This window comes from Zootoca vivipara, chromosome 1 (assembly GCF_963506605.1).
Source record: "Zootoca vivipara chromosome 1, rZooViv1.1, whole genome shotgun sequence".
In the NCBI taxonomy this organism is placed as follows: domain Eukaryota; kingdom Metazoa; phylum Chordata; class Lepidosauria; order Squamata; family Lacertidae; genus Zootoca; species Zootoca vivipara.
The window spans coordinates 42,497,800-43,630,294 of NC_083276.1; the positions used below are offsets into that span (position 1 = coordinate 42,497,800).

At 43.4% G+C, this 1,132,495-nt stretch overlaps 20 protein-coding genes across 44 annotated transcripts; 12 read left to right on the plus strand and 8 right to left on the minus strand.

Annotated features, from left to right (window-relative positions):
• Nucleotides 1–18,395: 18,395 nt before the first annotated feature.
• On the plus strand, nucleotides 18,396–24,823 carry LOC118075418 (carbohydrate sulfotransferase 8-like). Its single transcript, XM_035097385.2, has 3 exons — nucleotides 18,396–18,654; nucleotides 20,673–20,817; nucleotides 21,854–24,823. Exons 2-3 carry the CDS (start codon nucleotides 20,718–20,720, stop codon nucleotides 22,657–22,659), a joined length of 906 nt encoding a protein of 301 aa, XP_034953276.2. The 5' UTR covers nucleotides 18,396–18,654; nucleotides 20,673–20,717; the 3' UTR covers nucleotides 22,660–24,823.
• Nucleotides 24,824–39,644: 14,821 nt separating this feature from the next.
• ITPKA (inositol-trisphosphate 3-kinase A) lies at nucleotides 39,645–98,909 on the plus strand. The gene is made up of 7 exons (XM_035111740.2): nucleotides 39,645–40,637; nucleotides 89,211–89,307; nucleotides 91,902–92,115; nucleotides 92,737–92,941; nucleotides 94,498–94,599; nucleotides 95,983–96,054; nucleotides 97,208–98,909. Exons 1-7 carry the CDS (start codon nucleotides 40,197–40,199, stop codon nucleotides 97,409–97,411), a joined length of 1,335 nt encoding a protein of 444 aa, XP_034967631.2. The 5' UTR covers nucleotides 39,645–40,196; the 3' UTR covers nucleotides 97,412–98,909.
• Nucleotides 98,910–102,513: 3,604 nt separating this feature from the next.
• Nucleotides 102,514–201,353, minus strand: LTK (leukocyte receptor tyrosine kinase). Of its 2 annotated transcripts, XM_035111716.2 has the most exons (28): nucleotides 201,194–201,353; nucleotides 163,685–163,798; nucleotides 159,250–159,402; nucleotides 158,036–158,252; nucleotides 152,093–152,232; nucleotides 149,542–149,682; nucleotides 148,694–148,843; nucleotides 146,480–146,580; nucleotides 145,670–145,836; nucleotides 143,347–143,441; nucleotides 133,585–133,762; nucleotides 133,092–133,242; nucleotides 129,233–129,364; nucleotides 128,710–128,866; nucleotides 127,663–127,845; nucleotides 126,846–126,944; nucleotides 125,831–125,983; nucleotides 124,235–124,345; nucleotides 121,641–121,827; nucleotides 119,881–119,971; nucleotides 118,168–118,232; nucleotides 114,609–114,738; nucleotides 114,141–114,238; nucleotides 111,635–111,727; nucleotides 110,867–110,968; nucleotides 110,059–110,193; nucleotides 109,353–109,443; nucleotides 102,514–107,501 (listed from the first exon to the last, which is right to left on the minus strand). In XM_035111716.2, exons 1-28 carry the CDS (start codon nucleotides 201,270–201,272, stop codon nucleotides 106,749–106,751), a joined length of 4,266 nt encoding a protein of 1,421 aa, XP_034967607.2. In that variant the 5' UTR covers nucleotides 201,273–201,353; the 3' UTR covers nucleotides 102,514–106,748. The 2 variants fall into 2 exon arrangements, with proteins under 2 accessions (XP_034967607.2, XP_034967616.2); XM_035111725.2 differs by lacking the exon at nucleotides 163,685–163,798.
• Nucleotides 201,354–260,918: 59,565 nt separating this feature from the next.
• On the minus strand, nucleotides 260,919–310,402 carry RPAP1 (RNA polymerase II associated protein 1). Its single transcript, XM_035111753.2, has 25 exons — nucleotides 310,303–310,402; nucleotides 303,709–303,957; nucleotides 302,420–302,565; nucleotides 300,735–300,827; nucleotides 297,935–298,121; nucleotides 297,462–297,638; nucleotides 296,612–296,854; nucleotides 289,426–289,541; nucleotides 288,333–288,431; nucleotides 287,416–287,517; nucleotides 285,824–285,991; nucleotides 284,558–284,749; nucleotides 284,232–284,366; nucleotides 283,859–284,038; nucleotides 282,678–282,835; nucleotides 281,272–281,451; nucleotides 275,944–276,145; nucleotides 273,924–274,033; nucleotides 271,576–271,771; nucleotides 270,517–270,666; nucleotides 269,529–269,671; nucleotides 266,842–267,646; nucleotides 265,339–265,515; nucleotides 263,918–263,974; nucleotides 260,919–262,900 (listed from the first exon to the last, which is right to left on the minus strand). Exons 2-25 carry the CDS (start codon nucleotides 303,896–303,898, stop codon nucleotides 262,745–262,747), a joined length of 4,362 nt encoding a protein of 1,453 aa, XP_034967644.2. The 5' UTR covers nucleotides 303,899–303,957; nucleotides 310,303–310,402; the 3' UTR covers nucleotides 260,919–262,744.
• Nucleotides 310,403–344,889: 34,487 nt separating this feature from the next.
• On the plus strand, nucleotides 344,890–346,332 carry LOC118087117 (transmembrane protein 151B-like; the record flags this gene model as incomplete). The annotated part of the gene is made up of 1 exon (XM_035119511.2): nucleotides 344,890–346,332. A coding segment is annotated over one exon (1,443 nt), but the record flags the coding sequence as incomplete, so codon positions are not given.
• Nucleotides 346,333–357,411: 11,079 nt separating this feature from the next.
• Nucleotides 357,412–419,700, plus strand: TYRO3 (TYRO3 protein tyrosine kinase). 3 transcript variants are annotated; one of them, XM_035111768.2, is made up of 19 exons: nucleotides 357,412–358,245; nucleotides 367,994–368,201; nucleotides 372,639–372,739; nucleotides 380,494–380,664; nucleotides 385,649–385,735; nucleotides 390,430–390,545; nucleotides 394,902–395,076; nucleotides 395,785–395,927; nucleotides 397,962–398,106; nucleotides 402,560–402,689; nucleotides 403,696–403,793; nucleotides 405,387–405,482; nucleotides 406,514–406,594; nucleotides 407,311–407,403; nucleotides 408,314–408,435; nucleotides 408,998–409,107; nucleotides 413,348–413,507; nucleotides 415,020–415,156; nucleotides 415,600–419,700. In XM_035111768.2, the coding sequence occupies exons 1-19, from the start codon at nucleotides 358,152–358,154 to the stop codon at nucleotides 415,973–415,975; spliced, it is 2,643 nt and encodes an 880-aa protein (XP_034967659.1). In that variant the 5' UTR covers nucleotides 357,412–358,151; the 3' UTR covers nucleotides 415,976–419,700. The 3 variants fall into 3 exon arrangements, with proteins under 3 accessions (XP_034967659.1, XP_034967667.1, XP_060129556.1); XM_035111776.2 differs by having other exon boundaries at nucleotides 357,414–358,245; nucleotides 368,018–368,201; XM_060273573.1 differs by lacking the exon at nucleotides 357,412–358,245 and adding an exon at nucleotides 367,503–367,511 and having other exon boundaries at nucleotides 368,018–368,201.
• Nucleotides 419,701–422,045: 2,345 nt separating this feature from the next.
• LOC118083419 (MAX gene-associated protein) lies at nucleotides 422,046–450,940 on the plus strand. 8 transcript variants are annotated; one of them, XM_060273550.1, is made up of 19 exons: nucleotides 422,046–422,248; nucleotides 424,026–424,201; nucleotides 424,615–425,698; nucleotides 428,664–429,576; nucleotides 431,019–431,109; nucleotides 431,270–431,389; nucleotides 433,584–433,715; nucleotides 434,674–434,772; nucleotides 434,947–435,527; nucleotides 436,408–436,524; nucleotides 437,607–437,895; nucleotides 441,140–442,137; nucleotides 442,602–442,964; nucleotides 443,308–443,429; nucleotides 444,506–444,554; nucleotides 444,892–445,071; nucleotides 446,019–446,217; nucleotides 446,534–446,773; nucleotides 448,549–450,940. In XM_060273550.1, the coding sequence occupies exons 3-19, from the start codon at nucleotides 424,686–424,688 to the stop codon at nucleotides 449,841–449,843; spliced, it is 6,801 nt and encodes a 2,266-aa protein (XP_060129533.1). In that variant the 5' UTR covers nucleotides 422,046–422,248; nucleotides 424,026–424,201; nucleotides 424,615–424,685; the 3' UTR covers nucleotides 449,844–450,940. The 8 variants fall into 8 exon arrangements, with proteins under 8 accessions (XP_060129533.1, XP_060129529.1, XP_060129532.1 ...); XM_060273546.1 differs by lacking the exon at nucleotides 422,046–422,248 and adding an exon at nucleotides 422,305–422,380; XM_060273549.1 differs by lacking the exon at nucleotides 422,046–422,248 and adding an exon at nucleotides 422,389–423,899.
• A 5,462-nt stretch (nucleotides 450,941–456,402) lies between these two features.
• LOC118083451 (MAX gene-associated protein-like) lies at nucleotides 456,403–498,501 on the plus strand. 6 transcript variants are annotated; one of them, XM_035111920.2, is made up of 25 exons: nucleotides 456,403–456,656; nucleotides 459,750–460,864; nucleotides 465,811–466,762; nucleotides 467,575–467,716; nucleotides 468,645–468,737; nucleotides 468,823–468,954; nucleotides 469,366–469,464; nucleotides 472,238–472,884; nucleotides 474,506–474,857; nucleotides 475,590–475,831; nucleotides 476,608–476,751; nucleotides 477,552–477,606; nucleotides 478,825–479,327; nucleotides 480,822–481,119; nucleotides 481,441–481,977; nucleotides 482,733–483,011; nucleotides 483,783–485,782; nucleotides 487,776–487,900; nucleotides 488,332–488,380; nucleotides 489,338–489,523; nucleotides 489,991–490,102; nucleotides 490,375–490,614; nucleotides 491,283–491,453; nucleotides 491,842–491,994; nucleotides 494,049–498,500. In XM_035111920.2, the coding sequence occupies exons 2-25, from the start codon at nucleotides 459,813–459,815 to the stop codon at nucleotides 495,248–495,250; spliced, it is 9,765 nt and encodes a 3,254-aa protein (XP_034967811.2). In that variant the 5' UTR covers nucleotides 456,403–456,656; nucleotides 459,750–459,812; the 3' UTR covers nucleotides 495,251–498,500. The 6 variants fall into 6 exon arrangements, with proteins under 6 accessions (XP_034967811.2, XP_034967784.2, XP_034967803.2 ...); XM_035111893.2 differs by lacking the exon at nucleotides 456,403–456,656 and adding an exon at nucleotides 456,999–457,268 and having other exon boundaries at nucleotides 494,049–498,501; XM_035111912.2 differs by lacking the exon at nucleotides 456,403–456,656 and adding an exon at nucleotides 457,000–457,124 and having other exon boundaries at nucleotides 494,049–498,501.
• A 14,411-nt stretch (nucleotides 498,502–512,912) lies between these two features.
• MAPKBP1 (mitogen-activated protein kinase binding protein 1) lies at nucleotides 512,913–652,495 on the plus strand. 5 transcript variants are annotated; one of them, XM_035111943.2, is made up of 31 exons: nucleotides 512,913–513,752; nucleotides 514,722–515,087; nucleotides 554,602–554,693; nucleotides 591,769–591,831; nucleotides 593,366–593,423; nucleotides 597,466–597,636; nucleotides 606,674–606,811; nucleotides 607,583–607,765; nucleotides 610,154–610,314; nucleotides 613,796–613,985; nucleotides 615,757–615,903; nucleotides 616,267–616,451; nucleotides 616,539–616,630; nucleotides 617,802–617,927; nucleotides 619,108–619,178; nucleotides 619,460–619,581; nucleotides 620,913–620,988; nucleotides 622,364–622,475; nucleotides 623,581–623,644; nucleotides 623,974–624,099; nucleotides 633,053–633,201; nucleotides 633,831–633,880; nucleotides 635,173–635,409; nucleotides 635,793–635,962; nucleotides 637,366–637,502; nucleotides 639,261–639,440; nucleotides 640,005–640,080; nucleotides 641,255–641,556; nucleotides 642,390–643,457; nucleotides 646,613–646,701; nucleotides 648,078–652,495. In XM_035111943.2, exons 2-31 carry the CDS (start codon nucleotides 514,971–514,973, stop codon nucleotides 648,381–648,383), a joined length of 5,058 nt encoding a protein of 1,685 aa, XP_034967834.1. In that variant the 5' UTR covers nucleotides 512,913–513,752; nucleotides 514,722–514,970; the 3' UTR covers nucleotides 648,384–652,495. The 5 variants fall into 5 exon arrangements, with proteins under 5 accessions (XP_034967834.1, XP_034967842.1, XP_034967851.1 ...); XM_035111951.2 differs by having other exon boundaries at nucleotides 512,914–513,752; nucleotides 642,390–643,304; XM_035111960.2 differs by having other exon boundaries at nucleotides 512,914–513,752; nucleotides 635,173–635,352; nucleotides 642,390–643,304.
• Nucleotides 652,496–653,664: 1,169 nt separating this feature from the next.
• On the plus strand, nucleotides 653,665–663,244 carry JMJD7 (jumonji domain containing 7). The gene is made up of 8 exons (XM_035112033.2): nucleotides 653,665–654,093; nucleotides 656,034–656,187; nucleotides 656,813–657,066; nucleotides 658,200–658,256; nucleotides 658,719–658,814; nucleotides 659,963–660,039; nucleotides 660,371–660,530; nucleotides 662,508–663,244. Exons 1-8 carry the CDS (start codon nucleotides 654,015–654,017, stop codon nucleotides 662,597–662,599), a joined length of 969 nt encoding a protein of 322 aa, XP_034967924.1. The 5' UTR covers nucleotides 653,665–654,014; the 3' UTR covers nucleotides 662,600–663,244.
• A 586-nt stretch (nucleotides 663,245–663,830) lies between these two features.
• Nucleotides 663,831–669,987, plus strand: LOC118083522 (acyl-coenzyme A thioesterase 1). Its single transcript, XM_035112023.2, has 3 exons — nucleotides 663,831–664,690; nucleotides 665,781–665,983; nucleotides 666,631–669,987. The coding sequence occupies exons 1-3, from the start codon at nucleotides 664,231–664,233 to the stop codon at nucleotides 667,228–667,230; spliced, it is 1,263 nt and encodes a 420-aa protein (XP_034967914.1). The 5' UTR covers nucleotides 663,831–664,230; the 3' UTR covers nucleotides 667,231–669,987.
• An 895-nt stretch (nucleotides 669,988–670,882) lies between these two features.
• Nucleotides 670,883–709,785, plus strand: LOC118083493 (cytosolic phospholipase A2 delta-like). Of its 4 annotated transcripts, XM_035111996.2 has the most exons (21): nucleotides 670,883–671,225; nucleotides 672,746–672,818; nucleotides 673,076–673,212; nucleotides 673,323–673,454; nucleotides 674,214–674,254; nucleotides 675,038–675,080; nucleotides 678,404–678,467; nucleotides 679,055–679,182; nucleotides 679,732–679,845; nucleotides 680,729–680,766; nucleotides 681,224–681,359; nucleotides 682,353–682,489; nucleotides 683,171–683,393; nucleotides 688,994–689,111; nucleotides 689,427–689,564; nucleotides 691,151–691,246; nucleotides 691,980–692,126; nucleotides 693,845–694,014; nucleotides 694,708–694,894; nucleotides 697,117–697,355; nucleotides 705,351–709,785. In XM_035111996.2, the coding sequence occupies exons 1-20, from the start codon at nucleotides 671,205–671,207 to the stop codon at nucleotides 697,344–697,346; spliced, it is 2,373 nt and encodes a 790-aa protein (XP_034967887.1). In that variant the 5' UTR covers nucleotides 670,883–671,204; the 3' UTR covers nucleotides 697,347–697,355; nucleotides 705,351–709,785. The 4 variants fall into 4 exon arrangements, with proteins under 4 accessions (XP_034967887.1, XP_034967872.1, XP_034967896.1 ...); XM_035111981.2 differs by lacking the exon at nucleotides 670,883–671,225 and having other exon boundaries at nucleotides 671,236–672,818; XM_035112005.2 differs by lacking the exons at nucleotides 670,883–671,225; nucleotides 689,427–689,564 and having other exon boundaries at nucleotides 671,236–672,818.
• On the plus strand, nucleotides 683,437–686,300 carry LOC132591998 (uncharacterized). The gene is made up of 2 exons (XM_060273617.1): nucleotides 683,437–685,269; nucleotides 686,171–686,300. The coding sequence occupies exons 1-2, from the start codon at nucleotides 684,406–684,408 to the stop codon at nucleotides 686,207–686,209; spliced, it is 903 nt and encodes a 300-aa protein (XP_060129600.1). The 5' UTR covers nucleotides 683,437–684,405; the 3' UTR covers nucleotides 686,210–686,300.
• Nucleotides 709,786–714,886: 5,101 nt separating the features above from the next.
• Nucleotides 714,887–757,500, plus strand: LOC118083547 (cytosolic phospholipase A2 beta). The gene is made up of 20 exons (XM_035112065.2): nucleotides 714,887–715,151; nucleotides 726,326–726,398; nucleotides 727,917–728,053; nucleotides 735,980–736,111; nucleotides 736,692–736,750; nucleotides 737,702–737,744; nucleotides 738,695–738,758; nucleotides 740,630–740,757; nucleotides 742,027–742,131; nucleotides 743,572–743,609; nucleotides 746,052–746,187; nucleotides 746,844–746,980; nucleotides 747,853–748,075; nucleotides 749,234–749,348; nucleotides 749,982–750,119; nucleotides 750,772–750,873; nucleotides 751,577–751,759; nucleotides 752,104–752,270; nucleotides 753,310–753,496; nucleotides 755,355–757,500. The coding sequence occupies exons 1-20, from the start codon at nucleotides 715,131–715,133 to the stop codon at nucleotides 755,600–755,602; spliced, it is 2,436 nt and encodes an 811-aa protein (XP_034967956.2). The 5' UTR covers nucleotides 714,887–715,130; the 3' UTR covers nucleotides 755,603–757,500.
• A 66-nt stretch (nucleotides 757,501–757,566) lies between these two features.
• Nucleotides 757,567–871,355, minus strand: SPTBN5 (spectrin beta, non-erythrocytic 5). The gene is made up of 70 exons (XM_060273618.1): nucleotides 870,877–871,355; nucleotides 868,142–868,258; nucleotides 866,311–866,478; nucleotides 864,796–864,912; nucleotides 863,798–863,955; nucleotides 861,828–862,056; nucleotides 858,010–858,644; nucleotides 856,823–856,961; nucleotides 855,334–855,566; nucleotides 854,173–854,326; nucleotides 852,571–852,771; nucleotides 850,970–851,176; nucleotides 848,686–848,898; nucleotides 846,741–846,893; nucleotides 844,098–844,228; nucleotides 843,147–843,398; nucleotides 842,081–842,368; nucleotides 840,172–840,415; nucleotides 837,840–837,979; nucleotides 837,322–837,421; nucleotides 835,137–835,307; nucleotides 832,823–832,987; nucleotides 832,025–832,251; nucleotides 830,948–831,134; nucleotides 825,922–826,122; nucleotides 825,033–825,149; nucleotides 824,033–824,196; nucleotides 822,377–822,509; nucleotides 816,873–817,018; nucleotides 815,515–815,629; nucleotides 813,501–813,611; nucleotides 812,945–813,124; nucleotides 811,652–811,855; nucleotides 811,176–811,325; nucleotides 801,361–801,465; nucleotides 800,346–800,531; nucleotides 798,711–798,866; nucleotides 797,401–797,592; nucleotides 796,018–796,110; nucleotides 792,479–792,597; nucleotides 790,644–790,758; nucleotides 789,820–789,933; nucleotides 789,331–789,455; nucleotides 788,301–788,463; nucleotides 787,466–787,654; nucleotides 785,711–785,788; nucleotides 784,865–785,037; nucleotides 783,832–783,922; nucleotides 782,699–782,845; nucleotides 782,346–782,483; nucleotides 781,549–781,805; nucleotides 780,582–780,768; nucleotides 780,010–780,222; nucleotides 779,068–779,264; nucleotides 777,125–777,329; nucleotides 776,285–776,479; nucleotides 775,377–775,532; nucleotides 774,015–774,232; nucleotides 772,208–772,397; nucleotides 768,829–769,005; nucleotides 767,897–768,001; nucleotides 766,982–767,560; nucleotides 766,668–766,739; nucleotides 765,183–765,269; nucleotides 764,099–764,190; nucleotides 762,945–763,030; nucleotides 762,387–762,522; nucleotides 760,537–760,652; nucleotides 759,324–759,464; nucleotides 757,567–758,208 (listed from the first exon to the last, which is right to left on the minus strand). Exons 2-70 carry the CDS (start codon nucleotides 868,250–868,252, stop codon nucleotides 758,063–758,065), a joined length of 11,883 nt encoding a protein of 3,960 aa, XP_060129601.1. The 5' UTR covers nucleotides 868,253–868,258; nucleotides 870,877–871,355; the 3' UTR covers nucleotides 757,567–758,062.
• A 2,142-nt stretch (nucleotides 871,356–873,497) lies between these two features.
• EHD4 (EH domain containing 4) lies at nucleotides 873,498–903,565 on the minus strand. The gene is made up of 6 exons (XM_060273623.1): nucleotides 903,191–903,565; nucleotides 892,806–892,982; nucleotides 887,770–887,867; nucleotides 884,784–885,196; nucleotides 879,996–880,160; nucleotides 873,498–878,272 (listed from the first exon to the last, which is right to left on the minus strand). Exons 1-6 carry the CDS (start codon nucleotides 903,421–903,423, stop codon nucleotides 877,736–877,738), a joined length of 1,623 nt encoding a protein of 540 aa, XP_060129606.1. The 5' UTR covers nucleotides 903,424–903,565; the 3' UTR covers nucleotides 873,498–877,735.
• A 5,033-nt stretch (nucleotides 903,566–908,598) lies between these two features.
• On the minus strand, nucleotides 908,599–950,062 carry LOC118083562 (cytosolic phospholipase A2 epsilon). Its single transcript, XM_035112075.2, has 21 exons — nucleotides 949,953–950,062; nucleotides 948,053–948,139; nucleotides 945,864–945,936; nucleotides 936,240–936,376; nucleotides 935,209–935,337; nucleotides 934,194–934,234; nucleotides 932,254–932,296; nucleotides 930,368–930,443; nucleotides 927,918–928,087; nucleotides 927,699–927,797; nucleotides 924,316–924,353; nucleotides 922,736–922,871; nucleotides 921,407–921,543; nucleotides 919,580–919,805; nucleotides 916,864–916,978; nucleotides 916,599–916,736; nucleotides 915,008–915,115; nucleotides 912,940–913,125; nucleotides 912,443–912,609; nucleotides 910,400–910,580; nucleotides 908,599–909,567 (listed from the first exon to the last, which is right to left on the minus strand). Exons 1-21 carry the CDS (start codon nucleotides 949,977–949,979, stop codon nucleotides 909,353–909,355), a joined length of 2,529 nt encoding a protein of 842 aa, XP_034967966.2. The 5' UTR covers nucleotides 949,980–950,062; the 3' UTR covers nucleotides 908,599–909,352.
• A 21,757-nt stretch (nucleotides 950,063–971,819) lies between these two features.
• Nucleotides 971,820–1,005,928, minus strand: LOC118087182 (cytosolic phospholipase A2 epsilon). The gene is made up of 19 exons (XM_060283017.1): nucleotides 1,005,850–1,005,928; nucleotides 1,002,002–1,002,138; nucleotides 1,000,728–1,000,856; nucleotides 998,745–998,785; nucleotides 998,168–998,210; nucleotides 997,019–997,076; nucleotides 996,168–996,310; nucleotides 995,251–995,337; nucleotides 992,381–992,418; nucleotides 991,369–991,504; nucleotides 988,053–988,189; nucleotides 985,991–986,213; nucleotides 984,617–984,731; nucleotides 982,899–983,036; nucleotides 980,254–980,361; nucleotides 979,691–979,882; nucleotides 978,078–978,247; nucleotides 976,129–976,312; nucleotides 971,820–973,579 (listed from the first exon to the last, which is right to left on the minus strand). Exons 1-19 carry the CDS (start codon nucleotides 1,005,926–1,005,928, stop codon nucleotides 973,362–973,364), a joined length of 2,376 nt encoding a protein of 791 aa, XP_060139000.1. The 3' UTR covers nucleotides 971,820–973,361.
• Nucleotides 1,005,929–1,019,887: 13,959 nt separating this feature from the next.
• On the minus strand, nucleotides 1,019,888–1,063,109 carry LOC118083572 (cytosolic phospholipase A2 epsilon). 2 transcript variants are annotated; one of them, XM_035112095.2, is made up of 21 exons: nucleotides 1,062,986–1,063,109; nucleotides 1,060,629–1,060,718; nucleotides 1,052,669–1,052,741; nucleotides 1,046,548–1,046,684; nucleotides 1,045,909–1,046,040; nucleotides 1,045,264–1,045,304; nucleotides 1,043,427–1,043,469; nucleotides 1,042,589–1,042,646; nucleotides 1,041,154–1,041,320; nucleotides 1,040,722–1,040,808; nucleotides 1,037,614–1,037,651; nucleotides 1,036,248–1,036,395; nucleotides 1,034,506–1,034,642; nucleotides 1,033,587–1,033,809; nucleotides 1,031,928–1,032,042; nucleotides 1,029,508–1,029,645; nucleotides 1,028,216–1,028,323; nucleotides 1,026,182–1,026,373; nucleotides 1,024,228–1,024,394; nucleotides 1,022,276–1,022,462; nucleotides 1,019,888–1,020,314 (listed from the first exon to the last, which is right to left on the minus strand). In XM_035112095.2, exons 1-21 carry the CDS (start codon nucleotides 1,063,079–1,063,081, stop codon nucleotides 1,020,109–1,020,111), a joined length of 2,583 nt encoding a protein of 860 aa, XP_034967986.2. In that variant the 5' UTR covers nucleotides 1,063,082–1,063,109; the 3' UTR covers nucleotides 1,019,888–1,020,108. The 2 variants fall into 2 exon arrangements, with proteins under 2 accessions (XP_034967986.2, XP_034967976.2); XM_035112085.2 differs by having other exon boundaries at nucleotides 1,052,669–1,052,744.
• A 12,277-nt stretch (nucleotides 1,063,110–1,075,386) lies between these two features.
• Nucleotides 1,075,387–1,122,320, minus strand: LOC118083588 (cytosolic phospholipase A2 epsilon). 2 transcript variants are annotated; one of them, XM_035112122.2, is made up of 20 exons: nucleotides 1,122,263–1,122,320; nucleotides 1,111,434–1,111,506; nucleotides 1,106,367–1,106,503; nucleotides 1,104,152–1,104,283; nucleotides 1,103,521–1,103,561; nucleotides 1,103,166–1,103,208; nucleotides 1,100,453–1,100,519; nucleotides 1,097,544–1,097,698; nucleotides 1,097,275–1,097,370; nucleotides 1,094,036–1,094,073; nucleotides 1,093,503–1,093,638; nucleotides 1,089,649–1,089,785; nucleotides 1,087,881–1,088,103; nucleotides 1,086,266–1,086,380; nucleotides 1,084,429–1,084,566; nucleotides 1,082,399–1,082,509; nucleotides 1,081,483–1,081,674; nucleotides 1,080,158–1,080,324; nucleotides 1,076,865–1,077,051; nucleotides 1,075,387–1,076,346 (listed from the first exon to the last, which is right to left on the minus strand). In XM_035112122.2, exons 1-20 carry the CDS (start codon nucleotides 1,122,293–1,122,295, stop codon nucleotides 1,076,138–1,076,140), a joined length of 2,430 nt encoding a protein of 809 aa, XP_034968013.2. In that variant the 5' UTR covers nucleotides 1,122,296–1,122,320; the 3' UTR covers nucleotides 1,075,387–1,076,137. The 2 variants fall into 2 exon arrangements, with proteins under 2 accessions (XP_034968013.2, XP_034968023.2); XM_035112132.2 differs by having other exon boundaries at nucleotides 1,110,199–1,111,506.
• Between the last annotated feature and the right edge of the window lie 10,175 nt (nucleotides 1,122,321–1,132,495).

The following is a 1,132,495-nucleotide window of genomic DNA, read 5'->3' on the forward strand; positions in this document are numbered from 1 at the left end:
AGGCCAGGTGGAAGGGAACCACATGGAGCAGAGACCATGTCTTGAACACCATACAAGCAGACTATCTCTTATTTATTGGATACTTTATTCAGAATTATTAGGTTAAAACACACACACACACGCCATTTCCTTGAAATGAACTGGAAATTGCTCAATTTACATACCATACACAATTTATGCTCAAATGAAAAAGCAAGTCTCTGCACAGATTTGCTTGCTTGCCCTTCTGCCCCAGAACATTAAATTACAAATTGTGTCAATGTGTCTAAGAATCTGCTGTAAAGAATCACTGCTTGAAGAGCAGTGATAGGATTGGAATGGTCTGATACCTGGGACATGGTAGTTACGCAAGTTCAGGTCCTTGCTTGGGTATCTTCAGCTCTGTGTAAGCAGATATGCTTCCTGGACTATTTACATCTGTAAGAGAAAAAGAATTAAGAGGAAGATATTGTGGCTGGTCTTCTGATGGGCACCAGAGTGAAACTGCCTTTTCTACCAAGGACATAGGGAAGGACTCAACCAATGTGTTCTGTCAGTGCAAGGATTTATACTTGTGCAGTGAAACTTCCCCCTCCTACCCCTGCATGTGCCTCGTGCCCTCCCCGGATTTGCTCTGGAAAGTTGTAGGAATCCCTAGAACTGATCTAGGGGGCCCATGAGAGGAGGGTGAATTCCATTGCACAGGCAGAAATTCGGGTGCTGAAAGGATATGCTAGTTGGAAACCACCCTTCCTAAAACTGAGTTCCTCAGGAAATTGTACATATACAGTGGTACCTCTACTTTCGAATTTAATGCGTTCCGAACACACATTCGTAAGTCGAAAAAAATTGTAAGTCGAATCCCATAGGAATGCATTGGGAGAAAAAATTCGTAAGTCGAAGCAACCCTATCTAAAAATTCGTAAGTGGAAAAAATCCTATCTAAACCGCATCCAAGATGGCGGACGGAGCTCCATTTGTAAGTAGAAACATTCGTAAGTAGAGTTATTCGTAATTAGAGGTACCACTGTACATACTTTAATTATTTGCTATGGTTGTGTATGTTTATGGGGTGGAATTGCTCAAACATCTAAACATGGTTCTTACTATATCGAGAAAGACAACTTAGAAGGCAGTGCTGGCATTTTCTTCTCCATTATTCCAGTCACAAGAAGCGAGGCCCCTTCTCTCCATTGCTTAATGGCACAGCTAAGGTCCTCTGGAGCAATTGGGGCTTTCCTCCCTTTGTAGCCTTATCAGCTACTAAGGGTCCTTAAGTTGCGCCCAGGCAGGACAGAGATAGCCAATAATGACACCGGGGGTTGAATCCAGAGAAAGAATTTAATCCTTAAATTTAAGGGACTCTTGGTGGTCAAGCTTCATGACAAGAGTAAAGAAACACAAATTTGCAAACATTATTATACACTTCTTGGGCTCCTCCCCCTCCTCTGTAAATGTGCGCACGCAAGGGGGTCACAAATACATATCCATATAAGGAAGATCCGTATCCGGTCCTGTGCATAAACACATGCTGACTCAACAAAGCCTTCAGCCTTCAGTAAGCCTTCAGTAAGGTTAGTTTACGCATCAAGCTAGCAACTTCCAGCGTCAGGCTGGAAGTGCATCATTGCTGATAATAAGCCCCTCTCTGCCTCTTGTTCTGCCCTCCAGACAAGGCCAACTACCGGTATTCGTCCTTGATAGCAAGCTGGGCATCCTGTTCCTTTTGCTGTTCCACTTTGGCACACAGAGAGAGGCAAATCATAATTATACAATGCAACTATATGATCAGATTTAGCTCAATAATACAATTGGCAAACCTCTCTCCACACCTTTACTGGAGAACATTGTATCCCTCCCCTTTATTGTCTGGGCACCATGCCAGCGAGGAAAAGCTCCCTTAACTGATTAATTTCTTTGCATGTGCCCTCACCCACCCAATTTTTAGAAACTAAAGTTTGAACTGCTCGTTTCTTAGATTGAATAGGCGCACTGTGGTAAAATTTGGAAGATAGTGTGGCTCATCCCTGACCATTGGTCATGCTGATGGGGTCTGATTGGAGTTGGAGTCCAGCAACATCTGAAGGGCCCTGGGAGGGGCATAACTCAGTGGTAAAATAATAGAATTGTAGAGTTGGGCGGGACCCCAAGGGTCATCTAGTCCACCCCCTGCAATGCATGAAACTTGCCCAATGTGGGGCTTAAACCCATGACCCTGAGACTGTGAGCCTCATGCTCTACCAGCTGAGCTACCTGGACATCCAAGGATGTAACCCAGTGGTAGAGCATTTGCTTTGCATACAAAATATTTCAGGTTCAACCTGGCATCTCCAGGTAAGGTGGGGAAATACCTTTTTTTTAAAAAGCTACTGCCAGTCAGTGTGGAAAATGTGCCAATGGCCTGACTCTGTATAAGGCAGCTTCCTATGTCCCTCACCCCTGCTGTAGATCATGAAAGTTAAGTCCAACATTTTGATGTATTACACATCCTAAACCTGTATGGCCAAATATTGATGTCTCACAGCCTGTTACCTGCGTAGTCACATCCTACCCAATAATTCCTACTGAAGTTCATACCACAATTCCTGTGTTGTCTCCTTGGTCTCCCCACCACATCTGTACAACAAATGCCTGCAAGCATTATTCAAATATCCTCTGGTGAAAGAAGTGACAATCTCCTCTGTAATTATTACTGAATTGGTTCCAGTTACTCTCTTTAATGCAATTCCATTTTTATTGGTGTGAAGATAACGTTGCCAAGGGACGATATCAGGAATGGGGTTATGGTTGGTTGGTTGGTTTCATAAAATTTAGATACTGCCCTCAGGTTCCAATGAGATGTGAGAACGTAGGAATTGAACTGGGGTGTGGTCTGCCTCAGTTAAACTTTCTGATCATTACAACGAGCTGTAATGTCTGGTGCTTGCTCAGCCATGGATTTCCTCTGAAGTTGGTGGGTAAACCTTTTATAACCTAAATCTTAAGTGGGTTTCCACACAACTGCGTAGAATATGCAAGGTGTATGTGCTTTTATTTAACCTAGGGTAGGCTTACCAGACGTCCCTGGTTCCCGGGGACAGCCCCCGGATCACCAATCTGTCCCCGTACAAAATCCATCCCCGGAATATCCCCAGATTTTAATTAATGTCCCCTGATTTATGCCTGTGGGGCCAGACATGGGGCCGCACAAGCCCTGGAGCCGGGGCGTGGGAAAGCCAAGGTGAGGAGGCGCAGGAGAGGCCTTTCCCTCACACACCGTGCCGCCACTGCCCTTGCCCTCCAAGCAGCCGTCCCACCCACCTGTTGCTCTCTTCGGGCATTGCATTCCTGCATTGCATTGCAGGTAGTTGAACTAGATGGGCCTTGAGGTCCCTTCCAACTATACATTTCTATGATTCTACCGTATGTGCTCATCCATGCTTTGTATGTCTAGAAAGCATGGGTCCAAGCAGGGGCGTAGGAAGGGGATGCAGCCTGCCCCAGGTGTCATCCTTGGGGGGTGACAAAATGGCAGACCACGGGGGGTGGCACGCACCTGCAGCAAGCCCAAGCCACGTGTCTCTCCTGAGAGTGACATGGTAGCTCGGGGTCCCGCACTGTCCAAAACGGCAGCATGGAGCTTGCGTCCACCAGAGGGACTCCGTGGGCAGTTCGCTGCACTACCCCCCTGGGCAGATCACTGTGGTGTCATCGTGCGCGGAGCACCACGGCACTCCCATGGGCAGATGGCCCTGCCCCCGCCACTCCGGGTGCCGGAGCAGCTAGCTACTCCCCTGGGTCCAATACGTTTCCCACTTACAATGTGTTTTCTAGGCAGGGGTCAGAGCAGTTCTCAATTTGCCCCACCACGTTCCCCAGAAAAACCTGCTCTTTACTGCTGAATTGGAGCAAACAGCAACCTGTGAGAAACCCTCTTTTCAGCAGAATAGAATTGGCTTTCCCGGGGGGAAGCAGCCGGACAAGCGGAAGTGCAAATGAACCCTATGTCAATGCGTGAGAGCAGAGCAACTTATTTGTTTTTTTAGTGATTGGATTTTAATGAATTTGCTTCCTGATATAAAAAGAGGCTGCTTAAAAGGTTAAATAGTTCCACTGCTAAAGCAAACACTATATTTGCACCGTTTGAAGGATTATTGAAACAGGTGAGAAAGAGAATGGAATCCTACCATCCAGCTGAAAACTTCCTGCAGCTGAACATTTTTTGGGCTCGTATTCTGAAATACAAAGACAACGTGAATACATATCTTGACTTTTCTGAGCGTCTTACCGGTAATTGTGTCACTGTAAGTCAATGTCAATACAATGTGTAATTGCCAGTTATCAGGATCTTGTGTTTTAAGCAGGCCAGACTTTATATAGCTGGTCAACATGACTTTGAGTATGGGGAGCTGTTATGTTAAATTGGGAGGGAGCAACCTGGCCCTTGGCCCAATTTTATGTGCAGGCTAAGGAGGGGAAAGTCGGAAGAAAGGGTTGGCAGAAAGTGAGTAAGAAAAGAAAAAGGCAGAAAGGAAAAGATAAAAGGGATGCCTTTCCTGCCTCCAGCAGCAGCTCACAACAGATGATCCCTCAGGGAATGGAGACTTCAACATAAATAGGTTTCCCATGCCTGGTTTAAAGAGTTGGGCATTTATGCAATGTAATAACCATCCCATCAGCACAAAAATTTATGCTTGCACAATGGGGCTCCACCCACCCCTATTTCCCCTTCTGTCTTAGGGCATCCCCCAACCCACTGGAACAGATTTCAGGGCAGTGGGGGAAGGCATATTCAAGGGGAGAGTGAGGAAGAATAATAGAATTGTAGGGTTGGAAGGGACCACAAGGATCATCTAATTCTAGTCCAACACCCTGCGATGCAGGAATCTGTTGCCTAACGTTGGGCTTGAACCCCCCACAACCCTGATATTAGCAGTCTCATGCTCTACCAACTGAGCTATCTCAAGCATAAATCCTTGTGTGGACAGGCTGGGTTAATTGGTGCTGCTACACTGGAGAGAGAATCTTTGAATGCAGTCAGTCCCAATCCACAGCATCTCCTGGTTGGGCTGGGAGAGTCCCCTGTCTGAAATCCTGGAGCATTGCTGCTTGTCAGTGCATTGTTCTTGGTGGACCGGATGCTGTTCAAGAGAAGAACCGTACCTCAGTGGTAAAACACCTGCTTTACATGCAGAAGGTCCCAAACTCCCTGGTATCCCCAGACCCCCAATATCTCCAGGTAGGGCTGGAAGAAAGCCCTGTCTGAAAAACTGGAGAGCTGCTGCTAGTTAGCACAGACAATACTGAGGTAGATGGACTGTTGCCATCCATCCATCTTGGGAGACGATGGAGGAGTGCATCTTTGGGGGGTGAAGTCAAACTGTTGGAGACTTGCAGAGCCCACTGTGGCTGTAATGACTGATACAGGAAAGACATGTTTTATTGCAGGTGAGGCAGATGAAGGCATCCAGTTGTGCTTCTCTCTGTGGCGTCTCTTCTCTCTGTGCTCCTCCCAGCGGTCATTCTTCCTCTGGCCACTGCTGCAGATGCCCAAACTGACTGTCTGTCTCCAGGCACTGCGGTTGCATGCAAGGGATTCCCACATGGCGGGGTTGTTGTTGCCAGCCATCATGTCTGGATTTCAGACATCTTTGTAACACAGAGTTGTTCTGCCAATGGGCCTGTTCTGACTTCCAATGTTGTCAGGGGGGTTGTTGCGGCTACTCTCGAGTAAAGACACTCCAGTCCACGCTGTCTTTAAGAGTTTTATTGTGCATACTATTTACAGTGCAGAGATAGCAGAAAACATGACCGCCTAGTCCGATTCAGAACCCGGCAATGGCCGCCATCTGCTTTTCGGCCAGCATAAAAGCCTGGGCACCCCAAAACGCTGCCCCTTCGCCCTATGTGTGGACGCGCGCCTCAATTCGGGCACCAGAAGGAGAGGTCTCCCCTCTTGCTGGCTGGGGCGGCGCCTGGCTGGGGCGGCGCCCCTCATCCGCTGACCCTCGACCAGAGCGGTGCCAAGGCATCTCTGAGCCCCTCCAGGAACGAATTAAGCTGTTGCAGGTGTACGCTAAGGAGTGTCTCATTTGAGCATCGACTGGTTGAGAAGCATTGTGTTCTGAACATCCAGACAGGAGAAATCATTACTTTCCCCTTTCCACAATCACAACTTCAGTTAGTGTGTGGGTGTCAATGCAAGTATTTCTGCTTGTGCAATGGGACTTTCTTCTATTTCCACACCTCACACTCTCCCCAAATGTTCTCCAGAGGATTGGAGGGGGGGGAAGAACCCCTAGAACAAATTGAGAGGGCATGTGAGCAGAGGAGAGGTAAAGTCATTGCGCTGAAGGATTATTCATGTAGCGCTACGTTGGAATCAACCCTGTGGTTTTGCATTTTGTCTACTGTTGTTTAAAATTCATCGTCTTTTAGGGAAGTAGAGAGAGCAATGATATATTTCAGATTTTTAGTATGTTTTCCTGATTTTGTCTCCCCACCCCCACATGCCTTTCAAGAGGAGATAATGTGCAAAGCGCTCTCTTTGTGCCATGAGAGTTGCAAAGTCCAAAATAATACGTAATAATAATAAACCTTCACAATTAAATCAGTTGGATGAGAAGGACGTTTGGGTGGGGCGATTTCCCCTTCTCATTTGAGATGTAATAACATTTGTAAGCAAATCAAAGGATTAAGCTGGCCATTGAAGAAGTCTTTTTCTCAGGTGTCTAGAAATAAATATTTTCTCTAGGTATTAGTTTCCTCTCTACAGATGAGGCTGGGGAAAACTAGATATGCTGGTTTACAGCAGGAGTCAGTTATACACAGCTCAGATAGGCAGCTGCTTTCTGGCATAATGAATCCCTCCATGATTCTGGTAGTTTTGTGCATTTTCAAAATGAGTTTTCCATTGCTCAGATATACAAGAAGCACTTTTATTTAAAAAATGCAGAAAGCCCACCTTGAAACCTGAGCGGGAGGTAAAATGGTGACTGAATCTGTGGTGGAATTGTTGGGAAGCATGTGAGTCAGAAACTAGAAGGCGCTGGGCTTTGTCAGCAGGAGGAATAATAACCTCAAATCCTGTTTTTATGTACGTTTGTACACACCCATGGACCTTGGTTTCAGTGCAGTTGTAGTCCTGGAAGCATGCAAAGTTCTCCAGATATTAGAGATAAACGGTGCTGCTTGGGACTCGTGGAGGATCCAGTGAGAAGAAAAAAACGTAAGGGATACTCATGTTTTCTACTGTTGTGAGATTACAGTTGTGAGAATACTATGGGTGGTAGGGGAAAGTGGGGCACGTTGAGCCATGGGGCACATTGATCCTTTCCATTTTAAAACCGTACTTTAGCTTTTATACAAAGTTTGTGGCAACACTACTACAACAACAGTGATACTACATACTGTCATTGTGTTTAGGTTTGGGTTTTCAAAGAAGTTTAAACAAAAATCCAGATTTGTTACATTAGGTAAGCTATAGTAAAAAAAAAATATTTGTATTGTCAACCATGTAGCTCTAAAAGTTGTAAAGGTAGCTGAAATATCTTTTCATTTATGTGATCATAGTTAATATAGCTGTAGTATGTTCTAAAATATCTGTCATGGCTGCCTGTTTTGCTTAAAATAGATTTATGTCTTAAATGGTGATGTGGGGCACATTGATCCAATTGGAAATTGGGTACATTGAGCATGGATCAATGTACCCCATGGAAAATATGGCATGGCAGGCTGTGTCAAAAATTATGAAAGAAAAGTTGAATGCGAACCAGCTGTTTGAAAGTGACTCGACTGATTTTGAAACATTTTTTAAAGATGAACTAGACACAGGCATCCCCAAACTTCGGCCCTCCAGATGTTTTGGACTACAATTCCCATCATCCCTGACCACTGGTCCTGTTAGCTAGGGATCATGGGAGTTGTAGGCCAAAACATCTGGAGGGCCGCAGTTTGGGGATGCCTGAACTGGAGGAAGAGGAAAATATAGAATTCAACAAGACTGATGTGAAAGAGGGAAACTCGTGAAGATTTTAGGAAAAACCACAATTTCCCATTATGTTGCTGAAGTTACCGAAACTGATGAATATGGGGACTTCATTGTAAAATTTCTAAAACGTGTTCTGTCCAAAGTTAATGAGCGGCCGAAGTTCACTCCCTCTTCTGAACCAGAAGCTTTGAGGATATTGTAAAATTATTGCCTAAACCACTCTGCTTTGGAGGAACTGCTTGTGCTTCTAAGATGGTAACATTTCCATGTTTACTTAATGAGTACAAGTTGAAGTGATGCTGACTCTTAAGAACTTTGAGATATTTTTGAAACTCTTTTGGAAGTTTATTCTGTGTAGTAAAAATGCCTTCTTTGCTCTTAAATTGGAATGGCTCAATGTGCCCCAAATGAAGGATCAATGTGCCCCACTACTGGGGCACATTGATCCATTATTTTGGAAAAATTAAATGTGATTTTTTTGTCATTTTATTCCATCAAATGTGAAACATTAACCCTTTAATTTTGTTTAGAATAGTACCTAATAAATGTTAAATTCAAAAGTTTCCTTTATGTGCATTATTTTGAGGTATGTAGAGCTTAAAGTAAAAAATGGCTCAATGTGCTCCACTTTCCCCTACTATTACCACGGGTTCAGCAAGGTTGATCCCAGTCTGGGAATCAACAAAAGAACATACAGTATTTCTTAATGGTTCAGGATGTCCAAGGGGTAAGTCTTTTATGAGAACTAATTGGCAGAATGCGGTATATTAATGCCGCGGTCTCTCTGGAAGGCTTGGGAAGAACACCTCAGTGGAGCTTGGGGAAAGGCTATGCACCCTTTTCCTCCAAAGCTAAGGGGTGGGTGGTGGTGAACAAGTCTCTCTGTGTGTGAGGGGAAGGGCAGGGGGAGAGAAGAAGAGGAAGCAGTACAAGCTGCAGTGAGGAGACCGAGACATTGAAACCAAAGCCGTGGGGACAATACAATATGCCCTTTTTTTCTAGAGATTTGTTGTGAGGGAGTGGATCTGCTGACTGATAGGCATGTTCATGCGGCTCGCCTTTATTATTGTTTATTATTTATTTCAATCACTTCCCACAGAACATCCTAAAGTGATATGACAGTAAAAAAGATATATAAAAACCATCTCAAGTCCAATATAGACTTCTGGAATTTAGATACGGTACTTAATAGACCTATTCTCCATTATTGTGTCCAGTATCCACCTGCATCAGTTATTGCGTGTTCAGACCCAGAGACACACACCCCCCCTTAATAAAAACACATTTGACTCAAATTTTAGTTTTGGTTTTTGGCAGAATTTAGGCCACAACTTTATTGATTACAGAAAGTGAGTGGTCACATAGGCTCTGGTTCAACTAGCTCCCTGCACCCTTGCAGGTAGCGCTGACCCAGGGCACCAGCATAGGTCAGCCAAGGGTGAACACCTGGATAGATGGAAAGCCGGGAACAGGCTATGTCCATCACCCAGATGTCCCCCTGGACTCAGGCACAGACACAACCCCCTCACAGGGGTTGACCAAACCATTTGAGTCCCTTTAACGGAATACCCTTTTACATAGGGATGGCGAGAATGTTCTCCCATCCCTATCACCTGAACCAGTGCCTATCTGCAACCTTACAAGTTGTGATGATTTGCTGCATGGCAGGCGAAACCCAAATGGCACCAGCCAATCAGCCAAGTGGGGAAAATTCCTCCCGTGCCCGTGACACACAACGGCATAGCAAGGTCAAGCGCAACAAAGCCATAAAAGTAGGGAGAGGTGGGCGGGTGTTCCGATTGCATGCAGCGAAAGAGGTAGCTCTGGGTCACGTGCATGGGCATATATAGGTCCCTCGATCCGTTTGGACTGCGCCCCATTGGCCAGATTGAACCCCACATCGAGGGACCTTCCAAACGGGTGTTGTGGCTGACCAATATTACCCACCCACAACACAGGGTGTCGGTCTCCAGGTCTCACCGCAACACATGCCCTCTTTGAGGGAAGACCCAATTTATCTGTACTTCCTGTCACACTGTGCATGTCCAAAGATTGCATAGACAAAACAATCTCAGCCTTCTGCTGCTTCTTGAAACTTCTCTGTTTCTGGAACAAATGATTCTCTCACACACAGAGAATATCCAACAGTCCAATACGGAGCCAGTTTCCTGATGACATGGGATTTGCCACAGATCTCTCCTGAAGTGATTGGCTGAATATATAAGGAGCAATACAACCCTTTTGGTACTCTGTTCCATTTTGGCATTGGAAAATTTAATAACTCTGATTTGCCTGCATTAATTCAGTATCCTGTCATGGTATCAAAATCCTAATTCAGCCTCAAAAATTCTTTTACATTTTCCTCTGGTCCCACATCAAGTAATGCAACATTATTTGTATCTCCACATACTTTAATCTCTGGGGCCCATCTTGAAACTTTTTATTGTATTGTGGTTTCTTACTGTAGCTAAGAATGGTTCCATTTTGAAATTTAGTAAAGAGACAGAGGGCACCCGTGTCTAGTGCCCCTTTATATTTCAGATTTTGATGATATAGACCATTGATTCTGAGAAAAGGTGCTTGATAAATGCTGTTAATCAAAGTTTTGAACTGCCAACCAAGCAGTTCGAAAGCACATTGTGAGGGACAGGGGATATCGCGAAGTCCCTCCCCTCCTGAGTTCAAGCCCATCACCGACCACAGGGGAAAGCAGAGGGAGCTCCGATTCCAGTGGGGAAGCAGGAAGTCGGGTCCGAGGCTCAGGCAAGGTAGCGGAGCCAGGGTCCCAGGTGGGACAGGAAGGGGCAAGTAAGGGGGGAAGACCCATCCCCCCAACTCCGGAATTACGCAGAAAGAGGAGGGGAAAGAGGATGGGGCTTCCAAGGCTTTTGTGTTGGGGAAAGACGCGCCAAAAGTCATTCGGAGGTTCTGATACCGACTGACCACATCACTCCGTGTAAATAGCAATGACTTCAGCACTGTAAATACGCAGCACCAATAAAAGAATAAAATGCAGAGCTGCGTAGCGTCGTTACTCTGAAGTAGCCTACTCCGGCCACTGTGACAGCAACCTCCGAATCTTTTTTTGGGCTACTTTGGAGTTGCCGGGATGAGCGTGTCAGAGGCGGAGAGATGGCGGCAGATCGCGGAGCAAGCCCAGGAAGAGCTGCAGAAGCTGTCGCTGCAGGCGCAGGGGGAATTAAAGGCAGCTAAAGAAGAGACTAAGAAGGTCCAGGACGACCGGCTACAACTTGCGGAACAGGTGAGAGCGCTTCAGGAAAGAGAGCAGCAATTAAGGGCGGTGGCGGTAGACCTCCAAAGCAAGCTGGATGCAGAGAAAGACAAGGCGGGAGGGGCCCCCCAAGTCCAAGTGCTGCCAGGAAGGAGAGCCGGGACCCTAGTAAGCAAGTTCAATGGAGACCCGAGGGAATATCATGGCTTTGAGACTGAGATCGTGTATGCTCTTGAGCTGCACCATAATGAGTTCCCCGATGATGAGCACAGGGTAGCGTTTATTGTGGAGCACCTTACCGGGGCAGCCAGGGAGTGGCTAAGACCGTTAATCGCAACCAAGAATCCTTGCATGAAAAATGTCAAACAATTTCTAGAAGGTTTGAAAACGATGTATTCGTCCGATAGTCATATGGACCAGACTAAGGAGGAACTTCATAATTTACGCCAAGGAAATATGACAGTTCGCGCATATTGGGCGAAATTCACCATGCTGGTGCACAGACTGGGGTGGGAACTTGAGTCGCCTCCTATGCAAGCTGCGTTCTACTTGGGTTTGCACGAGGAGGTGAAGGATGAGCTCTCGAGAGGTCCAAAGCCCAGTACTATGGATCAGCTGAGCAAAGCGGCTCTGGCGGTGGGGGTGAGACAGGAATCCCGGTGGAGCGACAAGCAAGCAACGCGCGCAAAGCGGGCTTGGTTCCCACGGTCGCAGGAGAAGCCACTCCCCCAACAACCCTTTCAAGCCACGCCTGGGGCCAGCCAGGACCAGGAGCCCATGCAGATTGATAGCGCGCGCGCGCGGGCTTTTCAAACCCCAGCGGCGCCAAGACGCAAGGAGGGAAGGGGCGGGAATTGCTTTCTCTGCAACTCCCCCCAGCATCTCGTCAGAGACTGCCCACATCGCAGGGAGTGGCAAGGAAAGGCGGGAACGGTGGTGCCCTCCCCCACTGACGCAGCACCACAGCAGGGAAACGGGAAAGCCTGGCTGCAGGAGACAAGGGGCAGCAGCCAGGCACAGTCAGCAGACAACAGCCCCAGCCCGCCCACCCGCACAGAGAGGAGCAGAGCCAGCCCACCCCTCCCAGAGCAGGAGTGGTTCTAGAAGTCACGCTAACGCTCCCAAATGGCTATCCCCTGACGGTCCTCGCCTTAATTGACAGTGGTGCCTCAGCCAACTTCTTCTCGAGAAACTTTGCAGAAGAGCACCAGATCCAGCTTCTGCAGCTGGATTTTCCTCTGCACGTGGCAACCATTGACGGCAGAGAGTTGCTGGGAGGGGCCATCACACATCAACCCCCCCCCCATGAGAATGACGGTGGGAAGGCACTCAGAGACGCTGGCGTTCAACGTCACCACCATCTCAGACCCCCCCATCGTCTTGGGCATGAGCTGGCTGGCGCGCCACGACCCCTCCATCAGTTGGCACCAGAGATGCATCACGTTTGGGTCGGACTTTTGTCTGGAACATTGCATGCAGCACCAACCAGGGGAGGGGCCTCCGATAGCCACAGTGGCCACCATGCATGTCAAAGGGGGTGAGGCGATACCCAAGCCGTACTGGGACCTGCAGGAGGTCTTCAGCGAAGCGGAGTCCGACCACCTACCCCCGCACAGGCCTTTTGACTGCCAGATCAACCTGGTGCCAGGGGCAACTATACCCCCAGCCAAGCTGTACGCCATGTCAGACCAGGAACTGGAGGATCTGCGCGCTTTCATCGACAAGAACCTCAAGAGGGGGTTCATCAGAGAAAGCAAGGCAGCAGGGGGCAGCCCGGTCTTCTGGGTGGACAAGAAAGACACGCAACAGCGCCGTCTTGTGGTGGATTTTAGACGGCTGAATTCAGTGACAGAGCCCGTGGCTTTCCCCATGCCCAGAGTGGACGATCTCCTGACAGCGGCACGCAGGGGCAAGATTTTCACCAAGCTGGACCTACGGGGGGCGTACAACTTGATCAGGATCCGGGAAGGCGATGAATGGAAAACCACGATGTTCACGCCTCTGGGCTCTTTTGAATATCTGGTGATGCCCTTCGGGTTGCAAGGGGGCTCAGCATGCTTCCAGGCCTTCATGCACCACGTCCTGGGGTCCCTCCTCTTCAGGAAATGCTTGGTCTTCCTGGATGACATCCTTATCTATTCCAATGACCCTGTGCAGCATGTGAAAGATGTCAGGGAGGTGTTGCAGCGCCTGAAGGAGAACCACCTGTATGTGAAGCTGGAGAAGTGCAAGTTTCACACCAAAGAGGTGGACTTCCTGGGCTACAAGCTGTCAGACAAGGGGCTGGCGATGGACAAGGACAAGGTGCAGGCCATCCTGGACTGGCACAGCCCCAGGACGAGCAAAGATGCCCAACGCCTACTAGGCTTCGCCAACTTCTACAGGAAGTTCATCAAGAATTTCTCTCGCGTTACGGCTCCCATCACTGACTGCCTGAGAGGCAAGCAGAAGTTCAGGTGGACACCAGAGGCACAAGCAGCGTTCGAAAGCCTCAAGAGGGTGTTCGCCTCAGACCAGAACCTGTTCCACGTGGTTCAGGACGCGCCCCTACGCGTTGAGACAGATGCTTCTGAAAAAGCTGTGGGCGCCATTTTGTTGCAACTGGACACCAACAGGGAGTGGAGACCCTGTGCCTTCTTCTCCAGGAAGTTGACCCAGCCAGAACGCAAATACACAGTGTTTGATAAAGAACTTCTTGCGATCCACGCGGCGTTCAAGCATTGGAGACACTTCCTGGTGGGCGCCAAGCACCCCATCCAGGTGTGCACAGACCACAAGAACCTGGAGTTCTGGAGAACTGCCAGGGTGCTAAACCAGCGGCAGATACGGTGGGCAGAGTTCTTCTCGAACTTCAACTTCTCCATCCACTACATCCCGGGAGAGCAGAATGTCAGGGCGGATGCCCTCTCCCGCAAGCCAGAGTACATGGAGGAGGAGGCGCCACCAGCACCCAGGCACATTTTCCCCCCGTCAGCATGGTCCTGCGGAGCAGCAGTGGTGAGCGAGGCAGAACTCACAGCACTGACGGCAGCGGATGAATTTGCCAACCGCATCTTCAGAGAACTGAGAGGGGGGAGGGAGCAGGCAAAAGACTTTGCAGAACGCAGGGGGCTGCTTTTCTACAAGGGTGCACTGTACCTGCCCACCACCCAGCTTAGACGTACGGTCCTCAAGCAGATGCACGACAACCCAACGGCGGGTCATTTTGGAAGGGACAAAACCGCTCACCTAGTCATGAGACACTTCTGGTGGCCAGGGGTGCGGGAAGATGTTCGAGACTATGTACGGGGCTGTGACACCTGCCAGCGGGCAAAGGTGGTCAGAGCAGCGCCACCAGGATTGCTGGAGCCCTTAGCCACACCACACAGGCCATGGGAAGTGGTGTCCATGGACTTCATCACAGATCTGCCTTCTTCCAGGGGCAAGACCGCAGTGTTGGTGGTGGTGGACCTCATGTCCAAAATGTGCCACTTTATACCGTGTGCCAGGGCGGTCTCGGCAGAAGAGACAGCCAAACTGTTTGTTGACCACGTATTCCGACTGCATGGATTACCTTTAAGGGTTATTTCGGATCGTGGCCGCCAATTTGTTTCCAGGTTCTGGCGGCGGCTCATGAACCTCCTGCAGGTGGAGGTCAGCTTGTCGACGGCTAGACACCCGCAGACCAACGGACAGGCGGAGAGGGTCAACGCCATTCTGCAGCAGTACCTGAGATGCTACGTCAGCCAGCGGCAAACAGACTGGGTGGATCGCCTGCCACTGGCAGAATTTGCCTACAACAATGCGGTGCACGTCTCCACAGGGGTGTCGCCCTTTAAGGCCAATTACGGGCGCGACCTCAGATCTTTCCCAGAGAGGGAGGGGGAGGAGGAGGAGGAGGGCCCACAGGCTGAGGATTGGGCAGAGGAACTGGAGACGGTGCACCAGCAGCTCAGAGAACACTTGGAGAGGGCCAAGGAAGCGTACAAAAAGGGGGCAGATCGCCACAGGCGACAAGGGGAGGTCATCAGGGTGGGGGACAAGGTTTGGTTGTCCTCGGAGGGCCTTCCCACCAGAGGGAGGTGCAAAAAGCTGGCACCCAGACGGCTGGGCCCCTTCACGGTCACGCAACAGGTCAACCCGGTGGCATACAGGCTGGCACTGCCAGAGGACATGAGGGTGCATCCAGTGTTTCATAGATCGCTGCTGTCGCCGTACAGGGAAAGCAGCAGGCTCCGAGACAGCGAACAAACCCCCGAGGGAGGGGGGGAGAGGGGAGGCAGGGAGCAACTAAATGAAGCCACGGCCATCCTTGATTCACGGAGAGGGGTGGGGGGCCTGGAGTACCTCATGGCATGGGAGGACGCTCCACCGTCCCAGAATGAATGGGTCCCAGCCACTCAGATACAGGAGGAATTCTTGGTGGAAGAATTTCACGCCCTCTTTCCCCACAGACCCAAGCCCTGGCACATGGAAAGGGAGGGGGAGGAGGAGGAGGCACAGGAGAGCAGCTCCCCATGGCGCTGGGAAGCGGAGTTTGAGGAATTGGGAGACGAGGTATGGGTGTCACCGAGATCCACCCAGTCAGAGGCAGAAGCAGATTGGCAGCACATCTTTACCCCCACCAGCTCGGACGCCACGGACTTTTTGGGATTCCAGTCCTCCCAGGCGGAAGGGGGGGGGCTCGAAGGACTGGGGGGAGGTGTTCACACCAACGGGCTCGGAAAGCACTGAGTTCTTAGGCTTCCAGTCGTCACCGACAACGGGGGGGGGGGACCTGAGGAGGGGAGAAGGGGAGCTTGGGAGGGGGGTGGATGTGAGGGACAGGGGATATCGCGAAGTCCCTCCCCTCCTGAGTTCAAGCCCATCACCGACCACAGGGGAAAGCAGAGGGAGCTCCGATTCCAGTGGGGAAGCAGGAAGTCGGGTCCGAGGCTCAGGCAAGGTAGCGGAGCCAGGGTCCCAGGTGGGACAGGAAGGGGCAAGTAAGGGGGGAAGACCCATCCCCCCAACTCCGGAATTACGCAGAAAGAGGAGGGGAAAGAGGATGGGGCTTCCAAGGCTTTTGTGTTGGGGAAAGACGCGCCAAAAGTCATTCGGAGGTTCTGATACCGACTGACCACATCACTCCGTGTAAATAGCAATGACTTCAGCACTGTAAATACGCAGCACCAATAAAAGAATAAAATGCAGAGCTGCGTAGCGTCGTTACTCTGAAGTAGCCTACTCCGGCCACTGTGACACACATCAAAGTGCAAGTAGATAAATAGGTACTGCTCCGGCGGGAAGGTAAACGGTGTTTCCATGCGCTGCTCTGGTTCGCCACATGACCCAGAAGCTGTACACCGGCTCCCTGGGCCAATAAAGCAAGATGAGCACTGCAACTCCAGAGTTGTCCGTGACTGGACCTAATGGTCAGGGGTCCCTTTCCCTTTACCTTTACCTTTAACCGGTTTCCGCTGCACTGGACTCTAAGCCAAGGGGGTTCCGCAGGGCATTGCAACCATGACGTAGTGAATTGAGCGGAACGGGAGGCAACTGGCAGGGGGGCAAAAGAAATTGGCCTTGGACAGGGCAATGCTGAAATTTGAAAGACTAAAGTCCGGCCCTGCTTGGGGTCATAGTAGATAGCTTGATGAAGATGTTGACCCATTGTGTGGCAGCTATAAAAAAGGGGGAAATTCCATGTTGCGAACCATAATGAAGGAAACCGAAAACTGCCGATATCATAATATGTATACAAATCTATGGTGCAACCACATTTCAAAGATTAGGTACAGTTCTGGTTGCCTCACCTCGAAATAGATATTGTACAGCTGGAAAAGATCCAGAAAAGGGCAATGAAAAGGGCAGTGCTATTTTTCTAGGGGAGAAAAGGGTGCTGGAACTCACTGTGAGCACCTCCCTTGTTCTCTTAGAATGGCAATGGCCCCCACCTGAGAGTTCTGGCAGGTTCCAGCTGAACAAAAGCCCTGATCAAGAGGATGGCGCAATTCCCCTCTGATGAAAGGTTACAGGATTTGGGACTTTTTTAATTTAGAAAAAAAGTGAGTAAGATGTAAATGATGCAAGTTTATAAAACTATTCATGGTGTAGAGCAGGGGTCCCCAGACTTACCGCGCAGCGGGCCGGAGGGCGGGGGAGTGCGCGCCCGTGCCCATGCGCACACGCACACGGTCGGGAAAAAATCGCCGAAAATCGCTTGTGCGCATGCGTATGGGCCTCCCCCGACCCGGAAGTGCATCGGAAATGACCTCTTCTGGGTCGGGAGAAGCCCATACGCATGCGCACAAAGGATTTTCGGCAATTTTTTGCAGATTTTGAAGATCGTCGCCGCGCCGCGCGCTGTAAGAGCGGGCGGCGGCAGCGGGCGGCAGGGGTCGTCGCGGGCCGGATTGGGAGGCCAATTGGGCCGAAAGCGGATAGAGGGGGGGGAATCTCCCCTGCCTCCTAACACTGGAACTCATGGACATCCAATGAAGTTGAATGTAATCAGAATGGATAAAAGAAAGTCCTTCTTCACACATAGTTGAAGTATTGAATTTGCTTCCACAGGAGGCAGTGATGATCACCAACCTAAATTATGATGATCGCCCCAGCCACTATGGGCGGCTAGATGGCTTTACAAGAGGATTAGACAAATATCCACGTGGATATTCACTCTGCAGTCTATGCATTAACTTTGCTCTCTATATTTTCTCCTCCTTGTCAGAGGGCATTGTTTGAGGGTGGCCCAGAGGGGCCTGAGCTGCGGATCTTCTATGTTGGACCTCAGGTGTATCATAGGTCCATGCGGCACTGCGGCAGTGCTTTTCAGTACCTTCTTCTCCAATCACAATTGCACTAACCAAACACTGACTATATTAATTCTTTGGGGCTATTGCATGCTTTTCTCCTCCTAAGGTAGCCTGAATATTACCTTTGTGGCTGGGCAATGCAATAATATATTGAATTACCCTTTACTGTGTGCTACTTCTTTCAGTCGCTTCTGTTGCTTGGGACTTGGTTGCTGTTTTTGTTCGTAGCAAGAGATGCTGATTTTTTTTGGGGGGGGGTTAAAAAGACTTCCACACCTCAAGTTCCATCATGCTAGGGACACCGCTCTTGTGTAAATATGAACCTGTCAGAGAGTAGCACTGAAGCCCTACAAACTCGAAAATTCAGCAAGAGGCGTGGAGCTTCAGGTCTTTGCACTGGGTGTGGGTATGAGAGAGAGAGACAGAAAAACATTGCATACAGTGCCGCATTTAAGTGGCCCTCCTTTTGTAGGAAGGAACGTCTTGTGCAATATTTGTAGCAACTGAAGAACCATAGAACGACAGCATACAATAAATTCATTTGCTCTGTGTTGTTCTGGAAGAGCTTGTGGCGACTTGTCCCCAAGTGAGCTGGAATAAGAAACCCTCTGAGACCTTGGTGCCTGTTTGACTGATGTTACAGAAAGCTGAGTGGAGGATCTGATGAAAGGAAGGAGCTTGTTCTTTAACTGGGCAAGGTGAGTAGTGGTGGAGATGGAGTCAGAGACCGGCAGGGACCTGGAACTGTCTTATGTGTTATATTCTGTATTCCAGGCAAACAAATTTTGTGCTTTTGATTTGTATACACTTATTACAAACTTTTTTTCTCGTTTGTTGCACATTAAAAACATTGCAGGTAATATAATGTGGCTATTGTAAGGAGATACAGGATGGCAGCTGTAAAGTTACCTCTTTTTTATAAAGAGTTACTGGTATAAATTAGAAAGCATTTGAATATATTCTGCGTAGCCTACAGGATACTCTTGGGAACAGCCCTCTAGAAGTGACACAGGAACAGTCAAGGAATAGCAAAAGACAAGGACTCAGGTCAAAGTTTTCCTACCTGCGCTACCATAGCACTCCTATGTACAGTAATCACTGACAATGCAGAATTGGTGGTACAAACCTACTTCCAAGTAAACATGCATACCGGTAGTATCAGGCCAGAGCTTGCTTTTTTTTCTAAAATAATGTTTAGGGGTACTCTCTTTTTGACTCAAGAAATTCACCATTTTATAGTTCAAATCAGGAAAAATAAATACAGTAAATGGACAAAAGTACAAAGATTCACAAAATGTTTAGGGGTATGCGTACCCCTGCGTACCCCCAGAAAAAAGCACTGTATCAGGCCATTAATGTTCCAGCCCTGCTATGTCTCACTGCAAGTTCTTATATTAATTCAGGATTAATTAATTTCTGGCTGAGATGGTGCTTATTTCAGCAATATTATTAACACAATCTCTCTTTTTTTAATGCTATTTTATTAATTTTCCAAAAACAACAAACAATAAAAGCAACAATACATATTCAAACATAGAAAAAGTAGAGCTGGCTTCCCCCTACTCCCTTCTCTGGTTCCATTGTTTATCAGTTTTACCCTTGCCGCACTGCTGCCCCCCCCCATAAAGTCTGCTCTTAAGTGCTAAATTGGAACAAATGACAATCCATGGAAACCCAATTGCCATTTGTTCCAATCAAGCAGGTTTTCCCAGAGGAAAGTAGTGAGGCAAATGGAAGTGTGGATAAGCTCCTGGAGAAAACAAGTTTTCACCTAGTGGCAGAACCCTATCAACACTGTGGTCATCTATGTCTCCTGGAGAAGGGAGCATTTCTTCAAGGTCCCAAATGCATGAAGGGGAAAGTAAGAATGCACAGATTGCACTCAACCCCTGTTGCCAGAGAGGAAAGTTCTATCACCATTTCATGTGCTTCCATGCACTTTGGCTCCAAAAGGTTATGTTTTGCCTAGGAAGGTAAGATAACAGAGAAGCTTGCCTGCTCGGGGCAAATATAACTTGCAAATTTCCAACCAAAATTCTCTGTTGATATGGGCAAGGTAGTGGCCCTAAGGGATGGCTGAATCTTACATCCCTGATCTCCTGTAAAGAAGTAAGCTGTAAACCAGTGTTTGTCAACCTTGCACTCCCAGATGTCACACAACAACTCCCATCATTCCCTGCCAGGTCTGGCTGGGATAGTTCGAGTCGGCAGAGCCATCTGCCATGAACTCAGGTTCATGGGTTCGAGCCTCAAGCTGAGGAAAAAAGATTCCTGAATTACAGGGAGTTGCACTAGATGATCCTTGGAATCCCTTTCAACTGGCTGATTCTATGGCTCGGTCATAAGGCAGGTTAGCCAATGGTCAAGGATGATGGGAATTGTAGTCCAACAACATCTGAGGACCCAAAGTTGAAGCAAACTCCTTGGTTGTATCGTCCGCAGCCTAGACCCTCTAAAGCAGGCACCCCCAAACTCAGCCCTCCAGATGTTTGGGGACTACAATTTCCAAGCTAACAGGACCAGTGGTCAGGGATGGTGGGAATTGTAGTCCCAAAACATCTGGAGGGCCGAGTTTGGGGATGCCTGCTCTAAAGATACAGCAGTATCTCTTAGGGACGAACCTTGGTTAATGTAGGAAAATGCAAGTGTTTTATAACAGTTGCTAATTTCTTGGTTCAACGAACGGTAACAATGTTTGCTATTTATGTTTGCCTAGAGTTCATCATAAAGGCTACAGCCGTTGGCTTGTTGGGAAAACATTATGAAGAACCTACTTGAAAAGTTGTTCATTCTCTTCCTCAGTAGTCTGCTTTGTGCTTTTCTTCTTCAGCCGTTCCATAGTTGGCAGACAGAAATAAGAGGTAAGAGTGAGGATTGCCAGATATTTAAACAGCAGAATATTGGATGGTTATGCTTAGCTTTGTTGTTCTGATTTTCTATTACATGGTTTAAATTTTCCTATAGAAAGGCAGGATAACAATGTTGAAAATGGATCAAAACTCTTAATAGTAAGTAAGTAAGGGACGCAGGCGGCGCTGTGGGTTAAATCACAGAGCCAAGGGCTTGCTGATCAGAAGGTTGGCGGTTCGAATCCCTGCGACGGGGTGAGCTCCCGTTGCTCGGTCCCAGCTCCTGCCAACCTAGCAGTTCAAAAGCACGTCAAAGTGGCAGTAGATAAATAGGGGAAGGTAAACGGCGTTTCCGTGTGCTGCTCTGGTTCGCCAGAAATGGCTTTGTCATGCTGGCCACATGACCTGGAAGCTGTACGCTGGCTCCCTCAGCCAATAATGCGAGATGAGTGCCGCAACGCCAGAGTCGGTCACGATTGGTCCTAATGGTCAGGGGTCCCTTTACCTTTAAGTAAGTACCGGTAAGGAAATAAGTAAGTGAGTAAGTAAATTTTTATTTATATCCCGCTCTCCCCAGCCAAAACCGGGCTCAGTGCAGCTAACATCAGATATCAAATACATTAAAACACAATCAAACAATTGATTAAAATACAGCTTAAAAATTAGACTCAGGATAAAATTTAATGACTGCTCAAGAATTACAACCATAGGGGTTGGGAACCTCAAGTATTCATCAGGGCCAGCTGTCCATGTTGGTCCCGCATGAGCCAATAAAATGGCCACAGAGGTAACTTACAGGGTCTCATAGAGGGGAGCTCAAACTGGGCCCAGACCAAAGGCCAGGTGGAACAGCTCCATCTTGCAGGCCCTGCGTAAGGATGTCAAGTCCTGCAGGGCCCTGGTCTCTTGGAATTTCCACCAGGCTGGGGCCAAAGCCGAAAAGACCTTGGCCCTGGTTGAGGCCAGTTTAACTTCCTTGAGGCCCTCCTTGAATTACTGATTTTCACTTCCTGGTCATGGTGTCAAAGGTCACATTTCCATTATATAGATCCTGAAAAAGATTGGCTGAGAAGGCATCGAGATCGCAAAGCCTCTTTGGACTCCATCTGCCTGAAAGATACTTTCTCAAAAGGAAAACCAAACCCTCAAGTTATGGAGCAGCTCTTTGTGGACGAGAGTCACAACTTTATCTACTGTGAAGTGCCAAAGGTGGGCTGTTCCAACTGGAAAAAAATTATTCTCCTCCTCACACTCAACCTGAGCAGGGATTCCTTAGAAGTAGATCATGGTAGAGTCCACACAACACATCTCTTAAGGAGGTTGAGTTCTTACCCTTCTGATCAGCAAGAGAAACTTCTGAACAGCAGCATTAAAGTGATGTTCACCAGGCATCCTCTGGAGAGATTGGTTTCTGCTTACAGAGACAAGCTCTTGCACTTCGAGCCTTATTACGTCTTTGTGGCAAAAAAGATCAAGACCTTGTTCAGGGGAAACCCAAATTCCACCGAGCAAGTGACTTTCCAGGAATTTGTAAAATTTGTTTTGACACAGGCCCCCAAGGATATGGACATACACTGGAAGCCAATGTTTATGCTCTGTGATCCTTGCAACATTCATTATGACATTTTGGGGAAGTACGAGACACTGGGAGAAGACGCTGACCATGTTCTCAGGAGAATTGGAGCACCAGACGATCTCCAGTATCCAGATTTTAAGGAGTACGGTACAGAGAAACGGACCGACAACAATATCACTCAGAACTACTTCAGCAAACTGAGTAAGGACCAAATGCAGAAGCTCAAGGACCTTTACTCAATTGATTTCTCTTCATTTAATTATTCTTTTCATTTTTAAAACAAAACTTTGCTGTAAGATTCAATCACAGTTCCCTTCTCTGGGTTCTCTGGTCTCCTGTCTGCTAGAGAACAGGAAGTCCCTGTGGTGGCACCCTGTCTCTGGGAAATCCCTCTTTAGGGAGATTGATCTGGCATTTTCATTGTTAACGTATGTGCTGAACTACGGTAGGAGCCTACCAAATCAGACCACTGGTGCATCTAGTTCAGCAATGCTGACACCAACTAGCAGTTGCTTTAGGGCACTACCAGATAACCTGTTTCATGAGCATTCATCCTGATTGATTTGCAGGGCACTTAAGTAACACTGGCTCTTTGATGAGTGTTCATTCTGATTTGTTTGTGGGGATGTTAGATGATGTTGCATCAAAGCAGGTGTCACCCCACAATGCATTTCCAGTGCATTTTCCTGGCATTTCCTTTATTGCAAAAAGTCCAGCTTTTGGGGGAAACAGGTTTGTTACGCAAAACATCTCAATCGACTATAATCTCACAATCTGAATTTGCCGGTGTGTGACTGAACCCCATGCAAAAAAGTGACAGTCTGGAAGTGCCCTGAAGACAGGGGGCTTTCCTAGCCCTCCCTAGAGATACTGTACCTGAGTTTGAACTTGGGACCTTCTGAATGCAAAGCAGGGACTTTATCAGTGAGCTACAGCCCTACTCCAGAGTCTATTCGATTGGTCTGCAGGTGACAGGGAATGAGCACATTTAAAGTGCATTCCCCCCTCAAAGAATTCTGGGCACTGTAGTTTGTTAAGTGTTGCTGGGAATTGGAACTCTATGAGTGGAAACTACAGTGCCCAGAATTCTTTGAGGGAAAGAACGTGCTTTGAATATTCTTTAAAAGTATACACAGCCCAGAAAAGCATTCATAAATGGTGATGAGTAGAGGCTAATCCAAGGTCTAACATTATTTCCTCATTCCTCATCTATAACGTGAAAACCACATTCTAAACACACCATGTTTGTTCCACCAACTTTCTATGGTTATGTCAGATTTAAAATTGATGTGGATTTGGCAGAAAATATTTATAGGTTTGTAGGAATACACAAACACACACACGAGAGAGAGACAGAGAGAGAGAATGAGAAAATGAGAATACTACTCAGGATCTAAGTGAATTTTCATTTTGATATATTTTAATGTATATTCTGCCACAGAACATCATTCTCTTTCTTATTTTTTAATATTTTTAATTAGTTTTCAAATACAATCCAATAATAGCCTCATTATAACAATACCAATTTATAATACAATTACTAATGCCAATCGTTCAACTACCGAATTATATAATTTAGATAAAGTGCCCCCCCCCGCATGCTAGAGTTGATGGTTGATGGTTTTCTTTACAGTGGCACCTCGGTTTAAGTACTCAATTGGTTCCAGGGAGCCATTTGCTCCCTGAAAAGTACTTAAACCGAGTGGCGCTTCCGTGTGCGCAGTGCCAATACAGCTCTTCTGCGCATGCATGGACCATGCAGATCACTTCTGCACATGCGCGCGCTGCAAACCCAGAATAAACACTTCCGGGTCCGTGGAGTACTCAGACCGAAAGTACTCAAACCACAGCAGACGTAAACCGAGGTATGACTGTATTTCTGCGTTCCAAAATCATACTAATTTCAATTAAATTCTGGTCATAATAATAATCCTATTATACAACAACTGCAATATTAATAACTTCTATTCTTCTATTTGTGTTGACACATTAAATGATTTATAAAGCTACAAGTGAGGCACTCAAACTATAACCTTGTTCTTCCTGTGTGTGGCAATTATTCTGTCCATGGTGTTTCTTCCTATCCTTGTAAAATATTGTGTTTATCTTTTCCCCGGTTGGTGCAGTTATCCATCATGCCTTGTTGTTCCAGAAATTTCTCCCTCACTCTGTTCCATGCTTCATTGTTTTGCAACTTTAACAACAGCTGCAAAAGTCACTCTGTCCCAATAAATAACCTGTTTTCGCCATTTTTACTCTCAGGCAGGGAAGAAGAGTGGTCTGTCGAACTGCAGATGACTCAGTAATGAACCTTATCAGTTCCTTAGCAAATTCACAGACTCCTTTCATCCTTCCGTCCAACTGAAGATTAATGAACAATTATACTTCCAATTAAATTAAATTCCAAGTCCTTTTAGCGTTATTCAGTTCACTCTGTAAATAACAGAGCTCAAAGTTTCCATCATAAATCTTTTACAAAAAAGAGCTTCCCTCCCCTTTTCCATTTTTTTTTACACAGATAGTTCTGTTTAATGTTATATTCCATATCTATAATCCTTCTTCTTCTGTCCTCACTTGTACAGATATACAGTGGTACCTCGGTTTAAGTAAGTACACAATTGGTTCCAAAAGTCTGTACTTAACCTGAAGCGAACTTTCCAATTGAAAGTAATGGAAAGTGGATTAATCCGTTCCAGACGGGTCCGCGGAGTACTCAACCTGAAGCGTACTTAACCTGAAGTATGAGTGTAATTGGTTCTGGAAGTCCATACTTAACCTGAAGCGTACTTAACCTGAAGCGAACTTTCCCATTGAAAGTAATGGAAAGTGGATTAATCCATTCCAGACAGGTCCACGGAGTACTTACACTGAAAGTACTCAAACCGAAGCGTACTTAAACCGAGGTATGACTGTAATTTGAACTAACATTCAGAGGAGGGTTGCCGAATCATAAATGTAGAGAAGAAAACTTTATATAAAGAAACCATAGGCTCCCCTCCCCCCACCGTCTTTTACACCGAATGAAGTCTTCTTTGAAGTTCAAACCTTAACGACCTTGCAGTTGGTTCTGTTCCGCAGTTCGTGATCTCATCTTTTCTAGTATGCACTTGTAAGGTAAAGGTAGTGGTACCTATTTATCTACTTGCATTTTGACATGCTTTCTAATTGCTAGGTTGGCAGGAGCTGGGACCGAGCAACGGGAGCTCACCCCGTCATGGGGATTTAAACTGCCGATCTTCTGATTGGCAAGCCCTAGGCTCTAGTCCTAGGTTTAACCCACAGTGCCACCCGTGTCCCTTGTTTGCACTTGTACTTTAGTCCAATTAAGCTCTAATTAACAGGAGAATATCTGCTTCTTAATGGCATTGTAGGAGGGTTTTCTGCAGGCAAAGTGCTTTTGCACTCAGTGCTTCCTGCCCCTATTCCATGCCAGAGTGAGAGCCAGGTACCAAGGCAAACTGTCCCTAGGAGGAATTTGCAAGGATAATTACCCTCAATCATCCTTGTTTTTCCTTCACCAACGATCTCCCGCTGTCATGGGAGCTGCCTCCATCAATGCAGAAGGCCAGTAAATCATTCTCATGGTGGAAAAAACACTGTGTTCGAACCAGTCTCCAAACTTATAGAAACGACAAGTTTCCCTTTGGAATGTTTAATAGACAATTGACTATAGAAAACACAGGGTAACTGCTATGATCACATATTTTAGAATAAGCCAGTGTCCAGCAATGGGAAACAAAGAAACTTGCCACTGATATTTGGAACTAGGAAAAGAATTGCCCGATCCTCTCAGATATCAGGAAAATTATCAATATGACCCATAACTAGAGATCTACCGGTAATTCATTTGGGGCTTCAGTTGCTGTGTATTTATTGTACATCAAGCAACAGCACAGCACTCCAGATTTCATTGCTAGATACTGCTCTTTCATTTAAAGTTTTTCTAAATTTCAACAGCAGCACCCGATGGTGGCTTTGATTCTTGTAGGATTAACTTTAAATGTGAATGATCTGTCCCATTCCATTTTTGCAAGATTCCCTTTCTCAAGGTAAGGTCTTCTGTACATTGTATCCCATCTCCACCTACTATCTGATCACATTTATAAAGTTATCAACAAGTTGAATGGACAGGTTTGTGACCTGTTTTTCATGTAGTATAGCTAGGTGCTGTATAATCTGAATTCATGGTGAATGCTCACCCCAGTTATTCTTACAGTGGCATTTTTCATTTCTGTGCTGTTTGAAAAAGAAATCCTACCTGCCTTAGGCCTTGCTATCTGGAATAAGTGGAGCTCGCTTGAGGGAGATAATTTAAGAGTGGGGTGGAAGCAGAGCATCTTTACACCTATTTTTATCATCCATTCTTTTCACCAGCACTTGACTCTCCTATGCAGATTAAGTGATTGAAATATATTACCAAATATGAGCTGAGTGTCTCTCTGATGTTTCATGTTGCCAAGCAACACTTTATCTAATATGATGTGCTCAAGCAAATAACCATCCTCAAACTGAAAGGGGAAGCATTTCCTTTCAGCCAGGTCCTCCAGGTGTTTCCACAGCTTTCTACCCTTGACCTGCCTCATTCATCAATCTCTGCTTGCTTATATGCCTGGCCAAGGGGTGAAGGTATTGTACAAATAAGCCAAGAAACAATGACAACCACAATTGTCCACCACCGAACGATGAAGAATCATGACCTAAGGAAACTCTGAACAGTAAAATGGAATAAAATCACACACTTCTGTTTGTCTGTAAATATCTATCATTGGGGAGGGCACAAACGAAATGGAGAGGTGATTTTCACATGTTTCCCTTTCTTGTGGCAGCCACCTAAAAATCTGCTCAGCAGGGCTAGGGGAGTTGGAACGGAGGATTTTATAGGAATGAGGGAATTGACTAAAATAGTCTTCTTCCTCCAAATCCGGTTGCCAAAATCTCCAGCAGATTGAAGCCCCTTCTGTTCTGTGGTGAGTAGAAGCTGATTCCAAGCCCAGGTAGTACACACAGAGAGCCTTTCGAGCTTAATTGTTTGAGGAGCACAGCCCTTAAGGAGATTTCAGCTGGGCCAGTGAACCTTTCCTTCCATCTTCATTTTCTGTCCTCAGTATCAGCCGCTAGAGGTCAGTCTCCCCTTGAAACAGAGAAAGTTTCCTTAGAATGTAAGCACCCTAGGTGAGACCAACAGCTCAACTAGTCCAGTAGCATCTTCTCACAGGAGCCAACTAGATGTCTGTGGTAAGCCTGCAAGGTGGACCTCAGAGCAACAACACTCGCCCCACATATGGTTCAGTTTCAGTCCAGGCTTCATGATCTGCTCAGGCAGGGGAGAAATCATATCAGAGCTCGGATTGTGGAAAGAGCTTCATTAGCAAGGCACATCTCACCCCACATGAAATAATTCACACAGGGTTGAAAAACCATTTGAATGCTTAGAATGTGGAACAAGCTTCAATCATAAGACCAGTCTGACTTCATGTACAAAAAAAATCCATACGGGAGAGAAACCATACAAAGCAAGTCTAGAGTGAGAGAACAGGGTGATGTTTTGAGGAACTCTTCTTGTTGTGAGACTTTTATGGGTGAGCTGAGAGTTTGTTTGGAGCCTGGAGAAAGATCCTGGAGGTGGAGAGGGTAGGTCAGAAGGAAAGTGATATTGATTTATATCTTTCTTTTTTAAATAATTTTTTATTAAGAGAAGTTTAAATCAGTAAAATTTGTCAACACTACAACCAATTACATTTCCCTCTTCCCCCCTCCTCTATCAATTCCCTATAATTCATATTCTACTAATAAAAAGTTGTGTATGTTTATTCAAAACCTGCCAATGAATCTAAGTCTCTTTGCTGTCTTATCAAATAGTTTGTAAATAATTCCCATTCTTCCTTAAAGTCCCGATTGTCCTTTTTTTTTTTGCCAGTTCCGCATAGTTCATCATTTTTTCTTGCCACTGTTCCATTGTTGGTATTTCTTCCTTCTTCAATCTTTGTGCTAGCAAAACTCTTGTCGCAGTTGTGGCGTACATAAATAAGTTCTTTATCTTCTTTGGCAGATCTTGACCTAAAATCCCTAAAAAGAATGCCTCCGGATTTTTAACAAAAGTCATTTTAAACATTTTTGGAAATGTAAAGAAAAAGAAGGGACTTTTTACCATATGTGGTGGGAATGCAGAGTAGTAAAAAAATATTGGGAAATGATTTATAATGAATCAGAAAAAAAGAAAAAATGATATTGATTTATATCGATTAGTAACATTGCATTAGTGTAATTTGTATATGTAATTGTGTATTTGTATTTGGTTTTTTTTGTTGTCCATTGTTGCTTCAGTTTTTTGTACACCTCTTAGATATATATTTTTATATATTACGGTAAGTGGTATAGCAATTAAATAATAATAGTAATAATTCCCAGAGAGGCAGACTGTCTCTGGTGCTGGAGGTTACATAGCTATTGTGATTAAGTAACCATTGATAGCCTTACCCTCCATAAATTTACCTAATCCTGATTTGACACTGTTGGTAGCCATCACTATATTTTGTGGGAGCAAATTCCACAGTTCTACTCTGGAATGTGTAAATACTGACTCTTGTCTGTCCCCAATCTTCCAACAATCAGCTTCATTGGATGTCCGTGTTCTTGCATTATTAGAGAAACGTTTCTCTATTCACTTTCTCCACACCACTCCTAATTTTTATACCCTTCTCGCATGAGCCCTTTTACTCACATTTTCACTAAACCTTTCTCTAAACTTTCCCCATAGAAGAGTTGCTTCAACCCCTCCATCATTTTGGTTGTCCTTTGGGGGAATCTTCTCCAGCTCTACAATATCCTTTCTGAGGTGAGGCAACAAGAACTGTACACAGTACTCCAAGTGTGGTCACACAGCCAATTTGTATGATGGCACTATGATATTGGCAGCTTCCTTTCCAATCCCCTTTCCACTGCACACCTTTGAGCAATTCACTCTGACCCCCAAGGTCTCATTCCTGGTCACTCGATACCAGTTCAGACCCTCATGAACACATATAGAATATGCGAAGTATTCTCGTTTTCTATTTTTATTATGGAAGAATAGCCAGTCATGTGGGACCTAACATGATTAGTGTCAGTGTTTAGAGTTTTGCAAAAGACTGGCTGTCATCTTGAAACTGAGAATCCTTGGGACAAAGAACAGATTTAGCCTCTTACTGTACAGGCAACTCTTTATTTGTGTGTGCTCAGCACATGCAAAACTACTGGCATGTCCACTGTTTTGGACCCCGAAATGGAGTGGGCTTACACACACCAAACCGATGCATGTGGTTCGTCAAAACACAACTCCCATGCAAATGGGTAGTTGCCTGTATTCCTTTCCCATCTCCACATTACTGAATTACAGTCGTACCTTGGAAGTCAAACAGAATCCATTCTGGAAGTCAGTTTGACTTCCAAAACGTTCAGAAATCAAAGTGCAACCTCTGATTGGCTGCAGGAAGCTCCTGCAGCCAATCAAAAGCCGCGGAAGCCCCATTGGATGTTCAGGTTCCAAAGAATGTTTGCAAACTGGAACACTCACTTCCGAGTTTGAGGTACCTCAAACTGTACTAATAATCTGTCCTTTGGGAAAATAAAGCTCTTCATTTGGAAGTAATGATTCCAAGGACACAAAACCATTCACTACTGGTCCACTGGACAGCCAGGCTTCTGTTGAGCAGGGTATGACGCTGATGCTGCAAAGTTTATGTATGTACAGAGTGCAAAGAAATGCATGGAATCCACCTCAGAGGTCTTTATGATATACAGAGTCATACTTGACCCATAGTATAATGCTGGGTATTTCACTCGTAAATAACAATAATAACAAAATGGACTGCTATGTTTTCAAATTCCTGATTGCATAAAAATATGTGTGAACTACCACGAACACAGGTTCCCACCTCTAGAATAACCATGATCAATGAAATGATATTCCAAATTATCTTAAGGGATCTGTAATAGCATCCCATAATTTGCAAAATAGTAAAGATGCGGTAGGGGTGTACAGTCACAATATTTGCCTTGTATCTGTGTCCACAGTGTTTTGAAACAACCCGATCCATTTCGGATCTGCTCTGCGCTGTTCTGTTTCAACTTGTTATTCAGGTATAAAACTGATCTGTTAAGTCTGAAGTTTTATTTTAACACACACCCCTCAAAAAATGGCTATACAGTGGAACCTCGGTTTATGAACACCTCGGTTTACGAATTTTCGGTTTATGAACGCCGCGGACCCATCTGGAATGGATTAATTCACTTTCCATTACTTTCAATGGGAAAGTTCGCTTCAGCTTATGAACACATCAGTTTATGAACAGACTTCCGGAAGCAATTACACCCATGCTTCGGGTTAAGTACACTTCAGGTTGAGTACTCCGCGGACCCGTCTGGAACGGATTAATCCACTTTCCATTACTTTCAATGGGAAAGTTCGCTTCAGTTTATGAACGCTTCAGTTTAAGTACTCCGCGGACCGTCTGGAACAGATTAATCCACTTTCCATTACTTTCAATGGGAAAGTTCACTTCAGTCTATGAACGCTTCAGTTTATGAACAGACTTCCGGAACCAATTGTGTTCATAAACCAAGGTACCACTGTACTAATTTTTTTTTTCTCACATAAGTGAACATAATTTGCAGAAAAAAGAGCCACCCTACCCCTGGAGTGAATTAAACCTGAGAAATTTCAGGCAGATCTGTACAAAGGTTTTTGTGTAGGTAACCTTTAAAGTTTATATATATATATATATATATATATATATACTGTATATATTCTCTAACTTTTTTTATCTTCTGCCAGATTTGGTTGGAAACTGCAGGTATGCTTGCCCCTTCTGGGGAGATGAAACCTGCTAAAATTCCCAAAGATGGGTGCAGTGCTTCCCCTGCAAGAAAAAATAAAAATAATACCCCCTCCTCTAGTGGTGCAATCAGTTTAAAAACTGGGGTCAAGAGGAAGATGTCCCTGGGTATGAAATCTGCCAAATTTCAGACAAATAAGTCCATCACCTATCATGCAAAGTGTTTTTAACTTTGTTATAAACAACTAGAAAAGCCAGGTTTTTCCCACACCACCCGTCCTTTCCTGGAAATACCCTCCTTGAGGGAAAAAAAGAGATAAGTGATGCACATATGGCCATATTTGCAATGTTGCTTACGGAGGCTTTGCATTTCTGTTCTTTAATCAAAAGGGTATGTTCAAAGAGCAAAAAACAATTTTGCCATTTTGCCATTTGGCAAAATTAACGGCAATAATTAGGCACGTTCCGAAGCAAAAGATAATAGGCGAATGGAAATATGTCCAAGACTACTTGGAAAAAGAAGACATAGAAGTTAATTTAGCGAAATGCTTAGAATAGAAATTTAAAAGGAGAAAACAAAACAAAAAGCTAAAGAGAAAAGTTGAAATGGAGTGGAGTAAGAGGAACAGCGAGAAAGAGAGAACGAGCAAAGGAACGCGTACTGTAAATAACAGGAAGTGATTTTTTTTGTCCTTTTCTTTTTATCCTGATTTGTTTTTTGTTATTGTATTCCTTTGTTCTTTAAATTTTACTTTGTATTTTTCTGATTCATTCTCTATGATTTGTAGTATATATTTTTTGTTTATTTCTTTGTTATGTATGTTTTTTTAAAAAACAACTGAATAAAGATTTGAATTTTTAAAAAAATTTCAAAGAGCAAAAAACAACACACACCCTAACCTGCAACCACCCTGCAACAAATTACGTGTAGATACATTTCTTTTCACCATTTAGTTAAATTATAAGGAATTTCCCTGCTAGAAAGAAAAAAAAAGCTATGATATATGAAACTCCAGCAGTAAAGTAATTACCTAAAACGATACGTTACAACTGTCTGGAAGAAAACTAAAAACCCAAGTACTGTATGTATGAGTGCATATGACGATCTGAGAACTGGCAGAAAAACAGGAATTTTCACCCTGATTTTAGTCTCATCCCCATCTTGATTCAAGACATGTCAAGCAATGGATCATCTCTCTGTGCCTCTGTGGAGACTTCAGAAAAATAGCAGAAGTGCTTGTTCAGTTGCTTAATCGTGCATGAGGGCCAGCAGTCCTTCTGTGACAGATTCCAGTAAGATATAATTCACCTTCATCTGTGATTTCAGATATATTTAAGAGAAAGGCCATTTTGGAGACTTCATTAATAAATATGAACTTCAAGGTGAAAGTTCTTAACACTTCCTCTTGCATTCATGGGTTGTTTCACTATTTCTTTAAAAACCTACCTAGCATGGCAAGGCAAGGGTGTAATGTTGTGTTGCAAGATACTACGAGCTCTCTGCTGTCCTACTGTTGTTAACTAGGGCAAACTGGTTATGCTATATTCACATGAAAAACAAAGCTAGCATTTGTATTGCAGCTGATTCGCCCAGGCAACTTCCAAAGCATTGCAACTTAATTTGCTCCCTCTTTGTTACTCTGTCCCCAAGCCCATAACTAGCTCAGTGCTAGTTTTTCTCTTATCCATCTGTTTTCCTCTGTGCCAGGCAGGATGAGGATTTGTGTGTCAATATGTGGATTTGTAAAGTGGACAACTCAGCAACCATTGCAGTACAAAGTTTAGGGCAAGAGATAAGGTAAAGGTAAAGGGACTCCTGAGCATTAGGTCCAGTCGTGACCGGCTCTGGGGTTGCGCGCTCATCTCGCATTATTGGCCGAGGGAGCCGGCATATAGCTTCCAGGTCATGTGGCCAGCATGACAAAGCCACTTCTGGCAAACCAGAGGAGCACATGGAAACGCCGTTTACCTTCCCGCTGTAGCGGTTCCTATTTACCAGTTATCTACTTGCATTTTGACATGCTTTCGAACTGCTAGGTTGGCAGGAGCTGGGACCAAGCAACAGGAGCTCACCCCGTCACAGGGATTCGAACTGCCGACCTTCTGATCAGCAAGCCCTAGGCTCAGTGGTTTAACCACAGCGCCATCTGGGTCCCTAGGGCAAGAGATAATTTATAGCAAAAGATAGAAGCTTTCCATGTATAAAGTCTGCTTACCAAACGGACATCATATCAGACTTAAGGATATTTCAGCACCAAGTGAATGATGCTCCATTATATATGTAAATTAATGAAGAGCGAGGAAGATGCTTCCCAAAAGACATGTGCACGATCAACAAAGTACTTGAAAATCCAGCTCTAGTTCCACTTTGACTGCCGGTGGGGGTGCCATTGCACTTCATTTTGCTGAAATGTGCAGCAGAGCTATGGAAACAAAACAGGTGCTGATTTAACACTTCAAATAGGCTGATTAAATGCCTGCTCATTATTCAGCACTTGCAGCCATACTGATACCATGGGTGTGAACTGCATGAGCCTAGCTGCGTGATCTGAGGACAGATTGTTATCTATGCCAGACTTCACTAACCTGGTGTCCTTCACATGCTGTTGGACTCCAAGCTTCATCACGCAGCATGGCCAATAGTCAGGCCTGATGGGAGATGCAGTCCAAGAACATACTGAGAACATAAGACTGGGGAAGGCTGAGGCAGGCTTCCTTTCCTCCTCCTTCATCCCTTTTCTCTGGAGCAATTGGAGAATGTACCCTACAGGTAGGCCTACAGAAAGACGAAGGGCCATGCCTGCCTGCTTGAGATCACAGAAAAGGAATTCTTAGTACAAACGGTGTTGCTGACAAAACATGGGGAAGTGCATACCTGGACAGATATTTTTGTCTCATTTTGCTACCTTTCTTCTGTTAGACTTTCACAGAGACAGCTTTCTCCATTAACCATACCATGCAATCATCATCAGAGGGTTAGGAAGAATACAAGCCAAGTGGAACTGTCACTTGGCCCTCATGAGTTTCCCTGTAATCTTAAGAGAATCATGCATGTTGTTTGGACGCAGACGTTGTTGAAACTTGCAGAACTGAATCTGGAGACAAACTGATTTAATAAAAAAATGTGTGTGGGTGTTTTGCGGGGGGGGGGGGGGTTCTGCCTCCTCTACTGTTTAATAGGTCGTAGGTTGTGTAAGAATGTGTGTGCCACTTCATGAACCACTGTAAGGATTACCATCGCTAATTAAAAATCCTGTTTTTAGGGAACCTTTCCCCTGTTGAAGGCTGCATTCCCATAAGGACGATCTGTAGGGAGCCAGAGCCAGAATCCTGCAGGGCCATCCGTTCCTCTTTTGGCCACACCATTTTCTTTCTCGGCTTCTTTCTCTACATCTGAGACAGCTGCCCTGTCCTGCATTCCTTTCCGGCAACTTTAGGTGGGTAGGGCCAGAGGCAAAAGGAGGCAGAGCAATGTAAATGTAAATTTTACTTCTGTGTGGTAGACAGTTGCTACACACTCACATACCTATTTCCATCCAGGCAAGCAAGAGGCATTATCAGAGTTCAAGGACAAACTCCAGTCAGGCAAAAACTCAAAAAGAGTGCAGAGCAGAGCTGTTATGGGGGTGGTCTGGGAAGACAGCATGTGTGACCTGAGGAAAGTCCTCAGTCCCAGACTGAGGCCTGCATTTGGCTCCTGGCCCAGAGGTTCCTGACCCCTGCTCTAGCTACAAGTCTGAATTCGGTTCTTTCCCCCCATCTTCTCACTGCTCCATTTATTTTAGCCAACCACTCCTATCTCCCCCTTTCCTCCTGTGTTTTCCTCATCCACATATAATTAACTTGAGGGCCACGTGTGTTTCCTAGGATGCAAGTTCCCTACCCCTTCTTTCAAAGGCGGACTTTCTGGTCACATTCAGATGAGCAAATCTAGACTTAATAAGCCGATATGTGTGTAACCTTACACATGTAGGTGCTTCATTCTTTCCTTATAGTGTGAGCGACTGAACAAACCAGGGAGATGCAGTTAACCATTGTTTCCAGTTGCATCCCAAAACAGGAACTATGGTTAATGGCTTTTGAGCAAACTAGGATGCATGAGCCAACTTTAAACTTTGTATACATTTTCTGGATTGTTTGAAAACCATTAATCATAATCTCTGGTTGGTGCATAACAGGAAGCCAAAGGTAACTGTGCAGCTTGTTTTCTTGCTTGAACAAAGGGAGCTGTGAGGTGGCTTTGTGCTTATTATCTCAGCTTATTAAGCTGAGATTTGATTGTTGTTCATGTCCTTTCAATGTGCATTTGGAGTGTGGTATATTAGTTAAAAGGATATTAGTTAGTATCCTACTAAGCATAGAAATTTGAAGTTAAATCAATCCATGACACAAAAGGATACTTTTTCATAGGTTTATTTATGATGCCTGCATCCCTAAATTCCAGTAACAATTTATGGGAGCAGTGGAAGCAGTGTGAAAAAGGGAAAACACCTTAACAACCCCCTACCCTCTCCGGGGGTTACGGAGAGGGGCCGCTGGCCCGCGATGCCCCCAGACCCACTCCGACTGTTCATGGAGTGGGGGGAGCTTGGGCTGAAGCACTTACGAGGGCCAGAACTCCCGGACGCTAATCTGCATGGCGGGGATTTCCATGATTAAAGAAGATAATTAGGCTTAAATCTATGGACATACTTCAGAAGGAGGGGCAGAAGCGCTGTTTACTGCCGAGAAATCTATGCTGCTGAGGGTGAGGAGTTAAAGGCTGTATTTCATCTGGAAGAAGGATTGATGGGGACGGAGCGATAAGGGAAGTGAGTCTTTTTTTATTTTATTTTCATATGAGTTACTTCGTACCTTCCCAGACGTGATGTCCTGGCTTGTTTGGAGTGAAAGAGAAGCAAAAGACTGTGTGAGTTGAACTTTATAAACTGTTGTTATTGAGCATATTTTTTGAAGATGAGGAGTTGCTGATGAGAAAAGCCCCCCTCTAGTTGGATGGGAGGAGTGCCTGGACGCGTTCGGAGGATTTATGAGTTGTGACGCACTTTGAATTGGAGCAGCGACCTGAAGCTAAATTCAGCTATAGGGCAAGGAGATCCATTAATTTACCAAGAGTCTATGCATGGTGTGAGGTCTGGTTCTTCTGCCTGGAAAAGCTGTAAATTTTATAAAGATCGTTAATCTACATGGTTATGAGAGAAAACGAAAGTGATTTGAGTTTTTTTAAGATGGCGCTGCTTCGTGTTGAGAGCTCGACGCAATAGAGACGCTCCAGACCAAGAAGATTTATGGGGAGGCTGGACTGATTAACTCACACAGGAGAAAGAACATTTGTGAAACCTTGTTTGACATTTATCTCAGCAGCTGGGAAATAATCGGTTGAAAGAGGAAAACATCTACGTGACTGTAAGGGAAAGATCTGGATTATTATGGACTCGGAGAGACGATTTGAACTTTAGAAAAAAGACGGCAGTGGACAGTTGCGAGGAATCCCCAATTTCTTGAAGCATGGGAACCCCCCCAAATTTTTTTTAGATGATTTGGCATAACATTCGGTTTGATTGATATATATGTGTATAATTTGAAATAATGAATGTGATATAATTGGTTTTAATTGGAAAAATTAAAAAAATATATTTAAAAAAAAAGAAAAAGGGAAAACACCTTAAATTGCTATTTATAGGTACATTGGAGCGTTTTAGGTCCCCCCCCCCACCTTATTGATGCTTTAGAATCTAGCCACTTGCTGACAAAGTTTTGGCTGCAATCTTATACCCACATTTGTTGAGAGTTACACTCCATTAAACTCAATGGTGCTTAACTCTGAGCAGACATGCATAGGATTTTGCTGTTTGTCTTTTGAGAAAGGAAATAATGCAAAGGACCTTGGATGTCATATTTTTGAGGAACATTTCCATGGGTCACATGCATGTCCTCCAACAGCTCTCAACCAATTGGTAACATTTCCAAAAGGGGAATATTGGCCGTCATCAATGAAGGAAGAAAATGCTGCACTTGTCTCCATCGCTTGTACCAAAACTGACAGCAAAACTGGTTTAATACAGGGGGGAGTGTAAACTTCTATCAGCCCCAGCTGGCATGGCCAATACTCATTGCCATCGCAAACAATTTTATAAGCAGTAGCAGTGGAGTGAACCAATAGGATACACAATTAAGGGATCACAGCCCTCCCAGGGATCTATCCCCACAAATGATCAGAATAACACCCCAAAACTATAGCTCAACCTTTTACCCTCTTCTGATACTTAAATTTCCACTTAACTGAGAAATGTGAGAGATTCCCTGTCATTCCATCTCCTGTGGTGGGCAATCAGCTCTCTGCCCACCCCAGACAATCACAAAACCATCACTGTGGGAAGCAATTCCCACATCTGTCTCTAGGGGGTGGAAACACATTTTTAAAGCAACAACTCTCACCTGGAGAACTCCTTTGGGCTTCCACTCTTGTCATTCTGTTCCCTCATCAGCAGCACTAGCCAATCAGAGTAGCCCCTCAGGGTCCAAAAAGTAACTTAAGGTTTGGGCTGCAGTTCTGAATCATCTGCCTGCCTAAAGGTTGCATCTGACATTCCATTTCAATCATCCTGACCAATCACAGGTGTGTTTTCTTCTGTGGGGGTTGGGGGGAGTGGGGATCTTGTATTCTGAGCTTGCAGAGGTTTTTCTCTTTGCACAGGCAGACTGAGTAGCAGTAGCAGCTCATGTTCCTCTGTGAGTGGAAATTTGACATACTATTATTCTGGTATATTTTGTGTGTGTGTGTGTGTGTGTGTGTGTTTGATGAGAATGAGGGCTAGAGGCTGAAGGCAGAAAAATGCTGGACTTGCATTTTGCCTGCCCTGGATATTTTATTTTTTACTCATGTTGAATAGCCCTGATGGGGGCAGGGAAAGAGATTACATTCCTACTTCTTCTTTCACATTTTTTCCTCTTATTTCTGTTCCTTTGCTCCTCTGAATCAACCTCTTCTCTTTTCCTCACTTCCTTTGCCCCAGAGTTACAGTTCTGGCCTTTTAGGTCAGCTTCATTTTCACATTTCTCTTCTTAATGGTGCAACCCAACAATACATTTCCACTCTGTAGCTTGTCCCATTGAATTCAATAGGGTTTGCTCCCAAGTAAATGGGTACAGAATTACAGCTTGACATAACAAGCCCAACCTTGTCTACTCTAAGTAAATCCTGTTGAATTATATGGGGCTTATTCCCAGGTGAGTGGGGCTGAGATTGCAACATTAGGCATGTTTTCCAGTTGTGAATTAACAAGGATTTGAGAGGATACTCTAGTGACTAAGTAATATATAAAGGTAAAGGTAAAGGGACCCCTGACCATTAGGTCCAGTCGTGACCGACTCTGGGGTTGCGCGCTCATCTCGCATTATTGGCCGAGGGAGCCGGCGTATAGCTTCCAGGTCATGTGGCCAGCATGACAAAGCTGCTTCTGGCAAACCAGAGCAGCACATGGAAACGCCGTTTACCTTCCCGCTGTAGCGGTTCCTATTTATCTACTTGCATTTTGACGTGCTTTCGAACTGCTAGGTTGGCAGGAGCTGGGACCAAGCAACGGGAGCTCACCCCGTCACAGGGATTCGAACCGCCGACCTTCTGATCAGCAAGCCCTACGCTCAGTGGTTTAACCACAGCGCCACCTGCCGCTGTGGTTTAACCACAGCGCCACCTGGGTCCCTAAGTAATATATATGCGCAACTAATTGAAAGGGTGTGAAAAAATAAAGCTTTTCTTGGCTGTACCAATTTAGGTGCAGGTTGGGGAAAGAATATATTTGAATGCTCTTTAATCTTAAAAACAAACTGTAAGCGCCCATCTGGTCCAGCATCCTATTCTCAAACGAACTTTCAGGAACATAGAAAACCACCGTGCTGGGGAGAAGGATTCAATTTAGGCTTCTCACTGACATGCTATTTTTCTATTTTAGGGAGGTTTGAGAGAGAGAGAGTGAGTGAGTTTAGCTGCATGGCTAAACTTAACCTCAGGATGCTGAATTCTGAGAATGACCCTGTTGGATTTGTGTGCTTTGCATTTGAAGTAAGTAATCGGAAGGAAAACGGGTCTCTCGTCTATAAAAATGACTCTAGCCAAGAAGGGGCAAGGAGAAGGAACCCTCTTCTCGCCTTATATCAATGTGTTTCAACTTGACCGTCTTATCTGTTCCATGCTATTTCTATTATATTTAGTGGTGTGCTAGCTGCTCTGATCATCAGAAATGTTTGCGCTTGCCAACCGTCCCATCCTAAGTGGGCAAAGGCATTTCACGGTGCTGTAACCTTGCGTAACCGAGCCCTGCCCGCCCCTGGACCGGTGCCACGCGAGGAGGCAGGAGGAGCGCGCTGAACTTTGTCCCTTTCCTGGGAGCTGAGTCGGGAGCTTTCGGGGCGGGGGAAGCGGGAAACGGTTCCCCGCCAAGTCTGAGGCGCGCTTCTTTCCGCCGAGCCGCGCGGCTTGGGGGGCGCTGTGCGCTTATCCTTTCTCGCCGCAGTCGGGAGAGGAGTTTCATTAAAAGAGAAACCAAAGAGGGCCTGGCAGGGGCGGCGTCAGTTAAAAGTACACAGGGGAAGCAGGAGCGGGGCGAGGTGGGCCGCCCTGGCCGGGGCGGGGCGCTGGTGGCGGCTCCTCCTTCTCCGCCCTCTCCGCGGTTGCCTGAGGCGCCTGACGGCAGCGTGGAGCAACAGTCTCGAGCGACCCATATGGGCCGACCGGGCTATCGGAGCAGCTCCCCGGGCGTGAGTCCGAGCAGGCGAGCGTCAGACTGACGGGGCGCGGGGCTGGCCATGCTCGCCCGCGTGCGGCGGCGGCTCGAGCCCTCCGGTGCGCCCTTCCCCGCGAAGAAGCCCGCCACTGCGGGCTCTCCTGCTCCCCGGCCGCGCCGCTTGCCGTCTTCGCGGCGCGCCCACACAGTCGCTGGGCTGCGGGCGGCGGCTGTGGCGGCAGCAGCAGCAGCAGCTCCAGCTCGTTCTCCTCCTCCATGGAGCCCCGAGGCTCCCGCGACGGCAGTAGCGGCGACGGCAGCCCGGAGCTGGGCCGGGGCAAGCGGCTGAGCGTCGGCGAGCTGCGCTCCCTCTTCGAGGCGCGCTGCGCGGCCCCCACCAAGCAGCTGCCCGAGCCGGTCAAGAAGAGCTGCCGGCCGCGCAACGGGGTTCTGCCGCCGGTGATCCCGCAGCTGACCGTCACCCCCGAGGACGACGCCGATGAGGCGCAGCGCAGCCCGGCCGGGCGCCCGCGGACGGAGCCCGACGGCGCCTGGCTTAGCGCGGACCTGCTGTCGTCGCGCCGCCTGTCCACGTCGTCGCTTTCCTCCACCGGGTCGTCGTCGCTCTTCGAGGACTCCGAGGATGACCTGCTCAGCGACACGGAGAGCAGGAGCCAAGGCATCGTCCACCTGGAGCACGGCGAGGAAACGCACCAGGTACGGACGGCACGGCATGGGACGAGGAGGAGGAAGGGGCGCCGTGGCGGAGGCGCGGAGCGGCTGCCCGGGTTTCGGGCACAGGCGCTGCGCACGTGCGGGACCGGCTGCCTTCCTGGCAGCGGCGCCCCGCCGTCCAGAGTTTAGTTGCCTCGGAATGCTCAAATCGACGAGTTAATCCGTAGCGCCGCGCTTTGGCACTGGGCCAAGTTCTGCAGACTGAAACAAGGTTCCTTCGCAGGTTGCACGATTCCGAAAGGCAGAGCAATCTTAGACTCAGAGCGTAAGCTTAGGCTACTCAGAAGTAAGCCCCACTGGGACTTGCTCCTAGGTGCATAGGATTACGGCCCCACAATGTAACTCTTATGCATGTTTACTCTGGAGTAAGCCCTTCTTTGGTCTGTGTCTGTGTCCAGTGTCGGATCGCTTCCAGCTAAGTGTGCCTGCCTCACAGTTGCAGCTTTGCTGTGAAATAAATGCTTTGTGTGCATAAGAAAAAGGCTACATGAATATTACCTGTTGTGTAGGAGCTTGATAGTTTCCCATGTGGGTTTTTCTCTCTGTGTGCATGCAGTTCCATCAGCAGATCAGTGCAAACACAGGGGAAACCTGCAGGCAGGGTGTCATCAGGTATGCCACACTTTTCTTAGTAAATTCCATAAGGAAAGTGCATATGGGTTTTATAGTAGTGTCTTATGGGTTTTATAGTAGTGTCTTCTAGGCAGGAATAACTTGTAAAGTGGCAGTGACATTTGATCTCATATGAGTACAGTGTTGTTTACTTTCGTTAAAGGCACCTCCAACAGATGGAAAACACTGTATAAGTGATATATTTGTTGGCCTGTATGCACAGCCTCTGCTGTGAATACAGCATAATGAGCAGTATGATCATATGCATGTACATCTGTATATGTAATATCCTGGATTTCTGCAATAATAGCATTGCCTCCCCTCCCACTCTTTCTTTTTTTGAGATGCTAGGATCACTGTGTGTAAGCTAAGATTTAACCAGTGCAATCTGGTCCTTAACTGCAGACACAGAAGTTTATATTGTGATGTTTCACCAACAGAAATTGTTCACTGCTTCTGTTTTGTATCCAGCTAAGCGTGTGAATAATGCTAAAGCAAAGTCTTCCATTCTGTGAACAGACCAGTGGTCTATCCTAGCTTTAAAAATGAAAGTGTACAAGAAACAGGTCAATTTGGGAGTGATAAAACTATCTCTCACCCATTGTCTTGCCTTCCAGCAGGGTTGGTTCAGAGCACCTGTTAATCCAGGAGTAGTGTAGTGTGTAACAAATATAAGTGAAACTCTGAAAATTGGAATATCGTCAAAAAGTGCATTTATTTCAGTAATGCAACTTATTCTTTGCATGTCATGCACCTACCTCATACCAGTATATTGGTTTCACCTTTTAAGTTGCATTACTGAAATAAATGCACTTTTCGATGATACTCTAATTTTCAGAGTTTCACCTGTATTAGTGTGAGATCATAGATCTGTCAGTGGACAAATATGGTGGGCGTCTCACATGTGGCTTCTTCACAGAACTGAATGTTTTAAGGCAGTGGGTAGTTTAATGCCAACCAAGGGAGTTCATCACTCTCAAGCCAAGCATGTAAAAAATGGTAATATTTCAGATATGGGAATGTTATAATTCACATGGTGATTCTTGAATGTTTCATTGCAGTATGATTACTTGCCAGTGTTTCCATGAAAACCTGAGAACTAGAATAGATGGGTCTATTGAGTTCTGCGATGCTTTGCCAGGGGTGGGTGTAAAATGCAGTTTGCAGTTGCATGTTTCCAAGTATGGAGTCTTGAACTGAGAGTGAAATCGGGATCCTCTGTGTGTCTGAGGGCGCATTTCTAGCTTTAAAGGCTGTGAAAGATTCAGAAAATACGTTTACTATATAATTCTGTTAGCTTTGTTAGCAAAGGTTGTCCTGCAGAGGTCTTCCTCCTTGCACTTCCTTGTTATCAAATTGAAAAGAAAATGAAATAGTAATGGAGGAGTGGGTGGAAAGCTTCTCAGATAAGCGTGAAGTTGTATGACAGTTGCTGGTGAAATCCCAGCAACCAGAGGGGGTGGGGATGGGGTGGAAGCAGGATTTCCACTGTTCGTGGGTGCCGTTCCTTCCCTATGACTTTGACTCTTCCCATGACTAGCAGACATAGAATGAAGTATGTTGTAACCATTGGTTCAATTTATGCAATATATTTTTCTTGCATACTGCCACCATGTGCATCCTAGGGTTGCGTTTGAATATCGTAATATGTGAATGGTGCAATTATGGATAAAGTTGGCAGCAATTCCAGCAATTACTACAGCACTTTTCATGAGTTCCACAATCTTGGGTATTGCTGCCAGCTTTATTAGTGAAGTGATAGCTTGTTTGGAATACATATTTTGGCTTACGAAACCAAGATACGAACAAGCCTTTGTGCTTGTACACTTTGCACTGCAGCTTCTCTCCTTCTGTCGTAGTTGACTATTTCATGGAATAATTAACCATTGCTTCCTATTAACATCTGAACTGGGAAACTATGGTTAATAAACTCTGAACAAACCATGACTTGAAATCACAGTTTGAAGTTGGTTTCATATCTTGACTTGTTCCAAACTTCATTAATGTTGTTTGTAACAGGAAACTATAGTTAATTAACACAGGAAATTTTCAATCATGGCATGCCAAGAAGGGAAGAGGGAAGGAACAGTTCATAGACGGAGCATACAAGCACAAGGTTGGTCTGTATCTCAATTAAATATATGTATGAGCTGGAGCTAAGTTTTGATATGTTAGTGTATATCCAAGGAAAGCTGCAGAGGATATAATGTTAAGCCAAACCATGGCTTAGCACAAATGTGCAAGCATGAGAGTTCTCAGAGGCGACCCTGGTCCTTCTGCTGCTGCACGGCTGCAATGAAACCATGGTTAGGCTTAGCATGTTCTCCAAGCCAGGGCTCATGGTTTGTCTGAGGCAATCCCAGGTTCAGATGAAATGACATGGCTGAGTTTATAGCAGCGAAGCAGCAGGAAGACCAAAAGAGGAGCAAAACAACTGCAGTCTCCTCTCTGGGAGCAGCCTGCAAGCTCGCATGTTTGCCAAAGGCACAGTTTGGCATAGTATTATAGTGGTACCTCGGGCTACAAACACCTCTGGTTACAAACACTTTAGGTAACAGACTCCGCTAACCCGGAAGTAGTATCTCGGGTTAAGAACTTTACATGAGGATGAGAACAGAAATCGTGCAGCGGCAGGCCCCATTAGCTAAAGTGGTACCTCAGATGAAGAATGGTTTCAGGTTAAGAACGGACCTCCAGAACGAATTAAGTTCGTAACCAGAGGTACCACTGTACATGTGAACTAGACTATTATTGTGTGAACAGGTCTTTGTGATCCTAAGTATACTTAGAATTCTCCCTAACACTGAATTCTGTTGAGTTCAGAGGAGTTTACTGCCAAATATACTGGCTTAAGTTTGAGGCCTGGTACTATTATCCTGTGTGTAACTGCCTGAGAACATTCTATTTCTTTCAGTGAAAGTTGAGTGCATTGAGGTTTAAAAAATACCACAGTGCAGTCTTATAGCAAATTTTCTTGGAGATAAACTCTGTTGAAACCAGTAGAAATTGGTCCAAAACAAAGCTGCAATCTTAGGCTTGCCCTACTTCCTTGGGAGTAAGGCCTGTTGAATTCAGTAGGACTTCTGAATAGGCAGGATCTTAATTACACAGTAAATGCATGTAGATTTGGGAGTGATAATGCTTCTAGAAATCTACAAACTGATAAGGGCATATGGAAGAATGAGGGCACTATGCTAGATGGCAGTTCATGTTGGTGATTAATTCTGTCCTAAGGTCAGTTTGGATCAGGAGTGTCCTATGTCTAACAGCTGTACAGCCTTTTAAAAGGGGGCAGTGTCTAGCATTTTATATAGTGCTTTAAAGTGTCCCACTGCTTCATGTGCAGTATTTCTGTGATCCTCCGTATATTCTTATAAGGTGGGCCAATATCATTACTGTTAGAGTGACGATTTTTAGGCACACCTAAACCCATGGATTTCAGTGGTCGTTAAGCGTGCCTCATTTCTGGTACAGTGGTACCTCGTAAAATGAATGCCCTGCAAGACGAATGCGTCTTGCGATCTGATGGTGACTCGCAAGAAGAATTCGTTTTGCGAAAAATTCGTCTTGCGAATCGCGGTTTCCCATAGGAATGCATTGAAATTTAATTAATGCGTTCCTACAGGCAAAAAAAAAGAAAAGAAATTTCAATGCATTCCTATGGGAAACCGCGATTCGCAAGATGAATTTTTCGCAAAACGAATTGACTCACGGAATGAATTAAATTCGTCTTGCGAGGCACCACTGTATATGCACTTTCTGCATATGGATTGCGTTACTAGCTGAAGTCTTTGATACCCTCTTCCTTCCACCCCTTCATAGCTTAGGTTTGTGTGAAAGTAGACAGACAGGCCCAGGTGAGCTTAAATTCTCATCTCTTTGTTAAATTAACTTTTGAGGCAGTTCAAATTGAAGCACATCATGCCTCCTATATATGATATTTGCCCTGCAGGTGTGTGAACAGGTTCATCCACCGTCACTTTATGATTTATGTTCACTGGAACTATTGCAGGGTTTTTACTTTGATGTAAGCATTGTCTTTCCAACATATTTTCTGTTATGGGTAAACTATTAGTCGGCTTTGATCAAATAACTCTAAGTAATCTGTCAGTGTGGCAAGGAGAGAGAGTGGATTGGTTCATACATAATGCCATAATACATAAAAAATTCCAACCAGCACTACAGCTAGTTTAGTGGTCCTAGATATAAAAAAATATTTAGGGGATATTCAGTGAGCAGGTGCCAACAGTTTCTTTGTAATTGTAGCTTTCCCTCTTGAAGCTTTACTATCTATTTATTTGCTTTTTTAACTGGACATATTTCAAATATTATAATTATTAGATTTTTATGACATTTTTCAAAGGTGTTAACCAGCAGGCATTCCATTCCCACCCACTTTTTGACTCGATACCAGTTTTAAAACTGCTTCTTGCTGTGTGTGAGAGTGGGGATGGGGAGGTGTTTGGAATGATTAGCAAGCATACCGCTGTCCACTTTGGCAATAATTCGTTCTTTCCAGAAAATCTGTTCTGCAATTTGGCGGGTGCTCATCAACAGAAAGTCATGTTTTTCATGGCATTTATTGCAGCTATTTTCCTTAGTTCTTATCATGATTTTCTGGAGGAACTCGAACTGAAATCTGTTTTCCTTTGCAAATTCCTTTTCCTACCATACCATATTGAGAGCACACAGAGCACTGTTAATATAGACAACTCAGTCATTTGAGCAATTAGCACAGAATCTTTTCTAAGGAAAACAACACTTTAAAAAAAAAGGAATTGGAATGATGAATTGGAATATGTTGATAAAGCATAGATACTACAAACTGGAGTAATACTCTCGGGAGTGCATTATAAGAACAACAACAGTCAAGGGATTAGAGGAGACGAGTCATTCGACCTTTGGGCTGTTTTTAATCCATATGCTCATAGTCTCATGGGTTTAGTTTTGCAGTTTTATGTGCTTTTTAAAATTGGGTCTATAAAATGAGTTGAAATAAACTCTTTTTTTAAATAGGGTGTTGCAATGCCAGATTACATTGTCTTAATATTTTTGCTTTATGTTCCTTAGTGGGAACTAGGTATATGTATTACTAAAATGTATTTATCCTACTTCTCAGTCCAGAGATCCCCCCCCAAAAGTGGCTATCAATAGAGCAATTGTATAATTAATGAAAACAAGCACACCCACCCACACCCTCCCAAGCCACAAGAAGAGACTGTAAAGCAGTTTCAGTTTACACATAGCCCAAATGCCGTTGGAATAGATACAGGAAGCAAAGCTATTATAAAAAGCCACTTTGCATGCTGTTTGTTTACCTGTGACCACAGAAAGGTGGAGATTTTGTATGACATTTCAAGTGTCTTGTTAGGCCATTGGCAAAACATGCACAGAAATGTGGCTTGGATCAGTGTCAGATAATTGTAGGGTTCCAAGCTTTACTTTTAGCAGAACTGAAAAGGCTGGATTGAGTTTTCATTCAGGCGGTTGGTCTGATCAGCATTAGGGATGTGTGTTCAGGATAGTACATAAGGGCCAAACTAAATGTGTCATGGAAGGTCTGTGAATAGGATCTTTTAATGGTTAACAACAGCTGCAAGAAGACCCAATTCAGGCAGTAAATAAATAAACTTTATTCGCATTAGCCAACGACCGTAGCAACAATAAAACATTACAATATATACAAAAAAGAACATTGAATAAAAGGCATAATAGTATCCTGAATTATCAATCAGTTGGTGGCCCTTAATCTAATTGTCCCAGCTATGTATCTAGCAACCTTTGCTGTTATCTGGTCATTTTGGTCTGATAAGAGGAAGTGCATTATGGCCGCAGATGAGTGACCTGGAATAGTTACCGTAGTAGAAGTGGGGTAATCTCGTTCCTCAGCTCTTGTAGAGGGAACAAGACAGGAGGACATGTGCCACTGATTCTATGCTGCCATCTCACAGGGGCAATGTCGTTTCTCAAATAAGATCTTTTGGAATCAAGTATGGCTGATGGTAGAAAATCCAGTCTTGCAAGTGTAAAGGCACGTCTATATTTTGGGATAATAAGTTTGTGCAAATATGGGGCCAGAGAATCAAAGTGGGAGATAGGAAAATGAGCAAACCAGGGGCAAAATTTCTTTATGGTGGCCAGATTATTCTGGTGCTCTATATCTTTTAAACGTTGGGCAATTAGACTTTTTGCTTTGATGGGGCCCATCATGAGTAGATGTTGAGGGGGATAGGCCACAGGAGAGAAGTTTTTGATGAACAGTTTTGGTCCAAACGCTTTTATGGGAATCTTGAATTACTAATGGTAATAAACCAGGAGGGTTTGAATTTAGGCAGAGCCAGAAGTTAAAAGTTCTTTGCCAGGTCTGTACTTCTACAGAAGGGAGACTTGCCTCCAGTCACAATGATGCATTTGGAACGCAGGGCAGGACAGAAAAGATCTACCTTAAAAACTTTGATTTGACAGATTCCAGAGTGCTGACATGGGTACCAGTCCAAATTTGGGCCCCATAAAGTAGCTGGAAAATTTCTATGGCTGATGGTATATGTTTACCACCCTTCGTGTGGAAGAAACGGGTCAACGTTTTGGCACTTTGAGATGCTTTTTCTTTAGCACATTTTTGGTGTCCATTTTTGGTAAGGCCCAAATACTTGAAGGCTTTAACCCAGGCATCCCCAAACTGTGGCCCTCCAGATGTTTTGGCCTACAATTCCCATGATCCCTAGCTAACAGGACCAGTGGTCAGGGAAGATGGGAATTGTAGTCCAAAACATCTGTGGAGGGCCGAAGTTTGGGGATGCCCGCTTTAACCTGTTCGATTGGCTGATGATGATATTATTATTATTATTATTATTATTATTATTAATATTTATACCCGACCATCTGGCTGGGTTTCGGCTTCCAACAGAAATATTAGAATACACCAATTTCTTAAAAATTAAAAGCTTCCCTAAACAGGGCTGCCTTCAGATGTCCTCTAAAAGTCTGGTAGTTGTTTTTCTCTTTGACATCTGGTGGGAGGCCACTACCGAGAAGGCCCTCTGCCTGGTTATCCATGCGCCAGCTATGGGGCCTAAATTTTCTTGAGAAGACCATGACTTTGGTTTTCTGATAGTTTACGGCCAACTGTTCTCTCTGGCAATATGCTGAGAATTCTCCTGTGTTGAATGTACGCTGCTCCCCAAATGGCCAAATCATAGGACCCGTACCAGTTACCAAGGGAGTTAAGCAAGGATGCATCCTAGCTGCTCCCAATTCAGACAACAGTATTATGGTGCCCATAAGTTTCCCTCCCGGGGGGTGGGGCATGACGACAATGGATGAACACAAATAGCAGCAGGGATGGGGGAGCAATTTTCATTGTAGATATTGTATGCATGGCATGCATCGCACTGCTGGAGCCGGTACACTCCCCCTGCACTCCTCTTCTTCTGCCAGTGCTCAGTTCCACAAGTGTTTGTGGATCCTCTAGCATGGACCAAGCCATGGCCCCCCTACTTTTGAAAATGTTGATATCTCTTTACACACTGAGCTTCTCAGGTAGACTGGCTTGATTACCTAGTTTCTCCCAGGGTGAGCGAAACCCAGCAGTACAGTTTACATTATGGTCTTAACTCCTTCATGTGTTAATTAGACTTAAGTATGGGGGACGCGAGTGGCGCTGTGGTCAAAACCACAGAGCCTAGGGCTTGCTGATCAGAAGGTCGGAGGTTCGAATCCCCATGACGGGGTGAGCTCCTGTTGCTCTGTCCCAGCTCCTGCCAACCTAGCAGTTTGAAAGCATGTCAAAGTGCAAGTACCAGTAGATAAATAGGTACCGCTCCGGCGGGAAGGTAAATGGTGTTTCTGTGCATTGCTCTGGTTTGCCAGAAGCGGCTTTGTCATGCTGGCCACATGACCTGGAAGCTGTACGCCGGCTCCCTCGGCCAGTAAAGTGAGATGAGCGCCGCAACCCCAGAGTCGGTCACGACTGGACCTAATGGTCAGGGGTCCCTTTACCCTTTACCTTTATGTTGGTTATATGAGGCTGATTATTCCCAAAGAGCTTTTCGGGGGGGGGGGGGCTTTACACCCTGAATATGTTTTACTTTGTGTTGTTGTTGAGTTTAGATTCTTGAGGTTTTAACTTTCAGTGGTTTAATTTAAGTTTTAAATATTGTATATTGTTGTAAACTGCTTTGAGATGAATAGTGAGATATAATATGAATATATATATGAATATATATACGTAATGTGCATATAATTGGCACCTGCCTGTCTTGAGAGACAATGGAGTGTGCCTATGTGGGTGGAGGTCAAACGACTGCATTTCCAGCACTGAAGTGACCTCCCCAAGTTGCAAGCCTGGCATTGTATATGGAGATTCTGGGCTACCCAGACGACAAGACCCCCCTCTTGGCGTTATTGATATGGTCCAAAGGAAAGCAGAGCAATACGTTTGGCATCAGCTTGACTGCAGGAGTAGACTGAAAGAGGCGTACAAGACGTGTGTGTGTGTGTGTGTGTGTGTGTGTGTGTGTATTCATTCTACCTAATCAACCGTTCCCTCAAAGTAGGAATCACATTACTCCTGCAGTGTGTAACAGCTAGAACCCTAGAATCCAATCAGCAAAATCCATACCATATGGATACATACTAGAAGCGAGCCATTCATAATCCAGAAAAATTATCAAGCCATATGGAAGGAGACACATATCAATCACAATTTGGCACATATAAATTTTCAGTAATAATTAATTGGAAGACTACCCCACAAAATATTATATTAGCCATCACCAGTGCCTGTCATCAGTTTCCAGAGACATGACTTACCGTAGTTGATGAAGTGTCAAAGAGTATAATACTTCATAATGAGTTTCTCTGATATTGTTACAAGATGAGTATGCCAAACCCTGTAAAAGCATTTTATTCCACGCTCGTGATTGAATAGGATAAAACCATTTGAAAAGAGCTTAATCAGGTATAGTAGCCAAAGTCTTGACATGTGTAATATTGTATATTAAAACACACAAGACTCTTTTGTTATTACTTCTGGTCCAGTTTGAGACCTCACCAACCAATTTAAAAATGATCACTATAAATAAGTGTCAATAATATAGATCTACTGCTGCCCTTATAAAACAGTCTGTCCTTTATAATAACAGTACCAGTCATATGAGACTGAATATGAATATAGTCTGAAATAATCTTGTTTAATCTTTTTGCACAGACAGCTGCTAAATTTTGTAATCTTGGTTTAAAAGTGGTATCAGATGATACGGTGAGGACAGTGGTGGATTTTTACCTTTTTTTGCATATTAATATAATCCATGCCTCATTCCTATAATAACAGAAAATGTTTTCAGAATAAATGGTTTGACATTTGTCACCTTAGCTTTTTCAAAGCATAAAAGAAATTCACTTCAAACCATGGATTATGAAGCTCGTTTGTTTCAGTAAATCATGGTTAATATAAACCACCCTTCAAGGTTTGTACATAACGCTAAACTATGGTTAACTGAAAAATTATTTTTATACATTTCACATAATTTATATACTACTACCGTAGAACAAAAGTCATCTGCAGTAAGTGGTCTTCTGTTTGCCTTGAGGTTACGCCAAAGGAGTGGGGAGGCTTGACTGCACAAGACCAAGACTCATTCACTTAACATCAAACCATGGGTGTGATAATGTGCATTCAGTGTGGGATGCAGGCACCTTTTTGGGATGCTATATGCACAGGGTCATCCCCATGTTGATCCTATTCCACACTATTTGTCAGCCTACAGTGCATTCTGCTGGAACAGTTGTAAAGTGCTTGCTGCATGCATGTGTATACACACAGAGAGAGCACTTCCTCAGGTCATTTCTTACTGGAGCAGAGCTACTGATGTTGCCTGGCTGTGCCACTCCACTCTCACTGTTTAACTTGTCTATGAGTGAAATAGGAAAGAGTACAGTAACTTACCTGCCTCTGCATACCGATACATTTCCTTTGTATATCAGTATATCAACACACCTCTGTTTTGAAAGACAGGGCAAATATTTTAAAAACCAAATCTCTGGAAACATTTATTGTGAGGAAGGGAAAAGAGAAGTCTGTTGTACAGTAGTGTGAAAAACATCACCACCTGTGTGTATGAGCAAACAGGGTAGTTGCTGCTGCTGCTGCTTTAGATGACACTATTAGGCAAAGCTGTGTACAGTTGCAAGCTGCTATGTACAAAAGGGCACTCTGAGAAAAAAAGTGTGTGCATTTAAAATGCCGCATGTGTACGTGGCCCTTAAAAGTCCAGAGCTTTATCAGACCCAAAGGCCCATCTAGTCCAGCATCCTGTTTCTCACAGTGGCTGACTAGATGGCACAGGCAGGATAGGACAGCAACAGTCCTCTCCTGCTGTTGTTCCCCAATGACTGTCATTCAGAGGCACTTTCCTTAGGTCATGTGCAGTTAGAGAATCAGTTCAAGGATCAGCTTTCCAGTGCACATACTCATGGCAAAATAGATAGTCGAACCATAGTTGCATGTAACATTTTGTCTGGGTGTCATGATTGTTACCTCATTTGCAGTTGTATTAGTGAGTCATTGTTTTGGCTAAATAAAAAAATTCCTTCAGTAGCACCTTAAAGACCAACTAAGTTTTTATTTTGGTATGAGCTTTCGTGTGCATGCACACTTCTTCAGATACAATTGTTTTGGCTGTGCTCTTGGACTTTCAAATAGGCATAAACAGGATAAACGAAGAAACAAAATTCCATTTGTCTGCTACTTTTCCACAAAAAATTAATGATCCTCAAAGTGGCTTACAACAAACAGGGATGCATTTCAAACAAACACTACAAAAATAGCAAAACAAAATAAATATAATAGCATATAAAAAACCCACATTCAATACTACCGTATAAATATAATAAGATTAAACAACATGCAGCATCCAATAGCCAAAATAACAAGGGAGCTTCACAGTTTCACCTTAGTCCTAGAAACCTCCTCCCATTATGTTGCTCCCAATCCCTTTCCTGCAGCTGCAGTTTATAAGGCTTCCAAGGGGAAGGGGTGGGGTAGCTGGAAACACCCATCCCATGGTGTCTGCCATCTGTAGAAGTTAGAAAATGTGATCATGGGCCTTATTTTGTATTATGATGCTTCTGCAACTCACCGAGAGAGGAAATGAGGCAATAAACTGAAGGGCATTGAAGCACTGCTCAGCCCATTAGTCCTATCTTTTGGCTCTGTGACTTCACCAGAGAGTCACGTACTTATTTTAAGTCTGTTTTGAAAGATTTAAGGACTGTTAAGTTTTTTTGTTTTTAAAGACAACTGAGATTCTCAGAATAATAACTTACATACTCAACATGTGGTGCAATAGCAGATCACAGAGTACACATAGCCCTGGGCATAAAGGGGGGCATGAAATAGAATACTAATCCTGTAAACCAGTCAATAAGTACCCAGCAAATTAGATGTCGTCTTGTTCCTGTGGTGATAAATTTGACATTTTGGGGGAGAAGGAGCACTCATCCAAATGATTCTTCATTAGCCTTGGGCTTACTGTCCTCTTTATGCCTATAGAGACATTAGAGGGTGTTGTTGTGCCTTAATTGTCAACAGCTTTATTATTTCATCTGTTTTCATCTGTCATAAACCATTTAAAAAGCACCCACATTTCATAACTGTGAATGAAAAGTACCCATTATTTCAGCTCAGAAGCAAGTTGCATAATCCAACGGTGTAGAATGTAATTTTCTTAAATTACTCAAAGTTGGCGAAAAGGCTTCTAATGGGTTTTAAAGTGGTGGTTTTAAAATTATGGTTTTTCTTATTGGATTGACATTTGCACTAGAAGGTGGTTCCTAACTGCTCTAATAAAGAAAGAATTGACATATATCTAGACACTGCGATTCTCTTTTTATTGTACAAATAATATCATATGTTGTTCTCTTCATACTGAATCTCCTTTTTTTTTATTCCCCATGTGCTTTCAAGCTATTACTAGCTGCTGAACGGCTACTTCACAAAGCACATTTTCTTTACATGGAATAAAGTGGCCCTGAGATTCTAGTAATACTGGTTCTAGGTCTTTGTGTGGTCTCTTCCCGACAGAACAAGAACCACCAGCTTATTCCACACAACACAACATTGTGTGGGAAATAAACTTCTAAGCCAGAGATGGAGAACCTGTCACCTTCCAGAATCCAGATAGTGTTGGACACCAGCTTCCCTCAACCCAACTCAGCATAGGGAGTACCGTAGATTTCCTCAATCCTAAAATATGCCCACCACTGCCCCAGAACATTTGGATCTATCCCACAATGAAAAGTGAAGTGAATGAAAAAGAATAGTGTTTAGCTCTCATTATGATCAGTTTGAAAATGCCATGATGCAAATTGATAGGGGGTTAAAAGAATTAAAATTTGTGGGGGAATGTTCAAAACAAAATTGTTTTCAGTTCAAATGCACAGAGAGTTTATTACATTAAGAATTGTATGGGAAATGTCTGACATCTCTGAAAGGTTGGTGCAAATGAAACACAAAAGCCTTCACCTATCTATGCAAATTAACTGATCATCCAGCTTTTGATGACCCTCATGGTCCCTTTTCATCCTTTTTATTCTACATGGATGGTATTCACTGTCAGTCGGGCATGTGTAATGCTGAATGCTAGCTTTGGTTGTATGATAGTTTCAATCACATTGACTCCATGTGTCTATTCCCCGTAGGTCTACCTCTCTGCCACCTACAGCCATCCACCTCCAAAATAGTAGTGAAGATGGTTATGGAAAGCCCTTAATACAAGATGTTAAACCAAAAGGGTTGTTTGTTATTGTTCTCCTCCCCTTATGTGGACCTAAATGCTGAATTAGTCGTCCACCCCTTTGCTGGGGTTTTGTTCTAACAGTTGTTCAATTTGAGCCTACCCTTATTCACTTGTACTGCAAAGCAGAACATGCTGCTTCTCAAGTGTGTGTGTGTGTGTGTGTGTGTGTGTGTGTGTGTTGGTGTCAGAAATACTTCAAAGAGCAAGGCTCACTTCAGCTGCCAGACAGGTTTAACTGGGAGGAACTGGTATGGTTTTGCTAAGTAACTCGTATAAAGGTTGAATTAGATACATCCCATGTCTTCTGGATGAGCATAATGCAGTTAGACCTGTTTGTGTCAGATGGGTTTATTTGTACCACAGTGTCTCCATATTTGAGGGCAAGTTCTGTGTTTTGGTTCCAAGAAATGGTGTCAGTCCTGTACAGTAACGGAAGTCTCTTCTGCATTCAAGCTTTGTTGTAGATCACTGTAGGAAAAGCACTAGTTTGAGGAAGTGCCACTTGTTTCACTTGATGATGCTGTAAGTATGTGTGTGTCCTGAGAATTGGTCATTGGAAATATAGTAATTGACTTGCCAGATCGTCTCGAGCAGCTCTGTTCACCAGTGGCCATTCAGATGCTTCTGGAGAAGTTCACAACCAGGACGAGATATATTGCCACCGAACATGAATGCTCCTTTTAGCTTCATCGATAGACATGTTCTGCATGAATTGACCTGGCCAGGACTGCAGTTATGTCTGGGTTTGCCCTCCACTCCCTCCTCTCCTCTCCCAATTAGCCTCCATCTCCAGGACTTGGTGAAAAGAGGGAGTAAAGAATAATAATAATCAGGGGCCACCCCTGTGACATCAACAGGGGCTGTCCCTAGGTCTTAGGTTTGGCCCTGAAATCTCAGGGTCTGGAATGTTTCTGACCTGGCATCCCTAATAACCAACTATCGGCAGGGCTGTCTTAAGCATGCCCGGCGCCCCCCTGCCCCGTTTCCCAGTGCGGCGGGTGGGCGCTGTGTGCAGGGGGGCTGCCGCAGGCGCAGCTGCACTGCGCCACCCAGCCTGTCGTAGGGCCGGCCAGGGGGCGCTGCCCACCCCGTTGCGACGCCCCTGCGCGCGGCGGAGGCGGCCCCAGGCCCACGCGCCTCCGGAGAGCGGCCTGAAGCCACTGAACAGCGGAGGCGCGCCTGGGGCAGCCTCAGCCGCGCCTCTCAGCGGGCGCAACGGCGCCCCTGGTGGCCTGGCGCCCCGCGCCACCGGGGGCGGGCCTAGAGCCGGCCCTGACTACCGGTACCAGTGGGTGGAATCCAGTGTTATGTGAGTGGAGTTCTCCACATACAGTGGGACTTCCTCTACCCTTCCTCACCCCTGCAGCTCCTCCCCCTGCAAATCTGCTTTGCTCCAGAGCATCCCCCACTTCTCTTCTGTGTGAAGGGCTGCAGTGGGGAAGAGAAAAAGGTGAAGTCCAATCACATGGATAGAATTCCATTTTGCTTGTGTGTGGACAGCATTGATACAACACATTGTACTGTAAACAATGCAGACAAATACCTCCTCCGATGGAAGTCGTGGGGCAACTTGCAGTGCTGGCATGGCCTAACTTTCCATTCCTTTGTAAATACTTTTTCCACATGCTTCAGTGAAAGAAGTGGCATTGCAGTCTTGTGAGGTTTAGGGAGGTGTTTCAGGGCTCAGAGGCAAGTACATTTTCTTGAAAAGTAGACAGCTGAGCTGTCAATGGATTATGATTTGCCTGCCATTTATGATTTTCCTGGGGGCATTTTCTTCATAGGTTGCATTAAAATCTGTGGGCATTAAACGTTTAGTGTGTATCTTTTCTTCTAACATATAAAGTAAGTGGCTTCTTGCAGTGTGTTTCCATTGTGGAAAAAAAGGGATAGCCTTTGTGTATGTACAGTTCAGAAATAGGTACTGTATACCTAATTTAACATGTGAAGCAGCTCCTACTGATTTCTCTCTTGAAATTATTTTATGCTGCCTTTCAGTTAGTGTTTGCAAAGCCCTCAAAGCTTGTTTGATGAAGAAGTCCTGCATAAATGAATGTATTGTTTCTGTTTATTTTATGATGACAATTAGATACTGAATTGACATGACTTCATGGTCCGTAGATACAGAGGGAACACGTACCAAGGGCTTTGAGCAATGGGTTATTGACTTTGCACTGCAATTCTACCAGCATGAAGACTGAAAGAAAGAGCAACTTCTCCCAAAGCCCTTTGATTGCACACCAAAACCCAAGCAGGTTTGAGAGCAAAGTTGCTACTTCTGTGATTGAGAAGAGAGAACTGAGGTTGGGGCTTGGTGGAAGAATGATGTAGGAACTCAGAATGGTTTTAAGACTTACAATTTGAGGATTTGAAATGGTGAATGCCAGAGTCCCTTTCCCTACAAGATCAAGTGTGTAATCTGAGCCCACTACTGTTGCTTTAAGCCCGGGTGGCTTCAGTAATATGAAGTGCCTTCCATCAGCTTTGGTTCTCTGGATAGGGATATCCTACCATCTGTTGTCTATAATCAGGTATTCTGTAGCTTAGATCAGTGTTTCTCAACCAGTGTGCCTCCAGATGTTTTGGGACTACAACTCCCATCATTCCTGACCACTGGTCTTGCTAGCTAGGGATGATGGAAGTTGTAGTCCCAAAACATCTGGAGGCACACTGGTTGAGAAACACTGGCTTAGATTACTCCAATGTGAGACTGCTTGAAGAATGATGAGGGCTCTGCTGACACCAGTTCTTCATGCACCTTGTGCCTCTCCTTCCACAGTATAAGTTTGGAAGGAGGTGGTGACAGTCACAGAGGACTAGACTTCCTGAATTCTCTTGGCGGCAGGGTGGGATAGAGGGGAATCATGAGCTTTCTACCAAAGCTCTCCAAGAAGGCTTGGAATGATGGAGACAGTTCAGGATTGAGCTGGGTGGAACTCAGCCGCCACTAGTAAGAACAGACTCTTTGTACAGTGGCCCTGTTCTGTTTGTTGTTAATAACCCTGGCTATTTAGAGGCCTGAGGTTTCTGAGAAACCACCTGTCTGTCTGTATGCTAACATGACATTTAAAGATCATTAGACACTGTTTGCTTTTGGAAGGTAAGTAATTATTATATTTTTTTGGTATTGTGGCAGCACTTAAGTGCCAGGGCTCCATTGTCATGGGCTCTGTAGAAACAGACATATTAAAAAGTCCTGTTCTTGATTACACAGAAGCTGAATTGAAGAGGGGAAGCAGCTGGTGTGTGTGTGTGTGGGGGGGGGTGACTGGAGAAAGTAGGAACAATGAAAGCAATGGTTCCAAAGAGAAGCCACCACTACCTAATCACTAATAAACTATTTAGTCCATAGCTGAGAAATGTATGTAGCATGACCAAAGCAGAATAGAGTGAACCTGTACCATTGCTAGTTGTAGTTTGAGCACTAGAATTGCCTGAGTTGTTTTAGCCACTGCATCACACTTCTGACTTATGTTTACATCAGTTAAGCCCCCTGAATGCCCCCTCCCCATTTACTGCTATCAGGCCCAGACGTCACTCATCCTGTATGTGTGAACCTGCTTTTGTCCTACCTAAATACAGAACTTCACATTTATGTCTGTTGAAAGCGAGTTTGTTAGTTTTGGCCTGATTCTCTGTGCTGCCAAATGCCATTGAATCCTGTTTAGCTACCCAACCCAATTCAGAGTGATCTGATGAGCACCCACTCTTTCATTCAAGCCATTTGTAAAGCTATTAAACAATCCCAGGACAGAACTCTGTGGCCTGCCCACTTGTCAAGACTCTCCAGATTGAAGAGGAGCTATTGGTGCGCATTCTCCATATACGGAGCATCAGTCACCTACAACATCCACCTAACTGTAACATTGCATATATTCCAGTGTATACTGTCAACACCCTAAATTCACATACATGCATGTGTACCAGTCTCTTGCATTTCACAAATCCCCCTCCTTTTCTCCGTTTGTGTGCTGTGCATGTGCCCTTGTTGTTTAAGCCCTCTGCCTGCACATCTGTTTGTGATGTGCACATTTTTGTAGCTGCCATCAATCTTCTTGTTGCAGGTGCCTCTCAGTGAAGATGTACATCTGTAATATTACATGTAATCTTTTACTTTGATGCAGGTTGGTTATCTGTTCCTGTGCTGTTAATAGGGAGCTGCAGGGGATTGGAGAAAATGAGGCTTGCAGATGGAGTAAAGAAAAAGAGAATGAAGATTATAGGAGGAAAACTATAAATATGTTTCAGTTTTACATTAACATAACCATTATGGCTATTTATCCTAAAGGAATTCTGAGATTTCGATCTGCCAAATAAGATGATACTATTACAATATGGAGTGAAGTTCTATTGCTCTTGAAAGCACCTTTTTCCAATTTAGATTGATGGAAACAGACTGGAAACATCGATTTAGATTGATGGAAACAGACTGGAAAGAGAAGTTGCTGAATTGCAACTCATTACCAAGCTTAAAACCATGGAGAGACCTGGTATGAACAGAGACATAGGATTCTTATCTCATTATACATGATCAAGCTTTCTTTAGCACCTCAGTCCTTGCTTTTTCCTGAAAGACCAATTCATAGAATCATAGAGTTGGAAGAGACCACAAGGGCCATCCAGTCCAACCCCCTGCCAAGCAGGAAACACCATCAAAGCATTCTTGACATATGCCTATCAAGCCTCTGCTTAAAGACCTCCAAAGAAGGAGACTCCACCACACTCCTTGGTAGCAAATTCCACTGCCAAACAGCTCTTACTGTCAGGAAGTTCTTCCTAATGTTTCGGTGGAATCTTCTTTCTTGAAGTTTGAATCCATTGCTCCGTGTCCGCTTCTCTGGAGCAGCAGAAAACAATCTTTCTCCCTCCTCCATATGACATCCTTTCATATATTTGAACATGGCTATCATATCACCCCTTAACCTTCTCTTCTCTAGGCTAAACATACCCAGCTCCCTAAGCCGTTCCTCATAAGGCATCGTTTCCAGGCCTTTGACCATTTTGGTTGCCCTCTTCTGGACACGTTCCAGCTTGTCAGTATCCTTCTTGAACTGTGGTGCCCAGAACTGGACACAGTACTCCAGGTGAGGTCTGACCAGAGCAGAATACAGTGGTACTATTACTTCCCTAGATCTAGATGCTATACAGTACTCCTATTGATGCAGCCCAGAATTGCATTGGCTTTTTTAGCTGCTGCATCACACTGCTGACTCATTAACAGTCGTTAACAGTCATCAACAGGTTTACTACTCCTATCAGCCCATCACCCATTCCCATCACCCCCCGCCCCCTCCCTCTGACTATACATAAGGGTCTGGTGACTTCTGTTTCAGTGTATCTGAAGAAGCGTGCATGCACATGAAAGCTCATACCTATGGCAAACTTAGTTGGTCTCTAAGGTGCTACTGGAAGGTTTTTTTATTTTTATTTAGATTGATGGTCTGAGACTTCCCCTCTGCTCTTCTCTCTGTGTAGTTGTAAACAGATTTCTTGCCCCCATTGTAGAGCTATGCTCTTCCCAGTTTTCTAGGCATAATGACCAGGCCTTCCAAATTTTGTAGTTGCCACTAAATTGAGGGAAGGGCAGGGTTTCATTCCTGACATCATGCTGAACTCTCTCTACTGCTCTCATAGTCCCTCTGAAGCCCACTGCAAGCATCTCAGGCTTGGAGGAGGATGGAGGGTGCTATCTGAAATAATGCTCAGCTTCAGACGCAAGGAGAAAGCATGTCCACCTCTCAACAGCTTAAACGATGAGCTCACCATTGGTTATCAGGCTTCTCTGTTAAACCAGTGCAATTCTGAGAAGCAAATATGACCACATAGTTCCTGTGCAGAAGGCTTAAAAAAAGATATTAGAAAAGTCCAGTAATTCATAAGGTGTAGGGATGGAGTTAGAGAAAGGCAGTGATTGCAGTAATGGAGGAGCAGGTAAGGTGAAGGTGGGTTAAGGATCAGCATAGCTAAGAAGTGGGTTTTGATGAGGGACTTGAAGGGAGGATAGCCTAGTGGCTTGATTACTAGAGATTGGAGAGGTTTTTAGAAGTATAAAGAATTAATTGGATAGCATGAAAATAGGCATGGAAGAGGCAGGCATTGGCAAATTAATGCTCATGGTGTCTTTCATTCTCATTTCTTCCTAGGTGTGGCTGAATTTAGAAATTTATTACTTTTCCTTGTAATAAGTGGGTTTCCCCCCCCCCCCCTCAAGTCATTTGGCTGTATAATATGAAACTTGCCTGCTGCCCTGCAGGTGTATCTGGAATTGATCTGACTTGCTGCCTTTTGTTCTACCCATAAGATTACAGTTGTAATCCTGTGAATTTATTTTTATTTGCATTTAATTGCACTAAAGCATCCAAAGTTGTTCAGTGAAGCTGAATGGTGAGATTCAGGAGAGAAACAAGGGATTTTATTTTTATTTTTTAAACATAGTGTATAGTTAAATGGGGGAATTCGCTACTCCGAGATGGAGTGATGGCTACAACTGGGAAGGCAAATTCATGGAGGGATAAGGCTTTTGGGGGCTAATAGTTGCTATAGCCTATCTCCAGGGCAGTGTGCCTCTGAATACCATTTACTAGGGAGCAACTGCAAAAAAAAGAGTTGCTTTCCTCATGTTCCGCTTATGGGCTTTCCAGAGGCATTAGCTTCTGTGGGAAAGAGGGTGCTAGACTAGATAGGCTTTTGGTAGATGGTGTTGAGGTAAACTTTCAAGCAGGGATAAATTTATGACCAGCAGTAGATTAGATAAGCGAAACCTAGGATGAAAAAAGGGTGGAAGGACAACAGAGATGTAGCTAATAAAGAACAGATCTAGGAAGTCAGGGAAGGGTAGGTTGGGAAGTACTGTAGGTTGGGAAGTACTGTTGACAAGTTGGAAAATGCAAGCAAAAATTGTATCGGAAAATGTATAAATAACAAATTAATTTTAAAGAGGCTTTTGGTATGGTCCAGGTAGACTCTTCTTGTGTTTAAATGCAGAACTGTCCCAATCAATGGGGCAGGAGAGCTAGATTTAAAAGTTGATGGGCTGTTTTGGATCAGGGAACCTGAATCGTCTTCACTCTCAAGGCTGGCTTCCCTGCAACCCTTCTCTCTCCAAATGCTTTCCTCTCAACCAACATTGCCTATGGCAGGCATGGCCAAACTTGTGCCGTCCAGCTGTTTTGGGACTACAACTCCCATCATTCCTAGCTTATAGGACCCAGTGGTCAGGGATGATGGGAATTGTGGTCCCCAAACAGCTGAAGGGCCAAGTTTGGCCATGCTTGGCCTATTATGGTGTCAGTAACTGGAGAGAGTTATGCACTATTTGCCTGTGTAGGAGAATGAATAGAATAAGAGTTTAGCACTAATTGATTGAGCTACTCTGCTGTTAATTATTTTATTGATGTTTCTGAATTCTCTTGTTTTTATGACAAATTTGCTTGTAAACCACCAAGGGATGTATTTTATGAAGTGTGATACAGAAAATAGCTTATAATATATAATATATTTGACAATAAGCTGGTCATTACAAAAGCTGTTGAAGTCTTTGGAACTTTCACATGCAGGAGAAATCAGACGCTGTAAATGACTGGTAAGCTTAGGGACATGGTACTATGAAACAATTGACACATGTATCGACACATCGTAAGCCTTAAAGGTAAAGGTAAAGGGACCCCTGACCATTAGGTCCAGTCGTGACCGACTCTGGGGTTGCGCGCTCATCTCGCATTATTGGCTGAGGGAGCCGGCGTATAGCTTTCAGGTTATGTGGCCAGCATGACAAAGCCACTTCTGGCGAACCAGAGCAGCACACGGAAACGTTTACCTTCCCGCTGTAGCAGTTCCTATTTATCTACTTGCATTTTGACGTGCTTTCGAACTGCTAGGTTGGCAGGAAATGGGACCGATCAACAGGAGCTCACCCCGTCACAGGGATTCGAACTGCTGACCTTCTGATCAGCAAGCCCTAGGCTCAGTGGTTTAACCCACTGCGCCACCTGGGTCCCTCCCATCCTAAGCCTTAGAAGTAGGATAAACTATGAATTCTTGTAAGAAAAAGCAATTTGCTTCTTGTAGACAGCTGACATCCTTAGAATGGACACAACTTAATGCCATGGAAATTAATTCCTATAAATATACAGAGTGCTTGATCCAATGTTATTTTTTTCTGTACCCCCTACATATCTGAGAATGCCAGAATATTATTTTTACCAGCTGGATAGATACCGTACTACTAAACTACACAACATATATAGGAAGAAAGGCAAACCACATTTCTATGAAAGAACCCCACCTCCTTCAATTAACTAAAGAGAAGTATATGATTTACACTGACTCATTCTATGCTTTTAGGCAAGCCACATAATAAAATGAATCACATAATAATAGTGTTTATTAGTTACTTCAGAAGGATGTTGTCAGGTTTAATTAATTAAGGAGCTTTGTGATGTTTGGACAAAAAGTGCCTTGCTGTGGATACGAAGGCTAAAGATGGATATGAGCCAAGGTACAGAGTCCACACACTCATATTTTTTCAAGAGTTTCTGCTTCAGGTTCAGATTTGTGGCAGATTTATTTCTGCCAGACTGATTGTAACATGACCATCAAAGCCAGTTGGGGAGCTTATTTATTTTTATTAATTTTCAATATTGCCCTTCATCTGAAGATCACAGGGCAGTTCAGATCTGCCTCTCTCCATATCTACAGTATAAACCCCTATTTCATGTAGTTCTATTGGAAGTCCTAATTATTTCATTCATCTTCGTAGGAGTCCTAATGAGAGGAACTACTTTTGTTTTTGCAGAGGGAGAACAGATTTTTTTTCCACTGAGGGAAAAAAGCTGTACAGTCATGATATGCCTGAGCTGGGATTTCATCTCAATTGGAGAACGCCTTAGTTTATGGTACCTCTCTTAATATGCTAAATATTATATAGTTCATTGACCAGATTCATTTGCCCCAGTAAAGCTTCCAGTTCCCCTGTGGTGTGTTCATCAAGTGTGGCATGTGGCAAATTGGATGCTGTTTCATAGGACTCTTGAGTGTTTCTCCAGGAAAGATCTGGCTGGTTGTCTCAAACAAACGCACAGAATTTAGTTGACTGCTGCTTCCATAACTCACAGTCCCTGTGCATTCTCAGTTCTCTTAACATTGACTGCCTTCTCACTCCTATCCCTGCAATGGCTTCCTGGAGCTCCTATCCCTAGTGGGGATTTTACCCTGCCCCACTTTCCTCATCCCCATCCTTTCCTTAATCACAGGGGTGCGGAACCTTTTGTTGTTGTTTTTTTAGAGCCCAGAGACTGTACGTACAGTATTCTCTCCAACACCTACATGCCAGTGGTGGGTGGGGCCAGAGACAAAAGTGGGTGGAGCAACAGATTTGAATTTTACCTTTGTATAGTAGGCTAGTTTCCACACTCCCTTCCTTCCCCCTCCATGCAGGCAAGCAAGAGGCATTGTCAGAGTTCAAGGATACTTTCCAGCTAGGCAGAAACACTCGGGGAAGGGTGTAATGCAGGGCTGGTGAGGTGCATGGCTCAGGGAAAATCCTGAGGCCTAGACAGGTTTCCCACCCCTGACTTAATAATTACCACTTAACTCATTGTTTCTTCCCTCCCCTGTCTTCTTTGTGCATAAATCCCTTATGTGAAGTCCAGTGCTGACTTTGCCACCTTCTCTTTCATCTGACCTCCCTATTAGCTTCCATACCTTTCTGGACCTTTCTCTACTTTGTTTCTTGGAGCGCTAGTAGCAGTATTCACCATTTTGTATAACACTCCGAGAGTTCAAAGTGCTTCTCATGCATTATCTTGTTCTAATCCTTATAACATGCCTGTACGGTAGGTAAATATTAATACACTCATATTGCAGATAGGAGACTTGAGACTGAGAGAATAGTGGCTTGTCTGAGACTTACCTGGAGCTTACCCAAGGCCTTCTGGAGAGAGTTATAGGGTGACCATAAATTTCTCTCATGTAAGCTGCCTTTTCCCTCTCTGCAGCCAAAACACTCATAATAAAAATTCCATGACATAACAGTACTCACCCAGCAGTTTTTATCCTATTACAATGGAAGGGCAGCATTTTAATTTTTATTTTGTATATTATGGTGGTTAGCCTATAAATTCTGCATGTACTTTTGCTTGCATTACATGGTCTTAGAACAGAAAGATTCTTCAGCTCAGCTTGAAGCTATGACTTCAGTCTGAATGTATACTGTTGCATACCTTCTAAAAAGAAAAAAAAAAAACCAAACTCCCACACAGGGAAAATTAAACCCTTTACAGGCATAGTGCAAAATGAGAAAATACCTCTTGCAGCTAAGTAGAAATGAAAGTTTGTGTCTAGTAAAATAACCCGCTTTTTGAATAATATGTTAATTCCATGCATAGTTTTATGGGCTAGCTCTTTCTATGGCATTTGGCAACAGTCCTGGAAAAGGCGCAGTCTCAGCAAGCCCCAGGAGGATCTGTATGAAGATTCGAGCTTATTGAGTTCAGCGGTTCTTTCCTAACCCATTCCATTGCAGATCTTTAAACATGGGCCAGTTCTACAACAAAGAAGTGCAAAACAACAATACTCCTGGCGTGATCTATTTCTCAGAACACATTGACTTAAGGCAGCAATCCTGTACTGGGCAATCTGCAGCCCTGGGTCTAATTGTCAAAAGCCGCCTGCAGGCAGGCAGGTCAGATTTCCTGCAACAGCAATCTGTCCATTCCCTTGTAGCCTGCAGGGTAGCAAGGAAAAATGGATAACAGAAAGAGAGACCCAAAAGGTGATGGCCTCACTCATTTTGGGCTCTGGCCTTGGCTCCCACAAGGCCACCATGTGGATTACCCTCAGCCCTCAACAGTAAAAATTTGCCCATCCCTGCTGTACATGCTTAAAGGTAAAGGGACCCCTGACCGTTAGGTCCAGTTGGGAACAACTCTGGGGTTGTGGCGCTCATCTCGCTTTACTGGCCGAGGGAGCCGGCGTACAGCTTCTGGGGCAGGTGGCCAGCATGACTAAGCTGCTTCTGGCAAACCAGAGCAGCGCACAGAAACGTTTACCTTCCCGCCGGAGCGGTACCTATTTATCTACTTGCACTATGACATGCTTTTGAACTGCTAGGTAGGCAGGAGCAGGGACCGAGCAACGGGAACTCACTGTCGTGGGGATTCGAACTGCTGACCTTCTGATCAGCTAACCCTAGGCTCTGTGGTTTAGACCACAGCACCACCCGCACTGTGTACATGCTGCTGTACATGCTTACCTGGGAGTAATTCTCTTGACACTCAATAAGCCCTGCATTGTATTGAGAGTCATTGCTTGCTCCTGTTTCAGCTTACTGGCTTCGCTCGGACGTAACAGCAAACCATTTGGTTGCTACCAGAGGATGCCATGATGAATCTTAGGCTTGCATACGCCTTCTCCCTTATGTATGAGATAAAGAAATATAAACATTCAGTTGATGGTTTGTGACAAACTGTTTCATCTGAATGTTGGAAACTGGTTTGTACAAACCATAGTCACCCAAATACTGGTTAACTAAATATGGTTCATACAAAGAGAGCCATATTTAGACAAAGTGGTAAATTGCACTGTGCTACCAACAAATGGAAACTTCTGTTTTCTTCCCCTTGCATACAAAGGAGAAAACAGCATGAACCATTTGCCACTAACAACAAACCACGTCTTGTATTTTTGAAGTAAAACAAAAAAGTATGTAATTCCTAATAAAGCGGCCATGTAACTTGAGTAATTAGAAATACCTGCATTCATAAATGACACAATTGTCTGTGTTTCAGGGAAAAAATTGGCACAGTTCTTCTTTTGGATGCTCATACTTTTTTTCCAGTGAAACTTGTCCCCAAAAATAATGGAGGGGGAAGATAACTCTTGCTTTTCTCGGAACCAACTGACAACAGTTTTTATACGAAACCTGAAGTGGAGCATCTTAGATGAGGTGATAAAAGCGGTGGATCTACAACTTTGGCTGATGATCAAACTTGGCCTAAACCCTTGCTCTTGCATTTGTGTACTTGTGGTGATTGCTTGGAAAAGACAGCATTTGTGTGAGGAAACAGGTTCTCAGCATGCAAATTAGCTGTTTTGCTTGCAGAAGTCCTTGGTTTCCCCCCTCCCCCTCCTGGATGTTGCGTGGGGTGAATAGCTTTGCTTCATTTTGTATTCACAGTGAGCCATTGCTTCCTGATCTAGCACAACCTTGACTGTCTTTCCAAGTCGCACACTAATGTTGGAAGGCAATACTTTTTGCTGTTACAATGGTCCGATTCTGTTCAGGAGAGAGCTTGTCCTATTTGGGGAAGCCAGGAAACCACCCATCTTTCTGCTTTATACAAATCAGCTGCTATGGGTGAATTATGCTGCATCTGTAATTAATAGGGCCAATATTGTTACTTGTCTGGAGAAATCCCAGACTGGCTTCACTGCACTAGCTTACCAGAAGGTCGGAACTAGTATACAGTTGACGTGGAGTTCCCTGGCTACATCTGACCGTTTTCTCATAGCACAAAAGGTGTTGTGTACCCACATTAGTCTTATTTTCCACCTGGTTTCTGAGCAGAGTAGTTGTTGTTTTGTTTTTGTTACTGTATAATTACTTGGAGAACTGGTTGCTGATTGAAGAAACTTTGTTTTGCATGGACTGAATGGAAGCAAAGAGAAGGCTCCTTGCAATATGACCTAAATGTCACTGCACTATGAAATCTAATTTGCCTACCCTGCTTGGATATGTAAACTGCAGTCAGCATTTGCAAAGCACTTGTTACAACTGATCATTGGAAGTATTGGCCTGTTTTATCCTTTTAAAAAGTCTTCAATCTCTGATGAGGGTCATTATTTATCCTTTGCTTCCCTGAAGTCCTGGAGCATCTCAGTGACTTTGGTGTTATTTGCAGGCTTAGATATTGTAGGAGGACAAAGGATTATCAGATGCAAGAGCTGGCACGAGCAAAGGCAATTGCTTCCAAACTCAAATAAGTCAACCCCATCATAATTGATTTGAAAACTGCAGGTGAACACATATAGCATGTTCCACATTGCATTTAACAGAGAAGCGAACAACAAGTGCATAGAATGAATTGTAGGAAATTGTTTGGAGAACAACTAGTTTAAAAGAGTGGGGTGGGGGGTGGGGGGCAGGAGTGATTTCCTCCAGTGTCACACTGAAGTCCTCTCTGTTGTGCTGTACAGAGGATGGTGACATGCAACTATGCAATATACTAGCCAACCCTTTTCATTTCATAAAATGTATATACCACTTGATTATGAGGAAAAACCCTCAAAGCAGTAATAGTGTTTTGGAGTGTACATGTGTCTTGTTTATACAACTTTTTGATTTCCCCAGATTTCAAATTCTCATAAAAATTAAAATGCAGACTTGCTTTTTGACATGGAAGGTTAGAGGGCTCACCACTTTGGAAGCTAAGCAAAAACTTCATTGTCTTATCTGAAACAAGGACAGAATACCAACAGGAAACATCTGAATCTCCCCAGATACAATTAAATCCCAGGCCAACTGCTGATTAAACTATAAAATGATGCTATTCACACCCTTTTCATACTATGATCTTTCATTTTTCAAAACATCAATTCTAATACCATTCTATGCTGCTTACTGTTAGTGTACTAATAAAAACAAAGCCAAACTTTGTTTGGCTTTTGAGTTCGCTTTACAGTGGTACCTCTACTTACGAATTTAATGCATTCCAAACGCACATTTGTAAGTCGAAAAAATTTGTAAGTCGAATCCCATAGGAATGCATTGGGAGAAAAAATTCGCAAGTAGAAGCAACCCTATCTAAAAATTCGTAAGTAGAAAAAATCCTATCTAAACCACATCCAAGATGGCGGACGGAGCTCCATTCATATCTAGAAACATTCATAAGTATAGGTACCACTGTATATTTGAATCACCAGGGCCAAACATATAATATAGCTACTTATATATCAAGCATTGCTTTGTTTTCTCAAAGAGTTACAATAGCATTTCCCCATAATCCGTTAAGACTGCAAAAGTCGCAGTGCACTAGCAGCATATTATAATGAAACCCACAGAGTCAAAAGAGCCTATGGAGCGACCCAACAACTTCATCCTATGGATCTGTGCAAGCTGTGGCTTGCTCTGTTGAAACTAAGGTGCAAACTTGTGTGTGGGATGTGGAGCAGTGCCTGCTTTCCTTTAGAAAATTGGCTGTTACAAAAATACCCCTAAAGGGCCTGAACAATGGCACTACATTAGGAGAAAGTATGCCGCAAATGACCTTAATCTTGCATTCTGGCAGCTGGATCAGAGTAAAAACAAATTAATTTCTTTCACATAATCACTGCATGCTTTTACCTCTACCGTTTGCAGAGGGAGTGAAGAGTAGTTCTGGAAAATAATGTAGTTATCAGTGCAGTTTAGCATTTGCTACGGTGCAAGAAAAATCATAGAATCATAGAGTTGGAAAAGACCACAAGGGCCATCCAGTCCAACCCCCTGCCAAGCAAGAAACACCATCAAAGCATTCTTGACATATGCCTGTCAAGCCTCTGCTTAAAGACCTCCAAAGAAGGAGACTCCACCACACTCCTTGGTAGCAAATGTTGTTATTTGTTGTTATTAATGTTATTTCATATTATAGATGAGTTTTGAGCCCAATGAGGTAAGATAATATGCTAGCTGGCCTAAGATATATTGAAAGGATACTATAATGGGGTTTTGTAGACAACGGGTTTTTTGAAGGCTAGACATTCATTTTAAGCATACACATTAGACTTAGACACTGGTTTGGAGCTTTGCTAAAGAGTGTATGCCGCTCCACAGTGTTTCCCTGGATAAGGCTGGCGTGGGTTTTTGAGGGTTAGATGCTGTTACCTATCTCTGTTTCTGAATACCAAATGCTGATGACCATAAGTAGGTGGCCTAGGTTGCTCTGCAGGTCTTCCTGGGCCTTCTAGGGCAGAGGTGAGACACAATTTCAATTGCATCTCAGAAAAGCAGCTTCAGATCTATTGCGACTGAGTGTATGTGTATACTGCTGGTCTGGCTGAAGTTGCTATTTAGTTTTTAATATTGTGACAGAAACCATAAATATTCCTGGATTAGTGAGATGTGAATTTTTAATGCCCTCATCTCCTGTTGAAACCAAAGTGAAGGATATGGTTCCTATTGGTCTGATGAAGTTTAGATCATAAGCCGTTTTTGGGCAGAGACCTGTGTGTTCTTGTTTATGCCGCTCTTTAAGGTTCCATCCATGCACACCAAATATGCCGTATAAATCCTTGGCATTCTCATCATACCTTTGTTTTGCCAGTCTCTGCTTGGAGGGAGCACACATTTCATGGCTCCCAGAGAGCTCTCTCTTTTTATGCCTCCCATTAAGCTGACATTTGTACTCTCTGTGAAGGGAAAATACGTCTCAGGTCACCTCACCTTTCTAACTTATCTACTTCACCACCAGAAAGAAGCTCTGCATTGTTCAGGGCATTTCCATGCAGCCATTCACTTTCAACATTGTTCGTATAGGTCTGGGCCCTTTGAAACTCATCCTTTGCCAGGGATTGCTTGAGCTTTTTCAACTCCACTTTGTACTATAAACCAACAATTATGGCATGACTAAATCCTCCCCTTTGATTCAGTATTTGGGAACAACCCTATCAAAGTGGTGGATTATTAAGCAAAGTAATTGCTGAAGGATGTGGCTTTTCCTGCAGGTAAACACCACTCCCTATTAGATAGCACACTGCATTACAATATTGACTTTTGCATTCCTTTACCAGAGTCTGGCTCTTATTTTGTAAATACATACATAGTACTTACTATATGAGTAACTGTTCATAATCTTTCAGAGGCTTGTTGGATATGAGAATGGAGGAGACTTAGGATGAGGGGTCAGGGGAGAGCTATTGAGCTGTGGCTCTCCAAAGCTTAGAAGAGCAAGTCGAAAACTCTCCTATTCCTGCCTACATGTTTTTTCTTATACTGAACTATAGGTCTTGATATATTTTAGCACTGTCTTTCAAGTGAGAATCGCCCATCACTTTACAGGCATCAGTGAATCAAAACATTTGATCCACTCTGTGAATTCGACAGCATTATCTGTATGTTTTTACGTTGTGGTAGCTGTGGTACTGAATTGGAGCAAGTTATATGTCATATGACTTGCCCAAGCATTGGCAGTTCATAGTTCATAGAATCATAGAATTGTGGAGTTGGAAAGGGACCACGAGGGTCATTTAGTCTAACCCCCTGCAATGCAGGAGTCTTTCCCCCAATGTGGGGCTCATACCCATGACTCTGAGATTAGGATGCTTTAACCGACTGAGACTACAATGGTACCTTGGGTTACAAACACCTTGGGTTACAAACACTTTGGGTTACAGACTCTGCTAACCTGGAAGTAGAACCTTGGGTGAAGAACTTTGCCCCAGGATGAGAACAGAAATCGTGTGGTGGCGGCGGCAGTGGGAGGCCCCATTAGCTAAAGTGGTACCTCAGGTTAAGAACGGTTTCAGGTTAAGAACGGACCTCCGGAACGAATTAAGTTCGTAACCCAAGGTACCACTGTATAAGAGTGTATCATCCACAGCCAGAACCTCCGTGTTACTTTTTTATGCATATGTATATTTATGTGTGTATTTATAGAAAATCACTCACAGAACATCCAACTACTTGCAAAGCCCATAACCAGGGTCCCTACAGTACGGTTAAAAAGCTATCTTGCATACAGTTCTTACACACCAATTTCTATTTTATATGCCTGCCACCTATAATACTGCCATGCATTATGTGTTGCAATGAAATACAACTTCCTTTCTAGAACTAGCCACTGACAGGCTTGGAAAGGCATTGTTAAGGATACCTTTGTCCTTGTGGTTTGAGGGGATATACTGTATACTTGGGTTAGTTGCAGTGGTGACTAAGCTGTGACATTTACCGGTATCTCCACGTTATTGGGAGTTTGATTTGGTTTGTTTACTCAAGCACATATTGATTCATTGTAATGTGTACAGCAGAGTTGGCTTTCTGGGTGGGTTAATGTTGGAGATGCATAAAGGAGGACCTCTGTCTGACAAGTCTACCATCAGCTAACATAATAAGGGTGACTCCCTAGTCAGGTAACCATTACCCTAGGAAAAAGGCTTCATTTGTTGTTTGTGCATCCCTGCATAGCATGCATTTTGTGTAGTGTGGTAATCCTATGATTAGCAACTAATGGCGTATGGACCAGACCTAGCCTGCAGATGACAGTTTCACTCGCTAACCAGGAACCTCCTTTGCTGCTTCATAGTTGGCCCTGCAGCTACAGTGAAGACTGCTCATTCTATGTGGGCATATGCCATAATAATGCAAAGCATTCTTACTGTTAACCAGAGAGAAAAGACACCTGCCCAGATGAAGAATAAAGTGGCCACTTCTGCCATGCAAAGTCTGTTAGATCTTGTTTGACAAACCACAGCAAAGCTAATGCCTGTCTGAAGGAGCTCCATAATTACTGGTTTTATGTATTATTATAATTTATTTAAAAGTTCAATGGGCCAACTTTCATAAAGTACACAACCTGCTGTATACATAAGCAACACTAAAACATTACATCAGGCACATAAAAATACATACAAACAAAGACTACTTAAAACAGCAGAGCAGAGTGCACACTCATTCAGGTAAAAACAGTGACAATACTTCAATGAATTAGCTTTGACTTGGCACTGAAATGATGATAATGGGAGGAATTCAGGGGTGCGCTTTGTCGAATGTTATGTCAGTGCAAGCATTTCATCTTATCAGGTGGAACAGTTGCTCCATCCTCTACCTGCCTGCTATTCTGGGGGCTCTCCTGACATCCCCTGAGCTAACTTTGGGGGGTACATGGGGAGGAGAGGGAGGGGCTATGGTGATGACCAGCCGGGGTTTAGCAAGGGGGGCCGATGGGGGCGGGGTGCGCTGGGTTCCACTCTGGGGAGGGTGACACTCGGCACCACCACCCCCGCGAACGAGCAGCCAGCTGCCGCCCGGTAAAACGCCTCACTCGGCGGCTGGCTGCTCGCTCACTTGCTCTGCCGGTGCGCGCTTTGCTTCTTCCTGCTCGGGCAGAGGCAAGGGGCGGGCCGCTCCAGCGCCATACGTACGGTGCCGGGGTCCTTTGCTCGCGGCTGCATAGCAGACATCCCGCCCCCAGGTGCACGCTCCCAGTGCCGCCCCGGGTGCCGGAGCGGCTTCCTCTGCCCCTGATGACCAGTAGCTGCGATGGCTTCAGGAAAAAGGCTTTGACAGATTAATAGAGGGCCATTTCTGAAATGCTCTTAGCCACAGCAACAGACCACCTCATGTTTAGAGGAATATGCTGCAAGGCAGATGTTGGGGACCTGTGGGAGGGGAGGAATATTGCACCAGTGCTCTGCTTCTTAGCTTCTTGGAGGCTCCCTGACCGGCTGCTGTGGGGAAGCAGGATATTGTCCTGGCTAATATCCATGTGTGAATTGCTGTTCTGGGTGTTCAGTGAGGACAGGTAATTCTGTGATCTACTTGGGAATGATTGAATTATTGGACCCAGCATAGATGTTGAGTATGTGTTTGCACTCACATGTGCGTCCGGCACTCACATGTATGCATACATAAGCTAGTGAGAGGTTTAGGATTTTTTGCTGGAGTTAAAACATGTGCCCGTCCATGAATATGTTTGCCCTCAACCCTATGCCCACAAGAGGTTCTTACACAAAACGAATAAAGAAAGCTTGGTTTATTATATGAAATGAAAATGGCAGAATATAAAAATGCTGCTTCAGGCAGTAAAATTGCAGTTTAAGCAGGTAGCAAATCCTACAGTACCCACACTACTTGATCTGAAAGATTCCCTATCTTTAAAAGCCAGTAGAAAAGTGAGGAAGACAATTTTGCCAGCAGCACCCACACTGATAGTAAGGCAAGAAACAGAAGATGTGTTGAGGGGGTATACTTGTCCTTAAGGCGAAGTGTGTGATATGCAGTAACAGAGGAAGGGGCAGGGCACACCAGGTGACACTTACATTGGGGTTGCAGTCCTTTCCAGCCCTACGCCTGTCACCTCCCCCTCAGTTGCCTCAAAAAGGCAGTGCGGTGCTGGTGTCCGTTGGCCACCTTCCCCTCAGCTGCCCTCCAGGAGGGGGGTGCCTGGGAGGGATGCAGCAGCTCGGCCCACACTGCTTTTGCAGGCAGCGGAAACGCACACCATGTCCCCTTCAGCCACCTTCCAGGTGGAGGACTCTGGGGGAGAGCGCCCCACCCCTTGGGATGCCCTGCCCCACAGAGCGGTGTGTGCGAGGCTGCCCCAGGTAGGTGTCACCGGGGCTTCCTACGCCACTGGTATGTCCTTGAGTGCACTGAGTGTGTCCTCATTGCAGCTAGGAGAGCCACTGACTACAAATTTTAGGGTTCCTTTATATCCTTTTGTTCGTGGAGGTGGAAGGGGGGCCCTTTGAGACGAGCAATTATATTGACTTTACCTTGGAGTTCCTGCCCAGCTTCACCTTGCCCATCTTGAATTTTAAGTGTTTGAAAGAAAATCCCCCTAGTGATCAAAGGCTAAACTGGTCATCCTTTGTTTGCTCCCTGGCTTCCTTCATTCTACCATTTAGGAGTTTTGAAGTAGACTTTACTGGCAACTTGATTTACATGTGCTGACCTTTACAAGGTGCAAGGTACTCAGAATATTTCCTCAATGCCCTCCAGGAGATGAAGCTGGAATCAGACTTGCACTAAGGTCACCAGAGTTCATCATGGAGGGTCTTCTGTCATATTAGAGTTATGTCAGTTTTCTAACCTATGGCATGATGTAAAGTAATAGGCCACAGAATAAGTTAAGATTGACACACACACTTATTCACATAGACATGTGGCAGGATAACCCTTCCTCCGCTGGAAGGAGGCCAGGCTAGAGCAATGAAGTTTGAATTGTGCAGAGACATAGCGGGGATCACTATTCAGACCCCTAACCGAGTCAGGAATTTATTCTTCCAAAATGTGCTATCATTTCTCACACTACATACATTTAGGGAAATGCACTTAATTTGCACATGTTGGTTACCCAAAACACCAAGTCTGGCTTTTACCATCCTGAACAATGTGGTGTCATTTGTAAACTTCACTGTCTCATTGTTGACACTTGACATATGAAGAAATTAAATAGCCCTAATTCACTGCAGGTTCTTCAGGAACATCACAGTTTCCTCTCACGAAAACTTTCAGTTTATTCTTATCCTTTGTTTGTAGAAATCTGATCACCAGAAAGTCATAATGCTGGTAAAGTTATAACTCTTGTTTAAGTTTATAACATGGGTGTAGCCAGGACTTTTGTTGGGGGGGCAGGACTTTTGTTGGGGGGGGCAGAACTGACGTGATTTGTCAGTTAAGTATTCCTATTTTACTTGCTCTGGGGAGGGACAGTTGCCTTTCCTTGTCCCGTCCCCCCCGGCTACGCCCATAGTTATTAAGCCTTAATATGCGTACTTTACCCAAATATGCTAGCAGACTTAATATAGAAATAAGTGAAGGAAATTTAATAAACAACCCAGTAGTTTTCTAGAATCCTTACTTAATGGAAGTTAACGTGCATTGAGAATAATGTTAATTTGCCATGTCCAGTGTGTAATGTTACGGTATCTGCACAGCGGTCTGCAAGGTAGTCGAAAGAGCCAGGTCCCCTCCTCATTTCAAACCCAGTGGTTCCCAATTAGTTAAGTCCTGCAGACCCTCTATTCTCAAAACCCAAGCCTATTTTTGAAAAATTTGATATCTCTATGGTAGTTTTTGTTATGTGAATCGTGTCACGTACCCCCTTGGTGTCCACAGACCACCAGCTGAGAACCACTGCTCTAACCTGACCTTCCTTTCAATCTGCAGCAGGGAAAGGCTGTTTGGTCACATTACTGCATTGAATTGGAGCATTCAATCATTCCTTATGCAGGCAACCGAATTAACAAAATTATCTGTCCTCAGAGTAGGCTGCTTGCCAAGAACAGTAATTCACACAGGGACAAAATTATATATCGGTTACAGTTCTAACGAGAACATCTTTGCTGCTTTCACTTTTTTTGCCAACTGTGATTAGATTTAGCATATTAAACAAACATTGAAAACAGGGAAAGGGTTGAACTGGATTGGGACGTTAGAGGGTTAATAGAGCAGCAGTGGGGGAAGGAGAGGGAATGGAGTTTAGACTGGGAAAATAGGTCCACTCTGAGTACAGCTTAATTGAATACCATTCATTGATTTTTAGCATCATGGTACTGTTTGGTTCTTAACGAGTGTTAAAGCTGTTTGCTTTTAATTGACATTTTCAAGTACAGCAAGGGCTGTATAACAGCCATGATAAGAGAGAAGGAACAAGCAAGATTAACAACAACAAAAAGGAACTTGGTCAGTTATACTGCAAACAACTGAACAAGGATCTTGCAGTCCAATATCATTAATTGCACAAGTAGGCCTAAGCTTAACATACCGTACATTGTAAGGATTACTGCGACTCATCGTTTCTCCAGAAGGAATCAACTGAAGGCAAACTTGGGCATTGGGTGTGGTGCTATGTGAGGATGAGAAATGTCAAAGGGCCCTCATTTTTTTTAATTTCCTCCACTTTTTTCTTTGTCTAACCAACTCTTTGTTGTGACATGGAAAGAAGGATGATATTCTTGACAATGTTTTTGTGAAGTTAAATGATTTGCAAAGTACTTTTGACAGGTTCCTCAGCTGAATAAATGAATACTCATTTACCTGTTAAGATAAAGTGGAGAGCAGGCACAGTTACCCTTTCCGCCTGCTTTCTTAAATATCCCTACTCTTGAGAGAGAGATTCATTGTACATTTCCCATCACCATGGGGCAAAATAGGTCCAACTTTGTGTGTACTTTGCAACACCTTGTTCTGCACCCCTACATCATTAACAAAACAACGAAATGAAATGTGCAGTGTTTGCCCTTCACCCACTTCCATGAATATCTCAATAGGGTGCATGCTTCTGTCTGTTAGCATCCTGGGGTGATTCTGGTTTCTGCACTCAAGATGTAGCTAAAGGTCACAGCTGCTCTTCACTGAACCTTCAGCAGGTGTATCCTTTCTGGGGTTCTCGTTTCCTGTTTGTATCTCAGGACTGGCTGAGTTAGGCCTACAGAGAGATGAGAAAGTATTCATTGAAATAAATAAAAAAGTGGCAAGATGCAAACCTCATTGCTCCAGATTTTATTCTTTACACCATGACTTGCAGTATGTTGTTGAGCATAACTAAACTTTATTTGCAGAGCACACACAATGACTATGAGAAGGGAGTTCCAGAAGAAGAAGCCAATATAGCAATCAAGAACCCCTGCAAACGTCAGAGTTCAGATCCCACCATTTGAACTGATTGCCAGTGCTCCTTTGCATTGCCTCACTAGAACAAATTGTGGCCTGTGCTGCTATCAATGCAACAATTGGCTTTCTAGATGGAGCAAACTAACCCCTGACAAATGTTTGTTTAGACGTATTTCCCTTCCTGTGCTTGGTTTATGAAGGTGCACACACCTCTCTCTCTCTTTGCTACCACTCTCAGATGAGCACAAAGTAGAAATCAAAGAGGTATGTGTGTTTATATCCCACCCTTTTTTCAATAATCATAGAATGATAGAATCCTCAAGTCCAACCCCCTGCAATGCAGGAATCTTAGCTAAAGCATGTATGACAGATGACTATCCAACCTCTGCTTTAAAACCCCCAAGGAAGGAGAGTCCACCACCTCTCATGGGAGTCTGTTCCACTGCTAAACAGCACTTACTGTCAGTAAGTTTTTCCAAATGTTTAGTCGGAATCTCCTTTCTTGTATCTTGAAGCTATTGGTTTGAGTTCTACCCTCCAGAGCAGGAGAAAACAAACATGTTCCCTCTTCCATGTGACAGCCATTAAGATATTTGAAAATGGCTATCATGTCTCCTCTTAGTCTCCTTTTTCCAGGCTAAACATACCCAGCTTCTTCAAGCGCTCTTCCTAAGGTTTAGTTTCCAGACCCTTATTCATCTTGGTTGCCCTCCTCTGAACATGTTCCAGCTTGTCAACATCCTTCTTAAATTGTGATGCCCAGAATTGGGTTCAGAGGAGTTCAGATAGAGACGCAGACAACCGTGTCCTCGTTCATTTGATGTGCATCCTTAACATGAGCCAATATAGATGGCAGGTGGGTGGATAATAGCAGGCACAGAAGCGCAAAAGAATTTTTAATGTTCGTTATGGTTTCAGTTCCACAGAACAGCTACGTACCTTCCATATTTTTATTTTCCTAAGAACCGCAGCTTGCTCATTCTTGCTTTATTAGCAGACCTCAGCTACCCAAATAGGTCCTTAGCAAGCTTATTTTGCTGATACTGTTTCCTTGGGCTCCACTAATAAATAAATATTTAACTTGCTGGCCTATTATTTTCATGGTCCTTCCTAGTGGATTTTTGGAGTGTCCTATTATCTTATTTGGAGTGAGGGGCATTAACATTTTTTCTACTAACAATATTCTTTTCACTTTCCCAGCAACAAGGAGGGAGTTGGTTACCATCAGTAGCATTAGTCCTAAAGTGTCTGGTATAGACACTTGACCAGTGTCAAGTGGTCTGATGGAAGGGCCATGCTCTAACTTTGCTTCAGGCATTCTGCCCGTGGTTTTAATCTCAGCGAGCACCGTATTTTTCGCTCCATAAGACGCACTTTTGTCCCTCCTAAAAAGTAAGAGGAAATGTCCATGTGTCTTATGGAGCGAATGCATGGTCCCTGGAGCCGAATTGCCCAGGGGCGAAAGGCAGATCGTGGCTTTTTCTTTTTTTTAGAAAGAGCTAAAGGCTAACAAGAGGGGAAGAGAGTGTTGAAAGCACCCGCTCAGCAGCTGATTGCAAGAGATTGGGGAGGGAGATAAGAGAGCTACCGTGTTTCTCCGAAAATAAGCCATACCTGAAAATAAGCCATAGTGATAGGCAGTTTAACCTTGTAGGTTAAACTGTACCATACTTAATAAAAAAGACATCCCCTGAAAATAAGCCACTGTGTGTTTTTTTGAGGAAAAATATAAGACGGTGTCTTATTTTTGGAGAAACACGGTAGCTCCCTTCCCAGCCTGCCCAGGCCCCTTGCCCAGGCCTCAGTTGTTGTCTGCAGGGGGAGGCTGCTTGTTTCCCCAGCGACATGTGACTGGCTGATTAGATTATCTGTCTTGAAACTGTAGAAATGGGTCCCTTTCCTTCCCTAGAGAAGCTGCAGAACTGTGAGTTGAACCCCATAAAAACAGGATTTCCCCCTTTGCAAGGTAAGCTCAACAACTTTGAGCTGATCCTAAAAAACTGAGCTTTCCCCCTTTGCAAAAAAGATGTACAACTGTGAGCTGACCCCGGCCCAAAACGGGGCTTTTCCCATTTGCAAAAAAACTTGCACAACTTTGTGCTGATCCTCAAAAAAATGGAGCTTTCCCCCTTTGCAAAAGAAGCTTCCTCAAATATTTAATATTGGGGGGGGGGCAAAGGCACCTAGGCCTCCAGGAGTTGGCTGCTATGCCTAGGACAATTCAAGAAAGCAAAATATTTTTTTCTTGTTTTCCTCCTCTAAAAACTAGCTGCGTCCTATGGTCAGGTGCGTCCTATGGAGCGAAAAATACAGTGTGTGTGATTGTTCTCCTGTCACGGCTTGCCCTGAAAGCCTTCCTACTTCTATCATATCTCACCCGGATAAATCTTTCTGACAAGCCTATAATTAATGCCTGATCTGCATAAGAAGAATGTTTACCAGTGGTTCCTGAGTGAGGTAGGCCCAAACCGAGGGATCTTTTCTCCACTGTAAACTGCCTCTGCCACCTTGGAACCAGAAATACTTGTTTTGCATAGACTGAGTCTCAGACCAAAATGTGTGCCTGATTTGTGCATGTAGATGATTTATGGACATATTTCCAATGAGAGGCACTCCTGTCTTGAGAGAAGCTAGCTTTTCTAGCTGCTTCTTTCTTCGCTCTCCCCCCCAATCAGCAGTCTTCATGTGACAAAGTGTTATAGGTTCACAGTCAGCAGCATAGAGATGCCTCCCAATTTAAGCCAGGGAGAAGCCCACATATGGTCTATGTCAGGGGTAGCTAGGGTAGGTGTTCTTCAGATAATGTTGGCTCTCTGCCCCAGCCAGCATGGCCAGTGTTCAGAAATGATGGGAGTCATTATCCAGCAACATCAGGAAACATCAGGAAAAACTTTCTGACAGTAAGAGCGACAGTGGAACAGTCTCCCTTGGGAGGTGGTGGACTCCCCTTCCTTGGAGGTTTTTAAGCAGAGGTTAGATGGACATCTGTCATGGATGCTTTAGCTTGGTGGTGGTGGTAGGAATGATGTCATATTTGGACTGCATTTCCTTCCAGAGCCACCTTCACACAATCATGACATCCCATTTTTAAAGCCCCCTTGCCGCTAATTGTGTCCTATTCTTTAATATACTGGTTGGGAGTTGGTTATACAGGGCTCGGTTCATTCTTCCACTTTGCACAGGGCTGAAAATGGAAAATTGTCTGATTGAATTTAGCTTTCCTTGTGGGTATACGGGGTAGAGAGTTTTTGTTCTCAGAAACTGTAAATTCAAATTGGGATAGATTTTTATATGGCAGGAATGTGAGAATTACCCATTCTCATCTTTTTTGTGTGTTAAAATGCTGCTTTTCACTTTGAGAAATCTCCTTATGGAACCATTAGAGGATAATTTCTGAAATTCTAGTCATGTGTTTTAAAAACAACATTTTAATGGCGAGGTTGTCTGGGACTGTGTGTTCAAAAACAAAATGTTAATTCTGTGAAAAGGAAACTCTGATTATGTGCTGGCATCTATCATGCATGTTAAGGAAATGCGCATATCTTTTCATAATCTGATTCCAAAATGAATATGTTTTGCAAGAATAGTGGTAGTATAGGACAAGGATAGGGAGACATAGGATGAGGATATATGAAGCTGTGGAAGTGGGGAGAGGAAATATGAAGCATGTGTCCAATACTCCTGTACAATGCCAATGTAGAATGCCTTAAAAATCCAGACATTTGAGACTTCCCGGATGCAATTTCCACCCCAACTTAGCACATCCCTCCCTTGTACTGTGAACATATAGGTGACCAGAATGTGTACAAACCTGAGCGGCAAATGAAGATAGATATTTAGTTTAGCAGTGCAGTGTTTTTCTCTGACCTGTGACTGTGTTCTTGTCTGCAAATGTAAAGCAGAGTTCCACACCTCTTGCTGCTGTCCATTATTGTCATAGTGGAAAAGATTCTGGCCATAGCCAGGGGTGTAGTGGGGGGGCGATGGGGGCAGGGCGCCCCGGGTTCCAGCTTGGGGGGTGACAGTTGGCTTGCCCCTTCCCTCCGCCCGCGTGCACCATACGGACATATGCGGTCCGGCGTGTGGCGGCCTTGTGGCCGCCCTGCTGCCCAAGCAGCACCCCTTTCAGGCTGCTGCTCTTGTGCGGCACCCCTTTATGGACCACTGTGCGCAAGTGGCGGCTCATGGGCCGCCATGCGCCAGCAGCAGCCCACATGGACTGCATACACGCAGCATCCTACGTGTGTGCACTCCTTACATAGGGACTGTGCATGTGCCGTGCCCACATGTGGAGTGTGCACACGTGGGATGCCATGTGCGCAGTCCATTTGGGGCGCCGCACAGATGCCACCCCTGGTACCAGCTGGGCTAGGAACGCCCCTGGCCATAGACTCATATATTTGGTATTGAAAAGGTCTGGATTGTGTTGAATGCTGTAGAGCACCTGTGGCTGAATGCCTATCACTCGCCAGTCAATAGTCACTGTTCAGCCTTCATCCCAACAGCAGTGAGCAATGACACAGAAATATTCATTTTTTTAAGTGGTGGGGAGCCTTTTTCAAGCCCAGGGCTGCATTTCCTCAGAAGCAGCCTCCGAGGGGGTGGGACATGTGCTGCCACCGCCGCCGAGAGTCAGAGGCGAAAATGGCCAGAGCAGCAGAAGCAACACTTTCCTTTGCATTCCAGCCATGCAAAGACCAGAGGTTTCTATGCACACACTGACACACCTCTCGATCTAGGCAAGCAAGAGAGATTGCCTCACAGTTCAAGAACACACCCCAGCTAGGCAAAAGCACTTCAGGAGAGCACGGAGCTAGGCTGGTGAGGGGTGTTGTGGCCTTAGGAAATTATCGAGAGTTAGTTAGATAATGAGGCCTGCCTTTGACTTGAGCAACCTCCACCCCGATTTACTCATGACTGGTCACTGGGTGTAAAGATTTGTTGAGGAAGGAATCCCACACATATTGGAACATGTCACAATGACATCTGGAGGACACAAGGCTTCCCACCGAAGAGGAATTGGAGGAAGGCCAAGTAACATGACACAATGGGGGATGTACTAGTAGACAAAGGCTGGTCATAAATGTTTTGATGGGAAAACATCCTAGTATTGTTAACTTCATCCGTGCACTCCATGTGAGATGTGTGGCTGGACAATCGGCAGGGAGTGTGGACTTCATTGCAAGTGTGATTGAAAAGCCACACATACTGTGAGCACAATATTCAGGTCCACCTAAGTGGGTGGGAGAGATCCTTGAGCCTGTAAGCCAGAGCTTTTCAACCTTTTTGAGTCCATGGTTCCCTTGACCAACTACATTCTTTCTGCGGCACCCCTGTGGGGCTCAGGAGCCCAGTTATGTCACCCCTTGCCTGCAGAGCTAGCAGCCCCTCACCGCTTTTCACACACCCTCCTTTGTGGAGTGTTCCCTCAGTCTCCTCTCTTCTCCCCTCTTTTTGGGAGTCCTTTGGGCAGCCGCTGCTGCCACCCCTGGTCTCTGAGCTGCCACACACCCACACCCCAGCCCCAAAGAGAGGTGCCTCCTCACATTGCCCTACAGGGGCCTGGGACTTGTCTGTCCATTCCCAACAGCAAGGGCTGGCTGGCCGGGCTCCCTCCCCCACTTCCTTGCTTACTCTGAGGCCACCTCAGCTTCTGGCAACCAGGACCCCCTGGCCAGCGCCAGAGGCACCACTCACCTGCTGAGCTTGTAGGCGGGGATGCTGCAACCAACAACTGTGCAAGCCTTGGGGAGGCAGAGATGCGAGAGGGCATCAGAGGAGGGAGGCAAGGAAAGAGGGACAGAGGCCTGTGTTGCCCGCGGCACCCCCAGTCATCATTCTTTTTTAAAAATAATACTTTTTATTAAAACAAATTTACCAAAACAATTTAACAATCAATATACCCAATCACATCCCCCTTTATTCCCCGCCTCTTCCACCCTCCATGGACTTCCCTCAGCTCCCCTCTCTGGTTTGTTTATACATATTGTTCTCTGCATGTTCTAAATTTGTACACATTATTACTTTATCTACTGTTTTACTAATAAAGTTGTGGATGTTTATTCAAAACCTGCCAAAGAGTCCAGATCTTTCTGTTGACTTTTAAAATAATTTGTAAAAAGTTCCCATTCTTCCTTGAAGTCACGGTTGTCCTTCTCCCGTAGTTTGTATGTTAACTTTGCCAGTTCCGCATAACTCATCATTCTTTCTTGTTGGGTTTTTGTCAGTCTTCCATCTTTGTGCTAAGAAGACTCTTGCCGCTGCTGTAGCATACATAAATAAGTTCTTTGTTTTCCTTGGCAGGTCTTGTCCTAAAATCCCTAACAAAAATGCTTCTGGTTTTGGGTTTTTTTTTTTTTTACAAATGTATGTTATAATCCAGTTCTTTATTTGTAATCCAATGTATTATAGTCCAAATCTTCAAATTTCCAGCTTTAAGAGATACGCTTCCAAAGATGTCAAAAGGTGTTAAAAATTGCTTGCTGGCAGGTAGGTAGGTAGTGTTGCAATAAAGTTCCCTGGTCTCAGTAAGCACTTATTTTCTAATTCAACTCCAGCTGTTCCAGGTTCTCTTTTCTTTCTGGGGGATTCCTCCCCTAGTGTAAATAGAGAGTTTTCTTGCTTAGCCTCGGTTGGTGCCTCCAAGTTCCAGGGTTTAGAGTTTTAAAGCCTGTATATCCAGTCTCTTCATGTAAAAGTCTTTTTGTTGCCTTCTCTGCCAAATATCAATCTGTCAAATTGTATCTCCACCAGCTGTCAATTTATATCCAAAGGTAACCCTCTGAAAGGCAACCTGACATTACTGTAACCAATATGTATCCAATAGAAAGAGAGTCTCTTAAAACTACCATTTGCTAAAAAGTCTCCATTAGCTGCTACTTATATTCCTCTCCCATTCACAAAGAGCTCCTTGCAGAGCCGGTCCGCAGAAATCGGAAGCTGACTTCCTTTTTGGCTTCTGTTTTTACCAAATTAGTTAATTTACACCTAATTTCTTCTTTAAAAAATTTTTTTTTGGCTTTTACCTGTGATCAGAAGATCCACTGCTTTCGGCGACGGTATGTGGCTTTGGCTGTAGGGTGTGATGAAGCTGTGAGTGGACTCAAGCCCCTTCCCCTCCCCCCCTAGCAGCACTTGCAATGGGAAGGTCGGGGTTAGGGGTGAGATCCCACGCTCTGCTGGACCCCTGGAGTCCCCACTAATCCGTGGTTTTTTTTTGGGGGGGGGGGAACCTAGCCCTGGCGCTCACCCCCGATGTCCTGTCAGCCAGGACCGTGTCGTCTTTAATCGCAGCAGACCGGAAGTCACCCCTGGTCATCATTCAAGGCACCCCAGGGCACACTGGTTGAGAACTACTGCTGTAAGTAGTCACACAATTAACTTCATGCCTAGTTTGACCCTTAGATCAGTACCGTATGTGTACTGCAGCAACTAAGAGGCTTCCTATATCTTTCAGCCAAACTGAATGCAGTGGGGTCTCCAAAGGCAAACTTTATTTCATTCAGTTTGGGTTTCTTAAGGATAAATTAGCAGAAAGTTCATGCCGATGGTTGGGTAGTGATAAAGCGGGATATCAAATCCAAACTCCCTCCTCCTCCTTCTAAGAACCTGCATTTTCAGTGACTTCTGTTGTGGCACTGATGACTACATGAGAGCTGGGAGGAGAAAAGAGCAATAAACAGATCACATTAGCTCTGTTGTAAAATGGTGGAACTCACCCAACAGCAAATTCCCCTAGAGAAAAATATGGCTGCCCTCATGTACTTAACATGCTAGCCATTTATTTTATTTTCTGTACAATGCCCTGGTAGCCTTACAAGGCCATTATATATCTACAATTCCATAGGAAGGGACCACACATTATGACATGCAATCACTTCCTGGGACCATTTCAAAACAGTTTTTTAAAAAAGCAAAAAACGGTTCAGTAAAATAGAAACACCGTCGCCCGAACCCACCCACCCACTCACCTTTCCCCATCTACCTCTTTTCCCCCTTTCCTTCCCAATGTCTCAACAAATGGAACTGATCTGTAAAAATGTTATGAGAGACATTGCACATATTTCTGTAAACCAAGAAAACCCTTAATAAATAAATAAATAAATAAATAAATAAAAGCAAAAAAAACCTGCAGTTATTAGCTGCTCTAAACAGAAAGAAGTGCTTTTTTTTTTTCTTTTTTGTAAAACGGGCCAGCTTTTTTGTTTTTCCCAGGATTTTCTTAAAAAATAAATAAATCTGCCGATGAACAGGATGAAACTGAGCCAGTTTTCTGAAAAGGCTAAACCAGCATTAGATGGAAAAGGGTGGATCCATCTGTCCGTGCTGTGAAAATGCCTCTTCCTTTCTGCCAGTACCTGTCTTGAGGCAAACAAAGCACACCCCTCTACCCATGTAGCATGACGAAGCCAAGGCGCACTCAAGCCATCCACTCAATAGCATAGTTCAAAGACGCTTTCCACACAGCATATTTCATGCAAGGTGGTGGTGTTTTTTTAAAAAGAAAAGTAATGAAAGTATTGGAGCCTGTGGGTTTCTACTCTTTCTTTGCAGCAAGTCAATGTCCACTTCATTGCTAAGTAGCTGTAGTTACTCACCTGAACCTATATTGCTCCTCTTTCCTATGCCAAAAAAGCTGTTCTTAATTTCTGCCATGGACTCCGAAAGCTGTAAAAGTGATAAGTACATCAGTGTTGTGTATCCTGTCATGACTCGGCACCTTTGGGCTTTGTCCCAGGAGGACAAAGGGGGACGGGACAGTTGGAAACCGTTCACCTCCCTCCATCCCTTCTGCTTCTAGCATGGGGATATGACTTCCAACTCCCTCTCTTTCTGAGAGGGAGTTGCTTGAATATTGGGAGGGCTGTGGGCAGCAGTCTAGGATGGTGGATTAAGGACCTATCCACACTTAGCTTTCTCCTCCGCTCTTTCCAGGCACATCGTGATTTAATGCTCTGTGTCCAAGGCGCCCCCCCTCTTTTTTTTTTGCCCTGGCGCTTTCCCTGTGAAACCCTGCTCTTTACAGTTGAAGCGCAACAAACAGCAATTTGGGTTAAACACAGGACTGCCTCTGAAGATGGTTTGGAAGCTTCAGCTGGTACAGAAGTTAGTGGTCAGGTTGCTCGCAGGGGCAAGATGGTCTGAGCATATTACACTGATCCTGGCGCAACTGCACTGGCCGCCGGTTAGTTTCTGGGTCCAATTCAAAGTGCTTGTTTTGACCTATAAAGCCTTAAACAGTTCAGGACTGAAATACCTCAAGGACTGCCTCTCATATGAACTAATTCGGACCCTGCACTCATCATCTGAGGCCTTTTATTGTGTGCCTCCCCTCTGAGAGGTCTAGAGGGTGGCAACATGGGAACGGGCCTTTTCTGTGGTGGCTCTGTCATGGCTCTGTGGAATGCTCTCCCCAATGAGGTTTGCCTGGCCCCTTCATTACATATCTTTAGGCGGCAGGTGAAAATGTTTCTCTTCAACCAGGCCTTTGGTGGATTAACATTCTATAGCCGTTTAAATGTGTCTGTGGGAGGGGGAATTGTTAGTTTGTTTTGCTTTTGTTTCTGCTTTATTTGTTTTTTGTGTTTTCAGTTTGTATTTATGTTGCGAACTGCTATGTGGTCTTTGGATGATGCCAACTTGTTGAATGGAGATGCCTGGCATGGTTATTTTGCATGCAGTTGTTTTTGGCACATTCAGATCATTGCACACCTAGAACTGTACTGAGAGGTGGAGGAAAAGCCTGTCTATGGCTGTTACCAGGTAATAGCAAGAAATAGGATCTCTACCACCAGAGCTTGTATCCAGTAAAGTAAGGTAAAGGTAAAGGGACCCCTGACCATTAGGTCCAGTTGTGACTGACTCTGGGGTTGCGGCGCTCATCTCACTCTATTGGCCAAGGGAGCCGGCGTACAGCTTCCAGGTCATGACTAAGCCGCTTCTGGCGAACCAGAGCAGCACACGGAAACGCCATTTACCTTCCTGCCTGAGCGGTACCTATTTATCTACTTGCACTTAGACGTGCTTTCGAACTGCTAGGTTGGCAGGAGCAGGGACTGAGCAACGGGAGCTCACCCCGTCGTGGGGATTCGAACCAGTCAAGTAGTAGAAGACAATTGTCACCATCCTGACTTCCTTTGAACTTCCCAGAGGAATCTGGGTGGCCACTGTTGAAGTGCTTGATAAGATGGACCTGATCCAACAAACACAATTATATTCTAAAGTGCTCTCCTAAGACAATGTGAGACATTCTATCCTCCAGAGATTTTGTTGTAATATATTGAGCCTTAGAATTATCAACTCGGTTCAAAGGACATATAAAAGTAAAAGAAATAATAAGAGGAGGATGACTGGGAATTAATTCAGTCTATAAAGAAAAAGTCTTTCCCCCTTTTGTTTCTTGCTATCATAATAGCACTGTGTGGGCTTGTGTGGGCTTGTACCATTGAGCATGAGAGCTCAGGGAAGGGGGAGAAAATTCCAACATCATTTTTGCTCCGAGCACCAGCAGAGATTTTCTTTGAGAAGGATCCAGGGGTCATGAAAATTAAACAGCGTAGGCAGGCTCGTCAGTAGGATTCCTCCCCCTCTCCTAATGGTAATTAATTTAAAACACATACACACAAAAAACCCAGCCTTTTGAAACTAGCCCATCAGCTATACAAGCCACGTTTCCTTACACATTTTAACCTATAATTGCATTTAAGTGAAATGTGTGATTAGTAGAACTGTGAGATCTTGGCAGGAAAACATGTTTCTTTCCCCCCCCCCATCCCTCTGCACCCCCAAATATATTTAGTATTAGCTTGACCTTCTGGATGGGATTAAAGAGCTGTACGGTATGTTTTAGCTTGTGGAATGAGAAAGGGGCACGAGGAAGAAGAAACCCCAGGACAGAAACAGGGTATAGCTCTTGAAAGTGCTGTGATGGGAGTTTCATAGGCTTCTGCAGGGGGTGGAGTGGAAACACTTTGCTTAGCAATGGAGCAATCCATGCAGAAAACTTATATATTCCCCGATTCATGTTCCTATGGCAGCAGCCTCATTTGTAGAACAAAATGCTGCAGCCCTGGACTCAGACACTAGTCGTTTTCTTCCACCAAGACCCTTATCCTATTCTTTAAGGTAGCTGGAGGATATGGTGCCGTGTGTGTGTGTGTGTGTGTGTGTGTGTGTGTGTGAGAGAGAGAGAGAGAGAGAGAGAGAGAGAGAGAATCAGTGTGGAGTGCTCCTTATCTTAGTGAAATGTTTGTATAGTAATTGCTAGGCTTGCCAAATTGCTTCTCTGGCCCTTCCTGACTGCAAAACAATGCTTTTGTACATTAATTGTTCAGGGAACCTTGGAGTTGATCAGCTGGGGAGGGGAAAAAGGCTTTGGGAATCTTTTATAATAATTTAAAAAATACTGTTAAACTAAACATCCCAGTTTCAGTTCCGGAAAGCAAGGTATTTTGTCTTTCTGTGCATATTTCTGCGTGGTGTGGTATTTAAGGTCATTTTCTTCTGTTGATACGGCAGCTGTTCACTTTCCCCTTCGGCCAACAGAAGTATATCCAAAGATGTCACAACTAAAACAGAAAGGTGTTAGCAAGGTGACACTGCGTGGCAGCATTTTCTGGCCTGGGGAGGTGAGGTGGAAAAGGAATGTATTTATTTGAAATTTTATATCCCCCTCAGAAGTATAAATGCTCTTCAGGTTGGCTAACAAGGGCGGGGCACCCAATAAAACTGATCCAAACTGAGCTAAAAATGGCAAGAGTCAGTAAAAGACAAGTGCATTAAAACCACATTCAGTTGGCATCTGAAAAGAACTGGGGAAATAAGAATAATAATAATTTCTCTCCCCCCCAACTTCTTTGGGGGGGGGCGTTTGTGTGTTTGTAGATGGGCTTCGCCCCCTGCCTTGTGTCGAGGTGCACACCCGACAACTTTGGGGTTCCCTCCCCAAAGGTCAATAACTCTGGGCAACCCTTTCCTAAAATAATAAAGCATGATTTTTATTTTTTATTTTAAGTGTCTGCGGCTTCCTTGAAAAAAATCTGGTAACCATAGTGTATATGCCGAGTGAGCCTCCCTGAAGAGAGCATTGCATAAGTGAGGTGCCACAGCCGAAACGGCACTCTCAGTTGCTGCAACCTGCCTCAAGGCAACCAGAGAGGGGCTTCTAACACTGATTATGTGGCAGTGGGCAGTCATGCAGTCCCTAGGCCAGGGTGTCCAGGTCTTTAAAGAGCTTTAAAGGTGAGCACCACCTATACGTTGGAACAGAAGCAGACTGGCAGCCAATGAATGTTTTTCACAGCCAACTTAGGTTGAACTGACAGTGCCTCCATGCTGTTTGGATTGGGCCACCCGCCCCAAACCTCTTTTTAATTAAGAAGCTCAAATAACTGATTTGCCAAAATCTTTTGCAAATTTGGGGTGAGAGAGAGAGAGAGAGAGAGAGAGAGAGAGAGAGAGAGAGAGAGAGAGAGAGAAAGCATGCAGATACAACTTTTTGACTTTGTTTTTAAAATACAGTAGCCACCTCCAGGATTAGGTAGCATGCTGTTGTGTTGGACCTGTGCATTTCTTTAACAATCTGACCTTCTCACAGGGTGTTCCTCTCCTTGAGTTTGACCATCACAAATTAGCTATGCCTGTGTTAGTCTTTGATCAACACTGTTCAATTAGGTGAGTCTTTGAGACTGTCTTTAATGGGAATCCACTTTCATGTCACGTCAGGTTGGCCTTGGAAGTCAGTGGGGAGCCATAAGTGCAAGATGGAGGCCTTGCGTCTCCATGCACAAATGCCTGATTACGTGACGATGCTAATGGTTTTTCCTTTCTTTGTTTCAGAAAAAAGCATGGCAGACGTTAAAAACAATTGTCAATTTGCCAGTCATCAGTCCCTTCAAGAAGCGATACTCCTGGGTGCAGCTGGCTGGTCACACAGGTGAAAACTTTTCTTGGCTGTTGTCTCTGTACAAATAGGAAGCTTATAATAAAATGGTTGTTAAAAATGGAAGGATTGAAAGGATTTTGAGGGCAATATGCCCCCATTCTTTACCTGGATACTGCAAACCGATCAGCCCTAAATGCCTAGATTATCTCTGGCGAGAGAACTGCTTTTTCTATCTGATTGTCAATATGCTATGCACTCTGGACCTTCGGGGAAGGGCAACAAGCACTTTCAAATAAGTAAATTGATGGGAAAAGGAAGCATATTAATTGACTAAGTCTGCTTGTTTGTCTAGCAGACAGATTATGAGTTGTTTGCGGTTCTGGAGCCATTCCAGTGTGACCTCTAAGCTTGTAGAAATCTTTTTAAAATAATCACATTTGATATAAAACAGTGGGTTTTCTCCAGTTGTGCTGCCCAGCAGAATGGGTTGGATAGGCATTTTTTTTGGGGGGGGGGGTTTAACACCAGAAGTTTGGAGAACCCTCCAAACCCTCCAAAGTAGATTTAGAGGGGCACAGAGACACTGTGGGGCAAGGGGAGGAGAGACGTTTTAAACAGTTGTTTCCCTACCTGTTGTGCCATGAGAAACGTTACTAGTACCTGCTTAGCAACATGGTTGGAGATAGCCCGGTATCTTCTTAACTTCACTAATGCAAAGAAAAATGTATAATACACAGGGTCAGTTTTTCTGACAAGGACAGTAACCAGAAGATTGAAAATAAATGCTAGTAAGGAGTTCCTAATAGATATGAACCTAGTCTGTTTTGTGAATTTAAAAAAGAGTAATCATGTCTTGATTGTGCAGCTTGGTAGTACTCGATTTGTGTTTTCACTTAAACAATGGCATGCAAGATAAGATTTGTCCATGAAACTAGCCTCTCAGTTGCTTTTTCTTTGTGAAATGTCTGGAATAGATGTAAATCATTTGCATCCTTCAGGACTTAGCTGTGTGTGTGTGTGTGTCCATGTGTGTGTCTGTGTCCACAGACCTATGTAGGCTTCTATATCTAAGTCTGTGGTCCAACCTTACACATGAAAGTTTCTGGAGCCTAAGCTCAAGGCCACTGCTGCAGTGTAGTGAAAGTATACGTCACAGAGAATGGAAAGGAAAGTTTGGTAGGGTGGCCAGTAAGGAGCTGCTTAAGCAGATTATGTTTAATGTAGTGTTTGTAGAAATGGCTGGAATATCTCAGGCCAAGCTTTTTCTTTTTACTTTCATTTTCTTTTTTTAAAAAAAATTGGCTTGATGTAATTTAAGCATGGTTGCTTTAGTGCTCCTATAGTAACTGACTGAGGTTAACGGAAAACGTAAGTCAACAAAGCTATGTGCAGAGTTCTCTGGAGCAGGAGGCATTTCCTTGTATAAAAATGAATAGGATTAATTGATTACAGCTCATTTTGCATTGATTCCAAGAGAACCCTGTGAATTCTGATGCTGGCTACAGAGAATTCTGCAATTGCAGGAGCTAACATGAACCAGCTTACAATGCAGGAAGACAATGTAAGATTCAGGTTCAGCCTTGTTGGCTGCGTTTTAGGGTATAAATTTGTTTCAGAAGGCAATGGATTAATAGATTTATGAATTAATAGACATTTGAGTGAAACAAAAACAGATCCTGACATTACACTCGCCTTGGCAGTTGCGGAAGCTGCTTCCTCTGTACCTCTTGTCGCAGCCAGCTTCATTTTGTTGGCTGTGTGGCTGAGACTTGATTCCTTTGGAACCTCAGAGTAGTGAAATTTTGGAGCTGCAGGATTCCGAGGGCACAGGAGGAAGAGCGTGTGTGTACTCAAAGTGCACAACTTGGCTTCTAGACATGGCTTGTTGGTTAATGATCAGTGACTGATAGCTTCTCTCTTGTGTGCTAAGAGCAGGTACAGGATGGAGCTCAGTTCAGGACATAGTGGTAGCATTGCATAGATTTTATCACTGAATCTGGCTATCAAAGTAATAATGTGGTTTGCCCTGTTAACCTCCTGTGTAGTCTAGTGCATTTAGACATGGACATGTTTATATGATTAGTGGAGACAACTTTTTATGTGATTCCATCTGAATGCTGGCTGTGTGTGTGTGTTAACAGGCACTGTTTGCGTTGGGTGTTCTTTTTACAAGGCACATATGTTACTGTTCCAGGAAAGTATTTCAGCAGGAAGAAAGAGGTGCGGCAGTCAAACTAGGCGGAGAGACCTTTCCCTCCTACCAGACTGAAAGTTGCAAGTTATCATGCCAAATCCAAATCACTTTATTTCAGCTTTAAGCTCATAGACATAATAAAACAAGAGCAGAAACGCACACAATTTGATTTACAATTAAAAGGTAAAATAGCTTAAAGGATATACAGAATTAGATAAGGATATAATAAAAAATTTCAAGTTGTATATAACAATCCATTCCGTCTCTTTTATGTCAAAACAGAAGTTAATTTTTTTGCCATTTGTAGAGTTACAAACAGATTTGTGTCTTGCAATAAAAAAGCAAGGTGAGAATCTTCCAGATGCCCGGGGAGTTTTTGAATTAGTGGTAGCAATAAATTCTTACGGACAATATAAAGGACATATAAACACTATGATTCTGTTTACTGCAGGGAGTTTCAAGGCAGCTGACGGTGGAACGATTCTGAAGCGCTACTCTGAGAATGAAGAGAAGTGCTTTGAGCTGCTGATGAACGACCCACTGCGCTCCTGCGTCCCTGTCTTCCATGGTGTGGTGGAGAGAGATGGCGAGTCCTACATGCAACTAGATGACCTTCTAGCTAATTTTGAAGGGCCTTGTGTGATGGACTGCAAGATGGGAATCAGGTGGGAGGCATTAAACAACAATAACCCTGCTGTCTCATTGTGGGCGGCTTGTTGATAGCTGTGATTTTGAGGGGATGGCAGTCTGGTGTTGGGTCAATCCATCCCTCAACTTCATGTGGATTGTGAGCCCCTTCTGCCTTCTGATGAACAGATGGTACATTGGCCATATTTGAACATCATGGTGTGCATTAAACAATGACTTACCACACATGAGCAAAATCAAATTTGCTTGCGCCTGTAGGAAACAAACCATGGTTCCTGGCTTAGTGTTACATTTGAACTAGTGATAATACTTTGTTTTGCTGCTAACAAACTATAGTGAGTAAGCCAATAACAAACCTTGGCTACAGATTGTGGATTTTTTTTGTTTTTAAAAAAACCCACACACATTTAGCTACACCAGTGCTTCTCCTTTACCCTTGCCATGGATTGTGGCTCGGAGTTCAAAGTCCTGACATTGATTGGTCAAAGTGTTGTTTTTTTAAAATGTGATGCTATCTTGAAGAGGGTAATTATTACTCTATGTAACGAACACTGAGCTCCCTATAAGATAAATGGAAATGGCATGGAAATATTCTTGGGCGTATCAAATAAGTGCTCAATTTCATATTATTTTTGCAGGACATATTTGGAGGAAGAATTGACTAAAGCACGAGAGAAACCAAAGCTGCGTAAGGACATGTATAAGAAAATGATCGATGTAGATCCTCTGGCACCCACTGAGGAGGAGAACTCACAGCATGCAGTGACCAAACCACGCTATATGCAGTGGAGGGAGACAATCAGCTCCAGTGCTAACTTGGGTTTCAGGATCGAAGGGATTAAGGTGGGACATCTTCCATTCCTAAACTAGCTTTCCCTAGCTGCAGCATCCTAGACTGGATACACACCAGAAAGTCAATGTGCACATGAGCTGCACAGATCCATTTTTCCCCTGTGCTCATGGGTCACCCACACACAAGCACTTCAGCTGAACTTTATCTTGGCATTTCCCATTCACGCTAATGGCTGGTGCTTGATGTGATGCACCTGAATAACAGTTGCTGGAAACCACAGGAGGGGAGAGTGCTCTTGTTCTCAAATCCTGCTTGTGGGTTTTCCATAGGCATCTGGTTGGCCATTGTGAGATCGGGATGATGTGTGTTTGTGTGGTACACAAATAAAGTAACCTGTTGGAAAGAAGGCCATGCTTTGGTGTTAGTTGACAAATGTGGAGGATGCTGCCAGATTTTCTCCATCAATGAGTGCAATGCTGGCATTGCAGAATGCGCTGTGCTTCTAGTGTACCATCTGGCAACAGACTGAAAGGATATTTTCGCTGCCCTCACAGGCTTGCTGTAGTACATCACTTCAGAGTGCTGCTGGATGTCTCTGCCCACGATGTGCACTGCAGTTTCATAACTTTCCCTTGTCAAGACACATACATTTGTTGTGTTAGGGTGGCCCACACTTTTGCAGCCAAATATTACATGCACAAGGCCAAATCTGACTCAGATAGGTTTTGTACTACAACCCAGAGCAGAATTTTATCAGTTTTCTAGGGCTCTTTTGCATTGCATCCAGAAGCATGACTTAATAGCATAGCTTGCTTTCATTAAGTGTCAGTAGTCGTTCATTTTATCCTGCCCACCTTGTTTATAATGTACACCATATCCTAAAATACATGTTTGTATTAGAGTCTCAGTGATACTTTATGTATGTGATGTATTTAATACAGTTATATCCTGTTTGCCACCTGAGGAGCTTATGGTTAGACTGAGAGTGACTAGCTGAGGTTACCTAAGGAGCTTCATGGCTGAGTAGGGATTTGAACCTGGGTCTTGCCAGTCATAATCTGGCACTGTGTATCAGGGATGTCGGACTTCAAGCTCAAGGGATCTACTTTATGTCTAACTAGAACCCTGAAATCCACTGACCAGAGCTAGTCATTTAGAATTAAATAATTCCAAGGAATTTGATTTGAATACCAGAACTGAATGGAGCCCCTTCCTTCCACACAAAAATCCATTCCTGGTCACCCTATGTTTTTCAGAGGAACAGCTTCCAGCTATATAACGTGGGATGAAGCGGGTACATTTTATAGCTGCTGTTGTTAATACAATTGGTAGCCAGAAATCCTTGCCATTCTACTGCAAATCACCCAAAGATCTACCTTCTGCCCTCCCCTGCTCTGCATCAGACTGCTGTAAATTCAGCAGCTAATATTCAGGGTAGGGGTAACCATCCTGGTGGAGTTAGTTTAGCTGCCTCTGAGGAAAAGCCAGCCAACTTCACCTTTTGAGGATTCTTCTTCTCTTTGTCCCCATGCTGGTGCCTTCCCTTTCTTCTTTCCTCTGTGTTCAGAAGGATGTCTTCCACCTCCCTTCTTTTTATTCCTTACAGAAGGCTGATGGGACTTGTAACACCAACTTCAAGACAACGAAGACATGGGACCAAGTCTTCCAGGTTTTTGCGGAATTCATTAAGGGAGATACAACTATATTGGTAAGCTATACTTAGAAGTTTGAGGCTGGCCCTTTGCTGGCCTGGCTCATTAAATCTGTGAGAGCTGGTGGCAGACGAATAGGGAGAGGGAGCTCTGGACATTTCAGGAGCCCCAGGTGCCGTCACTTCCTCCAGAGCAGCTGGTAATAAGACCCATTATTTTAAGAAGCTCTCGCCAGATTTCTTTAACCTGGGTAAAAGGTTGACCCAATGCATCATCTTGGGTGGGGAGAGGTTGGATGTGTGATAGTAAACCAACTCCCAGTTTTCTTAGACATAGATCTGCTATCATTGATGTTGGCTGCTTCATCTCTCTCTTTTGTTTTAAAATTATTGTATTTTATAATTGCTGTATATTTTGGAGGCTTATCTGGCTGAACAGTGACTGATAAATATTAATATCACACTATAAGTAGGACTTTTCCCTGGTTTTGTGGTATTATTGTAGTCATAGTTTAAGCATATGAAAGGAAGGTAACACATTGTATTCTGCATCCCTGCAGTGAGGCCCTTTGTATACCAAGAACACAGATCAGCTCTGAACATGATCCTCTTACCAGGGTTCCTATCTGGCACAAAACGCTTGTGCTTTGTAGGCTTTAGACCTCTGACCTCATTAGCAGATGTATGATGCTGTTTCTTTTCATTGACAGAGTAACATTGTTCAGATTGCATCATGGGTGGTGGGGAACATTTTTCCATGCTGCGTTTCCCACACTATGAACAGATGAGCTGAAAGCCTTCAGGGAGAAAATTACAGATGTTTAGCTCTCACTAATCGCCGGCTCTGGGACCCACACACTTGTGCAATGGGTGAATTGTAACTTAAAACACCAAAAGAGCATAATGTGCCCAAAAAATTGGCTCACGAAACTCCCATTCTCAGAATATTTGTGTTTATGTTTCTGGTGGGTAGTATCTTAAATTACTCTGTAGTAAAGCAGATGCGGGTGGCGCTTGCTGATCAGAAGGTCGGCAGTTCGAATCCCCGCGATGGGGTGAGCTCCCATTGTTCGGTCCCAGCTCCTGCCCACCTAGCAGTTTGAAAGCACATCAAAGTTCAAATAGATAAATAGGTACCACTCCGGCGGGAATGTAAACAGCGTTTCCATGCTCTGCTCTGGTTTGGCAGAAGTGGCTTAGTCATGCTAGCCACATGACCCAGAAGCTGTCTGCGGACAAACGCCGGCTCCCTTGGCCTATAGAGCGAGATGAGCGCCACAACCCCAGAGTCGTCCACGACTGGACCTAACGGTCAGGGGTCCTTTACCTTTACCTTTAAAGCAGTCTCTGAAGCAATTTCCTCCACCTATCAGGTTTTTAAATTTTTTGTATGGCAGTAAAATGTTACATGATTCAACCTCCCACCCCTTCTTTTCACAGAAAAAATACTTGAGGCGTCTGTATGACATTCGTGGTGTTCTTGAGTCTTCTAATTTCTTTAAACGGCATGAGGTGAGCTGTGGGTGAGAGAGAAGGCCAAGGAGGCAGCATGTGAAGAAAACAGTGTAGCATCAAGACTGGATTCCTGCAATGCCTTCTGTCTCTGTGTGTGTGGAGTGGGGGAAGCTGTCCTTGGGATTGGTTTGGAAGCTGCTGCAGAATACAGGAGCTAGGTTGCCCAGAGAGGTAACCTACCATGAGCACATAACACTCCCATGAAAGGAGCTGCACTAGCCTGCCACTTCAGCTACTGAGCTGAGTTTAAGGTTCTGCTGTTTGTTTAGAAGGCCCTAAGCAAATTGGGAGAGAATGAGAGAATGCCACCTCCTATAGAAACCTACCCACTCCCTGAGGTCATCAGATGATGTTCTTTGCAAGAGATCCATCATTTAGTCAGCTGAAGGAGAGTTTTCGCACTCATCATGTGGAACAGCCTCCCCTCAGAAATAAGGCAGCCAACTAGATGGTGACAATGATCATTAGTATTCTTATTTTATTTATATGCCGCCCATATGACTGGGTTCCCCAGCCACTCTGGGAGGCTTCCACAAAATTATAAAACCACAGTAAAAAACCAACCATTAAAAACTCCCCTACCTTCGGCTGTCTTCTAAAAGTCAGATAATTGTTTATTTCCCTGACATCTGATGGGAGGGCGTTCCACAGGGCGGGTGCCACCACCGAGAATGCCCTGGTTCCCTGTAACCTCACTTCTCGCAGTGAGGGAGCCGCCAGAAGGCCCTCAGAGCTGGACCTCAGTGCCTGGGCTGAATGATGTGGGGTGGAGACTTTAAGTAGACGCTTAAGATGTTTCCTGACCATTAAACAGTGTGGGGGCAGCCTGGTAACTGGATGCTACACTATTTGGATTTTTTAAATGTTCTGTGTTTTATTGTTCGTGGTATATTTTATTATCTGTGCACTGCTTTGAGGTATTTTAAATATAAAGCAGTATTAAAATGCTCCTGGTAAATAAACAAAAACTTGAGAACATTAAAAGAGTCTGCTGGATCAGGCCAGTGGATTCCTCAGTGAATTTGTTTAATCCTCAACTACAGGCATGTGTTGGCCCTAAGTTTATGGTGGGTGGAGCCAGGAACAGCAAGACGCCAGGTTTTCACGAAATATCTAGTAGCCTCTCTCTCTCTCTCCCTCCCCTCTGCAGGTAATTGGAAGTTCACTGCTGTTTGTGCATGATGATAGTGGGCATGCCAATGTATGGCTCATTGATTTTGGAAAGACTACCCTTCTTCCAGATGAGCAGACCTTGGATCATAGGATCCCTTGGCAGGAAGGGAACCGGGAGGATGGCTACTTACTTGGACTGGACAATTTGATCGACATCTTAGAAAATATATTTGAGAGATGAGAGGGGCTGGCACAAAGTCTTTATAGGACCGCTCAGTTGCTTTTAATTTTTCCAGAATCAACACCCCCCCTCCCCAGTCAGAGGGAAGGCTTTTAAAACTTTTGCCAGACTCTGGGGGCATTACCCTGCTGCAAAAACGAGGTGGAAACTCAGAGCCAGCCTCTGGGAGCCTGAGAAATCCAGGGTTAGCCATGAATGCAAAGGGCTAACCAACTAACAGAATAATTTTCTAAAGATTTGGACGTTGGAGCAGGACAACTACTTCCTGGAGTGAAAGTTGCTTGGAGCACATGGGACAGAAAATACTGGAATTCTCCTCTGAAATATCTTCAAAAGTAATAAGCAGACTTTTTAACCTTCATGCTGCTGCTGCTGCTGCTCACACTGCTAGATAGGAATGTTCCCATCCCATGCATTCACTTGTGTGCCAGGCAGCTTGGTACTTGGCGAAGAATTTATAAACTCTCATTCATATATACATATGTAATTCTTCTAGTTTTAATGGTGGTGCAGAAAAGTTTAAAGATGCGCACAAAGTGCTGTTGAAGCTTTAGAAACCAAAGGGCGCCTTGGGCTCTAGGAGCCAGTGCAAGAGTTTTTGTGCCCTACACAACTCTCCATACCCCTCTGTTCCTTCTCGTCTTCTACCATTCCATTTTGTCGCCAACTGCTTCCCACAAATTAGTTTATTTGTGCCAAAACACGTGCAGCTTGCCATTAAGCCCCTCCCCCAAATATATTGCACACATCTACCCCGCAACCCTGACCACAACTGTGCAACAGGTAAGTCCTACTGATTTTTAATCAGCCATCCAAAACTAATCATGGGCAGAACTGCAGTCTAATGCATGCTTTGGTTTGAACCTGCGCACCCACCCCACATTGCTATAGAGGAACCTGAATCAGCTCTACCGGTTAGAGGAGCTGCCATGGTAATGGAGAAGCAGAGGTTGAAACCAGACAATTCCAGTTTGCGCCAGGCTTTGTATTACTGCTTCTTTATGATTGCTAGCCTCTCCTTTTCTTCACCTGAGACTGTGCATAAAGCTGTCCAGGTTTTAAAGTGTGTGATCCAAGACAGACTTTGCCTTCCGGGGAGCAAGCAGTCAATTTCGGGGTGACTGAATTTCATTGAGGTTGGTGGTGGCCTAGAAGTGACCACTCGTGAGCTGGAATGCATATGACTTATTTGTGGGATCACATCTTAGTGACTTGGTTTATTTAGTAAGCAAAGCAAAACTAACTAAATTTAGGGGATGTTGAAATGTTTCACATGCAGAAATCAGAACAACCGGTCAAGTTGCTTGGTGTTGAAATTACTTGGATCAGCAGATTTTTGCAAGAATTAAAAAAGAATAATTCTCCCTATAGATCTAGTTACAGGTAGGTAGCCGTGTTGGTCTGAGTCGAAGCAAAATAAAAAAATTCCTTCAGTAGCACCTTAAAGACCAACTGAGTTTATATTTTGGTATGAGCTTTCGTGTGCATGCACACTTCTTCAGATACTGAAGGTATCTGAAGAAGTGTGCATGCACACGAAAGCTCATACCAAAATATAAACTCAGTTGGTCTTTAAGGTGCTACTGAAGGAATTTTTTTATTTTTCTCCCTATAGAGGTGTACTGGGCACTTGAAACATTAGGTGCTAAGCACTTCATTTGGGCAAAGTATATCCACTTGGTGTATCAGGTGAATGTGGTATCTCTCATGCAAAGGGTTATTTTAGGACTGTTGTGAAGGTGATAGTTTGCATAACAGGGAAATATTGTGATAAAAACTCCTTTCCCCTGAGAGATGCTTGAAGTCACATGGATTGCCCCCTGATCATCATGGACTGGTATTGCAGAATGCATCTCCACTGTTCCAACATTCCAGCCACACAATTCCAATGACCATGCCATGCTCAGTTATGTATTTGCACAATTATTGACCATGGATCCAGAGCTCCATGCAGGCAGACATGGCATTCTTAAAGTTGCGGAGGAAAGCACAGGAAAACAGCCAGTGGCCATTGTGTGGTGACTGGGTAGTCATGGCCCCGTGGTCCTATCTCATGCAGTCTGCCTTAGGCTAAATCGTGCAGAATTCACCCATTGCATGCTCCATAGCTAAAGGTATAAGAGATCCCTAGTCTGGCAGCATTGTCATGACTTTGCCAGACGTGAAACCAGCGGTCAGAGCAGCTAGTAGATATCTTCCAGGTTTTCAAATATTTACCCGTGAAGTTAGTTTTTTAACAATACCCTTTGCTCACCCATTCTTAGTAGGTAACTTATTTGGGCTTCCTTTCCTCTGCCACTTGGCTTGGTGTCAGTTTTGGCAGACTTTGGCATGAGGCCAGTTTTAGGATGAGCAACAGCAGGTCTTCAGCTCCCTACAGCCTAACCTGCACTGGCCGTGGACAAATGGGTGGGAGAGTAAAACCTTAGGAGTCTGTAACACAGCAGCAGAAATGGGTTGCTTCGGCTATCGAGCTCCATGCTTCTGCTGAGAAAAGCTTATTAAAGCATTGCAAATTCTTGCCCAACAGGTGGTGGAGAGGAAACCCCACCTTAACATTCATTATGGAATTCAGAACCAGCAACCCAAGAGAGATGTACTGATGGTACTCTGAAACAAGCTCCTTTGGCTTAAGCTTGTAATTAATTATCCCCAGGACATTGTTTTAAGAAATATAGGATTAGCTGGAAAGTCCATCTAGCAGAGCTGATAAAGGATTTAGTTGGGTGCAGTGTTTTAAAAATCAAAATTGAAAATAGCAGTTTGTAAAATAATACCAGTTATTCTTTGAAATTTGTATTCTAAAAGTCCTTTTGTGTAATGGAGAACTATTCCTTTATATGTTGTTGCTGGTGGTGGTGATGATGGGGTGTGTGTGTGTTGGGAAGGAAGTGTGTTCATAATCGGCATGGGTAGAAGAAGTGGTTTTCAAATGGCTTCCATGATCTGCTAGCCTTTTAGAGTAGTGGGTTGAAAGGGGTTTCTGTGTAGCACAAGAGGTTCGAAGGGGAGGGATTTAGAGGTAAGCTTGGATACTGTTGCTTGCCAAGTTTTTACGTAGCCCTATTTGTGGGTCATGATATAAAACCAATGTTTAAAATGCTGAAAGTGCAACACAGGAAAGGGAAGAACTCCCAACAGGTTGCTGCCCATTCTACTCTACCCTGGGCCAGCAAACATTTGTGATGACGCTCTCCTCTAGATTTGGAGGCGTCTGGCCTTAGAATGCATATGGGCACTATCTTTCTCAGTATTGTAAATATAGTCAATATCCAGCATAGTCAAGGCCTGGTGGCTGTGAGGGAGGGAAGGTCTCGCTGTGCATGTGGACTTGACACTATTGGATATCTGACAGCCTCTCTCCACCCATCTTTGCCAACTCTATGGCTGATTGGACTTCAGTGCTTCTTCCCCCTACCGGTACTCATTCTCACCCTCATAGTAACCGCCTGGTCCATATCAACCAACCCAACCAGCAAGCTGCTGCTGCTCAGACACACACACATACACAAAACAGGATCACACTGGTTGTTTTGTCTGTCCCATTGCCCACTCTTGGTAGCATTAAACTCTCAATCCTTTAGTTCCAACTGTTCTCAGCAGCAGGAACACTCGAAAAGTTCTGTCTGTTGCAGCAGCCAATGCTTGCTTCAGTCTGCTGCAGCTTCGCTGAAAACACCCTGATCAAGAGAGCTTGTGGGCTCCAATTGCTTTTTCCTTATTTAAAAATGTGGTTGGTTTTGAGGAGGAGGAAGAGGAGGAGGTGCTATAAAGTAGCACTTTGCGCTGGAGGATGTGAACATTTCCTCCAGGTCTGCTGATCGACTTTCTCCCACCTCTTTAAAATGCAAACTGGAACGTGCCTACCTCACAGGGTTGTTGTGAGGATCCGTAAATTGTTTTAATAAGTTTATATTGATTTGTGGAAGAAAAGTGCAATATAAAAAACTGCAAGGAATCTGAATAGGTATGGAAAGGACTGTTCCATAGTCCCCCGGAGGATATAAATTTGTGGAAACTTCAGTCCAGAAAAGGCAGGTATACCTTTTATATGCTGCAGGTGCTTCTGCAGGAAAGCTGCTTCTACAAGGAGGCTTAATATTGGAAAATGGGTTGTTTTTTGTTTAAATAACTTAACTGAATTTTCCATGGAAGGATGATAAAGCCAGAAGGTGGTGGTGGCAGGATGTAGGTTGGTATTTTTACGCCAACAATGCCGTGTGGAAGCTGGGAAAAAGCTTGCATGAGGACCACCAGTCCTACAATAAACACTTGCCTGGAAGCATCATTGATGAGAAAATTTCCTCCTCCTAGATTCTGTGAATAGACTAAAGCGATGGGGAATCTTGTTTTTAAATAGTTGACTTGGGCTACATTTCTACTCGTGTTACTACAAACCAGACACAAAAAAAAAAAGCTTGTCTCATCTACAGAGGATGTTGCTTTGAACACTACAGTGCAAAAAATATTCTGAAATCCTAACTGTATAGGTTGATTTTATTACTTCCAAAATGTGCTATAACAAATAAATTTAACTGAAAACAGGTGCCCACTCATTTAATCTTTTCTGTTCTTTCTTAAATGGTGGTAGCTAAGGGCCAAACTTGTCATGATGTTGAAGGGGCGCACACTTAAAAAAAAATTAGAAATAGCTTCTGTGGAGAGAGGTCTGGCCCTTCCTATCAAATAACAACTTCAAAGGAGGGATTTTCCTCAACACAGTAGGGAAGGGAAAGGTTAACTAATCCGTCTCAGGCCAACTGTGATCCCAACAATTGCCAATTCCTCTTCTTGCTTTTTAAGAGCATATGCAAGTTGGTATTTTTTTATGGTACAATAATATACTGTGCCGCACGCCATAGCTGCCAAGTTTTCCCTTTTCTCGCGAGGAAGCCTATTCAGCATAAGGGGAAATCCCTTTAAAAAAGGGATAACTTGGCAGCTATGCCGCACGCTGATTATACTTTTGCTGCCAAACTGCTATTTCGTGGCAAAGGCTGTGCTTTCTGCTTTATATGGTATTCACTTAAGTTCTCATCTGGGCTAAAAAGAGTGCAGGGAATTGTGTTACAGGTAGGTAGCCGTGTTGGTCCGAGTCAAAGCAAAATAAAAAAATTCCTTCAGTAGCACCTTAAAGACCAACTAAGTTTTTATTTTGGTATGAGCTTTCGTGTGCATGCACACTTCTTCAGATACACAGATACACAGGGAATTGTGTGTTAGCTAATAAGGTTTTGAAAAGGAATAACTCTTTTGGGTGATCATCTATCAGTGCTGTGTGAATGCTTAACGGTGGAAGAGCAAAGTAATCCTTTTCTTAAATAATAGGTGTTTGTAACATTGCTATCCAGATGACGCCTGAGACAAAGAACTTTCCTTCATTTGAAGACATTTTTGAGGGGTAAGCTGGAAGGTGCATGTTAAATGCTTATAGGGTATTTCTTGCCTCAGTTAGCTTCAGGCATCCTTAAGAAGCAAATAAAAAATGCCACCCTGTTCCTGTAGAATTGGTACCACTATGTAAATCATTGTGATATGACTGAAAATTATTATAGTGTGGGGATTTTATTTGGGAAGAGGAAGGTGCTTTGAAAGCAGAATTGCTGTTCTTGAGTGTAGAGTCCAATTTGTTTCAAGAACACTCAAAGCCTGTTTGCTAGAGGTGACAAGTAATGCTTCTCTAGGATCATTTTCATCTCTCTTGTTCAGACAAACAAAGCTATTGCTCAGCATAAAACTCAGTGGACAGTGCCACTGATGTCTGCGTTATACAGAGAACCAGTGCTTTTTTGTGCTGGTACGATCATCACTATTTTTGCTGCATGTGACAGCCATTTTGAGCTGGTATACACAGCACTTTCATTAGGACATTAGTACTGGGATCTAATTTTTTAAAAACCATAAAAGCTCTGTATCATCTATTTCTCCCCAATGAGGGGTGCAAACTAGCTATTTAACAGAGATGTTCTATTTTCCTTCTAACCAGTGATTAGTGGACAACAGAAGACCAAACAGCTGTGTTAGGATGTCTTTATTTATGTGTTGCAAATATAGAAGTATACGCTTTTATCTGATTTTAAATTGCATAGAAGCATGTGGTTCACATATTTACAGTGTCCCCCAAAGGGCAAGATGGCAAGCTGTGCTGCTATTCTCGGAGGTAATAGCAGATCAAAAGCAATTTGTGTAAGTATAAAAGCGTGAAGAATGTCAAAGCTCTCTTAGCGCCATCATAGAAAACTATTTGTTTGGATTGTTTGTGGAAAAGGCAAGAGAGGAAATGGGGTCGATCACTGCCCAATTTAAAGGATAGCTGGGTTTTTCAGCCTAGCAAGAGGCAGAGCAGAGTGAGAGAAAATAGCATAATTTTAATTCATTCTGTTGTTGGTATCTTCGTTATAAAGTCCCTACTCTAGCACACGGTGCCAATACAAAGTCTATATACTTGTATCACACAGATATAATATGGAAACCACAAGAGCTATTTCCCCAAAAGAACAGTACTAAAGGAATTCTTGGAAAATAATTGAGTTAAACTAAGGAGAAAAGAACTATAAAACTAGGCTTTGAGAGTGCTCTCTACTTTTGTACCATCAGTTTGTTCTCTTGCTCACTCAATCACACACGCCACTTGCTATCATGTGACTGAATTCTTTTTTTGTTGACGGATGTATTTGGGTCTGTTTCAATTCTAAGAGTCCATGGAAATATGCCCATTCGTGTCGATGAGGATGGTGCAAGATCATGACATCTATGATTAAAATGGCATGCAAATATACATATGCATATCATTTATATTACCTATCAAATTATAAGGAAGTAAATAGCTGAAACGACCTTAGTATAATGCAACGTTTGAGAACCACCCAAAGGAAAACAAGCTGAGCCAAACGTGAAGAAACTGCCTTTTGTAGTTTTAGAAAGCTTCGCACAAAATCGGTACAGCAAAGCTGTTCCCCCGCCCCTTGGTCTGAAAAACTATCACATCATCGTAATAAGAGACTAAAAGTTCTGAAGTTCAGTCCTATTGATTTCAGTGGCCCTTGTTTCCTCTAAGTGTGCTTAAAATGATAAACAAAATGTCCACAGAGTTTGGATTAACAGGGATGCTATTTCTGTGAGGGAAAAGGTCAAAGAGGCACACAGTCAGTTCTGATAAGCAGGATAACAGACAAGGCGATTAGGGGCCCTTTTGTGGACCTAGTTCCCTGGGCTGATTTGCAGAAATGTCATGGCTTTTTGCTGCAGGTTAGGTTAAGGTCAGGAGAAAAGGCATTGTGTAGTAGCAAGGATTTTGTCTTTCTGTGACCTGTGCTTGTGAAGGCATTAATGACGTCCCATCTCCTAGCTTTCCAAACTGTCAGCTGCAGTGTGTAGGTGTGTCACACAAATGCTCCCTGTGCTCCTTCAGGGGCTGGAAAGCAATTGCGTATTTAATCTCCTGTTTGTTAGTAAAACTGAATTACTGTGTCACGATTACAAATTGATGCATGTCTAAAAAGGTGTGTCACCAACATGAAAAGTTTGGAAAGCTCTGCTGTACACAGTTTTCATTTGGTAATTATAGTGTGGAAATGCATCTTTTCTTCATGAATGTGATTTCTTTCAATACAAGTTCATTTTTCAAATGGTCTATTACTATACTAAATGATGTTTGGAACAGGTACCACGAAAGGTTTGAGGAAAGCGATCATTCTATATACCACCTGCTGAAATTAAATAAACAGGTGAATGCTAAGGGTGTTTTTATCTACAGAAAAAGCCTGTACCAAACAACTTCTTATAATTATTTTGCTGGTGTGACATGGAAAACTTTTTCAGCTCTTTACTTTCCCACTTCCCTGCCAGTTGGCCTAGTCGTCTGTCGCAGCAGAAATTGAGCACGTGCACTGAAAACAGGTCTTGTCATGCATTCTGTTGCCAGTTTTGTGTACATGTTTTTGGTGAGCTGACTTCTATGAAAGACCTAAAGCTAGTATAGATTAAGTCAATGAGAGGACATGGGCGACTTCCTATCAGAGTTACTGAATTCAGAGGACATAGTTCCCTAGACATGTTTCAAACATCTCTCTGAGGGATATTTTACATTGGACAAAACACTACCTCCATTTCAAGTGTGTGAGATGCACAAGCATTCACGACACTCTGACGCCAATGAGAGCTCTGAATGACACTTATGTTGGATGCTTTCTTGTGTAAAAGGGGTTATGTGTCCCTGAATTAACTTGTGCAATAGTGGGCCTTTCTAATTCAGCAGCTCTCATTATATCCTGCAGTAGACCAACATGGTTTCCAACTCATCTCTCCTCAGTTTACCTCACCAATGCTGAGTCTGTGTACCTACCTCTAGAAGCTATTTTGTATATGTGACCTGAACAAACACCAGCTTTTTACCTATTAAAGTCAGGATTGCCCTTCAGAATTAAAATACTTCTTGTTGGCCTTACTTCAAGTTAACAGCCTTTGTCACATTTCACCTTAGAAGAACTTTGAATATTATATACATCTATAAAAATTGTATCCTAAATTTCCAGCTTACAAAAAAAGTATTCCTACTGGAGTGTGAATTGCTACCGTTGAGCAGAGTTCTGCGTAAACAAAGTCCATTAAAAGGAAATGTCCAGTTCATTGCAGACAAAGCAGGCTAACTCCTGAGACTCCACAGGTCAGGCATCGATAACCGAATTAGTTAGGTTCTGTGGTGCAAAGCAACTTCTTTCAGTAATGGAAAAAAATATGGTCTCAACCACTTGTTTTTAGTTTTCTCAGTTTTTAATGCTCTTCATGAAGAATGCAATTGTGATCTGTTCCCTTCTTAACTTTGGCTCTGTTTCCTTGCGTAGACTCCTCTCTGTCTTTGTTATTCTTACTACATGTTTTCAGCTACTATGTCCAAGGCAAACCCAGCTGATTTTATTTGCTGCTTGGTTGCGAGTGGTGAGTCAGCTGGAGACATTTTGCAGATCACCACCCTACATAGGTAGCTCACGGTTCTGCCATATGAACCTACCTAGTTCATATGAGGGAAGAGACCATGTTTCAGGGAGGTGATTGGGTGAATGTGAACACCTCTGTGGACCACTGGACCCTGAACCATTCATTGCAACAGTAACTTCATTGCATCCTGCAGCCACCACCATTGACACCAGTAGGTTGGCGCCAACCAGCCTCAAGTACTCATTGGGCATGTGTTGGAGGCCAGAGCAAGACAACATTAATTCATCTGTTCTTAGAACAGGGAGAGAGGAAGATTGGGTGTGGGGGAAGGACATTTTTTATTGTTCTTGCAGCCACGCTCCCAGGGTGGAAGCCCAACGCTTTGAAAAAATGTTCCATGTTATACAGGCGTAACACTCAGGTCATCAGATAAGGAGAGACCAGAGTCTCTCTCTCTTGAGGTTTTTTCTGGCTTAAAGGAAAGCTTGCTGTCTCTGTGCAGGCTGGCACTCCTCAAAACTGTGGTTGGCTCCACTGCCAGAGGCAAAGGCCTGCCTGTTTCGCAGCAGAGATCATCGTAAGCGTAGTTCACATTGCCACATGGGAAATTCTGCAGCTTCACCAGTTCAATCCCTCCAATATCGATGTGAGGAGAGTGGTTCTGGCTCGGACATGAAGGTGATGCTCGAGAACTAGGGGGGGAACTGCAGTTCCCATCAAACCCCGAATCTTCCCGCTCTTGCGTTGTGTTGAGTTTCGAGCTGGGTTGGCAAACACCCTCCAGGACCCAGGAACCATAAGTTGGGTTCCAAAGATTTTTGGTTTTATTCTTCAGCTTGTACGCTGGCTGGCTGGCAGACTCCAGTTTCTGGATCTGGGTCCCATTGCTGGAATCACTGGCGGAAGCTGTGCTAGCTCCTCTGGTTATCCAGTTACCAAGGTTCTCCACCAGCAGCTCCTGTGGACACTGCCCATATTTGTTCCCTGAATCATGGTCTTCCAGTGTTATGAAGTTCATCTGCGGGGTAAGGGGAGGATTCCCCAGCAAAGGAACCTTCCCTGTGGAACTGTTTGGAGGCAACATAGTGCTTCCTTCATCCTCTGGTATTGGACTGCATTCAATGGGCAGCTCTGTATTGATCACATCAGGATCCTGAAAGACAAGCAAGGATATTGGACTTCCCAAATACTATCACTTTGATGGATACGGACGCTAACATGCTTACAAGACCAAGCTACACATTACCAACAGATATAGAGGGTGGGATTTGTATCCTGTGAGTGCTTCTGCAATGAAACTTCCACACTCTCCTCCCGCTGTGCATGCCCAACTCCCTCCCCAAATATGCCCCAGAAGGTTGGGGAAACTCCTAGAACAGATTTGGGGAGCACATGGAGGAAAGAGGGAGAACGTATTGTTACACAAGCAGAAATCCTTGCACTGGGTTTGCTTTGTTTTGTTTTTGCAGTGAGATGATCACATAGCACACAGTTGGATAGAACCATCAGGCACTCGGAACATAAACCCTGTGTCAACCTAGTACACTGACTAGCAGGAGCTGTCCAGGATGCCTCCCAGTCCTACTTAGAGATGTGGGGATTGAACCTTCTGGGACGACCTGCTTGCAAGGCAGATGCTCTGCCCATGAAGCTGTATATTAAAACTGGAAAAGCCATTGATTGTGACTAGAGAAATGGTAGTGTGGGTGGTTGACCCCTTTGTTGCCTGCTGCTTCCTCAGTGGTGGAGAGAAATGATCCTTCCCTTTTGGCTGCAGCCACTTGTGGCACTGAATGCTGCTCTGAAAGGCCCCTGAATGTTCAGTAGCACAAGGGGCTGCAGTAGGAAGGGGCCTATTATTACTCACTGGTGGAGCTCAGTGGGCCTGAGGGAACAACAGACTGATCCAGTAATATAATAATAATAATAATAATAATAATAATAATAATAATAATAATTTATTTATACCCCGCCCATCTGGCCAGGCTCCCCCAGCCACTCTGGGCGGCTTCCAACAAAATATTAAAATACAGAAATCCATCAAACATTAAAAGTTTCCCTAAACAGGGCTGCCTTGAGATGCCTTCTAAAGGTCTGGTAATTGTTGTTCTCTTTGACCTCTGGTGGGAGGGCATTCCACAGGGTGGGTGCCACTACCGAGAAGGCCCTCTGCCTGGTTATCTGTAACTTGGCTTCTCGTAGCGAGGGAACCGCCAGAAGGCCCTCGGTGCTGGACCTCAGTGTCCGGGCAGAACGATGGGGGAGGAGATGCTCCTTCAGGTATACTGGACCGAGGCCATTTAGGGCTTTAAAGGTCAGCACCAACACTTTGAATTGTGCTCGGAAACATACTGGGAGCCAATGCAGGTCTTTCAGGACTGGTGTTATGTGGTCTCGGCGGCCGCTCCCAGTCAACAGTCTAGCTGCCGCATTCTGGATTAATTGCAGTTTCTGGGTCACCTTCAAAGGTAGCCCCACATAGAGCGCATTGCAGTAATTCAAGCGGGAGATGACTAGAGCATGCACCACTCTGGTGAGACAGTCTGCGGGCAGGTAGGGTCTCAGCCTGCGTACCAGATGGAGCTGATAGACAGCTGCCCTGGACACAGAATTGACCTGCGCCTCCATGGACAGCTGTGAGTCCAAAATGACTCCCAGGCTGCGCACCTGGTCCTTCAGGGGCACAGTTACCCCATTCAGGACCAGGGAATCCTCCACACCTGACCGCCTCCTGTCCCCCACAAACAGTACTTCTGTCTTGTCGGGATTCAATCTCAATCTGTTAGCCGCCATCCATCCTCCAACCTCCTCCAGGCACTCACATAGGACCTTCACCGCCTTCACTGGTTCTGATTTGAAAGAGCGGTAGAGCTGGGTATCATCCAGTATAAGGCGTTTCCATCTGTTCGGGGGATGGGTGGGCAGGCAGGGGAAACCTGAAAGTTTATAGAAAGTACTCTGGATACCCACCACCACCATGGAATTTCACGAGAATATTCCTGACCTGTGTGCAGTACTTGATCCTTTCCAGAATGGTGGAGAAGTTGGGTCGGTACTCAGGACTATGCTGCCAACACTGCGTCATGATCCGGTAACTTAGAGAAGAATGGCAAAACAAAACCAACATCAGGAAGATGAAGAGGGTAAAAATTACCTAGTCGTTTATTCCCTTTTGCACTTCAAAACCATGACTTGACTTTTGTGGGCCCTTCAGGATTAATGATTCAGGCCACAAGCAGTCCTGTGTCTTCGAGGTGACCCAACTGCAAAAAGCCAGAAATGGGGGAGCGGTGGGCAGTGGGCTCTCTCCTACAATGGGCAAGTTCCCAGCTGGTGGAAGAACATCCGACAACAAGACCATATAATATAATAGACCATTAAAAAAAACTTACTAAAAAAATTAAGAGATGCAAGCAACTTTCACAGCAAATACAGCAAGGAATATTTTTGTTTTCTCTTCCTGGTACCCTCTGAAGAAGTCAGAGAGAGGCAGGTGGTGGCAGAAGGAGAAAGAGATTGGGGAGATAACCTTTAGGTTGTGGATTGGGCAGACAGGCTGCTGATCCAACCTGCCCTTTCAAAGGCATCCCTTGGGCTTTAAAAATCAGGTCTGCAAGTGATGGGTATTTTTGCTCCAGGGAAAAGGCTCCCCAGTCCTGGAGCAGACCGTTCTCACTGGCCTTATTTTGTAAAAATAAAGGCATACTCACACCGGCCCTGGGCAGCTCTTAGGTGGATCCATTCTCCCCCCACTGGTGACAAACTCCAGCACTTCCTGGTTGGTTTTGCAAGGGTAAGGCATATAGCCCAGCGAGAAGATCTCCCAAAGCAGAACTCCAAAGGACCTAGCAGAGAACCAGTGAATGCAATCCATTACCCTCCGGCTGGCACCTTAATAGTTGCAAAGCACATGGCACGATGCTGCCCTTTCCTTTGCTTCTGTGGCCTCTGCCTTGGCAGGTCAGATCATGGCCTTCCTCTCAAAGGAGACTGGAGAATCAGAAATGTTTTGGCAGTAGCTTCTTAGGGTGGGATGCTGTCTGCCTGGTGGTCCCACACTAACAACCCTCCCTGCTTCTCAGTCCTCAGATCAATCACTGCAAGCCTATTGCTGCTGATACGCTCATCCGCACTTCTCCCAAGCCGGAGTTTATGCAAAGGCTACTAGTTAAATACTGTTTCCGCAGCAACAGCCCAGCACTTCCAAATAACGCTGGCCTCGTTGTGAATTCATAGGATCAATTTCAACAGGCATAGCAAGCATCTTCTCTAAAGACCATTGGTCTACCTAACTCAACAGAGGCCTCATTCACACATCACTTTAAACCTCATTCAAACTTCAGTGTGGATTAAAGATGAACAAACAGCATGCTAGTATGCAAGGTGAAATCTCAGTGCTTTTACTCTTCCCCTGTTCCTGCTATTGTCAGAAGCTAAGCCTAGGCTTAGCCTGATGTCTGAGCCCGGGCTTGTGGTTTGTTTCCCCAAAACAAGTGGCAATGCTAAGGCATTTCTTACCAGGTGTCAGTCTTGGAGGTGAATATTCCTTCCAGGAAAGCCTCTGGAGGCATCCACTTGACTGGGAGCATGGCTCTCCCTCCTTTGCGGTAGTAGCTTGCCCTGGCAGGCCAAAGAAAAAGATGGGGAAGGGGAAATTAAAGCCCACAGAAGTAGCTAAGAAATGTAAAGACCTGGGTCTTCCCCACATTCCAGCATATACACCAGAAATGCAGTTTAACACAAACAAATTTGAGTTTCTTTGGAAAGGCGGGAACATACACATTTCTTCTAACTGCATAGATGTAGGAACACAGGGCGATCGCTGTTTGATACTGAGTCAGACCCATTGGTCACCCTCTCTCAGTATTGCCTGCACTGACTGGCAGTGGGATTTCAGGCAGGGAGTGTTTCACAGCCCTACCTGGGGACACCAGGGATTGAACCTCAGGACTATATGCAAGGCCGATGCTCTACCCCCTGAGCTACAGCCTTTCCTGCTTCCCCGCCCCCTTCTGTCACTTGGATGTATTGCTGCTCTTCCTCCCACAATGAAGTGCCTCTGAGATCAAGCTACAGGAGGAGGGTCGCTTCAAGCACTGCTATGACAGTTGTGGGTGAGGCAGTTAAGAACACAAGAACAGCTCTACTGGATCTGGCTAATGGCTCTCCTGCAGTTTCCAGCAGGTGGTATTCAGAAAGATACGGACCATGCTTGATGTCAGACATGCATACATGGCATTGATGGGATGTGATAGGTTTGGCTGCCCAATTGCTTTTATAGCTTACCTGTAGATATCCCGGGCCATTCCGAAGTCGCCAATTTTAGCTACTCGCCCTGGCCCAGTGCAGGTCAGAAGGCAGTTTCTTGCAGCAATATCCCTGTGAAAGGACACACAAGCATGAGGGATTTTGAAGTTCAAGTGCCACCGTAAATACACACTTAAGGAAGCCATTACATAAAGCACTCACTTCTGCAAGGACAGGCCCTCCTGTGCTGCTGGCAAGTTGTTTACATTTTCTTATTCAAATGCCATTTACCATGAATGACTACTACTTGAATGAAAGGGGGTGAGTCCTCTTCCCATTTGAAATGAATTCCCACCTAAAAGCTTTTAGAAAGCTGCAGGAGGACCATGACTGGTGGGACTTCTGGTGCCTGATCAAAAAGGGTCACTTATCTCACCAAGCACCTTTTCGCACTTGAAGCAAAAATGGAACAAGAAACTGACCAACTCTGTTGTTTTTTAAAATGGCAGACTCAGAGATGGAGCTTGTAAGCAGGGAAACCTCTGAGATCTGCCATTTGAAGTGGCTGTTTTGCCACTTCACCCTAAGGCTAGTTCTGGCTTATGACAGATTTGTTAGGTGAGGAGGGTTTCCTGGACTAAATCTGGATACTGCTTCCCCACCCACAGTGAAATCAGCATAGGTCCCTTCACACACTACAGTCTAGTAAGGGCATCTCTTTTATCACACTCATGTCTATCCTTTTTTTAATAGCTACTGAAGTTGGCAACTCTAAATACAGGAGTGCTACTTATACTGTTTTAATACAGCAATAGCCTACTTCATTCATGGGCAAAGCTTGTTATAGATACACCTAGATATTCACGTCCACAAACTCTAAATGCTGTAATTTCAAGGATAAAAGGAAACCAGGAACATATGTTGCAACACTGCCATCTAGTGGGCAAAGACAAGATACACCGCTAGTACAGGAAGGCGGCTTCTCAAGACGAATGTTTAATACCAATGTATGCAGACAGCTTATACAGTACTGAGTCAGACCACTGTTATTCCTAGCCCAGAACTGTTTACTCTGACTGTCTGCGGCTCTTCCATTTCACTGGCTGGGATCTTTTTTACCACCTACTACCTGAACCTTTTAAATGGAGATGCCAAGGATTGAACCTGTGACTTCCAGCATGCATAAAAGTATACTTTATCACTGAGATGTGGTTCATCTTTTAAAAGTTTTCAGAAGTACTGTATAAAGGAAACTTTATACATTTATCTTCTGCTGCTCCAGAGAAGCGGACACGGAGCAAACTACAAGAAAGAAGATTCCACCTAAATATTAGGAAGAACTTCCTGACAGTAAGAGCTGTTCGGCAGTGGAATTTGCTACCAAGGAGTGTGGTGGAGTCTCCTCCTTTGGAGGTCTTTAAGCAGAGGCTTGACAGGCATATGTCAAGAATGCTTTGATGGTGTTTCCTGCTTGGCAGGGGGTTGGACTGGATGGCCCTTGTGGTCTCTTCCAACTCTGATTCTATGATTCTATCTGTTTCCCACTGAACTTCAGTAGAAATCTCACTTGCCTCTTATACGTTTTGTCTTTGAAAATAAAAGGTGGTTCCATTGTTTAACAACATGCAAATTCACACAATTTCCTTTGTTTTCACAAGGAAATGAGACATACCCATGGCTAACACCTGATTCTTCAGTGGAATGAACAGGACTATCTCACCACATAACCAGCAGACATAGCTCATCAGCATGGAATGATCTAGATTGCTAACAATGCACTTAGGGGGAATTAACCATTTGATAAATATGCTGATAATGAGATGGATGGAACTAGGCAAAATGAGGCTTGCCTGGTGTCAGCCTCTGTGACCATCTCTGCCTCTGTCTAAATGGTTTTCAGGAATTCATTCCTTTTTCTACTTGGTATGGAATGAGTTTCAACCTGTTTTAAGGTATTATCTCAAAGACCACACTATGTCATTGTGTCAAAATCAACGTCAAATATGAAAAACAAAGTTTCTGTTTCAGTGAGTGGGTTTCATAGCCCAGCGGGGATTTGAACGCCTAGCGGGTGGTGCTGTGGGTTAAACCACAGCGCCTAGGGCTTGCCAATCAGAAGGTCGGTGGTTCAAATCCCCGCGATGGAGTGAGCTCCCATTGCTCGGTCCCAGCTCCTGCCAACCTAGCAGTTCGAAAGCACCTCAAAGTGCAAGTAGATAAATAGGTACTGATACAGTGGGAAGGTAAACGGCGTTTCCGTGTGCTGCTCTGGTTCACCAGAAGTGACTTAGTCATGCTGGCCACATGACCCCGAAGCTGTATGCTGGCTCCCTCAGCCAATAACGCGAGATGAGTGCCACAACCCCAAAGTCATCCACAACTGGACCTAATGGTCAGGGGTCCCTTTAGCTTTGCTCCCTAGTCTGACAATCTTAACCACTACACCACACTGGCTTCCCTCTGTATAACACATCTATGACTCTTTGGAAAACAAGCCAAGAAATACAGCACATGGGCAATCATTACACAGGTAAGCTTCTCTTACCTATGGATGAAGTGGTTCTCCTCGAGATACTTGCAACCACAAGCAATGTCCCTGGCTATATTCAGCAGGTCCTGCATTGCCAAAGTGGATGGCTGATTCTGCCCATGAGAGAGAGGGAAAACAAAGATTAAATATGGATAAGATATAGAGTGTGAGACATGGGAGCCTGGAAGGTACCAGTTTGAGAGGACTTAAGAGTGTAGTTTTTTTACACTGAACGTTTCTGCTTTATGTCAGTTACACAACAAGGCTTTGGTCCACTCACATGATTAGCAGTGAAGCTTATCTTCCTACCCGCCCCAATAAATCTCTACTTCCTAACAGAATGAACTCCAGGAAGTCTGTAGTGAACAACTGTTTCATTCATGCTCCTTTGTGACCTGGAAATAGTCACTGGGTGGCTGGAGCTGGGCATCACCAGCAAGATCTCCAGAGCAGGGCAAGGGGAGAAGCGAGGGGTTGACTCACCACCCGAGGCCGGTTCTGCCGAAGGAAGCTCTTCATATCTCCACCAGTCATAAGCTCCAACAGGATGAAGCGAGGCAAGGTCTGCAGGCTCACTCCAATACACTGCACAATATTCTGGTGATTGAACTTGCTGAACCATCAGCCACCATGGAAGCATGGAAGAGAGGAAGGGGGGGGGGGGGAATGATTTCAGTGTTAGGCAGTCGCTAAGCTCCTTCACTTAATACCTTCCTAAACTCTTCCAACAGAAATATTGAAATGCACAAATTTCTTAAAGATTAAAAGCTTTCCTAAACAAGGCTGCCTGCAGATGTCCTCTAAAAGTCTGGTGGTTATTTTTCTTTTTGACATCTGGTGGGAGGGCGTTCCACAGGGCGGGTGCCACTACCGAGAAGGCCCTCTGCCTGGTTATCTGTAACTTGGCTTCTCGTAGCGAGGGAACCGCCAGAAGGCCCTCGGTGCTGGACCTCAGTGTCCGGGCAGAACGATGGGAGAGGAGACGCTCCTTCAGGTATACTGGACCGAGGCCGTTTAGGGCTTTAAAGGTCAGCACCAACACTTTGAATTGTGCTCGGAAACGTGTCTTGGAAGCCTCTGCTACATGTTCTTCCATAATTTGAGCACTGGGCTTCTTTCTATACATCAGCTCCTGTCAGAAATCAGTGATGTTTGCAGGGAGAGGATGAGGTAAGAAAGAAACACACCAGAGGGCAGTGAGAGATGTTTAGGGAAGTTTTTAATGACTAAAGTTTTAAAGTATTTTTAATCTTTTGTTGGAAGCTGCCCAGAGTGGCTGGGGAAACCCAGCCAGATGGGCAGGGTATAAAATAATAATAATAATAATAATAATAATAATAATAATAATAATAATAATAATAAAAGAGAGGAGGTACCCAAGGGAGGGAGATGGCAAGGTCTTGAACCAGGGAATGTATTGCCACAATCCTGTTTTGGACTTGACTTGTGGTATCTCTGCCAAAAAGGTTAGCACTACCTCTGTCTTAGAGGAATGCATGATGTTATTCAAGCAATAAAATAAAATTTCTTTCAATACCATCTGTGTTTTTCTGGCACCCACAAGACAAGCACTCACAGCAAAACTTCCTTAAGAGGTAAGGCAGGGTGAGATGTGAACTTATGGTTTCCCCATGAGTGGGAGCAGCTAACAAATCAAACAAATGTGAAATTATCTCCAGGCAGATTTTTAAAAAACCGCACAAACAAAATGCATGAGCACTCCTTTGCCCAGCCCTGTCACTCAATGTGTCAGTTTGTGAGAGAGGCAGACAGTTGGCATCTGTTTGATCCTTGTGGCTTGTTGGGGCTGGAGGGTGCGGTGGGCGGGTCAGAGGCACCCTCCCTCAACAGCCTCCAGGGGAGTTTTTATTCCAAACACAGCAATTAAGGTTGATCCGCCTAGCCATAAATAACACAATCCCTCACACTCACTTGGCACTCGGGATGTGTAAAAACCTGCAAGGCTGTTGACTAAGGTGTGTCTTGCTCTTGTAAGTCAAGTGGAACAAAACAAGCTGTAGTCAAGGGGAACAAACTTCGGGAATATCTGCCAGGAAGAATCACCTCAGGCCCATCTTTGGGCTCACTTAAAACACAAACACCTCATGCCATGGGAAAGAAAAGTTCCTACTTAATCCATGTTGTCAGAGGGTCGTCGTGGCTACTCTAGAGTAACTCCGCTTGAGTCCAGTTTGTCTTTAAAGACTTTTATTGTGCAAAGTATTTACAGTGCAGAGACAGCTTAAAACATGACCTCTCAGTCTGAACCAGAATCCGGCAATGGCGTACGTCTGTTTCTACGCCAGCAAAGTAGTCGGGGCACCCCAAAACACCTCCCCCTTGACCTGTGTTGCGGTGCTCTCCTTAACTCTTGCACCGGAAGGGGCGATGCCTCTCAGCCTCCTCCCTTTCAAGGCGGTGGAAGGGCTCTTCAGCATCCTTGAGCCCTTGCCTACATCTCTCCTCCCCTGAGCTTTCCCATCGTTCCGCACGCTGGCTTCTCTCTCCCTCCGAGTCTTTCCCCTCCCCCCTGGCTGCTTCAGACCCACTGCTGCTCCCTGTGCTTGGCGAGGTGGATGTTAGGATGATGGGGGCTGGTGCCCTGTAGGGAGTCATCCTTACACATGTCATACATAATTCTCTAAAGTGAGCCCTGTACTGGATTAATCCGTTCCAGACGGGTCCACGGAGTACTCAACCTGAAGCGTACTTAACCCAAAGCATGGGTGTAATTGGTTCTGGAAGTCTGTTCATAAACTGATGCATTCATAAACTGAAGCGAACTTTCCCATTGAAAGTAATGGAAAGTGAATCAATCCATTCCAGATGGGTCCGCGGCGTTCGTAAACCGAAAATTCGTAAACCGAGGTGTTCATAAACCGAGGTTCCACTGTACAAATATTATTTGTATGCTGCTAGGTTCTTTGAGCACATGCAGTCTATCAGGTTGGGGGTTTTTTTTACATCCATTAGAAGCTCAGAGATAGGCATGCCACTAGGGCGGGACGTTAGATGCACTTATGAATCTCAAAAAGGGTATCAAAGAACATTCATTATACTGAAAGTTATTTTAGAAATTCCGTATGGAATAATTAAGCTTGTTTTTAAGACATGGGGTTTTTGAGGGATAGGCTGGATATCTACTCGTGCAGAATATACAATGCTGCCATAAAGAGAGTCAGGCTATTTGTCAGTCAAGCATAGTATACTCAACTCTTGAGGGGGGGAGCAATTATCCAGGGCCTCTGGCAGAGACAAGATTTTCCTGCCATCTTACAATGGGACTGAGCCTGAGATCTTCTTTAGGCAAACCATCATGCATTCCATCACTCTGCTGCGGCCACTGAGCTGTGAGGACGGCATACCAGGAAGACTGGCCCACCTGCATCTTCCTATTGCTCCATATGTGGAAGACTGATGCTGCAGAGCACATTCAGCCACCGAATGTTGTTCATGAATTGGAGGCGTGTGAAACTGAACAGCAATGGTTTCTGCACAACACTTTCTCAGCAGGAGCCGCCTGAGCAGTGTGAGCTTAGAAATTCAACAGGACCCTTCTTCAAGGTCCACAATCATTTGCAACGTGCATTATTCCCGGTTCCGGGGGTGGGGGTGGGGGGAGGGAACAGAGAACTGGGAGACTCAATTTCAGCAACCCTTCTAAAATATTTATCCTGGTTCACTATCTATGTATCTTGGCCCTGAATTGATTTTATCTAAGTGCTGTTGTTTTAAACTGTTTTTATATTTATTTGTTTGTTTAACATATATATGCAATTGTTTTGTGTTAGCGTTTCTATAGATGCAATTGTTTTAACTGTTTTTATATGTGGCATTATACTGCAAATCGCCTCATGGGCACAAATGCCTCATAAATATAAGAAATAATAATAATAAAACGTTCAGCACAATATGTGCCTTTTTTAAAAAAGGTTTCTGCTGCTGAAAACAAAGCAAGCCCATAGTAGAGTCTCCTGAGACGTATTTTATTTTCTAGCTATGTTTTTTGTTAACTTCAAGGCAGATTTTTTTTTTAACACACCTGATTATCAGTGCTTCCATTAGGAAATCCATCTCGTCCTGTTCAGAACAGATTTCTGGCAATGTCTATTGAGAAGGAGAAGAAAAAGCTGAACCCATTACAAAGAAAATAAATTACTGGCAGGAGATAACAAGGAGCTGGAAGAGCTGAAGTCTTAAATCAGAGCATTTCTTTTCTTCATTTTGTCCTGCGTTTTAGCCTGCAAACACCCCCAAGGAACCTAACACAATTAAAATACAATAAAAAACATCTAACAACTCTGAAAACAAATCTTTTTTTTTTAAAAAAACCCACATTCTTATAACTTAGATGCCCTTTGCACGCACCTGATACTTAAGCCTCATTATTTATAACAAAGTATATTCCGATTCGCAATGGTGTGAATTTTAGGGAACTATTCTGTGGAGTTTCTGAACAGGAATAATGGTGAGGGAAGGAGGGGGGGATGAGGGTGGAATATTTATATTCAAGTGGGATTTTGGAGAATTTTTATGCTCGCCCACACAAAGGCTGGCTACAATCTTTTCTCTATATTATAAAAAATGGACGAAAGAAAATATTGCTCCATTTCTTCTGTTAGTTCTTCTGTATTTCAGGGGTGGGCTCACTTTCTTTGTGAGGACTACTCATAAAACCCAGATGAATCTAGACAACTCCCCTGCCAGTTTCCTACTGCAAGGAAATGGAGGGACTGGTGGCAGGAGAGAGCCCAACCCAGCCCCCTTCCTTCTGCCCCCCCCGGTCACTCTGCCAGCCCTTCCTCCCCTCTACCCTCCACCAAGTCCCATGGAGAAAAAACCCCTGCACAGCAGTATGTTATTTCCTGCTGGAAAGCGTGCCACTTGTAGTCAAGTTTCACAATCCTCGGTAGCAAAGGTGGTTCTTTGTATCATTTGCTGCCAGAATAAAGGCTTGCTGGGCCTCTTTGGAGCCCTCCTCAGCCTGATAACCCTTCCTTCTTCTCCAAGGCATGTTTTTACGTCAGGGAAGTAGGAGTACTGGCAAAGAAGAAGAAGAGGAGTTTGGATTTGATATCCCGCTTTATCACTACCCAAAGGAGTCTCAAAGCGGCTAACATTCTCCTTTCCCTTCCTCCCCCACAACAAACACTCTGTGAGGTGTGTGGGGCTGGGAGACTCCAAAGAAGTGTGACTAGCCCAAGGTCGCCCAGCAGCTGCATGTGGAAGAGCGGAGACACAAACCGGTTCCACAGATTACGAGTCCACCGCTCTTAACCACTACACCACACTGGCCTAATTTGCAATGCCTAATTTGAGGTGGACTTAATTGAGAAGGCTGTTCCTCTCCCGAATTGATTCCACAAGCAGATGCAATCACATTTTTGAAGACCCATGCTTCAAACAATAAACCATCAATCAATTATTATCTTAATTAGAGGCCCTTGTCCTAGTGCTCCCTCCACAACTTTTGGACATTAGCTGACTCACTTCTACAGGGATAGAATTTATGTGGTGGCATCAACATAAATTTGCTTTTTAATTCTTTCTACAGTTGCTTTTTTTATTCTTTCTACAGTTATTTTGCTGCACTAAGCCTGGGTTTCTTTTTTCCAATGACTTGTTTTATATTGTTTTGAATTGATCTGTAAGTCATATTGACTACCACTGTGGCAGAAAAGTGGGATAAGCATCTCATGAAGGAATAAAATAGCAAACAAAAATCTTATTTCTGCTCATTAATGTGCACACTGACCTTGATAGCCACTTGTAGTGGGCTGGGATCCCCGGTGATTCCAACCACTGTCCCTTTGTAAACTTCACCAAATGCACCGTGTCCAAGTGCCCTGAAAGTGGGGGGGGGGACGACACATACATTACCTCGTGCACAACCTATGGGTGTGTTAAGCAAACACTGCTGTATACCCAAAAGAAGGAAGATCCTGTGCTGTCTACTGCAGGGTAACTTTCCTTGTGAGGAGAGAGTGCTCAAATCTTACTGTGTTTTGGGATGTTTGTTTACAAATATACAACTTAAGCACTGAGTATCAGTGAAGTATCCAAGAAGCCCCAGTGTGTGTGTGTATTTGTTTGACCAATTCCTCAAGGCAGTGGGGACCAGGTATTAAATGCTATTAGGCAAGCATCCCAGAAACCACATTACAGTGGTGCCTCGCAAGACGAAATTAATTCGTTCCGCGAGTCGTTTTGTATTGCGAAAATTTCGTCTTGCGGTTTTCCAATTTTAACAAAGCAAAGCAAAGCCAAAAAAAATGCAAAAAAATTTGTCTTGCGAAGCACAGCCATAGAAAAATTAGTCTTGCCAGTCAACAAAAAGATCGCGAAACGCTTTCGTCTTGTGAGTTTTTCGTTGTGCGAGGCATTCGTCTTGCGAGGTACCACTGTACATGAGAATTTTTAAAAGTCTCTGAAGAACATACTTCAAGCCATTATCTTACAAAGCCAGTCTTTTAAAATATCAAGATGGGGCACATTTGTAGGAAATAACTGGGAAGCCATAATCAAAATTTTGTTACTTTCCATTGGAATCCTGTGGCTCTGCAATTCAAAAAAGAGCAAGATTGCTGCTGAGAAATAAAAAGGGTGCTGTTGTTGTTGTTGCTAAACAACAACAATCCTACATTAATAGACTACTTAAATCCCATTGAGGTTTCTGGTCAGAAATGAGACGATATTTGGGCAAAACAGCAGTTGGTAGAGCATGAAACTCTTAATCTAAGGGTCTTGGGTTTGAACCCCTTGGTAGGCAAAGGTTTCCTGCATTACAGGGAGTTGGACTAAATGGTCCTCCTAACTCTACCACTCCATGATTCCAAATTCCAGTTCCTGCCTGTGTTCCCATTTCTTTGCCTCTGTTCATGCATCTGAAGAACTCATGCCTCCTCCACCCCCAATCTGCCCATGTGCTGAGATCAGCAGCTGAGCTACCTCATCAAAAGTGAGGCAAATGGTAAATGGAGAGAGGACCGTTGCACACCAGCCTGCTCTGGTGCCAAGATCATAATCTCAACCAAAAGCCCTGCCATCAAATATGAGGCAGGTGGCAACTGAAGAGAGAGAGCCTTCTTGGTGGTGGCATCCTGTTTATGAAATTCACTCCTTAGACTAGAGAGGATTGTCTGGAGTCTACTTCGCTGTCCTTGCAGTGTCATGCAAAGACTGTTTCATTCCTTTGAACATTTCCTGTTTCAGCCTGACACCCGGGGAGTTGGGGAAGGATATCCCAATCTAAAGTATGCAAAGAAACCTTAAGCAATGTGTGCAACACATTCTGCACTAACTTAGTGGATACAAATAGTCTTCATTTCAGGTATACCGTAACTGAGTGCTATGCAGGCCTATTTGTATAATCAAAGCATTTGGTACAGGTCAGATGAGGGTAACATTATAAGCCTTCTGGTTAGCCTGTTGACATCAGAGCCACTAATATTAAAATAACACCCCAACCTCTGCTAGGATTCCTCTTCCTACGTTAGCAAGAACACGCTGCCTTACCGGAGAAGGGAGATGTTCTTCCGTGGGATCTCCTTGAGTTCACTTAGACTGGCTGCCTTTCCTGCAAAGCTGTAGTTGGGGTTGTAATCCGTCATAATAGTGGAAGTGCGGATTTTGCTCAGATTATATTCTGGGCTTTGGAGACGGGCCCTGGCCCCTTCAAGCTGTTTCTTCTTATGATGATAAACTGAAGAGAAAAGTTCACAGATAAAGGCCGAAATAACCAACATCTGGGAAGAGCAAAAAATGTTTCACCTGGACGTTCTTTCGACTATTTAAACCCTGTTGTTTTTAGGCAGGATCTGCTCACTTATTGTGATCATTTTTTTGTCGAATCATAGACAAGCAAGCCTGTCTAGGTCAGTGTTTCTCAACCAGTGTGCCTCCAGATGTTTTGGGACTACAACTCCCATCATTCCTGACCACTGGTCTTGCTAGCTAGGGATGATGGGAGTTGTAGTCCCAAAACATCTGGAGGCACACTGGTTGAGAAACACTGGTCTAGGTCATCAATGCCCAAACTTCTACATGCATGGATAGGCTTGCCTAAGCAAAAATGTTTTAAGCAGAAATAACTTTAGTTCCTGAAATATTTGTGACTGTGAGCTTCTGTTGCAAAAAAAAATTCAGCCACCTGTGAATCCGCAGAACATAAAAATGACAAAATAGAAAAGCTACACGGCTCAATCAAGCTAAAAAACACTGTCTTTATGCTTCTGTAATAGCCCTGATGAGAAAGGCAACTTGTGACCCCTTTTCAAAGGTGAAAAAAAGAATTCAGAAACATCAAAACACACTGATTATGTGCTGCTTGTGCCTAATAACAGATCTGAGGTAATCTGGATTGGAACAATGTGATACGTAGGCATACAAAGCTCTGATCAGCCCCCCCCCCCACTGGCCACACACACAGGTATTTTGTGTAAGAAATTTGTGTCAAGACATCTAATTGCACAGCTCCCACAAAACATTTAGGCAGACCTGAAAGGTGGGCTAGGGTTTCGAATGTAAATGCAAACACAGCTTGCTGAATTATTTTCTTCACTTCAGAAAAGGGTCCATAGGTCAACACATTGTCAGGAATCTTTTACTGAGACAATCCTTTTTTTAAAAAGCTTGATCAAACAGTGCATATTTATAACAAAGATTTTCTAGTTCATCTTTTCTTTATACCACACCTGTCAAGTACCCTGTTTCTCATATTTTAAGACATACCCATAAAATAAGCCATAGCAGGATTTTTAAGCATTCAAGAAATATAAGCCATACCCCGAAAATAAGACATAGTGATAGGCGCAGCAGCAATGCCGGCCGCGGCAGGAGGAGGAAGAAAAAAATAAGACATCCCTTGAAAATAAACCATAGTGTGTTTTTTTGAGGAAAAAATAAATATAAGACATGTCTTATAATATGAGAAACACGGTAAGAGATGGGAGTTATTGTCCCAGCAGTGTTGACCCTTGCTGCTAAAACATGCCATACTTTGAATCTATTCCCACATCTTTGTGAGTGCCTTGCTCCCCAGAGGCAGCAATGACAGGTTGACCTCATTCACTTGAAATCATAGAGTTGGAAAGGGACCCAAGGGTCTTCTAGTTCAACCTCCTGCAATGCAGGAATCTCAGCTAAACCTCTACAACCTCACACTGTTGACTCACGTTAAGCTTGTGGTCCACCAAGGCCCTTAGATCCTTTTCACATGTACTGCTAGTAGGCCAGGTGTCCTCCACCTGATATTTGTGCATCTGGTTCTTCCTGCCTAAGTGCAGAACCTTACATTTGACCCTATTGAAATTCATTTTGTTAGCTTGGGCCCAGTTCTTCAAACTGTTAAGGTCATTTTGAATTCTGATTCTGTCTTCTACAGCATTAGCTGCCCTTCCCAGTTTGGTGTCATCTGCACTATTCATTTATCCAAGTCATTTATAAAGACATTGCACAACAACGGGCCCAGGACAGAACCCTGTGGCACCCCACTTGTCACTTTTTTCCCCCAGGATGACAAAAACATTGCAATGTTCAACTCACCAATAGGCTAGCAATGGAGGTTAAAGCTGTACATGTTGTACATATATCAGCAAACTTAGCATACTTTCAGTTATCCTGTTCTCTCCCTTCTCCTTTCCCTTTTGTACCTTGAGTTTTAGAATGTGGCCCTGTGTACAGGGACTATTTATGCCAAGCATAGGCAAACTCGGCCCCCCAGATGTTTTGAGACTACAGTTCCCATCATCCCTGACCACTGGTCCTGTTAGCTAGGGATGATGGGAGTTGTAGTCCCAAAACATCTGGAGGGCTGAGTTTGCTATGCCTGGTTTATGCATTTATCTGGACAGTGTGTGTTGCATTTTTATAAGTACACAATATATTTATGACTACTATTGTGACTATTTTTATTAAAAAGTCCAATAATGCTTAGTTTCTGTGTGATGCTGAGCAGCTATTGGTCCTTTGAGGAGTCCACCTTATTACATTGTCTTCCAGACACTCGGCAGCCTTCACAGGATGCCTTTATAAAGGGTAGGAAAAGGTCAGAAATGTGAATGGCCGAGATGAGCAAATGCACCAAAAGAAGTATAATTGATGCTTCTTACCAAACGACAGGCTGCCGCAAGTGAGAGCCATTCCAAGCACCACAATCACAGCAATCACAGCCAGGAGGAGTGAGAGAGGCAGTTGTCCTTCTGGGACAGGCTCACGGAGAACTGGTCAAAACAAAACTATAATTCTACATCATCATACGCCCACAGCTCCTATGCAATGTTTCTGGCAAAAAGAACTGTCAACCACATTAGACCAAGAGTCCCATCTAATCCAGTGCTCTGTTTTCTAACTGTGGTCAATCACAGGACCCTGTGGATCTCATAAATTAGGGCTGGAAAATGTGCAGCTAGGTAGGTGTTGCCGGACTACAATTCTGATCATCCCTGACTGCTGATCCTGCTGGCTGGGACTGATGGGCATTGGAGAAGAGGAGAGGAGAACATAGTCATGGAGGGTTATAGGTTTTCCAGGTCTGCCATTAGCAGAGCAAAATGGAGGTGGCCATCCCCAAGACTTGTAACCAGGGGTCTAGAACCTTTAAACATGATGGGTTTCATTTAGATATACTGACAAACAGCCATTGGTATACCTATCCCACAGAAGTAGTTAGGACAGGATGGGCGCATTGGTGACCAATAGATAGCCTAGCAAAATCTAATAGCAATCAATAGTCATAAATCATCATGAAACAAACATGGTAATGAAACAAAATTAAATGGCTGCATCATTTTAAAGTCTGTATGATTGCTAACCATGCACAAGAAGGGAGTCTTTATGGAAACAATGTACCCCAAATTATAAGATGCACTTCAGAAAACAATCTAGGCCAGGCATGTCCAACAGGTAGATTGTGATCCACTGGTAGATCACTGGACGTCTGTGGTAGATCACCGGTAGATCACCGGCTCCCCCCCAAAGAAGCTCAACAACTTTGGCTCCCCTAAAAAAAGCTCAACATCTTTCCCTGCACCTCAAAAAACAGGGCTTTCCTTCCTAAAAAAATTTCAACATCTTTGCCCTGCACCCCAAGAATGGGGGTAGATCACTGCCAGTTTTTAACTCTGTGAGTAGATCGCAGTCTCTTGGGACTTGGCCACCCCTGATCTAGGCTAAGTCCAGTCAAAGGCGACTATGAGGTTGTGACGCTCATCTCGCTTTCAGGCTGAGGGAGCCAGCATTTGATCACAGACAACTTTCCGGGTCATGTGACCAGCATGATTAAACTGCTCTGGCGCAGCAGAATACCATGACAGAAGCCAGAGCACACAGAAACGCCATTTACCTTCCTGCAGCAGTGGTACCTATTTATCTACTTGCACTGGTGTGCTTTCAAACTGCTAGGTTGGCAGAAGCTGGGACAGAGCAACGGGAGCTCACTCCATCGCGGGAATTCAAACCACCGACCTTCTGATCAGCAAGCCCAAGAGGCTCAGTGGTTTAGACCACAGCGCCACCCGCGTCCCTAGAAAATCTACCTCAGTATTGTCTACACTGAATGGCCGTGGCTGTCTAGCATTTCAGACAGGGCTCGCTCCCAGTCCTACCACTGAGCTATGGCCCTTCCCCTGGTTCATGGTATAAGGCTAGGAAAAAGCAAGAAATTATGATTATTATTTTTTATATTGGGAGGATGTTCCATGCTTTACCTGTGCATGATACATTGTCACTGGCCAAGATGGCCCCGACTGCACAAATACAGATGGGCAGGTGGGCGTCAGGAGCCTGCTTGCAGATACCTGACTGGCAGTGGCTGCAATTCACGTAGATATCAATCTCCACCTCGCCATGACTCTCCATAACTAAATGAGAAGGAAATGGATACACACTAGAGTTTAGATGTTTCCTAAGATGTTTCCTAGATGATGCAGCTGTCATTCCCTAAGTAAGGGCAGATAGTGACTAGTGAGAACTTCCTTGTTATACCCCCTTATCTATTCGGTACCTCCTACCTAGTGGGGTAGGAGAGCTAAACATAATGTCAATATATATCACATCTGGCAACCAATATCCCCCTTTGGTTTTGGATAGTGCATGGGTAAAGGTAAAGGTAAAGGAGCCCTGGATGGTTAAGTCTAGTCAAAGGCAACTATGGGGTTTAGCGCTCAACTGGCTTTCAGGCCGAGCGAGCCGGTGTTTGTCCACAGACAGCTTCAGGAGCAACAGAACACTGTGATGGAAACCAGAGTGCACGGAAATGCCATTTACCTTCCTGCCACAGCGGTACCTATTTATCTACTTGCACTGGCATGCTTTCGAACTGCTAGGTTGGCAGAAGCTGGGACAGAGCAACGGGAGCTCACCCAATCGCGGGGATTCAAACCGCCAACCTTCTGATCGGCAAGCCCAAGAGGCTCAGTGGTTTGGACCACAGTGCCCCCCCCCGATGATTCTAAAAAGCCCGGGACATAAATTCTCACAGACTTCTAACAGCTATGGTGGCTCATTTATCTGAAGTAACATATTTAACGGTAACTATGAAAGTGTATACTCCATTCTGTTTAGTGTGCCCCTCCCCTGCCAAAAAAAAGTCCTCTGTGCCCTAAAACCAGAGATACTAATTGGGTATGTGGACAAGGAATGTACACTGCAGAAACAAGAGTACTGAGAAAGAGCACACAACAACGGGTTGGAGGGTGCTAAAAGAAGTGGATTGGATCTTACCTGCCAAGGGACCCAGGAAGACTTCCCCAGCTGGATTCACAAAGGAAACACCATGCCGTCCATCAGCTGTGATGTCATCAGCTTCAGAGGCGTGGCCACCTAGGCAAAGAAAAACCACATTTGCAAATGGAAGGATTGGCGGGTTGCCAGTTTATACCAATACTTTTTTAGTATTGTCATGTTACTGATGCTTTCCACACAAGGCCTTTTAGTGCTGCTGAGGCATGGTAGTTCTGCAATCTGCAGTTCTGCAACCAGGAAACTGGTACATCACTGAGTATACCACTTCACTCAATATCATGCTATACCCCCATTCTAACCCCCCAAATCCTTGCTTCTATGGGCAAAGGTAGAGAGCTACAAATGATTACCAAATTCATTGCAATACCCCCACTTTCCATGGTCTGGGTTTTCATTTGTACACAATCCAGAACACCACACTTGCCTGCTTTTCAGAAATGGTCGCTCTACGGTCGCCAGGACAGCAGCAACACTGAGGACGAAGCTTGTAGATTTGAATATTATTGTTATGTAGAAGTATGAGAATAATATCTGTATCACACCTTCTTGATGCACCATTTTGTGTGTTCACTGATTGCCCTGGTCTTTGGCTACTTCAAACTTTCATTGAATGAAATGATTATTCAGTCTGGCACACAGTGAAATTAAGGTATAGCCCAGCCTTCCCCAGCCATATGTTGTTGGACTACAACTCCCATCATCTCTGACCGTTGGCCATGTGTCGGGCTGATGGGAGTTGCAGTCCAAATCATCTGGGCAGCACCAGATTGAGGAAAGTTCAAATAGCCTAGCATACCTTTGTAGCCTCCACCTCCTCCACCAGATGTACAAGCTCCTCCTCCTCCACCAAAACCACCTGAGGTGGCCCACTGAAGTTTCTCTAGAGCTTGCCGACAGGCCTCGCCACCTTCTCCACCCTCCAGAAGTGATTTCCCAGCCCAAGGAAACTTGGTGATATCTTCCCAGCCACCACCTCCACCTGTAACACACACACAGAAGAGAGTGCATTAAAAGTAAGAACACAACTTTCACAGGCAGACACTGGCATCAAAGTTAAATCTTTGATAAATGCAAGTGGAAGTGGAATGCAGTCCACAAACAACTTTCCAATACTTTGTTCATACTGATAACACGCATCACTTTTTGATACAATAATGTTGTGACGCGGGTGGCGCTGTGGTCTAAACCACTGAGCCTCTTACGCTTGCCGATTGGAAGGTCGGTGGTTCAAATCCCTGTGATGGGGTGAGCTCCCATTGCTCTGTCCCAGCTCCTGCCAACCTAGCAGCTCGAACGCATGCCAGTGCAAGTAGATAAATGGGTATCGCTGCAGTGGGAAGGGAAACAGCGTTTCCATGCACTCTGGTTTCCGTCACGGTGTTCCGTTGCACCAGAAGCCGTTTAGTCATGCTGGCCACAAGACATCTGTTTGTCTGTGGACAAACGCCGGCTCCCTCGGCCTGAACTGAGGTGAGTGCCAAAACCCCATAGTTGCCTTTGACTGGACTTAATCATCCAGGGGTCCTTTACCTTTACCTAATGTTGTAAGCATGATGTAGATTTAAATACCTGAGTGGTTAAAATTTCTGTTGTTTAAAAGGGAAGTTTGCAGTGACTCCCTGGAATGATGGATCCACTAGTTTACACTAGCAAAGGTAGTGGAACATAAGTAAAGAATGTCTGTGCCTCCAACATCAAGTCTAGGGTCTTCCTGCCACAGGAAAGCGGGCAGGTGGTGGCTGGTTAAGAGCAGGCTGAGGTTGGGGGGGGGGTCTCCAAAAGCTGCAGACGTGGTTTGTTTGGCTGTAAAATCTAACATATATTATAACCTATAGATCCTCACCTGCTGCCCCAGTTCTCCCGTTGACTCCAGGGACTGCTGTGCTGTTCACATACTGTTCCAAGAACATATCATCCAGGGAACCTTCCTGATATTTCATGTAAGCCTTCCCTCCGCCTCCTGCTGCTACAAGCAAAGGTTCGAATGCGCCATTCTTCTGCTGCTTAAGAAAACACACACACACACACACACACACACACACACACACACACACACACATGAAACGCAATAAAGGAACTGAGAGAACATAGCCGGTTCAAAAGCAGACACCAGGTTTTTAAAAGGAGACTCGGATATAAACGACTGAAAAATGCTTCCCCCCAACAAGCACAAATGGCAATGCAGGGAGAAGTGAGCCACCTCCCGTGCACATTTATTACCAATAGGTATAGAATCAAGAGCTCAAAACAGCAGGCTCTGCATGGGTGCTGCTGTGTGTCGATGGGCTTTTGCTCTATTGGCTTTTCCTTTTCCTAGATGCTTTTCAGAAAGAGGCTGGGGGGGAAAACGCAACATGAGAACTTACTCTAAAGATGTACGTTGCTCCTCCTCCTCCGCCCCCTCCGCCTGCCCATTCAGTCAGTCCTCTTTCTTTCTTGTACTCATCTTCAATTTCTGATGATTCCCCCAGGCAGATCTGCTCAGTCTGAGAATTGCTCTGAAAGAGAAAAAAAGAGAGGGAATGGCTAAAGACCAGCAATGTGCTTGGGGCAGGTTACTGCCCATTAATTGAGGGGTCTTCTTTATTTAAACCTCAGTTAAAGCAACTTTCAACTACCGGTAATTGGTAAACAGCATTTAAATAAGCTTATACATTGTAGAGCAGGGATTCTCAAACTGAGGTCTGTGGACCACCAGTGGCCGGCAAGCTTCACTGAGGTGGTCTGTGACATTTCTATGAATATGTGGTTGAAGGTGGGAGGTGGCACATTCAACACTTTGGCTATTCATATTGATTTTTGATTGTATTTTTATTGCTTCCTTTATTCTATCATATTGCAATTTGAATTATATGAAATTACAATTGCTACCACCAAGAAACACCAGCAACTTTCAAATGGTCTTCGCGGTGGGGGAGTTTGAGAACTGCTGCTGTACAACATCTGTGAACTTGTCATTTTGAGGATCTGAAACAGGACAGGGGTTGTTTATTTTAAATGTGAGATTACAAACAAACTGGCAGCACCACTTGTTAGAAGAAAAGGTAATTTTAAATACTTTGTTTTTTTCTTCAAGTGTGGAAAAGTAGTAACCAGGCCACAATAACTTTTTCAGCCCAGTTCAAGCCAGTAACGGCTAATTTAGAAAGAGAGTTTGTTGGTGAGTCAATGCAACCAAACAACCAATCTCCTGTCTTTTCCATTCTCTCTCTCTTAAGCTGATGCCATGTCCCCATGTATTTACAGGCAACAATTTCTCATTTGGGCATTACAACATTAACCAGGACATGCATAGCACAGAAGTGGCAACCTGGTCTGCCACATATAATATAATAATAATAATAATTTATTATTTATACCCCGCCCATCTGGCTGGGTTTCCCCAGCCACTCTGGGCGGCTTCCAACAGAAATATTAAAATACAATCATTTATTAAACATTAAAAGCTTCCCTAAACAGGGCTGCCTTCAGATGTCCTCTAAAAGTTTGGTAGTTGTTTTTCTCTTTGACATCTGGCGGGAGGGCGTTCCACAGGGCAGGCGCCACTACCGAGAAGGCCCTCTGCCTGGTTCCCTGTAACTTGGCTTCTCGCAGCGAGGGAACAGCCAGAAGGCCCTCGGTGATGGACCTCAGTGTCCAGGCAGAACAATGGGGGAAGAGACACTCCTTCAGGTATACTGGACCGAGGCCGGTCTGTGAACTGGCTCTTGATGTGCCTTTACTTCTTTGATGGGCCCAATGTCATCATTGGGGAAAGCACGTGAGAGTAATAAATGGCTGACTAAATTTGGGTTTACTTGAGACAGTCCATTCTTAACTGTTTGATCTTTTTAGTGTGCCTTTGTGGAGATTATACAAATCCTCCTTAGCACATTCGGAAAGCCTCTCTTTTATGAGGCTCAGATTTGATCTATAGACTTCATGTTCTCTGCAGAGAGAATTCATTTTTACTTTCCCTTTATACAGAGCCAAAGACAAAGAGGCGTTGACACTACTGTATAAATAATAGTGAAGGCCAAAAGCCAGCAAAATGCAATCTGTGGAGAAATATGTTTTGCATGAATTCTAGTGTGAAGATCACAGCACTTCACCAAGTGTGGTTGCTCCATTTAAGGCAAGGGAGGAATGCTGCCTTTGAACGCAATGTGGACTTGATCTTTCAACACCAGTGTGCAAAAACCTACATGTTCTTAGTAGAAAATGCAATTAAATTCAGTCTGGAGAACAATGTAATTTATTTGAAGGACAGTATGTGGTAGCTTCATTAAAGCAAATGGAAGAAGGAGCCAAGCTGACACATCAATTTTGAATTCCAAAATCAATATTTTAAAATAGACATGCTGCGGTTATTATTTTTGTGTGTGTTTTGTTGTCGTTTCAGCCTCTCTTAGAACCAGTTTACACGTTTAGCAGAAACAAGTGGTAAGGTAAAGGTAAAGGACCCCTTGACGGTTAAGTCCAGTCAAATTCAAATATGAGGTGCAGTGTTCATCTTGCTTCAGGCCGAGGGAGCTGGCGTTTGTCCGCAGACAGCTTTTCCAGGTCATGTGGCCAGCATGACTAAGTCGCTTCTGGCACCACAGAACACTGTGATGGAAGCCAGCGCGCACAGAAACGCCATCTACCTTCCCTTCGCAGCTGTACCTATTTATCTCTTCGCACTGCTTTGCTTTCAGACTGCTAGGTTGGCAGAAGCTGGGACAGAGCAATGGGAGCTCACCCCATTGTGCAGATTCGAACTGCTGACTTTACAATCGGCAAGCGCAAGAGGCTTAGTGGTTTAGACCTCAGCACCACCTGCGTCCCCCTCATACTTTTATAAGTGGTAAACCTTTACCTGGACTATACCATTTCGGGCTGCAGTGGGTGGGTCCTTTCTCACTGCTCCCTCATCAATGAAAAATATAACTCTCCAGCCTAGCAGGCAGAATGTCAGGTAGATCATCAGGAATGCAAAGTGTCATCTAGATCCAGGGGTCAGGGAGAACATGCAACTTGAAAGTGTTAACAGTCTGGGGAAAGCTTCACCACTTGACTCTGCTGCATGTATAAAGGTACCTCCTTACCTTTAAATGACTTATTTTAGCATGGAAATGGCCATAGGATTTTCCATGGATTGATGCTTGTTCCTATTTAGGGCTAAACAGTGGGTTTTCTGGGGGGAAGCGGCAGGGCAAAGGCTAAACTGCTCAGATCTGTGCCTAGAAAGCATGAGACCAGCGAAAATGTGGACGAGCCAATTGAGGGCTGACAAGCATTGACTGCTGAAGGGTTGGAGGAACTGGTCATATCACGTTCAGAATGCAAGGATGAAGATGAGGTCGTCAAGCGTAAGCCAGCAAGCTGGAAGCTGGAAACTGCAGAAAGTTTCTCAACTCTTCTAATCATGCAAATGATCAGATGGCAGAGTTTGACCCCTCCATGCAATGCAGCCTCAAGATAATTTGTGGGATTGCAGACACTCTGAGGCCATATAAGGAAGCTTTTGATGAGCTCAAGAGCAGCTGTCAATCACCATGCTCCTCACAAAGAAACCACCAGGTGTGCCCACTCAACCCACCTCTGCATCTGAAGCACAGTCAAGCACTTCTTCTGGCTACTAGTCAACCCCCCCCCCCCGGTCCTCATATCATCTGAAGCAGGCATCCCCAAACTTCGGCCCTCCAGATGTTTTGGACTACAATTCCCATCATCCCTGACCACTGGTCCTGTTAGCTAAGGATCATGGGAGTTGTAGGCCAAAACATCTGGAGGGCCGCAGTTTGGGGATGCCTGATCTGAAGCATCATCCAGAGAGGGAGAGAAGGAGGAAAACTAAGAGCTGCATTTGTCCCTCAACAGTAAGTCCAGCAATTTTAAATGGTTTTTTAAATGGTGGTCTAGGAGTCATTCTGGGTTTATGGGATTTTGCTTATATGCGCAATGACCAGGAACGTAACCCCCATATAAGATGTGTTACATGTATTCCCTAAGCTGCTGCTGTTGTTAGTCCAAAGAGGCTAACAGAGTCAATACAAGTAGCACTTGGTGGCAACCCAGCAAAAAGTAGCAGCAAACCTCCATGTTAGTGTGAACCAGTTATTTGAGGTACTTCCTGTCCCACCTTCCCGTTTCCCAGTTACCATCACTGGGGAAGCTGGATCCTGGAAGTATGCTAACTCTCAACCCACAGTCACAATCTGACACTTTATCTTGCATCCAGTGTGGAAAACCTCCGTTCCTCACCCCCGGACAGGCATCTTCCCCTTGTTGCCCCACCAAGATGTAGAGGAGCTCATCTTTCTCCATTTTGAAGATGGCTGAAATAAAGACCCCGTATGATCGCTTGTAGTGGTTCTTGGCTCCATTTCCTCCAGCTGCTCCGTATGCAGAAATCCTGGGGGAGGGGGAAGAAGCAATTAGGAAGAAATCTACATAACCACAGGCAGGTCCCAAAGCAGCTCCAGCTGCAAACTCTTCATAGGGACACCAAGAAGACCATGCTTAGATCAAAGACTTCAAAGAGACGTCAGCTATGTAGCTGCAGCACCCCCCAAATCACCAACCCACATAGAATATAGGAATAGCAGAACGGAGATGTATTATTTATTATTAGTATTACTGTTAATGGTTACTACAACAAGCCCACCCATCTTACGAGGTTGCTGAAAAGATTGCTGAGTTAATGCATTTCAAACCCTTAAAATTATTATGCTTGCTACAGCACAACGACACTCACGTATAGCGGTTTGATGCTGGTACTCTCCACACTTGCACCCCTCGCAGCTGTCCCTCTTTCTCCACAGTCACGGAAATGTTGGTGTTGCGGTAGGCACTGTCACACTGTGCTTGGGTTGGCCCTCGAGGCCCACTGGCCCCGCAGGATGTAAACAACCAGCCTGGAGCAGGTGCTTCCCCTACGACCACAAAACCACCCAGAGATGTGACCAATATGTCAGTTTGCTTTTATTCCCAAGGCAAATGCCATATTCGTGTCATCTGCCCAACATAACAAGAAAACCCATTATTTCCAGGGAAGTTATTCCTTCCAGATCCTCATACGCTTGTAGTAACAAGCGTTAACTTCAAACTTCACTCTCTAGCCAGAAATGACATGTTGTTAACAACAAGGCAGTTTTGTAGCATCAACTATCTTCGGGGCTTTTAAAACATTGCAGAGATGTTTATATCAGCCTCTTCACAATGGAAGTATATACAAGGCAGATTGGCAAGCTAGTGAATTGGGCTAGAAGCCAACTGGAGACAAAGGAAGGGCAGGTATTAGCATGAGTGTTCAGAACTGCTGAAACATCAACTTCTGCCTTTAGAGTCAAGGTTCTGATTGACAGTCATCCTTAGCAAGAAGGTTATGTTCTTGAATTTCAGAGAACTAAGTAACAAACACTTCTGCCCAAACCCCTGGCCATTTGTAGAATTCTTCCAGCTTAATGATTTTATCCATTGTCCACAATATAGATCAAAATTGTTACTGAGGCTGCATTCTTATGGGCGTTCCCACCCCCCACCCCACCCCATGTAAATCACTGGTATGGGCTCCCCAAGCTGAATGAGAACCCTAGTGAGTTAAGCCTCTCTATCCACCACACGAGGGTCCCAATCTGAACTGGAACCCCACACAGGCAGTTGATGTTTAAAAGGAAAACCTGCGCTTAAGGAGACACATACAGAGCTAACGCATGGTCCAGCTTGGTCCTTATTTTGCAAAACGGCACTGCCCATAGTTTGCCAATGAAATAATGAGTGCAGTAGGATATTGCTCTAGCACAGGTGCTAATGCACAGCATTCTGTACTGTTTCCACACTTCTGCATTCAGGCTGACAGAGAAATCAAAACAGTAAAACTATACATTTATTACTTTGCAATCCAGGTTTCTATGGTCGGATTCACATGTGCAAGCTACTACAAAAATTGCCAGCTGAAAAGTATGCATGCACAGCTTTATTGCGATCCATAGACCCAAAAATGAGCTGAAAAGGCAATTCTTGTGGAGGCAGCACCACTTGGCAAATCCCCCCCCCTTTTTAAGGGATCCCTGCAGAGTTTCAGCCATTTCAATCAGGCTAATACAAACCATGAAAAACAAAATAAAATAAGGGTTGCATCATTGTTTTTGCAAACAGAATAACTGGGACCACATGGAACCACATAACCAGAGCCATGCAGAGCTGCCTCTATGCGGCTGCATTTCAAGCAGCCACCTACGTGGCAGGTTGCACACACGAGCAGAGTTCCCAACTCTACATCTGAGCTGGACACAAAGCCTCACCTCAAAACGTCAGGAAACTACAGTGGGTTAATCTGTCTGATGACAAAACCATTCATGCCATTAGCAACTGTGCAAAATTTCAAAATAAATAGCCAGACATGGGGACTCTGATAAAAACCTCAGAAGAGCTCTGCTGGATGAGAGCAAAGGTCCAACATTCTGTTCCCATAGTGGCCAAGCAGATGCCTATGGGAAGCCCACAAGCAGGCAGGATTAGCACTTTCCCGCTCCTAACAGGAGACTGAACATTCGTAACATGCCACCCTGTACAAGGCCAATATTTGATGCCTTCCCCCCAGCCTTCGCGGTGCTGGTTTAAGCTGGGATTTGGGAAGGAGGCACGAAAGCTCTGGCAGAGTCCTAGAGCCCTCCTTTCTCCATCCCAAAACTCAGCAAGCACTTGCCTGGCTTTGGGAAGAAGGACTCTTGGACCCTGCCAGAGCCCTCACACCTCCTTCCCGAAGACAGGAAAGCGGTTACTGGGCTTTGAGAAGGTGCCCTCATTGGCTGCGCACCCAGTGTGGCTGTGCTGCTCAAAACTGCCCTGAATCTGCCTCTGCTCCTGATCCACAACAACTGGTATTGAGAGGCATACTGACTCTGATACAGGAGGGCATATAGAGCTGTCATTACTAGTAGCCAAGTCTTACTCTTCATGAATTTGCTTAATCTGTTTCTAATGCCACACAAGTGGTGGTAGTAAGTTTCACAGTTTGCACTGCACCCCCTTTGTCTGTTCTGAATCTGCCAATGTGAAGCTTCATTTGGGTTCTATAATTATGAGAGGGCCAAAAACTTCACTTGGTCCACAACACACTTAATTCTGTATACTTTGATCATGTTCTCCCTTGTTGTTTAGTCGTTTAGTTGTGTCTGACTCTTTGTCATCCCATGGACCAGAGCACGCCAGGCACTCCTGTCTTCCACTGCCTCCTGCAGTTTGGTCAGACTCATGTTGGTAGCTTTGAGAACACTGTCCAACCATCTCATCCTCTGTCATCCCCTTCTCCTTGTGCCCTCCATCTTTCCCAACATAGGGTCTTTTCCAGGGAATCTTCTCTTCTCATGAGGTGGCCAAAGTATTGGAGCCTCAGCTTCAGGATCTTTCCTTCCAGTGAGCACTCAGGGCTGATTTCCTTCAGAATGGATAGGTTTGATCTTCTTGCAGTCCATGGGACTCTCAATAATCTCCTCCAGCACCATAATTCAAAAGCATCAATTCTTCAGCAATCAGCCTTCTTTATGGTCCAGTTCTCCCTTACTTTCTTTTCTAAACTGAAAAGCTGCCAACATTGCAACCTTTCCTCATATGGGATTTGCTCCAGCCTTGATCATTTCGGTTGCTGTTTTTTGCACCTTTAAAAGCTCTACAATAGACTTTTTTGAGGTGCAGCAACTGAAACAGTACATAGCATTCCATAGAATGGCAAGAAGTGGCTTTGATGGCTTGTGAGAGACCGCCAGGGGACTCTAAAACTGCCTACTGCTTTGCAGGCTCATAAGAGACCAGTAACAGACTACAGTAAACATCTGGCTCTTGTGTACTGCAGAGACAATCTGTGCACCCAACCCCCACAAAATCTCCAATTCAATGCTGCCCAGTGTGAACTCGTAGGCTGGTCATAGCAAAGGCTACGTTGAGCCCAAACAGTTCCCTTGTTGTATCCAATCTGTGCCCAGATAGCGTGGGCTTTTCCAATAGGGCCAGCAGGCCAAAAACTATGACAAAAGCTGAAATTAACGTAAAATAAACTATCTGGGTAAAAGGAAAACCAAACAGTTACTTTACACTGAGCACAAAGAGGCTCTTGGTCTTCTTGGAATTCAGTTGAATTTCTTAGGAAGCTGAAGGTCGCGAACTCCCTTCCAGCTCAGCTGCTGACATCCAGAGATGCACAATAAACTCAGTCACTTTCACAGGATGTAAATCACTCTCCAGAACACTGCTTTAGTCTGTATTTCTGGTTCAATCTTTAACACAGCAGCATCCCTCCCGGCTGCCCTCGGGCAGTTCTTCATCTCCAAACAAACAGCTTTCCCTCCTTTTCCTAAACAGTCTCAAATCTTTATGGGCTATGTCTCAGTCTCGCTCACCAAAAAGACAACCACATTCCTGGCATGCAGGAATCATTGGGCTACCCATATATATCAATGATGAATTCTTGAGATTCTGGGATGCTGCAATATAAAAAAAGTTAATATACCTTATGAGAATTATTCTGTATCCTGTGTCACAGACCCTGGTAAACAGGTCCAGAGGGGTGTTTTTTCCATAATTAGAACGGTGGACAAATTCTGTTATATAACATAAAATAAATAACAAGGGTCCATCTTTTGCACTAAGCAAGGGTCACAGTCAACCCTGTACAAGCCAGATAGCCAGGGTGTTAAGGGAGAAGAAGCATCAGCAAAAAAAGAGAAAGGCTATGGTTGAGAGCTCAGGGCTGATTTCCTTCCATTCTGAAGGAAATCAGCCTTGAGTGCTCACTGGAAGGACAGATCGTGAAGCTGAGGCTCCAATACTTTGGCCACCTCATGAGAAGAGAAGACTCCCTGGAAAAGACCCTGATGTTGGGAAAGATTGAGGGCACAAGGAGAAGGGGACGACAGAGGACAAGATGGTTGGACAGTGTTCTTGAAGCTACGAACATGAGTTTGACCAAACTGCGGGAGGCAGTGGAAGACAGGAGTGCCTGGCGTGCTCTGGTCCATGGGGTCACGAAGAGTCGGACACGACTAAATGACTAAACAACAACATGGTTGAGAGCAGTAGTTTTCTCAACACGTAGCAAGCAGCTTCAGACCTCTGCAAACACATTGTGTCTCGGCCTCAAAGAGAGAGATTTCCCAATCCAAATATACAGGGCAGGATTCAACTAATGAGTCTTGTTGGTAGAAACCCTGTACAAGGATGTCTGCTTGTGCAATGAGGTTCCCCGGTGCTTCCAAAATGGGCTCTGAGGGGGTCAGGAAAACCCTGGGAACAGCATATTGGGGGGAAGAGAGGGAATATTGTTCCATTTGGCAAGCCAAGATGCTGCAGCTGATGGAATTCTTATAAGAGGGAACTGTTGAATGCCTCCCACAGGGTGACCCCTGCTGCTTCCCAACACATGTTAACATACCATGCCATGATTTCCAAGGCTTTTTCATGGGCTGAAGCCCTAAAACTGCTGGAGCTCTGCAGTTTCACTGTGTTTGAACAGGATGCCCCACCAAGCTGAAAGCTAAGGCTTAGCCAGACCTGTGATGAAGGGAGGTCTGTTTCCGTGCTGACATGGAGAGATAAGCCTCCCTGTCTTGAGTTCTGACTGTATTCTTTATTTCTTTGATTAATTATAGTATTCATTGATAGGGATGAAGGAATCGGCCAATTTTAGTATCCCTTAGTTTCTAACATTTCCATTCTTCAGTTCAGTTCTCCTGATTTCCACACATCAGTTTGCAGATTTTTTTTAAAAAAAGCCCACATGAAAATTCATATGTGTTTTTGTGCAAAATTACCCCTAATGTCATGCATTTTTGTACATTACTTTCACCAACAAAAGCATTTCTTGCATCCTTTCACCTAATCTACACCTTTTTCTACAGATTTTTAAATGTTAGAACTGCATTGGAAAATTTGGAGAAATGTGACAGCTGCATTTTGGTTTTATATTGATTAGGGAAGTGGTAATGAGGTAGTTTCACATTGAAATGCAATTTTATTTATACCATACCATCATTAAAATAGTTTAAATAACTGTAAAGATGACCCACAGCAGCAAAGGTTGCTTTGTTGGCATTATGCAGAGGTAAGTATTACATGCCTCAACAGTTTGCAACATATGCCTTATTCAAAAAGTAAACATGGTGCCTGCCAAGTGCTTAGAGCACCAGTTATCATAGTAAATAAAGAGCCAGATGGCAGCAGCTGTTTTGCTGCCATACAATATCCCTCCAGGGGAGATGTACCATTTTCAGCAGTAGGATGTGAAGGCAATAATAAGCTGGTGAGTGATGATGTAGACAAAGTAAGCATACCCTCCAACACTTCTCTGATGAATATAGGGATATCCCATTCCACAACAACAACAACAACAATTTTATTATGAATTCCCTTCTCATCTGACTGGGTGGTCCCAGCCACTCTGGGCTGCTTCCAACATATAAACTACATACAGTAATAAAACATTTTAAAAAACTTCCCTATACAGGGTTGCCTTCAAGTGGCTCAGGGTCAGATAACTTCATGCCCTCCAACATTTCTCCAATAAAAATAGGGACATCCTAAGGAAAAGCGGGACATTCTGGGATCAAATCAGAAACCAGGACCGTTTCTGTAAATCTGGGACTGTCCCTAAAAAAATAGGGCCCCTTGGAGGGTCTGGGTAGAAGGTGGTAATACGAAAAGGCCAGAAAAGCCTCCATATTTCCCAGTGATCAGGTTCTGGGTCCAGAAAAGTAAATAGAGATTTGGAACCAATCAACAGAGGGCACATCCAACTTCATTTTTGTGCTGCCTTTCTAGACACAGATCTTTGCTTTAAATGTGTCCAAACACCTTTTTTCTTTTGCCCTGGTGCTTTCTCCATGAAAACCCTCTCTGATGAATCAGAGCAAACAGCAACCCGTAGAAAGCCCAAATTGCCATTTGTTCTGAGAGTTCTCCTTAGGAAAGGGGGAGACGGAGACATGGAACTTTAAATTGTGGACCTGTGCCTAGAAACTGCAGGGCAAAAAGTAAGTGTGGATGAGCCCAGAAAGACTATGCTCTCCTCAAGAAGAGCACGGGCTCTTCAGAGGGCATGGAATCAATTTCAATCTGTTACCCCCGAGGATGTGGACAGGCTGCTTGGACGTTTGAAACCAACCACCTGTCTCCTTGATCCTTGCCCATCCTGGCTAATAAAAGCAAGCCGGGAAGGGCTGAATGATGGGTTCTGTGGGGTGGTGAATGCTTTCCTCTGAAGGCAGCGTTGTTTAGGGAAGTTTTTAATGTGTGACATTTTAATGTATTTTAATCTTTGTTGGAAGAAGAGGAGGAGGAGTATGGATTTGATATCCCGCTTTATCACTACCCGAAGGAGTCTCAAAGCGGCTAACAATCTCCTTTTCCTTCCTCCCCCACAACAAACACTCTGTGAGGTGAGTGGGGCTGAGAGACTTCAGAGAAGTGTGACTAGCCCAAGGTCGCATGTGGAGGAGCGGAGACACGAACCGGTTCCACAGATTACGAGTCCACCGCTCTTAACCACTACACCACACTGGCCTAATTTGCAATGCCTAATTTGAGGTGGACTTAATTGAGAAGGCTGTTCCTCTTCCGAATTGATTCCACAAGCAGATGTGCTCACATTTTTGAAGACCCATGCTTCAAACAATAATCCAAACCCACCACTCTTAACCACTACACCACGCTGGAAGCCGCCCAGAGTGGCTGGGGAAACCCAGCCAGATGAGTGGGGTACAAATAATAAATTGTTGTTCTTGTTGTTATGATTTTCACAACCTAGTTGTATGGTGCTCTGGTTGTGAAGTGTTATTCCCTGCCCCACAATCCCAGGGGCTACATTTCAGGCCCTGCTTTAAGTGTGAATCTCTTGGGAGGCCCGTCTCCAGGTGCCTCCCCCCCCAAATGAATTGCCTTTTCAGTGGTGGCACCTCAGTTGCGGAATGCCCTCCACTGAGAAGCTTGATTTGTGTCTGTAATGTGTGGTCTGTATGCTTGTCACTGCATGCATATTGACACAAGTGCCAGGTAAACACCTTCTTATTATTCCAGGCTTTTAAGAATGTGCTGCTTAGACATTTTATCCTTTGTCGCTAGCTTTATTCTGATATTGTATTGTACTGCTTTTATTTTGTTCTAGATTTTAGGTATTGTACTGCTTCATGGTTTTAACTTTCACTGTAAATTGCCCAGGGAACTTCAGTTACTGAGAGGAAAAGAAGTGTAGTAAACAAACATAAAACTGCCCACCACCCCATTCAACACACACACACTTCGTATACACTATGCCTATATCATGTTTTGAAGAGAAGAGTGGCGAACAGAATAGCCGGAACATATGAGGGAATTAGTATTTCCATCCTAGTAAGAATAAAATTAGGCTTTCCTTTCTGCTTTGCTTCCTTCCTTCCTTCCTTCCTGCTGCCTATCTGCAAGCTCCCAACATAACCTCTTGTCTGCCTATTAACTGGCTCTGTCAATGACATCCGAAACCTCTCCTGGCAAGGGGGAGAAGTAATTTTATTACTGAAAGCAAAGCAGAGCTGCTGGGCTTCTCCAAGATCTAATTGAATTAAAAGGATGAGATGATGAATGAAATAGCTTGTACTCGTCGGAAAAACAATTGCAGCTTACAGGAATTCATGTAACTGTATGAACTCAAGTCTTTTCAGAAGCATGTATCCTCAACTTCACAGCGTTGTCAAAAGCAACAACATTCACACAAACTTCTAGAAGTTACCAGGGAAAATCTCTGTTTTCTGGCACTGTATATATGCTGGAAAAATCTCCTCTCTGACTTGCCTTCTGACGACATGTTGGGGGTGGCTTTTTAAAACTTTCCTTGCGTCCCAAGGTACCTGAGCCACAAAGTTCCCAGGAGAACAATAAGTCACACTGACACGGAATATTTGGTTTATGGGTTCAAATAGGCCGCAACTTTATTGGTTACAGATGTGAGTGGTTTGGCTTAGGCATTGAGGTGAAGCCAGGCTATATCTTGACTCCTGCCCATCTGCAGGGAGTCCACAGAAGGGTAAACCACCAATAGGGGTTGCTCTATAAGCCACGTCAGATAGTGGCACCCCGAGGGGTCACCGTAGGGGCTGTGACATGGCCCTAGCCCAGGCTTCGGACAGTATTCCCACCCCAGATCCCTTTATCAAGATACCTCCCCTCCAACCAAACAAAAGAGGCAAGGAAGAAGGAGCCGCAGAGTTTAAATGGCCCGGGGCTACACCCGCTCTGCCGGATGATAGGCTGAAGCAGCTTTGCTTAAATGCAGCTAGACTCCGCCCCTCAGCGAGCCCTATTGGCCAGCTGAGGGGCTTAACGCAGCGACGGGACGGGGCTGATGCAGGGGGGGGGGCCCTGCAAGCACGGGAAAACGGCTCCTGCCCACCTCCCCTCTGAAATGGAGGAGATGTCATATCAAACAGGCTGAAGGTGTTACGGTATAGGGCAAGATTGGCTACTGCAATACCTAACCGAATACCATGTAGAGCAGGCTGAGAACAACCTCTAGCATGTCTACTAGAATGGTTGTGTGGGGAGGCACGTCCAAAGTGTAAGGCTGCATGCACACTAACCTATTTATAACAAAAATGTAGTTTTTCTTAATCTGTAATCAGTCATGCTTGTCTTCAACATGCTGCTTTGAATCTAGTTTGATTTTAGATCCTGCTATCCACAAGGGTGGATGTGGAAATTTGACACACATGTGAAATCCCCCCATTGATTAGGTGATCCATGCCTTTTCCTCCCTGCACATGCCCCAGCTGAATAAAGAAGGATGTGGTGATAGCGACCTTGGTATATCTCATTGGGCAGTTGTGGACATGCCCCACATGCCCAAAATGGACACACTACAGGGCACTTTTCACTACAGGGCACTTTTCAAGTGCAAAATCTAGATCCAGCCTGAGTGTGGACTTTACAGAAGAAACCAGTACTCACTCTCCATTGATTCCAGAATGAAATGTTGTGTGCATGCAGCCTAAGAATCACAGTGTGTTGCAAGTGGATAAAAGTGTTCCAACTTTCATTAGTGAAACGCTGAAAGGCAGGATTGTTCTCTCTAAGTCAACTGATAACATACCAATGTTATTGATTTCTGATTGAAAAAGTATCTGTCGCTCTTCCCTCATCTGTCACTCTTCCCTCATAGACAAGCTGTTATGCTTGTCTGGAATGAGAGCAGACCTTCTTACCCCTTTCTTTTTCTGTGTCAGAAAAGGGGACTGTGAACATGAGCTAATATTTGCATCAGGAGTACCATCCAAAGGGAAGGCATTGGGTCCCTGAGCAGCAAAGACTTACACATTTACTGCCTTGAAGGATGTTCCATAGAGGCTACAATGAAGGAAGAGTCACCAGGAGGAAAGTGATACGCAGACTCAATCAAATAACTTGCTCTTCTGCAATAAGAACATTACACACAGTCCTCGTATTGCTTAACATGTTGTCTGCCTATTTGGAGCTACCTTAATTAGAAGTCACTCACCATTAGAGGAACAGTCTAGACCAAATGTAATATTGTCGACTGCAATGTCAGCTTGCGAATTCCAACCCCAAGTGGCCCGGATCTGCAACCGAAAGCTATTTACCAAAGAAGATGTTTGGAGAAGAAGACAAAGAGAATATATATATGTATATTAAAATAAACACCTGAATTTATTTTGCAAACAAGAAAGCAGGGCTATCAAACATTGTATGACAACAAGCAACTTGCAAACAGAAATAACAGGAACACAAACTAGAATTAATCAGTATTACTGAAAAATTAAGCATGTTTCATACATTGCTGCATTCCATAGGTCCCAAGCAGAACAATAAAGCAGTAAGTAAACTAAGCCTCAGAAAATTTAACTGAATGTATTGCTATAAAACTTCACAGAGCCCTGAATTTTCCTACCCCAAACTAATGGTCAACAGTTATCAGATCAGTCAAGGAGCCATCCCTGAAAAAGACTTAGTATTAGCACTCTAACATGTTCACATTTGAAGTACCAGTAATTCTAATTAACACACAGTTGGGATTCAATAGCTGCTAAAGAGCAACAATAGCAGCAGCCGTAATCTTAACACATGAGCCACACATTCTCTTGCTAATGCACTGAATAAAAACACCATTGTACAACCTGCTAATTCAGGACGGCTAAAAATAGGTTCCATTCCTAAAGGATAAAGCTGGGCAGTTTTTGTTTTTGTTTTAAAGAATTGTAACTAAACATAAATCCGTAAGAATATAGTACTCTGGGAGAATAAGAAAAGTACATGTCACACCAGGAAATTATCTGCTGCTGCTGCTGAAACCCAGTATGATTTATGAGGGAAAATTGTATATGGGGAAGAACAAGTGCTGCTTAACGTCTTATTCAGCTAGGAAACAGTCTTGTTCTAAACAGATTGGGAAGATCTAAAAATATTCAAATTAGTGTGAAGCTCAGCAAGGCCAACATGCTAGGACTTCATCTGTGAAAAAGCAGTCCATAAATAAAATCTGACAAGCCAGAACATCTAACAAGTAATAGCTTAAAATGCAAGATCAAGAAGCATATCTTAATATGATTGAATATATTTATGAAAGGTGCTTTACGATGGGGTTTTAATCTCATGCCTCAATGGTCAGCAGGCATTGGAAAGGATTTTTTGTGGTGGGTGGGTGGGAGACTAGGATTGGGATCTCCCCCTTTCATCAATATCTACAGTTCAGGGCTCCTTATAAAATGATCAACATTACAAATACCAAAATAGGAAAAACAACAACACTGAACTACACAACAGCTGAACCAAAACGGGGCATTTTTACCAAACGTTTTCACTCAACATTTTAATTCCCAGAGAAAAAGCATTCTCACTTTTGGGTGATGGGGTAGCATTAAAGGGGTTCAAAAGTATGGTGCTGGAAGTCAAGAGGAAGAGAGGTAACACGTTGCTATTTCCTTAGAGTGTACCCCTTCATTGGGAATGAGACCAATGAGACCCAGTGATAATATTCAGCTGACAGAGAGCATGGCTCTAATTGCCATGGCAGTGGGAGTGCGTTCCTTCCCTCTCTGCTTCAGAGTGAGGACATGTAAAGGTCCTTTCTTTCCTTCATATGGCTACACCTTCTGGATCCAAGGTGTCATGCTACACACACACACACACACACACACACACAAACAAAAGAAAACAAAGCAAAACAAAACAAAACAAAACATGTCCCCCAATTAGCTGGCATAATGCTGTGAGGATGAAGATGCTTTTTCCAAAAGTGGCACTGCAGAGTAGTAGCAATAGGGAAGACAATAACACCTCACAGAGAAACAGAAAAAACCAATATGGCTTGCGGGGGCACATGCCCTCTCTGTGCTCCAATTTTTTTAGGGGGTAAAGAATTGGCAAAGCCCTTATATAAAAGGAGGAGGAGGAAAATGTTTTAAAGATTGGCGGAAAGAAATAACAAAATGTATATGGACCGGGAAGAAACCCAGAATAAAATATAAAATATTGATAGATAAAAAGAAAAGAGGGGGGTTTTGGTCTACCAAATTTAGAAATATATCATGATGCGGCAGGGTTAGCGTGGATAAAAGATTGGATGGAACTCAAAAATAATTCGGTATTAGATTTAGAAGGAGTAGGTTTAGGATTTGGCTGGCATCTATACATGATGAAGGAAAAAATGGAAAATTATAATAATTTCATGAACAACATAATAAGGAAATCTCTGTACAAAATTTGTTATACTTTATCAAGTGTCATGCTTACTGATGGTACAATATTATCTAGATATCATTTTATGCTCTTTTAGTGAAGAATACCACTGATGTTGTACTTACTAGTTTTGAAGTCTTGGCATTTCCAAGGTTATAAGATACCAGTGATCACTCCAGCTCCCTGTTCTTTCCCACAACAGCAAAGTGGCACCAATTCTGTCTCCTTCTTCTCGGACAATGAGTGAGATGGTGCCATTGTAATTGCCAAAAACGTAGGCTGAGAACTGGAGCTAAAGAGGAATGTGATGGCAAAATGAAGAGACAGAGAACAGTTGTCAAGGATGCTCTTTCTGATACATATTTGAAGATGGTGAGCTAGGTTCATATATACTAAAAAAAATGATACAGAGTGGTCCTATCACCACAGATGCATGGAGGAAGTAATGTATAAGCTGGCATGATTACTCAAATTCCTGGTGGTGGGTTGGGAAGTATGAAGAATACTGTGCACCCTGGCTGTAGCCACACAGAGGAAGTAAAGGAAAGTTTATGTTGAGAGGACTATCCATCTTTCTGAGTTTGAAATCATAATTTTTTTACTTTCCTACCACATGCAAATTACTCAAGAATTACTCAGGGATTAGCTTACTTTCCCTACCAGGTGTAGCCAAGTATGAAAACCCATCAAAAACAATGTTTATTTATCAGCTCTGTAGATGTAGCTGGTTGTCCAGAATGAGGACATTATGGCTTCCATCACAGATCAAATGGGAGATTGAATCAGGGGCTCCAGATAGAACCGTCACCCCCAGTTTTAATTTAATAAAACAAATAATTTATTAGAAGTAAAAAGAAAAAAAGAAAATGGGGCTTGTGTCATTAAAAGTTCCCTCAAAGTGCAGATTAATTGAAGAAGGATAAAGGGAAACATACCTGGGAGGCTCCATTTGCAAGACTGACTGGGAGTCTAGGACTATATTCCCAGGCAACACCATCTGTGTGCTCGCTGTCTACACGCAGATACAAAAAGTGACCTGGAAAATAAATCGCAACTGGATTTCAGTGGCAGATTTGCAGATGTGCAGTGGTGGAAGGCTCAGCAAATGTGACCCTGGTTTAATAATAACCTGTTTGTGGAGCCAACAGGTTCTGGAATGTCTCAGCCATGCATGACCTACAGTGCACTGCATAGGCAGATTATGTGTCTGACCTGCACAAGTTCACAAGGCCTAGAGCAGCTCAGGGAAGTTCTCGTGTCATTTAGGCAGTCACCTAGATAATGCCTCACTGACTGTCCATGGAGTGAACTATTAGTGGGTCAGTGCTTGGTGAATTCTGCTTCACAATGATAGGGGGAGCTGCCATCCAAGGATCAAAATGGCCTCTTACCATCTTGCTGGTGAGAGGTGGTTGCGGCCCAATATGGCACCTCCTCTATCCCCTGGATGCACAGCGTCATTTTATATTGTTTTCCCGTCCCCTCCAGCCACCGCAGAGGCTCACAGGTTCCAGCCTAATCCATCCTTCAAATGAGCCAATCCACGGTGGCCCTGGGGGGGCGGGCAGGGCATGGCCATTTACTTAGTCTGGCCGACCACTCAGTACAGCATCCAGTCGGAGGATCAAAAAGATGCTAGAGTAATCCACACCTTATTGCATGCCCTACTTTGGAGACAGTGGGTGGCACTACACATACAGTGGTACCTCTACTTACGAATTTAATGTGTTCCGAACGCACATTTGTAAGTAAAAAAAAATTGTAAGTCGAATCCCATAGGAATGCATTGGGAGAAAAAACCCTATCTAAAAAATCATAAGTAGAAAAAATCCTATCTAAACCACATCCAAGATGGCAGACGGAGCTCCATTCGTAAGTAGAAACATTCGTAAGTAAAAGTAATACTGTACAGTACTTATGTTCATACCCCAATAAGATTCGTTTTAAACATTCTAAGATGAGGAGGGTAGAATCCTAAAGTTTCTTGGCAATATCCGTAAAGAAACAAATATTATGATGCGAAAAGAATACAGAAATAACTAAAATAAATAAATTACTCAGATACGTTCTTCCTACAAAAAGAAAAAAAGGAAAAAAGCCAAATGCCAAAACAATTCAAATTATCTTTCGATTGATACAATAGGAAATAGAATAATCTCATCTATCTAGAGTAATCTGCATTATTCGAGCTTTTTATATTATTATTGCAGCTTCAAATTTATTCCATGATATTCTGAAGCTGTTTAAAACTTAACAATCCACTTCATCTTCTAAAAGGAAATCTATTGTGCATCTATATCAACCAGTAGGACAGTAAAACAGACCCAAGAGAAAAGTTGCTATATAGTCAGGGAATTTCTCAGGTATGCAGAATCACAGAATTGTACAGTTTGTAGGGACTCAAAGGGCCATCTAGTCCAACCCCCTGCAAAGAATGTTACTTTGTAATTTTAAAAGTACTGAGTGCAGGGAGACAACCCTTTCTCAGTAACCCTGCTGAATGAAGAGGGCTGCAATGTTCACAAGAACAGAACTTTGGGAGGGGCCATTGGTGATAAAAGGAAAGGTGGAAACTGGAGAAGCCATCAGAGAGGGGTGTGTTTAAGGGGGGAGAGAGTGTGTGTAATGCTTCAAAAAGAAAGGAAAGGGACTTTTCTAGACAGCATGAAGAAAAGAGAAAGAAAAGAAGAAAAAGAGTGAGAAAACGATTTGGGGCAATCTCTATGCCTCTCTATCACCATCACATCTCTACAGCAATTTATTTGGAAGAATGGAAAGCTCAGTGTGCCCCTCCCAAAATCCTTGCGGTCCCCCCACTTGTTGCACACTAACGGTCTTTTATGTGGATCTTGGTCCTTCATTTACACACACACACACATACACACACGCTCAATTGTCTTGAAATATTTCTGCTGAAAGCAATGAGCTACTTTACATGTTGTGAAAACTGGCAACAGAGAAAATGTGATTAATTCACACTTCTTCTCCAGACACTTTGCGGTTTGCAGCTTAAGGGAGATGTGCATGTCTCTCAAGAGTTCATGTGCACTCTCCTCTCAAGGCGGGGGCTAAGTGTCCCTCTATTGACACTTCTTTAGAACAACCCTGTGCTTCAGGCTAAACTGGAAAACGGCAGATATGTAACAAACCTCTGGTAGCATGTAAGGCTGATGCTCCAAAGGGGTCTTCCTGCATCTTTGAAAAGCCATGAATAGACCATGAAAAATTCACATTGCCACCCAATGTCCAGCCACAGGGACCTTCCTCAAAAGAACAATGTGCCCCCTCCGGTAGATGGTCTGCAAGAAAAAGATTGGTGGTAGGAAGGAAAACATATATCTCAGCAAGAAGAAAAACAGGGTGAGTACCAGTTAATTAACTATGCCTTCTCTTGTTGAGTCTGGTTAGAAAAGAATAGCAAGCATGGGAAACAATTCCACCAAGAGTTATGTAAGCTTTCATGTCATCTCATTCAATGTACAGTGCTATGATACCTCCTCTTAACGGCAATGGTATAAAATAAATAATAATTTCCATTATATACCACTGTCTTGCATTAGGCAAGCCCCCACCCCCAAGCAGATTACAACCAAACAAGAATATTAAATACATCTCATGACCACAATAATATAACTTTTAAAAAACCATAGCTGAGTGGTCTTGATTACTATCACTGTGGTAGGGGGAGCCAATATCAGATCAACTGATCAGGAATCAACAGCCTAATCTCCAGGGTCCTGGCAGGAGGAAGCTAGCACCAATTGGACCTGAGCCACCTCATGACATCTTGCTGGCACTGGATATAAGGGCTGTTTTGTGAGGTAGGGAGGATTTCAGCTACTCTGTGTGAACTTGTGGCTGCATGATCTGAGGGGATCAAGTGAAGCAACCACTGCTTTAGGGGACCCATAAGACAGGAGTGAGCAAGTAGGAACCAAGCTGGCAAGTAGGAAGCCATGGACAGAAAAGTGTAAGGGAAATATAGATCCATATTCACCACAGATGGATCCACCTTCTTCTTCTTCGATGGGGCAACTGGTACTGAAATCACAGACCTGAAGTTTGCTGACACAGCCCTCTTGTGGGCATAGAGCGGCGGAGCCCTTCTCATATTGGGAAATATGTGGAACTCCTTTGTCTGAAGGGGAGGAAAAAACATACATCCGAGTATCAAAGAACAATGCCTAGATTTAAAACATAATTGCTCTATTATGAGCTCCTTTCCCCCTTGGTCACAAGAGTAAGGAAGAAGATGGTGAAGATACAGCGAGCAATAAACAGAAGAGTGAGTTCTTCAAAGCAGCATGAACTGATCAGTTAAGAATTCTTTACAGTATTTTGCTTTACTGATATCCCACCTTTTGACTACATCTCTCAGCCTATAGAGCGAGATGAGCGCCGCAACCCCAGAGTTGGACACGACTAGACTTGATGGTCACGGGCCCCTTTACCTTAGATCTCCAAAGATGTATATATCTAGAGGCAGAGTTGATTTTTTACATATAAAAGGGTAGCTTTTATGTTGTGAACTGCCCTGAGATCTGCGGGTATAGGGTGGTATACAAATTTTATTATTATTATTATTATTATTATTATTATTAATAATAATAATAATAATAAACTGTTGCTTGGTTGCTAAAGTAAATCTACAGAAAGGAGTGGGCCTGAATTTTAGGCATGGATTTGCAGGGGCATGGCTCTCTCCCAGACTACTGAAACACATGGAAGCAATTGCTTAATGCGGTGTTCTCAAAGGGTGTGGTGTGCCACACTGGTGTTGCAGGACAGGAGAGCAAATGTGGCAGGAAGATTCAAGGACCATCAAAGAAACGTTTAGACATTTCAGTGTAGTGTAATATAGTATCAGAACAATGTTTTATATATAGCCAGTATCCACGCCTCTCTTCAAGAGCACTGGCTATTATTCTACAGTTCTCCACAACATACTGTTGTGAACAGGGATTTTCAACTCTGACAAATACGAAAGATCAGAAAAGAGAAAGGCTTCTTTGTGTTGATGAGGAGATGAGAGTTTGTCTCAAATTAGGCTAAATTAGGGACACGAGTGGCATTGTGGGTTAAACCACAGAGCCTAGGGATTGCCGATCAGAAGGTCGGCGGTTTGAATCCCCACGACAGGGTGAGCTCCTGTTGCTCGGTCCCTACTCCTGCCCACCTATCAGTTTGAAAGCACGTCAAAGTGCAAGTAGATAAAGAGGTACCGCTCCAGCGGGAAGGTAAACGGCTTTTCCATGTGCTGCTCTGGTTTGCCAGAAGCTGTTTAGTCATGCTGGCCACATGACCCGGAAGCTGTCTACAGACAAACACCGGCTCCCTCGGCCAGTAAAGCGAGATGAGCGCCGCAACCCCAGAGTCGTTTGCGACTGGACCTAACGGTCAGGGGTCCCTTTACCTTTACCTAGGCTAAATATAAAAAAAAGCAAGTTCATACCTCTCATTGAGGTACATAAGGTACTTGCCTAAGAACCTCATTTATAATTATATTTTGGGAATTATTTATGTTATTATGTGACAAATTGCTTAGACCCATGTTTTCGAGGTACAGGACAAGTGTAAGTGTCATAAAGCTGCAGAACTTTCTTCCCATTGCTTGAGGGCTGTCCTGTAGCTTTCTGTTTCTATTGTAAGTCATGTGGAAGACATTCTTTTGGACAGACAGCAAATTATTTAAGATTCAGAAAATAAGTCAGTCTTAGAAGTCCAGTGTCCAGAAAGCACAGATGTGACCTTTGCAGGCACTGGATTTACCGCTGCTTTCCAGGATTAGGTTTTCTTGGGGGCGGCAGTTTGGTTATCAATAGGCAAAATTTATTGCCCTCTTTTTCAAGTCTCCCTTCATCCTGCCACCATATATCTTTGTATCTGCATTATACTCCAATTCAAAGGCATGTTGATAAATTATCCAGTTTGGCTTAAATCATTTAAGTTTCTTTTCCCTTTGCAGCTTTTTCACGAAATATTTATCTAGCCTAAGTACTGTATGTTAAAGCACCTGACATGCAAGAAGAATTAATCCCTTACATTACTGATATTTCTTTTGGATAAAAAAAAAGCAGGAAGGGAGATTGAGAAGGGCAATAAAAATCATTTACAAAATATAATGAACAAAAATGCATTTATATTCTGAAGTTAGAGAAATAAAATCATGTTTGGTGGCCCTATATTTATTGAGTGTGGTAGTTTAAAATTTAAATACTGCTTTGACCCTAAAATGCTGCCTATGTGTGATTTAATATAAGAAGTGTATATGCATCTGCTTATATATTTATGTAGCAACAGCACCATTATGACATATGAACATTTTTAGTCCAATTTAAAAACTTTTAAAGAGAGAACCCAGGTGCATTTTTATATAACATTTATTTAAGAAAAAAGTTTGTTTTTAAGGGTTCCTCATGTTTCAAAGATATTTACTCCACTGCTTGCTGTTGAGTCTCATGCTGGAAGCATTGCTAGTCCTGGGCTTTTGTGATTATGCAAAGCAAATATCCTGACTTTACAGAGCTGAATGGCAATATAAGACATACCATGAAAGCAATTTCTGAGATGCAAAGAGCCCAGTGCCAAAAGCCCAGAACTCTTTTCTTCACAGCTTGAATACAGCAAAGTGATCTCAAAGGGCCTGTCCATTTCTCCAACTGAACCGATCAGCACTTTCCACTTCACCCTGCAAAAATCAAAGGAGTTGTCATGATTAAATAATGCTTCACATTTATATGGCATTTTGGAGTGGTCAAAGTAATTCACACACTTCAGTTCCGGTTCCGGTCGCAGGAATGGCTGACCCTTTTTCCATCTTTCCGACCTTCATAAGGAATTTGGCGGTTGCTAGGGGAGTAAATGGCAACCTCCCCACCTCTCCGGGGGTTACGGAGAGGGCCGCAGGCCCGCAGATGCCCCTAAACCCACCCCGACTGTTCAAGGGGCGGGGGGGCCAGGGCTGAAAGCACTTATGGAGGAGCGGAGCTCCCCGGACGCCGACCTGCGTAGCGGGATCTCCATGATCAAAGAAGATAATTGGGCTTAAATTCATGGACGTGCTTCAAAAAGGAAGGGCAGAAGCTCTGTTTATTGCCAAGGAATTTTCGCTGCTGAGCGTGAGGAGTGAGGGAGTATATCATCGGCAAGAAAGATTGATTGGGACGCCACGAGAAGGGAAGTGAGTCTTCTTTATTCTTTCATACACTCTACGAGTTATTTTATACCTTCCCGGACGTGATGTCCTGTTTGTTTGGAACAAATGAGAAATGGAACTTAACTGTGTGAGTTAGACTCTATAAAACTATTGATATGATATGGTTAGAAGCTGTAAAACTGTTGAAGAGAGGGCCCCCCCTCCAACTGGACAATCGGAGTGCGGCTGGAAGCGTTTGGATTTATGAGGTGTGACGCACTTGGAATTTGAACAGCGATCTGAAGTTAAGTTCAGCTATGGGGCAAGGAGAGCTATAAATCTGTTAAGAGTTTCTACATAATGTGACAGCTGTGCCTATGCCCGGAAAGCTGTAAATTTTACTATGATCGTCTGCAAAAAAAACGTCGAGAAGAAAACGAAAGTGATCTGAGCTTTTCAAGATGGCGCTGTTTTGTGTTGAAAGACCTACGCAAGAAGAAAGCACTCCAGACAAAGAGGATTTATGGGGATTTAGGGGGAGGCCGGACTGATTAAAACTCACACAGGAGAATGAATATATGGGAAATCTCATTTGATGCTTATTTCAGCAGCGGTGGAAAAATCGGATGAATGGATGAAAGAAGAAAATATTTTAGTGACTGCAGGGGAAGATCGAGATTATCATGGATTATGAGTGACTATTTGGACTTTAGAATAAAGACGGCAGTAAGCAGTTGCGAGAAAACCCCAATTTTTTGAAGCATGGGAACTCCAAAATTGTATATGATTTGGTATAATATCCGGTTTAATTGATATGGATTTGTATAATTTGGAATAATGGATGTGACATAGTTGTATTTTAATTGGAAAATTAATAAAAATAGATTGTAAAAAAAAAAAAGTAATTCACACACTTCAGGATTGGGAAGAAGGTAGATTGGGATCTACTGGTAAATCCAAGGCTGCTGAAACAATGCAAGTTGATCACTGTTGAATATATTTTGCTTGACTAACTATATAACAGTACCCATCAGGCAAGAAGAACTCAAAGCCATCAACAAGTTAAGCTTAGCAGATTTCATAAAAATAACAATGGCTGAGATTTTTCCCAGTGGGAGAAAGAACTGCTACAAATTTAAGGATAACCTATGCAAGGGGAGGGTTCCCAAATGCCTATCAAACACCGACATTTATTGATGGCAGGACCTAGACTCAATCTAGAACAGGGGTCCCCAGACTACGGCCCCCGGGCCGGATGCGGCCCAATTGGCCGCCCAATCCGGCCCGCGACAACCCCCGCCGCCCGCTGCCGCCACCCGCTCTTGCGGCGTGCTGCACGGCGGCGCGCTTCCAGATCGGGAAAAAAATGCCGAAAATCGTTTCTGCGCATGTGTATGGGCCTCTCCCGACCCAGAAGAGGTCATTTCCGGTGCACTTCCGGGTCGGGGGAGGTGCACTTCCGGGTCGGGGGAGGCCATACGCATGCGCACAAACAATTTTCGGCGATTTTTCCGGCCAGTAAATGGGTGTGCGCATGCGCACTGGCGCGCACTCCCCCACCCTCCAGCCCGCCGCGCGATCGGCACGGTGGGCACCGGCCCGAAGGCGGGTAAGTCTGGGGACCCCTCATCTAGAATGAAAGCAGTGTGTTGAGCTTCAACATGAATTATTCTAGATTGAGTAAAAATACTTTTTTGTGCTATTGATGGAATAGTATATACACAGCCTAAGACCCATGACATATTTGTGATATTGTTATCATCCTTAAATCTTTTACACTTCAAATTATACCGGTTACATATGTATATGCATACTTGATCTTCCATTACTTAAATGCCAACACATTTTTTTGCTTTTGCACATTGCCCAGCCCACCAGTTCTGATTCATCATTGTATCACTTGTGACATAGTGTATCACAGTAGCCAGAAACCTGCAGCACTGAGTCACTCCTCATTACCGACACTGCAAATTGTAGCGCAGCATCCAAGCCGCCTTCAAAATTTAATCATGTCTGATGTGCAATCACAACACTACATCTACTCAGCCCTAGCAGCATCTAGTAATATGTTTTTCTCTACAATGTAATATGTATAGCATATTGCTCAGAATATGAAATTGTGAGAGGCAGCTTTGCATATACATAAAAATGTAAGCCTGTCGTCAGGCTCTGCAGTTTGTGCAGCTGACAATAGGGGGACATCCCAGCTGCAGTGTGATGAACACCAGGCAGGGAGGCAGGTGAGCAAGGAAGCAGGGTGGGTATTAGGCGGCCCAGGCAAGCTGTTTCACAGAAGGTGAAGGTGCTTCACATAGCGGTTTATCAAGTTGCTGTGTTAAATGTTTCCTCCCCTGCATTAAATGTGTCTTCAGCAAGGTATAATGGAGGGAGGAAAGGAGCTTCACACAGCAGCTTGCTGTGTGAAACATTTCTTCCCTCTATTAAACCTCCCTGTTGGCATGTTTAATGTAGGAAGGAAGTGCTTCACACAGTTGTTTGCTAAGCCATTGTTTGAAGTACCTCACACCAGGGGCAGCCCATCCAGTTTCGCCACCTGAGGTGAAACGGGAGCATGTTGCTCTTTACTCCTCGCTGCTGCCACGCCCCACATCCGCTTGTGCCGCAATGACCGTAGCAAGGGGGAGCATTCAACAAGGCTTTGGGGCTTATCTTCTCCTTTCCATGGGCAGGGAAGATGAGAGGCAATGTTGCGCGCTGGAACGTTCCCAGTGAGAGGGGGCGCTCTGCCAGTGACAGAAACAGTGGGGGCAGGTGGGGCATTTCCTTCTGCACTTCCACTGCCTGAGGCAGCCGCTTCATCCTGACTCATGGGGGGGCAGCTGTCCCTCCTGCCCTCCACTGAACAGCTCACTTGGGTGCTTGCCTCTTACACTGCTTCCTTGCAGCAGTGGGGGGAAGGCGCTTCACACAGTGGTTTAACAAAATGATGAATCATTGTATTTTAATATTCTGCTGGAAGCCTCCCAGAGTGGCTGCGTAAACCCAGCCAGATGGGCGGGGTATAAATAATAATAAATTATTATTATTATTATCCTTTAAGGGGGTTGTGGCTCAGGGTAGGCTGTGGAGGGAGGGGAGATCGGTCAGGTGTGGGGGAAGACTGGTTGGTAAAGCGGGGTAGGTAGGGTTGACAAGCAGAGTGAATAGGGGAAGCAACCCCTAGTGTGTATGTACACACACACACACACACAGGGGGGGGGGGGAGAGCCTACCACTATCATGGAGCTCTAATCAGGTATTAAATTATGTAGATGAATTTTGGGAGGTCCCAAATGGCTAGATCTAACTAAAGCAGCTTTTTGCCTCTGCCATAAATAAGGCTCCTTCTAGGCTTGGTCCAAACAGGAACTTTTCTGAGCCAATTTAATTTCCTTAATGGAACCCAGAACAAAGCCCTTTGTGTACACAGGAGTAGAAGGATTGTTGCAGCAGTAATTCAGATAAACCAGCCTGGCATTACATTTACTATCGATTTTATGTCAGGAGAACACATCTTGTTAAATTGGCTAATGCGACTCCACTTCTAAATTAAGACATTTAAGCAGCTATATAAGGCTCAACAGGTTTCTGGGCAACGTGCCTGTAAAAAAAGAGAGAGAGAGTTTGGAGCTGTAGACGAAGTTTGAGCAGATGAAAGATAAGGCTGGTAGATTAAAGGTGTCGTTGTGCAGGAACATATTGCACACACAAAAACTGAACATATTTCTCAGTCCAGCTGAGTCCGAGATGCATTGTGAGACTGCTGCTGGTTTTTCTATTGTCCTTCGTGAGCTGTTTCATAATATCAGGAATCCTGCATGCTTTCTCTGTCTCCTACAGTTTATCAAAAAGTGCAGCACTAGCTAAATCCAGCACCTTGCCTGTTCCAAAAGCAACAGCTACTCAGCTCAAAGTGGTTATGAGTTTGAGCAAAACATTTAGTATAAGCGGAATGAGTTTGATGGGTCATACCTTCATGGGTCATTCTTACCGCTTTGCAAACAAATGAATCTGTCCAAAGGTCAGCCAGCTCAATGCAATGAGGGGAGATTCACGTCTCCCCCAAGCCATGCAGGAGGGCTGCCTTCCATACCCTAAATTCAGGCTGTACAAAGCAAATTGATGAACTATGCAGAACTGGCAAAATTGACGGACAGATTTTGGAAAAAGACAACAGTGACTTTGAAAAAGAGTGGGAACCATTTACAATATATTTGCAGAAACAAAGGAAGACTATTGACTTGATGGCAGGATTTAAATAAACACTCACATCTTTATTAACAAAGAACATTTAAAATGATATAGTGCATCCTTAAGAAACAGCGGTATGAAATAAGGGGAAACAAACCAGAAGTGGAAGTTAGGGGAAGCCCAGGAGGGGAGGGAATAGGTGTTGTAATATAAATGTTATTGATATGAGATGTATGTAATGATAGAAAAAGAAAAGTGAATAAAAATTTAAGAAAGAAAGAAAGAAAGAAAGAAAGAAAGAAAGAAAGAAAGAAAGAAAGAAAGAAAGAAAGAAAGAAAAGAAAAGAACCCAGGCCATCACCAGAGACTGCTGGTGCTTTGCACACACCCGACGGGAAATAAAGGTCCTCAGCTCAAGCAACTGGCTCCATAATTAATCTGATTTCTCTTTCTAGTTATGCATCAGGCTTCTAAAGCTTGCTCATCCTAAATTAGGACTAAAGCTCTAACATGAAGAGGATGTATAACTCATTTAATGGAATGTGATAGTTGAGATTTAATATACAGGCTTCCACCCTCCCTTTCATGGGAGTTACTTTCCAAGACCCCATGTGCATAAGTGAAATCTTGTAAAGTGGGGGGGCACCCTCTAAACACCCTTTAAATGCCCTCTCTTCAATCCATACCAAAAGTACTGTATCCAAAAGTATCCACAACTAGAATTGAAGCTCTGGAGCTGTCTGGAGGATGTGTGCGAAAGCTGCAGCTGCTGCGCTACCCCACACATCAGCTGCTAGGCAGGGAGGCCGAGCAGCCTAAACAAAGCTCCGCTGCATCTCTGTTCTCTTTGGGGCTTCCTCCGTCCTCACCGACGTCCTCTTCGGGCTCCAGGGAGCTCCTTGTGAGCCACAAGGATTCTCCAGCTTTCTCCCACCATTTCCAGGTTTGAACCACATTATTTATTTTTCAGTGCCGCGCATATACATGGCCGTGCATGAGTCAATTGCGCCTAAGTGGGGAATGCCTGTGCGTGCAAGAGTTTTTTCCCTACTAACTCATTGCTAATATGCATCTTCATGTATATTATAATTAGTAATGTTTCTAATACAAGAAATATAATAGCTCCTGGGGGCAAAATCTAATAAATTTTAAGAACAAGTCTTACCAGGCATCCTGCTCATGTCTTTCTTGCAGATGAATGGCCACACTGTGATTAGTGTCCACATGCCTCATTTCAGCAGAGAGTGCTCCTAGAGAGACACCCTGTGAATGCACGGCTAACTCCAAGAGACAGGAACTGGAGCTCCAAGGCAGGAGTGGGCTGCGGAGGCTGAACCTGCACCTGTCTGAGATCCTGCTAGTGTTCAGGAGAAGAATTTCCCCTGCAGCAAAAAAAGGAGGGGGGACAGTTATGAGTAACAGCAACCATAGTTATAAATTACAGTGCAAGAAGGAATGGATGAAAGCTAGAGGGAAGAAAGAGGAAGACATACGGAGAAAGGATAATGAGAAGGGTGGGATATATATATTTAATAACTAACTGAATGACTAGTAAGTATTTTGGACCACGGAAAAACCACAAACAGTCGTGCCTTGGTTCTCGAACAGCTTAGTTGTCAAACAAATTTGCTCCCGAATGCCGCAAACCTGGAATTAAGTGTTCCGGTTTGCGGACGTTTTTCGGAAGCCGAATGAGTGCAGGAAGCTCCTGCAGCCAACTGGAAGCCTCGCCTTGGTTTTTGAATGGTTTCAGGAGTCAAACGGACTCCCACAACAGATTAAGTTAGAGAACAAAGGTACCACTGTATATGGGAGCAATAGCATGGTTCCTTACTTATCAGATCATTGTCCAGGAGGGAAGAGGTAGTGATAACTGGGTGTTAAGCAACAACCACATCCTTGAACTGGGCCATAAGGCTCCTGAATCTGGTTACTGGAATGGCATGCAGCCAAGTCATTCCCAATACTACTGCTAGTAACATATAATCTGACCGTTATCTTCAGCCTCTTCTGCCATAAAGTAACGAAGAGCCAGTTCTCTACAACTGAGGCTCTATATAAAACCTACAATATGTCTTTTGTATTCATTGTAATGATTTTAATATATTAACAGCATTAAGCACATGATGCTGTGCAATGAATGGAGAGTTCTCATTTGGAAAACATTTCACACGCCTCTGCAATTTATGTGAGCCAATGACGGATACATATGAAAAATCAATTTGTGTTTTAATCCATAACCTTCCCCTCCCCACCTCCATGGTATGTGATCTGGAGAATAGTGCTGGATACCACAGTGACTCCAGTTAAGAAAGAATCTTGTTAAAGAAGGCAAGGATAGTTAACTACAAATGTGTGCGCTGTGCACAAATGGACAACCTTCTAGTTTTCTGTTTGATGAGTTGTTCTCTGCAATCTGCTGGTGCTCTTGAGAAGTCAGAACCAGAACTGAAGACAGCAACCAGTCTGGTTTTCCAGAGGCATTGGTAGATGAAACCCAGGAACAGTTCCACCCAAAGTTACATGTGGTTTCTGTTACAAGAAATGAGAGCATAATTAGTCAAGATCATTATTACAACTGACAGTGATGACAGTGATTTAAATGAACGAGTCACTGTACTTTATAACCATAAAACTTTTTAACCATAAAACAGAAGACAATCTTTGCCCCAGTTTATTTCTCAATATATGTTCAAGAAGTATTAAAGCAACCAAGGAGTTGGAGCTGCAACGTAGTTTTGGAGTTGCACTAGTCAACAGTTAATCGATTTAGTTGAGAAAGGGAAGAGAGCAGCATTGCTAAAATATAAACACAGGGATTTCTGTGCACACATCCTTTCCGAAAGGATGCACCTCAGTCGTTAATTCTAAAGCTAACAATAGATACAACATTTTTAGGGCAGTGGGACTGCTCTGGAAGCCTCCTCACTGTGTTCAGTCCTAAACATGCCTTTTGTCGCTACTGTCAAGTTCAGGGGTGAAAATTGGTTTTCCAAGTTTGGAGAAGCAGCTGTCTGTCTATGATGGTGCTGAGTTACTGTGTCCCCTCAAAACCTCCTCCCAATCCACAGAATGCAATTGGTCATCACAATAACAACTTCCGGGAAACTAACAACGCTGCAAATGGACAGATAATTGCATGAATGTGCCATTCTTAGCATTTCTTTTTTGCTTCTTTAAAAAAATTGTGCAATTTCCACAAAACATAATGGAGGGCAGAATTGATAGCTGAGCCAGTATTCAATTGGCTAGCATGCACATCCTGTCATTTTGCTTGTGAAGGTGTGAGGAAGACACGCTTATCCTGCAGCAGAGAGACCGATCAAAAATTATGTTTGTATTTTATCGCTCTCCACCTTTAAAACTGTAAGATGAACATTCAGGTGATCCTGGCACCAGAACACAAAAAATACACACTGTATTCTAAAAGCCTTTTGTAGTGTAAAGGTTGGTGAGCATCAACTCCATGACTTCTGCAGCCCTGATTATTATTAAAGTTTGAATACCACCCTTCATCTGAAGATCCCAGGGCAGTTCACAACAGAAAAATACAAAATGAGAACTGTGGCATGGAATACATTTGTTCATGCTCAGTGCCACTGAAATGCTTGTCAATCAAAACGTTACCTTTATGGGCTGATTCTTACATTACAGCCCCACCACACTGCAGTGAAACAGATACAGTGGTACCTTGGTACTCAAACGTCTTGGCTCCCGAACGCCGCAAAGTACCGTAAGTGTTCTGGTTTGCAAATGTTTTTCGGAAGCTGGATGTCCGACGCAGCTTCCGCTTGAGTGCAGGAAGCTCCTACAGCCAATTGGAAGCCTGCCGTGGTTTTCGAACAGTTTCGGGAGTCAAACGGACGCTCGGAACATATTAAGTTCGAGAACCAAGGTACCACTGTACATGCAAACCTAGCAAATGTCTACAGACAACTTATCAAGGCCTTTCCTTTCCCTGTATTCCACACATTCACTCTTTTGGGTGATTAAAAAACAAACAAAACACAGGTGTTAGTCCATAAGTAAAAAAAAAAAACCTTTTTAAAAATCCACAACTGGGCCACATTATTATCTGGAGAAATCAAAATGTCACAAAGCAGTGTGGAAACTTCTGCACTCCCTATAACTCTTCATCTCGCTACACAAAGCAGGGGCTGACAGGATAACAAAAATATCCCCCACCAATACAAAAATTAGTCTGAATGCTGAAAACTGCATTAGTCTCTACTAGGTTGAGTTACACATAACAGCTACATTGGAAACAAAATAAAAAAAATCCTCCCAGCAGCACCTTAAAGGCCAACTAAGTTTTTATTTTGGTATGAGCTTTTTGCATGCACACGAAAGCTCATACCAAAATAAAAACTTAGTTGGTCTTTAAGGTGCTGCTGGAAGGAATTTTTTTATTTTGTTCCGACTACGTCAGACCAACACGGCTACCTACCTGTAACTAGCTACATTGGAGTTCAGAAAGATTTACGGTTTAAATCAGAAGTCTTTTAAGCTGCAATCCACACTAGAAACACTTCCCAGTTAAAACACAGCTCTGCAAAGCATAGCAAAGCAGTAATCCTAAATGCAGCAAAGTTTAAAATTCCTTATCTGGAAGTTATGGCTATGATGTAAGTGTCCAGAGGGCGGTTATTAATTTTGTTTGTTTTTTGTTTTTACTAAGAGAAGGTTTTAAAAAATGTTGTTCAAAGGGTACTCTCAATGGTGTGTTTTACTATATTACACATGGCATAAGACTATTACCGTAGTCACTTTTGGAGCAGATCTACAAATAATCCACAGAAAGAGAGCAGCATATCTGAAGCACAGTTAGCCCCAGGCAAAAACCACTCAGCCACATCAGAACTTATACAGTTCCCATTATTTTTATAATATAGTTGTTTAAAACACACAAATTACCATTCTTTCTGCATATTTTCCATCATACCCAGATTGTAGCATGAAGGGGAAATGCATTTACTAACTTTTAACTTTGGAGAGGGGAGAGGGGCTTGGGGGGAGGGTTACTTTTATTTGCAAATAAATCAATCATATTCTTCCCCCCATATCTGTGATTTTGCTAGGGCATAAACCGTACCAGGGGTGCCCAAACGTTTTTCAAAGAGAGCCAAATTTGATGAAGTGAACATGTATGAGGGCCAACCAAAGTTGTTGAGGTTTTTCTTCTTCAGAATTTTACCTCAGGACATATCATATACTGCCATGGGGGCCGTATTAAATCGACCGGCGGGCCGGATTAGGCCCCCCAAATGGACTTTGGACATGCCTGCTGTATCCTGTCTTATGAATTCACATTGTATCTTAGATGAGGAATGCATGCCATTCAGACCCTGGTTTGAAGAAACAAACCTAATTTACTAATTCCTAATTAAAAGAATACAGTCTGCTAATGCATAGCATGCTTCTTCCATTCAAGTAAATGATTTCTGGAGGACCAATGGGTGAGTAAGAAAGGCTTTTCTAAAGCCAAATGACTGAATTCATCTGATTATTTGTAGGAGTAAGGGAATGGTTTAGCCAGAATACAGAGAAAGTATAAGCTACAGGAAAATTACTCCAAGATTACTCTCATTCAGTTGTATTTTACACTCTCAATGTCCGGTTCATTTAATGCTCACACTATATGAATGCCATTGGGACAAAATGTTCATTAAACAATGAAATCCTAAGACTAGCAGTGAAAATGCATCACTACCTACGATGAGGAATTAAGTACATTAAACAGAACATGCTGTTCTACTGGCCTTTCAGGTTTGTATCAAGGATGTCTTCCTTAATTATCATATGGAGTCTGATGCCACAATTGATAGTGGCTGAGGAAACCCAGCCAGATGGATGGGGTAATAATAATAATAATGTGTGTTGCAGTGAGACCTGGAGACCGACCCCCTGGTTGTGGGGGTGGGTATATTGGTCAGCCACAACACCCGACTGGTAGGTTTCTCGTTGCTGGGTGCAATCTGGCCAATGGGGTGCAGTCTGAACGGGCAGAGGGACCTATATAGTCCTATGCACGTGACCCAGAGCTTCCTCTTTTGGTTCGTGCATCAGAACACCCACCCACCTCTCCCTATATTTAAGAGCATTTTGCGCTATGCCGTTGTGTGTCGTCTGTTGTTGGGACGGCAGGAATTTCCCCCACTTGGCTGATTGGCTGTTGCCATTTGGGTTTCGCCTATCATCGTAGCAAATCGTCACAACTTGTAAGGTTGCGGATAGGCACTGGTTCAGGTAATAGGGGTGGGAGAACGGTCTTGCCATCCCTATGTGAAGGGTATTCCATTAGAGGAATCTAGGGACTCAACTTGGTTTGGTCAACCCCTGAGAGGGGGTTGTGCCCATGCCTGAGTCCAGGGGAGCATCTGGGAAGTGGACATAGTCTGTTCCTGGCTTTCCACCTGCCTCAGGTGTTGACCCACGGCTGACCTATGATAGAGCTCTGGGTCAACGGTACCTGCAAGGGCGCAAGGGAGCTAGTTGAACCAGAGCCTGTGCAACCACTCACTTTCTGAAATCAATAAAGTTGTGGCCTAAATTCTGCCAAAAACCAAACTAAAATTTGAGTCAAATGTGTTTTTATTAAGGGGGGAGGTCTCTGGGTCTGAACACGCAATAATTGGGCACAATAATGGAGAATAGGTCTATTAAGTATCTAAATACCAAGTCCTCTACATTCAGAGGATATGTGTTTGACGTCCATCATTTGCTGAGAAGGAAATAACAGGGGGATCTGTTACCACCACTGGTAACAGGCTCAGAGTGATGGGGAAGCTTCTGAAGAGTAAGATGGGAACAATACCTGGGTGGGAGGACTGATCAGGAGAAACCATCCCACTGTTACTTGGAGACAGCCTAGGAAGCGTATAGAAGAAAGGGGGAAATTTCTCATCAGGTCTTGTAGAAACGGAAACAACTACAAAAGAGAGGGAGGAAAGTGCATAAGTAAAATGAAAATACTCTAAGATGTAATTGTTTATACCAGGCATCCCCAAACTGTGGCCCTCCAGATGTTTTGGCCTACAACTCCCATGATCCCTAGCTAACAGGACCAGTGGTCGGGGAAGATGGGAATTGTAGTCCAAAACATCTGGCGGGCCGAAGTTTGGGGATGCCTGGTTTATACAGACGACTTCCTCCCAAAATAAAAGCTCTTGGAGTTGCTGCTAGAAAGCTCCTTTATACCAGGTTGTGCCAGTGGTCCATCTAGCTCAGTACTGACTAGCTCTCCAGAGTATCAGATAAGAGTCCTTTCCCAGCACTATTGGAAGATGCCAGAGACTGAACATGGGAGCTTCTACACGAAAGCATGTGCATTCTTGCCCACCTACACCCCCACCCCTTCCCAATGCTGTCTAATTAAAATAAAATAATGCTGCCTGATTAAAATGTAAATAAACATCTGACAATGATTTACACAGGCAAAAACAATTGTCCTTCATTGTCCCCATGATTTGCTAATTGGATAATCCAATCATTTTGAATAATGACTTGGCCTGCCAGCCAATTTAGAGTGTCAGCACCTACAAACATATTGTGTAGAAGCATGGGTAGGCAAACTAAGGCCCGGGGCCCGGATCTGACTCAATCGCCTTCTAAATCCGGCCCGCGGACGGTCTGGGAATCAGCATGTTTTTACGTGAGTAGAATGTGTTCTTTTATTTAAAATGCACCTCTGGGTTATTTGTGGGGCATAGGAACTCGTTCACCCCCCCCCCAAAAAAATATAGTCCGGCCCCCCACAAGGTCTGAGGGACAGTGGACCGGCCCCGTGCTGAAAAAGTTTGCTGACCCCTGCCCTGAAGTTCTGAAGTAGGTAAAGATTCTCTAGCAGGCCTACTGCAGTTCTTTACTACTCTTGGCAGCAAAAGGATGCTGCAGTGCTTACAACGATGCAAGGTTCTGTAATTTCTTCTCAACTAATGGACTTGTAACAGACTGGGATCCTTGAAATGTAATCTATTTACATTTTTTATCTCTGCCACCCAACAACTTTTTTTTTCTTGCATGCACACTAAAAAAAGAAACTTTCATGAGTCAATAACCTAAGATTCTCACTACCTGATTCACTACTTGTAAATATGAAATCTTATTACAGCAACAATGCCATTCATCTGCATATGCCCTCTGGGGCAGGGATCACATCTGTTTTCACTATATCTCATGCTGTGGATGATAATTGGAGGTTAAGCAGAAGTCACTGTGAACACTTCCAGAGTCATACAAAACCACCTGGGCCGTTGATTCATTGTGGTTGCAAAAAGATTTGGAATGCTCAAGTGAAATGCTGCTAATAGTCTCCCTTTAGGAAAGCCAGCAAGCAGGGCAGCCCTCCCCAACCTGGTAGCCTCCAGATGTTTTGGATTCTCATTCCATCAGCCATGCTAGCTGGGCCGATACTGTAGAAGCTGTAGTCCAAAACATCTGGAGGGCACCAGGTTGGTGAAGGAAGAAAATTGTGCAACGGTGGGAGGAGATAGGACTAGATAGGCTAGGTCTCTGAAGTCCCTAAATTTGTCTGGTTTTGAGAAGTGCCTTTCAAAGCAATATCTTGCCCAATGCTTTCAACATGGCTTCTCAAGACCTGACATTCAGGGTCCTGCAGAGGCCCTTGCAAAATGCCTTGCAAGGTAGTGCTTTCAAGGCAGTTCTCAAGACCTGACAATCTGCCGATTGTTGGGTCTTGCTAAGTCTTTTTAAATGTGCATTGCATGATAGCATGTTGAAAGGGGCTTTACAAGACCTGACCATCAGCTGATTGTTGGGTCCTGAGAATGCCTTGCGAAGCAGTATCTGGCAAAGCATTCAGCCCACAGGGGGTAGGGGGAAGAACATCTGGCCCATGAGCCAGCTCCAGTCCCCCAGTCCGGCCCTAAAGATTAACAAGACATTGCGCCTACATGTTGAATACCCTGTTTTCGCTGGTCTCATTAGTGAAATCAGTGAACTCAAGTCTTCCATTTAACCAGTATTGAGTTCCAAAAGCCAGCAAACTCCAGATACACCACCCTTAACCTACCAGAACTCCTTACCTAGTAGTTTAAGTCTACCTGTTACTCTTTTGGTTCCTCCCTGGACCCTGTCTCTGCCCCAGACCTAAGGTTCCTCCATGCAGTGTCCTAGCTCCACCTAAACTGCCAATATAGACTGCTATTCTTCTCTGCAAAAAACCAAAAAAAACCAAAGGTGTCTTGCTGAGGCTTCCCATCTCTTCAATTCAAGAATGCTGATAAATTTGAGATATGCCAGATGGATTACATCTAGCATCTTTGGCAATTCTTATACCTAGAAAAGGATTAAAACCATACCAACAACAAAGTCATAATGAATTACGGCTGCATAAATATTCTAAAGTCCTAGGTGCCTGCCAATATCAGTCTTTGTCTCACTACTAGCCACATCTAAGGCTCAAATAGATTTTTCATATTCCCAAGCAGAACCATCACTTCTTGCGGTATACAGCAGGAACCTGAAGCTTTTCCACCCTTATAATAAACAAAATTGCAGTTGCAGTTTGAGCAACCACCTTCTCAAATACAATAAATAAATGTTGCTACTGGGCCATATTTAACCTCGTTATTTGTCTGTTTGTTTGTTTTGCATACTGGCCTTCATCCGAAGAACACAGCGCCGTTCACAACATAAAAATACAAAATGAGAACACAAAATGCATAATAAAGCAAAAACAAACCAGTAACTCCCCTCCCACAAACACTTTTAAAAGGCCATAGAATGTTAATCAGCCAAAGGACTCACTGGCTATAGAGAAACGTGAGCCTCCCTGGAGAGAACATTCTACAAACGAGGAGCCACTGCAGAAAAGGATTCACTATGAATGGGAAAAGCTAAACAAGTTATTAAATGGAATCTAGAAGAATGAACAGTCTTAGCTGTTAATAGAAGAAGAACCAGGACATGATTAGATACACAGGCTGAACAGCCCAATTTGGAGGGCGGAACAAGATGCCCCATGTCTGGGAAGAGCCTGAGAAGCATTAAGGCAGGACCCCCTTTCCTCCACTGCAGAAAAAAATAGCATGCTTAAAATGTGTCAGATTTATCTACCAAGTTCTTTGGGTGAAAGAAGGTGTATTTTTCATGAAACACAATGGATTTAATCAACATAACTTTCTTCTTGGATCATTAAATAGTAGACACATTTCTTTGCTTAAGTGGGTATTATAAAGCAACACACAAAACGAAGGAAACTGAACTTCAAGAAATAATGTTTGTAACAGGCAATAAATATTAACAAGAAGTGCAGGTTTACATACCAGGACTATAATAACCACTGGGAAAAGCAACATTAAGTGTAAACAGGCAGAAACTCAGTTTTACATGCAGTAAATATGGTGCATAGGTTTAAGGTACGGAATATTTTATATACCGGTAGGCTGTCAATGTACATTTTATTTTGTAAACTACTCATTTGTAGTATGAATGAATGTGAGGTTTACAAAAGGCTTTGGCTATATGTAATAAAGTTTATTACTTCTCCAGTATTGGGGAATTTATGAGTTTGTGGGAAACTCTTTTGCCCACATAAGTTACTAAGGTTAAAGGACTGGTTTGGTAGAATGGGATGGGATGGAAAACATTTGATCAACTTCTATCACAAAAAAACACCTGTCATAGGGTACAATTCTATGGTTCCGGGGGGGGGGGGAGTCTCAGAGGCTGTAGGATCTAACATATGTATTTTAGTGTTTTGTTGGAAGCCGCCCAGAATGGCTGGGGGAACCCGGCCAGATGGGCAGGGTATAAATAATTTATTATTATTATTATTATTATTATTATTATTATTATTATTATTATTATTATTATCATCATCATCATCTCCACCTCCTGACAGGCATGTGGATTGTATGGCAACTTGTCTGCCCAGGACAAACACTGTAGGCAACATGGGACATCATCCAATCTGCCACAGGAGGAATCAGTGATCATGGTAAATGTGGAAACCAGTGGTACTGGAAAATGTGACAAGGACCAACTCCCCTATCAGGTTTTTGACCAATTTTGACAGATTCTACACAGATTCAGAATATTAACTCCTGGGGCAACCCCTGTCACCCCTCACTGTAGCAGCCAAGAGATGTAAAACAAGGCAACAGCCTTTTAGGGGTATAGATGGCTCCACTTCAGCCACTGCTATGTCCAGGCCAGGGTTCTGGTCTTGTCTTGCTTCTGACTCACCTGAACATGACTCAACCGAATCTGCTGCTACACTACTAAGCCTGTTCCCTGGAAAAAATAGAGAAGGCCTGGGATGTGTCTGTCAAGGCTGATTAGGAGGTTGAAATCCAGACCCCTAAATCTGTCTGGCCAGCATTGAAGATGGACTACTGGACAAGGTAGAGCTTTAGTAGTTCTTATGCAGCACATAAAAGTTTCAGGAATCACAGAGTGGTCCATTGAATTAATTACAACAGTGAGAACAACCTTTGGAACAGACTAGATTAGAGGAACACTTCTTTGTACTTGAGGAAAGAACACTTAATTGCCATAACTTGGTTTTCAGAATTTGAAGTGACAGCAATAAAGAGAAGTGCTTTACGTTAATAGCTTTTTATTGACAGGTACCTACATGTTATTCTTTGAGAAAAGATGACCTCAGACATCTCCCAAGTCACAGTTCTGGAAAAGTTAATGGAACTACATGTATTCCACCAAACACTGTCTTGAGTTCTCCCTTTTAAAAAATGAATTAAGTAAGAAGAACTTTTAAAAATGTTTAGCTGCTAAGCTATCAACATTGCATCCCCTCAGGCTAGCTGTTTATTATACCATAGGTCTCTTTCACTTTCATCATAAAAGGGAGTTGCGTACCGTATACACTGTGATGAGTAAATCTCAGTGATAACTCAATTTATACACCCTCAGATGCCTCTTTGCAAATTCCAGAAATCTGCACAGGTGGATTTGGACAGGCAGAGACAGAGTGGTAGTTAATACAAGCCAAGCGGCATGTGCATTTTAAGCAACAGAATAAAGATGAAAGAAAGCATAAACTAGCACACTACAGCTATACTAGGCGCACACAGCTTGTCAGTCACAAACAAACAAACCATTAACTACAACTACATATGCAAGCTCTTTTTCCTAAATGAAGCAACCAATTTGTCTAAGAACAAGTAGAAATTTATCCCAGAATGTTGGAGTTTCGAATTACTTAGTCCACTTTCCAAAGTGGAAGGAATGCACTAGTAGTCCTCCATTATAACCCAATCATTGGGATCTAAACAACATTTTTAGTACATGGATGCAGTTACTAGCTCACTGTAGTAAAGGCAAAAAAATTTGAGAAAACGTTTCTTCATGTTTAAAAAGTTCACATTTACTGACTACTACTATAATGGAAATTTTAACCTGTTTCACTAATAAATCTGAACAAAGATTGTGACTGTAAGCTTGTAGTTTGATATCTCTGTCAGTGGAATGAAAATTTAATGCAAATAAGATTTTTGGAACTGGAGTAGTTTGGAACTGAAAGAAATCCCTGCAACTACATGTCCGCCTCTGACATTAGAGCAGACACAGACATTTGATTTTGATGGTTGTGGTGCAGCAACATAAGACACCTATCAGCAACTCTAAAACAATTTCACTGTATCCGAAGGCAGCTGTGCTTGCTCAAGACACAACTTTCCATTGTTGCTGATCCCCCATACCCACTGCAGTCCCTGGTCCCCCTCCTTAAAGGTACTCCTGAAGACAGAGGAAGAGTGTCCCTCAATTCTACAACCTTCCTCTTTCCTCCTTTACAATACAGTACTGTATTGGTATTGGTATTTGTTTTTTTTTTAATCCTATAGCAACATGGCTTTATATCTACCAAGGAAAGAGGATCCCTTAAATAGAAATAAACCCATTTACTCTTAATGTTAAGCATTTGGTGGTGACAAAATACTTTCTTTTTAAATGGTCTTTTAATGCCTTTACTCAGCGCTTTTTTTCTGGGGGGTATGCAAAGTTACACATACCCCTAAACATTTTGTGAATCTTTGTACTTTGGTCCATTTACTGTATTTTTATTTCCCCCGATTTGAACTATAAAATGGTGATCAGGGCCGGTGCATCCATGAAGGCGAACTAGGCAGTTGCCTAGGGCGCCAAAATAGAGGGGGCGCTGGCCAGCCTGCCCTTCACCCCCCGGCGCCACCCGGCGCTCGCCCGCTGTGCCCAGAAGGGAGAGCGAGGGCTCCAGCAGTGCCTTACCTCTCCACCAGCATGGCGAGCAGGAGTGCGAAAATGCGCCACTGAGGCTGCAGGCAGGCAGGAGCGTGCCCGGTGCGGCGCCTGGAAGCTCTGGGCTGCAACAGGCGCTCGCGGAGGCCGGGAGCGCCACACCCCACTACCCGTGCCGCTTCTCCCGGGGCTGGGGAAGGGACCTGGCAGGCAGGGCCGTCTTAAGCACATCAGCCGCAATCCCTCCGGCGTCCCCATGCCCCGGGGAGTGGTGTTGGTGGGCTGGTGTGGGAAGGGTTTGTTGTGCCATGGTGGGGGTGGCAGGTTGGGGAGGGGGGCGTGCACTAATCGGGGCAGGGGTGGCAGCGGCGGAGCCGTGGGGCTTGGTGGCTGGTTGCGCCCTACCGGACATCTGCCGGTGTGCAGGGAGTGGGGAGGCTGCCAGCGGGGCCGCGAGGCTCCCCAGCTCACTGCACTCACTGAGGCGCCCCTGTGAGTCGGCGCCCTGGCGCACCGTGCCAGTTGGCAGGCAGCAGCAACGTTTCGTGTAAAGCAAGCTGGAGGAGATCAAAGCAGCCAGACCAGCTACTCGACAGCCTTCAGAAAGCAGCAAAGAAATGGGCTCTTCCCTGCCGCCTTGTTCGTGATGCACGGTAGTAGCACTTCATTCACCCTGCTGAAACTGCTGCCACTGCCACGCGGGTGCCGGGGGAGCCCGGCAGATCGACCGGGGAGCTGTCGGGGGCCCCCCTGGATCTCGGTGAGCCGGGGGCACCCGGCACTCGGCTGGGCAGATTGAAATCTGTGTTTGAAATATGATTGGTGGGGTGTGGGGGGGCAGAAGGTGATCTCGCCTAGGGCGTAAAATACCCTAGCACCAGCCCTGATGGTGATTTTCTTGAGTCAAAATGAGAGTACCCCTAAACATTTTTTGGGGGGGGGGAACACTGCCTTTACTTAACCTGAAGCACCACTTCAGCTAATGGGGCCTCCCGCGGCCACCGCAGCACAATTTCTGTTCTCATCCTGAAGCAAAGTTCTTAGCCCAAGGTACTATTTCTGGGTTAGTGGAGTCTGTAACCTGAAGCGTATGTAACCCGAGGTACCACTGTATCTACTTGCTGGAGTAGACCGAAGACACATTCATTTCACCTCAGGTACTGAAACGATCGTTCTAGGCCCTAGAATCTTGGGCCAAAGAGGAAGAAGGATCTCCCAGGACTGTTGTTTTTAACAGAAACAAAAATCACAACTAGAGATGCCGCTGTGCACTTGGGTCTTAGTTGAAGGTTTCCCGTAGAAACCTGGCTGGCTACTGTGAGAACAAAATGGCAGGCTTGAAGGGCCTTTGGTCTGATCCAGACGGGCTCTTCTTATGCTGTCATGTTCTAATGTTGCTTTCTGCCTTTCATGCAGCTATTAAAGATGTTGAGTCTTGGCCCATGAAAAAACATCAACCCTAATATAACCCCGTAAAGAGAGACATACTATATAGGAGAATGGACTTTGTACACCACACATTTCTGAAAGAGAATATGGTTGCTCTCCAAATACCACAACACAACTGAAAGAAAATGTTTGCAAGGAAGCCAGAGAATTAGCTGTAGTGACTGGCTTCCTTCCACACCACATCTGAAAACATCTCCTAGTATTCCAGAAGAGAGATAAAGAAGGGAGATGGGAGGGAAAGAGTTTGTTTCATTAGTAAGCTCATTGTACTTTGGTTTTCTGTTTACTGTATTTTACTAGCTGCTGATATCTCATGTGCTGAGTTATACAAGTTTTTGACTCAAACATTGGAGCTTTTTCTGTCCCAAATATATCCATCCAGGCAAGCAAGAGACGTTATCACAATTCAAGGACACGGTCAGGCAAAAGCACTCAATGAGGGTGTAGAGCAGGACCAGGGGAGAGAGGCATGGCCTGTGTGGGTGAGTCCCATGGGCTGGAGAGAGAGGCCTGGAGGGCTGCAGGCAGCTGGTCCATGAGCCTGTGAGAAATGCAGCCTCATATAACTAGCGTGTTTGGCTCTATTTAAATGCATGAAGGGGTTAAGACCATAGAGTAAGCTGTTGCTAGTCTTGACTAGGTCATGGTTCCTCACGCCCAGTGATGGGCAGTTCTTTTGTATGCCTTCTTTCTTCCACCATGTGAACCCAACCTGAGAGGACATCTAGGCTTGACTGCTCCAACGCTCAGAGCATGTGTTCAGAAACTTTTACCATACTTTGTAAACTAAGTTGTTCTACCCGGGGTTTTTATTTTTTTGCTGCTGTATGGAAATACCCAAGAATCTGATCTTTGATGAGTTTGTAAGTAAACTTCTTTTAGAATTACCAAAGGGTTTGATCTATTCGCTGCAAAAGGGTGTAGAAAGGGGATGTTGCTGTAAGCGACTTCAGTAGGATATTCAAAAGGTCTAACAGCCTAAACTCCCACACTTCACTTTGCTGCAGGCATGTTTTTGTGATTTAAAACCTCTGCTCTCTCTTACCGGAAAGTATTCTGCCGATAATAATATATAACAAACCACAGAGCCAATACTTCCCCGCACCCATGTCCTAATCTAATATCATAAAATAAAAGATAAACACACAAACAATCCCCGTCCTGCCAAATTGAGGAGAAAACTTAACAATTCCTATAACTTCATCCTGCATGATTATAGCTCTAAATAGCTATGGAAGTTGAACTTTCCTCTTGCTGGAATATACTGATTATATGTGCACAACGATTGTACTCCTATGGGCAAGGTCAAGTCTCTGATATCAGCATTGAGCATCAAGAGGCGCTGGAAGTCCAGTACAACTGTGATTATGAGCCTCCCTCCTTCCCTGATTGTAGTGGGTGGGTGGGGGTCTCTATTGTGCTCAGCTTTCCAATTGCCAGCAGATTAGACAATCACCATGACAACTCCGGTGACAAAATTTGTGAATCTCTGTAAATACATATATCCAAGGATTCCTTCTGAGCCCAGTTTTGACAAAGCTGTTGCTGGTCTGTAACTGGCTAGTAAAATTGAATATTGTGTCTGTAAACAGAAAGAAAACCAAAAAAGCTTAACTTAAAAAAAAAAAAACCTCAAGCAAAACTGCCATGTGTCTGCGCGCGTACGCGCACGCGTGCGCACACACACACACACATTTTAATGTCTCTCCACTGCCCCACTTTAACTATTCTCTAAAGACAATAAAATCTTGGGATCTGCCTATGGATGTTACTGATAATGTCTATCACATGCCTGACAGACGAGTCGACCATTTCCCCCCCTCTTCATCATGAAGGAAGCCCTTGTTCTTCCTGCCTTTCCTGGAGCCAGAGCATTTTTTTGACTGAAAATACATTTCTCTTCCTTCAGGAAGAATTTTTTCAATATGAGGTGAATTCTAAATTTAACCAGAAACTACTTGTTTTCTCTTTTCCTAAACACACACAATCAATCAGAATGTCAGTTTAATGCTTGCCCCTTAGGGTGTTTGGCATGTTCTTTTTGCAGCATGGGGTGAAGAAAAAGACTGAGGAGTCCAATGCCTTGCATTCCGCCCTCCTTACCTCTACATTTATCCAAAGGCTTGAAACCTAGCTTCTTCCCTGATCTTGGAGTCATTTGTTTGACCCTGCAGTACAGTCATGTTGAAATCCTCAGAGTGATCATAGCATATATATTCTTGTTGCTAAGTAATCATAAGCACTCCTGAACATTGTGCCTCCCCACTGAAGAGCATGGGGAAATCAATGAACCTTTTTTTTGGCAGAATTCAATGGAATTTGCAGTCATAATGGCCCTCTGCTTCCATTGCTGCCAGGTTCAGTCATACATATGCACACAAAGTAAACAAACAAACAAACAAACCAAAAAAAGAAAAACCACTGGAACAGTTTCTGAAAAGTTCCTCCTACATCTTTACCAAAATCACATAAAAAAGACAAACCTTGTAAGGAAGGAATAATTGGTAGGAATGATTCCCTGTCACTTACAAAATCACCCTCACTTCCTCTCCCTCCCTGGCATTTTCCTTACATAGTAAGCTTGTGGAGAATGTGGGTCTATATCAATGTTTTCGGGCATACTGCATTTTATTACAGTCAACGACCAGTATCAGGATAAAATCACCAATTAAAAAATTTAAAATCTCAGAACAAACTGAAATAAATAAAATTACATATACATAAAAAAGCAGTTCTAGCTGGCTTACTATCTGTGTCTCTGGTACTCACGAACCACTAACTAAACTTTTGGAGGACCCAAGTTTTGTTCAGGCCACACCAGAGGAAGCTGAATCACTTCAGACAAACTCCTGAATTCTCCCCAGATCAGCCAGATTTGGTTCAGGGTACATCTGAAGCAACTGCATGCCCCTAGAATTCCATATTAACCAACTATTCCAAGCAAATCATCTGTTTATTGAGCATTCATCCTGATTTGTTTGCCCAATGAGGTTTGGACATAGTCTTTATTCAGCATTCATACCGATTGTTTGCAGAGTACTGTAGTTATGTGACAATGAACATTCAACCTGATTTGTTTGTGTAGTAGTTGTTCATCTTTCCATTAACATTCACCCACCCCTAAGTTCTTAGCGCATTTCCCTGTTACGTTCATAGAATCATAGAATCCTAATCCCCCAAAGTCCTCTTTTAAAAAGTGGATTTGTTGAGCTCTTGGGTGAAAGAACCTGGTAATTCTCTTCAGTTGTGGAAACTTACATTTATAGTGTGCTCTTGAATCTCTCTTGCAAGTTGCTCACTGTCTGGAAGTGACTTTAGTCAGGGACAGCTTCAGGATTTGTGAAGCTCCAAGCTGTCCTCAGGTCCCCACAACAGACTGACATATATTGGGCACCTATATATCCCGTTGCTTGGTACCAGCTCCTGCCAACCTAGCAGTTCGAAAACACGTCAAAATGCAAGTAGATAAATAGGAACCGCTACAGCGGGAAGGTAAACGGCGTTTCCATGTGCTGCTCTGGTTTGCCAGAAGTGGCTTTGTCATGCTGGCCACATGACCTGGAAGCTATACGCCGGCTCCCTCGGCCAATAATGCGAGATGAGCGCGCAACCCCAGAGTCGGTCACGACTGGACCTAATGGTCAGAGGTCCCTTTACCTTTATATATTTTAAAAAACACTGCTTCCCCCAAAGAATCCTGGGAATTGTAGTCCACCCCTTGCAGAGCTAAAACTCCCAGCACCCTTAATAAACTACAGTCCCCATGATTCTTTGGGAGAGGCAATGTGCTTTAAATGTGTGGCATGTAGGTAGCCTAAGTGCCACCTGGAGCCCTCCTCCCATCTAATATTGTGATGAGAATACCTTAATGATATGTCTGAAGTCTTATTCTAACAGTGCTAATAATCATAATCATAATTATTATTTATTATTTATAGCCCACCCATCTGGCTGAGTTTCCCCAGCCACTCTGTGCGGCTTCCAATAGAATATTAAAAACACAACAAAACATCAAACATCAAAAACTTCCCTCAACAGGGCTGCCTTCAGATGTCTTCTAAAAGTCAGGTAGTTATTTATTTCCTTGACATCTGATGGGAGGGCGTTCCACAGGGCGGATTCCACTACCAAGAAGACCCTCTGCCTGGTTCCCTGTAACCTTACTTCTCACAGTGAGGGAACTGCCAGAAGGCCCTCGGCACTGGATCTCAGTGTCTGGGCTGAGTGGTGGAGATGCTCCCTTTAGGTATACTGGGTGGAGGCCATTTAGGGCTTTAAAGGTCAGCACCAACACTTTGAATTGTGCTCAGAAACGTACTGGGAGCCAATATAGGTCTTTCAGGACCAGTGTTATATGGTCTCGGTGGCCACTCTAAGTCACCAGTCTAGCTGCCGCATTCTGGATTAATGACCGATTAGATGACCTGTTAGAAAGGGCAGTGGAGATGGGATGCTCGGATTCAGTCAGATGCTGTAGCTGGAAGGGACTGGGAAGAGGTGCATAATAATGGGTCCCTTTGATTCTGCCTAACAACCCTCCAGCCATGTGAAAGAGCCAAGGGTTAGCCTGGCCTTCTTAGGGTGGTCATTCAAAGTGAGTCAGCTCCAGTGCATAAACTAGAGTGCCTGAATAAACTTGTAGCTCTCACATAGCATTTATACAATTAATGCTCATGCACAAAGCCACCATATTATCTCTAAAGAAGTTTCTGTGAAGTCACTTTTTTATCCTTGCCTGGAACCTTAGGTGCTGGGGTGCTCTACTCCAGCAAGACCGTCCAAGAACAACTGTAGTGAGAAGTTCTTAAGATGCCACAACCCTCACGCAGGAGGGCTCTTTACTTTCTTCCAGCTCCTGAGCGAAACTGAGGATTAAGACAAAGCCGTATCTGTCCAAACTTTAGCATGCAAGCTGACACCAAGCAGAGCTACTGCAGGACACCGTGGCTTCTGTCAAATTCCTTGTGGCATTTCCAGATAGAAAGGGGGTCATGCAGAGCCCCTCTCCCTTTTCTGCGCCCCCTAAGCTGAGTGGAGAGGGCTCAGCAACTGTCCCGAGGACATCCTGATCTTTTAACCTCATTAGACCATTTCAATTTCTGTAGCATCTAAGGGGAATGTCATTAATGGTGTCAGGAAGAAAGCCTAGTTCATCTGCCTCAAAGAAACCATTCTAGTAATCCAGTTACTGAGGAAGAAGGAAGGAAGGAAGAAAGGAAGGAAGGAAGGAAGGAAGGGATGGTTCCTATTTTCTCATTGCTCCACTAGCTGGGAGAGAGCTGGCACAAAGACACACGTCTAATGAGCGCCTCATTTCCTCAGCAGTGGCACTGGCGTTCAAAGTGAATCGTTTGGGGAAATTTAAAAAGCGCTTTTGAAATGAAAACTGAAGCTCAGTTTCAGCCGCCCTTCCCCAATAAATGGAAAGCAGCTTTGTTTCAAGGAATGAGGTTATTTCATGGCATAATAGCAACAAGCTGCTCACTCACTTGACGGGTAACAAGACGAAGAGGCAATGTAAAATAGTGGCTAAGGGTCTAACTGGTTGTTATAAGAGATACAGAACTGCTGTCATTCCTTGTATCTTATAGCATCTAGTTTGGCCCTTCATGCAGTATTAAACACACAGTGTTTTGAACCTTTTTTCTGATCCAAGGTCAGCATTATGAAAAATTAATTACCTTGTCATATGAACCACCAGTCCATTGTCTCAACCAGCTATTGTTACGTTCCTGAACTTCCAGTCAAATACTAAATACAGTGGAAGATGAAACCAAACCACAAAACAAGAACATCCAAAATATATGATGCTATCTGAGCAGACAAACTGAGAGATAAAGGTCCTTAATGAGATATTCTGCTTATTAGATCACCGTAGTAATTCAAAAGAGCTATGTTTGCCCCCGTCATGATCTGAGCTTCCTTGACATTGGTACAGCCTCTTTACATGGCCCAAAGTCTATTTTAGAAGCTCTTGGCTAGAACCCATTGATAATCGTATCCTCCATTAATCTGCCCAATCCACTTTTAAAGCTACCCATGCTAGCACAATGATATATAGTGTTGGCATAGGGGTACAGTGTGGACTATGGGTGGGATTCACCAAAAGAGTCTTGCAAGTACATGCACTGTATGAGGGCTTCCGCTTTCGCAACGGGACTTCCCCTCCTCATCCCCCATGACCTCTGGTGCCCCCCACAAATTGGTTCTGGGGGATCAGTAGGACCCCTAGAATTGTGTTCAAGGGGAGGAGAGGAGGGATCATTCCATCTGGCAATGCTGGTGCCGATGGAACAGTCGCCATGGTGCTTTGTTGTCACAATTAGAGATGCATGAGAATTGGCACTGTAATTGTTAGACACATCCACACTGAATCACCTCCGATACCTAAAGACCATTCTCTAGATACCACCACATGCTCCTTCACTCACTTTGAAAACTAATTTTCTCTCCTGCAATTGGGACCTTGGTTGCAATAGTTTGTCTTTTTTTTTTTAACCTATCTTGCTTTCATGTGACAAGGCAGTTTATTGTGCACAAAAATGTCTACCCATGGAGGGTATGTTTCAAGGGTAAGACAGAATTGCCGTAACATGCCGTTAGTCATCTGAGTTCCAGGCTATTATCTATCATTAACTCATTTGGAATACCAGGATGTACAAACTGTTGTTTATAATGCACTCAACAGCTTTGCTCCAAAGAGACACCCTTCAGCCAACAAAAGCTGCCCTTTCACAATTCATTCAAACAAACATACACCAATCTGAGACTGAGAAGAGGAATCTGTTGAGGGTTTAAACATGACTTTTCACTGTGCTTTTGCATTCATTTCAAAGTTGGCGCTGATTTGCTAATCTATTTGCTTAGCATCGGCAGAAATCTTGATACATAGTGAGAATTTTGCAATTTGTCCTCTTTCTCATACTGTCTGAAACACATGAGATTTGGAACTTCATACTCTTGCTACAAAGGTAAAAAAAAAAACCTGTTCCCTGACATAGGGAGCTTTTGCCCCTAAAGGTCCTGATTAATGGAATAGTAGGCATTCTGGTGAATGAATTGTTTTGGTTGTATGAAGGATGGTTCAGACATTTCTTTAAATATCATTGTTTTTTAACCACAAGAGGGTCTCATAGTGGCGGACAGGTCAATAATAACAAGACAATCGCTGCCCCAAGGCTTACAACCAACAGGACACGACACCAAAGAAAAATAATTGGGAGGAGAAATGAAATAAGCAAACCTGGGTACCCTACCCGTTCCTAGTTACAAATCCTTCTTATGATCAGTTGAAATGGAAATGGCTCAAGGAGAGGAGGAGGCAAAAGTTGCTGGTTTCTTGGATGCACTGGTGTCTTGGCCCAGCAACTCTCCCACTCCACCCATGACTATAAGAACTGCTACCAGGTGACAGTGATAAAGGGAGGGAGCTGACAGTGACTGCATCTCATCTCTCTTCCCCATCACCCCGCTGTAGCTCAGGGCTGTAGCTCAGGAGCAGAGCACTTGCTTGGCATTTCCACGCCTGGCATTTCCAGCATGAAACTCTGGAGAGTCACTGCCAGCCAGTGCAGACAATATTGAGCTAGATGGACTAACGGTCAGACTCAGTCTAAAACAGCTTCCTATTCTCCTCTTCACATCTAGCAGTTAAGGCTGACTAAAACAGAACTCACACACCTCACTCCCTTGCCTAGGAGATGCATAAGCAGTCTAATTTATCTGAAGACTTTCATATGCCACCCCTTGTAATATATATTACAACACAAAACAATAAATAAAATAAGACCCAAAGCAAATACTGAAACAGCAGAAGCAACAGAAAGCCAGCCAATATTTTAAACTACCGGTGTTTATACAGTAGTTAAACAGCGGGGAGAATGGAAACGTTTTGCCTAAATTACTAAAAAACCACAAGTTACGAACCACACATGCTTACCTCATGTTATATGAGGAAGATATGAAAGTTCTGCTCTAGAGAAATCTAATTTGTTCCCTCTGCAGCAATCTAATTTTTTTATTTTGGTCATACTGTCCTCCAGAACTGCAGTTTATACACCTTCAGAGCTACAATTCCCAGCCCTTTTAACAAAACCAAAGTTTCCAGGGTTTTTCCAGGGGGGAGCCATGTACTTTAAATAGGTGGTGTGGATGTCTCTGAGAAGCAGCGATAAGGCCAAAGTGGGAATTCCACTTGGAGGGAATGCCAAAAACTGGCTTGTCAGTAAAATGGGCTGTGCGGTTGTTTTACTTGCCAGCTTTACTCTTTAAAAGAGCAACCTCTTATTGATTCCAGGTCATTATAGGAATATTTCTTAAGAGCCAAGGTACCTATTAATGAAAGAGGTTTCTCTTGGCAGGGAGAGAAGTTAATTGAACCGAGTATATTTTCCCCAGCGCCAAAGAGGGGAAAGGGCTGAAGACGGAGACACTTCCCAGCTTCCAGTGTAAAGTGCTTCAAGGGGCAGAGAAACCTCTTCAACCAGACACAGGAGAGCAGAATAAATAATACTCAGATCAGGTGCCATAGGATCATCATGTTTCCTAAACTTACAGCTCTAGCATAGCATTGCTAATGGGTTCAGGCAGGGTTCCCAAGCACCAGACACAGAGCTTCCTAAGCTCCCAACAACCAGCTTGCTTCCTTTACCAGTTTAGCATTCCCAAAGTGTACCAGGCACAGAGCTTGCAAAGTGTTTCCAAAGCACATGACAATCAACTGGTTTTCTTTCACTTGGTTTTCAGAAGAGTGGCTGTTTTGAAGCTCAGGTACTTGAACATATCCTCTGTATACTTATTTGAGATTAATCCCATCAAACCCAGGCTGGATCTAGACACATCAAAGAAGCGTTTCAGTTAAATGCGTTGCAAACTTTGCATGAGAAATCGGGTAAGCAAAATCAGAACTCCACTGCGCCATCTGGTGTCACTGTGTTAGAATGCAGAAACAGCACATATAAAGTGTTTTTCCTTTGCCAATGTAGCTAAGTCCCCAGTTGACTTCCCATAGGACTGGGAATTCTAATCTGAGGCAACCACTGAAAACTGAAGTGGGTGCTGTTCATTCTACATTAGGTTTTTTTGTTTCTCTAATTGACTCCAGAGCTCTCCTCATTGCCGGCATGTGACCCCCAACAAGGAATGTGGCCTCTTGTCAGGAAAAAAAAGTTTTAAACTGCTTTTAATGTTGTGTTTGAAATTGTTGTAATCTGCCCTGGGGCCTGAGGGTGAAGGGCATGTAATAAATTAATAATAATAATAATAATAATAATAATAATATTTTCAGGTATAGGGTGGAATCAACATAGTGCTAAGTCTCTTGTTCCATCAGCACAAGGATTTCTCTGTAAGCAATTATTATTACTATTATTATAATAATTACCGTAGCTGCTTATGTGCCAAAATGGTTGCCAAGTAAGTGGTTTATGACTATAAAATAAATGCATAATTAAAATATGCAATAGCAATTCCATTGAGCATTAAAAAATACCCTTAATTAAAAACTGTAAGACAAGCAATTGAAGAGCATAGCAGTTAAAACAGTTAAAAATAGGTTCAGTTCAGGAGAATCCTTCCCTAGAACTTCAGAAAGCTAATGCGCATGGGGCCTCTCGCATTTCAGCAAGTGAGGCATCCCACAATCTGGTGCCACCAGTGGATAATCATCAAGCAAGGGAACTGTTCCCTCCTTCCATGCATCTCCTAAATCTCTTCTAGGAGTTTCCCCAAACTCTCTAGAGCAGATTTGGGGAGGGTGTAGGCCAGGCATCCCCAAACTGCGGCCCTCCAGATGTTTTGGCCTACAACTCCCATGATCCCTCGCTAACAGGACCAGTGCTTGGGGAAGATGGGAATTGAAGTCCAAAACATCTGGAGGGCCGAAGTTTGGGGATGCCTGGTGTAGGCAGTGTGTGGAAGGGGAGGGGAAAGTCCTGTTGCACAAACAGAAATCCTTGCACTGAAGGGACACGGTAGTTGAAAATGACCCAGTCTTTATTGTACATAAAAATCTTAGCACACTTATGGGTGATGGTGATATCATTAAAAAAAAAAATAATGAATGAGGCTGACAAATTATGCTTCCAAATTCAAAAGTTGGAAAGCGAAGGTTCGTTTTTCTACTTTCATGTAGGAATGAGCTTCCATCTCTCCTCTAGTGGAATTGTTACCACTGGCTGAAGTGCAAATGTTCCTGATTTCTATAAGCAAGCCATTAATTCTATAGATGAGAGATACAGCATGCTGAGAAAATTTAGCAGAAAACAGGATAGTACCAGTGCAAACCTGATCCATTGGAAAATCTCTGTCTATATATAGGCTTTTCTGTTGCAAGTTTCTTTTTTTACCCTTCTGATGCTTCAGGCTGCCTTAGCTAAATGAAGCAGACAAGCGTCAGAGTGTCACATCAAACTCCCTTAACCTCAGCATGAAATCAGCAACACGGCCTCAAAGAGCGAAGAACACAGAAGGAGTGTCTACAAGAAACAAAGACTCTTGGGGAACTCTCCCTCTTCATTTCTGACCATGGCCGAATTGATTAAGCAAGATGGTACCAACACATCCCACTAATGGAAACAGCCCTTCATAACTGGAGTCCTTTTGCAGACACTAGAGAGAGTACAACTGCTGCCTTTTCTATGTGTATTGTCACTGGCCAGTGATAGGCAGGTAGAGAAATGGGTGACAAAACAATGTCAGAAACAAACAGAAAAAGGAAATTCAATTCCCAGCCTCTGGTTTATCATAAAGAAGACGCATCTGTCAGAGCAAGGATGACCAACCGGTAGCCTGAAGTTCAGATTTGGCCTGTGAGGCACATGTGTATTTTAGGGTAATCTCATCAATTTGGTTGATTTTTACCAGACTTTTAGAAGACATCTGAAGGCAGCCCTGTTTAGGGAAGCTTTTAATGTTTAACAGACCATTGTATTTTAATATTTTGTTGGAAGCCGCCCAGTGGCTGGGGGAAACCAGCCAGATGGGCAGGGATTTATTTATTTATTTATTTTACTACTGCATTTGCAGGTGGCGCTGTGGTCTAAACCAGAGCCTAGGGCAGGCATCCCCAAACTTCGGCCCTCCAGATGTTTTGGACTACAATTCCCATCATCCCTGACCACTGGTCCTGTTAGCTAGGGATCATGGGAGTTGTAGGCCAAAACATCTGGAGGGCCGCAGTTTGGGGATGCCTGGCCTAGGGCTTACCGATAGGAAGGTCGGCAGTTCGAATCCCTGCGACAGGGTGAGCTCCCGTTGCTCGGTCCCTGCTCCTGCCAACCTAGCAGTTCGAAAGCACGTCAGAGTGCAAGTAGATAAATAGGTATCACTCAGGCGGGAAGGTAAACAGTGTTTCCGTGCGCTGCTCTGGTTCGCCAGAAGCGGCTTTGTCATGCTGGCCACTAGACCCAGAAGCTGTATGCCGGCTCCCTCGGCCAGTAAAGCAAGATGAGCGCCGCAACCCCAGAGTCGTCTGCGACTGGACCTAACGGTCAGGGGTCCCTTTACCTTTACCTTATATCAAGGTCATTACATTAAATCTGGGGGGCTGGGAGTGGAGAGGGGGAAAAACAACTACTGAAGAAAACTCTTAGAAACACCCTGATAATTTGGTAGCACATGTTTCAGAAGCTAAAAGGGGGCCCCCACCCTATGTCTGCTTCATAACACTAATATGGAAGAGGAGGCATCTGATGGGGAGACCGGTGGGTGTAAGGTAGGTGATTTCAGCAATCCCACTTATCAGGACACAGGAAATATCATACAGTCATAGCCTACACTAGGGTTGCCAACATTTCAAAAAGTGAGTTGTTGTTATGCCAAAGTTATTGCAAAATATTTTTGGGGGGGAAGATTGAGCTATTTTTAAGGAACTTCGCCAAAATCTAGACTTCTGATTTGGGTTGCCATATGTCCAGATTTTCCCAAACATTTCCATGATTTCAGCCCAGACAAAGCTTACAACTGCCATGTTCCAGATTTACAGCAACTCTTGCCTACACATACCACCATAGAACAACATTATTAGGTTTCCTTCAGGGTATACCTATCTGAATCATATATGTGTGTTTTGACATGCTCCGAGTTGTTTCCTTGAAGGCCACACCTCCTCAAAACTAGCATGTTCTAGTAACTAGGGAGGAAGCGGGGAGTTTTGACTGCTTTAAGGAGTGTTGTCCTTTTTGTTTAGCATTTATTTTGTTAGCATTTATTTTGTAATCTTGTGGTGAGGCAGAGAGAGCAGAACGGTGGATACAGTGTGAATCTCCTTCTATAATAAATATGTATCTGTTTAGTATTTTTGGTAGCCTCTCTTGCTTGAATCAAATCAAACAAACTTCTGCTGAGGAGCGAGAGACAGAAGAGGAGGAACTTCTCAGCAGCTTTTTCCAAGGCCTGTTCCTTAACCTATTCAAGCTTAAGAGACACAAAGCAGGATAACTGTCTCTGGCAGTTCCCTTCCTCCTCAAACCAGAGCAAATTCTGGCTTATATCACACAGTCCCCAGTAATGAATCTCCTCATTCGCTTATTGTTTGCTTTTTCTCTTCTTTCCTCGCCCCCAATCACTGCTCTTGTGACTTCAGTAAAAATAAATCTGGTGAAAGTTCCCAATCATTGCCCAATCCAATACATGTTTACTCAGACACAAGGCCCACTGTGTTCCATGTTTACTCAGATGCAGGTCCCACTGTGTCATTCTCAGGCAATATATATTGGATTGCAGGCTTAAATTAATCTTAACATGTGTTTTGGGTGGTGTTTAGGGTGGCTCACTTGCTAAATTTCTTCTTGTTATGTACTCATTTATGTTGGTTTTTAGCTGCTTAGCAAGAGACAGAAGAGGAGGAACTTCTCAGCAAGTTTTTGCAAGTCCTGTTCCTTAACCTATTCAAGGTTAAGTTACACAAAGCAGGATAATTTAAAGATAATTTACGGTAGCTTTTATTTTCTCAGACAGATACTGGAATATATCTGTTCATGAAAGACAATAAAGGATGTCTATGAGGGCAGTGATGCTCATTCATTAGACTTCTTCCATGCCTGGAAGGGGTCATTTAGCCTAAGAAGTTTCACCAATCCCTAAAATAATGGAGGGCACAGAATTTACTATTTGCATCATCACACACAGGGTAGCAGGTAGCCTCTTGCCCCTCCTGCCTAAACCTGCCACTAGAGTTGACCGGCAGAGCGTAGTTGACAAGCTGGGGGGAAATAAACTTGAGCTGATATCAAGTGGCACAACTACTTAACTGAAAAGGAGAAGCAGTGACAGATTCCCTACCTGAAGTTGCTATTCAGTTCTTGCAAACTGATATGCTCTTTAATCAAAACAGAGTGCGGGTGACAAGGGGCATGTAGCTGCATAACATCTTCAAAATGTCTGAGGAGGGGGCAAATTTTTCCTTAATCCTACAGATGCTCCAATGTGTCACTCTAGGGAGATAGACGATTCATTTTCATGCCCCCCCCCACTTGCCTCATCTCCAGTATATCTAGGGAGTCTGTCACTTTCATAGCCTCCCCGTACCTTTTGAGCATGTATGGCTGTTGGCTATTTACCCAACACCTGGGTTTTTAAACTTTTCAACCATAAATAATCTGAAAGGGCTATAATTAGCAGATTTAGCCCCTTGCAATAAAAAACCTGGAGGCTCAGTCAGAGAAAGGAAGAGGGAAAAACCAATAGCAGCACAAGACTTCACTGCTGCAGTGGCTCAACCAGGAAAGCACACATCCCATTGATGTTTTCCCCCCATACCAAATCTCCAAAATGAAGAACAAGGTGTTGTAGTTTTTTTATTCAGAACAAGTTACACAGACATCATGATGATACATACCCGTAACTGCAATCTCTGCATGGCACCCCAAAACGCAAATGACACGTTGGCATTTTGTTTTTGTGTTTTTCCTATAGCAAAATAGGAAATGGGGACAGGATGCAATGTCTCCACAGTTGTAGAGACATTGAGGACATGTCTGGATATTTTGCAGTTCCTCCCACTCCCATGCAAGTCAAGATGCATGTATCTTGCCAAGTTATTTGGGACCTGGGGTAGGAAATCCCACAAGGATCTCTCTTCCTCCCTGGCAGTAAAAATAATAAATCAGGGACCTCCTCTCTGCATAAGAACCGATCAGGACCCTGCAACCATCATCTGACTCTCTTCCTCGTCTGCCTCCTCCACAAGAGGTCTGGAGGAGGGCAACATGAGAACGGGCCTTTTTGGCAGTGGCTCCCCACTTGTGGAATGCTCAGCCCAGCGAGGCTCACCTGGCAACTTCATTATACATCTTAAGGTGACAGGTGAAAACATTCCTCTTCAACTAGGCCTTTGGCTGATTTACATTCTACGTAGGGCTTTTTTTCACGGGGAACTCACAGGAACCCAGTTCCAGCACCTCTCAGGTGAGTTCCGTCACCTTTCTGGTGAGTGCAATTGCCATTCTAAGAGAACAAGGGAGATGGTTTGGTTTGTTCTTGCTTTTATTATGTATATTTATCTTTATATACAGTGGTACCTCGGTTTAAGTACACAATTGGTTCCGGAAGTCTGTACTTAACCTGAAGCATACTTAACCTGGAGCGAACTTTCCCATTGAAAGTAATGGAAAGTGGATTAATCCGTTCCAGATGGGTCCGCGGAGTACTTAAACTGAAAGTACTCAAACCGAAGCGTACTTAAACCGAGGTATGACTGTATTGTATTTTTATGCTGTGAACTGCTCTGAGATCTTTGGAAGAAGGGTAGTATACAAATTTAATAAATAACTACTGCCGTGTTTCTCCGAAAATAAGTCATAGTGATAGGCAGTTTAACCTTGTAGGTTAAACTGTACCATACTTAATTAAAAAAAAAAGACATCACCTGAAAATAAGCTACCGTGTGTTTTTTCGAGGAAAAATAAATACAAGACGGTGTCTTATTTTTGGAGAAACACGATACTACTACTAATTATGCAGGTGTAGTACCTACTACTTATGCTGGGGTGCAGGTCGCGCTGTGGGTTAAATCACAGAGCCTACGGCTTGCTGATCAGAAGGTTGGCGGTTCAAATCCCTGCGACAGGGACAGGGTGAGCTCCCGTTGCTCGGTCCCAGCTCCTGTCAACCTAGCAGTTCAAAAGCATGTCAAAGTGCAAGTAGATAAATAGGTACCGCTACAGCGGGAAGGTAAACGGCATTTCCGTGCGCTGCTCTGGTTGGCCAGAAGCGGCTTTGTCATGCTGGCCACATGACCTGGAAGCACCGGCTCCCTCGGCCAATAACGCGAGATGAGCACCGGAAGCCCAGAGTCGGTCACGACTGGACCTAATGGTCAGGGGTCCCTTTCCCTACCACCAATGTGCTGCCCTTTCCTGGCCCCCCAAATCAGCTGCCTGAGACTGCCACCTTACTGTGCCTTACAAAGCCTTGTCACAACCAAGCAAGAAGAATGGCCAAATACGTATTGTTTGCTTAGAAAGATTGCCTGAAAAAGCCCTTGGGAGACAAATAAGCAATAATATTCTCGTTTTAACATCTCTTGTAAGACTTTTGCAGTTTCTCTGTACCTTTTTATTGTGGTTGACTTTTGTCTGTTTACCCAACACCTGGATTTTAACTTTGTCAACCATAAATGTTCTGAAAGGTTTATAATTAGTGGATTAGTACATGCAAGAAAAGACTTGAAATCTCAACAGGGACTCTGGAAACTATTTTTACTTCAGAATGTCCTTGTATCTTCAAAAGTAATCAGTGTAGGAAGTTCCAAGTCTAGCTACACCAGCCAAAAAAGAGATCCCACTCCCTGCCGGTTGTTCCATTCTGCTGTTGGCTGAGATTAGTCGCCCTTGGTGCTGACCATAACACATACCACATTTAGGTTCCAGATCAAATTCTGGTCACCAATAGCAACATTTCCACAGAAAACTAAGTGTTATCAGGGAAAGCTTCTCATCCTTGATGTTTTATTAGCTTTCTGCCCACAGGGAATTTCTTACTTGGGGAACCATTAAAATGTATAACAGATGTAGGGGGAAGTGGGGCAGATTGATACAGAAAAATCCAATCTCATATTTTATGTAACAAAAATGAGTCAAGTAATAATTTTTTTGGCTTGATGCTTGGCATAACTAATCAATATTATAATAGCAATCAAATGAACCATTAAAGTTAGAAGATTTGTTGTTGTTGTTGTTGTTGTTGTTGTTTAGTCATTTAGTCGTGTCCGAGAAGATAATGAGAATATAATGACTTCAGTAAAAAACAAAAAACGGGTTTTGTATCACTCTGTCCCACGTACAGAGCACTTTGATACTTTGGAGGGGGCACTTTGATACAAAGCGTAAATTGTATGAGAATGGTAATTATTTGCAAAAATTTAATGTTTTTATTCTGAGAGATCATAATCAGCCTTACAATTTGTTACTTAAAATCTAGATTATGTATAAAACCTAACCATAGGTGCCAAGTTCCGTATGGAAAGATCCGGGATCAGCAGCGCCACAGCATCAGAAGTTGCTTCTACGCAGGTCCAGAAGTGCGTAGAAGCGACTTCTGGCGCCGCTCTGCCCATTTCCAAAATGTCTGCAGCACCAGAAGTCACTTCTATGCACCTCTGGACATGCGTAGAAGCGACTTCTGGCGCTGAGGACATTTTGGAAATGGGCACAGTGGGATCGGAAGTCGCTTCTACGCATGTCCGGAAGTGCGTAGAAGCGACTTCCGGTGCCAGCGCGGCACCAGAAGAACATGGCTGCCGGCAGGAGCTTCGTAATCCGGGGGGAATACGGGGTATTTTGCCATTCGGGACACCTGCGGGAAACGGTAAGAAAATACGGGGGTTTCCCGGGGAAAACGGGGTACTTGGCAGCTATGAAACTAACAGTGTTTCACACATATAAACTTTATGGCAGGTTTTTTTAACAAAACATCAAAAGTTATATTAATCTTTCCTCAAACACCTATCCATTAAAAAAAAGCTTTGGAAAAACTTAAAAAGTATAAGAACTCACATTAGGCAGTCAAAAAACAGTAATTTAAACAAAATGCTTATAAAAAATAAGATAATTACTTAATGTTTAGCTTCTATTGCACATTATATCCACTTAAGTCATTACAAAAAATATAAAGAGATGGTGTTCGAGATGTGCCCTTTGGGAAATTTGGTTCTGGCAACTGCAAAACAACATCTTTGAAATCAACGCTTGCCTTATCTTCTACAAAGGGGAAGACAAACATACAAGATCATGGTTTTTTTCCTGAAATATGACACTTGATAATTGGTCATATTATATTTAGAAATGACTTTGGCTATGTAGTAAACAGTTTTTTTCTTTTCAAATTTAATGAGTTTAGAGATTTCATGCAAACTCGTATATTGGGGCACTATTGTACACTAGCGGGGCACTTTTATATGTATCAATGTATCAAAGTGCCCCAACGGACATTTTCAAAAAAACTAACAATTATTAATAAAACCACTAAGCTTATTTAAAAATCACGTGTAATCGTGATTACTGAGTGGAATAACTTACCTTTGGTATTTTTAAATCTAAACGATGTAAAACAGTGTTGAAACACTTTTACATTTCATGTAATTTTTTAGTTGGCCATGCTAAGAACACACCTACTCTCGTCAAACGGCAACAGCTAACTGGCGGGCGGCGCGGTCGCAACTGTTGTACTCACACATGTATAGACACGTTTTAGTGATGTCGCGACACAAATAACATTTCTTGATATTGAAATATTGTTGGTGTATCGATGTGCCCCGCTTACCCCCTATCCCTCACCTGCCGTCTGATATCATATCACCCTGATTTGAAGTGTCATGAAAGGGCAATGAGTTGATAGTTATTTTATCCATGTGTTGGTTTGTTTCTATATATATATTCAGGGGCGTTGCAATAGGGGCGGGGCGCCCCGGGCACCGCTCTGCAGGGGACAGCACGGCGTCCCCTTGCCACCTCCACCGACAGCTGCCACTACCGCCCCCGGCGGGGTGCCTTCGGGTTTGCCGCCCCGGGCAGCCAGAAGGCTAGCAACGCCGCTGTATATATTTAAATTGTTTATATATGTTTGTCTATAGATTGTCTATATATGTTTAAATTGTGTCAGAAGAAGGACATTTCACTGAGTTGATTAAAATCTTCTGGGTCCCAGGAATGTTTTTTCAGGTCAGATCACCATCACCTTTGATGAATCTGGGATCACTTCCTCTTCAACAGGAGAAGGATGGAGCCAGAACTCCAGGCAGAGGCCATGCAGGGCTGAATCATGGCATGCTGGGACAGAGGAACGGGTGCAGGATGCCTTGGGCTCCAATGCTGCACTGCCCCTCTGTAGACCCAGCTGTAAATATGTGTACCATAAACCATATTTCTTAAAGACACTAGTCTCCGCTGTGCCTTTATTTCCCAGTGGAAACACAGCCCTGGGTGACTGCCTGGAACCCCCTGGAATCTTGGGCAGCTGCTTGGCGGAGATTGGGGTGGCCAAGACTCCCAAGGAACACTTTACAGCTGTGCCTACCAGGTCAGAAAAATAATTTAACACAGCACTGAAAGGCAGCTAAAAAGCTGGAATGTGCCGATTTGCAGCTGGGAATTTAATCAACTGCCAGGGAGAGGATTTTAACCTCTCCCTTTTCTTGCTGACTAGCGTCCCATCCTAGAATAGTCCTCTGCCTTGAAGTCATTTCCAGACCGAAAGGATAAGCCTACTGTAAAATGCTCTCGTTTCTTTATTAAAGGGAGACCTAGAAAATCATTAAGAATCTAGTGTTCTTTTGTTCCAGGCAGCTGAACAAAGCCAAATAAAGGAGGGCACTTTTTGTTTATTTTTATCATCACCTCTTTTGACACTTGGCACAAGAATATAGCAGTGAAGAGGAGAGACATCAGACATGCAGAATTATACTGCAGTACGGCTGTTAAAACATGTGGGAGCTATTTGGTCATGGGTGGTGATGTGTTTATAGATCCTACTGCAACTTTCTATATTCCAGATAATCCACACATTCCACAGATACGTGAGGGAAATAAGGGCAAGATACAGGTGTTCCTCTAGCAGTGCCACAGCACCAAATCATTAGCCTTTATTCCAAACACCCAGTCTTGGAGGAGGTTCAGTGGGATTATTATTTTCTTGATCTGTGGCTGCTCCCTACTGGCTTTTGCCAATGCCAATGTATGTAAACACTTTTGAGAGTACTCTCTGTTTCAAAATTAGGCAGGCAAAATTATCTGAATCAAACGGAATGTGCTGGATGTTTGTAAAAGTTGAATGGATTGCTGTGTAGCAAAGTGGCGCTGACAGGTGGCTGATACACTGAAAGGGATTTGCTATATTCAGCAAATGCAGCAGCACTAGAGGTAATTATGTTACTTCCCAAGATGTGTCACTGTGCACTGTAAACCATGAAATTCTCTTCTCAGTATCCCGTTTTGCCAGAGCTTGCTCTGTAGGCATCTGGGGCAGGGCCTTCTTGGTGGTGGTGCTCCAGCGGTGGAACCTTGGGGACACAAATGGCCATAATGTTCTGTTGTTTCTCTAGCCTTTGCTTAAGACTTTTCTGAGCCTTGAGTCTGCTTTGTAATTGTGTTGTTTCAAGTTTTGCTGTTGATGCTTTGGTTTATTTTTTTTAATGATCATGTTTTATTTATTGTTCTGGAAACTACTTTGAGGCCACCTGCTGATGAAAAGTGGTATATAAACATCCTAAGCAAATGAGTCAAGAGAGATGAGTTTCATGGCAAACATGCATAAATGTTTCAGTTAGATTGCTTGCATGTTTTCTGGAGTGCGTTCCGTTAATGCAATATTAAAATGTAAACACAATGTTAACAGGTCGCAAGCATGCCTTTTCACATACAGTACTTAAAGGACAAAAGGGGTATTCTAAAAATGGAATCGTTATGCTCAAAATCAAGTTGCAAATACAAACAAGCAGGGTAGATACAAGACTGGCTCATTGCAATATGTGCCACGTGGGAAATTGGAATTTGCAGGTAGTGCTAAATGCTGCAGCCCAGCTTTTGGCTGGAGCAGCTCCACATCCGCATATTACACTGCTGCTGAAAGCTCTGCATTGGCTGCCAGTACAAAATACCATTGTATAAAAGCCCTAATGGCCTTAGGACCAGGTTACTTTGTTACTTATGCAGCACCCATATCAGTACACTTCCCTGGAGAAGCCTAAAGTTATATTTGTTTAGTTTCTACACGAACCAAGGTTTTTAGCATAGTAGCACTAGTGTTTTGGAACACTGCTGCTATTGAAATGAAACAGGGCAGCAACTGAATTTTGGTTTTCTTTCACCAAACATTTTTAGACAATAAATTTGATTCAGTGTTTGGTGAGCGTTTGTTCCGCATTTTATGGCTTTATCACATTTTAATAATTTTATTTTATATATATTTCTTTTTAGCTGATGTTTTATAAATACTCTTACAAAGGTATAGCTCTTGTCTTTGCAACTCTTCTTGACTCAATAGGTCTAACATTATGGAAAAGTTAGGAAAATTCCTCCTCATCTTCCTTCTGTGGCTAGTGTTTTGGGTTTGGGGAGCTTGCATTGTTTTGCTTTTGGCTTTTGGTGTCACAATTTGATTCTAGAACATTCTGCACACTTGTGTTTCATGCTGATTCATATTCCATAGTTAGATGTTGTTCAAAACCCATTATCTTGCAAATAATAATAATAATAATAATAATAATAATAATAATAATAATAATAATTGTTATAAAGTCTGAAGAAATGCCGATAATATCAGCAGGTTCCAGTCCCTCTCTCTTTTTTCAGCCAAAGAAATATGTTAAATCAGTTTATACCAGTGTTTATTAAACTAACAAGAATCGCCTGTATTAAGTGTGCAATCCTATCTCTGACTTGTACCTCTTGAGCAGGGCTGAAATCATGGCTAGCTCCCCTTGTGCTATTTGGGACTCTAGTTATGGCAGTGTAGGTAGGGAATCTATCCTGGTGTTGTGATAACATCATTGAGCTGGAAGTACCTGCCACTCACTGGGTTCTAGGCCCACAACAGTGGTGTGCCTCTTCTTCCCTAAAGAGAAGATGATACCATTTTTCTCCATTCAATATAGATATTGTTTTGTTAACAGACCTTTTATGAAGGATTTGTTCACATAAGAAGAGGTGGTTTCTCATGACATCCTCCCAAATCACGCTGCCTCTCTCCCCTTGTTGCTAGCATTTGTTGGCCTCCTCTGCTTGAGGCTTCTGATGCATACAACTATTGCTGGTCAGAAGAATCACGCTTGGAAAAGCAGCCTTGGCACTGGCCTTGCCAATGACCTCTCTGATGGATAAAGGAGCAGGAGGCAAGGGGTGGGGAGAACTATTAAGCCGATCCTTAGCACCATCAGAAGCATCACTAAAGCCACTGCCATTGCGGAGCAAGGGATGGAATGAAGCAAGCTTCTCTGGGCACAGCAGGGTGGTAGTGACTGAGACTGTGCAAAAGCTTGGAAGTCTGGGTTGTTTTTTCTAAAGGGACTAAATGCTCCTGAAAACTTGATGCATCAGAACGACTGCAACAGAACCCATTAGCAAGGTATTGCACTAGCATTCCCTCTCTGCTCATTGCGCTCTACCTGCACAGGTCATATGGGAAATTGCTTCCATATTGCAAAAGTGCCACTTGTACTTTTATATCAGAGGTACTTAACAAAGACTGGTTTAAGTTCCCTGGGACTTTGCTATCCAACTTGTTACCCATCAAACACACTGATCACCCAGCTTTCAATAAGGCTCTCACGCACTTGGCTGTTCCTCACAGGTTTGGTCACACTTGTCACCAAGACCTCTTCATTCCTCTGAACCAAGTTTATGTCATGTTAACCGATGGGAAATTCTGTGCTATAATCTACAGTGAACTTCGTAAATGCAAACACTACTGGAAAGGGATAAGCACAGTTGAGCATTATTGCCATTTCAACTCCATAGGAGAAAACAAGATCCACATGGTCTAATCAAATAAATACACTGTATGGAAATGTGAATAATTTGGATTCTTTTTTCTGTTTAAGTTAAAAGCATTTCACAGATGGATCTTGCCATAAAGACACCCAAGGGTCTTGAAATATGACCGATAAAAAGGTTGCATACATAGATTTCCCAAAGCCTTTCTCACAAACAAGTATAGCCACAAGGTAGCGGAGGTTTTCTTTCTTTTTTTTATTTTGACAAAGTAATAATCATAAATAAATAAGAATAAAAATGTGCACCCCACCACCGAGAACATTCCATTGTAACTATCCAACCTCCCAAAATTTCAACACCTCTTGCAACAGTTTGTCCCCTTTCCGTTTTAACAGTACGAATTCTACAAACACCTTTCCTATCTCTTCAAAATCATTTCTCCTGCATATTCCCCATCCCACCTTAATGGCACATGTTAATTTTTCATTAATATATCCCACACCTTTTTATACCTTTTTATACCATCCTTCCATTTTATATTCTGCTTGCCCTTTCCGCTTTCTAGCCATAATAATAATAATAATAATAATAATAATAATAATAATATATTATCATGCAGCTGTCAATAAATTTGTGAGCAATTCCTTCCATAGCCTGCGAACCTTCCACCCTATCGTAAATTGATAATAATGCTACCTCTGGACTTTTGGTCAGCTTTTGTTGTTGTTGTTTAGTCGTTTAGTCGTGTCCGACTCTTCGTGACCCCATGGACCATAGCATGCCAGGCACTCCTGTCTTCCACTGCCTCCCGCAGTTTGGTCAAACTCATGTTCGTAGCTTCGAGAACACTGTCCAACCATCTCGTCCTCTGTCGTCCCCTTCTCCTAGTGCCCTCAATCTTTCCCAACATCAGGGTCTTTTCCAGGGAGTCTTCTCTTCTCATGAGGTGGCCAAAGTATTGGAGCCTCAGCTTCACGATCTCTCCTTCCAGTGAGCTGGTCAGCTTTAACCTAGTGGTTTCTGTTATCTCCTTAAACACCCTTTGCCAGAAAAATTGTACATATTTACACCCCCACCACATGCGAACATAATTCCTGGTTTCCTGCCATCCTCTCCAACATAACACCGGATATTCCTTGTTGATTTGATTCAATCTGACTAGTGTTAAATTCCATCTCCTAACTAATTTAGAGGTTTTTGTTCAGAGTTTTCCTTTTCCTGGATGGGCTACCTTCCCAGGTTGATTACCATTGGACCCACTATTGGTCTTGTCCACTCAAACCATGGGAGCCTATCTTCACATGCAGGGATTAGACAAGCCCCAAACTCACTGAGGGTTTAAGACCCATCAGCTACCCTCACCTGGTTTAACCAACCAGTTGAAGCAGTTATCCAGGGTTTCACCCCTGTTGCATTGCTGACAGCTTCTAGGAGCCGCAGGGGAGAACTGAGTGCAAGGTGGACACCAATGATGGGCAAACTACCCAGATGGATACAACATGTCCCCCACGATGCTAATGCCCAGTACCAAGATGAAGATTTACCAACCAGGCTTGCATGTTGAGCATGTTGCTTTCTGAAAGTGAGTCGTGGGCAACTTACAACTGCCAGGTGTGAAACCTCAACGCCTTCCACATCAGGAAGATTTTGGGCATCACATGGCAGTATAAAGATGTGCTCTCCCAAGCCCACATTCCCAGCATATTCACATTCCTGTCTCAGCAACATCTATGCTGGCTTGGTCATGTCCACAGAATATGGCAGAATCCCCAAGGACATGCTGGCTTCAGGCACCAAGTCCAAAGGCAGACCAACTCTGCGTTACAAAGTTGTCTCCAAACATGACATTAAGGCTGGCAACATCAACCCTACCATGTGGGAATCCCCTGCAGATGACCACAGTGCTTGGAGACAGGCAGGCAGGTTGGGCATCCATAGCAGTGACCAAAGAGGACTGACTACTGGGAGGAGCGCAGGGAAAGGAAGCACAGTCGTGCATCTGCAGCAGCACAACTGATGCCTTCATCTGCCCCAACTGCAACAAAACAGGTCTCTCCCATATCGGTCTCTACAGCCACAGCATGTGTTGTAACCTTCCAACAATTTGATTCACCCCCAAAGTCACAGTCCTCCATTGTCTCTTGAGACAGACGGATGCCAACCCATATAGATTTCCATCAGATCAGAATCTGTCCTCTTCCTCTTACTCCACTCATTCATACAATGCATTGCCATCTGCATACAGACACCCTAGAACACAAGCTCATGTGGACAAATGTCATGCAAGAACAAGCATTCACAGATACAGCTGACAACCACCATGATAATGGGTCTCTGTGACCATTTAGTTCACATTACTTTGTCTATCTATGCAAATATGGGTCGTCTGGCCCATTGAGATTGAAATTCCTCATATTTAGGCAGAATCTATCCTATCTTCTATAAGGGACCCAGGTGGCGCTGTGGGTTAAACCACAGAGCCTAGGGCTTGCTGACCAGAAGGTCAGCGGCTCGAATCCCTCTGACAGGGTGAGCTCCCGTTGCTCGGTCCCAGCTCCTGCCAACCTAGCAGTTCGAAAGCACGTAAAAGTGCAAGTAGATAAATAGGAACTGCTACAGCGGGAAGGTAAACGGTGTTTCCTTGTGCTGCTCTGGTTCGCCAGAAGTGGCTTTGTCATGCTGGCCACATGACCTGGAAGCTATACGCCGGCTCCCTCAGCCAATAATGCGAGATGAGTGCGCAACCCCAGAGTCGGTCACGACTGGACCTAATGGTCAGGGGTCCCTTTACCTTTACCGTTATCCTATCTTCTATGAATCATGCCTCATCCCCACCTCGAGTTTTTGGTTCTTTAAATGTCCAATAATGAAATGGTTCTGCAAGTTTTCATCATTACTTTTCTGACTACTTAAAAGAAAAGATCCAATGCTGGGTTATAAAACAAAAGTTCTCATTTTGGGGTAATGTTTGGTTTCAACAGTGGTTACCACACTGGTTCCAGTAAGATATATAAAATAGATACACTTATATCTAAGGTTTTGAATATTTTCCATGTTCATGCATACAAATAAATCTCTGTGCAAAGGTAACCCAAAATCAGATGCATTGAAAGCTAAATTCTGCAACCTGAATAAGGCACGGTATAATAAAAAAATTCCTTCAGTAGCACCTTAAAGACCAACTAAGTTTTTATTTTGGTATGAGCTTTCGTGTGCACGCACACTTCTTCAGATACACACGAAAGCTCATACCAAAATAAAAACTTAGTTGGTCTTTAAGGTGCTACTGAAGGAATTTTTTTATTTTGCTTCAACTCAGACAAACACGGCTACCTACCTGTAAGGTACGGTATGTAACTGTACACACATTTGCATATTTTCTATAATCTGCCTGTCAGATTTGGGCAAGGAATTATGCAGGATCTTGAAGACCAACTCTAGAAATTCTACCTCATCGTCCCAATGCAGACTTGAAAAAATCCACCAGGAATTGGAACCTGGATTCTGATGTTTAGTTTTCACGTGTATTTTAAACCTATTTTCAGCATTCTTACCTAAGCTTTGCTAACAGATTCTTCTCCATAGAGGACAAGCCTTGTGGGCCAACTGTGTGTGTCTCCCACACAAAAACAACAACACAGCAGCTTCTGGTAACTGTACACGCATATAGAAATGCCCAGACTTTTGCAAACCACATAACACTCTTATATATTCAGCAATCATCAGGAAAGAATCACTTATGTTAGAGCAGCCATTAATATTTTGCTTCTTAGTATTTTTCATTCCTTTTGAGTCCCATAGCTTTTACTGCGCATAGTAAGAAAGTCTGAAAGCAAGAGACCGAACAGGATGGCTCTTGTTGCAAACATAGTCTGCCAAGGCAGTGCTTGAACTGTAACAATCCATCCTCTTGTGCTCAATTACTAAACTGCTATCAGTTACAAATGGGTTTCTATGGGTTCTCCTAATATGAACATTATCACCATGCAGAGGATCAGAAACAGTTCACTCCTCCTACAAAGAGGACACAATGACCTACCGGTAGTAGCAAATCATCATTGGAATTTATGTTACTAGCGTTTGTTTTGCTGATTTCAAAGGACAGAACGCTGCCAATGAAAAACAGTGAGGTTTCATTTACCGACAGCAACATTGCTTTATTTTTGCCCTTCCCCTTTCTAGTATTTTGTAGCCTAGTACTTTCTGCTTTAGAAATGGTACACATAGTTTTCTCGTAGAAGTTGTAGCATGTGATTTGTGGATTGTTCTTCCTAGCTCCCCCCCCCACACACACCCTGTGTTCCCTTCGAGTTTATTCCCGTTTCATTTTGTGTTTTTGATGGGAAGTGTTTAATTTACCTCACAAATGGCTCTAAATCCCACCACGCACTCAGTACAGGTCTGTAGGACAAAACAGTCACTAAATTCAGTATGATTTCAGCATCACTAAAACAGTTCAATCATCCATCATGCGGCTAATATGAGGAACCAGGTGTTCAGAATTTGGCTCACATATGTTCCACAAAAAGGCAGAGAACCCAAATTTGCCATGCTGAACTTCCATCAAATTCTGAAACCTAAGTAAATTCTGCAAACCACATCACTGCTTCAACAGGGCCATATTTATTGGGGCAATTCCCATTTTCTGACTCCCAAACCCCTGGAGAATCACTATCCCATTTTGTTATTTTCTGGGCAGGGGAAGTTGCTTGGGGGAATAATTGTTAGCATGTTGCTTATTGGTACTTTCCAACTCTACAATTCTAAATTTTATGAAAACCCAAGTTTTGTCAATACCTTCATTAGGACCAAACAAAATGTCACACAAGAGTAAGCAAATTTTTGAGTTTTCCAGAATAACCTGCTTATTGTAGCCTGCAACTTGAGGAAGAGCTCTGGAGAACTCAAAAGCTTGCTCATTGTTTTGTAACAGTCTGGTTGGTCCTAATACTGTAAAGGCATTGCCTAGCTGTGGATTTTAGAATGAATGAACACACACACACACACACACACACAGAGAGAGAGAGAGAGAGAGAGAGAGAGAGAGAGAGAGAGAGAGAGAGAGAGGACCAACATGATTGCCTTTGCTTTTTAAAGGTGCTACAGAATCCTTTGTTCTTTTTTGCATTTTGTATTTCTGTGACTCACTAGCCTGTTTCATCTCTCTCTGCAGGGTTTCTGGAAGTTGAATCTCTGAGTAGGTGGGAGGATGCATTTTTCATGATACAAATGCTTGTGCAGGAACACTGAAATGCAGCTCACAGCCAGTTGTTTCACACACAATGCAGCTGCTGGGGAGGTTGATTATATTTTTCTTGGTGATCGTTAACTTCAAGAATAATCATCTTCTCAAAATTTAAATACTGCAGAATACACAAATGCATACAGAAGGTGGAAGAGACCCACACCCCCATGTATATGGGAAGTAATTCATAGCGTGAGAATAGGGATGTTGCAAATGAGTTCTTATGTCCATCTTCGCCACATTGGAGGGTTGAAAAAATGCAACTTGGAAATATTTATTAATTATGCATATCTTTTAAACTTGTTCATAGTTTGCTAATTCTGCTAACGGGGAGGTGAGCCAAACACTAGAGAACTGTTCCCTGACCACTGGGATTCTACCAACTCCCCAATTCTCTTTGACCATTTCAGAACACATTCATTGACCCCTGAGTTCCAAGCCTAGCTTCTACACCATATGGGCTAGAAACCTGCTTTTTAAAATTCAAACAATAAAATCTGTGGTCTTCAGAAGGTTAAATTCTGCACCAAGTACAGTAGTACAGTATGTTCCATGCTTTTTCTGTGTCTAATCTGGCACTCTTGATCAGCCAGAAGATAACATTCAATAGTTATGCATACTTCTTTCTGGTTTCCCTGTTTGGAACACCAATAAATTTAGAGATTAAAAAGCCGACAGGCAGTTTGGGGAAATTGCAGAAATTTAAAATTCAGCGTCCCTCCAACGTGGTGTTTGGAGGGTTTTAATCGTATGCCAGGCAACCACAAACTGCTTAGGAAGCTGCTGTGTCCTGCTTTTATGGGCAAGCATCTGTGACGGTTTAAAGAATAAAGTAGTATCCTCTCAAACCCCTTCAGAACCAGCAACATGCAAAATCTCTTTAAGTTACTACCTCATGACAAACATTTTTAAATGGAACTCCCTGTTGAAATGAACAGGGGCTTGCTTGAAACGGGGTATGACTCAGAAGAACAAATAGATTTCAGCCAGGGCTGTACAGCAAAGTCAGGGAATCCTGGCTGCCAAACTAATAAATAGATTATTTTTCCTTTGTTTCTGACGGACGGATGTGGCAAACAATGTCAGAACTTCAAATGTGCATAATAACAAACATTTTAAGCAGGAACGGAGAAATAAGGAGGGTAAGAGTAAATACTTCAATTTGAAGATGGCACTACAGTACTTTCATTATTGGCTTTGCACCGTTGCTACTTTTTTCTTCTTATTTGGCACTGAAGCAGCTATTCTTAAGTAGCCTAAGTTATTTATTTACTTGATTTATATCCCACCTTTCCTCCAAGGAGCTCAAGGCAGTACATGGTTTCCTGCCTCCACAGTTTACCTTCATGACAACCATGGGAGGTGGGTTAGGCTAAGAGACAGTGACTAGTCCAAGGTCCCTCAATGAGCTTCATGGCTGAGTAAGGATTTGAGAAGGTCTATGATGTTCTACAACAGTGCTGGAGCTCCCAAGTATTTTGGCAATCTGTTCTCAGCTAGTTATACAGTTGTGGCATGGGACTCCTATACAATGTACTGCAGGCAACGTTCAAGTAACCTGCTTAAATTGCATTTTATTGTAGATTTTAAAATGGGCTTTTAAAAAAAATGTCACACACAGTTTGGGGAGCCTGTTTGGTCAGAAAGTGGAATAAAAATATATCAAATAACATAACAAATTGCATTCCCCCCCCTACATCCTGGCAGCTATCCTTCAAGCACATAACAATTTTAATTTTATTTCCATTCTTCCAACTCTCCCGCCCTTTCACTGGAGTTCCCAAGTCACCCTTATTTAATTTTGCTCCCTGGGATCCAGATTACAGCAGACAGAAATAAACAAACATAAACTACCAAGCCTCTATTCCAAACTCAGCTTGCATGGCACTCCTTAGGAGGCTGTCACACCCCTTCCTTCTAAGATCTCTAATAAACCTGTTTTCTTTCCCCCATTCAGTCAATCCACACTACCTACACAGAAAGTATACTTTCCTCTCCAGTACACCTTCCCCTTTTATGCGTCCCTCACCCTGAAAAGCATCCCCGAGCAAAAACATGGGATTTGCACAAGGCAATCTTTTGCTTCTCTTCTGGAACAGCCTCAGCCAAAGCATGAGGCAAGCATTTTCAGCATCAGCATAAGATACCATACAGTACAGTATTTCTCAACCACTACGTGCTAGGAAAACCCACTTCCAGTTTTCATAACCCACGACTCAGCATTACCCCACTGCAAGACAGTCTGCCTTTTTTATTTACAAAATGTATATGATTCAAATCTATTTGGCAATGATCAGCGCTGGATAAAACAGTCTAATGTGATGGCCACTTGGTGAGTTTCCTATATATTTTATCCTTTTACCATTTAACTCTCCCCACCACCACCACCACCACCACACACACACACACCCTTCAACTTTCAAAAAGATGAAGAAAAAGAAGTCCAAGTCAGCAGGCAGACACTCTGCACCAGGAAAAGATGGAAATACACCAAGTACCTTACCTAGAGTGGTGGTCCAGGGGACTAGCTGAAGGCAGAGAACCAGCGGCAGGAGGAAATCCATGACTTTGCTGGGTCCCATATGATTCTCTGCCAGCACTGACCCTCTTCCCTGTGTGCCAGTCCTTCTCTCTAAGGCTCTGCAAGAGCTCTGATGTTAATGCTTGGACTCTTGCTGGTTTATAGAAGAATTCCACCTCCTGCTAGGGGAGACTCTCATGGGTCCTAAAGCCCTCATGGTTTCATCGCCCCCTGTGCATTCACCTCCTTCAGCAAACTCAAGAAGCAGAACAGCATGAATTATTAACACCTCTGTGTGTCCATTTATTTAAACATTAGCATTCAGCTGGAAGAGCTGATTTTGTCAGCTGAGCACCCCCACCCCACCCTGAAACGGCCTAGGCAGAAACGTTCCAGGTTTGTTTGTAAGGGAGATGCAAGCCTGGACAAACTAAGCTCTTTTTAACTTGGTCCCTGACAGCAGCATCTCTGTTAATTTATTTATATATATTAAATTTATATCCCACTCCTTCCTCTCAAAGGAGCCCCAAACATTGGAGTTGGTCTGTAAAAGCCAAATCCCAATGTTTCCTTAGCAGCTCCCATTGTACTAATTGCATACAGATAAACATTTTGATTGACAACTTCACATTCCCCACAGGAAAAGCCATATTCCTTTTTATAATAATAATAATAATAATAATAATAATAATAATAATAATAATAATTTCATTTGATTTTACAGGTGTAGAATTATAACAAAACAAAATACACATCCATATTTAGAGATTTATCTGAATCTCCAGACTTCCCACCTTCTCCCTCCATGGGTCCAATTGTCAACCTTTTCAACTGCGTATTATTCCATAGTCCATATTTTATATCTTTCCATATTGTCCATGATATTTGCTACATTACAGGTGTTATTAAAATCCTGCTAATGTTTTCATCTGCTTACAGTGATCTCCTAAATAAATGATTCCCCCCCCCCATTCTTTATTGAAGTTTGTGTCTTCTTGGTTCCTGAAAAGCCATATTCCAAGATAGCCAAGCCATTTTTCTATCCACCGCAATTGCACAAAAGCAGATAGAGACCTCGGGCAACTTTCCATGTTATGCTTTGCTTGGGCATTTCAAAACTGCTACCTCCTCCTGAGAAAGCCTGGGAAAAGGCAGAGGCACTCCAGATAGCTTCCATATCTGTATTGCTAATGGAAGAAGACACATACACGAACACTTCCTATGGGTGTGTCGGCACTGTCACTCGGCGATTGGAACCTTTCTGCTGTGGCACCTAGAGGTGCCTGCTTACTAGACTTAATGGTATTGCAGGGCTTCCATTTCAGAAGACCGTGTGTCCCCTACCACTGCTATTCCGTGCTTTACAGCTGTTGCTACATTCTCAACATGTTGGAGCAAATGAACAATTTGCCAACCCTGCTAAAAAGAAACAACAGAAGAAATATTATGAGCGTGTGCAGTTTGACTTATTTAAACAGCACCACCACTGCTACAGAAATAAAAGGATAAAAGGGCCCTGTTAGGGTTTTTTTTTAAAGTAAGAAATAATTATTGTAGAAAAGTATAGTGTATTTTTATGTAAAAGTAATAAAATGGGCAGTGGTGACCATGTACTTGCCTGGTTGGCTGCCCCTTGAATATAATTTATTTTAAAAATAGGAGAAAGGATACTGTAGCCACCAATGTCAGCTGAAGTGGTACTTCAGGTACTGATGTGGGACCTCTTTGCTGCTCCAACATCTGACGCTCTTTAGTGTTTTGAGAGGAGGGCTAGACTTGAGACTTCAGGTACAGCTCTAGCTATTACTGTTCAGGTACTGTAGATACTTCCACAGCTCTAGAACATCAATAAGGAAAAGGTACTTCTGTTCTGTTTCTCCCCCACTTCCTTCATCCAACCTTGGCTCCTGCCCGTTGCTGTTCAAAATAGCAGTCATGCTTGCTCCAGCATATAAGGGAAGGATAGATTTGCTCAGTGGTAGAGCAACTGTTTTGCATGCAAAACAGGGAGCCACTGTCAGTGTGGTAAGTTGGATGGACTCACTATAAGGCAGCTTCCTATGGTTTTATATTTTGTTCTGTGAACTGCCCTGAGACCTCTGGGTATAGGGCGGTATATAAATTCAAGAAATAATAATATTCCTAAGTGGAAAAAGAGTAGTTTGGGCAATCTGGGGGAAAGTATCCACTGAATTTTCAGGTTGCAGCCAATCAAATGAAAAGAGGGCAGCCACTGTGGAACATTTCATTATATATATACCCCAAATTTCCACTATTTTATGACACTTTATGCAAATATTCCTACAAGCAGTACAGAGCCCTGTATATAGTTGTCCTTTGCTTTTCAAAAGCTTTAAAGCAGAGCCTGAATAATGTATCCAGGGATGCTGTCATAGTGGGTTTCCTGCATTAAGTAGGGAGCTGGACTAGACATTGGAGTCCTTAAGGTGGCTGTCAACACATATTTAAAATCATAACAATAAAACATTTCCATAACTAATGATACTAATACTGCAGGGAGTGCTGACTGGGGAAGGTGAAACCAGCCAACCAACTTTGTGTTTACTCAGGAGACAGGTTGCTAAAACTAAGGAACTACATGTTATTTTAAAGGGTCAGATGAAACCCCACTGACCACTTGTTTTGCTTGGCAGGAACTGACTCAACGAGTTGCAATACCCAATTCTGGCCAACTGGCCTGGTGGTGCCCAAGTGCAAGGGGTTGCATCTCTCAGCTATTTTGGTGCTTCGGAGAGTAAGGTATTTGGAGTAAGGCATCAGGAAATTGTTTGTTAGGCAAGTGTTCACATAACAAGTTGACGATTTCTATTGATTCCTATGGGGAGATTTCTAATATATTCCCAGCCACGGAATTTTGAACCTCAAAATGATGGAGAAACCCAGAAAAGCCCTTGAAAAACCCCTGAAACCTTGCAAAAGCCAAGCAAGGAGGGAATAATGTTCTCTTCATAGCTGTCAAGTTTTCCCTTTTCTCACGAGGAAGCCTATTCAGCATAAGGGAATTTCCCTTAAAAAAGGGAGAACTTGACAGCTATGGTTCTTTTATTCATCTGATCTCTCACCCTTCTTCCCTCCTATCATGGTTTTTAGTGAAACAGCTGCTGTGGACCAGCAAAACACAAAAAAGTAAGGCTTGTTTAAAAGGTAAAGGTAACGGGGGCCCTGACCATCAGGTCCAGTCGTGTCCGACTCTGGGGTTGCGGCGCTCATCTCGCTCTACAGGCCGAGGGAGCCGGTGTTTGTCCGCAGACAGCTTCCGGGTCATGTGGCCAGCATGACAAAGCTGCTTCTCGCGAACCAGAACAGCGCACGGAAACGCCGTTTACCTTCCCGCCGGAGCGGTACCTATTTATCTACTTGCACTTTAATGTGCTTTTGAACTGCTAGGTTGGCAGGAGCTGGGACCGAGCAACGGAAGCTCACCCCGTTGCAGGGATTTGAACTGCCGACCTTCTGATCAGCAAACCCTAGACTCTGTGGTTTAACCCACAGCGCCACCTGGGTCCTTAAAGGCTTGTTTAAGGCTGCTTAATTGTTTACAGTAGTGATGTATGGAAGTGAGAGCTGGACCATAAAGAAGGCTGATTGCCAAAGAATTGATGCTTTTGATTTATGGTGCTGGAGGAGACTCTTGAGAGTCCCATGGACTGCAAGAAGATCAAACCTATCCATTCTGAAGGAAATCAGCCCTAAGAGCTCACTGGAAGGACAGATCGTGAAGCTGAGGCTCCAATACTTTGGCCACCTCATGAGAAGAGAAGACTCCCTGGAAAAGACCCTGATGTTGGGAAAGATTGAGGGCACAAGGAGAAGGAGACGACAGAGGATGAGATGGTTGGACAGTGTTCTCGAAGCTACGAACATGAGTTTGACCAAACTGTGGGAGGCAGTGGAAGACAGGAGTGCCTGGTGTGCTATGGTCCATGGGGTCACGAAGAGTTGGACATGACTAAACAACTAAACAACAACAAATTGTTTACAGTACTACATGCAGGTCAGATTGTGAGGCTATCTGAAACTGCAGCATGTATAGTGAGGTCTGGGTACTAATTTCTTGTGTTAGCATAAGTGATTTTTTTGTATAATGAGCATTTGGATAATGAGACCTGTGTGCCCTTTGCTTCAGCACCATCTTCAGTGTTTCTTCAAAGCTCAGGAGAGGAGAGGACACAGAGGCTGCTTTTATTTACACACTACCAATGGTCAAGCACAGATCCTATAACATTAGAGTGCATTCCACATTAGTTCCAGCAGTAAATCCAATGTGTTAGCATGTCAACTTTAGTCCCCACAAGTAGTCTTACTTCAGGGTCACAGCTTGTGAAGTAAGTTTATTTGTCAATAGGGATTACTCCCCAAACCTTCACTGTGAGGAAGAAATGCCAGGACATGACCTTGACACAAAATAAATCCATCACTTCCCTGCAAGTAGTTCCCAATGAGATTTCAGGAACAAATTGAAAATATTCTGCCTTTCTTTCTCAACATCGCAAATGATTCTGTTGAGCTGCAGTATTTTCATAGGTCTGGGTTATGTAAATTCAAAGACTTTTATGTTACTAACGGATTTCTCACAGTTCCTAGTTCAAGCTGTACTGCTCCACACAGGTTTTGCAGAAATGAAGCTTGAAAATGTCGAGGTGTGTGTGTGTGTGTGTGTGTGTGTGTGTGTGTTGGGTGGGGGGCTCCCAGTATGAAATTTACAAAAACCTACTCATTTGCACTGGGTCATCTCACAACACGGGACAGTGTAGAAATAAAACCGTCCAATTTTGGGAGCTTTTTTTGGGCTCATGCTCGCAATGGTCAGAAAGGTAAAGGAAAAGGGACCCCTGACTGTTAGGTCCAGTCGCAGATGACTCTGGGGTTGTGGTGCTCATCTAGCTTTACTGGCCGAGGGAGCCGGCATACAGCTTCCAGGTCATGTGGCCAGCGTGACTAAGCTGCTTCTGGCGAACCAGAGCAGCACACGGAAACGCAGTTTACCTTCCCTCCGGAGCAGTACCTATTTATCTACTTGCACTTTGACGTGCTTTCGAACTGCTAGGTTGGCAGGAGCAGGGACCAAGCAACGGGAGCTCATCCCGTCGCGGGGATTCGAACTGCCAACCTTCTGATCGGCAAGCCCTAGGCTCTGTGGTTTATACCACAGCGCCACCTGCATCTCCATTGTGTTGGCAAATCAGCAGCCACTGGTGAGATGGTTGACTAGGTGGAACTGCAGGCTGTCAAGGCAATGGACTGGAGAAGCTGCACTTATCCACAAATACTGAGAGGCAAGGGATTCCTGAATCATCAGCACCATGTAAGCATGTGGTTGCCAACCAAAAGGGCCTTCCCACCAACCAGGACTGTTAAAGGTAAGAGTATTTTCTAACTCAGTGCTAAACAGTTAAAAGAAAAAGGCAGTGCAGGTACAGCATTAGGTGTACAGTACCGGTAATTAGCTCGGAAACTGAAACGGAAGTGTGGAATACCTGCACAAGAGGAGAGAAGAATGAGGGAATGCAACCATGATCAGAATTTTTAGGAGCAGGCATGCCTTCTTGGCACACGATAACCTACTCCTAATTTCTTGACTTTGACCTAAAAGAACATTTATAAATAAAACACCGTGGCCCAAAAAGGTTGCCAACATCCCCAGCAAGCCAACATAGAAATAGGCTCGTTTTCCGCAGATCTGCAAAACCAGCCAGCACATGTCAGATCCAATATATGCAAAGAGTAACAAAACACATCTGAAACTGTCTGAAAGTCTCCAACTGAATTACTCTTTAAATCTGTTTCCCATTTAAACGATGTCTAATATCTTCATCTTCCTGCTTGGATTAATCTGTCACTTTAGTAATAATAAAGCATCTTATTTCTGCGGAGGGATGTGGAAGGCATCAGGCTCGGTTCAAAAACAAAAACACCAACAGCCACAAACACTCATGCTGATCCCAGAATCCCCAAATAAAAACATGTCAACCAAAAAAATTATCCTCTGAGATATTCATTCAACACACTTTCAATTAATTAGAATGGAACACTGAGTAACTTAATGGAAACTTATTGAACTGTTCCTCATGAAATGAAATTGATTTGGGTTTCACAGTGAAGTCCTGAATGTCACTAAAGTAGATTCACACAATCATTGTAGCATGGTGAGTTTGGCAGTTCTGCAGCACGTTCCAGTAAACAAAATGCTTTACCCTTCTTATTTCATTCATGTGGTAACTTTAATTTCATTTTCCAGTGTTCCTTTCCATTTTTCCTCATTTCCTTCCCCCAAATCCAGGCCTAGGCCAAGTATCAGTTGCCGGGCTGTCTTGCTTTGTTGTGCCTTAACGCAGTAGAGAAAGCCAAAGGATAATTTGTTTACTAGAATTCAGGAGCTTTGGGAGCATATGACTGTAGCAAAATATGGGTAAGATGCCAAGACTATTTCAGCTTAAAAAGTCAAGAGACCCAAACTTGAGAACCTACAGTAGTGCAATTTAGCTCAAATTTTCCAATGTGGAAAATGTACCTGAACTGCTCCTTGTGTTGGGCTCCTTCAAATGCCGCGTTTCTCCAAAAATAAGCCATACTCCAAAAATAAGCCATACCGTGAAAATAAGCCATAGCGATAGGCATACTTAATATTTTTTAAAAAGTCCCCTGAAAATAAGTCACCATGTGTTTTTTTGAGGAAAAATAAATATAAGACGGTGTCTTATTTTTGGAGAAACATGGTAAATAAATAAATAAATAAATAAATAAATAAATAAATAAATAAATTTACAGCTGAGAGAAGCACAGTGAATATTCTGAACTGAAGGTAATTTGATGAGCTATAGAGGAAAATAAAAAAGGAGGTGTCTTTTGTCTGTATTTGGATGTGCCTGTGTCTCTTTAGTTTATGGGACAGATGCAGGGCATGCTGAATATGGCCATCATATACTTCAATTTGGGTATCATTGCAACACTTTCGCAACAACAACAAAAGGACAAAATATCTGCCTTGTTTGTTTGTGCAAATAGAGAAGTAATTTAAACAGAAATGCAATCAGTAGCAGTTGGACTGGCTCTGCTGCCATGCCCTCACTGCACTGCGCTCCCAGGGCCTCATCTCTCACTTTCAGGAACCGGCTGCAACACTCAGTGAGCAATGCCACAATGCCTTTACCACCGCGCCAAGTGCTACTGAATCCTACATAATAAAGTCCCTGTGTCTCTGCGTCCAGATTCCGTGTGTCCCTGGGTTACTGCGCATGTGCCCCAGGGACACAGGGATTGGAGGCAGAGACAACCGCCAACCGCCGCTCCGCCAACCGCTGCTCCAAAGCCCCGTCTCATGCTGGAGGTGCGCTGCGAGGCGGCGGGGGAGAGAAGCGCTCCTTCCCCCCCCCGCCACCTTGCCACGCACCGCCGGCATGGGACAGCCCTTCCTCGGCGAAGGCAAGCAGGCGAGCTGTCTGCCTGCTTGCCGTAGCCAAGGAAGTCGAAGCGGCAGCGGGCAATTCGGCTGGGGGACTGGCTTGGCGGTGGCGGGAAAAAGGGGAGGAATTCCTCCCCTTCTTCCCGCCACCACCAAGCCAGTCCCGGAGCCGAAGTATGGCGCGGCGGGGGTTTTCGCCATTTGCCTCGCCCTGGGGGGAAGGCAAACGGCGAAAAGCCCCCGCTGCGGAGTTGCCGGCTCTGTCGGGTGGGGGGGAGGGAGAAGCAGAAGATCCAATCGGTCTTCGGCTTCTCCCTCCCCCCGCCCAACAGAGCCGGCATTTGACTCTGTCAGGCGGGGGGAGGGAGAAGCAGAGGATCGGATTGCTTCTCCCTCCCCCCACCCGACAGAGCCGGCAACCCCGGGATCTGTGCTTTCTGTCAGCGGTGTGGGGGAGAGGAACGAACGGAGAGAACGGGCTGCTTTCTCTCCGTTATTTCCTCTCCCCTCACCGCCGACAGAAAGGGCTGTCGGCGGCGGGGGGAGAGGAAGGAAGGAGGAGAAAGGGCTGCTTTCTCCTCCTTTGTTCCTGTCCCCCTGCCGCCGACAGCAAGGACAGGTCCCAGGGTTTGGAGAAGCGCTGCGCAAGTGCTTCTCCGAACCCCGGGATGTTCTAGCGCCTGTTATTGAACGGGCTGAAATACACTAGTACAATATATCTCACAAGTCTGTGGGCAAGTCTGTGACCAGGTGGCCTCCGTGCCTGCTCAGTGTGCTGTCTATTGATGGACAACTTCAAAGCTTCTGCTGCTCTCCCTTCTTATTAGTCTTCATGCTTAAAGTGGACCTGAACTGCACAGCCCTTCAAACTAGGGGTGGTGATTCTTTTTGCAACAATTGAGTTTGCATGTGAGCTGAGCCCTGTTTGCTCACTTTGAGTCCATTTGCGAGTTTTGCAACCAGGTTTCATGCACAGGTTAGCAATATTTAGCAGTATGAGTTGCTTTGGTCACAAAAAAATAGTGAGTCAAAGGGCAAATTTATTCAACCAGTCCATTATAATTGCACAACCCATTTCAGTTTCTGATCTGTTATACCGTTGAATATTTATTCCCTTGAACCCTGTTGAATTGAGGTGATAGCAGTAGCCATGAGCAGATGAACCTCATCCCAACTCAGAATCAATTCTTTTGGCTTTTATGCCTGACCTCCCAGGGACAGGATTCTCACAGGAGTAACCAGGTCAGTGGTTATTTACAAGCCTTCATGTCTGTACAGGCCGAGGCTGATGGGAGTTGTAGTCTGGAGGGCATTAGGTTAGTGAAGGCTGTACAGTAGGGTGGATCATAAAAAACTTTTTTTGGAAAATGTTTCCTCCCTTGATCTTATATCAGGCGTATGGTATAAACATAGTCAAATTTCAAATTTGGGACAAATCGGTTAATATTTAGACCCTGCTCTAGTACAATTCATACCTAAGTAATTAAGTAATGTGATGTTTTGACGCAACACATAATATGAGTGGTGTTTTATTGTTTATTGTTTATGTTTACTTGTTTAGTACACCATTTGCTTAATTGTTCAATATTTGTTCAAAACCATTGGTTTTTTATGTTTATTAGTTCACAATTTAACATACTGAGAATAAACGAGTCAAATTCCTGTGTTTTCATCTCTCGTAGTGAGGCAAAATTTTAATCTGTAGGAGCAGGGTCTAAATATTAACCCATTTGTCCCAAATTTGAAATTTTACTATGTTTATACCATACGCCTGATATAAGATCAAGGGAGGAAACATTTTCAAAAAAATAAGTTTTTTATGACCCACCCTACTAAATGGCCTTGGTCCTGTATACCTGAAGGAGCATCTCCGCCCCCCATTGTTAACTCCAGACACTAAGGTCCAGCGCCGAGGGCCTTCTGGCGGTTCCCTCACTTCAAGAAGTGAGGTTACAGGGAATCAGGCAGAGGGACTTCTCGGTAGTGGTCCCCACCCTGTGGAACGCCCTCCCATCAGATGTCAAGTAAATAAACAACTACCTGACTTTTAGAAGACATCTGAAGGCAGCCCTGTTTAGGGAAGTTTTTAATGATTGAAGTTTTATTCTGCTTAATATTTTGTTGGGAGCCGCCTAGAGTGGCTGGGGAAACCCAGCCAGATGGGCGGGCTATAAATAATAAATTAATAATAATAATAATAATAATAATAATAATAATAATAATAATAATTGCTTGACAAAATGTCATCTAGTAATCTCCCAGCAAACAAATCAGGATGAATGCTCAATTAACAGCTCGCCTGGAAGCCTCCTATATTGCCACTTTGAATATCATCTGAAAAACAGACACAGCTTTTCAGACTCTTAATCTTAGGGTCATTGGGCAAAAATAAAAATAAAAATTCATGCATTGCAGGGGGTTGGACTAGATAACCCATGTGGTCCCTTCCAACTCTACAATTTTATTTTTATATTATTCACAGTTTCCAGGTGGATGGTGCAAAATGATGTTATTGCCCCAAGAATAATTATTATTATTATTATTATTATTATTATTATTATTATTATTAATATTAAGGGTTTTCTTGGTTTACAAAGATATATGCAATGCCCCTTCCACATTAAATTCATGAATGGAATGATGTGGTCTGCGATCAATAAAGGGCAGAAGCTAGTTTTACAGTTATTCAGTGTAGAGTAAAATGAAACTGGGACTGGGCCTTTAATACCATAAAAAGTACCACAGGTTTCTCTTCTTCCAGAGTATTTCCACACAGCTAAAGTGTGCTTTTTCAAAGCCTAAACTATGGCCAACTGCACTCAATGTGTATTCAGTTAACTATTGAGGGGGAAACCCACAGTACCCTGTGGTAACATTTCTGTTCCAAAAAAATCTGATCAGTTACATTTTAATAATAATCATTCAGCTCATATACCCTCCCCATGCAGCTTCAACAAAGGTCTCACTCTTCCTGAGCAGCAGCAAGCGAATTACCATTCTCTTCCTTCTGATCCTGATAACTGCCTATCTGCCAGACAATGCAAGCTTTTCATCAAGCAGGGAAGAAAACAAGCAAATTTGCTTTAGGGGATTTTTGAGGGATAGAACATGTTGTAGAGGTTAATTATCTGGTGTGTTGAAAGGGGAGTTACTGAAATTATCAGGTGAGTGATTCCCTCTGCTTGGACAGGGAAGACTTAGGCAGAAGCAATAACAACAAAGAGAGGAAACATGCCAAAGGTGTGTGAAAATAAAATATCCCTAAATATCGCCCTTTGATCTCCGGCACAAATATTTGGTGCAACTGCATTTAAAGTACGGTGGGCCCTAATTCCAGGCGTATTGAGCATGGCCAGGGCCGTCTCAAGGATATCCAGCACCGTGGTTCAAAGATCCCTCCGGTGGGCCCTCCCCCCCCCCGTTTCACCTTTTTACAGCGGGGAAGAGGCGGAGGCTCTGGGGCTTGCCCTCGGCGGCCGGCCGCCTCCTGGCAGCTCTCACACACTGCAAGGGTTTAGTCGTGGTGGGCCTTGGCGCTTCAGCAGCTCTCGCCGCCATGCCCTGAGGGCCCCTTTGCCAAGGGGGGAGATGGGAAAGGCAAGAGGTAGCCCTCCGGGCAGGCAGCGCTCCGATGGGACGGAGGCTCCAGGCACCACTCGGCATGGTAGAGGTGGGCGAGGGTGGCGAGTTGATGTGGGGAGGCGCCGCGTCCGGCCTCCGCCTCTTCCGTGGCGCCCTCCAGCGCCCTCCAGAACTTGGTTCCCCGCACCACTAGCCTCTATGGCTAAGATGCCCCTGAGCATGGCTATAAATCCACCCCTGGGTTTGTGCCTACTGTTGAGGGGTGGGGGAGGCTGCATGCCTGAGCCCCTTTCTAATTCCTGGATCTGGCACAGATTCAATTCCTGGCATAGCTAAACTAGCTTCCTGGTGAGGTAATTGCCCTCCAAGTATTGGCCATGAAGGGGACAAAGGAAGTAGCTCTGTGCCAGACGTCAAATGGGTGCCCTCCCCCCTCCTTCAACTCACTGGTAGTTAGAAAGACAAAGGCCAAAGTTGGGATTTCTGCCTGCAAGCTATAAGTAAGAAGCTGCAGGCTGGGCAGCTGGGAGAAAAAGAGCCTGTGTGCAGCATTAAGATAAATTCAACAGTGTAAAAAAGTTTTGATGGATGTAATAATGGAATACTGAATGGTTTAGGTTTTGTATGCTATGCAAAATGAACCATGGAAAGAGAAGAAGGGAAGTCACTGATATTTTAAGGATGTTTAAATGAGTTTTTTAAATTGTAAAACAAAATTTAATAAAAATCATTAATAATAATAATAATACAGTGGACCCTCCGGATACGAATTAAATTCATTCAGGGAGTCTGCCCGCAACTTGAAAAGTCCATAGCCAGAGGCGCCGCTTCTGCGCATGCAGCAAAACCCAGAAGTATACACTTATGGGTTTGCCGTGTTCGTAACCCAAAAGTTATGTATCCAGAGCGGTACGTAACTAGGGGGTCCACTGTAATAATTATAGAGCCTGATTCCTGTTTGAGTACAAGGCTGTAGCTATGGGAGAAGAAATACCCTCGTGGGGTGTTAATTTTGTGATATAAAGCATATTCATAAAGACGCCGCAGTCTCCTTTATCCCACATTCCAAAGGAAACACGAAACCTGGGTATGTGCCTAGAATCCAGGAATCTCACACTGCTCAGAGATTGGGGTGGTGTACCACAACATTGTGATGACACACTTTTAAAAACAACTCACATCAGACCACAACTTGCAATTGTTTGCATGCCCACACTTCACAGCTGTTAAAGTTAACAACATGAAGCGTTTTAAAAAATTAAAAATGAACCAAAACTAATTTGAATTCATTCATGAAATTTAATTCAGAATAGTTTTAGGCTGTTTTTCTTGGCAGATACCCATACAAATCGACTTACAGTATAAAAGAAAAAAAAGAAAAGAACAAAAACTTAAGTTTAAAGCAACTAAGCAACACCCTTCATAAAATAAACCTCAGCTTTCAATGTGCTACTTACCGTAGATGACGCAATCTCATTGTGGTTCCCCTGCACTGCAAGTGGTTGGGCTAAATGACCCTTTGGGTCCCTTCCAACTCTACAATTCTACGAGTCTACGATTTGTGCCAGGAGGAAGGGCTGCAGTGATTTGTTTCGGGAGGTCTCCTCCCTTCTGCAAGCCACCTGCCAACTCCTGAGACATTCACCCCTTGCTGCTGGAACTCAAATCAGTATGAGCCATGATGTGACCTGGCCTATCAGATGTCCCACTGTGTAAAAATCAAGCAAGCAGAAAGTATCAGCCCAGCTGATTTAATTTTGGAATGGTTCCTGCCTGCTTTCTTTTACTATCCTAATTTCCTATTTTTTTAAAAAAAATCCCTAGATGATGATATGTAATTTCCCATGAGAGTACTCCACCCATTCACTCTCTTGAACAAACCTTAAAAAACGAATTTGTTTCAACCTGCATTTAAGTGCTGCAAAATGTTCGGCTTTAAACTGTTCTGCTTTGCTTTTTGTAAACTGGGCTGATTTTAATTTAAAAAAACAACAACTTGCTGTTGTTAATTGTCATTTGTAAGCTGACCTGGGAGGCTCTTGCCCTAAAACAGATGTGGGCAACCTTTGGCCCACCAGATGTTGCTGAACTACAACTCTTAGCAGCCCCAACAAGCATAGCCAATGGCAAGGGGCAATTGGAAGTTGTAGTTAAACCACATCTAGAGGGCAAAATGTTTTCCAAATCTGCCCTAAAAGGGGTGTATCTGTATGCATATATTTCTATATATACGGTACATACCAATACGTATATAATGTCATTGGAATTCTGAGCTATTGATTTCTCTGACTCTGTTTTTATTCTTGATTCTTTTTTTAAAAAAAGATACTTGCACTGTAGTTTTTATTCTTGGTTTGCGTGATATTGATTTTTTTATACTTATAGGGAGGAATTCAATGTCAAGCTCTTCTTGATTGTTCCATCAGCACACATTTCTGCTTAATAATTTAATAATAATTTTATAATTTGTAGCCCGCCCATCTGACTGGGTTGCCCCAGCCACTAAAAAAAAACCCTACCCTATAAAAGCTGCCAGTAATGGAACAATGCTTCCAGATGGAACAATCCCCCCTCTACTTTCTCCTACATGCTGTTCTGGGGGTTCTCCAGACCCGCCTGGGTGCATTTGGAGGAGACACTAGGTGTGCAAGAGGAGATAAGAAAAGGTGGAAACGCCCCATTACACCAGTGGCAGTCCTTGCACTTGTTGTTTAGTCATTTAGTCGTGTCCGACTCTTCGTGACCCCATGGACCAGAGCACACCAGGCACTCCTGTCTTCCACTGCCTCCTGCAGTTTGGTCAAACTCATTTTGGTAGCTTCAAGAACACTGTCCAACCATCTCGTCCTCTGTCGTCAACTTCTCCTTGTGCCCTCAATCTTTCCCAACATCAGGGTCTTTTCCAGGGAGTCTTCTCTTCTCATGAGGTGGCCAAAGTATTGGAGCCTCGGCTTCACAATCTGTCTTTCCAGTGAGCACTCAGGGCTGATTTCAGGGCTGAATGGATAGGTTTGATCTTCTTGCAGTCCATGGGACTCTCAAGAGTCTCCTCCAGCACCATAATTCAAAATTCAAAATCCTTGCACTAGCTTCTGCCAAAGCACCCGGTTAATTGAATCCTGGCCATAGTTTTAATTTTTTAATTTTTAATTTTTTTTCCTTTTTGTTTTTTATTTTTATTTTTTTGATTTAAAACAAACTTTATTTAGATTTAAATTAAAAATACACTCACAAACATACTGAAACTATAAACATACAGAGCATAATATAGAAATAACAACTTTGAAGAGCAGAAAAAAAGAAGAAATAACGATATGGGGAAAATTTCATACAAAATCATAAATAACTGATGCTCTAAATCATAAATAACTGATATTAACCATAAAACATAGAACATAAATAATAATAATCATAATAATCACAATTAATAACAAATAAACTTATAAGGGAAACAAATAATAGACAAAACCATACCTTCATTCAAACAATCATTCATACCCTTACCGACTGGTCTCTTCCGACTCTATTCTTAACTTCCTTAATTCCCTTTTACCATTTATTCATTTAAAACTAAATTTTCTAAGCCGCTTTGGGTAAGCTTTGCCCAGGAAAGCAAGAAAGGCATATTTTAGAATAAAATGCAGATAGAAGCTTAAGTACCTTAAACAAAAACAATAAACAACAAACAATGAATAGTATTTCAGTGCCACAAGCATAACAACAACAGTTTATTATTTATACCCCGCCCATCTGGCTGGGTTTCCCCAGCCACTCTGGGTGGCTTCCAACAAAATATTGGAAATACAATAAAACACCAGACATTAAAATCTTCCCTAAACATACACATTCTTTCCCTATACCCTAGTGCTGTGGCCCTGTTCTGTTTCCAAAGGAAAGAGGAATTAGAACTGGGGGAGGCTTCTGGAAGAAGCTGTTGTCTACAACCGATTTCTATTTTATGAAGCATTTTTTAATTTTCAAACTGCTCTGCGGTAATTTACGGTGCTTGCCCTTCCACCCTCATTCTACCCGGCATTCTTTCCAAGAACACTGAGAGCAGAGGTGGCAATGCTTTTCGGTTGTGGAATTCGAAAGTCGGCGGCAGGGTAGCAGCGCCACCTCATACGTTATGGTGATGTGATGCAATCTTTGGAGGCTGTTTTTGCTGCACCCCAGAAACCTACAAATTTGTCTAGGCCAAATGTGTGTGTAAAAGGGGAGGGCGGGTGCCAGATATTTTTTTTTAGTGTAATTTGACTCTGAACAGGCTACCTGCAGCAGCTCAAAAGGCACCTGCGCTCCTCCTGAACATTGCCCACTTCTCCTTTTTCACTTGTTACGCTGCACCATTGGAGACCAGCCGGCCATAATTTGTAATTAGGGAGGATAGACCAGAAGATTGGAGTAGTAGGGCCCACAGCTGTCTTTTTTCATTGATTTTGACTGAGATTATGTGATGGCCAAGCAGCCACTGTGCTGTGTCGATTTCTCCCACAACCATCTTCCTGACTTGGAATGGGAAGTGCCAGTCATTTTAAGATTGAATTGGGAATTCCCAGATGTGTGCTATTGTGCAATTCCTGGTGGGCACTTAAAAAAAAAAAAGATGTATGCACTGCTCAGCTGATTCCTGAGAGCATGCCCTCTTTGTGCAAAATTAACGTGTTCAAATCAACAAACCAGAATTCCGGGACAATGACAGAAGTGACCATCTACAGATATGAATAAGAACAAGCAGATTTGATACTGAATTGCAAATTTGCATCTGGGTGGCCCAATGAGGGCTAATTCAAATAGGGGAAAAAACATGGATTTCATGAAGCGAGATCCAGCTGAAATGTGCCCAAGCCCTTAGTTGGCCTATGTTGGGAGGGAGTGGGTTTCCCCCAGTGTATGGCTAACTTTCTTAGGAGTAGGGGAAACTGCCAAGTTCACTACCTACTGACAGTCAAGCCTCAGCCTAGCATTCACTCTTTACTTCTCCTTAGCAGCACAGAGATTGCAATTTTCACACATTTTAAACTCTAGAGATGAGACTGAGGTAGTCAGATAATGTTTGAAGGGAAATGCTATCAGCACTCGAAATCCCCTGAGAAGATGAAAATTAGGAGGGATGCATCTAATTCTGTGCAGTCAGACACACTTGTGGATGAGTATGGGAAGAGAGGGATTTCATGACATTATGTCTAGTTATTCCAATCAAATATATGGGATTCTGAAAGCAGGGGAAGTAAACCAGTGGCCCCTCTAGATGTTGTTGGACTAACCATTATCCATGTTAGGTAGGGCGGATGAAGTCCAACAGCATTTAAGAGGGGCACAGTTTTCCCCAAACCTTTTTTAAAGCAACAGGCTGCTTGTGTGCAGGCCTGCATTACAAATTCTCCCCAGAGACAAGTGCCCCCTAGCAATGATGCTGTCTTGAGATCTTCCTAGGAGAACAAGTTCCACAACCTCAGTGCCACTACTGAATAGGTCATGTATACCATGGGATGATCAGTCAACATGCTTAAATCTAATTCATGCATGAAGGGGTTAATACCATAGAATAGGCTGTCCTGTCAGGCTTAGCTACGGTATGTCCACTTCCCTTCGCCTTGGGGGGAATTAGGTAATCAAGGCTTTGTTCCTTTTAGTATACTTGAGAAGGCAGTGAGTGAAAAGGTTTGAGCTGGTTGCTCTAGCTCAGATGCATAACTCTTACAAGCCACTCTCGAGTTCCTATACCAATAATTTAGGAACTTTCACTACTTGGTTAACAAAACCAATAGCATATATTTCCACACTTTACTGCATGTTTTGTGAAATCATCATCATTTAATTTGTATACTGCCCTTCATCGGGGCAGTTCCCAAGATAAAAAAACACACAATATAGAATAAAAACAAAAGCAAAACAAAATAGCCCCCCTCCCCCTTCTCTGCCGGGATTCTCTCATCGAAGAGTACTTGCCCCAAACTTTGATCTTGGCATCAATGAATTGTTCTATCTATATACCTATTTTTTCATTAAACCACAAATACTCACCAAATGGTACACTTATTTTATTTGCTTAATTCATAGATTTACAGCCCATCCCTCACTAGTGCTACTACCAGGGTAAGGTACAACATAAAATAAATTATAAAAAGCATTTGTTTTTTTTTAAAAAAAATCTTTAAAAACTGACAAAGGTAACTGAAAACAGTCAAACTTAGCAGAATGTTTTTTATTTTACTTTACTTTTATTTTATTTTACTGTATTAAGCTTGAATAAACAGGAGTTTTTATTCGAACCTGGCACCAAAATGGCAACAATGCTAACATCTGACTCTCTTGTAATGGCAAGGTCCATTACACTCATAGAGTGTAATGGCGTTTGCGGACAGGCCTGAGAGAAATCTGGGAGGGGGTGGGCTAAATGTGAGGCTGAGTCACGGGGCGTGCCTTGAGTAGGATTGACAGGCACATCTAATTTAATGATTGCGTTGCTTTCGCTTCTTCCCAGTCTGTTGGAAGGCTTCCGAATCCCCGCCCACCCGCCGCTGATTTTAGGCTTAGTCGACACTGCTTGCCCGACTAGCGGGGGTCGCCTGTATTCAGGGGTCCAGTAGGAATTTTTCCACTTGGCTGATTGGCTGTTGCCATTTGGTTTTCGCCTACTGTCAAGCAATCTGTCACAACTTGTTAGGTTGGCCGTTAGGCTTTGGTTAAATGGTATTGGAGGGGCATGGCTTAAATGCCTACCCCCCCCCCAATTATTTGCTCCTCATAGAAGTATTCCGTTAAAGGAATCCTGGGGCTCAGGGACTCTAGTCCATCATCCGGCCTTAAGCAAGGATGGTGTGTCCATTACAGAGCCGAGCCTTGGGGAACACTCCTTGGGGGAAGGAGAGTATAGTGAAACCGTACCTCCAATCCCTTGGGGTGTTTACTTGACTTACCAACAACTAGGTAAGTCGGAGCTGGTCCTGACCCAAATGGTCAGATGGAATTGGTCCTGCTCAACTGGGCAGATGGTATGGTCCTGACCCAATGGTCAGATGGAAATGGTCCTGTCCCTTAGGGTGGACAGAAGGATTAACCAAAGCCTAAGCCAACACTCAGAATTACAGGTAAATTGTATTTTAAATAAAGTTGTGGCCAAAAATAATGCCCAAAAACCAAACCATAATTATTGTGTCTGTTGTGAGTTATTGGGATTTCTTGGGGCCTTGTTACGCAAACAAGGCATTCCACATATTGGGTGTCACCACACAAAAATTCATTCATTCATTTGTTTACAGATATTTGTTTTATATAATGTATTTATAAACTGCCTTTAAAGCAGACCTCAAAAACTGATTTACAAACGAATGCTACAACTATATGTCTCAATAAGAAAACCATTACTTTAAAACGGAAAAGGCAACTGTTTGTTTAGAAGAAGCTGTATATGGGTCTTAGGACAAGATGGTTCTTCAGAGGCCCCTGTACCAGAGGACTACCTAAATTGATATTTTTAACCTCACTTCCTTACAAAACAGCTGTGAGTCAGTAGTGTAATAGCGTTATCGTATTTACATACTGTGCACTGACAGAACAGAAGGACATAGTTCAAGTAAGAAAGGCAGACTGTTAAAGTGGAATTTCTCTCTCTCAGTAAGTCAGCTGGTTACACTCACAATCAACTATTTCTGTATTTTTACTGACCGTGCTTTAATGAATTGTCACAGATTTCAGTTTGAAGAAGTCAGTCTTTTGAGTTCACAATTGTTTACACTATGCGCTCCCTGCGTGAGTTAAACTCTAAGTATGTAACAAGAGGATTCTATATCAAGAACTATAAAAGCAACTTTCAAATATGAAGCACTTGTATGCTCAGCTTTTGATGCTTACAAAGTTGTGCAGGTATCTCACGAACATGGGATGTTGTGCCTCTGACTAAAATGCCTTCCCAGTGTATCTCTCCTTACCTCCTTCTGTTGCTCTCTTCAGTCTTCAAGAAGTTTCAACCACCTCTAGAACTCAACCGGCTGACTGCGCAAGAGATGATACCTGCAGAGAAATAACTGGGATTTAAAGGCACCCTCAGAGGACTTGGGACCATAAAAGATTAAGCCAAAACGATCTTAATATGCCCCTTCACTCTTACACCTAGATTTTCTGGGTATAAAAGAACAGACACCAGGGTAATAACAAATATTTTACAGTTAAAACATTTTGTTGTGAGTTGGGCGGTGGGGTAGGCTTTATACCTCACCCCTTTTCTAATTCCTGGAATTGCCAGTTTAGCTTCCTGGTGAGGTAATGGGCCATTAAAGGAACGGAGGAAGTAAGGTAGTTTGGTGTCAGAGAATAAATGGGCAAGCCCCCTCCTTCAACTGGCTGCTAGTTAGAAAGATAAAGAGAGTTGAACGCTGAAGAAGGCCCGTCTTAACCACATCCAGCGCCGTGGTGCAAAGGTCCCTCCGGCGCCCCCTCCCTTCCCAAAATTTAGCCTGGGGCGGAGGGCGCTGTTGGGGAGGGAGGGAAACGAAGACAGAAGCCGCTGTCGCGGGGGCTGGAAGATGGCGGTTGGGATGAGGAGGAGGCAGCAGTGGCGGAGGCAGCAGCAGGCACAGGGCTGTGGGAAAAGGCAGCAGGGCTCTCTCCGCCGCCGCTCTCCTCCGCAGCCTCCGCTTGGTGCCGGTTCGCTTCCGTGCTCCCCACCCTCCGTCACAAAGCGGCAGGGCAACCCCTGAGGGAGCTGCCACCCCTACTGAGCCATGGCCCCCGCACCTCTTCCCTGGCACCCTCCAGCGCCTTCCAGCGCCCAGCGGCGTGGTTCCCCATGCCACTAGCCTCTATGGCTAAGATGGGCCTGCGCTGAGGTGACACAACCACACACACACACACACAGATATGCTTTCTGCTCAAATCCAAGGCTGCAGCTATGGCAGAAACAAGACCCTCTGGGGGGGTTAATGCTGCAAACCCCTCCATCATAGGATCAGGTTGCATATTATGTGTAAATACATATAAATACACCACAGTTTCCGCTGTCCCTCATTCCAAAGGAAACACAAACCCTGGCTAAGTGCCTAGAACCCCAGACTATCACACCGCTCAGTGATTGGGGTGGTGTGCAACCACATATTGTTATACTTGTTCAACTGCCTCTTCTATTTCAGCTCCTCCCCTCTTCACATTTATTTATTTGGTGCATTTGGTATTACAGTTTTATTACCAGCAACAGGTAGGTAGCCGTGTTGGTCTGAGTCGAAGCAAAATAAAAAAATTCCTTCAGTAGCACCTTAAAGACCAACTAAGTTTATATTTTGGTATGAGCTTTCGTGTGCATGCACACTTCTTCAGATACACTAGAAACAGAAGTGTCCGGCACTTCTGTTTCTAGTGTATCTGAAGAAGTGTGCATGCACACGAAAGCTCATACCAAAATATAAACTTAGTTGGTCTTTAAGGTGCTACTGAAGGAATTTTTTTATTTTATTACCAGCAACCGCTCTTCTTCCACAGAGTTCAGAGTGGAATATAGGAGTCCCTCACCTACACATTTTAGCCTCACAAGAACCCTGCTGAGGAGGTTAGGCTAAGAGAGAGAGAGAGAGACTGGCCCAAGGCCGCTCAGGGCAAATTTGAACCTGTTTTTTGCCCAAAACTAGGCAGACATTCCAACCACCACACAACACTGGCGATTACCTACCCTTGCTAGAAATAAGGTGCCTCTTCCTGAACAGCTTCTTTCCAACCTGACAACAGAGGACTTTGAATTTCCCAATGCGGTGGGGAACCAAGACAGCTGTGGCTCCTCCTCCTTGGTCCTCTCATCTGCATCCTTCCCTCCACCTGCTGTGCAGCACACCTGGAGTCCTGATTGCCAGATCAAGAGGAGCTGCAGTGACCCTGCCTCCCACTACATTGTAAAATAAATATCAGCTGGCAGGCCAAATGCAGCCTTCTAGGCCTCACTTTTCCCGCCTCAGGTCCTCCCCATGGCACACACTTTTTACCTCGTATTTGCAGTGCTACTTGAGTGCTTTTGCTTGGTTGGATTAGGAACCTGCCTTATACCGACCACTGGTCCATCTAGCAGCTAACAAAGTTTATTAATAACTTTACCATGGAAGCTTGTAAGGCAGTTTTAACACAAAGATGCCTCTCTGTCAAAATCGCCTGCCACTCAAAGCACGAGTAACATGCAAGCTGTGGAGGGAAAGCAAGGAAGGAAAAGTTGGACGGGCACACATAAGGACTCCTCCTAATGACCCATTGTGCAGCTGGCCCATGTGAGCTGAACCCGGTGGGGATCCTCTGTGGATGGGCCCTTTGCCCAAGTGGCCCCATGGTTTTACTCTGACACCAATGGCAGGTCAAGCCCTTCTCAACTGCAGCCATGCAAGCCCCACCACATCTATAAACAAGAGCAAGATTTGGCAGGATATCCGTTTGAAAGCTGGGCTTGGGAGTTCATTGTGTTCCAAGCTCAGGCCAAGTGGAGTTTCAGCTGTGTTTTATGCTGCATCAGTAGAGCAGCGGGGGGAGCGGCAAGAGAAAACATTAATTCCGAAGATGGGATTCACACTAGCTGGGTTGCTAATGATTAAGGTGTGGCAGCAGATAGTGCCCCCTGCTGGGGCAGCATGGGAGCACAGCCAAATGCAGTCATCAAGTCTGAGCACCTCCTTCTTGACCCAGGCAGATGAAAGCCACATGCTGCACTAGACACAGTTTTGTAATTATAAATCAGCATGGGGGATGCAATCAAGGAAACAAGGCTGGGCTGTTTTCTAGCACCAAGTTACCAGTGAGTGCAACCAGCCTCTTTAAGAGGCAGGACTGATCTCCTGTGTGTGTGTGCCACATAGGTGTGAATTAGCTGCAAACCTTCATCTTGTCCGCATAGCAAGACCAAGCTGCTATACTGAGTTGTGTTAACACAACGGTTGAAGCATTCCAGATTCCTGCTGTTTCTTGGTTTTAAACCACCACTGCCCTGCAGGATATCTTCAGGAGAAGAAAAGGCCAAAGGGCAAACCCTACACAAAGCTGGAGTGGAGTCCCTAAGGCAGTTGGGTGGCGCCTTGTGCGTCTCCTTCCGGCAACTCCTACAGCCAAGCTGGTGTCAACCGTATTGCTCTATTTTCCTTTGGATCACATCAACAAAGCCGATAGAGGGGTCTTGTTGTCTGGGCAGCCCAGAAACTCCATACACTCCATGCCTAAGCTTGCGTCCCAAGGAGGTCACTTTGCTGCTGCTAACATAGCAGTTTGGCTTCATCCCTGGAGGTGCACTCCACTGTCTCTTGAGACAGATGGATGACAACAACAACAACAACAACAACAACAACAACCTGGCATTAAGGCTGACCCTTTGCAAGGTTTCCTATGGGATACTACAGAGTTTTACTCGAAAGTAGCTAGGCTTAGGCCAGGGTGGAAGAACCTCTGGCTCTCCAGACATTACTGGTCCACAGCTCTCACCTTCCTAGGAAACATGTGCATGGGAGAGTACTGCCAAGTGGTGTGACTTTTCGCATCCCAGAACTGCTACATTTCCCGCAATTTCCCCTTCTATGGAACTGTTAAATGACAGCCAGGTACCCCTGTAGGGTCTGCATGGTGTAATTGAGCCTCATGCTTTAAACTCAACTCCAGGTGTTGCTTTTTTAAAAAAATGATCTTTATTGGTTTTACAGATCCAGGTGTTGCTATTAGAGAGCCAGTGTGGTATAGTGGTTAAGAGCGGTAGACTCGTAATCTGGGGAACCGGGTTCGCGTCTCCGCTCCTCCACATGCAGCTGCTGGGTGACCTTAGGCTAGTCACACTTCTCTGAAGTCTCTCAGCCCCATTCACCTCACAGGGTGTCTGTTGTGGGGGAGGAGGGGAAAGGAGATTGTTAGCCACTTTGAGACTCCTTTGGGTAGTGATAATGCAGGATATCAAATCCAAACTCTTTCTTCTTCTTCCTCTTCTATTAATAAATCTCAAGTCATAGAACTAGAAAGTAGAAGAGAACTCTGTGCAGCCTAAGGGTCCTTGTGGTTTGTGGGCTTTACAGGGGAACTGAAATATCCAGACATGGCTTTCGATAGACAAAATCAGTTTTCAATAAAGATATGCAAGGGGATAATAGAACACGAACACACACACACACACCAAGTCTCTTTCCACCTGTCTTGCCCACTGCAGAAAACAGAAGGCTAATATCCAGAACACCAGGCTGCATAAACCAGAGATAAGCCCCCAAGAATCAATACCTCCAGGAACTATATTTTCAGCTATTGTTAAATGGCTTAACAGCAGATTTATTTTTATCTCCAGCTCAACTCCCAATCTTGCCCCCTCCCTCTGATACTACCTAACATTCTTTTCTTGTTTGCATCTGTTTCCAAACAACGTAACACCAGTCACGTCAGTTGCACTACATTTCTGTTTTAAACCTGTGTAGGTAGAAGATTATTGGGGCTCAATATAGCAGCACAAGATTGAAGGGGGAAAGGAATCAGGATCACTTATCTTGAATCATAGTTAATGGCATGTAGGAAGAACACAACCCCCACACAGCATGGACCATGTTCAATACAGAAGGCCTTGTATGTGAGACCACTTCCTATTCACCCAGCCTGCTATCTCCTGCTGGCAATCAAATAGCTTCCCTCCCATTCTTTAGAGCAAAAGCAATGCTAAGAAAATACTTGATGCATTATCTTCTCTAATCCTCTTCAATAAAAGGCAAAACGGAGGACCAAACAGCAACAGTGTTATGAGGTTAAAATGGTATGTACTTGTTTCGAACGGACAATGCAAAAATGTGAACATCTTTTTAAAAACAAAAACATTTTTCAGCGGGCGACTTGGCAGCTATGCCCAGGAGTTGTGAATTACAACTTCCATCATTCCTGACTATTGGTCTTGCTGGCTAGGTCTGAGAGGTTGTAGCTCCTAACATCTGGAGGAAACCATGTTGGCTAGCCCTAGCCCAGCCTATGAGAGCCAGCGTGGTGTAGTGGTTAAGAGTGGAAGACTCGTAATCTGGGGAACCGGGTTCGCGTCTCCGCTCCTCTATATGCAGCTGCTGGGTGACCTTGGGCTAGTCACACTTCTTTGAAGTCTCTCAGCTCCACTTACCTCATAGAGTGTTTGCTGGGAGGGAGAGAGGGAAAGGAGATTGTTAGCCGCTTTGAAACTCCTTCAGGTAGTGATAAAGCAGAATATCAAATCCAAACTCTTTTCCCAATCCCCTTTCAGAAGTCTTTGTTTTTCTTTCTGATTTAGACTAAATATTCTTGTCCTGCACTTTGTTTACAGTATTTGCAATCTCTGCGTTCAAGACAAGAAATCCTCATAGGCATGTGTCTCAGCTTGCTGTTTGAAATAGCAGCTCGTGATGCTTACTTGTGAGCAAAACCTCATGTGGATAGCCAACCAATTAGGTCATTGGTGATTGGTATTATAAGATCCCGGCAGCTTCAACCAGTTAAAATTCTGGCATTTGCAACATGGTGAGCTGTCACTCTAGTTGGAGCTAGAAAAAGGCACTTCTGGCCACGGAACCACCTGACACTCCAGGAGCAAGACTGGGTTCAAGAGGATCTCCAAGCTGTAAACCAGCCAGCCCCAAACTTCGGCCCTCCAGATGTTTTGGACTACAATTCCCATCTTCCCCAACCACTGGTCCTGTTAGCTAGGGATCATGGGAGTTGTAGTTCAAAATATCTGGAGAGCCACAGTTTGGGGATGCCTGCTGTAAACCTTCTCCTTGAGGGGAATGTGACCTGATCTTGATAAGAGTAAGCCATTCACCACCTCCTCGGTGTAAGAGCTCATCTACCACCATCACACCTGTCGTCTCTGACCTGAGCTTCCGTTTATTGACCTTTTCAGTTTGCCACTGGTTCTAGGCTGCTTCATGGGGACTGGAGAATGATATGATTGTCACTGTCAATCTACTCCAAAGCCACTGATGTCCTCCACCAACAGTTATGTATCAGAGTGGTCAACCTACAAATATTGTTAGATTACCATGCCCATCAGCCTCAGGCAATATGGTCAGGGATATTTTTGGTTGTATTCTAAGAACATCTGGAAGCTACTGGTTAGCCACCCTGTTGTAGATGTTAAAAAGCACATGGGACAGAAGAGAAGTTAGTAGCTCCCAGGTACCCCACAATAAAGTTTCCATGGGATACAGATGAGCTCTACCCCTTCACCCTGTGAGAAGTGAAATCACTGAAAACTGTGGCACTTACTGCCAACCCTGACTGAAGAAGGGTACTATGGTAAATTGTGTCAAAAGCTGCCGAGGGACACATCCCCACGGTCAGTCTCCCTTGGACTATTCCACAGCTTTGTTTGCATTAGAAACAGATCCATCTGCTAATGCTTTCTTGAAGTTGGTGAGGCTAAGTAAACGATGAGAGGGCAGGCAGCGTCAGCCAAATAAAGTGAAGCAAGAAAAGTCACTCAGTCAGCTCTTCTTTTTCTCTGTTAAGTAAGTCAATCCAAAGGTGGCTGAAATGTTATTTTCAGAAGTCAGAGTAAGTGGCACAGAGAAGATAAGTGCTGACATTTGCCACTTCTACTGTCCTCCTTGTATGAGGCAACAGATAGGACAAAGCTTTCTGCTATGTGATATTGTAGTTGTGTGTCGAGCAATACTGATGGATATGAACTGGAAGAACAAGGGAAGGGATGAAGGGATGCAGACTTAAATGGCCTGGGACCAGGCACCATCAGTGAACAGTTTCAGCCTGTTAAAGTCTCCCACCCACCCACCATGGACTTTAGATCATCTTACGAGACCCTGCAGCAACAAATACAGTCCTCAGAGGCTAGGTTCAAGCAGGACTTTTCCAGTGGTGGCACCTAATGTTTTAGATTAGAACATTCTCCTTCTGGACTACAAATCCAAATCTCAGCTGGCTTTTACGTGCCTTGTTCTTATAGGCGTTCAAGCCGTTTAACTATTTCATTCTGTCACTGCTTTCTGATTTGCTTTCATGGTGGTTTTTAGTGTTTAGCATTTAAAGTGTTTTATATTTTATAGGTTTGTTGACCAGACCAGATCAGAAGATGGGTTAAAGCAGGGGTCCCCAGACTTACCCGGCTTTGGGCCGGTGCCCACTGCGCCGATCGCGTGGCGGGCTGGAGGGCAGGGGAGTGCGCGCGCAGCGGGCCGGAGGGCGGGGGAGTGCACGCCCGTGCGCATGCACACACACACTTCCTGGCGCAGTGGCACGCTTCCAGGTCGGAAAATTTGTCGAAAATCGTTTGTGCGCATGGGCCTCCCCCGACCCGGAAGTGCACCGGAAATGACCTCTTCTGGGTCGGGAGAGGCCCATACGCATGTGCACAAACGATTTTCGGCGATTTTTTCCGATCTGGAATTACGCCGCCGTGCTGCGCGCTGTAAGAGCAGGCGGCGGCAGTGGGCGGCGGGGGTCGTCGCGGGCCAGATTGGGAGGCCAATTGGGCCGCATCTGGCCCACGGACCGTAGTCTGGGGACCCCTGGGTTAAAGAAACTTTTTTAAAAAAAGAAAAGAAAAATCCTGACTCTCTCAGTGTTAAGATAAGCTGCATTATCCTGTTTTGCTTTGGTGATAGATGTAGTGATGTAAGAAAAGGAAAAAAGAAAACTGGACTATCAATATCTTTTTAATGAAAAATGGTGGGCGCCATGAATCTGTCTGCAGTATACAATGGCTTTTCCATTTGCAGCCAAGCCAAGACGAATGGACAGAAAATGACTCTTCCTGCACCCTCACCTCCATTTAAGTTTCTTCGGTAACCTCCTTCTCTGGAAGAGAAACTATAGCTGAGGAAGTGCAAAGTTGTTATTACACAAAGTTATCATGATGACCCTTGATGCCTGCCTGAATGTTATGATAATCCAGTGCAATGTAAGCAGTAACAGGATGGTGGCTGTGCTGCTCACCTGACTTCACTCTGGCAGAGTCACTGCTGTGTACCAGGACGGGGGGGGGGGAGGAGAGGCGGCAGCAGCAGCAGAAGCAGCACAGTGCAAACACGCCAGCAGAACCAATCTGGTGCTCCTGTTGGTACATTTGCACCACACCCACCTTGACCCTCCCTTCTTTGCCTCAGTATGCAGCTGAAGGGGAGTCGGGTAAGCAAGCGCAGTTCCACCATAGTATGCAAGTACTGGTTTGCTCTGTAAACTAGTTATTGGCTGCTTACACACCATGCATTTAAAACATGTCCCCTGCGCAAGATTCCTGGGAGCTGTTGTTTTTTTAAGGATTTGGGGAATTGTAGGGGTAAATTACAGTTCCCAGGATTTTGGGAGGAGGCACATTTCCGTGCTTTAAATGTATGACGTCTACACAGGGGTTACATCCCCACCCATATGCACTTCAATCCCTTTTCCAGTCTGTTCTATTACCTATTTTTAAAGGAAGGCATCATTTGTAAAATGTTCTCTTCACCGTGCCACATCATCATAGAACAGCTTAATAAATAAATCTTTACATGGTTTGCCGTGTGACAAGCTATCTGATGAGTGACGATTAGAATGAATGAATCTATCAAAGTTACCATATCTGATTTCACTTTTGGCTCTGGAGCGCTGCTTGTGCTTTTTCCATACATTAAAAATAAACTCCGGGAGATTAAATGCATAATATGCTTTAAGCACTATATATGTGTTGCATTGCTTACAGGTTGTAGAACTGTTGAATTAGAAGGGGAGAAACAAGTAATGAGTGGAAGGCAAATATAGCAAATAGCATTAATAAAATAAAATTATTATTATTATTATTATTATTATTATTATTATTATTATTATTACGGTATTAACTATGTTGGGTCTTTGCCAGGGCCTCAAAACCAGCAGAAGGTCCACCTCTGTACTAGGGCTTCTGTTTCTACTTTGTACAGCATATCCATAAGGGTCAGGCCAAGAGAATACTTAGCTCACATACTGCATTGTTTTAAAGGTAAGGAGCCTACCCTAAGGTTCTCCAAATCACTGCTCACTTGGGAATAAATCCCATTAAACTGGGTAAGACTTCATAAGTTTATATAGCAGGGATGGAGAACCTGTGTGACCCTCCAGATGTTGTTTGACTCTAGCTCCCATCATCCCAAAGCATTGGCAGGCAGCATTCAGAAGGCAAAAGATTCCCCATATATAAGGTTTGGCTGTCCTACTGAGCAATCTGTTGCAAAGGTAACGTAAAGGGCAGGATTTTGTTCTTCCAGTGATGACTGATTATTAGATTTCCCTGTAACTTCATAAATGCAGTTAACATTCATTTCAACCTATAGGAGTCAGAGTTAATTTAATCTCATCAGGATGCAGTAACGCAATCTGAATGAGCTGGAACTGATCACTGGGAGGATAAATTTCCCTTTCAAGTTATCTGCTATAGAACCATCCTGCTCTTCTTTTTCAGGTCTAGAGACTCTGCTCAATTTATGTGATTCAATAGAATAAATTGGAGTATATTAAGTATAGTTTGCCTGGCAGGATAATTTGTCTTTTAGACTATTCCAATTTCTATTGCATTTTAAAACCTGCCCATTGCTCAGCCAAAGTTAAGAACTTTTAAGCTCCCACTGATTTCACCGGAAATGTTTTTGTTAGATCAGGATCATGGCTTTCAACATAATTTTGTGTATCTAATTGAAATTTTTTTTCTATAAACTTTATTATTTGATAATCATTTGCTTAAAAAAAAAATCAGAGATAGCTAGTAGATCTATAAACATCTATATACAAGCTCCTTCTCCCATCCTTAATAAAATAACATTCTAAACAATGTTTTTCACAGAATGACTCCATTGGATAAATCCGTAATAAAAACCAGAAGTATCAGCTCACATAAAAGAAACAAGAATAATTAAAATTTAAAGTGAGCATGAAGAATTTGTGTTTGTAGCAAGTAACAGTGAATCTTAAATGTTGGGTTGAATAATTGTAGCTGCTCAAAGACACTGTCTTTGCACACACAACATACATGTAGAGCACATGGCTTTCCCCCAAAGAATCCTGGGAACTGTTTGTTAAGGGTGCTGATAATTATAGCTGAGGGGTAAACTACCCTTCACAGGACTCTTTGTGGGAAGCTATGTGATTTATACAGTCATACCTCGGGTTGCAAACGTGATCCATATGGGAGGCACCTTCGCAACCTGCAGCGTTTGCAACCCACAGTGCTGCATCTGCGTATGCACGTGACGCGCTTCTGCGCTTCTGCGCATGCATGTGACGTGATTCTGTGCATGCGCGTGACATCATTTTGCTCTTCTGCGCATGTGCAAGCGCTGAGACCCGGAAGTAACCTGTTCTGGTACTTCTGGGTTCGGCGCGGGCCGCAACCCAAAAACGAGCAACCCGCAGCGTTCGCAACCTGAGGTATGACTGTATGTGTGGTGTGAACATAGCGTGTTTTCCATCCATTACATTTGCATGCTATAGGACTGATATAGGACACATCCTGTTTAATATACAGTATTACATATCCCACTTTAGCCAAATGGCTCCAGAGGTTCAGTTCCTGATAATTTCAGGCAGAGCAGGGCTGGGCTAGATTCCTGTCTGAAACCATGTAGAGATACTCCCAGTCCATTGAGGCAATACTGAGCTAAACAGACCAAGAACCTGACTCCATATGCGGCAGCTTTGTATTTCCCACACATTTCAATAGCACTTGTGCAGGACAGTGCCTCTGTGGCTCATGCCCTGTCAGGAGCCAGCCAGCAGCAAATCACGCGTAGTAAGTGATGTTAACTTCACTAATGAGCACAGCAACTCATCTTCGGTAGGTCTTGCCCCTATGAGGCAGCTGCGGAGACTGAAGTTCCCGTTTTCCACCTCTGCCTAAATCCCCCTCCTCTCCAGGGTTTCCCCCCAAGCAATCTGTGACTGCACATGTGTGCCTGCCTTTGCTCCTCCCGCTTCATGCCTCCCTGAGTTCTGAGAGACCAGAAGGGTAGGGAGACACCTGTGCCTGACATCTCCACCTCTTGGCCTCCCTCATGCCACTCTCCTGCTTCCGCTTCTGCCTCTGATTCTGGACTGCTCTCTGCCACAAACTCCCCCTGCTAAGCCCTGTTACTTCTTTGGCTTCCGAGTCTTTCTGACCACTCGTCGACGTCCCACCACCAATCCCAGCGCTTTGAGCCTTCTTCCTTGTTCCCCAGCTGGTTCCTCCCCACCATTCCTCTGCATCCAACCAATCCCTACCTGTCCATTTAAAAAAAAATGTAGGAAGAGAAAGGCTTACATAGCACCTTAGCTTTGTGGAACCATCTTCTGCCTGAGATGTGAAAAGTGCAGAATTTACTACAAATCATTGCCTTTTTCAAGAACCTCAGACTTGAACACTTGCTATTTTACAGATGCTTTCAGCCTGGTTCAGACAACCATTCCAGAATTCATAAAACAAGGTTTGCAAAGCTAGGAATAAGTGTTAGGGCTGGCGCTTCCCCCTCTCCTCATATGCTATTTTAGCACTTGTTTTCTGGCTTGTATTTCCTGTTACATCCCAACCAGGAAATATCAGTTAACATGTTTATTATCCTGGCTTGTTAAATGCCATTATACCAGAGTTCTCTAGTTCAGACAACATGGGGAACTCTGGCGTAATATATTCCAGAAGTAGATCCCAAAGAGAGGAGCCCTTAGTGTTGAAGCAAAGTTTATAAACCATGGTTTATGAAGCCTGGAATGATTACCCAAATGGGGCCCCATACCGTTACGTTCTTTCGAGATGTGAAAGACAGAACTATCCTCTCAAAAGTGTCATTTGATAATATCTCTTCTGCAGATGAAAGATTTCAGATTACAGTTCAAAGGCAGCTTTCAAAAAAAAAATTCAGTAGACAGATGGAAGGAAAATGATCTTTTGAGTACACAACGGAGACTCGGGCCAAAGCAAGAATGTGTGATTCAAAGCACACATTAGCAGTAAGAGATTCTCTGGTGTTCATTTCCTCGGAAAGAGGTCAATAAAGCTCTAATTAATGGCTCCAGGAGAGGGTGGAATCTGCTGATGTTCCCATTAGCTGGGGGCTAAAATGTCAGCCCAGCACAGGCATTAAACAAACCTTGGCAATGGGCCCAGTGGCTGGCACGGAAACTTCTAGCAGCAACCTGAAAGATATGCATAGTTTCATGATCCAGGACTTAGGGATAACTTTATCCTTCAGCGTGGTCAAGTGAACAAGTCAAAAGTTCTATTTCAGGCATATTATTTTGGCCAAGTTGACATTTCGCAGGTTCGTTAGAGCTGCCATGTTCCACTATTAACTCCTGTCCTGTTTCTTTTGCAGCATTTTGTCATGTAACACCAGCAGGTTTTAGGCTGCGGAAGGCTTCCTGAATACTGTGTGACTACTGCTAAAGGCAAGGGAGAAACCCAAGCCAGGTTTAGAAACGACAGCAGGTCACTTGGCAACATAATTCCCCAGCAGCGCAACACTTCTATAGGAAAGGCAGAACCTGCAGAGGATCTAACTAACCTCAGTGATCTTAAAGGCACTGATCCTGGTAAAAGGAAAAGGAAATCCTGTATAGGATACATATAATGAAAGTAGGAGATATAAATTACAGCCAGGTGTGAATAAGAGGTATAACTATATCTTTGCTTTGCAAAGAAGCAGCAAAGATCACCGGTGTTGAAGCAATAATTCTTCAACATCAACTTCGTTGGACTGGTCATGTTGTGCGGATGCCAGATGATTGTCTTCCAAAGCAGCTACTCTATTCTGAACTTAAAAATGGAAATTGTAATGCTGGTGGTCAACAAAAGAGGTTTAAAGACTGTCTCAAGGCAAATCCAGTTGCGCTCCAGTTGGAGAACAGCCTTTACCAAAGGTGTCATGGGCTTTGAAGACACTCGAACTCAGGACGCAAGGGAGAAATGTGCTAAGTGGAAGGCACGCTTGGCAAATCCACATGTCACCCGCCTGGAAACCAATGTCCCCACTGTGGAAGGATGTGTGGATCCAGAATTGGCCTCCACAGTCACTTATGGACCCATTGTTTAAATTGTGTTTATGGAAGACAATCTTACTCGGCTACGAGTGATCGCCAAAGAAGAAGAAGAAAATAACTATATATATTTATCTGCATATATCTGCATATACTCAAACCACAATTTGCCACTTTGTTTTTCCCTTTATGAATTGTTGCTTCCACATTGTTTTGAGGTCTTCATCTTGCCCCTCTGTTGTCATGCATGATGGCTTAAGGCCATGATGTCTAGTTGTTAGGATCAATAGCCACCCTAAAGATCTCTGCATTGGAATAGAGTTGCGAGTGCCTTAGCCCAGGGCAATGGGACTCCCAGACATGGTAAATCTATCTCTCCCAAATACAATCAGGGCAATACCTGCCACTTGAAAAGCACATTAAGTACAGGAATCAGAGGACAACATGGGTAGAGAGCCTGTGACCCTCCAGAGGGTCCCATAATCCCTGGAGTCTCCTGTGCAGATTGCTGGCAACAGCTATACCCACCCCATCTTAACAAAGCTCTAGCATCTAGAGTTCTCAAACCATTCGCTGTACTCTGCCTGATGGGTGCCTGTTTTCTCGTGGGAACAAAAGGGCTGCAGAAGGAAGCAGACTTCAGTTCTACTGTCCATTAGCTGATGGGTGGTAGAGGAGCCTGCTTTCTGCAGACATCAATCCACCATGTTTGGGAACTTCCACCCTATCAGCTGATGGACTGTGCAGCTAAAGCCTGCTTTCGCATGCCAATGTACAACTGGGAGCACATTCTAAGGCCCAACTGTGCATTGGCAGCTGAGTCTCTACCTGCCCTGTACATGTTATCACATATGTCAGCTGTGGGGCAGAGGGTCATGGTTTTGGGAAGCAGCCTCTTGCAGGCCAAGTTTGGTCCATGGGCTAGAGGTTCCTCATCCCTGCCATACTGAAATCTACAGCAGCTGTTCAAAAGAGCCATGTGCAATGTGATTACAGAGGTGGGGAACCCATCTTGTGGCCCTCCAGATATTGTTGGACACAAGCATTATAGCATTAATCTGCCTGACAATGCTTCCTCAATTCCTTCCATAGCAGATGACAAAAACATGTTCAAGATTTGTTTACTTCTAATCTAGTTACAAAGAGTAGCCCTGTTTTCTGAAAAACAAGTTTAAGTTCATTTGGGGTCATTGCTCTTGAAACAATGCTGAGAAAGTAGCATTTTCTAACCCGTTAAGCACTTAAAACAAATCTGCTGGGGATACATGTGGAAGGGGCACATCATGCTTACTATTACTGTAAATGCTGTTGGTAATTCAGAATGACAATGAGAGCCATGAAAACCAGTGGTCAGAGAATCAGTGGCCTTCCAGTTTAGCCATATATACTGCTTACTTATCAAAAACCTCTAAGCAGTTTGCATAAAACTACATAAAATATGCATTTACACATATGTACCCCACCCCAGACAATAAAGGATATCTATGTTAATTGTGTTCTTATTTTTATAGACTTGTTATGATTTCTATTTCAACAGAAGTTTGGAATGCATTACTAATATCTCTGCTCCCCCTTGTCTTCTGCTTTGATATTTCCTACTTGTCTGTGATGATTATGTTTTATGCTTGATTTTGCATTTTAATAAAACAAAACAACAGCAACAGCAACATCAAGAAAATAGTACTATAGACAAAACACTAAGATATCCCCAAGTTCAAAACTTCCCACTTCTTCCCAAGTTCAAAATGTGCTAATTAAAAACTCATGCTTTTGCTCATTTAAGAATGCTGCCAGTGAGTTGGGGTTCCTCATTTGTTCTGCCAAGATGCAAAAAATAAAAATAAAAAATGGAGAGTGTTGAAATCTAGGGGGAAAATGTTTATTTTTATTTCCTTATTAATAGATAAATGGCTTGGACCCCAACAGAAAATGTTGCAATATATACTGGTCCAGAAGAAGAGAAGAAGCGTTTGTATTTGATATCCCGCTTTATCACTACCCGAAGGAGTCTCAAAGCGGCTAACAATCTCCTTTCCCCTCCTCACTCACAACAGACAGCCTGTGAGGTGGGTGGGGCTGAGAGACTTCAGAGAAGCAGCTGCATGTGGAGGAGCGGAGACGCGAACCCGGTTCCCCAGACACGAGTCTACCGCTCTTAACCACTACACCACACTGGCTCTCTCCAGCAGGTAGAAGTTGTTGTTGTTGTTTAGTCATTTAGTCGTGTCCGACTCTTCGTGACCCCATGGACCAGAGCACGCCAGGCACTCCTGTCTTGCACTGCCTCCCGCAGTTTGGTCAAACTCATGTTCGTAGCTTCGAGAACACTGTCCAACCATCTCGTCCTCTGTCGTCCCCTTCTCCTAGTGCCCTCAATCTTTCCCAACATCAGGGTCTTTTCCAGGGAGTCTTCTCTTCTCATGAGGTGGCCAAAGTATTGGAGCCTCTGCTTCACGATGTGTCCTTCCAGTGAGCACTCAGGGCTGATTTCCTTCAGAATGGATAGGTGGAAGTAGTAAAGGTAAAGTTACGGGACCCCTGACCATTAGGTCCAGTCGTGACCGACTCTTGGGTTGCGGCGCTCATCTCGCATTATTGGCCGAGGGAGCCGGAGTACAGCTTCCAGGTCATGTGGCCAGCATGACAAAGCCACTTCTGGCGAACCAGAGCAGCACATGGAAACGCCGTTTACCTTCCCGCTGTAGCGGTACCTATTTATATACTTGCACTTTGACATGCTTTCGAACTGCTAGGTTGGCAGGAGCTGGAACCGAGCAATGGGAGCTCACCCCATCGCGGGGATTCGAACCGCCGACCTTCTGATCGGCAAGCCCTAGGCTCTGTGGTTTATCCCACAGCGCCACCCGCGTCCCGGTGGAAGTAGTAGGCTCCAATAATTTCTCCAAAAAATCAGATTGTTGCAATTCCTGATTCAGCCGACAGGAATTTCAAAACAGAACCCAATTGCTAGGACAATCCAAAACTTCCCTTCCTACTTGAGTCTTGGATTTCATTCCAAAAGGAGACCTAGCACGGGGACTATGCTCCACATATTTGTCTGTATTTGAGACCAGTGGAAGCTAGCCTCCCTTCTGATACAGAGTGCAGTTAAACACACACCATCTCTGATGTAGTTGGTCGATCTGGCCAATACAAAAGGTGATACAAACTTCATAATGGATTTGAACTTCCATTTCAAAAGAGCTAGCCCGTTAAGACCAGTTGAACTATTGTTAAAAAAAAGGGGGGATGAGAGTGGATTGGGTATAAAACTAAGAATAATTGCTCCAAAACTGGGTTTTGGAATCTTAGTGCCTTTCCATATTTACCATTTATAGTGGTATAGTTGCTGTTTGAGCTGACATTTTTAAGGGGGATTTTAAGTTGATTGTTTGCACCTTTGGTCATAGGTTGCTGCTACGGTATTAAAGAGTATGGGGTTTCCACACTAATGGCGGGTTGTGCATGAGCTGAGGAAAATTGTATGGCTGCCGTCACACTTCTTTTGTGCCTTTGTGTTCCTCCAGCCAGTAAATAGCAGCGTTATGAACATGTGCAATGGGATAGCCCTTTCACAGCTAATCTTGTGGGAGGATAGGAGATACTCCCTGAGCTATGGCAAACCTGGGTTCTTGTGATGAAAGCTTGTCTGCAGCTAATGACTGTTATCAATAGACAGTAGCTGACTCAGTATAGTCATCTCTATCTGCTGTATCTCTCCTTTGAACTGGGCTCAAAAACTGACAGCTCACACCAGTCAGAGGAAAGTGGCATGAAGCAGAGGTCTCCAAAGCTACGTCCACCAACCTCACATTGGGGGTTGCTTGTACATGTCCTACACAAATGAAAATACTGAGGATCCATTCCAGATCTTTCACAAATGTTGGATTTTTCACTGAAGATGAAGCTGTTTGTTTGTTTTTAGTACTGTACATTATTCTGGAATGCTAACTGAATGATGATGATGTCATGTGGCAGCATGCAAAAACCAGCAACTATACCATTATAAATTGTAAATGCGCACTCTAGATAGCACTGCTGGTCTGTACTGGAATACAGGGGTACTCTAAATGTTGTTTTGCTTACATGCAAATATATGCAGATTTGTTGGATTGATTGATCAAAATTCAGGCAATTCATTAAGTGTGCAGCCCTGTGCACACTTACCTGGGAGTGTGACCTGAATGGAACTAATATTTCTGGGGGAAATCCTATTGGAGTTACATTTCAATGCTCATTCCTACCAAGTGTCAGGCTCAAATAACAGGCTCCCTGCTAAACTGCACATAAAGATAAAGATAAAGCTAATAGCTGGGGACTGCTACATGCATGACTAAATGTGAGTCAGGTTGTCATGCCCGCTATGAAGATGGATGAAAGTATATGGAACTCTGTGCAATATTACAGTCTCAGGCCTTACAAATGTCTTCTAAAGTTGTGTAGTTCTTTATCTCCTTGACATGAGACATGAAGGCGTTCCACAGGGTGGACACCACTACCAAGAAGGTCCTCTACCTGGTTTCCTATAACTTCACTTCACTGTGAGAGAACCGCTAGAAGGCCCTCAGAAGTGAACTTCTTAAAACCTTCACTTCTATTTAGCCACAGGATACGAAAGAAGAACTTGTCCCAGTTTACATCCACGTTTGGCGGTAAATAAGCACATCATTTTTATTGCCAGTGTGTCTGTTCAAACAAAATTCAGCCATCCCATTTTACAAGAATTTTTTTGAAACTTTGTTTTTGGCATGTAAGAGATCAATCAACGGTCTTTAGAGAGCGGAACCTTCATAACCATCTGTCATCCATTAAAAGCAGTAACGAACGGTAGTAATTGCACTAATTAGGCTGCATGCAAACATACACGTGCTTCAATAACTCCAGAGCATTCGGCAGGCAGGAACCAATTTTAATCAACTACTGTCCTTGTTGACAAGTACAAAATTCTCACAAGAGGCAGAACTGGTTTTTTGTTTAAAAAATCATAAAATTAGGGTTCTCAGATTCCTTTCTCTCCTTTAACAGGGCAATCTTCTGAATGTCTACTTAGAAGTAAGCCCCATTTTCAATGGGATTTGCTCACAGGTAAAACAGATTACAGCCTTAAAGGAGGTGAAAACAGGAATTTAAAGATCTCACAGTTGCAAGCATGGATGTCATTCAGAAAGGCTCTTTTCCTCTTCCTCTAGTACAGAGGTAGGCAACCAAAGGCCCATGGGCCGGATGCGGCCCAATCGCCTTCTCAATCCGGCCCGCGGACGGTCCAAGAATCAGTGTGCTTTTACATGAGTAGAATGTGTCCTCCTTTCATTTAAAATGCATCTCTGGGTTATTTGTGGGGCATAGGAATTCGTTCATTTTTTTCTTCAAAATATAGTCCGGCCCACAACATCTTATATGGGTCAACTTAGAAATAAATCCCATTTAATTCAGTGGGACTAACCTGCAGTATGTGAGTTTAGGATTGCAACATTTGCTATTTGATTTGTAGTTACCTCGTCCCAAAAGGTTTGGGGCAAGCAATGTTAACCAATCCACAAAAATAAGAATAGAGTACACAACTTTAAAAATCTTACAGACTAAAATATGACCCTCTCATACACCTGTATTACTGGTGAGAAAAAGAAGTAAAAAGAAAATTAAAAATGTAGCTTTCAAAAAGATAATTTCACCCAGGATAACGGTATTCAACAATTCAGAAGTACCCACAGAGAACAACTCTCTATGTGCTGTTGCAGTGTTGCCGTCCAATGCTATTATTGGAAATTATTGGGGGGGGAGCCTAATAATTGTTTTAGAAACCGTGCTATAATTTTAGCCACAGGATCAAGACATACACCAGTGACCATGGCACCACAGGGTTCATTTCCCTTTTGTGTTTGCCTCTGACTTCTAATTTGCTGATTCTATGCCTATTAAATACCAACAAGGTATGCATATAGAGAGCATTAAAAAAAAAACCCCACTCAAGAAGCATGCAAAAGCACACAGTCAGGCAATTGTAAATTTGCTTGTGTACTTTTCTGGTTTTGTGCAAATTTCAGGCATCCAAACTCCTGTGGGGGGTGGAATGGAAGCAATTGTAAATTCTCGGCACACACTTTTCAGATTGCTGCCCAATATATCACTGTAGAATTTTTTAATGTGGCTTGCTTGATCCAAGGGATCGAAAGGGGAAAAAATATTCCTCTGCTCAGAAGTGCACCAGAAATAGTTATGAAGACAGTCAAAAAAGAAATGAAAGCACTGAAGAAGTCATGGGCATGGAACAGGGAGTAGCAGAGAGTGACAAACCACCCACCTCAAAACAAATAATCAGCAATCCCAAGCTTGGAACCTGATTTTCACCCAGTTTGTTACATCAGGTACACCTGAATTAACAGGTGTTGTTTGGTATTGTTTGAAGGTGCATCATGTACCCTACACAAATTAAATGGGAATGCCGGCTCAGGTGTGGACAAGCCTTATGATCACACCATAGTCACCAAATCTGTTACCTCTCCAAAATGTGATTGGAGCCTTGAAAGAATGTTGGCTTTAAATAATGATAAACTAAACAAATAAAAGATGCCTATGAGAGTGGTGGCTCATATTTGGATCATTTGGATCATTACAACATACTCTACCATACTTTGCCAATTTCCCTCCCAATGCCTATCACTCTCTTATTATCAAAATGTCAAGGGAGGTGAGTCACATCTGTCCTGTTGTGAGTATTTTGGTTCACTAAAAGAACATCCTAATTCAATCTTCAGCCAGATGGTCAAATACATAGTGCCCTTATGGAAAGCTTGTCGGTATTAGCATACATGACAGGCATCCTCGGATGAGGCATCCTCGGATGATCATGCACTTAAGAGTTCTAGCAATCTGATGTTTCTGTTAATTAAGCAAATTTGCAATCCTGCAGCAGGATAAGTCAAAGACAGCCAGTGTAGGCAAACTCAGGAAATGAATGCTGTTGTACACATGCTGTTGTCTGAAAACGAAGGATGTCGGAAAACATCAGTGGTCTTAGGCTGAGGGACTTAATGTTGAATTGGCAAAGCATCTATCAAAGATACAGTCAAAGCTGAGCTGTCAAGAGGAGAACCAGGAGCTGGAGCCAATTCATAGTAACATTTCCACCTCCATACTGCTACTCCATACTGTGTGCCTGGCGTGCTATGGTCCATGGGGTCACAAAGAGTTGGACACGACTAAACGACTACACAACAACTGCTACTTCATACTTTCTCATGATGCACAAATGCCACAAACTGTAACAATACTCCTACTTTGGCACATTTCTTCCAGAATTTTTCAAAATGCTTTTATGCTGACTTTCCCTCTTTTTTTAAAGATTTTATTAATGCTTTTCATAACACAATGCAATAAAAAACTAACTAAATGGAAACAAAAACAGAAAAAGAAAGGAAGAAGAATGTGAAATCCTTTTTCAAAGGTTATGCTGACTTTCCCCACGTGAACCAACCTTGGTGGCAGTGATTTGTATCCCATAGCAAAAAGATAATAGTAAGATACAGAAAAATATTACAGAAAAGGACAAGAAAAGAAGAGATGTTCTAAACACCAACCATTTTGTTATAAGCTGAAGTTCATCCATATGGTTCTTACAGGTGTGTATACAACATGTAATTATTGAAATCAGAACTACAGGCCAAATCCTGCAGTGAATCAGAGGGTGAATTTAATCTACGTGTTCAGTTCAATAATACTGAACATTTACAGAGATGTATTGAAGGGAGATAGTGATATATCCCTAAAATATAGAGTTTGCCAAACAATCTAGCAATCCTTCATTTAGAGAAAGCTTGGACATGATTTAAACTTCATGAATGAAAATGTTATTCCACAACTAGGTAGTTACAGAATAGCACCTAACACTCTTCGTTCCAGGTGGACACAATAAACTGGCTTCTTTTATCTCAGAAGTTACTATTTCCCAGCTAGTTGAAGGGAGATTAAAGGCAGGGGAGTATATTACAGCACAGTGACCTGTGAAGGTTGAACTTGAAGACAGATCAGATTATGACAAATATCTCTCCAGAGCGAGACCCTCTAGGCATCCTCCATGAAATTAATGTGTTCTTTAAGTACGGATTCAGTGTGTTTTTTAAAACCACCTAAGCACACAAGAGATGCCATTTGTGTTTGTACTACACAAAACAAAGTTACACAGAACATATGGCAAACAGAGCTACAATCCAACCAGGAGAGACAGTTCAAAATTCCAAGTTCATAAATACTGTAAAAGCTTTACTTGGCTGAAGGTACCATGATATGAAAGAACAAATATTTCTGTATTTCTGGGATTCTTTATATTTAATTAGGTATTTTTCTTTATACCACATTGTGCCATATTGTCTGTATGTTTCATTATTAAAATAAAAATCTATCTTCTTGTCTTATTTGTTTCACACATATTTTAAAGACTTATTTAGTTGCTCATAGCCACTACATTTGGTTACTAAAGTTGAGCTGTGTTTGGTAATTCTGAGTCATATTGTATCTGTTAATTTAACACATTATGTGGAGTTTAATGGTCTTACATTGCTGTTTTTCTGCATTAAGATTTGTACACTGGGTAGAGGTTGTTTTTTATATTAAGGTCATAAATGTTTTAGAACAAATAAATGCTATAAACCTATGTGTGGGCTGAGGTTGATCCTCCGGTGCTCACTTACTAGGGAGTAAGGCACATGAAACTCAACGGGACTTAATTCAGCATAAAGTAACGCTCCCATTCCTTTGGTTGAAGGACCATTGCCGCTTTCCGTATCTTCCCCTTTTGGTAGATGGAAGAGGCTATTTGTGGAGCCAGTGGTCAGAGCAATTTTGGAATCAATATTTATAAAGCCGTGCACTCTGAATGCTATTTCACACCTCATTGGACAAAAAGCAGCCTCTCTGTTTAAATCACATACCTGACCTTGCTGATGATCGAGGGACTTCTTTGGGACAATGATGGCTTACCCACCCAGATGCCATGCTGCTGCATGAACATTGCGCGCACACTCTCCTCCGATCTGCTTCCAAATCTTCACCCGCCCTCTGCAAATGAAACCCTGAGGCAGGCACTACTTTATGCCATTATGTTAAACTCTCATTAACAGCTCCCAACAAGGCATGCACCCCTTAGGGGCAGCTGAACTGTGTAAAGAGCACATTAAGCCACCAATGTTCCCCATCCAGGGGAATTAGCTTTGTTTGTGCTTTTAATTAGGACTGATTGACTTCTCTGTGAGGCATGCAAAATGAGTTCAGAGTGATTGCATTACACAACAAAACAATTATGGATGGAGTAGCTGAAAAACAAGACACGAGAACACACCCCCTCCCCGGGGAAGAAAACTCTATAGCCCTCCAGTTCCCATTTCTTCATTGTCCACATGAGATTCCCCTCCAAATCACTGATTCCCACAATTACCCCTCTCTCAGTCCACATTTTCTCATATCCTCTCCTTGTTGGCATGTCCCTGGTATGCAAAAACCAAAATTGAGGGAGAGGAGAGTATGGGAAGGCATTGGTTTGGAGGAGGATGTCATATGGACAACAGAGTTTGACTGCAGGTATTGTGTGTACACAGCTTCTGAAAACAGCAGTGGAAGCACACTGGACACAGAGTAAGCAAGAGTATGTAGTCGATAAAAATAAAAATAAAAAAATTCCTTCCACTAGCACCTTGTTGTTGTTTAGTCGTTCAGTCGTGTCCGACTCTTTGTGACCCCATGGACCAGAGCACGCCAGGCACTCCTGTCTTCCACTGCCTCCCGCAGTTTGGTCAAACTCATGTTCATAGCTTTGAGAACACTGTCCAACCATCTCGTCCTCTGTCGTCCCCTTCTCCTTTTGCCCTCCATCTTTCCCAACATCAGGGTCTTTTCCAGGGAGTCTTCTCTTCTCATGAGGTGGCCAAAGTATTGGAGCCTCAGCTTCAGGATCTGTCCTTCCAGTGAGCACTCAGGGCTGATTTCCTTCAGAATGGATAGGTTTGATCTTCTTGCAGTGCACAGGACTCTTAAGAGTCTCCTCCAGCACCATAATTCAAAAGCATCAATTCTTCGGCGATCAGCCTTCTTTATGGTCCAGCTCTCACTTCCATACATCACTACTGGGAAAACCATAGCTTTAACTATACGGACCTTTGTCGGCAAGGTGATGTCTCTGCTTTTTAAGATGCTGTCTAGGTTTGTCATTGCTTTTCTCCCAAGAAGCAGGCGTCTTTTAATTTCGTAACTGCTGTCACCATCTGCAGTGACCATGGAACCCAAGAAAGTAAAATCTCTCACTGCCTCCATTTCTTCCCCTTCTATTTGCAAGGAGGTGATGGGACCAGTAGCCATGATCTTAGTCTTTTTGATGTTAAGCTTCAGACCATATTTTGCGCTCTCCTCTTTCACCCTCATTAAAAGGTTCTTTAAGCGCCTTAGAGACCAACTAAGTTTGTCATTGGTATGAGCTTTCATCTGCATCTTAGCTGCGAAGTATCCCGTTTTTCGCGGGAAACCCTTGGATTTTAATCCGTTTCCCACTGTTCTCCCGAATGGAGAAAAATCCCGGAAATCCCCTGGATTTCCTACCTGCCAGGGAGCACCTATTTTGGGTGCCGCTCTTCCCATGTGTGGGCACCGGAAATCGGGCAGAGCAGCACCAGAGGTCACTTCTACGCACAATTGCTTGCAAGGACTCTTCACAACATTTGCATCAACATTTGCAGGCCATGAGGGAGAGGGGACTATGGCATTCCCTTCCATTGGATCCCCATCTGATTTCTACATTGCAGGGTTTTCAGAAGGCCTTGAATATTGCTTTTTTCAATTGGCCTCTGAGGCATAATGATTATTAACTGGGTGATGGTCCAGTTGAATTATGTCCCGTCCCCCCGTCCCCTGGCTCTGCTCTGTTAACAACAACAAATATGTGAAGTGCAGCCAAGTTGTAGTTTTATGTATTTTTAAAATGTATATTTTGTTGTCTTTGTAAGTTGCTTTGGGCAAGCAGTCCCCCCCCCAAAAAAAAACCTTAAGCAGGCTACAAAGAAAAGCAAAAGGTCCCAAATGTGTTTTAGCCGATCTGCCGATAGACTGCGTTCTGGAAATGGCTCTCAAATGATAACAGCAAAGGATCCTTGTCCTTTAGCAGCCTTTTGCATTTAGACTTCTTCTCTGAATTGGCAGCTCTTCAGAGATCTTGTCCAGTGTAAACTTGTTTGCTGAACCAGAGCTGGTGCCGCAGTGCCAAACTTAGCATTAAACAAAATCAAGCAGTGGCTTCAGGCAGTACATTCCAGCAAGGTCCTTTTTCTCGTTTCCAACCAGCATTTCCTTGTTTCATTTATTATTTTAAAAATCACACAATAAAATAGTGAGATAGGGTTGTCATTTGGAATTTTCACCCCAAGTTGCAAAAAAATTAATAAGCGTGGTAGTGTCTATCCAGCTAAATAAATGTCTTAAGTCTGGAGAGTCAAAAGATCTTGTATGATTGTGGAGGAGCAAATTATGATACAGTACTAAAAAAAACACCACCCAAACAAGTGAACTAAAGAGGGCCTGGGGTTGTACCCATCTTTAGATAGAGTAGGTCGACTGAAATTAATAGCCATGACTAATGTAGGCCCATTCATTTCAATGGGTCTACTGTCATTAGAACTTAGTTGAATACAACTCATCTACAGATAACTCCTGTCTTTTTTTAAAATAATAATAATATTTTTTTACCTCAGCTCCTTTTTAATTCATGCCACCAACATGAGTTTGAGCCACCAACATGAGTTTGACCAAACTGCGGGAGGCAGTGGAAGACAGGAGTGCCTGGCGTGCTCTGGTCCATGGGGTCACGAAGAGTCGGACATGACTAAACGACTAAACAACGACAACAACAACAATATGCAAACTATGAACAGCCCAAGATTACCTTTCACATTGGAGGTGAGATGAAGTTACATACCTGATTTTGTCTTTCATTTTGCTTAAATTGTTACCTATTTCATGACAGGCCCCCCCCCGGGGGGGCCCTATCTTAAACATTTCATCTCCAAGCAACCCTGGAGTAAAATCAGTATCATCCGTATGTAATCATATGAAGCTTGCATGTTCATTGATTAATTCGCTGTTTTGGATTTTGTGGTTCTGTTTTACATATCAGTGATTGATTGATTGATTGATTGATAAAAAAACATTTCTGTCAAATATAAGCAATGATAGTCAACTATCCAGAATTGAAAAAATATATTAAGCAATAAGAAAAACTAAAAAAAAACCAAAAACCCTACACAGCAATACTTCAAAATGTAGGAGCATCAAAACAACAGGAAATTAAACCATAAATAAGGACAAAAATGAACAGTTAACAAAAGGCCAAATATATATATATACACGGGACCCAGGTGGCGCTGTGGTTAAACCACTGAACCTAGGGCTTGCTGATCAGAAGGTCGGCGGTTCGAATCCCTGTGACGGGGTGAGCTCCCGTTGCTCGGTCCCAGCTCCTGCCAACCTAGCAGTTCGAAAGCACGTCAAAATGCAAGTAGATAAATAGGAACCGCTACAGCGGGAAGGTAAATGGCGTTTCCATGTGCTGCTCTGGTTTGCCAGAAGCGGCTTTGTCATGCTGGCCACATGACCAGAAGCTATACGCCGGCTCCCTCGGCCAATAATGCGAGTTGAGCGCGCAACCCCAGAGTCGGTCACGACTGGACCTAATGGTCAGGGGTCCCTTTACCCTTTACCTATATATATACACACACATAATCCAAGGAAAAACAAACCACTACAACAACAGTGACATGTACTTAACCCAAAGGCCTTACAAAACAGCCAGGTTTTAGCCTATCTGAAGTCACTAAGTGAAGAACTCAGGGTTGCACTCAGATAGAACAATCTCCCTTCTCCTCCCACTGTGCACTGTTGTGTTCCAGGGGGTCTCCTGACACATACACACCAAGCCAATTTTGGGGTGTGCAAAGATCATGCAGCAGAAGGAGAGGAGGAAAAGCCTTACTGCACACCATTAGTTGAATCCCACCCATAGTGTCTGGGCCTGATGGGTGTGCCACAGTGTAGGTGCCACAATTGAAAAGCCTCTGCTTCCACAATACATCTGCCATAACTCATTTTGCGGAAGAAACCAAAGAAAGCCCTTTGACTGGAAGAAACTAAAGAAAGCCCTTTGACTTGATGCAGAACAATGTTATGATGAACCTGATGCACTATGGGAACTGTAGTCCAAGAAAGAGCACCGCTCCCCCAAACAAAAACTATGCTTTGGAAAGAGAGTGTTGAACATTCACTGAAAACTTTGGCACTAGTTCGCATATGAACATCTCAAAAATATACTTTGAATTCTAGATTCTGGACTCAAATCAGGACTTGCAAAAAATCAAGAAAAGAACTGAATGCTTAACTGAATGCTTCTTTGCAGGACATACAGCAGGCATCCCCAAACTGCGGCCCTCCAGATGTTTTGGCCTACAACTCCCATGATCCCTAGCTAACAGGACCAGTGATCAGGGATGATGGGAATTGTAGTCCAAAACATCTGGAGGGCCGAAGTTTGGGGATGCCTGACATACAGTATTAGCTATAGTCCTGGCCTTCAAGATCTCTTCTGAATGACTTCTTTTTATTTGTTCCGTTAATTTTCATGCAGTAAATAGCTGAAATCATCCATGTTTTGCTATTTGAAAATAGCAAGCCTGATTAGAATAATTGGTTTCCCTTGACCAAAGTTAATTGATCTCTGCAAATCTGGAAAGGCTAGTTGGAGAATTCAAAGTTTTCTGCTAATAGTGGATCAATGTCCTCTTGTCTTCTCTTTCCTCATATCTTTAGTAATGACGGCTGTCAAGACACAAGGCCCGACTTTCAAGAGAATCAAGCCCAAGCTGCAATACAGTGGTAGCCTCGTTTTGACAAGCAGAGCTGATTTCTGGAAGTCAGAGACATTCTCAAGCAAGCTAGGAAAAATGATGGAAGACAGCCAGAGTCAAGAAGCAGTACACATCAACCCCATACTGGCAATGGATCAGAACAGAAACTAAAGGGGAGTCACGGAGCAGCCAGTGTTAAGGAAAAGAGCGTCATTCAGGAAAAGGTCTGAACCTTATCCCAGAAGGTTTGGCCTAAGGTAGGGATGGGCTGGGAAGCTGTGGCCCATTGCAGGACCACAGCTCCCATCATCCTGGAACATTAGCCATGCTGGCTCACTAGTTGTGAGTCCAGCAACATATGGAGAGTCACAGATTTTCCACACCTGGCTTAAGGCATGGTCACCAGAACCTGGCTTTCTGTAAGCCTTTCTGGATTATAATGGTACAATTGGGTAAGTCAGCATGGTGTCACAGAGACCAAGATTGCTGTTTCAATATCTCCTGGGCTAATGGCTCTGGACTTCCTTCTTAGCCTTGGCATTTTTGTGTGTGTGTGTGTGTGTGTGTGTGTGTGTGTGTGTGTGTGTGTGTGTTTTGTCCCTTCTTGACATTATTTTGCCTAACTTTCTCCCCACCCCCAGCCTTATTTCTTAACTGTGGATACGTTTTCACCAGCTGATCTTTTTAAAAATTTGAACGGTTGTGCCAAAAAAGATTGCGAGTCATTTGAGTAGCCCATACCGAATTCCAAGGCTACATACCACTTTGCAATGCCTTGATGTGAAATGCTTTCAAGCAATGCAGCATTACAAAATATGAACCCAATGTCCCTTTTGGGGTCATGTGGATAGATGATGCTCACTTACCAAATGATTTCTATTTTTGTTCCCTGTTCTTACTTAAGCAACTACTGCGACACGAAGAAAACATGAAGAAAACCAGAATAGAAAGATCTTTTTTGTAGCACACGCAAAATGTAAGCAGGGTGAACACCAACAGAACTAGCTGGGCTTTCAAACAAGCAATTCTTTCCCTGTGTTTTTTAAGTCATAAATTCCTGTGCTGCTTTTCTGCATCATGGTCCAAGGCCCCATCAGATGACGGGTGGTATATAAATTTAATAAATAAAGCTCTTCTGCTTTCACATGAAAGGAGGGGAATTGCCTTATGCAAAGTCAGTATGCAATTGCAGCGTCATTGACAGATGGTTGTCCAGACTCTGCTTAAATATTTCCAGCAAATGAGATCCTACTCTGTTTCACTATCAAACAGCTTCTACTATTATGAGGTTTCTTCTAATATTTAGTCAAAAACTGCCTCCTTGCAATTTCCACCTTCCTGCTCCCTTGAGCAACAGAACAAGAAACTATCTAGAATAGAAACGGACTGAAATACAAAAGATGTTCACTAAACAAAAGGCTGGTGGGTTGGGTGGCCTGGTTCCACAATTTACAGCTGTTCATATGAGCCAGTGTGGTGTAATGGTTAGAGTGTTAGACCAAGACCTGTAAGACCAGAATTTGAATCCCCACTCAGCCATGGATCTCATTGGGCCAGTCACCATCTCTTAGCCTAACCTACCGTACTTCAATACTTTGGCCACCTCATGAGAAGAGAAGACTCCCTGGAAAAGACCCTGGTGTTGGGAAAGATGGAGGGCACAAGGAGAAGTTGACGACAGAGGACGAGGTGGTTGGACAGTGTTCTCGAAGCCACCAACATGAGTCTGACCAAACTGCGGGAGGCAGTGGAAGACAGGAGTGCCTGGCGTGCTGTGGTCCATGGGGTCACGAAGAGTCGGACATGACTGAACGACTAAACAAACAACAACAACAACAACAACAACAACAACAACAACAACAACCGTACTTCACAGGGTTGCTGTGAAGGAAGATGAAATGGGGAGGAGAAGCATGTACACAACTTTGAGGTGCTTGGTAGAAAAAGATGGCATATAAACGTACTAAAATAAATAAATAGTCCCCTCACACAGCTACAGTTCTCATTGTGGTTTAACAGTTAACCCCTCTTCCCAAGGAACTCTTGAGAATTGTAGCTCTGCGAGAGGAACACAGGGTCTCCTAATGACTCTCAGCACCCTTGACAGACAGCACTTTGGGGGAAGACATGGCTGTTTAATGTGGTATTATACAGCTTTCAATTTCAATTTATACAGCTTTCAATTTATAGTGCAGATGGGGCCTTAGTGAGAATAAGGGGCTAGCATTAGTATGATCTAGTTTCAAAGAAGAGCCTGTGTGGGGGAGTTATGTTCTGAGCATTGCTGGCTAGTGACACTTGTGCTCCAAAGCAAGTTATTGCAAACCTTGAAGAAGGGGGGGCAAATATAACCTGACCAAGACTGTCCATACTATGAGGCAGAGTGAGACAGGCAGAACATGATGGGTGGGTGGGTGGACACGTATCATGTATCTGGCGAACTAGCTTGCTCTCTCTCTCAGATACCGAGGTGGATGCTATTCCATTGCCAGTACTGAAGACTCAATAGTCAGACCAGTCACCTTCTGTACATGAAATGAGGGTGGGTGGGTGCCATTTTATCCTTTGCCTCAGATAGCAAAAGGTTTAGGGCCAGTCCTGGGCTTGAACTATAATAGTTCTGTTTTGAAAAATACATTCCTTCTGTACTGAGCCTGTCAGATGAGCCAGATGCATCAAATGAGGCTATTTACCCTGACCTTTTCAGAGCTTGATGCCAGAATGGTGTGACTACCTTACAATTCACCATTCATCAAGTTATTAACCATGAGGTTTTACAGACCACCAGCAGGCCACGTGAACAGAGCAGATTACAAATTCAATCAAAGATAATAATGAAATGCTGACTCAAGGAGGAGAATAACCTTTATTTTCTTGAGGCAGAGACCTCCTGATTTCAATTTCAATTTCTTTAATTCCTGCTGACTTGAATGTTGAAAAGATCAGCTGACCAAGGGTGCATTTTAACGCTCCCTGAAGGGTGAAGAAACATAAATGTTTTCTCTTTTGTTGTCTATTCTGGCAAACGGACAAGCAGATGGCAATACACTGCAGCCCCTCCCCCCGCCAGTTAACATAAGGTTGGGGGACCCAGGTGGCGCTGTGGATTAAACCACAGAGTCTAGGACTTGCTGAACAGAAGGTTGGCGGTTCGAATCCCTGCAACGGGGTGAGCTCCCGTTGCTCGGTCTCAGCTCTTGCCCACCTAGCAGTTCGAAAGCACATCAAAGTGCAAGTAGATAAATAGGGACCGCTCCGGCGGGAAGGTAAACGGCATTTCCGTGTGCTGCTCTGGTTCGCCAGAAGCAGCTTTGTCATGCTGGCCACAGGACCCGGAAGCTGTCTGCGGACAAACGCCGGCTCCCTCGGCCTATAGAGCGAGATGAGCGCCGCAACCCCAGAGTCAGACACGACTGGACCTAATGGTCAGGGGCCCCTTTACCTTTACCTTAAAGGACCCCTGGACGGTTAAGTCCAGTCAAAGGTGACTATGGGGTGCGGCACTCATCTCACTTCAGCCCGAGGGAGCCGGCGTCTTTCCACAGACAGCTTTCCAGGTCATGTGGCCAGTATGATTAAATTGCTTCTGGTGCAACGAACACCATGACGGAAGCCAGAGCGCACAGAAACGCCGTTTACCTTCCTGCCGCAGCGGTACCTATTTATCTACTTGCAGTGGTGTGCTGTTGAACTGCTAGATTGGCAGAAGCTGGGACAGAGCAACAGGAACTCACCCCGTTGCATGGATTTGAACCACCAACCTTCCAATCAGCAAGCCCAAGAGACTCAGTGGTTTAGAGCACAGCGCCACCTGCGTCCCTTCCCAGGACAGTACAGCACATGTTGGTGCCCTTACAAATGGAAAGGGTTCTCTAGCCTTGCTAGGATTCCCATTGCAAACCGATACTGATGGAGTGGTGGGTGGGAAGATCAAAGCACTGCAATGATGCACAACAGCAGCCTACTGGTATAACAGGCCCAGAGCAAATCTCTCTAAAAGGTCATCCATGACCCTGATGGTGAGAATCTTCACAACAAAATGGGTATTCATTTGTCGGAGACCTTTGGCATGGGAACAAGAAATTGGATGGAGTATAAATGTATAAGGGCACGAAGCAATCAGAAATTCCTATAGGCAAGGGGAGGAAAAGGAAGAGCTGCTGCCTGTTTTTACCACCACACTATTAATCTCCTAAAATAGAAGAGCCACCTAGGAAATGATGGTCCAGATCAGCCATTGAGAACAATAGGAGTTGTAAATTCAAAATTTTATATGAGGCATAAAACTGGGGGTCTTGACCCCTTTTCAGTCACTAAAGATTACAAGGTCCATTTCCCCAAGACTTAATTCCAGTTACCTGAAAGTATTCCTGTTTAGGAAGCTGCTTGGATTCTGCGCATTCGGGGGCTCGGTGGAGCTTAACATACAGTATACTCCTCATTTGCATCAAGGAAAACTGCGATGTGGTGCCACAGTCAGCACATTGTTTGCCAAGCCAGAGAAGTCCTTCCGACACTGAAGGAAGGATGTGGAGAAAGAAAGTAGCATGAGACTTACAGGTAACAGTAACTCATTTGAACTCCTCTTCCAGTCAGTGAAAGTAGAAGTGAATTGAGACACAAACAGAGAAATTGAGACACAAACCCTATATGAGTTTATGTGTATATAGGTTAAGAGAATCCCCAGGTCCTAGTCCAACACGCTAACCCAGGCACGCCCAAACTTCGGCCCTCCAGATGTTTTGGACTACAATTCCCATCTTTCCTGACCACTGGTCCTGTTAGCTAGGGATCATGGGAGTTGTAGGCCAAAACATCTGGAGGGCCGCAGTTTGGGGGTGCCTGCGCTAATCGCTACTCCACACTGCCTCCCTGTTCCTTACTTAGGGGCTTTGAATGCTGGCATCAGGAGTGTCGGGTCAACCCCAACCTGCCTTTTGCTCTCTCACGCCAATCAGAATGGATTTGCATCACCCAGAATACAGGAGACCGCTGTGGAATCCACAGGATGATTGATTCTTCCAATGTTGCAATACAGATCCATTAAGATAAATGAGAATTCAGAAAAACAGCTTGCAGGGGATTGGGATGGTTTAAAAAGATGCAGTAACTCAATGCTGGTTTGTAAATATAAAATTGCAGGTCTGGAAAAGCAACACACCAAATGATTTTGTCAGCAGTATGGCCTGCTGTGAGCTCCCCACCACTGGCACACACACACACACACACACACACACACACATTCCAGGGGGAATGCAAAACTTCAAACACAGTAAAACCTCCTGGCAAATCGCAACCTGATCTATGGGAGACATGAAATATTGAAGTAATAAAGCTAAGTAGGTTTATTCCAATCAGGGCAAAAGGGTGCCAACAGCTAATCCTGGGAGTGTTAACCCTTTAGAGTAGGGGTGGCTAACCTGGGGCACTCCAGATGCAGTTGGAGTCCAGCTCCCATCAGCCTCAGTCAGTGTGGCCATTTGCCAGGTATGATATAAGCTGCAGTCCAGCAACACCTGGAAGGCCACAGCTTCCCCACCCCTGCTTAGAAATACTGGATATTTATTAGCAGCCAGTGGTGCTGACCATTTGCCTGGCTTCCTCATTCTTCAGAGGATGCAAAGACTCAATTGTGTCAATGGTTAGCTTCTGAAACAAAGGAGGATCCAGGTTCAAGATGCTCACACTCTCCAACCTCCCGTTGGTGCTCGAATGTGCTGCCCAGCAGTACGGGGAAAACTTTCTCAATATGCTCAAATAAACCCTTTCAAAACCTGGGCTGGTTCACTTTAAGTCTCACTAGCGTAGCTTTGATCCTGTAACTTGCTTCTAGTTCACGCATGAACTTCATCATCTTAGAGATAGTTGTGGAGACTTCTGGAACAAGTGGGTTCTTCTCCGAAGAATCTGCTGTTACAGTCGAGCTGCCTAAGTTACTCACCCCCAAGGACATCTCATCTGGCCCCACATAGCTCCACACACTGAGCCTGGTCCCTTGCTTTGACTCCAGAGTGTCCCCCTTCACCCAAGCTTACAATCAAGAGTCTACATAGCTTGAAAATGCCCCCTCAGATGACATCCAGATTCAGTGCTATGGGAGGGATGCAGGGGTACACGTACCCCTAAACATTTTGTGAGTCTAACAGGAGAAGAAACTAAAAATTTAAGAATATTAGTTTCTTCTCTAGCACGGTGAATCGTCAGTTCCGTTGCTACCCTCGATGATGGCCCATTGCAGACTTTTCAGCACTGCCACTGGTCAGCTGATTCAGGATAGACCTACACCAGTATAGACCAGCTTACATAAAGAGAGGGCTGCCAGATGCCCCACACTGCCCCACATGCAAGGGGGCAGCCAAGGGACTGACTGCAGCCAAGGGGCTCAAGTTGGTGCTGCAAGCTGCTGGTCTTGGGGGTTACCCAGGGCCCTGCAGATCTGGATGTCTATGTTTCGGGTGTCGTTCTTGTAGTATTCTGCTTACAGTGTGGTATTCCATTTACAGAGTGAACAGATAGAGTGGGATTCAACTAACGAGTCGCAGAAGACTGCATAAGGACTTCTGCTTGTGCAACAGGGTTTCCCCCCCCTGTGCCCCCTGAAATAGCCTCAGGGGCTCGAGAGAACCCCCAGAACAGAACAACATGGAATTCCTCCCATATTGTTTAACATAAGAGTAACAAAGACCTCAGAGGGACGCGGGTGGTGCTGTAGGTTAAACAACAGAGCCTAGGGCTTGCCGATCAGAAGGTTGGCAGTTCGAATCCCTGCGATGGGGAGAGCTCCCATTGCTCAGTCCCAGCTCCTGCCAACCTAGCAGTTCAAAAGCACATTAAATTGCAAGTAGATAAATAGGTACCACTACAGCGGGAAGGTAAATGGTGTTTCCATGTGGTGCTCTGGTTCACCAGAAGCAGTTTTGTCATGCTGGCCACATGACCTGGGAGCTGTACGCCGGCTCCCTGGGCCAATAACACGAGATGAGCGCCGCAACCCCAGAGTCAGTCACGACTGGACCTAATGGTCAGGGGTCCCTTTACCTTTAACAAAGACCTATACAGCTGCCCTACTACCAGTCATATAAGAGCAATATAATGTTCTGGCACAGTGGAATACGTTTCTTCCCCTTTCTGTTGTAACTGCTGACATACATCTGAATTAATGCATTTTATGTTTTCTTTGCTGAGTATCACAGAAATGTGGGGAAATGTGTGCAGCTGCTGATAGAAAAGGCCCGCAAACCAGCCTGGTCAGCAGACCAAAACTCCCCTCTATCAATATTTTAAACCTATAAGGAATTAAAAATGAGCACACTTCAATCACCAGGTTCTTCCACCACCTTCAATGTCACTGGTATCTTTTAAGAAAATGCTTTTTTGAAGAAGAAAATGGATTTTAAAAGCGCTAGGGCAGCTTTTCTTCAAGTGGTTCCAGTGACCTGAGGATTTTGAAGGGGTGTGTGTGTGTGTGTGTGTGTGTGTGTGTGTGTGTATCTACTGCCACCCATCCTAATGGAAGACCAGCAACCACCACAAGAATAAACCAAGATCAGCAAATGTTATTTGTTTAAGAGGTGTGCAGCTTTTTCCAAACTGTTGCCTGGGATCAAAATGCCATTACCCCCAACTTGCTCCAGTTAGTATAAGGAAACTGCATTTTCCCAACTTTAAAACAAAAAGTTGCATTTGCTGGGAAAACACAGTTCCCTCTCCCTATCATGCCACTTACACAAAATGGTACACAAAGTGTGTTTATGATGAGTGCTCCCACTCCCCTGATAATAGGCAACACTGATCTCCATTCTGTCAGAGAACAGTCTGAAGTTAGGAATATATTATAGGATAATGCAAATTTCAATTCTGGTTGTTTCTCATCAAAGGCCTTTAACAACAATAATCCATACCTGGGAGCAGTGCTTTATATATATATAGAAAAAACATGCCAGTGCTGTGTCCCATTGAGTACTGACAGAAAAAGCACTGTATATATTGCTTTGTTGTTGTTTAGTCGTTTAGTCGTGTCCGACTCTTCGTGACCCCATGGACCATAGCACGCCAGGCACTCCTGTCTTCCACTGCCTCCCGCAGTTTGGTCAAACTCATGTTCATAGCTTTGAGAACACTGTCCAACCATCTCGTCCTCTGTCGTCCCCTTCTCCTTGTGCCCTCAATCTTTCCCAACATCAGGGTCTTTTCCAGGGAGTCTTCTCATGAGGTGGCCAAAGTATTGGAGCCTCAGCTTCACGATCTGTCCTTCCAGTGAGCACTCAGGGCTGATTTCCTTCAGAATGGATAGGTTTGATCTTCTTGCAGTCCATGGGACTCTCAAGAGTCTCCTCCAGCACCATAATTCAAAAGCATCAATTCTTCGGCAATCAGCCTTCTTTATGGTCCAGCTCTCACTTCCATACATCACTACTGGGAAAACCATAGCTTTAACTATACGGACCTTTGTAGGCAAGGTGATGTCTCTGCTTTTTAAGATGCTGTCTAGGTTTGTCATTGCTTTTCTCCCAAGAAGCAGGCGTCTTTTAATTTCGTGACTGCTGTCACCATCTGCAGTGATCAAGGAGCCCAAGAAAGTAAAATCTCTCACTGCCTCCATTTCTTCCCCTTCTATTTGCCAGGAGGTAATGGGACCAGTGGCCATGATCTTGGTTTTTTTGATGTTGAGCTTCAGACCATATTTTGCGCTCTCGTCTATATTGCTTTAGAAAGTGCAAATATTCAATAAGTTTGGCTTTAAATGTCATCCTTAGCAGGAATGAACTATGTGAAGAGAGGAGGCCTGTTTCTTCTGTCCCTAATACAATGGGCGACTGCAGTTTGGATCAGAAGAGATAAACTGCAGCTCCTCCCATTTTGTCAACCATATTGCGCTGATTTCCATTGTGAGATCTTGACAAAATCTCACAAAATCTCTCAAACTCCGTAAGATTTCAAGAGATTTTGGTGAGATCTCGCGAGAGTTCATCAGAAATGGCTGCCAATGCCAGTACTGTTTCTCTGTTGGCATATTGCATTTCTAGTAAGGATCTTTTCCTCATCCACCAGCGTGCCTGCAATTAATAACAGTGAAAAGCGGAAATTTTATATGTGTTACGCATTAAGCGTCGGGCGTAGTTTGGCCCTTGGTTGTGATTTTTGCTCTGATTTTGATGCTATACTAGCTTCCACCCAAGCCTGGGCTTGCAAGCATGGTAGAATAACTGCATATCATAAATAATCATCACCTAGATCTCTTTAACCAAAACTTTGGCAAATCATACAAATAAGGCGGTCTATTAGAGCAGTGGGAATAATTAACCTGCAGATTCACTTTTGTTGCGAGTGGGAAATGGCACAGGGAAGACACTTAAGATGTACAAATCAGCTGTGCCTTCTCCTGCTCTTTAAGAGAGTCTTATTCAAGTTCAGGGACCTAGACTCATAATCAAATTTGGTTGCAAAATGTGTTTACATATTTCTTATAAAACCTTTCACTTTACTCCGCGAGTCTTCTGATTTCTCTTAGGCAAATCATGCCATCTATTTTCCCCGACTTCTTAAAAGTGCTCTTTTCTTTTTTCTTAACAGCCCATCAAAGCCTCTTTGAACCCATCATTACTGACCTCCCTTTAATGCAAGCCCCCTGCGATTCCAGCCTTTCTATCCTGCCTTGTGTTCACAAAGCATCACAAAGTGACCCATATAAAACCAAAGCTCAGCTACCCTTCAAAATCTGCACTTATCTGAATTTTGCTGTGCAGTTCTCCAAACATGCACCGATTAGGGGAAAGCATGCATAAAAATGAAGATATTCATGAAACTGGCATACAAGAGGAGAAGTTGCTTGCAGAAACGTTAGCCAAAACTGCATATAAAATGCATTTACCAGGAGAAATTCACACCAAAATGCTGATGAATTTTCATAATTATTTAAGTAAAATAAATAGCAAATTGCTGCAAAATGTGAGGAAACTGAATTTAAGATTGGAAAAACAAGAAACTCAAGAGAACCAAAACTGACAGATGCTTCCATCCCTAGATGGTGGGAGCCGGGCTGAACGAAGAGCAGGAAACACTACAAAAGTTAAAATACAAACAAGATGCTGACAGCCTGTAGGCAGATACTGAAAATTATGAACATGCATTGCGATTACTGGACCTGGTCCTTCCCTGGCATTTAGAGGCAGACCCTTTGTCCCTGTTGCACTGCCAGCATAGGATGTCCAAAAAGAGGAAACTTCCCATCTCAGCATTTGGGACCATATTTGGCTCCCGGCTCAGATTTCCAATTAGTGAGAGCGGTGGATGTGCCAACAAACCCAGGCTTTCTCTGTTACATTGTCCAGCAATTTTGATATAGCTTCCGTCTTTTCAACTCCCACCTTACATTTAGTTTAACTGTTGTAAATGTCTTAATCCCGACTTCACTGTCAGCTCAAATCTTAGTCACACAAACCAAATGTCAGTTTGGTAATGCATCTAGGAGAATTATCCACCCTCTGACTCAGGACAGTTTTGGTCCTACTACGGTACCTTAGTAGCTAGGATGTTTAATGGTCCCAAAGTGAAACCAGGGGGGTTATGAAGTCACCCCGGTTATCCAACTATTTTTCTAAACACTGAATTGTAGTATCTGAGAACCACGGCCCATCCCATATCTGAATGAATGAAAAGAGCCCAGCACAAATAGCAATGCTGACTTACGTTTACAACTATTATTGCAGTAACTAGATGTATCTAGTTCATTTCTTGTTGTTTTGCAATGAATATTTATATTGTTTCTTATATGGAAAGCTCCAGATTCCCTTTGCCCCACCTTTGTATTCTGAACCTGGACCATGGAGCCATATTTTTATGCAGGATTATATATATATTAAATAGGTGCTTTTCTAATTTGTCTAAATGAGTGCATCTTTGTGCAAAGACACGAGAGGTTTGTGAAAATTCTACTGCAAGTTTTCATACACAACAACATAATTCAATGAATAATGAAAAATACAAAATACAGTCATACCTCGGTTTAAGTACGCTTCGGTTTGAGTACTTTCAGTTTAAGTACTCCGTGGACCTGTCTGGAATGGATTAATCCACTTTCCATTACTTTCAATGGGAAAGTTCGCTTCAGGTTAAGTACGCTTCGGGTTAAGTACGGACTTCCAGAACCAATTACACTCACACTTCGGGTTAAGTATGCTTCAGGTTGAGTACTCCGTGGACCCGTCTGGAATGGATTAATCCACTTTCCATTACTTTCAATGGGAAAGTTCGCTTCAGGTTAAGTACGCTTCGGGTTAAGTACGGACTTCCAGAACCAATTACACTCACACTTCGGGTTAAGTATGCTTCAGGTTGAGTACTCCGTGGACCCGTCTGGAATGGATTAATCCACTTTCCATTACTTTCAATGGGAAAATTCACTTCAGGTTAAGTAGACTTCCGGAACCAATTGTGTACTTAAACCGAGGTACCACTGTACCTATAACATAGTTCAGGGGTCAGCAACCTTTTTCAGCCATGGGCCCTCAGACCATGTGGTGGGCCGGACTATTTTTTTTTGGCGGGGGGGGATGAACGAATTCCTATGCCCCACAAACAACCCAGAGATGCATTTTAAATAAAAGGACACATTCTACTCATGTAAAAACACGCCGATTCCCGGACCATCCGTGGGCCACATTGAGAAGGCGACTGGGCCGCATCCGGCCCATGGGCCTTAGGTTGCCTACCCCTGACATAGTTCAAGGCCCTCTCTGGCTTAGCTGGTCTTTAGGATATATTATTTTATTTACACATATATACAACCTGAGCATAGCATTAACACTCCAGCAGTTGTTCATCCATTAGTCAGAGGCTGGGATCCAGGAAAGAGCAAGGGTGCCTCTGTGTCCAGCTTGTAGCCTGCTTGCAGCTCAGTTTGCCCCTCTCTCCACCCCATCCCCCGGGGCCTTGGTGAGGGGAAAGCCGACCCATTCATTCTATGGCACAGATCAACTTCTTTGGTTATGTTAATCATGGTCCTTAGTTCGTCACAAGGATTGCCTAGACCAGGCTTCCTCAACCTCGGCCCTCCAGTGGCCACAACTCCCATGACCCCTAGCTAGCAGGACTAGTGGTCAGGGATGATGGGAATTGTAGTCTCAAAACATCTGGAGGGCCGAGGTTGAGGAAGCCTGGCCTAGACTGATTTGACAGGCTTGCTCTCATACATTCTACCCTCACAGATACAAAAAGCCAAGAACTGGAAGAGACTGAGGGCATTATGCAGGCTGACACACACACATTCACACTGCAAACACACATAGAAAGCCTGGCACTAGCACTCAAATCACTGGCGACGACGGCAACAAATCTCTCTCAGGAGCGGCCATTTTCTGCATCTTTCTCCCCCAAGATTTAGAAAGCAAAGATGCCTTACACAAAATGTCTTTCAGTAAACTTTAAATTGAAATATTTCATTTGAAAAACAGGTCAATATCAATTGCTTCAAAAATCTACTCGCCTTGTTAGTAAATATTTTCCCTTTACAAGGCAAACAATAGATATGAAATAAAAGTGGCTTTCCTATGCAATCCTATGAATGTTTATTGAGAAGACAGTCTCACTGTTTCTAGTAGAGCTTGCCCCCTGCTCAGTGCGTCTAGGACTGAAGCCTAAAATGTCCAAGAGGAGTAGTTAAAAATAGGGAATACCACTCTTCAGTAATCACGAAAAAGAACTCATCAAAGAGGAGACAATCAACTGGTTGTAATCCAGTACTTACTGACCTGGCAGTAAGCCCATTGAATCCAATGGGACTTATTTCTGTGCAAAGACATATGTAGGATCGTGCTGTGAAGATGCTCCACCTATTATATAACCTCAGATATGATGTTAGTTATTCTAAGTTTGCTTATCAAGCAGAATAGAATTCCAGGTTTTTACCAACTGTGGATTTTTCTTAACTTCAAAATCCTGAGCTGAAAAGAAGAGGGACAAATTAGGTCAGAGGTGACTGGTTTGGCAACTGCGTTACAAATACCATCACCTAAGAGACATTGTAAAGTTATCATCTAATATCCACTATATCACACCTAATAAAAAGCACCAGGCAGATAATTTTGTTTTACTCCTGTACAGATTAACCTAATTAGTGGGCACATTTTGACCATGTTTTTTTAAAAAAATATTGCTTTGATTTAAAAATGGCCATTGTGCCAATTCCTAACAATTGCTCAGAACACCCACCAAAGCATGGTTTGACTAGGTTTTTCAAGTTTTAATTTGGTTCTCCAAAAACAGAAGCACTTGTCTTCTACATTCAGAGCAGGTTCCACCTAGGATTTTTACTAATATTTTGTTCAGCAGCACCCTCTAGTGATTTATAGAAAGAACACACCATAATATTCTGCCAGTGGTGGGTTACCTTTGGTCACACCTGCACCATAAATTTTAAGTGGCATCATACTATTTTAAGCAGTCATGGCCTCCCTCCAAGAATGTGGGGAACTGTAATTTATTAAGGGTACTAAGATTTATTAGGAGATTCCATATTTGCAAAACTTCCTGCCATAGCTTCTCTTTATCTAACCTAAACTCTTCCCAAATGCACAAAACATTAGTATTCATTTTTAGGTTTCATAAGTTCCCAGAATATTGCTTGCATAGAACAGGAAACAGGCTTGGTAAATTTAGGAAAAACAATCACGCCGAAGAATTGATGGTTTTGAATTATGGTGCTGGAAGAGACTCTTGAGAGTCCCATGGACTGCAAGAAGATCAAACCTATCCATTCTGAAGGAAATCAGCCCTGAGTGCTCACTGGAAGGACAGATCATGAAGCTGAGGCTCAAATACTTTGGCCACCTCATGAGAAGAGAAGACTCCCTGGAAAAGACCCCGATGTTGGGAAAGATGGAGGGCACAAGGAGAAGGGGATGACAGGACGAGATGGTTGGACAGTGTTTTCGAAGCTACCAACATGAGTTTGACCAAACTGCGGGAGGCAGTGGAAGACAGGAGTGCCTGGCGTGCTATGGTCCATAGGGTCACGAAGAGTCGGACACGACTAAACAACAACAACAAATCACTCCTTGCAATTCTTAGCTTAGTACTTATTTTTCTCAGTAATTCAAACTGGAAAGTTGCTCACAGCTCTCAGGAAGGGAGACAGGGGAAATCAATGATTGTGCATTGATTTTACGAGGGACTGAATTGCAGCTGAGAGAGGCATGTCAAAACTAAGTTTCAGAAAGTAAAGTTGTCCTGCTCGGATCTTGCTCATCATCCTATATATCTAGACATCAGTTTAGTGACTCTTGCCCATGCTGAGCTTCTGTGGGGTGCAGGGGTGCATTTCCAACATGGCAAGGGATCTTGCAGAGAGGAAGCATCTCTCACAAACCTCATCTGGTCTTCCTCCTGTGAGCTGCCGCAGGCTCTGGTTCTCTGCCTCCCATTTGCGACTTGTCACTAGTTTGCAAGAAAGCGGGTAGCAGCGGGTAGCCAACAAATTGGCCTTCATATGTTTTGGACTGCAGTGTTTTCCCTAGGGAGTCTCGTCATTACGTATCTTTAGCCACCCTGCAAAAATTCCCCCACCCCACCCAATATTTGGCTTTTCATTATCTATGGCCTCCTTTAATGAGTGGGGTTTAAAATTCTGTCTTTTAAAATCATGAATGTCTCTTCTGGTTTTTCTATGTTTCAATTCATTTATTGTTGTAAATTGCTTTAGGTTGCCCTGGGGGGGGGGGGGGATGGCAATGGCAATCGCTTCCTAATCACAGGAAGTGTGATTAGATGGCCTTGTCACTCAAACAGGGGCAGCGTTTGGTGGTTTGCATGCCGCAGTGTGTCCCCTAGAGATCCCTAACATGGCATCCCAGAGCATGCCTTCAGATTTATTAAGTTCCACCAACCACATTCTTCTTCTTTTGGCTTTGGGGAGTTGTTGCAGCTGCCAAAACATCCTGTTATGCGAAAGATAACTTTATTAAATATAATATGGTTAGAAAAACAAAGAGAGAGAGAAACAGCTAATGCAGAGAGATCTTGCATTAGAGGTGGAAGGAACAGGTGGCTTTGCACAGAGATGGAAACTTGTAATGTCATTTCCTGAGATGTGTCAGGTGCAGAACAGCTGCAGGACTCAAAAGCTTGTTCAAATCACTATCCCATGAACAATTCTGGTGAATCAGTTCCCACTTTCCCAGATATTTCTACCCCAGACATTGTGGCAGGGGCAGACTTTGTTAATCCTCCAGTGCCCTGTACGAGGCCAAAACTTGGCACCCCCAAATGGATCTTCTCAATTATGGATATTCTCAATTTTGCACCCCCTTGGCTCAGCGCCCTGTGCGGGGAAACCACCCGCTCCACCCTAAATCCCGTGCTGCATGACAGCCTTCCAGCCAAACCATAAGACTTAACATTCCAGGTACATTTCACCATGTGCTATGAGCAAATTAAGCCTTTCTCTCTTCCAGTAGGAGATGCCAATAATCCTACAGACACCTCACATTTGCATCACCTCCCCCCCCCAAAAAAACCATTTGTCTTTCATCTTGGCAGAAACACTTGCTTGTCCAAATTCTTCCATCATGAAGAGTCAAGCCGTTTTCAAGGTAACTCTGCCTAGACAGTGCAGATCCCTTCCTGTCGTGCTCCTCGGGCAAGGCAAGAGACCAGGAGGCTGACAGAGCTCCTCTCCAGTCTTAGAGCTGCTGCTCCCCCCCGCCCCACTTCCCCAGTGTCAGCTGCTGAGGTTCTTCTCTACAAATCTGGTGCGAATGGCTCCTCCTTGGGCTGCTTCTTAGTCACAGCGTGCAAGTATTTCAGACGAATGGTGGGAAGCTGCTCATAAAGGTCAAAGCCCACCGGGCTCTCTTTATTTGGCAATTTATAGTAGAGAAGATGTCGCCTGAGTACCTGAAGAGTGTAGGAGGAAGCAGAGGGTGAATGAAAGAAAAGCAGTTTCCCCAATATGGCTCAAACCCTGGAGATATGGGCCATTCCAGACAATGCTTTTTCTCTTATGGGGAGAGCGTAAGGAGCACAAGGGAACAAAGCAGTTCAGATGCTGCAGCCCAAACACATGATGTTCATACTATTAGCACATCTGTTCCGGGGGAATTTGCACCTTAATAATGCCTGCAGTATTAGGTTGTTGGTAACTTCGCCGCAGACATAGTTATTGTTTGAGCTGTGCTGTAAGTTTTAATGCTTGTTATGAAAGGGAAGCAGGTTTCCTAGCTATCAGCTAAGCTTGCAATACTGCTTGCTGAATCTCCCTATCACATTTAGCGGATTGCCTAAGTCTCTACTGAATTGGTGGCTGAGCTTAGGTTTGAACTAGATACATCCTGACTCTTTCTGGTGACCAAGAAAAAGCCAGTGAGTGCTTCCTCCATTTAACTGCTCCAGTGCAGGAATATTCTTCACCCAACAGTCTGCCTTTCAAGAAAATTACCCAATTGGCCACACAATAAAATGTGCTCTGTCACATACCATATAGAAGTGCATTATAGGCATGTTTGAATCAGGGCTTGCTTCTTAGTTGGGCATTTTAATAAATAATAATAATAAAATTTTATTTGCACCCCGCCCTCCCCGGCGGGGAGATGCGGGGCTCAGGGCGGCTAACATCTTAAAACTGTGATTGTAAGAAGGGTGTTCAACAGTTTGCATGGGGTTTTGCTCAACATCCCTCCATTCCTATGGAAATGATGGCTCCTTTGTGCTGAAGAAGACTCAGTAGAGAAACCAGAGCAATTGTTTGCAGCGAGCCAATGGGCCGAACTAATGTGTCTGAGCCAAGCAACCCATAGAGACATGTCTTCAAAGTTGGGAGCACTGAGTAAGATAGGTGTGAAAATTCATCACTCCACAAAACTCTCTCATCGTATTACAAGGACTGGTTTTGAGAGCCAGCTTCAGGTTGCTTACCTCATCAGACAAGAGCCAGGTCCTCTGGAGAATGCTTTTTCGGGCCACATCAGCCTCCTGAGATAAAAGTACCAATAAAATAAAATAAATGTTAAACTTGTAGTTGCTTCTCTAAGAGAAAGGAATCCAGCTCTTCAGAATCCCCAAGGGAATTGTTGGCCATCATAGGCAACAATGAACACACAAGAGCCAAAATCTGTAAATCCTATATAGCAACTGTCAGGGGTTGTTGTGGCTACTCTTGAGTAACGACCCTCCACATCTGCTTGTCTTTAAGATGTTTTTATTGGTGCATATTATTTACAGTGCAAAGTGTCCATAAATCATGTCTGCCTCAGTCTGAGTCAGAACCTCGCAATGGCTGCTTTCTGTTTCGCGTCCAACATAACAGCCTGGGAACCCCAAAGCGCCGCCCCTTGCTCCTACGGGGAGCCGTTCGTCTCAATTCAGGCGTTGGGGGGAATGGCCTCCCTTCTGACCGTCTGCCGGTCCCTTCCTCCACCACTCTCCCTCCCTCCCTTTGGAGCAGGGGCTCTCTGAGACTGCCAGAGCCTTGGGTCTCCCTTTCTGTTTCCTGGCTCTTGTAATCTGATCCTGTGCTGGACTTACTGCTCTGCGAAGAACTCGACCTGATGAGAGGGGGCTGTTCCCTATAAGCTTTCCCCCTTACAGCAACCTTTTCTTCAAGAGTTTTGTGTGCTCAGAAGAACCCACGCAGATACATCTTGTTTCTTGGGCTGCTCTTTCTGAATTACGTTTCTTGGCAAATCAGCTTTCTGCTGGCATGGATGACAAGTGGCCTGACAGGCCTAGTGAGGATTCAGTGGTCTGGCTCACACTTCACTCTAAGCCAAACCATGGCTTAGCATGTGGGTCAACCTTGAACCACCAGAGGTTCTAGTTTGGTCCAGGAGACCATTTTCCCCAAACTACAACTGCTCACCCATCAACTGACATCACTGTTGACATCAGCTGATGGGCAGGAGGAGAGGATTTAATCCTGTATTGGCTGGGTGCCCTGTTCCCAGCAGGGAACGGGAATGTGCAGCAAAGGCAGCAGGATTCAATCTCTTGAGCAGGGAATTAAAGCACTTCTCAAAAACACAGTGCGAAGCAGCTCACACTCTTCTCCTATAAGCAGGTGGGCAGCAGTGGAGCACTCTGGACAAATGGAAATTTCCATGTTGTCTTCAAAAGGCAACCCAACAATGATGCCATAGGCTATTTCTGTTTCCTCTAAGAATCCCAGGTCCACACTGACAGCCCAGGACAATACATTCATCCAGATCCTCCCTCCTAAAAGCTGACGGACTTTTGACACAACCAATTGAGACAGTGCATCAAAACTGTGCGCATCACACAACCAGCCTGGTGGAAGAACAGGATGCACCAGGGCCAGACTTTTAAAGATGATCGCATACCTGTGTGGTGCTATCCTGTGAGAACATGAAGCTGTTGACATGGGCCACAGCAACCACATAAAGTACAGGGCACCAGTTCTGTCGCAAGGTCCCTGTGACCAAGGTCTGGAAGTACTGCCGTAAGAGGTTCAGGTTGTCTTCAGCAGGGGAAAGGTATCGCTCCAGAGAAACAGGAAACTGCAACAAAACCAAGAAAGCAACACCACTCAAAAAAATATGTATTTTATGTTTTTTTAAAAAGTATGTTTTATAGAAAAATAGACTGAAACACATTTATTGTACACACACACACACACACACACACACACAATAATAATAATAATAATTGTACATGAAGAGTGTGTAAAATTTAACTGTGGACTCTTCATGCATTTGTTCAGGCTGGGATGGAACAAGATAGGATGGAACAGACCTATGACTGTGTCATGTAATTCTACTCAATACTGATCTAGAGCAGATTCCAGCGTATAGTTAGCAGAGTAGAAACTTAAACATGTTGCAGGATTTCCAAAAAATAGACCAGAGGGAATTAATATTTCATCCAGCAGAGCTTTACTGCTACTGAAGGCAAATGAGCATAATGGTCACAAATCCAATACGTTCAGGATTGGCAATGTCCATATGAAGTCCAGTTGCAGCAGACTTAACTGAAACTTACAATAACTTCTACTATGTACAGAACACCACACCAGAAGGAAAAGAGATAGAAAGAGAAAGTGAAACCCAGGCTCCTTCTGGCCTTACTTTTATAGTCAGCAGGACCTTGACAGAAGAGATAACAGAACCAGTTTAAACCAGCTGTACTCAGCTTCTCTGAAGGAATAACCCAAAGACCATGAACCTTCTGCTTGTTTCTTTCACACAGAGAAATTCCCAGAACCCTCTTGAATTACGGTAATTAGAAGAGGAAAGATCTCTACACATCAGATCAATACTTTCTGCACCAAGAAATGCAAACTGACAGATTGAGCTCCAGCAAAACTAAAAGCGGAGAGGGAATTAGGCTGCTCAGTCCACCCCTAGTAGGGAACATAATTATGCACCCCCTAATCCTGCCAGCTACTTCTGCCTCCTTAGACGTTTCCTTCCTTCCCTCTCATAGTACTAGAATACAGGGACATGAAGATTCAGGGCAGGCAAAAGGAAGTACTTATTCACGAAGCACATAGCTAAACCCGCAGCACATAGCTAAACCCAAAGATGTAGTGAGGACCACTAACGTAGATGGATTTAAAAGGGGGTTAGACACATTCATAAAGTGTTAAGGCTATCAATGGCTACTGCTCATGACAGCTTTGCTGGGGATTACAAGTAGAGAGTTCTGCTACGCTCATGTGCTGTTTATGGGGTTTTCATAGACATCTTGTTGGCCACAGGGAGAACAAGATGCTGGACTAAATGGGCCTTCAGTCTGATCCAGCAGGGCTTTCTTGAGCTTACTTCCCACCCCCAAAAGTCCACCCCTACCTCCAAACAAACCAGCCTTATCTTGGGGAGACCTACCTGCTGGAGTGGAACTCCCAGTGCCCTCAAGGTGCTCACATGCTCTCCAAAGACGGCCATCCTTAGCTGCACACTAAACCGCCTCTGCAGAGGAAGAAGCACGAAGATGCCAAAGAGTGGGTCTCCAAAGGAGACACCTTCAAACTGTTCCAGGAGGTTGATGTAGAGGTCATGGAAAGAAGCTAAGCCAGGGAGGGGAGCATCCAAGTTCAAGGAGTCCAGGACTTTGGGTTGGCAGTAAAGGGAGAGTAGAGCAGCTGTGTAGCAATGGACGGGTCCTTCCAGGAACAAGTCACTGCCCGTGAGGAAGACACACATAAGCCTTGCAAGTTTGGCTGCCGCCGAGATGCCCTGAAGGACCCTGGCTCTCCAAGTCTCCAGCAAGAGGACCCACTGCAGGTTCTGAGTCACTGTGCGCACAAGATCCAGTGGGAGAGAACTCAGCCCAGCCCACCGGGTTCCTGCACCAGTCACACTGTTATAGAGGTTGATGAGAGGAAGGAACGGCCAATCGGAAGGTAGGATTGGCCCTTTGACCTCAGGAAGAATCATGGATTGGATTAAGTGTGTTCGTCCTTGGTAAACATCTCTGGAACGAACAAGGGTGGGCTCCAAGTAAGCAAAGTGAGAGAGGTAGCAGGCCTGGATAAGTGGGAGTTGCTGGTATGCTTCCTCCAGTAAGGTACCACGACTAGGGAGTGGAGGAACAGCAGCTGCTGAGCCTGGCTGTGCTGGCTTCGCCTTTGAGCTCAAGTGCAGGAGGTCTGAGAAATCAGCAGCTTCTGGGCCCCCTGATTTGCCTTCCCTGTACAAAAGATGGGTGGTGGGGAAAACAGGCGATAACTGTCAATGCTTTCTTGATTAATGCAATGCTATTTGCTTATCTATTTCCTACAGCACAAGAGTAATCCCCAACAGTCTTATGATCTACATTTTCACAAAGATGCAGCATGACTCCAGGGTGCTGACCTAAGGAAATATATTCTACAATGTGGCAGGTGCTGCTTGTATAAGTATGTAAGAAGTGCCTAGCTGGAACAGAAGAGAGATAAGTTTGCTAGATGAAATGCATCTCCAGGAATAGCTAGGGCAGCTCAGAAAGGGGTGTGAAGGGGATTCCTGGATGTAGAAAGAGCCTCTGAGTGTGGAGGACTCATTATCATAGCTTACAGCAGTGTTTCCCAACCTTGTGCCTCCAGATGTTTTGGGACAACTCCCATCATCCCTAGCTAGCAAGACCAGTGGTCAGGAATGATGGGAATTGTAGTCCGAAAACAGCTGGAGGCACAAGGTTGGGAAACACTGGCTTACAGCACCCTTCCTCATCTTGATGTTGCTGGACGCTAACTCCCAGCAACCACAGCCAACCGATGGCCAGCGATGATGGGAGTTGGAGTCCATGTATGCAGAGGCCACCAACCGTTTTTATATGTGGGAATCCATGTTTCCAAGGAGATTCAAACATTCGATTTCTTTTCTCATTACCATAAGCAGCCTCAACATAGCGAAATGTAATAACCTATTTTTGGGATGAGGAACATATCGAAAGGGAAATGGTCTGAACACATGGGTATTCCCAATGCCCATTTTCTGCTTTCAGACTGACTCTTGTGGAGTGGAGTGCCGAAAGTGCCACGTTTGTGGACTGGGTCACCTTCTTAAAGGTAAAGGACGCCTGACAGTTAAGTCCAGTCGCAGACGACTGTGGGGTTGCGGCACTCATCTCGCTTTACAGGCCCCAGCATTTGTCCGCAGACAGTTTTACCAGGTCATGTGGCCAGCATGACTAAGCTGCTTCTGGCGCAACGGAACACCAAAACCAGAGCAGCACATGGAAACACCGTTTACCTTCCCGCCGGAGCAGTACCTATTTATCTACTTGCACTTTGGGCGTGCTTTCAAACTGCTAGGTTGGCAGGAGCTGGGACCAAGCAAGGGGAGCTCACCCCGTAGCGGCGATTCGAACCGCCAACCTTCTGATCGGCAAGCCCAAGAAGCTCAGTGGTTTAGACCACAGCACCACCCGCGTCCCTGGTCGCCTTCTTAGGCCTTGGCAAATCTCTCATGGCTTAACCCACTTTCCAGAGTTTATGTTAAGGATCTATCACCATCAATGTAGAAGAAGTCAATTTTAAAAATTGCACAAACATAACCTCCAACTTTTTGCACAGCAGAGGAACTTTACAAGTGGAAAGGCAATAAAGATGGCACAGAGATTTAAAAGACTTCACAGCTGGTGCAGAGAAGAGCAAGAAGTCACCCTTTGTCCTTCAGGGCCATGGAGCTGCATCAAAATGTTTCTTCAGCTATGTAGACAGCACAAGTATTAGTCATGATGGCTATATATTATCTCCAGGATCAGAGACGGTATGCCTCAGAATATCAATTGCTGGGGATCAAGAGGAACAGAATGATAAGATAGTTGTGTCCTGCTTGTCTCGTAAGCATCTGCCTGGCCACAGGTGGAACAGACGGCTGGACTAGACACACGAGCAAGACTCATTTTATGTCCTCAACTCCCACTGCAAGGAAACCTAGAACAGGCTCCCCAGTAGGTTACTGAAACTAAAACTCTCCTGTAAATCTCTCTTTCCTTTTTCCCCAAAACAGTTTCTCCACGTCCTCGTCTTTGGAAGGGTTACTCAAGGGGAGCGATGGGGAAGAGGTGGAGAGGGAGCAGAACTTACGGAATCAGTTTTGCATTGAAAGCAAGGCCCAATAGGAGCTCATGAGCCAGGTGCTCACTGCCTGGCAACAAACGGCTTAACAACGCCATGGCAACGCAGTGATAGAGTGAAGCATGCTGGCTGTAATCCGGACAAGTACCTGCCTGCACAGGAAACAAAAATCCAGCATGTGAAAATGTTGCAGCCATGCGCATTGACACAGATATAGGGGTCATGATATGACACAGGGCAGGGGCAGGGAGAAAGGGAGATGTTCTATGCCAAGCTGCAAGAGCAGGCAGGTTTTTTTTATCCTTATAAACATCCTCAAAAGAAATCCCCCTACGTGTTGGCTTTTCACCATGAAGTCCGCAAATCCGTGCAACACAGTGCAACTTTGCATTGTGTTTATGCAAAGTGGTGGGAGACAAGTTAAGACAGATACTTCGGTTGGCCAAAATCTAGGTTTTACACAGCAGATCACTCAGATTTTCAGCCAATTTCACCTTACGGTGAATGAATACACACGGCACAACCCCCAACTTTCCCACAACACGCAAGTCCCTTCAGATAGAGCCTATTGCTCATGTTTGGGTGGCGTGGGAGTAGAAGCAGACAGCTTTAGGCATCTGCAGACTGTTAAGAAGCTGCAGTATGTTTTCTTTATGGGTGGCAAATTGGGATGGGAGGTGGAAAAAAACACCTATTGGCTTCTTTTGTCCATTTCATTATCAAAGGTGGGGAATGGAGAGTGGGGGACATTGTAAAGTGAATCAGTAGGTGCCAAATTCTATTGAGGAACCACAGCCTCATTCACCATATCCCCTCCCCAGCAGGTTCTGTAATAAGTACATGGGCAAATCCACCCTTGTGTTCCTCAGATGTTTTGGACTACAACTCCCATCAGTCACAACCAGCATGTGCTGTAGTAAAAAACATCTGGAGGGCCCTAGGCTGGTGATGGGTGGGCTAAGCAAACCAGAAGTGAAGATGGATGCAAAGAGCTTACCATTTTCTGAGCCAGTGAAAGCACGTAATATTGAAAGTGGTACTCGTGGCTCAAGAGCCAAGCAGAGGAAGGAGTTATAGAAGGCAGGTCAGCAGTCCAGCTCTGCAACAGATAGTCTGTCACATCCTTCACATCCAGTATGGAGACATACTGTGTTAAAAAGAGGGGGGGGTATTGTCAGTTCAAAAACACCTGAATCTAGAGGGTGATAGTCTCCTTTAGCTAGTTTTTTTCCTATCATACAGAAATGCCATTCATATGCTCCGCTACTACAACATCCTTCTCATTGTCTGCTGGGATAATTGAAAACTGATGGTTTCCCCGGAGAGAACAATGCATGCTATATTCACATTTTAAGAGACATCGGAAAAGAGCCCATTTGTCTGGAAAAGTAATTAATGGTCACTGCTCCTTCTTTCTTACCAAGGCTGTCAATTTTACCAGCTCTGGAGCTTTTCAAACTTTTAACAACCAATCTGCAGAAGGAGAAAACAAGCTTCCTCCATCTTCCATGTGACAGCCCTTCAGATATTTGAAGATTGCTATTATGTCATCTCTCAGTCTTCTCTTCTAGCTAAACATACCCAGCTCCTTCAGTTCCCTCAACCATTCCTCGTAATGGCTGGTTTCCTGATCCTTTATCATCTCCGTTGCCCTCCTCTGCACTGAGCACACCTGCAAGCTTCCCTGAGATCAGAAACCCTGCACAACTGGGGTTCAAGATTGAGGGAGGCTTGTACACAAACACACTTATGAACCATCTTCAGAATTTGCCAAGTTGGGGTGTGTTTTTGCGTGTGGTTTACATAACCTACATGCTTATAATTTTATAAAACCTGAAGAGGGTTTATATGCCCAAAGGCTCTCAAATGCCCAAGGGTTGGGCTTTCAGAGCTCGCTCAACAACTCCTGGCTTGCCTGAAACACATAAATGGGACAGTGTTACAGTGTCCTGTTTACATGTTCTTCTCAGATGCAGGAAGTGTCCTCTGTTCTCTTTTTTTGGAACAGAGCATGTCCCCAACAGAAACGGCAGAACAAAACACCAGCAGGACTCACCTTGCCAACCAGCCCTTTGTGTACGGTGATGATGCTATCGACAAGCACCAGGAAGGCAGTAAGGAAAGGGAAAGGCGATTTAGAGCCTGCAAGGCTCATTGGGGGTTTGCCCCCAGTGCAGCTCAGAGAAACGATGCTGGGAAGAGATTCTGGCGCTGGAGAGCAGGTTAAAGGATTGCACAGAGCAGAGCATGGCCTGTGTGGAAAGAGAGAGAGAGAGAGAGAGAGGGAGAGAGAGGGAGAGAGGGAGAGAGGGAGAGAGAGAGGGAGAGAGAGAGGGAGAGAGAGAGAGAGAGAGAGATTATAGTTCAGAAGGCATATACTGAGAAAAAAGCAACTTATTAAAAAAAATCCATGTGATTAAAGCGTTGCCAGCTAAAGAGAGAAATTCAATGGTATGCTAAGACAATAGTACAGTGGTACCTCGGTTTACAACCTCAATTGGTTCCGGAAGTCTGTACTTAAACTGAAGCGTACTTAAACTGAAGCGTACTTAACCTGAAGCGAACTTTCCCATTGAAAGTAATGGAAAGTGGATGAATCCGTTCCAGGTGATGAAAAACACCCCCTAAAACAGCAATTTAACACGAATTTTACTGTCTAATGAGGCCATTGATCCATAAAATGAAGGCAATAATCAATGTACTGTACTATAAAATAAATCAGACAGTATTTTAGGTGAAAAAATTAACATTTATTTCTTATCTGGGCTGATGATAGTCATTGTTTGGATGGGGGCTCAGGGTCCTCTTCCACAATCACAATGCCTTCGCGGAGGCCGGGCCTTCGCTCCGATGCCTCCTGGAGGCCGGGCCTTCGCGGAGCCATGGGAGCGCCTCCGCAGCTGCAGCCCAGTCTTCAGGCCTTCGCGGAGGCCTCTGTAGGCCTCGGAAACCTCGGTTTACTTACTTCCGGGTTACAAGCGTTCGTAAACCGAAAATTCGTAAACCGAGGTGTTCGTAAACCGAGGTTCCACTGTACCATCAAGGCAAGCATTCCCCACTCCACCCTGCATGCTGTTCTGGGGGTTTTGCCGACCAACGCAGGGCCAATTTGGGATTTGTTTCATGTACTAGACTTGTCAGACAAAGTGGGACTCTACCCCCACAGACCGCTCCCAGAGTGCCCTGCGAACAGACTCCTTCATTCCTTGGCGTCTTCGGCTTTGCCATACAGGTGCCTGCAGAAAGCACAAGGCCTCGAGAAGCCCAGCAGCGAAACAATCCTGAATGTGCAGTGCATCGCTACCCTCATTAAGAGGCAGCAAATTTGCCCTCAGTATCTGGAATAAGCAAGCATGATCTATTTGCCAACACCAGCACAAACCTCAATCTGACCATTAAGTAACACCCTGGCAAGAATAAAGAACCCTCTACACCAGGGGTTCCCAACAAAATTTTCTCGAGGACCCCTCATCGAGCCGCTATTGTGACAAGGACCCCCATTAATTCCTAATCCTAAAATTAAAAAGTGAGAGCCAAATTAAGAGTATTTTTATATTTTATATTTATACGTTTTTTTACAGTTACAACAGAGTACTCCATCAGTATACATTTAGTTTTAATTTTCAGTTCTTAATGTGATGAACCACTTTATAACCAACGGTCCATTTTTAACTACACGAACTATAGCTTCCATGAAAAACAACGCTTTGTTTACAAACGCTACTGTTTTGCAAAGAGGCAGCGCGCGCCAAGGAGGAGGAAGGCGAATGGAGAAGACAGGGTACCTGCGCAGTAGCGCACAAATGAAGCCGACGCGCGCAAAGCATCTTGGGGAGGTGAGCGTTAGTAGAATGCGTGCACTGCCTCTTTGCAAAACAGTAGTGTTTGTAAAGCGCCACCTAACGGCATACAGCAGAACTACTGCCTCTATCTAATTCTAGTTTTGCGCTAGACTCTGCTCATGCAGGAAGCGGCCAAAACAAAAAACTGTTATCATACGAAATATATTTAATATATTTTTTATTCTAATAGCATCTTGCGGGCCCCTCTGGCATAGCTTACGGACCCCTGGGGGTCCGCGGACCACCTGTTGGGAACCACTGCTCTACACCAAGGTAAACTCATGTTCTGTGCCACAAAGCAGGATTCTGTGACCCGCGTAAATGATGCAGTTTAACATATGCTCACGTTGCATAATTTACTCTGCCTTTACGGGCGAGATCAAAAGGCAAATGGGGACAGGAGCAGAAGGAAAGAAGACGCACAGCCCTGTCCGTCTAGCAGGACTGTTTCAGCTGCCCAAGGAATGACAGCACAGCACCACTGCCGCAAGACGCTCCACCGACTAGTAACGCAAGCTGGTTGGCTTGCTGCAGCAGCAACATACGTGGGCGCAGATTTTACCTGAGCATTTCCCAGAGGTTCTGCATGGCTGTCTGTCTGAGGAGAGGCAGCAGCAGCGCTGATGTCAGATGCTCCACTTCCTCTAAGGAATCAATGGGGTTTACTGATGGCTGTGAGGGGGGGGGGTGGAACGGGAGGGAAAAGGCGTTTTTGTGAAAACTCTGAAATTAAGCCAACAACATTATACTGTGCATGAGTCAGACCTATTGATTTCCTTTCTTTTTAGATTCAGGATGCTGCAGGCACATGATTTTGCCTCATGACATTGTCCAGGACAGTGATCTATTATGCATGAGCAATGCCTCCAAACGTATTTGCCTAGGGGTGCTTTATATTAAAGAACTCAAGTACAGCAAGAAGGGGCTAATGTAGTGGTTCTCAAACTCATTGTCTCTTTCCCTGCCTCAGTGGAAAATGGCAGGACATGTTGGCAGACCACTAAATAATTATTCTACCTGTTGTAGCAATTGTATGTTGAATGTGCTACATGCTGCTTTATGTAGCATGTATTAAATTGTATTAAAAGAGATATGCCATTGTCCACCTGAATAAAGCTTGCAACCACTGTTGGTCCATGGACCAGAGTTTGGGAACTCCTGGGCTGGTGTAACTGCCCTAATGCTTCAAGTAGGACAGCTGAAGAGTTTCCTTACAGGCCCCTGCAAATCTAGGACTCTTTAATTCATCTCCTTGCAAGACAAAGAGATCAATCACTACTTTTCTGGAATTAAAAGTGGGTCGAGGATGTCAAAATCTATGGAACTGGCAAGGAGGAAACTGTTCTTTCCTGTTCATGCTCCACAGTTGACTACCACTGTCTCCTTCCCAACAGGAGCTCTTCCTCCTTTCCTGTGCACACTGTACTCCTCCTGCTCTAGATAAACTTTGGATGACTGGGAAATCAGGCTCAGACACAAGCCTGGCTCACATATAATGCTAATCCATAGTTTCTTTAGCTTAACAATGACTTGTTTGAAGACTACCCATGATTTGTTTTCAAACCAGTGCTTGAAAAGGTCCCTGGCACTAGGTTTAAAAAAAATACTGAACAAACATATCTTTATTTGCTTTTTGTACAGTTTCTAAAACTATTTTAGTTGTTTTTATGGTTTGTAAATTCCCTTGAGACTTGAGATTTGGAAAGAGATTCGTAATCCCCCTCCCCCCGCATAAACAAATGACTTAAAATGAATAAATAAGTAAATAAATAAATAAATGTGAAGCTTATGAACCACAGTTTGTTTTAACTATGGTTTGGTGTCAAGTCCAAACCCACCCCAGATGCTCACCAAGCTATACAAGTATTAGACAAGAACAGCTGGAAAATAAATCAAGTTCTGGAAAAACAGCCCATGGCTTGTTTGCTTGTTGGTGAGTTGACTCATTGCTTGTTGAATTAGTGTGTGAATGCAGCTACATGTGTGAATGCAGCTACAGAATGCATATATGGTTCTGGCTATGGTCAGGCCTCAAGCAATCCAAGTATAATCATTTTGACTGGTAGGTGCTTCAAAAAAAAGCTCCTGAAGGTCATTTCAACAGGGGCTGAAAACTACTGCTAAATCTTTTCCACTTGATTTGGAAAGTTTCTGATGCTTTTGACACTCTCCCCATGAACGGGGGAAGAGATATATTAAGCTGATCCTGTCCGGAGTCATCCTAGTAAAGCCAGGTTAACCAAGGTAGTGCCTCCAGATGTTGTTGGACTCCAACTCCCATAAGCCCCAGCCAGGATGTCCAGTGGCCAGGTATGATGGGAACTGTGGTCCAGCAACATATGGAGGGTACCATGCTTGGCAAATTACAAGACTGAAAGACACTGAAACCAGCTGCAAGGTTCACCTGAATTTACAAAGGAACCCAGAAGACAGGCACCTGTATCATTTCCGTTAAGACAACTGCACTTCCTTCCCTTGACTGTACTCCAAGCCTTGTCCGGACGGATAGTTGCACTGAGGAATAAGGGATCCACCCAACAGACAGTTGCAAGAGACACTTCTTTGGTTTTCACAGGCCTCACCTGCTGATTGCAGTGACTGTAATAGGCTGCCATGTAAAGGATATAAGCTGTTGTGAGGGGCTGCAGTGCCTGCCAGATCTCCAGCTGGGTTATTTGTTCAAGGCATCCTTTCAGTTGCATTTCAATGATGGGCCTGAAGCCAGATACCTGGCTCCAGGTGACTGGCGGAGGTGGAATCTGGCCACCGCCTTCTGGATCACTCCTGAAACAGAAAAGAGAAACCATGAAGGGGAGAGGTAAGACTCAAACTGCTAATGCCAACTGAATGATCAGCCTAAAAGATTCAGTGACTGTGGAACATGTCTTAGGATGCTTTCATTGTTGTCCAGTTTTACTATTTAACATTTTGTTGAGAGGTGGTAGATATTCCGAATGAAATAAATGAACAAACTTTAATCACGAGAGTATTGTGTATATCCACTCTACAACTAGATGGCTTCACAAGCAAGCTGAAGTGGTGCCTTGCCCTAACCTTAACGATTATTAAATTATTACTACATTTAGATCCCACCTTTCCACCAAGGAGCCAACGCTGCGTATGTGGTGCTCCCACCCCCCCTCCATATCTTTACAACCCTGGCAGGTAGGTTAGCAGACAGATGGTGACAAGACTGATGTCACCCAGTAGACTATACGGATTAATGGGGATTTGAACTCTAACTATATTTGCATGCCACCCAATAACTGTTTAATCAGAGCAGACCTACTAAAATGAGTGAACCTGTAGTCATGATTATTCATTTCAGTGGGTCTCCTCTCAGTAAAACTAAGCTGAATATCAACTAAGTCCTCTGGGCAACTAACAACAATAACAGCACTATAAATACAAATCAGAGAGTAAGTATAATTGAAACAACAACAACAACAACCACACACCACTCAGTGTACTAGTACAAATGGGAAAAGCAACATTATAGTCATAAGCCCCACTTATGGATGAGAATTGAAATGACCTTGTTCTGAGAGAGGGGGAACAGGGGAGCAAAAGAAAGAAGAATGTGTTATTTCTAAGCAAGGTTTCAGCAGTTGTTTGGCTGGAGAGGATTCATCAAGTTGCAGTTTTAATATCTGTCAATTTTGTACCATCTGTAATATTTTCACTAATGTTTTGCAAGCTGCCCAGAGACTGCAAAGCAAGCAGAATACAAATTCATTCATTCATTTTTTAAATTTAAGATAGGAAATGGTCAAGGCCCATTTAAGATAGGAAATGGTCAAGGCCCTTGGCTGATGAAAGATTAAGAGCTGCTTCACCCGTGCACAGATATCACTTGATTCCTAATTACAGAAACTCGTGTGACTGATAATTCTTGGGCTCAATCTAAAGATGTCCCTTCGGCTTGCAGAAAAGCTTTCGATCCAGATGATGTTACCACAAACAGAAACGGGGGTTAATTTTCATTGATAACCCCAGCAGGCTGCTGCATCATATTCCATCCTGTTCTAGGAAAGTCACCTCCCTTCCTCTTCCACTAGCAGAGGCACACTATAGTTTTAAAGCCCCTCCACAAGCAAAAGGGAACAATGGGATTCAACCCATTATGTCTGCAGCAATGAGAGTTCCATTTGCGGGATGCAGGACACAAGCTGAATTCGCACAGAACAGCACTCATACTGCAAAAGCACTTTTCTCTGATGCTGGACACATTACGCCTCTAGCAAAGTGTTTTTTCCCTTGGTTTGCCCCTGCAGCCTATCAGTCCCCATATGCTTTCCTTCAAAGTGCTCCCACCCCTGTCACTCACTCTCATCAGAGCAACCTCTTTCACTGAGCCAGGTATTTATTTACACCCACCCAAATGATTATCTTCTCAATCAAATTCCCTGTCAACCTCCACTTCAACAGCACGAACAAACCCCAGGCTTTGCTGGACTCAGCAGTGGATTCCTAGGGAATACCGCAATCAACTGCTCTTCAACAAAGCCTAATTATTTCCTCCCACTCATCCTAAAAAGAGGGAAAAGGAAGAAAGAAAGACACAAAAGCAGGGGACTAAAGCAGGACACACACAGGGAAGACTAGAACTCCTCTTTGAAGGGCAATTAATCTGACAAGACTGCTAGGCTGAAAGAACATTGACGGTCACAACCTTACTTGCCAAAGTGATCAGATTTTAATGAGGTATCATCACCACCCTAATAAATACCTTCCTCACAACTATGGAAAGCCAGAGAAGCTTTGTCACAATTCTCACCACCACCAGTCGTGCACAGACAGCTGTTATGAAAAGGACAGAAACTTCAACACCACTTTCAGCCACAGAACAGCAATTTTTGTCTCCAGGAAGCTTCCATCATGTTTGGTTATGTGTTGTGCTCTCTCAAAAGTTTTCCAAAGACAAACAGCCTCCGGTAAATGAAGCCTACTCCTAGACTCTCTCTGCCTGTATTCTGCTTTTAAAGTGCCCATGTCAAGCAGGACATAGAGAGAGCTCCTAAGTACAAAAAATTTAAAACATCCATATTTTTCACTTTTAAACCCCGAAAATGACTTTCCAACAATGGTGGTGGTGTTCACTCATTTTTGTACGCAAAAGAATGGGTAAATTATATTCACTTTGCTTCTCATAAAAGTCCCCGGGATTTATTTATTTGTACATATTCAACAGCCATCTCATGTTTTAAAAGCCTATAATAATCCCACAAGAGAACCACAAGCATGTGGCTATGTCAGGCTGCATATGATATAATTTAGGAAAGCTGCTTTGCAAACAATAGCCTGTTCTCTTCCCCACCCACCCCATCATTTTGCAGGTAACTGGCTCCCCCCCCCCATCATTTTAAATCCTTTCCTGCCCTTCACTTCAAGTGCCACTTTCCCGAAACAAGTGATGAGAATTCTGCACGGCCCATTTGCAAGAAAAACCAGAGAAATTGATTCACCTATATTTCACAGAGAGCCAATTCACTAACTGCTAGTTTCTCTTTGTAAGGAAGCACTTAACGGCAGAATTTCAACAAACCCTACGTTTAGTGCCAAGTGTTATTTATTTGGGCATTGCAGAAAGCCGACATGTGATGGCACCCTCGGTTCTTAGAAGCAGGAGTGCCACAGCTCTCGTTCAAAATGAAACTCCTCTAAAAACAAGAATACAGTGGTACCTCTGGTTAAGAACTTAATTCGTTCCGGAGGTCCGTTCTTAACCTGAAACTGTTCTTAACCTGAAGCACCACTTTAGCTAATGGGGCCTCCTGCTGCCACTGCGCCACCGGAGCATGATTTCTCTTCTCATCCTGTAGCAAAGTTCTTAACCCGGGGTACTATTTCTGGGTTAGCGGAGTTTGTAACCTGAAGCATTTGTAACCTGAAGCGTCTGTAACCCGAGGTACCACTGTAAAGGCAAATAATAAGGTTGTGCTCACAAACCCATTCCCTCACTCAGTTACACTTTTGACAGAACCTGATATTGTGGGTGGTTTATCTTGTGGCTTTGCAAATGCTTCTTCCTGGGTGGAATGTCATGTCTTTGATCTGGGATAATGCCTCTTGCTTGCCGGGTACGGGCAAGTTTACCTCTGACTTTTGCATTGCCGGAATGTAGCAGCCCACAGTACGGAGGCAATTATGTGGAGCAAAAGCATCCACACATACAGGCAGGGGATGGTTTTCAAGCAGATAATGCAGCAACCTCGCTGAAGCTACACCGAACTGAGTCTGCTCAATGCATGAATTGGAGTCTGATGGGAACCCTGCATGCAAGGTCCCACGACAAAAGAAAGGCAGCTGTATGAGCGTTTGATGGCCTTCCACTGCTCTGTGAAGGCCGTTCTTTTTGGGACAGGCTTTTTAAAATCATTGGCTGCTAGTCATGATGGCTGTATACCACTTCCACACTGCCCAATATTTTTGTCCCCCAAATCAGGATGTCAGGAGGGGAGCACTTTCCAGTCCGGTGCTCTGGCAATCAGAGCACTGGACAAAAAGTGGACTTGTAAAAGGGTAAAAGTATTGGGAAACAATGTATAATGAATTGGAAAAAAATGTTTTAAAGTACCTCCCCCCCCCCCAAAAAAAAACCCAGAGTCCTTTCTGTTGGGGACAATTCAGAGGGAAATTCCCAGGTGTCAAAAAAGATTGTTTATGTATGCTACTACTGCGGCCCGTGTTTTGCTAGCCCCCAAACGGAAAACGAGCGAGGTCCCAAGCAAAGAAGAATGGCAACTTAAACTGATGGAATATGCACAGCTTGTAGATTTAACATATAGAATAAGAGAACAAGAAGAACATACATTTAAAGAAGACTGGAAAATGTTTCCTGAATATATGGGTGAAAATTGTGTTCATTTAAAAATGCTGGTAGCACTAAGATAAATTAAACAATGTTTTGATGGATGTAATAATGGGTTACCGAATGGTTTAGTTCATGTAAAATATGCAGGAATGTGTGGTATGCAAAATGAACCAAGGAAAGAGAAGCAGGGAAATCATTGATTCAAAGTTGTCTAAATGAATATTTTGAAATGTAATCTGGAAAAAATTAATTTAAATTATAAAAAAGGGCACTGGACAAAAAAGAGGGCATTTCAGGATCCTAACAGAAGCCATGACTGGCATCTAGGGAACAGCAGGTGAGGGCCAATACCCTTGTGTCTTACTTGTGAGTTTCCCATAGGCTTTTGCTTGAGATGCTGTACTAGATGGACCTTTGGTGTGGTTGTAACTTACGTTAAAAGGTAACGGTAAAGGGACCCCTGACCATTAGGTCCAGTCGTGACCAACTCTGGGGTTGCGGCACTCATCTCACGTTATTGGCTGAGGGAGCCAGCATACAGCTTCCAGGTCATGTGGCCAGCATGACAAAGCCACTTCTGGTGAACCAGAGCAGCACACGGAAACACCATTTACCTTCCCGCTGTAGTGGTACCTATTTATCTACTTGCACATTGACGTGCTTTCGAACTGCTAGGTGGGCAGGAGCTGGGTCCGAGCAACGGGAGTTCACCCCGTCGCGGGGATTCGAACCGCCGACCTCCTGATCGGCAAGCCCTAGGCTCTGTGGTTTAACCCACAGCGCCACCCGCATCCCATGTAACTTAGGTTACAAAGTTGTTAATTCATCATCTCCCTCACATTTTAGTTTAGAGCATTATATCTGCTATTTCTTATCTCCTTTAAGTGTTATTACTTGCATACAGTTTCTTATATTGTAATCTGCCTTGACATCTGGTTTAAAAATTCAAATGAAAACCTTTACAAGTAAATAGATAAGAATACGAATAAGAAAAAGCACTCCACTGAGTGATGAAAACTCATGTTGCTACTGCAGAACGTGCCTTTTTAGGAACACACACACACACACAAGGACTGGCAAGAGAAGGTGGTGATACCTGCTAAGCTGGGCTTGCAGTTCTGCCCTGCAGCCGGCTGTCTGTGTTACTTGAGTAAGCAGAGTCACCACGGCTGTAGCTCGCTGGACAGAAAGTTCAACTAGAGAGTTGTTCTCCTGAAAACTGCCAGCCAATTGAGCCAGGGATGGGACCGTCTTCATTAGCACAGGATAGAGATCCCTGTAAATTTGAGAAAATGTATGAGGTGGGGGGGGGATGATCACAGGACATTGACTCATTGTTAGAAATAATTTCTTTACTTCCAACAGAATCCCAAAATCCCATGATAAGACTTTGTGACTGACTCATATTCTGCAGAGAAAATGCTTCCTGCTTCTCAAAACGTTTGATAAAATGAACCAAAAGTTCATTTTTTAAAAAAGCAGGGAAAGTTAAAGCTCGAATAGAAACGAGGATTTTCCTATGCAACCGAAAGACATCATTTCAACCTTACTTACATTGTTAACATCTTTCTCAGTAAAGATAAGAGAACTAGCATCTTACATGGCCATGGCAGGTAGAAATATGCCAGAATTTGAAGACGAAAAACAAGGCAACTTTGCAGAAAAGAGCATCACTCATGACCAATTTATTTTGCTTGCTGGTTTGAACACAGCTGTTTAGGGATCAGTCCTTGTGGCAATGATCAGCTGCACCTAGTGTCACTCACCGATACAAAACTAGCATTTGGGCATACATAACCATTACAAAGTGGACCCATTCTGGTTTGTGAAAACCCGTCTGGAGAAGCTGGATCTTCTGCTGGCCCAGAGGCATCAACACCTCTCCCTGCTAATGAGTGGCCTCAGATCTGCAAGCCTCAGATACGGACCTCGCTAACAAGTCCAGTGACTGAGTCCACAGATACCTCACTTCAATTCCAACCTCCTTTATTCAGGGGATGTTGCAGAAAAGGAGGCTAAGCGACCATTTCAGAGACAGTCATTATTTGCTTCCTAGATTCTTGTCAAACTGACTTCCCTGGTAACTGTGTGGATGGGTGGTTTCCCCCCGCTTGTTATCCATCCTGGTTTAGAGATTAATAGGGGCAAATAAACCCTACTGATCTTCTCAGGTCTGGCCTTCTATGTTCTTTATGACGTGGGAGAGGCATACCTCTCTCCTGCCAAGTTGCTGCTGCAGTTTATACAAGCCCCTTCCTCTCCTGCCTACTGCAAAAGAAAAACTGCAATAAGCAGGTGGAGAAGGGAACGGCAGATCAACCACTATAGCTCTATGGCTTTTATGAATGCCAAGGGATTCTTTGACACCACCAGATTCACATCCAAGCTGTTAGCTGACATCCCTGATGGTGAGCAGAAGTTGCAGCTGGGCAAGGGTTTTTCTTTTTTGGCAGGTGGGGAGAAACCCCAGAAGATGCGCCTGAAAACATTCTGAAAACACACCCAAAGAGATCACAGGCCTGACCGTAGCCGGTGGCCACAGCCCACAAGCGGAAAGCTTCAGTGTTCATCCTTATGGCTTCCTCTATTCTCAGGGGAAGGTCTTTGGGATCTTCAGCTACGAAGCGACCCAGCCGACTCTTCAGTTCGAACTTATTAAGCTGTGAATGATAAGCAGACAGCAGAGTAAGATGCAGGACCTTACGGGAGAGTAACCCATACAGACATTCAAGGAGGAACACCTAATGATAGCCACTGGATTAGAGGGCTTTAAAATGGGATCGGGCAAGTCCATGAGGGATAGTACTGTCAATGGCTGGTGACACCATGATGGTTAAATCCACAATCACATGCATTGAACCATGGAACACCAGCTGCTAGCATCCTTACTTGTGGACTTTCTGGATGCAACTGGTTGGCTGCTATGGGAAGCATGCTGGGCAAGATGGATTGTTGGGAGTGACTCAGCCGGTCTCATGTCCAACAGCATATGGCTTGGTGTGGCAGTGGCAGCCACATGACCTCCAGTTAGTCCTATTGCTGCTACTTACTGGGAAGTAGAGGAAGAGAGAGGAGAGGAGAGGAGAGGAGGTGGGAAGGCTGGCACAGTGCACACACACCAGACTGGCTCTGCCATTGCATTTGCACCACACCCAACCTTGCCACCACCTTGTCCTGCCACCTCTGCATTTCAGTAAGCAGCAGTGATCACAACGGAACAAGGTCAGGTGAGCGGCACTACCCCACCACCCCACCTCCTGCCACTGCTTCTACCCCTTCTTAAAGTTTCATGGAAACCAATGGAAGCAGCGTTAAAAATGAGCACTCCTTTTCTTCTTACTTCCCATTGCACTTCCTTGCCGTTGAACCTTCCCATCTCAGCGCCTGTCCTTCATCCACTTTCCCCTTGCTCTCTGCAACCAAAGTACTTCTTACTCCTTCCCCTACCTTACCTCCACATAAAAGTTCTTTAGGAAATCTGAATTCTAAGCATTACTTATTTCAAGCACATGATTTGTTTCCATTGTGCCAAAAATCGGTGTGTGTGTGTGTCCATAGAGAATGCCAACAGACCGGTCAGCCATCTCTGGGGAAACTGAATAACCAGGCTTCTTCTTTTTGTCTCAACCATCTTTTGAACTTCTGCCCCCCTGTTTAAATAGCTTAAGTGGAGAGGCCCTTACCAGCCTGGCAGCTGCATTCCTCCCTCCAGATGCCAAGACTCTCATTAGCTTCATGGCAGTGGCACATGGAACTCCATGCAGGCTTGTGAGCAACTGCCCAGGTTCAGCTACTCTTGGATTCCACTGGGTGGGGAGGAATTCTCTGATGACCATCTCAACCAGGCGAGGGCAATCCAGAATCTGCAAAACAGACATTTAAGAGAGAATATTTAAGAGCGGCACAAAGCCGCTTATTTGTCAGTGCAGCAATGTAAAAAAGTTAACCATCTGGCCAAGTATATCACAGGAATCTGAAATATTCCTATATGATCTCTATTCTTCCACCTCAACTGGCATCTTCTCTGACTCAGAGAACACACACACAGGTACCTACCCGACTGCATGCTTCAGTAGAGTGCCTTGCAATGCGCGTTAGGATGTCTAGACTCTCCAGGACTACCAAAGGCACAGGTCGCATTACTTCCAGAATGTATCTCAGGCGCTGAAGAATCTTGGTCTTTAGCAGTCCCTTGGAGATAATAATAAACAGCGATGGTGACAAAAGGAAGGTTTTGTAAGTCTAATACAAAAGCCCCAATTATGGCTCAGCAAACTTCCACATCAGCCTATGAATCAGTAACAGATTGTGTATGTTTTCTGTGTTTTTTTACACAGATACTGCTTTATTGACAATATTCTGGAAGTGACTAGAAGTTTTACCTTTACGGCATCATATTGTGCCACTTCTGGATCTGGTTTGTTTTCATCCTTTGGTCTTTTCCCAGGTGCCTTCTGAGTTGGAGCTTGTTCCTCATTCTCATCTTCTTCCTCCATCTCCTCTTCACCTTCGTTCGGGATAAAAGGGTAGACAGTCATACCCTGGTACCACGAAAATGTCTTGTCCAGATACTCCTGGAAGGAAGTGAAAAACAAGAAGCTCGTTCTTGCTGAACAGCTGTCAAAAAAGAAGCAGGAGAGGATGCTCTCAAGTCCAATTCTAGACGTCTTTGATAGCAAGGCTTGGAAAGAGCCCTCCCAGAGGCAGTACTGGAATAGATGGTGTGAGAGGCAGCACTGAGACTTGAGAAACCAGAGTTCGAATCCCCACTTAGCCAGTCACTGCCCCTCAGCCTAACCTACCTCACAGGGCGGCTGCGAGGATAAAATGAAGAGGAGAGAAGTGTGTGAACCACCTTCAGCTTCTTGGATTAAAGGTAAGACATGAATATAATAATAAACTATAAAAAACAAATATTCATAATAAGTTCTAAAGGCATGGACCCAGAATTGTTCTTCTGCAAACAGAAGGGCTTCTTCCATAAACAGAAAACGCAAAGGATCCATTTAACGCACAAGGAGGAAGCTGCCTCTTGCAGAGTCTGGACACTGGTTCATCTAACTCAGTAGTGTCTCTCACCAGAGGATGGGAGTCTCAGGCTCAGGGGCCAAATGTGGCTCTCCATGCCTCTCTTTCTGGCCCTTGGAACTCAGCCCCTAGGTCTTACTCCTCATCAGTCCTGTACCATACTCTCCTTAAATGCTTTTTGCCTGTCTGGAATGTGTCCTTCTACTATGATAACACCCCTTGCTTGCCTGGATGGCAAGGCTGGAGAAAAATGTGTGGATCGCTGGAATGTGGCCTGCTGACACAAAGCTAAGAGTCACAGCAATTGCTCTACCCACTTTCTGTCTCTGGCGCCATCCCCCAGTGGTACGCCACACTACAAGGAGATGTGGCCACATTTGGGAGTGGCTCTGCATGATTTCAGAAAAGAGTAAACACTCTTTTCTGAAATCATGCAGAGCCACTCCCAGCCCTGCCTGGAGATTGAACCTGGGACCTTCTGCATGCAAAGCAGCTGCCCCACCACTGAGTTGAAGGGGGCAGACGCCCATTTTGGACCAAGGAACACAGAGATCTATCCCTACTGATACCAACATGCAAAACTATTTTACGTGGATTCTTGGGTTCTACAGATACGACACCTCATCATCTGGAGAGACAAGAAGCGCATGGAGGGCGTGGACAGTGGCTGCAACGACATTATCCACTGGGTCATCCAAGGAGAAGCGGAGCAAAAAGAGGAAACCAGCATCAAGCAGCACCCGCAGGACGCTTCCTTTCAGCGAGGAGGCAAACTCCCCTGCCTTGGCCTGAAAACACACACCACAAAAACAAAGTCAGGTTAAAAAGAGAGAGAGAGAGAGAAGTTGTTTTTAGAAGGCAGCCACCAATGTTGCACAGGGACACTTTCCTGGAAGTCCTTAGACTGGAAACTGATGGAAGCAAATCCCTTCCACTTCTCACTTCAAATCATGACATTTTCTTTTTTTATGATGAAGATTGGTATCTTTTGCATTCTTATCCTTTGGGGAAATGCACACAGCTATAAGGCAACTGAGTTTCTCCTTAGGGCTCCACATATGAGACCACCAAATACTATGGGCAGCTGCATCTCTGGCATCAAGGAGGAATGTTATCCCCTTGGAACTCTGCCAAGGTGTCTCTTGTCTCTGACGTTTGCCCTGTGCTTTGCAGGCCTTGCGAATGTTTCCAAAGCACAATACTGTAATGAAATCAGACCCTTCCACTCCCACCCATCCATCACTCTGTGCATGCCACAAACAATGATGGTCTACCAATGGGGACTAAGCCAGCCAAGACCTGTGGATTCTGGCTTATATCAATATACAATTATGGCCAATTTCTGCCAGATTTCATAACCTTTTCTCATTGCTTTAAAGCACTTAAGAGCCTAATTTGGCTGTTCCCAATAGCCAACGTATTCAACTAAACCACAAATTAATACAATGCAGCAGATTTTTCTGAAACTAAGTTCACCATTAGCGGATTTGGCAGTAGCTAGTGAATTAAACTGCTAGTTGCCTTTTATTTCCCTTAACAAATTCCTATGCATGTTTATTCAGAAACAATCCACACTAGGTTTTAGTGGCGCTTGTTCCCGGGTAAACGTGCAAAAGAACATCACTTGAACCTTTCAGGTTAGATAATAACATGATAACAGCATTAGAAGACAACTAGTAAGATTTCAGTCTAGTCAGCAACATTCTTTCAAAGCAGTTCAGTGGCTTAAAAGAGCCACCAAATAGTTTTATTTACTCATTAATGAGGTAGGAACCTTCAAAAATGTTTTAATATGGCCTTCCCCAGGCTGACTCCCTCAAGCTTTGCTGCTAAACTCCAACTTCCATCAGGTCCAGGCAACACAGCTAGTGGACAGTCTTAAAGCAACATCTGGAGGTGTCAGGCTGGGGAAGACTGTTTTGATCAATGACCCATCTAATAAGAACTGTCACAGCATGGAGCTTTCTGTTGGTGCACCGTGGTCATTCTTCAACTTTGCAAAAACGACCACTTCAGATCAAACCTTGTGAATGTACTTGGGTGTCACCAAACTGTCTTAATTTAGAGATTCCCTAGGGCCAATTAAAAGGTGAACAAGATCAGAAACCAGAAAGCACATTGGTGATTTGGTATGTGGAGATGGTTTATGCGCCATCAGAAGAAACCTGGCCACCCCTTTTCTCTCTTGTCACCCCTACGAAGGTTAACTCACCTTCTGGACAATGTGACCAAGCACCTGCAAAGCCAGAGTCCTTTGCTGAATGACCTGGCTGCGAGACAAGTGGAAGAGCTCTTGCAGAGAGTAGCCAGCCCTCTAGCATAAAAATAAAACATCCAGACATTAGGGTATCTATTGTTAAGTTACAAACTACTGAAGAGACATCATCCTTTCACCTGAACAGACTCTGAAAGAAGCAAGGGAGTCAATAGGACTGTCCTCTGCCAATCCCACTGCACAATCCAGGTAATAGTGCAATACATGCCTTTGCTAAGGTGCCTGTGCTAAGCTTCAGAGGAGTCGAGCATGCAAGACACATCAAATGCTACAAAGAAAGGATGGGGAAATATTCCAACCTGATGGAGGTTACAGTAGGAGTCACCCTTCTTTTATAATGCTCCATTAGGCTCTAAGCCAGGCATCTCCAAACTGTGGCCCTCCAGATGTTTTGGCCTACAACTCCCATGAACCCTAGCTAACAGGACCAGTGGTCAGGGAAGATGGGAATTGTAGTCCAATACATCTGGAGGGCCACAGTTTGGGGATGCCTGCTCTAAGCAAAACACCGAAGACTGGGCCTTCCCAGGAGAAACATTAATTGGAAAGCTACACTACACTATCCAATAGTCTGGGATCTACAGTTCAATAAGTTCCTGGTACTCAAGAGGAGGGTAGGGGAAATTCCCACCCTCGTATGTGATGAGAAAAAGAAATCTTGCTCCCAGTAGCAATCTTATTTCACAGTAATTAATTATCTGCTTCTTCCATTTTTGAAAGCAGGAAAGTACTTTATACATGCCATCAACTGAGAATCATTAATGGTCAGACCACCTAGCCCAGGACTACCTAAGGAAAGACAGGAAAGAGAGTTAAACATGCCATGAGATCACAAGCATGTGTTCTCCCCTTACTTCTGCTTCCTCTCCGTGGTGATGTAGGCCCAGATGTGTGGGCAGGTCTTTATCTGGGGGAATAAGTTCTCCCTTCAGATTGAAGCGTGCCTGCATTGCCTATTAGAGAAAGAAACAAATAAAATTATAACCTTTATTGCCTACTGTGCCATTCAGCTATTCTACCAATTTAGCTGCTCATACTTGTAGGATCTAAATCCCTTAACTACCCAAGCCAAGTTTTACCATTTTTTGCCAACCAGGAAGGGGATCTCCGGCCTAGGGACCAAATGTGGTCCTCCAGGTCTCTCTGTCTGGTAGGGTTAGAAACTCAAGAGATATAAACTATAATCACCAAATGACACCTTAAACCTATGTTACAATGGACTGTCTAGGTGCCATTTTCTTTTACAGGGAAATTATCATCATCATCTCTATAGCGCTTTATATTTTAAAGAAAAAATGTCTCAGAACAGTTTCCAACACATTAAAACATCAAATAAAACAATATACAGGATTAAACAGTGACAAGACATCTCCACAGATCAGCCAGCCGGCTGCCACACAGCAGTGTCTTTTGATGCTGGGATATGGGGTTTTTTTGGGGGGGGGGCAGCAGAAACCGCAGCTGTACACCAGCCAGATGGTGGAGATGTTAGTTGCAAAACCTGATGACAAGATATCTTCACATGGTCACAACTGGACCTGGTTCCTGGGGGATTTCAAACACTGCTGTCTGGCCTTTGGGATTCTCTGTAGACCAAATTGCCTCTCCCAGGCCACACCCTCCTTGAGAGCTTCTGCCTGGCTAGAATGTCTCCTTGAACTGAAATAATGCCTCTTGCTTGCCTGGAAGGAGGGTGGAAAGTGGTGTGGGTGGGTGTGGGTGGAGAAACAGCTTTTTCATGGCTGGAATGTAATCTACTGTTACCAAGGCAAGAGTCACACCCATTGCTCTTTTGCTTCTGCCCCCCTACTGGGATGCAGCCTGCCCACCCCCGAAGGTTCCCATAAAGGAAAGCAGCCCTCAGGCTGAAAAAGGTTATCTACCAATTTTCTAGGGGGAAGATAATTTGAAAGCAAGAAAGAAGGGACTGTGTTTTATTCTCCTGACCTTTTTGGTTTTCTTCTGCCGAGGTTCAGGGAGGTCCTTCAACCACTGCAGCTTCTCTAACTCCACTGTGTCCATGTGGAGCCACTCTTTCTGAGGCTTCACTGGAAGGTCATCACCTTTTGGGAAAGGCAAAGGCGGACATTGTTATTCTTGAGCGTGAAAGCAGAGCATACATCACTTTCATTGTCAACATTTGTGGCTCTGAAGAAGTGCATCAAATACTGCTTTCATGACACTACAAGGGGAAGGGGGGAAAGCTCAGAGACTGACTCATCATCGATACATAAACATCAAAGGTCCACCAACAGTTTAATCTTCTATTAGATATGGAGAAGGAAAGTGGATGGCGCCGTTAATAAAATTTGCAGATGAAATGAAGATGAGCTGAATATCAACTTGGACGTGGAGTGAATACAATCAGATTAGAAAATCAAGAGCACAGAATAACATGAGGCTAATGATTTAAACTGCACTCCAACAACCCTAAGAAAAGGATCTCAAAATAAAGATACTAAGGGGAGAAAGTAAGAGTCTTGAAAAGCAAGTTCAGAGGGCTCCATTATTGCCGTCTCTCTAGCGATAATGCTTAGAATTCTGGGTCCTCACAAAGAGCCAGTGAGAAATTGAAAGGGGGAAAAAATCAACTAATTATACATCTTGGCTCTGCAGCAAAAACTGAATAGGAGACTCTGAGCATAGCCAATAAGTTTTTTAATGGCTGGAACATCAAGAAGATCAATTATTTAGCATTATAGACTAGGCAGCAATGGAAGGAACAATTAGCACCTTGACAACCTCTTGAGATAAATCTACTGAGTTAACTCTGGAATGTTGTTCTAGGACAATGGGGCAATCAGTAATGGAGTAAGCATCCAAATCAAGTTAAACAAAGCTCTAGTAAAATTACAGTAAGAGCTTACTTTCAACCATTACCTATTGCTTATCTTTGGACTATAAGCAAGGTAAAACAGCTGTTGGAATGCTCCATCACATGCCCAGGTGCTAAATTACAATGCAATTTGCCATAAGTCTACTTAGAAGTAAGCCCCACTGACTTCAGTGGGACTTACTCCAAGGTATGTATAGCAAGGATGCTGAAACAGTGGTCAGCCCCGCAAATGAGTAAAATGTTGGATAGCACTAGAAGAAGAAGAGGCTAACAATCTCCTTTCCCCTCCTCCCCCACAACAGACACCCTGTGAGGTGGGTGGGGCTGAGAGACTTCAAAGAAGTGTGACTAGCCCAAGGTCACCCAGCAGCTGCATGTAGAGGAGCGGAGACACGAACCCGGTTCCCCAGATTACGAGTCTACCGCTCTTAACCACTAACACCACACTGGCACACTAAGAAATATCTACACAAACCCAAAACATTGTGAAGGCCTCACCCCCCAAAAAACTCAAAACCTCCATAGGGCTATGGCTTCCTTAAACTGCCTCATTCCTAGCTGTTTTACCTCTCTCTTTTTCTCATCTTGAGTTGCCTCTCGTTAGCTGATTTTAAAGAGAAGAGCCTAAATAATTTCCACAATGTCGACACACAGCAAAAAGCAAAGGACCATTTCCAGACTTAACTACCCAGATTGGAAAAACAATTCACCTGTTCACTTCAACCTAATCCACACTTAGTTCAAGGTACATTCATTTTATGTTTTTTTAAAGAAAATGCTGGAATGAAGAACAAACACACCCGTGGGGTGGGTGTGAAGCAGGAAGAAGCAGAAGAGTCTTCTGGTGTTTGTTTTTTCCTCTCCATTAATCACTAAATGGAGAAGGCGGATTAAACCATGCTCTGAATCAAATTAGTAATCTGTACCACCAGACACTAGCATTGCAATCTTGTCAACAGTAGGGGAAGACTGTTATGTATTCTAGGGTTATCAGCAGATTGTTGAACTGATGATAAACCCCTTTAGAGAAACACAACCTGGCAGCCCGGATGGTGAATGTGCACTGAACCTTTCCAAGCTTATGTTTTGTTTTTCAGAATTGGGCGTGCAACATATAGTCAGCCTATAGTGCCATTTCCTGCAGCTTGGCTCTCCCCTGCTCACTGTTTTACAAGCACAGCCCCCACCAAGCCAAATCACTGCATCTGCTAAAGTTCTGGCTCTCTGGTACTCGACACCATGACAGCATGAAGCAGAGTAGGAGGAAGGCATTGCAGAGAAATGCCTCCTACATGCATTAACTGGAGAAGATTACAGAGGCTTTTGCCAGGCTCCCTCACATGCACCATTACATCTTCTGGGACGCATGGCATAGAGTGCTGTGGAACTTGTGCAAGAGGAAGTCTGGTTGAAACCCTGCTCAACAGCAGAGGTCCTTGGGCACGTGCAATAAACCTATTGCACTATTTGCTGTGTGGCTAAAATGTTACTAGCCCTCGGGAGGAAAAGGGTGCAGATATCACCCCAGGCTTGCAAGCTTCCCTGTCCCCTTTTCTAGTGCAGCTACAAGGAGATCAGAAGCCTTGGCTCCTGCGTGTGTCATTTGAGCTCCAAAATTTGGCTCATTTTTACCCACCCCATCAGTTACCTGTCTGTTCTAAGCAGCTGTAGTTCTCAAGTGTTTTCAATCACTTGCTAGCCTTTTAGCTGACAGACAGCAAGGAATGAAACCTGGGGTTGTCTGCATGTGAAGCAGCACTGGGCAATATATCAATATATCGCTCAGGGACCAGTATTGGGAGGAGACCATGATGACAGCTTCACTCAGCGGTATTGCTCCTCCCTCTGCTTCTTTGAACTGCTTGGGCTGAGGAACGTGCTGCTGCCCTCCCCTCAGCAAAGCAGTTTTAATGAAGCTCCGACCCGCCACCAGCTCACAGGAACCAGCGGTGGGATGGTGGCTCCATTAAAAGGATTGGGGCTGCTCAGCTGGGAAGTGTGAAGCCTGCCCTTCCCAGCTGAGAGAGCCCTGACCCCGTTCCTGCTTGCACTCAAATAGGAGTGGGATCGGACCTGCAGCCTTGCTTGGCTACCACCTGGCTGCCTCCGCCTTGGGGTGTGTGCTGTGCCTTTCCTCCCAGAAAGGCGGAGCCCACCCTCCTGGTGGAAGGCACCCAAGTGGTGTAGGTGCTCTTTGATAATGCTGGCAGGTCTGCCACTCGCCAGCAGCCCCTCTCCACAAGGTGCAGATAGGGTGGTTTTGCACCGCCTTGCGGACTTTGCCCAGGAAGGTGGGCTGGCACTACACTGCCATGTTGAAAACCCAACATCGCCCAGCCCCTAATGTGAAGCATGTGCCCTGTCACTGAGCTCTGATCCTGCCCCCCAAGCTGCAATCTCTGCTTCCATTGCAGCAAAGAAAGTCCACTGGGGATTTCGAACCCCTTTCGGAGGAAGGATGGGATATAAACTTAATAAATCAACAGACCCTTATTACGGAAAGCACCTGAAGGAGACCTTGAGAATCGGAAGCCCAAATCTTTGACCTTGTTAAGAATGGGTTTCCCCTTCTGAATTAATTGCTCTCTTCCCGTTGCAAGCACCAGGCTGCCTTCTTCCCTCTGGCAACATGGCTGCTGCTAAGTCTATTCAAGATGAATTTACTCCTTGGCATCAACAGTGGCAGCTTTCCAATGCTAAGTGCTAATGCAAAATTAATAATAAGTCTCCTGCTGGGCACAATGTGTTGCATGCATAACCTCAGGCAGCTTGAAAAGCTCAATTGATTTTTATAATTGCTCCTCTCTTCCCAACGATATACTAAGTCACCCTACGGATAGTTGCCCTTCCTTGGTTCGACACACCTTTTCCTCCCCTCCCAGAACCAGGTTCTGCTTCCCTCCACAATCTTGCTTCTCCTCTCCCGATATGCCATCTCATAAATCCTTTGCTATCAATCTGCTGCTACCTCCACATTTTTTAAGGCTCGAAGGATCCACACACACCCCGCCCCCAATCCTGGTGCAGAGGAAATGCCCAACATTTCTCTTCAAGCAGTGCACTTACAAGCTATTGTTCTAGGGCCAGCCTGCTAAAAACTAAAACCCAATGCAGGAAAAGCATATGAAAATGGGGGGGGGGAGAGAAATTGTGGGCAGGGGAGGGGAAGCAGCTCTTGTGGAAGCAGCTAATCCACCTGCTCTCGCTTCTTCTCCCTTCCCTCCTCTTGCACATTAAAGCTGCTCTCTCAAGAAGAAAAACAGTAAACACCACCCTTATCGCACCAAACCACACCGCTCAAATCCAGGAGCGATTCAAAGATCTCATTAAGCAGGCTCCACGAGGCAAGGAGACCCAGAGAATATAGCAGAACAAAGGATCAGACAGAAGGAAACAGGCAGCGCATGTTTGGGGCCTGGGCGCTGGGGGGGGGGAGGCAGCGGAGAGGTAAAACACTCAAGAAGAGAGGGGTGCAACAAGGCGGGAGAAAAGGAACAGGATGGAAAAAAGAATAAAAGCAGAGAAGTTTCAAATTAAAGCTTACAAAAGAGCAGGTCTGCACAAACTGTGACCCACAGAGCCAGGCACTACTGGGCATGTATCGTGGGCTGCCAGGTATCTGGCAACCCAGAAAGCTACCTTATACAGTACCAAGACAGACCACTGGTCCATCCAGCTCTGTATCCTTTGCACTGATTGAAATTACAGGTAGGTAGCCGTGTTGGTCTGAGTTGAAGCAAAATAAAAAAATTCCTTCAGTAGCACCTTAAAGACCAACTAAGTTTATATTTTGGTATGAGCTTTCGTGTGCATGCACACTTCTTCAGATTCTTCAGTGTGTATCTGAAGAAGTGTGCATGCACACGAAAGCTCATACCAAAATATAAACTTAGTTGGTCTTTAAGGTGCTACTGACTGATTGAAATTGATCAGCTGCCAGACAGGGCTCTCTCCCACCAGCCCTACGAGGAGATGTCAGGGATTGAACCTGGGACCTTCTGCACTCAAAGCAGCTGCTCTACCACTGAGCTAGGGCCCTTACCCGTGTTTCTGCAGTCCCAAGAACTCAGTAAAACCAAGGAGGTTAACTGTCCTCTTGGATCGACTTCATGGGTCATGGTTTGTTTGGCCGCTTAAGGGAAGCACAGAAAGCTGTTGGCCCACCTGGCTCAGTTATCATCCATGATGGCAGGCAGTGGCTCTCCAGGATTTCAGACAGAGGTCTCTCCCAACCCTACCTGGAGAACTCAGGGCCTTCTGTCTGAAAGCACCTGCTCTGTCACTGAGCTGCAGCCCTTCTGGAATACACTTCGAGGGAGCTTTATTGTAACAAAATGCTGAGGCAAGGAGCTAAAGAACAGGATCCCAAAACTGACCAAGATGAAGGCCTCGGAGATTCTGCCTGACCCCTCAAGGTCTCATTTGCAACTGAAATGAAGCCCTGAGTGCTCTTAAGTGAATTAACATGTTTAGGCTTTCTTGCTCTGCTTTCTCTCTACCATTTCTTCCTCCCATCACTGTGGAAATTAAGATGTAAGCTCCTTGAGGCAGAACCTTGTCTCTCCCTGCCCCACCCTCTTTATTTTTAATGCTTTCCTCATTGTCTGGGGATAACAGAGGCAATGAGCAACTGCTTTTGGCTGTCCTTTATCAAGAACTGCCTGCAGGTAACTCAATCTGGACCCACTAGCAAGATCATTTAAGTACAGGAAACAGAAACTGGCCTGCAGATATGACAAGAGTACAAAGGGTATTATTGATCCAAATAGGTCCTGCAGTGTCCATATCATCATCAGAACACAAGCTCCAGCAGAAGCCCACAGGTCCCCCTCACGAATTTGACTCCAATCTTGAGGCACCACAAACAATGTAGAGTATTTCCTCCAAGGCACATATTATCCCCGTTCCTACAATTTGAAGGGGATGGAAGGTGGGTGCCCCTCTAGCCTGCCAATCAACCAATACCTCAAGCTGTGTGCCTTTTAAGCCTAGGTAATCCACGCTGAGGACGAATATAATCTAAACACAAGATTATTAAACCTCACAGGATTTATTTGTCTTGGGAGAGATTCCAGCTAGCTTTAAGCAGCTATCGAAATCTGCTTCCTCCACCTCCAACCCAAGGCCTTTTGTTCACAGCAAGTTCTAGTTTGGAGGAGTAACTCCACTTGGCAGTCAATCTCCTTCCCCAAAGGCACAACAATTTCTCACTGGCTTCACCCAACCCTGCAGTGCTGTAGAAGCTGCAATGGAGACTGAGCTACATTAGCAGCTTCTGCAGGTGCAGCCGCTAAAACAGGCACCCCCAAACTTCGGCCCTCCAGATGTTTTGGACTACAATTCCCATCATCCCTGACCACTGGCCCTGTTCGCTAGGGATAATGGGAGTTGTAGGCCAAAACACCTGGAGGGCCGCAGTTTGGGGATGCCTGCGCTAAAACCTGTTCCGACTTATCTTCACTCACTTCTGCAGAGCAAGTGGCCAATGATGTGGCGGTTCCTGGACTCATTGCCAGTGAACCTCTCTCTCCAGTCCCCAAACTTTCTACTGTTCATCCTTGTTCTCCAATCTCACAAATCAGATCCTTTACTTACACATAGGGAAATCGCTGATTCTTCCCTACAAAGCCTCTGCCCAGGTACCTAATTTGACAGCTCCGTTGTTAACTTCAAACACATCGCTTCTGGGAATCAAGATAGAAAAGCCAGGCCCAGAATCACCTTGCAGTAAACATGGGTTTAGGGTCATCTCAGAGTGGAAGCAGAAAGAGGCTGCAGCTGGGAGAGATTGTGGGCGCAGGGGGAGTCACTGAAATGGGCATATGTTCACAAGGAGCAGGTAATGTTGCCATATAGTGCCACACAGTGAATGAATCAGCAGCAGCAAATATATACATATATATAAAACCCAAACATATTGATTGTTCCCAAACCACAGGCAGCCTGCCAAGAAGTGAAAGTGAAGGTGCCATTCAAAACTACTCTTATCAGCAGCTGCATCTGTGGTTGCCACATTCTTTTCATCTCTGCCTCCCCTTGCCAGAGAGTATTGCAACACCAGCAAATATATGAAAACTGCATGTAGCAAGTCTTCCCACCCCACCCCACCCCACCCCCGAGGTTGGGTCAGGTAAAACAGCAAAATTACGGTCCTGCAATTGTTCCATTTGCACAACAGATTTGAGAATATTCTAGAATCGAAGCAATGATCAAAACCCTGGAAAAACGATCGTATATATTATATGGAAACTTGGCCATTTTGCTTATCCATTGCAACACCACATAACTTTTCCTTACCTGTGTTATCCTCCATTCTTGTACCAGCTTCTGTTTGCAGGGCCTCCTCCATGCCCTCCTCCTCTTCCATCACTGGCTTCTGTAACAAAGGAGCTTTCAGAGTTTCTTCTGCTTCATGCTGGGGTCTAGGCTGCATTTCTGGATGCAAAAGCTTTCTTGGCCTCTCAGGCTGCTTTTTGCTTTCTCCTTCCCGAGTTGCCTTACCATCATGTCGTGACTTTAAGAACGCAAGTAAACTGGGATCTGATAACCACGGAAATGGGACAAAATACTGTCAACATTAATATTCCTCTTTGATGCACGTGTCAATTCTTTGAGTCAATACTGATTGTTGCTATTATTAATAATAATTGTTGTTGACAATATAAAAACACAAAAATGCATAACACAGTAACAAGCAAAAACAATATCCCCACTCATAACCCCATCAGGTCCCCTCCCACCTGGCCTTCAGACAGAGGACTGCTTTTCAGGTTGCAAATTAAAGACATGATATCACATTTGTGTCTCAGAAGCATCCTGTCCAAAAAGATTAATGTAAGCAGCTAACTTCAACAGACCCATGAGGTCTGTGAAAGAGGCTTTGCAGTTTGTGTGCCTGTTACTAAGTCGGCTGCATAAACTAAGCATGCCAACAGGAAATCTTCAAGCGTGGGAGCGACTCCTGGGAATGATTCAGAGTGTCTGAAGTTGGCTTTTGCTGCTTTGAATACAATGTTCTTGTGTGTAGAGTTCATGTTATGTTTCGTGCTTTCAAAACTGAAGGTAACTGCCCTGATCCTTAAAAATCAGAGGGGGGTTAATCCAAATCACTGAATAAGGTGTACAGAAGTCAGCAAGTTGTTCGTACCTAGCTGAGCCAGCAGTCGTTTCTGCTCCTCCAAGATCTGCTCTTGAGACATGGACTGCAGCTTCTCCAGGTTCTCCTTGTGGATGTTCTGGGCTTCTTGCTCTCCTCCCAGGCTTCCGAGACCTTTCCCAGTGACAATACTTGACCGCTCACTGTGTACACTACCAGCAGGCTTATCTAGAAACAAAGAGCACTGTGAGTGGTATTCATAAGCAAACCTAAACTGATAACATACTCCACTGAGTTGATTTACAATCTGGTGCATGTATTCTCAGACATTAAGTCCCACTGAGTTCAATGGTGCTTACTCCAATGTAACTGTGCACAGGATCACAGCCTCAATGCTTGGGCTCACCAGCACAACCTTTTAAGGAGCTATTTGCTTCTCTATCCTAATATTCAATGAGCATCTTCAAGGCTTCCACGTGCCATCGGGAACTGAGAATACTTGCTCCACGGGTATCAACATTTACCTTCCTCACCCCTGCGGAATTGGGTCTCCAAGGCTTCAGGAGGTAGGACAGCATCTAGAGCTGCTGGTCCTACATTTGTCTGCTCAGCTTCCTCAACAGTAGGAGAAGATATCTGAGCCACTTCGGCTGCCCTCTTAGCAGCTATCTTCTGAGCAAAGATGCTTTTCTTTCCAGCTGCTGATTTTGCCTGCAAGACGACAAAACAGCAAGTAAGCACTCCTCTGTCTTTCTCATATAACCAAAAAACAACCATTCATCAACATCCGTGCCACCCACTCCAATTGGGTCAATACGTGTTATCCAGATTTTCTGCTGTCTTCAACATGGATTTCTATATTGTGTCCTCAACTGCAAACTGCAGATTAGACAGGGGGTTTTTTTGGGGGGGGGGTGTCACAGCCCTTCCTCACTCTTTCCCAGATACAATGTAATATATTACTTTGCTGTTAAGTGTTTAAACACCAGGAAGAGAAAAATAGATACATTTCTTGACAAAATGCAGCAAGCAAGAAAGTATCTGGTTGTAGGTAGATTCTGGCTAGCTTGTTCCACTCTGCCTTCATGATTAATCCAAGAGTCTGCTTATCTGAACGCTTTGCATTTCTGAGGATAAACAGACTTCACTGCCTTGGAAAAGCCATCTCTGAAGATTTTGGGACCTTAAGAGGGCAAGATTTTGAATGATGCTTAACTAATGGATTTTAAAATTTGCATAGTTCAGGCACTGTCAAAGACTTACTGACTATTGATAAGAAAAAAAAGCGGCATGAAGCATATCCACCTTGATGCTACTAAGCCAAGAAGCTGTGATGGAAAGAAAAATGATATATTGCTACAGCCAAGATTGCACAACCGATATGCACACCATGAACTGTGTGGAAACTGGCAGGAGAGTTTCTGTGGATGCAGATTTGCTTCCCTCCAACAAGAGCCAAAACAGCTGGTTCAGCATGCAAAAGCCTGTCTGTGCATGCAGAAGAGACTCTCTGGATCCCGGCCCATGTCTCCCATCAGCATATTTAAAAACAGAGACAAAAAGTAGCACCTTCTATATTCAAAATGGCAAATACCAACGTTGCACACTCCAATAGAAAACTTTGCAATGCACTAGAAAGACTGGCTTTTTTTATTTAAAAAAACAAAACAGCATGCCCTGTAACAAGCTTTTCAGATGCTCCAACGCTACAAGTCCATGCTGTCTCCCAGGAGACAAAACTCTTGCATGTTCTCCCCTTCTCTTCGTTGTTTTCTGAGCTGTTGCCTCCTAGAGCTCCAATCAGTAGTCTGGTGGGAGTGTCTGCCAATTCTGACTGCAGCTCCCATAGTAAAAATGTAAGTGAATAGGCCAGAGGTGCAGGCAAACACAAGGCCACACCCCAGAAACCCCAGAAAAAGAAAACGTTTTGTAGCATGCCAAAAATGCAGTTCAGACTCCCCTGAACTAGGAAGAAACCCAGGCAATTTCAGGGCTCTGCTAAGTTTTCATGAATGACAATGGTAGTAAAAACTGGGCAGGGAACCACTGAAAACACACTGAAATCCTACACTTCACTAATGTGAATCCACCACTCACTGCTGGCAGGTATCCGAAAGTTTAGAATGGCTTTCTTCATCAACTTTTGAAATATGGAATAACATGTTCAGTACCGTTAGCCTGAACTTCACCAGGAAGTGGTGTGACAATGACAACAGGAGCCACAAAAACCTGCTCTATTTCCAGACCATCGACCTTGCCACCAAGGGCATAACCCAAATCAAGGGCATGTCCCACACTTGGGGTCAAGCTGGTGACCCCTCGAGGAAGCCCCATGGTTGCCCCATTGCCTCCCAAAATCCAACCAAAGCCCAACAATGTCCCATCCATCTAGCAGACTCACCACACACAACTGAAAATCCAACATGTGTGCTTTTAATGTAACTCACTGCATCCAGCTTTCCAAGTCTCCTATGTAATGCCCTAGAACAGGGGTTCCCAACAAAATTTTCTCGAGGACCCCTCATCGAGCCGCTATTGTGACAAGGACCCCCATTAATTCCTAATCCTAAAATTAAAAAGTGAGAGCCAAATTAAGAGTCTTTTTATATTTCATATTTATACGTTTTTTACAGTTACAACAGAGTACTCCATCAGTATACAGTTAGTTTTAATTTTCAGTTCTTAATTAGATGAGTTAAATCTGTCCTTTGAGTCCATTATTTCTGAAATATTAGGTTCCAAACTTAAAACTTTCACTCTGAAATCCGACCGCATGTCGAGCCGATTCCTATATTTGTTTTTCATGAAACACATGGAAGAAAATGCTTGCTTTGTTTACAAACACTACTGTTTTGCAAAGAGGCAGCGCGCGCCAGGGAGGAGGGAGGGGAATGGAGAAGACAGGGTACCTGCGCAGTAGCGCACAAATGAAGCCGACGCGCGCAAAGCATCTTGGGGAGGTGAGCGTTAGTAGAATGCGCGTGCTGCCTCTTTGCAAAACAGACTCTGCGCTAGACTCTGCTCATGCAGGAAGCGGCCAAAACAAAAAATCTGTTATCATACGAAATATATTTAATATATTTTTTATTCTAATAGCATCTTGCGGACCCCTCTGGCATAGCTCGGACCACCTGTTGGGAACCACTGCCCTAGAAGCCCCCACACTTCCTCTATTTATTTAAAGCATTTTTTGGCTGCGCAACAAAGTCCATCAGCAGCAGATTGCATTATAATGAAGCATAATACACAGAACTAAAAGGGTAAGCTAAACAAAGCAGAAACAGGAGGAGAGGGGGCTGATAAATGTGAAGTTGCTTTTCTTACCTCTGTTTTTATTTCAGACCTGTGAAAGACTTTGGGAAACGCATCTCCAGTGAAGACGGGCACCGTCACGTTGGCAGTGCTTGTGTCATGTTCCTGCCACAAAGACACAATGCCAAATGAATACTGGTTTCATTCATTAAAGCATTACAGTGCTTTACAATGGCTCAGCAGGAGGAGTTTGGCCTTAGATTCCTGCTCAGGTCTTCCCTCAGCTGTGAGATAGTAGCTATTGCCCAAACTCCTCACTCTTCAATTTTCATTTTGCACTTGTCTAAGAGTGGCCTACTTCTAAGAATGAAAGAGGCGCTAGGTTCATCAGCATTGGACAAGGACAGCTCCATCCTTTCCCCAGAAAACGCATAAAATTGTGTCGCTTGAGAGATGCATCACTGAAAGACACTTGCCAACCACCAACACATCCATGGGGTTTTTTTTAAAAAAAACTTTCATTATATATTTTTGAAGACAATGTAGCATAAATTGTAAAAAGGCCAAGAGACCAGAAACAAATTCCTACCAGACGATAAAAACATTATCTTGGCATTAACAGAACCGATGTTGAATCCATGGATTTCTAGCAACAAACACAAATGATGCAGCTGTGTCCTTCACAAGGTGTAATTTCACTCTTGAAGCATATCTGCACATGCCTATATCCAAACAGGCTACTAATTATTTGTAACTGAGCTCAATGAGACTTGCTTCCAGTTAAGGGAGCAGAGAACTGCAGCCTTTCTAATAGAATTACTGACAGCCTCTGTCACATCCAGAGGTTGTTGATGGCAGGGTGGGGCAGAGGTGCTTACTTGGCTTCCCAGCAAGTTAGTCACGGCTGTTTACTGGGGGAGGTCAGTGCGGTGCAAACACACAGGGTAAGTCAATCTGAACACCCTTACCCTGCTCTCTCCTAGAAAGCAGCAATGAGTTACCTGTCAGGAGGTCAGGTAAGCGCCACCTCCCCACCACCTTGTCTATTACTGGTCATTTCAGGATCCCATACACAACAACTTGTTTGCAACATGGGCTAAATTCTGCTTGACTTTTTCCACATACCCAAATACAAAATAAATGCATCTCATGTCAAATACCAAGGGAATCTTAAACAGATATATGTACCTTGAAACAAGGACGTGGTAAAATGCATGTTGGTAAAATATATGTACACACAGTTTTGAAGGCCAGTCCATGTGTTTTGCTCTTGGGTATATGAAGCCAAGCTCTAGCTTGAATGAATGAATATCTACTACACTAAAGATCTCCAGAAGCAGGGCTAAGAAGGACCATTGACCTCACAGAATCATAGAGTTGGAAAGGACCACGGGTCATCGAGGCCAACCACCTGCAACGCAGGAACCTCAGGGAACACCTGTCAGTAAGGCAGCACTCACTCCATACAAATCAGTTTCCTATAAATTCAGTGGTAAGAAGGTGCCTTTGAGCCCCAGAAGGCTTCATTTCCCAGCAAAAGAAGAATAAATTAAACAACAATAAGTAAATACGTGCATAGTTACAAATTACGTAATTTCTGCTTTGGAATGTATGTGTGCAATATTTGGGTTACTCTGCAGGATTATATCACTTTATTTTTAATGCATGCTGCCCCAGCTTGAGTATTTATCATTCATTACCACAGGTCAATCAGAGGTTTAATCAGTATTATTGTAGTTCTTATAAACAGGACGCACAATTATTTTGCTGAAGACTGCTGTGATGTGCTGATCACTGCGATCCAACTGCTCTCCTGGATCCTCATCAAAATGGACACGGGCACTTTTGAATTTGGATTTTTTGGGAGGTGCTGGTGTCAGTGGAGGGGGCACATCAGGAAATTCTGAGAGAGAGAGAGAGAGAGAATATATGCAAAGCATTAGTAATCTCCAGGTGTTTTTCTTCTTTTGAGGAAATTGATATGAAACTTAAAAAGCTCCATTTAGTAACTACCATCTTGGTAAGAGTTGCACAAAATTGAGAAATTCAGCCCCCATCTCCACTAAACATTTAAAGTAGAATCATATCACTTTCAACAGTCATGACATCCCAAAGATCCCGGAAACAACAGTTTTGTTAAGGGTGCTGAGAGTTGTTTGGAGATCCCTGTTCAACTCACAAAGCTACAATTCCCAGAGTACTCAGGGAAGAGGGACCGATTATTAAACCACACTGTAAATCAGGCATAGGCAAACTTGCCCCTCCAGATGTTTTAGGACTACAACTCCCATCATCCCTAGCCAACAGGACCAGTGGTCAGGGATGATGGGAGTTGTAGTCCCAAAACATCTGGAGGGCTTCTAGAAAACCTAAGGCAATAAGCAACCCTAAACCACTGAAGGAGTGTCTTCTCCCCCATCATCCAGCCCAGACACTGAGGTCCAGCTTTGAGGGCCTTCTGGTGGTTCCCTCACTGCACGAAGTGAAGTTACAGGGAACCAGGCAGAGGGTCTTCTCAGTAGTGGTGCCCGCCCTGTGGAACATCCTCCCATCAGATACCAAGAAGATAAATAACTATACAACTTTTAGGAGAAATTGAAGGCAGCCCTGTATAAGGAAGGTTTTTTATGTTTTATGGTGTTTTAATATTTTGCTAAAATAATAATAATAATAATAATAATAATAATAATAATAATAATAGAAAGATGCCCTTAATTCCAAGTGGGTTGCCGTCTAGTCTTGATAACAATCTGGCACCCAAAATGGATGCTTTGCAAACAGAAAGAGGGATGGCTGAGAACAGTAGCAAGTGCAGGCAAGGTTACAGTAAGAAAGCCATTCAAATATACCTAGCAACTTACAGGCAATGAATATGTGATTTTGGTTTTTGTTGACTACTAAACTGGCCTTCCCCAATCTGACGTCCTCCAGATGGGACTGGTGGGAGTTGCAGTTCAAAACATTCAAAGAGCACTAGGCTGGGGAAGGCTGTACTGAACCATCAATACAAAACAAGATAATTTGAAATAAAAATAAATAAACTTACCATCCAGCATCACCACATCCCTGTCATGCTGCACTGGGGGTCTCTCATCCTCTCCACTCCCCAGATCCCCTCTTCTCTTATCTGCTTTCTTTACAACCTTCACCGCTGGAGAGGCTTTCGCTGCCAGGAACTGATTCTGGAACTTCAGCAAATCTGCCTCCGACTCCCCAGGCTTGGGCCTTGACAACATCTTTCTCCTTTTGTAGCCACAGCCTTCTTTTACAGGGCTTAAGGGTTAACCTGAATCAGCTGCAGAGAAAGGGAGGAAAGGAACTTTACCTGGGAAAAGAAGCTTTTGAATAATTCTACTTTCACACACTTTTCGAGTACCCCAAAGGGCCACAAAGAACAGGACTATTCATGGACAGCCCAGACATATCAATAGCCTCCCCCTCTCCCCACCCCAATTAAGGTGCCCTGCTATGACACTCATTTGAAACCAAGAAATTCGTGCAGAATAGTTGTTGCACAATTCTCTGCAAACAACAAACGCATTATCACGCCAAAAAGGGGGAGGAAACACAGTTATTGTTGTTGTGGGTGCTATTTTAGGAAGGAGGCAGAACACGCGCGCGCGCGCACACACACACACACACTACAATCCACCTGCCTTTGATGTGACTTCTGCACAAACAGCTGTTTCTAAAATGTTCCTTCCTTTCTTCTGTACTTCACAGCACTTTCCCCCCCCAGTTTATTTATGGAAGCTTCAGACACAGCGGAGGAAACAGTAAGCGAATCCCAACAAAATGGTCAACTTTTTGTATGTACAGCAGCGCTATGGGGATTCAGGACCCAAGTGTTTGATATCCTAGAGAAACTGACTTCAAAAGACCGCCACAGAGCAAACTGCAACCGCTCACAGGGAAACATACTTGTGATCAAAGTTTCCTTCTGTCCTTGTCCTCCTTTCAGAACAAAATATGACATATTTGTATACATACCCTTACCTAGGCAGTAGTGGCCTAGTGGTCTGGGGTCATAGAGGGTTGAAGACCCATTCATTACTATTTCTGCAGCAAGGCCCCTGCAAGGTCCTTGTCTCCAGTGTCCTAAAAAAGCTAAAGGTAAAGGACCCCTGACAGTTAAGTCCAGTCGCAGACGACTCTGGGGTTGTGGTGTTCATCTCGCTTTACAGGCCAAGGGAGCCGGCGTTTGTCCGCAGACAGTTTTTCCAGGGCATGTGGCCTGCATGACTAAGCCGCTTCTGGTGCAATGGAACACCGAAACCAGAGCAGCACACGGAAACGCCATTTACCTTCCCGCCGGAGTGGCACCTATTTATCTACTTGCACTTTTGGGCGTGCTTTTGAACTGCTAGGTTGACAGGAGCTGGGACCGAGCAACGGGAGCTCACCCCGTCATGGGGATTCAAACCGCCGACCTTATGATCAGCAAGCCCAGGAGGCCCAGTGGTTTAGACCACAGCGCCACCCGCGTCCCTTCCAGTGTCCTGCAGCCACTGTATGGCTAAGTTTTTAGGAACACCAAAAACACAAGGTGCTTCTTTTTCAAGAGACCGGTGTGCAGGTACTGTTACATACAAGGGAACTTCATGGAAAACACAATGTAAGTCACTCCAAAAGAAGATACCGGAGCACTACAAATCATTTGCCCATGTACGTGCACAGAAAATAGGCAACCTGTGGAGACCTGCATTGATTGTTGCAATGCATCCCTAATTATTAGTATTGTATAATTTATAAAATTGTTGTATAATCTTAGAAGGGGCGTGGTTGTGAGTATCATGAAGGCACCCTGCTCTTCTAAATTTCCCACTGCTCTACTGCTAAGTAGTCCAATGAGGTCCTTTATTTTAAAGCACAACTTAAAACTTTTAAGGCACAACTTTAAGTCAGCAACACCCAACCAACATTAACAGACACCCCTCACATCAGAGCAATCGATACTAGTGGCCCAGAGTGATACCAGAACAGACCTCCTAGCAACTCAACTTTCACAATCTGAAGGTGAAACCATGCAAGGCCTTTGGTCCAAGATAAATGTTATGAAATGCTTGGGCAGGAAGCATGCCAAGGAAGAGAGTAATTTCATTTTATCTCTTTTCAGAATCAGATCAAGACCTGATTGAAACATTACGGAAAGCAGACATTCAGAAACACGATATCCAAGGTGTAGTGGATAGTTTTTGGGATAGGGGAGGAGTGGCTTGCCTGGTGTGACAGACTTGCAGCAATGTCTTCCGGGCAGGCGTATCTCTGCCGCTTAACAGAAAGAGGGGCAGGGCAGCAGAGAAGCTGGAGCTGTGTGGGTGCAGATTGGTTCCCCCAGTGTGCCTACACAGCCCTGACATCCTCACTGCCTCATCCCTCCATATAAGCAGCAATGATGTCACTGCTGGGAGGCTATTATTACAGCTCTGTCCCACCAGGAGAGCAGCTCCTGTTCTAGGACTTGAGAGAGGAGACTTCAAATCCCCTCTTAGTCATGAAGTTCACTCACTATTTTTGGGGCTAACCTACCTCACAAGGTTGACGTGAGAATAAAATGGGGAGGGAACTCTGAGCTCCTTGGATGAAAGTTGGAATATAAATGTAAAAATAAATATATTACACAGATACACATATACACTATACCGTGTTTCCCCTTTTTTAAGACACCGTCTTACAACTTTTTTCCCTCAAAAAAACACACGGTGGCTTATTTTCAGGGGATGTCTTTTTTTTTTTTTTAAAGTGCCGGTACAACTGGGTCCCACTGGCTCAGGACGCTTGGCGCTCTCTTCCGTGTGCATTTTCTGCCTCTTCTATTCTCTCCGTTTCCCCTCCTCCCCACCGTCATGTCGGTGTAGGTGGGACTGCACTGGTCGCAGTCGAAGCACTCGCGGTTGGGTGGGAGCACTGGGAGGCTGCTCATCTCCCTCAGCAGCTTTAGGTGCTTCTCCTCCTGCTTCGGCTTCGCGCTCGCCACCATGGCTTCAAAGGCAGCGGCGGCCGTGTGTGTGTGTGCACGCAGAGGAATAGAGGCTGCTCCCCGGGCTCTCTCTCGCTGGCCGGGGAATGAGGAGGGAGGCTGGGACCTGTCCCGCTCCGAGAAGCTAGTGAGGGAAGCGCGAGGGGGACGAGGCTTGGGCGTGCGCAACCCCAACTGACGGACCGACGGAAGGAAGGGAAGGGAGGGGGGAAAGGAGCGGCGTCAGCTGAATGACGAGCCGAAGAGGAACCTGCGCGGCACCTTTTCTCTGTGGGGGGGGGGGGTTCGACACGATCACAAACAGAGAGAGACAGACACGCACACAGGGGGGGGGAGAGAGAAAGACGCACGAGGAGAGAGAGAGAGAGAGAGAGAGAGAGAGAGAGAGAGAGAGAGAGACGCGCACAGAGAGAAAGAGACTGACACCCACACAGAGAGAGAGAGCGGTGCTGCTTCGCGCTTTGTCAGCGCTGCAGCCGCCGCCGCTTCCGAGCGCCAACCCGACCTGGCAGGCTTCCTCCTCCTGCCACGGCCGGCATTGCAGGAGCTCGGTCCTGCTGGCTTGTGCCCTTGGTGCTCTGTGCGGCACTGCTGCGCGCTTTATTGGCGCTGCAGCAGCCGCCGCCGCTTCCGGGCACCGACCCAACCTGGCAGGCTTCCTCCTCCTGTTGCGGCCGCCGTGCTGGGTCCCGCTAGTTGGCTGGGGCGCTCGGTGGTCTTGCTCTGCACGTCGCGGAAGTATGGCTTATTTTCGGGGTATGACTTACATTTCTCAAACGATTAAAAACCCTGCCATGCCTTACTTTTTGACTACGTATTAAAAAGGGGGAAACACGGTATACCTGAAGTAGCGTCTCCACCCCCACCATTCAGCCTGAGGTCCAGCTCCAAGGGCCTTCTGGCGGTTCCCTCACTGCAAGAAGTTAGGTTACAGGGAAACAGGCAGAGGGCCTTCTCGGTAGTGGCACCTGCCCTGTGAAATGCTCGCCCATCAGATGTCAAAGAAATAAACAACTGTATGACTTTTAGAAGACATCTGAAGGCAGCTCTATTAAGCAAAGTTTTTAATGTTTGATGTTTTATCGCATTATTATTATTATTATTGATATTCTGTTGGAAGCTGCCCAGAGTGGCTGGGGAGACCCAGCCAGATGGGCGGGGTATAAATTACTATTATTAATGTAGTAACATATAAATAAATAAGAATAAAATGCAGGCACACTTCATTGGTTGTGCATCTATGCCTTATTTGCTCCTTACACTTTTAAAATAAACATTAAACCTTCACTTCTGCTAGTTTTAAATAGGTAAGGGGCAAGTAATGCATCTGTTGCACATCAGTGAGAGACATATACTTTGCTCTCAAGTATTAAAAACAGAGTACAAAAAAATTGTGTGAGAAATCACCATTAATACTCCTATTACTAATTCCACCCACCTTATATGTGTTCAAACTATATTCTGTGCATGTAGGCTGGATGAAGTCCAAAGGGTAAGACTCAAGTTCTGACTAGACTAGAACTTAAAATGCTGCTTGAGTTGTGTGAAACAAATTAGCCATCTTTTGATTGTGCATATTGTACATTGCACAACTTTTAGAAGACATCTGAAGGCAACCCTGTATCGGGAGGTTTCTAACGCTTGATGTTTTAATTTTGTTTTTAGATATGCTGTAAGCTGCCCAGAGTGGCTGGGTTTCCCCAACCAGATGGGTGGTGTATAAACAATAAAATTTACTATTATTATTATTATTATTATTATCATCATCATCATCATCATCATTTACACTGCCCTGCTGTGTTATACCTTCCTGCAATTTTCTTCATGCTTTTTTAATCTCCCCACACCCCACCCCAGTGCTGCCGCCACCGCTGCTGTGATGTCATCGTCTATGGATGAGACCAGAGTCATTCATTTCTGACGGCAGCCCTGTTTAGGGACGTTTTTAATGTTTAATAGATTATTGCATTTTAATGTTCTGTTCTGTTGGAAGCCGCCCAGAGTGGCTGGGGAAACTCAGCCAGATGGACGGGGTATAAATAATAAATTTATTATTACTATTATTATTATTATTATGCCATATGAAAAGGCACATCAGCTCTGGGCAGAAGAAATCCAGGGCTTGAGTCTTTAAACTACATTTTAAAAAAGAAGGAAAACACACTTAAACTTGTATAGTAATGCAGAGAGTTCATAGAAGACCACATGCTGCTTCAAATGAGTGCTTGGGCATGGAAATTCAGGCATCCCCAAACTGTGGCCCTACAGATGTTTTGGCCTACAACTCCCATGATCCCTAGCTAATAGGACCAGTGGTCAGGGAAGATGGGAATTGTAGTCCAAAACATCTGGAGGGCCGAAGTTTGGGGATGCCTCTTCTAAGTCCTTTGTTTTTCTACACAAGTTATGTGCCTATATCATTGCATTTGTATAGAATTTGGAATAAGGCTGTTAAATTTAATGAGCAAAGAACATCATGAGGAAGATTACAGCTAAACCATCACACACTTGTGAATGATATGCAGGTTATTGACCTACTTGTCCTTGACATTCACCAAAGAAAGTAAAAAATCTAGAAAGCAAAATAGAATGCGTTCTGCAATATCTATCTATCTATCTGGACTTCAACACAGGTATTCTTATTGCATGGGACTTCCTTCCTTTTTTCTGTATAAACCCAGTACCTTAATTATCAGACTTAAACTTCCAGTCCACTCAGACTCCTAGATCTTCCTACAATCTGCTGCTGATAATCACACACAAGGAACTGATGCAATCTGCAAAGCATTCCTTCAACGGTTTAACCCAGGCTGCCGCCCTCCAGGTGTTTTGGCCTACAACTCCCATGATCCCTAGCTAGCAGGACCAGTGGTCAGGGATGATGCGAATTGTAGTCCAAAACATCTGGAGGGCCGGTGTTTGGGGATGCCTGGTTTAACCCATTGCTCTGGGAGGACACTTCTGTGTTTGTTTAAATAAAAGTTTGTATTTAAACATCTAGTTTACTTTTCCACCAGAGGCCTCAAATGCAATTCACATTTCTTAAGGGGGGGGGCTTGTGCTGTTCCTTCCTGGCTCCTGTCTTGCTTCTACTACAACAATGAAGTATTTTTTAAAAAATAAACAAATAGGTAAAAATCCAGGGCTGAACATGTGCCGATGCACACATGCCGGAAACCGGTTTTGCCTTTTCTCTCTCTTCGCAAGTCATTCGCCGATTTCTTTTGTCAAAGCCTCTTCTACTAGCCTCGCAGATACAACCAGCAGCTCACAGGCCCCAACTCGCCATTAGGGGCCCATAGAAACAAGAGAATCCGATGCGTGACAAAGCCCCCCTTCCTTCAACCAATTCTAGCCTGCAGCTGTGGGGCATTTCCCACAGGCAGCCCCATTGCAAATAAAAACGCCATGTCGTGTCTCGTGTCTTTAAACGAGTCCACGGCGGCCCGCTAAGACGCATGCTCCATAGTCCCAAGCGTGCGGGGACAGGATGCAAAGAGTTTTCCATGTGAAGAAAACGTTCTCTAGGCATGCTCAGAGGCGCTTGAAAGCGGGCCGTGAGTCCCTAGGCCGGCACAACCTTCCTCCTCCGTGCTAGGGAGACGGAGGCTGCCCACCCAGGAGGAGGAGACGCGGAGGCTGCTGGCGATGCCCACTGACCTGTGCTGCGTGGGCTGCTTTTGCCATCCTTAGACGGCGGCAGCAGCGCCTCCGCTCAGCCCAGAAGCGCTTTGACGCACATACCTCTCCTTCCGCCGCCGCCAGGATGGGGAGGTTTCTCGGGCGGCGCGTCGAGACGAGGCCCCGCCTTCGCTGCCATTTTGGGATGCGGAGAGAGGCGGCGAAGGGAAGCCCCGGCAGCGGGTGGGAGCGACCGGCGACCGGCGACCTTACCCTGGGCTTGGGGGATGCACCCCACCCTCATGCCTATGCTGTTAGTAGTGGGTCCCACTGGTTTCCTTGGGGTGCACCCCCAAATAGGATCCCATAGCCGCAGTGCCGGATTTACTACTACTACTACTACTAATAATAATAATAATAATAATAATAATAATAATAATAATTCATTATTTATACATCTGGCTGGGTTTCCCTTTTATAATAATAATAATAATAATAATAATAATAATAATAATAATAATAATAATTCATTATTTATACATCTGGCTGGGTTTCCCTGGGTTTACTTTTTGTCTTCTAAAAGTAAAATAATTGCTTATTGCCTTGACATCTGCTGAGAGGGTGTTCCACAGGGTGGGTGCCACTACCAAGAAGGCCCTCTGTTTAGGGCCCCACTCTCTTGCCCCCCCCCCCATTTAATTGTGTTTCTAAAGGAACTTTTGTTACTGCAAAATGCCAATGTGTTTGCATTATTAATTTTTTTATGAATAAAAAAATCATTTTAAGTTAGAGCTTAATAATTATTTCACTATACTTCTTAATTGTATTTCACTATTAATATACTTCTTCGTTGTATTTCAGTTCAACAATTACTTTGATAAAATACATATTTTGTTATGTGCAAATTGCTTTAGATACCTATTATGTAGGTCCATAAATTACCATATAGCATATATTCAGCACAAAAAAACAGTGACAATTTGTTGTCGACAAAGGACAGCTGGACATATAAAGGGCCCCGTTACCTTCAGTAGCTTAGGGCTTCATCAAACCTAAATCTGGCCCTGCATAACCGTCATCTCCCCTCTGCTCTGGCTCAGCTCGGGGTTTCCCCCTTTCGCAAAGGGGCTCTAAGCCCAGGCAGGATAAAAGATGTGCAAACCTCTCCCGTGCGATGGGAGAATGTGTGGAGAGGCGAGGCGAGGCGAGGCTGTGCAGCTGTGATACCCCAGCAAGGGAAGCGTTTGTCATGTGAATCGCTACTGTATACTGGTTTAGAATCATAGCGTTGGAAGGGACCCCGAGGGTCATCTAGCCCAACCCCCTTGCAATGCAGGAATCTCAACTCAAGAATCCATGGCAGGGCTGAAGAAAGATGTAGCGCTTCACCATGTTAGATACTGTATTGGTCGGATCCTAAACCAGTGCAGTTTTGTGGCTGGGCCCAATCATTGTGCACCGGCCTCAAGTGGGCAGGTGTAAATATTACTTGTAAAAACCAAGCGTGATGCTTACAAAATGAATGTGAACTTTAATCTGAAGTGCATGGTGAAAGTGGGTGTGAAGGAACAAAGACAGAATACTAGCAAAATGGTCCATCTGCATTCACCACGGGGGGCTCCATCAGAAGATGGCAATCTCCATAAAACACTTTCCTTGTGCGTCTTCAATATTTTGCTTATTAGAAAGATTTTGAGAGTTGCCTTTCAACTCGGAAACTGGGTATCTAAGCTGACATATGCAGAAGCATTTCAAAGAGCCAGAATCAACAATGCAGTAAGCGTATGTGGCATGATTCAGCAGTATCAAAAGCAAGCAATCAGCTAGTGTCTAAAATTCCTGATGAAAGAAATATTTTCAAGTGGTGGCAAAACCATAAAGCAGAGGTTTTCGACCTTTTTGAGTCCATGGCTCCCTTAACCAACTATATTCTTTCTGCGGCTCCCCTGTGGGGAAACACGCTCCAAGCCTCAGAAGCCCAGTTATGTCACCCCTTGCCTGCAGAACCACTTCCCTGATCACCAGCTTGAATGGGATTTATTTATTTATTTATTTGTACCCCGCACATTCCTTCCATTCTGAAGGAAATCAGCCCTGAGTGCTCACTGGAAGGACAGATCGTGAAGCTCCAATACTTTGGCCACCTCATGAGAAGAGAAGACTCCCTGGAAAAGACCCTGATGTTGGGAAAGATTGAGGGCACTAGGAGAAGGGGACAACAGAGGACGAGATGGTTGGACAGTGTCCTTGAAGCTACGAACATGAGTCTGACCAAACTGCGGGAGGCAGTGGAAGACAGGAGTGCCTGGCATGGGGTCACGAAGAGTCGGACACGACTAAACGACTAAACAACAACAACAACAATCCCGCTGGGTTCCCCCAGCCACTGGGCGGCTTCCAACAAAGATTAAAATACATTAAATTATTTAGTGGCTTCAATTCGAGTGCTCCCCCCCCCCACACACATGTAACACTTTTCTTTTTGCTCTTTGTCTTTAACATGGGTGTAAAAATGTTGCCTAGAACGAACATTTGATTAAAAATTGGCCCTCTTTCTCTCTTCTTTAGCAACATTATGTGTTACAAATAAGGCAACATAGTCTCAAATATGCTTTCATTGATAGGTTCAAAAACATTGCAGTGGTGCTGTGGCCTTTGGCCACATTTTCATAAAACCACAAACCAAAAAGTGTGGCTTAATGATAATAGTAAAAATACTGTGTGTGACTAGCATGCAGCTCAGCTGTTCACACAAACACTCCTCCCCTGGTGAGGAAACCAGGGGTGGGGTACCTCAGGCCTGCCTGGGGTCAAATGTAGGTTAAAGTTCAGACACAATGATAAAGAAATTGAGTATCTTGCTGGTTAATAATAATAATAGTAATGATGATGATGATTTATTCATTGTCTTCTAAACAACCGTCGCAAGGCAATGTACACTAAAGTTAATTAAAAACAGCTAAAAGCTTCCAAACAGCAAATATATTTAAAACCAAACTAAAACCAAACAAAGTAAAGACTTGTGGTAAAGACTCATTTATCCAGCTGGGAAAGCATGTCAGAACAAAAATGTCTTAAATTGTTTCTGGAAAGTGCAGATAGTGTCTCTGTGCTGTAGCTCGACAGGAATGCTATTCCATGGGGGCTAAGTGCCCTGCAGCGTGGGCTTCCGGGATCTTCAAAAGATACTTCTTTTAAAAGATGTTTGTATTTCTTATACTGAGAACAGGAACAGTTCTTACTGTGAAATGTTGAAAACTCTATGCAATACAATTTGCCCAACCAATAATTAGCTATCAATTTCCTGACACCTGCTCAGAGTAGACCCATATGCATCAATGGACCTTAGTTTATAGACTATAACGCTGGATATCACCCAATGAAAATAAAGCAGTTCAAACCTGAATGTTATTGCTACCATTACTGCTCATCACATTTGTGCTTTTTTCAGCGTGGAGAGATTTACAATATTTGTCATTTATTTCAAGAATACCTAACTTGTATTAGGCACACTAAATGGATAAAAATTGCAGCAATCCTTGCCTCCAGGCTTACTCTCAGCAAAGTTGAAGCTTTAAATAACAGGGAGTTAAATGGGTTCTTTCCACATTTCCCTCTTTCCTTTCTTTCCACAAAGACTCTGGTTATATGAAATGCTTTGCAAGTGACCAAAAAGTGATGGAGCAGTTCTGTTGTGAGCCATGTTACCATTGAGATATTTAAAATGAAAAATAATCCAAGCCTAAAGCTATGTATATATTGCCATCTTAAAATGCATCTAGGCTCTTCCTTCTCTTATAGAATTATAGAATTATAGAGTTCAAAGGAACCTCAAAGGCCATCCAGTCCAACCCCTGCAATGCAAGAATCTCAACCATCCAAAACTATTTAAATATACGTTCCCAAAAAACCCCGAGGCCTTCTTGTTAGGGCTGATGGGAAATGAAATCCGGAAAGTAGATCAAAGACTGTTGATGTACGCCATAGTGGCAGCGAGAGTATTATTAGCCCAGAGATGGAAAACAACGGAAATACCTACAATTGCGGAATGGCGAGTGAAGATGTTGGAATATCTAGAGTTGGCGAACCTGACCTGCAGAATCCGGGACCAGGAAGACACGAAATTCAGAGAAGAATGGAGTAAATTTCTGGACTATGCAAAGGAGAATTATAAGAACTTAAAGACTCTGGCCGGTATAAACTAGACCCTACAATGTTGATGTATGATAGATACATTTTTTGTTAGTGAGCTAGCATTTATTTGTGGGAAATGATAGGTTTCTAAAATGCGCGAGTAAAGGGAATTATGCTACCTACTTAAGGGAGGAGGGAAGTCAAAGCCCGAAAGAGCTGGACAATGTATAAAGACGAAATGTATATGTTGATGTAAAGAACTTGGTGAAAAAATAATAAAAATTTATTTGGGAAAAAAAGAATCTCAACCATCCATGACAGGTGGCCATCCAACCTCGGCCTAAAAACCATCAAGAAAGGAAAGTCCACCACCTCCCAAGGGAGTCCATTTCACTGGCAAACAGCTCTTACAGTCAGAAAGTTCTTGCTGATGTTTAGTCAGAGTCTCCTTTCTTGTAACTTTGAGTCACTGGGTTGTGTCCTACCCTCTGGAGCAACAGAAAACAAGCTTGCTCCAACTTCCATGTGACAGCCCTTGGGATATTGAAGATGACTATCATATCTCCTCTCAATCTCCTCCAGGCTAAACATACCCAACTCCTTCAACTGTTCCTCATAAGGCTTGGTTTCCAGACCTTTGATCATCTTGGTTGCCCTCCTCTGCATAAGTTCCAGCTTGCCAATACAGTATTCTTAAATTGTGGTGCCCAGAACTGGACACAGTATTCCTAGTGGAGTTTGATCAAGGCAGAATAAAGTGATACTATGATTTCCCTTGATCTGGACACTAGACGTATGTTGATACAGTCTAGAATAGCATTCGCTTTTTTGTTTCTACATCATACTGTTCACTCATGTTAAGCTTGTGGTCTACTAAGACCCCTAGATCCTCTTCACATGTACTACTAGTAAGCCAGGTGCCCCCCATCTTATATTTGTGCAGCTGGTTATTCCTGCCTATATGCAGAACTTTACATTTGTCCCCACTGAAATTCATTTTGTTAGTTTGGCCTAGTTCTCCAATCTGTGAATCCCAATTCTTCTGTGGCATTCTACCCCTCCCAGTTTGATGTCATCTGCAAATTTGATGAGCATTCCCTCAATTCCTTCATCTGAGTAATTTAAAAAGACATTGGACAACAATGGGCCCAGGAGAGAACCCTGGGGCACTGCACATGTCCCTTTCCTCCAGGAATGGATGATGAGAAACAATTAGTGAGCACTCTTTGGGGTGGTTCGGTCAATCAGCTACAAATCCACTTATCCAGCCCACATTTTATCAGCTTCTCCACAAGAATATCATGTGGGAATATGTCACAAATCATACTGAAATCAAGATACACTACATCCACAGCATTCCCCTAATCCACATAGCTGGTAACTCTACCCAGAGGGGAGGGGGGGGAAGAGAGATTTGTCTAACAGGACTTGTTTTTGAGAAACCGATACAGATATAAATATAAAATAGCATTAGGGATAAAATTGTTGTTGTTTAGTCGTTTAGTCGTGTCCGACTCTTCGTGACCCCATGGACCATAGCACGCCAGGCACTCCTGTCTTCCACTGCCTCCCGCAGTTTGGTCAAACTCATGTCCGTAGCTTCGAGAACACTGTCCAACCATCTCATCCTCTGTCGTCCCCTTCTCCTTGTGCCCTCCATCTTTCCCAACATCAGGGTCTTTTCCAGGGAGTCTTCTCTTCTCATGAGGTGGCCAAAGTATTGGAGCCTCAGCTTCACGATCTGTCCTTCCAGTGAGCACTCAGAGCTGATTTCCTTCAGAATGGATAGGTCTGATCTTCTTGCAGTCCATGGGACTCTCAAGAGTCTCCTCCAGCACCAAAACTCAAAAGCATCAATTCTTTGGCAATCAGCCTTCTTTATGGTCCAGCTCTCACTTCCATACATCACTACTGGGAAAAACCATAGCTTTAACTATATGGATAAAATAGTGCCCTGTATTAAAAATAGTGCCCTGTATGCCCCATGGCATAAAATCAAACACCTGATGCACAGTTGTGGGCATTTCCTCATAGACAGGACCAGAACCACAATAACACAGTCCATAAATATTCTTCAGGGCAGGAAAGCCATTATGTTAGAATTGGTTGCAGTTTTTTATGTTGTGTGTTATTTAGTGCACACCCAAGCACTCTTAAACCTCCCTCCACTCCTGTCTATTGTGTTTCCAAGCTTTTTCAAGACAAAGCCGCTTATAATGGTTTCAGTTATGTGTTCAGTTAACACATAATGGTGTAAAAAGAGCCCTGCTAGATCAGATCAAAGGCCTATCCAGTCCATCATCCTTTTCTCACAGTGGCCAACCAGATGCACACTGTGGGAAGTCCAAAGCGAGACAAGAGCACAGCAACTCTCTCCTGTTCGTGATCCCCAGCAACCAGTCTTCAGAGGCATACCGTTTTGCAACCCTTTTATTCTTAATTCAGATTGAAACTGGTTTCCAGTGAGACGGAGTGGGGGGCAGGGAGACGATGCACCAGAATGCAGCATTTAATAAGAAAGAAAATGATAGCTACAGGATGGATAATGGCCAACGTCATGTGTACACAGTTCCCAAACCGGCAGTGGGAGCACATTGGATGCAGAGTAGACCCTAGTGTGCACACAGCCGAAAGCAATCTAAAGTCTCAGGATGAAGAAGCAGATATTTACTGGAAACATGCAAACAAAACAAAACAAAACAGTACACAAGCAATGAGAGGTCTTTTGGCAGACGGAGTAGACAAAACCAGGGGTAGTATTACCAATGAGCTGGCACCAGTATAAGACAGCTTCATATGTTTGTAGGTGAGGCAGAGCAAAACATACAGTTGTTGATTGCTCTGATTCCTCTCTAGCAGAAGTGGGGAATCTGTGACCCTGCAACATCACTGAGCTACAGCTCTCGTCATCTCTCGCCATTGGCTATGCTGGCTTGGTCTGATGAGAACTGGAGTCCAACAACTTCTGGGGAGCCACAGGTTCCCTACTCCTGCTCTCTAGCCTTCATTGCATCTATGCAGCCTTTTCAGTGTGAAATATTGCACTGTACAAATATTTACACTTGGCTCGTGTAACTTTAATGGAAACTTGCTTTACTGCATCAGCAGCAGAAGGGCGATAGCACTGGAATGTTTTCTGACAGATGGGCACTATATCATACCCAGATTTAAAGAGCCTCTCAACCCGAAGACTTCCTATCAAAGCTGTCAGTTCCCTGTATCCTTATTTCTCCCCTCATTAATATTTTAGAGCCAGTTTTAATAATATAGTCAAAGGTACTATGTATAGCACATGATCTATCAATAAATTATGCCCACACATCTTCATATTTGTCCTATAATTTATAACTAACAAGTTGGTTATCTAAAGCCTCTTAAATTATTCTGGTGACAAAAATTCGCAAGAGTCATCAGAGGTGAACTGTAATGCTCTTTATTTTAAGTGTTTCAAAAAGTAGAATGCTTGGATTTAAAACTGGACGTGTTTCTTGTTTATCCTATGGAGCTTTTCAGCATCTTTCATTCCTAGCAGTTCAATATCAGTGGGTTATCCAGCTATGATTCCTGCTGCTGCTTATGGGGGAACACATGTTCCAGGCCTGTAGCTTGATAGGTGGAGGGGAATGAAGTTCATTCATAAAAGATTGACTTCAAAATGCTTGTAGATGTGGATGCACAGGAGTTGCCCTGGAGACAAACTGAACTGCATGTTTCTGGATAGGTTCAGGAGAAATCGGGGAAACTCCCACCAGGGTAGAAATCATATATCAAACAGATGGAAAGCTCTTTAACTTGAGTAGGCTGAAAGCAAAGAATAAGATTACCATAACTTCTGTCACAGAGCTTCAGTATGCTGATGACAACGTAGTGTGTGCACACTCAAAGGATGACCTTCAAGCCACCCTAAATATCTTACGAAAAGCTTGACCTATCGCTCAACTTCCAAAAAACGAAACAAGCACAAAACAATCGCTCTGTAGCATAATGCTGGTGGTCACCAAAAGAGGTTTAAAGACTCTCTCAAGGCAAATCTAAAAATATGTAGTATAAACACCGACAATTGGGAAACACTGGCCTGTGAGCCCTCCAATTGGAGAACAGCCTTTAGCAAAGGTGTCATGGACTTTGAAGACACTCGAACTCAAGACGAAAGGGAGAAATGTGCTAAGAGGAAGGCATGTTTGGCAAATCCTCACCATGATAAACTCACCATGATAAACTCACACCTGGAAACCTATGTCCCCACTGTGGGAGGATGTGTGGATGCAGAATTGACCTCCACAGTCACTTTCAGACTCACTATTAAGATCGTGTTCATGGAAGACAATCTTACAATCTTACTCAGCTATGTTGATATTTCATAACTCCTTCACACCTTTCTGGTACTCCTGGCATTGACTTATTTGTTCACTCTCTCTGTTTATTTTGCAGGTAGCCTCAATCTCAAGCAATTAAGTGAACTGGTGCCCAGAATCAGTAATGGACTGGCGAAAGGTCAATAAACCAATGCTCAGTCCTGACACAATGGAGTTTTGATGGTGGGTGGTTATTTTCCTCAAGAATGGACTGTTTCCCATTTTAGATGTTGAACTTCCCCTAAAATTTAGGCGTGGCTAAAGCCTGAGGGCTGCAAATGGCCTCCCATTTCTAAACAAGTATTTTAAGGGATCTGCTTAGAATATATTTTTACCAATTTTCTTCTTGCTCCTCTTTTCTACTGTCCTTTCTAGTTGTTGTTCCATGGGTAGTGATGGTGGCGTCTAAAATTGTCTGCAACTCTCCCAAAGGCATCCTGTAAAAATTTCCCCTGGCACATCCTGCAAAGTGCCACTTTGGCTTCCTAGCTTAATGGATCAGGGTTGCAGTCTTGGGATTTTCATAGATCTTTGTCATCAGTTGAGGCTGCTGTGCTGGCTTCAGCGATCCAGGCAGAAGTAGCTTCCCCACAGTTGTCCATGCTCTGATAACCTCCAAATTTCTGCTATTATTGCTTCCATGTTTCACAAGCATACAGTAAGGTTGATAGTACAATAGCTTTGCAAACAAGCATTTTGGTTTCCCTGCGAATGTCCCAGTTTTGAAAGCTGCTCTGAGAAGCCTATTGGCCTGAAGATGAGCAGGGCGTTAAATTACAGAATAAGTTTTTAAAAAAAATATTCCATTATTTGTCAAGTGTAGAAACATTGGGTAGTAGAGCTGCTCAGGAACAAGTGTAATGGTTTGGTTTGATCTGATTTGACCGTTTGACAAACATATCCAGTCAGGTCTCGTTTTCAAACAGTCAAAATGACTTTTATCAGTTCCATGGTCTCCTTAGATAGATAAAAAAATTCCACTTCACATGGCTAAATGGGGTGCCTTCTGAGAAGTAACCATGTTTGAACATTCTTCTTCCTCTTCTTTGGTGATCACTCATAACCCATTGTGGTTTTGTAAACATAACAAGTGCAGGCCACTGTATCTCGGCCTTCTTCTCCCACTGTTCTGTGAACTAATCTCTGGAGAGAAATAAGAAGTGAGTTCACTCTGACAAAAATCAGAGCAGGGCCAAGCCAATGCAAAATGCTATATACCTGCTGAGATTTTTTTAAACCGGACCAGCAGAGTAGATACTTGGGAATGAGACTGGGAGCATCTGCATGCAGTGCATGTGATACGGCAATATGCACCCTCCTCGCATCAATGTGCTGGGCCATAGGTAACCAAAAGCAGATTTGACCCGGACACTGTCAGGATCAAGAGCCAGGCATTACCAGGCAGGTCCAGGAGAAGTTTGTCAAAGTGAAGATAGCCCCAAACAAGGTGGTTCACAGGCTAGAGTCAAAGGCAGCCATGAGACCAAATTAGCTACTGATCCTGGCAACTCCCCCCTCCCCCAGCCTAGAAGTATCTGTAGCCAGGAATGTGTTAGGTTTTTCCTTTAAGACTGATGTGGTCAATGGTGCTACACAGACATGTGTGTTTGTAACCTTGTTCTGAATGATAGCATACATGTGAGCTTTTGCTAATTTGAATAATTGAAGGTAGAGTTTGCTTACTGTAATGTGTTTGGGTAATTGACTATTTTGAATTCTGTATTTAAGCTACCCAAATGGTTCATGGGTGTGGTGGTGATGTATTGTGAAATGAGAGGAATGGAGTAGAGGAGTGTGTTGTATATAATTAAATAAAAGCAAGCAAAGATACTGAAGACGACTTTGTTATTTCGTCGACCCTGCCGCTGTTGCCACTCGGTTGGTGCGTATTGCCCAACAGAATGAACTACAGAATTGGAGGGGCCCCTAGAGTCATCTAGTCCAACCCCAATGCAGGAATCACAGCTAAAGAATCCCTGACAGATCCAGCCTCTCTTTAAAATCTCCAATGAAGAAGAGTCCACCACCTTCTGATGTTGCATGTTCCACTGTTGGAACATGTCTTACCATCAGAAAGTTCTTCCTGGTGTTCAGTTGGAATTTCCTTTGTTCTGATTTTTTAATTCACTGTTTCAGGTCCTACCCTCGGGAGCAGCAGAAAACAAGTTTTCTCCAACGTCCATGTGACTGCCCTTTAGATATTTGGGAAAGGCAGAAAGAGGGAGGAGCAGAGGTCTGGAAGTGGATGTGGGAAAGAATTGGTGTGGGGTAAAAAATTTAGTTTAAGGTACTTTTTTTGGTTTATGAACAACGGTGTCGGAATCTTGGCCTGCTAAAGGATATGCTGATCCAATTGGGAGGAGGGACATTGGGGGGGGGGAAGGAGAGATTTTTATAGTTTAAGGTTAAGAGCTTTCTGGAGGGAGTAAAAAGAATGGATGAGGAAATATGCTTAGAGTTTGTTTTTGAATAATTTTGGTGATCAGGAGGTGTTTGGGTGGAAAACTGCCTGTCTCCCCCTCCTTACTCTTGGTACCCAGTGGCAGGGGGTGCCTTGAGGGGAGAGGGAAGGGTGGAGGGAAACCCAGACACAAAAATGGAACCTTTTGACTGCTGGACTCCTCGGGCTACCCCAGTGGCAGGGGGGGGGGCTCAGAGGGGGACAGCATGAAGAAGGAGGAGGATTGTGTTAATATTATAAGAATAAGATTCTGAATTGGATTAGAAAACCCGCCATAACTATGTAAAGAGGTTGGGAAATCCAGGAGGAGGAGAGTCGTGGAAGCCATTAATATTTTTCCTTTTTCCTTTTTTTTTCTTTCCTTTTTTTCCTCCCTTTTTATATTTTTGCTTCCCCCCCCCTTTTTTCCTTGTTTTTCTTTTTTCCAGTACAGTGAAGAAATAGCTGGGGGATAAGCCAATCCCCAGAGATCCTCCGCCTTTGTCCTCTCAGTGGCAGGGGGGGGATGAGGGGGGAGGAAGGAGGGGGGAGGTCAAACCCAGCTTAAAATGGACCCCTTTGTTCCCCAATACCCATGGGTCTCACTGGTGGCAGAGGTGGGCTTGTGGGTGGAGGGAAAATGAAGGGACAGAGTTTATGTTGTATATTTTGTATGTGTTTTCTTTTTCTAAAAATTAATAAAAATTATTTTTTTAAAAAAAATAGATATTTGAAGAAGGCTGTCATATCACCTCTAAGCCTTATCATCTCCATCACTTTGTATATCCTCAGGCAGGAAAACAAACACGAGGACTAGAAGTTTTATCAGCACACTCTTGTATTTCTGGTGAACCTGTGTGTCTCAGGTGGGATAAGAAGCAGCAATACTTATGAATACCACTTGCTAGAAACTGTCAGAGGGGAAAGTTCTCCTGTGTGCTTGTGGGTTTCCCATAGGCATTTAGTTTGGCCACTGTGAGAACAAGATGCTGGATTGGATGGGCCATTGGCCTCTTCTTATGATGTTATGTGGCCTTCCAGATGTTGTTGGAGTCCAACTCCCATCGTCCCCCACTGTTGTCTACTCTAGTTGGGGCTGATGGGAGTCCTACAACATCGGGTGGACCACAAGTTCCTCATCCCTGTGTTAGGAATTTAGACATAATAAAAATTAAGTCCCAGCATGATGATTCTTTGGAAGTTAAAAGAGTGCTGCTGAATATCTAATTGCATTTTCACAGTGTTCACAGAACACAGCTGAAGAGAAGGTGAAGTGCCAGGATTTGGGTGTTCTCCAAACTGCTAGGATAGAAGCAGAGTCAAATACATTTTCACTGAGCTTGAATGACAAGGAAGAAAGTGATGCTGTCAGCTTCAAATGAGGCAGATTGGGGCTGATGAAACTTCAGAACTTCAGTTTTGGCCTTGTTTAGGTTTGAAGCTGAGAAGACGTTATCAGAGAGACAAGCTGAGCTGTGAGAGTGGTTGAAAGGGAAACAATCAGCAGCGAAAACAAAGTCTTGAACATTCAGGTTCACAAGGATGCTTCTTGTATTGCATACCCTCCAAGTGTCCTTATTTTCCAGGTACAGTCCTGGAATTACAGAAGCTGTCTCGGTTTCTGATTTGATCCCAGAATGTCTCGGTTTTCCTTTTTCCTCCCCTCCACGTCTAAGAGAACAATTAAAAGTGTTCTCTGTGTGTGCGTGTATGTAGGTGAAAAAACGGAGTCCTGTTTATCCTGAAAATAAAATACCTGCACCAAATGAAGGAAATAGTGATGTTGGCATATGAAGCCCTTTCTCCCATTTTGAAGGGAAAGGTCACCAATCCACTTTAAATAATTTAATTTAATTTATTAATCATGATGCTTCAGCACCCAGCCATTTCTTAGGAAATGCAGGGAGTGTTGATTCCTTTATTGTAAATGGAGCCTTACACTGTCTACTCAGAAGTAAGTCCCATAGTATTAAATGGAGCTAAAAGTGGGCAGACTTACACTGAAACCCTGAGCATTTTTACTCAGAAGTAAGCCCCACTGAGTTCAACAGGATTTACTCTGTGGTATGTTCCTGAACAGGGACCCAGGTGGCGCTGTGGGTTAAACCACAGAGCCTACAGCTTGCTGATCAGAAGGTCGGCGGTTCGAATCCCTGTGACGGGGTGAGCTCCTGTTGCTCGGTCCCAGCTCCTGCCAACCTAGCAGTTCGAAAGCATGTCAAAGTGCAAGTCGATAAATAGGTACCGCTACAGCGGGAAGGTAAACGGCGTTTCCATGTGCTGCTCTGGTTCGCCAGAAGCAGCTTTGTCATGCTGGCCACATGACCTGGAAGCTGTACGCCGGCTCCCTCGGCCAATAACGCGAGATGAGCGCCGTAACCCCAGAGTCGGTCACAACTGGACCTGATGGTCAGGGGTCCCTTTACCTTTACCTTTATGTTCCTGAACAGTTTCACAGTTCCCATCATCATCATCATCATCATCACTACTATATCCTGCCTTTTTCCCCGACAGCGACTCAAGGCGGCTTACAGATAAATGTTGTTTCATTCCATTTATCTGTTGAAGGCGTTGTACACAATCCCTTCCCTCACACATTTTTTTCCTTTACAACAGTGAAGTAGGTTCGGTGGAGAGATTGTAATTGGCTCAAGGTGACTGATGTAGATGTGCATAGCATGTCTACATGTTCAGCAAGATCAAACGTGTGAGAAGCTTCCTGGTGTAGAATAGAATGCAAACATTTTCATCGGAGAAATGTTGGAGGTTATGGTGTTGCATGTTAAGATTCATGTGAACTATTCTGAGAAACCCTCTTATTGGCCCAGCAGCTAATATACGGTACAAATGAAGCCTTGCTCCCGAAGCAATTCCAGGGACATGTGGGATGCCATGCAGAGGAGGGAGAATGCATCCTACAGCAGGAAGGTCACAGGAGGCTCGCTGAGCTGTCTGCTAGATCAGTGGGGAAAAGCAATGCCAAGGGAAATAGGAGATTGAACAGGATGTGGGGGGAGGTTGAACTTGTTCCTTAGAGGTGGAAATATGATTCTAAGGTGCAAACTATCCTTTGGGTATTGTGCACACAACAATAGTTTGAGAACAGCATACACACTGGGAGTGGAGTCCAAGCCTGGCAGTTTCAGTGTCTCACCTGCATAAGGATTATGCTTGCAGGAGACTGCAGAATGTAATCCTTACACTTGTGCAGAACAGCGGACTCACTGTGCCAGTGTATCAATGTATACTTTTCTTTTCAATTAATTGTTATTGCTTGTTTCCGAAAGCCCAGAGGAAAATACCCAAAGAAATACAAAGCAGATACATAACTAGAATCTCAGGCAACAAAGGCAATATGAGACACCCAGACCCTACATGAAACAAGTTTAAAGACGGTGGAGAATAAAAACATTAAAACCTGTATTTGTGTTTCCCCCCTCTAGCTAGTCTTAATTTTTTGAATATGTTTTTCAGTTAAGACTATTTGCCATACCCTTTTGTGCCACGCTGGCCCCTTTATTATCTTTCCAAAAGGTGGCAATGGTTATATGTGCTGCTACCAGCAGGTATGCTATCAGGATTTTATCCATCTGTGGAGCATGTTCTGGGGTGTTTTTAATAGACTGATGAGTAATTTTGCTAATTTCATCAAATACCTGATCCCAGAATGTTGACACCTTTGCATGTGTCTACCACATATGCTTAAGGGGTGATATGATAGCCATGGTCAAATGTATTAAAGGATGTCATATAGAGGAGGGAGAAAGGTTGTTTTCTGCTGCTCCAGAGAAGCGGACACGGAGCAATGGATTCAAACTACAAGAAAGACGATTCCACCTAAACATTAGGAAGAACTTCGTGACAGTAAGATCTGTTCGGCAGTGGAATTTGCTACCAAGGAGTGTGGTGGAGTCTCCTTCTTTGGAGGTTTTTAAGCAGAGGCTTCCAAAGAAGGAGACTCCACCACACTCCTTGGTAGCAAGAGGCTTAGGGACCCAGGTGGCGCTGTGGGTTAAACCACAGAGTCTAGGGCTTGCTGAACAGAAGGTTGGCAGTTTGAATCCCTGCAATGGGGTGAGCTCCCGCTGCTCGGTCCCAGCTCCTGCCCACCTAGCAGTTCGAAAGCACACCAAAGTGCAAGTAGATAAATAGGGACCGCTCCGGCGGGAAGGTAAACGGCATTTCCGTGCGCTGCTCTGATTCACCAGAAGCAGCTTTGTCATGCTGGCCACATGACCCGGAAGCTGTCTGTGGACAAACGCTGGCTCCCTCGGCCTATAGAGCGAGATGAGCGCCGCAACCCCAGAGTCGGACATGACTGGACCTGATGGTCAGGGGCCCCTTTACCTTTAAGCAGAGTCTTGACAGGCATATGTCAAGAATGCTTTGATGGTGTTTCCTGCTTGGCAGGGGGTTGGACTGGATGGCCCTTGTGGTCTCTTCCAACTCTATGATTCTATGATTCTATAACTACCCCCATCACTGTATCCCAGCAAACAGGATGCCTGCATTTTTTTTGTGAATGTGGGATGACTTTATTGGAGGCAAGACACCATTTCTGATTATCTTCCACATTAATACTTTTGTTGTTCACAGAGGTGAGCTTGTAAGGAAATCTCTCCCATATTTTTGCCCTCTGGTCTTCCTCTATCATCCAACATTTTTCTCATTCTTCTGAGTTCTCCACATATCCCTCTGCAGGGGTTGGGTTCCTGTGTAAAATATCACATTGACAGAAAAGGTTAAGGAGTTTAAAGGTCATTCTAACATATTTTTACTGCAAAATTCCTGGTGGCCCTGCAGAGATAGTTCTGACATCAAGGTTTCCTTACCTGCCTTCCATGGTGGAATGACTGCCTGCATTGTGGTACATTGCAATAGTTTTAGCATGTTATTTCCTGCATCCATCTATTGTACCAGCAGAAGGGGATCACTTTTTTAAGGTCTCAGCACTTCCTGGTGCTTCACTTTTCCCTCTCCCAACCTTTCAAGTGTCCTGCCACAGACAAACACACAAGGCTGAACTTGCTGAGTTTGAGAGCTGCTGTAAGTCAGAGGCAGTCGGGCCTCTTGAATATCAGTTGCGGAAAACCGCAGGAGGGGAGAGGGCTCTTGTGATTGAGTCCTACCACTGTCAGAAGAGGATGCTGGGCTGGATCCGGTAGGTCCTTCTCAGGTCCTTAGGAACTGTTTTCATAGCTCCTCCTTTGAATGCACATGACTGGCAAAAGGCAAGATTAAAGCAGTTTGGTGCTGTATGCTAAATCCTTGATTGGGATGTCACCCAACCCTTTGATCACCTCCCCATGAGCTATAGTGGAAAATGTAGGGAAGCTCTTTCAAAATGGTGTTGTAATCACCATTTTAAAGATTTTCCCCTCTTAAAGTTGTCAGCTGTAGCCTTAAAATAGCTACAGCAGATAGCGGTCAACACCAGCTTCTGCTCAGTAAAATTAATTCCAGATCCTCATTTTCTGTTCGTGTGAAAAGCTGCCCAGCTCTGATGTTCAGCTATTAAGAGGTAAAATTAGCAGGGGGCAGCTGAGTGTGATAGGCCTGCACACTTATCACACATTTAGCATGAAATTCATAATTAATGTGTGTTAGACTAGGTAGGAAGAAAGGCTTATGAGGAAGGATAGCTCTCCTATGCAGCTAATGCCAGTGACACTGATCCTAAGCACTGATGGAATCCCAGAATTAACTTCTTAATGTGGATTTTGAAAACTCTCTTAGGTTCACTAGTTTTAGGACAGCTTTCTGAAGTCAACCTTAATTGCAAAATATAGGCCATCTCTGCAACTGTAGATATAAAATGGCATCAGACCCTACACAAATCCAGAGTGGATTGACGGTGCTTTGTAGACCTCTAGGTGCAGCCAAGCTGGTGCTAATCTTATTGCTCTGCTTTCCTTTGGATCACATCAGCCCAAGACCTCTATACACACTGCCCAGGGCGTATTTCCACCCTGGGGAGGTCACTTTAGTGCTGCTAGTGCAGTGGATTTTCTTCACCCTCAGAGGCACACTCCATTGTCTCTTGAGACAGACAGGTGCCAGCAACTTACTAAAGAGGTTGTGTTTATTTTATCATAGTGGTTTTTTGCATTTAGAATGTCTCTGTAGAAAGATATCTATGTGAACATTGGACATAAAGCATATGCCAAAGTAAGGTGCATGTGTTTGTGTGTGCACATGTTTGAGAGCCTGTGCCATTATTTTTATTCATTACAAAACCTGGCTTCTACATTTCTGTTTCTACCTGGTGAGACTGAAATAATTACAGATGGATGTGTCATTGGATGTCCTCATATTGCGTTTAAACCAATCCTCAGGCATGGGGTTTGACAAAGGAAAGTGAACCCATGTTGTCTTTTAAAAGTTAAGTATGAAACTTTGAGCTTGGCTGAGCTGCTGTGATATAATGAACACTCAAACAGATGAGGGGAGGACGCAGTCACCAAATGCTGAAAATCAGTACCGTTGTGCTCAGAGAAATCAAGTAATTTGGCTGGTCTTTCCTTTCCTTTACAAAGAACGCCAAGGCAGAGGATGTTGTGTACCTGGGACAATGCACACCAGAGGCCAATGATGCTCCACCTGGATTGTTGAATGGTGCTGTGCTCTAATTTGACTGGAGGGACCTGACAGCAATAGATGTGTGACAGGGCACAGCTGTGGGTTGAAGTAGTGTCTGGAGGATCACTCCTCAGTCCTAATTCAGCACACCTTAATTGGCTTTTAGTAAATTACACCTTCAGGTAATCTGTTTGCTGTGGCCCTGAGACTCTGTCATGCTGTAAAAAGAAGTGAGAAGGAACAGTTTGCAGGATGGTCAGCCGTGGTGCCTCCCTGTTCCTGAATCTGTCTGGATTCCCCAAGGCTACCTCCTGGTTTCCCGATGGGTCAAAAGGGACACTGCCCCATCATCTCAGCCTGCTCTCAACCAGCCCCCACCTGCCTGCCTTCTTACTTGCGCAACCAGTCAGGAAGTGGATCTGCCTCTCATTGGCTCTGGCCCCACCTACCCCCAGCCTCCCTGCCTTCCACCCTGCCAATCCCAATGAGCACCAATCACCACTGCCCCCCAAAACGCTAACCCCTAAACCTTTTCCAGCTCTTTGTCTGCCCCCTATGGTGCTGAAGCTGCATAGACCACCCCCCTGAGTCAGCTTGTGCCCAGGCCTGTGAGTCCCTAACACAGGAATGGGGGGGGGATCTGGGGCCCTCAAGTTTTTGCTGGACTACAACTGCCATCATCCTGGGCCATTAGCCATGCCTGCTAGGGCTGATGGGTGCTGGAGTCCAACAACATCTGGAGGGCCACATGTTCCTGATGGGCACTTGTTATTTTTGTGTTGTGGGAAGGGAAGGGAAGGGAAGGGAAGGGAAGGGAAGGGACTTTTGTATTTAAATCCCCATGCTAAAGTTTGGGGGTTCCGCAGGAAAGGGCTGAGCTTTTCAAAGTGCTAGTGGCATATGAGTATCCATTCCCAAAATGAAAAGGAAAGCCTGCTCAGGAGGCCCAGGAGAAACAGCTTGGATGAGAAGGGTCATCAGAGGCTGCAAAGGTAATGAGACATGAAACAAACAGGCAGCAGTGTGGTGGCACCACAGATATTCCTGGTCAGCAGGAGAGAGAGGGGGGGGAGAGGGAGAGGGAGAATAAACACTCTGAGCTGAGAATGCAGGCAGCAAATGGGGGCAATTGCCCTGCTCACCAAAGCAGAAAAAGTAGTGGTGGAAGCTGGTGATTGGAAATGCAATGGAACACCTAAAAGGGAATACCTGTCCAGTGATATTTAGAGGAAGGGAAGCAGAGGGAGAGAGCATGCAAGGAGGATGCATTTCTATGATAATTCAGAAGCTGGAGCGGATCCCAAAGACCATTTGGAAGGAATCAAACCGAAGTATGCCACTCAGTGCTATTCTTTTCAGCTTCCAGAGGGTGAAGCCATGGGCGTAGGCGGGGGGGCAGGAGGGGGCAGCTGCCCCCCCTAGAAGAAAAAAATTAATGTATTTTACAGACCATAACCAGCACTTTTCCCCTCCAAAAACTGAAGTGGAAAGGGCTTTGCTTTAGCAAGAGCAGCTAAGTCTCCGCTTGCTGGGGGGGGACACACAGCTGTAACAAAAACACATCAAATAAATAAAGCAAAGTGGCTACCAGTAGTTAAGCAGTTAAGACAATGGAGCAGATATCCCCAGGCAAGTTTCGATAGCTGACCAATTCACCCTATTGTTCTTGAGTGGGAGTTGTTAATGAGCATTCAGGAATCACATTAAGAGTTCTATTGACGATTTAATGAGGGTGCAGAGGATTCAATTTGACTAAGGTGGCTCTGCAAGGCTAAAAGGAAGTGAATAAGAAAGGGGGGGGCTGTAGCTTTGACAGACACAGTGATGTTTATACAAAGCACAGGTGTTCCAGCCTGCCCCTCCTCCTGCATCTGTATACTGTAAATCAGGGGTGGCCACCTCCCAAGAGACTCTGATCTACTCACAGAGTTAAAAACTGGGAGTTATCTACCCCCTTTTGGGGGGTTCAGGTCAAAGCTGTTGACTTTTTTTAAGGAAGGGAAGCCCTGTTTTGGGGGGTTTAGGTCAAACTTGTTGAGCTTCTTTTAGGAGGGAGGGAGGCCCATTTTTGTTTAGGGCTTCAGGTCATACTTCAACTTTTTTTAGGGAGGAGGAAAGTTTTGGGTGAGCTTTTTTTAGGGGTGCCAGTGACCTACCAGTGATCTACCACAGACATCCAGTGATCTACTGGTAGATCACTATCTACCTGTTGGACGTGCCTGCTGTAAATCAAGCAGAGAGAAAGCTGCTTACAAGACTCCTCTTGCTGCAGAGTTCCAGCATCACAGCGTCACCCAGAGGCACCCAAAAATATGAGTTATCCCTCTCTCTATTTCTTCCTTCCTTCCCTCCCTCTTCCATCCTTAATAAAATACTGGGGGGGCAGATAAGCCCCACATAGAAAGCCCATCAACATGGGGGGGTGACTCTTTCAAATACGGTATTTACCAGTAATTGGGGGGGGAGGGGAGAGGCACCTAGGCCTCTAGGAGTTGGCTGCTATGCCTAGGAGTAGGACAATTCAAGAAAGCAGAATGATACATATGCTATGGTAATATATCAATAGAATCATAGAATTGTAGTCGGAAGGGACCACAAGGGTCATCTAGTCCAACCCCCTGCAATGCAGGAATTTTTTCCTAAGGTGGGGCTTGAACCCACGACATGGTTGAAATATTATGCTGATATGCAGCAACGCCTTGGAGCCGTCGTGGCTGCGGCCATGCCTTGCCTCGCCCTTGCCCGCCCTGCCACCCCCTCTCGCCTGCCTGACCCTCCCATCCTCTCCAGCCAAGCAGGGTAGCTGCCAACGCTGCCATCCCCAGAAGCACAAGGTGGCCGCTGCCGCCGCCACCACAATGTCATTGGGCCCACTGGCCCTGTAGCCCCACCCACATTCCCACTTCATGGCCCCGCCCCTCCCGTGCCTTGGCCCCGCCCCATAACGACCATGGCGTGCCCCCCCCTAGTTTTGATCCTGGCTACGCCCCTGGGTGAAGCACCTACCCCACCACTTCTGCTGCCAAGAAGGCGGCGTTCTGGCATGTGGCATTGCTGCTCACCTTCCCAGGGGTGCAGCACTTTGAGGAGTGCCCTGGCTCCAGCTGAGTTTGGCAAGAGCTGAGCCATAGCAGTGGTAGAAGGAAGGGGGCACAGTAGGGGAGGGGGCAAGAGGCAGCAATTCCCAGAATGGTTTAACTGTCAATCCCTCTTTACAAGCAACTCTAGGAATTGTATCTCTGTCAGGAGAATAGGCGTCTCCTAACAATTGTCAGCACCCTTAACAAACTACAGCTCCCAGGATTCTTTGGGGAAAGCCATGATTGTTTAAAGTGGAATCGTAGCTCTTTAAATGTATGGTGTGAATGTGGCTTTTGTCGCTTGCAGCTAAAACAAGGGAAAGTCTTGTGGCACTTTAAAGACTAAGAAATGGTACAAGCGTTCCTGGACTAGAGGCAGACAGTAACAGAAATTGGGAAGGGGGCTGTTTTGCTTGGCTTTGGTGTCCTAGCCCCTTTGCTAAATAACAGAAGAGGGACACCTTGGGGTGAGGGAATGGCAGCAGCATAATTTATGTATTTAATTAAATATTTTATACCACTTATTTTTTTAATATTCCATTTATATCCCACCTTTTCCTCCAAGGAGCTCAATGTGCTTCTTCTCCTCCCTCTTCTATCCTCACAACAGCTCTGTCAGGTACCGGTAGGTTAGGCTGAGACCTAGTGACTGGCCCAAGGTCACCCAGTGAGCTTCATGGCTGAATGGGGATTTGAACCCTAGTCTCCCAGGTGGCTAGTCCAGCTCCCTAACCACAACACCACCTCAGGAGGGGTATTCAACTAAGTGCTCCTCAGTGAAAACCATTGCTGTAAGTAAACAATGTCAAAATTAAAACCACAACTCCCACCCAGAGACAGAGAGATCCAGGATCACATTGCTGCTGTTAGGAGATCAATTACAACATCTCTGCTGCAGGATCATAGGACCATTGGGATCAGAAGGGAACTAGCCACAAGTTATGGGAGAGTCCTACTTTTAGATGATGCCCGAGATCCCAAAGTGTTGAATGGGGATCACGCATAACTTCCCGCGAGGCAAAAGCACCCACGACTTGGCTCTCGGCAGAGGCAGCGAAGAGCAGGAGAGGCCGCTTGCGGCTTCTAGTCCTGGCCAGGGGGGGATCTGAATGGTGTCTTCGGCTTCTGGGATGGCTCTGGCTGGGGTATCCGCTCGCTAGCTGTCTAGGGAAGAGGAGTCAGGTTTCCGTGCCACCCTGCTGCCAGCTGGGCACTGGGCAGATGCCCTCAGTTCCCCGGAGAGCTGCAGGAGAATCGCTCTCGGGGAGATCTTGCTTTTCCTATGGTCAGCCTCGGGAATGCCAAGTGGGAGAGAGAGAAAGAAAGAGAGAAACCCACAGGCAAAGGGAAGTCCGAAGTTGGCAGCCCAGTGGCTCCACTGCAGAGTTGGGGACCGCAAAGGCTGAGGCTGCACCGTCCCTGGCGAGAGGAGGGGGGACCCGTCTCCCTGGGCCAGGCATCCTCGCCAGCCTCTCGCCAGAGGCGCCTTCCGCGTTTTCCCAACCCGCCGCCCCCCCCCCCCCACCGCTGCCCGCCTCAAAGTTAACGAGCAGCCGCAGTGTTGTTTGCCGACCTGCCAGACAGGCGATGGTCACGGCAGTGGGAGCCCCCGAGCCCGAAGCGCCGAGGCTGCCCTGGAAGCGGACCACGCAACGCGCCTGTGCCTCTATTTCCATGCCCGGATTGGTTCCCGCTCTGGGAGGCTGGCCGGCCGCGGGTAAGCCCAGGCGATCGTTCAGCACCATGGACAGCGACCTGCGGCAGTCCCGGGGCAGAGTCCGGTAGGAGCCCCCCGGCCCGCACCTGCACTCCGGCCCGGCCCGCCAGCCTGCTCTCTGGCTCCCGGGGAGGAGGAACTTTCCGGTCCCGTTGGCTTCTATCGAGACGCGCGAGTAGGGCAGCGAGATCTGTAATGGCAAAGCATGTCTTCGGAGGGGGAGCCAGACCCAGCCGCTGGAACAAGCGCAAATACCCCAGAAGAACCAGGAGCTGCAGCTACAGCGGCTGGCGAGGAGGTGAGGACAAAGGGGAGGACAAGGACAAAGGGGAGCCTGGGTTGTTGCTGTTGTTGGTTGGTTGTTGGTGTGTGTGTGTGTAATTTTGAAGGGGGGAGTCGTGTGATTGAGTACCGTATCTGTATACAAGCAGACATGCAGTGTTGTATGCATGCGGGGACACAAGCACACACAAGTTGGAGGGCGAGAGAGGAGATGTGCATTTTGAAGACTCACTCAACTCTAGTGTGGTATGAGCTCTGTGTCAAAGCCCGGGACCAGGATGTTTTCAGATTCCGGGTTGGTGAAACTCAAGCAAAATTGCAGCAAAAAGAACCGGGTCAGGAAAAGCCGCACCACTAAATGACAAGAACCGTTTTCGTATTCCACCTCTACCCACCCCCTTGAAATTTAGGAGGTTTGGAGATCGGAAGAGAGATCGGGAGAGGAAGAGAGGGGGATAAGTTGTGGTGTAGACTTCTTTCTTGCAGATGCTCAGCTGGGGCAGTAAGCAGCCAAGGTGGAATGAATGTTCCAGCAAGGCAAAAACGATCAAGCGACGGGTATGCAAGGGTAGGGAGCTCTCCGAGGTTCTGGATTTGGAGTAAACTCTGTATACTCCACCATAATCCAGGTTTAAGGAGCCCCGAAGACTGAAGCTTGGGTTTCTCTCCCTCCTTCCTTGTATGAAATCATCCCGTACCATCGAATGACCTGCACAAATATTAAAGGCACATCCTAGTAATTAAGGGACTTTTTTCATTCGATACACAAACCTTTGCTTTTCTCTTATAAGAAAGTCAAAACAAGGGTTCTGCTGCTGTCTGGGTGGGATTGATACAGCTGAGTTTCCAAAATACACTGCTGCAGCCTCCTGGATTGACCTCAACAAATCACTTTTCTCCATCAGGGTCATAAAGCAGTCTGCAAAGATTTGTGTGTTTGTTTGTGTGTCTTTCTGTGGACTGTCAACCATGTCAACAAAGCCTAAATAATCATCAATGGTTGTATGTTTGGTGCTTTGGTTGTTTTATATTATAATAATTTTTAAAAAAATATTAATATTAGGCAATATATAAAGAACTGTTTCTGATTTTACACCATTGCAGAAATCTCTTACTATTTTAATCTTTTACACACACAAAACCCCACTTGATTTTACAATTAAAAACAAACTAGCCTGCAGCAACATAATTAAAAGATCATACAAACAGATGTGATACAAAATATTATGAACATCAGCATAAGAAAATAAAATAATATATGAGGCACGAAGTTAAGCACTTTGTTGCTCCATTGAATTCAGTTATGGCACCTCTCATGAAACTTTGTGTCACAATAAATGTGTTAGTTTCTAAGGTGACTCAAGGCTCTTGGTCGTTTTCACTGCAACTGACTAGCATGGCTATCCCTGTGAAAATTGATTTGAACTAGAGATAGTGCCATCCATGACCAGCTATCACACTTGAAATCAATGGGACTTTAGTGTGAATAACTTTGGCTAGATAGGGCTCAAAGTAAATATATCATTAATATGCTATGAAATTCCTATCAAGCATGGCTTTTGTGACAAATGGAATGTAAAGGGCAAAGTTTCTCAAATGAGTATGTCAGCTTTATGTTTCATAATATCCAGTAATATATTATTAAAACATAACAATACATTATTCAATGAGTTCAGTGGAAATTTCTGGAATAGGGACATATGGACAGGCATCATTTGCCATGCTACTGCCAAATGGCAGATCTGTCGCAACTGACATAACTTGGGCAGCTGCATTTCTCACACTCAGACCTGGCCTTGTGGCTTTAAGACATGACAAGCACTGGAAGAGACTCATGGGGCTATCACACTGGCACCTTGCTCAGAGCATCTGCCGTCGGTTTCACCACCTCTTAAATCTGCGTGAGCTAATAACACCTGATCAATATCATCATAGGAATATTTTGAACTATTATTTCTTCCATTAAATCATTTTCATTTTGCACAGTGGTCATTCCCTCCTATAGAATAGTATCCAAATAGCAAGTCTACGTTCATGCAGATCTAGGCCAAAGCTTTTTAATAACCCCAGGCAATCCCAAATAAAGGGGAAATCCTTATTCAGGACATAAATGCACACATGCCTTTTATGTCCCTTCCAGAACCTATTTCTGTTAAACTACTGGCTGTAATTTATGAAACTTTGGAGAGCTAGTGTAGTGCAAAGATTAACAGAGTTAGGAAATGCTTAGCTCAAATCTCACTTAAGCCATGAGCCTCTGGATTGCCTTAAGCAAGCTGCTATCTTTCAGCAGTAGCTCCCATTTGTAATAAAGAGATGATAATGATATTAGCTTATTTCAGAGAGTTGTTGTAAGGAATATTGAGGCAATATCAGTTTCCAAAGGGGTTGCCGTGTTAGTCTGTTTCAGGAAAAACAATAAATTCACCAATCACTGCTGCTGTGGAAGGGTCACTGTGCTCATTTTTGCATATATTTAAGTTCTAGATGTATTGTCACTTAAGACAATCATCTTGGCACTGGTGAGTAATCACCAGTTACTGAAGTGAATTGTTATTTTGCATATATTTGAGCTCTAACTGAATAGTCACATATACTTTTGCAATATGTTGTCGTTTTAACTCCAATATTTACATTGTCTCTGCTTTATACCCCTGTGCAAATTGAGCAACATGCCTCAGGATTCTTGTTTAAATTGACAAGTGAGGATCATTTCCCTTGCATTTGATGCAGTGAACTCTATTCAATGAAAGCTCATGCAGTAATAAAATGTCTTGGTCTTCACAGTGCCACAAGACTTTTGATGATTTTGAGACATTGTACATTGCATGCTGGCCATTAAGGTCTAAACCACAGAGCCTAGGGCTTGCCGATCAGAAGGTTGGCGGTTCGAATCCCAGCGATGGGGTGAGCTCCCGTTGCTCGGTCCCTGCTCCTGCCAACCTAGCAGTTCAAAAGCAGGTCAAAGTGCAAGTAGATAAATAGGTACCACTCCAGCGGGAAGGTAAACAGCGTTTCCGTGTGCTGCTCTGGCTTGCCAGAAACGGTTTAGTCATGCTGGCTACATGACCTGGAAGCTGTATGCGGCTCCCTTGGCCAGTAAAGCGAGATGAGTGTCGCAACCCAGAGTTGTTCGCAACTGGACCTAATGGTCCCTTTACCTTTACTATGTGGCCATTAAAGGAAAGCAAAAAGTGATGTGTAAATACTACATGTTATCACGAGAAGCACTAAAATAAACTTTAAAAGCTAAATCTGACTTTGTTAATGCAAACACACACACCTGTTCTAATTTCATTTTTGAAATGTGATCACCACAAGCCTTCCATTTTACCCTGGGGAAAACATAATGCTGCCCCTTCCTATCACATTTCGGTTTGCCCTCTTTGGGTCGGGGAATTCACAAAATTCTGAAAGTGAAACATTCCTTTCAGCACTAGCTGTAATTGCTAGTGACTGAATCTCTGGATGAAGTCTATTTGTCCAGTTCTGGTCCGGCTATGGTCAGCAGTCCACATTGTAAGACAAAGTTTTTGCGAGACAGATCCTGCTAAAAGGATGGCTTTGATCCATCTGTTAAAGAAGCATGTTTCCTTGGGCATGGTCTGTCACACAGCTGTAACGCTGGCAACTTGCACCAAAGATAGAGGCAGACTAAGCTCTTCTATTCTTGTGCAGACCCAACTAAACTCTGCCTTTCCCAGGGAGGGGAGGGCCTCTCTGAAGGGACCATACTTGCAATGGAAGCCTGCACTCTTGTGCTGCTCATGGCTCCTTTGGAAGGCCCTTCAGCATCTTGGGCAAGTGGAGCTGCATCTGAGATAATCTGGAAGAATACTGCTAGTTGCCCCTGGGTTTCAGAATATATGATGTTGTTGTTTAGTCATTTAGTCGTGTCCGACTCTTCGTGACCCCATGGACCAGAGCACATCTTCCACTGCCTCCTGCAGCTTGGTCAGACTCACGTTCATAGCTTCAAGAACACTGTCCAACTATCTCGTTCTCTGTTGTCCCCTTCTCCTAGTGCCCTCAATCTTTCCCAACATCAGGGTCTTTTCCAGGGAGTCTTCTCTTCTCATGATGTGGCCAAAGTATCGGAGCCTCATCTTCAGGATCTGTCCTTTCAGTGAGCACCCAGGGCTGATTTCCTTCAGAATGGATAGGTTTGATCTTCTTGCAGTCCATGGGACTCTCAAGAGTCTCCTCCAGCACCAGAATATATGATCGCCATCTTCAAATATCCAAAGGTCTGTCACATGGAAGACATAGCGAGCTTGTTTTCTGTTGCTCCAGAGGGTAGGATGCAACCTAGTGACTCAAAGTTACAATAAAGGAGATTCTGACTAAACATCAGGAAGAATTTTCTGACAGTAAGAGCTGTTTGACAGTGAAATAGACACCCTTGGGAGATGGTGGACTCTCCTTCCTTGGAGGTTTTTAAGCAGAGGTTGGATGGCCACCTGTCAAGAATGCTTTAGTTGAGATTCCTGTATTGCAGGGGGTTGGACTAGATGACCGTTCCAACTCTACAATTCCATGTTCCTTCGTGATACCAGAGCCTCTATTGCACACTGTCTCCTCCTCAACAAGGTACATGTCTGGCTTACTGAGTGGGGCCATGACAATCTAAATGAGCCCCATTATTCAAACAGGTCATTTCCCAGTGGACCCAGTATGCCCATCCATTTTGGAACCATTTTGACACTGTCTCCTTAGGTGTCTTTGGAGTCTACATTGGAAGACTCCTGGTTTTCTGGAATTGTAAGGAGGAATGTCAGGCTACAGAAGAAGGAGGACTAATGGAAAGGGGTGGAACTCCTGAGCATAAACAACAGGTCAGCCCGCAGCTCTTTGGATCATGTTATTTATTTTGCTCACTTGTCCCTGCAGTATTAAATGGCTGTAGTCCAGGGCTGCTTTTAACTTGCCACTTACATTTCAATATAAACATGGGAGCTGCAGAATCAAATTAGTTAATCTTTTTAAATGAAAGAGAGGGAGCTTCAAGGAGCCAAGGATGTGTATTAGTGAAATCTATTCCGTTGGGCAAGATCATACTCATGATACTGCAAATATAAAAATGGAAGTTTAAATTTAGCTCGGCCTGCCTCCTGTTGCCAGTATGGAGACATGATGTAAGCATACTTCCTATAATATAAAAAGCACAGAAATGTTTGCTTGGTCTCCAACGTCCAAAAATACTGACTGCCAGTTTGAAAGCTTGTCTCTTCCACACTTAATTAAGAATCTTGGTATTAGTAATGAACAGCATTGAACAAAAAGAGCTATACTACCCAAACACCTACCTATGTATTGTGTTTGTATTGTTCTTGCCTGCCAAAATACAGAAATCTGCTCACAAGGATTAGTCAGTTTCCTGGGGATCTGATTGCCATTTTAGTACTGTTAGTGTTTCAGTTTAATTATTTTTTAGATTGAATGCCTAAAAGGTTTTCCTTCAACTGTCCTCCTCACTGCTGGCCTCCGCTCAGAGTTATCCTCTGATAAAAGGTGGGCTATAAATATGCATCATAAATAAATAACACTGGAAAATCCAAATATAAGTCAATTTCAAGAAAAAGACCCATTTCCCCCATACGTTCCCCATTACCTTGGTTGCTCATTATTCATTCATTCATTAGTTTATTCGTGTTGGATCACAACATATACATTTAGATAGGATAATTTCTGGATGTCAAGATCCAAGTTTGGGGCAAGTACTCTTTGGTGGGAGAACCCCAGCAAAGCAAAGTATGGAAATATAGGCTGCTAGACCTTTAAAATGTACCCTTCCAAGTGTGTTCCAAAAATTTCCTTCTTCCCTCAGCATAGGAAAGGGCCACATGTTTGGTAAGTTTAACATTGGTTTACTTACAAACTCTTCTAAGGTCTGGTTCATATGCTTTTCTATACATCAGTCAGAAAAGTTGCACATGTAGTAAAACTGTAAGGGAAGTGACATAACTAAGCCTGGCAGTACAGCTTATTCTATGGCATTAACTCCTTCATGCGTTAATTAGACTTAAGCATGTTGATTATATGAGACTGCTTATCCCACAATTTTCATGCCACATTTTCACAAAAAGAATCATGCTCAAAGCAGCTTACAACAAAGAAAACAACAAATCAACCATTACAACAACAATTTCATAATAACACAATAAAGCAACAACATAATAGCAAATATAACAACATATAGAAAACATTTAAGTATTATGAATATAAAAAGGTTTTGTTGACAACATCCTTTCATTCACTGAATATGTGTAAATATCTTATGGCACCTCCTGTTCTCAGAAGGAAACATTGCTTTTCTATACTCTATTGCATCTGATAAATGCAACATCCACTACAGGACACAGGCACCCATTTAGGGCAGAGATGGGGGGGAAACAATGGTCCTCCCGATGTCATTGGACTACAGTTCCCATCAGCCCCAGGCAGCATGCCCACTGGACAGGGATGGTGGGAGACCTAGTCTAACAACATATCAAAGGCACCACGTTGGCCGCCCATGCAGTGAAAGATATGAAGAAGTGGTTGTTTATTTTGTACAGTATTGAGAACTGTAGTTACTGTGGAGCTTGAAACAGAAAATAGATCCCAACTTAAAGCACACTGCTGTTTTTTTCAATTTAGTCTTAAGTCTACTCAAGCACAGGACATTGATCCTTATCTGAGTCTCTCTCTCTCTCCCTCCTTACTAAAATCTCTTTGCCCACCCACATTTGATGTCTGAAATGGTCTCCCTTATATGTGTGTGGTTGGAGCTGGATGGCAATCATTGCTTCCCTGTGGCACAACAGCCAGGACAAGAGGTGGTAGCTGGTCCATATGTTACAAAAGAAATGCAAGGAGGCAACTTTCTTTTAGCATCACTCTACTATTAATAGCAAAATCTTGATTGCATTTTTATAGCTTCCTCATTCTAGGTTTATACGGTATTTCTGAACAAAGACTGATTCACTCTCTCTCTTACACACACACACACACACACACACACACACACACACACACACACACCATATCCCTGATTGTAGTGCTTGAAGACTGATCCACTTATGGTAGTTCATACTACTCTCTAGTGTTATTATCATTCCTTTATATCTGTTTGCTCTGGAGTGTTTGCCTTCTGATGGCCCATTAGTCAGAATATGCAAAATCTCTGGAAGCAGAACCAAAAATTAGTGGCTATCCTTTCATTACCCAAGGAAGCTACCTATTAATAAGGCTCCATACAAATGCAACCATCTTCTAAAGCACTACATATCCTCTCTCTATAATCCATATTAACAGTGTTTATGATAGGTCAGTATTCTTACTTTGATTTTGCAGAAGGAGGTTGAGAGGCAGTGACTTTCCTTAGGACATGCTATGAGTGCTGGGTAAGACTTCAAACCTTTGTAGCCATTTACTTGGGAATAAGCACAATTGAACTTACTTCCAAGTCTATGTATATGACTGTATACATACTCATATTTACTCTGTATCCAGTACGCTCCCATTCCTGGTTTGGGAAGTGATATACATACACACATTAGCCACAATCCACATCTATCCTGCTGTTTCTGATGAAATATTGCATTTTGATGCACTTTCCTCCCAACCAGCTTCAAATCAAATTAAGAAAAGAATGATAGCTGTGTTTTAAGCCACTAATGTGTACACAGCCTAGTTAAGGATTGCCACAGGCAGCAATTTAATAAAGAGTTAGGTGCACTTGAGCCCATTGTTTTATTTCATCGGGAAGCCATTATTGGCTGCAGGTCTCTGTTGCGTCTACATTCAGTGGCAACCAGGATTTCTTTCTAATGGGTGCGGCATATAGAGATGTACTTTGAGACCATCGAAATCCTACTAGCTTTAGCATTAATTTCAGCCAGCAAACTCTGTGAAGGGATTGCAGCCAGTTTCTTTAAAAGTTGAGCTCCTTTTTTCCTCTCTCCAATTTCCTTTCCAGGAAGCCTGGACGGATTGCAAGTGAGCATCAAAGTTCGGCTGCTGCAGTTTTGTGCAGCGACCAAAAATGATGGTGTTCAGATATTTACCCCAACTCTCCTCTAAGGCAGGGGTGAACCCATGACCCTTGACATGGGTTGGACTACAGCCATAGCTGTCAAACCTCCCTTTTTGCGGGAAACTCCCTTATTCCAAGCCACAGCTGTCAACCTTCCCTTTTTTTTGCTGGAAATTCCCTTGTTCCAGTACAGTTTCCCGCTGCTATCCTGGATTGTTAGATATACCATAGACCGTCCCCGGGACAGGTGAGGCTGCTGATCCCTCATTTTCAAATCCGAAAGTTGACAGCTATGTCTACAGCTCCCATCAGCTGTGCCCATTAGCCGTGCTGGCTAGGGCTGATGGGAGTTGGAGCACAGTAACATCTGAAGGGCCACTTGCTCACCCCTTCTCTCAGGAGTTTAGAGCCCTGTACATTAAGCATTCCTGTTTTACCTTCACAACAACCTCATTTGATAGGTATGAGCTTAAGTGTGCATGCACACAAAAGCTCATACCTATGACAAACTTAGTTGGTCTCTAAGGTGCTACTGGAAAGAATTTTTATTATTTTGTTTTGACTACGTCAGACCAACACGGCTACCCACCTGTCATTTGATAGGTTGAGAGATGGTGACTTGCTCGAGTTTGTTTAATGGCTGAACACAGCGTTGAATCCAAGGCTCACAACCAACACTCCATCTGCTACACTGCCCTGGTTCCCTAGAATACCAGCCTGTCATGCACAGCCTTCCTTTTCTAGTCTATCTGGTACCTCAGTTTAATGAAATGGAAGCAGATGTCTTGCATGAGCTAAAAAGGCAAAACAAGAGAGAGAGAGAGGGGGGATGATTTTTGAAAGGAAAGTGGTGGGAATGAGATAGGTACAGTCTTTGGGCAGGAATAAACAAATGCATTTCCATTTATAAAACTGCAAAGGCATTGAGTGTGTGCAGGCTCCTTCTTTTCGTTTTGGATCAAAGGCAAGGAACATCCCGTTCAGCTTAGTGAAGAAAAGATTGCCTAATGATCTCTGAAAACTTGTCCAGCAGCAAAGAACAACTTGTTGGCACACCTAGTAACATGCAATAAACAACATTTGTCCAGGTGCTGTGGGAAAATCCTCCCTAAAGCTGTTTTATTTTGCTTATTGCAGAGGCTCACAGCTTGGTTTCTTAGGTGTGCTGGGCCACTCCCAAGCCTCCCAACCAGGTATTTATGGACCCTGAGAAGATGACGCCTACGAGCACCAGAGGCAGATCCTAGATGACTTAATAAGAATGACTAAGGCAAACTCCTGATGAGGCTGAGGAAGGGGGCTGGTTGCTGATCTGGAGGGTTATACAGTAGGGCAGGAGGAGCCAAGATGGTGCTGGTCTGCTGTTTCTGAACTATAACTCCCATCATCCCTGATCACAGGCACACTGGCTCTGGCTGATAGGCGCTGGAATCCAACAACATCCGTAGGGTACCATACTGCATGTCTGCTGTAGGGTGCTGAAGAGTGGAATTCGCCCAGTTTGTACTCCAAAGAACCCCAAATCTCCAAACCAAAATAATTTACCTGCTGAGACTTTAAACTAGGAGAGTCCAGAATTTCACTGCCTTATCCTACATGATCTGTCCTTCCAGTGAAGGACACTGGAAGGACAGATTGTGAAGCTGAGGCTCCAATACTTTGGCCACCTCATGAGAAGAGAAGACTCCCTGGAAAAGACCCCGATGTTGGGAAAGATGGAGGGTACTAGGAGAAGGGGACAACAGAGGACGAGATGGTTGGACAGTGTTCTCAAAGCTACGAACATGAGTTTGGCCAAACTGCGTGAGGCAGTGCAAGACAGGAGTGCCTGGTGTGCTCTGGTCCATGGGGTCACGAAGAGTCGGACACGACTAAACGACTAAACAACAACAATAATCCTACATGATGCATAGATCTGATTTCAGGAAGCAACCTTCAAAGTTCTTGCAGAGCTTAATACAAAACTATGCATGTGAAAGCACTGCTCTCAGGCATTGATATATATGGGGGGGGGAGTATCAGGTATATTGGAATGATGTTATGTTAGCTTGGAACAGTATGTAGCAATCAAAATCATGAGATCAAAAGTAACTACAATTTTGTCTGGTTTTAATGGAATACCTGTTGGTAGTTCCCTGAGAAATGGGCAAATGCTGTAATCATAAAACATGCTTGAAAATCACAGTCCTTCCAGACTGTCACTTTAAATCACTAGAGAAAGATCAAGAACCATTGTTTTATATTATTCTCCGAATGCCTTTCTCATCCATCCTGGGAACCACACACTCAGCTTTGAGCAGGCTAGATAAAGTCTGCAACTGTCCTCAACATTCAGGGCTATTAGGACTGGGAATCCTTCAATCTCTTTGCACCTGAGTTCCCTGTCCCTTTGCTTTCCCATGTCTCAAGATCTCTTCCCAATCTTACTGGTCATCCTGAAGCTGAATGAGGTTTAGTGCCAGCCAAACTGACAATCCTTCACTCCATCACAAGAGTACAAAGTGTTCTGCGTCTGAACGCTTTATGAAACCAGACAAGCTCAGCTAATTACAATAAAAGGATTCATCCTCTCATGCACAATACAATACCGTAGAGATCTCATGAAGATCTGGCAAAACAGTGCTACTGACTGGCAAGAAGCCAGTTATCCCTGATCTAGAAGTATCAAAGGTTATTAAATCTGCTGGTATTTACTCTTCAGCACCTCATTTATGGCTGCAAAGAGTGTGCACAAGTGCTAATAACAGGTGTTGTGATTCTAGGCTTCAGTCATTGACAGAACTTTTGAAACCCTATAAAATGACTGGCAGCCAGGGTCATGCAATTAATTTGGGATTCCAACACGTTGTTGTTGTTTAGTCGTTTAGTCATATCTGACTCTTCATGACCCCATGGACCAGAGCACACCAGGAACTCCTGTCTTCCACTGCCTCCCGCAGTTTGGTCAGACACATGTTGGTAGCTTCAAGAACACTGAACATCTCATCCTCTGTCGTCCCCTTCTCCTTGTGCCCTAATATTTCCCATCATCAGGGGCTTTTCCAGGGAGTCTTCTCTTCTCGTGAGGTGGCCAACACTTAATGAGCTGCAAATGAATGAACATTTTAAGCCTTAACAGGTTTATCTTAGAATGAGCAGCAATGCAGCTGGGCTGAATATATTTTGAGAAACGAAATAAATCATTCATACCAGATTTTCCGTTCATTTGCCTGTGTGGTAATGTGCATGTGGCAAAGGTACCAGAAATTCCAGTTCTAAATCTGCAGCTTCTGAAAGGTTTGTAAATATAATAACTACAAGAGCAATTTATATAATCCACCTGAAACAAGTCCTGCATCAGAAGTTTTCACACCATAAGCAGTAAACAAACGATGACTGATGCAAGTGCAAGTGATTAGCATGTTGTCATTAGCATATTTATTAACTTCAAATGAGTTGCTCTTGGAAAGCTTTTTGTAAGGTTCGGGAGTGGTCGATTCATTTGTTGCAAATAGATAACAATATGTAGCAACCGTTATGCAAACATTTCTTCAGCTGCACATTCTGATGCTAGGCAGGGGTGGGGGTTTTCATTTTTACTATGTTTGGTTTCATTTGGTTTCTATGAAAAGCAGCAATATGTACAATAAAAGTAGCTAGGAATAAATTTGTCAAATGGTGAATGGGACTAGGATTGGGAAGCATTTTATTATTTGGTATGTGGGTGTATCACACAAGCCTAATAACCAGGAGCTGGTCCAAGAGGCAGAAATCCACTCAGCAAGGGTCAAGCCGTGCATCCAGCTTGTATCAGGGTGCCTGCAAATAGTCAGCATTTTGTGCGAAGGATTCAAGTGCACACTGAAGAAATTTAGGTTTGCTCAATTAAAGAGGGTTAAAGAGCTGTTCCCCCAGCACACCAGATCCACCTTTTTTTTAAAAGGAAATTTAAAAGATTGCATCTAATACTTAAAATGATTTCACAATAAATCCTCTCTTTCTCTCCCCTCTTCCTTTCCCCACCCCCTTCTCCTATTTTGCTGCCTGATTCTCAGCAACAACCAGTCAAGCAGTCTTTGAGCTCTTCCATGTGCAGAGAGTCCCACTGGAAATGCCTCCTCCTCTCCATCCTCATGTACGGCTGCCTGGGAGCTGTAGCTTGGTGCCAACTCACACAAGTCACTAAGCTCAGTTTTGACAGCTCTTTCAAAGGCAAGTCCATGATCTACCATGACAGCCCTTGCTCTGACGGTTATGTCTACATTCCATTAGCGTTCCTGGCCATGCTCTACGTCGTCTACTTGGTAGAGTGCTGGCACTGCCGCGCCAGAAGTGAACTCCAGTACAAGGCCAATGTGGAAAGTGTCTACGACCGAATTGCCAGGATGAAGCAAGCAACGCCATGCATATGGTGGAAGGCCATAAGCTACCACTTTGTCCGGCGAACCAGGCAAGTGACTCGGTACCGCAATGGGGATGCTTATACAACCACGCAGGTCTACCATGAGAGAGTCAACACCCATGTGGCCGAAGCTGAGTTTGACTATTCCCACTGTGGGTTCAAGGACATCTCTAAAGAGCTCATGGGCCTGGAATGTTTCTCAGCCACCCGACTGAAATTCACCAAGTGTTTTAGCTTCGCCAACACAGAGTCCGAGAACTCTTACCTGACACAGAGGGCTCATTTCTTCACAGAGATCGAAGGGCTAGATGACTACATGGAGGTCAGGGAAGGCATGAAGCTCAGGAACATAGACTTCAAAGAACTCATGATGGCCTATGGTGACCCTGATCACCTCCCATGGTACGTGTCCCACTATACGTTCTGGGTGGCTGCTCTGATGATGGTCTCGTGGCCGCTGAGAGTTTTCATAGAGTATCGGACTGCCTATGTGCACTACCATGTGGAGAAGCTCCTTGGGGTGGAGTACAGAGTGCCCACCGGGGCGGAGGAGCCCTTGTACAGATATCGCATCCCCAGGGTCAGCACTCAGGACAGCACGGAGCTTGAGTGGCACATCTGCACCAATCGCCAGCTGATCCCCAGCTACTCGGAGGCGATGCTCATGGAGCTGACCAGCTCTCCCGCCTGCAACGGCTACTCCATGTGCAGGTACAGCGAGATCACACAGGGCTGTGAGCGCTGCCACCACGCCTCCAGCACCTCCTCCATCTTCTCCCGGCACGCCTTCCACAGCTGCAGCGGGAATTCGCAGCTCTCCCTCAACACCAGCCGCTTCAGCCTGTGCCGGATCCATGGCTCTCACAGGACAGGCCTCTGGAGGAGCCGCAGCAGCAGCATCACTGACCGGGGCGGCCAGGACGACCCGTGCTGCTCCCACTCGAGTCAACTGGCCCTTAACGAAAACCCGCCCACCTACCATGACGCTCGGTTTTTCCCAGTGCTCATTGTGCACAGGCCTGAAGGGCAGGAAGGGAGGCACTTCTGTCTCCGCCGAGCATCCTGCCTGGAAACGTCACTATGAAAGGGCACCCTGTCACTTTCCCGGGACAACTTCACTGCCAGAAGGCTGTTTGCCAGTGACAGCAATACTAGGACGGCTGTGGGATGCGACTGGTTTAAAGTCCTGGCCGTCCACTTCTCCAAATAAGGAAGCATGTTCCCCCAGAAGTCTATGAAGGGTCAATTCAAAGCCAGTTCACGTGTTTTGTTTGTTTCTGTTAATTAAAAAGTTTTCCAACCCACTCTTCATTAAAACAATTCCTGGAATGAATGCAATATATAGGATCCAAATATAAATTACATAAACCAAAAGAATGGTAAAAGAGCACCGGTATAAGTCAGGCTGATCCAGTGAGTCTCCACCAAGGAACAAATTAGCAAATTTAACCAAAGGCCTGGGCAAATAAAGGAGTTTTTAACTGGTGCTGAAAACTGACCAGGCTTTGTTTGCCCTTCTTCCAAGGAGCTTGGGGCAATCTTCACGGAATTAGCCTCTTTTAATGTGGGATTATCCCTTTTAACAGTAGCCAACTAGATGCCCACGAGAAGCTCACAGGCAGCACATGAGGGCAATGGCACTCTCCTGCATGTGATCTCCAGCAACTGGCAAACTAGAGGCAACATGCTTCTGAAGCTGGAGGTAGTCCCTAGGCATCATTATGTCCCTAGACATCACCACTAGTAGTTCTTGATAGCCTTATCCTCCATGAAGGTGTCTTATCTGTTTGTAAAGCTGTCCACGTTGGCAGCCATTGCTATATGCTGTGGTGGCAAATTCCATAGCTCAACCAAGTGCTTAACTTAAGGATTTGGGCCAGGGAGAGAGAAAAATGACTTTCCCAAGGCCATCCAGTGTGTTCCATGTCTCAATAGCAATCTGTGCCCCCGTTTCCTCAGTTGAAGCCCCCCGCCCACCCACTGTCTAGTACGCAACACTAGCTCCCATTCAGAGTTAGAGGTGGGTGGTACTGCTTTGTGGTGATTCTAGTCCTTCCAAGATCTGTCGGGAGAACACCTAGTCTAAGTGTCCACCCTCATTTTTCAGCTGGCTCTGATATAAACTGTTTCCATTCAACATAGATTTAACTGGGCAGGCGCTCTGGGGAGCTAGAAAAGATCGGCTGGCTTTAGCTGCGGGGACAGAAGTGGTAATTGGCGCATCTGGGTCCCACACCTTGTATAAGGAGTGTTGGACAGACAACTGGGTACTACATGGCTATTTCTTGCCTAACTCATCGTGTCTCGTGAGACAGAAGACAGTGCAAGGGAGGTGGAAAAAGCAAGAAGCTCCATTTCTGCCTTTGTGCACAACATTGTCAAGGGTTGTCAGTGCACCAGCAATGAGGTTTAGATAGGATGCCGGAACAAATGTGGAGGCTTAGCTATGCGCCTGTGCTGGGATCCTAGTCTTATGTATGTTTCTGGTTAAATTTCTAGTGGGCAAAATGCATTACAGAATTTATATTGTTTATCCTTAGAACAACCCAACAAGAGCAGCTGATGAATAATATATCCTGCCCTGCCCACGGGGGTTGACTACAGGACCTTCAAGGTCTCATTCAACACCTATCCTAACTCTGATTCTCATTTTACATATAGGAAACTGAGAAGATGGTTCATGCGCGCATATGCTTCAATGTATGTCTCATTACTCAATTAGCTGACTCATGTGGACACAGAACTGTTTCCATGGGGGGGCTGCATTATGAAATTTTAATTGTGGTGATACTGTATTCAATCCTGCAAGTCGCTACATGATGCTGTATGAGTGAAAAAGATATGCGTGAAGTGCATATCTCATATCACAGACCAAAGGCGACAGCTGCCCCACTTCCTTTTCACTGGAAGTCCCGCCCCCTCTTAGGATTGCTTTTGCTTTAAGGATGCCATGGAAGATTCCTCCCTATAGGCTACTTTGAGGTACTACCCTAAACAGCTTTCAACATTCACTCAATCTCTTTAGATCTTAGAATCATAGAGAAGAGTGTTAGAGTTAGAAGGGACCCTGGGGAGGGGGTTATCTCGTCCTATGCAGGAATCCTGTCTGCAATTGTCTCTGGGTGGGCTTGAACCATCAACCTTTTGGTTAACAGCCTGACTCACTGCACCGCGACTGTTACTGTCTATATGGTCACTGGCCCTGGTGTCTATCCTTGTTGCCGATTCCTCTGCTTCTACACTTTGGATTTTAAAGCCATGTTATGTGAAGCATCCTTTAGTGCCAATCAGGAGCTGATGTAAAAATCTTGTATTAGAGCAGCCTTGGCCACAGTTTTGCTTTTCTTCCTCTTGTCCTCAAACACAGAATGTGGTGTGTTAAGCTATGCACCCTGGCCCGCTCTCACACTTCCAATTCATACACCTTGCAAGGAACACGATGAGCAGAGATGAAATCAAACATTCATTTTTGTGTGATCTTCTCAGGTACAGCTATGGACCACTTCAAAACACCAATTCGCTTCCCATCATCAGTCTTCACACGCACACTGAAGAAACCCTGGGAAGCTTTTTTTTTTATATGGGTGGGAAATGCTGGTGATCCTCTTTGGTCAAATGTTATTTGTTGTCTTTTCAGAGCAAAGTGTTCCAACCCCACTTCAAAGCAAATGTCATTAGCAAGCGGTTTCCAACTAGGGAGTGAGTCTTTGCTTCCATTATTTCTACCTGTATGTTGAAATTTGTAGTGTCTAGTACATGTAGATGATTATATATGCATATCTGTGCACATATATGATTGTTTCTTAACGGCACTGACTGTTGCATCACCTGAAATATAATTCTTTTTGGTATAATGATCCTGTTTTGCAATGGTGTGTTCCTTTCACCACAGAAGACGCAGAGTTTGTCTTATACAACTTGGCTGGTTGCACGGGAGGGTTACCGGAAACAGTGCAAAAAGTCTTTCTGGGTTTTTCCCTGATAGCTAAATGGTATTCAGTTATATAAGCTGGACGCTTACATCATGATGCCTTTATCTTGACAGACATTCTTATGGATTATCACATGCTCAGTTTTAACATAATTGTCGATCGGTCAACATAAATGGACAAACGAGCTAAATTATGGAGGCACATTAGAGTCCATATTAAAATATGTGGTTCTTTCTGTATCACGTTTCAATTCTGAGAAATATTTAAAACTGAATCGCTACAGTATTGATTCAGTATTGAGTTGTCTATATATTTGTGAGTGAGTGTGTGCTGCATGCCTGGGTCCCCTTCTAATTCCTGGCTCCAGCATAGATTCAATTGCTGGAATAGCCAGGCCAGCCTGGTAATGGCTCGTTAAATCTTCTTTGGCGATCACTTGTAGGCGAGTAAGAATGTCTTCCATGAATATGGTCTTAACAGTGAGTCCGTAAGTGACTGAGGAGGCCAGTTCTGGATCCACATGTTCTTCCACAGTGCGGACATAGGTTTCCAAGCGGGAGTTGATCACAGTGAGGGGTTGCCAAATGTGCCTTCCTCTTAGTCTTCCCTTGTCTTTGAAGTTCATGACACCTTTGGTAAAGGCTGTTCTCCAATTGGAGTGCTTGCAGGCCAGTGTTTCCCAATTGTCTGTGCTTATACTACATTTTTTTAGATTTGCCTCGAGAGAATCTTTAAACCTCTTTTGTTGACCACCATCATTGCGCTTTCCATTTTAAAGTTTGGAACAGAATACAGCGGTACCTCAGTTTTCCAACGTCTTGGATGTCGAACATTTTGGTTTTCCAACACCGAAAACCCGGAAGTAAATGCTTCGAAAACCGAGGTACCACTGTACTTGCTTTGGAAGATGATAATCAGGCGTCCAAACAAGACCAATCCAATGAAACACTGGTAATCTTCGCTTCTTCCAATACAGTGACATTAGTTCATGTACTTTGCTCACTACTGTATGGGTCATTAAAGGAACATAGCAGGACAAATGGGTGGGCTTCTCTCCCCCAACTATCTGTTAGTTAAAAAGACAAAAGGCCAGAGTGGAAAGGCAGAGAAAGAGAGCCAGGGCTGATTTCTGCTGGAATCCAAGGCTGTGGCTATGGGAGAAGCAGGACCTTCTTGGGGTGTTGATACTGTGAACCCCTCCATCCCAGGCTTAAGTTATATAAGATAAGATATCTTTATTGTCATTGTCCCCTTGCAGGAACAACGAAATTATTCACAACAAAATTACTATACAGGTGTAAATAAACCATATATCACAAAGAAGGAAGAGGCACTTATGTTGTAACTTGATCCCTAGTCAGAGTTGTCATTGTGCAATTTTGCTATGCAATGTTTGCAAGTCTTAGAAATCCCATTATTGGAATGGGCAGGGCAAGCCATCTCCACCCAGGTGAAATCACCCGCTCATCATTTTTGTCTACACTCAGTCCAATAGAATGTTCCTAGTTTTCATTCTCCTCCTTTTTGTTTTGGTTCTCTGAGAACCTTGAGAAGCCATAAGAATTCTCCCTGTCCTTTTGTGTTTGAACATGCCTTCCACTATATATCAAAGCTCACCTAGACCACACAGATAACAAATCAATAGTATCTATTCTTCAGAACACTCCTTAACATCAGACCCTCAATGTACTAGTTGCAAAATAAACCTATAACCAAGAAATTAAAAACCCATCACATTGTTGAAGCAGAGCAAGGAGTCATTCTGGATTTAGATTCCCACGCTGCTTGAATGCCATCTCACTGTCCTGTTCTTCACTCCTCAGCGAACCAAGGCAAAGATTTGTCTGCTAAAGGAATAACTGTGACCTCTCATGTGAGTGGATAAAAAAACCACAAAGGTTTGTATCACATCCAAACACTGGACCATTGTTTGTTTTGTCCTAACAAACCACAATCACTAGCCAGCTTTAGTCCAATGTTTGCCGGCTTAGTGATAATTTCTACTTATTTGTTTCCTTGACAATTTTTAGGCAGCTTGATCAAAACAGCCCGAAGTGGTGATTTTTATGATATACAAAAGATATATATGAAACAATTATCAGTAATATACAAATAAAAGCTTTTCTTAAAGGATACATAACTAGCTTATATGTCCTGATAAGCTTGCTGATCCAGACCTCTTGATAAGCACTGCAGAGGACATAATAAGTAAGGGGAACTAAGCTGCAATCACAGAGTCTTTTGTGTGCCTCTGCTTATCAACCTCATTAGTGAAGCACTAAACAGTGACCTCAGCAGGGATCTAGAATAAACGGTACCAGGAGTCCCCAAGACATATCCCAGGAAACAGACTAGTGCAGAAGAACAGATAAGGCTCAAGCTGCCATACAAGCTGAAGTGAGGGTAACAGTGACAGACAGCTCAGTAAGAGTCCTCAGCAGACTTCCTTTAGGAAACTATACAGTATTGCATGCAAAAGAACAGGTATGCTTGCTTGGGATGACCTCACAAAAGCTTTGTTTTATAGTAGCTAAAGGTTACACCAGGGATTAAGAAACAGCCAATTTACCTTTGTTCCAGCACTTGGATTCCTGCTGAACAAAACAGGTGCACATCAGCAAGAAATGTTGATATTTCTGTACTATTTAGCAACTTTAAAGTTATTGTTTTTGTCTGCTATTAATTGAAAATCTGGAAGAAGAAAAATACAAAAATACATTTCTTAATTGTTTATATTGAACAACATTATTTTCCAGCAATGAGTAGCAGCCCAATCTATAATGTGCATTGAACCAAAGTATTTGTAGCGAGATCTGCTTAGATCCATTGATTTCAGTGATATTAAACTGAAATATCTGACCCAAATCTGTTTTCAGGGCAGACAACCACTAGCTTGCTACACTCAGGTGCAGTGGAGGATATTGTCCTGTCACCCATCATGCAATGGGATTCGTTCTTATTCACTTAAAAGGAATAAGGAAAAAGGGAAATCAGTACAATATTTTTTTTTGTATATGAGAACCATCTGATTCATTTTAGGTAGGTTTAGCATAGGTACCTGAACTACACATATCTATCAATCCGCATTTATATTTGACTAAGTTATACTGTAGAGTAGATCTATTAAAATCATTGGATTTAAGGACTCCCTTCATCTTACTAAACTTAAACAATGTAAAAATCCTATCGGAGAACCAATCATTAGCCAGTGCAAAAGATCTCAGATTCGCTGAGGCTGGAAAACTCAGTCGGTAGAGTATGAGACTCTTAATCTCAGGGTTTGGGGTTCAAGCCCCACATTGGGTGAAAGATTCCTGCATTGCATTGCAGGGGGTTGGACTAAATAGGCCTTGAGGTCCCTTCCAACTATACATTTCTATGATTCTAAATGTAATCAATGGATGTACAAAACGAATCCCCAGTTAAATGCAGTCAATGAACATATGCCAGTTTACACCAGCAAAGACATCATGCGAAAATTGTAAGATTTATTTATTTATTTAAAAAAAGTTTCTATGTTGAATGCAAGTGAAAAATGTTTGGTTGAAATTATTAATTTCCCTGAGCCCACTTCAGCTAATGCAGGAGGAATAGTAGCAGGAGAAATGTCATGCAACAACGTCATGTCTGCACAATTCATTAAAGCTCCGGACTGCATTGCCAACATGCTTTGTTCAGAGTAATTGGAAGCCAGGTCAATGCCCAGGCAGCGCAGTTTCTGCAAGAGTGGTATGCACTAGAGAACTTTAAATGAGCACCAGGTGGCATTAATCTGAAAGCACAAATACTGTCTGCATATGGAAAAACTATACATGTGTGACTCCTGCACTCCTTTGGGAGAAAGGCCAGAATCTAAATTGAATAAATAAATAATAAGAAATATAAATTCATAAAAACATTCTGTTGTTTTTAAAAGTGCTTCCCATAATCAGGCTCTGCTTATATTTATTTACAATTGACACCATTTCCGTTGTGGACTTTGAGGGGATTTATTCAAGCAAATAGTATTGTGAGTTGTTGTTTTTTATTGCTGTTGTTTCACAGAAATCCACAATGACCATGAAAAACAGCACATTGTGAAGTACAAAAGCCCAACACAGAAGAAACCATTAGTAAACCAGCAACCATCCAGAGCTTGGTAGCAAATAAATGCAAAGAATATATTTAACAGCCCGAGAAAGTACCTGAGAACACCATGCCTCTGAACAAGACCTTTCAAAGGATGCCATGCTCCAAGAGAACCAGGACATCTTCTCAGTCTCTCACCTACATGTGGTTTATCAGCCTCTCTTCTTCTGACTCTCCATTGAACAGGAGCAAAAGAGACACACATTCTTATTCCAGTCATGGAGTCTGCTTGGCATTGTTCCAATGCTAGGGATTCCTCAAGGATATGAGTAATAGTATGATTGCAGAGCAGGCAACTAACAGAGCAAAACAATTCTAACCAGGCCCCTTTGCATGCTGGGACGTAATAGGACTTGCCATGTTTACAAAGAGAAATTTAAGCTTAACACGTACAGATTGCTTTAGCAAGCAGGCACCTTTAAAGTGCTACACGTCACCAGTGAATTTAAAATAGCTGTCTGCCTTCATCATTCTATTAAAAGTTGTATCCGTGCCTTTTGGTCTGCACAAAGCTTTCCACAGCAGCCTAGAACGGACTCAGGCTACGCCCATCAGATGGCATACTAGTGCAATCCTAAGAATGTGTTATCGGAAGTAAGCCGTCTAAAGTTCTATGGGACTTACTCACAGGTAAGTGTGCATAGGATTGCAGCCTTAAAGTCCCAAAAATCATTTAAAGCAAATGTGTTACAATTTATTCATTTTTTAAGTTTGGGGACCTTATAGGATTTTTTTGCCTCAGAAAAAGTAGTAATCACCAAATGGGTACTTTCAAAAGATTTTAATGATTTTTGAATTGTCTTTTGGTCATGCAAAAACCCAGACTATATTTGTCAGGAACAGATAACAGGGTGGAGCATTTTAAGACTACAGGGGCTGAAATCCATAAGCATGGTAAGGTAAAGGTAAAGGGACCCCTGACCATTAGGTCCAGTCGTGACCGACTCTGGGGTTGCGCACTCATCTCGCGTTATTGGCCGAGGGAGCCGGCGTATAGCTTCCAGGTCATGTGGCCAGCATGACAAATGCTTTCGAACTGCTAGGTTGGCAGGAGCTGGGACCAAGCAACGGGAGCTCACCCCGTCACAGGGATTCGAACCGCCGACCTTCTGATCAGCAAGCCCTAGGCTCAGTGGTTTAGCCCACAGCGCCACATGGTAGTGCAGTAAAATAAAACAACAGGTTCTATATTAGGAAATCAGAATCACATGGCACTAAATCATAAAAGGAAAGTACTGTAGGCATGTAGAAATATGGTAAGGAAAGTTGGCTTTAAAAGAACACGGCTCATCCTTTCAAAGGATTCCATGGAACAGAAAACAGATTACAGATTCCATGGAATAGGAAGCAGCCATTTGGATACAGTTACCTAGATTTTCAGGACAGATGAGCAGGAACAAACACATTTACTGGGTACCCCATAAGGGAAAAGGAGCAGTTTTTTCTTCTAACAATATCAATACTCATCTGCACCTGCAAATCTGAACATCCCAGGAACTAGAGCTGTGACCTTTATCAGGTGAAACCTCAATGATTGGAAAAATTGGCAAAATCCCCTTTGGGATTTCAATGCTTTAGAAGCAGGGGTTATTTAAAAAAAAAAAGGACATAATGGCTACTTGAAAGCCCATGAGTTAATCTGACAGAAATTAGGGCATTATTCCAGATCATTGATATGTTGATGGGCAACAACTAACTTGGCAGAAAGAAGTGGGAGGGAAGTTAGGTTCTTGTTTCCATGGCAACAGACTAGAAATACATGTGAGGCATGCTATAGGGTGGCAGAGTTGGCTGCAGTAAAAAAAAGGGGGGGTGAGGGGGTTGGATCTTTTTACCAATGGAAGCCAGAATATCAGTCTAAGGGATTATGTGCATTATAGGTTTGCTCATTACAGGCCTAAACTTCAAGTTATACACACAAACTTGTGTTATAAAAGTCCAATAGCTGCTTTGGATTCATCTTCAGGAGGGGGATTTACCAGTACTTCAGAGATAATAGCAAAGGAGGAGGACTTGCCTGTTGCTTCTCTACTCTAAATACCCCCCAAACCACACCTTCCTTCATTATAATATTTATGGCCGTGTCAGTATCTATGTTCCCTGTGCTATGAAGAAACTCTTGCAATCTCAGTCTCTGTGAGAGGTAAGCAAAGGTGAAAATATATATATGAATTTTGGACATTGTTTCATTTAATTTTCACGAGTCAGAATGTTATTCAGTTCCCATTTATTTTGACAATATTTGGGCAAATCCCAAATTCATAAGGAATGAATAAATCAATGACTAACATATTAGAGCTAAAAAAAGTGGGGTCAGAAGTTGAGGGCCCCACGCGTAGGGGGATGTCTTTGTTGAAGATTCATTCCCTATGTCTGCAGTAATGGGATTCTTGTCTACAACATGATGGTGTATGTTTTCATTCCACAGAGTTGGAAGTGATGGAGACAGGATGTTTGTGTTACTGTGTTCCGTGAAATGGGATTATTGTCCTTTGTTCCCTCCCTCTTTGCTCTCTGATGCTAGGGAGAGAGGGAGCCATGTTGCAGTGCTCCATTGTGTTTATATGTAAATAAAGTAGATTAGCGAAATGCTGAGTTGCTGAGGTCTGTTACGCATACTGTACTGCGAACACTCTGCGGATCCCTGAGTGTGCTGATGTCTGTTGGAATCAGTCGCTGTGATGTTCGGGCAGAAGAAAGCTTTTGAAGCTCCCGAACGATCGACCAGGAGGGAGAGAACATGCCAGTCAGGCATGTGTCTCTGCCAGGGTCCTACACAAGAGTAGGACGATCCTAACAGTCATTGGGACTCCATGGGCCAGTTCTACCCTCTCCTGCTGGTGTGTGCTGTAGCCCCAAACAACAACATGTGTACATTTATTGGAAGGGGCTCTGTGCTTGCCTTGAACCACATATACAAAACTAATCAGAAAAGAGTACCCCAAATGATCAAAGGGATGGAGCAACCCCCCTATGAATAAATTTTAGTTCAGAGAAAATGTAAGAGTTGCTATATGATACAAGTATATAAAAGAATCCTGGAAACTGTGGGTTACCCCATGGGATTTCACTTCCCAAAAGCCCAGGTTCACCGCTGTGGGAGCCCCTCCTAGACTACGCAGTAGCAAGAAGTGACTTTTGCCAACTTAACCAGCTGGTATGCCATCTCAACCCTATCAAGAGAAAGGACCTTACAGCCTTACAACCAGTCCATACTTCACCTAGAATGTGGGCTGTGGACCCTTTGCAGCTCCTTTCATTCCTACATACAGTATCCATTTCCTATGCTTCGAAAATCCAAATAGGAGAGCTACATTGATTGCACGGCGAATCGCCGGAACTGTGGGAGAGCAGCAGAACCATAGAATGGGTAGGGATCCTATGGGTCATCTAGTCCAGCCCCCTGCAATGCAGGATCTTTTGCCCCATGGGTAGTTGGAAGAGAGCACCATATGGGGGGGGGAGTTAATTAAGAGAAATACACAAGGGGTTCACGGTCCTCATTAAGCCAAGGTATCCCTAGTTGCTCTGGTTCCATCAAGACTCATCTATTGTAATGTGCTCTTTGTGGGGCTGCCTTTAAACATGGTCCAGAAACTTAAAATGCAAAAAGTAAAATCCATGCAGGTTTTTAAAGAAATAACCAAGGAGGATAGAATTCAGATCTGTGATTTCTCGCCCAAAGCCACACGGGTGCTTCATGCTTTCAAACTGCCTTGTGTGTGTTTAGGCTACTCAGTATACATTCCTCCCCGACTGTTCCTGCATGGAGGAAACGTATTACAGTACTTTATTTCAGAACTGGGCTTGGTGTCTGAAACTGTTTTTTTCTTTCCCGCTGTTAGAAACCACCAATGTGGTCATCTGAATGTTGGGTGAGGCCGACTTGGCCAGCGCGACGAAACTGCGTTTCTTTCTTCCCCGGGTTGCTGGCTCAACAGGGGGTTGTTGGCGCGCGCGCTTCCAGCGCCCCTCTCGCGCCTCCCTCCGAAGGCGTAGAGAGGCCGCGACCACCCCCAAGAAGAAGCCTGCCATTTCCCACTCAGTGAGGCGGGTGGGAGCAGAGAGGAAGAAGCAAGCAGGAGGGCAATAAATAGATAAATAAATAAATAGGCTGGATAAATATTCATGATGAGGCCGGTGATGTCACGATGAGAAGCCGGGCTCTGCTGTGTGGCCTCCCGAAAGCGCCATTTCCTGGAGGAGAAGAGGCGGAGAAGGAGCAGGAGGAAGGCGAGGAGGAGGAGAAGGCGACTTGTTGAAGGAAGTCGCGGCGGCGGCGGCGGCGGCGGCAGAGCAGAAGCGGCAGAGCAGAAGCGGCGAGAGGGGGAGCTCCGAGCCCGGCCGAGGCGAGCGGCGCTTGCTCGCCGACTGAACTCCGCGTACCGCGCGAGGCCGGCAGGGGGGGAACTCCTCGGCTCGTGGGTCTTGGATTACAAGTGCAGCGAGCGGAGGAGGAGGCGGGTCAGCCAGCCAGCCGGGAGCGAGCGAGCGCTGGTGCGGCTCCCGAATCTGCCGCCACCTCAGGCTCCCTTGCCTCGCTTGCCCTGCCAGGTCTCTCTCTCCCCACTTCTCTCTCACGCGCGCGTGTGTGCCTGCGCGTGAGAAGGAGAGACCCTCGACGCGGCGGGACCCCCAGCGCATTCCTGAATTTGAGGGCATCGCTTTGGCTCTCCTCGCGGCTTCCCCCCTCCTTCCCTCCCCATCCCGCTCTCCCCCCAACGCCCCCAAATCGCGCCTCCTTCTCGTTCGCCTCCCCCCCCCCCGGTTTCATTTCTTCCTTGGAAGCGAGCGGAGGCAACCCGGCGTGGAGGAGGATGACAAAGATGATGATGTGGAAGAGATGGAGATGAAGCAGACTATGCAGATCCGGGGACTCCTGTTGCTGCTGCCGGCACTATGGGCTCTCTTTCTGCGGGACGTCGCGGCTGTCACAGGTAAGGCGGAGAAGCATGGCTGACCCTATGGACTTACTTGGCTGCTTGTTACTCTCCTCCCCGAGCTCCCTCTCCGGACTCGTTGGGGATGCCTCCCCACCCCCCAACTTTGTCCCTGTGGGAGCCCTGCTCAGGTCTGACCTCTTTCGCGGATCTGCGGGTTTGGTCTAAAAAATGCCCTCTTGATTTGATCCAGAAATGGGAATCCCTCCGCCTCACGCGCGCCCACCCCCGTCCTTTGCAAGGCTGGCTTGTTCGGGCGGTTCAACAGACAGACAAACAAAAACCCTCACGTTGACTGCTCACTTTTTCTCCCGGAAGGGACTCCCGGGAAGAGTTGGGAACAAGAGCTGGCTGCCACTCTTAAGTACAGCGGTCATACATCCCAGTGTGTTGTGGAGCTGGTCTAAATCTTTTCAGAGTTGCTGGTCTGAGCTGAAACAAGTTACAGAACTTAATTGGGGGGAAATATGTCTCTTCCCCACCCCTTGCTTTCTTTGTCGAGTATCCTTTATTTGGATTGTGTATTGTTATTATTTCATTTTTCAACTTGTTGCTGTGCACATCAATAGTATCTGCAGCAGAAACAAAACAAAACAAAATCCTTCCAGTAGCACCTTAGAGACCAGCTAACTTTATTATTGGTATGAGCTTTCGTGTGCATGCACACTTCTTCAGATACACACAGAGTCAAGCTTGTAGTTCTTAATATTTTCTGAATTTGACTCGCTTCCCCACGGCCCCTTGCAATCTGCAGAAAGCCAGCTCTTCCAAAGAGAATGAATGCAGTCTTGGAGCTGTCACGATTTCAGATCTCACACCCCTGTTGTGAAATATGATCTCTTCACCTAAGTGCCTTAAGCGCCTCATTACTTTTCCAGAAGTCCTGAGTGAGGGCGCAGCAACACTTACTGGCCTCAAGGGGACTGCTCTGAGGCTGGGATATTTGGAGGGGGAGTGGAAAACCAGAAAATCTCAGATTGGATTGACATTCCTTGAAGCCATATTTTGGCAGCTAATCTATGGAGTACATCTGTTTTGAAATATTCCTGTTTTTAAAATATTGCTTTCTTTGACTGGTGTAATAATCACTGGAAATTTTGATCTGATGGCTTGCTTATTGAGCAGGCAATTTAAATGTGTATATGGCTTTTGGCACCTAATTAATAAAAAATAACTTATATTTTTGTATTTGAATATTGACCTCCTTTTTCTGTGTAACTTGATCCCATGTGTTCATTATTATAGCAAGATATCTGTGACACACACACACACACCAGTGATACAAAAACTTTGGGGAACTTAAAATCCCCATGTGTGCTCATTGAGTATTCATTGTATTCATAGAGTATTTTGGGAATGCACAATGCTCTGTCTATTGTGACCCATTTGGTGATGGCATAAAAAGAGACATTTTTGTGAATGCTGCAATCACAGAAGATTTCCATTGCAGCAATATTTCCTCCTTTATTTAACATAACACAATCCTAAATACTCTTACTAGGGTGTAAGTCCTAGTGAGCCCAGTCAAAATATACTTCTGAGAAAACATACATAGGTTTGCATGGTTAGTATACATCATGAAGGTAATGTGGTTATTCATTTCTACAGGTATCTCATGATTTCACCTCCAATAGACAGAGTCAATTGGGGAGATATCTGGAAGAATTCCAGACGTTTACATTGAGAATTCATCTTCCTAGAGTTTCTTCTCTAGAGCGATTTTGGCCTTGAATGGAAAGCCTGGACTTTGAAGTCATCTTATTTTACTTGTTATTTGCATTATATTTACTGTTTTTAATTAGGTTTTTAAATTTTGGATTATGCGGAATGCTTTATCTGAGTGGATGTAGCAACCGAGTAATTTCGTTGTTCCCGCAAGGGGACAATGACAATAAAGATATCTTATCTTCCTGTGGAATTGAGCAACCTAAATCAAGCACAAATGAGTGAAACTGAATATGTGGCCTGCTGTCACAAGGTGCAGTTTCTCAGTGTTGCTTGATAGCATGGGAGCCCACCTGTAGGTGAATCTGATTTTGTTGGCTGGGCTAGTTATTTGACTTCAGGTTTCTAGCTCCTGATCTGAAGACATAGCAAGTACCCATTAACAGATCCAGGATACCTGCTGACTCCAGCCTTGATAACTGTGATCATAGAATCATAGAATCATAGAGTTGGAAGAGACCACAAGGGCCATCCAGTCCAACCCCCTGCCAAGCAGGAAACACCATCAAAGCATTCCTGACAGATGGCTGTCAAGCCTCTGCTTAAAGACCTCCAAAGAAGGAGACTCCACCACACTCCTTGGCAGCAAATTCCACTGCCGAACAGCTCTTACTGTCAGGAAGTTCTTCCTAATGTTTAGGTGGAATCTTCTTTCTTGTAGTTTGAATCCATTGCTCCGTGTCCGCTTCTCTGGAGCAGCAGAAAACAACCTTTCTCCCTCCTCTATATGACATCCTTTTATATATTTGAACATGGTTATCATATCACCCCTTAACCTTCTCTTCTCCAGGCTAAACATACCCAGCTCCCTAAGCCGTTCCTCATAAGGCATCGTTTCCAGGCCTTTGACCATTTTGGTTGCCCTCTTCTGGACACGTTCCAGCTTATCAGTATCCTTCTTGAACTGTGGTGCCCAGAACTGGACACAGTACTCCAGGTGAGGTCTGACCAGAGCAGAATACAGTGGTACTATTACTTCCCTTGATCTAGATGCTATACTCCTATTGATGCAGCCCAGAATTGCATTGGCTTTTTTAGCTGCTGTATCACACTGCTGACTCATGTCAAGTTTGTGGTCTACCAAGACTCCTAGATCCTTTTCACATGTACTGCTCTCAAGCCAGGTGTCTCCCATCCTGTATTTGTGCCTTTCATTTTTTTTGCCCAAGTGTAGTACTTTACATTTCTCCTTGTTAAAATTCATCTTGTTTGCTTTGGCCCAGTTGTCTAATCTGTTAAGGTCATTCTGAAGTGTGATGATCCATTTCCCCACTATTGTACTAGAATAGGAGTTACTCTTCCTGATGTCTAGTATCGTGGTGTTCTGTCTGGGCCATGAGCTGACAGTTTTAGGTGGGATCTGCCAGGCATCAGTTTCCAGGCTTAGGAGCTTTGTGTGCTTAAAGGCTGGAGTCAATATAAATCAAAGTTGTCCATTGGCTGAGCAAGCATAAGTAGATAAGAGTAAAAAGAGGCTAGGCTGAAAGACAAGCCTAATACACTGGCACCACATTGACAGTACCCTATGGTGCCATGTTTTCAGTTCCCTATGATGTAAGGTTGACAGCATCATGACCAGGAGCAAGACTGAGCAGCATTATATAGAATTCCCAATCAATCAGAGTCTGCAAACGCTCTGAAAAAATATGGAAAGGTCAGTGGCAGGAGTGACTGGCCTGTGGCCCTCCAGATGTTGTTGAACTACAACTCCCATCATCTTTAACTATTGGTCATGCTGACTAGGGCTGATGGAAGTTGGAGTTCAATGACATCCAGAGCCACAGGTTAGGCACCCCTGGCTATGGTCCATTCCAAGTTCCAGGTTTGTTGTGGACCAGTTCAGTCATTACAGCAGTCATCAAGAACCTTTAGTAAATGCGGTTGCGGCTGCTGCCTATGCATGGTGGCTATCATGCTCTACAATGTGCCCCTTTGCATGAAGAGCCTCCATGTCAGGAGCAAGATAGTCCAGTGGTTCTAGCATGGATCTCATATTCATTGACATAATAAACAGCTCCCATATGTTATGGTCATGATGTGGAGCTGAGTTCCCCTCTACAATATACACAAAGGATCTGGGGCTCTGGTCTTGCACACTTGGCACCTGAGAGAAAAGATTGCTCCCCCATGCAGACATGTTTCTCCAGTTTCCCATTTTCTTCCCTTAAGAATGCATTTTGGATTCTTTTTCTGGCAGTAATCTACATTCTCAGAGAATTAAACTTAACAAGCTGCCGTGCAAAAGTACCTAGCAGCACTGGGTTGTTGTCAAGTTTAGGTAGCAAATCGTTTCTATAAAGAAATAGATTTGTTGTTGTTGTTTAGTCATTTAGTCGTTTAGTCGTGCCCAACTCTTTGTGACCCCATGGATCAGAGCACACCAGGCACTCCTGTCTTCCACTGCCTCCCACAGTTTGATCAGACTCATGTTGGTGGCTTCGAGAACACTGTCCAACCATCTCGTCCTCTGTCATCCCCTTCTCCTAGTGCCCTCAATCTTTCCCAACTTCAGGGTCTTTTCCAGGGAGTCTTCTGTTCTCATGCGGTGGCCAAAGTATTGGAGCCTTAGCTTCAAGATCTGTCCTTCCAATGAACACTCAGGGCTGATTTCCTTCAGAATGGATAGGTTTGATCTTCTTGCAGTCCATGGGACTCTCAAGTGTCTCCTCCAGCCCCATAATTCAAAAGCATCAGTTCTTTGGCAATCAGCCTTCTTTATGGTCCAGATATCTGTTCCCTAATTGTCTTGGGAACAGTGGATGATTAAAGGCAGGGACCCATAGGAACCAGGACTGGCAAGCAAGTACAACTCACAGGGTGTTCCCAGTGCTGCACTGTTTCCTGTTGAGCGTTTGTCAGGGGTGGCAGGAAAATGTAGAATGTCTCTTTCCCAGTCATACCATTTCCTCTTTTCAATGACAAGACACACTTCACAGTTGGGCAGGATTTTCTGCCCACATTGGTCCCAAAAGGTGGAGCAGCTCAGCTAACTTCCCAGGCTGCCAAGTTGTCAGCTGAACTAACAGAGAAAACCATTCCGGTTTGCGAGGGGTGTTTATTATGTTTCCTATATAATATAATTGTATACAGTTACATAATTGTTGTCAATTCTCTAAACAGCTGCCATCTGGCTAGGAAAGGTAGGTGGCTAAGAGCCACACCGCTTCTTGAGTCCAAATCTGTAAGAATTGTGAAGCTGCACCTCCTAATTGAGCAACATCTTTTGATTTCCATAATCATTACATTGTGAAGAGACTTTAATGACTAGGTTTTAATTATCTCTGTGCGTAAGAGCTTAATTAGGTAACAATCAGGGTTGGAAATTGGGAATATATATGTGTGTACATGTGTGCACACTCAATATATATTAAAATTAATCCCTGTTTTTTTCCAAACCTTCAGACTAAAGCCAATTGGTCCCTTAAAAATTCCTGTTCTCTGTGCAAAATCCGTCCTTGTACTTTGCCCAGTACACTCCTTCAAATGTGACTTGCACTGTGATTTCTTGGAACCACAGCTGAAGGCGGGAATGTAAATCTTAAGTTGCCTCCCAAATATGTGCTTGTGTGTTATTAACCCTGTTAGCCAAGTGCATTATTGAAAGCTGAGCAGTCTTGTTGCCACAGGGTGTTGCCTACATTTCATAAGATTGCTTGTCATGTCATGCGTGTATTTTAGGTGTATATGGCGTGGCTATGCAGGGCTTGTTATATTCAGTTAGAGGGAGAGATGAGAGGGAGGATGCTTTCTGGTACACACACTCACACACCATTTATGTCATTGTTGAATCAAATAATAAGGGGTTAGATCATGTTTCTTAGTGGCATGATTAATTGCTTAGCCCAACAACAACAAATGCTGCGTCTGAACATAAAGTATCATTTTGCCAGCTTCATCGCTCTTAGCAATTTCCACTAAGTTTACAGGAACAACAAAAGGGAGAAAAATTACAAGGATTGCAGCATGGGAACCAGTGAATTAACAGGCTTTGTAATCCAATAAAAGTCCCAATAAAAGAACAACATGCTTTTCTCCTACAGAGGTTCTCTAGTAGGGAATAACATTACTGATGTTGTGCCGGTGGGCTGTACTAACCACAGTTGGGTCCCCTGACACTAGCTTCATGTTCTTACTCTTGCACGGTCAAAAAATTCCCTAATAATTTATCAGTCTCATGTAGCAGTATGAGCAATTGCTAGCATGCCATAGAAATATGAATGCAATTATATACGCAGGGGATCCTGTGGTCCTGGCACGCTGGGCACTTCCTAGTGGGGCATCTTGGAAAGCCAGTGTCATGGCAGCCTAGTACTCCCTGAGGTGGTAAACCTGTGTCTGGGCACTTCAGACTGCTTTTGAGAGCTCACAAAATTGAATGTGCCTTCATACAAAAATCCCACTTGACATAGGATGCTTTTAGATGTGGGGTTGTTCAGGTACCATAAGTGGATTATTAGAAGCAGACTTTTTTTTTAAGGCCTGGATATTAAAGCCTGTTGGACTTTCTGCAGAAAGGATTAAAGAAAGAGGAGGAAATGGGCTGGCATTTTGACACTGCACAAAATTACGACACTGCATTTTGTGGACACTGCACAAAATTTGCATGCCTGAGCAGCACCAATCCTGCAATAGACACATCTGGAACCACCCATAGAGAATTAGGTGTTAGAGAGCCTAACCTCATGGGCTGGTTTTCTATATGGAGGAACATTCGGTAATCTGAACTTTCCCCTGGGACAGTCCAGCCACTAGGTTGCCACTTCAGTGAGAACTAGGTAATAGTTACAGTACTATGCTCAGTCTGTTGTAGGGTCAATAGCACAGCAGTCCAACACATATCCAAAGCAGGGGTTGGGAAATGTTTTTGCCCAGAGGGCTACCTTCATCTCTGTCCCTGCCCCTGCGGGCAAACTTTGACAGGTAGGTGGAGCAATCCACTTGTCAATCATCTGGTGTCATGATGTCAGCTGATATTGCCCCACCCACTTGTCAAAGTCACTTATGCAGCTGTAGCTTTGGCAGGGGGCATGAGGAACATTACTCTGGGGGCCCACTCAGTTCTGGCCACCAGCCCTGTTCACTGTTTTTTAATGAGGAGCCTCACTTGTAGAGTACTGAGTGATGGAGTTCCTCTGCCTTTGAAAGCTGTCCTACAGAGGAGAAAAAGATAAACATTGTGCATCACCGCATTTCAGTTTTGTGTCCTATTTGCACCTGATACGTTGCTGCCAGGCACTCTGGCAAATCAAAGGAGCTCCAAGGAGGACAATTTGTTGCAGGCCCCCAGGAGATAGCTGGGTCATTTCTGTGGTGGCTTCACTTGTGGTCTGCATGACACTGAGAACAGGGTGCCTACTTTCCCCTGGGCAATATGAATGGCCGCTTGGTTGCCTGTGGAGGAACAGGAGGAACCTGGGGGTGACTCTTGGTTAGCAGATGCAAATGACAGTTCCCTTTACAAGGTTCTCCTTGAGGGTTGCTACTTGAGTAAACAGAAGAAAGAGTTCTATCACCCACCTAGTTCCATTATGCATGCCTCAGCCTAGCTGCCCATTCTATCAGTGGCAATTCCTCAAATGTCAGTTTTTTGGAGCATCACCTGTCAGGAAGGGAAATGTAACCACTGCAACAGTTACTCAACCCATCCACTGTAGGGAGTTGCATACTCTGCACTTTGGGTTCGTCTTGCTCCATGTGCCAAAGCTCTGAGATGTTTGGCCAGAAGAGACAATAGGCAGAGTGCAGTGTCTGGTGCTCGCTAACAAATGTGACAGCCCTTCATTGCCTTTGCCTGTGCATCATCAGAGTTTTTCTGGGTTCTGCATAAAACATGCTACTGACTATGTGCTCCCATGTACGGGACACTCTTGCTATCAGCTGCTGAGTAAGGGAGGGTTGTTAAGCAGCTTCCCCATGTTGCAGGCTAGATGACATTCTGTGACCGTGGGTGTCTGTGTGCTTTGTGCATACACATTTCTTTCTTTCAGAGAGGGAGTTAGAGGAGGGGTAAAGGAAGCCTGTGTCCTAATTTGAGACATGATCTTATTCTCCCCAGTGACTCCCTCTACCTTGCTTAACATTTTGGGGAACCTTATTCCTGCAGCCAAAATTAGAGGGGTAGAGTTGAGGCTTTTGTTGAGAGTTCGTGTCTGGGTCCTGAGAAAGGTACTCCAGAAAAACAAGTGCTATTCATGATAATTCATTTACTTTCATCAGACTGTTGGGTACTGTTGCTGGTCTACATTGTTTGCTTCATGTGCAGTGTCTCATCATCAACTTAAGCACCAGCGAATCTCCACCTTTGGGTGTTCCTAGTTCTTTATATGTGAAATCAGAATGATTCAGCCCCATTCTGTGCATTTTGATATCTGAAATCTGTATTTTCCCTGCCTAGGGGTTTTATACCCTTGGTGGGATGCCATGGTTGGCTGCAGAGGTACGGTAGTAGAAATTCAATCCTTGACTAAGCCTCTAAAGGCATTTAAAAAACAAAAGCAAAAAAACACCTCCCAGCATGTCACAGTACAGGAAAAGGCTACTCTGGGGGAGATCTAGTACTGGCTAGTGCCAAAATCAACATGTTAAAACAGAGTGAACCATCACTGCCTCTCATGTTGAAAATACTATTTATTTGTTTGCTGTGGGTTGTAAACAATGCTGCATACACGGAGTTCCACTCATGCATGGAACATCCACTTCATCTTCCTGTGTGTCCCCAAGTAGAACAAAAGCACTGGATACAACCCTCTGTCTATTTATTTTTAATGGAATTTATATACCCTCCCCCTTTCCATTGGCATGCTGAAGCTGACAAATAAAGGGAGTTACAGAAACTCGAGACAAAACTATTATAATAAAAATAAGACTATTATGATGAAAACCCATCAATAATCGGATAAAAAATTGACAGCTGGCACCTTCCTATTCTGCCAATGGTTAATGTTGTATGATACCTACAGCAGAGATGGTACAAGAGGCCCGGTCTTCTCTGGAAATTGGCAGCCACATTTTAATCCGCTACCTTGCTGCTTATTTACCATCTTGCTTATTTTCTTCCTTGCCACATATGCTCATCTTCTCCCCAAGCGTTCAAACAGCTTGCATCAGTGTTTGTGCAGCTAACGTATTCCATACATTTTTCTTATTGTGGACGCAATAGCTCTCTCCACCCACACACTTAAACATATTTGAGAGCCCTGGAGCACATTCTGAATACATCGAACACCCCCACCCCCACCCCAAAGGAAATCTGAGAAACACCACCACCTGCAAATGAATTGGTGACACTCATCCAAATAAGGAATGAGATCAGTAATTTGGCACTACCTCCTGGGTTTGGGGGTTGCCTGGCTACTGGTTGAAATAATCCCACACCACAACATTAAGGAGGGGAGGGAGAAAAGTATGCTCTGTAAATGGTTAGTTCCCTTTCATGCCAAGGCTCTTCACCAGCCTTTTCTTCCGTAGTGTTTGCAAAACTGCTTGGGAGTTTTTATAATAAAGAGAAAGTGCTTGCCGAACAACACCCCCCTCCCCCTGTGAGTAACTTTCTAAAAATGTCAGCTCTTTTCATAGGCGTAGATCAAAAGCCACAGTTTCCTAAAAGCGCATGAATATCTCCTGGCAGCCAGAAATCCAGAGAGAATTTTGGGCGGAATTTGTGCTACTGTTCTGAGAATGGCACTTTCAAAAAGCATTGTCAGGGCGCTGCTGCAGTGATGTCTTCTGTATCTGTATCTACCACTGACAGGTTGCTACTGTATGGCTTTCACCCAAATTGATCTCCAAATTGGCATGTTGTTAATGAAGCCCTGCGTGGATTTAACCTCCTCCATTATTCCCTAACTGGAATTTCAGTACTCTCATCCTACAGTCACTCGGCAAATGTAACAAAGCTCTGATGAGGCGTCCAGGTGCCTGCATGTTCTGTTCTCTAGATGTATTGTTGCACTACGGACCACCAACCTTGGCTAATTTGCTGTATTCCCGACCTCCTCGCTCCCCTTTCGTGGGTGTGGAGAGGAGGGAGGTTGCTTTCTTCCAGGTACAAAGGCTACTGGAATGCCAATCAAACTGAAGGTGTCCCAGGGACAGCCTGTGAAGCTGAACTGCAGCCTCGAGGGAATGGATGACCCAGAGATGCTGTGGATCAAGGATGGAGCTGTGGTGCAGAGTGTAGACCAGGTGTACATCCCGGTAGATGAAGAACACTGGATTGGGTTCCTCAGGTAGGACTGATGTATAGAACAAGGGCTTCCAGGTTATATTACATTATTAATTACTATCATCATCTTCATTATCATTATTATTATCATCATTATCACCATCCTCACTACCACCTGCATTTTTTTATCCTGTGACAGACCACTTGGAGTCAGAGCTCATTGCAGTCCACATATTTGCTGTGCAAAACATGGGATTTGCTCCCTGGAATTCCACCCAAACCATTTTTTCTTCCCTTGTTTAAAATCTCAGGTGTGTCCCTAAGACCTTTTCCCATTCCTGTAGTTGATAAGAATACTAAGTATTTGAATAGTACCTCAAAGTGCTCACATGCATTATCTAGTGTGATCCAAGCAGTAACTCCGTAAGTACACCAGTATTATTATCCCCCCAGATTTCAGATAAGCCTGAGGCTGAGAGAGTGCCTTTACTAAGGCCACCTACTGAGTTCATGGCGGAGGTGAGATCCGAACTGCAGACTCTCTGATTCATAGCTCATAACCATTCTGCTGCAGCTACACCAACTCTCCAGTTGTGGAGGAAAGAAAGCATAAAGGCAAATGAGCAACAGTCTGGTAAAAAATCAGAAACCAGAGATAGTCTGAACAAGGCTTTCATTGGTCAGAATGAGGTTTAGCTCTTTCACCCACATTTCCTAATGGTTGTTTCCCAGCCTTACACAGCACTATCTTCATGACCATCTCCTATTTTATTCATCACGCCAATATAAAATTTTGGTGTGTGGGACCTTGGGAATGGAGGGAGGCAGAGATGGCTAGATTCCTCCCTAAGATTGGCCAGGAGGGCTGATTTCCCACAGGGGTGTTCAGGCAAAAGAAAGGCTGCTGTTCTAGTCAAGGTTAATTGATAAAGAAGAGGGGCAGGTACGGTCCATTTGCTAAGACCCAGTGTTTTAAAAACTCAAATTGCATTGCATTGCTTTCTGTGCCTGGTGCAGAACTTTGCTGTAGAAGGAGGAGCTGAGCTGAGCCAAACCAAACCAAGCCAAACCAAACCAAACCAAACCAGTGTGGTTTCCATCCTCTAATTTTTCACAGGTTTTCAAGATGGCTTACAAAAAAGCAAATAGTTGGGAAAAAAATGTACACTGCAATCTGCTCAATGGGGCTTGGTCCAGAGTAGTCAGTAGCAGATAGCATGGTGGGGCAGCCCTCTTCAGATAACCTCTGGTTGGTCGCAGTGCTGCTGCTTACTAGGAGGTAGAAAGGGAAGGGCAAAGATAGTATGGTACAAGCCTACCAGTGGAAACACCAGATTGGTTCAACTCACTGGTGCATTGGCACCACACCAGCCTCCTCCCCCAGCAGCTTACCTCTCCACCTCCAGGTAAGCATCAGCAATGCAACCGGACAACGATTAGCTGAGTGGCAGAGCCTCGCCATGTCATCAGCTACTGCGAATGGTCATATATGTGTGAGGAACCTGTGCCTCTCCACATGTTGCTGAATTACAACTCCCATCAGCCCCATCAAGCATATCCAATGGACAGGGATGATGGGAGCTAAAGTTCAGCAACATCTGGAAAGCCAAAGGTTCCCCACACCTGATTATATAGCAGTAATGCAGTAAAAGATGATGCACCATTAAACAAAACCATTCCAATCCAGTCTAGGACATATTGAGGCGTACTGGCACCTGAAATGGCCAGCCCAACCTTTTCTCACGCTTGGTAGCTCCATTAGGCAGGAAGGCCCAGAAAGGCTATTAAGCTCCTTAGGGATGGGAGTTGCCTTATACTGATCAGACTTTGGTCCATCTACATAAGTATTGCTTACATTGACTGGCAGCACCTCTCCAGGGTTTCAGGAAGAGGTCTTCTATCCCAGGGACCTTCTGCAAAGCAAGTGCAGTACCACTGAGTTACAGCCCTTCCCTCAATTCTCTAAGACAGTGTTTCCCAACCTTGTGCCTCCAGCTGTTTTCGGACTACAATTCCCATCATTCCTGACCACTGGTCTTGCTAGCTAGGGATGATGGGAGTTGTAGTCCCAAAACATCTGGAGGCACAAGGTTGGGAAACACTGCTCTAAGACCAACATTTGCAGCAGATGTTGTTTCAGCCACCACTGATTGCATGTTCATGCTGTATCTGTCCTTCTGATACTGGGAGCTTTCACCCTTTCTGGCCTAGCCTGAAGGCAAATGACAAGGAAAGCTTTACAGCCCCCCTTTCACCTTGTTTGTTCCAATGTGCTCTGCGGCAAAACTGGAGATGTACTTAAAAGTTTCCTTGCTCTCATTTATTCCCACCATGTCCCTTCTCTCCTGGTCTCTGACTAAAAAGAGATGCCCTAATTAAAGTCAGACTTCTGGGACTAGAGCGGAATCCTGTTGGGAGGGGAGAGGATGTGTCATACAAACCAAGTCTTAGTCATCCCCACAAGAGATGTTCCAGCACATTTACTCCATCATTTAGATCAAGCCAAGCGTTCTGCATTTGGGCCAATTATCATAAGGTAAAATATTCAAGGATAGTTTGCTTAGGATGTTGCGGCGGGGCAGGTGCAGCGGGTGGGCGGGGGGTGGGAGAGGAAAAGTGTCAGTCATCTTTCGAGATACTGTTTGCAAGTACAGTAATTACTGCAACAATTGCCAGAAGTATACAAGAATTACCTATTCCCAAATCCATCTCTCCGGAGGCCTTTTGAATTAAATAGTTACTTGAGAATCTTGGATTCCCAACAGAGCCCTTGAAATGAAAATGTCCTCCTGGAAACACTTGTTTTACAAGGAGCCGGGATGAGTGGGGAGAGGATATATTGCTGCATTACAGAAAACAGCATTGAAATAGCACCTCTGGCAGCCCTAATTAAATACCTTGTAGGCTGTTGCACTGGTGCCTGATTTAGCAAATTGATAGGCGGATCAGCGAAAGCTCAGAGTGGAGCTGCTGGTTGTCCCTTCCCAATCAGAATGACACTTGAGTTTCATATGGTCACCCTGTGAAGATCTGCCACAGCTGAAATTGGTAGGGGCTGGGCTGACTTTGTCCTGAGGCTATCGCAAGCTGAAGGGGTCTTCAGTCTGATGTTAATTGACATATGTGTCTGAACTTGAGGAACTGTGGACAGAATTTCTCCCTTGGTTCGTGGTTTAAAGCAACATTCTATGCATTCAGTTACTCTCTACCTTGCTTCCCACTTTGTAAGAAAAGATTAGTATGTGAAATATTTATTTAGGTTTATGCAGTGCTGAATAAGGCCAGAGATGAAGAGCTCCAGCTCTGAGTCATCACCTTGATGAGGGAATGTTTGCTCCTTCCCTTTCACTCTTGTCTAACCAACACATTTGCTTTCTCCGTGTGTTTTAAGACTCCAGTCTCAGGGTTAGAGCGGCTTGGCAGACTCTTTTTTTCCAAGATAAGGGCAGTTAGACTTCCTGGAACCAGGCAGTTAGCTCATTCACGTTCTGCAGACAGGAATTACATGGCACTTGGCTAATTAATTTGTGCAGTATTTCAAGATAAGCACTTATTTCTCCTGTGTGAGTGCTAAAGATTCCTTCACTATTTTGAAAAGGGTAGCTCCCACCCTCCAATCTCTGTCTCAGTCTCCAAAATCATGTGTCTCTGGTGGAAGGGCTGTAGCCCAGTGATGGAGTATTGCTTGCAGGTTCGCCAGCATCTCCAGGTAAGGCTGGGGAAGGCCCGCCTTTGAAATCCTGCCAATCAATTTGGACCTGGGGGGGGGCACAACATGGTGCCCTCCATGTCTTCCATCAGCTCCAGCCAGCATGGCTAGTGATCAGGGATGATGGGAGTTGTAGCCCCAACAATATATGGAGAGTAGAGGACTAGACTGACCAATATTCTGACTCAGTACAAGGCAGCTCCCTATGTTCCTGACCTATTTTCTGTCACTTGTGGTATGGCATATGCTTTGCACTGATTGGCTAATCTTCTCTAAAGAGCTCCTTTTGCTTCGTGGTACCCACACAAATAGGTGGAAGGATCGCCGCATGGTTTATTGCTTTCCCTGCATATTCAGGCTGGATGCAGTCATGGGCCACTGTAAGGCCACAATTTAACATGTTCTCTGGAATCCTGGGAAACAAATGCTTCTCAGGATATGGCAAACTGCATTCCTCTTGCAGAGCCAAAAACCAGCGGTGACGCAGCAAGTCCTGGGTTCATTTGCTGGCATCTGCAGCTGACGTAAACCTGGGTTGCAGATGTGAGAAAAGCCTCAGTGTGAGGCTTTGGGCAATTGTTTGCAGTAATGGGCCAGATAGAGCCGGGGCCTTGTAGTTAGGACAGCTTTTCTGTGATCACATGTGTACATGCTGAAGCAGGAGGGCTTTCCTATTTCGGAAATGGCTCCAGTGTTTGTAGCTCACTGGATGGAATTGGAAGAGCTTGTGATGACAGCTGCTTGTTTATGCCACAGTGCCATTTACCATTCATCTCTCTCTCAACACTTTAGCTTGAAGTCTGTGGACCGGAAAGACTCTGGGAAGTACTGGTGCCAAGTGGAGACCAACGGGAAGAAAGAAGAATCGCAGCAAGTGTGGCTCATTGTGGAAGGTAAGGACCCTGTCATTGGCTCTTGCCCAAGGCAGACATGCTGAGCACGCAATAGTTGGCCGCATGCAGAAGTTGTGAGAAGAGATTGCCTGGCTGATGTTGGCTCATTTCCAGTGTCTGTGCTGCTATGACCAAAACTACTATGCTGTCGCAGCAACCATCTAAAGATCAGAAGAGAGTGGTAGCTGGTGTAGGGGGGCCTATCACACAATTTTTGCTGGGTCTTTAGTTCTGCAAAATATTGAGTGCTTCCAACATTATGTCTGCCAACTTTCATTTCAAAACATGCCCAAGAAACAGCTAGAATTAGTATCTTCATAATGTTTGAATGGTGAGTGTGATGTCAGACAGGTTAACCAGAAGTAGTTGCAATTGAAAGGTGCCCTGGAGGTTAGGTACCACAGGAGGCAAGTTTCAGGCATCTCAGATTAAGGGGCTGGCTTGGAAATATATACTTTTTATAAGGCTGGGTGTGTCTCTATTGGCTTTTCAGGTCAGCTGACCACCTTCAGACTACAGCAGGCACTCCCAAACTCGGCCCTCCCATCATCCCTAGCTAACAGGATCAGTGGTCAGGATGATAGGAATTGTGGTCCCAAAACATATGGGGGGGCCGAGATTGGAGATGTCTGGACTACAGTGTCCAATGAGAGCAATGGGAACAGTACCTCAGCCTAGAAAGCAGCCTCCACTTACAGAGCCTAGTCTGCCTGATTCAGAAATCAGAATGCTAGTGACGTAGGTGAAAAGGTGCTAGAAGCCAGGTACTCTGGAAGTCCTGGTTCTAAATCTCCATCGGTGCCTTATAGAAAATGAATTTTTGATTAATATAAGGTTGCAGTGGTTTTTCTAGGCTGAAACCCCATGAGGTAGGTTGGGCTGAGATGCAGCGGTTGGCGCAAGGTCACCCAAATGAGGGTTTAAACCCTGATCTCCCAGGCCCTAGTCTGCATCACCCTGGCTCGCACAAACTGCACGCACAAACCTAGAGGATACACTGAACAGCACTCTGGCCTGGTATCAACATAAATATGTACCATTTAGAGTGGGTGGCTCCCTGCATTTGCAGCTGTACGTCCTTCCAGGGCTATGATGCTAGCAGACCTCATAAAGCTGCCAGCGTCAGATCTGTATGCTCCCTGGAAGGGAATCTGCAGCGGCTGCAGGCAGAGTTACATCGTTGATGGAGTAGGCAGCGCTCTCCTGTCTGACTCACAGCTGAATCAGTGTCCCAGCATGGGCTCAGAATACTGTGCTGCTTCAGGTATTTGTCTTTTTCCATGAAGAACTTTGTGTTTCCCAGTCATTAGAGGTTTCATAGTGGTTTGTTTTTAAGAAGAAGAGATGTAATCTCCAGGGGCAGTTGGTGCCTGGATGTAATGCAGAGGTGTATGTTTAGACTAACGTTTGCCACGCTGGAGAGAAAGGAGGTGCCTATTACTCCCCAGCCAGGAGTGTTTTAATACGTCCTTTCTTTGTCCTCAGGGGCGTGCCTTCGACACAACTATTAGGTGGAATGGGCCCTTCTGTTTTGCAATGTCTGTACTGGAGCTTGACAGCAAATTATTGACCCTTTACTGGCCAAGCTGCCAGGAAGCTCAGCTCAATTCTATGTTAAATATTTGCTTGGAGATAAAGATAAGTGTCATTGATGGAGGAAAATTTCTATCAGGGTCGGAGAGTATGATAAGACTGTAATTAACTGCCTGAAGGTGGAATGATTATTATTTGTTATTCTGTATATAACTGAGCTGCTGTTACTGTGCCACACTCTTTTTGTGGCTCTATTAAAAAAAAGGATCTTCAGATTTGTGGCGGTGGGAGGATAATGAATGAACAGGATATGTGCTTGTGCAGTGTGGATAATAATGGGTGTATGAGAAAGAAATTAAGGAGAGATGCATCTGATGAAGTGGAATGTCATCCACTGAAACTGATTCCATGGTACATGTTTTAATCTTTAAGGTACCGCAAGATTCTGTAACAGAACATTTGATGAGCCTGAGTTCAAATTGCTGCTTAGTGCAAGGGCAGGGACTACAATTTGGGACTACAATTCCCATCATCCCTAGCTAACAGGACCAGTGGTCAGGGATAATGGGAATTGTAGTCCCAAACATCTGGAGGGCCAGAGTTTGCCTATGCCTGCTGTATTCCTTTGTGAACTATCATCCAGAGGCCACATGCCAGTAGTGAATGTGGTCCCAATTTAGGCAAGGCCAAATGCACAATCATGCACAGCCAATGCACAGCCAATGTACTGCAGATAATAATTAAATGCAGGGATGTGGGAACCTGTGCCTCTCCATATGTTATTGGACTACAGCTCCCATCATCCATTACCATTGGCCATGCTGGCTGGGGCTGATGGGAGCTGGACTCCAACAACTTCTGTAGGGTCACAGGCTCCCCATCACTGATGAAATGAGACATCTGCAGCCCTGATGAAGATCCTTTCGCCATAGAATAGCATTGTACATCTCAGGGCAATAGAATATGTACTGTATAAGCACTTTGTGTCAACTTTATCACGTTGACATATATGGCAACTCAGAAAATGTTTGCAGTTCCAGAGGAAAATGTTTCAGCATACAAAGAGGGTTACTTTCCTCTCCCTCTCTTCAAGGTCTGCAGCAAGGATGAGTGAGCATCCTTGAAATCTTAATGACCAGCCATTAGTGATAATCATGTAAAACCCTTGTAATATTGCTGAATACCGTGTATTCATAGATTCTCTTAGAATTTTGTTTGGTAATGAAACAGCACACCATTGCTAATGTACACAAAGTCTGCTACCGTCTGCCTAAGATTAAAGGTGCCCAGGTATGTCTAACTTCACATTGAAAGAGACACCATTAGACTTTGGCATCCTTGTTATAAAAACGCTCTGCATATATATAACCTAATCCAGAAGCTAACCAGCTTCTGCTTCCTTAACCCGACATCTAAAGGTCAAACTGTACTTAAGAAATTATTTTATTGAATTTAGAGCCAGTACTGCCAGAGGGCTATCAGATTTGGCATTATGCTTCTTATTTAGGAGCTAAAACGAAAGAAGCTGCCATTTAAAATTGGTTCCCAATATTGAAGCAAGATTTCCTAATTTGAAACATACGTGTTATTTGGTGCATGAAAGAATAATGCAGTAAGGAGAGAGCTAGGAGTAAAATGGCACACTTAGGCAGCAGGCTTCCAACTTTTCTTTTTGGACCTCTGTGTGTCAAAGAGTGATGGGAGAAGGGGCCTCTTAAAATCGTTTCCCCTTGGTTACTTGTCTTGCTCAAAATACCTCCCAGCTGCTTTCCCACTTGCTTGGGCAAAGGCACAAGTACTCATTATATTTTTCTTCTAAGGGTGGAAAAGCACTGCCTGCCGGCAGGGAGTTATCAGAGGGAAGGATGCCGTATTAAGCTTCCCTTCCCCTCACTGCTCAAATTTTGCGGCCTCCTTGCTTTTTAAAAAATGTATGAGACTGTTGAATGCATCTGCTGTATAACATCCAGTTTTGCCTTTACCGTGTTACACTGTCAGGTATCAAATGACAGGTGTGTGTTAATGTTTGCGCTAGACCAGAGATACATAGGGCCACCTGATGAATGGCTTAGCGGAAGAGACATTTGAACCAGGGACTCCATGACTCAGAACTCACCCATCATCCTCTCTCATAAATAAAAAGGGCAGAAAAAGGAAACCTATATTTGATGGTAAGAAAGTTTGCTCAGGAGCTTTTCATAGTTTTATTGTACACGTGTGTCCTCAGTAGTAAACAAGATTGGATGATAAGCAAATAAAAGTACTACAGAGGTGGGGGCGGGGGGCGGTATCTACCCTGTGGCTTGGTTGCTGTGTGTGTAGTTAATTTCATTTCCTTTATCTTGTTTTGAGTAAAATAGCTAACTTGAATAGCTTATTTTGAAGTGCAAATATTTCCAGGTACTTACATGACAGAGAGCATGAAAGGTGTAGACAGGGAGTGTTGTCAGGTGTGTTTATCAGCACAGGAACGGAACCTCAAAACCTATATTTAGAGCCTTGAATAATATGTTGATTGCCTGAGCTCCCACATATCAAATAGGTCTTCTGCCTACGTGTTTTGCCATGATATCATCAGCAACTCATGGTGTTTGGCGTGGGATCTAGCTGTGTTGGATATTAACAGAATGACATCTGACCATACTACAATTCCTCTTCTAATTGGTTTCCAGGAAAGTTTTGTTGTCCCACTCTGTTTACCCAGGGACATGTGGTCTTTATCATACTGTATTATTTGCTTTCCCCAAGATTTGACTATTGTGTTTTACATTGAATTGTACCTGAAATTCAGGGCTGGCCCAAGGCATTCCCAATACCTTCTGCCTGAGGCTCCTGCCTCAATCTGCATAATGGTTGGATAGGCCCTGTTGAAATCAGCTAGAAGCAAAAACAATGTCACTTCTAGAATAATGGCTTTATCTGCAGCACAATGGCCGTTGTTTTCAGGAATTGCAAAACTTCCACAGGATGATAGGACTGAGCTTTCAGGTGCTGTATATTCCAGAAGACCTCATGCTTCAAGCAGTCAGTGTTATCAGAAACTGTTTGCATGATTGCTATATTTGTGTGTGTGGTCAAATAGTTAATCAGCGGTCAGGTGACTTGAAAGCGAGAAGAACCATTAGCAAGGTTTCTTGCCTTGCCTTTGTTTAATCTAGCTGTGATGTCACGGTCTAAATATCTCCTTGGCATTTTCCAGCCAAAGTTCAGCACTTTAAAAATTGCATTGATTTCATTGTGAGACGTGGGGATGTGCTTTGTTCTTTTCGTTTTAACTGATTTTTAACTTCAAGTAACAAAACATATCCATACAAGGAATGCATGTCTTAGTAGCTGTACAGAAAGTAAAGAAAAATTGTGACTGATGGTTGTTCTCTCAGTTGTTTGTCTTCATTTGGTTGAGGTCCCAGTTGATTTTTTTACTTTCCAGTTGTGTGGAGGCAGGTTTAATTACGCCTTCATAAATTATTAGGCGTTTGAATGGGTAACCTGATCGCTTCCTTATCCCTGCTCAGTGGCAGATTTTGGTCTTTCAGATTTCAGCACACACACACCCCTCCCCATCTCTTGCCTTCCGCTTTGCTCAGTTCACTATGTCATAGCTGCCATGCCCTGCAGCGCACCCAGTGTGGCAGAACTGGTCATGCAGCCCTAACTCCGCCTCTGGCCTGCTTCATGGAGGGCTGTGGTGTAATTTTTAAGTTCACTTCTGCATTGCAGTGTTCCTGTGCAGGGATTATGGTGCATTCCTTGCAGGCCAGATCTGCTGCATCTGTGGCTCCTGCTGCCCCAGGCAATCACTTCACCTTGCCTCATGGGTGGGCCGGCCCTGCTCCACTTTATAGTTCGCTTCTTAACTGCAGCTTGTAGGGAACAACAACCCATGGTCACTATTTAAGATGAAACCAAAGCTTCCTGGTTTGTTTCTCCCGCTCACACCAACTGGGAGGATCAATTGGGCAGCATGATCAGGCAAGCATCTCATGTTTAGTAAACCATGATAAGCAAAGCCAGAAATTCCAGTTTATTGTGACGTGTGAACATGGCCAATGAGAGTGGCACAAGATCGTGTCATTTAGATACCCACCCGTGTGAGCAAGGGACAGTTCAGGACAAAAACTGAAACTAAGACTTCAGCAGGAATTTTAAAGAAGAATACTGTATATAGAAAAGAAAACAACAAGGAATGTCATGGCCATCAGTCTCACTCATCCAAGATCCAGCATTTCCAGATCAAACTTTGATCATAGGGAGGTACCATGGTGGAGTGGGGAGACTTTTTGACCCAGTGGGTCATATATTTATCTTTACTCACCCTGTTGGCCAACTTTGATGGGTGGGCAGAACAAGCCACATGTCAGTCATCTGACACCACAATGATTACATGTGATTGACAGGTGGGCACATTTACTCACCTGTCAAAGGTAGCCTGCTGTGTGAGGGAGATGTGATCAAACTCCCCACATATCAGCTGATGTGTAGGGAGTTTAGCCCTGCTCTCTACCTGCCCCACACCTGATGTCCCATATGATGTCAGGTGTGAGGCATATGATGTCAGAGGTGGGGCAAATGGAGAGATTCCCCAACCCCGAGCAATGGTTTTCATAGAGAAACTCACATTGTTCCCCAGAACAAGTCTATCTTGCAATCAAATTAACCTCAAAACTAATTTTTAGTACATTTTGAGCTATGCCTTCTCACACTTAAATTTTTGGTTTCTCTGAAATTTTATATTGTGATATTTAGATTTGCAATCTAGTATAATTTTTCTATATTCCTTTTGAGTTCTAGCAAAAAAAGTTACTGTTTTAAATAAGCAGTTGGTTTTTAGCTAAGTTAGTGTCTGACAAAACTCCTTTTTCCCACAGACATTTTGAAAAGTACTACAGGACGTGTATTAATTATATTTCATGTTTATAGTAAGGCATAGCTCCAGGTTCAGCATGACTCTGTGAATGCATTTTTAATATATGCCTAAAAACCCCAAGGAAAGGTGTTCAAAGTCAGATCATAAAAGAATAGTATGTCTTCTAATTAACAGTGACTGTCTTTAGAAGTTAGGCATCATGCTTTCATTATGTCTATGAAACATTTACTTAGGAACCATGAGAGGTGTTTTATATGTGTATTATTACTAATGAATATCTTGGCATTTATTCTTACAATTTCTCAGATTTACCACTTCGTAGCATTGTTCTCCAAGCAGTTAGCAATAAAATTTAAAAAGTGAAAACAATAATAAATTTCACTTTTAAAGCCACAATAAAACTGAAGCAAGGTATTCTTCCAATAGAGTATGTTGACTAATACAGTGGTACCTCGACTTACGAAGACGATCCGTTCCACGGCTGTCTCCGTAAGTCGAAGTCTTCGGTTGTTGAAGTGCCCGTTCTGCGCATGCGCGAAGTGCGATTTCATGCTTCTGCGCATGTGCCGACCGCGCGCGCATGGCACGCGTGGCGAAAAGACTTCTGGGGTTGTCGACTTCGGAAGTTGAAACCTTCAGAAGTCGAGTCGTTCGGATGTCGAGGTACCACTGTAATTTCATGGCCCCAGACCAGCTAGGAAATTCTCTATGGCTATGCAAACAGATATTATTATTATTATTATTATTATTATTATTATTATTATTATTTCCTTCATCCTAAGGTCCCAGGACAGGTTACAGTAATAAAACCACATGCATTTCCCAAGGGTAATCATGAAGCCACTTTTTAGAAATCTGGAATTTCACTGATCTGCTTGGGAGAACAAATGGAGAATTGAATCTGGTCCCCACCACCACTTCTCCTCCTTCTCTGCTAAACAGCTGATTGGTGGGATCCAAACTTTTCAACCAGGGCTATGCATTTGCAGCCTCCGCTGCTGCTCTGCTTAACTGGGGCCCCTGCCTGATAATTTCAAAGCCCATCAGGAAGTCTTTAAAAAGGGAGTCTTTAAAAATAACCTTTCCTGCTGCTATTCCATTCAGTTATATCATAGTGTAAATGTACATGGGACAAAATTGATCCTGTACTGTAGGCAGCTCTAACCAAAGAGAAAAGGGCAAAGATGTACCATAAATGTAAAAATGTTCCATTTCTTAAAATATGTGTGGTATTTTTTAGAGCCCTGGCTGCCAATGTTCCGTACAAACTACTGTGAAAGAATTTAAAGAAACAGTTTCAGCACATCATAATGAAAACTCTCCCACTGCTAACATTTATGCTTTGTTCTTCTAGGTGTTCCTTATTTCACTGTTGAGCCAGAAGATCTGTCTGTTATCTCCAATACTCCTTTCCAACTATTTTGTGCTGCAGCTGGCCCACCTGAGCCAGTGACAATTGTCTGGTGGATGGGCGATTCCAAAGTTGGTCGTTCCGATGTCTCCCCCTCCACCCTAAATGTGCCAGGTAAGGCTTTCTCCTAGGATAAACAAGGGCCTTAGAAAAGGAGTGGAGTGGCTTATGAAGAGACCATACAACTTGCACTAGTGTCATGTTGCTGGTGTTACGTGAGACTAAAAAGCAAGTGAGTATCCAGTACAGTCATACCTCGGGCGTTGAATGGAATCTGTTCCAGAAGTCCATTCGACTTCCAAAATGTTCGGAAACCAAAGTGCGGCTTCCGATTGTCTGCAGGAAGCTCCTGCAGCCAATCGGAAGCTGCGGAAGCCCTGTCGGACGTTCAACTTCCAAAAATAGTTCGCAAACCGGAACAGTCACTTCCGGGTTTGGGAGCCAAAACGTTCGAGAACTAAGTTGTCTGAAAACCAAGGTACGACTGTATACAGTAGAGGTCACCAAAGATGAGGTTATCTCTGGTAAAATTTCCATGGAATTTCCATGTGGGGCAAACTAGATAACTGCAGAACAAATATGCCTTCTCAAAAAAAAAAAAAAAAAATACTCCACTCATTCTAGGTCTTCTTCTTGATGTATATTTTTGTTAACAGATTTTAATTTTTTTCCAATTGTCTTATCAGTTCTAATGCTTTAAGCTGTTCTGAGTGCTTCTGTTTCCTCCAGCATGGCAGAAAGCCAGCCCCATTGCAGCTGAAGGGAAATACACTATAATAGAATAGAGCAGCAATGGGAAACTTGCAGCTACTGAAACATTCCTATGCAGTTGAAGGAACCTTGTTGGAACTCAGTGGTCTAGCTATACAACGTTCCCAGACCTTCGTACTGAAAGGAATGGAGGAAGGACTTGGTACTCACTCAGCAATGTATTGGGACAAAAAGCCAGAAACTTTCTCCCCCATTTTGTCCTAATGTCATAGACAAAGGGTTGATCCTACTGAGTCATCAGATTTCTCACATGTACCCTCGCTATTATGATCTCCTTTATCCCAAAACAACAGCAGTTAGGATGGTGAGATCGAAGGCAGGTCTCCTGCAGCTTTAATAAGTTGGTTGGAGGAAGGAATTTCAGCAAGTGCAGTTTGCGTGAAAGCCCATGCTAGATGTAGCATGCATGGAAAGCAAATACACACACATAGTGTGTATGTGTGTGTGTGTGTGCATACACAGACAGGTTATGTATCCAAACTAACACATAACCATAAAAACAGAAACAGCATTTCAGTATAAAACAAATTAGAGAGATGCAGTTACATGCAGTCAAGCTTTTAAGATGAATCTATGTAGACCAACCACAACGAGGACTGAGTCATGGGAGGAGTATTTATATGACTCTCTCTATTTACTGTATATAGTAAATAAAAAATAGAGACGAGTCCACATCAAAACTGGCCAATTTGGCTTCGGCCCAGACTATATGTCTTTGTCTGACCAGACATTCAGATGAAGCAATGTTACCTACATTAGCAAATAGAACTTTTGATGCTTTTCAGTATTGGGATATTACCAATCTGGTTGCTGATAGCAACATAAACGATTGATTTTTATAAGTTATAGGAGGATTGACATTTGTGTTCTCAAGAAAGAAGGGCCACGGAGCTTTGCTTGTAGGTTCTTTCTCTGAAGGGAAGAGGAAGGATCAGAAGGTGAACCTGGGTGTGCTATCTCTGGGTCACACCGTTCCTGAGGCATGCAAGAAGGAGCATGTTTGGGTGTGGGGAGCTGGTGTTGCAGGAAAGAGCAGCAAAATGTTTAAAGGAAATAATAATTAGCCTAGGGGGTGGGGAAGTGGGGCAGGGCCAACATTTCAGCAGTCAGCCGATTTATCTTCAAACACTAGATTGCTGCACCTTCCTCAGAGCAGAGGGCCTGCATTTTCTTTTTGTACCTGTACTGCGGACGTTTTGGGTGTTACCACCACCGTCAAGAAAAGCAATGCTCTTATTAGAATTGCTTGATCTGTTATCAGCCAGAATATATCACCTTGTGTTTTAAAATTTATCTTGCCATCTCTCTCCATCTTTTGATCTTCCACTCCTACTCTTAATTTTCAGCAAGGATAATGCAAGCTTACTTCAGACATGCTTTGTCAGTGCATCACACTCCTAAACTGCAGCCTCAGCTACTGTTTCAGACTCTGGTTTGTCCTGTACCAAGGACAGTGAAGCAGGCAAAAGCTCAGATAGAAACTTCAGAGTCATTTCTCCCGCAAGCTTCACCAGGAGTGTCCCAGTTCCGCTTTTTAATTTGAAATCATCGTTTTGTCTTTCACAAAACTAGAGACATAAAAAGTAAACTAGCCCTTTAAAAAGAAAAAAGAAAAACAGAATAATACTTTGAAAAAGAAACCTATCATTAGCTCTCTGAGTCATCCGAGTCCAGTCTAAGGACCCAGTTTTTCTAAACAACAGCTCTGTGCTTCCTGTGAGCAGGATGTCAATAATGCTGAGTTAGGTGGCATTCCAGAGGCCTTGTTCTTTATCACTTAATCCCTATGTGTGTTAAAGGGCAAAGTAAACATTCCAATAAGTATTCCCTTCCTGGCTGAGCAACCTTCAGCCCTGTCATAATTACAGGCACCTTGAGGCATTGCTGCTCGTCCAGGGACTCTCATATAGCTCACTTGCTAGCAGCACTTTCTTTGAGCAAAGAGAAGGTCTGGTATTTATGGTTCCTCTGGGTGGGAAGATTGTCTGCAGCCATTTTGAATTGCTCTTCAGACGTATGGCAAGCCATGTCAGAACTGTAGATTTTGGCGAATTACTTTTAAAAAAGCTCAACAACTTTGGACAAAACTAAAAAAGAAGAAGAAGAAGAAGAAGAAGAAGAAGAAGAAGAAGAAGAAGAAGAAGAAGAAGAAGAAGAAGAAGAAGAAGAAGAAGAAGAAGAAGAAGAAGAAGAAGAAGAAGAAGCTCAACAACTTTTCTATCTGGATTTTCACATTTTGAAATATGGTAACCCAGGTTAGGGTTGCCAGACTTAATAGAGGACAGGACTTCTGTGCCTTTAATTGCCCTGCTCTCTTTTGAGTCTGGAAACCTTAAAGAGAAACCAGCAGACCCTTTGCTTGGAAATTAAGCAAAGGGTCTGCTGGTTTCTCTTTAAGGTTTCCAGACTCAAAAGAGAGCAGGGCAATTAAAGGCATAGAAGTCCTATCCTCTATTGAGTCTGGCAACCCTAAGTACATGGTGTAGTCTAAATGGGACCATTGTCATCTGAATGTTGTTGTTATTTCAGTTTTGACAACCTGAAAGGACAGGTTTCTGCCTTGTGTTGAAACCCTCAATTTTAAAAGACTATTTATATAAACACTCATATTCTGGTGTACAGACAAAACCATAATCCCTTTTCAGTCTTCTGCTTCTGCCCACATGAAAAATAACATTAACCTGATCTGTAACTAAGGGATTAAATGAAGGCTGGATTCCTCTCCCCTCCCCGCCCCCCGCCACCCCTTCCAAAGTACTGTATATAACTACTAAACTTGACAAAAGACAGATGCAGGAAAAGTTGTGCTATTGCGGGGCTGGGGACATTTTGGCTCCTCAGATGCTGGACTACAACTCCCATCATCCTTGGTCATTTGCCCACGCTGACTGGGCCTAATGGGAATTGGTTCCCCCAGCCCTGTGTTTTTGTCTTTGCTGGTTGGGGAGGTACCACTTTTGCAGCTTTGCGTGCTCCAGATTCATGCCCATATTAACAACCAGAAACAACCTACCATGTGTTTCTAGACTCTTAGGCCAACATTACACACACATTAATGGTGTGTGCATGCATTCCCCAATATAAAGCGCAAAGCTGAAAATAGGAAATAGTACAGTCATACCTCGGTTTAAGTACGCCTCGGTTTGAGTACTTTCAGTTTAAGTACTCCGCGGACCCGTCTGGAACAGATTAATCTACTTTCCATCACTTTCAATGGGAAAGTTCGCTTCAGGTTAAGTACGGACTTCCAGAACCAATTACAATCATACTTTGGGTTAAGTATGCTTCAGGTTGAGTACTCCACGGACCCGTCTGGAACGGATTAATCCACTTTCCATTACTTTCAATGGGAAAGTTTGCTTCAGGTTAAGTACACTTCAGTTTAAGTACTCCGCGGACCGTCTGGAACAGATTAATCCACTTTCCATGGGAAGGTTCGCTTCAGGTTAAGTAAGCTTTAGGTTGTACAGACTTCTAGAACCAATTGTGTACTTAAACTGAGGTACCACTGTAATTTGTTAACTGCAGCTAGTGACCTCTTTCCCAGAGGACACAGTTAGTGTGCCCTTGGAAGAACGCTACATTTATGTGTAAATGCTTACAAGGAGCACTTCATTACGATGGAGACAAAAGCACTGATTTCTGTGACTGCCGATTAAATAATCCTGTTGCCACTGAGTTGTGGATTCTCAGTGGCGTTAATCAAGCTGCAATGTATTCATCATGCCTTTGGACACAGAGGTGCCTGTTGTTTCTAGTGGAGGTCGAGGGTATAATTTGAAATCAGCCAGAGACCTTGGCCAAGCCAAGCATCCTCTTTTCCCAGGCATTACACAAACAAAGGGATGGAGAGTATACAAGCCTTAACTTAAGAGCCTCAAAACAATAGGAGAGAGTCCGGCCAAGGACAGCAGTGAGATGACAACAATGAGAGAGCGAACAGCCTAGTACTTGGGCTGCCCTCCCCCCAGCCCACTCCATCCTGCCCTTTCCTTTCATATTTTGCAGAAGGAGCTTCCAGTGCAGGCTTCTCTGTGCCACATTCCTCCTGTTTTATAAAAAGAAAAGAAAAAAGCCGATTGACATGTTAATTACACCCAAATCCATGTGAGTTTGATCCGCTTCCAGCTCAGCCCCCAAAAGTTGCACATAGAGAGAGAGAGAGAGTCTGAGCTGCGTGTCAAACATAATTGAAATTCTGCTTGAGGTTGAAGCTGGGGGATTATTATACTGTACAGCAGTTTTGTGTGCTGCTTTCTTATTTTTTTCTTCTCCTCTCTCTCTCTCCCTTCCCCTCCTGCTCTCCCACTTCTTGGCTGTATTCCAGGTATTAATCAAAGCACAGTTTTCTCCTGCGAAGCCCACAACATAAAGGGACTGTCTTCATCTCGGACGGCCACTGTGCAGATTAAAGGTGAGAGAGATCCTTCCCTGTTCTTCCATAAACGGAAATTGAATGGGAAGAAAGCAGGGGAAAAACAGTTTCTGTTTCTCCCTCCTTCCCTACCTGCCTGCCTCCCTTCTACCACCATCCCCCTTCTCTCTCTCTCTCTCTCTCTCTCTCTCTCTCTCTCTCTCTCTCTCTCTCTCTCTCTCTCTCTCTCTCTCACACACACACACACACACACACACACAGGAACAGTTCTAAGCTGCTTTCCAGCAGTGCCTTCCCTCTCTCTCCTCAGCAAATGAAATAAAGCACTGTGCTCGCTGTTTGGTATGCGGGCCGGTGTCCCTGCAGCAAAATTTGCAATCAAAACCAAACCCCAACTGGCACAGGAATGGAAGATGTGACACGAAATAACAGATTTTCCTGGAAAAGAGGAAAAGGCATCAGAACCGTTTGTGGTAGGAAGGTGGGCCACAATGATGTCATCTGCAGCAGACAAACAGGGAAATCTCCCTTTTCTGCAGAAACAAGTTTGATGCCTTCATAGCAAAAAACAAAACAAAACACCCCAAACCTTCTCTCTTTTCTCCTCTCCCTTCCCATACCCCCACTCCCCCCCTACTCTAATGCATTGGCATCTCGTGAACTGCAGAGAACAGGAGGCGGCAGATCACCGTGAGGGCAATTAAATTTCAGGAATGTTATGCTTCTGTGGATTTCTGTGCTTTGCAGTGCCAAAGCTCTCATTTAAAGCTGGTAATTTGGAGCCCTATTAATAATTTTTGTTCCTTTCACAACTGCTACTTTCCTGCGGCGTTTCCTCCCCTCATAAGAAGCTAAAGTAGCTGCAGGCCAGGAGGGACTCGCACTCTTTCTTATTTTTAGGGCAAATCTACAGCTATGTTTTGGTTGGCTGGTCATATTTCTTAGCATGCAAAATGCGATTAGTTCATTTTATATGGGTGCATTGTTGTGGATGAGGATTACCAGAACCTTTATTTTCAAAGGGTTGTTTCTTTCTCCTCTCATTTATTTGTTTTTTTAAAAGGCTTTGTTTTTTTGCTCTGCCCACCATTGGAATGTGGCCACTGAGTCAAACCATTGTTGTGCCTCCCCCAGTATTGTGCACTCGGACCATTTAAAATACAAAATAAAAGATTCAGAAGGTAAAACAATAAAACAACAGAATTCTCTCTGACTGTTGGTGGTTTTTGCAGGAGGTGATCTTCCTGTTCTGACCTCAATGCATTTCACAGGCCATATAGGTCTGATAAGCAGCACTGTGAAAATGAGGAAGGGGCTGTCCCAACTGAATTCACCCAGGCCATTGGTGGTCTTTTATGCTTATGGCGTGAGTCCCCAGGCCTGGGCTTCTCATCAGCAGATCTTTTGGTGGTCCCTGAGAAGATGGAGAGGGGCTTCCCCACCTAGACTTTTTCAGGTGAATCACCTCTTCAGTTTGAAATCATCCTTCCTCATCCTCAGGCTCTCTTTCTGAGCCAAACAGTTGGAGACTGCAGCTCATATCAGCTAGCCAGTGTGGTGTAGTGGTTAAGAGCGGTAGACTCATAATCTGGTGAACCGGGTTCGCATCTCTGCTCCTGCACATGCAGCTGCTGGGCTAGTCACACTTCTCTCTGAAGTCTCTCAGACTCACTCACCTCACAGAGTATTTGTTGTGGGGGAGGAAGGGAAAGGAGAATGTTAGCAGCTTTGAGACTCCTTCGGGTAGTGATAAAGCGGAATATCAAATCCAAACTACTACTCCTCCTCCTCTTCTTCTTCTTCTTCTTCTTCTTCTTCTTCTTCTTCTTCTTCTTCTTCTTCTTCTTCCAAGCAGCCATTGGATGCTGATGGTGGTTCCTCTGCAGTCTTCAAACTGCACCTGTGGGGATCTCTGGCTTCCTTGACCTTATACCAAGGATATCCAATGTGATGCCCCCCCCTGATGTTGTTGGACTGCAGTTCCCATCAGCCTCAGCCAGCATAGACAACCATCTGGGATGGTGGGAGCCCTCAACTACTGTTACTTCCTGCATCACCTGGATATGCTAAGTTGCTTGAATTCATTAACAGTCGTAAAGAGATCATAATTTAATGGTAGGACAAATGCTTTGCATGCGGAAGGTCTCAGATTCATTCCCTGGCATCTTAGGAATAAGGATGTCAGGTAGTAGGTAATGGTAAAATCTTCTCCCGAGATCCTTGGGAGTTGCTGCTAGTCAGAGTAGACCAGGGTTTCCCAAACTTGCCTCTCCAGCTGTTTTTGGACTACAGTTGGCATCATCCCTGACCACTGGTCCTGGTAGCTAGGGATTATGGGAGTCATAGTCCAACAACAGTTGGAGACCCATGTTTGAGAAACCCTGGAGTAGATAATACTCAGTTTGATAGACAATTAGATCTGAAGGCAGCTTCCTATGCATCTGTTTCTTGTTTATCACTGGAGAAACCTAGGGTTGAACCTGTGGTGTTTTACATGCAAAGCATTGTTACACCCTCTTTCCAGAAGCTGGATACTGTTGAAACAAATTTCTGGCCTTGATGGAACTTTGACTTGATGCAGCAGAGTTTTTCATACATTCCAAGGAATATACTGCACCGTGTCCACCCTCAACATAAAGGACCATTGTTACCAAACAGAACTGGGACTGATTGCACTATCACACATGTAGGTGACAAAACATTTGGCAGTTAAGAATGTAAGGAGAGATGAATGAGTCCAAAGGCCTATGCAGTCCTACATTCTGTTCTCACGGGAGCCAACCTGATGCGTATGGAAAACCCAAAAGCAGAAGGTGGGTGCAGCAGCACTCTTCTATTCAGTTCAGGGCAATCAGCAAGAACACCTTTCTTCCTCCTCCCTAGAAGCTTGTCAAGAGATAAAGAGATGCTGCCTCTTAGGGGCCATACAGGTAGAGTTTATAGCCATGTTTACCAATCTTTGAAGCAAGACAAAGGACAGGGCTGCAAGGAAACAAAACGGAGAACAAGGGCAAAGTGGATTTATGGAGAAGGATCCTGGCAAAGGTGTGGGAAACCATTTCAAGAGAAAGTGGCAGCATGAATGGAACTGCTGAGCCAAGAGTGGGAGCAGGAGATGACGGGAGCGGGGAGGGGGTGGGTTGGAGGGAACATATGGAGTGAGAAGATTGGGAGTAAATGGGGGGGGGGCGGGAGAGCAGTGAAAGAAGCAAAGGGCAAACAGCCTGGGCTGACGTGGTTCAAAGACAACAAAACAAGCCAAGGAAGACATTGCAGATGGCTCTCTCAAAGCAGGGAGTCATAAGCACACATGTAGTTTTTCCCAAGTGCAAATCCTCTGGGTTAAGTCCAAGGATGCCATTCTGCAGAGGCATCTGCTAACGTAAGAGAAAGAGGCAATTTCCATTCATTCTCCCTTCCCCTTTGAGCCCACTGCACCACCTCCCATGCTCCAAATCTAAATCTGAAACAGATTTCGGTGATTCTGAACCCAGCTTGGCTCCTGGAAAGAGATGTGGCAGGAGGAAGCTGTGCTCTCAACCAGCTTCATCTGTGGCAACTCCAACTTTTTTATTTTTATTATTTTAAAAAGACAGTTTTGATCATGGCACAGTTACACAAGACCTGGTCACTTCAAGATTAAATTACTAACACATTCCACATGGAGTATGAAGAGTGTTCAGCAGCTTCAGTTGGTGCACATATTATATGGAGCTTGAAGTCCATCAGATGGACTTAAAAATTCCGCAGGATTCACAACCTGTGATTTGTACACTGATCTCTAGCCTCTTCTGTGTTTCACATCACTCCACATCACTGAAGTATTAGCTATTTGCAACATCAGCCATTCCTCCTTCACCACTGGCTGGTTCAGCACTGTACCTGGTTCTGCAGTAGGCTTCTCATGTTTTTCTCCCATGTTAGCCTAGTTTTTAAGTTTAAGTAAAGGCAAATAATGTGATTACTCCTTTACAGCTAAGCGAGTCTCGGCCTGGTCAGCTGCTTGGTAGCCTCATGTGAGCTCTGACCTTCAGAGTGGTGTATAAGTGCAACAAAAAGAATGGATTTTGGCTTAGCACTAAAGCATTTAAACATTTGTAAGCCACATGGATGCATATGTGAATGTACAACACCCAACTGCAGTCTGTTTTGGGGTCCAGAATGACATTGTAGTGTTTGTTCAATAAGAGGAATAAGACAAGTTTGCAATTGTTTTATGAAATTGGCCCAAACATACCTAGATCTACTTGGAATTCTTCTTCTTTTTTGAAAAACCTGTATACTTTTGGTGTTTAAAATAGGAATTAGTGGAAATTAACTCCCAACATATCAGTTCTACCAGCCGCCTATTAAAAGGATTAGGCTTTGCTTCCACGTTCCAGCACCTCCATCCCTCTGACAAGAGAGATGCTATTCAAAGGGTTTTAGGAACTTCAGGCTAGCAGTGCTTGCATCTCAGATTCCACAGCAGAATGTTTTGGGAAGTGCCTGTGTCAAATGTTCTGTGTTTGCTATATCTGTTTAAATACCAAACAGTGAATAAAGAAGAATAAGTTATTCAGTGTTAATCAGGATTTATAATGGCATGTGCAAGCCACCCCTGTTCATACAAAGCTTGATTAGCACCTCTCAGGGACCTTATCCAAATTCCCAGACTGTAGCGTCTGCACATTTCCATATAAATATCTGCTCAGTTCTACATATGCTAAACAGCATCCCTCCTTATTTTTCAGCTCTCCCATTTCCACCTCTCAATGTGACAGTAACTCAAATCACCAGCAACAATGCCAGTATCACTTGGCTGCCAGGATTTGATGGCCGTTCTCCACTTCATTCTTGTACAGTTCAGGTATGTGACACATGCATAATGCCTCCTTGGCCAATGCAAACAGTCAAACCCAGGAAATGTTTTGCTAGATAGCCCCTTGCTTTGCATGTCTGGGACCTTGGAGGCAGGGCTTTTCTGCCCAGAAATTCTGTGGGCAACTGGCCTCAAACATATTTGTGTAAAGGATGCAGTGCTTAATTTGTGACCAGAGCAGCATGGACCAAAATAAACTACGGACTTGGAAAGTCCCTACATAGGAAGATAATCAAGTGTCATTGCAAAGTTCTAGTTGGCTGTACAGTGATAATACGATGTGCATGCATAGAGCTCTCCCATGCACAGGAGGATCCTGGACCAATTTGAATCCCTCTCTCCTTGCATGGAGGAGTGCTGTGTGATGGTACATGCACAGAGCCATTTCTCAGGCACGCTGAACAGGGAGCGGCCACTAGATGAATCCCACTCGTAAGTTCTAGTAGTACATATTCCATGTGTTCATAGGCAAAATAAAATACGTAAAGTACTGTCCCATTTTATTTTTAATTTGGGGAACTGACCTATTGATGGTCAAGAGACTTTTGCTATTTTTAAAAGGACTGCATCCAGATTTTCTTGCATAAAGCTTATGTGAAACCTGTGGCTGATCTTTTTTGGGCTGATAGGTTTGCAGGTATGCAACAATGAGCATTCATTCTGATTTTACTGACCAGTGTTTGTACAAGTTCCCATTAATCATTAGTTCATCCCACACTTTTCAGTGGATTTCTTTGTCATGTGAAAAGTGTGTTTCTTTCTTTCTTTCTTTCTTTCTTTCTTTCTTTCTTTCTTTCTTTCTTTCTTTCTTTCTTTCTTTCTTTCTTTTAGTGGATCTGTTGCACTTTTAAATTTCTAGTATGTGCTTGAATCCCTCCTGTATGACATTCTGGAGGTGACTTTACATATTTTTGAGTTGGCAACATGCAGGCCTAAATGGCAGTTCATTGATTGGTACTTTATTCCAGGTCGCACAGCAATTTGAAACAAATGCGCACTTGCATATTCCTGCATTGCAGGGGGTTGAACTAGATGATACTCAGGATCCCTTCCAACTCTACAATTCTATGTTTCTGTGACTGAATTTCAGTGTTCAGAATGTGAGCTGAGTGGATTCTGTGCATTGTCCAGCAAGTAAGGTTGTTTTATGCTTGCTCGACAAGTGCCTGGCTGGCAACTCGCCCTATATTTGCAGCACCGCTGCAACTGCTGAACAATGGGTGTTGGAGAGATCACGCAGTAAGTAAGGCTTAAATTGCAGACTGAGCACGTGGTGAAGCAAATACGCAACCGCTTTAGTAAGGCCAGCTCCGTTTAACTCACGTTTTCTCTCATCATGTCAAGTTGGTCCAGTTAATTGATCTTCCAAGTGAACCAATTCACGCTGTTCTCTGGTGTGCTGTTGTCAGAGATGAGTCATAGGCACAGCTGTCAAGCAAGAACTACCAGCCACAGCCAATAAAGATCACTCTTGCCCAGGCAGAGTCCCAACCTAGATCTCTTTGCCCCATAGTCGGCACCTAGTGTGGAAGCAAGAACCAATGAGTTCTGGAACTTTTTAAGTGAGCACAAAGGAGTTCAGAAAGAAACTGTTAACCCAGCAAGGCTCCAGAGCAGATTGAGAGGCTTGTATATTCACTGCAGATTCCTCCTTCTCCTTCTAAGAATAATCCACTGGATCATTGTTCACAGCTAAGTCTGCTTTTCCTGAATTGACCTTTGCACTCAAGGTGACACTTGGGCACCCGGGCACCTTTCATGCCAACTCTGAGGTTCCCACTGGGTCTGCTGCAGCTTTTGCTCTTGGAGCCCAGGTGGCAGAGAGGGAGAATCAGTGACCAGGACAGGACACAGATAGACTATTGGAAGCACAAGCAAAATGTTCATTTGGGACTTGTTCGGTTCTCCCAGGTCCTAAGTTGCACGGGGGTTCTCTGCAGGGACACCCTTCTTGCTGAGGAAAGCTTGGGGGCACAGAATCACTTAGGTACCTGGAAACCCTTTATGGCCTAGGGGATGGTCCAGCTCTTTTCTTCTTCTTCTTCTTCTCCATATTGGGCACCCGTGCACAGGACATCTCTGGATCCTAGGCTCTAAGCCGAGCTCATCATGACAGCAGTCCCAACAACATTAAGGTCATCCTTAAAAAGACGTGAACGGTTAATAACAGCACGATCTCCCTGGACTCTCCCCACTGTATTGCGTCAGAGAGTGGGTTCCCTGCACTGCCACCATTGTCAGCATTCTGACTTGGAAGGGAATTAACGAAAGCCCAAGGCAAGCGGCTGAGGTGATCCAGCTTCCTTCTGCTTTGGTAGGGTTGCGGAAGGAGCTTGTGCATACTACTTTCATGAAATAAAAGAACCCACTGAGATGGTGATGACGACATGAGTCGTGACTCTCTGCACACAGCGGCTTTGCTCTTCTTTCTCACACCGTTTCTGCTGCCGCCGCCGCCGCTCTGCTAAAGAGGCTCTGTCTTGACAGATCAGAATTAATTTCCTCCTGTGCATTGGAATGTCGTGCTTGCCCCGCCAAGTACAGCCTATTCTTCCTGGTTTGCACGTCCACCAGTCACTGTACAATGCTAATCTGTCTGGCTTCTGAGCCCCTCCCCCAACCTTCCTATTTCTCTTTTTCTTTTCTTTTCTTTTCTTTGCAACCAGTGAAGTGGAGGAGGGCGGGTGGAACAAAGCGAGAGCAGCTCAGATTTCAACCTCCTCAGGCAGCCTCATTTTCCTAAGCGTCCCAGGCTAGAAGGGAAAAACAAACAAACAAACAAACAAACAAACAAACAAACTGGGATTTCACTCTCCAGTCAGGCTCAACATGACAGCCACCCTCAGTTATAGGGCCTTGGGGAATGGCAAAATGTTGAGTACCTCTCAGCTCTGATTTTTATTTACAGGCACCCTTGTCTTGTCCACTGACCCATATTTCTACCTGCCTCTAGCTGCCAGAATGTTTGTCATTCTTGTAAGCAATGCTGTTGTTTTTTAAGCGAAAAAGTGTTACCCACACTTTTAACATCGGGGGGGGGGGGAGGTGCCTGTTCTCCATCCCCTTGAGTACCTGCAGAAAAAAAGCATTGCTGGTAGCACTGGAGACAAGCAACCGTTCCCTATGTCATGCCCACATAGTTTGTTGTTAACAGGTTTTATAGCTTCACAGACCTGCACTGTATATGTTTGACCAAAGCTGGCAAAGGGACAAAACAAATGTGACTGTACATCAGGAGCATGGTTAATGTAGTGCCCTCCAGATGTTGTTGGACTGGGCTTATGAGAGTTGTTATCTGAACTGGAGGGTGCCATGCCAGCTACCCTTGCCATACACCATAGGAAACAATAATTATATCATATCGCTTTCAAACAATAGTTTTTAAAATGATTAAGATTCTCTTTACAGTTCAGTGTGCAGGTGTGTCTGTTTTTTCTATAAAAAAAACAACAACAACATTTTTTAAAAGGCATACAAAAGTAGTAAGTCAAATTAAAAGGAACCAAGATCTAAACCCCCAATTATCCTGTGTGGGAGAACACAGCTACAAATTGCATCTTATTAGATAAACAGCAGCAAAAGATAATAGTGTTAGATGGGAGGAGTTTTTCCTTCTGCTAACTGAGCACACAAGCCAAATCCAGATTCAGAGGGATGTATCAGGGTGAACAATTAAGTTCCTCCAGAAATGCACATAACTGCAAGCCTTGAAGGCTTTTATTGAACACTTATTTATTTTTTGTTGAACGGTCGCTTCAAAATGTAGCTCGTGTATGTTCTTCCTTCTCTATATCCTTGGTTTGTAAGGCAGTTTTGTTGATAATGAGCAGTTCCCAGAGTCTTATCATACCATTGCTGGACAGAGGGAGTTTATTGCTTTCCCATTTGTGCAGTTGATTGAAGTCTTGCTTCAACCAGCAAAAAAAAAAAAAAGTTGGGAGATGGAAGGGACCAGTTTAATGCCAAGTGCTGGGAGTTGTTTTGTGCCCATGAGGTTCAGAAAGAGTATCTTTGGGCCCTTTGGAGGGCTGCAGTTGGTGATGATGATAACCATCTTCAAAACTCTGGGGCCACAGGGACAAAATGTTCCCACATGCCCAAGCAGGTGTCTCCCAGCCAAGAAGTTATTCTAGAGTTTTTGGTTTGCTTGCAACCTCTAGCATTTTGAAGAATTAGTCATTGCATATCAACGTTCTGAAGCCAAGATTATAAGAAATGTATTACTTGTTGGATGCAACTCTGCTAAAGATTTATGGCATTAAAAAATGAATCACTTTATGTTAAATCCATGAGAGTGTATTTGGCTTGGGTGTTCATATCTGCTTTGTCTTCCTTCTGCAACAGGTGGCTGAGCTACAGGAAGATGAAGTTTCCACAGAAGTTGTCCCTGTCCCCTCCTTTTCCCAGGCTTTTCCAGGATTAAAGCACTCTACCAATTATAGTGCTCGGGTCCAGTGCACTAATGAACTGGGCAGTTCCCCTTTTACAGACTGGGTCTATTTTCAGACCATGGGATTAGGTAAGAACATGGTTTTATGGAAATCGTGAAATATTTTTCCCTTAAGCTATGCAGTTCTGGGGTAGAAAACCATTGAACAACTTGACCGCATCTCCCATTGTAGTAACTCAATACAGGAACCATATAATTCACATGACTGATTCCAACAATCGGCCATCAGCTTCATTTTTTTGGGGGGGGGGAGGTTGTTATGCCTTAGACTGTAGTTGGCAAATCATGTGGGGGTGTTCCTAGTTTATGCAGGTATAAAGGTGGTGCTGAAGTTTCCCAGTATTCACAGCTTATTCCAGGAGAGAAAAAGAATCTTAGATTTACCAGGACCTCAAGAGTCCCTTTGGTGAATTTGCAAGGGATTTAGCAAACGAAATACTGTATATTCCTGCGTATAAGACTACTTTTTAACCCAGGAAAATCTTCTCAAAAGTCGGGGGTTGTCTTATACGCCGGGTTATATTTCTTATACGGCGAGTCTATCCCAAATTCTATATTTTAACTTGGAAAAGTTTGGGTCGTCTTAAATGCCCAGTCATCTTATGTGCCAGAATATACGGTAGCTTTTTGCCCTAAGGCTGTTCCTTACCTCTCTGCCCCTGAGAGTCTTCTCTCTCTCTCTCTCTCTCTCTCTCTCTCTCTCTCTCTCTCTCTCTCTCTCTCTCTCTCTCTCTCTCTCACAACAGGATATATGTTGTGATTTTCTTTCCATTACAGCACCAAACAGTACTCCACAAAACGTACACATTATCCAAAGAGATTCTTGTCTGATTTTGGAATGGGAAACAATGGCTCCAGAAATGCATAGGGACAATGCCCTGGGATACAGGTTGGAGTGGAGTCAAGATAACATCACTCAGGTAACAGACTGAGGAGCATAAGCATTGCCTTGGTGGATCAGAGCATGGTCCAAATTCTGTTCTAACCAGAGCCAGCCAAACATCCCTGGGATCTCACAACAGGACATGATAATGAGGACCATCCATTGTTGTTTGTCCTAGTCATCTAATATATTCAAGCTGTGTACACACTATAACTTAAATGCACATTTGAAACACACTCTTTCTATCAAAGAATTCTGGACACTGTGGTTTACCCCTCACAGAATTGCAATTCCCAGCAACCCTTAACAAACTACAGTACCCAGAATTCTTTGAAGGAAAGAATGTGCTTTGAATAGGCTTTAAAGGCAGCAGTTTTTTTCAGCCGGAATGTGCCTGTGGGTACCATTGCCATCATAAGAGAACAAATGAGGTGTTCATAGTGAGTTATGGCACCTCTTTTTCTAGAAAAACAGCACAGTTTAAAGGTATAGTGCGTACATAGCTCCAGATGCCTGAAAACAGAAGTTTCATTCTGCTATGTTGGCTCATGGCAGTGTTAGATTTATCCTCCACAAATGGGTCTAATCCTTTGAAGAAGCCATCAAAGCTGGTAGTCATCACCACATCTTGTGGCAACGAATCCCACAAGTTCATTAATGCAAATTATGCAAAAGGACTTTATTTGATCTGAGCCTACTGCCAATGTTTTCAGACATGAGGCTTAAATGGATTTCTGCATGTATCCCTCCATAATTTGTAAGGAATACCTATATCAGTTAGAATAGACTTTTGACTACAGTATTTTTTTTTCATAGTACAGTATGCAACAGTTAACAATGGTTCCCTCACTTGTGGCAGGAACAGTAGAACACGATGCTTTTCTGTCTTGTCATGTGTAAAAATTGTGTCAGTCAGAGCAACTTGGATAGTAGATTCATCAGGAGGAAGCTGATAAAGGCACTAATCATACATTCTGAATCAATAAAATTCATCATAATCTGTTTGTCACAGAGTATTCCTTGTTCCAGATTTGCCAGGCAATATCTTGAGCTATATCTCAAATTACCAGCAATTATAAAAGTAAAATTTAAAATTAATTCAGAGTGAGAAACTGTCTGAATTTAGTGCTAAAGGAAGGTTCTAGACCAGGGGTAGTCAACCTGGCATCCTCCAGGTATTGTTGGACTCCAGTTCCCATCATCCCTGACCATTGCCCATGCTAGCTGGGGCTGATGGGAGTTGTAGTCCAGCAACACCTTCTGGCATTCCCTCCCCTTAGATATTTGACTGGCCCCGTTTCTGTTGTCTTTTCATGGCCTACTGAAGACCTTCCTCTTTCAACAAATATTTTAAGTTGTGATCTTTCCCAGACTGCATCTGCATTGGAATGGTTTTAAAGATGTCGTTATTGTCGTTATCACTTCTGGTTTGCTGCCCTGGACTCCTTTGGGAAGAAGAGTGGAATATAGAGAAGTAATGAATAATAAATATCATTAGGGCACCATATTAGCTGCCTGTGTTCTAGACTGACAGCTTGGAAATGGATCCTAAAAAGCCACGCGCAAGTCTTAGGAATGGGTTTGTGTCAAACTGGAAGGTGGTAACATATGTTATCTGCAGTCTGTTCTGGGTTTGATTTTGTGCAACATGCTCATTAAGGAGTGGAGAATTTCCTCCCCTCCACCCCTCTCCTATTGCTGCTGTCACAGAGTTTGTAGGGACTACAATATTACAAAGAGAGAGAGATTACAATCCCACATCTCTTCAAGTATTTCTTGTACCTGTGCAGCTAGGCTTGGGTTGACTATTAGGAATTTTAATTAGAGTAAAAAGGAAGGAAGGAAGGAAGGAAGGAAGGAAGGAAGGAAGGAAGGAAGGAAGGAAGGAAGGAAGGAAGGAAGGAAGGCACCACATATAAGTATATAATCAATTTTGGGAAATCTCAGGGTTCAGAAAATTGTGAGTTGCCTAAAAGTATACCTGCATTCAGGGATCCTTACAGCTTCCTTGTGTGGTATTGTAAGCAAGTGCCAGATGAGTGCTGATTACCAATGGATTTGCTTGCTTCAGGGGGAAATGATCGTGCAGGAGACGAGGGCCAACCTCACTATGTGGAATCCCTTAAGAGATCTTACCATCAGGGTGTGTGTACTCAACTCTGCGGGCTGCGGGCCTTGGAGTGAACCCTTGCTGCTTACAGCTGAAGATTTAATAGGTGAGTTGCATGTCTCCTCCTCAAGGAAAATGTTACGTCACTGTTAGTACTGTGCTTGCAATGAGCTGCTGGTTGCCATCGTGTCTTTCCATCCCTGCTCTTCCCAGCACTTACAATTGCATGTGTTGCATTTTTAAACGGAATGAGATTGAAGCGGAACAACGTAGAGAAATCTAGCAAAAGCAAAGCGAAACGAACTCAGCTGGAACTGAGCTGAAAAAATCTCTCCGTGTGCGTTGAAAAATCTAGTTCTCGGAATCCTTACATGTTCCTCTACACCCAGGTTTTGTGTTAATTCCTATATACACTGAAGGTCCTGTTTGTGGATTGTGGGGGCTTTGACTGCGAACAAGAAAGTGTGTATATATGGATGGATGTACATTCCCAGTGCTTTTTTTTTCTTAAAAAATGTTTAGGGGTATTCTCACTTTGACTCAAGAAAATCACCATTTTATGGTTCAAATCGGGGAAAATAAATACCGTAAATGGACAAAAGTACAAAGATTCACAAAATGTTTAGGGGTACGCGTACCCCTGCATACCCCCAGGGAAAAAAGCACTGTACATTCCTATACAGAAGTGCTTTGTGTGTAATAATTCCGTAAGGTGTGAAGCAGGCCAAAGCTCTTTGAAAACATAGGAAATGGGTCTTATACCAGTCCATTTAGCTCAGTGTTGACACTGATTGTCAGCGGCTCTTAAAAGGTTTCTGAAAGGATTATCTCCCAGCCCTGCCTGGAGATTCTGGGAGTGAACCTGGAGTCTTGTGCAAGCAAAGTGTGTTCCCTACCACTGGGCACTCCAGATCTGCAGCTCTTAATCCTGTGCATGACGGTTTCTGATTCCCTACTTATCTGTGCACTGTGTATGGATGGCACATTCAACAGTGAGGAAGGAGCTGTTGACGAATTGGTCTTACAGGAATAATACCCCTCCCCACCCTCTCACTATATATAAGCATCTGGTGACTTCTGTTTCAGTGTATCTGAAGAAGTGTGCATGCACACAAAAAGCTCATACCAATGACAAACTTAGTTGGTCTCTAAGGTGCTGCTGGAAGGAATTTGTTTATTTTGTTTCAACTACGTCAGACCAACACAGCTACGTACCTGTAACCAGACCTTTAAATACATAGACACCCCTCAGGGTTTTTTTAGTCTTAAAACCACCCTTTCTTCCTTTGCTAATTATGGTTCTTCTTCATAGCAGAGAACGAAACAATACAAATAAACATCTTCCACAGGATAGAAAATGTGACTGATGTCAAAACATGTGAAGGCAACAAATCTTATACAAAGTTAGGCGCTCTCAAGTCCAATTATTTCAGTGGGCTTAAAACACATTCTTTCTCCCTCTCCATCAGCCCGAGGCTTGTTTATGTCCCAACCACAGCCACACCTAACACAGTGCGTTGCTGAGCTTATAAACGCTTGAAAATAAAGCTTCATTACGGAAATGCTGACACACCAAAACTATAGATCTGTAAAAATAATGAAACTTTGTTCTATGCTTGAGCCTGGTGGAAAATAAAAAATGCTTACTTTCTAGAATCAACTAGCTGGTACTGAATAGGCATTTCCAGTTCCCGCTGCGTGTGAAATATCTGGGGCAGCTTGTTAGCATATGGGTGGGGAAGCTTATAAAAAGATCTAATGGTGCTGTTTGAGGAAACCAAGCACATTCTTATTTGAAGCACCCTCAGCCTTGCGCCCTGTTCCTTCAGGGCTGTGGGAAGGGTCTGGTAGGCTCTTTCTGTTGCTCTCATCAGTGTCAGCAACAGTGGCACAGGAGGAGCAAGGTATATTTTTAGGTGGGTGAGTTGTGTCCCAAATGTTAAGATCTCTGAAAGAAAAATAGCAGTATATTTTAATGGTGGAGTCTAGCAATGGGGAGGCAAATGGGGGCAGCTCCCTGTTCATGGGGGACTTCTCTGCCCCGCCCCCCTCTAGTGTCACCTGTGGTTATCACTGCTACCGGCACTGTACTAATGTATCATTTACTTCATGCCAATCATGTTCTTCATGCACCAGAAGGGCCTTTTTCTGAATGGCTATGTGCCCAGTCTGTTTGAAGGGAAGGCGCTGCCTTTGTCCCGTCCCAATTGAAGGAGCGTGCTGTGATTTCCACAGGAACACTGGAAACATTTTAACTTTGGCAGAAGGATAATAAATAGGGAGCCTTCATGCCTGCCCCCTACCAATAGCCAACAAGAACATGGGGTAGAGATGTGGGTTCTCACAATGCAACAGCCCCAGTCCACATGGGAATACTTCCAAAGGTGATGACAATGCGCCTGGCCCTCAAGTGCTTCTGCAAATGATGCTAAGTGCAAGGTTTTGTATCTAATTCGGACTTTAAACACACACACACACACACACACACACACACACACACACACACACACACCCTTGTGGGTTTAAAGTGGCATGTAACGTGTGAAGTAAACATTTTTAATGTAGGATGATGAAGTCTGGAAATGAAGAGCTTTTTTGGGTTAAGTTCAATATTGAGCTAGTGGACATTACCCTGTTGTTCTTTTTAGCAAGCATGGTTCCAGGGCAAGGGCTAGAGACTCCCCGTCTCCCTATAGAGCAGACCAGAGAATGAAATCATTTGCTCCAGGTACCAGCACCACAAGTACATTCCTGATGGCGAACCTCCCACTTTTGCAAAAACGAAACAAAAAAAATCAGAAATGCCGATTTCTCCTCCTGGTGTTGCGGTGTGTACATTTCACACTAAGCACAGTAGTGATGTTACTTGTTTGCTTCTTCGTTTCTGAGATAGAAGTCCACCTTACTCCAGCATTTCCTGGTGAAAATGCTACCCGTCTGCACTAGCCCCACAATTTATTTCTTTTTAAATAAAAATCACTGTCTGTATTTTAAGTGCAATTTTGTTATGCACTCTTTGTTTGTGTGCGCAAGTGTGGTCAATCTCTCTCAATTACCTTCTGTTGGTTGCACAGTCTTAAATGTGCTTGGGATCAATTGCAGCATATTTTGCAATGGGTTTTTTTGGGGGGGAGAGAATATACCACCCACTCCTAGCTTTTCTAGAGTGATTCTGGAGGTGAAAGTTGCTGGAATTTAAAGGGCACAAAATCAGATGTGTAAGTGCAAAGGGAACAGATTGCAACGCATCAAGGGAGAATAGAGTGCAGCCCAAATGTTGTCGTATCAACATGAAGGTGTACAAGATATGAAGGTGAATAGAAGCATCTCTTATGAGAAAAGCATGGGGCTGGAGAAGAGTGAGGCTGAATATAGCTAGGAACAGGATTAAGGATATGGACATCTGAGTGGAATGGTGTTGGGTATCCATGTATCTGAGGAGGCTAAATGGATTTTGCTGTCTACAGATACAGTTTTAGCAAGATTGTATATTAGCCCATAAAAATGGACTGGCAAAGAACAAGCATTGCTCAGTTTTTCCTCATCATCACATGTCTAGGGCTTTTATAGCTTTAGTCTAAATTGGGATGCTTACAAATTGGCAGATTTCATGATCTAATTTCCCCCACTTTCTTTATGCTGATATTCAGAAGGCCTCCAGGGATACGTTATCTAGCACAGCCTTAGGGTAAGAGAATGGGGGGAAATGAATAAGTTATATTACAGCACTCCAAAATATCTGCATAATACTGTGTACCACAACTGAAAAACACTCCATACACAAAAGATGAGCAGGGAAGTTTCCCTCTCTTTTGCCTGATAAAACACATTTTAACAGGAACTTTCCTATGCCCTGGGCAGCTCGTATGCAGATTATTCCTGCTACAAGTTCCTTGTTCTGCTAAGATTTCCCTGTTCTCTTCAATAGCTAAAGGCCAATCCTAAAAGTCTGCTGCAATTGCATCTGGGATTGAAATCAAGTTCAGTAGCGACCACTTGAGTGCTGCTTTCACAAACCACAGTAGACGCTTCCAAAAAAGTCATGCTTGCTTTTATATTTTGCTGGAATCTGCTCAAATGAGCTGGCGCAACCTAGTCAGATGGGCAGCATATAAATAACATTATTTATTTATTTATTTATTTCCTCTCCTAGCATAAAGGATTTTGTAGCAAACTCTTCATCAGATTCCTGTTGAGGCTTTGGGCAACAAATTTCAGCTCTTAGTTATTTTTATTTATTTACTAAGTGTATATCCCGCCCTTCCTCGCAAAGGAGCCCATTGATCTTCAGAATATGCTCACCAAGCCTGGAATGTGTAGTTAGGTTTTGAAGATGGTTGGTGGCTGCCACTCAAATGCTGGGATGTCCTGTCACAACAAGGCACACTCTATTGCTGTAACATCTTTTTCAGGTTCTTTGGAACATGGCAAATGTGTCTGCTTCTGGTGTTTGAGTACTTACACGGTGAAACATGCCCATTTTAAGATGGATTGCTTTGAGTTGCAATTTTCTAAATGTGATTTCCTACTGTCTCACTGAGGATTTCTCTTGTACACAGGAGGACAGAGACAACCTCCCTATGGCACATCCTGGGTTCCTGTAGTATTAGGCATTCTTACTGCACTCGTCACAGCAGTTGCCTTGGCACTGATCCTGCTGCGGAAAAGAAGAAAAGAAACTCGCTTTGGGCAAGTTCTTGTCATCATCATCATCATCTCTTAATCTGGATGCATTAATGCAACCACATTGCTTCACAGGGTTGCCAATAACTATGTAGCAACCCAGGTCGGATTGAGGGAAAACTCTCCCATTTACGAAGTGGAGCTGTCTTTTAGAGCAGGGAGACTGAACAGGGGAAGAAGGAAGTGCCATGGCCTGTGGCAGTGGCTAACACAAGGATGGGGAGCCTGCAGTCCTCCCCATGTTGTTGGTCTCCAAATCCCATCAGTCCCAGCCAGCATGGCTAAGGATAATGGGCATTGCAGTCTAGCAACATTTGGAGGGACATGGCTACCCATCATTGGCCTAATAATGCATCATGGTTGGCCAATATAGCTTGCTCTGCTCTGGTTACGCTACAGTTTGCTGTTAGAGACAGTAGAGGGAGGAGGAACAAGGGGAAGAGAGGGAGCTGTATTGGCAACCTAGACAAGAACAAGCAGCATTGTGGGTGCTTCGGTAGTCCCAGTGTTCCTTGCTGGTAGCTCAGTGGTAGAACACCACGCAAAGGAATACAGAGAGATAAAGAAATGCAGCTCACAGGACTCTGTATGCAATTTTAACTCAGTGGTAGAGCATCTGTTTTGCATGCAGGTTCAGTCTCCAGCATCTCCAGGCCTGGCTGGGAATGCTCCAGTCTGAAACCATGAAGAGGTGCTGTCAGTCATTGTAAACAATACTGAGTAAAGTGTACCAATGGCCTGGTATTCAGTATAAGGCAGCTTCCTTTGTTGCTGGGGTGGATACTGTTCCCATGCTCCGCTTCATTCCTGAAGCCTTTGGAAAAGCTGAGGCTGGCAGGGCCTGTACAGGGAGCTCAGACCTTTTGCACAGCACCACTGAGATAAAATGGTTGGAAATTCAGAGAGTTTCTAAGCTGTTGTATATGTATGTGAAACAATAATGCACCTTTGTAGCACTCCAATGATAGTCCGGTAATAAGATTTTCATTTTGCTTCATTTTGCTTCTTTTAGTCATGCCTTTGGCAGCATGGTGGGAGGGGATCCAGTCGTCCATTTCAGAGCGGTGAGATCTTTCAACAGAGAAGGCCCAGAGCTTATTGAGGCAACATGTAGGTAAAATGTTCTGAGTGATTCTTTACTACAGATCCCATTGATCCGATGAGTTTCCAAGTTTTTCTCGGGGAAAACTGCTGTTTTCCCCCCTGCTACCCCATGCAAAATTTTCTCATTCTTTCTGTTGGACACTAAACATTCCTCATGCAGGCACTAAGAAAGGAACACAGTGATCTCACTGACAGATTTTGACAAAAGACTCATCTTGCCTCACATGTAACTTTGAAATCCACCGAGATACTATAGTCAAAATCCCCTATCTAGCTCTGCAATTTGTATATTGACTTCTTCAGCAGGCAAATCATACATTGCCAGATTGAGATGGAGGCAAGGGAATATTTTCCTTCTCTAGCCTAATCCTGACTATGGTTTAGAAACAAAATGACAATCCTATGCACATTAACTAGGGCAGGCATCCCCAAACTTCGGACCTCCAGATGTTTTGGGGATGCCTGAACTAGGGAGTAAGCCCTATTGACCAAAATGGGCCTTACTTCCAAGTAAGTGAGGTTAGGATTGGGTTTCATGTCTCATTGATTTCAGTGCAGCTAAACTTCAAATAAACTTGCATACAATTGTGGCCCTAGATTTCATACATTGTTTAAGTTATCAAGATGTACTGTACTGCAATACTGTAATAAGAAGCCTCTTCTCTCATAAATTTCCCCACATCCAAGATAAATGGGGGCAACTCTGCTTTGATTACCATGGTCTGTTGCATATAGGACTGGCTACAAGGACCATCAACTTTTCAGTTTTGGTAGCCATTTTGTGAAATACCTTATATGAGTGAGCTTTTGAGGCCTTATTTTGCCACTTTTTGGAGACTGTTTAACATTTCTTATTCGTACAGGCATTTAATTAATGTTACTTGAGTTTATCTTGGTTTGGTTGCTGCTGATATAGCATTTAAAGTGTATTAGCTGGTTTTATTTTTTGTTAGCCACTTAAACAAAATAGCCTTTATAATATACCTCAAGTGAAAGTTCAGATAGTCCACAACTTCAAAGATCTCATGGTTTCCAAACAGCTGTGATTTATCATCCACAGTTTGCTTCCCAAATGACCGCCTGTCGAGTGGACTGGTGCAAGTCTGATTCGTTTTTGCTGCTTAAACTGTTCTTATTTCCTGTTAGCTGTTTAAGAGAAATTCTCTGAAACTTTAGCACTGGGTGGTGGTGCAAAGCAAGGAAATAAATCTGGAAATTTGAAGCGTCTCATATTTCATAAGACTAGAAAAGGGAATTGCTGTGGCAGCAATCCTGAACATACAAGTAGCACAGAGGCAGGAAACCAGATGTTAACTGGACTTCACCTTTCATTATTACTGACCTGTAGTCATGTTGGCTGAGGCTGGTGGGAATTTTAGTCCAACAACATATGAGTCCACAGCTTCCCCATCCCTGTACCAGAGAGGAACATCCTCTCTGAGTGGAAATGCTTGGGATTAGGCTGAGCATCTTTCAAAGTCGGTGTCTTATTCAACACCATCTGTGGGTAGGATGAAACCTCGTGATTCTAGGGAACAGTTAGGTTTACTGAGATTCTGTGCTTACATGCCCCTTTTTCTATCTCTCTTGTTTCTCCAGTGGACAGTATAGGTATCAGTGATGACTTGAAGACCAAACTGAAAGATGTCCTGATCCAGGAGCAACAGTTTACTCTAGGAAGAATGCTAGGCAAAGGTGAGTGTGAACCAGAGCCTTGACCAGGGTTGGGGAACTCGTGGCCATCCATATATTGTTGTACTCCCAACTTTCATCAGTCCTAGCAGGCTTGACCAATGGGCCTTGGATGATGGGAGGTGTCGTCTAACAACCTCTGGAGGACCACATTTTCTGCACCCTTGCATTATTGGGATTAATCCCAATGTGGCTAGAAGCTGCCTTTTATCTGGGTCTTAACAATCATTCTGTATATCCATTAGCCTGCCCAATAAGAGCAGTGTAGAGCTATGGTTGGCATTTTGAGGTACCCTGGGAACTCGAGAAGTCAAATAAGGGAAGAGATTCATAGAATCATAGAATCATAGAGTTGGAAGAGACCACAAGGGCCATCCAGTCCAACCCCCTGCCAAGCAGGAAACACCATCAAAGCATTCCTGACAGATGGCTGTCAAGCCTCTGCTTAAAGACCTCCAAAGAAGGAGACTCCACCACACTCCTTCCACAAAGGGAAAGGTAGGGAGTACTTTGTAAAATATATGAAAAAAGAAGGAGAGAGCAGAAACAGAAACAGAGAGCAGAAATGTTGTTAGGGGAAAAGGGGAGAGCAATAAGAGCCAGGGCTAAAGTTGGAGAAAGGTTTAAAAGACATGACTGCTCTAGCTCACTGCTAATGTCCTTGTCCACCATTCGGTATTTCATTGCCTGGTAAAGAACCAGAGGCACAATGCAGCCAAAACTGAGCTCTTCTAACTTCCATTGATTTTGGCTGACTTTGGTTGAATTATGCCCTAAGGTCCCACCAGCTCTTAATTGTCTATGTTTCCAGAAGAGAGAGAGAGAGAGAGAAAGAGAGAAAGAGAGAGAAAGAAACTGTAGATTTTGAGTTTCAGTGTGATATTGACCACTTATCTCTTTGAAAATCATTCCAGCAGGTATTTCATTGGAAGAGACCCTCTACCTAACCACTCCATCCTTAATGGTCCCTTGGATTAAAAATCAATTGCACTATGTTTAATGTTACCTTGTTCTCTTCTTGTGATCCTTATTAGGGGAATTTGGGTCTGTAAGAGAGGGTCAGTTGAAGCTGCCTGATGGCTCTCTCCAGAAGGTTGCGGTGAAAATGCTCAAAGGTGAGTAATATCTAGGGTCCCTGAAATGTTCCCAGTGCCTCATTGTCACTACACATTTTACTATGCCTGTGATCCTTGGAAGGGTCCATAGTTTAGTGGTAGAGCATGTGTTTTGCATACAAAAGGTACCGGATTCAATTTTTATCTTATTTTAATATTTATTAAATTCATATACAGTACCTCCCTTCATCCAAGGATCACAGGGTAGATTACAATATTAAACTGCAGAAATGCATACCAAAATAACAAACCAAACAATAACAATAACCCAATCCCCAGCATCTCCAGTTAAGATGTTTCCTGCCCCCAAGAATCCTGGAAACTGTGGTTCATTTAGGGTCTCCTAACAACTCTCCATTCCCTTAACAAACTACATTTCCTAGGATAATTTGCAGGTAAGTCATGACTCCTAAAGTGGAATAAGAATGTTTTAAAAGTATGTTGTGGATGTGGCTACAGGTTGTTGTTTTTTAAATGGTATTCTAAATAAATATTCTAGACAGTCTTGTAAACCCAGTTAGAGCTCTTTTGTCCTACTACAATATATGAATCTTGTTAAATATATAAAATGTGTCTGTATGCTTCTCAGTGCAAACATTTAATGAAGGGCGGCCGGTGCTTCTAGAAGCCCTGACTTTTCTGCTTACAGTATTTCCTTGGAAGTTATCCCCAGCTAGTTCAAAAGGAAACTTCAGCAGTCTTTTCTTTTATTGCAGCGGATATCTTCACCTCAAATGACATTGAGGAATTCCTGAGGGAAGCTGCCTGCATGAAAGAGTTTGACCATCCCCACGTTACTAAACTGATTGGTGAGCTCTTTTGCATCTCGTATTTGGCACCAAAAGCGTATTTCACAGCTCCTGTGCACAGCAGCTCCGGACGCTGCCGTCACGGCCACTTACCAGCAGTAAGGGCAGCGGGGCATGGGCACACTGGCCCTGCACCATCCTAGTTAGCAACCGTCGTGCAAGTGGCGTGAGAGTGGCTCTGTGGCACCACCCCACCATTCCTAGGCAGTGCTGAACTGGGAGACAGCAGCAGCAAAGTCATGCGCTGCCCTGTTTGGATACAGTATAAATTCTCTGAGAACTTACATGCTCTCACATTCCAAATGCTTGTAACAGTACACTGCTTCTCTTCTCCGACACTCATTTCGCCAACAAATAAACATTATATGTCAGACAATTACATTTACTGCACTGCAGACAGAGATGCATTAGGTGGGCAGGTTAAGAAATGGGACCTCGGAGCACACACTATCCTGTTGCGTTAGATGGGATGTTCCTGGGTTCAAGGGAAGGAAGGGGGAAAAGTCCATTTTTTGGATTTATACTATATGGCACTGTGAAGTGCAGAGCTTTTTCTGACAACTCCTTAGAGGAGAATGATCAACATACGGAAATGCCTTAATGCTTACACATTCTTGTGTAGTAAATAAAAATAGATATCACTGAACATAGGCGCTGGATCAGACCAAAGGTTTAGACATTCAGCCCTCCAGAAAAAATAGCAATGTGTTTTTAGCAGATTTTGAACAGAGGAGTACAATCCGGTGCCCTCCAGATGTTTTTGGACTGAAACTTGCACCAGCCCCACTCAGTAGGCCAATGGTCTGGGATGATAGAAGCTGTAGCCCAAAATATCTGGAAGGCAATAGGTTGGGGCAGGTGGTCAGAGATGACTATACTTGCTAGTTGCTCTTTTCTTCTCTCTTATCAGGAGTCAGCTTGCGCAATCGGCCTAAAGGCCGGCTTCCAATCCCAATGGTTATCCTGCCGTTCATGAAGCATGGAGACCTTCACTCTTTTCTACTGATGTCCCGGATTGGAGAAAACCCTTTTGTAAGATTCTCTCTCATACCAAATCTCTCACAGAAGAATTAATTGGAAGGTTCACACATCTTTATTTGTTGAATGTACACTATACATCTTCTTGTATTGGGGCAGATCTATTATATACCCTGCATTAAGTTCAGGCATTCTGCTTATTGCTGTCAGTTGAAGACAAATTACAAGCTTTGTTCATTGCTCAGCATATAAACATGTAAAGCTCATCCAGGGCACCTTCAGACTGGTGTGTGTGTGTGTGTGTGTGTGTGTGTGTGTGTGTTTGCAGTTTTGTTCTGCAACATTTATTAAATGCAATGGATGCGGTAACAGTGCATTAGTTGTGGCTTTATACTAGGCTTTATTAGTTGTTCTATGTTGCTTCCCCAAAGTTTTTTGCACTTTTGTTGGGCACTACAGCACAACAAAAGCAGGGTGATTAAACCACCAGAACATTTGTTCCCCTCATTGGCTCCCAGTCATCTCTGGGGTTGATAACAAATGGGAAAATGCCTGAACATAGCATGGCGAAACATTTGTAGTTTGTCCAATAATTGCATGTTTTTCTTTTCTGCAGAACCTGCCTCTTCAGACACTCCTGAAGTTTATGATTGACATTGCTAGTGGCATGGAGTACCTGAGCTCCAAAAACTTCATCCACAGAGACCTAGCTGCTCGGAACTGCATGTAAGTCCACAAAGTCCTTATTGGTTAACTGAAGCATTTGCAGAGATTAAGAGAAACAGAAAAGGTCAGTTGGGAAAGCCCAAGGCTCCCCAGGTGTGGCTGCAGCTGGCTAAGTCCAGGAAGGAAACTAGGTCATGGAGAGCCTTTGTAAACAATGAAACAATTCATTGATTACTGAGCTCTTGCAGGAGATCCAAACAACATTACCTGCTGCTAATGCATCTGTAAGAGAGAGGGCTTGCAGAGAGCAGCCCACTCTGCTTACTTCCATCAGATGGGAGAGCAGCAGCAAGTCTGGGAGTTCAAATCAGGAACAGGAAGGGTTAAGACGGGTCCAGGGCTCTGCAGAGTCCTGGTGGCTCAGCTCCAGGTTGGTAGCAGGGAAGCAGGGGAGGAGCTAGCTTCAGCAGGGGCTGGAAAGGAGGGAGGAGAGGGAACGGCACCTCAGGAGCCTGGTTTGGGACCACGGAGGACCCATAGAGCAAGGAGGAGGGGCGTTTGGAGTCTTAAAAGGGGGGTCAGAGCCCACGAGAGGCCATTGTGGGCTTCTGCCCCATGCAGAGCAGACATGATTTGAGACATCTCACCACTGTACATAGCATGCACAATAAAACTATGAAAATCCAGAGGATGTGTGGAGTGCTTACTCGGGAGTAGCCAACACCCCATCTGTGACAGCATCCATTGCAGGAAAGTTGCAATTTCCCAACATTCAGACTAGTATTTTGAGTTGACAAGGAAAATGAGATTTGCCTCTCTTTCAACCCCACATGAGTGCTCTGAAAATGATTGGGTGGTGAACTTATTGCTGTCTAGATCAGGGTTCCCCAAAGTAAGGCCTGCGGGCCGGATGCGGCCCTCAAGGCTCTTTCATGCGGCCCCCGGCAACCCCCGCCGCCCTCTGCCGCTGCCTGCTCTTATCGGCGCAGCGCAGCTGCCCACTTCCAGGTCAGATGTGTGCCAGAAATAACTTGCGCACATGCGCAAGCGTCATTTCCAGCGCACTTCTGGGTTGGAGGAGACCCGTGCGCATGCGCACAAGCTATTTCCAGCGCACATCCGACCCAGAAGTGCGCCAGAAATAGCATGTGCGCATGCGTATGGGTGTGTGTTCACGCACGCTCCCCCACCTTCCGGCCCGCTGCGCGGTTGGCACTGCAGGCACCAGCCCGAAGCCGGGTAAGTTTGGGGACCCCTGGTCTAGATATTACTCGACTCCAGCCCCCATCATCCCTGGCCACTGGCCATGCTGGCTGGGGCTGATAGGCATTGGAGTCCAATATCATCTGAAAGGCCACAGACTTCCCTTCCCTACTCTAATATCATGGACACATCTTTCACACTTCTCCATGGCAAGGGCCTTACACCTTCCCAACTCCCCAGCCTGAACCTGCGCCATTTTGTCAGGTTCCCCCCCCCCCAATATTTTCCCTGTGGGTGTTTACTCTCCTACTGAAGTTCTTAGATGTGACTAACCAAAAAGACGAGCAGCGAGCTCATATAACCTATCTCTTAGACTGCCCACCATTTCAGGAAGGTGGTGGCATTGACTCAGAAAGACAAGGCAAGGAGAAATGTTTCAACAAAGGAAAATGTGGGAAGGCTTGCAGAAGAGGATAATTTTTATTTTTTTAAAGAAAGATACCTAAAGGAAAAACCTATTCCCTCCCACGCCTCAAGTTTTATTTATTGTTTATTTGCAAATGTATATACCTCTCAATCAAAGGAAAAACCTCTCTTAAGTTTCAAACAATTTTCAAAAGTGTTGTAAAACAAAATAAAATTCAAAACATGGGTAGAACTATGGATAGAATTCAGAATCATGCTGTGACGAATATTCCCTCTGCACAAGCATTTTAGTTTGCCAGATGAAAGAATCCCCCTCCCCTGAATGTTGTTCGGGGGGGGGGAATTCTCATGACCTCCCCCACCAGGCTTATTTTTTTCGGGAAGCCCTGTTGCATAAGCAGAAATCCTTGCACAGGGCTCCACTGATAGGGCTTGTCAAGTGAATCCCGTCCTTTATTTTTACTGAGATGAGGCAGATCAAAATCAAACAGAGCCATGAAAGTGTCAGAAGCGAGTCTGGAAGACCAAAAGGAGGAGTTGTGTATGGCTGTTGCTAAGCAGAAACCATATTCTTCCTCCTATCCCATTCTGTGGGGATTGGATATTATGGTACGGATATTAGTAGGCATATAGCACTTCATCTTTTTCTTTTCCTTTTTTAAAAATCTTTTGCAACATTGTCTGGAGAGGTGTTTAGAGAATTTAGACCAGTTAGAAGTGGAGCAACTGGAAAAAAATCTATAGCAACTTTGTTACACAGACAAATGCTTTGGTACCCTTCTGCTATTGTCATGGGTTTTTTGTATGCATATCTTCAGTAATGAGCATCTGCTAAATGCATTTATGAAGCATTTAGCAGTTATGTAATGCAATCCATACTCAGAGCAGATTCACTGAAATCTATGGGTGGCATTCAACTAAGCTTTACTCAGAGTAGACCCCATTGAACTTAATGGCACTGATTTAGTCATGTTCATTAATTTCAGTAGGTATACTCTTGAGTAAAGCTTAGCTGACTAGCACCAAATGCGCTTAAGTTAGTCATGTGCATTGATTCCAATGGGTCTTCTCTGTGTATGACTCAGTTGGATACATCCCTTGGAATTTCAGAAAGGTGAGGTTCTGATGAAATAACCTTGCTTCCCCCCCCCTATAATAGGGGAGGGAAGAGGAGCCTTTCTGGCACCTGAAGTTAAAATGAAGCATTGTAAGGCTAGTTCAGAAACATTATCTGCTTTGATCTGCTGGGATATATAAAAAAAACAGGTTACGCCAAGCACACATCCAACTTACAAAACCCTTTGCTTTGCTGGAAGAAATTCTATAAGCATAATTGGGCATTAGCAACTCTGTTTGATGTGCTGACTGGGCTGCTGGAATGAATTTATCATATTTCCTCCTTTCCCGGTTTTCACATGGAGCAAACAAAGAAGGCAATCAATTTCACTGGGCCTATGTGACCTAGGCCAGGGCCACCACTGGTCTCTTAAGACCATCCATGCTGGCTCCTGGTTGTTGGTGGAGAAGCAAGCCAGTGGCAGAGGTCCTAGGAACTCCACATTGGTTGAAAGGGAGCCCCACAGCTTCCCTGGAGTGAAGGCACCTGCTTGCTCTCTGTTCCGTTATGCACATGCCCCACAAAACAGGCCAAGTGGGAAGTGCTGTATTCTCCTGTTCCAGTGCCTCCTCCACACTCAGCATGCAGTGCAGGGAGAGGAAGAAGCTGAAAGGAAGCAGGATTGTTTGCATTTCTACCTCATGTAACCACAGTAACTACATGTTTGTACATAGGGAAATAAGGCTGCAATCCTGACTCCACTTACCCAGACCTAAGCCCATTGACTTGACTTCTGAGTAGACATGGTCTGAGATGTGCCAACTCACATTGTGTATTACTGACTGGTGCTGACAAAACATTTAGAAATTTATTCATACCCTGACTTCCTGCCAACTCACTCAAGGCCAGTTATAATTTTAAAAATTTTTAAAGATAAAACAACAAAACATCGGAATTTTCTCATGATATCAGTGGCCTCTTCAGCCTTCCTCTCAGGGTGTGTGTGCAGGTCTTTGAGGAGCCACTGGGAAGGATGGGGAAGGGGCTGTCCCTCTTGGGCCCTTCAAGAGCTGATGGCTCCCCTGCTTCTTCTCACTCCTCCTTGAAGGAGGCAAGCGGAAGTGAATCACCTCATCCATTTGAAACCAGCATCCTCCCCCTGTCACATAGGAAGGGGCCTTCTACTGAGGCAGACCATTGGTTCATCTAGTTCTGTGTTGTCTACACTGACCGGCAGTGGCTGTCCAGGCAGGAGTCTCTCCCAGCCTTACCTGGAGATGCCAGGGGTTGAGGCTGGGACCTTCTGCATGCAAGGCAGCTGCTCTTCCACTGAGCTACGCCCTATGGCCTTTAGACATAGGTAGCTCACTTCCTAAGGTAAACAGCTGGGAGGCTACCAGTCATGCCGACTACTCAGCAGGTGTTAGCTGCTGATGACTCAGGTTCACCAATAGTCTTAAGCATACTTAGCCGTGTGAATTGTAACCGTGAGACTCTCAAGCCAGGGAAGGCAGTGGTGTTTGAAGGAGAAAACCTGCACTTGTTGCTTTCTTCCTGCGTATGCCAAGTTGCTTGAATTCTTCAGCAGCTTTCTTCTTCTTTTGTTTCCTTTAGGTTGGATGAATACATGAACGTGTGCGTTGCTGATTTTGGGCTTTCAAAGAAAATCTATAGTGGAGACTATTACCGCCAGGGCTGTGCCTCCAAGCTGCCAGTGAAGTGGCTTGCACTGGAAAGCCTGGCGGACAATCTCTACACAACACATAGTGATGTGGTGAGCCTTTTTTGCTCTTCCCAGGAGCACCTATTTCCCTACGTACAAATTCTGTTGCCGCAAAAACCATGAAGATTCTTGTGGCCCCTTAAAGACAATCACATTTGTCCAGGCATAATCCGGGTGGGAACCTCTGCCCTGCATGCCAAATTTGGCCTGGCACAGGTCTCCGTTTGGCCTGCCAGGCCATTTCCCAAAGCCACACTCACCTGCCCCAAATGATGTCAGCTGTGGGCAAGGGGTGTGTAGATGGAAACTGGGAGGCTCAATTGCACAGGCAATCCCTGCAGAAAGCAGCTTGGCCAGCCCTATGCCCTGGGAAGCACCTCGGAAGCCTTGGGCTAATATCACACAACGTTTGTGCTCAACGTTTCCCAGTGCCAAGCATAGAGCTGGCCAAACTGCTTTCTGTGGCATTTGCCTGTGATGAGGGACTATCACGCTTCTCAACCCAAAGCCAATGCAGGCAGCTTTGCAAAAGCTTTGCACGTCACCAGGGCTGTCATGGAACTCTGAAACATAAAGCAGCATGAAACAAAAGAAGCGTTGGTTACTATTCTTTATATTGCGTCATCAGGACACACATGGTGCTTTTGACACTAGGGAAACAACAGCGGAAAGGGAAGGAAGTGGAGGCAGGGAAGGAACACTGAGTCATGGGAACGGTGGGCCAGAGGCACAGTGTTCTGTGAGGAACATCAATTTTTCTATGAACTGAAGAAGAACCCTGCTGGATCAGACCAAAGATCTATTTAGCCTAGCATCTCGTTTCTCACAGTGGCCAGCCAGATGCTTCTGGGAAGCCCATAAGCAATAGCCCTCTCCTGCCCATTGATCCCCAGCACACACACAGAATGGAAAGAATGAAAGAACGCATTTCTTACATTTGTATGCTGCCCATTATAACTTGGTTTTCTGTGCAGCATCCAGAGACATCACAATATGATTCACACCGTTCTAACATGGTGCAATTATTGAGAAAGAACTCTGATTGTCATATTGTATGCTACCCTAAGCTCCTATGTACGTAAGGATACAAATATCCCATTTTGTGAATATAGCATGATTGCTCTGCGAAAAGAAGACTGCTCCCTCTAGTGTAATGTTGTGGTAGTCCTCGGCCGAAGAGGGGTGTTTGCGTTCATTAACAACTGGATTTTGAGAGTTACATACCTATTAGCAGTTAGTTGTCTTTTCTGGGCCTGTTAAAGTGATCCTCAGTTTGTGCAGGTAAACCATTTAGCCATATCAAACTGCTTTTAATATTATTTAGGATTATTTACGTAAGGAGGAAAGACAGAAAATTATGAATGAAAGCACAGTCCTTTGACACACTCAGACTGAACTGCACTGGAACAGGAAATCCAGGAATCATCTCTGTCCGATTATACTGGGAGCAAGACTGAAAAAAAGACGACTGATATTCTAAGCGTGTTTCTTCCCCTGAAACTGTTAGTTAAATATATTTTTCCCATTTGTTTAACTATATTCCCCCCCCCTACTGTATTTCAGTGGGCATTTGGTGTGACAATGTGGGAAATTGTGACGCGGGGGCAAACTCCTTATGCAGGCATTGAGAATGCAGAAATTTACAACTACCTCATCAGTGGGAACAGACTGAAACAACCCCTGGAGTGCTTGGAAGATGTGTGAGTAGTTTATTAAGCCATTTGGTTTTCCAAACATGAACATTTTCTTCTACAGTGCAGAAGTTCCACAAAAATACAGCCATACTTTGGGCCAGCTCAGATAGGAGAAAGTGCCCATGGGCTGTGCCCATTGTAGAGAATGCTTTCTTAATGGACAGAGGGGTGGGTTGCATGATTTAATCGAGATTCTTCCATATTATTTTAATACTGTTCAGCTTGCCTTTAGCAAATGTTGCCAATGTGCTTTTGAAAATGTATTTTGCAATCAAAACAGAAACGAATCTGTTTAACCACTGTGTTCCACTGGGCAGAGGGAATACACACTGGTATGCAGCTTTTATTTTTAAAATATAAATATATGTTCCCAGGGAAGCATACACAGAGAGCCTTTGGTTGTCCCAATGTGCTTCTTCTCTCATTTTGATTTGTGGTTTGTCGTGCAGCTACGATCTCATGTGCAGATGCTGGCATTCAGAACCTAAGCTGCGCCCGAGCTTCGGAGCCCTGAAACTGCAACTGGAAATGATCTTGGCCAGACTGTCTTTGCTCTCGTCCAGTCAGGACCCCCTGTATGTCAACATTGGGAAGCCACAAGAAGCTTACAGGAATGACCCCTCAACTGATTGTCCCTTTGGAACATTGGACGGTGACGCGAACATTCCAGGAGCAGCTGCTGCCACTGTCACTAGTGACTATCGTTACATCATGAGCCCCTTGTGCCTTGCGAGTGATGCTGAAAGTGAAAGGCATCCGGACGCATCTGAGGGGGGAGCCAGGAGCCTTCTTTACGATTTGGAGATGGGACCAAAACGATGTTAGCCTGAAAGGAAAGGGGGGGGGGAATGACACTTCACTCTCCTCCAATAAGATGCGTGCATTTTTATCATCATCTGGTACTGCTTTACAAAGACAGTTGTAGGCTGCTTTTAACCAGCATAGGTAGCTGTAAAATGAGCTACTTCTGCAGCTGTTTGAGTTGCTGTGGCTAATGCTCAAAATGACCACAGATCTTTATCACCTCTTGGCCTTCTGAAACTAGCTTCCTGCAATGGTGAAACGAAATCCAGTAGGAGTGGCCTAGTCTGTACTTACAGCCAGCGAATGCCTGTTTGTCAACCGAATTGATAACGGAATATTGGAGTTGAACTGGGTGCTACTCAGCACTCTCTCTCTTTTTTGGTAAGATTTTCCAGCTCTGAGCAAGGAAGTTTGGGACCAGCACATGTGGTGGGGAAATGATCTGCTATTGATGGATACTGTATTTAAGGGCATGAGGGGGAACAGTAGTTTAGCAGTACCACCTAGTCCTCTTGTCTACCTCAGTGGTTCTCAAACTGGCTGCTTCTGTAAAATGAAGAAATCTTGTAGCGTTTCTCGGACTGGTATTTGGCTGTTCGATGGAAGCATTCCTCAAGGCTGACATTGCAGCTAAGCAACAACATGCAGGCACGGTTTTTGCCAGCCTGATGCCCTCCAGATCTTTTTTGGCTACAATTCCTATCAGCGCCAGGCAGCGCAGCTGATGGGATTTGTAGAAGAAAAAAATCTAGAGGCCACCAAGTTGGTGAAGGCTGGTCTGACATCTCCCTGCAGAGTTGGTCTTCTCCCACACTGCAGGACTAGGTTTTCTTGTCTTTCTTTGTTTTATGTTCGACATGAAGTTGGCTTTACGCACAGTTCCCTTGTCAGCAAAACTCTGTGACAGGGTGGCAAATGTATACGGACGAAACCAAACTTCAGACAGATTTTGAGAGACCAGTGTAGGAAAAGCAGTTAGCGCATGGGGAAATTTGATACTAAGGCTGCAATAACATACTCACTTATATAGGAAGTAAGTCCCACTGAACTCAGTGGGACTTCTGAGCAGACACGTCTAGGATAGCTCTGTGTGTACAATTTACAAAAAGTGCATATACAAAAAGGAGGTCTATAATGATAGTAAGAGGCAGAACTTTAAATTAAAAACAGATGTTTGTTTTATAAACTTTATCCTAAAAAAAATTAGTATTAGCTGCAGCAAGGAAATTGCTCAGTTGACATCAGCAGAAAAACAGCAGTAGGTACCAATGGAATGCTTTCCATGCAGAGAAGTAGTTTTCAGTCAGAAAGACTTTGAGAATCACTGGCCTACTTCATTAGAGGTTGTTCTGGCCTTCTGCAGAGGTTCAACTGCATTGGAGCATAACTTCACGTATTTTGGTAACATTCCAGAAGGAAGTGTTCATTTTTGAGCTCTCATTTTTCCAATAAGCCTGTTTTGATTAATCATAACTGAAAAGAATAACATGCGCTTTGAAGAAGAAGCCTTTGACAATGTGTAAATCACATCAGAGTTTTTTTTTATTTAGCTGTTCCTAACATAAGGCATGCCTAGGGCATTACATGTTACCACGGCTGCCTGAATTTTTAGCAAACCTAAATTCTTCCTATTGGGCTGTTAGAAAAAATTCCCCGATGCAGCCACAGAATCACATTCAATAGGCAGCCTCAGAATCACATTGGGTGCATCAATTTTTAAATTAAGTATTTTTTGGTCCAACTGGTTTCCATGAGAGTGCTTAACATATGTGTAGCTCTCTGCTGTTGAAATCCATAGGTATTAAAGTGGTGAGATCATGCCTACTATTATATATGTTTCCAGGCTGCAGGTCTCTTATAGCATGGATGGGGAACCTGTTGACTTTCCCAATGTTATTGTATTCCTAACTCCCACCAGCATCTGCCAATGGTCAACAGATTATGAGAGGAGTTCTCCAACAATATTCCCCATCTCTGCCTTAGAGGCTTTCGGCACAACAAAACTCCACCCATGGTAAAAGAAAACCACTGATCGTATGTTTGCATTATTAGTCATGCTTTCCTTTTTTTGCTGCTTCATTCAGTGCTCGCTGAGGCTACCTTTCTTCCTGCCCCTTGTGAAACAAGGTAATCTAGAATTACTGGAATTCAACCACCAAACAGATCCTCCTGAGAGACACTGACAAGGCCCCTTATCACAATCAGTTTACCACTGGTTAAAAGAGTGGAGTGGTCATTCTCATGTGCCAGAAACTTTGCAGAGTAATATCTCATCAAAGCCTTTCCGTCTCTGCCCTGACTCAAGCACCACCCTTCAGCATGACTACGAAACAGAAGACGGGGGTGGGGGCATGCAGCTAGAAATAGGCCCTGTTCTCCCCTTTTATGCAACATTAACCATGCTGATTGCGTGAACAAAGGAGTGGCTAAAGGTTTAATGGTTTGCATTAGGTTTTCATGAAAAGCAAGCATATAAATATTACACGGATTAATAAATCTGTTACGTTGTGAACCACCCTGAGATCTGCTGATGAAGGGCAGTATACAAATTCTAATAATAATAATAATAATAATAATAATAATAATAATAATAATAATAAAGAAACAGCATCAGCTAGGGGAAAAGTTCTTGATTTGTGCAAACATCATCAGTGGTATGCTCTTATTGCCCGTGGTATCTGGTGTGCATATGGGCTTCCCATCACCACAACACTATGTTACCAAAAGCAAGTAATTGAAGTGGTGCTGGTGGTATGAGTTAAAAAAAGTTTTATCAGTTAAAAATGGTCCTGTACGGTCAATGCTGAGAAAGCCGTATTCTGTGTTCTGGAATGAAGCAGTAGATTTGGGACCAAAAACTTACATTAGAACAGTTCCTCTATCTACTTAACAAAACCCACCAGTTCCTCTACGAAATTTTGTGATGGAAGCCCAAGTTTCAAATTATACTTTTGAATCTGAATGCATATGTGAAATAAGTATTTTGAAATTTCCAGTGTAGAAATTCTGCAGCATACTGCAGTTGTTTGGACCTGGGATTTTTATGGACACTCGCCTGATTTAATTAAGACAGTCAAAGCAACTGTCTTACAGAAACCTTCCCAATGAATGGCCTATGCAATAATTCAGCATGGGTGTCGAGTGGAGTTTGTTAGACATTATGCCCTGCCTCCCTCAAGTTTACTAAACAAGTTTACAGGAGACTGGTGAGAACAAAGTTCTTAACCGAGTGCTGCCTTGTCACCATACCTGTGCTCTCATAGCAAGCAATGCAAAACATGATGTTTAACAGACTGACCCTTTAGTTCCAATATTCAAGAGTGTCTTTGCTTGTGTGATCAGAACAACATCACTCACACACAAGTGGGAAGTATCAGCAGGTTAAAAGTTCGAAGTACCAAAAATAATGAAGGGGAAAACAAACCTAAGAGGGACCCTAAAGAGGCCTGAGCATGTTCAGTGGCTTAGAATGCTGGTTGACTGTGGGGAGGTGGTATGGAACCCTAAACAGAAGCAGTTCGCGCTGCAACCTTTTGTTGCAGGTCCCACTTGTGCCTCTTTCATTCGGAATCAAGTCTCATGAGTTCAGTGGGATTCATTCCCAAACAAATGTGCATCAGATTGCAGCTTAAGTTTCCTGCAGCAGCCACCTAGCAAGCAGAGCAAGTGTATATATAAAATCTAATTTTCTGAAGCATGTCATTAGTTTTTATGCTTTTTTAAAATAAAATATGTACTGTGTCCTAGTGCTTGCTTTTTATTCCCTTCATGCCGTCACTTTACAGTTGCTTTTTTAAAAGGTTCAAAATAGAAACAAACTTGACTGTTCCCAAGATCAAACTACTGCTTAAAACATTTGTTCTCGAGGTTGAGTAGACAAAATTGAAGGGAAGGATAAGAGTGTACCAGCCTTCTTATAATGCATGACTACTTTAGCACTGCAGCTGCAGAAGCCTTTCCTCCTGCTTTAAACCATTCATCAAGCACTGCTTTGTGAAGTCAACTTCTCAAAACTTCCTCATCATTCAACAGAGTGAGGCGATTGCTTCAGGCAGCTAATGCTGGGAAGTAGCCCCCTGGCTGTAACTTGCTGGACAGAGCTGTGCATGCCATGTGGCTTGCTCTGTGCCCCCACAACCTGCCTGCTGCCCTCAGCTGCCACAGAGGCTACTATTCCATTCCCAGTATTGAAATAAGATTCAACTGCTTGTCCAGGGCATGAAATTCTTCTTCACCCGAGGCAGCAAAACGTAGTGGGCTGGCTCTGCTGTTGTGGAATATTTGCTCTGAGACTGGTGCTATGAAGAGGCTCTCCATCAGATACTTCCAAGTACTTTCAGAATTGACTTACCGACTATTACATTTTGTTATCCACCACCCAAGGAACACGAAACAAGAAACAAAGGTAGAGAATATTGTCGAAAAGTGCATTTATTTCAGTAATGCAACTTCTTATTTATTTTTCTTTTAATTTTTACAAATGCTTTCCTTTGGAAATTCCACAGTAATTAAATAGTTACAATAATACAAAAATAAACATCGCTATTACATTTCATTAATTACATTCCATTTATAATTGACCTGCCTAACGACAAATAATTACAACAAATAAATGCTTGACATACCTTGCTTTGCATGTCATGCATCTATCTCATATATTGGTTTCACCTTTTAAGTTGCATTACTGAAATAAATGCACTTTTCGACAATATTCTAATTTTCCGAGTTTCACCTGTACTTGACTGCATCAACAGACATCTAATGTCCTGATCAATGGAAGTAATATTACCGCTCTATTCAGTACCTGTACTGTGCTCAGTACCACAATTTACAAATTTAAGAAGGTATTGACAAGTTGGAACGTGTGCAGAGGAGGGTGATGAAGGTGATCAAGGGTTTAGAAACCAAGCCATATGAGGAATGGTTGAGGGAGTTTGGTATGTTTAGCCTGGAAAAGGAGCCTGAGAGGAGCTGATAGCCACCTTCAAATATCTAAAGCAGGCTTCCTCAAACTCAGCCCTCCAGATGTTTTGAGACTACAATTCCCACCATCCCTAACCACTGGTCCTGCTAGCTAGGGATCATGGGAGTTGTAGGCCAAAAACAACTGGAGGGCCGAGTTTGAGGAAGCCTGATCTAAAGGGCTGTCACATGGAAGATGGAGCAAGCTTGGTAGGACCCAAACCAATGGATTCTAGTTACAAATAATACATAAGTAATACGTCTTTTACACTTCCATTTTCTGAAGGATAAATAAAAATAAATACGGTACCCAAAAACAATACATTCCCAAGACTTTGGTTTAGTGCAATTGAAAACACTTTCTACTTCTCAAGAAAAAGAAGCAAATTCAGAATATTTACAGTAGGGGATTTTTTTTTTTTACATTGGGGAGGCCTTTTGTATCAGCAGTGGCCTATTTCAGAAATAAAGTGCAAGCAAATGTGATGTTTGAAGTGGTCCAAGAAGCTGGCAGTGGAACACGTGAAAAGGATATAGGGGTCTTAGTAGAACACAAGCTTAACATGAGTCAACAGTGTGATGCAGCAGCAGCAGCAAAAAAAGCAAATGCTATACAGGTGAAACTCGGAAAATTAGAATATTGCAAGCTGCAAATGGAAATGGTTTGTTGAATAACAGGTGAGGAAATTTAAAAAATTCCTTCAGTAGCACCTTAAAGACCAACTAAGTTTTTATTTTGGTCGACTCAGACCAACAGGCTACCTACCTGTAAGGTGAGGAAATTGGCAGGATTATTGTAATCTGCAGTTTCATAAGAGCATACATTTAAAGATAGTGAATAAATGAGCACATTAAGTTCATTTGGATATGCAGAAGATATTAAGAATAATTTTAAGGAACCGCAGAAAGAGGGGGAAGGAAGCCAAGTTTTGAAATGTCAAAATGAAAATAATTTGCAAGCTGCCGCATTTCAAGCCAATCCTTGCATTTTTAAATTCGAAAGTAAGTCGCACTGAGTTGAGCGAGTCACATTCCGCAGGGTCCGGATAAAGCTCCCACGTGCTTGCCAGGTTTAGACTCGAAAGGCGCAGGGGCGCCCGGCAGGAGGGGGCGCGCGCGCGGCCAGCCAGGGAAGGCTCGGCGCGCGAGCAGGTGGACGGGGAGCGAGCACCCCTTCTCCTGAGCAGGTGGGACGAGGCCAGCAGCAGGCGCGCCCCCAGTGCTCCGACGTCCCTTTTCCTCCACTTCCCCTCATGCCACCCCATATCTACATCGCTCCAAAGCAAGCCCCACCCAGCGCCTTCCACGGGTCTGGCTCCCAGGCCGACCCAGGTAAGTAAGGACTGCAGCCCTTGGGAGGGGAGGGCGTACACGTGACCCACGGAAGCACTACGTCACGCGAGCGGACGGTCTGTGTCCGCCTGGCAGCAGCACCACGTGTCGGTCTTGCCTCTGCAGCGGGAGGTGTGTGCGCGCGGGGCTGGAGGGGTTGGGGGGAACCTGGGGCCCAGATCCCGCCAGGTAGGCGCGAGGGAAAGCTGCGGGGCAACGGGGATGGCGGGCAGCGGAAGGCTCTCCTTCGCGGGCAGCGCCCACCTTCCCTCGTGCCTCCCTTGCGACTTCCAGGCGGCGGGGGGAATGGGAAGAGCCATCGACCATAAACATCCGGAGGGCGGGCGGGACAAAGCCCCGGATTGGCTCCAGGAGAGTGGAAAGGGCGAGAGAGTCGGTCAGAGTTTAGCGCCCGCGTGGCGGATTCATTTCCCCCCCCCCCACCTCCCACCCCAGGTTTGTTGGTGAGGGAAGTTGGGGTGCAACTAGTCTCCCTCCCGCCCATTGAGACCGATAAAGGCTACACTTAGGTTTGGATGTCCAGAGGGACACCTGAGCAGCACAGGCTGTGGGGCATGAGCAGGGCTGATTCGACGCAACGGAAGCTTCCTTGAGGTATTTGGCTGAGATGAGGGTGTAAAAATAATGGCAGCAAACCGAAGAGGAGCGAGGCGAGCAGCTTCCTTTTGTAGCTTTCCGTGTTCAGCTGGGTTACTCGCCTGCTCGACGCTGTAAATGCCCCCCCCCCCGCAAGAACCGCCGTCTCTTGTGCAAGTCCGTCGGCCTAACTCCCTCTTAGAAAATGATAGCTTTTGCAAAGGCAGTGGGGTTAGGTCGCGTGATGCACCAACACGCTACCTTTCTTCTTGAGAGAATATCAACATCAGAGTTGGCCCCTTCTTGATTGGTTCACCTCACATAAACAGTTTATGTAGCTGATGGGAAAGGATGTTTGTTGATTTACTTTACTTTCCCCTTCTGATGCACAAAATATGAACTTTCTGAAACTCAGGACAAAGAGCCATGCAGGCAACTGGGTGGTGTTGGGGTGGGGGTTTGTGCCTTTGGGTACTGTGCCACAGATTTACAGCATGAATTCTTCTTGGAAGTTTTGCCTTTGCTTTTTGAAATGTGGTTGATATGTGCTTGTTGGTGATGGGAACTGTTTAATGGGTGTTTTTTTAATTGTTCTGATAACTCTGTGTGTGTGTGTGTGTGTGTTTGAAAGCTTCATGCTGCAGTGGCACAAAGAAAAGAATGAGCAAGGCCTTTGAGTGATGTAGCTCTGGTACTGAGGCTTAAACATGTCAGAAACACATTATCTTAGGCATGCCAAGTGGATAAGCTGTTTTGATGCAGGACTGGGAGTGTACACCAAGAAAAGGAAGGCCTGAAGAGATCATGATGGACTTGGAACTTGCTTTAAAAGAACATGCTGTTACAGTAGTACTTCGCGTTACGTACCGTTCCCCCTTCAGGTTACGCGCTCTGCTAACCCGGAAGTAGATGCCCCTTGTTGCGAACTTTGCCCTGGGATACGAGCGGAAGTCACGCTCCTGCGGTGCAGCAGCAGCGGGAGATGCCATTAGCGAAAGCGCACCTCATGTTACGAGCGGTTTCCAGTTATGAACAGACTTCCGGAACGGATTAAGTTAGTAACCGGAGGTCCCACTGTACTCTACTGGTGTTGGGTTAAAAGTTTAATTGTGTTTTACTATCTGTTTTTGATGGTGTGCCTTTTAATGCCTTTGTTAATTTGTCTGCTATTTTTCTACAGGGAAGCTGTTATTCTGTAGTTGGTTTGTACATCTAGGGGCAAATGTCTTAAGTCTTAACCTTCCCTTACCTGGCTGTTGGTGAGAAGGACAAAGGCCAAAGATGTGTGTGAGAGCTAGAAGCTAGAATCAGACTGAGAGACAGAGCCATGCCTGATTTCTGCTGGAATCTAAGGCTGTGAGTATGGGAGATGCAAGTTCTTCTTGGGATGTTAACACTGTGAGCCCCTTCGTTGTAGGCTCAGGTGGTATATAAGTGTAAATAAACAATATATCGTAAAGCCACCACAGTCTCTGCTGTCCCTCATTCCGCAAAACCGACCTCTGGGTAAGCGCCTGGAACCCCTGGAATCTCTCACCGCTTGGAGATTGGGGTGGTGTGCAACAATGTTATCTACTCTGACCACCCAATCTTCTAATTAGCTGACACACTTAGGCCTTGTTTACACATCATATTAAACTATGGTTAAATGTGTATGGGTTGGTGCATGCTGCTGAAATCACATGTGCTTTCCTCCTCCACTTATGTTCTTATTTCAAGTCTAACTTCTCTGCAAATATTTATTGTGTATTTTGTTGTTTCTTAACAAGGTGGCCATGAGGGAAAGGCTGTCAGAACTCTCGCAACTTTGGAGTTGATATGATAATTTACAACACTGTACATGATGAAGAAGCAACCAATTGCCTTTGGGAATGAGGATGGTGGAAAGGCATTGGGCACAGTGCCTGAACTTTATGTTCTCATGAAACAGCCACAGATCACTGAAATAGCTGACCAAGGAGACTTGTTTTCAAATCAAGAGGACAATGGCCTTGCTAGCAGTATAGCAGCACCTGTAAAATCGAAAGTGAAGACCTGCCTTCCAGCAGATTGCACCTCAGGAAGCATTACTGTTACCTTAGACAACAACAATATGTGGAATGAGTTCTACTATCGCAGCACAGAAATGATTCTGACTAAGCAGGGAAGGCGGATGTTTCCATACTGTCGATACTGGATAACAGGCTTAGACTCCAAGCTGAAGTATATCTTGGTTGTGGATATTTCTCCAGTTGACAACTTACGCTATAAATGGAATGGCCATAGTTGGGAGCCCAGTGGGAAAGCAGAACCCCATGTGCTGGGAAGAGTATTCATTCACCCTGAATCGCCTTCTACTGGTCATTACTGGATGCAGCAGCGGGTCTCTTTCTACAACCTCAAACTTACTAGCAATACCTTGGACCAGGAAGGGCATATCATTCTGCACTCTATGCACCGCTATCTACCTCGGCTACACTTGGTGCCTGCTGACAAAGCCACAGAAGTGATTCAGCTAAATGGTCATGATGTCCATACCTTCATTTTTCCACAGACAGAGTTCTTTGCTGTGACTGCCTATCAAAACATACAAATTACACAACTGAAAATAGACTACAACCCATTTCTCAAAGGGTTCGAGAAAGCTGGTCTGAGCAGCAGACCTGAACATAAGGCAACGCAAAATGATTGCCCAGAGCAGGAAAGACGTAGAGTTGCTAACTTTACAAGCAGTTTTGTTTCGGATCTGAAGCAGAGAGACCTAGATGCTTCATGTAATGCTTGGAAGATGTGTAAATCTTCTTTGGAGAAAAAAACACTTACTCCCGACACAGAATGTGATGCGTCAATATTAAAGCAGGATGTATCTGAATGGTACAGTTACATATCTATCATTATTGGGGATGAGTGATTCCCATCAACTGGTAATTGGAGCCTCACTGCCTCTGATAGTGGAGGTAGAACACAGCGATCATTGCTGGTAGCCATTGATAAACCTACCCTCCATGTATTTGTCTAATTCTCTTTTAAAGCCATGCAAGTTGGTGGCCATCGCTATGCTTCATGGTAACAAAGTTCATAGTTTAACTATGTACTATGTGAAGATCTGTTGCCTGTTGCCTGTCCTAAATGGTTTGGGGCATAGCTGTCAAGTTCTCCCTTTTTTTAAGGGAACTTCCCTTATGCTGAATAGGCTTCCTCGCGAGAAAAGGGAAAACTTGACAGCTATGGTTTGAAGCCATCCTATATTCAGTTTCATTGGATAGCCCCAAACCATGCAAAATTTTATAGGCTTTTATCTTCTCTCTCTCTGTGTGTGTGTGTGTGTGTGTCCCATACCTTTTCCCTACACTTAAACACCCAAAATGTTGTAATCATTCCAGCCCCGTGATGGTAATCTTGGCTGCCCTTAGTGTTGTGGGAACTATGTAGAATACATAATTTTTATGTCGTTCCCAAAGAAAGCTGTGGCATGTGGTAGGCAGTTCAAAATGGTTGACAGAAGATGTCACATGATGCCGTTTGATGGGTGGGTGAAGTTTACTAAAAATGGCTTGGTTGGGTATTTTGGAGATGTGTTTTGGGCCATATTAAGCCTGCAGGTGAGATCTTCCCCACCAGTGAGTGCCCTGGCCTCCCTGCACCGCTTTCTGACTCACTTAGTGTTAAGTCTGCTTATGTCTTTCCTTTGATGCTATTTGTATCTGTTTTCACTGCCGATAGCATGCAGAATTGGAGACGGGGGATAAAAAAATTAAAGCTCTGTGAAAGTACCAGCTCAAATTATCGTACTCTTACAATAGTGAGAGGCTGGGGAGAAACGGAGGGTGGATATTGTCGTTTCCCCTTACTTCTGTGGCATGTAATTGGCTGCTGCCAGATACAGAATGTCAAGATAAGTGGTTGCTTTGGCCAGCATGGCATTTCGTATCTGATGCAATCTACCTGGTGTGTGTGTGTTCCTCTGTGCCATATTGGTGTGAGTTGTAGTACTAGAAAAAGAAGGTGGTAGTTGCCACCTAATACATGATCGGAATACTGATGGGCATTAGAGTTCTTTAATGTTGTGCTGGAATTCAGAGGGGTCAGATTGAAGTCCCAGCAGTGTCCGTTTAAAGTGGTAGCTTAAAGAAGTAACTTTTAATGATTTCATTAGTAAGTAAGTCTGCAGGCTTGGGAGTGCAGAAAATTGGTTTGATTAATATGACAATAAAGGTAAAGGGACCCCTGACCATTAGCTCCAGTCGTGACCGACTCTGGGGTTGCGGCACTCATCTCGCATTATTGGCCGAGGGAGCCGGCGTATAGCTTCCAGGTCATGTGGCCAGCATGACTATTAAGTAAAGTAGGCTCTTTGATTCAGTAAGACCCGCATCCAATTAAGAGTGCATAGGATTGCAGCATAAAGGGAACCTGCATGCAGAAGCACTTGGCCAGTTCTATGCTTGTCACTCTGTAAGTGCCTGGCTGCAGTTCCCAGCTGACTGTTGTGCGCTTCGGAACCCAGTGTAAGTGATTTTGACAGGTGGGCAGGATGACCCACCTGTCAATCATGTGGCATCATACAGATGTCCTGAGATTGACGGGTAGGTTGTCCTGCCCATCTGTCAAAATTGATCCACAGGGTGGCGCTAGGTCAAGATCTGATCTGTGGGATCAAAAAAGTTCCCCATCTCTGATTTAAATACCGTATATTGCGGCGTATAAGACGACTGGGCGTATAAGACGACCCCCAACTTTCCAGTTAAAATATAGAGTTTGGGATATACTCACTGTATAAGAAATACGACCCAGCGTATAATACGACCCCCTGACTTTTGAGAAGATTTTCCTGGGTTAAAAAGTAGTCTTATACGCAGGAATATACTGTAAATGCTAAACTAAAGCTGGCAGTCAGTCCCATTCCGTGCATACTTAATTACGTGCATACGTAATTCTTTCCAGGTAGGTACCGTGTTTCTCCAAAAATAAGCCATACCCTGAAAATATGCCATACTCCGAAAATAAGCCATAGTGATAGGCTTGTAGGTTAAACTGTACCATACTTAATAAAAAAATAAGACATCCCCTGAAAATAAGCCACCGTGGGTTTTGTTTTTTTTGAGGAAAAATAAATAAATAAAAATATTCTTATTTTTGGAGAAACACGGTACATGAGGCCAAAATTCTATGCATGCTTAATTGTGAGAAGGTCTCACTGGAATTTACTCCCACATCAACCAAAATAAGATGGGAATACAGAAGGGAATAATTTTGTGACACTAAAATAAAGTTTGGTCTGAGTTTATAGCATCCAGATTTTATAGCATCCAGAGAGCCAGTGTGGTGTAGTGGTTAAGAGCAGTGGACTCGTAATCTGGTGAACCAGGTTCGCGTCCCTGCTCCTCCCCATGCAGCTGCTGGGTGACCTTGGGCTAGTCAGACTTCTCAGAAGTCTCAGCCTCACTCACCTCACAGAGTGTTTGTTGTGGGGGAGGAGGGGAAAGGAGATGGTTAGCCGCTTTGAGACTCATTAGAGTAGTGATAAAGCGGGATATCAAATCCAAACTCTTCATCCAGCAAATGCAATGCTTTAGAAAATATATATGGAATCGCAGGTAACCTGAATGATGTATGTTTTGATTGATGGATGAATGAAGGCTGATTCACTTACACACTAGTCATGGAAGCTGCTAAAGCTATGTATAAGCTGCACAGCCATTAGTGTTTTGCATTACTTAGCAACAACAGATACATAATTTTTATACAAATGCATGATAAACTGGGCAAAAGAAATTTATCAGGATATTATTTACTTTCTGCAATTACATTGATCTAGTTTTTGTTTTCCTTTCTCCAGTCCAACAACTTGTGAAAGTGATTCCTGTGTGAAATCACTGCTGAACTCAAATGATGATATCCATATATCCATTAAAGATGAGCCTGTAGATGACTATGCTTGTGGGCCAAGGGTACACACAGAGAGGATACTCGTGCAACTGGAAGACACTGATAAAGCAACAGAAAAATATTTCTGTAGAGAGAGCAACAAGATTTCAGAGGCGCAGTTGGAGAAAAACTGTGATGAAATAGGAAGAAGAGAAGTGGACATTGAATCCCACAAGCAACCACAGAGTGTTGCCAAAGCCAAAACTTTAAAATTGGGTAGTGGGACAGTGCCTGATGCCTCCAGAAAGTGCTGTGGTACCACCAAGAATATGACCATCTCTGCTCTTCGGGATGTTTTGTCTTCATATAAGACAGAGAAGTCTTCTTTGAATCATTCAGTAAATTCTTTGCCAGTCTGTTTTGAAAATAAACTATTTAGCCCGCTTAAAGTTGTGAAAACAAAACAAAAAGAATTTCATTTCAGAAGCAATAACACTGAGAAGTGCTATTTAGGCAAAGATGTGCCATGGAATCTAAATACTGAAACATACAGCAGCCATACGGCAACAAAAAAAGCAACGAGTTTCAACCTCTTGCCCCCTACGTCAACCAAATTTATTCATGGAGGAAAAGAGAAAAATGTAGTCAAGGAGGCTGTGTTGGGAAGGGGTGTTGATAAGAAAGCAGGTGATGTGTTGTCGGGGCCAGTTAGAAGAGGAAGAGGAAGACCGCGTAAAGTGAAATTCTACGAGATTAAACCATCCTTGAAATTCACAGCAAAGTCTGCCTTAACAAGCAATGTGGGACCAGATTTTGCCAAGCCAGAGCTCGTGCTTGATTACGAGGATATAGATGGAGTCCTCTTTGCATCCTTTGCATCAAAGGTAAATCTATCATTTAAATTTAATATTGTCTAGCGTAGTTTATACTAGACAGATTGAAAGCCAAATGTGCATTTCTTTTTTTTATTGTGAAAATTGCAGGTTTGGGGTGGCGGGATCTCTACACTTTGACGCTCACTCTCTTTAGTTTCAATAGCTCTGAATGTACAGTGAGTTTCTAGACCATGTTTGGGATCATTAGGAAAGGAATAAAAAATAAAATTGTCAGTGCCATAATCCTTTTCTATAAACCTGTGATGCAACCGTATTTGGAGAGTTCTGTGTACGGTTCTGTTTACACCTCAAGAAGGATGCTACAGAGTTGGTAAAGGGCAACCAAAGTGGGGACTGGAGCAACTCACTGATAAGTTACAACATTTGGGGCTTTTAGCCTAGTAAAAAGGTGAGTAAAGAAGGATGTGATGGGTGTGTGTAAAAATTATAGTGTGGAAAAGTGGACAGGCAGACTTCTTTCTCCCTCCCTCAGAATACTTAGTACCCAGGGCAATCCAATGATGCTGAATGTGGAAAGATTCAAGACAGACAAAAGGAAATACTTCTTCATTCAGTACATAGTAAAAATAACAGGATTTTCTGTTACAAGATGAGGTGATGGCTGTCAGTGTGGATGGCTTTAAAAGGGTGAATTTCTGGAGGAGAAGGCTATGTTAATGACATATATTAATTCCAATATCAGGGGAAATGTGCTTCTGAGTACCAGTTGTTGGGAAAATGTGAGTTGGAGAGTGCCATATCCTGCATTTGGGCTTTTCATAGGCATCCAGCACACTAGACAAGATAGGCCTCTGGTCCAATCAGCAGGGTGTTCTTTTTATGTACAATGGTGCCTCGCTTAACGAATGCCCTGCTTAACGAAAGGATTTTTCGAGCGGAGGTTGCCTCGCTAGACGAAATCATTTTACGAAAAATTCGTCTAGCGAATCGCGGTTTCCCATAGGAATGCATTGAAATTCAATTTCAATTAATGAAATTCAATTAATGCGTTCCTATGGGCAAAGAAACATTCAAAAAAATTTCAATGCATTCCTATGGGATTCGCTAGACGAATTTTTTGTTATAAGAAAAGACCCGTGAAACGAATTACATTCGTCTAGCGAGGCACCACTGTACTTGTGACCTTGCCTTTTGTATGTGATCATGCAGAATTTAAAATCCAGACCATTTTATTCAGCTCTAGTATGTATTAAATCTTGTTAATATTAATTTGACTCTTGGTAGGTTGTCTAGGCCAGTGGTCCTCAACCTTGGGCCTCCAGATGTTTTTGGCCTACAACTCCCATGATCCCTAGCTAGCAGGACCAGTGGTCAGGGATCATGGGAATTGTAGTCTCAAAACATCTGGAGGCCCAAAGGTTGAGGACCACTGGTCTAGGCCATTTTTGGTTAAGCATTTAACACTTATTGTAGTCCCTCTTTATGCATAGGATGTTCTTGATAAACACAGACTTGATAAAATTGGGGGAAGAGAAGGACTACAGAATGGAGAAGCTTCCTTCCTGACTACATATGATTCAGGTACTTTTGACACTGCATAATTGAGATGGGGCGGCCTTAGTGCAGGAAAAATTAAGACTGCTAAGCAAACAGGTTTTTTTTTTAAAAAAAAGTGTATCGCATTCTTACCATTTGTATGTTAGAATGTGATACACATTTTTTTTGTATTTGTATGTTTCAGAAATACTTTTTTGTTCTATGACAGACTCTCAAATAAACCTACAACTTCTAGAAACAAAGCTCTTAGAAGATTTGAAGTCCTTCAGGCACAGACAAGTGATACATCCTAGTCTTCAAGAAGGTATGTTATCAGCAATAGATTCCACAGCTGCTGCTATAGTTATCTAGAGCAGCATCTATCAAAACAGTTTGGCTAGCACAGTTTTGGCCATACAACATAACGTCTCATCCCTCTTCTCTCTTCATGCCACCCCAAACAGAACTGCTCTGAAGGGTTGAGGGGAGAACCATAACAGATTTCAGGGGCATACAGAGAGGGAAGAGGGAAGTTTCACTGCACAGCCAGAAGTGACTGAGCTAGTAGAACAGTTTGGTTCAATATTGCCCTTAGAACATAGTATTCAGATATTGTTTCTCATGTGTGTGCTCTGTGGTCTATTCAACTAAACTTTGATGCAATGTACAGTGGATCCTTGGTTTAAGAACAGCTTAGTTTATGGACAACTTGGATTAAGGATGTTGCAAACCCGGAAGGTGGTGTTTTGGTTTGTGAACTTTGCCTTGGAAGCAGAACCTGTTGAGTGTGTTCCATTTGTAAATTGAATCCCCTGCTGCTATGGGAAAGCACGCCTTGGTTTAAGAACGCACTTCCAGAACGGATTAAGTTCGTAAACCAAGGTACCACTGTATTAATGAATGCTGCCCACATTCGTATTAGAGCCCTTCACCTGTGCTTGAGGGAGTTGGTGGCTTACAGATTCTCTCAGAGGTCGCCAACCTTTTTAGACTAGTGGCACATTTTGAATTTTGAGAGTGCTGGGGGCACCAGTCATGAAATGGCTGATGTGGGGAGAATGACACAACCCAAATTGGAGAGTACTAGCATGGTGAAGCTCTTATAATAATTGCATTTCCATACTAGAAAGGTCCGTATAGTTAAAGCTATGGTTTTCCCAGTAGTGATGTATGGAAGTGAGAGCTGGACCATAAAGAAGGCTGATCGCCGAAGAATTGATGCTTTTGAATTATGGTGCTGGAGGAGACTCTTGAGAGTCCCATGGACTGCTAGAAGATCAAACCTATCCATTCTTAAGGAAATCAGCCCTGAGTGCTCCCTGGAAGGACAGATCGTGAAGCTGAGGCTCCAATACTTTGGCCACCTCATGAGAAGAGAAGAATCCTTGGAAAAGACCCTGATGTTGGGAAAGATTGAGGGCACTAGGAGAAGGGGACGACAGAGGACAAGATGGTTGGACAGTGTTCTCGAAGCTACGAACATGAGTTTGACCAAAATGCGGGAGGCAGTGCAAGACAGGAGTGCCTGGCGTGCTATGGTCCATGGGGTCACGAAGAGTCGGACACGACTAAACGACTAAACAACACTAGAAACGGCTTTACCTGAATTTCTGCCCATCACAAGAACCATGTTTTTCTCAAATGTCAACCCTAAATCAAAGCCTAGGTTGTTATCAGCAAATTCCTAATGAAGGTTTGGTTTTTAGTTCCTGTACAACAGACCTCAACCTCTTTGTGAAGTTTTCACATTTGCCTTTAGGAGGAAGTAGGGATTTTTTAATATCTACCCACTCTTATTTGCTGTAGTATTTGCAGAAAAATACTCCTAGGGTCTACAGAATCAGACAAATGCCCTATAGGAAACATGCATCCTTGTTGCTAGGTAAAACAAAAGACAAACTAGGGAGATTTCATTAGAAAATAAGACGGGAGCAGGAAAACTACACTACAGTCGTACCTTGGTTGTTGAACTTGATCTGTTTTGGAGTCCATTTGACTCCTGAAACTATTCGAAAACCAAGGTGCGGCTTCCTATTGGCTGTAGGAGCTTCCTGCAGTCAATTGGAAGCCGCGTTGGATGTTCAGCTTCCAGAAAACGTTCGCAAACCGGAACACTAATTTCCGGGTTTGCGGCGTTCAGGAGCCAAAACATCTGAGTAGCAAAGTGTTTGAGAACCAAGGTACGACTGTATATAGGAAGTGAAACAGCAACTCTTTAGGACTCATGGATTCCTGCTGCCTGGTGTTTAAACTTATCAATTACAGCTCTGACTTTGCTCCTTGGCCAAAAACGCTGAGAGGTAGGAGGAGAAATGGTGACTCATTTCAAATGAATAGAAGGGTATTTACACATTTTGTTTTATATATTTCTTTTTAAGAGGGCTAGAGACATTTATGAAAGCTCAGAGTTTGGGAGGCCTGCCCACAAAGACCTTCATGTGTGCTGATTTGGCAACCACTGGCCACCCTCCTTTCTTTATGCTTGTAAAGATCTCTAACGTGGGGTATTCTTCTTCTAGTGGGACTGAAGTTGGGTTCCGTGGACCCAACACTTAGCATTGACCTGAAATACGTGGGTGTGCAGCTTCCCCTGCGACCACCAAAGGATTATGTATTTGCGGAAAACCAAGTGACAGATCTCAGTTGTCAAGGTAAATATAATGTATCTTTTTGAAATGTTAGAATGGTAAGCAGAGTCTATAAAACAGTATAAAACAAAGCCAGCCAGATATTATGAGGGTTTCACTTCACAAGTCATGGGGTTTCACTTCTGACCTTGTGCTGCATCACAGAACGAGGTCAGGTACAACCTGTGCTCTCCATCGGAGCTCCAGGCTGTGGGAATATTCTGGTCCTCTTCTCCAGCTTGGGAGAGGGAGATGGCAAGGTATATTGTCCCCATTTCAGAGAGTCTTGGAAGCCTAGTGCAATGGAGAGGGGAATCTGTGTCCCCCTTTCTAGTTCCTGCTGGAGAGGAAGACTGGAGCTTCAAACTTCATGGCAAACAGCAATCCCAGCACTCCCAACTCCAGAGTGGGGCTTGTTGGTTTGCAAACTTTTTTTTTAAACACATTCATTGTATTTTCTATGTGCAACCATTGTCTTAGTAACTTACATTATCACCACATGATGCAAACAGTATAAAACAAAGCTATAAATTATGTAAATTGTACATTGTTAGGTGCTGACTGTTCAGACGAGACTTTGGGGGAGGTACATACATTTTCCCACCATATTTTTGAGGTGTTTGGAGTGCTTTGGAGGTGGAACACCAAAACAACCCCCAGATTTCTTCCCAACCTTAAAGCTTGAGAGAGATCATACTTGCAGCTGTGCTGGGCTTCATTCAGCAGTGTTCTAAAGTGCTGTGCAGCTGTAGGGAAACTCCTGTCTCCTCTCTCTCTAGATCCAAGTTTGGGAGGAAGGCTAAGGTATTTTCTAGAAGGAATTTTTGGTACTTTGCTATTACTCAGGCCCTTGTCGCCTGTTGAGTACCCCTTTCAGTAAATGCAGGTGATAATTAGTTTTTAGTTGAATATATATACCGTTGTTTATAGATAGGAGTATTCTGCCTCGTTAATAAACTTGCTTTGCTACCTTCATTTCTAGATACTGCCCTTTCCTTCATTTCCAAGACTGGGAAAACCAATGATTTTAGAAAGATAAAAGGCTGGCAAGGAAGACTTAACAACACTTCTAAGCAGGAAGGTAGGACATTGATTTTGTATATATTTTCCCTTTGTGGTGCTGCAGAAAGGAGATCTTTTTTATAATTTTTAGATAATCTTTTGTGAGTTTCCTTTTCTGCCAGAACTGGGATTGATATATTTTCAGAGATTGTCTTTGACTTCTTTCTCTATGTCATATTCTGGATTAATTCAGGTAGCATTTTAGAGGACTCGCTGAAGAACCGATCAGCCTTCTGCAGTGATAAACTGGACAAATATTTGGAAACGGAAGGGAAGCTAATGGAAAGTGTGGGATTCTCTTCAAGCCCGTTTAGTTATCCCATGGATTGCCAGATTCCATCCAAAAGTACCAGCTGTGTTCAAGCCCTCGATAAAGTTCCAGAGAAGAAACCCATCATTACTCCACCCAGAAAAGCTAAGAATAAACAAACAACTTTTCGAGGCAGGGTAAAATCTCCCCAAAAGTTTATAATGCCTTTACCTGTTCTGTCAAAGCAGGAGCATGCTTTCTCTGCCTTGGAAAACATCAGTAGGTCTAGATCATATAGCCAAGTGGCTGACGATGTGCATGTGGCAGAATCAGATGGAAACGTACAGAGAAAGCAAAGAACTGTGCGCCAAGCAAAGCAACGAAAACAGAGTAGCTGTCCACTGCATTTATCTCAGATGAAACTGATGGAGCTGGAGGATTGTGCTTTGAGGGATGGGAAGCCACAAACCTGTATTACTGAAGAATGGGCAGACCTTTCTCTGGAGACTTTGATCATCTCTCAGGTAAGCTTCAATAATCTTTACCATTTAGTCATTGGTTACCATAGATATGCATATGCTAGAAATGAACCCACATACTCACAAGTTATTTTTCTTTTGCAATCCTTTTTTGACTATTTTGCAGGAGGTGGGGAAGGTATAGAAAACGTTGTTGGTTTTTGGAAAAAGCATGAAAAACATGAACAGAAATACATAACTCAATATGCTGCATAGTAAAGAAGTTACATTCAGAAATTACATGGTGAAACATGTCCATTTCTATTTCATTTTTATATGACCAACATGTCCTTGCGGATCATCTGCAAAATTCAGATGGGCCATTAGGATTTCTTAATTCTGTTTCACATGCAATGTAACTGGAACAGTAAGATTAGCGTAAGAAAAGAAAGGAACTTCTATTGTCTTCATGCATTAGAATTATTCATAAGTTCACGGTGTGTGACCTGTAACTTCTGGGATTTGTTTTCACATTTCTAAACCAACTTAGGGTTGTATTCAGGTGACGTCTGGCTCACAGTGGACCCATTGAAATATGCAAACCTAAGTTAGTAATTTCCATGAATTTCAAAGGGTTTACTCTGAGTAGGAGCAGGACCAAATACCACTCTTTATGTGCACCCATGACTGCTATACATCCTCACATTGCAGTACTTCAACACAAACTTCATCCTTGTTTTAAAATATTGCACTACCCTGCACTGCTACGAAGTACTCAGAGCCACAGAATCATGGAATTGTAGAGTTGAAAGGACCCTGAGGAACAACTAGTCCAACTTCCTGCAATGCAGGAATATTGTCATTTTAAAAAAAGAAAAAAGATATTGAGTTGATACTCTGTGCTCAGATTCAAGGAAAAATGTGGTGACATTAATTCATTTATAAGCAGGTTCCGGTGGAGTTAATGGAATTGGAAGGTCGTGCATTGCAGAATGGGAAGCCACGGACTTGCATTACCAAAGAGCGAGCAGACCTATCTCTAGCATCACTACTTAACCCTCAGGTAAGTTGAAATTGCCGTTTCCTATGCCTTCCTTTGTAACTCTCATGGAGGAAAAGGCTGTCATTGCCTTCTAGCCATGAGAGCTATGCTTTGTCTCTACAGTTGGAAGCAGTAATGCTTTTGAGTACCAGTTGCTGGAAACCACAGGTGGGTAAGAGTGCTCTTGTATTTGGATCCTGCTTGCACATTTTTTCATGGGCATCTCATTGGCCACTGTGAGAATGGGATGCTGGACTAGATGGACCATTGGCCTGCTACAGCAGGCTCTTCTTATAATTACAGTTTATTCGCGTTGATGTCCTATAAAAAGACCAGTGCTGGGGGGAGGTGGGATTCTAATGTTCCCATGCACAAGGCAATCCACTTTATTCAACAAAAAGTGTCTGGCGAGTCTCGCAAGACTGCTTTGAGAATTCTGAACCGTCTAAGTGCAGGCACCCCCAAACTTTAGCCCTCCAGATGTTTTGGACTACAATTCCCATCATCCCTGACCACTGGTCCTGTTAGCTAGGGATCATGGGAGTTGTAGGCCAAAACATCTGGAGGGCCACAGTTTGGGGATGCCCGGTCTAGTGAATGACCCTTGTGGAACCCTAAGCAAGACTGCTGCTTGCAGAATGATTATCAAATTGACTTGCTTTACCTGCTTAGAACTTCTGTGAGCAGATTCAAACAGTAGTAAGAACAGAAGAAACAAATGAAAATTGCACAGGACATTCCTCTTGTTTCCTGATAATCTTGAACATTAATGCTTCCATGTTCTGTGTTTTAAAAGGCTATTGGATGTTAGCTTTCACTTTCTGTTTGCGCAAGTGCATGCGACTAAGTAAAAATAGGTTTTGATTTATCCCTATTTGTAACTGTGGCAATGGGAAGTAACGCTATATAGACCATACACACTGGGTACAATCCTGTTTCCCTTCATCTTTTGTGCATTTTTATACCATCCAGTTGAGGACAAGGTATAAATTATCTATCATAAAGTGTTGTGTAATTGATCTTATACCCTACATTTGTTCAAAATTTGTTGTGTGTAGGTTCTTGCCTAAATTCTTGAGATACATATTTGTATATTCTTTCAGGCTTCACTCAATAGCAAGCCTATCGGCAGCCAAGACCCAGCACACAGTGGCATCTGCCAGCTTGAGTGTGTCTGTGCTGGTTTAGCTTCTGGGACGTGCCAGCCTACACTTTCCTGCAAGACAGATTGCACATTTGATTGTCTGAAGAAAAGGGTGGCCCTGTTAAAGGGAGTTTCTGTGAACAAGAAAAGCTTGAAGAAATATTTGTGTGGAATTATTGAATGCTGCAACGGAAAAAGGGATTGGAAACTGGAGCATGTTAATAAACAGATGAGAAGCAATGATGAATGTAAGTCATACTAGAAAAGTGTTTGAAACATTTTCAAAAGCTTTTTCTCTGCTGAATAAACATTCTGGACTAGCCAGGTGTGTTAAATCTGGACTTACTGTTACCAAATGTAAATGGAAACTGCAACAAAATGTTGCCGTGATTTCTCTGGTAAAACATCTGATTATTCTGTCTTTTGACTCCCTCCCCTTTTATGTGCCTTTCTCTTTCCATCACACCCTGTGTGTTTATGTGCTTTGTTGCTGGTTGTTATTTTTTACTGAGTGTGTGTGTGTATGTACTATCTTAGGTTGTGGGTAAATAAGCTGCTATTGGAGCACTCACACGTTCATTCTAAGCCAGGCATCCCCAAACTGCGGCCCTCCAGATGTTTTGGCCTACAACTCCCATGATCCCTAGCTAACAGGACCAGTGGTCATGGAAGATGGGAATTGTAGTCCAAAATATCTGGAGGGCTGAAGTTTGGGGATGCCTGTTCTAAGCCATGGTTTGGTTTACCATGATGTGTGAACCAGGCTGGTGTGGTGACATGGCATTACTTCAGTGATGTGGTTCCATTTCTGTTTTACATGTGCATTCAGAATGTCCTTGCTAGGGAAGTCATGGATTTCTATTTTTTTATTTAAAAAATACTTTTTATTAAATTTTCCCATTAAAACACAATTCAATTATTTCAATTATATCCAATTATACACATACATATCAATTAAGCCAAATATTAAGCCAAATCATAAAAAATTTTAGGCTTCCCATGCTTCAATGTCTGGGGATTCTAGATAACTGTTCGCACTGCCATCCTAATCCTGATATCAAAATCTTGCTGTAATCCACAATAGTCCCGATTTTTTCCAACAGTCCCTCTAGATGTTTTCTTCTCTATTTGTCTTTTGTCGCAGCTTCTGAGATAGGCATCAAACAAGATTTAACACATATCCATTTTTCCTGTGTGGGTTTTTTATCCAGTCCAACCTCCCCATAAAACTCTCTTGATCTGGAGTGCCTTTCTTGCCGCGTCAACAGTCTGACACAAGCCAGCGCCATCTTGAACGCCTCAGATCGTATTCCATCTTCTTCTAAACTGTCCGTCGATCGCAAGAGTAAAGCTTTTGGGCGAGGAACAGCCCGTTCACATTATGCACAATCTCTTATAGCTGATTCATGGCTTTCCTCTGCGTTCCGAGACTCCAATTAGGCTGCTATTATCTCTCAAATTCCAAATACGCCACAGCTCGTAAATCCAACTCACCGGCGGCTTCCAGGCCACTCCAATAAGCATACTGACTGGGGAGGTTTTTTACTCTAACAGTTTAACAAAGCAAATTCTAAAATCATACCAGATGACAATCCTCTATTTATATGAATTCTGATGCCACACAGTTCATTTCCATTTCTCATTTGTCCCAAATAATCAGACAGTCCATCCGGGAAGGTGGTAAGTACATTTTAAAGTAGAAAAATAAAAAGTTCACTTCACTTTTCGTTCCGTCCCAATCATTCTTTCTTCTTGATGAAATACTCCCTCAATTCTCTTCTCGCTCAAAAGCTGATAAAGTCCTGGCAGTATCTTCTCCCCCTTCTTTTGAAGCATGTCCATGAATTTAAATCCAATTATTCTCTTTAATCATGGAGATCGCGCTCGTATAGGGTGGCCTCCAGGAGTCCCGGCCCCCATGGGTGCTCGGCCCAGGCCCCCACCCCACCCCTCAAAGAGTCGGGATGGGTTAGGGGGCATCCGCGGGCCAGCACCCCCCCCGTCCAAACCCGGGGGGGGGGACTGCTTTACTCCCCAAGCAACCGCCCAATTCCCCATGAAGTTCAGAGAGGTGGAACAAGGGTCAGCCATTTCTCCCCCACGAGCGGACCGGAAGCCGGAAGTCATGGATTTCTAAATGTCACTCGCTACGTCTTTTTTTTTGTCTTATATGAGGGTGGAGCGGCAGAGAAGGTGGCATGCCTGCCTTTTACGTTTCCATGGTCAGCAGTGAATTAGAGAACTTAACATGCAGAATGTGACATGTTCCTCCAACATCTGCCCTACTGGCACACTTTAGTGCTGAACCCTTACACTCCTGGCTTCCTCCCATGGGTGAGCACCCAGTCATCCTGCAAATTTCATCCACTCTGTCCTCCTATCCATCTCTGTGGCAAGGAGGCTTTTCACCACTGAGGGAACTGCCACTTATTGCATGTTTCACACTTTCCTTCCTTGTCTCCTACATGAAAGGATGCACGTACAATTGTCATGTTACTCTTTGTGGTAGACTTACCCATTTTTTGGAATATCTATCTATCTATCTATCTGCTGGATCTGCAACATAATGGCCTATTTACAGTGCTATTTTTCTAGAAAAAAGAGGTGCCAGAATGGCAGTGGTGCTGATGTGAGAATTATCAACACCCAGGGCATCCTTTAATATTTTTTAAAAATCCAATATTGTCTTGAACCTTTGGCTAGAATGTATTAGGCTTGATTTGGTTTGCCTGCATTTTATGACTCCTACGCTGCATTCCTTTCCTATCTGACCCTGAAAGTGGCACAAATGGTCACTCAGGATGTTTTGCTGTGTCTTTTTTGAGTGAAATCCAGCATCTCCTTGAAAGTTTCTAAGGAACAGATAGGGACAGTAATGTCAACAACCCTGGTGAAGGCCTGGTTGCTAAGGAAACAGTGATAAAGTAGGAAGTTTGAGGCACAAATGGCCTGAGCAGTTAGAGGCATCCCAAGGTACTTGAGTTGGGTGATGGAGTCATGTGTGTTTTACTTCTCATGACCTTTCTTGGTGTATGTAGAAGAATGTTTAAGAGTGTTTTGATATTATTCTTTGTGTGCCGTACACATTCACAGTCCTTACGAAGCCTTCTTTAAAACACCTTTCAGGGTTGTTGTTTTTTTGCATCTGCATACTTCAGGGAACCCCTAAGCACACGGATCCCTCCCTTCCATCATGGGCTACATAACAAACACCACTCATGACTGAGGATGGGTAATGGAATGATTTCAAAAAGAATGCCACTTTCAGTGTCTTCTTTGTTGCGCTAAATTTCAAAGCTCTTGCTTTTCCCCATTTTGATATCAATTGGAGTCTTGCGATGTGACCTTCACTCCTACTTGTTGCTCCTTTCCCCTCTTTTGCCTAGTTTATTATTTACTAGAGGTAAAATGAACAGTAAAGGATTTGTTTTGGTTCTTTTGCTGCTATTCCAGTGATTAGAGCATTAAAGCTGCTTGTTATCTTTCCTTCAGCAGTCTGTAGTGCAGAGCCAGACCTAGCTGTTATGGATTTCCCATTGCGGGTGAAGGAAGAAGGGGGCGTGTTTATTCCTGGCAAAAGTGCAATTGCTACAAAGACCGCTCCAGACGACGCGGATGCAGGGGGAGAATTAAGTGGGGAACCTTTTTTGTATCCTGACATTCCATCAGACGTGATATTGGCAGACCATTCGTATGTTTGCAGGAAGCCAAGTAAGACAGTTAAAGTCACTGCGAGAAGTGAGAAGCAGCATGCGAGGTACCTTGAAGGTATGTCAGATGAGGCTGAAGATGGTTTGCAAATTGACGTTCCTGTGTGTGATGCATTACAGAAAAGCCCCACACGTCAGGAAGAGGCTCCGCATATGAAATGTTCAAATGGGGAGCAAACACACATTGCCCAAATGACTGATTCGGAAGGACCTAAACAGACACAGCCGACATTGCTTGGTAAACTGAGCATGAGCCATACAGAAAAGCAGCAGGAAAAGGCCAAATTGCTTCAGAGTCGGCAGCAAAATCAACATGACTTTGAACTACTAAGGAGGCACTGGAAAGAGAGGGGTGACTCCATGCAAATTGAAAATGACAAGGAAACAGAGAGAGGAGAGCTTGAGATCAGTTGTACAAGGGACCAGAATTACACACCAGGAAAGAAGTGTGTGGATAGTGCCCAAGAATATCTTCCTAACAGTAGTGCTGATGCCCAGGAGAACTGTAACATTTTTTGCTATGAAAAAGGTCTTTCTGGTTTCCGAGGAGAGAATCAAGCTTTTAAGGATGACCATGCTGAGCCCAGCAGAACTTGGAGCAGATCATCCCAGAATCCAGTTGCTAAATGCTTAGAAAAAAATGCATCTAAAACCAATTATTGGAAAAATGGTCCTATGTCATTTGGTATTACCAAGGATGATATAGGAAATGGTGAAAAAACAGATTATTCTGCAGAGGAAGATATTGATGGGAGTTCTGATCACCAGATTGAAGCACTGGTGAGCATCCCACACTGCTTTAATTTGTAAAACAAATCTGGCAGCAAAATGTTTTTACTATATTACAACTTATTTGAGAACCATGGAAACCACTGTGACCAACTGAGATTGCTGCTGTCACTTCCCTTGGATCTTTGGGTCCAAGGTGTGTGTGTAAATTTTCTACTGTGTGCCTTTCCTTAACTTCTCTTTATACTAATTTCTCCAGTTTTACCATCCAAACTTAGTTTCCTCACAGAATTTGAACTTCTTGCAAAAGTTCTGTTGTGGAGAATTTAACTTCCTCTGTGGCTAAAAAGTGTGTAAATATTTTCCTGACTGAAGTCAGAAATTGGAGTGTATGGAGTCTTGACAAATGCCACAGATGAGTTTTGTTTTGTGGTATTATGCTAACTACCTTAGTTCAGTTTCCACAGCTGAAAAATGTTCCAAACTCCATTGTCCACCTTGTTGTATCCCTCCAGGTAAAGAATACAAATTGGAAAGGAGAGTGCAGTTCTGTCAAGCTGGAAGAAAACATACCGCATTTGAAAATGGTGGAGCCCAAAGAGTCAGAAATCACAATATACAATACCAAATTAAGAGAAAATAAGTTGCCAGCACATCCTTCAGAGTTCCATTCTGAAAGTATCATATGTGAGAGTAGTGCTACTACTTCAGAGATGGCCAAAAAGAATGCAGAAATTGTAGAGCGATTATCCAGTGATGCTCCCATCTTCCATCCTGATGCTGTATCATTAGACCACACCTATAGCATTACAGCAATGTACAAGGAGGGACATCATGTTACCTGTCCTGAAGAAGCTCCAGGTGATACTTCTCAATGGGTAAGACTCGATTTGTTACTTAATTTTCAGAACACCAAAGTTAAATAATTATACACCTTAACAAGTTATTGCAAATTTACATTAAAACAATGGTCTTTATTACCATTCTTCAGTTATACCCTGAGCAGCTGTAAACATTAATGTTTGGGCAATAGGCCAGTTTCCATGTCACAATAAACCATAGCCAATGGTTTATCATGAACACACCTGTCTCTGCTGGTTGCCTCCTCTCTGCTAGCACATGGAAGAAACACACCACATTCTGAGTTTGAAATGAAACATTACCTGACTGGAGCTTCTCTGCAGGACTGAATTTAACTGCCTTTTTAATGTTCTGTTTCAGAATGGAAGGGATTCCAGTCAAGGTGACAAGAAAATGAACACTGAACCTGGGGAGTTTTCAAAGAAAAGTATTATTTCTCAACTGAAAACTACAGCAGCTCATGCCCTACTTCCCAAACAGTTGTAAGCAAGTTTTTTTAAAGCAACAACAACAAACACACACCAGCAAATTGATTTTCAGCATAGTGCTATTTTTTATTATGCCTAGCAGATATAGTTAATTTAATGCAGGCCAAGGCTCCGCTCTGTGGTTTAATTGGTTCACACAGTGTGGCTTTGCAATGATGCATCACCCAGAAGCCCTTTTTAAAATATACTTAGCTTATAATCTTTAGGACAGAACTGGGGAACCATTTTGGCTGGAAAGGTGGCCTGCCCTCTGAACCACTTTTCAAGGATACAATGTAGAACGTCAAGCTTTGCAACCACAGCTTAAATTCAGCCCTTTTTGACCCCCTCTACAGAGCCCTTCCTCTTCCAACCCAGAGCAATCAAGCAGATAGCTGAAGGGCTGGATTCACTGATTGAGAAAAGAAATCTAATGTCTCATAAGAAACTGCAACTACACATCAGATTGGGCACCTTGATTTGTAATGTGGGAATTCCTTTCTGCTAAGGCTGTATACCAGGATGTACACACTTGTAGGCTAAATTTATTCCCTGCTAACTTGACTTGATGGTAGACCACTTGCTTGGTATGAAAAAGATTCTTGCCATCTCCACTTAAAAGAATCAAGAGATCAGAAAACCTCAGTCTGGGACCAATCCTGGGCTAGATAGGCAAATAGCCTGATGTGCTGTTTCCTAATCATTAATGTTACTACTCAAAGATTAAATTTTTAAAAAAATATTAGCAGTTTATTGGGGCTATATAGGGCACCTTTAATTTGTATGTTAGTTCAAATTATATTTTTGAGAGTACTAAGAGCCTAAGATGTGCTGTTTCAGGCAAACTTTGGTTCATTCATTTGTTTACTTCAAGAGACTGAGTAGCAAACAGAGCAGTGTGAGAAAGCAAGATGGGCATAGCAGAAGGAAGGGGCTAGAGCAGAGACATTTCCTGTGTGACCAGAGCACAACTTCCTCATCCTTTTGGCACAAATAAAGTTTTTCTTGCAGTTTTGATTGAGGTTACGCTATTATCTGAGCCAGATTGACTTGTGCAACTAAACACAACTTCTCTTTTTAAATCCTTCTAGGCATCTTGCTCATGACTCTTCAAATAAAGTGATGGAAAAGTCCCCTAAAGTGAATATACATTTCTTTTCTACTGTTGTGTCTTTGTGGTGTGTGTATTGCAGCTGAAATAAACATTGACTGGTAGTGGGGTTTTTTTTAAAAAAATAAAATGTATTACTTAAGGGCATTGCTTGTTTTATGTGCGTGCCATGAGACAGGATTGGTAGTCAGGCCCTTTTCATTCTCTCCATCCCCCTTGGTGACCCAACTGAGAATCCTAGGTGTTGCTAGCTTTGTGGAGACATGCAGAAGCCCAGGTTTGGGGGATAATATAAAATCCCAAGTATTTACACCGGTCACTGCATATATTTTTTCTGTCTGGTGAAAGTGCCATTCTTGTCCACAGCCATCTGGACTCTGGAAAAGCGAACCAAAGAATGGGACACAAAGCATGACTTATCGCCCGAGACACACAGAAGATGAACAGCGTCGGCGTAAGCAAATGAAAGAACTCTTTGAAAAACTGCAGGGGACCTTGGGATTGCACAGCACTCCCAAAATTGCCAAGCGCATCCTCCTCGAGCAGGTAGGTGGTTCATCATTTAGCTTTATGTGGAAGGAAATGCCTCTTTATTCAGAGGAGAACTTGATTTTTAACAGCAGGAAGATGAAAAACCTTAAGTTGGAAGATATAAAAAAGAGAGATACAAAAAATTTGGGGGGGGGGGTTTCCTAACGTGCCACAGCAACTCAGCTCAGTGTTGGACATTGGACAAATGCATTTGGCTTAATTTTCTTTCTCTGAATACATTAGCCAATTAACTGTAGTGGCGCATTGCCAAAATAATTATTTCCACCCATAGCGTTTTTTGCCTCATCTCCTCTGTCCCCAGCTAAAGCTTGCTATCCTAATATACACAAAGGCCCTAATTTATTTATTTTGGCTAAGCATATCAGTCTTTTAAGCTTAAGCCAAGAAACTGTATCCTCAATGTTACAGACTATCAATATACGTACCAATGCATCAAGAATAGATAACTGAAGAAGCCCAAAACTACTAAGGGAATGTGCCATATGCAAGCCCCAGTAGGTGGGCCCCAATGGGGGCGTATAACAGTCTCGTAATTATTTGGACTGCCAGGGCGAAACAGGTGCAGAACTCCGGCACCCTGTCTACAACTTCATCAGCATCCCTCAGTCATTGTGAACAACGGCAAACTTACCTTTCGTTGGAATCCTCATGAACTTATCTAAAAATACAAAGAAAACAAAAAACTAAGCTAAGCACTTGGAAAAACCTAGTGAAACCAAACATTATAAGTTCATCTTAGTTTGGGTAGTTCATAAGTTTCTGTGACAGTGTTTTAGGTTTTGTCTTTTTCTCATAAGAACGATAAACAATATATATCATTTTTGTAATAACTGTGTAAATATTCTTTGCCAACGTGTTGCATGAGTTGTACTCCTAGTTTTTTTTAATGCAGCTGATTCACTTACATGTCTGCAAAGTTTCTGCCATTGCTTTGTTTTTAGGGTGCTTTGAGAGGAGAGAAGAGAAGCAGTCTTTTTTTCCTCTGTATTGCACTGGAATGTAAAAATGACCTCTTAGTCCCTTTCCAGGCCACTGAAGATATCCAGAGGCTAAGAGATCAGGCAGACCAATTGACAAGCCACAAGAAGTTCCTGTTGTGCAAGCGCAACACCTTGATTCGTAAAGTGTCTGCACTCTCAGGTGAGATGACTTCAGGGACAGGTTTTCTTAAAAAAATAAACAAAACAAAATATACATGTAGATGAAAAAAGAAATTCCAGCATAGGAGAATACAAGGATGATTCAAAGTGGTTGGGATGAATTGTTCATGTAGGATTCTAAGGATTCTATACTTTCAAAGATGCAAATGGTATTAAAGATGTTCTGTTTGCTAACTATATCCTTGTGAGCCATGTGTGTTGGAAATTGTACTATCTATGAAATACTGAGCTAATGTGTGTGTTTGTTCCTTTGAATTGCAAAGTGAGGGATATCCAACTCTTTGTTTTCTCTGTAGGCAAGCCACAGGAAGCGATCTTGAAGAAGCTAGAATACATTTTTACAAAGCAGAAGGCACTAGAAGAACAGGAGAACCAGAACCAGCAAGAAATGGTGGAAATCATTAAAACAGTGAGAACTGCTAGTTCCACTGTGGAAAACAGCCCCTTTTCTCTTTCTAGAGAGATGAAACCGGTAATCCTGTCCAACAGGCATACGAAACCATTGATATGTTCCAAGAACAGAAGCAGTGACACAGGTAGGCTGCAGAAAGGAGGGGATTTTTTATACAAAGTGAAACCAAAATCCCCAGGGCATTCTGGGAAGCATAGATCTGATGTGTACCTGAGTGTAGCAGCTCCTTCCCAACACTAATAATAAACAGTCCAAGTCTAGTTTTGCTTGCAGAAGTGTGTGGAGCCATCCCATAAAAGGCAGCGTGGGCCATCTTGGCACTGGGGCCGCTATCACATTGCTAGGCATACAGCATCCTACCCCCAGGGGCATAGGAAAGGGGGGCGGGGGGCGGCCCCAGGTACCATCATGGAGGGGGGTAACAAATTATCAAGGAACAATTACTGCCATACTAGGTCGGCAGTTCAAATCCCCACGACGGGGTGAGCTCCTGTTGCTTGGTACTAGCTCCTGCCAACCTAGCAGTTCGAAAGCACATCAAAGTGTAAATAGATAAATAGGTACCGCTCTGGCGGGAAGGTAAACTGCGTTTTCGTGCGCTGCTCTGGTTTCACCAGAAGCGGCTTAGTCTTGCTGGCCACATGACCTGAAAGCTGTACGCTGGTTCCCTCGGCCAGTAAAGCGAGATGAGCGCCGCAACCCCAGAGTCGTCTGCGACTGGACTGAAGTTTAAGTAATTTCAATCCCTAATATTTTAGCTTTTGTATGTTTTAAAGCAGGATTGTTAATTTTTATTGATTTTACTGACTGCTGTGGTTTTTTGTTTCTTGTTTTGGTAAACCACTTTGCAGGTTTTTTAAAATAAATTTTATTAAATAAATAAACAATAAATATAAATAAAATAACACAAGCCAAAACACTCCATCCTGTAGATTTAAGTATCTGTCCATAGTCGCCTACTTGTTATCAGAGGCCCAGAATGCACATTCCTTTGTAAGAAAATATGAAATAACATAAAACCATTTTGCAGGCAAAAAACAAAATCAATGTGGGGGGTGACAATAAATTTTCCACACTGGGAACCACCTGGACCTTCCTACGCCTCTGCCTACCCCAAGCCTTTCACTCAAAGGAAAGGCGTAAAGCTACACACAGGGAACTGAGGAAGAACAAGCGGCTGGCTGTTCCTGGGGAGGTGCAGAAAGGCATCTCCTTAGAATGAACAGCTTGGCTGGGAGAGGGACAGGAGGGGCAGAATTATACTGATTCCTATAAGGTGGCTCTGCACACTGCTCTTGTGGCTTGTGAATTGCCACTTGGAGGAGGAGGAGGAGGAGTTTGGATTTGATACCCCGCTTTATCACTACTCTAATGAGTCTCAAAGCGGCTAACAATCTCCTTTCCCTTCCTCCCCCACAACAAACACTTTGTGAGGTGAGTGGGGCCGAGAGACTTCAGAGAAGTGTGACTAGCCCAAGGTCACTCAGCAGCTGCATGTGGAGGAGCGGGGAATCGAACCCGTTTCACCAGATTACGAGTCCACCACTCTTAACCACTACACCACACTTGTGTTTGGGTTCTTCATCATATAGGACACTTCTGTTCCTTTTTGCAGTTGATCTCTTATAGTTAGCATTTCTGTTTTTCAGATTGAAATTTAAGCACAATAAAAGCTTTTGGGCTTTTATTTTTCAAACAGTAGCCTCACATGCTATTTAACAAGCCCCTTTGAAACAGGGTGGACTTTTTTTGAAATATTTGTGATACGTTTGACAGATCTGTGAATCTTACAGGTATCCCTGCAGGCTTTAGCAGTGCCAGAAGTTGCTCTTTAGATCCCATTCCCTCTCTCCTCACCAGTATTCTAACGGGCCTTTCTTTGTTTGGACTTACTTACAGAAAATGAAGACTCCTTAATGATGCCAAGGATAGTAAATGTGATGTCACTGGCTACTGGAGAAAATACAAAGGAAATACAAATAGAAAATGTGGTGTCATTGGCTACTGAAGAAAATACAAAGGAAATACAAATAGAAAATGTGGTGTCATTGGCTACTGAAGAAAATACAAATTTACTCCTGGATTTAAATAAGAAACCTTATGTAACTCTGGATACAGATTCCCAGAAATGCTTACCTTCCATGCAGATAGTATTGCAGGAAACAACTGGTTTTCAGTCTGAAGGAAATGCGGAACCTTCTTCCAGAAAACAGAGGGATGCTACTGGAACAGCACAAGTTTTTCTTAGGGAAAAAGAAAACTGTTTTCCACAAAGAGTAAATGTATCCAATATGAAGGGATCCCCAGAATTATTTGCAACAAAACTCTTCATTGAAGAGTTAAGTGGAAATCGGGTTAGGTTAAAAGATCTATACAAGGGAGGTGAGGGACAAAAGTCAAAGGATTCTTCATTTCAGAAGCTACAGATTAATGAACCCAAGGACTCTGGGGTAGAAATGGAACTGCAAAAAGTAGCCTCTGCAATACCTGAACCAGCACTGGATGCAAGTGACTTAATTGACCTAAAGAATGATGGCATTGATGAAACCCTCACCTCACTTCTGAATGAAATTGTATCCCTCAAGCAGCAGCTGAATGATGCAGCCCCAGACAGATCAAAACTCCCCAACTCCCCAAGCACTGAGTTATCTCTGGAAGGTATGGGAAACTGTATGGAATCAGCTGCTGCAGCAGGTTTTCACTTTCAGTTTGGCAAATTGGGTGAGAGCTATAAGGACCTCTGTTTTGTGCAAGAGAGTAGTGGTTCTGTAACTCCACTCCTGCTTCAGCTGGAAGACAATGATCTCACTGATGGTGACAGGAACTTGAGAGATCCTTCATCTGAATCGGGTGTTTTCAATCTAATGCCAGTCTCCGAAGTAAAGGACCCAAATTGTAACATTTCAACAAGTAGTGGGAGAAGCTGGAAAAATGTACCATGCATGGCAAAAACTACAAATGTGTCTCTTCCAGTTCTGCAGATGAAAACTAATATGGAATCTGGCCACCTTGACACACAGTGGAAGCCCATGCCCAAACTGGCACCCTTTGGACTAAAAGGTGCAAGCTTCCTATTAGATTCAGGAAGGCAAAACACCGGGATGACGCCTTTGTTGGCACCTGTTGGTGCTAACGTGTCATCTGTTGGTTTAAAAGCCACCCATTCAGCAGTCAATGACAGGTCTATAAAGTAATGCCTACATTAGCAACTGTACTTGCAAAATCAAAATAATACTGCAGCTTTAATTTTAAACATATTGGCAGATGCATGCCCTCAGTTTTTCTAAGAAAACTTCAACACATATATGGTCCACTTTGAATAGAGGGGTTTGTGTCTATGAAGCTAGGTGATCTTTGTGAATGGGCTGATTAAGGATACACTAAGTTCCTAGTAAAAATCTTTGGGTGAGCCAAAATTAACTAATGATATAGATCTATCTATATCATTATAGAGCTATATAATTATAATTAGTTTTATAAGAAATCAGAATGACTTTGTCACATGTTCTATTTGGGAAGTGGAACAAAATTTTACCTTTAGTTATAAATTAAAAAAAAATCAGTGGGAGTGTCATTTCCCCGCTCGCCCTCAGACTACAAATTTAAATGTTCCTTTAAACTTTCATTTGCTAATCCTTTCTTCTATCCTTTTTTAAATATGTGCATCCTAGAGAGAGGTCTGACTAGATCTATTCTTCCCAAACCTCTTCCACATTTTAATACTCAAAATAATGGTTATGCTCTAAAAAGAAACATGTTTGTAGGCACACATAAGTCCTCTCACTATATAATTATTTATAAAACAAACTTAATCCTGTCAAGTGGGAATTGGGTCCCTATACTACTCCACATTGCCGTGGAGTATTTGCAAATTGTCATTACCTCAACTATATGAGCAGAGCTGATGTGCAATTGGCTCAACTCACAGGATTTAAGTATTCACATGTATGTTGCAGTCACATGAAATAGCATGACAAGTTTGGCAGCTTCCACATGTCTGTGTTTGTGTCTGAAAGAGGTCATATTTTTAGGTAACAATCAGTGTACTCTTTGTTCATTGCTTTTGGCTGGTTCCTCCTCCCTCTTGCCAAACTTCTGATACCAGTTTAGTTGCAAAAATGCAAACTGCTTTGAGCTGTTGCAGGTAAATCAAACAGGTTTGATCAGGTTGTTCAACAATAATTGTTATTTGCAAGACGTTTCAAATTCATCATTTTGTAAGCAACAGCAAAGAATCTATAGGAACTCAGCTTTGAAATGTAAAGTAAAGGTATTTTGTAGTTTTATACAATTCATTCTTGTAGTTTTGCTAATGATTGAAACTTCAAGCCAGGAGGGAATACAGAAGCAGAGTTAACAATTAGTACTTTTTCTTCCAATCATAAATCATACAAATAAATGTGAATTCCTTTTGATAGCCTACTCCTGAATAGCAAATTCAAAACAAAGAATCTTCTGAAAGAGCACCTAACTTGTTTCATGCTACAGTTCCAGTTACATTTTGCTTTTGTGCAGTTAAGTTTAATGTAAGGGTCCTTCCCCTCAGAATCACATCCATCACACTACACATTTAGGGCAGCTTTTGTCTTATCTAGCAAATTCTCTTCTCTCAACTACTCTGCTTAATTTTGAATATAGCTATATAAAATGTCGGAGGTAAGATATGTATTGTGTTGAAAGGTCAGCAGTTCGAATCTGCACGGTGGGGTGAGTTCCTGTTGCTATCTCAGTTTCTGCCAACCTAACAGTTCGAAAGCATACCAGTGGAAGTAGATAAATAGGTACCTCTGTGGCAGGAAGGTAAACGGAATTTCCGTGCACTCTGGCTTTCGTCATGGTGTTCTGTTGTGCTAGAAGTTGTTTAGTCATGCTGGCCACATGACCTGGAAAGCTGTGTGGACAAACGCTGGCTCCCTTGGCCTGAAGCGAGATGAACACTGCACCCCATAGTCACCTTTGACTGGACTTAACTGCCCAGGGGTCATGTACTTTACCTTATTATGTAAATAGCTCAGTTCTGCTAGGCGGGGAGGGGGCATCCCTGTTTTAGGCCCATGGGCATTTTAGCAAGTGCTGTAGGAGCCACACACACTGGTCACTTGAGAGACACAGAAACCATGTACACATATCACATGCTTCACTTTTTAGAGGGATTTGGGTAAAAGATGGACCTAGTAGAATTTGAGCCTTTAAAGCTCAGAGCTGGAAAGAGCATTACTTGTCAACCCTCCTTCAGCTCTTTGTACTTTGGACTGGAGAAAAAGATAATTACCCTCACCATCTCATGATTAAGGGGCTGTGAGTTGCGGGCACAGAAGCACCATGGGAAAGACCTCAAGGACACCATTGTGCCCATAGATGCCTCATTGCACAAAGGGGCCCCCCTTCCACTAGCTATCTTCACAAGCAGGAATGACCAGAGAAACTCCCTTCTCCCTTGTCATCCCTGCTCTACAGGAGCCGTATCAAGCATACCTTATTCCAAGCAGTTTATTGTTCATGGTAAGGTGGCGGTGATGAGCTGCGATTCTTATTCCTTCCATTATCTGTTAGCAATAAAAGCAAAAGGAGCAAGAACTCTGCCAGGCAGTGCCTTCTCTCAGCTGAGTGTTATAGCTTTCCCTTCCCTTGAGCATGTGGGGGAAGCCACTGCTAGCCTCAAGCCCCAGTTGCCAGACCAAATGTAAGGACACCTTGCAAAGAACATTCCATTCAAGCAAAGCAGAACTTCATACTACATTAGTAGCATAACACATAGCTTGGCTCTCATTCTGTTGTTTTTACTGTTCAACATTCTGTTTAGATTCGTGGTGATTGAATAACTACATATGCCTCTGGGAGGTGTGGGGGCAGACTTCATAAGGGGTTGGTGAAAGGCATGTGGCATGCCTCCCTGGTGCAAAATTCGCAGGCATCACATTGTCTAGATACTGTAGGGAAGGAGTATGCAAAGATGGTATACATTAGCATTAGTGACCATGGGACATACAGTAAAGAGGGTCCTGGAAGTGAAATGTATGTATTTTAGTAAAATAGAAGTATTTTTATCAACTACTATTGATTCAGTGTACTAACTTAGATGAACACAGTTGCAGGCTTTCTGTGTGAATGAATCAGGTGTTCAGATTTTTGTTAAAAAAATGGTCAGGCACCTGGGAACATTTTGGACTAACCAGTCCTTTATTTAAAAAAAGGAATTCTACTTCTACGGCAGTGGAACTACATTGCTAATTCAATTTTAAAAGGACTGAAAGCAACTAAAGCTCTGGGGGTAGACAGGTAGTACTGTAATTGTGAATATAGCTACCCTAAAGTTACTTTAATATGTCAAAGGTGTTTACAATTCAGTAAAATGAGGAAAAACTGCATAGATATTGAAGGAGATACAGTATTGTGTACATTCAAGAGTTACTTTAAAAGGCTGAAATACTCTTTGAAGTCTTGATTTAGAACTCTAATAGAGCTTTAAAAGGGTACAGCCATGGAATGTCATGATTTTTAGAAAACACAAAGGTGAGAACAGAAAGTAAACACCTTGACTAAAAGTTAAGTTACGCACTGTTGATGTTTGGATCAATCTAAGCATCAAAATGAATTTTTTAAAAAAATCTTTATACAGCTAGATTAGTTTAAGGAGAGCAATGTGATACTCACTGATATGTTTTAAATCCTGAGGATAGGACAAGGTTGAAGTGTAAGCCACCTAAGGGAAGATTCATATTAACACACACCATAAACAAGTACATGATCGATAAGAAATGTGTGGCAGAGTTTAAAAACAACGGTTACATTCTATATGTATAATTTGGATGTGCATAAAGTATTCAAAATGGTTTTTATCCCGACAGCTTGAGTCATACAGTCTGTAAGGTGAAGATTGACATCTGGCCATTGTCCAGTCATGCCCCAGTGTGGTGTACTCTTGCAGTTGGGCAGCATCTCAGACAAAGTCATACAGAGACTGAACTCCCTGCATAGATGAGAAAAACACTGATGTAGGAGAACACTATTTTTTAAAGAGAACGTATTGTCACATCTGCAACTGCTGAGACAAGAGGCCTTCAAAAGTGTTTTTAGGTCTCTTAGTTGGTGTTGCCTCTCCTATTCACTGTGTAACACTAAGCCAAAAATCCTGACTTGATCCAAGATTTAGTGGTGCACACCTGCAGGCAGCTCTTGCTGCTATGCTCCTATTTTCATTTGAGCACCAAAATAAGACAAGACTCTCTTAACTTGTTTTAAAGCCATATTTTCTAGGTCTGTAAATAATAGGAAACTTGATTAAGTGCTGAATCCTTGTTTTGTCACTAACGTAAAGGGAGTGCAGCAACAGGATGGGAGGCTGCATATGGGTGCCTGTCAATCGTACATATCCTAGTTTATTAAACTAGGAGTTTTGGCTTGGTGTGTTACAAACAGCGTATTTCTAAACTGCAGGAAGTTTTCTAAATGGCAACAAGTAATTTATCGTGTACTCCAAATGGCCACAAATAAAAATGCTAGATGCAGATGAAATGGAAAAGTTTATAATATGCACAATCTTATGCATGTTATTAAGTTTCACTGTGCTCAAAGGGATTCAAGGACTACAACTCATAAACTTTTTTAGATACCGCATAAAAATGGTAGATTTCCATGATTAGTGTATGTAAACCAGATTCCAGAGTGCCTAACATTCCTCAGAATTCCTCTTCAGGATTAGAGGCTTCCTTAAAGGTAAAGGGACCCCTGACCATTAGGTCCAGTTGCAGATGACTCGGGTTGCGGCGCTCATCTCACTTTACTGGCCGAGGGAGCCGGCACACAGCTTCCAGGTCATGTGGCCAGCATGACTAAGCCGCTTCTGGCGAACCAGAACAGCGCACAGAAATGCTGTTTACCTTCCCGCCAGAGCGGTACCTATTTATCTACTTGCACTTTGACATGCTTTCGAACTGCTAGGTGGGCAGGAGCAGGGACTGAACAACGGGAGCTCACCCCGTCGTGGGGATTCAAACTGCTGACCTTCTGATCGGCAAGCCCTAGGCTCTGTGGTTTAACCCACAGCACCACCCGTGTCCTAGTAGGAGGCTTCCTTAAATCACAAAATTAATTTGATAAACTATACTTGCCAGAAAACTGAACATCCTTACTTGTTCTCATATAACAGCAATGTGATAGATCTCTTGATGAGTGAAACATGAGAATGAGAGGTGGCATGCCTGCTCAGGAAACATTCAACTTGATCTACACCTTCCATTTTTAAACCAGCAAGTGTGCAAAACACAATGCAAATCAGATAATGGAATGAATATTGGAGTGCATGTTCAAGATACTGTAAAATTGTGTGTTTCAGATTCAAAATCTATGTCCTGGACACTTTTTCAAGACAGTTTGTCATGACCTAGGGATCCAACTCCATCCTAGGAGGAAGATGCCTTGGGTTTAGGTGGTAGCTCAGATTAGAAGGATTTGCACTCCCATTTAATTTGCATAATCCACATGCCACCCTCAAACAACACTAATCCTGATGCTTCCTGTGAATTCCAAGTTTAGCTGATACAGGGATAATCCAATAAATTGGGCGGCAAGTCACCCCACTTGGGGACACAGATGATTTATTTTAGTATTTTGGAGTGGGTGAATCAATTGTACTTTTGGTTATTCCTCTTTCCCCACCCAGTACTTCCTCAATGTTTTCATTTTATTTCCATCCATGTTTGTAATGTTTTCCTGAGCAATCCTAATAGATCCCTGAGATTTGCACAAAACCAGAGAACTCACAAGCAAACCACATTACATATTTTTATGATGTGGTTTGCTTGTGCAGAGGTTTTGGGGTTTTTTTTGCAATTCTGAAGAATCAAAGGGAGATGGGGATACACCAGATACTTTGAAGCAATTAATCTGAAAAGGGGCTCTAGTGTCACTGGGGGCCAAACACTCTTCTGCAGATCTTCTAGGACCGTCACCTGGATCTGACTACACATTCTTCATACCCATGAGCCCTTAGCTATGACACTTAAAATCAAAGAATTGTAGGGTTGGGAGGAACCCTGAGAGTCATCTAGTCCTCTCCCCTGCAGTGCAGGAATCTTAGCTATAGAAAGCACCCATGACAGATGGCTATCCAACCTTCTGCAAAAAGCCTCCAAGGAAGGATAGTCCACACCTCCCAAGGGAGACTGTTCCACTGTCAAACAGCTCTTACTGGCCTGTGAGCGCTCCAGTTGGAGAACAGCCTTTACCAAAGGTGTCATTGACAGTAAAATAAACAAAAAAAACAAACAAACAAGCAATAATAAAATCACACCATTAAAAAAACCTAGGGAAGATAAAATACTGCTACTTATTTTAAATAAATAATGCAAGTAACATGTAATGGCTGTTCTCTTTGACATTCATTGTTTCCTGGCTAATATCTGGGTGCTTGCGCTCTACTTCAAAGCCCTTTATGCTCTGAGCCGAAGCAGATAACGTGATTGCATGCAAAGAGGTTTTCGCTTCTGGATATCGAAGAACTGGAACATTATGGACAAGAGAGTTTGTTCCAGTCCGTGGGTGCTGCAACCCGTCCTGAGATGTTATCGTGAAGGGCGGGTAAGAAACGGAATAAATAAATAAAAAGGAAGGAAGGCTGCATCTGAACCGGTTCGAGATCCTTCAGAGATGCAGGACTAGCGTGGGCACAACGAGGCGGCACGAGCGCCTTGGCGGGCGGGCAAGGGAAATCCTCGCGTGGCTTTCATGCGCCACGAACAAAGAGCAGCCCTGCCTTAGCGAGAGGAGCAGGAAGCGCGCAGCCAGAAATGCTGGGCGGTTCGTCCGCCTACCGCCGCGACTGAGTGGCCTCAGAGCTCGGCGTCCCTCCTCAGCTTCTTCCGAGGGAGCCTGACACGCGCGCCTTTCCCACGGCGACCCGTGAGAGGCTGGCATAAGGCCCGAGGGCGCCCGCCATAGTGCCAACCCTCTGCTGGAGCGGAGGGCAGGAAGGGCCGAGCCCTGCGTCGTGGGCAGCCGCGGGCCGGGTACGCTGTGCTCCCAAGAGCCTCGAGTGAACGTCCGGGGTGGGGGGTGGGGAAAGCTCCAGGGAGGGCTTCTGAAGCACGAGCAGCGTCAAACAACCGACCTCCGCTCGTCAGTGAGCGTGTTTGTTTTTGGGGCGACAGTTGGGGGGGGGAGTGGGAAAAAAGGCGCGGAAGTTCATTTACGTAGCCGCGAGCTACCTCAAGCGCAACTTCACCGGGCAAGCGCGAAAGGGAGCAGGACGGGAGGGCGGGGCAGAGGAGGGAGAGGCGAGCCGCGGGCACGTGACAGCCTGCAGGCGAGTAGGAGGAGGAGGTGCGCGGGCCCGCACGGCGCGTGCGCCTCTCGAGGCGCGCCGGCGACGTCACATGGGTGCGTGCGCACGTTCTGTCCATCGGGTAACACGATTTTTGACTGTGAACATAGGAGGAGGGGTGAGGGGTTTCTACCGCCCTGCTCACAATCTCACAGTAACTGGCGGAGGGGAACGCGTCAATCTATTTATCCGCGCGCTCACTCGCGCGCGTGCCCCAGAAGTGACTCGAGCGCAGTTTTCCGCGTGTCCCGCACACCACCTGCCAGCTGAGAAAATCGACACCCCTTCGCGGGAGGCGGTGAGCGAGCGAGCGGGATCGAAGCCTCTGAGGAGGAGGAAGGAGGAGGGGCGGGAACTGAGGCGGCGCGCGCGGCTCCTCGCGTGTCAGGGAGGCTCCTCGGCGCCACGCGGGGGCTCAGCGTTCGAGGCGCCTCCGCGTGCCGTGTGAAGCGCTGCGGCTGCGCTCTTCCCGGGTAAGCGGCTGAGCCGAGGCAGAAAGCGAGGGCGAGGCGGAGCCCGGGCGCGCGATAGGAGGCTTCGGCTCGCGTCCAGCCGCGCCGGGGGCCCGTGTGGCGCTGCGCCCCTTGCTCTTCGGGTCGGGCACGTGCATGCCGAGCTCCCGAGTAGGCCGCCGAGTTTGGAAAGCTTTGGGGCCTTTTTGACTTTAGCCCTGCTAGCTGCCGCCGCTTTCCCTCTCTTTCTCTTTCCTCCCCCGCCCCTCGTACTCGGCAGCGTTATGGCGGTTTCGCCGTCCATGTTGGTAGCATATGTTCCTTCGGCTGGCGGCTTGCGAAGCTGCGCTTAGGGCAAAGTGGGGAAGCGGAGACGGGGCTTCGCCTCGGAGGGCGATCCTGACGGGATTCCTACGGATCTCTTCCTACGCGAGCACGTGACTGCCCGGGAGCTTTCAGGTTGAAATGTCAACAAACGGGCAAGGGGACCTCGATTGCGCTTTCGTACAGGCTTGATGATGTTGACGAGTCCTGTGCAAACCTCCGTAACGCCGCAGCCCTTTACTAGGAAGTAAGTAACGCTTACTTCCAGGCTAATCGCGTTTAGGTTCATTTTGACAGGTGTGAAATGTTGGCATGTAAGTTATATTCTGGCTCATACGTCATTTTTGAAAGGCAAAACATTCTCCAATTCTTCCCACTCCCCACCATTCATTATTGCTTAATGGAGGAGAGGAAAGATTCAGAGTGTGGATGATGTTATGGTTTATTGGCAAACCAGTATTAATCCCAAACATAGCTGCCAAGTTTTCCCTTTTCTCGCGAGGAAGCCTATTCAGCATAAGGGAAAATCCCTTTAAAAAAGGGGATAACTTGGCAGCTATGATCCCAAACAACCCCAGTGTAGGAAGTAAAACTATGAATAAACTTTAGCAACGTTATTATAAGCCTTGTGACTGTGTTTGCAAACTCCATCGCAGTAGTTGGTTATGTGTTGTGTGTGTGTACAGCGCTTGACGTGCTGTATTTTAAGCTAATACAACAAATGTTTATAAAATAGATAAAATCTATACCTTTTTGTATAGATCTAATGTACAGTCCCTCACCCCAGCATTTTAGAATTTATTAATATAACATTTTTATCCCACCTTTCTTTTAAGGAACTTAAAAGAACTTTAAGGTGGTGTACATTATTTCACCTTCGCCATGTTACTCTCACAACAACCCTATGAGGCAGTTTAGGCTTAGACGTAGTGACTGGTCCATGGTCACCAAGTGAGCTTCATGGTTGAGTAGGGATTTGAACACCAGTTTTCCATGTTGGAAACAATATAAAAATACTTTAGGGTTGGTGGATTCTATAGTTGTGTGTGACAGAGCTCTGATAGTGGCAGTAAATACATCCCAGAGCCATCTTTCTCTGGAATACAATCGGTTGAGTTGAATGGATTTGTTCTAGTGTAAATATTTTGTTTTATATTAGTGTCAATATAACAAATTTCACCAAATAGAAAATTGCTACACTATTACATTTTCTTGTGCTAAGTAGATCATTGATACTTTCCAAGCTAGCTCAGAATAATTCCTTAGAATGTACAGTATGTTACATTGTTCTTTATGCCTTAATCTTTAAAACAAATTTAAGGTTGTGATGAGTAACTTGTTCCTTAATATTAATTTCATGCATTTAAAATACCAGTTATGTTATTTAATAGTAATGCTGCTCTAAAGTTCTACAGTGCCAGAGTAAAAATCATATTTTGTGGTACAGTTCAGGTGAAATGGTTGACTAGGTTATACACACATTTTCAGAAGCAATTGCTGCTGATGTTTAGGTAGCAGCACAACCCTGTTATGTTATCCCATCTTTCCTCAAAGAACTCATGTTTTTCTTCTGCTGCTTTGGGAGCATCCCTGGAGTAAATTTTGCTGTGCTGGGGGTTGAGTAGGAAAAAAAAGGAAAAGCCCAGTTTGTACAAGCAGAAGTCTGTTGCACAAGTAGGATACCACAATTAGATATCAGCCACTATTTTTGCTTCTGTGGTTACTTCTAAATATATTTTGTTATTGTGTTGTTGGTTGACCTTTGAATTAATTGCCCCATAATTTTACATGAAAACTCAGTTAAAATTCTTACCTCTGCCATGAATCTACATTTGCCAAGTGGCAAAATTTTGTCGAAATCATTGTGGAAGCTGACAGTAGCAATGTATTGTTTTACGTGTAATGACTGCCACTGTGATAACTTCTGAAGGGATCTTTTATCATGTATAATGTCTTGCTCACATTACATGGATGTTACATATTTCATTGACCTCCCCCTTCAGAATGAAGAACATGAAGAAAAATTTGCCTGTATTGTGAAATCTTTGGAGAAATTTCAGTCCATAATGGAGAATCGGCCAGTTGTGTTGGGGAACCAGGATGGTGGAACACCACCCAATGCAGCACCTGCTCTTTATGTTCTTGTGAAACAGCCACAGATCACTGGAAAAGCTGACCAAGGAGACTTGGTTTCAAATCAAGAGGACAATGGCCTTGCTAGCAATATAGCAGCACCTGTAAAATCGAAAGTGAAGACCTGCCTTCCAGCAGATTGCACCTCAGGAAGCATTACTGTTACCTTAGACAACAACAATATGTGGAATGAGTTCTACTATCGGAGCACAGAAATGATTCTGACTAAGCAGGGAAGGCGGATGTTTCCATATTGTCGATACTGGATAACAGGCTTAGACTCCAAGCTGAAGTATATCTTGGTTGTGGATATTTCTCCTGTTGACAACTTGCGCTATAAATGGAATGGCCATAGTTGGGAGCCCAGTGGGAAAGCAGAACCCCATGTGCTGGGAAGAGTATTCATTCACCCCGAATCGCCTTCTACTGGCCGTTACTGGATGCACCAACCGGTCTCTTTCTACAAACTCAAACTTACTAACAATACCTTGGACCAGGAAGGGCATATCATTTTGCACTCTATGCACCGCTATCTACCTCGGCTACACTTGGTGCCTGCTGACAAAGCCACAGAAGTGATTCAGCTAAATGGTCCTGATGTCCATACCTTCATTTTTCCACAGACAGAGTTCTTCGCTGTCACTGCCTATCAAAACATACAAATTACACAACTGAAAATAGACTACAACCCGTTTGCTAAAGGGTTCAGGGATGATGGCCTGAGCAGTAGATTTCAGCGTGATGTGAAGCAAAATGGTAGCTCAGACCAGGAAGGAGGTAGTGTTAATAGTTCTCCAAGCCATCACAGACATCTCACTGAAGGTGAAATTTTTGATCCAGAGCAGAGGGACATAGAGACATCACTTAGTGCAATGTGTAACGCAGATTTGGATAGAGAATCTATCAGTCCATATCATGACTTTCTGGGTTTTATGGAAATGGATACGTGTGATAGTCCGATATTAAAACAAGAAGCACCTGAAAGGTAGGCTCAAAGTTTCTTTTTAAAATGTGATCAATATTTGGATAAATAATCTGCTCTTAACCATGCTGGGTACAAATTATACTTTTGATAAAATGGTTTTTATAGAGATCTGCCTATACAGGTAGTTAGAAAAGGAAGGCAAATCAAGTTTTGCAGAATAAACAGCATTCTGCAGCAGTAGGCAATATTAAGCTACAATGAGCATTTCTTAATTTGTTCTCCTGTACTGCTTATGCACTTATTCCTACATGTGGTAGGAGGAGTTCCCTTATATTTTGGAAATGGAAATGTTCAAGTGTGTGATCCATATGAATATTTTCCTGTACACTCATCAGTTAAACAGTGTATTTATATTGACCTCATATTGAGGTTATTTCATGGAGAAATCCCTTCAAGCACTCAACGCAGATCTGAAAAATATATATATGCCATTGCGCTCTCTGGAGGAAGAACTGTGCATAAGCAAACACATTGAAGTTTTTTGTAGATGTTCCTGGATATTACTTGACTTAAACATCCTTCTTGCTTTTATTTTAGGAACTATTGTCCTGGCTGTGTCCAATGTGCTGCCCTCTGCCCCTGAGCTTGTTGAATAAAAGTCTTTCTAAATGGGTAGAATATAAGGCTGGGATTATTTTTAGCCAATCAAAGGCTGCATTCCTTTGCTTACTTAGGAGTAAATCTTGGAACAGCGCCGTCTTAAGCGCCCCTGTCGCCATGGTGCGCCAGATCTCTCCGGCGCCCTTCCGCCCCGTTTCCCAACGCGGTGGGCGTGGTGCTGCTGCGCGGCGGGCAGACACAGCGCGATCTCTCCGGCGCCCTCCCGCCCCGTTTCCCAGCGCGGTGGGCAGGTGGGCGCCGCGCGCAGTTCCGCAGCGGACCGACGGACCAGCCGGCCAGCGGGCGGGCGCAGCTCGCGGCGCCCTCCTGGTGGGCCGGCGCCATGGTGCCCTGCGCCACCGGGGGTCTATGATGAGCCGGCCCTGTCTTGGAACACAGTGGGCCTTAATTCTGAGAAAGTATGCTTACAATTGGGCTGTAAAAGTTCAACGTGCCTTCATTATAACATGGTATCATGTATCAAACAGCAAAAGTGAAGCTGAATATCTGTATTTTGCCACTTTCCCAAGGCATTTACCATGCCTTCAAGTAGCCATCCAACAGAGCTATTTCGAGTTTAAAGAGCTGTTGAAATCTTGCCCACAGCTGATGTTATTGGAGCATTTGTGAGCTACTTCGATGGTGAAGTCTCTTTGTGCTGAATTTGAAGCTGGCATTATTGCAAATCCAGTGAAAGTAGATTCTAGAGCATTAACTTTCATCATTAATCTAGTCAGGTTGTTTGTGATCAGTTTCAGCTAATGGTACCTGGATTTTTTTACCCTTGCCTTTTGACTTTTAATAGCCCAGAGGGTATTGACTGGGTGGATCAAGGAGATGATAAATTCCTCTTTACAGGTAGAGGGGAGTGGCCACTTTCTTGAAAGGCAGTGGTGCAGGCACTCTTTAAGAAACTCCCTAGATCTAGCAGTTTGTGACAACTACTTCCTAGTCACCAAAAAATCTATAATTTGGGGGTAAGGTGATTTAGAAAGGTGACGGCACCAATTTCAGTCTGGATTGAAGTCTAGTTTTGGCACCAAAATGGTCTTTGTCACTTTTGTGGCGAGACCTCTCAGTAACTTTTGCTATCACTAGCCATAGTATCTTGTTGGACCAGCTCTGTGCTTTGGAAGCTGGAGGCATGGAAATTGCAGTCCCACCTGCAGAGCTGATTTCAGAAAGTAGCAGTTGGGTACTTCTACTTGGCAACATGGCAGTTGTGCTGTGGACGGTCATCGGGATTGGGAGCAAAGTGTCAACAAGATACCCAGCTCTATATTTCTCATCATCAGAGTCAATCGAGGCTATGTAATGTTGGAATGGTTCCTCACATTAGTAATGAGCTGGGTAAAGAGAACTGAGCCTTGTGGTGACATGGGGTTCAGGAATTGAATAGACAGCCTATTCTTGAGGAAGTCAGACTTTCCTAGAAAGAACAGATGTGTAGTCTAGACATATTCCTTAATCCAGCAATGTCACTGGAGGCTAAAGTGGGTTCAGTGGTGCCGAGTGCCTTTTCCCAGTTACTGGAGAAAAAGGCACAGTTACCCGTTCTCTGGTAACTTCCTGTTTGGTTTATTTTAATATGCTTTATTTGGTGTTGTCCTTGAAGATGGTCTAGAAGCGGCAACCATTGAAGACTGCAGCTGCCAGAATGTACAGAACTGAAATAACGTAACACTGATTCTAAAAGGTCTGCCTTGGGTGCCTATAGTCAAGGTTCCTGTGTTGACTATGAAACCTTAAATAACTTGGGACCCAAATATTTGAAGGAATGTCTCATCCTATGTCAGCTTGTCATCATTTCCTTAGATCAAGGCAGGAAGCCCTTCTTGTTATCTTGCTCTGGATGAGTTAGATAATGTGGGGACACAGGATGAGTATGTGGACATTTTTGTCATGCTTGTGCCAGGCAAGGATCTTCTTTCCTGGGCTTTTGCTCAATATTCAGTATTAGTGTGGTACGTTAAGTAAGATGCCTGTGTGTGTTTGCCTATGGGTTTTTCTCATTTCAAGGATGTGTTATTTTTTTCCTTTCTCTTTTTTAATTTTTAAATTGATTTGTTTTCAGTGTGTTGTATGTTCCTTGCTCTGGGAACATTTGATGAAGGGTAGGCTATAAAAGTACTCGGATTGATCAACATCTTCTGAGCCAAAGCAGTTGGAATACATGTGGGTGTGCAATCTCTTGCTAAACATTCAAGTAGCTCAGGCAGGTTTAGGTGGTGGGAGCCAAATTCTGCCTATTCCCTATATGCAGCAGCAGCAGCAGCAGCATTGTAGAAACATTTCCAAACATTTAAGCACTAAGAAGAAATAATTCAGGGCTGTAGAACTGGGAGTGGCCCTGGGTACCAAGTGTGATTGTTGCACTCACTACATGGCAAGTGCGTAAGAGATAACCTTGAGCTGTCTTACAGCCCTTCTATGGTACTGCTGATTTGCTGCTGCAAAGGACAAAAAGTAAAGTGGCTCTTACATGCATTTGAGCCAAGAAAGAAAACAGTATGGTCCATGAAAAGACAGTGTTGGGTTTAGGGTGACTCATTAAAAACTATATTGAATGAGGTGCTGAAGGAAACATGCTGCACCAATTAATTGCCTTTATTCTGAATTTCCCTCTTCAACTTTAAAAGTAGCAGTAGTGATAGAACTCCCCCTGGTGACATCAACATCGCAGGAGTTTGATGTTTATTCTTCAGCCAGTTACCTGGGGCCAGTATCACAGCACAGTCTTGTCTCTTCTTTGTCTCTAGTGCAGTCTATTTTTCTAGTTTCACTTTGATGAGTACACCCCTAAGATTATTTTTCTTTGGCCATGGTCAGCGAAGAAGGGTTTCTTTGGTCATGGTCAGTTGATAATGATCAGGGTTACAGAAACACTTATTCCTTTGGGAATTTGCCCCATGATTCATAGTGTAAGCTCAGGCAAAGCATGGGTTGGGGCTGGAAGCAGAATACATAATATGAGGCAAAATAAATATATTTTCCAAGGGTAGTGTATGGAAATAACACTTCGCCTCATTTGGAATGGAGAACAGCACAAAAGCAGATTTACTGTAGACTTTTCTTACTGCTTTCTCATCAGTAATAACAAATATTCTGAATAAATAATAATAATAATAATAATAATTAACCTTTTCCCCCAACAGGATTGAAAGCACATTAAATTAAAAAGAGAGAAATGCTAAAAACATAGAAAAAGCACTTGTTAAAAACAATTAAGCATTGAAGTAAAATTATTATTATTATTATTATTATTATTATTATTAAAATAATAAAAGAAATAAACAATTTATTTATTTGGTAAAAGCTGCAAAAGAGTTTTCTAAAGCTCATGTTTTAAGCATTATGCTGTTGCACTGAATTCAAAGTAATTGCACCATCCCAGTTGTGAATAGTGAGGCAGAAAGCAGGCTGTTAGTGACTATTTGGAAATGATAATCTGTTAAAACATATTTGCATGCCACCTATTCACTAAGCTGGTATTAAAAAATTACTTGCATAATACGATTTAAAGAAGTTTAAAACTAGTCTTTACAAAAGTGAATGTGGGTTGAGAAGAGAAAGTGCATGGGGAACAAAACTTAGGAAGGTCTGGATGAAAACACAGTTGAAAATTAAGTGGGCCATGCTGTTGAGCGCTCTGTAGCAAAGACCCATTATGTACAGTGTATTGTTATAACAATAACAATTAATTACTGGGAAATTAGTGCATGAAGAAAGATAAGAGACCCACTATCCTCAGGACATGAACCCCTAGATCATCTAACTAGGTTTAGTTGACCTGATGGGAGTGAAAGCCTTCATTTTTAATTGAATGCGTACATACAGTTGTAAGAGTTACTGTTAGTTATTTGTTAACATGAACATAGTTAACTTACAGTGTGCTGTAGCTTAGCTGTGTTTCTCACTGTCAGCTGTTCTTACTCTATTGTGATTTAATGTAGTCCAGTAATCTCTCAAATGCGAGGTGACAGTTGCTTGTTGGTTCATTGTGAATAATAGGATTTTTAAAAAAGAGACATATTTTGTGTATGTGTGCAAATTAGTGCTTAGAGTGTATTATCCACCTTTAGAGATTGTATGTTAAAGTTTCCTTAAATAAATAATGAAAAAGAAAACATTTAAATGAGTATGTGACCTAAATGTAGATATATCTGTTAGGCAACGTTTGTTAGAGCTGACCTTGGTGCTACTGTTTTGTTGATAGTCTGAATTGTAGGTATTTATATTTGTATGGTATAAATTTGTCTTTAAAAAGAAAGGCGATATATTGCTTGTTCAGGTTTTTATTGTGTGTTTTTACTACTTTGCAATTGTTTTTCCCCTTTCTTGTCTAGTCCAATAGGAAGTCCTTGTCAGAGTCGCTCTCGTGTGGCATCCCCTTTGAACTCAAATGGAGGCATCAATGTTGTTGTGAAAGAGGAACCTGCAGATGACTATGATTATGGGCCAAGTGTATGTATGGAAGGAATAGATGTGAAGCAGGAAAAAGCATGTAACATGGTAGAAGAATATTCAAATAGAGTTGACTCCATCCTGGAGAAGCGGCGAAAGAATCACAGGGATGTAGGCAAGAAGGAAATGGAATTTGAATCCCGTAAGCGACTACAGACCAACCAGTTGGGTGTTGCCAAAGCAAAGATGTTGAAACTAGATAGTGAAAAGATGCCTGTAGTCTATCTAGCACCCTGTGCAGTTAACAAGAATACAGTAAAGGTCTCTGCTCTTTCACAGGCCATGTTGTCTCTTTCTAAAAGCGCAAAATCACCTTTGAGTCATCCATTAGATTATTTGCCTACTTGTTTTGAAAATAACAGTGTCTCCAGCCCCTTTACAGCTTTGGAAACAGAGGAAATGCTAACTAGAAAACAGGTATCTGAAAATAATGTGCCACACAAATCACCTACGGCAAGAGATGTGCAATGGAAAAATACTGAAACCTGTAACAGTCTTACCATAACAAAGAAAGTATCTAGCTGTGGTCTCAAGGCCACTACATACCGTGGCCCTTCTTTAGCTAACTTAGTGGGAGGGAAGACAAATGCATTCAACAACCATATTTCCCGCAAGAGTATTGTTGGTAACCAAAAGGTTAGGTTGCCTGGCCCACGTAAAAGAGGAAGACCACGGAAAATAAGGTTTTCTGAAGTTGGAAGACCACCTAAATATACTAGAAAGTCTATTACAACAAGAAATTATGCCTCCTTCGGACCTGGCAATATCCATTTGGATGTTAAACCCGACCTTGAGGATGTGGACGGAGTACTCTTTGTATCATTTGCATCCAAGGTAATTCTATTTCTGAAATTTAAAGTTGTTAGAAGTACTATGTCACATTAGAAAAGCCATTAAGTTAAAAATCTGCAGATGTATTTCTTAATTGACATTGAACCATGGGATCTTGAGTTTGCTTAAGCTTTGCATTGTGGCTTTCTATATTATGAAACTCTTGATTATTAGCTCCAAATGTAATGATTTGGACTCTGAGGCTTGGGATGGTATGCAACACTGTGTATCAAGGGGTGGTAGATGAGTGGAGTTTTCACCCAGCAGGACTTCATCTTCTTCACCTGTGCAGTCCCCCAAAATCTGCTTCAGAGGGTCCCCCAAACCTTTGGAGCAGATAGAATGTTTAGAGGGGTCTTCAGAGTGGAAGAGAGGAAGAGTAGATCCACATGTGGGGTGACATACATTCTGACAGAGGCAATCTGCTACACATATGGAAACCTCCATGGACTGTTTTGGAGCCAAAATGTGGTGTTTAGGGAACATATGGGTGGTATATGGATCTACAGCATTCTAAGACACCCCATGCCCCCAACATTGCTCGAAACCAACCCTGAAACAACAGCCCTAGTGCTAGTATAGTGAATTTCCTTCCCTTGTGTTCAACGGAAGAAGGAAAATAAAGAAACAAAAGCAGGGGGAAAGGGTGGGGAATTGGGGCCCCTGCCCCTGCCCTGACCACATGTAGCCAGCAGGGCTCTGGATGTAGTAGTTGCTCTACCATCAATTTCCCCACCACCTGGAGCTTTTGATTGTCTCTGGCATAATAGAATAGTGTTTTGTCAAGGCATATATTTTATTCTTTTTACATTTAGGAAGCTCTGGATATCCACAATGTTGATAGATTGGAAGAAAAAGAAAAAAATCAGAATATTCAGACTTCTTCTCTGACTACATGTGAAAAAGAAGAATCGCAGGATATACATACTTCTTCACTGGATGCATGTATTAATCCAGGTAATGATGGGAGTATTAAAATGGCTTATAAAGGACCAAATCAGGTGTGCAGTTCCCGAGCTGGTGCAATCTACTTTAGAAGCAAAACAAGAAACCTTGTATGTTAGATGCAGATAATCATTTAACTCCCAACTAGTTTAGCCCTATGGATACTTCTCTTTCTCCCTAAGTGGCCTAATGTTCAAGTTTGCCAAGCCAAGCAAATGTAGCAGAGCTGAAGGCTCATCCCGACTTCCTTATTTGCCACGTTTCTGGGCACAGGTTTGGACTTTAAAGCTTCGTGTCCAAGCATTTCTTGTTTAGTCGGAGCACTTTCCCTGGGAAAACCACATTTTACTGCTGATTCAGAGCAAATAGCAATCAGGTTTTCCATGGCACAAAAGGAAGTCTGGATGAGCCCTGACCAGTTCTTTTTGGCATTTTCTCCCTGGCTGGATCTACACTGATCTGGAAAATGCTATTTTTTATATATATAAAAAAAACCCCACTAAAAATTAGTTCCCAATGCAATTTCCCATTGGCGAAAGATCACTGCTCTACAACACCCTCTGGTGTCACATTTTTATAATGCTTTTTTAATATTATTACTCACCAGTGTCGACAAGTCCACTGTCTCTGCTGCAAAAGGTTTGCAAGTTTCATAGAAATGCTAAGCATGTTGTCCAGCCTTTGAGGTTCTTTCTCTCTCCAAGACTTTAAAATACTGAGCACTAAGTGAGGTGAGAAAGAGATGAGAAGCAATTGGCATTAACCCTGTACTGTTGAGAGACAGTGCAGTTGCCCTCATCCAGTTCCTCTCTCTCTTTTAGGAGTTGTTGGGGGAAGAGTATTGTGTGTGTTATGGGATTGGGGTAGAAAGCAAACGATGCTTAGTCAAGTGAATTAAAATGGTAAAGATATTTCAGCAATTTAAATATTTATTTCACAGACAGTCAGAGAATACCACAGCTGGAAAAAGAATTGTTGGAAGAGCTGAAGTCTTATAAGTACAAGCAAGTGATACATCCTAGTCTTCGGGAAGGTAAGTGTAAGCTCTGTGAAGCATGTACCAGCTTTGCATTTTCGAATGCTGTATAGAATTTTTATATGGCATTTTCTTCTTGTAGTGGGACTAAAGCTGAACTTAGTGGACCCAACAATGAGTATTGATTTAAAATATTTGGGTGTGCAGCTACCACTAAGTTATTCTGATGAATACACATTGTGGAAGAACCTAAGGACCAATTCCAGTTCTTATGGTAAGTCACCATCTTTCTTAACACTGCAATGAAGCTTAAAGTTTGAGTTACAGGATAGCTTTATGTCTTTAGAAGAAGCACTTCTGTTTTGGTAGAACAAATCATGAACACTTCACTGTTAGCACTGAAATTTTGACTTTGCCTAAAAGATCTGCTGTTCAATAGCTGCATTTACGATTAGTTGTTTGGTCCCATATGGTAGAGTAAACTGAGGCTAAATAGTTATGTACAGCTGAGCACACCTTAACCCTACTAATTTTAGTTGAGTTAGAAACACCTTACTCTGCATAGGATTGGGCAGTGCTTAAAGGTAATGGTTCTGAAGGTTCTTTATTTTAAAATGTATGAGCATAATCTGATAAATTGTTACCTAGCAGCACATAAAACTAGCTTGACTGTCTTTCCCACCAGATACTGGGCTTCCTTTTGTTTCCAGGACTGGAAAGACGAATGACTTCACAAAGATAAAAGGATGGCGAGGGAAGTTACATAGTTCTTCAAAAAATGAAGGTAAGATGTAGGATGTGTTTCCTGCTACTTTCTCTGAGTCAAATGAAATGGGGAAATGAACTCTCCAGACACCTGCACCCCAGAGTCACTTAACATAATGGATTAATTGGGTGTCTGGTTATTCCATCTACACAACCCCTAAGTACACTGTTAATCAGTAGCTGTAACTTGGTAGAATTATAGGCGTGCATATTGTCTAAAATAAGGGTGTCAGCTAAGAGATCTAACTGGGATACTGATCTGCAGCTTACTGGCAAGCATGATGACATGCCTAAAATGTATAAAGTGGACTGAACTTGTAAGGCAGGCTTCCTCCAGATTTTTGGCCCTCCAGATGTTTTTGGCCTACAACTCCCATGATCCCTAGCTAGCGAGGTTGAGGAAGCCTGTTGTAAATACATTGCCCACAAGGTTTTTATTGATACAAGTTCTTCTCACCCTTGAAGAATACAGAAGTTAACTCTAATAACTTTCCAGGTCTAACTTTTTCTGTACCAAAAGAGAAACAAGTTGTATCATCAATTGGCACTCTGCTTCTCAGCCAGATATTATTAAATATATATTTTATTAGTTTTTCCAATATCATTCCAATAACAGCCTCATTATAACAAAGCCAACTTTGTCCAATTAATACAGTTATTAATACCAATTACTTAAATACCGAATTACACAATTTAGTTAAAGTAGCCCCCTCATGTGCTAGATTTGATGGTTTTCTTCTTCTTCTTTTTCCTGCATTCCAATATCTAAATAGTTTCAATTCCCGGTACTTCCTCTTCAATATAGTAATCCCTTATACAACAGCTGCGATATTGCGATATCTATTCATGTTGATATATTAAGTAATTTATAAAGCTTCAAGTGAGGAACTCTTACTGTAATCACTGTTCTTTCCTGTGTATGGCAATTCCCCCCCCCCCCATTATGTTACCCCAACCATATATATACCCCTGTGTTCTTCATTCTTCCAACTATTGATGCTTCCCATCAAGACTCGGGGGGAGCGATTATTTCACAGTTTTACAAAAGTCTCTGCATTGCTTCATCCAGTGATTCAATTTTTTTTCGTGCAAGGAGCTTGTTAAAGACCACTCCATCCCAGTAAATAAGCTGTCTTCTCCATTTTTTTCCAGCCTAGGAAGAGCTGTCTGTTTCCAAACTGCAAATAGTTAACAAGAAAGCCTCTGTCCTTGCAACAGACAGACTCCTCTCCTCCCCACAGCAGAGATTTATGACCAATTATAATTCAAGTTAGTTTAAATTCCAAATTACAGTGGTACTAATCCGTTCCAGAAGACCGCCAGAGTTCCAAAATGTTTGAAAACCGAGGTGGAAAGGGCTGGCTGCAAATGCAGTTGAGAAAATTGAAAAAGACGCAGTGGAAGCCGTTTGACTTTTGAGGCGTGTTCGAAAACGGAAGCATTTACTTCCGGGTTTTTTGCCGTTCGGGTTCCGAAACGTTCGGCAACGGAGACATTCCAGAACCATGGTACTACTGTATCTCAGTCTCCTTCACATTCCTTTGTAGGTAACGGAGAGTGGGGGGTTATCTCTATGTTCCAACATAATCCTTTCAGAAAGTGGAACTTCCCCCCACCCCTTTCTCTCTCTCTCCGTTCGTTTCCTCTCACACATGCAGTTCCAATTGTGATGTTACATCCATATTAATAGTCCAATTTCTTCCAACCTCACTTGTATATACGTATTTTAAACTTGCATTCTGGGGAGGGTTGCTGAATCATAAATGTAGGGAAAAAAGACTTTGGATAAAGAAACCATGGGCTCCTCTCCCCGCACCGTCTCCGGCACCGAATGAAATGCCATTTCAGTTCAGACCTTTAAATCCATGCAACTAGGTTGTTGTTCCGCAGTTTGTAGTCTCATCGCTTCTAGCAAGCGCCTGTATTTTAATCCAATTAAAATTCAATTAGCAGGACAATCTGCTTCCAGAAATGGATCAGGGGGGTTGTGTTAGTCAGAGTGCTCCTTGCACCCAGTGCCTTTACGTGCCCTCGCATTCCACCCAGAGAGGAATGCAAAGAGTTTTCCCCATCATTCTTTGTTTATCTCTGTCTGTCTCTCCCTGCGATGTTGAGGGAGACCTCCATTCCTGGTGTAGGTAGAAACAGGAAGCCTCAGCCAAATATTATTAGTGCCCAATGAAGTTTGAAAAGGATTAATTCACTCTTCAGGGACTGAAGTAATAATACAAACATTTTATGTAAAAATAGAAGATGAGCTTGGTTTCAGATGCAATGCTAAGGCAAACCATAGCTTAGCTCTGGGTAGTGTCCTCCTCAGGTCCTCCTCAGGACCTGTGGAGGAGCATGGCATCCATAATCTTTGCTCCGAGAACCTACATATTTGCTGCTTTGTGTTTAGCCTTGATTTGGCTTAGAGCTCTGTGTGAACTGGGCCAGTGTATAGAGTTGATATGATTGTTTATATCAGCCCCTGAAGAAGGAAAGGATCCTCTCCAAATCACAAGCACAAATAAAGTTTGACATTTCTTGAGAAATAGTTTGCTTTTGCTTTTGTGTACAATGTGCCTCCCCCTTTTGTTTACTTCTGTTTCTGAGAGCTGGAAGACTTTCAGAAACAGCACTAAACAAACAAAAAAACCAAACCACCTTTCTGCTTCTATAGTGGACGATGTTTGTTACCACAGCTACTCTGTACATCAGTTTCTAAAGCTTTTACCAATGTAATCAATGCAAACACATCACAGTGAAGTTGACAATACTCAATTGAAAATTGATTTATATGATTACAGGTAGCATTTTAGAAGGCTCCTTGAAGAACCGATCTGCCTTCTGCAGTGACAAGCTTGATGAATATTTGGAAAATGAAGGGAAGTTAATGGAAACAAGCATGGAATTCTCTCCTAGTACATCCAGTTGTCCTGTGGTTTACCAGCTTCCAACTAAAAGCACCAGTTATGTACGGACACTAGATAGTGTTCTGAAAAAACAATCCAGTGTTACTACTAGCTCTTATACTTTCAAGCCTCTTTCTGTGCCTTCTGTCTCTAGAAAGAAGAGAGAGAACATTAAGAATAAAAAGCAAGCAGTTTCTAGAGGCAAAGAAAAGTCACCCCAGAAGCCTACAATAGGTTTGCCTGTTGTAACAAAGCAGAAACGCAACTTGGCAGCTTTGGAAGAGAAAGTCACTAAGTCTCAGCCAAGTAGTCAAGCAGTTAGTGAGATAGATGCTCTCATGGCATCAAGCACAGAAGAAAATGTACAGGGGAAACAGCGTCAGGCACAGCAGCAACAACAGAGTAGTCGCTTGCCAAGTTTATCAAAGACTCAGTTGAAGCTGATGGATTTGGAGGTTTGTGCATTGTGGGATGGTAAACCACGGACTTACATTACTGAAGAACGAGCAGACTTATCTCTGTCTACTTTACTCACTGCTCAGGTGAGTTACTCTGTTTATGAAAGTTTAACAGTGACTTGCCTTCAATATATTTTCCATTTCTGAATAATGATGTTAATAGACATACTTCTATGGTGAGGGATTTCTACAATTTAGGGGTTGCCAAAGAGATAGTCAACCCTGGGGCTATCATTCCCTGCACTCTTAAGGGTGACAAAACTACAAATATCTTAATACACAAGAGGGTCTGTAGGTTAGGGTCTTAAACACCAATGAATTGGGTCTGGGAGCTGGCAAATACATGTTGGCATCTGTCTGTCTCGAGACAGTGGGGTATGCCTCTGGGAGCAAAGTCAAATCACTGCATTAGGTGTACCCTGTTTAGGGAAGCTTTTAATGTTTAATAGATTTTTTGCATTTTAATGTTCTGTTCTGTTGGAAGCCGCCCAGAGTGGCTGGGGAAACTCAGCTAGATGGGCGGGGTATAAATAATAAATTATTATTATTATTATTATTATTATTATTATTATTATTATTTAGTATTACCGAAGTGACTTTCCAGGGCACAAGCCTGAGTAGTGTGTATGGAGTTACTAGACAGCCCAGACAACAAACTCCCCCCTCTTGGCTTTGCTGATGTGGTCCAAAGGAAAGCAGAGCAATACGTTTGGTACCAGCTTAGCTACAGGAGTTGCCCAAAGGGCGTACGAGGTGCCATCCAACCATTTTAGGGACTCCACTCCAGATTTGTGTAGGGTTTAGTCCTTAGCCTTTTCTCCTTCCAAAGATATCCCATAAGGCAGTGCAGGTTTAGGATCAGAGTTTTCCTTTTCCTAAATGGGCTACCTTCCCAGGTTGATGAGCCTAACCCCTCTACAGCATGTGCAGAACTCACCTTCTTGACCATTGGACCCATTATTGGTCTCATCTGCTCAATTTGCCAGAGCCTGTCTTTGCATGCAGGGGAAGCCCCTAACTCATCAAGGGTCTGAGACCCATTGGCTACTGTCACCTGATTAAACTGGCCAATTGAAGCCATTCCTCAGATGTGGCCGCTATCGCATGCTGGCAGCTTTTAGGACCCACAGGTGAGAGCTGAGCGCAGGTGGACAAACTACCCCAGAAGGAGCATGGCATGTCCCCCACCAGAGGCACTACCCCTCCTCTAACACTCCATAACTGGAAACTAGTGCAGCTGTTTTAGAGCAGGTGTTATATGAGCTCTAACTGGAAACCCAGTCAGTAATCCAGGTGCTGTATTTTGGACCAGTTGAAGCTTCAATATTGCACATTAACTGGATTGGAGCTTTGATAGTTAAGGATGCATGTAGGCAGACTTACACTTGCATATATTGGTTTCTGGATTAATAACTATAATGATAAGATGCACTTCTGATTAAAAATGCAGTCATATTTGCATTGGTCAAATACACATTCCCATTCTATTGGCTACATTGTTGCTAGAATTATGTATTGCAGATAGTCTATTTCAGCAAAAACAATGGCATCTTGCAGCACCTTAAAAGCTGCTGTTTTTGTTGCAATTGACTGAATACAGCTTCCCTCTGGATCTGAATTGTAGCTTATTATCTACATTGTGGTAATTATGTATGCAGATACTTATCTGGAGATTTGAGAAGAGTTATGTATCTGCATTTTTCAGGCTTCACTAAAAAACAAACCTATCCACCAAATAATCAAAAGGCGAGCACCACCATGCAACAATGACTTTTGCCGGCTTGGGTGCATCTGTTCTAGCTTAGCTCTTGAGAAACGCCAGCCTACGCATTGCCGCAAACCAGACTGTATGTTTGGCTGTGCTTGCCTAAAAAGAAAGGTAGTCCTAGTTAAAGGAAGTTCAAAGCAAAAGAAGATCCTGGAGAAGTCTCTGTGCGGAAGGAATAGATTGTATTGCGAAAATGAAGTGAAACAACAGGAAGAGGTGATGGAAAAAGAGGAGAAGAAAGAGAAACTGAAATCTAAAGATAAGAAGAAGAAGAAAAAGGTGGAATATAGTAAGTATAATCAGTAGCAAGCAGCTACTTCCTTTTGTTTGGGAGGGGGGTGTTTGTAAGTTTGTAATTATGCATGTTTCTGAATTAAGTAGCAAATGAGAATTTCGAAATAAAACTTGTCCATAAGACATTTAAATATCAGTTAAATTTCAGTTAATCTAAAGTTAATTGTAACTTAATTTTATTGAAACTAGTGGAGCATGTTAATCAGTGGATTCATTTGGCATTAATGAGACAGGCTGATTATCCTTTACATACAGTGGAACCTCGGTTTACGCCTACCTCCGTTTATGAACGCCTCCGTGTTTACATCCGGGTTCCGCGACGTTGGATGCGCAGAAGCGATCTGCGCAGCTTGCGCATGTGCAGAAGCACTCTATCAGTGCTTCACGCACGCGTAGAAGTGTGCCTTCGGCGAGCGAATGCCTCCGCATAACGGATTGCGTTCACAAATCGAGGTACCACTGTACTTACCTGGAAGTAAGACCTATTTAGCACAAAGGGGCTTGAATCTGCGATGACATGCATAGGACCAGGAGGTTTTGTGTGTACCTGTCTATCTCTGCCCTAAACTTCCCTTTCACCCAGGGTCATATAAATTACTCAAGCTTGGAGCTCTTTCTCCATAATATAAAAAAGGTCATCTTTATCATTGGATAATGCTTGTGTGATATTTTTATATTAGAGTAGGTATTCTTCACCTTACAATAAATTATTAAATCTTTCTACTAGCTATATGTGGTACAGAGCCAGAAAAGCCTGTTAAGAACTTTCCACTGTGGGTTAAAGTAGATGGAGAAACGGATCCAGAACCAGTTTACATCCCAACACCATCAACTATTGAACCAACAAAATCTATGCCACCTGTCCTAGAAGTCTTAACATCCGATGGCAAACCTGCAGCTGGTGAAGGCAAACCTGCTACCAGTGGAGTCAAATCAGCACGAGTTTATGCGCCTAGACCCAATCCAGTGGTAAGCAAAAGAAACGAGATTTCGAAGCTGAATCAAGAGTATTCCACTTGTTTATGGCAAAGGCAACCCAAGACATTTGTTTTTTAACTCTAATATGGGAATGTAAACCAACATATTGGACTGTACCAAACTGGTAACATGGGGGAATGGAAAGTAAGGAATTAACAGTATCTTATCTTAAACTTTAAACTGCGCAAGACACTCTGTTTAAAGTTTAAATAACATATAACTTTTACTTAGTGTACTTGCAATTGCAGATTAAAATATACAATGCAGGGGGATGTTTCTTACGTTGCTAATACGTCTTACGTAAAGTGTTACAGACTAACTAACTCTGAGGCATAGCATACCTGCTGCTGTTACTGTTAGGACTGTTCACATAACTGTACCAACTGAAATAACTGCCTCAGGTGGGGCTTATTTTAGGAAAAATAAATATAAGATGGTGTCTTATTTTCGGAGAAACACGGTAATGGACAAAGGGAGGCAGTTTTTACTTATTCCTCCCTGCAGCCCCCCAGAACAGTTGCATTGGGAGCTACAGAGGGAGGATGAATTGGCAGGAAATCACCTCCATCCTTTTGTTATTGGATATCTGCTGGAGCACCATCACTAAGAGGACCAGCTGGATTCTGCCATAATCTTTACCTATCTGCTCCCTTTGGCATTTTGTCTAGGTTATTTGGTGATAAAAGTGGAGAAGGGGAATGGTGGAACAATGAGGCTTTTCCATGGGTGCACTTCTAACTTGGAAGTCTATTTATGTTGGTTTATAGATTCGAGAAGAGGATAAGGACCCTGTCTATATATATTTTGAAAGCATGATGACTTGTGCTCGTGTTCGGATATATGATCGTAAAAAACAGGAGAAAAAGCAGCAGCAGAGGTGCCCTTGGAATTCTGAAAAACACATTGAAAAGGTAAAATGTTGTGGCCTCATATTTCCTTTATTAATGCACTCTGAGTAAAAAATATTGACATCAGACAAGCACCTTCATTATACTGTTTTAGACACCTGCAGAAAACCTTTTCTGTTTTGATGGGCCTAACCAGACCCATGATCTGATCTTAAATCTGTAAATGTTTTACTGTGTTTATTGTTTAAAAAGTTTTTAGAATGGTTTAAATGGTTTAAATATGTGTAAATATTTTATCACAGATTTGGTTGCTGCCCTGAGCTCTTTTGGTAGGAAGGGCAATATATAAAGCAAAGAAATAAATAAATAAAAACTATGCCGTAGAACAATGAATAGAAGATAGGGTTTTCATTTCTACTGCAGAATGCTGGGAGAGGTTTAACATTTTTCTTCCCTCTATTTTCCTGATGAAGGTGCATTCACTTCCCTGCTTATAAAATAGCTGCTATTGAGACTAAAGGGAAATTACCCTCTGGAGCTATTATCAACCACAAGGGGATGGGAGGGGTCGGGGTGGTTTTTTTAGAGTTTAGCTGGCAAGAAACATTATAACATTCTCTGCCCGTACTCCCAGGCATCTACCGGTATATATCATAGTCATATGGCAAAAAATGGGGTCCAGCCATGCCTGGTATTGGGCCCTTTGTGAACTATTATATGATGAAAAAACTTGCACAACTGTCACACTTCTCATCATTTGATTGCTGGGATTTGAACTCTGTATTTAAATATATATTATTATTGGAAATGTGATTTTTTTCCCCTGCCTTGTCTTTTCCTCTTCTTTTAAATCTTTTCCCCAGGAACATGATCCTGAGCCCCAGCCACTTAATTTGGAAGATGCTAAAGAGCCCGGAGGTAAAATTAAAAACATGAACTTTGTCCCCAGGTTCTCAAATTCTGGAGTAGGTCTTTTGGGATAGGTGATGAGTGTGGGACTCCTAGACATTCTGAGGAGGAAGGTGACAATGAGATACATTAAGCCTTCCTTTTGGCCAGTTGACAATTGAACCTACCCCTGCTTTTTCAAATAAACAGGCATGGCAGCCTTGCAGCCGGACAACAGAGGGTTGGAAAGTGTTCCAGTAAGGGAACTGGGTGGTTAACTCACCTCCCCCCAATTTATCCATAACGTTATAAGGGAATGACCTGAGAAGAAGAGAAGCAGGGAAGAGCTGCTGCTGTCTTTGAATGTTTCCCTGTGTGCTGTGTTAGGCTATCACATTATTTTCTAATGTCATTGTTAGATTAATACCATGGATTTTTTTCCCACAGCAGTGGAATGCTTACAGTCATTTATGCTCAGGGTCTCTGCATGCTTGTATAATTCATTTCCTGTACTTTAACACCCATTGGTGTTCCCAGGACAGCTTGTGGAACAAGCATTTGTGGTGAAGGAGTATAACTAAATGAGTTCAGAAGAGTAGCTCAAGTTCCTATTGTTTGAGAAAGATGGGCTTAGTTGTTTGTTTTGCCTATGTTAAAATGCTAGTGATTGTGCGACATCTCAAGAGGTTGACCCAAACACTCTTGATTACTTACAGATAACACACAGAGACATACAGAAACATCCTTCCCTCCCCCCCCCAACGTATCCTTGAACTGTGGTGATGTCTCTCGCTTGCCAAGATGGAAAGATATACGTAGAAATCTGAGACTTGCATAGCTAAAATGTAGCCTAGTGTGCAAAGGTTTTGAGTCACATCCATTGCTCATCCCATTTTTGCCTCTGACATTGCTCATGACTGGAATGCGGCCCCTGCAAGATTCCATACAGAGGAATGTGGGCCCAGGACTGCAAAAGGTTCCCCAACCCTTTGGTACATTTTTGGCCATCCTACCTTTGAAACTGATAGTGTTGCAACTTGTTAAGAAATGATAATGTAACCACTGTGCCTTTCTGGCAGATACAAATATTTCATTGAGAACAAGGGGTGGAGAACATGGCCCACTACTTACCGTAGGCATGGGGACTAATCAGGCATTGTTAATTAGGAAATGTTGCCCATGTCTTTGATTTGCTTGATTTCCTCTGCTGCTGCAACACTACAGAAACCTGTTTCCTTTCTTTTTCAGATAAACCCTGGTGGTTTTCCTGTAGTGCTGGGGATCCATCAACTTCATATGTACATCATACTTCACAAGATGGAACAACCAAACTAATTGAGATTGTTTCTGATTGCAACTGGGAGGAAGATCGCAATGAGATCTTGAATGTCCTGTCGCAGCATGTCAAGAGTAAGATGCCAAAGTCCCTCAAAGTAGGAAATTTTGTTATTGACCTAGAATCTGAAACCAAAACCTGGGATGAGAAGAACGCTCCTGTCTATTACTCCCGGGTGAAAATCTCCATGCTATCCAGTCAAAGCAAGGATGAAAAGGCCCATATTTCTGTTTTGGAGGCTTCTGAGAATAGATTGTCACCATGCAAAAAGACAGAAAAATTCACATTATTAACAGCTGGCATGTTACGGGAGAGGAGGAAGAAAGGATTACCTTTTTATGCTGGGCTTTCTCCTGCAGGAAAGCTGATTGCTTACACATGCAAATCTGATTTGAATTCCTCATCTTCGATTCAGGTGGGTTGGATTTCTTATGTGTTGATGATTTTTTAATGTGTTATTTCTAGGATACCAGGTGGTTTTTTCCTTGTGTATCATTTGCTTATTGAGTGGAGAAATACAACTAACATGGCATAGGCCTTTCCTGTGGGGCCAGGAGTGCAGTCTCCTAATCTTATCACTGGAGGAGAAAGAGGAGGCTCTAAGCCCCAATGTCCTGACTCCCTGGCCAGAAGGCAGCAACAGAACCCCAAGGCCAGCTGTCCAGAGTATCTTGTCATTCTGGCATATCCCCAGTGTGCAGTAAAAGGTTGGGTCCGCTTTTGAGATATGCACAGGTTTGAAAATATTTCAGTTCCAGTTGTAGGATGTTGGAGAGGGTGAAACTGAGATATGCATGTAATTGCACAGGATCCTCTGACAAATTCTTTCCTGCCCCAGTCTCTGGCAGCCCAGTGTTGCTCCTCCTGAAGCCTGCTGCTGCCCCAGTACCCAGAGCTAAACTGTGGCTTGACTTGGCATTAAGTCTGAACTGAGGCTTGAGGTTCACCTAGTTCCAGATACTGTAAACTGCAAGCTGTAGACATAGTTTCTTCTTTGCCTTACTGCTCATAGTTTATCTCTGGGAGGCAACCTATGAGCCCAGGTTCAGACATAATGCTAATTTAAACCGTGACACAGCTTTGAATAGCAGTACCAGAGGTGGAGGAAAGCAACCACAGTGTTTCCTGTGAGTACCCATATGCTCAATGCTTTCACACTTAGCCATGGTTTGGCTTAGCATTATGTGCAAACTGGACCAGTGTCTGAATTTTTTTAAAAAATATTATCTACAGTGATAACCACTGTTAGTCATCTGCAGAGTAAACCCATTTAGATCAGTGGACTTAAATTATGTAAGGCTGTTGATTTTAGTGGGTCTAATCTGAATATGACTTGGTTAAATAACATTCATTGGCATTGGCCAGTAGTCCCTCTCAGTATAAAATAAATACCCTGTGGTATGTGATTGTCAAATTACACTGGATTCTCCTGATCTGCTGGATAGAGGAGTGGTCAGCTGGGAACCTTTTAGCCCACTAAAAGGTGGAAATCTAGCACTTCAGGGTTTCGGAGACCAAGGCTACAATCCTGTTCCTACTTTTTTGGGAGTAAGCTCCATTGAACAGATTGCAAACTTGCATAAAATTAAGTTGTGTTTGCTTGTACATGTAAATAGAATTTCTATTCTGAATCTATGTAATGGCTAAAGTGAGTGTTGGACCAGGACTGGGAAAACCCAAGTTTAAATCTTCATCAGCCATTAAGCTTACTGGGTAACCTTTTAAGACAGAATGAAATTTCAAACATATGGCATTGACAGTCAACTATCTAAAGGGGGGGGGATAAGGAACTGAACTGGGCTAGAGCTCCTTGTGTGAGCCTAATTAGTGCTTTGGATCCCAGGCATTGTTAAAAAAAAAGAAAAAGACAGGGTTAGCAAGTGTTTGTATATTTATCTTTTTATTGCAGGTTAATGGTAAAAAATACCCTCAAGCCAAACTGCTTCTAGGACAGATGGGAGCATTGCACCCAGCCAATCGACTTGCTGCATATATCACAGGCAGGCTGCGACCAACAATGCTTGACCCATCAACACTCAGTACTGCAATCTCCAAGTCAGAGTCTGATGCCAAGCTTGCTGCTTCTGAGCCACCGTCAGCTGAAGTGCCCACAGCAGAAATTTCGAAAACTCCATTTTCCAGTAACATGACATCCACTTCCACTGTAACATCACCAAATGCTCATGCCTCAACACAGAAGCAGATAGGTACGTTGAAACCTTATTTTCTGTATTATAAATTGTCTGAATTGTAAAGCATAAAAAGCATGGAATGTGAGAGTATAGTATTCATATTTATTTATGTTCTGTAATATCCTTCATCAAGCTGCTTTGAGACTTTTTTGCCACATGCAGCGACATTATACAGATGATTAGGTGCATTATGTTGAAAATGAGGCAGTGTAACCAGTAAGTGTTAATTGGGAAAGTGAGGCCTTAGCATAAAACTAGGTTGAGTGCTGTTATAGTTTGTGGAAGGGAAAGATAAAAACTGCTAATAGTTTTGATTTTGAAAATCTTTCTTTTCAGCTGCCCGGCCTTTACTACACAATGTGGCGTCTCAGTTGGTTATAAGCGCCGTTGGGGCACTACACCAGAAGGTTCCTGGAACTAGAATAACCCAACCTCTGACGGGACCACAGAAATTTAATATCAAATCTATGCCGCTCTCCCCTGGGGCAACCGCATTTACTTCTCCTGCTATCACTGTGTCATCACTTGCTGGAACTGCTGCTAGCCCACCCTGTAACAAAGCTCCCTGCTCCTCTGGCACCGCCAAAGCAAATGCTGTTGGAAAACCTGAAAACAGGACTGTATCAACCACAGCTACTAGGGCTCCTGTTAAAATAGCAAAATCACCTGGAATTGCTACGCCAGTTGCGACTGTAGCTTTGCCTGGAATAGGCCCGTCAGCTATTGGTATTCCAGTTTCTGCAGCATCTCTCTCTACAATCTTAACCACAACTGCATCCGTGACCTCGGTGCCCACACCAACTTCACCAGTTAGCTGTATTGCTCCTGGACTCTCAGGAATTAACAAAAGTCCTTTATCGAATCAAAAAGCAGGTAAGGTATACCCTTACTGATGGGCCAATTCTTGCTGGTCCACACACCTGTCACTTAGTCTGTCTATTATGAGAGACAGAAGTCCTTGGCAGACTTTTTGAGTGAATAAAGCCTTGTCTTAAAAAGCATTTCACTCATTTCAAATACTTCACATGCGTTTTCTCAGTGTTCCTCAAAATTTCAAATTTTTCAGCTGCAAAAAATACTGTGATAATAAAAGGACCTCCAAAGGGGTGCAGAGATAATGGCAGTTTCTCTTCCAAACTTTTCCTTGTTTTGGTTCCCCTCCTTCCCCAGAACCTTCATATCTCTCCTTTGCTGTGTGCAGTGGTTCAATACTTGTTCGCCAAATAACTTCTGCACAGCAAAGTTGATGCAAAAAGACTTCCTTGTGTATTGGCTTTAGTGTATTGGCATGAACTTGTGTATATATGGAGATGTCCTGGGGAAAATTGGTAAAAACTGTTTGAAATGGATTTCTATTCTTTCAAACCCACTTTTGCTCTTCAGACATTGCTTCCAGTTGGGGAACTAAATACAGTACTAGTTGCTAGAACAAACGGCAGAAGGTGTTGCTTTCATATTCTTGCAAGTTCCCCATAATGATCTGTCTGATCCCTGCTGGAAACATAATGTAGGAACAGATGGAACTTTGGTCACATAGATTCTTCGTTTTTGTTTTTTTAAAATGCTCTGTAAATCTTGCTGTATAAATGGGACTTCATTAAGATGAGTGTTGTTTCCTAATCTGGCAGGAACTACAAGCCCTCCAGGATTGTCTCCTGGAGCAGAGAAACGCATGGGACCACAGCTGCTTTTGATTCCAGTACCTCAGAGTTCTCCTACATTGCGACCTCAACAAAACACGCAAGTTGCTCAGGGGAAGAGAATGATTTTGCAACCTCTAAGGAATCCTGCTGGTGTGAATCTCTACCGACACCCCAATGGGCAGATTATCCAGCTTGTTCCGCTGCATCAGTTCCAACCTGCAGGGCCCCAACCTAGTTTATCACCCGTGATGTTACGTAATCCAGGTACAGAATGTGTCAAATCTTATTTATTCTATTTTCTGAGATAGAGCAGTTAAATATGGGGGGGGGGAGCATAGTTTCCTATAATTGTGCGTCTATTTTTGTTCAGTGCCTAAAATTAGTTTTAAAAATTGTAATTCATATGCTGCCCTTTAATATAAAATGCTTCCAAGCCAGGTCTCAAATACAATATAAATATGCATCGCAGCAGCAATAGTTGTAAAATCAGAGCAGCATAAAATAAAAAATAAAAGTCTTAGGAAAATTACCGGTAAGTACTAGGGTGGAAGGCATTAGAGTAGGTGTCACGCAAGCCTCCCTCAGAAGAGTATTCTGATAATAGGACCATCACCCACCACCAAGGTAGCTAGTTGCATCCAAGTCCACAGGGGGCAAGGGAAGTCTTCCAATGACTTCTGTAGCCTGGTTTGTACATAATGTTAAACCATAGTTGAAACTAAACCTTGGTATAACCCAACCAAAGACGTGCAGGTGCTCATAGCTAATGCATTTCTGGCTGCTGTGCTGCTAGAAAACAAGCCGGAGTTTATTACTTGCTAAATTTATATCCCACTCTTCCTCCCCAAAGAGCATTGTCATATGTTTGAGCCCAAGCTCATGGTTTGTTTTGAGAGAAACCATGAGCAGTGAGCCAAAACCAAAACAAATGGATTCTCCCCCTTTCAAAACTATCCATGCACAGTTTGCTTTCATCAAACAAAATGAGTTACTAGGTGGCAAGAATTACTAATAGTATTTCTCAATTCGTTACAGGATCTGTTGTAGAAATCCGGTTGCCAAGCCCTTCTAAGCTTTCTGAGGTATCTGTGTGTCAGTCCTCTGTGGTTTCATCAGTGATCCCAACCACCATGGCTACTTCGGTTCTGTCTGCGAGCCCTCCTGTATTGTCTGTTTCTCCAACAGCAAAGGCCATGTCTGTTTTGCCTGAGACTGCAACCACTGGAGCTGGTTCTATATTATCTGGAATCCAAACCATCCCTGCCCCTTTGATGTTATCTGTGCCCCCTACTGCTGGGGTTCCTTTGGGGTCGTCTGTTGCCCCTTCCATTACGCCTATCCCCGCTGCTGCTGAAACTCCTTCAGTTTTGCCTGTGCCCACTGCTGCTGAGGACCCTCCTGCTTTGACCATGCCCCTTAGTACCACAGAACCTTCTGTATTACCCAAAACCCCTACCACTGAGAGCCCGTTAATGTTACCTGTGCTCCCTACTGCTTCACCCATATCCTCTGCCACTGAAGCTCCTGGGTTATCCACGTCTCCTGCTTCAGCCGTGTCCTGTGCTGCTGAAGCTCCTTCTGCTTCAACCATGGCACCACCTACAGACCAGACGTTGCAGGCCATTGGATCTGGGCCCACACTTCCTATTTCAGCTGCTCAGTCAGAACCCACCATTTCTCCTGTCTCACAGGCTGGCACTTTGACTATGAGGATTTCTCCTTTGGCGGTTAGTCAGACAACTTCAGATTCTAAAATAACATGCGACACCAGCAGCACACCAGATCATCTAATAGCTCTTCAGTCAGGCAGTTTTGCCTTGCTTCAGGTTCCAGGACAGAAGAAAGTTTCAAATTCCATTTTGAAACAAGTTGAGGTAAATAACACATCTCAGAAAGACGAGTTGAGTTCACTTAAGCCAGAAGGAAAGACAAGATGCTTACAAGAGGTGGAGGCTATGGGGTCAGAAGTCACAATGTCAGATTCCAGACAGGAAGAAAATAAGTTGCCAGAAAACCATTTAGAGCCCTCTTGTGAAAAGCTCACACGTGACAAGAATGCTATAACTTCAGAGACAGCTGAGAAGGATGCAGAAATATTGGGAGAATTATCCAGTGATGATCCTATCCTTGAGCCTGAGATTGCATCATTGGACTGCTCCTACACCAGCCAGGAAATAAAGTCTGGGGGAAATAAAGTGATGGCTAATATTAAACATCCTGAAGACACCCCAAATGAAGCTTCATGTAGTTCTGAGAGTGTTACTGAGAGTGGCAGTCAAACTTCAGTCCTTGCACATGATGCATTAAACGAGCAGAAAGTAGCACAGCTAAAGAACTCAAATGAGGAAGAAATGCACTCTGAGCAAACACAAAGCACAGCTACTGATTCAGAAGGAGTTGAACAGAAACAGTTAGAAACAGACGAGGAAATGATTGTTGAACCATCTCAGAAGCCTTTGGATGAGTGCAAAGTACAAACGAATTGTGCAGAAAAACTGGAGAAAAAAACTAAATCATATTTGAGTCCATGGGGAAATGAAGACCAGGAACTACTAGGGCAAAACATGAATGAAAAGGGTCATTCTGTGGCAGCACAGAGGGATAGAGGCGAGGTTAGAAGGAAGCATAAGGTTCCTGGTGCAAATGGCCAAAATACCACATTGGGAAGCAAATATGTAAATAATGCAGTAGAATTTTCATGTAAAAGAGATACTGGTGTTCAGAAAGATAACTTGACTGCTAAAGATGGCCTTGTTCAAGCTAGCAAAACTTGGAGCAAAACATTGAGGCCTTCAGATGCTTTAGAAAACAAAAATAACAATGGTGCTGATGAGCTTGTAAAGAAATTTCCTAAATGTGAGAAACAACAGAATATACTGAAAACCAGCTATCACAGAAAGGATTCGCTGCCTGCCATTATTAATATTACCGTGGATAATACAGAAAAAGATGAAAAAACAGATGATTCTGCAGATGAGATGGCTGACGAAGCATCTGGCTATCAAAGTGAAGATATAGTGAATGTAGAAACACTGGTGAGTACATCTTTAAATTGGAAGCACAAGTCATTGTAAAATTATTTTGCTGATTTTATATGGATTTTGCATGCTGTCACATCTTTCTTTCCCTCCAGTGATAGTGGCAAAGACTTTTATGTTCACTCAGCCCTTGGTTTGTGCCTGCATCCTATGATTCTGTGCTATTCCTGATTATTAATTTGATCAGATGTATGTATTGGTTTTCAGGTAAGTAAAAGTTTGAAAGCCACAGACATTAAGTAGGTAAAAAGACGTACAGTGGTACCTTGAAACAAAATTAAAAAAATCCTTCCAGCAGCACCTTAGAGACCAACTAAGTTTGTCATTGGTATGAGCTTTCGTGTGCATGCACATGAATGTCATACCAATGACAAACTTAGTTGGTCTCTAATGTGTAACTGGAAGGAATTTTTTAATGCCTCAGGTTACAAATGCTTCAGGTTACAAACTCCGCTAACCTGGAAGAGTTACCTCGAGTTGAGAACTTTGCCCCAGGATGAGAACGGAAATTGTGTGCCGGCAACACAGTAGCAGCAAGAGGCCCCATTAGCAAAAGCATGCCTCTAGTTAAGAACAGTTTCAGGTTAAGAATGGACCTCCGGAACAAATTAAGTTTGTAACTAGAGGTACCACTGTAAAAGGTAAGACATTAAGTACTGTGATGAGGACAGAGCAGGTAGTGGGAAGGAAGAACAATGAAGAACTACAAGGCAGGGGTGGACTTAGGGTTATAAATCACTGCCTTTTAAAGGAGGAAACTATTTAAATAGTGCAGAACTAAATTATTGGCCAATTATACAAAAATAATGGGTTGTTTTCCAAAGTGAGTAGTTTCAATAGAAGAGCTATTCTAAAAAAATATTATTCTTATTTACTTTTTAGTATGATGCTGATCTTGATATCTTCTAGCGCTAGGTAACTCTTCTTGTTAGTGCACGCTTGCACAATGGAACTCCCCACCCCAAAATGTTCTGGGTTTTCACTTAGTCCTTCAGATTGGATTTAGAAAGGGCACAGGACATGTGTGAGGAAAGGGGGAAATTATGTTGCACAGTCAGAAATCCTTGCGCTGGTGGAACAAGTTAGTTGGGTACTGACATTGGTTCTAATCTTAAGTTTCAAGTCTGAGCAAATTGTCCATTTAAAAGAACTAACCTGGAAGAGTAATTCTGCTGTCTTTATTTGATGAATGAATGAGACCTCTGGATTCTCAAGGTAATATCTAGGATGTAGATCATAAAATATATTGAGCTTCCATGTACATGATGAAACAAAATGTATTTAAGATGTGCAGCTATGTTAGTTACATAGTACCTGTTAAAAAACTACTGACTTCTTATATCCATTTTACTGCCCACCATTTTTCTATTATACCTTGAACATATGTGGTTTTTTAAATTGGTATCAGGATTAAGCCTGCTTCTCCCTCCCATTGCTAACTTTTCTTTGCCTCGGGATAACTTGTTTATTTACTTATGGTTTGTATTTTTAATTTTTATTTTTAATTTTTTTTAAAAAAAACTTGTGATTTAAAAGGAAGTTGTTTTCTTTTCTCTGCCTGTTCCTTTTACAACATGGAGCATTTCTGTTATATCTACAGAATGTAAATGCATTCCACAGTTATGTGAGAGTAGTAACAAAAGATTGTACCCGACACTGCATTGACAAACTATCAAATTGTTTTCCGTTGTTACAATACAAAGTTTCAGATGAAACTGATTGTTTGCTCATACTTTTACGTTTATGAATTCTGCTATACTTCCTCAGTGATTCAATGCTTGTTTTTATATCAATGTTATACCTGCTTTAGTGTTAAAAAATACTTAATTTTATCAATGCAGTTGTTACATAGAAAAATTGCTGTGAATTATATCATCACTTCTTAAAGATGTAGTTTTTTCTTATGTACTTAATTTTTTAAAAAAAGAACTAGCATGTCTTGCTGTGAATTGTCTGTAAGTTGATCGCTGTCTTTTAAATCTTGTTTCAGAGTGAAAGTGAATCTAATGGATCAGAGGAGAATGTGGACATTGAGACTGTGGAGGAACTTACAGAGCAAATTAACATTGCTCGGTTGAAAGCTACAGCTGCCCATGTCATATTGTCCAAACAATTGTAAGCATTTAAAATAATAATAATTGTAATATTTTTACCATCAATTATGTAGTTCTAGATCATTAAAAATGTAATGATCCCACTTGACCTAGGCGCTAATGAGACCTCTTTGGAGGAAGAGGCTTGGGGCCCCATGTAGCACCCCACTGCCACAGAAGACATGGTGCCTCAGGGAACAAGATTGGTTTCTTGAGGCCAAGGTAGTTGACCTGGAGACCTTCAGAGACATTATAGCTGCACCACACTGAATGAGGGTCTTGGGTGCCATTCTGAAGGGGAGAAAATATGATCCTTAGTAGGGACCCAGGACAAGCAGTTACTCCTTTGTGACAAAGAATTGCTCCTCTGAGGGATAGGGGCATCCATGTGTCTTAAGATAAACCAGACTGGAAACCTGCACAACCAAAATGACATCCATTTTTGTCTTGCAGGAACTCTGTGCATGACCATTCTAGTCAGAAGATTGCCAAGACTCCCAAGGTAGGTACATGTCTGTTTGCTTGTTTTCCTTCTTCTCCTCTGTAATACATGTTGCCAGTCCCAAAGATGCACCAGTTTATCTTTGAGTGTCTCTAAGGGTGAAGCAAGATGTGCCGCTGTTTAGTACCTGATATGCAAATCCTGTATCATGCCCTGCTCCACCTCCATAATATTTAGTAAGACTTACCACTGTTTCTCCTCCAGTGAGACGGAGTATGAATGTCGAAAAGCAGGGAAAAACAGGAGAGCTCTGTATGGGGGGTGGCATTGTTAACAGCATCTGGTTCTGCTCTCAAGTTGTAGGTGGCCAGCTTGGCTATGAGATATCCAGAACAAGAAAATGGAAGGTTCCAAGGGCTGGCTATTGCAGAGGAGTCTGTAGTGCTACGTGCTTCTCCATACCACTCATTGCTGTTCCCTGGGTCAGTAGAGAAGAGAGGAAAAATTGGGGGGGGATTCAAGTGCAAGAAATTCAATATTTAAAAATGTATTTCGTTTCTAACACCTGGAGATTTTTCCTTTATTTTTTGGTTTTTTTGCCTGCTGGTGTTTCTGTCCCAGTTTTAATAGTTAGTTTTAGTGAATCATTGGCATAACTACAGCAAGCTCAGGTGGGTTGCTTATACTCAAGTATTGTTATATACTTTGGACTTTACTTGTGACCACTGCCGCTGAGGGCATTCCTCGCACATGCTGTTGTGCCTAGGTTTGGTAACACTCATTGTTCTAACTGAGAATCAGTAGCTTTTGCTCTGGTTCATTCATGGCTCACTCATTTCCCATGCAGCATCTCCAGAGTCAGATACCTCCTTAAGCTCCACCTTTTAAAAAGCTCTGCTCAGTTTTGTTGAAATGCTGGACCGGGACTTAAAGTTATAGATGTACGAGTCATTGTTTGGGCTGCATGTCTATATGTTTTGAACAGTTCACAAGAGGAGCTGTGCTTTTGCTTTTTAGCCACAACCTGAATTGCCAAACAAAAACCCAAAGAATGAGGAAGAAACCTTTTCGAATTACCGCGAAACACACACAGCAAATGAACGTCGGCGTCGTAAGGAAATGAGGAGACTCTTTGAAAAACTGAAGGTTACTTTAGGATTGCAGATGGTCCCCAAGGTTTCCAAGTGTTTCATCCTGAAACAGGTTGGTATTTTATAGCTTGAAGGGAGGCAGTAGGACAAACCTGCTGTCTTTATTTACTCTTAGGTATATGGGACCCAGGTGGCGCTGTGGTTAAACCACTGAGCCTAGGGCTTGCTGATCAGAAGGTTGGCGGTTCGAATCCCTGTGACGGGGTGAGCTCCCGTTGCTTGGTCCCAGCTCCTGCCAACCTAGCAGTTCGAAAGCACGTCAAAGTGCAAGTAGATAAATAGGAACCGCTACAGCGGGAAGGTAAACGACGTTTCCATGTGCCGCTCTGCTTTGCCAGAAGCGGCTTTGTCATGCTGGCCACATGACCTGGAAGCTATACGCCGGCTCCCTCGGCCAATCATGCGAGATGGAGCGCGCAACCCCAGAGTCGGTCACGACTGGACCTAATGGTCAGGGGTCCCTTTACCTTTACCTATATTCTACTGGAATCTAAAAGTGGGTCCTTGGTCCTTTTTCAGGCCTTGGAAGAGATACAGGGACTAACGGATCAAGCAGATAAACTCTTGGGTCAGAAAAACTTGTTGACGCGCAAGCAGGACACCTTGATTCGTAAAGTATCTGCCCTTTCAGGTGAGTTGACATTAAAGGGAAAGCCGTAAAACCTGAAGAGAGCCACTGGGATATGGGGATCCTGGGATTATGCCAAGGGCTACTATTTCAAATACATGAAAGGTACTAAATTGCTGAAGCTTTTTACTCCATGGAAATTAAACCCCAAGAGCTGTAAAGTTGTCTGGGTGTGTCAAGTAATGTTGTGTAAGTTTTGTGCTATGTGAGCGCCCTTTAAGTTTCGGGAAGTATGCTAGATATGAGGGAGAACTTGACTATCCTTTCCTCTGTAGGCAAGACACAGGAAGTAGTCTTGAAGAAGCTAGAATACATTTATGCAAAACAGAAAGCGGTAGAAGCACAAAAGAAGCAGCAGCAAGCAGAACCTATGGATGTGGTTGAAACTCTGGAGACTGCTAAGCCCTCAGTGGAAAACATCCCCTCTTCTCCCTTTAAAGAGATGAAACCACCAACCTTGTCCAGCAAGCATACAAAACCATTGATACTTTCCAGGAAAGGAAGCTGTGCCACAGGTAGGCTAACTGAACATGGATTAGTTGAATATCACACAAATGGGAATCTAAGCAAAAGGGCTTTCTTGGAAACATTGTATCTGCAAGTCTCACTTGGCCTGCTATATTACGCATAGTGCAAGTTTTTTTATTAAAACAAAAGTAAGGCGACTTACCAATAGAAAAGCCCAAGCATAGGTAAACATGCAATTTTCACATATCTTTACTATACAGTATAGTTTACTCTGTATAAGACAGTACTTTGTTACTGCCATCTTGTTTTAATGTTTTCTGCAGAATTCATTTGTTTTCATATTTGCCGCTTAAAACTTGCTGTTGGAAACTTGTTGTGTGTTGTTAAATTTGTTAGTACAGTGGTACCTCTACTTACGAATGTTTCTACTTACGAATGGAGCTCCGTCCGCCATCTTGGATGCGGTTTAGATAGGATTTTTTCTACTTACGAATTTTTAGATAGGGTTGCTTCTACTTACAATTTTTTTCGACTTACGAATGTGTGTTCGGAATGCATTAAATTCATAAGTAGAGGTACCACTGTATTAGAAACAGTGGGTTACATTTTTGAATGCCATGAGGTTGATTGGTGAAGTAAATATTGATATATATATAATGCTGCTTCACTTTTTATACTCTTATCTTCACGTGTCTTTCTTTTGGCTTCCTTGTAGGTGACATACCCATGACATTAACAAATGCTAGCCTAGTAATGACAGCAAATGGCCAGGTCCTTGCATTCAAGAGTCCCCTGGCGCCAGGACAAGTTGCTGCCTTCCCTTCCACACTCCTGCAAACTGAACTCAAATCGGAGGCTGACAGCAGTAATGGGACAGCACAGCCAGGTAAGGGTCACAAAATGACTGAAAAATCAAAGCTGGGTGTGTGACTATTTCTGAGTGGAACCTTTTATTCTTCATAAAAAGTGAAAAATATTTCTCTTAGGTTGTCTCTTCCAATTTCCAGTCCATATATTTAAGGTATAAACACTTGATATTTAAAAAATGTAATACTTATTTCTGTATCTATGCCTTAGAGAAGTAGACAGTTTGTTTTTGCTGAAGGAATATCAAGGAGACACAAGGAACCTTGTGGATGGTACCTGTTACTAGATGAGATGAACATTTTATTTCATCTGAAACCATGTGTTTGCCATAATAGCTACTCTGCTTAATATTCTTTTCCTTGATAGTATGTGTGAAAGTTAACTCATTGTTTCTCGCTTGATATAAGGTATTGCTTCTGTGATGATTCAGTTGCCAGGCTCAGCAGTACCAGTGGAAGTGAAAGGTATCCTCCCAAACTCCCCAGTTCCCATTACCTTGTCTGCTGTAACTAGTGACTCACTCACTCCAGTTGCAGAAACAGCTCCAGAGCTCACTTCAGGTAAACCTACATTAGTTTCTTACTAAATTTCTGGCACTGGAAAAATGAATTCTAACTCCAATAACTTACCTGCTTCCTCTTTCTCCCTATTGTATTTTATTGATTTATAGAAAGACTTATATACTACCCTCTTGCAAAAGATCAGGGCAGTGTACAGCAACATAAAAAAAAACCTTTAAAAGAAGCATAGAATGATCACGAAAATGACTGGCTACTCAAGAGAAATGTAAACAACTACATAAGCCTGTCAGGATGTAATAAATATTACCGTCTCACCTCAACAGTCCTTTGTTGCCAAAAATATACAGTGCAGACTTTTCCAGCACTGCCCAGAAGTGATTTGTGTTAGAAATCACAACATCTGCAATCACTGTAGCTAAAGAAGTTCATAGCATAGTGTATGTCTCAAGTCTCACAGGTGTTCCCATGTGAATGTGGCCGGTGCTGCTTTAAAATGCGGCTGCAGTAACAAAAACTTCATTATATTCACATGTACAGTGCTGGGGTAGGGGTGTAATTGACAGTATAAAGGTTACCTCATGAACAACTGGCAGCACCTCTGAGGACGAGGCATGTGTGCCTGGACCTGTATGAGTTACAGGTAGGTAGCCGTATTGGTCTGCCATCGAAACAAAATAAAAATAAAATAGAAATATTCTTTGCAGTGGCACCTTAGAGACCAACTAAGTTTGTCATTGGTATGAGCTTTCGTGTGCATGCCATGCACACTTCTTCAGATACACTGAAACAGAAGTCATCAGGCCCTTTTATATAGTGGGAGGGTGGTGAGGGGTATTGAGTAGTTGTTGTCAGTGGCCCTAAGGTTTCCATAGAGTGAACTGTTCCAGAAATGATACAGGCAGCAGAAGATTGTCCCTAAAATTGTCCTCTGCACCAGAGAATTAGAAAGTAGCTGATGTAACACAGCTTTTTAAATGGGTTCAGTGAAGAATCTATGAAATGACAGACCAGTTAGCTTAACATCTGCTCAACTTAAAATAGTGTAAATTATTATTAAATACCATTTTTTTTAACAGGACTTCCTTACCCCAGTCCAGGGTCCTAATTTGTTGTCGTCGTCCGTCCATCCCCCTCCACTTTTTGTCCACATGCCAGTCCACTGATTGGGACTGTAAAAAGAAAAAAAGAGAAATAAAGTAGACACATGCCCAGCCCCTCACCCTGAAAGAGATGCAAACCACTCTTTTGAGGGGACAATCTTTTGAGGGCTGTGTACACTGTGAAGATACATGAGTTTTGCATTCAAGGGCAGCGGGTGGCCAAAGGTGAATGTGACCCTCAGGCCAAATGCGGCTTGCCACCCTGATTCCTGTTGAAGGAGATTTTTTTTAATCACTTCTGCAAAAGGAAGTCCTGCCTCGCCCAGCTGTTGGAGTTCTTCAAGTGTATTGGTTATCAGGGTTATGGAAAGAGGATGGTCCTCTTCTGAATCAGTAACTGCTTAAAAGAGCAGGCAACATAGAGTAGAAATAAATGGATAGTTTTTACAGAGAAGAGAAATATTGGGATCCCCCAAGTAATACTTTGGTGTTTTTTAACTTTATAAACAATCTAGAGCAGTGTTTCCCAATTAGCTAAGTACTGCTGAGCTCCTGTTTTTGAAAAGCCAAGCCAATGACCCCCTACTTTGGAATTTTTTGATATCTCTATGGTAGTTTTTGTTATGTGAATGGTGCCAGGGGGTGGGGTCCACAAACCACCAATTGGGAACCACTGATCTAGAGCTAGGGGAAACAGTTTGCAGATGACACCATGGTGAAATCTGGGTCATGAAAGCACAGAGGAGTTACAAATAGTATCTCCTCAAACTGAATGAGTAGTCAACAAACTGGCAAATGAAGTTTATTATAAATAAGTGTGAAGTGATTACATTTTGGGGCAGTTCCCCCCTGCCCAACTTCAAGGCTGAACAGGCAGAGGCTAACAAGGAAGGAGATCTGTTGAAGTGATAAGTAGTTTACATTTGGAGAAGCAGTTTAGGACAGATCCTGTCTCCAGTATTCTAACAGGCCTTTCTTTGTTCTGGCTTACAGAAGGTGAATTCATGATGCCAAGGATAGTAAATGTGACATCACTGGCTACTGAAGATGACACAAATTTAAACCTGGATGCCAATAAGAATCCTGATGTAACCTTGGATACGGATTCCCAGACACCTGAGTCTTCCTTGCAGGAAACTACTGATCTTCAGTCACCAGAAAAAACAGAACTTTCTTCTGTAAAAGGGAGAGGCACTACCGGAGCAGTACAGGATTCTCTTAGGCGAAAAGAGAATTTCCCACAAATAACAAATGTCTCTAGTTTGAAGGCATCCCCAGAACCATTTGCAGCAAAACCTGAAGAGTTAGCCGGAAATCAGGCAAGGTTAAAACAGATGAAGAAGGGAAGTGATGGACAAAAATCAAGAGAGTCTCCATTTCAAAAGCTGCAAAATAATGAACCCAATGACTCCGGGATAGAAATGGAGCTGCAAAAAGTAGCCTCTGCAATACATGAACCAGCACTGGATGCAAGTGACTTAATGGGCATAGAGGAGACTGATGACACAGATGAAACCCTCACCTCCCTGCTGAATGAAATTGCATTTCTCAATCAGCAGTTGAATGACGATGCTTCAGACATATCAGAACTCCCCAACTCCCTGAGCTCTGGCTTTTCTCTAGGAGATCTAGAAAGTCGCAGACAATCAGCTACTGCAGAAGGCTCTCCCTTTCCGCTTGGTGCCATGAGTGGGAGCTTTAAGGACCTTTCTATAGTTCAAGAGAGCAGTGATTCCATAACTCCTCTCCTGCTTCACTTGGATGATGATGATCTACCTGATGGTAACAAGAACTCGGGAGATCCTTCATCTGATTCTGATTCTTTAAAAATCATGTTAGGATCTGAAGTAAAGGACCCAAATGCTGATAACTCAGAGGCAAATAGTGGTGGAAGTGGAAAAACTGAGCAATCTGTGGCAAAGACAAGAAGTGTGTCACCTCCCATTCTGCAGATGAAAACTAACCTGGAAGCTGGCAAAGCTGACATGGCATGGAGGCCTATGCCCAAACTGGCACCACTTGGATTAAAAGCTGCTAACTTTCCATTAGAATCAGAGGGACAGAATACCAAGGTGATGCCTTCGTTGGCACCCGTTGCTTCAAAAGAGATAAAAACTGCACAGCCAGTGACTAGTCCAAGTCAGGATGGTTATGAAACACTCACTTTAGCACCTGCTGCTGCAGAATCAAAATAGTAATGTGGCTTTACCTTCAGGTGCTTTTTGGTAATAATGTTTGATTTTTCAGAGACTTTCCTAGTTAATAAGAATTTCAATTATGACACATCTCCAACATCTAGATTCTTAGGTTGCATGTGCCAGTGTGCATGTAATACATGAGGCTAGATGTTTGAACTTGATTGGTAAAAGATAACATTCAATCAAGAGTAAGAGACTAGTCAGATAAATTATGCCCTTTTCTGACAGTCACAGAAAGCATCCATTTGAGATATTTTCAAACATTTTTAGCATTTCAGAAAAAATATTCAGGACTGTGAATAGCTTATATACATATATCTTAACATATTACTCAAGGGCCTCATACAAGCATTTGAGGGCCTCATACAAGATGTATTTTTCCCTCTAATATCTATAAATTGAATAGTTTGAGGGCTTCACTTTTAACCTAGTGAATGTGAATGGTTTTCATACTATAAAATGATCGTATATTTTTGTACACAGGTTTTTTTTGTAAATACATAAAATCATGACATTTCATATATATCAAAAAGTTAATGATTATTTCTAATGATTGTAAATAAGAGATTTGGAGAACTAACGTGGTATTTGAGTGCTTTGAACAGGTCAATCACTGTTAAATCTGAAAATTGCTGCATTTTTCTTGTCTTGCATAATTGTACGAAGTAATGTAGATCTGTGTTCCAGCTATCCTGGCAGAAAGTGTTAAGGCTTCCCACTCCCTGGTGATTTACTCATATTTGAAGCTCTTATCTCCAGGCTCAACCAGCTAGCAAGACGCAGTCTTCTGCATACATGCTGAAAGTAGTACACAAGTTCCAGTTTCCTCATACAGGAAAGTCTCCTGCACTATATATTAAGCCCCTCCCACTCTCCATCTGTGTGTAGGTTAGTTATATTGGGATGGACTTGCACATGATGGGTAGTTTCATTATTATTTTTCATGATGTTGATTAAATGTACTATTTAGCCACTGAAACTCCCAATTTCCAGTAAAAAAAAAAACAGCACAGGGAAACCAGGATTTATTCTCCTGACTGGTTCAGTTTTTCACAGAAAATTGCAGCCAAATGCTTTTACCTGCACTAGGAAAAGATACAGATATTCATATATTTTTCTTAATGGGGCTAAAAGCAGCTTGGGGTAAGATAGAGGATACAAAATGAGAAATGGTTAAGACATGCTCTCCCTCCATTCACTTCGAAATGTAGCCTTAGCAATGTGCTTTAAATTTGATTTGCTTTGTAATTCTACAAAGTAAAAGTTCTTGATGAGGATGCAGGCTCTGCCAGTGTAATAGAGGAAGCAATTCAGTACCTTCTGTGGTCTTCAGTCTTTTGTAAGTTCTCATTTCTTGCATGCTTCATGGTGTTCATTCAGTGCCTTAGGATTTGGAAGGGAATTTAGCATGGTAATCCTAACCTGCTTGGTTAAAATCTAATCTAGCACTTATGTGTTAGAGATCAAAATTAGTTCAGTTGGCTAATTTCCCTTTTTGTCTGCACTGACACCACCCGTATGCTAGAAACTCCACTTCTCATTGGAGCACATTTTCCTCAATTTTTCTGTTTCTTCCCTCAGTCCTTTCTGGCTACCATCTATTTTTATCAAGCTATTTTTAAAAATCCAGATAGGGGTCTGAATATACCACTAAAGACATCTTACTTTTTGACAAAAGGGCTGGCTGGTTTGGAGGGACTGAATTTATGCATTATAATTTAGCAATAGGCATCGAAAAATTAGAGGGAAAACTCCATGTAAGTAATCAACAAGGATCTTCAAAGTACTGAATACCTTTCTTATAATTACCTCTTTCCTCTTATCCTCCATATATGTGTTTGGCCCCAAGGCAAATCTAAGATAGTTCTATGAGTTTTGTTTCAAATATAGTCTGGGAAATTGTGTATGGGGATTTTTGTAAATAATATTTCAAGATTATAAATTTTATAGAGAGCATTTTGTAATCGAGAGAACAACTGAAACCCTTGGAGTGGGCACATATTCATTTAACCAAGATTTCTGGATATTTGATTTTTAATGCATCTGTAAATAGGCTGAAATGATTTTTTAATTAAAAAAAAGTATAAAGGAATGCCAGATTTCATTTTTACTGTACATTCTCTCTTTTTCTGAATTTTTCCCAAAACTGGTATTTTTGTAAACATTTAACCACAGAGCCTATCTCAGTAACTATATATTGGAGAATCTGTAAAATTTAAATAAATAGTCTTCAGCTAAGAGCTGGCCATGAACCATTATTTCTCTGAAAAAAGGTATATGAAAAATGTTTTAGTGGGTACAAGTTACATCACACATTCCTTGTAATAATGGTTATAAAATGTACGGTAAATCTTGCTCTATTGAATAGGAAGGAAACAGTCTGAAAAGAAAATAGGCATTAATGAGTTACATAAATGCTTAATGACCAGGAAAGATAGTTCTGGAAGAAGAGGAGCTAAATAGCAGTTAGGCACTCCGCTGACTCATTTGGGACCATGTTGTCTGTACTGTAGCCTAGTGAAGTGACTGCAAATCGGTAAAAGTTATAGAAGAGGGAGGTTGTTACGATACACACCACCCTCTTCGGCAGAACTATACCTTTTCCTTTGCTAAATAGTTCGTGGATGGGACTCCCTGAGAATGTGGACTTCCAAGACCATGGTGGGGTCTTGGTGGGGAAGAATCTGATGGGAGACTGGAACTTTGCCTTGACTCTGCATTTTCCAACTTTCAGGTAGCAAGAATAAGGTAGAATTGTGTCATATCAGTAATGGATACCTTTGGGAGAAACAAAAAATCAAGTCCCCATTGTAATGGAAGTGCTAACACTTCCATAGAGCAACTTGGACAGGCAACTGTCAGCTCCCATCTTTGTTGGAGTTCTTGTGTAGTACCATGGCTTAATTTGCACCGTGGGTACTGCTTCCTTCTTATTAAGAGCTCAGAATATCCTGGAGCTTGCGTTTGTGTGAGAGTGCTGGTTGAGGAGACTCTTGAGAGTCCCATGGACTGCAAGAAGATCATACCTATCCATTCTGAAGGAAATCAGCCCTGAGTGCTCACTGGAAGGACAGATCCTGAAGCTGAGGCTCCAATACTTTGGCCACCTCATGAGAAGAGAAGACTCCCTAGAAAAGACCCTGATGCTGGGAAAGATTGAGGGCACTAGGAGAAGGGGACGACAGAGGATGAGATGGTTGGACAGTGTTCTCGAAGCTACGAACATGAGTTTGACCAAACTGCGGGAGGCAGTGGAAGACAGGAGTGCCTGGCGTGCTATGGTCCCACAAGAGTCGGACACGACTAAATGACTAAACACACACACACACACACATACAAAATTTATCAAGGCAATGAGGTAGCATGGAACCTCTAAGACAGTGGTGGCCAAACTTGGCCCTCCAGCTGTTTTTGGACTACAACTCCCATCATCCCTAACTAAACATGACCAGTGGTCAGGGATGATGGGAATTGTAGTCCCAAAACAGCTGGAAGGCCAGGTCTGGCCACCACTGCTCTAAGAAAACTTGGAGTGGTTGTGCTGCTGGAAGAGTGTCCAGTTTCTGGAGGGAGCCAGTTTCTGAAGTCAGTTGTTTTTGTATAATCAGTGATTGCCAACTTGACTTGCATTTTCAATTTAAGAGAAAGCCCCTTCGTTTTACTATTTATTATTTAGACATGATTCTATAAATATATTCATTAGCAGCATTAGAAAGATGCAGTTGACTAACAACCATGAACACCTGATCTTTACCCCAATCTACCTCCCATGAACCTTGGGCAGCATACATGATTCCTCTCCCTGTTTTATTCTCACAACAGCCATGTGGAGTGGATTGGGATGAGAGAGATTAACTAACCCAAGGTGACCCAGTGAGCTTCATAACATAAACCTCTGCTGGAGTGAGGGTTGCAAGGGCTGAAAATTGTCCACATTGTTCTCAAAGTCTGCCACCAGGTGATGCCAGTTGCTTTAGATTGGAGTGGAGTCCATATCAATGCACTGTATCTGTTCTCCATCCCTCAACACGCACAAACAGCTTTGGGCATTAAATGTTTGTAAATGAGGCATACAGATCAACTCGTCTAATCCCCTTTGCACAGAGATGCCATTGGGCTCATCTTTATCTCAGAGTTTGCAGCTCTGTGACAAGTTTGCAAGGGATCTGTTCATTTTATAGGAATCTCAGTTTTGTGGGTCCTATTCATATAATTCTGGCTTGATTCCAGGCCCTTTAACTATAATGCAGCTCAGCCTGTGTGGCTGCAGTCCTAACACCAGTCATGACTGGTGCCCATTGGGACTGGCAGGATAGGTGGCAGGGGGATCAAAGTAGGACTGAAAGAGTGATGAATATTTTGGTAAGAAATAATATTAGGAAGCACTATTTCTCTGACATTTCCCATCATGGTCTGAAATCTGAATCTCGTGTGGCGAAGGATGTATAAAACTCTCACAATGGAGTAACGGCTATCATGGGCTTGGTTTCAAGGGCTTTTGTATGGACACAGCTTTCTCCTGCGGTAACATGAAGTGTCTCTAAGAATCAGTTACTCTGTTCATTGGTGTGAGCTAGCAATGTGACCTGTAGGCCAGTCAGGCTAGGAATTTCACTGAAATGATTCATCTGGGTTGCTGTTTTGCTTGCAGGAAGATGAAGGAGGGAGAAGAGAGCTTCTGCATCATAAACACAGCTTGTAAGGCAACACGCTACCAGTCAACCCACTTTTTGAAGGTTGACAAGGATGTACTGACTCACAATATGTGCTTGTAGTGAAATACTTAAGCTACTGCTTCACCATGAACAAAATGTGCTTCAACCTATTTCCCAGAATGCAGAATTGTGGCAGATCCAATTTATCACATTCTCCAACAAGGTTGTATATTGTCTCCCTGCTTATTTAACTTATATGCAGAATTCATCATGCGAAAGGCTGGACTAGATGAATCCCAAGCCGGAATTAAGATTGCCGGAAGAAATATCAACAACCTCAGATATGCAGATGACACAACCTTGATGGCAGAAAGTGAGGAGGAATTAAAGAACCTTTTAATAAGGGTGAAAGAGGAGAGCGCAAAATATGGTCTGAAGCTCAACATCAAAAAAACCAAGATCATGGCCACTGGTCCCATCACCTCCTGGCAAATAGAAGGGGAAGAAATGGAGGCAGTGAGAGATTTTACTTTCTTGGGCTCCTTGATCACTGTAGATGGTGACAGCAGTCACGAAATTAAAAGACGCCTGCTTCTTGGGAAAAAAGCAATGACAAACCTAGACAGCATCTTAAAAAGCAGAGACATCACCTTGCCGACAAAGGTCCGTATAGTTAAAGCTATGGTTTTCCCAGTAGTGATGTATGGAAGTGAGAGCTGGACCATAAAGAAGGCTGATCGCCGAAGAATTGATGCTTTTGAATTATGGTGCTGGAGGAGACTCTTGAGAGTCCCATGGACTGCAAGAAGATCAAACCTATCCATTCTGAAGGAAATCAGCCCTGAGTGCTCACTGGAAGGACAGATCGTGAAGCTGAGGCTCCAATACTTTGGCCACCTCATGAGAAGAGAAGACTCCCTGGAAAAGACCCTGATGCTGGGAAAGATTGAGGGCACTAGGAGAAGGGGACAACAGAGGATGAGATGGTTGGACAGTGTTCTCGAAGCTACGAACATGAGTTTGACCAAACTGTGGGAGGCAGTGGAAGACAGGAGTGCCTGGCGTGCTATGGTCCATGGGGTCACGAAGAGTCGGACACGACTAAACGACTAAACAACAACAACAACAACAACTGTTGAAGCAGTAAAAGAAGCTGAAATGTGCATCAGTTATATATTGCTGCAGGTTTGGGTCAGTCTGCATCATGCCCTGAGTCCCTTCTAATTATTGGGTTCCTGTATATCTCGGGTTAGGAGGTATGAGAGCAAGCTGTTGCAACTAGTCCCTTTGTCTAGGCAGTTGCAATACAATGGTCTTAGCTGGTCACTTAAGCACCATGATTAGCATAACCAACAAAGTTGCTGTGTACCATAGGGCAAATGGGTGGGATTTTCCTCTCACCTGGCTGGTGGTTAGAAAGACAGTGGTCAGAGTTGTGTGTGAGAGCTGAGCAGTAATAAAGCAGGCTGAAAAGCTGAATACAGACCCGTGCTTGATTTGCGCTGGAACCCAAGGCTGTGACTAGTGGAGAAGCAAGATCTGTTGCAATGTTAATGTGTGATGGGTTTTAATTAACAGGAGAGGATATAATAATTCAGTTTATCCCTCCAGGCCCCCATGTGTATAGGTAGAACAGAGTTTCAAAATCCCAGCAGCAGCAGCCAACTTAAAAGCATAGGAACGAGGCTGTAAACCCGTTTTTGAGCAAGTCCAACTGCAAAGTAAGCTGGCTTCCCCCTTCTTACCCCAGAGAGAGAGGAGCAGGAAGTACAATATGCTTCTTCCTTTCCAGGAGAGGAGGGGAATATGACATCACACACAGCCCTCTCTACCAATTGTACGGTATTTCTATGGTTTGAGTATTTGATTATCAACAATACAGCTCCATGGTTTTAGCCGCTTCTCATGCAAACTAGCAAGAATATGCTTTGGTAGGTTTGGCTGCTAATCTCCCACTGTGAACCCCTCTACCTTAGACTCAGGTTGCATATATGTGTAAATAAACCATATATCCTAAAGAGACCACAGTCTCCACTGACCCTCATTCCAAGGAAACTGAACCCTGGGTTAGTGCCTGGAATCTCTCATCTTTCAACAAGAATTATCCAGCAGTCACAGAAGCCCTGTCATTTATTGGCTCAAGGGATGGGTTGGCGCTGTGGTCTAAACCACTAAGCCTCTTGGATTTGCCAGTCATAAGGTCGGCAGTTTGACTCCAGGGTGAGATCCTGTTGATTTGTCCAAGCTCCTGCCAACCTAGCAGTTTGAAAGCATACCAGTGCAAGTAGATAAATAGGTACTGCTGTGGCGGGAAGGTAAACGGCGTTTCTGTGCGTTCTGGTTTCCGTCATGGTGTTCCGTTGCACCAGAAGCATATGACCAGGAAAAGCTGTCTGCGCATAATGCCCCACAAGTGACAGATGTGGGGCAAGACATAGCCATATTCCTAGGAGCTCTCAAAAAAGAAAGTGGTTTCTGCTGAACTCCCAGTGAGAGGGGGTGTGTCCAGGGGAACACTGGGAAATGGAAAAAGAGAATTGCTTGTTTGATGTAATACAAAAAGAGATGGCAAAGGAAGAGGAGAGGGATGGGGGTGCAGCGAGAAAGGGTGGGCAGATCTTGTGGAAGGAAGGCTGGAGCTGGATATGGGAAAAGGTGGGAGTGGGATGATTATGTAAATATTAATTTTAATGGTTGGATATGCATGGTTTGAACTGGGTACGATAAATGGAATTCATTAAACGGTCCTGAGGAGTCGGCTTCAGAAGTAGGGGGGGATGATTTTAAATTTAAAAGGAAAAAAATAAAAATAAGATAGATTATTTATGATTTAAAATATATTGCATTCCTGATAAAAATAATAAGTTAAGAGAAGAAGTATGATATATAATTATGATGAATTAGAATTGAATTAAGGTGAGGATTTGGAATGAATAGAAATTGAATAAATAAATAAATATATAATCATATGTATAAGGTAGTAAAATTGGGAATATGTAAATGGATATATGATTTATGAAAATAATTGTGAAAACTGCTGTAAGGATAATTAATAGGGAACCCGGAGGGGGAGGGAACGGGGGAAGTCTAAAGATTTATGGTAATGGTTAGAATTAAGAGATTTTTCTTTTTTGTGTGTATTTTTCTTTTTTCTTTTTCTTTTTAAATTTTTTTATGCTATTTCTTTTTTCTTGTTATTAATGGAAAATGAATAAAAATTACTTTAAAAAAAGGAAAAGCTGTCTGCGGACAAACACGGCTCCCTTAGCCTGAAAGTGGAAATGAGCGCTGTACCCCATAGACAATTTCAACTGGACTTAACCGTCCAGGGGTACTTTACCTTTTAATAAGGACTGTGAGAGTTGTCTTGGTGCCTGCAGTTTTTAAATAAATAAGCATACACTAGCTTTCCCCCAGCTGGTAACCTCAGATGTTTTGGACTAATACTTCCATTCTCCCTGACCATTGGCCATGCTGGGGCTGATGGAAATTGTAGCCCAAAACAGCTTGAAGAAGGCTGGCCTACAACAGAGAGATAAACAAGGTCATTCTAAATGGATATTTGCTGACAATCCGCATTGGCTTGTATGCATAAAACTCTTGGAGTCACTCTTCTTTCTGACATAATATTTGCTTTTATGGCTTTATTTCTGTAACAACAAAAAGAAATATTGCATAAGGTCAGTGTGTTCTCATATTTATATCTGGTCTTTATCTCCTCCCCACATGCTTAAATAAAAGCAGTTCCTCGGGTCCATTTAGATTCTAGGGTTGCATTCTACTGTAATTTTTTTCATCTGTCAAATGAACCGTTTTTTCTGTTCTCATGGCTTGAAGAAATGTTACTTCGGGCTGTTCTGCCTTGTTGAATGTTATCACTATCTGTTTAGGATATTATAGCCGGTTCAGCTCCCTGGCATCTAGAAAATTTCTTTGGATGAGCTAAGAATCATTCTACAGATTCTTGCATTGCCTACTTTGGAGAATTTTACAACAGCATCATATGAGCAGGCAGATTCTATTCCTTTGTCTTTGCTTGTGTAGTAGAAATACAGTGGTACCTCGGTTTCCGAACTTACCGTATTTTTCGCTCCATAAGAGCACTTTTTTCCTCCAAAAAAGGAAGAGGAAATGTCTGTGCGTCTTACAAAGCAAATGCGTGCTCCCTGGAGCCAAATTGCCCAGGGGCGAAAGGCAGATCGTGGTTTTCTTTTCTTTTTTTTAGAAAGAGCTAAAGGCTAACAAGAGGGAAAGAGAGTGTTGAAAGGACCCACTCAGCAGCTGATTGCAAGAGATCTGGGAGGGAGATAAGGGAGCTAGCTCCCTTCCCTGCCCAGCCAGGCCTCTTGCCCAGGCCTCAATTGTTGTCTGCAGAGAGAGGCTGCTTGTTTCCCCAGGGACATGTGATTGGCTGATTAGATTATCTGTCTGGAAACTGTAGAAATGGGTCCCTTTCCTTTCCTAGAGAAGCTGCAGGACTGTGAGTTGAACCCTATAAAAACAGGATTTTTTTCCTTTGCAATGTAAGCTCAACAACTTTGAGCTGATCTTCAAAAATGGAGCTTTCCCCCTTTGCAAAAAATATACACAACTGTGAGCTATCCCCCCCCCCAAAAAACAGGGCCTTTCCCATTTGCAAAAAAAAGCCGCACAACTTTGAGCTGATTCTCAAAAAAATTGGAGCTTTCCCCCTTTGCAAAAGAAGCTTCCTCAAATATTTAATTTTGGGGGGGGGGCAAAGGCACCTGTCTCTTTGGGGGAGGATCTCGGCCGTAAAAATGAATATACTGCCCAAACTGATGTTTTTGTTTCAGACAATTCCAATATTAGGTGGGTCCAAGTGCTTTAAAGAGTGGAGGAGGGAAATTGCCAGGTTTGTGGGGGGGGGAAGAAACCCAGAATAAAACATCTATCGTTAATTGATAAAAGGTCAAGAGGAGGGTTTGCGCTGCCCGATCTCGAAATATATCACGCAGCAGTGGGACTAGTGTGGCTGGGAGAGTGGCTAAAATTAGAAAGAACTGATATATTAGATCTAGAAGGCCACGACACGAGATTCGGGTGGCATGCATACCTGATATATGGAAAGATAAATCTCCTAAATCTCTTCAAACTGTGGACCAAATATAAAGGGATACTGGAGCCCAAAATACCACTCTGGACATCTCCAACAGAAGCCATAGTGCTCAAGAGAAGAAATATGAGAGACAGGTGGCCCACATATAGAATGGTACTAGAAACAACAGAGGGGAAACCAGTATTGAAAAAATATGATGAAATCAAAGAACACCTGACCGACTGGCTGCAATACTTTCAATTGAATCAAAAACTAAGCATAGATAGAGAGGTGGGGCTTGCAACAGAAACATCGAGATTTGGAAAAAAAATAATTTCAGTAAGAAAGAAAAAAAATATAATGTATGATTATTTGCTAGAGTGGGAGAAGATAGAAGAACAAACTAAAGTCTCAATGATCAAATGGGCCCAGGATCTTGGACATAATATTGATATAGAACAATGGGGGAGACTGTGGGTGGAAGACCTAAAATTCACAGCATGTTACAACCTAAGGGAGAACTGTATGAAAATGATGTATCGCTGGCACTTAACACCATGTAAGCTGGCTAAAATGAATGGGGGAATAAGTCCGAGATGTTGGAGGTGCAAAAAAGAGGAAGGCACATATTTTCACATGTGGTGGTCTTGCCAAAATATAAAAGAATACTGGAATGTAATTTATGAGTTTAAGAAAATATTTAAAATGACATTTAAAAAGACACCCGAGATTTTCCTCCTAAATATACTACCATCAGAAATAAGAAAGGAAATAAGATCTTTATTTCTATATGGAGTGACTGCAGCCAGAATATTGGTGGCAAAAAGTTGGAAGAGCGAAACGCTACCTACAATAACGGATTGGCAAGCACAAATGCTAAATTATATACGAATGGCTAAGCTGACTGATTCGATAAGAGATCTATCGATGCAAAAAGTAACAAAGGAGTGGAGTATATATAAAAACTATCTTAAAGTATACTATCCAAACAATTCTCTACTTGCGGACATTGAATGATGTTTGGGAATATTAAGAATGATTGAAATGGAATGGAAGAGGAAAAAAGGGATATTACCAGTTAAAACCTGTGAAGTACAAGATATGTTAAAATGTATAATAGGAGGGACAGGAAGTATCTATGTTCAAATGTAATAGTTGTGTTTATTTTTGAGGTATTTTTTTTCTTATATATTTTTTTCTTTTTCTTTCTCTTTCTTTTTTATAAAAAAATTCCTTCAGTAGCACCTTAAAGACCAACTAAGTTTTTATTTTGGTATGAGCTTTCGTGTGCATGCACACTTCTTCAGATACAGTGAAATAGAAGTCCCCAGGCACTTATGTAGAGAAGGGGTGGGGAGGGGTGGGGATGGGGAGGGGAGGGGGGATCACTCAGAAGGGTGGTGGAAGTGGGTGATTGACTGACTGATAGCTGTTGATGACCGAAAACGACTGCAAATGGTTTTGCATGAAAAAGCAAGGGTTGAGATGGCTGAAGATCGCTTATCATGTATAATGAGATAAGAATCCGATATCTCTGTTCAAACCAGGTCCCTCCATGGTTTTGAGCTTGGTGATAAGTTGTAATTCAGCAACTTCTCTTTCCAGTCTATTTCTGAAATTCTTTTGTAGTAAGACTGCTACTTTGAGATCTTGTATAGAATGTCCTGGGAGATTGAAGTGTTCTCCTACTGGTTTTTCTGTCTTCTGGTTCCTGATGTCAGATTTATGTCCATTTATCCTTTGGCGTAGGGTTTGGCCTGTTTGTCCAATATAGAGAGCTGAAGGGCACTGTTGGCATTTGATGGCATACACAATGTTAGAAGATGAGCAATTAAATAGTCCTGAGATGGTATGTTGGATGTTGTTGGGGCCAGTAATGATGTTGTCCGGGTGTATGTGGCAGCAAAGTTGGCATCTGGGTTTATTGCAGGCTCTGGTACCAGTGTCCATGTTAAGTCTGGTGGTTGTATTATTGTGGGTGAGGAGTTGTTTAAGATTGGGTGGCTGTCTGTAGGCAATGAATTTCTTTTTTATCTTTGTACTTTTTTGTATGTATGTGTTTTATTCTTTGTGCTTTTAAATAATAAAATCCAAATAAACACGGGGGGGGGGGGGAATGAACTGAAGTTTTTTTAAAAAACAAAAAAAAACCAAACTAACAATGTAACACAAGACGTTTCATGATGGTCAAGATTGTATTTTGTCCTTTTAAAAAAGAAAAGAAAAGAAACATGAATTTGGAGCATAATATCCACCTGTGAGTACCATACAGGTTGTGACTTTAAAATATTTAAGGGATAGAAGAGAACATGCAATTATACATGCACACATAATGAGAAGACTGTAAACTGCCGGTTATGGTTAGCAGAGGTGACAACACAATCTCTCATTTCTTCTTTTGCACTAAGCCATAATAAGCCAAAGGTGTGTGCTGCCGGATATCCTTTGGCCTGAGGCATGATGTGACTCACAGGCTGAAGTGTGGATTTCAGCACTGTGTCCATTTAATGAAGCATAGCCAGCGTGACAGCATTCACAAGTATACTTCAAAGGGTGGGAGAAATCTAATAAATAAAACAATAAATACTATACTATGCTAAAAAGTGCAGGGACGCAGGTGACACTGTCAGTTAAGCCACAGAGCCTTTGTTGTTGTTTAGTCATTTAGTCGTGTCCGACTCTTCGTGACCCCATGGACCATAGCACGCCAGGCTCTCCTGTCTTGCACTGCCTCCCGCAGTTTGGTCAAACACATGTTGGTAGCTTCGAGAACACTGTCTAACCACTCGTCCTCTGTCGTCCCCTTCTCCTAGTGCCCTCAATCTTTCCCAACATCAGGGTCTTTTCCAAGGATTCTTCTCTTCTCATGAGGTGGTCAAAGTATTGGAGCCTCAGCTTCACGATCTGTCCTTCCAGGGAGCACTCAGGGCTGATTTCCTTCAGAACGGATAGGTTTGATCTTCTTGCAGTCCATGGGACTCTCATAGGTCTCCTCCAGCACCATAATTCAAAAGCATCAATTCTTCGGCGATCCGCCTTCTTTATGGTCCAGTTCTCACTTCCATACATCACTACTGGGAAAAACATAGCTTTAACTATATAGACCTTTGTAGGCAAGGTGATGTCTCTGCTTTTTAAGATGCTGTCTAGGTTTGTCATTGCTTTTCCACAGAGCCTAGGGCTTGCCAATCAGAAGGTTGGCGATTCAAATCTGTGTGACGGGGTGAGGTCCCGTTGCTCGGTCCCTACTCCTGCCAACCTAGCAGTTCGAAAGCATGGCAAAGTGCAAGTAGATAAATAGGTACCACGACAGAGGGAAGGTTTCCGTGTGCTGCTCTGGTTCGCCAGAAGCGGCTTAGTCATGCTGGCCACATGACCTGGAAGCTGTACGCCGGCTCCCTCGGCCAATAACGCGATATGAGCACCACAACCCCAGAGTCGGTCATGGCTTGACCTAATGGTCAGGGGTCCTTTTACCTTACGCTAAAAAGTAGCACACTCGGTAATGAAATTGGCAGCCATATATTTGGGCAGAGGTGTAATATTTCATTCCTGTCAGCAGCTGTGTTTCAGCATTCTGTAGTGACAAAAAGAGCCTGGTGGATCAGGGCAATTGTCCATCCAGTCTGGCATCCCGTTCTCACAGAAGCCCTTGGGAAACCCGCAAGCAGGATTCAAGCACAAGAACACTCTCCCCTTCTGTAGTTTCCAGCTACTGGTATTCAGTTGCTGCCTCCAACCGTGCCTCCTCCGTGAATTTATTTATTAGTCCTCTTGTAAAGCCATAATAAATTGGCAGCCATGACTACCTCCTATGGGAGCGAGTTCCACAGTTTGACTCTGCACTGTGCAAAGAAGTACATGCAGGTCCTGCTTTCTGAACGCCGTGGGTCCCCTTGAAATTGTTTGGTAGCTAAGAGTTTGTATCACAAGCTGACAATTTCAATTATTTCCCATGGGAACATTTTAAACCATGTGAGCGGTCCAATCTCTCCCCTCTCTAGTGCTTCCTGACATGGCTACAACCAACCAACAAAAGAGAGAAAACAATAAAGAAGATTCCACCTAAACATTAGGAAGAACTTCCTGACAGTAAGAGCTGTTTGGCAGTGGAATTTGCTACCAAGGAGTGTGGTGGAGTCTCCTTATTTGGAGGTCTTTAAGCAGAGGCTTGACAGGCATATGTCAAGAATGCTTTGATGGTGTTTCCTGCTTGGCAGGGGGTTAGACTGGATGGCCCTTGTGGTCTCTTCCAACTCTATGATTCTATGATTTGTCAAATCTCCTTCTCTCCCTGGTTTCTGCCCCCAAATGGCTGCCACCTACCAGGAAAGCACAAGCAAATAAAGAAGCAGGCAACCCCCTGCTATTTGGATATCTGAATCTGTGGTGTGTATAGTAAAATTTGTGTACGAATTCCTTGTATTCAGATAATTGAATGAATGAATGTAGAGCAAGCATTTGAAAAGTGGGACATGTGTGCACTTTCTCTTCATTTACCTTTTGTTCTTTAGTTTCTGGACCAACCATAAGGAAAGGCCAAAATAGAGTGCATTGCAGCAATTCAATATTAAAATTACCAAAGCCTGGACTCCTGTGGTTAAGCCATCCCAGTCTAAGGGAAAGCCGCAGCTGTCATAGCAGCAAAAGTTGGCAAAAGGCATTCCTAGCTACTGTGGACACCTGGTGCCAAAGCACATTTGTTGTTGTTTAGTCGTTTAGTCGTGTCCGACTCTTCGAGACCCCATGGATCAGAGCACGCCAGGCACTCCTGTCTTCCACTGCCTCCCGCAGTTTGGTCAAACTCATGTTCATAGCCAAAGCACATAGGGGCAGCCATTTTCTTCTCCTATGAGGTGGCGGCGCATCACCTTTCAGGGAGTGTGGCAAGCACTGCACTTTCTAACTGCTCTCTCTCTCCCCCCCCCACACCATGTTTACTCAGAAGGAAGCCTCGCCAAGTTCAGTGAAATGTTCTTCCAAAAAAAGCCAGCGTTGGGATTAGAACCTTTGCCAGGCCTTGGCATTAAAACGAACAAGCCAACCTGCACCCCCACCACAAACAAACTAACAGGTTCTGTTGATTACAAAGGTGTAGATCATTATGTTCCCATCCTTTGTGAAGCTTGTCAGCCCCAGGCCTCACTTGGGAATTACAACTGTTCCTCCCCTGGGCTTCCAGGTGCATGTTCCCTTACCCAAGGACCCAACCCAGCTAGTTAGAAATAGGGGGGTGAGTCATTGCCCTCTCTTCCCACCCATCCTTTGGGAGTAGCAATTAAAAGATAAAAAAGGCAACCTGATCCTGAACAAAATTCAGCAGCCAAACTAACAGGCCCAGTCTATACAGCAATAGGTTTAAACAAAGGGTGTCTATTCAGAAATATGTACTGCAGATTTCAGTGTGTCTTGTTTGCAGGTAACAAGGTAAAGGTAAAAGACCCCTGACAGTTAAGTCTAGTCGCGAACGACTCTGGGGTTGTGGCGCTCATCTCATTTTACTGGCCGAGGGAGCCGGTGTTTTTCCGGGTCATGTGGCCAGCATGACTAAGCCGCTTCTAGTGAAACCAGAGCAGAGCCCAGAAACGCCATTTACCTTCCCGCCGGAGTGGTACCTATTTATCTACTTGCACTTTGACGTGCTTTCGAACTGCTAGGTTGGCAGGAGCTGGGACAGAGCAACGGGAGCTCACCCTGTTGCGGGTATTTGAACCACCGACCTTCTGATCAGCAAGCCCAAGGCTCAGTGGTTTAGACCACAGCACCACCCGTGCCCCATGTTTGCAGGTAAGTGGGTATAAATAAGGTTGCAATCTGAGTCTGGTGGGTTATGGATATAATCAAAGTTCAGAGCCAAAACAAAATGTTTGCTGCCTTGACACAGAGCAGAAAATAATGCCCCAAGTCTAGGTGTACAGTACCTAAGGTTGGTCAAGTTATTTTGGCACCTGAAGCAGAAAATTACAACATGTGCATCTCTCATTCCTGGACAGTAAAAATACAAATTATAATATAAGCAGTTTGCTGTTCTATGCCTAATGATAGGGCTGACCCTTTCAAGTTGATTAATGGGCAATTAGCTACAGAAGAGTCACTTTAATCAGTCTGAATGGCCATCTAACTGGAATGTATAATATTTCCCTGGAAGTCATTGCTCCACAGAAACAGGAGTATAGATGTGATGAATCAATGTCTGTATTTTGAAAATGTGAAATTGCATTGAACCTATAATCTAGGTTCAAAAATCTTTCTTAGTATACAGTGGTATGCTTCAGGTTACAAATGCTTCAGGTTGCAAACTCCGCTAACCCAGAAATAGTACCTCGGGTTAAGAACTTTGCTTCAGGATGAGAACAGAAATCGTGCTCTGGCGGCGCGGCGGCAGCAGGAGGCCCCATTAGCTAAAGTGGTACCTCAGGTTAAGAACAGTTTCAGGTTAAGAGCGGACCTCCAGAATGAATTAAGTTCTTAACCAGAGGTACCACTATATCATAAACTTTGTTTTATGGAAACAGGACTGCATTGTATTAAGCCAGAGTTTCCCACTGTGTGTGAACCAGGAAAGTCTGGCTTAATGGCAGTAGACAAACAAGGATAAGCAGCTAGGATCAGATAATGAGCCAGGAATTAAGAGGCAGCAAACCTAGCACAAGAGGTGAGAGGGGAGGAAAGGGAACGATTCCATAAATGGACCATTTAAATAAATGCCAAATAAAAGGCGTCAACCCACCTCGCCAACCCAACCTCTTTTAACTGGGCTCAGAAACAAACAAAGTTTATTGCATATATTAAAATGTTCACCAAAGTTCTGAAGCAAAAATCAGTGAAAGAAAAACACAGAAAAACGGCAAGCACTGTATCTGCTAAAAACTGTTGGCATAATTTTGTTAAATTTTGGAACAATGGTAGCCCAGATTACAGAATTTTGAGTGAAACTTCCCTCCGCAGCACAATTCCTAAATGTTTACTTGCAACTAAGCCCCACTGTGTTCAGTGTTGCTTATGCCCAGGTAAGTGTTAACAGCGGCCTTACTGCTGTAAGGCTTACTATGTGTTAGATTAGAATATGGAAACCAATGCAGGAACTTGCAGTGTGTGACTATGCAAACATCCTTCATGTTCACTGGCTTTCATGAGGAAGTGAATCCTACTGAACAGTTCGGGATGTTCTCAAGCAAATTTTAATAGGATCTGGCTGTGTGCATTTTTTTTAAAGGATGCAGACTAATATAAGATATAATTCCAGGTATCATCTTTATTACTGCAAGAAATGGGCAGTTCACACCGCAAAGGGAGTAATTATCTAGAGTCATGATCACTACTAATTTTTGCATGAAAACACACTGGGGCGGCATTAAAAAAAATAAGAAATTCAGGGGAACTAGGTATTGATTGAAGGACTGCTACAAAAATGGTGTAATTAGATAAAAGTCGAAATGCTGCATTCTGTCCTGCATTTTTATCTCGTGAACCACCCCAAGATCTTCGGATGCAGGGCAGTATATAAATTTAATAAATAATAAAATAACAATACCACTGGAAAATCCAGCCAGAAGCCCGGCAAGCTGGGGGGGGGGGGAAGGCCCCTGAGAGTTTAGACTAGCTAATGGCAATGCTACAGGTGTAGCAGTTCGGCCTGGGCAGGAGGCGACCCTATAGTTCAGATCTTTTCTTCCCTGGGGTAATGGAAACGCTTCTCCTGACTCCTTCTGCATTCCAAGCAGCTGTTAAAGGCACAGGGGTCCTGCCGCGGGGGGGGGGGGCGTGGGAAAGAATTAGCCACCCGATTTAACGGCGTGCTCTTTAGTAACCCACTAAGCAGCCCCCGGGGGCAAGTTAAAACGTGCCCGCTTGCGAAGGAAGCTGGCAGGAGGAGCCAGGGCTGGGTCGGGCTTGGCCAAACCGGCTCCTTTTTGCCTGCGAAGATATGACTCGGCGGGGAGGGTGAAGCAAGGTCGGTCTGCCTCTGTTGGAAAGGGAAGGTAACCGCCGCCTCTCCCTCATCCTCCTCCCTATAGGGGCGCTGAGGTCGAATCCTTAATTCCTCTTCACCCTGCTCGAGGTTCTCCGTCCTCCTTTTCCGTTTCGCAGTTTGGCCTGCCTAGGCCACCGTCGCCTCCGCGGAATCTGGCTGGCTGGGATCTGTCAGCGTGAGTCCTGCGCCAGAAGGGATACAACAAGCGCAGCAGGCGGAGGGGCTGGAGCGTGGAAGCGGCGGCAAGAAGAGCGGTCGCCAGCCCGGAACCTGGCGAGAGGAAACAGCTGAGCGAGGAGGAGGAGGAGGAGGAGGAGATCCGTGACACGGCAGGCAAACCTCTGGGAGGGTCCAGCTGAAGGAGAGCCTGGCAGCCTCCCCTGCACGGCCAATTCCAGCCTCTCGGCTGTCAACTGGCAAGCGGTGGGGAAGCTGAGCAGGGCAGAGCCCGGCCCCCTTTCCGTGTCTCTCCTCCCCGCGCTCCGCTAGCAATTTTCTCTCCCCCCCCTCTGTTTAAAATAAAAATCTGCAAGAGGAACTCCCGACCTTCCTCGTAGTAGTTTTTGAACCCGCTGGCTGCCTCCCGCTCCCCCGTCTGCGTGCGGTCTGGATCCCTGCGAAGCGAGAGGCGAGAGAAGGAGCTCAGGGGAGGAGGAGGAGGAGGAGGAGGGAGCTTCGCGTGCGTTTAAATCCCACCGTGGCTTTTTCTAAAAAGGAAAAATCGGCTGCATGGACGGGCAGCGGGCAGAGAAATCCCATTTAATCTCCTCTGGTTCTCGTTGTTCCGCAAAGCGCCGCTGCCTCTTCGCCAAGGTAACAAAGGTTGAGCCATGTAGTGGTTTCCTTAAAAAAAACCGTTTGTGTCGTTGGCTTATTAAGAAAAAAGAATTGTCCTGAAGGTTTGAATTTGCCCCCTGACTAACGGTGGTTCAGAATGCTCTGGGAAAGGCTTTATGCGATGGTCGGGTGTTTTTCGTCTTCGCGCATTTGCGGGCAGGAAGGGGGGGGGAGAACAAAATTTACCGCAAACTTCTGCCGAAAAATCTGGGTAGATTTGCCTCCCCGTCCCGGGGCTCTCATCAGCCTGAGGTGCGGAAGGTTTTGGGGCCTGACAATGTTGGCTGGTCGAGATTTTACTCTTGATAAGTAAGGGGGCGGGTGTGTGTGTTCGAAACAGTCGGCAATTTAGACTTGGAAGATATCCGTTATATTTAAAATCTAGGCTTAAAACGTTTTATCTAATGGCAGCAAGTTTCTGATTTGCCCAATGCATGTGCAGCATCTGATGCCCATTCCTCAACATTATTTTAAAATCGTGAATACTGCAACAACGGGCAGTGCAAGGGGGCGGGGAGAGAAGAACCCTCTCTTGGAGATGTGGTCCTGATCCTGCTATGCTATTCCCTTGCAAGAATCTCTTCAAGGACTGCTTCAATTGGGGGGGGGGGAACTAAGGTTAACTATTAAGATTGCTTTGGGCGCGGGGCGGGGGGAGGACTGGGTCCATGCTCTACCTTTAAATCCTGACATCTGTAGTGAACTGGTTATTACAGTGGCCTCCCCCACCCCTTTAAAGCTGTCTGGCTCTTTAAAGTGTGCTTCCTTACATATGGCGATGCTGGTGGGGAAAGGATTTTCCACAAATCCTGATGAAATTCAGTGACCTTTGATGCATGTCTTCTGCCATTCAGCCTCTATTAGAAAAAGATGAGATGCACTTGAAGATGTGTTACTGGCTTATGTTAGCTTTGCTGTCTCTTCCCCTTTTCTCTTCCCCCAAAGGTCCACATTGATCCGAGTCTTTTGAACTGACAAAGGAAGTACGTATCCGGAATAGTAGTAATACAAAAGCTTTCAACAATTGTGCCCTGAAGCAGGAGCCTTATGATGAAGTGAAAAAGGGGAGTGTCCGCAATCCGGAGCCTCTGGACAGAAATGGCCCCCTTAACTCCTCTGGCGTGTTAACCCCTGACTGGGTGGTGGAGGAAGAAAGTGCTTGAGAGGGGGCAGGGCTACCTCCCCACGAAGGCTATGATGTCGGTTGAAGGCTCCACAATAACAAGCCGCATCAAGAACTTGCTTCGATCTCCTTCTATCAAGCTGCGGAGGAGCAAGCCAGGGAGCAAGCGGGAAGACATCAGTACGAAGGTGAGCATTCAAACTGTTTTGCATCCTCCTGAAAGCCTCACCTTTGGCTAAATGCTCAGTTGTGTTGGGGGATGTCGTATAGGGTAGCCCTTAAATATTATGGAATATTGGTGGTGCTTTTGCCTGTTTTCCTGACCTGTGCATAGCACAGCCGACAATACAATGATGGCCTTTGTCTGGGTGTGCCTAAAGGTTGCTTTTCCAAGCTGTATGTGCAAGAAGGTACTTTACGATGTGCTGTACATGGATAGGTGTTGTAAGGCGATGAAGGTACTTCAGGATGTGCTGCACATGGATAGGTGTTGTAAGGCCCCCAGGCAATTGGAAGGGAAGACAGGATGTAACACCTTTGGCTCTTCTCACACAAGGAAGTGTGGAACAAATGATTGTTTGGTGAAAACAAACCTTTCTTATGCCTTTTGGGGGCACCTCTCAAAAGCAACAAGTGTGTATGCTACCCTAATGTTTTTCAAGTATAGAGATGTAGCCTTTGTTATTGAAGCTTATGGTGTTACTTGACACATGACTGATTAAGTGTAATGAACAGCATTAAAAGTGTCAAGGAACTAAGCCTGTGTTAAGGCAGTGCATCCTTGAGATATAGCTGCCATAGTGGTATGTCTCTCTCTCTCTTTCCTACTTGCTCTTTCTAGCAATGGTTTTATGGCACATTCTTCAGTTTGCTGTCCTGAGATTAATGTAGGGCAGAAAGAGCCGTGGACTCTGTTCTCCTTCAGAGGATAAGCTTGTTTTAATTTGTGTGGACAGTAAAATAGGAACAACCAGCTTGGTCACATAGTGAATAATGATTAAAACTGGGGGCTGAGATCCCAAAATCCTGGATGCTTTGTCATTGCCTAATTGTATTCCATTAAGGAACAACGTGCACACAAAACAGTGCCTCAGTTTTCCCAACTGTAAAATGAATGTAATTGCTCCTAATTATAACTAATTAGTGATGAATGTTTGCTTAAAGCACCTTGTACTGTTTTTGGCATGTCATGCAAGGTACTTTCTGTATTTAATAATTTTGCATCTGACACTCTGCATGTTTTCTCAGAATAATAAATCCCAGTAGGTGGATTTGTGCATGGGTTTGTTGCTGTATTATAAGAAGCTTTCTCAGTACCCATGGGAGAGTATAAAATGAAAGCTGAAGTAAGCATACTCTAATTTCAGAGGTATAGCTTAAAATTGTTATGAAGGAGCTACGTTTCCTCTTCCGATGTCGTTACTTCAATAGTGATCTAATTATAAGGCTTGCTTTCCCACCCTCTGCTCCATATAAATAAATGGGGTTTATTTCTCAACGTTTTGTGGAAGGGCCTCCTTTTGTAGCCAACTGACCTTTGGTCTACTTGGTGCAAAAAAATCCATTCTTCAAGCCTTCCTCCCTACTCAAGAGGTGTAAGCTCCACAGTACAATCTTCTGCATGTCTACTCAAAAGATAACACATAGGATTTCAACTGAATGTAGCTTCCAGACAACCTGGTTTTGAAGAATCGTTCTGATTTGTTTGTGGGGAGGTTGATGTGATTTTGCATAATCAACTGTTGTCCGTCACTTTCCAGTGCATTACCTTGTCACTTTCCTTATTGCAAAAAGTATGGCTTTCTTTTATTTTGGAAGTGGGTATATGCTCCATGGGGTCACGAAGAGTCGGACATGACTAAACGACTAAACAACAACAATGTTGCATAGGTCTATTTTCATTGTCCCACCTGAATTTGCTGGAATGTGATTGAATCCCATCCCAAACAAACAAACAGACAGACAGACACACATCCTGGAAGCACTTACACAGTCATCAAAATCCAGTTTTGCAAAATTTAAAAGTATCCAGACTCTGCTTACTGTGCCCATGTGCTTTCAAGACATGCAGGATTTCAAAAACACTCTTTAGTGAGGCATGCACCTCTCTAGTATACTGTATTAGTGTTACTGTTTTTGCTAGTGGGACTTGCCTGGTCCTTAAGGGGAAACCATCTGTTTGTTCTCTTCTTCCTTTTTCACCTGATTATGTGGAAGTGCCGCAACTTCTTGGCTCATTCTTTCTTACCCTGCAGTTGTCTGTGAGATGGTAACTAGGATGTGGATGCATCTGAAGTTAGTTTACAGTTCTCCTCCCTGTGAAGGAAACCAAGAAATGCATGCATGATGCAAATTGCCTATGCAAGCTCATTTTGTTTGCTTGATTTATTGAATGCCTGATTAGAAGTGGTACCAGCTTATTTGCAATGCTATCAGTTTTGATTATTGTTCTGTGACCTCCGGGTATAGGGCGGTATAGAAATTCAATAAATATAATAATAAATAATGATGAGAACTTGGGATGGGCTAGCAACGATGTAAAAGTTAATTGTAGCACACAGCACATGAGGGCTATGAATTGATCCCCCTCTCCACATAGTCCCTTCTGAGCAACACATGCCACCTGTGATTATTGTAAAAGACAGGTATAATGGGATACCATAGGAATGGAGTTATCTTGTAGATGGGACAAAATGAGGAAAGCTATGAAATATAGTGTCCCCCAGTTGCTAGAGTCCTGGCCACCTCTTATCTCTGTAACCACGATGGTAAAAAATGTGCTCTTTCTAAAAAAGGAAGAGGTTAGAATACTCAGATTTTATGGGATGAATGCCTCCTGTTTTATCAAGACGTAATTTAACAAGAGGAGCGTGGGAAACTTCTTGAGCTGCCCCATCAAATGATGAGAAATGCATTTAGAAATGTATATCCCGCCCTTTGCTGTTGCCGCTCCCATGACTTATTGCAATAGTAAATTTTACCTGTTCCCTGCTTCCCAGATGTCTAATTAAGTGCAAAAGTGTGGTAATATTCTCCTCACTAGCTGGCTGGACAGTGCAGATGACTGTGTAACCAAGTTGTGATAGGTGCACTATTAGGGATGGGGGTGGTGCTGTGGTCTAAACCACTGAGCCTCTTGGGCTTGCTGATCGAAAGGTCAGTGGTTCAAATCTGCACGATGGGGTGAGCTCCCATTGCTCTGTCCCAACGTCTGCCAACCTAGCATTTTGAAAGAATACCAGTGCAAGTAGATAAATAGATACCACTGTGGCAGGAAGGTAAACAACGTTTCCGTGTGCTTTGGCTTCCGTCACAGTGTCCCATTGTGCCAGAATCTGTTTAGTCATGCTGGCCACATGACCTGGAAAGCTGTTTGTGGACAAACGCTGGCTCCCTCGACCTGAAGCGAGATGAGCGCTGCACCCCATAGTCCCCTTTGACTGGACTGAACCATCCAGGGATACCTTTTAACCTTTAGGCGCACTATTGTAAATTACTACTTGGTAACTGATTACTACAGAATCACAGTCCCATAACTGAATCCTGTAGAATAATGGGCAAATGCTGGCAATCTGTAACCTCTACTTTGTGAAAATGATTTGCTCGGGGAAGGTGATGGGACAGGACCATCTTGTACAAATGTAACCTTGGAATTCCTTCCAGTTTTGCCTCTCTGAAGCGCAGTGTCATATTTCAGTGGGAGTAACAGGTATATTAATCATTGCTATTGGTTCCACCTGGAAAACTGCTGTTTGAAAAGCCTAATTCTCTCTGAGGTGGAAAACTTGTGTCCTGGCTATACTTCAGACTACAGGAAAAGGCTGAGGTATTGACTGCTCCTCCATAAATGATAATCACATAAATAATAATAAACACAACTGTGTACACATAGTAAAACAGATGTCAGGACATTTCTCCCCAATATCCTAGTTTTTTGTGTAGGGGGAGTTTTATGTTTTACAGCCTGGTTTGCTTCTTTGAAGAAAAAAATGTTATGAGATGAGTTCATGAAACAGGATCCTCAGCATGCCTGATAATTCAAGTGATTTTCCTTAACACACTACCTTTCCTTGAATATTGGTTAATGCTGTGGATGCTGTCAGCTGGGCAAACATGAAAACCATTTGAAAAGGAGAGTTGCAAGGTCACAAGTCAGATATCTTAGCTTGAACAGAACGGATTTGACATAGTGAAGTTACCACTCCTGAACTGCTTCTTCCTGGGTCTTGCTGTTTGTCCTTCTCCACAGCCTGATGAGGGCAAGAGAGACATCTCACTTGCTTCAGCCAGTGGTGGAGGCAATAAGACCCAGAGGAAGATCTGCTCCTCCAGATGTTGCTGGACTCCAACTCCTGCCTGCTCCAGGTGATGTGACCGATGTTGTAGTTGTAGTCCAGGAGCATCTGGAAAGCCACAAGTTCCCCAACTCTTTTGTGGGAAATAAGAGCCAAAGGTCTATCTAAGCCAGCATCTTGTTTCGACAGTGGCTAAGGGCATTTATTTATTTGTTTGTTTGTTTTGGGTTGTATTCAGCACTAGCCCTACTTGAGTACACCTAATGAAATGAATGAGCCTGAGTTAGTCATGGCTGTTAATGTCAGTGGGTCTACTTTGAGCAAAACTAGTATTTAATACCACTTTATTTAACAAAATGTATATACTTCCTTATTGTCAGGAAAAAACCCTAAGTGGTAAGTAATATACAGTAAAGGTAATAGCCCTCTCCTGCTGCTGTTACCAATCTTCAGAGGCCCATTGCCTCTGATGATGTAGGTACTGTAGTATACAGTCATCATGACTAGCAGCCATTGATAGGCTTATTCTCCACAAATTTGTCTTAATCTCCTGCTAACAAAGGTCCAAGCTGTGTCCTGGTCTGGCAAACCAACTGAAAAAGGTCTTCTCTTCAATTACAATATCTTCTCAGATTGTCTCAGTTCAGTAAAAACGGGACAGCTTTGAGCAGATTGTGACTGGGTGCCGGTGACTATCTGAATTGATGTACTGACTAAGTCAACTTTCAAAGATCAAGAATGTGGTATGTTTCTTTCAGGCCTAAAGGATGCCCTTCAGGGTTGGTTGATCTTGATTTACTCAGTTTTCAACCTGGTAACTGAGTTTGTGTGTGTTTCATCTCCCGGCGTCCAAGCGCTGTGGATTGTTTAGAGAAGGATGCTGAGCTGCTTCCTAATTAATGACTGGGGGTGCGGTGGCGAACTTCCCAGTCAGTGTGGTACCTTCTTTGTCTTCAAGAGGTTTTTTGGAAGATGATTAGAGAAACCTGTTTGTGGGTCTGAGGGAGACAGAGAAGGAAGATGAAGAGCTGCATTTTGGCCAACTGGCTCACTTCCACAGTATCTTTAGAAGAGAAGCGGATGGGTGGAAGAGGTTTGCACATCTGAAACCAGCTTAAGCAGGACTCTCATGTTTTAGGTGAAAACAATAATTTTGCAGGCTGTGTATATAAATAACATATGTGACTCCTACTCGGACAAATGTAAGAAACGGGTGTTGGTTGCATTGACCTCTAGGCATATGTACAGAAGCCTGCAAAAGTATTCCCCCCCCCAAAGCCAAGTCTTAATGTTTCTTAAACTACCACATAATTACTGGATTGGACCCAGCAGAGACAAATTGTTTGAAGTCATAGCTTACACTGCTGTATGATTTCAAACTTTAGTGTGAGTTGGGTAGGAAGGTGCCAAGGCCTACTCTTGACTATGTCAAAATATGACAGCAAAAAAGTAGTGGGTATTGAGAACTTTTGTTAGGTTATTTTTCTTTGTGCCCCAGGATAACTAATGTTGGCACCTGTCTGTCTCTAGAGACAATGGAGTGCACCTCTGGGGGTGAAGTCAGACCACTGCATTAGCAGCACTGAAGTGATCTCCCCAGGGCACAAGCCTAGGCAGTGCATGTGGAGATCCTGGGCTGCCCAAATGACAATACCCCTCACTTACGTTGTCCAAAGGGAGGCAGAGCAATATGTTTGACACCAGCTTGGCTGCAGGAGTTGCTGGAAGGAGGTGTACATGGCACCGTTTGGTCATTTTAGGGACTCCACTCTGGATTTGTGTCCACTTTACTACTTATCCTTTTCTTCTCCCATAGATATCCTGCAAGGCAATGGAGGTTTAGGATCAGATTTTTTCTTCTCCTAGATAGCAATGTTATTAATGCAGGTTAAGCAGTTGCCATGCTGGGTTTCCCCAGCCACTCTGGGCGGCTTCCAACTGAATGTTAATAACAATACAGCATCAAACATTAAAAACTTCCCTAAACAGTTGTCTTTTAAAAGTAAAATAGTTGCTTATTGCCTTGACATCTGCTGGGAGGGCGTTCCACAGGGCAGGCGCCACTACCGAGAAGGCCCTCTGCCTGGTTCCCTGTAACCTCACTTCTTGCAGCGAGGGAACTGCCAGAAGGCAGTGCTGGACCTCGGTGCCTGGGCTGGACGATGGGGGTGGAGATGCTCCTTCAGGTATACAGGACCGAGGCCATTTAGGGCTTTAAAAGTCAGCACCAACACTTTGAATTGTGCTTGGAAACGTACTGGGAGCCAATGAAGATCTTTCAGGACAGGTGTTATATGGTCTCGGCGGCCACTCCCAGTCACCAGTCTAGCTGCCGCATTCTGGATTAATTGCAGTTTCCGAGTCACCTTCAAAGGTAGCCCCACGTAGAGCGCATTGCAGTAGTCCAAGCGGGAGATAACTAGAGCATGCACCACTCTGGCAAGACAGTCAGTCAATGAAGAGAGTCAAAGACAGTCTATTTGTTAATGAATTTGTGCCTTTGTACATAGGCCCATTTTGTACACAATATATTTGGTGATGCTAGTTGCTAATGGAAGGCCCATGACTTCTCCCAGCAGTGAAGTCTGAATAGTTGAAAGAGAAAATGGAGTGCAATTCAGTGATTTAAGAATTAAGATTATAGGTGGCAGGGTGATTTGTGTTCAAGCAATTCCTTGAATGTTCCAGTTAAGAAGCCCAACTCCTCAAAGTGCAGCTTCAGTAAGTTTTGACTTAATGTGATTAAAATGAAATCTCTTGGACAGAGGCAAATGTTATAATGTCAGCTAGAAAGCTTTGCGTTCAGCCTTCCTAAGCCCTACAGTGGAAATGATTAGGACAGTAGAATGTTCTTTAAAGTCCCAGCCTTGATTCTTCTGATTCTCTTAACTCAGGTTGTTTGTGACCTGGTCTGTGCATGCAGCTGAATGAGGTAGGTGGGAGCATGGACCCTGACACTGAGTTGGCAAGTGGATTGTGCAATTTCTGAATGGTTTTCTGTAAGGGAAAAAAATAGTGAAACAGAGAGGGTCTAGACTGTGCCATATTTTTCCTGGATGCTATGGAGTAGACGTGAATAGGATTGTGCTTACAGTTATCCCATGAGGGCATGTGACTTTTAGCAGAAGAAAGGATGCCCACCAGAGGCGGTTTTAGGGTGCCAGCACTGGGCACATAGCTGGGGAGGGCACCTTCTCATAGCCAGATAAATGCTTGCCCAGCTGACAGGGTCCTAGAGCCCTCCTTACTTCTTCCCAAAGCCTGATGCCTCTTACTTGGCTTTGGGAAGGCAAGGCCAGGGCTGGAGAGGGCATCAAATTTTGGCTTCGCACAGGGCACCACATCACCAAGTTCTGCCCCTGTGCCCAATGGCTCATCATTCAGATGTGAGTTGAAAGCAATGAACTGAACCCTGGCTAATTAGGGCTGTTGAGTTTTGGCTGTGTAGCCAATAATCTTGTGTATGCAGATGAGGAGGACAAGTTCAGAATTCTCCAGATGTGTAGTGACTTATGGACTATGTGACGATATTTGGCTGAGGCGATGGTCCTTCTCAGGAGTCAGAATGGTTATAAGTGAGTGCGGTGCTGTGGTCTCTCCAGATGAGGTACAGTTTAGACTGTGGACTGTTAGTGCAGGGATCTGTCACTAGGCTGTTTCAAAAAGTCCTACCAGTAGAGTAAGGAAGAGGGAAGAAATTCTGTTCACTTTGCATTTAAAGACAAGCCTACCAAATCCACACTTTCTGTAACAATACTGTACATGAACCATACCAAAGGCATCCTTGGTAACATGCCATTTTCTGATTTTTGCAATTTGGTTCTCCAGCCAAGTGATTCGTACTAACATGCATATAGAAAGTTTAATAATAATAATAATAATAATAATAATAATAATAATAATAATAAATATACTTGGGTAAAGTGTCCATAGAATGCATACATTTATGAAAGCAGCATACAAAATGTGTTATGTTAGTCAAGGGTGCTTGGGAAAATGTATAGATTAGGCATATTTGCATACAGAAATGTGTATGATGATGAATTATCTGCTGAATTTACACGAGGAATTCATAAAATAAATCATAAACTGTTGTGGAAGTGTGGAGAACTGAATTTAAGATTGGAAAAATGAGAAACTGAAAGAAACCAAGGGATAGCTTAGTTGGTTAGAGCACAACGCCAAAGCTGCATATTCCTGCATTGCAGGGGGTTGGACTAGATGATACTCAGGATCCCTTCCAACTCTATGATTCTATGATCTGACAGATTCACCTCTCTCTAAAATATGCTGGGCTAAGCCAGCCACATACATATGTAAGTACCTGGAAAAGCTTTGCTATTCCAGCCAGCATCCATGTTGACCCTGTCAGAGATTAATGGGTTAATCTTTTAAAGAACAGAAGAGGGGGTGATATGATTTAGCTACCCTACAGAGCAGACAACCTGTTAGTGGAAAGGAGGAAGAAACTGTCCTGGACTGAAGACAATTCTTGAACGAGGACCTGGAGGATGTAAATTCACAAAAGATCTCTTGAATGTGCATATAATAGACTGCTTTACGAAGCTAAATGACTGTAATAACAATGTGTCTGTACACCCCTTGTATCCAAAACCTGAATTTTGTTTATGCTTTTTGATATGAAAAGGCCTTCGTCATTGTCTTTGCTTTCCTTGAGTCATCAGGAAATATTTATACTAGAGGAATACTGCTACCTTTTGTTCCTAAACCTGTATATCTGGGCTCTCTCAAAAGTTGGAGTCCTTCCTATGATCAAAAGTTCATTTGAATTCCGTTTGGGGAAGGATCTGACATTCTCTCTGAGTTTTCTGCACAGGGTGAGTTGGGGGTGTCTCCAAGTAAATATCCACCCTGTGAAAACTGAGCTTGCATAGCCATGTGAGAGTAGTCAAAAACTTTAATCTGCAGTAGGCAAGTTAAAAAGACATGCAGCCACAATCTACAGTTCATCTTCATGTATCAGAGGTATTGGGGTTTAGTGCCTTAAATCTATGTACAGAATGTTATTTGACTGATGCTTTCCACAAAGGTGCACCAGTTATTATGGGGAGAGAGAAATCAGTCAAACCCACAAAATCTTCATGCCAAGCAAGGAGGACGGTGATGTTCACTAACAGCTTGGATGCAGAGAGCATGAATAATGCACCCAAACTGGGTCATCTGCCATGCGAGTTTTAATGATTGCTATTGGCTAGGGGTGACTATGTGCTTGGATTGCATATTTGAGTATTCACTTATAGCACTTTAGTCTTATACGATAATGGTGTTTACTTTTGTCCACGCACATATTGTTCTCAGAAGTGCATGGCAGTAGAAGTAATGAACATGCCCCTGGTGCTTGTTGGTAGGTTATGCTGTTTGTGCTTTGTTTATGGTTTCACTGCCCTCTCAGTGGTCTTCAATGTGTTGGGTTGGGGGGTTTGTAACAATAAACCTGGCACCCGGTCTTTACTAAGACTTAGAACTGATACAACTACAGTATTAAAATCATAACACCTTTTGTTTGCTCATCTTTCGTGGGCCACTCCAACAATAAATTATACATTCTGGAAAGAACTTTTGCTTTAGGTTCTAATAATTCTGTTTCCAACTTGGATTTTCCTGACTGAAAGCCAATTTCCCTATCCATTTTGAACAATTCATGTATCTGATAATATTGAAGCCAATCATCAAGCTGGTGTTTTACTTGATCATATGTCTTTATCTTAAGATGGCCTCCATCTACCAAAATATCCTTGTATTTAAGCCACCTGGTTTCCATGTTTAACCTTTTATGTGTCTTTGCCTCTAAGGGTGAAATCCATTTTGGTGTTTTCTTTTCCAACAAATCTTTATACCTAATCCATACATTAAACAATGATTTCCTGATTATATGATTCTTAAAACCTTTATGGACCTTTACCTTTTCATACCATAAATATGCATGTCAACCAAAAGCATTGTCAAAACCCTCCAAATCTAAAATATCCATATTTTCCAGCAAGAACCATTCTCTCATCCAGCAAAATGTGGCAGCTTCATAATAAATTCTTAAATGGAGACCAACAATTAAAAGTCTTTGATGGCACCCGAAGCAAGAAACCAGCTAGGGAAGAAAGTAATTAGATAAGAAAGTAATTAAAAGTGTGCTAAAGAGGATAAGGAAAATGCCAAAAAGGTGAAAGATGGTGGGCATCCCCACCAATTTGAATAGCTTTCAAGGCGGACAGATGTATCAATGGCTCCAAGTCATGATTATGACTACTGTACATTAGTGACAGGATCAGATATGTATGCCATGTTGCTGATTACCAGTTGTTGGGGATTGCAAATGGGAGAGTGCTATTGAGTTCATGGCCTGCTTATGGACTTCCCACACACACACCTTCCTGTTTCCATTGTGGGAAGCAGGATGTTCAACCAGATGATCCAGCAGAACTCTTATGTGGAGCACATGCCTGGAAGCATAAGGTACACTCCCTAGCATCATTATTTTAAAGAGAGATATTGGGTAGCAGAGCTATGAGAGGCATCTACAGAAGACCTTGTGGATTCACTACTAGCTTGGATAGACAGTTCTGGGTTTTATGAAATAGTGGTCACCATCTCATGTTATAAGGCAGCTGTTTATGTAATGTAGCTGAATTCTAATAGAAGAGGTGTCCTAATGACTGAAACTGATAAAGTATGAAAATATTAATACTGGTTTAAGGTTCAAGGATTTGTGGGTGCAAAGGCATTCATAATTTCTAGGATTAGGAAATGTTAGAGATTACTAAATGCTGTGAGTCTTCACCTGTGTCGCAGACCAAGCAGTGTGAAAATTCAGGCTGGATTGAAAAAGAGGGGTTGTAAAAGTAACAGTGTACTAACAGATAATTCCTGCACCACACTGCCATTAATATTATGAGCCAGTCAGGAGCCAGTGCTGAAAAGAGGGAACAAATCTCTCCCCAACGGTGAGGTTAAAACTATGTGTGTGTTTTTTAGTTAACAAGACTGTTCCTCAAGTCACTAAGCCACAAATCATGTCCACTGTCACTGATTAAACTAGTGGTCACTTGGGGTGGGGATTATTAGTATTACCTCCTTGTCTTCAATGTTAAGGGGTGGGATTTATCTGTGAAAGGGAATCATAAAATCAGTACCTAGAGGTGCTGTGAAAGATGGAACCGCTGCACTTTGATGGTGTTAGCACTCAGGTGTGGAATAACTTGGCATCTGTGGGATTTCCTGCCTTTCAACCCTGATACGGTATTTGGTTATGAATTTGTGGTGGAGGGCAGACTCTCCATAATCCTAAATTTAGTTAAGAGGTAGAATTTAGCCAATTTTCAGAATATAAAGGGAAGTTGCCAGGCCAGTGAAAAATACTGACTGAACTAGTTCTCCTGTTCAGGAGATCGCTGATAGCGATGCTGTTAAGAACCCAAGGAGAACTAAGTACAGGGCCATTAAGAACAATTGACCTTGAAGATGCTGTCCTTACCTCAACTGAGAAGTGAAGAGAAACAGAAGAACCAGAGGGGAGGTTGCCAGGGTAATAGGGGTATGTGATGTCACCACAGGAAAGAAAGGTGTCCTTTTACAACAGAGGTTTTAGGAGCAGGGGGTTCTGGGAAGAAGGAGCAGGAAGTGGGCAGAAATCCATGTGCACTGGATGGGAGAGGCTGCACTGAGACACCAGGGGCCATGCCTTGCTACTGCTTTGGACCCAAGCTTGCTGAAGCTATGAAAGGAGCCATATGGAGCTCTTATGGGACACTCATCTACATTGTGCCTCCTTCCTAAGGAACATAAACCCTGGTCAACTGCCGTGCCCCCTGGACACTTGCTACCGCTCAGCAGAGATTGGGGTTGCCTGTAACCCTATGTTCTCAATGTGTTTCTTTTTCTAAAAGCTTTATCTTTGAATATCATTAGTCTGGTGCCCATTATCTGGAACACCGAGCAGGGGCATTCCACACTGCAAACTTTTGTTGCACGTGCGAGTTGTGCACTTAAAATACTAGGCCTTCCTTAATTGGCGACTAGCTTGATGACCCCCAAATTTACAATAGTTGTAGTGGTCACAGAGTTGCGCTGCAGCCCAAATATAAAATGATGACAAGGACTAGGTTTCCTCACATTTTGCATCTTTGATGGAATTTTGTGGTTTTTTTTGTGGTGTGTAGGTCTGTTTGGCACTAAGGCTTTTTGCCTGTGGTATTAAGGAAATGGAGATATAGATTATACCAGAGGTTTTCAACCTTTTTGAGTCCACAGCTCCCTTGACCAACTACATTCTTTTTGCAGCACCCCTGCAGGGCTCAGGAGCCCAGTTAGGTCACCCCTTGGCTGCAAAGTTGTCAGCTTCTCACCCTTCTTCGAACCCCCTCCCTTGTGGAGTGTTCCCTCGGTTTCCTCTCCTCTCCCCTCTCCTTGAGAGTCCTCTGGGCAGCTCTCTGGGGTGAGAAAGATTACTGCCTAAAACCCTGTAGTGCCTTCCAGTCAGTGTAGATCAGGCACCCCCAAACTTTGGCCCTCCAGATGTTTTGGACTACATCATCCCTGACCACTGGTCCTCTTAGCTAGGGATCATGGGAGTTGTAGGCCAAAACATCTGGAGGGCCGCAGTTTGGGGATGCCTGGTGTAGATGATGCTGAGCTATAAGGCCTTTCTTGGTAAAGGTAACTGTCCGCTCCTATAAGCTCTAATCAACGAAACCCTACCAGGCCATCGTATTACAAAGTAATCCATTACAATTGCAAGTATTCTGCTGCTTTATAATTCTTATAAACAACTCCAAATTGCCATAAGACAAGACATTTCCTAAAACCCTGAGCTGCTTCTCAGCCTGGATCTCGGCTTCCATCTTCTTCCAGCACTGGGAGGCGGGGATAATCCCTCACCGATAATCCCTTTACTGTGCTGTTTGTCCCTGTTGGCGGTAAACTGCACTTTGTAGACGGCCTTTGGGAGGGTGAAGGAAAGGGCTGGAGGCAGCTGGCATGGGTGATGCATAAAGGCAGGAGGAAGGTTTTCCACTTTGGAAAAAAGGGCCTTCTACTCTGGTTCTATTCCAGATCTCTGGCCCATTAAAAAATGCAAAGAATCCCATAAAAATTGAGGGTTCAGCGAGTGAGGTTTTGGCATCCTGTTGTGTTCTCTCCCTTCCTGACTGCTGTCTGCAAATGCAGCATTCAAACATTTCCTTGAATTAACCGTCCATTCTAGGTAGGCAGCATTGCAAAACATCGGGTGATTTTTTTATTATTATTAACCTACTGCTGGAGACCTTTTTTTCATGCCAGATACTTCGAAACTAATCTCAGAGCTATGTTTTGTTGTGAATACTTTGGGATCTTTATTAATTTAGTGAAGCAGAATATTAGTTGTTATGAAGTGTATTATTTTTTCAATTATTTTAAAAAAGTATTGTTTGAATACTGCTGCGTGTGTGTGTGTGTGTGTGTGTGTGTGTACGTACTAATCTCAAAGGCATAGAATTTGGCTGCAGTCACTTTTTTAAAAATAAAAGCAAAATGTGTGGTGATCTGCTTCAGTGTTCCATTCCCCCCCCCCAATTCTGGTGTCTTAATGCGATGTATTCTGTGAAGCAATAACTTATGCAAGAGCATGATCTTGTTGTATACCGTCTGAAAATGTCCTTTTTGCCAGGGTGTGTCTTTTTTACTATTTGACATTTGCTCTGGGCTGCTTTCCACAAATGGCTTGCCAGTCGTTTTTGTTTCTTTTTAAAGGGGGAAGAAACTACCTAAAAATTCTAGTTTAGATTATGAAACACCGAACTTGCTCCAAGACGTTGTCCCACAACTATTCTACCAATTGCTTTTTGTGTATTGTTTTTCTGATGTTTTATTTTTGTTGATTCATATGTGCAAGGTTTTAATAATTGTGATAACAACACACCTTTGTGACTTGTTGTTATTTTTGTTTATGGAAAGTGGGCTAGAAATAGTCCAACCACCTTCCAAGAAAATGAGATTGAAATCTACCCTGGAGGTTACTACTGTTCATTACATAATTTACACAGAAGCGGACCTTTTGTCACTTACACAATATTAAGCAATTTATCTCCCTATTTCAGCCACTTACCATTTCCAATTTGCCTATTGGGGTAAAAAAAAATAGTCCCATCCCATCCATGTGGTTTTCAAGCAAAAGCCAACCCAAGGAAGCAGACTGACAGTAGACACATGATGTTATTTTGGGACGTTTTGCCAGCCTGAGACACATTTGAATTGGTTTTGGGGTAGAAAAATGCTCCACAAAACTGTCTATATATTTCAGTTTCATATTTTATTGGGGCAGAAAACTACCCTGCAAAACAATCTATGCCCAATTTTATAGGGTTTTTTTGGAATATATATATTTTAAAATGCATTCATATTGTAGTCTAACACTCACCATACTTAAATTATGCAAAATAAAAATAAAAATTGAAAGAAATGTTTCAGCTATCATTCCAGCCACTATATCTATCAGAAGGGTCTAGTCAATGCTATGGGTTTGTTTCTGAACCCATAGCCTCTACAGGCATTGTGAGCCAATTGCTCCATACAGTGGTACCTTGGTTTTTAAACTTAATCTGTTCCAGAAGTCCGTTCCAAACCCAAGCTGTGCTTTCTCATAGAAAGTAAAGCAAAATGGAATAATCCGTTCCAGACTTTTAAAGACAACCCCTAAAACAGCACTTTAACATGAATTTTACTATCTAACGAGACCATTGATCCATATAATGAAAGCAAGAATGAATGTACTGTAGTATAAAATAAATGAGACAGTAATGTAGATGATAAAATTAATTTTTTTTTCTTACCTGCACTGATGATAGTCATTGTTTGGATGGCTTTTATCCATTTCCGCAGTCACACAATCAATCAATCAGTAGCTGAACTAGGTTTCACACAGTCACAAAAACAAATTATCCGAAAAAGCCTCAAAAACAAAAACACAAAATAAATAGCAAAAACAAAAGCGCCAAACTTAATCTGTTCCGGACTTCCGTTTGACTTCTGAAATGTTCGAAAACCAAGGCGCAGCTTCTGATTGGTGCAGGCGCCCGAGAAACAATAGCCGACAACCGTTTCCGAAAAACGTTTGAAAACCGGAAAACTTAAATCCAGGTTTTCAGAGTTTGGGAACCAAGACGTTTGAGAACCAAGGTACCACAGCACTTTAAAGTGACATGAGTTCTGTGATTGGAATATTTGGGGGTCTTTTTTCTTTTATTAGTGAGGTTGTGGATTGAGCCATGTGTGCTATTAGGTTTGACTCCTAGGAGAAAATATCGGCTGTGAGCAGGGGTGACTTATAGCACGGAGGGAAAGGTCCCAGTCAAGATCTGGTTTGACTGTCAGAATGAATGTAATTTATTATAATGCTTGTGGTAGTCCTGTATGCCTTTGGCTGTTCAAACAGGTGCTTGCTTTTAAGAGACAATGTAATCTACTAAAAAATAAACCCTGTTACATCAACCAATGAGAATTAATCCCAGGTAAACGTGTATGATGTTATTACCTGAATCATATCACTTATTTCTGTTGTCCCAGTTACTTGATAAATTTTGTGGTTCTTTGTTTATGACTTTTTTTATTGTACTTTGCTTTGAGAATGTTTGTTGAAAGGTGGCTTATACAGTCTTCTTGTGCATCATAACTATTGAAGTGAGACTGCCAGATGCAATACTATACAGTACTGATCCTTGTGCCTTAAATAGCTGTGAAGCAGGGAACATTTTGTTAGATGCAACACTACACACCATTGCAAAAAGGATGAGAGAAGCTGCCCCCAATAAAACTATCTCTTCTGCATGAGTAGTAAAATGACAGCAGTCCTCCCACGTGGAGTCTTAATAGCTACTGAATATCATTAAGTATGTAATTTTTTAGAATAGTTGGGATAGGTTTCTTTCCTGTGTTTGCATGTGGGATCTAAAACAATAGACAAGTGTAGACTTGAAAGTGGCATGCCTCATAATCTCAGATTAGTTCAAAAGGACTATCTTTAGGGATTGTTCTTCTAGTTAATTGCCTTTTTAATTAAAGATCTTATTTTCTACTAAAAGTTCCTTTCTAAAACATATATAATTAGAATGTCCCCAGCCTACACCTAATGTTTTTGTAGATTGGTAGACACTTTGGGCACTTTCAGACTGTAACTATTTTCAGGTGGGATTCAAATTAAGGTTGTGTAAGTATAGTCGATTGTGAAGGCTTTCGCAACAGACCCACTTTCACAAAAGCTCAGACTTTGGTAAGTGAAGGGGAAATGCACTTGAAAGTTTGGGATAGCACTTCCTTTGATGCAACATCATCTCTAACCGCCACTCAAACAAATCGGAATGAGTGTTCATTAAATAGCCAACATTGTCTAATCTTCTTGCAAACAAATCAGGATGAATGCTCAATAAACAGGTTGCCAAAAGTGACTATTGTTTATTCATTTAATTTCTATACCACTTTCTAGTTTTAAGAAAAATATTATAACCCACATTAAAACATCGAATAAAACAACCCAGAATAAAACATTGCTGAAGAAAGTCAAATATAAAGTATACATTCAGAGCAACATAATTAACAGGAAACCAAAATATTATCTTAAAGTTTTCAAAGTAAAACGTTGCAAAAGGAGGTCAACTACAAAATGCATATTTAACGCAACAAAGTTAACAAAAAGTTCTTTATGTATTTCAAAAGAAAACATTAATAAAGGAAGTCAAATATAAAATGCACATATAAAACAGCATAATTAGCAACAGAATAAAATATTATCATAAGCATAGAAGGTATCTGCTGCCATTGCTGCTAGTCCTGTGAATGGTGGTTCATGCTGAGCGGCTGTAGAAGCTTAGGCTCAGTGAACTGGGCCTGGCTAAGGAACAGCCAAGATGGTAATGTTTCTTGTGGTGATTTTTCTTATAAACTTGGCTGTATAACACTTAAAAAAAGAAATCACAATGCTGTGTGCCTTGTAATATTTGCATTCTCATACTATTTTAACCTTGTGTGTGTGTAAAACTACCTTCAGAAATCCTGCCCCAAACACTTGTGAGAATAATGAGGCATATATGGTATGTGTGTAGGAATGAAGATAAAAAACAACAACTTGGAATCTTGTGGTGTGCAAAAGTACAGGCACTGAAATATCTGAGGCCTTGGATCCAGGTGAACATTTTGAAAAGTAAATGAAGCTATGATTATTCAAAAATTTTGCTCACATCTTGTTTCAGAGCAGTGGGTTGTTTTCGCAAAAAACCATTGCAAGCAGTGCATAGAGTAAGTTTCAACATGGAAAAGTAAGGCAGAGGAACAGAGTTGTCCCCTCAGAGGTGTGTGCTTTGCACATGGAGAAGGTCCCAGGTTCAGACTCTGTCAGAACTTGGAGGTAGTCCTGGAAAAGACTCCCGTCTGGTTACTGTGGACCAGAGTGGCTAACCGCTGATGATGCTGGACTACATCTCTAACCTTGCCCAAGTACTAGCTGGGCCTAATGAGAATTAAGAGTTCAACAATATCTGGAAGACCTTGGGAGACTCTGAGGTAGACAGTTCTGAGCTTGTTGGATCAAGAGTCTTACTCTATTTGAAGTAGTTTCATATGCTGTTGCCCCCTGCCCCAACCTTCATGGCAAGGCTGACAAGTAACTTGTATATTATTGTGAAGTGTGGAAAGACACACAAGTGACTCTTACTTGTGTAAGAGTCTTACTTGTCTTTGGCATAATCTCCAAAAGTAAGACTTGGGTGGTCACCGTCAACCACAGAAGAGATAGGTGAGCTCCACAGGCTTGGCTTCAAAATTTCTTCTGGGACAATAGTCCATTTGAGCTTAGTGAGGTTCCTCTGTGAAGGAATACCACATGGAAAAAATCCAGTACATATTCTTCCATGTGTTTCCTCTGGATGAAAAACACTTTGGAGCTGCAGGCCCAGAGGCTTCTGGGTTTGCTTGCTTTGCTGGTTACTGTTTCTAGGAGGTTTAAAAGAAGAAGGGAAACTCCCTGGTGTGTGCCATCACCTGTTGTTGCCTTAAGGTTTGTTGGCAACCATTGGGTGTGCTTCTCTTTTGAGCTGGCTTTATTTTGGCTCCCAGGGCCTTGGTTTGTTGAGAGGAGCAACCTGATGCTCCTTGGTGCAGGCAAGTGAAGTGTAAACACTGTTGTAAATTTCCAGACACCCTAGGACAGAGCTGCATAGGGTTTGGGTGGGGGGGGGGAGAGAGCCCAGAGGGCTGGAGCATGTTATTTTTGAAGTGCTTAGCTCTGGGGGGGAGGGGGGATATTTTGTGCCTGAGCACTTCTGCGCTGGGAGAAGAGCAGATCCCATTACTCTGGTGTTCAGTGTTCAGAAGCAGTTAGGAGAGGAGGAAAGATTTATGAATGGAATCTGTTTATAAAATGTCAAGGAGGTGGATGGGTTTCTTTTGCCTAGGAAGTACCTGTTCTCTGGAAATCAGAATATGCAAGGAGACCTTGCAGAATGAGTACTGGAAAATGCATGCACAACAAAATGCAGCCCCCTCCCTTTCCCTGTGCTGTGCTATGTATTTCCAGGCCTCGTTTTTGTATGTTCCCTCTCACTGCTACACTCTCTTCTTTAAGTTAAGATGGCTTTAGCAGCTTTCCCCCAAAGGAAAGAGCTGAAAAATGCAAGCAGCGGCCATAGACCTGTAAACAGAACCCTTGTGTGTTGAGTTTAAGGTGATCAAGTGAAACTTGAGCCTATTTTTTATGTTAAGTCAGGGTAGCCCATGTGGCCACCTCCACATGTTACTGGACTGCAACTGTCACCATTCCTAACCATTAGCCATGCTGGCTGTGGCCAATGGAAAATGTAGGCAAACAGAATCTGGAGGGCACCATATTGGCTAGGCTGTGGTTGCTGGTCTGGATCATGCAGAGCTCTAGTAATGTTTGTGTAGCTGGATTGCTTGGGTGAGGGGAAAGCATGATGCTAATGTGACTGACCACATGATGCCCGACATCCCGCAAAGTCCAGATAATTGGACTTTTTTTAAGTGGGAAGGGATCAAACCACGAGGGTACACAGGCCTTTAATTTTATTTCGCAATTACTGATGATTGACACCTGGTTTGGGCAGGCTATGTTTCATCACCTCTCTTTCAATAAAGTGTAGCAGAGCTGTTGACAAATAACCCAAAGCGTGAAATACTACAGACTGGAACCTCTATTTCCATTTCAAGCCTTCATGTGCTTGAACAAATTTAGGTGAAATAGCCCAGGAAAGATGTATCAGCAGATTCAAGAACAACCCCAAGGTTGGCCATGATACTAACAACTTAAGGGGTGGAAATTTAGCAAAGAGGAGCCCCCCCCCAAAAACCCAAACCAACATGGCCTGGGTGGCCTTGGAATGTTGACTGACTTGCATAAAAAATCCTGACATCCAGATGGGAGGGAGGGAGAATACAATGGGTGGCTGAAAAACGGAGAAGGGAGACCCAGGTGACTTCTAAACTGTTGCCATTTTTGGGTAGGATTCAGTCGCACTCTGGCGAATTCAGGTTGCATAACAAACCTGCTTCGCCCAAATATGTGTATTTTTACAATAAGGAAAGTGATGGGAAAATACAATGGAAAGTGTGGAATAACACTTGCTTTGACATGTCCCCATGGAGGAAGGTGAACTTTGCCTGTAGGAATCCATGGAGAAATCCAAGGTTCTAATGCAGTGTGTTCCTAGATCAAGCAGTGACTTTCTCTCTTTGTAAGGGTTATATAATAGTTTTATTGCATTTTATAAATGCTGAGATTCAGGAATAGGCTGGTGGAGCTCATTTCCTCCTGTATAGCTTTTCATATCTTAGTGAAAGGAGGGTGTGCTTGTCTATAAGATCCAAATTCAAAATAATGAAACCAGCTCAAGCTCTGACTTAGCCTTTGTTCCGTATCTGTGTTTTTCTTTTGGAAAGCGTTTGACCTTTTGACGTTCCATCTGGGGGCAATGGCAGCATGGGGTTCCTTCAGGAAACGGCTGCCACCATTATTTCATTCCACGCTGGTTTCCCTCCCATCTGCATAGCAGATGGAAGCAATAGTGGAGCCAGAGTGCTCTTCTAGGAATGTAGGAAGATGCTTTATACAGAGTCAGATCAATGGTCCCTCTTGCTCAGTATTGTCAACACTGGCAGCAGCTCTTCAAGGGATCTCTCCCATACCCAGGGCTGGGACCTGCGACCTTCTGCATGCAAGGCAGTTTCTCTACCACTGAGCTGCCCAATTCAAGGTTCCATATCAGTGTTAAGTTCATCCCACATCAGGCATGTAGTTTCTATTTACCCCAGCCAACACATCTCAAGACTTCTTCTAGTCTTCTGGTTTGGGTGCAGCCTTGCAGTCATGCTCTGAAGCTTTGGACTCTCTCTCTCTCTCTCTCTCTCTCTCTCTCTCTCTCTCTCTCTCTCTCTGTGTGTGTGTGTGTGTGTGTGTGTAAGTGGTGGGGAATCCTTCCCATACAGTGGCAGATTTTTTCCTTCTGTGTGTCTGGATTGGACATCTGCGGTGCAGAATCAGGAGTCTGTGGGAGCCAGATTACAATGTGATTTCTTTTTAGGAAGGGTTGTGGGTTTTATTTGGGGGAGGTGCCAAATACCTGCACTTCCAAGCAAATAAAAGATCAATGGCTCGGTACACACTCCAGTTTACTCTGCATACAGTGTGCTCCCACTGTTGGTTTGGGATGTGTGCACATAACATTAGCCACAGTCCATATCTATCTTGTCAGTTCTTATGAAATACTAGGTTTTGATGCATTTCCCCCCAAGCCACCTTGATCTAAACTGAGAAAAAGAATGACCTAGTTGTGTTGTAAGCCTGCAATGTGTACAAAGCCAATGACTAGGTCTTGACAGCTAGATGCTACCTCCAAGATTAGAGGCACCATACTGAATACAGTACTGAAAACAGTTACTGGAGAACAACAACAGAAAAGGTGGGCTTCCCACAGCCATCTGGTTGGCTACTTTGGGAAATGGGATGCTAGACTAGATGGGCCTTTGGTCTGATCCAGCAGGGACACTCCTGTTCTCTTGAACTGGAATGAAGGAGGTCTGTTGGCTTTGTTTGAAAAAGAATCTGAATAATGTCACCCTGATGCACAATTTCTCTTTGGTGTGGAAATATGTATCTGTTGACCCAGATCACATCCTATCTTCGTGGAGATTAGCGTGAGAACTGTCATTAAATCCAGCTGAACCACGGCTTCAGGAGCTAACTGGTTTCAGCTTGCATATGTTTTTTACATTTTAGGAAGTTAATTCAAAACTTACGATGGCCACATTCTCTCTCCCCCTCCCCCCCCCCCACCCCGTGTCTCATGGATTCTTCCAGTGTTCTGTGTATGTTTGATCAAAGCTTCCTCAGCGATATTTTGCAAATGGCAAAAAGCTGACTGTTAGGAAAATGAATGTGTGTAAAGCTGTTTTGGGATCAGAGCAGAGACCTGTCAGGGACGTGCAGCTGCCAAGCAACTTGTTTAGCTCCTCGGTGCGTTGCTCCTGCGAAGGGAGACAGCGAAGCCGTTTTCTAGCAGAGCCGTAGAAGTAAGGGCATTTACATGAAGCTATTTCCAACCACTGTGGTCTGAATGTATGTGCTCCAGTGTTGGATTACATCTGTCTGGAAATAAACTCTGGGGCCTCTTTTTTTCTTTAACCATTAACAATAGCTGTGTTTCAGCAGTGATATGTACCAATAATATGGGCCCCTTTGCTCTCTCTGAAGTGTAAAGGAGGCAGGGCTGTTCACTTCCCTAGTTGTCTTTTATGAAGTAACCTCTATTTTTTTCAACAGGATATAATAAAACCCCAAGGAGGTGTCCTTTTCAAAAAGTAAATCTAGAAATGGTATGGTTCCCTGGAAATAGCACCTCCATTTGAACTTTATAGGCAGCATTGCTCCATTATTGAGCTGGGAGGGTTTTATCTGTACAATCAGAATGAATTTCAGACACAAAAAGTTGTATTGAAAAATACAACTTTCAAGCTGTCTGGCCCCAAAATGGCAGGTAGGCATTCCATTCTTGTTACTATAACCCTGGTTTAAGGAGCTACTTTCATACCATTCCCCACCATTATGGTTACGGTTCTTCTTCCTCAATAAGTACCATGCATCGTGGGACTAATGAACCGCCCCACCATAACACCTTCTCATTCCTGTTCTTGAAATGACAAGCCACCTTCATGAATTCCTGGTTATCTTTGTGGCAGAAGAAATGTGAGGCCAGAGTGCTAGTGGCGCATGCGTTGTGCATGCAGTATTGAAACCCCTTTGGTTAAGAATAGTGTCACCTGGTCATGTAGACAATGGGAGATGACAGCTTCTGGTTCTGCAGTTGGATTAGCAAAACCTCATTCCCAACAAGTATCTCTCAATTGTGTGTGCGCACATGCGCCATTTGGTTCACCACAAAGCCAGAGGGCACAAATGAAACAGCTGCCTCTCCATGTGTCCAGAGCTGTTATTGAGTGTGTGCTTTCTTACATTTAAGCTGATGCTACTCTGCAACTTATGGGACACCAAATAAAAAAACAGACTTGCAGTAGAATATTGTGATCTGCTAGGTACAGTCGTACCATAGTTGACAAACGCCTTGCGACTCGAATGTTTTGGCTCTCGAATGCCACAAACCCGGAAGTGAGTGTTCTGGTTTGCGAATGTTCTTTGGAACCCGAATGTCTGTTATGGTTTCTGTGGCTTCCGATTGACTTCAGAAGCTTCCTGCAGCCAATCGGAAGCCGCGCCTTGGTTTCCGAATGTTTTGGAAGTCGAACGGACTTCCGGAATGGATTCCGTTCGACTTCCGAGGTACGACTGTACTTGTCAGCTTCCTTGTTTCTTTGTTTTGTTTTGCAGTTGCATCAAGTTAAAAGAAACGAGAGGTTATCGCTCTCAGGGAAGGGGTAGAAAAAAGGTAAAGGTAAAGGTTAGGAGTATACCTTAGTGCTAAAGCCAGAGCTAGTTGAAGTGCCCTCTTCAGGCGGCAGAAGTGCAAGATGCAGCACTCCGCTCGCCCCACCACTTCTGCTGCTGAGAGGGAGGTCTTTCAATGTGCTGTGTTGCCAGTCATCTTCCCTCACCCCAGGTGGAGAAGCCAAGAGAGCAGCAACACTCTGAGATATGCCCTGGCTTCCTCCATGTTTGGCAAGAGTCAGGGGGTTCCTGTGCAATGGTTGCTGGAGGGTGGGGGGAGCCAATTTGCAACACTGAGGAGCACCCTGGCTCCTGCTGAGTGTGGTGAGAGCCTAGGCCAGGGGTCAGCAAACTTTTCCAGCAGGGGGCCGGTTCACTGTCCCTCAGACCTTGTGGGGGGCCGGACTATATTTTGGGGGGGAAATATGAACGAATTCCTATGCCCCACAAATAACCCAGAGATGCATTTTAAATAAAAGGACACATTCTACTCAGGTAAAAACACCAGGCAGGCCCCACAAATAACCCAGAGATGCATTTTAAATAAAAGGACACATTCTACTTGTGTAAAAACATGCTGATTCCCGGACCGTCCGCGGGCTGGATTTAGAAGGTGATGGGGCCGCATTCGGCCCCCTAGTTTGGGGACCCCTGGCCTAGGCGTTCCTATATGCTGGTTGCTGCTCAGCTCCCTCCCCAACCTTCACTGGGGCCCTGACGAGGGAGCTTGAACTTCAGTGCCCTTCCTGATAGCGTGCACTCTGCTTTGGCAAATGGGGATGCAGACTGTGCCAGGGGGCGGAGCCGACGGTGGGCTTCCCTTGGCCATTTGAGCAGCCTGCTCCTGGAGTACTGATTTTCCATTTCAGGTAGGCCTGCAAGAGAACCCTGCCTGAAACCCTGGACAGCCACTGCCAGTGAGTGTAGGTAATATTGGACTAGGTAGACTAACCACCCAATGATCTGACAATGTACTTACGTTCCTATGCTTGATGGACCCCCTCCCAGGTGGTTTTACTGTCCATTGCTGTTGGACTGCATTGCAAAAAGTCCCCATCACCTCCAGGTGATAAACTGGGAGAGACTCCTGCCTAGAGAGCCACTGCAACCGGAAAATGCTGAGGTACATAGTCCAGTGATCTGACCTGGTACATGCCGCCTTCAAATCTTACTGAAAGTAGTGTAAATAGTTGGATCTTGCTGCCTTTACCCCCCCCCCCCAACTCCAGGTCTCTGCAGCCCCTTCAAACATAAGTTACACTGAGCAGGCCTGTTTCCTATTCCCTTCACCTCCCATCTTTCCAATTGCAGCTGCAAAGGGTTTCATCTTGGTGGCCGTCCCTCGCCTTCACTTGAACCAGATGTACAAATTTAGGGTGTGTAGCTTGTTATGTTTGTTTGCTTAAATGTGCAAACACAGTTTACTTCGTAGCTTATGTGGTGGTTCCTGCTGCCGTACTCCAGATTGAACTAATGACCTTGAGAGCTAAATTAAGTAGGAGCCTTTTCAAGCTGACCTATAAAGCCTCTGGTGGCATGGCTGTGCTGCAACAGGCTCTATTATGTTCTGCTTGGAACTTGGGAAGAGGACCAGAAACCCCTGTGTGAAAAAAGCGTGGGGGGGGGACATGGAGACGAACCATTTTTACAGACTGTGCTAAATTGGTACAAGACAGTGCTGCTCTTGGAATTTTGAGGCCTATGCTCCATTTTATCTCAGTCTGTGGCCTTCAACTAGTCACTATTTTTCTCAGCCACTACTCTACATGCTAATGTGGAAATAACCATGATCTACTTCAGTCCCTGCTCCTGCCAACCTAGCAGTTCGAAAGCATGTTAAAGTGCAAGTAGATAAATAGGTACCGCTCCAGCAGGAAGGTAAACGACGTTTCTGTGCGCTGCTCTGGTTTGCCAGAAGCGGCTTTGTCATGCTGGCCACATGACCCGGAAGCTGTGTGCCGGCTCCCTCGGCCAGTAAAGTGAGATGAGCACTGCAACCCCAAAGTCGTCCGCGACTGGAGCTAATGGTCAGGGGTCTCTTTACCTTTACTTACTTAATAGGGCCTTTATGAAAAGGTGGAAACATAGGTCCAGTTGCATACCACAAAGTTTGGCTTGACGTCTGAATCGGGGCTTGTGGTTTGTTCGTTTCCAGCATCCCCCTCCCCCTCTCACCGTAAGTCAGACTCTGGCTTGCTTCCATATAGTGCAGGACAAGAGAAGGGGTGCTGTGGTAACTCTTGAGCAGTGTGTGCTAGCTTGCTGCTTGTTCACATGAAACCATTGTTTGTTTTTAACTATGGTTTAATGCAACATACAAACCGGGCCATGCAAAATCATTCCACTGTTCTTGCAATCCTTAACAGGGTGAACCAGTTTTTTTTTTAATGAATGGAAGTGATTGTGTCCACTTTAGATGCAAAACGTGTGTGGGCTTGATAGTGTAGAACAAGTAACTATTCAAGTAAGTAGGAATGGTTATTCAGGTTGCAAAGTTAACTTCCTCGTTTCTACAGTGTGAGTCCATTGATTCATAGTTGCTCATTGTTAAAGACACAGAGGGCTTGTTTCTGCTTAGTTAGGAGAGAGCAAACTGTATTCTTCTATGATCATGCAAATTCTTCCTTGCAGTACCTGAACTGCATAGGGACATTTCACACATAATAATAGGCAAGCCTGTTACAGTGCTCTCAGTGTACCTGTTCAGTACACATCTTCTTACATTCATCCTTTACAATTTTTTTAGTGGTGCCTTAAAACATAGGGTGTGAGATGACTGTAAAATTTCAAATTGAACCTGAAGTTGGCGCTCTGGGGGATTCATAGCCATTTGTATAAACTATAAAGGGTGAGGAGGGTAAGCTGACATCCTTATTTTTAAAGCCAAAGCCTTTAACATTGCTGAATCTTTTGATACCAAGTTTCTGACGACTTCAAATTCTGAGCAGTTGCATGGTAACGTCCATCTACAGGAATTAAATCGTTCTTGCTTTTTCTCTCTCATTGCCTTCTTCCCCTCTGCATGAAATGCATGCAAATTGCCTATGCAAACTCATTTTGTTTGCTTGATTTATTGAATGCATGATTCGAAGTGGCACCAGCTTATTTGCAATGCTATCAGTTTTGATGATTGATCTGTGAACCGCCCTGCAATTTCTGGGTATAGGGCGGAATAGAAATTCAAATAATAATATTAAGAAGGTGGAAAGCTACTCCACACACTATAGTGGTATCTGTGCCTCCAATATTGCAAGCATATGGATGTTTTTATTCACTAATGAGTGTCCAGGTGGTCAGTGCTAATGCACTACTGAAAGATGATTCGTGCTGGTTGCTTAGCACAGGAACTCTCTGCGGGGAAGCCACCTGTTGCTGAGCATTTCCCATGATGCTTTAGAATGATTTTGGCATGCATTTAGAGTTGAATTTTGTGCAAACTCTCCAAGGTGAGGACCCCCTCCCTTTTCGTTTTCTTACAAGAGACAGAAAGCTCCTTGTAGACGTTGCTGAAATACCAACCAGGAGGAGGAGATTTGTGTGGTGTATGTAAGTAAAACAATCTATCCGTTGTTCAGTATTACTTGCCTGTGGGGCCTTCTGTTTAGCAGTGACATGACAAGTAAAATTGTGTACAATATTAAAATGGGTGCAGCCTGGAAATCAAAATGACAGATGCCAAGGTGGGGATATGACAAACAGCTATAGGAAATTTTATTGCTTTGGACAGAACATTCAAACTCTGCCATGCCCCAAAGTCAATTTTAGAGATCCTTACCATGCTTGCTTGCATTTAACTGTGGCACAACTTGTGCGAACTGAAGTGAGAGAAGCGGCATGATAATAATACCTTAAGGCTCTGTGGGTCCTTTCTATACTAACTACAGTTTTCACATAAAAAATGGTTCTTAAATGTCAGATATGATTTATCAAAGCATATTTTCTAACAAAAACTGTGGCTGTTCTAAGTGAACTTCTTAATTCCAGCACGGAGAAATTCCCAGATTCAGTTAAGAAGTGGAGGGATGGTGTTGGTGGTTTGGATTTAAGCCTGATGAGTCAGTGGTAGAGCATCTGCTTTGCATGCAGAAGGTTTCAGGTTCAATTCTGGGTAGGAAGGACTAGGAGAGACCTGTTGGTGAAAACCTGGGGAGCACCTGCCAGTCAGAGATGACGCTGAGTTAGATGGTGCACTGGACTGACTTGGTATAATATAGCTTCCATGTTAAGAGGAAAACCAATAGTACATAAGTACATAATTTCTGTAACACGTGAAGCGGTGCTGAAATGGCAAGGAACCCATTTTTTTTTCAAAGTGTGAGCTCTATTGCTGTGATTATATCCCTTTCCTTGTGTTACTGCATGGAGCTGGATGGCAGTAAATGTAATGAGTCTTTTAAACAATTCACTGCTAAGCTGACACTAAGCAAAAGTGAAGAGGCTGGTTGTGATGTGCCACTAGTCTTTGGCTCCCGTTTTTTTCTGTTTTAAAAGGGATTTGGTATCTTCGAGGATTGTGCATTCTCTCCTCGCCCCCACCCCCTCCAACCAGCTGTACATGTAGCACGGTCAGCATTTATGCTGCACAACAGATGTGGGGAGGGGCTTAAGTCTCAGATGTTGGAAGGGCACTTGGCGATAATGTCCCCTCCTTTATAAGAAGCTTTATTCAACAGGGAGGAAAGACGGGAGGAAATTGCTTGCAGCTGAGAGGGAGATTGATGCAGGGCTTGTGCGAGAGTGATTAAAGGAAGTGCATTGAAAGAGATCTAAAAGGATCAGTGTTAAAAATGCAGGATTGGTTGAGTTAACAAGGTGAGCCGCAGCACCTTTTGAGATCCATATTTGCTGATTCAGCCCATTCATCTACCTTTCTCAGATTCTTTAATAATAATAATAATAATAATAATAATAATAATAATAATAATAATAATAGCAGCATTGCAAACCCTCGGGAAGCTGATGTATTCACCACCACACCCTTCTTCAGTCAATGTACTGTGTCAAATGCTTTCTTTAAAGGCCACTTCAGGCAAGATATTTTTTCTCTGTGGATAAATAATTCCAGGTTGGAAGAAAGGGTGCATAGACCAGCAGGTCTGTAATATTTAAACCCATGAAGACCATCTATGGGCCAATAAACTATGGTATAAGCCCCCTACGCTCAACAGACAGTACCACACTTATGTGCACAAAGCATGGGCTCTGATAGTGTTGGTCATACAGCTGCCAGAGATAACTGTCTTTAATGTAGTGATGCTGAGTTCCAATGAACTGGAAACACCAGCTGAAAATAGCCATAGTTAAAGGGAAATAGCTTTCAAAAGTCCCTCTTACCCACTCTTTTATATAGTCTTTTCAGTGAAGAGCTTCTACTTAAGGAATTACTGTAGAATCACACTATTAATCATATTTGTTTTTGTGAAATGAGGCAGTTTGATACTACAGCTGTTTCCCCCCCTAACCACACAACACTTCAATTCGCAATGCTGTGATGTAAATTTGAGTTGCTGTCGTCGTGGGTTGAGTTTTCAGTATGTTTTGTTGTATTAAGTACCGTATTATATATTTTTATGCTGTATCTCCCTCTGGAAGATTTTACTAAAGAGCAGCTATAAATTTATCTAAATAAACAAACTGAAGACAGTGTTTATTTATTAATGTAACAAAGCAGCCAACTGGACAATCTGCTTGGCAGGTGAAATTCCGTTCCATAGGAAAGCTGCAATAACCTAGCACAGTTCTGGTGGATCTTGTCCCATTTTCTATTTAGATGTTCTTTGACTGTGTCCATTTCTGGTTATGAGCACTGATATTCCGGTATGAAACAGAAATAATCAGCAGAGGGAAAGGCAGCTTTCATAATCAAGGGGTGACTAACAGTCATAAATCATAGCCTCTTCATTGCTCTTGCAGAAATGAGTCCAACAGTCTTTTAAAACTACTGAACATTACTTATAGGAACTGTGCTTTAGACTTTTTTCTAACTCTACCAGATGCTTCATTTTTCTTGATTTTTATTCCAAAGCTTTGATTTGTGGCTGCTTTGCTGCATGTAAATTTTCCTTTCTTGTTCATAGATTCCTATTTTATTTTCATAGTGGTAGATAAATAGAAATTTGGTGAATCGGCAGGAAGGCCAGGTACTTTTGACATAGAAACATATGTGTAGAGCAGGACTTTGGTCCTCTAGATCAGTGTTTCCCAACCTTGGGTCTCCAGCTGTTTTTGGACTACAACTCCCATCATCCCTGACCACTGGTCCTGTTAGCTAGGGTTGATGGGAGTTGTAGTCGAAAAACAGCTGGAGACCCAAGGTTGGGAAACCCTGCTCTAGATGTTGTGGGATTAGATCTCCCATAGCCAATGGAAAAGGATCATGGGAGTTGTAGTTCAGCAACATCTGGAAGTCCAGGGCACACAGCCCAAGCTGTTTCTGTTTGCTCTGGATATTTTTAATTTGAAGACCTGGGTGTATTTTTGTTACTGCATCTAGAGTGTGGATTCAAGCCCTACAGTGGGTCTTGAATATGTGGACTAAATATATGGACAGTATGGGGAGAGGTGTGGCTTCTGGGGCTTTTCTATAGAGGGTTATATGAAACCCTCTCTATCTTAATCACTTTCCTTAGGTCAGGCTTTTGTAGGTCAGGCTTATTTGCTAGTCTGATAATCGAGAACAGCCTTCCCCAAACAAGTACCCTCCAGCATTCTTCCTGACCACTGGCTGCTTCAGTCCAAAACATGTGGAGGGCACCTGGTTGGGAAGAATCTGATCCTGTTGGCTACATGCCACCTTTGCTTTGCTTCACTCACAAGCCCAAAGCAGATTATATATGGAGGGTGCGGCTATATTTCACACACCTGTGCCTTCCTCTTAAAATAGTGGCTGCAGAGGGTGGACCACAGGGTGTTGGCCAGATCTAATCCTTCTCTTCTGTGCTGCTGTCCAAAGTGAAAAGCCCCTTCCATGAATGTGATGTTCCACCATCAAGCAGAAGTTGTCATTGGCACCATGAGTGGGCAGGGAATGTTTGGGTCAGATAACATGTAGACAACGATGTATAAGCTAACCAGGGGATGAGGAAACTGGGTGGGTTGATAGGTAATGAGGCCTTTTTCCTGATGTCACTTTGCTCCTAGCTGGTCTCTGATACCCAGAGGTGAACCTTTTTGAGGAGAAGTGCTTTGTAGGTCAACGGGGCAGGGGAGGAGGATGCTACAGGGGGATAAGTTGTGAGTGTGGGGAGGCTTCAGGTGCTCTCACCCATTTGCCTTTTTGTTCTTCAGCATCAGTGCTATGCTTTCCCTCAAGGCTTTGCTACCTCTGCTTTCATGGGCGTAGCCAGGACTTTTGTTGGATTAGAACTGATGTGATTGGTCAGTAAGTTAAGTATTTCTATTGTTTTACTTGATCTAGGGGGGCAGCTACTCCCATGTCTGCTTATGTTTCTCTGTAGGCTTTTATACCCCAGGTATACAGATTCAGCACACAGAACTTGTGCAATTGGAGGAAGAGCCTGTTCCCTTGACGTTGCTGGATGTTGCCCATTATCTCTGACCCATTGGCCATGCCTGCATGGGCTGATGGGAGTGGGAGGCCCAGCAATGCCACAAGGACCATGGGCTCCCTCATCCCTTGGCTAATTGATCAGAAATGTGGTATAATGGGAATGAGAGGAGGAGAATAGCCGTACTCTGTGAGACTGGAGTGGTGAGAGTCGAGATTAAACATTGTGAGGGCACAGTGGAAAAAGGCGGGCCAAGGAACACATTTTCTCTCAAATGTGTCCTTCTCAGCTCTCCATTCTTCAGGCAAACTTTTGCAATGTTTTAGCTGCCTCAAATTGGTGATAAATTGGCAGGCACACCCACGCACACATTACAGTGTCAGCTGGCAGAGTGATTGGAATAGAAGCTGTCAGCATTTTGTATTACACCCTCCCCCCCTTTCACTGCCACCCCTGCTTTTCGTGTGTGCAAGAGATTCATAATACATAAGGCGCTATTGGCTTTATACAACATAAATGATTGATATCCTCCAGCAACTTCACAGCACACTCTACTGCAGTGGGTTGGTTGTGTGGACTTTTGATGTGGGAGAGCTGCACCTTGAAATCTAAAAGGAAAGGAACCAAAGGCAGGGGGTGGGGGGAGAAAGAAAAACCCATTGTGATGCAAAGCATAATAGCTAAGGACTTGCACTTGAAATGCTTTGAACCTGGTCTGAGATATTGGTTTAGTCCATGGATGATTGGGTTCCATGCATGAAATAATGTAAAAAATCAAAAACCTGGATCACTTCTTAGACACACTGGCTGCTAAATCTCATCTTCTTGAGGGTTGCTTGAGAAACATAGAATTTTCAGATATTATTATCTGGAGAAGGGTTGTCTACAGGCCTCGGTTGAGGAAATTTGCTTATTTGCATTGTAATCCTCTATATCAGGGGTCCCCAGACTACGGCCCGGGGGCCGGATGCGGCCCAATTGGCCTGCCAACCCGGCCCGCGGAGACCCCCGCCGCCACCGCCCGCTCTTACGGCGCGCAGCGCGGCAGCGCTCTTCCGGGTCGGGAAAAAAGCGCCGAAAATCCTTTGTGCTGGTGAACTTCCGGGTCGGGGAGGCCCATACGCATGCGCACAACGGATTTTCGGCGCTTTCCCCCCTGGAAGCGCGCTGCCGCGCCAGTAAGCGCCTGTGCGCATGCGCACGGGCGTGTGCTCCCCCGCCCTCCAGCCCGCCGCGCGATCGGCGCGGTGGGAACCGGCCCAAACGCCGGTAAGTCTGGGGACCCCTGCTCTATATGTTTACTCCAAAGTCTTTTCTTCTGAGGATGCCTTCACAAGGCAGTTTATTGTCGAAACGATGTTCTCATGTATGCAGTGTTTGAGCAGTGTCTACAAAGCATCTTCTTCTTCAAAATAATGTCCCATATTCCCCAACCCACTCCCAAATTTAATCCAGTGTTAACGTTTCCTTGTCTCCCCACCCCTTAATTTATTGGATTTTCCATGAACACGTTAAGCCAGTATCAAATGGGAAAATAATAATGCAGCACACACAGAATGAGACTTCCTCTTCTCTCTCCATGCCACCTTCAAATTCTGTTCATGAGGGTCCCTCCTACATGGGGGGGGGCACTGAAGAGGAGCGAAGACCAGGAAGAAGTTCAGTTGGACAAGCAGGTGCTTGCTGCACAAGCGGGATGGCAGCATTGTGTTTTTTCTCCTTCTCTTTCTTTACCACAAGTGTTGTTGGGAAATGAGTATAAAAACCCTCTTTCTAATTAACATGTTTAACACTGGTTTTCCCCACTAGCTTAGGCACCCTTTGCCTTGACATGCACGGGGGTTCCTACTTTGCCACCCTCTAAATTATAGCAGATTTATCTTAAGTAGCTGTTATCCAATCAAGTTTGATTGAAAAGCCATTAATATGGGATTGAAGAGCAGCGAGATGTGCGTTGGGAAGGAAGCACCACCTGTCTTCTGTTGGAAGAGAATGTTGTTGAAGTACCAGTCAGAGTAGGCAGTACTGACCTAGATGAATCAGTTGTGAAAAAAGGCAAATTCCATGCTAGGGTTCATTAGGGGAGGAATTGAAAATAAAACTGCCAATATCATAAGGACATTATACAAATCTGTTGTATGACTGCATTTGGAATACTGTATGCAGATCTGGTCACCTCAGCTTAAAAAGGATATTGTCAGGTTGGCAAAGGTTCAGAAAGGGGCAGCCAAAATGATCAAGGGGGTGGAGCAACTCACCTATGGGCAAAGGTTGCAGTAGCTGAGCCTTTTTAGTTTTGAGAAAATAAGTAAGAGGAGACATCATAGAGGTTAAAAAAATTACCGTATGCATGGCATGGTGAAAGTGGATAGAGAAGTTTTTATTTGCCTCTCATAACGCTAGAACTTGTGGACATCCAATGAAGCAGAATGTTGGAAAATTCTGGAGAAATAAAGGACAGTACATACTTATTCACACAGTGCATAGTGAAACTATGGAATGTGCTTCCACAGAAGGCAGTAATGGTCACCAATTTGGATGGCTTTTTTAAAAAAGGAGGATGAGACCATTCATGGAGGCTATCAGTGAATACTAGCCACGATGACTATACTGTGCCTCTATGCTCGGAAGCAGTAATGCTTCTGAATACTAGTTGCTTGCACCTTTAGGGGCAGAGAGTGCTGTTGCACACAGGTCCAGTTTGCAGGTTTCTCATGGGCATCTGGTTGGCCACTGAGAGAATAGGATGCTGGACTAGATTTTTAGTCCAGCATCCTGTTTCATTGGCCCAGTCCAGCAGGACTCTTCTTATGTTCAGTGGACTAATAATGTATTAATTTATGTTTCCCACTGCAGAGGATTTCAATCACTGATAGTCTAAAAGTTATTGGGTAGTAGGCAATGTGAGAGACCTCTGCCTGAGAGCTGGTTCCTTTCAGACTAGACGATACTGGGCTAGAGGGGCAAATGTTCTGTCCTTAAGGCACCTTCTTAGGTGACGGAGGGAATTTTTGTCCGTGTTGTCTCTGTCTTTAGTTGTGCTTCAAAGGCCTGCAAAACTTGATCAGAAGTGATAGCAGCATCAAAAGAAATGTGTTCATGCCATGGGCAACAATGCCTCTGATAAGACTTCTGGCTTTTCCAGCCTGTCTCCAGCCTTGCTATATGCTTGCTTTGTTCCTCTTTTAATTATAGTCTCGTCCAAGTCTTATAGAAGGGTGGTTGGAATATGTCTGCCCAACTGCTGAGAGAGCAAATGAGACTGCAGGTGGGAAAGAGGAAAAATCGAAAGATCCTCTTACGATGTTGCAAGAACAAAACAAAACACCAAGCTATTTTGAATTGGAAAATACCAAACAGAAGGGTGTGCATTCAGGATGGAAGTTGGAGCTGCTTTTTTTCTTCTTCTCTAACTTGAGTAACGTATAACTTAGTCTCCACATTTAATTTCCTTCTCAGATCTTTGTGATGAAAATGGAAAACACCAAACCCTATAAAACAAACACATGCACACACATCCTAAACAAGCAGAGAAACGTGGTTGAGTGCCAGACCTTTTAGCATCCAGCTTTAGCTCCAAGTGAATACATTACAGATGTGTTATAAGATCCCAAAATGAAGGCTTTACAGTGGAAATGCTGACAGCCCCCCCTAAGCAGAACAGCACACTGTAATTAGCGTTCTTCGGTGAATGTGCCAAATGAAGCCCAGCAGTGCTAAATGTAACAGCACAGGCTTTTTGTTGTACAGCTGTATTAGGATGTGCATTCTGACAGTAAATCGCACTCTGTGGAACGTTGTGTGTGCTGCTATTCTTCCACAGATCTAACTGTTACCACTTGCAATGGAGGAAGGGTGAGCAAGGGCACACCTTTTTCTGTCCACTTCATCTGTAGCAGCTTGTAATTGAAACTGTAGGGCAGGGCAGCCTGACAGGTCTTGTGTCTAGAGCAGGACATGTGCCCCTCAAGGCCTTTTTTTGACAGCCCTCTGCAGCATTTGACACACATACCCCAGCCCTCACGCTGCCTTCTCAAAGCTGGATAAGCAAAGTCTGCACTTTGGGAAAGAGGTGTGTGGGCTCTGACAAGGTCTTTGAGTCCTCTGGCTTCCTCCCCAAAGTCTAGTTCGGACTTGCTCTGAACCAGCTTTGGGAAGAAGGTAAGAGGGCTCTAGGACCCTACTTAGCTGGCTTTTGGAAGGCAGCATGAGGGCTTTTGGGGGTGGGGCTTCACATTTTGGTCTTGTGCTGCCCTGCAACCGTGCAACAAGGCAGTGTGTGTCCTTTTCTATGAAAAGTTGGGCCGCCCTGGTCTAGTGTGTATTTGAGGGACTGCTTGTACTGTGTCTGCAGCATGGCTGATTCCTATAAACTGCAAAGTGCTTGTGCTTCTTCTCTGCTCACTTTTCACCCATCCTGCAGTGCATGGCAATTGCACAGGTATTTCAGACTATGCAGTCAGGGCTGTTAATTGACCAAACTACTAGTTTGTGTAAGTCTGTGCACAGCTCATCAAAGATTGGAAGGGAATATGACAGAGTAGCCTGTGGGAGTACATGTTCATTTTTTTCTATCCCAGTGCTCTGGTCAAATAGATTTTGCGGGGTTTTGAGGGTCCAGAGCTAGTTGAGTGAGATGTCATTTTGAGTGAAATGACAGAAATGCCTGACTGATAGAAAGATGTCTCCTAATTTCTCACAGACCTTGTTAAAATGAAGCATTGAAAATGAAGTAATCACATTCCCTTCCAGGATGGCTAAGCACTTCATGAGTTCCACATGCAAAAAGTAATTTGCCCATATGTTACTGATGTATGCATAACTTATTTGGTGCATTTGAGAGGCATATCTGTTGATTACAGAGAACACGATCTTTTCTTATTGAGTTAAGGAATGAAATTATTGATTGCATTACATTCTTTGACCTGGAGGCATGTGTGTTACAGCTACAAATCTTGGTAGCCAGGAATATTTGTGTGTTGTAAAGCCTGTTGGATATTGCCTGTCTCTGGAGTAGGTGGTGAAGGGAAGGGAGTGACTATGGGCTAGTTTAATGAAAATGCAAAAACAATACCATGAATGGCAGCTGGTTCCCCCATGTGAGAACAGCCTGGTTCATCTAACATCTTTTCATATGCCCATGTATCTCGTTGCATGAAGTAATTTGATGGTGCAGGGTGCCTGCGAGAGTTTGTGATTTTCTGCCTTTACCTAGGATGGGGGAGGCCAGCTGCGTTACTAGCTTCAGATTTCTCAGGGAGAAGAAGGCCCTTTGTTTCAAGTGAGCTGTCTCTGTAGCATTATACAGAATAAGGAACTCTTCAGGTGATTTCTCAACCTTTTCCAATTTGACAATATATTTGTTGAGGTTAGGTGACCAGAGCTATACACAGCATTCCTAATGCAGTGGTGCCATACATTTATATAATGACATTCTGACACTGGCAGTTTATTTTCAGTTCCTTTCCTAATGATTGCTAGCATGGAATTAACCTTTTTCACATGTGACAACATCTTCCTCAGGCTGGTCTACAACTCCCATGATCTCAGTCCTGCTCAGTTAGTGTAAGTTCAGACCCCATGAGCATATATGTGAAATTAAGATTTTTTTTTGGTCGTTCCAGGATGCATTACTTTCTTTACACTTGCCTACATTAAAATTGCATTTGCCATTTTCCTGCCCATTCATATAGTTTGCAGAAGTCCTTTGGGAGCTCTTCACAATCTCTTTTTGTTTTAATAACTCTGAACAATTTAGTATCATTAGGAAACTTGGCCACCTCACTATTCACCTGTGGTTGTTTAATCAAGAAGAAGTTTAATGAAGAACTTTAATGAAGAAGTTAAAATGCACAGATTTCAATATTGATCCAAATCTTTATTACGGCCATAGACCAGTGTAAGGGGTCATTTAAAATCTGAAAAACGATTTGAAAAACTAAAAAGAATTAAAAGTCTATAAAAAGGAAGCTAGGAAAATCTAAACTAAGGGTTAGGAGTATTAGAGAGCCAGTGTGGTGTAGTGGTTAAGAGTGGTAGTCTCCTAATCTGGTGAACCGGGTTCGTGTCCCCGCTCCTCCACATGCAGCTGCTGGGTGACCTTGGGCTAGTCACACTTCTTTGAAGTCTCTCAGCCCCACTCACCTCACAGAGTGTTCGTTGTGGGGGAGGAAGGGAAAGGAGATTGTTAGCTGCTTTGAGACTCCTTCGGGTAGTGATAAAGCAGGATATCAAATCCAAACTCTTCTTCTTAGATGGGAGTGGCAGATCATAAGACTATAGCTATCAATCTACAGAGCACTCTGATATGAGTGCTCATTAAATCTAGTTTGTGGCACAGGTCATCACCCATGAATTTTGAGCGCTGTTGTGCAGAACCTGGCAAGATGGTATGTTGCAGCAGGGTTGGTTTCTGAAAGCATCAAGAAGGTATAGAATTGTCCTGTGCACCCTGGGTACTTATGTAATGTTGGAGGACTCTAATTTCTACACCCTTCCATTTGGAGAACTATCCCTTTATTCGTACCTAACCACAGTTACCTCTTAGCTCTTGCTTGCATGGCTGTATGAATACATCCTCCAGGAATACATACTGACAGAAAGAACAATGCTTGTCTTTAATTTTCTGAAAATCTCGTTTCAAAAGATATGCTCATTTTTGCAACAGGGCGGGATCTTTATCTTCTTCTTGGCTTTTCCTTTCCTGCTGCAAGGCATCCGGCACAAGAGAATGTGAACCTTATGACACAGGGGTGGAGAGGAGGAAAAGATTGGCAGCAGGTTTTGAAACCCTTTTCCCTTTAGGCCACTAGTTTGAATCCAGGCTATCCACGCTATTAACATATGAAGGAAGGACTTAGGAAATTCTATTGGAATGGGAAATGATCTTGTGAAAAGAAATGCTGTTGTAACCAGGTATCTTCTTGGGAAAACCTGGGCAATCGGCTCCCACGGGCATCTTTAGGTGTTTCTTGAAGCTGGTTAGCAAGGCTATGTGTGGGAGACTTTCCTTGTTTTGGAAGGCTGGAGTCCCTAGAGGACAGCTTTTAATAACCGCAAAGATTAATAACTGTGCCACCCATCCCTACAGGCTTTTTGGAAATGTGACAAAAGATTTTTGTTGTTGTTGTTGTTGTTTAGTCGTTTAGTCGTGTCTGACACTTGGACCAGAGCACATCAGGCACTCCTGTCTTGCACTGCCTCCCGCAGTTTGTTCAAACTCATGTTGATAGCTTTGAGAACACTGTCCAACCATCTCGTCCTCTGTCGTCCCCTTCTCCTAGTGTCCTCAATCTTTCCCAGCATCAGGGTCTTTTCCAGGGAGTCTTCTCTTCTCATGATGTTGTAACTAAAAACAGAAGAGTCAATATTCAGTCTAGTAAAATCTTGCAAATAATGTTGTTGGAGGAATAATGTATGTGCACCATAAATAAAAGCCAAACACCACTTTGCTAAAGAACAGGAGAAAGGATGATTGACAACATTGTGGTGCAGCTCTAAAGGAATCCTTTTGCTAGCATTTATCAATACATTTTCTGCCATTCACGGTTCTTCTGATCCAAGCCTACATGCAGGGCCGGCGCGTCCATTAAGGCGAACTACGCAGCTGCCTAGGGCGCCAAAATGGAGGGGGTGCTGCCCGCCACCGGCCAACCCCCGGTGCTGCCTGGGGCTGCCTCCACTGTGCCTGTCACTGTTGAGCGGCTTCAGGCCGCTTTCCCGAGGCGCGTGCGTGCCTCCGGAGAGTGGCCTGAAGCCGCTCAACAGCTGACAGGCGCAGTGGAGGCGGTCCCAGGCTCGCGCTCCCCGCGCGAAGCTCCGGAGGCGTGTGGGGAGCGGGAGCCTGGGGCCACCTTGCTGCGCCTCTCAGCTGTTTTTATTTTTTATTTTTTCTATTTTTATTTTTTCTATTTTCTATTTTTATTTTTTCTATTTTTCTATTTTTATTTTTTTATTTTTTGGGGGGGGCGCCAGAAGGTGATCTCGCCTAGGGCGCAAAAAACCCTAGCACCGGCCCTCCCTACATGAATTGCTCCCTCATGTATTTGGCTACTTGGCCTCTGTTTGGCAGACAGGATTCAAGACCCGGATTGTCAGTGCATGAATGTGTGTGATGCAATGGGCAGGTTATTAGGTCTGGGTGTACAAGTCTCAGGTAAAGGGGCGGAGCTACCTGCCCCGGCACCCAGAGCAGCGCAGGGGTGGGGCTAACCGCCTACACAGCGGTGTGTGCTGCTAGCCGCCCGCGCGGAGAGCGTCCAAGGACATTCCCTATGCAGCGAGCGTGGGGCAGGGGTGGCGTGGTGATGTCACCCAACCTCACAGCTGACACCTGGTGCGCACCACATCCCCCGCACCCGCCTTCCTCCACCAGTGCTCAGGTTCAGATATTTGCTCTTCATCTATGAAGCTAATTGGCTGGGCTTGGTTAAGCCATTGTATCCAGTCTCTAATTGAAATTGTGTGATTGCAATGAAGTGATTTTTTAAAATCTGCTGGTGGTAATATATATGTTTAGAAATAACTCTTACCTGGCTGGGAATATTTGATTCCGAGGCTTTAGGCAAAGGAAGTATGAGCCCTATAACCTTGGTAGAAAACTTGGTAGTTTTCCTTTTTCTCTAACCTCCCTCCCAGTATTTCCCATGCTTTAATGTTGGTTCCAATTACTGTGATAGTTTTATAAATCTCCTTCTCAAAACACTGGCTATGGACCAGCTCCTCCTCCTCCTCCTCTTCCTCCTTCTTGTTTTCTTCTACACAGAACCTACTAAATACGTCTGTCATCTGCATCAAGAGAACAGCTCTTGACACTTGGTGGCATCCTTGCTGATTATGTGCATCTTCCAGTCTCCACTGAAACAATATATATTCACACACATGCATACAAATTGAAGCTTGTGGTTACATGCAAGTTGAATTCAATCTGCATGAATCTCATTTTCTTTTTTTTCTTTTTGACTAGGTGACCTTGGAGAAAGTGCTGGGAATCACCGTCTCTGGAGGCAGAGGATTGGCCTGTGATCCAAAGAGTGGTCTCGTTGCTTATCCAGCTGGGTGAGTCATTGAGGGTGTTACACAATGAACGCATGTTGTCAGCCTAAAGGTACAGCTTATGCCAAATCTGTCATGTAGCAGGGTGATGCATTTTATAAGAGCCTCATAAAACTTCCTCCAATTATGAGGAACATCAGCAGGGTTGGTTTAAATTGCTGCAAGAAAGACTCTTTACCTATCATAACTAATTAAATTATTCTCTAGAGTTCCTCCTCTAGCTCTTAGCTAAGTGTTAATTTTTTAAATATAATAATAATTGGATTTGGTATTATGCTGAACATGGACATGATGAAAATGTGAGAATTAGATGGATTCTGGCCTCCTGTTCAATCAGAAGATGCTCCATAAGACTGCTAGGTAATTTTGTGATGTGTGAAGTTTCACGGGCAGTGGTTCCTTTGTTCATGCAGAGAGAGAGAACCTGGTCACTCTTTTTATTTTCCACCATTCTTTCCAGCTTTTATTTAAGTGGGTCCAAACGATTCTTATTATCTCAATAATAATCTAGAGATAAGCACTAGTATGTAGCTTGGGTTGGCTTGTTCTCATTAAGGGTTGGATGCAGTGGCAAAAGCTTCCAATGGTGACTGTGCAATGCTGCTTTTGTTTGCCCTTTCTGAGTGAATCTTCTGTTAAGATTTATGTACATGAGAGGGAACTGGACTAGCCCTGGGTCCCACAGGCCTTTGAAGCAGAGGCAAGGCTCTTCCCACCTGCCTTTTCTCTTCCAAGATCCTAAGGACAACAAGCCCGCTCACCCCTTTTTGTGTGGCAGCATTGCATGACGGAGGAGGCTTCACTGGGGCCCCGACGAGGGAATTCAAACTGGCTGTGCTCTTCCTATCAGGGACCGTATCCTGGCACGCTCTCTGTTTTGGCAAATGAGGATGCAGGCCGGGGCTTGGGCTGTGCTGGTGGTGGAGCTGATGGAGCCGATGGTGGGCTTCCCTCGGATCCGCCCCTTGCCCATTTAAGCAGCCAGCATTTGTTTGTTCCTGCACTGGGTTTCCCCGCCCAGCCACCCTCAGTTTAAGCTGATAGTCCGTGACTTTGCTGTGACTGTGGGGGTTGCCATCCTTTAAGGGGCTGGGTAGGAATTTGCTCATTGGGCTAATTGGCACTGACTCGGTGGTTTTGCGTACCTCATTGGGGCAATCCTTTGTTTTGGATGGAGGGGAGGTTGTAGGCTCTGTCTGCCCCTCCAAATGCTGGGGTATCCCGTTAAAGGGATCTGGGGGGAGTGGTCATGTCCGCATGCCCAGGTGGGGCCAGGGCCAAATGCATTTGATGTAAGTCTTAGGAACCCCTGTCTGGATTGACCACGCATCACTTCTGCGGTCAGGCTGGAAGTATTTAGATTGCCCCATGCCCAAACCTCTTTCATCTGTATTCAATAAAGTTGGGGCCTGTTTTGACCCAAACCCAGTCTCATTGATCTCTTATTATTTGGGTTGGGGTATGGGAAGTCTTGACGCCTGGTCCTGCAAGCATGCGGGAGAATAACCATGGAACCAAACAACTGTCTCTGGGACTCCTGAACCTTGTCATCCTCGGCAGTGATGTTTTAGACAGTCAGACACAAATGAGGACAGGTGGGAAACTCCCTCTGCCCCTTGAGGCACCTGATGCTTTTTGCTCCATGAGTCGGGAGTTTAAGAGGGGGGAAGTACGTAAGTCCATGTTGGAGGCAGATCTCTGGGATCTTCAAGAATGCCTGAATACAGCATTTTTATCATATCATAAGGGAACAGGAGCTGGAAAAGCTGACCAAGGTGCCGAACAGTGATTCTAGAGCTTGATGGATATTTAGTTTGTTTTGGCATTTAGTTTTGCTAATGCATCTGGGTGCCTATAATTAGTTTGGAGTGGGAAGAGAAGAAATCGAGGCCAATCTTAGAAAGCTGCCGGTTTGGCAACAATATGCCTATTAATGCGGGTAGCACAGCAATCATTTTTGTCATAGCTAGGCTTGCCATGTGACTGCCGTTGAGAGAAGCTTTTGTCATCCTGTGTGGTTTTTAAGCTTACAGCCAGTGCTTAGCGATATTTAATTTGCATACATTTAAACGAGCTACTGTACAATTTGCTCACATGCTGGCCCCCCAGAAAATAAATTTGCTCCTAGGATGCGGCTGTGGAATCTGAGGTATGGGTGTAAGAAAAGGGCTTGGTATGAGTACTACTGTTGTCTACAAGTGCATAAAAATTAAAAGCCACCAAGATCTTCCTGGTCGAAGCCAAAACATCTACCCATGGCATTTCTCTGCTGCTCTTTTAAAGTTCTGTAAACCCTTTACACGAGAGTTGCCATCTAAATGCTGAAAATGTTAAATTTGAGGTGGAACTGGAGGTGTCCTCATGTAGGATGTTTGAGGGAAGCTAGAGGAATGCTGATAAGATCACAAGATAAAAGCAACATGGAGCATGGAGGAGATGAAAGAGAGCCCTGTAGCAAAAGCCAAATGAGACAAGGCCAAGCGTACTGGAATCTTCCATCTCCCCGCCCCAAAGGAAGTGTGCAGGAATAAAAAAAATTATGCTTGCTTTTGAAACAATGTCTGGTATCCCTTGTTCTTGCCTTTTGGAGAGATGATGGCTCTGGCATGTCTTGCTTCTGCTGCAAATGTGGGTTTTTTTTTTATTTAGGTGGATTGTCCATAGCAATAAGGTGGAATATTCCCTGCCATCATTATTGCAGTCACCCAGAATGCCTTGCTGTTTTCTCAATTATGTATGAATGGCTTTTGACTATGTGTTGTTGAGGGCATAGAAAGAACACTGCTGGGTCAGGCCAAAGGCCCATCTAGTCCAGCATTTTGTGCTTCTCACAATGGCCAACCAGATTCCTATGGGAAGCCTGCAAGTAGCACCTGAGCGTAACAGCACTCTTTTCATTCCCAGAAACTGATTTCACTTAGAATATTATGCATTTGCTGTTATTAAAGTGTGATGATTTTTAGCCTTACTAATTGGGTATCTGCTCAAAGTAGATTTTTGAAATATGGAAGTTTTAAATGCTGGAGAGGCGGTTGCTTTACTGCTTTGAGCTGTGGGGCAGTTTTGCTTCAAGTCAATCTTTCCTTTTCATTCTCTCTCAGTGGGCATGTATGCAGCTTCCTCCCCCCTACACAGTAATGTTTTGGGTTGCAGTAGAATGGCAGGAATTCTTTGTTTTCCATTTGATAAGGAAGCACGTGTTGCAGGTGCATGTCTCTCCTTTGTATTGTCTTAAAAATTCAAGCTTTTTAACAAAGTGTGGGGAAACTGCAAAATTCTGCTGCAGCTTTTCGCTTTTTCAGAAGTGTGAAACTGGTAAGAGGAATTTCCTGTGAAGTTTCTCTGAGGCATTTCCTGTGAAGTTGCACATCTATTAAACAACAACTAATTTGCTGGTGATTTCCATCATCAGGAAGAACAAATACTAAGTCTGAGCCTAATCAGTAGTGCCAAATCATTATTTTGACTCTGTTTGAAATTGTTTGGGGAAGTTAAGTGGTTAAATGATCCTGCTTAATGGAATCAAGGTGGTATCTTTCTTCCAATGGCCCATTGCATAGGATTCCTGTCTGAAGCCTAGCCCTTCTGTGCCTTGCCTGAACAGCCGCCTGCTTCCATGCTATGCCTAGCTGCTTTGTGATGCTGATAAAGTTTGCCACTGTCAAGACAACGCTTTGTGTTCAGTTTATCCTCTGCAGTTGTATTGGCTCGAAACACACAAGAGAAACAGTTTGCAGACCTAATTGGGTTGCAAGGTCAGTTTGTTTTATTATCTTGTTCTCAGGGATTTATACCTTCTTGGCAGTATGGGGGAAAGAAAAAGGGGGGAAACGTCATTGGCTTCTGTCACTGGCTTCTCTTGAGTGTTCATTCTGAGGCTTCCTTTAAAATAAAAAAATAAAAAAACCTTTGGCAATGGGAAGCAGAACACTCATTCTTCTTGATGTGCATTTTGCTGTCCTGAGCCAGAGTATAGTGTCCTTGGCCCTGCATGGGTGCCTGCCATATAGCTCTTAGCATATGCTTCAGTTCTGATCTGTTCGTCTCCAGATACCCTGCTAGTTGACTCAACATTAATTTAAATCACAGGGCAGTCTCCAGATTCAACTTGCTTGCTGCTCTAGCCAGAGGGCTAAATTATGTAACAGTGCTTTATTTTTTACTGTGTTTGAAAGCACCAATTTTTATTTAACTGTTAACATGGAGCGATCCTTCAAAAGTCTCAAATCTCATGAAAGTATCACCAAAATGGGACCCAGGTGGCGCTGTGGGTTAAACCACAGAGTCTAGGGCTTGCTGATCAGAAGGTCAGAGGTTTGAACCCCTGCAACGGGGTGAGCTCCTGTTGTTCGGTCCCAGCTCCTGCCCACCTAGCAGTTCGAAAGCACATCAAAGCGCAAGTAGATAAATAGGGACCGCTCAGGCGGGAAGGTAAACGGTGTTTCCGTGCGCTGCTCTGGTTTGCCAGAAGCAGCTTTGTCATGCTGGCCACATGACCCGGAAGCTGTCTGCGGACAAATGCTGGCTCCCTCGGCCTATAGAGCGAGATGAGCGCTGCAACCCCAGAGTCGGACACGACTGGACCTGATGGTCAGGGGCCCCTTTACCTTTACCTTTATCACCAAAATAATGCTATTATGCTGTTAGATTTAGTTCTGTTTTCTCTTTTTCTTTAAATGTCTGTGAGCTACATTACACTTGAATACTGTACTGTACTAGCTTCTACAGAATAAAATCGCAATTCCTAATAAAACTAGATTTGCAAGCTATATTTGTTTTACACAATTGTTAAATGTCAGGTGGGCTATATTGAGGTTTCTCGTTTCAGTAACAGCATCTGCTGGGGAAACTGCAATCCCCGCCACCCTAATATTTGTCACCTCTGATCTTCTTTGGGATCTGGCCATAGGCTGTTCAAGTGCCTTACTTACAAAAGACAGTCCTCTATTTGAAGGATTGTCCTGTTCAAGCCCATATTTTTAAAAAAAGAGAATCCTTAAGGAGGGAGATCATGATCGTTGAATTTGCCCATCAGCAGGACAGTGGACAGAGGAGGCACAGAGGTCACTTTATCACAGCCGACTGCAGTGTTCTGGATATGTCTGGTAAAATCTGGACATATGGCAGCCTTAGTGAGTGGCCTCTTATTGAGCCCTACTTCAGAATCTCCAGGTAAAGGACTACAATCTGAGGGTGAGGAGATGGCATCACGAGTCCTGGTGCCAGAAGCTGACCCACCATGCACCACACCTTTTTGTTTCCAGATTTTGCTGTGCAAGTGTTTGGTTCAGAGCCTCTGGGGAATTTTTTGCAGTCCTAGAAGCGCTTTTCTCTCAGCCCCCCCCCCCCAAAGCATTTAGTTATTTCTCCATCTGCATGCAGGCTTAATTCTTCTGGGCCCAACACACAGTTTCCTCTTCTCTTTTCCTCTCCTCTTTTATGTGCCTGTTCTGAAAAATTAGTGAAGTGATTGGCTTCCCATTACTTCTGTTAGCTCCCTGTACTTAAGCTATTTGCATTCTTGTGGTTTGGTTTGCATTAATAATAAGGCACAGCAGTATGGCATGTATGTATCTTAATTATACACAAGTGACAAATGCATTTTAGACAGTTCCCTGTCCCTGGGATATTGTGTCAGTTCTTCTGTGGACTCTGGAGGATGCCAAAGGCTGAACTCATTTACTCACATATGTTTCGGAGCCTGTAAATCCTTTCAGCACCTCTGGCACCTGCTGTCTCTGGGATCTAAATAGCCCAGATTATTACGATCCTGGTCCCTCCTTCTCTGGTGCCAATGTGATGCCCACACCCTTCTGGCTCCACCTTCCTGTGCATAGGAAATGCCAGTGGGATCTCAGGAATGCTGAGACCAGTAGGTTTTAAGAGCAATCCCTTTTTAAAAACACAACTGTTAAAAAGATGTATCCAAGAACAGGCCTTTAAAACTTGTTGTGAATCTTAATCCTCCCCCCTCTATAAAAGACCTTATTTATGGTACCTCCTAGCTATACGCTGCCAAAAATATTTTGAACTTCAAAATATTCTTCCTAGTATCACTGAAGCTGCATTTGCTAATTTTTAGTGCAGCAATTCAGTACACATATATTGCCATATACAAAATTTTACTTCCAAATGCCAATGTCTTCAGAATTTTTAAATCTAGAACAAATGTGCAAGCAAGCCTGTCTGATCTAGTGTGCTACCAAAAATTGATACTGGTGAAAGGTTAGTACCAGCCTGAGTGAAACTTGGAAAAGTAGGAACTGTCTTGGCTTGCCTATTTTATTAAAGAGTGCAGTTGGTGCTCTCTATATGTTGGAATACAGCTTCCATCATCCCTGACCATTGGCCCTGGTGGCTGGGACTGCTGGGAGTTGGAGACCAAGGCCATCTTGAGGCCAGCATGCTGGCTCCCCCTGAGTTGGAGGATGATCCAGCAGGGCTCTTGTTATGTTCCTAAGTTGCTTCTCTTTTTAAAAACAACAATTTTAGCTTGCTTGCAGTTCTCTAATTCTTCTCTCCCTGCACCCTTGTTCTGCCTCATGCAAGTGTGTGTGTTTTGTTGACATCGCTGCTGAGATTCTGTATCCTAGAAACAAGAAGTAAAACAAAACTAAGAAATCCTCTGAGATTGCTGCAGAAAAATACAAAAAAAGAAAAAGTGTAGCAGGAATGCCAAGCCAGATTTTTTTTTTGGGGGGGGGGGTTCCATACACCGTGGTTTTATTTGGCTCTTTTCTTTTTCTTATGGAAAAAAACCCTCTCTCATCCCATTGACCCCAACCCCCTTTTCCTAAACTGATCATTAACCAGCATGGTGTTGCACTTAAGAGTGGCAGACTAGGATCTGGGAAACTGGGGTTCAGATCCCCACTCAGCCATGATACAGGACTAATTAACCTTCTCTCAGTCTGATCTATCATATTAGGAGGTTGGAAAAATAATTTTTGAGGGGGGAGCATGGAGGTAAAGGAGGATATAAATGTAATAGGTCTATTTTCCATTTATGTGATGTTTTACTTCCTTTGTTTGACAATTTGTAAGTTACCCATGTAGGCCTGAGTTGTATTCCAGCAGCTGGGACCTTTCCACACTTTTGCTTGTCCCATGCCTAGAAACCATGCGGTCCAAGCTCTTTCCCATGGAAAACCTGTTCGTTAGTGCTAAATTGGAGAAAACATCAATCCAAAGAAAACCCAAATTGCCATTTGCCCCGACTGAATGGAAAAGAGTGGTTTGCCCAAGGGGGAAAGGAGCAGGGCAAGAGGAAGTGTGGATGAGCCCTAGGAGAACATAGAGGGGTACCTTGGTTTAGGGACACAATTGGTTCCGGGGAGCCGGTCGCTCCCCGAGCAGTCCGCAAACGGAGCGCCTCTTCTGTGCATGCGTGTGCCGTACAGATCGCTTCTGTGCATGCGTGTGCCGCGGAACCCAGATGTAAGCACTTCCAGGTCCGCAGCGTTCGCAAACCGATCGATCGCAAACTGCAGCGATCGTAAACCGAGGTACTACAGACATGCAGCCACAGAAGATTCCCTTGGTCCCTGAAATTAGGCTTGGAAGAATCATTCTATTGTAGGCAATACAGTAGGCTACTGTGTGTACATTGTTGTGCTGTGTGTGTTGTGCCTGTGTGTTTCTCCAGCTTGCAAGTGTACCCATGGATCCAAAATGATTGTGTCTCTTAAATGCTACATAGAAGGTAACTGGCTCACATTTTCCCCATGGCCTCTTCCTATAAGTGGGTGTTGCTAACATATTAACCCTACTCTGATGTTCTTTGATCCCATGTCACCCAACATGGGAGCAAGGAGTGGGGCCCCACAGAGAAACCATGAACCTTGATGTCGCATGTTCCTCTGCTCCAAGTGTGCTGTGCAACCTTCTGTAACAAGACCGCCTTTGTGCATATAGCTGTACACACAGCTATATAAGACATGTAAGACAGCATAGGGGCAGGTGAGGGGAGACTGGAATGAAATGATCCAGGACAGACTTTGATTGAAGACTTTTGAGAAGATACTTCTTAAGAGATAGAGGTGGCTTGGTGGATAGTGGTGGAATAGCTGGTACAGAAGGCATGTTTTTAGGGTGCTTGCTCAGCTTTGGCCAAAAATAAAACAGAACTGTGTCATGAAGGATTGTGTCATAGAGCAGGAGTCCCCAACCTTCTTGGGCTGAGGACACACCTGGAAATTTTAGAAACGGTCATGGGCACCACAAAATAACCATTTGACATAAGAAAGAACCAGTGATGCTATCCCCACTGACTCGCATCAAGCAGCAGGCAACAATATCTACACCCCCCAAGAAAACCCTCCACAGACAATGAAAAGCAGGCAATGCACCCCCAAAGAAGCAGGCAACCAAAAATACCACCACAAATCATTTTTAAGTGTGTGACATCACCCCCACTCCATCTAGACTTCACCTGTCTCCATGATTAGGCAGGTCAGTGTTGAAATTCTCCACTGTTGTGTGTAGTTTGGATCTTTAGACTGAGCTGCAGGAGAAATCTAGCCCTTGAAGATGGGTCATGTCAGGGCACAAATCATGTGTAATGCTGGAACAAATGTCTGCAGTTTGCACATTGGACTTGGAAAGGGCAAGATCTTCCTCTTCTTGATAAGTTCTGATAGCAGCACGAGCTGCAGAATCACGGAGCAGAGTGCAAAGTGTCATGGGATCTCTTCCTCCCACTTTCCCCCCCTCTCTTCCCCCCACCCAGTGTGGTGGAGTGGTTAAGAGCGGTAGACTCGTAATCTGGTTAACCGGGTTCGTGTCTCTGCTCATCCACATGCAGCTGCTGGGTGACCTTGGGCTAGTCACACTTCTTTGAAGTCTCTCAGCCCCACTCACCTCACAGAGTGTTTGTTGTGGGGGAGGAAGGGAAAGGAGAATGTTAGCCGCTTTGAGACTCCTTAGGGTAGTGATAAAGCGGGGTATCAAATCCAAACTCCTCCTCCTCCTCCTTCTTCACCCTTCACCCAACCTTCACTTCTGTAATAACTCAGTTTTGTGCTGCTTAGCATAAACCTGAACTTGGGCAGCTCTTTTCTCCTGAGTCATGGACTTCCAGGACCTGCAGTTTCTGAGCTTGGGAGGTGCATAGTAGGTCAGTCATAACCCAAGTCAGCCGGAAAATGACAGCCATCTGTGTCACAGCCAAGGCAGGGGCTGGGGTGGGGGGAGTGGATACCACTCACTGTTTCTCCAGCCAGAAATCTGCTTAGCACAGGTAGAGATGAAGTCTTAGTAGACTGAGCAGTAAATCTCATTGTAAGCTGAATGTTGTGTGTGTGTGTTTTTTTCTTCCTCCCAGCTGTGGCCATTGGTTTGTTCACAAATCCTTTTCAGCTGTGTGTGTGTGTGTGTGTGTGTGTGTGTGTGTGTGTGTGTGTGTGTGTATTTCCATGTTCCTCCCTTTTAAAGAACCTCTCTGTTGTCAGCTTTCCTGGTATGTAGGTAATTGCATAATGGGCAAGACACGAAGGATCAGATAAATGGAAAATCTACTTCTTGGACAAGTTGTAAGATACACACATCACGTTCTTAGATAAGAATAGTCTGAAAAGGCTTGTGAGGACTTTTGTGTCACTGCTAATACTGCAGGAAAGAAATACTTTGTTCAGCTGAAACCCAAGCAGCCATAGCCTTTTTGCCTATGAGAGGGCCCTGTGTCACGAACTGGGAGATAACTGATTGCACTTAGTTTTATTTCAGCACACATCATTCATAATGTAAAAACAAGGGTCTCCAACACTTGTTTTCAAATCTGAATGTGTTCTCATGAATAAAAAAGCACACGACTTGTGATCCCTCATGTTGAATGAATTCCTCATGTTGAATTGTGGTTACTATGGGTTGATATGTAACATTGTGGTTACATATCAAGCCATGATGGGGTGAATGGCAAAAGTGGGGCAACTCTGGATTGGTCTGTCAGACAAAAATCTTTATCATTGTCTAACAGAGGTTTAGGGCACATTCATATGTGGGGATTATTGCATTAGTTTCCCTGATTACAATGCTAGCGATCACCTGTTGCGTTACGGAACTGCAGCTTTTTAATCAATATACTGCCATGTCATGCTAAATTTTAAATGGTGGAAAAGAACTGTATGCCAAGATACCACTCGAAATTTGGTCATGTGAAATTGCAGTGGAAAATTATTGGGATTTTCTGGGTTAACGGTGTTTCAATCAGATTTTTTCCCCCTGGAAGCAAATAGCACAGAAATGAGCAGAAATGAGCACCAAACATCCACTGGATTTTGCTTTTACATCTTGTGAAAGACCATATATTATGTGGAAATTTTCAGGTAAAGAAACATAATGAAAATGGAATGAAGTGTTGTCTGGATGCAGGCACAGTCGGATGCAACTCAGTGTCTGGTGAAGGCTGTCCCTTTGGCCATGCTCTACCTATGGACTTCCTACATTGCCATTTACTAGTCAAGTTTTAATTTTGTTCTTGTGATGATGATGATGATGATGATTTACTATTTATACCCCGCCTTTCTGGCTGGGTTTCCCCCACCACTCTGGGCGGCTTCCAGAAAATACCAAAATACATTAAAATATCACAGATTAAAAACTTCCCTAAACTTCCCTAAATGTTTTCTAAATGTCAGGTAGTTGTTTATCTCCTTGGCCTCCGATGGGAGGGCGTTCCACAGGGCGGGCGCCACGACTGAGAAGGCCCTCTGCCTGGTTCCCTGTAGCTTTGCTTCTCACAGTGAGGGAACCGCCAGAAGCCCCTCGGCGCTGGATCTCAGTGTCTGGACTAAACGATGGGGGTGGAGACACTCCTTCAGGTATACAGGACCAAGGCCGTTGATGGCTATGTGCTGCCTCTGAATGCTGAGGAAAGTGCTTTTGTGCTCAGGTTCTGCTTGCAGGCTTCCCATAGGCATCTTGTTGGCCAGACCAGAATGTTGGACTGGGTAGGCCTTTGCCCTGAACCAGCAGATCTTGTTCCCAGTGGCACTCCAGTATTTACACTGGACTACAGTGTTGATGATGTGGGAATATCCAAGTAGAGCCAGAGACAGGTAAGATTTATCTTCTCTAAAAGGTGGCAATAGTGGCCCTTTCATTCATCACATGAATGTGGTGATTGGAATAACTTTTCCTGCAGCTGGGTTTGGTTCTACCCTGTGCCAAAGAGAAGCCACACAAGCTGCCCAGTGTTCTAATTTGGACCACAGCAGGGAGGGACTGTAGCCACCAACCAACTGCAAATAAAATGTGCCCATTGGCAGTGAGGTGGAGTCTTATTTCCTTCTGCCTCTGCTAAATTTGAATGTAGAAAGAAAACTTCTTATAAAGGTTGGGGGTGGCTTCATAAAAGAAAATACCCTTCATTTTCCTAATGTAATTGGGTAAATGTCATGATTACCAGGCAGATCTTCATGGAATACTTCCTCTTACTGTAACACTAATTGCTCCTTGCATGCCTTGATACAAATGAAATTACATCTGGTATAGTGATACATCAATGGCCATAAACTAGATTCTAAACTAATAATTCAAGGGCTTTAATAAGTGCAGTTTCTAACCTCTCACTTGAAATAGTTGCTTAGAACTCTCTGCAGACACCAGTGTCTTGGTACTGCTTTTCTTTAAGCTTGCATTTCAAATATTGCTAAGTGGTGGTGGTTTGTGTGTTTTAATTTAATTTTAATATTAGAATAAAAATAAGATTTTATTTTAATCTGTCATGGATGCTTTGGCTGAGATTCCTGCATTGCAGGGGAGCTAAGATTCTATGATTCTATTTATTATTTATGCCCCGCCCATCTGACTGGGTTGCCCCAGCCACTCTTGGACGCTTAAAGACGACTCAATAATCAAGGCATAATTTTACCCCTTGTAGAATAATCTGGTTTACTATGCTTGATTCCAGACTACTATTGGAAATAGTAGCATAGTGGATCTCATAGGTGCCAACTATGCAGGGCCCTGGGTGCCCGGGTACCTACAATTTTAAAAAAGGAGGGAGGCCGCCCGCCCAAGATTCCACTTGGTGTCACGTTGGCATGCCCCGTAGCATGTGTGTGTAGCGTCAGCAACCCCCCCACATGGGCGTAGGCAAGGGGGGGCAGGAGGGGGCAGCTGCCCCCCCTAGAAGCAAAAAATTAATGTATTTTACAGACCATAACCAGCACTTTTCCACTCCAAAAACTGAAGTGGAAAGGGCTTTGCTTTAGCAAGAGCAGCTAAGTCTCCGCTTGCTGGGGGGGGGACACAGCTGTAACAAAAACACATCAAATAAATAAAGCAAAGTGGCTACCAGTAGTTAAGCAGTTAAGACAATGGAGCATATATCCCCAGGCAAGATTCGATAGCTGACCATTTCACCCTATTGTTCTTAAGTGGGAGTTGTTAATGAGCATTCAGGAGCATTAAGAGTTCTATTGGCGATTTAATGAGGGTGCAGACTCAGAGGATTCAATTTGACTAAGGTGGCTCTGCAAGGCTAAAAGGAAGTGAATAAGAAAGGGGGGGCTGTAGCTTTGACAGACACAGTGATGTTTATAAAAAGCAGTGGTGTTCCAGTCTGCCCCTCCTCCTGCATCTGTATACTGTAAATCAGGGGTGGCCACCTCCCAAGAGACTCTGATCTACTCACAGAGTTTAAAACTGGGGGTGATCTACCCCCTTTGGGGGGGGTTCAGGTCAAAGCTGTTGAGTTTTTTAAAGGAAGGGAAGTCCTGTTTTTTGGGGTTTAGGTCAAACTTGTTGAGCTTCTTTTAGGAAGGAGGGAGGCCCATTTTTGTTTAGGGCTTCAGGTCATAGTTCAACTTTTTTTAGGGAGGAGGAAAATTTTGGGTAAGCTTTTTTTAGGGGTGCCAGTGACCTACCAGTGATCTACCACAGACATCCAGTGATCTACTGGTAGATCACAATCTACCTGTTGGACGTGCCTGCTGTAAATCAAGCAGAGAGAAAGCTGCTTACAAGGCTCCTGTACATGCAGAGTTCCAGCATCACAGAGGCACCCAGAGGCACCCACAAATATGAGTTATCCCTCTCTCTATTCCTTCCTTCCTTCCCTCCCTCTTCCATCCTCAATAAAATACAGGGGGGGCAGATAAGCCCCACATAGAAAGCCCATCAACATGGGGGGATGACTCTTTCAAATACGGTATTTACCAGTAATTGCGGGGGGGGGGAGAGGCATCTAGGCCTCTAGGAGTTGGCTGCTATGCCTAGGAGTAGGACAATTCAAGAAAGCAGAATGATGCATATGCTATGGTAATATATCAATAGAATCATAGAATTGTAGTCTGAAGGGACCACAAGGGTCATCTGGTCCAACCCCCTGCAATGCAGGAATTTTTTCCTAAGCTGGGGCTTGAACCATGGTGGAAGTATTATGCTGATATGCAGCAACGCCTCGGAGTCGTTGTGGCTGCGGCCATGCCTCGCCCTCGCCCGCCCTGCCACCCCCTCTCGCCTGCCCGACCCTCCCGTCCTCTTGCTGCAGAGTTCCAGCATCACAGCGTCATCCAGAGACACCCACAAATATGAGTTATCCCTCTCTCTATTTCTTCCATCCTTCCTTCCCTCCCTCTTCCATCCTTAATAAAATACAGGGGGGGGAGATAAGCCCCACATAGAAAGCCCATCAACATGGGGGGATGACTCTTTCAAATATGGTATTTACCAGTAATTTGGGGGGGGGGGAGGCACCTAGGCCTCTAGGAGTTGGCTGCTATGCCTAGGAGTAGGACAATTCAAGAAAGTAGAATGATGCATATGCTATGGTAATATATCAATAGAATCATAGAATTGTAGTCGGAAGGGACCACAAGGGTCATCTAGTCCAACCCCCTGCAATGCAGGAATTTTTTCATAAGGTGGGGCTTGAACCATGGTTGAAATATTATGCTGATATGCAGCAACGCCTCGGAGCCGTCGTGGCTGCGGCCATGCCTTGCCTCGCCCTCGCCCGCCCTGCCACCCCCTCTCGCCTGCCCGACCCTCCCGTCCTCCAGCCAAGCAGGGTAGCCGCCAACACTGCCAGCCCCAGAAGCACAAGGTAGCCGCTGCCTCCGCCACTGCCACGATGTCATCAGGCCCGCTGGCCTGTAGCCCTGCCCAAATTCCCACTTCGTGGCCCCTCCCCTCCCGTGCCTTGGCCCCTCCCCTGAACGACCATGGCTTGCCCCCCCTAGTTTTGATCCTGGCTACGCCCCTGCCCCCCCAGGCAACATGTGCAAGTGATGTCTGCACACTGCAGTGGTGTCAGCACACCCCCAGGCACTCACTATCGTGGGGGCAAGGTGGCACGCCTGGTGGGTCTCAGGCTCCGAGGAAGGGGGCGCCTGGTGTTGTGTGTTCCTGGGAGGTCCTGTAACATCCTGAAGTAGTTCTTGGAAAATGTTTACATGAAAAACAATATATGAAGCTGTCATTAATCCACCTGACCCAGTATTGTGTTTTCTAACTGACAATGGGTTTCTAAGCCTGCTGGTTCAGGTGGAGGTCTTTTTGCAGCACCAAGCTACCTGAGATGCCAGGGACTAAGCCCTGCCAGTTAGGAGGCTACTGCACCTTATGTAACAACAAAGTCCTGAGTGGAGTACCCCTTGATGTACCCCTTACTTACCTCATCATTTGAACATGCTTTGGGAGGAAAGATGCTAAGAAAGAGCTAGTGCTTTGTGGGAGAGAGATCTTGTTCAAATGCCGCTGTTGGGGTTAGTTCCTTGCACACAATTTTGCACACAAGCAGTGGTTCCCTGCACACAATACGGTACAGCACTGTGCTGCTGCTGCTGCTGCTGAAGAAACTCCAAAAGTCTTCCTGCAAAAGCCGCTAAGAGCAAAGCTTATACTGGGCCATCTATGAAAACAATGCCTTCACTCCGTAACCTTATTGTTTGATGAGAGAGCTGGTCAAATCTTGTCCAGTATTGTTACATCTTCACACTTTTCTCTGAAGCAGGTGATAGTTGTCTGCCACAGACAGCTGGAAGTGAGGCCATCAAAGTACACTTGCTAGGTTTGGGGGGGGGGTTGGAAACCAGCCTGCTTCTTCTGTTTTGCAGAATTCTCTGAATCTGGAGTGCATTAGAACATGGTATGTTAGGACTGGTCATGTTTATGATGCTCTAGAATAAGGGATAGTTTAAGGTTTCCTTGGTGCTTGTCCTTTGGTTTCATATCCTATGAAAGCTGGAAACACTGTGCTTGTACAGGTAATACAGTTATAAAGACCTGTTCTGTTCTCTTCTCTCCCTTACCTGAGAAGAACTTGGCATCCTTAGGAACAGTTATGCCATGTAGCAACGTGATTTGTTTATAGAGCCAAGTTTTGAGCTTGCATAAGACCAAGGAGAGGAAAAATACAGCCTGGGATTGGGAGAGAACTTGAATTCCATGTGCATGACTGGCATATGACCTTTGCTAAGGGTGCCTCCCAGGAACCTTTTAGGCATGTATGTGTGTGTGTGTATTAGGACTGGCCTGTAATGAAAAAAAAGGTCATTTTCTTTTTCTTCTGGGTGACTTTGATGTGGTTTACATGTTTAAAGGTTTACATGTTCGCAGTAGATATGTGTGTTAAACAGGGTGCTTTCAGAAATGTAGGCAATATGTCAGTGCGATAGCAGGGAAAAAAGGGAAGACTGATTTGCATCATTTAAGGGGCATGTGCAGTGTGGAATTTCCCACATTTCAAATCCGATGTAAGCACACATATAGATGTCTTCCAAAGATTTTGTGTGACTATATCTGTATGTGAAGGAATCTGCTCTAATAGTTTAAAATGAAATTTAATTTGTACAGTGCTGATAAACCTGCATTTGTGATTTCCCTTTCCCATCCTGGCAGAGCAGGATTTTGGGTTCTTGATTTTGTGGCCCTTGTCTTAGTCAGAAGGCAGCTTTCCCCACTTTATAGGAACAGATTTCAGTGGTCTCTCTCTCTCTCTCTCTCTCTCTCTCTCTCTCTCTCTCTCTCTCTCTCTTTTAATCTTATTTTAAAAAAAATTGTCAAGAATTTCATAAGATGTCTGAATGCATTGATTACATTAGAAAACAAACAAACCAGTAAGAATTATGGTACTTTTGTCATATGAACATACATCATTACTATACAGAAGAAAATAAGTGGATAAATTGTAAATTATACTGGTATTTAATAAAGCTTTTTTTCATAGCTTTGTCATATTTTGGACTTCTCATTGGATTGTCTTATGGTAGTACATCTATTTGTAAACAGCTAATATGATTCTTGGTGTTAGAAACACAGTTTGTTTGTTTAGAGCATATTTCTCTGTCAATATATTATAAAGTGAGACCATAATTCTACAAATTTATTCTCCTCATACCGTTTCCTCATCTCGTAAATAATATGTATTGGCATTAGTTAAATAATATGTTAACTTGGCATTAACTACCAGAGCTTATTAATTCACTCACTGCACAAGGGTAGCTTCTGGGATCTCCAAGTTTGACTATATATCATTCTTTCTGCCACAATCATATAGGGGGTTAATTCAATATGTGAAGTTTAGCAACAGAAATAATGGATCCAGCGCCATGTTCATACTGTTATATTTAAGATATTCATTTTGTAATCATTTTTCAATATTTTTATGCTGAGAGACATGATCACCACGTATGAAAGTAACGGCTTTTGTTTTCTGCAATGGCAGCACTTTTTTGAATAATAGTTCCAGTGTTTAGACAGGGGAGGGGGTAAAAAGAAAGCAAAGCACCAAACCAATCATAGTGGGAGAATTAGAGTAACCCCACAAACCTGCATGGGGTTGTGTTCCCGGGATCATGCCTAAAGCCAAAGTCACATATAGTCAAAACACTTTGGGTGCAATGGTGGGTGGGATTGCCAAAGTCTTTTTTCCCCAGATGCCTGCCCCCTTTCCGCCTGCCTTTTTAATTATCCTATATAATAATATGCAAGTGTCTCTGCATCCAGATTCCCTGTGTCCCGTTTTCCGCGCTACTGAGCATGTGCCCCAGGGACACAGGGATTGGACGCAGAGACTGCACGCGCGCGCACACACACAAACACGCTATCCCCACCCCACCCCCCACCCCTCTGCCCTGCACTGGTTCAATAAGCAATTAAAACAGAGGCCACCAGGTGGAAGGCAGGAGCAGGCAGCAAGGCCCCTAAGCAGGGCAGGCCCTCTCTCAACGTGCCCAAGGGCCTGAGGAGGAAGCCGGGACGACCAAAAAAACCAGGCCCCGGCTTCTCCTCACTAACAGGCCCGAAATTGAGGCCCAAACAGCGCAAGCAACCGGGAAACCCCCGCTGGGCTGGAACGGCCAGCCGAATGCTCAGCGCCAACCGCGGGACCCTCAGAAAGCGCCGGGGCAGGCGCAAGCCCCCCGGACGGCAAAGCTCCCTCCTGGATGCAGCAGGTGACTGAAAAACAGCCGCGGAGGCCAACAAAAGTAGCGGGAGCCACCCCCACCCCCCGAAAAACTGGGCGTACACCCCGGAGCAGCCGCCCGGGCCGTCCAGGAGCCAGAATTTGGCCGCTGGGCCCTGGCAGCAGCAGCGCTATTGATGGGGGGGAATTAGGAACCAAACGGCAGGCGCAAAAAGTGCGCGAAAACAGGGTGGGAGGGATCCGCACTCCAAACACAAGCTTCGGAGGGGGTAAAGGAAGAAATACCCCCGCACCCCCCAGCCAAGCCCGGGCTGTAAAGGTAAAAAGGGGGGGGGGACTTTGGCTTGGGGTTTGGGAACGGGGGGGAGAAAATTAGGGATAAATTAAGGATCAAAGGGAGGGGGGAAGGAACAATCAATTAGACAAGGAATAAAAGCCCCCCACGCGCCGCTGCCACCAAAAAAGGCCGAATGTTCTAGCGCCCGTTTATTAAACGGGCTGAATGGCACTATATGTATATATATTTGCCAAGCCTGTAAAGCTGAATGCACACAAGTTAAATGCAAGTAAGTTGTGGGCTTACTGTACTCTTGTTTTATCTGCTACAGGTGATAGATATACTTCTCAGAGTGTCTGTGTCTGTGTGTAAGTGCTTACTGTAGGCTGAAAGGGATGGAAAAGCGGGCAGGGCACACACTCTGTACTGTACCGTTTACTTGCTCACCACAATTTCCCATGTGGGTTAATTAATTGAATAAAAGCCTAGAGAGTTAAATCATTTAATGTATTGCCTGTCTCGATCGCTACTGTGTGCTGCTTTCTTGTGTTAAGCTATTATTGATGAGATGGCTGTTTCTTCTTGGCCTAAGCAGTTCATCTTTTTTTAAAAAAGAAAAAGAAAGAACATGGAACCATTCCTGTTTATGCAATGACTTTGGGATGAGTTGTGCATCTGTCTATTTGATACTTGAAAAAAGAAGAGTTATGCTAGTTGTTTTTAGGCAGGTGGTGTTGTTCATGCTGAGAACTGGGGCTGTGCCAAATTCTCCCAAGTAAATTCAGGGTGTAAAATGCCCCCTTTGCTGGGAGAGGTTCTCTTAAAAATGCATACCTTCAGTTTTTTGCACCTGTTACCACCTGCCATTTCCCCAGACTAGTTCTTTAACTGGATAGAGCTTCTCTCTCCCCCCCTCTCTCTCCCCCTCTCCCTCTCCACTCTATGACATGATCTCAGTCAATCAGAGATCATTGTGTGTTGTTATTATTTATTAAATTTTATGCTACCCTTCATCCGAGGATCATAGGGTGGATAAAAACACAAAAGTTTAAAAGGCCTTAGATTGCTGAATTAGTCAAAGGCACCAGTTACTCAAAGGAGAAGAGGAATGTTTCTGCCTGGCACCAAATGTAATGAAGGCGCCAGGTGAGCCTCCCTGGGAAGAACATTCCACAGGTGGGGAGCCACTGCAGAAAAAGCCCATTATTGTATTGCCACCCCCCAGACCTCTTGTGGAGAAGGCACATGAAGAAGGGCCTCAGATTATGATTGCAGGGTCCGAGTCGGTTCATAAAGGGGAGAGGTTGTCTTTAAAGTATTCCTAAGTCATTAAAGGTTTTATAAGTCAAAACCAGCACTTTGAGTTGGGCCCTCTTCTCAGCCTTTTGACTAAGATGATGCGTAGTGTAGAAAGTACAGTCGTACCTCGGGTTACGACCACCTCGGTTTGCAAACAATTCGGGTTATGAACTGCGCAACCCCGGAAGTGTTTTCGCCGTGTGCGCAGAAGCAGCGCGCGCGGTCTGCGCATGCACAAAGTGCGAAAATCGCGAAAATAGCGCTTTGCGCATGCTCAAAATGGCGCTTCGGGTCGCGTTCGGGTTACGAACTTTTCGGGTTACGAACTGCGATCCGGAACAGATCGTGTTCGTAACCCGAGGTATTACTGTATTTGGCAGCCAGTGCAGTTGGGCCTGGATTATATGTTCAAACTGTCTTGCTCCAGTGAGCAACCTGGCTGCTGAATTCTCTGCTACTAGCTGATGTTATATAACACATTGCAGTAATCTAACCTAGAGGTTACCAAAGCATAGACAACAGAAGTTAGGCTGACCCTGTCCAGATAGGGGTGCAGCCAAACCACCAACCAAAGCTGATGGAAGGCATTGTACACCACTGAGGTCACCTGAGCCTCAAGTATCTGCTCCTTAAGAGGGAGTGTAATCCCATCAAGAGCAGGCAACCTCCCATCCATCTAGACTAGGGAACCACCCACTAACATCCTTATCTGGATTAAGTTTCCATTTATTGGCTCTCATCACATTCATTATTGAGGCAAGACCATGGTCTAGCACATCCACTGCCTCACCTGCAGATGTAAAGGAGAGATAGAGCTGTGTATCATCAGCATATTGCTCTGGATGACCCACTCAGTGGTTGGATGTAGATGTTAAACAGCACGGTGGATAAAATTGAACCCTGAGGAACCCCACACTGAAAGTTCCATGGGGCCAAAGAACACTCCCCAAGCATCACCCTCTGGAAACTTCCATCCAAGTAGGACCAGAACCACCATAAAGCGGTGCCACCCACCCTTAACTCGAACAGCCACTTCAGGAGGATACCATGAGCCTATAAATCCTGGCTGAAACGGATCTAAATAATTTTGCCCAACTGCTTTGCCCACACTCTGCAGTGGGAGATGTTACCATATCCACAGCAACTGAACCATTGCCTTCTTTTTGCCTATCTGTGGAGATGGCAACTGAATTTATTTCATTCCAATAGATCACACTCATTGTTTCACTAGCATTTATCACATTTTCAGTAACTCTTAAGTTGCAAGACTGAATTAGAGTAATATACTAAATATTACTAAATAAATGTTATTTACCCTTTGCAACAGCAGCATGAACCTGATGGGTTTGCATGAATTGTAATTTTTCTCACACCTTGGGTGCAAGTGAGGGAGCATGCATTCCTATTGTCAGTCACAAACTGCCTCTTTGCTGAAAATTTGAACAAGGGCTTGTTGAGAGTCATTGTTTGTTTCTCTCCCTCCTCCTCTTGCTTCTCCAGAGATCCGATAAAAAAATTTGGAGCCTTTTACCCATAGTGATAAGGAATCTCATAAGTAAGGAAAACATTTGAATATGAATGTGCAGGGTTTTTCTAAGGCGGTTTTTACAACCATGCTTTGTGTTTTTTAGTGTTTTACTAATGGATTTTAATATAGCTGCCTCCTCCAAGACTTTGGAATGCAGGGCAGATTAAAAAATAAATCCATAGTCATAAATCTCATATCTCTTGTAATATCATCAGTTACAATGGGGCATCATAATGTCCACAATAAGTGCCTTTAATTTCTCTCTAGCTTTCCAGACACACAATTCGTGCTGATTCCTGTATTTTGTTGCCTCAGACTCTACTTATGTTGGTCTCTTGCTATAGGTCCTGTGTGTGTATTTGGTACAGATGCTACCATAAGACTGTTTAAAAAAACAAACAAGCCACTTGTGGGGAAATTGTTATTGCTAAAACATGTTTTCATAAGCTAGTGCGTGCTTTATCAGTGAGATCCCTGCCTCCTGTTCCAGAGATTAATGGGTGTGGGTTTATCTCATGATCTGGGTAATGTAATGAAGCTACAAAATTTATGTCCTCCTCTCAGGTATCACCTGTTTTTCTTTGTGCATGTTAATTCCACTATTTTGTTGGTGTCACTACTTATCCTAAATAGCAGCGGTTCTCTCAAATGTTTTCTTGTGGACTGCTTGAAAAACTAAGTCTCTCTCTCCCCCCCCCCCGAATCAAAGTACATACATTTGTAGAAGGCATGAGGGTCATAATAAGGATAGGATGTTATTTGATAATCTAGCCATAGGCCTCTGTTTCAACTGTCAAAAAAAGAAATCAAGTGCATGGCTAGGTACAGATAGTCTTGACTGTTCTGCAACTTTTTCACAGACCCTGCTGAATGGAGCTTATGTACTACAGTTTAATAACTTCTGATTTCGGTGCATTAGATAGGGCCAGATGCCTGTTTTGCTGAGGTGGTTCAGCTGGAGCAGAAGATAGATTCTTTCAGCAGCCTGGGAAATCTGCAGAAAATGAGTACAGTATAATGGGATTAAGAAAACTTTCGGGTTCAAAATGATTTGACAACCTGGTTCTCTGAAACAGTATATCTTCAGCATTATTACATACTCGCCAATATTTTTCTGGCTTTCCATACTCTATATTGAGGTCATAACAAACGCATCATCTGTTTTAGATATGCATCTTCAGCAGATCAAACCCCGAAGCTGTGCTTGACAGGTACCTCCTGACAAAGTGTTGTGGGGTTTCTTACAGATTTGGCTGTAGTGATGAGCTGAAGTTTTTGTGCACGCTGTCATTAAGGGAAAGCAAATAAAGCCTGTTGCGGAAAATGCTGGGGCTACACCGACATGTTCTACAGCAGATGCACAATGTAGTGCACGTACTTGCATGCTTAAACGCCCTATGCATGTGTTGTTTGGGAGTCCCTGACCAGTCAGGATTTCCAGAGGCATGGACATGGATGCTTAACCGTACATATTTTAATTCCCACCTGATGTGTTGGCTGCAGATAATGGCACAGTCCCAACGTTTGTTTCCTGCAGGAGTAATATGTAGTTCCTCCATAAGCAGAGATGCAGCAGCAGAGCTGCTATTGGAACATCAGAGGGGGGCTGGTGTGGAATGTTCACCACTTTGAGGGCTGCTTCGCATGTGTTAGGAAAAACCTGTAAGACTGTGTACCCACCACACCTGCAAAGCACATGATGATTCATATGTGCCCATTTTGTTGAGACACAGAAGCAGCAAAATGGATGCAATCCTAGTTGCACATGGTGACCTACCTGCATTTTGCATACTCCTTATCCTACACAAAATATCTGAAGTAGTCCTGTGGATAAATATGCTCCATGATGTAGTAGCTATCTCCTTTTCCCTGCAACTTCCCCTGGTTTCATTGCTGCTGCATTGTGTTGCTCTGAAGGGAAAGCCCTTTGCAATTGGTTAATTTTGGACAAGGCCAAGAAAGTAATGGGTGGAGGAGGGTGGTGAGTGAGAAGACTAGCCAATTTTTGCAAGCTTGTTAAAGCAGCGTCTTGTCTCCTGCCTTTACAAGTTTTGAATATACCCTTTGGTCTTTTTTTTTGGGGGGGGGGAATCTGCATGCTCTATCCTTGCTTGACTGTGGCTGAAAAACTGGTGAATCCTATATAATAATATGCAAGTGTCCCTGCGTCCAGTCCCTGTGTCCCGTGTGTCCCTGGGGTACTGCGCATGTACCCCAGAGACACAGGGATTGGACGGAGAGACAGAACGCGCACACGCACGCACTCTCTCCCCCCCCCCCACCTACCGTTTCCCTGGCCGCCAACTGCTGCTCCAAGCGAGGAAGTTCCTTCCAAGGGGCGCCTTGAAGGAGCGGGCGGGAGAGAAGAAGCACGTCTTTTGCCAACAGTACAATTCTCTGTCCGCTTACACAGCAGTAAACCCCGCTGTCCCTATAGGATTGCTTCTCCCTCCCTCCACCCGACAGAGCCGGCATTTGGCTCTGTCAGGTGGGGGCAGGGAGAAGCAGAGGATCGGATTGCTTCTCCCTCCCCCCCCAACCGACAGAGCCGGCAACCCCGGGATGTTCTAGCGCCGGCATCCTCAGTCTGCCGATGTGAACAAGAGGGGAAGAGTGAGAGCTGTGGAATGCCATCCTGCAATGTTGAAATTGCCATTGTAATTTCCACTCCCTTCTCCGTTGCCTCGCTCGCTTTCTCACCTCCTTGAACCTCCCCCGCCCTGTCCTTCTTTCTTCCTCCCCCCCCCCTTTTCAGCGATCCTATTTTCCTCTCCCCCCCCCCTGCACTCTGGGGTCTGATTAAACGAGAAGGAAGTTTGGGAGTGGAGGCTGCGAAGCTCTCCCTTTAAGAGGCAGCCTGCAACCACAAATTGTTGAAATTGTCATTGCAGGCTGCCTCTTAAAGGGAGAGCTTCACTCCCACACTTCCTTCTCATTTAATCAGACACCGGAGCACGGGTGAGCGAGGCAACCGAGCAGGGAGGGGACGTTTGAGGAAACCCTTCTTGGAGTGGTTTAAAGCCACAGCGTCCCCTGGTAAAAGGCTGAGATTTCTTCACCAGCCCTGTTTACTTGCTACAGCCTTTCGCCTTCTTCCCCCAGTGTCCTGCCAGGTTGGCCCCTGATCCTGTTATGGCACTTAGGTCTTTTATTGGGCAGATGATGAGACAACTTTATAGGGACAGGAAAAGGCTGGATCTTCCTGAAACTTTTTCTTTCTTTCTTGGCTTTCACGGGGTGGGTGGGGAGGATGAAAGGGTGTCGTTTCCTCCCTGTCACACAGCCTTTCACGCGATCGTGGAGAGTGACGCTGCCCCGTCAAGAAGGGGGACGCAGCTGGCCCCCCTCTTTCCCTCATCCCCCCCGCCAATATTTCATATTGTGTCTTCCGGGGGAGGGTCCCACACGATATATCTGCGCTTTTGGGCTTAGTCACAGGTGCATCGGTGATAGCAGCACTCCCGGGTGAGGGCAGGGCGCCGACTCTCTTCTCCTAGAATGTGAGAATTGGTGTTTTCTAGGCAGTGCCATCTGAAGTATTCTTATTCTTCCCCTGTGCACCATCAGTTCACTAAAGCATGAGACTCATTAATCTCAGGGAGTCAAGGATTCGAGCCCCACGTTGGCCAAAAAGAATCCTGCATTGCAGGGGGTTGGACTAGATGACCCTGGGAGTCCCTCCCAGCTCTATGATTCTATCCATGTATTCTGAATTAAGTGATCAGGCATTGCTAATGTAATCGTCTAACTGCAGTCACTGAACCCTCCTGTCCAAACTGTTCTAAGGCTGCACCTCCGCTGCCCTTAGTACACAAGTTAAACATTATGTCTTATCATTAAAAGCATTTCTTTCTAGAGAGAGAGAGAGGGAAAGCCGCAGCCCCGCTGCTCCTCTCACATATCTTCTAGCGCCCGTTATTGAACGGGCTGAAATACACTAGTATAGGTATGAAATGCATGTCCACACATCACAAGGAGGCTGGTGATTAGAGATTTTAGCACAGCATTTTAACTGAACAGAGTTTTGCTTTATTGCGGGGGGGGGGCGATGGTGGGGGGTGATTCAGTTTTTCAGAAAATTGTGGCAGATGCCGTTTTTATTAGACAAATACATGTCCTTGTGTACATATGGGGGATTTTTAAGGTTAATGAAGCGTGGGTCATCACACTTATTTTTGTCTGTTTGCTTTATTGGCTGTAGGTAAGTGTCTTGAATGCCGTTCATATAGAATTGTCTCATACAGGTCAGACTATTGGTTTTTCTAGCTCAGTACTGTCTGCTCTATGGCCGTGCCTCCTCAAAGTCTTAGACAAGAACTTTCTCAGCACCTTCTGACATCCTTTTAACTGGAGACACTAGGGATTGAATCTGGGACCTTCTCCATGCAGGGCTTCAACAGGAGCATTAGTCATAGCAGCTGAAAAATCCCCCCAGGCCATCTGGAAGTCCATTAGATCCAAGGGAGGACCATCCTAATAGGTGTATTTTTTTGGTTCCCCCATTATATATCTTCAGGGGCCAGGCAAAATATTTTCTTCCGTAACTAGGACTTTGGCCTTAAACTGTCTGTTTAAGAAGTGGTGGTGGGATGTTTTTAATGTACTTCCCCTCTTGGTTGTAATGTATCTATGTGGGGTTTTTGTTTGTCTGTAAGTCACTTTGGGTTGCCCTGGACAAGATAAAGCGATCAACACATTCAGAAATAAATAAATAAATAGATAAATAGATAGATAGATAAATAAATAAATAATCAACAAGAGAGATTACCAACAGAGAAGTACGGTATAAAGACTGCCAGAGATGAGAGCCCATGTGGTGTGGGGATTAACATGTCAGACTAGAACCTGGAAGACTCATGTTGCACTCAGCCATGAAGTGTATGGTGTGACCTTGGGTGAGGAACCATTTCTCAATCTGGGCAAGAGTCCCTTCCAGGGTCGGATTTAGGTTTGATGAGGCTCTAAGCTACTGAAGGTAATGGGGCCCTTTATATGTCCAGCTGTCTTTTGTCAACAACAAATTGTCACTGTTTTTTGTGTTGAATATATGCTATGTGGTAATTTATGGACCTAATAGGGAGCTAAAGCCTACAGGATGCTGGACTAGATGGGCTACTGGCCAGATCCAGCAGGACTATTCTTATATTCTTATCCAGACAGCCTGGTTCCAGACTGTCTGTGGCCTTCATACCTTCTGACCTCAACCTGCCCACACACATCTTCCAAATACATGTAAACAGTTTATGCAATACAAAGATGACAGACAGTCTGACCAGTGTTTCTGGATGAGGTTTTATTAAAAAGAAACTACAAGCACATGACTTTAAGAGGTGGTGGGTGGGCGAGAGAAAAGCACACTCTAAGAACAATATGTTTGTGTCCCCTCTTCAATCATGTCCATGGGCAAAAGTGCTGCAATATCTTCTTCAGGATATAGTTGAGAGAGAGTTGGAGTTATGCAAGAAATCCCCAGATTTCATTGGCATTCACAATGGTTTTAGACTCCCAATACTTTTACAACGGCAACAATAAAACAACATTTTCCACCTGAATTTTGCTGCTGCAATGAAGAAAGCTAATCCGGAGTGGATTTTTTTTGGGGGGGGGGTGTGGAAGGAATGTGAACTCAATTCACATCAATAGGCTCAGAATCTGCTCAGAGGCACCCTGCATTCTAATTATATGTCTTATGAATCTGACTCTCTGGTTGGTAGAAAGAAACACAAAGTAGATCCCTCACTCTATGGGTGTTATGTTGGTGCTGGGTTGGCAGGGCTTGAATGCCTAGCTTTAGATCTTGAGTTGATTCCTTGCAAAAATCTAAACAACTGAATGAATAGTTCACATTGTCTTTAAATGAAATACTGTACTCTTTGACCTCCCAATTTTTCTTCATACAGAAATTTCTCTAGCTTTTCTATGACAGTATCCTGGTTCAGAACCCCATGGCCCCAATGAGAGAAAGGGAAGCACTTCTTCCAACAGCACACATTTAGGCTATGGAATCTGCTGCCACAAAACAGTTCTGATTCATTTCAAAAAATTCAGCATTCCATTCTTTTCAAAGTCAATATTTGGATGTCAATTCCAAAATTCAGACAAAGGCAGTATTCTTGGAAACACAAAGCACAAAAAGGCTCAATCTGATAGAAAAGAGACTTACTTGTGACGTCTTAGTTAGATGGATATATACATAATGCTTCTATAAGGCTTTACAGCAGGGTCTGGCTCTTAGTTTGAAGAATTTCAGTTGGTCACACCACACTAGTTACTTGCCCTCATTTAATCACCATTCATACCCCTAATGATCTGCTCCAGACAATTTTGTTATTACTTTGCACAGTCTTCTGCATGCTTCCATTTCTTGCATATTTTCATCCTATATAATAATATGCAAGTGTCCCTGCGTCCAGTCCCTGTGTCCCGTGTGTCCCTGGGGTACTGCGCATGTACCCCAGAGACACAGGGATTGGACGGAGAGACAGAACGCGCACACGCACGCGCTCTCTCCCCCCCCCACCTACCGTTTCCCTGGCCGCCAACTGCTGCTCCAAGCGAGGAAGTTCCTTCCAAGGGGCGCCTTGAAGGAGCGGGCGGGAGAGAAGAAGCACGTCTTTTGCCAACAGTACAATTCTCTGTCCGCTTACACAGCAGTAAACCCCGCTGTCCCTATAGGATTGCTTCTCCCTCCCTCCACCCGACAGAGCCGGCATTTGGCTCTGTCAGGTGGGGGCAGGGAGAAGCAGAGGATCGGATTGCTTCTCCCTCCCCCCCCAACCGACAGAGCCGGCAACCCCGGGATGTTCTAGCGCCGGCATCCTCAGTCTGCCGATGTGAACAAGAGGGGAAGAGTGAGAGCTGTGGAATGCCATCCTGCAATGTTGAAATTGCCATTGTAATTTCCACTCCCTTCTCCGTTGCCTCGCTCGCTTTCTCACCTCCTTGAACCTCCCCCGCCCTGTCCTTCTTTCTTCCTCCCCCCCCCCTTTTCAGCGATCCTATTTTCCTCTCCCCCCCCCCTGCACTCTGGGGTCTGATTAAACGAGAAGGAAGTTTGGGAGTGGAGGCTGCGAAGCTCTCCCTTTAAGAGGCAGCCTGCAACCACAAATTGTTGAAATTGTCATTGCAGGCTGCCTCTTAAAGGGAGAGCTTCACTCCCACACTTCCTTCTCATTTAATCAGACACCGGAGCACGGGTGAGCGAGGCAACCGAGCAGGGAGGGGACGTTTGAGGAAACCCTTCTTGGAGTGGTTTAAAGCCACAGCGTCCCCTGGTAAAAGGCTGAGATTTCTTCACCAGCCCTGTTTACTTGCTACAGCCTTTCGCCTTCTTCCCCCAGTGTCCTGCCAGGTTGGCCCCTGATCCTGTTATGGCACTTAGGTCTTTTATTGGGCAGATGATGAGACAACTTTATAGGGACAGGAAAAGGCTGGATCTTCCTGAAACTTTTTCTTTCTTTCTTGGCTTTCACGGGGTGGGTGGGGAGGATGAAAGGGTGTCGTTTCCTCCCTGTCACACAGCCTTTCACGCGATCGTGGAGAGTGACGCTGCCCCGTCAAGAAGGGGGACGCAGCTGGCCCCCCTCTTTCCCTCATCCCCCCCGCCAATATTTCATATTGTGTCTTCCGGGGGAGGGTCCCACACGATATATCTGCGCTTTTGGGCTTAGTCACAGGTGCATCGGTGATAGCAGCACTCCCGGGTGAGGGCAGGGCGCCGACTCTCTTCTCCTAGAATGTGAGAATTGGTGTTTTCTAGGCAGTGCCATCTGAAGTATTCTTATTCTTCCCCTGTGCACCATCAGTTCACTAAAGCATGAGACTCATTAATCTCAGGGAGTCAAGGATTCGAGCCCCACGTTGGCCAAAAAGAATCCTGCATTGCAGGGGGTTGGACTAGATGACCCTGGGAGTCCCTCCCAGCTCTATGATTCTATCCATGTATTCTGAATTAAGTGATCAGGCATTGCTAATGTAATCGTCTAACTGCAGTCACTGAACCCTCCTGTCCAAACTGTTCTAAGGCTGCACCTCCGCTGCCCTTAGTACACAAGTTAAACATTATGTCTTATCATTAAAAGCATTTCTTTCTAGAGAGAGAGAGAGGGAAAGCCGCAGCCCCGCTGCTCCTCTCACATATCTTCTAGCGCCCGTTATTGAACGGGCTGAAATACACTAGTTTACATATACTCTGCTGCCACCCTCACTTCCTTATACATGCTGTCTGTTGAGCAATCTTAGGTAACCTCATTTCAAGTTCCCTCTTAGCAAACATGGCACATCCTTCCACATTCTGAAGCTCTCAAGATTTCTCTTCCCAGACTGGTGTCTTATTTCTTGCCTCCAATAATTAAAAGCATACTGGTACTGGTGAGTTCTTATGAGCTAATTATTAACTGATCTCTAGTCTACTTCACCGCCTTGTTCATCCAGAATTCTGATTATTGGACTTTACTCTTATTACTATTGGTAATATTACAGCTACTGGTACCACTTCCTATGTCTGATCCTTGGTCTTTTGACCCCAGCCTTGTCCACTCTGCCTAGCAGCAATTCTTCAGAGCCTCCTGCATAAGACTTTCACATCACCTGCTACCTAACTGTTTAATTGGCAATGCAGTAACTGAACCTGGTTTTTTTGCATACAAATCATGCATCCCACCACTGGGCAACTGCCCTTTCTTACACACTAAAAAGGTAATGTTGCATTTTAATACTGTTAACAGCACCAAGAACCAGTAGGATGTGCAGAATCCAATTAAAAATATTGAGCCTATTTTGGCAAAGTTAAAGGCTGTTAATACCCATTGATTTTAATGTTTAAAACTAACCTAATTTTTAAAATGTCTACCATTTGCATAAATATACCTTAAAAATATTCAGTGTCTCAGCTAAGCAGTGCATTTTATTCATTATGACTGTTTTTCTAGACTTGAATGACAGTCAGCACAACTAGATTATTGTGCTTAGTTTTAGGGTTCTAGAGGAGTTCCAAGTACTGCTATCTAAGGGGTCCAACTTTGTTTCCAAACATGGACATCCTTCCTCCCCCCCCCAATATGTTATAGACACTATGTAAGGCTACTTATTGAACCTCCAGGTTGTTCCCATTGACCTTTTTTTTTTTTAGTCTATGGCACAGATCTCCGAAACAGGAAATGAGACAACTTGGCAGTTAAAAAAACTTCAAATTACTAATCCTTTCTTCTGGCTGCAGGTACTTTCTCTAATATTCATGAATGAGCAAATCCTTTTTGAATGAAAAAGTCAGGTTTTGAAACTGAAAAAGTCAGGTTCCGAGCTTCCGGGTTCAGCGCCAGCGTCGATCGGCGGGGCTTCGTCTCGTCTCCGAGACGGCCCGTCTCTGCTAGGAGTGGGGAGGGCAGCGAGAGCGACGCTGCGCCCCTTAGAACCTCGGGAAGGGCGTCCCGAGGGCAATTTGCTCGGCACAGACCCAATCCGGACTCCCCAACTCTTCGGCTAGCTCTAATAAGAGCTCCGGAGCGAGGAGGGTAGAAGTCGCGGGGGCCATTTTGAGCGGCAACGTTATTCTAGCAGGGAGAAGCTTCAAGCCGAAGGCGGAGAGCGCTGGATTCTTCCGAAAATAAAACGATTGGAAAAGACTGTAAGTAATCTCATGATTTGGATTATTATAAAACAATTTGGATCTGGGAGAGAGGGGAGAAAAGAGGAAGCCACCCCCCCCCCACGGCAACAAAAGAGACAGTAAATAGAAACCCGAAGCCATAAACAGAAGATTTACAATTCAAAGGATCCCTCAAAGGCATCAAAGAGAATCTCCCCTTTGATGCAGGGTGAAAAGGGGAGAGAGACTGTGGTTTATGACTGCCCTGCAATAAGAGGTACAGCCTAAGAAAAAACCTTTCCACTCGGGAGCCGGCAGCCCAGACAACCCAGTGAGTTGTCAGGATTTATAAGTCAAATTTTACTTCACTTTGTATTTCTGGACTTTGTGGAATTTCTTTTTTGGCTTAAGTGTTTGTGAAATGTGAGTTCGAACTTTATTGTCAATAAGACTTGAAGAATGCAGCCAGCTTGTTAAAATGGAGTCGAAAAATAAACTGTGATCATATTCCACCCCACGTGACAAGTTTTGACCTTGGCAGGACTGAAATATGTCAACAAAAAAGTGTTCCCCTGAGTTCCAGCGGTCTGTTTTGACCTTAATGTGGGAAACAAGAATAGAGTTATGTCAAGAGGAGACACGACGGCAAGAGTTACAGGAAAAATTCCAGGAGGTGATGGCGGAATATGATTTTTTAGGAGATGAAGCTTTTGACACTGAAAAAGATGAATGTGAGAATGACAATGATGGGGAAGGAAAAGAAGAAGATGAGGATTGTGATGATTCAACACAAAATGAAGCACACCACGAAAAAAATGATGACTCTACTCTACAAAAAGTTGGATGGAGTGCCCTGCTTTTGAGGGGGGCACGATTGGTATCATTGGAACTCCAGAACGCCCACAGGGAAGAAGGAAAAAATATGCAGAGAAGAGAAGAAATTCAGGGGTCCTGTATGGTGGCCTGGATGACAAAAGACTGTAAACAGGGGGTGGGGTGAAGGGAAAGTGATGTTGTGATTAAGGATGGATTAACAGGTTTATAACTGGTCTGCTGATTTTGGAATTTGCTGGATTGGGGGGGGAAGCCGGCAATCGGGGATGTAAGGTTAAATTGAGAATAGTTATAGTTTTAAAAGTGAATGGATTTTGGAAAATGTGAAAATATGGAGGCTTATAGAGGGAGAAAAAACAAAAAATTAGGCACGGGAAGAGAAAATGGGAGTTTGATTTCTCAGTGATTTGAATATTAGATGAAAATGTTAACAATTGATTTATAAGTTGTATAAGATGCAAAGGTGTATTTTTATAAAGTAAGAAACTGTTGCAGATGATAAAAAAGGGATGAAAACCGGGGAAGGGGGGGGAGGGGAAGCCCACAAAATATGGTTTTACAACTATGAATGCAAGAAAATTTTTTTGTTTTGTATTGTTTTTTCTTTTTTCTTTTTTCGCCCTTTCTTTTTTTTCCCCTTTTTTCCTATTTCTATTTTTCTCTTTTTTTTTTTTTTGGTATGACAATAGATGGTTGGATGGATGTCCTCCTGCGTACTGCCCTGGTTTGCTGGAGCTCCCTGGTGGCAGGGGGGGGCTTTGGGGTCAGGGGAGGGGGGGGAGGACAGAAACCCAAGCATAAAATGGACCATCTCTGACTGTTCACATACATGGGATACTTCTGTGGCAGGGGAGGACCCATGTGGGTGGGTAGGAAGGAGGTGGAAAAGGGGTTTAAGTATGTACCTTTTTTTTGCTTTTTTGTATTTTGTAAAATTAATAAAAAGTATGTTCAAAAAAAAAAAAATGAAAAAGTCAGGTTCCAGATAGATAGATAGATGATAGATAGATAGATAGATAGATAGATAGATAGATAGATAGATAGATAGATATACTAAAAGAGCAGCTACGCTGGTGATGCAGGAGAGGATTGCCATTGTCTAATAAACACATTTTATTCTGCTACTGATAACTGGGGACTAGTTTGAATACATAATAAATTGATGAGTAGAATCTTGTTATAGACTACTAGTGTATTTCAGCCCGTTCAATAACGGGCGCTAGAAGATATGTGAGAGGAGCAGCGGGGCTGCGGCTTTCCCTCTCTCTCTCTCTAGAAAGAAATGCTTTTAATGATAAGACATAATGTTTAACTTGTGTACTAAGGGCAGCGGAGGTGCAGCCTTAGAACAGTTTGGACAGGAGGGTTCAGTGACTGCAGTTAGACGATTACATTAGCAATGCCTGATCACTTAATTCAGAATACATGGATAGAATCATAGAGCTGGGAGGGACTCCCAGGGTCATCTAGTCCAACCCCCTGCAATGCAGGATTCTTTTTGGCCAACGTGGGGCTCGAATCCTTGACTCCCTGAGATTAATGAGTCTCATGCTTTAGTGAACTGATGGTGCACAGGGGAAGAATAAGAATACTTCAGATGGCACTGCCTAGAAAACACCAATTCTCACATTCTAGGAGAAGAGAGTCGGCGCCCTGCCCTCACCCGGGAGTGCTGCTATCACCGATGCACCTGTGACTAAGCCCAAAAGCGCAGATATATCGTGTGGGACCCTCCCCCGGAAGACACAATATGAAATATTGGCGGGGGGGATGAGGGAAAGAGGGGGGCCAGCTGCGTCCCCCTTCTTGACGGGGCAGCGTCACTCTCCACGATCGCGTGAAAGGCTGTGTGACAGGGAGGAAACGACACCCTTTCATCCTCCCCACCCACCCCGTGAAAGCCAAGAAAGAAAGAAAAAGTTTCAGGAAGATCCAGCCTTTTCCTGTCCCTATAAAGTTGTCTCATCATCTGCCCAATAAAAGACCTAAGTGCCATAACAGGATCAGGGGCCAACCTGGCAGGACACTGGGGGAAGAAGGCGAAAGGCTGTAGCAAGTAAACAGGGCTGGTGAAGAAATCTCAGCCTTTTACCAGGGGACGCTGTGGCTTTAAACCACTCCAAGAAGGGTTTCCTCAAACGTCCCCTCCCTGCTCGGTTGCCTCGCTCACCCGTGCTCCGGTGTCTGATTAAATGAGAAGGAAGTGTGGGAGTGAAGCTCTCCCTTTAAGAGGCAGCCTGCAATGACAATTTCAACAATTTGTGGTTGCAGGCTGCCTCTTAAAGGGAGAGCTTCGCAGCCTCCACTCCCAAACTTCCTTCTCGTTTAATCAGACCCCAGAGTGCAGGGGGGGGGGAGAGGAAAATAGGATCGCTGAAAAGGGGGGGGGGAGGAAGAAAGAAGGACAGGGCGGGGGAGGTTCAAGGAGGTGAGAAAGCGAGCGAGGCAACGGAGAAGGGAGTGGAAATTACAATGGCAATTTCAACATTGCAGGATGGCATTCCACAGCTCTCACTCTTCCCCTCTTGTTCACATCGGCAGACTGAGGATGCCGGCGCTAGAACATCCCGGGGTTGCCGGCTCTGTCGGTTGGGGGGGGAGGGAGAAGCAATCCGATCCTCTGCTTCTCCCTGCCCCCACCTGACAGAGCCAAATGCCGGCTCTGTCGGGTGGAGGGAGGGAGAAGCAATCCTATAGGGACAGCGGGGTTTACTGCTGTGTAAGCGGACAGAGAATTGTACTGTTGGCAAAAGACGTGCTTCTTCTCTCCCGCCCGCTCCTTCAAGGCGCCCCTTGGAAGGAACTTCCTCGCTTGGAGCAGCAGTTGGCGGCCAGGGAAACGGTAGGTGGGGGGGGGAGAGAGCGCGTGCGTGTGCGCGTTCTGTCTCTCCGTCCAATCCCTGTGTCTCTGGGGTACATGCGCAGTACCCCAGGGACACACGGGACACAGGGACTGGACGCAGGGACACTTGCATATTATTATATAGGATAAATACAACCTGAGCTGGGTGGAGCCGGGATTTCCAGCATTCACATCTCAAGAGGTGCTTGCTTCCTACGGAAGCGCAGCATTGGATTCAGAGGCAGCCAGGCAGCCATCTCTGTGTCTGCTGCAGTCAGCCTGAATGGCTTCTGTCCCATTGCTTCTTTTTCTCACAAACTCTTGCCAAATGTGACTTCCCTTTCCGCTTATGTCATTGCCCACTACGGTATAATCCTGGCAGCCTTCCCCTCTGTCCCTGGCATGGGCATAGCCAAGGAGGCGGCTGCCCCACCCCCCAAATCAAGTAAATCAATAAAAATACTGAACTGACGTTCTGCCCCCTAACATGAAGTCTGCCCCCCAACATAAATCCTGGCTACACCATGGTCCCTGGCAGGGTCTTCTGCCTTGTGAATGGCTTCTGTTGGTGGGTTACCGGTAATTACTGGCCATGACTTATCCCCAGCCAGTTATGTTAAACCCGGCTGGCTTGTTATTTCTAAACTTATCCACGCAGTGTGGAGCACAGTTTTACTCAAACCTTGATTGATTCTAAATTTTACTAATTCCAGGAATTATGGGTGCCCCTGCACCCACAAACTCTGGGGCCCGAACACATACAGCAATAATTTTTAAAAGCTGCCAAGTGACAAGTTCTACAGGTGAAGCATTTCCAAGGACAACAATGCAATGGGGAAAACTTCACCAGTAATATTTCTGCTTGCCCCACTTGGGAACATAGCAAGGGGAAAAAAGAGAGGTGTCAGCAGATTGGGAGAGAAGAAACTTGGCCACAGTAGTAAGCTGTTGAAGGAGGAGCTTGGGGGAAGAAGGTTTATAGTGAGAGATGACTTGAACCAAGACAGAGAAGCAGGCCTAGCAAGGGAGAGAGCAAATCAGAAAGTAGGACTAAAGCCTAGAAAACCACATGATTTGCAGAATGTGAGAGAAGGAGAAAGTGTGGTGGGGAGAGGTGCAAAGAGCTGCTATTATTGAATGAGTCACATCCCATGTAACTGTGATTCTGACGTCTGATTCCTTACCGTTCCGTTCCTATATTTAACTTTAATGAGAAAACACAACCTTCCCCTCCTTTCATTCTTTCCAGAGCTGATGCTTTAGCTTTGTGTTATTTTGGGGGAGCTCCCATATCCCACCTTTATCTTCCTCACCCTCCTCTCTCTCTCTCTCTCTCTCTCTCTCTCTCTCTCTCTCTCTCTCTCTCACACACACACACACACACACACACACACAACCCAGTAGGTTGTGTATACAGGCATACATTGTTTCAGATGGGAACCCGTTATGGAAGTACACTCACTTCATTTCAAGCAAATATACCATAACCGTATTCACTGGGTGTAAAGGAAACCTGTCCCTCTACCCCCACCCCACCCCAATTTTGTGACAAAAGCATTATTTGTGCAATTCTTGTTGGCTGGCCTTTGTGTCAGTCACAGAGCCACTCCTGCCCTTCCTCAGAGCATGTAAAATGGATATTTAATTATTTTTCTTTCTTTTTCTATCTAGCTGTTTTATTTTACCTGTAAGCAGCTTTGAGTCCCTGACAGGGAAACAGGTGGAGTACAAACCAACCAACCTACCATAATAAAGTGGGGGGAAATGTATGAAATAATTGGGGATTTCCACATGGCAGTTTATTGTGGTCTTGGGGCTGCTCATGCAGCCACACAGAGTTGTCCTCATCAAAACACCATCCTGTGTTATTTGATCCGCACTTGCTAGGCGGTGTCCAGTGTCCTTATTCCATTAGCATTTGCACAACAGAACTCCCTTGGTTTCCCACATGTGCACCCCACACCTTTCCCAAATCTGCTCTGGAGGGTTGGTGAAATCCCCAGAACGGATTTGGCAGGGGTGGGGTGGGGGGTGGGGAGGTGGGGGAGCCCCATTGCCCAAGAGTAAATCCTCACACTGACAGGCTTACTGCCTCTTTGGATACAAGCCACCTTTTCTGTGGAAAATCTGATAAGTAGCAACAACAGAGAACCAAAGGGTGTGTGTGTAACATTTTGATGTGGTGGGTGCTTTGTGGGTGCTAAGAAAAATCTGCATCTATGGGAAGCAGCAAGCCCTCAGTAAACTGCACCGTGGGGGCTCCCTTGAACAAATGCTTCAGCAGAGAACCATGTGTGCCCTCCTTGGAAGAGCAGGCCTACAATGCATGCACCTGCTGCTGTTTCTGTTGGTGTCTTTGTACAGCCACAGTGGCTAATCTAGAACATTCCTTGGCAGAGAATTCTGAGGTGTCCCCATTTCCTTGCTTTCTGAGAGCTCCTGGGAATTGCTGTGTGTGGGATCTCACACCTACTTTCTTTCCCTTAAAAAGTAATCCTGTAGCTGGCTTTGCAATCATGGACGTTGCCAGAATTTTTGTTGGGGGGGAGCAGAACCTCAGTTTGCTATATCTTTTTATTGAATTTTATTGACATAGTGGGGCAGCTGCCCCTCCCTGCCCCCCCGCTATACCTATGTTTGCAATATTTGGAGAAGGGAAAGGAGCATTTAAGCATTGTATTTTGTGATTGGTCTCTCCTGTCAGTGGAGGCTGTCTTTCAGAAGAGAACATGAAATAGCTTGTAGGTGTGCCACCTTAACCTTTGAGTGAAAATGTTTGAAACTGTACAAAAAGCCAGTAGCTGCATCTGTAAATAGCTTGCACACACACATTGGAGAAGACAACAGACTTCTAGTGCATTATGGCAATGACCCTCCAGTACTGCCAAGAGCAGTTTCAATATATGGCCTTTAAATTTGACAAGTGGCTAAGCTTGGAAGGTTGGTTCTAATAATTATAACACAGCTTCCTGGGAACTAGATTTTGTTAAAGGAGCTGGCAGTGGCAGCTCTGTGAAGGGCAAACTACACTTCCCAGGATTCTTTTGGGGAAAGCAATGTGATTTAAATATATGGTATGCATGCAGCCCCAGTTTGAACGTAACACAAGGCAAAGGCCAAATGTGTGGGTTCCCAAACCATAACTGCTGTATTCCTTCCCTTTGTCCTGCTGTGCGAGACTAAGCTTTGGTTTGGCTTAGAGTTGCATCAAAATTTGGGCTTATCCCAGAAGAATAAAACCTGGTCTTAGCCCAGAAGAATAAAAGAGAACAGTTTTCAGTGACTGCGGTCACAAAGGTATTGTGTACATTTTCTCAATTTTGAAAATTCTTATTTTCTAGGTGTGTTGTCGTGTTATTCAACCCCAGGAAAAATAAGCAACATCATATTCTGAATAGTTCCAGGTAAGCGAAACCCAGAACTCTGAGTGGTGGTTTGTCCAATTTTTTGGAAGGAAAATGCAGGAGCCCCTTGAACAACAACAATAATAATCAATAATTTTTATCATTTATATGCTATTTATATTATTTATATGCTCCAAATTTTTTATATGCTATAATATTATTTTATTATTTATATGCTACCCATCTGACATTCTGGTTGACTTCCAACAAAGTAATAAAACACAAAAAACCCCTCAAACATAAAAAACTTCCCTGGACAGGGCTGGCTTCAGATGTCTTTTAAAAGTCAGGTACTGGGTATATTTCCTTGACATCTGATGGAAGGGCGTTCTACAGGGCAGACATGACTGCAGAGAAGGCCCTCTGCCTGTTTCCCTGTAACTTCACTTTTTGCAGTGAGGAAACCGCCAGAAGGCCCTCGGCGCTGGATCTCAGTGTCTGGGCTGAATGCTGGGGGTGGAGAAACTTCTTAAGGTATACAGAACCAAAGCCGTTTAGGGCTTTAAAGGTCAGCACCAGCACTTTGAATTGTGCTTGGAAACATACTGAGAGCCAATGTAGATCTTTTAGGACCAGTATTACCGTATATTGTCCTGGTGGCTGCTCCCAGTCACCAGTCTGGCAGCTGCATTCTGGATTAGTTGTAGTTTTTGAGTCCCCTTCAAAGGCAGCCCCATGCAGAGCACATTGGAGTAGTCCAAGAGGAAGATAACCAGCACATGTGCCACTCTGGTGAGACAGTGTGCAGGCAGGCAGGGTCTTGGCCGGCATAACAGATTGAGCTGGTAGACAGCTGCCCTGGATACAGAATTGACCTGTACCTCCACAAACAGCTGTGAGTCCAAAATGACTGTGCACTTGGTCCTTCAGGGGCATGCACAGTTACCCCATTCAGGACCAGAGAGTCCCCCACACCTGCCTACTCCCTATCCCCCAAAACAGTACAGAGAAGTTTAAATGACTTCTTACATGATACCAATAGTTTTAAATTGTTCAAGGTTCCTCTGCAGGTATAGGTGTTAAGAACAGCACCAAAAAACCCGTTAACAGAATATGTTCTTACGTGTCCAGGCTATGCTGCTGTTTCTGTCATAATGTGTTATGAAATTATCCAGGCTGTTGTTCTGGATAGAACCCCTCTTTCCTCTGGGCATGGCTCCTTATCAGATTAACGGCTCAAATAAAGTTAGTTGGCAAAGTATCCAGGAGAGAGAGACTATCGGCTTCACATGGATGCATAAGGAATTCTTCCATGTTTATTTTGCACACCCATACCTGCAGCCAAACTTTAAAGCATGAAAAGCTTTAAAAGCCACAATTTGTTCTAGTATGTCGTAACTCTTCAGCATCTCACAAATTCAGAGCGCAACGTTTGGAATTACTTAACACTGTTAAGCTCACCTGGCAAAGACTGTCTTGGCTATGTTTTCATTCACACAAACCCACTTACATGTTTTTGTGGGAGTTGAAAATTCCTCAGCTCTTCACCCAGTGTCAGTACTGTTTCACAATAAGCTCTCCTCTCTTTATACAGAAAGACTATTACAGCCCTTGCTTTTTCTCCTGATGGAAAATACCTGGTTACTGGAGAGGTAAGTGATGGTGACTGACAGCCTAACTGCTCATATAGGAAGCTGATAGGCCAGTGTGTTTAAGAGCGGTAGACTCGTAATCTGGGGAACCGGGTTCGCGTCTCTGCTCCTCCACATGCAGCTGCTAGGTGACCTTGGGCTAGTCACACTTCTTTGGAGTCTCTCAGCCCCACTCACCCCACAGAGTGTTTGTTGTGGGGGCGGAAGGGAAAGGAGATTGTTAGCCGCTTTGAGACTCCTTCGGGTAGTGATAAGGGGATATCAAATTCAAACACCTCTTCTTCTTCTTCTTCTTCTTCTTCTTCTTCTTCTTCTTCTTCTTCTTCTTCTTCTTCTTCTTCTTCTTCTTCTTCTTCTTCTTCTTCTTCTTCTTCTTCATGGTCCAGAGATACAAATGCCTCCTTCTCACAACTATCCCAACAGACTAAAAAGGCTGGATTTGTGTGAGGCATTTTCCTGTCCTCCCAGAATGAAGAAGAAGAAGGCGGCCCTGGCTCCATTAAAGAGTTGTCTGATGGGAGTGAGGGTTGCGTGGGGAATAGCTAGTATCGAAGGGTGCTTTCTAAAACTTTCAGAGCAGGAAAGATTTGCATTTTGAAAGCAAACTGCTTCTCTCCCAGTAAATGCTGGAAGATTCTGTCTGAAGAGTTGGAGGAGCTGTGTGAGCATCCATAATGTGTGGCTGGGATCTGGGAAGAGCCAATTTTTAGTGGCAGATCATATTTTTCACCTATAGGAGGTTCTGTCTTACAGGATAAGATTATAGGATCTTACATGGAAACCCTGGAAAAGACCTCTCCAATGCTGGAGATCTACTGTTCCCTAGACTCATATTTTGACCCAGATGTCCTGTTAGTCTGACTCAGTATAAGGCGTCTCCTTATCTTATTAGGAAAATATGTCCATGTGTTTAGATAAAAAAAGGGATAAGTATCCCCCTCTCTCCCAAGGGTGGGGGAATAGGAGGGGTATTTCACATTGAGAAGATATGATTATCTGATTAAAAGATCCATAAGGGAACTGCCAGTGTGTTACAATTTGGGCAAAGCATTTAAAGAGGAAACCTGCATGAGCTCAGTTGCTTATCTGGTCTCAGTAGGTTTGCTTTTAAAACTATTTTCTAGGGAGTGAAGATCAGACATTTGGACAAATGAAAGCACAGATTGGATTTGCAGGGTGGGAGTTAGCTGAGGGCCCTTAAACATGCCTCTCCCCACCCCTTATTCGTTCAAGGGAGAAAGTAGAGGAAGTCGACCAAAGGTCCTGGTTGCTGCTTTCCTCCTTGGATTTCACCCCTCGGGATACAAAGAGAACAACGTTAACAGTCTTACTTAATTTTTTTAAGAGAGGAAAGGAAAGCACATTTGGAAGGAAGCCTTGAGAATAGTGACAAAGATCCTGGTGCCTGTGGCTTTGGCGGGGTTTAGTTGCTGGCAGAAAGTTTTTTCCTTTGAGAGATGCATAAAAGGAGGACAAAGATGACTGCATTCAGTTTCTAATGCAGACCAGATACACAATGCTCATACTGTAAGTGTAATGAAGCCTGAATTGATGAATGCTGGAAGCCCACAAAAATGTTGACTGTCCTCTTCTTGTCCATGTTGGACAGATGCCAGAGATGTCTTCTGAGGCGGATTCCAATTGGGCCCTGCACACAAACATTTCTTTTTTTATTACCCCAGATGCCTTGGACTTTAAATATAAAATTTAAGAGATGATTACCTCCCCACACTGCAAAAAGATGAGTAATAATTAAAGAAATAATTAGTGAAATGTCCTTTCTCCCTCTTCTACTGAACCTCTCCAGAGCAGGAACCATCTCTACCAACTTCCTCCATTGATGTACATAATGTTAGAAACCTGCTGTGTAATAATAACAATAGGTGAAAATCGATGCTTCAGTAATACAAACGTTCTGTCAGAGCAAGTATTTCTGCTCTCCAGATGGAGCGATCTCAGCTCTCCTCCCCCAATGCACTGTTCTGCTAGGGATAGTCTGGCCTGTCTACACCTGTACAGTACGTGAAAATAAAATGTGAGACATGAGAGATATTTCCTACATCTGGTGGGAAGAACGTGTGTGTGTGTGTGTGTGTGTGTGTGTGTGTGTGTGTGTAAATCTCATCTTTATTTTACTATATATAAATATTTATAAACCACAGTTTCCTAAAAATGCAAGAAGGCGGTCTACCCCATGCAAAAATTACAATAAATCATCAACGAAACACCAATAAAAACATCCACTAATACTACTAGACTAAAGGAAAATTCACATTTCAAAGCCCTGTCTAAATAACACTGTTTTTTGGTGATGTCTAAAAGAAGGCAGGGATAATTCGTGCCAGAGCTCTGCTGGCAGGGAGATCCACAGGCCAGGTCCCATGTAAATTATGACTGAAAGGGTCATGGGGAACCACAGTAAGTGCCCCATCAAAGAATCTCAGTGATCAAGACGGAGCATAAGAGATCAGGTTGTCCTTAAGGTACTTTGGCCCCAAGTTGTTTAGAATGCAAGAACCTTGAAGCTGACCCAGTAGCAACTGGCAAACAGTGCAGCTCTCTCGGCAGAGGAATGGTGTGTTGCCAGTATGCATGAAGATAGCTTGAAATGTGATAGGTAGGTTGTTATTCAATGGAGAAGCTAGGCCATTGTGCCAGGTACATGTTTGTTTGGTTTTTTAAATATATGTATATATAAAGATACAGTACAGGCATTTTATTATTTGACCCCTCTCTGCACCAGAGACTTTCCCTTACCTGCACATTATCAAGAGGCTCAGTTAACCCTGGCTAGAAAAAGGCTCCGCTTTGGTTGCCATGGTGATGTCACCTAGAAGGCCACCTTTTTACAGGCTTTTGTGAAATCACGAGGAAGCTGTTGAGTAGGAGTTGCCTGTCAGGCATGTACTTCTCTATATTTCACTTTAAAATAAAGTGCTTCATTTTGGTTGCAGTACTAGAGAAAGGTGTTAATGGAACAAAAGAAGAGTTCTTTAAAAACAAACAAACAAACAAACAAACAAACAAACAAACAAACAGCAAAGCCTGTTCCTGTTCATCATTTACTCTTAAAACAAAATAATATGGTCACTTATGGGGCTAATTTAACTGTGTTCTTCATATTATTTCTTAGTTTTCTTTACAGACTGCTGCAGTTAGCATAAATTTCTCCCTCATTTGGGAGTTTTCAGGAGTGTCCCCTCTCCTAAAGAATACTTTAAGTCTCTATCTATATCTCCTTATCTATATTCTTGCTAACAGTCTCAAATAACTCTAAAAGGTTAGTGTTACAGGACTTAACCTTGCAGAAGCTATGCTGACTCTTCTTCTATATGCTTGGGAATTATACTCTCAATAATGCTTTCTACTAGTTTTCTACTAGTTTTCTACTAGTTTTCTACTAGTTTTCCCAGAACAGATGTTAAGCTAACCACACTGTAATTTCCAGGGTCCCCTCTGTATTCCTTCATAAGAATTGGTGTTTCTAGCGCTGCAAATCATCCTTTATAGAGTAAAAATAATAATCATATTTTTAGCTGAAGATTTCTGTGCAGAAATGCACATTTGACTTGTCATGCACATTGCAAAGTGTATTTAATTGACTGTATATGTAGGTGGATAATAATAATAATAATAATAATAATAATAATAATAATAATAATATTCCCCAACCACTCTGGGTGACTTTCAACAGAAATATTAAAATACACTAATTTCTTAAATATTAAAAGCTTTGCTAAACAGGGCTGCCTTCAGCTGTCCTCTAAAAGTCTGGTCGTTAATTTTCTTTTTGACATCTGGTGGGAGGGTGTTCCACAGGGCAGGCGCCACTACCGAGAAGGCCCTCTGCCTGGTTCCCTGTAACTTGGCTTCTCGCAGTGAGGGAACTGCCAGAAGGCCCTCGGCACTGGACCTCAGTGTCCAGGCAGAGCGATGGATGTGGAGACGCTCCTTCAGGTTTACTGGACCAATGCATCGCCACTGGCTTTAAGGTTTGTATTAAGTGCCTCTGCTCATTGCCATTGTTGTTTCTCGTTTCCAGAGTGGGCACATGCCTGCTGTTCGAGTATGGGATGTTGCTGAACGGACCCAGGTGGCTGAACTTCACGAACATAAGTATGGTGTTGCATGTGTGGCGTTCTCCCCGAGCTCCAAGTACATTGTGTCTGTGGGTTACCAACATGACATGATAGTCAATGTATGGTCCTGGAAGGTAATAATAATAATAATAATAATAATTTAATAATAATAATAATAATAATAATATAAGAATATTCTTTTTAGTATTCACATTAGCAGAAGTGGAATCTGTGGGTAGTGATGGTGGTGGGGGTTTAAATTAATTTTTGGAATAAGCATGCTAAAATCTGGCAGTAGCCTCATTGGAAAGAAAACAGCCCGCCTATCTTCATGACTTCCTCTCCTTCTTATCTAATGTGCACACAATGGAATATCGCAGCAGGCAATTCTTCCTTTTCCATACTTTCGACTGGAACATAGATGGACCAGTGATCTCGCTTATACCAAGTCACAGAATTGTTCCACCTCACTAGCAGCAGCTCCCCAGGGTTTCAGACAGGGACATTCTCAGCTCTATTTGGGCATATCAAGGATTGAATTTAGGACTGTCTTCACACAAAGCAGATGCTCTACCATTGAGCCCATGGTACTTTCATAAGATGAAAGAACATGTTTACTATGTTTTAGGTGGTATTCATTCTAGGCTCTTTGGTAGCAAAGTGGTGTGTGTGTGTGTGTGTGTGTGTGTGTGTCCGTCCGTGTCCTCCCAAGGTCTTTAATTTTTTTTTGTTCCCTGTGATATCCAGAAATGCTTTTTACAATTGTTATTGCTGATAGCAGAAGCTGCTTCTCCAGGGAGAGAGAATCCTTTGATCGGATGAACAAATAAACTGGCAGTTTTTCTTTAAACAAGAGTGTACTTTATTTCCTGCAAAAGTTGATATGTATTAAGCTTTCTTGTTTACATGTGGGAATTCATGCATAAGATGTTTAACACAAGGAAGACGAGAATGCCTTTTTTGTGCCAAGCTAATACAGACTAGACTGTTTGAGAGGCGAGGGGCAATAATCTGCTTATTTAGTTTTTATGTGTATAGCCTGCTGTTCAGCATGTTATGTTAACCATGTTCAAGGATTTGACTTTGGGCTATTTTGCCATGTTATTTAAGATCTTTCACTATGTCTTACCTGTCCACATTAATCCACTTGTTTCAAAATATTTTATTCTGATAGGTCAGATTTAGTCATAAGCAAATCATACACACACACACACACACACACACACACACACACACACACCGAATTTTGATAACCAGGCATGTGAATACATCTCCCGGTTATATCTATTTGAGGTCCTAATCTGATTTTTTTTCCTGCGCTAGTGAGAGCTTGTGTTTGTGTGTGGTGATGGACTAGGCAATACCCTTCCCTTGGTAGCTTAGTTACCTACAGGTAACTAGACGCAGATGCTCCATGAAGATACCAAATCAAGTGGGAGTCTAATGCACACATTTCTTCCCCTTCCAGAAAAGGGGAGATTGAGAATGCTGTCAGCTTTATCATCTTGAAATAAGTTTCTCTAAAATCCTTCTATCTAGGTATGAAGGAAAATGTGCCCAGACACAGTGCATACTGAGCTTAAAACATATATTGCTGACTTCCGGTTTTGCCGCGGGACGCGCTACACGCTCTTGCCGAGAGCTCTGCAGCCTCGGTAAAAGTTATTAAGGAAAAAGGGGTGTCGACGGCATTTCGCGCCCCCACAAAAAAAGGTTGGGAAGGCGATTCTCAACTGAAGAAGCCGGTGGTGTCTAAAAGGAGCTCCTGGCATCCCTCGCTGGAAAGCTGAGGAGAGGGGGAGACCTGGACACGGAGGCGCTGAGACCAGTTTCCTTAATACAAGCCTGCAAGAGCGACGCGACCAGGGTCGGTAAAATTTCCCTTTTCTCATTCTTACCTCGAACTGGAGCGTGGGTTTAATCAAGAGCTGCGGAGAAGATCCCCTCCCCCCTAATGAACTGAGCTCTAGAAGGAACTTAAAAGGAATTTAAAAAGGAGGAGAGCGCAACGTGAGTTGGAAGCACAAAGAAGGGGGAGGGAGCCTTAAGAACGTGCGAAAAAAACAGTAGTAAGATCTAAGGAACGCTGCCGGGATAAGACTGAAGTAAGACAAAGATTTTTAAGCTTATGAAGTTCTTTTAAGCGAAGTCTTCCATATGTTGAGATTAAACTAATGCATGCAACTGAACCTTGCCTGAAAAGAAAGGGTTGAGAAAGAGACAACTGCGTGAGAGGGGAGCGATTGGAAGGCTGGGGAAAAGCAGCGATCGAGTGGGGCTCTGACGGGCTGTGGCGCTACTTGAGAGTAAGACTGATAATTAGAAGTTCTGAGTTTTAAAATGGTGGATGCTTTTACAGTAAAGATGACTGAGCAAAAGAGCTAAGAGAAGAAGCAGGAAGTAGGGGGAGAGCTGAAGACAAAGAGAGGTGATTTAAGAGAGAGCTAAAGTCCGATTGTGACTCAAACAGCGACGCCAGAGGAAGAGTCTAAAAACACAGTCCTTTTTGAGTGAAGTAAAACAGCGACGCCAGAGGAAGAATATAAAAGACAGCCCATTCTAAGTGACTCAAGGGGCAGACTCCATCTGGTGGACAAAGAGAGTAACTGCAGTGGAAAATAATTAAAATAATTAAAATGCCACCAAAACTAGCAGGAACAGGAAGTCAACAGCAGAGAAGGAGTTCCACAATGGAGGCGGAGCTGGATTTGAGAGAGCTTATTTTAAGCTTAAAAAGTGACATAGGAGATGTCAAAAAGGACTTGACTGAGATTAAAAAGGAAATGAGTGATAGAGTAAAATCTTTGGAAGAAAAAGTAGACAAAATGGAAGAAAAAATGGACCAAGGCGAAAAAGAAAGAACTGATATAAAAAATGAGCTGAAAGAAGTGGAGGATAAAAGTCGAGCAACGGAAGCAGAAATTCAAGAGATGAAAAATAGAATTTTGGCACTAGAGAACAGCATCCAGAAAGCAAACAAAGAAAAGAAAGAAGACAGAAAGGAGATGGAAAAGATGAGAAAAGATCTAGAAGAACATAGAGCATTACAGGAGGCCGCTTTGGACGCACTCGCGATGATGCAGTTAAAATTAAGAGAGAAGACGTTAAGGTTTCGAAATATCCCTGAAAAAGATAATGAAGACATCGAGAAATTAATTGTGGAAGAAATAGCAAGCTGGTTGGAGTTGGAAAAGGAGGGGATTGAAGAAAGAGTGGAGAAAGCATTTAGAGTGAATTCAAAGAAGGCGAAAGAGAATAACTGGCCGGGGGACTGTCTGGTGACTTTCACTGCCGGATGGTTAGTGGAAAAAATCCTACAGAAAAAAGGGAAAAAGAAGTTGAGAATACATGGAGTGGAGATAGTGATCCTGAAGGAAATTCCGCCAAGGCTGATTCAAAAGAGACAGAAGTACCAATTTCTAGCCAAACCATTAAAAAGGAAGAGAATAATATTTCGATGGGAATATCCTGAGGGACTATCTTTTTATTATAAAGGAAGGCGGAGAAAGTTTGAATCAGTAGGACAAGCGGACATTTTCTGGAGAAAGTACTGGCAGGAGCTAGGTGGCGAAAGGGTAAGACCAGGAGAAGAACAACTAGACAGCAGCCTGGAGGACGAAGATGAAGATAGTGCCAAAGTCGAAGAAGAAAACGTTGCAGAGATAGAAGAGGAAGAGGGGCAGATATTAGAGACTTAAGATGTTAAAGGAAACGGACAAGGGGAGTCACAATGGGATGTAAGGGAAATAATGTAACACGCCTCAAGGTATAATGGGTACTGGGAACTCCCCCGAAAAAATGCTTCTTCTGTTGGGTACTGTTGTGTTTTTTGTGTGACTAGTGAATGATAAGAGAAAGAAAAAGTGGGAAAGTATATATATCTTTTATCTTTCATACATATATAAAGGAGAGAAACTCCTCTTCTTTTTTGATAAATAAATCGATAATAAATTGAAAATTTGAAAATAAATAAAATGAAACTCAAAACAATTTCATGGAATGTGAATGGCTTAAATAATAAGAAAAAAAGAAATAAATTGGGACATGTGCTAAAAAAACCTAATTGGGATATAATCTGTCTCCAAGAGACGCATATTAACAAAAAACATGAAAAAATTCTTGAAAATGAGAAATTAGGGAAGACATTTGTGGCGGCTGCGGATAAAAAAAAAAGAGGAGTTGTACTTTATATCAAAGGAAAATGGGAACCGAATTTAATTTGGAAAGATCAAGATGGGAGAATAATAATGGTAGAGATAAAAGTTGAAGGAGTAAAATGGTTAATCGTGGGAATATACGCACCCAATGGGAGAAAAAGTAATTTTTTTCAAGTTTTGGAAAGGAAATTATTTGAACATATAGAAAAAAATATATTAATCATGGGAGATTTTAATGGAGTTCAGAAACCAGAATTAGATAAATCAGTGAATAGAGGAAAAAAGAAAGAAATTAAACTTCCCCAAAGCTTCAATAATATGGTGGAAAATTTAAATCTGGTTGATGCGTGGCGGCATAAATACCCAATTAAAAAAGACTTCACTTATTATTCTTCCGTGCACCAGACAGCGAGCAGAATCGATGGAATTTGGATTTCCAAAGAATTAACAACTAAAATTGGGAGAGTAGAAATACTCCCCAAGACATTAACCGATCATAGCCCAGTAACACTTGGTCTAGAGGATACAGAACAAGAAAGAAACAGGAGGTGGAGGATGAATATCTTCCTATTAAATGATGAAAAGATTGTACAGGGAGCGCGCGAATTAATGAAAGAATATTTTGAACTCAATCGGAACGGGGAGGTAAATTTGAAAACAATATGGGATGCAGGAAAAGCGGTGGTGAGGGGCTATTTCATCCAGCAAAATAAAATTGATAGGAAATTAAAGGAAAATAAGAAAATAGAATTAATGGAAAAGATAAGAAAGAAGGAGAAATTATTATATAAATTAAAAAATAAAGAAATTGAACAAGAAATTAAAATTTTGAGATTAGAGTATGAAAACCTAATAGAGCAAGAAATGGAAAAACAAATGCAATTTTGGAAGTATAAGTATTTCGAGTGGGCCAACAAACCAGGCAAGTTGCTCGCGTGGCAATTAAAAAAAAGGAAAAGTGAGAGGATAATCAATAGATTAAAAATAAGGGGGAAGATGATAGAAAAACCCAAGGAAATAAGGAAAGTATTTGAGGATTTTTACACAGAATTGTATCAAAAAGGAAACGAAAATGAAAGGGAAATAGAAGAATATATAAGTAATGCAAAACTAACAAAAATTATGAAAGAGAAAATGGAAAAAATGAATGAAAGCATAAGTGAATTGGAAATTAGAGAAGTAATACAAAAAATGAAAATCGGGAAATCTCCAGGGCCTGATGGCCTACCAATAGAGTATTATAAAAAATTAGAGGATATATTAATAACACCATTGAAAAAATTAATTAATGAAATCTTAGAGGAGGGTAAGACACCAGACACCTGGAGAGATGCAATTATTACCTTATTACCTAAGCAGAACAGTGACCTGGAATCCCCAGTAAATTATAGGCCCATATCACTTCTAAATAATGATTATAAAATTTATGCGGGAGTCTTAGCTAATAGATTAAACTTAATACTAAAAGAAATTATACACGAAAACCAGGCTGGATTTATCAAAAACAGACAGATTAAAGATAATATAAGAAATATTGTTAATATCATTGAACACCTGGAGAGTAATAGAGGAAAACAAGCAGCATTATTAACAATAGATGCTGAGAAAGCTTTCGACAAAGTGTCGTGGGCTTTTCTCAAGAAAGTATTAGAGGAGCAGGGATTTGGAGAAAGGTTGAGAAGAGCAATAGGGGCAATATATGAAGACCAAAGAGCTAGAATTGTGATAAATGGGGTAATTTCTGAAGAGATTAGAATCTATAAAGGCACGAGACAAGGGTGCCCATTGTCCCCCCTGCTATTTATCATAGTGCTGGAAACCGTGTTGAAAAAGATTAGAGAAGAAAAAGAAATAGAAGGAATCAAGCTAGGACTGAAAAGATATAAAATTAGAGCATATGCGGATGACATAATCGTCACCACTGAAAACCCCCTACAAAGCATCCCTAAAACTTTGGAAAAGATTAATGAATTTGGGAAATTAGCCGGATTTAAAATAAATTATAATAAGAGTGGTATCCTAACAAAAAATATGGAAGAAGCAGAAAAGAAAGAATTACAAGAGATAACTGGCATTGAAATTAAGAAAAAAATAAAATATTTAGGAATCTACATAACAGCAAATAATATAAACTTAATCCAAGACAACTATGAAAAAACCTGGAAAGAGATCAAAAGAAAAATGGAAACGTGGACAAAGTTAAAAATCTCACTGTTAGGTAGAATTTCCGTCATAAAAATGAATGTGCTACCAACGATGATGTTTTTATTTCAAAACCTACCAATCTTGGGAGGGTCTAAATGCTTCGATAATTGGAGAAAAGATATTAGCAAATTTATTTGGGATGGGAAAAAGCCGAGGATCAGATATAAAGTATTAATTGACAAAAAGGAAAGAGGTGGATTAAATTTACCGGATTTCAAATTGTATCATGATGCGGCTGCCCTATTTTGGTTAAAAGAATGGATTGAGTTAAAAGATAGTGAAGTTCTGGACCTTGAAGGTGCTGGGCTGGGGTTTGGTTGGCACTGGCATTTGTCAAGAGAAAAATTAAATGTACACAATGCCTTGTGGAACAACATTATTAGGAAATCAATCTACAGAACATGGATAAAATACAGGGGGATATTGGAGCCGAAGACACCGTGGTGGATATCACCTAAAGAAATAATATCAGTTAAAAAAATAAATATGGAAAATAATTGGCCAACATATAATGAATTATTAGAAAAGGTAGATGGGAATTTAAAATTAAAAGATTATAATGAAATTAGAAAATATTGTAATGTGTGGTTACAATATTTTGAAATTAATGAAAGATTTAAAAAAGATAAGATAATTGGCTTCGAAAAAGAGATGTCTAAATTTGGTAAAATAATATTGGAAGGGGGAAATAAATTTATAAAAAATTTGTATGAAGTGATTTTGGAATGGGAAACCAAAGATGAATTAACGAAAGATGTAATGGTTAAATGGGCACAAGATGTGAGTAAACCAATAATGTATGAAAATTGGGAAAAATTATGGACAAGGGATATCAAAATGATAACTAGTTATGATTTAAAAGAAAATATCTATAAAATGCAATTTAGGTGGTATCTAACCCCGGTGCGCTTGGCAAAGATATACAAGGGAAATGATAAGTCCTGCTGGAGGTGCAAGGAAGAAACTGGAACATTTATACATGTCTGGTGGTGGTGTAAAAAAATAAGAAATTTTTGGGATGAAATATATAAGGAGTTAAAAAAGATAACCAAAACATCATTCAAGAAAGATCCGGAAATATTTCTTTTGAGTATGTTAAGTGACGAAATCAAGGCTGAAAACAGATGCGTGGTAATGTATAGCACCATAGCCGCCAGAGTCCTAATCGCACAAAACTGGAAAAGTGATAAAATTCCAAACATAAAGGATTGGTTACTGAAAGTAGTGGGATATAAGAATTTGGCTATTAAAAATGGGATTTCAAAAGGATTGGGTAGAGAAAAAGCGGGCAAGAATTGGGAATCCTTCGAACTTTATATGAAAAATAAGGTCGAATAAGCGAATCTTGTGGCAGAGGTAGGAAAGGCAAGGAAATCAGAGAGAAGGAAAAAAAAATCAAATTGAGTATGCATCAGAAGAAAGAAAGATAATCAACATATAGGAATGACTGGAAGTCATCAGGGGGAGAGGGCAGGGGGAGGGCAGTTAGCGGTTAGCTTTTTAACACTAATGGTCAAAATGATTTAGATTAAAATTTGGGAAAATAAGGGGCCAAGTATGGATGACTCTCGGAAAGAATGATTTGTCTATCCTTATCTGGTCCTATTATAAATTTTTATGTTCTGTTTGACGATTAGGGTTTTTTTTTTTTTTTAATGTCAGTTTTTCTATTTTTGTTATGTTATAATTATGATTTAGAGATATTATAATATTATTATATATTATAATATTGTTCTGTTTAAGTTATTGTTTTTGTTAAGTTTTGTCTTTTTCTTTTTTCTTAATTTCTTTTTCTCTATGTTAATGTTATATGTGTAAATAATTATTATTAATAAAGTTTATTTTTAAAACTAAAAAAAAAAAAAACATATATTGCTACATTTTTATTATGTGAAAGCTGAAGTAGCACTGTTATAAGCAAGGCTCGGAGCCAACCAAAGATGGTATAAATTTTATGTCTTAGAATCATAGAACCATAGTCTCTTTGGTGCAGTGACTTGGATGTTTTCTATTATGTGTGTCTGGAAGATATGTTGTGTGTGTGTGTGTGTGTGTGTGTGTGTGTGTATAAAATAATAATAATAAATTTTTATTTATACCCCGCCCTTCCTGGTTCAGAAACCCGGACTCAGGGCGGCTAACAACAAATTTAAAACACTTAATTGTAATACAACATAAAAGCAGCATAAAATACAGTATAAAATTTGTGGTAAAATACACACCTGGGTACTTTTAAATGTAGCCATGCGCAGCAGTATCTTAGAAAGGAAGAATGGTGGTGTCCCTTAGTCTAAATGTATGGTATCCCAAGTTAGGGATGAGTATGTGCTGATGATTCAAGTTACAGAACTCTTGCTGTTTAATTTGTTGTGTCATTTTATGCTTAGGGATGAGGTGGGGGTGGAAGGGCACAACCTATGTCTGCCTGCATACCTTATAGACACATAAATGTGCATATTAGGGATGTAGCCAACTCAGTCATACTCATGAGTAGAACCACTGATATCAATGGATTTTTCTTAGCCATCTCTATTGCATAATTCAGTTGGATGCAGCCCTATGTGTCCAAAGGGGAACTCTGCAACAAAAAGGAGGTCCCCAGTTGTTTGTGGGCTCTTTGCTGGCAGTACACTGAGCACATGAAGGGGAAAGGGAAGGTGGTTGTTTCTGCCCCTCTGCCCTTCTGTCTTTGCACCCCATTTCTGCAAGCGAAGTACAAATCTGTGATTTGTCGCTCACGACTTACATTTGCAAATAGAACCTCTTTGGTCAGCAAGAGATTTGATTTGCTTGAACATTTTCTTTCCAGAAAAACATTGTTGTAGCAGCCAATAAGGTCTCAAGCAAAGTGACAGCAGTGTCATTCTCTGAGGATTGCAGCTACTTTGTCACAGCTGGAAACCGGCACATCAAATTTTGGTACCTGGATGACAGCAAAACCTCAAAGGTGAGAGACACAAATGAGAAACTGCATATATGTGGGTGATGGGAAGGAACTGTTGAGACGGGGAGAGAGAATGCATTGTCTACAGAAGGTTTCGCTTTGCTTTATGCTGGTGGCTGATGGCTTGTGCCCTAAACAATTTTGGAAATACAGATAATCTGTTGTTCATTTTATTGATGATATTGGCCATTGAGAAATAAAATGCTTTATCCTATAATATTCACTGAGTGCATCTGAGAAGTTCTCTTCAGAACATTTTTAATTATCTTTTTTTATCAGAAGCAACATCAACATAGTAGATTTACAAAAGGAATGTTCAGCTATTTTGTAAATATATTTATTTTAAAAACAGAGGCTACCTTCACGCTTTCAATTTTCTCAATAGAACATGTTGTTCAACATTTTCCTGAATTTTATTACACCAGTTTATAGCCAGAGGGACCCTCTTCTCTATAAATTGATAGTCAACCTGCCTTCCTTCTCTTACTCTTACTGTGTTTTTGTTAGTTTTATCATTTGGACAGCATCCCGTATTCTCATAATCCAGCCTTGCAGTGTTGGGGTGTCGATTTCCTCCTGACTTGGAACTGATTGCCACATAGGCTGCTTTCAGAAAGTGTGTTTATCATTTCCCTGTCTTCTAGCAAGACATGATGTTAGACTATATCCCAATAATACAGTTGGTGGATTTATTTGTAGCACATGCCCTGTTCGAAACATTTATGCTCACCAACATACAGCAATCTTCTAAGATATTTTTCTCTTTTGTACCAGGTGAATGCTACAGTTCCCTTGCTCGGACGTTCCGGTTTGCTTGGGGAACTAAGGAACAACTTCTTCACAGATGTGGCATGCGGCAGGGGCAAAAAAGCAGACAGCACTTTCTGTATCACTTCCTCGGGTCTCCTGTGTGAATTCAACGAGAAGAGGCTGCTGGACAAGTGGGTGGAGCTGAGAGTAAGTGCAGAACCTGGAACTCTTGGTTGATGATGATGGGAAAGCACTAAGCCATAGGTCAGCAACGTCCGGCCCATGGGCCGGATGTGGCCCACGAAGGCTGTTTATCCGGCCCACGAGCCACCCAGTCACTGAGCCGCCCGCTTGGCAAGTCCCCTGTGCGCTGCGCTAAACCAGCACAGCGCGGCACAGGGACTTGCCGAGTGGTGCTGGAAATCGCTTCTGCGCATGCCCAGATGCGATTTTTGGCTTCCAGACATGTGCAGAAGCGATTTCCAGAGCCCCGGACATGGGCAGAGTGGCACCGAAAATCGCTTCTGCACATGTCCGGGCCACGGACAATTGTCCACGGGAACGATCCGGCTCATGGCCGGAAAACGTTGCCGATGCCCACACAAGCTGTTGTCCTGGGAGCTGAAGCACACTTGGTCTGAAGGCATGCTATGCAGCAACCTTGATGAAGTTAACCAGGTCTAGGTTTGGCCTGGAAGGAGTCTGCCTGGGAGCCTTATATATGGAAGAAAGGATGTTTTTATTATGTTTGTAGATATGTTGTAGCCACCCAGAATGGCTGGGGAAACCCAGCCAGATGGACGGGATACAAATAATAATAATAATAATAATAATAATAATAATAATAATAATAATAATTTTATTGGGAGTTTGTAAAAAAACAAAAAAACAAACAAAAACAAACCCTGCAAATGACCAGTGAGGTCCAAAATGACACTTGCCCTATTTGGATGGAAAGGCGATAGGTACAATTGAAAGGGGTATGTGGGCATGGGTGCGGAAACTCCCTTTCTCCTTGCCTCCCATACTACTGCAGCCCACATTCCCAGATTTCTCCTACCTGGGCTCAGATAGGAGTGAGCCTAGCTGGGAGAAAAAAGCACACATGGGGGAAAGCAAGTGCTTAGGGAAGGGTTCAGTGTCCCTTCTCCACGCACCTGCCCTTTGGCCCTTCCACAGTTTTTAGTTCTTTTTGTACCTCTACCTTCTATGTTACAAACAAATAGGGCACCACCAGGATTTCAAGTTTGTTGTCAGAGGGTTCATTTGCACCTCCCAGTAAAGTGCACTTTTTATTGGTCCATTTTGAAAGTCGTCTGTAGTTTGGGACAGAGATATATTCATGAAGTGTTTGGATATATCTATATATTTAGCATTTGGACAATTGTTTTCTGCAGAGAGTCACTTGAAAGCCTCTGTCACCCAGGCATGGTGGTGTCCTAAAATAAGACTCCAACTGTGCCCTCTGGGGAGACTCTGTGAATATTGCATGAGAATTGTCTTGAACAGCGTTTTTAGCAGCTCATTACTGCATTTCCTTCTCTAGCAAAAGCTAATGTATACACGTTTAAGGACTTTAAGTAAAAGTGATTTTAGAATATTTATTCCATGCAAAATAAAAATTCCTTCCAGTAGCACCTTAGAGACCAACTAAGTTTGTCATTGGTATGAGCTTTCGTGTGCATGCACTTCTTCAGATTTTGTTTGTTTCGACTACGGCAGACCAACACGGCTACCTACCTGTAACTATTCCATGCAGCCTCACATTACTGCTACTGTTCAGATGGGTAGCTGAATCTTGAGAAATGCTGATTTGCAGAAGCCCTAGTAGTTGTGACTGATCTGCACTACAAACTGAATTAGAATAACAGAATCATATAATTGTATGGTTGCAATTGTGCAAGGTGCCTTTTCTGCCTACAACGAAATAATAACTAGATCTGTGATGAATAGACGCCTAGTGTAGAGTTGTCACTGAACCGCACTGAAAACTTGCTCTCCCTTGTAATATGGTAAAACACAAAGGTTTGCATGTGTGTGTGATTTCTTTTTTTTAAACAGGAGCCTCACTCTCCATGTTGAATGTCTCTCTTTCTCTCTCCTCCTTTCCTTCCTTTCTGCACTGAAATCACCTTTTCTCTTTTACTTAGAACACAGACAGCTTCACAGTAAGTCAGAATGGCATTGTTGCCTCCAGCACCCCACTTCCACATCATGCCTCCCATTTGTTGTCATATTTTGCGATGGTGCAAATCGTAATATCGGGGAGAATATTTAGTGGGATAGGACAAAGTCTGAGCCAGAAAGTGTGTTTGGGCAGGGTTAGTTTCCTCTCCTGGTGGAGGGGAATATTGCCTCAGTATGGTGCGTAAATAATTGTTGTGTGACTTGCAGGAGGGAAAGGAACTGCTAGGAAAGGATATTCGCTTTCAAGAACCTTTCTTTTCATTTGGTGGCTTCATCTCATATTACTCACTTTCTTCACTTTCGTCCCTCTTTGTCCCCACCACCCTGATTTCCTTCTACCTTGTCATGCTTTTAATGTGGTGCTTTTTTAAGGAATGTGCTGCTCATGTGGGTGTCTTGTGTCCTCAGACCACTGTGGCAAACTGCATCTCTGTGAACCATGATTACATCTTCTGTGGCTGTGCGGATGGCACGGTGCGGATTTTTAACCCTTTGAACCTTCACTTTGTGACTACGCTCCCCAAGCCACACTTCCTGGGGACGGATATTGCCAGCGTCACTGAAGCCAGGTAGGAAAAGGGAAAGGCCCACAAGCCTCTTTTGTCATTACAAAATCTGTGATCTTGTACGATGTCTCAAAGTCATGGCAAGAGTCCCTGCTTGGTGTTTCACCTTTTCAGTCTGTAATGAAAGTGAAGGTGGGCCCATAGCTCAGCAGTAGGACACGTGCATTGCATGTAGAAGGATCCAGGTTTGATATGTGGCATCTGCAGAGATTCCTGTTTTGGAAAGGTGCTGCTCAAGTGCATTCATAGTCCTGGGATAGGCAGGCAAATAGTCTGACCAGGTACGAGGTAGTTTTGTGCATTAATAGAACTAAGCAGCTGTACATGTTTCCAGTGACCTACGAATTTGACTTCTCCCATCTTCCTTCTAAAGCAGTTCCTTCTGTGCCTTTACACCCAAAGCTTGTCTTGTAGTACTCTCTCCCTTCCTGCTCCCCAATCTCAATCTGCCATCGTCCTAGTAGGCTTTGGGGAGTTTAAGTAGGCAGAATGCGCTTGCCTTGGACTTTTTATCATTGGATATTTGGAGCTATGCATTGGTATGCACACACAACAAAGCATTCTTTTGTTGCCCTTCCAAGTCTTTTAATTAAATATGAATTTCTCTAGAAAACAAGCTTGATGCAAATAAGCATTCCTTGTTCAGCCTCTCCATGCCTGTGTGCAGCGTCTTTTAATATCTTGCTAGCTGGAATTGCTAGACCATTAGCATGTTGCTGCCCTTTTAGCCAGAGGGTCCCGTGATTGTTTGCATTTTGCAGGAGAGATTCAAGCACATACCAGGAAATCTGGGTTTGCACATTTCAAGCGAATTCAAGTGTTCTTTCACCCTAGCACAACAAATCCAAATTAAAAAAGAAACTGACTTTTTGCAGTTAGGAGACTAATGGTGAAATGCATTGAAAAGAGTAGGATGAATGAATTATTAACAGGAAAATGTGTAAACATCCCACAAGGAAATTGGGATGAGTGCAGGATGACTGTTGATTTGTAGTAAAACGAATGAGAACAAATTCTCAATGAAGACCAGATACGATCTAACATCTGTGTAAGCTCTGGGCAAGCAAATCAGGATGAGTGCTTAATAAACTGGTTCTCTAGAATAGCCCAGAAAGACAGAAAAAAATACAAATGCACAAGGCAAGTGCCTTTTCAGTGCACTGGCTCTTGGGTCTGAAAAGACCAACTACTCTGCAGATTAAAAAGTGATACGCCCTGTCCAGCTGTAGCCGAGAAAGCCATGACTGCACACTCCCATCCCTTGGCCACAATCATAGTTCACGCGTTTGGATTACAGTTTTGCCTTGCTGAGCCAAACTTCTGCTCGGAATGCAGCCTTGAGCAGCTAATGAGAATTGCATCCTAAAACTGCAATGATTTGAACTGGGAAGCTGGGCATCAAACGCGGAGTCTGTCTGTTCCGTTTCTAAAAGCCTCGTGTTGTTGGAGCACTCGGCCAGCTATGTGCTGGTTCTTTTTTCCTCCAGAAGCAATTTCTGCCAGTCCCATGCCTGTAATTTCTCTCCAAGCAGCCAAAATTACATGGCTCCAAAAAGTATGGCGCTTGGGAGCTGATTACAAACATAGCTGCATGCATTTTTTTTATTTGAAAGGAAGCTGAAAGCCACAGACATCATTAAAACCATTTCATGCAATAGGTTCTTTGTGGGATGCTTGTCTTGAGCCCTTCTGACAGCCCATGCTTCATTAATTACTTGGCTTTCAGTACAATCTCTGTTACATTCTTTGGTCTGCTAGTTCTCAAAATCTGACCCTTTCAGTTGCCCTAGGTATCTTTTTTAAAAACAACAACAACAATGTATTATTTATTTGATATTCTCTGCATTTCAGTTACTGTTCTAGATGTGTGGATGCTACTATAAGGGTCTGTTGCTGCTCTATTTCCCCCTCCCCCCCCCCGGAAAATGTACATGCAGTTTCTCCAAGATCTGATGGGATTCTGAGATAGGGACCACATAATGAATAATAGCACTAAGCAATCAGCGTAGATTGGTAACCTATTTAGAGCTTGAAGGTTTTTACCCCTCAGTTTTCCTGGTCTGCTATTTTTCCTGTTTTCCCACTCAACCTGTTTGCATGTGTGAATATAGGGGCATCACCATAAGGTGACACTTTTTACAGGGTAACTTATAAGCCAAGTCCCTGCCCTGAGGAACTTACAAACTAAATGTTGCTAATGGACTGTTGGTAGAGGGAGGAGAATAAAGGGAAGAGGCAAGAGTCATAGGAGAATATATTCAAATGTGGACACCTTGTAAGCAGCCATGTCCAGGTAGTAAGAATGGTGGTGGCAGATTCCAGATGATTAGCTGGAGAGGTTTCTGACCTAGAAAGAGATGGTTCTGGTTGTTGTTGTTTTAAAGGGTGTTTGATGTGTCACATGACTGATGTAGGATTGCGTGGGCTAGTAAACATTTTTGTACCCTAGTACCTTTCCTAGATTTATTTGTAAGCACTCTGTTTCTTGCTCACTTGTGTGCACATGTACATGTGTACACACACACACATATACAAGCAAGCAAACAAATACGAGGGGGGGGTGCCCCCTTCAGACTGCTTCATTTCCTACAATGGAAAAACTCTGATTTTTTTTTCTTTTTTCAAGTTAAATGAATATTTTAAAGATAAAGTTTTCCCATCAGCCTGTGCAGTTTGAGGATTTTGATGGAAGACAATCCATAGCATTAAGAGAGTGCAAATGCCGATGTATACCGTAAGCATATGCAACACTCAAATGCAAGATGCATTTCTGCACCTGGAGGGGTAGAGCTGTTTTCATGAGAGGGCCTCACAGAGCCTTTTTTTTTTTTTTTACATGTGAATTGCTGCTTGCCTTCTTCTTGTGACCTTTGATCTAGTTTGGAGGCACAAGAAGCAGGCATTGTGCATCAACTGTTCCTTTGACCGGGTTCCTTCCTTGTGGCTCATGTTGTTGTTGTTGTTGTCTCCCCTAATGGGTTTTGACTATGTGTGATTTTGGCTTTAGGTGCAATCCCTGGAACATAACCCCATGTAAGTTGCAGGCTTACTGAATCCTCTCTGCCACAAGTGCAATATTTACCCTGAGACCAGACAATCTCTCTCAGTTGCCCACTCCATTTGAAATAAGATTACAATACTGACCTGGGTTACAGGGGTCTTAATAACGATTAAAACAAGATAATTGTGCATGAAGCATTTCTGAACACTGGAAAGAATTATATAAGTGGGCAAGCGTAATTATATCATAAAGTGTTTAACTGGGTCAGCCTTTCCCAACCTGGATCCGTCCTGGCTATGCTGGCTGGGGCTGATGGGATTTGTAATCCCAAAACCCATGGAGCACACCAGGTTGGGAGAGGCCAAAATAGGGGGTGGTGGCCAGCAAAACAAGCAACCACCCCACCCAAGCTTCGGTATACTTTGTCACTTCTCTTTCACTTGTTCTTCCAACAATTCACCATTGTCCTCTCTTTCTTCACAGCCGGCTCTTCTCTAACGTGACCGATGCCAAGTATCCAGACACCATTGCCTTGACCTTTGACCCCAATAACCAGTGGCTCTCCTGTGTTTACAACGATCACAGCCTGTATGTGTGGGATGTCAAGGATCCCAAGAAAGTGGGCAAGGTTTATTCGGCATTGTACCACTCCTCTTGTGTTTGGAACGTTGAGGTAACCAATGATTAAGAAGGTTGTCATGCAGTGGGGGGAGTTGAGGGGAGCAGTTATTTGTGTAGTGGCAATAAGAAAGTTTCTCTCTCTTCTTGTTGGCTGGTTGCAAAACTGAAGTGAGTTTAAAATTAAGATGGTAATTCTCATTGTGGCAAGAAACCCCAAACAATCTTCCCTCCGCTTTTGTTAATGTGTTTTCCTTGCTTGCTTGGGTTCAGGCTGTAGGAAGAAGCAATACAGTCGTACCTTGGTTTTTGAATAGCTTAGTTCTCGAACATTTTGGTTCTCGAACACCGCAAACCCAGAAGTGGGTGTTCTGGTTTGTGAACTATTTTTGGAAGCCAAACGTCCGATGCGGCTTCCAATTGGCTGCAGGAGCTTCTGCGCTTTGGTTTCCGAACGTTTTGGAAGTCGAACGGACTTTCAGAATGGATTCTGTTCAATTTCCAAGGTACGGCTGTATTTTGCAACTGCAGTAATGAACTGCCTGAATCCATGGGGATGGAGACTAATTGTGCAGGGGGAGAAGAAGAAGAAGAAGAAGAAGAAGAAGAAGAAGAAGAAGAAGAAGAAGAAGAAGAAGAAGAAGAAGAAGAAGAAGAAGAAGAAGAAGAAGAAGAAGAAGAAGAAGAAGAGAATTACCCTTTCTACTCATGCAACTGAAAATTTAATGCACACATTGAGGACAGGGCCCAAGCTGAGGCATTTTCTATTAATTTAAAATATTTCACCTTTAAGTGAAGGTGTCCTTGGAAAGATATGGACCTGATGTTTCCCTGATGCAAGGATGGCCAGCATTGTGCCCTCCAGCTGTAGATAAAGTAAGGCTTGCATCGAGCTCCAGCCAGCATGGCCAGTGGTCTCATCTGGAGAGCACTGTTGGCTACCCCTGCCCTGGTCTTTGGCCTCCAAGAACAGCCCATGTAGTTACAAAGACTGTGTGGTTTCTTTTCTTCTTCCATTCTCTATACATAAAGGTGCAGGAAGAAAATGTGCTATGACCACAGTTTGCAACTTGAGAACATTTGGCTTCCTTGCTTCTAACTTTGGGAAAGGATATGTTGCAGATCTCTCCGATCAGTGCTTTCTTTTTCTGTCACCATCTTCTGAAATCAGTTTGTAACTCGAAAACTCCCTCGTGTAGATGTGTACTGAGCACCTATCCCAACAGGGCTGCTGCTTTGTGCGTCCAGAAACTTTCTCTTAGGGGGTTAGTCGGAAAAGGAACAAAGGACATTTCAGATCACCTCATTTTCTCAGTACAGTACTGGTTTCAGTTATGCCAGTGTCAAAGGATCATAGCAATAGCAGAATGCTGCTCCCTGGTGGTGTGTGCAAGAGTGTTTAAAGATATTTGCTCCTTTCTACTTGCATTGGTAATGAGCATTTGGAGTGTTATTATGTAACAGCAGGGCTCCTATTTAAAGGACAAATTGCCATCATGTTCTGGCCAGGTTATTTTATATAAATGGAAATGAAGGTTTAATTTGCCTAGGGAGACCACTTTCAAATGTGGACAGGGCATGCCTCATGCTCTTTAATAATTATGTAGAACAAGGAATTTTGGCAGAAGTGGCTTGGTTTGCAGGGTGTAAAAAGGCTGTACCTATCAAAACCACCTCTCCAACACATCTGTTTAGCAGCAAGGAGCCCTGTTCTCTCCTGAATTTTGCCATCCTCAGTTTGGTGCAAATGCATTTCCTCTTTTTTCTTTTTTCTTGTCAAATACAGGTGATACCTTTCTTACTTTGCTTTGTTTGCCTCTCTTCAGGTGTACCCTGAGGTGAAGGATAGCAACCAGTCTTGCTTGCCCCCAAACTCTTTCATCACCTGTTCTTCTGATAACACCATCCGCCTCTGGAACACAGAGAGCTCAAACATCCACGGGGCGGCTCTGCATCGGAACATTCTGAGCAATGTAAGAACATATTTTGGTCTGGAACTCATCACATGGGATTGTTCTTAATGCAGGACAAAAGGAGCAGAGCAGCCTGCTTTATGCCAAATGTGCAATCCAGACAACGTTGCTCTGAAATGCAGCAACCAAGTTAAGTTTTGCTTGTGAGAGCAGCCTTGGATTTTGTTTGCAAGTTGTAGCCTGTATGGATCCTTTTTCTGTTCCACGTTTTTACTGTGTCGTGTAAGAACCAGCACCCAAAGTGCCTTAACAAGTATAATCAAACACTCCTGCTGTTCACCACTTTGGGGGAGCTTTTGGGCTGTGTAGCAGGTTATAGATAAAGCCATAACATAAGGAAGGTCTTGTTCTTTTTCTCATCAGGACTTGATGAAAATTATATATGTAGATGATAACACTCAGACCCTCCTGGACACAGAATATAACACTGGTGGGGGTGCCGACAAGGCTGACACGCAGGCCCTAGATGCCAAAGTGGGGATTCGTACAGTGTGTGTGAGCCCTTCTGGGGAGCACCTGGCATCAGGTGACAGGATAGGTACTCTCAGGTAAGGGGTTTTTTTAATTAAAGAAGGCTAAACTTCTGTAGCAATACTGAAAGGTCCTTTCTGACCCTCCAAATGTGCCTTTTTCAGGATCTATGAGCTGAAATCCCTGAGAGAAATGCTGAAGGTGGAAGCTCATGATTCTGAAATCCTCTGCCTTGAGTACTCCAGACCTGAGACAGGTAAGATTAGCTCAGCCCTAACTCTGGCTTATTTGTTGGCATTCTGAGTTAACTGATTATACTCTATTTTATCAAAATTAGAGGCTCTTTAGCTCTGTTAGCAGAGATCATACAATTCCAGATGCAAAATTTGAAGGAATATTCTATTACTAAAGCCACAGGCACATATAGGCCATTTCTCCTTTTAAAAATTAATCACAGAATGAAACATTGTTGTTGTTGTTGTTGTTGTTGTTGTTGTTGTTGTTGTTGTTGTTGTTGTTGTTGTTGTATGCTGCCCTTCTGACTGGGTTGCCCCAGCCACTCTGGATGGCTCCAAACAAAACACATTTAAAACTTCCCTATACAGGATTCCCTTCAGATGTCTTCCAAATGTCTCATAGTTGTTTATTTCCTTGACATCTGATGGGAGGGCATTCCACAGGGTGGGTGCCACTAACAGAAGGCCCTCTGCTTGGTTCCCTGTAAATTCACTTCTCACATTGAAGGGGAACCTCCAAAAGGACCCTGGACCTCAGTCAGGGATGGAGACAGTACTTCAGGTATACGGGGCCAAGCCCATTTAGGGCTTTAAAAGTCAGCACCAAAACTTTGAATTGTGTTGGGAAATGTACTGGGAGCCAATGCAGATCTTTTAGGGCTGGTGTTATATGGTCCACTTCCAGTCACTTCCAGTCACCAGCCTAGCTCCCGCATTCTGGATTAGTTGTCGTTTCCGAGTCACCATCAAAGGTAGCCCCACATAGAGCGCATTGCAGTAGTCCAAGTGGGAGATAACTAGAGCATGCACCACTCTGGCGAGACAGTCTGCGGGCAGGTAGGGTCTCAGCCAGCATGCCAGATGGAGCTGGTAGAGAGTTGCTATGGACACAGAATTAACCTGTGTCTCCATGGACCTCCAAAATGACTCCCAGGCTGTGTACCTGCTCCTTCAGGGGCAAACCTACCCCATTCAGGAGCATGGAGTCCCCCCCACATGCCTGCCCCGCTGTCCCCCAGAAGCAGTACTTCCGGCTTGTTTGGGATTCAACCTCGGTCCATTAACCACCAACCATCCTCCAACATGAGGAAAGCACCATTGCATCACAACATACTGCAGTCCTTTTGAAGTCCAGCTTGAGAAAATGCATTAGCAACTAAAGGATTTTCTCATTTCCTATCTTTATGACAGGGTTGAAGCTTCTAGCATCAGCCAGTCGAGACAGACTGATTCATGTTTTGGATGCAGGGAAGGATTATAGCCTGCAACAGACTTTGGATGAGCATTCGTCCGCTATCACAGCCGTGAAGTTTGCAGGTAACGGGGTCAAGTGCAACTGCCTTTGTTAATTCGACAAATGTTCCTCATTACAGTTACAAGTAGCTGATAGATATTTGGCAATTTTCCTAGCTGATTGCATTTGGGTACTTCCCATAACATCCTGGTTCCTTTCCTTTCTGCCTCTGGAATACTGCAAACTTTCCAAGTAAGGGAAAGACAACTGGTTAGTGTGGCAGACATCATGCAACAAAACATTCATTTGCTCATATTCAGCGTTCAATTGGGGAAGGGCCACAGCTTGTTGGCATCTCCAGGTAGGAGTGGGGAGTCCCTTGTCTGAAACTCTGGAGAGCCCCTACCAGTCATCGTACACAATGCTAGGCTAGATGTGCCAATGGTTTGAATTGGTATAAGGCTGCTGTCTATGTTCACACATTATCAGAAAGTTATCTTCACCCCTTTCTCCTGCCAAATGGTACACTTACTCTCTATTCACGGTTCAGATTTTTCTTTAGCAAAATTTGTATCGCCTAATTGAAAATAAAACCTCTAAAGTGGTTTTTTTTTGGGGGGGGGAGATTCGGTTAATTAAGTGTGGTGTAGTAATACATAGGGGATGACCACGGGTGGCGCTGTGGTCTAAACCACTGAGCCTAGGGCTTGCCGATCAGAAGGTCAGCGGTTCGAATCCCTGCGATGGGGTGAGCTCCCATTGTTCGGTCCCAGCTCCTGCCCACCTAGCAGTTTGAAAGCACATCAAAGTGCAAGTAGATAAATAGGTACCGCTCAGGCGGGAAGATAAACTGTGTTTCCGTGTGCTGCTCTGGTTCGCCAGAAGCTCCTTAGTCATGCTGACCACATGACCCGGAAGCTGTCTGCGGACAAACACCGGCTCCCTCGGCCTGGTTTGCTAGGGTGCCTGGTTTGCTAGGGTGGAAGAGTGCAGTGCTTTTTTTTTTTACCTTAAAATAGCATCTCCAAACCCTGGTGCTCTCCAGATGTTCTGGCCTGCAAGTCCAATCAACCCCAGCCGTGGTGATGGAGCCTGTTCTCTAAAACACAGTGTTTGAGAAGGCTGCTTTAAAACACAGACTGGCAGGAATAGTAATATAGCATATACAGGAAGGACTGTAAGGCACAAATAAATTGAAGAAATTAAAGTTTTGTATTACATGTCTGCTTGCTCATGGGCCTACCTGTTTCTCTCCTTCTCTAGCCAATGATGGAAAGGTGAAAATGATCAGCTGTGGAGCAGATAAGAGTATCTATTTCCGCACTGCACAGAAGGTAATTCCATTAGAGTATTCTGTCTTTATGTAACTTCTGGAGTAGAGCTATTTTAAGATGAGAGGAAAGTCTTTGGATGTGGTCAAGGCCTTGTTTCTTTCAATCTTGACTTAAAAAATATATGTAAGAAACTATGTTGCAGGAGGCCTGCTAGTAATGGAGCCATTCAGCCACTGTATAATTTCAGCCTCTTTGTGTAACAGTTTTGAAGGAGACACTTTTATCTCTTGATTGGAAAGGATACCCTGGTCTTCATTGCTGCTGTTTTTTCTTGCGCTTAGACAGGTGATGGGGTTCTCTTTACTCGTACGCACCATGTTGTTAGGAAGACCACTCTGTACGATATGGATGTGGACCCTAACTGGAAGTATGCTGCTATTGGATGCCAGGACCGTAATATCAGGTTGGTTCACTAGTTGGGATCTAAACATTTTATTCCTTAGCTGAGACTTTAATCCTATATATATGTACTTACTTGAGAACAAGTTCTATTGAACTCAGTGCGTCATTTCTTAATACAGTGTTTCTCAACCAGTGTGCCTCCAGATGTTTTGGGACTACAACTCCCATCATCCCTAGCTAGCAAGACCAGTGGTCAGGAATGATGGGAGTTGTAGTCCCAAAACATCTGGAGGCACACTGGTTGAGAAACACTGTCTTAATAAACATGACCAATGGAGTCAAATCAATGTTTAAAATTTCCTGGCTTATGTATACCAACCTTCCCCACCCTGGTTCCATCTAGATTTTTGGGCTGCAGCTTGCATCAGCCCCAGCCACCAAGGTCAATGATCAGGGATGGTGGGGCTATTATTATTATTATTATTATTAATCAGTCCAATCAATCAATTAGATTTCCTCCCTTGCCTTGTACTGTAAGATCCTAGGGTTGGATACATAGAGTTGTAGTCCAACAGCATATGGAGAGCACCAGGTTGGGGAAGGTGGGTGAAGGCACTACTTATCAGAAAACCATCCTGTGAGTGCCTGACTTGTTCCAACTTCATTATTCAAAGAACCGATGCCTGGGACTAGCTTCTTCTCACTATTCAGTTGCACCTAATGCAAAGACAGTATGCAGAAATCTTGCACTGGCCAGGGGTTAGGGTAGGTGTCATTTTGATGCTATGATCCCAAGAGAAGAGTGGCAGGAGCACTCATGAGATTGAATAGTGTAGGATGGGGAGGTGGAGTGGCCACTAGGTTAGATATCTCTTTTGAAAGGAAGGTGGATCTTTACAGCTAATAACTATGCAGGGCTACCGGTAAATGAAACTGTCACAGGTTCAAGACCCATCAGACAAGAGGCCCTGAATGCTAGAAGTCTGTCTGGTGAGCTTCCTAGATATATTTGGCTGGCCAATCACTGTTTGAACTAGATTTTATTATTTTATAATAATGCCCCTCCCACAAGCACATTTAAAAGGTCGTAGAATATTAATCAGCCAAAGGCCTGGTTGAAGAGGAACATTTTGCCTGGCTCCTAAAATACGTATATATATATATAATGAAGGTACCAGCTGAACCTCCCTTGGGAGAGCATTCGGCAGATGGGGAGTCACTGCAGAAAAAGCCTATTCTCATGTTGCCACTCTTCAGACCACATGAAGAAGGGCCTCAGAGGATGAATGCAGAGTCTGGGTTGTGCTTTGAGGTATTACAGTCCTGAGATGCAATTCTTGTTCTGCTATAGCAGGGCTTTATTAATGATAATGTCTTGTGTTTCCCTCTCAGGATTTTCAACATTAGCAGTGGGAAGCAAAAAAAGCTATACAAGGGATCCCAAAGTGAAGATGGCACCCTCATTAAAGTAAGGCCTTTATCGGTTTTGCCTCCTACTGCTTCATTTTCCCCCTGTGTGTGCTTTTTATTATGTGCAGCTTGATTTTGCGCTCTGATTGAGGAGCTAGATTTCAACTGAATTCCATGCAATGTGAAGACATTAAGTTTGGGAATATGCCATTTGTTGCTGGTGTATGTTTGTGCAAATTGCAGAATGGATGATCTATTCTCAATACATTCTGGGTATAAATGAAAGGTAACATTATAAAGATGTAGATAAAACGTAAATATAAGTCTACGGTATGTAGTTTATATCTGGAATAAAAGGATAAGCTTAGAAAAGGTTGAGAAGTAGTGGGGGAAGGGAAGAGGGAGGGAAACGGGGAGGAAGGGAGGTATGGGAAGGGGAAATAAGACAATGTAACGGTAAGGTTATGATTGTATACTCTTTTATTCAATTGTAAATAATGCTTTTTGAAACCAATAAAGATTATTTTAATAAAAAAATAAAAAATAAAAATTACTCCAGAAAGTAAGTAGTTAAAATCCATAAGAATCATTCTGTGCTAAAAACGGGGATGAATAAATAAGTATTGGCTTCGGGTTTCTCAATAAAAGTGCTTTGTTTTAAAGTGGCATCTGTGCATAATTTATCTGCTGCTATCTAAACTGATCCATATGGACAATAAGTCCGGTGGTGCTGAATAAGCATATTTGAATATGGTACATTCTCCCCAATGTGCACGTCATGCATTAACCTGGGGCACTTCCTCTATTCCCTTTTGATGATTCTTGCATGCTGTGTTGTGGAAACATATACAATAACTTTGCATTCAACCTCCAAAACAGTTTTGTTTATTGTTTCTCAGCTCTCTTAGCCTTGATTCAGGAAGAACCTCTCCTAGCCAGATCAGTTTGTTTGCTTTCCAGATTTTTTCAGCAGAGCAGATTGCTAGAAATCTGTGACACAGAAGATGACAATATTGCCAGGGTGGAGAGATCTGAGAATCTAGAACAAGGCTAACATTAGATAAATCCTATTCTTCTGAGGGGATCCTGACCTCTAATGCCTAGTATGTATATACCAGCTACATGGCTGGTGAACTCTACCCCCCCCCTTCAAGGTTTTTTTTGGGGGGAGGGGAGAGAATAGGAGAGGAATAGGATCCAAAGAATAGGATCCAAAGCCTCATCTGCTTTTTAGTTAACTTGATTAGCATGTGATTACAAAACATACATTATTATCCTCTGGCCTGGATAATGCTCATACCATGAAACATGCCCACCTGGTTGTGTGCACTTAGCAAAATCCTGCAAACTAGACTTTCTAAAGCCAAGAGACCATAGCACAGATATATTTTATCGTTATTCTTTTTTTCTCTGTTCTGTGTCATTTGTTTCAGGTGCAAACAGATCCTTCTGGTCTCTATATTGCTACAAGCTGCTCCGACAAGAACCTTTCTATCTTTGATTTCTACTCAGGCGAGTGCGTGGCCACAATGTATGGGCATTCAGGTAAATCGCTGAGCCTTTGTTGATGGTGAATGTTGCTTGAAAATTCTTAGCGAGTTACATTCCATGGTTGTTTTTTTAAATGAAGGGAGCATGTTATAGTACCACATTTGGTAGTACCACATTTGATAAAATATATTTTCATAGAAATAATACTTTTCTCTATGTTTAGTACTTAGGTGAGCTCGTGCAGTTGCAAATGAGGTACCCTTTAGATGTTTCAGCAGTGGCTTGGTTTATTTTAATTAATCCATATAGTGGATTTGTTTAATGGTTTCATTTGATTTTTGACTGGGTGGCCTCCAAGTGGTTCATAATTTTTAAAAAAACGTAATTGATACACGCGGGTGGCACTGTGGGTTAAACCACAGAGCCTAGGGTTTGCCAATCAGAAGGTCAGCAGTTCGAATCCCCGCAATGGGATGAGCTCTCGTTGCTCGGTCCCAGCTCCTGCCAACCTAGCAGTTCGAAAGGACATCAAAGTGCAAGTAGATAAATTGGTACCACTACAGCGGGAAGGTAAACGGCGTTTCCGGGTGCTGCTCTGGTTCGCCAGAAGCGGCTTTGTCATGCTGGTCACATGACCTGGAAGCTGTATGCCAGCTCCCTCGGCCAATAACGCAAGATGAGTGCTGCAACCCCAGAGTCGGTCACGACTGAATAGAATAGAATGGATCTTTATTGTCATTGTCCCCTTGCGGGAACAACAAAATTTCTGGACCTAAGGGACAGGGGTCTCTTTACCTTTACCTTTAATTGATACATTAAAAGCCATGTACTTAGAAGAGAACTTGCCTGGCTTCATCAGGAGTTGGTACCTGGCATTGTCTTTGCCCACCTGTCCTCTTCCCTTCCACACAGGACATTTGGTAGTAGTGGGTCCTCTGGTGAGGGAAGGATCAGTCCACCTGCTGCTTTGTCTTTGTGTCCTGCCCTCTGTAATCCTTCAGGTTTGTTTTGGTATTACATGTGAACTGATGCAATTGGTAAGGGTTAGGCAACAGATCCCGTAGGGCTTATGGTCATAGAACTCCAAGCTGTTCATTTGAAGTCGTTGCACACAACAGTGATTCAAGATCTATTCTCCCTGTCCTTCTGATATTTACAGAGATTGTAACTGGGATGATGTTCAGCAATGACTGCAAACACTTGATCTCGGTCTCTGGTGACAGGTAAGCAAAGGGATATTTCTGCCTTAGATCTTCCTTTCATCTGTGGGTATGGCTGCTTAAAAGTTATTTATTATTTAAAAAATGGGGTTGATGTGCAATGGCCTTGACTCTGTGCATTGAAAGAGTATTAACATAGGCTGTGAGGTGTAATAATATTTGAAGAATTATGAGGAAAGAGGTGCATCCTGGGCTTTCTGAAGAGCTTCTAGCCACAGGTATTGAGGAGGATATAGAAACTTGCAGGAAAACTACTCTTCTACAGGAATGTGTATCTGAGTAGAATTGGGGTTCTTGAGTAAGACAAGACTTGTTTCTGTATTTTCTGTCAGCTGTATTTTCATCTGGCGTCTGAGTTCGGAGATGACCATCAACATGCGGCAGCGCCTGGCAGAGATGAAGCAGAGAGGGAAGCAAGTGGAGAAAGCACAGCCAGGCAAACCAGCTGGGCTTGCCAGGTAGGAGGAAGCCATTATGGACAGTTTTCAGTAATAAGAGGTGTTTACTGGCTGCATAACCAAGTGGAAATTCAGATGTGGGTGGTGCTGTGGTCTAAACCACTGAGCCTATTGGGCTTGCCGATCAGAGGGTTGGCGGTTAGAATCCCCGTGACAGGGTGAGCTCCCTTTGCTCTGTCCCAGCTCCTGCCAACCTAGCAGTTCGAAAGCATGCCAGTGGATAAATAGGTACCGCTGCAGTGGGAAGGTAAACAGCATTTCCGTGCGCTCTGGTTTCCATCATGGTGTTCCGTTGTGCCAGAAGCAGTTTAGTCATGCTGCCCACATGATCTGGAAAGCTGTCTGTGGACAAACGCCAGGTCCCTTGGCCTGAAAGCGAGATGAGCACCGCAACCCCATAGTCGCCTTTGACTGGACTTAACTGTCCAGGGGTCCTTTACCTTTACCTTTTTTTCAGATGTGGCCATCTTCTAATGCAGGGTTGGAGAACTGTGGCCCTTCAGATGTTGTTGGACTTCAACACCCATGAGCCCCAGCCATCTTGGCCAGTGGTCAGGGATGGTGGGTGCTGTAGTACAGCAACTTCCAGAGGGCCACAGATTCCTCATTCCTTTGTTAATGGAAAGAGTCTGCCAGCAGAATAGCGAGGGGGTGAGCTATGTTCAGTGATTTCCCCCCTAAGTCTGCTCCAGAGGGTTCCCCAACCCACTGGAGTGGATTTTTGGAGTGTGTGGGGTAATACTGGGAAAATTGCTGAGCATGCCCAATTTCACAGGCTAACTTCTTCCATTAGCTGAAGATCACTATTCCACCCCATGTTTTACTTTGCATTTGTTGATGACAGGAGACTATGAACTTGTGTGATAGTTCTGCATCTGTACGAAGGGGTTTTCATTAAACAACTATGGGCTCTCTAATCTATATCACTGTCATACCTTATGTTCCTCTGGTAACATTATGGGAGGTTGCCTGCTCTTCATGGGGTTACATTCCCTCTGAAGGAGCAGGTACATAACTTGGGTAGAGTAAATGCTCTGTTTCTGGATCCTTTGCTGTCACTTGAGGCCCAAGTGACCTCAACCATGTGGAGTGCCTTCCATCAGCTTTGGCTGGTGGCTCAGCTGCACCCTTATCTGGACAGGGATAGCCTAACTTCTGTGGTCTATGTTCTGGTAACTTGTACGTCAGATTACTGCAATGTGTTGTATGTAGGGCTGCCTCTGAAGACTGTTCGGAAACTTCAGCTGGCGCATAATTCAGCAGCCAGGTTGCTCACCGGAGCAAGATGGTTTGAGCATATTACACAGATCCTGGCCCGACTGTACTGCCTGCCAGTTATTTTCCGGGTCCAAATAAAAGTGCTGGTTTTGATCTATAAAGCCTTGAAAGGCTCAGGACTACAATACCTCAAGAACCGTCTTTCCTCATATGAACCGACCTGGTTCATCATCTGAGGCCCTGTTTCATATGCCTCCTCAACATGAGGTCTGGAAGATGGCAACATAAGAACAGGCCTTTTCTGTGGTGGTGCCCTGCTTGTGGAATGCTCGCCTCAGAGAGGCTTTCTTGGAGCCTTCGTTACGTATCTGTAGGCGTGTCATTTCTTAATAAACATGACCAATGGAGTCAAATCAATGTTTAAAATTTCCTGGCCTATGTATACCAACCTTCCCCACCCTGGTGCCTTCTAGATTTTTGGGCTGCAGCTTGCATCAGCCCCAGCTACCAAGGTCAATGATCAGGGATTGTGGGAGTTATTTATTTATTTATTTATTTATTTATTTATTTATTATTAATCAGTCCAATCAATCAATTAGATTTCCTCCCTTGCCTTGTACTGTAAGATCCTAGGGTTGGATACATAGAGTTGTAGTCCAACAGCATATGGAGAGCACCAGGTTGGGGAAGGTGGGTGAAGGCACTACTTATCAGAAAACCATCCTGTGAGTGCCTGACTTGTTCCAACTTCATTATTCAAAGAACCGATGCCTGGGACTAGCTTCTTCTCACTATTCAGTTGCACCTAATGCAAAGACAGTATGCAGAAATCTTGCACTGGCCAGGGGTTAGGGTAGGTGTCATTTTGATGCTATGATCCCAAGAGAAGAGTGGCAGGAGCACTCATGAGATTGAATAGTGTAGGATGGGGAGGTGGAGTGGCCACTAGGTTAGATATCTCTTTTGAAAGGAAGGTGGATCTTTACAGCTAATAACTATGCAGGGCTACCGGTAAATGAAACTGTCACAGGTTCAAGACCCATCAGACAAGAGGCCCTGAATGCTAGAAGTCTGTCTGGTGAGCTTCCTAGATATATTTGGCTGGCCAATCACTGTTTGAACTAGATTTTATTTAGGCACCGGGCAAAAACATTCTTATTCTCCCAGGCCTTTGGCTAATTAAACTGTGGCATTTTAAACTGTGTGTGGGAGGGCTTTTTTTTTTGCTTGTTATTTTGCTATATCCTATATAATAATGTCCATGTTGTCCCTGCGTCCAGATGTCCCGTGTGTCCCTGGGGTACTGCGCATGTCCCCCAGAGACACAGGGATTGGACGGAGGGACAACCAGGGACACAGGGATTGGACCCGTGCTCTCGGGACACAGGGAACAGCCAACTGCCGCTCCGCCAACCGCCGCTCCGAAGCCCAGTCTCATGCTGGAGGTGCGCGGTGAGGCGGCGGGGGAGAGAAGCGCTCCCCCCCCCCGGCAGCCTTGCCGCACACCTCCGGCATGGGACGGCGCTTCCTCGGGGAACCCGAGGAAGCCGAAGCGGCAGCGGGCGCGGAGGGAGGCCCGCTTTGGCTTGGCAGCGGCGGGAAGAAGGGGAGGAATTCCTCCCCTTTTTCCCGCCGCCGCCAAGCCAGTCCCGGAGCCGAATTGCGGCGCGGCGGGGTTTTTCGCCGTTTGCCTCCCCCAGGGGAAGGCAAACGGCGAAAAGCCCCCGCTGCGGACTGGCTTGGCGGTGGCGGGAACATCCCGCCACCGCCAAGCCAGTCCCGGAGCCGAATTGCGGCGCGGCGGGGTTTTTCGCTGTTTGCCTCCCCCAGGGGAAGGCAAACGGCGAAAACCCCCCGCTGCGGACTGGCTTGGCGGTGGCGGGAAGACCCGCCACCGCCAAGCCAGTCCCGGAGCCGATTTGCGGCGCGGCGGGGTTTTTCGCCGTTTGCCTCCCCCAGGGGAAGGCAAACGGCGAAAAACCCCCACTGCGGACTGGCTTGGCGGTGGCGGGAAGACCCGCCACCGCCAAGCCAGTCCCGGAGCCGAATTGCGGCGCGGCGAGGTTTTTCGCCGTTTGCCTCCCCCAGGGGAAGGCAAACGGCGAAAAGCCCCCGCTGCGAACTGGCTTGGTGGTGGCGGGAAGACCCGCCACCGCCAAGCCAGTCCCGGCAGGCCGCTTCCTCTAGCGCCCGTTTTTAAACGGGCTAAAATCCACTAGTAGTTTTATATTGTAAACTGCTCTGTGATCTTTGGATGAAGGGTGTGATATAATAATAATAATAATAATAATAATAATAATAATAATAATACAGTGGAACCTTGGTTTATGAACACCTCGGTTTATGAATTTTCGGTTTATGAACGCCGCGGACCCATCTGGAACGGATTAATTCACTTTCCATTACTTTTAATGGGAAAGTTCGCTTCAGTTTATGAACGCTTCAGTTTATGAACAGACTTCCGGAACCAATTACACCCATGTTTCAGTTTATGAACGCTTCAGTTTAAGTACTTCACGGACCCGTCTGGAACGGATTAATCCACTTTCCATTACTTTCAGTGGAAAAGTTCGCTTCAGTTTATGAACGGTTACTCCGCGGACCGTCTGGAACGGATTAATCCACTTTCCATTACTTTCAATGGAAAAGTTCGCTTCAGTTTATGAACGTTTCAGTTTATGAACAGACTTCCGGAACCAATTGTGTTCATAAACCGAGGTACCACTGTAATAATAATAGAAGGGGGCATAGAGCAGAGCCTCACCAGAATGGCCTGAGGGTAAGGCCTGAGGAGGGTTGTGCAGGCTTCGTTTTACTTTCTTTTCTCATCCACGCTGTCCTTTAGGTATGTGCTTTATTTAGTTTAGCCTAAAAATATCTACTGTTATCCAGCAAGTTTCTCAGAAAGCCTTTGCTCAAGCATAGAATTCTATTCTGAGCAAAGGAAGATCATGTGAGTGGTGTTAGCCAGATGTCTGGGTGTCAATACAAAGGAACACACAGTACAGTCGAACCTTGGCCCCCGAACGCCTTCGCCTTGGAACGTTTCAACTCCTGAACGCCGAAAACCAGGAAGTAAATGCTCCGGTTTTCGAAAGTTTTTGGGAAGCCAAACGTCCGACATGGCTTCTGCTTGACTGCAAGAAGCTCCTGCAGCCAATTGGAAGCTGCGCCTCAGTTGTCGAGCATTTCAGAAGCTGAACTGATTACGTTTGACAACCAAGGTTTGACTGTATGTGGTAGCAATAGTCAGATTGTATAGCTGTGAACAAATTTGTCTAGCTGGCATGGGATGGGGAAACAGGTAACACTCGAGATGTTGCTGAACTACAACTCCCATTCGTGCCCATTGGCTATGCCTTCTGGGGCTGGAGTTGGAGTCCAACATTGTCTAGTATTTTGCTGTCAGAAAAGGGGAGGTAGATGAGGAGGAAAGCATTTTGCATGTGCTCAAAAGTGCTCTGTTCTATTTGCTCTGGTAAGGTATTGCAAAGTTCTAATCCCTGCTGAGTCATTGCTGACATTAAATCCTGCTGGTGCCTCAGTAATATCCTTCCCTGCTATGCCTCAGCAGTTTGCTGTGGAGAAGCCTTTTCAAGCCAAAAATGCTGGAGCTGTGGAGCAGTGTTCTTTTTATAGCAAACTCTTTGCCATTCCAGCAGCTGCACACAGCCTTTGCCTTTTTTGAGGGGCAGCCTGTGTGTCAGGCACTGCCGGTTTCAGTCAATATTATAAAGCTTGCTTGTCACATGCTCTTGCTGGGAAAGGTTGAGTCTGCCGCATACCAAGCCCTCAGCTTGTAGGAAAACACGTTTGGTGACCTCTTTGATTTAGCTGAGTGCTGTCTGTCTGGTCAGCATTTAAAAGGATTGTTTCCTGCACTGGCCCTAGTTGTTGGATATGAGTAGAGAGACCTGAGGAGCACTGCTTGATGAATGTCGGAAGGATGTAAGCTTCACTGTAAGGAGCTTAAAAGCTGGGGAAGTTGTGTAAGAAACTTTTAAACAAATGGGTATTCATTTATTTTAGATTGGATTAAGGTTACATCGATTTTGTTGCTGCTTGATGTTTGTAAGGTTGTTGGTTTGTGTGTAGCTAGGGAAAAGGTCTGCAGAAATCTTTTAATTGCCCTGTGACACTTTTAGCTCACCTTTCTAGTTCCATTGTTTAAACTTGGTATAAGAAAGGAGGTGATGGATGGAAGATCCATTTGGAAGCCAGCTAGTGCCTTCAGTAGTGTTACTGAGAACACCAGAAAATGAATGCGCAGAAACCTTGTGGAATGTTCTGAGAATTATACTGCTGATGTGGCAAGCGGGAGAATTGAAATGCTTCAGTTTGAAATGTCATGTTCTCTATCCTCTTAGCAGATATAATATGGACCTGTTCTTACAAAGCACAGTTTGGAGGTTTAGGAATGTGCCATTGGGCTCATGTGCTCCCTCCTCTGCTTCTTAGGTATTTCAAATCATGGTTTGCCGTGACTCAGAAAATTATGGACTGTACTTTCCCTCCAAATCTCGATTTGAAAGCCTGGTTTGGACTGAAGTTGGTTGCAAACCACACTTTGGAAGATTTGCAAACCAGATTTGGACGTTGCAGCAAACTATAGTTAGAGCATACTAAGAAAATGAGAGAATGAAACAACGGGGTGGGGGGAGTGTGAGGAGGAGAGAAGATGAGAGCCCACTGCACATTTCTCAGCCATGGTGGTGGTTTTGGATTTTTTGAAGACTACGTTCCTGATATAGGTACCACTGTGATGGAATGCACATCTGATAATCACTGAGACTCACATGGATCCCTGCATCTATTTACATAATAATGAATTAATTTGTGATACATCTTTTTTTTAAAAAATCTTTTTTTAATGCTTTATTCAAGTTTCAGATTCTAAGGACGGATTTTTATGCTGGATTCCTTTTTTTCCTGATGAGGATTTCCTGTTACTGTATTCTGTTATAACTGTTTTTAATTTTAAATTGTTTCAACCTGCCCTGGGACCGCTGTCAAATAATGCTGTGTTGTTGTTGTTTTACTTGTAGAGAAGGGTGGGAGAAGATTTTCAGGCCAGTGTTTATACCAGGGGTATATGTTGTTGGACTCCTCAACTCCCAGCATGGCCTATGGTCAGGGATGATGGGATATGTAGTTCAACAACATGTGGAGGATCACAGGTTGATTTATACAGTTTAAAAACACATTTTGCTTTCTTGTTGTTGTTCCCCTCCCTTGTCCAGTTACCCTTATGAAAGCTTCCCCCACCCTCTCAACAAGAAATATTTTATATTATCTAAACATAAGCTGTGAAGCTTAAAGGCTTTTTATGAACTGAGATCATGGTTATAGCTTTCCCTTCTTTTTTCCTGGTGATTTTGGATGAAGTGTACATGTCAAGAGCGAATTAAAGTTGGCTTTGATGGCACTGCTGTGCTGAAGGTAGATCGCTTGCACTCAGTGCTACACTTTTAGAAAAAGAGGTGCCGGAACACACCATGGACACTGCCCTCATTCTCTTAGAATGGCAATGATGCCCACCTGACAGGTGGAAGAACTGAGTTGGTGGGATTATTTGGTGGAAGCGGTAAAGCAAATTGATACACATTGAGTATCACATGGCAGTGAATCAAGGCAGTGGTGACCATAGCCTGGATAAAGAGGCTAAATATCATTGTAACAAGGCATGTCCTTTAATTTCTTTAAATATACATATGCATGCCATCTAAAAAAAGCTTTAAAAAATAAGCTAGTGCCTAAGAAAACAAGTTACACCATATGTTTATAAGCTTTTTTTCTTTTATGGAAAAGTCTCGTTATATCTGTGATGCACATGCAACCAGCAACAACTGTGGAAATGTTATTGCAGTTGATGCATATGGAAGCACACCTAACACCTGCATGGGAGGCAGCTCCTTCAAGGCATGGCCTGCTGTTGTTTTCCTCGTTCCTTTTCAAGCGCAGGCCTGTACCCAAAGCACTTTATAAAAGCCTCGCCTGTATTGCATACTACTGCTCATATTTTCCTGCTCTCAAGGGTTGCTGCCATTTGAAAGAGATCACCACCCATGGATGCATATTCCCTTTCACCACAGACAGCCATGATCTCTGCCTTGCCTCCATAGATTATTTGTCTAATCCTCTTTAAAAGTTTTGGGTGGTGGAGAGGGGGTGGAGAGAGAAATTCATAGAGGAGCGGGCTATTGACAGCCACTAGCCATGATGGCTATGCTCTGCCTCTGCTGGAAATCACAGGAAAAGGTGTTATTGTGCTCAGATCTTGCTTGATGCCTGTGGGCATCTGGTTGCCCCCTGGGAGAACAGGATGCTGAACTAGACGGACCATTGGCCTGATCCAGCAGACTATTCTGAGTGTTATTAGATCTGGGGCAGTTGAAGTCTTGAGTGGGTGGTTTATATAGTAGATTGTCAGGGATTTCTGACCATTGACACTCTACCAGCCGATTACTGTCTCTTGGCACTGGTGTAGCACCTGCTCTGCTTTTGCTTATTCAGGTGGAATGGATTGGTGGAGTGTGATGTCATCAGAGCATGGATGGCACCTTGCCCCCATTCCCTAAGATCTTTTGGAAGTGCAGCACTCAGGGAGACCAAAGGCAATTGGAACAGGCCATCTGCTCAAAGGCAGGCTCAGCAAGCCACCCCCACCCCCTGCAGTCATTCTAGATGACTCAGGACAGTGTTTTAAGAGCGTACTAATTTGAAAAATAAAGATTCTCTGTTTGCAGAAAGGAAGTTGGTGCCCCTTAGCCCTATTTCTGTACTGCTGGCAATTTGCACATTGCAGGGAAAGTTATTCCCTCTCCAGGCTACCCTGTATTTGGTAGATTAAGTTATTTTTGTCTCCAGAATAATGCCTAGCTCGAAACACCTACCCGCAGCACTCGTAGCAGTTGCTAATGGCAATCATGGCTTTCCTTGTGTAAAGTCATGGAACACGTGTGATGTCAATGGATTTAAATGTGACATTTCTTGGAGATGGGCAGTTTTGGCTGCTTTGGTTCAGTTCTTGCTTTGCCTGAAAGGGGAAAATGTGAGTCTCTCTGGGGAAAGTTTATGCTCAGAGCTCATACCAGGAATGCCTGCCTTATCCATTTTGATTAAGGATCCGTCCCAGATATTCTAAGCACTCTTTTATTGTGTAGCAGTGCAACATAACACTGAGTTATGGTGTGCTGGTCTTACATTGCCAACTGTCTTTTCTCATAACTGCATTCTTTGACCTTCCTTCCTTCCCCTGCGGAGGTCAAATTTGCCTCTGTGCAGCACAACAAATTTTGTATTGTGCTTTATAAAATTAAAGCATGAAAGGATGAGAGGAAATGTCTAAAGGCACAATTTAAGAATTTTCAAGTGCCTTAGATTATTAGTGGGAGAGATTTATGTGTGCATGCAACTCTCCCACTAAAACCAATGGGACATGAAAATTGCTTAACTTTGCCTCAGAGTGCTATGTTAGGGATTTGCGGTGAAGTGTGTTTCTAGCCTGTTTAATATGCTTTCACCATATCTGTGGACCAGTAGCACTTTTAAGGTATGTTTTCTGGAAGTCAGAAAGACTTAGGTACATCTAATTCCCATCTCCATCCCTCCTGTTTAAAGTTGCTGTGGCTCAATGGCGGCATTCTGGAGCTGTGCACAAGAGTGTTTTGAATAAATAATGTTGATGCTCACCGTGTACCTTATGCCAATGCTTCTCTTCATTCTGCCTTTCTAGGCACGAGTCGGTCTCTGTCCTCTCATCTGCGCCAGTGCTGTCATCGGACAGTGACAAAGATGGTGAAGACGAAGGGAATGAGGAGGATGAGCTACATGGGCTACAGTCCTTCCAAGTGCAGACTAATGGCAACACTGAAAGGGATTCAGGTATATGGGAAGAGGAGCATATGGTATTCTGGAAGGAATAAAGAAAGAACCAGGAGAGAAGCTGACAGCTGGCTTGTACAGTTTCTTGCTGTTTTCTTCACACAGCCCTCATGGTCCTTGCAAGGAGAAAGTAATGTGAACCAGCAGCGCACAAGCACACTTGGCAGCCATTTCCCACAATTGTGCCAGCATGCGCTTCCAATTCTTACAGGGTGTTTCTCCAAACAATTGTGGTCCTGGAGTAATTCATGTAGAGAGAGTATGGCAGAAAATGACTCAGAACGAGCCCTGCACGAAAATCTAGGACAATTGCTGTATGAGATTGTCCAACTGATTGTCCAACTGTGCCAACAGCTGACAATGCAGGAGTTTGCTAAGCTGAGACGGGAAGTTGGTGCTGTTATTTCCACTAGGGAATTGTAAGAATTCTGAGCAGATTACTACTTAATTAACCTACTAAAACAAGTGATATGTGCATGCGTATACTCATGGGGCTTAAAAAGAAATGGGTTCTGTTGTGATTTATCTTTGTTTAACCAAAGATGTTGCACACAGATTGTGTGTGGAAGAGCTTTGTGATGGTGGGAAGAAAATCAGCTTTGTTGACTTGTGTCTTTTTCTCCTCCTAGATCCAGATCTTTCTCTTTCAAGAAGCTTTTCCCACTGGGAAATGAGGAGGGTGAGTTTTCAATACATTTTTTTTTTTTAAAAAGCCTCTGAAATGTAAGAACAGCAGCTGAAGAGCAGGTGGATATTCACAGAGTCAGTCTGTCCTAAGATGCATGATGCATTGATGTAGTCTTCACACCACCCCTTTTCTATAGCCTGCCAGTTTCTAAATGCTAGGTACAGGATGTACCTCTTTGTTGTGTTAGGCTCTCTCCATTGCAGACCTCCTTAAACAGGTTGGGGACTGCTGAGAAGACGTCATTTATTCATAGAAAGCTGGTTGGCATTGAGAGGCATATATTCTGAGAGTGCCGTGGATGCTTCAAATAGGAATGTGTTTCCCAAAACGGAATGGATCATGTATGAATTGGTAATACCACCTTGCCACCTGTTTCAAGACAAGCTTGTTCAGCAGCTTGTCAGCTATGCAGGTAGCAGAGCTTACATCCTGCGTGCTAGCAGGGAGAAGCAAAGTGGACACGACTGACTTGTTTTCTGCAAAGCAGTAATTGTGGTTTGTCGTGACCTGTGAATGAAATCAGTGCCTCTTGAGGCTTAATGCCATGAGAAATGGTATAAGATGCCCATCCCTCTCCCCCCGCCCCCCGCCGGCCTGGTTTATGTCATGCTAAACTCCTAGTCCTCTGACACCGATTAAATATTTTACTCAAAAGTGCAGTAGGAGCACCCTATCCCCTCAGCTGATCAGAAGTCATTGTGCTCGGCCAAACCCTTTTTGGAGACAGGGACACATTTGGAAATCTACAACTATCACAAGCATCACAACATGCCCATTTGACAGAAGAAAAATTGGTGATGTGCATAACTCCACCCCTAAATCAGGCAAAACAGATAAAACATAATTTTAAAAAAATCGACCAGGAGTCTTGCGTGGATGGAGGGGTGCCTGAGCACTGTGGTACCCAAGCTTTTCTAGGAAAAACATGGAGAAGCTGCCTAGGACCAATCAAGCAGCAGTTATCTGTTCTATTAAAATTCTATTAAAATCCAAGGTCTTTCCCAAGGTTTTGCACTGGTGGGTGAAACTAGATACTGCTGAAAATATGTGTAATGTTTAAATAACTGCACCACAACATAGTGAGGACATGTCCTTTCTTGTTGCCTTATCTCTCTGATTTTGTTCTGACTGTCCTCTTTAAGAGATCTTATTCTGGCCTTGCCTTTTCATCTATTTTTTTTACTATAATAACTCTGGCATTCTGCTGCTCTGAGCAGATTCATTAACAATTAAGTCCTGCTCCTTTGGCATTGCTTTTTACAAGTTACTTCATTTTCCTTCAGGCAAAAGAGATGGCAATGATTCAGTGTTCGGAGGCCACCATGAGCAAGGCGCCTCGGCAGCGTGGTCGTTGGTCACAACCCACAGGCAGCCTAGAGATGACGGTTAAATCCATGCTTGACTTGCGGCAGCTGGACTCTTTCTCCGTCTCCCGCTCTGCCAGCCGAGATTCTCTTTCCCAGGTCAGCAATGGGGATGACCAAGAAGAGCGTCCTGATCTCCCTCTGTGTGTCAAGAGTGTAAGAGCTTCCCTTCTTAATGCAAGAGATGAGAAACTACCACATGGGAGGGATGGCGTTCTGCAACGAAGTCTCTGACCTTTTTGAATTCTGACCATTACGTGCATTGTGGGTTAGTGCACTGGATCCTGCTCTGGGCTTTAGATGGAGCAGCCATCAAAACCAATCAGCTACCAGACCAATGTTTGCTGGGAATTGTAGGAATATAAAAACATGAATAAAAGATATTCTGCTCCTTTGCTCCTTACAACAGAATCAGTAGCCCAACTGGCAGGCAGGTGGATAAGGCTCATGCCTCTCTGAAGTGGCATTGTTAACTGCAGTTTTTCTGCATGTTGCTTCACCAAAGCTAAACTAGCTTTGTTTCTGCATTGATATTCTAGGCTGGAGGCTCTGCAGCTCCTCAGGAAAACCAGCCTTGTGTTCGACCCCAAGTTATTCGCCTTGTGTCCTGTGAAGGGGGGATTTTCCCCCAGGAACTGGAGCCTTCAGAGAGCGAGGAATGTGTCATCTACCCAGAACAAGATGAGATTCACCCTGCAGATGTTAGCAGGTAAAAAAAATAATTCCTTTTCTGCGCCTTGCTTTTAGTTAATTAAGATTGTATGCCCGCTCCCCAAAGGAAATAATAATAATGATTTGATGATCTGGGTGAGGCACCATGCTGTCCACCACATTCCAAAGTTACTGATGGGTTTTATAAATGTCGGCCTGACTGTAGCATGCAGGCCGCAATGAGATGAGGCCCGTTAACATAATATTTGCTTGTGAAAAAAGCTTTCTCCTTGGATGACTGTCTTGTGAGTTTTTTGTCCTCTCCTGCTCTCCGTCCTCTTCTCTCATGCTTGCCTGGTTTTGAATTTAGTAAGAGAATTCCTGAGCTTGTTCTTGAAACAACTAAAACAGTGGTTGTTTGGAGATGCCACTAACATGACTTGGAGGAGTCATGCGGTATAATAAAAATATTGAAGAAACCGGAGAGACATCGGCCTGCTTCCAGCGATCTCTCCCTTAATTATAACATTTAACTCTCCCTTCCCTCTGTAGCTGTTTCATTTCCTCGGCTTCCAACGTACAGTGTTACGATTGTGGGCTGTGGATGTGCCTCCACAAGCTATTACACTCTGAAGGGTGCTTTTTATATATAAAAAAGGCTGACTATTAGTGCTCTTCCCACCTCACCTCACCCCCACCCCGCCACTTCTGCTTTATGTTTCTAATGTTATAGTTCTAAGATTTAAACAGAGCAGATTGTGGACTCTTGGAGCTGTCAGACAGTGGGGGGAGGTCATTCTGGGCAGCGTTTGGAAGCCTGATGGACATGGCACTCACAGAACTTGCAAGCTGCGGTACAGTTAGTGTAAATAATATTCTCAGCATTAGTGACCTTCATGCTTGAGTTCAATTGCAGTGACTAGGAGGATTTAAACATAAAAGAACTCCCAAGTATTCCATAAACAGAAAGCCTTTTCTTTCAGCCACGGAGCTAAGAGAAGCTGCGTTAAGCTAAACATACACTGCTGGAGTTAGGACCGAGAGCTGTTGTCATGGTGATGTGTGGAGTCTCTTAAAATGCCATATGCAAACTGGTTTTCCTCTCATTGGCTTGGTTATCCGTAAGGATTTTCACATATGGCCTAGACACAGATGGTAGCTTAGGCCTCGATTTTTCTGTGGATGTGGCTCTTGAGCGTCTTTTAGTTGGTGAGGAAAATACGAGAGAGAGAGAGAGAGAGAGAGAATATAATGGAAATGGAAGGGGAAAGTCCAAATGTCACTGTCCAAGCTCTATGAAGTGCAAAATAATTGTGCATAAATGGTGAAAAGGTTAGGCTTTACAAAACTTATTTTTCGCAATGGTGGGAAGTTAGTAGCACAGGTAAGGTCTTTAAAAGTGTAATAGTTTAAAAGTTGTCAATGCTGGTTCTCACACTTGATTCTTCCCCCCTCTCTCAGCGAGTTCCAGGTAAAAGCACTTCCCCATGGGAAACTAGGTAGAGGCTACCACAGCAACGGGTGCCCAGATAAACACAGCCCTGACAGTGCCTGCTCCGTGGATTACAGCAGCAGCCGCCTCTCGAGCCCTAATGAAGGTGAGATATTTTAAACTATTTGGACTTGTGCCCCACCCCCATTCTGAAAACTTCAGCAAGATGCTAAGTTAGCAGGGACAAGAAGGAGTTAAAATGAAATATATAAAACCAAAACAAGTACCATACCAGGCCAGCTTAATCTTGGCCACCAGAAAGCATTCCAGATGAAAAGGTTTCACATGCTTCTGATACGTGTTTGAAATACTGGCAGACATTTGACTTTCTCTGATGCTCTCATTGCACCTTTGTGGGTGATTGAATATATTTCTTCTGTGGTACCTCCAGGTTTGCCTTACTGGGGGAACTAATATAAAGAGGCTCTCCTGGACCAGAGCTACATCTTGCAGCTGGTGCATGGCCACTGCTGCAAACAACAATCTCCTAAGTTTCTTTCCCTACCCCACCCCGAAAATATGTATATGCAAAATCCTAACCAGGATTTGCTCCTTTCTCTCAGGAACCCCGCCCCCTCACAAAACATTTAGAGCTAAACAACACCATTCCAACAAGAAACTCTCAACCACATTCCCAAATGGGCAAAGTGAGCTTTCCTTCCCCAATGCCAAACAGCAAGTGCAGTGGGCAGAGCCACAGAAAAAGGCAGCAAATGGAAGCAGCTCCTGGAATGGAAGAATTGAGAGCATGCTTAGAGTGCACTCCTGACTCTTCCTTTCGAATTTGGCATTGGAGCTTTACCTGTCCAACATCTGATGTCATTTGATGGACACAGGTGGGTGTGGTTTGGGCCAAACTGAATGAGGAGACCTGGTGGGCCAGTTTAGGTTTGAGGTTCTCGTATGGATTGACGAGTGGGGAGGGTTGTGGGAGAGGAGACTGACGTGTTCAAGCATCTGACAACTTATTGTAAGTACCCCATAGAAGGGTGGCATGTGGAATTCAGGGTTAAATAAATGGTGGGGTGTTAAAATAAATAAATCCCCCTCTCTGTATTAAACAAGAATTTATCAGGAGTCAGGAAAGGGGAAAGGCACCAGTTCTGGGTACCACAGTTCAAGAAGGATACTGACAAGCTGGAACGTGTCCAGAGGAGGGCAACCAAAATGGTCAAAGGCCTGGAAACGATGCCTTATGAGGAACGGCTTAGGGAGCTGGGTATGTTTAGCCTGGAGAAGAGAAGGTTAAGGGGAGATATGATAGCCATGTTCAAATATATTAAAGGATGCCATATAGAGGAGGGAGAAAGGTTGTTTTCTGCTGCTCCAGAGAAGCAGACACAGAGCAATGGATTCACACTACAAGAAAGAAGATTCCACCAGTAAGAGCTGTTCGACAGTGGAATTTGCTGCCAAGGAGTGTGGTGGAGTCTCCTTCTTTGGAGGTCTTTAAGCAGAGGCTTGACAGCCATATGTCAGGAATGCTTTGATGGTGTTTCCTTCTTGGCAGGGGGTTGGACTGGATGGCCCTTGTGGTCTCTTCAACTCCAGGCCACCTTTTCCCTGTTTTACTTCCCTGAACTCCCACCATTCCTACAAAGGAATAAAATGCTCCAAGTTCAGGGCCAACCACAAACCTGAACCCTTTCCCTGCAGTACTATAGAGCAGTAAAGGCCCCAGGAGTAGGAAAGGGGTAAAAGAAAAGTTCTTCTCTTCTCCCCCCCCCCCCCTGTATGAATACTTGCAAAATTCTTCTTCTTACGGGATAACAGATACACTCCCAACATTTTGTTGCAGATCCCCCTGTGCAATCTACTGTACATTGTTGTGCAAGTTACGTTTGTGTCATGTTTTCCACTTTAGATTCTGAGAGTACAGAACCTCTCAGTGTGGATGGTACGTCCGATCTGGATGAACAGGTGGGAGAAGAGGATGAGGAGGATGTCAGCCCTGGTCTGTTGGAAGGAGATGTCCCCAGGACTCCAGATCAGGAGAAGTTCCTCAAGCAGCATTTTGAGACCCTGGCCAGTAACGGTGAAAAGGGTACATTTTCAAAACTCTTGACCTTTTTGTGATGTTCCCAAATCTACTAAATGTACTTTAGACTCTCAGTGTGCCACCTGTTGTGACTCTCCTGTGGTATTCCATTGGTAGAATAGAGAAAATAATGAGAAGTGGGGCATATAAAACCTGTAGCACCTCGTGTAAGTTTGGTAGCACAATGAATGGAGCCTTGTCAAAATGGCAGCTTCCTTTTTTTTGCTGACCTAGGGAGAAAGTAATACAGTACTGGCTTGACTCATCTGTTTGTGGTGGGAATTGAGTAGAAATGCAGTGGCCCCTAGTGGTAGACGTTGGCATGTTAAACGTTGTGATGAAGAGTAGAATTGTAAGAACAAGAGTATCTGGCACCTTAAAGACTAACCAGTTGATTGTGGCATAAGCTTTGATGGACTAGAGTCCACTGCAATTCATTCATTCATTCATTTATAAAATATTTATATGCCACTATGTCATTAAAAACATGTATCAAAGCAGTCTACAGCAACAAAACTGTACAATGAAAACCTCCTAATTTGTGTACATTTCCCCCTTTTTAATTCGTAGGTGGATCATGTAGGACCCTGGAGAGAACAGAAAACAGTATTTCTTCTCGCTTTCTGTCTCAGTCTCCTGCTCTCAGGTAGAGTCACAGTTTTCTTTACTGCTGGATAGTCCGGCCTTGCTTTGGCTCAGGCATGACAACCTCATTTCTTGAACTTTCTGCTCCTGGTGCACCTTAGCAAAAAAGGCTTGCTCTTATGAAGAGCCAGATCTTTTTTTCTATAAAAAGACTGTGTCTGTTTTGGGAGGGTGATTTGGAAAAGCCCAGGTACCCCAATGTTCAATCATGGTGGCTGTCTTTGCTTCTCTTTCTTCAGTCTCCCAATGAACTTCACAGCTGTGTCGATGAATCCATTTTAGCTGATATAAGAACTAAATTTTGCCATGTGATTTACTCTTCATCATTTATGCGCTTTAAAAAAGATTTTGCACTTCATTAAGCTTGGACAGTGAAAAAACCTTATTCAGTCTTGCTTTACCAATGAGCTTTAATCTGATTTTCTTCCATTAGCAAACTCCTTGTTTTGCTGACTAAGCTCCAGACACTGCATGACTTTTTTTTTAATTGTTATTTCAGGGACCCTGTTAAATCTGATGGAGGTCAGAAATGGTGATCTTGTGTATTAGAAAAGGGCGTCTATGAATGTTAAGGTTTACTGAGCACATGGTTCTGGTTTTTTTTTTTGCTAAAGTAGCAAGCAGAAGATCAGTCTACCCTGATTGCCTACAACTGTATGCTGAGGGCTTTAAGTTAGTGCTAACATCCTGGTTTTCAGGTAGAAGAGGAGACTGAAAAGCAGGCACAGATATCCCATGAGTAGTACAGGTCTCTTTCTCTAGAGAGTTTAAGTGGACAAAAGTGAGGGCCGGAATCCAGTAGCATGCTGAGCTGAGAAAACCTTAACCCTGATTATAACTATAGCTTATCTTCCCTTGCTGAAACCTCTCCGTTTCCCCCTTTTCACTTAACCCTCCTATATAGTAGTCTTGTCTTTGATTAGTCTATGTTCACCTTACATCCAAGGGGAAAATGTGTTTGTATGATGATTTTGGCAGTAAGAGCTTGTCTTGATGGCTGTGTAGAATCATAGAAATGTAGGGTTGGAAGGGACCCCTAGGGTCATCTAGTAGTCCAACCCCCTTAAATGCAGGAACCACAGCCCCAAATTAGCTACACAGTACTGTTTTATTTTTATTTCAAATGGTGATGGTATTGTGACCTTATATATCCTGCCCTGTCTTTGTCTCTATAGGCAACTGTCACTTTCTTCATCAAATCTGGTATTGGATCGGAAGCCCACTGAGTTGCCTGACTTTCCGAAGCAAGTTTCTGCTGATCTGCTGAAAAATGGGCTTGACCACCAGAACATGGCCCTGGAGAATGGCATCTTCCAAAATGATGTTAATTCATTTAGATCACTCTATATGCAGAGAAAGAGGAAACCTGCGTTAGAGATCAACAGGGGTCCTGGAAGACCACCTGGGCCTTTCCCCGATAGTGATGGGGCAGTGGTGATGAGGAAATCCCAGTCAGTTCATGACCTTGTTCATAATGGTAAGGAAGTGGCTGGGTATTGTGGAAATCATTAAAAGCAAAAGGCCTCCAAAATAGAAAGCTGCCCAGCATTGGAGATGAGAGCCAATTATCTACCAGCTTTAGAGGTGGATGGGGGATAGTCCTTGTCAACACCAAAGGCACCTCCTCTATGCCTCGTGGGTGGCCTGAGCTGGAGAAATGCAGAAATAATTGCTGTCACTGGTGATGGCAAGAGGAGGACTTAACCTGCTTCCTCTGGAAAGCACAAATTGTTTAAAGGTGTTAGAGATACTAAGAGCAATCCACCTGGAAATTCTTTAACGGGAACTCAAGCAAAAGTCATGGAATCACCATTTATTTCAGTGCAGCTTGTGCAGATAACATTCCTAGTGAAACTCTCCCACTTACTGCCTTAGTGTGGTTTTGCATGCATAATTGGGGCTGCTTTTACTTTGTGTGATGCTCTGCATCAATCAAAGGAGCATTCCACACCTACTTTTATTAATACTCCTATGATTCCCAAGCCATCGTTTGTAGCCCTCTGACTTCTTTTCGCTGTAAAGGAAACACATTTTTTTGCAAATACGAGGTGGCGTTTGCAGTAATCCCTATCACACAGAACAAAGGTTAAAATAGTCCATGCAGTGCTATCTCTGGTCACATATTGAGTCAGAAATTTAGACAACAGGGTGTCTGGGACATGGGGCAGTTGCTCAAAATGATTCCCTGAACATAGTTGTTTTGTCTAGTGCTTCATCCTGGAGCCTGAAGTGAAATAGTAATGACATTAAAAAGCTGGAGCTATTTTGATTGTCTCCAGACCAGTGCACTTATTTCTTCCATTTCCACAGATAAGGTTCCAGGAGTGATGCCTTCTGCTAGGCAACGTCCTCAGACCCTAATGGTAGGTGAGAAAGATCCAAGGTCCAGTAGCTGTCGGGTTCTGTCTGCAACTCTATTGAAGACAGATGGCTCCAGCTCTCTGCAAGCCAAAGACAGCAAAGCTGCAAAACCAAAGTCCTACATGAGCCCCACCACCAGCTTCATGGCCAAGATGTCCCGCAGCGTATCTGTGGGAGAGAATCTGTGCCTTGGCGACTCTGCAGAACACTTGGCTGAGGTGAAGGTCAGCCCACAAGTACCAGAGAAGACACAGTTGAATCCTTTAGGGGACACTGAGAAGAACAAGCCGCTTGTGAAGGAGAATGGCCTCGTGAAACCTCCTTTTCAGCAAGCTACAAGTTCTTCATCACCCAAATCCTTTCACAGCAAGCTAGCTGCTTCTAACCGGGCCCATTTGATCCTTGACATCCCCAAATCTCTGCCTGACAGACCGACTTTGGCTTCTTTTTCACCAACTGCCAAATCAAAACCACTGCTGGAATCTCCCCAGTCACCTGCTGGCACTGGTACAAAGAAGCACTCGTTTCCTGAAGGATGGGCCTCCAAGCTGGAAAACCAACCAGCTATGCCACTAGGCCTTGGTAAAAGTAGCCCAGCAGGTCCCTTTACAGAGACTCTAAAAGAGAACCGTACGTTGTTGAGGACCCAAGTCCAAGTCCAGCTTGAACCGGGGGCTACTAACCCCAAACTGAAAGAGTTTTCAGATGGCCTGCACCCAAAATCTCCAGAATACAGACCACTGAGATGCAGAGAGATAATTGGCAGCACTGATTGTGTGCCGGAGAATCAGCTTGAGCTTTGCTCACGTGAACCAAGCAGGCCAAGGTCTCCCACAACTGTGGCAGCCCTGGCAGAGGACTCAGGTGTGCACGGATACCCATCTCTAATCTTCTTCCCCCTTCTGTCTCCTGTCTTTGTGAATCGCTTCACACTTCCATCACATTTCTTTACGTCCAGCTTCTGGCCTGTCTCGTCCTGTCTGCACCTGTCTCGTTCCATAAGCCATCCTTTCAATGGTGAGACATTTCAATCTGGCATTCATTTTTCCCCCCTTTTCTGTCCTCAGTTTCTGCTTCCAGTTTGTCTTGTGTTTTGTGTTAGTGCCAGCAAATGTTGTGGCTCAAGTGACAATCTGCTTGGTAGGACTAGCACAAGAGTGAATATATAGTTTTAAAGTAAAAACTGTGCCCTGGGGGAAGGAAAACCTTTGCCTGACTTTCAGTGGTAAGATTACTTACCATTTGTTTCACAATCTTCCATTGATCATTGCCAACAGGTCTTCCTGTGCTCACTTGTAAAAAGGAAAATCCTGGACCGACACTAATGAGAGAAGGAACTCATTTATTATATATAGAGAACATGGCTGGCAAACAAACCTGGCCAATGTGTAGTTGCTTTGCTACCCTTAATATACTATGTGGGTATATTAGCTGAGTTAAAAACTGCAAGTTTTATTCAAGGTACCCTTACTTATTTTAAATGTGCAGCCATTGCTGCTGAGGTGTGGAGAAAACCATGTCTGGAGCTTGTGGAAGTACTTACCTAAATTCCCACTGTTCTCAGGTTTTCCAAACTGCTCCAGAGTGAAGTTTTGGAGTCCAGTTCTCTCTTGGAAAGATTTGCCCGCAACATGTTTGGTTAGTTAGCTAACAGCAGCACAGGCCTTTTCTCAGTTGCATTTGATGGTTGTATTCCATACAATGCATGGTCATGTACCACAAGCCACCCTGAATGTTTTTTGACTTGGTTTATATTGAAGATCACCTGAAATAGAATCACTTTAACAGGAAGGGGCAATTAACGTTTTTCCTAAGATGTAGCATGTTTCTTTACCGACACACCCTCAAATGGGTAAGATGTGAAACATGAAGAGAGAGAGAGAGACGCTCACTAGAGTATGTTAAAAAGAAGTTTGATTTTTGTTAATATTCTGCCATCTCTGAGCAATGAAGGCAGCTAACAACCAATAAATCTACAAGACATCATAAAAGGCATCAAGTAATTAATAAAACATCACAACATCCCTAAAGATAAATGTAAGCTCAGTGTAAAAAACAACAACCTCAAACCCTTTCCCATAAAGTATCATCAACATAAAACAGCATTTAACAAGTCCATCTGAGTGACTGTTTTTCCTGTGTCAGGCTGTGCAGTTAATGCTGCGCAATTAATTCCATAAAATTGGTATTGCGGCTAATGTAAAAAGTGCTGCAACCAGATGAATAAAGGCTCTGGGCAATATGAGGGATGGATGAGAAACTGAGTTCTAATATTCTGTTCTGCTATTAACTTGCATGTAACTTTGGTACAAAGTTACCTAAACATCTGCTCTCATTCTTTCCCCATCTGCTGGATGTGCACATACTTCTCACTGATAACAGTACGTTGAGATCTATGAAGGAAAATGCTGTGGGATTTAAAGTATGGCTACCCAAACAGCCGTATGAAATTCATGTCTGAAGGTTCATGCACACGGCTTCAGAAGTTTTATAGCTCTCATTCATCTATTTAAATAATTTTAGCAACTTGCCTGTGTGTGTTTATGCACACATGCTGGCATTCTTTGATTTCAACAGAATATAAATGCATAATAATCAATGGGAGAAATCCGCAGACAATAAGAAGAGAACAATTTGTGTTCTGATTTAGCAAGAGTAATAGACAAGATAATGGAAGAAAATGTATTCTCACTGTAAATTAACAAGAAGATGAAGACCATGTGGATCTGAGGTGTTAGCTGCCACCATTAACCTTTAATGAACCAACCCCTCTCCTTGTGTGCCCCCCCCCCAATTCAGAAACCCACAGAACTTTTGTTTTAACTTGTTATTTACTAGGAGGATTTTTAAGTGGTTCTCATGTGAGTTATGATACAGGAGGACAGAATAAAGGTCGAATCATGCCTGTGTATGTGTATCCCACTTGTATGTCTATCATCTTTGTCTCACTACATGCCTTCAGATGTCCGACCCTGCTTGGTTTATGAGTTGGCAACCAAGCAGACAAAGTTGCCTGCCTTTTAAATAAGGGCAGGATAGCAATGTATTGCTGAAATGTGCTTCCCTCAATCATCCCTCTACCCCATGTTGTTTCTCACCCGTACAAGTTTTATAAAAGAAATGTGCTTCTTTGTTGCCTGTTTGAATTATGTTTCCTAATGAATAGTTAAGTTCTTTGTTTAGGCAAGTATTTCCCAGACTTCTAATAACACTGTCACACTGCTTTCTTAATTAAATTTGGAGGTAGACTTTTACACTTGCACTTCAGTTTAATTTTGGAGAGTATTTCCGTCCTCAGAGGAATCTACCATGTGTTTCCTGCTTGTACTGTATCATGCTTGGGATCTGCCTCCTGATTGGAAAGAGGCAAGTCTGGAGCAATGGTTGGCAGCAGAAATGCGATGTGCAGTCTCTCATGATGGCAGGAAATCATCTGTATCTCTAAATACGGAATGGTTTGAATGATTTAATCACATATGATGCAGAGTTGTGGCAGAAATTCCTGTTACCATTGAAGGATTATTTGGAAGGAGGCTAGGTCAATAGCACAGTGAATGGTGCAGCGAGCAGCCTCCCTTTGGGATGGCTCAGGCATAGGCAACCTTTGGCTCCCAGATGTTTTGGAACTACGATTCCCATGATCCCTAGCTAACAGGGCCAGTGGTCAGGGATCATGGGATTTGTAGTTCCAAAACATCTGGGAGCCAAAGGTTGCCTATGCCTGGATGGCTGCTTTGGCTTCACAGGAACTTTAAAACTATGAAGCTAATTTCTCACAGCACATGTTTTTAGCAGCCAGAGAAAATGTGCCACTGAAATGCTCATTATATCTCTGGGGGGAGAGACATTCAGGTGCAGCTATAGAGAATGCCCTCTTCCTGGTTGCCACTAGGTGCAGCAATGCAGGCCACAGCACCACTAAGACTGGCTTCCTTGAAAGGCTTAACAACTTCTCCTATGAGAGAAGTTGCTCTCTATTCATGTAAGTGCATAGTATATAATGAACAGTCTCATGCAAGGATTTAAAGAACTATTGAGATGGGTGGGGGAGGCCAATGGCTAGATTCTCTGCAGGGTTTTCCACCGCCTCAGGACAGTGGGCAGGGCTGGAATGGTACTTGTGTCCTACTTAGCGCCTTTGTATTCTGTCTCTCCCCCCCCCCACCCCACAGGAGGCTCTTCAGTCAGCATTGAGCAATGCAAGCACGTTGTGTCTGAGCTCCAAGACAGTATGCGCAAGGCCATCCATCTATACCATATGGTAAGTCGCACTTTCATTCCAGCTGGTCACTTGGATCTTAATGCTTATATGTGATTACAGTATCTATATTAGACAAATTGGAAACATGGTTAAGACTGCAAGCAAAGATCCTCTAAATTTTCGTTCTGGAGCAGATACCTGTGTACTTACAAGCCCTTTGGGTTGTTGTGTGGATCACCATTCTGGGGCAAAGGAATGCTTCCAGATGGGAGTTTATTGTAGAACAGTGTTTCTCATGTGCACAGGTTTTTTTGTTTTTGTTTTGCAGTGGTCACACAATGTTGTTGTCAAAATGCCAGGCGCGCCGGCCCTTTATACATTTTAATCCATATTTTCCATTTCTGTAGAAAATCTGATAAGTAAAAACAACCCATTGTATACCTGCAGAACCTTTGTCTTCCCAGGGTTTAAACTCAGCCCAAAACTTAGTGAGACGCTGACCCAGCATAGCCATTCCCAGTTCAGGTGTTACAGAGAGACAGAGCTTTCAATGGTTGGCTTTCAATAGATGAGTCAGCAAAAGTGTGATAATGATGATTGAATCTTACTGTTTTAAATTGATTTTGATTGGGGTTGCCAGCAAGAAGGTAAGGTATTCTCATGCATGTATGAGAATCTCTATGAGGCACAAGAGCTTTCGCACACTTCATATACAAATAGATAATTCAGACTTGCTTGGTACAGAGCATTAATTCAACATGGTAGGGCCTTCTCAGTAGTGGTTCCTCATTTGTGGAATCCCCTCTCTAGTGAGGTGTCTCTGTCACCCTCATTTTTAACATTCAGGGGAAATGTAAAAACATTTACCCAGGTGCTTGATGCCTGGAAGGTTCCTGGCAGCCCTGAAATTATCGGCTGGGAGGGCTTGTGATTGCAGTTAAATATGTATTCAATATGTATTGTTTTATCACACCTTTAATCACTTTGGTATTTGCTGCCCAGGTAGGAAGTGTAGGGTATAAATCAAATGGAGAAACAAGCAGACAACATGTTTAGCAATTTCCAATGCTTGAGACTGATTGGGAGAATGTGCTGAAAGTTTTGTGTTGATATTTTTAGTTTCTTGCAGGAGAGTAGATGGAATGGGAGGAAGAAAAGCAACAGGAAGGGCAATGGGTCAGGTGTGAGGAGTAGCTGATATGACTGTGGTCACTGCTGCTTGAAGTGAGAAGTCCATGCTTCTCCCAGGTTCTTTCCTATACGAGAAAGAGGAGGGATTACAGAGATTGAAGTTAGGGACCCTCAAACTCTACACTTATGATCTCAGCACTGGACTTTGTTGTTTTCATTGCTACCAACCAGAAGCCTTCAACACAGGGCAGGGTGTGCTTCTAAAATAAAAAATACTGCTCACCTCCACCCCCACTTTTTTGCAGGTGTCTGCTGACATGGAGTCTTCAGCCGATAAAAATGAGATTGCTGGCCTCTTGACTGATACCTTCTCTGTGATGAAAAAAGAACTAGATTCCCTGAAGGATGGGAAAGAACTTCAAAGGGAGAAAGAAGTGTTGGCGAAGCCACATGACCCAACTGTAATGCCAGTCAGTGAGGGAAGTGGTTCCACCTTATCCAGTCCTCGGCATTTTGGAGATGAGCAAACTCTTGCTTTGTTGGAACAATATTCAGAGTTGTTGCTGCAAGCTGTTGAACGACGTATGGATAAAAACTGTAAAGAAGAGTAGTTCTAAGAGGCATAAACATCTAATGAAGAAACTGACAGCAACACAGGGAAAACTAACATAGTGAAAACCTGGAATGACTGCTATCATTGACTTTTCTCCAATGGTGAAATATTTTTTTCCTCAAGCAGTTCTGTTAAGAGGGGGTCATTTTTATGGCTTCCAGAAATGTGCTGGTCACAGTACTAATCTTTCTGTGCCCCCTTCTCTCTCTTTTCTTTTTCTTTTTTGGTGGTGTTAAGAAAACCTTATTGGAAACTTTATTCCAGCCAAAACATTTAAAACAAAAATTCCTACAGGCTCAGTTGACTGTGGCTCAGCCTGAAATTGCTGACTTGCTGGAAAGATATTGAGATGGCACCAGTCACTCCCTCTGCAGGGCTGTCTCGATCTATGTACAGTGTTAAAAAATTATTTATTAATTTATTTTTATGACTATTGCTCTAAACTTTTCACATGCATTTTGTAGCTGTGACTGTTTCCATGTCTTTCCCACAAGTTTTGTTGCAGTAAACATACTATACTAGTAGATTGGCAGGCAGAATTTCTGAACTACTTTTTGCTGCAGCCTGCCTCGCTGAATTTTACTCATAGGTTTTTTTGCTTTTCTTTATAAAAAAATACACTCTTGTTCTCCCTGTTTTGCCTTCTGTTTTAAAGAAAAACCTATGCTATATACCTACACCTGCACTTGCTTCCAGAGGACAGCACACCCTTTGGACCAAGCTACGGAGATTTGTTACAAGACTGTTTGCAAACATGAATGCTTTTGCAAGAACTGTACAACATTTTATATAAAACCTGACCTCTACACTAAGGAGTTTTTTTTAATTGAAGAATTGTTATATTCTATTTATAAAGTTATAATTAGAAGTGGTGTTCAAGTGGTGTTGTATACTGGGCTCTTCAGATGATGTTTTTGGGCGGTGGGGGGGGGGAGACAGGGTTGCTACAGCATTCATTAGATAAAAAGTTTTAGTTTAATTCTAGCAAAAAATTAAAGAAATTTGTCCGTGAAGAGAGCCTGACACCCGTTTTTAAGTACTGTTCAAGTGAAGCATGAGATGTACCCAAGAGGGAGACCCATTTTATGTCTTCATTGCTAAAACCAGAAAACTACCAATTAATTGTGACTGGACAGAACATTTAGACAGTTGTGATGTAACTATTTTCATTTCCTTTTTTGTGATTAAAAACAAAGCAGGTCAGTGGGGTGGGAATGAGACTGCATGGAGTTTTATTGTGTTCAATGAAAACTTCTTGCCATATTTTTCCAAACTCATTAGTCCATGGCTGTGGCTCTCAAATTGCTATCCTAGAAGGTTCTTCTTTCATTTAAACCCCCCCCCCCTTACTGAATTATCAAACCATATTCCCAGAGTACTAGTTGATAAAAGTATTTCAGAAATGGCTATCCTACCGAATTTTTTGAGCTATTCTTTCTGGTCAAAAAACAGTTCTGCATCCACTATTGTCCATCTGATCATCTGACTAAATTGCTTTGATGACCTGGGTCTTTTTCATCGGCTTTCCCCCTTGCACTTCTCATGTGGGATTTTTCATTCACTGCACTGTAGGACTGGGAACCTTGCAGCGTAGCTTCTTTTCTGGGACTGGTTGGCTCTCATAATATATTATAGAGGGACATATAGATCAGCCAACCACCCATAAATTAACTGCAAGATTAAGGACCTGGAATGTTGTTTTGTGCTTTTTACTATGTCCCTCCCAGAACTTCCTGGCAGTATTGCTCTCTCATATACTTTTCTGAGTGGCAGTTAAGATACATTCACCAGAATGGATATTCTGCTACTGTTTTCCATCCATGAGCGAGCATGAAAAAGAGCAATGTCTATGGCAAAGGAATAGGACGGTCAGATGAAAGATACTCCTTGGACATCTATTAAACGAAAATTGAGATGGCTTTTTTGGTTTCTGAGTGTACATGCCAGGAAAGGTCTTAGGAAACATAACTTTTATTTCCCTGTTCACATTAGGCTGTGAAAAGTGTTCAATGCTCAGGAAAGTTTCCTGTTCTGAGACATACATATACTCAGGGTAGAAGAGCCATACTTCCAACACACACATCTTGATGATATTGAAGTTCTTTGTGTTGATTTAACCTCCAAAGTTGTCAAATGCATTAGTGTGACAGCGGAATCAAGATGTTGATAGACAAATACCTCAATGCTTATTGATACAGTTACCCAGTAGATGATTCCTCTGGGTTTCTCTTGGGTGAAAGACAATAACAAACAAAGTTCAATGTTACTGTCCAAACGTTTCTGCAAAATAATTTTCTTCAAATTACTTGAGCACTGTATTCATGGATCAAGGTGGAAAATGGGTGTAGAAATGAACTAGCACTGTGGTCTTGAGTAAGTAGATATGCAAGAATGTATGGGCAGGCCTGTAGTTTTTAATATTACATGGAACAGAACGGCCAAGATTTCTAGAAAAGTAGTAGTAGGGAAAGGAATCTTTTTGGTTCAAAGCGGAGAGTATGGTTCCTTTGAAATGGTTCTTATGCAGGAAAGAGGCAGAACATAGTTAAGTAGAACTGAGAATGAATTTTATGTAAATTAAAAGATGAGAATTGTTAGGTGTTTCCTTTTAAAAAAAAAAGGAAGGAAGGAAGGAAGTATTTTAATGTGCCCTTCATTTCCACTATTATATCCATGAATTGGGGAGGGTTTAGGAGTGACTATCCTCAGTCAGCCAGTTGTCTAAAACCATTTGGTGTGCGTTAGCTTCTTAGCTATCTTCTTTTCTGTCCCAAGGATTTGTTGCTGAGAAGAAACAGGAGGAAATACTGTTTCCTCTTAAGGAAAACACTTTGATAGTTAAATGTCAGCCTGCTATACTTTTAGTTTTGAACTGCATGTAAATTATTTGGCTTTATTATACATGTTCGCTGGCCCTATTAGGAAACTTCAATACATATCTAAGGGTTGTGGAAACAGAAATGCATGTAGTATCTGAACCTGGCCCACTTCTACTGATTTTTAATGTTTGCATGCAAATTAATGTATTAAGGTAAATGGAGAAAGTATGTACCATGAACTCATCACTGATGCCATGCTGACATATTATATTCATGCTTTCTGAAATGTTTCTGTACAGTGTAATTTACATTTTATTTTTTGTGTATGCTGTTTCCTTTTTTCAAGGAGAGTCCTTAGAAAAGAGAACAAATACCTGTACACTTGAATGGGACAAAATGGCCTCTCATTGTTTCTACAGAAACACAGGAGACATTTGAAAGCCAAAATTGTGTTTACACCAGCTATTGGTATACGCAACTGGTGCTACAATATATGGCCATTTTGTTATTACCCCTGCCCCCTTTTAATCCAAACCTTTTCAGTGACACCTCTAATAGTTGGGCCTATTAGAAAGGATTAGCTTCCTCTTTTGCTCAACTGATCCAGAATAAATTTCTTTCTGCAAAAAGAGTTACCGTTATGGCCAGTGTATGCATCTGAGCATTTTAAACAATGTTGTTGCATATCAACACAGAAGCTAAGCCACTGGACCTCCAGTAGCATCCAGTATTTTTAATTTTTTTAAATAAATAAATAAATCAGTTGGAGGGGTGAATAGCTAGCTGCCTTGTGCACCTTCAGGCAGGTACTGTTGTGACTGCTCTTTCTATAGATACTATAATATCCAGAATCCCGTATTGTTTGTATATTATATTCTGGAGCTGGGCTGCTTACATATTGAGTTAATCTGCTGTAGATCACAGACTGTGATGCATGGAGCAGCAACTTAAGGAATAAGCCATGTCCACTCAGCATGTCTAAGTTAAGTCTAGGCACCAGATAAACATCCCTTTTACCTGTGTTATTTCAACACTCCCTCCCTATTCTCCGCTTGTTTAAAAGGAGATAACAACCCTGAAACTTTTTATTTATAAATGTGTGTTTTCTACCTTGGCTTTAAGAGGGGAAAAAAATCTTTTAAAATGTCTTCTTTTTTAATTATTTGAAACAATTGTTTTATGTTTGTGGGGGTTTTGCACTGTGAGCCACCTTTCTGGGGCTATTTTTAATTCTGTATTCATTTGTACTCTCCGTCTTAAGTAGTTTCAATAAAAAAAGTGTGAACCTTTGTTACTAAGCTGTCTTCATGCTGTTGCTCAGTGTATTGCCTTGTTCCATTTTTATAGTTTATTAGGGTTTTCCTTGAGTGCTCACCGGAAGGACAGATCGTGAAGCTGAGGCTCCAATACTTTGGCCACCTCATGAGAAGAGAAGACTCCCTGGAAAAGACCCTGATGTTGGGAAAAATTGAGGGCACTAGGAGAAGGGGACGACAGAGGACGAGATGGTTGGACAGTGTTCTCGAAGCCACCAACATGAGTCTGACCAAACTGCGGGAGGCAGTGCAAGACAGGAGTGCCTGGCGTGCTATGGTCCATGGGGTCACGAAGAGTCGGACACGACTAAACGACTAAACAACAACAACAAAACAACAACAACAACAACAACAGGGTTTTCACATTCTTATAGCAAAACAGTTCTGTCCCTTCCTCCTCCTGGCCTTCCCTCCCCACTTGCTCTTTGTAGTACTGTAATAGGATTTTCATTTCTTCACACAGTGGCTAGTAATAGGTGCTCTATTATTACAAACAAAAATTTGTTTCCATTAACCTGCTGCTCCTTGACCAGTGACTGAGGATTGAGGGCGCTATTGGGTTCTTGTTCTTGTTTTTATTTTTATTAGGTATTTTGTGGTTTTATATCTTGATTTTATTCTGTTACCTGCACGAGACCCCCCCCCCCGGGGTGTAGAATGGTATATAAATTCAATAAATAATAATAATTGACTGGATGTTTCAGCACCAAAATGTCCCAAGGTTCATGCCAAACTTGGAAAAAAACAACTTTGGCCTCAATCCTGGCTGGCCCTGACCACCACCACCTGGCAAGAAAGGACTAAATCTCCTCATGCATCAATGAAGTTTTTTTATTTTGTAGAATTTAGATGAGAAAAGAAAGCCAGAACCATAGCTGTCAAGTTTTCCCTTTTCTCCCGAGGAAGCCTATTAGCATAAGGGAATTGACCTTAAAAAAAGGGAGAACTTGACAACTATGGTATGGCCAGAACTGCCACTGACAGTGGTGAATTGTTCTAGGCAGCCAGAACCTGCAAGGACAGGAGGATCCCTGATGTATTTCTATTCTAAATTACAGCAAATATTTCCAAATGTGCAACTATACATATAAATCAGCATATGCACTTTTATGCAAATCTCTCCCCCCCCCGTGTGTGTCTGTTGCATTCCTTCTCTTTTGGTCCTGTGTGAGTTAGGGTTGCCATATTTCAAACAGTGAAAGAAAATTTGTTGAGGGTTGTTGTTTTTTCTTGCCAAATTTTGGAGTTTTTTGTTTTGCCTGGGGGGCTCCTCGTTTCGGTGGGAAACATAAACCCGAACCAGGAGAGCTTATTATCTTGACATGGTGGCAGGCGGAGCTCTCCTCTCGCTCGCCCGTAGGGAGGCGGGTCTCGTTTCTCCCGCGCCCGGCGAGGCAGGCCCTCTCCTTGGGCAGCCGGAGGAGGGCGGAGCGCGAGCCGGACCCAAACGCGGCTCGGGCGGCCCGAGACGCCGCCGCCGCCGCAGCTCCCGCCATGGCGGAGGGCGAAGCGGAAGGGGAGGCGCTGCGGGCGGTGAGGCGCTGCCTGGAGGTTTTCCCGGCCGAGGCAAGGGGTGAGCCCGGCGGAAGGGAGGACCTTTGCATGGCCCTTCGCAGGGGAAGGAGGGGAAGAGAGGGGGGCGAGCGAAATGGGCGGGCGAGGTTAATCGAGGGCAGTATTAATGTTGCTTCCCTGACAGGATTTCTATCTCGGAGTGCAATAGGGTTATCCGCGGCCGTTTAGGTGTTTGCCCGCAAAAGGGGGGGGGAGGCGTCTTGATTTACCATACCTCGCAGAGGTTCAAAGCGCACGATTCCCCTCGAGGTGTCTGGATTTTTCTACCCCAGCTCTCAATAGTGAAATATTCTGGACCCCAAAAAATGCACTCACTCGCCGCCCCCCTTTTCTTCTTACTGCTTTTGGGATTGTGAGGAAAGCCGGAGTTTATCTGGGGCATCCCCTTCCCGTTGCAGCGGCAAGCCTTCAGTAGTCTGGAAAGGGCCATAAGTGGTCGAGCACATGTTTTGCACGTGTGTTAGAGCACATACAGGGCCGGATTTAGGTTTGATGAGACCCTAAACTACTGAAGGTAATGGGGGCCAATGATGATGATGGTGGTAATAACAAATTTAGTACTTATACCTTGCCCATCTGGCTGGGTTTCCCCAGCCACTCTGGGCGGCTTCCAACAAGAAATTAAAAATATATTAAAACATTATATGTCCACCTGTCCTTTGTCAACAACAAATTGTAGCTGTTTTTTGTGTTGAATATATACTATATGGTAATTTATGGACCTAATAGGTATCTAAAGCCATTTATGTTTTTGAAATGTACATCCAGGTTCCCCCCTTTTAATTTTTTTTGGGGGCCCCCAAGAGAGTGGGGCCCTAAGCTATATCTTGGTTAGCTTATATGGAAATCCGGCACTGAGCACATATGTCAACCTGAGGTTCCTCTCCCAACCCCCCAGCCCCTTGGATAATTCAAATAACCAGCCACAGGTTCCTGCCAAATGCACACATGTGTCAGAACATGGCTGGCTTTGGGGCAAGATGCCCTCAGTGGGGCTTTCTGCCTGAGCATGCTGCTATTGCTACTGCTTGCCTCTTCCTCTGTGCCCAAATCTGCACAAGCCATCCAGAGAAAGGAGACTGCTAGCTACTGTATTCTTGCTCCTTCCACTTCTTCCTCAGACAGGGTAAAGAAACATGCATCAGAGATTGGCACTGGGTCCCCTACTAGGGCACGGACCTCAGCAAGCGCCCAATGATGCCATTGTTTGATGCCGGCCTTGTACATACAGTACAGTAAACCACAGGACATATCCTGCGGTATGCTGTGTGTATCGGTATGGAATTTGTATATTGTGTATCATGCGCAGCAGCCTTTAAGTTCAGGGGCTAAGCATGTCTACGGTTTCTTGTATCTGTTCTTTGAACGTCTGTACCAATATCTTAAGTAAGTCCTAGATGCCAGGTTCCTAACTTGTATATATCATATAAACACACGCTACCTCTAATTGCCAAAACAAATAAAACTAAGCTGAAACTAAGCTGAACAGGTATCTGCATGGACATAATCAACAAACCTTGCCTAACCCAACATTTTGAAAAGTGAAGCTTGTTGAGAAAGTCTCATTTTTGTGACTTAAAATAAGCTGCAGGCTAAGAGAACTTAAGAGCCCAGGATCTTTGCTCCAAGCGAATATGGTAATAAGTTCTAACCAATGTTTGGTTTTGGCTTATGACTCAGGGTTTGTTTGTAGGAAACAAAACCATGAATCTGGGTTCAGATGTAACTCTTAAGCCAAACTATGGCTTTAGCTGTCAACAGCACGGCAGCAACAGGAGTAGGGGAGGAGTGAAGTGTCCACAATTTTAGCCCTGTGCACCAGCTTGTGCATTTGCCTTTAAACCATAGTTAAGATTAACTCTGACATGTGAATGAGGCCAGTCCTTGAAATGGTAGCACAATCATTCACAGAAGTGTTTTTTTCTTTTGCCTGAACAGAGTTGAGTTTCACAGATTCTGTGCCATATCTTGATAGCCTTCCATCCCCCTTGGAGTTCTATCGGGAATGGGTGTGCCCAAACAAGCCATGTATAATTCGGAATGCAGTCAACCATTGGCCAGCTCTGAAGAAGTGGACATTAGCGTACCTGAGGTAGGAATCTGCCTGGCAGTCCCTAGCTTCAAACATAAAGCACACAGCATGGAAATACTGGAAATAAATTTATTGATGATGTTTCTTAAGAGAGTTGCCAGCAAAAACAAATCCCTCCATGAAGTCAGCTTCATGGGAAAATTTAGTCAGAACTGTTGGGGCTGTTTTATTTATTTATTTATTTATTTATTTATTTATTTATTTATTGAATTAGTATCCTAGTCTTCCTCCTGAAGGAGCTCAGGGAGGCTGTTATACATGAGGGAGCTGGGACCAGGGGTGGGAAAGTACGGTATTTCCAATTCCTGGGCACCAATATTAAGTCATTAGACACCAGGATAACCATTAAAAGGCAAAGGTGGCTTGTAGACCTGTAAGAAAATAATCCAAAATCCACAGCTGTTTATTAGGACCAACCAAAATATCACAAAATAGTGAGCAAGCTTTCAAGTTCTACATAGCTCTTTGTTAGACTTTATGTTACACAAAGCAAGGGGTTTGAAGGTGGGATGTGAGGGGCAAAAAATTAAAGTCCAAAAATTAGGCTGCATGTTGTAGCCATGAGGTCTGCATTTAGACTGCAATTTATTGCATAGTGGTGAACGTCTGATGTATTTTGGTGCAGGGAAATAATGAACTCCAAGCTGGTGAGTGTGGCAGTAACTCCAAATGGTTATGCTGATGCAGTTTATCAGGATTGGTTTGTTATGCCAGAGGAACGACACATGCCTTTCAGTGCTTTCTTGGACATTGTAGAGAAAAAAGTAACTTCTCCAGGGGTGTTCTATGTGCAAAAGCAGTGCTCGAACTTAACTGAAGAATTCCCTGAACTTATGGGAGATGTGGAGCCTGACATACCATGGATGAGTGAGGCAGTTGGTAAATATCAAAAGCTTAATTTTATCTATGTGTTGTGCAGTCCATTTAAATGCAGTCAGTGCTTACAAATGATCTAACAGTTTCAAGTTATGCACTTTTCTGCTGTTATTGCCTGCCTGCCCCAAAAAGAGATGAATGCTGCAGCAAAAATTCACATTCTGGCTTTGAAATGCTCTGAAACATTGCATAATTCATGAATTTGTAGAATGAGATGAATTGATGGCTTTGTAATTGTATGTGCAATTTCCATACAAATGCTAAGCTGTACAAATTGTGATGTACAGTACTTATGTTTACGTTGCAATGTAGCCGAAAAAAATTCCAAGTATGTTGGAAAATGTACTTGGCCAATAATAAATTATTCTTATTCTTCTTATTCTTATTCTTATAGATTAATAGACTTGGAGGATGAGGCAAAGGGAAGAATACTTTCCATCCTCCACCAGCAATTGTCACCACAGCAACAGCAAGCCTGCTTAAGATAGGAAGTTTTCTCTGGGAGCAGTGGGTCCTTTTTGCAACAAGACCAGAGGGTTTCTGCTTTTGTAGATACCAGATTCTTGGATAGGGTACCCCACTCTTGCAGGGAAGGGAAATGCAAAATCAGGAAAGAAATACAAAGACCTCAAAATTTTCAGACCTGTGCTTTACTGATAAACCCTGTTTAGGGAAGCTTTTAATCTTTAAGAAATTAGTGTATTTTAATATTTCTGTTGGAAGCCGCCCAGAGTGGCTGGGGAAACCCAGCCAGATGGGCAGGGTATAAATAATAAATTATTATTATTATAAATGTAAACGAGCATTTTAAATCAATTTTTTAAATAAAAAAACAACCCCAAATGTCTGTTCTTTAAGGGTGATCACTATATACATGGGAACTTTGCATCAGATTAACCTTCCTCTCTGGAATGGAAAAACTCAACCCAGAGCTGAATTAATATAATTGTTCCCTGCTGCTTTCATTGTCAGTATATACCTTTTCTTTAATGTGTAGGTGGGCCTAGTAGTCTGTCCTTCCATGCTTATTAATAAAGGATGATAAACTGATTTAGCAGAAAGTTCTTAATCTGGGGATCGTTCAGCGTAAGACAACACAAACTATTTTTCTCAGATTTATTCTTTTTTTCATATAGGAAAGAAGCCTGATGCTGTTAATTTCTGGCTGGGAGAATCTGCTGCAGTGACATCTTGTATGTACCATGAAATAAATGTATTCTTATTCTTATTGGCATTGAGGTCAAGGATGGGCAAAGATATCCCTTTAGAAAATTTGGATGTGTCTTCTGAACATCCAGCTATACTCTCTTAGTTGAATTTGGCTTTCCTTGAAGTTAGTGTAGACTGAGGTCTAGGGCTTTTTGCGCTCTATAATAACTGCATATCATGTTTGCTCCCCACATGGACCTTCATGCCACTAACTTCAATGCCAATCTGTCAATCTGAGAGATTTTAAGCAGAGTTTGGAAAATCGAATGCCTAAAATTTGGTGTTTGGTGTGTAGAGAAAAACAATCGCACCTAGTACTGGTATAAATGCAGATTCTTACAGCTTTCATACTACGTACTGCTAGTATTTTTAGCACTGACTGCATTAAAGATAAAGAAACTATCCTTCTCTTTCCCCAACCTTTCATTTCCTCCCTCCAATCTTAGTACATAAAGACCATTACGAAAATTTGTACTGTGTGATCTCTGGAGAGAAACATTTTCTGCTGCATCCGCCAAGTGATCGTCCCTTCATCCCATATGGTATGTATTCTGAGAAGTAGAGGGTGGTGAAGTAAGATGCATACTATTGTTATTTTGGGAGAAATTAGAATTAGGAGGAGGAATTTAGGCAACATTTTAATATGCAGCAGGGGGTCAGATTTCCTTTCTAACTGGAGAGGATTGCATCTCCTTCCAGCAGCTCATGACAGTGGGTAAAGGGTGGGGTCAGAAACAAAAGTGGGCAGAGCAATGAATATAAATTTTTGCTTTGTACAGCAGGCTAGTTTCTGCACACACCAATCTCTATCCACTATCCCGGCAAGCAAGAGGCATTATCAGAGTTCAAGGACACATTCCAGTCAGGAAAAATGCTGGGTGTGAAGCAAGACCAGTAAAAGAAGTGGCCTGAGGGGAGAGAGTTTGACTGGGGAGGGGGGCATGGCCTAAAGAGAGTCCCAATGGCTGGATAGAGAGTTCTGAGGGCCACATTTGGCCCCTGGGCCTGAGGATTCCATGCCTTTGCCCCTTTCTTGAAAAGGAGCTGAGGTGGGGACAACAATTTAAATCATTGTCATCCAGGATGAAGTCGTTCACTCAGGTTAGTTCACCATTTAAACCCCCTGCCCACGAAGTTGCTACTAACCATGGGAGGAATTTTAAAAAAGGCTTGTGTAATTTTTCCACTTTGTGGCTAGTAGCAGCAACAAATATGTGGCTATTTTTTAGGAAAGGAAAAAGGTAGGGAGGTCCAGTCATGTTAACTTCTGGATTGCCTTCAGGTTTTATAATGGATACTATGCTCAAAGCCAGTTCCCAGCAAGTGCCTGACTAAACTAAATTCTACCCCTATAATTTCAGTCTATACAGTGGTACCTCTACTTACGAATTTAATGCGTTCCGAACGCACATTTGTAAGTCGAAAAAAAATTGTAAGTCGAATCCCATAGGAATGCATTGGGAGAAAAAATTCGTAAGTAGAAGCAACCCTATCTAAAAATTCGTAAGTAGAAAAAATCCTATCTAAACCACATCCAAGAAGGCAGACGGAGCTCCATTCGTAAGTAGAAACATTAGTAAGTAGAGTTATTCGTAAGTAGAGGTACCACTGTATTTAATGCTTAACATTGACATTCTCTTTGCCTATGTTCTATGCCCCCTTCCAACAATTTTCATGCTTCACATTTCAGAATTGTATCCATCAGCAACCTACCACATATTAGAAAACGGGTCATTTGAAGTTGTGGATGACAAAGCTGCAGAGAAGGTAACTGTTTTTGTGTTAAGTACTATCTGAGGGCAGCTGCTAAGAAGGAATGAATGAAGTGTTGAGGCCTGTTTTGTTTTTTTTGGTTGGGCTTCTTCACAGCACACCTCTATTTGATTTTTTTGAATATTTATTTACTCTCTTTACTAAATCTGGTTTAAAAGGGTAAGAATGCTGTTGGCAAATATGGGTTACCTAATAGTTAGAAGGGAATACATTGCTAGATGTTTTTCAACTATTTGTCACCAAATATGGAAATTTCTGAAGGAATACAGCATTTCTCTTGTTAAATTGAGCATTTCTCTTGTTCCATAACCTTTCATCCTCATAGGTGCCCTGGATTCCATTGGATCCTTTAAATCCAGATCTAGAACGATTTCCAGAATATGCCAAGGCAAAGCCTTTGCGGTGCACTGTGAAGCCTGGAGAGATGTTGTATCTTCCGTCTCTCTGGTTCCATCATGTTCAGCAGTCACACGGCTGCATAGCAGGTGAGAGGAGTGTGGGGTGCACAAGCACACCAAATTTCACATGTCATGTTTCTCCTTCAAGATAGGTTTTGTGGTTCCTTCAGTCTACTATCAGTTGGGTTTCTTTATCCCATTTCCAGCCAGAATTAGCTATCTTTACATATAGGCTTGGATCTGGAGATCTTGTGGACAAAATTCTGCTTAGAGGAGACTTCTGCTAGTGGAAGGGTGGGGGAGGTGTTGAGCAGCATGGGAGATGATGCAGGAAGGTGCAAGGGGAAAGGAGAGTCGGCCAAAATTGCCTCCCATCAGAAAGAACTTCCTCTGGATCAAAGACTGTTCTGCACATGGAACGAGTCTTTGCATTTGTGGAACGGCAAATCGGGACCCAAGCTGTCGTGTTTGATTAGATGAAGCTTATAGAGTGTCAAGATAATTTGGGGCCTCAGTTGGAAAATTCAAATCTCTCCCTCCTTTTTCTTTTTACTAATTAACATGGGCCACAATTCAACAACTTTTGTGTGAACTCAGGTACCGGTAGAAGTTGCACAAGGGCATATTCAATTCATATGGGGCTTGTGCAGATTCTGTACTGTGGATCAAATATGTTCCTTTGTTTTATTTTCTGTTTTCTTACAAAATGTCCAAAATTGTTACTATAAAAAGCATCAGCACCACCTTGTGGTGTTGGGCTCAGAAGAGCATCCCGGCAATAATTAATTGTACTAATAGGGACAGTTGTTGATGTAGAAAAAAATTGATTATTAACCTGCTTTTTAATTTATTAACAAAGCCATAACATAAATTTGCACTTCACCAAAACCTCCATAGGTATATATTTTTTAGGATATTGAATAAATAAAATCAAAGTGAATGTTAAATGTGTTCTCAGTCTTACCCTGACCAATTGAAGGTAACTGTCACTAATTAATAGACCAGGACTACTAAACAAAATTGAAATACGTGAGAATAAAGTAGATTACTTAAAAGGGGTTTTAAATGCAAAATCATTTAAAGTGTCTGTTATATAAACCTGACATGTTAGGTCAGAGGCTTTTAAAATGTCCTATCCTTTGTAGATTTTTACACATTAATCTGCTTATTAACAACTCCTGCATATTTACAGAAGATTTCAGGATACATTGTAGGGCATATTCTCAGTTCATTTGAGGCACTGGTTATACCCATTGTCCTGTGCTAGGTAGCCAACACTCCACCTTGGCTCCAGGACAACCAGGAATGCAATTGAACACTAATGTGGAAGGTCATCAGATGGTAAACTGAGGCTAAAATAATAAGGCCACCCAGCAACAGCATAGTTGATCAGTGATTTGAATCCATGTCTACCACCAAGCCCCTTGGATGTCTTAAAATCTTTTCAGTTGTATTCTGTAGACCCATTGAAATGAATAAACCTAAGTCATATCCATTAACTTCAATGGACCTACCCTTGAGTAGGACTAATCCTGAATTCCACCTTTTATGAGGATCAATTTCTATGTTAAACTAGCAGTGCAGTAGCCATTGAGGTGATTTCAGCCATGCCAGAAAAATCCCTGTTTTTCAGTTGGTCACAATAACATACAGTCATACCTCGGGTTACGGGTTGAGCGTTTTCAGGTTATGGAGGCGTCGAACCTGAAATTACTGGAATGTGTTACTTCTGGGTTTCAGCGCATGCGCAGAAGCGCCAAATTGTGTCATGCACGTGCGCAGACTGTGGGTTGCGAACGCTGCGGGTTGCAATCATGCCTCCTGCACGGATCAGGTTCACAACTCGAGGTTCCACTGTATTCATTGGCTGAATAGTTTCATTTTCCATTGGCTACCATATTGCTACTGTGTAATGTATTAATCAGGTCTGAAGTTCTATGTCTTATTGAGATTGGGGCAAACAATGGAAAGAATTGTAGCTTTTGTGTTGAGCTGAATACTACCAAAATGAGTTTTTCCAAAGACAGATGATAAGTTATGTCATTTTCTTTTTCTCCCCCTCAGTGAATTATTGGTATGACATGGAGTATGATCTAAAATACTCTTATTATCAGCTGCTGGATTCTCTCACAAAAGCTATAGCACGGAAATCTTAGGGTCTTGGAACAGCAAACCTACTTATGTGGAACTACGGCTGGAATGTGAACAATTTAATAATGGCCTATTAAATCAAGACAAAAGGCAACTGCTTTGCTGCTGACAATTGTTTTGCTGTCACTGAAGCTTAACATCATGTGGATGTTCATGGCATTGTGGACAAAATGGCACCTTATATGGTGGTTTACCTTAACTAACAGTTGAGATCAAGCACTTGAGATGAATATCGCCTACACAGATGAAGCACATTTTCTAGATCTGTTTCAGTCAGGCTTCATGATGATGTAGTTCCTCTGGTGGAAAGTCCATTTCTGGAGATCGACAGGGCGCTAACTTGTCCTCAGTACATTAGATCATCTGTATTAATATTCTGGAGGAATATTACAGGGAACCAGGCAGAGGGCCTTCTTGGTAGTGGCACCCACCCTGTGGCAACACCCTCCCATCAGGTGTCAAGGAGAAAAGTAACCATACAACCTTTAGAAGACATCTGAAGGCAGCCCTGTATAGGGAAGTTTTTGATGTTTTATTATGTTTCTGTATATGCTGTATGGGCAGGGTACAAATAAAATCATCATCATCATCATTATTGGGCAGTAGTGGGCTGGATGGGGGTTAATAACCTGAAGTTGAATCAATAGAAGAGAGAAATTATGATAGCAGGCTGCTATTTAATGGGGGGGGGTTGTCTGTTAAGGATGTGGTCAACTCCTGCGGTCACAAGTGTTTGCAGGCGCAGCAACCACCAGGAGTGCTTTTTATCATCTCATCACTTACATAACCAAGATTCTGTTGGCTATACTCTTTCCTGGAAATATACTGGTGACCTCATGGATTGACTACTGCCATGTTTTCAGTGTAAATCTGTTTGAAAGCTTCAACTAAAAGAGAATGCAGCTGCTCACCCTCTCATGAATGCAGACCAAAGAAAGCATTTCATAGAATTACCAAGCTGGAAGGGACCCTGAGGGTCATCTAGTCCAACACCCTACAATGCAGGAATCATAACTAAAGCATCCATGACAGATGGCCATCCAATCTCTGCTTAAAAACCTCCAAGGAAGGAGTCTGCTCTATTGTTGAATAGCTCTTACCATCAGAATGTTCTTACTGTTGTTTAGTCCTTGTAACTTGAAGTGAGCGAAGGATGTGAAAAGCAAACCTTAGCTTTAATCAACAAGGCATATAAAGTTTCGGCTAAGGAATCACCTATTTTGCCAAATTCTGACAGCTGCAGTGCTCACTATTGTGTTGATCGCAGTCAAGAAGACAAATTATTACGTTACAATTCGTAAGGGCAAACGGGTTCAAGCAGCTAGCAAGCAAGGGCCACTCCCCTGCCGAAACTCGTTTTCTTTCATATGGAGATGGTAGCCCGTATCGCTTCTCATAAAACGGGCAGCTCCCTCTCAAAGTCGGTTACCGCCAGCGAGTTAGGAAATACATTTCCCAGAAGCCCTAGCGACACCGCTTCCTTTTGTGGGCAGGTTGCAAAGACCCGCTTGACTTTAGCCTGGGAGCAAAAGTTACCAGGCGCGCGTGTGTTTTCTCCCCCTAAAAGCATTGCTCGAAGGACAACTGCAGCAGGCGCGTTTGGGAAGAGGCTGCTCCCTCCGGCAAGGCAGCCCCGATGGCGGCGGCGGTGAGGATCCTGGTCTTGCCCTCTCCCCGCTGCCTGTGGGACGAGCCCGTCCAAGTGAAAGTCGAGGGTCTCGGGCCGCTGCAGGAGGTGACGCTGCGCGCATCCTTGGTGGACGAGAGCGGCGAGCTTTTCCAGTCGCTCGCCTACTACCGGGCTGGCAGCAGCGGCGAGCTCGACCTCAGCCGCTCGGCGTCGCTGGGCGGCAGCTACTCCGGGGTGGAGCCCATGGGGTTGCTGTGGTCGCTGGGATCCCAGACGCCCTTCAAGCGCCTGGCCAAGCGGGACGTCCTCAGCCCTTTCCGCGTCACCTACGAGGTGCTCGACGGGCGCGGAGTCTCCGGGCGGCTCCTCGGCGAGTGCTGCAGCGAGAGGAGCTTTCTGGCCGACGGGGTGGAGAGGATCCCGGTGCGAGAAGGCAGGCTCCGAGCCACGCTCTTCCTGCCACCCGGTGAGCTTCGTACACCCCTCCCCCCAGGGTCACGAGGCTGCCACGCTCCTTGGATGAGCATTGAATGGCTCACCTCGGAAGCGCGGGCACTTCCCTTCCTGCCCATGCATAATCGACGGAGAGAGCCTCGACCAGCTTCGCGAGTTGGATGGTTGAGTTGGAAAAAGATTCCAAACCACCTCTAGGTGGGCTTGAACCAACAACCTTCTGGTTAACAGTCAGATGCAATAGCCCACTGTGCATCTGACTGAGGCTTTGGACTTCTTCCCCAGATGTTACGAGGGTGGTGGGGAGGGCTTTTCTCCTTCCAGGTGACTCCCACCAGACCCAGCCTCATGGTCAATGGCAAAGGGGTGATGGGAGCTGGCTGACCGCCAAGTTCCATGGGTTCCTACTCTTTGCTCTACCCAATAGTTTTGTTAAATTTTATTTGAGCATTTGTAGCCCACCGCTTGTTGGGACGCAGGTGGCGCTGCGGGTTAAACCACAGAGCCTAGGGCTTGCCAATCAGAAGGTCGGCAGTTCGAATCCCCGCGATGGGGTGAGCTCCCATTGCTCGGTCCCAGCTCCTGCCAACCTAGCAGTTCAAAAGCAAAAAGCACGTCAAAGTGCAAGTAGATAAATAGGTACCGCTACAGCAGGAAGGTAAATGGTGTTTCCGTGCGCTGCTCTGGTTCGCCAGCAGCTCCCTTGGCCAATAACGCGAGATGAGCGCCGCAACCCCAGAGTCGGTCACGACTGGACCTAATGGTCAGGGGTCAGGGGTCCCTTTACCTTTACCTTTAGCCCACCGCTCTATGATCAGTCCAAGGCAGCTTATAAAGAAGAAGAAATAACAGCAGAAAAATAAAGTAGAGCTTAACAAACCAATAGCGCCATAAACACATCACCATGAAAACTGCATCGCTGTCAACAGCAGCAGTCTAAAAGCCTCCACTAAAAAAAAGAATAATTGCCCCCACCAGTGACACTAATAATGGCAGTGGGACAGTGAGGAGAGCAGATCCCTTGGGAAGAGGGGATTCTTGAGTTGCACAATATTATACTCTGATCATAAGCCCATTTTTTATGAGTTAAATTCTTTTTCTAGGCCCTGGACCGTTCCCAGGACTCATTGATTTGTACGGAAGTGGAGGAGGTCTTGTGGAATACAGAGCCAGTCTTCTGGCAAGCCGAGGTTTTGCTACACTGGCTGTTGCTTACATGCACTTTGAGGATTTGCCAACTTTCCCAGAGTTATTTGAACTGGACTATTTTGGTGATGCTGTAGAGTTCTTGCGGAAACAGCGGCAGGTAAGAGGCTCACTAGAATTGCACTTCTTGGGTGTTGTGTGCTGCCTGTTTTATTTAATTTAATGCTTTTATGCCAAAAGGCTCCCAAAGAGACTTAAAAAAGATAAAGTACTAAGAGGGCTGCATGCCGTCAAGTTCACCATTTAAAAAGACAAGACATGTGAGGAAAAAGGAGCAGGAGGGAGGAGGTAAAATCCAGCTCAAGCTCAAGATCTTGCAAGTTATAGTTCTTTCGACACATTTATTTATTTCAACACTTAATATACCGTCTTCAGTAGATGCCTGCCTATGCAGATTATGGTTGGCTAGAAGAACAGCAACTCCTTGCCACAATTTCAGTAGTGATTCTGAATGCCTTGAAAAGCGCAGCTCCTCCCAGGAAGCGCTCTTCTGCCCAGTTCAGATCCAGGGGCCAGTGACAGGGGCCAGAAAACCAGGGCAGCTCCTACACTTAGTTCTTCCATCAGACACTGACTATGGCAGTTATATGCCCCTTTCAGTTTCCAGTTCTCTTAAGAGCAGAGGGGGAGTGCTTTTTCTTCATTACTGTGTAGCGCTAAATCCTTCTCACCAGTAGGCTTTTTAAAAGGGGGATAAAACTGACAAGCATGGAGCTGACGCCAATCCTTATCCAACTGTTGTTTCAGGTGAGAGCTACAGCGATTGGAGTCCTAGGGCTTTCCAAGGGAGCAGATCTTGCCCTCGCTCTAGCTACCTTTTGGCCAGGTATCAGAGCGGCTGTCAGCATTTCTGGCTCAGGAGTTAATGCTTTTATCCCCCTGCGAGTGAAGGGGCGCATTATTCCTGCCCATCCTTGTGACCTGGAGAAGATTAAGGACACCGGTGATCCCAAAGTTGTGGATTTCTCAGAAATCATGGCCGACCCCAAAGACCCAGCTACTTGGCAATGCCGCATCCCTGTGGAGACGTCCTTAGCCAACTTCCTTTTTCTGTCGGGGCAGGATGACAGAAACTGGCCGAGTGAGACATTTTGCCGAGAAGCCGTTGGGCACCTCAGGCAGAGTGGGCGCCGTGTGGAGTTCTATAGCTACCCCGGGGCAGGGCACCTCTTAGAGCCCCCCTATCTGCCCCTGTGCTATAGCTCATTTCACAGGCCATTGGGAGTTCTTGTGATGTGGGGAGGAAAATGGAGAGAACATGCAAAAGCACAGGAAGATGCCTGGCAAAGGATACTGGCTTTTTTCAGACAACACCTGCTGGATTCCACCGTTAGAAGTAATCTGTAGATTGTGGTTTTGTACATGTGTGAAGGAGCTGGGTCTTAACGTGCACATCCCACTTGAGAAGTCGAGAACAGGTGCAACGCCTACCTGTTCAGCCACAACCAGGTACACTAGTACTGTAATGCGCAACAGACCTCAGCCAAGGGAATTGGTGAAAGCACATTTTCCTCAATGGCTCTTCCAGACGAAGGGCCATGAGCAGCACTTTGTCGGGATATAAGTGTGATGAGTGTGATCTATTCAGCTTCATCTTAGAACTCAGATTTGAAATAACTTTAGTTGCAAGTAGGTAGCCATGTTGGTCTGCCGTAGTCGAAACAAAATTTAAAAAATCCTTCCAGTAGCACCTTAGAGACCAACTAAGTTTGTCATTGGTATGAGTGTGCATGCACACTTCTTCAGATACTTCTTCAGGTACAAAAGCTCATACCAATGACAAACTTAGTTGGTCTCTAAGGCAGTGTTTCTCAACCTTTTTTGGGCCAAGGCACACTTGTTACATGAAAAAAATCACGAGGCACACCTGGAAAAAAGTTCCCCTCTGCCGCTCATTCCGGCGCCCCTAGAAGCAGCGGCTGCGGCTCCAGCGCGCTCGTCTCCGCTAGCCTGAAAGGGAGAGGGGCTTCGGAGGATCCACCACTTACGGAGCTTCCGGACGAATCGCCGCCACTGCCCCACATTCAACCACCGCGCCGCAAGCGAGCGCGAACTTGCGAGAGGTGGGGTTGGGGAACAGAGCGGCGCCGGGCCATCTCGCGAGAGCAAGCGGCGAGAACAGTTGCCCGAAAGGAGCCCCTGGGAACTGTAGTCCTTTCTCTGGCTCCCTTTCCCTCAATGGCGTGCGGGGGTGGCGGAAGTGGAGCTTTCTCTCGTCAGCCAGGTTTGCGCTCTCGCCCGGGAAACAAGCCGCACGTCACGGCACACCAGCCACCGTTTCGCGGCACAGTAGTGTGCCGCGGAACAGCGGTTGAGAAACGCTGCTCTAAGGTGCTACTGGAAGGAATTTTTTAATTTTGAAATAACTTGTCATTTTGCAGCCAAACAAACGCATGACAGGTTTACCAGCGCACCAGTGCCCTGGTCATGTGGCAGAGAAAGGTCATACTGAGCACAAATGCAGGGGTGTATCCTCCATTCACCTGGCCACTTCATTTCCTCCTGTCTCATGCCATCAAAAAGGTCTTTTAAAGGAATCAGTCTCTTTACTCATATCAAGCCAGACCTTTTTGTGAACCCTATCACTTAGCAAAATTTTGAGAAGGCCTGTTAAATTTACACACCTGTTGCTTTCCTTACAGGTGAAACTTGGGAAATTAGAATATCGCCGAATAGTGCATGTATTTCAGTAACACAAATTAAAAGTTGAAACCAATATATGAGATAGATGCGTGACATGCAAAGCAAGATATGTCAAACCTTTATTTGTTGTTGTAATTGTAATTATTTGTCGTTAGGCGGGTCCATTATAAATGGAATGTAATTAATGAAATGTAATAGCGATGTTTATTTTTGTTTACTTTTGTATTATTGTAACTATTTGTTTTATTACTGTGGAATTTCCAAAAGAAAGCATTTGTAAAAATTAAAAGAAAAATATAAAATAATAAGTTGCATTACTGAAATAAATGCACTTTTTGACGATATTCTAATTTTCCGAGTTTTACCTGTACACCTTAATACATTAATTATATTTAGGATCAACCTTAATTAATTAATCAGTATATTAATATGCATTTAGCATCCATACACCTTTTTGGTACCTGGTAAGAGAATGGCTGACAGAGAGACCTGGTCAGCGAAAGGGAGTGGTGATAATGTAATGCATTATTGTTGGCTGAGGCTCGCTGAGAAAATTTTCCTGATATGACAATAAAAAAGTCAATAGAATAAATGGTGCAGAGGATGGCATTTGGTAGGGCATGTTAATAGTGCAATCTTATACCTGTCTTCTCAGAAGTAAGCCCCATGGAGTTCAGTTAGGTGTGTTGCCAGATAAGTATGTATTTGATTGGAGTCTAGGAATACAAAACAGTAGCAAATCTAGAAAATCGTTTTAGGAGAAAAGTGAACAACACTGATAAACGGAGAAGTCTTCAAACGTTGGTACAAATCACCAACAATAAGCATGATTTCCTCTTGTTTCAATGTAGTCGTTTGCTTTAGAAATAAAGAAAGAGTAACTACACTGCGGAGACTATTTATAAAACTAACAGAAGGCTAGTGTGGTGTAATGGCTGGATTGGGATTATGGACTTTATGGCGCCCTGTTTTAGCCACTGTGCTACATCTGGAGAATAACATTCCTCTTAACTTTCAGTGAAATCCTATGCATGTCAACTCAGTTGTAAGTCTCAGGTGTTGCTGAACTCCTGCCAGGGGTAATGGGAGCAGGAGTTTAACACCTGGAGGCCACAGCCAGGCTCCCCACTTCTGGTTTAGCCTGTACTTTTGAATTTTTGGCAGAGAAAGTATATTCATGTTTACCAATCCACATTTACCAATCCATTTATATGTAGTGCGTGAAAAATGCCGCACTCTTGAATTATGTCACTCTTCTTCCTTTGCTTTGTATAGCTCTATTCATTAAGCAATATGCAATGATAACATTTCTTTATATGTAATTAAAAGTGGAAAGAGCTGGCTCCACAGGGATTTTGTGGAGTTTAATGTGATATTGCTACTTGTTCTGAAATATTTTTGTAAATCACCAAGAGAGCCAGAGTTGGGGTGTGTGTTTAATAAGAGAGTATAAATAAAGAATCTAAAACTATGTTCAAGGAGCTTTTTTATATATAGCATGTGTTGCCCCTGTGGATGTTTTTAACACTGTATAAATATTTAACCCTTCTTTTCTGATTTCTCTGAAGCTTATGGGAAATTGCAGATTAAACATTAACTTGAAATTGAGTTCCGCCAAGAAGCTTGCTTGCTTAAAACAAAACCATCAGGATCAGTTATTAAACTAACCCCCACTAACCCCCCTTCCTGTTCCAGTTATATGTAGGAGTATTAAAGTGCATTACACACAGATTCTCTTTAAACTCACACATTTTATATGTCAAAAGCTGACATAGTACCTGCTTTTGACATGAGTACAACATCCTTAGAGGACCTGCTATGGATTTTAACCAGATCTGGGCCATTCATTCCACTCAAAGTTTTGAACTGATCATCAGCTTGGCTGTTCAAGAAAGTGGCAATGTATGAAATGGCCAGTTTATGCCATTTGCCCTTTCCTTTAAGAGAATGAACTAAAAACACTTCCGCTTGCAAAGTGATGTTCTCTCATGTTTTAAGATAAAATGTAGGCTTTGGTGAGGCAGTCATAAGTGTCATAAGTTGTCATGTTGTTGTCATAAGTCCTAAGTGTCATGTTGTTGTCATAAGTGGGTGCTTTCTTTCCATTTTGCAACATTCATTTGATTTCTCTTTATACAGAAGGATGAGAAGCATAGCAATATCTGTTTGATGTCTTGGAAAGCCATATTCTTAACATCTATACACACATGAGGAATGAGCTGTTAAATTGCTGGATGTTCACAGGGTGTGTGTGTTTAAAATCTGTTCAAGTATAAAACTAGCACAGCAGGGAATGGACTTTTCTCCATAGTGTGCTACATTTTGTATATTCATAAAGACTTTTGTGAGAAAAGATTGAATAACTGAAGTGGCACAGTCCAATCTCCCAGTTTAGGGGACTGCGTGTGTCAACCACACCTTAATATCAATACATGTATCTTGGGTGTGTTTAAGGGAAATGAGCACTCATTCAAAAAAATAGGATGAGAGAAAAAGAACGGTATTTCTTACTCTGAAGAGTCACAAATAAGGTGGAGCTTGGGGTGTGTATATAATATCTCACTAGCTCTTTGGCACCAGTCATTTTCTTTAATCAAAAAAAGAAGTAAGTTAGGAGGGTACCTAACACAGCAGAATACTTTGATTCCTGCCCATCTCTACTGCCTATCATTTATGCAATGGACATTCTAATGCCTAAGGTAAGATTAATAAAATATTTTAACTTTTTACCGGTGCTGGGTGTAATTTTCCTTGTCGCAGAGGAAGCACAATACTTGACAAGCTGGATTTCCACAATACATTAGTGGCCACTTTAAGTGTAGCAGATTGAGGGCTGTGTGTATAAAAACAAAAACAAACCCAGAAGCTTTTCTTTTGAGAATTATAGGGACAGAACTACCTGAATTGTATAGAAATTTATTTACGTATGCTACTACAGCAGCAAGAATGTTACTTGCCCCCAAATGGAAAGAAGCAGAAGTCCCAGCAAAGGAAGAATGGATACAAAAACTCATGGAATATGCAGAAATGGCAAAAATTTACCGGAAGAATAAGAAATCAAGATAACAAACGTTTTACAAAAGAATGGAAATTGAATATTTACAGATAAATTGTAAACAGATAAAACATTAGCAGGATTATTGTAATAACGTGCACTTTTATAAGAGTGTATATTTACAGTAGATAATTAAATGATCAAGTTAAATGAATTTGGATATGCAGAAGATATTAAAAAATACCGTACATTTAAGGAACCACAGAAAGGGGGAAGGAAGTCAAGTTTTGAAATGTTAAACGGATTGTAAAACTAATGAATGTATAAATGTATAAAGAAAAAACTAAAGAAAAAGAAGATTCAGAAACAAGGGAGGGCACCTGACTTTAGAAGAGATGAATTAATTGATATAAATATATTTTCAAGAGAGTGCTATTAGAGTGCTATTATAATTGTTGATCTAAATGCCATCAAACACTGCCCAGTATTAATGAAGTCACAAAATATTTCTCGTGACCAAAAGTCCAAATTTAGTGAAATGCAGAACAGCAAGACCATATGGGCGGCAATCTTCTTACCAATGCTCTTCATAAAGGTCAAACCAATGGAATGATGGAAGGGACAAATCAATTCACCCACAGAGATGCTGTCCCTTTGCTGCCTTTGGTGACAGTACTACAGTATACTGAGTCACGTAGATTATGTCTTCAGAGCATGAGCAAACTTGCAGAAACACATTTTAACAAAAGACATACTACTGTATATAATTAATGACCAACACAAGAAAGCCACTGATGGAAGGAATCGGTGTGGCTTTAAGAACTCAATGCTACTTAGATTAAGTGCTTTTGAAGAGAATTCTCAATTAAGGAACATGGTCAATAGCAGCTAATATTGAAACAACAAAGGAAGATGGAAATGGAAGCTATGAGAGAGAAGTGTGTAATTAAATATTTTTATAGGTGATTTTAATAATCACAGCTTTTTTTGGGGGGGGGAGTATCCAAATATTTTTACAATAGTAATGTTTGCGGGCCAGCGTAAGGAAACCGCAGTCATAAGATCAGCATAGGTACAATGATAGAAATTTCAGATATCTTTATTTTTAACTAAGAAGGATGGTCAATCTATCCTTTTATTGAAATGACTAATATTTTGTTTTGTTTTTTTGATGTAAGTACCCAAGTTGCACAATTAATTCAGCAACATTTGTTTTCTGTAAAGGTTGAAACCTTTCCATTCTACCTGCTCTCTGTGAAGGTCATCCAGGCTCGACACATATCTTCAAGAGACCTATGTGAGTGAGTTTTTACATCCGCCGCATTGCATTTATCTTGAGATTTTTGGGGGAATCCAGAACCTCTTTAACAAGAATGTACACTGTCCTGCATCTCTTTCAGTACAGTATGTTGTTTTTTGAAGTTCTTCAAAGTGTTGGATGGAAGACTGGAAAACCTGTATTTTTACCTCTGAAAAGCATACAAAACCCTGTTATTACCTAATGATAATAAAGCACCAAATAACGATTATTGATGCGGTTTTGTTTTGCTCTAGGGACTTCTTCTGATTATTACGTGAGCCTTCGGCTGCCATCAGCTTCAAATAAACAAATGATGACGAAAGTCATCTCAAACGCCGGTAATCCTGTTTGGAATGAAAGCTTCCATTTCTTTATCCAAACTGAGGTCAAGGTAGGCAGCTTTTAAACTAGAATACTTTTGCTGATTGGTTTCTGTGAATTTGAAGTGTGTGATAAATGGAGTTATATTCCTTCTCTCATGCATTTCCTATCTATGCTCAGAATGTGCTGGAACTGAAGCTCTACGATGAAGATGTGGTCACCAAAGATGATCTCATCTTCATGGTTGCCTACGATATTGCTAAAGTAAGACCTGGGGAAACTATTTGTGAAGACTTACTTTTGAACCGTCAGGTGAGAATTGACACAACATATCCTTTATGTATGTATTTGGGGCCTTTACCACCAAAAGGTCCCACAGCCAGTTACACAAAAGTAAAAAAATATAGTGCAACGTATGAATAATATTAATTAGGAAGACAGCTGAAATTGCATCCTTTTATCCTTCCGTTTGTTTTAATTTACCTGATTCGTTTTCTGGCTAGCCTGCAGTGAGGGAGATTAATCTGAATTGATAGTTTACTCTAGGTACATATACAGAGTCAGACCATTGGTCCATCTAGCTCAGTATTATCTTCACTTTTGCATGCAAAAATAAAATAAAAAATGAGTTATAACCCTTCCTTACTTAATTAGAGGGCAGTAATTAGGAAAACTGTACAGTTTTATGACACTGCTATGACACATGCAGCTAGTGTCAATCATGATAAGTTTCTTCCCTTTCTAAAAATGCATTTCATAGGCTGCTTCGTTTTGAGTTGCTGAAAAGCAGTCTTTGGCTTCTCTTCCACCTTAGTTCCGGGAACGGTTGTTCAAGTGGAGTTTTCTGTGAGGGCTTGCCTTGGAGGGTTGTATCACTTGGCCTGCTTTCCTATTTGACAGACAGAAGCATCCAGTGGGAAAAAGAGGCTGATGCAGTGAGCAAGTATAATTTATTCAGGCCAGCGTACAATTAAAACAGTTGTTCCCTCGGGTAACAAGTGGTAAACTCTGTGTGGGCTGGGCTCAGAGCTAACACTGCCATCCTTTCTTTTTTTGTTCTTTTCCCTATAGGGACCAGAGAGCCTTGAAGTAGAATTCAAGATGGAGAGCATGTGAGTAAATTGTTCTGATTATAAAATGGAGTTGACAGACATCATCTCAATTGGAAGCAATCAATCAATCAGCCAACCAACCAACCAACCAACCAACCAACCAACCAACCAATAGCTGGGTTCATCCACGCTTCTAATAGAAATTTGTTATTTCTATGTGTTTGCAGTTTGACATACACAGTCATACTTCATGTTGCATCCGCTGCGGGTTGCGTTTTTCCAAGTTATGAACCCGGCGGACCTGGAAGTGTTTACTTCTGGGTTTTGCTGCGCGTGCATGCGCAGAAGCGCTCTATCATGCTATTGCGCATGCACAGAAGCGCTACTCAGGTTGCGGAATTTTTGGGGTGTGAACCCGGAACGGATCGGGTCCACAACCCAAGGTACCACTGTATTAGAACGCAGGAACACAGGGAGCCACCTAATACCAAGTCCAGCTAGATCAGTGGCTCTCCAGGACTGGTACCGATTCCACCTGCCAACCCACCCACCCACCCACCCACAGTGTCTGCACAGTATTTGTTTTCTTCAGCTTCTGTCACGGTGTCAAAATCACTCACAAAGTATATTTTTTAGGTTCTTGTTGAGGTGTTGTGTACGCCTGGGTGGGTCGCAAGGGCCTGGTCTATTACGTTAAACAGTAAATGCTGATTCTCCCGAGGGACGAATAAAACTCAACGGATGAATGTATTGGAAGGTTGATTCAAAATTAGGTTTCAGGATATTTAACTATTAAAAATGTGACATGCGTTTTGTTGCTGAATGTTTTTATATTTCCCCCAGATGTGGTGGTTTTGAGAGCATTGTTACTAATGGCATCCTTACGGTAAGACTCATTGCCTATTAACTACAATCAGCATCTTTCTCATATTCTTCTTCTTCTTTATACTGTATTGTCATTTATTACCTTCCCTTCACCCCAAGGTCCCAGGGCAGGTTGCAATAATTAAAACAACTGAAGCATGAAACTAACTGAGTGGGGTTTGGATTACTTGGTCAGCAGGATGCTGATGACACACAGCTCCACTTTTCCTTTACATCTTTCATTTGCCCCTGAAAGGGCAGGTTTTTTTTGTTTTTTTTTAGGGGGGAACTTTTGGATCCATTGCTGTTGCTAGAGTCTCAGGTTGCCTCCGTGGCATGGGCTGTGGAAGGATTACTGTATATACCAAAATGTAGGGGGTTATTGCTTTTGTTTGCCATTATGGTATGTATTTTTGTGTTTTGTAAACTGCCATGTAATCTTCAGTTGAAGGGTGTTATAGAAACAACAACAACAACAACAACAACAACTTAAAATTACAGAAAGGAGGATCCTATATGAGCTATATGGTCTTTGTCAAATGTCTGAGGGTGGATCTAAACACGGGGGGGGGGGGAGAGAGACGACCCACTATAAGTAAGTCAGAAATTAGATTTAAAGGGACGCAGGTGGCGCTGTGGGTTAAGCCACAGAGCCTAGGGCTTGCCGATCAGAAGGTCAGCAGTTCGAATCCCCGCGATGGGGTGAGCTCCTGTTGCTCGGTCCCAGCTCCTGCCAACCTAGCAGTTCGAAAGCACCTCAAAGTGCAAGTAGATAAATAGGTACCGCTACAGCAGGAAGGTAAACGGTGTTTCCGTGTGCTGCTCTGGTTTGCCAGAAGCGGCTTTGTCGTGCTGGCCACATGACCTGGAAGCTGTATGCTGGCTCCCTTGGCCAATAACGCGAGATGAGCGCCGCAACCCCAGAGTCGGTCACAACTGGACCTAATGGTCAGGGGTCCCTTAGCTTTACCTAACAAAAGAAAAGAAATTCTATGGAAAGCCACGTTTTAAAATTTCCTGCTCTCTTGTGCCATCTGGTGTTGCATGTTTATTGCATTCAAATCGTCGTTTCTTTACTAATGTAGCTGAGTCCTGAGATGGTCATTCCAAGCAAATAATTAATTGTAAAATGGTCCTGCACTGTAGAATAAATGGAAATACTTTAGCAGAGCAACAGTGACTTTGAAGATCAGGAAAGAAATAATCCTGGGAAGATCACAGTCTTTTAAACCTCCATTACATGTCTTTATGAAGTGGGAATTACCGTATGTATGGCACAGACCTTTTCCAAGTTCAATGATGAAAAGGAATTTTGCACATAAAAAATGCTCTGATTATATAAAATCTTATGATTATTTTTTAATGAAAGTGCACCTTGAACTGTGGGAGGGCAGGTTTTGGAGCAGATTGCAGGTGTTGGTGGAAATTTTGAAGAAGAGCAGGAAGATTTGCAGGCCTAGCTATGGAGCAGAGTTGACCTGAACACTAGTGTTGCCATAAAAGCCAGGACAACCAGAAACTTGTTGAGCTTTTTTTAAAGGAAACCTTGAAACTTTGGACTTTGTTTTGCTAAGTGTGCCACACATTGTAAGCCAAGCAGAAAGAACATAGAGATTATTAATGAACAGTGCCACACAGAATAGAGCCAAACAGAAACAATACAGAAAACATTAACCAATGTAGTTGCTTATAACCTGTCATGTTTGATTCTAGGTTAAAGTTTAAAAGAAAAATACTGGAATCTTCCAGGATCAGAATAGGGAAAAGGAACATTATAGGTTACGTTTGGATGGCATACTCCATGTTTTGAGGTTCTGTTTTTTTCCCCTAGAACACTAAGGTCTACTAACAAGATCCAAGTGCAAGACAGTGGTGATGGTGTGGTTGGGTACGACGACATAGAATTAAGGAACAAACTGTCCCTGAGCATAGGTTCAGCCCAGGAATTTGTTTTCAGTACCAGAACTGAACGCAAACATCTGATTCACATGATAATCAACTCCTTGTTCCACCCCCCCAAACATTATTCATCTTGGGAACCTAAGATGGAGAAAAGCCTTTTCGTTGCTGTAATTGTTAAATGATTGGAAACCAGAAACCCTTGGTTATGTGCTGCAAACCATTTAGAGATCTACCTTTTACCAACCTTCCATCCTCCACCTACTCCTTAAACTCCCCTTAAAAGGAGTTACAGTACTGTTATTATTTAGATCATTTGTATACCACTTAATATATAAAGTATGTTTAAGCAGTAAGGTAAAGGTAAAGGGACCCCTGACCATTAGGTCCAGTTGTGACTGACTCTGGGGTTGCGGCACTCATCTCGCATTATTGGAGCGAGCGTACAGCTTCCAACGGTACCTATTTATCTACTTGCACTTTGATGTACTTTTGAACAGCAGTATGCAACCAATTAAAAGAACCCATGCATATTACAAATATATGCAATAAAATCACCAATGGAATGCAGTAATAAATATATACAGTCATACCTTGGGTTAAGTACGCTTCAGGTTGAGTACTTTCAAGTTAAGTACTCTGCGGACCCTTCTGGAACGGATTAATCCACTTTCCATTACTTTCAATGGGAAAGTTCGCTTCAGGTTAAGTACGCTTCAGGTTAAGTATGGACTTCCAGAACCAATTAAGTACTTAACCTGAGGTACCACTGTACATTGATTATTGCCTTCATTTTATGGATCAATGGTCTCATTAGACAGTAAAATCCGTGTTAAATTGCTGTTTTAGGGGGTTGTTTTTAATCGTCTGGAACGGATTAATCCACTTTCCATTACTTTCAGTGAGAAAGTTCGCTTCAGGTTAAGTACGCTTCAGGTTAAGTACGGACTTCCAGAACCAATTAAGTACTGTACTTAACCTGAGGTACCACTGTACTGATATTAGTACTGAAACTGAGTACTAATGGTAACCCCTTCTAACATGCCTCCTGAACACCTCTTAGCTCTCAGCCAGAATTCTACCTTGGCTCTGACTCAGGGACCGCAGGTTGCTCACAGCTGTGTCCTCTTCAGCAATAACTCCACATCCCACACACCCAGGTCTCAGCTACACAGCTGCAAATAAAACATTTTAAATAAAAAATTATTATTTACACCCTGCCCATCTGGCTGGGTTTCCCCAGCCGCTCTGGCCGGCTTCCAACAAAAGATGTGTTGTAAAGTGCAATATACACATGTGACACTAGATGGCGACAGTGAGCTATGGAAAAATTCAATGTAATTTTCAAAACTTTGAAAACAAAGCATTTTCACAGTGTTTTTTTATATGTATGTACAGCAGGCTTAGTTAATTCAACCTTCTTTGATTGTTATGTTTTCTTCCCAGGCCCATGAGGTTTCACGTTTAGAAGTTAAGATGGACAAATGGAAGAATGAGGAGTGTTTAAAAAGTGAGTCCCATTCTTGTGACTTTGTTAAGTAGACAACCAAAGAACAATCCCATTGCAGCCTCTTTTCAATTGCAAGGGGTAACTGTATTGGTAGTTTTTGTAAATGCAATTGCTGCTGTATCTCTCTTGCTTATAATGCCATGACATGCTGCATGCAACTGCAAAGTGCAGTAAAAGTGGGATGGTCAACTGGGTCTGTGTGTGTGTGTGTGTGTGGAGGGAGGACAGAGGGTATCAGTTTGTCTGTCAAGCAGGAACACCTGGGCAAAAACAAAATGTCTAGAAGAGCATGATTGTTTAAAATTATTTTCATATGAAAGCCAGTGTGGTATAGCAGTTAAGAGTGTCAAACTAGGAGACCAGGGTTCAAATCTGCACTCAGCCAAGAAGCTCACTGAGTGAACTTGGGCCATTTATTGTCTCTCAGTCTTGTTGTGAGGACAAATTGGGGTTGCAGGAAGGGGCAAACCATGTACACTGCTTTGAGCTATATGGGGGAAAGTAGTAAATAAATAGTTTTATTCACACCTTTGTACTGAAGAAGGGAGGTAAAGAAATATTTTAACTAAAGCAATTCTTTCTCCTAGAAAATAAAAATATTGAACTTGTGGTGAAGGAATCCTTTGAAGAAGCGCAGGCGATTACCCAGGAGTCAGAAAGCTTCACATTTCACTGTGTGAAGAACTGGGAGCCAAAACTGGAGGCCAATATAAAGGTAACACTTTGCTTACTAAGGACAGCTTTGCTCAGTGTACCTGCAGTGACTAAAGGACCATTACGGAGTAGCTTGCTGAGAAATTGGACCCTTGGTGTGCTTTAATAAATAAAGAAACTATCCACATAATGCTGACACAAAAACTCTGCATACACTATGCAAAAGAATTAAATATCATTATTCCCCCTTCTCTCTTCTTCCTCTCTCTCCCCACTTCTCTCCCCCCCTACCCTCACAATGCCCATGACAGCAGTGTTTCACACAGAATGTAATTGACCCGTAGAAAGGACTCTATGAATTGAAACAGAGATGTTATCTGTACCTTTGTTATACATGAATATCTTTTAATAAAAACATTTTTAATGTCCTTGCTGGTAGAGTGTGCTTTTCCTGTTCTCCCATATGGAAAGGGCCAAACAGTGAGGGATTCATATGTAGAACAGGCAGCAGTGTTGAAAGCAGTTAGTATCTAGACCCTCCAATTTGCCTCATTTTGCTTACTTTGTGATGTGTTCTAGAGTATGTTTTCATTCTTGTGATTTATTTTAGAGTAAGTCCTTTGTGGGGAAATGGCTTGGAGACGCTGCTACTGATTGTCCAGGTGTGTTGCTGAAATCCCTCCCTGCAGGAGAGGGGAAAAAAGTAGCCTTGCCTTTATCAAAGGTATGTGGCTTCATCTTTACCATTGTTGTTGTTGTTGTTTAGTTGTTTAGTCGTGTCCAACTCTCCGTGACCCCATGGACCAGAGCACGCCAGGCACTCCTGTTTTGCACTGCCTCCCGCAGTTTGGTCAGACTCATGTTGGTGGCTTCGAGAACACTGTCCAACCATCTCGTCCTCTGTCGTCCCCATTCTCCTTGTGCCCTCCATCTTTCCCAACATTAGGGTCTTTTCCAGGGAGTCTTCTCTTCTCATGAGGTGGCCAAAGTATCTTTACCATCGAATCATTTAATTGTAGAGTTGGAAGAGACCAGAGTAGTCCTCCAATTCAACCCTCTGCAATGCAGAAATCTTTTGCCCAGCAAAAGAGTTTCATAATCTACCAACTGAGCTGTCATGTCAAGTTTCAAGTGTGATAGAAGTAATTTCTTGGCACAGAAGAGAAGAAGGAAGTAGTTCTTTTGCCAATAAAAGCACACATTAGTTCTGAAATTTAACAGGGGATTTGTAAACTCATTGTTCCTTTCAAAGAGTAATATCATTATGTCCATATCAGGATTCAAGTATTTGTTTTTTAGATTACTAAATTTGAATGTTTATCTCCCTTGTTAAAGCTCTACTTTGTGTCCCATATCCAGAATGTTTAGAAACAGAAAACAGTCTAGTGGGTAAGAAATAATCTATCAGTTACCTAGATTTTGGGATGGTGTATGCCTCTTCCACTGCTCTTAAGATACCCACAAGTGCCATGCTTGCAAATGTTTATGAAAATGAAACCTTGGGATTGGTAATAAACAATCTACTGTGTTATATTTATGAACATTACACAGTGCATTTGCTTAGCACCTTAACATACGGTAGGTAATCTCAACATCTTCATTTTCAGGATGCACAATTGGAGCTGCAGCTCCAGGTCGATGACTGGTGAGAAATTATTATTTAATTTATTATTATATTAAAATCAAATCAAATAAGAAATTCTTGTCTATTCAGCTTGGCTCTGTATGGTGGTAAAAACTTCCAGCTCAGTCCAGCAAATCACATACTCATGCACTTCACTTTAAGAAAGCCCAATATTTAGTTGGAACAAATACTGTTCATCTCATCTCCTTCTACAGCCGCCAGAGACTATCCAATGGGATAGCCTAGCAATGATGGTGATGAGAGATGCGGAGTCTGTTCCTTTCTTACCTTCATTTTTGGCACATTTCCGTCCTTGTCTGAGTACCAGGCCACCTTCATGTTTTAAAATCTCACAACAATGACAAAACACAAAAAAAATCTACCGCACTAAGTTTTCAGTTTCAAATTAAACAACACTGCTTTCTACCTCTGTATGTCAGGTGGCAGAGGGAGGTGCATTTATTTCTTTTTATTCCAGTTTAGGAGACTTAGATGTGCGTTTGGGATGTGATCTCTGTGGGGCTGAGCAGGACTTCCTGTCTAAGCGCAAGAATGTGGTTGCCAGTGCTTTAAAAAAGGTTCTTCTGCTGGAGCAAAAACTGCAGGGATATGAGGTACATGTGCTTCATTTTGTGACCCGAAACTACTCATGTTAGTGCAAAAATATACGTATAAATAGAACTAAAGCAGTTTATTTAGTGTGGGTATTGCAGAGAAACTGCTTTGTTGAGAGAAATCAACTGCAGCAACACATTGTTGAAGGAAAATATAGCCAACAAAGAGGACCCACAGAAAAGCAAAAGCTCTTAAATGCATTTTCTCTGATAGACATCCCCTGAGGAGAAACAAAAAGAGTAAGCTTCAAATGTGTACTTTTTGTAATAAATATCCTTTTATTCTTTGAACTGGTATTCTCTCTCCCCCTCCACCCCCTTGAAAGAAAGTATTATGGCCTACTGACATTGGATATAGCTTATGTGGGATGGCTTATTGATTAGCCAAGAGAGAAAATATTAATTACAATTTATCCCTCCAGTTTCCCACGCGTGTGGGTTAAGCAGAGCATTAAAATCCCATCCTTCATAACAAAAATATAAGCTTTGGAACTAGGCCGAGGAGCCTTTCCTTTTCTGAGCAATTCCCCTTGGTTTCCCTCTCTATAAAAGAATCAGGCAATAAACAGCTTACAAAGTACAGTAAGCTTAAAATATACTGTTTACTTAACAGTCTCGCATTGGATCACGGCTAAGATAGTAGGAAAACAATGCAGGGCAAAATTCTTCTAGGTTTCAAAATATATGGTTGATTAGCGCACACAGACATGCATCTGCATCGAAGGTGAGGAAGGGAGTGAGAGAGAGGCGGTAGGAAGGAGAAAGGATTAAAAAAATCTATTGTTTCATCCTGTCACAGGAAACAGGGGAAATGACATCACATAGAGCTCTCTCTGCACCATTTATATTCCTGTGGTTTGAACCTGCCTATCTAGCAATACAGCTCTGTGGTCGCTTACTCGTAGACTTACTAATGTTTAGATATTTGACTGATAATCCCGAACAAGTTTGGCACAGTGACTTCCTGTTTACTTCATCTTGTTTGTGCCACAGGTCCCAGTGATAGCTGTCATGGCAACAGGAGGAGGAGCCAGGGCAATGTCAGCTTTATATGGACACCTCTCTGCCCTTCAGAAGCTGAATCTTCTAGACTGTGTGACATACCTCTCTGGAGCTTCTGGCGCAACATGGTAATGTGAATTAGCATTGTGAAAAATAGCAGCTGCCGGTCAGAATTGAGGTTGCTGCACATGTGGAAGGTTTTTTTTTTTAAAAAAAACTATTTATCCCCAACAGTAGCTTCAATAACAACTTCCGTCCGGTGGCAAATGTCAGCTTCAGGGAGAAAAACAATTGTACAGTGGTACCTTGGTTCTCGAATTTAATCCATTCCGGGAGACCGTTTGACTCCCGAAATGGTTCGAAAACCAAGGCACGGCTTCTGATTGGCTGTAGGACCTTCCTCCACTCAATTGGTAGCCACAGAAGCAGCGTCGGACATACAGCTACCGAAAAGGTTTGCAAACTGGAACACTCATTTCCAGATTTGCGGCGTTCGGGAGCCAAAACATCCGAGCACCAAGGCGTTCAAGAACCAAGGTACGACTGTATTAGGCACCAAGGTTTGGGGGTGGGGAAAGAGTTCATCCCTCTCCCTACGTGCCATAATCCCGAACCTGCCTAGGCCCTCCCCTGGCTGCTTTTTAAAGCATCCCTTCCAAATCGAATGCATTAAATGAGAGCACACATTCATGTAATCTACAATGTGCTTTGGGGCCCTAATGATATGAGGGTAGATTTTGTGAGTGTAACTTACAAGGCAGTTTAAATTATAGCGTTGCCTTGCTCTAAAGGTGTTATTTTTCCTGTAGGACAATGAGAAGTTTGTATGAAGATACTGACTGGTCTCGAAAGGACCTGATGGGTCCAATCCAGAGAGCACAGGAATATACTGCTAGTAGCAAATCAAGGGCTTTCTCCTTGGAGGCACTGCAGCGCTATGATGTGGAGCTAAGGCAGAGGGCTCGAGAGGGGCACTCGGTTCATTTTACTGATGTGTGGTCCCTTATAATCGACCGCATGTTCCACGATGAGGTATGTGTTCCAAAGACCCTCTTACCCTAAGGTTGTTAAGTGTCTTCATCTTTCCTCACAGGCATTCTACCTCTTGGGCAGTAGCAAGTGGCATGGGGAGGTGGTAGCACTCACCTGACCTCCAGTCAATTGTGGTGTTGTTGTTGTTGTTGCTTACTGGGAACTAGAGGGTGAGGAGGCTGTGCTCCCAGTCAGAGGCAGTATGCTTTTGAATACCAGATGCTAGAAACCAGAGGAGCGGAGAGGGTGCTCTTGTGCTTGGGTCCTGCTTGTGGGTTTCTCAGGGGCATCTTTTTGGCTACTGTGAGAACAGGAAGCTGGACTAGATGGGCCATTGACCTGATCCAGTGGGGCTGTTGTTATGGTGGTTGCTGAGGTGCAAATGCACCAGTGGAGCCAATCCACCAATCCTGCAGGTATATTTGCACTATGCTGACCTCGCCACCACCTGGCCGCTCCCTCTTTACCTCTCAGTAAGCAGCCGCAACATGACTCAACAGAGGTCAGGTGTTATGTACTGAGCTGAATCCTAGAACAATAGGATTCAGAATCAGCGGGAGCTACCCAATCCAACTCCAGGTGGAAGTGAATCCGCAACCTGATTGGCCTGCTGGAGCAGCCAATCAGGCGGCTGGCAGAAGTGAATCTGCTACCTGATTGGCCTGTAGGAGCAGCCAATCAGGCTGCAGGCAAAAGTCAATCCACAATATAATTGGCCCACAGGTGTAGCCCTGAAGTAGCCAATCACGCAAGGCCCATTGTGTAAATAATGTATATAAGCAGATGGTTTTGGGAAAAGAGCCATTCGTCTTCTCTTCTCCTCCTTTATGACTATGAGCTGAATAAAGAGCATGAAATTCACTCTTGACTCCGAGTATATTTCACTGGCGACGAAGGTGGGATCCTGCTGAGCTGACCGCCACCACGCACTGCACCGCAGCACCGCCACCTGCTGCACCGCTGCATCGCACCGTGCATCCAGGCTTCAGCTCCAGGACCCAAGGAACCCAGAATGGCAACCGACAGCAGCTTCTCGCCATTCAAACCAGCATCAGGAGACTGGGAAGGGTACGCCGCCCGTTTCAACTTCCTCCTGCAAGCGAAAGAAGTCACCAACGATGCCATGAAGAGGGCGACATTCTTCAGCGTCTGTGGAGAGGAGACGTTTGAAATCGCCCGGGCTCTCCTTGCACCTAGAGATGTCGCTATCGTCTCTTACAAAACAATAATGGAACGGCTGAAGGAGCACTTCTCACCACAGCCCTCGGTGGTAGCTTGCCGAAATGCCTTCTACGCAAAACGGCAAGCCCCGGGGGAAACCATAACTGGGTTTGTGACCTCCCTCCGCCAAGCCGCCCGGTTATGCAACTTCTCAGAATTGGAGAACATGCTTCGTGACCGCCTCGTCGGTGGCCTGAGGGACGAGATGTTGCAACGACGCCTCTACGCCAAAAAAGACCTCACGTTCCAGATTGCTCTGGAGGAAGCCCTGGCAACCGAAGCCGCCGAGAGGTCAACGCAAGAGGCACGACCGGCCCCGCCATCCCAACCGAGGGTCTACCACGAAGACCTCACCGACGAATCCGAATCTGACAGGGAGGAAGTACACCGAGTACAGCGGCGCACTCAAGCAGCACACACACCACAGCAGCCTCGACGAGAAGGAGGGAACTGTGCAAGCTGCGGGGAGAACCACGAGAGGAGGACCTGTCGTTTCCGCAACGCAGAGTGCAGGCAGTGCAGAAAATTGGGACACATCGCCCGGGTGTGTCGGGCTCGACTCACCCGTCGACAAGCATCAGATGACCGACCCAGGAGCCCCAGGTCACACGGCACCATGCACCAAGGCAACTCGACGGAGATCACGGACTACCAGGTATTCCAGTTGCCCCATTCCAGCACAGAGAAAATTTATATAGAGGTACAGATAGAGGGAGCCCCATGCCGCATGGAGCTGGACACGGGTTCAACTCTATCCATAATCTCGGCCCGAACATTAAGGGAACTGTGCCCTAATGGGGGTCCCAAACTAAGGCCGGCCCCATTCACCCTCCGGGACTTCCAGAAACGTAAGGTCCCTACAATGGGGGTGGGGACCTTCAGGGTGCAATATCGAGGGCGAAAGCAACAATTGGACTTGCTGGTAGTTAAGGGCCCCTACGTTAGCTTACTGGGACTGGCATGGTTTGGACCTCTGGGGCTAGCCGTTACCGGGGTGAACCGCACTAGCTTACAAGTGGACGTGGACGCCATATGCAAAGAGTTTCCAGGGGTTTTCGATGGGGCATTGGGACGATATACAGGACCCCCCATTGCCCTACAGCTAGACCCCGCTGTACGACCCATCAGGCACAAGGCCCGCCGGGTCCCGTTTGCCCTGAAACCCCGCATAGACGAGGAATTGGACCGGCTCGTGGAGCAAGGAGTGCTGGAGCCGGTGCCCAACGCCCCCTGGGAAACTCCAATTGTCACACCCGTCAAGCCTAACGGTTCGGTCCGCATCTGTGCAGACTACAAATGCACCATAAACAAGGCTCTCACGGCCCATGCATACCCAGTGCCAGTGGTCAGCCATGTCCTCGCCACCCTGGCTGGGTCAAAAATCTTTGGCAAACTGGACTTGGCCCAAGCGTATCAACAGTTGCCTGTGGACGAAGCCACAGCAGAGGCTCAGACGATTGTGACGCACAGAGGGGCATTCAGAGTAAAGCGGCTGCAATTTGGCGTTAGCGTGGCACCAGGCATATTCCAGAATCTAATGGACTCTCTCCTTAAAGGGATTCCTGGTGTCACCCCCTTCTTCGATGATGTACTGATCGCCGGGCCCACACCAGAGGAATTTGAGGACCGCCTCCGCTCCGTCCTGCACAGTTTCCAGACGGCGGGCCTCAAGGTGAAGCGGGAAAAGTGTTTACTGGGAGTGCCGCAGGTGGACTTTCTGGGATTTAAGGTGGACGCAGAAGGGGTCCATCCAACCGGTGACAAGGTACGGGCCATTTGTGAGGCCCCAGCGCCCAAGAGCAAGCCCGAACTTCAGTCATTCTTGGGACTATTGAACTTTTACCATGCCTTCCTTCCCCATAAGGCAGCGGTAGCGGAGCCCCTACACAGACTCCTAGATAAAAGGGCCCCTTGGGTGTGGGGCCAGCGACAAAGGGCCGCATTCCAGGCAGTCAAGGACTTGCTCGTCTCGAACTCGGTCTTAGCACACTTCGACGAGAGGCTGCCAGTGGTGCTGGCATGCGACGCCTCTCCCTATGGCATCGGCGCTGTCCTGGGACACCAACTCCCGGATGGAAGAGAGGTGCCGGTGGCATACTTCTCCCAGACGCTTGCTGCAGCCGAACGAAACTACTCACAGATTGACAAGGAGGGTCTGGCAATCGTGAAGGGCGTAAAAAAATTCCATGATTTCTTGTACGGGCGGCCCTTTACCATAGTGACTGACCACAAGCCGTTGCTTGGCCTGTTTGCCCCTGAGAAGCAGACCCCCCAAGTGTTGTCTCCACGTGTCCTCAGGTGGTCAATTTTCCTTGCCGGCTACCAGTATGCACTAATCCACCGCCCTGGGAAGGCGATGGGCCACGCAGACGCCCTCAGCAGGCTACCACTACCAGAAACAGGCCCCGACCCAGCGCCTGCGCAAGAGGTTATGACCCTGGAGCTGCTTCCCGACCGACCCATTCAGGCACAAGAAGTTGCGCACCATTCCACAAAAGATAGGGTCATCTCCCGGGTCCTGGACTGGGTGTGGCGAGGATGGCCCAGCAGCAGCCCCGGGCCAGAATTCGCTGGCTACACAAACCGCAAACATGAACTGTCGGCCCACAAGGGGTGCCTGTTATGGGGAAGCAGGGTTGTTGTTCCCCAGCCCCTCCGCAAAAGGGTCCTCACAGCCCTACACGAGACACACCCAGGGGTAGTGAGGATGAAGGCCCTTGCCAGGAGTTATGTGTGGTGGCCGGGGATTGACAGAGAGATAGAGGCCTGGGTCCAACACTGCCAGACCTGCCAAGAATCCCGCCCGGATCCCCCAAGGGCCCCAGTCCAGCCCTGGGAGTCCGCCCGACATCCATGGTCACGCTTGCACGTGGACTTCGCTGGCCCCTTCCAGGGAAAAACATTCTTCATAGTGGTGGATTCCTACACCAAATGGCTGGAGGTCGCACTGGTACCATCCACTTCTACGGCGGCAGCCATCCGGGTACTACGTAAGCTGTTTGCGACCCACGGGCTCCCTGACACCCTCGTCTCGGACAATGGAACCGCATTCACGTCAGAGGAGTTCCAGACCTTCACAGCGCAGAACGCCATCCGCCACATCCGCTCAGCACCATTCCACCCTGCCACCAATGGCCAAGCGGAGCGCATGGTGCGGACCACCAAGGACAGCCTCCGCCGCATGACACAAGGGGACTGGGAATACCGCCTTGCCGCATTTCTTCTAGCACAGCACAGCACCCCAAGCACAACGACGGGCCGGAGCCCAGCTGAATTACTAATGGGCCGGCGCCTTGCAACTAGACTGGACCGACTTCACCCCGACAGAGCTCAGGATGAGGTAGTGGTGGGGAAAGGCAAGAACCCCCGGACATTTGTGGCCCAGGACCCAGTGTATGCAAAGAATTTTGGGGCAGGCCCAGCATGGGTACCCGCCACAGTCACCAAGGTGACCGGTCCCGTGTTGTACGAGGTACTAACGGAAGGGGGGCAATGTTGGCGCCGCCACTGCGACCAGATACGGCGACGATTCCCAGGAGGAACCCGGGAGGAGAGCGGGACAGAGGGGTCCCAAGGGGACAGCAGGGCAGTGAGGCCTGTAGAGCGAGAGGGGTGGGCAGAGGAAGCAGAAGCAGTAGGCACAGAGGGGCGCCCCGAGGCTGGAAGGACACCGGAACCAGAGCTACAACCTAGTGGTTCAGTGGCGCCAGACCAGACAGCCCCGGCACAGCCAGCAGCCTCGGAACACGAGCCAGAACCAGAACCCCTGACCAAGGAACACCCCAGGCCACAACGCACACGGAGGCGGCCAGCAGACCTTGGGGACTACGAATGCAACTTCCCGGGCAGGACTGGAACTTAGAGGGGAGGGGTGTTATGTACTGAGCTGAATCCTAGAACAATAGGATTCAGAATCAGCGGGAGCTACCCAATCCAACTCCAGGTGGAAGTGAATCCGCAACCTGATTGGCCTGCTGGAGCAGCCAATCAGGCGGCTGGCAGAAGTGAATCTGCTACCTGATTGGCCTGTAGGAGCAGCCAATCAGGCTGCAGGCAAAAGTCAATCCACAATATAATTGGCCCACAGGTGTAGCCCTGAAGTAGCCAATCACGCAAGGCCCATTGTGTAAATAATGTATATAAGCAGATGGTTTTGGGAAAAGAGCCATTCGTCTTCTCTTCTCCTCCTTGATGACTATGAGCTGAATAAAGAGCATGAAATTCACTCTTGACTCCGAGTATATTTCATCAGGTGAGGGCCACAACCTAACCATGCCATCTGCTGCTTGGTTTGGAAGCATCTGTTGCTTCATAATTTATTTTCTGCCTTTGAATTTGTTCTTGTTTTCTTTGTGTTTCATTGCACCATTTCCTCTTAGCAAAGTGATAGCAAACTTTCAAGTCAGCAACAGGCTGTGACTCAGGGGCAGAATCCATTGCCTATCTACCTGGCCCTCAATGTCAAGAAGGACACCCAGAGCACTTGTGAATTTAAAGGTAAGCAACTCAAGAATGTTATGGTGTCTTTTAGTAGAACCACCTGCAATCTTGAAACTATATCAGGGGGCTTCAGTGTGTAAGTAGTTCAGAACTGCAGCCAAAATGAAGACTTACTCAAAGTAGGCCCACCGAAATGAATGAATGAGACTAAGTTAGGTCCATTCATTTCAGTGGTTCTGCTCTGTGCAAACCTTTCCTGAATTTCACCCAAAGAGAGCAATTCTGTCTTCATCATTCTCTCAATCTTCCTCCTGATTTTAGGCATTGGGGTATATTTCCCCCCACTTCTCTTCTCTCTTATTCTGCTTATAGAATGGTGTGAATTCTCCCCATATGAGGTTGGATTTTCTAAGTACGGGGCCTTCATTTGCTCAGAGGATTTTGGAAGTGATTTCTTCATGGGACGACTAATAAACAAGAGACCAGAGTCTCGGATCTGCTATTTGGAAGGTGACTTAATTTTGATTTCAGGAAAGTTAGCTTCCGGTGAGAAAAATTGCCAAACTGAGCCCCAGTTTTGCCAAACTGCAATATCGGTATTACCATAGTAAGTGTAGCTTGTTATAAAAAATCTGTAACTCTCTCTTGAGCATTGAGCTGATACAATACCGTAGATGTGGAAAATTCTAAAACATGCAAGAAGAAAAAACAACTCAGACCCTCCCTTGTGTTCTCCTTCCATGTCTATCTGTCTATCTATCTATCTATCTATCTATCTATCTATCTATCTATCTATCTATCTATGTTCGGCGATTACACACACACACACACAAACACATACACGTATATATCACACAAAGAGAGATCCCTGCTTCCTCCTGCTCTCCATCTTCCACAGGGTCTATATCTGACAGTAGATATTTCTGCATTTTTTTCCTGCCAGTTAATGGGCTGCCTCTGCAAGACAGCTGCCTGCCTGAACCAACCTCTAAATCAGAGCTTTCCAAACTGTGTGTCGCAAGACGTTAGTGTGTTGGCTTCAGTGTGTAGGTGTGTTGCATGAATGCTCCCTGCGCTCTTCCCAGAGCTGGAAAGAGATTATTTTAACCTCTGGTTTGCTAGTAAAAAACTGAATGTCTGTGTCACGAAATGATACATGTCTAAAAAGTGTGTCACCAATATGAAAAGTTTGGAAAGCTCTGCTCTTAATGAAGCAGGAGTCCTCCAGATTAGCTACTGCAAAGTGCCACAGAATCATAGCATTGTAAGAGTTCTCAAAGCCCATCTGGTCCAACTTACGAGTGATGCAGAAAATCAGCCTTTCAAAAACTGATCCTTTGAAAGCTCAATCCCTCAATTTCGTTTCCAGCTGATTGCAGAGTAGCAAAGCCTTAGCTGCACCGAAAAAGACAAGTGTGGAAAGAACTTGTAGGAAGTAGTGGCCTGTTGAGGTGGTAGCAAAAACCTTCCACCAAATAATCCTGCACATTGCTGGCCTGTTCCCTTTTTATTAGACAGTTCTAATTAGATAGTTCCCTCCTATCTTGAAAGCACAAAGTAGGTAACAGCTGAAGGCAAAGGTTCACCAAGATACTGTCACCTAACTAGTCCCAATCTCCCATTTCATATCAGCTCAGCACCATCTAAGTCAGAGGTTTCCAAATATTTGGGGGTCGCAAACCCCTTGGTTCCATAAATACATCCCCAGTGCCCGCCTACGCTTTCAAAAGCATTATTCAAAATAGCAGTTTGCATGACCCACTAAGGGAGATAACCAAACAACAAAATTCAAAAGAGTAACAATAAATTACACATTTATTCAAAATCCAATTAAAACTACTTAGCTTAATTAAATCAACAAGAAGAAGAACAACAACAAATAAATAAATAAATAAATAAAAATTTATTTTTTATACCCCGCCCATCTGGCTGGGTTTCCCCAGCCACTCTGGGCAGCTTCCAACAAAATATTAAAATACAATAGTCTGTTAAACATTAAAAGCTTCCCTAAACAGGGCTGCCTTCAGATGTCTTCTAAATTGAGAATGACAAAGAGAGGTGCTGAAAGTCTTCATTTTGAATGTTTACATTTACAGGCATTTGGAGTAACATATTTTCCTTGAATTTGAAGGATGTTCACCACTTATACAAATCCTGGCAGTGGCTTTTACCAGACCAAGAAAAGGATGAAGGTAAGAAGTGGCCTGGGTAATTTCTATTAGTTCAATGGCATTTTTTTCAAGAGAGAAGGAACGAAAGAATAAAATGCATCACTGTGCAGCTACAGCCGAGAATCTGCAAAGGGGATGATCATAATCTGAACATTGCAGCTAATTTGTGGGTTTCACCCATCCATCTCTGTGGGGTTCTTTTTCACACATATACTGTACCTGATTTCTCTCCCTGACTTACCAGGAAAGCACATGCTACTTTAAATGGTTTTGATTACATTTAAAGTCTTTGGCTGCAATCCATAGACATGTGTGTGTTAGTGTAATTGTGCAGGTGTGCATGTCACATCTAATGCACAAAGCAATGCTGCAAGTGTGAAATACATTGAGTGCAAACAAATGGACTATCTGGATTGGATGTAAGAGTAGTTCAGAACCACGAAGGCTTACAGAGGTCATAATTTAACCATTTATTTATTTATTTATTTTAAAGCTCAGAACCTGCCTTTTTCAGAAGCTATGCCATCTGCCCAGGTTCTGTGCAGCAGCATAAAGAAGGGAGGTTTGATTGCACATAAAAGATGTACAAACCTCACAAATGACTACTTTGACCAGTAAACAGCTAGCGCACATACCGTAGTGTTGTTTGTTTTTGAGCCTCAGAATTTAGAATTTCTCATAGTTAGGCTTTTTGCTGTTCTTCCAGATAAAGGCAACAGGGCTTCTATAAATCAACTCTCTCTATGTCACACAGCTTGTTTCATTCCACCAATGAACAGATCCAGCATCTTCAATGGAATTCTGACCAGTCGGCCAATAGGAGAAAAGAAACCTAACTTTCTGAAAGGTCTCCAGCTACACAAAGACTACTACCAACATAAAACATTCTCCATGTGGCAAGGTAAATAAAGCAGCACATGGAATTGGGAGGAACCCGGCCAAACCCTTCCTGCACTATTAATGTTCACCAAGTTTTGTCATGCAAGTCACCACCTTGCTACAATACCCTTGTAGGAAACGTATGTATGTATGGCCCGGGCACGCGTTGCTGGGCCTGACTCAGGGTCCTTGTTTCCCAGGAAAGGGGGAGGATGTGTCCGTCCCCCCCTGGACTCTGTGTCCCCCGTTGTTGTGTCTCATCCCTGGGATTCCTCCCATCCTGTCACGACCCATGAGGTATCCCCTCACCCCACCCCAGGTCATCCCTGTGACTCCCCCCACCCTGGCTCAACCCATGACCTATTCAGGCCCCTCCTCCCCCCACCCCCACCCAGGGCTCAACTTGGCCTAGTCTGTAAAGTAGAGCCGAGGCCTAGTCTGTAGGTCTTGGCTCGGCCTAGTATGTAAATGCGAGCCGAGGCCTCCACCCTGTATCTCCATTCCTTGGCCCCCAACCTTGGAAAAGGAACTGTCAGCTTCTGGGTTCTATTTCCCAGCATGCACTTTGGGGTGAGTTGTGTGTTTTGAAACATGGGGTTTTTATCTGGCCCAGGTGTGACATCTGTGTACGGAAAGTGTCTTTGGTTACTCTCTTATTTGCATGTGGCATTGTGTCCAAATTTCAATGCTATCAGTCAAGCGGTTTCGTTGAACATTAGATAGGAACGGACATGCCCAGTTTACACACACACACACACACACACACACACACACATATATATATATGAATGATACTTATTAAAGTTCTTAGTCTCTTTATCTTGCCCAAGGCAACCCAAATTATGACTTACAACCAAATTATGTACAAATACAGTCATGCTAGATGAAATACTTGTTTTCTCAGCATTAGTACTAGTGATTAATCAGTCAAATAAAGCCTTGACACAGTACGCAGTACAGTTTCTTTTGGATAGATCTGCTCAAATCCAACCGCAACACATGGCTAATAATATATTATAATTAGTTAGATCATAATCCAGAATTTGCAAATCTTAAACTTTCACAAATAATGTATGTATAAGTCCATAAACAAGAAATGGTAAGCGTAATAAATTGCTGTCAGGGAACACCACAACGAAGGTAAGATGCCTTTCAATAGATAATGTCCAATAGTATTGTAGTGATAGATGCTTCAACGTGTAGAATGCAGCAATGAACCACAAACAAAACAGGAACAGAACAGAACAGTGTTTCTGGGATAAGCCAACTGTTTCAAGGATGAATCTTCATCAGCTAATAATAAAATTACATTACATACAATTATGAAGAGAGAAATAACAGTGACCAACCTGCATAATAGATAATAAATAATAAAAATTATGAACAGATGAGGATACATACCAAATAAATTCCAAATGAATTGTTCAGGTACATATAATGATTATAGACCAGTGCTCACTAACAAGTGTATTTTTTCTTGTTTTGTATAATATATTATTAGCCACGTGTTGCTAATTTGTACAGATTTTTCTGTATTGCAACACAGGGGTTTTGTCTTTGTTATATATAGTTTGGATAGACTGCTGAAGGTGCTTGTTTTCTGATTAATGCTAAAACTAACAAGACATAAAGCAGCCCCTCAAAAATGAACATAAGTTTAGTTTTTTCAGTATTTTGTTGGTGTATATTAGATAAGCATGTCCTGTATGATCACAATAGCAAGAAATTCTTGCATTGCAGAAAGTGAATTGGACCAGTGCCCCAACTCTCTTACACCTCAGGAAAAAGAGCTATTCTTGGTTGATGCTGGATATTTCATCAATACCAGTTGCCCTCCATTGATAAGAAAGGAAAGGAATGTGGATGTTATCTTATCACTTGACTACAACCTGTTGGAGACCAGGTTTAATGTAAGATAATTCAAATTTTGTCTTTTGACTGGAGAATAAGTTTGCCATTTATTGCAATGTTTTGGGGCATACAAATTGTTTATAAAGAAATCCTTGCTCCTGGGGCCTAAGAGGGTTAGATTAAATATTAAGCTAAGCATGCTGTAGAGTAGAGCCCAAGTTAAACATGGAAGTCTTCCTGTGATCCAATTATAAAGTGAGTTTCGTGCTGTATATGGTGATGCGAGTTGCATGAAACCAGGTTCTGCATTTAAACATAGGAAGCTGCCTTATACTGAGTCAGGCCATTGGTTCATCTGCTCAATATTGTCTTCACTGACTTTCAGACTGGGATCTCCCCCAGCCCTACCCGGGGATGTCAATGATGGAATCTGGGACTTTATGCATGCAAAGCAGATCCTCTGCCACTGACCTACAACATATAAGCACCCATATAATGTGCATCTATCCATAGGGAGTTCATGTCAGCACTATGGATTCCTAGATGTACCCGGCTTGGGGGGGGGGGGTTGTCTGTTTTACTTCCTGCATTTTGTTCTCTCTAAATGACTAAACTTACCTGAAGAGCAAAGCAGTCGCTTTCTCCTCTATAGCTTTAGTTAGGTTTGACAATAGTAGATGAGGACTGTTGGGTGGTGAAAGGGCCTTGGTTTTGCTATTTAAACTCTAGTCTTTTTCCTCTTCGTTCTGCAGTCTATAGAACAGATGGGCAAATACTGTTTGGACCAGGATATCCCCTTTCCTAAAATTGCACTGACTGAAGAAGACAGAGAGAATCCAAAGGAATGCTACATTTTTGAGGACAAGGAGAACCCAGAAGCTCCAATCATACTTCACTTCCCACTAGTGAACAACTCTTTTAGGGAGTATAAAAAACCTGGTTAGTATTGAACTTTTCAGCCGCGTTCTATGAGACAGGGGATCAAGTAGCAAAGAAGCCACTGCCTAATCATAAAATGGTAGAGTTGGAAGGGTCCCTGAGGATCATCTAGTCCAACCCCCCTGCAATGCAGGGATTAATATGCAGCTGTCAAACCTGCAACCTTGTCGTTGTTAGTACCATGCTCCAACCAAATGAGCTATCCAGGCCCTCTTGCTAAGTGGTGCAGGAAAAGTATTTCCAAAGGACAGGACCTTCATCACCGCCTCCCACAAGACCTGTACCTGTCAATACCATGCAAGAGCTTCAAGCAATGCTTTTCCTCTCTGATGTTCCCTCAGCTTTTCATTGAGGATTTTTGCCACAATAACTGTTTTAGCAGCTTGTCTCCATTGCTATATTACAAACAGGTAAAAGAGAAGGACAGATATGCTGGTCTTTAAATGGAAGAATTTGATAGCCCAAACAGAGAATTTAAGTATGTATACTTAAGGCTACAGAAATCCATGGGGTTCAGCATGCTAAAAACATTCTGTTAGATTATAGCCAGTGCCTTTTCACATAAGTCAGACTTAAACGATAGCTCTACAAGTGGGAACATTCTACAGTCCCTTTTTTGCTTGGCACATGGTCCTTTTGAAATCTACCTTCAGGTAGCATATATAAGAAACAGGTCTGTCAGTTTTGAACTGTGTGGTCAGACAGTCAATAAAATAACAAGCCTGGCTCTCCCGTGTAAAAGAGAGAATATTTTAGATTATGTGCCACAGTGTGCAAACATGAACTATTAGTCCTGTAAGACGTGCCGCAAGCCTTGCATCACCATCCTATGCATGTCTACTCATAAGTAAGCCCCACTGAGTTCAATAGGGCTTACTCTGTGGTAAATATGTAGAATGTTACAGCCTGGATAAGTGTGTACAGGATTATTGTTGTTGTTTAGTCCTTTGTTGTTGTTGTTTAGTCGTTTAGTCGTGTCCGACTCTTCGTGACCCCATGGACCATAGCACGCCAGGCACTCCTGTCTTGCACTGCCTCCCGCAGTTTGGTCAAACTCATGTTCGTAGCTTCGAGAACACTGTCCAACCATCTTGTCCTCTGTCGTCCCCTTCTCCTAGTGCCCTCAATCTTTCCCAACATCAGGGTCTTTTCCAAGGATTCTTCTCTTCTCATGAGGTGGCCAAAGTATTGGAGCCTCAGCTTCACAATCTGTCCTTCCAGGGAGCGCTCAGGGCTGATTTCCTTAAGAATGGATAGGTTTGATCTTCTTGCAGTCCATGGGACTCTCAAGAGTCTCCTCCAGCACCATAATTCATAGTCCTTTAGTCGTGTCCAACTCTTCGTGACCCCATGGACCAGAGCACGTCAGGCACTCCTGTCTTCCACTGCCTCCCACAGTTTCGTCAAATTCATGTTGGTAGTTTCGAGGACACTGTCAACCATCTCATTCTCTGTCGTCCCCTTCTCCTTGTGCCCTCAATCTTTCCCAACATCAGAGTCTTTTCCAGAGAGTCTTCTCTTCTCATGAGGTGGCCAAAGTATTGGAGCCTCAGCTTCAGGATCTGTCCTTCCAGTGAGCACTCAGGGCTGCTTTCCTTCAGAATGGATAGGTTTGATCTTCTTGCAGTCCATGGGACTCTCAAGAGTCTCCTCCAGCACCATAATTCAAAAGCATCAATTCTTTGGCGATCAGCCTTCTTTACGGTCCAGCTCTCACTTCCATACATCACTGCTGGGAAAACCATAGCTTTAACTATACAGATTTGGACTTAATTCCAAATAAACATGCATAGATTTCACTGCTGCTGTTATAAATAATGTCACTGACAACCCAAAAGCACATATAGGCCATTAAACTATTTTATCCTTCAGCCCTCTGATGAAATATCAATCAAGATAGAAAAACATGTTTTTCTGTACATCCATGAGAGAGTCCATGTTTGGTCATGCATTTGGAATGTCCAAAATATGGCCAACTTGTGCTCTGTGACTGCAAAGTCTTTATTGCTGGATTGTGCTGAATATATCATATGTAATAGCCTGCCGGTTGTGTTCTATAATAGAAAGACAGCTGTCTGGAGAATAGAATGACTCTCCACAATAAAGAATTTGGGCATCCTTGTCATAGAGGGATATTGTTTTACAGACACAGTGTTAACTCAATCTCTTCCTCCCACTCCCCCCCCCCCCCGTACTATCCATTTTTGGCAACCTTTGTGCAGGAATTAGGCGAACTTCTGCAGACACGGCTAACGGAGAGGTGGATTTTACAAGTTTAAACTCACCATACAGAATGACAAATTTGACTTACACCGAGGAGGAATTCAACAAACTTATAAACCTGAGTGACTATAACATTCAAAATAACAAGGAACTGATTTTGCAAGCTCTGCAGACAGCAGTAGAAAGGAGAAAAGCCAGCAGGAAGCAAAAGCAAATACAATCAACATGAATCAATCAGGTGGGATTTTTCAATTCAGTCCCCATTTACAGTGAATGGTGAAATCTGCCCTGGCGATCTCAGGGATAAGGGTGGGCAAGAAATTAAAATAACAACAGCAGCAAAATTAAAACTGCATCATTATTCTTATTCTGAACTTTGATGGGGACATGGGCACCCATACATACCGTATGTGCTTGTCTTTGGATGAAGTGTCTGCTTCCCCTTAAGTGAAGGGCATGTGGAAGTTGGTTCCTCCAGCACAGAAAGAGGGATTGTCAGCTGGGCCAGCCTATATAATTTCCTGCAATGACAACATTGCACTGTTTTTGCTTAACATATTGTATTCCAATTGCTTACATCAAGCATGGAAAACTTGAGACCATTGAGACTTTGATGTCCTACAACTTCCACCATCCCTGACTATTGCCTCTGCTGATTGTGGCTGGTGGGATTTGGAGTCCAACGATGTCTGGAGGGCTGCAGGTTCCCCATCTCTGGCTTAGGGTTCATCCAGACTTCCTTTTGTGCCGTGTTTCTAGGAATAGGTCCATGCTTTAAAGTGCCTTGTAAAATTGCTCTTTACCTCTGAATAGGAGCAAACAGCAATCCATGGAAAATCCGAATCATCATTTGTTCCGATTCAGTGTTAAATAGTGGGATTTTGCCGGGGCAAATAAAAAGTGCTTGGACGCGGTGCTTTAAAGTGTAGACCTGTGCTTGTAAAGCGCAGGGCAAAAGGTAAGGCCATACATGGAACTGCAAGTCTTGCAACTGGGCTTTCATTTGGTGAACACAAGATGGCAGTATAAATTAAGGAATTAAATCATAATCATTTAAAAATCTTTGGTACTAGAGAGCTTTCACGTTTGTACGTAGTAATAACAGCTTGCAATGTTAGATGAAGACTCTGCACCTGTAATGTTTTCGTTACATGTCCACCCTCTTGTGATCTGCCTATTACCCCTTCTACCTGTCATTTATCCATCCTTCCACCCTGATAGTAAAGGCAGATTGATCACCAGGAGAGACTGGAGTGAAACCACCCATAAAACCAACAGATTCTTGTGGGACAGTAAAGACTTAGCAATTTATTATGGCATAATATTTTCTACTTCATCAGATGCATGAAATGTTATCCTGCGTTATATAAGTTTATAGATATATGCACAGGGTTTTTGTGTGTGTCTATAAGGTGTGCTTTTCTGCACGTAATTTCCTCACAGTTCATCTGATGGACTGAATGTAGCCAATGGAAGTGTATGCTATAACAAAAGTGCTCATTTTACGCTGCTGCAAGACTCTTCAATGTTTTGCTGCAAAAGACTAACACAGCTCCTCCTCTGAAAACAACCACAACCACGTGGGCAGATGCACATTGCATTTATCTGAAAGGGGCAAGGAGTATTCGCAGAATTAACCCATGTGCCTCTCACTCAAGATGCTGTGGAATAAAAATGTGTGATACAATGTGATAGTCATTGCCATGTGCACTGCAAACTGAGTGGCAGTTATGTTCAAGAGGAATTCTGGCGCAGAAATAGCTCAGAAATGAAAGAGCTCCTAGTTTAGATTGTACCCTGGTACCTGCATATCTTTCTCCACCAGGCAAATAACAGTTTTGAGGAGGGATTAGACTGGGGAAATGGCTAAACACTTCCTCCCGTGGCACTGCTTTGCTGACCTGATTTCCTTTGACATGCAGCTGCTTAGAACCTCATTTTAACCCTTGAAGGACAGCTGGTTAATGTCTTGTTAAGCCCTAAGACACCTGGCGTGATGTTATTGTTGTTGCTGTTCTTTTATAATGCAGTTAGAGATTTAAAGTCCTTGCAATAATGGGTCAGCCATGTGCCTCTTGGACCCTTGTCCCTCTTGGCTTACTGTACTGTATGACTGAGTGGATCTGAGGATGGCCAACCATCCAGAAAGAAGTAGTGGTCCAATTCAGGGGGTCCCAAACTAAGACCCGGGGGCCGGGTGTGGCCCAATCACCTTCTAAATCCGGCCCGCGGACGGTCCGGGAATCAGCTTGTTTTTACATGAGTAGAATGTGTCCTTTTATTTAAAATGCATCACTGGGTTATTTGTGGGGCCTGCCTGGTGTTTTTACATTAGTAGAATGTGTCCTTTTTTTCAAAATGCATCTCTGGGTTATTTGTGGGGCATAGGAATTTGTTCATATTTTTTTCAAAATATACCGGTAGTCCGGCCCCCCACAAGGTCTGAGGGACAGTGGACCGGCCCCCTGCTGAAAAAGTTTGCTGACCCCTGGTCCAATTACTCCTGAAAAAGTCCATCCTGGAAAGAGCTGAAAGAGCTCAGAGCTGAGATGGTGAATAAAAATGGACCAGACAAAGCTGAGGCTAAAGAAGACATAGAGAGGCTTTGGAAAATAATATTGATGGAGGACTGCCAGAACAGGAGAGTGGAATGGTAAAGTTGGAGGCAGTAAATGATGAAATGGAGAGGACCTCCACACAGGTACCTGGAGGAATGAAAAAGCCAAATGGTGGAGTTATGGTGTTGGAGGAATGCGAATGAAATCACAGACCAAGAGATTAAGAAATATCCTGATTTGGCAGAGACAGAGCCAAGAAAGAAAGGACTCTGCGTACAATTGAATATAGAGGAAATAGCTACCCAAACTCTGGTAACACTATTAGAAAAAGAACAAAATAAAAAAATTCCTTCCAGCAGCACCTTAAAGACCAACTAAGTTTTTTATTTTGATATGAGCTTTCGTGTGCATGCACAATCTGAAGAAGTGTGCATGCACACGGAAGCTCGTACCAAAAAACAAAAACTTAGTTGGTCTTTAAGGTGCTGCTGGAAGGATTTTTTTTATTTTGTTTCGACTACATCAGACCAACACGGCTACCTACCTGTAACTAGAAAAAGAACAGAAGAAGAGGAATTTGAAATCCACACCCCCCCCCCCAATCAGGCCATCGGGAAATGGGATTGGAAGATATGGATCTGGGTGTGAATAAATGAATATGAAATACGTATTCGAAATGTTTTTAAGATTTTTTATTTTATTTTATCATTGCTCATTGCCCTGGGCTTCTTTGGGAGAAAGAGCAGGATATAAGCATAGTAAATAAATAAAAGGTAAATGTGTAATTTACTATCATCAGTGCTGGGAGTAATTATTGTGTATGCAACTCTGGACTGTCAAAATGAACTGAGGAAATGGATACTGCTTCCAGAACCTATTAATGCATGTTGCAAAAGACTAACACAGCTCCTCCTCTGAAAACAACCACAACCATGTGGGCAGATACGTTAAGCAAAGTTAGTGCTTCAAATGTAATTTTGCTGGAGTTCCTTTATGAGCATCATGCCCCACATTAAGAAATGACTAGCTAACTTGGCTTCGTGAGGCAATGCAGGGTCATAAATAATATCTGAATGGCAGAGGCCCACAGGGATGCAAGAGGACAGGTTTTACTAACATATACTGTGCCAGGTGGTTTTTCTCCTGTTTAGCAGCACTGACAGTATAGATGGTTTGTTCGTGGATGGGTGTGGCTTGTGGAAGCAAAGGTATGATTTACTGCCACTAATGCATGGCACAATAGATGTGTATGCAGATGGCGCCACACATAATAATAATAATAATAATAATAATAATAATAATAATAATAATAATAATAAATTAGTTACAGGTAGGTAGCCGTGTTGGTCTTCTGTAGTCAAAACAAAATAAAAAAAACCTTCCTGTAGCTCCTTAGAGACCAACTAAGTTTGTCATTGGTATGAGCTTTCATGTGCATGCACACTTCTTCTGTTTCAGTGTATCTGAAGAAGTGTGCATGCACACGAAAGCTCATACCAATGACAAACTTAGTTGGTCTCTAAGGTCCTACTGGAAGAAATTTTAAAAAATAATATATTATTTATACCCCACTCATCTGGCTGGTTTTCACCAGCCACACTGGGCAGCTCCCAACAGAATATTAAAAACACGATAAAACAGCAAACATTAAAAACTTCCCTAAACAGGGTTGCCTGTTGGTAACGAAGCAGAAATTTGTGGTTGCCAGGACACTGTCCATCCTCTCAATGGAAGCATTGTACCTCATCATGTTTTGCACCCCTGAAATTCAGTGTAATAATATCTTGCTTATCTCTCAAGCTTGGAAGTATGGCGAGGATGGGGACATTGTGCAGTGGACCCTCTGGATATGAATTAAATTCGTTCCAGGGGTCCGTCTGCAACCTGGAAAGTCTGTAGGAAGAGGTGCTGCTTCTGCGCACGCACGCGGTGCAGAGAGCACTTCTGCGGATTTGCGGCAAAACCCGCTATACACTTCCAGGTTTGCTGCGTCCTAAACCCAAAAGTTACGTACCCAGAGCGGTATGTAACTAGAGGGTCCACTGTACATGGGGTGCCTTGGAAGTGCAGCAGAAAGTGGTCCTCTTGATTTTGGAGCTGGGGGAAGAGAGTGGCACTGCCATTCTCAGGCCCTCTGATACTCTTCAAAACACAAAGAAGTGTTTGGAGCCATCTCCAGCCCCTCTCAAGCTCCAGGTTCAAAAGGAGGGCCTGTGTTTGTTGAACTGTGCTTCCGAGGCACTTGGAGTAGCTCAGATGGGCAGTGGGGATAATATAGGGACTCTAAGGTCAGGAGGAATGCAGGGGTTTGTCCAGAAGTTGAGGAGGAAATAGGTCACCTGTACAAAGAGTGGAAACTGATGCTGCATCCAGAACCTATTCATGCACAGGATGGAGCTAATCTTGGTGTGGGGTGTTGCAAAAATGGGAGGGAGGAAAAAGAATAATCTGCAATGACAGGGTGCTGAAAATGGCATTGGATCATCAGCACCTATGACACTAGTACACAGTCTTTCTGGGAAATGAATCAGCTTATCAGCAACTGGATTTATCAGTTTGATAGAAACTCTCAGTGTGGCAACATTGGTTGCCTCATGCAGTTACAGTGCCATACAAGAACTACAGCATCTGCAGATGCCGTTAGGCATGTAAGAAGAAACATGAAGGAAAATCTTTGAGGCAAAAAGGCTTCACTTACGTCCCAGCCTAAAAATACACCTACACTGGACTCAGAATGTGGCTTCCCCTCTCTGGCTTGAGCACCTCCATCCCTCCCTGAAGTTGCTCCGTTGCTCTTGAGGTTGAGAGTAAATGGTTTCCTATAGGTTCAAAGTTTAGCCTCTTGGATGCCCACTTCCCCCTCAGGCATCAGGTCAGGAATACCTTGTAGGAAGTGCTACATCCTGGTTTGCTCTATTCTATCTGCTCCTTGCATTCTCTGTAGCCCTTATTGACTGACCAATAGGAAGTGTGACATGTGATCACTAGCAATGATGACCTCTGACGTGGGCATGCCCAAGAGTCATGGAGATGAACAGGAGGCTTTAGTTACTGGTGGGCTTCTTGCTGGTGTGTGGTCCGTCCGCAACCTAGACGGGGCATCTTGCTGGAGTGTGGTCCCACTCCCAACCATTTCAGCGCAGCTGCTTTGACTCTTATTGGAAAGGTGCACCCCCTAGGCTCTAGCCCTGTGGATTGGCCATTTATTCATCTGAGAGAGGAGGGGGGCATTCTACATGGAACTCTTCCTCTCATCATTATTTCACTGTTATGTTCTGGGGCTGAGCCCTGGCACTCAACATAGTTTTCAGAACCAATCCATGGCTCCAATTAAGCTCTGATGAATTAAACCAGTCTTCAAGCAGACCTGTGAACTTAGGGAGACCCTGTTTCAGAGCCTGATCAAATGGGACAAAAGCATTATAGGGAGTGACCACAGGAACTTGTAAGCAGGCACTCAAGTACAAAATATGTCCAACACTAATATTACACAGAGGAGGAAATAGTGGCCACGGACATAAATGGGAAGAGTGATGTCCATCTCTCACCCCAGCCCCAATCAGCAAAGTTACCATATAAAGTTTTGGAGAAGAGCCAGTTCTTTTTTAGAACAGGGAAATGGATATAGACAAAGAGTCAGAGGCTGGTAGCTGCCATCAGAGATGGTTTCCCGTAGATGGCCAACTTTAAAACTTTGGGATAAATTGGAAGTGTGACACTTGCGTATTATTAAACGGATCTGACATTTATTAAATGTGTATCGCTTCTTATGGCACTTATCACAGGGTTCCCCCCCCCATAGGCTGCAAATATTAATAAACGTTTAAATAATAATCATCCTAATCATATATTAATCAGGTGTGGCTTTTGAGGTGGGGCACTGCCTTCCTGGCTTGACAGACTCTGGGTGGGTCAGAGCAGGGTGGCAGCAGAATGTGAGTGGGAGAAAGAAGAATTGGGTTTTGGTGGTTTAGTAAGTGAAGGCCTGTCAATATGAGAAACTAGGTATGCAATTGGAGTTTCCCTATTATCTGCCTTTGGCTGCTTCATCACTCTATCCTGGACTTTGATCTTTGCCTGCCTTCCTAATCTTCACTCATGGAGGATTTTGAAATTATTAGGAATGCTTTGGAGTGTAGTGGAAAACTAAATAAATTAGGGCAGGGTTGCTATGCCTCTAGGGTTACTCTGCTTGCAGGAAGGATGGGAATGGCCAGTGTAATAGTCTAGGTCAGGCATCCTCAAACTTTGGCCCTCCAGATGTTTTGGACTACAATTCCCATCTTCCCTGACCACTGGTCCTGTTAGCTAGGGATCATGGGAGTTGTAGGCCAAAACATCTGGAGGGCCGCAGTTTGGGGATGCCTGGTCAAGGTGTTGTTGTTTCCTCCCCTCCTCTTTTAACTTGCAGTGTAGTATATGTATTCTGAAATGTGGCATTCACCTCTGAAGTCTGAAGTGGGACAGTCTATTCCCCTTCTTCAGAAATTCTACCAGCTTATTCATTCTCAGCCTCTTAATTCCATGCTTGCTGAATTTGGAATTTTCTTTGCTAAACAGAGCAGCCATTGAAGCTTCTGAGTGAAATCTGAACAGCATGGCTGGGCTGCCTTTCAGTTAGTGGCAGCCGTCCCTTCAGAGTACGTTTTAAGTGAAACAGGTTCAGGCCTTAAGTTATTTTGAGAGCTAATGAGCCCAAAGCCCTGGGTGCAGTTAAGATATTCTTAGCTGTGCATCCGTGGAAGGGAGAGGAATCCATATAAGTTCCCTTTAACCTCAGTTCATCCAGGGATGACATCATCACTGACATATTTAATGCTGCATCATGTAGAGATGTGTTTGATGAAAAAGGACAGCTGGTGGAATAGGCTTTCTGCTTATGCCTCTGTCTTCCACCAGCATATATCCTTTGCTGCAGGTCTGGGAACAGGAACATAATGCTGACAATGCCAAATCAGGGCATACAGCAAAAAAGAGGCAGCTGTATTTATGGTGCAATTTTGGGACGGGCCTCTGTTTCAGGGCATGTAAGGGCAGCCTCCTTCCTTTCAGTTTGGCATTGCATGTACTACAGTGCTCCATAGTTACGGAGGCCCTCTGGTCTAGTAAATCTCTATTTGACCTTTGAGGGAGATCTTAGGGGTACACGTGGGCACCATTTCAGATGAGGTGAACAAAGGGATTTCAGGAAAAACAAGATTCTCAACAAGATTTAAAAGCCTGCTCTTGAATATATTCAATGTTATATTATATACCCCCTCCCAAACAAACCCTCAGTATATTTTAAGACTGGAATGAAAACTGTGGTCCTCCAGATCTTGTTGGACTACAATTTCCATCATCCATGACCATTGGTTGCCAGAGGTTGGAGTCCAACAACATTTGGAGAGCCACAGGTTCCCCATCCCCATTTTTAGAACTTTTTGTGATTAGTTTTTGATACCTCATAATTACAATGTGATATACATGGATCAAACAATATTTATAGTGTCGTTAAGTACAGAGGTTTGGTGCCTTGGGCCTATATTTAGTTGCATATATACTTAGTTCAGCTATTTCTAACAATAATAAGTATGTGGAAAGAGAACTAAACATATTGGCATTTATTACAAGTAAATTCCAGGGATGCCTTTGAAGAAATCATGTGCTTACACATGGCATTTATTTATTTACAGTATTGTGGCACGCCACCCCAGTCACTGAGTGGTGCAAGATTCCAGAGGTTCCAGCTGCTTCGATTCTCTTGGAATGAAGGATGGCAGAAACTGGTGTCTTTATAATATATGGTTTGTTTGCAACCTGAGCCTATGATGGAGGGGCTCACAGCATTAACAGCCCACTAAGTTATTGCTTCTCTCGTGGCCACAGCCTTGGATTCCAGCAGAAATCAGGCATGACTCTGTCTGTCTGCTGCCCAGCCTGCTTCCTGCTTCTAGCTCACACACCTCAACTTATAGCTCTCACACACTACTACCGTACCAGCCAGTGGAGGGCATTTGCCCTCTGGTGCAGAACCACTTCCTTTGTTATCCTAACAACCCATACATAGTGGGCCACTAGTAAGAAGTTCGCCTGGCTATTCCAGTAATTGAATCCTTGCTGGATCCAGGAACTCAGACATACAGCACACCCAACTCATCCTACTGTTCTATGTGAATGACCTCAAGCTTATAATAACCAGCCAGTCAACAACAAGCACAATTTCTCATTTGTATACCTTTCTAGGCACCAGCTTGCTAATTGTCATGGGAGTGTATCCGAAGTTCTGCGAGTGGAGGACAGTTGCACACTGAAGTTTCCCTCTCCACTGTTGCCCTCATACCTCCCTGAAAAGCATCTCGAGGGTCAGGGGGACTCACTGAACACTGCAGGCTGTCTCTTACAGGGTTTCTGTGGGAGGAGAGGAGTCATCCCAAACTGGGTGAAGGGATCTTGTGCTGCTTGTGCAGAGTTCCTAATTCCTGCTCTCCTACATATGACACTGGCCACTCATCTCTGCCAGAGCAATTCCATCACTGAATCTAGAAATGTGTATAATTTCCAGTTGTGTTTCTCAAATCTACCATGATACTTCCTCCTTGCCAAGACAATTATCTTTAGTAATAATCCCCTTGACCCATTTCCCCCCCAATACAGTACTGCTGACATGCCAGATGCTTCCAGTTCCAATAATTAGTGAAAGGAATACTAGGCTGTCTTGCCTGTAATTGCATCAACAGCTACCATGCATTCATAAATATTTGCCAATCCCTTCTGGCTATAAGCTGACAACTCTAATACAGGAGATATTTCCATACTAGTTGAGCCATCAAGTAGGGAGCTATAAGTCATTAGTATATCTGTCATACGTGTTTGAACACTTAGTCTTCTCAAAACATGGCTAGGGTTCCCATATCTCAAAGAGTAAAAACCAGGACACCCAGAAAGTTGTTGAGCTTTTTTTTTCAGACCCATAAAACACACAATTTTTTAATTGACTTGCCTAAGATCCAGGACAAAGTAAGTACCACCTTTCTGGAAGCCGCCCCCCTCTCCCCGATGTCAATTCCGCCTTTGAAATCCCAGTAATGTCAGGGAAAATCCGGACGTATGGCAGCCCTATGACTGGCTGAACTGCTTTTGAAGATTATGGTTATTTGTTTTTCTTGTCCCAGTAATGTGTTTTCTTTTCTGTTGGTTTCTGACATCTTCTTGTTCTGGTTTTGATGATTTTTCCCGATGGTAGGATGAAGCGCGAGATTTCATTTGAAAGCAGATGAAGGAGAAAGGCAGTTGGCACAAAGAACGCCAGGCAGTTAGTTTAATAATGAATAAACAAAGTCAAATAAAAGTGATAGCTTTAGGAGTCTGTGGAGAAAACAAGTGTATGTCTCCAGGAATGACAATTTTTAAAATTAGTACAGTACAGGAACTGCTGGCAGGTTCAGGCATCCCCTATGTTAAAATAAACTCAGATTCTGCCACAAAATTACACAAATTCTGCAAAGACGAAATCCCAATACAGTGATCTGATTCAAGTTTGCAAATAAAGCAAACGTGTGATAAACTGTGTAACTCCCAGAACATGCAGTTGTCCAGATCCTGGCCTCATGTGCACCTGGAAGCTCACTAGTTTTGGGGAACATTAGCCTGGCAGTACAAATAATTTGCCTCCTTAATGACAACTGAAGTATTTCCCCCCAGAAAGTAACATGATGCTTTTTCTTATCATGGAGAGAACCGAGTGTTACAGGCTGCAGTTCTATAAGCACTAGCCTGGGCATTTGCATATAGTACAGTATTGCTCTGACAGGCATTTGCCGTATGACTTCATTCTCAAAGCAGTCTGAGAAAATTGAGCCCTCTCTCTCATTTCTTTGAAAAGTGTTTAGAATCAGGGTGTCTGTATAATATCTAAGGTAATCCTGGCTTTTTCCTGGTGATAATTAAGATTAACAATGTTTTGACAGCATAATAGGATAATTGCTGGATTACAGTATGAAGGAACCTGCTGTATCATATTCCATAATCCAAAACAGCATTAATAAAGATCAAGCATTCCCGCTACAACAGCTAACTAAATGTCTAAATGCTGTTTTATTGGGTTTAGTTTACAGGTAATTCATTGTAAACCACGCTACGCCACTGATGCCAATAACCTCATGTATTATTATCATAATTATTATTACTATTATTCATTTTATTTCTATGCCACTTTATATTTTTAGGGGGGGGGGGAATCTGAAAGCGGATTTGTTGTTATTGTTTAGTCGTTTAGTCGTGTTCGACTCTTCATGACCCCATGGACCATAGCACGCTAGGCACTCCTGTCTTCCACTGCCTCCTGCAGTTTGGTCAGACTCATGTTGGTAACTTCGAGAACACTGTTCAACCATCTCGTCCTCTGTTGTCTCCTTCTCCTAGTGCCTTCAATCTTTCCCAACATCAGGGTCTTTCCCAGGGGTCTTCTCTTCTCATGAGGTGGCCAAAGTATTGGAGCTTCAGCTTCAGGATCTGTCCTTCCAGTGAGCACTCAGGGCTGATTTCCTTCAGAACGGATAGGTTTGATCTTCTTGCAGTCCATGGGACTCTCAAGAGTCTCCTCCAGCAGAATAAAAAGCGGAATACAACCTACATTAAAACATCAAACAAAACAATTTAGAATAAAACGTTGCTGAAGAAAGTCAAATATAAAATCAAATGTACATTCAAAGCGCCATAATTAACAGGAAACTAAAACATTTTCTTAAAGATTTCAAAATAGAACATTGCAAAGGGGGTCAAGTACAGAAGGCACATTTAACATAGCAAATATTAACATTTCAAAAGAAAGCATTAAATGCACATTTAAAACAGCAGTTCCTAGGATCTTCTTCAGGAGTCATTTCATTTGGTTTTATTTTTTATGTAATCATCACTGTCACGACATAACAATCGCCAAATGTTTTATATCCTGCTGAGATGCAACCTAGATTTCTACTTTTGATACTAAATACTGTATTCAAAAAGGGATCGTAACAAATCCTTAGGGATCTAGATAGTTCTGCTCCAGCACAGGCCCTTGGAATCCTCTTTGCACACTGTACTTCGAAGGTCAGCACTTCCTACAATAATCTGGAAAAAGAGCAGGGAGGGAGAGCATTTTCTGAGGAAAAGAGGAGGAGGAATCTCCACAAAAAACTAGGTTTGATATGCAAAGATGCCACATATTCTGTGCTGTGATCCGGTCTGTATGTGCATGACCTTCTTGCTCAAATTACATATTTGACTGCAGTTTAGGTACAAGAGTGAAAGTGGTAAGGCTGGGCAACAGCCCTGGCAACAGACAAGATATGGAACAGCCCTGTGGGGAGAATGGGGAATCCTCCCTTTCTGCAGGAAACCCTTTTCAAGCCCATCTTGGGTGAGATTTCAGCAGACGTTGTTGGCATGCTTTCAGGCCAATCTTGAAACCCACATCATCATCATCATCATCATCATTTTTATTTTGTATAGGCCTACCGTCTTTCTATCGTACAATACTCAAGCTGAAGAAACAAAAAATGTACATCTAATGCAATACAAAAATGTGATAATAAAACATAATTATAAAATAGGCAACCTACATCAAAAAGTAACATTCAACAATCATTAGAATAGTATTAAATAATAATAACAACATATAAAAGTTAAACAGAAATCCACTCAACAGTTACAACAAACAATTTCTAAACTATAATCAATAAAACAATGGCAAGCCACAGTACATAAAATAATACAATACAAATTGAGAAGCAGAGACAAGAGGGTGGGACAGAGCAGGTGGAAAAAGGCCTTGCCTGATGGAGTCTCTCTCCTCACATGGCAAGTGCTTGAGTGTAGTAAACCTGCGGCGTAACAATCCATGGAGTCCTTAGTTGGAGATAGTGAGTAGAAATCAGTGGGACTTGGAAGTATTTAACTTGTCTGAGGGGGGAAAGCCATGATTCTGAGGAAACCAAATTTTGTGCCAAAGTTCAGACTCCATGCGGTAACGTTCTCTCAGATTTCCTGTTTCCACCTGCCAGTTATGAAACTGAAAAATAAAGTTGAGATTTTGAAGGAGGCGATTTGCGTGATAGGATTTGGATTCCAGGCAGCAGAATCAAATGAATACTGAACCCCTGCTCGCCTCCCTATGGCCAAGGTAGGTCAATGAGGAGCAAGTAGATTCGGTAAAGTGAGCCTGTGGTCACCTCAACAAGCTGATGTGGAGTTTCTTGAGAAGGCAGCAAATTGTTAGATATTTAGGCTGTTTTTTTTATTGTATTTTGACTGTCAAGAATGCAGGAGAGAGCTGCTCATGAGATTTTCTGCTCCAGGCCCAAAATAAATTAGCTGGCCTTGGGTAATTGACATATCCTCCATATCCTGCAAAAATTACTTGGTTGGTCCTGGGAAGAGAAAAGCAGCAGCTCTCTCTCCATGTGCTTAACAACTGTTGCCTTCTCTGCTCCAGATTTTCCTGCTCCACCCTGTTTCACTCATGAGTTTCCCTCCCAAATACATACAGTAGTACCTCGAGTTGCAAACGTCTCAGGTTACAAACGCTTCAGGTTACAAACTCTGCTAACCTGGAAGAGTTACCTCAAGTTGAGAACTTTGCCCCAATACAGTGGTACCTCTGTATAAATGGTAAGCCATTTATATGGGGGTCTAAATGGTAAGCCATTTGGAGTGTACAACAGAATTTTTTTGGGGGGGGGGAATTAAGCACTTTCACTCCAAGTATCCTCAGTTAAAGTTCAGTTACATAGGATTGTGTATAATTTGCAGTTAGTATAGGAATAAATGCACAGCACTACACATACTGAGTTGTATCTGATTAAATCATACCCAGGGTACACATACTGAGTTGTATCTGATTAAATCATACCCAGGGTAGACCTGTTGAAATCAGGGCATATAGCTGACCTAAGTCCATCGAGTTCAGTGGGTCCACACTGAGTATGACTAGTTTTCCCTCAATGCAAATTGTTATAAGGATATAATGGCGCTCGTTATGTTCAGCATTTTCTGCGGAAGAGCATTCATTAATGAACACATGATGACAATTCTCACCTAGATTGCATTATGAAATATACACCTTAACTGCAGCTTCACTAATTAGAATTCAGGTTGCTATAAAAGTTGGTGCTATTCTGGGAAGGAAACTTGTGACAGATAATGGCTAAGAACCTGTATTACCACTGCACCCTCCCCTATCTTCATCTTGAGCAATACCCTCAGAGGCACATAGGAAGCTGCCTTATACTGAGTCAGACCATTGCTTCATCTAGCTCAGTACTGTCCATACTGGGTTGCAGCATCTCTCAGACAGGGCTCTGCTTTCTCAGCTGAAGATGCCAGGGGTTGAACCAACAACCTTTCGCGGGCAGAGCAGGTGCTCTACCCCTGAGCTATGGCCCTTCCTTCATGACTCAGTCACAAATAGAGTTCATATATTATAAAGCAGACTCTGTGGAACCTTTTACCATTTTGGGTGGCTTTTAGTCAGCCACTTTGGATATACATTTCATGGTGAATGAGGATCGATAATGCAAAAAACAAGTGCTGTTTACAGCCTGTTTGGAATAATCCTTATGGAATGTTCCCTGCAGTGTAGCCAAGCTTGCTTCCTTGTTCAGCTTTTCTATAGCACTGGACCTGCAATTAAAGTCCCGCTCTATTTCTGCATTTTATTTCCTGATTCCTTGTCCTCCTTCTCACATGACTCCCTGTCTCACAGCTTCTCCCTTCCATCCTGGTCTTTGCTTTTTCCTCATGTTGGCTTCCTAATGCCTTCCTTCCTTTGCCTTCCTTGCTCCTGCAGGCCCTCCATAGGAGCCAACTCCTAGGGGCTGAGGTTCCTCCGGCCCCTCCAATAAAATATTGGGGGGGGGCGCTCCTAGTTGATAGGCATTGCCATTCAAATGTTGTGCCCAGGAAAGTTTGGCAGGGGAACTGAGTGTACATAGAAACATTGGTGGAGGTGCCTGGGGAGCAGAAAAATGTCCACTTTGCTCCAAGAAGATGGATCAAAAGGAAGCACTGAAGGGAGAGAAAGCTTGTCGTCTTCACAAAGGAATTACGTATGTAATGACAGCAAATTGGCACAACTACACAGGAAAACTAGCTGATCTCTATGGAAATCCAGGTGCAAAGTCCAATTTAAGGACAAAAAACGTCAACTTAATTACAATACATGCTGCAGAACAGTGAATATTTGAAGAAGAAAAAGGTTCCCCATCATTTTTTTAAAAAGCCTAACAAGGAACAATAATTGCGGGTGTTTCCATGCTAGCATTTCCAGTGGGATCATTGCACCTTACGCATGGAAGGTTTCCTGCAGCATCCACATAAAATGGTTGTTGTCAGAATGGCAACCCCCCCCCCCCAATAATAATCATCTGAATTTACCCTTTCCAGGGAAAATCTAATAAATTAAGAAAATTAAAAACTTGTTGCAAGCGACCTACTTATGGGACCTCAGGACTGCTAATAATAATAATAATAATAATAATAATAATAATAATAATAATAATAATAATATATTTATACTCCACCCATCTGGCTGGGTTTCCCCAGCCACTCTGGGCGGCTTCCAACAAAATATTAAAATACAATGGTCAGTTAAACATGAAAAGCTTCCCTAAACAGGGCTGCCTTCAGATATCTTCTAAAAGTCTGGTAGATGTTTTTCTGTTTGACATCTGGTGGGAGAGCGTTCCACGGGGTGGGTGCCACTACCAAGAAGGCCCTCTGCCTGGTTCCCTGTAACTTGGCTTCTTGCAGCAAGGGAACCGTCAGAAGGCCCTCAGCACTGGACCTTAGTGTCTGGGCAGAACGATAAGGGTGGAGACACGCCTTCAGGTATACTGAACCAAGGCCGTTTACTGTATTACTTACTTACTGTATTAAGTGTCTTTCTGCAAACACACTGGACAATGTGAGGATTTTGGAAGTGAGCAATGGCAACTGAGAGCGGTGTGGGATACAGGGAAAGGGAACATGACATATGGGGAAGGAGGTTACACTGAATGGAATGCAGGCATTGCTCAGTCTCAGGTGTATATCAGGGATAAGAGAGAGAAAGAGGGCCTGAGAAGAACACAAGCAAAAGGAGCGTTTTTGCTCAGCTACTCAGCTATGCAAATCACGTAGCCCATGCAAATCAGGCTATCATGTGACCCATGTAGTGTATGTGCATATGGAACACATAAATCGAGGTTGGGACAGATCTCTACGCTTGGTCTCCCCTCTCCAATATGTGCTCACTAATACACACCAGGAAAAGGCTTGAGGTAATTGGCAGCTAAGATACAGTACATGTAGATTTTTTTTAAAAAAGGTGGAGATATGCCAAATGTGAAGACAAAAAGCCTCCAAGAATGATAGCCTACATGTGCATGTTATTAATAGAGTAGACTGGAGAATCATTGTAAAATAATCCGATTTACTATGATACTGAGAATAACACAGAAACGTATTCTAAACAGTTATGTTTCTGTTGAGCAGAAATGAAAGGAAAATGTGAAACAACTCAGCCACGTGACAGAGTTCACTGGGAGTTTTGCTGGAGCACATGCCTTTATCTGTTACATTGCCAAATTGCTATAGACAATTTGAAAATGAATACACATTTTGCAATATTGCTTAGCAAAATATTTTGGTAGCTTTATTGTCATGAAAGATTACGTATCTTTTGTATTTTGTGATATTTCAATTATTTTGTTACTATTGGTGTATATTTTTTTATGTAAACAGTGTTGAGGCCTGCATGACATAAAAGCAGTGTATACGAACAAAGAACATTCAATGCATCATTTGTTTAATTTATACCACACCTCTCCTCCAAGGAGTTCAAGCTAGTGAACATAATTTATGCTCTTCCCATTTTATCCTCACAACAGTCTAACCTTTGAGGAAAGTTAGACTGAGTGACAGTGACTGGCCAAAGGACACCAGCGAGCTTCATGGCCGGGTGGAGCCATGAACTGATTTAAAATACAATCAAAACATATACAGAACAATTATATATGAAAACCATTTAAAAAGCCACACACCCACACACATACATAATCTGAAGCAACAATAACAACACATATATGAAACCAATTAAAATCCAATAGAGATGTGCCTACTGGATTAAAAAAAAAATCCCTTTTTTTCGGCAGTCCCAGGGAGGGCAGGAAAGAGGAAGTGGCTCCTGGGTCCCTCATGCCTCCTTCACATATGTCCCTCAGCATGTCCAGTGCGGGGGAACCGGTTGCGCTGCCCTAAATTTGGCACTGTCTCCCAACCACCAGTGCCAGGGAGCAGAGGCCTAGGCAAGAGCTGCCCTCAAGCCCCTGGAGCAGTAGAGACCTGGCAGTGATGCTGCCACTGCTTTTGAGTTGGGGGCGCTCCTCATTGTCTCTGTTGTGCACAGGTCAAGGGGTTTGCTGGAGGCTGGAGACCGGGGAGCAGTGGGGTAGGGAGCAGCAGCAGAGGTTTGAGGTGATCAGGGTAGGTAGATCTTGGCTGTGCAGAAAAACCTGCCTGGTTGGGGAGAGCAAACTCAGGCTTCTGTTTTTAGATTGGGGGGGGGGATTTTTAAGATCTCCACCTCTAATGTCTCTCACATCGAAAGCATGCATAAACACATATAGGTAAGGAAAAGGGACCTCACTGTGGACAGGGAAGGGTATAGTCCAAACTGCAACAGTGTGGGGAGGGGTGGGATGTGGCGACCATGGATTTGGGGTTGCTTTGTCTGCATTTGGATCTCCCTGGTCAGGATTTCAGGGGTTGGATTCTCTCACACACCCCAATCTCGGGGTCTCCTGCATTTCCATGCAGTGCATCTCTATCTACCTGTCTGTCTGTCTGTCTGTCTGTCTGTCTATCTATTCATTAAACAAGTGGAATACACAAAAAAGGGTGGTTCATAGATAGATAGATAGATAGATAGATAGATAGATAGATAGATAGATAGACAGACAGACAATCTATCTATCTATGAACCACCCTTCTTTTGTGTATTCCATTTGTTTAATGAATAGATATATTGCATCTATTATTTGTTTATATATATTTAAACATATTGTGTCTATTAAATAATATTAACTACATTGCAAAACACTTTCATGAGCAATATGGAAATTTAATTCAGCATGTGGCCTGTGGGTTCTGTCTTGAAGGACTCTTGCTTGGTTTGAGGGGTTGGACCGCCCTGACTTAGAGGTCTTGTTGAAAGAGGAAGGACTTGTGTTTCAGGAAATGTAAATTACTTCATCTGGCTTTATGGCACTGAAGTCTGTGTGTTTCAAGTATTCCACATGCTGGCACCATACACTGTTCCTTCCTGCCCAGGGGCCATAGTAGGCGGAGTTCAGAGGCTACATATATGAAGCAGCAGCAACACCTTTGAAGGCAGTTTGCCTGTTAACCTGTTGTTCAAGCGTTGCTTATGACTGTGGCGCTACGACTTCCCAAGAATGGGGGCGGCAGCTGAGAAGGTAAGGAAAATAACTTCTCGCAATTTGTTTTATCTTTATATTTTATTTAATCGGGGGCGGGGGGGGGGAGCATCCAACCCCTCCCTGGATCTGAATAGTCTGAAAATGGCAAAGTTCAAACAACATTTGGAATGTATGTCAGATGCAGCAGCATGCATGGTTTTGCTTCGGGGAGAGTTTTCATGAAGCGACTGGTTCCTGCTCTGTGAGATGAAGGCGTGCTGCTGCTGCACAATTTGAATCTGAATGGTACAAGCATGGGATTTGCGTTTGAAATGAAATGAACAGTTTAAAACATTTATTTATTAGATTTATTTATTTATTAGATTTATTTATTTATTTATTGTTTTTTTAAACAAGTTTTTAAAATGTGGATGAAAAGGAAGATAATTTGACAGTTCAGGGGCTACAGAAAAAAAAAGTCTTGTGGCACCTTAAAGACAACCAAATTTTATGTCATGAGCTTTGCTCAGTGGCTGTACTTTTGCATTTCAAGGCCATTTAACTTTGACATGTCTGCCTGCCTGCCTGCCTGTCTCCATCCATTTAGAGAAGCTATACAACTGGGGATAACGTGTGCTCATTTTAGGGATGTGGAAAACCTACTTGCGGAATTCTGTTGGCAGTTTGGTTTCTCGATTCTAGCGGAAATTATGGTTGCCAGTTTGACACATTTTGGATGCACACCAATTCATTCATTATCAAGACGAAAAGCCCATCCAGTCCAGCATCTTATAATCACCTTGGCTAGTCATACCCTATTTTATTTATTTATTTTGTATACTGCCTTAGACCCGGTTACAACATAAAAAGTTGCAAACATAGCAAAAGTAGTAAAACAGAAACCCAGGATATGAATTCAAAAGTAATACAGTTCCATCTGAAGAAGTGTGCATGCACACGAAAGCTCATACCAAAATAAAAACTTAGTTGGTCTTTAAGGTGCTGCTGGAAGGAATTTTTTTATTTTGTTTTGACTACGTCAGACCAACACGGCTACCTACCTGTAACTAGTTCCATCTTAATTAGCCTAAAACACATTATTATAATGTTATTAATTTGTGTTTTCTACTAGCAGTAATTGCACCAGGATGCTAATAAAATGGAAAATGATATAACTACCAGCAGCAATGTGGGGCACAGAACTCACAGATTTCGAGAGCAAGACATGTCAGAAGCAGCCTGGGTGCTGATTGCTTTTTTGCAGATCAGAGATTAGGTAGAGGAGACAGCACCTGGGGAAGAGGTCAGGGAGGACACTGACAACGAAGAACGTGGATGCGATGGAAAGTATTTTTGAATCTTCTTTGAATCCAGATTGATGCATACCTGCCCCATTCTCTGAATCCTCATGTGTGCATGTGTACTGAAAGCCACCACCACATAGAAAGACTTCCAAGAACATATGTGCTGAACAGAGAATGCCGGCAGCACTGAGCATGCTTCTGGTTGGCGTGGGTATCTCTTGGATTCCAAACTCCCCTCCCATCCGGTTACTAGAATGTCAGGTCTGATCATTGTCAATGTTGAATGAGGGAATAGATGTAATATAACAGGGATCGCCATGCACACAAGCCGGCATGTTGGATGTGTGCTTATTTCTACTGGGAACGCTGTCTGCATGTTGCAAGGTGTTTGTGTTAGAAGGCGGCTTCCTTACATAAGTCTCCCTTGCTGGATCAGGCAAATATGGATTAAAGGTGCTTATCAGAGTTTCCTTGGCATTCTCAGTTGGGAGTCCTTTACTGAACTAAAGAATAGGACATGTCATTGCAACAAAAATACTGTAACAGCAATAGCAATAACTCTTTAAAGCCCTAAAAGGCCTGGGCCCAGTATACCTGAAGGAGTATTTCCACCCTCATCATTCAGCCTGGACACAGGTCTAGCTCCGAGGGCCTTCTGGTGGTTCCCTCACTGCGAGAAGTGAGGTTACAGGGAACCAGGCAGAAGGCCTTCTTGGTAGTGGCGCCCACCCTGTGGAACGCTCTCCCATGAGATGTCAAGGAAATAAACAACAATCTGAAGACATCTGAAGGCAGACCGGTTTAGGGAAGTTTTTAATGTTTGAATGTTGTATTGTGTTTTTAATATTCTGTTGGGAGCAGCCCAGAGTAGCTGGGGAAACCCAGCCAGAGGGGTGGGGTATTATTATTATTATTATTATTATTATTATTATTATTATTATTAGTGTCAGGATTTGAGTCCCTGTTCTCTTTTGAGACACAGCAGCTGTATTTAGAGCGTCTGTAGCTACAGCACACGAATGTGTAGTTGCCTAGAAAAGACTTAGTGATCTATTTGGGTGTGTAGAGTGGTACCTCGGGTTACAGACGCTTCAGGTTACAGACGCCTCAGGTTACAGACTCCGCTGTACCTCGGGTTAAGAACTTTGCTTCAGGATGAGAACAGAAATCGCGCAGTGGCTGCGCAGCAGCAGCGGGAGGCCCCATTAGCTAAAGTGGTACTTCAGGTTAAGAACAGTTTCAGGTTGAGAACGAACCTCCAGAACGAATTAAGTTCTTATCTCGAAGTACCACTGTACAAATGTTCCTTTAAACATCTCTTACCCCTTTCAGGTGAGCCCAACACCTCTCTCCTTCACAATGAATCCCACAAGCAGACCCACCAGCAATTCAAATACCCCACCCCACCCCCAATGCTTCAGGCAAACTTTTCATGTTAATGCACTGCATGGATACTTTATAATGTTCATTTGTTGCTTGTTCATTTCTTGCAACCACATTGCAAAACTGATTTGGGTGGGCAGAAGTGGGAAAAGCAGGCTTGGGATGCTGCAGTCACATGTGGACTAGCACTGCTGCTGTAAAGCTATCGGAATTGATGTCCACAGAGCCTGGCCCTGCGTATTTCCTGCTCAAATGAACACACATTTGGATGCCCTTAATATCTGAATAACCCAGACAGAGCTGTTGTCCAAAGAGACATGGATTGCATTCATGCCAAGCCCTTCCCCCCACTAGTCATTTGCTGTAGGAACAGTGCCTTAATATATATTTTAAATATACGATTCAAGCCATTAGAGACATGGATGGAGTTAATTGTATGCTTGCTTGCTTCAAAGGGTTTATTAACAACGCTTTCCTCCACTGCTCCTTGACCCAACACACACCACGTTCAGCATTATGCCTTGTCATAAAGGAACGAGTGCCCAGTAGTCAGGGACACTTAAGCTTGTGTTTGCCAGTAACTGAAAGAAGTGTGGTTTTGTTGTTGAGAAAGTCGGTTACTAAAGCAGGCTTCCCTCTTTGCAAAGGAAGTGGGCACTTCACCCTCTGTTTCCTGAAGCATCTCTGTAAGAGGATCAACCCTGTACTTTTATGAACAGAGGGTGCAAGATGCCGTGGCTCAGCAGCCATTCGGAGTATGTACTAGGGAGGGAATAGTGACAGGAGAAGCTATGTAGGAGCAGACTGGATAGCAGTGGGACACAGGAAGAACTGGGAAGCATAGGCATATACAGGCCACACTCTCCCCTCTCTTTGCCACTGGGCATGGAAAGGACATAAAAAAAGAAAACACGTTAAGGAAAGAATCGTATTTTTGTGTTTTGATTTTTTTGGTTGTTGCAAACACATAGCTTAAGAGTTACATAATTGGGCTGACCAGAGCTTACTGTAGAATGCATTTGCATAGTACTGTATTACCAAAGCTTAATTGTATACAGTACCAAGAAAACACTCAGATGGATGATGCCTCTAGTCGCCTTTGCTGCCACAGTTTTCTGGCTTTTAAGAAAACACGGCTAATTTAAAACACAGCGTCCCACTTTGTGCCTCACAAAACTTGGCAGTATGGTATTCCTGCTGCCCGGATCAGCCTGCCCTTGGGCAAAGCTCAGGCAGTTGTGTTTGGGTGGCATGGAAGGGCAGCAAATGGTTACTTATATAATTAATTATTGTTGCATTTTTACTGACGAGAGATGCACTTGTAGGATTTTCTGCCTCGAGTCCCAAAAGAACTTGGGTGCTAGGCACCTTGGCTGTTGTGTGTAGGGGGGAGGGGCAGACAGGGAGCCAGTTGAACCTTTGCTTCAGGCTGCAAAATGTCCTGTTCAGGGTGCCAGCTAGCCAACCAGCCTCTTCCAGGGATATTTCTTTCCAACCACCCCCTGCTTTCTGTTTTCTCTCCCAAAGTCAGCCAGCATTTCCTGCCCACTTAACATGCTCAGTCTTCCTGGGTTGTCTTTGAGCGCCCCATTTTATTTTATTTTTCTCCCCCAAGGCTGCCAGTTCCTCTCTCTCTTGTGCAATGTGCATGGATAGTGGCATCTGGAATAGCTTGCTCAGTGGTGCTGGAGCTGCATCAATATAAGTGTGTGTGTGTGTGTGTGTGTGTGTGTGTGTGTGTTGAGGGTGGCAGTGACAGGGAGGTTGGGATTGTGTGGGTACACTAACAGGACCACTGTGCAGTGTCTGCACACCCCCAGCATCACTGCTTCTTCAATCTTTCTTCATGTAATGTTGTTATGAACCATGTTAAGGGCTTGTAGAATATTCATTTCATGATGATGATGAAAATTGTTTTAGTTGCAGGTAGGTAGCCGTGTTGGTCTGACGTAGTCAAAACAAAATAAAAAAATTCCTTCCAGTAGCACCTTAGAGACCAACTAAGTTTGTCATTGGTATGAGCTTTCGTGTGCATACACACTTCTTCAGATATACTGAAACAGAAGTCACCAGACCCTTATATATAGTGAGAGGATGGGTATTACTCAGAAGGGTGGTGGGAATGGGTGATTGGCTGATAGGTGTGGTAAGCCTGTTGATTACTGTTAACGATTGTAATTGGTCTTACAGGAAAAAGCAAGGGGTGAGATGGCTAAAAATTATCATGTATAATGAGATAAGAATCCAATGTCTCTATTCAGACCAGGTCTCTCCATGGTTTTAAGTTTGGTAATAAGTTGCAATTCAGCAACTTCTCTTGTTAGCAGTTAGCCCATACTTGTTCAGAAACTCCTGGCTTGGCTGAAATTGCTTATTCCTGATCAATTGCTAAATAATAGCCATGGTGTAATGGTCATAGAATCATAGAATCATAGAGTTGGAAGAGACCACAAGGGCCATCCAGTCCAACCCCCTGCCAAGCAGGAAACACCATCAAAGCATTCCTGACAGATGGCTGTCAAGCCTCTGCTTAAAGACCTCCAAAGAAGGAGACTCCACCACACTCCTTGGCAGCAAATTCCACTGCCGAACAGCTCTTACTGTCAGGAAGTTCTTCCTAATGTTTAGGTGGAATTTTCTTTCTTGTAGTTTGAATCCGTTGCTCCGTGTCCGCTTCTCTGGAGCAGCAGAAAACAACCTTTCTCCCTCCTTTATATGACATCCTTTTATATATTTGAACATGGTTATCATATCACCCCTTAACCTTCTCTTCTCCAGGCTAAACATACCCAGCTCCCTAAGCCGTTCCTCATAAGGCATCGTTTCCAGGCCTTTGACCATTTTGGTTGCCCTCTTCTGGACACGTTCCAGCTTATCAGTATCCTTCTTGAACTGTGGTGCCCAGAACTGGACACAATACTCCAGGTGAGGTCTGACCAGAGCAGAATACAGTGGTACTATTACTTCCCTTGATCTAGATGCTATACTCCTATTGATGCAGCCCAGAATTGCATTGGCTTTTTTAGCTGCTGCATCACACTGCTGACTCATGTCAAGTTTGTGGTCAACCAAAACTCCTAGATCCTTTTCACATGTACTGCTCTCAAGCCAGGTGTCTCCCATCCTGTATCTGTGCCTTTCATTTTTTTTGCCCAAGTGTAGCACTTTACATTTCTCCTTGTTAAAATTCATCTTGTTTGCTTTGGCCCAGTTGTCTAATCTGTTAAGGTCATTCTGAAGTGTGATCCTGTCCTCTGGGGTGTTAGCCACCCCTCCCAACTTGGTGTCATCTGCAAACTTGCTCAGGATTCCCTCAAGCCCATCATCCAAGTCATTGATAAAGATGTTGAACAAGACTGGGCCCAAGACAGAACCCTGTGGCACCCCACTAGTCACTACTCTCCAGGATGAGGAGGAGCCATTGATGAGCACCCTTTGGGTTCGGTCAGTAATCCAGCTACAAATCCACTGAATGGTAGCATTGTCTAGCCCACATTTTACCAGCTTCTTTACAAGAATATCATGGGGCACCTTGTCAAAGGCCTTGCTGAAATCAAGATAGGCTACATCCACAGCGTTCCCTTCATCTACCAGGCTTGTAATTCTGTCAGGGTATCAGATTAGGACCTGGGAGACCAGGGTTCTATCCTCACTTGGCCATGAAGCTCCCTGGGTGAGCTTGGGCTGGGCATTGGCTCCCAGACTAACCCATGTCACAGGGGTGTTGTGTGGATTAAAAGAGGACAGAGGGGTGTAAAGAACCATGTGCACCATCCTGAGCTTTTTGGAGAAAAAGGTGGGATATAAATGCAGTTAACAATAAAATGGCTGTTCCCTAAAATAGTCTATAACAAGATTCTACTCATCAATTTATTATGTATTCAAACTAGTCCCCAGTTATCAGTAGCAGAATAAAATGTGTTTATTAGACAATGGCAATCCTCTCCTGCATCACCAGCGTAGCTGCTCTTTTAGTATATCTATCTATCTATCTATCTATCTATCTATCTATCTATCTATCTATCTATCATCTATCTATCTATCTGGAACCTGACTTTTTCAGTTTCAAAACCTGACTTTTTCATTCAAAAAGGATTTGCTCATTCATGAATATTAGAGAAAGTACCTGCAGCCAGAAGAAAGGATTAGTAATTTGAAGTTTTTTTAACTGCCAAGTTGTCTCATTTCCTGTTTCGGAGATCTGTGCCATAGACTAAAAAAAAAAAAGGTCAATGGGAACAACCTGGAGGTTCAATAAGTAGCCTTACATAGTGTCTATAACATATTGGGGGGGGGGGAGGAAGGATGTCCATGTTTGGAAACAAAGTTGGACCCCTTAGATAGCAGTACTTGGAACTCCTCTAGAACCCTAAAACTAAGCACAATAATCTAGTTGTGCTGACTGTCATTCAAGTCTAGAAAAACAGTCATAATGAATAAAATGCACTGCTTAGCTGAGACACTGAATATTTTTAAGGTATATTTATGCAAATGGTAGACATTTTAAAAATTAGGTTAGTTTTAAACATTAAAATCAATGGGTATTAACAGCCTTTAACTTTGCCAAAATAGGCTCAATATTTTTAATTGGATTCTGCACATCCTACTGGTTCTTGGTGCTGTTAACAGTATTAAAATGCAACATTACCTTTTTAGTGTGTAAGAAAGGGCAGTTGCCCAGTGGTGGGATGCATGATTTGTATGCAAAAAAACCAGGTTCAGTTACTGCATTGCCAATTAAACAGTTAGGTAGCAGGTGATGTGAAAGTCTTATGCAGGAGGCTCTGAAGAATTGCTGCTAGGCAGAGTGGACAAGGCTGGGGTCAAAAGACCAAGGATCAGACATAGGAAGTGGTACCAGTAGCTGTAATATTACCAATAGTAATAAGAGTAAAGTCCAATAATCAGAATTCTGGATGAACAAGGCGGTGAAGTAGACTAGAGATCAGTTAATAATTAGCTCATAAGAACTCACCAGTACCAGTATGCTTTTAATTATTGGAGGCAAGAAATAAGACACCAGTCTGGGAAGAGAAATCTTGAGAGCTTCAGAATGTGGAAGGATGTGCCATGTTTGCTAAGAGGGAACTTGAAATGAGGTTACCTAAGATTGCTCAACAGACAGCATGTATAAGGAAGTGAGGGTGGCAGCAGAGTATATGTAAATGAAAATATGCAAGAAATGGAAGCATGCAGAAGACTGTGCAAAGTAATAACAAAATTGTCTGGAGCAGATCATTAGGGGTATGAATGGTGATTAAATGAGGGCAAGTAACTAGTGTGGTGTGACCAACTGAAATTCTTCAAACTAAGAGCCAGACCCTGCTGTAAAGCCTTATAGAAGCATTATGTATATATCCATCTAACTAAGACGTCACAAGTAAGTCTCTTTTCTATCAGATTGAGCCTTTTTGTGCTTTGTGTTTCCAAGAATACTGCCTTTGTCTGAATTTTGGAATTGACATCCAAATATTGACTTTGAAAAGAATGGAATGCTGAATTTTTTGAAATGAATCAGAACTGTTTTGTGGCAGCAGATTCCATAGCCTAAATGTGTGCTGTTGGAAGAAGTGCTTCCCTTTCTCTCATTGGGGCCATGGGGTTCTGAACCAGGATACTGTCATAGAAAAGCTAGAGAAATTTCTGTATGAAGAAAAATTGGGAGGTCAAAGAGTACAGTATTTCATTTAAAGACAATGTGAACTATTCATTCAGTTGTTTAGATTTTTGCAAGGAATCAACTCAAGATCTAAAGCTAGGCATTCAAGCCCTGCCAACCCAGCACCAACATAACACCCATAGAGTGAGGGATCTACTTTGTGTTTCTTTCTACCAACCAGAGAGTCAGATTCATAAGACATATAATTAGAATGCAGGGTGCCTCTGAGCAGATTCTGAGCCTATTGATGTGAATTGAGTTCACATTCCTTCCACACCCCCCCCCCCCAAAAATCCACTCCGGATTAGCTTTCTTCATTGCAGCAGCAAAATTCAGGTGGAAAATGTTGTTTTATTGTTGCCGTTGTAAAAGTATTGGGAGTCTAAAACCATTGTGAATGCCAATGAAATCTGGGGATTTCTTGCATAACTCCAACTCTCTCTCAACTATATCCTGAAGAAGATATTGCAGCACTTTTGCCCATGGACATGATTGAAGAGGGGACACAAACATATTGTTCTTAGAGTGTGCTTTTCTCTCGCCCACCCACCACCTCTTAAAGTCATGTGCTTGTAGTTTCTTTTTAATAAAACCTCATCCAGAAACACTGGTCAGACTGTCTGTCATCTTTGTATTGTATTTGTTTACATGTATTTGGAAGATGTGTGTGGGCAGGTTGAGGTCAGAAGGTATGAAGGCCACAGACAGTCTGGAACCAGGCTGTCTGGATAAGAATATAAGAATAGTCCTGCTGGATCTGGCCAGTAGCCCATCTAGTCCAGCATCCTGTAGGCTTTAGCTCCCTATTAGGTCCATAAATTACCACATAGCATATATTCAACACAAAAAACAGTGACAATTTGTTGTTGACAAAAGACAGCTGGACATATAAAGGGCCCCATTACCTTCAGTAGCTTAGAGCCTCATCAAACCTAAATCCGACCCTGGAAGGGACTCTTGCCCAGATTGAGAAATGGTTCCTCACCCAAGGTCACACCATACACTTCATGGCTGAGTGCAACATGAGTCTTCCAGGTTCTAGTCTGACATGTTAATCCCCACACCACATGGGCTCTCATCTCTGGCAGTCTTTATACCGTACTTCTCTGTTGGTACCAGATTGGCCCACTCGCCTCTCTTACCGTCCTAGATCAGGATGATTATAAGGCCAGCTGTAATGGCCTCTAGTCCCTTCCTCTGATTAGCAGCTTCAGTGGAACCTGTGTCACATTCACAGGGCTCCCAGTCAGTGCTTGCTGCAGATTCTTTTGGTGGTGGGGAAGCTTGGCCAAGACTCCCTTCTCTCTGTGAGTCTATCTCCTCACTCTCATTGTTGCCAGCTGCTGTTCCTCATCACTGTTACCACCTGCTTGGCCTTTTCAGATGAGGAAGCAGGCAGTAGCCGCTACGTTTGTCAGAGTGAGAGGTATGGTCGCCATGGTGAAGAGTAGGTTCCGGTCCAGGCGGTCCCCTTGTCAGTGGGTGTCAGGGGACCACCAGGGGTCAGCGGAGAGTCCAGGAAGTTGGGACCAGGGCTCTCCGAGGGAGACGCAGCCCGGGATGCTAGCGTTTCGCAACATCCTTCGGGAGGTGATGCTGGGGCTCAGGAAGCTGCACAGACCCTTGGGGATGCTGAGAGTGCAAGGTTCCCAGAGGGAAGGTTTGAAGGGTCGGACCATTGCGCTCAGGAGGGGGAGGTGCCAGAGGAGACAGCACCGGCTCCTCAGCTGAGCAGTTCGAGTGAAGAGGGTGCTCCAGCAGCCCCATCACCCCAACACATAGCTGTCAAGTTCTCCCTTTTTTAAAGGGAAATTCCCTTATGCTGAATAGGCTTCCTTGCGAGAAAAGGGAAAACTTGACAGCTATGCCCCAACAGCGGAGGGGAGGAAAGAGGCATGAGGAGAGGAGGAGATTCAAGGCGCCAAGGGTGTTTTGTTGGTGGAAGTCCCGGTGGGCGGTGCTTCCAGATTCTGATTCAAACTAGGACAGTCATGGATTTTGATGCTCTGTTTTGTACATGTGAAAACCAGCCACAGAGTTGGAGCGCTTTACCCGTGAGAAGGCAACCAGCATCATTACAGCGGGCACCCTCCTGGGGTGTTCCCCCCTTTAGTGGGTGCCTTACTATGTCAGCCACTGACAATGACCCTCAGCCTGCTACCATCTCAAGCCTTGAAGCCATTGGCAGGCAAACTCACTCTCTGTTCATGCAGAGACAACATGGAGGCATTCATAAGGGACATAATAAGACAGACTATTTCACTTTGTCTTGTCTGCTCCTTTGTGTTACATACAAAGGATTTTGGCTAATGTTCTAGAGAGCACATTTGTTTCAAACAAGGTATGGGTCCTAGGCTCACCATTATCATGTTTCTGCATGGATCAAGAAGGGCTACTCCAGTCAGAGCCAACTGGGACACTCTAACAGCCCAGGTGTCAGGTGGCACCGCAGGACCCATCCAATACCCCAAACGTTTCCAAGATACTTCCTTCTCTCTGTCCAAGTCACATATCACTGAGACCTCTGTGCTTCCAGACTACTGATCTGGCCTTCTCATCTATGGCCTGCATTCTCTTGGGCCTGAACACTTAACAACATCCAGCACTTCCTTGTGGTTGGCAAGATCACATATGCCTTTAAGGGAAGTTTGTTCACCATTACTCATCATCTGCTCACTAACCAGAGGTTTCTAAGGTTTCCAAGGGAAGTCTCCATCAGTGATAGGGAAATGGGAATGGGATGAGAAAGGGAGAAGCAGAGGTTTTGGCGGGGCCTGATGGGTAATGTTTGTGGCTTTGGGTGATCTTTGTCATGTGGGAATAAATCCAGAATTCTTACTAACTTTTTATTCATGTGAAGTTCACTGGCTTTTCTTCCATTGCAGAATCAAGTGTTTCCAGTTTCCATGGTGTCTGTCAGAATTATAAAAGCCAATATCATCCCCTCAGGAATTTCATGTAAGTTTTGTGCATCTTTCATCGTGCCACTGGGCTCAACTGTGCAGCAATATTATTGGATAAAATAGCAATGTAGGAATTAGGAATCTTGGACTGTATTAAATAACAAAATATCTGAAAGCGTTTTGATGGTGACTAAAAGAATTGGTATCCATTTCTTAAACATTACTGAACATGTCCCAAGTGATTTAAGTGGAACAGAATTCACATCCATGCATACATCCAATCGTGTAAGAGCCTCTTTCCCATGGTATGATCCTGCACCCCTACAAACTTTCATAAGCACTGTCAGTGGGACGCTCTCCCCAAGAAATAGGCTGTCACCCTCTAAATGCTGGATTTCTGTAACCACCGGAAGTAAGGGAATTTTTCACACATTCAGCTCATTATCATGATTCAGTTTATCCTCTTAAGTAATTCTAGGTATGAAAATTAACCATCAAAATAAATAGGACTTACTTTTTCAATTCAGGATGGTATCATGAGATGGTATCATGAATGAGAAATATATAGTTCTGTTTCAGAAATGTAACATTTCCCGTTCCCTGAAATGCACTCTGCTGTTTTGTGCCCCTCTCTCAATATATTTTCTGCTGCTGATGGCGCAGTGGTTACCCCCCCCTCCCCCATTGTTGCACTTGCTCGGAACTGGTGATGGTTCAGTCAAAAGGACCCAGGTTATTGGTCTTGTTCACCAGTTTGCACGATGCAGCCAGTGCATTTTGCACAATGCTGCAGGTGTGAGAAAGAGGCTTCCTAACACTAGACATTGCTTTCAGCTGCAACAATTTGAACAGCGATATGTAAGGCAAAGGTAAAGGACTCCTGGATGGTTAAGTCCAGTCAAAGGCAACTATAGGGTGAGGCGCTCATCTGGCTTTCAGGCCGAGGGAGCCGGCGTTTGTCCGCAGACAGCTTTCCGAGTCATGTGGCCAGCGTGACTAAACCGCTTCTGGCGCAACAGAACACCGTGATGGAAACCAGAGCGCACGGAAACACAGTTTACCTTCCTGCTGCAGCGGTACCTATTTATTTACTTGCACTGGCGTGCTTTCGAACTCCTAGGTTGGCAGGAGCTGGGACAGAGGGGAGCTCACCCTCTTCCGGGATTCAAACCCCCAACCTTCTGATCAGCAAGCCCAAGAGCCAAGAGGCTCTGTGGTTTAGACCACAGCGCACCCGCATTATGTACCAATACCAGTAAGGGTAGTAATAGGTGTTATAACAGCTAGAATATTGGTTTATGTTCCAAAACATCACATTAGGTCATCTAGTTGGTGCCAGAGGGTTCACCACCACCACCACCACCACCACCACCACCAAATCTCTCTGTTCCTTATATCACAGATATATTCCAGCTCAGACCTTCACTGCAAAAATATATTCAGAAATAGATGCCCCTCCCACTCTTTGTCCCATACAATGTGATGTGGCATCCCCATCTTTGCCCCTAAGGCTTAAGACCTTGTTAAGTATACGATCACAACTGTTAAAAAGCTTTTCCATTCCTTGCTGCAGTGTTTCCATCTAATTGCTACGTGACCTTGCATCTGCCGACAGCATCGCCTGAGAAATTCAGAACCCGAACTATGAAGAACTCTGATAAACCAGTCTGGAATGAGACATTCTATTTTAGAATCCAAACTGAGATCAAGGTAAGGTAAGATATTCAACATACCACCAGTTGTTTGGAAAACCTGCTGGGCAGATAAAGATATTATTGCAGTAAGATAAAATAAATGGCTTTTCCAAACAAGTCTGATTTAGGAAAAATGAAGTTGTTGCCTCTAATGCAGGGGTGCTTTTGTGACAAAAATGCCTCTAGTTTTGTGCTTAGTTTGTGCTCAGGGCCAAGCAAGGTAAATCACATTTTACATGCAGGGCTTAAAAGTACTATCAGCATCGGCTGAGGGCAGGGTTAATAATTACTGGGATCCGAGCAGGAATGGTAGTCAAGTGGTGCCCATGTGCTCTACGTTACAGAGGACTATTTTGAAGGTGCCCTTTCTTTTAAGGAAGAAAAAGATAATGGACACTAAGAAAAGGGAGCATCAGGGTCCTTGAAGTTGTAAACACCTGGACAGCAGACTAAGTAGCCACACAGCTCACCTGCTCTCAAGTCTTCCCCATTAGGGTAGCATGTACTGTTTTTAAAATTTAAATTATAGTAATTATATATAAATTTGCAACTATACATATAAATCACCACATGCAAGATTTATGGAAGCCAGTGTCCTCTTCTGCCTTCTTTTTTGGCGGTATTATTATTATTATTATTATCATCATTATTATTTACTGAATTTATATACCACCCTATGCCCAGAGGTCTCAGGGTGGGTCACAGAATAAAATCAAAACACAACAACCCAATACCCTCCACAAAAACCCACATTTTAAAATGGCATTGGATGTCAATCAAATCAACCAAAGGCCTGGTTAAAAAGGAACATTTTTGCCTGGCGCCTAAAGGTATATACTGAAGGTGCCAGGCGAATTTTCCTGGGGAGAGTATTCCACAGATGGGTAGTCACAGTGCAGAGAAGGCCCATTCTTGTGTTGCCACCCTCCGGACCTCTTGAGGAAGAGGCACACGAAGATGATCTTAGGGTCTGGGTAGGTTTATATTAAGCGAAAGGAAAGTCCGATGCTGTAAAGAAAAATATTGCATAGGAACCTGGAATGTAAGAAGCATGAATGGAGGTAAGCTGGATGTGGTCAAAAATGAGATGACAAGAATAAATATCGACATCCTGGGCATCAGTGAACTAAAATGGAAGGGAATGGGCAAATTCAGTTCGGGTGACTATCATATCTACTACTGTGGGCAAGAATCCTGTAGTAGAAATGGAGTGGCCCTCATAGTCAACAAAAGAGTGGCAAAAGCTGTAATGGGATGCAATCTCAAAAATGACAGAATGATCTCGATACGAATCCAAGGCAGACCTTTTAACATCACGCTAATCCAAGTTTATGCACCAACTACCGGTGCTGAAGAAAGTGAAATTGACCAATTCTATGAAGACCTACAACACCTTCTAGAAATGACACCAAAGAAGGATGTTCTTCTCATTACAGGGGATTGGAATGCTAAAGTAGGGAATCAAGAGATAAAAGGAACAACTGGCAAGTTTGGCCTTGGAGTTCAAAATGAAGCAGGGCAAAGGCTAATAGAGTTCTGTCAAGAGAACAAGCTGGTCATCACAAACACTCTCTTCCAACAACACAAGAGACGACTCTACACATGGATATCACCAAATGGGCAGCATCGAAATCAGATTGATTCTATTCTCTGCAGCCAAAGATGGAGAAGCTCTATACAGTCAGCAAAAACAAGACCTGGAGCTGACTGTAACTCAGATCATCAGCTTCTTATAGCAAAATTCCAGCTTAAACTGAAGAAAGTAGGAAAAGCCACTGGGCCAGTAAGATACAATCTGAATCAAATCCCTTATGAATACACAGTGGAAGTGAGGAACAGGTTTAAGGATTTAGATTTGGTGGACAGAGGGCCTGAAGAACTATGGATGGAGGCTTGTAACATTATACAGGAGGCAGCAACGAAAACCATCCCAAGGAAAAGGAAATGCAAGAAAGCAAAATGGCTGTCCAACGAGGCCTTACAAATAGCGGAGGAGAGGAGGCAAGCAAAATGCAAGGGAGATAGGGAAAGATACAGGAAACTGAATGCAGATTTCCAAAAAACAGCAAGGAGAGACAAGAGGGTCTTCTTAAATGAGCAATGCAAAGAAATAGAGGGAAACAATAGAATGGGGAAAACCAGAGATCTGTTCAAGAAAATTGGAGATATGAAAGGAACATTTCGTACAAAGATTACCATAATCAAGGACAAAAGTGGTAAGGACCTAACAGAAGCAGAAGACATCAAGAAGAGGTGGCAGGAATACACAGAGGAATTATACCAGAAAGATATGGAGGTCTCGTACACCCCAGGTAGTGTGGTTGCTGACCTTGAGCCAGACATCTTGGAGAGTGAAGTCAAATGGGCCTTAGAAAGCACTGCTAATAACAAGGCCAGTGGAAGTGATGATACAGTGGTACCTCGGTTTACGAACACCTCGGTTTACGAACTTTCGGTTTACGAACTATCCTAACCCGGAAGTTAGTAAACCGAGGTGCCGGAGGTCTACTGAGCGTCCGATGCCTTCGGGGAGGCCGGGCCTTCGCTCCGATGCCTCCTGGAGGCCCGCAGCGAAGGCCCGGCCTCCCCGAAGGCATCGGAGCGAAGGCCAAACCTCCCCAAAGGCATCGGAGCGTCGGATACCTTCGGGGAGGCTGGGCTTCGCTCCGATGCCTCTGCGGAGGCCGGGGAGCGTTTCCGCGACTGGGCTGCAGCCGCGAAAGCGGTCCCCGGCCTCCGCAAAGGCATCAGAGCAAAGCCCCAGCCTCCGGAAGGCATCGGAGCCGGGACTTCGCTCAGATGCCTTTGCGGAGGCCGGGGACCGCTTTCGCGGCTCCCCAGCCTCCGCAAAGGCATCGGAGCAAAGTCCCGGCTCCGATGCCTTCCGGAGGCCGGGGAGCGTTTCCGTGACTGGGCTGTGCAGCCGCGAAAACGGTCCCCGGCTTCCGGTAGCCAGGGACCGCTTTCGCAGCTGCACAGCCCAGTCGCGAAAGTGCTCCCCGGCCTCCGCAAAGGCATCGGAGTGACTTCGCTCCGATGTCTTTGCGGAGGCCGGGGAGCACTTTCGCGACGATCCCCAGCCTCCGGAAGGCATCGGAGCCGGGACTTCGCTCCGATGCCTTCCAGAGGCCGGGGAGCGTTTCCGCGACTGGGCTGTGCAGCCGCGAAAGCGGTCCCCGGCTTCCGGTAGCCGGGGACTGCTTTCGCGGCTGCACAGCCCAGTCGCGGAAAGGCTCCCCGGCCTCCGGAAGGCATCGGAACCGGGACTTCGCTCAGATGCCTTTGCGGAGGCCGGGGACCGCCTTCGCAAAGGCATCGGAGCGAAGTCCCAGCTCCGATGCCTTCCGGAGGCTGGGGCTTTGCTCCGATATCTTTGCGGAGGCCGGGGACCGCTTTTGCGGCTGCAGCCCAGTCGCGGAAACGCTCCCCAGCCTCCGCGAAGGCATCGGAGCAAAGCGGTTAATCCGTTCTAGGGGGTGTTTTTCCTCGTCTAGAACGGATTAATCAACTTCCCATTACTTTCAATGGGAAAGTTCACTTCGGTTTACGAACACTTCGGTTTATGAACAGACTTCTGGAACCAATTGTGTTCGTAAACCGAGGTTCCACTGTATTCCAGCTGAACTATTTAAAATTTTAAAAGATGATGCTGTTAAGGTGCTACACCCAATATGCCAGCAAGTTTGGAAAACTCAGCAATGGCCAGAGGATTGGAGAAGATCAGTCTACATCCCAATTCCAAAGAAGGGCAGTGCCAAAGAATGCTCCAACTACCGCACAATTGCGCTCATTTCACATGCTAGCAAGGTTATGCTTAAAATTCTACAAGGCAGGCTTAGGCAGTATGTGGACAGAGAACTCCCAGAAGTGCAAGCTGGATTTCGAAAGGGCAGAGGAACCAGAGACCAAATACCAGACATGCGCTGGATTATGGAGAAAGCTAGAGAGTTCCAGAAAAACGTCTACTTCTGCTTCATTGACTATGCAAAAGCCTTTGACTGTTTGCCACAGCAAACTTTGGCAAGTTCTTAAAGAAATGGGAGTGCCTGATCACCTCACCTGTCTCCTGAGAAATCTCTATGTGGGACAAGAAGCTACAGTTAGAACTGGATATGGAACAACTGATTGGTTCAAAATTGGGAAAGGAGTACGACAAGGTTGTATATTGTCTCCCTGCTTATTTAACTTATATGCAGAATTCATCATGCGAAAGGCTGGACTAGATGAATCCCAAGCCGGAATTAAGATTGCCGGTAGAAATATCAACAACCTCAGATATGCAGATGACACAACCTTGATGGCAGAAAGCGAGGAGGAATTAAAGAACCTTTTAATGAGGGTGAAAGAGGAGAGCGCAAAATATGGTCTGAAGCTCAACATCAAAAAAACCAAGATCATGGCCACTGGTCCCATCACCTCCTGGCAAATAGAAGGGGAAGAAATGGAGGCAGTGAGAGATTTTACTTTCTTGGGCTCCTTGATCACTGCAGATGGTGACAGCAGTCACGAAATTAAAAGACGCCTGCTTCTTGGGAGAAAAGCAATGACAAACCTAGATAGCATCTTAAAAAGCAGAGACATCACCTTGCCGACAAAGGTCCGTATAGTTAAAGCTATGGTTTTCCCAGTAGTGATGTATGGAAGTGAGAGCTGGACCATAAAGAAGGCTGATCGCCGAAGAATTGATGCTTTTGAATTATGGTGCTGGAGGAGACTCTTGAGAGTCCCATGGACTGCAAGAAGATCAAACCTATCCATTCTTAAGGAAATCAGCCCTGAGTGCTCCCTGGAAGGACAGATCGTGAAGCTGAGGCTCCAATACTTTGGCCACCTCATGAGAAGAGAAGAATCCTTGGAAAAGACCCTGATGTTGGGAAAGATTGAGGGCACTAGGAGAAGGGGACGACAGAGGACAAGATGGTTGGACAGTGTTCTCGAAGCTACGAACATGAGTTTGACCAAACTGCGGGAGGCAGTGGAAGACAGGAGTGCCTGGCGTGCTATGGTCCATGGGGTCACGAAGAGTCGGACACGACTAAACGACTAAACAACAACAACAACAACAAGGTTTATATGGAAAGAGGAGGTCCTTGAGGTACTGAGCCGTTTAAGCCTTTACAGGTCAAAACCAGCACTTAGAATTGGGCCCAGAAACTAATCAGTAGGCAGTGCAATCAGACCAGGATCAGTGTAATATGCTCAAACCGTCTTGTTCTAGTGAGCAACCTGGCCACTGAATTCTGCACTAGCTGAAATTTTTGAACCATCTTCAGAGGCAGCCTTATGTCTAATCTTGAGGTTACCAGAGCATAGACAACAGTAGTTAAGCTATCCCTGCCCAGGGATATAGCTGGGACACCAGCTGAAGCTGATAGAAGGCACTCCGGGCCACTGAGACCACCTGAGCCTCAAGCAAAGGATCCAGGAGTACCCCCAAGCTTCAAGCCTGCTCTTTCAGAGGAAGTGTAACCCCATCGAGAGCAGGCGATCTCCCACCCATCTGGTCTAGAGAACCACCCACTAACAGTGCCTCAGTCCTATCTCGATTGAGTACATTTTGGACAATGCATAAGTGGCCACCCTAAATGGAGGAAGGGGAGGATTTAACTGCCCCCCCCCCGGAGTATTTTCTTCCAGTGGAAATAGCTTACCTGAAACAAAACTAAATCTGCCCTCCCCAGCCATCAGACACATTGGTTCCAAGTGTCATAAGAATGCCCTCAGCTGGTATGTGCAAGTCATAATACATTCCAACTTGTATTGAATCTACCAATAGAGCAGTTTACTTCAACCCTCATTTAATGGGAAGGTGGAGATTAGTTTTATCATCAACAAAGATGCTAAATTCATAGCACTCTCCCTCAAGCTAATCATGCTGGTCCCATAATTACTTTCAATTCACATGGAAGCTTTCCCACTAAAGCTAACCTCCAGGCTTGCCTGTACCTGTAATTCAACCCTTTAAATCCTCCCAGAATCTGGTAACAGGTGTGGCAGCCTTTTTTTACACATGCAAAGATTCTACAGTGGATACACTTCTTCTGCCTCTCAGAAGATCTGTTGCTCAGTGGTGGAGCATCTCCCTTTCATGCTCAGTGTCCCAGGTTCAGTCTCCAGCATCAGCCCGTAGAATAAGGAAAGGCTCCCCGGCGGAAACCCCACTGAGCCGCTGCCAATCAGTGTAGCTGACACAGGGATAGATGGTCCAATGTTCTGATTCAATATAAGGTGGCTTCCTGTGTTCCTGTGAATCAGTAGATCTCCCCCTCCCCCTCCCCCCCCATGCAGCAGGATCCATCTTGGTTTGTGTGTGTGGAGCAGTTCTCCAACATATTCACCAGCCACTTTGCCTGCGGCAAAAGAATAGCTATGTCAGGTGATTCTGTTTTTGGCATTCTGCAAAGTCAAGACTTGTTATATGCTTATGGTACATTGCATTTCAGAGTGTCCAAATGTCACGGCGGCAGAAAATGAGGCAAGGGGTAGAGTTTGTACCTTCTAGTTGGAAGTGGACGCAGTGTGTGTTTGTGTGTGTGTAATATATGCAACACAGCGAATAAATGCTCATGTTAGAGATATTGTTTTACCTTTGCTGCTTAGCTTAGACCACGTATGCACATACCGTTCTAAAGCCAATATTGGTATTCCAGCAGTCCAAATTCAGTTTGGGGTGTAGTGCAACTTCTTCTGCATGGGGCTTCCTTTTAAAAAGGGCTTGGAAACTTCAGTTGTTGCTGCTGGTTTTGACTGCGGCCAGTTTTTCAGATTAATACTGTTCCAGTAGCTCCCTGTCTGTGTCCAAGACCAAATCAAAGTCCTGATTACCTGTGCTTTTTGAAGTCTTAAATGGTTTGGGGACAGGAATTCACCACCTCCTGTGATGCTACCTGATCTCTCAGGTCTTTGATGCAGGCTCTGCTCAGGGTTTCACAGCCAAGAGAGTCTGATTGGTGAGCATATGACATTGCTCATTAACCTGGTGCTTTCCAGGTATTTTTGACCACAACTCCTTTCAGCCCCAACAAGCACAGCCATATAATGTTTAAGCTGATGGGAGTTGTAGTCCAAAACATTTGGAGAGTACCAGGTTTGGCTTTCCTGCCAAGATTGTGGAGCTCTCTAGCTTGGGGAATGATTTTTTTCACTTCCCTAATGGTGTTTAGATTTCCAATGAAAACTGATGTTCTGTATATCTTTGGCATTAATGATGATTGGATTTCTCCCTCCTTTTTAATGCTGGTTCTGTTCTTATTGTTATATCTATACTTGTATTTCATACTGAATTCAGATTATTATTATTTTATTTTTTGTTTTTTAAACAACATACTAGCTGCCTTAGAGGTCCATAAGTGATGGGATAGTAAAGTGGAATTATAAAGATGTAAATATGTGATATACGTAAATACTTTCAGATGTTGCTTGATGTATGGATGTTGGGGGGCAGGGTCACCATGTGTGATTTGGGATGGAAGGGTGCATCAATTTTTGTTCTCTCACTTTGGAAAAATAATCTTAAATTCAGTTTTCCTCATTTTGCGGCAATTTGCAAATTTTCCTTTAAAAATGCTCATGAAAATTCATCAGCATTTTAGTGCCAATTTCTTCCATTAAACACAGCTTTATATGCTGTTTTTACTAATGTACATATTTTTGCAAGCAATTTCCTCTAATATAATGCATTCTTGTCAGTTATCTTCACTAGATATTCATTTTCATTCACACTTTCCTCCAATATATGCATTTTTGCAAACATTGGTTGGTTGGCAAACTGTATGGTAAAATTCAGGTGAGTGCCAAATGTCAAAGGATAGCTGTGTTTGGGTTTGAATATTGTTTTGAAATGTGCTAATTTGATAGATTCTGTTTTAAAGGTCACCTGAACTGAATTTCCACTCTATCCCTATACTGTACAATTCTAACATTCCTTTTCTTCTGTTCCTAGAATATATTACAGCTGGAGGTCTGTAGTGCCACTCTAACCGACAAAGATGATGTACATTTTGTTATCTTTTTCGATTTGGAAAAAGTCCGGCCTGGCATAACAGCTCTTGAGCTATTTTCCTTAAAACCAGAGGTGAGGGCTAAAAGTTAATGTATTGTTCTACACATTTACGAAACAAACAAACAAACAAACATGCAGAGAACTGAAAAACCATGGAATAGCTAGCAGACAAGTGAGGATGTCTTGGGTGGCCCATGGCCCACTCCCAGGTCCTGGTTGACTGCTTGAGAATCCCTTCCTTAGAGAAATACTTAACTGGGATTTCCCCAAGTAAAAACAGAAGTGAATTAGGAAGTTCTTTCTCAGGCAATTGCAGAAACGTTGAGGGAACCCAAAAGACTTTAGGTAACACTAGCAATAATAAATAATATGATGTGGATGTTCTTTCCCCTTGCTTCAGAGCAGCTATGCAGAGCTACTGCAGTAATTTTACCAGGGAGTGACACCTCATCCCTTTCACCTGCCCTATTTCCCCAGGCTAAATTCTTCCCCCACCTCCAAAGCCTGGATTCCAGGTGTGCTTAGTTAGATTGTGCCAGATGGAAGGGTTTTGGAGTGCAGTGGCAAGCATTTGTCAATTATGTCCTTAATGACTGAGATTTCTGCATTGAGTAGGCAAATGAGCATTGGTAATTGGTTTTTGTGTTATCAGAAAGAAGATTGTCCTCATGCTTATGAATCTCTGGAAGTGGAATTCAAGTTGGCAGAAACGTAAGTGGTTTGTTAGATGCAAGGAAAGGATTCTAAAAATAGCATATTCTTGGAAATTCCTACTTTTCTTTTGTTATATAGTTCTGCTAATCTCGTTGTTTTAATATGTCTCCGCCACTTCTTTCTGTTTTGTCTACATTTGAATCTTAATATTCTGGCTTTGTTTATGCTGGCATATTTGGGTAATAGTTCTATATTATATTGAGAATAATGAACTACCTTTCTTTATTTATGCCCATATCATTAATGACAATTAATCAAAAATAGGAAAGGTGCATCCTTGCATTTTTGTGTAATTGGTCACATATAGTGTCAAGATACCACCTCAGAGGAACCAATGGTCTCCTTTGCTATAGCAGCATCTTTAACCAATATGGCCTTTTCAGTACTCCACCTGATTTGTGGAATGCATCTCCCCATTGTTCTTTTTATGTATTGCATTATATCAACTACTTTGAATTTGCCCCATAAAAAAATAGAAAGCAAGTTACTAAATAAATAGCCATTCTCCCCAGCTTCTCCATATTATACCGTAGTACAAGAGCACTTTGTGATTTGCCTATTTCATTTCTAGTTTGTAGGATAGGATTCTAGCAGCCATGTGGTCAGACTTCCATGTACAGTGGTACCTCAGTTTTTGAATGTCTCCGTTGATGAACATTTCAGTTTTCAAATGCCGTAAACTCAGAAGTAAATGCTTCGTTTTTCGAACACGCCTCGGAAGTCGAACATGCCACACGGCTTCCGCTGAGAACAAGATCCTGAGGCCTAGCTGTCAGCTATTGAGTTTTCGGTTTTCGGATTACGTTCGAAAACCAAGGTACCACTGTATTAAATACCTTGAAAACTATTGCTCTTTGTCAGTCATTTCCAAAATGTTACTGTATAAAATATCAACGACTTTAACAGACTTATATTTAACCACCCCTTTCCCTTCTCTCTACCTTCTAGTTCAGGACCTCTCGAGCAACTGATTTCCAATGGTGTTTTAGTGGTAAGAATTCTTTGTATTGAAAGTTATCTTGATTCATAATTATTTATTCCATCTTGTTGGAGATGCTAACTCTTTAGGAAAGCCGACACTCTTGGTAATATCTAATTCCTTCAGGCTTATGCAGGCAATTGAGAATACATATTTCCATAATAGTTAGCTGATCTCTGATTTTAAAATATTTATATGTCTTTTATTGTGTGGTTTTATGTTCCAACTGTTGTAAACTGCTCTGTTACTTTTTAATAAGTATTTTTTTAGCAGTATATAAATATTTTTATTAAAGGGATGGATGAATAAATGAAGTCGTATTCAGGGTAGACACACTGAAGGCGCCTCCAGGTGACCTATTTATTGAGCATTCATTGTGATTTCCTTGCACAAGTCTTACATAAAGATTAGACTATGCCTTGTCATTATTGAGCTCTTGTTTTGATTTGTTTATGTGGAGATTAAATGATAAAGAGCATTCATCCTTATTTGCTGCATGGTGTTCATACGTCTCCCTGTTAATCATTTCCCCCCTGTCACTTTCCTAACCACAAAAAGCATTTTCTTTTTAAATAAAAAGTGGATTTGTCATGCTAGGGCAATAGAGTGCTTCAGCCTACATTTCCAGCATGTGTTGGGACCCCTCCTGCAAAATACTGAACGTTTAGAGGGGACAAGCAGTGGACATAAATTACTTGTCCATTGATTTCAGTGGATCTTTTCAGAATATGACAAACACTGAATATCACCTTTTGGGATTCTATGAAGTGCTAGCAAATAGAGAGAGAGAAATTAGATAGAGAGAATGGTGCAATTAAATAACTGGCAATCATATTACTTAAACAAATTGCTTGGATGAAATAAATAAACAGATGGCTTTGATTGTAGAAATACTTTGTATTTTCCTCCGAGCATTCAGATCAGGCATCAACATTATTACTCTGTGCCTTCTGTTTTCATAGGCTCGTGAACTTTCCATCTTGGAAGTAAAGGTGAAGAAAGAAGAGAACGAGAAGCTTTTGAAAGGTTGGCCTCTCTCTTAGGCATGTAGCCCAGCTAGTGTTTTACCACTAATATATGTTATTAAATATATATTGTTTACTAGGGCTGTAGCATTTAATTGACTGCATATTTTTTTTTACTGATGTTGAGATTGTAATTTTAACTGATGTAAGCTGTAAGTTAATTTTGAAGATAAATACGGCAGAAGGCAGATGCTATCTTAGAAGAGCAGTAGCTATAAATATTCAACTACTTAAAAGTATTTCTAAATACTTACATTAAAAAATAATAAACATGCTGCCTAATGGGCATCTGTCTAATGAATGTTGCCTTTTAGTCAGTTAAATAGCTTCTTAATCCATTAATCACACTGGAGGGAATTCCTCTTCTAAGACCGCAGCTGTGACTCATTAAATTTGCCAGATGTATGCTTTTCTCTTCAAAATTATTGTTTGCGTGGAGGCAAACTCATGTATTTGATGAAATCTCAATTTATGAATTGGCTGAGATCTCTTTAGCTAAGTTTAGGGTACCACCTTCCTTCTCTCCAAGTTGTGGGCTCCAGCTCCCATCAGCATCAGCCATCATGGTCAAAGGTCAGGGATGATCACTGTAGTCCAGCAATCCCTGAATTAACTGGCAGCCCTACTCTTTCTATCTACTTTACATAATTTTCACAAGAGAAATAGCAAAAAACAACAAGAACACAAAACCCCCCAAACTAGGTCAAGTTTAAAGATACAATGAATTGTCTCCTCAATATCCTCCTCTGATTCTATCTGCAAAATTTGATGTTGAATCCTTGCCTCATATTTTCTGAAGGTTCAGATATCTGCATAAAAGGTGGAGCTAAAATGTGAAGAGTTTGGATTTGATATCCCCTTTATCACTACCCGAAGGAGTCTCAAAGCGGCTAACAATCTCCTTTCCCCTCCCCCCCCACAACAAACACCCTGTGAGGTGGGTGGGGCTGAGAGACTTCAAAGAAGTGTGACTAGCCCAAGGTCACCCAGCAGCTGCATGTGGAGGAGTGGAGACGCGAACCCAGTTCCCCAGATTACGAGTCTACCGCTCTTAACCACTACACCACACTGGCTCTAAACTCATGTTTCTAAACTTTAAGTTTAGGTTTCTAAACTCATGTTTCTTGAGGGAGAGGATTTGTAAGAGAGAACTGACAAGAGGTGGATGCTTAGTAAGCAATTATTTCTGTGGGGTAGCCATATTAGTACCTTACAAATGAAAAAAGAAAGAAAGAAAGAAAAAGATTATTAAAACTAACAAATGCATTATGGCATCATAAATTATAATACAAATTTTGCTGTGTGGTTCTCTACCCATTTAATAGGTAAAGAAATGTATATGTGAGGGTGAAGTGTGAATAAAAATGCATATATTCATGAGAATAACATACAAAATGCATTTTATTAGGGAAAATTGCTTTTCAGAAATGTGTATATTCGGCAAAATTGCACACAAACATATATATATGTTAGGAGAAATTTGCACTACTCCATAGCTGATGTGAAATGCTAACAAATCTGAAGTGCTCAAGTTGTGAGGTAAAAATGAGATTTTAAATTTAATATTCGGATCATGAGTGGTGACTGTTACATTTTGGTGGATTTTGAATATTTGCTTGAATTTTAAGCCAGGCCACCTTAATTTTCTTAATAGGCAAAGTATGAAGTTTAGCAGACCAAAATAAAATAAAATAAATATAACCCGTTATCAGTGGATGTTACTCATATTGAGTATATATAGTATATATAGAGAAAGAGAGAGCTGCACATCAGGATTGTATAGAACTATGCTAAACAGAGTTTAACTGGTTAATTAAAAACTATCTGTGAACAAAAATGTGTAACTTATGATTAAAGTATTAATTTTTTTAGCCAAGAAAAATGTTGTGCTTACCATGCGAGAGTCTTATGAAGGGACACAGACGACGTCCAAAGATGTAGATTCCTTCTGCTTTCATTGCATAAAGAGCTGGGGGCCAGTGTTGAAAGCCAACGTTCAGGTAAAAGCCACTGTCCTGTACCCACAGGTAGCATTAGAACAGGCACCCCCAAACTTCGGCCCTCCAGATGTTTTAGACCACAATTCCCATCTTCCCCGACCACTGGTCCTGTTAGCTAGGGATCATGGGAGTTGTAGGCCAAAACATCTGGAGGGCCAAAGTTTGGGGATGCCTGCATTAGAAAAATACACTCAGCAATTACAGGAGCACATGCCTGAGGCTAAAGAATCCTGAAATGTTGTACAGTGGTACCTCCGGTTACGAACTTAACCAGAAACCGTCCGTAACATGAGGCATGCTTTCGCTAATGGCACCCCCCCCCCTGCTGCCGTGCCACCAGCACGCGACTTCCGCTCGCATCCTGGGGCAAAGTTTGCAACAAGGGGCATCTACTCCTGGGTTAGCAGAACTTGTAACCCGAAGGATTCGTAAGGAAGGCAGTATGTAACACGAGGTTCCACTATACTGAAAATAAATATTTCTGCCAGCACAGTGATTTCTACTTGTGCAATGGAACTTTTCCTCCCTCTCCTATCCCCCATGTGCCCCCTAAATCTGTTTTGGGGGTTTTCCCGACCCTCTGGAGCAGATTTTGTGTGTGTGTGTCATGCATGGGGGACAGGAGATGGGGGAAAGTTCTATTGCACTAGCAATTATTCTTCTGCTGGTGGTACAGTTGAATACTATCCATAGTTCCTGAATATCCAAAATGTATTGATGTTGAGATCTCCAGTTATTCTCCTTGTTACATGTCCAACTAGCACACCTCTCCTAATTGGCACAGTAGCCAAAGAATGATAAAGTGCTCTGCTTTGATCTAGTAGTTCAACTGATTATGAAAGTCAAATAGGATAGTTAAATAAATACATTTGTAATAGTTGTGTGCTATATTGAAAAGCACTTCATCACGATCCAGCAATGGTCTTATTTTTGACTTTGTCAAAACCATTGTTGAGGAAATTTTAGTGAACAAAAATATGTTCACTAATATGTTCACAGGACAGTAGGAAGGGAAATCCGGGACAATGCCTCTGGTTCAAAGAGATGGCTGCTCAGCTCTCTTTAGGCTGGATGCTAATCCTAAGGTGGTCCTTCCATTAACACATAGCTTCCCTTCACTCATTCTAAGGCCCATTTTGTGGCTGAGAGGCAGGTTAAACGTGACATGAAATCAATGAATGCTTCTTAATCTGAGATCTTCATTTTTCAATGAAGTTTCTACATCTGGTACCTTTGGGTAAAAACTATACGTTTTCCTTTCTTCCCCAGAGCATTTCAAGTGAGGAGAGGAACGATTCAGGCTACTCTTTAATTCTGCCTTTGAAATTACTTCCAGAGGGACAACAAGTCAAAGTAGCTCTACCTGTGTTGGAGGCAAGTGTTGCTTCTGTTTAATACAGGCTCTTCGAAACAACCTTTCTATTCCCTTTTCAATGTGTTTCCACATCACTTTACAAACTGTAAAAAGACATCTTCATTTTTTTTAAAAAGGGTGATTTGTTGCAGTAGGGTGACACTCATTTAGACAAGGGCAGGGCAAATGCCAGAGTGGTTGTATCTGCTTTTGCTCATTTAGAATTAAATAAAAAGCTGCCTTTGAGCACATGCTGAGCCTAGGAGTTTGTTTTCAGTACCAGAATTGGGTAGAACCAGGGGTGGCTTAGATGAATGCTTTCCACCCCTGTTTTCTGGCAGGTAGCAGCATGCCTATCTCCCTCTAGATAGAGAGTAGCATAATGGAAGCTTTATTCTGGCTTCTAGACATGACTGATGAGAAGAATTACTCCTAGTAGGAAGAAGGGACTAAGGAGACTCAACTTCCTGAATGGTAGGCAGAGCAGTGTATTTTGGCCTGCTCTTTTCTATGCATCAGTCTGATGACAGTATTAAGACAGAAGAGTTAAGTTACAAAAATTAAGTAAGAAACAAAAAAGATTCCATATTCCAGTGTTTTGACTCTTTGAAGACAGCCCTAGCATGTGAGTTTATTGGTTTCACATTCCTGGCCAAGCAATCTCAAGAAAGACCAGCAGAAAATCATTTTCTGTGGTTGGTATCGGACCTCAAGAATAGGAAAAAAGGGCTGCTTCATAAGTTTGCATCCCCCCCAGGAAGTTGCTGCCATGTAGTTTCAAGAAAACACAGAATCTAGAGCAAAGAAGAATCTATCCATTTCTGTTTCTCATTTTTGCAATCTTAAATTTAGTTCTCCACATGCCTGCAGCATGAAAATTGATCAGCTACGTAGTGCAATTTTCTCTTTTAAGATACACATTTTTGTATGTCGTTTTGACCTATACACACTTTTTTGCAAGCATATCTCTTTACTATAATGCATGTTTGTATGCTACATTTGCAAATGTATGCATACTTTCCTCTGAAACATACATTATTGTGTATTGGTTCTTGTATTGGTCTGGGAAGTGTAAACTAGGTAGTTTCTCATTAAAATGCAAACAAACTTTGATTTCTCATCTTTAATTGTTTTTATAATTGCTTTCATAAACACACATTGGGCAATCGCAGCTCCTTAGCACAGATAGCTGCAGTGATTCATTTGTAATCCGTTATCATGCACGATCAGGGCTTTCCCCCCAGCTGGAACTCATCATTGCCATTCTAAGAGAACAAGGAGGCCTTCATGGTGAGTTCTGGCATCTCTTTTTCTAGGAAAATAGCTCACTGTGCACAGTCAACTACAAACAGTTTCCATCAGGCTTAAGAGAACCATGACACTTGCCATTAGGTTTTATTTCTCTTGTTCTCTTCATACATATATTGTGTTCTCTTCATACATATATTGTTTGGTTTCAGGGTGGAGCTTTGGATTTGTACCTCAAGGTAATTGACTGGTAAGATACTTGCTTTTTCTCCAGTGCTCTGTCCTGGCTACCTTGAGGACATGAGGAAGGGATGGGAGACGGTTTGCTGCTTTAATAAGCAGGCGTCTCTGTTGTTGTTCAGCTAAATTGTGCCATGCCACGTTAACTTGCTTGGGTTGATGTGGCATTTGTTAATTGCATTAGGTTTCGTTCATTTGAGTGTGATGTGCATCTGCATCTATCCATCTTCCCACTTGCTCCTTGTATTAAAGCTGATGCCTTGCATTTGCATGCTGAATATCTCCCCCATCTTGCCACATAACAATATTTGCTCAGGAGCACCAATATTTCAGATTTTTATTTTAAAAACTAAACAGAAGTAAAACTCTTAAAAGAAATAATAAGCACTGCTTCTTTGTTGTTGCAGTTTTAAAAATTGAATATGTCCTGCGGGAGTCCTTGCTGGGAATCTTCCTCCCTTTAATAAATAAAATTTATTATTATTATTATTATTATTATTATTATTATTATTATTATTATTATTCCCTCTGATAATGCCGCCCCTGGTTCCTTGAGGGTGGCTAGTCTGCTTCTCAAGAAGTCCTCCTCTGTGTAATGATGTATGTGGTTGTTAGTTTACATTATGGTAGTGTAATTTGCACAAGAAGATAAAAAAAATAAAGCCAGTCTTTTGTACCTCACAGTTAATTGCTTTATTATAAAATTCATAAGACTTGCTTCTACCCACACTATATGTAGCTTTCTTAGTTGAAGCTAGGAGAAGTGCAGGTCTTTGTCTGTACAAATACACAATGGTTGTCAATACAGCTGGTTTAGTACAGACATAAAGACTGAACACGTTACAATGAGTGCACATGGAGCTGAGTGGGATCACATCTGCTGGCCTCATTTCTGTGTGGGGTTCAACATAAGTTATAGAGCACAGCTGGATTTTATATTCTATACCATATTTTTCACTCCATAGGACGCACCTGACCATTGGATGCGCCTAGTTTTTAGAGGAGGAAAATAAGAAAAAAAAATTGCTTTCTTGAATTGTCCTAGGCATAGCAGCCAACTCCTAGAGGCCTAGGTGCCTTTGCCCCCACATTAAATATTTGAGGAAGCTTCTTTTGCAAAGGGGGAAAGCTCCATTTTTTAAGGATCAGCTCAAAGTTGTGCAGCTTTTATTGCAAATGGGAAAAGGCCCATTTTGGGGGCGGGGGGAGTCAGCTCAGAGTTGTGCATCTTTTTTGCAAAGGGGGAAAGTTCCATTTTTAGGATCAGCTCAGAGTTGCTGAGTTTCCTTGCAAAGGGAAAAATCCTGTTTTTATGGGGTTCAACTCACAGTTCTGCAGCTTCTCTAGGAAATGAAACCCATTCCTACAGTTTCCAGACACATGATCTAATCAGCCAGTCACATGTCTCCCTCTGCAGGCAACAACTGAGGGGGGCGGGGCGGGCGGGAAGGGAGCTAGCTCCCTTATCCCCCCAATCTCTTGCAATCAGCTGCTGAGTGGGTTCCTTTCAACGCTCTCTTGTTAGCCTTTAGCTCTTTCTTTTTAAAAAAAGCACAATCTGCCTTTAGTCCCTGGGCAATCCGGCTCCAGGGACCATGCATTCGCTCCATAAGACGCTCAGGCATTTCCTCTTACTTTTTAGGAGGAAAAAAGCGCGTCTTATGGAACGAAAAATACGGTATATTTTTTTAATGGGGCATCAACCCATTATATATTCCCTTCTTCTTGGACAGCAGCCCTACAAAGCACCTAATAGAACTTCATTTGGATGTCTGTGAATTCCTCTCATATCTTCCCTTCAGTGACTAAGTGCAGACTTCATCCATGATTCAGCCAAACTTCTCCTCCTCCTCCTCCTCCTCCTCCTCCTCCTCCTCCTCCTCCTCCTCCTCCTCAGTGAGGGCACCCGGGGCAATCCACCCCCACTGCCCCTCTTCCTATGCCCCTGCTTCCTGCTCGCTTCTTCCTCCTCTTGTCCACCGCCAGTTTGTTTACCACAAAGCCTGATGAAGAGTTCTAGAGGACCTGAAAGCTTGCACAGTATTTTGTAACATGTATTGTTGATCCACTAAAAGTATTGACCTAATTTGGACTTTGGAATTGTATTTAAAATTATGTATATCTATGTAATATTCTGCCCGATTTATCAGTTCATCTTTTTAAAAACAAATTAAACACTTCAGCCCTACAAATAGTACAGTATGTGAAAAGTAGGTGGAGTTCCCATTTAAAAGTTATATTTATACCTGATGTGTGAAAAGAGGAGGCCACCAAGGCAACACAGCAATTCAAAATAAATAATATCATGCCTTGAGTGGGAGTCTTGTTTTTTTCTGGTTCAGAATTTGACTGATGAGTCTTAGTTGTTGATGGAAGCTTGTGTAATTGCAGCTACTGTAAAAATGACCTGTCATCTGCTCTAAAGTGACAAGGCTCTGTAACTGTGTTCCAGTCCACAGAATCTTGATGTGCGTTTGGGATATGAGCTTTGTGCTGACGAGCAGGACTTCCTTCGCAAAAGGAAGAAGATCGTTGCTGATGCCTTGAATAAGCTTGTTAATATGAGACGAGGACTGTTTGAGGATGAGGTGCGTCTTAGCATCCTGTGATCTGTTTGGAAGATATTTGGTGACTCACATGTTTGGGATTGTTGTTTGAGTAGATTAGTATTCGACACAGGACTACCTTTGAAGTGTGAAGGTTCATGTACTGTAAGGGAGGTCCTGAAAACTACAATTCTGATGTCACTCAAACTTCTTGCCTTGTGTGAATTCCCGCTGTCTACTTCGCAACTTAAATAAATCCATAAATTCAGTGGGGGCCCTGTTCCATAACTTCTGCACTCATATAGGATAGCACAGTTTTGCACATGCAAAGTGAGAGCGAAAATGAGAGATTTGAGACTGAATCCCACCTTAGTGGTGACCAACCTTGTTCTTGGCCAGTGTTCCACATTCCATCCTCTATAAAGTCAGGATTTGCCTCACAGGACAGATGAGATTAAGAGAGCAGGACATTCTATAATTTATTCTAGGGATCAAACAAAATAACCTTTAATTCACAGATTACTTCCTTACTGCATTTCATCGTTTTCCAACCAGTATTTTGTTCTGTATGCATGCTGGAAAGCCAGGATTTTGAAATTCTAATCTAAATCAGTCACATTAAGCAGAGTCTTATAATGCAATCATTTGGGTTTTTGAGGTCATCGCTTATATTTTTGGTGATGCCATTGCTTTAACAGGTCCCTGTGATAGCTGTTATGGCAACAGGAGGCGGAGTCAGAGCCATGTCAGGATTGTATGGTCATCTCCTAGCACTCCAGAAACTCAACCTTTTGGATTGCATTTCATATATCACCACTTCTTCTGGGTCAACATGGTAAGGAGTTAGGAAAGTGTGTCACATTTAATTAGAATCCCAGCTATACTGGGCACAATCCATTTAGCATTCTACATGCTGAAGGTCAGTGGAACAAATATACACCTCAGCGAGATTTTCCATGACTAATATATTTGGTTCACACTCCAATAATATTTTGTGATGTGGGCCAACAGATACAAAATTAAGGAACCTGAGTTTCAATTCTGCTTCAGCCATAGTGGGATACAGTGCAATTGCAGCCTCAGTCTCTGCTGCTTGAAGGGATTGGGGTAAGGTGAGGTGACCCTCTGCTGGACTTCATCAGCCTCTGCCACTATGGAAGTCCCCATGGCACCTAGGGTGGTAGGAAGTTCCTGTTGGTGGCAGTGCCCTGAAACAAAGACATTTTGAGGCTGCAGAAGAATCCCTGTCAGGGAAAAAGCTGGGGTATGCCGTATTGGCCTGAATATAAGCAGCACCCTCATATAAGCCGTACCTTTAAAATTGGAGGGGGAGAAAAGAAAAATAAGGGGGGGAAACCCCCGAATATAAGCCGCTCCATTCCTCGCTGCTCCTGGCTGCATATTGGGCGGAGGAGGGGAGGGGGAGCCACACTGCGTTGCTGGCGGCTTTCTGCCTTCCTCGCGCTCTCCCTTCCCAGCCTTGGGGAAGAGAATGGGGGACTATGCCTGAGGCGCTTTGCCACTCTCCTGGCACTGTTTGCCCTGCGCTCCTGACTGCATACTGTAAGGTTGCGAATATAAGCCGCACTTTGACTTTTCACTGTCGGAATTTGGGGGGAAAGTGAGGCCAATAAGGTAAATAAAATCACCACCACCACCACCCTTGTTCTGTAAATACTGTACTGTTTTTTCTCCTCCCTTTCTTAGGACTATGACAGACTTGTACAGAAATACTGATTGGTCGCATGAAAATTTGGAAGAAGCAATCAAAGTAGTTAAAAGCAACATGTTGAAGAGCAAAATAGATGTTATTTCCATCGATCGACTGAAGTATTATCACAAGGAGCTGGTTGAGAGGGTTAAAAGGGGGCACCTTCGATCTTTTACAGCTCTCTGGGCCCTTGTTCAAGAAGCTTTCTTACATGATAAAGTATGTATATTAAATGTTGTGTTATTCCTAAACTAGGGGCTCTGATGGATCTCAGAGGGCTTACCTATTGAAAAATCCCTGCGCATGGAGGCAGTTTTTTTTCCCAGTCAAAGAAAAGCATGAAAGACTCTCACACAACTTTAGGTTACACTGTTTACAAGAGTCATCTTTTTCCCTTTGACAATATTTTAGGTTTTGCAAGTGCTATTCTGAAACTAGTAACATCCCCTTCCCCTAAAACATTTCTACAAGAAAAGAACAGAGTGAAACTCATAGAAAGATTGGAGGGCTAGGGGTTGATTGTTTCTGTATTCATCTTAAACATGAAAATCATGTTCTTGGGGAGGGAAATTTGAAGCCAAGCCAATTCCCATGCTACCCTAAACTCATCTGCTAAAGGCTAGCACCAAACAAGGACCATCCAATTGTTGTGAAATGCCTTTGGCTCAATTTTTGGTGAGCCTGCAAGAGGCCAAGACTTACATAACAGCAGCTAAGCATCTTTACTGCCATGTGCTTGAAGTAAATGGGGAGAGAAAGTTGTATTCCTTGGGGCATTTGAGCTTTCCCCATCTTATCAGTGAAGAAGTGGTGGTGATGGTGTGTGTGTTTAGAAGACCTATAGTTCAGGGGTGAGTCACATTATTTCCATGTAGTAACTGCTATATTCAATCTTTGGCCTATCCAGTGAAAGGTGATAGCTCCTGCCAGTTCAGATAGAGAATACCAATGGTTTGACTCCATAGAAGACAGTTTCATATATGGTAGGAAGGGAATGGGCATGCCTGGTATTTCTAGATCACATTTTTCTTTTTGGGGGCGGTGGGAAGCTCATTTTCCTATTCCAGCATTAACCTTTCACTCAGAAAAAAATGGCCAAATAGTAGGCAAGGGATCCAGTAGAGGTGTTACAGTGAGATTTAATAATTTCTTCCTATAGTGTGAAACTATCCAGACCTATTCATACCCCACCCCTCTGGTTGGGTTTCCCCAGCCACTCTGGGTGGCTTACAGCATATATACTTGCAGAAAGTAAAGTCAGTAGTAGATGCGGGGTAGCGGGAATCAATATGGTTTCATAATCATCATTTTGATATTGGATGCTCATGAGATATTGGCTTCAATGGTTTTTTTCTTTTTCATTTACTTCCATATTAGGCAAATGACAGTAAACTCTCAGAACAGCGCCAGGCTTTGAATCAAGGCCAGAACCCTTTGCCCATCTACACAGCTATAAATGTCAAAGACAAAGTCAGCACCTTTGATTTCAGAGGTAGGTGTTGTAATGCTAACCTCACTGTTGTTGAATGGAATCCTTTATGCTGCTGCTGAATGCTTTGAGCGTTTAAAGACAGAGAGAAATTACATTTGGCTTTGCAGATGAGATACTTCTATTTTGTAGGGGAATCCATTTCTTAGAGTAGACCTTCAGAAGGTCAAATTAAACAACAGTCTCCTTAATTCATAAGTGGGAGTTTGGATTGCTTTTTTCTTTCAGTTTAAAGCTTACAGTCATATCAAACTGGTATTTAGAGTCCTTATGTGAAAAATATTTATACTTCTCGTATTGGCTTCTAGGGGATTCCTTTTCAATGGCTTTAACCCTGATTTGGAATAATCTGCTTTCTTTCCCTGAAAACCTGAGCCTGTTTCCATGTTAACTGCTTTAAAAATTGTAATGAAAACCAACGGTTCAAAATTTCAAATGGTGATATGTGAGATAATAATAAATTACCTTGTATCCCATGTCAAGATACAAAAATGGGACTCAATGGTTTGCTGTCTGATGATGCTACTTCTTCCACCAAGAGGATGTTGCTTAGTCCTTTTCTGCTTCTTTTTATGTTAGTGACCTAGCCATAAAGTTTAGAGGCATTTAACCTTCTGTACACTATTTTGTTTGCAGAATGGGTGGACTTCTCTCCTTATGAAGTAGGGTTCCCGAAATATGGTGTCAACATTCGTGCAGAAGATTTTGATAGTGAATTCTTCATGGGAAAGCTAGTGAAGAAGATCCCAGAATCCCGGATTTGTTATCTGGAAGGTGATCTGTTTACTCATAAGCTAAACTAGAAAACCTATCAGCCTTTTGACATCCTTGCGCATCTCCATTCTTCAATGTTATCAGTGCTTCATGACAACCAAATGATGCCAGTGTACAAGCATTTCTCATATTATTTTTAATAATGTTATACCTCATTGTTGATATATGATGTAGCTTATACAAGATTCTATCTCTGTGTAAAGAACAAACTCAGTTTCCCAAGACACCACACTCCCGTAAATGAGTGTGTCATGGTGTGATTATGCTCTTTCTGCTTTCCTTCCAGCTGTTGTTTAAATGTATTGTTAGCAGTGCTAATGGATGCAAATAATGTATGGAAGAAAGAACAACCAATTCCTTTAATGCTTTCATTGGAATCCAAAAATGCACAGTGTTAATTTTCCTTTGCCACTCACAGATTACTTTCAAAAGCAGCAGACTGACAAAATGGTTGAAAAAGTCATAATCTGAATCTACTTCCTGTGTTTCAGTGATATAGCAACATTTGGCCTCTCTTGTGGTAGCGTGACTAATAGCTTAGTGCTAAAGCAAATAATTTGCTTGTTCATTGAGCATATAGACACTGATTCTCCTGATTCTGGTGGTTAACTTGGGCTAGTAAAACGATTTTTCTGTGTGTTTGGACTTCCAGGTATCTGGACTAACATCTACTGTGTGAATCTTATGGATGGGCTGTATACTGCTTCAACAAAAGAAGAATTTTGGGATCGATGGGCCAAAGACCTGGCCAAGAGTACTGACCACTTTATTCTTGCTTGTACAGTTGTGGGTTGCATGCAGCTCCCCCAACATGCTTATTCCCTCCTCAAATTTGTCACATATATAATTAACTTTAAAATTAATGTTTAAAAATGTTTTTGACTGCTTCTATGGGCCACCCTCTGTGATGCCACAAGCCAGGCTGGTTCATAGAGAGGACACAAAATTTTGAAATCTTGATTTGGCAGTCTTGCATCACATCCCAATTCCTCAATTCTTTCCCCTTCCCTTCCAGGGCAAAAACAGTGGCATCCAGGAGCCATGTTGGCCATGGCTTCCATTCAACATAGCTCAAAGGCTAAGGTTCTGTCAGCACAAGGACCATCTGCTGGCTTCTGCTAGCACAACAATTTAATTGAATAAGGCTCTGCGAGTTTGAAGAGAAAACCATGAAACTGAGAGTGGGGGTTATAGTATAGCTTTGCTGGCAGGAACCCTGAACAGGAGCACCCCTATTAGGGGGATGAGGATACACTGCAACTTTGGGTTATTGGTCCCACTTACAAGCTTCAGTGATTGAGTTTTGTTTTCATTTTCCAAGAGTGTGCCAGTTGGATGATGCCTTTATCAGTGGAACATGGTTGTGTGAAAAAATACCTGAAGAACCTTGAAGCGTTATGTTCTGGAAAGGGAAGGGAAAGCTTCCAGAAATTAACTTCCTCAATATTTTATTCCAGGTGAAGAACATGAAGGATATTTCACGATCTATAAGCCTCCAAGTTGTGGGCCTGGAAAACTTGGTGAAATCTTTGATGATATTCTAACTGATCGTCCTTTAAAAGGGGAAACCCACAACTTCCTACAAAGTCTTGACTTTCATAAAGACTATTTGCAACAGAAAGAATTTATTGAATGGCGAGGTAACTAATAACTACTGTTTCCTAAAAGGTTTTGGCCCTTCACAACTAGCTCAGTTTTCTACAGCCATCAGAATATTCATCAAGACCCTCAGCAATTTTCAACTGGTCCATGAGTCTGGGAACCACGGTCCTATGTAATTTTCATTTTATAGCAAGGGGAGTGCTCTTGTGCAACTCTTGCTCAGTTTGCTGGGTTTACCCAGTAGAAGCAAGGTGAATTATTATGAAAAGGCAATGCAAATCTTACCAGTGATGGATGTTAATACCTGCTACCATGTTACTTTGACATAATCATCTTTCTCACGGTCATGCTGATAAAAAACCTTAAACCTTGTTTTTTTCAGATACTGTGTTTGATGCTTCTCCTAACAAGCTGACACCAGTGGAGAAATCACTGTGCTTAATAGATATAGGCTTTTTTGTTAACACCAGTATTCCACCACTCCTTAAGCCAGAGAGGAATGTGGATGTCATCATCATTGTGAGTTATGACATTAGCTCACCCTTCAAGGTAAGAAGGAATAAATTCTATATGGCTTTCCATCCCAGTGTCTGTAGCAAGGCGGCACCCCAGGAAGCTTTGAGACAGTTGTGGGGAGCGACAATAGTCTAGCAGGTTCCATCCTTGGCGTTTCTGGTTAAGGATCAGGTAAAGCGGTAATGGGAACCCCAGAGAGTTGTTGTCAGTCAGAGTATTAGGCAGGGTAGACAAATGATCAGATCTACTTTAAAGCAGTTTCAGTGCTTATAAGGGAAGCTGCCACACTGGCTCGGGGTGGGGGGGTGGGGAAGGCTTGCTGAAGCAAACATGATACCTAAGAGAGCTGGAAGTGGATTTAATGAGAGTCATAAAATCAGCTTTTGGAACATGATGCAGGTATGTATGTAAGCGGTTTATAAGGACAGGTTAGTGGAGTCCCTTCCTTGCTAATGCAGGGAGTTATAGGTGTACAGGGTTTGGTATACTCACTCTATCTCTGAATCCACCTTGCTATTCAAGAATCAAGTGCCACAGTGGCAGTGCCTTTCCTGCTGGCTCTGAAAAGGATTGTGTGGTCCCTGTAAAAAGTCACTAGGCTGGGATTTTAAAGGCTGCTGTTATTGGGTGTTCTCTCTCTCATTAGCAGAAATAATACACACACATAGATCCTATTGGACATATTTGATGATGATGATGATGATGATAATCTTATTATTTGTACCCCACCCATCTGTCAGGGTTCCCCCGGGCATTCTGGGTGGCTTCCAACAGAACACTAAAAACAGAATAAAACTTCAAACATTAAAAACTTTACCTTTTAATTTTAAATTTATGAGATGGGTAGGATATAAATTAAGTAATAATAATATCATTTTTCTATAACAATTGCTGTCAAAGCATCTTAGAGAATAGAACAGTAGCCTGTATTTTTGTATCACAGGTATGTGTTTTGTATTCACACCCCACATTTCAGCCCACTCTAGGTGGCCAATCATGGGTTAATTTAGTGTGAAGGTACTATTGACTTAAATTCTGATAAACAGAAAGTGTTGATTTGTGCCTTCTCTAGCAAATACTTTTGACGGCCAAATACTGTGAAGAGCAAAGTATTCCTTTTCCAAAAGTTGACCTAACCGAAGAGGACTGGGAGAATCCCAAAGAGTGCTATGTGTTCTCAGATGAAGATAACCCGCAAGCACCAATACTGATTTATTTCCCACCAGTATGCGCCTCCTTCAAGGAGTACAAGGCACCAGGTAAATCCAGCGTCCATTGCCTAATGTGTTTTTAACAGCAATCTCTAGTCTGAACTTCTCCGACTTGCTTCCACATTTAATTTTTTTGTTTAATCCATTTGTATTGGATGTTTCTATCACTAGGAACCCTCGCTGGTGCCTGCCATTTCCCCCCTCTTGGAATGTTGGTGCATGTTGACATAGCTTCATTGGGAGGGAGCTCTGGGGGAAACTGGCACCCGTCAGGATTTTTTTCCCCATACACCCACTTTCCCCTGCCAGCAACACAGAGAGGAAAGGGAGAGGTTTGCTGATTTATACACCCACCCACCCACCCACTCACTGAACACAGGTCTCTGAAATAACTAAAAACCTGTCTCCTCCCCACCCCCATCCATATGAGAGATGGAAGGGGAGTGTGTACACCCTGGGTGAGAAGTAGGAATGGCTTGATTGAATTTTTTTTTGTACCTTGCTGTGTAGTATATTGGCATTCCCAATATATATCTAGCGTTATTTATATGCATCTTGCTATGTTCTATGCAAACATGTCCCAGAATTGGGAGCAGCGGTGGCATTTAGTTAGTTGGGTTGTGGAATAGCTGAAAGGGTGCGGAAGAGTCAAACTTTGACCCCTGAGTTATCCAATAGGTTTTGTGGCAGGAGGTTTATCACAGAAGTGCTAGGCCAGCTATTGTTTACACATAAAAGACTCTGGCTGTGTCTTCTAACTTTTCTAAGCAGCTAAATAATACAAGAAGCAAGTAAGCAATCTATTTTTAAACATCGATAATTTGGAATTTGTATGTAGTGAATCCATCACTCCAAACTGTAAATGTGGGAATGGGGTGGGCCTAACATAAGATTCCACTTTCCTTCCAATAAAAGGCCAATGAGAATATATGGAAAGAATGCCGGAGCCAAGATTTGCAGTCTTCCACCTTGGCCCCAAACTGTTAATTGGAGACAAGCAAACATGAATCCCAGACAGTAACACATTTCTGAGCTACAGGCTCACATGGCAGCTGTAAAACTGTACAAGCAGGAGGCTTGCCAATAGCAAAATATAGTAGGGCTTCATACTGCATAAGAGTGGACAAAATTCAAAAAGGGAGGGAAATGCTCTGCAATTATCTCCAAAGCTTGCCCCAGCCATGGTGAGATTCAATAGGTGTCATTTCCCAAATTGTTTGCAGAAACCACACATTATTTATTCACTATGGACCTTTTCACCTTTTTTAGAGGCCTGGGAAAAGAATGCCCCTGGCTTCTACCTCCACCCCTATGGATGGGGTGGGGAGTTGATTCAGTGCGCTCTTAAAGGCCAATTTATGTAATCTGCATTTTCTGAAACAATATGCGGACCCAAACACAGCCATCCTTCAAAATTCCATTCTCTGAATTTTGCACAGCAGTTCCCCAGCCAAGTAGTATGTACAAAAACCTATCTGCTGGGGTAAAGTGTGCATATGAATGCATGCTTGGCAGAGCACACAGGTTCACACAACAACAAAACAAAAGAATTTGCAAAGATGCATTGTTGCTATCAAAGGAGAAATTTTGGGGGGGACTTTTAGCTGGCTGAATGAAAGCCTTGGATTTGCAGAAATGAGTATTGGAAAAATACCTGAAAAGTACAATGTTGTCTTGCCCAAAAGAAAAGAAAACCCTATATTACTTTTGGAATTTCTCACTGCTCAGCAGATTGAGTAGTGCATAACAAGGAGAGCATGGAATAGGTAGAGTAATGTGGAACGTTTTAGTTCTGTTGGTTGTTTCCAATTAGCAAACGTTGACACTTCCAACCAAAATGCAGTACAGAACTCTGATTGAAGTAAGGTTTGCTTACCTGTGGTTTTGTTATGTTTGTTTCTTTCAGGGGTGAAGCGCACTCCTTCTGAAATGAGTGGAGGTGAAGTAAACTTGGGTAAAGACTCGCCTTACAAAACATTCCATTTAACCTACAGCGAGGAGGACTTCGACAAACTACTAAACCTGTGCACCTATAACATCCTCTGTAGCGAAGACCACATCCTCCAGGCCATCCAGCATGCTATACAGAAGAAGAAAAACATTTGGTCTCAGGCTAGAAAGCAATTCTGTCTCCCTGAGCAGGGCGCCATTTAGCCCCCAACGCTTACATTGTGGGAGGTAATGCTAAGGCATAGTTATACCATGCAGTTTGCAGTGAACACTAGTGAAGTTCCCACCCTGCCTAGTTTGAACAGATGGCTTCTTTATTTATTAATATTCCTAATTTTTGAGCCATCCATGTTCAAGTTCACATACCTGGGTTGTAGCTTGTGAACAATGTGAGGAATATAGCCAGAAGAGCTTCAGGTGGCGATTCTGGTGGGGCTGGACAACAGTCAGTTAAAGTTACCGAGTCAGTGTGTAACTGAGATTGTATGGCAAGGAGTGACATTGTTGATACGTTAATTTGAGAGGCCACAGGGATTTGTTTATAATACTTTGAACCCTCTGCAACGCTAATGGAAATGAAGGAGATGTGTTGGACTTCAGTACCAATGGAAACTGTGAAGAGGGGAACCTTCTTGCATCAATTCCACTATGAGCAATTACATCATGCCATACAGATATTCTTGCTGTTGTTTCCTAAAGAGGATTGACACATTTCAGCTGTGAATAAAAACCGCCATTGCTAAAATAATTTAGTATTATAACTTAATGAAACCCATTATAATTATTTGCAACATTGCCTTGTTTGCTTGTATTGCCTCTGTGTTTACTCAGATCTGTTAGTTAACCATAGTTCAACAAACTCAATCCACAACACGGCTTATTTGCTTGTATTTGATCCTTTTTAACCCGAATCTATAGCTAAATTTGCCACAATAGAAGTGATTCTGGAGGGAGTTAAGTACCCTCTGCAAACACTTAATTGGAGATTTATTGATTAATAAAAGACTCTACACCCATTGAAGCCTAAGTACTTTAAAATGTTGCCCACTAGTTGCTGCACTGGAGACAGATAAAGTTAATGTATGAGACTCTAGGGCTGGGAATAGCAGCTGTCTGATAACCTCAGAAACTGGGTCGGAGACATGCTGTGGTCAGCATTCACCGTGTTAGGTTAGACAGATGAACTGCTAATCTGACTCAGTAAATAAATGTTGCTCTTTTGGTGCTTTGAGACTGCTGCTTCTACCAATGGTAGCATTTTTTTATATGTAGACTGGCACTATAATATTGCTATTTGTGCTGCATGGTTGCTTTGATATCCCTCCCCACTAAATCCTGCAAGTCTGTTTGGACTGGCAGAGATCAGCAAAGCCCTATGAATTGCGATGTCAGGTGCCCTGATTCCACATGCCTGGTTCTTTGATGAGGCAACCTCTTACACAAAAGCAGTGCATGGTTGGTGATTGTATCTTTGCATGCAAAACCTGTTGGGGACAATGGCAAACAGTAATGTTGTATAGTTAAAAAGGAAGCCTTCAACTTGTTTGCTGTAAATTGAAAACACCCTGTAAAAAGCTGGTTTCCATTGCTTATGAATACTCTGGAAGATGTTACCATAAACCTGAGGGTAGGCATGTCAGATCCTTAAATAGTGTCAGAAGAAGTTTGTCTCCACAGAACATTAAGTATTAAAAACCAGATCTTCAGCTGTAGCAAATTATATCCACTCTACAGAAATTATTTGGGGTCATATGATTTATACAGTTTCAGAATCTGGTTCAAAAGTATTTGCATCTCTCATATAAAAGCAAGACCACCCAGAAATGGTATATTTTCATCATCTTGTCAAGAACAGGGACTTGAGAGACAAAGTATGACCAATTTTGTTCTAAAGCAGTCAAGGTTAAAACATTTTTGGTGTGTTTTAAATAAAGCATTGCCACATTTAACAAAGGCAAAATGAATAGAAGTAGATGCAGTGTACTAGGAAGGAACTCAGGAATTATTATTTTTGCTTTAAGAGTATCTCAGAAAGAACAAAAAATATAGGCAGTTACTATGTGGTGACTATAACTTCATAATAAAACAGTTGCAACAGGAAATACTTCATGTGGGGTCAGTTTTATTTAAAGAGGGATATGAAAAAAATGTTTTCCATTAGTTTAAACTAGAGAAACATCAGTGTAAAATTTGGTCTCCATTCTATGTATTATCTAAAACCTAGTTCTCTCTGGAAAACAGTTTCTAAACATTAAAATGAAGGAATGCAAACAGTTTCATGCTTTTCTCTTACTATAGTGCATTTTTAATTTATAACCCATGGATGGCAACAGCCTAATGTGAGGGGATGGGCCAGCAGTGGGGAGAGGGATCCCAATGGCTCTTTGTAGTTGCAAAGACCCTTTCAGGTGCTTAATATGTGAAGGAGGCTTAAGTCTTCCTTTCTAGTACTTCCCTCTAAAAAAAATAAGTATGCTGAGAGCAGCCAGTCTACAATCACTTTTATGGCTTTTATGGTTTAACAGTCTAAAATATATTGGTGCTGAATTATTGACAGTGGCACTGTTTTGTTGTTTTATTTACTTAGTGAAGGCAATAGGGTGTAATGAAAAGAAGAACCCAGCACACCCACAGAAGTGCAGCACACTCTTCCATTTGCTGCTCTTATTTCTTGCTAAAAAGCTTTTTGAAGACATTCTTCTCTTTCTTTTTCTTCTGCTTTGTGACTTCAGTCTCTGGCTCTGTTCTCCCCGGGTTCTGCAGAGTGTCTAGGCTCTTGGTTACTTCAGTTTTTGGTTCAGCTTTGGCTCCTGAAAAACTAACCATTGTCAGCACCTGCCTAATCTCAGGAGGAAGCATATTTCACAACCAGGGTGCAACTGCAGAGAAGGCCCTATTATATATTCCTGGGGAACTACCCTTTATTAGGCAACGGTGCAACCAAAAGGGCCTCCTAATGCAACAGGGAAATTCTTCTACCTGAGATCCTAAAAATCTCGTGCTGGTAAGGATCCTTGTATTCTAACTGAGCCAATAGCCAGCTCCATGTTGCCTGCAGAGACTGACAGTAGCTCTCCATAGTTTCAGACAAGGGATTTCCCCCCAGCCTTACCTGACTATGCTAGGGACCGAACCTGGGCTCCTTTCATGCAAAAATACCGCTGAGCTATTGCCTTTCCCCATCAGACTAAAAAGCTGTCATGACAAACTCCTGGAAAAATAACCACCCATCAATGTGACACCCTGCACCAAATTCTATGTCTGATCTCCCTGGGTTGCCACTACTCGAGGAGCAGAAGCAGAATTAATAATGGTAAAAACAAGAAGGCTATCAGGCCTTACACTACAGCATCTGCTAAATCAACTTGGCTCCTAGTCTGGTGATTTAGGAGTTGTTGTTTTGGAATTGACACAGCATTTTACAGAGCTGCTTTACTGAATGCCTTGCAGGATCAGATGGTGGGTGATTTGCCTATGTTTGACATACATCCCCAATGTAGGAATTTAAGTTTTGGGGAAAGGCCAAATATGTAATGAGAACAAGGAGGAATTTCACACAGAGGCATGTAATTGGAGCAGATTCCTCAGTTCACTATTCCAACCCCCTAAGAATTTGATATATTTCCTAGCCAATCCTGTTTTTTCACTTGATTCCTCCTAATTTATAATCTCACATTTTAACAAACATTTTCCATGGACTATATCATTTTCTTAGTTGATAAATTCCACACCTCCTCAGGGACAAAACAGAGATGGAGAGTGGATGTGTGTTTAAATGTACAAGTGGTGTTAAACTGAAATTAACATATGCACAATATGAGTGCAACCACCCCTTCAAGCTGATGTTTATGAATTGTATACAGTAATTGTATCTCAAGTTACCCAGAAAATTGCCCCCTTCAGCTTTACTGCAGTTAAACTTTACCTTGGACTCCTTGATCCAGAGTTCCTTTCTTTCCTCCATTAGGATAAGGCTGTGTTTTATGATAGCTTTGAGGGTGATCTGATAGACTGGACATCAACAGTGTTATTGGATCGGATTCCACGGAGTGCACAGAAGAAGCATCTGAAATGAGTTATTAACACATCTTTAAAGGTCCTGTGGCTGGGTAAAGCTACCATCAAAACTCTAGAAATATTTATAGATCACTATTGATTTCTTCAAGTCACAAATAAGGACTTGAAGAAATCTGTTGAATTGAGACTGCTGGGAGGTTATCAAGCCTCTATGGGACGCGGGTGGCGCTGTGGTCTAAACCACAGAGCCTAGGGCTTGCCGGTCGGAAGGTTGGCGGTTCGAATCGCAACCCCAGAGTAGTCTGTGACTGGACTTAACAGTCAGGGGTACCTTTACCTTTACCTTTTATCAAGCCTCTAGCACAGAACTTTCCAAACTTTTCATGTTGGTGTCACACTTTTTAGGCATGCATCATTTCACGAGACAGTAATTCAGTTTTACTAGCAAACAAGAGGTTAAACTAACCCCTTTCCAGTCCCGCGAGGAGCACGGGGAGTGTTCATTCAACACACACACTGCAGGTGACACACGAATGTCGCAACACACAGTTTGGAAAGGTCTGCTCTAGCAGCCTAAAGTATGTGCGTGATGTGCTTTGTTCACCAAGGTGGATGGATGATAAATTGGGGAGGCCTGACCTAGAGAAAGTACAGTTCACACCTCCTAATTGAATGAATCATTTATCCCACACTTCTCTATTACTCTCCACCATCTTTTCAATGTTTTCATAATGAGAGAAGATATGAGAACAGATCAATAATAATGCTTTTTATTCTGTTTATGAACTCCAGAGGAGGTCTGTATCTCTAATTTACATATGTACCATGAAAAAAGCAATTAATCTGTGCACTTGACTGGTAAGAATTTTGCATATTGCTATGGTCTATGGCCAAAATGTCATCAAAATATTAGGTTAGTAAACTGGATTATACGATATGGAAGAAGAATATGGTGCATTTTTATATGTAAGCTGCCTTGAGTTCCTGTCAGGGTAAAATATATAAATAAACATACAACAACAACAACATTATACAGCATGTTTTCATTTCTATATTATGTAATTTCCCCCTCTTAGGCGTATTTATATACTTTTAATAAAAGAAAAATGTTCCAGTATTACCAGAATCTTCATAATCCTGAGCGAAGATTATACTAAAATCCTGTGTCGATTCTCCTGATTCCTGGGGATTTCCAACAGGCTTTTTTTCTTTTGCAAGTTTGAAGGAAGGTGTTCTCCTATCAACAAACAGTATTAAACAGATGTTAGCTTTCCTCTGCTGAAAACTTAGATAACAAATACAAGTTTAAATTAGTTACAGTACTGTATAGCACACCCTTAACTGTAAATATACAGTGGTACCTTGGGTTACAAACTCTTCAGGTTACAAACTCTTCAGGTTACAGACTCCGCTAACCCAGAAATAGTACCTTGGGTTAAGAACTTTGCTTCAGGATGAGAACAGAAATCGTGCTCTGGCGGCACGGCAGCAGCGGGAGGCCCCATTAGCTAAAGTGGTACCTCAGGTTAAGAAGAATTTCAGGTTAAGAACAGACCCCCAGAACGAATTGAGTTCTTAACCCGAGGTACCACTGTATTAAAGGCAACAAACAAGAAACAATGACCGTTCCCCATATAAAAGGGATGCGCATTTTGCGCGGTCGCACGTAGCACCCTGGGAGCCTCAGGCAGCCCCCAGCAGTTCGGAGGCTGGCACCACCTTCCCGGGCTGGATACCTGTGGTCTCCGCCCACACAGCCAGCTATCCAATCCAGTCGGGGGAGCTGTTGCCAGGTTGGGATTGGCCAGGTAGGAGGAGGTAACCATCCAGTGCACACAGCAGAAGGCGAGACATACCTGGGTAGCAGCCGACGGCTCCAGAGCTTTCCCACCCTCCACTCCCAAAATTAATGCCGTCATTGCCCTGCCCCTCCAGTGGCGGCAAAAGGGCGGCAAACATATGTTCTCCAGAGCTAACCCCAACCCCCACATATGCTGTATAACCCGGAAATTACCCAGACCCCCGGCTGGGGGGCTGGGAAGGATAAATGCCTAATGCCTGTGCCAAGGTCTCCCTACATCTGAATCTTAAGAAAGTTGTGGCCAATTTTAATCCCATAGAATGTTGTCTGGTGTCATTATTCCGCTCGGGGGCCGCCTGGGGTTTGGGTGGTCTCCACCTGACCGTGCAAAACAAAGAACCACCAATCATTTTTTCCACAAGTCCTGTGGAGGTGTCATGCAGGGGATGGCCTGATTCAGAGAAGAATGGGGAGAGATTTCAGTGAGGTATTTTGCAGAAGTGCTGGTTTTAAGACACTGGCATTCCTGATCCTAATAATTTCCACCAGCATGATTTCCAGCAACATCTAAGGGCTTGTCCATGCTTACCTTTTCCCCAGCGTTTTCTAGGCACAGGCCTGCGCTTTAAAGCGCTGTCTGTTTTGTTTTCGAAACAAATAAAAACTTTCCCCTTCCAGCAGCACCTTAGAGACCGACTAAGTTTGTCATTGGTATGAGCTTTTGTGTGCATGCACACTTCTTCAGATATGATATGTTTCAGATACGATATGATTCAGATATGTTTTGTTTTGTTTTTGCCCCCGTGCTTTCCCTGTGAAAACATACTTTTTAACAAGAATCGGAACAAACAGCAATTCAGATTTTCAGCAGATTGCCGGTTGCTCTGATTCAGTGGAAGAGAGTGGGCTTTTGCAGTGAAAGTACCTGGGGGGGGGGAGTAAGTGCTGAAATGTGGCACTTTAAAGCATGGACCTGTGCCCAGAAATGTGGCACAAAAGGAAGTCTAGGTGACCCCTACGTATTGCCGTCATTTCTGATAGGAGTGTTTATAAGATGCAGAGGCATATCTATGCCGTAAAAGACAATCTATGTTACTTAGGTTACTGCAGCCTTTACAAAGATGGTGGATAAGAAACATTTGACCCGACATATACAAAATCAGTGTGTACCTGAGAAGCAGACTTTTGGTAATCTCCTTGTTGGCAGAACTTCCAGCTGCAGAGATCCAAGGTTTTATCTGAGGCCTCATTGTGTTTGTTGCGGCTAGAAGTTCATTCCGTAGAGAACGCAGGCTGTTATGGTGGCCTTGTAGAACCCAAGTAAAAAATACATAATATGGATGAAAGACAATTAATAAGAAGGGTTGGTTTTTAAACCCAATATTGCTCCTGAGCTACAGCCCTTATGCAGACTTCTTATCTTCAGTCAGTAAAGCTTCTGCTCTTTGTGCAGAAGGTCCCTGGTTCAATCTTTGGCACCTCCAGGTAGGGCTGTGATAACTTGTGCTCCGAAATCCTGAAAGTTGCTAGTATAGATAATACTGAGCTGGATAGACCAATGGTTTGATTTGGTATAAGGCAGCTTGCTACCTTGTATCAGACTCTCGGGTACTTCAGTATGTGTGTCTTTTGCTTGTCCAATTATGCACCTCTGTTGAGGCATCTTGTGGGAATGTCACATGGGCAGAAATAGGGAAATGCTGCATAAAATGGATCAAACAGCCCTACCTAATGTAGTCCATAGTGCTTGCACCCAGTCTTCCATTAGCTTCTGAGAAGGTGCTGCGAAGTAGTATTCCGATCCATCACTCAACCTGTAAGTCACATATTGAAGAAGGACTGAGTTCTGGGGTAGCCTTTCCCAATATGTTATGTATAGGAAAACCTAGAATTCTCTTCTTTTGTTTTCAATTGGGTTTTTATTTTGAGATAAAGTTAAGAATACAGACAACACGTTGGGACGCGGGTGGCACTGTGGTCTAAACCACAGAGCCTAGGGCTTGCCGATCGGAAGGTTGGTGGTTCGAATCCCCATGACGGGGTGAGCTCCGGTTGCTTGGTCCCTGCTCCTGCCAACCTAGCAGTTTGAAAGCACGTCAAAGTGCAAGTAGATAATTAGGTACCACTCTGGTGGGAAGGTAAGCGGCGTTTCTGTGCACTGCTCTGGTTTCGCCAGAAGCGGCTTAGTCATGCTGGCCACATGACCCAGAAAAACTGTCTGGGGACAAATGCCGGCTCCCTCGGCCAGTAAAGCGAGATGAGCGCTGCAACCCCAGAGTTGTCTGCGACTGGACTTAACTGTCAGGTGTCCCTTTACCTTTACCTTTACAGACAACAAAAAGGACAACTAATATGTAATGATACAAAAATATCACTAAATTCTGCAGTTTTGTTGGGATACAGGAAATGACATTTGAATTAGTCTAGATACAGAGATGCATGTTTTAGATTGGGTGTGTGATGTGTGGGATAACCAACCTCATTTAACCAACATGAAGGAGTTAACTGTCTTGCCAGGCTTAGCGAGGTCACTCCCTCTCACCTTGAGAGGGGAGTCAATAACTTAGGAACTTTCATCACTGTAACTAAGTCAAGTTTTACTGCCTGTGCAACTTTTCCCGAATGCTGTATGGAAAAGCTAATGAATTTGACCTTTGGAGAATTTGTAAGTAAACAATTTTAAATTTACCAAACACGTGGTCTTTTTTTTTTGCTAGGGGAAATGGGGAACTTTGGGAGGGACTTAGAAGGGGAGATTTTAAAGGTCCAACACCCTATATTTCCTTGCTTTACTTTGCTGCATGTTTTGTGATTTTCTGGGGTTCTCTCACCAAAGAGTACTTGCCCCAAACTTGGATCTTTGCATCACCGACTTGATTTACCTTAGACTGAAGGCGTGTTCTTTCCTAGAATACTCCGTCAACTTCTCACACTTGGCTCCAGCAATACCAAGTGATGAAACTGGAGTTGTATTCTGGCAAGGCAGAAGAAGAGTTGATAACCAAAGACTTTCAATCCTATTTTTTTCTGATTTAAACACTTACTCATTCTGTATAGCTGGGGTGTCAATAATGCAGGAAAAGTTTCCTTGAAAAACTGCTCATCATTCACTATGAGGGTTTATCCACACTTCCGCTTGTCCTGTGCCTAGAAAGCATGGTCCGAGTGGTTTCCTGTTTGACCCATGCTTTCTAGGCATGGTCTCAGCAGGTTTCCCCTTGTTCTGCTCCTTTCCTAGGGAAAACCTGCTCTTTAACTCTAAATAGGGGAAAACGCCAATATGGAGAAACCCACATTGACATTAGGTCCTATGGAGCACTAAAGAGCAGTTTTCCCTGAGGGAAAGCAGAGGGGCGAGAGGAAGTGTCAATAAGCCCTCAATGTTCCTTTGTGATGTGCAGGGGAGCATCTGGTACCTCCCAGGGCCTGTTCTCCATATATGTGGAGTGACAGTGAGGCATGGTGAACTAATCCTGAATATGCCACAGAACCTACTGTAGCAGAAAGGAGTGTATTGGCATATAAACTGATATGGAAGGGAACACTAAAAGCAGAAAGTTTGAAAGCCACTGCTGTATGCCAATATCACATTTCCCTGCACTAACAAATGACCAAGTATCATAACCTTGCTGGCTCTGTCTGTCTGTCTGTACCATGTATCATCACTTACAACACTGAACATTGTTGGGGGTACTACCCAGCTCCTATTTTTAATGGGACAGATTTCTGAATCTTGCTGCCCTGAGATATTTATCCACAACTTTATACCAAAGATGAAGACTACCTCACCTTCAAGGTAGATTTCTATTGCTCAATATTTCTTTGCCAGAAATGTGAGTTTTCAGCATTTGTGTGTGTGTGGATTAGAATACATTTTGGCATGTATGTAGCACATAAAATACCAAATACTACTAATAATAACAACACAGTCTTTGATAAGAACTGAAATATGGTAACACCAATTACCTGGAATGCTTCCTTTTCATCCTTGTAGATGTCAAGTTTTTGTCTTCCAAGTTTAACATAATATCTGTTCCAAGCTCTTGACATTGGCTAGAAAAGTCATAAAACTAAGTCAACCACCTATTACCTCTAAACATCAACTGCACTGCTTATTATTGAATCATTGGGGGTTATTCATCACTTGATGGTTTGCTTTTACTCTGATTATGTTCACCTAATGTATTGTACAGAGGATGAGATGGTTGGACAGTGTTCTCGAAGCTACGAACATGAGTCTGACCAAACTGCGGGAGGCAGTGGAAGACAGGAGTGCCTGGCGTGCTCTGGTCCATGGGGTCACGAAGAGTCGGACACAACTAAACGACTAAACAACAACAATGTATTGTACAGTGTTTTGCATTTGCCTCACTTTCCTCAACCACGCAGCTGGATAGTGGGGTACACTTTTCAATAGTTGAGCTATATAGTTCAGGAAGAGAGTCTTGTAAGGCAGGGATGTGGAACCTGTCGGCTTCCAGATGTTGTTGGACTCCAGCTGCCATAGTTCTTATCCATTGGACGCACTGACAAGGCCTGATGGAAGTTGGAATCCAACATCTGGAAGGCTGCAGATTCCCTATCCTGGTTGTAAGGACCAAGCTTCTTCACGAATCATTAAACATATAGTAATTAACACGGGGAAAGGGTGAGATTTCCAAATGTGTTAAAAATCTGAAATATTTTAATCCTCTATGAGCTTTAAAATGCATCAGTATGAAAAGGGTAAGTAAGAGAATAAAACAAAATCAATGGGATTTTTTGGAACTAGCTGTATCGATGTAATGTGAACCAATCAATGTGATGGGAACCCAATGTGATGAGGCTACGTAGGATGTAGCAAAGGGGGGGAAATGGGACATGGAAAGGCTGGGTAATAGATGAGTAGTATTCAGCTAAACCAAGCACCCCCAAACTGCGGCCCTCCAGATGTTTTGGCCTACAACTCCCATGATCCCTAGCTAACAGGACCAGTGGTTGGGGAAGATGGGAATTGTAGTCCAAAACATCTGGAGGGCCAAAGTTTGGGGATGCCTGAGCTAAACAATTGCACCAGCAGAATGACTTCTGCTTGCACAATGGGACTTCCCTCCCTGCCCTGCATACCCCCAACATCAGTTCTGGGGTTTCTCCCAACTTTCTGGAGAAGATTAAGGGACTGTTGGTGAGGAGAAGAAAAGTCCTGATGCAAAATCCTTCTGCCTATGGATTAAGAAAAAACGAGCAAGGCGGGAAAATCTCAGGAAGGGATGGGTGTATGGGGATTAGCAAGGGTAATTCCTCAAGCATTATATCAATAGCTTTCTTGAATCCCCCACCCCCAACCAAGAATCCCTGTTACAATCACCTCAAAAGGGAAAAGAAGATTAGGCTAACATGCTTTGCCTTTAGTGAGCCTGTTTTGTTTATATATTATCTCATCTTTCCCTTGGCAGTTCAACTTGTGGTTACCTGTCTTCTTCCTGGAAGAATCTGATCCCTCTTTTCTAGGAAACCCTCCATGCTCTGGTGCTTTGCAGGAACCTAGAACCCACAAGACAATTTCAGAGATCTTAGATTGGTTTGAAAAATGCTTGATTATAGCACTAATTAATATCCCAAAGTTAAGGGCCACTTCACGTATTACAGATTTATCAGCTGCCAGTGAGTATTTGGTGCATCCAGTAGACCCCCAAACCCATTCATTTCTAATATAGGAAAAAAACAAATTATAGATTTATGTAGCTTTCATTCAGTGTAGGTGTTTGCTGTGGGTGCAGACCTACCTGAAAAGCAGTTTCTAATCTCTGAGGAGGTAAATCCAAGGATGGCAAAGTTGGATTATTGTCAATTGCTTCACCCCTGGGCACAGTCTTCACTTTTTTGGTTTCTACATCAGAGAGAGTGCCATCCTTTGCATTTTTCATATTTGATGGTTTGAAATCACTAGCATGTGGTAGCACTAAATCACCATCGGTTGGTTGGATTTTTAGGTTAGAGGGTAACGAGGACACCAAAGGAGTCTGAGTTCCTAGATCTGAATCTTGTAGGCTGAGCGACACTGGTGAAGGAGGAGAACTGACATTGCTGGAGTCAGTCAACATTAGCTCTTCTCCAAGGCCACATTTGTGCAAATCCTCTTTGGACTTTTGCGTAGGAGAGACACCGCATTCTAGGGGAATCCTCAACGTGTCCGCCGAAGATATAGACGGCAATGGCTGAGTTCGTTTCGGATCAAGATGTTTTGTGTGAGATGCTCTCCTGTCTGAATGTCTTCTTCTTAGAGAGGGAACCTTGATCACTTTCCCTTTCTCTTGTTGCCCAGTCCTCTTAGCATCAATTTGTTTCTGTAGTTTCAGTTCCCTCTGAAAGAAACAAAAAGTGTACCTGAATGAAAACGAAGTAAAAAAACAAGTACTGTAGTTGTGAGCCATGGACATACCTGCCATGGATACTACTAAATATGAGGGGAAACCTGCAAGATCAGAGTATAATATGGTCTCTGGGCAGGTATATGGGTGTTTTGGATGAATCTGTCAATTTTGGTTTCTCATTTGCTCCATTACCACATTAGTTTGCACCATTTTAAAAATAATGTTCACAATATAATTTGTCTGCATGTCCTTCTACGAATATTTTATCATATTTGAAAGCAAATTTCTCCTCATATAACACCTTTTGGTATGCTTCTGTTACATTACCTTTGTCTTTCTGTTCAGCTGTGCAAATTTCTCCTCTTGGGCCTTTAGAATTTTCTCAAAATCTTGATGTTTCTTCAAGAGGTTCTCCACATCAGAGACTGAATGCTGGGGATGGAAGCAAATCAACAGAGGCGACCATTTAATACAGAAATACCATGAGAGAATTGTTGACAATGACGGGAAATGGAAGAGGCTGAGATTGTTCAAAGTTGGTTGAGGGAATGAAACTTCATTTGAAATTGGTATGCTTTCACTAATACACACTTTTTTGTACCTATGTTTTATTTGGGAAACTACAAAAGAGAAAGCAGGAGAAGCTCAGCAAGGTGTCTGGCAGCAGCTGCATTTCCTCACCATGTTCGCTCTTTCAATACACCCTTTTTCTGCCTTGACCTCCCTTGGCTGTTATATACACCTGGAGAGAGACAGAGGATACCTGAGGGCTATCCATCTTAACAAGAAACTCAGCTGCAAAACTGCAGGGTCCCGGTCTTTACTGGGAAAGATAATGAGAGGTATTGATATCATTTGCCTTTGTGCAACATGGCCTGCCCCAGGAAGCATTCACCAGCTTCGCCACTGATTCCAAATATGTTTTTTTCATGCTGTGGGACAGGGGTGGCTCACCGTTTGTGATCTATGGGTCACATTCACCCTTGACCATGGACCACATGCCAGCAGAAGACATGATGACCTCACAGTGCTATATGCATGTGTGTGTGTGTGTGTGCGCGCGCACACACACACACACGGCACTGTGTCTAACATTTTTCTTTTTAGCATTTTTTTTTTGGGGGGGGGAGCAGAAACATTTGCACAGGGAGCTGGAGTAGACCTCCCTGTGCTGGGAATTAGCCGAGCAATTGCTTTGTGCTACGCTAAGCAGGCTGTGTATCCAGAAAAGCATTGAAGTTTATGTTATCTGAACTCACCCCATAGCTAGGATCTGATAGAAAACCCTCCTTGGTTGTCATCCAAGCTTCAGCTAGGTCCAGCTCTCTTCTCAGTAACTGGATCTCCCAGTTTTCCTCGTACAAATCCTTCTTCATGTCCCAGCATTCTCGCACCATTCTCATTAGGTCCAACAGTTCTGAGAGCTTCTCTTCAATCTGCAATAAAATAAAATAATAATAATAATAATAATAATAATAATAATAATAATAATATACTTATACCCTGCCCATTGGGCCAGGCCTCCCCAGCCACTCTGGGTGTCTTCCAAAAGGATATTAAAAACACAGTAAAATATCAAACATTAAAAACTTCCCTAAACAGGGAACAATTCCCAGTTCCCAAGTTTTAAATTCAAGGAAGGGTGGAGAAAGATAAAGGAACTGAATATTTTTATTTGGCATTCACAAGGTAGACTAAATGTATGACCTCCCCTTGTGTCCATTTGGAAAGTATGGTTTTATATTTTGTAAAACCACCGAATGTAATTTACTAATCAACTTTCTGTCAAAAGGCACCCAAAGTAATGTGTAATAAAAATGAGAGATTAAAACAAATGAATCAACCAAATATCAGTAGATATTGGAAAGATAAAACATCTGTATTGTCAAAAAACACCACCGCAAAGGTTCCGGTCAAAATGTCCGCTTGAATTAAAAGGTCTAAACAGCATGCCCCAAAGTGGTCTAGCATACCTCTTTAGGGAAGCTGCCACTAAGAAAGGCCTGCATGTTTACTATTTACATGTGGCACTCTTTAAATTGCTATTGCTCTTATTAGCAGGATTACTCTATTAAAAATGAAAATGGATTCAAGAAGAGCAAGACTGGTGGGAGTTGTAGTCCTACAACGCCCTTCCTTTACAAAGTGTGTAAATCAGACTTTGGGCACCTTTACTCATCTGGACAAATTTCAAACATAGCATTTTTTTTCAGTGAAACTGCATGTACCTGGAACACACACCATTGCATGGAGTAAAAAAACCTTATGCACACAAGCTGCCCATGCTATCCTATTTATAAAGAATGCTTTCTCCTAAGCCTGCCATGCACTTTCAGGTTTGCTGGTTGGATAAGACAAGCCCATCTGTTCTCCTGCTCTGTGAGTAGCGTTTATTTTTATTTTAAAAACAGAAACACAGTGGGGTTTCTCAAAGTATGTAAAGTGACGTCCATAACAGCAACAGGATCTTTTAACAAATTCTGAAGATGTTCTTACCCCCATGATCTGCAGATCTCCTTACAAATTATACACAAGGCAAGTCGAGTATCATTGTAAAGGTCAGTGTATGAAGTTACACAGATGTCAAGACGGTGGGGTGCTTTTCAAAGGAAGCTCTCTCCTCTTCCCCCTTTCCTAATAGTCTGCAAAGGACCACATGTCTGAGGAAGCCCCCAAGGCCCTTAAACTCGACCTGTTTGCTCCATATCACGTTGCACTTCTGCTCTGCTCAACACAGCTTATGCTTTTAGATCACAAGATCAGAGATTTACTAATTTACTAATTTTTATTTCTTTTTGAAGTCACACCTAAGTAGTCAAGAGAACCTTACCCACTACATCCATATTTTATCCTCCTTGCAATAACCCCAAACAGGAGGGAAGGCTTGCAGATAGTGATAGGTGTTCAAGTTCACTCTGGGAGCTGCTGCTGCTGCTGAGAATAAACTTGAACTTGGCTCTTCTATGTTGTGTGGGAGAGGCTGCCAACTCCAAAGCACATCCACCCACATCATGTATAAATAATAAATAATAATAATAATATATTTATACCCCGCCCATCTGGCTGGGCTTCCCCAGCCACTCTGGGCAGCTTCCTACAAAAAATACAGGTGAAACTCGGAAAATTAGTATATCATCGAAAAGTGCATTTATTTCAGTAATGCAACTTATTATTATTTATTATTCATTTAATTTTTACAAATGCTTTCTTTTGGAAATTCCACAGTAATAAAACAAATAGTTACAATAATTGGAAAATAAACATTGCTATTACATTTCATTAATTACATTCCATTTATAATTGACCCACCTAACGACAAATAATTACAATTACAACACATAAAGGCTTAACATATCATGTTTTGCATGTCATGCATCTATCTCATATATTGGTTCCACCTTTTAAGTTGCATTACTGAACTAAATGCACTTTTCGAAGATTTCTAATTTTTTGAGTTTCACCTGTATAGTATATAGCACAAAAGCAAGATTTGCTGTAGTAATTTTAGATTTCATTGACAAACTAGATTTAAAAAATCTATTTGAGGTACTCCTGAAACAAATTAGTGCTAAAGAGAGTCCCCCTCCCAGGCTAATTGCAGCACGCCACGGAGGGTATTTTTAATCACAATTGGGGTTGAGGATGGAAGCCCTGAGGTCCTGATGAAAATCGGTATTCCTGTACTTAGTACTGCATTTGTAAAATAAAAAAACCTGGACACAGTTGTTAGCTATGCTGTTTAAAACATATGTGTTTTGCAGGCACAGCAGGAGGTTGAGGACAAAATATTTCCCTTTGATGGAAGGGGTAGTTTGAATGTACCTGGCATAGCAACTTTGCTGGTCTGGGTAACTGGGCTCCTGGATGAGAGGGAGAATTCATCCCAGAGATGATAATAATAATAATAATAATAATAATAATAATAATAATAATAATAATAATAATAATAATTTATTTGTACCCCACCCATCTGGCGGCTTCCAACAAAGATTAAAAATACATTAAAATGTCTCACATTAAAAACTTCCCTGACCAGGGCTGCCTTCAGATGTCTTCTAAATGTCAGGTAGTTATTTATCTCTTTGACATCTGATGGGAGGGCATTCCACAGGGCGGGCGCCACTACAGAGAAGGCGCTCTGTCTGGTTCCCTGTAACCTCACTTCTTGCCATGAGGGAACTGCCAGAAGGCCCTCGATGCTGGACCTCAGTGTCCGGGCAGAATGATGGGGGTGGAGACGCTCCTTCAGGTATACAGGACTGAGGCCGTTTAAGGCTTTAAAGGTCAGCACCAACACTTTGAATTGTGCTCGGAAACGTACTGGGAGCCAACGTAGGTCTTTCAGGACTGGTGTTATATGGTCTCTGCGGCCGCTCCCAGTCACCAGTCTAGCTGCCGCATTCTGGATTAGTTGTAGTTTCCGGGTCACCTTCAAAGGTAGCCCCACGTAGAGTGCATTGCAGTTGTCTAAGACAAGACTATGGGATAGGGTTTTTGATCATGCAGCCTGCTCAAACCATTTGAGAGATGGGGCACATGATATGTTCCTTGGCCCTTTTCAGTATCCCGTGTTGCTGTTCCCAACTAATTTCTTCTCAATCAGTTCATTCAATAATATCTAACCCATCAATAGCTTACCTCTATGGACATAAAGTGCCCAGCCTTCAATAGGTTGTTTCCGACTTGTTCCAAGTCTTCATATTTCAGCCATCGCATCTCTATATCACGCTTGTGTTCCTCATGGCGTTTAATAAGCAGCTCAGCACCAAGAAGATCATTGGCCAGTTCCTCGGATATAATCAGGGCTTGCATTTCCTTGGCCCAGGCCCTAAAGCAGTTAACCAAAAGGGAGGCTCTGAGCACCAATATTTTTGCCACGGATAAAAGTGGAAGGGATTCCATTAATTCAAAGGGCAGGTGGAAGTTTTTTCATTCAGAACATTAGTGCACACACAGTAGCTTTCTATTGTACTTAAAGTGCATCCAAACAATTCTCAGAGGGATTATGGCAGCTCGGAATGGTGCTAAAATGGTTTGTGATGTAACCTTTTGGAATTATCACGCGTTTGTACTGAACTGCATTAATTAGAATCATTGAATCATCAAATTGTAGAGTCCGAAGGGACTCTGTGGGCCATCTAGTCCAACCCCCTGCAATGCAGGAATCTCAACTAAATCATAAATGACAGGTGGCCATCCAATCTCTGCTTAAAAACCTCGAGTGAAGGAAATGTGTCATCTGCACATTTGATGAGCACACCCTCAATACCTTCACCCAAGTCATTCATAAAGATGTTGAACAGCAATGGGCTCAGGACAGAACCCTGTAGTACCCCAGCTGTCACTTTTCCCCAGAATGATGAAGTACTGCTACTGAGCACTCTTTGGGTTGGGTCAGTAAACCAGCTACAAATCCATCTTAGCCAGCCTGCATTTTACCAGCTTCTCCACGAGAATATAATGGGGGACTCTGTAAAAAGCCTTAATGAAATCAAGATACACTACGTCCAAGGCATTCCCTTTATCCACCAAGCTTGTAACTACCCAAAAAAAGAAAATACATTTGTCTGGCATGACTTGTTTTTGAGAAACCGATGCTGTGTTTTAGTAACCACAGCAAACTTTTCTAAGTGTTCACAGAACAACTGTTTCATTATCTGTTCTAGCACCTTTCCCGGTATCAATGTCAAGCTGACCGGCTGGTAGTTACTTGGGTCTTCTCCCCACACCTTTTAAAGATGGGGACAGAATTTGCCTGCCTCCAGGCTGCAAGGACCTCACATGTTATTTATCTGTTTGTCTTTGTTTTTCTGATTGATTACACTTTTTATTGTTGAAATGGTTATCTATGTTGTTTCTAACAATTTGATATGGGAAGGTCTGAAAAAAACCTAGAAAAATGGGGGGATCCAGCCCCCCCATTCCCCCTGTTTTTCCCCAAAGCTGTTTTTATTTTATTTTTAAAAGAAAAGAGTTTGATATAATTTGAATATCCCACACACTCCCCCCCCATTTCCTCCCAGGAAAAAAACACCCAGCTTTGTAAAAACCCAGAAAAACCTGCCCCCCATTCCCCCACCCGGCCTCCCCATAGGCTCTATTTGTTGCTGGAAAAACAGCATATATATTTTAAATTAAGTACACACACAAACTGCTCTGTTACAATCACATATTGGTCACATTGACATAAGCTGATTTTACGGTACCAATGTCACACCTTTATTGCTTTAACACAGGCATAGGCAACCTTGGCTCTCCAGATGTTTTGTAACTACAACTCCCATGATCTCTAGCTAACGGGGCCAGTGGTCAGGGATCATGGGAGTTGTAGTTCCAAAACATCTGGAGAGCCAAGGTTGCCTATGCCTGCTTTAACACATCCAAAGACCATATTGCGAAAGCAAGACATGCAGGCCCCACATGTATTTGATCAGCTTGTACGTACATTAGTTCTCTGCAGTCATTGATGTAGATCTGAACATGTTCTGCCTGCTGTAGCTTCTGCTTTCTTTCCATACACTTCTTGTCCAGTTGCTCCCAGCACTCATCTGCCTCTGCTAGTCTTTTCATCATGTTGCTCCTAGGCTGAGGGTATAGGCGGCCAAGACGCCAGGCCTCCCCCCTGATCCTTTCCAGCTCTTTTGCAATGATTGCTAATTCCCTCTGGAACACAGCAAGGGAAATTAACTGAAGTCTGCAGGATGTTGTTTCTCTCTTTATTCATTTCATAACTGCATATGATTTTTATTTTTATTTTACAAAGTGGAGTGAACCTGGAGAAGTTCTGAATTCTCAAAATAAAATAAAAAAGTTGGTGGAAATGTGCAAATTACCATTTTGTCTCACAAATATCGCCCCCAATTAACTTGGCGTAAGGGGAATTGCATGAATTCTAGGCAGATGTGGGCCTGCAACTCTAAATTTAGGTGGCCCGTAAGCTCAGATACCAGCCTGAACGTGTAGTTAATGTGCTCAAGGATTTTGTCCAGCCCACATTTTTGAAACAAACTGGCCTGATTTGCAGTTCTCAGACCAATGTACAGATCAGAGAGCAGTTCTCATTTGCTTTTTTCTACTTCTTCAAATTTTGAAAAACAGCGCTCAGCCCCAAAAGCTGCAGAGCATCAGGTTGTTGATTAAGGGGAGAGAAGGGAAGTGAGTCTATTCAATAACCTCTGTAGTGAGACCATCTGCCTGTGGCCTTCCCTCCAGTGTCTCCCAGCAGCCCATTTCTTTAGGCTATCCGAATAGTTTCCATCCCAGCTAGTCATTAAAAACAACTTTAGGAGTGGGGTTAAAATGATTTATTTTATTTTATTTTTTTAAAAAGCCAGATTGCACACAAAAATGTGTACTTCAAGCTAAAACATGCTCACAAAGTCCAAATCTTCATGCAGTTTAACAACCTTCCCCCCCCCCCACTGAATAATGCAGAAATCGGACAGAACAAACTTATGAACCAACAACGAAAACTGGCATGGACCAAATATAAACTGCTTTTGCCCATCCATAGTAGTGAAGTGGTTTCTGTAAAAGAGAAATAAGGACTTATTTCTGGAAGGGAACGAGCAACAAGAGTACAATAGCTGGAACATCTGCAAAGGAAAATGCAGGATCTTTCCATTTCATTCAACATGCAGCTCAGGGGTAGCCAATGTGGTCCTCTCCAGATGTTGTCCCACCATGCCTGATCACTGGCCACACTGGCTGGGATTTGAGAGAGCTGATGGGACTCCAACAACATCTGGAGGCCGCCATATTGGCTATCCTTGATGTAGTTTTTTTCAAGGTGGTCCATTCCACTTACCTCGAGTCCCTCATGTTGGCTGAGGAGGGTCTGCACACCTGGCAGGTCATAGCCATAATCATCTCTATCCACAACCGCCTCTTTCTCCTGCATCCAACCCTTTAGGTCATCCACATCACGATCATATTGGTGAACCTCATGAGCAGCTCTGAGATTCTGATGAAGGGAAAGATGTGTTAGCAATGCCAACCTTACTGTCACAATATTGCAGTAGACATGAAAACGGGAAAACTGACTTGTGCAGCTAGAATGCTATGCATGGTATAATCTTAAATGTCACTCTAGATATTAGATCCTATATAAAACCTTGCCCCTGCACTGGGTTTTGTTTTTGTTTTTATAGAAATTAAAGGTCACGGAGCTGGCTCAGAGATTCAGAAGTTAGGTTGATTTGCCAAGCAAATCCATCTTGTTGTAGAGGACCACATGGAGGAATGAGTTGTATCTACTGTTCAGTGATATGCATTATCAGTTGAAGCTGGCAGCCCTATTGGTAGCTGAAATGACTTCATTTCCTTAGGGTCTTGTGAAAGAACAAGGTTCGACAGCAACTGATGATTTCCTTTCTATTTCTATTACAGGAATTGTAAGCAGGCACAGTGGGCTTCTCCATGTGATTCATGGGTATTGGCAGTGCTTTTCTTTTTTGAGCTTCTGAATAAAAAGCGAGGTGCTAGTCCTCATTGGTGCCAGCACAAAATGGCTGACATGGGCAGCAAAATAAAGAGGTGACAGTACTCCATATTGGCAAGTACTGTCACAAAAAAAGCCCTGGGTATTGGATTATGATGATTAACTTATCACAACAAATTGTGTGTCTGAATAGGCTCATAAGGTACAATGAATGCACTTCAATAACAGCAATGCCGCAACGAATCAGTCAAGACACAAGAAGTTCAGGATCTCACCTCTGCCCTTATCTGGATGGCTTGCTGCAATCTCTCCCATGTGTCATTGACCTGTTGAGTCTTTTTCTGGATATCACTTATTTGTCTGTGACACGCTCCTTTGAGCTGAGATGCTAAGTCATTTATCAGAAGAACCTTGGCACGTCCCAGAGATCTTACTTCCTTTATAAAATCTTCAAACTTTTTCTCCAGAATCTGTAGGATAGGGAGATAAGTTATACCTCTAGCTTTTTCAGAAGCTCTAATACCTACAAAAGCACAATACTATTGGTATAATATCGAATAAGTCAGGCACCCCCAAACTGCGGCCCTCCAGATGTTTTGGCCTACAACTCCCATGATCCCTAGCTAACAGGACCAGTGGTCGGGGAAGATGGGAATTGTAGTCCAAAACCTCTAGAGGGCCGAAGTTTCAGGGTGCCTGGAATAAACTGGAGTTTGGAAAATCACTTGATTTAAAAACAAGCAAACAAACTTCAAACAAATGTTTCTGATCCAGCCGAATGGGGGGGGGAGGGGGATTTCTTTTTGGCACCTACATAAGAGTTTGATGACAGCAGAAAGCTTGGCTATTCCATTACTTTTCATAAATGTTAAATGTTACTGCTCACAGGCTGCAACCCTAACCCCACTTACCAAGGAGTCAATAGGACTTCAGAAGTAAGTCCTGAACAGACATGGCTAGGGCAGTTTTTGAGAGTGACCAGCATATGCCATCCAGAGCTCTCTATGGAGCTACCGTATGTGAATCTCTAAAATGTATTTCAATGACACAGTAATGTCTGCAGCTATAAAATGGCCAAGGTCTTCCTGCTTGGCAAGAGATAAAATCTGTTTTACCTCAACATCCTCCAAATCCAGACCGTAGTTATCTGATTCAGCCGTGCTCTGCTTTTTTGAAAGCCAGGCATCCACCAACTGGGTCTCCCTCTCAAACTGATGCAGTTGATATTGCTCCTGCAGAGCTTTTATTTGGCTCTCAGCTCTCTGCAGGAGAGAGAGATACTCTTCTAGAACACCCTGGAGCTTGGGAAGGATAGTGGAGCTGTTAGGGAGGGAAAAGTTAACAGCCTTAGGGGGGCAAATCTGTACTGATTCACGTCACAATTATTGTATCCTGCACCTTTCACCAGCACAGCCCCTGTCACTATTAGTGAAAATATCAGTCTTGATCTGAAGCTTAGTAATACATGTGGTGGAGTCTCCTTCTTTGGAGGTCTTTAAGCAGAGGCTTGACAGGCATGTCAAGAATGCTTTGATGGTGTTTCCTGCATGGCAGGGGGTGGACTGGATGGCCCTTGTGGTCTTTTCAAACTCTATGATTTTATGATTCTATGATCAAGGTGAAACATGTATTGTCTGTATCAGTAGCATAAATGCCCGGCTCCCAGGCAGATTACTGATTTGCAGAATGAGTGCAGGTGCATTCATTTTGGTTGAAATCCTTTGTATTTTATGTATGCTGAAAGACCAGTGTATACCAACGAAAAAAAGCCCCCTTTTCTGTTTCTGTGATGGCATCCTGCTCATGGAAAATGGGCCATCTAGTATTTTGCAAACCAAAATAAATTTATTGGTGAGTTCAGGCAATCTGATATGAGGGATGTGCCCCAACCTCCCTTAAAAGGTTGCTAGAGTATGATCATTAACATGGGATCTTGAAAAAACAACTTACTGAAGAATAAAAAGTCCCCAAAGGGCTGTTTAGAGAGCAATGGTACAGAAGAGACAGCATGGACTGTATTGCATGAATTAATAATTTACAAAAGATGGTCATAGGCCATAAAATAATATTTATTTATTTAATTTATTTTTTAATTAAAAGTCCTTTAAGTCTGTGTCCTTTAAGACAACTGAGATAGAACAATTGTCTGATGCAGCATGGCTCATAATTGCTGTGTTTTATGAAGAGAGAGAGAGAAAATCAAGTATTTCAAAAGGAATACAGGGAATACAGGCACCATAATAATAGTTATATAACCAGTATAAAAAGATTCATGCACTGTGATTCAAAGCTGCTTGTGTGTGCATTCCGATTTATGCACAGAAACATAGGTGCCAACTTCCAAATTGAAAAATCTGGGATCGGCAGCTGTGCGGAACCGGAAGTGACTTCCGGCGCTGCAGCCATTTTGGAAATGGGCAGAGCAGTACCGGAAGTTGCTTCTACGCATGCTCTGCCCATTTGCAAAATGGCCGCAGCACCAGAAATCGCTTCTGCGCATTTCCAGAGACTCCAGACATGTGCAGAAGGAGCCTCCCCGGGCCGGTAAGAATCCGGGGGATTTACGGGTTTTTTAAAAATCCGGGCTGCCAGCGGGAAACGGTTGGAAAAACCGGGGTTTCCCAGGGAATACGGGAGACTTGGCTACTATGCACAGAAATGCTCTCCACACAGCGGCTTCCATTCAGTTAAATAGGAACAGCTGACCACATGCAAACATGGCTCATTTGATATCTACCACCTAGAACAGGCATCCCCAAACTTCGGCCCTCCAGATGTTTTGGACTACAATTCCCGTCATCCCTGACCACTGGTCCTGTTAGCTAGGGATCATGGGAGTTATAGGCCAAAACATCTGGAGGGCCGCAGTTTGGGGATGCCTGACCTAGAACAAAGAGCCAGTTCAGACTAATGAGCTACTAGCCTGCTTCTATAGTTTTGCAATTTGCAAAGAGAGACAGCCTTACATGTTGTTCATGTAGTCACTATACATTTACGTGTGTGTTAACTCTCTGAAGTCATGTCTGAAGAAGATCAGTAACCAGTTCAACTCGCCTACCTCTCTGGGTTGTCACTTGTTGAGAGGCGGATTCCTGTTTCCCTCAGCTTCTCCATTCTGGGCTTGAATCCTTCCAGGTCCAGCTTGGCAGCCTCCACTTTTCGGAGCAGTGCCTGAGTCGATTCTTCATTCCTCCCATAATCGGGGGTTTCCAGGAGCAGTCCTCTCTCTGCCACCCAGGATTCCACTTCCAAAAGCTTAAAAGAAATGCAATGGTGATCAAACTTGAATGAGAAACAGGCCCTGGACTACAACCCGCCAAAACAAATCTGTATTTAACAGTGACATAAATCACTAATTAGACACTATGGGCTTGTACACACTTGTCCCGCTTGTCCCGTCACTTTCCCCCGGGAAAACTGCTCTTTACTGCTGAATCGCAGCAAACGTCAAAAGGTTTTTCCCTGGATAGATGTTTGGTCCAATTCAGTGGTAAAAGAATTTATATACTGCTCTCTCAAAAAATGTAAGCAACATAAGAACATTGAAAAGCAATATAAAGCAACCATGAAAACGAATGATTTGGATTAAATCTGCTGTTGGGAGATGGGAGGTTACATCCATTCTCATCCCAGACTACAGCCCCGATTTAAATTGTTTGTCTGAAACCTGTGGAGGAGGAAAAAGGACAGGTATGGTACTGGGAAACATATCCCATCCAGCCAATGACTAATAGAAATATGAGGTTGATTTGTCAGGGAAATGGCAAATGGGGGCATTTCCTTACAAGAATTTCATATCGACTTACCCTGTTTCAAGCAACCAACCAACAATGAAACGAAATACAAATTATTAGAACAGGCAGAACAGTAAAATCTAGTAAGGTAATGGCTTCCATGTTTTAATTATGCTTCAAGCTCTAATAATTTATCAACCTATCAGAAAACCTTCAATCCTTTAAAAGGCATCAAATCCGAACATGAGATTCCAGTCCTATCTTACCTCAGTGAGGAAATGTTGAGCTTCATAAGACTGCATGAGCCTCTTTCTTCTCTCCTGAGCCTCACCCTTCAGATTGTCCAAGGAAACTTCCAGTTCTTTCACCTGTTCCATGATATCCCATGAGGCAGAGTGGCCTCCCTTCACCAGCTTCTGCCCAGTGCTGATCACCGCTTTAGTTAAGGCGTTGTGGCTGCTAATCTCATTTTCTAAATTCTGATAGGTACAACAAAATAAAGCATATTTTGAAAATGAATACGTTTTCTCTTTTATATAGGGTAAGGTCAAAACCATGCATCCACCAACACTCTTAAGAGATTCCAAAGGGCTCAAAGAATGAAGTAGAGGAATTTTGTCAAAGGCCCTCCCTCCATAAGAAGGAGCTGTTTGTTTCTTGTCTCTTTTATAGCGAAATAGAAGTGTTCATAACAAATGCACCTTTCTGAAGCACAGGGGGATGGGCAGGGGGGGGCAAACATGCTTGGCAGCAATACTTTAGCAAAAAGATACGGTTAAGGAACAGTGACGGATAGACTCTGTTTCCAATATTCCCTGCCCTTACTATAGAACCTTACCTGGTGCTTCTCTTGTAAGCTCTGAACAGTTGTAAGGGATTGGCCATAGTCTTTGGAGGATGCCAGGGAAAGTTTCTCATGAATCCAGGTCAACTCCTCACTGACATCCTGGACGAATTGGTACTGAAGTCTGCTGGCCTCCAAAACCCCCCGCCTCTCTTGCAGTGGCTCCCTAAGGCTTTTGTACCTGGAGAGTCAAAATGAAGCCTCAACTTCAGTATTAAGGAAGGTTGTTGGTATCCGTCTGTCTCAAGAGACAATGGAGTGTGCCTCCAGGGGTGAAGTCAAGCCACTGTGTTAACAGCACTGAAGTGACCTCCCTGGGGCGCAAGCCTGGGCAGTGTGTATGGGGGTCCTGGGCTGCCCAGGTGACAAGACCCCCCCAAGCTTTGCTGATGTCGTCCAAAGGGAAGCTGAGCAATACGTATGGCACCAACTTGGCTGCAGGAGTTGCCAGAAGGAGATGTACAAGGAAGATTACAGTCATACTTCGGTTTAAGTACGTCTCGGTTTGAGTATTTTCAGTTTAAGTACTCCACAGACCTGTCTGGAACGGATTAATCCACTTTCCATTACTTTCAATGGGAAAGTTTGCTTCATGTTAAGTACGCTTCAGGTTAAGTACGGACTTCCGGAACCAATTACACTCATACCTCGGGTTAAGTACGCTTCAGGTTGAGTACTCCGCAGACCCGCCTGGAACAGTTTAATCCACTTTCCATTACTTTCAATGGGAAAGGTTTGCTTCATGTTAAGTACGCTTCAGGTTAAGTACAGACTTCCGGAACCAATTGTGTTTGTAAACCGAGGTACCACTGTATAGGATAATAAACGTAAGTGCCAAGACGAGGAATGCAATAATAATAAAGAGTTGGAAAGCGGAGGGTGACAACAGAAAAAAAGTGACAATAGAAAGGAGAAAGAACATAGAGAGAAGGAAAGGAAAAATGAAAAACCATTCAAGCACCTGTGCACTGCATGGTCAACCCTCTCTTCTATCTCATCTGCCAGAAAATGCTTCTCTTGTTGAAATTCTTGCACTGCATTGATAAGGCCTTGCACCTGGTCTCTATAGCCGGCAAAGCTTTCTTCCAATTCATCCTGCTTCTTTAGGAGATCATTCAGAACCAGTAAATTATTGCTGCCTTCTGGGGCTTTCATCTCGCTTTCTAGATCTCCCAACCATTTTTCCACACCATCCACAGTGCGTAGGAAACGTAAGGCCTGAATCCAGAGGAAAGAACCCAGATGTAAAATGACATTTAGAAGCCCCGGGGGGGGGGGGGAGAGAAACCAAATGAGGATTGGTCAGACCCCTTTTACGAGTGCAAGCATAGACGCCACACATTTGCTAAGTAATTCTTTCGTCTCTCCACCTTGCAAATAAAGAAAATCAAATCCGTCTTCTGTTGGCTCATCTTTCTGAACTTGGGAACACCTTTCTAACCAAATTCTTCAATATCAGCACCTTCAAGTGACCCTATCTTCCTTGTGAGTCATAATTATGTTCACATTATTTATACTGCTGGTGGAAAATCCTTCCTCCGGCTAACCTTGACTTTTAAATTGGCAACCTGTCCACCAAACAAAGGTGAGGAATGTGCAGTCCTCCAGGTGGCACTGATCTGCACCTCCCATCAACCTTGTGAGCATGGCCAAGGGTCAGAGATGTCGGGGGTTGTAGTCCAGGTTTATCTGGAAGTCGACTTCCAGCTGCACTACTCTTTCTCTATTGTCACCCCGCCCCCAGGTGTTTTGCTTCACCTTGTAGGCATCTTGCATCTTCCTTCTCTTTTCATGGCAGTTTTGCAGCAACTCATTCCAAAGCTCATCTATTTCCTGCAGCCTGGACTGGATGGCATCAGAGGCACCATGACCCTCCTGGATCATTTTCTCTCCTTCCTGCAAATAAAGAAAATCAAAATCTTTTCTCTTGTTAGCTCACCTTTCTGAATTGGGCAACATCTTTCTGAACTACATCCTTAAGTATCAACAGTTTCAAGCAATCTCATCTTCCTTGGGACTCATAATTAAGCTCAAGTAATTTTATTTCTGATGGCCAAGCATTCTTTTGGTCAGTGAACCAGACTTCTCTGGCAGCCCCTCTTCAGACTTACAGCTTTGATTCTATCTAGGTGGCTTCTGTTGGCCACAATCTCCGCCTGGAAAGTCTGCTGCTTTTGCAGTTTGGCCTGAAGGTTGCTTGGGTCTCTCCAGCTCTCATCCAGAGCAATGCTGTTTTTTTCATTCATCCAGGCAGCCACCTTTGGGGAGAAACAACAAGGAAGTGAAAAAGGCAAACAAGGCTGGCAGTGTCTTCTGTTCCTCCGTCAGGCTTCCCACTTTGAGCACTTCCAGGCTGACAATATTTACTGGGTGGGGCTCAATCACAGACCAGCAAATTCAGTTGCACAGCAGAAGCTGATTTGGAGCTCTTTCATAACAAGTGAGCTCCCCCCAAACAGCAGATTTTTTGTGATAATGAAAGTGATGGGAGAATGCAGTAGAGTGGAAGATGTGGGATGACACTTGCTTTGGACGCAACGTCATCTGGCTTCCTTGCAATCCAATCAGAGTGACTGCTCAATAACAAGTTGCCCTTAGGCAAAGGAGACTCACAAAGAAAATGTTGTAGGTCACACTCCAGCATTAATACCCAGGATGACTTACAGTTAAGAGATCCCGCAGAGTTCTTTCAGAACTATTCCTCTATTTGCTTTCCTCCAGGTATTTTAACTAATTAATGTGCAGAAATGGTTGATGGCAGGCTCCAGCCTTCTCCGTCTCCATATATACACTGAATGCCTGGAAGGAGCTCCCACATGTAGAATTGTCAGAGAAAGGGCTCTGTCCACACAAGCAGGTTCCCAATCAGTAACAAGGCCCCTACTCTCATGGACAGATCTCCATTCAGGCATTCATTCTGGCAGTGGCTTTCTGGAGTTTCAGACAGTGGTCTCTCCAGGAACAAACCCTCTGGAGATGCAAAGGATTGATCCTGAGTTCATTTGTATGCAATGCATTTGTATGTTTCCATAAGGGGTGAATTATCTCACTTGTTATCTACACTTCACAGAAAGGCTTTAAATTCAGCTGATGTTTGCAGAACCCATGAGGTGCCCTCCAAGGTATTCATGATTCGCTCCATTTTCTGTCTCCAGCATCCACACACATTACTTCATATCAGACAATGCTAACTGGATCTCACATCATGGCTTAAGTTAATCTCAGCAAATAAAATAGATTATACCTCAAAGGAATCCCGTAGAAATTTTTGTAGTAGCCACGACTGCTCCAGCAGACGTCTACGAGCTAAAACAACTTCCAGAAGCCTCTCCTTTCTAAGAAGAAGAAGAAGAAGAAGAAACGTTGCTGGTGATAACTGAACTTTCTCACAATCTACTTCCAAATGAGTTCAAAATACAGTGGTACCTCGGTTTAAGTACACAATTGGTTCTGGAAGTCTGTACTTAAGCGTACTTAACCTGAAGCAAACTTTCCCATTGAAAGTAATGGAAAGTGGATTAATCCGTTCCAGACAGGTCCGCAGAGTACTTAAACTGAAAGTACTCAAACCGAAGTGTACTTAAACCGAGGTATGACTGTATATGCTTAACTTTTGGGACAGATATTCTCACTAGAATCCAAGAACCACAGAACTGAGCAGGGCTGGCAAGAAGGCAGGAAGGTCACTAACAGAGTAGCATCCAAAAAATAGCATATCTGAAGCACATATTCCCAGACATTCCTAGCGCTATGAACATCTGTAAATATTATGTACATTTCCCAAAGTGGGGCACTGGTAGCTGAGTAAGTGCACTTTTATTTGAAAGAGCTTCTGATAAACTGGAATACCATAGGATGAGTGGTAAGTAATCAAGAAATGTTTTAAAAGATGGGTCTCTGTTTGAGGCATACAGCCTTTTTCAGACAGACAGCTATATTCCCCCATGGGGAACCTTCCAGGGGACACGTGCAAATATCAGGGGGCATTAGAGGCAAACATGAGCAGAGCAGCAGATGTAACACACTTTCCACTCAAAAGTCAGAACACACCCCGACACACACATCTTCCCATCAACCATCCTTGTAGGCAAGAAGCATCAGCACAATTCAAGGCCACACTCCCACTGTGCAGAAGCACTCAAAAGGGGCTGGTGAGGGCAGTCTGGGGCCAGAGAGAGAAGGCTGAAGGGCCACAGTGGCTCCTCTGAGCCTGAGATTCTCTACTCTTGCTAGGAGAGATTTTGCAGATACCACAGGAGGAAAAGGTTAGGTGCTACCTCCTGAGAACTGCTTGGCACTTGTTCATGATGTTCTCGGAGTCATAATGCTGGCTGTCCCTCAGTTGCTGGGCACGTGAGGCCATCATGTCAATCTTCTCCAGCTGGGTTTCCAGGGCCTTTTCAAACTGCATGTGTTTTTGATGCAGGCTCTCCACGCTGGATACCGAATCCTGAAGAGGATGGCAAAAATCGGCAACATAGGAAACGACCTTGTATCAGTCCAGCCATTGGCCATGTTTGCTGAAGTTGACAGGAGTTGTAGTTCAGCAGCTTCTGGAGGAGCAAGGGTTCACTTCACCTCATCTAGTCAGTGTCAGTAGATTTAATTGGATATACCCGGGGTGGAACTTGGCACCTTCTGCATACAAAGCAATTGTTCTTCCACTGAACTTAGAGTCCACTGTCTAAGCTGGGGGATGCTTTTATTTCAGGATTCAAATGTCCATTGATCTAAAGTTTCCAGCGGGTCAGGAGAGTTTTGCTTGTTGAATACAAGACCACAGAATATGGGGGTATCATCAAAAGCTCTGGTTGACTATGTGGCTTTGTAATTCATCAGTGTTTTCAGAGGCTGCCCTAATACATGTGCATTAGAAAGAATAGGCAGACTGGAGGATGGTGTTAGAGAGGAGAGAATGATGGAATAGGAAACTACTAAATAAAGCCAATGGTACCAGGAGACAATAGGTGAGGAATCCCGTGTGCCTTTTGGCAAAGAAAGCTAAAAGTAAGTTTTCCTAAGGGTGATTTTTTTTAAAAGGAGGTTTTTTTACACTTTCTACTCTGTGCCAACGTCTTCTCCCTCTAGTTGAAAATAGAAAACATGTAGCTCATTTTTCTTACCCCCAAGTCTTTGTTTGCTAAGAAGGCCTCTTTGCTGCTAAGCCAGCTTTCATTCTGCTCCACATAACCTAAGAATGTCTGTCCAGGGGAGAGAGAAGGATGGTGAGTGCAAAATACAATGGGGCTTACTTGCAAGAAAATATGCTTAGGATAGGTACCGGTGGAAGATCCAACATTACTTATAAGCATCCAAGTCATTGCCAATATTAAAAAGCAGCACAGCAGACAGTTCCAGGATTCAGAGTCATTACTATATCCAGTGGTGACTGGATTTCCACCCCACCCCTTGCACCAGGAATTAGGAAGTGGTCTTATGCCAGAGGGTGAGGGACCCAGGTGGCGCTGTGGTTAAACCACTGAGCCTAGGGCTTGCTGATCAGAAGGTCGGCGGTTCGAATCCCTGTGACGGGGTGAGCTCGTTGCTTGGTCCCAGCTCCTGCCAACCTAGCAGTTCGAAAGCACGTCAAAATGCAAGTAGATAAATAGGAACCGCTCCAGCTGGAAGGTTAACGGCGTTTCCGTGTGCTGCTCTGGTTTTCCAGAAGCGGCTTTGTCATGCTGGCCACATGACCTGGAAGCTATACGCCGGCTCCCTCGGCCAATAATGCGAGATGAGCGCGCAACCCCAGAGTCGGTCACGACTGGACCTAATGGTCAGGGGTCCATTTACCTTTACCTTATGCCAGAGGATATACCTGCTGAAACCAGTAATGTCTACTCTGACTGGCAGCTGCTCTCCAGGGTCTTAGGAAGAGGTCTTTCACATCTCCTGATATCTTATCATTTAGCTGGAGATGCCAGGGACTTTCTACATGCAATTCGAGTGCTCTGTCAATTATCTAAGTAAACCACTAATGAATGAAAGAGTGCTCTTCAATGGATGCTTTGTGCCATGGTCTTCTCAGTGAGAAACAGAAGCCATTTCCTACATATCTATGAATAGAGAAAATAGCTTCCATGTGAAAAGGCATAAACACGACTATTAGACCAAGATGAGTTCCAGTTATGCTCATTGATAAATCAAGCCATATCAACATATAAATATAAATATAAATCAAGCCTGGAAAAATATCTTTGTTTTATGCATTTTAGGGAAACACATAGACACACACTGCCCAAAATTGAAACAGGAGGATATATCTAAGCTAACTGATGGTTTCAGTTTGATCTGAAGATAAGTTTAGTGTAGGGATGTAGGAGAATTGCACTCATTCACATTTTAATGCAAACCGACTTAATTTGCTTGCACTTTGGATAATAAATGAATCAAAACACAATTTTGCACTTTTCTGGATTTTGCAACACCATTCTCCAACAACAACAACAATGTGTGCACATTACATCAGAAGAAAGTGTACACAAAAATATGTGCATTGGTGAAAATTGTATGCAAAAATGAATTATATTTGAGAGGAAAGGCATTCAAAAAGGTGTATATTAAGAAAAGCGTAAAGAAAACTGTATATGAATTTTCACGTGGACATTAAAACAACAACCATGCAGAAATGGGGAAAACTAAGATTAGAAAAAGAAGAAACTAACTGACATTCATTCATTTTTAATTTACTGAACCAAGACAAAAGCAGCAACATATTGCAGTTCTTTAAGTGCATTCTTTCCTTCTTCCCCTTTGAGTCCATAATTCTAAGCCTACCACTTTCTCCATCTATCAACCAGGAACAGCTACTGACAGATGTTTCCTCACAGCACTTGCTCTGGTCTTGGTTGGCTGTCTCAGACCATTTCCCCACCAACCTGCAAATCCATGGCTTGAAGCAGTTTCAGATTCTGTTCTTGCCAGATCTGGACCATTTCAGTCAAGGCCTGTTGAAGTCCAGTGAGAGAATGGTGGATCTCAGGGGTTGCATAATGACCGGAGTTGGCAAGTGTTTGACCGTAGCTGCTGAGCGCCCCGAACCTTTCCCCTCGTGCTTCAATTTCTTCCTAAAAAGATGTTGGGTAGATTGATGTCAAATGTTCATGCAGAAATACAGCTACCCCAAAGTACAGGTCATTAGGGGACAAAAATAGGTTCCGTAGAGTACCTTCCAATACTAATATTTATATGGAAAGTGATTAGTCTTTGAGTTGTCACTGAAACTGCACAGGAAACTCTGAGAGCTAATAAATATAGAGAACAAATGATTCATTCTCTAGCCTGAGCATATAGTTGGTCCCTCTCCAAGTCAATATATTTTTGTTGTCATTGAAAAGTTTGCAATAAATGACAGAAGTTTTAATACTGTTGCTGGCATTCATCTGTCTCAAGAGGGTGAAGTCAAACTGCTATGTTATAAGTACCTAAGTAATCTCCCCTCCCCACAGAATGGTTCCTTGTGCTTGCTTCTGAGTAAGAAAAAAGCACAATATGTAGATGCAGGCTATGTGCTAAATCAGGCATCCCCAAACTGCGGCCCTCCAGATGTTTTGGCCTACAACACCCATGATCCCTAGCTAACAGGACCAGTGGTCAGGGATGATGGGAACTGGAGCCCAAAACATCTGTGCTAAATATGTAGCTTGATTCTGAATGAGGCAATGGAATCCATGAACAGGATGCCTATAGCCAGCTGATGTGATTCACACTTGCCTTTCTTTCCTGATGTTCTTCGATCATACTTTCTGCTTCAGCTAGACTTCTAGGAAGACCACCAGCCTCCATTCGACCTTTGACCTCTTGAATCCAGTCCAGGAGTTCCTTCATTTCAGAATTAAACTTCTGCAGCTGGTAAGAGGCCGCCAACTTCTCACCCCTGTCACACAAAGAACAATCTAGTAGCCGTTCTGACTGGACCTACCTGCAGCATTTCCCGGCAGTACTTTTCTTGCATGGAAACAATTCCTAAGCATATCTTTGCTGGAATAGAGCCAGGTTCAGTGAAAATAGAAAGCTTGCAAACTGAACTCAAGACAGCAAAGAAAACATATATTGTGCCATGTGTGGAGAGCCTTGCAAGTCCGTTACCTATAAAATTACACTTTCTCCCTTTCTCCTTTAGCGACATTCACACACACACACAGACACGGAAATATGACAGCACATTACACATACCTAGATGCAACTCAACTCATGTACCATCCAAGTTCTGCCCCTAACATCTTTTGTGGTGTAGACATATTATGGTACTCATGGTAGCAGGGCTAGAGTGGTACCCAATTTTTTCCTGAATCTGGAACCTGGATACCACCCCAAGTGGAGGCTATATGCCAGCAGTGGGACGGTCCAGAGGCAAATGTGAGCAGAATTCTACCTTGGTACAGTAGGCAAGTTTCTACATTGGGTTATTGCTTTTATTTTTATTTTATATATTGTGTTCTTTTCTGTGAACAGTCCTGAGACCGTCGGGTATAATGTGGTTAAATAAATAAACAAATAAACAAACAAACAAACACCAGACAAAGAAGAAACATTATGAAAAGTCCAAGGTCACATTCTAGACAGGGGGGGAAAACATTCAAGAGTGCAACTCAGAACTGGTAAGAAGTATGGCCTAGGGAGAGCCCCAAGGGCCAGACCGAGAGCTCTAGAGGACCACATTTGGCCCCTGAGCTGGAGGTTCCCCATTCTTGGGGTAACAATGTCTACAGGATGGAGGTGGCCATGTTCTAAGTATTTTTACCTTTGCTTGGTCTGGCCCTGAAGTCGTAGCCAGTTGTTTTTCATTTCCTTTTGCTTCATAGTCAGCTTGTCGGTTATGGAGGATGGATTCCTCTTGCAAAGTGGAAAGGATTCTAGCTCCAGAGCCTGAAAAAAGCATAAGCACACAGTGTAATGGCCCCTTCTAAAAAACAAACAAACACCTCTTTTGATTTTGGACATTTATGCCCTACTTTTCTGTTCACAAAATATAATACACAAAGAAAGACAAGAAAAATAATCTTAGTAATGAAACCATCCATGGAAGATCACAAAGTAAACTACTGGGAACATAATATGGCAAAACTAGCCCCCCAAGACCCTCTTTACAACACCATGTTCCACTGTAAACTGATGCGACATGATTACTGCATTAGCTTAAAATAGTATGCAGGACAAATGTCAATGGATGTGTCAATATAATATTTACCATTTGCATTTCAGGATATTAACTATTTATTTATTTTTTTACCTCTATCTTGGATTGAATGACACCCGTTTCCCTCTCCATTTCTTCATGTTTTCGAATTAGGTTTTCTACACTTTCCATATCTTTCCCATAGTCCAGTGTTTGTATCAGTGCACTCTTAAGGAAATAAGACATTTGTGGGGTGGGGGTAGAGGGGAAGGAGAGAAAAAGATCACAGCTCAGTTCTTTTAAGCACCTTCAACTTCTTTCCTTCTTTCATTTCTAGACCATTTTCATTCAGAATCTCAAACTGGTTTAAAGAAAAAGCAGTAAAACAAAAAGTATTATAAGACGTCATGGAATATGCACTTCATAGCATGGGCGTCCGTAAAAAGCTAGCATCAATGGTTTGCAAACGCCAGTGTAAAAAGGCCGGTTATTCATAAACAATGGAAACAAACCATCATTGGTGCCTGCCACATTGCAGGAAGAAGTTGACACTTTTTTCATGCCTTGAGTTCTCTTGGGGAAAAGGGAAGGGTACAAATAAACATATAATAACAGCAATAATTTTGGATCATTTTGCAGTATATACACGGTAAAGTTTACGGAACAAGTTCAATTTAAACTGAACCTACTTATGACAAGATCTCTCTAGAGAATAGGCTATTTTGCTACTTCGTGGGCAACCCTAATCACAAAGAAGAGAAATACTGCAATAGCTGAAACGGCTTGATGGCATCTCAGCTTTCATTTTTGCACGTATTCCTATAAGAAAATGCCACCCCTGCATTTCTCAGTTTATTTGAGTCACTGGAATTTCAATCACTTTAGGGAACTCACCAAGGGGATATTAGGAATGGAAACTTGATAACAAAACAAATCACCTTTTCACTTATTCTTTCGGTGATATCATCCATTTCTCTGATCAAGCTATGGACCTCCAGAGCTCCTTCCAACTTCCTTCTATATGATTTGAGATCACCATGGAAAGTGTTCCACCTATTATTGAAACAATTCATTTTATTGGAGCAGATCATATTGTTCAAAGATGGGAGTCAGAAGCTACTTTCAAAACCTGCACTTTGGTTCATGAGACCTCTCAACCACTGCCCCGCTTTGCTTACATAGACATTTAAACAAATGGAAATGAAGGTACATACCAGTATGTAAAAAGTGGTTAAGAGAAAAGTTGAAGAATACAGATTACACGTGGAGCTATTAATTAAATGGAGGTTGTCATTATAATAATTTTTCTTGGTATGGGTGGCCTGGTGGCACAAGCTTAGTTTTTTCTAAGACAGAAGTTTCTAATATTAGCCATAGGAAAATGCAGAATAAAGCTATAACTTTGCAGAATAAAGCTATTAAAATGTAAAGTTATAGCCGATTAGCCTAGTTATAGCCTATTAGAACTTCTCTATGGGAATTTTTTTTTGGTCTCTCCAAGCTGCAAGGTAATCTTAAATTGCATTCATGAATCCCAAGTTGCTCTGTGGGTTATCTTAGGCCATGGCTGGAAACTTGCCAGATGCAGAAAGGAGCTGTCTTAGAAACAGCTTGAGAAAGTTCATGGCTAGGAAGATATCATGCTGATTGATCTCCACTTATAAATTTGTTGCCTTTTGGTTCACCACGTATCTCTCTGCCAAGCTTGGCGGTACTGGCCTAGAGATTAGTCTAACCTAGTACTGACACCACTGGCATCAGCATACTAATTGGCTGCCAAGGTCAATTAGCAAGACATTATGGGTTGTGCTCAAAGCATAGCAGGGTGCTGTGAAAGACAGCTTTGGAAATGTTGTCATAAAGGAAGCCTCACCACTTGGGAGTTACTAGGTATGACAGTGAACATTGATGACAACTGAAGATCATTTATCCTATGGAATAAACCTGGGTTTAAGAGATAAGAATGATGGTTGACTTCTCCTTTGGTGTACATCTTGTAGTTCGCCCCACAATTTTATTTTCTTGCATTCCCCCTTCCCTTCACTAAAAGCTGAAAACTAAATACAATTCCTGTGGAAAAAATGAAATATTTGGACAGAGGAACTTGCCCAGTTGAACATCACATTTGTTATAACACATGGGTAGGCAAACTAAGGCCCACGGGCCAGATCAGGTCCAATTGCCTTCTGGATCCATCCCACAGATGGTCTGGGAATCACTGCGTGGATCGCCAGCATGCACATTCTTTCCCTCTTCCTCCCTCTCCCTCACACGGTGGTGCTTTCTCCTCCTCCCTCCCTCCTCCTGGCTTCTCCCCGCCCTGCCTAGAGAAGGAAGGGGGCTGGGCTTTGTTGGTGGCAGCAGCAGCAGAGCTCAAGCGGTCGCCATTTTAAGCAGCCCCTCTCCAGAGCCCTTTCACGCACCGCTCATCATCACTCCTGCCGCTCGCAAGACACAGGTAAGCAGCCACCAGGGCTCATGGTGCTCTTGCATCGTCCCCCCCCCAATAGTCCAGCCCCCCCAAGGTCTTTTTCAGCCCCCTGCTGAAAAAGTTTGCTGACCCCTGTTCTAACGCCACCTGTCCATGATTCTATGAGAGTATGGTTATGATAGTGAGGAATGGTGAAAATACATATATGTTAAGATCACTCTTATCAGTTTAAATCATTGCAGGTGGGCACTACCAATTCCTCTTGGGCCCTGAAGCTGTCCAGTTTTGATTGTCCTATTCATCCCCCATGGTGGACATCATTATAGATTCACACACACACACCTCTCATTCAGCTGCTTTCGGCGCTGGTATATTGTTTTCATCTCTTCCTTATTCTCCCTCTCCAGCCTCACCGCAAGGGCATTGATGGCTTTGATGTGGGCATCGTCCACTGTCACTCCCTACATGACCAACATCAAAAAGAAACAGCCAGCTTATACGTAAACAGTTATTAAGTAAAAGTTATGTAATTCTGCCAGAGTATCTCAGTAATACAGCCTCTGCTGTTCTGCTCACATTGTCGAATGAATGTGACCCTTGACAAAAGGGACAAACTAGACATAACATCATAAGTCACTGTATGAATGGTGCCTGGTTTGTTTTAGCGTAAACAGCAGATGCGGCCACTGGCAATCAAGATCCCAGCAAAGGGCTGGGAGGCCTTAACCCTTTGAGCCCTGCTATAGTCCTATATTGATGCCTTCGCATTATTGCCATTTATTTTGTAATGAAAATTCCCATTGGGACCATTGCAAACAGCAAGCATAGGAAGAGGGGGAGAATGGTAATCCAGATAAGGATCATAGTGAGGGGTTGACGTCTCCTACTGGGGCCCTGATCTCAATTGGCCCCCAATGCCTGCAATTTGCTCTAAACAAAACATGTATGTAGTTGCTAAATGTGTGAATGGTGTTATGTCTTCTTTGGCCCAAAGGTGCAAAGAAGGAATCTAGCAGCATTGCCATAACACGGAAGAAACCAACTCAATTCAAATTGCACAGCAGACAGGCAACATAATTATTTTTTTTCTATTTTAGATTAGGCTGTGTAGTTTTGAGCCCTGTGAAACCACTTCAAGAGGAGGGCTGTAGGACTAGTTAGTGCCCACTCTTTTCTACATAGCTATTATTGCTTTACAGTGAAAAACAAACCAGATCATCTCCATGAATAATATTATTCAGAAACCACCACCTTCTGTCTGTTTCAATGCACACTGGAAATGAAAATATTTGCTCACAACACATCAAACACAGATTACATTGTGATGAACCTTTTCCTGGATCATGATCAATATCCAGTTCTGAACAGTACATAGTTTCGAGGGCCAAACTGTTCCGTTGCGGCACTCAAATTTTCAACTTTGCAGTAAGTACAATAAACTCACACAAGGAGCAAGGAGACATTAATCGTGGGTTTAGCAGAGCCTGTGTTAATGCTGAAAATAAAAAAAAGTATCCTTTTCTGACACTTCTGGGCAGGGCTGGCCAACTCATGAGACCACATGAGGTGATTGCCTCAGGCGGCAAAAACCACAGGGGCAACAAGTATTTTACTTTTAAAAGACAACTGAAGGCGGCCCTGTTTAGGGAAGTTTTTTAATGTTTGATGCTGTATTGTTTTTAATATTCGGTTGGAAGCCGCCCAGAGTGGCTGGGGAAACCCAACCAGATGGGTGGGGTATAAATAAATAAGTAAATAAATAAATAAATAATAATAATTAATATGGTGTGGAGGGATGGCAGCCACATTTGACCTTGCAGACATCACTTGTATTGTGTTTCAGGAAGATGTCTTGTATGTCCATTAATACCCTGCACCTACACCTAAAGGAAAACTCTGATATGTGAAATGGACCTCAGCAACAGAATCCAAGCTGAGAACCACCTTACTATGCAGAAGCTACTACTGTACTTTCCAGAAGCTATTGGGAGCCATTTTTGTTTTGACAATCTTTTCCAGCTGGATGAAAAGGTCTCTGCCATCTCTTACTTTCTGCACTTACTTATTTTGTACAGTTTTAAAAGTCAGTTGTTTTCCCCTTGCACTGTATTGAACATTCTTTTTAACTGATGTGAGTCACTATGAGATGCATGTAAAAGGTGAGCCATGAATAAATAGATAAATAAAATAGATAGATAGATAGATAAATAAATAAATAATAAAAGTCTGGTAGCCTTGTTCTAATTATGACATAAAACAAAAATGATCTCCATCCTCATTCCTGTATCATTTTATCCCTGAGTGTCACGTGTTTTATCGTTCTGCTATAGCCAACAGGTTTCTGTTGAAGGCATAAGGGACCAAGAAATGTTTAGCCTTGCCTGGTCTAGCTCTGCTGATTTCCTGCAGTTGAAATGGGACAATTCTGGCATACTGCCCAGAACTGCCAGATGCATTTTCACTCCAATATTGTTGGGGAAGAGGGAAGCACTGTAGAAGAAAACCTAAGTTTGTCAAGATCCCAGCTTTCTAAGGGTTGTTATAGACACAATACAGATTTTCCTTCTGCCATTAGGAGCGAGAGACCCATAGTACAAAGATGCTTGGATAACAGGAAGAACTCTGAGTGAAGATGTAAAGAAGGGAAGACCCAGCAAACATAATCCAGCTTCAGATTGTTCCATTTGTTTCCAAACCCAGTTTGCCAGAAAACTGAGGCTCTTCCCAAACTTCCTGTTTCTTTCTGTCAAAACTGATGCCATGCACTGGGGTTGTGAACTCTGTTTATGTCTGAAAGATGGCCACACATAGAAAATTGAAAGAGGCAGCTAACATGCCACTATCACCACACAGCAGCTGGCCACAAGTGCTCAACTCAGTTCAGTGCCAAAGTTAGCAAAGCCCCGGGGAGCTATAAGTCAAATGAGTTGTGATGACTCAGCACCAGGGATGGAGAAACTGAGAGGTCACAGCAGAGAAAGATGAAACAAGCAGCTGTCATGTCATGCTGCCTTTGCTCAAAGTGTTACTATGTTTTCCTAAAGGCTTGTATTGTTTTGAAAGCTGATCTTGCCAGGACCACATTATATTGCATTATATTATATTACATTAATTATACTATATAATCTCATGTGTAGAACACATAACCTGGTCTTGGCTCATCAGAGGTTGAACTTCAAGTTACAGGACATCTCTAACTTAGTTATGACCAACGTTTCACTTTGCAAACATGCGAAGTGTGGGTGATGCCTTTGCTGTGGTAAATACTGTTGTAATGTTGGTGTAACAAGTAGTTTTGCTGCACAAATGGTAGGACTTCCTATAAGTATCAAACAAAGCTAGAAAGTCCATATTTGCCTGATTTGGGCATATATCTCACTTTGAATTCTTGGTGGTCATACAGTTTCCTGCAGCTCAGGAAAGCTTTAATTCCTTGTTAGCCTCAATGTAACGGGACTGCAACTTAATGCCAAAATTCCAGTCAAATGCTCAGTGTTCCACCATACAACTAAACTTGAGTGTCTGGCTGGATACTTAGAATCATGTTTTCGTTTTCTTGTAGAAAACATGTGATGGGCTTTCCAGATAAAGTTTACATTCAGCTTAAAATTTTAGCAAACATATGCTAGGCCCATAACTTTGTAGGTTGCTTCGTGTTACAGGATAGCTGACTGGTGTTGTAAGAGACACTGACCTATGCCAAATGATCTTTATGGCAAAAATGTTGGATTCAACCTAAAACAGGTAGACATAAGAGCTACGCCAACCAATCTAGCATTGTATTCACTCACACTTGCAGCAGCCAAATTGGTCTGAACAGCTCGCTGAAAAGTTAGATATTACCCAGCTGTGGAAGATGAATCTGGAAATGTATCTCTTACCCCTGATGCTCCTCGGAACTCATTCAGCTTTTTCATCAGCTGCAGACAGTGTTCATAGTCATTTCCCACATCACCAATATTAATCATGACTTCCTGGGAAAAGAAAAAACAGTAAAATTTGCATTCCATTAATATTTCATGCACAATGCAGGTCCAGAGTATCAACAGATGACACCCATCACCTATCACCAGGTATTTTCCCACTCTGTCCCCTATAAGTCATTCCCATTCTGAGAGTGGCAATATGCTTTTTACAGTATCAGGTAACATCATGTGTGCTGTGTTACATTCTGCTCTGGTAAAGGTATTATCAGAACCTGATCCTTGATGCAGATGCTAATACAAAGGAGGACAACTGAATTCCCACCGTCTCAGAAGCCATTTGGTTTATGAAGTCAAAACAATAGAAGTCTAAGCCACAGTTACGTATATGTGATGAAAGCTTTGTGCCTAAGGATTTCCATGCATGCTCTGGACTTATAGGAAGAGGTGCCATTTTCCATAACACAAATGAATTTCCAGCATGCCCCTGTAAGTAGCTGGCAAAAAGCTCCATATCCAACAGAAAATTCACATGACAGCTCTTTAGAGAAGGAAAATAGAGACCACTTCAAAACGGATCCTTTTTGATTTGTTAAAGAGATTTCCCATATCTTCATGATGACCATCATTCCGAATGTTCAAATGTGTGCATTTTGCACTTTTGAAACATCACAGACATCATTCTGAATGTTCAAATGTGTGAATTTTGCACTTTTGAAATATCACAAACACAATTTTATGTTGCAGGAAAGCACAAATTACTGGGAGAAGAGCCCTGTCATAAAACATTGTATATCCACACCTAACACTAAGCCCATGGTCTGTTTAACAAGCCACGATTTGTTTCATGGATGAGCAAAGAAGCCATGGCTTGTCCTTCTAAAGTCTGGCTTGTTTTCCATTTTCTCTTGACTCATGCCTTGATGATGATCTACTGTGAGGTAGGCAAAGAAACCATGATTAAGCAAGGTTGTTAGGTTCAGGTACAACACCAAACCATGGTTAAAACAAGCCAACAACAAACAATGGCATTAATCATAGTTTGTTGGCAGAAAACAAACCATTAGTCTGCTGGGCTGGGCAGTTAGGTTACATAAACCATGGTTTAGGTTATGTGTGAAACAGGCCAGTATGTGTTTCAAAATGCATGTGCATGTTTGATGTGCATGCCATTCATACTTTATGCATTTGCTGTGGGAACACTGCAGAGAAAAGTTCAATAATAAATAAAACTATGTGACTCTTCTGTAGACTATTAGTATTAGTACAGTACTACCATTTTCATACGTTTATAGCTAACGGTTTCCTATAGTTTACAACTAGCCAGTAAAATTCACTGACCTTGTCTCTGATCCAGGCCTCTACATGGTCCACTTTCTGTAGAAATTCCAGGAAATCCCTACTGTCTTCAAGCATCTTTCCACGAGCAGCAACAGCAGATTTCAGTGTCTCCCACCGTTCTTGAAGCAAACGAGTCTTACGACGGATTTCCCCTGATTTAGGGTGATTCTGGCACAATAAGGCTTCTCCTTGCTTCATGTAATTAGGAAATAATTAAATAATAAGAAAAGATGAAACACAGTATTTCCATTATGTTTCTAAGAAAAACTCAATGCCGGGGAGACACAGGGCCAAACTATCAAGGATATGGGCCTGTAATAGCAGGTTCCCTGCAGCAACAGGGGGTTGGACGACACAACCATTGCAGTTCCATATAGATTTATGACTCTGTGAAACTGGATAGGGTTAAAAATGTGTGACCGCATTTTTTAAAACAAACAAACTGCTGATGAGAGAGCCATTATTATTTATGAATAATTTCCAGAGGCTTCCTTATAGCTGCTGCTTCTTGTCAAGGACAAGGTAGAACCAGGAATTTGTACTTATTTTTATTTTATTTTTTGCAGATAGGGAGAGAACTGGCCTCTCTCAACAGCAGTTACCGACACTACTGTTTATCCATACAGGTTGTAACCAAGCATTTTCAGTACATGGAAACAGGTAATCTCCAGAGACCTGAAGAGATCTACACACTGGGGGATAAAATAACTTTCATTTCAAGGCTCTTCAATCTTTTTCTTCTTCTTCTTCGGTAAAAGGTTTTAAGGCTACAGTATTCCATCTTTTAATCTGATTGTTGCAGAAGGCCCCTACAGGACCCATAGCTGCCAAGTACCCCGTATTTCCCGGGAAACCCCCGTTTTTCCTTAACGTTTCCCAGAGGTCTCCCGTTTCAGCTCCTCTCCCGTTAATCTCCCTTATTTTGGTTCCTGTCGGCGGCCATGTTTCTGGTGCCGTTTTGCTCATCTATGGACACCAGAAAATGGCTGGTGCCGGTGTCGGAAGTCACATCTACGCATGTCCGGAAGTGCATAGACGCAACTTCTGGTGTCGCTTTGCCCATCTATGGGCACCGAAAATGGCTGGCGCTGACACCGGAAGTTGCGTCTACGCACTTCTGGACATGCGTAGACGCGACTTCCGACACCAGCGCCGGCCATTTTCTGGTGCCCATAGATGTGTAAAGCGACACTGGTAGTTGTGTCTACGCACTTCCAGTGTCACGTGGCTGCTGATCCTGGATTTCTCCGTGAGAGACTTGGCAGGTATGACAGGACCTAAAGATCACAGCACCTCCATTCAATACTCACCATGTTAACAGTAGAAATTAGATCCTTGTGAGCCAGAATCTCAGCCTCAAATACTTGATGTTTCTGCAGAAGCTTCATTTTGTCACTCAGGTTGCTAAGATTTTGCAAAGATGGATCCTTCAGCTTTTGCATGCGCTCATCAATCCAGCTCTCTGCCTGTCACCAAAGAATAAGTGTGGTTAGTATTTCACACATATTGCTGTTGCCTTCTATGTAACACTGACATCCTTGTGTCTTAAGTCACATGAATTTAACACACTGGTTTCCCTATCAATCAGAACACATCTGAAGGACTAACAAAGACTGAGATCACCCTGGTCGTGTTCTGATAATCAAAGGGCATATTCAAAACAGGCTAAATTTAATGAAAAAGTAAAGTGAGAGTTGATCCTTGGTTGTGCTGACAAAGTACAGATTCTTTCAGAATGACAAGTTTTAACTTCTTCATATCTCTATGGCAAGAATGGGGAACCTGTGACATCCCCCCCGACATATTATTGGACTTCGAGATGCCAGAGAACTCTGATGAAAATAGAAACAGGAGCAGAAATTACTCGTCTGCTTATTTGTCTCATGTCCAGAACAGAAATCAATCCAGCAAATACAAGAGGTATTCACTGTCTTTTTTGCTTTCACATTTGCATTGTGTTTCCTTTACAGTGAAATTAACAGGGTGGAACAACACATTGACCATGTAACTTACCTAATTAATAATATAAACTACCTAAGTTACATAATTTTGCCACACTGGTCACTGAGACAAATAACCCAGCTTCTTGTGTTAGATCAGGCAACCCCAAACTATGGCCCTCCAGATGTTTTGGCCTACAACTCCCATGATCCCTAGCTAACAGGACCAGTGGTCAGGGATGATGGGAATTGTAGTCCAAAACATCTGGAGGGCTGAAGTTTGGGGATGCCTGTGTTAGATGAATGGCAGCTGGACAGAAATAGTGCTGCATGAAGGCAATACAGGGTAGAACAGAAAACAATGCCTTGTTACATCCCTAGTTGGACTACAACTCCCATTATCCCTGGCCATTGGCCATGGGGGCTGGGGGAGATGTGCATAGCTTTTCCATACCTGTTCTATGGACTTCTCAGACTACTGATACAGCTGGTCCACATAGCAAGCCATTGTATCAGAAAATACAGCAACCATTGGGTCAGGCATAGGCAACCTTGGCTCTCCAGATGTTTTGGAACTACATCTCCCATGATCCCTAGCTAACAGGGCCACTGGTCAGGGATCATGGGAGTTGTAGTTCCAAAACATCTGGAGAGCCAAGGTTGCCTATGCCTGCATTGGGTGATTGCTGTGAAATTATGTTCAGCCTCTTGCTTTTCATCCAAAGGGCCATAACCATCTGGGTAAGGCCAATTATGCGGATGCAATTAATGGAATATACACCCCCAAACCCAGCTGGGTGGCTTTCTGTGTGATTGGCCCTCCCTATATTGTAATCACTCTTGAAATGTTACAGGAGCATCGTGGGATGACCACCCCCACCCCCAAAATACGGCTCTCATATGTACCACATTATTTGCACTACCATGGGTACATGATTAATAGAATTGGGGTTTATGGTACTTGGGAATTACAAAATGTAATCTTGGCAATAGAATCATTCTCACCTCTGACAGATTTTGGTAGAAGAGAGCCAGCAGAAGGGCTACCTGCAGTTTTTCTTGCCTACTTTGAGAGAGATCTTTGATGCATCTTCTTCTCTCTAACATGGCATTGAGCTTGAGATCGATCTGTTTTCTTTCCAGTTCACTGTCCTGCTGCAGCCTTTTTGATTGTTCCTGAAGAGACAATTCCTGAGAAGGAAACAAGCCTAAAATCAAAGCTGTGTGTTCATGTGATATACATAATCAATCAAGGGTTCCTGTTCTGTTCACAAAGTATTATTATTTTTTCTACTGGAAGGAAATATAGACACAAAAGAGATCCTTTGAACTGCAAGTCTGAAGTTCAACCTAATGAAATTGGAGGGAATCAGAAATGCTGGATATTTGAAACTGCTGATTCTCTTTAGCCATCCTGGCTGCTGTGCCAGTAAAAATAATGTATTATATCAATGCTTTTTTTCAAGAAACATAGGTGCTGGAGCTCGCCATTAACTTCTCCCTTGTTCTTTTAGAATAGCAATGACGCCTACACCCGAGAGGTGTTGGAGCTGAGCTCTGGCTGAAAAAACACCTTTATTACTCTTCCCAACCCTAGGGCTATACCTGTTGAAATTATTTTGTCTTCCTTCAAAGTTTTCAGCTATTTTGCCTCAAGAACTTCCAAAGCCACTGAAAAAAACAACCTATCTCCCAAATGGTGGTGTGAGAATCAGCTCTTGCAGCCATGATTCTGGTTGATTTCACTTAGCACAGAAATTATTCCAATTATCTTAACCAGTTCTTAAGTTCTTAACCAACTCTTAGGAACCAAACTGGGCATTTGCCTATAACCTAAATCAGGCATCCCCAAATTGTGGCCCTCCAGATGTTTTGGCCTACAACTCCCATGATCCCTAGCTAAAAGGACCAGTGGTCAGGGATGATGGGAATTGTAGTACAAAACATCTGGAGGGCCAAAGTTTGGGTTGCCTGACCTAAACACACCTTCCTTTAAGGTCAGGATCTTATAAGTGTTTACCTTTTCAACCTGAGAGGCCAGAAGCTTCTCAAAAGCCTCATGTTTCTTTATCTGCTGCTCCACCTCATCCACTGTGCTCCCAAAGTCACTGCTTTTCAAATATGTCTGTGGATAATGAAAATCAATTTTGGTTAAGATTGTTATATTTGATCAAGGAGTTATTGGGACATATCCTGTTACTTCCCTGAAAGTGTGTCACCTAAGGCTAGGTGTTCAAAAGATTCCTGTAACCTCAGGTTATATCTTTTCTAAAGAACACACACAGTTTGTCAGATCCATTGAAAGAGTAGGGACATCTGAGCACTCCTTGAAAAAACCCACAACTAATCTTTTCCGAGACTATTTAAAATGAGGGACAAGAAATGTCTCTCATTGCTCAGTGGAACACTGGCATGGAGAGGCATATTAATGTAAAGGCAAAATTCTTCAAATAAAACATGCAGTGGAATAGCAGTAGGTGGTAAAAGGGTTGTAAGATGGTAAGGGGTCACTGTACTATATTTTGTCTTTTGGCTAAAATATCTTCAAGGGATAAGGAATGTTGAGGAATGAGAAGCTATCAGGCTGTATTCATTAACAAACCTGAAAGCATATTTTAAAAATAAAATGAAGATTGCGGATGGTTATTGCACTATTAGTCAAATCAATCACTCAGACCATTTTAGCTGTGTTGCTTGCTCAGGGAAATTTGGATGTCTGGAAGTTACAGTAGCAGAATTCTTGTTTGAAAATGCTATTTAGCTGCTGCTATTTATCAAAGTCTACCTGCTTTCTTTTGTGATGGGACATGAAATTGCACTTGTATGGCTAAAAGGATGCATAATAGCACCTGTCTGAAGGTATGAGTGATAGACGCAAAAGTATGGCAGTATGAAAGTGCCCTTTGGAGCCTGGTATTTTGTAGTTCTACATCCAAAACTCCAGTTGCATGTGGAAAAGTCAATTGCAGATGGACTGCTGGTCTAGTTAAGCAAAACTAAACTGCTAGCTGCTTTATACGTCTGTGGAATTTTAAATGTCACATTGAAAGCTGTCAAATCTCTGCTGTTACTAAACATTGCATGGCTTCTGCTTGACCACAATTGCGTCAAAACATGATGAGCTACATTAGCAGTAGTACAGTTTTATACAGCTTGTGGCCTGGCAAGTTGAACGCAGTCCATCAGCAATATATTATGCTCCTCTTGATACTGTCTCTGCTTTTTGCACTCCCTAACAGCATGCAATGTAAACAAGGGATCTATTGAATCCTTGGCAGCCAGCCATACATGGTTGGTGGGCTGCATTTGGCTTGATACAGACCACAGGTTGTGCAAGTCTGCAGTAATAAATCTAGCTAGGGTTGATGACATGCAGAAAAATGTATTTACTAAGTTGTCCTCAATAACAGGAACGGATTCAGCTAGATCCTGTGCATGCTCACTTGGAATCCAGTCCTGCTGATTTCACCGAGACTCAGGAGCTGTACACCAGATCTAGTATTATATCAGACTGAGGGTGGAATAAGGCACATATTGATTTTGTTAGATGCCTTTTAAAAATGTAAACATGTGTGTTTTTATTACTATTATTATACAGCTTAGCCCCCAAATAGGCTTCTAAGCAGTTTGCTGAGCAGTTACACAAGCTTTGAAGTCTAAGCATCAAAACATTAAATTAAATTAAATTACAGAATAAAGCATTTCCATAAAACACTAAAATTTACTTCCACAACATATCCACATCAACATGTACCTATGATCAAAGACTGCCTAACATTCTGCCATTTCCCTACACGGAAATAATATTTGCACCATAACTATCCAGCTGATGTGAAATGCAACAAATATTCACAGAGCAGTACTTTACACAGTATTATAAATGGGATTTCTCATTCATCCCCCGCCCCCCACATTCATGGCCTTCAGATGCCACTTTATCTGAAGCTGAGTAAGATTATAATAGAAAAAAATTCCTTCAGTAGCACCTTAAAGGCCAACTAAGGTTTTATTTTGGTATTTTGGTATGAGCTTTCGTGTGCATGCTTTAAGGTGCTACTGAAGGAATTTTTTTCTATTTTGCTTCGACTCAGACCAACATGGCTACCTACCTGTAACTAAGATTATAATGTGCTTGTCTGGAATACACATGTGCCCATTCCAAATAACGATGGGTGGTGACACAACACATGTATTGGTCCTGCGTGTCAGCCCTGCCCTAACACTCCACACACAGTGCCTGCAAGTGTATAAACTGTATGCACATATGCTGTGGGCAGGGGGTTTATGCCCTTTTATTTTTTCAGGGTACAGACCACACATTGAAAGCCTACCTGCATAAAAGCTTGCATGCCTTTAGGGTCTCTGTGCAGAAAGTCATATGAATGTGTAGAGCAGGCATCCCCAAACTTCGGCCCTCCAGATGTTTTAGACTTCAATTCCCATCTCCCCCAACCACTGGTCCTGTTAGCTAGGGATCATGGGAGTTGTAGGCCAAAACATCTGGAGGGCCGCAGTTTGGGGATGCCTGGTGTAGAGCATTGGGACAGGGGTGGTGAATGAGATTCTGCTTCCTTCCCGCTTTCCCTGCATCCATTCACGTAGCACAGCTGTTTGCCTCTGGCTATGGGGCAGGGCTTTCCCTGCTCCATTCCAGGGACCACAACAACAGAATTAGGTTTTAATAAACACACCGAGTCACATTTTTCTGTCATCAAAAAAAACCATTTATTTATTTTTGAAACATCTCCCAGGAAAATGAAATATTATGCAAGGTATGGCATGGTGGCAATGTCAAGATGCTTGCATCTTGAGCTTTTGTATAGAGATGTAGAATGCAGGGCCCCAGAATCATGACTTAAGATTAAATTCTACCCTTTGCCTCTGTGCTAGTCTCACTACAAAAACATTATGGAAAAAGTAAGACATAAGAAAAATCAGGCGATTCCCCCCCTCAAAAAAACAACCTTTTTCATAAGCAATGACAAACATAATGAGATTACAGAATGGACTATGGATGAGTAGAAACGTCTTTTGGTTTGGGGCTTTTCAACAGGTTTTAGATCATTTCAGCTGAATCCATTTCAGCTGATCATTTCAGCTGAAATGTTATCTATTTTTAAATTCCAGCTCCCAACATGCTAGCTTATATGCAAGGAGTTGGGACACAGCAAGCAAAAGAAAATGGTGGTGTTCTTTTTAAAAATTTCATAATGACCCTCATCAACTAGGCTAGTAATGAGATTAGCATGATACCCACCACCACCAATGATATAATGACCGGTTTTCAGGTCACACACCCCTTTCTTCAGCTGGCTGACAGGCTAATATAGCATGCACAGAAATAAAAAGAAAACTTCCCAAGCACTTTAGCTTTTAAAGCATCCAGACTTCTTTTCAATTATACCATTTAATGGGTATCTGGCAAAACCAGAAATTGATGGGATGAGAGACCCTGTCAGTAGCCAGCCAGCTTTCAAGCCACATTTTAGTCAGGGGAAATTCAGCCATATGAGTAGAGTTCTGACATACCCAAACACACACAAATATTTTTCACTTAAAACTCATATTTTTGGGTCGTTCTTACAACTCACATTTGTTTTGTTCCTGGTGAAAGCTAGAAGAAGTAAAATTCGAGCAGCAATTGACAAGTTAGCATCTAAAATTAGGAACACAGACAAACCTATCCAAAGAAAGGAGTGAATCTGTCCCCACAGTCTCGCTGTTCATAGGAAGAAACAAATAACTCAACTTTAGGGGGGGAAACAGAATTACATTGGGTGGCCTTCTTCACCACTACCAGAAAAAACAACAGCAACAAAGAACAACAGTTGAACAGATACTAAATTCAATTCAAACATAAAAAATCATGGTTATGCTTGTTTTTTATAAGTTTCTAAAATGGAATGGAAATCTTCACCACTCTCCGCCCAGCTCCAAAGGAAGCAATTTTTACAGAGATAGAGGGACACCATGCACTCTCACCAGTTCTGTGGGATGCTGTACGCGCCTGCATGTTTGTCGCAAGTGTATCTTGATCCGCATTTCTTATAGTGTTTGGCTCCTTGGAAGGGTTTGACTGTGAATTTGCATCATATTGTTGCAAAGGTTGGAATTCAGGACAGCAAACAGGGTTTATTGACAGTGAGAAGCCAGAGCCAATATAATCAGTCTGGAACGCAGGAACACCTGTGTTTGAACCTGATGCTCTGATGAAGACCGAAGGAGCTGGGCTTTTTCTGAATTCCTTTATCACTTGAATAGGGAAGGATGTCCAAGGGGTGGCAAGTATCAGGGTTATTTTGGAAACCTTGTGGCAATCTGGAATTATCCTAGTGCTGGAGGTCCTCCCAAACTCTTTGCCAGTTGAATGACGGTTCTGAAAGACAACCAAGTCAGGATCTAAATGTGCATTTGCAACGGTCCTTTTGCCAACAGGATCATCTCTTTTAGACACCGTAGTTGGAGATAACCATATCTCTCTGGAAACTGCTTGCTGGGGAAGACCAGGACACTTAGCCATGGAGGTGACATGAAGCTGTGTAATCTGAAGATCTGCAGAGCTTCTTGAGGGGATGGCTTGATGGGTCACCTGAGGACCTGTTGCAAGACTGGAAGATGCTGACGACATGTTTTTTCGACGAGGTAAAAAGAGACTGGAATAACCATGGCTGCTCACTTGAGAAGCAGTCCTAAATGGCTTTACTGCTATACTGCAAGTTGAAATATAAAGCTTTACTGAAGCATGGAGATCTGGAAGCTGAGCTTTGCATGGGCTGTAACCATGCCGTATTGGCAGCTCTGAACTACAAGGTGTCAGAGCTGTATGTAGTTTTTTGCTCTGAGATGGAATTGCACACAGAGAAACATCCAGACGTGATGTCCAACATGGTAGAGCTCTGGAAGCAGCAGCAGGTGGGAAAGGTACCGCAAACTGCATGGAACCAGTGTGATCAGGAGAAGAATGACAAGCACTCCAGTCGCATCCTGAGCACTGCTTGCTGGAGATGAGCGACGACTGGGCACCAGCACTGCTGTAACCATTGTACTGAGGATCTCTGTGAAGTGCAGGACGCGCTGACTTGATGCCAGGAGGATTAACACAACTGTTGTCTTTCCCGAAACCATTCCCCTTATCTGTATGTGCCAAGACTATATCCAGCCTTGAGCTGTAAACCTCAGAAGATAGCGAGTGAGACGGTGAGATGTCATTTCCTGGCAAGGTATCTGCGGGTGATGAATGAGTTGGAAAATACCAGGCTGAGTCTGATAAAATTGCTGCTGGTGGCATCCTCTGGAAAGAGCTGCCCCAGGCAGCTGATTCGGGGGCCAGCGATGGGGTCATTTGACTGGAAGACAACATAACTTCCACAGTTGAAATGTAGATGGGTGTGGTCGAAGTCTTGCTGCGATGGTCCGGGAATGACATCCTGCAGTTTTAATCCTAAACTCGGAAGACCAAAGCTGGAGACGCTTCTGTGCTCTGTATTTTAAAACACACTTTTCATCCTTTTTCTGTTGGCACTGGAAATTTCCATTCTCTCTTGGGTGTGAAGGAGAGGTGAAGAGCAAATAAATATTTCTCAAAAAAAAAGAGAGAGGAAGTGATACAGAATCTGCAACTGAATGGAGGAGGAGAAGCAGTATTCCTTCAGCACAACTGGCGGTATTTATCCTGTCTGCAGCATGTCAAAAGAGTGCAGGAAGCAGACAGAGAGATGAGCGAGAATGAGTCTCTAAACTAGTAGCGATGAGGCAGAAGTCAAACCAGAAATGCTATCCAAAGATGGATGCTGACCTTATTACAATTTCTCCAGATAAACGGATTAAGCGCCTAGCTCACCAGCACTTCCATTGCCTTGAGAACAGCAGATCGTAATGTGCTCTGCTGCGGTTAAAAGCAAGAGAGCTGTATTCCTCTCCCTCTCTCAGTCACTGCCTATCTGCACTCAGAATAGCAAGATCTCTGTTTAACAGGTCTTAGAAGAATTTCCTACAACCGTTCCAAGTAATGGCACACCAGAAAGTCAGTAATAAAAAAGATAGATGTTTGCCTAATTTCCTCCATATGTGCTCTTATTTACTTTAGAACCAAGCACTCCTAGGCTAAACCTTGCTGAAATCCTTCGAAGGCTTAAGAAACTTGGATGTAACCTAAGATGCTGGCACACAGTCAACGCCATCACACTGGCACAGGGAACGAATGGGGGAAAGTTCTCATTCAGAATACTGCTGAATGCTTTTCACTATACACCACCGCAGGGGTAGCCTCTGTATCAAGGTATGCACAGCACAGCCCACGCGCAAAATGATGAACAGCTTGGGCTCTGCTTGTATCCACAGTGATTATAAAAAACAACAACAGCTATTCACATTCATGTGACTGTGTTTGTGACACCATCAACACCCCTCCTACCCAAAATACAGAGAATGATGAATTGCACACTGCCAAGACAGACTGTTTTTCAAAAAGAGGATCACTTGAGCCAACCAAAACTGTCAACCTTTCTGCTAAAAGTAACTAGGAATTTCCACCTGAAGCCTTTGTGGACGCAGTGAGAAAATGCAAATATTTAAATGCAACTTGGTCCTTCTAATGTGGGGTGGGGCCGGGGCCGGGAGAGTCAAGGTCATATAACCAGGACTGGTTCCCCTTCCCCCAATTTCAGTTGTGCAAGAACTTTTTTTTTACTACTTAGCAAATGTCTAGCATCCTGAGAATGCATTACCTAGTGAGGTCTCAATGGAGAGCAGTGTGAGACCAAGGTTAGGGCCTCATACCTTCTCATTGCTCCTCATCAGTTCCTTTCACCAGTCTTGGAGCATGTTATCTTTGCTTTGTGATGTAGCTAACCGCTGCTATCACTTTAAAAAGCTGCTTCCATCCCAAAGTAAGTATCAGTTGGGGGATTCTTATCAGGAAGAAGAAGAAGAAGAAGAAGAAGAAGAAGAAGAAGAAGAAGAAGAAGAAGAAGAGGAGGAGGAGGAGGAGGAGGAGGAGTTTGGATTTGATATCCTGCTTTATCACTACCCAAAGGAGTCTCAAAGCGGCTAACGTTCTCCTTTCCCTTCCTCCCCCACAACAAACACTCTGTGAGGTCAGTGGGGCTGAGAGACTTCAGAGAGAAGTGTGACTAGCCCAAGGTCACCCAGCAGCTGCATGTGGAGGAGCAGAGACACGAACCCGGTTCCCCAGATTACAAGTCTACCACTCTTAACCACTAAAATAATAATCTCAGGGTGGCAAGGTCCCCATGAGAGAGACGGGAAGCACAACTCAGCAAGTCTAATGACTATCATAGGGTTCTCTACAAAATGTAGCAAATAATAGCATTAGTATCGATCCAAAATGAAAATAAAATAATAATCCTGACAGGCAGTGTTGCAGCTATCAAACCATCTTGTAAGGAGATCCTCACGATAAGACTAGACTGACCAGACTGATCTGGGTTATGATCCAAACTGAATCTGGTGAGTCCTCTTTAGAATCCATGTTCTATAAACTCCTCATCATTCCCTAGGGAGAGGTAGGGCTAATGGAAAAGTAGGGTTTTAAGTGATACACCATGTGGCTTGTTGCATTTTGCAGCAAAGGTCCAGTATGGTGAGTTGTATTAACATGGCATCAATGGCATGAGTATGTTAAATACATTAGCAACAGAATAAATAGATGAGAATGCGGAAAAAACATGGCATCAGTGAGCAAATGCACTATTACATCCTTAGTACGTAACTGTTTAGGAACTTTCCACAAAACGTTCCACATTTATAAGTCTGGAATGTGCAAAAGCTTCTCTAAGAAATGTTTCTTGTTTTATCAAAACTGTTTTGGCTTCCTCTGAAATTCCTCAGATGTTTTGCCCGAGGGGGAAACTTCACTTTGAACACAATGAAAACTTTTAAGTACAGATGTAATAGGTTTCAAAATCACCACCCACTGTGAATCATAAAAAGGTACATTTTATCTAATAAACACTCTGCATTTGAAGGCAAGTTCTTGGCTAAGCCTGATCAAGTAAACGCCAAGGCACCATTAATATACAGTGTACCTCGCAAGACGAATGCCCTGCAAGACGAATGCATCTTGCGATCTGATGGTGACTCGCAAGACGTATTCATTTTGAGAAAAATTTGTCTTGTGAATCACGGATTACCATAGGAATGCATTGAAATTTAATTAATGCATTCCTATGGGCAAAAAAAGAAATTTCAATGCACTCCTATGGGAAACCGCGATTTGCAAGACGAATTTTTCGCAAAATTAAATTCGTCCTGCTAGGTACCACTGTATCTATTTTTATGCACACCTCTTAATATATGTATTTTTGTAAACATTGTTTGGTTGGTTGAAACATTTGGATAAAATGTGGTCCTCCAGAGGTCGCTGGACTATAATGTGTGTTATCTCTGACCATTGGCCATGCTGGCTGGGATTGATGGGAACTGCACTCCAAAAACATTTGGAGGGCTACAGGCTCCGCATACCTTTACTAAGAAAAGGCAAGGAACAGTAGGGCTCGTGCAGCCCAACCAGAGGTGTCCGGTGAAACATGGGGAGTTTCCTATTCTTTCACCCACTCCCTTCACTGGCAGAGCCCTGCAGCCACTGCTGGGCCACTTCCACTGCAGATGATGTGAGCTGGAAGCAACAGGATTCCCTCGGCAGCTTCAGCTGAAGCTTAGTCCTCTGAGGTTCCAGCTACTCCTCTGTTTCCGGGACAAGGGCTTGATTTCAGTGTATGCATAAGTTATGATGCTTAGGAATTGGAACCTTGACCCATTCCTTCTAGGGACGGTGCTAAACTGGGTGAAGCAACTGCTCCCTGAACATTTCGAGAGCTGTAGTTGTGTTACGTTTCCTGTATTGTTTTAAATGAGACCATCTTGGCTGTGAGCCCTGGAAGATCTGCACCCTGCCTTGATGGCCTTTTCCCATCTGGCCTGGGAGGGTGGAGTGCTGACTGACCATAGCTGTCAAGTTTTCCTTTTTCTTGCGAGGAAGCCTATTCAGCATACCGTAAGGGAATTTCCCTTAAAAAAAGGGAGAACTTGACAGCTATGTGACTGACTCCAGCCACAAAAGCTGAGGCTGTGGAACAGATTCTTGGGCTGGAGTATTGTTTACGGGGAGTTGGGAGAGCTTGTTGCTGTTATTGATATTATTGTTGTATCGTTAGTTTTAGATCTTATGATTTATGTGGAAATTGTTTCCATTTGGTTGTGTACTTTTTGATGTATTTTATTTATTTACGACTTCCTGTTATGTTTGTAATTATGTAAATCTTGTCATGTTGTAAGCCGCCTTGAGCATAGTTTCAACTGTGGAAAGGTGGCATACAAATAAAATGATGATGATGACGACGACTAGGCATTGATTATTATTGGTGCTCATGGTGCCTTGGTCAGTGGAGGTGCACTAGGGGTGGGGAACCTCTGGCCTGTGGGCCAAGCTGGGTCCACCAGGCCTCCCTTTTAGCCCACTAGGTTATTTAGGGCAAGTGATGATTGAAAGATGAGCAGCCCTGCCCACCTGCCAGGGGTGTGGAGATCTGACCGTCCGGCCAGAAGAGGTTCCCCACCTCTGAGGTAAACCATAGCCATTGTGGATGTAGCCATTGATAGCCTTATCCTTTTTTAAAGTCATCCAAGTTAGTGACCATCCCTACTTCTCGAAGGATCAGATTCCATAGTTTAACTATGGATGCCACGAGATTCTGCTGTTTTATGTCCAACATTGCCACAACAAGCATGTGTGTGTATGTATATACAAGGGAGATGACAAGGCTTGCCCCATCCAGCTCTTCTTCGCTTCCCATCATACTACCACCATTTACCTACCTCTTGTGAGTTTGAGATATTTTCTAGGTGCTCGCAGTCCCTGTAAAACATCTGCAGAAGGTGGATCTTCTCCAGCCATTCCTTCTTCTCTGCCCACTTGCGGTACACACTGTCCTTTTCTTCCAACAGTGCCTGCAATGTGCCTTGGATCTGATATAAGAAAACAACAGAAAATGTCCATGAGAATCCACAAAACAGTATGAGTGATGCTTGTTATGTGAGTGATGACTTGGCTATGCTACTAGGGCTCAGGATTTTGGTGAAAAGGAAACAACTGTCTGTTTTCACAAACCTGGGTCTGGATATGTTTCAGTAACCCATTTTCCCTCTGAGGAACATCCAGTCATTATGATTGTATCTTTACTGCTCTTTAATTGCAGCACATACACAAAAGGAATAACTGGGTAGGAAGACAACTTCTAGAAACACTGGTGAGCAATGTGTGTTGATGAGGAGTCCACATTATGCCTACGTACGTCTTTTGTTGGCATTTTCTGTTCCAGCAGCAGTTCTTGTCCCAGCTGTAGAACCCGTTCATACATGTCACCACGGGCCTCAATCTCTGCCAACAGCTGCTGGTGCTGAGTCAGCTCCAGATCACTAGTAGAGATGTCTCGAATTTTGTCCTTCATCATCATTTCTCTCATCATTTCTGATGCCCAGGAGGAATAGTCTCGTGCCTGAAAGCCAAGACAAAAATAAAAGATGACGGTCAAGGATTATGAATGGCATCCACCTGTGCCATGCTCAGACCCACTGAAAACAATGGGCGTATCTGAAGTCCATTGGTTTCAACAGGTCTACTCCCAAGTAGGATTTAGTTGGATTTAACCACTATAGCTTGGATTGGCAATGTTGAATTAATGCATGGCAAATGAAAATGACAGCTAGAATAAGCCGCCTGTGGCTGCTTGTGGCACTGATGAGAGTTTCATAGCCTGCTGCTGGGAACAGACATCCCTTTCTTTACATGGAACTTTTGTGGTCACTCTGTTTTGCTCTTGCAGTTTCTCTGAAGCCAGAACTCAGAAGGGGTGTCCCTATACTTATTGCAGATGGATTAACACCAGTGTTAATGTCATGACGTGCTGTTCCATAGAACAAACACCCTGGTAAACAATATGCAAGCAGTGCAACTCTGTATTTTTACAGTGATATTCTGGGATTTTCTGTTTGCAAATGGGAGAATAAATCATCCAGTTTTCTTTTCTGATCCACTTAAAGTTTCTAGGGGATGACTTTTCCTCTGTGAAAATTGTTTGTTCATCCGTCTCTTTCTCTGTATACATATGAATGTGTGTTCTCTACTGATTGCCACTGGTGTGCTACCTTTGACTCCCTGTCTAACACTTGCATGTCATTCTCAGAGGCCAAACACTGCATTTCCTTTGCTATACGGCATCACTAGTGCTTTTTAATTTTATTTTTAAGGAAAAAAAGTGGTGGTACTCACAAGGAAGTTGTTACAATAAGTGCCACAATTTTAACATTGGGGGGGGGGGGGAAGTGCCGTACTGCATATCCTTGAGTAACCCCAGGGGGAAAAAAGCACTGAGCATCATTGATATAAGCATGTACAGGCCTCATTATCTTCTCTGTCCCCTAAGCAACTCTTATATGACTCCTAATGCAGATTACTGCATTAGATATATTAATGCACCCACCAATTAACTCTGTGAAATTAGGGGTTTTTTGTGTGTGTAATTGAGAAGTGCAGAAAGAGTCTGATGAAAGATTGACTTCAATTTCTACCACACTGAAATGCTCACCTGTGTTTGAAAGTGGTACAGTCTGCAGGCTTGCTCCAACTGCTCCCTGCATTGCTCCACTTTGCACCTCAAGGACTCCCAGTTCTCTACCACTGCCTGCTGCTTCTCTTGTATCTCCTGCATTTGACTTTTGGAGCACCGGCAAAGCACGCCATCTGCAGCATCAATCAGTTCCTGCAGCTGCAAAAAAAGAATAAGGAGGATGCCATAGCACATGTCCAGGAAGGGAGAGCACCAGAGTCTCATACTCAGCCTTCTTGAAAAAAACCTAACCTAATAACACAGCTATCAAATTATATTGTGGAGAGGTGTGTAACTCCCCCCCCCAAAGTGTTTTTATTCTATTTTCACAACAGGAAATTCAATAAACTCAATGGTGGCAGGTCATATAAAAATGAAAAAGCAGTACTTTTGTCATGCAAATGGGAAGATTTGTTCTACAAATGCCTACTTATTGTTTTGGAATGCACCATCTTACAAGATAATGAGCAAATTATGAGATGCTAGAATGGGCTTTGGCTTCCAATTGCCACCTGCAAACTGCTATGTATCTTACCTGTTGCTCATTCCCAGACAGTTCATGCTCGAGGGTTGCAAGTTTGCGTAGCTGAGACTGTACGCCACCTAGGTCTCTAGCAATGTCATCAGGGATGGCCTTGGACTTCTCCTAATGAAATAATATGGGGAAGCTTGCTGTTAATGGGTTCATTATTTGAAACAAGGTGTAAATATATTATTATTATTATTACTACTACTACTACTACTTCATTATAAATCACTTCCTATGAAGCATCTTGAAGCAATTTCAGAATACACTAGACACACATATAAAACAATTATATAGATAAAATCAATTCCAAATAGAATAGAGATACAGACTCAGATAAAAATCTGCACTTGTTGAAATCGGGAAATTCTTCAGCAGGTGCCAAAAAGACAATGGGAGTGAGTTCCGAAGGGGAAGGGCCATCAAACTAATTTATCATCCCTGCATTGTACAGATTGGGTCTCCTGATGAGATGGTGTCCAAAGGAGGCCCCCTCATGCAGTGTACATCAATCAGTTGGTATGTAAGTAGGGTTGCCAGACTCAATAGAGGACAGGACTTCTGTGCCTTTAATTGCTCTGCTCTCTTTTGAGTCTGGAAACCTTAAAGAGAAACCAGCAGACCCTTTGCTTGGAAATTAAACAAAGGGTCTGCTAGTTTCTCTTTAAGGTTTCCAGACTCAAAAGAGAGCAGGGGAATTAAAGGCACAGAAGTCCTGTCCTCTATTGAGTCTGGCAACCCTATAGGTAAGGGATGAGACAATCTTACAGGCATGCTGGTCCCAAATGGTATAGGGAAATGCAAGGCTAAGCTACAGTATATGTGTCAGAACAGCCAGATGTACTAATGTACATATTGTTCCCATTACCATATAATTGGAGGCTGGGTTGTGTGCCTGTTTTTTTCATAAAGGGAAGCACACTGATGAGGAGAGCTAAACTCTTCCCACCTTGCCTCACAGCACCCCATTGCATAAAATACTTTGTTCCCCAGCCCAGCCCTATTGCTGGAATTGAGTCAGTCTGAATGAGGTTAGGGAGGGGAGAGTTTATCACCTTCATCCAGGAAAACCAATTACCAAGCTTGGGATGTGCATGGAGCAAGTGTGTGAATGAATAGCTTATTTAAATTAATCAACTGCTGTTTTTCTGTTTTCTTTTGTTTTTACATGTTTATGGCCTATCTATCATCTATCTATCTATCTATCATCATCATCTATCATCTATCAATCTATATCATACTGTAATTTTACATTTCATTGTTGTTACTGGCATGGCCTGGTTGGACGCAGAGGGAGGAACCAGATGGGGAACCATCAAGGGAAGAAAGCTCAGAGCCTGGGTAATGGTGGTGGGACAACAATGAGTGGTCAGAGGGAGAAGCCTGGGAAGAGGAGGTGTCAGAAGCTGAAGAGGTAACAGGGCTTAGTGAGCTGGGAGAGTCTGTGGCAGAGAGTAGCTCAGAATCAGAGGCAGAAGCTGAAGCCTGAGAGTGGGAGGCCAAGAGGCAGAGATGAATCAGGCTGCTGAAGAGCCACAGGTGCCTCTCCCTCCTGCTGTGACAAACTCCCCTCCATGCTTGTTTGCCAGAACAAGGAGGCATGAAAAGGGTGGAAAGGTTGGCTGCACAGTCTCCAATTGCTTGAAAAAAAGCCCTGGAGAAGAGGGGACTTAGACGGCCATGAAGAGATGGGGACTTTCAGTCTTGGTAAACTGATTTTCATGGAGGAAGACCACCAGGAATGATCTGCTCTGCTCATTAGGCCTGACACTCGTCCACGTCAGTGGAGATTGTGTTTTTGCTAATAAAGAGTTAACTGCATTTTTGAACTGTGTGATTTCTGACCAGCACACTCCTGTGACAGTTATCCATATAGGGTGCTAAGTATGGGAAAGCTGGGATAGATTATGTTAATGCATATGCATAACAATCTTCTCTTCACAGCTAATGTGGCCCTCAAAGGATTCAGTAGATGGGCAGAAACAAAATACCCAATCCATATATTTTCCAGCATGATTATAACCTCAGTATGGACAAGGGCTTCCATCAGGTCTTGCAGACACTTGTGTATTGACTCAGCATCTTGTAGTCGTTCACCTCGAAACTTTATCATCTCCAGCAATTCATCCCAATTGTTCCTGATGAGGGAAACAGGTTGAAAAACGTGAAATGGAACCAGTGCTGGTTCTAGTTGTTTATGCATGCTGAAGGCATCTTTAGACAACTCAAAATATTGTCGATCCCAGGCTCATAGCTTAGCAGTCCAACAACAAACACATGCTATAATCCAGCGATGAGGGTCTGTCAGTGGGCCAGCTCCTTATCTCCTCTCCTCATAATTATATCAGGTGATATAATTACACCTTACATCATCATTGATCACTGAGACTTCACAGCAGCATGCAGGATTGCAAACAGACCTGCATGGTGCTTTGAAGTGCCACTGATTAGTAGACTTGAAGTCATCACCTATCAGGTGATGGGCGGTGACTTCAAGCCTGCTTTTTGCAAGGAATGACTACATGATCAGGTTCCTCATGGGGAACTCCACTGCACAGCTGATCCAGCCACATCTCTGCTTGCCTGACATATGATGTCAGGTGTTGGATAAATGGGTGTGGTTTGGGGAAAAACAGCCTCATGGGCCAAATTGGCCCATAGTCTGGAGGTTCTCGACTATGAACCATAAGACAAGCCTTGGTTAGTTACAGTTCATGTTTTGTCTGGAGATATTTAAACCATGAGCCTGAGTTTGAACGACATGTTAAGTGTCTAGGAATGACTAGGGAGGAAGAAAGCAGCCATGGTTTCCTCTCACCCACACCCATGTCCTGAGTGTTTCCTTTTTTCCTTGTTTGTGCTGAGCCACTGCTTGGCTTAGTGTTACATGAAAACTGGGCTGGTATGCATAGTTTTGTAACTATTGCTTGCTTTTCCTCTAAAGAAGAAGTCCTAAACAATGCAACCTTTCTTCAAGGTAACACAGTTAGCTAGGAAAGGTCCAGCCTCCTACAACAGCTGTAGCTAGTTCTGTCCTCCTTTACCACTTCCTGTTCCTAGGCAATAAATGCATATGCATAAAGTGGTGCTGGGAAGAAGACTCCCTTTCCACTGTTGTCTTAGGGGACAAGGCCAGTCCCCTATGCACACATCTCTAAAGGGTCAATGAAACAGTTCTTTGGAATGATCAACTCTGTCAGCTGATCAGTATTTCACAAGTTAGTGATAAATAAGAAGGACCAGCTTTGTGTGTCAAAGAAACCATAATGAAGATCATTTCAGAAAGCTCTTGGTCTTTGAGATCTTTCTTATATATTATTTAATTAGCACGGATCTGGCTGTGGCTATTTCCTATTTCCCTGCCAGAAGGTCTCCTCTTACCGCAACTGTTTCTGTTTCTTCCGAATCTCCCGGGAATCGAAATGGCCACGATCCACCATATCCTCTGCTAGCTGATAGGATGCAACAACTCTCTTGGCAGCAATTTCCATCTGGTGCTGGAGCGTTTCATATTTGGCACAAAGATGCTTTCAGAGAAAACATTGAGTGAGAAGGCAGAAGAAATACGCACAGTTCACACACCTCCACACAATTAGCTATCAGCTAATGTTCCAAACATTCTGTTCCATTCTGTGTTGCTCTGACTTTTCATTCGAGTAAATCTAGCAATAGCTCAGCCTTCTTCAGGTGAGTTAGTATGGCTCCTATGGCTCAGATGCATGACTTGTCAGGAGCTGCGTGTTTAATATTGTGGCCACAATTTTATGGAAATCCCTCCCAGTTTAGGTCAGACTGGCCCCAATTACTACTACTACTTCTTATTCTTCTTCCAGCAGACTTTTAACTTCAAAATGAACTCATTTTTAGTTTCATTGTACTGAGTCTCCTGGATACTGCTTAGAGACTGCTGTGATTCAGGGGCATAGCAATGGTTGAAAATAAGTAAATCTCACAATGTAAATTCAAAGTATGTGGGGGTTCAATGGGCTAGTCCAGACATGTTCAACTAGTCGACCACAATCGGCAGGTACCCTGGGTGATCCTGGTTAATTGTGGGATCCTTATTGATCGTGGGATTAAAAAAACTGGGGAATGAATGTCTCCCCCCACCCCCCTCACTCTGTCCTTCTGTCACGTCACGTAGGAGTTCGTTTGGTGTCTGCTTTTGAGCTGCGTGCATTGGTTAGCGGCGGATTTTTTGTTGAGCGATTTATGGCATTCCCCCTTTGAAAAAGCTCAACAACTCTGGGCACTCCTTCCTAGTAAAAGCTCAACAACTTTGGGCAATCCTCCCCTTGACCACCCACCCCACTCATGCTCCTCCTTCTCCCAATGACAATGGGTAGATCACTGCCAGTTTTTTTAATACTGGGAGTAGAATGCAGTCTCTTGGGAGCTGGACATGCCTGGGCTAGTCTATAATGACTAGAACACTGCCTTTGACTTTTAAAGCTCTTCAGAGCTTGGGAATGGGATACCTGAAGGACCACTTGTCTCCACATGTCACTGCTTATCAACAAAGGCACTTTGTCAGGTGCCTCCATTATCTAAGGTGTGACAAGGGGTGGCTAAAGGGGGAAAGAACTCAGTTTCAGAACCCTGATTATGGAATGCTATCTAGTGCAGGCATCCCCAAACTGCAGCCCTCCAGATGTTTTGGCCCAGAACTCCCATGATCCCTAGCTAACAGGACCAGTGGTCAGGGATGATGGGAATTATAGTCCAAAACATCTGGAGGGACGAAGTTTGGGGATGCCTGATTTAGTGCCTTCCTTGATGTCATTTTTGTGCCAGGCAAAGACCACTTTTATTTTCCCATGTGTTGTTTAGTCGTTTAGTCGTGTCCGACTCTTCGTGACCCCATGGACCATAGCACGCCAGGCACTCCTGTCTTCCACTGCCTCCCGCAGTTTGGTCAAACTCATGTTGGTAGCTTCGAGAACACTGTCCAACCATCTTGTCCTCTGACGTCCTCTTCTCCTAGTGCCCTCAATCTTTCCCAACATCAGGGTCTTTTCCAAGGATTCTTCTCTTCTCATGAGGTGGCCAAAGTATTGGAGCCTCAGCTTCACGATCTGTCCTTCCAGGGAGCACTCAGGGCTGATTTCTTTAAGAATGGATAGGTTTGATCTTCTAGCAGTCCATGGGACTCTCAAGAGTCTCCTCCAGCACCATAATTCAAAAGCATCAATTCTTCGGTGATCAGCCTTCTTTATGGTCCAGCTCTCACTTCCATACATCACTACTGGGAAAACCATAGCTTTAACTATACGGACCTTTGTCGGCAAGGTGATGTCTCTGCTTTTTATGATGCTGTCTAGGTTTGTCATTGCTTTTCTCCCAAGAAGCAGGCGTCTTTTAATTTCGTGACTGCTGTCACCATCTGCAGTGATCAAGGAGCCCAAGAAGGTAAAATCTCTCACTGCCTCCATTTCTTCCCCTTCTATTTGCCAGGAGGTGATGGGACCAGTGGCCATGATCTTGGTTTTTTTGATGTTGAGCTTCAGACCATAATTTGCGCTCTCCTCTTTCACCCTCATTAAAAGGTTCTTTAATTCCTCCTCGCTTTCTGCCATCAAGGTTGTGTCATCTGCATATCTGAGGTTGTTGATATTTCTTCCGGCAATCTTAATTCCGGCTTGGGATTCATCTAGTCCAGCCTTTCGCATGATGAATTCTGCATATAAGTTAAATAAGCAGGGAGACAATATACAACCTTGTCGTACTCCTTTCCCAATTTTGAACCACTCAGTTGTTCCATATCCAGTTCTAACTGTAGCTTCTTGTCCCACATAGAGATTTCTCAGGAGACAGATGAGGTGATTAGGCACTCCCATTTCTTTAAGAACTTGCCATAGTTTGCTGTGGTCGACACAGTCAAAGGCTTTTGCATAGTCAATGAAGCAGAAGTAGACGTTTTTCTGGAACTCTCTAGCTTTCTCCATAATCCAGCGCATGTTTGCTATTTGGTCTCTGGTTCCTCTGCCCTTTTGAAATCCAGCTTGCACTTCTGGGAGTTCTCGGTCCACATACTGCCTAAGCCTGCCTTGTAGAATTTTAAGCATAACCTTACTAGCGTGTGAAATGAGCGCAATTGTGCGGTAGTTGGAGCATTCTTTGGCACTGCCCTTCTTTGGAATTGGGATGTAGACTGATCTTCTCCAATCCTCTGGCCATTGCTGAGTTTTCCAAACTTGCTGGCATATTGGGTGTAGCACCTTAACAGCATCATCTTTTAAAATTTTAAATAGTTCAGCTGGAATATCATCACTTCCACTGGCCTTGTTATTAGCAGTGCTTTCTAAGGCCCATTTGACTTCACTCTCCAAGATGTCTGGCTCAAGGTCAGCAACCACACTACCTGAGGTGTACGAAACCTCCATGTCTTTCTGGTATAATTCCTCTGTGTATTCTTGCCACCTCTTCTTGATGTCTTCTGCTTCTGTTAGGTCCTTACCACTTTTGTCCTTGATTATGGTAATCTTTGTACGAAATGTTCCTTTCATATCTCCAATTTTCTTGAACAGATCTCTGGTTTTCCCCATTCTATTGTTTTCCTCTATTTCTTTGCATTGCTCATTTAAGAAGACCCTCTTGTCTCTCCTTGCTGTTTTTTGGAAATCTGCATTCAGTTTCCTGTATCTTTCCCTATCTCCGTTGCATTTTGCTTGCCTCCTCTCCTCCGCTATTTGTAAGGCCTCGTTGGACAGCCATTTTGCTTTCTTGCATTTCCTTTTCCTTGGGATGGTTTTCGTTGCTGCCTCCTGTATAATGTTACGAGCCTCCATCCATAGTTCTTCAGGCACTCTGTCCACCAAATCTAAATCCTTAAACCTGTTCCTCACTTCCACTGTGTATTCATAAGGGATTTGATTCAGATTGTATCTTACTGGCCCAGTGGTTTTTCCTACTTTCTTCAGTTTAAGCTGGAATTTTGCTATAAGAAGCTGATGATCTGAGTTACAGTCAGCTCCAGGTCTTGTTTTTGCTGATTGTATAGAGCTTCTCCATCTTTGGCTGCAGAGAATATAATCAATCTGATTTCGATGCTGCCCATTTGGTGATATCCATGTGTAGAGTCGTCTCTTGTGTTGTTGGAAGAGAGTGTTTGTGATGACCAGCTTGTTCTCTTGACAGAACTCTATTAGCCTTTGCCCTGCTTCATTTTGAACTCCAAGGCCAAACTTGCCAGTTGTTCCTTTTATCTCTTGATTCCCTACTTTAGCATTCCAATCCCCTGTAATGAGAAGAACATCCTTCTTTGGTGTCATTTCTAGAAGGTGTTGTAGGTCTTCATAGAATTGGTCAATTTCACTTTCTTCAGCACCGGTAGTTGGTGCATAAACTTGGATTACTGTGATGTTAAAAGGTCTGCCTTGGATTCGTATCGAGATCATTCTGTCATTTTTGAGATTGCATCCCATTACAGCTTTTGCCACTCTTTTGTTGACTATGAGGGCCACTCCATTTCTACTACGGGATTCTTGCCCACAGTAGTAGATACGATAGTCACCCGAACTGAATTCGCCCATTCCCTTCCATTTTAGTTCACTGATGCCCAGGATGTCTATATTTATTCTTGTCATCTCATTTTTGACCACATCCAGCTTACCTCCACTCATGGTTCTTACATTCCAGGTTCCTATGCAATATTTTTCTTTACAGCATCAGACTTTCCTTTCGCTTCCAGGCATATCCGCAACTGAGCGTCCTTTCGGCTTTGGCCCAGCCGCTTCATCAGCTCTGAATCTACTTGTACTTGTCCTCCGCTCTTCCTCAGTAGCATGTTGGACGCCTTCCGACCTGAGGGGCTCATCTTCCAGCGTCATAACTTTTATATGCCTGTTGTCTTTGTCCATGGAGTTTTCTTGGCAGGGATACTGGAGTGGCTTGCCAGTTCCTTCTCCAGGTGGATCATGTTTAGTCAAAACTCTCCACTATGACCTGTCCATCTTGGGTGGCCCTGCATGGCATAGCTCATAGCTTCTCTGAGTTATTCAAGCCCCTTCGCCACGACAAGGCATTGATCCATTTTTCCCATAAAAAAATAATAATCTCTCTATATTGCTTTTATGCTGCTGTTGTCTTTTTTATTTTGGTAGATTGCTTTTATACTGCTTTTTTAGATTATGCTCATTTAATATTCCTGTTTTGATGTTTTTTAAAAAAATATTTACGTTATCCTGTGGAACTTTTCAAAGGTTAAACGTAGTACAAAAAGAGCAGTTGCTACTTTTCAACCTTGGCTAAACCACCCACCCGCAAATTACAAACGTTTGTTGGGAAACAAAAACAGAGTGTTTCAGAAACGATTATCAACCAGGTTAATTATAACCCTTCAAGCTTATTTCACCCAGGTGTACTGTTTATACTTTTCTGATTGGCTTATTTAGTCATTTGAAAAAACATCCCTGAAATTATCGTATCATTTCTTCATTGACATCTTACAAAGGATTTGTCATAATGATTAAGCACAAGTTGGCCACAATGGTTTCACCACTTGCAAAATCCATCTTAAGTCTGCTACATTCCTAAATTGTCAGCTTGCTAAAGCTAACAAAACTAATTCACTTCTTGATATTACACCTAATCCTCTTTATGAAGGCTTATCAGAGCTTGGTACGTAGTTGTTTCCATCCCAATATTTTGGTGTAACAAAACTTTGTTAAGCGTGGTGCATTTTAAAATATAATTTACCAGGACATAATTTTAATAAATTAAAAAAATTAAAAAGTAGTCTAGTAGCACCTTAGAGACCAACTAAGTTTGTTCTAGGCATGAGCTTTCGTGTGCATGCACACCTCTCCAGATACTCTGAAACAGAAGTCACCAGACGCTTATATATAGTGGGAGGGTGGGATGGGGTATTTCTCATTATACCTTACCAGGACATGTTCATAACTGGTCCCATAGCCATCAGAACTGGCTACCTGCTTCTGCTGACTGATCCAGTCTTCCAGATCCTCATATTCCCTCAGAAAGTCATGCAATGTAAGAGTCTCCTCCAGCCTTTTGCCCCTTTTTGGAGAGAGAAATAGATAATAGCAGCAGTGCTGTCAAGGCAGGACTTTTGCAGCAGATGTCCAAGGCTCCACTCAACAGAATGAACAGTTGGGCTGGCTGATCACATTTTGAAATAAGTGAACCATCTAAAGGGGCTGGAGGGAAATCCTAAGACCATTAAATCCAGTGTCTAAAGTTACCTGGGAACTATACAAAATGCAGTTGAGATACGTACGTTCCCCAAAGCCTGTTGGGGATCTTGCATAATAGCTAGAGAATGTACTAAATTCAGTTGAGATATAGACTTTCTCCTAGGCCTGTTGGATTGTGCATATTGACTGGGAAATGTGCACAATTCCCTCTTCATGGGTGTATTATTTATACATTCTCCATGAGGTCTGGTGAATGTGTACAGTGGCCAGTTGTTGATATGCTCTTTAACCCCAACTTGCACTGCATATATATCAATATCATAGGTATACTTAAGGAAATTCATTCCTTTGAATTTTCAAGAGAACTGACTTGACCTGTATATCCAAGACTAACGTATGAATCACAATGCAATTATATTGGTAGTTCTTATATTGTACCTTTTTAAAATACTTTTTCTGTAAGCCACTTTGAGATACGTAGTGAAAAATGGGGTATAATTTCCTGAAATAAACAAACACTGCAACCTCTGTCCAACAAAGTCCTGTTAGCACAAGGACTTTCATTTGTACAGTGGGACTTTCACTCCCTACACACACACCCCACCAATATTTTTTGGGAGTTCTGTCTGGAACAATGCCTCTTTCTGGAGATTTGATGGAGGAGGAGTACATCCGCTGCCTTCTAAGAGTGCTTGCTATTTGTCTCCACTTGGTAAATAAAACAAAACATTATAGGTTTCCAATACTCTCTCATTCACAGGAAACCAACTCTGAGTAGTACGAATGATTCAGGGATTGTCCAATGTTCTGAGAAGTAGGAAGTGTGCAACAATATATATATGCATTCATCAACATTATATTGTGAACCACCCTGTGATCCTTAGATGAAGGGTGGTATAGAAATTTTAGAAATAATAATAATAATAATAATAATAATAATAATAATAATAATAAGCATGGTCGATAGCTAGGGCCAGCTCAATATATTTGTGGCCCATGATGAATTATGAGATGTCCCCCCATTTCTAGAAGCTGACTGGACTGCCAGCTGAATCTTACTTCAACACTTGGTGTCAATGGGATGACATCTTCCAGCATACCCGAAGTCAGCAGGCTAGTTTAGGCGTATCTGATAGGCCAGTGGCACACATAGCTCTGATCTCCAACAGAGGGCAACATCTGAGTTGGCAGGGCTTGGGAGAAATTACTGCCCCCCAGCACCTGCTGCCTGAGGCAATGGCTTCACTCGGCCTAATGGTAGGGCCAGCCCTGCCTAAAGCCTCTTGAAGGGATCAGAAGCTTTGCTATTGATTTTCATGTGGTTTGGCAGAAGATCAAAGCCCAACAAAAGACCATACAAAGAAACAGGGACTGCTATTTTCTTACCTTGCTATGGCCATATTTTGCAACTCCTGAATCTGTGATTGAACTTGTTCCTGAGGTGTGTCAACTTCATCATAGTGGATGGAGCCAGAGAGGGGCAGCGTTTTGGCAGTTTCGCCTAGTTCCATTACTAAATTCTGATAGATGTCGATTTCATGCTCCAGGGCCTGACAGAAAGCAAAGTTCTAGCTGAAGTAAGAACTTAGGCGAGGCCAAACATACGAAGTTGAGAAGCGACAGCTAGGTGCCAATGTGAGGCTAAAACTTTTATTGATGCTATTACATCACACATGTTATATGTTATTTATTTATTTATTTATTTATTTATATATATACAGTTTATATTTGATTTGACAAGTGCTTCAACAAACATCAAATAGATTGAGACTAAAACAAGGGTATTGAGGCCAGACATTTTCCAGCAGATTTATTCCTGGCAGAAGCAAACTGTCTGCGTATTTAATTTTTGCCACCTTCAGGCAAACAGCAGGAGCCAATTAATATACCGAATATATGGATGACTCATTATTGGAAAGGCTAAGCTATTGCCAGAATAATTATAGCTGTTTTCCAACTAAGGAAAGGGCATTATCACTTCATGATTAAATCTTGCAGAACTGGTTCTGGGGGCAGAAATCTTACATATGGCAGTCCAGCAGGGCTCTAAAACACAGGCCTGCAGCAAGGGTTCTCCTAGGACAAAGGGAGAGAGGGAGGGGGAGACTCTGGGGACCAGGGTACACATTGAAGGACCACATATAGTTGATTCACTGTGCTGGAATATTATATAACATACACCTGCTTTATGCATTTAGTGAAACTTCCCCCACCTTGTTCAAGACACAGCCATTTTAAGTTTAGCCTCCATAATGCGTGTGGCCATTGGACAGGCATCCTTAAGGGTAACCTCAGTCCAGGAAAGAAACTATTCAACCTCTCAATAATGCCTGCTACATTCATTGGGGCAGGGGTGGTGGGGGAAGAAGACTGTGCACAAAATTACCTTATGTTTCTTAATGAGTTTTTGAGTTGCAGCGCCATCTTTGCCACACTCTTTGCTGGTTACCAGTGGGAACTTCTCTGCTACCCAGCTCTCCAGGTCCAAGATATCTATTAAGTACTTTGTAATTTAAGATAAAATAAAATTAAATGGTTATTATTATTATTTTTCTCCTTAGGGAAACTTTTCCTGCAAAATCCTATTGTTACATGTGAAAAAGCAATAAATTCCCTAGGCAAAATGAGAAGCTTGTTGAAATACGCAATATAGGGGGTTGGAATCTCCTTGCAAATCTGAAATCTCTCCTTTCATCCTGCATGTGTTGTTTTGGGGGTTCTGACAACCCTCTAGGGCAGGCATCCCCAAACTTCGGCACTCCAGATGTTTTGGACTACAATTCCCACCATCCCAAACCACTGGTCCTGTTGACTAGGGATCGTGGGAGTTGTAGGGCAAAACATCTGGAGGGCCACAGTTTGGGGATGCCTGCTCTAGAGCAAATTTGAGGGAGGTACAGGAATGCTATGGGATGGGAAGAAGCAGGGAAATCCCTCTGGCACAACCCCTTTTTCTCCATTCCAGATTGTAACTAAGCCTAAGAATATGCAATTGTAATCACACCGATTCTGTTCTGTTTACCCCTGCCTCCACTTTGCTTTTCCGTCACTGTCTCCCTTTTGTTAATTTTTTTTTAGATTGTAAGCTCATTTGAACAGGAATATGTCCTCTTGAACTTTATAAAGACAACAGTGGTAACCCCACATTTGCGAACTGTTACTCAGTTGCAGCATACTCACAGAGTTCATTCAAATCCTATAGACATTTGGGCACCTTGTGCACTTAAAGTACGTGGCTTGCAAACCGAGTGAAATCAATATATAGTGAAATATACCTGATGGAAGGCAACAGATTGCTGTAGCTGCTTGATTCTTTCCTCACATGCTTCCTCCAGCTCCTGCCAGCTTTTGCTCAGTTCCTGGCACTTTTCCTTTACTCTCTGAGATGGGACAGGCTTGCTATCTGTCATAGCTCTTCCCATCTCCAAAACCCTAGAGATCTGTTGCTTGTGCGCATTCACTTCTACATGCAATTCCTAGTAGAAGAAAAACATGCAGAAATGCCATGGAAAGGTGAGAGGTAAAGGCTAAAAGTAGTAAAAAGAGACATTAATAACAATTTAAAAGGTGTTTTGCATTTTTCAGAGCCACCAAGTTATTTTTGGAGTAAAACCCCCCAAAGTCTAAAAAGGTCAAATACTATTTTAAAAATAAGAATGTAGGTGTTGATCATCCAAATGAAATTCAAATGAAATCCAAATGAAATTTTTGGAAGGGGAATCTCCTTGCAAATTAATTTTGGAAAAGGAACTTATTGTAGGGAGATATGGAAGGGAAAAACACACACATTTTGTAGGCTTGGAGTAATGTTATGGGAGTGCAGAAGGGAAATAAATTTGTAAACAGAAATATCTTTTCAGTATGTGTGGGAAAGAGGTGTGAAAATAATTTGCCTTGTAAGATAAGAACACAAGAAAAGCTCTAGTGGATCAGACTGAAGCCCGATCTACTCTTGACCTATCTACATTGACCAATTGGGGTATGGGAGCAATAGCACTTCCTTTCCGTTGATCCCCAGCATTGAGAACATATTGTCTCTGATCAGCTTTCTGACTAGTAGCCATTGATAACTAGAAATAGACAAGTAACATTTGGCAGGATAAATTATTCTGGAAAGCTGAATGCTTGGTGGATTAAAGTTACTACCCTATTTCTTAACTTGTAACAAAGAATCAGTGGTTTTCTATTTGCTACATTGGCTTTATCCAGCAAAAAATATATATCAGGGAATATGTTTTTTGGTTTCTGAAATTTTAGAGAGGGGTTGCCATTCTGCATTGCCTTTTTCAACCATATGTGGTTTTTTTAAAAAAAAATTGCTGTCATGTTGAAGCATAAACTTTTTAAAAACTCCCTGTCACTAGTAACACCAGAGCTAAGTTTAAACATGTGTCTCATGTTCTGAATATTGTCAAGCTGAGGTGTTTCATTCTGACACTAATTTTCCACAGAAGAAAGTAAAAACAGATTATTCATGTAACTTCTAAAATATGCTGGCAAGATCACCCAGTCAAGTAGGAAGGGGGGAAATATCCATTATTTCATTCTTTATCGTGTCCTCCCTCAAAGAGGGCACGTGTTGAGGTGCAACCTGGCAACCAAACCCTGTGTTGTGGGTGGGTACGATTGGATAGTCACAACACCCGATTGGTAGGTCCCTTGTTGCTGGGTTGAATCAGGCCAATGGGACACTAGCCAAACCGATCAAGGGACCTTTATATGCCCATGCATGGGGCTCAGAGCTTCCTCTTTTGGTCAGTGCATCAGAAAACCCACCCACCTCTCCCTACTTTTAGGGCTTGCGCGCTTGACCTTGCTATGCCGTCATGTGTTGTCTGTCGTTGGGACAGGGGCACGGCAGGAATTTCCCCACTTGGCTGGTGCCTCTTGGGTTTCGCCTGCCGCGTAGCAAATCATCACAACTTGTAAGGTTGCGGATAGGCTCTGGTTCAGGTGATAGGGATGGGGATGGGGATGGGGGAGCGCTCTCACCATCCCTATGTGAAGGGTATTCTGTTAAAGGAATCCAGGGACTCTATGGTTTGGTCAACCCTGTGAGGGGGTTGTGCCTAAATAAAGTTGTGGCCTAAATTCTGCCAAAAACCAAACCAAGATTTGTGTCTTGTCTGAATTTATTTAAGGAGGGAGGTTTAAAGGTCTAAACACGCAAATTACATCGATATGGAAGAATTCTAGGGAAACTGAGTAATGTCCTCAACTTGGACCCCTATACCTGAAGGGCCACCATTTCCCCATTTGAAGTTGCCTGGATCTTGAGGTTGTCATGTGAGGCCCTTCCCTACATGACAGATCCAGGGTGTGGTGATTGAGGCCTTTTCTGTATGGAATGTTGTCTCCAAGAAGGCCTTCCATGTGCGAACATAAGAACAGAGCAAGAGCCTGATGTATCAGGCCAATGGTCCATCTAGTCCAGCAATCTGTGCTCACAGTGGCCAACAAGATGCTTGTGGGAAGCCCACAAGCAGGACCCAATGCAATAGCACTCTCCTCCCCTGTGGTATACAGAAGCATTAGTGTCTCTGACTTTGGAGGCTGAGATAGCCATCATGGCTGGTACCAATTATCCTCCATTGATTTGTCCAATCCTCTTTTAAAGCCATCCAAGTGGGTGCCCATCACTGGCTCCTGGGGAAGCGAGTTCCATAGTTTAATGAATCATAGAATCATAAGAATTGGAAGAGACCACAAGGGCCATCCAGTCCAACCCCCTGCCAAGCAGGAAACACCATCAAAGCATTCCTGACATATGGCCGCCAAGCCTTCGCTTAAAGACCTCCAAAGAAGGAGACTCCACCACACTCCTTGGCAGCAAATTCCACTGCCAAACAGCTCTTACTGTCAGGAAGTTTAGGTGGAATCTTCTTTCTTGTAGTTTGAATCCATGGCTCCATGTCCGCTTCTCTGGAGCAGCAGAAAACAACCTTTCTCCCTCCTCTATATGGCATCCTTTTATATATTTGAACATGGCTATCATATCACCCTTTAACCTTCTCTTCTCCAGGCTAAACATACCCAGCTCCCTAAGCCGTTCCTCATAAGGCTTCGTTTCCAGGCCCTTTGACCATTTTGGTTGCCCTCCCCTGGACACGTTCCAGCTTTTCAGTATCCTTCTTGAACTGTGGTGCCCAGAACTGGACACAGTACTCCAGGTGAGGTCTGACCAGAGCAGAATACTGTACAGTGGTACTATTACTTCCCTTGGTCTAGATCAGGCATGTCAAACATGCGGCCCTCCAGATGTTTTGGCCTACAACTCCCATGATCCCTAGCTAGCAGGACCAGTGGTTGGGGAAGATGGGAAATGTAGTCCAAAACATCTGGAGGGCCGCAGGTTTGACATGCCTGGTCTAGATGCTATACTCCTATTGATGCAGCCCAGAATTGCATTGGCTTTTTTAGCTGCTGCATCACACTGTTGACTCATGTCAAGTTTGTGGTCTACCAAGACTCCTAGATCCTTTCACATGTAGGTGTCCCCCATCCTGTATTTGTGCCTTTCATTCCCCCCCCCCAAGTGCAGTACTTTACATTTCTCCCTGTTAAAATTAATCTTGTTTGCTTTGGCCCAGTTGTCTAATCTGTTAAGGTCATTTTGAATGATTCACTGAATGAAGAAGCACTCTCTTTTATATGACCTGAATCTTCCAACATTCATCTTCACAGAATGTCCAAGAGTTCTAGTCTTAGAGAGCAATAACTTTATCATCATTTAGGTGCCAGGCATTTTAGATTTCTTGGGCATTTTGGAAGCACCAAATGTTTGGATGTTTTAATTGTATGCTTTTAAAATGCTATATATTTTCATTACTGCCTTTTGTTCCTGTTGTAAATTGTTTCTGAAGTTTTTGTTGTGGAAAGTAATAGATAAAGTCAACAAACCTACCCAAAGGAAATTTGGTTTCTTTATTCTCCATTTCCACTGCAAATTCTGTGCTCGCTAATCTCTGTGCAGTCCAACTAGTAAATGATCCAACTTTCCAGTAAGCACATATTTGCAATATTTTCTTCATCCCCTGGAGCCATTTAAAATGAGTGTCTATCACAGCGGCATAAATGCCTGTAACCCTTGAGATTTTGTTGGACGCCATTAGCTCCAGGCCACATAACCAAATGTCACTGGTGATGAAATTTGTAGTCCAGCAACATCTGGGACGCCACAAGCTCCCTAATTCTGCTCTCTCTCTTTCAGTGGCTGGGCTGATTTGCCAAGAAATCCTGCTGTGAGGAAGTAAATCCTCAGATGATTCTATGCGTTGGCATAGTACATTTGCTGTTCATCTGTATACAAAACACTGCTGTGGGGACACAGTCGTCCAGGCCAAAACCTGAATGTAAGCTCCTTTTAAAAGCATTCACCTGCACACAAAATTTCTTATGCTTTCAAGAGCAGTAACTTGCAACAAATGCATAAAACACTGATTAATGTAGTAATATCCCATTACCCTCCAGTTACTGAAAACCAAACAATTAAAAACAATACTAAACATGCATACCGTAGCACTTCTGTAAGAATTTGTGGCTCATATTTTGATGAGTCTGCAGGAAAAGGGAATTCCAGAAACATAGGGAAACTGCCATTTTATATTCCAGGGCAATGTGATTCTGGCAAGCCCAGCTGCTATATTCAGGGTGGCTCTCTCTCTTTTCACAATTAATAGTTTTGATTATTCAAGGCAGAGGAAAAAATAACAAAAAGGCAACAGCCTTTCCAAACACCACTTCACTTATGTAATATATATAAGAATATGAGAGAGGTGAAACAATCATGGAACAGCTACTATATGCCATCAGATAGCTCGAGGATATCCCTTTTTTGGAATGTGGCAGGCAGGAAAAATAATTCATTAAACCATATTTCTAGGTTGGAAGGTACCTTGTTCCTCTTTTTGCTAAGCACCAGGCTCTTGGCAGCTAGAGTTGCCCAGTGGTCTCCAGCTTCACTATGCTTTTGGGGGTCACATACTGCTAAAGTACACAACAATCAGGCAAGCATGTTGCCATGACATTAGGAGGGTGACACTTGTTTACCATTACAGATCTCAACCCTACAGCTAGGGAAAGAAACAAACTCTCAGTACATGGCTCAAAGGATGGTAAGGGTTTTCTAGATCAGGACTAACACCTAGAATTGTATCAATTAAAAAAATAGTGTTGGGGTGGGATTAGCCTTTGCTCCTGAAAAAATATTCCATCTGGTTGGAAAATCAGCTATTAACCTCAACATGAAATAGAAAACATGCTGTAAACTTGTGATGGCAGCTGTCAGAATTGAGGAGTTACCTTGTGCTTCTGTAGAAAGCTTTGAGCCACATTCAAGGACTGGCCTCGGTTTGTGGAACTGGCCACTGACATCCGCTCACTAATCCACTTCATTTCCATGTCATGGTAATGGTAGAACTGGAACAATTCCACTCTGGCCTGAAGCAGCTGGCCTCTCTCAGCAAGAGGCTCCTGGAGAGAGGCAAACCTGTGAATCAGATGTTAAAAAATTGAGGTTCACACACCCAGCCTAAGAAAATGCAGAATCCCCTCAATAAGCAAAATTTCTTATTAGATTAGTCAACGTAATTGGTGAGTCACAAAGAGAAGGTCAGTGATCCTGCTGTCAGTGAAATATCTTCCTCTCACTAATGAATAGTTCTGAAATGTTGATTTTAATCTTGGGCACCCAACTTGCTTTCTACACCCACATTGCCAAAACTAATTAGACAAACCAGTGTAAAATTGTATGTTGAGAATGTTATGAATGATAGAGGCCAGCAGAGTCACTTCTCCAATCATACCTTGATGAAAATTATTTTTATGTGCTTGTGTCCTGCTAATAATCTGGTGAAGGAAGCAGGAAAGAATAGTGGCAAGCTAATAATATCAGGGAAGCTGATCAGCATTTTGCCATTGTAAAAAAGCCTGCGAGATACTTCAGGCTGAGGTAATGATCTGGTCACCCCTTCATAGCAAAGTGGGGATTTGACTCTTAAGTTTTCCACCATATCCAAGCCCAGTACTCTTTTCATTGCACCATACTAGCTCTCCCTGCATCACCTGCTTATGTTATGTTAGGCTTTATTCCAGTGCTATATTTCTAGAAAAAGAGGTGCCAAAACTCACTATGAATTTCTCTCTCATTCTCTTAGAATGGCAATGGGGCCCACCTGAGAGGTGCCCCGAACTGAGTTCTGGCAAATTCCGGCTGAAAAAAAGGTCATGCTTTATTTTATTGTTAAAGTAGTTTTCAGAGTTCTGTGGAACAAGCAGTATCAAACTGTGCTTGGCTGAGAGATAAAAAGTAAATCCTTATGGACAGGAGAATAATGAACCCTTGTACAATGCACTATGTTTAGAGATAGAGCAACCCACCATTCCAAATACTTCTGGGTCTCATCCAGAATCCTTTCACTGTCAAAATGATTTGTAGCCATTTTCTTGGCCTGCAGCACAATCGAGCTCATTTTCTCAGCCAATCCCTGCATCTCATTTTCCAGCTGACTGTGTTCCTTGAGCAAATTGCGACTAGAACGCATGTCATGGCCCATCTCTGCATCTCGAAGACTCTTCTCAACCTTCTCTATCTTCTCCTCAGCATCCTAAAGGGGAAATATTGACATGTGGATGATTCCCCCTTTTGCTCTCTTTCCTGTGGCATAAATTCTCTGCGGCGCTGATGGAATGGTGCAACCATTCAGCAAGTTCTGCACCTTGGTTTTTATTCCTTGGTGCAGAATCTGCCATGAGCACTGCAAAAGCTTATTTTTGCTGTCATAGGAGGGGCAGAGGAAGCTACATTACATAGAGTCAGATCATTGATCCATCTATCTCAGGACTGTTGTCACTGACTGGAAGAGGCTCCTCAGAGTTTCAGACAATGGACAATCCCAGCCCTGCCTGGGGACTGAACCTCGGGCCTTCTGCATGCGAAGCAGATGCTCAAGTATTCAGCTACTTTACATTTTCTTTACTAGTTTTAGAACCTAAAGTTATTCACTGGTTAAATACTTTAAAACAGGAAAAGGAAACCGTAGCCCTCCAGATGTTGGGTTTCAACTCCCATCTGCCCCAACCAGGTGGCCAAAGGTCTTTTAAAATTTATTAACAGTGGCAATGGCATCCACCCAGTTCAGCTCTAGCCTTCCCGGCAGAAAGGCACTTGCCCCTAACCTCAAGAAGTTCCATAAGTTGTTCTTGCTGTCCGGCCTGCCTCAGTTTGTCTCCTCGCTCTATCATCTTGCTGTACAGCTTCTCCCATTTCTTCTTCAGCTCCGACATTTTGTCTTGAATGGAATCTGCAGCATAGTGGTCATCCTGAACCAGCTGTTTTCCAGCCTGGAGAGAGACAGTGCATTTGGTCAAGAGCAAACTCCTGTAGCTCTGGTTACTTCTACCTGCCTCTGTTTATGTCAAATTCTTTGTATGCAGAAGAAGCCAGTATTCTAAAAACTGCAAAGCGATGCTCACCAACCAGTCACTGAACAAACCAAAAATGCTGTACAACAACATTGGTGGCCCTGATTTCAGAAGGCTGAAAATCAAGCTGAACTCTTTAATCGGAGTCTCGGACTGCAGGGTTCAGCAGAAAGGTGAGGAAAGCTATAAATCAATTACGGCCCCTCGCTAAAAAGCTGTTTTCTCGCTAAGTTCATAATCAGTTTGGAAGAAGAAGGTATATCCCGAGGCACTCAAGATGGCGCTGAGTTGTGGCGTATGTGAAAATTGATGGATAGTAGCAGCCAAACGGGAGTCTCGGAGTGCGGGGACCAGCTGAAGGACGAGGAAGGCTGTAAGTCAATCATAAGAGGTTATACATAATGTGAAACAGCTGTTCCACGCCAAAAGCTGGACTCGTGCAAAATCTATAAGAAGTTTGGAAGAAGAGTGCATAGAATCCGAGATTCCTAAAATGGCGCTGGTTTGTGTCGGACTGTTGATGTGGCAAGATAGGCATACTGGACTAAGAGAGATTTATGGGGAGGTTGGACTGGATAAAAAATCCACACAGGAAAAATGGACAGTGTTAAATCTTGTTTGATGCTTATCTCAGAAGCTGCGACGAAAGATAAAAGGGAGAGGAAAACATCTAGAAGGATTATTGAAAAGATTGGGACTATGATGGATAACAGCAAGATTTTGACAACAGGATTAGGATGGCAATGTTAACAGCTGCTTAAAATCCCAGGACTTTGGAGCATGGGGAGTCGAAAAAAAATTGTTTTAAGGATTTGGCATAATATTTGGCTTAATTGATATGTATATGTATAATTGGATATAATTGAAATAATTGAATTGTTTCTTTTTAATTGGAAAATTTAATAAAAAAGTATTTATAAAAAAAAAGAAAATCAAGCTGAACTTAAGGGCGGTGTGTTGTTTTCATCTGTTTTGCGGTAGGAAAACTCTGCTTCCCATCAGTCTTTTGCATGAACTTGGACATCTCTTAACATCATATGATGGGAGAGTACATATATGCATACATACTTGCTTAGCAAAAATAAAAAAATTCCTTCAGTAGCACCTTAAAGACCAACTAAGTTTTTATTTTGGTATGAGCTTTCGTGTGCACGCACACTTCTTCAGATAGGTATCTGAAGAAGTGTGCATGCACACGAAAGCTCATACCAAATTAAAAACTTAGTTGGTCTTTAAGGTGCTACTGAAGGATTTTTTTTATTTTTGCTTCGACTCAGACTAACACGGCTACCTACCTGATACTTGCTTAGAACATTCTTCCTAATGCATAGCTGTAACTGTTGTGCTACTAGACACTCTTTCATTCTTAAAGTTCAATTTTAGTGTTATATGCAGGCATCCTAAGTGATATTACAAACAGCAAAGTTAGCAATATACTTGATAGGCACAGTTCTTTGAGGCTTTGTACTTTGCTTCCCTGAAAGCCTAGTTTTAGGCCAGGGGTCGAGCTGGACTGCCACAGCATGACGCCGAAAAGCGCGTCTGTGCATGCCCGCGGCGCTGGAAATAGCCCAGACGCCAAAAATCATGCCTGCACAGAAGCGATTTTCGGCATCTGGGCATGTGCAGATGCAATTTCCGGCGCCGTGGAAGAGAGTCTCCGTGCCATGCTGCACCGGTTTAGCACAGTGTGCTGGGACTCATTGAGCAGGTGGCTCGGTTCTGGAGTGCTCGTGGGCCGGTTAAGCGGCCTCCATGGGCTGCTTCCAGCCCACGGGCCACACGTTGCCGATCCCTTTTAGGCTTCTGCAGAAAGCACCAACATGTTTTCAGTTTTAACATTATAAATTAAATTTAAAAACAAAAATTAAATACAAGCTTTTCAGAAATGCAGAATTCCAGTTCTAGTGCTGTGTGCTGTGCATGTGAGGACAGGCCTGGTTGTTTGCTATTAGAATCCAGAAATATGCACCGAACTGTTCTATTTAAATTTGAAATGTTCTAATCAAACAAGGAATTGTTGGCTATTCTGCCAGTCATCAATATGTCTCCATGAGACCAGCCTTACCACCATCAGCTCCACATAATGCTTCTTATTGGCCATCATTTCTTGTTCTGCAGCTTCATGCTTTTTGAGCTTCCGTAGTATGTTTGTTGGCTCACGGTAGGACTCATCTGATGCTATCTTGTATTTCTCTTCCATCCACATCAAGAGCTCAGCAGTGTCGTGAGTGAACTCCTACAATTGCATTAAATCTCTTTTTTCCCCATGTACATATTGATATATTGGAACATATATTTACAGATAGCACAATGAAAACAAAAATACATTAAACATAGTGTGTATTCAATTACAATGTTTAATGTCACATTATGGGATGTTCCTGTGAACTCAACCCATCGTAGTTACAGCACAGAAAAACATTATGGTTGATTCTTATTTTGAACTTTCTCCTACAGCTGCATACTGGTCAAAATACTCTTTCTAGAGCAGGTTAGGTGAACCCCTCTCTTATCAGAAAGTTGGAATATATGGTGCAGTGGGCATGAAAGGCAAATTTGGGCCAATCCCTCAAGAACTTGGTGTGATAATACGGTATGTCCCTGCTGATCCTCAATGCCGCTTATCCCTTACATTTTAAAGTCTAACTAAGTTTATATTTTGGTATGAGCTTTCGTGTGCATGCACACTTCTTCAGATACACATGCACACGAAAAGCTCATACCAAAATATAAACTTAGTTGGTCTTTAAGGTGCTACTGAAGGAATTTTTTTATTTTGCTTCGACTCAGACCAACACGGCTACCTACCTGTAACTAGAATTTTAAAGTCTGCTATAAACATCACCAGCATTTATTTCATACCAATGCAGAATACAAAGGTGGAACACTCCCAGCAAAGAAAGCTTAAGAACAATATAAAAAGGTAAAGGGACCGCTGACCATTAGGTCCAGTCGTGACCGACTCTGGAGTTGCAGCGCTCATCTCGTGTTATTGGCTGAGGGAGCCGGCGTGCAACTTCCAGGTCATGTGGCCAGCATGACAAAGCTGCTTCTGGTGAACCAGAGCAGCACACAGAAACACCATTTGCCTTCCCGCTGTAACGGTACCTATTTATCTACTTGCACTTTGACATGCTTTCGAACTGCTAGGTTGGCAGGAGCTGGGACCAAGCAACGGGAGCTCACCCCGTCGTGGGGATTCAAACCACCAACCTTCTGATCGGCAAGCCCTAGGCTCTGTGGTTTAACCCACAGCGCCACCCGCGTCCCTAAGAACAATATACCCATCCTTTAAAACAGGCCCCAGGTGAACTCTTCAGGTTACACTTTAGAACACCAGTGAAAGGTCACAATACCTAATGTTCCCCTGAGTCAAAAAATGTTCTGCTGTGGAAAGCAAACATGTCAAAGAGCAGTATCCAGGCCTAGCCTTCTCCCTGATATGCTAGTGTCTACATGCAGGTCATTTTTTGTGTGGGGAAGCTTTTAAACATGTGTTATTCCATCCACATTCTAGGATAAACTATATGCTCTTTCTGAATATTATAATCAAGAGGTTTTTCAACATTTTTGAGTTCATGGCTCCCTTGACCAGCTACATTCTTTCTGTGGCACCCATGTGGGGCTTGGGAGCCCAATTATGTCACCCCTCGCCTGCAGAGCTTTTTGAACAACTTCCCTCGTGGAGTGTTCCCTCAGCCTCCTTGCCTCTCCCCTCTCGTTGGAAGCCCTCTGGGCAGCTGTTGTCGCTGCACCTGGTCCTTGAACTGTTCCCCCTGCCCCAAAGAGAGGTGCCTCCTCATACTGCCCCACAGGGCCAGGCCCAGAAGCACCATTCACCTGGGGAGCTTGTAGCCAGGGCCGCTGCAACAAACAGCTGTGCAAGCCTTGGGGAGGCAGAGATGCAAGGGGGCATCAGAGGAGGGAGGGAAGGAAGGAGGGACAGAGGCCAGTGTTGCCCGCAGCACCAACTGACCATCATTCAAAGCACCCCAGGGTGACACAACACACTGGTGGAAAACCACTGTATAATCTGATGTTATGAACTACAGCTGCCATCACCCCTGACCTTGGCCATGACAGCTGGAGATTATAGGAGTTGTAGTCCAAAACAAAAGGAAGCCACCATGTTAGGTACCCCTGAACTGGAGAACACTCAACCTAGGTAGGTAAGCAAGCAAGCAAGCGAACAAGCGAACAAACTGCTTCCAACCTCTCTACATATGGTTTGTGATACACTGCCCTCTAACCTGTAATAGAAGAGAAGCTAGTAGCCTCTTCTTCCTCTGTTCATTATTATTAATTAGCAATTTCCATCTCTCTCGTAAGGCAGCCATTCTCTCCTCAATCCTGTAAATGAAATAAGAGGAGATTCAATTTCTCCAAAAGGTATTACATGGGTTGTGGGTGAGGAGCTCTATCAGAAATAATTTGTAAAACATTTGGTAAAACATTTCATCTCTTTGAACCTTAGTAGACTGATCTACAGGGTGTTATGGCAGTTTAGGGTAGCTGAATATCTAACTCAAATTAATCCACAGTTTACTCTGCTATTCAATATAAGACATTTGGATTTTTCTAGCTAAAGGAAGAAAGGCTAATGCTGTATAAATTCCTTTTACAAAGGAATAAAAGCTAAAGGCATTAATACATGACACAAAAATGTAAAGGGCATTCTAATGTGTTTCTTAATATCATGCATGAATAGGCCTTGGTCTTTCCTGTCTTCCAGATCTAAATAAATGAAAAATGAAAATCAAACACGTACTTGTCAGAAGCAAAATGGTCCCTTTCCACCAGCTGATATCCATGCTCATTGACTGCATTTACTCGCTTTTTCAGCACCAGTAGCACTCGTTCAAAATCCTCATGCCGCTTCAAGAGGCTCTGAATAGAACCAACGTGGTCCTGAAGATATGGAAAACAAGCATGACCACACCTCCCACATTCACTGGGCCGTCAACCTCCAAATGAAGGTGTGATGAGCACTTCTGTGAACTTGGCAGATTCCCACAAAAATAAAAGCACTTTTGAGTGGGTGGAGTGTTTACAGATGGATGAGGTGGTCAGGTGATTTAGCATTCAGCAGTCAGTTTGCAAATGACGCTGAGAACGTTGATATGTGATGATATCAACTCTCCATGGAGATGGTCATCTTGTCCCACGTAAGATGTTCCCAGGAACTATGCTCCAACATCACAACATTCCCAGCACCATTCGGTTGGCAGCAGGTTGTTGAATGCAGCCGTTTGCCTTTCCTTGATGTTAAGGAGGCAGGGGAAATTGAAAGATTGCCCTCAACCTTCTCTTCTAATAGTAAACATCCTCTCATTCTGAATTTTCACTTTCTCCTTCCCCTGCACTGCATGTCCATTGCATTCTCCTGATCTTTGGGTAGATTCCCAACCTCCCTAGAATCCAACCAAACACTGAGAAGTCCAGGAGGTGGGGTTTGCATGTTCAGCAGATTAGCCTTAATCCCACATCATGGTGCAAGCATATTTATTCCTTCATTTATCATTTTTATCTATTTCATAATACTGTACAGTGGAACCTCGGTTTATGAACACCTCGGTTTATGAATTTTCGGTTTACAAATGTCGCGGACCCATTTGGAATGGATTAATTCACTTTCCATTACTTTCAGTGGGAAAGTTCGCTTTAGTTTATGAACGCTTCAGTTTATGAACAGACTTCCGGAACCAATTGTGTTCATAAACCGAGGTACCATTGTATTTGATTGTGGAAAAAACCTCAAAACGGTTTACCAAAAGATTTTATTTAAAAAACCCATTAAAAATTGCAGCAATACTTTAAAACATACAGCAATACTTTAAAACATAAATTACTAAAACAGATTAAAATTCACAACTTCATTATTCTTACAGCAGTTTCGGAGGTGGCATCAGCTATGTTTTAAGTCATAATAAACTACAGCTTATTATGGCAACAAACCAAGGAAAGTCTGGGGCTGAGGCATTCCATAGACTCCTCTCTTCCTCTGGCACAGCCATAAGCAGGAGACTAGAAGATTTCATTTTCTTTCTGATTAACTTAAATTCAGCATTATATTAAAAGCCTAAACTGTGGTTAATTTTAATCTTAGTTAACTTCAGAAACCATGGTTTAAAGTTTCAAAGAAACCATAATTAAGATTAACCACATTTTGTTGGGTTCAGAGCACATGACAAGCTGTGGTGAACCAAAAACAGAAGAAAAAGTTTCTGATCTCCTACTTTCAGTTGTGTCAGGAAAGGGAAGGGGAAGAGGGGTATACAGGGCCCAGTGCTGACCTAAATTCATTCTCACCACAATAAACCATTGCTTACATGACGTTCAAACACAGCCACTACCTCTGGCATATCTTCTATCTCTGCCTTCTTCATTGTGCAAGCAAGCAGCCTTCACAATAAACTTGTCAGTGAACATGCCTAGGTTTTTCCAGGTAGAATAACCTAGGCTTTGCTAATGTCTCACTACAAGGTTTTCCATGATATCAGAACACGACATTCTTGAAAACAAGAAATTTTCTCTACTCATACAACTCATACGTGTATAAAAGACATATATAAAAATACATATATAAATGCTGTCTCAGTTTTCTGCAGAGGAGAACATTGAGGTTTTTTTTAGTGGGGGAGAATTAATAGCAGATATATGCAAGGTAAAGGTAAAGGGACCCCTGACCATTAGGTCCAGTTGTGACCGACTCTGGTGTTGCGGCGCTCATCTTGCGTTATTGGCCGAGGGAGCCGGCGTACAGCTTTCAGGTCATGTGGCCAGCATGACAAAGCCGCTTCTGGCGAACCAGAGCAGCACACGGAAATGCCGTTTACCTTCCTGCTGTAGCGGTACCTATTTATCTACTTGCACTTTGACGTGCTTTCTAACTACTGGGTTGGCAGGAGCTGGGACCAGGCAACGGGAGCTCACAAGGATTTGTTGAGGTATTTTTATATCTCATCCTAACTCTATAAATATTGGATGAGATCCAATGTGGCCTGGAGGAGATATTTTTTTAAAAAAATTATACCAAGAATTTATTACCTCAGACACAAATTACTAACTTCTACTCTGAATTTGTAGCCATAAGTATTTACCTCAAGATTATTAGTTCGGAGAAAGGCCTCATGGCTCGAGAGAGCAGCATGGATGCCATTGATTTCTCTGTTGAATTTCTGAAGTTCAACATCTTCCTGGAGCTTCTTCCGCCGCTTTACCCACAATTCATCTAACTCATTCCTTTGCTGAGCAAGCTTTTGCACAGACTCACAGATTTCCAAAGCCTTGGTGTTGAATGGGCCATCCATTATCTTCTGACCCAATTCTTGCAGCTGGTTAAACCTGTTAAAGTTCCACAAAAATGGCATGTATTATTGTCATAAGTGAAAACCACATCTTCATCAAGAAAATGCATATTTCCTTAAGAGGGTAGCTGGAAGTCGGGAGGGTTTCCTTCCATTCTGCAGTTTTAATCTGAAATCTTAGGCACCCTGCTGAGTCCAGAGCTCAGAAACTGCTCACACTAATAAAATTCCCTGTTGCAAAATGCACCTAGAACAATGGGAGTTTCAAGCACTGATGCAAATCAATCAATCTTTATTGTGAAAAAATTCCTTCAGTAGCACCTTAAAGACCAACTAAGTTTTTATTTTGGTATGAGCTTTCGTGTGCATGCACACTTCTTCAGATACAGTGAAATGGAAGTTTCCAGGCACTTATGTAGAGAAGGGGTGGGGAGGGGTGGGGATGGGGAGGGGTGGGGATGGGGAGGGGTGGGGATGGGGAGTGGGGATGGGGAGGGGGTGACCAACACGGCTACCTACCTGTAACCAAATCTTTATTGTGGTCAAAGACCAGACAGCAAAATTAACAACAGCAGCATATGCCACATCTGGCTCAAGAAGTGGATGTAATTAAAAACTCTATAAATCTATTTACATTAAAATAGCACTCCTCCTGCTAACGTCTGTATTCCAGAGATTAAAATCATTACTCATTCGTGAGCCAAATAATAATAAACCTATGCAGTATGTGGTCTCTTTCTGTTCTAAGGGAAGTGGGGGACTTTGGAAGCAACTTTGAAGGGGTATTTTAAAGGTCTAACAGATTATATTTCCACACTTTACTTTGCTGCACGTTCTGTGATTTTAAATCTCTTTCACCAAAGAGTACTTGCCCCAAACCTGGATCTAGGCATCCAGCGAATTCTCATTTTTCATTATACCCATATCTTTTTTTCCCTTTTACCAAACCAACATGATGGGAATTGTAGTTTAACGGAGGCAGTGAGAGATTTTACTTTCTTGGGTTCCATGATCACTGCAGATGGTGACAGCAGTCACGGAATTAAAAGACTCCTGCTTCTTGGGAGAAAAGCAAGGGCAAACCTAGACAGCATCTTAAAAAGCAGAGACATCACCTTGCCAACAAAGGTCCGTATAGTTAAAGCTATGGTTTTCCCAGTAGTGATGTATGGAAGTGAGAGCTGGACCATAAAGAAGGCTGATCGTCGAAGAATTGATGCTTTTGAATTATGGTGCTGGAGGAGACTCTTGAGAGTCCCATGGACTGCAAGAAGATCAAACCTATCCGTTCTGAAGGAAATCAGCCCTGAGTGCTCCCTGGAAGGACAGATCGTGAAGCTGAGGCTCCAATACTTTGGCCACCTCATGAGAAGAGAAGAATCCCTGGAAAAGACCCTGATGTTCGGAAAAATGGAGGGCACAAGGAGAAGGGGACGACAGAGGACGAGATGGTTGGACAGTGTTTTCGAAGCCACCAACATAAGTCTGACCAAACTGTGGGAGGCAGTAGAAGACAGGAGTGCCTGGCGTGCTCTGGTCCATGGGGTCACAAAGAGTTGGACACAACTGAACAACTAAACAACAACAAAATATACGTAGGCTACCCTAGTTCAGGGTCTTCTCCTTTCCAGACTTCTTTTATGCCTCTCTTGCAAAATATGACATTAGTACACACTCATACACTTTTGAAGGAGATCTTTACCTGTGGTTTTGACTGTGTATCTCTTTCAGCAAATCCTGGTGTCCCTTTAGCAGCAGCTCTGCAGAGGCCACATCTACCCCCATTTCCTCGCTGGCCATTTTCTCTCTCATGGCGTCTGCCCACCACAGAAGTCGACAGCTGTCTTGCAGGAAGGCCTGTTGTTCCTGTGCTACTTGCAAAGCCTTCCCCTTCTCATCTGCCTTTGACTTTAACAATAACAGGAGCTCCTCCATATCTTCAACCTGTTCTGTTATGGCCTTGCTCTCTGCGGGATTGGTATCTTTGATCCTGCATAACGAAGCCAAGACACATTTTTGAATTAGTGCTAGGGCTTGGATCAAGTTCATTATGACCTGAACTGTATTTCCACCGGTATCCATCAAGGAATGTCAGCTGGGAGATTTGGTTGGATGTGTTGGAGAAAAGCAAAAACATTTCCTTCTCTTGAGTGCTGCCCTCAGCTCCTTGGATGAAAGGTGGGATAGAATAATGCTTATCATCATCAAGAGGAAAAGGAGGGAACCATTTTCCTGCTATGGGGCTTTGAACGTGGGCAGCAATAACATAATAATAATAATAATAATAATAATAATAATAATAATATATTTATTTATACTCTGCCCATCTGGCTGGGTTTCCCCAGCCACTTCGGGTGGCTTCCAACAAAATATTAAAAATACAATAAAACATCAGACGTTAAAAACTGTACCATGATTCTCTACAAATTCCCATGTACACAGTTAATGTGTGTGTGTTTTGGGGGATGCCTATGGGTTGTTGAATTGTATGATATGTCCTAAATTTTATCAGTGGTACCACAAGTGCTGTGGATTATCCATTCTCCACAACCAAACTAGATCCAAATTCCTAATAATTCAATAAGGTAGAAGACCTGTTTGAAAAAGTGAAGGAAGCCATTACTGCACCCAGAGACAGCAATTCTTGCTGCTACTCAACAGAAACAAAATACATGCCTACCAAAGTAGTCACCAGATCTCCCTATAAATCCCATTGAAATCAGGTCCCCCAGGGCAGACTACAATGCACCAAAGGGCTGGTTTCTTACGATTTGGCGACACTCTTCAGGTATTCAATTTTTCTCTCCAGCACTGAGACCTCTCGCTCAATGTTCGTCAGCTTGCGCGCCTCAGCCAACGGAACAGTAGGCATGTTCCCATGCCCTAAGTCCTCAAGGCGGGTCATCTTGTCTTGTAGCAGCCCTTGAGTGTCCTGGCAATCCTGAAGGAATGTTTTCACATCAGCCACGCCAATCAGCATTGAGCCCTTCTCGTCTTTCAGTGCTTCCAAGCGCTCCCACCTAAGAGCAGAAAAGTAAAGAAGGTTGCTGCAGTGGCGACTATGCTGTTGGACTACGTGATGAGACAAAGGAACTCTGCACATGCTCAGGGACATCTTACTCTAAAGTTAATGCATCTCAATTCTTATGAAGAATACGATGGTGGTTTCAGTTTGTAGCTTGGTCTCGTTTGTGCCAGCTAACAGGCATCTCGGTCTCTAAAGCCGGGATGGGGAAAGTGTGGCCATTCAGAAGCTGCTGCACACAAACCTTCATAAGCCCCAGATAGTAATTTATGCTTGTATATTTCATTTTTTTTAAAAAAATATTTTATTAAAGATTTCTTGAATTACAAAGGTGTGTGCAGTGTCACTCATATTTTAACATGTATCGTTTTTGCAAATCAGTTTCATTTGTTAAGACACTAAGAAGAAAGAGGGAAAACGAGGTAGATAGGGGATACTTGTATATTTCATTTGATTTCGTTTATTGTATTTCTGTGCTGCTTTTCACTCATACGAGTCACAAAGCAGCATGCATGCAAAAAGAACAACAGTAGAACATCACAATTGCAACATAAATTATATAAAATAATTAACAAATCGTCAATAAAACAACCACCTTCTAGAAAACACTATGTCTAAATCAGAAGTTACATTTAAAGTAAAGCTCATCCCTTAGACATCACGGGGCTAACTCTATATATGGACCACCATTTACCTCGCATTTATCTCTTTCTGATGGACATAAATCTCATTCTGTTTTCCAGGACTGCTCTTTGAAAACATATCTGCTAAGCAACTGATCTCATCCAGTTGCCTCTTCCCAGTAGCCAATTCCATTAGAAAACTCTAAATAACAGAAACCAACAAAGAAAGTAGTAATAATTTATTGTTTAGCTCTTTGAGGTTATTGAATTTAACAAACAAAACGAATATTTGGCAACACATCGGTATCTAGAGTTTCTCCCCCTGAAATACTAGCATGAAACTGCTGAATTAGAACTGATCAGGGTGTTTACTTCTCAGGAATCAGGCTTGAACTGAGATCACCAACTGCTGCTTTTGTGAATGGTCACTTTGATTATGTAATGATTTACAAAGAATGGTCACAAACTTATATATATATATATATATATATATATATATATATATATATATATATATATATCACTGCTGGTTGATGCGCGGATTACAACATTTGTGTGTGTGAGTACCCACCAGGGGCATTGACTTGCCCCCCACTTTGGGGGGGGGCGTAGCCACATGGCATGTCGCATGACGCCACCCGGTGTGTGCTGGGTGGGGGCAGGATGCACAGAAGACAAAAGCAAAGATCTTTATTGTCCCAGCTGCCGTCTGGCTCCTGGCAGCCCCCTCAATGTTTTTTGGGGGGGCACTGCCCCCTTTGCCCCCTATACCCGGCACCCCTGGCACCCACACCCCTGCCAGCTGAGTGTATGATGAAGTGAATTGAAGCCCATGCTATAATAAATTTCCTAGTCTTTCAGAAGCCACAACTCCTGTTTTTGCTGCTACAGACTGAGACAGCTCTGGAAGTTCTCTCAAGGTTATTATCTTCAGGTTACTTTCCCAAACAGATTTAATTTACTTCCCACATTAACTTCAGTGGTATGATGCCTCACTTTTACCTAGCTGTTCCTGTTAACACTCTGAGAAGCAAACAAGTTATATGAGTTTAGAGATTTGAATAACTGTGCGATTTTTCTTGTTGGGGGGGGAGAATAGGCTTGGGAAGAGATAATATGATTATTTTGTGGAATTAGATTTATGAGGTTTAAGAATTAGTTTTAGGTTAGTTAAGTAGAAGTTGTATGTTTAGATAGGTAGTTGGGTGGACATTCGCCTTTATCTCTCCCTGGAGCCTCTTGGTGGCGGGCGGGGGTTCTGGGGGGGGGAGGGAGGGTGAGGTGGGGATAAACCCAACTGTAAAATGGACCACCTTCGATTGTCCACCTTTCATGGGATTCTCTCGTGGCAGGAGGGGGCCTGTGGAGGGGGGGGGGGGTAAGAAGAAGGTGGAAAATATGTTAAGAAGGGAAAGGGTTAAGTTTAGAGATTAGGAATAGATGTTTGAATGCTTGTTTAAAGATTAAGGGTCGAAATTGGGATGAAGAAATCTGCTGTGATTATTAGTATGAAATTATGAAAATCAGAAGGAAGGGATCTGAGGAAGTCATCATGATAATGAGATTGAAATGTGATATGTATTATTTGTTTCTCTGCTTTCTTTTTGTTTTGTTTTTTTCTGTTTGTTTTAGGTAAAATTTAATGTATGTTTTGGATAGATAGCTGGGTGGACACCCGCCTGCATCTCTCCTTGTCATCCTAGAGCCTCTTGGTGGCAGGGGGAGGTTCTGGGGGGAGGGAGGGTGGGGTGGGGATAAACCCAATTATAAAATGGACCACCTTCGACTGCCCACTTTTCATGGGACTCTCTTGTGGCAGAAGGGGGCTTGTGAAGGGGGGTTGGAAGAAGGGGGACAATATGTTGTGTATGTTTTTCTTTATTATGCAAAATCAATAAAAAGTTATTTATTTTTAAAAAGAGAAGCAAACAAGTGGATAGTCCACATTCCTTTTTTTAGTGAGCAAGAGATGTGAAATAATGTTTCCTTTGAAAATTCACACTTTGACAAACAACATTTTTATACCAACAGGAAATTTCAGAGTGATTCAAAAATGTGTCTATTAAGAGAAATCCACACTAAAACACTGGATAATTTTCATTTATGCAGAAATGTGGAGAACTGGATTTAAGACTGGAAAAAGTTCAGCCCGGTTTGAAAATGATTCAAGACCTCTTGATCTTCTCAGAGTTTATTGAATTTTTTTTTTTATGCACTTCAACTTCTGCTCCATCCAAGTGTCTTCAGCATGGGTCAGGGGGAGCAGTATAATACCACCCTCCTGGGATTTTGGCCCACATGTGATTATTTTCAAAACTGCCTATATTTATAGCAATTGACTACTGAGCAACTATTGTTATCAACAATAAAACGGACCTGTGTACTATGTAGGTTTGCAAGTCAAAGGCACAACTCCATTTCTAGATCTAATTGTTTAGCCTGTGCTCCTAACACTGCCTTGTTTATGAGGTATTAGAACTGCAACAAAATGAATTTGAAATAAATAGGGTTCCCCCCCCCAATTTAACCTTGTAGGCTTTTGACAATTGCTAGGAGTCCTCCCCCCCCCCAACATATCTCTCTCACTTTTTACTAAAACGATAAATGGTTCCTCTAAATTCAACCCTGGCTGACAGACTGAAGTAAATTATGACTCTGAAGTAAATTATGACTCTGAGTAAGAATGCCAGGGAAAATGTAGGTGGAAACAGCACCTGGTATTTATGCTGCATAGTCTCCACATTATCTGCTTTTGGCTGAATAGTCTGAACAATTTTCTCTTTGTCATCCATCCAAGACCGAAATTCTTCACAGGAACTGTAGAACTGGTAGAGTTGGATCCTTTCTTCTAACTCTTTTCTCCTGTGCTGTAGGAATAAGTATCCAAACACTGTATGAGAATAAACACGCTATGATACAAATATACAAACATATCAGCACAAAGGAAGTATATGAGGGTAACAGATTAATAACAAATTCAGAGCTGAGGCACCAACAAATCACCAAGAATTAGCTATTTGTGTAAATTTGGATGCTAGTCCTATGCCATGATTTGTTGCAGAGAGCTATTCTTGGTGGTTGCCCTAAAACATTTCCCTGCTATAAGTCTGAGCATTTTTTTTAAAAGTCAGCCTTTTCCATTTGAGCTGGCTTTCTTCGTGACTGGAGGAAACTGGCAGGGATGGTGGTTTTCTAGAAATTGTGCATCGAGGTCACAGGATTCCCCCCCAATAAATTCACGAATCAATTTAAGTTTAAGGTTTTTGGCATTATTTTGGCCACAACTTTATTTAAATACAATCAAATGTGAGTGGTTGCTTAGGCATTGGTTAATCCATCTGGGACAGATCTGCACTGACTTCCTCTAGCCATTTGTGGAAGTCAGTAGGTAAACATTCCCTGAGGGAGGACGGAGCTGTGTACCTCAGGCATACCTGCCAAGTTCCTGCCTGAAAAATAAGGGATCAGACCGGAAGTAACAGACCGGAAGTAGCGCTGCCGCCATTTTGGAACTGGGCGGAGCATGCTCAGAAGTGACTTTTGATGCTGCTCTGCCCAGTTCCAAAATGGCCGCCGCACCAGAAGTCGCGCTGCAGCCATTTTGGAACTGGGTAGAGCAGCATCAAAAGTCGCTTCTGAGCATGCTCCGCCTAGTTCCAAAATGGCCGCTGCGCCAGAATAAACTGGGGGAAAATAAAAAAATCCATTTTTTCGGCTGGGAACAGCTGGAAAAATGGGGGTTTTCCGGGGAATACGGGAGACTTGGCAGCTATGGCCTCAGGCCCTTCACTTGTCCTCACCTCGACTGTTCCCCGAGGCTTATTTGCTCTGTGTTTGGCCCAAACTGCCCCTACCAGGGTACTGACGAGAGCCCTTCGAGCCCCAGGATTCCTTTAACACAATACCTCTATAAGCAGCAGCAATTTTGCAGAGTAGCCCAGCCTTTCCAAACTCCTTTCCATACTCCTCTTACCAGCCAATTTTAACCAATGTCTAACCGCCAACCTTACAAGTTGTGACGATTTGCTACGCAGTAGGCAAAAACCAAATGGCAACAGCCAATCAGCCAAATGGACAAAATTCCTATGGGGCCACCGCCCCAAGGCAGGCGACCCCATGACAGGCATAGCAATGTCAATCGCAAGAAGCCCTTAAAAGAGGGTGGGCGGGCGGGAGATCCGATGCATTTGGCAACAGTAAAACCATGAAGAGCACACAGGGGTTTATAAATGCTAAGGCTGTCAATCACCCAACTTGCAACATGACTTTCCCCCCAGCAACAACTCCAAACTGCCCAGTCATCCTGTGGTCATCTTGACTAATCTGCCCAGCAACCCAGGGCGTCCTGATTCCCCTCCTGCAACTCGTGTTCTCCATGAATTGGAGAACCCGTTTTGTCAGGTTTCTTACATATTACCCACCCAGAGGTTTTGCTATAGGGCAATCAGCCCATTCAGTTATATAAAAACCGGTCTTCAGCAACACATTTCAAGATTCTTGGTATCTTCTCTGCAGAGTAAACTCTAAAAGCTACATTAATTTTTCATATCTGGAGCCAGGATAGCAAAAAACAAAGGCTGCAAGGCAACTGTATAAACAATTACTCTATGTCTTTAAAAAAGAGGGAGAACTCAAAATATTATGAGAAAAACTTGATACCTCAGCCATGGTCTGCACTTTTTCATATAATAAATTAATCTTATTCTGGGCTTTCCAGATGTTTTCTGTAACAAAATGAGGATCAGAGCCAAATGGACTTGTTGGCGTAGTTTGGGCAGACATCCATGACACAGAAAGACTTGCTGGTGCTTTCGTTACCCTCTGGACTGTGCTGCCATGGATCTTTGTGTTTGCTGTTGGCACTGATACCATCTGTCAAAAGAAATATACAATAAACTGAATTCTGTGTTTTCGAGATTGGCATTGCTCACAAGTTCAAATTAAATGTACTTTCAGTTTTATTTCAATATGTAGCCTTAGCTTAAGATGCTGATTTCTGTCTATGTACACTTCTCCTGATGTGTTTCAACCTTACCTTCCAAGTCCCGGACTGAAGAATCCAGGACCGGCAGCCGTGTGACACCGGAAGTTGTGTCGACGTAACTTTTGGTGTCGCCCCGCCCATCTATGGGCACCAAAATGGCCGCCGCTGCCACCGGAAGTTGCATCTACGCACTTCCGGTCATGCGTAGATGTGACTTTTGAAGCCGCTGGTGGCCATTTTTTGTGCCCATAGTAGGGCAAATCAGAAAAAAAAATAGCCGCCGGCAGGAGAAAATAACGGAGAAAAACGGGAGATGAAGTGATACGGGGGACCACCGGCAAAAGGTAAGTAAAAACGGGGGTTTCCCGGGGAAAACGGGAGACTTGGCAGCTATGGTTTCAACCTACATTTGCACACTGGTATACACCAGAGAGAGGCTGGGAATTTCTCCACCCAGTGTGGATGACCTGCTTGCACCACCACCTCCCCTGAACTCCTGTTTGTGAAGCTCTCATCTGTGTATGCACGATGGCTATCTCAAAAGTACACACCTCAGCTCATGTTTTCAAATCAGATGGAAGCTGGTTTGAAGGGAAACAAATCAAACTACAGGTTAACATATGGATTGTGGCCAATGTCATGTGTACTTGGCTTCAAGCATCAACAGAAGGAGTGCACTGGAGCCACAGTAAATGGTAATGTGAACATAGCCTAAGTTGCATCTAGGATAGCAAGGTCTGAAGATAGCAAAGATCTTTTACAACGACAGTGGTGCCTCGCAAGACGAATTTAATTTGTTCCGCGAGTCAATTGGCCCAAATATGGTTGGTATTGCTGATGAACCCAAATAAAATCAAAACAGACACAGACACAATTCGGTCTGTTAGACTGAATTAAACAATTTTCTCCTCTTCATCTTCAGTTCCTGTGTTGTGATATTTCCCTCAAAACACCATTTTTATCTTGCTGTAGAATTGTGCCCTCGATCTTCTTATTCTTATGTTTACTCAATGTCCTGGAATTGTATGCTAATCAGCCTACTGTTGTCCCATAATATCTCGTGCAGACTTTTTAAAACATGAAGTATTTTTATTTTAAACCACCTGGAAGCCCTATCATCCTCATACTAGTAACTCAGCTGAGGTAAAGTCTTCTTGAATATTTTGTGAGAACTGTCCTCACTAGCCAGCCTGGAAGTGCTGGGAAATGTCTTTGGGTGAAAAATGATAGGAGCCGTGGCCCAGTTTTGGGAGCTAATTGGAAGATGTAAAGTTCAGATTTAAATTTTTAACTCTGATAATGCAACTATTTGCTCTAAAACTGTGAGAGCAATTTTGTAACATTCTCAGCTATTGTTCTCCTATTGCTGTTTGAAAAATATTCTTTCAAATGCACACACAAAAGTGGCCTTGTCACGTCTTAACCGCAGCCATTTTAGAGAATAGCCATTGTGTTTCTACTGCAACATCTGGTGGTGAATTCATTTTTAAAACTCAGAAACACTTTTGATTTGTTTGTTCACAGGCTAGTTAGAGATTCTGCATATAGCAAAGCAAGATACAACATTCCTATACAGTGGTACCTCGCAAGACGAATGCCATGAAAGATGAATTTTTTGCAAGACAAATGCGTCTTGCGATCTGATGGCGACTCAAGACGAATTCGTTTTGCGAAAAATTCGTCTTGCGAATTGCGGTTTCCCATAGGAATGCATTGAAATTTCTTTTTCCCCCTCATAGGAACGCATTAATTAAATTTCAATGCATTCCTATGGACAACAGTAGGCTGATTAGCATACAATTCCAGGAGAAAATTGTTTAATTCAGTCTAACAGACCGAATTGTGTCTCTATCTGTTTTGATTTTATTTGGGTTCATCAGCAATACCAACCATATTTGGGCCAAACTGATCTGTAACTTAATAGAAATGAGAAAAAAAGACAGGATGAGTGCTACCTACCACTGATGCAGCCTGCTTTGCTACAGAATGAGCCTGCTCATCCAAGTGGCTTATTTCGGAAGAATACGCCGCTATCTCTTTCTCCAAACGAAAGTGGCGATGCAACAAAGCTTCTGCGCTGGATTCATCCTTCCCATAATCCTTGCTAGCTAGCAGGGTTTGTTGCTCCTGCATCCAAGACTCCACCTCATCAATATCAGCAAAGTACTGAGGGAGGAAATAGGACAATTGTGTTGTTATATCTTGCCTGCTTGTGATGTACTCATCTTTATTGAATTAAAGTACAAATATATATACATAGATAAAGAAAAGATTAAGACAACAGAAGAAAGAAGAAACACACATACAAAACTAGAATTTGCATTATTATACAATTGTTCATTGAATTTCTAAATAAAAGACTTCCAATTATTCTCATTGTACTTGAATTGTTATTTACATTTAACACGCAGCCTTCTATTACCCTAATTTGTTTTCGTATACTCTAACAAATTAACATTTACACATTGTATTTTACAAGGATCAGTTTAGTTCCGCAAGGAGATTGTTATTTGGACAATATGTTTTTAGGTAGTCTTTGAATATTTCCCAATCCTTATATACTTTCTGGTTTGAAAGCCCTCTGACTTTCCCCGTCATCTTAGCCAGTTTGAGGTATTCAATCATAAGAGCCTGCCATTCTATTATCGTGGGTGGTGCTTCATTTTTCCAATTTCTTGCCACTAATATTCTGGCTGCTGTTGTTCCATATGCCTGCTTGTGATGTACTGACAATATCACATTAGGAGAGTAACAATGAAAGCAACAATTTCTTCAAGAGTCAAAGAGAAGAAAGACTGGTTCTTCTTGAGCATTACTGTTATTGCATCCTTCTAAATTAGTGACTTGCCTGAGAAAAATTCAGCTAGGCTGCTGGGAGATGAAAGAGGAGGGGCAGAGAGAACCCTCTCTCCATCAACAGCCTGCTGGTGGTGACCTTCCTGGTTTTTATGCTAGGTGCAAATGAGAGACCAAGAATTCCACCCCTCTTTTCTTAGCTTGCTCACTCACCTGTCTGCAATTCCTTGTCTCCAGTGGCAATTAGAGAAGTGCTTAAATGCAAGGCTGTGCTGTTGTTGATGTCTTAACATAACAAGACCTTCCAAACTTAATGAACAGGCTAAGACCCTGTTTAGACTTATTAATAATAATGAATTCAGTTCATTTTGAACAGAGCTACAGATCAACTTAGAGGGACCCAGGTGGCGCTGTGGTTAAACCACTGAGCCTAGGGCTTGCTGATCAGAAAGTCGGCGGTTCGAATCCCCACGACGGGGTGAGCTCCTGTTGCTCGGTCCCAGCTCCTGCCAACCTAGCAGTTCGAAAGCACGTCAAAATGCAAGTAGATAAGTAGGAACCGCTACAGCGGGAAGGTAAACGGCGTTTCCATGTGCTGCTCTGGTTTGCCAGAAGCGGCTTTTTCATGCTGGCCACATGACCTGGAAGCTATACGCCGGCTCCCTCGGCCAATAATGCGAGATGAACGGCAACCCCAGAGTCGGTCACGACTGGACCTAATGGTCAGGGGTCCCTTTACCTTTACCTTTTACAGACCAACTTACCTGTTTGATGAGAGAAGCTGCCTCCAAACTGATTTTACGCCTGGCCACCTCATCTTGGAGCTGCTGCCACAATTTCTGGATACCGTCAGTCTCCTTCTGGATGCTCCTCTGACTTGAAGGGTTTTTCTGACCTAGCTCCCAGCCCTTGCATATGATCTTAGAACACATCAGCTGGTGGGAGTCACACTCAGCTTGCAAAGCCTGCCAGGTGGAAGTCGGAGGATCACAATTACTAGATGTTACCATGAAGCCAAATCCAGTAATGCTAGTTTGAATGCTGTTTTCACTTCTTTTATCCACTTTATTATTTCAGGAGTGATAACTATGAGGAATAACATTTCTCACCATTCCACTCCCATGAGTCAAGAAGTGATCTTCTCTGGTGAAATCATTTATGCAAATAGTATTATACCTACCACCAATATTTACAGTGCAATCAGATATAACTGAGCACCATTGTTTTCAGCCATACAATACTTTGATTGAAGGAAGCAGCAGGAATTAACTAAGTAGCAATACCTGGCTTATGACTGGGTCATCATAACTGACAAAGCAACTGTCGCAGAAAATAAGAAGATAAAGGATGGAGCTATGGCACTAATCCCTAATGTAACATCAGCTTAACCCCTTTTCGGGTGTGACAACCTTGCAGGACAGCCAGCACCTCTCCCACTCCCGGGGGGGGGGGATTTAAACAGTTTGCGCTGACCCCCGACACCCGCTCTTCTTCATCAGTTCAGCCCACCTACCCGCTTCATTAATTTTGCATTTTACTTATTGATTTGACCTTGCTATGGCTGTGGTGGTTGCCGTATTAGTGGGGCCAGGTAGGAATTTGGCTATCAGGCAAATTGGCTATGGCCTGGGTTTTTTTTAACCAATTTGCATATCACAAACGCAACAACAGGGATATACTGTTCCACATAAGCAAATTAAACAGTGTTTCTAACAAATCCAACCCTCACAACCCTGAAGGAGGCAAACAAATAAAGTAACAGTTCAGAAAGAGAAAAGCTGAAAGAAATAAACAAGTCCCTTTTAGAATTTAATTGCTTAACCCACGGGTTCTTTGTTCTTCTATCAAACTAGCTAAAGCAATCAAGAGGCAAATAGGGTAATACCATTGTCTGCCCAGACCAGGCATCCCCAAACTGTGGCCCTCCAGATTTTTTGGCCTACAACTCCCATGATCCCTAGCTAACAGGAACAATGGTCAGGGATGATGGGAATTGTAGTCCAAAACATCTGGAGGGCCAAAGTTTGGGGATGGCTGGCTTAGACCTATTGAAACACCATAGTATAATCAGTCAATTTCACTGGCTCTGGGCTGATTACGCCTGCACATTTCAAGCAATATTGGTAAATTTGTAAGTTACTTTGACCTCATATCGCTAACAGTTTTCCATTCCATCGGTGAAGACTTTTATAATATTAAGATCTTACATATTCTTTCGCCACCAGTCCCCCCCCCACCCCTTTTTAGAACTGCTATAAATCTTTTGGACTTGTACTAGTATTTATGCTACTAGAAACAGGAATGCTAGAGAAGTCTGAAAACCCTCTAAAATCTGCACAGGCGATCAAGAATTAAACATCACTAACCTTATGGCTTTGAAGAGAGGCTGCAATGTGACTGAGATCACGCCCTAAGTGTGCCGCCTTCACCAGCTTCAATTTGTCAGACAGCCAAAGCTCCTCTTCTTTGCACTCATGGAAAAACTCAAAAAGCTTCAAAGCACTTTCCAGCTGATATTGTCTATTCCAAAAAAGAAAAGAAAAAAGGGGGGAAGATGCATTTGGTAATGTTTATAAAGCCACATCATGTTTTTCCTAGTACTTCCAGCATCCTGGCCACATTTGAAATATTTATTTATACTACAGTTGCGCCCTGGACACTTTTCTGCATTCTCCTTGGTTTCGGGTAAAATCCATACTTTGTTTTAAGGAAGTAGATTTCAATTCTGCTTCAAAGCAACTATATTTACCTAATGAATTTGAACAATATGAAGGAAGCAGTGAATTAATTCCTTTGTAACTTTAAGACGCGGGTGGCGCTGTGGGTTAAACCACAGAGCCTAGGGGCTTGCCAATTAGAAGGTCGGCGGTTCGAATCCCCGTGACGGGGTGAGCTCCTGTTGCTCGGTCCCAGCTCCTGCCAACTTAGCAGTTCGAAAGCATGTCGAAGTGCAAGTAGATAAATAGGTACCGCTCCAAGTGGGAAGGTAAACGGCGTTTCCGTGTGCTGCTGTGGTTCACCAGAAGTGGCTTACTCATGCTGGCCACATGACCTGGAAGCTGTATGCCGGCTCCCTCGGCCAATATTGCGAGATGAGTGCCGCAACCCCAGAGTCGGTCACGACTGGACCTAATGGTCAGGGGTCCCTTTACCTTTACCTAACTTTAAGATAAGAATCCGAATGCAATCCAAACAGAAGGCAGAGAAACCCCAATGTGTGAGCTCAGGGTTCTCAGTTGGGAAGTCTGGTATACTTACCGCTGAACATGTATGGGGTACTTTTCCTGCTAATACTTAATGTCAGTGGGTGTCACTAACACCAAGTGCTCACAGCTGTGGAAATGGGGACAGTATCCATGCTGGCACGAGAGGTGCATGACCAGCTGTCCCCTCACATGTTCATTGTGGGGGTTCATACAAACACCCCTGACATCCCACAATTAGGATATTCTACTCCTGGATTTCTTAAATAAAAGAATTGACCAGCCTCCTCAGGAAGAACTGAGTCACAAAAAGAAGAAATTTACCGTGTTTTGCAGAGATCCACAAGGTTTTGATGCAGCTGCTGGAGCATCCAATGTTTAGCTTGAAGCACATCTGACTTGAATGATTTACCTTTGGCAATCACTTCTGTTCTTTCAGTGATTTGCCTGATCCTCTCCCCAAGGGAAGAGATCTGCGAGGCAAGCAGTTTGTGCTTCTGCAGTAAATCTACTGCTTCCAGGAGCTGTTTACCACAATCCTGGGAACTCACTAGACTCTGGAAATTAAATGAAATAGAAATAATGTTTATCATCCTCAAGAACTTGCATGAATAAAATTGCTAAGTTACGGATGACTATTTATCAGGTGGTAAATTTAGCATAATGTGCATGTAGCCACTTATAAAACTAATAATCCTTTCAACTTCTGAGAGGAGTTTTTGCAATCAGAAGAATAAGGGAATGGTGACTTGCACTAAAGTGCAGGAGTCTACACTATTGGCAGAATATTACAGATGCCCAGTTTATCAAGTACAGTGGTACCTCGCAAGACGAATGCCCTGCAAGACGATTTTTTCGCAAGACGAATGCATCTTGCGATCTGATGGTGACTTGCAAGACGAATTCGTTTTGCAAAAAATTCATCTTGCAAATCGCGGTTTCCCATAGGAATGCATTGAAATTTAATTAATGCGTTCCTATGGGCAAAAAAAAGAAATTTCAATGCATTCCTATGGGAAAGCGCGATTCACAAGACGAATTTTTCACAAAACGAATTGACTCGTGGAACGAATTAAATTCATCTTGCGAGGCACCACTGTAGTTACATTCATACAATGGTAAATTATCACCCATGTCAGCTAGGAATCATCAGATGGTATCCAAGGCCCACCAATCTCAAAGGAAAGATGCAAATTCCATCCACATACAGTACCTATTACAAACAGGTATAGTGATAATAAGCACAGTGCTTAGTTTTCAACATGTACTGTGACTGGTTGCTAGACTGCCCTTTGACCTGAATTCTCCTAATCCCAGAAGTGTGGAACCAAATAGGTTATGATAAATGAAGGCAGTTATATGGTCAAATTAAGCCTGTATGCACTGCCTCTCTATGGACTCAGTTTTATAATCTATATGTAACTGGCCTTCACTGCAAGAAACAGGCCTTTTAACCTAATGTAAAGGAAAGCGAACAGATTTCTGTGCATGCCGATAATCTATAGCACTTAGCCTCAAGTCCATATTCTATTATTCTCATGACCAGTACTTCTGGCAAGTGGAATATTTTTCATTTAGTTGCCCCTGGAAAATCAAGTTTGTACTGACAATTGTATGCCTACGTCTCTCTTATTTATTTATTTATTTATTTATTTCCAGTATTATTAATATTATTTATTGAATAAATAAAGAAGCCTGGGATGTCAATGACTATGTGCCTATTTTCAGACCTGAAGACACGATGTTCTTTCACAATATGACATAAACTGCAGTCTTGAGTTGTCACCACCACAACATGTATAACACAAGATACCTTCAGCCCTTTTAGTTCTTCTGTAATGGTATTGATGTCCCTCAAAAGGACCAGGCCTTCCTGCATCGCCCCCAAGGAGTGTTTTTGTCCCTTGAGCTGGGCCATAAGGTCTTGCCATTGGTGCACAATGTCATTTTGCCTGGATGGGAAGGAAAACAACAACAACATGGTATATCAAAAGATTCTGAGCAGAACTACGTATTTCAAGGAATCATAGGGAAAACAATGAAAATGTAGGCCCTTGTCAAGTTCCCTCATGATTCCCATGTGGCTAGTTCATTTAACTAAACCACTGAAAATGGCTGGGGAAACAGAAAGGTCTTTCTTAGCTTGGCACTGAAATGATAGAAGTGTTGGATCTAACCAGTGCTTTTCTTCTAGGAAAAAAAGGTGCCGGTGCTGTGTACCCTTGAGTAACCCCAGAAAAAAACACTGGCTTTAACCATAATTCTGATGATATTCTGCCAAGACACTGCACAGCAGGCCCTTGTGTCACCAATAACACGCCTCACCCAGTGCTGAAACATGGAGAAGGGTCTTCTCCCAATATTTTATTTGAAAAATAATAATCAGAATGTTTCTTTTTTAAAAAAATTAAAAATCAGTACACTGTCTATAAGGTAAAGGTAAAGGACCCCTGACCATTAGGTCCAGTCGTGACCGACTCTGGGGTTGCGCACTCATCTCGCATTATTGGCCGAGGGAGCCGGCGTACAGCTTCTGGGTCATGTGGCCAGCATGACAAAGCCGCTTCTGGCAAACCAGAGCAGCACATGGAAACGCCGTTTACCTTCCCGCTGTAGCGGTTCCTATTTATCTACTTGCATTTTGACGTGCTTTCGAACTGCTAGGTTGGCAGGAGCTGGGACCAAGCAACGGGAGCTCACCCCGTCACAGGGATTCAAACCGCCGACCTTCTGATCAGCAAGCCCTAGGCTCAGTGGTTTAACCACAGCGCCACCTGGGTCCCTATTCACTGTCTATTCAAAAGCACTAATGAGAAGCATGATGGTGAAATCCATCGCCATTGTTAATCTCTATCATTGCTGTCTTTCTGAAAAGGGAAGCTATAGTATTCATGCTACCAACACAACTATTTTCTATGTGTACTTCTAATTCTCCTTAAAGCTACTGTATTCCTGCTTCTCCCACCTCCCCAAACCACACACCGCCACTTTTCAGCTCACTTCTTTTCAATCTGGATCTTGCCATGGTAATTCTCCTCCTTGATTTCTGAAGCCATCTTAGACAGTGCTTTGAAGCGTAGGTTTCGGGAAAGCATATCCGCCTCAATGGCTTCAAGCTTTCTTGTGGCTGCCTGATGTTCCTCCACACTCTCAGGCTGCCAGTCGTTCTGCTTCTTTATTATCCCTCTCATGTCCTCCAAGTAGGCCTCGCGAACAGCTGCTTTCTTCAGAAATCTCTGGGCGAGCTGCTCAACTCTCTCCAGCCTCAAGAGCTCCTCCTGGATTGCTTTTCCTCGGTTGTGTTCTGCCTTCTCCAAAACAACCCATTCCTTCTCCAAATCTCTCAGTGTCTTTCCTTCAGGAGGCAGGTAGGCACGTTGGTTGTGGGCTCGCTGTTTGGTTCTGATGTGGAAGAAATTGGCTTCAATGATTCCCTTCTCCCGGTATTTGGGAGGCTTCTCCACAATGCGGAAGGTCTTAAAGTCGCCCATGAGAAGGTGCATCTCCTTGAGGGAGTTGGGAAAGAAGCGATCGTCCAGTTCCACCACTTTGAGCTTTATCCATTTCAAGAGCTCTGAGACCATTTGCTCATACTGGAACTTCAAGTCATCCGTCTCCTTCAAGAAGAACACAATCTGGGGGGGGGGCAGGCAAAAGAAAAAACTTTATCATACAACCTAGCTTAGTTTTATGGCTGACTTCAGTCAATCCAGGTTTTTGGTGAGACTAGGATGAGAGATTTGTTCCTTAGCCACAGATAATAACCATATCTAAATCTGAATTTGTGTTTCAGTGGGTGGTATGAAGTGTTCATTAGGGTGGGTAGAGGATAGATCTGGTGTTAAAGGCTGCCAGTGTGGTAGTGCAGTCTTTTTCTGTATATACCCTTTTCAACACCAACTTTGTTGGACTGGTCATGTTGTTCGGGTGCCTGATGATCGTCTTCCAAAGCGACTACTCTATTCCGAACTTAAAAATGGAAAGCGCAATGCTGGTGGTCAACAAAAGAGGTTTAAAGACTGTCTCAAGGCAAATCTAAAAAATATGTAGTATAAACACTGACAACTGGGAAACACTGGCCTGCGAGCGCTCCAGTTGGAGAACAGCCTTTACCAAAGGTGTCATGGGCTTTGAAGAAACTCGATCTCAGGACGCAAGGGAGAAACGTGCTAAGAGGAAGGCATGCTTGGCAAATCCACACTGTGATAAACTCCTGTCTGGAAACCAATGTCCCCACTGTGGAAGGATGTGTGGATCCAGAATTGGCCTCCACAGCCACTTACATTGTTAAAAACCATGTTTATGGAAGACAACCTTACTCAGCTATGAGTGATTAATCCAGAATGCGGCAGCTAGACTGGTGACTGGGAGCAGCCACCGAGACCACATAACACCAGTCTTGAAACACCTGCATTGGTTCCCAGTACGTTTCCGAGCACAATTCAAAGTGTTGGTGCTGACCTTTTAAGCCCTAAACTACCAGACTTTTAGAGGACATTTGAAGGCAGCCCTGTTTATGGAAGCTTTTAATCTTTAAGAAATTAGTGTATTTTAATATTTCTGTTGGAAGCCGCCCAGAGTGGCTGGGGAAATGCAGCCAGATGGGCGGGGTATAAATAATAAATAATAATAATAATAATAGTAATAGTAATAATAATAATTATTATTACTACTACTACTACTACTACTGCTACTATATAAACAAAGATCCAGAAATACACCCCCCTCCACCAGTCTGCAATTTTCTGTTTTTGACTATAGGTTAGCAACCCACAACCTTAATGAAGACTCCTGGGTTCATTCATTTAAATTTAAACATGGGACGCAGCTACACTGGCAAAGAAAAAACGCTTTATACATGTTGCATATGCATTCCATCTAACACTGTGACACCAGATGGCGCTGTGGAGTTCCGTTTCTGCTAACCCGATTTCTCATGCAGAGTTTGCAACGTGTTGAACTGCTTCTTTGATGTGTCTAGATCCAGCTTTGCAGCTTTGTTGCCAAAACTCTCTGATAGGGGCCTGCAAGTAGTTGCTTCCCGTAACTAATATCAGAAGCGCCCATCAGCATATGATGAGAAGGGACTCTGTGACATGGTACCATCCAGTACAGGGTTTGGCGTTACCAGAGAAAGCCTTGATTCTGTTAGTCAATTTGAACTATCAGCATTAAGCATAAAATATCTGCACCTTCCCTGTGGGGACTGATAGACAGTCATGTTCATTCAGCACCGGACACAAAGCCTATGGAAGCATCTCCAGCGTGCAAAGAGTAACCCATCTTTCTCACATTGCCCTCCCCTTTCATTTGCTATTTTTGGTTTCCACTTCTTAATCCTAGCTTCGAAAGAGCTCAAAAGGAAATGCCCCAAACTACAGCAAACTACAACAGACAACGCAGGACAATGCTCCATGTCACTCTCGAGGATGCCTCGGCCGGCCCCCAATTGTTTCCTTGAGTTAATGAGGAAGGTGCTGAAACCGAATAAAAAAACCAATGAGCTGCAAGTGCTAATCTGCTTGCATCCATTTCAGAGCACACAAATAACAAAGCAAGCCCGGCCCCAGGCAGGAGAAGGAGCAAAACAGCAGCACCAACCTTGAGTGCAGGAAAAGCTGCTTGAGGCATTAGGGCTCCCTTCTGTATGTTCTGCCATCGCACCCAGTTCTCGCTGAAGGATCCTAACAAATGCATGGTCACTGGAGGGAGGGGAGGGTGATTTACCTCACTGCATGGATTCCTTCTGCACTCCCTGGTCACCCACTAGTCTTAGCGCATACTGAGTCTGCTTTGACACAAGGGAGGCTTCCCTGCTACAATCCTATTAGGGAACTCAGAGCTGCCTTATTGACGGTGACTGAGGTCAGGGAGAGATTATCATGTCTCCCTGTGTTTGTTTAGGAAGGGAGGGAGGAGAAGGAGAAGGGCTCTGTGTGAAAGAACCCCCAAGAAAGAATCCGAGTGGGAAGGAAAACCATTAAAGCGAGAAGCACACAAAGGGCAGAACTCTGACACGGCCACTGTCGGAGGCAGTATGCTTCTGAATTGCAGTTGCACTCAGGTCCTGCTAGAAGTCTTCCAATAGGCACCTGGTTGACCACTGTGAGGCTGGCCCAATCCAACAGAGCTAGTCTTAGGTTCTTATAAAACTTGCAACGGGAATATCATGGAAGCATAGAATTGTAGAGTTGGAAGCGACCCAAAGGTCCAACCACCTGCAATGTAGGAATATATGGGGATATGTAGTAGAGCATGTGTACTAAGTGTGTGTGTGTGTGTGTGTGTGTGTGTTTCTGTCCCTTTCCACGGTCACTGTATCTGTGAAAGCCCAAGCTAGCTTTGGCTCCACAGAATGGTATGGAACAATTACAAAACTTTGGCATCAGATTGGAGGAGATCCCAGATTTTGTGGTTCCTATTTAATAAAGCTTCTGGTTGGCTCTTTTGGCACTGGCAAAGGTCTACCTAGTTCTTCAGCCAGAACGTATCCTACTGGGCTTGCCTGCTTGTCCATGGTATCCTTGAATGTATTTTATATGAAGATGAGCCAAACATTGCAAAAACCTGCTGACGTTTGCCCTACGCAAAGGAAACAAACTGCAATGAGTTTTCCTACTGCATAAGCATTTGCCTTTTGACCATGGAGGGCTTTTTCTTAAGCTGACTGTAGAGGAGAACATTGACTTTTATTCTTCCTGTGAAAAGCCCTTGGCATTATCCACAGATTACATACGTGAGAACTGATCCCACAACTGATTTAACCCATGGAGAGAATTTACTTGAGAGACAGGGTATGCTAATTTATGTGCACTGACTTTGGTGAGCCTTTTCTGGACAGTCTGGTCCTGCTTCAGCCTGGAAAAGTAATGGTAGTAGAATGAGACGTAAGTCATGATGGACCTCTCATCTGGAAATGGCACCGCCACATCCTCAGCATCCAGCAACTTTGTGATTCCCAGCTGCTTCTCTGCCACAGTGAAGGCATTATTTAGGTTGCTGATGGGCTGGTCGTGCCTCAGGGAGCTGTACTGGATGAGATCAGGCCTGGGGAGATGAAAGAAGGGGTGATGGGGAAACATACAAAGAAGGTTATGTTTCGAAAATGAGGCGAGGTGCACACCAATACTTGCATGTAAAGTCGAGCGTGCCTGAGAAATACTACCTAAAGTGCATTTCAATCTTCCGTTCACTACCCTTTATTTATCCAAGCAATTCTTTTGCTTCGCTTTTCAGTCAAAAAGGCTTACATCAGATCAAATGAAAACAAGGCAGCACTGGTTCATGGGTTTGCAATCTGAAAGACACGGCACATAAGGAAAACGGAATGGGTGGGAAAGGGAAAACAAGCAGATACAGGCATCTGTTCTCAGATGGCTATCTGAAATGGAAGTGGTTCAGAAAGAGGAAGACTCCATTGAAGCTGGTCTCTCAGCAGAGCCCAAAGAATGGTGTTGGTTGGCCATTTCCAATCTCTCCTTCTGGTTCAAGCTGTTGGAATTTCTAGTACACGTAGTTAAAAGAGGCAAGTGAGGATGGGAGGAGCAGAGAGAAGCCACAGCCAGATTTAGAAGCCTTGAATTCAATCTCCAGTTAGCTAGGGTGCTGGGTGTGTCCTGGGGCAGACCACATTGTGGGGGATGCTGCTAGGGCGAGACTGTGGGAAGCAGGTCCAGGGACCAGCTCCTTAGGGTAGGTGAGGAGGTGTGCATACAATGACACCATTTCAATGACAGTCTTCACAACATCCTTCCTGTAAAAAATGACTTTATTCTTTAACACGGGGTGCTGTTGTGGAGCAGAGCTCCAGACAATCTCCTTCACCACCTTCGTTGCTCTGGACGAATAAGGCTGATCAAGAAATCTGATCAGGCATTAGCAAGGGAATAAATGGAGAAGAGAAGGTTAAGGGGTGATATGATAGCCGTGTTCAAATATATAAAAGGATGTCATATAGAAGAGGGAGAAAAGTTGTTTTCTGCTGCTCCAGAGAAGCGGACACCGAGCAATGGATTCAAACTACAAGAAAGAAGATTCCACCTAAACATTAGGAAGAACTTCCTGACAGTAAGAGCTGTTCAGCAGTGGAATTTGCTACCAAGGAGTGTGGTGGAGTCTCCTTCTTTGGAGGTCTTTAAGCAGAGGCTTGACAGGCATATGTCAAGAATGCTTTGATGGTGTTTCCTGCTTGGTAGGGGGTTGGACTGGATGGCCCTTGTGGTCTCTTCCAACTCTTTGATTCTATGATTCTATGATTTTGTTTTGAGAAAAAAGAAAGCATAAGGGTCCCATTTGTTCCCTTCTTGCTGCCCGGTAACTGGTGGCAAGGGAGAGGAAGCACAAAGGATCCACCATGGGAGGTGGAAGAAAAACCGAAACCTGAATTTGAGAAACAATCCCTATTGCCCAGTTCAAGCCCCTAACAGCTTATTGCATCAAGGAAGGTGGGCTTTGGTGTCAGCCTCGGGCTATGAACTTGGCTTCTGATGTTAAAGTGAGAGAGAAATCTATTCTTGGGAGCTCAGAAGTCCTGCACCAAAGAGTGTGGAAATCCCCAATTCTTTATCCCAACCCATCCCAATCCTTGTGGAATTCAACTTACATTTTTTGAAAAGCACCATTTTATCTCTAGTAACTTTTCTGAGCTTATTAACAAATAATTTCCATTTGTCTAACATGATACTGTGAGCAAAAAGTTATTCAACTTGTCAGATTTGATCACTTTCTCCATTAAAGATTTACGGAAAAGTCTGAGCTACTGCTGCAGGATCTCCTAGTTCTCCTTTACCTGTGAGCATGAATGAGTGCATTGAAGGCTAACCCGTCACTCCAGCTTTTGGAGAAGTCTTTCACATTGACATTGGGGTAACTGGCAGTCTTATACTGGCACCAGACCAGCAGGGCATCATTGGCAGAAAGGACTTCGGCTTTAGCTCCAAACTCTTCCTAGAAACATACCAAGGAGAGAAACCTCAAAGGACAATTGCATATATAAATGAAAATCTGCCATGCAACAACACATCCAGATTTGAAAACTTCTCACAAGTTTGCTCTAAGATGAAAACTTTTTTTAAAAAACAAACTGAAATGTAAGGATTTATAATTATACATTTAGTGAGGCATTTTCTATCTACAGTTTGTTTACCACATTATTAGATGCATGTCACAGTGGGGGGGGGAGTTACTGTGCTAGGTAAAGTTAAATTAGGTAAAGGTAAAGGGACCCCTGACAATTAGGTCCAGTCTCGGACGACTCTGGGGTTGCGGCACTCATCTCACTCTATAGGCTGAGGGAGCCGGCGTACAGCTTCCGGGTCATGTGGCCAGCATGACTAAACCGCTTCTGGCAAACCAGAGCAGTGCACGGAAACGCCATTTACCTTCCCGCTTGAGCGGTCCCTATTTATCTACTTGTACTTTGCTGTGCTTTCGAACTGCTAGGTTGGCAGGAGCTGGGACCGAGCAACGGGAGCTCACCCCGTTGCGGGGATTCGAACCGCCGACCTTCTGACCAGCAAGCCCTAGGCTCTGTGGTTTAACCCACAAGTAAAGTTAAAGTAAAGTAAGTTAAATTACCCTCAAGTAAAGAGGCTCTCTCTCTGCCACTTCCCCTATTCAAATGAATAATACATTTTGAATCCTTTACTTAGACTAGGCTTTCAATCTAATTAGAAACCTAAGAGTCAAATTTCAGTTTGCTAGGGATCAAGGACATTTTGGAACAACAGAAGAGCTGATCATTCTCACAAAGCAAAGAGGACAAAGGCTTTTAAATAACAGTTTTACCTTATCAAGTCTGATGGATGCAATTTGAAATCTGAGGATAATTATCCACATTAAACCCAGAATGAGAGTTCGGTCCCCATCTACAATGTTCTCAGGTCCAATTACTTTCACCTGTACCTGTCAAATGCACAAATGTAGTTTTCCAGCAATTATTACCATTGTCAGTTTGTTTCTATAAACCCCATGAGGTTCCAGGGCAGGTTACAACAATGTAAAAACACAACTTTTTATAACCTGAGGCTTTAAACTTGTTTTAACTAGTTTCAGTGTTGCATTTTTACATTGTTGTAACCTGCCCTGGAAACTCAGGGGGGGGGATTAAGAATGGGTGGATGCGTGGATGGATAAAGCAGAAGTGGTCAGCCTATGGCCCTTCAGATGTTGTTCAACTGCAACTCTCATCAGTGCCAGTCAACTTTGTGAATCTGCAGTTGGAGGATGGATGGTGCTAATAAATTGAGTTTGAATCCTGACAAGACAGAAGTACCGTTCTTGGGGGACAGGGGGCGGGCGGATGTGGGGGACTCCCTGGTTCTGAATGGGGTAACTGTGCCCCTGAAGGACCAGGTGCGCAGCCTGGGAGTCATTTTGGACTCACAGCTGTCCATGGAGGCGCAGGTTAATTCTGTATCCAGGGCAGCTGTTTATCAGCTCCATCTGGTACGCAGGCGGAGACCCTATCTGCCTGCGGACTGTCTCGCCAGAGTGGTGCATGCTCTAGTTATCTCTCGCTTGGACTACTGCAATGCCCTCTATGTGGGGCTACCTTTGAAGGTGACCCGGAAACTACAATTAATCCAGAATGTGGCAGCTAGACTGGTGACTGGGAGTGGCCGCCAGGACCATATAACACCAGGAAATTCACTGGTTCCCAGTACGTTTCCGAGCACAGTTCAAAGTGTTGGTGCTTACCTTTAAAGCCCTAAACGGCTTTGACCCAGTATACCTAAAGGAGCGTCTCCACCCCCATCATTCAGCCTGGACACTGAGGTCTAGTGCCAAGGGCCTTCTGGTGGTTCCCTCACTGTGAGAAGTGAAGTTACAGGGAACTCGGCAGAGGGCCTTCTTGGCAGTGGTGCCCTCCCTGTGGAATGCCCTCCCTTCAGATGTCAAGGAGATAAAGAATTACACAACTTTTAGAAGACATCTGAAGGCAGCCCTGTATCAGGAGGTTTTCAATGCTTGATGTTTTATGTTTTTAAATATGCTATAATCTGCAAGAGTGGCTGAGGAAAAGTACCCAATTCACAGAACACACACAATTATCAAAATATATCAACTATTTCCAACATTAAAAAAGAAATAGGGGGAAGACTTTAACCTTTCTATGGGACTGAAACAATGGTTTAAAACTGTTCCAATACGGTTAATTAACATTACTCTTAAAGAGAATTTCTTCAAATTTGTGTACCAATGACACCTGACGGCATATAGATTAAGCATTAATTTATAAATATGCAACCTCACACTGTCCTGCAACTTGACAAGTCTGCATTTGTACTTTTACATTCTCACCTTGGTTTTGAGGAATTGGATAGCTTTGCTGTTGTTCTCCAGAAAATGAACCCTCATTTTACCCTTGTTTGGTCTGGGCAGTTGCTCAGCAGACAGCAGCTCTAACAGCTGCAGGAGATAAATGCCATCTTTCAGTTCAGTATAGAGATCATGAATCCTAATGTCCACCTGAAAAATGAAGCATCAAAGAATTCAGCCAAAATTTCACAGCTAATGACATGGACAGATGTCACACAAGGATAGGGAATGGCAAGCAAGTGTTGTAATTGCTGTTTGAGTGGCATGAAGAGAAGAGAAGAGAAGAGATGATTTGCTTCTGAGCCAATTGAATTCACATCATTTAATATTCTGAACAGGACTGCACATGGAAAGAAACTATAGGTAAGTCTGAACAACTTCTCCATACTCCTTTACCTACAAGTGTCCTCCATGGATTCTTGACAAATATCCCTATTCTAGTCATGTTCTCGAAGCTACGAACATGAGTTTGACCAAACTGCGGGAGGCAGTGGAAGACAGGAGTGCCTGGTGTGCTCTGGTCCATGGGGTCACGAAGAGTCGGACATGACTAAACAACAACAACAACAGTCAGCTAAAAGCGTGACTGGAATATTTGCAGCCTTCAATCCATTCACTGATAAACTGCGAGAATCTTCATTTTAAACACATTTTTAGCAACAGTTTGGAGCTTCTGACTGCAACTGCAATTTCCTGTTACAGATGGAGGTACAGATAGAATTTCCACAGCTTCCCAAACTCTGTAGGGTTTCAGTCAAGGTCTTTTACTCATTCAGCTGTGAGTCATCAGATTGTACTTGTCAAGATGTGTCATTCTTAATGCTCTACTTTACACCAATTACAAGCTAATATAATATTTATGACTAGGCAGTTAATGTTTTAACATCCACCCAGAAGATATTTCAGTTGTCAGAGCTGGACCAAGACATTTTAGTCACTCATTCATTTAATTCCATTTATGAATTGCTCCCTCAGAAAGCAGTAAAAAACCATTCAAATCCAGTACAGATAAAGACTGCAGTGACAATAAAATCTCCACTTAAAAGGCTTCAACATGCACCAAAAAGATGCTAGAGGTGGCACCTGCCTGGTATGCAAGAGGGAAGTTCACAGTTGGTGCCTCCACACTAAAGGCCTGATTTCTACTTCATAGGGAACAGACATCTGGATGAGATGGTATCCACAGGAGGCCATCTCCAGTAAAAGCACAGTGATTGGTTGGGAATTATAAGGGGTGAGATCAGATATCCTGGTACCAAGCCTGGTACCAAGGTTTTGCATACATGTGCTAGCTCAGGCATCCCCTAGCTGCAGCCCTCCAGATGTTTTGGCCTACAACTCCCATGATCCCTAGCTAACAGGACCAGTGGTTGGGGAAGATGGGAATTGTAGTCCAAAACATCTGGAGGGCCGAAGTTTGGGGATGCCTGTGCTAGCTGCTTGAACTTAGCCTGGTAGCGAATTGGCAACCAGAGCTGCTGCTTTTTGTTGCAGCTTCTGGAACAATGATTGACCTTTTAAAGTTGTCAAGTTACTAAAATGTTTAAGTAATAGCAAATTGTGCTAAGGCACAATGGTTCCAGGTGCTGCACTAATGCTTTGCCCAGGCTGTTGTTTGTTTTGCAGCCATCTTGAATGAGGTAACTTTAGATGTCAATGGAAGTTCAAAAGGCATTGTTTACACTGTTGCAGCTCGCAATTAATGATATTGTATGGATAAAGTTTGTCAGGGGCTTTCCATGAGTTGTTTGTCGCGCCACCAAGGAAGTCTTTAAGCTGATCACATCTGAAGGAGCTTGAGGAAAGTACCTACACCATGTTTGTAGAACACATTGTTGATCCAGTTGGTGAACGTTTTCTTCTGCATGGTCATACGCTGCTCTTGCAGCTTTTTGAACTGTCCTTGTACATATTCTTCCTCCATGGTGCCCTGAAAACAGAAACATTCCAACATGACTCCTCCCAAAATAACCATGCATCACCCATCCCAGCTTGCTGCCAATTCTCTTGCATTCTTGAGCTTGCATTCTCCTTGAAGCCAAGATTATGCATTCAACAGAAAACTACCAGCCAAATCTGACAGCCCACGTTCTTCCGTTTCACTCCCTCTCTGGTCAGAGCCAATTTCACACATCCTGCAATGCATTTCTTGCCAAAAGGAAGTGGGTTCTGCTACCCATCAACTAATAAGCTGAGAACAACCAAGGAAGATCTCTATTAAGCTGAAGACATTTTGGAAAGGTATCAGGTTAAAGTGTTAACAAAACTGCAACAAGGAAAACTTAAATACTAGTTTTGGCATTTCAACACTGAAATAAAATTAACAGTGGGGGGTGGGCATGCCTTTCTTCTAATCTCTGTGCTGGTTTTATTGAAAGGCAAAGAACTTCAGATTCCACCCCAAGAATGCAGTGTTAGCAGTTTTGGGGCGTGGACATAGCTCAGCAATAGTCCATCTGCTTTGCATGCAGAAAGTTCCAGTTCAATCCCTGACATCTCCTGGTAGGAATGAGAAAGACTACTTACCTGAAACCCTGAAGAAATGCTGCCAGCCAGTCTAGACCAGAGGTTTCCAAGCTCCCCCTGCCCCCATGGAGCCCTTCAATATTTCTGAGGGTCTTGGTCGAACACTTGATGGTTTGTGAGCACAATTTTCCGTTTCCGAGCACAATTCAAAGTGTTGGTGCTGACCTTTAAAGCCCTAAATGGCCTTGTTCCAGTATACCTGAAGGAGCGTCTCCACCCCCCATCGTTCTGCCTGGACACTGAGGTCCAGTGCCGAGGGCCTTCTAGCGGTTCCCTCGTTGCAAGAAGCCAAGTTGCAGGAACCAGGCAGAGGGCCTTCTCGGTAGTGGCACTCGCCCTGTGGAACGCCCTCCCATCAGATGTCAAAGAGAAAAACAGCTACCAGATTTTTAGAAGACATCTGAAGGCAGCCCTGTTTAAGGAGGCTTTTGGTCTTTAATCGATTATTTTATTCTTCTGTTGGAAGCCGCCCAGAGTGGCTGGGGAACTCAGCCAGATGGGTGGGGTATAAATAATAAATTATTGTTGTTGTTGTTGTTGTTGTTGTTGTTGTTGTTGTTGTTGTTGCTGTTGTTATTTGCCTGCTTGTTGTATGTCACAGGCCGTGCTAGAAGCTGCATGGTTTATAATTTTATTTTTACAGACATGCCAGGGATCACCTGAATGTGGTTCACAAACCATACTTTGGGAACCCTTGAAATAAACAATACTGAGCTAGATGGACCAAATGTCTGGCTCAGTATAAGCTTCCTGTTACTAACAAAGAGATATTGGAAGCAGTTCCAGAGACTGAGTTGAGGGCAAGGGCTCCCCCCAAAATGTAGCTGCCTCCTATTGATGGGCCCCTGTGGTTACTTGAGGAGAGGCGTCTTTTGCATACACAAGAGTGCTGGACTCCTTGGTAAACCTCATATATTCTTAACTCAGTTTGCTCTTAATGACAGCCTGCTTTTCTGGTTCCACTTGCACTAGTTTCTAAGTAATTGTGCTTTCTGAAGAAAGACACCAGCATTCTGCCTGCCTAATTTGTACACCAAGGAGATGCTCCTTGTTTTAAAGCCATTTTCCTTATTTCCCCCCATTTGTAACATGAACTTGGTTAGGTCAGTTAATATTTGCTATATAAAAATAATTTCTTTGATGATTAGTTTCATCAAAACTTCAGAAAAATTAGCATTCGTGTGAGATGCCATCATTTCTTACTTAACAAATCCAACACACAGGACACAATTGGTTCACCCAAAAATGTACTTGCGCTCCCCACAACCAACTTTTATGGTGAAGTGACTGAATAGTGGTGTTTGAAAGATTTTTGTGGTCAGATCTGGTCTTAGGGGATGTGGTAGATGAGCCACAACCAAAGTCTCCTCAGACCTGATTCAATGTATATGAAGTGTGCTCAAATATTGTTTAAATGATGCCGGTCACTATTTGCTGGCAAAATATATCCCAGCAACATGTATTTCTGGGAAGACAAAATGCTGGGATCCTGTTTTTTTCTGTTCATACCAGGACTCCACATGTTCAAGGGTCCTCATGCACAGTGGGAGAATTAACTTTTTTCAAAAAGCTGCTTAAGACAGAAATCTAATTTTCTGAAGCAGCCCTTTCACCCCTCAAGGCAACTGCTGGAAGGAGGATATTTTGCCCACAATTCATCAGCTCCCACACATTTCGGGAAGTCCTCAGCACTTTTTTTTCTTCCTGAATAAGATACATTATCCTCCTTGCCTTTCTCTTGCTTAACCTCTGGTCCCAGGAAAATGGCTGGATCAAAACCAAAATCAGCTAAAAATAATTATGCTTTCTGTTGTCATTTCTTACCTTTTTCCTTTTGCACATGCAGTACCATACAATAGGACTGTCAGTTCTTTTTAGAACATCTCGCCTGTCACTTGTAAGAACATACCTTCTCGCAAGGATAACATTCGTCTTCAAGCAATTCTGAGATGACTTAAATGCCTATACCCTCATTTGCCCCATCCACAGAAAGCAAAGGAATTCCTTGAAGTCTAAACTTACCCAGCCTTGTAAAGATGTCCCTTTGAAAGCCAGCAAGACACCATTCAATAGAATAAACACTTTTACTCAAGAACTGCTGGTTTATTCTGGCATTCAAAGTGACCTTTGAATACTGTGACAGCGAGAAAGTATTTATAATCTATATGAAAACTCTACACCTGGCCAGGGAGGGGAAAGGTCATTAGAATATTGGGGGTAAAGGTTCTCAGCAGAATGGTTATGATATATCTGCAGCAGTTCAAATGCTGACATAATGTACTAGAACGGGAAGTTGGGCTCTGATACCAGCAGGTGCTTATGATAAAGAAAATATGTACCTCCCACGCTAAGTTGGAGTAAATTATTCCAGTCACTACCCGGCCCATAGTACAAGGCTTTATATGACAAAAGTAATTCCAATATAAGTATAAAAATAGATTGCCAAGTATTGGAATTAGAAAGCCTTCATTTAATAAGTTGATTTACAGTACAGTGGTGCCTCGCTAGACGAATTTAATTCGTTCCACGGGTCTTTTCTTATAATGAAAAATTCGTCTAACGAATCCCATAGGAATGCATTGAATTTTTCTTTTTTTTTTGCCCATAGGAACGCATTAATTGAATTTCAATGCATTCCTATGGGAAACCGCGATTCGCTAGATGAATTTTTCATAAAACGAATGTGTCTAGCGAGGCAACCTCCGCTCAAAAAATCCTTTCGTTAAGCGGAAATTTCGTTAAGCAGGGCATTCGTTAAGCGAGGCACCACTGTATTGGACCATTGGCTGCAGGTAGCCTGCCAAAAGTTTATTCCATAGAAAAATCAATCCTATATAAAGAACCAAAGAAATTCGAGTATTCCTTCAGGTTCACCAAACCTTGTGCTAAGGCAACTGATTTTCAGTAGTAATGGAGCACAGCAGGACCTGAGAGTAATGATCAAAAGAAAACAAGCTACCCGAATAATCCTGGGGACCCCTAGTTTTCACCACTTGTGCAACAGGCTTACGTTCTTCAAAGAAATGGCTACCCTTCCAGTTTCCAATAAGTGGAGTGATGTTCTGCTCTTTTGTACCTGAACTATGTTAGGAAATCTGTTTACAATTCCATAATTAAAGCATTAATTCTTAAAAGACTGGAATAATTTTCTAATATATCTGAGAGACCACTGTAAACAGTTGAAATCATTGGCAGGAATACAATGACACTTGTAATGTAACATGGATTTTGGATACTTACGATTATATAATAGACTAGCTGGCCCGGCTACACGTTGCTGTAGGTCATCCCTACAATTCCCCCCACCCTGTCCCGATCCATGACTTATCCCGCCCCTCCTCCCTCCAACCCCGTGGCTCATCCCTGTGTTTCGGTAGGATACCCTTCCCCCCGTTTTCCCCGGGGAGTGTTGTCCCCTCCCCCCTGTATCTCCATACATTGGCCCCTGCACACACATTGTGAACATTTTTATATATTTAGATTAAAATTTTTTGAAATAAGAACATGAGAAGCAGAAGTTATTATTGTTTAATTTTATTTTTGGGGTTGTCATTTATTTTGGTGGGTATTGTATGATTTGGGCGTTGTTGTGTGTTTTGGTTTTTTTTTTGTTATTTGCATTTTCTAATTTTGGAGTAGGTGACCCAGAGAACCCAGAGAACTACTTTAATAATCCTGACCGGGGTGTGTGTGTCAAATAGCGAAGACCCACAGCCCCGTAGCAACAGAAGGCAAGTTCTGAAGCACCTGAGCTCTTCGGTTCCATAAAAAACCCAGGAAGTGGCAAAGGGAAGGTAGGAGATTGTAAATCAAGGGGGGGGGGGGTTGGCCACTGTAAATATCCGAGGACTTAAACTGGAGAGAGAAAGCTTGCAATCAGTCATAGTATAAAGCCTAGATTAAAAGGGACATGACTGCCCTTACTTAAAATGGCCGCCGGAGCCTCGCATGTGACACAATGCCCGCTAAATTTTAAAGTAAAAACCCCTTGTCATGCCCCCAAGTGCGTTGCTGTGGGTTATCTCCCCCCCCCGGGCCTAGTGGGGGCCTGGCGGTCTTCAGAGCTTTTGCTGGTGATGTCTAATTTGTGCGCCACTTTTTTGCGTTTAATCACTATTTAAGGTATGAAAGCTGTGCTTTTTTGGAAATATTTTCATGCCAGATGCTTCACTGATGGGCAAGGTACGCTTTGTCCTAATTTGATGCAATTTGGTTCAGCAGTTACAGAGAAAGGCTGTGACCTCTGTGCGCGCAATGCCTACATTTATATATATATAGATTACAGGAAAAGATGCAGGGGGGAAAATTGAGAATTGGAACCCATGGAGGGGGGAGGTGGAGGGCTCAAGGTTTGAAAGAACCACTTTTTTAAGGTTTGAAAATATTATGTTTATGGTGTAAAATTTTGAAATCTTCCAATTTCCTGTCTATAATTTGGCAATAATATTTTTGAAATTTAAATCCAGAAAAGATACAATGCAATAATACCAAATTACCAAGTTCAGTACAGTACTGAGGTTGCAATGTATCAGCTCTAGAACTTTTATATAGGAAGTCCAACTCCTGCAATACTACCTTCTAACCACTGGAGAGCAGCCCTTCACAGGAATAGACAAATGAATAAACCAACCACAAGTATGCAATTAACTTTATTAAACAGCGAATTTTATTTCCCAGAACTGTTACACACAAAAAGGAGAAATCTTATAAACATATACAAAAATATATTACAGCGTCTGTAATGATTCGTGCAGATAATCAAAGTGCAACACCAATTAATTTAAACTCTTGGGGAGAAAATTAATATTTGTACCAAGAGCTTTGTTATTTGAACCTTAGCAAACAAAAAGCAATAATATATATTCTCTCGATGACACTTGAAACATTTCACAGTAATATAAGGATTGGGCAATCATTGTTATTTTTTTTTAAGTGACCTGATTTTGGATCTATAAATATGTAACAATAATGGTATAGAAACTCTGATTAAATAAAGTGGTTCATATCCTTGAGGACGTTCAGAACTATTAGACCAGGCATCCCCAAACTTCAGCCCTCCAGATGTTTTGGACTACAATTCCCATCATCCCCGACCACTGGTCCTCTTAGCTAGGGATCATGGGAGTTGTAGGCCAAAACATCTGGAGGGCCGCAGTTTGGGGAAGCCTGTATTAGACTATGGAAAGGAAACTACAAACAGGTATAATGAAGATGACAATATTTTAGTGATAATGAAAACGAGTTGAAGAAAGGAAAAACAATTCTTTTCTAAATCCAGATTTTACATCTTTTCAAAACTTCCAGGCCACATATATCCTACAACATACGGAAACACGTCATCTGTGAGTAGCTAGTTTCCAATTCAGTATCAAGGTCTTATGTTTCTGAAATACCCCAGCACAAAGAAAAACCTCAGATGCATGTCAACATTTATTTTCGGAAAGACCGAGTTCTGCTGGATGGGATTTCACAGAACCATTTTTCTAGTGGAGTGATCAGCTCTCCCTTGCTGGGTGCAGTGGCTGGTCCATCATCAGTTGCAGATGTTCCACATCTGGATGTCCTGCATCCAGCACTACACAGCATACAAGGCCCCCTCCAACAATTATTGCATTCCTTCTAGTGTAAGTAGAAGCGCTCTCCCTCTTGGCCTGTGGCCTCTATGGATCCAATAGCCAATTTAGCAATCCTTTAGTGCATCATAGTTCAGAAAAACACCCCCCCCCCATAAAGGGTTCTGTTAATGGCCATGCTGTGCTGCCCAACTAGCCTAGCTCTGGAACCTAAGCATTAGACTGCATTGCATTGCAATGCAATGTGTGTTATCAATGTAGGATGCAGCTCTCCATAAGGGAGATATGCATAAGGGCAACTCACAAAGACTCTGGAAACATGAAAAAGATGTCAAGATCAGTCATGTTTCATATTCCACTGATTCTTACACCAAATATGAAGCCACATGAAGAATCTCACTGATAAAAACTTCAGGTTCTTGAAATAATAAGGATCACAGCCAAAACAAGCAAACAAGTTTCATTATTTGTGTGCCTTTACCTAAAACCGCAATTCTACCATTTTTAAAGTCACTCAAAAATTCTGACGCTGTAGTTGACAAAAATAGAGTGTTTCGACTTAGCTGAGAACAAAATTGCAGCACATTTCAGTTACAAAACCTCTAAAATCACTGCAGGATAATAAATAACAGGGAAAATGATTTCATTGTGGGGAGAAACAAAGATTTGAGGAAATTGCACAAGAAAAGCAGATGCTTAGATAAATACTAACAACTGTTCTAGAGAAAGATAGTGCAGCGAGAGAGAGACACTTTTCTCCAGAACGTGAGGTCAATTAAATATGAGTGAAATTGGATTTCTTAGCTGTACGAGAAATAATATATTCTGCCTACATGTGATGTAACAGAAAATCTGATCTTGCAGTTTCTTTATCTGTTAGCATCCAGTGACTTCAGTTTTCTTTTGAAAAGATAATAAAGCATTGTCAAAGAGTGGTCTCGAAATAAACACACAGGGGCAGGTAAAGACTGAAGGTGCAACAAGAACATGAACAAACTTCTTCCTGAAGTCTGGCCTCTTGACTCATTTGTCTTCTTTCCTTCCTCCCCCTCCCCATCACCCTCCCCATTCTTTCCTCTATCCCATCACAATCCTGGCCAAAAAAACCCACAACTATTTTGAAAACCATAAACCCCAGAAAGCAAGAAGGACACTGCTAGCCTATGCTACTTATCCTGAGTGATGTCTGTGCCTGTAAACAAAGAATACACACAAACCATAGTAACAGTAGGAATAGAGCTGTTAGTTTGTTAATTGATTTCTCACTGAACTATAGCATTAAAAGGATGCACTAAGAAGATGATTGCACCAGTCTTAAGTTTCTCAGCTACTATATAGGGATGCACTGATCTCCACATAACACATAAACTGTCAAGGGGTCTCCTGCTCTTCAAGCAGGTCCAAAGTTTAATCCCTGACAACTCAATTTAGAAAGATCTGAAGTTACTAGTTTGGGAAAGACCCTGGAGTGCCAGAATAGATAACAGTAGATAATACTAAGACAGATGGACCAGTAATGTGTCTAAGGCAGTTTCATATGAAGTCTGGAGATTCCTGGGTGACATCATTTGTTGCTCAGACTGAGTCCGCAAGTGATAGCATAAGTGATTAAATCAACGAATAGTACTTTGCTGATGCAACAGGAGAAACTGACTCATTTGCTCTGTTTTTCATGAAAGGACACCTACAGGCCTTTTGGTTAGACTACTGTAGCCCTCCCTCGATGCATTCACTGTACAGGTTTCATGCCACAAGCCAGTCATAATCTAGTGGTAGTCCATAAATGAAAGAAGTGAAAATAACACTTTGTAGGTTAGAATATACAGGGAGGTTTCCTGTGGATGTTAAAAATAAAGCCTTAGAATTATTAGATCAAACTACTTTAACCTGTGCAAACTATTATTATTAACTAATTTAAGTCACCTCACCCTCTATTGACACACACATATATATAATTGCAAATCAATGCAGTGATCAGAAGTGGCAATATTTGTATATAATGCACATTATTCTTTTTCTTAAAAAAAAACCCCCAACCAACTACCAGGGGGTTCACAGTATTACAACAAAAATCAACTTGTGGAATTCACTTCCACAAGATGTGGCAAAGGCCTCTGTATTTGATAGCTTGAAAAATGCCTAAGATAAATAGAGACTATTTCTATCTAGTAGGCATGATGCTAAAAAAGGATCTCCATGTTTAGTAATAGTACACCTCCAACTAGCAGATGTGAAGGTAAACAATGCGGAGACTATTGCCTTCATGTCCTGACACTGAGTTCCACTGTTGGACCCTTGGTCTGATCCAGCAGGTCTCTTCATATATATTCTACTTATACAGAGACAACAGTGATAACCTCTACAGTAGCTAAAGAGCTGTAAGATTTTAAAAATCTCTCTCTCTCTATATATATATAAAACTTTCAAATATAGTAATTTGTTGATTTTCTAAATACAATTACATATTCTCACGAAAGCTCTTTCCATGCATACGTTCCCCTTTTCTCCTTCCCCAAACAAATATGACTTTGTAAAGAAGTCTGCTCCAAGGCAGGTTTTTAATTTTTGGCTAAAACAAAAAAACTGAACTGAAGCGCATTCTTACCATCTCTAAATGGAATTGCAGAAGGTGGATTTTCTTTTCAAGTATCATTAGTCAACAAATTCCTGCCTCCTGGATGTGTAAAATGTTAGATTTCCTTTTGAAGAATAAAGGTAGTTTTGCACTGTATTATCAAAGCATTGTTTAGCATATAGCGGCAACTGTTTTTACATCTGCTCAATCCCAGTTTAGTATTTTGATTGTAAACACAGTGGAAAAAAATGTCAAAAACCTTACCCACAAAAACCAGAAGGTAATTTTCAAAGGCACTTGTAAGAAACACTCCCCCCTGCTGTCCTTTTGCTGAGGGGCCTTCATAGCTTCATAACATAGCTTCATCCCTGTGCTATGTTGCTAGTTCCTGTAATGTGTACGGAATGTAGCATCTAACTGAGGGCCACTACAAATGCCAGAAAGCATGTTGAGCCTGCCATGACACATGCCATGATTATACACGTGTTTATTTTACAAGATATACATGTTGCACAAATGCACATAGGAGAAAACTGCCACTAAGCATCACTCCCCAGTGCATGAGGTACATGATAGCTTCTGTGCTTTTTCGTGTGCAAATGGTATCCGTATAGGACAGATTCAATGTTAGAAGTGGCCCTAAAATGCTTGACAAGAACCCTACCTTCAAGTGTGTTATACAATCTTTAACTGTAACAGGTACTGAACTTTTAACATTTTTAGAATGCGGTTATCACTGTGCCCCATGCAAAGGTTTTCTATGCGATGGAGGTACCAGATGGACAGGCAAGCTACTGGGGAGTTCATATCCCTCCAGTTTTATCTTGATAAGATGCTTTGCTAATGCAAATTCCTCCTCATCCAACATGCCATCGTTATCACAGTCAGCAAGCTTCCAGATTTTTCCCAGGACACTGTTGGGCAGTTTGGAGGTCAACATTTCCTTCTTTGCATTGGCCCCAGAGACTCTACCATTGACTGGTGAGAGTGTGTAAAAGATTTCATCATATACAGGCTTATCTTTGGCAACAATCCACTCCTCCTCACCGGCTCCTTCCTTGGCACCTTCCCCATAGCCCTGGTCAAATGGTCCTACTGTGGTGCCTTCAAATGCCCCACCTTGAACTTTCTGCGCAGGCGTGTTACGCTCTTCCTGGCTCACCAGAGTCATGAGGTAGGCAACTTTGTTTGCCAGCATATTATCTACAGCTTCAATCAGCTTTGGCTTCAGAGAATGGAATTTGGTGAAGTCGTATTTCTCCAACTGCTCCTGTGAAATGGAAAAAAGAAATGATTGCATGTAAGAACACTGTTCCAACAATTTCTTGATAAAATTCTTTGCATCTGCCAAGCTTGAATAAGGAAGACTCCAGAACAAATGCTGCATGAAAGAAGCCTTCAATACGAATAGTTTAGGAAGTTGTGTACATGTTTATATTTACCCAGGCTGCACCATAGAAAAACAACACAAATATATAGTTCTGTGAAATGCTTTAGATAGAAGGAAGCCAAGGTAGTTGAAGAGAAACAATGGAGTGTTGACAGTAAGACCGAGTACTTACAAACATTTACCCTGTACCAGCAAAGACACAGATATACGCTAATACTTATTCACATAGTGCAGTTAAACTATGGAATTTGCTTGTGAAAGATGTGGAGATGGCAACAAACTTGGGAAGCTTTAAAAGGGAACTAGATAAATTCACAAAGGCTAAGGTTATGGTAAGGGCTGTTGTGTGGCTACTCTTGAGTAAAGACGCTAAAGTCTGCCCTGTCTTTAACAGGTTTATTGTGCATACGGTAGTATTTACAGTGCAGAGATGCCAAGAAACATGACCTTCTAGTCACTCGCAGAATCCGGGAGTGGACGTTTCCTGTTACTGTACATGACCAGCATAAGAGCATGGGCACCCCGAAACGCCGCTTCCCCTCCTTACGTTTAGTACCACGCCTTAATTGGGGCACCAGAAGAGGTTGACCCATCCCTTCAGCCTGTTGACCTGGGTGGTGCAAGGGCTCTGTAACATTGCTGAGCCCTCTCTCCTCCATTCCCCTGACTTCCTCCTCCCCCTTGCCTGACTGGCTGCTGCTGCTCTCAACAATGGCTGTGTAGTCAGCCTTAATTACTGGATATTCTTAAAGATACACCTTTTTGTGTTTGTTCATGGAGTGACAGTTTCAGTTAGCAACTCATTTCTCAATTGTCTTAGCTGTTCTCTGTTTCAGAAGGGTATTGAGCAACTTGAAGAGAAACAGAGATATGACTAACTTTCTGGTGGCATTCTCATAATCTACATACCTTTCAACGCCAAACTTGGAAGTTCTGCCATAAGCCCCAACACCACCAAATGCAGCTGCAGAGGCTACAATTTCAAGTAGAAGACCAGTATGGGGAATGGGGCATTTGACCCCTTACCCTTTCAGTAGCTCTCTCCCCCAAAGTCCCCCAGGGAGGGGGTACTGGTATCTGCACCTACAGGGTTTTGATTTCCCCCACTACCTCTTGAGATCCCAGAAAACAGCAACACTGGAGCTGGGAGCTTTTAAAGCCTTCTCCCTCTTCCCTCTGCACAGAACTTTGGTTTCACATAAAGACACCACCACCCCAAGACTGATTTGTAAAGTAAAAAATCTCACTTCAAGGCAAAAAACTATATGCAACTCAGCATCATGTGTAGCTTGGCTCATGCATAGTCCAGGCTTATGAAACCTGAAACAACAGCCATTTTTGAGCAATGCCTTATTAGTAATCCCACTGACGTGCCTTCTACATGGTCCTAATTTCGAGCCAGATTCAACTACGAGGTTACCCATTATCTGTGAGGATTTAAAAAAGGAGTAGGGGATAACTATGCATGACACCTTGAAATGCAGGAAATAAATGTACTAAATAAACAAATTAAGTGTCTGATTTCCTGTTAGGATTTTTGGTAGAGTCTTTTTTTTATTATAAAGCTGTGATTGAAATAATTAGATCTGTTGAGGTACTGTACCTGCATTTTCTTGACTTCAGGGAAGTCGCCTGGTGAGATCTGGTACTGTTGCTGCAACTGCATATAAATCTCAGGTAGCTTGTCGATCAGTTCTTTCTTCTTATTTTCTTTTCCAAATACCGAAGGCATTTCCTTCTTCAGGTGACTAATAATATAAGCATGTACCTAAAATAGAACAGCCAGCGATTCAAGTTAGCAGTGATTTTCATGCCTCCTACCTCACAACAGATGTGAACAAGAAAAACCCTCAAGAAAAACCCTCAAGAGACACCAGTTTAATGTTTGTTGTATTGTACAAAATACATACTAAACATTCCATATAACTGACACACTCATTTTAGCTTTGCAAAAACTGCTCCCCATCTCCAAAAGAAGAAAAAAAGGGATTATAACATTCTGTCTCTTGAAGAAAGAGGGGTGAACGTGGTAGCCAGGAAAACTACTGAGATGTCACTTTGCAGCTTAGTGCAAATACAGGTGGCTGAGATGGCAGATAATGACTACGTTAAAGAAAGCTAGGGCCTCCTTAAGGGAAAGCATATTATTTACTCATAAACTTTTATGAATTTAACCTATGTGGTCATCGTTGTCCCTCTCCAAAAATTACAAATCTATCAGTTAAAATGTCTGGTTTTGACATCTGGGGTTGCGGTGCTCATCTTGCTCTACAGGTCGAGGGAGCCGGCCTTTGTCCGCAGACAGCTTTCGGGTCATGTGGACAGCATGACTAAGCCGCTTCTGGTGAACCAGAGCAGCGCACAGAAATGCTGTTCACCTTCCCGCTATAGCGGTACCTATTTATCTACTTGCACTTGACGTGCTTTCGAACTGCTAGGTAGGCAGGAGCTTGGACCGAGCAACGGGGGCATACTCCGTCGTGGGAATTCGAACCACTAACCTTCCGATTGGTAAGCCCTAGGCTCTGTGGTTTAGACCACAGCACCACCCACGTCTCTCATATGCATTAGTATCCCTTAAAAACTGCCAACATGGTCAACTTTACTAGGGTCCCTAGTTTGGGAGGGGAACCCAACAAGTCATCTACCTCCCAACAAGTCATCAAGTTATTTCGACATGTTTGTGTCTGCAGTACTTGGATTTTCTTCTTCTCAAGTTGTAATACAACCATTCCTTGAACAAGATGAAAGCCAAATACATTTGAGTACAGTGGTACCTCAGATTACACACACTTCAGATTACAAATGCTTCAGGTTACAAACTCCGCTAACCCAGAAATAGTACCTCAGGTTAAGAACTTTGCTTCAGGATGAGAACAGAAATCGTGCTCCAGCAGTGCGGCGGTAGCAGGAGGCCCCATTAGCTAAAGTGGTGCTTCAGGTTAAGAACAGTTTCAGGTTAAGAACGGACCTCCGGAACGAATTAAGTTCTTAACCAGAGGTACCACTGTATAGTCTAAACCACCGTTTCTCAACCGCTGTTCCGTGGCACACTAGTGTGCCGCGAGACGCTGGCTGGTGTGCCACGACATGCGGCGATGAGAAGGGCGATTTTGCAGCTGCAAACTCCACCTCCCTGGGCGTCCTATTTCTTCGCCCCTTCTAGTTTCCACAGACCAATCAGCTTTCATTATTTCCATTTTCCCCATGCCTCACGTGACAGGATCATCCCAGAATCCTTTAGCCAAGATGGCAGCCCCCAGCAGCTAATAGTGCCACACATGTGTCTCTTTTTTGGAAAATCGAGTGGACTTCAAGTAGCTACTTTTAAAATATTCAATCTCCATCATTCAAAAGGTAGTTTGTTGCTAATTCACGGAGGCATGAAGACCAAATCGTCCTCTCACAAGTCCGAGAACACACACAGGGTAAGATACGGGACGGCGGGGTCAGGTGGGGTGGATCAGAAACCCGGATCTTTTAAGAACTCGGCAGCGCTGACCCGCCGGAAAGCAATATTTGGCAAGTGTTTCTTACAGTCATAATTATAATATAGGGCGGCACAGAGTTAATTTTTAAAACTTTTTTAATGGTGGTGTGCCTCGTGATTTTTTTTACGGAACAAGTGTGCCGTGGCCCAAAAAAAGGTTGAGAAACACTGGTCTAAACCTTCCTACTTGTGCTTTCATTCCTTTCAAAGCCACACCATGAATGTCCCAACTGTCACTATTAACAATAAGACTAGAGTTTGAACCAGGGATTTGCTCAGAGAATATGAAGCAGACGTTTGGGGGCACAAATGACTTGAGAAAATTTAAATCCCACATTTGGATAGTATCACAGTCTGGGAATTTTGTAAAAAGAGCAGTCATTTAAACTTCTCAAAGCAAAACTACAGGTCAGGCCACAGTTTCTGTACCTTGTTACAGGTAGGTAGCCGTGTTGGTCTGCCGTCGAAACCAAATTAAAAATAAAATAGAAAAATTCCTTCCAGTAGCACTTTAGAGACCAACTAAGTTTGTCATTGGTATGCGCTTTCGTGTGCATGCACACTTCTTCAGATACACACTTCTTCTTGAGCTTATCCTATTCTTTGCCTAGCCATAGTTCAGTTTAGCAGGAGTTCCTTCTATTGGCCTTGTCTGTCCTCTACATAGCCCCTCCCAAGGCTTCAGAGGCCAGCCATTTTGCAGGAGAGCTTCAATGTGATAAGAAAGAATCATTGGACTTGATATATTTGATATACAGCAACCCAATATTGAATAAGACACAGGAACTTAAGTTTGCATCTCTCTCTCCCTCTTATAAATGTTGCACTGCCCCAAAAATCTTTAAGGACATTCATTTATAAACACTAATCTTGGTTTATGCATTCAGCATATAAAGGGCCATTAACGATTAACCTTTTAGGGGTGTACATGTTACTGTAACCAAGCTGAGAACTCCCTATGACATCAATTTTGTAGACGCTTGTGCAATACAATATGAAACATGTCAAGAAACATACCTTCTATAAATCCCTTACATAACAGAGGGGGGGGGTTTACACTGGCAAAAGATAATTTAAGTCATTCAGTTTGCTATGGTGTGCATATACTTTTACAGCAAATTTTAGTGGATTATAAGTAACAATGATATAATGACAAGATTTTGATGCAAGAAGTATGGGAAGTCAAATGCTGAATTCCTTCAATAGTATTTCCCCCGTCTCATTTAACCCATTACATTTCTTCAAACCCCCCATTGCGCTTTTACAGATAAGGTTTTCAGCCTTCAAAGCATTTAAATATGACCTATCACGTTGCGCACAAGGAATACCAGAGCGGTTGATAAGACTCTGAAGTTGATAGGAAGCTGACAACTGACTTACTCAATTATTCTAACATGATATGAATTTCAAGAGTATGCTTAGGAGGGGAAGGCAGCATCAAAATGAGAACCTACATAATGCTTTTGCTTTCCTCTAAAAGAAAACAAACACCCACAAGAAGAAGAAGAAGAATGTGGTGCTCTAAAAGAACCGCTGTATTGATTGGAATCCATTTAAACTAATTTATTTCAAACTTCCTTTTCGACTCAGTTTGCCGCTTAGACAATTAACTGTTTGGCTTAGATTCTATGTTAAGTTAGGAAGTTCAAGGAAGCAAAGTTTCACCTCTTATCCACGCACCCTTGCAGACAGCTACAACACCCCTTCAAGCCCCACAAGAGCATTGTCCAAAATTGGACTTTGATCCCAAGATAAGGATGTTTATAAAAGGAATGTTTCCCATGCCCTCACCACCACCCCATCCCAGATTGTTCAGGAGAGTCCCAGAGTCTCTGGATGAGCTTTTGAGGGGCTGATGGTGATTGGAGGAAGGAGGATAGGTTGAGAAACTGCCCTTTCCTTTCACAGCTGTTGCACACTAGATCAGAAGTTTCACTGGGTGTCCACTAAAATTTCCAAGATGTCTTTCCTGCTAAACCACTGCCAGTTCAGACTCCACATATGGTTAGGATTTTTTGCCCCAATGTGCATAACTTTATAGCTGCTTACATTGAAACGACATTTGCCATTTTAATGTTCATTCACCCAATTTGGAGAGATCTTTTGGAGTTCCCTGCAATCCCTTTTTGAATCCCAACCTGAAAAATTTGTTGTCATCAGCGATCTTTTTCTGTCCATCCCTAACTCCAAGTAATTTATGAACAAGTTAAGGACCACAGGTCCCTGTTGGTCTGGAAAGTTTCCTTTCCTCCCCTAAAAGTAAAACAATAATCACCTTGATTTAATGGTGTCAGAGAGAGGACTGGCAGGAAGCAGACCTCTCTCCCGACATGCACAAACTGGCAAGGCGGGACAGAGAGCAGCAAGGCAGGAAGGAGGTTCCAGGGCTCTAGCAGCATCCTGGAGCCTCTGGAGATAGAGGAAAGGGGAAGGAGGTTCCAAGGCTCTAGCAGGATCCTGGAGCCGCAACTGCAGTTGGGAAGCAGAGAAGAAGGGGCGGAGCCAGCTTCAACAGAGGGTGGAAAGGAGGGGGAAGAATCAACGACACCTGAGGAGAAAGGTTTGACACAATGGGGATCCGTAGCGTTTGGGGACCAGTCTTAAAGGCTGGGTCAGAGCTTGCCAGACGCCATTGCGGGCTTCTGCCCCACGCCGAGCAGACATGATTTGAGACATCTTAGCACTGTATATAGAATGAACAATAAAACTCTGAAAATCCAGAAGATGTGTGAAGTGCTTACTCGGGAGTAGCCAACACCCACCTGTGGCAAATACTGTCAGCTCAACTCACTTCACAGAGACTGTCCACTGCTGCACAGAAAGCGGAGAAGGAAAGATAACAAAAAAGGCACTTCTCCAAGAAGTGCTCAAGGAAAGCCAAGCTTTATTCCACAATTTTACCTTTGCAAGCCGTGATCTCTTGATAAGGTCATTCAGTTTTCTCACTGTTGCCTTTTGTGGTAGGTTCTGGATGTCCTGGAACAGATCTTGTGCTTCCACCTCAAACAGCTTTCGGTTCTCTGAGTTTTGCAGGGGCTGAGACCAAAAAGAGCCAATGTAGACACGTAACACTTCTGGAGTATTAATCACTTTTCCCAAAGACCACATGAGTGCTCCATAGACTCTCATTAACTGCTGGGTGTCTACTTGGTCAGCCTTATTCAACACAACCCGGATCTTGTCATCCTGACCCCGGAACGCTTTGATTGCTTCTGAGAACTCGTCAGAAATATCAAGTTTGTGGGCATCAAATAAGAGGATGATACGATCAACACGCTCAGCAAACCACTGCAGAACCTGACAGAAGTCATAACCTGAAAGTGAAAGGGGAGAAAGAGAGGGGAGGGTGTAAAATTTGACATTGCTTAGAATAATTTAGAAGTAATTTTAATTTTCTAACACAGGTACTTTGAGAAGAGTCCAGACATAATTTTACAATGCTTGGGAAAACAGCGAGTTCAGATGTTGCATTGGGGGCAAACTCAAGATACCTTAGATACATTCAGTGAGACTGCTTGCAAGTTCATGCTAGCTTTGGTGATGCAAGTGGTATTTTAAATCACAAAATGTAGAACTTTTATCTGACAGAAATTCTGTCATCAGTTATTACAGAATTTCAAAGTAATATTTAATCATGCACCTAGTTCTCCTATTGTTTTTAAGTTAATTAAGAAACAGACCTTCTAAAACATACGAGAGAGAGAGAGAGAGAGAGAGAGAGAGAGAGAGAGAGAGAGAGAGAGAGAGAACCGTAGATTAGGAGATTTCCTGACAGATGGAGAGGTTATATGATATCACAGGCAAATCAGATATCAGCCAAGAAGAGGAAATGGTTGGAAGAAGATAACTATGTAAGTGCTCAAGGAAAGCAGTTGGGTGGTCTTTAAAATAAACATTTTCATTTTGGAAAGCAAAATGAGGCTTCTCTCTCTCTCAATCTCTCTCTCTCTCTCTCTCTTTCTCTCTCTCTCTCTCTGTGTGTGTGTGTGTGTGAGAGAGAGAGAAACACTGATCCAACCAGTAAAATAGTGAAACTTCCACACAGAGTTGACATCTAAGAGCTCCCTTACATTTAACAAACCAACCAATTCTGCTTCTGTTTTGAAATTATCATCATCCTCCAGCCTGGCATTTAAAATTTTAAAAGATGATGCTGTTAAGGTGCTACACCCAATATGCCAGCAAGTTTGGAAAACTCAGCAATGGCCAAAAGATTGGAGAAGATCAGTCTACATTCCAATTAAGGGCAGTGCCAAAGAATGCTCCAACTACCGCACAATTGCACTCATTTCACACGCTAGCAAGGTTTTGCTTAAAATTCTATAAGGCAGGCTTAGGCAGTATGTGGACCAAGAACTCCCAGAAGTGCAAGCTGGATTTCGAAGGGGCAGAGGAACCAGAGACCAAATAGCAAACATGCGCTGGATTATGGAGAAAGCTAGAGAGTTCCAGAAAAATGTCTACTTCTGCTTCATTGACTATGCAAAAGCCTTTGACTGTATCAACCACAGCAAACTATGGCAAGTTCTTAAAGAAATGGGAGTGCCTGATCACCTCATCTGTCTCCTGAGAAATCGCTATGTGGGACAAGAAGCTACAGTTAGAACTGGATATGGAACAACTGATTGGTTCAGAATTGGGAAAGGAGTACGACAAGGTTGTATATTGTCTCCCTGCTTATTTAACTTATATGCAGAATTCATCATTCGAAAGGCTGGACTAGATGAATCCCAAACCAGAATTAAGATTGCCGGAAGAAATATCAACAACCTCAGATATGCAGATGACACAACCTTGATGGCAGATAGTGAGGAGGAATTAAAGAACCTTTTAATGAGGGTGAAAGAGGAGAGCGCAAAATATGGTCTGAAGCTCAACATCAAAAAAACCAAGATCGTGGCCACTTGGCCCATCACCTCCTGGCAAATAGAAGGGGAAGAAATGGAGGCAGTGAGAGATTTTACTTTCTTGGGCTCCTTGATCACTGCAGATGGTGACAGCAGTCACGAAATTAAAAGACGCCTGCTTCTTGGGAGAAAAGCAATGACAAACCTAGACAGCATCTTAAAAAGCAGAGACATCACCGTGCCTACAAAGGTCTGTATAGTTAAAGCTATGGACACGACTAAACGACTAAACAACAACAACAGCCTGGCATTGGACAAAAATGCAAGGGGAACATAAACTTCAAGTTTTGTGCTTCTTCGAAATAGAATAAACCATGAGCCTGGTTTGTTGGGTCAGGAAGAGAGAAACGAACCATGAGCTCACGTTCAGACATCACAACAAGCCAGAGCCTGGCTTGATTCCCGGCAGCTGTAGGAGTTGGAGAAGAGTAACCCTGCACATTAAACCATAGCTTGTTTTAAACTGTGGTTTAACATGACATGTGAAGTGGATCATTGAATAAGCCTCTATGAGAGCAAATATGCTAACTGGGTGGTCAGCATTGAAACAGACCTTTATTCTGCTACCAGTATATATTCTGTTGTCTCTCTTTGAAAAAAATGAACTCTAGTTGTATAAAGATGAGGGCTGTGAGTTTTCACCTTATAGAAAGCAATACCAACCCATGCAGAACAGAATGCAAAACATGGATTTAATAAAACCTGGTGCCTATCTATTCAGCAGACATTAGTTTAAAACAAGGCACCAGAGACTTCCAGGAATGTTACTGGACCATGCTGTCGCCAAGATGACAGAGCAAGCACTCAAGAGATTAGGTGGATTAGCCTGTACAGGAAAACAGGTCACTAGTCCCTGCAATTATTTTTCTGCACTACTTATTTAATTAAGAACCTGATGTTGTTTTGTTTGTTGTCACTCTGGGACTGGGAAAGGGTGGGACATACATTTTACCATAGGTAAAACAAAGTAACAAGCTCACCTCTGCGTAATCGCTGTTTCTCTCCTGAAAGAATGCCAGGGCTGTCTATGATGCTGATGCTCTTCAGAACCTGATTGGGCAACTGAGCACACATGAACCTACAGAGAAAAACAAAAGGGCCCAGTTATTTTAATATTAGCTTTCAGACCTCTAGGAAAAGAAAGAAAACCCTTTTCTGTATCTGAACAACAAATAAGGGACCCCCCTAAGTATATCAGATAACATTTCTCTTAGACGAAGTTTATAATTTTATATATATACACCTGGTTTTCCCAGTAGTGATGTATGGAAGTGAGAGCTGGACCATAAAGAAGGCTGATCGCCGAAGAATTGATGCTTTTGAATTATGGTGCTGGAGGAGACTCTTGAGAGTTCCATGGATTGCAAGATAGTCAAAAACCTATCCATTCTTAAGGAAATCAGCCCTAAGTGCTCACTGGAAGGACAGATCCTGAAGCTGAGGCTCTAATACTTTGGCCACCTCATGAGAAGAGAAGACTCCCTGGAAAAGACCCTGATGTTGGGAAAGATGGAGGGCACAAGGAGAAGGGGACGGCAGAGGATGAGATGGTTAGACAGTGTTCTCGAAGCTACCAGCATGAGTTTGAACAAACTGCGGGAGGCAGTGGAAGACAGGAGTGCCTGGCGTGCTATGGTCCATGGGGTCACGAAGAGTCGGACACGACTAAACAACAACAACAACAAGTTATATACGTTTATGGATATATGCAGAGAAAGAAACCACTTTGAAAGTTAAAGGAATGCAAGAGGGGGTTGTGGAGTCAGGTGGACTAGCACCTCCCCTTCAGCCATACATGTGAGAAAGGGCCCCTTCATGTAGGGGTTGCCATATTTCTAAAAGTACAATTCCAAGAGCGAATATCCTGAGATCCCCCTCACATGGAAATTCTCTACCATGCATACATTGGGAAATGCAAGGGGCACTTCTCACGTTCATTGAATGCATGGCTGGGTGTAACCCTTCTTACCATCCTACTACCTTGCAATATGTGAGGGGTGTTATTCTAAACTACCTTCCTGCCATACAAAAAGAAGAAAAGCCTTGCTGTATTATAGACATTCTCTTCTCTGTGATCAAGCAATGTCAGTACAAGTGATCAGTTGTCAAGACTGACTTGTTTCTTTCCTGAGAACATTATCTCAATACATACAGGATTTCCTATCAAAGCACCCTTGTACAAAAACAAAACTTATGTAGTTTTAGGAAGAGCCATGCCGCATAGAGAATAATCCTTGGTTACAGTTGTGACTTGGATGTGCTGAATTAATGTTACAATAAATATGAGATGGGCTAAGGGAAAGCAGGGTGGGGGGTGGCGACAGATCAGTTCATGATGGAGTGGGCATCTGAACCCCAATTTCTCACATACCAACCACAGCAAGTAGTGAAGGAGAAGCAATAGTAAAATTTCTTCCTCATTCTTGAAAGGGAAAAAAGTGACCAAAAACTATAAAACACACATGGCTATTGACAAATTCTAACCCATATCCTAGTTAAGAGAGTCTTTTCACACTGGTGCACAAGTTAAGAAAACACAGCAAGCAAGACATACCAGGTGGAGTAACGTATGCTCTTTAGTTTCATCCACTTTTAATACTGCTTTCCCCATTGAAAAAAATTATTCCTAGGGTGCAATCCTATTGTTTGTCCTTGTGCTGTTGCTCAAACAGAGATATTTGCTAACAGAAGGGAAGAGAAGAGAAGAGGTGGCAGTTTTTGCAAACCCTCCTCCTCCTTGCAGCTCTCAATGATACTCACCCCACAAATCTGTTCTGGGGGATTGGCTGGCCCTTAAGAACAGATTTTGTGGCATGCTCCAGGCTGCAGGGGGGAGGAAGACATGGCAAAAATCTCTCACCCTCCTCTACTGTTAGCATGCACCTCTCACTGCATCTAAAGTTGGATGCAGTCACTGATGTTTTGTATGGTTTGGGCTGCAGATTTTTTTAAAATCAGATCTCTCTCTCTCTCTCTCTTTTAAAGAGAGCTTTAAAACCAGATTTAAGATTGAACTGGGGAAAAAATATTTTACAACATATTCTAGAGAATGTAATTTTCCTCTTCCTGCACTTTCATATTTTCTGCAAAATCCTTTTGACTTAGTATTACTGGAAGCTAAAGAAGAAGCCAGTATTAGGAGAAGACTGAGCTCTTTTATTCCAGCTAAACAATGACACAATGTTTAAAATTTTCCGGAAGCCAAGCAATGAAGAAGTAGGAGCAAGTTTTACAAGAAAAACAAGAACTGCAGTGATATAAGGAGATAGCACTGTGCAATACAGCTAAGCTATTTATAGGAAATGGGGTAAGGGCAGCAAAAAAGCAAAAAGTAGGAAAGACGTTATATAGCAGCATAAATGCAAGGTGTCTGAAGTTTTTAATATAGACTTATTAAAATTAGCATTCTACAAACCTTTTGCAAGTGAGAAGCAGCCCTGTGTAACAGTATGTTTAACAGCATCTATCTGATTAGAAAGAGCTAGGCAAGGTAGTTTGTTTCTATGTGCATTGGGAGAGAGGAAGAAACCCCACAGAGAATGTCTGAAAACAACCAAAGCTGAAGAGGGGTGTGAGTACACTTGGAGAACAGGATGCACCCGACCCTTTTCTTCCCTTTCCCACTGCTCATGCCACAAAAGCAGAACCAGAGTTTAGAAACTGGTTCCACATATGGGGGGTGCAGGTGGGGGTGCAATGGCGTGGGGTGGGGAAGTGACGCTAACAAAACTTAGCAGTGTTGCTTTGCTCCTGCCAGGGTAGCAGAATTGGAGCTTGTAGCTCTAACTCTGTTTACATGTCAAGTTTACATGAAGAAGTGTGCATGCACATGAAAGCTCATACCTATGACAAACTTAGTTGGTCTCTAAGGTGCTACTGGAAGGATTTTTTATTTTGTTTTGTACATGTCAAGAGTGAGGGAGGTAAGGAAAGCATCTGCTTCACAGTCTCTTACTTATGCTGCCAGAAACACACACACACAAACACACACACACTGGTGACCAATGAACCCCTTTAGGGCTCTCCTTGATCACTGGGTGGTGGTGGAAACCTGGAAAACATTATGAATTCATTGACATGCTGTGCCTGCTGATGACTATGGGCAAAACAGAGTAACATGGTACTAAAATGTAGCTTATCAGTCAAAACACCAATGCCCACAGAGAGCAGCCAAAGTTTATCAGATTAATGGGAAGAGAGTTTTTGGCAGTAAATTGAGATACAGAGCTTATATTTATGTATTTAGACATTCAAACTTCCAGGGTGTCTTATCTGGAGCAGCTCAGGAATTTGGCAGGCTAGAAAGCAAATACCTACAAACCATGCGAAGCCTGAGTCATTGCTATGGGAGTTGGTCTAATATTTTCAAGGCACTTTCCATAGTGTGAAGCTTACCCACAGCCAAGAGAGAAGTAGTTTATGGCTCCCACCCCCAAATAATATTCTTCTTGGCTCATTTATTCATTTTTCAAAGGTTTTCATTTAGTATTTGGAAAGTTTTGAGTCATCATCCTTGAAGGTCTTCCAAACTTTTCCAGAAATCATTACTCAGAAGCTGTTTCAGCCACTTAAATGGGTGCATTCAGAACTTACAAGGGGTACTGCAAATAGAGCAGAGTAACAACAGAATGACAACTACTAATACAGTACAGATATAATGTGGAGGAGTCTTGCCCTAGTTACATCAGAGGAGTGCCCATTAAAGAAACCTAAGCACTAATATCGTTTGCATTTGGTACCCCTTAAATATTGTTCTTGAAAGTACTACATGGGGCTAGATAAAACTGCAATTCTTATTTACACTTAGAAGTGTCATTGTTTTCTGAAAAACCCACACATTAATTTCAACATGCACCCAAACTTTGTGTTGGTCTTTACTCAGTGCTCTAAGGCAGTGCTGGAGAACCCCCAGCCAGCAGGCCTAATCAGGTCTGAGATGAGTCCCAATCTGGTCTTGTGAAGCCTTTTGCCACAACTATGTCTGCCTGCCCCACCCCTGACATCATATGCTGGTCCCACCCACCTGTCAAAGTTGATCCATAGGTGGGCAAGAAGGCAAATCTAATAAAAAAAAGTAGTATAAACACTGACAACTGGGAAACACTGGCCTGCGAGCGCTCCAGTTGGAGAACAGCCTTTACCAAAGGTGTCGTGGGCTTTGAAGACACTCAAACTCGGGATGCAAGGGAGAAATGTGCTAAGAGGAATGCATGCTTGGCAAATGCACACCGTGATCAACTCCCACCCGGAAACCAATGCTCCCACTGTGGAAAAATTTGCGGATCCAGAATTGGCCTCCACAGTCACTTACAGACTCATTGTTAAAACTGTGTTTATGGAAAACAATCTGACTTGGCTACAAATGATCGCCGAAGAAGAAGAAGGAAGGAATTAAGAATCCAGGCTGTCGTATGGATCCAGTTTTCCACCCCTGCTCTATAAGGACATTCATTTTGTGAGCTTTTGCTTTAAAAGCATTAATATTAGATGTGCATCATAACAATTCTAATAATGTAATTTAGTCTAACAGAAAGAAGTTTTCTTTAAAAAAACAACAACTATTTTGAGCACTTATTTTTCTATATTTCCCATGGGGGTAGGAGACAAATGAAAAGAAAAATGGTGAAGGAATAAATATACAATATCCAGACGCATCTCTCCCATTGACACACACCTGCCATTATTTTAATCAAAACTAAGGAATGTAGACATATTCTACTCCCAAGATAGCAAACAGCAGGGAAAATCTGATCAATGGAAGAGGACTGGGCACATATTTAAGATCATGCCCAATAAATTGTAATGTCTGGACTTTCTTGTTTTTAAAAACATTGAATTCAATACTTTGAGGGAGGAGAAAGCTTCACAGCTGTAGCCAACAAGCAACCATACAATGAATGCCTACAGTACCCCAGCACTCCATCTTGGGAGTATTCATTGAGTGCAATTCAACCCCAAGAACAAAACAAGTCTGCATGCAGCATCAAGAATTGTTCTCCCACCCACCATTACTTACCTATTCAAGAATGCATTTCCAAAACGGCTGAGTTTGCGAAATGGCTTTTTAGGGTCTACTACAAGAGCATTCCCTGGAATACTCCCTTCAGTGTCTCCATGCATGACAGCAATGAAGGAATCTGTAGTTGGTTCTGGACCAATCCTCATTCCTGGAAAATCCTCTTCCAACAGATACCTGTGGAATGGGAAATAAGAATACAAAAATTGAAACAATCAACAAACTGAGACACAAAACATGAAGGGCAACCCTTCTAACAGTAAGTAGGGAGATCAATAGCCAACTCTCCCTGAATGGGGATTTCTACAAATGTTACCATCACTGAGTCACCCACTATATTTCCATTTCTGTCTGCTGCAAGCTTGTAACTTCACCATTATCTGCAAATAAAATCTAAGGAAGTGTACGGAAGAAGAAAAAGGTTGGGCTCTACAGCTAGATGAAAGAGATTTGGTTAGTTAAGTGGTTGATCAAATTTTTGTAAAAGAATGGTTATGTATAAGAACAAAAGAGCCAACAACCCTTTAATCAATCGGAAAATTCGGCTGATTACAGAAACAAGTTAATTAACTATTACTAATATGAACTAAGTCATTGTGTGAATGAAACTTACACTCGTGCAATAGAACTTCCTTTTCTACCCTCACATGCAATGCACACACCCCATCTTCTCTGGGGGCACCCACATCCCTCTGGAGAAGATTTGGGGTGACATTTGAAGGGTGGAGAGAGAGGGGAAGTTCCTTTGCTCAAGTAAAAGTTTGTTTTTCCTTTTTTCGCAAATTTGTTCCACCCACACAATAACTACCGGTAAGTTGGATTTAACTCGATGATATTCTTCTATCTCATATAAATACTATGTAATATTTCTGTAAATGTAAGCAATTTACTGAGCAAGTTCTTCTCTTGGATTTTATCCTGAAAGTAGCAGAATCAGGCAATTGTGCCAAGCAGGTTGCAGATCAATTCTTCAAACACCAGCAGATTAAACTAATTTTTTAACCTTCATGCAAGTCAATCAATATACCCTTCTTCCCGTTCACCTGAGTACCAGACCAAGTCTTAATCTCCTATGGTCTTTTCTAATCTTAGATTACGCAATATGTAATAACAATTTTTTTTAAAAAAAGAAGTGGAGATATTTATTTCCTATTATGCCATGTTTGCTCTTGAGTGCTGCAGAGTTAGGGAACAAACCACTCTTACTTCTGCCTTTGCTAAGAAGTGAAAGTATAGTGAAATATTTAAAGCTCGGCTTTCACCTGCATAGTAGCATTTTTGCCTTATGGAGCATTTGATCATGGCCAACTAATAGGCAGACAAATAGCAATATTGGACTAGTCAGTTGCCTAGGTTGCCAGCCCTAAAGAGAAAACATGTAAAAATCACTACAGTATGTTTGTTCAGTGTTTCCCTGAATGATATAATTCACTTATTTTAGTAACATAAATGAAAAATTAACAGATCTTGACAGCCACAATAAAAGCTAGATGAATTCAATTATAGCTGGCATGCCAAGCAGAATTGTTTGCAATCTGCTCTCAAATAAACCACATGACAATTATTTTTTCACTACCCATATCCATAAACAATTACCTAGCAACATTTTATTGGGTTATCCATTTCCTGCTGTACACAGGGGGGAAATAAAGGCAGGATAGAAGATATGAGGAATTCTTTATTGTTGTAGGACAGAAATTCTATATTTCTGTTGTACACTGTCAATAAAAGAAAAGCTTCAGCTCCTTGTAACTGTGCTCTATTCACTTTGTTCTTGTTTTTAAAAAGCAGTCCACCCTCCCTGCTACATTTAGGCAACCATACTGCAATCAGTTTCACATGCTATCTGTGCTAATAGGGAATTCACTAAGACGTCAGCTCTGGGTGCTATAGCAAGGGTGACCTTGGGGTCAGTCACTGTCTCTTAGCCTACCTCACAGGTTTGCTGTGAGAATAATATGGGGTGGGAGGGAGGGAGAACCATTTATGCCATTTTGAGGTCCTTGGAAGAAAGGTGGGATATAATAAATAATAAATAATAAATCTTCCCTGTAGAAGAAGACTGAGCAAGACAGGTGTTTTTCATTTACAAAAATATATATAGATAAAATATAGATAAATATGTACATGGTTAGGAATGATATATTTGGAATGGATACAGAATATGAAACACTTCCTTCATTACACCTCATGTAAGTACTTTATGGGATTAATTAACCACCACATGGGCATGATGAACATTAGTATGTGTGTGTGTGTGTGTGTGTGTGTGTGTGTATATATATATATATAATTATTAAAACGTTTAGGATAAACCAAGGGATACCAAACAAAAACATCATTGACTCAAAACAGTTGATCTCTCACTCGTAATGTATGAACAGTTCTGCCACCTGTGTACTTCCCAAGGTATATGACTATGCTAGACAAGATAGACCTGTGCTCTGATACAGCATTTCAGGTGGCAATCATAAACACATTTAATAGCATTTAACTCAGCAGGACTTACTCCCAAGTAAATATGCACAGACTGCACTGTTACTAACTTGAATTAAATTGCTCCATGTCAGAGGTTTGCAAACCTAGTGCCTTAACACAGTGTTTCTCAACCAGTGTGCCTCCAGATGTTTTGGGACTACAACTCCCATCATCCCTAGCTAGCAAGACCAGTGGTCAGGAATGATGGGAGTTGTAGTCCCAAAACATCTGGAGGCACACTGGTTGAGAAACACTGCCTTAACAAGTACACACACACACACATATACCGTGTTTCCCCTTTTTTAATACGTAGTCAGAAAGTAAGCCATGGGAGGGTTTTTCTAGAAGTAAGATAAGTAAGACGTACCCCGAAAGTAAGCCACCATTGTTTCTGTCACCTCCTCAGCCCCTCCTGTGTGCTCAGGGAGCCAGCGAACCAGCAACAGGCATGGGGGGAAAACGCGCCTCTCAGCTGATTTCTCCACCGCCTGCTGAGCGCACAGGGAGAGGGGGGGAAGCCTCTTCCTGTCCCTCTGGAGCAGGCCTGTCTTTCCTATTGGGGCTACTGGTGCTTTCCTTTTCGACCCTGGGAGGCAGCGAATACATCCAATGGTCAGGGCGCTTTGGGGCGCCCATCTCTCCCCGTCTGCACCTTTTCTCCTCCTTCTGGGCCAGCACGCGCCCTCTTTTGCTCGCTCCCTGCCTCTCCTGTGACAACAGGCAGCGGCGGCGGCGGCGGCAGCCACAGCCGGCTGCAAGGCAGAGAAGCTAAGCCCAGCGGAGCCGAGGTGCTGTTGAGCGGCTGCGGGCTCCCTTTGGCCGGCCTTCCTTGTGTGCGTCTGGCCGCGATGCGCCTCCCTCCTCCTCCTCCGGCGTAGCAACAGCAGCGGGAGGCTCCTCCTCCTCCGGCAACGGCAGCAGCGGCTCCCGCTCGGGTCTGGCCGCGATGCGCCTCCCTCCTCCTCCTCCGGCATAGCAACAGCAGCGGGAGGCTCCTCCTCCTCCGGCAACGGCAGCAGCGGCTCCCGCTCGGGTCTGGCCGCGATGCGCCTCCCTCCTCCTCCTCCGGCGTAGCAACAGCAGCGGGAGGCTCCTCCTCCTCCGGCAACGGCAGCAGCGGCTCCCGCTCGGGTATGCACCCCTCCAGCCAGCAGCCAGCCAGGCGGCTCCCACAAGGGCTGCAGCGGTGGCTGGTGGTGCGGCAGCAGGGAAGGCCGCCTAGCCAAGCGAGTGAGCTGTGTGCCCTCTCCACCCGCCTCCCTTTTTCCACCTCCACCACCTCCTCCGCCAGCCAGCCAGCCTTGTCGCCGCTTTTGGGCGCCTGCCTCCGTCCTCCGCGGCCCCCAGGGGCTAGCAGCAGCAACAGCAGTGGGAGGATGAGGATGACACTGCTGGGTCCCGCTGCCTTGAACCGAGTGGCGCTGCTGCAAGATTGCTTAATAAAAAATAGATTGCTTAATAAAAAAACCAAGACACCCCCCGAAAATAAGCCATAGGCTTATTTTCTTGAGTAAAATAAATATAAGACGGTGTCTTAAAATGTGGGAAACACGGTATATTACCACCTTCCTTCTCAACTTGCAAATTGCTATTTTTTTTTAAAAAAAAGGAGCCAGAGTACAATAAAAGCGGACAAAAGTGAATTTCCCTCACTTCACTCTGTTATATTATTAACACAGGAAAAGGATTTATGTGGCCAGTAGGTATCAGGGGAGCAAAAGTTCGAAGGCATAGAGTGATATACAGGAAGGCTATTTTAAGATAGTCTGCAAAATGTAGAGTAGTTCACACAACAGACATCCTGAAGATATTTGAAGATTGATTCTTTGTCTTCTGCTCACATTTCATTCCCACCCCCATCCTCTTTCAGCTCAACGGAGTCAAATTTTCCTGAAGCCCAGTTCAATTTGAGCTTCAAACTAGAGTAGTGCTAAGAGTTATCCTCGAGTCCCTGCTGTGGTAATCACAGAAGTCCTTTTCAAACTCCACTCCAGGGAATGTTAGGGTAAGCTCATCAGGGAATCCACAGTGGGAAGAATCTGTAATGCCAGACAAGCCTTCCTGCACTTGTTCAGTCGCAGCAGAGGGTATGGTGTATCCCAGGCGGAATGTTAGTTCACACAGGACAATGATGAGGCCCAGTTAAGCCCAACCAGTGCTCCACCTAAGTCAACCATGGAATGCCTACTCCTAGGTAAAGGTAAAGGGACCCCTGACCATTAGGTCCAGTCGTGACAGACTCTGGGGTTGCGGCGCTCATCTCGCTTTATTGGCCGAGGGAGCCGGCGTGCAGCTTCCGGGTCATGTGGCCAGCATGACAAAGCCTCTTCTGGCGAACCAGAACAGTGCACAAAAATGGTGCTTACCTTCCTGCCGGAGCGGTACCTATTTATCTACTTCCACTTTGACGTGCTTTCGAACTGCTAGGTTGGCAGGAGCAGAGACCGAGCAACAGGAGCTCACCCCGTCGCGGGGATTCGAACCGCCGACCTTCTGATCGGCAAGCCCTAGTCTCTGTGGTTTAACCCACAGCGCCACCCACGTCCTTCTGCCTACTCATAGGAAGTCATAAAAGGGCAAGTGAAAGGAGGCACATAGACTGCTGTAAAAGAGGAAGGGAGGGAAGTGGGGGTGGGGAAAAGATGTGGGGATGGGGGTAACTTGGTGATAATTAGGAGGGGAAGGAGAAGCTGAAGACAGAACCTTAGGAATAAAAAAGAAAGACAGCTGAAAAGACACCAGGAAGCAGAGGAAGAGCTGATTCAAGCAGTCATATTTTGTGTCATAAGCTTGTTTGAATGTGGTCAACATGGGCAAGAGAGCCAATAGACTGAAATGAACTTCTTACGGCTAGTTACAAACAATGTAATAAAAGGGCTTGAGGCTAACTTCATTTGTACTTTGGTTTATTCTAATTGTTAAATTATTGTTTGGGCTAACTCTTTTAAGCTATAAGAAATATTGCTCATATCCATTACACTCTAGAGAGGTTGCCAACCAGTCATCTTCCTATTCATAACTAAAAGCTGCACAATGAAAACATTTCTAATGCACAGAGGTTCCATGACAGACAGGCAGGCAGGCAGAGGTTCTGCAGCCCACTATGGAAAGGTGGGCTTCCCTAAAGGGAAAATATTTGAAAACAACCAGTCTGAAGCTTACTTGCTTCAGCAATATGGAAATGCTTCACTTGAACTGCTGGGCTTCTAGGACGAGGAGAGTTGAATGAAAACATAAATTGTTCTGATGGGCAGTGCAGAGCAACAGGGCCGATCTCTTTCCTCTGTTATGACCACTCCACCCTGAATTACCAGGCTAAAAACTATTTTTGACTTACAAGCAAAAAAGGGGGGGGAAAGGAAAAGCAAATCCTGTGGTACTAATTTGCTGAAGAGTATAAATCCTGTTTGAAATAGAATGCATGACATTTGAAACCAGTAAGGAGGAATAGAAAGTGAGGAGGTTAAGGAGCGCAAGAAATCTCAGCAGAAGTACAGCAAAATGTGTGCACTCTCTGTTCTGCCTCACAATCAGACTAAAAAGGTCAAAGAGAGAAAACTGTTTCATACTCATTCCTCCACATTTTACATACATGAAATCATGGAGGAAATATACCAGAAACTGGAAAGTGCATGCAACAAACTGGCAAATATTTATGTGATTATGCCTTCTGGTAGAAGCATAGCCACAATCAACCCACACATGTACTGTCTGGTTCACAAACTAACCTTTCTATACAATCTGGGAGTGAGGAGAGAAGAGGTGAGCAACTACAAGGGATATGGTATTTTTGGTGGTGGCATATCAGATTCTTAATCTCAGTTACCTGGCGCATAACCTGATGACCTTCAGGTGCCAGGTGAGAACAATTTTGTTTCTTCAGGCTTCTAATTGGCCATTAAAGAGTTTGCTGCTTCTGAACAATGCTTTTTCTTTCTTTTTCTTTTTTGAAGGCTGACTGGTTGTTCAATGCCTCACCTACATACAAACCATCTACCGGTAAGTCATTTCCCTGAGTTGACCATGAAAAAGTGAACAAATAAGAATGGTCAAAATACCCAAAAAGCATTTTTAGAAGAGAATAGAGCAGAGTGTCTAGCTTTTCCAGATATTCACATATCTCCTGTGGCACTAGATAGCTGAACAACTGTTAGTTTACAATAAAGACAAATTACATTGCACTTTTGTTTGATGTGAATATCTGTTAAAAAGAAAATACTTTATGAAAGAAATGTCTACTTGTTTGCAAACTAGTAAGGCAAATTGGAATTCTATATAATTCAAAAATGTCTTACAAGCAAATTGTTATTAGAAGTAATTGGTCAAAATCTTATTCCATTAATGCCTTTGCAATAATTTAAAGTGAACATTTCAGACAAGTTACAAGTCTGAGCAGTGTGTTGATAAATGAAAGAAGAATGCAACTAAGTAATGCTTATACTGTATACAATATATAATGTATACCATAATTATAATGCATATACAATGTAATGTGTAACATATACAAATTGTTCAGTTGTGTTTTTCCTGTACAAGTAAAAAGGAAGGAAGGGAATTTCCCAGAAATAAAATTATTTGTTCTACATGAATGTTTAGTTCTGTCTGTTAAATAACCTAGTTATTAGGGTTTTGAATTAAAATTTGATATTCGTTTTGAAGCTGTCTAGGCAAACACTGAGGAAGAAAACACAAAAGAATCATCTTTGTGGTCTGAAGTCAGGAAAGTGTTTACTGCAAGTGTACTGTACAACTTTGGAATGTAAAGAAATTAAAAGATGTGGTTTAAAGGACACTTTTAAAAAATCCTGTGTTACATAATTTCAGTCATCAATAATGTACACTCTTCTGCTCAGCAGTAGGCATTCCTTATTGTATCCATCACAACAGCACCTACAATCGCAAGGTCATTGTTCTCTTTAACCACCTCACTTTCCTTCAACATCATTACATCTAATTGCCCTTAGCTGTTGAAAGCAAAATTGAAGAGTTTTGTGGTACCTTAAAGCCTAACTAATTTATTATGGCATGACTAAAGTCCACGCCATTTGTTAGTAATGAATGTGCTATTGTCACAAGACAAAATACCAACACATCTTCTCCTCTGGAAGACATTTGCAAGTGGATTTTTTTTGCAAGTTGAAGGCCTATAAAAAACAAACTTCCTGGGATATTTACTTATGGGGTGTAACACTGACTTTGTGAAGGTAAATATTAAAGCTCAGGATAACTGGACAATGAGATGTCAGAAAGGTAAAATGATGAAAGGAGTACACTCTGAAGTACCAACCAAGGGATGAGAAGCCTCAAGCATGGGAACCAAATGTGGCCTTCCAGGTCTCTTTCTCTGGCCTCTGAGATTCTCCCTCACTGACCCTATTTCACACCCTTCCTGAGTGTATTTACCTGGCTGGAATATGTCTTTGAACTATGATAATGTTATCTTGCATTGGTTAGTACACACATTGGGGCTCTTTTTCAGCCAATGTGCAACCTTCCAGAGCTTGTAAAGCAGTTGGTGGGCAGGGCTAGAAGCAAAGCTGGAAGAGAAAACGTATCTGAATTTTACTTTTGTGCAGTAGACTAGTTTCCATGCACATGCACTGAAAAAGAGCCCTCACGTATGTACTAACCAATGAGCTATGCAGGACTAAAGAAGAGGGGAATGTGTGCAGTGAATATTCACCACAGCAAAGGGAGAGCACTAACAGGATTCATATATATAGGAAAATTAGAGATTACACAGCACCAGCTGTTATAGAATATTTGGTATGCAAGCATCTGCGAAGTGTGACTAGTTTGCTTCCAGAATCCCTACATGTCATGACAAAAAGACAGCCCTGCTACGCAAACTGAATCAAAGTAAAGATCCAGTTAAGCGTAATACTGGGGGAAAAACAAAACACCACAATACATAATAGATGGCAAGGGAAGATGCCCAATTTGTGAGGAGGCACAGATTGGATTAAGTGTTTGTTAAGGCACGGGATGTATTGGATTAAGTACTGTACTGCCACTGTTTAACAATAAGAGCTAGTACAGCCCACATACTCTCAACCTTAACTCTTAGTCTGCAGAATGGGAACATTATCTTACAGGTTATTTGGAAAGACGAATTATACTTGGATTACAAAGCATTAAAAATATTAGTGGGCTGGCCTGTGCTGTTCACTCAGACAGATAGAATATGGTAGTTACCCAGCAAGACCCTAACAACAGAACAGACAGAACACTGAAGCTTATCCTAGTTCAACGCACTGCCCAAAAAGGAAGGCATATCCACACAGATACATTCGTCAACACATTCACAACAAGGCAGTGATGATGGGAGTGGAATGCCTCTCAAGTTCACCTATGTGCCCAGTTAGGCTGGCTGGGACAAACAAGAGAACCCATCACCATTCACTACTACAGACCCTTCTTTTGAAATTCACCAAACTTCCACATCTTATGGCCAGTTCGAGTATTTGCTATCATAGCTAACAGCATAGCATACATACATTGGGGTTTAGGACCCCACGCCTTCCAAATCATGACTGATCCAAGGATGTTATCATTGTTTACTGAATTTTCACCCTGCCCTTCCTTCCAAAGGAGCTCAGCAACCACTGGAGAGATTAAAAATACCACTATACTGTAAAACAAAAATGTATCTAAGCACTTCCAAAATGTGGCAATATAAATACAAGCCCCATTCACAGGGTGCTTACTTTATTTCTCTCTGCTTTTATGACAGCGATGGATAACAGCAGGCACCCCCAAACTTTGGCCCTCCAGATGTTTTGGACTACAATTCCCATCTTCCCCAACCACTGGTCCTGTTAGCTAGGGATCATGGGAGTTGTAGGCCAAAACATCTGGAGGGCCGCAGTTTGGGGGTGCCTGGATAACAGTAATCAAGTGAACCACACAGCAAAGCATTTAGGTTTGATGAGGCCCTGAGCTACTGAAGGTAATGGGGTCCTTTATATGTCCATCTGTCCTGTCAACAACAAATTGTCACTGTTCTTTGTGTTGAATATAAGCTATATGGTAATTCATGGACCTAATAGGTATCTAAAGCTATTTGCACATAACAAAATATGTATTTTATCAAAGTAATTGTTTTTTATCTTATATTTTGGAAAGGTACATCCAGGTTTTTTTCCTTTAAATTTTTTGGGTCCCCCAAGAGCGTGGGGCCCTAAGCTATAGCTTGTTTTGCTGATACGTAAATCCGGCACTGAGCAAAGGAACAAAAAACATACACCCTACAACCCAAACTTGCCAATCATTTTTTGGAATTTATAGGCAAGGTGCAATGGTTCAACTAGGCCCAGGTTTAAATTCCTGCTCGATCACGAAATCCTCTCAAGTTTCCTTGGGCTAGTCACCTCCTTTCATCATAACCTACTTTACAGGGTTGTTGTGAGGACAGGTGGCAAAGGCCATCTTTAGCTCTTTGGAGGAAAGAGAGGCTATAAATATAAACGCCAATACATATAACAAACTTTGGCAGGTCACTTATTCAAATGACTGTGGGGCAATTACCTGGAAGTTAGTCATATTTTAGTTACTTGTTCAGAAATGACAAGAGGCTTGCCTCACCCCTCCTGCACTTCCAAAGGCAGGTCAAGGAGACAAGGAGCAGCTTAAAGATTTCCCCCTTGTGGTTGCAGGTACAGGAGCCCAGCAAAGGGATGTGGCAGACCTTATAAGAAGACCTCCATGTGTACACACACACATCCATCAAATGTGTGTATCACAGTTAGACTAATAACAACAAGAAGGAGGAGGAGGAGGAGAAGAGGAAGAAGGCGCCTGGGGCTTAACAGGAGAGATGGGCGATTTCGGGCCAGAAGGGAGACGTGCGCGCCTGAGGTGAGGCCGGGAGGCGTTTCCCCCCAGGAGGCGAGCGCGCGCGGACCTACCGGATGAAAGTGGTCTTGCCGGTGCTGTACTGGCCCACGAGGAGCACCATGGGCTTGTTGTCGAAGTCGGCGGGCTCCAGCGCGGGCGAGTGGAACTCGTGGAAGTGGTACTGCTCCTCCAACGGCAGCAGCTTCTTCGCGTACAGCTCCTTTAGGCCGCCCGTCACCGTCTCCACCACGTCCTCGCCTTCCCCGGGCCGGTGGCGCCCGCCTTGCTTCAGCCAGCTGAACATCTCGACCGCCTTTCGCAGCAGCAGCAGCAGCAGTAATGGGACGCAGCCGCCGTCGGCCCCCCTCGCTCGCCTGGCCGCTGCCCGCACTGGAAGGCCGAGCCGGCAGACGGCGAGCCCCGCCCTTCCTCCCCACTTCCGTGCCTTCCGCCCTCGCTCTGCGCCGGCCTCTCTGGGTCGGCGGGGCGGAGGCTGGAAGCACCTCAGGCTCAGTTTTCTCCCGGTCACCCAACAGAGCTGCTTTCGAGGGGCGGGGCTTGGCTCCACGATATGGTGGGGTTTCTATAGGGATCTTGCTCTCCTCATGAGCGCAGTTCCCCTGCTGACTGGAAAGGAGAGGCGAGCAAGCCAAGAGGTAGTTGCTCCTACAAGGAGCAGGCTCTTTCGGCGCTCCCTCTCTGGATGGCGTGGGAATCGGGGAAGGGGTCAAGGTGCCGTGCATGGCTTCCCCCCCCCCATTTAATCCCCACTACAACCCTGTGAAGTAAGTTAAGCTGAGAGGCAGTGACTGGCCCCCAAGGTCAACCAGCGAGCTTCACGCTTGACTGGGGATTTGAACCCTGCTCTCCAGGGTCCTTGACCAACACACTAGCAATTCTCAGTGATGGTGACAAGGGGCAACTACTACTGCTTGCCTGTCTTCTCCATACTTTCCTGCTCTGGAAGGCTTTACTTGCTCGCTGTTTGCTTCTCCAGGTGAAGGCGACAATTGGGCTCCCTAAGCCCAGCCCCCCCCCCCACTGTGCCACCCAAAGGGAAGTGCACAGGTGACCCACTCGCTGGATCATCACCTTCACAAGCTCATCAAAAAAAATATGGGAAAGAGAAGAGATCCCAGCAGACCTTAGGGATGCCAAAATTATTGCTCTCTTTAAAAAAGGTGACAGAACTGATTGTGGAAACTATCGAGGCATCTCTCTATTAGCTGCGGCCAGCAAAATTCTTGCAAGGATCTTAGCATCTCTTAACAATATCCGAAGTGACCCTTCTTGAATCCCAAAATGGTTTTCGCCCTCCCAGGGGGACAGCGGACATGACACCGCTTGACAGCTTTAAGAAAAATGCGGAGCGCAAAACCAACCCCTGTATATGGCGTTTATTGACCTGACTAAGGCTTTTGACGCTGTAAATCATAATGCCCTGTGAACTGCCCTTCTGAAAATTGGCTGCCCAGATAAATTTGTAAACATCATTCAGCTCCTGCATGATAATATGACAGCAACAATCGTAGATAACAATGGCTCTCAAAGTGAAGCATTCACAGTGAGATCGGGTGTTAAACAGTTGTGTTATTGTCCTAACTCTATTCATTATTTATATTGCCATGATCCTACACTTAAAAATGGAAAGTGTAATGCTGGTGGTCAACAAAAGAGGTTTAAATACTGTCTCAAGGCAAATCTTAAAAAAAAATGTAGTATAAACACTGACAACTGGGAAACACTGGCCTGTGAGCGCTCCAGTTGGAGAACAGCCTTTACCAAAGGTGTCATGGGCTTTGAAGACACTCGAACTCTGGACGCAAGGGAGAAACGTGCTAAGAGGAAGGCACACTTGGCAAATCCACACCATGAAACTCCCACCCGGAAACCAATGTCCCCACTGTGGAAGGACGTGTGGATCCAGAATTGGCCTCCACAGTCACTTACGGATTCATTGTTAAAACCGTTACAGGTAGGTAGCCGTGTTGGTCTGAGTCGAAACAAAATAAAAAAATTCCTTCAGTAGCACCTTAAAGACCAAGTAAGTTTTTATTTTGGTATGAGCTTTCGTGTGCATGCACACTTGGTATCTGAAGAAGTGTGCATGCACACGAAAGCTCATACCAAAATAAAATCTTAGTTGGTCTTTAAGGTGCTACTGAAGGAATTTTTTTATTTTGTTAAAACCGTGTTTATGGAAGACAATCTTACTCTCCCATGAGTGATTGCCAAAGAAGAAGAAGAAAGCACAGGTGAATGAGAGGTGGCAGCAGTTATAGTTTGCATGAGCAAACTTGGCCCACCTCGATGCCTGTGTGGTCCCTCTGTTTTTGCATGATTTTTTGGCACAGGTTTACTAGACCTAATCCAGAAGCAACCACCAAAGCCTTCTCCTTAAACTTTCCAAGGCCCACTCCTTTTTCTTGTGCATTCATTATTTCTCTATCTGTCACCAACCATGATGTTAGAGTGGTTATCCTTGATCCCGCTCAATACTGTTTGCACCTGCAAAGATTTTGGCGCAGACCTACTGCTTCATTCTGGAGCATGCGCCACAGCTTTCTGCTGAAGTCCTGTAACTTTTCATACCACAAATGCTCCAGGTTTTGTTTGCCCATACTTGGTTGCGCCATAGAGCAAGAGTGACCTCCTGGGTGGCAATAGTGTGTTGTCATTTGGGAAGCATCACATAATTTAGTAAAGCAGAATGGTCCACTATAAATCTGCTAAGGGCTTATTATTGCATCAGTAACATGTTGCAGAATATACCTGGGCAGGGGAACCCCACCAGTCAGGAGCATAGCTGCCAAGTTTTCCCTTTTCTCACGAGGAAGCCTATTCAGCATAAGGGGAAATCCCTTAAAAAAAGGGATAACTTGACAGCTATGGTCTGGAGATGCTCCAGGTATCCAGAAAAATGTTGTTTTTAATTTAAAACAAAACAACCTCCTGAGGACTGAGCTTTCTGGAGTGTTAAGGGTTCAGAGAGATGGGTAGTTGGCGGAGAGGGAAAAACATCATGGGCTGGAACATAATCAGCCTGATCAAGCTAGTGCCAGTTTATCGTGCCCTGGAAAAGGGTATTAGGCTAGCAAATGTATACCATAAGGCTTTCACCCCTTCTCTTAGTTCAAAATAGGTATTGGCCACATTGCAGTAAAAAATAATTCTGGGTAAGAGAAATTAATTGGCATTGGAAGAAAACCACTTCCCAGTTGCTTAATTAATAACTCCTCCAAGGATTCCAAAGACCCTAGTATCTTATTGAATTATCGTGGAAGGCTCGGTGAACTTAGGTTTTGGGATGCACACCAAAACTTCCTGCTCAGTTTACCCCAAATCTCAGCAATCAGAGCTTTGCAGTAATTGGATTACAATGCTGAGCTTCTCAGATTTGGTGTTGGGTGCTATCTAGACCCTAGAACTGAGCAGAATCTCATACTATTGCACAATGGGCGACAATCATGCCCTTCCCTGCCATTCCTGTTAAGCCCTTAGCTTGTCATTCACCAACTTCAACCGTTCAGTGATAGGAATTGGTGATGAAGAGAATGAGCTACACACAAGGATGTTCCTAGTTTAAATCTTCTCTCTACCCTGAATTAACTAGGTGGCCTTATGCAAGTCATTCGCTCTCAATCTCAAACCTCCCCCTCTCATTTATTTATGTTATAAAATATTTTATATACCACTATTCATAAAAAACCCATCAGAGTGATTTAAAACAGTTATAAATAAAACCAGACGAAAATTTTAAAACTGAATCTGATTATTATGGAAAGATGTGTTGTTAATTGCCTGCATAAGCCTGACAGAATAGAAAAGTTTTCAGGAAAGTAGAAATAGAGGGTCCCTGCTGAATCCTTGTTGGCAAAGGGTCTCACAAGACACAGCTGATGTTGCTAAAGGATCTTTTAATAATAGTGCCACATGTCAGGTGCCTTCTGCAGCCCCACAGTGAGCACACTGCACTAATCCAGCCTCAAGGTTTCCAGTGCATGGACTACATTGGACAAGAACATCTGTAGCTGGTGAACCAGACAAAGCTGGTAAAAGGCACTCCTAGCCTCAGACAGCATGGGTCTCTAGTGAAGTACCCAAGCTACAGACCTACAATATGGGATAACAATAATAATTGACCTTACAGCAGGGGCAACTGCAGCCATTGAGATGCTGGACTGTAAATTTCCATCATCCCCGACCATTGGTTATGCTGACTGGCCATTGTAGTCCAATAACAGCTGGAAAGCCACTAGGTTCCCCTTCCCTGCATTGTAGGGTTCTTGCAAGGCTTACAGCTAGATTATGCATTAGCAGTGAATATGAAAGTATCCCACAACAGCTTGCAATTACGGTGGCATCTCAGAATCTGTATTCATTTTGAATACCAGTTCCTTACATCTCATAAATGTAACACTGCAGCATATCCCCCAAATGTGCTGATTTGGCAGGTGAAATGTTAGGCATCTTGCTCTGGTACTGAATCTAAAAATGTTAATTATTCATGCTTTCTTAATAATTTGATAGTGTAAAAGAGATCCTTGTTACCTAAGGTTTTTATGCCCTGCCATCCTATCTTAGATCTACTGGTATTACTTGAGAGAACCCAGACATCTTCCCACAGTGGAAGAGCTGATGTATCTTCCTGCAACAAAAACCATAAAAGTTGGTTGTTGGTACAGTGCAATTCCTAACCCTATCCACTATGGACTGGCAATATGAATGCAATGTGAATGCTGAATACTAGTGCTTCAGTCTGTTTCTGGAGATGGGCACCAGGCATCTCTTGTAGAATTAAATCTACTTTTCTTTTATTTGAAATCTTGTGCATTCTGAAAACTACTAGTGCACCTGCTGCTAAGATATTCAGTTAATGAAATGTGCTTGCAGCTTTTGTACATGCAGAAAATGATTGTCTAAAGGCACAAAATGAAACACTTTATGTTATAAATTTTAGCCATACAATCTGCATTAAACGCGGGACTAGATCTCTTAAATAGAAATCGTTCATTTTTATTTTTTCTCAGTCTCTGTGTATAGATACAGACTTTTTTGTGGGGGTTGTCTGTTGCACTGGGTGCTATATAAAGAATGAGGATGGGATAGGGCGCTGTGGTCTAAACCACGGAGACTCTTGGGCTTGCCAATCAGAAGGTTGGCAGTTCAAATCCCCATGATGGAGTGAGCTCCCATTGCTCTGTCCCAGTACCTGCCAATCTAGCAGTTCAAAAGCACGCCAGTGCAAGTAGATAAATAGGTACTGCTGCGGCGCGGGTTTCCATCATGGTGTCCCGTTGTGCCAGAAGCAGTTTAGTCATGCTGGCCACATGACCTGGAAAGCTGTCTGTGGACAAACGCCAGCTCCCTTGGCCTGATAGCCAGATGAGCGCCGTAACTCCATACTGTAGACTCCTTTGACTGGAATTAACCATCCAGACGTCCTTTACCTTTATAAGAAATCACCCTTATTCCAGTAGCCAGGAATCTTTGCCCCATCATCCTGTTGTGTAAACACTGATGTGTAAGGATTCCCCAACCACCATCACCCCAACATCAAAACATGATCAGCACCATGTTCTTTGGCAGTTTTGAACAGCTTTCCCTCCTTCCCTATCAAATCATAGGACCAATCAGATTCATCCGATGAAGATTCTTACATAGAACAGTATGTGTACGGCCTGTTCCTGCACATGGAGACTTTTCCAGAGTGATACTGTTGCATAGGTACCAGAAACTGGTTTTATTTGTTTTAATAAAAATCATTTCGCACTACTCATATTTCAGCAAAACAATTTTATGCAAAACACTTGTTCTTACATAATTTGTACAGAAACCATGAAACAATACATAAAACACCTCAAATGCATTGGGAAAGGGAGTGATATGTAGAGCATAAATAGCACTGTAAGAAAGAAGAAATTGATTTACAGTGTATTTCTACAATAATTTGTTCAGAGCACTTAAAAGTAGCTTCCAAGATGATAATGTAATGTATGGCCACAGAACTGTCTATGAAGAACTAAAGCAGAATGACTTACAGTATTCATTAATAATTTCTAATGTCCAGTATTTCCCCCCAAAGGGGTTTAACAGCGAACTTTAATATTTGTTTGATTGAGTTCTTTGTTTTTCCTTCTGGAATGAAATACCGATTACTCCCTAGTACTGAACAGTGTCAAAGGTTTGAGGCTCTCTTTCCGCTAGAAGGCTCGCCACGGATTTTGAGTTTGCTAACTCTTCTTCTTCTTTTGCTTTTTCCGTTCCACAGCTATATGCAAAGTTTTGATAATCAAATCTATGTTATTTCGGATGTTGTACTCACAAAGTTTTACTAGCTTTTGGAAGTCCTTTTCTGAATACCGCAAAGAATTAATATTATATGGGCCAAAGGCACTGGTAAGATCAACTTCACCATCTGCCATCTCCTCAGGGCTTCGTTTCACACCTAAGATTTAAAAACAATATATAAGTAGGTAGTTTTATTTCCGAGGGATAGCCTGGTTTTTGTTGCAGCAAACACCACAGAGAGTCTTGTGGTATCGTAAAGACTAACAGATTTAACTCAGCATAAACTTTTGTGGGCAGGAGTCCACTTCTTCAGATATATAAATTGTTAATTCTCATGCATGAGGTATATGCACATGGGATATAACCTGGAAAGAAATAAAGATATCATCTTGGTGTGGGAAATAGGGAAGGCTTATTATTGTCTTCAATAATTTGTACTGTATACCAAAATGTATTAGACACTTTAAAGCGTCTCCTTTGGAAAATCATCCTGCTGGTGTGTAATTATTCTTCCCTTTATTTCAGTTTCTCCTCAGTACAGAAGCAGTATGCCTGGAGCTACTTTCAGAATGTGTGGCTGAGACCAGACTCAATTAAAACTGGGTCTTTAGGTCTGAGTACAATACTTCATCCAGCTGACTGTGCTATCTCAAAAATCAGTGCTTTGGTCCAAATGTTGGCATAGAAGACCTATGACATCTCCCATCTCCCAAGTACAACTGCAAAAGGAACTCGGTAGCTTTTCAGGGTGGCAGTATTTTTAGAAGAGAACATGAAGCCACATGTAATCTGGGACATGCACAGCCCAGTGTCACCTCCGATGTTGCAAAGAATATGGCTGGTGGGGCTGTTTAGTAGTAAGCGTGTCTTACCCCTGCTTCTTCCTTTTCCTTTTGAAACAACTCTCTTAGATTTCCAACTTAGTCAAAGAACAGAATTGATCATAATGAAATGAAAAGCAAAAAGTTATCAGACTTGTACAGACTTACCAGGCGCTTTATACTCTTTGAATGTGTCACACACTAAGGGGAAAAGAAGCACTATTGGAATTTCAGGGCCTTCTTGATCTCCCACCAAGTAGCATTCCTTCAGATCACCATCTTCTTTTGGTATAATTTGAGGGAATGGGACTCCTTGTTCTGAGAAATACTCTGCGGCCTTTTCCAGAGGCTATGTAAGGGGGATAAAATTTGAGCATGACTTTAATAGTGAAGCCATTCCTTGATAGACTGGAAATGCATTCGCACGTGCCTAATTCGTAGACTTTTTTTTTTTTGAATCTCTGGTTTCCCCAATCCCAGCAACATGGAACACTGCAGAGTTTGCACTTCATCTGTGACCAGAAGGTCATCTTAAATTCTCCATTAAAGGGCCTTGAGATTCTATCTCAGCTGTGTGGAAGGCAAATTATGCTGCAGAACGAACTAATTATATTGTTAACCACCTCTTTTGGGGGAGAAGGGTGCCCTTAGTTGCCCAAACTTAACTATGTGAACCAGCTTGTGGGGTGACTGGAAACCTCAAAGAACCCCACCCATTAATATAAATTTTGTTCAACCTTGCTCAACTCAAAGAACTTCCATCTCTGTCTTGAGTAAATAAGAGGAAGAGCTGGAGAAAGGAATGCTGAGGGCAAGAGAAGACTCCCCCCAAAGCCCTTGAGAAATAATAATAATAATAATAATAATATATTATTTATATCCCGCCCATCTGCCTGGGTTTCCCCAGCCACTCTGGGCGGCTTCCAACAGAAAAATAAAATAAAATGATTGATTATTAGACATTAAAAGCCTCCCTAAACAGGGCTGACTTCAGATGTCTTCTAAAAATCTGGTAGCTGTTTCTCTCTTTGACATCTGATGGGAGGGCGTTCCACAGGGTGGGTGCCACTACCGAGAAGGCCCTCTGCCTGGTTCCTGCAACTTGGCTTCCCGCAATGAGGGAACTGTCAGAAGGCCCTCGGTACTGGACCTCAGTGTCCGGGCAGAATGATGGGGGTGGAGACACTCCTTCAGGTATACTGGACGGAGGCCATTTAGGGCTTTAAAGGTCAGCACCAACACTTTGAATTGTGCTTGGAAATGTACTGGGAGTACGTCTTCAAGTAAGCCTTCAAGGGGATTAATTGCTTTGGGGCCCTTCCTTTGGTAAAAAGTGCTATAAAAATCTCATAAAATAAATCAATCCACAGTTATCCCAGCGGTAGCAGCAGTATCAAAGCAAAAGGCCTTTTCTTTGCAACTGAGAGAAAGAAAGAATGGGAAAGAAGTTTTTCTCAATGAGGTCTGGAAACTTGGCTCAGTTGGCTGGTACTGTTCTTGCAAACAGGACCGAGAACATACATCCTGTGCATAGGCTTTTAACAGCACATACACAAAATAATAATAATAATAATAATAATAATAATAATAATATATTATTTATACCCCGCCCATCTGGCCGGGTTCCCCCAGCCACTCTGGGCAGCTTCCAACAAAACATTAAAATACAGAAATCCATCAAACATTAAAAGCTTCCCTAAACAGGGCTGCCTTGAGATGCCTTCTAAAGGTCTGGTCGTTGTTGTTCTCTTTGACCTCTGGTGGGAGGGCATTCCAAAAGTCACCTCCTTATTTGTGTATTTAGAACTGACCTTGTGTACCCGCAAACAAAAAGCAGCAGAACTTGTCTAGAAAAGACAAAACTGATTTGGTGGGCCTAACTGCTTTCACAGAAGCTGTGGTGCAATGTGAACGAAGCTAGCAGAGTATTTATCTTATCTCTCTTCCATCTGACAGGGAAGACAGTGTGAAAGATAGCATTCGTCAGTTTCCCCTTCCCCTGGTGTTGCTGATGGCAGAGGAGGAAACAGCTGCAAGAAGATGATTTCAACAGAAGAGAAGGCACTGAGCACAGACCATCAACTTCCTCTTTGTATGATAGGGACAGAAATGAGTAACAGACTGGCAAAAGCAAGTAAGTTATGCACACTCCCATTATTAGTGTGTGTGGAGGGGGGGGGAGGGAGGGAAGCTGTGCTCAAGACTACTTACCATTATTTGTGATCCTGAGCTGTAATTTAAGTGTATTATGAGATCCACGTTTCTCCCCTGCCTCATGAGTGGCGGGTAGCTGCTTTCAAAGGCAAATGCATTATCTACCAGATAAAGGTAATCTTCAGCTCCCGTCAGCTGGTTCGGAAAGGTATCAAGATCACAGTCTGAAAGAAATGAATTTGTGGTCAGAAATGGGCAGTGCTGCTCCTACAGGGAACTTAAAGAAACTGAAAGTGCACTCAAAATATAGTTCTCTTCCCCCCCCCGACATTTCAAGAGGCCTTCCATTTCCAGTCTCCGAACTTCTGTCTTTCAGTAACTGGGTAGAGAACACAGTTTCTGTTGTTTACCTAGGAAGTCCTTCCCCTCTGGAAGAAGAGGGAACGGTCAGTCCTTAAAGACTCCCTGCTTACCAGATGAAGGCTTGAGGTATTGGCCAAACAAGCTAATCCAAGGGAACTTTCATTTAAAAAGGAGGTCTTGCTATACTGTACCTTTCCACTTTGAAAATTCGCTCTCTAGGTATTCGTTGTGCATCGGGCAGCCTCTCAGAAAATTAGGGACCACTGAAACTGCTGGTCGCCACATAATAACATTTTGAAAAGCATTGGCAAGGCTGTCTGGAGGATACTGCATACGGGTAGGGAGTTTATCTGTTGACGGATACCAAGGACACTCCTCTGTAGAAGGAACAACATATGAAATGCATTTTTTTCCATGTTAGAAAATAGCAACCATGTTATGAGATCCTTGGAATTTACAGTGCTTCATTTCCCCATACCATCTTGGCTTTCTACAAGTTTGGTTTTTTGTCTCAAATCGACCTAAAACTCCAAATTACTGTTCCAAAGCTGGTCTGCTTATTACCTTCATATATGGTTTCTTAATGCGACTATGTGCAACATTTCATCTGCCTGCATCATGTAGGTAGAGAGCTGCTACACCAGCTATGTTCTGCACCAACATACATCATATGTGTCATCTGTTGTTGATCTAACCTGCACTGCTGTGTAGTTCCAGCATTGACTGGCCATTTGGACTAGCAGTGATAACCATGAGACAGCCCAAACCCTATCTGATTTGCAGGAGTTAAGTTCACTGATTAGCCGTTAGTAAAGGTAAAGGGACCCCTGACCATTAGGTCCAGTCGTGACCGACTCTGGCGTTGCGGCGCTCATCTCGCTCTATTGGCCGAGGGAGCTGGCGTACAGTTTCAAGGTCATGTGGCCAGCATGACAAAGCTGCTTCTGGCAAACCAGAGCAGCACACAGAAATGCCGTTTACCTTCCCGCTGTAGTGGTACCTATTTATCTACTTGCACTTTGATGTGCTTTCGAACTGCTAGGTTGGCAGGAGCTGGGACCAAGCAACGGGAGCTCTCCCCGTCACAGGGATTCGAACCGCTGACCTTCTGATCAGCAAGCCCTAGGCTCTGTGGTTTAACCCACAGCGCCACCCGTGTCTCCTCTCAGAAGTGTTAATCCCTCTCAAAAGTGCCACCAGTGCTGCAGGAAGCAAACATTGGGAAACATCTTTGTTAGTAGTATCCCACGCTAAGCTCTTCCAGTCAGTATAATACTCAACTACTTGTGCCCCCATCCTTCTGCTAATTGTCAGTGCTGGGTACCAATGGGGTAAACTTTTTTTCAAATGAGATTTTGAGTCCTTAGTTCCTTTTCCTTAGAAAACCTTTTCTTTCCTTAGAAAAGTCATACTTTATACCAATATGTCCTTGTTACCATTTCAGATTTTATAGTGGGAGGCAGTATTCAGCCAGGTTTGAAAACTAGCTTGTAGAAATATTACATAGTATGTGTATGGTGGGAACAGTCATTCCACACTGTCATACCTTTTTTTTTTTAAAGAAACACTATTTTGTTAAAAGTGTACCTGATTTAAAAATATGTCTTTGTAAACACAGGCACCATACCGGGTTTATACTTTGTTGCAAACTTGTGTTTTGGAACCACCGCAATAAAAACAGTACTGTATAACACCACTAAAATATTTTAAAATTCTATTGTAACAACAAGCAGCAGCGATACATGATGCAACAAAAAACTGTGATTCCAGGGAACAGAGTATTAATCTAAATCAAACTGAATGCAGAATGCAGACAAAAAGCTAAAAAGCAGGGAGCCAGATAAGCCTTTTGAGGAAGTCCGTGGCCTGCGTGTCTCAGATGCTGATGGGACACAGAACAAATGTTTCACAACAGATCTTAAATCAAAAGCAGAATTCTGGGATTCTGGACCTGAAGCACTTGAACTTTTAAAGGTGAGGATCATAGGTCTGAACTGTGTTCAGAAAAACACCAGGAACCATTGCAGATCAAATAGCAATGATTGTATGCTTCGAATAGCAAGACTGACAGCAGCATTCGACAGCAGCTTCCATTTCCTTAGAGTTTTCAAAAGCAACCGAATGTAGAGAGCTTTGCAATACAGTAGCTGATAACTAAAATGTGCCCAGGGAAGTGAAACTGGCCAGATCTGTCTTTTCTAGAAAATGTGTAACTAGCACTCCAGCTGAAGCTATGCCCTGAATAGAACAGTAACTTACCGAGCTCAGTTATTCTATTTCGTGTCCACATCTGCCAAAAATCTTCCGTACTAAAACCCATAAACCAGGCATCCATCATATTTACAGAAAATACACTACTCCAGATTCCTGTGATAGGAAAGAAATTGGGAATAATTTGTGTAGTTTTCATGTTTGAGAGGCCCAAGTAACACAGTGCCTAAAAGTGGGTGAGTGGTGAGTCTATTTCTTGGTTCAAATCTCACCTCGGCCATGAACAGGGCCGGCTCATTATAGACCCCCGGTGGCGCAGGGCACCATGGCGCCGGCCCGCCAGGAGGGCGCCGCGAGCTGCGCCCGCCCGCTGACCAGACGGTCCGCTGCGCAGATGCGCAGATGCGCAGATGCGCAGCTGCGCGTGGCAACCACCTGCCCACCGCGCTGGGAAACGGGGCGGGAGGGCGCCGTAGAGATCGCGCTGTGTCTGCCCGCCCGCCCACCACGCTGGGAAACAGGGCGGAAGGGCGCCGGAGAGATCCGGCGCGCCATAGCGATAGGGGCGCTTAAGACGGCGCTGGCCATGAACCTTTAGGAAAAGCCTCTACTCAGCCTTCTGTCTATGCTAATATATTATATTAATACTGGTATACATTACAAGACTGATAGGGTATATTGAGATAATGTATATGAGAGACTTTGAACACACAAGAATTGAGCCAAAACTTCTCAGAAGATCGCCCACAGCTAATGGTGAGGCACACTTCCTAGAAACTGGATAATTTCTTATCCCTCCAGAGAATAATCGACAAAATGGTACCCATTTTTGCTGCCTATGAATAGGTTGAAAAAAATCCAGGAAGTTGTTTTTGCTCTTTTCTAGTTATGAACACATGAAATGTTTAAGATTGCTACGTCATTATAATTTATAGTTTCTTAATATAAGCACACAGAGCCACCTACTGGTAAATTAGAACAGAGCACATGATGGGATTTGAAATGATCGGTTATTAAAAACATCTAACTAAGTAGCTCATTAGTAGCAACACTCCAAACGCTGCAATTATGGAACTATCATAATTTATTTTGTGTCTTTGGTGCAATCGTCAAATGCATTCCCACCCTCTTGCTAATGGCATATAGAATGTGGAAGTGCCTATTTGCCAGCAACAAGGTATAGGAAATGTTTTGTGCATTAAAAATGAGAGTACAGTCCTGTCAAAGTAATGCTCTTCTAATACATATTGGTCACAATAGGTGACAGTTAAGCACACACTTAATTTAAATGTGCTTTAAAATAAGATAGATATGTCCCAAGTATGTTTAGGCTTTCAGTGTTTTATGCCAACATAGGAAAATGCTAAATAGGGTAGGTTTTATATGCTCATAGCAGTGGCAAATAATTGTTTATCAAAAGAACCTTACTGTACACAGAACTATTTATAATCTGCTGGAGCTCTGTGCTAAAGACTCAAATACTCCTAAAAATAATAGTATTTTACTATTATTGGCTACAATCCTGTGCCAATTAATCTGAACTAGATGGGCCATTGGTCTGATCCAGCCAGATCTTATGTTCTTAACTCAATGGGACGTACTCCTGAATAGGTGTATATAGGACTGCCCTATTAATTACCTTCCAAGTAGCAGATCCGTGATTCTGGGATTTTCTTCATCAAATGACCCATAAAGAATTCACTGCCAAAATGTTCAGCACGAATGTAGGCTCCATATTTTTGTAATCCCACTTCATATGGGGTGAACTCCAACCATTCTAAAAAGGAAGCCACAGAAGAGTATCTTTTAGTATTCCTAAATTACATGAATCAGCCTTTGTAGTCCTCAGTTCTACTGTCTGAGAATTAAATGCAAGCATATCTTTATAAAATAATCACAATTACCTCTAAATCCCCGATTACTTAGTTTTTCCTTTACATTGAGACAAAGATACACAGGCAGAGGGTTCTGGCCATTAGTCAATGCCCGCTGCTGATCTGTGAGTTTATTCCGATCTTCCTGTTTGTGAAAGTCAGAAAGAAGCGGTTAATGTAGCTGAAAAGGGTGTAAGAGGCTGTTCTAGAATTTATACTCTAGTGATGGCATCTTACTCTAAACCGAAGCCCAAACTATTGTGCTAAGTTAGTGTGTCTGAAACAGCCTACTTTGATTCAGTTGTTCTTTCTAAACAAAAAGGGATACGTGCAATTAAATTCTGCCCAACCCCATTCTAAATGAATGTTAATGAAAGGTTTTTTAAAAGAGCTTGAGGCTTCCTGCATTGAAAACTGTTTTCTTAATGAAAGGTATAGATACTCAAACAATGGACACAGTTGTGGAGAGCATATTGCTAAAATTTTATGTACAAACAAATGTTTCTTTGAGAAGCCTCCCTAGGAAGCTGCCTTATAATAGGGTTCCCATACTTTCGGGATTCAAATGGGAATTTCAAAAAATTGACAAAATGTCCAGGGTTTTGCCAGAACAGAACCAGGAAGTGTGTGTTTGTGTGATTTTTACTTCATAATGAGCCAGACAACTGGTCCATTTAGCTCAGTACTGACTACACTGAGTGGCAGTGACTCTCCATGGTCTTAGGCAGAGTTTTCTACCTGGAGATGCCAGGAATCCGCCTCGCGGAAATGCCAGAATTGAACCTGATGCCTTCTACATGCAAGGCAGATTATTACCACTGAGCGATGTCCCTTCCGCCAATATCATTTGATGGGAGTCATTAGAGGAGGCTCATAAGCCCCCATTCATACTTCATTCCATGCAAAGGGGCTCCACATAATTAAAGGGTAGCATAGCTGTCCCACAATCCCTATTCCTGAAGTTGTGCTTGGTCCAGTTCCATCCTTGGACTCTGTACATTTAAAGTGTGAACTGGCTATACAGTACTTGTGATTGGGAGCCGTGTAGCCCCATGACTATTGCACCACATTGAGTTTCTTCATGTGGAATAACATGTGAAAGCTGAGGGATTCCTACATGCATCAAATGTATGATAGACACCCAACTATTTGCAGTGCACATATGTCTTTTTCAGACACCAAACATCACAGTGAAGAATGAGGATTGATAGAGATGTTCCATCAGCACCTCCACAATATGGCTCTCAGGCAGAATTTACAGTGCTCCTAACCTCAGCACCATAGGTGCCAACTCCCTGGGACCCTGGGGGCCCGAGCACCCACAAAATTCCCCATGAAGGGGCCGGGCACCCACAAATTTTGGCGCCAAGGCCATGCAAGCTAGATGGCACCCACAGCCCCAGGGCCAAGCTGACACTCCTGTTTGACATTATGTTTTGGTATGCTAAGAAGCATGGTTGTCACCATGGGGTTGTGTTCAATGAAGCACTAATAATAATAATAATAATAATAATAATAATAATAATAATAATACCTTTATTGTCAATGTGCAACCTGTGTACAATGAAATTAACTGAGCCTCCCCCCCCCAACACTAAGCAGCTCATTCCATTAGCACAATGATGTCTCCTTGCAAAACATAATGTTCCCTCCTCTCCTCTGCCTGCCTGCTCCCTAAATCTGTTCTGGGGGGGGGCATTCCCACAATCTCTGGAGCAGATTAGGGGATGGAAGGAAGTCCTATTCCACTACCAGTAATTCTTGCACTTCTGCAATTATTAATTGAATACCATCCATTACCTAGCACTTTTCTGTGTGGAGAAAAAACAAAATGAATTTTACTAGTAATTTAGGACTGCTGTCTTTGGGTAACTTATTCTCATGAAAGCAAACACTTCTGTGATATACACTACTATTTCATAACTAAAATAAATTATCCTGCCCAGATGCCTCACTTCGTCCAACTGGGATGCAGTCAGGGCCGGCCCTACGGCAAGGCTGGGTGGCGCAGGGTGCCAGGATGCCGGGCTGCCAGGGGGCGCCACGCTGCTGAGCCTGCGGCAGCCGCGCTGAGAAATGGGGCGGAGCGGGCGCCGGACGGATCTTTGCACCATGGCGCCAGGGCGTCAGATATGCTTAAGACGGCCCTGAATGCAGTGTTAGAAACTGAGACATGAAAGCTAGGAGCTAAATGGCACTTTAAACCTTGGTTCTGGGCACAACAACAGAATGTCTAGGCGTGTTTTTTTATAACAAGATTACAAAGCTGAAAATGAATGAACTGCAGCTAAAATATTTTGTTCATTTTTCACATGGTCTAGTCCTTCCCCTGCCCACCCCAACCCCCACTAATATTATTAAGAAGGTCTCTTCTCCAGTCTTCAGACAGTAGCTGGAAGTGGGAAGGCAGAAAAAGGTCCTCCTTTTCTTCCACTCTGCAAATCTATTAATCTGAAATCTTAGGTGCAGTACTGGGCCGAGAGCTCAGAAACTGCGCGTGCTAATGAAATTGCCTGTCACAAAATGTGCCTAGAACAATGGGAGTTTTGAACGTTGTTGGGATGTATTTGACTTAATCAGAGTAAAGCTGATGAAACTCTTACGCTTGTGACAACTAATTTAAATCCATTGATTTCAGTGGGTCTACCCTGAGTACGATGGAACTTGAAATGCTTCATTTTTGCTAGATTGTACCCTTAATCAAACGAGGCATTAACTGGTGTTTTTAGAGTGAAGTATATAATACCGTATCGTGTAGCATGGCCTCAATGATAAGTCCCCAAAGATCTGTAAAAGAGACATGATGCCCTTCTTGATAACGCTGCAACAGCTCCCTTGCATAGTATGCTAGACGTTCTGGGGAAAAACTGGCAAGGAACTTGTTTTTTTCCAGTTGTTTTTGGACTTCAACGAGTGGCTCTTCTAAATTTTTATGTGACCAATTAGGATCATCATACAAATGTGCCATTGTCCTGGAAAGAAACACAGTAAATACAGATTTGGGTTCAGAAGAGGAGTAACGTGAAATGTAGGTGTTTGACACTTTGTGGCCATGTCTTTGCTTGAGTTCTAGGTTTGGGGGATCCCTGTGAACTGTATTGAGAGCAGCAATTATTCCCAGTAAAAGATTTCAGCCAGAATGGCCATTTGTGCTAGCCAAAGATGATAACTCAGCTTTCACTAATGACCACAATCAAGATTTGGATATGGAATAATAGACAAAGCTTTACCTAACGATTTCTGCTTCTTATGCAGTTGTTAAAAGCCCAGCACTTCCATTTTAAAAAGTGGAATGGGTAACCAAAACCACATCAAAAAAAGCTACAGAAGTAATAGCACGAGATGATTCAAGAAACACTGACCATTCTACAGTAGGAAGGAAGGAAGTGCATTTCTGATCCCAAACTTGGTGATGAGTCAGATTTGAAAAAGAATCAAAATCCATCCACCTAGACTGCTATAATTCACTCTACCTGGAGCTGCACCTGAGGATAGCCCAGAAGTTTCAGCTGGTTTTGGCAAGAACCAAATTAATTAGGTAACATTACAGCCATCTTGTACCAGGTATACTGATTGCCAATTTGTTCAAAAGCTCAATCCCAGCTGCTATTTTGACCTTTAAAAGCCTACATATGGTGTGGGAAACCTGTGGTCTTCCAGATGTTATTGGAGCCCTTTCCATCAGCATTGGAAAGTTATTGGAGCCCTTTCCATCAGCACCAGCTAGCTTAGCAAATGGATGGGGATGGTGGAAATTACAGTCCTTCAACATCTAGAGCAGCGGGTGGCAACCTAAAGCCCATGGGCCACAAGCGAGCCGCCCGCTCAGCAAGTCCCTGCGTGCTGTGCTAAACCAGGGGCACCGGAAATTGTGTCTCGCAGATGTAGATGCCAGAAATCGCGGGCGTACCCGTGATCTAGCCCATGGAGGGGGCTCTGCGGCAGTGAACCGGCCCCTGATCAGCTGACCCCTGATCTAGAGGGCCTCTGGTTCTCCATCTTTGCCCTAAGATTGTTTGTAACCAGAATACTGTATCATAAGCATTGGCTCCATAGGAACCTGTTCCTTCCTCTGAGGCACTAATCTGAGTCCTCCTGTCTTCAGAGCTATGCCAGTGGGTACTCACAAGTACTTTTTTCAGTTGTGACCAAGATTTGGAAAAACCCTCCTTAGAGGCATCCACTTAATCCCACTCCGGCATTCTTTTAGATGAGCAGCAATAACATGTTTTTGTTTTTGTTTAAAAAACACAAATCAGTGAGATTTTGCAGAATTTGCTCTAATTTTTTTATTCTTATTTTAATGTTGCCACTGTATTTCAAACTGCTTTTAATCCATTGTATTGGATGGGTTTAAATTGTTATTGCTTTTAATACTGTGTTTTATTTCTCTAGACTTGACTATACTATGAAAAGACAGGATATTAGTTTCTCCAAAGGAACCAATATTTACTGAAAGTTGACTGTAGCTACCACTTCCCCATCATGTGAAGACTAAGGAATATCTTGTTATATTAACTCATTTCACTGCATTGTGGACAAAAATATAACTCTTTTGCTCCCGTTTCCTTACCATGTTGTGCCAGATAATCCAGTAAAATATGAAACACAGTCCAAAAGATCATACTTTTGGAGAGTCAACAGGTGGGAATATAATGCTGTAAGTGCTCTCATCCCTCCTCCCGTCGTCATAATTGCCACCACTGGCACCTGTTTCGATATAGAAAAAAAAGCAGAACATTCATTAGAATGGTTTATAAAGGGAAGGGGTCTTATAATTACATCAAGGATAGAAGCTGCTACAAAATATAGATATAGATACAAAATATAGATACAACTGGTACTTCAATATCTGGATTTTATAGTGGGAGGCAGCCATAACATTTCAAAAAGAACTCTGTGCAAGGCACTGCTCCCCGGAGCCATTCCCAGGTTCTTGGCAGAGCCCTTACATGTGGGCAAGCCAGTAGGGCAGGTATAGATTCGTGGAGCTTCAAACAGCATGTCAATGGGAGCAGCAGAAAGAATGCAAATGTAAAAGCCTTCCAGGCCTTATTCCTGGAATCTAGGTCACAAGGAATTTAGCTGACTTGGGGAAACAGCACTAGCCCAGCTAATTTGCCCAGCAGTGACCTGAGGGGAAGGATGGGATTGTTGTTGTTTAGTCGTGTCCGACTCTTCGTGATCCCATGGACCATAGCACGCCAGGCACTTTTGTCTTCCACTGCCTCTCGCAGTTTGGTCAGACTCATGTTGGTAGCTTCGAGAACACTGTCCAACCATCTCATCCTCTGTCATCCCCTTCTCCTAGTGCCCTCAATCTTTCCCAACATCAGGGTCTTTTCCAGAGAGTCTTCTCTTCTCATGGGGTGGCCAAAGTATTGGAGCCTCAGCTTCACGATCTGTCCTTCCAGGGAGCACTCAGGGCTGATTTCCTTAAGAATGGATAGGTTTGATCTTCTTGCAGTCCATGGGACTCTCAAGAGTCTCCTCCAGCACCATAATTCAAAAGCATCAATTCTTTGGTGAAAAGCCTTCTTTATGGTCCACCTCTTACTTCCATACATCACTACTGGGAAAACCATAGCTTTAACTATATGGACCTTTGTTGGCAAGGTGATGTCTCTGTTTTTTTAAGATGCTGTCTAGGTTTGTCATTATGAGATGTCAATGCAAGAGTACACATTTAGGTAATATTCACTGCTGGCATAAATTGTAAACTTTGTTAGAAAAAGATTGATGACCTTTTTCTCTCCAAAGAACCAAAGCAGGTCATGGGATGAGTCCAGATTTTACAGCACACAGGTACGTGTGTGCAAAACTGCTAGACCTGTTTGTTTGCCAGCTGAACTGCTTGCAGAAGTAGATCAAATTATATGTAAAATGTGCACCCCCCCCTTACCTCATCTTCACACAGATCTTCCTCAAGCTGTAGTGCCCTTTTAAAGGCATCTGCAGCCACCTTTTTCCTTTTCTGCAGGAATTCCAGTTCCTCTGGACAGAGATCAAACCCCAAGCGAACATCTAAGCCTGATGTGCTGTAACACAGGTAAAAATGTATCACACACCAGAACTTTCAGAATACATAAAAAGAGCAGAGCCCTGATAGATCAGACCAAAGGTTCAACTGGTCGAGGGCATTTTGCTCTCTCAGTGGCCAAACAGATGCTTGTGCGAAGCAGTAATGAAAATGGGCAGGTCTACTTCCCCCCTCTCTTTGCTCAGAAGCACCTGGTGGCAGAAGGTGCTCTGGGGGGGAGAGGAGGGGGGGGAGGGAAGCCCAGACACAAAAATGGAACCTTTGAAGTGCTGCGCCTCGCAGGTTCCTCTTGTGGCAGGAGGGGACCTGTGGGGGGGGGGCAGCATGAAGAAGGAGGAGGAATAAGTCAATATAATAAGGATAAGATTTGGAATTGGAGTAGAAAATCCGCCACAATCAATTAGAGAAGTTAGGAAAACCAGGAAGAAGAGATGTGAGGAAGTCACAATTATAATGTGAAGAAAATAAGAATTGGGAATTTTTAAATTTTTAGTTGTTTTCTTTTTTGTTGTTGTTGTTGTTTTATATATATATAGGTATTGTGTTTATGTTTGTTAAAGGAGCAGCTGAGGGGAACCCAATCCCCAGAGCCCCTCCATCCCTGTCCTTTCAGTGGCAGGGAGGGGATGAGGGGGGAGGGGGGGAGGGGGGAGGGGGAGGGGGAGGTCAAACCCAGCCTTATACTGGACCCCTTTGATTCTCAACAGCCGCGGGTACTACTGGTGGCAGAAGTGGACTCGCGGGTGGAGGGTAATTGAGGGGACAGATTTTATATTGCATGATTTGTTTGTTTGTCTTGTTTCTATAAAAATCTAATAAAAATTATTTTTTTAAAAAAGAAAGAAAATGGGCAGGTCTACATCCAGTACATTCATTCTCAGAAATGTAAATCACTTTGCATAATGTGTGATGCTGGGCTGTGGCCAAACCGATAGATGATGCTCAAATGTTAATCTTGCTTCAACCAGAAAAAACTCAAATCCAACTCACGATAGTGCAGAAATTTTTAAAGTACATTTTTTAGTTGCAAAAAACTCTTCCTCCACTTCTATAATGGTTGAGCAGAGCATATTATTGGAAGAGGACTATAATTCTGAATGTGACGACTCTCAAACAATAACCCAGTAGTAAAGGGGTTTGAGAAGTACAATTTCAAAGTCATAGTGTTAGTGATAAACAAATTCATTATGATCCTAAATTTACTTTTGGCATATGTTAAGATTTTCCAGTTTTCAAGTCAAAATTATCTACAGATATTTGAGAGGAGATCTCTCAACTTGAAATTGAAGGCCCAAAATTTGGTTCCTTGAATCTAAGCTTCACAAAGCTAAGTTGTTCTGTGAAGTAAATATGCAGAATTTTTTTTGGGGGGTCACATCTTTTAAAAATGGATAAAGCGGAAGAGCCAAAAACCACATTATTTTATTTCCACTGAATCTTACCAGGTCTTTGCTTTGAAGTGTAAATTAACTTCTTTGTCCTAAAAGTTAAGAATTTAAATACAATCAATTATGTCATATCATATAATCCTTCCCAACTTCCAAAAACAGACAAAATATAAGAAGTGTGCATGCACACGAAAGCTCATACCAAAATAAAAACTTAGTTGGTCTTTAAGGTGCTACTGAAGGAATTTTTTTATTTTACTTCGATCCAGACCAACACGGCTACCTACCTGTAACCAGACAAAATATAGTTCCTGTTCTGTGCCAAGTTTGCATATGCGAATGTCAAAAATCGGAGATGGTTTCTGTGTGTTGTTTTTATACTCTTCCTAATGATTGCTGACAATCTCTAAAATTTGGAATTCACAACATCATGTACACCATTTTGATTTCAACTCTGCAGTCTGTGATTCTAGTACCTTTACTGACTTATAAAATGACCTCAACATAGTCTTGAACATGCAACTGCAGTTTATATATTGTGATAATATTTAGGAAGGATGTGGGCAGGGCATCTCCCATGTATTTCAGGTTGCAGTTATTCCACAGGACCATCCATTTCTCTAACCAGTCCCACACACTATAGTGGTTTTATTTCATGCAGGCCAGTGAAGACAGCAGCCCCATGTCAAGCTTTCCTCCTGTTCCCATTGGGCAGTATTCAACTACTGCACCCCACCAACCCAACGTTTGTGCAACCCAACTGTTTGTGCAACACTTCTTCTCCTGCATGCACCATGCTTCTCCCCAAATCTGCTGCAGAGGTTTGGGGGAACCCCTAGAAAAAATTAATGGGGCACATGGGTTGTGGGGGAAGAGAGGAGGAGAAAGTTCTGTGGTGCAATAATAAATCCTTGCTCTGACAGGGCGGGGGGGGGGGGGAGAAGCTAAACAGTCGTACCTTGGCTCTTGAACAGAATCCATTTTGGAAGTCAGTTCGACTTCCGAAAATGTTTGAAAACCAAGGTGCGGCTTCTGATTGGCTGCAGGAGCTTCCTGCACTCAATCAGAAGCCACGGAAGCCACTTTGGACGTTCAGCTTTCAAAAATAGTTTGCAAATTGGAACTGTCACTTCTGGGTTTGGTTTGCGGTGTTCAGGAGCCAAAATGTTCGAGAACTAAGCTGTTTGGAAACCAAGGTACGACTGTATTGGATTCCACCCATTATGGTACCCTTATGGTACTTTTCAATGCTTGCTTCACTTGGGGGAAACGTAATGTGATGACATCACAACACTGGCATGGGACCTAAGTATTTGAAAGAATATTTGGCCAGCGTGATATATAGCAATTCATTCAAATACAATATAGCAATTAACATAAAAATCATGAAGCCAGTATATAACATCAGCATCTTAAAACACTCTGTGCACCTCCCTTTAAGAGTTTTGGCCTGGCTGCAATGAGTCTTTGCTTGGATGGAGGACAAAGCTGTGGTGGTGGTGGGGGTATGTGAGTGTGCCTGCTGCACAAAGGTAAAGCTTATATTCATTGTTCCGTCAATCTTTGCCTCTGGTCCCACCTACTCACCACTGGCATGTGGCTCCCAAAAAGATCATAGAATCATAGAGTTGGAAGAGACCACAAGGGCCATCCAGTCCAACCCCCTGCCAAGCAGGAAACACCATCAAAACATTCTTGACATATGCCTGTCAAGCCTCTGCTTAAAGACCTCCAAAGGAGGAGACTCCACCACACTCCTTGGCAGCAAATTCCACTGCCGAACAGCTCTTACTGTCAGGAAGTTCTTCCTAATGTTTGGGGGAATCTTTTTTCTTGTAGTTTGAATCCATTGCTCTGTGTCTGCTTCTCTGGAGCAGCAGAAAACAACCTTTCACCCTCCTCTATATGGCATCCTTTAATATATTTGAACATGGCTATCATATCACCCCTTAACCTTCTCTTCTCCAGGCTAAACATACCCAGCTCCCTAAGCCGTTCCTCATAAGGCATCGTTTCCAGGCCTTTGACCATTTTGGTTGCCCTCCTCTGGACACGTTCCAGCTTGTCAGTATCCTTCTTGAACTGTGGTGCCCAGAACTGGACATAGTACTCCAGGTGAGGTCTGACCAGAGCAGAATACAGTGGTGCTATTACCGTGTTTCTCATATTATAAGTCATGTCTTATATTTTTTTTTACTCAAGAAAATAAGCCTATGGCTTATTTTCGGGGGCGTCTTATTTTTTGCCGAGCCCCGACTGAGTGGGAGCTGGCAAAGGCAGCAGCCCGCCGCCGGCTTGGAGCTCGAGCCAGCAAAGGCAGCAGCGGCGCTTTGCCGAGCTCCACCGAATCGGGTGAGAATTGCGTTCGTACCCCTGCCTTGCAGCCTCCGACCCTTCACCCAGGGCGTTCACACGTGCATCCCCACCCCCGACCCGCGTCCTCGTCTACCGGTACCTGAAAGCTGCGCACGCGGCATTCCAGCACAAAGCCGCCAGCCAGCGTCGGAAGAGGAGAAGGAGGTGCCGCTGAGAAACCCAGAAAGGGGAGGCGCAGCGGGAAGGAGGAGGAGACCGGCGGGGAGGGATCCGGAAAGTTGCGAGCGACTTCCTGCTCCCCCCCCCAACGGAGCGAAAACCAGCAAAGGCAGCAGCCCGCCGCCGGCTTGGAGCTCGAGCCGGCAAAGGCAGCAGCGGCGCTTTGCCAGCTCCCGCTCAGTTGGGGCTCGGCAAAGCGCGCACTGCTGCCCTTGCTGGGTCCCGCTGGGTCGGGACTTGGCGCGGCGTGCCCTGCCATACCGTACCAGCATGTCTTATTTTCGGGGTATGCCTTATATTTCGCCAGGTCTGGAAAATCCTGCCATGCCTTATTTTTTAGGGATGCCTTAAAATATGAGAAACACGGTACTTCCCTTGATCTAGATGTTCAGAAGGGAAAAGGTTTCCCATTCCTAGTCTAAATGTAACACTATTTGAGCACGTACTTCTATAGTCAGGCTATAGTGGAACTAAGAAGGGCCATAGCTGGACTAGGACTAGCCTCTCATAGCCACTGAGGCCAGTTGGGTCTCCAGTGACAATGATGGCTAGAGGTGCACCTTCCAGCTATGCACCTGTTCCATCAGGAGGAATGCAATTCCATCTGGAACAGGCCCTCTATGGATCCAGGAAAAGACCCCCCCATCTTATCAGGATTCAGTATCAGTTTACTGGTCCTCATCCAGCCTGCTACTACCTCTAGACACAGTCCAGATGCTCCTGCTTCAGATGGAATAGAGACAGAGCTGGGTGCCATTCACCTACTGATGAACACTTGACTTCAAATAATTGGATGAAGGCTCTCAGTGGCTTCCTATAGATATCCAAAAGCATGGGAGAAAGAATAGAAGCCTGTTGAACCCTGCAGCATAAGTATAGAGGGGCTGAGAAAGAGTACTTACTTCTTTGATTACATCTTGATCAGTGGGAAGTGCATTCAGAGGCAGAGTCAGGTTCCTGTTTTTGTAAGCATTAGCTCCACATGAGTTGCAACAACAACACTGAAAATAAAGAGATTGCCTCTTTAGAAACAGAATTGCTTTTTTAAAAGGTCTCTCCCAATAAAAGGCGCAACTAAATTAAAATTATCCAGGTTACTACCATGCTCAGCTATGACATACAAAGGTGGGAAGTGACCTCTTCTTTGGGAGTAGAACATCCAGTTCTGCTTGCTTAAACCTGGCATAGTGGAAAAGGGAAGGATCAGTGAAATGCAAGTTGGAGACACAGCCTAATGAAATGTTTTGAGTTCCTTCAAAGGATCCTTTCAATGTACATCTGACATCTTGTTCTAAAAAGAAAAGAAAAGAAAAAGAGGACAGTGTTGAAAAAAGTAAGCAGAGCAGTTTTTCTTTAAAAACCAACCATCAGAAATGATAAAAGGTAAGGTAAAGGACCCCTGAATGGTTAAGTCCAGTCTAAGGCGACGATGGGGTTTCGGCGCTCATCTCGCTTTCAGGCCAAGGGAGCTGGCATTTGTCCACAGACAGCTTTCCGGGTCATGTGGCCAGCATGACTAAACCACTGCTGGTGCAATGGGACACTGTGACAGAAGCCAGAGCGCACATAAATGCCATTTGGTGTGCTTTCGAACTGCTAGGTTGGCAGGAGCTGGGACAGAACAATGGGAGGTCACTCCATCACGGGGATTTGAACCGCCGACCTTCCAATCAGCAAGTCCAAGAGGCTCAGTGGTTTAGACCACAGTGCCACTTGTGTCCCTATCAGAAATAATATCAACCTCCATGCCACTGAGATATCTTCATGCGGATTGAGACATGCATTTCGTGAAAGTTTTTATGCTGTTTTGCTCATTGTCATGAAAAATGTTATAGAGGTTTATGAATAAATGACAGTGCAAGCCTATATACATTTACTTAGATGTAAGCCGCACTGTGTTCAGTGGGTCTTAGCTCCAATTAACTCTGTTTAGCATTTTGTTCTACATCCTGTTCCCAGAAAAGTAAATGGAATATATCTATAGCTAAGATTATGCGGGTGGCCCTGTGGTCTAAACCACTGAGCCTTGCCGATCGGAAGGTCGGCAGTTTGAATCCCCACAATGGAGTGAGCTCCCGTTGCTCTGTCCCAGCTCCTGCCAACCTAGCAGTTCTAAAGCATGCCAGTGCAAGTAGATAAATAGGTACCGCTGTGGCAGGAAGGTAAATGGCATTTCTGTGCACTCTGGTTTCCGTCACAGTGTTCCGTTGCTCCAGAAGCCATTTAGTCATGCTGGCCACATGACCCGGAAAGCTGTCTGTGAACAAATGCCAGCTCCCTCGGCCTGAAAGCAAGATGAGCACTGCAACCCCATTGTTGCCTTTGACTGGACTTAACCATCCAGGGGCCCTTTACCTTTTTTTTACCTACCTAATCTTATACACACTTGCCTATGGGTAAGGTTCATTTAACTCAATGGGGATTACTTTTGAGAAGACACATGAGATCGCACTGTAAGTATGCTTAGAAACGTAACCTTAAAAACCATTTCATGGAGCCTAACAGTTCATCTCAACATCAAAATCTGCCTTGTCCCAATCTGGGGAAACGTGCATTTCAAGAACAGGCGACACTCTGGACATGGCTGCCAAGTTATCCCTTTTTTAAAGGGATTTTCCCTTATGCTGAATAGGCTTCCTCGCGAGAAAAGGGAAAACTTGGCAGCTATGACTCTGGAGTTTAATAAATGTGACAAACTCTTACAACTGCTGCTATAGTCCAAACAGTTCGGACTATAGCACTTTCAGAAAAATTGATCCAGGAAGTTAAAGCCTTAACAGGAAGGAGAGACAACAGTGATTTTATAGAGACATGTACCAGAGCTGGCTCAGCCATTAAGGAGGGTGAGGCTGCAGATGTTCCTGAGGCACCACTGCCATGGGCTCCCCACCTGCCCTGCCACCTCCACCGCTTTCCCCATACAACACTCTGGTGGCAAGTCAAGAACAAACCTTGGTTGCCACTTAATGGTTTTTGAGAAACACACCACAGGCTCAGGCTCAGATCTGTTTCATCAGTGTGCCATGGAAGCTGCTTATTCACATTAAACCATAGTTTGTTTTCCACCATGGTTTAATGCAGGCATCCTCAAACTGCGGCCCTCCAGATGTTTTGGCCTACAACTCCCATGATCCCTAGCTAACAGGACCAGTGGTTGGGGAAGATGGGAATTGTAGTCCAAAACATCTGGAGGGCCGAAGTTTGGGGATGCCTGGTTTAATGCATAGCTGTCAAGTTCTCCCTTTTTTTAAGGGAAATTCCCTTATGCTGAATAGGCTTCCTCGCGAGAAAAGGGAAAACTTGACAGCTATGGTTTAATGTGATGTGTTCACCATGACAGAGGTTGAAGGCTTGAAACTTAACTCTTTCAGTCTGGGCTGTTGATATTTCAGAGTATACTATGGTACCATCTAAGGTGGAAGCCATGTCAGCAAAATGCCTGAGCTTGTTTGCCAGCAATTTTACCCATTCCAGGCTGGACCTAGCACCTGAACTCCAAACCTGAGGCCTCTATCATCCGGTCTAATAGGTGGCAGTGTGGGAAAGCATTCAACGAAGGAATAACCCTCACGTTTAAAATAAGCATTCTTTTTTTTCTTCCGTTTCCTTCGATCCGCCTGAACCTCTAAACAGCAGAGTTCACGACACTGCAACAGAAGCAACCCACAAAGTAGTGAATAACATTTTCCATCTCACAGTTTGCGCCATGAATGTTATGCAACCACAAACGTTATTTATTTGGCCAAATGCCATATATTCAGTGCTTTTTTCTATAAAAAAATATTTAGTGGTACTCTCATTTTGACTCAAGAAAATCGCCATTTTTTAGTTCAAATCAGGAAAAATAAATACAGCAAATGGACAAAAGTACAAAGATTCCCAAAATGTTTAGGGGTATGTGTACCCCTGCATTCCCCCAAAAAGAAAGCACTACATATATTCATGTTCTCACATGATGCTTATGTGAGAACAAGAATATATGAGCTCTGGAGATTCATCAAGTTCATAAATGACTTAGCAATTGTTCTAGAAAATGTGAACCAGCCCCCACCCACCAGCAGACATTGCTTGACAGCAGTAGTTGCATGATACAGGGTCCTCAGATGTGTGACGGCCCACTTTCACAATTACCTAATTATAAGTGGGCTTTTTTGTGAATATTGCCCAAAACCAGAAGGCAATTTTATTGCTAGATCGTATAACGTGATACCCTCCAGATGTTATTGAACTCAATAAATAATAATAATAATAATAATTTATTATTTATACCCCACCCATCTGGCTGGGTTTTCCCAGCCACTCTAGGCAGCTTCCAACAGAAGTATTAAAATACAATAATTTATTAAGCATTAAACGCTTCCCTAAACAGGGCTGCCTGCAGATGTCCTCTAAAAGTCTGGTAGTTGTTTTCTCTTTGACATCTGGTGGGAGGGCGTTCCACAGGGCGGGTGCCACTACCGAGAAGGCCCTTTGCCTGGTTCCCTGCAACTTGGCTTCTCGCAGCGAGGGAACCGCCAGAAGGCCCTCGGCACTGGACCTCAGTGTCTGGGCAGTGTCTGGGCAGGACTCTCATCAGGTCCAGCTAGCATGGCTAATCTTCAGACATATGATGGGAATTGTAGTCTAACAACACCTAGAGGGTCCCATGTTAATTACCCTTCCATAAATTACTATATATAGAACAGTTAACAAATGTACACAGACAGATCCCAGAGTTCTTCTGCCTAGTCACTGACTGCTTTTCAAAGTGAGATCTCAAAGAGTACTTCCGGTGTTTAGAAATGACATTTTTAAAAGTAGCTCCAAAAAAGCCCTGGATGTACACACACTGTGTGTGTGTGTGTGTGTGTGTGTGTGTGTGTGTGTGTGTACCTCTTTGAAACCTAGTGATGGCATTGAAAGGAAAAGATGACATTTGCAATGAATTCATCATATTTCATGTCATGAAGATTTTAGTCCATTGCAGCTACTTGGTTTTGCTGTCTCATCATGTTCTAATACTGATATTCATTCATTTCACAATTCCATACATCAAGGTTCTTTTGACGCAGTTTGTGCATTTATCTGTATGGGCCAATGCATATATTCCATTTCTGGTATATAACCCAATGTGAGCACTTATTACATGATTGAGACAACTCACACGGGAAGCCAAATTGAGTTCTGACCACCCAAAAATTATTTTTCTGATTTGGTAACATCTGACTTGGCTCCCATGGTATGCATATCATAAGAGTGGGAATGAAAAAGAGGGGAGGAGGAGAGAAAGCCGCAGTTTCTCCCATACACTGTATGATGCTTGCATTTCAGTATTTAATATTCTACCATACCCATATCTAAGATTTCTGTTTCACACTGACACAAGTCAAACTTATTGTCCTCTCACTCAGTCAACATTAGGTAGAGGTAGCAACCCAGAGGTATTGCACAGTAAATACATGAATAAATGGAAATTACCACTATTGTTCCATTTGTAATGATGGTTTCAGCTGGACCACATCTAGGAAATAAATATACATAATGTTACAACTTGAATGATTTAAGGCACAATTCTTCAACATAAGTTAGAGTTGAACAGTCAACTTGTGTCTTAGAATTTTACTTTGCCCTTTTCCTTTTGCTGCTTGCCAGCCCTGCTGCTTTCCCAACAGAGACATTGCTTTTGCTCACCAGAATGGTGTGGGGGCGAGACAGCAGTGAGGTCAAGGATGCATGTGGGCGTAGATGGGATTGGCTCTTCCATTCCTGACCCCCTCCACTGCCCTGCTCCCCCCCCCCCCAGTTTTGGTAAGTAGCACATAGCTGCCAAGTTATCCCTTTTTTACAGGGATTTTCCCTTATGCTGAATAGGCTTCCTCGTGAGAAAAGTGAAAACTTGGCAGCTATGAAGTAGCATCAACAACACTATCAGGAGGCTGGTGGTGTGGCATTAGCTCTAGGTGGAATCTACACACATATTAAAAAAATGTTGCAAAAAAGGCTTTTTTTAAAAAACATTTTGAAAAATAAATTGAATTTTCCATAGCTCGCCATCGCCATCTAGTGTCACATTTGTATAATGCATGTTACAACACACTTGAAATGTTTCATTTACAGCTGTATAGCTGAGTCTCTGGTTGCTCAGAGAAAGGAGTTCCTAAATTCTGACTGCTTAGCAGGAAAGGTTGGGTTTCAGCCAGAGGGCAAGGCTGTGCTTGTGAATGGCAGCAACGATGGCAATCATCATATTAAGCAGATTTTAGGCATGCTCTACTGATGAGGATTTCAAAATACAAAAGCCAAGTGACCGGGTTAATCAGATCAGTGTTCTAATTCGTAGATCCTTCAGATCATCTTACTGTCACATCACCACAATCTAGTCCATTTTGTCATCACCACGTTTCTTTGCCTGTGACTCTAGCATGACACACTACTTTGCTTATTCTTGCAAAATTCCCAGGATAAGGAAATGCAGAACCTTGCAGCAATATGACCCATCCCTAACTTCTGTCTTGTATTGACAGCTTAGTTCTTGTAGGAGACACACCAGGCAATTATTTCAAAATAATACTGCTCTATAATTTTTTTTATTGTTTCCAGCACAATCCTATGCATGCCTACTCAGATGTAATCGCCACTCAGTTCAATGAGACTTACTGTTAGATTAAGTATGGCGGCTTGAATACTCTTCTTGGTAGTAACCCAATAGTAACCCAAGGGGAAGAGTCTGATAAAATGGTACAAATCCCTGATGTCATTTTCCTCCAGCAATCATAGTACTTTTGAGGCAAAGCAATAGAGTCTCGTATTTGTATGCCAGACACCTGCAAACTAGACACCTGAGGGAATCAGTCCTGATGGAAGAAATTCTGGCCTCTGCTACTCCAGATGCACAGGAAGGATTAGTGCAAGGAGAAGAGGAAGCATTATGTAAATCAGAGTTCTTATGATAACAGATCCTGTTATGAGGAAGTCATCTTTTGCTCTCCAGTTTATGGAAATCAAAGTTGACATCTGAAGGCACACTAAAGTGTGTTTTATTTGCATGTGTTGAAAGAAAGGAAAACTTCACCCCATTAACAAGTTCCTCACTTATACCAAGGAAGGGAGATGGATAGCTAATTTGAATTGCATCGCCTTGACTTTTTATGAATAGCAAGTTTATACAATTGGGCTCATTCCATGGCCATTAGCTGCTATTGGTATCTTTTTGATTTAAAACATTTCTGTCCCACTCTTCAACATACAAGATGATCCCACGCAGGGCTACAAATGATTGCCGATGAAATACCCAGCGGACATTAAAACACCAAGTAACGCAAGAGACCTTATTCTTAATAAATAAAAAATAAAAACAAGAGAATACAATTCATTGTAGCAGACAGGCTTCTATAATAATTGGTTTCTACAGTACTTACATATTCTCCAGTGCAAATTCAACTTCTAATTGTTCATGTGTCTGAAAATTAGAATGCAGCATAAATGGCACAAATTTGGCAAATAGTTGTTCCATAGACATTGAGTTTGTAATTTCCTGGCATGGAATGGGACATATCAAAGATCAACCCCCCTCCCCAATCTTATTGCAGAAATTAAAACTGAATGTTGAAAATTGAACTTGAAAAAAAAAAGAACTTGGTGAAAAGCACTCCTCTCTCCCACACCCGTGGTCACACCCGTGGCGGCCCACACCTACCACACCCCCTTCCTCTGCCACTGACCACTCTTCACCCCATCAGCAGACATAGTAGGCTGAATGGCCATTGAGCAGACATGTCCCACATATGTATTGCGATACCTTAGTACAGTATCTCTTGTTGGGTTTTGTATCTAAGAACCATAACGAGTAGGAAGCTCTAGGTAATTGTTAGAGGGTGCCAATTTCATGTGGGAGGCTAATCACATGAGGGCGTTAGGTTGCATGGCAAAGATGGTTTGGAGAAGAGAGCAGTTCTGGGAATATAGGTTCATCATCCTTGGTCTAGGTAATATCACATAGAGTGCTGCAATTGGAACCTCCACTCTTTGTACAAACCCTTCATTCTTACAGGTAGGTAGCCGTGTTGGTCTGGGTCGAAGTAAAATAAAAAAATCCTTCAGTAGCACCTTAAAGACCAACTAAGTTTTTATTTTGGTATGAGCTGAAGTGTGCATGCACACGAAAGCTCATACCAAAATAAAAACTTAGTTGGTCTTTAAGGTGCTACTGAAGGAACCTTCATTCTTTTAGAAGGAGGGCAGGACACTATAAAAATTTTAAAAAATTGTCCAGTAGCACCTTAGAGACTAACTAAGTTTGTTCTGGGTATAAGCTTTCATGAAGTGTGCATGCATTACATCAGACCAACATAGTTACCTACCTGTACCTGGCAGGACAATATGTGAGAAATGCAAAGAAAGCCCAGTTAAGAATTGATCTCTATGCCTGCTCACCTGGGGATTCAATTCAAATGTCATAAAAACTGATTCTCCAAAGGGGACTTTAGCTATGTCAAATAAAATGACACGGTGGTCATCATCTCGAATAACATCTTCATCCCATAGGGTCAATTCTAAAACATTCTGTAATCAGAAAATAAAAAGTATTATGAATGAATAATGGAAACACAAAGCTGAGAGAGAGAGAGAGAGAGAGAGAGAGAGAGAGAGAGAGAGAGAGAGAGAGAGAGAGAGAGAGAGAGAGAGAGAAGGCTAGTTTAGTCCAACTGTGGGCTACAAAGGAGAAACAGAAGCGTGCTACATATACATGTGGGAAGGATCTATAAAACAGGAGTACTCGCTTACATGAGAAAGAGCCTCAAATCGAATTGTAGGGCATCTCTAGCTAAACTAAAACTAAAAATAAAAAATCTCAGGTAGCAAAACTGAAAAGACCTCTGCTGAGACCCCTAGAGAGTTACTTACTGCCAGACCATAGCTGCCAAGTCTCCCGTTTTTTAAATACAAACAAGCATAGAAGTGACTTCCCATGCTGTCTCTGCCCGATTTCTGGTGCCAGAAGGAGCCTCCCTGGCCGGCAGGAGCTGCTTAGAAAATCCGGGGGAATTACGGGATATATCGCCATTCGGGATAACAGTGGGAAACGGCTTTAAAAATGGGGTTTTCCCGTGAAAAACGGGAGACTTGGCAGCTATGTGCCAGACACTGTAGGTGATACTGTGTTAGATAGGCCACTGGTCTGACTCCTGTGTAGAACAACTAATAATGTGGAGATCTGTATTGCATTGCATTGTATAATGACTGTACTTGTATCTGAATAGCAGATACTTTTCGAAATGGTGGCAGCAAAACAAAGGAAGCTGCGATAAAGGAGAAGCCTAGGTTTATTAAGAAGAGACTCTTTAGGGCACAGTTTAAAGTCAGTGAAACAAAGAAGTGGTCACAGATGCAGAAGAGCAATAACTAGGGCAACATGGAGATAATTCTCCTAGAGGAACCTATGCATAAACCATCTTTTATTCTACCTTAACTTGGCTCTGGATCCTGAAGTAGAATGTTTCATTCCATACTGGATCTTTGCAATTTGCCACTGTTTTGGTCCGAACTTTCTCACATGAAGCCGTAGGCAGCCACAAGGTCACATAACAATCTGTTTCACTTACTGTAGGGGAGAATATAGAGTAATTCATAGTTTTAATTATGGCCAAAATGAGATTAGCATACTGGATTAGACTGAAGATTTAGTTCAATCTTGTGGGTGTAGCAGATTCAATGTTTTCAGGGTGTACTGCGTGTTTCTTAACTATTGCAAGAGGAGAGCTTGATGTTTGGAAGCAGTGGCCCAGTTCATAAATCATGGTTAATGACTTACAACATAGCCTCTAACATTTCTCCAATGAAAATAGGGATGTCCTGTTTAATAATAATAATAATAATAATAATAATAATAATAATAATAGTAATTTTACTATTTATATCCCACCCATCTGACTGGGTTGTCCCAGCCACCTAGATAAAAACATAATAAAACATTAAACATTTCAAAACTTCCCTATACAGTGGTGCCTCGCTAGACGAAATTAATTCGTTCCACGGGTCTTTTCTTATAGCGAAAAATTCGTCTAGCGAATCCCATAGGAATGCATTGAATTTTTTTTTGAATTTTTTTTTTGCCCATAGGAACGCATTAATTGAATTTCAATGCATTCCTATGGGAAACTGCGATTCGCTAGATGAATTTTTCATAAAACGCATTCGTCTAGCGAGGCAAGGTCCGCTTGAAAAATCCTTTCATTAAGCGGAAATCTCGTTAAGCAGGGCATTCGTTAAGCAAGGCACCACTGTACAGGGCTGCCTTTAGATGGCTTCTAAAGGTTGTATAATTACTTATCTCATTGGGTCAGGGATTGCATAACTCCATACCCTCCAACATTTCTCCAATGAAAATAGGGCTGTCCAAAGGAAAAGCGGGACATTCCCGGACCAAATCAGAAACCGGGGCGGCTTCTGTAAATCCAGGACTGTCTCTTGCTTTGCTGTTTCCCAATCATGAGCATGAGAACCAAGCTCTGAAAACTATGCAGACACATTTTAATTCTTGAAAATGTATGGCAAATCATTTTTAAAAGAGAGAAAGGCTGGGCGGGGAGCAATGTTTACTTCTACAAATCTCATTCAAGAAGTCATTATTTCTATTTTGTCCAGCAGGAGACTAACTCTCATTCTCTACTTACATAAAAGGCAGGTGAATAACGTACCATCTCACGTCAAATATAAAATCAAACAGAACAAATAATATTCTTAGAGCAACATTCCGCTGCATGTTCCCATCTAATTAAACATGAACTTCAGTTTTATTTCCACTCAAAATCCTCTCCCACTCCACAAATATATGCACAAAAAGAAGGAAGTAGACTGTCTTCCATGTCAATAGTTGGGTCCGTCTGTCTATCCCAGTGGTGTGAAATTGGGAAACAAGGCTTTGGATTCAAAATTAAGAACCTAATTTCTTCAGCTGCGCTTTTAAATGTATAGACGAGAGCCATACTCAAAGCCCCAACCCTCAAATTCCCATCTCAGTGGTTCTATATTGCGGGATAGCCATGATGAAAGGCAATGTGGGCATATTAAGAAGAGGCAAGGAAGAAAGCCAGACACACACCTATTGGAGATTCTGCTTGAAAAAATGTATTCACTTTTCCTCATTGCTATAATTCTCTCACTTCCACAAGTACTGCAGCCCTTGGCAAGATTTGATGCCCTCCTCAACCCTCAAACTGTCTTCCCAAAGCTGTGTAAACCAGGTGCTGGGCTTTGGGAAAGAGGCATGTGGGCTCTGACAAGGTCCTAGAGTCCTCCCTCCTCCTTCCCAAAGCCTAGTTAGTGCTTTCCCAAATTTGGCCAGAGCCTCGTGGCTCCTTTCCAAAGTTCAGTGCCTTGCTTAGCCAGTTTTGGGAAGGCAGGGCAAGGGCTGGGAAAAAAAAATTGACCTAAGGCATTCAAATGTGCTGTAGCCCAACACTGTCTGTGTTTACTCGCTTTCGATTTTAATTTGCTCTATTTATATGCTTCTGATTATGCGAGCCCCCAAAAACTTACGCCATAGTATGTTTTCTTGCTTTTAAGGTACCACAAGACTCTTGGATTGTCCTATTTTTGCTACAAGAGATAAACACAGTTACCCCACTGGAAATATACCGTAGGAGATGAGATTATCTCTTGGCTAACGAAAGAAACAGCTGTTGCTCTTTCCAAATTCCTGTGTGGGTTAAGAAGCAGCAGGATCAATGAGGTGCTTTTCCTGCCTATTTGCATCCATCCTACTGAGGATTCTCTGCTCCTTTGAACAAAGGCATGTGGTTGCACTGTCAGACATTGCCAACCAGGAAATGTGCTCTGTTTTGTGCCTCACCTGCATCTTATCAAGATCTGGCTGCAACTCTGCCGTGGTCACTCTTTTGACCTCCTTAATGCCTTCCTAGCTTCTGAATGAATGACCTATTTGGTGCCCATTTATGACCTTTGTGAAAAGAAGTTGGGGATTAGGCAGAGCCTAATGTAGCCAGGATTTTTGCCCTGGGGGAAGCCTCCAGCGGGGCACCATTGAGGCTCTCAACCTGTGTGTGTATGCAAATGTGTGTAGAGAGGGATTGCCAAACTGGTTCTTTGACCCAGGTGAAATAAAGCCTAGTTTTATCCCTGGGTTTTAGGAAGGCTTCCCTCTTTCTATGTTTGTGCACTAAACACGCAGATTGGCTCCTTTCCAGCACATTATTAGGTGAAAATCAGAAACAGTTTAGAGTTTAACAAAGTTATACTCTGAAGTGTAACAAAGAAGAGTCTTGTGGCACCTTAAAGACTAACACATTTATCATGGCATAGGTTTTTGTGGCCTATAGTCCACTTCATCAGATGCATGAAGTGTGTGGTTTGGTAGGAGACCAGGGGTCAAATTCCCCACTCAGCCATGAAGGCCACGGGATGAACTTGGGTCAATCACTGCCTCTCAGCCTAACCTACCTCACAGGGCTGTTGTGAGGCTCAATGGACAGGAGAAGTGTGAAAAAGACATTGAGTTCCTTGGAGAGAAAAAACCTGAGACATAAATGTAATAATGAAAAACAAAAGAAAAGTGTTGTTCTAAGTTTGCAGACATTTTGTATTTGCACGCACGCATGCACACAAAACATATATTGCATACATACACACATACCTCCCAATTTAGCAGAACACTCCATATATCTGATAAAAGTGGGCTCTAGTTCTGGGACCCTCCAGATTTTTGGACTACAACTCCCATCAGCCCCACCAGCATAGCCTGGAGCTGATGGGAAATGTAGTCCAAAAAACATCCAGAGGTTACCAGATTGGTGAAAGCTGGATTATGTCCTAATAAATTTGCATTTAAGAGGCATAAAGAATCTATATTCTTTATGCTGCAACAGAATAACATGGCTATCCCTTTGGAAGTTCTGAAGCAATAATAGGGATTAGGCAAGAAGTCTGCATTTCTGGCACTCGGGAGCAGGGTGTGTGGGATGAAGAGAGGCCTCCAAAAGACAGGGCAGCAGAGGAGGGGAAGCCATGTTTCAATAATGGAAAGCAGTTGGGAGAGAATGTGTTCCCTGTTATTGCTTCAGAAGCTTTCAAAAGCCATTATTTAGGTCTCTACTCTCTGTTGCTGTGGGATGTTGTTCCCCATTCCTCCATTCCACCTTCTTATGTATCAATGAAGGAAATCAAAAGGCTCACTTTACATTCATGCTGTCCTTCCTTCTCTTCTGTCTTTTATGTGGCCAAACAACATTACACCACCCTGATCCACACCCCTGCTAACAATTCGCTGGAGCCTCTTCCCTATCTTTGCTGCTCTAGTAACACCTGCCTCTCCTGTGCCAGGAACTCATCACCTTCACTTATAAAATTGATACCATTTTCCACAATATTTCAACCTCTCTATTCAATGACCCTCATCCATCTTCCTAACTTCTTTGCTACCCCCCCCCAGTAAAAAAGGTAAAGGTAAATGACTCCTGGACGGTTAAGTCCAGTCAAAGGCAACTATGGGGTGCGGTGCTCGTCTTTCTTCAGGCCGAGGGAGCCGGTGTTTGTTCACAGACAGCTTTTCTGGGTCATGTGGTCAGCATGACTAAACCGCTTCTGGTGTACCGGGACACTGTGTCAAGTGCCAGAGTGCATGGAAATGCCGTTTACCTTCCCGCCTTAGTGGTACCTATTCATCTACTTGCGCTGGTGTGCTTTTGAACTGCTAGGCTGGCAGAAGCTGGGATGGAGCAATGGGAGCTAACCACCATCGCGCGGATTCAAACCGCCAACCTTCCGATTAGCAAGCCCAAGAGGCTCAGTTGTTTAGACCACAGGGCCACCCGCGTCCCGTCTTACCCCAGTATCTCATGAGAGATCCACTCTGCTGTCCTCACCTGAACTGCCACTTGATCCTTATCATATTATCTGCTGCCTCTTCCAGATTATCACCCACCCACATCACCCAACTGTTTCTCTTCTCTGACTCTTTCCCTACCTTGTTCATCTTTGTCACTGTTTCTTCATCACCCCTTTCCCCAAAAGCCTTACTTTGCCTTAGCCTAGGCATCCCCAAGCTGCATCCCTCCAGATGTTTTGGCCTACAACTCCCATGATCCTTAGCTAATAGGACCAGTGGTCAGGGAAGATGGGAATTGTAGTTAAAAACATCTGGAGGGCCAAAGTTTGGGGGTGCCTGCCTTAGCCCATCCTCACCATCTCACTGCCAGCTGAGCTTGTTTCCCATTGCATCTTAATTCACTCCTGCTGTCTTGATTTTCTCTCTTCCAATCAGTCTTGAACCTACTCCAATCTGGTTTACCCTCTGCACACTACTGAAGTTGTCCTTGCAAACCAGAGATCATCTCTTCTTCACTGCCATTTCTAAAGGGCCACTGAAATTACTAGTTTTGGTGCTTCGCTGCATGCATTAACAACTTTACTAGCCAGCGGTGAGCTTGTGTTTATTATCTAATGTTAAAAAGAAGAGCAGTGCGATCCTAGACATGTCTACTAAAAATAAATCCCACTGAATTAAGTGGACCGGATTCTCAGGTAAGTGGATATACTGATTGCAGCCTAGTATCATATATCCGTTTACCTGAGAACTAAACAGGACTTACCTTGGAGTAGTCTTGCTTCAAAGCTCTACAACATAACTCGAACTGTTGAGACTTTTCAATCCTATCCTGTCCCATTTAACTCAATGGGGCTCACCTTTGAGGTGACATGCATAGGATTCCACTCTTAAACTAGTAGCCTTGTCCTGATTTAGATAAATATGTGAGGTGCAGAAATGTGCTTGGTGGCAGTTGTTTTTATTTCCTGCATATATGGAAATCCAGTTGCACAAGATGGGAATATCTGAAGCATCTGAAAACCCATACAGTTTCATGTAAGAGGGCCCATTTTGCAATACTTGCTGCCTCACCCAGCTGGAAAGAACCATGAAACCACAAGAATATACTCTGTAAATGCCGTGGCTCTTTTATTGAGATTTTGTCTTGCTTTATATTAAGGCAAATGATTGAACTACCCTAGTTTACAGCATCCAGCTGATCTAGCCATAAGAGAAGCACTCCTTCCTGTATATTGTCAGATCAAGGGCGTACCCACCATGCGGCAAGTTAGGGCAGCTGCCCTACTCTAGAAGCAGGGCTGGTGGGCAGAGGCGGAGCACAGCCCGGCGGAGCGCGAGTTCGCCATTCCCGCCGCACCGCGCCGCACCCTCCCTCCAGCTCCCCGTCGCGCCCTCTGGCAAGGCCAAGCGCGGCGGGGAACCAGAGAGCGCGGCGCGGCGGGCGGGAACGCTGAACTCGCGCTCCGCTGGGCTGGGCTCCGCCTCCGCCTACCAGCCCTGCTGCTAGGGAGGGGCACAGCCCGGCGGAGCGCGAGTTCGCCGTTCCCGCCCACTTTGTGGCCCCTCCCCTTCCGTGCCTTGGCCCCTCCCCTTGCCCCCCCCTAGTTTTGATCCTGGGTACGCCCATGTGTCAGATAGCTGTACTAGAGATGGGTGAATCTGTCATTTTGGGGGTTTCTCATTCTCTCATTTTTTCCATTCTTAAGTTCAATTCTCTGCATTTCACATCAGTTTCTGGGTTGTCCTCCCTCCCTCCCTCCCTTCCCCTCATGACAATTCATCAGCATTTTTGCATTTTTTCCCTCCCAATATACAGATATGGGCAAAGCAAATTTGCCTGCTAATTTACATATTACTGCATGTTACTTTCACTGTTATACATTTTTATGCACACCTTGCAACAGCATATGCATTTTCCAAAACACATTACTTGGTTTGCAAGCTGCAGTGCAGAATTCGGAAAAGTGAAAATGCTGACGGATGGCTGGGCTTCGATTTGCATATTGTTTCGGAAAGCCTAACCTGACTTGGCTCAACATCTCTCCACCCAGGCTGGGACTATTGCACAACGAAGTAGCTCAGACTGGGAGTTTATATAGGAGCCAGAGATTCCATCCCTCCCTAGTTCTTAGTCAGGCCCTGATCCAGGCAGGTGTTTCTGTGCACTTCCCCCTCCTCACATGCAGCTAGCCTTGCACTTTAGCAGTGGCTCTGAAACTTCTGCCTAGCTCATTCCAAACGGGAACACTTACTTCCGGGTTTGCAGTGTTCAGGAGCCAATTTGTTCGGCAACTGAGCTGTTCGAGAACCAAGATACAACTGTATTGATTTAGTGGTTTGTTTGTTGCTTTTATAGGATATTTCATTTTTTAATGTTTGATGTTTTCTCGTGTTTTTATATACGTATGTATTCCCAGAGTGGAAACCCAGCCAGATGGATGGGATAGGATATAAATTTTAAAAATATTATTTTATTATGTTCTTGTATTTTTTTAAAAAAGTCTCTAAGTTGGTTCTGGTACCTTTCAGAAGGGAGACCACTGCAGCAGCAACCACAATGTTGGCTCAGTTCAGACATCATGCCAGTGAAGTTTATAATAGTTCAGTATGATGTCTGAATTAGCAAACTGCAATTTGCAGTTGTTCATGAAATCAGAATTAGGGTTTGAAGTCTGAAAGTGTTTCGCAAACTATAGTTTGAGACAATCATCGTTTGTCAGGATGACATGTGAACTGACAGACCATAGTTACAGCCATTGATCTGCCTCCTAGAGAAGGGGCCATAGCTCAGTGGTAAACATATGAGTTGCACGCAAAAGTTCCTAGAATCAATCCCCGACACTTTCAGGTAGGGCTACAAAGGCCTCTGTCTGTAACTTTGCACAGCTATTCAGCCAGCTGCCAGCTAGATGGACGAATTGACTTGGTAAAGGACAATTTCCTATGTTCCTCCACAGATATCGAGACACAGAATACACTACTTCAATGAGCACTTAGAAAATGAAAGCAGACAAGTAGTTTTAAGCCATCACTCTCTAAGGAAGCGCAAACCACAATTTGATGTTCTTATTTGTATAGTTAAGATAGAACTTTAGGCTATTGATAAGATGGAGAAAGAAAAGAAGAATTAAGATGGCGCCTGTGACGCAGCAAAAATAGAAAAATGAAAGTTTCTCCCTGTTTTGAGGGAAGTGGGAGATGCTTGTTGGCTGACTTTGCAGTGATTCGAGACAATAATTTGAGATAAAATACAGAGCATTTGTTTGCAGAACTATCATTAAGTGTGAGACAGAAGGCTAAATGGATGTCTAGCAGCCCCCCTCCTAGGGCCCGGGAGGGGGGATTGGGTGATCTCTGAAAGCTGATTGATCGTCAAATGATTTATATCATTTACATTGCAATATGCAAACATATGCCTAACATCAAAGACAGATTTGGACAACAGCCCGAATGGGAATAACTTAACAATTTAATAATATGGGAGTTGCTGACTCATTAAATTTCAAAAGAAGATTTGGATAACAGCCCGGATCGGAGATTGTAATGAGGAAGGAGAAGCTGCGCTGCCAAACAAGTTGGAAATATATAAATTTTTAAATAAAGCTATACTCAATGGATGTAAGGATATATGATTTTGGACATGATTGAGAATCGCAGAGCCAGGGATGGAGAACTTTAAAGTGATAAGATCGGAATGTGGAAAACAGGAAAACAAGAAGAAGAGCAGGAATGAGAGATCGGAAATATGCTTCAGAGGTCCAGACTATGGGGAGTCCGAAAAAAATTAATAATGAACAATTTGGATTACAATTTGGTTTTTTGTTTTTGTTTAGTTTATTGTTTTTAATTGGAATATTGTATTTGGAATATTATTATTGGCTGTTTGTATTGGAAAACTAATAAAAATGATTTAAAAGAAAAAAGGAAAAAATGTTTTATATGTGTTGTATATGCAATATAACACTGTGACACCAGATGGTGCTGTGGAGTGCCATCTTTCCCAACCAGATTTCCCTGTAGGAGTTTACAACACATTTAAGTGAAACGCTTCTTTGATGTGCCTATATCCAGCCCTAGTTGATTGCATAGGATGGGTAAGATCGGAAACAAAGACCCTGTAATTTATGATCCCCCCCTTTGCTCTCTATATATATTGCTGAATTGGCTTCTTAAAAGCCAATGTGAGCAGTCTGGAAGATATTTGAACAATATTTTGTTACCCACTATTGGGTAATGCGGGTTCTCCTTCCTGAAGAGCACGTGTTGCGGTGGGAGCCAACAAACTACCCCCTTTGCTGCTGGGGCGGGATAGTTTGGATTACCGCTGTGGTGATTGGACCACAGGTTGTTGCTGGGGTAAAAGACATGTTGCCATTATTTGATTGACAGCCCTGGGGTATAAATAGGCAAGCACGTGTTCAGATCCCCCTCTTTGTCTGCGTACTTCGGATCTCCCTCCCTCCCTCCCTCCCTCCCTCCCTCCCTCCCTCCCTCCCTATTTTTAGGCTTCTGTGTTGACCTTGCTGTGCCTGTCATGGGGTCATCCGCATTGATGTGGGGGCCCAGTAGGAATTTTTTCCAGTTGGCTGATTGGCTGGTGCCATCTGGTTTTTGCCTGCTGCATAGCAAATCGTCACAACTTGTTAGGTTGGCGGTTAGGCATTGGTTAGTTTGACGGTAATGGAGGGGTATTGTTGACTGTGGCTACCCCTCCAATTGGTAAGGAATCCAGGGGCTCGACATGCTTTTGTCCGTATCCCCCGGTCGGGGGCCAGGGCCTCGCAAGAGCCCCTGGGAGCCTGAGGGGAGAAGGGTCGGGTCAGACACACCTGACCCCCTGTCTCTCCCCAGACGGTTTTCCTCTGACTGACTTAGATGTCAGTTCTGTCCATAGGGGACAGGTGGTGGAACCAATGCCTACGCAACCACTCACATATTTTGTATTTTAATAAAGTTGTGGCCAAATTCATGCCAAAAACCCCAAACAAAATTCTGTCTGTGGTGTGAGTTATTTGAGGGGGTGGTCAGGGGACCTCAACATGCAATAATGATTCGTTTCCTTAAAAAATAATAATAACCTATATAGATTATTTTTTCAGAAAACCACATAAAAGTTCAAAGCACTAATTTCACCCATAAAATGCCATTAGCAATGTTATGAAAAACTTTGGTTAACATTATTGGTCAGGCATGCTCAATATTTTTGGAATAACAAGGAGCCATAGTAAAGAATGAAAATACTTACAATAATCTTCTCGACGGACATTCAACATCCGTATGATTCTTACTGTGAGCAGATAGCATGGTGATTCTGTACTCTGCAGAACAAGACAAAATATACAAATGAACCTTTCAAGTGTTGAATGTACTTCTTGTGATTCATAAGCTTTCTGGCCCATCTCAAAGAAAGTTAACAAATTTCTCTCCATTTCAGATTCTTAGAGAAGAATTCCTAGTTTATCCTTCTATCCATGCACCCAACACACACACACACACACACACTGCCCTTCCTCTTCCCGTTTAAACCATCCTTATTCACAGTGAAATCAACAGCAGTGGCAACGAAGTTTGTGGGAGAGAGGGGAAGAAGCAAGGTCTCACACCCATCTCTGGTCACCACTTCGAAATGGTACACTGAGTAGACCCTAAGAGCCCTTTAAAACTATTTCCAAATGGGTCACAGAGTGCAGGTCCTGAACATCAACAACCACAGGCTCAATTTGTAATATATGAGTATTTGTATGAGTATTCTATGTGTACCACTTTTCAGGCCCAAATCCTCCTATGGTTCCTAAAGAAGAAGAATTGCATAAACATATAACAGAGCAGTAGAAAAACTAAATGCCAGATAAAATGAAAGACACTAAAAAGTCTGGGAAAATAAAAATAAATTCTTAACTTGGTGCCAAAAGGATATCAGACCCAGTGATAGGTGAATTTCCCTAGGAAGAGCATTCCAAAATTGGTAGTAGTGCCATAACCAAGAAGGCCCAGTCATGGATTGCTGTGACCAACTTCCAATTAGGGTTGCTAGACTCAATAGAGGACAGGACTTCTGTGCCTTTAATTGCCCTGCTCTCTTTTGAGTCTGGAAACCTTAAAGAGAAACCAGCAGACCCTTTGCTTGGACATTAAACAAAGGGTCTGCTGGTTTCTCTTTAAGGTTTCCAGACTCAAAAGAGAGCAGGGCAATTAAAGGCACAGAAGTCCTGTCCTCTATTGAGTCTGGCAACCGTACTTCCAATGGTCACCTTAAAATTTCTATATGAACTGAAAAAATTCATTGTTCCTTGTTCCTGATGTAGATCGTTATTCTCTAAATGGCCTTGGTCCTGTATACCTGAAGGAGCGATTCCACCCCCATCGTTCAGCCCGGACACTGAGATCCAGCACCGAGGGCCTTCTGGCGGTTCCCTCACTGCGAGAAGCAAAGCTACAGGGAACCAGGCAGAGGGCCTTCTTGGTAGTGGCACCCGCCTTGTGGAACGCCCTCCCATCAGAGGTCAGAGAGATAAACAACTACCTGACATTTAGAAAATACCTAAAGGCAGCCCTGTTTGGGGAAGTTTTTAATCTGTGATATTTTAATGTATTTTAATGTGTGTTGGAAGCCGCCCAGAGTGGTGGAGGGACAGGACGGGACCCGGCCAGATGGGCGGGTATAAATAATAAATTATTATTATTCCCTCCTTGTTCCTGATATAAATCTTCCCTCACCCCTTTCTCTCCTGGCAAGGGGGAGAACCATTTTGTGATTCACCTCAGGTGCCAAAATGTCTAGGGCCAGTCCTGGACTCGATAGATAGCAAAAATGAAGAACGCAGAGAAAAACATTTGGAGATGGTTTGTTGTTTTTTGCCTAAGTGTTCGATATTTGGTCAGAATTGTCACACCTCCAGTACAGTTGCAACACTCCAAGCACCAAGGGGACAGAGAAAACCTTCCCCCTCTCTTCTGCTGCCACCAAAGCAGGTGTCACCAGGTAAAGGAGGTCGAAGGGTCAGAAGAGTTCTTCTCCTGTAATGTGCATCTTAGAATTGAAGGTGGGCGTTGTGTGTCACTAGGCTTCATACTCCAAGTCAAGGAATTACAAACATTGCCGACATCACTAATTTGTGGAAATAAGTGGGACAGATTTCCAACGAAAGATGTATAGGCTGCGATCTTAAGCACAGACAGAAACTCCAGCAAAGCAAATGAAACCTTGCTTCCAAACAGATGCATTTATAGAGTGAAGTCAAACCATTTAAAAAGAAACGAAAACGATCAAGGTGTGAATGCTCAGGGAATTTGGCCAAAAAAATTACTCCACACTTCCAACTGCAGAGGCCTTGCAAGTAGTATGCTCAAATACCTGTTTGCTGTATCCCTCAAAATAAAAACAAACCCTCAATTAAGTCACTCTCTTTTGTCTTCTTCTCCAGGCAGCAGTACCTTGCATTCAGCATCCTGTTGGACAGTATTCTGGTGCATCCGCTGAACAGCTACAGTTCCCGATGTTTTAGTTTTGCTATTTAGAATCTGTCCAAAAAGAAGAGAAAGCACAATGTTTGGTGGGAGGGGTGATCAAGTCCCCCCCCCCATCTCTCATAATTCCCATTCTTGAAGAGTGTTTATTACAAATACCCAGTGGTTTTTTTCTGGGGGGGGGACACCGCCACAGGGGTACGCATACCCCTAAACATTTTGTGAATCCAAGTTTGGCCTCATTGAGGGGCAGTATTTCAAAATGAGTAGGAAAATGAGAGTATCCCTAAACATTTTTTTAAAGGAAAAAAGCACTGCAAACACTCATCTATTATGCAATGGTATGAGGACTCCGCTGTGCTTGCTACATTTGAACACCTTCCTTATAAACGTCAGCTTTGTGTGGATACCTATCTGGAATTTGGATGACATATCAATTCATATGTTTAAATTAAGGTGAATGTATTGGCGGTCATTGAATTTTTAGGGTGAGCTGATGGATTTTCCCCCCTTCCCCCTTCTTCTCTCTTTCTTTGTTACATTTGCAATTAAAAATATATATATATACTTAGGGTGGCTACATACTCATCACTAAATAGACAACAAAAAAGAACACAGAGTTGCATAAAATGTAGACATATTTATGCAATTTTAGAAATTGTGACTATAATTTAAATAGAAATACAACACATCTGTATTGTATGTGACCCAGGTGCCTGCTCAGTTTGCTGTCTTGGTGCTAATGGTTAGTGAGCTGCTTGAGCTCCCCTGTTCTACCTTCTTAGGGTTATGTCTCTTTAAAATGCGCTTGGACTGAGCCACCCTTCAAACAGAGGACTGACCTCTGTAAAGTAGGACAAATTGCCACCCTGTGTTTACTGAATCACAGAAGTGTCTGCGATGGATAGTACAAGTGATTGCTTCTCCCAAGATCACGTCTGTTGACTCATGAAAAACATTTGACCCCATTAGAAAACAAGCAGTCAGACACATGCCTAAAGAACCCTATCGACAAGCCAACTGCCCATTATAAGATTCTTCAGAGACACAGAAATAAAATTACTGTCTTTTCCCATCTATAAGACACACCCATGTACAAGACGCCCCCAATTTTTGGGGACTCAGATTTAAGAAAACGAGGGAGATGTATCCGTGTATAAGACGCCCCCTAATTTTTGACATTATTTTTAGCGGGGGGGGGGGGGAACTAGTCTTATACAGGGGAAAATACGGTGATAATAATTCTGCAGTTAGGTTTCAGTTGTATATTCACTTATCTGGGTGTTAAGTCTCACTGAAACCAATGAGGATTGCATTCTATATTACAATGTTTAAAATGTAGCTTCTTTCCCCCATCAGATCTGAAAAGAAGAATTTCACTTATCATGCATGAGAGAACAAAAAAAATCTTAACCTGTTCCCTAAAAGTCAACAAGTTAAGTGCCAGATCAACTTCCTAAGGGATGGAAACTGAATAAACACTAGTGATGAAAAAAGCCCTACTTTGTTGTCTCCTGCTTAATTTCAGATGCTGATGGCATTCTGAGGTGACCCTGAAGATATGTGCCTTGCTTGTTTTACTCGTTTCACCTCGCTGTATAAGGAGTACAGTATTACATTTGAGTTTTGCATTTGCAAACGCTCTCCTTTACAATCTGTCCTTTTTGTACCTCTCAGCCCACAGTTACTCACAATGTGGAAATAACCAGTCTATTAATGAAAGGCTGCTCCCTTGCAAAGGCTTGTGTGATATGGAAAAAACACCAGCTTTGTATCAACAATCCAGATAAGAAAAAAAGGGAATAGCATGCATAAGTGCAGCACATTCAGAGCCCCTAAAACAGCCGCTTGGTTTTATTATGCCTACCTGAGGGAAAACAGCAGGCGATCCCATTGTAGAAACCACTGAATTCCTGCCACATGCTATTAAGAGCACTTCTGGAATGTAGCAGTGTCTCCTGAAAGATAGTTACAGACCTCGAAGTGGGTAAAAGCTGCGTAGCAGCAGGTGCTATAAACTGAGTCAGAGCCCCACCTCTTTTGGGATTTCAGAAGCAGAAAGATCCCCACCCACTTAGCTTGCACTGTGCACAAGTCTGTTGCAAGAAAGGGGTGTGTGTGTGTGGTGTTAGCATACCTGGAACAAGGGAAACCCGTGTTCCGTAGATTCCACAACAGAAGCTCATTGGTTTTTGCTCATGAATAAGTATTCTAAGAGGGACACGGGTGGTGCTGTGGGTTAAACAACTGAGCCTAGGGCTTGCCGATCAGAAGGTCGGCGGTTCAAATCCCCATCACGAGGTGAGCTCCCGTTGCTTGGTCCCAGCTCCTGCCAACCTAGCAGTTCGAAAGCACGTCAAAGTGCAAGTAGATAAATAGCTACTGCTCCAAGCAGGATGGTAAATGGCGTTTCCGCGTGCTGCTCTGGTTCACCAGAAGCAGCTTTGTCATGCTGGTCACATGACCTGGAAGCTGAACACCGGCTCCCTCGGCCAATATAGCAAGATGAGCACCGCAACCCCAGAGTCGGTCATGACTGGACCTAATGGTCAGGGGTCCCTTTACCTTTACCTTTAAGTATTCTAAGAACGGCATCCATTGGTGGCACCATGCTAAGGGCCCCCGAACTCAGGTTGTTGTTGTTGTTAATTAAATTTGTATTCCATCATATACCCACAGGTCTCAGGGCCGTTACAACATAAAATCACAAACTACATAATAAAAACAAAACAACCTAATAACTTATGCATTACCAAGGAAGAGTAAGCATCACTCTCTAGAGGACACAGATTTGCATTTTCTAATTTTTCTGCATAGCGGTAAAGGTAGAAATAATTGCTCTAATTTGAATTGAAATAAAATACATCTCACCATAATGGGGAAGACTGACCCATTGACCTGGGTGCCTGTTCAGTCTGCTGTCCAGGCGCTAATTAGCAATGAGCAACTCTGTGGTGCTTGATGTCTCTTCTTAGGGTTCTTGATCTATGAGCAGGACTTGGATAGACTAGCCTGTCAAATAGAGGACTCCTTCAAAGGAAGGGCTCTCCATTGACAGCCTTTCAAATGGGGGGGGGGGTTGTCCTCTGTAAAGTAGGACACACTGCCACCCTATTTCTTACAGTTCGGATCACTCCCTCCCATAAAGATGTGCTGACCACACCCTGAACCCACTCAGTCTTACATACCCCCAGTTGGTTTCATTTGTGATACAATTTCTTTAAAATTGTCAGTGGCTTACATAAAGAAAAAGCATCAATTGTGTTTGTGTGTGCATTTGGCCTTCTTAAACGTACATAAATGATTAGGTGTGACTATGTGGACAGGTTTTGCTTATAGTTTCACGAATTGGGTTTCTTTATACTGGTGCAAACACAATGTTATTTCCCATAACGTTATTGTGGGGTTAAAGGTGATTACAATCATTATACAGTGGTACCTCGACTTATGAATGACTCTACTTATGAAATATTCTACTTACGAAGGAAAAAAATGGCCACGCGCTAACGATTTTTTTTGACATCCGAAGGGAGCAGATAGCACAGCGGCGGTGAGGGCAATGATCCGGCAGGAGGCCGGCAGGGCAGCGGCGGTGAAGAGGGCTGGATGAAGGGCTTCCTCAAAGAAGCAGGAAGTGCGGCGGCGGCAGCGGGAGGGGGGGGCGAAAAGCGGAGCGCTGAGATGAGATCAGCTGTTCCGCGGCTTTAAAGCGGTCTCCCTCGGCGAAGCCAGCAGAGCGGTGGCGGCAAGGGCAACGATCCAGGCATCTCAGCGCTCCGCCTTTCACCCCCCGCTGCCGCCGTGCCTGCCGCGTTTTTTCCGCGGCTTTGGGGCTTTTTTCTAGGCTCCGGAACAAATTAATCCATTTCCAATGCATTCCTATGAGAAACCGCAATTTGACTTACAAATTTTTCTACATACGAATGTGCATTTGGAACAGATTAAATTTATATCCCGCCATTTCCCCCACATCAAGACTCAAGGTGGCTTACACAAATTAAAACAACAAAGATAAAATACAAAAGTTAAAACATATAAAAGAGAATAGTTAAAAAGTAATTAAACACTAATAGAATTAAAACCATATTTTAACAAAACAGAGATAGTAAATTTTTTATTATTATTATTATTATTATTATTATTATTATTATTATTATTATTTTATTTATACCCCACTCATCTGGCTGGGTTTCCCCAGCCACTCTGGGTGGCTCCCAACAAAACACTAAAACAGAATAAAACTCCAAACATTAAAAACTTCCCTAAACAGGTCTGCCTTCATATGTCTTCTAAAAGTCAGATAGTTGTTTATTTCCTTGACATCTGATGGGAGGGCATTCCACAGGGCGGATGCGACTACCGAGAAGGCCCTCTGCCTGGTTCCCTGTAACCTCACTTCTCACAATGAGGGAACCGCCAGAAGGCCCTCGGCGCTGGACCTCAGTGTCCGGGCTGAACGATGGTACAACACTATTAAAAGCCCTTTCCTAAAAAATTAGTTCCCAAATGCCTGTCAGAATAAAAATCTTTTTAAAATTTTTTAAAAGAAATTATTTCCATGCCACAGAAGATAAATTTTGAGAAAACAGTTGTTACAACAGTAAACAACTGATCTTCATCTGCTGGTAGAAGGGCAACTAGAAGGGAGCCAGTTTAGATTTTTTTAAAAAATGATTTTATTTGAAATATTGTGGGAATAAAGATCTTATGAGATGATAGGACTTGGGGAGTCTGAGGCTTTTCAGATGCATCAGGGTCATACAACATCTGAAGGGCCTTGCTATAGAATGCTTGTTGCACTGACATTGAAATCAATAAAGGTCTTTCTGATTGGCTATGTTACATAATTTTCAAAAAAGTTGATAGATGTACTCAGGTTCACCGTTTGTACTTGAGCCACATCTGCCAATTCCACTTTGAGGGAACTTCAATTTTTGAACCAAATTTCACTTTTTGCAAAATAATAATAAAATAAAATAAAATGGTCTCAGCAGTCACAATCTTCCATTATTCCCCTCCAATTCCACTTCGTGATCCAAAGCCATGTGTCATTTAATGGCCAGTTTGCTGGAATTGTGTTGAAGTTCATGCTATTTCTTAACTTTTTCAAGGAATAGTCATCCTGAAACCATTTCCCCCCCAGGTTAATTCAGTTGAGCAATTGGTTTCAATAAATCATCTGTGTTAATTACTCACTTGCCGTTAATATTTTGCTTACAGGGCTGAAGTAATAGTGAGAAAGAAAACACAAACACTTCCTTTGCATTGTTTAAATAATTATCTAATTGCTTTCAAAGGAGAAGCTCCAGTTGCTGCAATTCTCCACACCACTTCAAATGCCAGATGTGGCTGGTTACTCATAAATAGCAATGCCTGGGTTAGTCACATGCAACAATCCCTTCAGGTCATAAACCGGGGGAGGGGGGTATTTGAATACTACGTATTCTGAAATTACCTGGGAAGCAAAGCCCCAGCATAGCCCAGCCACCATCTCTTATATTCTGTTTATGATCTTCAAGGGAGAATGCCGACGCTTATGTATGTAGTGACAACAAAAGCACTCAGGGACAAGAGGCAAAAGGGACGTGGATGGTGCTGTGGGTTAAACCACAGAGCCTAGGGCAGGCACCCCCAAACTTCAGCCCTCCAGATGTTTTGGACTACAATTCCCATCTTCCCCAACCACTGGTCCTGTTAGCTAGGGATTATTGGAGTTGTAGGCCAAAACATCTGGAGGGCCGCAGTTTGGGGATGTCTGGCCTAGGGCTTGCCGATCAGAAGGTCAGCAGTTCGAATCCCCGCGACAGGGTGAGCTCCCGTTGCTCGGTCCCTGCTCCTGCCAACCTAGCAGTTTGAAAGCACGTCAAAGTGCAAGTAGATAAATAGGTACTGCTCCGGCGGGAAGGTAAACAGCGCTTCTGTGTGCTGCTCTGGTTCGCCAGAAGTGGCTTAGTCATGCTGGCCACATGACCCAGAAGCTGTACGCCAGCTCCCTCGGCCAGTAAAGAGAGACGAGCGCCGCAACTCCAGAGTCGTCCATGACTAGACCTAACGGTCAGGGGTCCCTTTACCTTTACCTTTACAAGAGGCAAGGGTGCCAGTTCCTGGGGACATAGCTGTTTCGGACCCCCCAGGAACTGGCACCCCTGCCTCTTGTACCTGAGTACTGTTGCAGGGGGACATCCAAAAACCAGGGGGAGTGAAAATGGAATGGAATATCACGGAAAAGGGCTCCCAGGCTCCATAAAAAGTAGCACTCTACACTGCAACATTTTCATTTTTTACAGGTCCAACTTGTTACTCTGGTACATAGCTGCCAAGTTATCCCTTTTTTAAAGGGATTTTCCCTTATGCTGAATAGGCTTCCTCGTGAGAAAAGGGAAAACTTGGCAGCTATGCTCTGGTATTCAAATCCACTTGCAGGATCAATTTAATGCTGGGTCCATAAGATAGTTGCCACTATTGTTAGCTATTGCAGCTTGTCATAAACTTTGGTTGGCAATTCTTTGGGGACAGGAAACAAAATGTGTTCTTTTATCATCGCTCCTGTGTATCACAGCCACATTACAATAATGTTTATTATTTTAGCCTGTCACAGTATTGTGAAGCACGTAAATGTAACAACAGGGGATTGGCTGTAACAGCGGTAGATCATATGTTGGATTTACCACTCCTCACCCAACTGACGCTCCTCAACCCCTCCCCCCCAGTTTTGAGTCCTGTTCCCCCATCCCCCACAGAGCATTTCCTTTCAGAAGAAGGGCATGTGCCGCCACCACGACACCAAGAAGACACAGCACACATGCCTGAGAAAACCCCTTAAACCCTATTTTACTTTATTTTTTATTCTCTCTCTCTCTCTCTCTCGTGTGTGTGTAACCAATACAAATGCACGCAGAAAAAAAAGAAAAGAAAAAGAAAATAGAAACATGTTTATTCTTTGGGATTTACAGAAAGAAGAACACATACCAATAAATAAATTTTAGAAAGGGGCAAGATTAGATGTGGACACACAAAGCGTTTTTCAAAACAATCAAGATTCCTTGTGCTCCGCTCCCCATTTCTTCCTGCCCATGGCGGCCCTGCCTTCTGCCTGCCCCTCAGAGCTGGCATGTCATGCAGGGCTGAGGCTCGGTGGCTGCCTCTCCTCCTCCTTGCCTGCTTTCCAGCAGCTTCCACAAGTTGCCCAAGGGAGAAGGCCAGCAACAGCAGCAGCAGCAGCAATGGAGAGGCAACAGGATGCTCCCACAGCTGCTGCCACTACCACCACTTGGAACAAGCTCATCCTCCTTCCTGAGCTCGGCGGTGGCAGCACTGTTAGGGGAAATAGAGTCATTCTGGGATCAAATCAGAAGCCAGGATGGCTTTTGAAATTCTGGGACTGTCCCTGGGAAATTGGGACACTTGGATGGTATGCAAGTAGAGTTGGGTAAGGCTCCTGATTATAACCATAAATACTTGCTGCAAGTCAGTGCAGACAATCCTGATATAGATTGACCAATGATCTGGCATTAATATTAATATTAATATTAAAATGTTAATGTTAGGCAGGCACCTTCCTGGGGCTGCATTGCTTTTGGTGACCGGTAAACACCTTTTTGCTTAGGCAAATCTCCAGACATGTAATTTTATTACGAATTGCCCTGAGTCTCCATTGAGGTGTAGTGGAGGGGATGGTTGGATCACTTGAGGAGTGGGAGGGACTTGGGGAGCTGGAGCTGGACAACCCTGGAGAGGGTCCTAGAAGGATGGTAGAGGCAAAGTCGGGGTGCCAAGAAGTGTCTGAACCAGGTAAGGAACCAGCAGTCAAGGTGGCAGAGAGACATAGCTGCCAAGTCTCCCGTTTTTTGCGGGAAACCCCCGTATTTTAAACCGTTTCCCGCTGGCAGCCCGGATTGAAAAAAACCCCTTAACCCCCCCCCCCCGGATTTCCTACTTGCCAGGGAGGCTTCATTTTAGGTCCTGGTGCCGAAAATCAGGTAGAGCGGCACCGGAAGTTGCTTCTACGTATGTCTGGTCATGTGTAGAAGCGACTTCCGGTGCCGGCGCCGCCCGATTTCCGGTGCTCATACATGCGTAGAAGCGACTTCCGGTGCCATGCCGCTGCTGATCCAGCATTTTTCGGCAGGAGACTTGGCAGCTATGCAGAGAGGTGGATCCAGGGGGAGCACCAAAAGGCTTGCTCTGCCCCTGTGACATTGGTAATATCCAGGGCTGCCTTCAGATTTTTTCTAAAAGTCAGATAGTTGTTTATTTCCTTGACATCTGATGGGAGGGCGTTCCACAGGGCGGATGCGACTACCGAGAAGCAGGGCCATCTTAAGCATGTCGGGCGCCCTGGTGCGGAGATTGCTCCGGCACCTCCGCCCCGCCCCGTTTCTTGCTGCGGCTGCTGGGCGGGCGCAGTGCAGCTGCCGCACGGCGCCCCCTGGCAGCACGGCGCCCCGGCGCCCCGCACCACCCAGCCTTCCCCTAGAGCCAGCCCTGCTGAGAAGAGCCTCTGCCTGGTTCCCTGTAACCTCACATCTCACAGTGAGGGAACCACCAGAAGGCCCTCAGTGCTCGATCTTAGTGTCTGGGCTGCAAGGCAGGAATATTCCTGTTCCCCTTCTGGCAAGGTGACTGAGAGTAAATCAGATGCTGAGCTGGTTGCCAACTCCATCTTAGTCTCCAGAAACACGGAGTCACCAGCGCAGGAAGGTACAGACCTTGCAAATTCAAACCACTCATATTTCCTCTCCCAGTCCCATCACTCCAGTTACTGGCTGTACCTCGTGACTCATGCCTGATTTACCTGTGATCTGATTTACACATAAAAGCTTTTGGCAAAAAAAAAAACGAAAACCAAGCTGCTGAATTATAAAGAACCCATTTGGTTTTGACCGAGCTTATGTGGGAGTAGGCAAAAACAATAAAAACAAAACAGAATAAATGATCAACATTAGTAAAACAAAGACAAATGGTTGTGTCTCCTCCAGCACTCCACAATGTCTAGCAGACCTAAAGCACAGATTTCCACAACAAGAAATTAGAAAAAGAGTGGGATGGATCAAAACTCAATGAATTTAATCAGCCTCATCTTTTCTAAGCACTAACTATCTGTTTGGGTTTCTGTTGATTCTTCATATTTTAGGGTTGCCATACGACCGGAATTTCCCAGACATATCTGGGAGAGTCCGGATGCATGGCAACAACTTTGGGCAACCCTCCCCCCCCATAAAAAACTAAAAAACTCAAGACTTTCTGTCCAGATTTTCACTGTTTGAAATATGGCAAACCTATCATATTTGTCATCATCATGTTTATCACGGATTTCTAAGAACTAATGGTTTGCCTGGATTGAAACAAGTTTGTCTACTCTTTCACAAGCAAATAATAATAATAATAATAATAATAATAATAATAATAATAATAATAATAATTTATTAATACCCCGCCCATCTGGCTGGGTTTCCCCAGCCACTCTGGGTGGCTTCCAACAGAAGAATAAAATAATCGATTAAAGATTAAAAGCCTCCCTAAACAGGGCTGCCTTCAGGTGTCTTCTAAAAATCTGGTAGCTGTTTTCCTCTTTGACATCTGATGGGAGGGCGTTCCACAGGGCGGGCGCCACTGCCGAGAAGGCCCTCTGCCTGGTTCCCTGCAACTTGGCTTCTCGCAACGAGGGAACCGCCAAAAGGCCCTCGGCACTGGACCTCAGTGTCCGGGCAGAACGATGGGGGTGGAGACGCTCCTTTAGAAGGCACTTCCTTGGATCAGGCGCTTCACCTGATCTAAGAGGCCTCTTCTTGTATTCTTACATGAACGCTGCTTTCTTTCCTTTGCTAACCACTGCATATTCACAGACATCCTAGCCTGAGGAAAAGAAGACAAAGTCAGCTGCCCTGTCTCTGCTGTTGCTCCTGGTGAGGCAATATTTCCACCCTCCCATTTGCTAGGACTGGCCACCCTGCAGCAGACACCTCCTTCCTTGGCAGGATACTGCAGCAGAGCAAGCTGATCAGGCACCTGGGGCGGTGCGCATGCCCTGTGACCAGGGCCAGGGCCAGCCGCCTGTGGGGCCAAGACACTCCATGGGGCCTCCAAGGAGTCTGCCTGCCTCCTCCCACTCATCTGCTCCTGGGAGAGGCGCATGGCTTGGGCGCGCTGCAGGCCCAGTGGTGAGTGCCACCCAGCATTTTGTCACCCCTCTCAGTGGTGACACCCGGGGCGGCCTGTGTTGGGAATTTCATTCCTCCGTGCTGCAGATGTGTGATTGTTGTTGTTGTTGTGTAGTGGGTCTTCAGTGATTTCAGCTCAGTGCAAATAAGAAACAGGAGGCGAGGATCTGGTACAACATCTCTTTACTTCAAAGAACAAGGAAGAGCCAGAACACCGGGAATGGAAAAAACTGGGGCTTATATAGTAACAGAGAACTAGCAGGGAAAAGATACATTTTGGCGGTAACCAATGGCAAGGATTCCCTCCAGCGTAAACCAATCCAGCAGCGGATCCAAATCCTGCACTCTGAACCAGCAAATGATATACGTTCCCGCTAGAACTTATGCATTCAAATAAACTCTGCAATACAATACAATAAACTCTATACTGTATATTATATTACAATACATACTTGGCTGTGCTATTACTTTAATACACAACAGTTGTCACGCGTCTGTGTTTACATTCCACAGTGCTGGATGTCATGCTGTTCCATTTTGTATTGCTTTTGCTTTACCCTTCTCTCCGAGGAAGAAAGGGAGAGAGGAGCCATGCTTTCTTTGTTCTGTTACGTTTGATTTTGTACATAATAAATTAGGTTTAGATGTCACACCTCAAGGCTCAGCTTCTGTTTGGACTCTGCTAGTGTCGTGTGCTCGTGTCCTTGGATATGGGTCACATGAGCGCGACGGGACAAATGAGTGACGAATCATCCTGGGCGGCGCTGCGTTGGGGAGAGGCATCAGCCTCGGTGTTTCCCAACAGCCCGCCCCCACCGCACCCCTCTTCCTTCTCCCCTGGCAGGATAAGTACATCATAAGAATGCAGAAAAAGCCTGCTAGATCAGGCCAATGGAGCATCTAGTCATGCATCCTGGTTTCACAGAGGCCAACCAGAGGAAATTGCACAAGTAGGACCTTTCTCCAAGCCCATTTATAAACACCTGTCATGTCACCTCTTACTCAACTATTCTCTAAACCAAAAAGTCCCAACCTTTCTGCATCAGAGAGTTGCTTCATTCTCTAGATCAGTGGTTGTCGAACTTAATCCGTTCCAGGGGTCCGTTCGACTCCTAGAACTGTTTGAAAACCAAGGCGTGGCTTCCGATTGGCTGCAGGAGCTTCCTGCACTCAATCGGAAGCTGTGTCGGAAGTTCGGCTTCCAAAAAAACGGTCACAAACCGGAACACCTACTTCCAGGTTTGCAGCGTTTGGGAGCCGATTTGTTTGGGAGCCAAGCCATTTGACACCCAAGGTACCACTGTATTTCCAACTTTACAATATCCTTTTTGAGGTGAGGCTAGCGGAACTTGACACAGTATTTCAAATGTGGTTGCGTCATATATTTCTATAACAACATTATGTTATCAGCAGTTCACTACAAGGGTTCACTCTTTCCCCAGGAATATGAAGGGGAATTTTTTTTGAAGAGTTTAGGTTTATTAGATTTATGAGGGGACGTGGGTGGTGCTGCGGTCTAAACCACTGAGCCTCTTGGGCTTGCTGATCAGAAGGTCGGCGGTTCAAATCCCTGTGATGAAGTGAGCTCCCATTGCTCTTTCCCAGCTCCTGCCAATCTAGCAGTTCGAAAGCACGCCAGTGCAAGTAGATAAATAGGTACCACTGCTGTAGGAAGGTAAACAGCGTTTCCATGCGCTCTGGTTTCCCATCACGGTGTTCTGTTGTGAACCAGTTTAGTCATGCTGGCCACATGAACTGGAAAGCTGTCTGGACAAACACTGGCTCCCTCGGCCTGAAAGCATAGCTGCCAAGTTATCCCTTTTTTACAGGGATTTTCCCTTATGCTGAATAGGCTTCCTTGCAAGAAAAGGGAAAACTTGGCAGCTATGCCTGAAAGTGAGATGAGCGCCACAACCCCATAGTCACCTTTGACTATGGGGTCCTTTACCTATTAGATTTATATGTTGCTTCCCACTAAGAAAGTCCCAAAATGACTTACGATCAATTAAAAAAAATAAAAAATCACCTCAACATTATTAAAAGCGGATTTAACAGTACAGCCATATCATTGGTGCTGCCCAAATCCTTGTGAAAGCAAAAACAAACAAACAAAAGGGGGGGGGCTGGTGGAAAAACAAGGACAAGGTTGGTGTCAGGGAAAATTTATTTTCATCCCCCAAATAGTGTGATTTATCAAACGTTATCAAACGTTGACTGTGAACAATGCCATCCAATATGCCACATAAAGGGAAATGCTATTAGGTTAATTTAACACACCACCCAGAGTACATGTGCATGCAATATTGAAGGGGGATCCTGCTCATTTCAGTGGGCTGCATTTAATGCTATTCCAATATATTGTGCTCCCAATGGCTGCTGATTGTAAAGAAGGAATGAACTACAACATTCAGATCTTTGGGATCAGAAATGCGTTTCTCCAATAAAGCATAATTAAAAGTTTCGGTGAGAAAGACAGCTCTAGAACACCTGGTGACTATATTAAAAGACAGAGAGTTTTTAATTTGTTCTTATGTCTCCACCCAGAAATAATTTCCCTAGCCCAGCATCTTAGGCAGAGCCTGTAGCATCTCCTCCCTTCTGTAAGTTACTTATCAAAGGCATCATTGGGCGAGGGAGAAAGAGAGATTTTATGTGTTACCTAGATAAAGTAAGGACATAGCATAGGGCCTCTCTTCCCCCAACCCCCCAGCCTGATGAAACTGCCAGAACAAAACCAAGAGTGGCTGTGCAAGGCTTCTGAACGTACTCTAAATGTGAAGCAGCAGAGTAGAAATATTATTAAATAATCACAAAAATTCATTAGTAAATAAAGGCAAAGACATAGAGAGTCAGTTTTGCAGGTGTGGAGTTGTGAGAGTGAATCAAACCATGCAGGGACATGGCAGGCCTCATGATTCAGTTCCAGGATGAGAGATGTCAGTAGGCTGGCCAGGTGAAAAGGGAGACAAGGCTTCCTGTCCTTTTAACAGCTGTGTAAACAAGAATGTCAACAGGTCCCACTATTCTTATTTCTGAATGATAGGCAATGACTGCCAAAATTCATTCTTCTACACAACTGTTACAAAAGAGGAAAGGGCTTCTATCTCTCTCTCTCTCTCTCTCTCTCTCTCTCTCTCTCTCTCTCTCTCTATCTATCTATCTATCTCTATCTCTATCTCTATCTCTATCTCTATCTCTATCATCTTGCTGCCCTCCCAGATGTTTTGAGATACAGTTCCCACCTGCCCAGCCATGCTGAATGTGGTTGATGGGAATTGTTTTTCAAAATGTCTGGAGGGCACCAGGTTGGTGAAGGCTGCCCTACGTGCTCAGGCACTTTGACGCAAGTATGAGGAGCATAGGAATAAGGCCCCTGTTGGACCACAACTCCCATCACCCTTGACCACTAGCCCTGCTGGGAGTTGGAGTCCAACAACATATGGAGTGCCACAGGTTCCTCATCCCTGCATTAGAATACACTGTGCAACTTCCTGCATACTGTGGGGATTCTGGTCTTATTAAGTGTCTCTTGCCAGTGGGACCTCCTGTCCACTAGTGGAACAACATTAATTCCACTCCCTTCATCCATTTGTAGAGACATGGGGTGTCTTAAAGCAAGGGTAGGCACACCTTAGGCTTGCAGGATCAACTTTGTTTTTTACTCTAGATTGGAGTCTAGTGTAAAAGTAATATACTTTAAAATGAAACAATCCTGAAGCCAGGGGTCTGTTTTGAGTACCAAAACTGAATGGACCTCACAGTCCTTCTACATGAAAATCCACCCCTGGTTCCCCCCAGCTTTCTTAATTTCAGCGTTATAGCCTTTAGTGTTACTGCTGTTGCTAAATAAATAAGAGCCAGGAGCCCTTGCCAATCTATTGCAAACAACCCAGAGATCCATTCTGTAGATTCCAGTTTACCTTCTGGCTCTCCCAGCTAAATGGTTGTCTGTTCTTTCTTGTTTTCATATATTTTCTATTGAGTTTCATTATTTATACAGTTAATCCATATGTTATTCAAGACATAATAAGCTACACACCAAGAATCCAAAACAATTCAACATCAGATAATATTGCTACATTAAGTCTTAAAGTCTTTAGTATCGACTTCCCTCTACCTCATTGTGGCTCCATGCTTCTTCCTTATCTTTTTTTACTGTGTCCTTTTTTTCTTTTAATTGATTGGCTTTTCATAATATGCATTATCTACCTGTTATCTACTTTGTGAAAATTAGTCAAGGCATATTAAGGATTTCGTTTGGGAACAATGTTTTTCCAAATACACTGTAACAATCCCATTCATTTTTGAATTTTTGGTTTGATTGGTTCCTGATTGCGTCTGTCATTTTTGCTACTTCTAGGTATTCACATAATTTAATTTGCCATTCTTCCTTTGTAGGGGTTTTCTCTCCTTTCCAGTTTTTAGCAATTAGCATTCTCGCTGCTGTTGTTACATATAAGAAAACTCTCCTCTTATCATTTGGTTCATCAGATGTCAAAATGCCTAGCTAGAAGAAAGGCTTCCTGCTTTTTCACAAATGTTTGTTTAAACATTTTTTCTAACTCGTCATAAATAGTATCCCCCTTTTTTAAACAACCCCACCACATGTGTTCCCTCCATTTGCTTACACCTCCAGCGTATGTTTGAGTTTGTTTTATATATATTGGCCAATTTGCTGGGGGTCATGTATAGAGTATTTCCATTTTAAAAATTCCTTTATTGTGTAGCAAGCCATAAATTTTAAATCTCCTTTTCATAAATTTTCCCAATCATCCATCTGAATGGAGTATCCAAAATCCTTTGCCTATTTAATCATTTCATCTTTCACTTCTTCCTCCTTAACCTCCCAATCCAGCAGTAGTCTGTACATTTTGGATAGGATTTTCTTCTTGTTCTGTAAAATATCTTTTTCTAAGCTCGATACCTCTGTTGCAATGGTTGTCAGTTCTAATCACCAACTATTTTATCTCTTGTGCTTTCTCTGCTGCTAAAGAAAGATCCCATTATCTTTGCAGTTACCGTATATTCTGGCGTATAAGACAACTGGGCGTATAAGACGACCCCCAACTTTTCCTGTTAAAATATAGAGTTTGGGATATACTTGCCATATAAGAAATACGACCCGGCATATAAGACGACCCCCGACTTTTGAGAAGATTTTCCTGGATTAAAAAGTAGTCTTATACGCAGGAATATACAGTGGTGCCTCGACTTATGAATTTAATCCGTTCCGAAGGCACCTTCGTAGGTCGAAAAATTCGTAAGTCAAAAAGCGCCATTGGAAAAGCGATTTCCCATAGGAATGCATTGGAAACGGGAAAATTTGTAAGTCGAAGCAACCCCATCTAAAAATTCGTAAGTCAAAAAAACCCTATCTAAAAACGCCACGGTTTCCGTTCGGATGTCAAGAAATTTGTAAGCGTGTGGCCATTTGCCCCATTCGTAAGTTGGAAAATTTGGTTGTCGAGTCGTTCGTAAGTCGAGGTACCACTGTACAGTATTTGCCTCACTGATATAACTTCTTCACTTTTCAATTCTGATTAAAAAAACAAAAACAGACTGCAGTTTAGAGGAGGAGGAACAGTAGCAAGATGGCGAGAGGAATACAAGCAGAAGAAAAAGGAGGGAAACGGCAGTACAGAAAGCTTTCTCCACACCAAGTATAATTTTATGCACTCTTTCATGCCCCGTTACTTGCATTTTTCTAAGCTAAGAAGTCCCAAATGTTGCAACTCTCAACTCCTTTGAGGCCAGACAATCAGAACTCTATGGAGTATTCCAAGTGTGTTTACGTCATAGAACTGTATTAAAAAATTGCAATGCTGCTGGTTTTAGTTTTAATTCCTTTCCTACTGATCCCTAGCACGGAAAGTGCCTCCCACACATTTTGCCTTTCTGAGAAAACATGTGTAGGATTAGGGTGTTCCATACCAAAACTGCCTGTAAAGTTATGAAATGTTTATTCAGGAGCAGTTTACACAACATATATAGCAATCACAATATTGCAGGTGAACAACTACCGGTAAATAACCCTAAGGATGGGCTGACATTTGACCGATATTCATCATTGCCGGAACACCTCTGGGCAACATGTAAAGCAGTTTACTCCATGCTGATTAGTTGGGGATGGAGTCATGTCAATAACTCAGAGAGATGACACATTTATAGGCATCCACAAGCCAGAGAAATGGCAGTGATTCTTCATCCTTCAGACAACAAGCCAGAGCTAGTTACTGTATATATTTCAGGGAAATTGGAAATTGCTTGCTGAAAGAACTTGGGACCAATGAAACATTTCCTAGTGCAGGCACCCCCAAACTGCGGCCCTCCAGATGTTTTGGCCTACAACTCCCATGATCCCTAGCTAACAAGACCAGTGGTTGGGGAAGATGGGAATTGTAGTCCAAAACACCTGGAGGGCTGAAGTTTGGGGGTGTCTGTCCTAGTGGGTGGGATGGCTGTCTCCTCTGAGGAAGCATATTCTCCAACCACCTTGTATTACCAACACACTCTTTTGACTATATATATATATATATATATATATATATATATATATATATATCATCATGGAAGCCAGTGGCATGTGGTCATTGGACTAAAGGGACTAGGATAGTCCCCTAAATGTTCCCCTGATGTCTCCTTCCAAAAGCCCAGGAAGCTTCTGCCCAGTTTAGGGAGGGACATGAGAGGCTCTGATGAGTCCAAGATCCATCCTGTCATCTTCCCAAAGCCCATCTGGTGTTGAATCAATAATGTCGGTGTCAAAGATCATCATTGTCAAAGCAATGATTCTTCAACAGCAACTTCGTTGGACTGGTCATGTTGTTTGGATGCCTGATTATCATTTTCCAAAGCAACTACTCTATTCCCAAATCAAGAATGGAATGAGCCCCCTCTGCCTATCAGGAACCGGATCCTAGCCTGAACCCTGCTTTGGTAAATGGGGATGCAGGCTGGGACTTGGGCTGTGCTGGGGCCGCCCCCAGCCAATGGAGTTGACGGTGGGCCTCCCTTGCCCATTGAAACAGCCAGCACCTGGGGCTAAGCCTGTTTGTTCTAATAGGATGACCCCCCCCCCAGGGACTGCCACCTGGGGGAGGGGGGGTCATCCTATTGGATGTAAGTATTAGGAACCGCCACCTGGATTGACCATGCGTCATCTCCAGTGGGTGGGCCGGAAGTATTTAGATTGTCCCATGCCCAAACCAAACCTCTTTCATCTGTATTCAATAAAGTTGTGGCCTGTTTTGAACCAAAAATATTGGTCTCTTATTATACAGGCTGGTGTATAGGAAGTCCAATGCCTGGTCCTGCAAGAAGAAATCTCAGGCCCTCAGGCTGAAAATGTTTTCTCTCACCAGTAAAGGGTTGCCATATCTTGAAGAGCAAAAAAGAGGACAGCCTGAGCCGCTGCCCATCCAAGCAAGGAGAAGAGGTGCATGGGGCTGCTGTTGCGCCTGTGTGCCTCTTTCCCCGGCTCGGGCCAGCCACGACATGCAGAGCAGCCCAGGCCCAATCTGCTCACACCTGAGCCAACCCCCCTCTGAACTAAAAAGACCCCAAACCAGGACATTGCCTTTAAAATGGTAACAAAACCCTGATGGGCATGTTGGCCCCTCAAAAGAGGACATGCCTGGGATTTCCTGGGCACATGGCAACCCTACTCCAATGTAACCTTTGTAGAAGCAATCATATGCATTGCTAGTTCAGTGCTAATAGTCTTTTCAAAATTTAAGAAGAAATGCATCCACTAGATTTAATTAGCAGATAGTGGGTGATGGACATCTGCCAAATTTAATTAGGAAAAGGTGGGTGATTTTTTTTTTTAAAGTTTATTGTAGATTTAAACATATACAACAATAAAAAAGAAAAAAAAAATCCAACTAAACAGAACAGGCACAAAAAACACAATCCCCCCTCCCCCCTACCTCCAGAGTCCCCCTTCCCCTCCCCTGCCCTTACCCCCAACCCTATTCCTTCACAACCTAAATTAGACTTATCTATATTATAAATATTTTCATCACACACACATTATTACAATTTTGTACAATTAGAAACAAAATCCAAATTGAAAATAATAATGCAGAATATTACAATACAAATAATATCCAGATAATTAAATTCTTTCTTATCTTCTTCATCCTTGAGTCTTACTGTCTCGGAAAGAGAATAAGTATAATCCACATATACACATATACATTTGAAACAAGAAATATGACATCCAAAACATTAATCATTTTTCTTCTTAATTCTAGAATCCTGCTACGTCGGAGAGAAGAGACGGATTATCTATGTGTGTACTAAGATAAATGGTAAGTGATTCCCAATTCTTTAATTTATCCTTCACATTTGTTTCCTTCAATAATTCATGTTTTCTTGCTAAATTGTAATATAATATTAATTTATGTAACCAATCCTCCTTCTTTGGAATCTCTTGAGATTTCCATGCTCTTGCCAATAAGAGTCTAGCTGCCGCCGTTGCATAGCTCACTACACATCTGTCATTCGGTTTTATGTCCTCTCCTAACATCCCTAATAAAAAGATCTCAGGTTGTTTCTTAAAAGAGTATTTCACGATTTTCTTTAACTCTTTATAGACTAGTTCCCAGAAGTCTTTAATGAGGTCACAGCTCCACCAAATATGAATGTATGTCCCGACTTCTTTACAGCATCTCCAGCAGATATTGCTTACATTTGGGTACATTTTAGCCAGTTTAGCCGGTGTTAAATGCCATTGATTTTGCATTTTAAATATATTCTCAATCAGATCATAATTTGGCGTAAATCTAGAATCTCTTTTCCATAGTTGTTCCCATTTTTGCATACTGATTGTTTTTCCCAAATCCTGGCTCCATTTAATCATATAATTTTTTGTTAGCTCCTCTTCTGTTTCCCACTTTAATAGTATCTGATATAAATTCGAAATATATTTGCCTTCCTTATCGATTAAAATTTCCTCGAGGTTCGATTTATTCTTTTCAAATCCCACTTTCTTATCCAATTGTAATCTCTGATTAATTTGAAAATAATCTAACCACGTATTTAAGTGGTGTTTTATTTCTTTATATTCTCTCAATTTCAGCGTTCCTTCCTTTTCTTCCAAGAGCATACGGTATGTGGGCCAGGTGTTATTCATGTTACGTCTTCTCACCGCCAATAGTTCGGCTGGAGAGAGCCACCAAGGGGTTTTTGGTTCAAAGAATCTCCTATATTTTAACCAAACTTTAAATAAAGATTTTCTGATCATATGGAACATGAAAAAATTCTTCTTGTCTATCCTATCTTTCATCAAATAATAATGCCAGCCGTGTCCTAGCCCATCACCTTCTAAATCTAATACATCCGAATTTTTTAAAACTACCCATTCTTTAATCCAGACTAATGCCGCTGAATCATGAAAAATTTCCAGATCTGGGAGACCGTAACCCCCTCTGTCCTTATGGTCTATCAGGATCTTATGTTTTATACGGGGTTTTTTCCCGTTCCAAATGAACTCCGCAATGTCCCTTTTCCAATCCCTAAAATATTTCTCCATCCCCAACAATGGAAGGTTTTGGAAAAGGAAGTTCATCTTAGGCACCACGCACATCTTTACAGCTGAGATTCTACCCATAAATGTTAATTTTAATTTCCCCCAAACGTCAAATTTCTTCCTAATTTGCTTCCACGTTTCTAAATAGTTATCCTGAATCAGGTCGATTGCTTTTGTTGTCATCTCAATTCCTAAATATTTCATTTTTTTACTAATTTTGAGTTTTGTGGTTTCTTGCAGCATTTTTTCCTCATTTGCTTCAAGATTTTTGACTAACAATTTTGTCTTATTATAATTTATTTTCAAGCCCGCCAATTCCCCGTATTCTTCTATCAGCCGGATGGCGCTGGGAATGCTTGTAATCGGGTCCTCTGATGTTATTATAATATCGTCGGCAAAGGCCTTTACTTTATAACTCTTATTGCCCACCACAATTCCTTTAATTTCCTCGCTTTTCCTAATTGTATTTAATAAAATTTCGAGCGTGATGATAAATAAGATGGGGGACAGAGGGCACCCCTGTCTTGTCCCCCTTGTGATGTTAATTTTATTCGTGAATTTTCCATTAATAATTAATTTAGCATTTTGGGAAATATAAATGGCCTTTATTGCCCTTTCTAATCTATTCCCCATTTTTACCTCTTCTAACAATCTTAGCATAAAGTCCCAGGCCACCCTGTCAAAGGCCTTTTCCGTGTCCACGGACAGAATTGCGGCTTGTTTGTCTCTTCTATTTTCTAAAAGTTCTATAATATTTATAACATTTCTTATATTGTCTTTGGCGAATCTGCCTTTCACAAAGCCCACCTGATCTTTTTGTATTATATCTTCTAAAATGGAGGATAGTCTGTTCGCTAACAGTTTTGCAAATATCTTGTAGTCGCTATTCAGAAGCGAGATTGGTCTAAAGTCGTTCGGGGTTGGAGTTTCTAGCTTTGATTTTGGAATTAAGATTATTTGCGCTTCTTCCCAAGAGTGCGGGGTGGTACCTTTATCCAATATTAAATTGAATAAGTCTTTCAGAGGGGGCAACATTACTTCATCCAGGGTCTTATATAATTCCGTAGGGAGGCCATCTGGGCCTGGGGCCTTGCCATTTTTCATCGTTTTTAGGGTCTCCTTTATTTCCTCTACTGTTATTTCCATATTTAACGCTCTTAACTTATCTGATGGTATTAATGGCATATTATGTTTTTTAATAAATTCTTCTATTTTCTCCAAATTCGCACCTTCTTTCTGATAAACCAATTCATAATGTTTTTGAAAGGCTTTCACAATCTCACTTGATTTCTCTAGAATTCTATCATTAAATTCAATCTTATTAATAATTTTCTCTTTTTGTCTCTTTTTTAGTTGCCAGATTAATAATCTGCTTGGTTTGTTTGCCCATTTAAAATTTTTGTATTTCCAAAATTGTAAATTTTGATCCAATTCATCATCAATCATTTTCTCATATTCCAATTTTAAAATTTTTAATTCATGTTTTATGGCTTCATTTTCCTTTTTTAATAATTTTTTTTCCTTCTTTCTGATTTCTTGTAGCAAATTAACTTTTTTCTCCTCTCTGATTTTCCGCCATTTTGCATTTTGTTGAATGAAGAACCCACGTAGCATTGCTTTCCCAGCGTCCCAGACTATAGTGGGGTCTACTTCTCCCCTATTATTTATATCTAAATAGTCTTTATACTGTGTTGATACATCTTGGATTATTTTTGAGTTTTTTAACAGGAACACATTCAGCCTCCATCTTCTATCTTTTACCTCTGGAACAAACGTCAACCATACCGGGTTATGGTCCGATAAGGTGCGTGAACCTATTTCCACTTTTGCTAGTCTCAAAACAAGTTCCCTGGGAATCCAAATGGCGTCTATTCTAGACGCCACCTGGTGTCTATGGGAGAAGAACGTGAAATCTTTTTGAGAGGAATGTTTATGTCTCCACGCATCCACCAGATCTAGGTTTCCCGTCAATTCATCAAAAATTTTTGGTAGCTTATTTTGTTTTTTCTTTTGGTGAGGGCCTGATTTATCTAAGATTGGATTTTTGATTCCGTTCAAATCTCCTAACAGTATAATTTTATCTCCGTGATATTTCATCAATTGGTCCTCTAGCTCCTTAAAAAAGGCCACTTTGCTACCATTCGGGGCGTATACCCCCACCCAGATCCAATTCTCTCCTTCAATCCGTGTTTTCACTATTACGATCCTGCCTTTTTTATCTTTCCATAACAGTTCTGGGCACCATTTATTTTTTATATATATCACCACTCCTCTCTTCTTCTTCGTGTCGGATGTTACAAAATCTAGGCCCAATTTTTCATTTTTTAAAACCCTTTCATGTTTAATGTTTACATGTGTCTCTTGGAGACATATCACATCCCACTTTTCTTTTTTCAGTATATGGCTAGTCCTGTTTCTCTTCTTATTATTATTCAATCCATTAATGTTCCAAGAAATTACTTTAATACTCATATTTATTCGAAATAACCAATTAAATGACTAGAGGAAAAAGAAGAAGAAGAAAAAAAAAAGCTACGAAAAAATAGAGAAAAAGAAAAACAGAAAAGAGAAGAAGAAAAAAAGAGAAAGGAAGAAAAAACAGACACGGGGTAATGGTCAGAAGTAGAAAAAAGTCCAACCCACAATTCTGTTGTAGGATTAATCTACTATCGCTCCTGCTTCTTCAGCCTCATCAAGATCGCTTGCCGCTGTTTCACCTTCCTCGCCTTCCACCTCAGTTTCCGTCTCTTCCTCTCTCGGTTCTTGTCTCTCCTTAGTCTCTCCAGTCTTTTCCCCCCCAAGTTGTTGTGAGTATGTCCTGTAAAATCTATCGGCAGAGTCCGGCGTCTCAAACTTTCTCCACCTCCCCTTATAAAAAAGTGAAAGACCCTCAGGGTATTCCCACTTAAAGAAGATCTTTTTAGCTTGCAAGTGTTTGGTCAAAAATTGGTATTTCTTTCTTTTCTGAAGAAAGTGTGGTGGGATTTCCTTCATGACCACTATCTCGACACCGTCCATCATCAGTCTCCTTTTCCCTTTAGTCTGTAGAATTTTATTTCTGAGCCATAAGGTCGTGAAGGACACCAAGCAGTCTCCCGGCCAGTTGTTCATTCTTGCTTTCCTGGAGTTGATCCTGAAAGCCTCTTCAATTCTTGCTTCTATCTCTCTCTCATCTATCTGCAGCCAATTCGCCAAGGCTTTAGACACTCTGATCTCAATGTTCTCTTGTGGTAATTCTGGGATATTTCGAAAACGGAGGGTTTTTTCTCTTAATTTCATTTGCATAAGAGCCAAGGCATCTTGTTGGGCTTCAAAAGCCGCCTTTTGCTTATCAAGCTCTTTCCTTATATCTTCCGTTTCCTTCTTACCACCTCTTTTTTCCTTGGAGATCTTATCCACAGTTTTTTCTATAATTTGATTTTTAGATTGGAGCTCTTGAATAGTCTCTGCTGTTTTATTTGAAGTCTCTACCAGTTTTTCCAGATGATTTTTGGTTTCCTGGGTGTCCGAAAAGGTGGGTGATTGAGTAGACATTTGTGCTGAGTAGAAAGACTGAGGTGATACTGATGGATGAAGTGATACTGATGGGTGATACTGAGGTGATACTGATGGATGACTGAGGTGATACTGATGAACATGTACATGACAGAAGCATGATTCTGTTGCACAACAGGATGTGTCATCCCAGGGCCGGCCCTACGGCCAGGCTGGGTGGCGCAGGGCACCACGGCGCCGGCCCGCCAGGAGGGCGCCGCGAGCTGCGCCCGCCCGCTGGCCGGCCAGTCCGCGGGTTCGCCACGCAGCTGCGCCCACAGCAACCGCACTGTGCCTGCCCTCCCGCCGCACAGCAGTGCCTGTGGCAGCCGCGCTGCGCGCTCCCACCCGCCCACCACGCTGGGAAACGGGCAGGGGGGGCGCTGGAGGGATCCGTCGCTCCACGGCGCCAGGGGCGCTTAAGACAGCCCTGTGTCATCCAGAGAATCATTAAGCATTATTAATTGGAAACATGGCTGCATATAAGAGTTTTTATTGACTTCCATTTTATTTGGCAGTAGTTATGTGATACTCAAGAGTACTTGGGTTGCTCAGGTTGCTCTGTTACTGGAATTGAATACTTGAAGAAAGCTGCTAGAAATGTACTGCTCATAAGAACATAAGAAGGGCCCCCTTGATTCAGGCCAGTGGCCCATTTAGCCTAGCATCCTGTTTTCCCAGATGCTCATGGGAAGCCCAAAAGCAGGAAGAGCATTTCTCCAGTCAGAAACTAGATACACCCCATTACGTACATCATTATTATCGAACTGAACATGTTTTATTTTTCTAATCTTACAAATAATAACTTGAGCCAACAACCATGTTTTCTTTAATATTGATTAAAGGTAAAGGGGCCCCTGACCATCAGGTCCAGTCGTGTCCGACTCTGGGGTTGCGGCGCTCATCTCGCTCTATAGGCCGAGAGAGCCGGCGTTTGTCCGCAGACAGCTTCCGGGTCATGTGGCCAGCATGACTAAGCTGCTTCTGGCGAACCAGAGCAGCGCACGGAAAAGCTGTTTACCTTCCCGCCGGAGCGGCCCCTATTTATCTCCTTGCACTTTGATGTGCTTTCGAACTGCTAGGTGGGCAGGAGCTGGGACCGAGAACAGGAGCTCACCCCGTTGCAGGGATTCGAACCGCCGACCTTCTGATCAGCAAGCCCTAGACTGTGGTTTAACCCACAGTGCCACCTGGGTCCCTTAATATTGATTAGTTAACCACAAAAGCCAAACAGAGCAGCAGCAGAAGCGAAAGCCACACTGCTGAGTTCAGGCTGCTGTCAATAAATTAAGTATTGAAAGAATCTAGTCGCATAGACTTGGTATGGCACAAGTGGAAGTGTGGATAAGCTTCTACGTTGGAGTAAGAACGTAGGGAGACCCGGCCAGATGGGCGGGGTATAAATAAATTATTATTATTATTATTATTATTATTATTATTATTATTATTATTAACTATTAATTATTATTATTATTAGTAAACACACAAGGATGTGCTGGTAGATCACTGATGGTTGCTATCAAAAGTCTGCACCTCCCTCCGCCCCGCCCCCTACCCAATAGTAACAGCAAACCCAGAAATGAAATGTAAGAGTTGGTGCCTGTTACATAAGGGATCTGGAGCTATATTATAAGTTTTGCATGACAATTGGTTTGTTCCTGAGATAAGAACATAATAGTAGCCCTGCTGGATCAGAGCCAAAGTCCATCCAAGTCTGGCATCCTGTTCTCATCTTAGTTAAACAGAAGTCTATGGGAAGTCCATAGACAGGATACCAACACAATAATCCTTAATCCTGCTAAGTACAGATAGATTCACAGCAACCAACTTGGGAGAATCAGCACAGCTGATGCTGAGTTTGCAAATGTGTGACATGCTGATTTAGAATCTCAGTCACTCAAAAAAAAGCACAAGCAGTCTTGGAAAAAGATAACTTTTGTTGACATCCTGAGTTGAATTGCTTGCCTTATCTCATAGGGTCTCTTGGTCCAAATTAAAGTTCAGTGAGATTTATGAGTGCTCAGAGAGCTTGGCTCCATATTCCAGCATCTCATTTCATGCACTTCTTCAGTATTTTTTTCTGTTCCACTGCCATATGCAAAGCTTCCAGGATCATATGTTGGTTATTCAGAATGTTGTATTCACTCAGTTTCACTAGTTGATCGTACTCTTCCTCGCTGAATGTCAGTGAGTAAGTAGAGTAAGGGGTGGAGTCACTGGAGACATCAACGTTGCCTTCTTTCATTTCTGATGCAGAGCGTTTAACACCTATGAAAAAATTGCAGTAAGGTAGTGCTGTAAGAATGGGATTTACCAAAATTAAGTTCATACATGCATATTCAACAGCTGCTAAGGCACACAGATTTCCTGCGGAAATTGTTCTATTTGATTGAAGACATGTTTTCTTCTCTGTGAACTGCCCTGAGACCTCCGGGTATAGGGTGGTATATAAATTCTATAACTACTACTACTACTACTACTACTACAACAACAACTACTGTTTTAAAACTGAATTTCTTGGATTGTATGTTAGTGGTAGGGACACAGGTGGCGCTGTGGGTTAAACCACAGAGCCTAGGGCTTGCTGATCAGAAGGTCGGCGGTTCGAATCCCTGCAACGGGGTGAGCTCCTGTTGCCTGGTCCCAGCTCCTGCCAACCTAGCAGTTCGAAAGCACGTCAAAGTGCAAGTAGATAAATAGGTACCGCTACAGCAGGAAGGTAAACGGTGTTTCCGTGTGCTGCTCTGGTTCACCAGAAGCTGCTTTGTCATGCTGGCCACATGACCTGGAAGCTGTCGCTGGCTCCTTCGGCCAATAATGCGAGATGAGCGCGCAACCCCAGAGTTGGTCACGACTGGACCTAATGGTCAGGGGTCCCTTTACCTTTATGCTAGTGGTACTATTATTGAGCCTTGATACATCAATGCTAGGAAATTAAGACCCTTCATATATTGTACAAAGGGCTCTTCTCCAGTGAGTAGCAAGCAATTATCTCTTTCCCCCCTCTACTTATATCTATCTTTCTCTATATCTTTCTCTAGAATTGTCATCAGGACCGCAGTGCACAGGGAGAAGAGGTGTATTCCTTCCATCTCCAGCTATGATCTGGACCAAAGTCCTCCTTGGCATGGCAACGAAGCTTAGGATAAAAATGGGAGTCTTTTTCCAAAGTCTTATAGACATCCCTGGGGGCGGGGGAAGATTGTGGATTGTGGCTGAGAAAGGAAGTGGGTAGACCTCCCTTCCATGCACACCGATGATTTGATGACAATCTGGGACCCCTGTGCCAGTAGTTCATTAAATAAAGCGGGGAAAGAAACCAGAATTAGTTGCACACTGTTCCTTTTGTGAAACGGCTAGTTTGGCCATTGCTGACAACCTTGAAGAAGAGTAGGCTCCATTTACAACTCTGCTATAGTGTTAGGAGAACAGTATTATTCAACCAAAAACAAAACAAAAAAAGATGAAAGACAGTGAGATCTTGACGAAACTCCATGCCTCACACCTCTGATCCAAGGAGATAATCAAGGAATTTTCAGAACTAGATCAGTCTAATGAGGAACCGAGGAGGTCAAGGGGCTCCATGAGCCAAGTTTATGAGCATTACAAGTACAGAATTGTTGAACAAGATGGCCTGGTGCAAGGTGCCTGAGTATTATTAGTGTGCTGCTGGCTGACCAGCCACCACTACCTGATGATGAGCAAACTCTGCCACCTGCCAGTGGCAGCCATCTGACTATCATACTGCCTCATGAATACAGATTTAACTTATTTATTTATTCAATATATTTCTATCCCGCCTTTCTCCCGGGTTGGGATTCAATCAAGGTGGTTTACAACATTTTAGAAACATGTATTATAAAATACAGAATAATTAAAACAACAAACTAGTTAAAAATGATAATTAAAATACATCACAACATATCTAAAGCTAGCATTTTAAATATAATTTGCCCTGACAGCAGCTCAATGATCAGCATCGTCTGCACCTTAGTTTCCAAAGACCCAACCTAACAGGAAGGTCTTATCCTGCCGGTGGAAAGAGAACAATGGTGGGAAGGATTAACTTTTAGGAGGCAGGTCCATTCAACTTCAAAAGGCCAGTTTAAGTTCAGCCAACGTCAGCTAGACTTGCCATGGCAAGGCTGGCACTGGTGGTACTTCCTTTGAAGCTAGACTTCCTTAGCTGTGCTAAAGAAAATGCACAACTGTGGGTCCCAATAAGACAGGCATCCCCAAACTGCGGACCTCCAGATGCTTTGGCCTACAACTCCCATGATCCCTAGCTAAGAGGACCAGTGGTTGGGGAAGATGGGAGTTGTAGTCCAAAACATCTGGAGGGCTGAAGTTTGGGGATGCCTGATATAGGCCAATGCTGTTAGTCAGGCTTCCTCAACCTTGGCCTTCCAGATGTTTTTGGCCTACAACTCCCATGATCCCTAGCTAGCAGGACCAGTGGTTGGGGAAGATGGGAATTGTAGTCCAAAACATCTTGAGGGCCGAAGTTTGGGGGTGCCTGCAATAAGATATATGACCGAGTCCAAATTTGCAGATCTTGTCATTTCTGAGGACAGACACTTGACTCTAGTGGTTTTTAGAGGAACTTAATTGCTTCCAAAATTGTGGGGAAAATGGGTTTTCTGTGGGTCTCCCTTTCCTCTGTTATCCTATTTCTCCTCATCTGTAAACATATAGAAAATAAACCACTAAATACAGAACTGCCTTTTAAAATATAACTTTATAAGTATAATGTACAAATAATAATAATAATAATAATAATAATAATAATAATAATAATAATAATAATAGCAGCATACCGGGTGCTTTGTAGTAGCGAAAACTATCATTCACTTGTGGAAAAAATACTAATATTGGTGCTTCTGGATTCTCTGCATTGTCAAACAAATAGCATTCCTTCAAGTGTTTGTCATCTTCATGTATCACAGCTTTGGGAAATGGGATTCCTTGTTCTGCACAGTACTTGCATGACTGTTCCAGGGGCTAGGTGGAAAAAAGTAGTAGTAGTAGTAGTAGTAGTAGTAGTAGTAGTAGTAATTATTTATTACTTATACTCCACCCATCTGACTGGGTCACTCCAACCACTCTGAGTGGCTAGCAATACAATAGTATGCTAAATGTGGAAAGGCTTATTCTAAATTCAGTACAGTGGTACCTCAGTTTATGAACATAATTGGTTCCGGAAGTCTGTTCATAAACTGAAGCGTTCATAAACTGAAGTGAACTTTCCCATTGAAAGTAATGGAAAGTGGATTAATCCGTTCCAGCCGGGTCCGCAGAGTACTCAACCTGAAGCGTACTTAACCCGAAGCATGGGTGTAATTGGTTCCGGAAGTCTGTTCATAAACTGAAGCGTTCATAAGCTGAAGCGAACTTTCCCATTGAAAGTAATGGAAAGTGAATTAATCCGTTCCAGATGGGTCCGCAGCGTTCGTAAACTGAAAATTCATAAACCGAGGTGTTCGTAAACCGAGGTTCCACTGTACTCCTCCTTCCTCCTTCCAAGAGCAGACACCTACCAGAACTCTCTTTGATTCTCCCTGAGAAATGCTAGCTACTAGGACTCATATGTAGGTGAGGGATCAGAGGAAATTATTTCATCTTTGTCTCTGCACAGCCTGTCCTTCGAGAAACAATGTGTTCCTTGTGTCCTTAGGCTTTGTGCTACTACCGGTAGTTTCTCCTGAGCATTCTGTGACATCGTAGCAATTCAGGTAATGTCAGGACAGGATGATTCACAGTCAGATACATTTACAGTAACCCCGGCCTCCAACTTATTCAAGGGCTTTCTCCTAGTCTTTTCTTACTCCTACAGCTTGTTTCCTGAATCAATCTTGCTCTTGTCTCTCAGCTTCCTCCCTACCTTCTTTCCTAGATGTGAGGGGCAAGGGGTATCGTGAAGCCCCTCCCCTCCTGAGTTCCAGCCCAGCCCAGAGCACAACTGAGAGCAGGGAGAGCTCCAGCTCCAGTGGGGAAACAGGAAGTGGGATCCAAGGCTCTGGCAGGGTAGAAGAGCCAGCGTCCCAGGTGGGACAGGAAGGAGGAAAGAGGGGGGGCAGACCCATCCCCCCAACTCCGGAACTTCGCAGAAAGCGTCGGGGGAAGAGGATGGGGCTCCCCAAGTTGTTATGCTGGCACAAGACGCGCCAAAAGCCATTCGGAGGTTCTGATGAAAGCTGAAAAGATGTGTCTCTGTAAATAGCTCTACCTTTAGCACTGTAAATACGCAGCACCAATAAAAAGATAAAATGCAGAGCGGTGGAGAGTCGTACTCTGAAGTAGTCCCATCCGACCACTGTGACACTAGATCTCCTCTTTCCAGTACTTTTTCTCTTCTCTCTCCTCCCCCCACAACTGAAACTTGCCTTAGATATATCCGAAGGAAGATAGGAGTTGGAGGGAAAGGATATGATATACAGTCGTACCTTGGAAGTCAAATGGAATCCATTCCAGACGTCCGTTCGACTTCCAAAACATTCAGAAGCCAAAGTGCGGTTTCCGATTTTCTGCAGGAAGCTCCTGCAGCCAATCGGAAGCCGTGGAAGCTGCGCCAGACATTCAGCCTCCGAAAATCGTTTGAAAATTGGAACACTCACTTCCGGGTTTCAATCATTCGGGAGCAGATTTGTTCGGGAGCCAAGGCGTTCGGGATCCAAGGTACGACTGTACTTATCGGTAGCTATAGCCATGATTTATGATACTCATCATCTATAGAGATGAGCAGAAGTGGAAAAGATGCATTTCTCACCAACAACTGTGACCCTGCACTGTAATTTAGATGTATGATAACGTCCGCCTTCCTCTCTTTTCTCAGTAAAGGTGCAGCGCTTGTATTGATGAAGAATCCAGTATCTACTAGTGACAAGTACTCTTCTGTTTGAGTCAGCTGATTGGGTGAAGCAGCATCGAGTATAGTACCTAAATGGCAAAACAGAATCAGTTTTAAGTGGAACAGAGTAAGCTCCAGTTTTCATTGCCACAGAGCAGTCTTCTCCAACCTGGAGTTTTCTTGGTTCCTGCTAAACTTTAAAGAAGAGCTGTACTTATAAATTTTCTCCTACAACTTCTCTTCTTCAGTTTCAGATGTTGAGTGCTTTCCAAATATTGTCTAAAGGTTCAATCATTTGCCTAAGGGTGGAGCTATGCTTTGCTTTAATAAACATAGGCCCCCAAACTAGAACTGTCCAGTAATGACTCCTAAAAATTCTCCACCAATTTTCGGGCAAAGAACTTCTCCAATGGTTTCTTGGGTGTGGGGGCTAACCATTGGCAAGTGCAATAGCACAGCTTCTATCTCTTTTCCTAAGATTTTTTGCTCTTGTTGTAGATAGCAATGGCAGCAATTGCGTGGCAGCCTGGCCACCATTTTGCATCCTACAAAATGCCCTGGATTATTCCAGAGCATTGGGGTAGGAGGGAGATGGAGACTATTCAGAGAATAGTCTGCAAAGTGGCTATCAATTTCTAGAAGAGTGGGGGGGGGAATCTCATTTATTTTTGAGAATATTTATATCAGGCTTCCTCAACCTCAGCCCTCCAGATGTTTTGAGACTACAATTCCTATCATCCCTGACCACTGGTCCTGCTAGCTAGGGATCATGGGAGTTGTAGGCCAAAAACATCTGGAGGGCCGAGGTTGAGGAAGACTAATTTAAAGGATAATTACAGCTCTGCTCTTCTTTAAAGGAAGCACTATCAAGTATGTGGCAATTAAACAAATAATCAAAGAGGAACCACTAACAGCAGGGATAGCCAATGTAGTGCCCCCCAGATGTCATTGGACTATAGCTCTCATCATCCTTGACCCGTGACCTCTCTGCCTGGGGCTCATGGGAGGTGCACAATAACTAGGCAGAGGCCCATTGAAGCACAGTTAGCACACAGCCACTGCCACCTAATGCCCTCAAGCCCATATTGACAATGGAAAGTCCCATAGCATGATCTAGCATGTGCACAAACTATAACACAGCATACCCATGGACTGGACATTTGGATGGGAAATTGAGTGAGGAGCCTTGGCAAGCAGTGTGCTTATTCTAAATTCAGACTGATCTCAGGCAGCCTGTTTCTACCATAGCTGCCAAGTTATCCCTTTTTTACAGGGATTTTCCCTTATGCTGAATAGGCTTCCTCGCGAGAAAAGTGAAAACTTGGCAGCTATGGTTTCTACATTAGAAAATAATAATAATAATAATAATAATAATAATAATAATAATAATAATAATAATTTATTTATACCCCGCCCATCTGGCTGGGTTTCCCCAGCCACTCAGGGCGGCTTCCAACAGAAAAATAAAACACAGCAATCTATTAAACATTAAAAGCCTCCCTGAATATTTAAAAAATCCCAAATGACAATACCTTTCCATCTACAGAAACTGTCATTCTCAAGGTAGCCATTGTCCAGTTGCAGACCTCTGAGAAAATTGTGGTACTGGGCAACTGATAGGCGATCAGTAAGAACATCTCTAAATGCACTGGATAGTGGTCCAGCAGGCGTGTGCAGGTGTGTCTTTTGCTCATGCGGTCGAGTGGGTAGATGAGGTTCTGTATCTACAAAAGAAAAGCAGCAATGATGTTTTTGTTTTTTTTTAAAAAAAATATTATTTATAAAATTCTGAAACTGCAATCCTTTCCAAAAGAGAAATATTTTGTGAAAGTATCTGCTCAGTCAGCAAAAGCAGAAAATCATTTTGAGCCGTCATTCAAAATAATTGTTTGCCATTAAACACACACACACAATTTAGAGCTTCAGTTGTCTAATACAAGGATGACTAAATCTGAAAACATTTAGATGAATGTGCTTACAAGGAGCCAACACTAATAATATAAAGGCAGCAAAGTTCCAAAACATTTGTTCATTGCTCACAGATCAGTTTAGAACACAATCAATAGGTCAAAGGCCACTTAGGAAAATAACTAACCAATGTCAGCTATTTGGTCTTGTGTCCACTTGTGCCAGAAGTCCTCTGAGCTGTGAGATGTATTCCAGAAATACAGCAAATTCAGGGAAAATATACTACTCCACATGCCTGTACAGTGAGGGATAATTGATAACAATTTAGCATTATTCTACTGAAAAAAATACTGTTTAATTTTTGCAGTAAATTGCACTGTTTAATAAGAGCACACATTTGCAATCTCCATGTTCAAACAGATGCATGCTTATGAAACTACGATGAAGCCAGAATGGTCCTTGCTTTTAGGAATTCCGTTTGTGCCATTGTAGCTCATGCCCCTGAGCAGCCCCATGTAGACTTTGCCTGAGGGCCTGGGTGGGAGACTTGGCATGACAGCTGAAGTCTGGCCAGCTTAGCCCACCAAGACCTGGGGCAAGTGTGCACCTGGCTACCCCCCGCCCCACTCTTCGCGGGCCTGCCCTAGAGATCTGAGACACAGCAGGAATCCTCCGTCACCATGTGGTCAGAAGAAGAGCCAGGCTGTGGGCTGCAAGGGCCCTGGAGGACTTCCAAACACTCTGCTATATGTGCTTTATCTTCTATGCACTGTGCTCAGTCTTCTCTTTGCATCACACAGCCACCCCTGTAGTAACCTCAGGCAAGGGTGGGGAGGCAGTTCTTCCTCCTCCGCCCTTCCAGTACTGCAGCCTTGCTCAACTCTGAGCACCTCCTTCCTGTCCACAGCCTCATTGGACTTAAATAGGCTACCACTGGCTGCACAATGCTCCATGTCTTGAGACACCCAAGTCTTCTGGTGCCTGGCATTGTGCTGACAATGCATCAATTGCCCTGCTGCCATTTGCCTCTGCTGTACCCACCCTTGTGTCAGCAGATTATTTGTGGCCGCTTGCCCATTCTGCTTTAATGGGTTGGCTAGGGCAAGTACAGGGTGTATTCTTTCAGTTGTGTGGGTGTGTAAACTCAGAGCATGTTTGCCTTTCTTTCCACTAATCAGGGGACTCTACTATGATTATGAATCAGAGCCAGACACCCACACAATTCACTAGTGGCATTGGACAAATCATTATCCCTTCGCAGATTATAAGCATTGTTTCAGTCCTTCCTTCATCTACATCACCTTAGCATTCGTTACAATGGAAGGAATCCTGACATAACATATGCAAAGTTATTTTAACACTTAACAAATAATGCCAGACATCAGAGTGGTGACCCAGAGTAGCTCCTGGTATAGGCCTCTGTCATGCACAAATACCCAGTGACTGAAGCTATGGGAGATTCTCTAGCCATCAAAAGCACGAGGCCTGCATCTCTTCTTTCTGCTGTGATATCATTGCATTGTGAATTTCCCTGCATCCAGAAATGGCAGCCAGAAATTCACCTGATGATATCTTGTTGGACTACATGGCAAAAGAGAGAGAGAGAGAGAGAGAGAGAGAGAGAGAGAGAGAGAGAGAGAGAGAGAGAGAGAAGCAGATTGAAGGCTGCTGTTTTCAGTGGCGGAGAACTCACTAACTAGTTTCTGCTTCAGTCTACTGAGGTCAATAGGGTGAAAGGCAGCACATCAATCTTAGTGAAGTAGACAAAGGCAAGAAAAATGCATGTGCTATGGTGAGCTAATGCCCCTCTCTCACTGGTTGTGACATATGAGCTATGAATTACACTAGGTAGTCACTGTTCCTCAGTTCCCTGTCCCATAGGAGGACAGTAGTATTGGCCCACCCTACAGTGTTGTTGGGACGCGGGTGGCGCTGTGGGTTAAACCACAGAGCCTAGGGCTTGCCGATCAGAAGGTCGGCGGTTCGAATCCCCGCGACGGGGTGAGCTCCCTTGGCCAATAAAGCGAGATGAGTGGCGCAACCCCAGAGTCGGTCACAACTGGACCGAACGGTCAGGGGTCCCTTTACTTTTACCTTTCACAGTGTTGTTAAATTACTGAGATAATCTCTGTGTAGCATCCTGAGTGCTCTAAGGTGTGCTTAAGGATTATTATTTAATCAAATAGGGGTACAATTGTATAGAGCAGGCACCCCCAAACTGCGGCCCTCCAGATGTTTTGGCCTACAACTCCCATGATCCCTAGCTAACAGGACCAGTGGTCAGGGATGATGGGAATTGTAGTCCAAAACATCTGGAGGGCCGAAGTTTGGGGATGCCTGGTATAGAGGTACCCGAACTATTGTAAAAAGGTTGTTGTAACATTAAAGATAACAGTCTGTTTCCCTTTCATTTCACATGGTCTAGTAGTTCTACTAATACTAAACAATGACTGTGGAACTGGTTGAGTGACTATTTGGTTACAGTTGTAGCTTATTGAGATGTCTAGTTTCTGGGAATCACAACTGAGGAGAGTGTTGTTGTGCTCAGGTCCTGGTTTCAGGTTTTCCACTGGCATCTGGTTGGCCACTGGCTGCCTCGTCCAGCAAGCCCTTCTTACGTTCCAGCTAGCATTTATGCCTTAAACTGACCTATCCATAGGAAAGCTAATTCATTATAGTTTTGGTGCGGGTTTGAGATACCCTACGTGCTCATGTACATTAATATGATTTTAGACAGATCATACAGCTCTGCTACTACCCATACTACATGGGCTTGATTGCTAAATCGGTTATATTATTGCTACTTTATTATTAAATGAAAATAATAAGAACCTTGCATGTAACAGATCCGAGTCTCTGGAATCCTCTTCATCAGACGTCCCATAAAGAATTCACTTCCAAAATCTTCAGCACGGACAAAAGCTCCATATTTTAGTATCCCCACTTCATAGGGTGTGAACTCAATCCATTCTGCAGTTACAAACACATTTAGAACATGAGCAAAGTGCGCTCTCTCTCTCTCTCTCTCTCTCTCTCTCTCTCTCTCTCTCTCTCTCTCTCTCTCTCTCTCTCCATCTATGAATTAAGACACATTTTCTTCTTTAGCTTAACTTATAGCTCACCCTGTCCAAAGAGATCACAGTGTGCAGTAGCATAACTTGATTAAATGTCATGTGCAAACTAGGTCATTGCATTATAAGGGCTTAGCCACAGTTACCTTACTTTCCTCTGTGCTTTCTAGGCATGGTCTGTGCTTTAAAGCTCCATGTCCAAGTGCTCTATTTTTTTTTTTTTTTGCTTTGGAGCCTTTACTACAAAAACCCACTCTTTATTGCTCAACTGGAGCAAATGACAATCCGTGGGAAGAAGAAGAAGAGTTTGGATTTGATATCCCGCTTTATCACTACTCGAAGGAGTCTCAAAGCAGCTAACAATCTCCTTTTCCCTTCCTCTCCCACAACAAACACTCTGTGAGGTGAGTGTGCCTGAGAGACTTCAGAGAAGTGTGACTAGCCCAAGGTCACCCAGCAGCTGCATTTTTTGCCATTTGTTGTGCCCCAGCCTTAAAGAGCAGGTTTTTGTGGGGAAAGTTCTGGTGGGGAAAAAAAAAAGAGCGCTCAGACATGGAGCTTTAAAGTGTGGACCTGTACCTGGAAAATATGGAGCAAAATGTAAGTGTGGAGAAGCCCCAACTCTGAAGCAGATCTTAGGTGGAAACTGCAAGCCAGCTAGAGCATACTCTCCAACATTCCTCAGATGAGGGACATTTCTCACTCCCCCCAATTTATTTTATTCTTTGGTAGATTTACAAAAAGAAAAACACAAACAAATAAATAAATTTTAGAAAGGGGCAAGATTAGACACGGATGCCCAAGGCATTTAAAAAATAAAATAAAATAAAGACTCCTTGTGCTCCACTCCCCCTTTCTTCCTGCCCAGGGCAGCCCTGCCCTCGGCTGGTCCCTCAGAGCCAGCACATCACACAGGACTGGGCCTTGGCAACAGCCACAGCCTCTCCCCCTCCCCCTCCTCCTCCTTATCTGCTCTCCAGCAGCTGCTACAAGCTGCCCATGGGAGGAAGTTGGCAGCAGCAGCCATGGAGAGGCAACAGGGCGCTCCCTTGCAGCCACAGCTGCCGTTGCCTGGCAGAAGTGTTGGCTCACCCTCTTCTTTAAGCTCAGTTGCGGAGGGAATTCTGGGATCAGCAGTTGCGGAACATTCCCGGTTCAGATCAGAAGCCAGGATGGCTTTTGTAATTCCAGGATTGTCCCTGGAAAAATCAGGGCACTTTGAGGGCGTGCTAGAGTGAGCTCTTTTATGATTGCAGAACAGTACTTGTTTCTAAACATCTGCAGGGACAGCATTCTCAATGGGGTTATGGTACCCACATTGCCTCTGGATTTCATATGTACCCAACTTTTACATAGTTGGTTGTGGCTTTCCAAACACGAGACATTACCAAACTCCTCCTCCCTCAATTTTTTCTCACAAAAATAAATAAATATGGAGATGAGGATCTAACTACAGATTAAAAAACAAAAATATCCTACCATTGAAATCCATAGTGCTGTACTTCTCTTTAACATTGATTGCAGTGTAGATTGGTAAAGGATTCTGGGCCTCATTAATTGCTTGCTGCTGTTCAGACAGTTTATGGTTGTCTTTCTGTGTTGATTTAAAGAAATATAAGATTGGCTCAGAAAAAAAAGAAGTGGTCTAATGCAGAGGTTTTCAACCTTTTCGAGTCCACGGCTCCAGTGGCAAAGCTGCATGCTCCGCTACCGGGGGCAGAGAGCAGGCGGGGGCATGGCTGGCGCCCTTCTGGGGTGGGGCATGATGCGCCTCCCGGGGGCGTGGCTTGACCCTCCTGGGGGCATGACACGCCTCCCGGGGGCGTAGCACACCTTCCGCGGGGGCGCGGTTCATCGCTTGCAGGGGCGTGGTGCACGTTCTGGGGGCCTGCACGCCGTCTGTGGGGGTGTGGTGCACCTCCTGACCAGACCCAGAGGCACCACTACTCACCTGCTGAGCTTTTAGCCAGGGGTTCTGCAACAAACATGCCTTTGGGAGCCATTGGCGCAAGAGGCATCAGAGGAGGGAGGGAAGGAAAGAAAGAGGGACAGAGGCCAGTGTTGCCCGCAGCACCCCTGACCACCATTCAAGGCACCCCAGGGTGCTACAATGGATGAAAACCACTGGTTCAATGTGACCCTGGCATGAAGTTGTGGGCCAAATAGACGGTTATACTGAGGAGCACCATCTCTGAGCAAAATGAAGGTTTCATTTAAGCAGCATATTCTCCATTGTTTGTTTGTTTAATGCTGAGCCTGGAGGCAGATTATTTTTTGAGGCAGTTGAGTGCAAGTTGGAAGAAGGATTATTGTTCCTGCTATATGCACTTCACCTCACTTTCGCCTCTGGCACAATAGGCTTTATGGGGGTTTTAAATTTTTTTGTATTATTTCAATTATCCACAAAACTTATTTGACCATACAGGGGCACGAGAGAACGAAATTGTGAGTGTACTATGATGGCAGCAGTGCCCTTCTCAAACCCAGTTCCTGTCAGCCTAGCTTATCCACACTAGCATCTCTCCCAACTCAAAGGCCTAGATTTATAAATGTCTAAGTTATAGCCAAATAAAATAATTCCTTCCAGTAGCACCTTAGAGACCAACTAAGTTTGTCATTGGTATGAGCTTTCGTGTGCATGCACACTTCTTCAGATACTTCTTCAGGTACAAAAGCTCATACCAATGACAAACTTAGTTGGTCTCTAAGGTGCTACTGTTATAAAATTTTGTTTCGACTATAGCAGACCAACACGGCTACCTACCTGTAACTAAGTTATATCCAGTATGCCTGGATGATCTGTGCGATTTAACAGGCTAAAAATAAACGCAGGAAGTAACAAAAGTACTGTACCCCATCATGTAACAAATATTCAATAAGGAGCCCCCATAGGTCTATACAGGATGTCTTTTGTCCCTCTTCTTTCCGCTGACGCAGCTGCCTGTTGTAATATTTCAAACGCTCTATGGAAAAGCCATCCAGCTTGCATTTGGTCACATGTTTTTTAACCTCATTGATTTGCTCATCCAAATCTTTTTTGGACCAACAAGCATCTCTGTACAAGTTTCCCATGGTCCTGAGAAAGGAAAGACATGGAAGGACAGTATGAGAACATAAGCTTATACGGTTTGGTACCTTTCAGTTGTATTGCTTGGGTGAGGGCTGCTTGATCCTAGAATCCATTTGGATGAAGTTCCTTCTAGCAACACATCTTCTTTCCAGTAGTGGTGCCAGACAGATGCCTCTAGGAAGTCCATAAAGGCAAAGGCTCTCCTGTTGTACCCTAATGATAGTATAACGTATGCTATCTCTCAACATGGGATTTCTATTTAGTGATCATAGCTACTAGCCACTGATAAACAGTTATGGAAAGAGGGACTTTCTTTTGTCTATTCCAAACCTACAAACACATTTAGTTGGCAACTTCAGATTTTAGTCTTCTTTGCATCATTACAGATTCTTGGGGAATTGATGGCTTTTAATGAAAGGGCTGGTGCCATGCTATCTTTATTGTAATTACTGATATGTTTCAAACGTATTATATATGTAAAGGTAAAGGGACCCCTGACCATTAGGTCCAGTCGTGACCGACTCTGGGGTTGCGCGCTCATCTCGCATTATTGGCCGAGGGAGCCGGCGTATAGCTTCCAGGTCATGTGGCCAGCATGACAAAGCCGCTTCTGGCAAACCAGAGCAGCAACATGGAAACGCCGTTTACCTTCCCGCTGTAGCGGTTCCTATTTATCTACTTGCATTTTGACGTGCTTTCGAACTGCTAGGTTGGCAGGACCTATGTCAATAAGACCTATATGTACATGGTCTTAATTCCATCAATGTTTAATTGTATTTTAATGATTTGGTTTTTCTATGCTTTTAGTGGTTCTTTTTTTTATCTATAAGTTTGTTTGATTCCTGTCAGGGAAAAAGGCAGAACAACAACAACAACAACAACAACTTTTAAACATGGAGAAATGAGGCTGAAGAACAATTGGCCAAGGATATTAATTGAATATGTACTATTACAATCTTAACCCAGATCTCTGTATACATTTATACATTACACACACACACACACACACACACACACACACACACACACATACACACACACTCAGTGGTGCCTCGACTTACGAATTTAATCTGTTCCGAAGGCACCATCATAGGTTGAAAAATTCGTAAGTCGAAAAACGCCATTGGAAGCGCAATTTCCCATAGGAATGCATTGGAAACGAAAAAATTCGTAAGTCGGAGCAACCCTATCTAAAAATTCGTAAGTCGAAAAATCCCTATCTAAAACCACCGCGGTTTCCTTTCGGATGTCGAGATATTCGTAAGCGCACAGCCATTAGCCCCATTCGTAAGTCGAAAAATTCGGTTGTCGAGTCGTTCGTAAGTCAAGGTACTGTGTGTGTGTGTGTGTGTGGATATGTATATATATGGTCAGTTGTATCGAGTCTTAATCATGCTTAGAGCAGATCTACTGAAATCCATGGGACCTTTGTTAGTCACATTTAACTTCTAACTTTGATTTCAGTGGGTCTACTGCAGGCACGGGCAAGCTTGGTCCTCCAGATGTTTTGGGACTACAACTCCCATCATCCCTAGCTAACAGGACCTGTGGTCAGGGATGATGGGAGTTGTAGTCCCAAAACATCTGGAGGGCCAAGTTTGCCAATGCCTGGTCTACTGCAAGTTCACTGCAAATAAGTCTAGATCCAGCCGAGTATGTAAAGGATTCTACTGGCTCCTGTGTCTGCAAGTTAGAACAACACTGGGAAAGGTTCACAAACGATAGCAAGCCAGAGCTTTGATACTGATATAGATCAGTGATTCCGTTTTATGTTCAGCCAAGCAGTTAAGTAACCTACAGATCAATTCTATAACTCCACATAGAACCCAATGTCTGTGTCCTTACCATGTTGTGCCAGACAAACCGGTTATGTATGTAGCACAATCCAAGAGATTTAACTTCTGAAGACCTCGTAGGCTTCCATAGAACGCAGTCAGTGATCTTGTACTGCCCCCTGTTGTCATAATTGCAACTACTGGAACCTGCAATGCATAAACAAGCAAACTAGGGCACCCAAAGATGCAGGACACTTCACATACTGTATATGGACACCATTATGGCCTTTGTGCAGATGGTGGCCCTGTGATCCCATGAGGGGTCTGGCCTCCCTGCTGTGATATGATGGGATCTGGCAAAGTAAATCTGCAGCTAATCTATTTCTGGATTGGAAAAGACCAGCAGCCAGAAAGAAATGTGCTGTTAGCAGGAAAAGACAACATGGTAGAGTATCAGGTTGATTTTGTTGTAAAAGGGAGAAAGCCTTGACGTGGAGAGGATGGAACAGAGGACCCATCAGGCATGATGATGCAAAAGTGGAAACTGATAATTCACTGTTAATACTTTCAACTCTACAGAGCCTTTATAAAGGCTGTAATTAATTAATTAAGCCAGATAATCCATAATAGAGATAAATTACAAACTGCAAAGAATGAACCAGCTGTTCTTCATTATTATTCAGGCAGTTATTCTGCCAGTTTGTGATATTAGTAAACAGCTGCTTCATACCCAGTTTCACAGCTAGCCTATTTTACTTTTAGACATTGCATATCAGTTCAGAGCATTCCATAACCAGGCTAACTGAAAATATGATCTATCTCACACCCCTCTCATTCATTTGCTTTGGTCAATGCCTTCTTTAACGTCTCTTCTGTCTCACAACTTCTCTCCCCAACATAAGCCTAATCGCAGACCACAATTTCATACACTTTTTACCAATTTGCATAGAAAATCTCATCTATGGTAATACATGAAGTGTGCCATGACTGTACACATATTTGGACAGCTATCTGAAAGATGTAATCATGACATGTGACACACATGTGACACATCTCATGATATGCGTGCCCCCTTCGAAATTAATTTGCTTGTAAGGAAATTAAAAAAACAAAACCAAAACCTAGAGATGACTATGGAAAAGCAGGTTAATGCACAAGAAATGGAAGAATTTTAATTATGGCTGTCCATCACTAAAATAATTTGCAGAATCTGCTTTTTAACCAGTGAACTGATTATTCCATTTGAAGACATTTGCACATTACAAACACCTTAGTAGGGTGGGGTTTTTCAGATCCTGAAGGAATTTAAACTTGGAATATAACTTGTAATTTTGGAAAACAACAGCTACCAATCCTTAGGGTTGCCAGACTCAATAGAGGACAGGACTTCTGTGCTTTTAATTTCCCTGCTCTCTTTTGAGTCTGGAAACCTTAAAGAGAAACCAGCAGACCCTTTGCTTGGAAATTAAACAAAGGGTCTGCTGGTTTCTCTTGGTTTCCAGACTCAAAAGAGAGCAGGGCAATTAAAGGCACAGAAGTCCTGTCCTCTATTGAGTCTGGCAACCCTACCAATCCTGGAAGGTCACTTTCAACAACTTCATTCTCTGCCACACACCCCAATCTGCTCCAGAGAGTTGGGGGGGGGAACAACCCAGAACAGATTGAAGGGAGGCGTGGGAGAAGGCATGGGGAGAAAGCTCCAATGCACAAGTGTAAATCCTTTTGCTGATGGGATGTTTACTTAGTGCTCCGCTGGATTTGAGCAATCATGTGCTCAACCCTAATAATCATCACTGGTCGTTCCTGCACTGATTAAAATTCAAAGAGAACACAGTTGGCTAAGCAGTATAAAAGTATAATGAATCAAATAAATAAAATTGCTCTCCGTGCCACAACTGATGAAAACTTCAGCTGACTACTGATTTAAACTCCTCATTTTTAATTAAGTCTCGCTGATTTCAGTGGGAGAGTTTAGCACATGCTTAAGCAATTACTTTACCAGTCGCTTTAATACCGTACTAATTGCATGCTTAACTGATTACTTGGGTCTGAAGCCTGGGAAACCTGATAGGTAATAACTGTTGTTAAATGTCATCACCACTGGTGTTGTCGAGATCAGCAGAACATGCAAAGGAAGGGGCAACAACAAGAAGCCGAAAAAGTCAAAGGAAAAATGGGGAGCCTCCAATTGAGGCTAAAAGTGGAAATGTTTATTGGAACATTCAATATGCCCAATGTGTCAGGAATATCAAAACATATCAATGATTGGAGAATCCCTGCCAGACTCAGGGTAGAAAATACTGAGCTTAATGGTATCTCTCTCTGTGGTTTCAGACTGGGGAGACTCCCAGTCCTACTTGTGGAATGCCCTTCCCAGAGAGGCTCGCCTGGCTCCTCCACTGCATATTTCTAAGCACCATGCAAAAACCTTTCTCATCAACCATGCTTTCAGTTGAATAACATTCTATGGCTTTTAAAATGTGTTTGTGGGAGGGAGGTTATTGTTTCGTTTTTATTATGTATTTTGATTTCTCATTATCTATGTTTCTGTTGTGAACCGCTGTGGGATCTTTGGATGAAGGGTAGTAATAATAATTTATTATTTATACCCCACCCATCTGGCTGGGTTTCCCCAGCCACTCTGGGCGGCACCCGACAGAATATTAAAAACATGACAAAACACCAAACATTAAAAACTTTCCTAAACAGGGCTGCCTTCAGATGTCTTCTAAATGTCAGATAGTTGTTTATTTCCTTGACATCTGATGGGAGGATGTTCCACAGGGTGGGTGCCACCACCGAGAAGGCCCTCTGCCTGCTTCCCTGTAATCTCACTTCTTGCAGTGAGGGAACTGCCAGAAGGACCTTGGAGCTGGACCTCAGAGTCCAGTATACAAATTTAATTTTTTAAAAAAATACTTGGAGATGCCAATGACTGAACCTGGGAACTTCTGCATGCAAGCAGATATTATGCTATTGAGCTACAGCCTTTTTAGCCTGCATTTTATTATGCTCGCCTTCATCTCGGGGGATGAGAAAATAGAATGGGCGACTAAGCCAATTTCTGCAGGGCACATGCAGAATGAGTGTGATACTGCTTTGGGCAGTCACTTGGAAAGTACAGCGCTTACTCAAGCCTTGGAAAAGATGGCATCGTTGGTGAATTATTCCTCGTGTGCACTGTGGCCAGTTCAGATGCAGCACTTTAACACCATAACACTAAATCACTGCAGAGAACAGGAAAGCAACTTTGTATGGGGGGCTACCGCAGTGGTGTGCTGACCATGAAACACTTTGTTCTTGCTCCCAGACTCTCTCTGCAATTTCTGTTCCACATATTGTGATAATTCAAACAGCAGAGATAGCCAGAGTTCTGCACCACGTACCTCATGATCATGCAGGTCCTTTTCTAGTTTGAGAACATTTTTCAACGCACCAGCAACAATCTTCTGCCTTTTGCACAAGAAATCTTGCTCCTGTGTACAAAGGCCATATCCCAAGCGCACATCTAAGCCAGTCTGGCTGGAATAGCCACAGAGAGGGTGGTAGGGGGAACACAGGCATATTGTATCTCAGAATCTGTTTCAGAACTTTTCTCATCCAAGAGTCAAGTTTAGAGACAGCTTGCCAACACCCCTGCTCTGACCAATTAACAAAATGTGTGGCAGGTGAAGCATCACGGGGCATCAAGTCATTTGCTTTTACAAGGCAGCAAGGTTTATTATGCGGTGGTTTTTACACAGCAGTGCTTTCGATTAAAAAGACTAAGCAGAATGACACCACAGAAGTGTGGCTTACTAGAGCTCTAAAGCTATAGGGTACATCAGCACTCTCTGTATAAAACGTGACTCTTGCTATATAGATGTAAACTCTGTTAAGTCAATAAATGTTAGGTATGCGGGTGGCACGGTGGGTTAAGCCACAAAGCCTAGGGCTTGCCAATCAGAAGGTCGGTTGTTCAAATCCCAGCGAGGGGGTGAGCTCCTGTTGCTCGGTCGCAGCTCCTGCCAACCTAGCAGTTTAAAAGCACGTCAAAGTGCAAGTAGATAAATAGGTACCATTCTGGCGGGAAGGTAAACGGCGTTTCTGTGTGCTGCTCTGGTTCGCCAGAAGTGGCTTTGTCATGCTGGCCACATGACCTGGGAGCTGTACGCCGGCTCCCTCGGCCAATAACGTGAGATGAATGCCACAACCCCAGAGTCGTCTACGACTGGACCTAACGGTCAGGGATCCCTTTCAGGGGTCCCTTTACCTTTGCCTTTACAGTATTCATACTGCATACAAATGACTAATATCCTGAACATGTGGCTAATCCCCTGTAAGAATATTTCTCCAACAGACAGAGAAGTAGAAAAATAGTTAAGATTATAGCTGTCCAACACAGGAAGGATCTCTTACCAGACTTCTGTTTTCACATGCAATGCAATTTTTTTATTCTGAAAAAAACAAAAACAGAATACAAACACCAATTACACTCCTAGGAATACGTTGCCTCCCTTTGAAACATGGTACATAGATGCCCTGAGCCAGTTCTGAGGATGCATGCATGTAAACAGACTTCTTTTGGAAGATTCAAGAAAGACAACAAACAAACAAACAAACAAACAAACAAACAAACAAACAAACCCTTATTCAGTATGAAATTCACTCCCACATGATGTAGTGATGGGCTACCATCAGTGCTATTCTTTTAGAAAAAGAGGCACCAGATTTCACCACCATCTTGTGTGGCGTTAAAAGAGGATTAGAGAATTTCTTGAGAATAAGCCTATCACTTGCAATTAACCATGTTCCATCTTCAGTGTACCAGTTTCTGGGCATCACAAGTGGGGAGAACATAAATAGAACCTGCTGGATTGAACCAATGGCCCATCTAGCCCAGCATCCTGTTTTTGCCATGACCAATCAGATGCCCGAAAGCAGCAGCTGAGCACAACAGCACATTCCCCACCTGTGAGTGGGCTTCCCATCAGCCTCTGGTTGGCCACTGTGAGAACAGAATGCTGTATTTGATAGTTCTTTGGTCTGTTTCGGAAGGGGTTCTTAGGTTCACACGTTCCACTTACTGGAAACCTTGGGCATAAATCTTAACACAATTTCAGATAAATATTGAAAGGAGGATACAGGGGTGAGGAACATTTTTCAGCCTGAGAGTCACATTGCCTCATGAACAACCTTCTAAATGGCCTAGAAGCCAACAGTGGCTGCAGCAATTGACATGACCTTTGTACAGTAGGCTACATTATGCAAAAGCGAGCCATTTACACCCACACACCCCTCTCCGTCCTTCATCTAGATAAGAGCCATTACCACAGTTACAGAACACATTCCATACAGGAAGATAAAAAGGTAAAGGGACCCCTGACCATTAGGTCCAGTCATGACCGACTCTGGGGTTGCGGCGCTCATCTCGCATTATTGGCCGAGGGAGCCGTACAGCTTCTAGGTCACGTGGCCAGCATGACAAAGCCGCTTCTGGCGAACCAGAGCAGCGCACGGAAACGCCGTTTACCTTCCCGCTGTAGCGGTACCTATTTATCTACTTGCACTTTGGCGTGCTTTCAAACTGCTAGGTTGGCAGGAGCTGGGACCGAGCAACAGGAACTCAACCCGTCTCAGGGATTTGAACCGCCGACCTTCTGATCAGCAAGCCCTAGGCTCTGTGGTTTAACCCACAGCGCCACCTGCGTCCCAATATACAAGATGCTTGAGGATAATAAGGCCTGTGAGGTGCGCAGCCTGGGGAGAGTCCCAACGGCTGGACAGAGAGACACGGAGAGCTGTATTTGAGATTTCCCACCCCTCTTCTATACAGGCTATATTACCGTGTTGGCCTGAATATAAGCCTCACACCCCCCAAAAAATTCCGACCAAGTGCGGCTTAATTTAGTGACCTTATGGTATACAGCCAGGAGCGCAAGGCAAACAGCACCAGGAGTGCGGCAAAGGGCACCCACCCTGTGCGTAGGCCTCTCTCCTCTCCTCCAAGCCCAGGAAGGGAGAGAGCGAGGAAGGGGAAAGGCTGCCAGCAATGGAGCGCGGCTCCCCCCACCCCCGCCCAGTATGCAACCAGGAGCAGCGAGGAATGGAGCGGCTTATATTCGGGGGGGGGGTTCAGTCCCCCCCAAATTTTAAAGGTGCGGCTTATATTCAGGTGTGGCTTATATACTGGCCAATATGGTACTTTGAACGGGATACACATTCCAATGCAAATCCCCATCTATGTTCTCGAGTAGCTAAGTAAATGTTAGCATCTTGATTATGCATGACTAGAGCTGGATAAAGGGCCAAAATAAATGCCTTGATTTCTAACAGTTATTTCAATAGGCGAGGTAACCCAATTTATAACATAATTGGGATGGATCAGTCTATTGCTGATCTGTGTTAGTATCCCATGTGGTTAGTCGCAAGTCCATTCCATTCCATTTCCACATTAAGATGTGACCCCCTCTTTTAATCTGCATGAAAATCAATATTTAAATATGCATTTTACCACAAAATACCTTTTTGCATACTCCCCCCCCGTCCCCAATGTACACACTTTAAAACACAGAAGTGAGAAATCTGAAGGTTAATTATATTCTGATCAGTGCATTAATCCAGGAGGTGTAAATTGGGTTGGTTTCCTTAACATTGCAGACCAAATGAAACCACACAACAGTGTCCACCAACGAATTAAGACTGTAACAATCAATAAACTGGCTTCTGAGTGACTCATGAATTAATTGATTGATTGATTTTATATTCACCCACATATTGAAACATGTTGATGAATGTGCCTTTCTGGGAATCATAAATAAAGGGGAAGATATTCTTCCTTCTTTCTACAATTTCTACTCAGAATTCATATTTAAAAAAATATCTTTTTTTATGAATTTTATCATATTTGTTAGTTAAACAATATGTTAAAAGATTTAAAACTGCCAGAGCAGAGATGCATAAATAGTTTGATCCTTTTACGTTGTTTCATTATTCCTCAAAAGCAACAAAATAAGAAGCAAGTGATTCAATAAGCCATAAATCAATAATTGATTCAGACTGAAGGATTTAGATAGCTTTGGAATTTTACTTTGGAATTGAAATCTTTTTCACTGCATTGTACATATGGCCTTGTCCATGAATCCGTCTACCTAATCATTATATTAACAATTAACAGCAATAAACTGGCCCCTTATGCTGTAGATTAGGGAAGCAAGCAATGATGGCTAGTTCTCTTCCAAAAGAATCCATTCAAAGCAATATTCAGGAAGACAGAAATTGACTCTCACCTCTGCGAGCACTATTTTCTTGCTTGTAGGAAGTGAATTTATATCCACTCTGAGGGACCTTTCTTTCCTGTTATAAGAGCATGGCCCCTGGAAGAAGAAAAAAAACCCCATGTTTCTATGAGAAAGAGTGCAAAGTTGCATGTCTAGGATTTTATCCAATGCTGTTTGCACCTGAGGAGAAAGAACTCCCACTCATGCAACAGGATTTCAGTTTCCTCTTCTCCCTCCAGTAGGGTGGCCATACAGTGTCCGGGTGAAAATCGGTCAAATGTTCAGGAAAATCCTTACGGCAGCCCATGTCGGCAGTGCTCCACAACTTTTCTGTCTGGATTTTCACTGTTTGAAATATGGCAACCCCACCCTCCAGCATCCTTCTGCACACCTTTATATTCTGCTCCGGAGAGTTGGGAGAAGTTCGCTCACAAAGTCTACTCATTGACACGTATCTGTTTTATTTTTAAAAACTGTATGCTTCTCCCTTTAGTATACACATGATATATATTCTCAGAGTGGCCTTCAAAATTAACCCCCTGCCTCCCCCACAAAAGAAATAAAACATCAATAAAAAAATGAACCTTTTTATCATTAGGGTTTATGCACACTTGCAATTCCTCCTCTCTTTCCAGGCATGGTCTGAGCTTTAAAGCTCCATGTCCGAGCACATCTCCCCCCCCTTTTTTTGCTCCCCATTAAAACCCACTCTTTAAAGCTCAATTGGAGCAAATGGTGATCCATGCAAAATCTGAATGGATGTTTGCTCCAATTGAACAGGTTTTAATGGGGGAAAGCTCTGGGACAAAACAAACAAACAAACACAAAACCACTCAGACACAGAGATTTTAAGTGCAGTCCTAGAAAGAGTGGTACCAAATGTAAGTGTGGATAAGCCCTTAGTGTTCGGCTGATGTATAACGTACAAAGGCATAATCTAGATCCTTCTTCGGTAGTTTAACATCCATTGTTGGGTGCTTATATTTGACATAGTGGAATGAAGACTGGCCTGAACTAAGTTCCTGGTGTCCTTCATGGGATCCTTTCATCATAAGGGATAGTTCATGTTCTGAAAGAACAAAGGAAAAATGTTCATGACAGGTCTGTTGCTTGCAATAACTTTTTGTGCTAAACTCAAAGTGGGCCTCTGCAAAAAATCAGATTTCTTAACAGCATCCACATAACTAATTTATATATTACTTGCTCCGTTGGTTAACTTGGCCTTGTTATTACACCATGCTAAGACTCAGACACATGGGTGGCGCTGTGGTCTAAACCACAGAGCCTAGGGCTTGCTGATCAGAAGGTCGGCAGTTCGAATCCCCGCAACAGGGATGTTTAGAGGTATGCGTACCCCCAGAAAAAAAGCACTGCTCAGAGGTGTCAGTGAGTTCAATGGGACTTGATCTCAAATAAGTGTGCATAGGTTTGCAGTCTTAGAGGTGACTCTTCATTTGCTGTGTGCAAAAACCTGCCTCTATATACAAAGCTCCTTTGCTGGATCAAGAGAAATATGTATGGGATATATTAGCCTTGCAAAAGTTGGAGTGTGTGGTGTGGCTAATCAAGGAGAAATGTAACGATCAGAATATATTGATGAAAGATACAGGACGAAGAAATATCAACTTAAGAGAACTAGGTTTTATATAAGATTAGGTAAGTTTTACTAGGCATTCTATAAATTTAAAACTATGGTGTTCATTCATTTTAAACCTTCTTCAGAATAATTATTACTGTAAAACTAGAGAATCCATTATTACTACGGTATAAATCTTACTTGATTTCTGTCTTTTTTCCTTCTCTATTTCAAATTCCAGACAACAAACTTCACGAGCCTGTAGGCACACAAGAAGACAGAAGAACATCGAAAGTTTAGAATCTAGTTGAAATGTCCTTTTATTGCTATCTTTGCTACCTGAACAACAGGACCATATAAAAGCTAGAATTTGGAGGGTGGGGCATAATCCCTTTCAAAATTGAATGGCTGAATCACAAGTACAGTACAGTACTGAAAAACAAGGATTCTGAAATAATTTTATATAGTGATTACAATTCAGACTTAGTGGTACTTAATTAAACCCATTTAAAAATTATTATTATTTATTAAATTTGTTAGTCGCTTCATCTTGCCCAAGGCAACCCAAAGCAACTTACAACCAAACAACCAAACTCATTGAAATTAATGAGCCTACACACATACAACTTAGTTTGGATCCAATGTATTTATTTAAAAAAAAATTTAAACAAGAAGAGCATTTAAAAAAAGGAAACAAGTAAGGAAGTTGTGGCCACCTGGATCATAATTTTTATGGAATGTTTAATTTCAGAACCTCAATCCATGAAGAACAGACAAATGTATTATAGGTGGTATTTATATTTGCTCATATTTTAAATTCTCAAAGGAACAAAACCCCAATGTCTGTGGTTAAAGAAACAGGGCTTACATCCAATAGGGCTAAGCCGAGATCTGCTGGGACCTATTCAGTAACACTCAATTACAAATGGACAATAAATTTATCAGGAATGACAAATAACATATTCACCACACTTGACTGGATTAAAAAGAATGATTGGATTTATCAATATATTGTCACATTTAGTAACCTGTTTCTCAGATGATATATTTTTACTAGAGCCGCAATAAACCTCTTTCAACTGGACTTATTCCAGAAATCAGTCTTCATGGGGTTTATCACATGCTTGGAAAGGTTATGATAACTTCAACTGAAACCTCAAGTTAATTAAGCATCCCATACAGAAGAAGATGTCTGATGGCTCAGTAGGAAAATTATGTTCGGTTTTATACTATTCCTGTCTCAGAGGGTATATAATAATTCACTAACTTTGATATAATTTATAATCTCCTTGTTTCCCTTGCACTATATATCTAAAGTACAAGAAAGCAGACAGAAAATAACAAAATTACCACAAGAGTTCCATTCGTAACAATGGTTTCAGGAACACTCAAACTGAAAAATAAATGGAATATAAATGAATATACATTCATGTAATACAATGTTTATGTTCCTCTTGAAAATGGAAGTAAAAGAGAAAGCAAAAGTGAGGAATTCCAGAAGAGGGGTCCTTGAATGGTATGAGGGCAAGTTTGCTGGCATACTTATTTTCCCTTCTGAAGATCTTTTTTTTTCCAACACTGACAGAAGAAGAAGAAGAAGAAAAATAAAGAAACATGCACCAACCACTTTCTAGCCTGCTAGCATGAGCTCAGTAAGGCTTTGGATTTGACAAATCCTCTGCCTTTGATTCTCCTTCCCCTGACTGGATAACATTGCTTTGCCCTTGTAGCACGGGAAATTTAAAAATACACCATTTCTTATGGGGCTTTGTCAAAATGCTGGATAATTAATACATGTTGTTGGGAGAAATGTTGACAATGTTGCCTGAGTTCTAATAATTAACTCATTTTTATGGATTTACATTCTGGTTATCAGAAGGGTAAGGCATGTGGCTTTAAGTAATCTGTAGTATCTGAATTTACTCACCTGTTTCGTAACTCAAATTCCACTTCCAGCTCCTCCTGATCCTGAAATAAGAGGGTGGTCAGTGAATTAAACCCATTTAATAACAGACTCTGTGCTGCTAGACTACAAAATACAGTGGTACCTTGGTTTTCAAACGTCTTGGAAGTTGAACGTTTTGGTTTTTGAACGCCGAAAACCTGGAAGTAAATGCTTCTGTTTTTTAACATGCCTCAGAAGTCAAACAGCTTCCACTGAGTTTCCCCCCCAATTTTCTCTATTAAATTTGAAGTCCGCCCTTTGCACCTTGGTTTTTGAACGTTTCAGAACTCAAACCAGGCTTCCAGAACAGATTATGTTCGAAAATCGAGGTACCACTGTATGTAACTGCAGACTAGTGAGACCTGACATATACTGTCAGCAATTCCTCACAGCCAAACATATGATGGTTATCATGGAAAATTAGAAGGGGGAATGATGAGGTGGGGAAAAGGCATGGGAATTATAAAAATGTTTTCCTCTTTTAATCACCATTTATTTTCTATATACCAAAATTCTTTAGTTTGACAATGTTACTTTTCTCATCAACTTTTCACAGACGACACATGACGGCATAGCAAGGTCAAGTGCAACAAAGCCCTAAAAATAGAGAGAGGTGGGCGGGTGTTCCGAATGCATGCACCGAAAGAGGAAGCTCTCGGTCATGTGCATGGGATTATATAGGTCCCTCGATCTGTTTGGATTGTGCCCCATTGGCCAGATTGAACCCAACATTGAGAAGCCTACCAATCAGGTGTTGGGGCTGACCAATCTTACCCACCCACAACACAGGAGGTCGATCTCCAGGTCTCACCACAACACGTGCCCTCTTTGAGGGAGGACACGATTTCCCATAGAGTACTTTGGCTAGTATATTGTTGTTGATTTGTTGGATTTAATAGATTTTGATCTTCATCAAAAGATCTCAAGGTGGTTCACAAGATAAAAATACAAGATAACCCCGCCTCCCACAATCACATTTTTTATGGAGTACTATGCACCCCTGAACTTCCCTGATCCCCAAGGCCCAAATCTATGGAACAGTTCTTGTTGGGGAAGGAGAGCTGTGGTGGATGAAGGACTGAATCCACCTCTAGTTATCTCCCCTGATCAGCGGATAGCTGGAATTTTAAATTCTTTAGCATACAGCCCAAGACTATGAATTATCATCCAGCTAGGAGAGCCAACTTCCATGTGAATGGTATCAGAGTTGGTTTAGGGCAGTGGGTTGTTTTTTGCATTTGTGATGCAAGAGAGCACTATAAAACCAAACTACATGTAGTACAGATATGGATGGGCACCTGTACATAAACATGAGAAACTCTTATGTTTACTTTTGCCCCAATTCTGTATTATCCTGTGGTTTTTTGTTGTTGAACATTTTTCAGCATTGAAAAATTTTCAGCATTTAGTAGGATTTCTCCCAATATGCATATTTATGTATGCAATTTTACCCAATATACTCATCTTTGCAAGCAATGTCCCCCCAATACAACCCATTTTTGTACATTATTTTCACGAATATGCATTTTTATGCCCCCTTTCTGCATCAATATCTGACTGCATAACTGATTCACAAAATTCAGAGAGGTGTGAATTTCAAAGGATAGGTGCATTTTGGTTCAAGTATTGTTTCAGAAAGTGCCAATTAGGTGGGATCATATTAAAATACAAACCAAATCAAAATTCCCCGTATACCTAAATAATGAACACATTACAGCTAAATCTTATTTTACTTAATTACCGATCCAGATTGCGAATTCTGGAACTTAGACATTTCAGGCAACAAATGCTATTCACATCACAGTACAATCTTAAACATGTTTACTCAGAAACAAGTTCCACTGAATAATAATACTTACTCTCTCATTGGGCTAAACCCGCTTATTGGTGAGTAATTTTTTATTTAACTTCTGAGTGAACATGCATAGGATTGCCCTGTTAAACATTCTTTCTGTTTATACAGACCTTTGGATTGGAGTTAAAGTACAAGAGCACTTTTTCATTTAGTGGGAGTCTAGCTATATCAAAGCGAACAGTGAAAAGTTGTTCATCTTGGCAGACATCCTCATCGAAGACACTCAGCTCCAGCATGTTCTGATAGGAGAGAAAAGACCTACAAATAAAAGCTAAAAGAATTGTACAGCTTTTCTACAGGTATGTATACCCCAGACCGAAAAGGAAAATATTTTACAATGGCATGGAATTCCATGCAAGAAGAGACCAAACATATTAGGGCTGTTCAATTTAGTAAAGAGTTGGATAATTGGGTATATAAATTAGGCATGGAGCATGTTTACCTTCAATTCCCTGCTCTTTCAAAAATAGGCATGTATTCCACCAACAGCTCCATTGCTTCTGTGGTCTTAGGACCTTGGGAAACTGCTGAACCACGCCTTCCCCACTTGACCTATGGCATATCTAAGGACTGTTCTAAATGAGGTGGCAATCATGTAAGGTGGAATCTCCCTGTGCACTGACTCAGCCCATTCATATGCAACAGTCTTGCACTAATGATGTATGATGAAGTTGTGTAGACATTTCATACATGTAGCCAGTGCGTGGGATAAAGCATTTTAAATGTTAAACCAACTGTATGCATAATCTGAATAAGTACCTTTGGGATCTTCTTTAGGGCCACTGGCGGAGGAAGAGGAGTGCGGGCGGAGCACACCGCCCTGGCAGTGTGATCCCGGTGGGGTGCCATCATCCCCCGCCCATGCTGGGCGCCACACCCCTGTGGGCGGCGTGCCACACCCCCGGGACGCACGCCAGCCCCGCCCCCGCCTGCTCTCCACACACACCCGGTGCCGGAGATTGAAGCTCCGCCACTGTTTAGGGCTACTGTCAAATTTAATTCAGTCCCGGAAGCAAATTCAAATATTTATTCGAGATTATGTGCGTGAGCAACTGCTCATCTGAAATCATCCATGCATCCAAATTTTTCTGCACATGGAAAACTCACACATTAGGAAGAAGGCTGATGATTCCTTCAAAGAAGCAATCATTTGCATATAATAAGTTTCATGGAAGAATATATTAGAATCAGTGCAAAGCCACAACAGGCATAGCAACACCAACTGCCCTATTATGCCAAGTTGTGTCATGACACTAACATCAGTTCTGTGAGCTGGTGATCTTCTACTGTAGCTTCTAAAAATCAAGGCATGTTTCAAATTCACAAGAAATCACTTTCAGTGAGATTATGGTATACCAACAAGGAGTGACCATCAGTTTCTAACCTTCACTTTGCTCTGGACCATGAAATGGAAAGTTTCGTTCCAGACTGGGTCTTTAGAATTTTGAACTGTCTTTGTCTGGAACCTTTCGGAAGAAGCCGTTGGCAGCCATAGGGTCAAATAGCAATCAGTGTGGCTGACTGTTGGGAGAGAAAGTAGCACTTGTAAGCATGGACCAATGGTACCAAACAGTATGGGAAACAGCCTTACTTCAAAAATTAACCAATAAGTTAAAACTGACACGGGAACAAATAGAAGAAGACGGCTTCACCCCGGTATGGTTCCCCTTTATGACATACACAGCCCAACAAGACAATGACAAAAATCCACCAACAGCATACGAATCAATATGGTTAATCTGACCCAAAACACTCACCCACCCCACTCACACACAAAACAAAGACCACCACAGCCAACCACAAAGGAACAACCATATCCTAGGCCAACTGCGACATCTCTCACCATCAAAGGAACACAAGTGAACAGCAGAGAACCTACACAAGCGACGCTGACAAAAAACCCCCACACTTATTAAGCAACTAGTATCTTGAAGCCCGTTAAAAATAACGGGTGCTAGAACATATGTGGTAAAACATATGTTGTGAAACATATGTAGGTAGGTATGACTGAACTGGGGAAGTGGGTAGCTTTGAGGCACCACCAAAAAGCCCTTTTGGCATGATGGCTTCACAGCAGGGAAACACAGGAGCAGTGAAAAGGATGACAACTTTTTTTTTTTGCAAGGGAGGAGAGTAATGGGGGGGGCTGATGCAGCCTGCCAGCTAGCCGTCTTTGAGCTAGAGGCCCTAAACAGGAATGCCTGGGGTTAGGGACCCACAACAATCCCTTGCTCTTCCTCTCAGGGTTTTGGGTTCGATCCCCACGTTGGACAAAAGATTCCTGCACTGCATGGAAGGGTACTACAGGGCTCTCCAAGTCCCTTCCAGCTCTATAATTCTGATTCTCATTCTCTCTCTCTCTCTCTCTCACACACACACAGCAATCTCACACAGTCTAAAACCTGAGCTAGAGTGCAAGAATATGCTGGGGATGAAATGGGGGGAATAGAGAGGTGCTTAAGAGCTGTAGATTCTTATCCCTTGGGGCTGAGTGCAGGAAGGGTCGAGTTCATGCCCCAGAGAGTTATAGGTAAGGGCTGGTGTTAGCGCAGGGGAAATGCCGTGGGTAGCATGGAGACACGATTCAAAGAGCACTGCAGGCAAGAGCTGGAGAGGGTGCTTGCTGGGAGAGCCACCTCAGGCACCGTATTTGCGCCTCAAGCAATGCCTACCTATAGTGTGGTGGGGGGGGGGCGTTGAGGCAAAGCAGGCAAGGCGAGAGAGGGAGAGGAAAGCACCCCTTTCTGTGCAAGGTGGTAGGGGCTTGTGGAAACGCAGGCTTTCTGGAGGAGCTTGTTTCTGCGAAGGGAAGCCGGCGCGCGCGGGAAAGCTCTCCAGCGAGTGCCTAGAGCTCTCTCTCTCTCTCATTCTCCAGGGGAGGCTGGGCTGGGCGAGGGGCAGGGGTGGGTAGAAAGCGGAAAAGCCTTTCCATGAGCTGCCTGGTGCAGCCAGGCTGCTGCTGCTGCCGCTGCTCCTCCTAACCTCCCTCTCTGCGCTCGGCTGCTGCGTCTGGGAGGAGAAGGGGAGGGCAGCCTTCTGAAGCCCGCTTCCTCCCGAGTAGACCTGCCCGGCTGGGTGCAGAGAGGGCCAAGAGAGAGAGAGAGAGAGAGAGAGAGAGAGAGAGACTCTCTATTGAGTCTTTCCCTGACTGTCAACTGTATTTCTTACATCTGCAGCAGTTGCTTTTTAAATAATATGATTTTAATGTATCTTGCTATGTTGCAAACTGTGCTGTGCTGAGCGCCTCACTCCCCCCCCAAAGGACTTTGTGCCTCCGCAGGGGAGATTTAGTATCAGAGGCTCTGACGGCAGAAAAACAGCTGCTGAGCCGGGAGGGGATGACTCTCGAGTCCCCAGCGCCTGCATATTTCTGCCTCCTTAGCGAAATAAGCAACAGTTTTGAAACCCCCCCCCCCCAGGAAGGAGCAGTAGAGAGGAGGTAAAAAAAGGCCTCTTCTCAGAGAGTAGCGCTCAATCCCTCATCTTTCCTGACAACTGAGGCCGGATTGAAATTGAGGCGGGGAGGGCCCCCCGGGGGCTCTTAAAGGGGCCGCGCTGCTGAAGGGACTTGAGGGAAAGGCTGTTGCTGAAGCAAGATGGTGAGTGCGGGGGGGGGATTGCTGGGGCCGCGCGGGGAGGCCCGGCCTGGGCTGGCTCTCCTTTGCCGCTTGCACATTCCCGGGAAGATTTGTGCCCTTAGAGTTCCAATGTGGGGTGTCTTTAAAAACTGCTTCAGGTTTAGCTGCGACGGTTGGTCGGCTGGGAGAGGAAGAGGCCGGGGACGTGGAGAAGGTAAATGAGCTAGGAGCGGAGGCAAGGTGCCGTCCGCGAGCTCCGTGGTGGCTGCTTATGTCCTCCCTCGTGTTCGTTGGCTGTGTGGGCTAAGGGGCTGCGGCTTCTCTAATGGGAGCGGCTTTTGTGCTGTCAGCAGCACGCCAACCGCTCAAGACCTGTGCCTGGTGGCAATGCGAGAGGCGAGGGCGAGGGCAAGTGGCGGTTGGCGGGGGGGGGGAGCGTGTGTGTGTGTGCGCGCGCGTGCAGTCTCTCCGTCCAATCCCTGTGTCCCTGGGGGACATGCGCAGTGACCCAGGGACACACGGGACAGCTTGGACGCAGGGACAACTTGGACATTATTATATAGGATATAGAAACATTGTCACCCGACCCCACCCACACCCCCTCCCCCATCTACTTTCCTTCCCCTCTCCTCACCAATGTCTCAACAAATGAAACTGATTTGTAAAAATGCTAAGAGAGACATTGCACATATCTTTGTAAACCAAGAAAACCCTTAATAACAATTAAAAAACCTGTGTGATAGCTAATACAATATACATTGCAACTATTTTTTTAACAGGTATATATATATCACTTTGTGCATTGGGCTGATATCTGTACAGAATTAATTCATACCTGATGTTGGCAAATATACTTTCAAAAAATTCTCTGTTTGAACACGGGTAGGGATTCTGTGGCCTTCCAGATGTCACTGTATTGCAACTCCTTTTTTATAGCTTTTTATTTATACTTTTCAAATTTATACATTTCATTAATTTTACAATCCATTTAACATTTCAAAATTTGACTTCCTTCCCCCTTTTTCCATGATTCCTCAAATATATTTTTAAATATATTTTGCATATCCAAATTCTTTTAACTTGCTCATTTAATTATCTACTGTAAATATATACAGTACTCTTATAAAACTGCAGGTTATTACGATATGTAATCCTGCTTATGTTTTTATCTGTTTACAATTTCTCTGCAAATATTCAATAAACCATTTCCATTCTTTTATAAAAAGTTTGTTATTTCGATTTCTTATACTTCCGGTAGGTTTCACCATTTCATCATATTGCATAAGTTTTTGTATCCATTCTTCCTTTACTGTGACTTCTGCTTCTTTCCATGTACGTATTACAACTCCTATTATCCCCGGTTATTTAAAGTGCAGCATGCAGATTTAGTTAATTAGAATTTGTAGACTTTTTAAAATTCACAGCATAATATTAAGTGAAATGTCCAGTATCAATATTCCAACACAGGGATGAGGAACCAGTGGCTGTCTGAATATTGTTGGACTCCAGTTCCCATCAGCCCCAGCCAGCATGGCCAAGGGTCAGGGTAATTGCTTTTTCCTTTTCAGTAAAGGACTGGCCTGTTAAAGCCTTGTTGGGCACCGTAGTCTCATTGTATTCCAGCCCACCACAAAGGAATAGGAAAGCTACTTACGGGTATCTGCTCGCCGGAGATTCCTTGCTCTGATCACTCTTACACTAAGCAGACAACAAGGTGATGTTTCTACCTGCATGTAAATAGTGTACAAAGGTCAACATGAAAATGTGAATTGAAAGCATCAAAGTGGTGAGGAAAGGAGAACTGAGCGGGCAAAAACCAAAGACTATTAAAGTGTGCTTAATGGCTATTGGGTAAAGGTAAAGGGACCCCTGACCATTAGGTCCAGTCGTGACCGACTCTGGGGTTGCGGCGCTCATCTTGCGTTATTGACTGAGGGAGCTGGCGTACAGCTTCCGGGTCATGTGGCCAGCATGACAAAGCCGCTTCTGGCGAACCAGAGCAGCGCACGGAAATGCCATTTACCTTCCCGCCATTTACCTTACCTATTTATCTACTTGCACTACCTATTTATCTACTTGCACTTATCTACTTGCACGTGACGTGCTTTCGAACTGCTAGGTTGGCAATGGGAGCTCACCCCGTCGCGGGGATTTGAACCGCCGACCTTCTGATCGGCAAGCCCTAGGCTCACTGGTTTAACCCACAGCGCCACCCGCGGGGGAGGCATACAATTGCCCCATCTCTGGCTAATTTTAGAATTCAATGTTATAAATATTAATGGTCTCATTCTCTGTATTCTGAGAGCAGGTATGCACACCAATGCAAAGAAGTGGGGTATTGGATGTGAGTTATCTTGAACAGTGAATGGTCTGGGCATAGTTTTGTCTACAACTGGGGGTGAATCATAGAGTCAAAGGGACCCTGGAAGTCATCCAGGCAAATCCTCTCCATATAGGATCCCTTCCAGCTTCTAGTCATGTCCCCAGTCTGTTCCACTGCTGGACAGCTTTTACTGTTAGGAAGCCTCTTGTCATCTTAAACTGCAATTGACTTCCTTGCAATACATGACCAATCTTTCTAGTCCTGCCCTGGAGCAATAGAGGACAAATCTCACTCCACTTTCTGGTTGACAGCCTTTCAGATATTTGAAGGCAGCTATTGCATCCAGCTAGCGCTGTGGACCCAGGTAGCGCTGTGGTTAAACCACTGAGCCTAGGGCTTGCTGATCAGAAGGTCGGCAGTTCGAATCCCTGTGACGGGGTGAGCTCCCGTTGCTTGGTCCCAGCTCCTGCCAACCTAGCAGTTCGAAAGCACGTCAAAATGCAAGTAGATAAATAGGAACCGCTACAGCGGGAAGGTAAACGGTGTTTCCATGTGCTGCTCTGGTTCGCCAGAAGCGGCTTTGTCATGCTGGCCACATGACCTGGAAGCTGTACGCCGGGCTCCCTCGGCCAATAATGTGAGATGAGTGCGCAACCCCAGAGTCGGTCACGACTGGACCTAATGGTCAGGGGTCCCTTTACCTTTACCTTTATTGCACCCAACATGGTGCCCTCCTGATGTTGTTGGACTACAACTCCCATCATTCATTGACTGATGACATATCATCAGCTGAATAATCTGAGGCAGCAGGCAGAGACTGCAAGGACAGAAAAGGTGGCTCAGTAACGGCCATTTTGAATTTCCTTGTATGCTTATGTGTATAATGGGAGAAATAAATGTATTATGCAGAATAGCTTTGCAGCAGAGGCGCCAGGAAATTTATTCAGGAAACCCTGTTGGTTTTCATGTTTCTGGAAAACAAGCATGTGGTAATGTGCACTTTCAGGCAGGAAATGCAATGTGTTCTCTTTTTTGCTCTACAAAAAATGGCATCTCTACATCAAATATAATTTTAAGAATTATTATTTTAAAAAAACGTTTTTTGCGAACAAACCACCAATGGAAATTAACAAGCAAAACGTTAAAATGTGTGTGCGCACACACATATATATAGCCAAGTCACAGCAACTGTGAAATACTCTTAGTTAATAGTCAGATCTAAGTTCCTCTAAAAACATGTATATTAACTGTGTACACTCCATACATTCAAAGCACACGCACAGAAGCTACAAAATTCCTGGAAAAGAAATTTAGCCTTCACATAGCTTCAGTTTTTAGCACTCTTAACAAACTATAGTTCACAGGATTCTTTTTTCTTTTGCAGGAGTGCTTTAAATGTATGTTGTGTATGTAGTCTTTCTCCTCCTCACTCTTCTAGAAAACAGCCTCTGAATTTTTCTTGTTTTTGATGTCAGCTAGAATGGTCTACACAGAGGAGATCCTGCTTCTGGCATCCTAGGCTCAGTCCATTTAGCAGTTTAAATGCCACACTCAAAGCCAATACTTTACATCCTTTCTATCCTGATCACCAAGAGAGAAAAACAGCAACCCACCCACCCCCACTATCCTTATTTATTTATAATTTGTATCCCACCCTTTCACACACAATGCCTAGCTAATGACTTTAAAGATAACAAAATCTCAGAATCATTCATTTGGAAGGGACCACGAGGGTCATCTACTCCAACCCCCCTGCCATCCAATAATCTTTTTGCCCATCAAAGGACTCAAACCCGCAACCCTGAGAGTAAGAGTCTCGTGTTCTCCTGATTGAGCTGAGCAGCTGCCCCACTATTCACAGAAAATACAGTAAAAACTCAAAAGGACAAAGACAAAAGAACCAAAATAAAAACAAGCATCTTCATTGTGAAATACCTTGAGACTCAAAGCATGAATTGGTTGAATGATCATTTTCTGTCCCCCAAGGAATCTTGCAAACTGGGGGGGGGGGGCAGGGAAAGGATCATGGGACAGAATCTTCAGCCATAAGAAGAGCCCCAAAGACCAACATCCCATAATGAAACATGCCTATAGAACACCCTGCAGGAGCATGTGAGCACAACAGGTTTCTCCTGCTGTTGTTCCTTAGTGAATTGGTACAAAACCAATGTCATTTTGTAGTGTGTCTATGCTAACAAACAGCAACAAATGCGACACCATTTTATAATGAAAGAAAAGAACATACACAATCTGCTTTTCGCTCCGCCTATCTGAACCGGAATACCCATGATGCTTGTTGTTGTTGTTTAGTCGTTTAGTCGTGTCCGACTCTTCGTGACCCCATGGACCATAGCACGCCAGGCACTCCTGTCTTGCACTGCCTCCCGTAGTTTGGTCAAACTCATGTTCGTAGCTTCGAGAACACTGTCCAACCATCTTGTCCTCTGTCGTCCCCTTCTCCTAGTGCCCTCAATCTTTCCCAACATCAGGGTCTTGTCCAGGGAGTCTTCTCTTCTCATGAGGTGGCCAAAGTATTGGAGCCTCAGCTTCAGGATCTGTCCTTCCAGGGAGCCCCATGATGCTTACCAGATGTGATAAACTTCCACATGCTTCCATTATTGTTTTCCGTGCAAGTTTGTGCAGGCTAAATGTTCTCGATGAAGCCAAGGATAAGACTGTAAAAATTCACACACATTTTTCAGGCTTTAAACCAGCAGAGGTGGATAAACACCTATTCCAAAAAGTGATTCAGAGCCACACCCCCTCTCGTTTCAGAAATAAAAAAAAGTCCCTCCCACCTCCCTTGTTACATTGCTATGCGGAACAAGTGTCAGAGTGAAGCGTCTTGAAATGTGTTAGAGCTGGCGCAATGAAGTTGCTAAGAACAGGTGTTCCTTTTGCTTCTAGACCAGGCGTGGCCAACTCCCAAGAGACTGTGATCTACTCACAGAGGTAAAAACTGGCAGTGATCTACCCCCTTTTTTGGGGTTCAGGTCAAGGTTGTTGAACTTTTTCTATGAAGGAAAGCCCTGTTTTTGGGGTTTGTGTCAAAGTTGTTGAGCTTTTTAGGGAGGAGCAGGGCAAAAAATGTTGAGCTTTTTTTAGAGGAGCTAAAGTTGTTGAGCTGCTTTGAGGGGAGCCAGTGATCTACCAGTGATCTACCACAGACGTCCAGCGATCTACTGGTAGATCACGATCTACCTGTTGGACGTGCCTGTTCTAGACTATGCTATTGCCTCTCCCTCCACCCTCCAGTTGTCTTTTGAAACACAATATGCATGTGTTTTCCTAACACAGATTTGGATCAGAAATGAATGCCCTCTCTCCCGGGTTAAACTGTCTGAAACTCTGTCCCCAAGAGCTGTCCTTTTTATTTAATTATATTTGTTTATTATTGTATGTCACCTTTCCCCCAAGAAGCTCAAGGTGATATAAGTGGCTTTCTCCATCTCCATATCACCCTTACAACCCTGTGAGGTAAGGTAAACTGAGAGTTGGCAGGTGGTTCAAGGCTCCCCAGTGAACTTCATGGTGGAGTGAGGATTTGGACCCTAGATCCTATTCTGACTCTCTAGCCACTATGCCATACTGGCTCTGGGCAACTGGCTCTGGAAGGTTGAGCATTATTATTCATGTGGAGATGCTATAATTGCACACCCGCCACCTCACCTGGCTCTATGCATGGATCTCCCTTGCTGGGTGGTCATCTTTCCATGTCCAAGTATCTGTATCCATGTGCCAGGCAGGAGGAGGGAATCTCTTAATTCCAGTCTTATAATAATAATTTATTATTTACACCCTTCGCATCTGGCTGGGTGGCTCCCAACAGAATATTAAAAACACAACATTGAACATTAAAAACAACACTGACACTGAATCCCTACATATATCAAGGAAAACAGAATCATAGACACCCCACCCCATCCACTCCCCCACCCCGCCCCCCTCTTCCCCCCTCTTCTTCCTAATGTCTCAACAAGCAAGATTGATGTGTAACAATGGAAAAATTATGAGACACTACATTACCTATGTAAACCAAGAAAATCCTCAATAAAAAAACCTTTAAAAAAACAAACTTCTTGTTATGTACTGAGCTGAATCATAGAACAATAGGATCCAGAATCAGCAGTCTGATTGGTCCGCAGGAGCCACCCAATCCAACTCCAGGTGGAAGTGAATCCGCAACCTGATTGGCCTGCAGGAGCAGCCAATCAGGCGGCAGGCAGAGGTCAATCCACAAACTGATTGGCCCACAGGTGTAGCCCTGAAGTAGCCAATCATGCAAAGCCCATTGTGTAAATAATGTATATAAGCAGATGGTTTTGGGAAAAGGGCATTCTTCTCTTCTTCTCCTTGATGACTATGAGCTGAATAAAGAGCATGAAATTCACTCTCGACTCCGAGTATATTTCACTTCTCTAAACAGGGTTGCCTTCAAATGTCTTCTAAAAGTCAGGGAGTTGTTTATTTCCTTGACATCTGATGTGAGGGCATTCCACAGGGAGGGGGCCACTACCGAGAAGGCCCTCTGCCTGGATCCCTGTAACCTCACTTCTCACAGTGAGGGAACCACCAGAAGGCCCTCGGAGTCTTCTAAAATATGATGTTCATAACCCATTGGAAGTTCTGGGCAGTGGCCATGGTGGGAGAAGTGATATTCCCCCTTTTCCCTATAGTCTTCCCCCCCACCCCACCATCCCTGTAGGTTGGAGATCCTTCCAGTCTAGCAGGTGGTATCAAAGGATGCAAGGGGAAGGTTAGACTGGGAAGAATGGCCTTTCCCACTTCCGCTGGAAGGAATCTCCACTAGATAAGAGGCGATTTTTTGTCATAGAGAGAAGAATGTATCATTGAAACAAACTGATTGAGTTTTGAAGATTTTTGTTCCTGTTCTATTCTGTATTTTACATTACAGAAATTCTAGCAGGATAATATATGCATTGCTGGCAAGAATAGATGTAATTAACTGAAACACACGTACCTCCTGGTTGACTAGGAGCTACCAAAGGGAGGAGGACATAAGAACAAATAGGCGTACATTAGAAGACTGGGCAGCTGGCAAATTCCACATGAAACTGCTAGCTAGGGATGCAAGAGAAGTAGGGTTTGTTAATCATTTGGATCACAAGGCCAAAGAACTGAGTGTGTGGAAGATGATGTACCAATCTGAGTTTGACTGCTGCATGCACAATAACTTCAAAATTAAAGGAATCACCTGCTTCAGATTCATCTGATAATACCTGTATAACAAGTTTTGGGCACCTTAAATACCACAACAGAGACATAATCTTAGTGTGTTCTCCAGAAATGCAAGCAATTGCAATTACAGCTTAGTTTTAAAAGCTAATTTGAAAAGAGTGGCTATAATAAAGTCATCCTGGGTCACAGGAATAGGAAGGGAGAGTTTCAGGATGGAGAAGGCAGAGATGTCTCAGGGCAGCATGTGCCCCACAGAGCCATCTCTCTATATCAGGCATCCCCAAACTGAGGCCCTCCAGATGTTTTGGCCTACAACTCCCATATCCCTAGCTAACAGGACCAGTGGTCGTGGAAGATGGGGGATGCCTGCTCTATATGAATTGATGGTTCTGGTGCATGAATTGCCTTAATTTTCACAATGTGTTTTGACTTCACCCTTTGGAGTAATAGCACAGCAAAATCATCTCTGTATGGAAGTGCATCACAGGTTGATGTGACTTTGAAACACAAAACCCGGTTAAAATCACATCACTTGTTTTGTTCTCAGTTGCGCCTGAGCCACAGTACCAGTAGGCATACCTGGAGATTTCTAAAATCAGACTTGGCACAACTTCTTTTTACCTTAAATCCTGTTTTATGTAACTGCTGCATTTGCCTGCAGTTTTGACTCAAGGTGCTTCTGTTTATTCATCCTGATCCCCCCCCCAAGGCAGCTGCATTAGAGTGTTTTGTCACACTTTCCACTTCATTTCCCAGCCGATTTCCTTTATTTCAAAGAGGCAAATATTTGGGGGAATTGAATTTGCTGCACAAGACCTCCCCGTAAACTTTAACTCTACAACCTAAGTTTACCAGTATGTGATTGACTCCCACCCATAGGAGCCAACTGCTAGGGGGTATGGATGTTTCGGCCCCCACAATAAAATATTTGAGGGGGCCAGACCTCCACATGGGTATTCCCATTCAAATGATGTGTGTGCACTGCATCATGTGTTCGATTATATGGGGCAGGGCTTTCCTGGGCCCCCACAATATTTTATTCAAATTGGCACCCCTGCTCCCACCCCAAAATAGGGAGAGTCTGGAAAGTACCCTAAGGGGTAAAGGTAAAGGGATCCTTGACCATTAGGTGCAGTCGCGGATGACTCTGGGGTTGCACGCTCATCTCGCTCTATAGGCCGAGGGAGCCAGCATTTCTCTGCAGACAGCTTCCAGGTCATGTGGCCAGCATGACTAAGCCACTTCTGGCAAACCAGAGCAGTGCACGGAAACACCGTTTACCTTCCCGCTGGAGCAGTACCTACATTTGCACTGAAATATAAATCCAATTGCCTACTACTCTGGGGAATGATGCATGTTCATTCAGCACCTTAAACTGAGCTTTGTGCTTACAGTTGCCTGCTTCTCATTCTGGGTTAATTCCAGAGTCATGTGCCTATGCACTTTGCATAGTGGACAGGTATTATCTCATTCATCCTGAAGAAGTTCCAGTTCCAGAAATCATTAATGATGTAGCACTTACTCATCCCTAGGCTGGTTTAGCAGCCTTTGCTGAAATGTATCCCAGCACTGCCTTATTAGTGACTATTCTGAAGTAATACTGCAATCAAAGTACATGAGACACCGTCTAAAAATATTGCAAAGTCATTCTGAAAATTCCATCTCCAAGTCTATATACCGTAATTGCAGACAAGGGCACAGCTAAGAGCAGGGCTTCTTATTATACTGTGTTGTATGTCTAGGAATGAGAGAACATCATTTTGCAGTGTGGTGTAGTGAGCGGCAGACTCATAATCTGGTGAACTGGGTTCGCATCTCCGCTCCTCCCCATGCAGCTGCTCTGTCACACTTCTCTGATGTCTGTCAGCCTCACGCACCTCACAGAGTGTTTGTTGTGGGCGAGGAAGGGAAAGGAGAATGTTAGCTGCTTTGAGACTCCTTTGGGTAGTGATAAAGCGGGATCATGGCCACTGGTCCCATCACCTCCTGGCAAATAGAAGGGGAAGAAATGGAGGCAGTGAGAGATTTCACCTTCTTGGGCTCCTTGATCACTGCAGATGGTGACAGCAGTCACGAAATTAAAAGACGCCTGCTTCTTGGGAGAAAAGCAATGACAAACCTAGACAGCATCTTAAAAAGCAGAGACATCACCTTGCCGACAAAGGTCCGTATAGTTAAAGCTATGGTTTCCCCAGTAGTGATGTATGGAAGTGAGAGCTGTACCATAAAGAAGGCTGATCGCCGAAGAATTGATGCTTTTGAATTGTGGTGCTGGAGGAGACTCTTGAGAGTCCCATGGACTGCAAGAAGATCAAACCTATCCATTCTTAAGGAAATCAGCCCTGAGTGCTCCCTGGAAGGACAGATCGTGAAGCTGAGGCTCCAATACTTTGGCCACCTCATGAGAAGAGAAGAATCCTTGGAAAAGACCCTGATGTTGGGAAAGATGGAGGGCACTAGGAGAAGGGGACGACAGAGGACAAGATGGTTGGACAGTGTTCTCGAAGCTACGAACATGAGTTTGACCAAACTGAGGGAGGCAGTGCAAGACAGGAGTGCCTGGCGTGCTATGGTCAATGGGGTCACGAAGAGTCGGACATGACTAAACGACTAAACAACTAAACAACAACAAAGCGGGATATCAAATCCAAATTCCTCCTCCTCCTCCTCCTCCTCCTCCTCCTCCTCCTCCTCCTCCTCCTCCTCCTCCTCCTCCTCCTCCTCCTCCTCCTCCTCCTCCTCTTCTCTAACATATTCCAACACTTTGCCAGCAGGGGAAATCTCTAGGTAGTTTTAAAAATGTACTAGCCATTGACCACAGGGACTTGGGTGGCGCTGTGGTGTAAACCACAGAGCCTAGGGCTTGCCTATCAGAAGGTCAGTGGTTCGAATCCCCACGATGGGGTGAGCTCCTGTTGTTTGGTCCCGGCTCTTGCCCACCTAGCAGTTTGAAAGCACATTAAAGTACAAGTAGCTAAATAGGTGCCTATGCAGGAAGGTAAACATTGTTTCTGTGTGCTGCTCTGGTTTGCCAGAAGCAGCTTAATCATTCTGGCCTCATGACCCAGAAGCTGTCTGCGGACAAACGCTGGCTCCCTCAGCCTATAGAGCGAGATGATTGCTGCAACCCCAGAGTCATCCGCAACTGGACCTAACTGTCAGGGATAGCCATTGATCATGACAAATCTGAATCAAAAATAAATACACATAAAGGGATGACATGCCACGAATAATAGTCTCTATTTAGATCTCTCCCTTACAATTCAATGCTATATTGTCCAGGGTCTTCTTTCTGATATTTTTGGCCACCAGAGCAAAAAGGGTGAATTTGTGAGTCACTGAAATGTTTACATCACTAAGAAGCCATAGGACCTTCTCTGCCAGGGAGAGACATATTTCCTGTACTGGCTGCAGGGTGAGAAATGGTCTCTTGGGTCCAGCCTCTAGGTGAGAAATCCAAAATCAGACAGGGATAGCGAAATTAACCTCTGAGCAACAATTCATCCTGGGGAAACACAGTGGAATCACTATTTAAAATGGGTACTTGGAAATAATTGGAGTTGTTGAGAATGAGGGGGTAACTTTTATGCTTTCACTTTTATTTAGATCGGAGAGGTGGAGGGAACACAACCTGGGAAGTTGTGTCAGGTTCATACTGAGAAGTATGTCATCTGTTGCCTGTTTTGCCACAGAGAACGTCTTACATGATACAAATTTACTTCCTGAAACCTTCCCTTTGCCTTCCCAAATTTAGTTCCTGAAACACTAATTATTGTAGCATGAGTCTGAAAAGCTGTGGGACACAGTGTATCACTTTATTGTGCAATCATTCTGTGACTGTGTGGCAGTAGTGGCATGATGATATTAGTGTTGCAGATACATTGTGAAATCACTGCTGTTAGGGAAACAGATTTGTCTCCAATGCTATGCACATGGTGAATCCTTTTCTGGATGCAGCAGCGACCTGCATAGGGTCAATAAACTGAGGCTGAACCCTGCTAAGACAGAGATGCTGGGTGTGTGTGTGTTAAGGTTCAAGAACTGGGGATTTTGCTTGTTCTAGATGGGGTTGCACTCATAGGTATGTAGTTTTGCATTGCTCTTGAAACCTTCTTTGTCCCCAAAGGACTTGGTCTCCAGATCCAAGAGAACCTATTAGCAGCTTCAGCTGGCAAATCAACTGCACCCTTTCTGGACAGAGATAGTTTTGCCACTGTGACACATGCACTGGTAACTACTGTAATTTGCTCTATATGTGGGGCCTCTGATGCAGCTGGTCTGGAGGCTGCAGCTGTTGTAGAATGCTGTGTTCTGTACGCTGAGTGGTACATCAAATTCAGCAAACGGTGTGTCTTGCAAACCTAATGATTATTGGCTTGTGGTAACACAAGGATGGGTCTCTTTGCTGGCAGTGCTGGCATTATGGGATGCACTTCCTGCTTGGCATTCTGCCAGCTTTCAAAGACACACCTGTTTACATAGGCATTCCCTTCATCTCTTGACCAGAGTCGCCTCTTTTAATTACTGTGTTGTTTTAATGGGACTGTTTTATTGCATGTTTGTGTACTTTAATTATGGTTGTTCATATTTCAGTGCTCCTGCAATTTGTTTTTTATTATTGCCAATTGCTTATTTTGGCATTAAGCAGTATATGCATTAATAATTAACATCAAGATTTGTAGGGCCACAAATTCTGTGGTAACACATGTTAGAAAGAATTCAGTGTCCTATTCTACTAATTATTCCATCAGTGTAAGCTTGCAAAATGGAATGATGTTCCCCTCTTGAAATATACTTGGAGTCGAGAGTGAATTTCCTGCTCTTTATTCAGCTTGTAGTAGCAGAAGAGAAGAATGGCTCTTTCCCCAAAACGTCTGCTTATATACATTATTTACACAATGGGTGTTGCATGATTGGCTACTTCAGGGCTGCACCTGTAGGCCAATCAGGTTGTAGATTCACTTCTGCCAGCAGTCTGATTGGCTGCTCCTGCAGGCCAATCAGGTTGCAGTTTCACTTCCGCCAGCAGCCTGATTGGCTGCTCCTGCAGGCCAATCAGGTTGCTGATTCACTTCCACCTGGAGCTGGATTGGGTGGCTCCAGCGAACCAATCAGACTGCTGCATTTTGGATCCTATTGTTCTCGGATTCAGCTCAGTACATAACACCTCTCTTTCCCACGTGCACTATTCTAGGGGTTCTCCTGAGCCCTCAGGCCAATTATGGGTTTTCATGGGGGAGGAGAAAGGGGGAGCCCTATTGCACAAGCAGAAGTCTTTGTGCAGGCCTTCTGCTGAAGACACTCACTTGATGAATCCCACCCATTGTTTATATGTGCTATGATTACATAGCACTACTTACATAGTAGCATAAGCCAACCTCCCCCCCCCCCACCATGGACTACTTGAAAATTGCTGAGGGTCTTGGTGGACTATTGTATCAACTGTAACACACTATGCTAGATGATGTTTGGTTTTTAAATATATATATATATATCTTCCGATGTGCTGTGGACCACCTGAAATGAAGTTCATCAGTAAACCACAGTTTGGGGACCCCTGACCCAAGCAAAAGGCAAGTATTTGTCCCAGGTCTAAACTAACAATGAGGGATGAGTGGGCAAGGGTGAGCATATGTAAACCCATTTACTTGGGCTTTCTTTCAGTTTTAGATGAAGATGAATGCATTAAGCCAATAGCTTCATAGAAGCAGATCCTCCCCCCCACCCTAAGCTGGGCTGGTGTTTGAAGTAAGAGGGGTGGTATCTTGTAGGTGTGCCTCTTCTTTCCAAAAATTGATACTGTCAACATCTCCACCTAATTACAAACAACCACAAGTTCTATGATTCCACCTAACTAATGTGTTCTTCTTGTCCCTTAATTTCTGCACATTTCCGTCATGGGCTTTCTCACTTGGTTGGTACTCAGATTTGAGGTCCAATGGTTCTGTGAGCATTCAATCAGGGCACTGGCATAGCTGAGCCCTCCTACCAAGATGCGTGCAGGTAGGTCTGACGTGAACACAGTTGTGTTTGAGGCTCATTGCAAGCAAAACAAGTAGGACTGTGCCTCCTTTGATCCTATGGGCTCCTGCTGCTTTACCCCAAAGTGTGCATTTAGATGGGAAAAGGCGGCGGATGTTCCTAGGCCTTGGTAGAACAACTTTTACTGCTGCCTATAAGTCCCAGAGGGACCCAGGTGGCACTGTGGGCTAAACCACTGAGCCTAGGGCTTGCTGATCAGAAGGTTGGCGGTTCAAATCCCTGTGATGGGGTGAGCTCCCGTTGCTCGGTCCCAGCTCCTGCCAACCTAGCAGTTCGCATCACATCAAAATGCAAGTAGATAAATAGGAACCGCTATAGTGGGAAGGTAAACGGCATTTCCATGTGCTGCTCTGGTTTGCCAGAAGCGGCTTTGTCATGCTGGCCACATGACCTGGAAGCTATACGCTGGCTCCCTCGGCCAATAATGCGAGATGAGCGCGCAACCCCAGAGTCGGTCATGACTGGACCTAATGGTCAGGGGTCCCTTTACCTTTATAAGTCCCAGAAATCCCAATAGGATTTGCATGCTATTTTCAAGGAGAATCTCCAGTGTACAGTGGGAAAAGATACCCCACCGGGGCCTGGCCTGTGACTGCATGCAAGTAGTCCAAACTTCTGTACTCAGAAATATGCAGAACACCCCAGGAAAAATTCTCTAAGCTTATTGAAACTCTGCTTTCTTTTGTTTTGTCAGCTTTTTGCATGTGTAGGAGGAGCCCTCATGTCCACACTGAAATTTTACTTAAATATTTTACTCATTTTGATCTTAACACTGCTTGACATCTTATCTTCTCCTGCTCCAGGTTTCCACTGTCATGTATCCTGCTCGACTGTCCTGATTTAAGCAGGACATTACAAAAACCATCCTGGCTACTGATTAGACCAGGCATAGGCAAACTCCGGCCCTCTAGATGTTTGAGACTACAATTCCCATCACCCCTGACCACGGGTCCTGTTAGCTAGGGATGATGGGAATTGTAGTCCCAAACATCTGGAGGGCCAAGTTTGCCTATGCCTGGATTAGATCCTGGGATGTCCCATTTTGCAGGGCCATGTTCTGCCCCGAAAGATACATATCCCAGTTTCCCTCTGGGACATGTTGGAGGGTATGCAATCGTAGGACCGCATGAACCTCCAATGATTCTTTTTGTCACAACGTTCTGCACATTTAAGAAGAGTAGAAAGTCAACCTCTAGGGTGCCCAGGGGCTTTGTGTTCTGCTTTACAGAGGGCAGTCCTCTGTTTGAAGTCCCAGTCCAAAGATAAAAAACCATAAGAAGCAAGAACAAGGATCTTGGAGCTGCCCATCAGTAGTTAACATCTGAACAGCAGAATAAGATGCACACTGGTCAGCTTGTAACAGTTTCCCCCAGTATGAGGAAACTGTATTTCTGTATACATTATAGTAATTATTTCTAAATTTACACCTAGATATGCACATTGGCACATACTAATTTTATGCAAATCTGTGCATTCTTTTGCCATCATTTTTAATGTGTAAGTATCCATAATAATGGGATTAATATTTTTAATGTGTAAGTATCCATAATATTGGGACCCAGGTGGCGCTGTGGGTTCAACCACAGAGCCTAGGGCTTGCTGATCAGAAGGTCGGCGGTTCGAATCCCTGCGACGGGGTGAGCTCCCATTGCTAGGTCCCAGCTCCTGCCAACTTAGCAGTTTGAAAGCACGTCAAAATGCAAGTAGATAAACAGGTACCGGCATAAACGGCATTTCCGTGTGCTGCTCTGGTTCACCAGAAGCTGCTTTGTCATGCTGGCCACATGACCTGGAAGCTGTACGCCGGCTCCATTGGCCAATAATGCGAGATGAGAGCCTCAACCCCAGAGTCGGTCACAACTGGACCTAATGTTCAGGGGTCCCTTTATCTTTACCAATCCATAATATTACCCTCTCCCCCATTCTAAATTTCAGTATCATAATTCTTAGGAGCATTTATATCTCTGGCCAAACCACGGGTTTTGGAGAAATATGTTGGTATTCTTATAAACTATTAAAACAACCCTTTCCCTTTGTTTTACAGATGTAGGTTTGTATGTGTGCAACAAATTGACCTGTGCTGATCATTCTGCCATAGAATTGTGTGTGTGTGTTTAGTAGACGGAACATGCATTCTTAAAATACACTGCTTTCCCCAATTTTTTATTAAATATATCCATAAGTGGGCCTTTGTAGTTTGCTGTGCCCCTGCTGAAATTTGAAACAGTCATCATAAGAGAGATGAAATAAATTCCACTGAAGCCTTCAGATTAATCAGTAATTGTAGCCAACCATTACTTGATCTTCTGCCTTCCCCACAAGCTCCCCAGTCAATCTATACTGTCCCCATCAGTGCCGCCTTTTCTGTTCTACAGCAGCACGCAAAGCCTGCAGAATCAAGTGCTCGTTATTCAAGATGTTGTATTCGCTCAGGTTTACTAGCTTGTCAAAATTTTCATCGCTGTATCTGAGGCAGTAAGTAGAGTATGGTGTCTTCCAGGTGGAAACATCAACATCTCCTGCAGCCATCTCTGCTTCACCATCACGTTTCTCGCCTAGGATAAAGAAATGGTGAGTTATTAATGGTTAGATATTTGGCTTATTTCAGAAGCATACATGTATGCGGTAGTGGCGGCCGCCCTGTGGAACGCCCTCCAATCAGATGTCAAAGAGAAAAACAGCTACCAGATTTTTAGAAGACATCTGAAGGCAGCCCTGTTTAGGGAGGCTTTTAATCTTTAATCGATTATTTTATTCTTCTGTTGGAAGCCGCCCAGAGTGGCTGGGGAAACCCAGCCAGATGGGCGGGGTATAAATAATAAATTATTATTATTATTATTATTATTATTATTATTATTATTATTATTCCAATGAGAACGTTCTTAAAATGGTTCATTTACAATTTTGGTATTGTTGTTGTTTTTTAAAAAATTAATCTACCACAATTTTAATGCCCTATTTTGATTTATCAGGCTTGGATATCTTTTTATACTTAAGAGGGTCTCAAAGTAGTTGCATGTATATAATATAATGAAGTTAATAAAGCATATTAAATAATGCAATATAGCAATGCAATTATAAGAACATATACTCAAGGCTAGATTAGTATTTGTTGGCACAATCTTATTCTGACCATGCTAAAGCATGAACAGAAGAAGCAAAAGACTTAGTTATGCTTAGAGGGCTTTTACATTAGTGACTAACTTAAGTATCATTGAAATCTCTATGTGGGACAAGAAGCTACAGTTAGAACTGTAGATGGGACAACTGATTGGTTCCAAGTTGGGAAAGGAGTACGACAAGGGCGTTTATCGACTCCCTACTTATTTAACTTATATGCATAATTCATCATGTGAAAGGCTGGACTGGATGAATCCCAAGCTGGAATTAAGATTGCTGGAAGAAATATCAACAACCTCAGATATGCAGATGACACAACCTTGATGGCAGAAAGTGAGGAGGAATTAAAGAACCTCTTAATGAGGGTGAAAAAGGAGAGTGCAAAATATGGTCTAAAGCTCAACATAAAAAAAACTAAGATCATGGTCACTGATCCCATCACCTCCTGGCAAATAGAAGGGGAAGAAATGGAGGCAGTGAGAGATTTTACTTTCTTGGGTTCCATGATCACTGCAGATGGTGACACCAGTCACAAAATTAAAAGACTCCTGCTTCTTGGGAGAAAAGGTCCTTATAGTTAAAGCTATGGTTTTCCCAGTAGTGATGTATGGAAGTGACAGCTAGACCATAAAGAAGGCTGATCACTGAAGAATTGATGCTTTTGAAATATGGTGCTGGAGGAGACTCTTGAGAGTCCCATGGACTGCAAGAAGATCAAACCTATCCATTCTGAAGGAAATAAGCCCTGAGTGCTCACTGGAAGGACAGATCCTGAAGCTGAAGCTCCAATACTTTGGCTACCTCATGGGAAGAGAAGACTCCCTGGAAAAGACCCTGATGTTGGGAAAGATTGAGGGCACAAGGAGAAGGGGACGACAGAGGATGAGCTGGTTGGACAGTGTTCTCGAAGCTACTAACATGAGTTTGACCAAACTGTGGGAGGCAGTGGAAGAAAGGAGTGCCTGGCGTGCTCTGGTCCATGGGGTCATGAAGAGTCGGACACAACTAAACGACTAAACAAACAAACAAATCCTTGATTTCAGTGGGTCTACTCTTAAGCATGACTAAGTCTAGACCCTGTATCCATTCCAGTGCCTTAGAGCTTGTTGTAGTCAGTCAAGATTCAGAGGTTGAAACTTCAGCGTTGTTACCACAGAGATTTGGTATTTTATTTTAAATATTTTATTTTTAAGATTCATATGCTGCCTTTCAATAAAATGATTCCCACAATGGCTTAAAACAGATTGTAACAATTCAGTTCAGAGGAATTAATTGATTTCTTGGTAGTGGGGAAGTCCAGCAAAAATCTCCCCACCTCCATGAATTGTATTGCCTGGCAGCACTGGATATAATTGTCACTTGGGGTGGGGCTTATTAGCTATTGTCAATAACTTACCAGGTGCTTTGTAATATCGGAAGGTATCATTCACTAATGGGAAGAAAACCAGGATTGGACAACCAAGGACATCTGATTGATCAAAGTAGTAGCATTCCTTTAGATGTTTCTTGTCTTCTTCTGTAAGGACAACATGTGGAAATGGGATACCTTGCTGGATATAGTACTTGCAAGCTTGCTCTAGGGGCTTCATTCACATGGAAGAAGACAAGAGAAACAAGAGAAGACAAGAAATGTATGTTAAAAACCAATCATATAGCACTAAAAAAAATATATGTGGAAAACTAAGATACAGATACCCAGGAAGCACAAGGTAGGAATTAAGGAACAGTGCATTGAATGGGAGAAGTAGAAAGTGGAGTCCCTGCTTTTTAACTTGTTCATGAACCATCTAGAGTTAGGAGTGAGCAGTGAGGTGGCCGGGTTTGCTGACGATACTAAGGTGTTCAGGTTCATTAAAAGAAAAAGGCAGGCAACAAAATCTGGTTAAATGACATCGTAGAAGTTATCAGGGATTGGTTGCAGGCCTGAATGGTTTGGCAGCGAGCTGTTTTCAGCTTGGGTGATGGTGAGGCATTGAGTAAGCCTAGGTATTGCATGGAGGGGAGGTTGTAGCCTCTGCCTGCCCCTCCTTGGTGAAGAGTATCCAAAAGGATCCAGGATGTATGGCGGGAGCTAGGGGCCATACCACTCTTCCAATAGAGATCCTTGGTAGGGGGTACTCCTATTTGATGTAGGTCATAGGCACCCCTTCCAAGATGTGGTTTACCCTGAAATGCACTTCCAGCAGCTGTGCTGGAGTGGAATAGCAATGGCTTTACTCAAGGCCTATGCCAAACCATTCACTACTGAAACCAATGAAGCTGTGGCCTTATTCAAACCCAAAACCCAATATGCTGTTATCCAGTGTGGTTATTTGTTCCCCTCAAAGAAATGCTGGGTCACAGGGCCTTGGTACATGATCCTATATATTAATATTATCTAAACTTGGGAATTAATGACTTAAACAGGAGGTTACAGGTAGGTAGCCATGTTGGTCTGACATAGTCGAAACAAAATTAAAAAATTCCTTCCAGCAGCACCTTAGAGACCAACTAGGTTTGTCATTGGTATGAGCTTTCGTGTGCATGCACACTTCTTCAGATACAGGAGGAGCCGAATTACCATATTTTCCCCTCTATAAGACACCCCCATGTATAAGATGCTCCCTATTTTTGGGGACTCAGATTTAAGAAAATGGGGGGAGATTCTGACATTCTTTTTAGGGGAAAAGAAACCTAGTCTTATACACAGAAAAATACGGTAAATTTATGTGAGATGAATTCCCAGGAATTGCCTTGATAAGATTTTACTTCCATCAACAGAATGTATTTTCTTTCATTGCATTTGTCATTGTTTTCTATCTAACTACCGACTGGAGAATAAAATTTGCATTTAAGATTTTTTTTAAAAAAAATGTGGTAATGTTTTAGATTTGCTGAAACTTAAAGAAAAAAAAATAACACACTGCTGCAGGTTGGTAGATGTTTGATCAGCCATATCTTTTATGCTATTATAAACCTCGTAGTAGTTTTATTGCATTCAAGTGGTATGCTTTTTTTTGTTAAATAGGTAAATAAATACATTTTTGTCTTTTATACTTTCTCACCAGAATGTGCTCAGGGTGAGATTCAGATATTTTAGAGCAGGAGTTGCCAGGCTGGTACGCACCAGATGTTGGACTCCAACTTCCATCTGTTCCATCCAACATGGCCAATGGTTAGGGGCAATGGACACTGTATTCCAACAACATTGGGAGGATACCCCTGATTTATACTTAGGTGAGGAATCTGTGGCCCTCTGGCTACAGACATTTAATTAGAGAGGTGGCCTTGGGCAATATGTCGCAATGTTTCCACATAAACATGAAATATATCGCTTAAACAAACAAACAACAACACAAAACCTATTACCAGAGTTTGTGAGCCTGCACTGTAACTCAGATGCACAATGACATCTACTTTCCTCTCTGGTCTTAAAAGCGGTGGGCAACTTGTATTGATGAAAAATCCAGCGTCCACCAGTCCTATATGGTCTTCATGTTCCGTTAGTTGATTTGGGCATCCGTCTAACACCGTTGCTGGGAAGGAAATATATTTTTGCCGTCAGAAAAGAATATCTCTGCCTAATTTGGAACCCAATTAAATTAAAATACATAGGGCATTTTTACCTATGACATTATGGCTGCAGTCATATGCCACTTATGCCTTCTGGCGGTTCCCTCATTGTGAGAAGCCAAGTTGCAGGGAACCAGGCAGAGGGCCTTCTTGGTAGTGGCACCCACCCTGTGGAACGCCCTCCCATCAGATGTCAAAGAGAAAAACAGCTACCAGATTTTTAGAAGACATCTGTTGGCAGCCCTGTTTAGGGAGGCTTTTAATGTTTAATAGATAATTGTATTTTATTTTTCTGTTGGAAGCCGTCCAGAGTGGCTGGGGAAACCCAGCCAGATGGGCAGGGTATAAATAATAAATTATTATTATTATTATTATTATTATTATTATTATTATTATGGAGCAAATTGCACTGGATTAAGGAGAATTCAAATATCACTTAGAGCAGAGTGTGTGGTCTGCTTTCCATAATGGCTGTGGTGGAGTATTGTAGTCCAACCAGGTTGCCTATCCTATGGGCTTTGGAACCTATCAGAACCATAGAACTCCACCAACCCTCTTTTGATCTCTCAAAATATTTGTGGGTAAAGCTTCCTAACACAGAGGACAGCCTGCTACCTTTGTCCTTTCTTACTAGGTATATGAATTTAGGATGCAAGCCTACACCAAGTTACGTGGGAATAAATTGAACTCAGTGGGACTTAGTTCTGAGCATTATTATTATTATTATTATTATTATTATTATTATTATTATTATTATTCAACAAGATCAAGCCAAATGCTGATGGGGGTGGGGTGGGATTGCTCCTTTTCTGAAATACTAGGGTATGTTATAAAATTAAACCACACTGGGGTCAAACCATCTTTCTCGATCTGTCCAGGTGTAAACTGTAGTTTGATTGTTAATCTCTCAAGATGAGCTGTTTCCCAAACTGTTTCATACCAATTGTCTATTGTTGTGCCAGAAAAGTCTTTCCAGTGTCTGGTTATGTTGCATCTCACTGCTTGTAATAACTGGTTTATTAATTCTTTATTATGTAAATCCAGATGGGTGTCTTGAAATATATTTAATAAAGCTAATTCTGGTTTGACTTCCCATTTTTTTATTGTTATTTTATTAATTTCTTGGAATATCAAATTCCAGAAAGGTTGGATTTTGTACATTGCCACCTTCTGAGTATTATTATTAATAATAATTCCATTTATAGGCATCATAATAAAACTGTAAAATAGAACACTGTAAATATAAACGATAAAACAGAACACTAAGTCATTGGTCAGTATAATCTAATACATCTGGAGTCTGGAGAAGTCTGGACTACAACTCCCATCATCCCCAGCCAGCATGGATGATGGTCAGGAAAAATGGAAATTGTAGTCCAAAACATATGGAAGGCACCCAGTCAAGCTATCTAGTTTCATACTGTCAGCATCAGCTGCAGGGCCGGCTCTTCGTAGACCCCCGGTGGCGCAGTGCACCATGGCGCGGGGCTGGTAAGCTGGGCGCCGGCTTGGCAAGGAGGGCGCCGCGCGGCAAAGCCGCGCGGAAACCAATTGCGCCCTGCAAGGGCGGGGCGGGCGGCGGAGCGATCTCCGCCCCTCAGCACCAGGGCGCGCGATCTGCTCAAGACGGCCCTGATCAGCTGTGTCTGTGTCTCTCTCCATGTTCTCTCTCAATGTTCTAAGGCAGAGGTCCTTGATTATGGAAAGCAACCGTTCTAATATTGAACAGTGGCTACATACGCCTGTTTACCTTTCCATCTATTGAAATTTTCATTCTCCAAGTAGTAGTTATGCATCTGAAAACCCTTCAGAAAATTGTGATATTGGGCAACAGAAAAGCGATCAGTCAAAGCCCCTCGGAGCTTATTGGCAAGTTCTCCGGCTGGGACGTACATGTGGCTCCTTATTTCATATGGCCTTGTAGGTAAATAAGGCTCTTCCTCTGCAAGAAGACACAAAAGGTGAGAAAATAAGCAGTTACTAACTATGCTTTGATTCGCTGCTAAGTCGAATCTTAGACAGCTAAGTTACCGGACAGCTATATAGTAGCAAACCTGCTGCAAGAACACTGTAAAAGACAACGTATGGCCCAATCCTAAGCGTATTTACCTGGAAGTAAATCCCATTGAGTTTAATGAGATTTGCTTCCTAACAGAGCATTGTAACTTTATACATGTGTCAATATAGGTGCATAACAGTCTCCGACCTTCATCGCCACCAACAGCATTGAACTAGATTGCTTTGATGTTGTTTTGGCTTCACATTTTCGGCTGAAGTGTCAAAATGGTTAGGCAGTTCTGATACCATGCCAGCCATTCACCTGGTGTGTAGCCTTCCTTTAAGACTACACATTGTCAAGTTGTCTTCCGAGGTGGACCGTGCCATGCACCTCTGAGACAAATCAAAAGGGAAAGGCATTTCCCCCCAACCTGTAGCAGGTTGCATGGTGGGATGTTGCTGTTCACCTGACCTCCTACTTACTTGGAGGTAGAAGGGGAGGCAGTTGCAATGTTGGCACAGTGCAAACACAATAGCAGCAGCATAGCACCATGCCAACCTCTCTGCACCCCTCTACCTCCAAGTAAGCAGCAACAACATGACTGGCCAGAGATCAGTTGAGTTAGCAGCACTCCACTGTACCCAGCTGCTACTGCATACAGCTATGAGGCTAGTGGCTTCTTTGTTTTCCAGTCTTTGCTATATCAAATACATCGTGGCTCATCAGAGACAGGCACCGTCAGTATTCCTTATGTTTTGGCATGTCACTATTGAACCCATTTAAAGAAGGCCTGCTGTGATCACACACACCCACCCCCCCTAGACTGTGCTTACAGTAAATTATTCAGAAGACCCACAGAGAATGAAAATTGTGCATCCAAATTGACACCCAATGGTTGTTGTTTTTAAAGGAAAAAATAAATCGGGTCCTCCCTAACAAGAGGGCATGTGTTGCGGTGCGACCTGGCAACCAGGCCCTGTGTTGTGGGTGGGAACGTTTGGATGGCCACAACACCCTATTGGAGGTCCCTTGATCCTGGGTGCAATTTGACCAATGGGATGCCAGCTATTTAAGCCCATGCACGTGTCCCTGAGCTTCCTCTTTTGGGTTCAGGCCATCAGAATACTCACCCACCTCTCCTTATATTTAGGGCTTGTGCGCTTGACCTTGCTATGCCGTCGTGTGTCGCCTGTCATTGGGACAGGGGCATGGCAGGAATTTTCCTCACTTGACTGATTGGCTGGTGCCACTTGGGTTTCGCCTGCCCCATAGCAAATCGTCACAACTTGTAAGGTTGCGGATAGGCTCTGGTTCAGGTGATAGGGGTGGCAGAATGCCTAGCCATCCCTATGCATTGGGTATTCCAATAAAGGAATCCACAGACTAATGGTTGGTCTTCCCTGTGAGGGGTTGTACCCAGAGCCTGAGTCCAGGGGACATCTGAGGGGAGGCCTAGCAGGGATCCTGCTTTCCACTTTCCCAGGTGTTCACCCAAGGCTGACCTATGCTTGGAGCCCTGGGTCAGCACTACCTGCAAGGGTGCAGGGAGCTAGTTGAACCAGAGCCTATGCAACCACTCACTTGATTGTAATCAATAAAGTTGTGGCCTAAATTCTGCCAAAAACCAAACCAAAAATTTGAGTCTTGTCTGAATTTATTTCAGGGGGTGGTTAAAAGGTCTACACACGCAACTCCCAACCTCCAGCTCTTAAAGCAGCATATTGGGTTAACCAATTTAACAGCAGAGAAATGGAGGAAGCAGATGCATGAAGAGGAAAAGCTCACCAATATCTATTAACTTGTCTTGAGTCCATCTGTGCCAGAATTCCTCTGAATCATTAACTCTGTTCCAGATATACAACAGGTTTAAAGAAAATATGCTACTCCACATACCTAAGAAGGGGGGAGAGAGAGACATGGGAGAAAAGTGAGTTCATACGAATAAATTTAAGTAAGACCTCAAGGCAAACCAGTTGAGAATGACTCGTATTTTCAGCTTGCTTGGTTCTTCTCAGTCAACCATGAATGCATGAATATGAGCATATTTAACTCAAAACATTGTCTAAACTTCTGTTTTTAATGCCTGGGGAGATATACATCAGGCAGGTTAACATCTATAAACTGAGCAAATGAATCAAGCTGGGGGTTACAGCACATGGTAACTCCTGAGTCACAACTTTTACTGCTATACTCCGAACAGATGAAATCTCAGTCTGCACTCGCTTTCAGTTTGCTGAGTCTGATAAGATATACAAAGAGCAGCATAATTTGGGACTGCTCTTTATATGAAGCTGTGTCGAAATTAAGATGAGCTCACTGTTGGGCGTGGGGGTGCTAGGAAACAGTAGGCAGCGGGTTGACTCTGAACGCTTTTCAAGGCAGGAAAGACGCTCCAGAGTTTATAAAGAATGGCAATGAGTTATCTCTGTCAAGGTAAAAAGGAGGGTGCATTGTGGTTGGTCCTTTTCTTTCTGGCAGAAGGTAAAGAAAGCAGAAAGTAAAGAAGAAAGCAAAAAGAACAGTTACAGGTAGGTAGCCGTGTTGGTCTGACGTAGTCGAAACACAATTTTAAAAAAATCCTTCCTGTAGCACCTTAGAGACCAACTAAGTTTGTCATTGGTATGAGCTTTCATGTGCATGCACATTTCTTCAGATACCAAAAGAACAGTTGTGCTTTCCTTGGATTGTCATTTGTTCCCATTTGGCAGTAAACAGCAGGTTTTCCTGGGGAAAGTGGCAGGACGAAAGGAAAATGCCCAGACATGGACCTGGGCCTATACAGTGTGGCATGAAAGGAAATGGGGATGAGCCCCATTGCTGGATGTTTTGCTGGGCAAGCAGATCCAAGTTGCATGATGATATTATTATCTCAGGATGCAGCATGACAAAAGCAGTCATTTAAACATGCCCCAGGAAGATGTAGCCCAAAAGCTTGATACGCTCTTTTAAGATGGACCAGATTCGAACCTTTTTCCTTGGCTACAGAAGGGGAACTGAGATGCCGCAACAGTAACTACTCCTGCTAATGAGGTTATCACAATACTTTGACTTTCCCATAAGGTAGTTAAATACATTACCATGGAGATAGCATATTCGGCTTTCTGGAAATTTCTTTATCATGCGGCCCATGAAGAATTCACTTCCAAAGTTTTCTGCAGGCACAAATGCTCCATATTTCAGGAACCCCACCTCATAGGGAGTGAATTCCAGCCATTCTACAATCAGAGGAAATAAAATACTGTAATAGCAGAGAAGGTGACTTTCAAACATAATGATACTAAGGGCACACTTAACTTTCCACCACTTTTCCAAGGCATGGTCTGCACTTTAAAATGCTGTGTCCAAGCACCCCACCCCTTTTTTCTGCCTTGTAAAAACCTGCTCTTTAAAGCTCAAGTGGAGCAAACGGCAATCTGCAGACAACTAGAATTGATGCTTGTTCCAAGTGAGCTTGGACATGGAGCTTTTAAGTGTGGACCTGTGCCTGGAAAGAGTGGTGCAAAAGGAAAGTGTGGATAAATGGGCCTCTGCAGGTCACATAAGACCAGCTTCCCATTCTCTGTGTTGTCCCAGTGCATTATCTGCCTGTATGTGGCGCTGTGGTCTAAACCAGAGCCCAGGGCTTGCCAATCAGAAGGTCGGTGGTTTGAATCCCCACAACAGGGTGAGCTCCTGTTGCTCAGTCCCAGCTCCTGCCAACCTAGCAGTTCAAAAGCACATTAAAGTGCAAGTAGATAAATAGGTACCGCAAGTGCAAGTAGATAAATAGGTTTCGCCAGAAGCAGCTTAGTCATGCTGGCCACATGACCTGGAAAAACTGTCTGCAGACAAATGTCAGCTCCCTCGGCCAGTAAAGTGAGATGAGCGCCACAACTGCAGAATCTTTCATGCCTGGACTTAACTGTCAGGGGTCCTTTACCTTTATGTGCAGCAGGAGGAGAGAAACAGATCTCTGTTGAGCCCACAGGGCATCACACAGGTGCTGCACCCACACTAGGTAAAAAAACCAACCCTACCCCCTTGGTTTCTTTCTGATTCTTATTAACCAGTTATGATTTGTCAGAGAACTTCTTTTAAACCAAAATATCAGTCAAATAGCTTCACGCATAGAGGCAAGTCTATGTGAGAATATGTGGGACACAGGTGGTGCTGTGGTCTAAACCACTGAGCCTCTTGGGCTTGCTGACCAGAAGGTTGGTGGTTTGAATCCCCATGATGGGGTGAACTCCCGTTACTCTGTCCCAGCTCCTGCCAACCTAGCAGTTCGAAAGCATGCCAGTGCAAGTAGATAAATAGGTACCGCTGCGGCGGGAAGGTAAACGGCGTTTCCCTGCACTCTGGCACTCATCACGGTCCTCTGTGCGCCAGTAGCGGTTTAGTCATGCTGGCCACATGACCTGGAAAACTGCCTGTGGGCAAGCGCCGGTTCCCTCGACCTGAAAGCGAGATGAGGGCCGCAACCCCATAGTCGCCTTTGACTGGACTTAACCGTCCAGGGGTCCTTTACCTTTTACCTTATGTGAGAATAAGTGGCTAAGCAAACACTGGCTAGTACTCTGGCTAGTTTAAGAATGGAATTTTTTTACTCCCCTAATTCTAAGTCTAAGGCTGCAGTCCTATACATCAGGTGTGGGAAACCTTTTGTGCTCCAGTTGTCACTGAACTACAACTCCCATCATCCCTGGCCTTTGGCCTTGCTTGGAGTTGGAGGTGAGCAACATTTGGAGAGCCAAAAGCTCCCTACATCTGCTGTACATACTTAATGCATTGAACCTGAAGGAACTTACACAGAATTACACCGTAAAGGTGCACTCCTATATATACCTATTTGCATGTAAGCCCCATTGTATGCAATGGTCCGACTTCTGAGTATACAACTGCATTGCAAGGGCCATTGGATATGTGGACCTAACTGTGTAATAGTTTGGTTCTCGGATATTATTTACTGCTAATTTTCCCCAAGATGTTTACTCGCTGCAGTATAAATGCAATGAAATGGCACAGGATCTTATAAACTCATAAAGCAGTTGAAAACACTCACTGCAATCAGCTGCCCACAGTATCACACAAAACAAACAGAAGGTTCAGCCTACCTATTTCCATCTCAGACCAGATAAGCCTTTATACAAGTATAAAAGGAAGCTATGTTCCTCTCACAGATATATCACAAGCAAGTGTATGTATTTGCATATGTATAAGAAACTTGAATTCAGATTAAATGATAAAAATAAAATGCTAAGCAGTTAGAACAACTGACCTTAGTTTTTGATGCCAACATTTGAGTATTTTAAATATCTGATTAGCTCTGAAAAGACAGTGGAATATTGACTGAGAGGCAAACATGACCCTATCATAGGCTAGGGTACGAGATATAATGCTAAATTTCTAGGCTATGGCTTTGTAAATATTATGTGATTTTTGTTGTTCAAATGTCATGGATTCCAAAGAGATTCAAATGCAGAACAAGTTATTTGATTTCCTTCCTCTTTCCCCTCACCTTTGAAATCTTGAGTGCTGTATTTGTCCTTAATATTGATGGTCACATAGATGGGCAATGGATTCTGTCCATCTGTCAAAGCTTCCCTCTGGTCCGAAAGCCTGTGGCAATCTTTCTAATTGTGAAGGGAGGGGGGAAACGTTACCTACAAAGCCATGGAACAGACACATGCAGTAACACTTGGCAAATCATCTTAGTGTTTAAACCAATGCCTAAAATAAACCTAAATCATAAAATGTTAAAAGTTGAATGGGAATCCTGAGCTCATCTAGTCCAATTCCTGCTCTGGGTAGGAATCTTGTAACAAAAGCATCCTTGGCAGATGGACAACTGAGATCTAGTTCTAGTCATGGTGTCTGGGGCAACAGATGAACAAACCCTGTCCCGTCCTCGACAGGACAGGACAGGACAGGACATTTGTGAACAATTATCCACTATCCCCTTAACCCTCTCCAGGCTAAGTATACCCAGCTTTTGCAAACTGTTCCTCACAGTATTTGGATTCCAGATTCCTCCAGATTTGGATTCTAGATCCCTCCTCTAAATGCACTGCAGTTTTCAGTCTTTCTTAAAATGTGCTGCCCAGTATTCCAGATGCTCTGACCAGTACAGAACAGAATGGGATGATTGCTTCTTGATGTCTGGACACTGTGCTTCTGTTAATGCAGACCAACATCTTAATATCGCCTGATTCCCCCCCTGGCCATGGGTGGCGAAACCAGACACTTTATCCCAATACAAGTGATGGTACAAACAAGCCTTAAGTTATTGAAACTTGTTCAGAAATGAAACCTGGATATATGTGTGTGCTACACCCCTCACTCTGACCTCAACACATTTATTGTAAATTCTGTTGATATATTCTAGGAAATATATGGAGATCAGGGGTACCAGTAGCAAGCCTGAGTATATACACACATGTCACATTAATAAGGTTCTTGGGACATAGATTTGAACCCCCCCTTTAGCATTTACATTACTGACATTCCACCCTGGAATTATCATCCTATAGATATTTTAAGTGCCTACCACCCTAATAATTTAACCTTAATATTTATCGCATTAGAGTCTCCTGGGACGATTTTCAGCTACCATCTCCTGTCAGTATAAGGATTTTCATTTTCATAACAGGAATCTCCCCCCACAATAATAATAATCATCCCCATGTGTGCTCCAGGAGCAGTCCCAAATCTGCTCCAGGGGGTTGGGAGAACTCCTAGAAAAGATTTTGGAATGGGGAAGAACTCCTTGCAATGAAGGAACATTTAGAAGAGTTTGGATTTGATATCCAACTTTACCACTACTCTAAGGAGTCTCAAAGCGGCTAACAATTTCCTTTCCCTCCCTCTCCCACAACAAACACTCTGTGAGGTGAGTGAGGCTGAGAGACTTCAGAGAAGTGTGACTAGCCTAAGGTCACCCAGCAGCTGCATGTAGAGGAGCGGGGAAGCGAACCCGGTTCACCAGATTACGAGTCCCCCGCTCTTAACCACTACACCACACTGGCTTTAATAGATGCTACATTGGATTCCACCCCTGGTACCCCTGTACTATTTGCAGTTTCCTCCAGAATTCTCATAGCAATGTTGCCCTTCATTTTTTTTTATAATGCAGGTATTGACAGTTGTTTAGAACAAAAAGAAAGATTTGATACTTTACCCCATCATTTATCAAATACTCTATGACAAGCCCCCAGAGATCTATAAATGTTGTATTGTATCCTTCTTGTTTCCGTTGACTCAGCTGTTGATAATAATATTTCATGCGCTCCATGGTAAACATCTCCATCTTGCTCTTGGTCACTTGTTTCTTAGCCTCATTTATTTTTTCATCAAGATCATTCTGGGACCAATAAGCATCTCTGTACAGGTGTGCCATGGCCCTGGGGAAAAACGAAACAAACAGATGCACACATTTGTATGACCTAAGCTATTAATAATAGTATCTTTTCATCCATACTGTTATTGATAATAATTATGAATAATAATATTTATTGATATTATAAGGCATGGGTAGGCAAACTAAGGCCCAGGGGCCGGATCCGGCCCAATCGCCTTCTAAATCCGGCCTGCGGATGGTCCGGGAATCAGCGTGTTTTTACAGGAGTAGAATGTGTCCTTTTATTTAAAATGCATCTCTGGGTTATTTGTGGGGCCTGCCTGGTGTTTTTACATGAGTAGAATGTGTGCTTTGATTTAAAATGCATCTCTGGGTTATTTGTTCGTTCATTTTTTCTTCTTCAAAATAGAGTCCGGCCCCCCACAAGGTCTGAGGGACAGTGGACCGGCCCCCTGCTGGAAAAGTTTGCTGACCCCTGTTATAAGGCACTGATATGAAATTAAAAGCAGTGTGTTGTGGCCTAAGCACACAACCACACATACTGTATATGAAACACTATATTCCACAAGTCAAAAATTCTAAGTCCAGGGCTAAAAGATCCATGCGTGCTGCACTTGGGTCCACAACATATATTTGTATAAAGGCACTATGGTATTGGCAGGTGTGGTCAGTGTGTCATTTCTTCATTCATTAACAGTCCCAATTGATTTAAAAGATTCCACATGACGCTTCCACTTACCACGAAGTGCCAGACAAGCCAGACATGTACGTTACACAGTCCAGAAGATTTAATTTTTTTAGGCCCCTCATGCAGCCATATGTTGTCGTGAACGACCTTGTCCCACCTCCTGTTGTCATGACGGCCACCACTGGAACCTGTAATGCACACAGGCATAAGAAATCAATACTGTATACAGCTACCGCAGGATGAAACATTTAGGAGGACGGAAGTTAAAACACAGCGGCTTACAATACAGTTGTCGTATTAATGGCGTACCTTCTACACAGGTGAGAAGATGAACGGTTGCAATTTAAGGCTGCATATCTATGCATGTTTATGTGGAAGAAGATTCCACAGAAGCCGTGTTTAATGAGTTTACTCTGGGGAAAATGTGCATAGGATTATGGCCTTAGGAACTGTAGTGTTTAATTCACCATCACAAAGGGGTTTCAAAAGAGCTAAACCTTGGAAGAATAAAGTTGGCCTACTTGACAAAGATATCTGTATCTATTTTGGCTCAGTGGAGAAACGTGTTTAGGAATATAGCCTAAGCCATAATGACAGGTCTTGGCTAGTGTTGCGCATGGAGCTATGTAAGTCCTGGCAAACTGCCAATTGTTAGGGCTTGCATAGCTCAAGCCCTGAGGATCAGCTGATAGCTGGAACTTGCATAGCTCAATGCGTGTTACTTTGCAAACCTAGATAACCAGCTTGTGCTTTTTAAACCCTGATGACAGGCTGATTGGCTGTGTGGGTACCAGGAGACTTAAAGATCTACTTCCCCATCACTGGCTTAAGCTATTGTAGAATGTGGCCAATCCACTTCATTTAGTTATTTCATGTGCTTTTACCTCCCTTCAAAAAATTTAAAAAACCCACACATTTTTAGGGCAATGATATATGGCACATACTATTTGGTAAGCCAAGAATTAGAATGTTGCATTCACAGTTGGCAGTGGGTGGCATTACCCCGTTTGGAAATTCTTAGGTGGTGAAATGATGGCCAGAGATGCTTTATACAACATAGGCAGTGATTTGTGAGATATTCCAGTAAACTGTTGGAAACAATGAATGCACCAGTACACCAAAACACCACACTGTGCACAACAATTGGGAAACACTTGCCCGTGAGCGCTCCAATTGGAGAACAGCCTTTACCAAAGGTGTCATGGGCTTTGAAGACACTCAAACTTAGGACGCAAGGGAGAAATGTGCTAAGAGGAAGGCATGCTTGGCAAATCCACACTATGATCAATTCCCGCCCGGAAACCATTGTCCCCATTGTGGAAGGACGTGTGGATCCAGAATTGGCCTCCACAGTCACCTACGTACTCATTGTTAAAATCATGTTTATGGAAGACAATCTTACTCGGCTATGAGTGATCGCCAAAGAAGAAGAATAACATAAAATACAATGGTCTCACAAATAATTTACTTTGTTTACTTGCTAGGATGCTATCTCTGTTTACACTTGACACATTCTGTCATGGTTGCTTCACTAATTCTACGTTATTATCTACACTTGGCTTCCAGACATTTGAACAGCAAAAATATATCACCAAATCAGTTTCATGTTGTGATGCTTGCTTCTGCAAGACCTCTAAAAACAAACAAACCACTTTATTAAGACTGCAGTGAATGTGCATTCAGAAAAAGCAGAATTGCATAGCAGAATTGCAAAGGTGGAATGTGGCAAGATAATAAATTCCACAAGATAATAAATTCACCCTTAGCATAAATAAGCATCCTATTTCACATACCTCATGATCTTGCAAGTCATAATCTAATTGGAGAACCTGCTTCAGAGCCTGAGCAACATGTCTCCTCCGTTTGTTTAAGAACTCTTCTTCCTGTGGGCATATGTCATATCCCAAGCGCACATCGAGGTCTGCCGGGCAGGAACAATGACTAGGACATACACAGGCATTATATATAGATATCTTATCCAAATATACGAGAAATCCTAGGATTTTATCAAGCAGAAATATAACAGAATACAGTAGATTACTGCTTGGGATCATTCAGCATCATTTTATGGGAAATAACCATAGACAATTTAGTTTTTGCCCTGCCCCAACTGGGCATTGTGTTATTTGATAGATTGGCCCCTGGTCTCCATATTTAAAACTGGTCTACTTTTCACATTGTTGAGAAACTGATTAAACCTTAGTATCTATTATCAGGCATTAATGCTGAATACCTAATCCTGTTTAGGCCAATTTCGACAGAAGGTGGAGTTGGGGAAGGAGCCTCCACTAAGCTTTGTTTACTGCCATTCCATAACATTTATTTTATCTCACTCATATTCAAACTTCTATACAGCTAAGTATTTGATCACCTCCTTTTGTAGGTTGTTTGCTGTCCACGTTATTAATAAAGTTGGGTTATTTGAGTTTATTTGGTATAGATAGACACACAGCCTAATGTGTGTTGAGGCTATTTCACACAATATCATACTGAATGCCCAGAAAGGTTTTTTAGAATACCGTTTTATTGTTTATATAACTTTTAAAATTTATAAGAATATTTTTATTTTCTGATGACTGCACATCACACATGATTTACTTTTGTTTTATTTTTGTTTTGTATTGTTTTGTATTTTATTCTGTGAACTGCCCTGAAATCTTTTGGGGAAGGGGGGTATATAAATTTAATAAATAAATAAACAAGGTAGCTTGCTGTTAAAACTGCAGTTTCACAGTAAAATCACAGCTTCAGTCAAAGATAACAGAGACAGGTATGGCAGATACCATTCTAAACAAACCTTAAAATGAAAGCATTATTTACTTGGCGGGAAGTGGGGTGTTAGGATTGCCCTAAAAGATTACCCTGTGCTGCATGTTATATTCCTTGGATTCCCTTTTTAGGGCTAATAAAATGAATACAATATTCTAATCATGTTCTGGCAACTGTTATAAATCAAATGTGGTGTTTAAATACCTTTCCTCCCTCAAAAAAAATAACCCACTTGTAACTGGATTTGTAATGGCTTTTAGTCGAATGCAATACAGTAAATGATTGATTGATTGATTGATTGGGGGGGAACCACATAAGAGCACACAAAAATTTGAGAGGCAACTTATTTCATATTGTCACTACAAAAAAATAAGCATTAAGGATGCTTACCAGTCATCTACTTGCACGTGCAAATTGTATTTTTTCTTCTGAAAAGCAGGAAGTAAATGTCACATAGGGCATTCATAATTTAATATTACTACACAACTAAGTGACTAAACAGTCACAGTGAGTGCTCACTAGAAGGACAGATCATGAAGCTGAGGCTCCAATACTTTGGCCACCTCATGAGAAGAGAAGACTCACTGGAAAAGACCCTGATGTTGGGAAAGATGGAGGGCACTAGGAGAAGGGGACGACAGAGGACGAGATGGTTGGATAGTGTTCTCGAAGCTACGAACATGAGTTTGACCAAACTGCGGGAGGCAGTGCAAGACAGGAGTGCCTGGCGTGCTCTGGTCCATGGGGTCACGAAGAGTTGGACACGACTAAACGACTAAACAACAACAACAACAACAACAAGTGACTAAACAACAACAACTCTCATTCCAATTGTCTGAAGTGAAGGACTAGATGTAAAAAAATCCCATTCTCTCTCACACACAGAAGTTGACTGAAGTTGTGATTAAATATTACTTCAGCACTGGCAATACTTTTTTTTGAGATGTTTACACTATTATGGAGAAAACTGTCCTGATTATGTGGTGAGCCACTTCAGATAAACAGGCTACCATATGATAATATGGTATTCCACACATGAAGAAACAACCCTGGAAAATGGCTCCACATAGTGGCCACAGATTGCTTGAGGAACTGAATTTCTGTGAACTCTACTGTGAACCAACTGCACCTCCCTAGACTAATGCGAAGATCAGAACATAATTATTCTCAATCCTCATAATTATGGTTCTAAGAGATAGATAGATGATAGATAGATAGATAGATAGATAGATAGATAGATAGATAGATAGATAGACATGTTAAAGTGTGCATTTTAGAATACAATATATTTAGAAATTCATACATTGAAATAAATACATATCTAAATTTGGATTTTAGTGCAGGGTGTGTGTGTATATATACAAATTGATGGAGAAATGGGGTGAACACTTGGCTATGAGAGATCGCCAAAGAAGAAGAAGAAGCAAAACTGACTAGAAATGGCTTCATTTTTTCAACCTGAATATGTAAGCTGCTCTCCTTTTCCTGCTCCACACTGGGAAGGAGACATAATGTGGCTTCAGGTCAATTTCAGCCCACAACTTGCAGCCAATTTTGCATGAATATGGCTTAGATGTGCTTCCCTATGGGGAGCAGGGTATGGCTTTAAGTCAGTGGGACCATGCATACCTGCGACATTTACTACTTGCAACACACCACAATACTGTTTGCTGCTTGTTAATGTTAAAATGCGCTTGTGAAATCTCTTACATTTACTCAGACTTAATCAATATATTCACATGGGATGGAGAAACAATTTTGCATGCCCCTCCCTCCTTCCCAAGAGAGTGTGTGCTTACTTTTTGCTGCCTTGCAAATGTGAAACATACAAAGTTAAAATCCCAGTTTTAGGTGTTTTTTTCTTCAAAATCTGGGACAATGGTTCCCTTCTATAGATTTTTTATTTTTGTTACCCAGACAAAAAATGTGTATGTGCACACATCATTTTCTCTTGGGGAGGAGGAATTCCAGGTTGTATTTTGTTTTGTGATGCAACTGGTGCCCTCTATCCCAATTTCTCATGATTCTCAATTTGTCCTCCTTAAATATTCCAACTAGGTAAGGGAGTGGGGGGACCTCTGTGTGAGAGTGTAGGTTTATTTGCAGCTGTGGATTGCCATGGCCCCACACATTTCAATGTAACAACACCCCTGTTGCGATAGCAGAGACTTGCACATTTTTTAAAAAAGTTGGAGGTTGTTAGCTTTTCCTAAAATAAAAATAATCCAATAAATTCATGTGTCAAAGCTCAAAGGAGAAAACAGGCAGAGCGCTTGATGACAAAATGTACTTGAAATTTGTTGCTGTACGGGAAAGTGGATGTCATCTGCAATCTTACTGCATCCCTGACCCATAGCAGTTAAGCTGCAGCAATACAGCTGCAGAGTCTGGAGGACATCTTCCATGGCTTTTCCTCATCACAAAGACCACTACTGAAACTAGAGCTAGCCTCTGGGCCTCAGTTAGTCTGCAACCTGAAGCACTACTCTTGGACTCAGCCCTGGTATGAACCATGTCTTATAAAAGTTACAATTAAATGGGACTTAAAGTTCAGAGGACCCTACATTTTAATACAGTGGTACCTCTACTTACGAATTTAATGCGTTCCGAACACACATTTGTAAGTCGAAAAAAATTGGAAGTCAAATCCCATAGGAATGCATTGGGAGAAAAAATTCGTAAGTAACCCTATCTAAAAATTCGTAAGTAGAAAAAATCCTATCTAAACCGCATCCAAGATGGCAGATGGAGCTCCATTTGTAAGTAGAACAATTCGTAAGTAGAGTTATTTGTAAGTAGAGGTACCACTGTACTTGTTAGTTTGTTCATTCATACAATCCACAAGGTAGAATAATGGAAGCGCCCAGAATGTCACATGCCATTCCCATGGGAATGCTAAATCCCTAGGATTTAGAGTGGACAGAAGCAAACTTCCATCAAAAAGAAAAAGTCGCCTCTTCAATAGGAACCTATAAAGTGCTTTCCAGAATCCTCAAGTTATGGGGAGGCAGGTAGAATTACCTCAGGGCCTGATTGTAATGAGCCACCCTTGTTTTCCACCATAGTTGTTGCCATATTATCTCCGTCTAGGAATTATTTGCTGCTGGTTTAATAATTTCAGAATGCTACTACTGAAAAGTGGGTGGAGCTGTGGACTAAACCACAGAGCCTAGGGCTTGCCGACCTGAAGGTCGACGAATCGAATCCCCGCGATGGGGTGAGCTCCCATTGCTCGGTCCCAGCTCCTGCCAACCTAGCAGTTCGAAAGCACGTCAAAGTGCAAGTAGATAAATAGGTACCACTCCGGCGGGAAGGTTTCCGTGCACTGCTCTGGTTTGCCAGAAGCGGCTTAGTCATGCTGGCCACATGCTGTCTGTGGACAAACGCCGGCTCCCTCAACCTATAGAGAGAGATGAGCGCGCAGCCCCAGAGTCATCCACGACTGGACCCAACGCTCAGGGGTATCTTTACCTTTACTACCGAAAAAACGGCACTCACCTCCACTATTGGTACTTTCTCTCCCATAGGCAGGGAATTCAACATGACAGGTAGAACATTGGTTTTGGTGCTATAAGAACAGGTAATCTGAGGAAAAGGAGAAATATTGGGTGAAATTGAATGCAGCACTAAATAGGGTATGCACACGGAATGGGGTCCAGTAGCACAACATGACTTGCTCCCCTCTCCTTCTCCTGTATCCCCCAAACCTATTCTTTGGTTCCCTCACCATCCAGAGCAGATTTAGAGCATTGGGGGGGGGGCAGAGGATGGAGGTGAGGAGGAATTGTCCTGTGGTGCCAGCAGACCTTTTTCTGTGCATGTAACAATTTAGCTTAATCCCACCTGATCATCCCGGTCAGAAAAGCCTTGTACTGTTTTCTTCTGAAGGGAAACTTTTATGGTTTCAATTATTAAAGCCAGTTGACTTACAGGATTATAGTGTGTCTTCTTTGGTAGCGTAATGTCCATTGCCGGATCCTTGTACTTGACATAGTGGAATGTAGTGGGGCATGGCGGTATAATGAGAGCATCCGAACCCATCTTAAAACAGTGAGAGCCTTCGCAGGAACCTTTCACTGAAAGCGCAAGGTCTTTTTCTAAAGACAGGGGACAAAGCATGAAGAGAAACCATTGCACGGTTCCCATAATGAACCATTTTGGATGAACACAACCAATTTTAAAAGAAACCACTTTGGAAACGGAAAGCATTAGCTCTCAAACCACTCAGCACATCCATGTAAACGTTACCATTTTGAGGAAAGTACACTGCGAAGTTCTCCAACATGTGGACTAGGATTAGCCATTAAATCAAGGATGGGTAACCTGTGGCCCTCCAGATGCTGTTGGATCTCCCATTATCCCTGGCCATTAGCCATGCTGGCTTGGGCTGAGTGAATTGGAGTCCAACTACACAGGAAGGGCCCCAGTTTCCCACCCCTGGTTTAAATGGATATGACAATGTGCATCTGTCTTCAGGGCTGCTATGGTATTACCAGATATTAAACTAATTTCAGTCTGGAGGAAAGTGTTGCATGAACACTTGCTTGGATTAAGTGTTCTACTGACCACCAAAAGAGAAAAGAAAGAGGCTTGACAGGCATATGTCAAGAATGCTTTGATGGTGTTTCCTGCTTGGCAGGGGGTTGGACTGGATGGCCCTTGTGGTCTCTTCCAACTCTATGATTCTATGATTCTATAATACTGCAAGCCTTCTTGAGATTTGCTTTTGTCTATTGTTTTTGTCCAAGCAGATAGAATTCAGGTAGACCATCTTGTTCATTAGTTGTAGAAGGGGGCAGGAAAAAAGGCAGGGCACATACCTGAGGGCTATGTCCTACCTCCACAGTTGAAGGAAGTATGCTTCTGAATACCAGTTAATGGAAACTGCAGAAACAGAGAGTGCTCATGCACTCAGTTCCTGCTTGCAGGCTTCCCAATGGCGCTGGTTGACCACTGTGAGAACAGGTTGCAGTACTGGATGGGCTGCTGGCCCAATTCAGCAGACTCTTATTACCCTCTTCTTATATCCACCCTCCACTTCACATTCTTGTATGGCATAGCAAAAAACATTCTGCTCATCCCCTCCCCACAACGCGGCCACATTCTGGACAGCCTCCTTCAAGTCACTCTATCCCATCTTTAGTACACCTCCATTTTGGAACAGCAATAATTCACTGACCTGATTGGCTTTCAGCATGCAAGATAATGGCCAGTAATGATAGGATCAGCACCATAATGACTGGAAAGTACCTCATAAGCAAGGACAACTTCCCAGACGCTTTGGCACTTGTCACAAAGGTACCTTTGCAACATCAGAGGTTAATAAATCCACCTCCTTAGTTTACCACAACACAAATAAACTCACTTGATCTACGGGACTTCTTCTGGTTCACCTCTGCTTTCAATTCGCAAACCTCACGACACTGTAGCAGAAATGAGCAACAAACAAATTTAACAGGGACCAGCTGGGATTGACACTTTTTGTTACATTGCATGTTATACTTGAAGTTCAGCTAATTTATATCCAAATATCACTCGTGCTTCAGTATGGTTAAAAGCCAATATAGGAACCTTCAATTACTATTGGGCATTAAAATGTTACACTGATCATTGCAATTTATTTTGCAAACCTGTACCCACTGAAGATGTTGCCTTTTAACCCTGTCTCAAACAACAATATTTGGATATCAATTGGCTGAACTCATAGAGGATGTTGCATAAGAAAATAGGCTACTAAAGAAGGCTGGCAAGCTGAAATGTATTTGGCATTGGCATTCCAGAAAATCTGACAGATGAACATTAGGAAGATCATATATTAGCATTTTAGTTATCTAAAGAGTAGCATTTAAGAAGCATAAGCACAACCCATGAACTGTATAGAGAGGGTTTCATTATATCCATATTATTGTATGGTTCTCCATATATTGTGGAAATGTTATTTTGACATATGGTATCTTTATGGATTTATCTGCTTTAGTTATTGTGTTACAGAGTTCTTATATTTGCTATTCAGTTTTCTGGAATTTTGTATCCCCCCTCTATCTTTTTTACTGAAAGATTCAGCTCCATTCTTAGGTCGTAAAATTGAACACATTTGAGGCTGGTGTAGCAGATCACTCTCAGCAGTTGAGCTAGGAGCCAATAGTTCCGTAGATCACACAGGTATTTATCAGCATTGATAAATTGCAGAAATAAAAAATTACCACTAGAACGCCATTCGTTATGATGGTTTCAGCTGGGCCAGGCCTAGGAAACAAATATAAGCATATAGGTACTTTCAAATGATAAAATATTACACCTGCAGGGCAAACAAAAGTTTCTTTCCAGTCTGATCCTAAATAATGGGCTCCCTTCAAAGAAAATGCAAGTTACCAACAGATCCATTTACCCTAGAGTTTCTAACACTGCTTTAGCTTCCATGAACCTAAATTGCAGCCCAATTATTACTTTTAAGTTGCAATATGGTTGCTGCTTCTTGAGGGCTCCAGCATACACTAGTCTGGTAAATGTAGGCATGAACACCAAGACCATACAGCATAGGTGGATGGCCGATACTTGTGCTGCTTCCCATCCAGGCTCCTTACATTGACAGGATCAAGCCCTTCCCATATAGCCATATGTCATGTCACATAAAGTCAATGATATCAAACAGTCAATTATAACTTTTCTGGAGATTTGATGTCTTAGAAATTTATTTTTTATTAATAATGGAATTCTTAAAGGGTAATTTGTGTAGATCAGGCATCCCCAAACTTCGGCCCACCAGATGTTTTGGACTACAATTCCCATCTTCCCTGACCACTGGTCCTGTTAGCTAGGGATCATGGGAGTTGTAGGCCAAAACATCTGGAGAGCCGCAGTTTGGGGATGCCTGTTGTAGATCAAGTGAATTCTGGCTTTGTGCCTGCGCAGATCACTCTTAACCAATCTGATGGTTGGTGCCGATCACCTCTTTGGGAGGGAGAGGGAAGTTCATTTGGATCCAGTATCCTTCAAGCAAGAGAATCTCCTACCATTTATTTATAGGAGATGGGAGTGAGGCATCCTTCCCCATGTGAGAAAGAGTGGGGGTGGGAACGAAGGGAACATTTGCAAGCAATATTCATGTTGGTGATGATGATGTGAGTAAAAAATGAAACCTTCTAGAGATAACCATGTTTTCAACCAAACAGTTTTGCTCGGTTTGCTCACCAAATTTTCATTTTTTATTTAACTAATTCAGCAGCATTGTATACAATTATATTCCACCTTTCTTCCATCACAGAACTCAAGGGGACATGTATCAGATTCTCAGCTAACGCTGACCAGACCCAAACCATCTTAACTTCAGTAAGGTCATTCTATAGCAGGCTTCCTCAACCTCAGCCCTCCAGATGTTTTTGGCCTACAACTCCCATGATCCCTAGCTAGCAGGACCAGTGGTCAGGGATGATGGGAATTGTAGTCTCAAAATATTAGGAGGGCCGAGGTTGAGGAAGCCTGTTCTATAGTATGCTTTTGAGTTAATACATAGAACTCTTTTGTCCTAACATTTCTCAACAAGATTGTTTGTTTGTTTGTTTGTTTGATTGATTGATTGATTGATTGTCTTTGGAATCCAAAAAAAAATTTAAAATCAAAATGGGGAACATTGAAATGCAGCAGAAAAACAAATTTTCAGATTCAAAAATTGAGTCTGGCTACATTCTGAATTTGCGTAGCTCTCTTTCGGCTCTATAACTGCCTGCATATTTGTAAAAACAAAATAAAAAAAATCCTTCCAGTAGCACCTTAGAGACCAACTGATGGTCTCTAAGGTGCTACTGGAAGGATTTTTTTTAAAAAAATTTTTTTTGACTACGTCAGACCAACACGGCTACCTACCTGTATATTTGTATATTAACATCAGGAATTCTGATGCTCCTTATTAATTTACCTTTTCCTTGATTCTGCACCTGATAACTATATTTATTAATTTATTTGAAATAAATGCACATTTCATTTTTATTTTGTTCTAAAAGTGAAAGCAATGTAGAAAATTTAAGCGGTTGAAATACTTACGCAGGTTCCACCAAAAATTCAATTTCCAGCTCTTCTTGTCTCTATTCCCAAGAAGAAAGAAAAGAGGAAAAAGAAAAGAAAGGGTTGCACACTTCTCCTTTCTTTCTGAATTAAAATTTTACATTGCAGAGTTGCTGGGGGACACACATAGGAACATAGGGTGCTGCCTTATAGTAAGTCAGACCATTGGCTCATCCAGCTCAATACTGGCTACACTGAGATTTGCTGCCTCACAGAGAATCCCTTAATCCTTTGTTCTTCTTAATGGCTCATCACCCAAGCCTATCACCTCAACACAGAAATATTAGCCTAGCTTAATAAGCTTTTACTTCTTGCTGATTCCAGGGGAGTAAAAGTGTCTAGCACACAGCCTAAAACACATGGGTCTGGCTTAATACACACAGTCTAGCACAAAGTCTTAACACTCCAAGCATTGATTAAAATCGAACACTAGCTTGATCCAGACATGGTGATGGTGATGGTGATGATAATATATATACTCCATCCCTCTGGCTGTGTTTTCCCATCCACTCTGAGCAGCTTACAACACATTAAAAAACATAGTAAAACATTATAGAGGTCTAGTACCCACAAATTCACAACAGTATCTTGTTCTTACAAGCCAACTTGGTGTTCATATCTCACCTGTGGTTCAGGCTTAAAATACATGAGAACTCTTTCACCAAGTGGAAGCCGAGCAACATCAAAGGATATAGTGAAGAGGAGCTCATCTGGAGTGAAAAGATCTTCGTCAAAGACAGACATCTCTAACAAATTCTGTGAGGATCGGTTAAATATATTAGATGCTGGATATAATATGTGTCTATAAAAGCAGCCTTCATCTGCCCCACCTGCAAGAAAACATGTCTCTCCCGTATCATTCTGTACAGCCACATCAGGCACTATAACTACAATGGTAGGACTTCACCCCAAAGGTACAGTCGAAAGCAGTTCGAAAGCACGTCAAAATGCAAGTAGATAAAGAGGTACCGCTACAGCGGGAAGGTAAAGGTGTTTCCGTGTGCTGCTCTGGTTCGCCAGAGGCGGCTTAGTCATGCTGGCCACATGACCTGGAAGCTGTACGCCGGCTCCCTCGGCCAATAATGCTAGATGAGCGCCGCAACCCCAGAGTCGGTCACGACTGGACCTAATGGTCAGGGGTCCCTTTACCTTTAACTACCATATTAGGAGCAGGAGAAGAATGCACATGTGACAGTATTATCTTGTTGAAAAAGACAGCTCAGAGCAGTGCACAACTGAAAGGGGAATAGCTCAATTTCTCACCTTGACTTGGTTTTGAATCCTATAGTAAAACGTTTCATTCCAAACGGGGTTCTTGCTATTATTCACAGTTTTGGTCCGCGTTTTTTCACATGAAGAAGTAGGTAACCAGAGGGTTACGTAACAATCAGACTGGCTTACTGTGTAGAAGAAGAATAGCATAATAAGTACCGGTAGTTTGTTGTCCCTTTCAATGCACTTTGATCTGGAGCCATTAGCACAGAAATTGTTTCCTCTCACAAGTTTCCATTTCTTCATTCCGAGCTGCAAAGCTTGTGTTTTGTCCATATTCTCACTGCATGGTAGTAACTCAGAAGTGACAGAGAAAGGATTTTGGTTGAGACTCCTTTCCAATATTTGCCCAAACATGGTTTGGAAATCAGGGCAAATTCACCTTAAATGGTTTTGCTAAGGTGAGATCACTTTGGCACACATCTCAAACCCCACTCCTTGTCATTGAATGAAACAATTTTCTAATTATGTTGCCCAAACTCATAACTGCCTAGTTCAGAACACAAATTTGTGAGCTTGTTAGATATAATATGAATTGAACTGCAAACAGCTACCACAGTTTAACAATTTAGATAAATCTCTACACTGTGACCAATTGATCTACATTATTCCTTTTTCATTGGCCTTGACAATAAGAAAGTGTTACATTTTACAGTGTGCAGTACTGGTTTATGTTGTTGGATGGGTAATTCAAATAGAGGCAACACTGGCTATATTTGGATGTCATAGTAAACCATGGTTTCAGATTGGCTTGCTTCAAACAACATTATGATGTTTCAGATTCATTTACATCAACCACAGTTTGTTGATTTGCAAATTAAAGGACAAACTGTGGTTAAAGAGAAACAGAAACAAACGCTTCCAGATTTCTCCTTACAGCAATACTGAAAAAGACATGAGACAGAAGGACCACACAAGGCTCATTGCATCTCATCTCAGTTCATTTATGGCATGCTACAATATGATAATGTGGCCACATTTTATAAAGCAATGTAGGAAGCTTTATGACAGTGTTGTTGTATCCACCCTAACATCAATGCCAAGCTACTTAAACCACAATCACAGAGACATGAAGCATTAATTTGGGAACACCCAAAACAAAAAGGTATGCAAATAAACCAACTGTAACTCCTGTTTATATGACCATTTCCAATATATTGACAAATACAGTCAAACCTCAGGTTACAGACGCTTCAGGTTGCGCATTTTTGGGTTGCGCACCGCACCAAACCCAGAAGTATCGGAACGGGTTACTTCCAGGTTTGGGCGATCGCACATGCGCGGAAGCACTAAATCGCGCTTTGCACATGCGCAGAAGCGCCAAATCGCAATCCACACGTGCACAGACGTGGCACTGAGGGTTGCAGAAGCTGCAGGTTGCAAACGTGCCTCCTGCACAGACCACATTCGCAACCCGAGCGTCCACTGTACATTTGTTGCAAATCTATTCAGAAGTTCCTAAACTGCATTTATGTGGGTGGCAGGGGATGCATGTCAACCTTTCGTATGGGAAAGTCTGAAGACAGTTGTAAGTAGGGATGTAAGGGAATTTTAATGAAAACAAACATTGGAAAACAGACTGCATATTTGTTTGCCAATTTCCCCCTGTCCAGAACAGAAATAAATCCTACAGATACAATTGATATTTGCAGCTGCTGTTGTTTTCAGTCCACAAATGTAATTGGTTACAACCCCTTCCAATTTGCATTGTGTTTCCTTTTTGCTGAAATGAATGGGGTGGAATAACATCCAACACACATTTAAAGTATTTGACTTCCCCCAAAGAATCCTGGGAACTGTAGCTTCCACTTCACAGAGCTGTACTTCCCAGTACCCTTAACAAACTATAGTGTGGATGATTTTGCCACAGAGGACTGTGAGACAAATAACAGAAGACAAGCTGCAGCAGAACGGAAAACAGCACTGCATGTTGCAAATACAGGATGGAATGGGGAGAAATGCCTTGTAACATCCATAGCTGTAAGCACTTCTGGCTGAACATCTTGTGGTTGCTCCTGTAATCAGGAGCCTTGCAAAATCTCCTTACTGTGGGGAGGAGCAAAACTGTAGTGAGCCAAACACACCTATAATTCCTATTAAGAACTTCCATGGGAAGGGGGTGTGGAGAGAGAGAGAGAGAGAGAGCAGAGCTGGGGTGCCTCTTCTTATGCATGCAATTTAAGAATTGCTGAATGTGACTTTCGTAATGTTCTCTAGCTGGAACATTATTTCTATCGCCAGTCCACAAATAGCAAACTATGTTCACTGGTATTTAACATGTGATTGTAGGCGTCATCAAGCCAGCAAATATGCTTTTGTGATATCCCAATCCACCTGTGCAACCTGTTTGTACAACCTTTTTTTATTTGTGGTTATTTCATGCTGTCCTATGCACATTGTTCCCTGTGAACTACTATTTTATTTCAGAAACCTAAAGTAAATTATGAAGACAGCAGCAATGTTCAGATGCCTGCCTAACACATGAAAAGTTATGCTGGGGGTGGGGACGGAATTCACATACAAGGTCCACCATCTCCGATGTATTGTGACACTAACTGCTCTTTGGATCTTTGCACAATTAGCTCAAATGTCTGAAGAGGGTTTTTCAATATGTTTGAATGAATTTGCTTGGAAATTCTCCTTCTTAAGCCAGGGTTCTCACTTGTGTGTCGTTAAGCACATTCAACTCAAAACTGAGTGCTCACTAATGGTCCCTCCTCATCCTTGGAAAAAAGTGACAAGCGGAGTGCCACAGGGTTCTGTCCTGGGCCTGCTGTTGTTTAACATCTTTATAATCAACATGGACAAAGGAATTGAGAGGATGTATATCAAATTTGCAGGTGACATCAAACTGGGAGGGGTAGCTAATGTTGCAGAAGACGGAACCAGAAGATTGGAGAACTGGGCCCAAACTAACAAAATGAAGTTCAAAAGGGACAAATGTATGGTTCTAGATTTAGGCAGGAAGAACCAGCTGCACAAATATAAAATGGGGGATACCTGACTTGCCAGTAATACATGTGAAAAGGACCTGGGGGTCTTACTACACTACAAGCTTAACATGAGTCAACAGTGTGATGCAGTAGCAGCATCAAAACAAAGACACACACACACAAAAAAAAACCCAATGTTATCCTAGGCTGCACCAGCAGAATGGCCCAATAAAAGGAATAGCACTATTCTATTCTGCTTTGGTCAGACCACACCTGGAGTATTGTATCCAGTTCTGGGGTGCCACAATTTAAAAAGGATTTTGACAAGCTGGAACATGCGCAGAGGACGGCAACCAAAATGATCAAGGGACTGGAAATCAAACCTTAGGAGGAGTGGTTGAAGGAGCTGGGTATGTTTAGCATGGAAAAGAGGGCACCGAGAGGAGATATGATAGATATCTTCAAATATCTCAAAGGCTGTCACATGGAAGAGGGAACAAGCTTGCTTTCTCCTGCTCTGGAGGGTAGGACTCAAACCAATGGCTTCAAGAAAGGAGATTCCAAGTAAACATCAGGAAGAACTTTTGTGTCAGTAAGAGCTGTTTGACAGTGGAACAGTCTCCCACAGGAGGTAGTGGACTCTCCTTCCTTGGAGGTTTTTAAGCAGAGGTTGGATGGTCATTCACCATGCAGAAGATTTCTGCATAGCAGGGAGTTGGGCTAGATGATTATCAGGGTCCCTTCCAACTCCACATTCTATGGAGCAGCATTGAACTAAATTATTCTACATGGACATTGCCCTCATGCAAGTGATGTCACATTTATAAACTGGTACTCCATACATAGAGTCCTCCTTTTGGCATCAGTGGCTCCCAGGGACATGCAGAACTGCATTGAATACCTTTGCTTAAAACGCTGGTAAGGATACAAGGATCTGCCAATATCTGTTATTCCAGTTTCTCATTCTCCCAATCCTAAAATCTGATCTCCCAATTTTTGCTGCAATTTGCAGTTTTTAAAAAGATGCTCAGGAAAATTATTTAGCATTTTAGTGTGAATTTCTCCTAATAAACATGTTTTTGTACACAGTTTTGACTAATGTAAGCATTTTGAGAAGCAATTTCTACCAATACAGTAGAACCTCGGTTTACGAACACCTGAGTTTACGAATTTTCAGTTTACGAACGCCGCGGACCCATCTGGAACGGATTAATTCACTTTCCATTACTTTCAATGAGAAAGTTCGCTTCAGTATATGAACACTTCAGTTTGTGAACAGACTTCCGGAACCAATTACACCCATGCTTCGGGTTAAGTACGCTTCAGGTTGAGTACTCCGCGGACCCGTCTGGAATGGATTAATCCACTTTCCATTACTTTCAATGGGAAAGTTCGCTTCAGTTTATGAACGCTTCAGTTTAAGTACTCCGCGGACCGTCTGGAACAGATTAATCCACTTTCGATTACTTTCATTAGGAAAGTTTGCTTCAGTTTATGAAAGCTTCAGTTTATGAACAGACTTCCGGAACCAATTGTGTTCATAAACCGAGGTACCACTGTATAATGTTGTTTTGTCTGCCATTTTTACTAATATATTCATTTCTATGCACATCCCCCCTACTATAGGTGTTTTTGCAAACATCATTTGACTGGAGACCCACATTGCAAAATTCAGATGCAGTATCTTTTTCGCTCCATAAGACGCACCTAGTTTTTAGAGGAGGAAAGGGGGAAAGCCTTGTTTTTGGGGGATCAGCTCACAGTTGTGTAGCTTCTTATGCAAAGGGAGAAAGCTCCATTTTTTTGAGGATCAGCTCAAAGTTGTGCAGCTTCTTTTGCAAATGGGAAAAGCCCTGTTTTGGGGGGGATCAGCTCACAGTTGTGCAGCTTCTTTAGCAAAGGGGGAAAGCTCCTTTTTTTGAGGACCAGCTTGCAGTTGTGCAGCTTCTTTTGCAAAGGGGGAAAGCTCCATTATTTTGGGAATCAGCTCAAAGTTGTTGAGCTTACTTTGCAAAGGGGGAAAAATCCTGTTTTTATGGGGTCCAGCTCACAGTTCTGCAGCTTCTTTAGGAAAGGGAAGGGAGCTGTTTCTACAGTTTTCCGACAGATAATCTAATCAGCCAGTCACATGTCTCTGGGGAAACAAACAACCTCCATCTGCAGAACATTCAACAATGGAGGCCTGGGCAAGGGGGCGGGGCAGGAAGGGAGCTAGCGTCCCTTATCTCCCTCCCTGATCTCTTGCAATCAGCTGCTGAGCGGCTTCCTTTCAACACCCTCTTTCCCTCTTGTTAGCTTTTAGCTCTTTCTAAAAAAGAAAAGAAAAAGCATGATCTGTCTTTCGCCCCTGGGCAATTTGGCTCCAGGGACCATGCATTTGCTCCATAACACAGAGACATTTCCTCTTACTTTTTAGGAGGAAAAAAGTATGTCTTATGGAGTAAAAAATATGGTAAGTGTGAATTTTGAAGGCTGTTTGATAAATTCAGTTTTAAATATGAATGGCATTGCATTTCTTCCCCATCCTTAGACTGGAGAGCTGTTGCCAGTCAGAGTAGATAATACTGGCCTGGACATGACCTGATATAAGGCAGATTCCTAAGCTCCATGAGGAAAAGTGATTGTGAGAATATCTGAGGGCTCCTTCTCCTTTACTCAGGAACCTCATAGTATCTCCTCCATATATTAAAGAGACAAATTTGGTGGAAATTTCAAATAAACTCAAATGCTACTCAAATGCCTTTAGCATCACCATGTGGGATCAACCTGTTTGTGATTAATGGTGCAATCCTATGCATGCCAGCTCAGAAATAAGCCCCATTAAATTCAATGGGATTTACTCCTAGGTAAATGTGTAGAGGTTGCAGCCTAAGCCAAAACAATCCCTACCATTCTGCTCTTCCCCCTCTTCCTTCTTTTCACCAGGTTTTTTGCGAGGCTAACCAGTTTGTTCTCCCTTTCTCCTTTCCACCCACAAACAGTGCAAATACTGTATTTACCGTTATCTTACCCAACTTAAGAGTTTATGAGCAAGCCATACTTGGGCACTGATATAAATACAGTTTCCTATGCAGTCTTGTCAGCTATGAAATCCTGCAGCACATATGAAGCTAGTAGCTAGATATCAAGAGTGAGCTAGCTTTAAAAACAATGTGAAACAGGAAGGGAAGAACACTCACAGACATCAGCTTGGCGGAGATTTCTCATTCGTATGACTCTTACAGTAAGCAAGTTGCAAGGAAATTCTTCCAGCTGCTGAAAAACAGCAAAACAAAGGAAAGGATGAATATTAAATTGTGTTCGGATAATCAAGCACCTAGCAGAGCAGCAAGCTAACCAATGGTTAATAAATCTGCAAAACAACATACAAGTAATTGTCCAGGCCAGGGGTAGTCAACCTTTTTATACCTACCCCCCACTAATGCATCTTTCTTGATGGCAAAATTTCCTTACTGCCGATCGGTGCTCAATGGAAGGAGGATTCAGCTTGTGCCGTAGAACCCCCTACTGCCCACCTAGAATACTGAAACGCCCACTAGTGGGTGGTAGGGACCAGGTTGAAAACCCCTGGTCTAGGCTAAAGCATGAAGCACACATTCTCCATGTCCTTGGCGTGTTCAGATCACCAAGTGGCATCAATTTTCAATAGCAAATAATAATGAAAACTCTGAAAGATGGAATTAACCACCATTACTCCCAGGTTATTCGCTGATTTCCAAATAGCAAATTCTGTTTCGACCACTTTCTTCCATTATAACTGAACAAACACCATTTGCCCCTAAAGCAAATACAGGAGGAGGAGGAGGAGGAGGAGGAGGAGGAGGAGGAGGAGGAAGAAGAAGAAGAAGAAGAAGAAGAAGAAGAAGAAGAAGAAGAAGAAGAAGAAGAAGAATGAATTCAGCATTATGGAAGTATCTTTTCTTTTGGGTGAAATCACACTAAATTAATTTTAATACCCCACAGTTTTGTTTTGGTTTTTTTTTTTCACTTTTAAATAACACCCTACACTGATGCTTCAAGCAACTGTACAATTGAAGGATGCCTGCTTCTGCTGACATTTATTCCCTGTCTTCTGTTCTCAGAGGTTTAGGGACATTCTTATGCGGCTTATTGGAGATCCCGAGTCACAAGGTGGCTAGGCTGGCCTCGACCAGGACCAGGGCCTTCTCAGTACTGGCCCCGACCTGGTGGAACGCTCTGTCCCAGGAGACTAGGGCCCTGCGGGATTTGTCATCTTTTCGTAGGGCCTGCAAGACAGAGCTGTTTCGTTTGGCCTTCGGACTGACGCAGTCTGACCCCACGGTTACCCTCCCCTAAGGTTTTATTCATAATGGTTTTATCTTATTCGTAGATTTTTAATTTTAAAATTGAATTTTAACATTGTGTTATTCTGTTGTTTTAACTGAATTGTTTCTTTTATATTTTTGTTGATATTATTTGTTGTTAGCCGCCCTGAGCCCGGTCTTGACTGGGAAGGGCGGGGTATAAATAAAAATTATTATTATTATTATTATTATTATTATTATTATTATTATTATTCTTTGGCCAGTTGATGTCAGGGCGCATCTTATGAAGAGTCATGCAATTCCTTTATCTTTCCTGTTCACTCTAAATGTCACATGGAATTCAGCTGGAAGCTATGACATAATTTCTCATGTGATATTACTCTTTTTAAATTAATGCCAAAAAGAAGGTGCCTCCTACACCCTTAATGTGTTTTTTTAAAAATGCTGCATATATCCAGCCGTCCTAGATATGAAATGGCATTCATCATTTCCTGAAGGAAAGGTGTTTGATCATAATCCTCGTCATCAGAACTAAGAATTCCCAAGCATTTTTCCTAACTGTTCTTTCCTGTGGGTGGGGTTCTGAGTGAAGTTAATGGGCAGGTTGCTACTGACATAATTGTTATTTATCACTTATATAGCACTTCAAATGGGAGAGGTCTCTATCTGGTTTGTCTTCATAATATCTCTATGAGCTGGGCCACTAATCTTCTACATATGAGGAATTGCAGTTGAAAGACAATACTTTGCCCATGTCTAATCTCTTCCACCTATGGCTCATCCGGCTTTTGGAACAAGGTGTTTCCAATTCGAATCAATTTCTTTGTCCTTTGGACTCTCATGGTTCTCAGGTTGGACCTAATTTTTCATCAGTGGGTACTAATAGCAGCACATTAGCTAATGGGGAGAAGTCCGATAAAAATAAATCCCTGGAATAATTATACTTATTTATTTTACTTAACATGAAGTATTTACCACTTGATTGTAGTAAAACCTCTAAGCAGTTTACAAGAACATTATAAATAAGAAACAATTAAAAACATTTAAACATCATTCAACTTAACAGTAAAAGAAATTAAAACACAACAAAATATATGTGTCTGGGTAGGTTTGCATGAATAAAAATGTTTTTAGCAGGCGGCAAAAAACATACTGAGAGGGTGCCTGCCTGATATCGCCAGGCAGGACGTTGTCTGGGAAACCAAAATAAATCTGGCATACATTGAGTGTCAGTATTTAAGGTATTAATGTACTACAAATGGTTGTAATTCTGATTAGAGATGGAAAGGCCTGAGGGGAATGGAAAAATGGGGGTGTGTTTTTTCCCCATTCCCCCCCTCAGCCACCCCCCCCCCCGGGAAAAATGGGGTGGTGGTGGAATATTCAAACTATATCAAACCTTTGGGTTTTTTTTCCGTTTTATTCTGGAAAAAATGGTTTGGGGGAGGGGAAACAGAAAAAATGGGGGAAATGGAAGAAATGGGGGGAAATGGGAAAAATGAGGGGAAATGGAACAAAATGTTTTTTTCCTGATTTTTCTGGGGGTTTTCCAGGCCTTCTAATTCTGATTTTTTTTTTATTTTTATTGTTTCTTTAATTTGTAATTGCTGAATGTGTCATTGTTGTCATGGTTTATTTATTTTTAAAAAGGCAGGGAGTTCCAAAGTATGGTTGCTGCCAAACTAAAATACGGATTTCTTATAATTGCTGAATCACAGAGTATGAGAAACAAGCAAGAAGAATTTGAGCTCTTAATCCAGGTTGCCAATATGGCCTAATAGATATTACTGAAACTTCGTGGGATGAGACTCATGACTGGAATGTAGAAACTGAGGGGTATAACCTGTTCCAAAGGAACAGACCAAACAGGAAGGGAGGAAGAGTACCATTGTATGTAAATGATATGTACACTTGCGAATAGATCTATGATTTGGAGTATGGAAGGCAGTTTGAGAGTATAAGAGTAAAAAATGGAGGAGAAGGAAACAAGAGCAACTTTACTGTGGGTGTCTGCTGTAGACCTCCATGCCAAACTGAAGGCTTGGATGAGGCCTTCCAACAGCAGATTACCAAACATTAAAAAAGGAGGGTTATGTGACTTGAACTACCATGGAATCTGTTGGAATGCAAACTCTTCCAAGAATGTAAGGTCCAACAAATTCTTCAATTGCCTCACTGACGATTGACAAGAAGATGGGAGAAACAACAAGGGGTCATCTCTCCTGGACTTGGTCCTCACTAACAGGGAGGAACTGACTGACAAAGTGAAAGTACTGGCAGGCCCGGCTCTAGGGGTAGTCTTGGTGGCGTGGGGCCGGCAGGAGGGTGCTGCGTGGTAAAGCCGCACAGAAGCCATGCTGCGCGCTGCGCCCACCCACCAGGGCGGGGGCGCCGGAGAGATCTCCGCATCACGGCGCCAGGACACTCGACCGGCTTGAGACGGCCCTGAGTACTGGGAACCTTGGGAGGAAGTGATCATGACCTCTAGTGTTTAATTATACAAAGGCAAGGGAAAGCTGAGTGCAGTCGGACTTGCACTCTGAACTTTAAGAAGGTTGAATTCAAAAAGGTTAAGGAACTACTGGGTGAGATCCTATGGTTAGAAATAGTCAAAGAGAAGGGAGTCCAAGGAGGGTGGGAGTTTCTTAAAGGTGAAATACTGAAGGCACAAAGGCAGAAAATTCCAACAAGAAAGAAATGTAGGAAGCACTGAAATAAACCAGTGTTGATGCATAAGGAGCTTACAGATGAGCTGAGTTGTAAGAAGGGGAAGTGTAAGAAATTGAAGAAAGGAGAAATAACAAAGGAAGAGTATACGGTACATAAGTGGCCAACAATTGCAGGGAGAAGGTCAGGCAGGCCAAAGCTCAGAATGAACTCAGGCTTGCAAGAGAGGTTAAAAATAATTTTAAAATGTTTATTGGGCTATGTTCGAAGCAAGGGGAAGAATAAGCAAGGAGTAGGTCTTCTGCATGGAAAAGATGGAGAAATGCTATTGGGTGACAGAGAGAAGGGGGAACACCCAACACCTACTTTGTCTCTGTCTTTACCCCCCCCCCCAAAAAAAACCAACAACATCCAAACTGGTGATATCAGAATTAGCAATGCAATTCTTGGAGATCAAGTGGAGTTCCTGCAGACTGGAAGTGAGCAAACACTGTCCCCATCTTCAAGGTGGGAGGGGAAGGAAAACCCGGGTAACTACTGACCGGTGAATTTGATACCAGGAAAGGTCCTAGAATAGATAATTCAACTGTTAGTCTGTGAGCACCTAGAAAAGGATGCTGTGATTACCAAGACTCAGTATGGATTTCTCAAAAACAAGTCATGCCAGACAAATTTCTTTCCTTCCTTCCTTCCTTCCTTCCTTCCTTCCTTCCTTCCTTCCTTCCTTCCTTCCTTCCTTCCTTCCTTCCTTCCTTCCTTCCTAATTTATCTGAAACAGGAACCACTTACCTACATTGCCACTATCTTGGCAGGATTCAAGCTCAGCTTATTTTCCATCTTCCTCCCCCCTACTGCATCCAGGCAGCAGCCCAGGGACCACACAGCCTCTCACAATTCTCCTGAACAATTTGAGGTATAACTGCAATGGACTACAAGGTAGTCATATACTACTTTTAATTTGTTTAATATTTTGACTTTTGTATTTTCTAAAGTTTCATTGTGAATTTTTCCTGATATTCTTGTTTTATCTTTTTGTAAGCCACTTTGAGGGTGCTGCTGGTGCTGCTGGTGCTGCTCCTGTTGTTATTGTTGTTTACAATCAAGCAGTGTATTAAATAAATACTTCCTCTCAGAGTTCCCCACAGCAGCACAGTGGTACCTCGACTTACGAAGGTCTCGACTTCCAAATGTTTCCACTTCCGAAGTTCGCTAACCCGGAAGTATTTTCACCGCGTGCACATGGTTTGCAAAATCACGCTTTGCACATGCGCCAATTGGACGCTTCGAATTCCGAAGGTTTCGACTTCCGAAGAGCGCCGCAGAACGGATCGCCTTCGTAAGTCGAGGTTCCACTGTATTAGTATTACTGGGCTACTTCACAAGGTTGGCATAACCCACACTTTCTTAACCATTATAACCTCTCTCCCCTCCTCATTGATTGATTTGTACTTGCAGGTTTTATGTTTTCATACTGAGAATGTTCAGAATTTATTTATCAGTTAGAGCATGAAATCCTTTCATCGTTGCATCCTTTTGCTTTTGAGTGAACACCTTACTACCCAGTCACATGAACACTAAAAACCTGGATTTCTCAGTTGTTTTCTACTGGCAACAACCATATCTCAACCAAGCTCTGGGAGGAAGACCTTTCATTGCCTACAGACAGCCACCCAATCTTAAACAACTCCTCACCCACAATAATACAACCACCAGACTTAACATGGACACTGGTACCAGAGCCTGCAATAAACCCAGATGCCAACTTTGCTGCCACATACACCCGGACAACATCATTACTGGCCCCAACAACATCCAACATACCATCTCAGGACTATTTAATTGCTCATCTTCTAACATTGTGTATGCCATCAAATGCCAACAGTGCCCTTCAGCTCTCTATATTGGACAAACAGGCCAAACCCTACGCCAAAGGATAAATGGACATAAATCTGACATCAGGAACCAGAAGACAGAAAAACCAGTAGGAGAACACTTCAATCTCCCAGGACATTCTATACAAGATCTCAAAGTAGCTGTCTTACTACAAAAGAATTTCAGAAATAGACTGGAAAGAGAAGTTGCTGAATTACAACTTATCACCAAGCTCAAAACCATGGAGGGACCTGGTTTGAACAGAGATATCGGATTCTTATCTCATTATACATTATAAGCGATCTTCAGCCATCTCAACCCTTGCTTTTTCATGCAAAACCATTTGCAGTCGTTTTCGGTCATCAACAGCTATCAGTCAGTCAATCACCCACTTCCACCACCCTTCTGAGTGATCCCCCCTCCCCTCCCCCTCCCCACCCCACCCCCTCCCCACCCCTTCTCTACATAAGTGCCTGGGGACTCCTATTTCACTGTATCTGAAGAAGTGTGCATGCACACGAAAGCTCATACCAAAATAAAAACTTAGTTGGTCTTTAAGGTGCTACTGAAGGAATTTTTTCATTTTACTTCGACCCAGACCAACACGGCTACCTACCTGTAACCATCAACCAGGGTAGGCAAAATAAAGTTTTGAAGAAACTTCAAAATGAACAAGAAAGTCCTCCTGCATTATCTGAATGCAGAGAAAAGCTCACATGAGGTTACTTCCAGACAACCTGTTTATTGAGCATTCATCCCGATTTGCAGGGAAAATTGATGATGTTTACTATTTAACAAACTTTCATCCTGATTCTCTGGGAACCTCCTGGGGTGGGGGAAGGCCAGCTAGATGGGACAAGAGACAGGGCCTTCTTAGTGGCTGCAACATCTGAAGTACAGGTTGCCCTTCCCTCACTGCTTTTTCACCAGCTACTGAATACCTTTTTATTCCAGTAGAGTTTATTTTATGTGGCAGACAATGTTTCTACATTTTTTATACTGCTGGTTGCTGTAGGTATGTGTGTGTGTGTGTGTGTGTGTGTGTGTGTGTGTGTGTGTGTGTAGTTTTGTAAATGTTTCATCTTGAAGAATACAAAGAGTGATATTTTTTACATGAGAAGGATGAAATATAAATGTTTTAATGAATGAATGAGTAAATAAATCAATGGGGAAATATGGCTCCTTATCTTCCTTTAAACTGCCCCCACTTTAACTAACTCATCGTGTGTACACATCAAACACGTGCCCAAAGTTAGCTTATAGGATACAGCCCAGATCATACTATGGTAAGAATCCTAATGACACAGATTGAAATATAATAGAAGTTTTGACACATAAACGTCAGAAATCGTGTCCTCAAAGAGGGCACGTGTTGCAGTGAGACCTGGCAACCAAACCCTTATGTTGTGGATGGGTACGATTGGATAGCCACAACACCTGATTGGTAGGTCCCTTGATGCTGGGTTCAATCTGACCAATGGGACGCTAGCCAAAATGGATCAAGGGACCTATATATGCCTATGCACATGACCCTGAGCTTTCTCTCTTGGTCAGTGCGTCGGAACACCCACCCACCTCTCCCTATATTTAGGGCTTGCGCACTTGACCTTGCTATGCCGTGGTGTGTCGTCTGTCGTTGGGACAGGGGCACAGCAGGAATTTTCCCCAATTGGCTGATTGGCTGGCGCCATTTGGGTTTCGCCTGCCATGTAGCAAATCGTCACAACTTGTAAGGTTGCGGATAGGCTCTGGTTCAGGTGATAGGGATGGGGGAACGCTCTCGCCATCCCTTCTGTTAAAGGAATCCAGGGACTCAATGGTTTGGTCACCCCTGGGAGGGGTTGTGCCCGTGCCTGAATCCAGGGGGACATCTGGGTAGTGGACATAGCATGTCCCTGGCTTTCCACCATTCCAGGTGTTCACCCTAGGCTGACCTATGCTGGTGCCCTGCAACGGTGCAGGGAGCTACGGTAGTCGAACCAGAGCCTATGCAACCACTCACTTGCTGTAATCAATAAAGTTGTGGCCTAAATTCTGCCAAAAACCAAACCAAAATTTGAGTCTTGTCTGAATTTATTGAAGGGGGAGGTTTAAAGGTCAAAACACACAACAGCAGATTCCAAAGTTATGGGACAACTGCAACAGATTAAATTCTACAGAGGCTATATAAATAAGGCAAACCAATTCAAAGGTGCCACATCCCAAACTGTTAATCTGTTCAGATACTTAGTAAGTAGCTTTCATCCTTTACCCTTCTTTGATTCCAGAGATGACATACAAGCGCCCCTGTCCCAATTCTAAATGTCCATCATACCTTGTCTTGAGAATTACAGTGCACTTCATTGCACAGGTTCAGGGGTTCAGTTCCCAGGCTTTCAACGGGATATGCATTTATACTGAAGTCCTGTGCGGGAGGCAAAGGGGAGGAAAGGAGACAACGTTCAAAAAGATAAACTGTGCATGTAAACCAACAACTTTATCATGTTGCAATAGCATACACTTCAAACAGAAAGAAATGTTGAAATTCTGAAATAGAGGTGTTGGTTATTAAATACCTGGGTGTAGCAAGGAGTGAGAGCCAACACTCAAAAAAACTAATCCGTGGATGATTTTGAGCACACATTCTTGACTGGGAATGTGTCAAAATCAAAAGAATGTAAATGACACCTTTCCCTTTGACATAATGCCATCTTTTCAATTTTAAAGTGCAGTCACTTGTCTACTCAGAAGTAAATCTAAGAAGCTTGCTTGCAGGTAAGTGCATAAAAGGTAAAAGGTAAAGGACCCTTGGAGGGTTAAGTCCAGTCGAATTTGACTATGGGTGTGGAGCTCATCTCCATTTTCAGGCCAAGGGAGCCGGCGTTTGTTCACAGACAGCTTTCCAGGTCTTGTGGCCAGCAAGACTAAACCACTTCTGGCGCAACAGAACCCTGTGATGAAAGCCAGAGTGCATGGAAATTCTGTTTACCTTCCCATCCCACCTACTTGTGCTGGTATGCTTTCAAACTGCTAGGTTGGCAGGAGCTGGAAGAAAGCGACAGGAGCTCATCCCATTATGCGGATTTGAATTGCCGACCTTATGATCAGCAAGTTCAAGAGGGTCAGTGGTTTAGACCAGTGGTCCTCAACCTTGGGCCTCCAGATGTTTTTGGCCTAGAACTCCCATGATCCCTAGCTAGCAGGACCAGTGGTCAGGGATGATGGGAATTGTAGTCTCAAGACATCTGGAGGCCCAAGGTTGAGGAGCACTGATTTAGACCACAGCGCCACCCACATCTCAGGTGAGTGTGTATAGACTTGCAGTCTAAGTCATCAAACATGAATGCTTGGGTTGTTGTTTTTGAATAAATCTTTGCATTTAAAACTTTTCATCTGGATTCCCACCACTGTGATACCTACTCACTCTCTCTATTTAAACTATGGGAGAAATGAATGAAACACAGTATGGAAGAACTGATGCATTTGTAGAGAAATGTTGCATTCCACTGAAGCCTTATGTTCTTCCCCTCCTGCTTCTCTGGCATGAAAGCCAAGCAAGGGTTACTTTCCTCCCAGGTCTCAAAGCCCCAGTTGGCAAGTCTAAGGAATCTTGGTGTTTCCAAGCATTCAGTAATGACTCTACAGTGGACCCTCGGGTTACGTAACTTTCGGGTTGCAAATGTGGCAAACCTAGAAGTGGGTTTGCCGCTCACACACGAGCAGAAGCGCTCTGTGCGCCTCAAGCATGTGCAGAACCACTCTACGGCGCAGCATGCATGCACAGAAGAAGCACCTCCGGTTACGAAGATTTCAGGATACGGTTGAACCTCCGGAACAGATCCCATTCGTAACCAGAGATACCGCTGTATTTGTAACCTACTTTACCAAACAGTCTTGTTCAGAGAACCACTATTACATCCTATTTGTATTCCATCTCTACTAACTATCTTCTTCAAGATACACAGTGCAACATAGTTATGTAGAGGCGACAACCTGTCTCTTTGCTGGTTAGCGGGCAAAACAACAACAACCCTACTTCTTGATCCCTTGGGAACCAGGCTATTCCTGCACTGTAGTGTTTTATAATGTACTATATTTTTTCGTGTATAAGATGCCCTCCCGTATAAGACGACCCCTATTTTTTAGGACCCAAAATTAAGAAATCAATATTTTAAGCATCAAACAGAACAAGGTTGATATTTTATTAAATATTCAAATCACCAGTATATTTAGTACCGTATATTTAAACATCAGCAGTGGAATGGTGGAAGTGGTAAAAAGCAGCAGCGCATGATCCTCTGGCTCAGGGGACAGGCAAGTGGGCACCAGAGGGACACAACTTGAGTTGTTGAGCAACTCTGCCCGCGCCCGAGAGTGAACCCAAACCTGAACCTGAAATCAGGCCGCCTGAACCCCTGTGCATTCACCATCCCCATATAAGACAAACTCCATTTTTTGACATTTTTTTTTTTTTTTTGCAAAAAACATTGTTTTATACACAGAAAAATACGGGCATACAAAACAGAGAGAACAAGTATAACAGAGCAATGAAAAGGAAAATATTGAGAACAAAACCATAAAATCAGTTCTTGGGTGGCTCAAATAATAGAACAGTCAACCACCCCCAATAAAATATCCAGAATTATTTTTTGGGGGGAGGGCAAATACATTTTTCTTTTATAGAATGCCTACCTGACATGAACTGGAACAGCATGTTGTTTTGGAAGGCACATTGAAGGCATGTTTAGCTGGGAAAGGCGGTTGAGCTGGCAGGTGCTCCTGAAACATCCTTACAGCTGCTGTGCTGGCAACAATAATTGAGGAGGTATCTTAAAACTAAACTCAAGGCCCGCCCTTTAGGAATGTAGATGCCAGCCCATTTTCTCCTACTCAGGTAGAAGAGGAAGTTCATAAGACAGCTACAAAAGGAAGAGGCTCATTGTCTAAAGGAATGGAGTTGTGAAATGTACTTTTTAAATCTCCCTCCCTCCCATTTCTGTTTACAGTGAAGCAGTAGTTGAGAACTGTTGATTTGTGCTAGATAAAGAATTTAACTTGTGCAACTTCTCTCAAGGCTGGAATACTCCCTCAGGTAGCAGCTGTTTTCTGAGTGGTTTCAAAGCAGTTTTCCCTAATTCTAATGACCCAATTCAGATGAAAAGAAGGAGAAAAGAACACTAATTACAAAGGAGGCTCTGCCTAGAGATGTTACTCCATCACCATCTCACCTCCTTTCCCCCGATTTGTGCTAGATAACAAAAGCATCAGGTGTTGTTTTCCTGTGAGATAAATTTTTGTGGTTTAATTTAAAACTTTTACCCCACAACATGCACAGACTCAAGACACCTTACAATAGTTATCTAAATGAAATGCCGAAGCTGTCCAATTATATGATAATTAGAAGACTGACAGACAGATTGTGAATCATGGAAACCAGCTCCTGGGGGCTGAGGTCCCTTCAGTCCCCCAAAAATTATTTGAGCCCCCCCAACATTGATGGCCATTGCCATTCAAATGGTGTGTGTGCAGTGTGTCTTGTGATAAGTTTTGTTGGGTGGGGCTTACCTGCCCCCCCCCAAATATTTTATTGAAGTTGTCAGCCCTGTTGTGAATCAAAAATATTAAAAGCACAGACAATAGATTTGTACTCGTAAGTCACAGAGCCTAAAGGTAAAGGTAAAGGAGCCCCTGACCATCAGGTCCAGTCATGTCCGACTCTGGGGTTGCGGCGCTCATCTCGCTCTATAGGCTGAGGGAGCCGGCGTTTGTCCGCAGACAGCTTCCGGGTCATGTGGCCAGCATGACAAAGCTGCTTCTGGCGAACCAGAGCAGTGCACAGAAACGCCGTTTACCTTCCCACTGGAGCAGTCCTTATTTATCTACTTGCACTTTGATGTGCTTTCGAACTGCTAGGTGGGCAGGAGCTGGGACCGAGCAACGGGAGCTCACCCCGTTGCAGGGATTTGAACCGCCGACCTTCTGATCAGCAAGCCCTAGACTCTGTCGTTTATCGCACAGCGCCACCTGGGCTTGCCAATCAGAAGGTCGGTGGTTTGAATCCCCACGATGGAGTGAGCTCCCATTGTTCAGTCCCAGCTCCTGCCAACCTAGCAGTTCGAAAGCACATCAAAGGGCAAGTAGATAAAGAGGTACCACTCTCTGTGCACTGCTTCCAAACCGTGCACTGCTCTGGTTTGCCAGAAGCGGCTTAGTCATGCTGGCCACATGACCTCCAGAAGCTGTACTTGACCAATAAAGCGAGATGAGCACCGCAACCCCAGAGTTGTCCGCGACTGGACCTAATGGTCAGGGGTCCCTTTACCTTTTTAAAGTCATGCTCAGAAAAGACCGACTGAAATCACTGAACTTAAGTTAGTCAAAACTGAAGTTGTGTACACTTTACCAACTTAAACCGCAGCGAGGTCATCCAGCACCCACACCCTGCATCTCAAATAACTTTTGCGTGTCATTGTAAGCATCGGTACTTGTGATGCATTTTCAAGTTGCCCCCTGCCCACACCTGTGGGTGGAGAGGGGACATGGATGTCTTCATATAGCTTGGCTACAAATCTTGTTGTGGGCAGGTGGAGAGAGACACATCAACATGCAGTATTTCTTTTTCTTTTTTTATAATAATTTTTATTGGTTTTACAGGAAAACACAACACTTTAAAAACAACAAATACAAACAGAAATAACAAGAAAAAAATAACATTACAAAAATAACAATAAAAAACACAAAAATCAAAATACCATAATCCTTTTCCTTTCACATTGTAAGAAGGGACTTCCTCGAGTTCCCTCTACCTGCGGTTCATTTCTCTTTCATCTTTAGCAATTTCCAATTCATTATTTAAAACTCCTTGCAATTTCAGATCTCTCATACATCAATTTATTTAACATAATTCTCAAACCCGCAGTTTCTATAAACTTCTAAATCTAATCTCAATATACAATTTTACCATATTTTTAAAAATAAACTTTAAAATCTTTCCACTCTTCTTCAGTCGCTTCTTCTCCCCGGTCGCGTAATCTCCCGGTCATTTCAGCCAGTTCCATGTACTCCATCATTTTCATTTGCCAATCATCCACTGTTGGTAATTCTTAGGTCTTCCAGTTCTTAGCTAATAATACTCTTGCCGCCGTTGTAGCATACAGAAAAAAATTAACATTTTTCTTGGGAATCTCTTTTCCAACTATACCCAATAGAAAGGATTCTGGTTTCTTAATAAATGTGTTTTTCAACACTCTCTTTAGTTCATTATAAATCTTCTCTCAGAAATCCCTTACTAGTGGGCAAGTCCACCACATATGATAAAAAGATCCTTCCTCTTTCTTGCATTCACAACATTTGTTATCATGATTATGATAGATCTTAGCTAGTTTAACTGGTGCAAGATACCATCTATACATCATTTTCATTATATTTTCTCTTAAAAGATTACACGCAGTAAATTTCAAATTCTGTTTCCACAATCTTTCCCAATCTTCCATCAAAATATTATGTCCCACTACATGTAGTATTTCTTCGGCGACTACAGGATAGATGTGGATTGTGGCTAATATAATGCATACATGGCTTCACAAAGCAATGGCGGAAGCATGCTGGTTGCAGAATAGGTGGGAATGTGTACACAATCCAAATATGCCTGGTCTAAAGCATCATTGTATCAACAATGCCAATACACGGATAATAGTTACACTTAAAATACCTTGCTGGTCAGTTGAAAATTGTTCCAATTAGCCAATGTGTCAAAAGTTAGGCTTATTTTGCTTTAACAAGGCTATCCAGAAGTTACTGAAAGGAGTTGCTACTTTCTTAACAGCAGTAGCCAGGCATGAGCTAAACTCTGTAACACTTCTGCAAAACTTTCATTATAAATTTCAGTTATTTTGATTTTATGTTTGTACATTTTATCATGGTTAATTGTTGCTTACAGAAACTAAATCTGAAAACTAACACAATGCCATTTTAAAACTAGGGACACAATTACTTCATTCAAACTAAGTAATTAAGCCATTTGTTGGCTTGACTGCCAGGTTTTAATTAAGTTGGTTTTTATTGATTTATGTTTAATTTTCCTTTATTTCTCACCACATTTGTTATATCATTTCATCTATTCTGTTTTATATTATGATGATTTATGGCAGTCATTCCCATTTTTTCCTCTTCTATGGACCTCTTGAAAATTGCTGGGGTTTTCGGCATATCTCTTAATGATTTTTAATTGCAATGTGCTGTAGTAGATGTAGCATGGTTTTTAGTTGCATTTTTACATCCATGCCACGGAACAGCTTAAAGTAGCTCATGGATTTGCATATCCCCTAGCTAGGATTATGTATTCAGTTCACTTTAATTGCATGAAACTTGAGTAATTTCAGCCAGGGCTTGCCAGCATCACCTAGGATTGCTAGGGATGCAGAATGCTGCCTTACACCCAACCAGGCTGTTGGGTACTGAATTCAGTATTGGCTACATCTGACTTGTCCAACATGTGGGGCTCCTTGGAAACTTCCCATGGCCTTCTTCATTTGAAAAAAATAGCAAAGGAGGTGACACTTCTCGCATTATTGATCTCATACTAGAATACTAAAATGGCAACCACAGAGGAGGGCTGGGTGTGTTTTAGGGCACACTCTCAGTTTATACTGGGCTTCAGTGAGAATCCTGCCATCTCTCATCAACAACAGTCGGGGATGGTGAAGGTTGTTGTTGTCCAGCAGCATCTAGAGGGCCACAGGTTCATTATTCCTGCCCTGCCATGAACCAAGCAAACACCGCAATTCTCTCCCAGAATCCTCTGTAATGTGCAGGGATTCTGCAGTAAAAAGCACAGGTGTTAAATGTGTAATATAGAAACAGTTCTATGACATTAACCACTTCTGTTTTACTATAAAAATTTTCATGGCAGGTGATGATCACCTGTTGTTAGTGCTACATTTTACATTGTGATGATTAGGAGTTAGATTGTGATGATTAGGAGTCATTCCCGCCTGCTTTATGTGTAACAACATTATCAGAGTTTGCAATGTTAATGTTGCAAATATATCTGAATCACTCCACAGAGTTGATGGAGTAACTTCAAATGCAAGTGTTAACAAGCATACCATGCAAACCATACAACAATATAATGAGACGGGATTTGCATCTTGACCAGCATCCCACACTGTGGGGAGGTATCTCATATCTAAGAGGTATCTCATATCTAAACTATCTCATATCTAAACAAACCTGATGGATTAGCCCAAGATTACCCAGATGTTAGTATGTCACATCCATAAAGCAGGAAGTCTTGGCATGCAGAAGATCAATGGGGAAATTACATGTACTGCAGAACCAAATGAAAAGTAAACAGTTACATTCTTATTCTTATTCTTACAACAAATCCAGGAAAAAAAATACATATAATAGAGGAATGTGACCATACGTCATGGGAAAAGACTGGTGAATATTGAGGAAAATAATCAGGCAAAAACAAAGTTTCATAGAACAACATGACAAGGGTGGGTGGGCCCTTTATCATCAACATTGTCACAATATTACTTTGAGGATGCCCAGACTTCCCTAGTACACTTATTAAATCAGTTTTTGAAGTAGATTCTCTTGAAAATATTCCTGCCAATCAAGTGTTTTCTCCTTGGTTTAAGTTTTAATAAGGAGAGATCAATATTTTCAACAGTATTTTCTAGACCTAGTTTTCGTTGCCTTAGAAAAGTTTTCACTGCCCTGTGTTTCCAAACATGTGCCTTCAGTCTTTTCGGAGAGAAAGTGTAAAGAGGATTCCCAATGCACAGCAAGCGTTTGTGTTATCGAGGAGGTGAAAGATGTCATACATTAGCTGTTGCACTGTCCCTTCTAAAGAGATCTCAGAGTGCATTTTTCCAGAGACCTTTTGAGAACAAGAGCTGACTCGACTCAGAACTATAGCTAGGTGATCTTGCGCCCCTGGCAGGACCGTCCAGATTGTGCCCACCTAGCCATGGACAAATTAGCTCTTCTTTCCGCCTCTCCTCCAACCCCCCCCTTCCACCCATTTAATTCACCCTCTATTTAAAACCACTTCTTATGAGGCAATAATCGATATTTACGGACATATTTTTAGCCGATTTTTGCCCCTCTACATTGCCTGCACCCCGACCCTGACAGGACCCTAACAGATATGACTTGTGATCTGTTGACAGACCACAATAAAGCCATTACAAGCAAGGTGGCAACCACCTTTGCAGCAGCAGCTCCAAAAATTTGCTTCTATTTGCTTCTCTGGTGTTTGTCCTAGCAGGAATCTATATCTGCTACTAATGTTTTGATTGTAGGTATCTGTACTACCCCTATGCTTTCCATAAGACACAAATAAAACCAATCTATCCATCTAAACTGTGGAATTCACTGTCACAAGTCAGTTACAGTTAAATACATTCTTCTGAACAATGAACTCGAGGTTGGCAGAAACATCATTCTTCAGCCACCCCAGCCCTGGTTAAATAGGAATGTTTTACAAATTCATACTGAAAGTTAATACTGTAATGGTGCAAACAGGCATACTTCATAGGGGATGGCACCCTAAATTGAAGAACCACCACTGAAAAGACCCTGTTGTGGGGCAGCATCAGCCAGGCAGCTCCCTACTTTTGAGTTTGGGGGAAGGTGTTATTTTGTATGCTGCTTCCAGGCTTAAGTAGCATGCCTCTGAATATCAGTTGTGGGAAGCATGAGTGGGAGAGGGTTATTGTCTTCACATTTTGCTAGTGAGTAACCCAGGGGTATCTGGTTGGATGCTACGGGGAAAGGATGTTGAGTTAGATAGCCCGTTGTTTCTTAAATGACTAGCATACTTGTCCCACTAAGAATTATAGTATGACTGTTATACTTTCCTTCCTATCATCTTAGGTGCCTCATAATTCTAAGTTCCTGAATTCCAATGATTCATTGGTATAAAGGTATATCCTGCACCCACATAGAGGCAATTTAGCGGAGGGAGAGGTTAGTGACATGGAACAAGATTTCAAACACATTAATTAGTTGCTATTTGCAATGTATGTCATGGCAATTAACTGTTCTTTTTAAAAAGATTTTTTTCAAAAAGGCAAATTAGACCTGCAACACTGTCAAAAGGAGCAGCACAGTCTCCTGCCAAACCTGGATTAGGTTATGATAGCAATCCATTACAATGAATTCAAATTGAATGACATTGGTTTTTCTTAGAAATATTTCCTGCTAGATAAGGAGAATTTTCTGTGGCCCTATTGACACTATACATTTAAGGCAGCATCATACCAATTTAAACAGTCATTAATCCAAAGAATCCCGGGAACCTGGGAAAGATCAGGGGACACTTGTGGGTGAGTGGTTCCTGCTGGTATAAATACTTAAATGGTAAAGGTAAAAATAGGGACATGGATGGTGCTGTGGTCTAAACCACTGAGCTTCTTGGGCTTGCCAATCAGAAGGTTGGTGGTTCAAATACCCACAACGGTGTGAGCTCCCATTGCTCTGTCCCAGCTCCTGCCAACCTAGCAGTTTGAAAGCACGTCAGTGCAAGTAGATAAATAGGTACTGCTGTGGTGGGAAGGTAAACGGTGTTTCCGTGTGCTCTGGCTTCCGTCCTGGTGTTCTGTTGCTCCAGAAGCCGTTTAGTCATACTGGCCACATGACCTGGAAAGCTGTCTGTGGACAAACACCGGCTCCCTTGGCCTGAAAGTGAGATGAGCGCCGCAACCCCATAGTCGCCTTTGACAGGACTTAACCGTCCAGGGGTCCTTTACCTTTACCTTAAATACAAAAATGCCTTTATGCATGTCAAAGTCTCAGATCCTTTTTAGCTCAAAAAGAAAAAGATGACGGACATGTGTTGACAACATTGTTATAGTTAGGGCTTTTGTGTGTGTGATAATGGGTCAGTGTGTCTGGCTGTTAACCAGGAGTTTGGTGGTTTGAGGCCACCGAAGGATGGGTGTGGACAGGATTCCTACATTGTGGGAGGTTGAACTAGACAACCCTCAGGGTCCCTTCCAACTTTATATTCTATGATTCTACAGTGGACCAGTCCTCCATTTTCCATGGTTGAGTCGCCTGTTTATTATTTGCATATTCCACCCCTCATCACATGTAAGCGCAGACTAGGTCACGGCAATTTACTGAATAAACAATAAAAGGGACAATATAATAAACTTCAAAATGCAACCATTCCCAGCCAATTAAGTCTCAGGCAAATAATGATCCTTTCAGATGATCTAACAGAAGGCGAGATTCTTCAGTTGTTCCTGAAAAATAGTCGAAGTTGGTTTCGCCTTCAGTGATGAGGGTATTTCAGAACTGTGGCATTATCACTAAGAAAGTCTTCCATGCAGCCACATCTCCTCTTCTGCATCCAGGGAATTATCATTTTATACACCTATATTTTTCCTTCTCATACCAACACTTCACATTAGACAACTTGCATGTATGTGTGACAGAAGAGCTGGCAGAAGTGCAATGGGCAGGGGGCGAGTAGGATGGAATATTGGATATAGTTAGAAGGAATGACTGAGTGTTGGTTGGAAAATGACAGCCATAGTGGGGAGAGTGGGGCTGCGGGAGACAGAGAAGCTGAGGGGATATGAGGCAAGAGGGATAATGAAAGCATCTGCGAGAGTTAAGATAGCTGTTATGAATATGAGAAGTGTGGTAGGGAAAATAGATCTTACCCATGTAGGGGTAATTAACAAAAGAATTGTCTGGGTACCCAGATTCAAAGTGTGGGGCTTTGCACTCTCTCCAGTGGGACAGAGCCCCAAGCAGAGTTAAAACACACTCAAAGTTAAGCAGCAGTATAGCATGGAATACTGGCTGTTAGACCCTCTTCATGTCACGTTTAATTTCTTACAGCACTAGTCCCCTCCTCTCTACCCCTCTTGCAATGAACTGATCACAAACTGTTAGGTTTAAAATGCTTTATTTATTAAATCCAAAGGTCTGATTCATGCATTGTTCCATGCAGCAGCAAGGAGAACACAGGTAGAATACTCTTGAGTGCAAACTGCAGAGCGTAGTTTCAAACATGCGGTTCAAACATTGGAGCAAGTTCAGACATATCTGTCCTGGTCAGTTACAGGAGAGAATGTGAGAGGAAGAGAAGTAGCTTCACTTCCTCCCTCATGAAGTTAAGGGTGTGTGACCTAGCTGAGTCAAGGAATAGACCTCTCTGGTCTTAACCCCTTCATGTACATATTCAAGCACATATTCATAGTTACAGTATGTTTGAAAACAATTTCTCACAAGTAGGGCAGTCAAGTATGTTATGTCAGAACACCAGGGCAACTCTATATATAATGACTCCTTGTTCTGGAAGCTTCTTAATTGGGAACAAGTTTTTCCTTTAACCATCAATGTTCTGGTCTGGCTGGACTCCTTGTTCTGGAAGTTTCTTAATTAAGAACAAGTTTATGTTTTAACCATCGATGTTCTGGTCTGGCTGGATATACTGGTATTCCTTTGGGTGGAGTCCAAAGAAAATAATCTCACCCCACTTATCTAGTGTAGATGTAGGAATATAAAGGGAGAGTCCTACTGCCCTCTACATGTCAGTAGGTAGTTCTGGGCATTGTTTCGAGAGACAATGGAAGAGTGATCCATCAGAGGTAAAGTCAAACTGCTTGAGAGTTACAGTGCCTGGTTCCCTGTGAAGTCCCTTCCTTCCGGCGGACCATGAGCCCTTCAAGTGCTGGGGGGATGGTCGCTCTGGGGGCGTGGCTTAAGGCTTTTAAGTGTGCGCGCGGCCGGGGTCCGGTCTCTTTGTTCCTGCCCCCAGCCGCTACAGCTTTTTTCTACTGCGTTGCTTCGCCGCTTCTCCAGCCTTTACTTTGTTGTTGCTCGAGTCTGCTCCGCTGCCATCACCTCCCCCAAAACGCGGAGGGATACTCCCTTAAGGAGTCCAGGGGAGTGGCCATGTCCAAAGCCATGGAAGGTGAGGGCATCGCAGGACTCACCCAACGGTGGTTAACCCTTCACAGACTGCCAGCACAACGGGCTGGAGTTGGATATAGTCGGTTAGATCCAATGCCTAATGCCAATACCTCTCTACATCCGTAATCAATAAAGTTGTGGCCTTTTACGCCCATTTAACCTTAGTCACCGTGTCTTGTGTCTTATTTTATTCGGGAGGGGTTGGGGTATCGCCACGCAAAGCGCCAACCTCAGTGTTGAGTGTTTGCAGCTCACAGTCAATGATGATGGTCTTCAAAGAGTAGTTGACCTGCAGCAGGTCGGCAGAAAAGCCAGGACATATGGTCCTGACATTCCAGATTGCTAAGCGCAAGAGGGTTTGTTTGTTTGTATCCTTTCCTTTGCTGCCTAGTGCAGTAGACTGGTCCACTTGTCAAGTGCACCTTATTGACTGGGGTGGCTGACCAGTGAGACACAATGTTCTCTCCCACCATCAAAGGCAACCTTACGCCAATCAGGTTGAGTTTATAACTTGTTGCCTCCCATGTTGTTTTTGCCACATTAGCAGCACTGAGATGGCCTCTCCTGGGGCCCAAGACTGGGCAGTTTGCCACTATGGATTTGTGCAGGGTTTAATCATTGGCCTTGTCTTCTCCAGAAGATGTTCTGCAAGGCAACACAGAGAGATTATTCCTCAGGGTTTACTCCTGAAGCCTCTCTCACAGATAAGTATAGCCACAGGGCAGTGGAAAGTTAGGATCAGTTTTCCTTTTCCTAGATGGGCTACCTTCTCAGGTTGATGAGGCCCACCTGCCTCTCATTTCCCTCTACAGCACATTAAGTTGCTAATTTCCCTCCTTGGTGTTATGTTGTTATAAATGCAGCACAGTCTACAACATAGCTGCCAAGTCTCCCATTTTTCGTGGGGAAACAGCCCGGATTTTAATCTGTTTCCCGCTGTTATCCCGAATAGAAAAAAATCCCGGAAATCCCCCGGATTTCCTACCTGCCAGGGAGGCTCTATTTCGGGTACCTGGGCACCGGAAATCGGGCAGCGCTGGCACCGGAAGTTGCTTCTACGCATGTCTGGACATGCGTAGAAGCGACTTCCAGTGCCGTGCCACTGCTGCTCCTGCATTTTTCAGCAGGAGACTTGGCAGCTATGGTCTACAAGCATTACCAGCACAGAAAGAAACTCCTTTGCTTCCATATTATTTATTCAGTTTCACGGTAAATGTGAAATTATTTGTCTGCAAAATTTCAAACATTTCAACAGTAACAGACATTTTATTTCAGTTGTCTGCAGGTGGTCACTTGATGGTGTACTGCCCTCTAGAGGCTATTCTACAGAAAAGAAAAAGGGGGAGAAACCCAACAGAGGACTTACGGGCTAAGCCTGGGTTGTGAGCTTTTACCACCACTTTACTTACTTTCAAGCCTGGCAAGTTTCTAACAGCACACCGGCTATTCTCCATGTTTCCCCTCAACACCACCAGGTGAAAACTCAAGGTCACGTCCTGCTTCCCTGGTTATTAGACCACTTTTTTCCAATTTCCCAAGAAAACAGAAAACTATTGACAGAGGAAGTCTGTCATGTTCTCTCTCTAAAAGTTTCAAACTGGGCAAATAGGTGCAATCACAAGAAGCTATGATGGTAAAACCACCCAAATAACTCGGTGGTTTGGGTGGTATACAAATGTAATAAATAATATAGAACTAAACCATCAACAGAGTGTTATTAGTTTATGCATGAGCTGCCAGTTGGTGAAAGCAGCTTGTGCAATCCCTCCTTCCTGCCAGTCCAGGAAACAAAGGAGGAGCTTGTTGTTGTTTAGTCGTTTAGTCATGTCCGACATGTCTTCGTGACCCCATGGACCATAGCACGCCAGGCACTCCTGTCTTGCACTGCCTCCCGCAGTTTGGTCAAACTCATGTTCGTAGCTTCGAGAACACTGTCCAACCATCTCGTCCTCTGTCGTCCCCTTCTCCTAGTGCCCTCAATCTTTCCCAACATCAGGGTCTTTTCCAAGGATTCTTCTCTTCCCATGAGGTGGAAGGAGCAGAAAAGTACAAATTGGCTTAGCAGTGCATCCAGATATTTTGAGGGAAATCTGGAACTCAGGAAAGTACAGGGGTGTAGGAAGGTGGGGGTGGTCCGATCCAGGTATCATCTCTGTGGGGGGGTGTGACAAAATCTCCCCTAGGCACCGATCATTGTGATCGGCCCCCTGGGCGCCAACCACTGCGCCGACCGCCCCTAATGGACGCCGATAGCCATGCCCATTGCCCCCCTGGGTGCCAATCGCCACGCCAATCGCCCCCCTGCATGCTGATCACCGCTCCAATCATCCCCAATGGGCGCCAATCACCTTGCCCATTGCCCCCTGAGTGCTGATCACTGTGCCGATCGCCCCCAATGGGCGCAGATTGCTGCGCCGATAACCCCCTGGGCGGCTCACTCCACCCCCTGGGTGCACGGCATGTTCACCATTTCTGGTGCGTGAGTGGTTAGCTCCGCTGCTGGATCTGCGGGGCAGCCTCTCCTCTATTGGCCAACACTCTTCTTCTCCTTCCTCCTCTAGGGCTCAGGATGCCTTGCAAGCACTGAGGGAAGACACTGCCGCAGCTGCAGCCAGCCCGGATAGGACGCACAGCCCCCAGGAGCAACACCGAGGACGCTGGGGGTAGCCCGGGGGTAGTCGTGTGGATGGTGCGCCAAGTGCCATTCCCGGGCGCGCCACCCACCCGCGACTCCCAACTTGTGGGAGGGTGACAATTTTTTTCGCCCCAGGTACCACCTGACCTTGCTATGCCTCTGGGAGAGTAGCTGAGGTATTGGCTCAGTACTGCCAAGAAACAGGCTGTGGGGAATGTACTAGCATGTTTGCTCAGAAACATCTTGCACTGTTTCCAATTGGGCATATCTAGTTAGTAAATTGCATTTAGAATTGAGGTCGTATTATGACATTCTTTCCCTAGGAAAATCCAGCAGGCCTTGTTCTCTTGAAATCTGAGGTCAAGAACAGTTCTATCTCATAATCCTTTGGCCCATCGTACTCTTCCTTTTTACCCCTTCGGATTTTCAGGATTGTGGCTGAACTGGATTTTTATCATGGCAGCCTTGTGTAAAAGAAACAGAAAAACTCAACACACTGTTTTGAGGACAATACAGCTGAGTAGTAGCCTGCAAGTTTAATTGTTAATAAATAATATGCCACCAGTTCCCTGAAGAATCCCTCCATGTGTAAAACTACTGGAGGAAAAAGAGTAAACATAAATTATTAGCTTATATTGACAATCTCCAGTTTGTTTCATAAAGACAAAAGTGTAAAAAGGTAAAGGTAAAGGGACCCCTGACCAATAGGTCCAGGCACGGACGACTCACAGAGTGTTTGTTGTGGGGGAAGAAGGGAAAGGAGATTGTTAGCCACTTTGAGACTCCTTAGGGTAGTGATAAAACAAGATATCAAATCCAAACTCTTCTTCTTCTTAACCTGAGGCGCGCTTTCACTAATGGGGCCTCCCGCTGCCCTGTTCTCATTTCCGTTCTCATTTCCGTTCCCATCATGGGGCAAAGTTCTCAACCCAAGGTACTACTTTTGGGTTAGCGGAGTTTGTAACCTGAAGTGTTTATAACTCGAAGCGTTTGTAACTCGAGGTACCACTGTACATAACAGGGGGCTCAGGAAAGTCCTGAGTAGCAGCTAAGTCAAATTCTTTAGGTTTCCAGAACAAATGGTTTGCAAACTACTGGGCTACATACATTTTCAAAGTGCAGTAAGACTATATTATTTTAAGCTGAGGTAGCCAGTGAAGATGAACTAATCTGTGGAAAACATAGCACATTATTATATATAAATATATAATGATTAACTCAATGCAAAAGATATGCATCTATCTTCTGGATAGGTTTCCCCATAATGCCTATTTTGTTTGGTGTCTTTTTCTCTCTACTGCTCTTCGCAAAGCGTGGAGGATCGAATCTTCATTATTCTGAATATTGTAGCTGGTCAATCCCACCAGTTTATCAAAATCCTCCTCTGTATATGTAAAGCTTTGGAGTCCATATGGAGAAAAGGGACCAGTCACATTAACGTCACCCTGCTTCAGTTCAGAGGGGCTGCGTTCCACACCTGCAAAACAAAGGTCATTATCACATTACTGACACTCAAAGTCTACTTTTCTCTGCATGTGTTGTCTTCCTCTTTGCAAAAGCTGATCAGTGGCACTTTTGAAATGAGATCCAATAAATATGCTATTTCTGCACAGGAAAAGTTCCCATCCAAAATGGGAAGGTATTTGCATGAACAGGTACCCCAATGTTAATATGGTCGCATTAGCTGTGCCAGCAAAACAGCATATTTGGGGGTGGGGTCCTTGTTTGGGCGAAAAGCTGGTGTAAATGAGAAATGGGTGCCTGCCAAGATATCACTGCTAAACCCAGCACAAGAGTTCCCAAGGTGAGGGCGATGACTTTGGTATGATTTCACCTGATTTCTGGTGTGATGTGTCAAAACTCAGAAATTACTCTATCCATTAAAAAACAACCCATCACAATATATTTTTACTTCTAAAAATTCCCAGGCAGCTCTGGGCACTCCCAGCTAACAAACAAACAAACAAACAAACAAACAAACAAACAAACACTTACCTGGTGCTTTATATTTTCGGAATGTGTCATTTATCAGGGGAAAGAAAATCACAATGGGTGCTTTTGAATTCTCGAGATCTTCAAAGACATAGCACTCCTTCAGATCCTTATCCTTAATATGACTCAGATCTATTTTGGGGAAAGGAATTCCTTGCTTGGCAAAGTATCTGGAGGCTTCGTGTAAAGGCTGGATTATCGTAAGACAAAAACTGAAATGAGACTACGCCCTTACTGAAATAATGTATTTTGGTTTTTTAGATACAAAGATGCTTAGGTTTGAGACCTTCCCATACACTTCACTTCCCACCGTGATGTGCAGACTTCATGTGCATTTATGTGTGATAGGCAGGTGGAGACAAACCTGACTCTACTGAGCCTATGGGAATCCATGAATGGGTGTTGCTCCTCTAGAGAAGCGGAGTGTGTCCTTTGAGTTTATTTTGAACTGCTTTACACACATTACATAAATAAATCTTTCAAGAGGAAGCAAATGAGGATCTGGAGATGAGAGATTCCTACTTTTTAATGGATGTCTAAGCGAGTTCTTGGGACGCAGGTGGCGCTATAGGTTAAACCACAGAGCTAGGGCTTGCTGATCAGAAGGTTGGTGGTTTGAATCCCTGCGACGGGGTGAGCTCCCGTTGCTCAGTTCCCAGCTCCTGCCAACCTAGCAGTTCAAAAGCACGTCAAAGTGCAAGTAGATACATAGGTACCGCTCCAAGCATGTAAATGACATTTCTATGTGCTGCTCTGGTTTGCCAGAAGCGACTTTGTCATGCTGGCCACATGACCTGGAAGCTGTACGCCGGCTCCTTTGGCCAATAACACGAGATGAGCGCTGCAACCCCAGAGTCAGTCACGACTGGACCTAATGGTCAGGGGTCCCTTTACCTTTTAAGCGAGTCCTCGGTGAAAGATCAAATGTGAATTATGGACTTACTTACTGGTTCACAACTCACTATCTTTGCATTAACTTGTATATCAAAGTATTTTGATGCCACCATATCGGGAGGTGTACTCCATTCAAACATAAAACACCATTTAAACAATAAAAATACAGATAATCATTAAGATGCCTGGCTAATTCTCATCTGGTTGACAAGTGAGAGAAGAGCATGATTAACTTTTGATGAGAAGTAGCATGAAGGCAAGAAGAAGTAGCACCGGAAGGTAAAACAGAACAGCAGAGAAATCCTCCATTCTAATATAAACCTGTGCCATCAACTAGGGCAGGGGAGAGGCACTGTGGCCCTCCAGATGTTGCTGAACTACAACTCCCATCAGCAGCAGCCAGCATGACCAATGGTTGGGGTAATGGGAGTTGTAATTCAGCAACATCTGGAGGAGCACAGGTTCCCCACCCCTGATCTTGAGTGTCTGGGAGTCTGGAACCCAGCTGGGGAATAACTGTATTTGGCTTTATCTCCAATCAATTTCCCACTTCAGTTCTTTCTTACAATATGCCAACTGGTCTGAACTGGGTTAGTCCTCATGTAATGGAAATCTCAAAACCATTATGAAGATGGAACCATTTGGTAAGCAGTTTCTGATTGGCCACCTGGTACATTTACATCAGAGGTGTTTCAAACTATATGCTGTCTTATTACGGAGGCCAGCTTTCCCAGGTCTGAATTTTCAATAAATATCTATTCAATAAATATCTATTTTCAATAAATATCTAGAACATTGTCACAGTGTTTGTATTCCATTGGAAACTACAAGATCTGAATCACAACACTACATTTGCTTGAGCCACCTGCTGGATCACTGTATATTGCAATGTTCACAGGGTTTGTTTGTTTTTTTTTGTCTTGGCAGTGTGGGATAAGGACTCCAATTCAATGACTGCATTATTGGCATATCTGTAAGTGAGGTCAATGGACATAGACTTTCAGGGACACATTTGACCTCAGTCAGAAGTGTGAAGTTTTGAACCTGGAGGCATATTTGTGGATTTGTCTGTTGCTATATATTTTTTTGCTGGTGCCTTTTGTTAATGGGAATAAAATTATCTGGCCATATATCAGGTGTGAGTGTCCAGGGACAAGGGAAGGACATTTTCCTCAGATATCCAAATTAGACTCCCAGATTTTCCTTGGGGTGGGATCTGAACCTAGAACTGAATTCTCAACCCGCAAAAAAATAACTCATAGGCTGATGAACCCAACCCTAGTTATAACCCACATGTTTCACTAATGTCCCACTGTATGATCATCATCACGGACTGACTAGTCCAATGAATCTCTAGAATCATGAAAAAGTCTAAATCCAGGCAGCAAAGCAAAATCACAAAAACTTAACTTATATCCACAATTCAGAGGCCACAGTGACAAAAAGCAAGCCAGGAGTAGGAAGGGAAGCAGGTCTAAGATAAAGACTCAATGGTAGTGGAAAAGTAGCAAAGACCAAGGTGAAAAGCAGGAAACAGAGGGGCCATACCCCTGTAATACTGGATCCTAATAACTAATGAGTAGTCTGCTGTATCATCAACTCCGAGGACTATCTCATTTTGCTGCCTATCGTGAAGAATAATATATTACACAGAGAGAGGGAGAGAATCCATATAGTCAACCAGACTGGTACTTGAATCTTGGAGGTTTTTAAGCAGAGTTTGGGTGGCCATCTGCCATAGATGCTTTAGCTGAGATTCCTGCATTGTAGGGGATTGGACTAGATGCCTCTTGGGGTCCCTTCCAACTCTACAATTCTATGATTCTATTATAGGTCCAGCAGGCCTGGCTTTGTCAAGCAGCCAGTTAAATGTTATCGTGTAGTAAAAAAGACCTGCAAAACGCTGAAGCTTTAATTTGTTTTATCAATTTCAGATTTAAATTTGGTCATTTTGAAATATATGTACAATTGCCCCACTATCAATTTAGGGAATTTATCAGTGAAACCAACTATTGTGAAGACCGAGGGTGAGATGCTAAGAGTGACAGCTGAGAAAGGAAACTGAGGCGTTTGAAAATAAGGTCACACTTAACTGAAGTTGCTTCTGTTTAAAGCCAACCAACTATGGACTTCAGAAGCTATGGCTTCCAACTGGAGGCTGTTCAGTAAAAGTTGTGGGTAGCAGCGGCTGCAGCATGCTCTGATCAGCCCATATGGAACAGCTTAGTATGCGTATGAGCCCATCGTGTTTCTACTGGTAATGGTGTGAGACGGCTTCACAAAATGGGGGCAACCCATGAGACAAAGCTACATTACACTGTGACAATGCTTATCATTTTCTCTAGGGTTCATAATCAATGTAAAACTAGAAAGCAATGATTCAAAAACTCAAAATGTCTCACAGATGTTTGTGATCCTGAAGAATAATTTAAATGTATAATGACATCCACTTTCCTCTCAGGCCTCAGGAGCGGTGGGTAGCTGATATCTATATATGCTGCAGTATCTACGATGGACAGGTATTCTGATGTAGCTGTCAGCTGGTTGGGAAGAGTGTCTAGAGCAGTATCTGAAAGGTAAATATCATGGTTAGCAATTAACAGTCTGCTGCTACTTTAATTAATCTACACTTTCCTAGTTTTCTGTATTTGCCTGCAGTTCTAAAGAACTTTGCATTCCAAAGCTCAAGATCCATTGCTCCTTTCCCAACAAATATCACAACTGGAGAGAGACCTGTTGGAATGTAATGTAAAAGTGTTGTCTAAAATGTATAAAATATTATTGGAATATTATTGGAATGGGAGACAAAGGATGAGCAAGTAAAATCCTCAGTTGATACATTAGGCAATAGATATTGGTCATCATATAGATATGGAAGCATGGGAAGGATTGTGGAATATGGATATAAAACTGACAGCATGTTATGATCTAAGAGAAAATTACATGAAAATGATATATTGATGGTATCTAACACCGAGTAAATTGGCAAAAATGTACAAGTCTAAATCAAAGAAGTTTTGGAAACGTAAAGAGAAAGAAGGTTCTTTTTTATCATATGTGGTGGTCTTGTAGTAAGGTTAAAGCTTACTAGGAAATGATATATACTGAATTGAAAAGGATGTTTAAAATAATGTTTGTAAAAAAAGCCCAGAAGCTTTTCTTTTGGGAATTATAGGGACAGAACTTCCGAAACTATATAGAAACTTCTTCATGTACGCTGCTACAGCGGCAAGAATGTTACTTGCCCCTAAATGGAAAGAGGCAGAAGTCCCAGCAAAAGAAGAATGGATATAAAAACTTATGAAATATGCAGTAATGGTGAAACTTCCCAGACGAATAAGAAATCAAGATAACAAACTTTTTATTAAAGAATGGAAATGGTTTGTTGAATATTTACAGATAAACTGTAAACAGATAAGAACATTGGCAAGATTATTGTAATAACCTACAGTTTGATAAGAGTATATATTTAAAGTAGATGAATAAATGAGCAAATTAAGTTAATTTGGATATGCAGAAGATATTAAAAATAAATTTAAGGAACTGCATAAAGAGGGGGAAGGAAGTCAAGTTTTGAAATGTTAAAATGATTGTCAAATTAGTGAAATGTATAAATCTGAAAAGCATAAATAATTTTTTTATTCAATTAATTATCATCAACCCAGTTAAAATTTACAACTTGGAGATCAGTCTGGCCAACTTGGTTAGTCAAGCCCTAACCACATACCTTTCCATATGGCAAAATTCTTATTATCTAGATATCCATCATTTAATTGGAATTCCTTTATGAAATTGTAGAACTTTGAGGTTGTTATGCTTTCTGTTAAGACTTCACGAAGGATCTTCATGAATTTATTGGCAGGGATAACCAGGTGAGTATTCAGTTCATCTGCTTTTGGTGGCTGAGGTGGTCTTTCTTCTGCAAGTCAGAATAAATTGCAAACTTTACTTACTGAAGCAGTCGTAAGGAACACATGCAATGATATGAACTGATGTATAGTGAAATAACAAGGGTTCCCCCTGATTATGTGACGGCTGTATATTTATCAAAGATATACCATATTGCGGAAGCCATATTCAGGTATCTGTTCATATAAAATGAATGCGTACAGAGGTGGGCTTTGCACATTCAGCTAAACCCTATTAAAAGTAGGTACGTCAGGCGCAGAGTTCATTCCTCATGATGGGTGCAGGCTCTGCCTTACATACCATATCATCAGGACTCTCCCAAGATATTTTGCTTCCTGAGCTGAAGAACAAGATGATGCCACCCTTCCAAGCCAACCAGACCGGCAAATAAATCTAAATTCAAGCTCAGGGAAAAGTGGAAGAGATCAGCTCTGCACTGCAGGCAAATCCCCATTTACATGTGTTCAATATGTGGGCAACCACACACCTGGTGCCATGGGTTAATTTCTTATTGGCATAAAACTGCACTGCCTTCCTTTGAAAATACAGCAATGGAAGTTGCAAAACCTACTGCTATATTTGCTGCTAGCTTAGGCAGGAATTTTGTCAGTATATTGGTGCTAGATGACAGGCCAGTAAACCAAAGCTTAATCCTAACAAGACATTAAGTCCCGTGGGTTGGGTTGGTTCTTGTAAAACCAAATGTAATGTAAAATGAAACATGCATGACTAACCAATATCCTCTACTCTGTCCCTGGTAAGCTTGTACCACAGGCCTTCTTCCGAAGAATCAAGTGCACGCCAGGAATCCAGTAGGTTATAAGAAAATACATTACTCCACACACCTAGAGAAAAGTAGGGAGAGATCAAGTAAGAAGTGCAAACATCATAAGAAATGTTTGATCTCGTCAAATGATTGATCGCATGAATGAGGAGGGGCGATCTGCATCCCAGTTTGTTGTGACTACTTTCTTTTCCCGCTCTGTTGTCACCACCAAAATTAATGGGGTCTTGCGGGGGGGGGCACCAAAAATTGCTTGGGGTTGGTCTCATCGGGTCTTCAGGCCGGGGATTAGCCACACCTATGTTAAGCTCCAGGTGAGCCACACCTTTTAAGGAAAGCGAAAAGCAAAGCGAAAATAACCTAAAGCACAATGTTTGAAAGCCCTCACATCGGATATTTGCAATAAAACAATCATTTTGCATCTTTCTTGGTTCCCTTGGAAAGGTGTGTGAGGACTAACTGAAGTTCAGTGTTTCAAAGAAAGATAACATTTTACAATGTCCTTTACAACATTATCAGGGTTTGAATTGGGCACTCTAACTCAAAGAAGATAATTCTTCAGTTGAGTTTCCAACAACCTTTCTTTGACTCTGTCAATGCTATTACCGAATACAATCCAGGAAGGAAAGTTAGTTCTCCTCTAGCAACTGACAGTAATCTTTGACTCTACTAGTCCTGTGAATATTCTAGGCAAAACAATAATGGAGTTGTCTTAAGGAATGAATTAGTGTTGTGGAGGGATAGGTGCTGTATAGGCTTCAGTTCACTATTTCTTAGATGACACTGTGTCAATGTGCCAAATTAATAGATGATACCAAATTTGGAAGGGTTGCTTTAGTAAACAGGCTAAACATTTTAAAATGTTTTAACACAGCAGATACAGTAGTTAAACAGATGGAAACAGAAGAAAAGGCTTTAGAAACAAGTGTAAATTGAGGGAGACACACCAAATGCATTCATATGAGATCAGACTCCTAGCAACATTACTTCCAAGATGCATGCAGGGTTAATGCCCATCAAGACACCTGCTTCTTGGGAGAAAAGCAATGACAAACCTAGACATCATCTTAAAAAGCAGAGACATCACCTTGCCGACAAAGGTCCGTATAGTTAAAGCTATGGTTTTCCCAGTAGTGATGTATGGAAGTGAGAGCTGGACCATAAATAAGGCTGATCGCAGAAGAATTGATGCTTTTGAATTATGGTGCTGGAGGAGACTCTTGGACTCTTCTTGGACTGCAAGAAGATCAAACCTATCCATTCTGAAGGAAATCAGCCCTGAGTGCTCACTGGAAGGACAGATCCTGAAGCTGAGGCTTCAATACTTTGGCCACCTCATGAGAAGAGAAGACTCCCTGGAAAAGACCCTGATGTTGGGAAAGATGGAGGGCACTAGGAGAAGGGGGCGACAGAGGATGAGATGGTTGGACAGTGTTCTCAAAGCTATGAACATGAGTTTGACCAAACTGCGGGAGGCAGTGGAAGACAGGAGTGCCTGGTGTGCTATGGCCCATGGGGTCATGAAGAGTCGGACACGACTAAACGACTAAACAACAACAACAAATCTGTGCATGGAGAGTTTAATGTGAAGTCAGGCTGGTTTTTGCTACACCACTCTGATTTTATCCAGAATGTACTGTTTTGCATACTGATTGGCACCACGTAAGTGTTGCTTACATGAGGTAAACAGGGGATGTAGAAATCACATTGTATAAATTTTCCTCAGTGAATAAGCTGAACTGGGCAATTATTTGCCTCAGTAAAAGCTCAACCTCTTTCACACTATCCTAAAGTCAGTGGAGCTTGTTGCTAAGCAAGTATGTAGAGTAGAATAGCCTTTGTGATTTTTTAGGAAGTAAACAAACCTCCATGCTACAATCAGATTTTTTCCCCATGGGAATTTGAGGGATTTTTAACATTATAGTATCTTGAAAATGGTATCTGCAACTCATGTTTGTAAAAGTAGAGAATTTAAGTCACCTTTCATGAAACAGATTCCAGATTCTGGAAGTTTCCTCATCAGGCGTCCCATGAAGAATTTACTTCCAAAGTCCTCAGCACGAACATAGGCCCCATATTTTATTATTCCAACCTCAAAAGGAGTGAATTCCATCCATTCTATAACAGGACAAAAGCAATTATAGGTTCAAATTAAAAGTTTGCTTTGGTGAAATCTGAGTTTGTGATTGTTGCACTTTGAGTAACTTATTTATCATAGGAGATATATTCACATGTCAGAAAAGAGAAAGAAAAGCAGAAGCTTACGGTATATTGTGATACACAATGTGTGTTTTTTTGGAACAGGTACAAAAATTATTTTAAAAACTGAGCAAAAATTATTTTTAGTTCACAAGGAGTGGAGAGTTGTGGTTTGTGGTTCCCATTCTCAGCTGGTGGGCACCATTTTACCTTCCCAGCAAGCTCAAAAGTGATGTCAGATAGCATTGACCTGACTCTGTTTGACTTCATGATGATGCTATGTGATGTTGTGATATGATCATCCATCAGAATTAGGGCAAAGGTTCATGCCCACATTCTGGGGTTCACCAGAAGAATAAAAGCACCCCAGATACTGGGAATTCCTGGGAATACTAGCGCTGCAATTGATAAGTTTGTTGTACTCTTGATCCTCTTACAAGCCCTCCATAAATTGTCAAGATGCTTCCCCAATGTTATAGCATTCAGAAAGAGCAGTGAAGCTGGAGGACCCCGTTTGGCTAAGTCTTAATTAAATGTATTACAAGATTGTCTTCAAACAATCTGAGATAATTATGTATCTCAGCTACAATTATTTAAAGTGGTAGATGTAGGGAAGCTACCATAAATAGTGGGTTGTATCCTTTGTTTGTGGAACTCCTTTCTGCCACGATAATGAGGATCCCTTGCACACCAGTCTTTTCATTAAAAAGAAGCAAGAGCCCACTTGTTCAAAAAAGTGAGGATATCCCAAGACACTTTGTGGATAACCGAGGGCATGGGAAACAAAGCAGATTAATCCAGGGAAATAAATAAAGCGGCAGCCGTCCAATCACTACCTGCAGTCATCTGTGTTCCTTGTCACCAAGTTCTTACCACTACTGTATCTTTCTCTTATGATGGGTTGGCTAATTTGACCTTACCAAATTGGAACTACTATCTAAGCGCAGTTTTGAACTTCACCTCCAAGGAGTGGCCTTCTGCTTCCATAGGTATCCAAGGCTAGAATCACCATTTTGAGTGCAAGTGCAAACATTTCTGGATGGTCACATGACCTACTCTGGAAATAAGGAAGGCTCCTATTGTAAGAAGGGGAAGATATTTCTGACCTCCCCACCCCTGGCCTTCCTGGTGCTGTGAAATGCAAAGCATAGGTCTCACACGGCTCAGCTAGACTCCCACCTCATGTCCAGTGAGCAGGCACTAGTTTTATCTCACTCTAGCTGAAAAAGAGACCTTCTTTCTTAGGATGCTCAGCTGAAAGGATAGGTAAACACCTCTTCTTAAGGCTAAGACCTATCAGGGTATGACGTAAAGGCACAGAAGTGGCGTTCTGATCCCCCTTTGCATTCTAAAGGTCTTCAATCTATGAAGGGGTGCTGTTTTTACAGTTCCCTCAATACAAGAGGGATCTTTCAGCATTGGAGCAGATTTTCATGCTTGCTTGTGTAACTAGTTTTTATACTTGTAAACCATTTATATGCCTACCATGGCATTTAGTGGTATATAAATAAAGTAATACATTAAATATGAAAAAGTGTTAATCATAAAGTCAATACTAAGTCAAGTCACCGTGGGAGCTTTTTCAGTTTCAAATCAAATACAATATGGATAACATTACCTTTAAATTCTGCAAGGCTATAGTGGTCCTTGGTGTTGAGTACCATGTATATAGGCAGGGGGTTTTGACTGTGAGTCAGGCCACGCTTCTGGCCTGAGAGTGTGTCGCTGCATCTCTTTAAAAATAATGGTTTAAATAACACCAAATTATTTAAACGGCAAGGAAATCCAATCCTATAGGCAGTAACAAATATTAGGAAGGGGTGGTGAGAAGACAAACTTAATCGCTAACCCTGATTTCATCCACATATCTAAAAATGCTTCATCTCCACCATCTCTCAGGCCCTGTTCACGTCCCAACAGGCTTCATCTGAAGTGAAAGATGGGTTGAAATTCCTCTGAGGAATTAGCTGAGAATGTGGTTGGTTGTTTTTTTTGGGGGGGAGGGGGGGTGTCCTTTAAAATATTAAGAGAATTTCAGCTGCTGCCTGGAAAATATTTTGTGAAATTACACGCACAGCTTTCTGCCAGCCAGTAGGACTGGTGGAGAATTTCAGGAGCAACTATAAATTCAATCCAATGGCAGCTTCTGTTATCTAGGCTCTGGTAACATCAGAATTAGAATGCTAAAAAGTATCATATGTGGAGCTATCTTTGAAGGAGATTTGGAAACTGCTGTTGTTGCAGAATTCAGCAGCCCGGTTGCTCATCAAGACAAGATGGTCTGAGCACATTACAGCGATCCTGGCATTACTACCCTGGCTGCCACTTAGTTTCTGGGCCCAATTTCAAGTGCCAGTTATTTATTTATTTATTTATTTATTTATTTATTTATTTATTTATTTAGACCCCGCCCATCTGGCTGGGTTTCCCCAGCCACTCTGGGCGGCTTCCAACAGAACACTAAAATGCAATAATCTATTAAACATTAAAAGCTTCCCTAAACATGGCTGCCTTCAGATGTCTTCTAAAAGTCTGGTAGTTGTTTTTCTCTTTGACATCTGGTGGGAGGGCATTCCACAGGGTGGGTGCCACTACCGAGAAGGCCCTCTGCCTGGTCCCCTGTAACTTGGCTTCTCGTAATGAGGGAACCGCCAGAAGGCCTCACCACTGGACCTCAGTGTCCAGGCAGAACGATGGGGGTGGAGACACTCCTTCAGGTATACTGGACCGTTTTGACCGATAAAGCCTTAAACAGCTCAGGACTGCAATACCTCAAGGACCGCCTCTCCTTATTTGAACCAACCTGGACCCTGCCATCATAATCTGAGGTCTCTCTTCATATGCCTCCTCCATGAGAGGTCTGGAGGATGGCAACAAGAGAACAGGTATTTTCTGTGGTAGCTCCCCTTTTGTGGAATGCTCTCCCCAGGGAGGCACGCCTGGCACCTTCATTATTTATCTTTAGGGACCCGATGAAAACATTCCTCTTTAACCAGGCCAGTGTCTAATTAACATTCCAGGGCCTTTTAAATGGGATGGGGGTTATTGGTTTGCTTTTGCTCTGGTTCTTGTCTTTATTATGCATTTTGTGTTCTCGTTTTGTATTTTTATGTTGTGAACCACCCTGCAACCTTATGATGAAGGGCAGCATAGAAATTTAATGCATCAGATTTAATCTCTCAGATTTAATTTCATAAAATAGAAAATGCATAAAAAACAGAAATATATATTACCCCGTTGCTCAATGCTTTGTCAATGAAAAGTCCCCAAAGATCAGTGATACACGTTTTGTAGCCTTGCTTTTGCCGATGTTCCAGTGCAGCACTGTATTCCTTTAAGTTTTGGAGGGAAAACAAGTCCAGCTTGCATTTGGTCATATTCTTGCGAGCCTCTGAAATTGCTCCTGAAAGGTCTTGCTGTGACCAGTCAGCATGTTCATAAAGATTTGATAAGGCCCTAGGGGAGAAGAATCATTTCATTATTATTTTTTCATTATTTTTTTCATTTTTGTATTTATAGTCTGCCTTTCTTCCACAGAGCTCAAGGTGGCGTACATAGCTCTCCCTGTCTCCATTCTGTTCCCATAACAAACTTGTGAGGCAGGTTAGGCTGAGAGATAGTGACTTCCCCAAAGTGTAAAATAATGGGAGTGTAAAATAAATTGCTATTAGACATACCGAATATTATCAGTAAAGCAAAAAAAAAAAAAAAACAACCCAACCAACCAATTATCTTTATGAAAAACCAGAAAATCATGCAAAAGTTGGCTGGGTTGTTGTTGTTGCTTGGAAGGAATTTGATATACCCATGGGATTTTTCAGTGCAAATAATGTCAAAGCCTAAGGAAAGTGTTCAGCAGTCAGCAAAAGGAAATAGGAAGGCCCCTTTTTTATATATATTTTTTAAAAACCCAAAAAACTACAACCCCTCCACCCTCCCCAAACTGGATAAAGGCTAAAGATAAACAAAATGCAACTATAAGGGACTGAAAATAAACAACTTCCAGGTTGGTCATGCAGCCAGTGGCATTAGATGGCATATACTGTTGCATAGCACTGCAAGGACCAGGGCAGCTCTGATACTGATGCTTGCACCCGGGTGTGTCGGAAACCCATAATCTTAGGCATGCCAAGTGTAGGGGCTGAGTAGGACTGAATAAGCTGTCTGGGTATGAATTTGATTGCTGATTCAGGACCCTAAACTGTGTTTTATATAACTGACTTTTTATTTTGTTCTGTGTACATCGCAATGTTCTTTTGTTGCTATGGCCGATGGCTGAGGCAAATAAAGTTTCATTCATTCACTCTGTCTGGGTACTGGGAACTGTGACTGGGAAAGTGCACCAAGGAGAAAGAGGAAGGCCTGAAGAGATCGCGAGGACTAGAAACTTGCTTGAAATGGATAAGCTGTCCCTGTGATGGGTGTTGGGTTAAAAGTGTAAATGTGTGTGTAAACTGAGCTAGAAGCAGGCAGAAGCCAAAGAGTACGAGCGACTGCTAGAATCCAAAGCTGTGACTATGGGAGAAGCAAGACCTTCTGAGGTGTTAATGCTATGAGCCCCTCCATCGTAGGCTCAGGTTGCATACATGTGTAAATAAACCATATATCATACAGACACCCTTGTCTCAGAACAGTGCAAGATTCCAGGGATTTTAGGCGCTTACGAAGAATTAAGTTTCCTTGGAATGAGGGACAGCAAAGACTGTGGTGTCTCTAGGATATATGCTTCAAAGATCAGCTCACTCACAAACACTGGCTTTTGTCTTTCTCACTACCAGGCAGGTGACGGAGGCGACCCACTCATTTGCCCTCTGGCACAAGGCCACTTCCTTACACTTTACTTACTTTCAAGCCTGGCAAGTTTCTAACAGCACACCGGCTATTATCCATGTTCCCCTTCACAGAAAATTTTCTGGGCAACCATATATGGGCCACTGTTTAGTCACTGCAGTCTGGACCATAGAAATGTCAAAAGGGAACTTGTCATTGCACCATCCTTACCATGTGGAGCCAGAAGATCCAGTGATGTATGAAATACAATCTAAGAGATTCAATTTTTGAAGTCCATAGAGGTTGCCATGCAAAGCTGTGAATGCCCTGGCACCTCCTCCTGTTGTCATGACAGCCACCACTGGCACCTGTTCAACATAAAACATTTTTTAATAATCAATGTAAGGGTACATTAAGAAACCAAGGATTAAAAGTAATGTTGTTGTTTAGTCGTTTAGTCGTGTTCGACTCTTCGTGACCCCATGGACCATAGCACGCCAGGCACTCCTGTCTTGCACTGCCTCCCGCAGTTTGGTCAAACTCATGTTCGTAGCTTCAAGAACACTGTCCAACCATCTCGTCCTCTGTCGTCCCCTTCTCCTAGTGCCCTCAATCTTTCCCAACATCAGGGTCTTTTCCAAGGATTCTTCTCTTCTCATGAGGTGGCCAAAGTATTGGAGCCTCAGCTTCACAATCTGTCCTTCCAGGGAGCACTCAGGTCTGATTTCCTTAAGAATGGATAGGTTTGATCGTCTTGCAGTCCATGGGACTCTCAAGAGTCTCCTCCAGCACCATAATTCAAAAGCATCAATTCTTCGGCGATCAGCCTTCTTTATGGACCATAAAAGTAATACATGAGGATAATATGATGAGGTCCTCACAGCCCCTCTTCTCCCTTTCTAAATAGGATACTGAAGTCACTCTTAATATGATTTTGATATTGATATTGAAGTCAGTTGTACATCCTCTGAAGGAAGCAAGGCTCGGATCCAGGGAGGGCGGTGCGAGGAGGGTGCAACAAGCAGGGTCTGGGTGGGTGCTGTGGGCTCCATTCACCCCCCTCCCCTCACTCCGCCCCTGACTCGGGACACACACACCCCGGGTGGCATGGAGACATCCTCTGTTGTTGCCTTCTAGACTAACTTCTTCTCTGTTTCACAATAAGGATAGTAAGATTAACAAATGGAACCTTGGGGGAGTTCCGGCAAGGCAAGATGGCAAGTGTCACAACTGTGCGAAGCTCCTGAGGACCAGCAGCACCAAGGGCACCTCCTCAAAGCCTTTGCTTGCTTAGAATGGAAATACAGTGGTAACTCGGGTTACAAACACCTCAGTTACAAACACTTTGGGTTACAGACTCTGCTAACCTGGAAGTAGTACCTTGGGTTAAGAACTTTGCCCCAGGATGAGAACAGAAATAGTGCGCCAGTGGTGTGGCAGCAGCGGGAGGCCCCATTAGCTAAAGTGGTATCTCAGATTAAGAACAGTTTCAGGTTAAGAACAGACCTCCAGAACGAATTAAGTTCTTAACCAGAGGTACCACTGTATCTTTTCTTCCTTCCTTCCTTCCTTCCTTCCTTCCTTCCTTCCTTCCTTCCTTCCTTCCTTCCAAACTGCAAACTGTTTAAACCAATTCATGAACCAAGAACCTGTACATTGACCATTAATAATAAAACATGCATTGTAGATATTTTTCCACATTTATTATGCTATTTTTGTGGTATACAAATGACATGAGAAAACTTGGTATACTTGTTTTTATAACATTATTCTTGTTTATAAAACCCTTTAAAAAAATAATGGCAATATCTATTAGCAGTATTAAATAACATGAAATTTGGCCCCATCTTCCTACAAACCCTCGAACAAATTTATTCCCAAGCCTCAGCAAAATGAAGAATTAACAATATGGACTCCAATAGCATAGCAATCCAAAGAGGCACATAACAAGGATGCCCACTGTCTCCCTTCCTATTCATCTTGGCCCTGGAACCCCTAGCAATCCGACTCCGAGCGGCTCCAGATATCAAGGGTATGGAAATAAAAGGTAAAACCTACAAACTAGGCAACCTGATGGTCACAACACCAGACCCCATAAACACAGCAACCACCCTAACTAAAGAACTCAACACATTCGCAATGGTGTCAGGCCTACAAGAAAACTTTATAAAATCTGAGGCTATGTGTCAGCACCCACACACCGCTGCATACTCAAAAGCGATTGACCAACATCACAAAGATAAAACTCTGCCACACCAAATTCAGGTACCTAGCAGTTCAAATAACCAAAAACCTCAACAAATTATACCTCCACAATTACAAGCCCCTGTGCTGACATTTCAACAGTGGCTTGAGGAAATGGAACAACACCAACTTCACCCTCATAGACAAAATACCCATGATCAAAATGGTCACCCTCCCAACTCGAACCTATTTATTCCAAACCCTCCCAATCTGAATTCCCCCAACCTAACTCCAGAAGTGGCAGGATAAACTACACTAGGCCCTTGACTACCTTAAAGAACCTCCTGACAGCAGAGGGGCACAGCAAAGGGATGGTACCCACAATATAAAACATACTGCTCCAAAATCCCACAAACCCCTTTGACGCAATGAGAGAACAATAGGAGCATGGCATAGGCTATGAAATAAACCCCACCCAATGGACTAGAATGTGATCTAAACCTCCCTTTAAGTCCACATCAGCCAAAAGAAGGAAACTCACTCTGAAACTCACCTACGGGTGTTACCTAACACCACAGAAACTGGCACTGATACACCCAGGAACCTCACCAAGATGTTGGAGAGGCTGCACATCCATAGGCACATACCTCCACATGTGGTGGGAATGCCCTAAAATCCAACCCTTCTGGACAGCACTTCTACAGGAAATATTTAAAATAACTAAAACAAACAGGTATTAGAACTCACCCCAGAACTGGCCCTGCTGAACATCTTCCAAGATCATAATGACCACTCACATTATACAGAGCTTATAACCCACCTACTCTCAGCAGCCAGAAACCTCATAGCCAGACGCTGGAGAGACCTGTCAGGAGTAAACATGGACCAATGGTATCAAACTGTATGGGAAATGGCTTTACCAGAAAAGCTAACCAACTGAAACTGACACGGAGACAAACAGGAGAGGATGCCTTCGCCCCAGTATGGTTCCCCTTTATCACAAACACAGCCCAACAAGATAACAACAACAATCCACTGGCATCATATGAATCAATCTGGTTTATCTGACCCAACAGGCCCTCTCCCCTCACAAATGCAAACAAACTGCAGACAACCACAGACAACCAACCACACCCTGCCCCTATATCTTCTGCTTGTCTCTCATGGGGAGGCATTATAGATCAGTGGTATTTTTTGTTTGCTTGTTGTTTGTTTAATTTGTATACTGCCTTATAACTGCAGATCTGAGTACATGTTTTGCACACATTTGCATAAGGTCCACAATTCAATCCCAAGCATCTCCATTAAGACCAACGTAATGCCAGGTTCATTAAGACCAACGTAATGCCAGGGACTTGGGGAAACCACAGTTAGTCAAAGCAGACAGTACCAAGGTATGGGCAGACAAAGGGTTTTCCCAGTGGAACATGTCTACCAGAGGTGGGTAGCACACCAGTTCAGCCACACTTGGTGCCACACTCCTGGGGCACCACAATGCTACTCTAGAATGGAGTGCAAGAGGTGGGGTGTGTGTGCGCCAAAGTCTGCCATTGTGTCTACTGATAGAGGGAGTTTGACCATTTCCCCCTCACCCCTGCAGCTCCCAGTGCTCTCTGAAAATCTGTTTGGAGGAGCAACAGCACACAGAGCAGCAATTGGATTTCATCCTATGTTCATATGTGTGCAAATGCATCCCTTTATGGTAAATTCAGCCTTTACTGTACCCCGTAAATAGTGGATTTGCTGTATTTTATTTATTTGTTTATTTTATTTGCTGAAAACAGTCACACACAAATAATAAAAAACAATCAAACTGTGCCTACAAAGCATCTTTTGTTAAAAAAAGAGAGGCTAAACCCTACATACCAAATATTTATTAAGCAAAATTTTGTCCTACGTACCTCATGATCTTGTAAGCCCTTCTTTAAGCCGAGAGCCCTTTCCAGGGCAGCTGCAACAAGCTTCTTCCGTTTCTGTATAACTGTTTGTTCATCTATACATAGTTCATACCCCAAACGCACATCCAGGTTTTTCAGCCTTGCATGTAGGCCAGAGCAGAACACACACACAAAAAGCATCAGTGCACTGCATCCCCCAACCTCCTTTTGTTATCATTTTCTTATGAAGAGCCACAGTCTCAACAAAAAACCCATATCCAAAGCAAACACTTCCATTTCAAAGGAAGCTTCCATTGACCCCTCTAATAGGCCAATAACAGCTTCAGGACCTTGGCAGAGGGAGAGTTAAACTTCATTCCCCATATTATCCTCCACAGCTAGTATTTACTAGTTCCATGCACCAAATCTGGCCAAATCTTAGGAGCCCCCCCCCAAATGTACTATAATCCTCTAATTATTCAGATACAGTATATATTTCAGATAGTAAATAGAAGTCAAGTAGGCAGAGTTGGGTAAAATTAACACTATTGTATTACCATTCTTTCACGTTCACACGTAGATCAACTGTTTTGTCCTAGAGAGAGAGGAGAGAAGATGAAATGTTGTCAGTAACCTGCCATAACATGACATACTGTTAATCTAGACGAGAAGTTTGAAGCAGGCAGCAGCCACACATCACACATACCTCCATTCAGGGCTAGCAAAATGGGGCCTTGTATTTGATACTGGACTGTCCTGCTTTTCCTCAGAACATCCCTATTTTCATCAGAGAAATATTGGAGGGTATGGAGTTATGTGACCCCTAAGCCAAGGAGATAAGCAACTATACAACCTTTAGAAGACATCTGAAGGCAGACCAGTAAAGGGAAGTTTTAAATGTTTAATATTTTATTATGTTTTTCATAAATGTTGGAAGCCACCCAGAGTGGTTGGGGCAACCCAGTCAAATGGGTGGACTATAAATATTAGTAGTAGTAGAAGAAGAAGAAGAAAAAGAAGTAATATTGAATAGGATGTCCCTATTTTCATCAGAGAAATGTTGGAGAGCATGAACATTCCCACAACCCTTGTTTCCCTCAGGTAGACTTCCCTCAGCTTATCATACATCTTATCATACATACAGATCCAGAACTCTGAATTACTTCTGCTAAGAATATGTTTCTTCTACAATACTAGCTGGATATCAGACCACTGCCTTGTCAAATCAGTGTTTAGTAACAAGTGGTGTTGTGGCACAATTCATCAATAATCACCTAATCTGGAAAGAAAGAGAGGCCCCAAAAATCATAGACTGGCAGGAAAAGCTACAGGAAATGGCCGAAATGGCACAGCTAACAAATAGTTTGAGAGGGAAAGATAAGGAAGAATTTGTTAAAAGATGGGATAGATACAAGAAATATGTTAGAAAATATACTGAAGATAAAATTAAAATGATAGCGTTTGAGTGAAAGGGTAAGGAGATAGTTCGATTTATTGAATTTGTGGAAACTTAAAGAAATAGAATGTGAAAACATATTGAAAGTAGAAACAGTACTGATTGTATATACATTCGATAATGGAAGAACAAAAACTAAGCCGTCGGTGGTAACAGGAAGCCCAGAGTGTTTTCTTTTTTCCTTTTCCTTTTTATTTTTATTTTTTATTTATTTTTTATTTTTTTCTCTCTCTTTCTGTTTTTTTCTGGTTTTTTTTTTCCTTTAGACAATTGATTACAAATGTTCTGTGAGGAATAACTGTTATTAAGAGCTTAATCTTTCTATGTTAGGCTCCCAGATATGGGATTTGTTTTATTTGTTATTCCTTAATCTTATTCGTTATATGGAAAATGTATATAATATTGTTGTTGAAGTGGAAAAATAAATAAATATTATTCAAAAATAATAATAATAATCACCTAATCTGGTACAACAAGTATTCCAAAAGGGTCTGATGAAATGTTGTTGGAGTTTATTCCTAAATTTTGTCTTCCCTGCTATTGTTTTCCCGAGGTCAGTTTTAGACCGTAAACTAATGGGAACAAAGACCTGCTTATGTGACTCTGCAAGGCACAATGTATACTGCCAGAATGGTATAAATAACAAATAACAATACAAAGGTTCAACAGCAAAAAAGGTCCATGAGCAGCCATGGCTTTTGCTTGCAATATTCTCATATAATGGTATTGGAGCCACTATGGAGCCAGTCATGTCACATCAAGGTAGGAATGGATGAATCTGTCAATTCTGGTTTCTCTGAGTTTCTCGTTTGTCCCAATCTAAAATTCAGTTCTCCAAATGCCATCACAACTGATGGTGTCTGGATTGCAGCCTTAGATACCACTTGTATGGCAGCACCATAACGTACACCTTGAACCAATCTGAGCTACTTAAATCTATAGGATCAAGGTGCAAGCTGAATATCTAGCCCTTTTAGATAAAATACTGGTGAAGTCCATGAAGTAATATTAGGAGCTACAGAACAGTCTATGCCGCTTTTAGAAATCGTGTGTGTGTGTGTGTGTGTCTCACAGAGAGAGAGAGAGAGAGAGAGAGAGAGAGAGAGAGAGAGAGAGAGAGAGAGAGAGAGCCACCAGAATTCAAACCACAAGTAGCAACAGCACCTAGAAAGACCTTTAATAGTTGTGTGGATGAGGTTACATAAACACATGTAGTCTGTCATCCAAAGATGAGAAAAGGTTTTGCTCATTGAAGCACTTTGTTCTACACAACTCTTAAAGGAACTAAATTCTCCATTGACTGCAGTCATCCTATTCACAAGCATGATAGGCAAAATGTATGAATCACTTCTTCAAGTTTGAAAAAGCAGGTGTCATTAGCCGAGAAACTCTTAAGTCATGGAATGTGTAGGTCTCCAAAGTTGCTGGGCTCCAATTCCTATTTTTCCTATTTTTTCATGCTGGCAGATGTGAATTGGGGTCCAACAACATTTGAAGTGCCACTTGCCACACTTACTGGTGGTGGTGTGTGAGTTGCTTCCCTTCGTTTATTCCCATGGCTTTCTGGCAATGTGTGTGAAGGAATCATACAAATGCGACAGTGGCAAAGTTCATTTCTGTATGATCATCATCATCCTTCCCACATAATTTCTAACAGGACCATGTTAGGTGCAATTTCCCCATACCTAAATGTTGTACCTTCTGTGGCCCAGATTTTGTACTTCCAGACACTGAACAATCAACATACCGTATTTGTCCTGCCCATTCCAGTTTCTCTACATTTTTGCATAGAATTATCCTTACCAGCTTGATAAGATTAGAGGTACAGCAGGTACTTTGCACAGAAAAAGTCTCTGGCTCAATCCCTAGCTCTCTAGGTAAGACTGGGAAAGATCCCAGTTCTGGAGAGCTGCTGCCAGTCAGTATAGATCAGCTTTCCTCCCCCCGATGCTCTCCAGATGTTTTGTACTACAATTCCCATTCACCCTGCCTATTGGCCATGCTGGCTGGGACTAATGGGAGTTGTCCACAACATCTGGATGGGGCACCAGATTGGGAAATACTAGCACAGATGATGCTGAGCTAGACAGACCCATGGCTCTGGCTTGGTATGAGGCAGTCTCCTGTGGTATCATGGAATTATAGATTCTATGGTCCTGCTACAGTTAGCTGAAACCCCTTAACACTGTGATGGATAGTAGCTGCTGACTTCCTAATCTTCTGCTATTCATCTTTTATTTGTAAACAGAACAACCACTCAGAGGATTTTTTCCACAATCAAGTAAAAAATAAATATATTTCCTCCCTGATTTTCCTCTTCCACTGTGAAACAATACTTACCTTGCCTATGGTCACTTCCTTTTCCATACTAAGAGAATCAAGAGGCAAAGTGAAGCAAAGTCTTTTATTTGCATCATTACTTTCACCAGGAATACACTAAAAGAGAAAGAAGAAAAAATAAAATTATGCTCACACACTTTCCCCAGACCATGTATATGTCTTGAGAAAGCGTAGCCTCCTCAGTATTTTGATGTAAAATGAAAGCATTTTATACACTGATGGTAGCTTTACATTGCTTTTTAAATTGGAGATATGGTTTAAAAACGTACAGAGTGTGGCTTCTTTGCTGGTTCAATCTCCAGTGCAGAGTCCATATACTTGATGCAGTGAAACACAAGAGGATCAGCAGGGCCCAGCTCAGAACCCAACGTAAAGTCCTGGCTCTCTTCATAGGATCCTTTTGCAGAGAATGTGAAGTTTTCCTCTACAAAGCACATAAAGAACCCTGATGTCATTGTCACAACATAGCTCAATTCAGTTCATGAGCATGAACAAATTCCCCTAAAACAGCAAACAAAGATTCTAGCAAAAGGGTAGCCAACGCGCTTCCTTCAAAATGTTCTTGGACTACAACTCCCATCTCCTCTGACTGATGGCCATGCCGGATGAGTATTGATGTGAGCTTCAATCCAACATCTGGAGGGCCCCATTTTGGCAACTCCTGGTCCAAACTAATCTTACTGGTGTCAATGCCATTCTCGTGTGACCTCACTCTCCCTTCCAGATGTGTCGGTGTGTAACTACCACTAGCCCACCTCCATTTCTAGCTGGAGGAGGTTTTGAGATGCCTCTGGTTCAGTGGAATCTGCTCCATTATGGGAAATTGGGCACTGCAGTCACAGTCTTGATTCCTCCAAGATCACCTGCCTACCTTCTGACTGAAAACTTTAAGAAGTTTAGATAACTCCATGGAGGATAAAGCCATCAGTGGGCTGCTAACCATAATGGCTATATGTTGGAGGCAGTATGTTTCTGAATATCAATTGCTGAAAATCACAGGAAGGTCCTGCTTGGAGGCTTCCCATAGGCATCTTGTTCGCAATTTTGAGAACTAGATGGGCCACTGGATTAGGGCAAATAGGCATTGCCCTGTGAGGAGTATCAGAGCTAGCTGCTAAAGGGTTAAGCCAGGGGTTCCCAACAAAATTTTCTCGAGGACCCCTCATCGAGCCGCTATTGTGACAAGGACCCCCATTAATTCCTAATCCTAAAATTAAAAAGTGAGAGCCAAATTAAGAGTCTTTTTTATATTTTATATTTATACGTTTTTTACAGTTCTTCCTCTTCATCTGTAGGCCTTTGTCATTTTAACGAACCACTTTTTAACCAACGGTCCATTTTTAACTACGTGAACTGTAGCTTCCGCGAAAAACAACGCTTTGTTTACAAACACTACTGTTTTGCAAAGAGGCAGCGCGTGCCAGGGAGGAGGGAGGGGAATGGAGAAGACAGGGTACCTGCGCAGTAGCGCACAAATGAAGCTGACGCGTGCAAAGCATCTTGGGGAGGTCAGCGTTAGTAGAATGTGCGCGCTGCCTCTTTGCAAAACAGTAGTGTTTGTAAAGAACCACCTAACGGCATACAGCAGAACTACTGCCTCTATCTAATTCTAGTTTTGCGCTAGACTCTGCTCATGCAGGAAGCGGCCAAAACAAAAAATCTGTTATCATACGAAATATATTTAATATATTATTTATTCTAATAGCATCTTGCGGACCCCTCAGGCATAGCTCGCGGACCCCTGGGGGTCCCCGGACCACCTGTTGGGAACCACTGGGTTAAGCAGTTTGGTGGATGTCGCCTGACCACTGGGGGAGGGAGCAAGTTTACATCAGGGAATGTATCTCTTTGTTCTCTGTGTGCTGTAATTAGTTTCGTTTTCCACCGGGAGCCAGCCATGCCGTGCTGCTCGCCAGGATTTATAATGTATAAATAAAAGACTTTAGCTTAGAGGAAAGAATCGCCCTCTGTGATTTATTTGTGTGTTGCCCTCTGTGGTCAACATACCTTCCGCTGTGAAGGAGATAAATTCTGCATTTCTTTGCCAGGAGTGGCGCAAATAAGGAAGCGCGCTTGGACTGTTGTAATGTTTTGGCAAAGCTCTAATGAGGCAATAAATTACTCATTAGAAAAACTTCAGATGCCCTACCAACTTTAGTCTGCCCTCAGCCATCCCCTACCTTCTTACTTACAACTAGCCCAGAGGGTGCCTGCCAGCTTCCTCCTCCTTTGTCTCAGTTTTACTCTTGTAGAACTCAAGTGCGAGGAGGATGGGGACAAAAGTAAAATTAATGGGCTTTGCCTGTCCTTGGCTCTGACTCACCTCCTGTTGGCCTCTCTGCATTCCACCCTACCACTCCTAATGGCCACCAGCCACCACTGCTCTAATGGTAGGTTCACAGCTCTATAGTTTGGTACCACATTTGCTCAGTTTTCTGAAGCTCAGTTCTTGACACTGGTGTGTGGGGGACAAGCACCAGAACTCTGGGGATCAGGAGCCAAGCTGAGAAGATGTTCATGCCAACATCAATCAGAACATTCAATTCCACCATTAATCTTTCACACATATGCCGTTGGCAATGAAATAATGATTTCATAAGACAATTACTTCTGCTGAGGTGCCAATAAAGATTACTGACATTTTTTTAATCCCACCCTTCAATAAACTTGTGCCTGGAAATGGAGTGGGAGATCGTGTGGCTGGTATAGAACAGGCATAATAAGATGAAGTGCTAATTGCAACTGAGCAATATTGCCCAGATGTATTCCATGCTCTAGTTTAAATGCAGTTTTCAAAGGCAACACCACATTAAATGCATTGAGACCTATAGATTATGATAATCATTCATTTGGTAACGATGTAAAATATACTGCATAAATATGTCTTGGGATACACTTGATCATTTAAATCAGCTTTGATTCCCCTCCCCACCCCAATTAAGGCTTGCGCTTACATTTGTGTTCAAAATCAAAAGTTTTATTTGATCAGACACTATAGTGGAAGCAAATTAGCACATCATATTAAAATAGCAAAATAACCAAAGTGCTTGTTTGCAAAGGTCCACTCCAGCAACGAGACTTTTAATGAGCAAGTAAAGGGTTTTTAATGATAAAACCTTTGAAACCAGTAACTGTATATCTATTTAAATCTACGGTATATATAAAGGTACATAATAACCTCCTGGTTTCTTGTTCATTGCTGTCCCTCCATTCACCTGTACACCCAAACAGGAAATTTCACGAGACTATCAAAAGAGAAAGGGAAATAAAAGTCACAATGTAGCTGTAATGTAACAGGTCCTTCTTTGGCAACGTTTTAAAGAAGATATAAGAAGCCTGGAATATGCCAATAAGTTATAGAATAGGGGTTGGCATATGGGTGTATGGGAGAGCCCAAAATGGTGGGCAGAGGGGAAAGGGGGGAGCTGAAAACCAGTGGGCCCTGACTGATTACACACTACACGTTAGTGTGTCGGTGTAGGAGTGTCACACAAACTCTCCCCACGCTCCTTCCAGGGCTGGAAAGTGGTTAGTCACCCTTTGGTTTGCTAGTAAAACTGAATTACTGTGTTGCGAAATGATGCATGTCTAAAAAGTGTGTCACCAACATGAAAAGTTTGGAAAGCTCTGGAGAAGGCAGCCCTCGACTGAAAAAAGGTTCACCACCCCTGTGATCGTGCCAGAGCTGTTTGCCAGGTGTAAATGCATTGCATCGACATAAATTTGCGTAAACCTAGTGACTGCTAAGCTACAAGAGACATACATGATGAACTCATTCAATGGTATTTTGTTGTGAAATGGCTTAGTCCTCCTGCCCAAATGTGAAAAGAATTGACCAAGCTTCTAGAAATGCTATTAACCATAAATTACAGCTGCAATCCAAAGCATGCTTACCCCTGAATACAGTGGGCCTTACTTTTGAGTAATTATCATAGGGGCATATTTCTTGGTACACATGCACAGAACCTGGCTGCATAATTTTGACCCAGAGACTCAACACACCAGGGATCCTGCTTCTGTCTCATATAGGCCCATGTCTCTCCTTCCTCTCCCCACAGTGACATCTGCTAATATAAAACAGGTAGTGTGACATCATTAGGGTGTTCTATCCACCACCACAACCCCAGTCAGTTTTACTAGCTACTACTTGTGTGGGCCAAGAGATCAGATATAAGGTCATATGTTTTGTAGTAGAGGAGAGGATGTGAGTATGTGTGATTCGTAACATCTCATTCCTTTCAGCCCAAGTCTTATATATATATGAGAGAGACTCTACTGGTCACTGACCATAATAAACAGATGCTTCGATATGTGAATCTACTTTTAATCACCATATTTAATAAAATTTAATGACCAGAAATTAATAAAATAAAATATCGGTGGTTTTATTACCTTCAAGTATATATTTGAAATGGTCAAGGATATTTTATTATTATTTATTATCCTTCACCCAAAGGTCCCAGGGTTAATCTGAGAGTTAAAGGAGTTAATTTTTGGACGAATCAGAGACTGGGTTTGCTTCATGAGCATGTACAGGACGGGTTTTGAATCCTTTATTATATTTTAGGGTGTAATACTATCATATATTATTGTTTTTATTCACGATGATGTGTCATGGTTTCACGATGCTATTTCCCATCTGCAGCAACCACATCGTGCTCTGTTTCTTCCCACATGTCTAGCCACCTCCACCTTAGAAAGCTGTGTGGAGAAGGGAATTTCCGCAGGCATAACTTGCATGCCTTTCTGAAATCTCCTCTTTCACACTGCTATTACATATGCAGGAGCTCTATTCTCTTTTTCAGGGCCGGATTTAGGTTTGATGAAGCCCTAAGCTACTGAAGGTAATGGGGCCCTTTATATGTCCAGCTGTCCTTTGTCAACAACAAAATGTTGCAGTTTTTTTGTGTTGAATATATGCTATACATGACCTAATAGGTATCTAAAGCCATTTGCACATGTTGCCATGTAACCAGTCCATGCAGAATTTAGGCATCCTATACATAGAAATGAGCAAACCAGTGATATTTTAGGGAGCAGGCTAGCAGGCAGGGCCCATTACTTACATCATAGGAGCCAACACAACACAAAACACTGTTGCTGTATGTAGGTTTTATTTGTTTTTTATCTTACATTTTGGAAATTTACATCCAGTGTTGTTGTTAACCTTTAATTTTTCAGGGGCCCCAAGAGCATAGCTGCCAAGTCTCCCGTATTCCCCAGAAACCCCCGTTTTCCCAGCCATTTCCCGCTGGCAGCCTGGATTTAAAAAAAAACGTAAATCCCCCGGATTCTTACCGGCCCGGGGAGGCTCCTTCTGCGCATGTCTGGAGTCTCTGGACATGCGCAGAAGCGATTTCTGGCGCTGCGGCCATTTTGGAAATGGGCAGAGCATGCGTAGAAGCAACTTCCGGTGCCACTCTGCCCAGTTCCAAAATGGCTGCAGCGCGACTTCCGGTGCCGTGCTGCTGCCAATCCCGGATTTTTCAATCTAGGAGTTGGCACCTATGCCCAAGAGTGTGGAGCCCGAAGCTATAACTTGTTTAGGTTATACGTAAATCCAGCACTGCTCTTTTGCATCTGATTCCCTACTCACATCCCACAGATTATTAGTTTCAGTGAAGGGTGGGGAATTAATCTAATCATTATCATCACACTGGTTGTGTTAAACTTCATTCATTCATTCATTCATTCATTTTCATATTCTGGAAGAACTCAGGCGGTTCGGTTCACCGAAGCTACATCTTTCGTAACCCCAAAATGTGTGGCCGAATGATATTAGAAGCAAGAACTTTTGGAACTGCAGCAAGATACCACAATCATATACCCATAACAGATATGATTTAAATACCACTTTAGTAAAAAGAGAAATCATTTAAAAATGAGATTACCACTAATACGCCATTAGTAACAATATGCTCATGAGGAACTGGGCTGCAAAACAAAATAAATATATTTGACATGTCATATTTGGTCTTTGGTAATGGAAATTTACATTTCTAGTTACTAGTTTGACATTCCATGTTAATGTAATTGACTCAACATGGCCCAGATCATGTAATCTAATTACAACAAGAGACTATCTGATGAGACATTTATCTGATAGTTACCCTTTGGCAATGCTTTGCCAGATCACAAGAAACTTGAGATCCAGGTCCATCTGATTTGATATGCAACACAGTTCTGAAGTTTATTTTCTAGTGTTACATATTCTTAAATATGTTGCATTGTTTGGGATGTACTTACATGCTCTCCCGGCTAAACTCTACCTCCAGAGTTTCTGGAATCTGTAAAAGGATAATTACATTGTTTTGGTTTGAGATGTTTTCCTCAACTGTTAACAGAAAAAAAAAGATCCATGCACTGGCGGGAGCTTCATGCTTTGGCACCGGGGGTGGGACGCACCGCCCAGAGGGGCGTGGTGCGCATTCTGGGGGCAGGGCGTGCTGCCCAGAGGGTCAGGGGGCGCATTCTGGGGGCGGGGCAGCCAGCCGCCATGGTGCCCTCGGGATCGTGCTGCCCGGGGCAGAGCGCCCCCATCGCCCCTCCCTTCCTACGCCCCTGGGTCCATGTGCAAGTATGATAAATCCCGTTGCTGAATGGATCGATTAGGACGGGTGGACAAACCTCTCCATTTTAGTTTCTCTCTGTTTCACATTTTAGTTCTTCTCATTTCCACATCAGTTTCCACATCATGCACATTTGTTAGCATTTCTCCCCATATACACGTTTGCAAGCAATTTCCCATAACACAATGCCTTTTTTCTTTGTTAAATATTCTCATATGCCCTTTCTCCTACTATACTATATGCTTTTTACGTATGGCGATTCCACCTGAATAATGCCCTCCCAGCGGCCTTCGGTTCTACCTTCTTACTTTTGGATCCAATGGAAATGTGAGGCAAACTCTTTCTCCAAGCTGGATCTTGGAAACATCAAAGAGAACAGTGCAGAGATTATTATCCATGAGGCAGTGGTCTTCATCGTGAACCACCATCTCCAAAACATTCTGAGAAGGGAAGCAAAGTTAGTCATTGTCAGGGATAGGACTCAAGAGGGTGAGATGGAGGAGGAGGACTGGTGGATAACACACACACCCTTCTCCTGACGCTATAGGAGAAGAGGGAGGCAGCCTTCGTTTGCAGCAGGGCCTTGAGGAGTCTGAGGAAGGTCACAGCACAGAGATAGACAAGCAAAGGAGTTGGGACATGTTAGAAGGGGGGGTTGTGACAGGGCAGCCAGCTGACACGTTGTCACTGGAGAGTATTTCTGATCCCCCTTCTCCCAGAACTCGGTGTTCATTAAGGGTGTAGGAATCAATGAATAAATAACTTTATTACGGTTGGAGATCAGCTTTTAAAACACATTTGGGGGAGCAATCCCAAAGGGCAAAACATACACATAAAACTTTGTACAATGATAAAATTAATGTTTAAAAATACAGTGAGTATAAGGATACTTAAAGCTTTAAGAAAAGCTGCCACAGAGAACTGGCCCTGGGTCGCTCAGGGAGTCGGGTTTAGGGACTTTCAAACGACCTAGTTTGGCTCAGGGAAAGGTCTGTGTCTGCAGATCTGAACACAAAATCTGGCGACCGTCCGGGTTGTCTTCTGATCTTTGCCTAACAGGAGCAGGTTGTATATTTGCTTTTCTGGGAGGTCAGCTAGCCTCACCAGCATGGAATCAAGGATTTCCCTACGTGCCTCTTCATAGAAGGGACATCTAAAAAATAGGCTTCTTATTTCCCCCAATGAACAGGTGCAGAGTCTTTGGGCATATGGGACTTTTTTGTAGGATCCTTCCAGGACCGGCAAGGAAGGGTGTAGGAACAACGGAATCAGAGACTTTTGGCTACATGCAGCTACCGTTACCATAAGGGGGGGGGGCTGTTGTTGTTAGGAATGTGAGAGGAGGTGCCCAGTTTGGAGCAACGCCATGTTAAGGCTTGTTGTGTTCTTTTGTCTCTTAGGATTGAATAAAACTACATTAAAAAGGACTCTCCTTGTTTTCTATGCTTTTGCTGCAACCAGGAGAAGAAAAGCTTTCCCAGAGCATTGACAGTCGTCAAGGCTTGCTTCTGGACCACAAAGCCCAAACAACTAGAAAAAAAGATTCAAAGATCAGCCTATTCTCTCCATACATTAGAAAGGAAGACAGAAAAGGCATTGGAAGGTATGTGGGCATGAAAGAGAAGAAACTGGCACAAACTATCTTCTAAATCTGAATCAATTACTTAATCTTACTCTAACAATGGCTTACATCTTGAAGTAACATATAGCTGCAGTAGTACCCAGTGTAACATAGCAACAGTTAAAACAACAGCGCGTCTTGTGGCAACTTGAAAGTCTCAGAGCACAATCCTAACCCTAGATCTGTTGGGATGTGGTGAATTTCCAGCTCAGGGAACAGGCTCCTGGCTCTGCCAGAGATATGCTGGCATAAGGTCCCAACCCTGGCTCAGCTAGGGTAGGTTAGGTGAGCCATGGTGCCAGCATAAGCCCTGAAAAAAGAGCATTTGGGACATTCTATTCTACCTGTCGGGACACAGGTAGCACTATGGTCTAAACCAAAGAGCCTAGGGTTTGCCAATCAGAAGGTCGATGATTCGAATCCCATGACAGGGTGAGCTCCCGTTGATTGGTCCCTGCTCCTGCCAACCTAGCAGTTTGAAAGCACACCCAAAAGTGCAAGTAGATAAATAGGTACCACTCCAGCGGGAAGGTAAATGGCGTTTCCATGCACTGCTCTGGTTCACCAGAAGCGGCTTAGTCATGCTGGCCACATGACCTGGAAGCTGTCTGCGGACAAACACCGGCTCCCTCGGCCAGTAAAGCAAGATGAGCGGCACAACCCCAAAGTCATCCACGACTGGACTTAACGGTCAGGGGTCCCTTTACCTTTACCTGTTCTACCTGTCATCACTAATAGCTGCTAATAGATTTAAGGTTAATAACTAACAACCATCTCATCCTCTGTACCCAAATAAGCAATGATTTTGGTGGGTCCTTTGTAGGTAACAACTTAGCAAAACAGTATTCTAAATATGGCTGCGGAGTTCAGACAAATTATTAATTGTTGACTTTGTGCCTTACTTTGACCTGCGTCTGTATCCTGAAGTAGAAGGTTTCATTCCATACTGGATCCTTACAGTCCTTAATAGTCTTGGTCCGAGGTCTTTCAAATGAAGCTGTTGGCAGGTACAAGCTCACATAGCCATCAGACTGGCTAACTGTTTTTAAAAGAGTCAATTTAAGATGCATTATTAGGCCACATTAAATCCTTAAACTTTAATATTTACCATTGTCATGATCACACAGTGTTTACAAGAGAATACATGGAAACCATGTAATTGCCCTGCTCTCTTTTGAGTCTGGAAACCTTAAAGAGAAACCAGCAGACCCTTTGTTTAATTTCCAAGCAAAGGGTCTGCTGGTTTCTCTTTAAGGTTTCCAGACTCAAAAGAGAGCAGGGCAATTAAAGGCACAGAAGTCCTGCCCACTATTGAGTCTGGCAACCCTTCAAGCTAATGTAACAAGCAAGTTAAGCAGCCAAGCGAGTTCATCAGCAGGGCTAGGAGGCCAGAGGCCTCCCATTTTGTGACCTAACAAATCTCGATTTCCCAAAATAACTCAGAAACCCCCAAGAGCACATATGCAGGTAGAAAGCCAGCAGCGATGTGGAGTTATCTAGAATGATGAACAGACCGTCACATCTATGACTATCTGCAAGCTGGACATAATTGTTATTATTTATTAGATTTATATATACCGCCCTTAATCATATAATCTCAGGGTGGTTCACAGAATAAAATGCAGGATAAATAATTCAAACAAAACAGAAAAACAATACCCCCCCCCCTCCTTTCCCACAGACACTTTTGAAAGACTGTAGAATATTAATCAGCCCAAGACCTGGTTGAATATTAAGGAATATGAATGGCGCCTAAGAAGATGTAATGAAGGCGCCAGGTGAACCTCCCCAGGGAGAGCATTCCACATGTCATGGGCACATAGCTGCCAAGTTCTCCCTTTTTTAAAGGGAAATTCCCTTCTGCTGAATAGGCTTCCTCGCGAGAAAAGGGAAAACTTGGCAGCTATGCATGGGCATGGCCTCAATGAAGCAAGTTCATTCCTGTTGACACCAACCTAGCTGGGCTGGAGAACCTGTGAGAACCTGTGAGGTTATTGAGGGCAGCTGTCAGAAACATGGCAGCTTTCACACTATCATGGAGAATGTAAGTCTTTGGGTGGGGTGGGGGAGGTGTTACTCTGAGGTAAAGGGAAATTAGTCCTTAGAAGCAGCCCATCCTCATGCTGAGGATCTTGGAAGTAAGTTACGGTATTTATCAACAGGGACATAGATAGCCGGGTTTCTGCTGGGCAAGCAGACTGCCTGGTGACTTGCCTGAAGTGAAGGTTGTAGACGTCACGTGTCATCTACATAGCCTGCTAGATAGTGCTGGGGATGAGGAAGTGGCCGTGGTCCATATGACGTGAGGGAAATGTAGTCATGTCAACTTAGGTAGAAGTGAAATTTAGGTAGCTAGGTAGGAGGTTTAAAGCCAAGACTTTCCCTGTGGCTTGTTTGCTCCATGTGCAGGGCTGGTTAAACAAACACAGCAGCTGCATGCTTTCCATTGGTGAATGAATGTCAGGAGGAGAGTCTCGATTTGATCCACACTAGGGAATGTTTGGGGGCAAGTCAAGCCTGTATGAAAGGGACAAGCTCCACACGAACCAGGATAGTTGGGCATTTGAAATCCAAAAGATGGCAGAGCAGGTTGAAAACTGATTGCAAGGGCAAAGACAGCAAGAGTTGAGGAGTGCCCAGCATGGGACAAATTATTCCCCACAAGTAAGGGTGAAAATGGGTGTGATCATTCAGGGGAGGGAGGGAGTTAGGGAGCAAGGCATGGAAAGTCCAAGGGCACATGAAAGCAATTCAAAAAGGTATCAGCACATGTGTGAAGAGCCTTTGGAGGGAGATAGGGGATGCAGGTGGCCCTGTGGTCACATGTATAGATGTTTCTGTGCTAATGCTAGAAGCGAAATGGACAGGGTAGAACTCCTGGTCTTGGAGATGGCATAATATAAGCCTTATGGGATGGAGAGAACCAGTGGGACACTGATATCTCCCCAAACAGGACATACTGAAGATGGTGTTGCTCCATGCATGGTCTGGAGAAAGCTGAGGGAGAGAGGTTTTTCCTCCCTCTCTCATACATTGAAAAATTCAAGACAAAAAAGTAAGAACTCCACAAAGCACATTGTTGACCTATGAAATTTGTTCCCATAAAACGTAGTGGTGGCCCCAGTTTTGAAAGAGAATTAGAGAAATTCATGGAGGATAAAGCTACCCACTGCTACCAGGCTCGATGGCTACATTCCCTCTCCTTGGTCAGAGGCAGAATGCCTCTGAAAACCAGCTGGGGGAAACACAAGCGGGGAGAGCATGGTTGTGTTCAGGGCCTGTCTATGGTTCCCAAGGCACTTGGTTAGCTACTGCGAGAACAGGATGCCAGACTAGATGGGCCTTTGTATGTTTATAGAAAAACAAACAGAAGCCTTTATCATGGATCAGCTCTGTAATAGAATTAGAGCAGGGTAGCTAGCATGGTCGTGGGACCCAGGTGGCGCTGTGGTTAAACCACTGAGCCTAGGGCTTGCTGATCAGAAGGTCGGCGGTTCGAATCCCTGTGACGGGGTGAGCTCCCGTTGCTTGGTCCCAGCTCCTGCCAACCTAGCAGTTCGAAAGCACGTCAAAATGCAAGTAGATAAATAGGAACCGCTACAGCGGGAAGGTAAACGGCGTTTCCATGTGCTGCTCTGGTTCGCCAGAAGCGGCTTTGTCATGCTGGCCACATGACCTGGAAGCTATACGCCGGCTCCCTCGGCCAATAATGCGAGATGAGCGCGCAACCCCAGAGTCGGTCACGACTGGACCTAATGGTCAGGGGTCCCTTTACCTTACCTAGCTAGCATGGTACCTTGCAGATGTGGTTGCTTGTTTTCAGCTGGAACTCGCCGGAACCTCACGGTTCCAGCACCTCGCAGTTGGGCGCCATTGCCATTCTAAGAGAATGGGGGAGGTGTTCATGGTGAGTCCCAACACCTCTTTTTCTAGAAAAATAGCACTGGTCTTCAACTCCCGTCTGCTGAGTCTAGTTTGGCCAATGTTCAGGAACGATGGGAGCTAGCATCATTTCCATGTCTGAACTTATTCATGGTAACCATTGCTCCTGTGCCAGAGTCATGTATATATTGCTGTTTCTGGCTCTCCTCCTTTAATGGGAGAGTGATGTCCCCAGCACTCCCCATGAATGAGCACAATTAGCAGACGTTCAATCTGATCTACAGTTTTGCAATAAACTCCTCTCACATCCTTTCCCAGCTTCTATAATTCACCTAACCTTTATCTCAACCTGTGTTGTGCCTTCTTTATATCTGATATGAGATGCTCCACAAATCATTGTCCTCCTGACAGCCTTCATATTCAAATTACAGCATAGCTATCATAGCTCCTGCAAGATGTAATCAAGTTTTCTGCCTCTGTGCCTTACTTTGTAAGCTACCTCTCTTGCAAATTCAAAACTATACAATTCAAATTATTAACACAAACCGCCTAAGTGTGTTACCGTTTGTACTCAAAGTCAGATAATAAGATTTGGTACTTTGATCAGAGGACACACACCCTGCACAAACGCCTACTTCTCTGTTAGTTACCATAGCACTTCTGACATGTTGGACTGAACACATATTATAATAAATGAAAAAAGAAGCACCATAGTACACACAGTTCAGCAATGAAGCAATAATTAACTTTTTACAATCTGAGATAAAATTCCTTTGAATTTCAGCTGGGTTTGCAAATAGCCATGTGCCATTCTGAGTAAGCCTCACTGCCATCCTGTTTTTCAAAACTTACCTTTCAGCTGCAGTGAGTGTCGGGTGTCAAAGCAAAGGATTGCTCCTCTAGCCTTCATTAGGCCTCAGAGCCAGACCTCCATTTGTCCCTATTTTCCAAGGACAGTCCCAGATTTACAGAAACCATCCAGGTTTCTGATTTGATCCCGGAATGCCCCTGCTTTTCCTTGTTGTTGTTGTTTAGTCGTTTAGTCGTGTCCGACTCTTCGTGACCCCATGGACCATAGCACGCCAGGCACTCCTGTCTTGCAATGCCTCCCGCAGTTTGGTCAAACTCATGTTCGTAGCTTCGAGAACACTGTCCAACCACCTCGTCCTCTGCTTTTCCTTAGGATGTTCCTAATTTCATCTGAGGAATCTTGGAAGATATATTGAGTTATCCAACCCTCAAACAATCTGACATCCCCTCCAACATTTCTCCGGTGAAAATAAGGACGCCCCATTCCATAATGATGATGATACTAATTATACACCACACATCTTATTGGGTTGCCCCAGCCACTCTGGCCAGCTTCCAACATATATAAAAACATAATAAAACATTAAACATATATTTTTAAAAAACCTTCCCTATACAGGATTGCCTTCAGACAGCTTGGGAGTTGAATAACCCCATACCCACCAACATTTCTCCAATGAAAATAGAGACATTCCAGGATCAAATCAGAAACCGGGACGGCTTCTCTAAATCAGGGACATCAGATTTGGAGGGTCTGATCTGAAGGCAGCCCTGTATAGGAAAGTTTTTAAATATGTTTAATGTTTGATTATGTTTTTATATATGTTAGAAGCTGCCCAGAGTGGCTGGGGCAACCCAGTCAAATGGATGGGGTATAAATAGAATAATAGTAGTAATAGTAGTAGTTAGTACTGGTAGTAGTAGTAGTAGTAGTAGTAGTAATGGAACAAGATGTCCCTATTTTCATCAGAGAGATGCTGGAGGGGTTTCAAAGCCTTAACAGCATGTCGAATGCAAAACATTCTGGGATTTAAAGTTTGTGCACTTTGGGGCACACAAAGGAACACAATTTTTCCTTTGAAAGAATTAAATAAACAAAAGAAATGAATTATATAATCTTAGCATCTTTTCCTTGCTTATCTGCTTTGGCACAAGGGCAGCAGTTTTGCTATGTTACCACCATGTCAAACGTGTTGCGTGAAGGCACTTCTCCTGCACAGAACCCCTGTTAGAAGTCAACATTGCCCCCAGATTTGTGGAAGCAAGGGGATACTCACATAAATCTGCCTTTCGTAGATTTTTTATTTGTATGATTTTCACACACAACAAATGGCAAGGTGACACCTCCATCTGCAGAACAATTACAAACAGAAAGTTTATTGAACTGTGCAGATAAGTATAAGGGTTCATTTGGTGAAGTAGACATGAAAAACTTATGCTATTTGTTAGTCCTTAAGATGCCACAGGAATCTTGGATGGTTTCCAGGGGGCCAAGCCCTTTTCAGCCCCCTCAATATTTTGGGGAGTAAAGGCCAGGACCCCCAATCTCACATAAGCACAGAGGTAAAATGTGGAGCCCAGCATGGTACGGCTCCTCCTCCTCCTCCTCCTCCTCCTATGGAGGGAGGGTTGAAGCAGCCTCCCACTGGTGGCAATGCCAGGAGTAGGAGAAGTTGCTGGCTATTGAAACTGTGCAGCCACCAAGTTTGCCTCTGCCCCTAGCTCCTCCGGATGTCAAGACATCATGCACTGGATGTCAAGGCATCACGTGCGTGTCACATCACATGCACAACATTGCCCCCCCCCAAAAAAGTTGGCAACTCTGGTTGGTTTTGTTGCAGTTGTCGGCTACTACCCCTCTGTGATGCGGGTGGCGGTGTGGGTTAAACCACAGAGCCTAGGGCTTGCCGGTCAGAAGGTCGACGGTTCGAATCCCCGCGATGGGGTGAGCTCCCGTTGCTTGGTCCCAGCTCCTGCCAACCTAGCCGTTCGAAAGCACATCAAAGTGCAAGTAGATAAATAGGGACCACTACAGCGGGAAGGTAAACGACGTTTCTGTGTACTGCTCTGGTTCGCCAGAAGCGGCTTTGTCATGCTAGCCACATGACCTGGAAGCTGTACACCAGCTCCCTCGGCCAATAAGGCGAGATGAGTGCCGCAACCCCAGAGTCGGTCATGACTCTGTAAAATAAACTATGTGCTGGACAGAAACAAAATGTACATATTTCTTTCTTCAGGTTGACAGATACGTAGGCAGTGGTTTGCAACCTTTTGAAGACCCAGTTGTTTTTTTAATTGGTTTTTACACATATTTTTCCAGAATATCATTCTTTTAAACATCATTTTGAAATCTTTGGCTATCACTGCCTAAGACTTCCTTCAACCTCAACTGATGGTTTTCTACAATCTTTTCTAATTAAGCATTTACTGAATGTGCTAGAGGTGTTTCTGTGTGTATCAGTTGGTTACGTTTTTGCCTGGGAGACGGTCGCAAGATGTCTGCGAGCTCACCAGGTTGTTTGTTGTTTTCACTGTAAAATAAACTTAAGTAGTTATTAGAACACCTTGGGCTCTGTGTGTTCTTAAGAGGCTTTTAATCCAATGGCTATACAAGTTTCCGCTGTGTGTGTGAGAAGAAGACGACTCTGCTGTATGTTTTACTGCCAGCCCGGGTCTACGGAGCAGAGGCGCTAGAGAAAGCGTGCCGGGCGGTAATTAGTGGCTCCTAATTGAGTCATAAATAACTCAAAGGAGTCCTATATTCGTCACATTCAAATCTTAATACCTATTCTTAATTCTTTTCACAATAATTCATATATTACTCCTTACAAAACTTCGTTTAACCCTACAAGCGATGTCAATTTGTGTTCTTAAGGGGTTTTTTAACCATAAATTTGGATGGCGCCAGAGCTGCTGTTGTGATCCACGTTAGGCCACTCCACCCATAATAGGTCTAATTGCTTCTTGGTGAAATATGTCACCATCAGGAAGTATGACGCTCTTGTCTACATTGATTCAAGACAGCTGTTTGGAATGCCTATAAGTGCTCCTGGAGACATGCAAGGAAAAATAAAGACACACATCACCTGCATACTGGTGATATTTTGCTCCTGTTTTTAGATCTCCCCCAACCATCTCACATGAAACAGGACTGGGGAACCTACAGCTCTCCAACTCCCCTCAGCTCCTCAGCCAGTGTGGCAGCTATGAAGAGCTGGCAGACTGTCAGGCTTGAGGGATCCTCTCCCTCCCCTCAATGGCACCAAGAGGCAGGGAGGAAACCAGAAAGTTCTTACGTATAATTTAGTCAGTCATCACGGTAAAAGACAAAAGAATTCTGGTCATTCCTCCATAATGAAGTTGCTCGCACTGAGCTCCTCCCCCTTTTCCCTCAAGTAATAACACCTGCTTCTACGGCGTCTGTCAATGGACAGTTGTCTCTGTGCTCTTTGTTCTTGCACCCATAACGAACGCCGCGTTTTGGGAGAAGGGGGGTTGGTTATGCTATCCAGAGATGTGTCAGCTAGCTGCTCTGCCTGCTCTCCCCCTTCTCCTAACCCCGCATTACTCTGCTGCTCGCCTGTCTCTGAGCTGTTATCTTCCCCAAAGCCCTGCTGTAAATCGAGACTGCCTTCCTCCTCTGGGGAAGCTACAGGAGAAAGGGGAGGGAGAGACCTCCACAATTCCTCCTCCTCTTCAGTCTTGTCCCTGTCACAGACACAGCTATTGGACCAGAAAGTTATCACAAACCTTTTCTTTGATTACAGGTAGGTAGCTGTGTTGGTCTGAGTCGAAGCAAAATAAAAAAATTCCTACAGTAGCACCTTAAAGGCCAACTAAGTTTTTATTTTGGTATGAGCTTTCGTGTGCATGCACACTTCGTCAGATACTCTTGAAACAGAAGAGCCAGACCCTTATGTATATACAGAGGATTATGGGGGTGGGTGGGAATGGGTGATGGGCTGGTAGGAGTGGTAAACCTGTTGATGGCTGTTAACGACTGATGATGACTGCAATTGGTCCTGCAGGGAAAAAGCAAGAGCTGAGGCGCTAAAGAAAGCTTGATCATGCATAATGAGATAAGAATCCAGGTGGTTTCATGGTTTTAAGCTTGGTAATGAGTTCCAATTCAGCAACTTCTCTTTCCAGTCTGCCTCTGAAATCTTTCTGCAATAAAACAGCTGCCTTGAGATCTTGTATAGAATGTCCTGGGAGATTGAAGTGTTCTCCTACTGGTTTCTCTGTCTTGTGGTTCCTGATGTCAGATTTATGTCCATATATCCTTTGGCGTAGGGTTTTGCCTGTTTGTCCAATATAGAGAGCTGAAGGGCAATGTTGGCATTTGATGGCATACACAATGTTAGAAGATGAGCAATTAAATAGTCCTGAGATGGTATGTTAGATACCATCACACCATATGCACATGCCCCACGGCATGCTGACATAACTCATGCACACCATGAGACATGATGACGGGCGCATGATCCGAGCACATGTGTGGCCACAGCCACTGGGGAACTTTGGAGGGGTGGCCCCTTCACTGAAATTTTTGGGGGATCTCTGCCCCCTGCTCCCCCCCACTCAGCACTGGTGGTGAGTTGTGAAGGGGGACTCCTTCCTTTTTCTCTGCACCTGAGGAGCTGGCCTGGCGGTCCATACTGCTTGTGCCAGGATTGAGTCAAAAAATGCCTGCTAATTGACCTCACTCATCCAAACGCACAAAGACTGGGAATGGGAACTCACCAGATCCAGGTAGGGATCACCTGCAGCGCTCAGGAGTAACGGAAGCCACTTCACTTTGATCAGGAGCCCGGCAGGAAAGGCCTTACAGAGTTCAATGGTGATGCAAGGCCACAGAAAGGCCTTTGGGAGGGGAGTGGCGGAGAACATAGTGTTCCCTTAGCAAAGTGATTCCTCCTTCTCACATGCCTTTACCTATCTTCTCTAGGAATTGGGTCATCTCTAGTTTGGTGTGGGTGTGGATGTGAGTGTGGGGGTTGGCCAGTGTTTGGTCTGTGGCGGGGAGGGTTTGTTGACATTTGCCTCCCCTGCAATTAAATCGGGTCCTCCCTCAAAGAGGGCACGAGTTGCGGTGAGACCTGGAAACCGACACCCTGTGTCAGCCACAACACCCGATTGGTAGGTCCCACGATGTTGGGTTCAATATGGCCAATGGGGCGCAGTCCAAATGGATCGAGGGACCTATATATGCCCATGCACATGACCCAGAGCTTCCTCTTTCGGTGCGTGTATTTGGAACAGCGTGTCCTCTGTGCAACCGAGAGATTTACCTTTGACGGATTGTCCTGGTGATCTTTTTCCTTTCTTCCCCTTTCTTCCCCTTGATTCTTCCAATAGTTATTATTACCTCCTGGTTAATTCCCTTCCTTTCCTTCCCTTTCCCTTCCCCCCAGAGGGGCTTTTGCCCTACACCCGGTCCGTGGAGCTTGTTAATTACCAAGGGTATTCCGTTAAAGGAATCCAGGGACTCAAATGGTTTGGTCAACCCCTGAGAGGGGGTTGTGCCCATGCCTGAGTCCTATACCTGGCTTTCTGCCTATCCAGGTGTTCACCCTAGGCTGACCTGTGCTGGTGCCCTGGGTCAGCGCTACCTGCAAGGGTGCAGGGAGCTAGTCAAACCAGAGCCTATGCAACCATTCACCTGATGTAATCAATAAAGTTGTGGCCTAAATTCTGCCAAAAACCAAACCAAAATTTGAGTCATGTGTGAATTTATTTAGGGGGGAGGTTTCTGGGTCTGAGTATGCAAAACAGAAGGATTGTGGAAGATAACAGCAAAGATATTGAATTTCTTTCTTTCTTTCCTTCTTTCTTTCTTTCTTTCTTTCTTTCTTTCTTTCTTTCCTGTCAGCATGGGAGTGTTGATGAAGTAATTCTAACCTGCATCTTCTGGAGGCTTCCCCTGGGGCAAAAATCCTGGCTAAATGCCCTCAGTTTCAACACTGTCAAAATAATCTTCAAGGGCTGCTCCACATAAATAGTTTTAATAATAAATGAAGGACGCTGCAGTTAGTCCTTCTTCTGTACTCATTTAATTGAGCTGCATATCGTAGGGTGTGAACAGCCAACCAGCTTTGCCCTGCTTCTGGACTTTTTGAGAACTTTTTTTTATCTTCTTCGAGTCACTCCATACTCTGTCTGCTTCAATCTGTGATTTAGCACCCAAGCTCCTCTGTACATAACAGGCTGTCTCCTCCTGAATCGCTTTTGTGGAGAATAAAGAAACAGCTGTAACACTTTCCTCTTTAGGTAGAAGGGGAATAAATGTGCAGGCACAAAAGCCTCTCCAGATTGCAGACAAATTGGTCTAAGAGCTTTTGTTGGAGTACTGCACACCCTCCAACATGTCCCAGAGGAGAACTGGGACATGCATACATGACGCGATAGCACGGCCCTGCCAAAACTGGATGTCCCTATTAAATGGGGACAGTTGAGGGGTATGGTATTGCTTCAGTTTTCATGGATTACCAAGAATGATGATGAGCATCTGATGATGTGTACTTTAGCTACTCTGCAGCTTTTATGCCATAATAAAATTGTTAGTCTTTAAACTGCCAGTACTGTTCTCTTTGTTATTTTTCTAAAAGTGCACAGCTATATACCTGATGGAGTTGTTGCAAGGATAAAAAGACTGCAAAACACTTTGGAGAATTCGAAATGCTTTTACTAAAAGAAGGATGCTGCCCTTGATAACTTAGAGTGCAGAGCCTATAAGTAGTATGGGAGCATGGATTGCACCCTGCCTGCATAGTTCATAGCCACACATTGGATTTGCCAAGGATCAATGTGTAAAATCCAGTGCTTATAAGCTTGATGACCTGGTTGTATCTCAGAGGTTTTTTTTCTTTGATATTTAGGGTTTCTTTTTCATGTTTAAAAACCTGCACATCCCCCACCTCCCCCATTTAAAATAAGGGGTGGGCAAGCTGGAGAGAGGGTTATTTAATTTGATTATTCCTTATTTATCAGTATTATGTTTATATCCATTCTACCATTTCTCCAAGGAGCTCAAGGTGGAATTCATGAGTCCCCATGTTATCCACTCAACAAACCTGTTGGTTAGGCTGAGATACAGAGATTAATTTCATGGCTGAGTGGCGCCTTTAACCCTGGTCTCCCAGCCTAGTCCATGTAATATCCTACCACATTATTCCAAATTCTGGTAAAGACATAGAAGTGAATAAGCTGGGGGAGGGGAATAGTATCTGGAAATTTTATGGGAGCCCTGTGTTGAAGGCTAACTACTGTAATTCAGTTATATGCTTATCAGGGAGCTATCCCCATGGAATTCAATGGGGCTTACTTTGGAGAGTAATGTAGTTATTGTGCCACGAACCCACAGTGAAAATTGTGGCAGCAGGGGTTCTTTCTGAACCAAGGTCATACTAGGAATGTAAAAAGTTGTTGATTTCATCCTGATGTGTAGTACAAAACTGTCTTTCTTCTATTTTGTTGTTCTTGCATTCCACATAGCAAAAACACAATTTGATCCAGGGTGTTCCCCCCCCCCCATGGCAGTTCTTTATAAACAATGCTACCATTGTGCAAGTTATGTTAATTTGCGATAGATATTTGCAGCTTTGAAATTAAGTGTCAACAACTGCCGCTTTACAGGAAGTCAATCTGGTCCTGACAGTGAGGGAATATGCAGACAGCAGCCATTTCCAAACCCATTACTGTTTTGACTGGAATTCTCACTTGGGCTGTTGTTGCTTAACTGCCAAGTATCCCGTTTTTCACGGGAAACCCCCGGATTTTAATCCGTTTCCTGCTGTTCTCCCGAATGGAAAAAAATCCCGGAAATCCCCCGGATTTCCTACCTGCCAGGGAGCCTCCATTTTGGGTGCCGCTCTGCCCATGTGTGGACACAAAAAATCGGGCAGAGCGGCACTGGAAGTCGCTTCTATGTATGCCCGGCGGCCATGCATAGAAGCGACTTCCGGTGCCGCTCTGCCCGATTTTCGGTGCCCACATATGGGCAGAGCGGCCCCGGAAGTTACTTCCGGTGCCGCTGCTGATCCTGCATTTTTCAGCGGGAGACTTGGCAGGTATGTGTTGTTGGCATCTGTCTGTCTTCATCAGCTTGATAACATAGGAAGCGTAGGAGGATTTATTGCAAAAACAAACAGATAACTCTGACGGCTCGAACAAAGCCTCTGGCATCATTACTCAAGATGACCCTTCTAAAGACTCCTTCCAGGATCTACAGAAGATATTGATACAACTCTTGCGGCTCTTGTTTTGCTTCCAGTCTAACAACCCTCCCATTCGCTGACTCTTAGGACTTAGTGGGTCAGCCCCACCTTCTTCCTGGCCTGAGATGCTGCCTCTGAGACTCTTCGCACCTTTTTGTGCTTCTGGCGAGCTTTGGCTGTGTTCTAGCCTGCACTCCACAACTGCCTTATTAGCTTGCTCGTCCAGGTCAGGAAGAGCCGGAGATGTGCCTGTCTCACATCTAACTCTCCCTGTTCCTGGCTGCTTTTTGCAGTTGGCTGCAAGCCTTCGCTTAGAGCTGACTCATTCCTGACAGTCTTTGACTCTTCCTGAAGCTCTGCTTGCTTTCCGCCCCCACCAGTGCTTTGGAGGGCAATGAGGGGGCATCTTTGAGAAATGTCTTCTTCTTTTCCACATGAATTACTTGCAGCTGCCCTGCCTTTCCACTGCTCCTCAGAGATGATGAGGCTCTTCCAACACCTTTAGGTTGGGGGTTCAAAGTTTTCCAGTTCACTGGCTTTTTGAGAGAGCCTTCTTCACTTTTTGTGACCTTCTGTCACCACCCCTCGTAGTGGCAGAATTACTTGCTCAGGACTCATTTCTTACACTTTGTCCTTCTTTTAATTTTTAATAAATGTATACAGCATTTTATTTCCCCATAGACAGGTGATCATTTTTCTGGTTCCATTCCTTTTTCTTGCCTTCATACTCCTAGATCATCAGGGGTAGGGAAGTAGGAATCACTTATGTAAACAAGTACCACAGTGTTGTTGAAAGTGGTTGAACTTTTGGGGGTGGACATTTTTGAATGGTTTCAATATGCTGGTATGTGACTGAATCCCTGAAAATAGTGACAATAGGGGGGGGGGACACCCTCAAATCGATTTCCAATACAATAAAGCAATAAAATAATAATAATACAGTTGACGTTACCAGATAGCTCAATTGGTTTGAGCATCTTCTTCTTCTTCTTTGGCAATCACTCATAGCCGAGTAAGATTGTCTTCCATAAACACAGTTTTAAAAGTGAGTCCGTAAGTGATTGTGGAGGCCAATTATGGATCCACATGTCCTTCTACAGGACATAGGTTTCCGGGTGGGAGTTGATCATGGTGAGGGTTTGTCAAGCTTGCCTTCCTCTTAGCGCATTTCCCCCTTTCGTCCTGAGTTCCAGTGTCTTCAAAACCCATGACACCTTTGCTAAAGGCTGTTCTCCAATCAGAGGGCTCACAGGCCAGTGTTTCCCAGTTGTCGGTGTTTATATTACTTTTTTTTATAGATTTGCCTTGAGAGAGTCTTTGAACCTCTTTTGTTGACCACCAGCATTACACTTACCAATTTTAAGTTTGGAATAGGGTTCGAGCATAATGTTGATAACACTGGGGTTTCAGGTTTGATCCCTGTATGGGGCAGCTGTATATTCCTGCATTGCAGGGGGTTAGACTAGATGATCCTCAGGGTCCCTTCCAATTCTATGAACATAACATCATAACAAAAAATGTAAAGCATAACAAAAAATAAACAGAACAGAACAGAACAAAACAAAACAAAAACACACCTGTACTTGGATTTAGTAACTGTAGCAACTATCTTGGAAGCTGCCCCAGTACTTGGAGTAATAAAAATTGTGTAACTGGTGCCAAAATGATAGGAAGGTTGGTGCCAGGTGTGGTTGCCTGAAGAGAGCATTCAATAAACAGGGTGTTTCCCAGTTACTATTTTCAGTGGCCACTATAGTATTTGGCTGCCATCCCTACCCTCTCTGCATGCCCTTGAAAGGATGCTACATTATGTTATTCAAAAAATTTCACACACATGCTCCTACAAATTAACAAAACTCCCCCTTCAAATGTACCACATACTAACGGAGTGACAATTTTGTGGGACTAATCTGATCAGCCCTAGTTCTGATAGAGAGGTAAGGACTTTGTTACTTAAAATTGGACCGGTGGCCAACGAGTGGGGGGACGGGGGGGACTGAATAATAATAAAAACATTTGATTTCACAGGCAGTGCTGTGTAACTAAATGTCAAGTCAATTTGACTTACCTGAACTTTTGACTGAAAAGAAGTTGATATGATTGTCCAAATGCAGCCTAATAAGTGGTTCTTGTGGGGGGCGGGCGTGTGCATGCAGACACACAACTACTTCACCAATCCCTTCACACAAGTGACAAACAAGCCTGGAAGTTGCCATAAACAACTATTATTGAAACACCTTCAAAGCAAGCCAGGGTATGAAATTATCATATCCTTCGGTTTAATATGGAAATTTAGCTTGCTTGGAATCTAACCCTATTTTCCTGGTTTTGGCATAGTGGGAAGTTATGGTTTGCTGCAAACTACCTATACTCATGTGGAGCAATGAAGCAACAGTGTTACCAGTATAAGCGATAGAAGCATGTGAGCAGAGCAAGAATGTCCGACTAAGCAATTCCCCACACAGCCATAAAATCTGAACAAAGCAGTTTTAACAGGGATTGTAATGCTCTATAAAATAACTCGTTTAGGGTGTGGGTGATGCTGTGTGTTTTTGCTCCTGGCTCCTGATGAATGAAGCAAGAAATCCAGCCAGGCCCTCCTGAAATGGTACAGCAGCATGATAACAGTGCAAAATAAATATACAAATCAGCCAACTCAGTCCTTGTTTATATTTGCAAGCTGCTACGGGCTTCTAAAGAGTATTCTAAATTGCTGTTTTTAGTTTTTGCAAAGAAAATTGCCCCGTGCTATTTTTATAGAGAAAGAGATGCTAGAACTCACCATAAATGTCTCCCTTGTTCTCTTATAATGGCAAAGGCATCCACCTGAGAGGTGCCAGAACTGAGCTCAGGTGAGCTCCAGCTGGAAAAAAGCTATGACATTGCCCATATTCCCTTGCCCATCCCTCCTCCTCAAAACAGAATGGAATAGATATGTACCAAAACTGAAATTTTGTAGAAAATTGCACCAAGACTCTGACAATTTATCTTAATGCTTATGGTTAAAAGAAGATGGCGAAATCATATTATAAAGAAATCACAGCCGAGGATTTCCACAAAATCTATAATGCAGTCATTACAGAGTATAGGTAAAAAGTGTTGGCTATATTTTTTAGAACCCATAGGCAAGATTATGGCCCTTTAAATTAATCCTGAATAGCAAACCACCTCCTGCTGTCTCTTCTTCTAATCCAGGCATCCCTAAACTTCGGCCCTCCAGATGTTTTGGACTACAATTCCCATCTTCCCCGACCACTGGTCCTGTTAGCTAGGGATCATGGGACTTGTAGGCCAAAACATCTGGAGGGCCGCAGTTTGGGGATGCCTGTTCTAATCAGTAAACATTATATACAAAACATACATTGAAAGTATCACAATTTAATCACCCTTATTCTGGCAAGCTACATGAACAGCATAATTCTATACACGTCCCATCCAAAGTGAGCCGCATTCAGTTCAAGTAAGTAAGTAAGTAAGGGATTGCAGTCAGAGTATTAAGGCATTGCTTATCAAAGAAAACAGAGCTTGAAGGATGCACACTATGACTTCATTTCCTTCTGGAGTTAGACAGATTACTTTTAAAGTTATATTATTACCATTGCAGGCATGCAGAAATAATAATACTTTATTATCTCATTCCAATAGTTATAACCAGCCCGGAATATTAAAGTCCTCAGTAAAGGGGAGCAAATTATAAAAGAAAGAAACAGAAACAAAGCACAAGTGTATTCCATTATATTAAAAAATCAGAACCACATAAACTAGTCTCCCCTACACTTTCAGTCAGCCCTGAAATGGAAAACAATGCATACTTTTTTTGTCTAAATAACCGGCTATCTAAATAAGTGGAACACAATGTTGATCCTTAAAGTTTAGACATGTTTTCTTACCTCCTTTGCATTACAAAAGGGTGCCAACATCATTTCAGTTGCATGTGGTCTGGCAGCATTACCTCTTATAAGAATATTGCAAACTGGCAAGTGCTTAATTATGACTGTCAGAGCCTCGCCCCTTTTCGCATTTCAGTAACGTGAGGCTACAGGAATGAGCAAATGGACGACCCAATTGGATACAAGTTTCATCACATACTTCAGTGTTGCTGGCTGTGTTTTTTTTTTAACCAACACCTGGAACTGGGAAAGAGAGCTAGATCAGGTCTGCGGCATGGCAGACCTTCCCTGCTGCACCTGATATGCCCACTGGAAACTTCCGCTTCCATTAAGGCACTGGGAGGTGGATTCCAAATGGGGCTGCAGTAGAGGATACAGAGTTAAAGCTGTAAAACCCACACCACACCACCACCCAGCCCCACTCAAGCCCAGGACAGCTCTATCTGTCTCTAAAACGGAGGCACCAACTTCTTAAAAAGATTGCGGGAGCCCAACACAAGGTCCTGATGCCATGTGTTAGAAGCTGCGATGTCATGTGACATCGCAAGGAGCCAGGGTCAGAGCCAAACATGGTGACAGTGTGGCCCCAGTGGCTGGTGAGCCCCGTCCCCCCCACCCACCCACACAAGGGAAAGACAGGGGAAGCAGCCCGTGGGCAGAGGCAGCAGGAGGAGGAAGAGCCGCCAGCGGGGAGGGGGATTTGTCTCGGCCTCTAAGAGTTGGCACCTATGCTCTAAAACAAAACAAAGAAACAACCGCACCATGGCAAATTGTGGGATAAAGTTGGCCAAGTGAAGTCTTTCCGCATAGTTTCCTAATCCAGCGTGGGGATTTCTAAACATTTGATGACTGAAATACACTGTTCCTGGAAACCCTGGGATTACTGGTTGAGAGTGTCTTAAAATGGTTTTTAGTTGTGTTCTTAATGTTTTATCATTGCTGTGCCCACCACCCTAGACTCCCCTGGGAAGAAGGGCAGGGTGTAAATTGAATGAACAATTTTGTAAGGGCAGCTACAGGTGGCTTCAATTTGTGAGAAGAGGGGTAGAAGGGACTGTTTAACACCTTCCTTCCCAGCTATTTGTTGACACCACCCCTTTGTCTACCCCCAAGGGGTAAAATATACAGCACGTGGGGAACCTGGGAAGGGTCCTCTACGCAACCTGAAACCACAGCTCCTTTAAACGTCTCCTTTAGACATCTGAAGGCAGCCCTGTTTAGGGAAGCTTTTAATGTTTAATAGATTGTTATATTTTAATATCCTTCTGGAAGTCGTCCAGAGTGGCTGGAGAAACCCAGACAGATGGGTGGGGTATGAATAAATTATTATTGTTGTTGTTGTTGTTGTTGTTGTTGTTGTTAAGTTGCTTTCTTTTAGTAATCAGACAAAACTTTCTACTAAGTCATAAAAGTTTTTTTTTGCAATATTCATCTAATTATTGTTTACTTACTTGCATGTCTCATTTTGCGATTTTATGTTTATGTTTTTTATACTTTTAACCATTTAAAAATAATGATCAAGAGAAGTATGGAAATGATTTGGATAAAATCTTCCATCCTGAGACTCTCTCCCCTACCCCTATCCCAGTGCACCGCTTCCATGAGTTATGTCAATTTGGCAGGCCCCACGAAATGGGAAAGCAAAAAGAATGCCCAACCAGCAAAAAGGAAGCCAAGGGGTAAGGAACAAATCTTTCAGTAAGATTGCTCACTTTTTAATCCGGTACATTGCAGATGTTGTAGCTTTTCACCACAATTGTAGGGAAAAGATTATGGCATCTTGAGTTGACATGGTAATTGTTGTTTAATGTTTTCAAACAATATTAAATATGAAGTTCAAAAAGCAAGACAGAGCTTCTACAATTTCAATTTTCAAAATGACAGCCGCAAACAAAATATTGGAGTATGCCTGCTAAAAAACGAGATTTGGTAGCAGGTCACTTCGCATCAGACAACCTTACACATACTTTGTGCCCAGTCCAAAGAAGAACCTTGCTTCAGAAAATCCAAAGATTTTCATGTCTCCACACTGACTATCATGGGCACACCCAACAACAAACAGCTCTGCCTTCTTCTTTTTTACAAATATAACTCCCCCCCACGGGTGTTTGTTTGCTTTTACAAAACAAATTTGCAGTAATAGCACCCTCCTTTCTGAAGGACTGAAGCTTGTCAGATTTCAGACCGATGGGTACAGGTGTGTGACATTATGTGAAGCACCTTTAAAGTTGATTTGAGAGAGAATGATTTATCTCCCATTTTGCCTTTGTCCTCTAAGAAGCTGCCTTCGGGCAGAGGTGGATTTAGGGCAGCATGAATGGTTCCACTGCAATGGGTGCCAAGCCAAGGGGGTGCTGAAGGGTGTCACATCTGTGATGTAGTGAACCGAGGAGAACAGAAGGTGAGAGGCAAGGGGACAAATTTTGGACTCGCACAGGGCACCACTGAAATTTGAAAAACCAAAGTCAACCCTTGCCTGGGCCAGCATGAGTTTTGTCAGTCCATTGAAATTTGAAAGGATATGCTAATGTAGTGTTTGTGCCCATTGTGTGGTGAGGCCCCGGACCCCTAGCTCACTCAGAAATAAACACATGAACACAAGTATATTGGATTAATGGGATAAATAAGGCCACAACTATATTGGTTACAGATGTGAGCAGTTTGGCTTAGGCAATTGGATGAAGCAAGACTACCGTATAACTTGACTCCTGCCCAACTGCAGGAAGTCTCTTAAAGGGTCAACCACTGGAAGGGGGAGCCCTCTGATGTACATCAAATGAGCCCCCCTCCCCCGGGTCACCATTGGGGTTGTGCCATGGCCCATGCCCAGGCTTTGGACAGGAACTGCACCCCCAGATCCCTTTAACAGCATACCCCTAATGTGGAGGGGCAGGCGGAAGCAACAATCTCCCCAGGCCCGGCTCGCCCATTGACTCTAGTGGTGCAATGCACCACGGCGCCTGGGCGATCAGGGGGCGCTGAGGGGCGCCCCAGCAAGTGGGGGAGCTTCATGGCGGCCTCCCTTTTCCCTCCACCAGCCGCGCCGCGAGAGCAGGGAGGGAAGCGAGCGGAACAGGGGCACTAGGACCCTGTTCCGCTGTGCAGCGCCAGGGTCATCCCTCACCCCGGCACTGCGTTTCATTGGTAGAGGTGACGCCACATGGCAGCACCTCTACCAATGAAACGCAGTGCTCTGTTGGTGGGAAGGAACCCGGCGTGGCCCGGCCTGCCCAGGCACCCCACTCCGCTGGGAGAAGGGAGGAAGGCTATGCGGAGCAGCGGCGCCCCCTCCCCCCCTCAATCCGGTGGCATCGGACAGGCAGGCGGCCTCCGGCACAGCGCGGCCCTGCTGTGAGGTGCGGGGGCCGCCATGAGGCTCCCGCAGCCCGGCACGCCAGGTAAGAGTTTTCCTTTTTTTTTAAGAGTGGGGGGGGTGCCCGAGGGATCCCTGCACCAGGGCGCCCGATGACCTTAAGACGGCCCTGAATCTCCCCTCCCATAATAAGGCTTACCCCAAGGGTCCCCAAACTAAGGCCCGGGGGCCGGATGCGGCCCAATCGCCTTCTAAATCTGGCCCACAGACGGTCAGGGAATCAGCATGTTTTTACATGAGTAGACTGTGTCCTTTTATTTAAAATGCATCTCTGGGTTATTTGTGGGGCATAGGAATTCGTTCATATTTTTCCCCAAAATACAGTCCGGCCCCCCACAAGGTCTGAGGGACAGTGGACCGCCCCCCTGCTGAAAAAGTTTGCTGACCCCTGGCTTACCCAATGCCTAAAGTTGTGGTGATTGCTACTAGGTAGGCGAAAACCAAATGGCTAGTGCCAATTAAGCCAACTGGGAAAATTCATACCCAGCCCTGATAATCAGGTGACCGAAATAAGTCATAGCAATGCCATAGTCAAACCACGCAAGAAAAGAGGGTGGGTGGGCTGGGGGATCCCACGGCTGGAAGCAGAAGGAGGTTGCTTCCCCGGCCACACCAATATTTAAACAGGCGTAGCCACGCCCCAGGCAAGCCCCGATTGGCCGAACAGAATGTGACATGGCCAGGAATCCTTCTGATGAGGGCGGCTTACCTCCATCCACTCCAGGGTCACTGCGGGGACCCAGATCCCGCCCAGAAAGCATCCACTCCTAAAAGGGGGAGCTGTCCTATAAAACTGGGGAGGGGGTGACAGAATCACAGCTAACATGCATGCACGCAACAAAGAACACAATCATAGGGTCAAACAGATTGCATTGATACTCACATACCTGCAAACAACAACAACGAGTTTAAAATTAAATGCAGCTAGGGCCAGAGTGGTGGTGGTGGTGAGTGAAACTAAGGCTGTGTACACATTACCATGAACTATTCTGGCTCCAGGTGTACACATGGCATTCACCATAAAAGAGAGTGGGCTGGCAAAGAACAATGGAAAATGGACAGCGTCCAGATACATTGCTTCAGTGTTACTCCCCAAAGCAGGGTGATTGAAGAGAGAACGTCATTTCCTCATTGGAAGCTAGAGCTATCAGTCTCAAAACCACACCCCTTTCTCTCCCTCCTCTATGCCTAGCAACGTTCATTTTACAGAGGTTGTTGCAAGGTGTCTGTGTTGCTCCAAAGATCTGAAGCTTCATAAGTGGATCATTTTGCACCTGTCTGCTTCAGAGAAGCACCACTACACTATGGGCAGGGTCCAAATCTACCCAATTTTATTTGCCTGAAGTGAATTCACACCCCTATTCATTTTACTTCTGCCAAGTCAGCATGTCAGCCTTCTCCTTCTGTAGCTACTTGATATTTTAAAGTAAGCCTCTGTATAGCCTGAGCACAAAACAGAGAGTATGATACTACAATTCATAGCCCAGAGAGGAGTAACTGAGGCAAAGAGAAAGAACAGAATGTACAGAGTCAACGGAAGCTTCACAATCACTTACCTGAGGGAAAGTTGGCAGGATTCAGCAGCCTTGTTAAAAACAATTTCCCTTTCTTGCCTTCTCCCGTTTACTGAGCATCACCCAGCTGATTTATTTACAGATCTCCAAAGATGTGCAATATTCAGAGCGGAGGAGAGAAGCATTTACACGCAACTCTGGAGAAGAAGGGCAGTTACCTGCGAGTAAGGTGGAAGGAGGAGACCAAACTTTTCATGACACCGTGTGACTCCAGTACTCAGGGAAAGGAACAACATGAAAACAACCATGGGAAAACATCAGAAAAGCTGCCACATGAGTTTCCCCCAAGCTTATGCAGCTGCAACTGGAAGAATCCTCCCACACAGAAGTCAAGGTAAATTAATTGGAGTAATAATTGCCATGGAACTACTATTTCAGACAGGAAAGATCTCAGAACCTGAACACCATCCTATAACACTATTATTGTGTAATACTATTGTGTAATATCTTCTCCAGGGAACATTTGTCTCACCTGCAAATGGGTCACACCAAATTTCTTCATTTCAAACATATTTATGCTGACTTTCATCATATAAGATTTCAGGGTGGTATACAACCAGGGTGTCAGGTGGCAGAGGAAACAACTTCCACGGCAGGTTGCCAGGGACGGATAAGACAAGAAAAAATCCTTACAATCTGCTTTTTATTCAATATTTACAGAGAGAGGCTTGGAACGCAGCCTCTTGGAATAATGGTGTTGTCTCAAGTGAATCTCCACCTCACCCCTATCTCTTCCACTTTCTCATTCGGCAAGCTCAACTTCTCTACTACGGGTGCTGAGAATTAATTGCCCTGTGTCTTTGAGTTCTTTGCTCTCCTACTTTCAAGGCTCGCTGGGTTCTTGGAGGGGTGGTCCGGAATGCTTTCTAAAGATACTGTGTCCATCAGCTGTTGCCCCCCCCAGTGCTTCCTCTTCTTCCTCCCCCTCTCCCATTATTTCCCAACTTTCCCCCTCATCTGCCCCTGAACTGTGAGCTCCCTCAAACTCCTGTTGTAATTCTAAACTGTACCCCTTTTCTCTGGAAGGGTCCGGCTGGGGAGGCAGTCTCCACCATTCCTCCTCTGTCCAGTCCATGACACAGGGTGAATCATAGTACAGTCATACCTCGGTTTAAGTATGCCTCGGTTTGAGTATTTTCAGTTTAAGTACTCTGCAGACCTGCCTGGAACGGATTAACCCACTTTCCATTACTTTCAGTGGGAAAGTTCACTTCAGGTTAAGTACGGACTTCCAGAACCAATTACACTCATACCTCGGGTTAATGAGGCTTCAGGTTGAGTACTCCGCAGACCCGTCTGGAACAGATTAATCCACTTTCCATTACTTTCAATGGGAAAGTTCGCTTCAGGTTAAGTACGCTTCAGGTTAAGTACAGACTTCCGGAACCAATTGTGTTTGTAAACCGAGGTACCACTGTACATATTGACTACCATCTTGGCAGTGATGCATGTGTCACAGTAGCAGTCAGCATCTAAGAAGATGGAGGAGGTGGAGAGGAGAGAGGGTGAAGAAATAGCTTTGAGTCAAGGTGCACACCATCCCCGTGGCTGAAGACATGAGGAATAAAGGGTGGAATTAACTAGACCCAACAACTTCCTGGGATTAAAAATTGGCCACAGTTTTTTTGATTACTGATATGCTTTGGCTTAGGCATTGGGTGTGTATCCATTATCAGCCTCCCGGGGAAAGGCTGAGGTTAGGTCAGGGTCAAGGCTGGGTTATGTGCAGTGGCGAACCTACATTTCTGGGGCCCTGAAGCTTGAACTGTTATGAGGGGCCCATCGTAACCAGCAGTGAGGTCTGGGTAACCACTGTTATCTTCTTCCATGGGGTTGCTTACAACAACCATTACAACATCTGTGCTACTGACTCTCAAACTTTGGGACTGTTGAAATATATTCAGCAAACTGGGAGCGGTAGCTAATGCCGCAGAAGACAGAATCAGAATTCAAAATGACCTTAACAGATTGGAGAACTGGGTGCAAGCTTACAAAATGAATTTCATTAGGGACAAAGGTAAGGATCTGCAATTAGGCAGGAAGAACCAAAAGCACAAATATAGGATGGGGGACACCTGGCTTACTAGCAGTACATGAGTCAACCGTGTGATACAGCAGTAAAACAAGCTAATGCTATTGTGCAGTCAGGCGAAGCCCCCCCCCCCTAGCCCCCAGGGCAGCCCCGAGTGGAATAATGACACAAGACCACGTTTTATGGGATTAAAATTGGCCACAACTTTATTAAAATTCAGATGTAGGAAGACCTTGGTGCAGGCATTGGGCGTATATCCCTCCCAGCCCCCAGTCGGGGGTGGGGTGATCTTCAGGGTTATCCAGCATGTGTGGGGGTTGGGCTAACTCTGGAGAACATATGTTCAAGCAGATAGCCCGCTCCCCCTCGATCGCCGCCGCTGGAAGGGGAGGGCAATAACAGCCAATTGGCATCGCCAAATGCCCCCCCCTTGTGCCCCGTTTACGGGAACCCTGTTATCGCCGCCGCAATAGGGCGGGGGTCACCGCCCCCATGCTCCTCCCCTTTATGTGAATGACTAAAGGATTCCGCCCAAGGCCTGCATCTGCCAAAGTTGTGACAAATTGCTACAGGAAAGGCGAAACCTGCCAATGCAGGGAAATTCCTTTCCAGCCCTTTAACAGCGGCCGGTCATAGCAGCGCCTGCGTGCGTGTACGCCTGTGGAAGTAAAAAACCTGTAAAGCAAGCAGCCTGTGGAAGAAAATAACCTGTGAATCAAGCATAAAATTAGGGAGTGGAGGGTGGGAAAGCTCTGAATCTGTCAGCTGCTTCCCAGTAATAATAATAATAATAATTTATTATTTATACCCCGCCCATCTGGCCGGGTTCCCCCAGCCACTCTGGGCGGCTTCCAACAAAACAGAAATTCTAAAATACAGAAATCCATCAAACATTAAAATACAGAAATCCATCAAACATTAAAAGCTTCCCTAAACAGGGCTGCCTTGAGATGCCTTCTAAAGGTCTGGTAATTGTTGTTCTCTTTGACCTCTAGTGGGAGGGCATTCCACAGGGTGGGTGCCACTACCGAGAAGGCCCTCTGCCTGGTTCCCTGTAACTTGGCTTCTCGTAGTGAGGGAACCGCCAGAAGGCCCTCGGCGCTGGACCTCAGTGTCCGGGCAGAACGATGGGGGTGGAGACGCTCCTTCAGGTATACCGGACCGAGGCCGTTTAGGGCTTTAAAGGTCAACACCAACACTTTGAATTGTGCTCGGAAAATTGTGCTCCTCTTCTTTGTGTGCAGGTAAGCCTACCTGAGCCTACCTGGCGAAACCCCCTGGCACGCCTCCCCTTGGCTGGATTGGTCTGCTGACTGAGTGGGCGGTGACTCCAGCCTCCAGCCTCAGGTAGGCAGAGCCAGCTTCCAAACTCACAGAACTGCCTCAGGGATCCCAGGGGGGGGGGGGCTGCACGCGACTGCGCAAAATGCGCCTCCGCTTTATGTTGGGGGAAACGGTCATTCTAGGCTGCATCAACAGAAGTATGGTGTCCAGGTCAAGGGAATTAGAAGTACCACACTTGGAATACTGTGTCCCATTCTGGGCACCACAATTTAAGAAGGATGTTGACAAGCTGGAACGTGTGTAGAGGAGGGCAACCAAGATGATCAAGGGTCTAGAAACTAAGCCTTATGAGGAGCACTTGAAGGAGCTAGGTATGTTAAGCCTGGAAAAGAGGAGGCTGAGAGGAGATACGATAGCCATCTTCAAATATATTAAGGGCTGTCACATGGAGGAGGGAGCATGCTTGTTTTCTCCTGCTCTGGAAGGTAGGACTTGAACCAATGTCTTCAAGCTGCAAGAAAGGAGATTCTGATTAAACATTCGAAAAAAAACTTTCTGGCAGTAGCTGTTTAGCAATGGAACAGACTCCCATGAGAGGTGGTGGACTTGCCTACCTTGGAGGTGAGATTCCTTCATTGCAGGGGTTTGGATTAGATTACCCTTGGGGTCCCTTTCAACTCTAATATTCCATGATTCAGCAAAAAATTAATAATTTGAGTCATGTGAAAGAAAGAACTGTGAGTAGAAGGGGGACCTTCTGTACTAGAAACTGGGTGTGGATAGTGCAGCTGAATGGGGCCTGCTCACTGCCTCTCCAGAGTGGTACATGCTCTAGTTATCTCCCGCTTGGACTACTGCAATGTGCTCTACGTGCAACTACCTTTGAAGGTGACTTGGAAACTACAATTGATCCAGAATGTGGCTGCCAGACTGGTGATGGAGAGCAGCCACTGGGAGCATATAACACCCATCCGAAAGGATCTACACTGCTCCCAGTACATTTCCGAACACAATTCAAAGTGTTAGTGCTGACCTTTAAAGCCCTAAATGGCCTTGGCCCTGTATACCTGAAGAAGCATCTTAACTCCCATTGTTCAGCCCAGACATTGAGGTCCAGCTCTGAGGGCCTTCTGGTGGTTCCCTCACTGCAAGAAGTTACAGGGAACTAGGCAGAGGGCCGTATTGGTAGCACACCCATCCTGTGGATCACCCTCCAATCAGATGTCAAGGAGATAAGTAACTACCGGTATACAACTTTCAGAAGAAATCTGAAGGCAGCCCTCTAAGTTTTTAATGTGTGATGTTTTATTATGCTTTTATATTTGCTGGAAGCCATCCTGATGGACAGGGTACAAATATGTTGTTGTTGTTGTTGTTGTTGTTGTTGTTGTTGTTGTTGTTGTTGTTGTTGTTATATTATTCCAGTCTGTCACTTTCACATGTGTTCACCTATAAATCCATTCTGCATTAATCTGAAAAAATGCACACAGAAGAATTACATTAAAGTACATATTTTTAAATCACATACAGTACTGTAAATTCTGGTTTGCACAATGAAAGTTGATTCATGTGCTCTATTGCAACAAATCCTTTTTTTTCTTAACAAAAGAATTTGGGTGGTTAGGAAATTGATGGGGTAATGCATTGAAAAATCTGCTCCACTTCCCAGTGGGGAGGAGTTGCGGTGGACCACGTGGCCACCCACTCCCCTCTGAGGGTGGGGGCAGAGTATCACCCAGAGGTCCCACCCATGCCATAGTTCCAGCCAGCCAATCCGCTTGCTGGGGGGCATGGCCTGGACCCATTTAAACCAAGGTGCAAGCCAGGGAACTTCCTTCTGGCTCTCTTCCTTGCCCCCCCCCCCAATTTCAGGTTTTCACATTGGCCTTGCTGTGGACCTCGGTTGAGGGGCCTGGTAGGAATTTTTCCACTTGGCAGATTGGGATGGGCCATTTGGTTTTCGCCTACCT

What these genes read in the sequence shown, in the direction of transcription:
- LOC118075418 (XM_035097385.2), top strand. Translation starts at nt 20,718, where the DNA reads ATGAAGAACCTACTTGAAAAGTTGTTCATTCTCTTCCTCAGTAGTCTG. An exon ending in TTGGCAGACAGAAATAAGAG is followed by an intron (nt 20,818 to 21,853) that starts GTAAGAGTGAGG and finishes TCCATTATATAG; the next exon opens with ATCCTGAAAAAGATTGGCTG.
- ITPKA (XM_035111740.2), top strand. Translation starts at nt 40,197, where the DNA reads ATGGAGCCCCGAGGCTCCCGCGACGGCAGTAGCGGCGACGGCAGCCCG. An exon ending in ACGGCGAGGAAACGCACCAG is followed by an intron (nt 40,638 to 89,210) that starts GTACGGACGGCA and finishes TCTTTGTTTCAG; the next exon opens with AAAAAAGCATGGCAGACGTT. An exon ending in GCAGCTGGCTGGTCACACAG is followed by an intron (nt 89,308 to 91,901) that starts GTGAAAACTTTT and finishes TGTTTACTGCAG; the next exon opens with GGAGTTTCAAGGCAGCTGAC.
- LTK (XM_035111716.2), bottom strand. Translation starts at nt 201,272, where the DNA reads ATGGGACCCAGCAAAGTCATGGATTTCCTCCTGCCGCTGGTTCTCTGC. An exon ending in CCCCTGGACCACCACTCTAG is followed by an intron (nt 163,799 to 201,193) that starts GTAAGGTACTTG and finishes TCTCTTTTGTAG; the next exon opens with TTGTTTCCGTTTCTACAAGA. An exon ending in GGATCAAGTACTGCACACAG is followed by an intron (nt 107,502 to 109,352) that starts GTCAGGAATATT and finishes CTTGTCTTTCAG; the next exon opens with GATCCTGATGTGATCAATAC.
- RPAP1 (XM_035111753.2), bottom strand. Translation starts at nt 303,898, where the DNA reads ATGTTGTCAAGGCCCAAGCCTGGGGAGTCGGAGGCAGATTTGCTGAAG. An exon ending in CAGTCTTCAGCAAAATAATT is followed by an intron (nt 300,828 to 302,419) that starts GTGCGTCCTGTT and finishes TCTTTGTGGCAG; the next exon opens with GAACATGACACAAGCACTGC. An exon ending in GGCAGAAGAAAACCAAAAAG is followed by an intron (nt 288,432 to 289,425) that starts GTCAGGAGAATA and finishes TTTCTCTAATAG; the next exon opens with GCAATGCAGGCACGCTTCAA.
- TYRO3 (XM_035111768.2), top strand. Translation starts at nt 358,152, where the DNA reads ATGGAGATGAAGCAGACTATGCAGATCCGGGGACTCCTGTTGCTGCTG. An exon ending in AGTGTGGCTCATTGTGGAAG is followed by an intron (nt 372,740 to 380,493) that starts GTAAGGACCCTG and finishes TTGTTCTTCTAG; the next exon opens with GTGTTCCTTATTTCACTGTT. An exon ending in ACACAACACATAGTGATGTG is followed by an intron (nt 413,508 to 415,019) that starts GTGAGCCTTTTT and finishes ACTGTATTTCAG; the next exon opens with TGGGCATTTGGTGTGACAAT.
- LOC118083419 (XM_060273550.1), top strand. Translation starts at nt 424,686, where the DNA reads ATGATGAAGAAGCAACCAATTGCCTTTGGGAATGAGGATGGTGGAAAG. An exon ending in AAGCAGGATGTATCTGAATG is followed by an intron (nt 425,699 to 428,663) that starts GTACAGTTACAT and finishes TCCTTTCTCCAG; the next exon opens with TCCAACAACTTGTGAAAGTG. An exon ending in ACATCCTAGTCTTCAAGAAG is followed by an intron (nt 431,390 to 433,583) that starts GTATGTTATCAG and finishes TTCTTCTTCTAG; the next exon opens with TGGGACTGAAGTTGGGTTCC.
- LOC118083451 (XM_035111893.2), top strand. Translation starts at nt 457,023, where the DNA reads ATGGGTGCGTGCGCACGTTCTGTCCATCGGGTAACACGATTTTTGACT. An exon ending in GAAGAAAAAGGTGGAATATA is followed by an intron (nt 474,858 to 475,589) that starts GTAAGTATAATC and finishes TCTTTCTACTAG; the next exon opens with CTATATGTGGTACAGAGCCA. An exon ending in CGCCTAGACCCAATCCAGTG is followed by an intron (nt 475,832 to 476,607) that starts GTAAGCAAAAGA and finishes GTTGGTTTATAG; the next exon opens with ATTCGAGAAGAGGATAAGGA.
- MAPKBP1 (XM_035111943.2), top strand. Translation starts at nt 514,971, where the DNA reads ATGATGTCGGTTGAAGGCTCCACAATAACAAGCCGCATCAAGAACTTG. An exon ending in TCATGACCTTGTTCATAATG is followed by an intron (nt 641,557 to 642,389) that starts GTAAGGAAGTGG and finishes CCATTTCCACAG; the next exon opens with ATAAGGTTCCAGGAGTGATG. An exon ending in CATAAGCCATCCTTTCAATG is followed by an intron (nt 643,458 to 646,612) that starts GTGAGACATTTC and finishes CCCACCCCACAG; the next exon opens with GAGGCTCTTCAGTCAGCATT.
- JMJD7 (XM_035112033.2), top strand. Translation starts at nt 654,015, where the DNA reads ATGGCGGAGGGCGAAGCGGAAGGGGAGGCGCTGCGGGCGGTGAGGCGC. An exon ending in TGGACATTAGCGTACCTGAG is followed by an intron (nt 656,188 to 656,812) that starts GTAGGAATCTGC and finishes ATTTTGGTGCAG; the next exon opens with GGAAATAATGAACTCCAAGC. An exon ending in GTCACACGGCTGCATAGCAG is followed by an intron (nt 660,531 to 662,507) that starts GTGAGAGGAGTG and finishes TCTCCCCCTCAG; the next exon opens with TGAATTATTGGTATGACATG.
- LOC118083522 (XM_035112023.2), top strand. Translation starts at nt 664,231, where the DNA reads ATGGCGGCGGCGGTGAGGATCCTGGTCTTGCCCTCTCCCCGCTGCCTG. An exon ending in CACGCTCTTCCTGCCACCCG is followed by an intron (nt 664,691 to 665,780) that starts GTGAGCTTCGTA and finishes TTCTTTTTCTAG; the next exon opens with GCCCTGGACCGTTCCCAGGA. An exon ending in TCTTGCGGAAACAGCGGCAG is followed by an intron (nt 665,984 to 666,630) that starts GTAAGAGGCTCA and finishes CTGTTGTTTCAG; the next exon opens with GTGAGAGCTACAGCGATTGG.
- LOC118083493 (XM_035111981.2), top strand. Translation starts at nt 672,665, where the DNA reads ATGACTAATATTTTGTTTTGTTTTTTTGATGTAAGTACCCAAGTTGCA. An exon ending in AACTGGAGGCCAATATAAAG is followed by an intron (nt 679,183 to 679,731) that starts GTAACACTTTGC and finishes GATTTATTTTAG; the next exon opens with AGTAAGTCCTTTGTGGGGAA. An exon ending in GGAGCTTCTGGCGCAACATG is followed by an intron (nt 682,490 to 683,170) that starts GTAATGTGAATT and finishes TTTTTCCTGTAG; the next exon opens with GACAATGAGAAGTTTGTATG.
- LOC132591998 (XM_060273617.1), top strand. Translation starts at nt 684,406, where the DNA reads ATGGCAACCGACAGCAGCTTCTCGCCATTCAAACCAGCATCAGGAGAC. An exon ending in CGGAGATCACGGACTACCAG is followed by an intron (nt 685,270 to 686,170) that starts GTATTCCAGTTG and finishes CTCTCCTTAAAG; the next exon opens with GGATTCCTGGTGTCACCCCC.
- LOC118083547 (XM_035112065.2), top strand. Translation starts at nt 715,131, where the DNA reads ATGGGGGCGGCAGCTGAGAAG. An exon ending in AAGCTTTCTTACATGATAAA is followed by an intron (nt 748,076 to 749,233) that starts GTATGTATATTA and finishes CTTCCATATTAG; the next exon opens with GCAAATGACAGTAAACTCTC. An exon ending in CAAGGAGTACAAGGCACCAG is followed by an intron (nt 753,497 to 755,354) that starts GTAAATCCAGCG and finishes TGTTTCTTTCAG; the next exon opens with GGGTGAAGCGCACTCCTTCT.
- SPTBN5 (XM_060273618.1), bottom strand. Translation starts at nt 868,252, where the DNA reads ATGGAGGAAGAATATGTACAAGGACAGTTCAAAAAGCTGCAAGAGCAG. An exon ending in CTGAAGAGTGTCGCCAAATC is followed by an intron (nt 842,369 to 843,146) that starts GTAAGAAACCAG and finishes TTCGTTATGCAG; the next exon opens with GATCAAAGATACCAATCCCG. An exon ending in ACCCAGAAGTATTTGGAATG is followed by an intron (nt 831,135 to 832,024) that starts GTGGGTTGCTCT and finishes TCTGATTCACAG; the next exon opens with GTTTGCCTCTCTCCAGGAGC.
- EHD4 (XM_060273623.1), bottom strand. Translation starts at nt 903,423, where the DNA reads ATGTTCAGCTGGCTGAAGCAAGGCGGGCGCCACCGGCCCGGGGAAGGC. An exon ending in GGCAAGACCACTTTCATCCG is followed by an intron (nt 892,983 to 903,190) that starts GTAGGTCCGCGC and finishes CCCATTCCACAG; the next exon opens with GTATCTGTTGGAAGAGGATT. An exon ending in GAAACAGCGATTACGCAGAG is followed by an intron (nt 885,197 to 887,769) that starts GTGAGCTTGTTA and finishes TTTCACTTTCAG; the next exon opens with GTTATGACTTCTGTCAGGTT.
- LOC118083562 (XM_035112075.2), bottom strand. Translation starts at nt 949,979, where the DNA reads ATGGGATCGCCTGCTGTTTTCCCTCAG. An exon ending in AGGCCATGCTACACGATACG is followed by an intron (nt 916,979 to 919,579) that starts GTATTATATACT and finishes TTTCACAAACAG; the next exon opens with GAAGATCGGAATAAACTCAC. An exon ending in ACGGATCTGCTACTTGGAAG is followed by an intron (nt 915,116 to 916,598) that starts GTAATTAATAGG and finishes TTCCTATCACAG; the next exon opens with GAATCTGGAGTAGTGTATTT.
- LOC118087182 (XM_060283017.1), bottom strand. Translation starts at nt 1,005,928, where the DNA reads ATGCAGGTAGAAACATCACCTTGTTGTCTGCTTAGTGTAAGAGTGATC. An exon ending in TTACGAATGGAACTCTTGTG is followed by an intron (nt 997,077 to 998,167) that starts GTAATTTTGTTA and finishes GTGTGCCTACAG; the next exon opens with GCTCGTGAAGTTTGTTGTCT. An exon ending in CAGCACTATGGATTTCAATG is followed by an intron (nt 983,037 to 984,616) that starts GTAGGATATTTT and finishes TTGTAACTGCAG; the next exon opens with AATGGATTGAGTTCACACCC.
- LOC118083572 (XM_035112085.2), bottom strand. Translation starts at nt 1,063,081, where the DNA reads ATGTTTCAGGAGCACCTGCCAGCTCAACCGCCTTTCCCAGCTAAACAT. An exon ending in TCTCCGCCAAGCTGATGTCT is followed by an intron (nt 1,046,685 to 1,052,668) that starts GTGAGTGTTCTT and finishes TCTTCTACACAG; the next exon opens with TAAGCCAGTCTGATTGTTAC. An exon ending in GTGCAGGCTCACAAACTCTG is followed by an intron (nt 1,022,463 to 1,024,227) that starts GTAATAGGTTTT and finishes ATGTGAATGAAG; the next exon opens with CCCCTAGAGCAAGCTTGCAA.
- LOC118083588 (XM_035112122.2), bottom strand. Translation starts at nt 1,122,295, where the DNA reads ATGATGTTGGCACCCTTTTGTAATGCAAAGGAG. An exon ending in TCTACGAAAGGCAGATTTAT is followed by an intron (nt 1,106,504 to 1,111,433) that starts GTGAGTATCCCC and finishes TTTTAAAAACAG; the next exon opens with TTAGCCAGTCTGATGGCTAT. An exon ending in CATTTCCATTGGATCCAAAA is followed by an intron (nt 1,103,562 to 1,104,151) that starts GTAAGAAGGTAG and finishes ATCCTTTTACAG; the next exon opens with ATTCCAGAAACTCTGGAGGT.